This window comes from Pleurodeles waltl, chromosome 10, assembly GCF_031143425.1.
Source record: "Pleurodeles waltl isolate 20211129_DDA chromosome 10, aPleWal1.hap1.20221129, whole genome shotgun sequence".
Lineage (NCBI taxonomy): Eukaryota > Metazoa > Chordata > Amphibia > Caudata > Salamandridae > Pleurodeles > Pleurodeles waltl.
The window spans coordinates 763,944,480-764,796,972 of NC_090449.1; the positions used below are offsets into that span (position 1 = coordinate 763,944,480).

The 852,493-nt window shown below is 44.5% G+C and overlaps 1 protein-coding gene across 1 annotated transcript; it reads right to left on the reverse strand.

Moving 5' to 3' along the window:
• Positions 1–161,058: 161,058 nt before the first annotated feature.
• On the reverse strand, positions 161,059–669,897 carry GAD2 (glutamate decarboxylase 2). Its single transcript, XM_069211360.1, has 16 exons — positions 669,639–669,897; positions 668,939–668,998; positions 668,556–668,705; positions 666,363–666,596; positions 657,618–657,708; positions 584,351–584,463; positions 504,855–504,970; positions 484,120–484,199; positions 450,942–450,996; positions 422,389–422,505; positions 385,006–385,070; positions 338,644–338,722; positions 333,894–334,043; positions 229,880–229,987; positions 184,538–184,627; positions 161,059–161,521 (listed from the first exon to the last, which is right to left on the reverse strand). Exons 1-16 carry the CDS (start codon positions 669,712–669,714, stop codon positions 161,348–161,350), a joined length of 1,758 nt encoding a protein of 585 aa, XP_069067461.1. The 5' UTR covers positions 669,715–669,897; the 3' UTR covers positions 161,059–161,347.
• Between the last annotated feature and the right edge of the window lie 182,596 nt (positions 669,898–852,493).

The following is an 852,493-nucleotide window of genomic DNA, read 5'->3' on the forward strand; positions in this document are numbered from 1 at the left end:
GAGCTAACTATAACTTGCTCCCCCGCCATGCACTGCTTATGACCTCAAATATTACATCACTATTGACATATTTCATGGCATCATTTATGACATCACTCATGACATCTCAAATGACATCACTGAATGTATGTGTGCCTGGGAAGGGTACAATACAAGGATAGAGCAGTGGTGTGAAGCATATGCATGGTGGGTGCGTGCACTGGGTGTATGTATACCTGTGAAGGATACATTATTTGAGAGATTTAGTGCAGCGCAGTGTGTGTGTAGTGTGTGTGCAGTGGAAGCATGTGCTGGGCATGAGTGTGCTTGCACAAAATGCACTACACGAAGTGTGCAGCGTTGGGCAGCGCATGCATGGGGAATGTGTGTGCTGGTAGTATGTGTGTTTGCAAGTAACCACCATGCCACAATACAGAAAGGCTACAGTACTGACAAGTTATAGCAGAGCTAACTATAACTTTCTCCCCCGCCATGCACTGCTTATGACCTCAAATATTACATCACTATTGACATGTTCCATGACATCATTTATGACATCACTCATGGCATCTCAAATGACATCACTGAATTTGAATGTGTGCCTGGGAAGGGTACCATACAAGGATAGAGCAGTGGTGTGAAGTATATGCATGGTGGGTGTGTGCACTGGGTGTATGTATACCTGTGAAGGATACATTATTTGAGAGATTTAGTGCTATGCAGTGTGTGTGAAGTGGGTGTGCAGTGGAAGCATGTGCTGGGCATGAGTGTGCTTGCACAAAGTGCACTACACAAAGGGTGCAGTGTTGGGCAGCGCATGCATGGGGAATGTGTGTGCTGGCAGTATGTGTGTTTGCGAATAGTACACCATGGCACAATACAGAAAGGCTGCAGTACTAAACAATGTGCAGAGCAAATGTGTGTGCTAAATGTATGTGTGTCTATGAGAGCACAATACATGGAGGTAACAGTACTGGACAGTGTGTGTGCAATGTATTTACACTAAATGCAAATGTGTCTGTAATGGTGCATTGTATGGAGTAAACTGTGTTCCATTTTGGAAGCCCAGACCTGTGTGGTTAAGACATGAGGAGTAGAGAAATTCCCCCCAGACAGATTTGTATTTTGCTGCGTTCCTGTGAGCTAGGTGGGACACACTGGACAAGGGAGAGAGAGAGACTCTCCCACCACACTACAGGGTGCTGTATGATTCAGTGAAAGTTCACAAAGAAGGGGCCTGAACACATCTCAGGTAAGAGATGGGGTTGATGAGGGAATCATAAAGAGCATGACTGGGGCCTTTTGATGGTACAACGCCACTGCTCCTGGAGGGGGCTCCATGCCCACTGCTTGGTCCTGGGGAGTGTAAGGCCACAGTCTCTCAAGTGGGTGGTTGCCCACTGCTTGATCCTGGGGTACAGGGCCACAGTCTCTCAAGTGGGTGGTTTGCCCACTGCTTGGTCCCGGGGACTGCAAGGCCACAGTCTCTCAAGTGGGTGGGTTGCCCACTGCTTGGTCCTGGGGAGTGCAAAGCCACAGTCTCTAGTGGATGCCTTCTTCGGCTGGTTCTGGAGGGGGCCTTGTGCCCAGTGTGCTTCATCCTGGCAAGGAGGGGCTGATTGGATGTCTTCTTCCACTGGTTCTGGAGGGGGCATTGCGCCCTGTGATGCAGATGTTTTGGAGTGCAAGGTCACAGTCTCTCACCTGGGTGTCACAACGACAGCTTTTGCAGGGGCCAGGACGCACTGCAGCCCATGTAGTCACCACTACATACTGCTCTCCGGCGGTGACGGCTGCTCAGTGAATCGCATTTGTGCTGACCGCGGTGCACATGGCGATACTGGCGGTTGTGATGGTAGCCTCTAGGCCTTCACCTGCAGTCTCGAATTGCTGCCCACTGGGGCTGCTGCAGTGATACTGCTTGCAGCAGTGCAGGTGGCGGTTCTGGCCGCTGTGCAGGTGGCGATACTGGCGGTTGTGGTGGTAGCCTCCGGGCCTTCACCTGCAGCCTCGGACGGCTGCCCACTGGGCCCACTGCTGCTGGCAGTGGTGCTGCTTTCGGCGGTGCGGGTGTTAGTGTATGCCGTGGTGCAGGTGGCAGTGCTGGCCGCGGTGCAGGTGGCAATACTAGCGGTTGTGGTGGTAGCCTCCAGGCCTTCACCTGCAGCCTTGGACTGCTGAAGTGCCATGGCTGGTGTTCTGTGCCCCTTCCAGCATTTGGGAGATGGTGGTGGCTCCTTGCTTCTGCCAGCTGGAGTCTTTGACTTGGCCTTGCTGGCTGGTTGTGCTTCCTTCCCCTTGCTGGATGCTGTGCCCTTCTTGCCCTTGCCAGGTGGCGGAACCTTCTTGGCCTTGGCAGGTGTTGGTGGCACACTGGCTGGGCTGACGGATGCCTCCTTAGAGCCTCTCACAGCTGCAGAAACCACAGCGGACGTGGACTGGGTGGCTGAGGTGCTGGGCTGGGTTCTGGCCACCCTGGCCCGAGGTGAATTATGGGGAGGGAGGGGCTGGGGAAGAGGTCAATGTTGGCGAGGAAAAGCTTCTTAGGGACACTGGGGCGGGAAGAGGGTGAAGGTTTGGGAGTGGAGAAGGTGTCAGTCTGCTGTGTTTGGGTGCAGGTGCATGAGCTGGATGCTGTTGTGAGGTGGATGGCTGTTGGGTGTGTGTGTGCTTGCATTTGTGTACTTTGGGTGGAGGGGTCACAGACACAGTGGGAGAGGACACAGGGGACGTGTGCATAGATGTGGGGGTGGTGACTGCCATTGAGGAGCATGTAGTGATAGACGTGCTGGTGTTGGAGGTAGTGGATGAGAATGTAGTGCATGCAGGTGTGAGTGGAGATGATACTGGGAGGGAGGTGGAGGATGAGGAGAAGAGGGACACAGTGGAGGCAGTGGATGTTGGTGTGTCTGCGTTGAGATGGTGCTTGTGTGAGTGCCTGTGAGATGAAGTGTGGTGCCTGTGTTTTCCTGAGCCACTTCTGTGTGTTGATTTGGATGCATGCTGGTCTGAAGGTGTGCTTGGGATAGGTTGGGGTTGAGGGGATTGGGACTGGGTAGAGGACGTTGGAGGGGGGAGGCTGGAGAAAGGGACAATGGCTGCCATCAGTGCGGCGGCCAGAGCCTGGAATGCTCTCTGTTGGGCCGCCACGCCAGAGTGAATGCCCTCCAGGTATGCATTTGTTTGTTGCAAATGCCTTTTGGCACCCTGGATGGCATTCAGTATGGTTGACTGCCCAACAGTGAGGGATTTCAGGAGGTCAATAGACTCCTCACTGAGGGCAGGAGGGTTGACTGGGGCAGGGCCTGAGGTGCCTGGGGCGAAGGAGATGCCCACCCTCCTGGGTGAGAGGGCACGGGAAACACGCTGAGGGGCTGCTGGAAGGGCGGTGCTGGTACAGGGGTGGCGGCTGTACCTGTTGTTGGTGTGGGCACAGAGGTGTCCACCACCACCAGGGAGGTTCCATTGGAGGAGGAGTCGCTGTCGGTAGTGTCCCTTCCTGTCTCCGCTGTGGTGCTCACCTCGCCCTCCGTTCCACTAGTGCCCTCACCGTCGGTGGATTCGGCCTCCAGGCCCATGTGGGATGCAGCTCATTCCATCGCCGGTGCCTCTGCTCCTCCACCAGATGATGCTAATGCACACAAGGACAGGGTGACAAAACAAAAAGGGGGGGGGGAAATACAGAGGATACACTTGGTCAATGCCAGCAACAACAGTACCGTTGGTGTACACAACACACAGGGATCAGCCCTATGCACTAGGCCATGAACTACTAGTTACAATGCTAGTCACCAGCCCATGGGGTACATTGCCTAAAGCCATTAGCTGCCCACCAGAAACCCACAGGACCCTGCCCAGTAGTAGATGCCCTCTAACACTATTGGGGTTGGAGTGCTTCAGAGCCTGCCCATCAAGGGGCCTACCCCGCCAGTTCGCCCTGGCCTAGGGGCACCCACAGCCCACATTTTCCACCCAGGTAAAACCTTAACACGCGCAAAGTCATGATTCTGAATCTGTACTCACCCCCTTGTGGCTGCTGTGATGCCTTCAAGCACCCATCCAACTCCAGATAGGCCACCGCCAGGATGCAGAACATCGGGGGGCCAGGGTACTACGGGCACCCCTTCCTCATTGGGAGGCCAGCCCCAGCCGGGCCTCCGCCGTCTTCCTTGCCCTGCGGCGCAGGTTCTCCCACGGTTTGCGGCAGTGGGTGCTCTGCCTGTCAAAGACCCCCAGGGTCTGCACCTCCTTGGCGATGGCACGCCAAATACCCTGTTTCTGATGGGCGCTGACCTGCAGGAAAATATGCATAGAAAAAAGGGATTAGTCATACCGTCCGGAGTGTTACACTCATGGCCCACAATATCGCTCCCATCCCCTTACGCACTGACATTGACCACCAGACATGCAGCACTCTGTCCAGGACCCCTCAGACCCCCCCAACACGAGGCTTGCACACACAGCAATCCATACAATCATTGCCTACGCATCATGCTCACAGCGTACTCACCTGTTTGTCTGGAGGACCATAGAGTAAAGTGTACTGGGGTAGGATCCCATCCACCAGTCTCTCCAACTCCTCCGAAGTGAAGGTGGGGGCCCTTTCCCCAGACACTCGAGCCATTGTCGCTTCCAGACACAGGTCACAGCAGCACTTGCAGTGTAGGTCCTCTCCTGTTGAAGGTCAGGTAGCAAATGAATGAACAGATAGAAAATGGCGGTCACGTCCACGGTGGTGCGTACCGTCACGGGCGGCGTACATCGCCATTGGCTTCTGGAACCCATAGGGCCCAATGATAACCAATGCGGAGTTGCATGGTGGTCGTCGACCGCCGACCGCAACAGCGCACAATGCCAGCGGAATTACCTCATTTCCACTTGCCTCTCCTCACAGGTCAGGCAGCTGCTATTTCAGGGGGGCACAGGGCATGGCACCTAACTGTGTCACAGCAGACATTGGCACATCAACTGACTCTCAAATTCACATACTGTTTCTGTAAAGGAAGAAATGCATTTTTATTTTCACATATGTGTGAACATGACCCTCTGCTCACCAGTTTTCATCCTAGAGTTCAACCGCTGAGGATGTATAGGAGATGGAGACATCCCCCCGTGTACAGACCCCTGGTGGACCTGGCGACAATGGAGGACAGGCACATTATCCTGACCTACAGACTTGATAGGGCCACAATCCAAGAACTGTGTGCCCTATTGGAGCCAGACCTGATTTCAGCTATCAGCCAGCCCACAGGTAGCCCCCCCTCTAGTGCAGGTCCTATCAGTGCTCCATTTCCTGGCAAGTGGTTCCTTCCAAGCGACAGTGGCCATGGCATCAGGGATGTCTCAGCCAATGTTCTCCAACGTGCTGACCAGAGTGTTGTCTGCCCTGCTGAAACAAATGTGCATCGTATTCCCCCAGGTGGAGTATTTGGCCACAGTGAAGGCTGACTTTTATGCCCTGGGACATATCCCCAACATCATTGGTGTCATTAATGGTACACTATTGCATTTGTCCCCCCAGGAGAAATCAACAAGTGTTCAGGAATAGAAAAAGCTTTCACTCTCTGAATATGCAGATGGTGTGTTTGGCGGACCAGTACATCTCCCATGTGAATGCCAAGTATCCTGGCTCTGTGCATTATGCCTTTATCTTGAGGAATAGCAGCATTCCATATGTGATGTCTCAACTCCAGAGGCACCAGGTGTGGCTAATAGGTGAGCCCATGGTCCCCACCCAGTTGATGTAGGTATATGGGTGTGGGTTTTTCCCTAAGGGTGAGTGTGTGGCTAACAGGTATCCCTCGATGTTGACAGGTGACTCTGGTTACCCCAACCTCTCATGGCTACTGACCCCAGTGCGGAATGCCAGGACAAGGGCAGAGGAACGTTACAATGAGGCACATGGGTGAACAAGGAGATAATTGAGAGAACCTTTGGCCTCCTGAAGGCCAGATTTCGCTGCCTCCATCTGACAGGTGGATCGCTGTACTACTCACCCAAGAAGGTATGCCAGATCATCGTTGCATGTTCCACAACCTGGCCTGGAGACGCCAGGTGCCTTTTCTGCAGGAAGATGAGCCTGGCGATGGTCTTGTGGCAGCAGTGGAGCCTGTGGACAGTGACGAAGAGGAGGCAGAGGAAGAAGATGTGGACAACAGAAGTACACTCATTCAACAGTACTTCCAGTGACACACAGGTAAGACACTGTAACTTCACCTTCCATTGCAGTTTTGTGTTTGACATTGAACATGGCAGCCTGATTTCCCTATGTCTATGGCCACTTACTGTACCCTTTGGCATCTCTATTTTCAGATATCTGTGCCCCACTCTGGCTCCTGGTGTGTTTACTGCTGCCCACTACAGGTTATACCTATGTTAATATTACAGTAGATTAGAAATGCAATGTCTACAGCTTGTTAAACAAATACATATTTAAGTCAATTGACAGACTGCATACTTGTATTTGTTCCAAGGGTTTTTATTTAGGTGCTAATAAGTGGAGGGGGTATTGCAATGGATGGGGTTGCTGATGGAGAAAAGTCCAGGGTAGAGTCCAGTCTAGTTGTATCACAGGAGCATTGTCCAAGGGGGCATAGGAAGGGGAGCATTGGCAGTTCCAGGTGGAGAGGGTGACAGAGTGGGACACAAGGGTGACAATCAGGAGAGTCTTATTTCCTGGTGGGGGTCTTGGCAATGTACTCTGGCTTCTGCCTGGATCGCAGGGATCATTTGTGGGGTGGTTCTCCGTCTGCGGGGGTGGGGTGCTGGTGGCCTGTTGTTTCTGTGGCGGGGCTTCCTGTCCACTAGTGCTGGCGGAGGGGGAGGGCTGTTCTTCGGTGTGGCTAGTGTCAGGGGCCCGTTGGTGTGCCACTGCCTCTCTCATGGTGTTTGCCATGCCAGCCAGCACCCCTGCAATGGTGACCAGGGTGGTGTGGATGTCTTTCAGGTCCTCCCCGATCCCCAGGGACTGTCCCTCCTGCAGCCGCTGGGTCTCCTGCAACTTCTACAGTATCTGGCCACGGTCTCCTGGGAATGGTGGTATGCTCCCAGGATCCCTGAAAGTGCCTTGTGGAGAGTGGGTTCCCTGGGCTGGTCATCCCCCTGTCACACAGCAGTCCTCCCAGCTTCCCTGTTGTCCTGTGCCTCTGTCCCCTGAACCCTGTGCCCACTGCCACTGACCCCAGGTTATTTATTGTTTTGGATTTGTGGGGTTGCCTGGGGTCCCTGTAGTGGTGGACACACTGCTGATTGACGTGTCCTGGGGACAGAGGTATGGGCCCGCTGGGTGGGTGCTGCACTGGTGTTTCCGGAGGGGGGAGGCTCTGTGGTTGGTTGGGACTGTGGCAGGGTAACCGACTGTCCAGAGGTCCCTGATGGGCCAGGTTGGTCATCGTGATCCAGGCGTGCAGAGCTGCTGTCATCACTGTGGGCCTCTTCTGGGGGGGGGGCTGGATGTTGGTGGCACCTCCTTTCCGGTGACGTTGAGTGGGGGGTCCTGTGGGGATGTAAATGCAGTGTTATTGTATCTGCATGTGCCATCTTGTGCATGGATATGTTTCCCTCTATGGTTGTTATTAGCAAGGCAGCTTTGGCTTGTGTGAGTTGTGTTTGGTTTGATTGTCACTAGTGTGCATGCTGTGGTGATGGGTGTCCATGCAGGTCTGTGATGGGTGTCCATGCATTGGTGTTGCATGCAGGCCTTGGTATTGAGATGGGTGGGTTGTGACAGTGGGGTATATGTAAGGTGGTGGAGTGATGGGGGTGAGGGTAGGGGTAGGAGTTTGGTATGGTATGCAGGTAGGGTGGGGGATATAGTAGTAAAGATTTGAGTTACCAGAGTCCAGTCCTCCTGCTACTCCTGCGAGGCCCTCAGGATGCATGATCACCAAGACTTGCTCCTCCCATGTTGTTAGTTGTGGGGGAGGAGATTGGGGCCCACCGCCAGTCCTCTATACAGCTACCTGGTGTCTTACAACCACAGAACGCACCTTCCCCCGTAGGTCATTCAACCTCTTCCAGGTGTCATCACTTGTTCTGGGGTGCTGTCCCATGGCGTTGACCCTGTCCATGACTCTCTCCCATAGCTCCATCTTCCTAGCAATAGACGTCTGCTGCACCTGTGATCTGAATAGCTGTGGCTATACCCGGATGATTTCCTCCACCATGACCCTTAGATCCTTCTCAGAGACCCTGGGGTGTCTTTGTGGTGCCATGGGTGTAGTGTGAGTGGTATGTGTGATGGTGTGTGGGGTGATGTGTTGGGGTGTGTGCTGTGAGGTGCGTGAATGGTGTGTGGGTGATGGTGTTATGTGGCTCAGATTCAGTGGGTGCTCCTGGCTTGTCTCTCTCTCTCACTTGGCAATTTGTTTTCATTGTAATGGGTTGTGGGTATTGTGGGTGTGTGTTTTATAGTGGTGGGTGTGTGGTGTGTGCATGTGTGTCAGGTGTATGTATTTTAAATTGTCCAATGTGGTGTAGTTTTGTTAGTGTGTGTGTATTTTGAGCGGGCGGTGTGTACCGCCAATGGTTTACGCCGGTTGAATGACCGCTGTGGTGATTTGTGGGTCATGATGCTGTAGGCGTATTTCTGTTGCCATAACGGTGTGGGTTTTGGTACCACCAGTTTATCACTGACGTTTGGGCTGGCGGACTTGTGTGGGTGTCTGTATAGTGGCCGGTATACCGCCACGGTCACGGTATGTTGGCGGCCGTCAACAATACGGTAGGCAGCATTTACTGCCAATATTGTAAGGGGGGCCTTGGTGTTTGCTCCCATTTTGCAAGAGTGTTAAAAACTCCTGCCGGACGGGAGCAAACACATGTTTCCCTGCCCACAGTAGTGTGGGCAGGGAAACTACAGTGTCTCTGGATTGGGCCTCCTGGGATACAGCAAGTGAGCCAGTCCCGGGGAATGGGATCCCCAGGGCCAATAAAGGCTCAGGGAGGGGTGTGGAGCAGCCCCACTCAATTTTCTTTGAAGAGGAGAGGGGCTACGCACCGCTTTTTAAAAAAATGCCTTGGGCCCTGGGGATGAGGTATCTGTGGTTGAATATAGCTTGTGAAGGGGGCTGTGTGCCCCCCTCCCCTAAATATTTAAATTGGGCCCTGGGGAAGGGGTGCTCAGAGCCAAAAACAGCTCATGGATGTGGGCCATGCACCCCTCTCCTTAAATAAACCTGCTCTGGGAGATGGGTTCCCCGGGGCACTGAATAGGCTGGAGAGGGGGACCTTACTGACACACCCTCCCCAAATATATGTTAAATAACGGCGGCCACAATTTTATTTGCCACAATCCTGCGGAACTCCTAGGGGATTGCTGCAAAATTTGCCAATTTTATTTTTATTTTGGGCCCAGAGAGGATCCCTCTGGGTTGCCACCATGGGGCCCAGCAGGGAAGGATATTCCTACCCTGCCCATTATATTATTTGATTTTTTTAAAGTTCAGGACAGGGCACTAAGGCCCTCATTACGTCCCTGGCGGTTGGTGTAAAAGTGGCCAGGGGTAATTACCGCCAAATTATGACCATGGCGGTGTTATCTCCGATAGACAGCCAATGTACCACACTGACCGCCAGGGCGGAAACAACAGCCACCACGGCAGTAGCCTCCTACAGCCAGGCGGAAGTCCATGTTCCGCCCACCATATTAATACCCTGGAAACTGCCACCTTTTCTGGAGCCGTACCAACGACATCAAAAGCCTGGTGGAAACTGAGCTCAGAAGGGAAAGGACTCGCCATTGGAGACACAGTGAACAACCACACCGCCATGGAACCCGAGCTGCATGTCTTCCGCATGGTCTTCTACGTGCTGCTCCACCATGAACACCAATGACGATGGTGAGTACAGCCGCCTAGCACACAAGGGAGCGAGGGAGGAAAAAGAGAGTAACAAACACATGCACAAAACCCCCCCAACACCATACACACAATCAGCTGCATTACTAAAACATTTTTACCTCATACCTCGGATGAATAATGCAAGGACAAAAAGTTTTAGAAAAAGTGAATGTAACGAGAGCAACACATTAAGATAAATAAGTGAGGAAAGATAATAGATATATACAAATGTACATAATAAGGGACACAGCCCAGTCCACAATGTACGTTGTCCACATGGCCACAAATCCAAGGCCAACCATTGGCACCTGCCTCAACATGGAGAGAACACTGCAGGGGCATCAGCCTGGAAATAGGCAGGCACCTCAGGGGGACGAGAGACAGGGGGGACCTCAGCCGGTAGATGGAACAAGACCACATGCTCTGGAGGGGGCAACATACCCTGTGCTTGGTCCTGGGGAGTGCAAGGCCACAGTCTCTCAAGTGGGTGACTTCCCAATATGCTCTGGAGGGGGCAACATGTCCTGTGCTTGGTCCTGGGGAGGCTGGGGTTAGTGGGTGTCTCACCCACTGGTTCTAGAGGGGGCATTGTGCCCTGTGCTCTTGATCCTGGGGAGGCTGGGGTTGGTGGGTGTCTTACCCACTGTTTCTGGAGCGTGCATTGTGCCCTGTGCTCTTGATCCTTGGGAGTGCAAGGTCACAGTCTCTCAGGTGGGTGTCATTCCCGCTGGATTTGCAGGTGGCAGGCTGCACAGCAGCCAATGGAGGCAGGACTACATACCGTCCGCCAGTGGTGACAGCTGTTCAGCTGCTCGGTGGTGGTGCCGCTGCTGGTGGGGGAAGGCTCCTGCCCATCCCCTGCAGCCTCGGACAGCTGCTCAGTAGTGGTGGTGCTGTTGCTGCTGGTGGGGGGAGGCTCCTGCCCATCCCCTGCAACCTCGGACGGCTGCTCAGTAGTGATGCTGGTGGTGCTGCTGCTGCTGGTGGGGGGAGGCTCCTGCCCATCCCCTGCAGCCTCAGACGGCTGCTCAGTGGGTGGTTGGTGGTGGGGGCTCCGTCACAATTCCAGTTCCCAGGCCCCTTGCTCTTCCTGCCTGCTGGTGCAGGCTCCTTGCTCTTCCTGGCAGCAGATGGGGCAGGCTCCTTAGTCTTCCTGGCAGTAGCTGGGGCAGGCTCCTTTAACTTCTTACCAGCAGCTGGAGCAAGCTCCTTAGTCTTCCTGGCAGCAGCTGTGGCGGGCTCCTTTCCCTTGAGGCTGCCTGGTGCAGGCTCCTTCAACCACAGGACATGTGAGGTGGATGGCCTTTGGGTGTCTGAGTGCTTGCATTTGTGTACCGTGGGAGGGGGGGGACAGACATAAAGGGAGAGGACACAGGGGACATGTGCATGGCTGTTGTGGAGGTGTCTGCCAGTGAGGTGTGTCGTCTGCTAGGTGTGGTGGTGATGCTGGCAGTGGATGATGGTGTAGTGCATGCAGGTGTGAATGTAGACAGAACTGGGAAGGAGGTGGAGTAGGAGGAGGAGGAGGAGGACACAGTGGAAATGTTGGTATGTCTGCATCTGGATGGTGTTTGTGTGAGTGCCTGTGGGATGAAGTGTGGTACTTGTGTTTGCCTGAACCACTCTTGTCTGTTGTCTTGTGTGCATGCTCGTCTGCCTGTGTGCTTGGGATAGGTTGGGGTTGAGGAGAATGGGATTGGGAAGAGAAAGTTGGAGGGTGGAGGGTGGAAACAGGGACAGTGGCTGCCATCAGAGAGGAGGCCAGAGCCTAGATTGATCTCTGTTGGGCTGCCAAACCAGTATGAATGCCCTCGAAGAATGCATTAGTCTGTTGCATCTGGGCTGCTAGCCCCTGGATGGCATTCACAATGGTTGACTGCTCTATAGTGAGGGATCTCAGGAGGTCAATAGCCTCCTCACTCAGGGCAGCAAGGCTCACTGAGGCAGGGCCTGAGGTGCCTTGGGTGAAGGAGATGACACCCTCCTGGGTGAGTGGGCACAGGCAATTCGATGAGGGGCTGCTGGGAGGGCAGTGCTGGTTCAAGGGGTGGCGGCTATACTTGTAGCTGGGGTGGACACAGAGGTGTCCGCCACAACCAGGGAGCTTCCATCAGAGGCGGTAGCTGTGCTAGAACTGTCTCCTTCAGTCTCTGCAGTGGTGCTCCCCTCACCCTCCGTCCCACTGGTGCCCTCAGCGTCGGTGGACTCTGCTTCCTGGGTCCTGTGGGATGCAGCTCCCTCCGTCGCCGGTGCCACTGCTCCTCCACCAGATACTGCTAATGAACATAAGGAAAGGGTGACAAAACAAGAAGGGGGTTGAAGAGACAAAAGATATACTTGGTCAATGGCTGCACCAACACCACCGTTGACATACACAGCAACCTCACACACAGGGAACAGGACTACGCACTATGCATTGCACTACAAGTGATATTGCTAGCCACCAAGGCATGGGGAGGGGCACACACCAGAAAATCCAGCACACCTGGGACCCACACAGCCCTGACCAGCAATGGATGCCTACGAGCTAGGTAGCAGGGCTTTCCCTTCCAAACCCTAGCCACTAGGGGACCTACGCTGCAATGTCAGGCCTGTCCTAGGGGCATCCACTGACACACATCCACCACCCGGATAACACCCACCAGGCGTTAGTAGTAATGATGGGCACTGTACTCACCCCCTTGTGGGTGCTGTGATGCCCTCAAGTGCCCATCCCGCTCTGGATAGGCCACCGCCAGTATGTGGGCCATCAGGGGGGTCAGGGTTCGATGGTCACCCCTTCCTCATTGGGAGGGCATCCCCAGCTGGGCCTCTGCCATCTTCCATGCCCAGTGTCTCATGCCCTTCCACCGTTTCTGACAGTGGGTGCTCCGCCTGCCGTAGACCCCCAGGGTCCGCACATCCTTGGCGATGGCACGCAAAATACCCTTCTTTTGATTTGTGCTGACCTGCAGAGGCAATACAGGCAGGAACATTTTATTAGTTAGACAGTCCTGCCTGTTACACTTATGGCCCACATACCCCTTCACATCACCATTTGCACACACATGGCCCAGCACACAACCAATACGCTGCCCAGAGGACATCTACCCACCCCCTTACACAAGGCCTTCACACACACCACTCCATGCATTCATGCCACATGCATTGTGCCCACAGAGTACTCACCTGTTGGTATGGAGGCCCATACAGCAGTCCGTACTGTGGTAGGACCCCATTCACCAGTCTCTCTAACTCCGCCGAAGTGAAGGCAGTGGCCCTTTCCCCAGTCACACGGGCCATGGTAGATTCCAGGCACAGGTCACAGCAGCACATGCAGTGTAGATCCTCTCCTGTTGAAGATCTGGTAGCAAGTGAGAAATCAGATAGAAAATGTCGGTCACGTCCGCTGCAGTGCATACTGTCACTGCCGGCGTAGATCACCATTGGCCACTCTAACCCATGGGGCCCAATGTTACCCAATGAGGAGTTGCACTGCAGTTCCCAACCACCTCCCTCAATGGCACACAACATCAGCGGAATGACCTCACTTCCACCTGTCCCTCCACACAGGACAGATGGACCCCATTTCAGGGGTGGGGGTAAGCCCTGGATAATTGCTATGTCACTGTTTAAATTTGGACATACAGGACAATTCACACCGACCCATTACAAGTTAACAGCATGCAATGTTCTGTTGTAGCCCGATTGTTCAGTTTGTGGTGGGCTTCTCACTCTTTTGCCCCATAGTTTGCTACCACTGTGGATGAATAGGAGTTGGAGACATAACCCTGTGTACAGACCCCTGGTGGACTTGGCAACAATGGAGGACGGGCACCTAATACTTACATATAGACTTGACAGGGCCACAATCACAGAGCTGTTTGCCCAATTGGAGCCTGACCTGATATCTGCTATCCGTCACCCCACTGGGATCCCCCCTCTTGTGCAAGTTCTATCTGTGCTCCATTTCCTGGCAACTGATTCTTTCCAAGTCACAGTGGGTTTGGCAGCAGGAACGTCACAGCCAATGTTCTCAATAGTGCTGACAAGAGTGTTGCCTGCCCTGAACAAACACATGTGCAGATACATTGTATTTCCCCAGGTGGAAGATTAGGCCACTGCGGAGGCCGAGTTCTATGCAATGGGACATATCTCCAACATAATTGGGGCGATTGATGGAACACATATTGCATTTGCCCCCCGTTAAAATGAACAGGTGCACAATAAAGCGTAAGAGTTTCCACTCTATGAATGTACAGATGGTGTGGTTGGTGGACCAGTACATCTCCCACGTCAATGCTAAGGATCCTGGGTCGAGGCATGATGCCTTTGTCCTGAGGAATAGCAGCATCCCAAATGTGATGGGCCAACTACAGAGGCACAGGGTGTAGCTAATAGGTGAGCCCTGGTCCCCACCCAATATATGTTGGTGTATGGGTATGGTGTGGGCCATATGGGATAGTGTGTGGCTAAACGTTGTACCTCAATATTTGCAGGTGACTCTGGTTACCCCAACCTATCTTGGCTGCTGACCCCTGTGAGGAATGCCAGGACAAGGGCAGAAGAACGTTATAATGAGGCACATGAGTGAACCAGAAGGATTATAGAACGGACCTTTGGCCTCCTGAAGGCCAGGTTCCGGTGCCTCCATCTAACAGGTGGATCCCTGTGCTACTCACCCAAGAAGGTCTGCCAGATAATAGTGGCATGCTGCATGTTGCACAACCTTATCGTAAGACGTCATGTGCCTTTTCTGCAGGAGGAGGAGGCTGGAGATGCCCCTGTGGCAGCAGTGGACCCTGTGGACAGTGAGGAGGAGGAGGCAGAGGATGAGGACAACAGAACAGCAGTCATCAGACACTACTTCCAATGATACACAGGTAAGACAGTGTGACTTCACAATTCATTGTAATTATTTTTAATTTCTGTGGCACTGGCATGCTGTTATTTCCCACTCCTATGCCCACTTACTGTTCCCTTCGGTAATTCATTTTACAGATGTTGGTGCCTCACAATAGTTCCTGGTGTGATCACTGCAGCCAGCTACAGGTCATTAACATATGTTCATTTACTGTACAGTTGAATTGCATTGTTTGAACCTGGTTAAATGAATACATATTTGAAAAATGTGACATACTCCATACATCTATTTTTTCCAATGGTGTTTATTGAAATGCTAAGAAAAAGAAGGGCAAGTGCAATGGGATGGGGTGATGATGGAGGAAAGTCCAGGGTATTGTGCCAGTCTATTTGTTGCACAGATGCATTGTTCAAGGGGACATAGGAAGCAATGACAGCTCAAGGTGGACAGGATGACTGTGTGGGACACAAGGGTGACAATCAGGAGAGTCTCATTTCCTGGTGGGGTCTTGGCAAGTGTCTTTGGCTTCAGTCTGGATCACAGGGAACATTTGTGGGGTGGTTCTCCTTCTGCAGGGGAGGGGTGCTGGTGGCCTGTTGGTCCTGTGGCGAGCCTCCTGTCCACTAGTGGCAGAGGAGGTGGAAGTCAGTTCAGATGTCTGGCTATTGGCAGGGGCCCGTTGTTGTGAGACTGCCTCCCTCATAATATTGGCCATGCCTGCCAGCACCCCTGCTATGGAGACCAGGGTGGTGCTGATGGCCTGCAAGTCCTCCCTGATCCCCTGGTACTGTCCCTCCTGCAGCCACCTTTTCTCCTGCACATTGTCCAGGATCTGGCCCAACGTGTCCTGGGAATGCTGATATGCTCCCAAGATCTCTGCAAGTGCCTCCTGGAGAGTTGGTTCCCTGGGCCTGTCCTCCCCCTGGCGCACAGCACTCCTCCCAGTTTCCCTGTTGTCCTGTGCCTCTGTCCCCTGAACCATGTGCCCACTGCCACTGACCCCAAGTCCCTGAATGTCTTGGGTATGAGGGGTGCCTTGGGGTCCCTGTAGAGGTTGACACACTCCTGATTGACGTGTCCTGGGGACAGAGGTATGGGTACTCTGGGTGGGTGCTGTTTTGATGTTTCCTGATGGGGACGGCTCTGTGGTGGTGTGTGACTGGGCCTGGGTAACCAGCTGTCCAGAGGTCCCTGATGGGCCAGGTTGATCATCCAGATCCTGAAGTCCAGAGTTGCTGTCATCGCCTCTTCTGTGGGGGGAGTAGATATTGCTGGCACCTCCTCTCCACTGACATTGGCTGGGCTAACTGTGGGGCTGTAAATGCTGTGTTATTGTTTCTGTGTCTGACATATTGTGCAACCGTGGCTTGCCCTCTTTGGTTGTATTTGCCCTGGCAGTTTTCACTTGTGTACGTTGGTATGTGTGGGATAGCTGATTTTCTCTAGTGTGCATGCTTTAGTGCTAGGTATACATGCAGGTCTGTGAGTGGTGTCCATTCATTGGTATGGCATGGAGGGCTTGGCATTGGGATGAGTGAGATGTGATGGTGGGTGGTGTGGGATGTGGTGATGTGATGGGAGTGAGGGTAAGGGTGGGGTATGTGATGGCATGCAGGCAGGGGGGTAGTAGTAGTAGAGAGTTGACTTACCAGAGTCCAGTCCTCCTCCTACTCCGGCCGGGCCCTCAGGATGCATGATTGTCTAGAATTGCTCCTCCCATGTTGTTAGTTGTGGGGAGGAGGTGGGGGTCCACCGCCAGTCCTCTGTACAGCGAGTTGGTGTCTTGGTGCAATGGAACGTACCTTCCCCCGTAGATCGTTCCACCTCTTCCTGATGTCATCCCTGGTTCTTGGGTGCTGTCCCACAACGTTGACCCTGTCCACGATTCTCCGCCAAAGCTCCATCTTCCTAGCTATAGATATCTGCTGCACCTGTGCTCCAAATAGCTGTGCTCTACTCTGATGATTTCCTCCACCATGATCCGTAGTTCCTTCTCTGAGAATCTGGGGTGTCTTTGTGGTGCCATGGGTGTTGTGTGAGTTGTGTAGGTGAGGGTGTGTAGGGTGATGTGTTGGGGTGTGTGATGTGGGGTGCGTGGGTGGTGTATAGGTGTAGGTAGTGTGTGGCTCTGGTTGTGTCTGTGGTGATTGTGTCTGTCTCATGCCAATGGTTTGTAATGGGAAAGGGTTGAGGGTAATGTGGGTGTGTGTTTTATAGTGGTGTGGGTGTGGTGTGTGTCTGGGTGTCAGGTGTGTGTTGTTTGAATTGTCCAATGTGGTGTTGTTTTGTCTGTGGGTGTCCATTAAGAGCGCAGCGGTATGTACAGCCAATGGTTTACTGGCATTTAATGTCTGCCTAGTGATTTGTGGGTCATAATGTGATGGGCGTTGTTCTGTTGGCGTAACGGTGTGGGTTTTGATACCACCACTTTATCACTGACCTTTGGACTGGCGGAATTGTGTATGTGGCTGAATAGTGACGGATTGGTGTGTGTATGTTATATTATGGTGGACAGATACCCACGGCGGCAGCAGTAAGTTAGCGGCAGTCAGCGTGGTGGTAAGTGGGATTTACAACCAATGTCATAATGAGGGCCTAAGTCTCCAAGTCCTGTAATGGCTGCCAGCAACATTTTTCTCATTTTTCCGGCAACCAATCACAGTCCTCGCCACTGTAGGAGTCTGCCTTTCGCAGGAGGGAGATGGCCCAAGGGAAAAAAAGCTTGTGGACCCAACCATCCAGACATACAAATATTTTTAAACCTTAATTTCTCAGAAACTACTGAATAGATGTACACCAAATCACAAAAAAGCAGAACCTGGGGACCAACATCTAGCTTTCTGTCAAGTTTGGTGTAATTCTATTCAGCAGTTTTTGCAGTAGCTCTTCTTAAAGAAGTCTATGGAAAATGCATGGGGATTTTGCATTCTGGGACCCCCCTTTTCTTGGCCTCTGGTTGATGGATCACCCTGAAACTTTCCATGCACAAACTAGAGAAAAGGAGCACTTTTTTTGGAACGTTTCATGGAGCTTCGTCTAACTGTGCCAAAGTAATTAGCAACACAAAAACACAATTCCTATGGAAACGCTGACCTAACTATAACTTTAAATGGCGAGTGCCATATATTTAAGTGACTGAGGAGATAGAACATAGGTAGCATGAATAATAAACTGCTTCTGAAAGGGGATCACAGTACTTATGCAATAGCCATCTCTCTCTTTTAAAATATATTAGGCCCATTCAAAACTAAATTGCTCATGTTGTGGCTAGCCAATCAGCCAATTGAATAATCCCTTATATATTGGCCAATCTGTTGCTGGACACCAACGCTTGTGATATACCTATCTTTAAATTCCTTCATGCCCAACCCAAGCTATTTTAAAAGGCTAATTTCTCAAAAAAGGCCGAATGTATTTACACCCAATCACAAAAAGCATGCTTTCTGAATAAACCTCTAACTTTTTGTCAAATTTTGTGTCATTCTGATATTTTTTCTGTATTGGAGAGCATAGTTTCCTTAAGAGTTAACATGGTAATGTATTTTTTTTCAGACCTGCTTTATGGATCCGTGGCAAACTGCATGAAAGAGCAGAGATGGGTGTACTTTATATATAGAGAGATACAGAAAGAGAGAATGAGGAATATTATTTTTGTTATATTTATGCATATTCACAAAAAAAAATCAAAGGTTAAAGTGATGTTATAGTTAGGCCTTCTGACAATATTAAAAGTATAATTTTGACACCAAAAAAAACCACTTAAATATAGCAGCTACACTTTCTTGAGCTAACTATAACTTGTGCCCCCGCCACGCACAGCTTATGACCCCATTTATTGCATTATGCATGATGTGTTTGATGACATCTTTGATGCTATTGCTCATTCCCTCTCAAATGGCCACTGGCCAACGCCCACACTACCTCCTTGGTGCGGGTCACAAGCAGTGGCCGACACCGGGGAGATGTTTAAAAAATCCTCTGATGCGTCGCAGGAGACACTGAAGATCTTCCGTGTCTTACCCCCACACGCCCCTTTGTGATGTCAGCGCACCGCGAGGCGCGCTGACGTCACTATTTGTTTTTTCCTTGCAGCTGCTTCCTCCTTCAGTGGGGAAAACAGGCCCAAACGGCCTTCCTTACGTTCGGGAAGGCCTTGTTCGAAAGGGGAGGCTCTTCCCTTTCAAACGAGGCCTTCTTGAACTGGTGTCCTGGCCCTCGATATTACATATATATAGCTGCAATCGAGGGCCAGGAAACCCCAATAGACACCAGGGATTTCATTTGTGAAGGTCGGCCCCTTGAAAAACGGGCCACCGTCCCCAGGGGCATATTTTTTTCTCAAAGGTAGGTTTACTCCTAGGGGTGCACGATCGCGCCCGATCACGCCCTACCAGGGGTGTAATTTTTTTAAAAAATGAAATTGACAGAGGGTCTCCCGTGAGCAGGGCGACCCCCTGTGGGTGCAATAAAATTTTTTAACAGCTGTATAGTTTCTCTGGCGGGCACTATGGCCCCCAAGAAACCATCCAGCTGTTAAAAATATATATATATATAGATAGATATATATATATAGCTATATCTATGTAGATATATCTATCTATCTATAGATATATCTATCTATAAAGGTAGCTATATCTTTGTATAGATATGTGTATATATAGATATGTCTATAGATATATCTAGCTATATCTATCTATCTATATATATAGATATATCTAGAACGATCACATTTGTTTATTCACCACCAGCTCTCTTGAAGTTGCAGCTTGCGTCTTCAAAGCAATGCACATACTTCAACTGACACGTTTCAACTGTAGCTTTTAGGCAGCAATAAAAAAGACAAGTAACTCTTGTGATTATGTTTCTGCTAGAATAGGATCTGACTTTTGTCTAGTGGCTGTTTTGATGCCATAAAGTAGCACAGAAGGGTAATATGCCAACTGAAAGGATCAAAGCTGTATTATTTGTGAATAGCTGAGTGGATTAGTAAAGCCAGCCATTACCTGCGCTATACTACAAATGAAATGCATGTGCAAGGGGGGCTATGGAGAGATGAAATGCACTTTTGCTGGGTGGTAGTGAGGGAGTCAGAGGAGGTGGTAATAGGAGTAGGAGAACCAATAACGATTGCTGGACTGGGTGCTGGAGGCGCTAATGACTGTGACGATTTGTATGTAACAAGGTGATATAATAGTGTGTCTTTTTTGTTTTTTTGAGTGTCTTGACAGAACATGCTGATTGAGGGAAGAAGCAAAGGTAATGTGACCTCTACTGTTGCAGGTATCACACACACACACCCCAGAAATTTTGTGACTATCTACATAGGCTAGTGTTTTAGAGTGACAGTTTAGCCAGTAGCAGAGATGGCATCTCGTTGGATGACTGCTGCTCAAGCCCTAACTTGGGTTATAGAGGACAGCTCTGACGTAGGGTCAGAGACTGAGACAGCAGATACTGTGACAGCATCTGAGGGATTGGGCAATGGCGCAGACTCTGGGAGTGATTTTTCAGTCTGAGGAGTCCCATTCAATAACTCCTCTTCCAGTGATTATGAGGGAGGGGATGAGGACAGTCCTGCTGTCCCTTCACAAGCACAGTCTGAGCAGCTGTACAGTAGCGGATTAGCCCAACCCAGAGAGCAGGTGCAGGCAGCGGCAAGCACAAAGGGAGTGCTCCCTTGGGAGCTCCCCAATTTGGTTCAACCCCAAATTATAGGGAAACCTACCAAACCCAGACATTTCTGGAAACTAGACATCCAGGGGAGTCCACAGAGGTGTGGCTTGTGTGGATTCCCCAGTTTTCTTACCCAGAATACCCTGCAAAGCTGAAATATTGAATAAAAACTCTATTTTTTCATGCATTTCTGTCACACAAACTACAGGAATATGCTGGGATCCACAAAATTCCTGCCACCCAGTGTTTCTCCACCTGTCCTGATACAAACGCTACCCAACTTGAGTGCCTGTACCTAGTGCCTGCGTCAGGAATGGATCACCACAGGGTCAAGAGTTGCCATCATGTAAGGACCAACATTGACCATTGTGTGATCTATTCCTGACACGGGCACTAACCTAGCAACAAAAGTGAGGTACCATTTTTATTGGGAAACTTTGGGGAATGCTGAGTGGAAGGGAATTTGTGGCTCCTCTCAGATTCTAGAACTTTCTCTCATCGAAATGTGAGGAAAAAGTGTTTTTTTTTGTCAAATATTGAGGTTTGCAAAGGATTCTGGGTAACAGAACCTGGTGAGAGTGCCACAAGTTACCCCATCCTGGGTTCCCCTAGGCGTCTGGTTTTAAAGAATGCCCAGGTTTGGTAGGTTTTCCTAGGTACCGGCTGAGCTAGAGACCAAAATCCACAGCTAGGCACTTTCCAAAAAGCATGTCATTTTTCAATGTAAAAATTTGATGTGTCCATGTTATGTTTCGGGGCATTTCCTGTCCCGGGCACTAGGCCTACCAACACAAGTGAGGTACCATTTTTATCGGGAGCCTGGGGGGAATGCTATGTGGAAGGAAATTTGTTGTTCCTCTCAAATTCCATAACTTTCCATCACCGAAATGTGAGGAAAATGTGTTTTTTTTGCCAGATTTTGAGGTTTGCAAAGGATTTTGGTTAACAGAACCTAGTGAGAGCCCCATAAGTCACCCCATTTTGAATTTTCCTAGATGTCTAGTTTTCAAAAATGTATACGTTTTCTAGGTTTCCCTATGTGCCGGCTGAGTTAGAGGCCAAAGACCATAGCTAGGCATTTTGCAAAAAACAGGTTAGTTTTCTTTGGGAAAATGTGATGTGTCCACATTGTGTTTTGGGGCCTTTCCTGTCGCGGGCACTAGGCTTACCCACACAAGTGAGGTACCATTTTTATTGGGAAACTTGGGGGGGAATGCTGGGTGGAAGTAAGTTTGCGGCTCCTCTCAGATTCCAGAACTCTGCAGCACTGAAATGTGAGGGAAAAGTGTTTTATTTGCCAAATATTTGGGTTTGCAAAGGATTCTGGGTAACAGAACCTGGCGCGAGCCCCACAAGCCACACCATTCTAGATTCCCCTAGGTGTCTAGTTTTAAAAAATGCACAGGTTTGGTAGGTTTCCCTAGGTGCCGGCTCAGGTAGAGGCTAAAGACCACAGCTGGGCACTTTCCAAAAAACACGTCAGATTTCAATGTAAAAATGTGATGTGTCCATGTTGCGTTTCCTGTTGCGGGCAGTAGGCCTACCCACACAAGTGAGGTACTATTTGTATCAGGAGACTTGGGGGAATACAGAATAGCACAACAAGTGTTATCGCCCCTTGTCTTTCTCTAAATATTTGCCTTCCAAATGTAAGACAGTGTGTAAACAACATGTCTATTTGAGAAATGCCCTGTAATTCACATGCTAGTATGGGGACCCCAGAATTCAGAGATGTGTAAATAACCACTGCTTCTCGACACCTTATCTTGTGCCCATTTTGGAAATACAAAGGTTTCCTTGATACCTATTTTTCAGTCTTTATATTTTACCAAATGAATTGCTGTATACCTGGTATACAATGAAGACCCATATCAAGGCACAGCTCATTTATTGGCTCTGGGTACCTAGGATTCTTGATGAACCTACAGGCCCTATATATCCCTGCAACCAAAAGAGTCCAGCAGACGTAATGGTATATTGCTTTTGAAAATGTGACATTGTAGGAAGAGGTTACACAGGTAAACATGGAGAAAAATGGCAGTTTTTTTCAGCTCAATTTCAATATATTTTTATTTTAGCTGTTTCTTTCTGTAGGAAAACCTTGAAGGATCTACACAAATGACCCCTTGCTGAATTCAGAGTTTTGTCTAATTTTCAGTAATGTTTAGCTGTCTGGGATCCAGCATTGGTTTCACACCCATTTCTTTCACTAACTGGAAGTAGGCTAAAAGCACAACAAATAGTAAAAATGGGGTATGTCCCAGTAAAATGCCAAAATTGTGTTGAAAAATGTGGTTTTCTGATTCAAGTCTGCCTTTTCCTTAAAGCTGGGAAGATGATGATTTTAGCACCACAAACCCTTTGTTGATGCCAATTTTCAGGGAAAAACCCACATGCTTTTCAGCAGCCCTTTTTCCCAATGTTTCAGAAAGAAATGAAATGTTTGCTGTATTTTGAATAATTTATTGGTGTCCTCCAGGAGAACCCACAAACTCTGGGTTCCTTTAGAATCCCTAGGATGTTGGAAAACAAGGCCAAAAACTTGATGTGGATAGCTTATGTGGACAAAAAGTTATGAGGGCCTAAGTGCGAACTACCCCAAAAGCCAAAAAAGGGCTCAGCATTGGGGGGACGGAGAAGGCCCAGCAGCTAAGGGGTTAATTCCGAATGGACATTTAGACAAAACTGCAGCCCGATCCTCTGGACAGAATTACACAAAATTTGGCAAAAGCTAGCTGTCAGTACACAGACTATGCTTTTGGTTATTTGGTGTAAATATGTTCAGTAGTTTACGAGAAATTAAGGAGAATCCAAATTTGTATATCACTGGCCGCAAATAAATCATCAATATTCGCAAAATTTTGTGAATGTGCACACGTATATAATCGCTGTAATTGGCTGGCCACAACCTGACTAGAAAGTTGCAACTGCCATTTTATGTTATATGAGAGGGTCTCCGGGGCTGAAAATAGAAATGATAAATGGTATAAGGGGGCAGAGTGGCGGTACCCTGACCCCAGGGGTGTAATAAAGGGATTTAAAATGATTGTTCTTCACCATGCACAATATTTGCGAATAACCTCGAATATAAAAAAAAAATTGAAAAAAAAAAACATTGACAAACTTATTTGTACACTAAGGGGGTTATTCTAACTTTGGAGGAGGTGTTAATCCGTCCCAAAAGTGACGGAAAAGTGACGGATTTACCACCAGCCGTATTACGAGTCCATTATATCCTATGGAACTCGTAATACGGCTGGTGGTATATCCGTCACTTTACCGTCACTTTTGGGACGGATTAACACCTCCTCCAAAGTTAGAATAACCCCCTAATTAATTTACTCATACATGCACTCAGAGACTCAGGCGCCCACTCACACACCCACTCAGGCACTCATGCACCCACTCAGACCCACTCATAGACTTGCACACCCACTCACAAATCCACTGACAGAGACAGGCCCTGTTGCCAACCCCCGCTGCGCACTGCCTTAGGCCATGCACTGTGCAGGGTTGGGTGGTTATTAGGGCTTGGCTGCAGGACTTGGCCATAGGCCAGACCCTGCGGCCAATCCCTGCTGTTTGCGGCAGTGGTTGGATTAACGCATTGTAATGAATATTACTTTACTTTTAAAAAACATAGAAATTCACTGAAAAAAAAGGTTACAGGGACTTTATAGTTAGGTTCTGAATTTACTCGCACAAAACCATAGAAAAACTATAACTTGTGCCCTAAGGGACCAAGCACGGATAGATTTTAATTAATATGTGCCCACCTGCTGCGCCTGACGTGATTCAGGTACTATTTTTCTGTATTGATGCTTGCCTCTCCTCGCTCCCCCATTGTTGCTTGTTTTTTTTATTTTATTTTTGCGGACTTGTATAGCACAAACTCACCCACAGGTATTGTAGCTCTTTACATGAGCACCTGTCAAGCTGTCATGCAAGCACTGATTATTCAATTCAACAGTACACTTTTTTTAGGGTAGAGCCCGTGTGAGCATTCGCTAGCGCATGCGTCTCCATTGCAAGACACTGCTGCTACCAATAAGAGGTGGGAGCCCACCCTTTGTTTGCCATCTGTTTGCTTGCCTGGCACTCTTCTCTACAGCCTCGTAATTCGTCACTGCAGGCCTAGCATCATTTTGTTCCTCTCTGTGGAGCAGGGACCAGGCACTGATTGAATCAACTTACTTAGTGGCCTTGCGCAGGTCCCTATGTAGTTAAGCTACTATTTTGTTCTTTTAACTTTTAATGCCATGCAAACAGAAGACCTGTGGCTGGCAAAAATGTGCCCAGCAGGAAAAACACATTTGCTAATATTTATTTTCTAGAGCTAACTTTCTTTTAGTTTGGCAATTCTTCTTTTCCCACTTTGCATTCAAGTTTTGTTTTGCTTTTGCGATTGGGTGCTAATCATAAATGATGAGGATTACCACGTTCTAAATATTGCAAAGCAACATTGTTTCTTTTTTATGTGTAATTTTTAAATGACTTAATCATGCAGTATGCCCGCTGTACTCCAATCCCCAACACTCAATGCAACCAATCCGACCAATCCAGTCTACACCACTCCAATCCAAACCACTCACCCCAATTCAATCCTCCTCAAAGCACAACACACGAATCCTGCTGACCCACCCCACTCCAATCTGCAACACTGCAATTCTCTCCACTCTAATCCAAAACAATCTGCCCAACTCCAGTTCAAAACAATCTGCCCCACTCCAATCCCAAACAATTTGCCCCACTCCAATTTGCCCAACTCCACTGCAAAACAATCTGCTCTACTCCAGTCTGCCACAATCCAATCCAAAGCAATCTTCCCCGTTCCAATCCAAAACAATCTGCCCCACCCCAATCTAAAACAATCTGCCACACTCAAATGTGCCCCACTCCAATGCAAAAAATCTGCCACACTCCAACCTGCTGTACTCCAATCCAAAACAATTTCCCCCACTTCAGTTTAAAGCAACCTGCCTCACTCCAATCCAAAACAATCTGCTATACTCCAATCTGCCCCACTCCATTCCAAAACAATCTGTCCCACTCCAATCCCAAACAATCTGCTCCAATCCAATCTTCCCAAATCCAGTGCAAAACAATCTGCTCTACTCCAGTCTGCCACAATCCAGTCCAAACAATCTGCTCCAATCCAATCTTCCCAAATCCAGTGCAAAACAATCTACCCCACTCCAATCTAAAACAATCTGCCACACTTGAATCTGCCCCACTCCAATTCAAAACAATCTGCCCCACTCCAACCTGCTGCACCCCAATTCAAAACAATCTGCCCGCTTCAATTTAAAACAACCTGCCTCACTCCAATTTAAAACAATCTGCCATAGTCTAATCTGCCCCACTCCATTCCAAAAGAATCTGCCCACTGCAATGTGCTCCACTACAATAAAAAACAATCACTGCAGTCCCCCACACTCCAATCTTCCCCACTAGAATCCAAAACAATCTGCTCCTCTTCAATCTGCCCCACTCCAGTCTTCCCCACTCCAATCCAAAACAACCTACCCCACTCCATTCTTCCTCACTTCAAACCCAAACAATCTTCCCAGCTCCAATCTGTCCCATTCCAATCCAAAACAATCTGCCCCACTTCAGTCAGCCCACTCCAATCTGCCAAACCCCAGTCCACTTCACCCCAATGCACCCACTCCATCCCAATGTACACCACTCCAATCCACTACAATCCACATTCTCCAATCCAATCCACCCTAATCCAATCCAATCCACCCTAATCCAATCTACCCCAATTCAGTCACCTCACTTCACCCCAATCCAGTCCACCTCACCCCAATACAATCCACCCCACTTCTTCCCCAATTCACCCCACTCCAATCCAATCCACCACAACCCAATCCAGAACAATTTGCCCCACTCCAATCTGCCTCACACTAAACTGCCCCACTCCAATCCAAAACAATCTGCCCCTCTCCAATCTGCTCCACTCTAATCTAAAACAATCTGCCCGACTTCAGTCCAAAGCAATCTGCCCCACTCAAATCACTCCACTCCAATCCACCCCACTCCAGTCTATTCCAACTCACCCCAATCCAATAAACCCCACTCCAATCCAGTTCACCCCACTCCTCTTCAATCCACCCCACTCTAATCCAATTCACCCCTCCAGTCCAGTCTAATCCACCCCACTATATTTCACCCCAATTTAAACCAGTCTACGCTAATCCAATCCACCTACCACAGTCCTATCACTCTTATCCAATCCTCTCACCTCAAACCAATCTAATCCATGCCACTCCAATCTACCCCAATCCAACCCACCTCATCCCATTTCAATCCAGCCCACTGGATCCAATCCACCCCTCTACCTCAATCCACCCTATTCCACCCCACTCCATGCCACTCTACTCTATGACACCCCACTCCACGGCACTCCACTCTACACACCACTCCACTCTTTGACACTGCACTGTATGACTCTGCTAACGCATCCTTTTATGTAAATTTTATACACATTAGGACTCGTTTTAGGCCGATGAATCTTTTGTCCCAGTGGTGATACACCGCAGAACAAGATAACTGATCAATATGTCAAGCAATATATCAATGATGTTATCAATATTTATCACCACAATATATTTTATTTTGGATAATGACATTGATTAAACTGTCGGCGCAACCATGACCTTTCAGTCATGAATAACCACACCTTATTAGAATTTTGTGAATATTATTCCCTATTGATTACAATCTAGTAGTAGAAGTGTCAATCTCAAAACCAAGAATCAAAAGAGCATAGTCACGATATGGCAATTGTGATAAGACTAAGATAATGCAAAGATCACAAACATAAAAGCACCAACATAAGTTAAACATAGATCAGACTACATAGAATATCATATACGTCTCAGTTCAGCAAAGCACAATGTCAGTCTTGTCAATTTGTGTCAGTCAGGGTGATCGCCTAGCCTATCCACTGATTAGCATCAGCATGTTGGACTTCATGCAAAACAATTTTGAACACCAATTTAGAAAACATCTAAACTAAGGTCTCTATCAAAATTACAGCCGTTGGTACCTAGAAAGGAAAAGCAAACAGACAAATTACAATAGCATTGTCATAATTACCCTCCTCGGAATAAGTCAGCATACAGGATCAGTCTTCGTCTTCAGGACATCAGTTATCGTCGTCAATCTACTTCGTCTAAGGGACAGGGAACACTTCCCTCATAAGGAGAAAAAGTGTAAAGGGCCAGTCTATGGATGAGGATGTTTGTTTAAGTCTCAAATCACCAATCAGAGTGACAGAGTTTCTGGATGCAATCAATATCATTCCCTACCTAATTCCAACGACCCTTCTGTGTCATGAGTTTTTATCCCTTTTTCGCAATACCTTCCCCCAAAATTCTATTGGATATTTGGTATACCCCACTATCTTCAACCTATCAAATTATACATTAGGTAATCCAAATTGTCACCCCACGATAATTTATAACACTTTGATTGGTCTTCATAATTGACGTCTTCGGAGGTGGCACATCCGGAGGATGTCATCGCCTCGGCACGTTCCTCAGGTCAAAAGTTCTCTTTTCCATGGTCAAGTGTCCTTGAATACTTTTACTTTTGTTGCAAACTGCATAAAGTCCATTGCAAAAAACAGCTAGTATGCGGATGGGAAGAAAATCTTTATTGTTACATGAAACGAAGAAAAGAACAAATGCTGGGTCATGGCCCTTTGCGAGTCAGCACACTGGAAAAACAGAAAATATGCTTTAATATGAGAGTTACACAGCTAAATCTTTAACTCCCGCTAACTTAAGGCCTATAAGATTTTCAATGCAATATCGTAAATACTAATATGAGCTTGATTAATCATATCACAACAAGTTTACTCATTATTGTCATTAGTTCAGTTTATCATAGTCATAATTCAAATGCACGTTAAGCAAATAACCAACTATTGTCGGTTTCTATGTGCAGTATTGTTAAGCATTACACTTTAATATATGTACTGTTTAAACTACGCTCTCTCAGTCCCTCCTCTGAGGACCCTCGTCATCACACAAACCTTTCCCTTTGACCTTTAATTTTAAATTTTTCACCTTGCGCATAATGCGTATTTCAACATCTTGCCCTTTATGTGAGCTTTCCCATATTTCGTTGAACATTTTCTCTCTTTCACTTTCTTCATTTCTCCTGGTTCTTTTAGTCCAATTTCTCTTTATTTTTTTCATTAATTTTGCATGTCCCCCATAATCCTAATAGACAAACCAGAACAATTAATAAACCCATCAAAATTTTTGCAAGTACCCCATTCCAAATGTTGGTAAACCAGCTCCCAACTCGGGCAATTCCCTTTCCAAATTTCTCCCAAACGCCAAGTTCTTTTAAATCCTTCAGATCTTTACTATCTCTAGTAAGGTTAGTAAGCATACTTCTAATCTTTTTACTGTTATTTGGAATGAATGAACAACAATGACGCTCATTGAGCATCTTGCAGACTCCTCCACTCTTAGCTAAAAGAATGTCTAAAGCAAGCCGATTTTGAAGAGTCATAGCTCTTTCTGCAGCAAGTTCAGTATCCATCAGGAGTATAGCCCCTGTAAAATTTGTCTACATGTTATCCACTATATTAGACAACTTCTGAATTTTCATAGAATTCAAGATAACCCCTACTGATGGGATTATGGCTCCAAATATATCACCAATGACAGCCGCCACTGATTCTCGTTTCTGTCTGGGATGTTGTAATTCAGACGTCTTAGGTATTTGTTTTAAGTCATCAATTTGGTAAATCTTTGGGAATACTATTCCCAAATAACATGTCCCATACCAACCCTTAGGGAGACGGTAATAAGCATTTAGCCCACAGATGTAATAGATCCCAGGGATCGCTGGATCTTGTCCATTCAACATAAAGGTCCATTTACTCTGAAACAAAAACACATGTCTGCACTCACTCGTCCCTACAAACTAATTGTCCTGCTCAGATTTTGGCCTATATATACAAAGTCTACCTACATGTAATGCATCTATAGCTAGTTTGCCTTGTGTCTTGATTGTAGTGTAAGCATAATCATTTGTGTATGTATGTTTCTCTAATCCTTTTTCTAACCTTTCTTTCAGTGCTTTGCGTCTATCATCTGTGTGATCTAAAAAGCTTTTCTCTACAGGCGACAGTAAGCAAGTCAAATTATTGCGGTGTGCATAAGCAGTTCCAAATGTAAGCGTTGGCTCAAAGAATCCTCTAACTATTTTTATATCATGTTCCTTAGCTAATTTATTAAAAAATTCAATCACAGGCACAAAAGAAAACACAACATCCAGATTTGAATAAAAATATTGCACATGCTCTTGATTATAGAATCTTGTTAATAGCAAGCTACAGCTAATTCCATAAGTAAGAGGGAGGCTATGATATGTAACTCCCTCCTGCACAGACGAAGGAATTTTAGTACATACATAACAATCTTTCGCATCCATAGTTTCCACATACTCATTTAGTAAGCGATAGAAGACATTAGTAGAAAGTTCCCCTTTTGCATTAGTTCCCTCATGCATGTGTCTTGCATCTTGCTCAAATCTCTCCCACGGTGTTAGTGTGGTAGTTTCAGGTTTTGAAGTAGCGTTAATAGTTTCTTTCTCTATCCATGGCATTCCCACAATCACTCCCACAATTATCACTGCACACACAACACCTATTATAAGACCTAACCAACCACACACCTTACTTCCCTTACTACTATTTCTATTGTAAGCCATGTTTGTATAGAATCAGAATAGCAGATCAACAATCAACTTGAGGATAAAGACTCCCTTTCTCTCTTTTTTTTTTTTCTTTTTTCTACGTATATCACGGCGTCTTCACTCACTCCAGGACCTTTTTTTTGTCAAATCAGGTTAGCAGCTTGTCGTAATCAAGTTTAAAGTCAATCCAGTTTTTTGTTTTTTTCGTGTCACTTCCAGTAGTTTGTAATGTCTCTTTTCCAGTTTCACATTTTTTTCAGAATTCAACCAATCTTTTCCCAGATTCGTTCAGGTACCGTAGTATTGGCCTGGTACTTCTCGATCAAAACAAAATGCTAGGAATTCTTGTTGCCATTCAGAAGTTGTAGAATACGCCCATTCAGGACCTGTATATCTTCTGTTTGCGATTCTTTTTCCTTTTAACCTTCGTTCACCCTGTTGTTCTCCTTCACTCAGATCATCCACTCGAGATGTATCATTCTCTTCTACTATTGTGTCATTTGATATGTCTCTTATCTTGAAGAGTGGCTTGTCTGGCCAATTGTCGCCTCTATGTGTCTTTTCTCGATGTTTTCCTTCAGGGCGCTGGACAGCACCCTCCTCTTGTGATATGGTGTTTTCTCTTTTTTTTTTTTTTTTTAATCTGTTTATTAAACATTATGCACACACAACAATACGTTTTGCTATTGGTAATTTTCCGATCTGTTTACACACATTTATAAGCTAGTACAGCGCTGTTGCGCAATGCAGTGTCAAAAATACCACTAAGAACTGAGCAACCAATTAACTGAAGTCACACCTAAACACCGCAAACATCACACCTGATACTGGCTACACCTGTTGGAGGGTGAGGGGGATAAGGGGAAGATCCGACCATTGTGTATGGAGGTCCGGGCATCACAATTGAGATGTGAGTTGTGAGGATAGGGTAGGGCGTGGAGCCATTCTAGGGGTAAGCGAAACAAGGCACGGAGTGCATGAGGGCATGGCCCCGGCAGATGCATCCAGAAGTGCAACATCATTGCATTAGGAGGGGATATGAGGAGGTTAATGTAAAGGAGAAGTGAAGATGGGGCAACTGAGGATAACGTGTTATAGTTATTAAACCATAGGATAAGGCCTATACCGTTACTGATTTTAGGGGGGGTATGTGTCATCCCAATTTTCGATCGCAACCACAAAAGTGTCCCAAACTTCGGGGCCATCCTGTAGTAGGCCTTTGTATTTTAGTAAGCGTAGTGTCTGAGCTTCGGCTTGTGAGCGGCTGTGCAAATCGCTAAGCCAGGCAGAATGAGATGGTGCGTGTGGAGCTTTCCAGTGCGTGGCTATTAGGCGTTTGAAGACAACAAACGCTAGGTCAATAAATCTATGTAGATATTTATCGCCTTTGGCGCGTTGACGTATACCAAGTAAACAAGAGTCTGGGGTGGGCAACAGAGTGTGGGATGAAATGTCTGCTGTGGCATCTGTAACCCGATGCCAAGCCGAGTTTATGGATTGACAGCTCCAGACCATGTGGTAAAAGTCTGCCGCTGGAGTAGCGCATCTAGGACATGTCAGGTTTGCGCTCGGGTATATTCTTTGAATGCGGGCCGGGGATAAGTATGAGTGGTGAATATAATTGAATTGGGTATACCGCAGACGGGGATTGTGGGATATTGACTTAATAATTGTGAGAGCCGCAACCCAAGTTTTCTGTGGTAATGGTGCAGGGAGGGCAGAGTCCCAGCGTGCTTTAGCGAGCGGTAAGGTAGAGCACACCTCAGCTAGCAGTACTTTATATAGTTTAGTTATGCTGCCTTTTGTGTTACCTGTGGTGAGGATAACGGTAAGTAGTTGGGATTCGGGTGGTTCATTGTTGCCAGATCCCCAGAGGTTAAGTAGCCGTTTAATGGCGCTATACGTCAAAAAGGCTCCTGTGTGCATAACCCCAGCGGTCACTAGGTCCGCGAAGGTGTGCATTTTGGAGCTAGAGTAGTAGTCGCCTATATTTAGTGTACTTATGTTCCACGTATCGTGGTTTGATGATAGTATTTGGGTGCTCGGCAACTGGAACAGTGGTAACAGAGGGGAATAAGGAGGTAATGGGGTCTTACTTTGCACGTATCTGCGCCAGCAGAAACGAGCTGCGTCTAGCAATATAAGTTTTGAGGGTAGGCGGTTAGGACCGGATAACAATGAGGACAGTAACGTTTGCGGGGCCATATATGCCTGCAGCATTATATATTCAGGAGAGGGAGTTTCCTTGAGCCATGTAGAGACCCACATCAGCTGAGAAGCTGCATAATATCTTTCGAAGTTGGGCATGCCCAGACCGCCTGCCTCTTGTGGATATTGTGTTGTAGCTAACGCTACCCTGCGTCTATCCCTGCCCCAGAGTAAGTCAGTTAATAATGAGTGCAATTTATTAAAAAACTATCGTGGTAAACATAGCGGGAGGGCGGTAAAAAAATATAAAAACCTTGGGAGGATGAGCATTTTGGCTATCGCTACCCGACCCATGGGGGATAAGGGGAGCGAGCCCCAGAACGACATTGAGCTGCGAGTAGAACTGAGTGCCCTATCGACATTGCCTTCTTTCAGGTCGGCAATAGAATGATAAATTTGTATCCCGAGATACTTAAAGGTAGTGTGTGACCATGGGAGTTGATATTGCGGTAGTGTCATGTGAAGGTCTGTTGGTATAGGGGTGAGAGGAAATATACTTGATTTGGACCAATTGACGCGTAGACCCGAAGCCAGAGCAAAGGACTCAAGCATTAACAGCACCCCAGCCATGGAGATGGAGTGATTGCGCAGGTATATCAGGGCATCATCTGCGTATAGGGATATAATATGATGTGTGTTAAATTCGGTGATGCCCCATAGATGTGCGTAGCTGCATAGGTTAATTGCTAGTGGTTCCATGGCTATAGCGAATAATAAAGGGGATAATGTGCAACCCTGTCTGGTACCTCTGCCTATGAGGAACGCCTCAGAGATAGCACGTCCGTTTTTGACTCGAGCTGTGGGGTTAGAGTAGAGCGTTTTGATCCATCGGAGGAAACCAGGGCCAAATCCAAACGCTTTAAGTGTACGTAGAAGGTAATCCCAGCTCAACGTATCCAACGCTTTTTCAATGTCTAGGGAGAGGGCTACAGCTTTTGGTTCTGTGTTACTATGCATTGTATGGAGCAGTCTTCGGATGTTTAAAAAGGTGCTTCTCCCTGGAATAAAGCCAGACTGATCCGAGTGTATTAAGCTTGCTAGGTGAGGAAGTAACCTGTTTGCCAATATTTTCCCCAGTAATTTACAGTCTGTGTTGAGAAGAGAGAGCGGCCTGTATGATTTGACGTCGAGAGGGTCGCAGCCTTCCTTCGAGAGGACGATTATTAAAGCTTCGCGCATGGAGTCTGGTAATAGCAATTTATTACGCGCCTCATTAAATACCTCCGTGAGTGGCTGCAGAAGATGTGTAGTGTGGGAGTTAAAGTACTCTACCGGTAGGCCATCTGAGCCAGGGGTTTTGCTATGTGCCATTTGCGTTAGCGCTGAGCGCAATTCTTCTATAGTTATGGGACCGTCTAAGGTGGCGGCATTGTCAGTAATATGTTGGTTTTGGGAGACAAGTGATAACATGTCAGTAGCTGCTCCGATGGGGGGGGGAGGTGTATATAGGGTACGGTAGTAGGTAGAGAAGGCATCGTTGATTTCTGATTGAGTGTTGACAATGACACCGGAGCTCAAACGTATCGCACCAATGGGTGATGACTGCGAGGGTTGGCGGGTCAGCCACGCAAACAGTCTACCTGATCTATCACCCTCAGCGTGTTATCGTGTCATGTAGTGTCTGTGATTGTGCTTACAAAGTCTAGTATCTGCTTCTCTATGGGCAGCTTTAAGCGAATTCAGTGCTACTAGTGTGGCCCCACCACTTGAAACCTCAATCTCCGCTTTGCGTAGTTTAACCTCCAGACCTTGTAGTTCTTTAGTGAGTGTCTTCTTTACCCCCACTGTGGCTGCAAGGCAGTGGCCACGTATCACCGCCTTGTGGGCGTCCCACTCTATAGCGCGCGATACGTTGTGTTTTTATTTAGTGAAAAATAATCAGCCAGTTGTTTGGACATTTCTGCATGGAAGGGGGGGTCTAAGAGAGCTTCTGACTGCAATCGCCATGTTGGTATGCGAGTGTGCATGTGGCCCCAGGACATTATTGCGCTAAGCGGTTATGATCTTATATAGTGCGTGCCAGATATTCGGTTTTGCACATTTTCTGGACTACGGTTGCGGACACAAAGATCATATCTATTCTGGTATGCAACTTATGTACTGGGGAGTAATAAGAATATTCGCGGTGGGTGGGGTGACCCATCCTCCAAATGTCTCTTAAATCGTTATGAGAGGCCCATTTTGCTAAAGCTTGAGAGGCACGGTTGGATGGAGCCGCGACAAGAGGGTGGAATGAGCGGTCTATTTGAGTATCTAGAACGCTATTAAAGTCGCCCCCCCAAATTCACTCTAATGTGGGGTCACTGAGACTGCCAGTGGTAAGCGTATTCAGGAAATCGCGTTGGTTTGAGTTTGGGGAGTATAGCGCTACCAGCGCTAAGGGGGACCCGTCAAGGACCCCTTCTAGTATCACGTGTCTACCGTCTGGGTCGCATTGAGTGCGAGATGTAGTAAATGGGACCCCTGGGGCAATCCAGATCGCCACACCGTGAGCAAAGGAAGAGGAAGTGGTGCTGTGTAATTGTCCTTTCCATTTTAAGCGTGTGTTTTCTAACGTGGATTTAGAGAGGTGTGTCTCTTGTAGCAGGGCAATGTGTACCTGATGTCTTTTAAGAAATGTATGAATCCTTTGCCGCTTTTGCGGTGTTGCCATACCGTTAATGTTCCATGTGAGTATCTTATAATTCAAGATTCCCTGTTGAGTTTGAGAAGCCATAATGCACTTATAAATGTAGCCGAACCGGAGAAATGTTTGTCCCTCGGCCCTATTTTGGAAATATTGCGTCGATTACCCTCCAGGGCTAGCCAGGTAGTGTCCTCAGTATTGTTAAATGTAAACCTATTGATGTGGTAAATGTGGGGTAAGCATATGCAATTGTATTTGCGATTGAGTAGTGTGCGACAAAACCTATAACCAAAAAAAAAAAAGCACTCAAAAACAATATATAACATCAACAAAGATAATGAAGAAATGAAAACAATTCCTGCAGTTGTCGGCATGAGAGAACAGTCCATATGGAGCATGGGGGGTGCCGAAGAGCGTTAGTTCAAAGTGATGAGATTACCCTGCCTGAGTTGCTCATGGTGTGGAGTTCGCCGCCCAGGACCGCAAGCGGGCAGCGCGCTGCGTCAAAGGATCTGCAGTGCTGCCAGGCCATTCCCGAGCAACCGGGGAGGGAAGTTCTGTTATTGTATGTAAAGAGCAGGGGTGAGTAGGGCTCAATTGGCTTAACAAATATCGTCTGCTGTGCACGGTGTGAGAGTAGGACCCAGTGCGGATTCCGCCGAGTCAGAGGTAAGATCCTGGTCCGGTTCCCCATCAGTTTGAGTAGACAAGGTAATTGGTGATGTATTAACGAATCTAGATGTGGCCTGCAGGAGAAGGGAATGTTCAGTTTGTGACTGTTCAGGTGAGGGTTTAGCGCCTTGTTTTTTACGTTGCTTCCGCCTTGTCTTGGGGGGAGACCAACTGTTACCTGGAGCATTTATGTCTATTGGGTCGGCAAAGCCTTTGGCGTGCAGCCAGGTCCAGGCATCTTCCGGTGTAGTAAAGAAATGTACACGGGTGTCATCTTGTACTCGGAGTCTGGCTGGGAACATCAGTGCATACTTGATGTTATGCTTGCGCAGGCATTCTTTAACCCGATAGAAAGAGCTCCGTTTCCTCAGGACTTCTACTGTGAAGTCTGGATAAGCAGTGATCACTGCGTTTTCAAAGCACAGTGGGCCAGATTTGCGAAATAGCTGTAGGATGAGGTCTCTGTCACGGTAATTAAGGAGTCTCGCTATCAGCGGGCGAGGCTGTGCGCCAGGTGGAGGGGGTCTGCCCGGGACCGTGTGGGCGCGTTCGACAGAGAAGAACTTCGGAATGTTGTCTTTGAGAATTGTGTCCGTGAGCCATTGTTCTATGAATAATTCTGTGCTGGGGCCTTCGACCCGCTCAGGAAATCCCACCAAATGTATGTTGTTGCGCCGAGACCTGCTCTCTGCATCTTCAGCTCTGCGTTTTAAGAGGTCCACCTCTGTTGTTAAATGTGATAATTGCGATTGGAAATCCTTCACAGTCCGGGGTAGGGTTGCAGAGTCTTTCTCTAGTTCGGACACCCTGTTGGCTAGTGCGTGTTGATCAGTGCGGAGTATGTTAAGGTCTTCTGTCACCGAGCCTATTTTGGCTTCTAGGGTGGACTTGGTGTCTAGGATGGCTTGCAGTATCTTCTCAAACTGCGATGTGTGCGATTGTAATGTAAGGTCCATCTTCTGCAAAGCCAGTTGCATGGTAGCTTGGGCGTCAGTGGGGGAGGGGGTGCTGAGGTCCATTTTACCCAGGGGTGCACGTGGTGGTTTTTGGTTTGACCATTTGACTAATACGATTTCGGGTGGGCCCAGACAGAGTAGAACCAGTTGGAGGCGATGCAGGTGGAGTGATCAAGAAAGCAAGTTGTGGCGCAGTGAGGATGCAGTTCTAGGTAGCTTTGGGTAACAATTGAAGGCCACAAGTAATATACTAGCATCTGCAAGATGGTATGCAAAGTGTGGGAGACGCTTCCCACGCTTCCGGGTCAGATGTTCAGGGATTTGATGGAGATGCTATCTGATTAATACCTGGTGGGTAGAGGGGTGCTCTAATGGCATGGTATGTGCTTGCCACCCACCCCAATTCCAAGCAGTTGATGGGCTAAGCGTGCTCTACTGCTACAGCCATGTGAAACGGTGATGCCCAAGAGCCACACAAGGGCAGCGGGACAGCAGGATAGCTGGGAGTGTCACATACGGCCAGGTCAGGGAGCGCACCTCAGATCAGTTCAGCATGGGTACTGAAGGCAAACAACGCAGTAGCGGGTTGATGAGAAAAGCTGCGTAAATAATGGCCCAATACATTAGCGGCTGCTGGCGCAATTTGAAGACCTGTTGCGCTGCCACTGTTAGTTCGCTACTCCGGCAGGTCTACACCAGGTATGTTACTGCAGCCCCAAGCCACGGGGCATAACAAGACTCCAGACGCGCCCCCTCGTGATGGCGACAACCCCACATGGGGGTTGTTGATGTGCAGAGTACTAGCCCGTTCTCGCAGGCCACATAGCGCGGGGCACAGCACAGCTGAAAGTAAGCACCCACCTCAGGCGTAATCAGCAGGGCTGAATCTCTTGCGACACGGCCTCCAGGCCGGTCCTGAATCCGTCCCCCGATGTGGATCTGCCTGTGGCAACTCGCGGAGCCAGACTGCGAGTGTGTGGGCCGCAGACGTGGCCGTGGACCCGGCCGCCCAGCAGGTAGTGTGCCGCTCGCACAGAGGGCGCTTAATCCAATAAACCGGGACACAGTGGTGACAACCTCACACAGAGATTGGCGGAAGGAGTGCACCGCAGCCCGGTCCGATAGGCATCTGCTGGTGGAGTGTTGCGCTGTGGCGGCGCGGCCCCACCCAGCGCCGCTACTCCAGGGCGTAGTTGTGGATTCCGTCCGTTGCCGGCTTTATCAGCCGGGCTGATGTTCCTGCTACACGGCCTCTGGGCCGGTCGCAAATGAAGCGTTTAGAGCGGGTCCGAGAGGTGGCCCGCGGCCACACGAGCTCCCAGGCCGCAGCCGCAGTCACGGGTTCGGCCGCCCAGCAGCTTGCTCGCAGCTCGCGAAGCGGGCGCGGTATCCAGCCTGCAGTCGCGGTCCCCAGCGTGGGTCCAGGGCAGCAGGTTTGGGCGATGCCTGACACCTTTGAGCGGGGTGCAGGCACCGCAAACAGGATGTTTGTTTGGGCCAGGGATCGGAGCCGCAGTTTATGCTGCTGCTCCGGTCGCCATGTTGGCCACGCCCCCGTGATATGGTGTTTTCTCTTGACGGACCTGCAGCTGGTTCAAGAGACTCTGATACGTTCTGATTCCTCTCTACAAGTTCTCCTTCTTCTTCTTCTTCCGGTTCTGTGCCGGGTTCGAGCTCTAACCCGTATCCGTCTACTTCTGGGAGAACCTCTCCTTGACTTAGTTCTCCTGCCGCCTCTACTGAAATAGGCACTCTGTCACCTCTCTCGAACTCATTGACTGTTTGAGGGACAAGGCTGTTCTCAGTGGGCTCTCCGGTAGTCTCAGTTTCTTCTTGACTGTTCTCTGGCCTTGAGACTTCTCTTTCTGAAGATGTTGTGCCGGAAACTTCAAGTTCCTCTTCAACAGGACACGTTACCCTTTTTGTATGACTGGCATGTATCCAGTTGGGAACCCCGGCACACTTTACAGCAGTAGTAGTCATCAATATTACTTGATATGGCCCTTTCCAACGTGGTTCTAGAAACGATTTTCTCACTTGCTTCTTGACAACCACCCAGTCACCGGCTTGTAGAGAGTGGCCTGGATCGCCAATCAGTGGCAACGTGCTAGCTTCCACCTGGTGAGAAAAAGAGCGAATCACATCAGCCAAACCTTTGCAGTAATCCAACACCATATCATCTGTAATATTCACTAGTGCATTTGCAGGTACTCTGGTAATCTCATAGCTCTGCCCATGAGGATTTCATGGGGGGATAGTCCCGTTTTCTTGTCTGGGGTGTTTCCCATTGACATCAGCACTAGAGGCAAGGCATCTGGCCACTTCATGTTAGTTGCTGCGCACATTTTTGCCATTCTCGAGTTCAAAGTACCGTTCATTTGCTCTACTAGTCCTGATGCTTCGGGGCGATAGCTACTATGCAGCTTTTGTTCAATGTTAAGTGCGGAACACAGGAGTTTAATCACCTCATTGTCGAAGTGTCTACCCCTATCTGATTCTATAGAAACCGGAAACCCAAATCTTGGTATCAGTTCCCTAAGTAGTAGTTTTGCGACTGTAAGCCTGTCATTTCTACGTGTGGGATATGCCTCAATCCAGTGACTGAAAACACACACAATCACCAACACGTACTTCAGTCCTCCACAAACAGGCATTTCAATGAAGTCCATTTGCATTTTGTTGAATGGACCTCCAGCTCTCCCAATGTGGCTCAAAGTTATCACGGTTCCTTTTCCAGCATTCATCTGATGACAGATGATGCACCTGTGGCAGGTAATTTCTGCGGCATGTCTGAATTTTGGATTAAACCAATCAATTTTGAATGACCTGATCATGGCACCTCTTCCCAGGTGAGCCTGCCCATGATAAAGCCTGGCAAATTGTGACAGAAGACTGTTTTGCAAGACCAATTTCCCTTCCTCTGAAACCCATAAATCATCAGCTCTCTGTACACATTGCATTCTTTGCCAAGAGCGTTTTTCTTCCTTGCTTGCACGGCTTTGTAATGTTTTTAGTTCGTCTAAGGTGTCAACCACCCGTAATGCTAAGTTTAAACATGTGTCATTTTCAGTTTGTGGTAACAATTCCCACTGCTCCTTGAACGATATACAGTTCAATGTGCAAAATCTTGCGACTTGATCTGCATAGCCGTTTCCCATGGACACAAAGTCTTGCGATCTAATGTGAGCACTGCATTTCACCACGGCAATTTCAAGAGGTAACTGAATCGCATGTAACAAATCCTTTATTTGTTCACCATTTTTCACAGGAGAACCAGATGAGGTCATAAAACCTCTCTGTTACCAAAGTTGGCCAAAATCATGTACAATTCCGAATCCATATCTGCTGTCAGTATAGATAGTGACTTTCAAATTCACAGCTGCGTGGCATGCCTTTGTAAGAGCAATCAATTCTGCCACTTGCGCAGAAAACACTTTTCCAAGCCAGGAGGCTTCAACAATACCAGCTATGGTACATACCGCATAGCCAGCTCTCAGTGTTCCTGCAGAATCTCTTAGACAGGACCCATCAACAAACATAATGCAATCATTTTCTTTTAACTGGGTGTCCTGTATGTCTGATCGAGGTTTGGTACACAACTCAGTCACCTCAAGACAATCATGTTCAAATTCTTCCCCATCTTTGATTTCAGAGTTTTCATTAGGAAGTAAAGTTGCCGGGTTCAGTACAGTGCATCTTTTAAGGGTGACATTTGGTGACCCTAATATGATCGTCTCATACCTAGTAAGACGTGCATTTGTCATGTGCTGAGTCTTAGTTCGAGTCAACAGAATTACAACTGAATGTGGAACTAATACTGTTAGAGGGTATCCCATGACTATGCCTTCACATTGTAAAAGGCTCTGACCAACTGCTGCAACTGCACGCAAACAACCCGGTAAGGCTGCTGCGACAGGGTCCAAGGTAGCTGAAAAATATGCTACAGGGCGATTTGCATCTCCTTGGACCTGTGTTAAGACAGACAAAGAACAAGCATCACGTTCATCACAAAACAACAGGAAAGGTTTCTCGTAGTCTGGCATTCCTAGTGCTGGTGCCCTGCACATACATTCTCTTAACTTCATAAATGACTCAAGCTCTTCTTTTGACAAGGTTATAGTATATGGCTCATCCTTGATTTCTTTACCTGTCAGTTTTATCAATGGTTTCGAAATGATTGAGAAGTTGGGTATCCACTGGCGACAGTAGCCCACCATTCCCAAAAACATTCTGACATCTCTTTTTGTCGTTGGGGGATTCATTTGCAAAACAGCTGTTATTCTTTCCTTTGATATTCTCCTGGATCCTTTTTCAATCAAATGTCCTAAGTATTTCAATTCTTTCTGACAATATTGTAATTTTCTGGGTGACACCTTGTGTCCATTTTTCCCCAGGTGATTTAGTAATGCAATGGTATCATATTTGCAACTGTCCCTTGTTTTGGACGCTATTAGCAAGTCATCAATGTACTGCACAAGAGTTGAATTGAAAGGCAGCACTAGTGGCTCCAAATCCTTTTTCAATATCTGATTGAAGATGGACGGTGATTCAGAAAACCCCTGAGGAATTCTGCACCAACTGTACACCTTATCCAGGAATTTGAAACTGAACAAAAATTGGCTGTCCTCATGAAGAGGTATTGAAAAGAAAGCTTGTGATAGGTCTACCACGGTAAACCATATAGCATCACAGGGGACCTGAAACATTATTACTGCCGGGTTGGGTACCACAGGGCAACATTTTATCACAATTTCGTTTATTTTTCTCAAGTCTTGCACAATTCGAACTTTTCCACAGGGCTTCTTTAAACCTATTATGGGAGAGTTACATGGACTGCTCAAGACTTCTTTCAGAACTCCCTGTCTGAGAAAGTCTGCAATTATTTGTGACACTTCGATAAGAACATCTTGGGTCATGTGGTATTGTGGCACTTGTGGGAACACTGCATTCGGTTTTATCTGGACTTTGACTGGTTCCACCCCTTTTATTAGTCCCACTTCTTTCCCGGTCAAGCCCCACACTTTCTCTGTTACTGTCCCTTGCAGTTCGACAGGCAGATCGATCAGGGTATGCATTGGGAATAGAGTAATCAGAGGGTAGGCTTCATTTGTCCCTGTTTCTTCCTCTAAAAATTGACTTTCATCTCCCTCGTCATCACTATTTGTCTGTACTTCAATTCCATCATTGGAACAGGTAATTGAGCATTTTGTCTTGCACAGTAAGTCCCTTCCCAGTAGGGATACCGGACTTGAATCACAGACAACAAATCTATGTAGCCCCTGGTACTGATTCGCTACTCCAACCACTCGTATGGTACGCCCTGAGAGAGGCAATCTTGGAACTTCTGCACTTCTAACTGTGGAACGTGTAGCTACTGTATCGACTAGGAATGAAACCTTGTAGCCCATCACCTTTCCTTCTACATATGGGCCTCTTTGATCCACCTCTAATGATGCTGCAAGCCTGCACTCTTCACTGTCTGAGCTATCATCTGACCACTCCTCATTCATGCCATTTTCATCTCGTAATGGGAATTGTTGCACAGTATTATTTTGATTTGTTACCTGGCCTGTGACCTGCTGAGGAAGCATCACCTGTTGCTTTCCCATCGGAGCCATTGGTAATTGCATTTGCTGTCTAGGCACCATAGGGATCTTCTGCTGCACTGGTTGCATTTGTATTGACTGAAAACACGGCATTTGCATCTGCTGCATGGGCTGTACCCCTTGCATTTGTACCAAATTGTTCTGAAAATTTGGGTTTTGATGTCTCATTTTCGGACCTCGTGAATTTTGTAATGTACCAACATTAGTGCTCTGTTGAACTGCACCATCCTGCACCATATTTGGGCACTCCCGTTTCCAGTGCCCCACACCCCCGCACGCGTGACATGGTGACATCTTTTTCACCCCTTGAATGTCATTTTGAACTACAACTGTATTCAAATCTGAACCGCGGTTTACAAACCCTCTGCCTCGTCCTCTCGGCTGTGTCTGAAACACACCATTCATTTGCGGTTTTTGCTGTATCACCTGCTGAACTCCATTTCCCTGTATTCCAGCCTGTGCAGCCCTTATCTGCATCACCATCACCTTTTCTTTCAACTTTTTCTGTTTCAACTCAATTTCATCACTACAGTATTTTGCATACTGCAACACCTCATCAATCGGTTTAGCTTGCCAACAAATTAAATGATTCTTAATCATTTGGCTAACCTCTGGTCTCAATCCTTCGACGAATCTGAACACAAGGTGGTTCATGTCCTTTGGTTCAATACTCTCAGTAGCACTGTAGTGCTTAAACGCTTTTAACAATCTCTCGTAATAAGCATGTATTGACTCTTTAACCTCTTGAGAGGTCCGGTCGATTTTCTGCCAATCAGTCACCTTCGGCGACACCTTTTGTTTCAAAAACTCAATCACCTTATGATAATACTTCATCACCTCTTCAGAAGGTGCCCCGGACACCTTATCTCTTGCCGGCCCCTTTGTCGGCCAATCTACCCCTCTCTTGCACTCGAGCCACAAATCAGGCGGAACGATGATCTCAAACAAGGTGTTCAAATCTTCCCAGAGACACTTTGCAAGTTTCCCAAACCTATCTGTTTGTTGATACCACTCGATCGGTTTCTCTCTCAATCTGGGATAATCATTAGTAAAGGATAGAATGTCTCCTCTAGTCCAAGGCACATGAACTAAGACACCACCAGCTGTCTCTCTCATAGGTAATATTTTTACAGATTCCAAATCAGGTGAGGTCTTGGCTTGATTAGACCCTGGGATGTCACCTTTTCCCTTATCTCTTTTCTTTGCCCATCGGCCTTCCCATTTCTCCAGGGCACCCCAAATTTGTGCGCTTTGTAACAGTTCTCTCAAATGTGCCTTCATTCCTGCAGATCTCATGTGCTCAAAATCCTTTGAGTCAAAATCTAATCTGTAACTTCTTTTCAAATGTTTAGTGTTTCCAATATCGATATTGTATTTGTCTGCCAGGTTTGATAATCTCTGATGCACCTTACCTACTTCTTTAGTAATCTTGGGGCATAGGTATCTCAATTCTGCCTCTGTGTATGACTCCAATCTATTTACTCTCATTGTCCCTTCTACTAACTCGGCAGCTTCCGCCCCTAGTCGTACAAAGTTCAGGTATTCATCCTGCTTTTCTTTCTCTGGTTCGACTGTAACCACTGCGGTCTTTTGTGAAGTATAAGTTTTTTCTAACCATTCATTTAACTGTTGAACTGTAAAACCCTGCAATGAAATGTTCCCTGCATCCATCATTGTGGAATGTGAGGTATTCGTACTCATGGTTTGTAGAGTTAAAACTCCCAAACCTGCTTGGCGCATTGCTTCGAGGGGTGCTCCTACCGGACTAAGGTCCATTAAGGGCCCAGGCTGTTCAATTACTTGTTCTCCGGGGGCCATTATCTGTGGAGTTCCCATAGACCCTCCTCTTATCGCCTCCTGAGTCATCACTCCCTGATCACATACACCCGTTTTACCCTGTGCATAAAATGGCACTGGTGGACCGACAGTAATGGGTAACGATATGGCGGCAGGTGTCTGACCCGGACCCAGATTTCTTGGAGCAGCAACTCCATAGGTCTGTTCCAATGTACCCGGAACAGGTACTAACGGTGGACCTGCTACAGGGTTGTACCCTGGTATCAGCTGTGGTTGTGGTTGAGATAGCAATTTCGGAGTTGATTCAATTTGTATTAATTTTGGCTTCGTGTATATCGGGTCTGGCGGCACTATCAAATTTGTAGTCGTCTCAAGCACTGGGACGTCGGGGTAGATTCTCTGTATCTGCGGTGGAGGCTGCAACTGTATCGGTATGTCTGGTGCAGTGGGTACACTGACACCATTCTGTATCGAAGCTGTATCGCTAGTCTGTGCCGTATCAGTAACTCCCTTTTCCTGCGTCTGGTTCCCAGGATCCAAGCTAGTACTTGGAGCACTGTCGCTCACCGCATATGGTGGCGGACGATCATGTAATAATCTGTCCATAAATTCCTCATCGTCTGAATCATCTTCCTCTTCCCAAGATCTTTTATTCTCTTTAGATTTATTCGAGTCTTTATCTGTTTTACAAGAGGCTTTCTTTCCCTGTGTCTCTTCTCCCTGTGCTATTGCTGGGAACAATTTCAATCCATCTACAATTCCCCGTCTCCACATTTTGTTCTCATTATCCCACCTAGCCTCTGCATAAGATTCTTCTGCCCTTCTCAGTCTTCTCTGAAACCTTTCTTGTCTATGTTTAAGAGCCATCAAGTCCCAAATTGCCAAAGCCTCATACTGAGCTGGTCTCGGAGGTGGTTTCTGTGTACTTAACATCCACCTCAAATTTTCCAGTACCTTTGGATTAAACATCCCATGTTCTGGGAACGCTAGACATCCCTCTTTCTCTGTTAATTTGCGCCACTGTTTCATCCATAAGTAAGTCGCAACACCTTTCTCTTCCATGACTATATAAGCTGGAGTACCCTCAGGTGGTGTAGGCTCCCCATCGGTTGCAACAATATATACGTCTCCCTTTAGAGCGCTCTTGAAGGCTTTAACGAAATTCATTTTTGTGATTCACTTAGTTTGTATTTAATCAGAAGTGACTTAATTCCCAGGACACTCTTCACCCGCCCTTCTCAACCTGTTGCCTCTCACGGACGGCAGCTGATCCGTGCGCGACCCCTCTCGACAAGTGACCTATCTCAGCCCGGCACCACTGACGTCACACTCACACACACTGCAGCTGACAAAGTCTTGCGGCTCGTCCGCTCCTCACTGAACCTATACAATCTCACACAAACGAATGCAATTATTGCGAGCACCTTAAATGACAACACAGATCTGCCGGTTTACTACAGGAAGGGTAACACATTCGCTTCAGAACTTTACAGAGATTTCACTTGAAGCCTCGGCCGCTACTTTCTCCTTATCAGTTCCCGCATACGCAAGTAGAATTCGACCCGCAAATCCTACTCTCGACTTGTCAATGACTCCTTCTAGTGCACTTTAGAATTTGTCAAATCTCCATCGAAGGTTTCCATACACACCTTATGACTCAGACTTGGCTTGTCAACCACACCCGATTGACCTATTAAACCGCACAGATTACAACATAAACCATATTTTCTTCATACTCCGGAGTCTTAGACCTCGACAGGTCCGTACACAACAACCAACCACGTGGATAATTTTGAGCATTAAGCGCTACACTCACATGAAGTATGCCGACTTCCCTACTCTCATACTGCGGAGTACGCCCACTCCTACTAAACAACACTTAGTTTGGCCTAATAATACACACAAATCTTCACAATCTTCTGCAAAGGCATAAGCTAAGCAAGCGCAAAAACCCTAACCACATACATTATGGCGCCGAGAACATTCCCAACTTATTTAGGCAGGCTCCGAGATCCCGGGAAAGTCATGGTGAACTTAGAAACCCATCATACCTCCAACTTGCATTATCACAGAAAAACAAGTTAAACAATAATTCCCTGTTCTGGGGCCCCCAAGGGCCAAACCGTCGCTCTGCTACCAAGACTGCTAAGGCGTCCTTTTATGTCAATTTTATACACATTAGGACTCGTTTTAGGCCGATGAATCTTTTGACCCAGTGGTGAGACACAGCAGAACAAGATAACTGATCAAAATGTCAAGCAATATATCAATGATGTTATCAATATTTATCACCACAATATATTTTATTTTGGATAATGACAGTGATTAAACTGTCGGCGCAACCATGACCTTTCAGTCATGAATAACCACAGCTTATTAGAATTTTGTTAATTTTATTCCCTATTGATTACAATCTAGTAGTAGAAGTGTCAATCTCAAAACCAAGAAGCAAAAGAGCATAGTCACGATATGGCAATTGTGATAAGACTTCGATAATGCAAAGATCACAAACATAAAAGCACCAACATAAGATAAACATAGATCAGAGTAAATAGAATATCATATGCGTCTCAGTTCAGCATAGCACAATGTCAGTCTCGTCAATTTGTGTCAGTCAGGGTGATCGCCTAGCCTAACCACTGATTAGCATCAGCATGTTGGACTTCATGCAAAACAATTTTGAACACCAATTTAGAAAACATCTAAACTAAGGTCTCTATCAAAATTACAGCAGTTGGTACCTAGAAAGGAAAAGCAAACAGACAAATTACAATAGCATTGTCATAATTACCCTCCTCGGAATAAGTCAGCATACAGGATCAGTCTTCGTCTTCAGGACATCAGTTATCGCCGTCAATCTACTTCGTCTAAGGGACAGGGAACACTTCCCTCATAAGGAGAAAAAGTGTAAAGGGGCAGTCTATGGATGAGGATGTTTGTTTAAGTCTCAAATCACCAATCAGAGTGACAGAGTTTCTGGATGCAATCAATATCATTCCCTACCTAATTCCAACGACCCTTCTGTGTCATGAGTTTTTATCCCTTTTTCGCAATACCTTCCCCCAAAATTCTATTAGATATTTGGTATACCCCACTATCTTCAACCTATCAAATTATACATTAGGTAATCCAAATTGTCACCCCACGATAATTTATAACCTTTGATTGGTCTTCATAATTGACGTCTTCGGAAGTGGCACATCGGGAGGGTGTCATCGCCTTGGCACGTTCCTCAGGTCAAAAGTTCTCTTTTCCATGGTCAAGTGTCCTTGAATACATTTACTTTTGTTGCAAACTGTATAAAGTCCATTGCAAAAACAGCTAATATGCGGATGGGAAGAAAATCATTATTGTTACATGAAACGAAGAAAAGAACAAATGCTGGGTCATGGCCCTTTGTGAGTCAGCACACTGGAAAAACAGAAAATATGCTTTAATATGAGAGTTACACAGCTAAATCTTATAACTCCTGCTAACTTAAGGCCTATAAGATTTTCAATGCAATATCGTAAATACTAATATAAGCTTGATTAATCATATCACAACAAGTTTACTCATTATTGTCATTAGTTCAGTTTATCATAGTCATAATTCAAATGCACGTTAAGCAAATAACCAACTATTGTCGTTTTCTATGTGCAGTATTGTTAAGCATTACACTTTAATATATGTACTGTTTAAACTACGCTCTCTCAGTCCCTCCTCTGATGACGCTCGTCATCACACAAACCTTTCCCTTTGACCTTTCATTTTTAATTTTTCACCTTGCGCATAATGCGCATTTCAACATCTTGCCCTTTATGTGAGCTTTCCCATATTTCGTTGAACATTTTCTCTCTTTCACTTTCTTCATTTCTCCTGGTTCTTTTAGTCCAATTTCTGTTTATTTTTTTCATTAATTTTGCATGTCCCCCATAATTCAAATGGACGTTAAGCAAATAACCAACTATTGTCATTTTCTATGTGCAGTATTGTTAAGCATTTCACTTTAATATATGTACTGTTTAAACTACGCTCTCTCAACTCTACATTCTACGAAACTGCACTCTATGACACTCTGCCACTGAATTCTACTTCCCTCTACTCAAGTCTACCAAACTCTACTCCTCCTACTACACTCTACAACACTCTACTCTAACAAATCTAGTCTATTACACTCTACTCCCCCTGTCCACTCTAGGACAGTCCATGCCAATAACTTTTAACCATGCTGAACAGCACCCACACTGGTGTACAACATGGCAAAAACACATTGCCAAAGTCAATAGCTCTTGTATAGGCAAGACCTATTGCCTTTGCCAATGCTTATTTTACTTTGTTGCAGTCTTGTATAGTGAAAACTCGGACAGCAGGTATTGCCGCTCTTTACATGAACCCCAGATGCATTACAAAAGGTATCTTTAATGTTTTTTTTTGTACAAGCACATGAATTGATTTTCCCTGAATCACAAGATGTTGAGCGAACACCGAGTCTCGAACCTGGTTTCCTGGGTTCCCAAGACAACATTTTGTGCAATAACACCACAGTATCTCCCATTTCATTCTATCTTGATGGCTCTCCATGCCTTGAACATAGTGAACGGGCCTTGATAGTAGGAGATGTTTTTCCAGCAATAAATGCAGATTAGACAGCTAAGCACCCCCAGTGCCCCATCACCTTCTCCCTAAATCCTCTGAGAAGCAGAGGAGTAGGGGCAGAGAAAGGGGGAAACAGCAGCCCACAGGCTGCTTTACTACTAGCTACAGCATTAAAAATCATTGGCAAAGCCAATAGGTCTCGCCTACACTAGACCTATTGGCTTTGTCAATGGGTATTCTCTTTGTTGCACAGAGGCTGCACTGCCGTACAACAGGGCGAAAAAGTATTGACAAAGTCAATAGATCTTGTATAGGCGAGACATATTGTCTTTCCCAATGCTTGTTTTGAAAGACGTTAAGCAACCTTTTGGCTTTGCTTGTGTGTTTGAATGCTGACCAATAGTGGACAGCGCTGGCAAAAAATAATGAAGGGGATTCTAAACAGTATTGACTAAAAAGAGGCCAATAGGGTAATGATTTCTAAGCGTGCGTGCCTCATGGTCCTGTTGCGGTCCTTGTGTGATGCTGTATAGGCGTGGATGCGTCACCATGCATGCAGACATGCGTCAAGGCGCTAGCAGGTATTTTTCCAAGATTGTGGACGCTAGCCTTGATGGGGTGAATAAAAAAGTATGTGGAAGGGCATTTTACAGATAGAAGTAGCAAAGTAGCAAATTGCAGTTGTTGGGTCCTGCCAAGAATAGAAAAAATTGAAAAAAGGAAGGGAGAGTGCTGGGGAAGGAATGGACAAGTGCAGATAGAGTTGGTAACGAGGGGGCAGAGCGAAACATAAAAAAAAGTAGTGCAGGAAGAGGAAGCAATGGATGAGCTGAGGTGGGCAGGCAGCAAAGAGAGCACAGTGAAGGCAGAGATGTAAGGGGGGCAACACATATAGGAGAGAACAAGATAACCTTTGCACTCAGGTGGAGTGGTCAAACAAAAATGTAGTTTCCCTCAATGTAAACAGTAGAGTGGAACCAGAACGATGGTAAAGAAGCTCTGCTCCAGAGGAGGGGCAAACACAAGAAGAGACTGGAAAGCCATTATATGAGAATAAAGCAAATGAAAATTACAAGAAAGCTAACAAGTGATAATCAATGGGTCGGCCCAAAGCCTTTTGTAAGTATTGCTTTTGCACACAATAGGTCATAGGCAAGACGAAATAAGGGTACACATATAGTTCAATGCAAACAATTTTATTCAATATTGCACATAAGGTCAGATGGAAAATTAACGTGCTTGACTCGTGTATGCTGCTCCGCACTAGCGTTACAAAATATGCAAAAGGGCGTGGTCTAGTAGGTGGAGTATTACCAATGTGCTGCACCTTAGTTTAGAATTTATTAGTACAACCATGGCAATAAAATAAAAATCCAGGGGCAATACCGCACAATGTGAACGTGGCAAAGGTTTTACCACACTACGTAGTCCCCCCGGATTTAGGCTCAGTTTTTTTATGATTTTACATGGGGTTGCATTACGTTTGCTATTTTTGAGATTTACTGAGCCATGCTAATCAACTTTGAGGGGCTTTGTGTGGTTTTGTAAATGCAAAGTAAAGCAACACAGTGCAGAGCCCTGTCTTTCATTACTTTAAGTTGAGTATGAATTATATTGGTCGAGCAAGGGCATCCACCCATATATTTTGATGCAATGCCAGATTTACAAAAATGTGTAAACCTGGGTTTGCACACAAATTGTGCGTCTACTGGACAGAGGCATAACAAGGAGAAATATATTTTTTCCTCCTTGTTAGTTCCTCTTTCTATGTGTGATACATTCTGCAGTACACATAGAAAAAAGGGACTATGCCTCTTATGATTGTTTTTGTGCAGGAAGGTGTCTCTTCCTGCACAAGCACAATTCTGCCCATAACAGAGGCAGCCTTGTACTAGAATGCAAGGGCACCTGCTTTGGCTCTAGGTAATACACATTATGCCAGCACAAGGAGAGAGCAGAAATGCTCCATATCTTTGTAAATACAGAACATTTATGCTTGCTTCCTTTCACTCAGCACAGCAAGTTACCTTGCTGCACTAGGTTGTGTGACATAATAGTAAAAGTGCCCATTAGTTCTATACTGTCCAGCTTCTGGTGGCTACAGACAGATGTACCCTCAGGAGTGGATTGACAGAGATGCCTCCCTGCCTAATGAAGGGACCACTACTTGCCATTATATCAGACTGGGCAGCTTCAAATTCCCCTTGGGATAGGGAAACAAACAGCAACAACACAAATGAATATGAAATGAGACACTGGCAAGATTCAGTAGGAAATCCTTATGATGGAATGGAAATCAATGCTTTTTAAACTCCACCCAACACACCCCTCCTACCAAATATTACCTGTCTACCCAAGTACACTGCTTGATTCTGAATGCACTTGTGCTGATAGTTTGTTTCACCAGCAGCAACTGGATGAAGATTTCCTCTGGTGAGCAATAGTTGACACATGTAGAGGACAGTGGGTTTAGTTAGAACATCACTTTAGGAATACCTGGGATATCCATTGAGCATCAAGATGTTAGAGTAAGACCAGTGGTGTAACAAAGGCCCCCCACAGCTCCTGCGTTGCAGGTGGCGGTGGGGGGAGCAAGCTCCAGGGTGCCCCTGCAGTATAGTACTCCGGCCTCAGAGCTCATCCGTGAGTCCGGGGGGGGGGCTCAATGTACTGTGCAGGGGGGGCCCGCTCAAGTATTGTTACGCCACTGTGTAAGACACATTTTGATAAACAATTATAAAAATACAATTCAGACTACGTTGTTTTTGCTATTGTTCTTGTTTGTCCTTGAAACTGAGATAAGACACTTGTTCCAGATGAATGTCGCATCAGGTGTCTTGTTGATGTCTATGTCTAAGTGACTTGACACTTTTACAGGGTTTTGGAAAGATAAGGACAGATGACATCTGTGTCAAAGGCATTATGTTGACGTTTCTGCAGAAACACAGAGAATAGAGCCATGGACTACTTAAACTGTAATCGGCTTCTATGGTCTTTACATCAGTGGATTCACTAGAACAGGAGTGAATAGGTCAAAAGAGGATGGGGCAGGAGTGGGAGCAAATTAGGGAGGAACAGGAACCAATGGAATTTTCCTTAAGGAGGAAGGGAAAGAAGATAGGATCTGGAACAAGGTCAGTAAAAGGTCATATTACCTAAGATGACAAAGGGAAGAAGGCAGAACAACAGTCTAGCAGGCCAACTCTTGTACTTTTGAGGTTGTTGAGATAGACACTGTCCTTCTATGGCTGTGCATTTTCTCTGATTGTTAATGTTTCCAGTTGCACAGAGATTTCAGTACCTTGCATGGTGCTTGTATACCTAAAGGCACTTTGCTGTGTTGCCTGCAACCTCTCCTCCACCCCACGATGGTCACAGTCTCCACAGTATCCTTTCCTGTTTCTGCAATCTCCTGATGCCACATCTTGCCCTATGACCTTGCTGTGTCGGTAAATATATATGTCAAGCCTGCAATGGAAAAACAGTGATAGGATAAGTGCAATGGTGTGTTATATGTACTCTCTATATAGTACGTTCATGTCATAGTAGACATGGTCTGGGAGATTGAAGGTGAGCATACATAGTCAACGGCCACTTATGTGCACTCTCAATCACTGTGACAGTGTTTGCTGTATTACATTTTTCTCCCACAGTTTCTTTCTAGAGAGCCAATACCATTTCTTCCGGCTTAGCTCAAGTTATTTAGTCAAGTTATTGTACTTGAAGCTACAAGGTGTTCAAATTTGACATATGAGATGGGGATAAGGTTACCTAAAAAAGAGGGGGTTGCCATATAGCATCAAACAATGTTTTATATTTGTGTATGCTTTTATGGATGTTTTTATTTAAACTTGGGCAGAGACTCAGGTCCTCCACTGCAGTTGTGTCAGTCCTAAAATAGGAGGCAAATTGTTAGTGCAGAGGTAATATCTTGTATCCAAATGGTGGTAAGGGTACTACCATTCTAATGTCATATTTTACCATACATCCCTGGAGAACATTTGGTTGTAACTTGGGAGTGGCGAAGATGGAAAAATTACAGGCTTGGGAAATCCTTGGATTTCCCCCATGTTAACATGCATGTGGGGGGAGTAACAAAGTGGTCCCCATTGACTCCTCATGTCCTGGAGCGCTGTGTAATCCATAGGAATACAATAGGGGGTGTACACACACTTGGTAGACAAAGAGGAATACTGATCATACACCCAAGCATGCCTGGGATATGTTTTAAAATAGGCCTTGTAAATCATGTGAGAAAATTCAATTGGTTATACATGTTTGCAGGTTCTCCTAGATTCTAGGAGCTAGAGACAATAAAATATTCTCCTAGATTCTAGGTCCTAGAAGATTCAATTTTCCATTATAAATGTTGACTGAAGGTCAAATCTTTTAAAAGACTCATTGCTGTCTCTTACCTCTAGAACCTGCCAGAGAGAACAGATCACAGTAAGGCAGAGCAACATTCATATGTTTAAGTCAATCAGGTGGATAAAGCCACTAAGTAATAGGGATATGTATGATCAATTTAAAATGGTTTGATATACAGACGCCAGGAATTTCCAAAAGGTGAAAATGGACTTAGTCATCATTCATCCCTGTGTAATTGTATCCTAAAATGTTACAACATTACTTTTTAGCACTCATGAGCGTTTATGCCTGGAATGTTAGGGAGCACCCTTAAACCATGACCTTATGGGTATTTGCAAAATTGTTCTCACCCATTTGGACCTTGAAAATGGTCATAGATCTACTCCTGTCAAGGGCAGTAGTAAAACTCTTTCCAGATGAAGAAAGGAACACACAAAAAAGTGGTAGAGTTTTAGCAGAATGTTTTCTCCTGGGCAAAAATATTTTTAATGTGGAAAAAAAAGCGCAGCTATATACAATGTAATGCCGAACCACAGGAGCATTTGTCGTGTTGCACATTATGGATTCAATATTGCTGCAGGTTGACATTTCGGCTGCCATATTGTTACCTCCCAACCTATTGCGAGTAAGAGGGCCACAGCTCACCAATATCAGGTCCCCATTGCTTTTCAGAGTCAATGGGCCTTTGACTGGAGGCCTAACTCGACAGTTAGGAAAATAACGATGTAGTGGCTCAGAAGTAGCAAAATCATATTTTAAACTTTTGTGTATCTTACTTAATTTCAAACCATAAGCATCATAAAATTAATATTACATGCATCTGCTGCTGCCCTATCCCATTAATGGCAATATATATTAGATATCGCTGCTGCTTCTGTTGCATTGAGACAGAGGTTAGGCGGATCACCAAGGTGTTCACAGCGGCAGACAGTTTTGGCGTTTTGAATTTATTGCTAAATGATTTCCGTGATTTAATGATAGTATCAATCAGCTGTAACTTATAACACTAGGAAAGGAGCTCCTTCCTGGCAGCTTTGCGATGGAATTAATTCAGTTCTGTTCCACTCTGTGCTTCCTACAAGGAAATTGAGTGCCTTAATTACCTTTAGAACAGATTAACTGTTCAAATGAAAATGTACCTTCTAGGGCTGATAAAAATGGAATTAGAAACTTAGAATGAGAAAATAACAGGAGTAGATAATAGCATTTTTTTCTGACTGACGCTGGCAAAAATAACAAATACTATCACATTTGAAAAATAAATTAATAAACTTCGGATTGGTAGTGTATTTTAGAGAGTCTTATAAGTAGTTGCAGGTGGTAAGCACACCACTTAATATTTTTCAGAATCAGACTTTGACCCACAAAAAAAAGAGAAAAAGACAGAAAAGTGAGAAGAGAGAAGCAGAAAGAGAGGAGAAAAGTGACAAAGGGACCTGCAGTGGATTGCAATTAACCTGCAAGAGTGAAATGAAGACGCAGGAAGTGTAGAGTTATGGAAGGAACGGCCGTGCACTAGAATCAAGCAGAAAGCCTCGATAATCGGCTGCTGTGGCATTCGTCAGCACTGGTGGCAAACTCTTCCAAGAACGTTGGGCAGCTGCGCCTATGTTTTCTTTATTATTACAAATTAAGCACTGGTTAAAATTACTTGGCTGTCCCTTTGGAGCCATTATCTCACAGTTTATTCTACATTGAACTTCAAAAGATAATCTGGCAGCGGAGGAATATTTGAGTTTCGACTCAACACCAGCGAGGCAAAGGCAAACGCTGCAGCATCATTCAGCCCGGAGTCAAAATGCAGCAGCACAACCCGCCAATAAGGAGAGTGGAAGCGCCCTATAGACAGAGAGTGCTCCACAAGGCTTTGCAGCCTTATTTAGTTATTCAGAAGTAAATAAGGGGAATAACAAGTTACTGTCTATTTCTTTTGTTACGTTATGGATGTGTGTTCCAGAAGCCTTTGTCTGTTTGAAAACGTTGTTGATAATTACCATGTGGTCTCAAGGTATTACCAGCACGGCTGTTATTGTGAAGAACTTGAAAAACGTCTTGTAACTCCATTACCAGGATTCTTACTACTTTGCAAGCTCTAAAATGACCTATATGCAATAGCAGTGGCACAGATGATTTAGATGCAGGTGATACTGTTGTTGGTGGCGTCAGCTCTCTGTCACACTTTCATAGCTTGGTGACACCATCCATGACAAAAATGCTAGTTTATCTGTAAACAGGAGAGGTCCTTGATTTGTAGTGTTGCATTTTCTCTAAAGGAGCTGGAATACGCTGTGGTGCAGATTTCACTTTTTTTTCTTTTTGTATATTTTGTGGGTTTCTGGACTAGGAAATCATCAATTTTTTCTCATGTGCTACGGCCTAAAATGTGTTTGTGCTAGATAGTGTATTATTGTACTTAATTAGTTTTAATCTGCTTGATTTAGGGCCTCATTATGAATTTGACAGTCCCAGGACCACCATGGTGGCGGTCCAACAGTCATCGGTCTTGCGGATGTGACTGTCGTATTACGAGTTTGGCGGTTGTACCAACAGAAGACCGCCAGCGGTCCGCCGGCACCACCAGGCAGCACAGACCGCCACGGTCACGAAGAAGCACAACCAAGCCGGAAGAGCCTGTGTTTTCCCCAGACTCAATACGAGGTTGCACACCACCACTGTGACCATGGCGGTCAAACCACAATGTATCAGAAGACAGAAACAGACAGTACAAAGGGAGACACTCACCGGCAGGCAGCCTTACACGTCTGGTGCCACCATGGAGCCATTCACAAATGTCATGCTGCTGCTGCTGATCATCGATAGACAACAAAATCAACGTTGCTGTGTAAACAGACCTACCTGTATCACCAACCTTAAAAACAGCTTACGGCACTGGCGAACATATCATGGGGGGCACACCACAGGCCACAGGTACACGCCTCAAACAACACACACTCACAAACATACATCAACAAGGACACGTACACAATTACAATAGGCACAATTTGGCCAGCACACTCACATTGCACTGTAACACTACACAAATAAACATGATCACACGGTTCGGGCACAGGGAGACTGAAGGCTACATAACATTGTCACACACTTCAACAACAACACACCTATAGCACATATATAAATACAGCTCACATACTCACATTCACTTCTGGCCAGGGACTGTCCTTACATTTGGCAAATATATGTATTGATGTGGCATGGAACACAATTAACACTGTCATAGTTTGACTCCTGCTCTAGGCAAGACTGCTGTTTTAAGGATGACCACACCGTAGTTTGTAGGCAACTAGGCCACTCCTACAACAAGTCGCAACTGTCGTCCCAACCCTTCCGGCTCACAAGCAGTACCTCACAAAAAACCCAAACAGAAAAAGGTGAGTTGTGGCAGCTTTACTCATGGACTCAAGAGTGCGACTTCTCAGGGAGGGTGTGCTTAAACGGAGATTACCTCTTTCTCACATGAACAGCATGTCTCAGTCAAACACAGGTAATGAAAGTGATGAAGTGAAGTTTTCAAAAGGTTTTATTAACAAGACTGCAATATACTGTAAATTGCATGGGCTGCAATGATTAGGATAATGAATAATTCAGGAAACAGAATAGTAAAAACGAGAGTCATGAATAAACCCCCCCCCCCCCCCAATCGTGCAATAACAGAAAATGTAGCATAGATGTGAAATAGGCTCTAATACCCTAGCATAATGAACCTAATATCTAACCTAAAGAGAGCTAGGTGTGTTAACTCAATCTGCCAGTACCATGTTCATGAGAAGAGCCCCCCCAACTCTTGTTACCTTGGAATGAGACCTCTAGATCAGACTCCGTGGAGACACGAAGACTGAGTCAGCATCAAAGCGACATGTAGCATTGATAGCGTAAATAGGCTCTGGTAGAAATCCCTCTGATTATCTTGTCTGTGTGAGATGTATTTATACCGATCTTAGTAGGACCCCGGACGCAGGTATGTTCCCAAACAAAGATAAGAAAGCTTAGTTACATAAACAATTCCCTTAAAGGGAACATTATGTTACTGGCACACAAAAGTGGGAAGGAACATAAAGAGACAACCTACGTATTTCATTTATCTTTGACACTGACAGTTACGCCTTTACAGAATGGCACTGATAACATGAAACTAAAACATCTTCCTAACTATAAACATGGCAGCCATCTTGGAAGAATTCATTTAATGTGCTAAAACAGAGCAAGCTCATTAGGCTAAAAGTCACTAGGTGACATGGGCACAGGCCTGCAAGCCAGAAGGCTAAGTTAACTCCTGATTCCCAATAAAACTAAATAGGATCCACTACACCCCCCCCCCCATTGCCGGAACAAGTATGACGCCAGACTAATGACACCAGAGAAAAGTGAATGAACCCAAGCTAAAAATGCTCTGGACTAAAAACAAGCTAAAATCATATTAAAATATAACTAAAATCTAATTAAAAGCATGTTAAAAATAGCTAAAACATACAAAAGAGACATAGGGGGTCATTACAACCCTGGCGGTCAAAGACCGCCAGGGCTGTTCTGACGGAAGCACCGCCAACAGGCTGGCAGTGCTTCCCATGGTATCACGACCGCGGCGGAAGCGCCGCGGTCGCACCTCCGGGACCGGCGGTTTACCGCCACGTTGGTTCTGGCGGTTTACCGCCACGTTGGTTCCGGCGGATTCAATCCGCCAGGGCAGCGCTGCTAGCAGTGCTGCCCAGGGGATTACGAGTCCCCCTACCGCCAGCCTTTTCCTGGCGGTTTGAACCGCCAGGAAAAGGCTGGCGGTACGGGGAGTCACGGGGCCCCTGGGGGCCCCTGCACTGCCCATGCCACTGGCATGGGCAGTGCAGGGGCCTCCTGACACGGGCCCGTGCAGCTTTTCACTGTCTGCTATGCAGACAGTGAAAAGTGCGACTGGTGCAACTGCACCCGTCGCATGGCCGCAACACCGCCGGCTCCATTTGGAGGCGGCTCCTGTGTTGCGGCCGAGATCCCCGCTGGGCTGGCGGGCTGAAATCAGGTTTCCGCTCGCCGGCCCAGCGGGGATATCCTGATGGCCGCGGCGGGAGTGCCGCTGCATTGGCGGCCGCCCGGTGGTCCGATCTTAATTAATCCGCCCACCAAGGTCGCAATGAGGGCCATAATGTTGACCATGACAAGCACAGCAGGCCAAAGTCAAAGGCATTTTTGTCAAACTATGAACTTTCAAACTTTAGTATAGGCCATTGGTCAAATTAATCCAACTTTAGTCATGATCTTGAAGAATGTCTTCGAAGCCATCAAAGGGAAAGGCACCCAAAAAAGAAGTGACATCGTCAGATGTTAGATCGAAGACAGGATTGGCAGATGGATCCACGGAGCACTAGAGCGCAGCAGTCTCAGATGTAGGATCTCCCGCAATAGCAGCACCATCGAAAGTGCCCAAAGGAGCCAGACAGTCCACCAAGGGCGGCTCGTAAGTGGCCTCGCGAATCAGCCTCAGTCTCATGGGGCATGACCATGAATGAACTCTCATTGGGAACATCAGCAGTTCATTGTCCACAGGAGGCACAGGCAAAACAGCAAGACACACCGAAGGCAGGTGCTCAAAGAGGCACCAGGTGCAGTGAAAGACTGGTTGCACACACCACAGGACTGGTCGGAATGACAATGACCAATCATGCTCCAATTCTTCCAGCAACGGACCACCAAAGGACTGTACCATGCGATCACGCATAGCTGGGCTAGTGGCAGTAGCTCCATTACTCCATATCAGGAACAACAGCAGTAGTATTCCGTCGATCAATGCCAAAGTCAAAGAAAAAACGCCAAACACACCGGAAAAGAGTGAATAGATGGCTGAAGGAATAACTCCGAAGACAGTCCAAAAGATAGACACAAATACAGACCCTACAACCTTAAAGAAATGGACAAGCCCCATAGTGCTTGAAGAGTTGAATATTCTGGATACTAGCTCTTCAAAGTGCTTGGAGAAGTTAGAATTTAATAGGGATTGTACCTCGGCTGATGATCTTGCTATGTGGAGAGCATACGTCTCCCTAGCCAATGTCAATACAACCTGTTTCTGTAACAGTAGCGCCTTTAGGCCCGAATTCATACTTTTTGGTGCAAAACTGCAGGTATGCAGTTTTGCGCCAAAATATTTAGCGCCGGCTTGCATCATTTAACAACGCCAGCCAGGCGCCGTACTAATAGTGTGGCGCAAGCCGGCGCTAAACTTTGGCTAGTGTCTTCAAAAAAGACACTAGCCAGGTGGGGGTGGAGGTAGGGAAGGAGGGGGTTGTGTGTCAGAAAATGACACTAGCCTGGTTAGAGGCACCACCACCAAAAACATGACTCCTGTCTTAGGAAAGGTAGAAGCCATGCACACCACCCCAATGGCCAGCACAGGACTCAAGTGTCCCCTGAGCATGGCCATTGCACCCTGTGCCATGCAGGGAGCCCCAAGTTAGGGCCCCCAAAGGCAAAAAAAAAACAGTTAAAAAATACTTACCTGGACTTACCTGGGATGGGGTCCCCCATCCTCCATTGTCCCTCTGGTGGGGGTGGAGGTGTTCCTGGGGCTTGGGAAGGGTACCTGTGGACCCAATCCATGGTGTTTAACCATGGAAAGGGTCCACAGGTCCCCTAATGCCTGGTCTGACCAGTCGTTAAATAATGGTGCTAAGCAAGCTTAACACCATTATTTAGCCTCTCCTCTCACCAGTGCATCATTTTAGCACGGGGGATATATATGGGGCGATGGGGATAGCACACTTTTTTGGATGGGAACGCCTATCTTGCATCTCATTAACGAAAGGTAGGTTCACTCACCCAAAAAATGGTGCAAACTCCTATATTTTAACGTTAGACATGTCTAACGTCAGAATATAAATATGGAGTTAGGTTTGCGCTGAATTTGCGTAAACAAATGATGCACATTCGGCACAAAAGGAGTATAAATATGGGCCTTAGTCTGCTCAGCTTGTCAAAATGTACATTAGTAGTATCAATGTGAGGCCACATTTCTGCTACTCTTATCTCTCGTGTGGGGGCGAATAAAACATGTCCGCAAAACGTTACGACCTTAGAGACTGAAATTGCATAGGCAATTCCTGGTCCCATACTGCAACAGCTTTGGTCATTTAGCACCACATAACTTCCATTTGAAAGTAAATGAAATGCCGGACGAATCAAAGGATCAGGAGTACCCTTCAGAAAACAGGCCAAGGTCACAACCCCCGCATTGCAAAGGCCATCAAGGGACACCTGCTTGCAAATCATTGAATGACTAACAGTGGTCTCACATTCGCTTCCGCTAAGAAAGACCTCTGTTTCTCCATTCAGACATTTATATTCAAAGGGCATCTCCCACTCATATAGCTATCACCTAGCTGCTCGTATCTGCCCACGGCAAGATGTTGCAGGCATTTTGAAAAACAAAAAGTGGAAATAGGCAGATTTATAATGCCATATAAGAGCCATACTGTCAATGGACTGTCTGCAACTATAAAAGGCAACTTTTCCGGGTTTTCTATGTGAAGCACGGTGAAACTCGCTTTCCTTTTAGCCATTGTCTGTTGTTCCATGGACAAATAAAAGCAGCAGACAAGTCACTACTGTTAATATACTTCCATGGAACATGGCCATTTTTCAGATTCTGTAGTGTCCAACCTAACTGCATGATGGAACGGAGCTGACTTTGTCCATGGTGTAAAAGGGACATGTCATTTTGAAAGATGCCAATAGCAGATGACACTATGGGGGTCATTCTGACCCTGGCGGTCATGGACCGCCATGGCCAACGACCGCGGGAGCACCGCCAACAGGCTGGCGGTGCTCCCATGGCATTCTGACCGCGGCGGTACAGCCGCGGTCAGAGACGGGAAACCGGCGGTGTACCACCGGTTTCCCGCTGCCCAAGGGAATCCTCCATGGCGGCGCTGCAAGCAGCGCCGCCATGGAGATTCCGACCCCCTTACCGCCAGCCTTGTTCTGGCGGTTTTGACCGCCAGAACCTGGCTGGCGGTAACGGGTGTCGTGGGGCCCCTGGGGGCCCCTGCAGTGCCCATGCCAATGGCATGGGCACTGCAGGGGCCCCCTAACAGGGCCCCACCAAGATTTTCAGTGTCTCCCACGCAGACACTGAAAATCGCGACAGGTGCAACTGCACCCGTCGCACCCCTCCCACTCCGCCGGCTCCATTCGGAGCCGGCATCCTCATGGAAGGGGGTTTCCCGCTGGGCTGGCGGGTGGCCTTCTGGCGGTCGCCCGCCAGCCCAGCGGGAAACTCAGAATTACCGCGGCAGTCTTTTGACCGCACAGCGGTATTCTGCCGGCGGGACTTTGGCGGGCGGCCTCCGCCGCCCGCCAAAGTCAGAATGACCCCCTATGTTATTAAGGAAATAAATCCTGTTGGACAGAGTTTTCATGCCATTGTTGACAACAGCTAAAGCCTTTTCCAAATTTTCTTTGTCTATTAGCCTAAAACGCGCAGCAGCTTCTATTTGAGAAAGTTTCCAGATCTCATTGTGTATGGCAGAGATAAATCTTTTAGAGCATGGCTTTCTCGGACCTAACAAGAAGTCCTACAAGTCTATGGGGGTCATTCTGACCCTGGCGGTCATGGACCACCAGGGCCAACGACCGCGGGAGCACCGCCAACAGGCTGGCGGTGCTCCCATGGCATTCTGACCAGATACGCCGGTTTCCCGCTGCCTTACCGCCAGCCTTGTTCTGGCGGTTTTGACCGCCAGAACCTGGCTGGCGGTAACGGGTGTCGTGGGGCCCCCTAACAGGGCCCCACCAAGATTTTCAGTGTCTGCCACGCAGACACTGAAAATCGCGACGGGTGCAACTGCACCCGTCGCACCCCTTCCACTCTGCCGGCTCCATTCGGAGCCGGCATCCTCATGGAAGGGGGTTTCCCGCTGGGCTGGTGGGTAGCCTTCTGGCGGTCGCCCGCCAGCCCAGCGGGAAACTCAGAATTACCGCGGCGGTCTTTTGACCGCGCAGCGGTATTCTGCCGGCGCCAAAGTCAGAATGACCCCCTATATCTTCAGAAAAAGCATTAAGGTGCTCCTTAACTGCTGCTAAGGTGTTGGTCTGTAACCACTGATGCACAGTTTAACCACACTGTATGTTGTAACCATACCCAAGTGTTGACCGAAACAAAGTGAGGGTCCGGCTGGCTAATCTTGAACCCCCTGAGGAATTCATAAAACGTGCCTGACAGCCATTTGTGTCTAATGGCCATAATAACCACCCGCCGGGACTGGAAAGTGAAGAATTATAGGTACCAGCTTGAGCCACCACATTTAGGGGGCATATTTATACTCCGTCTGCGCCGATTGTGCGTCAAAAATGTTGACGCACAATCAGCGCAAGCGTTGCCCCGTATTTAAACTTTGACGCTCGAGCCCGCGGACGTCAAAATTCCGCCATGTGCGTAATTTTTGGGATGCTGCAACCCGCCTTGCGTTAATTATATGCAAGGTAGGCGTTCCCGTCCAAAAAATTGCTTAAACGGCCGTGCGTCGTATTTATGCTTTTGGGCAAAAACAACGCACGGCTGGGAGGCGGAGCCAGAAAATGACGCACAGCCCAGTTTGCGTCACATTTTAACGCCTGGGTCAGGGCAGGCATTAAAATGGGGCAAACACACCTGTATTTAATCAGAACACACAGAACAAACAGCAGAGCAGCAGAGCAGCAACAGGGAGCCATGGAGGTGATTCTAATCCAGCGTGCATGCAGATGCAGAGCCCAGCAGCAACAACAGCAGCTACAACAACACCAGCAGGGACCCCAAAGGCAGCGCAGAAGGCAGGAGAGGATATTCTGCCCAAGAACAACCCTTCAGGGCCTTAGGGAACACAACATCATACAGAGGTACCGGTTGAACTGGAAGGCCATTCAGCAGCTGCTGCGAAACATTGAACAGCAGTTGGCCCCCACTTTGGTGACACCCCGCACCATCCCAACAGAAACAAAGCTGCTTGCCGTACTTCATATGCTGGCAAGTGGCTCGTTTCAGACAACTGGTGCCCTGGTTGGTGGAATATCACAACCATCATTCTCCGCATTCCTGCCAAAAGTACTGGATGCCATAATTCGCCTGACACCCCTCCACATCTGCTTCCCTAACACACTGCAGAAGCAGCAGGAAACTAAACAGGGGTTCTACGCAATCAGTGGCTTCCCACACGTCCTTGGTGCAATCGACTGCACACATGTACGCCTTGTGCCACCTGCTGCAACTGAACACCTCTACTGCAACAGGAAGCACACACATTCCATCAACGTGCAGGCCATAGTCGATCACCGGGGATTGATCACCAACATCGTGGCTAAATATCCTGGGAGTGTACATGACTCATACATCTTCCTTCACTGCACCATCAATGAACACTTCCAGGATGGACGGTATGGCAATGGACTACTTGTTGGTAAGTACAAAAACCTACATATACATACACTGCACAGCAACCCTCTAGGACACACAACACATACACCACAACAGCAACATGTGAACAGGAACACACTGAGGTCGTGACATCGCTAGCCATGTTTCTTAAGTCACCATTGAACCTGTCACACATTGGAATTTACTGTACAGCCTAATGTGAAGACGTCAATGAGTGTGGTTGTCTAAATGTCACTTTGCAAATTGTAAGTGTCCCAATGACCTTTACATTAATACATTGCATAAGTCTAAAGGTATGGGATGTCCAGAGTACTTTGATATGAACGTGTTAACAACACTTTCAATTTTAACTGTGCATGGAACTATCATCTCACCCCCAGTGAAGACACACGGACACCTGTATCACAAGTCACAATGCTAGGGAGGGCACACTGTACTGCAAATCCCAAAACATACTGCTGACAAACGGTTAGCAGACAAACACTTGTTCAGCCAAGGAAACAACACAATGCAGACGGTATAGCCTACAAGCATAGGATGTCACATTAGTACACAAAAGAGTCACAGACAACACAAGACAACTACTGCCATTAAAGGTCTTTTCAATAGTGCCAGCTACATCAACATGATCCCATTCATTTTCTCTTGCAGCTGATCAGGGGTATGGCATCCAGCTATGGATTATGACACCATTTGGCAACCTGAGTACAGCTGCAGAGCATGCATACAACGAGGCCCAGAGGAGGACAAGCAGCATTGTCGAGCGGACCTTCGGCATCCTCAAGTCAAGGTTCCGCTGCTTCTACATCACTGGTGGTAGCCTCCTATATTCCCCTGAGATGGTCTGTAGGATCATCCTCACATGTGCATTATTGCACAACATTTGCATCAGAAGAAACATTCCGCTCCTGGAACCAGAGCCACACATGCCTGAAGAGTAGGAAGAGGAGGATGCTGGCCTGCAACAGGAGGGGGAACTACACAGCTGCTGGTATACGCAGGCGGCAACAGATTGTAAATAATTTCTTCTTAATATGATCACCTTCACCACTTTAGTTAACTATTTTAAATAAACACCCATTATAATCACCATATCATGGTCTGGCTTTTCCTTTTTACACACCTTCATCTCTACTTATTAGAATAAGAGTGTTGCCTCATGGAGCATTGCTGAGATACTGAGTAGGACACGGAACATCCCAGAGCTTATGTGATGCCTAACATACAATGGTCACATACACAAATCAAATCAAATCAAATCATTAACATTTATAAAGCGCGCTACTCACCCGTGCGGGTCTCAAGGCGCTAGGGGGGAAAGGGGGGGTTATCGCTGCTCGAACAGCCAAGTCTTTAGGAGTCTCCGGAAAGCGGAGTGGTCCTGGGTGGTCCTGAGGCTGGTGGGGAGGGAGTTCCAGGTCTTGGCCGCCAGGAAGGAGAAAGATCACACACACACTCTTAATGACATATATCATGTACATATCTCCTTTGAAGGCCTATAGCAGAGGACCACAACTATTTCACACATACATGTTGAAAGCAAGGTCCAACGCAGCATATGTCACACAACTATGACACCATCACTCAATAAGGGGAAAACAAGCCTCATACATGAGGCAGTCAATGTGCTTTGGCATCACTAACAGGAATGTCTGACAAGACCCTTGACAGCAGTTTGTCCAACTGCATCCAATATTTGCAAGGAATAACTGTGACTAGAGTTCCATAGAAGCAGAACATAGACAGCACAAGTGCCACACATATGACATGCATTGAGCACATGACATTCCATGCACATGTCAGCCCATTTCCTAACTCCTGACACACCCATGCACCTGGTCACAACCCACCTGTCGGAAGAGGTCCCTGGAATACTAAGATGTGTACCCTGATAATACCTCCTCTACACACACAGACCAACATTAGCAAACCAGTGTGCTACACCCTTTCCTAAGGTATGCCATTGTCATAGAACATCTGACTGCATGGACGTCAGGTCAATTTATACACTGTCTTCTAGTTTCAAAGCCCTGTTAGCACATGTAGGTTGCTTCCCCTTGTGAAAATGTATGTTGGCCCTTAGAATGCAAGTCTCACCTACAGGACTGGTGAGAAACAGATGCAGCCCACACCTGTGATCACCTCCATGCACACCACCCATTACAAAAAGCACTGCCCCTGATGATGCCTGGAACAGCATAGGAGTCGCCATTATGTCAAATACACCGTCAACCATTGATAGTAATTAAGCTGTGTAACACAGCCCTTGGGCTCATTTGTCACCTTCAAAAACACAGGATGTACACAGATTGACATGTCAACTGTCTAGTTTGTCCTCCAAACAGTCTCAGTCAGACCACTGATTATGTAACTTGTCCAGTAGCTGGCTCCTGAATCATCTTGCATTCTGTCAGCCTGACTGGCAACTGTCTGTGCGTCACACTAAAGTATCCCTGTGTCTACATATGTACCACACTTGCGTTAGCAAACCTGACATTCATCTGGGGGCATTGGGCATGGGCTTCTACCATGCATACACAAATAGATTGTATAGCATCATCTGCCTTTTAACTGTACCATTTGAGTTAAATCCTCTTGGGAAAGCAAAATTCATGGCCCATCCCTTGTCTGGGTTGCATTTATGCATGAATGACAAAGTGTGACAGTGTCCCAGGGTCATAGGCAGGGATTGGGCACGGGGCTTTCAGCACAACCAGCAACCTCTGATAATGTCCATGAATAATACACAAATGTCAGAACCATGACAGTTCACACACAGCATCACAGTGCACACAACATAGTGATGTGCCGTGTGTGGTGAATAGCTGCGAGAATAAACACCACAGAGGCTATGATGTTCCCAGATGCAGTGGGAAGTGCAGAGGCCAACCTGTGTACAAATGTTGTAATGACACCTGCCGGAACATGACAATTGAGACATTATCTCCCTTAGCACACCAAGGTTGCCCTGTTGACTGTCTCATTACACGTCTTTAGTGACAGGGTGGGACCATCCACATGTTGGTTCACATGTCCACATCTACTTTACTCACATTGATCAACCAAGGATACTCTGTAGTTACAGGAATAGCTGCCACTGACTCATGATGAGTCCTGGTCCGAACTGTGACAAATTACACCCCAAAAAAGCTACAGGATCATCATTGGACCACACACATGAACAAGACACCTATGTGCAATTGATCACTGGAAATATGTGGACACGTGCTGTCTTGAATGCTGGTCCACCACAGCCACTTGATAGTTGTGGCTTACTTCTATGGCCTCAACTGTGGTGTCATCATACATATGAGATTGACCCTTGTCTGTCTGTGCAAACAACATGGTACCTACTTCCTCAATGCATGTGTATGACTCACTGTGGGATTCATCAATTAGTGCCTAGGAAGCTGTTACCAATACTCTAGGACATAGGATGTAGAAATTGTGGACTTTGACATGAACATGCGTCTGCCATCCATCTGGTGCATGCTATGTCACATGTGGTGTCTACATGACCCTAAAACTTGAAGTATACTTTGCGGGTGTTGTTACATGTATGACTAACACATGCCCTTGCTCATTCCAATTTTTACTTGCATCTTAGGGTTGGACATATGGAGGTCACATTCATACAACCAAATGTACAGTAATGCTTCATGTGATGTACACACACACTTGGTCAACCAACAAATTAGTTGTCAAAGAACACACTTTGAGCCAAAGGCAATTAGGTATTGTACATATGTGCATCACATTGCTATCCTCTCCTTATGGCAAACATGCACAATTTGTGCCACACATATATGTAGGGCACACTTATGACCATCTATGACGTCAGCCAACTGTAAACATACTGTGAAGGGTGTAGTGGATGATGTTCCGCTGCAGTATGATGGCACACATGTGAACATACACCATCAACACCATACTGTCTTCAATTAGCCAATCTCTGATGTGTTCCAAATGTAAAATAACCAAAAAAGAAGTAAAAATGCCCCAAACCAGTTAATGTACTGTAATTTTGACATCCCTAGCGGTGTGCGTCATTTTGTGTTTACCAAAACTGTATTTGCGTCATTTTTTTTGACGCACAGGAGTGAAATTTAGCCCGCATCCAGATATTTGTACAGTCCATGTATCAATATGTGGATGCGGGTTAATATTCACGTCTGTGCGTCAAAAACAATGACGCAAATACAGTTTTGTGCAACAAAAAATGACGCATAACGCGAAAAAGGCGGGACTTTTCATACAGGAAGTGATGTAATAGGATATCCTGTTTACAGATCATATACAGTGGGTGTATTTTCACTTTCACTTTGCAGTCTCTGATCCTTCTAGACCAGTGGTCTTCAAACTTGCTAATGCCGTGCCCCCCCAGTGGGAAAAAATAAATCATCGCCCCCCCCCTCAGAATTTTTTACAACTATTCTATTAAGTTGCCAATGCTTAAATAAGTCTAGACTTATTTAAACATTGCAGTTAAGTTCTGTTACCTTTTTACAAGTGCAATAAACATGTTTCTTCTTTAAACAAAGCACTATTATCTGCTTAATCTTTCTTTTGGCCAGAGCCTGGCGCCCCAGTTTGAAGACCCCTGTTCTAGACTGTGTGGCTGTGTAGAGAATGTTGTCCAGAGAATTTGTGCTGTATTTGTCCTGTGTGCTATCTGTAAAGTCCTTTTGTGAAATAAATATTGTTGTGTATACTGTAGTACTGTGTTTTGTCTACATTTGTCCATTTATCTTGTGTATTTCCTGTTTGTGGGAGTCTGTTGTGGGTAGTGTTAGTTTGAGGATAGTTGGGCTCTTTTAGTGTTTAGGTTTACTTTTTTTCTGTCTTTTTACCCCTACTTTCACCCATTTCTCCTTTCTATATCTTTTACCCCTATTCCTTCTCTTCAATTATAAGTATGTCTGGTAGGCCACGTCTTGGCAGGATGGGGGAAGAGGAGTTGGGGGGCTTCATCTGGATGGTGACACATTTCTTGCCGCTCATGGTCCAGGCAGGGGGCAGGGTCATACAGGGGTACTCGACAGAGGCGCGCAGAATCCGGTGGGGAAAGGTGCTGCATCACCTGCAGCGTGTGTATGCCAGCCAGAGGAGTGACCACCAGCTGAAGCACCGGTGGGCTGACCTCATCACCAGGGAGCAGGATCTCTTGGACCACCTGGGAATCATGATTGGTGGCACTGTTGGTGAGTACGACTATTGTTATTGTGCACAATTAAATGCTCTGTAGTGACATCAGTGGATTAGTGCAATGTCTGCCAGCTAACTTGATGACTGTGTGTAATTTTGGGGAAATATAAGGGGATCATTGATGCACTATGGCAAGGATCACAATTGCTAGCTGTCAGGTAGCACCTGCTCAGCAAACTTACAGGTAACTTTACCATGAAGAAAATTGGTGCGGCCTTTTTGTCAGCACAGCTAACAAAATAGGATCCAATCTTGTCTATATAGGGTATTATTGACAGAGAAGTACAGATGTACCAACATTTAGGCCAACTATGTTGACGCAATTGCTAGACTGACTTTAGAATCACTGCATGATGCTGAAAATGAATGCTGCCTTCACGTCAATTGATAATAGCAAAGTGGCTCAAACATTGGTCTCAAGTTAGTCTGGTGAGTGTGGAAGGAAAGCGTTCGCAGAAGTACTATGAATGTGTGGGATTATTGTGTTTCTTGATCTTTTTGGATACGTCAGTTCATGATTTGAAAACATTGTGAAAAGGTGTAAGGTGCCCTCAGCTAACATCTTAAGATGTTTGTTGGAATTGGTTGAGCCACAATCCAAATATGGATGGCAGTCCAAGTGTATGCACATGGCTTTACATCTCCATGGTTGGTGCAAATCACCATAGCTGGGCCACATCAATTGACTATACTGTAACAACAGGATGGCTTACAGGAGTCCCTGCCCCTCCCTCTGTACATTGGCCTATGTGCACTAAATGTGTCATGGCCACAAGGCATGTTTGACTGGTAATGCAGTCCTCAAGTAACCAGGCGTTGGATGTTTCTCTTGGATGCACATGATGAGACGATTACACTCCATATTTTTTAGTGCTCACCAATTATGGGGCAAGTTTGCAACCACATGATAGTTAGGGCCAATGTATGTGTGCAGATATGTGTGTAACTGTCACAGGAGACACATGCTATGTACAAGTTGGCCGTGAAATATCAGATGCAGTACCATCATGTCTGAATGGCTGCCATTTCCTTATTCAGCCTACACATTGCAAATGATACTGAAAATGTTGCACTGTGCACAGATTGTGAGCACATTTCTGCCTTCCATACCTTACAGGTGGACCGGCGCCCTACACTGTGGGAGGGGTGGCGACATTTGAGGACCCCGACCACTACAGTAAGTGTTGATATGTCTGTTATGTGTTGTGTTTGCTGGTTATGGACTCGTGTGAGTTGGACGCATAGCAAGGTGTGATGCGGTGGGCACGTTTTTCACTTGTTCCATGAGTGGGAATGCAGTTCTCACATGTTTTGAGTTAGCCAATGCGTATCCAATGGTATCATGTAGGGATTGTAGGACATCCCTGTAGGCCCCACTGTGAGTACAGGGGATAGTCATGTCTCTGACACTTGTATCACCAAGAGTCGCAATGGAAGTCAGCCCCTATTTTGTCAGCCTGTCAGACCCAGATTCTCTAAGATTGGTGGAGCTAATAGCTTCCCAATAGACATCTGCTTCACTATTTACCTACGTAATTTTGAAACAGTAGGTAGAACCTCCTAGCAGCATGTAGTGCATCAAGTCTGTGGAACCTGAGTGTAATGGCCTAGGTGTGAATGCAATTCATGATCATGGGTGTTCTAGCAACTCTGGCCCGTATTTATACTTTTTGACGCTAAACTGCGCTAACGCAGTTTTGCGTCAAAAAGTTTAGCGCCGGCTAACGCCATTCTGAAGCGCCATGCGGGCGCCGTATTTATTGAATGGCGTTAGCCGGCGCTAGCAGACCGGCGCTGCCTGGTGTGCGTGGAAAAAAACCACGTACACCAGGCAGCGCCGGCGTAGGGAAAAATGGCGTTAGGGCGTCTTAAAATGGTGCAAGTCAGGTTGATGCAAAAAAATCGCCTCCACCCGATTTGCGCCATTTTTAACGACGCCCAGACGCCATTTACATGACTCCTGTCTTAGTAAAGACAGGAGTCATGCCCCCTTGCCCAATGGCCATGCCCAGGGGACTTATGTCCCCTGGGCATGGTCATTGGGCATTGTGGCATGTAGGGGGGCACAAATCAGGCCCCCCTATGCCAAAAAAATTTATAAAAAAACAAACAAAATTATACTTACCTGAACTTACCTGAATGTCCCTGGGATGGGTCCCTCCATCCTTGGGTGTCCTCCTGGGGTGGGCAAGGGTGGCAGGGGGGGTCCCTGGGGGCATGGGAGGGCAGCTGAGGGCTCATTTTGAGCCCACAGGTCCCTTAACGCCTGCCCTGACCCAGGCGTTAAAAAGAGGCGCAAATGCGGGGTTTTTTGCCCCGCCCACTCCCGGGCGTGATTTTTGCCCGGGAGTATAAATACGACGCATTTGTGTCGCAGTCATTTTTTTGGACAGGAACGCCTACCTTGCATCTCATTAACGCAAGGAAAGCGTTCACACAAAAAAATGACGCTCATTCCTCATACTTTGGCGCTAGACGCGTCTAACGCCAAAGTATAAATATGGCGTTAGTTTTGCGCCGAATTTGCGTCGAATAAAACGACGCAAATTTGGCGCAAACGGAGTATAAATATGCCCCTCTGTGTCTGATGTAAGTCAGGCTTCACTGGAAGTATATGTTGTGTACTAAGTTCTGATTTTCCTGACATGTCTGACCCTATGAGTGCTCCAGGGTTTGCTGACTCCAAATTGTAGATAGACCTTACCTGTGGTGTGTCTGTAGAGACAAACATGTGTGGATTAGCCTGTACACTCCTCAGTGTACATGTTGTTGGCAAATTATAGTTGTGTATCCACCGCCCCCCTCAAACACGGCCATGGGTTTGTGAATGGGGTACCTAGTATTGATGCTACCAGTATCTTACACATACCTGTGAATAAGTGACGGTTTGGTTGCATAGTAGTATACACACTCAGGTTTGGCACTTGGTACCATACTGGAAAGTCCAGTTACAACTTGCAGACCATGTGGCTTTAGTTTTGCTTTCCGTACACTGACATTTGTAGCCCAGAGCTTGGTGGAGGATATGCAGCATGATTCTTAGATGTTAACTCTTAGAACTCAGATTGCAAGTCAAGGCCAGTTGTTACCCATCTTGTGGGTTATGAATGTGCTTTGTGTGATGTGACCTTTGTAGTCTGGCCTGCCATGTACTTCCTCAGGGACATTCAATGCTCTATATTGTGATATGAGCTGTTAGAAGTACAGTAGATGTAATGTCTGATTAACTTGCTGTGCCGTTTCACACAATGCAGTTACTAATGTGGCATATCTGCATTTGTCTTCACAGCAGCTAACATGACTCCAGACCAGGTCCGTGAATTTCAGCGTCGGGCCATGCGATACCAGCACATCCTGCTGGTGGAGTCGGGGTTCCGGAGGATGGCCCGGCAATATCACCATGAACGTGCCTCCGGGGCATGGCGAGCCTTCCCACAGGGTGGGCCTACTGTGCCCACCACAGCCACCACAGAAACAACCACCAATCAGAGCCTGGTGGCCCCACCCACAGCTGCCTCTGTTGAATCTACATCTGCAGGACTTCCTGGCCCCAGCATTGCCACCGGTGCAGGACAGCCCACACAGACCTCCTCCACCGGTATCCAGACTGCCACTGCTCCAGCTGTTGACCCTGCAGCCTTCAATAGACTTGAACAGAAGATGGACAAAGTGCTGCGCAAGGTGAGCCACCTGAGCCGGGACGTGCGGCACATTAAACGGCGGGTGAAGGATATCAAGAGGACCCTCCGAAGGGCCAACCTCTAGACAGTTGAATAGATGGACATGATACCCTCCCCTCCCTCCTCTTTCCTTGTTCTTATAGTTAGTGGTCTTAGGGGGCTTAGTGTTAGGTTAGTATAGGCTGTTAGTTTAGTCAGCGTTAGTGGGTGGGGGGTAGGGGGTCCTGCTTGTTTCTTTTTTGACTTATTACATGTGTGGGTGGGTGGGTAGGTGGCTATGTTGGGGTTATTGTGTGTAAAAATTTTTTTTTAAAAAAAAAGCAAAAAACATTACAAAAAAAAAACCAAAAAAATATATATTTGTTTAGGATAGTATAGTATGTGTTTAGCTTAGTATGTGTTGTCCTCAATTTGTCCCGTCTCATAAGGAGGGTCGGGGGTAGATGTTTAGAACGTTTCATTACATGTGATAAGTAAGTGTAGCTTAGGTAAGTTAGGGACAGTTGTGGGTAATGAGTAGTCAGGGTAGATTAGGGTAGGTAAGATTTTTCCTTCAGTTTCCTCATCTATGGTTTGCTTTTAATAAATATTTGGTTACCCCTTAATAGTATGTGTTGAATGGTACTTGATCGTGGGTTTGGATTCCGTGTACATCTCTTTTGTACTATAACATCTGTGTCCAATGCTACAAACAAATCCCAACTGAGCTGTACGATTGGCAGCTAACCCAGAGCTACCTTGCAAAGTGTCTACCCTTTATTGCAACCACCAATCACAGTTAATATGGATGACAATGTGTTTCTGTTGATAAGTATGTTTTCAAAGTCACTAACAGTGCATCCAGACTTGATATTGGGGAAACAGTTTTAGGTCTGACTGCAGTGTGATGATCATGCACAGCCTTATAAGATGAGTTCTCATTGGCAATCTTGTATTCTTGTCTTCATGACCCTCATACATCATTTGTGACACAGTTCGGCATGATTACCTTTTTGTATGTTAACTCAGACACCTTCATTTATGCAGTTTATTTTTGGTATTTACTTAGATTAGTGTGGCATGTTTATTGTGTTATTTTTTCATGTTGACAACATTTAGCGGGCACTATTTGATGACTTAGTTATCCCCTGAGGAAGCATTCTTCTGTTCAACACAGCATGGTGGTGTATGGTTTCTCACTTCATCAGATTATTCCCTCAGGATGGGCAGAGTATGATGCAATCATGGTCACGGTTCAGATTTCTCTAACTACATAATATCTGGACAGTTGTATTGACAAGCTACGTTATTTGACAGTAGGGACATTTCAGTTATCTACAGCGCAGTTGATATGTCACATTACCCAGAGACAGATTTGTTGTGTAAGTGCTATTTATTGAAAAGTGCTGTAGTGCTATATGTACATTGTCCATGATTGTGAGTCCATTATAGTGATATCTTCCAGTGTGATCCAACACAAGGGTTTACCAAAATGCTTTTGTCATGCTGGGGTTGCTGTTTCAGACAGTGCAGAGGGACAGTCTTAGCCAATGAGTAGGAGAGAGACAATCACTGGGCTGGGTGACAAGTTATACAGTGGTTAGCAGAACAGTGCTTGAGTACAGTTGTTGTAAGACTGTCATGTTTCAAAACGCAGGACTTTGGTAATAGTTGGCCATGTGGCAGGGACTAGTGCTTCCGGGTACTTTTCCTTGTGAATGTGATCTGTTCCATGTCTTCTTCTTCTGATGTGTGTGTTGCCTGCTTTGTCCTTGTTGTTGTTGGTTGTGAAGGGGCAACACACACCTCAGTGTTAGAAGACGTGGAGTCAGACATCCCGGTGGCTGCTCCCTGTGAAGGCCTTAAGGGCAGTACTGCTGCAAGGAGGGCCTGCTGGTTCTTGAGAATAGCAGCCACATCACGATGGTAGGCAGCCAGGTCGGCCCTGAGGGGTTCAATGTTGCATTCGTGCACGCGTTGACAGGATTGCTGTTGTAGGTGTTGGGTCAACTGTATTACAGCTGTGCTGATTTCCTTCTGGGTTTTCTGCAGTTCCTGCAAGATAGATGTTAGGGCTTGCATAGCTGCTGCCTGATCTGCAGATGACATCATGCACAAACGCATCCCCTCAAGGCTGGCTGCCATAGTTTGCATCCCCACCCGCACCTCCTTGGCCAGATCCCGCTGTACTCCAACTACAGTTCTCTCAAAGCTGGTGCCAGTGTTGTCCGAGTCCTCAGCTGTATTGGAGCTGGCAGGTCTTACAATTGGGGTGGTGGGTGGTTCCTCTGCGATGGCTGCTTGTTCTGTGCTCCTCCTTGTGACTGAAGGTGGGGTCTGGAGGGTTTCAAGGACCTTTTGGATAGTCTCCTGGGGAATGTTTATCGGCTCGTCATCCATGTCATCAGGGAAATCTGGGACAGGCATATCAAATCAAATCAAATCAAATCATTAACATTTATAAAGCGCGCTACTCACCCGTGCGGGTCTCAAGGCGCTAGGGGAAAAAGGGGGGGGGGTTATCGCTGTTCGAACAGCCAGGTCTTTAGGTGTCTCCGGAAAGCGGAGTGGTCCTGGGTGGTCCTGAGGCTGGTGGGGGGGAAGTTGCAGGTCTTGGCCACCAGGAAGGAGAAAGATCTCCCACCTGCCATGGAGTGGCGGATGCGAGGGACAGCAGCGAGTGCGAGGCCAGAGGAGCGGAGGAGGCGGGTGGGGACGTAGAAGCTGAGGCGTCTGTTGAGGTATTTCGGTCCCTTGTCGTAGAGGGCTTTGTGTGCGTGGGTGAGAAGTCGGAAGGTGATCCTTTTGCTGACAGGGAGCCAATGCAGGTGTCTCAGGTGTGCGGAGATGTGGCTGCTGCGGGGTATGTCGAGGATGAGGCGGGCCGAGGCGTTTTGAATGCGTTGCAGGTGATTTTGGAGTTTGGCTGTGGTCCCGGCGTAGAGGGTGTTGCCGTAGTCCAGGCGGCTCGTGACGAGGGCGTGGGTCACGGTTTTTCTGGTGTCGGCGGGGATCCAGCGGAAGATCTTGCGGAGCATGCAGAGGGTGAGGAAGCAGGCGGAGGACACGGAGGACAGGTTGCGGGCGTGGTCTGTAGGGGTCGGTGCGGTGCCGAGGGCTGTGGGCCACCAGGAGTCGTCCCAGGCGGACGGGGTGTTGCCAAGGATGAGGACTTCCGTTTTTTCAGAGTTCAGCTTTAGGCGGCTGAGCCTCATCCAATCTGCGACGTCCTTCATACCCTCTTGTAGGTTGGTCTTGGCGCTGGCGGGGTCCTTGGTGAGGGAGAGTATAAGTTGGGTGTCGTCGGCGTAGGAGGTGATGATGATGTCGTGCTTGCGTACGATGTTGGCGAGGGGGCTCATGTAGACATTGAAGAGTGTTGGGCTGAGTGATGAGCCTTGGGGTACGCCGCAGATGATCTCGGTGGGTTCTGAGCGAAACGGAGGGATGTAAACTCTTTGGGAACGGTTTGAGAGGAAGGAGGCGATCCAGTCCAGGGTCTGGCCTTGGATCCCGGTGGAGCGGAGGCGGGTGATTAGGGTGCGGTGACAGACGGTGTCAAAGGCAGCCGAGATCCATCTTCCTCTGCAATGAAACAGGGTACAATTAGTGTGTCTGTGTTGTGACAATTTTGACGTGACGTGTCTGCTTTTTGATGAATTCACTTTGCGATCTTGTTTTGTATTAATATCTGCAGTCCTTCAGATGGGCATTGTTTCAGGCGTATGGCCCACCTGTCTGTCACGTGTATGTTATTGAGCTATCAGACTTGTCAGCCTCATCGCCTCTAGGTGTTGGTTTATGCCAAATAGAGAATTGCCACCTTCTTGTCCTACTCGACCCTCCGTGTATATCCATTCTCATGGTGAGACCTTTCACTGGCTGTGGATGTTCTGATGGCACCAGCAGCACACTTAACTATCAGGACCTGCCCCAATCCCTGATCGTTCACATCGACTTAAATGTAATTGACATGTTGCATATCCTATGCATGGCAATGTTATGATCTGATATGGATGTTGACATTGTTAATGGGTCCTGCCGATGTTGGGTAATGTGTGTTACATTGGATTGCCCTGATAGTCGTATCAGTGTCCTATTTCGTCCTCTGACTGTGCAGGTGTATTTCAGTGACCAGTTACATGTGTCCCCTCCTCAATGCTGTTGTCTGAGCAGTATGACATTTAGGGTGTTGCCTTGTTACCCAGGCACAGGATGGACCCTGACATATGCAGCATGGGTGTGTCCTTAGTGCTGTGTCGCGCCTATTGTTGTTTACTTTGGCTGATGTTTATGACAACTATGGGCATTGACATTTGAGTGTACTGGGGCCTTTGTCTTGTTTCAGGGGATTGTTGCAGATGTCATCCTCACCCCCTAATTTAGGTGTGTATGTTCCATGGGGAGGTTACTGCCATTGGCTACTTGAGCTGCACACAGATCAGAGGTGGTAGTGGCAACTGTTGTCGCAGTTACATTGCAGTTGTCGGTTTGGCTAGAGGATTGCTAATAGGGCCCTAGTTAATGTAGGAGGTATGTTGGCTGACGAGTGCCAGGATGTCAGTTTGACGTAGTGGCCTTCCCTCCTGTTGTGGCTTTCCCTTTGCTCCATTGTTGGCATGACAGCATGCCCCCATGGGACTGTTGTTGGTGTTGTGTAATGGTGTGCCCCAGGTCTTCTCAGAATGGGCCATACTCCCATGCCGTGCCCCTTTACCCATGCCACTCCATGTATTTGATGACTTCATGCATTTAGTGGTCGGTATCCCCCCATGCTCACAGCTGACATTATTGCATTATAATTCCCCATGCGACTTACCCTGCATGTGCGTTGTGTCCTGGTAGTCTGTGCTGTCTGGTCCTTGAATCCCTGTGACGATCTCCTCAGGGATGACGGCTACGACCATCTCCTCCATGTGGTCCAGGGCCTCCTGGTGTGCTGGCCTCCCCCCTCCAGTCTGCAGTGCTGCCTTCCTGTTCCTGGCCATCTTTTCCTTGGTCCTGCGTTTGAAGTCATGCCAGCGTTTCTTGCACTCGATGACTGTTCTGCGTACTTCTGCCACACTGTTTATCTTGTCAACAATTTGTTGCCATATAGCCTCTCTCCTACTGATTGGCAACTTTGATGTGACAAACAGTTGGTGCTGGTGTTCCGTCACCTCTTTAACCAGGATTTCCTGCTCCTCTGCACTGAAGCAAAACTTTCTTTTCTTCTTAAAAGTGTCCTGGTTCTTGTGTGGGTCCTCCTGGCTGGTTCCTGGTCTGCTGTCATCTTCCTGGGGTCTGTAGTGGCATCAGGGATCCATTTTGGCTCTCCTCTGGTGAAATGGCTGTGTTCGCTGTAAAAAAAAAACGGTGCATATCCGGTTTGCGGTGTCGTAAATCGACCCACAGTCATTTCCGCTGCGTTAACGTCGTTTTCCTTTACGACTTGACGCCGCGGTGTGCGTCAAAAATAATGACTCCCACCTGTTGTTTGCGCCGCCGTGCATCAAAGTATAAATTTGACGCCCGCACGGCGCACCAAAATGGCGTTAGCCGGCGGTAATATTTTTGACGCAAAACTGCGCCGGCGCAGTTTTGCGTCAAAAAGTATAAATATGGGCTCTAGTTCTTCCTCGGGGATATTCAGGAAAGACTACCAATCAGTAAATTTCGCTGGTGTGGGGATGCTGGGCGCATTTGTTTCCTTCATTTTTGCTAACCCTAGACAAGATGTCTGTTGAATGGTGTCATTTAAAAAGATCATTTAAACAGTAATAAGGCATGCTCTAAATAAAGCCTCCCTACCCTGAATTTGCCAATCTTGTGTTTCCCATACACCCTTTACATCAATAGTATTCTTCCAGTATTCGTAACCTTCAACTGGGAGACGGGAAACAAAGAAATCTGAGTAAATTAAATTTGTGTTAATTAGCAAAAAAGTTTTTCATTTTTGAAGGTGGTAACTTGAAATAGTATGACTCTGCATTCTTACTGTCATGCCCAGAAAAATATGTGAATTTATCTGAATAATATTTTGGGCTCCCCACAGGTGGAGTATAACAGTGTTCCCACTGTGTGTAATTGAATACTAATCTGTGTCTAGTTGCACGGTGCAGGTAATAATGTCCCCAGTTGTAATAGCAGAACATTTCCCCATAATTCTTTGTGTTGGTGTCACTTTCAAATACAGCATAGTCCTTCATTTCAGTTTGAAATCAACTGCCTTGACATCCCTATCATCAGATACAATACCAGGTGTAATTACATCAGTCATTGAAATTTTGAGGACATATGAAATTTGAATGACCTCAGTAGGCCAGTATATATAAAATGGAACTTTATCCCACACAATCCCATCAGGAACCGGTACTGCTGAAATGTTCACTAGGGACAAGTCTCTTTGGACCTTATGCGAGGAAAGATATGGAGTTAAAACTTCATTCACAGGCTTAACAGCGGAGCGTTCAGGAAGGTAATGACCATTTATAAGCAGGAAGAAAACAGTCACAAAACCAATCCATGGACAAAAATGCAGGCAATGTCAGCAATAATCACAGATAGTTGCATGGATACATTAAATAGTTATTTTTAAACCATGTATACAGCTTACTTGTTTTTGAAACAGTATCAACAGCAGGAGTGGATGAAGTTGAAGAAGAATCATCAATATTGATGAAGTAACCAGAAGCAGTCTCTGCAAACACAGGAGCTGGTGCATTACTGTTAGATAGATCCACCTCACGTGGAGGCTCATAGTAGACGATGTCGTTAGTTTGTGTTGTGTTGGAATAAAAGACAGCCACATCTTGAACAGGTGATGTTGTTGAAGTGGTAACAGGAATCAGCAAAAGCTCATTTTCCTCCCTCCCCATGCTCGAGGAGGCATTTGTAGCATTGTTGGACACGCTGTTGTAGTCAGAAGCATTGTTGTATCTTCTTTGAAGAGGTATGTCCTATTGGGTAGCAAGAGGGGACTGGGAACTTCCCAAGGGACTTCTGGGTCTATTGTGCAGGATCAGCCACATGGTGAAGTTTGATGTTGTTGATGGAGACAAATCTGTTTGCTTTGAAACCAGGCAGCGGCAGTAGCATGACAGTTCTGGTGCCTTGTATTCCCAGGACTTGGACCGGTGCTCTGTAGGATGGACCAAATTCCTTCTTCACAGCAATCTTTTCATGAACCAGATCCCCAACTTTAGGAACCCAGGCAGTAGATGTTGTTGGCAAATCCCTTATTCCTAAGGTGGCAGCACTGGTGGATGATTTATCATCATGACATTTCTGAAGCTCCGGTAAGACAGTGAGACTTTCATTTATGTCAAAAGGTGTATCTGCTGCCACCAAACCAGGGCCATCTAGATCTGGGACATACACAGGTATTCCAAGAGAACCTCATACGGAGTGCGTCCCCCCAAGAACCTACTTGGCAGATTATTCAGTGCTCTCTGGAACCCATATAGGTGATAAAGCCAGCTGCGGCCAGAACCTAATGTTCTAACTCCTAAGGACTGCTTTAGATCTTGATTCCTCCTCTCCATGACCGAATTTCCCTCAGGATGGTATGGTGAGGAGTAATGGAGTTCAATACCCATTGTCCCCATGGTATCCCTGAATGCCTTAGAGGCAAAGGCAGGGCCCTGGTCCGAATGGAATTCTGCAAACACAAATGTACTGATAAAGATCAGCAAGTTTTTTACAACAGTTCGAGCATCAGCTGACCACTGAGGCCATACCCACAGGAATCTAGAACAAGAATCTACAGTGACTAAGATGTATTTATATGCACCATCAGGTTGAAGGGGACCACAATGGTCCAGGTACACACATTGTAGTGGCAAGTTGGACACTAAGAGGAATGTCTACGGGGGCGTTTAATGTTTCAGCCCTTTATCTGCTGGCAAATGTCACAACAGAGGACATATTGCTTGGTCTGTTTCTATAGACCCGGCCACCAGAAGCATTTCTGTAAGAGTGTTATTGTGGCCGCAATACCAGCGTGTGCTGAGGCGACACCCTCATGCTCTGCTTTTATCAGATCCAAGCTCTGGTCTTGATTGGGGATCCCTCGATCTCCAACCCCAGAAAGTGTTGCATAGGCAACATTCTGTGCACAGATGTGGTAAGAATATTTTGTAGGGTATGCTTTTGGGAGAGACTTGCCTTCAGCCGAAGCTTTCACTGCACCAAAATGTAACTATCCAATCATGTCTAGGAACTAGTCACTGCAGCCACAGAAGCCATACATACTGCAGATTTGGCTGCTTCATCAGCAAAATTATTGCCAATAACATGTACTCCTACATGTTGGTGGCCCAATATATCTACTACATGGACACAAAGTAGCTTATCCTTAAGATCAGCCATCCTGCCCCACAGAGTTCTGTGTTTTATGGTGTTTCCTTTGGAATCTCTGAACCCGTTCAATCTCCAATGATTAAGATAATCATGTAGGACTGGACTCAGTTGTATGAGTCACAGACAATTAAAGGTTAGTAGTCTTGGCTCTGTGTGTTTTAGCACTAAAATAAGTGCTGTGAGTTTAGCCAGCTTGGCTGGGCAGTCCCCTAGGGTCTGCGTGTAGGTATTGCGAGGGTGGAATACACGATCCTTCATTAGTCCGCTCACGGCTGCGCAGGCGACTGAGTATTGATGTTTGGTACCTACAGCTGGTTGTGCTGAACCATCAGTGTAGATTACAGTACGGTATCTGTCAAGTGGCAAGATGTCTAGAGGTGCGGGGTACTCCTGTTTGTATTGGAGAGATTCTTGTGTCTGAAATTTTGGATAAAAGTTGTAATCAACCTTGGTGGCAGTCAGGGAGGTTGCCCATTGAATCCAACATGGATGTAATGCTTTAGTGATAGGAACGCTTGCTTTGGTGATAACCTCTAAGGATGGCACCGGGTTAACGCCAACAATGCCTTGCCCTTGGGCAAGTGGCCTCTCCTTAATGACAGCCATCTGAACTGCAGTTAGAATTTTTCTGTGGGTGCAAAACGTTGTTCTGCATTAGAATATAAATGGGATGTATATGCAATAGGCACTGTGTCGCCCTCGTTAACGGTGACATAAGTGAACCAAATGGCACCAGCAATTATTCTGATGACCAAATTTGTTTTTTTATCACAAGTGTGTAAGTGTCTTGCTTCTAGCATGTCCTATTTTAGTCCTCTAAGAATTCATGTGTGTTCTACTCTCCAGTGTCTACTAGAGAAATCAGGGCGTATTAAGTCATAGAGTGGCTTTATACGTTGTGCATAGTCAGGAATGTAAGTTCTGCCAAAATTAGAGAAACCAAGTAAAGACTGCAGTTTCTTGATTGTATTTGGTGGCTGGAGTTGAGCACATTTTTCTAGAAAGTGCAGAGCCAGGCTATTGCTCTCACTTGATAGCTCGTATCCCAGGAACAATACAATGAGAAAGGCTATTTTGATTTTCCTAAAATTAAATTTATAACCAAGGGCTGCGAATCCTAGAATGATCCGATCAACCCTGGCAAGATGAATGTTGAGTTTGTTATCCGTGAGATGGATGTCATCTACATAGGACAACGCCTCTGGATCAATATCATGCAGCATTGATGTGACACTGGCTGAGAAGAGCCCTGGGCTGTTCTTGTAGCCTTGGGGCAAATGGCAGAAACGTTTCTGTGAGCTGAATGAGAATGCACTCAGGTTCTGACTTTCATGAGCTAAGTTCTGGCAGAAAAAACTATTGGAGATATCCAAGGTTGTTTTATATTTTTTACGCACTGTTATTAATTAGTGGTCTACTGTGTGAGTTTTGTATTGCGTATGTGCGTGTATGACTGTTTAAGTGTCTGTAATCTAAGACTATTCTGTATGAATGGTCGGGATTTACAATGGGGAATTATGGGTTATTCATTGCAGAGACACAGGGCTCAGTTACTCCATGGTACTCAAGCTGAGTGAGGATCTCCCTCACTGGAGCTTTGGCTTTATGTTTAACAGGATATTGTGGTTGAGGTTGGGGTGTAGACCTAATAGGTATTACTTGGCAAGGGGAATCCTTGTCCCAACCTCCATGATTGCAGTACAGTGCAGATGCCTGTCTAAAGCTCAGTTGACAGCATAGGCTTGTTTTACCTTCTCTAGAACAAGATAAGAAAAAGAAGGCAAAATGACATCTTCCCCATGTGGGAGCTTATGGACGTGCTCAGGTGGCAAGTCTCTCTCGGCCAGCAGGATATCACAACTAAGTTCATCCCAGAATATCACTCTAATGGTGCGCTCTATGTCTCCCTCGATTTGAATATTTAAATCATAAACCCTGTCGGGTGGGAGAACACGCCCGTCTGCAGTCGTTAGCTGCTGTTGCATCTAGATGATCTTTCAGACTCTGGTGACATATCATGACCTCTGCCGCGCTGTCCAGCAGTGTCACTATCCATGTCTTGTTCTTCAGCAATGTTCTCAAGTGTACTGGCATTTTTAATTGACAGTGCTGACACTTTTTCCTTTTTAAACTGTGGCTTTTGTTGTGGGGACTCATCTTCTTTTTTGTTTGAAGACTGTGGTGAGTCTTTCTTCTGTTTCACGCAAGTCAGGATATCGCTCTGACCATCCCATTCTCTTGCTACATCTATCTGGTGCATCCTGAATGGAACAAGAGGTACGTGAATCAGTATACCTGTCAGGAGCTTTTATATTTTCTCTATTTCTGAGATATCTCCTGTCGGAGTTCTCCGGGTGTGGAGAATCTGCTCCCTGACTTCGTCTGTCCTTAATTTCCTTTCGTCTATCCCAGCGCTTTTCAGAACCCCCCTGTGCTTGTTTGGTACCTTCCTTAGGGGTGATACTCTGTATTTCAGGCTTTTTCGGCGTGGCTCCCAAACTATCCCGTCCTATACTGGTATAGGTGTCAGAAATTATTTTTGGTAGCTGATTCTCTTGTTCCAAGTGTGGAATGTCTTGGAGCCGCTGGCGTATAGCAAGTGCTACATCTTTCCCTTTATTGTTACTGAGTATGATTGAGGAGACTGCATCAAAGTTACGCATTCATTTCATCCACAGGTCTAGGGCTGGTGCAGCCCCGTGCTCATTCTGAATGTATTTTAACATTTCTGGTAAATTCGCAAGTGTGTGGGTACCATTTGTGGTAGTGTATATTGCAGCGAAGACTGTACTCCATGTGGTGCAGTCATCCACTGAGGAACCACCCCGAAAGGCAAGCACATTGTAAGAATTCTCTGTTTTTCTGTGGTCCCGTATGGAGAAACACAGCTTCCAGCTGATTTGTTTTCTGGGCTGTCCAGAACAGGATTTTCTCTTGTTCTATGGGTACTTTCCCCATGATAGAATGTACTGTTAATCCCAGTAGTAGCCAATTGGTATCCAGCAGGTGCTGGCGGTGCTGGGTGCACAGGTGTAGTGTTCAAAGTTCCCATTACGAACTGAACAAGTTGTCTAAATATTGTTACTAGCTCAAGGTATTGATCATGCAGATGTGCTGCCTGCATGTTTTGTACACCGGGGTGAGGTGTATATGTGGCAAACATAGGCCACGCCGGTCCTTCGTTACCTAAAGGACCAAGGGCTACATGTATCAAAGTTAGGTTTTGCGACTCGAAATTTGCTAGTCACAAAACTATATGTTTCATAGTTCAATGACACTATTTGCGACTCGCAAGGGGGTTGCAAATGCCCACCTCATGAATATTCATGAGGTAGGTCGCAATTTTCGAGCCCCTTACGGAATGGCGACTCTCACAGGGTTGGTGGCCTGCTGGAGACAGAAGACCACCATGTCTGTGACTGCTTTTAAATAAAGCAGTTTTTTTTTTAAATGCAGCCCGTTTTCCTTAACCCCTTCGCCCCCAGGCCTTTTCCCCCTCAGGTGCCAGGCCTTTTTTTGGCTATTTGGGGCAGGGCGCGCTTAGGCCCTCATAACTTTTTGTCCGCATAGGCTACCCACGCCAAATTTGCGTCCTTTTCGTCCAACATCCTAGGGATTCTAGAGGTACCCAGACTTTGTGGGTTCCCCTGAAGGAGGCCAAGAAAATAGCCAAAATACAGTGAAAACTTTGTTTTTTTTTAAAAAAAGGGCTGCAGAAGAAGGCTTGTGGTTTTTTCCCTGAAAATGGAATCAACAAAGGGTTTGCGGTGCTAAAATCACCATCTTCCCAGCTTTCAGGAACAGGCAGACTTGAATCAGAAAACCACATTTTTCAACACAATTTTGGCATTTTACTGGGAAATGTCAAATGTTTACAATTTTTTGTGCTTTCAGCCTCCTTCCAGTCAGTGACAGAAATGGATGTGAAACCAGTGCTGGATCCATGTAATCCAAACAATTCTGAAAAGTATACAAAATGCTGAATTCAGCAATGGGTAATATGTGTAGATCATACAAGGGTTTCCTACAGAAAATAACAACTGAAATAAAAAACTATTGAAATTGAGGTGAAAAAAACTGCAATTTTTCTCTACGTTTTACTCTGAAACCTTTTCCTTCAATGTCAGATTTTTTAAAGCAATATACTGTTATTTCTGCTGGACTCTTCTGGTTGTGTGGATATATAGGGCTTGTAGGTTCATCAAGAACCCTAGGTACCCAGAGCCAATAAATGAGCTGCACCTTGCGATGGGTTTTCATTCTATACCGGGTATGCAGCAATTCATTTGCTAAAATATAAAGAGTGAAAAATAGGTATCAAGAAAACCTTTGTATTTCCAAAATGGGCACAAGATAAGGTGTTGAAGAGCAGTGATTATTTGCACATCTCTGAATTCTGGGGTGCCCATACTAGCATGTGAATTACAGGCATTTCTCAAATAAACGTCTTTTTTACACACTCTCTTATATTTGGAAGGAAAAAATGTAGAGAAAGACAAGGGGCAATAACAGTTCTTTGGCTAGTCTATGTTCCCCCAAGTCTCCGGATAAAAATGGTACCTCACTTGTGTGGGCAGGCCTAGTGCCCGCGACAGGAAATGCCCCAAAACACAACGTGGACACATCCCATTTTCCCACAGAAAACAGAGGTGTTTTTTACAAAGTGCCTACCTGTGGATTTTGGCCTCTAGCTCAGGCAGCACCTAGGGAAACCTACCAAACCTGTGCATTTTTTAAAACTAGAGACCTAGGGGAATCGAAGATGGGGTGACATGTGGGGCTCTCACCAGGTTCTATTACCCAGAATACTTTGCAAACCTCTAAATTTGGCTAATAAAACACTTTTTCCTCACCTTTCAGTGACAGAGAGTTCTGGAATCTGAGAGGAGCCACAAATTTCCTTCCACCTAGCGTTCCCCCAAGTGACCCGATAAAAATGTACCTCACTTGTGTGGGTAGGCCTAGTGCCTGCAACAGGAAATGCCCCAAAACACGAAGTGGACACATCACATTTTCTCAAAGAAAACAGAGGAGTTTTTTGCAAAGTGCGAACCTGTGGATTTTGGCCTCTAGCTCAGCCGGCACCTAGGGAAACCTACCAAACCTGTGCATTTTTGAAAACTAGAGACCTAGGGGAATGCAAGATGGGGTGACTTGTGAGGCTCTCACCAGGTTCTGTTACCCAGAATCCTTTGCAAACCTCTAAATTTGGCTAAAAAAACACTTTTTCCTCACATTTCGGTGACAGAGAGTTCTGGAATCTGAGAGGAGCCACGAATTTCCTTCCATCCAGTGTTCCCCCAAGTCTCCAGATAAAAATGATACCTCACTTGTGTGGGTAGGCCTAGTGCCCGCGACAGGTAATGCCCCAAAACACAATGTGGACACATCACATTTTTTCACAGAAAACAGAGGTGTTTTTTACAAAGTGCCTACCTGTGGATTTTGGCCTCTAGCTCAGCCGGCACCTAGAGAAACCTACCAAACCTGTGCATTTTTTAAAACTAGGGACCTAGTGGAATCCATGATGGGGTGAATTGTAGGGCTCTCACCAGGTTCTGTTACCCAGAATCCTTTGCAAACCTCTAAATTTGCCTAAAAAAACACTTTTTTCTCACATTTCGGTGACACAAAGTTCTGGAATCTGAGAGGAGCCACAAATGTCCTTCCACCCAGCGTTCCCCCAAGTCTCCCGATAAAAATGATACCTCACTTGTGTGGGTAGGCCTAGTGCCCGCGACAGGAAATGCCCCAAAACACAAAGTGGACACATCACATTTTCTCAAAGAAAACAGAGGTGTTTTTTGCAAAGTGCCTACCTGTGGATTTTGGCCTCTAGCTCAGCCGGCTCCTAGGGAAACCTACCAAACCTGTGCTTTTTTGAAAACTAGAGACCTAGGGGAATGCAAGATGGGTTGACTTGTGGGGCTCTCACCAGGTTCTGTTACCCAGAATCCTTTGCAAACCTCTAAATTTGGCTGTATAAAACACTTTTTCCTCACATTTCGGTAACAGAGAGTTCTGGAATCTGAGAGGAGCCACAAATTTCCTTCCACCCAGCGATTCCCCAAGTGTCCCGATAAAAATGGTACCTCACTTGTGTGGGTAGGCCTAGTGCCCGCGACAGGAAATGCCCCAAAACACAAAGTGGACACATCACATTTTCCCAAAGAAAACAGAGGTGTTTTTTGCAAAGTGCCTACCTGTGGATTTTGACCTCTAGCTCAGCCTGCACCTGGTGCTTGCAACTGAAAAGGCCAAAAACTTGTAGAGATTGAGGGGATAGCACAGCAAATTGATAAGCACATATTCTTCTTTTATACATCTTTAGGTTGACTCTGCTTTGGGGACCCACACAAGTGAGGTGTCATTTTACTTGGGAGACTGAGGGGAATACTGAGGAGTAGAAATTTTGTGCTGGAGCGTTGATCCTACTAAGAAAAGTCATGAAATATGCTATTTTAATCTAATTTTGAGGTTTGCAGAGGAGTCTGGGTAAGAAAATGTTGGGGATCCATGCAAGCCACACCTCCCTAGACTCCTTGGGGTGTGTAGTTTTGAAAAATGTCTGGGTTTGGTATGTTTCCCTAGATGAAGGCCGCACCCAGGACCAAAAACATAGGTGCCCCCTCCCCCCCAAACACAGGTAGTTTTGTAATATATCATTTTGATGTGTCCACGTACGTCCGTGATGTGCCAAACACTACAATTGGGAAAAAAAATGCATTTAGGTTATGTGAAAAAGACCTCTCACCCACCAACCAAGTTGGTGGCATGCTTCATCATCGGGGTCCCACCTCAGACACCTAGCGTGTCACAAGTGTGCTGCGACGCCTGAATACAGCGGAGCAGGTTATGTCATTTGTACCACACATACTGGTTGGATTTGGCACGAGGGTGAGTGATGGTTCAGTAGATCAAATTTTATTAACAAGAGATTATACAAAAGTGAAATGCACTGTTAATAATTAAAAGGCCAGAAAACTGAACCAATGACTCACAGCTCGTGAGCTGTAAAGCCTCGTCAAGGCACCAACTGTTTTACAGTTCATTCACACACCTTTCTTACATGACATGCACAAGACCATTCACGCCGCCAGCCATGGGCTCAGCACATTACAACACTTGCATCGACAGACAGTGCCACTCAAGGGCCCATCACTTACATATGCCCACATGCCTGATACAGCAGTCACACTACCTGATGGGAGTGTGTGGACTGATGTTTGGCTGGCACCGCCAGCCAAGCGCCACCCCAAGCACACTGCCAGCCAGGCGCCACCCCACGCACACTGCCAGCCAAGCTTCCCCACGCACACCACCAGCCAAGCACCACCCCACACACACCGCCAGCCAAGCGCCACCCCAAGCACACCGTCAGCCAAGCGCCACCCCACGCACACCGCCATCACTTGTTTTTGTTTATAAACAACAAAGAATCCACTAACTAATTAGAAAATAAGTACAAAACTACAAACACAAAAGCTAGAACTAAATACATGATAGTAATGCCAACCGTGAAACTGAACATATGAAAACATAAAATAGGCAGTTTACGCTCACAGTATTTCCCAAACATTTTTCTTAGTGTGGTAATTTCTGAAACAGCAGGCCACACACAGCCCAGGCTTTGAAGGGCAATCGGGGCAGTACATCTGGCTCTCCCTCCGGATACCTCTTCGGGCACATACTCTACATTTCTTAGTGGGCAAGTCTTTCTTGGGAGTGGGAGGGATGTGATCTGGAAAGTGGCAATCCTTCAATCTAGCCACATCCTCCACCACTACTACTCTAGGAACTCTTGCCTGTTCCACCACAATAAGGCTCTCTATCACCGACTCCTGAAACTTAACACATTTCATCCTTGACTCAGGTGAACAATCCTTGACAACAATAAAAGCATTAAAAGTTGCCAAGTGAAATAAATGTAGGGCCAACTTTTTATACCACACGTAAGACTTACAAAGAGCAGTGTAAGGTTCCAACCTCTGATCTACTCTATCAACACCACCCATGTGCCTATAGTAGTCCAAAATGCACACAGGTTTGCACACTTTGGCAACCTGACCCCAAACAGTCACAGGGAAAGTACTCTCATCATAGATGGTAGATAGCATGTACACATCCCTCCTGTCTGAAAATTTCAGAGCTAGCACCTCATTATTCCGCAAGGCACTGCACTGTCCCCTCTCAAGTTTTTTACAGACAAGCTCCCTTGGATAGCCTTTCCGGTTAGAACGGATTGTGCCACAAGCAACATTGTCCACTCTAAACAACTCCTTGAACAACTGCACTCCAGTGTAGAAATTATCTACGTACAAATGGTGACCTTTGTTAAACAGTCGTCTACCAAGTTCCCACACCGTTTTTTTGCTAACTCCAAAAGTGGACGGACAACCAGGAGGGTCAATACTGGAATCCCTACCAGTGTAGACCCAGAAAATATACACGTATCCTGTTCTGCTTCCTGACAGCATATACAATTTAATCCACTACTGTGCCCTCTCACTAGGAATGTACTGCTTAAAAACTAAACGCCCCTTGAAAAGGACCAAAGACTCGGCCACACTTATCTCTTTGCCTGGAACATTGACCTCTGAAAAACGATCTACAAAATAATCAAGGACAGGCCTAATCGTAAAAAGACGGTCACAATCAGGATAATCTCGTGGAAAGGCTAAAGCATTGTCTACAAAATACAACATACAAAGAAGAAGCAAATAGCGATTACGTGTCATAGTTGCAGGAAATATAGCCGTTGCCATCAAGGGACTAGTAGACCAATAAGAAGCCAGTGATGGCTTCCTTATCAACCCCATCAAAAAGTCAAACCTAAAATCGTTTTCATCTCTTCCAGATATGTGGGAACCCACTGAGTAGCTCTAGACTGAGGCCTAAGTCTGGCAGCGTTGTCCCTCAAATATTGCTCTGCATACAAATTAGTCTGCTCCACAATCTCTTCAAAAAATACATCGTCCATAAACAAGTGGAAGAAATTGACGGGCAACAAGTTTTCCGTATTGAATCTACACCCTGGGAGACCAGTAAATGCAGGTAACTGTGGCTGCTCCATGTTTGGGGCAATCCAGATGTCAGGTCTTCTAATGGGAAACCCTTCAGCCCCAGGCTGCTGCACTCTTGGCACATCAATGTCCTCCTCTAAAACAGGCCCTTCATCTGCACTGAGTGTGGCTTCCTCATCAGAAGAATCCTCTCGGACGGAAAACTCACTGCCAGAATCTCTCACTTCCTCCTCTGCCTGTGAGTACTACAAAACTATACCACTCACTTGCCTGAAAAAGCTACTCACCAGCAACTACTCTACACAGACACAGCAATCAACAATGATATCCCACTAAAAAGAAAAAAGACAATTAGACTTGTGACAACACAACTATCATTGTGCTCAAATCTAAGGACAATTTCACACACAATACTGCATTTAGTACACCACCTACAAACATGTAATTCATGCATGTCAACAATACTCCTTTGGAGTAAATTGCTTTCACTTACCTAAAACATGCAACTATGCAAACAGCAGGACAACTACTGCCAAAACCCCAAGGATCCACAGCAAAGGAAGCAAAAGCTTTGAACTAGAACAAAAAGAAGAAATAAATTGTTATAATCACAAATACAAATACTTCGCTAGTTGACAAACACCCCGCCACCAAGAACTTAGAAATTGTCCCTGGTGCCTAAGTGGCTCCTGCCCACCTTGGGGACAGATGGGCCTAAAAAAAATAGGCCGCTCTGCCTCCAAGGGGGGAAGAAATGGCCAACAGCTCTGTTTGCCAAAGGGGGCACCTCCAGAACAAAACAAAAAAAGGGAACAAAAAAAATATCCCTGTCGTATTTGAGCCTAAAACAATAGGGCCATCTACCCCCAAGGGGGGCAGAAATGGGCAACACTAATTTCCTCCCCTTTGGGGGGCGACCCTTGCCCAAGGGGTGCCCCCAAACACACAAAACACACACACATAATCCCTGGTGCCTAGTGGGTTTCGACCCCCCTGGGGTTGAGATCGGCCAAGAACATGGCCGATCTAGCCCCAGGGGGGGCCGAAACATATAAAAAATTATTGCCCCAGGGGCAGCGACCCTTGCCTAAGGGGTCGCTGCCCAAAAACTTATGGAAAACAAAATCCCTGGTCATCTAGTGGTTTTCGACCCCCTCTGGGGGCAGATCGGCTGAAAAAACAGCCGATCTGCCCCCGGGGGGGGGGCCGAAATAGGATAAGTAATAGCCCCCCCATGGGAGCGACCCTTGCCCAAGGGGTTGCTCCCAAAAATAAAAGTGAAACTAAATCCCTGGTGCCTAGTGGGGATTCCTGGTCCACGATTGCGGGCCCCGTCGGCGATCGTGTACCAGGAATCCACTGAAAAGAGGCACTGGGGGAAAGGAAAAACTCTTTCCTTTCCCCTCATATCTGTTTTCCCCCCTCAGAACCTCCCAGGAGAAGGACTTGCCTAAAGGGATGTCCTCTCTCCCTCAAGCTGGAAGAAAATGGCTTCCAGCGCGTCCTCGGCAGCTTCTGATGACATTGGCGCGCTGTGAGTGCGCTGACATCATCATATTGCCAGGGGGGTTGGGGGTGGAAGGGGAAGGGATTCCCCTTCCATCCTTGACTTGGGGGTGTGGGTGGGAGGCCCATGGGGGGAGCCTTAGCGCTCCCCGTGGGCCAGGTGCAGGACGAGTTGGTCCACAGGCAGCCAGTGGAGGGAAACTAAAGCAGGTTTTGCGGACAGGTGTCTGGGAATTTTCATAAGTAGGCGTGGGAAGGCGTTCTGAACCACCTGAAGTATTGAGGTGAACTCAGATAGAGGATATTTCAATAGTATAGGCATGAAATTATGAGAGCCTGAGTGATTAGTCTTTTGACATGAAAAGGAAGCATCTTAAAGACTTTACTAAGAAGTCTTAATATACCAAAACAGGTGGCTGACAGCTTTTTAGATTGATAGTCCATAGTCAGGTGGGAGTCCAGCCAAAAACCAAACCGACTTATGTTGTTTCTTGGTGAAGGCAGGCCTTCCAACCCATCAGGGAGCAGAAAAGATTATTTGAGTGAGCCATATTTACCCACCAGCATGACAGCTTAAGTTTACAGCTGGCCACCCACCTAGCTACTACTTGAAGACAGGGTGTCAGGTTGGGCTGACCTGTCTTAGATATGGTTGAGAATGAGAAGACCAGCTGTGTATTGTCAGCATAGGAAACCAGTGACAAGCCATATGGTTCCACAATCTCAGCCAGAAGGGACATATAGATATTAAACAACATAAGGCAGAGAGAGGGGCCCTGGGGCATGCCACAGATGAGAGGAAGGCTGTTGAAAATAAAGGTGCGATCAAGAACTTGAAAGGTTCTATCCCTCAAAAAAGAGGAGACCCATTTCAAAGCGCACCCCTTGATGCCTGCATGGAAAATTCTATAAAGCAGAATGTTATGATCTATGATGTCAAAAGCAGCACTTAGGTCCAATAGAATGATGGCGGCATCGCCCCCTAAATCCAGTCGTCGGCGAACATCTTCGACTACTGCCAGAAGGGCATTCTCAGTACTATGTTGGGGTCTGAAGCCCATTTGAGTATGATGAAGGATCTTGTGTTCTTCAAGAAAACCTAACAGATGTTTATTGACATATTTCTCAATCAGTTTAGCTGCAATAGGCAAGAGAGAAATTGGCCTATAGTTACTCAATAGGGCTCATTGGTAACAATGAAGAGACTGGCATTGTGGGTACAGAAAGTGTCTACCCTCTCCATGTTTGGACATGTAGACTAACAAATGAATACTTATGCCAGCTCAGGGGGAGGGGCTCTGTGTCATGTACGTGTGCCACAGAACATGCTTTTGGACATATGTGTCCATCCTACAGAGATGGCTTCCAACAAACAAAGGCATACATTGTCCATTTTCTGCCATGTGACCAAGCTACAGAGTCACATATCATGGGTTCCCAGGAATTAACACACTGCCTCTACTGTGGGACTATCATTTATGCAATAAGCCTGCACAGGACAAATTTGAACTGTGTGAAGGTGACAACAGAGGTGTGTGAGTAAGTGACCTGTCAGGGGACAGAGACACACTTTGACAATTATGCCAAGTGCAGATTGGTCACAAATCATTGACTCTCTCCTAAAACATTGACATACTCATCAGGGAAAGAGCCTCAAAAGGTTGCATATTAGCACAGAGCCTAGATTTGGCCACATAACAGGATCTACTGGGATACAGGGAGTGGGCACAATGCCACAGTTGCATAACAAAAGTGACTCAACACCAGTCTAGATTTGGACCCATACTGGGAGATACATTTGACAGGGCCTTGTCTATGAAGGTGTCAGGAATAAAGATGTGCGCAGTCCAGGTCCCGCCCAAAACTCCGCTGCGCGTATTTGCAGCACTTCATGCACACCACTTGTCATCCCCTCTTGTTCTAAAAGTGGTCATCAGCGTCGCCTGCCCTGTGGTAAAGCTCATGTAGCTGCAGGGTCAGGACATTGGTGAACAAGGTGCACTTATCAGTGCTATTTTAGGAATGGACTACAATTCCCAGGTTTCTAGAGGCAGTGGCCATATTGGGGTGTGGCAGGCCTATAAAGCCCAGCCACACCCAAGAACATTGCTCACTATTTTGAAGACTTCGATACAGTCAGACCTCGTGGGGGTTCCTCTGAAGAAGAGCAGATTTCCTGCATGGCAGATTGACAGTAAATTGGAGAATCCTTGTTTCCATGGTGAATTCAGATACGAGTAGGTCGTACTCGTAGCGGTAAGGTCTTGATGAGCCCAATCATGAATAGGGTTGTTACTTCCAAAAGTAAAGCGCCCCTTAGCACAACGAGCAAAGCGTTTTCAGGTCAAAGAGTAAACCGGCCTTGGCGCGACGGTCAAAGTGCTTCGGATCACGGGAGTAAAGCACCACTTAGCACAACGAGCAAAGCGCTTCAGTCCACATGAGTAAAGCGCGCTTGGCACAGCAATCAAATCGCTTCAGTCCACATAAGTAAAGCAAGCGCCCTTGGCACGGTAATCAAAGCGCTTCAGTCCACATAAGTAAAGCGCCCTTGTCACGGCAATCAAAGTGCTTCAGTCCACATGACTAAAGCGCCCTTGGCACGGCAATCAAAGCGCTTCAGTCCACATGAGTAAAGCGCCCTTGGCACAGCAATCAAAGCGCTTCAGTCTACATGAGTAAAGCGCCCTTGGCACGGCAATCAAAGCGCTTCAGTCCACATGAGTAAAGCGCCCTTGGCACGGCAATCAAAGCACTTCAGTTCACATGAGTAAAGCACCCTTGGCACGGCAATCGAAGCTCTTCAGGCCACATGAGTAAAGCGCCCCTTAGCATAACGAGCGTAGCGCTTCAGACAAAGCAAGTAAAAGCGCTCTCTGGCATATTGAACAAATCGCTTCATGTATAACAAGCAAGGCGCTTCGGCCCAACGAACAAAGTGCTTCAAGTTCAATGAGTAAAACTTTCAGGCCTAGGTAGTCAATGTGAAAACGTTTCGGAGATAAGCAAATTATAGTTTCATTGTTTTTTGGGAAGCATAATATGTGAGATACATATTTAAGTCTTTGAGAATATGTGAGATACATGTTTAAGTCTTTGAGAATATGTGAGATACATATTTAAGTCTTTGAGAATTTCTAGGCTGTGATCAAACGTTTATGTTTATGAATGTATAGTGATTACATCATTGATATTCAGAGTATGTCCATAGTCCAAGGCTCTTCCCATCTCTAGGTTCAGAGGTTGCAGTTTGTTCTTGTTCCATGATTCAAAGAAGGGGCTACGCCCAATTCACAAAGGGTCTTAATCTGATATCACAGAGACGCCTTTATTCAAGAGTCTATTGGTGAGTTATACTGTTATGAATGAGTATATGCATATTTGTTCTAACCTTTTCTTTTCAGATCTCTCTCCCTGCAGTTCCCTACCCTAATTGCCTTGCCCCCACCTGGCTTCATCATAACTCTGTGCTATAATAGCTTTCTGAGTTGGTGACGCTGGGAGGTGGGCCTTTTGTTCAGCAGCGTGCAGATCCCGAGGAAAGGGCACAGTGACAGAAGGCTGAGCAGAGAAAATCTACATGAAACACCATTCCCATTTCTTCCATGCATGACAGTACATCATGCAGCCAACAGCAATTTGGTATGTGGTGTGTATGTGGCAACCTGAAGGGCAGAGTGAGTCTGGATATGCCTTCAAAACAACAGTTTAGAAAGGACAGATGTGGTTTGAAATCTCAGTGGCAACATACACATAGCTCTCTTTACACACACCTCACACCTACAACATACATAGCTCATGCTGTCATGCAAATACATGCCTCACATTGACAACATCCATGTGGTAAGAGATTATGAGGATGGCTGTAATGTCACCTCTTCTAGGTTTGTACATCCCACATAAGGTAGATCAGCGTAAACTGAAAACACATACACACAACAATGTATTAGGACTCAGCATCTGGCACTGAACACAGATGAATGCACATAACATTTCCCATTGATGCCACACTGACTGTACGTCCATGCCCTTGACTTTATATTCTGGCACACATGGGCACAATCTAGCCTGTGAGGAGGGCATATATGGTGCACCATAAAGCTGTTCATACAGGGATATGACCTCTATGACTAACCTCTCAAACTCCTCCAGGGAGAAGGCAGGGGCCCTATCACCTGCTAGAAGTGGCATGATTGCTCCCAGAGGTGGTATATATCAGCTCAAGTAGGGGAGGTCTTGCTAGTACAAGTGTCAGTAGTCAAGTTTTGCAGAGCATGGTGGTCATTTTCGCCACGTATGTGGTCGTCACCGCCAGCGGACACAGCCATTGGCTTGTGATCACCACTGGCAACAATGTTAGCCTATGGCTGTGATCACCACAGTTGCAACCGCCTACTGCCATGACAACTTCTGCCGGCGGTTGCAGGCGGTTCCTAGTGTCCAGTGGAGTAGGTCAGGCACCAGCCATTTTAGACCTTAAATGCATTATATGGCTCAGAAAAATGCGTCACAACTCCGAAAAAGTTTTTTTTCCAGTGATAAGTGCTTGTCTTGCCCTGTCATGTAGGTCCTACTACTCAGGCACCATTTTTAGGCACATATGTCAATCTTCTTTGGGGCACAGTCTCCCCAACAAAGATCATTTAAAGCTCAGGACATCAAGTCACAGTCCGAGTGGCAAGTTTCATACACAAATTGTTGATGACCAGTTAGGTGATGTGTACACATCTGTTGCACAGCAAGGGGGTAACATGTTACTTCTGTGTGATTAACAGTTGTGATGTTTACTGTGTATCATGTCCTCAATTTATGACATGCCTTGTCACAGATTATCATTGACATACATCATATATGTTGCAAGGGACACATTAAATTATGGCAAAAAACATTTTTTGTCAATAAAAAGTAGCCAGGGCGGGGGAGGATCAAACAACCTCCTGTCAATCATCCCCTGCCAGACCTTCAGACTATGGAAAAATGCCACATCATCCAGATCTAATGTCTGAATCTGCAAACAATTGTGGATCTATGCCGCCAGTTGGAGCCAGATCTGATGCCTGCCATTCATCATCCAAATAGCATACCACCCATTGCACGAGTTATGGTAGAGTTGCACTTCCTGGCCACAGGGTCCTTCCAAAATATAGTGGCCCTATCTGCTGGGAGGTCCCAGTCTATGTTCAGTCTTGTTTTGAAGAATGTACTCTCAGCAACGTTGAAACACCTGGACAGCTACATCCGGTTTCCACAACTTGAGGATTTCGCCCATGTGAAGGCAGAGTTTTACAGTTTGGCACACATGTGGTGGGAGCCATTGATGGTACACCTGTTGCCATGGTCCCACCGCATAGCAATGAACAAGTTTACCGCAACAGAAAGAACTTCTATTCCATCAATGTCCAAGTTGTTTGTTTGGCGGATCTCCACATTTCACAGGTCTGTGCCTATTATCCAGGTTCATTCCATGATGCCTTCATTATGTGAACAGCGTAATCCCCCAGCTTATGTCACAACAGTACCCAGAGAGGGCTTGGCTGGTTGGTAAGTCAGAAAAGTCATGTTTGTTTGTTTGCAACGTCTGCTGCAAAAATTCAAATGAGAGGGACTCAGTTGCACATATGTCTCATTCCATAACAAAGGATTCTGCATATCCAAACCTTGCATTGTTGCTGAGGCCAGTGAGGAACCCAACTATGCCAGGGGAAGTCCACTTCAGCGATGCCCATGGAAGAACTCAGCATGTTGTGGAGCGGGCTTTTGGGCTCCTGAAGGCCTGATTTAGGTGACTGGACAAGACAGGTGGAGCCCTCCTCTGCTCACCCGAAAAATAGTGTAAGATCATTGTGGCCTGCTGCATGCTCCACAACGTTGCCCTGCAGAGGGATATCCCATATATTCCAGATGAGGGGGAGCTAGCAGTGATACCGGGTGAGAATCCTGAAATGCCAAGTGAGGATGACAGTGGTGAAGAGGAAGGTGAAGACTTGCTGGCTGATCTCATCAATCAATACTTTACTTGAGTGTAAGTATGTAACGTTATGTGATTACAGTAACTCTATGAAGGAACTGTAGTTGTCAGGATGTGTTGAGTAGGTTTTTTTTCTCCATAAGACAGGGGATCTCATGTTTTTCAGTATACAACCAAGATTTGCTTGCTAAGTCGGACTTGAACATTTTACTATCTTGATTTTCTGCTTTGTTTAAGTCAGTCTCATTGTAATGTAAGTGGATCTACTGATGTTTGAAATTAGGTTTTGGTCATAGGTATAAAGTTTCCAGCCTAAACTCCTTGTATTGTTTTCAACCAGGTACCTTCAGCATGCCATCCTCATGTGGTCATTTCAGAGATATGCCATTGTCAGATATCTGATGCTGTTCTGACATATGAAGTGGACATGGATTGATCCAGGTAATGTTGGTCACATATGTAGGGCGTATGGCCTTGGACAGTGGATGGGTGGAATTCTGATGTGCACAATACACTGGTTTGATGTGGTCTGTTGGTCCAATTGTCTCATGTGTGTGATCATATGGCCTTGAAAAATGTTCTCATCAAGTGCAATCCATGCATTCTCCCTTCACAATGTGTTGACAAAGATAATGTATGACCTTTTTGTAGCCGCAGATCATCATTACAGGCCACAGGGCATGTGCCACAATACTGACATAGGTTTGTATCATGCCACCAGATGCTTGGTCATTGTAATAGGATGGACCAATGATCAAGGACTGTTGTACTCCCATCTGTCTGTGCCATGGCGTATGTTATATTGACAGACTTGGTTTGGTATGTGATAAGGCTCAAGTTGGTGACAACATCCCTCAATCTGTTAGCCCATTCTATGGGACGAGGTCTGACAAAACCCTTTCTTCTGTGCTCTGGGGGACGGTACCTTGGGATATCTAGCCTGACTCAATAACGTTTAACCATTCTTGGCTATGACATTCCAGAAATTTTAACTGCTTATGTGCTGTACAGTTCAATAAGATGTTTAGTGTGACCAGACACTTGTATCATTGTGTTGCTAGTAATCCTCAGCATGACACTACCTGAAACATATCCCTCCTTCCATTACCATCTTGTGTCTTCTTCATGTGAATCACATGGGCTTACATTCCAACATTTCATAATGTGGAAAAGAATGTAGTAGGCAATGTTTTTGTGATAGGTGACTTTATTGACATAGGTGCAGGAAATAATTGAGAGATGCAGCAGAAAAGTAAAGTGGAGGAAACAGTCATGGTGGATGTAACCATTTTAGTAGATACCACAGCATTTGAAGTCCAAAGTCCAGTGTCCTACCACCATAGAAAATGGAAGGTGGTTGAAGAACAGTCAACAGAGTGAATATGTGGCACACAAAGGAGTTCCTTCAGGAAGAGATCACTTGCTGGCAGTGGTTGGTGTCTTGCCAACCGCACCCCCATGATGCTTGGGTGGACGTCGGCTTGCGGGGGGATTCTGCTGCTAGAGGTAGGGGTGTCTGTGGTGGATCCTTCCCCTGAGAGGGCCTTCCTTTCAGTGGCTGTCACAGATGCGGAAGGGACTGGTGCTGCTAGGCCAAAGGAAGGGGTGTGGTGTTGCTCACAGACCCTGATCAAGGTACTGCTTATCTCCCTGAACACACCTGTTAGGGAGGCCAGGATGGTGTTGGTGGCCTCCCACTTTTTCAGAGACTCACAATCGAAGTCCCTCTGCAGCTGCTTGATCTTCCTGAGTTTGGCAAGTACCTTGCCCATCATGCCTTGGGATTCTTGATAGATTCCCAAGGCTTGGCTGATGGGCTCCCAAGGCTTGGCTGATGGTGTCCTGGCCAGGACCATCCCCAGTTGCCTCATGCGGCTGGCCCGCCACATCCCTCCCAGGCACCCTACCCCCACATGCCTCCGCCCTCGGCACAGCTTGCCCCCTACCCCTGGTTTTAGGACCATCATTGTCAGAGGTGTGTTGCTGTGACTCAGGATCCTGAATGGGGGGGGACACAAGATGGTTGTCACTGTCCTCGGGACAGAGGTTGGAGAGCGAATGGCTGCCTGCGATGTAGATGGAGTGACAGTGAGGGAGCCTCCTGTGAGTTACGGCCATGTATCTTCCTGTATTACACACATAATACTTATGGTTTTCTCTCAGGTTAGTCTACTTCAGTGATGATTTGGTACACAGGTGTACTTTGGGGAAGGACACAGTTTTGGTGTTTGTAGTTGGGGGAGCAGTGCCTGCTGTGAGTTGCAGTCCTCTCATTCTCACTGCTTCACAATGCCTGACAAATGACAGCTCCCTCAGTGAGTACACATCATTTGAGATTTAAAATACTGTTGTCTTCAGGGAAGGGGACACTGTTCTGGTGTTTGTAGTGGCAGTACCAGTGCCCCCTGGCCTTAGCAGTCCTGTCAGTGCCTGTTCTACACACACAAACTATACTGATGTCATCTTTCCAGGTGAGTACACTTCAATGGTGAGTTCAGGGACAAGGGTCATTGGAGCTGAGAACACTGTTGACTGAGTGGAGTGACAGTACCAGTGTCTCCTGGCTTTAGCAGTCCTGTCAGTGCCTCTACTACACACACTATACAGATGTCATCCTCTCAGGTGCGTACACTCCAAAGGGGAGTTAACACACAAGGTAATTTTGAGTAGGATACACTGTTCTGGTTTTTTAATTTGTAGTGACTGCTAGGAATTGTAGTGCTGTCAATCCCTGTACTGCACACAAAATACAGAGATGTTGTTCCCCCAGGTGAGTCTACTTCACATGTGGGATGCCAGACAGGGGTCTTTGGACAGCTGGACACCGGGCTGGTGAGTGGGGTGACAGTGAAAGTGGCAAAAGGTGAGCAGTGAGCATGCATGAAATTACATTTTGGTGATATTTTTGTGTTGTGACTTACCAAACTCCACTCCCCCAGGTATTCCTGTCAAGCCCCCAGTATGCAGGATGGCGAAGACCTTCTACTCCCAGGTTGTGAGTTGTAAGGGAGGAGGAGGGGGACCACCGCCAGTGTTCTAGACATGCAGCTGAAGCCTGGATGTCATGGAATGGACCTTTCCCCTGAGTTCGATCCACCTCTTCCTGATGTTGTTGCTTGTGCTCAGGGTGGGGTCTACAGAATTCACTCTGTCGACTATCCTTTGCCACATTTCCATTTGCATTGTGATAGTAGTGTGCTGGACTTGGGCTCCAAATAAATGAGGCTGTAATCTTATGATTTCATCCACCATGACTCTTAACTCATCTTCAGTGAAACAAGGATTTTTCTGGGGTGACATTGTGGTGATAAAAAAATAAGTAGTGGGAAGTTAACAGGTGATGGTGAGTTAATGAGGTGGGGAAGTGCAAATGGATGTGATTGGAAATAGGAGTGTGTTGAGGGTGTGAGATATGTGATTAGGGAAAGCAGTGGGGGGTGCCTAATCTATAATTTGGTAATTCTTTTTATGTGCTCTGGCTTGGGTGTTTGGGGTTGGAGATACAAAAGATTCTGTTTTTTTATGGTGTGCTTTGCAGGTTTGTCGGGTGTGGCAATGTGTGTCAGCTGTGTTGTTTTCAAATCCAGCCAATGTGGTGTTGTGTATTACTTGGTGGAGGGTGAACTACTGTGGCTTGAACCTCCATTGGCGGACTGCCATAGGTGTCCGCCACTGTGACTTTTTACTTGTAATACGTTCGGTGGTTGGTTGAAAGGGCTGTTGATGCTGGTGGTCGGATTGTCTATTTCCTGCCCTCCACAATACTGACAGTGTGGCTTTTTTGGCTGGCTTTTGATGGTCCTGCCTGTGTGACTCGTAATATGGCAGTCTGTAAGACCGCCAATATGGCGGTCTTTTGGCGGCTGCCATTATGCCAGTCTGGCAGTCCGACCCCAAACTTAAAATCAGACATTTAATGATGTATATGAATGAAGGCAGGTCTGGTAGGATTATGTATATTGTGTTGTTTTCAAGGCCTTTTATAACTTATTGTTGGTCCACTGGCAGGTAGTGATTTTTCTTTGGCTTTTTGTCATTCATGTGTTTTGTTTTATTTTGAGGTCCTCTTGATCCTGGAATGTGGAAGCAAGGACTTAATTTGTGATTGGTTGAGCATTGATCCATAAATACAGCCAAGTAGTCAGTTGAGCATAGTTCCATATACACATCCAGCATGTGTTTCGTCACAACAGGTGACTTTTTTAAGACTATAGAGACGACACAGTAAGTAGGGAAGTAAATAATATCATTCAGTAGCAAAATGAACAGGGTGAAGGGTAAACCCTGCTGACCAAGACCATGGTAAGTCTTGTTCCTGGTCTATGTCAACCATATCTATGCAGGAAATGGAGTCCGACCAACCAGATCGGTTTTCTTTTGGAAAAATAAAATTTTTGAACATCACATATTTAAAACATACTGATGCATTTTTAGGGTTTAATTTATCTTATTTTAATTTTTAAACTAAGTTATATTTGCTTATTTAGTTAGGTTTGTGAAATCTTGCATTTCATGATGATAATATCCATATTTTCGTATTGCTGTAATTATTGGTTTTGTTCTGTTGTAACTATATTAAAGAAACATGAATAGAAAGCTTTGCATTCATTACTGTGATAAAGTGTGAAGTTTTGACTTTTGGTGTTATTTAGTTATTAATAATTTACTTCATTTTACTGATCTTGGAAAATGCAGAGTCTTTTCTTTGGAGGCAGCTTTTTTATTCCTTCTGTGCACAATTCAACAGGGTGTCACTTTCATTAAGTTCCGGCATTTAGTTGATTTTCAATTAGTAAAGTGTTTATATCCGTTAATTAGCTTTCTGTTTAATTTAATTTGTTGTTTTGTTTGGAGTTTGAATTTCTTATGTTAAGTCCTTATTTTGTGGACACTAACTAGTGATTATGTATGAATGTTATATACCTATATATTTTACAATTATATTTAAATTTAATGTATTTGCATTTTCAAATTGTTAAATAAGTAATAATATTATTATTGTAGTATTTGTTATTTCTATTATATATTTTAATATTATTAATATTATACAGTTATTTTCTGTGTTTTTATTTATCATAGCTTGCTATATTTTTATTAATATTTGGAAACGTTTGATATTGTGTTTAGCTTTTAACTAATTGTAACTATAAGTTTGATATTTTGGTGTATATTTTATATCTTTAAACTTTTAATGTAGTGTATTTGATTTGATTTTGAATTTATTGGTACCAATATTTCATTTGCCAATAATTTATTTTTCAATATTGGTGTAGTTTTGTACATGTTTATCATGGATACAATATTGTGTATGACTTTATTTTTGTTTTTGATATTTAGGTATTTTATACTGCAATATATTTGTAGTCAATATTTGCTTCATTATTGTTTAAGTAAAGGTTTGTAATATTTGTGTAATAGATAGGTTTTTGGTTGTATTTGTGTATTTCACTATTGTTTTTCTCAATATTCTGTCATAGAAGACAGAGGGTATAAGTGAGGCTGTGAGTGAGAACAGCAGATTTTTGGGAGTGCCCAGTGTCCCCTATGCTACTGGCTGGCTGATGATGATGTTTCAAGTAAACTGAATAAAGGTCCTTAGTATAGATTAAGCAGTTGGCTATTACAGACCCTATTAGCAAGTGGTAGATTTCAGGCACTCTTCTTATCTGGCAAAGGGAACAATTGCAGTTTACAAATTTTAATAAGGACAATGTTTATACAGCAAGAAATTCAAACTGATTCACACAAGAAAAAACTGCCATCATACCAGTACAGCGAGTCTTCCACTGATGATCTGGCCATGTTTATTATTGTCTTCCCTCTGGAATAAGACTGTTCCTTGCCATCATTTGCTTGCAGTTCATCCTCTGACCGTATAAACCAAGGAAGGGTCACTAACTGACATTGCATTAGGGACTTCAAGAAGATGAGGCACTAACAAAAGACCACACTTATACTGCTACTTAGGTAGAAGCACCAACCAACTCTGGCTTTCCACTAGCCTTATTTTCTTCATTCTCTGCTCTGTTTCTGTTTTGGTAGGGCTTTGTTACAAATTCCTCTTTGTTTGTGAATATTTCCCATGGTCGTTGGTGCTATTTGTCTTTGTTATAAGTTGATTTGTGCCTTGTTTAGTGCTACTTTCCTTCTTATGAATAGATTAGTTTCATTTTTTTGATTTCTTCATGTTTCTCATTCATATATTATCAAGTAAAACATTACCGAAGGCCAATTTAAGGTCAGTGGGATTGGCCAGTTCCACAGTGCTTACAAATACTCTCTAAATTCACCGGCTAAAGTACTGACATAAATGTAACTCCTACACCATCATGAATTAATGCAAGAACAATGAACATCTTGCATAAAATATTTGAAAAAACATACCTCAAAAAGAAAATAACTCTCTCTCCCTTCCTATCCCTCTCTTTCCCTTCTCTCACTCCAGCTCTGTTTTTCTCTTTCTTTCTTCCCTTTCCCCATCACCTGATTCTATATATTTGAAACATTTCTATTACTATATATATGTGTATGTGTGTATATATATATATATATATATATATATATATATATATATATATATATATATATATGTGTATATATATATATAGCTAGGAAGCTAGGACCTAGTTTCTTTAGTAAATGCATTTTTTTACTTCCTTATATCTTTCTCGCTGGTTGACAAATCTTCATGGAATTTTCCCACAAAAATTTGAAAGCTATGTCAGCTGCTGTTTGGAAAGTTTCTGTGTGATCCATCAAGCAGGGACTGAGAAAACAGGGGGTGGGGGTAGGGCGGGAAAAATGCTTTCCCCCATTCATTATTCCATAGAGATGTTAAACAACGATAGCTCCCGAACCACTAGACAGAATTACACCAAAGTTGGCAGAAATGTAGCTCTTGGTCCAGAAAGAGACCTTTCTGTTATTTAGTGTAAATATATTCAGTAGTTTTGGAGAAACTAAAGAAAATCTAAATTTGTATTTATAGCAACACAAAGGATTTGCGACCCCTCTTTATCTCATGCTGAGATCTTATTGGCTGCCAACACAATCACCCTGACCCCTTAGCTCTTGTTCTATAGCCTCCCAAAGCTAAAAAGCACTTTTAAAGTTTTTTTTGTCGTGGTTCACTTCGGATACAGTGAAAATAAAAAAAATAAAAACAAGTGCTGGCTCCTGCGCTTGTTTTTGAAACAGCCCCCGGGTGGGTCAGGTCCCAGGGGCATTGACTTTTTAATGTGGAAGGGTCCCCCCCTAGCCTGGGGAATGCCACCTCCCCAGGGCCACAAAAAGTATGTGTGTGGGGGGCCACCCACCCCCTACAGCCCTGGGGACCACCAACACTTCCTGGTTTGAAGTGTTGGCATCCAATCAGAGCTGTGCATTTCCCTGCACAAATTCATTATTATTTATGAAGTTGTTGCATCCACAGATATACAAATTTGGATGTCCTTTAATTTCTTCTGGACTACTGGACAGATTTGCACCAAATACACAAAAGCGTAATCTGTGTACCAAAAGCTAGCTGTCTGCCAACTTTGGTGTAATTCCATTCAGCGGTTTGTGCTGTAGTCATGTAGGTCCTATGGGAATTAATATGGAAAATGCAACTTTTTTGACCCACCCTTTTTCTTGGCCCGTGCTTGATGGATCACCCCAAAACTTTCCGTGTGCAACAAGAAGCATTTTTTAAAATAATTTCTTGAAGATTCATCAAAGTGGTTCCAAAGGTATAGGTAAGTCAAAAAATGCTTTTTCTATGGAACCATGGTCCTAATTATAGCTTCCCAATGGCAGCCGCTAATAGATAGTTATACTTAAGACCATGGTAATGAATGCCCAGCACTGCCAGGATCCATGTTCCCGGTGGCCTGATGGTGGCGGAGATCATAATATGCCTGGGCAGCGCTGCATTTAGCTCGGCCCTGCGGATTACGAACTTGTTCTCTGCCAGCCTTTTCCTGGTGGTAAAAAGGCTTGCAGAAAACAGGTGCAGGGGGCCACAGGGGGGCTGCTGCCCTGCCCATGCACTTGGAATGGGCATTGCAGGCTGTCTGCTATGCAGACAGTGAACATTGCAAGGGTGCTGGTGCACCTTGTAGGCTACAGCATTACCGCTGGGTTGATTACAAGCCACAGACAATGCTGTAGGCTGTTTCCCCTAGGCCAGTGGGCAGAAACCGAAGTCTGAGTAGGAAACTCTTAATAACTTCGGCAGGGGGGTCGCCACAAAGGCAGCGGCCACCCTGTCGCGAGTTTGGTGGACAGGCTTTCCCGTCCGCCAAACTCTAAATTAGGCCCTAACTCACACATACAGCCACTCACACACTCACCCATGCAGCCACTCACACACCCACTCTGATACAGCTACGCCCACATTCACTAACTCTCCCATACAGTCACTGACACAGCCACTCACATGCATACAGTCACTCATGCACCCACTCATGCACCCATACATTCACTCAGTCACTCATCAATATAGTCGCTAACACAGCCACTCACCCACACAGCTACTCACATACCTACTTATACACCCATACCGGCACTCATACACCCACTCACACACCCATACAGGCACTTAGACACTCACTCACACACAGATACACACAGTCACACTGCCACTCACATAATATATGTTAGAAATAGTATCACTCATTAGTAGTACAGAACGTATACTATTTAAACTTTTGTAGTACCTTTGTATATATGGTTAACACTCATAAACTTTTAGAAAACGCTCACACTCAATTCACTTCAATTCAATTCAATTCAATAAAATGTATTCAGATGCATTTTGTCATCCTTAAAAGTGTACAAAACAGCATCAAATGAAAGTAATAACAACACAAATATTGCATTAGATTAAAACAGCACAAATGTTCAAACAGTATGGACCCGAGGGCTTGTACAGCAGATTTTAAAAAAGATACAGGAGCAAGGAATGTTCCCAATGAGTATCGGCAAGCCTGATATAGTCGGTAGTGCTATCCGATTCCCACAAATAGAGGTATTGAACCACACTAGTCACCCCCTCAATATCCCTACAATGCCTTGATTCCTTGCGATCATAAAGTGCTTTGGCTACAGCTTTCTTGTTTACACCTTCACAAGATGACGGGTCAGTAAACAACATTTGCATCCTGGCTTTGCTAAGTTCATTCTTTATAAATGCAAGCCAGGGAATTGATAGTCCATTATCTGAAGAAAGACAGTCCCTTATTATCTCTTTAGTGAAGACACCCTCAGAATTTCACCAAATGGTAAGCCATAACAAGACTGGGTGCACCCTAATCATAATCAGGGCCACTATATAGGGAAGTCCAAGTTCCTTATGGCAGATGAAATGCGAGGCTGAAATTGGGACAGATAAAAGTGTTCGGTAAAACCTGTTTTCTTCATGCTGTATGGCCATACTATTTGAAATCCCCCACACCTCGGCCTCATACACAGAAATGGCCTATGGAACAAGGGAGACGACATTAGCCCATGAAAATTTGGAAGTACGTTGAGCAATATTAGGGGACTAGGTTCCCTGGGCAGAAACAATAATGCTGTGGTAGGGACATTATTGATACTATTCAGTCACTGATTGCCAAATGTCATGTTTGGGATAGAACCACACTTGGGGGCCACTGGCCATGATATGAGATTTTGTAACATTAGTCTTGCGATCTAGGGAAGACATAAAATTAACAAAAACATGAGCCAGCCGATGTAATGCCCTGGGGGCCATGCCAAGAGCACTGCTTCATCTGCATAAAAGAGCGTAGGGATGGATCTACCTTTTATAACAGGTTCATCAGGGATGGCCCATGCCAGATGTAAATGTAAATCATTAATATCAAGAATAAATAAATGAGGGGCCAGCACACATCCCTATCTCACTCTGCGATGAATTCAATGTCCCCTAACACATCTCCCTGTATACTGCTACAAACCCGGGCCCTCATGTCCTTATGCAATTAAGCAAAGAAAATGGACTAGAGCTATGTCAAAACCTTATGCAGCAAGTAAATGACATAATTTGTCCCAATTCACACAATCAAATGCTGACGAGAGGTCCATAAATGCTAAATGAAGAGGAGACTGTTTCGCCACCATATATTTTCAAAAAAACAGATTTAGATTGAGACATTGCTCAAGGTCCCAACTTTGCACCTAAACCCGTATTGGCAATGGTGTAGTACGGACTCCTCTGAGACCCAAGCCATAATCCTGTTATAGATAATTCTGCCAAGTATCTTTACAATAGTATCAATAAGTGAAATTGGCTGGTAATAGCCAGGGGATGAGCAATCTCCTTTTTATAAGTATAGGGACTATTGTGGATGTACCCCAGGTATCATGAAGAGGAGAATGGGCTAGAATGTTAAAAACATTTGTAAGCAAGGGGACCCAGAGAGCGGTATTACATTTAATGAGATCAATTGGGACACTGTTGGGGCCTGGTGCTTTACCACCCACATTTCGGCTAACAACATCCTCTACTTTCTTCATAGTTGTTTGAAAACAGGATACTAAGCAGTGATTTATAGTAAAGGAGATGGAAGATAAGGGTGCTGCATATGGTGTGCTAAAAAGTTCCTCCCGTATGCTACTAACTATATGATAAGAAATTGTGCTTGACGATCCATTAATACACTGAACGATGGACACAGAGGGCCAAAATAACTTGCTCTTACCCAAGTTTGAGGCCTGGGCTAATGCTTCCCACTGTGTGATCACAAGCTCCTGCCGTCGTTTGGCGGTGGCTATTTTGTATGACTTGCACAAATGAGCCACTAAGGTAGGATTCCTAGGGTTAGAGTCAAGTTCTAGCCGGAGAGCCCAATTTGCTGCAGAACAATTGGAGTTGAACCATCTGGGGATGTTGGGCATTAACTTAGCTAGTTTCTAAAGTGCCTTCCTGTCCCCTGAAAAAAGTTGGAGAAAGCTTCCACCAACTGCGAGCCTCGAGCCTCCACTGTCGGACACAAATTTATTAGCTCCAGATTAGCTTTGATTATCTCATTTAAGGTTTGAATGCGGTCACACAATCTCCAAACCAATCTTAAATTGTCAGTACTAGAGGGCATATTTATACTCTGTTTGCACTGAAATAGTGTAATTTTCTTTACGATATTTCAGCGCAAACTTAACTCTATATTTATATTTTGACGGTAGACCTGTCTAGCGTCAAAATATTGAAGTTAAAGTCATTTTTTGCCTGTGGAAAACTACCTTGCGTTAATGAGATACAAGGTAGGCATTCCCGAGCAAAACATGACTCTAAGGCCCTTGCCCCTTATTTATCCTCCCATGCACAAATTGTGCACGGTAGGAGGCGGACCTAAGCTTAGCGCCATTATTTAACACCTGGGTCAGGGAAGGCGTTAGGGGACCTATGGGCTCATTTTCATGGTGGAACACCATGGAATAATTCCACAGGTGCCCTCCCCAGGCCCCAGTGACGCCCACACCCACACCCAAACCCACACCAGAGGGATAGCGGAGGTTGGGGGACCACATCTCAGGTAAGTACAGGTATGTAAAGGTAAGTATTTACCTTTTTTTAAAAAATAATGCCATAGGTGGCCAAGATATGGGACCCTATGCATGGCACAGGGTGCAATGGCCTTGCCCAGGGGACCCTTGTCCCCTGTGTTGGCCATTGGGGAGGTAGGCGTGACTCCTGCCTAAGGTAGGAGTCATGTGGCATGGTAGGTTTAGCACCATAAAATGACGCTAATCTGGTTAGAGTAATCTTTTTTTACTCTAACCAGCCTAGGGTCATTTTTTGGTGCTAAACACCCATCTCCCATACTGCCACCCCCACCCGGCTAACGTCAATTCTTTTGATGCTAGCCCACCCTTTGCGCCATATTGCGCCATTCCATTAATATGGTGCCCTGCTGGTGTTCTGGAATGTCGCAAGCCGGCGCTATACTTTTTGATGCAAACCTGCGTTAGTGCAGGTTTGTGTTAAAAAGTATATATCAGGGCCTAGGTTGCAAGTGGCATGCTCAAATATCCTGCCTATACTCCACCTTAAGACACAAAGATAGTATGGCCTGAATGGGATTGTGGTTGCTATAGCATGAAGAGATGATCCTGCTGGGTAGAAATAGGTCCTTAAGATTATAAACAAGAAAAACATAGCCTATTGTTGAGGGTCACCCGTGTCCCTTAAAAGTGTGGACCTTTCAGCTGGACAAACCAGAAATAGCAAGCACATAAACCAGATCAAAAGGGGCAAGAAAATAAACTAATTCTGTACTTTGAGGATCAGTGCTAACATGGGGTTCCTAATATAAGTCCTCATAATTAATAGGGAGCCGCACATTAAAATCACCAGCTAAGCAGAGATACAACGTGCACCCTAAACAGGCCAGATCATCTGCTAGTTCAGAAATGAATTTAAATAGTGGGGGAAATATAGAATTGGGAATACCACTGAAATCATCATTATAAAAATTCACATTGTGCAAAGTCATAACTATTTTAACTACTATAACTTGAAAACTGCTATTGCTATGCCCTAGGGTTGTAACATGCCCACCCAGTGCAGTACTAACCAAGAATGCAAGCCCCCCAAAGTATAACCACTACGTGAAGGAGTTGCAGGTATACTAAATCAGTGAAAGTCAACCACGGTTACAAGCAATATGTCCGAGGTGTCTTGGAGCAAAACAATATCATACCCCTTAAAAAATGGAGCCAATTGGACAATTCAGTCTTGTGTCTAAGACCAGCCACATTCCAGCTTAGCATTTTAAGGAAGCAATATCCCTATCCATAGAATTGCTTCTTGCCCTCTCAAGAGCCCCTGGATCAGACCCAGCTGTGGTATTTACTGCAACCATATTGCGAGAATCTAATAAGGGATATCCCGTTGCCCCATTCTCAGCCTCTCTTAGGGGTTGAAATTCAAAATATGTGATAGCTTCCACTGGCTCATATTTCCCAGGGGATGCCTGGGCAAATGTTGGGGCATGCTTACTAAGTTAGTCTACCTTCTCCAAATCTCTGAGTTTAGAAAACATATTAGTACAAGGGACACCACACAATGTACTTGAATTCTGAAAATGGGGACGCAATGTAGGGGTCAGTGGTCTATAAAAGAATCCCAATGGGAGAGTAGCAACCTCAGTGTCAATTGTACTGTTGGATTCATCTTTGCTTAATATATCTCAAAAACAAGAAGGCCTTCGAAAATTTATAACAATGCAATTTATAACAAAACAATCCCCATAATGCTTTTCTCAGAATGGCCCATCCAACCAACCCGCCTCACCATAACTATCTCATTAGGCCCACAAGCATTAAAATGCTTATGCATATATAACCAATGAGCTCTTGTTGTTTCCAAGGCTCCTGTTGACCAGATGTAAGGGATGGGACCCCAGCCAGAATTAACACATGGGGGCAAGTTGAAGGTGGGAGGCTGAAAGTACCACCACCAGGTGTGCAAATTGGGTTGAGTGGTCCAGAATTACAAGCTGATGACACGGGTTACCTCTGGTGGAATAGGCCCCAGTCTGCCCCATCCACAGAACTCGAAAAGTAGTACCCATAACAGTCACAGTTGCATTCCTGGAAACACTGTGAGAAAGCACATGAGCAAGGTTGCTCCCATGCTGTTGATCAGATGCCAGCGAGTCACTAACCTTATCCCTAGTGGCCATGGGGGGAACACAGTTAGGAAGTCTGCTTAACAGACCCTCGAGGCAATCCAAGTACTCAATCAGAGGCTTAAGTTTCTCATCAAAGATATTACCCACCCTCACTCGCAGAGATTAAATCAGAGAGAAATCAAAAAGCAAAGGGTTGCTAGTCTGAGAAGCCATAGATTGTTTAGAGAAGCCTGAATAGGATTCGGTTTGAGGTTGGGATGACACTGGGGCTGAATCCAGGTAAGCAAGCTTTTATTATTAAAAGAGGAACATGCGGGCAGTTTCTGCTTCACAGTCGTTAATCTTCCCAATTCTCTTTTTCGCTTAGTAGCAGCGGTGAAAACAGACTGCAAAAAAGAGGGGTTATCCCGCTTAGACTCAATAACAATGTCCGAACTGGCATATTCATTGGGACAAACAATTGCCAGCTGGTACTCAGCACGATTCTCAGGTTTAGGGCTGTTTACTGGAATATCATCAATTGCAGACACAGTCGGGGAACCCCGAGGTCCAAAGAAAGTCTGTGCTCTGTGAGTTTGATCTCATTTGTTACAATTCCTATGACCCTTTCCAGCATACTGTCGATAGACACAGAGGGGTGTGCAGTAATAGTTCTCTAATTAACCTTGCGCTTCCCATTGTAAACACCTTACCCAGAACAGTACTCCTGATATGAGTATGATTGAAAGAGCCTTAGATCACGGATCAAAGAGAGGGCTGGTCCAGCCAAGCCTCGGCCAGCCATGGAGGGGCACACACGGGCCCACTCTTGGCCCGGTCTTTGCCCGGGTATGTGCCCAGGCATGTCCCGCATGCATCTCGTGCAGTGGGAGCTCCTTGTTGGTTTAAATTGTATAGCACTTCCGGGCTCTGCAACACAGTGGGCTGTCCTGAGGCTGGGCATTTTGAAGTCCTTTACCAGCGCAGCCCCCACTCTGCACTCAGCTGGCTCCATCTTGTCGCTCCCACACAGCAGGAACTTCTTGTAGGTTTAAATAGTATAGCACCTCTGGGAGCAGCAACACAGTGGGCGGTCCTGAGGTTGGGCGTTGTGGAAATTGAAGTCCTTTACCAGCACGGCCCCCACTCTGCCCCCACCTGACTCCTTCTTGTTCACTCCCACTCAACAGGAGCTTCTTGTAGGTTTAAATATTATAGCACCTCCTGGCGCAGAAACACAGTGGGCAGGTATGATGCAGGGAGTTGTGGAACTTGAAGTCCTTCACCAGTGTGGCCCCACTCCACCCCAGCCGTCTCCTTCTCGTTCGCTCCACACTCACTGGATGATGTCATCAATGATGTCATTTGAGATTACATCAGTGATGTCGCTGACAATGTCATGAGCTGTAACTGCTGAATTTCAACTATAACATCCCCGTAACCTTTAGTTTTGGATGATACATCCATATCACACAAAGTGGGTCTAAAAGCAGTCAGTTATTACTTGCAACAGAGGAGTATTCATGTATTGAAGCATTCTGAAATGCTGCTGGAAATGATTGAGCTATGCCTGAGGAATAATGTGTTTATATTCAATCATGAGATCTACTCACAAATCTGCGGGACAGTTATGGGAGTTTCCTTCTCTCCAAGCTACGCCAATCTTACAATGGGTTGGTGGGAAAAACATATAGCTTGGAGAGAGGAAAATGAGGAATATATGGAGAAGGTAGTAATCTGGCTCCGCAACATTGATGATTTTTTAAAAATTTAGAATGGTACGGAAACACAATGCAATGAGTTTCTCCTAAAATCGAATACCAATAATGTGGGTTTGTAATTTACACACAAAATCAGTAGAAGGTCTATTGACTTTCTAGATGTAATGGTTTATATAGAAAATGAGAAATTACAAACAACATTACATCGCAAACCGACTGCAACCAACAGTGTGCTACACGGTTCCAGCTTTCATCCGAAATCATTGATGAAAAGTATTCCCTATGGAGAATTTATTAGGACTAAAAGGAATTGTTCGGACACTAAGGATATGGTTAAGTTCACAGATATAGAACAGAGATTTATGAGGAGAGTATACAAAGCTCGGGATGTAAAACAAGGTGAAAAGAGAGCAAGAGGGATGACACGTGCACAGGATCTTGTAACAAAACCTGATGATGTGAGTAAGAAAGAAGATGAAACAATTAGACTTATACTACTATATAGTAAAGAGAATCATCAAATTTTGAATATTTTAAATAAACACTGGCACATAATGAAGAGAGACCCAGATATTGGATCACAAGTAGGAACGCGACCAAGTGTAACCTACAGGAAGATTCCATCCCTGAAAGATCAATTAGTAAAGAGTCATTTCGAACTCCAACAAACATCTAGTTGGCTAACAACACAGAATAAAGGTTTCATATGCTGTAATAAATGTAAAGCATGCCGGATTGGATGTAATAAATATAAAATCATGGATGGTCAAGGAAGAGAAATCCCCATTTTGGTCAGAATAACATGCAATACAACATTTGTGGAGTATGTAATAGAGTGCCTCTACAGGATGAGATGCGTGGGGAGCACCATTTGTCCATTAAAAAAGCGGATATTAGAGCGTATCAGGGCAGTACAGACTGGGGATTCAAATTATGCCATGACAAAACATCTTAGAAGCCATAGTGGTGCAGAATGGTTACTTATGAAATATTTTGGGATAGCCAGAATTAAAAAACATGAGAGAGGGGGAGATAGAGTACTACAACTGAAACATATGGAATCTAAATTTATTATTAGACTCAAAACCAAGGCTCCGTATGGGATCACTAGGGATGAAGAATTATATTGCCATTTATAAAATATATAGTTTGGATTGTGATTGCTCTCTGGAAGTACTAGATGGCACAGACCCCATATATATATATATATATATATATATATATATATATATATATATATATATATATATATATATATATATATATATATATATATGTTGAGAGAAAGATAGAATGGGGGTACTATACCCAGAATTGAATCCCCACATATCATATGAAGGAGTACTTCAAGATGTATTTTTAGTTACACTGATTTAGGTTTGGGTTTAAAGTATGTTTATTATGTTTCATTTGATGTAACTACATATCCCATAATGCAACATAATGGCATTGGATGTGAAATGATATAAAGGGGAAACTAAGGATGTGCTCACTAACCGTGAACAAGACCTGACTGGTCGAAACGCGTCGGGTGAGGGATGTTTTTGTCTGCGGAACTTATTAAACATTAGAAGATTGCAATCCTTGGAGTGCCGCTTTCTGACTTGTCAATTGTTGTGAATTTACAAACAGGGAATCGGTCCGTCCCTGACGCAGGCACCAGCTGGGAGCGCACTGCAAGAGGGCCAAGTTGCATGGAGATATATATCTAAATATATATATATATATATATATATATATATATATATATATATATATATATATATATATATATATATATATATATATATATATATAAACCTAAGATAGAAATTAACACCCAAAACCCTTCATATTTAAATTAAAACAAATAAATTAAGAATGACATTATACATATATATCTAACATACTTCTGGTTAATGATTCACGTTATACATCTTTCTAAACTTCCTTAAGTTTTCCCCAATCTTTTGCAATCTTAGGAAAGATAATTGAAACATTTCCTGAATCCGATTTAAATTTAACACATTAAATTTATATTTGCTGTTTCAGTTTTTCAGGATTATTATTCCTCAGTCATTAACGCTTTTATAATCCATATTTTTGAACAAGGCCATTTTTCACAGACATTATGAGCAAGGCTGAAAGGAATTAGGAGACCATCTACTTTTTAAACACTTTTCCCTTTCTTCTAAACCTTTCTATGACTATATATGAGAGCCTATAGCAAAGATAGAAATGACATCCAATACCATTCATATTTAAATTTAAACAAATACATCTAGAATGACCATATATATTGTACTCCTACTTAATGATTTACATTATGCATTTTTCAACACTTCCTTAAATTGTCCTCAGTAGTTTTTAAATTTAACAATACAATCGTTCATTAATCCAGTTTGGCATATGAAATGTTTATTTGCTCTTTCAGTTTTTCAGTATTATTTTTTCTTGATCATCAACCCTGTTATACTCCACATTTTCCAGCAAGGCTGTATTTCACTGACATTATGAGCAGACGATCATTTACTTTTAAATCACTTTCCAAGCCATGGTTATTTTAAGAAAATATCCTCTCAGAAGAATGGTGCTAATGGACGTAACAACATTATTTGTAGTACGGATACCTTTATAATTCATATGTTTGACAATGGGCGTTCTCGGAAAGCCTTAGCTTTTTCTGTTTTAATGGGTGACATAAAAGCCTTGAAATATAACTCTTGCAGAATCAATATTAATTTTTAGTCTGAACCCGTTTTCACAATTTCAGGACCACATTATCTACATATTTCTGCAAAGATCTCTAGACTCTCTTGAGCAAATCACTTTTTCACTTTCATTAGTGATTCTTAATGTTGACATCATTCAGAAGGTTTTTATAGAAGAATGAGTGGCAAATTTATGGTTTGGCAATCTGTACTCTGTCCATCAGGGTGGCAAAGGACATTACCTCTGCCACCATAATGGTCTGCTGTCGGCCTAATTTAGAGCTCACCACCGGGCCCTAAAGTCATCTCTGTACATTGAAATTAAGCAAAAATAGCAAGGGCACATTGGGAGCAATCTAAATAAGATTGGTGCACCGTGGGTTTGACAGACAGGGTGGTTAATAACTCCACCATATTGGGGTATTCTTGCTGTCGCAAAAAAATAATTTATTCTATAGTCACTATTAAATCTCTGTATGTACTCTCTCTGCAAGCAATAATTATCATGCTTTTTGTTCATCAATTGCTCAAAGTCAGCCATTTTCTTTTCTTTCTATATTTCATATAAATCCTTGATACCTTCCAAGCATTTCAGTTATGCATCCTCCTATTTTTTTTGAGGTGGGGATTGTTCCATAGAGAAGCATGGTTAGACTGATGAAGATAGTGTCTTTATGAGTCCCAACGGTCTTACTGTCCTTGCCTACTCTTTTCCAGGAAGCTGAATAAAAATTATTTTCCACACAAAAAAATATTCATTTTAATGTTTGTTAAATAAGCAAACCTTCCAAGAGATGTTTTCCATATTTGCAAAGCCGAAACCCCGTTCTGAATTGGGAAGCTATAGTTTTTCCAGCAAGATTTTAATTTTCACATTTCCACCACACAAAAATATATTCGGCTACTTGTACAATTCTTCAAGATTAAGATGTATCATCCAAAATTTTAAAGTTGTAAAGAAACGTGCCGATAATTACATTTCAAGTTATTCACACCTACACAGCTATGTTTAATATTTGCTACCTCCTAAAGTCTTTTTTATTTTTTTCCCAATAACAGGTGAAACGTTTTATGATCAAACATGACTCGGTTCCTATGGGACCCTGACCATCAATTATTTAAAACTATTCTCTTTTTACATTAAATTACAGATCGGTAGAAGGCTTTGATAATTGATACTTTTAGTTTAATAATTTCACAGATATAGAGAGCAGGAATCACAGCGCCATTTGTAAAAATCTGAGACCCTAGTATACAAGAAAGTGGCGCAGTGCGGCGCTGTGCCAAAATTGGCAGCGCCGTGGTGCGTTAGTTCAGAAACACAGGGATGCTCCATATTTATGAAAATACAGCGCACCCCTGTGTTTCCCCTATCGCTAAAAGTAAAAGGCCCTGCACCAACACAGGCCCCCCGTGTACCATAGTAAAAAGGTGCCTGCGTTGCAAGAAATGATTGTTTATGTGCAGCACATAAACAATCAATAAAGGCGATTTGTTACTTCTATGTTTGCTGCAGATTTTGGCAAAGGAGAGATTTGAAGTGTACTCCTGTTCACTTTGTAACCCACTATGTCACGATCCATATTAATAAGCTACACCTACCATATACATGCACAGACAACAAGTTTGTGGTCTGTTTTGGTTCAAAATTGCACATATTTCAATATTCACAATCCCAAACAAAACATCAACAAAGGTGGTGTGATTGTCCATGCTATGGCTTGACAGCTTTCACACCCACCACATAAACATATGGACAACAAGTTATCGCCGGGTAAAAAGTGAAACACTCCAATCTTTCCAAGCATCAATCAAAAAACATCTGCAAAGTTGCAGCTTTCTTGACCTGGATAGACCTGCAAAGGTTTCTGTTCTCTCAGAAGCACATATCTAATTGCATATTTGCTCCTCCAAGAATCTGTGAGCAAACGGAATGTACTTGCTAATCTTTTTTCTCAAAGTGGTGAATATTTTACCCATCCTTTCCTCAAAAACAATTTTGGCAGTGTTCCCATTCCATTCCAGACCCAGAATATTATTAGATTCCTGAACTTTCCCAGGACATGCAGGGGATTATTTACAAGCCCTAATGCCACCTAAGCATCACTTTCAGCGACACTTCGGTGGCGCTGTGCCCTTTTCCATAATTACAAGGTGACACTAAGCTACTCTGCGTGGTTTAACGCTGCCTTGTAAATATGGGCCTCCTGATGCAGTTTTCTGAAGAAGAGGAGTCTGCAATGGGTGTTGCTGTGGCCATTTCCATGGAGCACCCATTACTTTTGACACTACCCCAGATTTACGAGAAATCTTACATTTGAGGCAACGCCACCCCAGAGCTGGAGTTAGAGGGGTGAAAAGAGGAGAAATGCTTTTATTTTTCCTCGTTTTAGCTTTTTCTATGTGTGCTGCATTATGCAGCCCACATAGAAAGAGAAAAAAGCCATAAATGATTGTTCATGTGCAGGAAGGAGTCCCTTCAAAAACAATCATTTCCTGCAATGGAGGCAGGCTTCCACTATGGTGCAAGGGTGCCTGCGTTGGCACTAGTCGGCTATGGGAAACCCAGGTGCGCGCTGTATTTTTGTAAATATGGCGCATCACTGCGTTTCTGAAATGACGCAACGCAGAGCTGCCAATTTTGGTGCAGTGCTGCACTGCGCCACTTTCTTGTACATGAGGCCCTCAGATTTTTGCAAATAGAGATGTGAATCCAGCCCTCTATATAAAAGCATCTGCGCTATGTCAGATAGTTCACATTTGTAAACTGTTCCATTGTTCTCAGTTAGTAACACATTTCTTATGAAAATGCTATCCCTGCAGCATTCTGTAATAGCTAATGTGGGAATATTCTACAGAGTTGACTGGAAAACAGTTGCATATTATCTTCATGGAATTAAAATGCTAGATTAATTTAGCGAAATGTTTAACTGGTTGTGTAATTGAGCATTACACTTGCAGCTCACAATGTTTCCTGTAGAAACCTTTGCATTAGCTGATATTAGTATATTATATACAATGCTACGCTATCAGCAGTAATATAGGGCATTACCAGGTTATGTTTTTGGGAATTTTCAAAGTTGGGGGTCCTCAGTTGCAGACCTCCAGGCTACTTAGTGGTGGAAGAATGCACATTGGTTAGTGGTTACAGATAGGTCCAATGAGCTGGTTCGAGCTTTGGTAGCTATGATTGACAAGACACTGGCACTTGAGATAGATTTAAAGATCCGGGGACTGTTGGGGAGCTCACTCATGTTTGAGCTACAATACAGAAGATCTAACAAACATTGACAAAGCCAATATGACAACTTTCATTTCCAGTTGTAAGCCAAACCAACCGGCTTTGCAACGTCTTGCAAGAAATGCGTTTGATTTGTCAAGTTAAGAAAGAATGCATGTGCTGAAATAGATTTGCATTTTGTTTGACAATGTATAACTAGCATTGTAAACAACATTGCCACTATGAAAGTGGATACTTTGTGCCACATAGACTCGCTTACTGCAACACAGTCATACAACTCACTCACATCTTCACCAAGAACCCACTCACACCAGCTCACTAAAGACCCTCACTCTTAATAACTCATCCATGACCCTCACTTATACATTCACTCACAACACACATACTTCCGCTCTCTAAACACCTAGGCCCGTATTTATACTTTTTTTAGCGCCGCATTTGTGCCGCTTTTTGACGCAAAACGGCGCAAACCTACAAAATACAAAGGCCCGTATTTATACTTTTTGACGCTAAACTGAGCTAACGCAGTTTAGCGTCAAAAATGTTTGCGCCGGCTAACGCCATTCTGAAGCGCCATGCGGGCGCCGTATTTATTGAATGGCGTTAGCCGGCGCAAGCAGACCGGCGCTGCCTGGTGTGCGTGGAAAAAAACCACGTACACCAGGCAGCGCCGGCGTAGGGAAAAATGGCATTAGGGCGTCTTAAAAATGGTGCAAGTCAGGTTGACGCTAAAAAATCGCCTCCACCCGATTTGCGCCATTTTTAACGACGCCCAGACGCCATTTACATGACTCCTGTCTTAGTAAAGACAGGAGTCATGCCCCCTTGCCCAATGGCCATGCCCAGGGGACTTATGTCCCCTGGGCATGGTCATTGGGCATTGTGGCATGTAGGGGGGCACAAATCAGGCCCCCCCTATGCCAAAAAAAATATATAAAAAAAAAACAAATTTATACTTACCTGAACTTACCTGAATGTCCCTGGGGTGGGTCCCTCCATCCTTGGGTGTCCTCCTGGGGTGGGCAAGGGTGGCAGGGGGGGGTCCCTGGGGGCATGGGAGGGCAGCTGTGGGCTCATTTTGAGCCCACAGGTCCCTTAACGCCTGCCCTGACCCAGGCGTTAAAAAGAGGCGCAAATGCGGGTTTTTTTGCCCCGACCACTCCCGGGCGTGATTTTTGCCCGGGAGTATAAATACGACGCATTTGCGTCGCAGTCATTTTTTTGGACGGGAACGCCTACCTTGCATCTCATTAACGCAAGGAAGGCGTTCACGCAAAAAAATGACGCTCTTTACTCATACTTTGGCGCTAGACGCGTCTAACGCCAAAGTATAAATATGGCGTTAGTTTTGCGCCGAATTTGCGTCGAAAAAAACGACGCAAATTTGGCGCAAACGGAGTATAAATATGCCCCAATGGTATTTTGCAAGTTTGCGCAGTTTTTGCGTCAAAAAACGACGCAAATGCGGCGCAAAAAAAGTATAAATACGGGCCCTACTGCGTACAGATCACACAGGACCCTCACTTGTGCACTCATGCATTCACTCGTGGTCTTGTTAGTCACCTACTCCCATCAAATCCCATTGACACTTATTAATGCTCTCACCAGGATCAATGCACTCTTCGGTTGTTCACTGTCTCAATGTGCACGTACTCATACTAACTCAAGCATGACCCTCACTATTGTCCCAGATCACAACTCATTCATGGGCTCCCTTTCTGTCTCAGTAAGCACCTACTTACCTCAACTCACTCAAGACGACCCTCTCATGCTCCAATTCGCATCACCTCTCTTAAGTATGAGAAAAGTGGAGCTGAAAAATACTGCCTGTCTTAATGCGTGAAGGAAGCGAGCATGGAGAGCAGCAGCAGATGGGAACAGCTGATGTAAGCTTTATCAATGGGGCATCTCAGCCCTTTTGTGAGTCAGAGCTGACACTATGGGGGCATATTTACAAGCCCCATGAGCCACCGGTAGATCACTTTTTGTGATGCACCCACTGTGCATAGTGTAGACCAATATCTACAAGGCCATGCAAAGCCACTTTGCATGGCTTTTCATGGCCTTGTAGATGTGATGTAAGTCAACACAGCGCAAGTCATTGCATTGCCTTACAATGCATCAAGGAGGCATTCCATGGGCTTTGCAGTGGGTTTTCCATGCAACACCCATGGGTTTGAAACATTCCAAGATTTACAAGAATCTGTAAACCTGGCAATGCATCAAAACTGTACGTCTGTACGCAGGCACAACAAGGAGAAATTTCTTTATTTCTCCTTGTTGGTTCCTCTTTCTGTGTGTGCTGGTGCGTCATAAAAAGTGACACACCTGGGGCACATGGGGCTTGTTAATATGCCTCTATGTTTACTTCTCTGGGGTAGGGGCACATTGGGAGCAGTTGTTTTCATCCTGGACCAGACTCTGCAGTTTTCTTCCCATCTCCACCCAAGTTAATATAATGCAGGAGCCTTTTTAGGTGACAATGTGCACATGAATGGCAGACAGCTCAAGATGTGCTGTGCAGCCACATTCAGTGTGTAATTTGTCAGCCAAGCCACCAAACCAAAGACAAACATTGGCAATGCAATAGGTCTGGCTTTAAAGGGATGCTGTACGGTAAACTGGTACTTGATGTTAAAAAACTCTCGAAAAGACGTGTAAATGTGAAGCACCTGTTGACCGTTAAAGAGAACCAATGGATTTGTTTTGCAGATACAGTGAAGAAGGGTCTGAATCAACAGGTGGAATGGCAAATACTGGCAACGTCATAGATGGACTATCTTGAACGGAACAGTTAATGTGATGTATTCCACATAGAGGGTTATGGACCTTAACCTCTTTTCATGGTTCAGTGCCTACAATTGCAGATGCTGAATAGATATCTAGCAGTTCTACTAGATAGGGTATGATCTCTTTCATGGTTACCTATCGTGTCCTTTTGTTTCTTATGGATGGTATGAGTTTTGTGAGTTCCTTTATCTGTACTTCCATTTCCATTTCTGACATTAAATTGTATTGGTTGTTGTGGTTGCAGGCTAATAATGCCCTGAGAATAATTGGTTGGATCAATCTTTTCTTTCAGTTCTATGTATACGTTAGGCTAAGGGCTACGTACTGCAGGGTTGTGAAAGTGGATTTAGTATTGGAGAGCATTTAGCCACAGTCATTGCAATGGTCCTGTGACATGCTACTACTTGAATGCTCTGCATCAGGGAGACCGGTAGCGTGTGCAGATGGCCTATATCAATATTATGTTTATTAATTTACTGAGGTTTACAACAGTAAACTTACTGTAACTACAACTGTCTCTAAACTCTGTGTATTAGGGAGGCATTTTTACCATTTTAAGGTGGCCGCCATAGTCAGTGGAATGGTCACATGGCTTGTCACTTCCTTATTTAAACACGCCGGGAAGGCTGGCAAAGTTTGATTTCAACTCGCGTGGGTTGAGCAGACGTGGATGGAGACAGACGCTAGTGGTCCCATATTTCGCAGTTATGAATACGCTGCAATGGAGGCAGCATTTTTCTAGAGTTTATGATGTGTGGAGGTTAAGCAATTGTATATTTTAATATTTGTGGATTTGTTTATTTGGGCTTGTTGGTTGAAGTCCTCTTGTGTGTTATTACAGAGACTTTTTGCAATCTGGTGTAAATAGTGGAATGTAGCTATGCTGTCTGGGAGACTGTAACAGTGTAGTTTATGGTGCATGTTTTCTATGTTTTTAAGGTACTTTTTGAACTTTCTTTATCATGTAGGTGGTGGCTTATACAAGTATCCACACCTGTGTTTGTGGTGTTTTATAAGGTGGTTCAACAGACAGTACACATGGTGTGATTTGGCAGATTGCACTTCCTGTTTTATAATTATTTGTCCTTATGTGTATGTATTATTTTAGAACACTGAATCCTGATGATGGTCTGACGGACCTCCGACTGCCACCACAGACCGAAACTTATATTACCTTCTCATTTGACAAGCTGAATTGAAAGACCATGATTTTGCTTGAACTGGGACTGAGAACCAGGCAATTATTGTGCAGGACTGTGTCAAGAGGAGGGTGATAACCCCTCCTGGATCTTCTATTGGGATTTAATCTTGTGATCTAGTGGGGTTATATACAGTGTTGTTGTTTTGTGTTGTATTTGTTGTACATTTTTTGAACTTCCTGAATACTATTTATTATTATATTGTAGTTGAACAGTACGGAGTTGTCTTATTCATTAATTGAAGTCTGGATCATATGTACACAAATTATATTATATATATTATGTATATTATATATATTATATACATTATATCTAAACAATTCCTCTAGGAGCCTTTTTAAGTGAGACATAGTATGGTAATGTGAAGCATTACTAGTAGTAAGCTTAGGAATGGATAGGTTTTTGTGTGGAAAAATAGAATTGTAGAAAAATATTATTGAAGGTTAAATGGTCAGTTGCACTGTGACGCCAGATCTAAAAATCCATGTAGGTTAACATCTGCCCTCCTCCTATCTGGGCTGCTGCCAACGAAAACTCCATAAATTATCTAGTTATTAGGACACTTTAATAGCTTTACAATGTCATGTGTGTGCCCCCGAAAGTTCAAACTCAGGCAGCTGGATAAATATAATGATTGTAACTGCATGGAGGAAGGCAAGCACGTTTTTGTAGAAGCACACAGCTTCTATCCACCCAAAACATGTACTCTTGGTCTCCTATGTGTGGGTGGTGCCAAAGCCACTCTCTAGTAATGTTCAACTGTCTGGCGGCAACTGCACTAATCAATCCAGATCATAATGGGGCCCGTAGTGGTACTGACAGCATTTTCACTGAGCAGGTATTTTTTTTTACAGATGCTTAACCCCTTGCACGCCATAGACGTAATGGTTACATCCATGGCTGTGCCTGTGTGGCGCCATGGACATAACCGTTATGTCCACATAATGGCCCTCGGGGGAAGCGCTAGCGCTCCCCCTGAGGGCCGCCCCCCCACACCCCCAGGTCAGGGCTGGAAGAGGAATCGCTTCCCCTTCCACCCCCGACCCCCCGTGACGTCGTTCTGACCTCCTCAGAGGTCACCTCCCATGCGATTGCGGAAGAGAAATGCTCAGCATTTCTCTTCCACTCGGAGGAGGGAGCCATCAGAGACAGGAAAGGAAAGGCCTTTCCTTTCATGTCTCTGCAAGCATTTCTGCTGCCCGATCACGATGAAACCCCCTAGACACCAGGATTTTTTTTTTCTTTTATGTTTAGGGAGCGATCCCTTCAGCAAGGGTCGCTCCCTGGGGGCCCAAATTGTTTCTAGGCCATTCCTGCCCCCCCCCCCGGGCAGAAACCACTAGCACCAGGGATTTTTTTTAATCATATACTTAGGTATAAGGGGAGCGGCCCCTTGGGTAAGGGCTGCTCCCCAGGGGGGGAAATGATTTTTAGGCCATTTGTGCCCTCGGGGGGGCAGAAAACCTCTAGACACCATGGATCTTTGTTTTTTCTTTTATGTGTAGGGAGCGACCCCTTCGGCAAGGGTCACTCCCTGGGGGGCCAAATTGTTTTTAGACCATTTCTGCCCCCGGGGGGCAGAAACCACTAGACACCAGGGAGTTTTTTTTTTATTATCCTTACGCATAAGGGGAGCGGCCCCTTGGGCAAGGGCCACTCCCCGGGTGGGCAAAATATTTTTAGGCCTTTTCTGCCCCCCCTTGGAGGCAGATTGGCCTAATAAATTTAGGCCGATCTGCCTCCGGGGGCACAGAAACCTCTAAACACCAGGGATATATATACATTTTTATGTACTTTATGTTTTTATGTATAGGGAGCGAACCCCTAAGCAAGGGTCGCTCCCCTGAGGGGCAAATTGTATTTAGGCCATTTCTGCCCCCCTTGGGGGCAGATCAGCCTATTTTTTTTAAGCCCAATCTGCCCCCAATGGATGCAGAAATCACTAGACACCAGGGATTGGTGTGTTTGGATGTGTGTGTTTTGTTTGGGGGGACTGCCCCTTGGGCAAAGGTCGCTCCCCATGGGGGCACATTACTGTTGGCCAAATCTGCACCCCTTGGGGGCAGATTGGCCTATTTTCGGAAGGCCCATCTGCCCCCAAAGGGGGCAAAAAGCCCACCAGAAACCAGGGAAGATTTTTTTCAAAATAAGAGGGTGGGGGTATGGCCATACCCCAACCCCAAATAAATGGGGCCAAAGTTGTTCTGCCCACCAGTGGGCAGAAGGGGCAATTATCCCTGATCCACACTCCGGGGGAGGGGGGGCAGAAATTCTACTAGATGGCATGGAATAAAAAAAATATTAATAATAATGGGGTGGTGACTACCAACCAGTACCGGCCTGGTTATGCCCCCACCCCAACTGAAGGGGGTAACCGTCTTTCAGCTCTCCCCGCATAATAAAACATTTTATCCCACAGCAAGCAAGAAGACATTTGATTATTTTGGGTTTTGGTTTTACATTTGGGCCATGAGAGCTTGGTAACTCTCAAAATCGTCCAATTTGGAATGGTGAGGGCTGCCCTTTTTTGTCTTTGGGACGCTGCCATTTAGAAAAATCCACAAGACCCAGACACATCTGAAAACTAAACATCTGGTTGATTCCAGGGTGGTGTGCTTGTCATACTCCCCGCACCATTTTCTTTCCCACAATGCCCTGCAAACCTCCAACGTTGCTGAAAATCACACACTTTTCCCACATTGCTGTGATGGAACCTTCCGGAATCTGCAGGAATCCACAAACTTCCTACCACCCAACATTGTCCCATCTATACCGATAAAAATTCTGCTGCACTTGTCAGCCTAAAAATGTTGTTTTTCAAACTGCCCTTTTGGACCCGCTTTGGTTCCCCCTCAATTTCGACATGTTTTTGGCTCTTCCCTGTCACAGGCACTTGGCCCACCTACACAAATGAGGTATCATTTTTACTGGAAGACTGAGGGGAATGTTGGGTGGTAGGAAATTTGTCCCAGTGAATTGATCCCACACAGAAATGTGGGAAAAAGTGATTTTTTAGCTATATTTGAGTTTTGCTGAGGATTCTGGGTAAGAAATCATTAGGGGATCCACGCAAGTCACACCTTCCTGGACTCCCTCGGGTGTCTAGTTTTCAGAAATGTCTGGGTTTGGTAGGATCCCCTAAATTGCTGCTGAGCCCAGGACCAAAAACGCAGGTTGCACCCCTCCTCCCCAAAAACAGGTAGTTTTGTATTTGATAATTTTGATGTGTCCAGGTGATGTTTTGGGGTATTTCCTGTCGCTGGCACTAGGCCTACCCACACAAGTGAGGTATCATTTTTATCGGGAGACTTGGGGGAACTGGGTGGGAGGAAATTTGTGGCTCTTCTCAGATTCCAGAACTTTCTGTCACCGAAATATGAGGAGAAAGTGGTTTTTTTTTTAGCCACATTTTGAGGTTTGCAAAGGATTCTGGGTAACAAAACCTGGTGAGAGCCCCACAAGTCACCCCATCTTGGATTACCCTAGGTGTCTAGTTTTAAAAAATGTGCAGGTTTGGTAGGTTTCCCTAGGTGCCGGCTGAGTTAGAGGCCAAAATCCACAGGTAGGCACTTTGCAAAAAACACCTCTGTTTTCTTTGGGAAAATGTGATGTGTCCACGTTGTGTTTTGGGGAATTTCCTGTCGCAGGCGCTAGGCCTAACCACAAGAGTGAGGTATCATTTTTATTGGGAGACTTGGAGGAACGCTAAGTGGAAGGAAATTTGTGGCTCCTCTCAGACTCCAGAACTTTCTGTCACCGAAATGTGAGGAGAAAGTGTTTTTTTAGCCAAATTTTGAGGTTTGCCAAGAATTCTGGGTAACAAAACCTGGTGAGAGCCCCACAAGTCACCCCATCTTGGATTCTCCTAGGTGTCTAGTTTTAAAAAATGCACAGGTTTGTTAGGTTTCCCTAGGTGCCGGCTGAGCTAGAGGCCAAAATCGACAGGTAGGCACTTTGCAAAAAACACCTCTGTTTTCTTTGGGAAAATGTGATGTCTCCACGTTGTGTTTTGGAGCATTTCCTGTCGCGCGCCCCAGGCCTACCCACACAAGTGAGGTATAATTTGTATCAGGAGACTTGGGGGAACGCTGGGTGGAAAGAAATATGTGGCTCCTCTCAGATTCCAGAACTTTCTGTCAATGAAATGTGAGGAGAAAGTGTTTTTTTAGCCACATTTTGAGGTTTGCAAAGGATTCTGAGTAACAAAACCTGGTGGGAGGCCCACAAGTCACCCCATCTTGGATTCCGCTAGGTGTCTAGTTTTCAAAAATGCACATGTTTGGTAGGTTTCCCTAGGTGCCTGCTGAGCTAGAGGCCAAAGTCCACAGGTAGGCACTTTGCAAAAACCACCTCTGTTTTCTTTGGGAAAATGTGATGTGTCCACATTGTGTTTTGGGGCATTTCCTGTCGCGGGCGCTAGGCCTACCCACACAAGTGAGGTATAATTTTCATCGGGAGACTTGGGGGAACGCTGGGTGGAAGGAAATTTGTAGCTCCTCTCAGACTCCAGAACTTTCTGTCACCGAAATGTGAGGAGAAAGTGTTTTTTTAGCCAAATGTTGAGGTTTGCAAACGATTCTGGGTAACAAAACCTGGTGAGAGCCCCACAAGTCAGCCCATCTTGGATTCCCCTAGGTGTCTAGTTTTAAAAAATGTGCAGGTTTGGTAGGTTTCCCTAGGTGCCGGCTCAGTTAGAGGCCAAAATCCACAGGTAGGCACTTTGCATAAAACACCTCTGTTTTCTTTGGGAAAATGTGATGTGTCCACGTTGTGTTTTGGGGAATTGCCTGCCGCGGGCACTAGACCTACCCACAAAAGTGAGGTATCATTTTTATCGGGAGACTTGGGAGAACGCTGGGTGGAAGGAAATTCTTGGCTCCTCTCAGATCCCAGAACTTTTTGTCACCGAAATGTGAGGAGAAAGTGTTTTTTTAGCCAAATTATGAGGTTTGCAAACGATTCTGGGTAACTAAACCTGGTGAGAGCCCCACAAGTCACCCCATCCTGGATTCCCTTGGGTGTCTAGTTTTCAAAACAGTACAGGTTTGGCAGGTGTCCCTAGGTACCGGCTGACCTAGAGGCCAAAATCCACAGCTAGGCACTTTGCATAAAACACCTCTATTTTCTTTGGGAAAATGAGATGTGTCCTTGTTGTGTTTTGGGGCATTTCCTGTCGCAGGCGCTAGGCCTACCCACACAATTGCGGTATCATTTTTATCAGGAGACTTGGGGGAACGCTGGGTGGAAGGAAATTTGTGGCTCCTCTCAGACCCCAGACCTTTCTGTCACCGAAATGTGAGAAGAAATTGTTTTTTAGCCACATTTTGAGGTTTGAAAAGGATTCTGGGTAACAAAACCTGGTGAGAGCCCCACAAGTGACCCCATCCTGGATTCCGCTAGGTGTCTAGTTTTAAAAAATGCACAGGCTTGGTAGGTTTCCCTAGGTGCTGGCTGGGCTAGAGCTCTAAATCCACAGGTAGGCACTTTGCAAAAAACACCTCTGTTTTCTTTGGGAAAATGGGATGTCTCCCCGTTGTGTTTTGGGGAATTTCCTGTTGCGGGCACTAAGCCTACCCACATAAGTGAGGTATCATTTTTATCGGGAGACTTGGGGAAACGCTGGGTGGAAGAAAATTTGTGGCTCCTCTCAGATTCCAGAACTCTCTGTCACCGAATTGTGAGGAGAAAGTGTTTTTTTAGCCAAATTTTGAGGTTTGCAAAGAATTCTGGGTAACAAAACCTGGCGAGAGCCCCAAAAGTCATCCCATCTTGGATTCCCCTGGGTGTCTAGTTTTCAAAAAAGTACAGGTTTGATAGGTTTCCCTAGGTGCCGGCTGAGCTAGAGGCCAAAATCTTCAGCTAGGCACTTTGCAAAAACACATCTGATTTCAATGTAAAAACGTGATGTGTCCATGTTGCGTTTCCTGTCGCGAGCATCAGGCCTACCCACGCAAGTGAGATACCATTTTTATCGAGAGACTTGGGGGAACACAGAATAGCAAAACAAGCGTTATTGCCCCTTGTCTTTCTCTTCATTTTTTCCTTCCAAATGTAAGACAGTGTGTAAAAAAGATGTGCAATAGAGAAATGCCCTGTAATTTAAATGCTAGTATGGGCACCCCGGAATTCTGAGATGTACAAATAACCACTGCTTCTCAACACCTTATCTTGTGCCCATTTTGGAAATACAAAGGTTTTCTTGATACCTATTTTTCACTCTTTATATTTCAGCAAATTAATTGCTGCATATCCGGTATAGAATGAAAACCCATTGCAAGGTGCAGCTCATTTATTGGCTCTGGGTACCCAGGGTTCTTGATGAACCTACAAGCCCTATATATCTCCACAACCAGAAGAGTCCAGGAGACGTAACGGTATATTGCTTTAAAAAATCGGACATCGCAGGAAAATGTTACGGAGTGAAAAAATTGAGAATTTTCTTTTTTTTCACCTCAATTTCAATATTTCTTTTTTCAGCTGTTATTTTCTGTAGGAAGCCCTTGTAGGATCTACACAAATGACCCCTTTCTGCATTCAGAATTTTGTCTACTTTCCATAAATGTTTAGTTTTCCGGGATCCAGAATTGATTTCACACCCATTTCTGTAACTAAGTGGAATGAGGCTGAAAGCACAAAAAGTAGTAAAAATGGGGTATGTCCCAGTAAAATGCCAAAATTGTGTTAAAAAATGTGTTTCCTGATTCAAGTCTGCCTGTTCCTGAAAGCTGGGAAGATGGTGATTTTAGCACTGCAAAACATTTGTTGATGCCGTTCTCAGGGATAAAAAACACTAGCCTTCTTCTGCAGCCCTTTTTTCCCATCTTTTTGACAAAAATGAAATGTTCGCAGTATTTTGGCTAATGTCTTGATCTCCTTCAGGGGAACCCACAAAGTCTGGGTACCTCTAGAATCCCTACAATGTTGGAAAAACAGGACGCAAATTTGGTGTGGGTAGCTTGTGTGGACAAAAAGTTATGAGGGCCTAAGCGTGAACTGCCCCAAATAGACAAAAAAAGGTTTGGCACCTGAGGTGGAAAAGGCCTGGCAGCGAGGAGGTTAAGCAAGCAATGTTTATAAATTGTTTTAATTTTTACTGCTGTGTATATCGCCTAACAGTGGCACTTTGTGACCACCTCAGTGTGCTTTTTTTAAACTACACACAATAATGGCTTTGTGAGTGCATGTGGATGAGATAAGCAGTGTCCTAAAGAATGTTTGTGCCATTCACAACATTGGGGCAGGAGCTTGCACTGGTGAGGCAGAATGACAGTAATCATTATAATCACGCATAGACTCTGTCATTAAGGTAGGGATGTAGTTGGTCAGACATCAGATCAAATGTGGTGATGATGGATTGTAATCAAAGAGAAAGAGAGCACAGATACGTCACCGTTTGAACAAAGCCTATTCATGATCCAACCAGGTCGACTTTAGAGCACAATTTAGAAGTTACATCCCTTAGGCCAAGTCAACACCTAAAGGATTCTGTAAACGGATACATGTCAAATAATTTCTAAATAAATGGTTTGACACTGTGCGTTATTCTAATGTTATATACAGTAAATAGTGGGACAGAACTTGTGCATGATGAAAACAAATGTATTGAGACCATGCAAAAGTAGTACATTTAAGCATTTAGCCACAATCATTGCTTTATGAACCATTCATGATAGGCCTATACACATTCAGTAAATCACCATAAACCCAAGAATTCACAAACAGTGATCTGTAAATTAGCGAATTGCAGGGCATCTGATAATACTGAGTTATACATCTGGTGCTAATAAACTCACAGCCACAAGCAGGCCTCAGATACAAACACAGAGAATCTACAAAAGAAAAACAAAAACGTCATAAATCGTGCTGAAAATGGCAACTGGAGAGTCCAGCAACAATGCAGAGCTAAGCAACAACTGCAACAAAAGATTCACCGAGGAAGAATGTTACAGTTAGGTGGATAATGTTACCCAAGTAAAGAGTAAACTTTTTGGCAAGACGCAAAACTATATTGAAGCTCAAAACGAGACCCAACAAGATGCGCTATAGAGGATCCAAATAAAAGTGGTTTAACTAAGTGATTATGAGTTGGGAAGACTCCAAAAGAGGTGGTAAATCCTGAACCACAGTATCAAGACGAAGCTTGCCACTAATGTACATGAAGGCTGTGGAACGGATAAATTACTCTCACCTTAAGTTTTTCTAGAACTCTCAGAAGTAAAAGTGTGGGGTAGTCTCCTACCTCGGTGAGTTCATGGACTAATGCAGATTGATCTGCTGTGAAACCAATGGATCAAACAGCTGAAATAGGAGGTGAGTAAGGGACTTATACCACCTACATGTGTAACTTTAAAAGTAAGGCTTTAGGAGTATCATTGCAGGTATAAAATTCAGTATCTAAATTCTGCAGACACGCTCCACTAAACCGTTTTAAGATGTTGAAAATCGTATTTTTTACATTAAACAAGTCACTCATGAGCAGTGCCTCTCAATCTACTTTGCTCTTTTCTCCTCTGATCCTCTTTACTTCATGTACATCATTTTAGCTCACCACTGAGCTTTCATTCCTTCTATTAATGATTCGTCCGCCACCTGTTTTCGTCCAGCTCTTGTCAGCTGTTGTCTGACAGAATATTGTGGCCCAAAATACTGAGAGTTACACATTATGGGCCTCATTACAACCTGGGCAGTCTGACGGTAAGACCGCCGCAGTTGCCACCGCCAAAAGACTGCCATGTTGGCAGTCATTCGTCTGCCATATTAGGAGATACACAGCTCAGCCTGCCAAAAAACAGCCAATTTCCCGAAAATGGCAGTACACTGGTGGAGGTTAGACCACCAGCACAGTCAGCCCAACAAAAATCTACTGATCTAATTATGATCGACAAATCATGAGAGCAGTTCTTCCATTGCGGAAAACCATTGGCGGAGCGAACCATGACGGTCTGAACTCACATCAGTCAGTCCACCACACTACATTGGATAGTTTGAATACCCCGTACCTGACACACATTCACACACCCGACACACCTACACACTGCACTAAAAAACATACCCCTACACAACCGACAATCCTGTGCTACCAGAACACCACTCACAGCCAGAGAGTAGCCAATAAAAAAGTAACTAGCTAAACAAACAGTAGGCACCTCTACACATTACACTCAGCACACATCCCACACTTGCAACAACATGCACAACACACAATTTACAAAACCATATAATACACAAGAACCGTCACCCATTCACATCACAGCACCCACACCTCATCACAAACCTTTTTCATCCTTTTATTCACTACCTCACCGTCTTTACCACCACTACCATGTCCCCACATAAACATTTAGATTTCACTGATGATTTGTTGAGGGTCATGGTGGATGAAATTGTCAGGGTAGAGCCATATCTATTTGGTGCACATGTCCAGCAAACTTCAATAGCCCGGAAAATTGAGTTGTGGCAAATGATAGTCGACAGGGTAAATGCAGAAGGCAGTTACCCACACACAAAGGATGACATCAGGAAGAGGTGGAACAACCTCAGGGGGAATGGAATCCAGGCACCAGCTGGCGGTTCCCACCTCCTCCACCACAGTTCACATCATGGGAGGAGAAGGTCTTGGAAATCCTGCATCCTGAGGGCCTGACTGGAATACCTGGGGGAGTGGAGTGGGGTAATTAAAAATAACATTCATGTCACTAAACAGTTTTGTCTTGCATGCTCACTCATCACCTTTCCCCACCCAAAAGGCCAAACCACCAACCACCCCCTGTCCAAAACTCCAAATACCCCTCACTGCCATGCCACAAGTCAAGTAAAATCATCTTGGGCTGCAGTGTTTGGGAAGGGCATGTGAAGTCCTGGGAACTGACAGCACTACAACTCCCATAAGGCACTGTTACAACATTACAAAACCAGAACAGTGTACTAAATTTGAAATGTCTTGCATGTGAAACTAACAATCAAAGTAAACGAACCTGAATGGTCCATCATTTAATAGTTCATGGCAATAACAGCTATGCAATGGCCCACTACCTGTACCTCTACAAGCAAATCACAGCCACAGCTGTGTCCCATACCAAACTGGACTCAGAGAAAGGATCCCTAATAATGTCCTATACTCACCTGGGGGTGGGGCACCTAAACGACAAACTGGACGCACTTGCAGTACATCCAGACAGAGGCCCAGGGCAAATTGTAACACAAATTTTGTGTGCCAGCTCTGACACCATTGTGCATTATTCAGCTTCTAGTTGGCTCAATAATGCCATACACCTTACTAGGAGGAAAATATACATTGTCATGTCTTCATGCAGACAAGATATGAAGGTTTCTGCAGCCATTTAAACACCAACGTACTGCAAGAGCATGGAGCATGCTGTATACAATTGCAAATCTCTGTGTCCCATATTGCACTAACCCAGATTAAGAAGCAGCTGTCATTGTCATGTCAGACGATCATGTCAAGGCAGTGTGTGCATCTCACATACCATGTTTAGTAGTCTAATTTAAACATCACTTGTTGCATCACTTCCGTCAACTGTGTGTTCCACTTCTCCTACAGCTGACCATCCCATTCCCAACACGAAGAGGATACCAGAGACAGACACCGTCCCTCTGGATGAAGGCTCCGGTGAGGAAAACAGCCCTCGATGTCTGGACACTAAGGATGAAGCTGGCCCATGAGGGACACCTGGTCAGTCAACAACTGTCAGCCTCACCCTCCCCACACGACTCCTCCAGCCCTGTTGCAACTACATCACAAGCAACCATTCGCCCCCAAACCTGTATCCCAAGGACAATCTCTTCTAGCGTGTTTCCCCCAGTACAGCTACCTGAGTCTCCTAATATCACCCCTAACAATGATGGTCCTACCACCAGGGGCCCAGGTATGTGGGGGTAGGGTGTGTGGGAGGGATGCTCTGGGCCAGAGGATGGGGGGTCCAAGGGACACAAATGACCAGGAGACCATCTCTCAATTCTTGGGACAATACCAAAATTCCCAAGGCATGATGAGCCAGATACTGAACATGATGGGGGAGATCAGACAGCTGCAGAAGGACAACCACCAGAAAGCCATGCAGCAGTGCCAGTCCGAAAATGCCATGCTGGCTTCCATTGCTGGGGTGCTGAGGGAGATCACTACCCTGAGTAGCTTTGACACTCAATGTCAGGCCTCTTTCACTAGCCTTAAGACATCAGGACCCTTGTCATTTGTGGCTGCTAGTGGAAGTGAGGCCCTACCAGGGGAAGGGAATGCCTCAGACACCCCACCCTCTGTAGCAGACGACCCCCCCCGCAAACGTGGACGTCCACCCAGACATCCAGGGGGATCAGATGTCAAGACTAAACCCACTGCCAGGAAGTGAAACTCTCCTGATTGTTTCCCCTTGTGTGTCACTTATACACCCTAATGACTGTTCTGCTATCTCACTCCATTTTCCTAGGGTCAAGGACACTGGACTTGTGTTTCCAACTGGTGTAGCAGCTACCATGATGATTTCATCCACTATGACTGAACCCTTCACTATTAACTTTATTTCCTTTCTGTTTTAATTCACCTATTTTGTTATTCACTCCCCTATAAATACCACTTAATCACATATCCTGTGTAAGTGTGATGTATCAACAATATACAATTATCATGTATGACAATTATTGTACCAAAATGTTTCTCTCTAATGTTATACCTATGTTATGGTCATCACACATGTACTGGACAACCAGGATACATATTGCATTGGGATTACAACATACACATGGCACTACTCACCTGTATTGTACATCTCCAGATATTTATTTATAGAATGGCAATAGGCACAGTGTGAAGTCATTCTGTGGACTTCAGTGTTTCTGCTTAGGTGTCATTCACTACCAAGCCACAGAATACAGATGTTTGGGACATGTCAATCTATCACCATCCCAGGCGGCAGACAGATTGGTTCAATGTATCATCAGCTAAAGCCTTATCACATACCCATACCTTCTCCTCCCAAATGACCATGCCCCATGAAACAGACAGAGGTCAGTACTAATCTCTCCAGTCATGCAACCTACCACTTACCATTGTCAGGTATCAGTAGGCTTGCCACTCACCCATGTCAGTCTTCAGACACAATGCACATTGGTATGCAATGAGGAAACACACTGACAGCTATGCACAAGTTAGGTCACACACAACATAAACCATAATGATGGTAGAGTGCCTGGATCCCACATTATGACATGTGTTAAACACAAATTGACACACCATGCCACCATTTGAGCCAACACCAATACCAAACAGGTCTATTTTGTAGTAATGGACACTTTCAAACTACTGTCTTGACAGTCTAGGCATGGAATTCACACACCACAAATCTCATGCAAAACAGTACCTGGTCGAATCCATGTCCACTGCTCATGTCGGTCTGCAAATCCCATCTGCCTGTGACACTGTCTGGCAATGCCAAATGAGGATGAGCTAAACAATCATTCAGGAAATCTGTGATTGACAAAGATAAGGTGTAGGCCAGAGTGGAACACAAACATCACATTGTCTACTCATAACTATAAATGTGACTTTGATTGTGCATTTACTAAAAAATAGACTATGTACATAACAGTTCTGTACACAACTCCAAGTAACATTCAGCATGCATAGCTGAGTCATGGGCTTTAGCGCCACTTAAGACCATACTGATGGTGGTTAAAATAACATTACATCGTATGCATAACCTCAACAATACCTCATGGAAACTCTATTGTAACATCATATCACATACCTTGAGTCAGTTGAAGTGCTGATTGATGACATCTGCCCTGATGTCACCAGCTTCATCCTCATCATGCTCATCCTCACTTGGAATATCTGCATTTCCACCCACAGGATCTGCTGGCTACCCCTCATCTGGTATGAATGGTATCTGGCATCTCAGGGCCAGGTTGTGGAGCATGCAGCAGGCAACAATTATTTGACATACCTTGTAGGGTGAGTAAAGGAGGTCTCCTCCAGATTTGCAGCAAAATATTGCCTTGAGGAGCCCAAAGGTCCGCTCCACAACAACGCCTTGTCCTTCCATGGGCCTCACTGAAGCGGAATTCCCCTGGCTTGGTTAGATACTTCACTGGTGTCAATAACCAAGGAAGGTTTGGGTAGTCAGAGTCCCCTGTAAGGTATAGTGACACCAATCAAAATGTTAATCTTGGATATCCACATATATGGTAGCAGGAAAAAAGGTACAGACACACATGACATACACAACTTATCAACTAGCCAGGTCCTCTCTGTGTATAGTCGTGTCATCAGCATAGGGATATTGCTGTTCCGCACGATGAAGGAATCTTGGACTCATCCTGGATACCTTGCACAAACTTGTGAAATATAGAGGTCATCCAAACAGACCACTTGGACTTTTATGGAGTGGATGTTTTTCCTGTTCCTATAAGCCTGTTCCTTAGCACTTGGGGGACCCAAGGCTACATGGGTGCCATCTATGGCTCCAACCACATGTGTAATGTGTCCCAAAGCATAGAAATCTGCCTTCACATGGGACAAATCCTCATGTTGGGGAAACCTGATGTTGCTGTCCAGGTGTTTTAACGATGCAGATAGTACAGCCTTCAAAACAACACTGAACATGGGCTGAGACATCACTGCAGTTAAGGTCACTGTATTCTGAAAGGACCCAGTGGCCAGGAAGTGCAGCACTGACATGACTTGAACAATGGGAGGTATGCTATTTGGATTGCAACTAGCAGGCATCAGATCTGGCTACAAGTGAAGACAGAGATCCATAATTTTATGCCGATCCAGGCAACATATTTGGATTATATGTTGTGCCTCCATGGTCTGCAGGTCTGCTAGTGGATAGTACACTGGAGGTTGTCTTGCTCTCCTCAGCCCAGGGTAACTATGTGGGACAACACCAGAATGTATATGGATGTGTCAACCCATACATTATAATTAAGATCACAACAACATCACACATATATCTAAATCATGTCACATTAAACAGTGATTATGTGGTATTCAGCACATAGCAAGCCAAACTATGAAAGTGTACCGGATTTAAATCCTCTAAACCCTCGCATGTACTCTACATGGAGATACATGTCACTCACAGTGAAAGTTACATCAGCCCTGTGGACATGCACCTCTACCATCTTCAGATTGTCACTTGTATAGTGACAACACTGTTTCATGTACATAAGCCAAAATATCTAATTTCACTTCTTCTACTAATTGCATGCATTAATACTTGTAAACAGTAAGCCTGCACTTTACATATTGTCATAGATATGAGGATTCAGTAAATGACGCAACTTTCATTACTACATCATAGATATTTGAGCCCTGAAATGGCACCCGCCTCACCTACTGTACTGGACATAAGGAAGTGACCTGACTCCGCCAGTGGATGTCATCATGGCGGTACTGGGTTACAACTGCAGTGGACATTGTCACTGGAACACATTTCTGCCTTTGGCAGACTTGGGCCAATGGTGGTGTCTGCCGGCGGTGATGGTCCTGTACATGGCGGACGTGCCCACCATCTTCTGCACAATCACTCACTTGACTCCAGACACTGCTGCCAGCAAGACCTCCATGACCTGAGCTGCTGTGTACTGCCTCTGGGAGCAATTCTGCCACGTCCTGCAGGTGATAGGACCCCTGCCTTCTATTCTGGAAGAACTGGCCAAGCTTGTGGAGGAGGTCCTACTCCTGTATGAACAGCTATATGGTGCACCAGAGGAGCAGGTGAGTCCAATGCAATACCAATGGCTGAAAGGTAGAGTGTATAAGGTAGATGAAATGTGCATGAATGAAGAATTGAGCTATTATGTGTGTGTAGATGGTTATGTGCACATGTGCATAGAAAGACTGTTAGCACTGAAACAGAGTAGATAGTGTGTGATGTCTGTACCCTGCTCCACATGTGTACATTATAGCATTTACATCCATGTTGGTGTGCCAAATAGTTGTAGCAATGTACCATTTTAAGGTCCTTGCCAAAACCTAGTACTGGGTATGCATGTTGTATGACTGACTCCATTTCCCATGTGGCCTGACTGCAGAAGGGGAAAAAGAGTTTGAGGTGTGAGGAAGGGTATGTTTGGCTACTTGCACAAACTTGATTATTCACCGAACTTGTTTTGGCATGGAGCATGTGTACGTGACTTCCTTCTCTTGTCAGTATCCTCCATGCAGGTCAACACCCATCAAAAAAAGGGAATCTGGTGTGCCATCACCAACAAAGTGTGGAACCTGGGGGTCCACAGACGGTGGAGCACCCACTGTTGAAAGTGGTGGGAGGACCTGAGACACTGGGCCCGTAAGACCGCTGAGGCCCAGCTGGGGATGTCTTCCCAAGGATGAAGGGGTGACCGCCCGACCTGCATGCCCCTAATGGCCTGCATATCTCCCTGTTTGCTTCCCACTCAGTTGGCCATGCCCGCTCACCCAAGAGGGTTGGTGTCTCCTTTGCCGCAGGCACCTCTGCCCCAGCCCCTGTGAGCCCTGCTTCCCTCAGTGAGGAGGCTATTGACCTCCTGAGGTCCATCTATGTGGGTCAGTTGACCATTGTGAATGCCATTCAGGGACTGGCAACTCAAATCCAACAAAGTAATGCGTTCCTGGAGGGCATTCACGGTGCACTGGCTTGCCTACAGAGACTGTTTCAGGCTCTGGCCTCCACAGTATCTGCAGCCAGTCACCCTTTGTCTACCATCCCCCTTCTACTTTCCTCTTCCCAATCCCAAACCCCTCTACCCAGACCCAGCCTAAGCACACAGACAGGCATGCATCCTCCTCAACATCCAAAGGTAGCTCAGACAAACATAAGCACCACAAGACACCCCACCGGCATGCACACAAACAACATTCAGATGAATATACAGCAAGAGTCACAACCTGCCCTGACACCCCACCACCCCTAACATCACACACAGCACACCTGACATACCTGCAGACACCACACCAACATTCACAGATCCAGCCACTACACCTATCCTATCCACAGAAAGCACCACAGCAGACCCTCAGACAACCACCCCAGCCACCACACCCACAGACACCACAACCACTGACACTCCTACATGTAGCCCATCCACCCTACCTGCAGTCGCCACCCCAACAGACAGTCACTCACCCACCACAGCATTCCCCAGCACCTCCCTTCCCACATCCCAAGACACTCTCACTCACCCACCCAACAGACACCCAGCACCCACAAGCATACCTCCCACAAACATGCACCCAGGACATCCACACCAACACCTCTTACAACCACTCCCTCTCCCTCCATACCCAAACGCTTTTGCTATGACCTTTCTTGTGTGTCAACAAAAGCCTTCCTTTCTGAGTCTGCCCTTTTCCCTACTTCTCTCCCCCGTGAGACCCCTAAATGTTTTGCTTCCCTCTCCAAGTCTGTCCCTTCCACCACCGAGGCCTCACCCGGTCCCCCTGCAAGTACCCATGCCTCTCCCCCTGCCAAGAAGCCAATGCCTCACAAAAAAGCCAACCCTCTCCTAAGCCTAAACCTAAACCCCCAAGTCAGATCCCAAAGGCCCCCTCCCAAACCTAAGCCCGACCCCCTCCACCACCCCCTCTCCCCCAATGATAATCCCTGAGTTGCCTGCCTGCCCCCTTGATGCCTTTACCTGTGACGGTTACATGGCAGTCAGAAGTCAAGTTCGAGGCATACATATGTGCACTGTGTGCATTCAAGACTGGCCTATGGCGTTTGTTTTTCAATTGTTAGAAAACGAATTATATTTTAAACCAACCTGTTGTTGGTTTAGTGTTACATCTTTTTTTGATTCAGCAATATTTATAAGTATGTATATATATTTCATAAATACATTTAAAGCATGATTAATATAATATATATATATATATATATATATATATATGAATAATATATTAATGCTTTAAATGTATTTATGAAATATAGGTAAGCATATATATACATATATACATACTTATAAATATTACTAAATAAAATATATATATATATATATATTTATTTTAAACATGAACAGTAAAATAAAGTGAAACTTAAACATGTACAATCAACAAAAATATGTAACCTAATTTAAATATTAAAATAAACATATAAAATAGTTGTATTAATTGATGTACACTATATATAGAAATATTAGGCACACATATATAAAAACATGTTACAAGGTTAACAATTAAAAAATTACAAAGATATAAACAGAAACAAAACAAAATTAAAAACTCTACATAAACATTTACAAAAGTCTTATAATTAATATAAAAATAAATGAAACATTTTTTGTAAAAGAATAATACAACCACTTAAAAAAATAAAATAATAATAAAACCAAATAACAATAATCAATAAAAATAACATGAATCCACTCTAACCTACTTTGGGGAAACTTTTGGAGTTCTGAGTGGTATGAATTTACTATTCCCATTCCAATTTGTGCAACAGTAACAAAGTCATTGCACTCTTCCTGCTCCAGTTTAAGCAATAGTAGGGAAAGTGTTAGGCTTCTGGGGTTAGATTTACTATTCCTACCCCCGTCTAAGCATCATTGTGGAAAGTGTTGGATTTTGGTGGGATTAGATTTACTATATTCCAGTCCATCATCCAAAAAAAGATGGACAAAGGCTAGAGTCTTAAAGCAAAATGCATCCTTGCATCCAAAATGGACTTGAAGATGCATTTTGTGCTTAGAAAACAATTCTAAATGCAACAGAACATGAACAGTAGTAGCTCTCAGCCACTGAATTGCGCTAAATGTGTTGTTCCTGTGCCCCTGGAGTACGATGTTTGTGGCAAAATATCCATTTATGTGAACAGGCGTAATAGTGTCATCTTAATTCCTCTTTTTTGTATCATTCAAACCCCTTGCATTTATAGCTACCACTTGCAACCTGTCAATATTACCTATTATAGCAGATTGAGAGGTGAAACCCTGTCTGCTCTATCACCATCACTGTTGGTGCTACCATTCTGTGACAAATCGTATCCCAAACACAAGAGGTGTATTCGCTTTTTCCCTTAATAACTCCTCTTTTTTATCATTTGGGCAATTGTCCCTCCAGATTTTGCACCCTCCCCTCAAACACCATCCATCCCTTTTGTGAACCCTCCATCCCCTTTAACACCGTGACCCCCATTTTTCTCAACCCACTCCACCTCCACCCACAGAAATAACTTCAGCTAACTCAAGTACCTACTGAGCGATGTTACAGGCTTTGTTGACTGGAAAACGTCTAATGTTTGATAACTTAAATTATGTTCACTTGTGTTAAAAATTGGGTTTTAGATTGGCTAAGGTATGTACCCAGCCAGGCGGACCCCGCCACTCTAGTCAAGGTAAGTTAGATACACAATGAAGATAACTGCTCACTCTCTGGTAGCAGGCAGGCTTATCGTAAGAGGCAATGTGTGAAGTATTTGTGCAAAACACACACCGCAATGTAATGAATACACCACACTGGTTGATAAAAAAAATGTCGTTATATTATAAGCACATTAAGACAAGAGCAGTTCAGAATACAGTATAGATAAAAGGAGATCGCGGCACAAGAAATATGAGGCGCTTTATTCAATGTGGAAAATGCAGCCGCTTGCTCTTATCTGACTTTCCTTGCGCAACAATTCTCCGGCTCTTCTAGTTGCCACAGTAATAAATATCTCCTGCTCCGCCTGCATTTCGATGAAGTCAGTAAGTGGGAAGACATCCCTTTCTCACTCCCTTGCCAGCCTTTACTGGATATAAAGGTTGGGGACACACCAGCACCTTATGTTTCCTTTAATGGGTGTAGGCGGCTCAGGCTCGCATGTAAAGTCAGAAATGATAACAATGACTGCAGTCTTTGTGAAATTAACAGAGAAATGTAAATAAGACTGTAGTTTGAAATTGATGGTACTTACTTTGAATTGTGCACTCTGAAATGGTATGACTTTAAGACCACGTAATAACAAAGTGGTTTTAGACTGGCCTTTAAACATCACGAGGTCATGTTGTAATCATAGGGCCTGCTCAGGTGTGATCAAGGCTCATTACGACCCGAAACGCGTGAGGATAAAAGCAAGCTGCTGCATTTTCTACAATAAAAAAATCACCTGATATTTCTAAAATCAGATAAGTACTTTTTAAGTTATGCAGTTGTGAAGTAGCACATAAAGGGCATTAAATAACCACGTTCAGAAGCACCTTCGCTTCTATTGGTATCTTTAGGGTACTGTTTAGAGGAATGCTGGGGTTTAAAGCAGTGTTCCTCGAGTCATTGGGATAATACATGTACAGGAGTGCTCAAGCCTGGTACGTTTGAACCCAATCAAAGCGGCCTGCGCTGTCACGCAAGATGAACACAGAGACCGCATGGGTCTCGCTACTCACAGTGACATTGTCAGGAAGAAATGCAGCTTCAGGCTGCAAGCTTCCTTGATAGTTGTAGGTATTGCAACTGGTCGCCTCGGCAAACCCCATAAACAAAGGAGACTGAAAACAAAGACTCCGAAGAACTTTGCTCGAGAGCCACTGCAGGCTCCCCTCCGAGGTGTCGGCAGTGCACTTGTTTGCTTAGCAATGAGTCGGCAAAGGCAGGCAGTGATGGTGCACCACACTGGGTTTTCAGGTGAATGCTGCTGCAGCTTGACTCTGGAGCGCAAGTCCTGGTGCCCTGAAGCATATAGTGTAGAGTCAGGTAGCAGAGCAGGAACAGCGCTGGACTCTCTTCCACGGGTTCCACTTGGATGTCGATTAGAAGTTGCTGCTCTGAGGCTGTTATGCACTGATCTTTTACAGGATAGGCTGCTTGACTCACGAATGTTGGAGTCCAGTGGTAGTATAGAAAATGAGGAAGCCTTTAATGTCCCTGTGACTTCAGGAATAGGGGCAAGCCAGCAAGCCCTTGAAGTCACTCTGGTTTTTTTAGCAGAGCAGAGGTCAGCAAGCAGCATGGCAGCTCAGCAAAGCCGGGAAGCAGTTACTCAGAAAAGTCAGGCACAGCAGAGTGGCATTCTTAAGCACAGCAGCTTTTACTCCAGCAGAGGTCTTTCTAGGTCCAGTAGTGTACTGATTTGCTAGGAGCAGAGTCCCAGTACTTATACGCAAAAGTGCCTTTGATGTGGGGGATGACTTCAAAGGTTCTCTCTGAAGTGCACAGGTTCACCTTTCCTTCCATCCCTGGTTCCAGACTATCAGTTGGGGGTAATCAGCCCTTTTTGTGGGGCTCAGGCCACTACCCTTCGAAAAGTGTGATTCATTCCCATCCTCCCAGCATTATGCAGATAAATACAGTTGAGTGTCCTGTTTTGTGGGTATCTGGAGGGAATGCACAAATGTAGCTGTCACCCAGCCAGGCCCATACAAATATTGGAGACAGACTGTGAGGCACAAAGAGCAATGAGAACAGAGAAATGCCCACTTTCTAAAAGTGGCATTTCTAAAATAGCAAAAATGTATCCAATTTTACTAGTAAAGAGGATTTGCATTACCATTCCAAAGATATAAAACATCATGCAGCTACTTCATTCCTATCAGGAATTAGAGCTTAAAAGAATATCAAGGAATTCCCTATGCTGGCCTATGAGAGGAGCATGCCTCATTGTAATGAAAAGTGACTTTGGGAGCTTTTCATTACCAGGACATGTAAAACTGGAAAGTACATGCACTGCCTATTACTTACATGGCATCCTCCCTTAGAGCCCACCTAGGACCTACCTAACCAGTGACTTGTATGTAAGAAAAGGTGAATTTAAGGCTTGGCAAGAGGTTTAAAATGCTAAGTCAGAGTTGCAGGGGAACTGCATACACAGGCTCTGCAGTGGCAGGCCTGAAACATGTTTACAGGCTACTTAAGAAAGTATCCTAATCAGGCTGCAAGCCCACTAGTAGCATTTAATTCACAGGCCATGGGTATATGGTATACCACTTTACAAGGGACTTAGAAGTAAACTAAATGTGGCAATTGTTGATACACCAGTGTTACCATGTTTAGAGGAGAAGCACATACACTTTACCACTGGTTAGCAGTGGTAAAGTGCTCCGAGTGCTAAGCCCTAAAAAATGATACAGCAAAAACAAGAGATGAAAGGCAAAAAGTCTGGGTTAAGACCACCCTAAGGATGCCAGGTCTAACAGCTAGGGTTCACTAAGAAGCAATAAAAGAAGAAAAGAAAAAGTGCTACGTCCCTCCAAGTTCCCCTCTGCTATGCTCAATTGTCAATTAAAATAACCCTCTTGGCAGTCCTTGGACCCAAGAGACATTGGGAAGGAGGATTTGAAGTAGAAGATGCAGTAGATGACAGGAGTAAGGCTGTCACGTAGCAACAAAAGTGACATTATAGCAGGATGGCACTAAAGGCTGTGTTCTGAGCACCTGGCTTAATGTCCATTGACCAGGCTAGAATGTAAAGAAAAATTGGGGTTGAGAAAATAGAAAAGTTACTCAGCCCAGTACAGCACAGCACAGTGAGATTGAGATCAGATTCCTTATGTGTGAGTGAGATCCAGACCTTCAGTTAACCTATAGAATGGACACCTGAGGAGAAGGGAGTCAGCATAGCATTTGAGTTTGGTGAGGGGGAAGGCTTTTTCAACTGGTGGCTAGAATGGAGGTTAGTGATAAAGTGTACAAAACTTTGGCCACCCTGAAGGTGGCTGGTAAGGATGTTATGAAAAAAACCTGGGCTTTTTTAACAGAACTGGGTCAGGTTTTGAGGTCTGGAAGGTAGGAAGGGAGGAGGGTGGAAGCTACGGTATTGGCGTGTTCACTACCATGACGCAGGGCTTGGTCACTCAAGGGCCATAACCTGAAGATGAAAGTACAACTAGGGTAAAGGTATAGGAGGACCTTCTGGTGGCCAGCAGCTCAATTAGTGTGCTTGGAAGTGCCTTAATGGTGCAGTGAGCAGAACCTGTGCACCTAGCTATGTTGGTGGCAGTGTCAAGCTGGAGGTTGCAGGCTGCAATACTGTAACTGCAGATACAGGCCCTCTCAATCAAAAATAGCGTCAGCAATATTGTGTAATTCTGAGACTTGGTAAAAGAGCATCAAAAACAAGGTGATGGACAGGATGCTTGAAATAATCTCAGCCATTGGCAATTGCTCTGGCCCGCATCATAATCAATTGTTTTTCACCCAGCATGCTACCTGAGGTTGGACCAAGTCATATGCAATTCAATCTTGACCCTTTTCCAATGGGAATAGTCCAGCCTGAAATGCCAGCCAAGGTTCTCCCTGAACCTTCTAACACAAGTAGCCCAGGACCGGTTTCACCCTTGTTAGGGCACATCAGCCAGGTATAGCTTGATTTCAGTGGCACAGACCATGGGGCCCATGTCTAGGCATACGTGTCACACTCAGGGAATCAAAAACAGGGTGATAAATGGAATGTTTGAATAAATTTCAGTCACTGACAGTCATTCTGGACTGCATCCCACTCATTTTTTTGCCCATCATGCTACCCCATTTTGGACACAGCCTTATGCAAATCTGTTTTGACCCTGCTTCAATGGAAACAGCTTGGCCCATACTGCCAGGACAGGTCCTCCCTAAACAAGAACACAAGCAACCTAGGACCGGTTTCACTCTTATTACAGCTCATTAGCCAGGTATAGCTTGGTTCCAGTGGCACAGTAACCATGGGACCCACTTATGTCTGGGCCATGGAATCCGATGACAGCCCAAAGGAGTTGTAAGAGTTGAAGATGCAACCCATTGCCCCTTGAACACTGTGAAGCTCACCCAGCACTGAGGACACACTACCAAAGACAGTGAAAGGAATTACATTGGGCTGGCAGCAGCAGTGTGTCTGTTTCTGCCAATATGGGCCAGCAGCAATGCAGAATTCTGAGCTACGGTAACAAAAGAGTAGCACACCCCAGGACCCAGAGTTTAACAGCAGTTCAAAAGATTCAAGGGCAGTGAAAACACAGCCTGCAGACCCCTAAATACTGAGAAGAATCTTTAGTGGTGTAGATGTGTGCCTACGGACAAAGAAGTGAAGATATGAGAGAAAGTTAGGACAGAGAGGTAGACACGAAAATCTGAGGAGCCAGGTGACCAACAAGAGTGGACTTCTTAGGGGAGAGAATCTGCCAGACTGCGATGGCAGCAAAGGTAGGCACCAAAGCAAAAGGCTTGATCTAGGTGGGTCACAAGCTTAAGAGGTGAACCCAGGTGCTGTTACTCAGAAGGTTGGAAGCCAAGGAGGCAACCGGATGGAGAAGTGAGCTGATGTGTAATACTAATGAGCACACCTTATGGCACATGAATCAATGATAGGTAGGGGATCACTCACAAAGGTCTGCAGTAGGTCAGCAAAAGCCTCTTAAGGACACTGACTTGCTTGCCCACACAGAGCAATAGAGTGGCCCACATGCTATGCTGGACTACAAAGACTTTTGTGAGCAGCACAGTAAACAGTGGCAAATACATTCCATGTCAGCATCCAAAGGGCAAAATAACATTGAGGTATACAACACAAGAGAATGCAGCCAAACTAGCACTATCTTCAAATTCGGACGTGGTGGAAAAAAAGGTCAAGAACCTTGCAGCATGTTGCTTCCATTCCCAAAGACAACCTAAACAAATGCTTCAGGGCCTAAAGCAGGTGTAGAAGGCAATCTTAAAGCAGGAGATGAAGCAAATACAGCAATGGTTTACAGGGACACTAACCAAATTTCACTTGGATGTTGAATAAATAGAAAAGTGCTTGGAAGATATCGAAAGAACTACAGGTCTACCAACAAAAGTGGAGAAACTTGAAAAATATATAATGGAAATCTGTCCAGATAACTACCTTGCATAAAAAATGAGAAGGTCTGAAGAATCATGCAAGGCATGACAAAATAAGAATACACAATGGTAAAGAAAAAGCAGAAGAAAATACTCTCCTGGGGTATGTAAAAATATTGTTTGCTCATGTACTCGGTATAAAAGAGTGTAAAGAAATAAGCATTTAAACGTTGCAAAGAGTGGGATCCACATCTGATTGCACAACCAGCAAACTTTGAGACATCCTGGCCAAGATATCCTCCTTCCCCAAAAAAGGAATCACTGATAAGCATAGGTTACCAGAAGTGTGCAGAATGCCTCAATAGAGACAGGTTATTGTCTCTACCCAACTTGTCACTATCTACCTCTTTGTAGAAAAAAACATTATACTCTCTGGTGGAAGCTCAGTCCAAGAGGGGACCCAGCTCCGCAGCCAGTTATAGATGAATTTGGTGGGTGTAATTCCTTAGACCCCCTTGGGAATGCCCACAATGTGGAGATTGTTGTGCCTAGACTTTCTATCCGCATCTTCAATCGTAGCCTCCAAGAGCCCCATTCAGTGCTGCAAATTAACCAGGCGTTCTTCATGTGACTTCACTGTGTCCTCAGTTTCAGACAACCTGCCCTCTGCTTCAGTAACTCTGTGGGTGGTTTTTGGAGGTCTTATCCAATTAGCGCCAAATCCACTTTAAGTTTGCCCATCTTGCCTTAATTGGTTACTTTTAGATCCTGGATTGCAACCAGTATGGATGATGTTTGGGCTTTGCCTTCCCCCAGCAGGCCACCCCACCCTCGCACCAGTCTCCCTGGCAGGGTCATTGTGTTTTGTATCCTTGTCTATTCTCTGAGGCAGTGGCTACCGGTTTGTCTTTAGCCATGGTGCAGAACAGGGGCTCCGCTCTTGGTTCAGTGCAGCGAGGGAGCCCACAAGGACCCCCTCAGCAGTTCTCATCACTCCTGGCGCAGAGGGGAGTTCACCGCACACCCCACACATAAGGGTCACAGAGGTTTTGGATGCCCCACTAGGGAAGCCCATGTATCATGGGATCAGGACCCCAGCCCCTCTCAGACAGGTCCAGTTGAGAGGGTCCTCCACAGTCAGACTATCCGAGCCACCTCCTCATTATCACAAAGCTCGATCATTGCCTGCATGGCCTGCCACCCCCGGTGCCCACCAGTCCCACAGGGAGTCCTTCAATGGATGAGGGGAGGAGCAGCCAAGGATCGAGGCAGCCCTCCTAAAAGTGCAGCTAAGCGTGAAAGGAGACCGATCCCAGACACCACTCACTCCAGGCCCATGCCAACCTCCAAGTCATCAGGAGTGATTCCCCCAGTCACCTATGTATGTTGACTTAGCCCCTTCAAATATCAGCAGCCCAGGCCTCTCCATATGGCAGATAGTCCCCCAACATGAGACTGATACAGACCCAGGGCACCCCAGACCACCGCAACTATTTTTGCAGAGGGGCTCCGACAGATCAAGCAGGGAGGTAAAAGCCTGAGTCCCTTCTCTGGCCAGGTTCCCCCACCCCCCTCTGTCCCCACACACCTTAATTCATAGCCACTTCTCTGGGGTTTACCAAACTGCAAGGCCATCCGCCTTGGGCTATGTTACTGGTTCCTCAAGGCAATCGGTCCTGCCAGATCTCGGTATTGGCGGCATGTCCATCCAACAAGGCTCCAGGCCCAAGTTTTACAATGGTTTGATGTGGATTGTGAGGTGGTTTGGAGATGTTTGGGTAAACAGGAGGATTAAGGATGGGGTGGGCACTAGGAGTTTTAGTGTACTAGTGAGGTTGGGTTTTATCATGTTTATGTAATGTTTATATGATAACTTATGGGCTTGTATTAAAGGAGCCTGGCACAATGCAATTATCTGGATTGCACCATTGTGGGCAAAAAGGGCCATCTACAAGGGTGGTATATGCTGGGGTGCAGGAACATGGTGGCTGAGTGATCAGTGCGGTCTCGGGATCTCGGGATCCAAGGCAGAATATGCTTTAACTTTAAGCCCTGCTGTAGTTAACCTTATGTTTTTTATTTTTTATTTTGTACTACTTACCAACAGTGGTGCATGCAGGGGCTGGGGCCCGGTCTGAATGCAGCCTGGGAAACACTGTGGCGGAGGACAAGCAGCCACGGAATAGGCTTCTGGATGGAAGTGGTGCGGAGTGTAATCCTGTGTAGACGCTTTTCAGTGAGATTTCATTTCCGGGGGACGGGAGGCAGCGTGGTCGGCTCCTCTCCCTTCCCCTTTGCTTGGAGGACTAGAGCTCCAGGAGAAGCGAGAGCTGTAAGCCCTAAACAAATTCAGCATGTGACCCCAAACCGCGCCCGAAGGGCCCCCCCAATCCAACGCGGCAGGGCCAGAAATGCACCAAAGGTAAGGGGGTAAATAACAATACTTGAAGGCAAACAATGACAGGGGGGGCCTTAAGGAGGGGCACAGGGCTGGTAAATTCCAAAGTAGACAGAGGATGAAGGACTTCACGCCTATATGGGTGAAAAGAGGAGGATGCTGACAGTATAAAAGGCAACCAGCAATTTGTGACCCTGTGGGGCAGTCAGGATACTTCAGAGGAAAGAGTACCCACAAGAAACCTCAGGATAGAATCACCCCAGCTTTCATTTTTTAAAGCATTGCCCAGAGGAAATGAGGCTATGGAGAGTAGAACTGATTGTTCCTCAGTAGCAAAGGAGGCAATTACTGAAATGCATGCATGGGGAGGTTCAGGTGAAAGGTCTGGTTCTACTGAAAGGAACTGTAGAGATAGGTTTGCCCCCTCAGGGGTATATAGGGGTCTTTTCCAGACCACTTCATCAAGTCAGGTCTTGAGCTGTACACCTCAGCCCATTAATCTGCAGCATATAAATTCTGGAGCTCAAGATGTTACAAATCTCCTGATTTCTTTGACCGAGGAAATTAGAGGAAAGTTTTTGATCTCCAAGCAGAACCAAGCAAACATTGAAGCATTGTGTGAGATTATGGAGAGTGATATAAATATATTAGCATAAAATATAGCCCATCTGGAAAACTCAGTGAAAGAGCTGGATGAGCAGGTACTCTCTAATAAGCAAGAGATTCAACAGTTAAAGTTAGGGGAGAGGATCTTACAAGATAGGTTGGAGACCCTAGAAAATGATATAAGAAGGAACAACATCAGATTGTTGAATGTTCTGGAGAAGGTCAAAGGAAAGGACATTAAAGCCTATGTGACTTAGTTAATTAGAGATTTTATCCCTGCGTTAGAGCATATTAATTTGAAAATGACATTTAGAGAGTACATCGGGACCCCTATAAGAAAAACCCAGCTAGGAAAATCCCCAGGAAAATTTTGGTCAACTTTAGATCTTATTCCATCAAAGAAAAGATTCTGACGGAAGCTCTGAAAGTTAACAAATTCTCTAAAGGAGATTGGTCCTTCGGTATTAGATCGGACACTTCTAGGGCAACGTAGGACAGACAATGGGAGCTGGGGAAATACTTGCAAGAACTCAGGTCATTAGGGGCCTCTGCCCAGATCCGATTTCCAGCAGCTCTTAGAATTATGTGGAACAACAAGATGTACAATATAAAAGAACCCAATGAAACACACACTTTTTTGGAACAGATGAAGGCAGTGGAGTAAGCTTACATGAATTATCTGCCAAGGTCTCGGAGAGCCCAAATAGGAGTTTCCTTGACTCTCCTAATGGAAGTAAGGAGGGTTCCTCAGGATGGGGGGAGGGGGAAGAGGGGAGGATCACAATTAAATTCTAGATTAATTAATGTATCACAGAATGTGGGAGCAGTTGGAAAAAAATAAAAAAATGAGTCCTCAGAAAGTCCAAGCCACAAAAGCAGGTCATACTCAGAATAGGCCCTAACAGTATGAAATTCCCTCTTTATCACAATGCATAGTAATATTGCAGCCCATTTGAGGGTCTTATCATGGAATGTTAATGGCCTTCGAGTAACAAGACGGAGGCGGAAAATTCTCGAGCTGCTGGTAGGGGTAGATGAAGAAGTGATTATTTTACAGGAGACCAACCTATTATAGGACAAGTGGAGAGATATACTGAAGCAGTTTAGATGGATGGAACACTGTGTGAGTACGAAACAAGTTGAAAAGGTGAAAGCCATAGCTATCTTAATTACAAAATCCATAATGGCAACTTTGGGTACTGTGGTTATGGACCACAAGGGGCAATGGCTGACAACAGAGATTAAAGTTGGCAGTACTTCGTTTCTATTCCCGGGCTATTATGGTCCTAACACGGATGATCCAGCACCTTTTCAAGTTTTGTATAGTCAATTATTAATCTCCAAGTATCCAGTGGTTTTAGGGGGTGACTTTAACATTTTGTTGGACCTAGTTTTGGATAAGTCTACCGCTAGAGGTATGGTAAATTCCCCAAAAACAAGAACTTGGGTGAAACAGGCTATGGAAGATCTGTGTTTAGTTGATATTTGGGGAAGGAAGGCTAGTGGTGGTCCAAGATTTACTTTTTATAATAAAAATTATGGTCACAGTTCTAGGATCGATTTTGGTCCTGGTTGATAGAAGCCTCTGTGGGAGAGTGAGAGATATCGGTCACGCCCTGGGACATTTATTGGATCACATTCGTTTTGACACACCAATCATCTCCCCCAGGTGGACAGTAGATCGGGTCTTGTTCTCTGATGAGGGCATCCTTGAAGGCCTAAAACAGGATTCCAGAGATTCTTTTGCCACAAACTATTGGTCTGCCACCTTACAGGTAGTATGGAATACCTATAAAGCATACATTAGAGGAAGGTTAGTAAGCATAGCCGCCTATAAACACAAGGAAGAGAAGAAGCGGCTGCAAGAGCTTGAGTCCACAATTTTGGAGCTACAGATACAGCGGGATACATCTCTGAAGGAATCTGAAGGGACTAGGTTGGATAGTCAATTGATTAGAGGAATTCTTAAAAGCGAAGATTAGGAAAAGATGGGAAACTAGCAGATTGGCACATTATGAGTACAGGGAAGGGTGTGGTAATCTCTTATCTTGGAAAAAAAGTAGACCAAACAAGAAGTAGTATTACAGCACTTCAAATTAAAGGCACGGGGTTGTGCTACTGAGGAATCAGAGATAGAAAGAGCCTTTGTTTCCTTCTTTCAGAAATTGTACACAGTGGAATCAGAGGCCATGGATCATCAGATCAGGGGGTACCTAGGCAGAATTTCTCTTCCAGGCCTAGATGACAGAGCAAGACCAGATTTGGAATCAAGAATAAGTATGGAGGAACTTCAGGAAGCAATAAGGTCCTCAAAGAGGGGGGAAATCATCTGGCCCTGATGGCTTACCTAATGAGTTATATAAGCTAGTTATGAATGAGCTGGCCCCAACCATGCTAGAATTAATTAAGTTTTCCTTGGAGTTCTGACAATGACTAAATCTTGGAATGAGGCCACGATCATTTTGATCCTGAAGCTGAATAAAGATCCAACACAATGTGAGTCCTATAGACCCATTTCACTACTCAACTCAGATATAAGCTCTATACTCATATTTTAATGAAAAGACTCAGCGGGGTAATTGACACATTGGTGCACAGTGATCAGAAGGGTTTCATCAAAGGTAGACAACTCTTTGAACGGACACATTAATTGTTCGATGCAATAGATCTCACTCAGTTGAATGAATCCCCCCTTGCAATCCTCACCATAGATGCTGCTAAAGCCTTTGATCCGGTTAGTTGGTCCTTTTTATTAAGAATCATGGAGGGAAACAAGTTTTGAGGTACTTTCATTAAAGAAATCGGGGCGTACTATAAGGATCCGATGGTTAGTATATTGATTATATTGACACAAGTTAAAATTGAGTGAGGGACTCAACAGGGTTGTCCACTTTCTCACCTCCTCTTTGATTTATATATAGAACCTTTGGCGATAATGATTAGGACTAACCCAAACATAATACCTTTTCATTTGAGAGGTTGGGAGAAAAAAGTGGCATTGTGTGCCGACGGCCCACTGATATATACCAGCGACTTGGCAGGCTCTCTTTCAAATATCTGGCGTTCTTTGGAAGCATTTGGCAGGGTGTCTGGGTATCTTGTTAACCACAGAAGATAGAGATAATGCAATGGAATATTCTCTATGATTCACCCTTGGTTAAATAAGAAATTAGATATTTGTGGGTCCAGATTATAGCAAACCTGGAGGAGGTGGCTCGCGTCAATTTTAATAAAGCGTGGTCATCAGTAAAGAAGTTGTTAAAAGTATGGGTTGCCCTTCCATTGTCTCTCATTGGTAGATATAATGTTCTGAAAATTATTATTCTACCAAACTTCACCTTTCTATTTAATATTATCCCGTTAGAATTAAAAACAACATGGTTTAAAAGATTACAGGGGAACCTGACCTCCTTTGTCTGGGCATCAAAGGGAGTTCAAATCACCTGGAAGTGGCTGTGTAGGAAGAAGGACCAAGGGGGAATTGTAGCTCCAGACCTTTACAAATATTATATGGCCTTTCAGTTAAAAAACATAAGGAGGCTCCTGAATGATTGACTTAGTTATACCCCTCATTTTAAAGTTATGATTGAATATACCTGGAGGCAGGTGATCATTTCTTATTTAAGTATGGTCATCCGAAGTGCTTTAAGAAAGTCAGACTAAAGTGCCTTAGTGCACCATGTAAGACATGGTTCCAAATACGGCGAGATCTAGGGATACTGCATTATAGCACCTTGGAGCCCATATGGGACTCACCAGGCACTCTGGAATGTCTTCAGGACAGGCTATCTCTTCCCCTGCGAGGAAAAGGGGTGGTCAAGTGGGGCCAAATCTTAAAAGAGCACAAACTGATACCTTGGCATACGTTCTCAGAACTTGTGGAGAACACAGTCTTCAAGTTTAAATACTACCAATTGGCGAGTTGGGCAAGTATGCTTCCTAAAGCAGAGCAAAGGGATGATATCTAGGAATAGAAAATATGTCAAAACTACTCTTATCATAAGGAGGTTGCACTATGGTACTGGATGTTAATAGAGGCGGGAGAAGATTCCTCCCTCTTGCCAGTGAAAAAATGGAGCAAGGAGTTACCATTGTTGGACATCACCAATCTCTGGAAAGTATGTATGGCTACACTTTGGGTCACAGTTAAATCTGCCTCATTAAAGAAAAAACATATTTTTACAGTGCACAGGGTATATTGGTCACCTGAAAAGATAACTGCCTTGGGGTAGGTAAAGAAATATTGCCCACAATGTAATGAGGAAAGAGCTGATGATATCCACATGTTTTGGAGCTTTCTGAGGCTTGATCTGTTTTGGACGGACGTGGGGAAAGTGCTCATAGACGTGGTGAGCCAAGAAGTTGAGGTAAGCCTCTTGCTAGTAATATTTGAATCCAACATTGGGGATGGTTGGTCAGCAAAGCTTGACAAACATCAGAGGCATATGCCGTTTGTGCTAATTCTTTTGGCACGATGAGAGATATCTTAAAATGGATTCTCCCCCAGATACCAACTATGCATTAGTGGTTTACATCTGTTAATAAGCTGTATTATTTAGAAAAGAGAGGACCTCAGAGCAAGAGGAATACGTTTTTGGTATAATGTAAGAAAAAGAGAGTTTGAACTGAGTTGAGTGTAGGCAAACTAACTTTTATGGAGTGTCTTATGATTATGAGTTCTGCTAAGGCCTCCGTGTGATAAGAGCTGGTATTAACAAGATGAATTGGCTGCTCTTGTGCGGAGACTTCAGGCGGAGTTGGCCTCCTCCTGAATGGCTGGTTGGACGGATGCTGGAGGAGACACTCCATCTGGTGGTGGTCTCCCTTTCAGCATTCCAAACCTGCGGTTCTTGTAGCCTCGCTGGACATGTTATGAGGACAAAATAAAACAAGTACCATCTAAAGCACATACTATGATAACTTATCTGACACTTTCCTTCATTACACTGGCGTTAACCACTCTTTAGTATTCATGGAACGTCTGATCAGGGGACACATATAGGTAGTTCAGCGTGTAAAGTCAAAGAAAATCCAGTGTTCAGAAATAGTTCAAACAACGTTTGGAGTGTGCAGGTGAATCCCTTTAAGAACCAAGGGCTACATGTATCTTTTGTTTTATTTGCATAGTGTCAATGACACTCTTTGTGACTCGCAAGGGGGTCACAAATGCCCACCTCATGTCTATTCATGAGGTAGGTCGCAATTTGCGACCTCCTTGGGAATGGCAGCCCTCACAGGGATGGTGGCCTGCTGGAGACAGCAGACCACCATGTCTGTGACTGCTTTTAAATAAAGCAGTTCTATTTTTTTTTTTAAATGCAGCCTGTTTTCCTTAAAGGAAAACGAGATGCATTTCAAAAACAAAAAAAGAAACGTGTTTGTTTCATTTTTTCAGAGCAGGCAGTGGTCCATAGGACCACTGCCTGCTCTGAAAACATGTATTTACTGACATTCACAAAGGGGAAGGACCCCTTCCCATTTGCGAATGGGTTAGCACCAGTGTGACACTGGTGCTAACTGCGATTGTTTTGCGACCGCATTCGTGGTCACAAAACAATCATACATGGGACTGCGAGTCGCAATTAGGAAGGGAACACCCCTTCCTAATTGCGACTCGCAATCCCTTTTTGGGACTCAGTAAATAGTTTCCCAAATCGCAAAAATGGTTTGGTACATGTCAAAGTGCATTTTGCACATCGCAAACGGTTCGATTCGCCGTTTGCGACGTGCAAATTGGTACGTACATGTGGCCCCAACTTCCTTATTATTCATGCATGTAAGCAAACATATTTCTCTGGATAATACCCCAAATTCTGAGCAACTTTACTGTTTCACAGTTTCATGTCTGCTTTCACCTTTTCCAGTTTTATAGGTAATGATGATTAGGTTATTTCAGTGAATAAGATAATGCTTAACTATACTAATGAAGCTATGTACAGTAAATCCCTTTCCACATCAATCTCATCCGTGATCAAAGAAAAAGACTAAAATCACAAGACCACATTTTAATACATTTATTCAGATACCTCGAGACAACACAAAAAATACTTTGATAAATTACACCTTTATATTTGGTAAGAAGTGCAGGTCCTAGTCTAACTTTTTTCTTGTTACATTTACAAATGCTGGCATTGTGTTGAACTACAACACGTGTACCCTGAATTTGGTCCACAAATAAATTCAGTCAGGTGTTTGGATTTTAGCAAAAAAACAGAAAGAGCACTGATCATACAAAAGCAAGAATTGTCAATTCCTGTTTATGTGCGTCCACTTCATTCGTTTTGACAAATTTGATAAAGCGTTCTGTAAAATACGGATTTATTGAATGTTAAACTTTAAGATGTATAGGAGACATGCAATTTGATATTTCTTCCAATAAAATATTTTTTGCCCTGTTATCCGTTAGTTATATTATTTGCAGTGCGCGTTGCTTCTTTTCCCATACGCATAAAATACATTTCTTTTTTATTAATAAGATAGATTATTCTGTTGATTGAACTGTTACATGCTGGAAGGTTTTGTGATCTCCTAGTAGATCGGATAAAACCTGCTTCGAAGCTGGTGGGTTAGGGGAAGGTATGAGGGGAAGGTGTACTGGGCCCTAACCTGGTACAGGTTGGAGCACCTTCTTAACAATTATCAATACTGATACCAGACAGAAAAAGACATATATCAATAATATATTGTACAAGCTTATACAACAACACAGGTTGATTTGCAACACTGTACAGTTTAAATCTAAAGTGCACGTCCTCAATCTGAGGTGACAAGACAGTACTATCAAGATACAGGATTAAAGGCAACACAGTTACAAACACAATTCAATCCCTTTTCTCAAATCACGCCCATGTGACATTACATATAATCAAATGATACTAATTATGTATTTCTGATAAAACGCCCACACAGTGCACATCGTTTTTTTCAAGTATCTTAAGGAAAAAAGGAAGAATATAGCCTGATAATGGAAAGTGATCAAGTAAATTCTTGTAACATCAATAGCTGACAGTGCAACAGTGCTCTAAGATTGAAAATAATAGCAATAAAGGGTAGGATTACATAGACGAAGCTCGTGCAAATTTGCAAAATCATAACTGCGTTACATAAATGATGCTGTTGCAAATGGAATTTTGCACCAACATTTAGGTCAGTCAGGTGGTGCAAAATGACATGTTAGCGTTTGGGGTCTGATTCAGAGACAGATGGAGTGGTATCTCTGGGGGCCAAACTGCTTTGCCTGATCAAAGCTGTCTGAAAGTTCTCAAAGGAAGATTTTCCGGATGAATGACCAACCAGGCTGATTTTACCAGGCAGAAAATGCAGCTGAGAAAATTACGTGAGGATCGGGCAGGGACAAGTGCAATCTAGCCCCTGTCTGAACTCTTCCCAGTGCCAAAGTAAGTTAAATATGGCTACCACCTTCTTTGCTCCTGCCTTCACTGTGCCTGACACTCTTGGCACTCAGTACCTGCACAGAAACACTACCCAAAGTAGGTGGTAAATTGGGGTGAAAAATGGCCCATTATTCTGGCCAAAATGGGAATATGTGTGTGGGTTTTCACCCGGTACAACTGGGTGCACATTTTACCTATTTCAAGTGAAATAATTTATAATAGTCGGATTTAGGTGTGTGGATACTTGCTGCAAATATTTTTTGGGGCCAGACAGTACCCTGCACCTAAAGCCAACACACTAATACTTGGGGCCTTGAAAGTGATGAAAATGATGGTGCAAAACTGCACCACGGCAATCTACATAATTCAGAAATGGTAGTGCGAAATTGCACCAAGGCAGTCTATGTCAGGGTTCTGCAAAGTCAGTCCTGGAGAGCCGGGTCCATGCCAGTTTTTTAGCATATCCACATTTAGAAAAAAGATGTTTCAGAAATCTACATTTTTCTAAATGTGGATATGCAAAAAATCTGGCATGGACCGGGCTCTCCAGGACGACTTTGCAGAAGCATGGTCTATGTGATACACGCCAATGCATTTTGAAACATTTCTGTATTGAAGTTTTCAATTTAAAAAAACGGAGGTAAACAGACTTGCAAATAGCCTCGTAAATCTGAGAATCCGATTTACAGTCCTGACTTAGGTAGAAACTGTTAATAGCATCATGGAGCTTTGCAAACGGGGGAGGTGTCAGTAATTTAACGGCCTGGCCATCTAAGACGGTTCCTGTCTACAGACCTGCAATTAAATTCGACTGGCTGCTGAGATCTTTTCAGAGCAGTCATGCCCACGTGATAACCTCCATGCTTTATCTTTTCGGAGATGCCTTCCTCCCCTGTCATTAGGCTATCTCCTTCTCTCAAGAGGCTGAAAAGAAGTTCCGGTGTTTCCAGGGAGACCTTTATGAATAGCAATCTCTGAATTATCTAGAAATGTTTTCGAAGGAGATTCTGGGTCTCTAAACGAAGTCCTTATCTGGCATTTTCTCTGAATACTTTTGCATATGAAGCATGCCATCGGATTGTCTGCAGGGCAGCATGAGTGCATAGGATGATTGTATTCAGCAGAAAGTAACTGAAGTGTGCGGTGTAACCATAAATGTGAGAACGCATTTTAATATGTTTTAAGGTTAGCTATTTTTGAACATTTTAGAGAAAAAGTCATACATGAGTGCTGGCGGATGGATTTACAGACAGCAGCCAAGTTATTTGAGTACACAGCAGGTGATTTGGTTTGCAGCACTGTGTGCAACTGCACATTGTTAACATTTCTTAGCACTACTTGACTTTTATTAAACCGCTTTCTGTTAATTTTTAAATAGTGAAAGGTGAAGTTTGACATTCTAGGTTTTTCTCAACAAAATGTAAACAAAATAGAACATATATATATATATATATATATATATATACATATATATATATATATATATATATATTCGCATAAGCTTACTTGTTATCATATTGACTGAACATGTGTTATCCTCAAATTGTTTTGAGATTTGCTCAAAGATAACCCTGGTATGGATTTGTTTAAAAGTGAGTGGCTTATAAACAGTTGATAGACTTGTTTACTTTTGGAGTGGTAGCTGTCACAATTGACATGCCATCTGCAGTTACCCATAACACTCTTCCTTAACAACATAGGGAATTCAGGGAGTTGAAGTCATTGGTTAACCTCATTTATATTAAACATTGTTTAAAAAGAAAGTCCAGTACTGGAAACATGGTGTATTCATTAATATTAAGGGCCTGGTTATGAGTCACATGGCTTGGTATCCTCCGGCGGGATACTGTTTCGGCTGATCAAGACTGGCCTGTTGTTCCTGCACCCAGTTTCCCCACATGTTGGCACACCTGATGTTCCTGACATGTACTACAAGATTGTAAAATGGCGCGAAGTTTTGACTGCAACAGCAGCCGATTCTCGTACCCCACTTATCCTGACAGTGGGGGATTATTTAATGCTAGAACTAATCTTTCCCTTCCCTCCCTACTCTTCCAGACAACTTCCTCCACCCTCCCCCAAACAGAAGCCATTGCTCCCATTTAACATCTGCTCTGAGAAGCTGTTAAATGGGAGTGTAAAACCCCCATGGATTTGGGAGTCCGCTAAGAAGCCCACAGCCGGTGCTATTAATCATCGGCACACCAAATACTAAGGCTCCTTCCTCTTATTTCATTCTCTCTGCTTTTGAGATGGATTTTCCATCTTTCTTTTACTCCGTCTTTCCCCTTTGACTGTTTTTCCCTCTCTTGCTCCTCGATAATGTCTGATAAGGAAATATATGTGCTGATCTCCAAAAATGAATGCCGGTGGGCCTAACCGGCAACCACCAGTTCAAATTAAGCACTTGGTTTAACTCACAATAGGAGTAAGTATGTATGAACATACTGGTCAGAAATGGCAATTCCAGCCTCTACACGGTTAATCATAACTCATAACTGGGGCCAAAATGTTGCATTGACTAGTGTACTAATGTGCTCTTCTGCTTTACATTCTTCTTAGACTTGGTGTTGGTGTTCTCCTTTTACTTCAGGTTTTCATCTTCTACATCCTTCTTGCACATAATGGCTTTGAAGCAAGCATTTCAAGAATAAAAATGCTTTTCATATTGCTTCAGCTGATAGACCTATTTTGATCAGCCTCATCATGCAGATGTACTTCCTGGGGCGGCTGGCCAGCCGGAGATGAACATCAGCATATTTTAGATTTGACAACTGGACAGAGGGTAGATTGACCAAATGGGCATTCTGGTCCTTCCCCTACAAAACGTCCCCAGGTCTTCTTTTTTTTTTAAGTTGCCCTCTTGTATATCCCTCCACTTCCCCCTACTATCCCTCCCTATCTTTTACCTCTCCTCTCCTCCCCTCTGCTCTTCCTCCTCCTCATCTCTTCAGAAGCTCTTCATATATTCTTAAAATAAAAAGTATAAGATTTAATAAGAAGAAATGGCAAAGCCAATAGGTCTTGGCAGTGAAACGTTTTGGCTTTACCAATGCTTTTTTGACTCAGATAGCTGCCGCAAATGCAAGCACATTTGCAGCAGCCATGTTGAAATGGCTTTTAAAACAAATCAATATGTATATGAAGATGGCCACCACAGTTAAACGTTCATCCATGGCAGCCATCTCTCAGATCAAGTGAAGTGTTTGAATAAATGCTGTATGAGGATAGCAGTTGTGGATGTGTGTGCATCCAAGATGGCCATCTTTTGAAGTATTTTGTTTTATTTCAATAAATCCAGTCCAAAGATGGCTGCTGTGGATCCATGTGTAACTACAGTGGCCTTCTGTGAAAGTAATTTATTTAAACACAACAAAACCATTTGTAGGTGTCCAGAGTGCTTGCATACAGACACAAAGGTGGCCATACTTAAATTGTCAAAAAACATTTTAAAATTGTCACCCACCAACCAACAGTGTAAAAGGCGGCAAAAAGTTGATTAAAAAAACAACGGGGCAGGTGGGCAGGATGAAACAGTTTGGGGAGAGATGAAGGAAAGTTATGAGGATGGGGAGCATGGAGAGAAAGATGAAGAAAAAATAGTCCTTCCTAAGAACTGCATAGCAAGATCAGTTGTCAGTAGTGCAAAAATGTATAAGCCATTTAAAGAAATGTAAGACTGAAATGCTCCTGAACGGGACAAACACAACGTGGTAAAACCATTGACTCAGGATCAAGGGGCTGACACAAAGACGCTAAGTATATATTATATGTTGGGAACAATAAGTCATGTCGACAGACTGCTATAGCTGTCTGTAGCTCAGACCTAAAAAGAGTATTATAATTTTAAATTGTAATGCACCTACGTGCTGTTTTCTAGTCATTGTTTATGGAACAATTAAATAAAAATAGCACAAAAGTGCATTTCAATTCATACTCCTTAATTCCTTCCTTTGAAATATGGTGGCTCAGTTCCAGAAAGGTTACTCATAGGTATTCTAGGAACAGACCAAGAACAATGCATTTTTAATAAAAAGCTCTCTTACAGCGTAATGTGATAACATTTAGAATACATAGTTTTTCCATTAAAATTCAGAGCACTGTGTCATTCTAATATAGTGTGTGCATATCAGATTGCTTTGATTTTGTTCCTTATATTTTGAAGCATGTTCGATAGTAGATTCACTCTTATGGTGTGGCTGAAATGAAAACTTGTTTTAATACAACACATATGACATAAATGAAATTGCCGTTCACATTAGGATATTTTGGTCTCTGCTCCAAAAATAAATACTGCCAAATTTAATGCGTAGGCTTAAAAGTAATATACCACATTCGTGTTTTGGCCCCTGTTTTAAAACTCACAGAAAAAACTATACAAAATAAGATTTGCTGTAATATATATATATATATATATATATATATATATATATATATATATATATATATATATATATATATATATTTATCTATACACACACACATATATATGTTTGTGTGTGTATATGCATATATATATATATATATATATGGTGCCTTCTTAAATTATATGTATTTAACACATCTGATATATTCCTATAAGTAAATAATAAATTATTTTAGCATACTATGAAAAGGCAATATATTTTCCTTTCTAAACAAACACGTATTTTCCCTTTCAGTTTTTAGCACCCCCAAAAATATAGAATCACCTGCTAGTTAACAAATTTGGCATAATCCAGTCTAATATATTTTCGATGCTTGTAAAGTTTGTAATATGTTCTGTATGGGAACAGTTCCATGATCTTTTTTCATTTTTCCCATTTGAATGAAATCTTCTGATGCTAATCACAGACGTATTCTAACATGAAAGGGGGGTATTTTAAGAGGAGCGATGTTTCTTGATTTTAAACTGTACTCTACCATGACAGCACAATACAGAGTCACTTTGAAACACACTACACATACATTCACACAGCTTGTTATAACTCGTCTGTGTCTAAGTAGGGATTTGAAGCCAGCCTAGACTATATTATAGCCCAGACTATAAATCTTGTCCAAGACGTTCTATTTCGTCCGTCAGGAAATCAATGTCCTGGTGAGATGCTGCAGGGTTTGAAATCACCATGCGGAAGAAGTTTACTTTGTCCCCTAGTGGCTGATAGCTGACCATGGTGGACCCATATTCCATCATCCGGGCTTTAATCACCGGTGCAACCTGAAACAGGACAAAATATAAGTATTACTTTAGAGCTGGAATTTTTATGTTGCAAACAGCATTGGTCTCATTCTCAGTATGTGCATATGGTATACTTTTCTGTATATAGTGAACACAATCTGCAGCTTAATTTTAGTAATTTAATTGGTTCAAAGTAATCAATTCACATGTGAGTCACCACAGAAGCGGATATCGGGCCCACCCGACTCAATCAAGGAGAAACAAAATATCACCATTTTCTGGCGACAACAACTGAACGATACTTATTAGAACTGCTTACATGATATAACTCTAGGAAGGGCTCCTTTTAGTTAGTCTCAGTCAGCAAGATCACATGGCTTTACTCACGATTCCAGCCAGTTTAGGATCAAGTCATTTAATGTTATTGTACAATCTGTTTCCTCAGTTTCATTATCGGGGGAGACAAAAAACAGCGCCATACCTTACACAGTGCGGCAAGTTTTTTAGCAGTGTAACACTATGCCAAAAATTAGTAAATCTGCCCGGACATGTTCATCAACTCCATAAGTAAGTTAAGATATTTATTTAATACTTATTTGATTATGATTATAAAACACCCACACGTAAGTTGGTACTTTGCTATTTCTTTGTTATCAAAGTCCTAGTTTCTGAGAATACACCAAACCTCTGACAAATCCATTCTAAATGGTAGTTAGGTTTTTTTAAAAATCCCCTGGGCTCGATTCCAAATAAGACGGTCCGTTCAGGTTCTACCAAACCAAAATGAAAAAAACTCCTCCTCGTACAGGGGACACACATCAAACCAATGGCAGCAGGCGCACTTTGTATTTGCACTCAATTCCTCTAACTGACAGTTCACAAATTGTTTGAGCTTACCAAGCAGGGAAGGAGAGATAGACCGGAAGTGAGGCTGGAGGCATGTCAGAATTTACAGGAAGTGTGTCATATGAGCTTTAGAAGCCTCCCATCAAAGTATAATGCTAATACACAAATGGGGCTTAGTTAGGTAAATGATAGGAATGGTTCTCCAAACAGCCAACAGATGCATCAATAGCATTTTGGGCTATTCTCTTGAAAATGGAAAGCTCTGCTCACTACCCTGGTAGCAGTTTGGAAGAAGACAGCACCCCTAGCTCCATGAACAAAATGCAAATCTACTGGCCTCACAAGCATCAGTATCCTCCCTAAACTGTAGAGAAGTGTTCCTGATTATTCCTCAGTCCAAGTGGGTTTCTCTGACTAGTGATGGTGCCCTAATCTGTCAAGAGTCCTAAAGGGCTTTTTGTCTGGGGACAGAAACTCTCTAAACAAAACATAGGTTGTTCCTCAAACCCAGCAGGTTTTAGTCTAAGCTCTCTTCTTTACATGTGCATAACGAGTAAATGGTTGTCTTAAGAACATCAGGCAAAAGCACATACTAATGTGGGACCAGTTGCAATATAGGTGCTTGTTTGCAAACACCATCTAAATTGAACCTCTCCTTGCTGAGATCAAAAATCCAAACCATGCCCTATTGAAATATAATTTCATGTGCAATGCAAGTACATTTATTTGCCCCTGCTCTTGGACAGATGCTGTCTTTTGGCACTGGTCTACTATACTGCAAAATGAGGTGTGTAACTAAAAACAAATCGGTCTTAAGTTGAGCAATAAAGATCGTGAAGATTGATTCAGACCATGTGAACAGAATTGTGGGTGCCCATTGTAGAAATTCTACACCCTTTCATGGGGTTAAACTGTGACACTACCTCCCAACACCGGTTTTCCTTTTAAGATTAGAGTCAACCAGTGATAAAAGAGGCAGATATTGCATTGCAAATATTGTTGTTTAGGATTATGAGAACTTTTTATTGTTAGTCATGTACACTAAAATCACAATTTTATTTCCACTGACTTACTGGAAGCCAGTGTAACAATTTCTCAACCTATTAATAATGTTGTTTTAATAGCCCAGTTGTCTACTGGACATCAGTATTTTTGATTTTATGCAATTTACTAGAGTGAAGTTTACTAATCCTTAAATACAAAGTATTTGCACACTCATTTCTAGCTTTGACTAAAATGATCTTCTTGATTGCCATGAATCATGTAAAACTGCATTTTTCCAAGTGAGATCTCCTATAACATAGTGGAATATTATTTAAAAAAAACATTTATCCTTCTATTTTTACCAGAATAATCTTCTTGGTTGCGGACTGAGATACATTACAACGTCTGTTCAGTTGGGCTTGAGTATCAAAGAATATAACTATAGCCTAAGCACAATAAAAGTCTGATTTGGGCCCGTCATGTGCCCTTTGATGACAAAAACTCAAATAGGTTGCTCAACTGTGTCTGTGCACCCCCTATTTCATGATCGATTTCAGCATTGTCGGCATAGGCCAGATTTACAGCTTGTGTTTATGACTCATGCTAAGCAGAGCATTGATTAAAATATTTAAAAACTAGCATTTTAAAGGAGAGCTTCTATCACTCAATATTTTTGCAGCTTTCGGTTGAGGTAAACAGGCCTAACCTAGCTATCTGAAAATACTCTTGCAAGAAGTAAAATCCAGAAAGGAATGGGTGTTTGACTCCAGTGTTTTTGTAGACTCCCAGGCAGTAGAGCCATTTCCACCTTGTAGAAATTTGTCGGGAAATCAAGCCACTAACTTATGCTGACTATTCTTGACATAGTACAGCAGTATTTCTGTGCCTTGCCGCCAAATAAGCCTAAATTGACTCATGTTACCATTCACAGTACTGTTTAAATTTTGGGCAACTGGTGGGTTACTATTTTTCAGGAAATTTAGTTATCAGGGGCAGGCCCCGAATTGTTCCGGATCTGGTTGATACTGAAACTTCTAAGAGAAACATAAACCTCAGGGATGGTGGTGTTAATGACAAGGGTGGTAAGGGCCACAATAGGAAAGAGATGTGGTCCAGTGTTTAAGCTGCCAACCTTGAATCATGGGAACTTGGCATTAAATTTCAGCCTCAACAGCTGAAAATGTTCATGTGCCTAAAATATAAATGCATGTGACATGGAATTGTAAACACATGAAGTAAAGATGTATATTCCCTCTTGAGGTACATGATCATGCTTTGTCTAGTAACACCCTTATAATGATTAGAACTCTGTTACTCCTCATCGTGGTCTGTGCTATGCAAATACCAATACTGACTCTGAGGTTCCAGTAGACCAAGCATTAGGTTTTATGAGGTGAACTAGAACGACATGGGTACGTGATTATAATACAGTTTCTACATAGTTGGTGTCGGGCATCTTAGTTTCATCACAGTGTCTTGCAACTTATATTTCATATGGTACTATAATTCTCCAGAGAATTATTTGCATATGCAAATACAACATGCACTAAAGATTTGTGTTAAAGGGATTCTGTATGGCCCTCTATCTCCACCCATTAGTAACCAGATCAACCTAGTCCGATTCAAAGACCCTCCAGCGCCTTCTTCTTGCATTTGCACAAGATCATCCAGAGTACAAGAGAGAGAAAGTCTGGAATGGACCCCTTCTTGAAAGGTACTAGGTGATAACAGCACTTTTCACCAATCACTGTAAGGGCATCAGCCCAGGTCAGTCCCTCTCATCATCTTTGCAGTATTGTGTATGTTGACTTTGTGTTGTTGAACTGTCATGTGGGTAGCACAGGATTTTTATAATGTTTAAACAAAATAATGTTTCTCTGGCAAAACGTGTAATTGAGTATTCTGTCCTGAAAAATGCGTTGATATCACATTAATATAGTTTGGCTGGGTCAGACACTTAGGCCCTCATTACAACATTGGCGGGCGGCGGTTGTAACCGCCGTGCGGCCGCCAATGAGCAACACAGAAAACACGGAAAACAGAGTTTCCGCCCGTCGGCCCAGCGGGAATGTGGATTGCAACATGGGAGCCGGCTCCAAATGGAGCCGGCGGTGCTGCGGCCATGCAACGGGTGCAGTTGCACCCGTCGCGCTTTTCACTGTCTGCTGTGCAGACAGTGAAAAGCTGAGTGGGGCTGTGCCCCGTGACTCCCCTTTCCGCCATCCTTTCCATGGAGGTTCCTACCACCATGGAAAGGCTGGCGGGAAGGGGACTCGGAATCCCCTGGGCAGCGCTGCGCTGGTGGATTACAACCGCCGGGACCAGCATGGTGGAAAACCGCCAGTCCCGGCGGTGCGACCACGGCGGAAGTCCGCAAGTTTGCACCGCCAGCCTGTTGGCGGTGCAGCCTCCAAAACAGCCCTGGCGGTGTTTGACCGCCAGGGTTGTAATGAGAGCCTTAATTCTTATATAGGTCATATATCAAACGGAAGGCAGTTTGGTAGCACAAATAAAGTTTTATAGTTGTTTTTTCAGGCAACGGTAATTATATGGTACAATGTTGGTGCTGATTGCATTTAGCTATTTCTAGATCAAAGTTAATAGTTAAATTGCATTTATTTTACAAGACATGGCTTCTGCAGCACAGTTGTCAGAGGTCAGTGCTTCCTTTAAGTTGACTGGCACGCTTTTAAACTGTAACGATCGATTATCTTATCCTATATGTTTGTGTTACATAGAACTAGCTAATCATAGTTTAATTGTTGTCATGGACAGTTTGTGTCCCGAATATGAGAAGGAATATTCCTACTTGAATAGGTCTACACTAGAAAGACAAATGGAGCCCAGTTTGGCAGACAAAAGGGGACCAATGCCTGTACAGCAATTATTAGTCCACAACAGATGTAAAAATGACACATTTTAAAATAAAATAAAAAATGGAATTATGATATGGCAGGTGCATTTTTGGCATAATAGCTATTTTTTGACGTTCCGGCATAGGCATCATGTTTTAAATTGTAGTCTGGATCCTATAGAGTTGGAGGGGGTGTGGAAAGATCTATGGACTCTTTCTTGTACCTATTTGACTTTAACATTAGAATGAAATGTGTCTTATGGAGTGGATGAAACAGCTTGACTGTATATCTTTTGGAACACTTCACTACTCACCAAAAAAGACCTTAGTAAAGGCAAAGGGGTTAATTTATAGTTTGGCAGACAGGGTATTCCGTTGCAACCCCTATCTGCCATACTGACGGTGCATCCACCCTACTGATGGTCGGAGTTGCCAAATTTCCATTGATAGAGCCCCATTACATCTGCCAATGGAAAGTTTGCTCTGATTGTTCAAAGAAGTAGGGTCTACTATAAGAAGGGCATTACATCCTCTGTCATAGTTTTATTGGGTTGTGTGATGGCCTCTTTCTCTATCCCTCATTGCAAGAGGTGCAGGACAGAGAAAACAAATAATGACACATTCAGGAAAAAAAAAGCTCCACAGGTGTAGGGCCATTAGGTTTTTGTTTATCAATAACAAGATTACAGTGTGGGAGATTTTCTTTTAAAAACAAAAAGCTTGTTAAAGTTTGATGAACAGACATCAAAACCAGTGATGGCCATCTACCACACCTTTTGCAACTTAACAGAGACTGCTATGACTAAGACACCCTGGGCCAGAGGGGATCTCTAAATTTGGCAGACAATAGTCCGTCAGAGTGTCAGACGTAATGTCCATTGCAGCTCTTACAGGAGGAGTACTATCTGCCAAGCTCTACATCTGGCCCTTTGGGTTTGAGTTATAGTTCAGCAGGCAGGCTACTCCATTGTAAAAGCAATGAAGTAACCTGTCTACCACACTGACAGTCTGTCCACCTTATTTAGGGTTGGGACAACTGCCAGCTTTGTCGTAATGGAGTCTACTTAGCTCCATCAATGAGCAGCTTCACCTACGGCCCAACGGAATAGGGACCACCTCAAGAAGGCATTACACTGGAAACCTTCATTAGGGTGGATGGTATGATATCCTTATTAAATCTGGCAGTGAGGGACAGAAAAAAACGGATAATGACCTCCACACCCAGGGAAATAACTCCAGGGGTTTGGGGAGTCATTGGTTTTTGCTTTTCAGAAATAAACTCTAACTTTGGAAATATGTTTTTCAAAAATAAAAAGTTTATTGAAGTTTGATGGATGGTCATCAAAACTGATGGTGGCCATCCACCACACACACCTTTTGTACCTATACATGAATCATCATGAAGGCATTTCCTGCTAAGTTACAGAGATCACCACTAGGCCATCATGATCTCTAACTCTGGCAGACAGTAATTTCCTCTGGTACCCTGATGAATGGATTATTGTCTACAAAACATTAAATCTGGCTATAATTAACTAAAATAACTCACTGTCTTTTTTAACACTAGGTGATAACATTAAAAGGAAAGAAAACTTGAGTGCCCAATTCTTATAAGTGTGGAGGTCAGCTAGGCCTACACCTGTTCTCTGACAACACTAAGGGCCTAATTGCGAGTTTAGTGGTCTTAACACCAACAAGCTCGTGGTGGCAGTCGGACCGCTGCACTCCTAGTGGTTCAAATGCCAGGATCACAGATCCCGATGGGGTAGCAGCGCTCGGAGTCATGATCAGTCATGCCGGTGCCCTTGGCAGCACTGCAGAGACATCACAATTCCACTTCCCACCAGCCTTTCCAAGGCGGTTTCCTGCCATGGCAGGAGCAGTGCAGGGGCCCCCCACCCAGCATCCTCGGAAGGAGCACTGTCTGCTCTGCAGACAGTGCTCCTTCCGATGGTGCTGTTGTGCAACAGCATTGGCCTTGGCTCCCAAAAGGGAGCTGAGGCCAATGACGTGGCACTGCTTCTGCCGGGCTGACTGGCAGAAACTTCATAATACGATATTTCTGCCGGTCAGCCCAGCGGAAACATCGCAATACAATGGGGGGTGAAACCGCTGCTATGACAGCAACTTCACCCCTGCGGGTTTGGCGGTCCAACGGTCGGACAGCCAAACTTGTACGTTTTTCTGACTACTACAAACTCTAGCTTAGAGTTAACAATCCGAGCGATTGGTATTATAGATTCATATTAAAAAACTGGGAAATGTGGTTTGACTTGGTACAACTCAAATTCATTGCTTGAAGTGGACATTCATTCCATTCATGCCTTTAGAGATCAGAAAAACATATCAAAGGAAAGGACCTGGAGTTGTGAATGCAACTAAGCGTTAAAAGAACTTTACGTTTATTGTAACCATTGGCTGTGATAGAATGCAGCAGGTCTGCGAGGTGGGAAGGATTAACAAAGCGCGAACGTGAAACGTCTAACCAGGCAAATAAAAGTTGTTTTTCAAATAAAAACATAATTTTTGAGGATTCAGTTGGAATAATGTGTTCTGTTCTGAAATTCACATCTTCATAAAGATTAAAACAGACTGAAGACAGTTTAGAGAAAGGCTACCACCATGGTTTCCGGTTTTCTGCCAAATTTATGAAAGGAGACCCATACATTGGAACTACTATATCAAATACACACTCACATTTTAAAATTCGAAACAAGCATAGAGGCCAAGCAACATACTTCACTTCCTGAGTAGCCTTTGAATTGGAGACTATGACAGAAAGTGGAAAGAGTGAAATGCATGCCTTCCTAGCAATAGTAGGAAAAAGTCAAAGGAGAGTAGTGAACTTAATAAAAGACATATTAAATAACAGTACATTGGTTTATAATGGTCCTAAATAGACATCCAGGCACATACAGCAGCATAACCTGGATGAATTGGGAGGTAAAAATGGGAGGGGAGATACAGAACAATCTCTATAAACCCTAGGCAGTTTTCTCCTAAATATCTATTGTGAGAATGGGCAATTATGTATAGCTTCCCCTTTAAAACTTGCCTTTTGCCTTGAAATTTCCTCCAAGTATCTTGGGGAGCTTTGTACCAGGAAAGTTTCCCGGACCATAGACAAATCATGTGCTATTCGGAGTTTGGGTGCAGGCAGCGATCACACCCATTTTCACATTCACAGCGGTACACTGAGGGCCCAATTCACAAAGGTCAACTTAAACATTTGTAATCACAAAAGGTGTGGGGTAGTAGGAACAGGGGGTAAGACTGGGTTAGTCTTTAACCAGTTCCTGGTTGCATTAGGTTGCTTGATAGGGAGTGCTGTGTTGCCCTACAGGAGTAGCAGGGGATTTTCCTTTACGGACTAGGTGGTCTCACACACATAATAGTGTCTTGCTTCATCATATGACCACCTAGCCCCACCTAAGTAAGATGATACTACTCAGGCGGACTCGACCTCTGGTTAAAAGAACCAGAGGGAGTGCTGAAATTGAATTGTCTGGATAGTTACAGTGATCCAGAGGGGGTGAATAATAAAATTACCTAACATGTCACCGGTGGCTCTTGTTAGTTTTAATGGTGGTGCATGTTGGTAAGACTAAAACTAAGGGGGAAGGCTCGTTAGAGGATAATGTCTCTTGGAGCAACCTAATGCAACCAGGAACTGGTTAAAGACTAACCCAGTCTTACCCCCTGTTCCTACTACCCCACACCTTTTGTGATTACTTAGTTTCTTTTGGGAGGCGGTGTGGGTTAGCCTTGCTTCCCTTGCTCTCTTTCTGTGTATTTGTTTTTAAACTTAAACATTTGGTCTAAGTTTAGACCAAAATTCTAAGTTTACGACTTTTAGGTATTCACAAAGGTAAGTTACAAGTACTATCCTTATGTCTGCACTTGAGGCAGAATCTCCACACTCCGTACACCTAGTGCGGAAATCCCACTCTGCACCCGCAGTGTACTCTCTGCACTCAGAGTGTACTCTCCGCACCCAGAGTGAAATCTCCACATTCAGGTGGAGATTCCACCCCAAGTATGGAGATTCTTCGCCGAATACAGACATAAAGATACTACTCGCAACTTACCTTTGTGAATTACTAAAAGTCGTAAACTTACACTTTTGGTCTAAATTTAGACCAAAAGTCTAAGTTCACCTTTGTGATTCAGACCCTTAGACTTTTGGTCTAAACTTAGACCAAAAGTTGAAGTTTACTTTTGTGAATCAGGTCCATAGACTAAAAGTGGAAATACAATATGACAAGTGAAGAAGTTGGAGTGTTCCAGAGAAAAAGATATTCTGCATTATCTTGGCTGCTCTAGTCAGTTCTCAAATTATGTTTATCTCTTCAATTCTTCTCCAGAGCAAATGATCGATAATGAATTACTCAGGCCTCATGGCTAATTAGGCAGCCAGAACTTAAATGCAATGAAGGGATTTGTAAATAGACCCTCACCAACCCCTGGCAGCAACATCATGGAATGAAAGAAACATAGGAAAGTTACCCTTGTCATAAAACATACCCAACATTTATGACTACAGCAGCTCTTTGACAATGGCTTTAAATTGAAAATAATATCCTTCAACCTGGGCTTTACTCTCTTCCTGCATCTAAATACAGACAACCATTCTAAACCAGTAAAATATGGTAGATCTAACTTTGCACAATTCATATGTTTTTTCTGAATATATTAATTCCCCTGCAGGCTTATGCTGATGGATGTTAACATAATTATAAGAAATTAGATTAATATTTGGGAGCAGGAGGTGGCAACCCATTTCAAGGAATAATCACAACCCTTGTTTGGTGAACCCTCATAGTCACTAAATTGACCTGTGCTCAATCCCTTGATAGCTACATCACAGAGCAGACAGGCTTAACTTAGGGCCGTGTGTAAAGTATTTATTAGCAAAACAGTAATGAAGTCGAAAATCAAAACAATAAAAACCCAAAACAAATTAGAACCATAGAGTAAATTGTAATACCCAAAATGTATTTAAAGTTTTTTAAAAATTTAAGTAAGAATGTTGCCACAAAACATAAGGTGCCAATGATATTCACTAGTCGTGGTTGACTGGAACTTAGGTGCAATTTGACACTGACCTAATTGTAGCACAGGTTGGATACTCCAACCAGGTTCATCCTGGTCAAAGATTTTACCTTCTGACTTTAGTCCTTCAAGTCCTACTCCAGCACAGGAGTACGCTTCAAAAGCCCCCAGGACATTAAGGGAAGTACTTAGAGACTCACAGGGTGTCAGGTAGAGGGCAAACAGCAGTGTCCAGTCCAAGGCCAGCTACCAGTGGTCAGCTGGGTGGTTTCAGAAAAAGGCCTCTGAAGCTTGCCTCTGTAGCTTTTGAGTTCAGCCTAATGACACTTGGAATCCACTTCTTCATCCTTGGTGCAAGAGAAAGCATGTCCAGCCCCCTAAAGACTCTTCTCATGTCACAAACAGCAGATTCAGCCCTCTTCTGATTTTTCTCAGGTCCAGGAATGTTTTGAAGTAGGTTTCTAGAGATGCCATTTTGCCTGGCATGAGCTGCTAGATGGGAATTACTTCCAAGCACACCCTAACGAATGGGGTAAAGGTTCCCTACTCACTTTAAACATTATCAAAATGGCAGAAGTCTTTGGCCAGAGTACTATCAATCAATCACGTAATTTATAAAGTGCGCTACTCATCCGTCAGGGTCTCAAGGCGGGGGCTATTGGTCGAATAGTCACGTTTTGAGGCGTTTCCTGAAAAGTCAGGAGGCCCTGGGTCTGGCGTAGGTCGAGCGATATGGAGTTCCAGGTCTTGGCGGCGAGATGAGAGAAGGATCTTTCTCCGGTGGTGGTGCGGCAAATGTGGGGGACGGAGGGGAGGGCGAGGCTGGTGGAGTGGAGCTGGCGGACGGGAGTGTGGAAAGTGAGTCTGTCGTTGAGGGAGGCCGGACCTGTGTTGTGGAGGGCTTTGTGTGAGTGGTGAGTAGTTTGATGGTAATCCTCTTCAATACGGGTAGCCAGTGTAGGTCTTGAGGTGGGCAGAGATCTGGTTGCGGAGTGGGACGTCGAGGATGAGTCGGGTGGAGGTGTTTTGGATACGTTGCATTTTCGTTTGTAGTTTGCCCGTAGTTCCTGCATAGAGTGCGTTGCCGTAGTCCAGTCGGCTGCTGACCAGGGCGTGGGTGACTGTCTTTCTGGTTTCGACAGGAATCCACTTGAAAATCTTGCAGAGCATGCCAAGGGTGTTGTAGCAGGAAGAGGAGACTGGTTAACCTGCTGAGTCATGCTGAGTGTTGAGTCCAAGACGATTCCCAGGTTTCGTACTTGGGTGGTGGGTGTGGGTGCGGCTCCTAGGGAGGTAGGCCACCAGGAGTCGTTCCAAGCGGAGGGGTTGCTGCCGAAGATGAGGATCTCTGTTTTGTCTGTGTTTAACTTGAGGCGGCTTGATTCCATCCAGTTGGCGATGGCGTGAAGTCCATTGTGGAGGTTGTTTCTTGCAGTTGTAGGGTCTTTCGTGAGGGAGATGATCAGCTAGGTGTCGTCTGCGTAGGATATTATGTTGATGTGGTGGGATTGTGCGATGTTGGTGAGAGGAGCCATGTAAACGTTGAAAAGTGTTGGGCTAAGGGAGGTTCCCTGGGGGACGCCACAGATGGTTTTGGAGGATTCGGACAGGTAAGGCAGGAGGCGGACTCTCTGGGTTCTGCCGGAAAGGAATGAAGAGATCCAGTCGAGAGCCTTGCCGCGGATCCCGGCGTTGTGGAGGCGTGTTCGAAGGGTGTAGTGACAAACGGTGTTGAAGGCTGCGGAGAGGTCCAGGAGGATGAGCGCTGTGGTTTCGCCTTTGTCGAGCATGGTCCTGATGTCATCTGTAGCAGCAATGAGTGCGGTCTCAGTGCTGTGGTTCTTGCGAAATCCAGATTGGGAGGTATCGAGCGCTTTGCTGTCTTCCAGGAAGCGGGATAGTTGGCTGTTCACGATTTTCTAAATGACCTTCTCTGGGAAGTGGTGGAGGGAGATGGGCCGGTAGTTTTTGGGGTCATCTGGGTCCGCCTTGGGTTTCTTCAACAGGGCGTTGACATCAGCGTGTTTCCAGCTCTCCGGGAGTGTGGCTGTCTCGAAGGAGCTGTTGATGAGGGTGCGGAGGTGGGGAGCGATGATGTCGCTGGCTTTGTTGAAGATCTGGTGTGGGCATGGGTCTGAGGGGGAGCCGGAGTGGATGGAGGCCATAGTGTTGATGGTGTCTTCATTGTTGACGTTGGTCCAGGCGCATAGAGGTTTGATGTTGCTTGGTGCGTTGGGTTTGTGGGTGTCTGTGGTTGGCTGGTGGGTCTGGGGTTTGAAGCTGTTGTGCATGTCTTCGATCTTTCGACTGAAGTAAGTGGTGAGGGAGTTGCAGAGCTCCTGTGATGGTAGGGGTTCGTAGGAGCAGGGCCTGGTGTTAGAGAGTTCTTTGATGATGCCGAAGAGCTCTCTGTTGTTGTGAGCATTGGTGTCTATGCAGCTTTTGTAGTAGGTTATTTTGGTGGTGCGGATCAGCTGGTGATGTTTGTGGATGGCAGTCTCGAGGGCGATGTGGTTGGATTCGGTAGGTACAAGATGCCAGGTCTTCTCCATTCTTCGGCATTCCCGTTTGGAGGCCTGTAGGTCGAGAGTGAACCAGCTGGCCTTGGATCTGTGGTGGCTGTCCGAGGGTTGTTTGAGTGGCGCGAGGGTGTTGGCGCAGTTGTCTATCCATTGATGCAAGTTGGTGGCGGCTGAGTTGGGGTCCCAGGTCCTAGGAGGTGGTGCCTGGGCGAGGGTGGAGATCAGCTGTTCTGTCGAGACTCTGTTCCAATAGCAGCAGGGGGTTGAGTGGTGAGGTGGTGAGTGACCGGCTTCTGGAAGGAGAAATTGATGCAGAGATGGTCGGTCCAGTGGATTTCGGTGGTGTGGCTGAAGGAGACTATGGTAATCTTAGTGTCTTTATCTAACATCTAAACTAAAATCCAGTTTGGGACAGTCACTGTACCCCAATTAAACTCAGAGACAGAAGCCTGGTAGAAGAAATCAGGGGTTTCCAGCAACCAGACAGTGGATACACAATCCAACAAGCACAAATGCAGAGCAGTGCATCACTAGCGTTTAGCCACTATAATTGGTTGTATTAAGGTACAAAGCAATTCTCTCTCACATTTGATGGCATACTATAGAGTAATGAAAGTAAGGAGCAAATAAATTCAATCCATTTAGTGCTTAGAATCTGATTAACTGGATAGCTAGTTTTCACATTAACATGTCAAGGCTGTATCAGTTCAGTTTGTTTTAACATACATACCCGAATAGGATAAACAATGTCAATCAAGGTTCTTGAAATAAGTATTATTTCACAGAACAGCCTATGCGAGGAGCACATTGTAATGACGTTTCATTCATTACACATTGTCTACTGTTGCCCAAGGGATCTTTATTAAATTCCACATTTTCTCCATGGACAATGTGATTATGGGCATTATCGTTTATTTCTCTCTGTGTGCCTTCCTTGAATTACCTGCTGCTGAATCAAGATACAGTCCGTAAAAGTCGGGGCAAATATAAAAAGCCCATGCTGGAGGCCATATCAGCAACAACTGTGCTGGGTCACTGAAGAGTTACCCACCTGTTTTGAAGACAATGCAGTGTCTAAAGCATTTACACTTTACTCAGAAATTATCCAAGCTAGTGAATGAGCTGCCGACACCACAACTCAGAGAAGTGGTTGGCCCTCTCTGTTTCTCAGTTGTGTTGCTTGCAACCTATGCAGTTACTTGAATTGTTTTAGATTTGAGTGTATGCAGTTTAGGCAGTGTAGTGTCTTAACAGCAATCACACAGCTGTGCACTAGTGCATCCTTTATGATAATGCTCCTAGTGTTTACCATTCTTAATTACTGATCATATTACATATTATGTTGAAATATTATGCTTCAAACGAAATACAAAGTGTACTGAAGCAACACAAAAACAATTCTTTAAGAAGATTTTGCAGGTTCCCATGGTGATCCCTCAACCTCTTATGGAGTCTGATAACTGGTTTTACTTACACAGCTCCCGCCACAGAAATGTGCAGTGATCAATGCTGAAATATTATTGGATCACTGTAGTTAAATGTGTTTGCAAAACATTGGGTATTGCCACTAGGTTCAACACGAAAACAACTGCTTAAAATACACATTGAGTGAGAGGTGGATATCCATGCAATACTGTTCGAAATGTTTTGCTTATGCAAAAGCATCAAAATCCTCACAAGCAAGAAGTAGCCAGTTTGAAAGAGATATGAGATTTCATTAGATAACTAAAAGGAATACCCAAAACGTTTTATGTTGAAATGAAACTTAAGAATTTGGAAGCAGCTGTAGGTTTGCTTTCAGCCCCTATTCAAACCTTTCAGTCTCAAGTCGAATTCTGAGCACTATATGGCGCTGAGATGTGGAACCATAATAATGTTTTGAACTTCAAGTCTCTCTAGAACAAGTTCTTGCATGAAATCACTGTTTTTCAAATGTCAACACACCAGTTACTTTGAAAAACTAGGGGTCAGGAATATTTTGGATATGGCTGCATGAAAAACAGTATTGTTTTTGGATTGTGTTATGGTCAGACTCAGCAAACTGACAAGAATGGGTTTAGATGTTTTAAGATGTCTTAAGAGTAACTGAATGCCATGAATGAAATGTATCAAAGATTTCCTGATATCTTTAGGCATGGCCTACTTTTGGACAGAACCAGAGAGAATAAACATAATGAAAGTAAAATTCTAGGGGGTGGTTAGGCTCAGTGACCAAAACGTAACAGTTTATTCTACTCTAGGACCAGGTTTCTGTGATACAATATAATATTTGGAAGAGAGTTCCTCACATTGTCCATGTTCTCCCATTAAAGATCCAGGTTGGGAGTATTGCTATTGCAAAGTTTTACATTCAACTGTAGAGAATACAATTTACTAAACTGTGTTTGTGATATGAAATGCAGGGGTGAGGAAACATCCTTGTGCATCATATTAGTGCTTTATATTTTGAGATGCACTGTAGGCACCTAAAACCACTTTTTTGACATATACAGAGTGAGATCTTTTAAGAAAGCTCTAGATTTGTACAAGGATTCCACAAATCATAAAACATAATTCTGACTTAATTATTGTTTACAAAGGGTGTGGAATGAATGTCAGTGCTATTAGGTTTAACCTCTTAAATGCGGGCGTCGGCCACTGGCCGACGCCCACACACCCTCCCTGGTGCGGGTCACGACCAGTGGCCGACACCAGGAAGGGCATTAATAAATCCTCGGGTGCATCGCACCCGAGGATTTATTTTTTATTTTTTTTCCCCCCCCGGGAGACACGGAAGCTACCGTGTCTCCCCCCGCCCCCCACCCGCCCCTTTGTGACGTCAGCGCGCCGCGAGGCGCGCTGACGTTGCAAAGGTGTTTTCCCCATGAAAGCAGGAAGCAGCCTTGCGGCCGCTTCCTGCTTTCATGGGGAAAACGGCCTTTTTCACGTTCGGGAAGGCCTCGTAAGAAAGGGGAGAGTCTCCCCTTTCTTACGAGGCCTTCCTGAAAGTGTTTCCTGGCCCCCGATCGCAGCACAGCTGCGATCGGGGGCCAGGAAACACTTTCAGGAAGGCCTCGTAAGAAAGGGGAGACACTCCCCTTTCTTACGAGGCCTTCCTGAAAGTGTTTCCTGGCCCCCGGTCGCAGCTGTGCTGCGATCGGGGGCCAGGAAACACTTTCAGGTTTCCTGGCTCCCCCGATCGCAGCACAGCTGCGATCGGGGGGGTCAGGAAACATTTTGAAAAGGCCTCGTAAGAAAGGGGAGACTCTCCCCTTTCTTACGAGGCCTTCTGAAACTGTTTCTGGCCCCCGATCGCAGCTGTGCTGCGATCGGGGGCCAGAAACAGTTTCAGAAGGCCTCGTAAGAAAGGGGAGAGTCTCCCCTTTCTTATGAGGCCTTCTGAAACGGTTTCCTGGCCCCCGATCGCAGCACAGCTGCGATCGGGGGCCAGGAAACCCCACTAGACACCAGGGATTTCACTTTTGGGGGGCAGCCCCCCCCCGGAAAACGGGCCGCCCCCCCCCCGGATAATTTTCCTAAAAAAATAAAAAGGTAGGTGCCCCCTGGGGAGGGGGGGGCGCGATCGCGCCCCCCCCCCCCCAGGGGATTTTTTTTTTTTTCAAAAAATAAAAAATATATAAAAAAAAATGAAATGACAGGGGGTCGCCCGTGGGCAGGGTGACCCCCTGTGGGGGCAATTTTTTTTTTAGATGTTGTAGGGTTTCCCTGGGGGCCATTTTGGCCCCCAAGGAAACCATACAACAACTAAAAAAATATATATGTATATATCTATATATATATATCTATGTAGATAGATATATCTAGGTACATGGATATATCTATAGATATATCTATGTAGATATATATTTATATATATATATATATATATATATAGGTAGATCTGTATCAAAGAGATTTATAAAGCGCGCTACTCACCTGTGAGGGTCTCAAGGCGCTGGGGGGGGGGACGGGGGGGAGGGAAAGGGGCTAGGAGGTTCACTGTTCAAAAAGCCAGGTTTTGAGGCCCTTCCTGAAAAGAAGTAGGTTTTGGGTCTTGCGAATGTGGGTTGTGAGTGCGTTCCATGTTTTGGGTGCAATGTAGGAGAAGGATCTGCCCCCGGTGGTGGTGTGTTTGATGCGGGGGTCAGAGGCGAGAGAGATGTCAGCTGAACGGACGTTTCGTGTGGGGGTGTGGAAGGTGACTCTCGTTGAGGTAGGCAGGGCCTGTGTTGTGGAGTGATTTGTGTGTGAGGATGAGGATCTTGAAGGTGATCCTTTTGTCAATGGGGAGCCAGTGGAGGGATTTGAGGTGTGGAGAGATGTGTTCGTGTCGGTGGAGGTCGAGGATGAGTCGTGCTGCTGAGTTCTGGATGCGTGTAGTTTGCACTTGAGTTTTAGAGTGGTGCCGGCGTAGAGGGCGTTTCTGTAATCAAGCCTGCTGCTGATGAGTGCGTGAGTGACAGTTTTTCTGGTCTCTGTGGGGATCCATTTTAATGTTTTTCAGTATACGGAGTTTGTTGAAGCATGAGGAGGTAAGAGCGTTGATTTGTTGGGTCATAGAGAGGGAGGAGTCTAGGATGATGCTGAGGTTGCGTGCGTAGTTGGCGGGGGTGGGTGCAGGGCCTAGCGTGGTGGGCCACCATGGGGGGTCCCAGGTTTTTTTGGTGAGGGCCAAAGAGGATTATTTCGGTTTTGCTTGAGTTGAGTTTCAGGTGGTTGGCTGTCATATATACATCACTTTTGTCAATATGTGTGTGGTTTCCCTGGGGGGAAAAGGGTCCGACTTGTCTAGTGGCAGTTTTAGTGCCATAAAGAAGCGCAGAAGGTTTATATGCCTACTGCAAAGAGCACATCTGTATTTTATGTAAATAGCTGAGTACATTAGTAAAGTCTATGGAGAGATGAATGGCACTTTTGCTGGGTGGTAATGTGGGAATCCGAGGAGGAGGGAGTGGGAGCACCAATAATGATTGTTGGACTGGGCGCAGGAGGTGCTAAAGACTGTGACGAATGGTATGTGACAAGGTGTTTTTTGAGTGTCTTGAAAGTACGTGCTGATTGAGGGAAGAAGCGCAGGTAAGGTGGCCTCTACGGTTGCACGTATCTCACACACACCATCGATTTTGTGACTGTCTACGTAGGCTAGTGTTTTAGAGCAACAGTTTAGCCAATAGCAGAGATGGCATCTTGATGGATGACTGCTGCCTGCACTCGGGTTATAGAGGACCGCTCTGACATAGGATCAGAGACTGAGACATCAGATACTGAGACAGCATCTGAGGGATAGGACAATGGCGCAGACTCTGGGAGTGATTTTTCAGTCAGAGGAGTCCCATTCGAAAACTCCTCTTCCAGTACATTATGAGGGAGGTGATGAGGACAGTCCTGCTGTCCCTTCGCAAGCTGTTCGTGCAACTGGGTAATAGTGGGTTAGGCCAACCCAGAGAGCAGGTGAATGCGGCGGCAAGCAGAGAGAGAGTGCTCTCTTGGGAGCTCACCAATTTAGTTCAGCCCCAAATTCCACCACCCAAATCATATTGTGGAGACATCAAAATTGTCTATGGCAAAACAAACTGGTTTTGTAAGGCAGGCACCTGTGTTTTTGGTCCTGGATTCGGCGGCCATATAGAGAAACACACTAAACCCAAACATTTCTGGAAACTAGACATTCGGGGGAGTCCACAGAGGTGTGACTTGTGTGGATTCCCCAAAGTTTTCTTACCCAGAATACCCTGCAAAGCTGAAATGTTGAGAAAAAACTCTATTTTTCTCGCATTTCTGTCACACAAACTACAGGAATATGCTGGGATCCACAACATTCCTACCACCCAGTGACTCCTCACCTGTCCTGATAAAAACACTACCCCACTTGAGTGCCTACACCTAGTGCCTGTGTCAGGAATGGATCACCCCAGGGTCAACAGCTGCCTCACGTAAGGACCAACATTGACCGTTGTGTGATCTATTCCTGTCGCAGGCACCAGGCCTAACCACACAAGTGAGGTATCATATTTATCGGGAGACTTGGGGGAACGCTGGGTGGAAGGAAATTTGTGGCTCCCCTCAGATTCCAGAACTTTCTGTCACCGAAATGTGTGGAAAACGTGGTATTTTAGCCACATTTTGAGGTTTGCAAAGGATTCTGGGTAACAGAACCTGGTCCGAGCCCCACAAGTCACCTCATCTTGGATTCCCCTGGGTTTCTAGTTTACAAAAATGTGCTGGTTTGCTAGATTTCCCCAGGTGCCGGCTGAGCTAGAGGCCAAAATCCACAGGTAGGCACTGTTTTCTATGAAAAAATGTGATGTGTCCACGTTCTGTTTTGGGGCATTTCCTGTCGCGGGCGCTAGGCCTACCCACACAAGTGAGGTATCATTTTTATCGGGAGACTTAGGGGAACGCCGGGTGGAAGGAAATTTGTGGCTCCTCTCAGATTCCAGAACTTTCTGTCACCGAAATGTGAGGAAAACTTGTTTTTTTGGCCACTTTTTGAGGTTTGCAAAGGATTCTGGGTAACAGAACCTGGTCCGAGCCCCGCAAGTCACCCCTCCTTGGATTCCCCTAGGTCTCTAGTTTTCAGAAATGCACAGGTTTGGTAGGTTTCCCTATGTGCCGGCTGAGCTAGAGGCCAAAATCTACAGGTAGGCACTTCTCAAAAAACACCTCTGTTTTCTTCCAAAAATTTGGATGTGTCCACGTTGCGCTTTGGGGCGTTTCCTGTCGCGGGCGCTAGGCCTACCCACACAAGTGAGGTATCATTTTTATCGGGAGACTTGGGGGAACGCCGGGTGGAAGGAAATTTGTGGCTCCTCTCAGATTCCAGAACTTTCTGTCACCGAAATCTGAGGAAAACTTGTTTTTTTAGCCACTTTTTGAGGTTTGCAAAGGATTCTGGGTAACAGAACCTGGTCCGAGCCCCGCGAGTCACCCCTCCTTGTATTGCCCTAGGTCTCTAGTTTTTAGAAATGCACAGGTTTGGTAGGTTTCCCTAGGTGCCGGCTGAGCTAGAGGCCAAAATCTACAAGTAGGCACTTCTCAAAAAACACCTCTGTTTTCTTCCAAAAATTTTGATGTGTCCACGTTGCGCTTTGGGGCGTTTCCTGTCGCGGGCGCTAGGCCTACCCACACAAGTGAGGTATCATTTTTATCGGGAGACTTGGGGGAACGCCGGGTGGAAGGAAATTTGTGGCTCCTCTCAGATTCCAGAACTTTCTGTCACCGAAATCTGAGGAAAACTTGTTTTTTTAGCCACTTTTTGAGGTTTGCAAAGGATTCTGGGTAACAGAACCTGGTCCGAGCCCCGCGAGTCACCCCTCCTTGGATTGCCCTAGGTCTCTAGTTTTCAGAAATGCACAGGTTTGGTAGGTTTCCCTAGGTGCCGGCTGAGCTAGAGGCCAAAATCTACAGGTAGGCACTTCTCAAAAAACACCTCTGTTTTCTTCCAAAACTTTTGATGTGTCCACGTTGCGCTTTGGGGCGTTTCCTGTCGCGGGCGCTAGGCCTACCCACACAAGTGAGGTATCATTTTTATCGGGAGACTTGGGGGAACGCCGGGTGGAAGGAAATTTGTGGCTCCTCTCAGATTCCAGAACTTTCTGTCACCGAAATCAGAGGAAAACTTGTTTTTTTAGCCACTTTTTGAGGTTTGCAAAGGATTCTGGGTAACAGAACCTGGTCCGAGCCCCGCGAGTCACCCCTCCTTGGATTGCCCTAGGTCTCTAGTTTTCAGAAATGCACAGGTTTGGTAGGTTTCCCTAGGTGCCGGCTGAGCTAGAGGCCAAAATCTACAGGTAGGCACTTCTCAAAAAACACCTCTGTTTTCTTCCAAAACTTTTGATGTGTCCACGTTGCGCTTTGGGGCGTTTCCTGTCGCGGGCGCTAGGCCTACCCACACAAGTGAGGTATCATTTTTATCGGGAGACTTGGGGGAATGCCGGGTGGAAGGAAATTTGTGGCTCCTCTCAGATTCCAGAACTTTCTGTCACCGAAATCAGAGGAAAACTTGTTTTTTTAGCCACTTTTTGAGGTTTGCAAAGGATTCTGGGTAACAGAACCTGGTCCGAGCCCCGCGAGTCACCCCTCCTTGGATTGCCCTAGGTCTCTAGTTTTCAGAAATGCACAGGTTTGGTAGGTTTCCCTAGGTGCCGGCTGAGCTAGAGGCCAAAATCTACAGGTAGGCACTTCTCAAAAAACACCTCTGTTTTCTTCCAAAAATTTTGATGTGTCCACGTTGCGCTTTGGGGCGTTTCCTGTCGCGGGCGCTAGGCCTACCCACACAAGTGAGGTATCATTTTTATCGGGAGACTTGGGGGAACGCCGGGTGGAAGGAAATTTGTGGCTCCTCTCAGATTCCAGAACTTTCTGTCACCGAAATGTGAGGAAAACTTGTTTTTTTAGCCACTTTTTGAGGTTTGCAAAGGATTCTGGGTAACAGAACCTGGTCCGAGCCCCGCAAGTCACCCCTCCTTGGATTCCCCTAGGTCTCTAGTTTTCAGAAATGCACAGGTTTGGTAGGTTTCCCTATGTGCCGGCTGAGCTAGAGGCCAAAATCTACAGGTAGGCACTTTGGAAAAAACAGCTGTGTTTTCTATAAAAAAAATAGGATGTGTCCATGTTGTGTTTTGGGGCATTTCCTGTCGCGGGCACTAGGCCTACCCACACAAGTGAGGTATCATTTTTATCGGGAGACTTGGGGGAACACAGAATAGCAAAACAAGTGTTATTGCCCCTTATCTTTCTCTACATTTTTTCCTTCCAAATATAAGAGAGTGTGTAAAAAAGACGTCTATTTGAGAAATGCCCTGCAATTCACATGCTAGTATGGGCACCTCGGAATTCAGCGATGTGCAAATAACCACTGCTCCTCAAAACCTTATCTTGATCCCATTTTGGAAATGCAAAGGTTTTCTTGATACCTCTTTTTCACTCTTCATATTTCAGCAAATGAATTGCTGTATACCCAGTATAGAATGAAAACCAACTGCAGGGTGCAGCTTATTTATTGGCTCTGGGTACCTAGGGTTCTTGATGAACCTACAAGCCCTTTATATCCCCGCAACCAGAAGAGTCCAGCAGACAAAACGGTATATTGCTTTCAGAAATCTGACATCGCAGGAAAAAGTTACAGAGTAAAACATAAAGAAAAATGGCTGTTGTTTTCAGCTCAATTTCAATATTTTTTTATTTCAGCTGTTATTTTCTGTAGGAAAACCTTGTAGGATCTACACAAATGACCCCTTGCTGAATTCAGAATTTTGTCTAGTTTTCAGAAATGTTTAGCATTCCGGGATCCAGCATTGGTTTCACACCCATTCGTGTCACTAACTGGAAGGAGGCTGAAAGCACCAAATATAGTAGAAATGGGGTATGTCCCAGTAAAATGCCAAATTTGTGTTGAAAAATTCGGTTTTCTGATTCAAGTCTGCCCGTTCCTGAAAGGTGGGAAGATAGTGATTTCAGCACCAGAAACCCTTGGTTGATGGCATTTTCAGGGAAAAAACCACAAGCCTTCTTCGGCAGCCCTTTTTTCCCATTTTTTTGGAAAAAACAAAATTTTCACTGTATTTTGGCTATTTTCTTGGTCTCCTCCAGGGGAAACCACCAACTCTGGGTACCATTAGAATCCCTAGGATGTTGGAAAAAAAGGACGCAAATTTGGCGTGGTTAGCTTATGTGGACAAAAAGTTATGAAGCCCTAAGCGCGAACTACCCCAAATAGCCAAAAAAGGGCTCAGCACTGGGGGGGGAAAGGCCCAGCAGCTAAGGGGTTAACAAGTTAATTTAATAACTTTTGTAGAAAGGTTTTATAATCTGAACTTGTACATACCACTGTGTATGTTTAGCATAATAGATTTTGTCTTTGTATTTGTTATATTTTTATAAATGTATTGTTGAATTCTACATTTTTTATGCTTGTCAAAATGAGCTGTAATTTTGTATTGTATTTTCATATTTTAGAGAGTGATCCAAATAAATTTCATGTGTTTGGCTGTTTGTGAGCATTTCAAAAACCCATAAAAATGCACTTAATAGTGGCGAGAATTAACATATTGGACAAGCTAGACTGGCGAGATTTAACATACTGGACAAACTTAAATAAAAGAAAGAGTGGAAAATGCCCATCACATGTAATGTTCCAATATGCCAACAAATAGAAAGAAAATATCTATGGCTTCCTGTTTTTATCCCTGCTACTTCTAGTACTACAAAATAGCTATAGAAAGGGGCACCTGACCCTGGAGCATAAGAGACTGCACAAGAATTACTGAGATTTTCATGAGAGAGCATCTCTCTGGAATTTAAATAGGTAGTTTGTAAGTTTCCTCTACAAACGTGTGAATAGAGAGAAAGATAAGATTCACTATGCCATTCTTCTTGGATCAAAACAATATATTTAGGAAATCTGCACAAACTAAAGGCATTTTTCTAGCCCCTTGAGTCTCTGGGTCATTTATACCCCTGTCCCTAGTTTTCATTCTCTTATCCTGTAACTTCAATTAGATCGTCTTCTGGTGAATTTTCAAAAGCTACATTTATTGGTGTGATGATGCGCAACAATCTATGCAGATCCTCTTCAGCATCGTATTTACTGTGCTTTTTTTTTATTCAGTTTTATCTTTTTTTCTAATAATGCAGACTTTAGAAGATGAAGGATTCTGTTCTACACCATTTTCAGGACCCCATCTTGAAGGTGATTGAACACTCTAAACACTTGAAGTACAAATGCTCTGGTCGACAATCAAAGGTTTAATAAAGTTGGGATGTTCATTAGTAACCACAACAGAGTCTGAACAAATAACTCTGGAAAGCTGCACTTACCTTTACAAGGTGCCGCATTCTTTCTTCATTGTGTTCCATGTTGCGTAAACTTGGAGGTACGTACCAGAAGCAGACATTGGTATGCTGTGGCTAAAAAGGAATTAAGAAATACCATGTGACTCCAACGTGAGCAACAGTTGAACTTTATATCACGCAATCTAATCTTTTGTACACTGTTGACATATTCAGATGCTGAAGTTAAATTTTCTCAGTAAATATTTCTTATATTTAGACACCAGAAGAAGGATGACATCAGCAACCATAATTCCCTATTTATTGTCATAATCAATGGTACACAGTGCATAATTAAATTGCATCTCGGTACTTCTTAGAACAGATGAGGTGCTGAGGGTGCTATTAAAGCTGCCAATTAGAACAGGCGTGCTTTCAGTATTTTCTGGAGGCAACAATGTTGTTTGACTTGTAGGCGTGGTTTGAAAGGCTGTTTCTCAGGTGAGGAACAGCCACTAAGAATTACAATATCACTTGAAATATTACCAATTATTTTTCATATAATATTGAGGTAGAAATTATTTGAACAGAGGGGCATCGAGGGCGTTTATCTTTTAATCTTGTTAAATAGGCATGTTAGCACAACAAGTAACATCATGGTGACAATTGATCTAAAGGCTCTTAGACTTGCCAGAGGCATTTGACAGCAGTGACCATCAAGCACTACCAGAGGTCACTTACTTGTGCATGGGCATTGCAGACATCATTCTAAAACAGTGAACACTCTTTTCCTCCGATTGGGAACATTTTGTTCAAATGGGCTCATCCTGCTCCCCGCAATTCAGTATTGAATGTGGCATCTCACAAGAATCCATACTTGCTCCTACACTAGTTGATCCTTACACAATATCTATAGGAGCACTTCTTAGCCAGCAGGACATTCAATCTCAGCATTAAATGTTGTTAGACAAGGACACTCATAAGTTCATTTCATGCTAGGATATTGCCAAACATTAATAATGTTTTCCATTTACCTCAGTCTCGTTCAAAACCAACTAAGACTGGGTTTATCCTCATTAGTGACAGACTATACAGAATAATGTCAAGACCTTGCTGCACAGCATAAATATGGAGTGCTTTCCATTCTGCCCCTGGACCTGTCTAAACTCCCAAATGGTCGATTTACGTGGGTTTCATAATGGCCTTCTTCTGTGAAGGGGGTATCTTGTTCAAAGGAAGCATTTACCACATCATTCCTTAAATAGATAATAGAGGGGCTGATCTATGAGTGTGTTGGGAGGTCATGTAGGTAGCGGGAAGGTTTAGTGGAAGAGATTATTTACTCTAGCATTTCAACTGTGATATGTGTATAGGAAATCCAGCTGTCCCAAACCTCTTTTTAGTCAGTGTTAATGACATTCTAGTTTGGATTAGTTGCTTTACGAGCAATGCCACCTAAAAGATTTGTTTGAAAAGCTGTTTGCCTGTTCATCGGCCTATCTAGACTAACAGTGCTAGGGATCTCGAACTGCAGGTCCATGCTTCGACACACGGTTAAGTAGAGAAAAGGTGGAGTAGGTACTGAAATAATTCAAAGCAGGGTAAACATAAAATACTACAGGAAGACAATATGGGTGTTGCATACAAAGTATACTTCGATGGTCACCAGAGGCAGGTAAAGTGCACATTAGTGGTTATTAAGTCCTACATTTCAATAATTGCTAAAGCAAACACTAGGTAACACATTTAGTAAAGTATTCATTTGAAGGTGCATGTTTGGGTGCAAGTAATTGGTAACACATAATCCAGGTGTAGATTTAGACCTAGAACTCTGGTTACACATGTGCATATTGTGATGAGGAATGACACACCAGGAAAGAGGTTTAAAATGAGTTGAAGTGGGGCATTTATTATAAGCACCTCATGCATCAGGAACCAGCTGACCACTGGCTCATGACTGCATTCTACATTCCTTGTTCTGCATTATGTGTGACATCACATTACATTATATAGCCAAATACCACACATAGTAATTGAAATATCAATAAGCGCAGATGAGGCTCTTGGGTATTTTCACTTTTGTTGGGTTCAGTGAGGAAATGGTGTTTAATTTTTGGAACCAAATTCCTGTCAGCATATATGAAAGCTATGCGAGATGATCGTGGGATTATCTATAAATTCACCACACAATACTGCCTATATACCAATGGCCGTGCTGAAAGATGTGTGAGGTCAAATATCCAGCCTAGACGACCTTTTTGACAGGTTAAGAGCTACCGAGTTTTTAAGAACATTTGGCCAGAACCCGGTTGTCAGTACTCAGACTGGGAGTGAAAGGAACTGATCAGCAGTTATGACTCCTGAATTATATGTCCTTTGGCCTGAAATATATTTATGCCACCCTCTTGAAGGGTGGAAAACGATGGAGTATTTGAGGGTAATCTTGATAGATTACATTATTGTTTATAGCTCGAGCTAAGAAAACCACCTTTCATACATCAAGAAAGTGCCCTATGTTATATTGTATTGTAGATGCATTTGTAGAGTGCTTCTAGTGGCTGAAATAGGGCCAAAGCACATTAGCGGACAGGCTCCATGGTACACTGTGGGGAGATACTGAGTTGTATGAGTGTAAGAATTACAGGGGGTGTGTCCAAGGAGGCCAAGATGGCAAACGCAGATTGAATGAGTTCTGCACCACAATCCTGTCATCCGTACATGTATTCTTGACAGAGCGACCCTCGGCTTCCCCAATTGCTTGCTGTAACCAGCACTGGGGGGTCGACTGAGCCGTTTGCAGGCAGATTGTAGCTCCAGGGAGACACCTTTGGAAGGCGGCCTTTGCCTGGATTGTGCTGCTCCTTTCCAGTGAGGGGGAGCACATAGGAGGCCTGCTGTTCCTGCACTTGGGCACCTGCAGCCCTGCTCCACTCTTGCCTCGCTCCTGCTGCAGGGGTTGGCCAACTGCAGCTTGCGATCGGCACCCCCCACATGATTGACTGCTGCGGCCTACCACAAGGGGCCTAACTGATGATGGGGTCATCTGTCTGGTGTGGGTCGGCACATCTCCAGTTTGTGGGGTGCACAGTGGTGAACAAACTGTGCAGACATGAGATTCTCTCCTTGTGGCCCTGGGTAAGTGCCTGCAATATTTTGTGCCCCAATTTTTCTGAACCAAGAGGGGGTTGACACCAGGACTGGGGACAAATGAGGCCTACAATCTGATGCAATGGGATTCCAGTACCGTGAACCCGGTATGGAATAAGGGATAACCTACCAAAGTGAGTTTACTCGCCAATATGCCAGCTACCAAACCTAACCCGCCTGGCTAACTCTCTGTGTCTAGGATCTCCTCCTTTCCCAGTTTCCCCGAGGGAACACACTGGAGACACAATGAGGATTTTATATACTGTGTAGTTAGTCCACTCATGTACCCGTCATAGCCATTGTGTAAACACTGTGGCCCTCATTCTGACCCTGGCGGTCAAAGACCGCCAGGGCCGCGGGCAACGGAAGCACCGCCAACAGGCTGGCGGTGCTTCATTGCCCATTCCGACCGCGGCTTTAAAACCGGGTCCGGCGGTTTCCCGCCGGATTTCCTCCGGCTGGGCGAATCCTCCATGGCGGCGCTGCAAGCAGCGCCGCCATGGGGATTCTGACCCCCTTCCCGCCACCCTGTTTCTGGCGGTTTTTACCGCCAGGAACAGGATGGCGGGAACGGGTGTCCTGGGGCCCCTGGGGGCCCCTGCACTGCCCATGCCACTGGCATGGGCAGTGCAGGGGCCCCCTCACAGGGCCCCAGCATGCTTTTCACTGTCTGCATAGCAGACAGTGAAAAGCGCGACGGGTGCAACTGCACCCGTCGCACTCCTGCAACACCGCCGGCTCCATTCGGAGCCGGCTTCAGTGTTGCAGGCCCTTTCCCGCTGGGCCGGCGGGCGCTCCCTTGGCGGGCGCCCGCTGGCCCAGCGGGAAAGTCTGAATGGCCCCAGCGGTCTTCTGACCGCGGAGCGGGCAATTGGCGGTTCCCGTTTGGCGGGCGGCAAGCGCCGCCCGCCAAACTTGGAATGACCCGCTGTGTGTCCAGTTACTGAGGGGGGCAGGTCGGAGGCCATCGTAATTGTAACTTGCATATAAAACAAGTGACCAGACTGATATAACAGCTCACTGATACCTGCTCATTTGCCACTACGTGATGGTGGATTCCTGGAATATGTGCTGGAACAACTAGGTCCTGAACAACTACTTGCCTATACCACTACTGCTAAACAACTAAAAAGTCTCTACGACGAAGTACTGAACAACGATTTTGCCTGAATAACGATTGCCTGAACACCGATTTTTTTGTTATGGTTTATTAGTTGTTTAGATTGTATATACATATATATATATATATATATATATATATATATATATATATTTTTATATATATATATATATATATATATATATATATATATATATATATATATATATATATATGTCAATTCTAAACAACTACTAAACCATAAAAAAAAGAAAAAATTACCTTAAAATTCGTTGTTCTGGCAATTGTTATTCAGGCAAAACTGTTGTTTAGACAGTAGTTGTTGAGTACTTTGTTGTAGAGACTTTTTAGTTATTTAGCAGTAGTGGTTTAGGCTAGTAGTTGTATAGGACCTAGTTGTTCAGGATGTTTCCCTCGGAGCACACCATTGCACCTGTTGGGTGACATGCTCCTGCAGTTTCTACAATGGGGCTTCTACGTTCTTGTGCGAACCCTGCACGCTCCCGCCCGTTGGGCTCAGTGGTTCGCAGACACCGTAGGCCATTCCTCTGATTCAGACTGAGTCATGGATAAACTGGATGCGGAGCTGGTGGCCATAGAGCGATCCTGAGTATCACTAGAATCAAAGATAGATGCGGTTGCTTCAGATCTCATACTGTTGAGGGACGATCATTGGAAATTGTTGGATAGGTTCATTTAACACAGCAATCATTGACAATTATCCAACCATAGGCTAAAGAAGCACAATCCCACCTCCATATGTTGCAGGAGAAAGTCTCCATCCTTGAAGAAAGTGCGGAGGATGTGGAAGGCAGATTATGGGGGAATAACTTTCGCTGGTAGGCCTCCCTAAAAATGTAGTGGGCCGGGATGCAGAAGTGTACCTCAAACAATGGATGTGTGGCTTTGTACTTGCATAGGCACCTTCTGGGAGTCCGGCCCCATCCATTGGTGGCACGTCTAAGGCATTACAGAGATAGTGATGTTCTCTTGAATGAAGCCTGCAAGCAATCATTCAATCCATCATGGATTTGTATAGCGTGACTACTCACCCGTGAGGGTCTCAAGGTGCTGGCGGAGGGAGGTCCTTCCTGAACTGCAACAGGGTCAGAGACTGCCTGAGGTGGATGGGGAGGTTGTTCCAGGTCTTGGCAGTGATGTAGGAGAAGGATCTTCCTCCGGGTGTGGTCTTCCAGATGCAGGGGACGTTGGCGAGGGCCTGGTCGGCGGAGCAGAGTTGTCTGTGGGAGTGTAGAAGGAGAGTCTGTGGTTGAGGTAGGCTGGTCCTACATTGTGTAGGGCTTTGTAGGCATGGGTCAGGAGCCTGAAGGTGATTCTCTTGTCGATAGGCAACCAGTGATGATCTCTCACAAGGGCGGAGGTGTGGCTGTGTCGGGGCGTTCTTGATGAGATGGGCAGAGGCGTTCTGGGTGCGTTGCAGTCTTTTTCGGGTCTTTGGTGGTGGTTCCGGCGTAGAGTGTGTTGCCGTAGTCAAGGTGGCTGCTGACGAGGGCCTGGGTGACTGTCCTTCTGGCTTCGGTTGGGATCCATTTGTAGATTTTTCAGAGCATGCGCAGGGTGTGGAAGCATCCTGATAAGACAGCGCTCACCTGTCGGTTCATTGAAAGCGATGAGTCTAGGATGACGCAGAGGTTGCGGGCGTGGTTAGTGGGGGTAGGGGCATTTCCGCAAGCAAAGCAATTTGACCATTGAAAATGCAAGGTGATGTTTTTCATGCTGGCGGTTCAAAGCAAACTTCATACCTTTCTTTACGTAAAGCGCAAGTTGATGGAACACAATATCCAATATGCACTCCTATTCCCAGCCCACCTATGCATTCAAACTGATGGCAAAGCATCTTTCTTCAATGACCCCAAAGAGGCATGGTTCTGGATGGAAAGTCATGGGATAACAGGACCCGACCCTGACACAAATCCCCTGAGAAAGTTATCATCCACAGGGGGGAGCTGAGACAAACATGCAAGACGAATGTCACTGGCATCCCCTTGTGTACTTGGGTCCCCGAACAGGAGGAGGTCATCCAGCAATGGCAAAGGGCACTGCAGGTGGCAGCAGAATTCTAAGACCCCACCTTACCTCCCAATGTAGATGACGACAAATCCTAATCTTTGGGGACCTTTTCAGACCTTTTGCACCTGGGCTCTCACACGATGTCCATGGTGGCTCCTCAAATATCAGATGATTTCCTTTAATTTGAATGATGATCTGGTTCACACGTTTAATATCACTATTTAAGCTTCCCATTATACTGTATGCTTGAGGTAGTTCCTGCAACCATGAGGTTATCGCCTGCCTAAGGAGGGTGGGGGTATCTGTTTATTTCCTGTGCTCTAGAACAAACTGTGTGGCTGCACACCTTCCCCTACGCCACCCCTCTTCCCTCTCCCTCCACCCTTTTTTGGATCCCTCCCGTCCTCCTCCCTTCTGCACCTAAGCTGTCTCCTTTACACTCTCCCCCTTACAGCACTAGAGGTGTAGCACCCTGATCTCTTCTGCTCGATTCTGCCTCCCATACCATAACATCGGTTCAATGACCAGTCCCTGGCTCAATGTGCTCTTGAATACAGTACATGGGGGAATTTGGTGGCCGTCTGGATCACTTAGGTCCATATTCCACATGGGATGTGGCTATTGTTCACACTTTCACTTCAATGCCCATCCCTTAGAACTGACCGCTTTCTGCTGCTCCTTTATTTCTGCTGGTTTGTGTAGGTACCTGTTGTGGCCCTGCTTTCAGTGGTGTTACATGTTCGGTGTTTTTTTCACAATTTTTGTTCCCTTGTTGTAATGACCTGCACTCCTCATCCATTACTATACTGGGTGAGACTGGCGCTGCCCACTTGAGGTGTGCTGGAATCCCCCTTCTTAGAACTCTACATTATGGCTGCCACTAATATTGTAATATGAAATGCTCATGGCATTTACACACGCTCCTGTCGACATGCGGTGTGCTTATACCTATATCAGAGGCAGACACACATAGCATACTTGCAGGAATTTCAAATTACTAAGCAAGCGGCATCCAGATTGCAGAAGAGATGGAGGGTACAAGTACTTTCCACCAACTACTCCATCTGTGCCTGAGGGGGGTACTGATATGGATCAAAGCTGGGGTTCCTTTCATTACCACACATCATAGATCAGGAGGGACGCTATGTTTTGGTGGAGGGCCAGCTAGGAGGTCACCAAGTGCTCCTTGGAGTGATCTGTGTCTCCAATACTTAGCAGGCTCTGTTCCTTAATGCATTGTCTACAACAGTAGAGCATTGGAGTGGAATACCTTGGTTAATGGGCGGGGACTTTAACAGTGTTCTTAATGAAGATTTAGAACACTCCTTCCCGCCCCGGCCTCGTGCCACATCCACCTCTAATGCACACACCCTAACCACAAGGATGGAGTATTGGGAGCTGTTGGACATATGGCACCAGTGTAACACCAGTGCGCGGATATACTTGTTTTACTCCCATGCAGATGGACTCCATGTCCCTATAGATAGATTTGTCTCCACCCCTTACATTACCCCATGTGTCACCCATGTGGACTACCCTGGCGGAACACACTCTGACCACAACCCACTCCAACTACAGCTTCACTGGGAGCACCCCCCTGTGGCCCCTTGATACCCACATTGTGCCAACAGTCATCGACATTAGAGGATCCCACTTCCGAGCTTTTATTAGTGCCAGTATCATGGAATACTTTTAATCAACACAGGTTCTGCCACCTCCCCGCTAATAGAATGGGACACTTTTAAAGTGTCTAAAAGGGGACATTATCCAAGTAATACCCCAAACATGGGCTGTAACCTTACAAATGAAACCTCCCATCTGGAGGGGCATCTGCTCAGACTCAAAATACTGGCCACATCCTATTGCAAAAGGCCCGATGAAACCACATACCATTACTGGAAAGACTGTGCTGCCTTAACTATGCAGCTCATACCAAGAAAATAGCACCTAGGCCGATAGACCGGGAACATTCCTGGCATGGTTGATATGGCAGGAATCACCACAGCCTCTTATATTATCTATACCATCAGAGGAGGGGTCATTACTGCATCCACATAGGGAAATTCACACAGCCTATACATGCCACTACATACAGTTGTATTCATCTACGGATGCGGTGACACCTTCTGGCCAACACTGATCTACCCCAGGATTCACCTGAACATGGAGAGGAACTTAATGGTGATTTCACCCTGGTTGAGACAAAGAAAGCAATACACATGCTGGCCACAGGCAAAACACCCGGCCCTGACGGACTGCTGCCCTAATTCTAGAAGGCTCATGTTCCACTGCTCACACCACATTTAAAAACATTGCATGATGAGGCCTTCATGGTGGCTGTACTGCCACCTATGTTGAGTGATGCCTTACTCATTTTGTTGCTCACACAGGGAAGGGTCGCATTGGACATGGAATCCTACATGCCATTGTCAAATACTGACTACAGAATACTGGCAAAGATCCTGGCAGACCGCCTGGCCTCTTTGGTTCCACAGCTGGTACACCCCCAACCAGAATGGTTTGGTGCCAGCCAGAAACACCTCTCTGAATCTACACCAATTCTTTTGGGTACTGGAACATGCCCCACAGATGCACCCACTGTCGGTTTGGCTGGTAATGGATTTTCACAAGGCATTTGATTCTCTTGAATGGCCCTACATATTTGAGGTCCTCCCACATTATGGTCTGCTGTCCCCTCTTCTTTTCTCTCTGGCAGTGTAGCTTCTAGCTCACCTTCTGGGTGCCCAGGGCCAACAATGTCGTCCACCTCTTGGAGACAGTACACACTCCGTTTTCCTGTATGCAGACGATATGCAACTCTACCTGACACAGTCCCTTAGTTTGGTGGCATCTGTTTAAATTGGAAACCATCCACATTCTGCTACTTGGGCATACATATTTATCACACACCTTTTGGAGTTAAACTTAGTTTGTGCTGTAACTGCATTAGGGGTGCAGATATCATTCTGGCAAACTCTGCCAATATCAGTAGTAGGAAGAGTGGCCCTTACAAAAATGGTGGCATTACTGAGGCTGCAGTATTACTTTGCTAATCATCCCTTTTTTGTAACAGGACCTTCCTTCATTCCTTGGAACACTTGATAGGCAAACTTATATGGCATGATACGCATCGCAGACTAGCACTTACAAAGCTCTATCTCCCGAAGGACTGTGGTGGACTCAGAGTCCCTAACTTTGAACAGTACTACCTCGCCTCGTAACTACAGTGGGCGGCATGCTGGGTTGCTGGCTGTGATTTGGAGGACACAACAGCACTCCTCCCACCATGGGATCTGAAAAGCTTGCTTATCATTTTTCACCCCCGACCAAAACGCCACTGCAGGCATGCTTCTCCTTTGGATTGCATGTTGAAGACCTTATTTCTTACCCAATTAGTGACACCTTATGACCCGCACTTCCATTGCTTGGTATGCCGCAGAGACACATGTTGACTTCCCACAGTGAACTGGGTCCCTTGCATGAGGTGAGCCTGGACAGTTTGACATAAATCAGGTAAGGATCATTCTACCCATGGAGAAACTTCTGGCTGACTCTGGACCTCCACCGAGTCCATTCCTCTTGCATGCTTTCTTTGTTCAAGTGCCGGGTCAATACTAGAGAGACATAGAGCAGGAACCCCTGCAACATCTCACTATGCAATGCTTGCATGTAATGAGAGCAGGTAGTCACCTGACTCAATAGTTGGCTAGCTGTCTACGCACACATACAGCTACCTCCCTCAGTGCACTGCGCCGGCACGAGGACACAGACCTGGAGTGCAATGGCACAGACAAAGAATGGCAGGCAATTTTAGCTTATCCAACTCTAGTGTCCTGCAACTCCCGATTTAAGTTAATGCAATTTTATATATTGCATAGAGCCTATTTAACTCCCCGTAAAATCAACTAATATTTTAACCGCACTGATGCACCCTGTCCACACTGTCTTGGCCCTGACCTGGAGATCCAACATATGTTTTGTTCCTGCCCATTGTTGTCAGACTATTGGAGGAGTGTTACCACACTTCTGACACGCTTCATGGGTCCCATTGCAGAATACACCTGGAAAGTGTATTTGCTGGGTCTCAGTCATCGTACAAAGAAAAAACAGGGCAGTGGTACGATTTACAAATCTGGCTCATATCTCGGCGAAGAGGCTGATCACCTGTAAATGCGAAGCAGCAGCTCCTCCACCACCTCCTCCTAGGTACTATGCAAAATGGCCTGGGCACAAGCGGAGACTGCAGCACTGCATAAGGAGTAGGAGAAAAGTCTCTGCAAATATCCAATTTCCATTACCTGGGATGCAATCCGGCAGAGGTTCTGTGAAGGTCTGCAGGACAGAGACCAACCCCTTTAAGACTCTCTATGACCCCTCCTCCCAATATAATACATTAACCTGTTAGAGGCCAGGACCACATTGTGTATACGATCTAACTATAATACCCTAGTGACGCTCTTATTGGCTACAGTCCTCACACCACTACGTCTGCCACATTGAGTGAGTGCAGAGCTTTCTTTTTTGTCTACTGCATTTGTAAGCAGTCTTCTTATATGGGACTTCTGCTTATTTGCAGCGGATTGTCATTGCCTGTACCCAAACACATTTCCTGTTGTATCCACAAATGTGTCAGTAAAAGTATGATCATCTTCCTTCTGCATAATTCAAGTCTCTACAATTCAAGATGTGGTACACAGTATGAAGAATGGCAATAAAAATCATTTGAAAAAAAGTCAGTGTAAGAATTACAGGGTGCCCTTTGTGTTTTGGTGTTGCTTGTGAGTGACCAGAGTGTTGGTGTTATGTTGACTTAAGTCAGTGCATCGAAGCATGTGATGGGAGGAATAGGTAAGAGGGTTAAAACACATGCATTTTTCATCAAGGTACTGTTGATTTTGCCTAGTTATATATGAATATGTCTGGCTATGTAGGGCTCACTGCACGTACTCAAGAATAGAAGTACAAGGGTGCATTTAACACAGGCATTCATGTAAAACAAACATTTTAATCCCTGAAGGGAAGGAAAATTGACTCACAGACATGGGACTAATAGAACCCATTGTGCTGAATCATTTCAGACTGTCCATGGCATGCACTTTACAGGCTGTCACTTATGGGATCCATGCAATCCCCTAGATCGAATGCTGTTCACCCTCAGGATTGGTCTGTGTATTTCGATCTCAGCATAGTCCACCCATTAGAAACATAAGGTGTACCACTGGATGATGCAGGTTGCTCAGCCACTTAAGTTTTCCCATAAGGACTTCTGATGGATGGCAGTGGAGTGACACACAGTGCATCTTGTTACAGGTGACACACCTTAGTGCATTCAGTTCTACTGTACCCAGGTCTGGTTTTGAGGAACTTGAGGACCAGCACTAGTTGCGGGGGATAAATATCCTATTGAGAAATGTGTGGAATGACCTCGGAGACCATGCTCTGGACTGTATAGAAATAGCCATAGTGAAATTGAAGTAATAATTAGAAATGGGTGTGATTAGTATGTATACTAAGTAAAGGTGTCAATGTAGATAGTACTCTTGTAGCATCAGCCTAGGACCACTTAAGGGTGATCTGTACATGCAACCTGGGTCAGTAGGTTCAGCCAATATAAAAACAGATGGGACAGGAAAAGACAAACAATATAAACAAATACAGCAAGTCACATCAGGAGATCATGGCTTACTGTTCAACTTGGGTGTCAATATTATGAAATTCTAGAGCTGTATCTCAGACCAACAAGGACCTACCCAAGTGTATGTATGTATTTTTGAACTATTGTGAAGGTATCATTCACTCATACAGTTTAACTCTAGTGTTTGACTACCCTGTTTTTCAACATACTCTACCTTTCTGTGCAGTAACACAAGAGAAAATACACCAGACACTCTGCTTGCTAACTCCCAACTAGAAGAACATTGACGGAATATATTACATATGCCTGCCCCAGCCTAGCCATCATAAAAAGTGTATTCAACCCCACTAGAGCTTTCTGCATGTAGTCAGGAACATGTGTATAGTTGGTCTTCATGAGTGTGTTCTGCACCTGCACGGAAGCTGATGACTTCAGGAATGTAGATACCATCTCATGTACATCAGCCAATGCAAGTGTCTTTGCTCACTTTAAACCCTGGTGAAAGCCCAAAACTAGTATGGCCTCAGTGTGTCCAGTTGCCAAACGACAAAGGCCTCTCTCTCAATGGTTGCTCATCATTTTCACTGATGCTGCTGCCTATACTGTGTACTTCGTCCAAGAGTTAGGGAATCTTGCAGCTACCTCTGCAATGTCCTTGTTAGATGTGAAGGACGCTTGTAATACCACTGCCTGCACATCGATAGATTGTGAAAGCCCTTTATCCATAAAACAGCCAAAACTATTTTAGACAATATTTATTTGTAGCTGATGTAGTCAAAGTCTGTAATTGGTCAGCGAAAATACTGCTTATGTTTTCCTTCACCTCTTGATTTGTTTAGATTTATTTGGTAGATTATATTTTGATGGTATCTTAGTGGTGCCTTGAAGCCGTACATTGCATTGAGAAACATTACTTAACAACAAAAATCTGGCAAACAATAAAATATTAAGGGAGCCTGCCTTTTCACTCCTATTTCAATCTTAGTGACAGTCCCCTTTTTACAAAGTTCCGCCTCCCTCCTCCCACCACCCCATTACAACTCAGAGGAGTAGACAGACATACTATCAGCCTTTGTCTCCATAAGAAGCCTGCCACGTAACTCCTATCTGTTGTGCAGATACTCCTCAATCATATCTCTTTGATAAGCGCATCAGGAACATATTATGTACAATGAGGTAACGAAACTGAACCCCCTCATCCCCCAGTCAGGGGCCTCCCGCTCGTGCATAGTGTACTGTGCTAAGGGGGCCCCGTAGAGGTCAGCCTTTGACCCTCACCCCCCTCCCCGCACTGCGGCGCCTGCGGGGGCCTTTGTTACGCCACTGATTAGGTATTCAAGATATATGTCGGTCTGTAGAACAGGACATATAATTTGCACCGGGAGAAGTTAGACGAGAGAGGAAATGGAAGAAGAGTGAAGCCTGAAAATCGATGAGTACGAATAAGAAGCAACAGAAACACAAACGGTTTCACTTAATGCTCCCCTTCCGTCCGACTTATGTAATTATTCACCGCACTAGGAAAAGCGCTCCGTTGAGCAAAAGACTCGGCGTCTGCTAGAACTTGATTGAAACTTAATGTGCAAGCAAATAAGTCTGATAACATGATTACTGCTATCAATAGAAAACGCACCACTGCACGAAAGCCAACAAATCCCACTTCAAACGCAAGAACTGTTGATTCTCATGACATGAAAATCTTTTGAGCAGCTTAGGGAGAATGCTGCTCTTTAATATACTGCGGGTACCACGCCGGTTAAAATGTGGTGTTGAGCCCTGGCCTGCTTGCCTTGAACATGGAATAATGTAACCCTAGCTTGGCTCACTTCATTAGAAACATTTTTAATACATCCTTACTGAAAATACCTGCACCAGATGTTTTTTAATTGGTCTTAATAATTACACTATTAAAAAGGGAAAATGGAGGACGCTAATCAGTGAAGCTTCCTCGCCAGTTCTGTTATCTTTTTCACAACAAAAACGCTGTAAAAGTATGTCGGTTTCAAACACATGCAGAGGTTTATGAAATTCTTTGGCCCAAGACAACCCGGGTCCTGGCTAGCAAAAAGGACATGCTTATTTGTTTTCTTGTGATGAATAGTTGTAGGACCATTATATTGTCTTGAATAGTAAGAGCCTAATCAGAAAACCATGGAAATCTGTACAGTTTGAGGGGCTACGCTTAAAGGATGTGCACCCGGGAATAGAGACTCTAGCGTCTTCCCCAGCCCTGGAGAATACACACATGAACGGCGCCACACGGGAGCTGCGTTCCAACATTACTTTATTCATCAGCATACACTAACGTATTGTGCATCACATCATACTTTCGGTTAACCACACCTTAGTACCTCCCATCCATTGCAAACTTCATGTTTGGAGTCCCCCCCAGAACGACAACGGTTCTAGTGCGCATACCTTCAAGATGCTACGTTTCTTCCTTTGTTGAATAAAAAGTGGTAAACATCACTAAAATCACATTTCCTTGATTAATCTGCGAGTTCTCATTTGTCTGCCAGCTTGGGTGGTTCGAGATGATTGAGGGTCACCGTGGTCAGGCAACAGCATCATAGGCTTGTGCTCTTGAGCCTGACTGGCTGGCTGGGTCATTTCTCATACAGTTTCGGGACTCAACAAGTGTCTCAGTAGTTGTTTGAAATATGATGTGTTCTGCGTGATGGATTGTACAGAACGATGTGCTTTCACCATATGTCTTTTGCATGCCACAACCTGTAAAGGATCAACAGCAAAAGGATTGTCCATTTGCAGTCTACATTTTTGCTTGACCAGTACATAGACTCTTTTGTCAAAAACTGTCTCTTGGGCATGGCGACACTGATCTGCATATGTCAGCTGCATTGGCGTCTTGAATTTTGTCAGTATTCACTGAGCGACTTGGGGTCCATTGAGGTAGATTTGTGCGGTTAGCTCTCCCAAATAGCAAGGTGGCTGGTGTTAATCTTGGATTAATTGATGTCCATGCGCACAGCAATACGTTTATATACATGAACGAAGTTGCATCACTAATGTTAGATTTCCCCGCTGTGAACTCTCTGTCAACCTGTCTGAGGTTAGTGACTGACAGGTCACAGGTGGGATAACACTTAGGTAGCAGCCAAACTCACGAGCAGGATAACTTAAATCAGATCCCAAAGATCGGCAGCAACATCACAATGGTCACCGGAGATTGGCCCTAATAAAACTTATATGGCGAGAGAGACGCTTGCATTAAAAAAAAAATCCATAACGTTAAATGCCACATGTAGTTAGGAACAGATAGCCAATCAGAACACAGCACACACAGCAACCATGCACCCCTTAGGCTGGACATCTGGGCACTTATTCACTGGCCCACAATGTGTCCACGCCAGGTCGAGGCCCATCTGCATTCCATCTGGAAGTGTATTTATGACTCCATGACAACTATTCAAATTTTTTAACAAGAAAAGAATGTCTTTTATGGTTTTATGACACACTGAGAAATATATAAAAACCTGTTTTAATCCGATGTACACTGAGAGACAGTCCTCAGACCCTGGTTTTGTAACTGTTCTCCTGGCCGTAATGTTTAATTAAAGGGACTGTTCCTGTTTAGTCATACATCTTTTGTCGTTTGGGCTTGAAGGTCAATTCTCATTTGAGCAACACTGGACTCTCACCAGTTGTGGAGTGAGGAGTTAATCGATAGGACTGGAGGGTCTGACACATGGCTTGGTTCAAATCGATTCCCTCTATGGATGCTTGTTGAATGACTCTTTTGAGGGTGCCCATGAATCGTTCAACTAAGCCATTGGCTTTGGGCCAGAGAGGCATACTTTTTGGTGTTTGACATTCAGTTGAGCGAGGAAGTCTTTGAACTCCTTGCTGTTAAAGGGTGGGTCATTATCAGATTTGAGAATTTCGGGGATGCCCCACGTTGCAAAAATGTCAACAAGCCATTTGATGACTTTATCATGCGTTGTCGGGTATAGGTCTTCCACTTAAGGGAAATGTGAATATTCACCTATGACTACAATGAGATGGTGTCCATTTTCTAAAGGCCCAAAAAAGTCAATTGGAACTCTCTCCCAGGCATGGGCAGGAAGATCAGACATTGTTACTGGGTGCTGTGTCACTTTGGGTGACAGTTGCACATGAGGCATATCTTTAGCTCTTTCTCTACTCTCTCATCTAGCTGAGGGAACTACACTCAAACTTTTAGGGCTCTTTTAGTGGCCACAACACCACAGTGTGCTTCATGGGTCAGCTTGATGACCTGCTGTCTGAGGCTACCAGGTATGACAATTCTCAAGCCTCTCAGTATCACGCTTTCTCAGGTGACTGCTAACTCATCCTGTATATTCTGATGAATACAATTACCTGTGGATTCCTCACCTAAAGAAGTTTCCCCACGCGCCAGCTTTCAACGGAAATTTTCTTCTAGCTCTGCACGTCGACGATGACGTCACAATTGCCCGACTCCCACGCAACGCCGTATGACGTCATCCAGGCAATAAGAGGTCCTCGTTGACGTGCAGACGTCAGTTCCCTTTTCTCCGTGCCTTCAAGTAACGTTCTTTTCTTCGAGGCTACCAGGGAGCTACTGTTTAACTTCGGTGTAACAATGTCGCAGCCAAGGAAGTTGGGTTTTAAACCCTGTAGAGAGTGCGGAGGTCGGATGTCGGTCACGGACCCACACGAAAATTGCTTGTGGTGTCTCAGTTCTGACAATGAAGTTGAGGCATGTGGTTCATGTCAGCGCATGAATCCGAAGGCCCTAAAGGAGCGGGAGGCCAAGCTGTTCCTGGCAAGGTCCAAGAAGAAGGAGAAGCATCATCGCCGTGAATCTTCTTCTAAGTCCTCGAGATCTCACAGGCGTCATCAAGACTCCCGGCGCCGGCATGGATCTCGGCGCCGGTCAAGTAAGGACCTCTCCCGTTCGAGGTCACCATTGGCTCGGCGTCGACCGACTCGGGAGGTCAGTCCAACTGTTACACCTCCGCCTCCGACGACTCCAGCTTCACAGTCGTCGCCACTGTCGGTCTTTGAATTTGATCCACATCAGGAGCAGAGGGCTTCTCCGGAGCAGATGGAGATGCCTGAGCCGACACCGGCATCGCCTCATGCACCGGCTCCACAAAGTTATCCGGCGCCGGGATGTGGGTATGCGGGACCGTCAGGTCCATTGGCCTTCGAGATGGGTGATTCGGCTTCTTATAGACCGACACCCTTTATGCCCTTTCTTCCTTCAGTAAGTGCTGGTTCGGTGCCGGTACCAATGGCGTCGCCTAGAAGACCGGTGATGCCGACGACGTCCACCGCCCCGGCGCAGATGAATTTGCCACAGCTCCAATCGACCTTGAAAAAGCCTATGGCGCCGATGGATCTGGCGTCGGATGACTCTGATGGTCGACGCCATCTGAGATCTTCAGCGTCAGCTGACACCTTATTGACGCCGGGGATTGAATCCAGGCTCCGCTCCAGAAGGTTGGCTCTGAGGCTGCTAGAGGAGCAGGAGTATGAGAAGCAACTCTTGGAGGAGGGAGGGAATGTGGAGCCATCAGGAGACCTGCAAGGATTGGACACGGCGAGTGGTTTAGACACTTCCCCGGAGTGGGACTTGGCTTCTCCAGGGGAGTATACTGAGGAGGCTGCCTCTTTTCATGCTGTGGTACAGAAGGCAGCTGACTTTTTGGATCTAACTCTTCCAGCTGCGGATGTCAAGACCAATATCCTCACTGAGGTGTTGCATCCATCGTCGGCTGTGGCAGAGCCGCTTCTTCTATTTAATGAGGCGCTTATGGACCCTATTAGGGAGGTGTGGAAGAAGCCTGTGACTTCAACTGCCGTGAACAGGTCGGTGGCAAGAAGGTATTGAGTGGCTCCAGGTGATCCGGCGTTCTTGTCCAGACACCCGACTCCGGAGAGTTTGGTTGTGCAGGCTTCATGTTCCTCTCGCTCTGCTTCGGGATCATTTCAGGCGTTCCCGCAGACAGGGAGTCTAAAAGAATGGACCAGTCGGCTAAGAAGGTGTTCTCTTCATGTAGCATGGCCCTGAAATCTACAAATGCTACTTGTATTCTGGGACAATATATTTATGGTCTTTTGGACGAGGCCAAGGGGCACTCTGGATTGTCTCAAGAGGTGCTTAACCTTTTGTCGGACGCTCAGGTGGCGGCGACCCAGGTTATTCAATCTGGGCTAGACACCTCGGACTCTGTTGCCAGGGCTATGGGCATGTCCATAGCGACAAGACGATATGCCTGGCTATGGTCTTCAGGATTTTCTCCTGATGTACAGACAACCCTGCTCGACCTGCCCTTTGATGGGGACAAACTATTTGGAGCAAAAGCTGACTCTGCCTTGGAGCAGTTCAAGGAGAGTAGGGCCACAGCAAGATCTTTGGTACTGCAAGCAGCCACCTCCTCTTCCTTAAGACCATTTAGGAGGTTTAGGGGGTTTGGGCGTGGCTCTTCCTTTCGAGGGAGGCTCCAGGCAGCAGGACAGCAATCTTCAGGAGCTCACCCTTATAGATCTTTCAGGGGCAGGGGTAGAGTTCGTACTAGAGGGGCCGCCCAGCAGCACTCTGCCTCTTCCTCTTCCTCCGGAGGGGTGCAGCAAGGAAAGCAGCCTTAGTCCTCCATCACTCCCTTTACACACATCTCCTGTAGGGGTGAGACCGTGTCAATTTCTTCACATGTGGGAGTCAATAACATTGGACTCCTGGGTCACCGACATTGTGGGGAAAGGTTATCCTCTTCCCTTTCGGGAGTTTCCTCCTCCCATCCCTCCCCGCCCATCCTTCTGTTTGTAAGACCATCTTCTTTTACTACAGCAGGAAGTGCTAATCCTTTTGTCGAAAGGCACAGTGGAGTTGGTTCCAGAGCAGGAGAGGGGTCAGGGCTGCTATTCAAGATACTGCCTGATCCCCAAAAAGGATAGTCAGTTGAGGCCAATCCTGGACCTGAGGATTTTGAATTCGTTACTTAAGCAGGAAAAGTTCAAGATGCTGACCCTGTCACAGGTTCTTTTGGCATTGAACGAAGGAGATTGGATGGTGTCTGTCGATTTGCAGGATGCCTACTTCCATATCCCGATCCTCAAGTCGCACAGGAAGTATCTCCGGTTTGTGGGAGGGTCGCAACACTATCAGTTTGCGGTCCTTTTGTTTGGTCTTACTTTGGCACTTCAAGTCTTCACAAAGGTGATGGCGGTGGTTGCAGCAGAGCTCAGAAGGAGGGGGATAGCAGTATTTCCTTATCTGGATGATCTGTTGATCAAAGCCAAGTCTCCGGAGCTCTTGGGGCGTCACCTGCAGTCGACAACTCAGTTGTTGTTCGATCTGGGCTTTTCGGTGAACGTGTCCAAATCTCACCTTCAGCCCTCTCAGTGCCTCCTGTTCATAGGGGCAGGACTGGACACAGCATTGAATCAGGCCTTTCCTCCGCCGCAGCGGATTCAGGACATTCAGGCGCTGATTCCAATGTTTCAGAATGGAGTGGTCGTTCCAGTCCTCAAGGTCCTTCGTCTGCTCGCTTCTTGCATTCTGCTGGTCACTCATGCACGCTGGCACATGAGGGCTCTTCAGTGGTGCGTCCGCAGGCAGTGGTTTCACCACAAAGGAGATCTTGAGGAATCGATAAGGATCTCCAGAGACGCTGCAGCGGATCTTCGATGGTGGGCTGCGGTCGGCAACCTTTCTCAAGGAAGGCTGTTCTCGCTGCCACCTCCAGTGGCCACAGTGATAACGGATGCTTCCACCCTTGGGTGGGGAGCTCATCGGGGGGACCTGGAGGTCAAAGTTCGTTGGTCTCCAGTGGAACAGAGGTTTCACATCAATCTGTTGGAATTACGGGCGATATGTCTGGCTCTCAAGGCCTTCCTCCCTTCCCTTCGCGGTCAGTCGTTTCAAGTCCTGACGGACAACACTACCGTGATTTGGTATATAAACAAGCAGGGAGGAGTGGGGTAGTACCTTCTCTGCCGAGAAGCTCTAGGGCTCTGGTCCTGGGTTCAGGGCCATCGGATTTCCTTGGCAGCAAACCATTTGGCCGGAGTTCTGAACGTGCGTGCGGATGATCTCAGTCGGCGTATCTCGACCTATCACGAGTGGCGTCTTCATCCAGATATAGGGGTTTATTCCAACTTTGGAGGAGGTGTTAATCCGTCCCAAAAGTGACGGTAAAGTGACGGATATACCACCAGCCGTATTACGAGTTCCATAGGATATAATGGACTTGTAATACGGCTGGTGGTAAATCTGTCACTTTTCCGTCACTTTTGGGACGGATTAAGACCTCCTCCAAAGTTGGAATAACCCCCATAGTCCTTTACATCTTCCAGAGGTGGTGGTATCCACAGATAGATCTGTTTGCCACTCGGGAGAACGTGCACTGCACGTCATTCTGCAGCCTCCAGTATCCGATGCAAGGGGATTTGGGGGACGCTTTTCAGATGTCCTGGAAGGGTCAGTTGCTTTACGTGTTTCCCCCCATACCCTTAATTCCTCGGGTTCTCAGGAAGATCCGCCAAGACCGGGCCCAAGTCACCTTAATAGCTCCGGATTGGCCAAGAAGGGTGTGGTATTTGGACCTCCTCCAACTCTCTCTGTGCCCTCCGCTCCGTCTCCCTTACAGGGCAGACCTCCTCTCGCAGGCGCAGGGTCAGGTTCTACACCGTCACCTCCAGAGCCTGCACCTTCATGCCTAGAGATTGAACAGGGCAATCTGAGTTCCTTTTCTCTCCCGCCTGAGGTGGTGGAGGTTATATTATCGGCCAGGCGACACTCCACCAAATCCATCTATGCAAGCAGGTGGGCTAAATTTGTGAATTGGTGTGGAGAGAATCAAATTGATCCCTTGAGTGCCCACTTATCTGATATACTGTTGTTTGCATTATCCTTGGCACAGAGGGGTTGTGCAGTTGCCACTGTTAAGGGTTATTTATCCGCACTGTCGGCTTTTCTGTGCCTTCCAGACCAACCTTCCTTGTTTAAGTCACCTATTGTTTTGAGGTTCATTAAGGGTCTCACTAATAAGTTTCCGCCCACTCCATTTGTTGTGCCACCGTGGGATCTTAACTTAGTATTGACCTTTCTTATGGGTTCATCGTTTGAATCAATACATTCTTGTCCATTGAGACTTTTAGTTTTAAAAACTGTTTTTCTGGTTGCCATAACATCTGCTAGAAGGGTGAGTGAGCTCCAGGCTCTTAGTGTAGAACCCCCATATACTTCCTTTTACAGGGACAAAGTGGTTTCAAGGACCAAGGCGGCTTTCCTACCGAAGGTTGTTACAACCTTTCATTTAGGACAGTCCATCACTCTTTCTTCCTTCTATCCTCCACCTCATCCATCCAAGGAGGAAGAGAGGCTTCACCGGCGACTTGATCCAAGAAGAGCGTTGAGCTTCTTCGTCGACAGGACGAGGGAGTTCAGACAAGACTATCAGCTCTTCGTTGGTTACGTGGGGAAGAGGAGAGGCAAAGCTGTCCACAAGAGAACACTTTCCAGGTGGCTCATTCTTTGCATCAAATTATGTTATTCTTTAGCAAAGAAGGAACCTCCTGTGGGGCTACGTGCCCATTCCACCAGGGCTAAGGCGGCTTCATTGGCCTTAGCTAGAGGTGTTCCTGTGGTTGACATCTGTAAGGCGGCAACTTGGGCACCCCTCCACACTTTTGCCAAGAATTATTGTTTGGACTCTGAAGTTAGGCGGGATGGCCATTTGCACTCTCAGTGCTGCAGGATTTCTTGGTTTGACCATTCAGGCACCCACCACCGGGAGCGGTACTGCTTTGGGACTCTATTCTTTAGGTGAGGAATCCACAGGTAGTTGTATCCATCAGAAGAACAAGTTACTTACCTTCGGTAACGCCTTTTCTGGTGGATACCCTAGCTATCTGTGGATTCCTCACGGTCCCACCCGCCTCTCCGTTGCCTGTCTGGTCTTACCACGAATTCCTTGGGTGCGTACCCGCATGTTATACATATGTATATACTGATGCAATGATTTTTTTATGTGTATATAGTTGTTTCTGTATATATATTTTTTTAAAAGAGAGAGAACATGTGTATACATGTATATATTTATGCATATATTTTGTATTGTTTGTTTCTATTGGTTATGTTTCATATTAGTGGAAATAAATATTGGTATATAAGTTTGGTTTATGTGTTCATATCACATCGGTAGTGTCAATGTTCTCCTGTTCGCCTCAAAGGCACGTAAAAAATGGTGGTAACTGACGTCTGCACGTCGACCAGGACCTCTTATTGCCTGGATGACGTCATATGGCGTCGCGTGAGAGTTGGGCAATGGTGACATCATCGTCGACATGCAGAGCTAGAAGAAAATTTCAGTCGAAAGCTGGCGTATGGGGAAAATTCTTTAGGTGAGGAATCCACAGGTAACTAGTCTATCTACCAGAAAAGGCGTTACCGAAGGTAAATAACTTGTTCTTCTTGAACTTTTGAAATTCAACATCTTTGGCCAGGGTCTGGGTTTTTCTCCTCCATGATTGTGTGGTAATCAGTTCTTTGATTACGTCCATGCCTTTGTCTGCATAGGTCACAGCAATAATTTGTTCCACAGATAGAGCTGCTGGTGTGCTGGAGTTCACAATGAAGTTTATATATGCTTCTGCTGTCTTGGAAGTCGAACTATGACAATTCAACGGCACTCGTTAAAAGTAGTTTGCTTGGTTTTGACCTTTCCCTGGTTTGTGTAGAATTTCATAGTCATATTCTTGGAGTCTTAACAACCACTTTTCTATGCAAGTGGGCATTTTAGCCTTTGGGTTCTCAAAAATTGTGATCAATGTCTGGTGGTCCATGATGATGGTTAATTGTTTTTCATAGAAGAATGCATGATAGTGTTCACAGACCCATACTACAGCCAGACTCTCCTTTTCTGCCTTAGAGTAAGCATGTTCTGTTTCAGACAGGCTTTGACTGGAATAGGCCACAATGTGTCTCGGAGCATCTGGATGACCACTGTGCTAAATCAAATCAAATCAAATCATTAACATTTATAAAGCGCGCTACACACCCGTGCGGGTCTCAAGGCGCTAGGGGAAAGGGGGGGTTACTGCTGCTCGAATAGCCAGGTTTTTAGGAGTCTCCGGAAAGCGGGGTGGTCCTGGGTGGTCCTGAGGCTGGTGGGGAGAGAGTTCCAGGTCTTGGCCACCAGGAAGGAAAAAGATCTCCCACCCGCCGTGGAGCGGCGGATGCGAGGGACGGCAGCGAGTGCGAGACCAGAGGAACGGAGGAGGCGGGTGGGGACGTAGAAGCTGAGGCGTCGGGTGAGGTATTCCGGTCCCTTGTTGTGGAGGGCTTTGTGTGCGTGGGTGAGAAGTCGAAAGGTGATCCTTTTGCTGACTGGGAGCCAATGCAGGTGTCTCAGGTGTGCGGAGATGTGGCTGTTGCGGGGTACGTCGAGGATGAGGCGTGCCGATGCGTTTTGAATGCGCTGCAGGTGATTTTGGAGTTTGGCTGTGGTCCCGGCGTAGAGGGTGTTGCCGTAGTCCAGGCGGCTCGTGACAAGGGCGTGGGTCACGGTTTTTCTAGTGTCGGCGGGGATCCAGCGGAAGATCTTGCGGAGTATGCGGAGGGTGAGGAAGCAGGCGGAGGACACGGCGTTGACTTACTTGGTCATGGTGAGAAGAGGGTCCAAGATGAAGCCGAGGTTGCGGGCGTGGTCTTTGGGGGTCAGTGCGGTGCCGAGGGCCGTGGGCCACCAGGAGTCGTCCCAGGCAGACGGGGTGTTGCCGAGGATGAGGACTTCCATTTTTTCAGAGTTCAGCTTTAGGTGGCTGAGCCTCATCCAATCTGCGACGTCCTTCATACCCTCTTGTAGGTTGGTCTTGGCGCTGGCGGGGTCCTTGGTGAGGGAGAGTATAAGTTGGGTGTCGTCGGCGTAGGAGGTGATGATGATGTCGTGCTTGAGAACGATGTTGGCGAGGGGGCTCATGTAGACATTGAAGAGTGTCGGGCTGAGCGATGAGCCTTGAGGTACGCCGCAGATGATCTCGGTGGGTTCTGAGCGAAACGGAGGGAGGTAAACTCTTTGGGAACGGTTTGAGAGGAAGGAGGCGATCCAGTCCAGGGCCTGGCCTTGGATCCCGGTGGAGCGGAGGCGGGTGATTAGGGTGCGGTGACAGACGGTGTCGAAGGCAGCCGAGAGGTTGAGGAGAATGAGGGCGACTGTTTCACCGTTGTCCATCAGGGTTCTGATGTCATCAGTGACTGAGATGAGGGAGGTTTCCGTGCTGTGGTTGGTTCGGAATCCGGTTTGTGAAGGGTCGAGGAGGTTGTTGTTTTCCAGGAAAGTGGTCAGCTGTTTGTTGACGGTCTTCTCTATTACCTTGGCTGGGAAAGGCAGAAGAGAGATGGGGTGGAAGTTTTTCAGGTCGCTCGGGTCAGCCGTAGGTTTCTTTAGTAGGGCGTTGACTTCGGCGTGTTTCCAGCATTCGGGGAAGGTAGCAGAAGAAAAAGAAGACTTGATGACGGTCTGGAGGTGTGGGGAGATGATGTCGTCGGCTTTGTTAAAGATGAAGTGAGGGCAGGGATTCGAAGGGGCGCCGGAGTGGATAGAGTTCATGATGGATTTGGTTTCTTCAGTGTTGATGTGGGTCCAGTTGTTGAGGGTAATGGCCAGGGGTGCGGGTTCGGTGGTGTTATGTTGGGTCTGGTGTCCGAAGCTGTCGTGGAGGTCGCTGATCTTGCGATGGAAGAAAGTGGCGAGGGATTCGCACAAATCCTGTGAGGGTGTGACGGCGTTGGCGTTGGGGTTGGAGAACTCCTTGATGATGCTGAAGAGTTCTCTGCTGTTGTGGCTGTTTTTGTCGAGTCTGTCGGTGAAAAAGTTATTTTTAGCAGCGCGGATCAGGCGGTGGTGTTTGCGGGTAGCGTTCTTGAGGGCGGTCATGTTGTCAGCGGTGTGGTCCTTGCGCCAGGCCTTCTCGAGGGCGCGACAAGTTTTCTTTGATTCTTTGAGGGTGTCAGAGAACCAGAGAGGTTTTTTGGTGTTGGTCTGTCGATGCGTGCGTTTGAGGGGAGCAAGGTTGTCTGCGCAGTTGGAGATCCAGTTTGTGAGGCTGAGGGCTGCGTCGTTGGGGTCGGTGGTGAGGGTGGGTTGGTTGGCGGCGAGTGCTGAGAAGAGTTGCTCTTCGGGGATCTTGTTTCACTGTCGACGAGGGATGGGTTGAGCAATAATTGCCTCCAGCCCCACGAGGCTCGCATAAAATGTTACTTAAGTATGTAACTTGGGATCCTACTTTGATTCTCAATTGCACGTTTAATGTCTTTGAAACTCTGGTTGCACTCTGGAGACCACTGGAATGGTACATTTAGTTGTGTATTATCGATTGCATGTTTAATATCTTTGAAACTCTGGTTGCACTCTGGAGACCACTGGACTGGTACATTTAGCTTTGTCTAGTTTCTCAATGGAGCACTCACTGTAGCAAAGTTGCAGATGTATCTTGAGCAGTAACTGGCCATGCCTAAAAAGGGTCTCAGCAGGGTGACATCTTGGAGGGGGCAAGTGGATTATAGTTCTTGTACCTTGTCAGCACCTGGAGCCATCCCCCATCAGAGAATTTGTGCCTAAAAAAATTGTTTGGTCTTGTGAAACTCACACTTTGTGGCATTCCGAGTGAGGCCTCCATCAGTGAGTAGCTGGTACACTTGTATCAGAGCGTTATCATTCTTTTTGTATTCGTCCAAAAACCAGTATGTTATCATTGTAATTGAAAGCATGTGTAACAGCTTGAATCACTCAGCGAATGACATCCTGAAATATTTCATCAGCCAAAAACACTCCAAAGCGTAGTCTCTAATACCTGAACACGCAAACATGAATTGAAAAGGTAATAATGTACCTGCAGTTTTCCTCTAGCTTAAGTTGTTGGCATCCATTATTCAGGTTGGGCCGGGAAAATATTTTGGCTCAGTTCAATTGCATGATCATGTCTGCTATATGTGGACTAGGATGTCTCTCCCTCTCAATGGATTTGTTTGCTTGGCTCATATCAACCCAAATGACCGAAGCTCCACTACTGCCCTTTTTTTGGTACTACTACTAGGGGTGAAACCCATGTATGGGGCCTGTGAAGCGTTCAAGTTTCTCAGCAGCTTCTTGTAGATGGAAAGCAACTCTGCACTGTCACTGAGCATCAGAGCAAATATCTTCATTGATATGCAGCTGTACTTTCATTTTCTTGAGTTTTCCCAGGCCATGGAACAACAGAGGGAATTGGCTTGTAATTTCTGATTGTACACAGAGGTTGTAGTTGAGGGATATCAGTTCCATGCCAGCAGCAGTGGGAAAACTAAGAAACAAGCACTCAACAAAGTCCCTTGTAGAAAGTGAATGGTGGCTTACACCAATGTCTTTTTGTATTGCATTGTCGCTAAGAACGACCCTTGGTTCTGCAATGGTTTAGAAGAAACCCCAATATATAGATTTGTGCCTGATGGAGTGAGGTGACTCACAGGGGGTAGGCTGTTAAAATGTTCCATTGGCATGATGTTAATTGATGCACCACTGTCTATGATGAAGGCTATTGTATGATCGTTCACCTTCAACTTGATTTCGGGACAGTGCCCTAATGAAATTTGCCGCTCTGTTTGGTTAAATTTCTTTAAATTATGATCCTCTTTACAAGTAGCTAACCCCACATGTGCATGCCGTCTTTTGGTGGATACCATCAGTGCACATTCATCTTTTTCGCTGGTGCATGATAGTGATGTTGAAGAACCTCTGTACGACGAGCTCGATGGCAATTGATTTTGCCTGGTTTCTATTTGCCATAGCTGCTGTTGCTTCTAGGTTTTATGGGTGTGATGCAAACCCTTCTGAAACTTTCTTGTGGCCCTTTTCTCTTGCCGTCATGAAGCATTTGAGTTTTCTTTGGCCCGATACACAGTTATGAAATGGTCCGCTCTTCCACAACCTTTGCAGCCATGCCCCATGGAAGGACATTTAACTTCATCAGGAAATGAAAATCCACGTTGGAAGCATAGTTTTGTTTTCTTTGAAAATGTCAACCTGTACGTGTCCTGTTTATGTTTGGGCTTTGTTTTCACAGTCACTACTGATTCATGGTGTATTGTTCCTGCTTCCATGTCAGCAGCTTGTCAATCTACTTGTTAATCCACTCTCGCAGTCATCAGCATTTTCTTTAGACCGTGTGTTTCACTTAGTATACACTTTTTGAACGAGTCCGAAAGGCAGCCATCAATTATTCTGAGGTGCATGGTTTTTTCATCAGTGAAGTCACAGAACTTGCAATGTTTAATGAGTGCAACGAGCCTTTCAACAAACTCATCCACTGTTTCACAACCTCTTGTCATATTTGGTTGAAGATATACCTTTCATAGTCGACATTCAGCATTGGATTGTACTTGGTCTCTAATGTTTCTTCTACCGTTTGGTATGATTTCACATCAGTCTATGAGATTTTCTTTACACTTCTTTCACTCCGTCACCTGCATGTTTTTTAAAATATTTGATGATCTTCTTTTCATCTTCTTCTAGTGCATCTATGAAATTGTCGAATATATCAATCCACGCAGCCCACCTGGCACCACTGTTTTGCTTCTTCGAATCGTTGAATGATTGTGGTGGCTTCAGGAACACAGCTGCATTATATTTTGTGCTCCCTTCTGCTGCCATTGAGAGCATGTGCTGTTCAGACAGCTTTCACCGTGGCACCGACAACTTATGCAAGCAGAGGTCACGGGAAGAATGTGCACTGCCGGGTGCTTCAATCACCCTTGATGGTGAGTTAATTTTCTGTCTTTTGTTCCTTGCAGATGCAATTGTTATTTCTTGCTTTGTCTGACTAATTGTTCTGTATTTGATTCATGGTGCAGTGCCTCTATCAACCACCTCCTCTGCAGTCTTGGCAGCTGTTTTAAAATGGGCTCCTCTGCAGAGTTTTCTATCTCTTCCGCTGCTGTATATGGGTTGGAGGAGACCTTTGACTCCACATGTGCTAGTCTCAACCCACTTTATATTGATTCTAGGCACACGTAGCACGCACAAGCAGTTTACTGTATTGTTGAAAACTCTTAGGGAGAGCAGTCTTGTCTTCTCGGGGTACAGATCCCCTACTCATCGCCAGCTGTAATATCTTCCCCGGCCCTGGAGCATATACATGATGATGCCACACAGGAGCTGCGTTCAAACGTTACTTTATTCATCAGCATACACTAGCGTACTGTGCATTATATCATACTTTCTGTTAACCACTTCTTAACACCTCCCATCCATTGTGTACTTCTTGTTCATAGTCCATAGAGAACCATGGTAGTTCTAGTGTGCACACCTTCAAGATGCTACAGAGACCAAACTATTGATGGCACAGAATATCGAGGACAAAATATCAAAACAGAAATATAGACAGGTAAGTAAATAGAGATTTTCTATATCTAACTCCATACATATGTAACTTGATGGTATATGTATCTTCAAGGTACACAGATATGGAGATATGAATAGTAAACCTACCCTTCCCCGTATTATTTTTCCATATTCTTGTATTGCAATATTATGGGGGTCGATATTCAGTAGTACAGCCCACTCAAATGGTGTGAAGGCAGGTAAGGACTGGAGAGGGGATAGTGAAGGGGGTCAAAAGTGAAAGTGGAAAGCTGGTGTTATTTGGACTCAGGGGAATAGGGAGGTTACAGAACCACAAAGGCCATGGTTATGAGTAGCCCAGGAAATGGGCCATTATAACTCATCCCCCTTTGTTACCCATATAAGGTGTACCCGAGCTCTGGGGGTGAGTAAAAATCTGCCCATTATGAGTTGGATTCCCGAGGTTCACTAAGAAAGGAGGTTTTACCGGGAGATAGTTATTTCAGGTGCAATTCCATGAGTAATTCTTCATTTTGTCCCAGACTTTCTCCCTTAGACTGTGGCTATCTCAAGGTGAAATTAATCACATCTGCGGTGTTCCTCCAGATCTTCTAATTCCAATAAGGCTAGCAATTATTGTCACCAGCTCAATCAAAATTAAGTGGCAACTCGTAATGAGGGCATCGTTTATTAAAGAGTAAACTCTGGAGCTCCTTCTTGAGGAGGATGGGAGATGGAAGAACCATCCTGCCTACTTCCAGGGTCATTTCATGGTGTTTTGGATACTAAAGGCTTTATTTCATAAAAACCTTTTCCTCAAAGACTCTGGAGTAAATAAGATTTAAGCCAGGGTGATTTTAGATTTTTTGCGTCCGAATATTACCGTTTAGAAGAAAATACAGAATAATGGCCCTCATTCTGACCTTGGCGGGCGGCGGAGGCCGCACGCCAAAGTCCCGCCGTCAGGTTACCGTTCCGCGGTCGAAAGACCGCGGCGGTAATTCTGACATTCCCGCTGGGCTGGCGGGCGGCCGCCATCAGGCCGCCCGCCAGCCCAGCGGGAAAGAGGCTTCCACGATGAAGCCGGCTCGGAATCAAGCCGGCGGAGTGGAAGCTGTGCGACGGGTGCAGTTGCACCCGTCGCGTATTTCACTGTCTGCACAGCAGACAGTGAAATACATTTAGGGGCCCTCTTACGGGGGCCCCGCGACCCCCCTCTACCGCCATCCGGTTCCCGGCGGGTGGACCGCCGGGAACTGGATGGCGGTAGGGGGGGTCGGAATCCCCTCGGCGGCGCAGCTAGCTGCGCCGCCTTGGAGGATTCCAATGGGCGGCGGTACACTGGCGGGTGACCGCCAGTGTTGCCGGTCCGACCGCGGCTTTACCGCCGCGGTCGGAATGCCCATTGGAGCACCGCCGGCCTGTCGGCGGTGCTCCCGCGGTCCTCCAACCCGGCGGTCATGGACCGCCAGGGTTGGAATGACCACCAATGTGTTTTAAGTCCTCATTTATTCCTATTTTGCTCTCGCTATATGCTGACGATCACTGCGACCTTAAGAGGGAGTAAAATTTTCACTCAGCTCTAAATCAGTACTGATATTAAAATTGGCGCATCTGCCATTTATGGCTGTTTTAGTGGTAGCACCAGGGACTAAATGATCATGTTTCAGACCATATTTGATTTTGTATTTCTTAAATGGTTACCAGGTTGAAATCTTTTTTGACCAATGAAAAAAAAAGCTAAAATGGTGCAAATGATACAGATGAAGCATCAGTTACCACGTAGGATGCTTAAGCAACAGCCTTGGGTCCAAACGTTCAGTAGAACGTGAACATTCTACTGATGTGTTTATTTTATTTTGTTGTTTTATAACGCACAATCTAGGCCCACATTGGTAAAAGAGCATGCAGTAGCATTCGGTTGAGTACTAGCAATGACCAATAAAAATCTATCGTCTGCCCTTTTCATATAATATTTGGGAAAACGAAGAGATGCCTCCCCTCTAATCTCCAGGGTCGTATTGGGACAGAAAATATGCCCGGGCATCTAAATAAAAGCTCCCCCAAGTCCTGAAATAGATAGCTAGAACAGTGGCCCATGTTTGTAAATGTAGCAGTTTTGAACTTGCAAAGAGACACTGCAAATATGTTTTGCAAGGTATGGAAAACTGTATGGATTTGAGCTTGTTGCAAGCTAGGCATATTTTTAATATCAGGGAAAGTAACAGTAAAAACCGGCCAAGTAGAGCATTCAACAGGCCTACACACAGCCAAAACAACCCCCGCACACTGACATTTGAGACCAGCCCATCGGGCACTGCCTGATTGCCGACCCTGTTAATTTCAGTATCCTCCCAGGACAGTAAGGTGTTACTCACTGGTTCAGATAAGCCTGGTGTAAAGACATGGCTCCCTGTTGCAGTTACCCCCCACGTTTTGCCTGATACTGATGCTGACTTGACTGAGAAGTGTGCTGGGACCCTGCTAACCAGGCCCCAGCACCAATGGTATTTCACCTAAAATGTACCATTGTTTCCACAATTGGCACAACCCTGGCACCTAGGTAAGTCCCTTGTAACTGGTACCCCTGGTACCAAGGGCCCTGATGCCAGGGAAGGTCTCTAAGGGCTGCAGCATGTCTTATGCCACCCTAGGGACCCCTCACTCAGCACAGACACACTGCTTGCCAGCTTGTGTGTGCTGATGGGGAGAAAATGACTAAGTTGACATGGCACTCCCCTCAGGGTGCCATGCCAACCTCCCACTGCCTGTGGCATAGGTAAGTCACCCCTCTAGTAGGCCTTACAGCCCTAAGGCAGGGTGCACTATACCACAGGTGAGGGCATATGTGCATGAGCACTATGCCCCTACAGTGTCTAAGCAAAACCTTAGACATTGTAAGTGCAGGGTAGCCATAAGAGTATATGGGGTGGGAGTCTGTCAAAAACGAACTCCACAGCTCCATAATGGCTACACTGAATACTGGGAAGTTTAGTATCAAACTTCTCAGAATAATAAACCCACACTGATGCCAGTGTTGGATTTATTAAAAAATGCACACAGAGGGCATCTTAGAGATACCCCCTGTATTTTACCCAATTGTTCAGTGCAGGACTGACTGGTCTGTGCCAGCCTGCTGCTGAGAGACGAGTGTCTGACCTCATGCGGTGAGAGCCTTTGTGCTCTCTGAGGACAGAAACAAAGCCTGCTCTGGGTGGAGGTGCTTCACACCTCCCCCCTGCAGGAACTGTAACACCTAGCAGTGAGCTTCAAAGGCTCAAGCTTCGTGTTACAATGCCCCAGGGCACTCCAGCTAGTGGAGATGCCCGCCCCCTAGACCCAGCCCCCACTTTTGGCGGCAAGTCCAGGAGAGATAATGAGAAAAACAAGGAGGAGTCACTGGCCAGTCAGGACAGCCCCTAAGGTGTCCTGAGCTGAGGTGACTCTGACTTTTAGAAATCCTCCATCTTGTAGAAGGAGGATTCCCCCAATAGGGATAGGAATGTGACCCCCTCCCCTTGGGAGGAGGCACAAAGAGGGTGTACCCACCCTCAGGGCTAGTAGCCATTGGCTACTAACCCCCCAGACCTAAACACGCCCTTAAATATAGTATTTAAGGGCTCCCCTGAACCTAAGAATTTAGATTCCTGCAACTACAAGAAGAAGGACTGCTGAGCTGAAAAACCCCTGCAGAGGAAGAACAGAAGACACCAACTGCCTTGGCCCCAGACTTACCGGCCTGTCTCCTGCCTTCCAAAAGAAACCTGCTCCAGCGACGCTTTCCAAGGGACCAGCGACCTCTGAATCCTCTGAGGACTGCCCTGCTTCGAGAAAGACAAGAAACTCCTGAGGACAGCGGCCCTGCTCCAAAAGAACTGCAACTTTGTTTCAAGTAGCAGATTTAAAGACCCCTGCAACTCCCCGCAAGAAGCGTGAGACTTGCAACACTGCACCCGGCGACCCCGACTCGACTGGTGGAGAACCAACACCTCAGGGAGGACCCTCCGGCGACTCCAAGACTGTGAGTAACCAAAGTTGTCCCCCCTGAGCCCCCGCAGCGATGCCTGCAGAGGGAATCCCGAGGCTCCCCCTGACCGCGACTGCCTGAACTCCATTTCCCGACGGCTGGAAAAGACCCTGCACCCGCAGCCCCCAGCACCTAAAGGAACGGAACTCCTGTGCAGGAGTGACCCCCAGGAGGCCCTCTCCCTTGCCCAGGTGGTGGCTACCCCGAGGAGCCCCCCCCTTGCCTGCCTGCAACGCTGAAGAGATCCCTTGATCTCTCATAAGAAACCATTGAAAACCCGACGCGTGTTTGCACACTGCACCCGGCCGCCCCCGCGCTGCTGAGGGTGTACTTTTTGTGCTGACTTGTGTCCCCCCCGGTGCCCTACAAAACCCCCCTGGTCTGCCCTCCGAAGACACGGGTACTTACCTGCTGGCAGACTGGAACCGGGGCACCCCCTTCTCTCCATTATAGCCTAGGTGTTTTGGGCACCTCTTTGACCTTTGCACCTGACCGGCCCTGAGCTGCTGGTGTGATAACTTTGGGGTTGCTCTGAACCCCCAACGGTGGGCTACCTTGGACCAAAAACTGAAACCTGTAAGTGACTTACTTACCTGTTAAAACTAACATTACTTTACCTCCCCCAGGAACTGTGAAAATTGCAGTGTCCACTTTTAAAACAGCTTATTGTGTTTTATGTAAAAAGTATACATGCTAATGTAATGATTCAAAGTTCCTAAAGTACTTACCTGCAATACCTTTCAAATGAGATATTACATGTAGAATTTGAACCTGTGGTTCTTAAAATAAACTAAGAAAATATATTTTTCTATAACAAAACCTATTGGCTGGATTTGTCTCTGAGTGTGTGTTCCTTATTTATTGCCTGTGTGTATGTACAACAAATGCTTAACACTACTCCTTGGATAAGCCTACTGCTCGACCACACTACCACAAAATAGAGCATTAGTATTATCTCTTTTTGCCACTATCTTACCTCTAAGGGGAACCCTTGGACTCTGTGCATGCTATTCCTTACTTTGAAATAGCACATACAGAGCCAACTTCCTACACCTGGGCTAAATAGTGTTTTGTGAGTCACAGCCTTGAATTGCATATGCGCTTCAAGCCAAAGTTAGTTCAGCTTGCGGAGGGAAGATAAAATATGAGCAGCCTATGGAAGATTAAAGACTGCACGCACTGCAGACCTCTGGAAAACTTTATTAAGGTTAATTTTGCACAAGGCATTGCCATATTATATTTAAGTGTCTTTCACAGTTCTAGCGATGGTTGGCTCTCTTGGTGATTCTTGTGCAGTAAGATAAGATGAAAACTAGAGGCCTAGAAAGAGCGGTGATGGAAGCTGTGATCCTTTGGCCAACAATAAATCCAGACGAGCAGTCACTATATTTTGGATGCCCTCAAATTCGAATGGCTCTTTACTTCTAGTCCTGAATGATGGCCCTACACCACTTCTGTGACATCTGCATAGTTTTGAAAACTGACACCCAAGCTGTGAAACCTGACCAGAAAGTGATCAAATGGATAGACATAAACATTGAAAAGGAGTGATTACATACAGGAAACTAGCGATACCCCAAATTGTTCCTAAAAGGTCAAAACGTTTTTTGCAGACTCCTGACCGATAACACCCCAGGCTTCTAATCTGCAAGAATAGACTTCAAAAACTTTAATGACACCCTAGACAGCATGTCAGTCTGAAGTCAAAACTGTCAAATGTAGCATTTAGGACCAGCAGCATCAGGAATGCCTGGTCGAAGGTTCCACAATATTCAGAATAGTGGCCTACGTGTCAACTAAGGAAGAAACTCGCTCAATGTTCACCAAGGCCAGAGGTTTTTCCCACAAAATCTTGAAATTGAATAGTGGTTGCATCTCCTAGAATCTTTGAAACCCAGGAAATATGAAAGGTCGCACAATAGACTGAAGAGATGGGTTTCAGGCTTTGAAGGGCAGCCTCCTTCCTAAAGGAGATGTTTACGGTTTCACTAGTATAAGGCACTAACTAACTCCTTGTATCATCCTTTCACAACTTGGACAGGGCAGAGGACTCCAGGGCACAAAACAGGGTTATAAGATTTCCTAATTGCCACCAATTCCTCAAGGTAGAGATCTTGAAAAGCAAAGGTGCTGCCAGCCAGCCTGCTGGGAGAGGTGGTCAAAGTGACATCCTGTACAAAACATCTATATTATGTTAGCTGTTCGACGTGGCGCTTTTTGCAGGTTTATCCCCAGAATTTTAGCCTTTGGCCTCCTATTCTCCTGACCCACTTTTTGTTGGTTATAGGACTGGTTGTGAATTTACTCAAGACAGTAACACAAAGTTATCTGAGGTGTGCCCTGCCTATCTTGATGGGTCTTCTTGGGCTAGAGTGGTGGGAGGAGCTGACACTTGCACATTAATAGGGCTGAGCCTGTCCTTACACAGTGCAGTCTCCAACCCCTAGAATTTGTCTGGGACAAGGGCAGGAAAGGCAGAGTCTTGTGCGCTACAAAGGCTTTCCTTTGACGTTTGCTTACTTCAAAGGCAGAAATGAGTATAAGTATTGGAACGAAAACCCCAGACTTTTATAACACTTCTGAATCAAGAGGAGACTCTACCAAGGAGAAAAACTAAAGAATTGTGAGAAGGAGTACTGCCCCTTTGCTGTGTGTATTTTGCTGGGTTGGCCTGCAGTTCCTGCTTCTGATTTGGAGACGACAAAGACTGGACTTTGCTGTGCATCCTGCTTGTGAAGTTTCTCCAAGGGCTTGGACTGCGCTTGCCTCCTGATAACAAGTCTCAGGGACATCAACCACTTCACCTGCCAGCACCTGGGATCCCTTGCTCAGGACCTTGACTTGCCAAGAGGTCCCCACTCCAGTTCCTGGGCCCTTAGGAGTGAAGTCTGGCAGAAAAACAAGAAGAACCAGGCATACCGACTCCGGATGACTCCAGAATCGGCGCCGCTACCTGACTCCACACCGAAGCTGTGGTCCCTGCTGAAGTGCGACGACCGCGACTGACACCGCAGGCCAGAGGCTGCTGCAGCACCTCACAACTTTCACAACATTGTGAGTACTGAGTGCCGTGTCACTGACATCAGTGGCACCCGATTCCGCTACGGCAATTGTGGACCCGCGGTGTGACCGCAACGCTGAAAAGTCGCCTCATCGCATCTTGACCTGCTGGACTCATCGACTCGCTGGATTGCAAGGAATCGAAGTGTCGTCACCCCACCTCCACTGCCTCCGTAAGGAACCTACGCCTCACCTCCCCTGCATAGCAGTAAGGAAGCAACGCCTCACCTCCAGCGTAGAAGTACGGAACCAACACTGAACAGGCTCCAGTGATGCCTCACCTCCCTGACTCCGAGCCAAGTCTTTGACTCTGACTCGTGTCTAAGGTACTGTACCTGAGGTTGGTACAACTCTGTAACTGGCGGCGTCCACCCTCGCGAGTGGCATCGGACTGTTGGGAACGACTCCGTCAGGACGCTGTGTTAACAACAGTTGGAGATATTGTGTTTCTAAGTGCTTTTATTGGGATTTAATCTTTTAAAATTCATATCTTTGCTTACGTATGTTGGATTTTTGTCGTTTTGGTCTTGTTTTATCTAGATAAATAATGGCTAATGTTCTAAACTCATGTGATGTCTATTTGACATGTTTTACTGTGCTACTGTGTGTGTCTGGGTACAAATACTTAACACATTGCCTCTGGGATAAGCCTGACTGCTTGTGCCAAGGTACCAAGGGGGTGAGCAGGGGTTATCTTAGGAGTGTGACTCCCTTACCCTGACTAGAGTGAGGGTCCTTACTTGGACATGGTGCAAACTGACTGCCAACTAAAGACCCCATTTCTAACATTAGCCCTGATTTGACATATTTTCAGCAGAGTCTTCCTTATTATCACATAAGGTAACTGGAACTTCAGGCATCAGAATTAGAGATTTGTTTCTGGGGATGTCTTTCACAGGATAAAAAGGTGCATTCAAATAATTAATCACTACTCTGCTCTGCTTGTTGAAATAATAATTTTTGATCTTTAGGACAGCCTTTTGTAAGTTTTCCAAGCCTACTTCAATTTCGAGCTAGTAGTCTTATTGGAATGTTTCTGCTATTAACAACTTGTGTTTCCTACCTTCCTCTGTAAAAGAGGAGGCTGATCAGAGAAATGTGATTTAATAGATATGTTACTGCGCAAAGACTTTGCTATTGCCTACTCATCAACAAAAGCTAAGAAGCATAAAGCATGTGCTAGGACCACACAATCCCTCTAAAATCTATCTGGATTTATCTAGCATGCATACCAACCATGTTGGACCTGGCTTTTTGACAGGGACATCCCCAAACCTTTTGCCTCCTTCCTCCTATTTTTTCTGACCTGTTGTTGTTGGCTTTTGACCTCTGGGCACTTTACCACTGCTAACCAGTTCTAAAGTGCATATGCTCTCTGTGTAAATTGTACTACTGATTGGTTTATCCATGATTGACTAATTAATTTACTTGTAAGTCCCTGGTAGAGTGCACTACATGTGCCTAGGGCAGGTAGATTAAATGCTACTAGTGGGCCTGCAGCACTGGTGGTGCCACCCACCTCAGTAGCCCCTTAACCGTGTATCAGGCCTGCCATTGCAAGGCCTGTGTGTGCAGTTTCACTGCCACTTCGACTTGGGGCATTTAAAGGTATTTGCCAAGCCTAGAACTCCCCTTTTTCTATACATAAGTCACCCCTAATGTGTGCCCTAGGTAACCCCTAGAGCAGGGTGCTGTGTGGGTAAAAGGCAGGACATGTACTTGTGTGGTTATATGTCCTGGTAGTGTAAAACTCCTAAATTCGTTTTCACACTACTGTGAGGCCTGCTCCCTTCATAGGCTAACATTGGGGCTGCTCTCATACATTGTTGAAGTGGCAGCTGCTGATCTGAAAGGAGCAGGAAGGTCATATTTAGTATGGCCAGAATGGTAATATAAAGTCCTGCTGACTGGTGAAGTCGGATTTAATATTACTATTCTAGAAATGCCACTTTTAGAAAGTGAGCATTTCTCTGCACTAAAATCTTGTTGTGCCCTTCAATCCACGTCTGGCTAGGTTTAGCTGACAGCTCCTTGTGCATTCACTCAGACACACCCCAAACACAGGGTACTCAGCCTCACTTGCATACATCTGCATTTTGAATGGGTCTTCCTGGGCTGGGAGGGTGGAGGGCCTGCCCTCACACAAAGAACTGCCACACCCCCTACTGGGACTCTGGCAGACAGGATTGAGCTGAAAGGGGGCTTGGTGCATTTCTTAGAGACTCTTTGAAGTCACCCCCACTTCAAAGGCACAACTTAGTATAAAACAGGGCCTCTGCCCTACCTCATCAGACACTTGCTGGAGAAGAAACCTGAACCAGAAACTACATCCTGCCAAGAAGAACTGCCTGGCTGCTCAAAGGACTCACCTGTCTGCTTTCTACAAAGGACTGCTGCCTTGCTGTTGCCCTGCTGCCTTGCTGAACTCTTGTCTGGCTGTGAAAGTGCTCTCCAAGGGCTTGGATAGAGCTTGCCTCCTGTTCCTTGAAGTCTCAGGACCAAAAAGACTTCTCTCTTTTACTTGGACGCTCCGTGCGCCGAACATTTCGACGCACAGCTTGTTTCGCGCGGAGAAAAACGCCGCACTCCGACGCTGATCGACGCAACGCTCTTGGGACGATCGAAGATCCGACGCACGGCCTTGCAAGGACAACGCCGCCAGACCTCTAGAGGAGAAATCGACGCGACGCCTGCCGTGAGATCGTAATTTCAACGCGCAGCCCCGCAGATCGAAGTCTAGAGGAGAAATCGACGCGACGCCTGCCGTGAGATCGTAATTTCGACGCGCAGCCCCGCAGACCGACGCGCAGCCGGAGAACAAGCAGGAAAATCCACGCACAGACCCGGGACATCTGGTACTCCCCACAAACCACAGTAAGAGACTGTCCGCGCGCCGGAAAACGACGCCCGACTCCCCGCGTGGAAAATAACGACGCAAGTCCGTGTGTGCTGAGGAGAAATTGACGCACACACCAGTTTTCCACGCACCTCTTCTCCTGTGGCCCTCTGAGGAGATTTTCCACCAGAAACCAGGTACTTTGTGTTTGAAAGAGACTTTGTTTACTTTCTAAAGACTTAAGACACTTTCTATCACTTCTCAGTGATAACTTTACAAATTCGTATTGCAACTTTGATCGTTTTGACCTGAAGATACCCAGATAAATATTATATATTTTTCTAAATACTGTGTGGTGTATTTTTGTGGTGTTATGCTTTGGTGTTGTATGATTTATTGCACAAATGCTTTACACATTGCCTTCTAAGTTAAGCCTGACTGCTCGTGCCAAACTACCGGAGGGTGAGCACAGGCTGATTTTGGATTGTGTGTGACTTACCCTGACTAGAGTGAAGGTTCTTGCTTGGACAGAGGGCAACCTGACTGCCAACCAAAAACCCCATTTCTAACATTGGTGATCAGCGGTGAGGATAGGACTTGTGTTTGTGCAGTGACATACAGTAGCTAAGTATTTCACTACCTACCCACAGTTGAAGGTCAACTTGATTTTTCATCTTTTTTGCTTTTGGTTCTCTGATGTCCTCCTGGATATACTATTGATATTTTGGACTTTGGATTTTGGTTCTTGCCAGTAAGACTTTGTCAGCAATGAGATTGCTTACCTACTCATTCTTTGTGCCTACTGACCACCTCACTAAGGCGGACCTAAGGAAGCTTTGCAGAACATGGGGCCTTCCTGTAGCAAGGAGATCTACTAAGGCGGAGATGCTACATGCCTACATAGTCTGGGGGGAAGAAAGATGGGCAGAGAGAGAGGCAGCAAGAAACCAAATGACTAAGTACCCCTCAGATGAGGAGGAGGACTACTCACATGAGGAGGAAGACTGCTCACATGAGGAGGAAGACTACTCAGATGAGGAAAGAGAACTAGTGGGAGATGAAGGGCTCCTAGCTCTAGAGCGGTGTTTGGAAGAGCTAGATGAGCAGCTTGAAAGGGCTGAGGCAGCAAGTCTCTTAGCCCTGGAAGAAGAAAAGATTGCAGCTCAAGAGCTGAGCTGTAAAGAGCTGAAACTGGAGGCCGGAAGGGCTGAGTCCAGTTCAGATGGTGGCAGCAAAAATCTTGCATCTAGTACTGCTGAAGAAGGGCACAAGCCCAGAGATGTGGTGCCCAACTTGAAGAAGGGAGTTGACACACCCCAGGCAGTTCAAGGGTATGAGGTAGTTCCCGTTATGCACAAGGTCCCTGAGAAGGATTGGGGAACTGGCACAGGGAGTCATATTCCTACTGGGGGGAGGGACACTTTACTGACTCTAGCAGAGAGTGACAGAGAAAAGGGTTCACCCCTGGTGGACGTCCTGGATATAGAGTGTAGAGACAACCCAGAAGAGTATGGGTTGAGTGTCAGGGACAGACAGATACTGTCTCACCAGTCTCAGGAGGATGAAGTAGAGTGCTTTTCCAAGGTTGAGTTACTGAGTGGTTGGGTGAAGGGTACTGTGGTTAATACATGTGAAGGGCAGAATGATGTAATTGCTGGAGAGCATATGTCTGGTCCTTATTTTCCAGAGCTATGCCAACACCAGGTGGAGTGTGAGTTCTCTGACCCCAGGGAACTTACAATGGAGGCAGACTTCTGGGTGAGTACCAGAGAGTCTGAAGAGGCATTTGGGGGTGCTCCTGAAGGGAGTGGTCTAGGTGGTTCCCAACCGAGTGTGGTGGGAAAGGATTGTAGTGTCCCAGGTAGGTCCCAGGTCCTAGAGGGTTCCATGAGGGAACACCAGGAGGGAAGCCTAGCCTGTACCGTAGGGCCACCTTTTGAGGGAAGCCCCGCAGTGTCAGAAGAACTTGGGGGGGTGACTGTAGCCAGCATCCCAACAGTTCTGGTGTCTGGCAGTACCCCTCCTAGTGAGGGGGTGCAGAAGTCCAGACATAGGGTTGAGAGGGGGTTGCAGACCCCAGTGGAGGACCTTGAGAGTCAGGGGACAGCTCTGAGAGCAGAGCCCCCCAGGAATGACCCAGGTGAAACCGTTTCTGGTTTGGGGGAAACCCAGACTCTGCCGGATGGGCAGAGGTCGGGAGACCTGCGCCAACCAGACTCTTGTGTGACCCTTGGGGACGGTATGTCCCTTGTGGGGGGTGAGAGTGCCCCCCAGGAAGTCCTGGCATGCCAGGCAAAGATTCAACCTCAGGGTGGTGACTCTAGGTTGGATACCCAGGTTCAGAGGTTAAACTCTGACCTGGTGGGAGGTAGATGTGCCTCCCAAGAAGTCCTGCTGTGCCAGGCAATTGTCCAACCTCAGGGTGTTGACTCTGGGTTGGATGACCAGGTTCAGAGGTTAAACTCTGACCTGATGGGGGGTAGGTGTGCCCCCCAGAAAGTCCTGGCATGCCAGGCAATTGCCCAACCTCAGGGTGGTGACTCTAGGTTGGGGAACCAGGCTCAGAGGTTAAACTCTGACCTGGTGGGAGGTAGGTGTGCCTCCCTGGAAGTCCTGGCCTGCCAGGCAATGGTTCAACTTCAGGGTGGTGACTCTGGATTGGCTAACCAGGTTCAGGGGATAAACTCTGACCTGGTGGGGGGTAGGTGTGCCCCCCAGAAAGTCCTGGCGTGCCAGGCAATTGTTCAACCTCAGGGTGGTGACTCTAGGTTGGATACCCAGGTTCAGAGGTTAAACTCTGACCTGGTGGGAGGTAGGTGTGCCTCCCAAGAAGTCCTGCTGTGCCAGGCAATTGTCCAACCTCAGGGTGTTGACTCTGGGTTGGATGACCAGGTTCAGAGGTTAAACTCTGACCTGGTGGGGGGTAGGTGTGCCCCCCAGAAAGTCCTGGCGTGCCAGGCAATTGCCCAACCTCAGGGTGGTGACCCTGGGTTGGGGCACCAGGCTCAGAGGTTAAACTCTGACCTGGTGGGAGGTAGGTGTGCCTCCCTGGAAGTCCTGGTGTACCAGGCAGTTGTCCAACCTCAGGGTGCTGACTCTGGGTTGGATAACCGGGTTCAGAGGTTAAACTCTGACCTGGTGGAGGGTCAGTGTGCCCTCCAGGAAGTCCTGGCGTGCCAGGCAATTGTTCAACTTCAGGGTGGTGACTCTGAGTTGAATGGCCAAGTTCAGAGGTTAAACTCTGACCTGGTGGAGGGTCAGTGTGCCCTCCAGGAAATCCTGGCGTGCCAGGCAATTGTTCAACTTCAGGGTGGTGACTCTGAGTTGAATGGTCAGGTGCAGAGGTTAAACTCTGACCTGGTGGGGGGTAGGTGTGCCCCCCAGGAAGTCCTGGTTTGCCAGGCAGTGATCCAGTCTGAGGGTACAGACCCTGGGCTGGAAGACCAGGTTCAGGGTGTCCCCCCGGACCTGGAGGGAGGGGCTACTGATAATAGTGCCCCTACCATGTTGTCTTCTGAGGAGGCCACTCCTAGTTGGAGGGTGCTGGACCCCAGAAGGGAGGGCAGGGGGAGGGAAGCCTCACCCCGGGCCCTAGTCCAACCTGAAGGTACAGGCCCCAGGTTGGAGGGCCAGTTGCAGGTTAACAGCCCTGCACTGGTGGAGGAATGGTACAGGGCGACTTCTGTAAGCACCCTGACCATGTTGGACTCTGGGGGTACCGCTCCAGGAGGGTGGGTACAGAGCCCCAGAGGGGAGGACCAGGTTCAGGCTGTCATCCCTGACCTGGTGGAAGGGAGAGTGGTTAAAGGGTGCCCAGCACCTGGGGCTACCGCCCCCACTCTCCACAGCCACAGTGGTTGGAGAGCTTTGAGAGGCCTGGGGCCTGGCTCTCATCCCTGGCAGCTGTCAGTAATCACTGTGGCTTGCTGTCCGGGTGGACAGAGTTATCCCTGTGGAGGGGACAAGTGTCACACCCCGGGGGTAGAGTGGGCAACACCACTGTTTTGGTCATGGTGGTACTATCCTGCTCCTGGGATACATCTGTGAGCAAAGTAAGGTTAGGTGCTGCACAGATGGGATCCGCAGGTAAGGAGAAAGGTTCCCCATGGGTTGGCTTAGTGGGCCATGAGAATATGGACAGAGTGATCCAATTGGAGTCAGGAAGGCGAAGAACTGGAGCATGCCCCTGCTGTTGTGGGCCTGGGTCCTTGTTCTGTCGCCTCAAACAGGGAAGTACATCAGGATAGTGATTGTTCTCCCCTGGCGTTAGGCTGGTAGGGGGTCATGTTGGACCTGGCTTTTTGACAGGGACATCCCCAAACTTTTTGCCTCCTTCCTCCTATTTTTTCTGACCTGTTGTTGTTGGCTTTTGACCTCTGGGCACTTTACCACTGCTAACCAGTACTAAAGTGCATATGCTCTCTGTGTAAATTGTACTACTGATTGGTTTATCCATGATTGACTAATTAATTTACTTGTAAGTCCCTGGTAGAGTGCACTACATGTGCCTAGGGCAGGTAGATTAAATGCTACTAGTGGGCCTGCAGCACTGGTGGTGCCACCCACCTCAGTAGCCCCTTAACCTTGTATCAGGCCTGCCATTGCAAGGCCTGTGTGTGCAGTTTCACTGCCACTTCGACTTGGCATTTAAAGGTATTTGCCAAGCCTAGAACTCCCCTTTTTCTATACATAAGTCACCCCTAATGTGTGCCCTAGGTAACCCCTAGAGCAGGGTGCTGTGTGGGTAAAAGGCAGGACATGTACTTGTGTGGTTATATGTCCTGGTAGTGTAAAACTCCTAAATTCGTTTTCACACTACTGTGAGGCCTGCTCCCTACATAGGCTAACATTGGGGCTGCTCTCATACATTGTTGAAGTGGCAGCTGCTGATCTGAAAGGAGCAGGAAGGTCATAGTTAGTATGACCAGAATGGTAATATAAAGTCCTGCTGACTGGTGAAGTCGGATTTAATATTACTATTCTAGAAATGCCACTTTTAGAAAGTGAGCATTTCTCTGCACTAAAATCTTGTTGTGCCCTTCAATCCATGTCTGGCTAGGTTTAGCTGACAGCTCCTTGTGCATTCACTCAGACACACCCCAAACACAGGGTACTCAGCCTCACTTGCATACATCTGCATTTTGTATGGGTCTTCCTGGGCTGGGAGGGTGGAGGGCCTGCCCTCACACAAAGGACTGCCACACCCCCTACTGGGACTCTGGCAGACAGGATTGAGCTGAAAGGGGGCTTGGTGCATTTCTTAGAGACTCTTTGAAGTCACCCCCACTTCAAAGGCACAACTTAGTATAAAACAGGGCCTCTGCCCTACCTCATCAGACACTTGCTGGAGAAGAAACCTGAACCAGAAACTACATCCTGCCAAGAAGAACTGCCTGGCTGCTCAAAGGACTCACATGTCTGCTTTCTACAAAGGACTGCTGCCTTGCTGTTGCCCTGCTGCCTTGCTGAACTCTTGTCTGGCTGTGAAAGTGCTCTCCAAGGGCTTGGATAGAGCTTGCCTCCTGTTCCTTGAAGTCTCAGGACCAAAAAGACTTCTCTCTTTTACTTGGACGCTCCGTGCGCCGAAAATTTCGACGCACAGCTTGTTTCGCGGCGAGAAAAACGCCGCACTCCGACGCCGATCGACGCAACACTCTTGGGACGATCGAAGATCCGACGCACGGCCTCGCAAGGACAACGCCGCCCGACCTCTAGAGGAGAAATCGACGCGACGCCTGCCGTGAGATCGTAATTTCAACGCGCATCCCCGCAGATCGAAGTCTAGAGGAGAAATCGACGCGACGCCTGCCGTGAGATCGTAATTTCGACGCGCAGCCCCGCAGACCGACGCGCAGCCGGAGAACAAGCAGGAAAATCCACGCACAGACCCGGGACATCTGGTACTCCCCGCAAACCACAGTAAGAGACTGTCCGCGCGCCGGAAAACGACGCCCGACTCCCCGTGTGGAAAATATCGACGCAAGTCCGTGTGTGCTGAGGAGAAATCGACGCACACACCAGTTTTCCACGCACCTCTTCTCCTGTGGCCCTCTGAGGAGATTTTCCACCAGAAACCAGGTACTTTGTGTTTGAAAGAGACTTTGATTACTTTCTAAAGACTTAAGACACTTTCTATCACTTCTCAGTGATAACTTTACAAATTCGTATTGCAACTTTGATCGTTTTGACCTGAAGATACCCAGATAAATATTATATATTTTTCTAAATACTGTGTGGTGTATTTTTGTGGTGTTATGCTATGGTGTTGTATGATTTATTGCACAAATGCTTTACACATTGCCTTCTAAGTTAAGCCTGACTGCTCGTGCCAAGCTACCGGAGGGTGAGCACAGGCTGATTTTGGATTGTGTGTGACTTACCCTGACTAGAGTGAGGGTTCTTGCTTGGACAGAGGGCAACCTGACTGCCAACCAAAAACCCCATTTCTAACAAACCCGGTACTGGATCTCTCTTTGTCTATGGGGGCTACACACTAAATGGTAGAATGGCCAGTCAGTCCTTGCTTGTGCATTACATTAAAACACTTCTTACACAAGCCACACTGCAATTCAGAACTCTTTCAACCAAGCACTAACCACAGTTACGGCCAGTGAAATGATGTAACGAGGAGGAACAAATTGCACAATAGGGTTGACTAAATTATGCAGCAAGAAAAGCGGTATAATGCAACATATTTTCTGACAGCATTATTTTCTCTTTATAACACTGGGCAAATGTTGCACATCCTTAATAACCAGTTAACACTCAACTACAGCAATAGGCAATTCAAATTTGACTAGTCAACCTTTGTGAAAGGCCTTCCACTGCGCAGTAATATGTTGTCATGTTTTTAGTGACTTTTCATCCGTTTGGGATAGAATCACATTTTTATTTTGTAAGAGTCTGCAAATTATACAGGGGACGATGGATTACGTGGCAAATCCAGTCATTCTATAACTATGCGGAAAACAATACAACCACAAAACCGCATAATTCCAGTGGCCCTGCCCAAGTTGTAGTATTGTACCCGTCTGCTCTTCAGGGTTATGAAGGGCTGTGCAAACGCAATTAAAATACAACATAATGCATGCCTCAAATATGGAAGAACAATTCTAACACATTGAGGAAATGGATTAAAGGATAGCATAGTATAACACATATACTGAAGATTCACCGAGAGGCACATACCTTTCCGTTGAACACCATTTCATATCCTTCCCTATTCTTTATTTTATTGTATAGATATTCTGCCAGCTCCAAGCACTTATCAATTTGAGCTTCAAACCCTTCTGTACCCTGGAAAGAAAATAGTACAAAACAATTCACAATCACAGTTACAGAAAAATAAATGACCTAGCAAAATGAAGACGTTATGTTAAGAAAAATAACTGCTCTATTTTTCCTGTGAAGGGTTTTTTTGGGGGAAGACCACGTAATAGCTGTGGTTATGGCAACAACCCAGTCCTTTCATGTTCAGCAGCCCATGTCTGTCTAATAGGCCCCATTCAATTTTCTTGCGGTTTCGAAAGGTTGAGCCATTCCCAGAGTCTTGGCTTCGTTTCAGCAGCTCTTTATCTATTATTTTGTCTAGAAAAGTGAAGACGGCGTAGATGTGCTCTGCACATGTGCTCGACAGATTTTCCAGCCTTTCATCTCCCTGTACGACATTTCACAGACCTGTAAATTGGCAGCACTTACAAAGAGGTTTAACCAGCCCGAAACACCAATCCGGTAAGGGTATTTATACAGCATTAAGTCAACACTCAGGCCCCAAATCACACAGATTTTATTGTGACCTACTGTATATGTAATATTCCTGATTTACTCTCGGAATACTCGGGGCTTACTCCTAGAATTCAAGAGTAAGTCACGTGTACTACAAGGTGCAAATTAAGAGGCACAGTACACAGACATGTAATCAAATGAGGGCTGGACTAGCCATTCTGCCACTCTGGCATCTTGCAGTGGACTTCAGATTTGACGTCTGCTTTCGGAGCTGGCAGGTCTATCACAACCAAGCCACGACCCAATTACTCCTTTTAGGTTATAGCCTTTGGCTTTATGAGTCTGGTATGAACATTTTTGCCAGACTTGGGGTCTGAATTGGAACTCGGCGAATGGGGTAACTCCGTCACAACGGTGATGGATATCCCATCCACCAAAATCTAAATTCCATTAGAACATTGGAATGCTGGAGGCTCCATTGAAAACAACGGAGTGCTGCGGGCTTTTACTGGCCGGTAAAAGCCCGCAGCGCCAACATTCCAATGTTCGCTTTGTTCACAGCAACAGCTGTGAACAAAGCCTCACGGAGCCCGAGGGGATTTAAATCCCCTCGGGCTCCGTGAACATTTTTTTTTTTAATAGAACATTCTGCCCTGTGTGGCAGAATGTTCTAATAGCCTTAGAACCCGCCGTAGCGGGCTCTACCGGCTATTAAAGTCCCTCTCCCTTGTTAAATGCCCTCGCCTTCGGCTCGGGCATTTAACGCGGGGAGCGGGCCTTTAATAGCCGGTAGAGCCCGCTACGGCGGGTTCTAAGGCTATATTATATTCTATGGGATTCAGATGTCGGCGGACAAGATATCTATCACCATTGTGATGGAGTAATCTGCCCGTCGAGTTCTAAATCAGCCCCTGACTTTTGTCTAGAGTGTAGCCTTAAGAAATGTGTACTAGTTAGACCCACATTACAAGCGCAGGATGAAATATTTCCTGTCCAAATGCTTGTTTACACGGGGATAGGATTTATATCCTCGCAGTTTTTCGCTAATAGATTCTGACAGCTCAAACTTATAAAAGAGGGAAAACATTGAATTCGGTATGTTAAATACTGATTACTCATGTTATATTTTATCTGCAAGATAAGAACTATTAATAGGAGAATTTGCTACATGTAGTAGATACCTCACCCCAGGATACGGTATTTGCCACATGCAGTGAACAGCTCAACCTATTACACCCACATTGTAATGATGATCTTGGATCATTCTTGCTTATGATCTAGCTAAGACTCTTGCCATGTCAGTAGAGCACTCTAAGAAATGCACCATGAGCAGTTGCCCCTTCCAAAATGACCTTTTAATAAATAAAACAATGGGGCACTGCATCTCACCTGCTTAGAGATCTATCACTTTAAGACAGGAGCTTCTCGTCCATGAAGAGCTGGATCCATGCCAGATTTTCTAAGATATCAACATACAATTAATGTGAATAGCTAGTAGATATTTTACAAATCTGGTATAGATCCAACCCTCCTGGGCTTATGTTAGAAGCCATTTCTTTAAGCATTGTAACTGAGAATGTGACAGTTAATTATTGAGCAATGTAAAGCCCTGCCTTGAAGACATTCTTGACATTCTCAGAGGTTTCTAGTGAAAAAGAGGACATCTTGTTATGTAATTTCCGATTCTAATTTTGCGTTTGTTAGGTGAAGGGAGTTCTTGGCCCAATTAAGTGACAAACTGGGTTATAAATTCACATGAAATGAGTAGGCATAGTTGAAGAAGGCTGTTGATCACTTCATTAAGGTAAGCATGAATCTCAGGTACTGCTTGGGTTGCTTGGAAGTAACTCATTTTGAACTGACTTCACACCTTCGCCCCACATTACACCAAGCAAAAGATACGCTGACCCGATATGTGAGCAAGTAAAATAGAATGTCAACAGGCATTTCTCAAGGCCAATAGGTATGCTTTAAAAATAAAAAACAAGTGCACCTTCTTTGATTTGCCTGTTGTATGTATGCACTTGTGCGGAATGGTGAGTGGGTAAATAAGAGAATGAGACAGTCGATAGATGAATTGCTGAATGACTAAATACATGAATGGTTGAGTGATTCAGTGCATAGATAGCAATAAGAATTAATGCATGGACAAGTGGGTGCATATTTGAATGGGGGATTTGCTTGTGTTCTTCTCTTTTCTGACTGCGTATAGCCATTACAAAAGCCAAAGAAGGTTTCTTTCCAACAGCAACGGTCAATTCAATGTTTAACATGGAAGTCACCTGTTTGCATTCAACCCAGCCTCTCATCCTTCCAAGAAAATGAGTGCCATCCAGGCACGGGTAAACATACGCCTCAATAGACAACTTTGTAAATGGTCAGCAATATTTTCATCATACACATGAAGAAACATACTTCAATAAACAGTCAACCTTCGAAACAAACACAAATGAAGATGTCATAATTAATGTGTTAAAAAACTATTAATATGTCCTGCTTGGTTGACACTGATATTGGGATGCGGATTCTCAGCAACTTAAATGTTCAGGGCCTGATCATAAACTGTACTGTGTAGTATGTTGTGGAGTACTACAGTTGTACTACAAAACCTGCCTGGGAGCACCCTGGCTGGGCACAAATACCAAAGGCTATTCACAAACTGCACTTTTGTAGTAGCTTACGCATGCAACTTACACTTTTTTAGTAACATGTGTAAGTTACACTTTTGTAGTAAACTTACACTTTTATAATAGGTCAAACTTTACACACGGACAACCACTGGCACTGCAACACTTCACCATAGAAAATAATGGAGGCAGTGACTTAACATAAAACTCCATTGGAAATAATGGTAAGTTAAATTAGGTTATATATTAGGTTATATAAGTATAAAAGTAGTACATAGTAATTCATTCTAAAATATGCAATAAATGATTTTTAATTTTAAGCATAATACTACAATAATTACATTAATTTTAAGTAATTATACATATAATTTTAATACTTATTAATGCACATCAAAGATATTTGTTTTCTTCAGGTGGGATTTCTTTAAACCTCAGAAACATAATTGTAATTCATTTTAATATATTTCCAGTAATTCAAGTTTTTGATACAAAATTATTTAAATGGTGCTGTAGCATTTTTTTAAAATTTTGGTCTACAATTAAAGTAAATGTATGCAATTAATTTACATTAATAATTAGCCTAAATTATTTATAGAATATTTTTTTAGTTGCTTTTTAAAAAATGTTCCATATGCTTTACAATGCATAGTCTCCCTTTGGTAAAGTATCGGGAACATTTTAAACTCGAGAATAAATATTACAAATATCTTGCAAAGGCAGACAAAATGTATAGAAGGATGTGCGTAGATTTTCAGCTTCAGTTTGTAATTCCCCAATAGCAGGAAGCGTCACCTTCACAGCACTAACTTTCAGAGCAAATGTCCATAAGGTAACGTCACAAAGATGTAAACTGTCCATTTAATTGAACCTGATTGTCTGCAAATGTCCCTTTGTTGTATTTGATTAAAGATGTCAATTCACTAAAGTGTGCAATATAATCTTAGGGTCTTATTTACAAGCCCCTAGCGCCACCGATGCATCACTTTTTGTGACACTCTGTGGTGCTGTGCCCTGCGCCATATTTACAAGGTAATGCTAAGCCACTTTTTGTATCTTAACACCACCTTGAAAATATGCCCTGACGCAGTTTTCTGCAGCAAAGGGGTGTGCAGTGGGTTTTGTTGAGGGCCTACCCACGCAAAACTCATTGCCCCATATTTACAAGGAAACGTTAAATCTGAGGCAGTGCCAAAAACGAACACCAATACTTTTATTTTGCCTTGTTTTTGCTTTTTCTTTGTGTGCTGCATTCTGCAGCACACATAGAAAGAGCAAAAGGCCGTTAATGATTGTTTATGTGTAGGATGTTGTCCCTTCCTGTATGTAAACAATCATTAAATAAATGACGATTTGCTACTCTTATGTGTGCAGCAGACATAGGAGTAACAAATCTCCATTATTTATTGTTTATGTGCAGGAAGGGACACCTTCCTGCACATAAACAATAATTCCCTGCAATGCAGGCACCCCTGCACTATGATGCAAGGGTGCCTATGTTGGAGCTAGGCAGCTAAATTTAGCCAGTCGTGGCTCGCAGGGATTCCTGGAGCAGGGTGGCGCGCAGGGGGTGCATAATAATTAACATTAAAAAAAAACCTACCTTGGCCCCACGCCGTGCCGCGCCGCGCCGCTCCTTGCTCCTCTGCAAGCTGCAGGCACAGGCTCCTAACCTGCCCTGCGGCCAATCCTGACGCTGCTCAAAGCAGCATCAGGATTGGGTGGGAGTGCCCAGCCAGGGTGCTCCCAGGCAGACTGGCAGCCTGTGTAGGCTCTCTCCAGCCCAGCAACTGTGTTGCCGGGCTGGAGAGAGCCTACAGTGCATGTGTGTTTGGCTGGCCCCATAGTGTGCTGATTTTTTGTTACATACTTACAAAACCCACAGCTGTTTAGCTTGGGTGTGGAAGAAACACAACTGTATGCCCTGTGAAAAAACCTGGCCCCTGTCAGAAATTAAACGTTTTAGTTATCTTATTAAAATGGGAAATATTTTTCACACCATTTATCTACTGCTCAGTGCCTAGCCATTACTGATATGTGCTGCTCACTTGCCGTATAACTGATATCCACGCTACCTTCATTCAGTGCATACAGTCTCTCAATCGATTGGGACAAAGGGACAGAGCATTACAAACTACATTACGGAAGAACTACTTCCGAGTTATGACAGGGATTCCGTTCATGCTGTAGTTTCCAGGCACAGCTAGTCTTCAGTCAGTAGGGAGGCCTCTCTCGGTGCCCGTCACACATTCAAAGTCACTCTTGCTGTCTTCAGAAGCATGGCAGGACTGGTCACTTGGCTACTCTGGCATTGCACTGATAAAGACCTGACAATTTCAGAACAATCATTGGCAAGCACTAGGTCTCGCTTTTGAGATCTATTGGCTTTTGCAGCGAATTTTAGATATGCTGTACAGCTCCTGTGCACCGTGGCTGAAGAAAATGCAAAAATAAAGGTGATATGATGCAACTGTCATGTCATTTTGTAGGCACATGCCAACACAGAAGTGTTCGCCAACAAAATGAGGCACTCATTTTTATCTTTTTATTTAGTAATCTGAGATGGATTTGTAAATAAAAAGAAAAACACTAAGGAGGTCATTACAACCCTGACCGCCAGGGCTGTTTCGACGGAAGCTCCGCTAATAGGCTAGCGGTGCTTCCCATGGTATTACGACCGCGGCGGAAGTGCCGCGGTCGCACCGCCAGGACTGGCGGTTTACCGCCACTTCAGTCCCGGCGGTTTTAATCCCCCAGGGCAGCGCTGCCCAGGGGATTATGAGTCCCCCGAACGCCAGCCTTTTCCTGGCAGTTTGAACTGCCAGGAAAAGGCTGGCAGTACGGGGAGTCGTGGGGCCCCTGGGGGCCCCTGCACTGCCCATGCCACTGGCATGGGCAGTGCTGGGGCCCCCTGACACAGCCCCGTGCAGCTTTTCACTGTCTGCTATGCAGACAGTGAAAAGCGCAACCGGTGCAACTGCAGCCGTCGCACAGCCGCAACACAGCTGTCTTCAATGCCTTGCTAACCACCATTACTTTTCCAGAAGCCTGGAAACACGCAGAGATCAGACCCTTCCTCAAAAACCCCTCTACAGACCCCAGTGAGCTTCAGAATTACCTTCCAATGTCTCTGCTCCCGTTCCCTCCAAAGTCCTGGAGAAGGCCATCAACCTCCAACTCACTGAACACCTGGAGAGAAACAACCTGGTAGACCTCTCCCAATCAGTCTTAAGAGCCAATCACAGCACTGAGACAGCTCTGCTCACCACAACAGATGACATCCGTGCCCTGCTCAACAGCAGAGAAGCATCCACCCTGATCCTGGCTTTTCAAATAAGCACCCGCAGCAAGCACCTGGATACCCACACGGAAAACAAGCCACGCTATACAAATAACACCTGATTGATTGACAACAAAGAAGCCATCCAGTCAGGGAGAAAGGGTCTGACCCAAAGTCCACTGTAAACATATGTTACATAGTGAAATTATTAGACCTGGCAACTAAAAACATGCTTGTTCCGTTGGTCACGTTAGTCTGCACCTCTGCTCATTGCCGCTTCATATAATGGTGTAGCAGAAGCAACCGTTGAGATGGAGCAGTGTTGTAGCTACCAAGAAGCCTCTTGTTATCTGGGTTACTTTCAGCCAATCCTACATTTGAGCTAGCAGCTGTTTGCATAGTGGTATCTTTTGCCAACTCTTTCACTGTTAAAGGTGATACTACAAGTCACATAATGGAACTGCTACTGACTAAAAAGTTGAGACAGGTCTCACATTTGACAGTGGACTACATGGCAGCCATGCAGTTCACGTTTTGGGGGCTGGGACGAAGGAATGGGGGTTGGCTTCTAGTATTGGCTTGCTTGGTCCATTATGTTTTAAGTCTCATAACATACTATTAAAAATGTGGCAAAGCTTAAAGGTTTACACATAGCACTGTTGGCTGGCAGGGGACCTGCTTCAATGCTTCACTGCATATTTCACAATACTGCTCTTGGAGTTATATGTACTAATCTGAAGAAGCCACAATCAGGATCCACTCATCAACCCCTTAACTCACCCCCTTATCTGACTCAGTTTTATGCTGCTTAGAAGGGTAGCTGGGTTTTTGTAATTTGGCACTGACCTGCCCATTGTCCTTCCAGTAATTATGAGCAGGATCGGCCTAGGAACCAAAATCAGCCCGAGCAAACATGTTTAAACCCTGTTCATACTGCATAAGGCAGTCACTTAAATAGGGCCACAAGGGGACTGCTTGGGTCACAGCAGGCCACCCTGCTTTGAAAGCTGCTCCCTAGCATGCAGCTTATCACTAGACCTTCCATTTCACACAGTGCCACTATATATCACATGATATTGCATTCCTTCACAGCAGGGATATTCAAAGTACGGCCCGGGGGCGCATGCGGCCCTCCTGATGTTTGATTGCGGCCCCCTAGTGAACAGTAGCACTCAGCTGCTGTTCACTTGACAGAGCAGGAAAAAACAGAAAGCAGCGACACAAACCGCTATACTTTATTTACATGTTAATTAAAGTAACAGTATAGAAGAAAAGGTGTCCTAGAAACCTCTCTTTTGAAACACCTTTAGTTTTAAAGACATCTTGCACCTAACATGCCGAAACTTGATCAACTCTGCAAACTTTAAAAAAGTGTATTTTATCAACATGCATGAGCATTTTACCTTAGAAGACCAGATTATATGACTACATTAGAGGCATTAGCAGTGACAGTTTTCAAACATGATCTTGGAAACATTAATGCTGCCCCCATTTGGAAAACAATGCCATTATTGTCAGGTGCACCTTGTGCGTGGTCTTGTTATATAATTGGAACAACATTCTAGTTTTGTACAGTACACATCCTGAATTCATATGTGTCAAGGGTCTCATTTATGTGGTACTGAAGAAAAGGGAGGCAAAGTAAAATTAACCAATTGCCTAGGATCACACAATTTGATTAAGTGGGAATGCAAGGTCGGAAAACCAGGTTTTCTGTTTTCACATTTTGTAACTCACCCACCAGATGAGTGTCTATTTCCCTCTCATATTTAACAATCGATGTTAATGCTTTGACTTTAATTCTAGGGGCATGAGAATAGAGCATTGATGGCAGACAGAAACCATGGGTAGGCTCATTTTGTTGTCTATACCATAGAACTGCTTTGCGTCCCCCTACGCCAGCCTTTCATCACCCCCAACCCTCTCAGTACTGGCATCTGTACGCCCCTCGGGCATGCCACAGACAGAACTTTACGGTCCCCGGGGAAATGCTTGCGAGTACCCATGCTTCACAGAGTCACCTGTTAAAGAGGCACTATCACACTGAGGCAGGGAAGGCGAGTTGGAAATCACTGTACTAAGTGGCCTTCCAGCTAATCGTTGGAGGCTCTTCCTAGCCGATGTCCATTAAGGGGTTTGAAAAGATACCACAACATCAAACTAAGCAAGTTTTTTGTATGTTTTCATTGGGGGAAGTTGGTGAGGGCATGGGGCAGACGTGCCTCTCAGTCTGTTCTCATCATGAAGGCCTGCCTCTCCAAAGCCCCATCTGCCCACACACTAAGACTTTTTTTATCTTGCCTACGACAGGTCTTAAGCTGTCTGTTGTGAGATATATTGTTAACTTACAGTGGACTAACAGGCTGCACATTGCTTACCATTGGTTGGCTTTATTGTCACTCCAATTTGTTTGCTTTTTTGTTACCAGCTTCCTTGGCCTTTCCTTCCTTTTCCCTCCTCTGGACCATGAACCCATTAGTTGTGTCCTTCCACTGCTCTATTTTCAGGTGCTACTTTTTTGTTTTTGGTCATGCACTCTACGGGAGAGTTTTTCTGATCTCGCATAAGACAGTACTTGATCTGTCTATTATTACATATATTGTTACCTTACAGTGGAGTAACAGACTGTCCATTCCTTACCATTGTTTGGCTGTATTGTCACTCTCATTTGTTTGCTTTTTTGTCAGCTTCTGTGGGCTTTCCTTCCTCTTCAGTATTTGTCCCTCCCCTGAACTATGGACCCATTACCTGTGTCCTGCTCTATTTTGTGGTGCTACTTTTTCTTTTTGATCAAGCTCTCTACAAGAGTGCATGTGTTTTCCAGCTGTCCACCTTGTGAGTTTCTGTTCCTTTTTTCTATCTGTGTATTTCTGCCCTTACTCTCCTTCCCTCAATTTCCATTCTTGCTTTCTCTTTCCCTCCCACCCTCTCTTGTCCACGTGCTTCCCCAGTCCTAGCTGCACTTCATTATCTGAGTGCTTCCTCATCCCTGTGTGCCCACCCTCTATTGTCTTTGTGCTTACGCATCCTTAGCTGCCCAAACTCCATTATCTTTGTAGTTGCCTATCCTGCTCTCCTCGGTTATCTGCCTTGACGCCCACCCACCCTCCTTTGTCCATGCACTTCTCCATCCCCGTCACCCACCCTCCATTGTCCATGTGCTTCCCTATCTCTGCCCATCTCCAATTACCCATTTGCCTCTGTGTTGTTGTCCCATGCTTGTCCTTCTTTCCCCCACCCACATTCATCTTTCTCTCCAACCATCCCTCCATATTACATTGTCTTTTGCCTACTCCCCATCTCCAAGCCAACCCCTCTTTTGTTTTTTATTTTAAATAAACACATTAGTGCTATATAAAAAATATGAACTAGATCTATATAAAAAAAGCACAAAAGCGGCAGCTGATTTAGTTTTTTCCAAGGTTGAAGATCCTGTGTAAGCGGGGGTTGGTGGGTGCTCCTGAATGGATGGAGCTCATGAGTGCTCTGTCTCCTGAGTTGTCCCCATGCAGTGAGCGGGTGTGCGGTGGTGGAGGTTGATGGGATACTGGGGAGGTCAGAGGGTTAGGGATCGAAGTTACTGTAGATGGTTTCTCTCTTGTTGTGGAAGTGGTTGGCCAGGGCTTCGCAGAGTTCTTGTGAGGGGGAGTTGGAGTTTTCAATGGCTGATGGGCAGGCAAACTCTCTGACAGGTGGGTCTGTCTCAGTTGTCCAGTTGTGTCTACTCCTTAGTCAATGTGTTTGCCGCTCCCAGCAGCAATTCCACACTGTACTGATTGGGTGAGTTATATCTTTCCATGCCGTACTCGCAAGGAGTCTTCAAAGCTCTCCATGGGATTGCATATGTTTTCCCACTTTCTCCCCTTTTTTCCTCTTTACTAACAGTCTCACAATGTATGCATGCACATCACTGGCTACACTGTAGTGGGTTTCCATTATGAGAAAATCCATTCTACACAGTTGGCTTTGCATGAGCATGCGTTTTGACCCATGTGTTTGCATGACCAGTCCATAGCCCACCTCCTTGCAGAGTCTGGATGGTATTGCTCCTTTAGTGAGCAGTGTAAAGTGAAGGTCATCCACATGCCCTTGTGCAAGCTCCTTGCCAGCTTTTTCGAGCCCTCGCTGGTGCAAACCTTTCTTGTGTACAAGTTGGGATGAGAAGCACCGCATGGCCCAAGTCTCTGAGGAACACTGCGCAGATAGCCTGCTCGGGTGTACAGGACAGGCACCTGGAGGATGACAATGTGCTGGGAGAAATGGCTCTGTAGAGCATACTCCACCCAAGATGAGACATTTTGAAATAAAGCTATATACATGTTCAATATTTACTAATGAAAGGCATTACCTGCTCTGTTTATATGTGGGGGAGAGTTTTTGGAGTATTAGAATGGTGTCTTTAAACTCTCTTGAAGTTCTTGTCTGCATAAGAGACAATTTACTGCAGCCTATGAATGAGGAATGGCAGAGTCTGGGAGAGGGCTTGAGTATGCACCTTGGCTTGAGAAACTAGGCAAAGCATTGGTTCTTGTTCAGGGGGGAAGAAAACTGGACTAACTCATGTGTGTGAGGCTTACCAGTTTCTGGCACTGAACAACACTACTTTTCAGACAACTGATCACAGACAAAATACTACCATTAACAGTGAGGGTGGCAACAGCTGAAGTGAGCTGGCACACTGCCCTAAGCTGAATACGAATTGTGAAGTAGGCCAATGAATGAAGAGGACTTACTGAAAACCACTCTATGAATGGACCTTGGCTAATCCCAGATCTATAAAATCAAAAACAATAGATGATGGATGGAATGCAGAACAAATCAAACATTCACCCCCAGTCACAGATCTGGTTTTAATCCATCAGTTTTTTTTTATTTGCTCGCCATATTTGATCCCAGCCATATGCAAATCAGCCTCGACCCTGTTTCCCATGGGAACAGTCCAGCCCGAACTGCCAGGCCCTCCCTTGACCAGAAACAAGCATCCTGGGACTGGGTACCACCCCTCATCAGCCAGGCTAGGTTGAATCTGGTGGCATAATGAGCACGGGCCCGCTTCTGGGCATACCCTTCTCACTTAGGGTGACAAATGCAAAAACAATAGATGGTGGATATAAAATCAACATTTGTGGGAGGATGCTGGGACAGAATATATATATGTATGAAATAGCGTTTGAGCTCCACCCCAGTAGTTCCATAGTAATTTACTAATATGTTGGTACAAAGTAAAAAGGTGGCCCCTAGCTTTGAAAACATTTACATAATATTATATGATTTTTTATTTCATTAAATTATAAATTAACCCTTAACGTCAATGTCATATACTTCCACATGACCACGTGACCTCTGCCACCATAGTGAGAAGGTGACACTGCTGAGCCACTGCCGAGCCAAGCTGGTCTCCCAAGTTTCAGCTGAATTGCATCCCTTGGCCCTCGATTTACATTGGACCTACTGAAGCACAATTGGGACCCTCCAGGGCGCACTCAGTGATGTCCACTCACGTGCCTGTACCCTTCTGTCCTGCCATCTTGGACAGTTGCTAATTTGACCACTGTTTGAGCTGTTTGAGCCTGGTGCCAATCCAGGCGAGTCTGGGTGGAGTTTTGGATCTCACTCCCAGTGCTCCTGAAGCATTTGAAGATAGCTTCTGAAGCTCCTAAAGCTCTTGAAGTGAGTTGTTCAGCCTGAGAGCCCGGTGGTGAGCCCGAAGGTGGGCCCTGTGGGGAGTGGTATGTCTGCCTTTCGCCTTTTGCAACTGTGGTTATTGTATGGAGAGGGAGGGTTGGCACCCCAGACCCCAAGGTGGCAGCGCATCTCCCTGATGCATGGGAGCACATGGCGTTAGGTTGGTGCGGCTTGTGCATGGTGGGGTGATAAGCGCCCTCCCCTCTCAGCACAACAATGTGTATACCTCGCCCAGCAACTATTCAGCCTGTGAGTGACAAGGTGTAGTTAGGAGTTAGCCTATATCCTCCTTTATTCTCATTCTAAAACGCATCTCTCATCTATACAGTCATAAGTGGCAATCCCTGCACTGCGTGCTCATGCCCCCACCTATATCAGTGGAGGACATTTATAGGGGGAAAGGTGGCACTGGATGTATGGGTGAAAGCGCTCTTACTCACCTGAAACAAGCACTGGTGCCTGTCCTACAGTGAACAATAGAAGTGGCAAAGAGGTGAAGTTAAGGGTCTATGCATCCGACCCAGAGCTGCAGTAAAAATCATGGAGCATTGCTTCCCAGCACCCAGCCCTGTAATCAGTTTCAGCCTCTCCTTGGGTTCAGCTTAAGCTTTAGAATTTTTTTGGTAGATAGGTGAAACATTTTTATTATTGTTAAGACAGATGTCTATAAAACAATGTACGCTGACAATAAACCTCCCCACACCCTACTAATTCCAACCCCCAAGATCCTATACACCAACTTTTAAAAACCACCTATGCATACCCCCCACATCAGGCCACAATAAAAGATACATAATAAAATCACATATTAACTAGTTTGCTGTTCCAGTACTCCTCCTATATAATCAACAAGGGTTCTACCAGCCCTAAAGAATAATGATCTCCAGCAATACTTCTAGCCTGAGCTAGTTTTAAAATATTTTTCTAATGCACAAGCCACATCGAAAATTCCATGTTTGTGCCCCTGCCATGCACAGTTTCATCATCAATAACTTCACAGTAATTGTTGCACTGATATTTTCAATGATGTCATAGAAGATGTAATGTATGATGTAATATGTGGGGAATTAGCAGTGCATGGCGAAGGTGCGAGTTATTCCTAGAGTTATTTAAATTATATTTCGTAACTATAACATCCATGTAACCTTTGTTTTTTTCAGTGAATTTCTATGTTTTTTTAGCGTAAACTAATATTTAATTACCATACATTAATCCAAACTTCACTGCACATGGCCTTTGGCTGAGTGCAGCTGAAGGTTGGTTGCAGGGTCTGCACACAGCCCCTGCATGCAGACAATCCCACACCACACACGGCCTTTGACCGTGTGCAGCTGTGGGTGGGCTCAACACTCAGCCTGAGTAGGGGGCACGCAACTCCCCTACCCGGCCCGATTTAGCCCAGGGTTCCCATCACCAGTGGCCTCTCACCTTTTTTTAGGGGAGGGTGTATGTAGCCCTCATCCCCAGGCCATATTTGACCCCAAAAAACCCAATCCCCTGAGGCCCATCCCTTAAAGTATGCAGGAGGGGGGCAAGCAGCCTTCTCCCTTGCCAATTTCAGGTCTTGGGACCCCATCTCCTCGGACCTGGCCTTATTGTTAAGGGAGGAACATGCAGCCACCTTCCCCTGGCCAATTTTGGCTCTGGGAACCCCATCTCCCCAGGCTCACCCAGTAACTAAAGGGGAAGGTGGACATGTAGCCCCCCTCCTTGGGTGGATTTTGGTGCTTGACACCCCATGTCCCAGGGCCTGGACTTGGACTTAAGGGGAGAGAGGCATGCAGCCCCCCTACCCAGGCCAATATTGGCCCGAGGACCCCATCAACCAGGGCCGGGACACTACATGGTGGGTGCCCTGGAGCCCACCCAGGTCACTCACTGGCTTGCTGTTGGAGGGCACCTGGGGAGCCCAAATGTCCCTGTGGCCTCAGCCGTCTCCCTGTCTCCTGTAGGAGCCGGCATTGCTCCCACCCACAAGGAGCAGCTTAAAATGTCTGGCTTAGTTGAGTCCCAAGATGGCTGCCAGTACTACCTTGTTGAAAACAATCAGATCTCAGCCTGACATCTGTCGGATTCGTGGAGGAATAACGTCCTTAGATATCTATATTTATTTTTTTCTTTAATTAACTCCAAAACCACTGAAAGGATTTACACCAAATTACAAAAAGCGCTCTTTCTGAAAATGCCAAATTTAGTGTAATTTTGTCTAGCGGTTTGAGCTGTAGCCATGTCTAAAGACCTTTGGGAAATTGCATGGGGAAAGAGAGTTTTGGAACCTCCCCCTCCCTTTTTCTCAGCCTCCGCTAGACAGATTACCACAAAACTTTCTAGACAGCAGCTGAAGTGACTAGTACACTAGTTTTTAAAATTTGTGAAGATTTGTCGAATGCTGCCATTTGCAAAATAAAAAATGTTTCATCTATGGAAACTAAGTCCTAAATATTACTACCTACTGGCAACTGGCAGTAGCTAATACAGATATAGATATAAATATGGATAGAAAGTGCTGGATAGATAGATAAAAACTAAGTATAATTATTGAGTATTTTTTATCAATTTAATATTACAGTTCATCACTTAAAATAATGTCACCTTAATTCAAAACATAAGTTTAAACTAGGTTAATTACAACTTAAATAAAAAACTGTGTAAATGTGGGTGGGTCATAATACTGTTAAATTACTGCTTAAAAATTAACCTAACACATTTAGATGATTGTAACATTTTGGGGGTCATTCTGACCCCGGCGGTCTAAGACCGCCGGGGCCAGGGTCGGCGGGAGCACCGCCGACAGGCCGGTGGTGCCCCGCAGGGCATTCTGACCGCGGCGGTACGGCCGCGGTCAGAAGAGGCAAACCGGCGGTCTCCCGCCGGTTTACCGCTGCCCTTAGAATCCCCCATGGCGGCGCAGCTTGCTGCGCCGCCATGGGGGATTCTGACACCCCCTACCGCCATCCTGTTCCTGGCGGTTCGCCCGCCAGGAACAGGATGGCGGTAGGGGGTGCCGCGGGGCCCCTGGGGGCCCCTGCTGTGCCCATGCCAATGGCATGGGCCCCCGTAAGAGGGCCCTGCAAAGTATTTCAGTGTCTGCTAAGCAGACACTGAAATACGCGACGGGTGCAACTGCACCCGTCGCACCCCTGCAACTCCGCCGGCTCAATTCTGAGCCGGCGTCCTCGTTGCAGGGGCATTTCCTCTGGGCCGGCGGGCGCTCTTTTGGAGAGCGCCCGCCGGCCCAGAGGAAATGTCTAAATGGCCGCCGCGGTCTTTTGACCGCGGTGCGGTCATTCAGCGGCGGTACCTTGGCGGACGGCCTCCGCCGTCCGCCAGGGTCATAATCAGGCCCTTTATGTACATTTAATTTGAGGATGCAATGTACTGTCACTTGTATTTTATTCATTTTTGGACTGTTCATTATTTGAAATAATACACAATTATGTTTTACATTACAATAATTGAATTGACTTAAAAAAAAACTTGAATACATTTTCGCTTTGGATAAGGACTTCTGAATGGTTTATAAGAGGCGTTTAAAGGAATTTTCTTGATCCAACTTCCTTTTCTAACAACATTCAAACATTCATTTGGTTGAGGGAGCGAACTGTGCCTCTGAGGTACTAAGAAAATAAAAAATAGACTGCTCATTCGTTTCCTTTTGGTTTAAGCCTGATCTGACACCTAAAATAGCTGCAAAATATGTTGTCACCCATGCCATTGGTTGATAGGCTTATTATTCTACCTCCTGTGGAGTGCTTGCAGTACAATGCACAAATTTATTCCTGGAAAAAGTATATTGAATCCCCATGCATGACATTATTAACTCATAGATGCACATAAACAGAAAGCAGCTTTGTTTTTGCAGTGATACAGGCTTTTCTTTAATGTATTAGTCAGGACTCAAAATGCAGAGCCAGACCTGTTGATTTTACAAATGGTTGTTGAATTTTCAGTTGTGATTAGGAGTATGTCTAATTTTAATTGGCCAAATTAAGCAACAGAAAATTACATTTACATGAAGTCTCACTGTGTGATTGGAATATGAAGAGACAAACCTAAGCCAACACAATGCACTTGAGGCTTCACAACAGGAAGAAACAGGAAGTTCCATCCAAAAGATCTCCCACCTACAGGAAAGAAGGAGCCAGTGCTAATTTGGCAACACTCACTAAAATCAGCCAATTAGGGAGCAATACAGAATCCCTTCCACAGGACATCCATGCATAGGAATGGAAAAAGGGCCACCATTAGTGACTAGAAGCGAACAAACAAGAAGCAAACTAAAATGATATCCAATGGAAGTTCTGTCCGTTGGAAGGACTATAAAGAGTCACTCCAAAGTAGAAAAAAGAAGAAAACAACAGATAGTCCTAGTCCCTGCCTTGTTTAGGGAAGCATCAATGGCATCATAGTACAGACATCCAAAGATAAGGGCCAGCAAGACAAAGATTACTCCTATTTGGTACCGTTAGGGCCAGAAAAGGATCAATGGCCAGACCATCTGCATTCGACACCTCCTTCATCATGCACCTTCCATCACATACACCATGTACAATCTCCATACTCCTAGAAACCTTTCATCTCTACCAAAAACAAATGTACAACCACATTGACACCTCTCATGTCATAAAAACAGAAAACACACTGCTTTGCATGTTTATCAACTCAAACTTTGTAATGCGATGCACGCATAGCATTGGACACACCATATGAACGCAAAAAATGAATTTGCTATTCAACATTGTAAACTAATTAAAAATCACTATAACATACATCTTTGACATTTCAAGGTCCATCAGAATACAACATCCAGCACAATGGCCACCCACACATGGCAGACATTATCCTTATAGTCACCCACAAGCCCACATGCTGCTGCCTTGTCCAGGAACATTCACCTGCCAACACCTTTACAGTCCTTGCATGCCATTCTCACTATCTACAGCATATTAAAATTTCAGCTCATTAACATACCTTTAGGGCCCTCTTCAGCACCAGACCTGTAATATTAGATCTAATCACATTAGCATCAACCTACTGTTCCAACAAAGATTTCCTAGGGGCCTTAAAACTCTCAACACAACCATGAAAAAGCATTCCACCTCCTAATAACAATTGACATCAAACAACACAATTTACCTCCATCCCACATCAAGGCAAAACTCTCATACTCATCCTCTCCTTTGCACCTGCGTTACCAGAAACCCACCTCTAGTCCTGTACTGTACAGGCTACAAATATATCACCCTCAACCTCACCCCTTTCAGACAACTACATTTCAGTCAGCGAGAAAAACCATCTATACAGATGTTTCAGTCATTCAGAAATGACACCAGATACATACTGCAGTAACTCCTGATCTCAGAATAGCCTCAACTTCAAACTCCGCCACAGATGTCAACTCACATATTGACAGCCTAAAATACATACTTTCCACCCATGCGGTTTTCAATACTTCTATGAAGGCCTCCTCTCCAAAACCTAAACCCTCATTGGGCACATTTCTGGCTAGCAAGAAACTACAAAGTTCACCAGTGCATTGATGACACAAAGTTCTTCTTGACCTCACCTCACAGTGACTTTGATCCCCTTACTGAAGTGCTCGTCCACAATACAATCCAAGATGTTAAAGGCCTATTTGAAACTGTTTATCTTGAACATCGAGGAACACAAAGAAGCTCAAATAAAATAATTACTCATTGCAATGAACCTGAAACAGTCCCCACCTCTTGAGCCAACAATATCCGCTCCCTCAAATTACACATCAAAAGAAACCTCTGAGAAAAGCCCACATTGAAAGAAGACACAAACACACACTTCTCTGCACAACTGTAGCGTAGCTCCCAAGAAGACACTTCACAGATGATATCCAGGCATGGGCTATTTTCACAACTAGACCATAGCCGAACTCACGTCCATCCCTTATATTGCCCCACAGTCTTCAAAATTGTCCTCCATGCAGCAGCAACATTCATTAATGAATAGAGAAAGTAGAAATGGATCACAACTACACTCCAGGAACTATGCTTACCTTCCCTGAAATTCTGAAACTCTTTCAGGATTTGTCCATTCAAGGGTGTTGCCTGCAATACCAGAGCTAAACTCACATGCAAGATCATGCTTTCCACAACTGAACTTAACACACACAGTTAGGGCATGCTCAACATATAAAAAAGATGTGTAGGAAGGAAAAGACTAGACACACGCCTTCTGTTTATGTACACTAAGAATCTGGAATGCAAACCCAATACAAAAATGACCAACACCTTTACTCCCCTACTCGGGAAGTATAAGATGATCCTCTGTTAAAAATGGGGTTTCTGGTTGGGTATGGTAGGTACCCAAGCCAGGCAGAATCCACCACTCTAGTCAAAGCAAGTAAGGTACATGCTAACGATAACCTGTGCTCACTCTCTGGTAGCTTGGCACAGAGTAGGCTTATCCTCAGAGCTAATGTGTGAAGTATTTGTGAAACTCACACACAGTAATCCAGAAAACACACCACAAAAGGACTCCACACCAGGTTAACAAAAATAGTGATCTTTATATAAGGAGAAAAGAACCAAGCAATACAGAGCCAATAAATAGCTTAGATGTTATTCTTAGAATAGATCTAGTCGAAGCAATAGTAAATCAAGGCAAGACATACGTGTGTATCATGAGCCCCCGCAGTGGTGAAGTTATTGATGCACAAAAAAAAGTATGAGCTTATAGCTTGGTTGCGCGGGGCTCGGGTTAGGGCCTTTACGGTATTAGCAAGAGCGGCCAGGTGTCGTTGTGGTCGCTCAAGGAGGTAAGCAGTAGGAGATTGGAGTCAAGCCTCACTAGGTGATTGTATCAGATGAAATGCGGTAATCGTACTTCCTCCCCTCCCACTAGCGAGAAGTGCCAGGCAATGAGTTCAGGACCGCTTAGGTCCATCCCTCTTGCAGGTTACAAGCAAGATGGGCAGGGGCTGTGACAGTACCTGGGTGTAGGCGGAGACAAGTGCAGTCGGCAGGCCTCCACTCCACATGAAGTCTGCGCTGTGGTGAGGCAGGCACCTCACTATGACATGCGGGGCTGGGGGACTGAGCAGCGCACGGGAGTTGGTGGGATGAGCTTGGCTCACCCGATGCAGTGGGCTGCATACCAATAGTCCTTGTGGGGACAGTATGTCCTCTTTTATTCCCCTGCAGATGGGGCCGGCACCCCAGGAAAACTGCTATTTAATTGGCCAGGACTGCAGTCTTGGCTCCAGACAGTCTGTGGGAGGTAATCAGCCCCTTTTTGTGAACTCTAATCCTTACCCTTTGAGATGTAAGTGTGAGCACTTTTAAACCTTCTCCCGAGGAAGAGCCATCAGTATGCAGATGAATGCCGATGTAGCTGAATATCCTGTGTTGTGGGTGTCTGATGGGAATGCACAAGGGTAGCTGTCACCTAGCGCAAGGCAGATGTGTACTAGAGTTAGGCTGTAGGCACACAGGGCAAAGAAATATCCACCTTCTAAAAGTGGCATTTCTAAAATAGTAATAATAAATCTGACTTTACCAGTAAAGATGATTTCTTATTCCCTATCCAATTGTACAAAACATGATGCAGCTATTCCTCTCAGATTAGGAATTACAGTTTAAAGATTTTATGAGGAATTCCTAATTCTGGCCTATTAGAGGGGCAGGCCTCACAGTGATGAACAAGGACCTTTAGGAGTTTTTCATTAATAGGACATGGGAATACTTAAAGGTACATGTCCTACCTTTTGCTTACATGGCTCCCTGCCCTGTGGGCAACCTAGGGTCTACCTCAGGGATGATTTATATGTAAGAAAAGGGGAGTGCTGGGCTTGGCAAGAGGTTTTAGATGTCAAGTTAGGGTGGCAGTGAGACTGCACATGAAGGCTCTGCAGTGGCAGGCCTGAGACAGGTTTACAGGGCTACTTAATTGGGTAGGACAATCAGTGCTGCAGGCCCACTTGTAGCATTAATTTGCAGGACCTGGGTATGTGGCATACCACCCGAAAAGGGACTTACAGGTAAATTAAATATGTAAATTGTGGATACAACAATATTACTATGTTTTAGGGGAGAAACAAATGCACTTTAGCCCTGATTAGCAGTGGTATATTGTTCAGAGTCCTAAGGTGAACAAAAAGATACAGCAACAAGACAGGAGGTAAAGGCAAAAAGTCTGGGGTATGAGTACCCTAAGGATGTCAGGTTTAACACCATTATTACAAAAGAACACCTGAGTCAAAGGTAACTACTTCCTTCACTTTCCATGGACACCATCAAAGAGAACCCTCTCATTTCAAAGCAAGTTTTGCTTGCCTTCACTTTGATGCCTCCTCTGTTATGCAGTGCTCTTGCTTTAAATCTAGGTCTATGCTATTTAAACACCTACATCAAATGTATCCTTCTGAACTTCTGCAGGAGTCATTGAAAGAAGGGCCTGATTTAGATCTCAGCAGAACGTGATGGATATCCCGTGCACCAAAATCTAAATACCATAGAAAACATCCGTTACCGTTGCAAGGGAGCAACTCCTTCACCGAAATGTATATCTGGCACTTTTCCTGGCATTGTGGATTCCAACAAAAACTTTGTGCACAAGCTATAAAAAAACACAATATATCTTCTATTTAGGATACAAACAAAGACAAATACATTCATTTTTGGCCAATTACACAGTCACCAGAGGAACTTAGCAAGCACACATGTCTACAATCGACAATATATGCTTACTGTATGCATGTTTTTTACAGTTTGCATGAAAGTGCTGACGGATCCAGTTTATTTTATTCACATTTACAAGAGCATCTTAGATTTCAAACGTTACTAGTTTAAAACCTATTACTTGGAGAAGAATCTACGAAAAAACAGATCACAGAGGATAATATGACAGCATAGCCTAATCTCAACAGGAGCAGCACAGCAATGGGTTGGCTTCCTTGCTTTTCTACAAATCCGGATTTCCTAGTTTCCATGGCAACCAGGGATGTGCTGCGGGAGAACGCAGTGAATGATCATTTAAACCTTGTGAAAACGCTGTTCTATTTTGCAAAGCCACAAGACTAATATAACTGTGAAACCATGATGATTCGGTCTTCTCTAGTACTAGACATTGAGACAATGGCTATTGAGGATTGTTTATTTTCCAGTTCTCACAAAAAGTGCCTTTCTAGTACTAATCTAAGTCCAATTAACTATATAAAACCATAGTGGGGATCAACTTCTCGCCTCCCTGAGGGTTTCACTCTTTATTTTCTATGACATCCTTTGCAAATGCTAACTGGTATCTGCCTTACGCTGTCCCACCAATCCTAAAATCCCTCCTCCAAGCTCCACTGATAAATGTAATAATAAAACCCAGGTCCTGCCACCTTTCACCACCTCTGTCTGGCTTTCCTTCTCCTTACTCATTACATATATTAAAAGGTCCTTGTTCCCTACTCCCTACACATTCCATTGACCTTCCTGCCTCTTTATCCTGGCCCTAGGCATAAAACAAATCCTTCTTTCTCCATGGGCCTCAATTCACCAAAATACCGCGGGTAGTGGAAGTTACGTAACACACCGTTCAACCCTAATGACATCAAAGGAAATTACATCATATGACATTTTGAAACTTTTGAAAAATAGGGCATTTTATAGCATACTTTTCATATGCCTTTGCTAATAAGGCATGGACTATGAAAGGGCACAATTTAAATATAAAGTTCTATCATGGTGTGCCAAGCCAAAGAAACTTGATGCTCCCAAGGAGACGACCCTCTGTTTTTCAGAATGGGCTATGGTTGCCTCCATGAGCTCAAACTGCCCTCATTATGTCAGGGCCAGCATTTTGCAATCGGTGCACTCAACAATTAAAGACAATGGGGGTCATTCTGACCCTGGCGGTCGGTGATAAAGCGGTGGCCAACCCGCCAACAGGCTGGCGGTTCAAAAAATGGAATTCTGACCCTGGCGGGAACCGCCAACAGAGCCCGCCACTTTAACACTCCGACCGCCACGGCGGGACCGACAAACAGTGCGGCGGTCACCGCCAACAGGCAGGCGGCAGACAATGTACCGCCCACCCTATCACAACTCACCAATCCGCCACCTTTTCCGGGGCGGGAGCCCCGCCGATAAAAACATGGCGGAAACAGACTACGAACGGGAAAACGCTCACCTCCAGGACAGCATGGAGCCCGAATTGAACATCCTACCTGCTCTCGTCTACCTGCTCATCTACCACGAGTACGAACTCCGGCGCAGACGACAACGGTGAGTACCGCACCTACGACACAGGGGGGGGGGGAGGAGGAAGGGTTACGGGCACACACATACGCATTACACCCACCCCCCAACTATCTACACACCAATGCAGAGCACCAAGTCAAAGTGACCCCACCCAAACCCCCCGGAATAACGAAAAGATATGATTAAAGTGAGAAACAACATTTATGTAAAAAAATAGGTTCATTGAAGACATGGTAAAATAGGAAAATGATGCAAAAAATTCCAAATGTAAACATTGCGTGACCGAGAAATAGAGGCAGAAAGTCCCGCACAGTCACAGAAATTGCAAATGTCCGTGGGCCAAAGTGTATCAACACATGGGCAAAGCCCACACAGGAGACCTGAGTCCGTTGGAGAGAACACTGCAGGGGCATCAGATGACAAAACTACAGGCACCTCAGGGGGAAGGGGAGGGGGGGCACCACAGCCACATGAGTCCACGATGCCAGATCCAAGAAGGGGCCACCATGCCCACTGTTCAATCCTGGGGAGTGCAAAGCCACAGTCTCTCAAGTCTCTACAGTGGGTGGCTTGCCCACTGTTCAATCCTGGGGAGTGCAAAGCCACAGTCTCTCAAGTCTCTACAGTGGGTGGCTTGCCCACTGTCATATCCTGGGGAGTGCAAAGCCACAGTCTCTCAAGTCTCTACAGTGGGTGGCTTGCCCACTGTCATATCCTGGGGAGTGCAAAGCCACAGTCTCTCAAGTCTCTACAGTGGGTTGCTTGCCCACTGTCATATCCAGGGGAGTGCAAAGTCACAGTCCATCAAGTGGATAACAGTCTCCACAGGCAATGGAGGAGGCAGGGTGGCCCGAGTGCAGCGTGAACATTAGCACAACACAGAACCGGCACTGTCATTGGGCCAGCGGTGCTTGAGACGGCGGGGCCCAGCGGAGCGGTGCTTGACAGGAAGGGCCCAGCGGAGCAGTGCTTGAGACGGCGGGGCCCAGCTGAGCGGTGCTTGACAGGAAGGGCCCAGCGGAGCGGTGCTTGACAGGAAGGGCCCAGCGGAGCGGTGCTTGAGACGGCGGGGCCCAGCGGAGCGGTGCTTGACAGGAAGGGCCCAGCGGAGCGGTGCTTGAGACGGCGGGGCCCAGCTGAGCGGTGCTTGACAGGAAGGGCCCAGCGGAGCGGTGCTTGACAGGAAGGGCCCAGCGGAGCGGTGCTTGAGACGGCGGGGCCCAGCTGAGCGGTGCTTGACAGGAAGGGCCCAGCGGAGCGGTGCTTGACAGGAAGGGCCCAGCGGAGCGGTGCTTGAGACGGCGGGGCCCAGCGGAGCGGTGCTTGAGACGGCGGGGCCCAGCGGAGCGGTGCTTGACAGGAAGCGCCCAGCGGAGCGGTGCTTGACAGGAAGGGCCCAGCGGAGCGGTGCGACAGGAAGGGCCCAGCGGAGCGGTGCTTGAGACGGTGGGGCCCAGCTGAGCGGTGCTTGATAGGAAGGGCCCAGCGGAGCGGTGCTTGAGACGGCGGGGCCCAGCGGAGCGGTGCTTGACAGGAAGGGCCCAGCGGAGCGGTGCTTGACAGGAAGGGCCCAGCGGAGCGGTGCTTGAGACGGCGGGGCCCAGCGGAGCGGGGCCTGTCTTGGCGGGGCCCTCTTCAGCGGTGCCTTCCTGCACGGCAGGGCCCTCTTCAGCGGTGCCTTTCTGGACGGCGGGCCCTCTTCAGCTGTGCCTTTCTGGACGGCGGGGCCCTCTTCAGCGGTGCCTTTCTGGACGGCGGGGCCCTCTTCAGCAGTGCCTTTCTGGACGGCGGGGCCCTCTTCAGCGGTGCCTTTCTGGATGGCGGGGCCCTCTTCAGCGGTGGCTTTTTGGACGGCGGGGCCCTCTTCAGCGGTGCCTTTCTGGACGGCGGGGCCCTCTTCAGCGGTGCCTTCCTGCATGGCGGGGCCCTCTTCAGCGGTGCCTTTCTGGACGGCGGGGACCTCTTCAGCGGTGCCTTCCTGCGCGGCGGGGCCCTCTTCAGCGGTGCCTTTCTGGACGGCGGGGCCCTCTTCAGCGGTGCTTGTCCTGTAATTCCAGGGAGTCAGACCTGGGCAGGACTCCCTGCTCAGTCGCCCTCCGACCGTGCAGTTGCTGGACCCTTCGGTGACGGTGTCCTGGGCCCTTGGGTGTCCTCCCTCACACCCGGGATGGGGCTTGTGGGGCCCTCCTGGTCCGCGCTCCTGCTGCCTGACTTCTCCGCCCTGCTGCCCTTGCCCTCCTTCGCTGTGGCTCTCTGGGCCTTGCCTCCCCTGGATGTTGTGGCAGGTGAAGTGTCCGAACTTTGGTCCTTGGGGGCAGCCGTGGCACTCCTCTCGCGGCGGCCCCTCACTTTCCGGGTCCTCTTTCCAGGGGGGGGGCTGGCTGTCCCCTTGCTGCTGACCGATGTCTCACTGCAGGCAAAGGGGGGACTCCAAAATCCATGGACTACGCTGACACGTGAACCCGGGCTGGTGGTGGCTGAGGTGCTCTTGGGACTCTTAGCAGATGGAGGGGGTGGGTCAGGCGAGGGAAAGAGGTCAAGATTGGAGAGGTAAAACTTTTTAGGACCAAGGTAAACGGTAGGTGCAGTGGTTATGGGAGTGGAGGAAGAGGAGGTGGTTGTAGGAGAGTCAGGTGTGCTGTCCTTGGGTGAAGGTGCATGGGCTGCAGGCTGTCGTGAGGTGGTTGGCTGTTGGGTGGGTGGCTGCCTGCGTTTGTGTGTCTTGGAAGAGGGGGTGACAGACACAGTGGGAGAGGACACAGGGGACGTGTAAATGGCAGTGGGGGTGGTGACTGCACGTGTGCGGACTGTACTGGAGGGTGTGCTGGTGATGGAAGTACTGGCTGTTGGTGGTGTGCATGCAGGTGTGAGTGTAGACGTCACAGGGAGGGAGGAGGGAGACGAGGAGGTGGGGGACACAGAGGTGGTAGTGGCTGTTGGCATGTCTGCATCTGGGTGTTGCTTGGGTGAATGTTTGTGTGATCTGTGGTGCTTATGTCTGGATGAGCTGCCCTTGGGTGTTGAGGTGTGTGCAGGCTGGTCTGATGGTGTGGATGGGATAGGCAGAGGAACAGGAGACAGAGACAGGGTGGAGGCTGTTAGAAGAGGGAGGCTGGAAACAGGGACAATGGCTGCCGTCAGTGCTGAGGCCAGAGAATTGAACGATCGTTGGTGGGCAGACTGACCCGAATGAATGCCCTCCAGGTATGCATTGCTACGATGCACCTCCCTCTCTACCCCTGGATGGCATTCAAAAGGGTAGTCTGCCCAACAATGATGGTCCTCAGGAGGTCAATGACCTCCTCACTGAGGGCAGCAGGGGTAACAGGGGCAGGGGCTGAGGTGCCTGGGGCGAAGGAGACGCCCGCCTTCTTGGGCGAGCGGGCACGGAGCGTAGGCTGAGGGGCTGCTGGGAGGGCGGAGCTGGTGTGCTGGGTGGCGGCTGTACCTGTAGAGGCGGGGGGCACGGATGTTGCCGCCACCGCTAGGGAGCTCCCATCCGAGGACGTGTCGGTGTCGCTGGTTTCACCACGGGTCCCCGTTGTGAAGCTCCCCTCGCCCTCCGTATCACTGGTGGCCTCGGTGTCTGTGCCATGGCCCACCGGGGCCTTGTGAGTCGCAGCTCCCTCGTGCTCCGGTGCCAAGTCTCCTCCGCCTGATGATGCTGATGCACACATGCACAAGAAGATGAAGAAAAAGGGTGGGGGGAGACATAAAAAAAGGTTGAGTACATGCATTGTCAACACCGTTGGCGGAGAGGACAGACACAGGAGCCTCATGCACTAAGCCACGCAATCGGGGTACACTACTGAGTACTTGTGACTGGGCCAACAGGTCTAGGGACAACAAACGCGCACATGGGTGATGCAGGACCATGGCTAGCTGTACCTGTCACCGTACAGAGGTGGGGGGCGGGGGCACAGGGACATGGCTAAAGGAGAGGAATACAATGCAGAAAGCGCCCTGGCCTAATGTCACCCACAGCCCTCCTCCCACACCCAGGCACCTCCACTGCGCGTAAAGATAGCTGAATGTGCTGGTACTCACCCCCTTGTGTCTGCTGGGATGTCGTCACGCGCCCATCCAAATCGGGGTAGGCCACCGCCAGGATCCGGGACATCAGGGGGGTCAGGGTACGACTGGCACCCCTCCTAGGTTGGGAGGCCATCCCCAGCAGTGACTCGGCAGTCTTCCTGGTCCCGCGGCGGATGTCCTCCCACCTCTTGCGGCAGTGTGTGCCCCGTCTGTTGTGGACCCCCAGGGTCCGGACTTCGTTGGCGATGGCACGCCAAATGTCGATCTTCTGATGGGCGCTGACCTATTTGACATGTACAGGGTGGAAATTGGAATATCATCAATTTTCCGCATGATAGATGCGATTGCCCCCCCCTCCCCAACCTTGCCATGTGGCACATGCTCTCATCTGTCGTGCCTTGCACTCGTCATTGTCCCCCACCCCACCATCTTACATCCACCATACACAACCCAGGCATAGCCCATTCAACGTGCACACAGTGTACTTACCTGTTGGTCTGGAGGACCGTAGAGTCGCGCATACTGGGGCAGGACCCCATCCACAAGTTTCTCCAACTCTTCTGTAGTGAAGGCAGGGGCCCTTTCCCCAGTCGCAGCAGCCATTGTATCTCCCAGACCGAGGTCACAGCAGCACTTGCAGTATAGGTCCTCTCCTGTGGATGATCAGGTCTCGAGTGATTAACCAGATAGAAAATGGCGGTCACGCCCGCGGCGGCGCGTACCGCCGCGGTGCGTTCCGCGACCGCCGGCGCAGCTAGTCATTGGCTCGTGAAACCCATAGGGTTCGATGTTAACCAATGCGGCTTTGCGCCACGGTCTTCGACCGCCTACCGCCACGGTGTGTCACACCAGCGCATTGACCTCACATCCCACTGTCACACTTCTCAGGTCAGGCAGCCGCCATTACAAGGGACCACAGGGCTTAATTACTACTGCGTCACACAGGCCTAGGCCTTGCATTGCCACTCATACAAGCCATTCAATGCATTGAGAATCGTGTACTGTGCAAGCTGTAGTTACGTACCTGTGGGTTGCTTGACTCTGTGCTCCGTGTTGTCCCTCCTAGGCACCGTCCGCTGGGACTTGCGAGGAGAAGGATGAATCCTCCCGTGTACCGACCGCTGGTGGACCTGTCGACAATGGAGGAATGTCATATAATACTTCACTACCGACTTGACCGAGCCACTATACATGAACTGTGTGCCCAGCTGGAGCCAGCACTGATGTCCCCCATCCGCCAACCCACAGGAATTCCCCCTCTGGTGCAGGTTCTGTCAGTCCTCCATTTTTTGGCAAGTGGGTCTTTTCAGACAACAGTGGCCATGTCATCAGGGATGTCAGCCTATGTTTTCTAAGATTTTGTCCAGAGTGTTGTCTGCCCTGACGAAATACATGCGGAGCTACATTATTTTCCCTGAGGAGGGTGATTTGGCCACTGTGAAGGCTGACTTCTATGCCCTTGGACATATCCCCAACATCATTGGTGCCATTGATGGGACCCATGTGGCCTTAGTACCCCCAAAAGACGATGAGCAGGTGTACAGAAACAGGAAAAGTTACCATTCGATGAATGTCCAGGTGGTCTGTTTGGCTGACCAGTACATCTCCCATGTAAATGCCATGTTCCCTGGGTCAGTGCATGACGCGTATGTTATGCGAAATAGCAGCATCCCCTATGTGATGGAACAGCTACAGAGACACCGTGTGTGGCTAATAGGTGACTCTGGTTACCCCAACCTGCCTTTGCTACTGACCCCAGTGAGGAATCCCCGGACCAGGGCAGAGGAACGGTACAATGAGGCCCATGGGCGATCTAGGAGGATCATAGAAAGGACCTTCGGCCTCCTGAAGGCCAGGTTTAGGTGCCTGCATATGACAGGGGGATCCCTAATGTACTCACCCAAGAAGGTGTGCCAGATCATCGTGGCCTGCTGTATGCTTCACAATCTTGCATTGCGACGCCAGGTGCCTTTTCTGCAGGAGGATGGTCCAGATGGTGGTGTTGTAGCAGCTGTGGAGCCTGTGGAGAGTGAAGAGGAGGAAGACGACGGGGACGACACGGACAACAGGGACACGGTCATACAACAGTATTTCCAGTAGCACCCAGGTAAGAATCCCCCACGGCATTTTACATTTACTTCTGGCCTCCTGCACCTCTACTTTCTGTGTTTCCCCCCAGTTCCTTTCAACTGAATTGTGACTTTCCCTTGGCTTTTCAGAGCTGTATGACCCACTGCGTGACTTCTGGTTTGTTCGGCCATGGAGTAAAGCAAATTGACATTGGTATGTTGTCATCACAATGTAACTGTACATTTTTGAACCGTTATGTGTAATACATTTGTTAAGAATACAAGCAGACTCCTGAGTGTTTTAAGTGCAAGGAGTGATTTATTTAAAGTGCTACATATAGGTCCATGATAGTAAAACGGTGATGGGTGGGGGTGGAGTGATGTCCATGGCAGAGTCCAGTTCTCGGTCGCACAGGTGCATTGTCCATATGCCTGTGGAAGGATGGAGCAGGGGCAGTTCAAGGTTGGACAGGGTGACGATGTGGGACAGTGGAATGACATCCGGGGGGATCTTAGGCTGGCGGGGGTCTTGGCATCCTACTCTGTCTTCCTTTGTGATCTCAGGCTCCTCTTGCGGGGTGGTTGATCTTCAGCAGGAGGTGGGGTTCTGGTGGCCCGTCGTTGTGTGGGGGCCTCCTGTCCACTAGCGCCGGCGGAGGTGGTAGGCTGTTCCTGGTCCGGGCTGGTGACAGGGGCCCTTTGGGGTGCCACATGGTCCCGCAATGTGGTGACTATTAGGTTCAGGGCCTGGACGATGTTCCTGAGCTCCTCTCTGTACCCCATGTACCGTTCCTCCTGCTGTGCCTGGATCTCCTGGAACCTGGCCATTACCGTCGCCATCGTCTCCTGGGAGCGGTGGTATGCTCCCATGATGGTGGTGAGGGCCTCTTGGAGAGTCGGTTCCCTGGGCCTCTCCTCCCCCCCCTGTCGCACTGCAGCCTTCCCAGTTGCCCTGTTTCCACGGGCCTCTGTCCCCTGGACGGTGTGCCCACTACCACTGCCCCCAGGTCCCTGTTGTTGTTGGGGTGTTGGGTCAGCCTGGGTGCCCTGTAGTGGTGGACACACCGCTGATTGACCTGTCCTGGAGACAGAGGCATGGGCCCGCTGGGTGGGAGCTGTGCTGATATTCCCAGAGGCGGTTAGGTCTGCTGTGGCCTGTGTCTGTGTGTGGGGAACCGACTGTCCAGAGGTCCCCGATGGTCCGGGCTGGTCATCAGGTTCCAGGTCGACAGAGCTGCTGTCCTCACTGCGGGCCTGTTCTGGGGGTGGGATGGACATATCTGGACCCTCCTGGCCGGGGTGTTGGCGTTCGGGGCCTGCAGGGGTGAAAGAGTATGGTTATTGCTTCTGTGTGTTCCATGGTGTGCGATTTGTGGGTGCCCTTGTCCCCCAGTACTGGCATTCCCTTGTGGCAGGAGTTGTGAGGGTGGTTTGTGGGGGGGATGGGTATGTGCAGTGGTCATGCATAGGTGATGGGTGTCCATGGTTTGTGTTGGCATTCAGGGGTTGGTTTTGGGTTGGGTGGGTTGTGCTGGTGAGACATTGGCAGGGAGGATGTGTGCTGGGGGGTTGGGGGTGAGGATGGGGGTGTGGGTTGGCATGCTGGTGGTTGGGGGGGGGAGTAGTTGAGACTAGACTGACCAGAGTCCATTCCTCCGCCTACTCCAGCGAGGCCCGCAGGATGCAGGATGTTAAGGACCTCTTGCTCCCATGCTGTGAATTCGGGAGGGGTGGGTGGTGGTCCGCCGCCAGTCCTCTGCACAGCGATGTTGTGTCTGGAGACCATCGACCGTACCTTCCCCCGTAGGTCGTTCCAGCGCTTTCTGATGTCTTCCCGGTTTCTGGGATGCTGTCCCACAGCGTTGACCCTGTCGACGATCCTCTGCCATAGCTCCGCCTTCCTGGCTATTGTGGTGTGTTGCACCTGTGTGCTGAAGAGCTGGGGCTCTACCCTTATGATTTCCTCCACCATGACCCGGAGTTCTTGGTCCGAAAACCTGGGGTGTCTTTGGGGTGCCATGGGGTGGTGTGGATGAGGTGTGGGGTGGTGTTTGTGGTGATGTGAGTGGTGGTGTGTGGTGATGTGTGCGTAGATGTGGTGTGGTTGATGATGTTGGGTTCCTGTGTGTGTTGGGGTTTTCGATTGCTGTGCTCGCTCGCTCTCTCTCTATCGCCTTCTCTCCGATTTCCAACTAGTGGGAGTTTGTGGGTGATGTGGGTGTGTGTTTTATAGTTGCTTGGATGTGTGGGGGTGGTGTTTGTATGTGTATCAGGTGTGTGTATTTCAAATCGTCCAATGTGGCTGGGTTTTGGAGCTGGGTGTGTATTTTGAGCGCGGCGGTGTGTACCGCCAATGGAATACCGCGGTTGAATGACCGCGTGTGGATTCGTGGGTCGTAATGGCATGGGCGTGTTTGTGTTGGCGTGGCGGTGGAGGTTTGGTCATCTCCAGTTTATCGCTGCCCGCTGATGAGGCGGCCTTCCGTGGATGTCGGGTTTTTGGCGGCTTGGCAGTTGTGGGTCAGAATGACCGTGGCGGGTTACCGCGGCCGCGGCGGTAGAATGGCGGTCTTCTGACCAGCGGTAAGAGCCTTTTACCGCCGAGGTCAGAATGACCCCCAATATTTCCAGTCCCAGAATTTTGCCATTAATGTTAGCCATGTATCATTAGAAGCCCTTGTGACAAAATGTACCTCTAGTATGTTAGGGTTAGCATTTTGTCATGGACGTACCCCTCCTATATGCTACAGCTGTACTCCTTTGTGCCAATAATCATCTCTAATGTGCCAGCTCAAGCATTTTGTCACGTGTCTCCTGTATGCCAAGAAGTACCTCTAGTATGCCAGTTCCAACATTTTACCAGAGTGGCCTATTAAACCAAGAATTACTCCCCCCCCTCCCTATGGCAGATCCCATATTTATCAGTCGGTGTCCCATACCAAGAATTACCTCCACTATATTAAGAACACTTTTTTTCCATGGATGTCCCATATGTCAAGTATTATCTATAGTATTTCAGTGGCAGTATTTGTCACAACTCCCTTTCATGTTAGAAATTCCCCCCCAGTATGCCAGAACTATTATTTTGCCCAGGGTGTCTCCATAAACCAAGAATAAATTACATGTATTCAGTATGCCAAGGGCAAAGGCAGACTCACAAGCATAACTCCACATTCTCACACACTCACGCTTGCTGCCTGACTTTCAATTTCATTTATTTGCACTCCCTACATATTACTGTAATTGTCACATGCTCATAAACACATATTCTTACACATAAATGCTCACGTTTGCACACACACTCTCATCCACAAGCATGCACACGACACATCTTTAAAATAGTTTTTAACTTTCATTAGCTACTGGTGAAAGTCCTATTCCAGCACATGGTGCTCTATGTTTGATTGTACCAATAGTGAATAAGATACAATAATTCAAAGTGGGCTTAATAACAAATGGACTGAAAACATGGATGGTAGTGCCACCCATGTTCCTGGCACTGATTTTGCCACTTTGAGCCCAGGGGTCAAAAAGGTAGTGCCAGGGGTCGCAGCTGGCATGCAAGTGCTTTGACCTGTTGCAAGTATTGTGGGCTTTTAATCACGCACACCTCTTTCACTTGTTCATTGGCTTGTCTTTCAAAAATCCCTTTATGTCATTGGTAATTGCTTTACGTTTGTCCTGCTTTAGGGCTGTTTTGTTACTGCCTTGCAGACTGACCCTGTTACATGGATAATTGCACAATTGCTGCTATACTTCAGTGTGGGTGAACTATTTTTTCTTTTGTCTCTCACCTTCGCGCTGAGTGGCAGCCATGGCGCTCATAGCGGCAACAGTGCAAACTCCGTCAGCGGTATTAGAGCGCTGGTCACATTGTTCACACTGTTACCTAATCAGAGTCATTACTTTTGGCTCTCCCCTTCACGCTCCATAGCTTTCCCAGTAACAGTTATAATTGCTGTATGGTTTCCTAAAAAACTCAGAAATCAGCAACATGGCTCTCCCAGAACAGCGGGTGAGCTGATACTAAAATATTCACTGCTCTCATGAAAAGTCACCCCATAATGCTTTGCAAGCATTCTTTTTCAAAACATTTTTACCTGCAGTTCAGCCTGTGGTGGTCCTAAGATGATGGGACCTCCACCAAAACATTCAGCATGACACCCTCTTTCTGTCCATGTCATCTCTGGGTCCCCACACTAAGTTAGTGAGGACCCCAAAAATAATAACCCACCATTCAGTCCCTTTTTAAGTTCTTTAATCGCAGAAACTTTTGTTTTACAGCTTGGAGTAGTTTGTGTTGTAAGGGACTTCGTATTACAGAAGGCATGCTAGACATGAAAATGTGTAATGCATTAGTTCAAGGGGCTAAATATATGGTTACTTTACATTACTCTGTTCCATTCTATTTTCATGTGATTATGCTCTCTGGGAACTAATTATATGGTTACATGACCATGTTTTTACAAATGATATTTTTATTGTGGTGTTCTCTAGGAGCTGTTCTGAACATTACAGTCAGCATACTACAATATTTGCTGCACTCAGTCGTCGCATAATGCTTTGCAGGGCATTCATTTACAGAACATTTTTTATCATAACTCATCCCGTGGCGGTCCTAGGACAATGGGACCACTTTCAAAACGTTCACCACAACCTGCTCCTTCTGTCCAGATCATCTCTAGGTCTCCACACTAGTTTAGTGGGGACCCCAAGATAATAACCCCTCCCTCCATCCAGTGACTTTTTAACCTCTCTCGTGGCTGGGACTTTTGTTTAACAGCTGAGAGTTGTTTGTGTGGTGTTTTAAGAGTCTTGGTTGTAATATCATTGCAGTAGGCCTGCTAGTCCTGAAAATATGTAGTGCACTACATCCTCTGGGGGGTAAATATATGGTTACACTGTAATACTTTCAGTCATTTTCTTTTTCATGTGGTTATGCTAGCTATATGGTAACATGACCATGTTTCTTACAAATGCTATTTTCATTGTGGTGTCCTCTAGGGGACGTTCTGAGCATTACACTCTAATGCCAAACATCTATTTCTGATAAAGGTTTTTATTGAGTTTATATGATATTTGTATATGTTTTATTAATCTCTCATTATTGCAGTTATGACCACGATTCAGGCTAACTTTTTTTAAAAAATCAGTTTTATTATTTTCAATGCAGAGCATGAGTTTACAAATACAAAAATTGGGTCGATACAGTACATGATTCAGATGCTAGTAGAGCAGCAGTTTCCATATTTACTTATCAGGGTATCCTCTATGCAGTGGACAGTATAGTCAATATCTACTGTCATAATGTTTTGCCAGAACATGCAGCATAATTAAGTGTCCTGAGTACAACAGGTCTATTTCTCACGCCCCCAGGTGCATTTGAACATTGCATTTCATAACAAGTATGTTTTTCAGATGTCAATAAGTCAGTTTTGGTATCATTGAGACATGTGTAGTAATAATATAATATAGTATCCTTCCATGTCAACGGTACGTTCCTCACTTATCCCTGATTAACTTAACAAATGTAGGCCCTGCGAGTTATACTTTCGCATTGCAGCAATTCACGGTGGTCATACATAGTTTTTTGCTACTAGTTTGGTCACCAGTGCCTCCCATATATCACATCCCGTGTATGCCTGTCCCCTATCCTGCAATGCTCGCAAAACCCTTGTTTCCACTTGCGCCCACCGCAGTGTCAGAGAGCATCAACTGGATATCTTCGGTACTTTAGATGCCTTCCAGTTCATGGCAATCAAACGCTTGTACATGATGAATGCTAAGTCTGCAAATTTATGAATGTGTTTATGTTTCTTAACTCTAGTTCTTATTCCTAAGAGGCAGGATTCCAGTACCGGCAGAAACACGTGTTCTGTGATGTCAGACACTTCTGCTACCAAACCAGTCCAGTCCCTCTGCAAGGGACCACTGTCCCATACCATATGATAGAAATGCGCTGCATGTAGATCGCAACGGGGTCATCCCGCTGTGGACGCAGTGTACATGCGCTCAATACAAGATGGGATAAATACGTCTGGTGCAAAAAACTGAATTGGGTATAGCGGAACCTGGGGTTCCGACACACTCTCTGTACCTGGTGGAGGGCCACAGACCACTCTCCCAGGGACAGAGGTTTGGGGAGGACTGAGTTCCATCTACATCCGGCCGCCCCCACACTATCCACAGCCATAGCGGTCAAAGCTTTGTATAAATTAGTGATCACTTTTTTCTGGGTATTCTCAGAGAGTAATAAGTGTAGAACAGGGAAAATCTCTGGTTCCTGTTCCCCCTGTAACCATGCCTTTTTAATCAGGTGGCATATAGCATAATACGCCATAAACTGTCCTGAGCCCACCGAGGAGAGATCCTTGATGGCTTCAAAAGACATCAATGTACCGTTGTCAAAGCAATCACCCACAGTCTCTATTCCTGCCTCCACCCATGGTGCTATGCAATAATGTTTAAGTAGCTGTGTGCTTCCTGGTATTTGACCCAGCGGTACGAGAGGGGAGTACGGGGGCAACGTTTGCTACCCTGTATATATTTCCGCCAGCAGGCGCGCGCTGCCAGCAACAGGTAATTCTCATTCACAGGTTGTGCCGTGCGATCTGCAAGCCACTTGAAGATGGGAACACCTCTCAACTGCGCGCGCACCCATGTTGTCTCAGACGACTCAGGCCTGTTCAACCAATAGAATGGCTATTGTAGTTGCGCTGCTGCATAGTATTGCTCAAAATTTGGTGCTCCCAACCCACCCTCACATCACGGGTGTTGCAGGGTACTGAGAGCGGCCCGGGGCCTGCCATGACACCAGTTGAGCTCCGACAGCAACCTATTAAGGTCACGAAAGAAGCTCCTTGGAAAAACTATAGGTAGTGCAGCAAAATAATAAAGGAGCCTTGGAAAGATCAGCATGTTGGCCACTGCCACCCTACCTAGAGGAGAAAGAGGAAGCGAGCACCAGAACTGGAGTGAGCCTTTCAAAGAGCAGAGCGTGCGTCCTAGGTTGCCATCCCTCATATCATCAGCCTTGTGATATATATGCACACCAAGATATTTAAAGGTGTCCAAGCACCACCTCAACCTGCTTGGGGGAAGCGCCTCTTTCGCCCCCGTGGGTAATTCCACCATAGGGAACAAGCAGGACTTGGACCAGTTAACCTGCAGACGCAAAATTGTTCCATATGACTCCAACAGTGACATCACATCAGGAAGGGTAGACCGACCCTTCTCTAAGTAAATCAATGCGTCATCAGCATATAATGATATGAAGTGATATGTCCCCATACGATATATTCCCCATTGCGCAGCCTGGGCACGAAATCGAGCAGCCATTGGCTCCATTGCAATTGCAAATAACAAGGGTGACAGTGGGCATCCCTGTCTCGTTCCTCTGCCTATGGTGAAGCTTTCTGATATTATTCCTCCTGTCCTTACCCTAGCTGTGGGGTCAGCGTACAGAGTCTGCACCCAACGCACAAAGCCCGGTCCGAATCCCATATTACGCAGCGTGGCGAACAGGAAATCCCAACCCAGCGTATCAAAGGCCTTATCTAAATCTAGAGATACGGCCACATTTTCATATGCCTCTTTGGGGGTATCGCCAATGATGCTCAATAATCTCCGGATGTTTAGGAACGTGTTCCGTCTGGGTATGAAGCCGCTTTGATCTTCATGAACCAGAGTATGTATGACCAGGGCGAGTCTGTTCACCAGCACCTTACCTAAGATTTTGCAATCTAAATTCAGGAGGGACAGTGGCCTATATGATTTCACGTCCATGGGATCCCGACCAGGCTTAGGGAGCACTACAATTAACGCCTCTCTCTGGGATGTCGGGAGCAGGCCCCGGGTCCAGGCCTCCTCGAACGAGGACAGCAATGGAGGTGATAAATGCCGAGCATAGGTGGAATAAGTTTCTATTGGTAGGCCATCCATGCCGGGAGTTTTATTACGAGCTATTTGTGTTATGGCCACAGCAATTTCTTCCGGTCTGAGGGGCTCATCAAGTGCTGCCATATGTGGCGCCATTAGTTTCACCAGCGGTGCTTCACTAAGGAAGGACTCCAGCTGCTGGGCATCGCAGGCTGGTTGTTGTCGATATAGCCATGTATAATAATCTTTAAAGGCATTGTTAAATTCTTCTTGTGAGGACACCATTGTCCCGTCATTCAGACATATCGTCCCTATCGGAGCATGTTGCTGCTCCTCCCATAGCAGCCATGCCAGGAGCCTCCCCGAACGATCACCCTCTGTATGCAAACATGTGAGATGGTAGTTGCAGTCATGCCGGCGAAGGTGCTGATCTGCCTCTTCGTACACGTTACTTTTCGCACCCAGGGGTGCAAATGGCACTGTGTGTTGTGCGACTGCTATTTCCATAGCACGCAGTTCATTTTCTAAGGTGACAATTTCATTATGTAGCGAGCGGTGCACCCCCCAGGATGCGGAGAGGCAGTGTCCTCTCACCACAACCTTATGTGCATCCCATTCTGTGGCTCTCAAATCAGTGGACCCAGTTTTTAAGTCCTAATAATTCTTGATGCAGGCATTTAAGTCCAGCCTGAATGGAGCATCCAGGAGTTCCTCAGTTCGCAAACGGCAGGTGGGTATTGCAGAACACTTTTTCCCCCATCTTACAGTAAGCAGAAAGGGGGAGTTATCAGACACTGTCCAAGCTAAGTAATCAGAAGTCTAGATAAAAGAGCACACAGAGGGAGTTCTCCACAGCAAGTCTGTTCTGGTGTTCATGTCATGTAGTGAGGAATAGAAGGAGTACTCCCAATGCGCTTGATGTCCCATACGCCACATATCATACACTCCGGTATATCTAGCCCAGGTTGTCAGTAAAGTAGAGTTTTGACTGCTCACTGCTCCCTTCAATGGGGGAGATGATTGATCTAGCAACACATCCGGAACGCAATTAAAGTCTCCACCCCATATGGCAGACACAGCCGGATCGGTCAATAAAGCAGGAGTCAGCGCCTTGAAGAATTCACCTTACGCACTATTGGGGGCATAAATCCCTACTACGGTCAGCGGCTTGCCGTCCAATAGCCCCTCCAGTACTATATATCTGCCACCTGTGTCCACCCTTTCATTATGCTGCACATAAGGGACCCCTGGCGCTATCCACACCAACACTCCCCTCGCATACGCCGAAGAGGATGTACCATACACCTAACCACACCAGCGCTTCTTCAGGAACTGTAAATCACCACTCAGCAAATGAGTTCCTGTAGTATGGCAAAATGCACCCCCCCAGCGTTTGAGACAAGCATATATATGGTGCCGCCGTCTCGGCATCGCCGTTCCGCATACATTCTATGTTATAATATTGTATTCCTGCATCGTATGTGGTCTGTGTGTTTCCATAGTGTTATAAACAGTGCAGTTATATTCATCATGTTATATGTTCGGCTCCTAAAGAAAAATACCCATCCACTGCCCTGGAAAATGTATTCACTTGACAAGTTTGCTAAGATGTATTGCGACCCTACTAAACATAGTAAATAGAACCCCCTATCCACCAGTTAATGGTTGCAAAAAAAACTGTTTCCTTGTGGATACCATCTGTGGGGACATGGTGGTGCTCATGTGGGGCTCGCCTTGGACCCCTACTGTTGGATAACAGGTTGATTAAACATTGCCCACACCAGCCACGGTCACAATATCACCTGATTCCTTCAGTGTATGGTGCAAGAGTGTGTCCATACATAGGTGTTAAGAAACATTTCAGGCCCCGCAGCACCCGTCTGCCCCATATGCTTTACACTGTCCCTCAGTTAGGGATTTTCGATGTATCGTGGCAGAGACAGCCCATGTTCTGTACTGAGTTATCACCTGTTCCATAAATGTTCATTCAGTTAGCACAGCTCATCTGCGGTACTCAGTGTAACCACTGGTCCTTTCATTACTCCCACAATAGTTGAGACAGATCTTCCTGAGTCTGAATCCGAATGCACCTGTGAAACATCCCGGATCGGCGCAAATGAGTTTTGCGTGTGTATCGTTGCATCTTTGATTGCCCTAGCTCTTTCGGCAGCTGCCTGTGTCTTGGTGGGTTGTGCTCTCGACCTCCTTTTAGACCTCCTACGAGCAGGTGAAGTCGGCCACTCTCCATCGTCCTTTTCTTCCATCGAGGGTTGAGCAATTCCCTTAGCGTGCATCCATGTCCAGGCATTGGCCGGGGTAGCAAAGATGTGTGTGCGATCCTCCGCAATCGCCCGAAGCTTGGCAGGGAACATCAAAGCATATTTGAAGTTATGCTCACGCAGTCTTTGCTTGACTTTCAGATAGGAATAGTGCTGGCATTCCACTTCTGCAGTAAAGTCTGGATAAGCCGTTATGGAAGCCCCCTCATGCCTCACGGGGCCGCTGTTCCGGAAATGCTGCAGTATCATGTCGCGGTCTCTATAATTAAGAAAGCGTGCTATAATCGGGTGAGGAGGCATCCCCGGTGCAGGCTTTCTGCCCGGTATTCTGTGTGCCAATTCCACAGAAAATATTTTCGACGTTGCCCACTTCAACACCTCACCGACAAGCCACTGCTCAAGAAATAGTTCCACACTGGGTCCTTCCACTCTCTCCGGAAACCCCAGGGATCATACATTCTTGCAACAAGATCTCCCTTCCGCATCCTCTGCACGCTGTTGTAGAGCTTTCACTTCTAAATCTAACCTCTCTACATGTTTTTGGGTCTTCGACACAGTAGGTTCCAGAGTGCCCAGGGTAACTTCTGACACCTTCACCCTCTCCGCCAGTTTGTGGTGTTCAACCCTAAGGAGTTTGAGATCCTGAGAGAAAGTGTCTATCCTGTTTTCAAGGGACAGCTTTGTGTCCATGATGGCCTTAAAAAATTTTTTGAATTGCCCAGAGTGTGCTTGCAGGGTGCTTTCCAGAGAATGCAAACTCGGCGCATCTGGCATTGCATCCGGAGGGTCTCCATGCCCAGAGCGCTCTTGGGACTTGACAGACTTAGTTTTCCCCATCATTCTGATCTTCCAGAGTGCTGCATTGACGAGTTAAATTATCTCCATTTCGCACCGTCACCTCTCGACATTACAACAATGTAAAATGGGGGGGGGTGGAAGGGGAGGCCCCAGCCCCATCCATCCGCCACATATGCTAATGTCCTGACAGAGAGGGCCCAGGGACCGAGCGCCACACTCACCGTTCTTTGCAACGCTGCCCTCTGATTCTTATCCACTTGGGAGGCATCCGTGGGTAGAAGCGCATTCAGGTGCCCGTTCCGATGTAAAAGACAGAAGGAGAAGGCAGCGTCCCGACTCGGGCCTGCGATCCGCGCTGCGCACCGCGCGGCCTTAGCACCAATCGCGGTACATCACCCCAGTAGGCTGCACCCTCGGCCGCTCGACGCCCGGCCCGTGCATGAGGGGAGGCCCTGCTCGCCTCCACAGATATGCTGCTGTCTATCTTTACACATGGCAGCGCGGTACCATGCTGCGCCACGTCCCCTGCAACTCGCCATCAGTCCTCCATGTCAGGGAAGGCCTCCGTTGCCTTCGCATGCATTTCGCACTCCGGTCACACTCGCGGCTCCGGTCGCTGCCACAAAGCTGGAACCGGGGCCAAACATCTCCACACAGCCCTCAACACACTCCGCGCCACGTGGCTGGTGTTGCAGTAATTTATATCAGGATAGTTTTAGGGGCTCAAAGCGGAGCTCGCTTTCAAGCATTCGTCTCGGCCGCCATCTTGGCCAAGCCCCCCGATTCAGGCTTACTTAACATCCTTATTACACTATGACTGTTTGAACACTATTTATATGTTTGGGTAATCCTTCTAATTTATTTCTCTCGTTACTCTTATGGGTCTGTCTTGTTTTGGGAATTGTGTTAGCCAGTCAGCAATTCTGATGGTGGGGTGGTGAAAGCAGTATTCTATTGGAATTAGCATGGCAGATTTCAATTAGGATGCTAAATGGCAACATTTTCATTTTTGGCTGCAGTTAGAGGAAGAAGATAAATGGAACTGGTTTAGTTATATGCAGGGCCACTGGAATTATGTGGCTGGAAAATTCCAAATTATGAAGAGGGGTTGACAATTTATGTGGCAAGAAAAGTCCAGTTATGAATTTACAACGCCAATAGCTCTAACTCATGCAAATGCGAGACTCATTGCAATGCAAATGCTTGTTTCAGTGGTGACCTCCAAGCACTGGAATCCTCTATTATCTACTGTTGCTTTTTCTCCTAGTCTTTACTTTTTTATTTTTTAGTTTTAGTGTTCCCAAGTTATAAACTTGTTCTTTTATTTCTATTGCTGCTCTATTGAACTGTTTTGTACTGTCTTCGGTTCCACAAATATCACACAGGTGCAAATGTTCAGTACATTTTATAAATTAATAACGACAATAATACCCTTGTTGGCTTTTCTGCCTTTTTGGTTTAGCCCTCCTTACAGGTCCATAGCTGGCTTTCCCTCAGCTTAAATTTAGGCTTCACAAAGCAAAGAACATTTGAAACCCCTAATACTGTTTTGTGATAGCAACTGAATTACTACACATTTTTCTTCCTATCAATACATTTTATAAGGCAATTTTGAAGGCAAGTACATTTTTATCATATTACACTGTACTCTAAAACGTGGCAATAGAAGAATACACTGCTTGGTATGGTTTACATTTAAAGTCAGTAATAGGGCAATATCAACCTGGTCATTCAGTGTTGTCATATAATAAAGTGAAAACCAAAACTGTTGTTTACAATCATATCACCTACACTTCTAGCAAACGCCTTTCCCCACAGACATATCACAATGGCTGCCAATACCAAGGTTAGCCACCTTCTCTTTTGTCTCTTTTGTGGAGAGCAGGAGCATGGCAATATGATAGACAGGATAAAGTAAAGCAAAAAGAACGTCGACCAGGGTAGCAAGTCACAATTTTTTCATAAATGGTAAGTATAAAGAGGAAGGCATGCTAGTGACAATGTGCAGTGGGCTGGGTACCAGTTATCTTCAATGCTTCCAGGGTAAGGGTAGGAGAAGGCCACAGCTAGGTGAGGAAGATGGCAGGATGATGGGTACATTTTTATTCACATATTGGATGGGAAAAGAACAGGTATTCTGAGGGAAGATGAGGAGAGTGGCAGGACTAAGAGAAATTTTCTAAAGTTTTTTTAGGATGGAAGGAGGTACTCCCTCAGTGTAGGGATACCCTAGGCGTTGAGGGGGGACCCAGAAGCAAGTTCTCTAAAGAAACAATTTCTACAAAAAGGAAGAAAGACTGGCACTCGTGGGGCAACACAAAATTCATGTTTATTCTTCTTACAACAGACACGTTTCGGCACTCAGCTTTTTTTCAGGTGTCAGTGAAACACACAAAAATACCTCCCTTTAAACCACTTGTGATTGGTAGCAAATCATAAACATAGTCATTCAATATGAAAAGAACATAACAAGAGGACTTTATCATAGCGCTGGTCTTGAGGAATGCCTGCTGCAGAAACGGCGGCAATCTTAACCCTGCCTCCGTAACCACACAGGTGAATTGCTTCTGGCACACCATAGCATTCACATACTTTTCAAGATATTTAATAACATCAATACTACTGAATCTTTTCTTGATGCATTAAAATAACAAGGCAATAACTATATTTTCCCAAAGTAAATACATCATATTGCAATACTCATCATCATGTCTCCTTTCATCAGATGACATATTGTTTTCCTTTTTAAAACCATATAATTCCTGAATTTCTCATTGTCTCATTCAGTCCCTAGCATAATTTGCATGCCTAACTCACTCAAGAAATGTCATTACTTCAATACTTTTGAATCCTGCCTCTATGTATTAAAATAATTAAGTAATAAAGATATTCTTCAAAAGTAAATACATCATGCTGCAATGCTCATCATCATGTCTCCTTTCATCAGATGACATATTGTTTTCCTTTTTAAAACCATATAATTCCTGAATTTCTCATTGTCTCATTCAGTCCCTAGCATAATTTGCTTGCCTAACTCAAGAAATGTCATTACTTCAATACTTTTGAATCCTGCCTCTATGTATTAAAATAATTAAGTAATAAAGATATTCTTCAAAAGTAAATACATCATGCTGCAATGCTCATCATCATGTTTCCCTTTCATCAAATGACATTATACTTTCCTTTTGAAATAATATAATTCCTTATTTACTTATTATTTCTCTCATTCCATACATGTCATAAATATATTGTCACACTCAATCTGGGTCATTGCCAATGCTACCCATATCTCTTGATCAGTGTCATATCAATCACCAGGACGACGCATCGTAATCTCTGATGACTGTCTTTCCCACATGAAATATGGGGCAGGAAAAGGCATGGTCAAAAGCAAAAGACACAAAGGGGACCGAACCAGAAGGAATTCTGAAGATAAGATCCTATAACATTTCGTATGAGAGACTATAATGCCACTTCATCTCTGTAAGGGCCAATGTTCATGCAGCCTTCCTTAAAAAACATGTAGCATACTTAATTTGCTATGTGAACCCACAGATCCTCATCATAGTTTAAATCTGTAGGAATCTTGGTGTGAAGAGTAATGATATATCTTGATTCCAGTCGCCTTAACTTTTGGGTTTGACCCCTCTCCCCTTTCCCCAACAGGTGCTCGGTCAAGGCAGAAGAACCTATGTTAGTTATATGACTATGATGTTCAAGTTCAAAATATCTGATGACAGGGTATGCAGCGTCTTTTGCATTTATTGCAGGGGCACACTATGCAATAAACTTTGTGGTCTGAATTGCAAATTAATATCTGTCTGATTCTACCCTTGGATCTCTGACTAGGTATATCATACGCCTTAGCCTTCTCACTATATCTACAGGCCTTACAGTTGAGGCACAAGTAGAAACCTGCTACAGCTCATACCTTCTGTTCTTGCCTTACAAAGTGACTGTGGACTAGGAGATTTTTAAGGGCGGTACCTCTCCTATATCTCACTAGCGGTAGACTGGAACTATTATCCCCTATGGCATTACCGGCTTGCAGAATATTTCAGGTGTCTTTTAGAATCTCATAAAGCTGGAAAGAATCCATCGAAAAGCCTGAGATCATTCTGACCTGATTTACTCCAAGCTCCTTATGTTTATCTGCTAAGAGTTCTTGTTGTGTTTTATCTCTAACTTTTGCTCTGGCCCTAGAGAGAACTGAGTGCTCATATCCCCTGCTTTTGAAACGGTTTAGTGCACCTGCTGCTCAGTAATCCTCTTCTCTTATGCAGTTGCATGTTATACGCAGTGACTCCCCATAGGGGATGCTGTGTTTCAAACTGTGTGGGTGGGAACTCCTAACATGCAGCAAGGAATTGCCTGCTGTGGGTTTTCTATACAGCGAAGTCTGTAACTGTTTATCTTTTACAAACACTTTAAGCTCAAGGAAAGATACATCAGAATCACTGATGTAACTAGTGAAACATAGATTTTATGACAAGACCGTAGGCTCCTATTATGCGTTTCTTTTCTCGCTTTAATAAATGAACAGCAGTCAAGAAAAACTACAAATCCCATAAGGCTTAACACAGACAGCCAATGGGATTAACAACGTAGTACAAAACACATATGAACCAATAGTAATAGTGCCATGCCATTGTGATGTCACTTGACTGCAAGCAGCCCTCTTTTCTTGCTGCTGCAGTCAAGATAAGTTGCATTTTTCATATACTCATGTATTTATTTTCTCTACTTACTTAATACACGGTGTTTTCATGTTTACATTTCTAACGTTGTTAAAACATATTATGTTGTCGGCAGGTTGCTGCACGAGTTTCTATTATTCCTCTTTCATTAATTTGCGTTCGCTCTGACACAGCGGTCGTGCTGTTCTGAGCTGAACGCTTCGGTGGTTGTTTACATTCTTGCGTGCTCCGCGCGCGTGTCTAGAATTCCTCACATTCTTTTGCCTCAGGCAGCAACCGTCATTCGGATTGCTACTGAGGCGAAGAACCTGTTCGGGAGTGCACGCTCCGTGAATTAACTCTCCGCGTTGTTTTCCGTTTGGCAACAACGTTTGGTTGTGCCAATACAGTATTTAGTTAGTTATTTAACCTCTACCCATGTACAGGTTTTGTCTCTTTTCCAACCATTTTTTCTTCGAGTAACCCCTGTTTTCCTGGCAAGTTTTTTTTCTACAGTAACTTTACTTCAGCCTCATTTTTTCTGCTTTACTACAGTTTTTCTGTAGCTTGATTTAATTATAATTCTTATTTATTATTTTGATTTATTGATATTTTTCCTACCATGGAACCTGGCACTTCCACAATGGAACAGGGTGTTTCCACTGAGTTAGAAGACATAAGACATGAACTCTGTAATTTCATTAGGAGTTCTGTCCATCAGGCAGTTTCGTCCTCTATACAAAAATTATCAAAAAATCTAGAAAACAATTTTTCAAATTTATTATCCAAATCTTCGGCCCAGACTGCGGGGGAATGCAGTAAACGTCCACCAACAAAGCCAGGTGTGGGGACGCAAAAGGAAAGTGAGTCCATCTCACACATGCCAGAGGATGCGGTTCCTCACAAGGCTCCTGCCAAGGAGTATAATAATATGGCCCCAAAAATTTCTTTAAAACGTAAATTTAAAGAACGTAATGTTCTTCCTGTTACTACTCCCGTCATCTAGGATACAGATGAGGACATGCCTGATGTAGATTCAGATTCTTATATATCTAACAAGGAGGATGATGATACTTTTTCCATTCCTCCTCCTAAGAAATCAAAAGTAGCCTCAGCTACTCCCTCTCTATTTGATTCGGAAGGGTTCCCCATGTTTGATCCCTCTCAAATTCATCACCCTAAGTCTACGGAATGGTTCCCAGCTGACCATGTGGGTCGCTATGTGGCTCAAAAATAATTTTTGCCTCTAGATAAGCAAACTAGATCCAAGATGAAGTCAGAATGCCCTTGTCCTGTACTTCAGAACAAGGCTACCATTACCCCTGCTATTGACCAACAAATGTTGACTTTCTTTACTAAGCAGGGTAAAGATCCTCGCAAAGGAGTGGACAAAGCGTGGTCCTCTTGTCAGGACAAACATTTGGACATTACGGGTCCACTTACTAGGATATTTGATCTGGTTGAGTCGCCCAGACGAGAGTGTACCTTTTTAGATCCAGAAGAATTATCGTTAAGGGTTCAACGTTGCTTCTGTCTTCTGGGGAACGCAAATTCCTCTCTTATTCATGAGAGGCGCAAAGGCCTCTTTATTAAACTAGATCCCAAATTAATTAATTTGGCGACCGTTCAAACTCATATTCAATCATATGGACAACTTTTTGGAGATTTCTTCATAAAAGACCTCAGCAAATACGTGGCTACTTTTACCTCGTTGGACAAAGCTCAACAGTCCATGAGGAAGATGTTTCACCAACGTGTTTTTGCCAGGGCCGGTAGAGGCAGGGGTCTCTTTACCGGCCACGGATTCGCTAAACAAGGCTCCAGAGGTTACCACAGTTCCTACCAGCAGGACTTCAGAGCACAATTCTACCCCCAACATGGCAGAGGTTATCGCTCCAGGTCCGCCAGACACACCAGAGTCTCGAATCCAACAGGTAAGCCCTCATGTTGGTTTTTTCCCGACAGGGGGTCGTATCTTCCATTTTCTGTCAAATTGGCTAGCAATTACCGCAGATGTTTGGGTGTTAAACACGGTGCAAGGTTACAAAATAGAACTTTATTCTACTCCGGTGCAAACTTTTTTCCCACTTCCTCCCCATTTTTCCACAGAAATGGTTCATCTAATATCTCTCGAAGTAAACACCCTGTTACAGAAACAGGCGGTTTCAACCACTCATCCCCATCCGTCGGGATTTATCAGTCCAATTTTTCTGGTTCAAAAGAAGAACAAAAAGATGCATCCAGTCATCAATCTAAAACATTTCAACCGGTTCGTGGTATACCGGCATTTCAAAATGGAGACAATTCTCCATCTCAGAGATATACTTCTTCAGAATGACTGGATGGTCAGACTGGATCTACAGGACGCAGTGGTTCCTGTTCATCCGGAGTTCAAAAAATTTCTTCAATTTCAATGGTTGGGTCAAACGTATCACTTTACCTCTCTGCCCTTCGGTCTCTCGTCTGCCCGTGGTGTTTCACCAAACTCATGAAGCCCGTAGTAGTTTTTCTAAGAGCTCAGGGGATAAGACTATTAATTTACCTAGACGACATCCTCATTTTAAATCAGTCTCCTCAAACTCTTCTAGTTCACTTACAAACGACTTGCTCTCTTTTAGAAGACTTGGGTTTTATAATAAACAGAGAAAAATCTCTCCTAATACCCTCCCAAATCATAGAATTCTTGGGATTCCAGATCAATTCTCTTTCGGCTACCCTTCTTCTGCCTTCGACAAAAATAAAATCTATAAAATCAGAAATTTTAGAAATTCTTCGCAGTTCTCTCATTTCTCTCCAAACTTTAGCTCGAATTGTAGGCCTTCTCTCCTCTTCTATCCAGGCAATCTTTCCAGGTCCCCTTCATTACCGCTCACTTCAAAGACTGAAGATTCAACACTTGAGGAAGGGGCTCTCGTATTCCGATCTCGTTCCTTTAGACGTAGAGTCACGCACAGAGCTTCAATGGTGGATAGACCATGTAGATGCTTGGAACGGGAAAAGTATTTTTCCATCAGCCCCAGATCTTGTGTTAGAATCTGATGCAATGCAAGTCATCTAGGTTGGGGGGCCCGATGTGGTCCCATCTCGACTGGAGGTACATGGTCAACCGAGGAGTCCAAATTGCACATCAATTGTTTAGAGATGCTTGCCGGCACATTTGCAATCAGAAGCCTAGCAAAACACAAAGTGCATTGTGCAATCCTTCTCAGGATGGACAAAATCTCCGCGGTCAGATACATAAACCATCTTGGGGGTACAAAGTCCAAACCTCTGGTGGATCTAGCCAAGAGTTTTGGGGAGTTTTGCCTCTCAAACCATCTTTCGGTTCATGCAGAGTACCTTCCAGGAGTTCTCAACACTATGGAAGATTGGCATTCTCGTCATCTTCGAGACTCCAGCGATTGGAGACTTCACCCTTCAGTTTTCCACAACATACAATCTTTATGTGGTCCGTTCTCCATAGACCTATTTGCATCTCAATTGAACACACAGCTCCCTTGGTTTTACAGCTGGCGCCCAGATCCCTTAGCCTTAGCATCAGATGCTTTCTCACAAGACTGGTCTCATTCCCTCAACTACGCCTTTCCCCCTTTTATAATGATCAACAGGGTCCTGGCACACGCCAGACGTCAGCATGCCTCTCTCATTCTCATAGTCCCGTTTTGGCAATCCCAAATTTGGTTCCCCACTCTGTTGGAACTGTCAATAGATTTTCCCTTACTAATTCCGTCCTTCCCAGATCTACTGCTAGACCCCCTTCAACATTCTCATCATTATTGTGAACAATATCCTAACTCTATCCGCTTGGAAGATCTCAGGTGTTCCCAATCTTCCCCTGTCATTTCGGCAGAGGCTTCCCAATACATCTCAAATTCCTGGGCCCCAGGCACCAAAAAAGCCTACAAGGCAGTCTGGTCTCTATGGGACTGCTGGTGTTTGGGAAGGCAATTGATCCCTTTTCAGCAGATGTAATTTTTGTTGTTAATTTTTTGGCCGCAGAAGCCAGTAAAGGTAAAGCATTCCGCACTATCAATCTTTATAGATCTGCTATTTCTTCCAACCATATTCATGTCAATGGGAAACTGGTAGGCAAACATCCGATGGTATGCCGATTACTGAAGGGAGTAAAATTTTCCAAACCTCCTCTACCAAAGTATAATCAGATGTGGGATGTCAATATTGTTTTAAAATATTTGATTTCTTTGCCAGATAATCCAATTTTATCATTGAAACTATTATCAGCTAAATTAAGAATGTTACTATGCTTGATTTCTATTAAACGTTTATCAGATGTTAAAACTTTGGACGTCTCCAATCGTCAATTCACTCCTTCGGGAGTGTTGTTTTCGGTTGTACGACGTACCAAAACCAACTTATCGTCAGTTTTTTATCCTTATTTTCCGCAACACCCAAAATTATGTGTAGGTCAGTGTCTCAAGGTTTATGAACAAAGGACCGCAGATTTGAGAACATCCTCCTCCCAACTTCTTATCTCTTTCAGGAAACCCTACAACCCGGTTTCGTCTGCTACTTTAGCTCGTTGGGTGAGATGGATTATGTCCTTAGCGGGTACTGACATTTCCAGATTTGGAGCTCATTCTTCCAGAGGGGCTATGGCTTCCAAAGCCTTCTGGGCAGGATCTCGTTTGGAGGATATTCTGAAATCTGCAGACTGGTCTAATGATAATACTTTTAAAGTTTTTTATTGCAAACCTGTTGACAATGTTTCATTGAATGTAATTAATATGCTTTTAACTCGCATAATAGGAGCCTCCAGTCTTTTCATAAAATGTAGATTTTCCTAGTTTATGACGAAAAGTCTTAATTTTATTAAAGACACGGAGGCGAGTATTATCCCACCTTTAGTATAACTTGATTTCTCCTTCCCTTTCTTCTAGCACCGGTCTCGACCAGTCAACCAACGTCCTAATTGGACCTCTTCACACCATCCGAATGCTCCGCTTCTTTCAAGTTTTGGATCGTCTCCTCCTGTTTTGCCAGACCATTCCTTCCTTTGCAGGAGTTTAGACTTTTGTTCTGATGTGTTTGCATTTCTTATGGCATTGTTTATTCTTTGTTTATTATTCCCGTTATTCACCACTAATTGACTTTATTTACAAGAAAAGAGGGCTGCTTGCAGTCAAGTGACATCACAATGGCATGGCACTATTACTATTGGTTCATATGTGTTTTGTACTATGTTTTTAATCCCATTGGCTGTCTGTGTTAAGCCTTATGGGATTTGTAGTTTTTCTTGACTGTTGCTCATTTATTAAAGCGAGAAAAGAAACGCATAATACTTGCCTCCGTGTCTTTAATAAAATTAAGACTTTCAGTCATAAACTAGGAAAATCTACATTTAAGGGGTTACAGTTGAGGTTTCTTATGTATTCTACTGCTGTCTCAAGTGTGTGAATAAATCATCTATGTAGCGGCCCACTGCATGAGGTTATCTGTCCATGTCATTCTCTTCTGCCTAGGCCATCTGCTTCTCCCACCAGCCCACAAACAAGTTTGCATAGCGGGGGGCAAAACAGGTGCCTACGGCAGTCCCCTGTTTATGCAGTACAGTTTTCCCCCAAAAGTACAAATGGTATGATTGAGGCAAATCTCTGTCAGTTGTAAAATCATGTTGCTATCCTTGTAGAATTTAACTGCCCTACACTTCAAAAAGAATTGTACTGCAGTAAACCCTGCTTCATGGGCAACACCGGTATACAGGTTTGTCACATCCAATGTAATCATGAGAAAATTCTCCTCCAATTGTACACCATCAATCAACCATGAGACATCTTTTGTATCTTTCACATATGAAGTGAAGCGTCATGCAAATGAGAACAAATAAAAGTCAATTAAAGTTGAAGTATTTTGAAGCAAACTGGACTTAAAAGATATGATGGGGTGCCTTGGGGGAAAGCCAAATTCTTATTTATCTTAGGTATATGATAAAAAGTATGGATCTGAGTACAATTGCATTTTAGGTACTGATGTTCCTTATAGTCTAAAATGCCCTTGTCCCGGCAGCCCTCCAAAAGTTAATAGATCAATTTATGCTGTGGGCATATCCATTTCGGCTGATTAGTTCTTAACATTGCCTATTCCCAAGCTGTTGTACTGCTTCTTCCTCATAAAAATCCCTTGTTCCCCCTTTAACAGATAGTTTGATAATTATACTTGAGTCATTTTTCAGTGCCTGACTAGGTTGCCATTGCTGCTGGGTAATGATTCCTCCACCCCGTTGCCTTCTTTAGCCATGTAGTTTATCTAACTGTTTGTTTTCCACTTCATGGAATGTATACACTAAGGGATCTGTGGGATGACTATATCTATCTATCTATCTATCTATCTATCTATCTATCTATCTATCTATCTATCTATCTATCTATCTATCTATCTATCTATATCTATCCTAACTAAATCCTAATATCCTACTGGCGGAACATGTCAGCTGTCTGCTGTACTGTTGGTGATGGAGGAATAAAAGAAACGGGAAATATTTGATTTGACTTGTGGTGCTGCCTTCTCCTATTATAGGGGTAAGGATCAGGGAAGAATTCATAGATGTGTGTGTGTATATATATATATATATGCAAAAAACAAAGGAGAACTCTGGGAAGTTCCCAAATTTAGGTGGAGAGCAGCTCTAGTAAGGAGCACCCTGCAACACCAGCGACACTCTAGATTTGCTCACCTCAAATGTTTGCTTATCTAGCAAAGTTTTTAAGCATAGGATCAGCACAGTGCTATCCATGCCGAGCTAGATAGTGACAAAGTATTTTGCCATTTGTACAGCAAAATCTTTAAGCATAGGATTGACACAGTGTCATCCTCGCCGAGCTGTAAAATGACAAAAGCCGTTTACCACTCCATGCACAGTATTACAGCCTTGGACTGGTCAAATACCATCCAAGACAACCTGGAATGAGTGAAGCAACCCCTGACACATGTTTCGCTCTCATTAGAGCTCTTCAGAGGGGTTTAACTTTGTCCAGACACATATATATTTATAAACAACGGTAAGGGTCCAGATTGTTACTTCCTGTAAAAAATGCCAATTCTACTAAGGTTAGATAAACGTGGGAGCTTAAAACCAGGGGAAATGGACCCTAGTCCCCCATTTATAAAGCCACCTAAATTATAAGAGGTAAGTTCCCACTCAAGTTTCCAATAAATGATAAGGCATCCAATTGCCAATTGTAAATTGTGCAATAATTTTCATTAAGAAATTAGAAAGGTTCTCCGAAGCCTTAAGTTCAATTAGAAGTTTATTTGAGCATTTATATGTGTCTTCATACAAAAAATGAAGCGTAGAGCAAAGAGAACACTCAGCCAACACATTTTTCGCCCTATGGGGTGCACTCACCTGGGCTTTCTCAAGGCTGTGGAAGATCAAATGAAAATAATAAACAAAAGGACAAAGCTAATGCTAATCGAACATTTAGGTACTGAAGATTCGACAGCACCAGTGGGTGAAAACCCAAGAGTTTGGAAGAAGAAACTCAAGAATGTAATGCCATTACCCAAAAGTTAAGTCTGTGAACAAAGCAGTAATGGAGATAAAAAACCCATTCTATTGAGGTGCGAAAAAAGAAGAAGGAAAAGTGCTTAGATACACAAATCCAATGAAATGAATTTTAGAAAAGAATAATAAAATGAGCAAAGACATGTGAAAAATCAATTTTATCAATCATAAACCGATATTAGCAAGAGAAAGATATATGTATTATTATGAAAAGGGAAAGAGCTAAAGAACTAGAGTCAGAGAGTAAATCAGTGAGAAAACAATCAAGAGTGAATAAGATTACGGTGCCAGCATCAGAATATGAGCTATGTGATTGTAAAAAAGTGTAAAGCCATTCTACATGAGGCAGAAAATTGTGCATTTTAAGAATAGTACAATTGTCCATTTGCAAAGTCAACCATAGAAATAAAAATTAAAATTACATTAAAAGAATACCATGCTTGTGGTTAAATTTCTGTAAATTGAACCACAAGCATGGTATGCTTTTAATTTAATTTTAATTTTAATTGTACTATTCTTATCCTTATATATATATATACTTCCCCGATCCGATTATATATATAATAAAAAAATATATAAAATCTATAGTTAGAAGTTATTATAGGGAAAAAGTATTGATATCTAGAGATGTGGATCCTCTGTGGATCCACAGGTACCCCTGAGTACCCACGAATCCGAGCAAAAAGCAAGGCCCTGATTGACTGGCCTTAACCTGAAAGGAAATTTGCAGCCACAATTGTGTTTCTTGGCTGAGCCTCCAGGGAAAAACATCATTAAAAACAATCATATGGGGTCAGACTAAAAGTATTATGACCCCGCAGGACACCTGAAGGGGTCTGTAAGGGACCCCTCATGGGCAAAACACTGCCCTTTTTTTCTGGCCTATCCGTGGACCCACAGATTCACCCCAGCACACAGCGCAACCCCCAGAGTAAATCTGCAGATCCAAAGCCTAATGGAAAAAAATACTCACCCTCTTCCATGTGTGAGGCTTGGTGCATGCGGTAGCCAGGCCCTGCGGCCTACACCTGCTGTGCACAGCTAAATACCATGCACGGAGGTTCTTGTACAGTATTAATGTACCGTATTTATATATTACTTTATGTTAAAGAAACCATAGAAATGCTCTGATAAAATTAAAGGTTACAAGGACGTTATTGTTAGGTTTACATTTTACCCACACAAAACCATAGGAATTCAGAAGTTATAGTTAGTTATACTTATCTGAAAAAAGTGTAACTCGTGAATGAAATAACTTTAGGCCACAAGTTATAGTTTGTTAACATAAGTATAACTATAACTGCTGATTTTCTTTGGGTTTGTGTGGGTAAATCTTGAATCTAACTATAACATGCCTGTAACCTTTGTTTTACATTCACTGAAAAAACAAAGGTTAAAGTAACATTATAGTTAGGTGAATTTCTCAGTGACTATGCTAATGTTTTGAGCGAAAAATAACACTGAAATTCAGCAGTTTTAGTCAGCAGCACTAAATATAGCTTGCGCCTCTCCAAGCACTGCTTATGACCTCTCATATGACATCACTTATGGCATGTTCCATGACATCATTTATGAACGGTGGGTATGTGGATGGACTTGCTTCTCCTGTCAGACTTTTCTCTGAGATGAATGCTGTGTAGTAGGGTGTGGGGAGTGTCTGGCCTAGCTTTTCAGACTTCTCTCCCAGAGAGCGATTGTGCATGGTAGGGTAAGTGTAGATAGAATGGCCTCTCCGCTGAACCCTCTCAGATGATGGGTGTGCATAGTAATTTTTGTGGAGTGACAGGCCTCTCATTTCAGACCTCTCTCTCAGATGACAGGTTTGAGTAGTACAGTGTGTGGATGGACTGACAAATCTTATCAAACCTCTACTTACTAGAGTGTATTCAAAGATCACCTACTCCTTTCTATTTTCACAATCCCGTAAGAATCTCAAAAGTTTGTAACATTTTTATCTAAAATGAAAATTAACAAACTACTCATCACAGTACTTTTCTCTCACACACTTCCTCTCAAAAACAAGGACCACAATATGCATTTCTACTGACAGAGTGTTTTGAGAACTCATCTATTCCTTTTGAGTGTTCACGATCCAGCAAGAGTCCGGTAAGATCCTAAAAATTAGTTTAAAACAATATACGTTTATTATGTTCACAGTAGTTATCCCTTAGTCACCTCCTCCTTAAATCTGGGGGGATAGCATTCCATTCTGCTGCACCCTACTATACTATTTTTAATTTAATCCCCACAACACCTCCAATTTTTCACAATAAACCATAATAGTGGCAATTTCATTTACAACATTCAAAACAGCCAGCCAATCAGAATGGTTGGGGGACTCGGAGGAGCCTCTCGAGAGAAGGCTCATGGGAAAAATTGCCCTTTTGACCAATCACTGCTCCATTGTTGATTTTGCGCTCTCGCCGGAGGCTTGCCGGACTCTTGCAAGCCTAACTGCCAAAATATATAATAATATAGTGTATATATATATATATATATATATATATATATATATATATATATTTATTATATAATATAATAGTCCAACATCTATCTTCCTGTCAAATTTTGTGTAATTCTATTTTTTTGCTGTAGCCATACCTAAAGGAGTTTATTGAAAATGCATGGGGATTTTATGTTTTGGGACTCCGGTTTTGGTAGGCCCCTATTTTGATAGATCACCGGAAACGTATAGTTTGGGTAACTTTGGCACCTTTTGACGACTCTTCACAACATTTTCCAAAAAGGTGCCCTGCTGTGTCTTACTGTGCATGCCAATTTGGGGGTGATTCGTCAAGCGGGGGGGCGAGAAAAACAGGGGGGGTGAGGTAAAATAAAAGTTATTTTCCCATGTTAATACCCATAGAGATTTTGAACACGACTACAGCCCAAACCGCTGGACAGAATGACATCAAATATGGCGGGAAGGTAACTCTTGGTTAAAAAAGTGACCTTTTTGTTATTTGGTGTAAATACGTTCAGTAATTTTTGAGATATTAAAAGAAACCCAAATTTGTATTTCTAGGGATGCAGAGGCTTCGTGAAACCTCCTGATCTAGTGCAGAGATTGGATTGGCTGCAAGCACTTCAGCAAGGAAGTGTTGGCAGACATTTTGGACTAAAAAAAACATTAAAAAAATAAAAGAGGGCAGGTTGGGAATACCCTGACCCTCTAACCTTGCTGCTGGGGTCCCCCTGGGACCTTGCTAGGGTAAAAAAAAAAAAAATTTTGAAAATGTTTTGCTGCAAAATTGTGGCAGATCTACAAATCTGTGGCACAAATTAAAAACGCGGTCTCCATTGCTTGTTTTCAGTTTAGCCCCCGGGTGGGCCATGTCCCAGGGGCATGAGGGTATGTCAAAATCGAAGGAGGGGGGCATATGGAACTCCCCTCCTAGGGCTCCTTTGAGCCCTGGGGACCACCACTTAACTGGGGCTTTATTCAAATATAGGGGGCCACGGGAACACCCTCCATTCGGATCATTTAGTCCTGGGGACCACCAGCTCCCTGGGGCTTTATTTAAAAAAATGAGGGGGCAAATGGACCCCCCTCCTGGGGCTTCAATATGCCTCAGGGTCCACTACCTACCCAGGCTAAATAAACAATACTGCTGGGTCACATGGACCCCCGGGACCTTGGGACCACTACCTCTATGGGGTCAAATACATATTTAAAACTGAAAGGGGGCACTCGGCCCTCCTCCCAGCCCATATACAGCCCCAGTGACCACCACCTTCCTGGCCGACCCATGCTAATTAATGGAGGGAGGCTGTGCGCCCCCCTCTTAGATCCATTAATGGCCCTGGGAACCACCACACCCAACTCCTACTATTTCCCGAGGTGCCCACCCTCGAGAGACAGCTGTTTGTTTTTGCTTGGCAGGAGCTGTGACAGCTCCTGCCAAGTGAGAGCAAATAATAAACTCTGTGGACAGGGAAACAAATGAAAGATTGCTCCTGCATGCATGGAACTACATATTTAGCAGCTCCCTGCATGCAGGAAAGTGCTAGCTCCTGCAGGAGGCGAGGAGCTACCTAGGATCACGGGGGCCTTCAGGCTTCCCCGTGGTCCCCATCTTTGTAAACTGGGTGCCTTGGGTGGAGCCAGGGCACTCAAGTAGATGTGCCCGGGCCTCAGGGGATGAAGTCCCTGGGGCTATATACAGCCAGAGTGGGGGTCCCCCCCTTAGTTTTAAATATGTATTTGGCCCCAAGGAGGTGGTGGTTACCGTTGCCTGGGGGTCTGTGCGGCCCCGCATCATTGTTTATTTAGCCCTGGGGAGGTGGTATTCCCCAGGAAATATTAAAGGCCAGGATGGGGTTCACACCTCTCCCTCTGTTTTTTTTTTTTTTAAAGCCCCAAAGGGTGGCGGTCCCTAGGGCTGAATGAGCCAAATGGAGGGGTGTCAGTGCGGGCCCCCTCCCATATTTTATTAGAGCCCTGGGGAGGTGGTGGTCCCCAGGGCTAACAAGAGCCCTAGGAGGGGGGCACTGTGCACCCTCATCCTTCTGTTTTGAAATACCCTCATGCCCCCGGGACCTGGCCCACCCGGGGGCTAAATTGAAAACAGGCACCTAGAGACCGAACTCGTTTTTTTATGCCATGGATTCGAGAATCCACCATGATTTTGCAACAAATTGTTTTTTTAAAAATTACTTTTTTTGTCCTGGCGTGGTCCCAGGCGGACCCCATCACCAAGGCTAGGGGGGAAGGGTATTCCTACCCTGCCCCCTTTTATTTTGTTTGTGAAGGGTGTGCATGGCGCAGCATTGGCTTCTTTTGGGGTTTTGGCTGCAGGGCCTGGCCAGAACACATGTTGCACACAGCTGAATGCTGTGCATTGTGCAGGGTTGGGTGCTTATAGGCAGTAGGCCACAGGGCCTGGCCTGTGGCCGGGCCCTGCAGTCAAACCTCTACCATGCATAGCTAAAGACTGTACGGGGTGTTGGGTTGGTTGCTTACATGGCCGAAGCCTGGGTGTGGCACAAGGGGTGCTTATAGGTGGGTGACCACATGGACAGGCCTGTGGCCAGGCCCTGCGACCAACCCCTCTCGCGCGCAGTCAAAGCTGTGCCTGTTATGGAGTTCAGTGCTTACAGGGGGCAAAGCAGCAAGGCCTGGGCTGTGGCCAGATCCTATGGAAAAACCCCTGCCGTGCACATCCAAAGGATGTGCGTGGCTTAGGTGCTGACAGGGGTAGGATGCAGGGCCTGCATGGATCAGGTTGGGTGCTTATAGGTGGTCATTGTTTCCAAGAGTGTTAGTGAAATTAGTTCAATGAAAGCAAAACATAACTACAGGACCCAGAAGGCACTAGCACAAACCTACAGGACAGGAAATTGTGTCCATAAGGACCTAGGGAGAGCTAGTCACCCTAAATCTCAGCGAGATATTCTGGAACACTAGCATCAAAATACTCACCTAACAAAAAAACACAGTGAGGAACCATCTCCTTGTGAATAATTGATGTCTCCTCCCAGAGTCATGGTTTGCAACATTCCACATCATGAACATCATATGATGTGATATTATTTTAAGCAGAAATTGCAATTCGGCTTTGGTACTTATCTGTCACATTTGATACACAAAAGTTTTTACATGTGAACTAGTGCTTGATACCAATGATAAAATTAGACATTTCAATACACGGACAATGTGTAGGCAAGAGTTGATACTCAGCCTCCATCGGGCACTAAGGGGGTTCTTCCGACGCCAGGGTAAATGTGGCAGTCCCGACACCAACACCAACCTGCCACATCTCCACTCATACTGCCATGGTGGTCTTAACCGCTGGGCCAGAGATGATCATCTCCGACCTGGTGGTCCACAGAGGACCACCGGCGATATTAGGAGCCGGCCCTCTGACATGATTTCCATGGCGGTAGCACTGCCATGAAAACCATGGCCAAAGGGCTACTGGCGACAGGGAATTCCTTCCCTGTCACCGGTAGATGGCTCCCCTACCCCCCAGAAAGCACTAGACCCCCAGCTCCCACTCCCTCTTCTGACATAGCATCCCCCTCCTCCCTTCTGACATAGTGCCCCCACCTCCCCTTCTGATATAGCGCCCCCACTCCTTCTTGCACTGCACCCCCTCCCTTCACACATGCACACAGAAATCCACACACACCGCGCATACACCCATACACCTAGACTTAAATACACAAATCCACTCACACGCATCCATGCACGCATTCACAACATCCATACATGCATTCACATCTCCATTCATTCATGAATTCACAACTCCATTCATACATGCATTCACAATTCAATTCATGCACACATACTCACACCCGTCCGAACATGCATACTCACATCCATCCAAACATGCATACTCAAACTCATACACACTGACATACAGACACTCATAGAACCATGCATACACACATTCATGCACACATGCAGACATCACACACTCATACACGCACACAAAACACCCCCCCACCCTCCCACCCTCCTCCCCGTCGGACGATCACCTTACCTGGTTCAGGGAGAACGTCATCTAGCAAGGTACGGGATGGGGTGCTTCCACCGCCGCAGCAACCCACAGGAGGACACTGCCAGGCCATATTATGCCCCAAAATTTGGCAGGCAGTGTCCTACTGGTAGGGCGGGCCGGTGATGGAACCGCCAGAGCGCCGCCGCCTGCCAGCACGACTACTGACAGATTTACGGTCAAAGTGTGGGGTAAATCTGGAAGTACTCATGATATGGCGGGCGGGAGACTACCAGCACTGGTGGCCCGTGGCTTTGGCGGTCAAAGTCATAATGAGGGCCTACATTTTTAATGCCTCAAATAAAAACAACAATATATAACCATAATTAGCACTCATCAATTTAGATCAAGAAGTGTGGCTGACAATAAAACAGATCAGTATAGTTCACTATCAATAAATTACAGAATGGATCAGTGACTATTACAGATCAGTACAGATCTGGGAGTATGGTCAAAAGATAGAACATTCACTTTGCACACATCGATCTATCCGTTCTGACCTCTGAATTGGAAGGGAGTTGAAATATGGTGCTGATCACTGCTGTAGTCAGGAGCACAGCCGAAGCGCAGTCCAAATTAGAAGTGGATGAAAATTGAAGCACAGCCTTGACATTGATCAATTCAGTGTCAGGGGCCAAAACGTACCTAGCAAAGCAAATGTAGCCTAGTTGATAGGGGAGGAGAAACCTTTGGTAAGTGGATTCCTGGAGGTCTGCAAAATCTACTCAGGTGCTTTGTGATGCTTTAGAAAATTACATCATATTAGTAGATTAATACACTATTTACACATAAAAAAGCAAAATATAAAATTAAAAATGTTAAACTCTAAAATTCCAATTAAAATTAAAATCCCATTAAAATTAAATTTTTCAAAATGTGTTTGTTCAATCTATGTTTGTTTTTTAATTTATGTATGTTGGTTTGATGTTCAAATTGTAAAAATCCTTATACTGGAGTCCCTGGCTTCCAACAGTAATGGCATTTAACATTAATCAATGCAGCAATGAGGGGCAGAGGGCAGTAGGCCTGCACAAATTCTGGTTCCGGATTCACTCTAGCGGGAGCAGAATTACTATCATCCAGCAACTGCTACCTGTGATAAAACTGGGCAAATCTCGGGATAAGCAGTGTTTAATTTGACCCAGTGGTTCCGGTGCTCCTCCTCGGCACTTAATTGTCAACACCAGCACTTCTGGCAGACTGCCACAGTGTGGCAATGTTTGCGTAATTTAAAGATTAGCACAGCACCAGTATTAGTTTAATGTACGCTAAACTGACCAATTTGCTGCCCACGCAATTGTTATAGTTTTAGGGGTCTGTAATAAACTGAATTGTCAAATTTACGAGGGCTCTGGCACTTTTTTTTTTTTTTTTACAAAGTGAGTACTGGTGGTCATGCATAAAATGTTCCTGCAGAATAAGTAAAATTGAGCAGGAAAAGCGCATCCACAAAGTCGACTCTAAAGGAGAGTTTTTGTTTCTCTGTCTATTGTGAATTTTGCAATCTGCAAATTATGCCGTTTTGAAGTGTTGAAGTCAATTTCTGCAATGAAAAAAAAAACTGTGAGGCTTAGTACCACATTTCCTTGATGTACTGGGCTATTTCATGCAGTAGGATGAATTAAGCCACTCTCGTATTGAGCCTGGCTACTCTCTAAGAGGGAGCAGACATGCATCAGTTTGCATTAAGAATAACAACAGCTTCATCTAATTTGAATAGACTCTCATGAAAATATTTTTGATTCACCACTAGAAAATTGGACATACCGCATGAAACTTTATCAAGGGACCAATGCATTTATAATTATAACAGTTTTGACATTTACACAGGGAAGCACATTCTGTCGCCCCCGCGCCGATATTTGTTCTCGCACAAGACAAACTGCTCATGTGTATATAAAACCTTCTAAATTAAGCAGCTGTTTTTTGTCACCAGTAAGTATGTGCATGTGAAATATCTATCGGTTTTATTTTGTGAGTGGGAAAGAGGAATGCTGCCTTTAATCAAACCTCCTAACAATTTTACAACTTTACTTACATTTTTAATAGTGATCTCTATTTTAGTACATTACTCGTGTACCAAACTCATGTATGTCAGTTACGTTGCACAGTGTTTACTGAAGTGATCTATGCCAGAAACCCGACAATTTGCATCACAAGAAGTAGATTTCAGCTATCCAAATACTACATTTGTATGCTCAGTAGCTGAATTTATTTAGGGACTGGTAACGTTGTGATGGTAGGAGTGTATGAAGAGTTGTTATAAGTTAAGGTAGTTATGAAATCTAAAAAACTCTCCCCCATGCACTGCTCATGATCAAACAAAGAATACAGCTTTGATGCCTTAAATGTGTTAGATGAGTAGTTGTCCTCCACTGCAGTGCCTCCGCAGTCTGGTGGAAGACAACGGGTCATCCACCACATTCAAGAAGAAAATTCTCCTGTACTGGCACCAAAGCATTTTATTAAAAAAAAATCGGAACAGGATAGCTGATCAGTGGCTGCAGGCCCGGGATGGGGACTAGAACCCTGAGTGTCTTTAGCTGCTGCACACACCACTGGTGCTCTCGAATTGCTTTTTGGAGCCCCAAGCGACTCCACCCCATTTATTTATAGCTTCTGCTGTACCACACTTGAGGGGTGTACGGTGACATCACAGGCCTATTGGTGTGGTGCTGAGTTCCCAGGCCCGCAGCAACCCCATGGTGGTTCAAGCGTATCAGCACATGATGCACGCTTTGAAATAAATATAAAAAGACTGAGTGGAAGTAACAGTGCCTGTCGTGCCACTGCCCACGCAGCCAGGCAAGATGCCTTTTATTTATCACCATAAGCAATGCATAGGCAAGACTACTTGGGGAACGTCAGCAGGGGTGTCATCAGATCACCCTTCTGCCTATGTGGAGTTGGGCAACATTGCGTTCCTCTTCAACTTTGATTAAACAAACATCACAAAAACACAATACTTTTCGAGTGTAGCCACCTTATACTCCCAGTCTTCAGCGTAGTCTGGGCTTTCAGACTAGACAGTCTTTTAGGTGGGTGGATGGTGCTGGATTGCCTGGTAGACAGTATCTTGTGCGCTCACTCCAGTTTCCAGTGTCCTGTGTAGATGAGAGAGGTGTGTGACCCCCATCGGGGGCAGCACAAGAGGAAACTGGGGATGCCCCTACTGGGCCAGGGTCCTCAGGATCCCCTACCTGGTCAGGTGCGTTGGGTGTTGAGAGCACAAGTTGTCACGTTTTTTCACGACTACTATCAGGGATACCCATGGCACGGGCCACTGACTTTCTCGATGATCCCAGCGCATTCCAGTTTGTTTAATTCCACTTCAACCATGGGCCTGAGGTGGAACGCTATTCACATGTATCATAGTGCCATTGGCTGGATAGACTGGTCAATGTGCAGTCTCACGACTATATCCTTTAGGCAGCCAATTCCATTGAATACGCTTTTGAACTCTGCTGGTATGTTAGAAAGCTCCTCAATTTGCACATTGAAAGCAAATGAAACAAGAATCAGTATTTGCAGTGGAAATGAGCATCAGCGGTGTCTCACTAGCATGCCATGACCCCCGTCTGCTATGCAGATGGTGGTATCCAGGCTTGCATTTCTGTGGGATACGGACAACTTGATACCCCCAAGCATGGGCAGAAGCTGGCTTTGACCATGTGAAAAAATCCTGACTCTGGCTTTTGCAAGTGTTGGGAGGTTTGGCAGTGTGTGATAGTTGTCTGGTGACATGAGGTCTGTGGACGCTCCGGTGTCGATAGTCGCGGTGACTGTGTGTTGACCTGGAGTTTGCATTGTGGGAGTGGTTGGAGTGTGGGGCTGGCAGGCACTATGGCGAAGTTGGCATCCGCCATATGTTCAGGCACATCATCATCATTCATGTCTTCAGGTCCACTCATTCCTTCAGCAACCGTGTGAACGGCTTCTTTCGAGGATTTGTGTTTGATAGACTTGACAAAATGGTTGTCAGTGCCACATGCAGTGCGTTTGGGCTGTGGGGTTGCCCCCCCCCCCAACAATGTCCACATGTCTTTCTAGTCTCGGGTGGTCTCTTTGTGGGCTAGCTGCTGCGCTGCAGGTGGATTGTGTAGACTTGCTCTGTCTTGATTGCCCTGTGGAGAGCAGCTTCCATATGTGACATGCAAGCTTTCAATAGTTCTTTTGACCTTCCTATGTATGGATGTCTTGGAGTGATTTTCCTGACTCCTGCAGCTTGGCTTCCCTCAATTTGGACAACGCACAGCCTTGAATGATCTGACCTCTGATCTTCTCTTGCTTATTATGGAGCATGCACATGCTCGTGAGTCTTTTTAGTCTACCTTTAAAAAATGTGGAGCAGCACTTTGGGTTCTTGATGAGCCTGTCTGAAAACACACCTCTTGTAGTCTCTTCACCATTAGTTCAAAGTGCACATTTAGGGCTGCGACGAGTGTGGCATATGTTAGGGTAGGTGTCACCTCCATGAGGGTTTTGTTTACTTTATGGATGTCTGTGCTTCCCAGGTGTAGCAGGAGGGTGTAGTGCCATTCCGCTGCAATGTCTGTGCTTTCAAAGTAGCACTGGAGAAGCTCCACCCAGTCCATCTACTTGGGTGCCTGTGATGAGGGCATGCTCTCAATGACGAATGGCTCTGAGGAGGGGGGCGGTGGGCATGCTGTTTCAGTGTTAGTAGTGTGTGGATGTGTAGATGGTCTTTGCTACAATTACTGTCAGAGTGGGTGCGCCCTTCACGGAATGAGCAGTGAACACAGGACCCACGTCAGGGCATACCCTTCCCACTTCGGATGATAAAAGCAAAAAGAACAGATGATGAAGGGCACGCTAAACAATGCAAACATTCACCCCAATCCACTGGATTCAAGCTAGCCTGGCTGATGAGGGGTGATGCCCGAAACCGGTCCCAGGATGCTTGTTTCTGGTCTAAAGAGGACCTGGCTTGGCAGTTCAGGCTGGACTGTTCCCATAGGGAACAGGGTTAAGAATGATTTGCATTTGGCTGGGTCCAAACTGGTGTGGCGTGGCGGGAAAATAAATGATGGATTAAACCCAGATCTGTGACTGAGGGTGAATGGTTGATTTGTTCCATATTCCATCGATCATCTGTTTATTTAGCTTTTTTGTCCGCAGTGGGAAGGGTATGTCCAGACTTGGGTCCTGTGCTCACTTTGCCACTGGATTTAAGCGAGCCTGGCTGATGAGGGGTGATACCCCAAAACTGGTCCCAGGATGCTTGTTTCAGGTCCAAAGAGGACCTGGCTTGGCAGTTCAGGCGTGACTATTCCCATGGGGAACAGGGTCAAGACTAATTTGCATATGTCTGGGTCCAAACTGGTGTGGCGTGGTGGGCAAAAAAACAATGGATTAAATTCAGATCTTTGTGACTGGGGGTGAATGTTTGCATTGTTCAGCATTCTGTCCATCATTTGTTCTTTTTGCCCTTCACGGCATGAGCACTGTTCACCCTGGGGATGCAAAACAGTCACCTAGCCGAGTGATGATGTGCAGTCTGTTTACCTTACCGGGCCCCACCTGGATGTGGGGCTGATGAAGTACCCAGTAGCTGTGAGGTAATGGTGCCACAGAGGGGCATGCTGGTATTTTCAGTCAGTGAGGCCTCATCCACGGATATGCAGGATGAAGCTTAGTCTTTCCCCCAAGCTATGGAGCTGATGTGGCCTGCGGCGCCTTGTGGTCTTGGCAGTGGAAAATGGAGTCAGGGTGGGGCCACAGACTGGGGATCGCTCTGCTGATGGAAACAGCCAGCTGTGCATGGTGTGGGTGAGCTTAGGCCCTGCGGGCTGTGTTAAACTGCACAGCACAAGCACCACTGTAGCAGGACATCAGTGGGTGGCTACGGCATTGCAGGATAAACAGACTCTGTGCAGGCAATAGTGTGGTTCAAGCTCCACCCTCGTCGCCAATGTGGTGCTCGGTTCCCAGGCCTGCAGCGACCCCAGGGTGGTACAGGCTTTTCAGCACATGTGCACAGAAATAAATTCACAGAGGCTGAGTGTAAGTAACTTGGGGTCTGGCACATGACTGCCCGCTCAGCCACACCCTATGCTTTATAATTATCTCTGTATGCAGTGCATAGGTGAGACTACTTGGGAAATGTCGGTGGGGATGTCATCAGATAACTCCTCCACCTAAGCGGATTTGGACAACATTACCACTGGAGAGGGTGACTTTCTCGCTATGAAAAGTTTCCCTCTTGTTTGCTTTGATGCAAAGCAAGCAGAGCAAGCTAATGCCACAGTAAGTAGAGAAAGCAGACAATGGTTTTAGGTATTCAGTAATCCAATTGCAAACTGATGTGCCAATATACATTTGTGTAAACAATATTTATAAAAGCTTTCTTGAGCAGGGTAGTATTTGTGGTGTTCTGGGCCCTAGGCCCACATACTGTATTAATGAATGACACAGACACTGGCCATAAGCAAGTGCACTCTGGTCCTTTTATTGACAATCACCTGACTGGTGACACCTGTGTTGGATGGTTGTGGGCTTGGTCTAAGGCTAGTCTCAGGGAGTGGTTGGAAGCAAACTATATGTCCAGTTGGACGATACATTCCTCCCAGAACTCAACGATAACAAAAATTAGTTCGACCTGCAGATATAAAGTAAACACTGGACACCATTGAGTCACTTAGTCTCTCAAGGTAGTCAGCAGGACAGTACTGGACAAATGGGCAGGTGCAGCTGGCTGTATTTGAACATCACTGCTTGCATTCATGATTTAACCAGGGGACTCTGGGCACAAATACATGTGTAGGTGGAGTCTGGATCCTTTGACAGCACGTCGGTTGGATTAAAGTCCACCCATACAATGTTGGTCGTTCCCACATGCTCTCACAGTGTTAGAGATGGTGTCAAAAGTTAAAAATGGGGTGCATCAGGAGCATCAGTGAAGTTTGCTGTAGAGTTTTCTCTTGGGGTGTCTTGACTTCAGGAAGGACAACCTTGTTAGAACTGGGATGGCATCAATGATGTTTGGACACCTTTCTCCGAGGCCTTGGTGCCTCCCGGTACCTGTTGGTGGAGCAACTACAGACCCTTCTCTCATGGGGGGATTCCCTTTAGGCCCTTTTAGTTGAGTCACTGAGGGGTTGCATGGAGTATGCTGGGATTCATGTGGGCCACGCGGGGGCTGCTGCAGGATTGCAACAGAGCCATGACCAAGTCATTTGTGCAACTGCAAGGGTAGATGATGCACAGTTGAGTGTGCTCGCCAGCAGGACGCAGGTGTGGGTGGGGCTAGCAGATAATCTCTGAATATTAGGTCCCTTCTGGTGCCAGGAGTACCTCCTTGGTCTCTTGGTGGTATGTGGGTGTAAGGCTCTAACCTGGAGGTGAGATGCTCCTTTCTGTGGTTAGGGAGATGCACATGGCATGATGGTGTTGTTGCCATTAGACAAACTGTACAACAGTTATCTGGGACTTGTAGGGAATAAGGGAGACTGGAGGTACCTCACATCCACATATCTCAGTGTGTTGTTGGTGCTGTTCTTCTCCTGTGGAATGTGCGATTCTTGGCAGAGATGCCATCATCCATCAAGCATCTGGTGACTGTGACCTGACAGTTGTACTAGGAAGCATGGGGCAGACACTGGTTCACGCATGTGGGCAGCATACATTTAGTTATTACACTAGGTTGCTGGCAGTGATGTTGCTCCACATCCATGGCTTGCTTGTGTAAGTAGGTGCACTTTCCGGCAGTGGTGTGAGTCCTCAGTCCTGTCACCTTTGATCTTCCTGCGCATCTGTAGTCATCAGGTTCATCCCTGTCACAGCTCTGGTCAGGCACCTTTCTCTACTTTTTTTCTCCTTTGCAATGTGGCATTGTACCATGCATCATATGTGTTCTCTTCTTCTTCTGGGGCTAGGTGGTGTCAGGCTACATGTTGCATGCATTCCTTTCTTCTTTGGGTGCAAAGTGGTGTAATGCTCTTTAATGTGACAGGCCTGGTCACACACTCTTCTCTCCTCTCCCTTTACCGTTCTATCGTTTCGATGTGGCATCCAGCAACGAGTTGCGTGTATTCTGCTCTTTTTTTGGCTGTGGGCAATGGGACATACACTGCAGACTCACTGTGGTGCAGGCCTGTAATGGTGTGACTTCAAAGACAAACTGCTGCTTGCTTCTTGCTTCTCCTCTCACAGGTGCATCAACCTTTTCACGGAGAGCAGTGGAGGTAGGTTTGCTTGCTTTAATATGGTCTGCAGCCTCTTCCATACTTTGCATCACTTGGCCACAGTATCCTGGGTGCAACAGGGTACTCTTATGGGGGACGAGGGTCTCCTTTTATGTGCGATGGTGGCATATTGCCACTAGGGGGTGTGTAATTCTCCTCATGCCTGCAATGGGTCAATGAGCATCTCAGTCTTTAGGCAGTGTGGGGGCACTCCCTGAACAGTCCCTGGCCTGCTACAGGGTGGTGTGACTTGCAGCTATGGAACAAATGACCCTCTCTGTGCATTCAGGCCACACTGGGCCTTTCTTCCCCTCTCGTCTGTTGGGAAGCACTGGTGGTGCTGTCGATGTGTAAGGGAAGTAGATGGCAGACAGGTCTTTACTTTTAGTTTAATGGGGAGTAGTGTCAGTCTTCTTCCCCCTGGCAATAGCAGAAGTGTCTCTTTTGTGGGCACTCAACTGGCAACCAGGCTCTTTCCTCTTGCTCTGCACAGTCTCTTCAAAGATGCCCTCTGCTGACTCTCTGCAGGCTTGCGTCTTCTCTCTTGATGTGGTGGTGGCTTGCCGCTTGGGGGTGTATGATGATCTCCTCCCTGTCACTGAGAAAGCTAGTCAGTTTCTCCTCTCTGGCCGAAGCAGCTTTCTGCCAGAATGCGGCAGAGGGAGTTGACCACCAGGGCGCACACAGTGCTCTCTCAACCAGTCTCAGTTCTCTTGTACGGCCACAGTATCCATTGTAGCATGGGAGACGGGGAGCTGTGCAAGCCACTACCCACCTCTGGTGAGTCTGTGCAGTGGGGAAACATGGCTGAAGTTCAGATTTACTTTTTGGTGCATGTTATCTTCTTCTGAGGTATTCTGGGCAGAGACATGGGCCGGGATCCGAATGCCTGAACCAATACCTACCTGCTGATTCAGCTGCTGCGGGCAATGTGTGACAGTTCCACAGGGCCATTCTCACTGTCATGTTGGTTTCCGCTGCCTAGGTTAAGGTCATGGAGCACTGCAGGCACTTATGATGCCAGGAGAGAGGACTGCTTGCCTTTTTCAAAATGTCAGCCCTGTTGGAACCACCTCACATGAGTCACTGCCTCTGGGGACTGTGCAGTGAGCAACCACTAGGTGGTGCTACAGCTACCTCAGCATGGGCCTCGACAGCCTCACTGATGCTGCAGACTGTGCATCTCTCACCTGCTGACTGCACTCTGTATTGGTCTGCTGACAGCTAGAGCACATAGCGGCATAACTCCCCCTGCGCCACTGCATTGCTCTTGTCCCAGTGATGACAAGGAATGCAGGGGGAAGCTCTTTTGGGTACTTGCACCGCTACGAGACCAGGTGAAGCCTTTTCACCCATACAAGCAATGCAGGGGGCTCACTCAGTGTCGGTGTGGCAGGATGGCTTATATTTTGTGAGAATGTTTTCTCTGTCAGGGGACACCTCTTTTTGAACCATGGACCACTGCCTACTCTGAAAAAAACGAAACCAAATGGTTTCGGTTTACTTTTCATTTTGCAACTCTTTTTCCTTTTAGGAAAACGGGCTGCAAAATGAAGAAAAAAAAATGCTTTATTTATAAAGCAGTCACAGACATGGAGGTCTGCTGACTACAGCAGGCCACCATCCCTGTGAGTGCAGGGACTTGCTATGGGGTCGCAAAATGCGACCCACCTCATGAATATTGATGAGGTGGGTCTTTGCGACCCCATAGCGAGTCGCAGAAGGTGTCTGAGACACCATTCTGCATCCAATTTTGCGACTTGCAAATTGCGAGTCGGTCAGACTCGCAATTTGCAAGTCGCAAAATTGGATTTTCCTACATCTGGCCCCTGATTCTTTGTTGAAAACAATTTGGGAATGAGCATCACGTTCGGCCGTTTGCATGCTGCAAACTGCGATGTTTGCAGTTTGCGGCATGCAAACGGCTTACTACATCTGGCCCTACATTAGTGCAACAAAATAGATATTTTGCACATTAAATACACTGATGCACACTGCTGAATATTTCATTAGTATAATTAAAGAGATACACTTTATTTAATTTTGCAACCAAAGAATAAGTTCTGAATTGAATGAAGGAAGAAGCCAATTTCTAAAACAAAAGTGATGAACTGAAATGCCTTAATTAGCTATTGGAAACGCTTTCGGAACCTGATTTTGCTATTTGTAGTGCTAGTACAATCTTCATCAGCGGATAGCTTTTTTACTAGTGTAAAACCATTTTTAAAATACACATAAAGTGGTTTTATGCTGGAAAAATATTACTCACATAACCGCCTTTATGTGAGTAGACCCAATCCCAAGAGCTGAGAGTTGGTGCAGAGTATGTCTTTGAGATCAAAATGCCCTGATTTTTTTTCACACCCACATACGATAATTGGGCCTTGTGCAAAATTTTAATTACGCCAGTGTAAGTGACGTGATTTGGTAAATTTGTGTGAAAAAATGTATGTGAAATTATATTGATTATGCCGTTACAACACATCTAATTTCAGGGAGAAATGTTATGCATTCAGCTACTTTTTAGAATGTGAGTAACATTTTAGGTGAAACTACAAATCTGAACACAAGCTGCAGTATTTTGAACACAAGCAGCAGTTCCTTTAATGTGGGCGGCCAACAAATATTTCGGGTAGATTTGATAACCCAGTGTACCATTCAGGTAATTTTTGAGTGCAGAATTACAAATCCAAACAGAGTTTTGAGGGCCAGTGACAGGAAATCAACTTATATAACATTTTCGGGTTGAATTTCTACCGGAAGGGACGGTTAGTTAGATTTGTTTGAGTGAGATGCGTTTTGCGTAACTATGCATAATTCTGTGATATTTTTGCCAAATTATGCTACAGCAAATTAGGTACGTTTCACAGACACCTCGTATCATAATGACTTTGTAGTACAGACTACAAACTCATTCATGTATACAGTCAGAACAATAAAACTACAGATACCACTGAAACACATACCAGCCAACGCGCGTACAGAAATTGAAGTACACAAGATTACCTGTCATAGGGGCACCCGTACACTCTGATGCACACAAAGAACACAGCTAGAGACCCACACAACACACATGCAGTGAGGCTGAAAACAAGCAGGCACAGATAAATCCATGGAGGGACTGTCAGCCCCAATGAGGGATCAATGAACAGATGGATGGATGAATACAAGCATCGTGTCCTTTTACCCTTTATCGCTTCTTGGAAAAATGAGATGAGACTAAACACCAATTCAATCAGTGGCCTTTCATTTGTGAAATCCATCTCCATGCTCATCCTTTGTTGAGAGTGTAAAAAACAATGCAGCATTCAGCAAAATCAATCACAGAGGCATAAAGAGCTCTAAGATTTTCTTCCAAAGCCTTAGTCGTTCTCCCCAAAGTAAAAAAAGCAAGATGGGGTGGTAGATCGCTGAAATATCAGGGAGCCAAATTGTGGAATTCGCTTCCCCTCAACATCCGGGTGATTAGGCAGGATTTGGAATTTCAGAAGGCCATTAAAACCTGGCTTTTCTAATTTTAATTTAGTATTTAATTCCAACTATTATTATTGATGATCCAGTATTTTCCTGCTTGCTATGAGGCCAGTGTCCTTCTTAGCGCTACGAAGCCTCCGGGTAGTTTGGCGCTTTATAAAATACAATAACATAACATAACATAAAATGGAATGATGCTGCCTCACAGTTGATTTCAGCCCCATTCACAATGTGATCTCCCTTTGTGTTGATAGTTCCTTAATACAGAATTGTATGCATAGTAACATTCAGCCGTGCCTCTGTGTAATGTCATTCTTTTCCCCCACTGTGACTATATTTTCCCCGTTGAGAAACACCTTTCCTTCATCCCATACTGAGGGCCGCATTACGAGTCTGGCGGTCGGTCTAGTCAACCGACTGACACGCTGTGAAGAGACCATCGTAGAGCTGGCGGTCTCCAGACCAAACCCATTATAACCTTTCCACTGGGCTGACTGATGTAAACTGTGAGGCGGCATTGGTCTAAGCTCCACATGGATCCGAGGCCCATGCTGTCGCAAAGGGGGCCCCCCAGCACCATCGGAATGCGCACTGTCTTTAAAGCAGACAGTGCCCATTCTGATGGTGCTGGGCAGGGAGCCCTGGCACTGGCTTTCCACCAGCCTTTTCATGGTGGGGTCCCACCATGGAAAGGCTGGCGGAGAGCTGAGTTGTAATCAGCCAGGCGGCGCTGAGTTCAGCGTCGCCCTGACTGAGTACAACTCCGACCGCAGTCCTCACATTGGGAACCATGTTCTTGGCGGGGAGGAGGTCCCCTTTTGGGTTGGATCACCAGGGTTGCAATGTGGCGGTCGGACCGCCACAGTTACGACGGTCTGACAGTCACTGCACACCTTGTAATAGGGACCGCCAGCCTCGTAATGAGGCCCAAAGTTTGGGAGCATTCTGTTCCCCTTTTCATCCTGGAAAGAGATTTACTAGAGTAATTGGAAGAAGCAGCTCTGTGACCATTTCCAGGACGTAAAGGTGTTGGAACAAAGTATTTTAATGCCCACACACTGACATTTTACTGTGTGTTCAGAACCTTTAAAGGCATACCATAGGTTCAGCCTTCCACTACTACCATTTGCACAGGATTTACTCATGCATAGTAGTATGCCAACACGAGGTAGTATTATGTGGGATTAATGGATTTATGAATGCAAGGTTCTTTTCTGACAACATTCCACCCATGAATCCAGCCAATTCTAATTGTAAATTAGATTTATCAATACAAATGGCTTTTGTGAATTGGATTCTTTGTCAATAGGCTGGCCAACAATGGTTCTTACTCAGCAGGGACACTCTCTCCCACCTATGATATTGATAAGTAATGATTGACAAACCTGAGCAAGACATGAGGATTACTAACTGATGGGTACCAAACATGAGCATAAAGCATGCATTACTAGATGATGGGTTGCAAATCTCAGCCTAACTTGAGAATTAGTAGTGGATTAGTGCTACTAAAGGTTCTGCAATAACTGAAAATAGTCCCATTCTTGGACGAAAGTCTTATTATAAAGAATCATCTACCAGCTGAATTCCCCCCAACATAGGAATTGTGAAGGAAATTATCAAATGGATTTTTTTCCATATTTAGAGCTTTTCTGGTAACAGAATGTTAAGTTACTACTACACTCTAAATTAGGCCGTATGTGATTAGAGGCAGATCTGAGCATTAACTAAAGATGTCGAATGAAGGGGTGCATATCTCAACATGCATTCATGATTACTCAATGACTGAAATCGCATAGGAGGCTACATCCTTACTCAATGGGTACCTCTATTGAATTATGTACCAAAAGTTGGAGATGAGCTCAGGAGCCACAACAGAATATGTCTGTACTCAAAACCAGATGCCAATATCCATTACAGGTTACCTACAGGAAGTGCTGAAAAATTGAAAGTAAGGGAAAAGAAATGAAAAGGTTTACCTGTATTCCTGAAGAATGAAGACTGCATACCTTGTGTACTCACAAAGTCAGCATTTCTCTTAGCACAACATACTCCTTTTTAAGGTTGCCCTCACAATGCATTCGTGTGCATGAATGCTACATCTAAGGTGTATGTATGCTAAACCTGTAAAGTAGGGTTCCTGGTTTCAAATATAACTATTGCTCAGACGGGCACACTATCTGAATATCAGGTCTCTTACACAGCCAGTAAAATATTTGACACAGTGCTGCCTTCGACACCGTCTGTCACCGCACCCTAATAACCCGCCTCCGCTCCACCGGATCCAAGGCCAGGCCCTGGACTGGATCACCTCCTTCCTCTCCAACCGCTCTCAAAGAGTCTACCTCCCACCTTTTCGCTCAAACCCCACCGAGATCATCTGCGGCGTCCCTCAAGGCTCGTCGCTCAGCCCGACACTCTTTAATGTCTACATGAGCCCCCTCGCCGACATCGTACACAAGCACAACATCATCATCACCTCCTACGCCGACGACACTCAACTTATACTTTCCCTCACCAAGGACCCCGCCAGCGCTAAGACCAACCTACAAGATGGCATGAAGGACGTCGCAGATTGGATGAGGCTCAGCCGTCTAAAACTGAACTCAGACAAAACGGAAGTCCTCATCCTCGGCAACACCCCGACCGCATGGGACGACTCCTGGTGGCCCACGTCCCTTGGCACCGCACCAACCCTCTCAGACCACGCCCGCAACCTCGGCTTCATCTTGGACCCACTGCTCACCATGACCAAAAAAGTCAACGCCGTGTCCTCCTCCTGCTTCCTCACCCTCCGCATGCTCTGCAAGATCTTCCGCTGGATCCCCACCGACACCAGAAAAACCGTGACCCACGCCCTAGTCACTAGCCGCCTGGACTACGGCAACACCCTTTATGCTGGGACCACCGCAAAACTCCAAAAACGTCTGCAACGTATTCAAAACGCCTCCGCCCGCCTCATCCTCGATGTACCCCGCAACAGCCACATCTCCGCACACCTGAGACACCTGCATTGGCTCCCAGTCAGCAAAAGGATCACCTTCCGACTTCTCACCCACGCACACAAAGCCCTCCACGACAAGGGACCTGAATACCTCAACCGACGCCTCAGCTTCTACGCCCCCACCCATCTCCTCCGTTCCACCGGCCCCGCGCTCGCTGCCGTCCCTCGCATCCGCCGCTCCACAGCGGGTGGGAGGTCTTTCTCCTACCTGGCAGCCAAGACCTGGATCACCCTCCCCACCAGCCTCAGGACCACCCAGGACCACTCCGCATTCCGGAGACTCCTCAAGACCTGGCTCTTCGAGCAGCAGTAACCCCCTTCCCCCTAGCGCCTTGAGACCCGCACGGGTGAGTAGCGCGCTTTATAAATGTTAATGATTTGATTTGATTTGATATGAGTACATTCAAAGAATGAGATAACTTACATGTGTGCTAAAAAGGTACATAAAAGATTGTATAATTGATTCTTCTACCAATCACCCTTTACTTAATTCATACTAGACCAATATATGTGCCAGAGGCTTTTTAAAAAACAAATACCAAGGCCCAGATTTACAAAGTTGCTGTGCTGCTTTGCTTGAGAGGGAGAGAGCAGGAAAGCTCAATATGTACTAAGAAACAACACTATCATGTTCTCTCCCTAGCTCACAATCAGGCTGTCCAGTGCCACGCACACACAGTTGCACCACAGTGTAAATGAATCTACATCATGTCTAGCATAGGTTTTGTACTGGAAGGGTATTATTCCAGCACAAAATACTGTGCTTAAAATAACTTTAAAACTGTTCCAACTTTGTATTAGTGCTTGTCAGTGCAGCGCCCATACAAAGTAGAAAATGTGAGGAGAAATGGAGGCATATTTTTTGTGCAAAATCTTGTCTATTATTGTTACTAGACAGGGTGTGCATCAGAAACCATGTGTTGTTGCATGGGAATGCCCAGGTACCATTCATGGATCACCCCATTGATGCAGAGTAACGCAAAGCAGTGCTTTGCGTTTGCTTACCTTTGAGAAAATATTCCAGTGCAAAGAAACTAAATTGAAAAACATTTTGCACAGGTTTGTGACACTTTTGTGATCAATTCCAGTGCAAAATGTTTGTAAATCACCTGGCACGTTGAACCTATTCTATGTTATTATTGTTCCTTAAGTTATTTGTACATAGGAACCATAATGCTAATCAAATGCAGAGTACTGCTATGTGATCCTGGTTTCAGGAATGATGGAGCTAATAATAAATCTATTATTACTACTTCTGAAGCTGCTACTACTACTAGCAATTTTTGTATGAGGATGCAATGAATTTTAGGACAGCAGCATGCTAAAAGAATACTTTGAATTTGAGTCATTATACAGTGGTATTTAAAAATATACAATGTAGCTCCTCTCATTAGGAGACTTAAATCAGTACTGTATTCTCTTTAAGTACATTTTAGTTCAGAACACTCGATTTACGTAGATATGTTTAATTGTATGTACTATTTCCTTATCTCTATACTTACGCTTTAATACGCTTGAAAAGGAACAAATAGATTCAATATTAGAGAACGAAATACTTGTTTTACTTGTTGGTGCTGGCGGCCTTCCTGCCGGCACCATTGCGACTTTCCCACTGGGCTGACTGGCGGAAACCTGTCAGCCTAGTGGGAAAGGTGCAGCAGCATTGCCGCTGGCTCATAATAGAGCCGGCGGCAATGCTGCTGCACACAGAGGACACAAGCAGTCTTGAAATGTGCACAGCAGACAGTGCACATTTCAAGGGTGCTGGACAGGGGGACCACTGCACTGCCCATGCCATAGACATGCAGCAGGCCCACCGTGGCCCCCTGCAATTATTCTCTGCAGGCCTTTTCATGGCAGTAGATCCATGAAAAGGCTGGTGGAGAACTAGGGTGTTATCATCAGGGTGGTGCTGAGTTCAGGCTGATTACAACCAGCTCTGCCATCAGCCCGTCAGGATCTAGGATCCTGGAAGGGATGGCAGTAGGTTGGCAGGTCTGCCCGTCAACCTTGTAATGTGGTGGTCGGGCTGCGACAACTGCGGTGGTCTAACCGCCACCGCGAGTCTGGCAGTCCTAGGACCTCTAGACTTGTAATAAGGCTCCAAGTATGGGAAAATGTGGATAAGCACATCATAATTAGTGGCCTGGCCTAGAGACTAGTTGTCCTCTTGCCACACTTATGTGCTCAACAAAATTAATAAATGGAAATATACATGCATAAATGCACATTTAAAAAGGCCTTGGATCATCCTTTTTTATCCATTAATCTGTCATTTATTTTTTGCTTCACCACCACTACACACACAAATAGGGGCAACAGGCTAGCACACTTAATGCAATTGGCTGTCTTGCAATGTGAGTGACTGCATTTTTTATGACCACATGTGTATATCCATATAAAGGGGAGTGCTCTTCTTTGCTGGGGATGGCGGTCATTTGCTCATGCCTTTTCTTCATTTTTTTATCCTTTTTAGTTATTTCAGTCATTCTTCTGGGTGTAAACTATACCTTCAATTTACAGTAATTCAAAGCCAACAGTACTTATTCTTTGTGCGACTGCGAATACTCTCCTGTGATGTGCATTACAATTAAAAGCTTCTATGACAGAATATATACCACAACCACAAAAGTATTGGAATATTAAAATATTGCCTAAAGAATATTAAGGTACACAATATAAACTTTAGATGCTTGTCATGCAAAGTAGAAGAATATTGACTACAAAAATATCGTGGACCAAAATATCACCATTACAAAAGTAAATATTTAGTTAAATACTTACACATTATGCTTTTATATATATTTATCTTATAATGACAAACATAAATAGGATACACATATACAAACTATATAATATAAAAACACTAACATTAATTTAACAGCTTTACAGAATAGAAATTTCTAGAAATGCCACTTCTAGAAAGTGCACATTTATCTGTACTTATGACTCTGGTGTTTTCAGGTTGACTCCAATCCACGTCTGGGCAGAGTGACAGTTGGGGCTTTGTGCATACTTTTCAGACAGCCTGTTCACAGGGAAGGTGAAGGTGTTAAATCCCCCTGATGTTTGAAGCCTGTGCTACAAGGAGAGAGGGGGCACTCCCAGAACTAGCTGTAACTGGCTGGAACCTCCTCTCCTTGCCATTGCAAAACATTGTAAGTACTGAGTATAAGTACAGGGGAATTTTCCCCACAATTTGGAGACTCTTTGAACATCATGGAACTGGACACAGAAATGCTGGAAGGACTCACCAGGGACCACTAAGGACTGCTGCTGCTGTACTGACCTGTGACCTGCTTGGTCGCTGTGAAGGACTTGCCACCTGCTGCATCTTTGTTGTGCTGGCCTGTTGCTGGGCTCCTCCACCTGTGGGCCTTTTCTGTGGACTTTGTCACCCAGGAGCATGGTGCTGTGGCCACTGACCCCTGCATTTCACCCTGAAGAACGAGGGGTGCTTTACTTTGTTCAGGAGCTAAGCACTTGGGATAGCGCTCCTTTGGGGGGTTTTCTTAGCTCTTGGAAGCGCTCCCCCTCACTGGTGTCCCGTGCTTTGAAAAACGCTATTTTCTTTTTGGCCAAAGAAATCACCGCCGCAACCCGGGGGAAGTGGTTGTACCGAGCGCGAGTGAGCGCGCTGCTGTGCCCCCGGGGCACCAGAAGGATCCATTTCCCGCCAAACTTGGAGCACGAGCGCTCCTGTCGTACCCCTGGGGTAAAGCGTGCTCCATAGAGCACCCCCGGGGCACTGGCAGGCACCAACTTTGGTGCCTGCCTCCTTTCCAACGGCCGGATGGACCGCCGAGTGCTGCGGGAGTCGTGGGCAGGGAAGGAAGCCTCATCGGAGGCTCCCTCGCCCCACCAGGACCTCTGTGAGTATTTTCCTGGAGTCAGGGGGAAGGGAAGCCTCACTGGAGGCTCCCCCAGCTCCTCCGACATGCCAGATTTGCTGAAGGAGGCCGCTGAAGGTTCCCCAGCGCCGCCAGCTTCCTTGTGGGGCCCCATGAGGGCCATCATTGATATTTGTAGTCTCCCCACCGTGAAGGGCCAGAATAGGCCCGGGGGAGACCCTAAGAGATCACGGGCCCCTGGACGGGACTGTTACAAAATCAGAGGGGGTGTGTGGTGCCACCCTCCTTCTCACCTTGCCTCAAGGACGTTGGACCCCCTCGTAAGGGCTGGTTGAGGCCCGGGGGGCCCCTAGTGATCACAGGTCCCCAGGAGGGGCCCGTTAGGAGTATAGAGGGGGTGCGTGCCGCCCCTCTCTCACCCACAATTGTCAGGGAGGCCCCCACGTTGCACAGAAGAGCGCTGGGGGCCCCTTCTTTGTTCCTCTAGGCACTGGAGGTGCCTTCATCAAACCAGGTACTTTTCAAGGACCAATATAATCATAATCTAAGCTCTGCCTACAGACTTTGCTGATTGATTTATGTTACCTGTCTGCCTGAAGATGCTTTTACATATGGGTGCAAATGTTCCTTTTATGGACATGACTTGCTAATATGTTTTTCTAACTTGCCAGATGTTTTCTAATGTTCCTACTATAGACATTTTTATGATATTTGTATGACAAGTGCTTTGGTGTAATAACGTGTTTCCTGACTACTGCTTGTGTTGCAGAATACTTAGTAACCTGTGTGCTATGTGAGACTAATGCTAGTTTGCAGAGTAACTGATGTGTAACGTTCTGACAACTGCTAAGGTAGTATCTATTGGTATTGTATGCCTCATTGCAGTGCCTCACACAACTCCAGATGTATACAATATATAGTACTGGATATAAACACACAATATGGGCTGAGTTCTCCAACTATTGTATGTCGTTATTCTTTTTAGTCTGCCAATGCCACTGTGAGAGCTGAGATTTTCTTGATAAATGATTAGTCTTTACGTAATTATACGTACAGATTAATGTGTGAATTAATTTAATAATAATATTATGTTTACAAGAATTGTGACCAACTAAATGGCCACCATAATATGTAAGGCCTATATGTTGTTTTCCATGCTAACTTAAGCTGATGAAATTATTTTGTCTTTACAAAAGAGTGTGTTTCTTAACTAAAATAAATGTCAGAATTAAACGTGTATTTAGTGGGCTCTGCTGGACTGAAGTAGAAGCAGATGCAAGGTCACTGTGCAATGCAAGCTGTATAAAATGTTTCTAGTGTATTCTGTTTCTTGATGACATTTTTCACAGTCTGACTGACTCCATTATTTTTAGTTATGTTTCTAATTCGTATGTCTTTCCTCGAGGGGTGTAGTAACACATTTTGTAATCATGTTCCTGTGACTTCGTATTCTGGTGGAATGAAACAAAGGGTCCACAGATGAAGCCGGAGAAGAGGATGCGCAAGACACTATTGTATTAGTTTAGATTTCGGCAATGAAATAGCAGCAAATAGAAGAGCTTAGAGTAAACATTTTATATAATTTTGATATCTATTAATGTTCTGATTGGTCATAACTTTCTCACCTCATGCTTTATCCAATCATTTTTATTTAACAAGTTTAATTTAATGTTCAGTCACCATGAGTTAGTAGTCAGTTGCTCTTTGTCCATGTTACAGGTTCTTGAATTCCTGAGACTTACCTTATGATATGTCACTTTGACATTTCATATTTACCAGACAGTCTATTGAAATTATGGTACTTTATTAGTTTATGTCTGTTTAGTACTGAGCCTATACTTAGATGGTTTAGTGTATCTTATAGTCCAAATTCTAAACCATCACCCCTACTCTTTTTCCTGATGTTATCTGTTCCTGTCCTGATGTTGGTGCCTGAAGTTTCTGTCCCCCTTACAAAGTAGACGTTGTTGCTGATTATCATAGTGATTTGGTAAATGTATGAGCTGTGAATTGTTATTTGTTTTTCAAGTACCAACTGCAAATGTTAATTTACTGCTGCTTATTTTTGATAGCGCAATAGTTAGATGTTTTCTAAATTTATGTTACTAAAACTTTTACATGAAGTCCAACATGTTGATGCTAATTAGTGGTTAGAGAGGTGCTATTCTCATGCTCATGAATAGTCATTGAAACTTTTGTCTTATCATTATCAGATGTATTAAATGTCTCTTGCTCAGATTCTGTTGCTGTGGTTTTGTGTAATAACCATTGCGATTATTTGTCTTTTTCCATTGATTAAACTTAGATATATACAGCGTTCGAATCAGCCATTATTGTTTCTCTATATGTACCATTTCTGTTTGAGAATTATTTTTGTGACCTTAGCGATGTTAATATAGGGAAATAAATCATTAACTTCTTAATAAACTGGTGTGGTTATTGATGTTGAATTGATTATCCTATGATTTATGTGATGTCTATGACGTATTTCAGATGACATTTTCTTCAAAGCAGGTTTGGTTCATCAACCTAGTGTGTGAAATCCACTATATAGTCCTTGGTGACTAAAATAAAGCTAGGGTTTCTCCACTTCAACACCACTTATGTGTAGTTAAACATACCATACAATTCCACACAGGAAGAAGTACAGCCGAAAATTAAACAGTCATTAATGTGTTTTCTTTTTCTCCAATGGAAAAATGTTTCTGGGCTGCTCCATTCCCTTTTCTATCATGTGAAGGGAGTTATTACAGCTGTTGACTGGAGTAAATCTGTGACAATAACTAGGGCGCAAAGGTGTCTGATTTCAGTCTGTGATTGTTCCCAAATGTAGTTGTTTGTGGCATCCAGAAACTTACAAGCCAAACCATGCCTACTTCTCTCTTCCCACCCTTGTTTGGGTTGTACTAATGTAGATTACTTGAAATTCATGACAGCGATATCAGAATTAGTTGATGCATTTGAGCCTCTGAAGAATCCTTCTACGAATCACTGACAGACGTAAATGAATACATTTTTAGCAACACGCATATGACTTTGTGATGTAGGCCCATGATATCTCTATGAGCAAAAATGGTACAAGCCATGAATAATACGTTTTCAGTTTTTTTTGGCTTGTATTCCATTAGCCTAATTTTCCTGTTCATGTGTTTCATAGCGATTGCAATGCCACTGTGCTGCTATCTGTGGCTCCTTTCAGTACAGCTGAAGTTTGATATAAATCAGGAAAAGATGAAAGTAAAGTTAATTACTTCCACTGTCAGCTCATTGCCTCCTCAGAAGTAAATGGCCCATGGAAGATCCTCATCAGCTGCATGCGCCAAGCCCATGACCTCAATAAACACATTAGGACGCATCATCATTGATGAATCGTGGGATGTGAGTTACATTTCGATTTACCACGAATGAATGAGTAAAGGAGAGTTACTCTTTAGATCCACTACTTTTTAACTTCCACCTTTGACATTCAAGGAAATACCATTGTTAACGGTAAGGCAGTACCCTTCAGTTTTAATGTGTGCCTTGTTGTCACATTTATATGCAGGTAACACTGACAGAATGACTCGAAGTTCAGTAATTCTATGGTAAAGGTAATGGCATCATTACCCACTCCAGATATAAATGTATTATGATCGTGGCAGGAACCAAGTAACTGTCAATCTATATTAAACAAAAACGTTTTACACAAAAATCCAATGTGAAAGCTTGTGAATGAGAGAGCTGAAAAATATATAAACAGTGCAATAAGTATATTTTCTATCTAGGGTATAAGGGGCCTACGCCAATTTTTGGCAGATGTTTCACTCTACATATGACAAACCTTAAATAACCCCTTTTCTCGGTTTTGTGATTCCTCTGCTTCTTGATAGCCATTTACACTCTGCATTTTGCTACAGCTGTAGCAATAGGCAATCACTACTCTGGTGAGACGTTTTGCCACTTTGCCATTCAAAAGCAGGCAACCTCAGAATCTAAGGGGCTGTGCAACACAAATATAAATTACAGAAGGTCAGAAAAATCATATTTCTTGGAAGCGCTCCCCCTCACTGGTGTCCCGTGCTGTGAAAAGCGATATTTTCTTTTTGGCCAAAGAAATCACTGCCGCAACCCGGGGGAAGTGGTTGCACTGAGCGCGAGTGAGCGGGCTGCTGTGCCCCCGGGGCACCAGAAGGATCCATTTCCCGCCAAACTTGGAACACGAGCGCTCCTGTCGTTCCCCTGGGGTAAAGCGTGCTCCATAGAGCACCCCCGGGGCACTGGCAGGCACCAACTTTGGTGCCTGCCTCCTTTCCAACGGCCGGACGGGCTGCCGAGTGCTGCGGGAGCCGTGGGCAGGGAAGGAAGCCTCATCAGAGGCTCCCTCGCCCCACCAGGCCCTCTGTGAGTATTTTCCTGGAGTCAGGGGGAAGGGAAGCCTCACTGGAGGCTCCCCCTGCTCCTCCGACATGCCAGATTTGCTGAAGGAGGCCGCGGGTGGGTTAGGAACCCCGCTGAAGGTTCCCCAGTGCCGCCAGCTTCCTTGTGGGGCCCCGTGAGGGCCAGCATTGATATTTGTGGTCTCCCCACCGCAAAGGGCCAGGATAGGCTAAGAGATCACGGGCCCTTGGAAGGGCCTGTTACAAAATCGGAGGGGGTGTGTGGTGCCACCCTCCTTCTCACCTTGCCTCAAGGACGTTGGCCCCCCTCGTAAGGGCTGGTTGAGGCCCGGGGGGCCCTAGTGATCACAGGTCCCCAGGAGGGGCCCGTTAGGAGTATAGAGGGGGTGCGTGACGCCCCCCTCTCACCCAAAATTGCCAGGGAGGCCCCCACGTTGCACAGAAGAGCGCTGGGGGCCCTTCTTTGTTCCTCTAGGCACTGGAGGTGCCTTCATCAAACCAGGTACTTTTCAAGGACCAATATAATCATAATCTAAGTTCTGCCTACAGACTTTGCTGATTGATTTATGTTACCTGTCTGTCTGAAGATGCTTTTACATATGGGTGCAAATGTTCCTTTTATGGACATGACTTGCTAATATGTTTTTCACTACTCTGGTGAGACGTTTTGCCACTTTGCCATTCAAAAGCAGGCAACCTCAGAATCTAAGGGGCTGTGCAACACAAATATAAATTACAGAAGGTCAGAAAAATCATATTTCCCATATTATCCATCAATCTAAATACCCCTATATGAGAGGTGAGTTCTTAATTTATTCTATTTGTAATGTATTGTATGGCGTCTTGATAAAACACTACAAACCACCATGCAGTATCCTCATTGCACGTTGGATCAGATGCCTAAATGCGACATAATGGAAAAAGGTTCTGGAAAACAGCTGACAGCAACCATAATGATATTGCATCTCAAGGCTCCTTTGACATTACAAAGGTGATAAAGTCTTGGTGAAGAGTAAACTCTGGTGTCATGTTTAGGTGTCTACCTAGCATGTTCCTGTACTGTATGGGAACAGAGAATAGCAGAGGGAGGGATAAACATACACTTTTTTGAAGAGATGTTTTTTTTTGCATCCTCCTAAATTAGAGAAAATCTGATTCCTTAGAGATAGTTATGGAAGGTTGTATGATGGATTTACACATGCCTAAACCACTCATGCCTTAAGAATGATCGTGTCTTTCCCACACATGCCTTTACAATGCTTTTCGTTGTAAAATCATGTTTGGTAAAGGAACATGAGTGGTAAATTGTATTCACTCTGCCACCTTACACCTGATACCATACTCTGCAATCCACCCCGCCCCAGCCTTTAAAACTGCCCTTCCACAACTGCCCTGAGCCCTACAACCCCCAAACCCTAAAAGTAACCCCACCCTTAAAATGACCTCAACCTCCTGCCCCCAACCATGAACCCTAAAACCTACCCCACCATGTCCTAAAAACTAGCCTAACCCCCTGCTCTGAACCCTAAAACCTACCCTGCCCTATCCTAAAAGCTATCCCAACACCCCTGCCCTGAACCCTAAAGCCTACCCCACCCTGTCCTAAAAACTACCTCGAACCCCTGCCCCTGAACCTTAAAACCAACCCTGCCCTGTCCTCAAAACTACCTCGACCCCCACCCCTCACCCTAAAACCTACCCCACCCTGTCCTAAAAATTACCTGATCCCCTGCCCCGAACCCTATAATCTACCCTTACCTGTCCCAAAAACTACCCTGAACCCCCGCCCCAACCCTAAAACCTACCCTGACCCCCCCCCTTGAACCCTAAAATCTACCCCACCCTGTCCTAAAAACTACCACGATCCCCTGCCCTGGCCCTGAACCTTAAAACCTACCCCAACTAGTCCAAAAAACTACCCCAACTCCCACCCCAAACGTTAAAACCACCCTGCCCTGTCGTAAAAATTACCCTGACCCCCCTGCCAATGAACCCTAAAACCTACCCCACCCTGTACTAAAAACTACGCCATCCCCCACCATGAACCATAAAACCTACCCCACTCTGTCCGAAATACCCCCCCCTTACTCACTTGCCCCAGCTCCAATTACCAGGCTGCCGTGTTTCTCTCCCGGATGTTCCCGCTTTGAGCCTGAGCCACGCATATGCATGGTGTCTTAACCACGCATTTGTGTGGTTCAGGCACAGGTGTGGTTCAGACAAACGTGGTAACACTTGCGTGGTTACAGCCTGCGTGGTTACCTCCGCATAGCAAAGGCTGTTTCCCGCTATAGAGTGATCAAGAGATGAGTAATGCACAAAAGAGTCCTTTCTCTGATTTGTTTAATGAGTTAACAAGATGGACAGTAAATTCTGAGTCCCTAGCCTTAGAAATCGTGGGCCTCTTGTACTAAAGGTTTAGCATTCTGATACCCTCTGATTCCATGAATTCAGCCTATTAAACAGTTCAGAAAAGGTTTCCACAATCATTAAATGGGTTTAGGAAACCATACTGAATTGGTATTTGGAACAGGCCTGTTAAAGATGCCCCTTCCAAATACTGATTCCTTATGGTATGTATCAATGTACTGCAACTGAAATCTGGTCGTAAAACATACATTTTTTACTGATACTTCAAACGAGGTGGTAACACATTACCAAACTGGACTGGGTTCCCCAAGGAACACCTTCCCTTTGTAAATGCTGACAAAACACATTTTTAGGAGCAGGAAAGGTTCAGGTGACCTTTAAGGAAGACAGGCTGCATTTAAACAACAAGCATTTGCAATGCAATAGGTCTTGCGTTTGCTCGAGTTAGAGCTATAAGAATAGTAAACTCTTAACCTGACTTTTCTTGCCACATAAATTGAAAATGAAAAGTAATACAATTTCACATAAGGGTGCGGATTTAAAGTGCCACGTCATGAGCGTGAAGGTGACTAATCAGACCAAAAAGACTGGTCCGGTTTTGCCTTTGCATGGTAATAAAAAAATGCTGTTGTGTGTACATTTATAGCTGCCAAGTGATCCCATGGCAAACGTCTCATTTTGTCAGCGCTGACTGTTTAACAGACATCACATTGTGTTATGAGACTTGAGATCTTGAGTTCTTCCCGTTGTACCAATGCAATCAAAACCTCCAGCAATAAAGTGCAGTTGGGTAAAAAGCAAGGATTAGCTGAGATCATACATAACAGTGGGGCAATAAGTATGTGGAAAGTCTTGTGTCATGTTTTCACCCCTATTACATGAGCACAGTGACAGCACATTTTTTCACATGTACCGGTCTCTACATCTTCCACTGAGTGTTTAAAACCTGGGGTGTTTGGCATTTCACCTGCTATCAATACTGACTTGTTAGAAAAGGGGGCTGATGCATCAGAAGATCTTACCCACTCTGTGTCTCTGGTTAAATTTGATCATTTTGCTCGGTTTTATTAATTATTGTAGGTTTAAACCTAAAGCAAGAAGACAGTGTGTATATATATATATGTATATGTATATATATATGTATATAAATGTATATATATATATAATAATATGTATGTGTGTGTATCTATGTGTGTGTATAAAAACTCTCCTGCTGTTCTTCCTGCGCTCACCTAGCGAGGTTGGTGCTCCATTATGGGCGCAGGACCCATTCCAATATTCCACCAAACAAAGTTCAAACGTTGGCACTCCAGACAACTGAAATGTTTATTTAGACCACAAAATCCTTGTCAAATTTCAAATCCTTAAATATAACATGCCAAAACAGGGGGCACATTTCAAATCCTTAAATATAACATGCCAAACAGGGTCAAATTTCAAATCCTGGGCACTGGTTTGGAGTCTGGCTGGGAGACAAAAAAACAAGCTGTAATGATCTGGACAATGCAAGAAGGAAATAGTTGCTGTTACATATGACCCTGGAGGACCGGCAAAGACCATGCTTGTTGGTTAGCCTGTTGTCAGGGTCATACTCATGCTGTGATGGATCACTGGACAGAAATACGTGGACCCACAAAGCTGTAATCACAGGAAGAGGACCTGGGTCAGAGAGGTGGAGAGGTGTGCCTCCCCTCTGACAAGCAGTACAAAGGATGGGCTCGCCATCTTGAACCTCAGTGATGAGGACCTACCTCTGGAGAAACCAGCCAGGGACTAATGAGACTCAGAGAAAGGAAGACAGTGGAAGCCCTAACTCATCAAGTAGTATGGAAAAGAGAGCAGTAAAGGGCACTCGAAAAGTGAGGTGTTCATACAGAAAGAGCTGTGAAGTATGGGAGAGACTCATGAAACTGTGCAAATATAGCCCCCTGAATTAAAATGCAGATTGCTGCCTTGACAATAATGCTATCTGCAATCTCTGGGGGTGAATATAAGACAAATGAAATTTAAATCTCAAGTGCCTCTAGGCATTTTTTTAATCGAGCCAATCCAGTTTGACATGTAGATTTTTATACTGATGTTCAGTTTGTTCTGAGTGATCTTGTTTTCACCACTGAGGCAGCAAAGCCAATGGAGATGTAATGATTACCAAGTTCACAGATTTTTTCTCAAGGATTTGGCAATGTGAAAGAGCTGGGATCTCTTAGGTGATAAAATTAGGGCTGTGCAAATCAATGGACTTTTCTCCTTTTTGTTGGGCAATTGATGGTGTAGTCTTTCTTGGGCTTTTACAATCAGGTTCTCTCCCTCAATTTCTTCTTGTTCTTTCATCGTTTTCTGTTAAGGTTGCTAGTATTACTCTGATTCCCTCTTATTTTACAACTTTTCTTTTTCTGGAGAATATTACGATTGGCTCTGTCCCTGCTAAAGACTCATATCACCCAAGTCTCTGTGATCTCCTTTTGCCTGTTAATTGCAGAAGTCTGCACCTGCCAGGCCTGGTTTGGAAAGTCTATTGGAGTATATGACATATCTGGCTCCTATTTTCACCACTCTCATTGAATGATTTGAATTTGAAAAAGAGAGCATTGAATTGTTCCATATAAGTATTCTCAGTCTTTCACTAACTCACTTATTGATCCAAACCTATCTAGCAGTGTGGAGCTTTTTATTAATATATTTCCTTTTGATTTGTGTTCTGAGGATTTGTTGTGTTCTGAGATTGTGTTGTGTTCTCCATTTGTGTTGTGTTCTTGTGTTGTGTTCTGGCGCTGTGTTTTGTTAATTCATCGAGCACACATACATCAACAGTTTCTTTGCATTGAATAACCAACATGACTATAAAATGCCTGCAAATAGTAGATATAAAAATATTAGCTTGGTTGTGCAAACAGAAAAGCTGTGACCTCAAATTCTGTTTTTGGTAAACTTAGGGATCACCTTTTGGTTCACTGTGGAGGACCAAAGAGCACAAGAAGGCTGGCAAGCCTTAGTTCATTTCTGTATAAACCAGGGAGGATATCTAGGAATTGCTCTGTACACAATGCATAACGTTTTGAAGTGGGCATGGTCCCCAAAACCAGCCAGTGAGATGCCCAGAGGTGAGGCTGAGTGTAGCTGAATGTGAGAGCATTAAACATCAAACCTGTGATATGGCTCTGAATCACCTGAATTCTTTGGAGAAAGTAGTCAGGTAAATCTAGCTACCGGAAATCAGTGTAATCCAGTCTGGCACCAATAATCGCTGATTTGTTCCACTCTGTTCCATCTAATTATGGAAGGAATGATTTTTCATAACATTTTCAGATGGTAAGAACATAAGGAAACCAATCCAGATTCCTGAAGTTAAACAGGTGACCTGGTAGAGTTAAATTATGCAGTACTCCACGTTTCAAAAGCACACCCAGGGCTTTGTAGGATGGATATCTGATGACTGTGTACATTCTATCTGATATCTGGAATGAGGTGGAATAATCCAAAGCTGAACAAACAATACCTGCTGTCATCACATGGACTAGAATAATGTTGTGATCAACAGTGCAGCTGCAGGTCTAATAGTATAAGCCTGCTGCTCCCACTGCAGTACACACCACCCTACAATTGTGAAGCCCAGTTGCTGGGAAAGACTATATAGAGGTTGAAAACGAGCCCGTGTTGCACCTAATATGGTAGTTGAATGCATGTAACTACCAAGTTGTTTCGCAATGTGGTTTTCTAGTACTTTTGTTAACGCTAAAGACTTAATAAGAAAATATTAATGAATGTTTATGAATTTTGAATAATGAAATTGGTAGAAAATTATTAATGTAGAAAAATAATGTGCACGTTCGAAATTGGGACCTCGGAGAATGGCCACCAGATTCATGAATTGTACTAAATGAGTAATTAACGTATATGAAATATTGAAAATGTATTAGATTAATGTTGTAATATGTCATATTGAGAGATATAACCTATGTTTTGCAATAACTGCAGGCCTTAACTTAGCGAGTGTCTTGACTTAGTCTTGCCAGGCCTCATGCAGAAGCTGTATTTCTTGGCGTTTAAGGAAAAGTGCTGGCAAGATGAACTAACCGTGAAATGCTCATTGTTTAATAATATTTACTTAGCTGAAGCTTCCATGTGAACCGACGACTGGAGATGACGGAACTAGAACTGTATCGACTGGTGTGTAAAGCGCACTGTGTGTATTTTTCCAGGACTCGAACAATGAAGACACTGACTGCAGAAGAAGATGCAACATTTTCGATACCTGACGAGCCGGATAATGAGGACATCATAAAGTGGACCAATCAACGACATGTGAACTGTGAAATATTAGAATTCATAGATTTGATTTACAGACTTTATTCGTTAGGGGAAAAATGTACGATTAGTTGATCAATTAGAAAAAGGGGGATAGTCTGGGTGACTTTGATATAACAATGTGACAGTGGGACAGAGTGAATAGAGACCGGCGAGACAGGAGATAGAAGTAGGTGTTAGGGGAGCGAGACTGCGAGATCGTAGAAGTGATTCAAGATTCTGACATTGGGCTCATACTCTCTGACTGAGAGAGCCTGATGTGATGCTGATCGACTGATGACCTGAGGACGAAGACTGACTCTGTTGCTGACCCAAACCAAGGATAGGTAGATATGACAATGTGACTGAATTATAGTTTTGTGCTTTTCCTTTCTAGGTACCAACTGCGCAGTCTAAATAGTATTCTTAGCTAGATGTTTTCTAAATTCTCGTTTCTAAAATTGTTTTGCATGAAGTCCCACATGCTGATTCTAATGTGGGTTAGATGAGGGTTTTCCTTACACAACGTCTGACATACTACAGAGACAAATGATTGATGGACTAATTTGCTGAACTCCATAACACAAAATGACTTATTGCCTTTGATTCATTTGTTGACTTATGCTAGTGCTTTAGAATGTACTCTGATGCAAGTTTTGATAGGTTATGTTTTTGGTGCCTTCTAATGAATTAATGCCGGATTTTGCTTGAATTGAATCAAGTTTGAACTAATCTCATGACTTAGTATTGTAACTAATAGGGAAATAAAATTACTAAAACGTATACTGACTTGTGGTTATTCATGACTGAAGATTCATGGTGTGTTGCTATTGTCTTTATTGAATATTGATTAGTTTTAATGGTTATTGAATTTTGTGTATTGATTATTGGGAAACATCGGTCATACCATAGCTAGGATGCTTCATGCGAATCAAAAGGTTCATCGTCCTATGCGCGTCCCCTTGTAAGTTTACTTATTAAGGACCGGCGCGCCAACAGTTTTTGGTAGCAGCTTGATGGTTAGTTTCCTTGGAGAACTAGTTATGTGGTGACTGATGGTTATGGTGGTAGTTTAAGATAGGCCAGTTATTCATCATTATTGAGATTTGGATTTTGTTTTTTCGAATTGGTAATTGTAGCGATAATGATGTCCCCTTAAGCCCAGAAATGACTTTCCCAGATCCTGGATCCTGCTAGTAGAGTTGGGTATGTTCTTGCCGTTCTAGTGATAGTGTGAGAAAGATAGGTTGCACTCGCACAGCTTATGCAAATTGCAGGTGAATTGTGACGTATGCGAGGGAAATTAGGGAGTCTGGTTATTCCAGATGAAGTTTTAGTAGGAGTGTGCATACTCCACAATATGAGAGTAGAGAAGTCGTTGAACTTCACATGTGTGTGGCACTTTGTGCTCAAACATTGTCCACATGGTTGTTCATGTACGGACCCCGCATGGTCTAAGACTCCGGCGTATATTGGCAAGTGTAGGAGACACTTGGTTATATGTTGTAGTCTGTCTGGTTTAGTAGGTTGATCTGGCATGGTCAACAAGTCGGTGTGTGAGTTAAGGTGGGTGAGAGAAAATTTCAACTGAGATTTGGCGAGTCCTATGTGCACCAGGACAGACCCATCGATCAGTTGAGAGTAAAATTTGCAGGTCGAATTTTGCTTGCAAATCTGGGAGACTGAGAAAGAGGAATAACTGCATGAGCGAAAGGGCAATCAGTGAAAATCCGTAAGGTCTCTTAAGCGATTGAGTTACCTTCCTGTAGGAAACCAGCTGATTGGTTTTTGGTTAGTGCTCGCAATATTATGCATTAGTTTGTGAAGTTCCGAATTTTAGGGGGATGAGCCGGGAGACTTTTCAGCCGCAGTAAGTGTGGGTGTGATGTCAGTGGAACTGCGCTGGGATAGGTTGGTTAGTGAGAAAAGTCACGCACGGATTGGCAGCCGTCCGTGAGAGGCAATTGGTTGAGAACGTGGGTGAAAGGAATCTTGGGAGTAAAAGTTATTTCCTGATTTGATTAGAATACACAAAAAGTAGAGAAAATGAAGTTTTTCAAAGCGTTTAAGAGTGCCCTGAATGGAGATACATACATTAAGGGAATAGTGGGAGAGCCTACCCCACCGGAACATTCTCCAGCTTACATTGTGATGGAGGGGCGAGGTGTTGTGCCATGTCTTTGGTTAAAGCAATGGTGCAAATTGACAGAGAAACAGGGAGTTTTTGTGTTTCCTGAGAATGGGACGTTTAATTTGAGAATTTTGGATCAGTTGTGGATGGCGCTGTATGACACAAGGCCCCTTCCGAAGCTGGCACAGTTTGAGGCATTAGCAGTTTGGGAACTGATAGCGAGACAGCAGCAGGAAATAAAGTTTCAAAAGAGAATAAGAAAAGTAGAGAAGTCTCTAGCCGAAGCGAGATGAGATTGGGAACTAAAGAAGTGGAGAACAGTGACATTGCAGGATGTTAAGTTGTTTCCTGCTATCACAGAGGAAGATGAGACAGAAGGGAAAAAGGAGACTAGCAAAAGTGATAAGAATTTGTATGGGAGTAAAGAGATGAAAAAGTCTTCCATGGTAGAAGAAGACTCAGATAACGAGGATCTTATTATTCAGATACTGAGTGACCGACCTCCACCATGTGCGGAGAATGAGGGGGGTCTGAGTACTAGTTCTGCTCCACCTGCCCCGGCACAGGTAATGGGGACAGTGAGTTCAGTACAGGGTGACAATAAACAGGTGCAGAGTGTGGTACAGAGTACTCCTAATGTATTGACTGCTTCGTGGTCCAGGCACAGATGCATCCACCACCAATATAGAGAATTTATCCTGAAGTGCTGATTCTTGAGACAACTTCGAACTTAATGGTACCTGCTGAGCAAGTGGTTCCGAGACCATTGCTGGTCCAGACTGAGACGACTCCGATATTGATGCCCCAGGCACAGCCACAGGGTATGCCGAGGTTTACACCATTGACAGGGACACAGTCAGATTTGACTCCGGTAATGAACCAGAGTATGGGAGTAACTCTTCCACAGAATGCAGGAGCTAGAGCAGCCCCAGATGCAATATCGCTGCTGATTACTGTTGGTCCAGCAGTACCATTGTTTGCTCAGAAGAAATCAATCACAGGAGAACATGGTGAGATGTCACAGAGCCTCGTGAGGAAAGGGGTGAGAGAACACGTGCAGGTAGTTTCTTCCATGGGTCATAACTTTGATGGATCGAGGTCTCTAATGGATCTCAGTTCACTTGTTGCACTTCCCGATGCTGTAAATGGCGCGAGTGCAGGTCAGAACTTGAAGCTCTTGACACCACAACCTCCAGGTGCAGTGGTACAGCAGGTGCCATCACCAAATGCAAGTAACATTACAACACAGCAGCTGAATGAGTGGTTAGATAGTCTGAAAACTCCACAGAATGTGTCCAAAAGTGAGGAGCAGATTGATCATGTTAGGTTGAGCGCAGAAATAACTGAACTAGTCGAAAGTTCAATGGGGGTGAACAGATTGGAATCCTAAACGGAAGAAGAGCTGGGATACTTACGTCCAAGAATCACAAGAGAGGTGGGCAAGATACATCAGAGATTGGCAGACTTAGCAGAAAAACATGATATAGAAATTGGGAAAACAAAGCATTTGAAAAGAAGCTACAGGTTAGATTTTGAGGTAAAAGATTTTGAACACATGAGATCAGCCGGAATGAAAGTGCATCTTAAAGAACTATTGCAGAGTGCTCAGATTTGGGGAGCAATAGAAAAGTGGGAAGGTAGATGGGCAAAAAAGAAGGATAAACGGAAACGAGATTCACAAGGAGCTGAAAGTGTACAGAAAAATAAGGATCCAGTGAAAATGTTAGCAATGAGAGAGATTCCAGGAGGGCAGTTTGTTCACGTTCCTTGGCACAGGAGTGACATTCTGTCATTCACAAATGATTATCTAAAATTGAGAGAGAAACCGGTCGAATGGTACCAACAGACAGATATGTTTGTGAAGCTTTCGAAATGTCTGTGGGAAAACCTGAATACTTTATTAAAGATAGTGGTCCCAGCTGATTTGTGGGTTGAGTGTAAGAGAGCAGTAGATTGTCCAAGAAGTAAACCAGAAAGAGATAGAACTACAGATGCACCATCACCTGAGGTAATGAAACATTATTATAAGGTAATTGAATTCCTGAAGACGAGAATTTTGCCTAAGAATATTGTTTGGCAGAGAATTGACAGGACAGTGCAGGAGGTAAAGGAGTCGATACATGCGTACTATGAGAGATTGTTGAAGGCGTTCAAGGAGTACAGTGGCAAGGAAGCGATCGAGCCGAAAGACATGTTGCATTTTGTGTTCAGGTTTGTGGAGGGACTGAGACCTGAAATAGGTCAGATGATTAAGAGTCATTTGATTTGTTGGCAAGCAAAGCCGATTGATGAAGTGCTGCAGTGTGCAAAATACTATAGTGATGAAATTGAGTCGAAGCAGAAAAAGCTGAAGGAGAAAGCGATGCAGATTAAGGCAGCTCAAACAGGAATGCAGGGAACCTTTGTGCAGCAGATACCGCAGCAACAAGGAACTATCATGTTCCAGCCTCAGATGAGAGGTAGGGGTCGTGGAGTCAATATGAATCGTGGACCAGATTTGAGTACTGTAGTGGTTCAGAATGATGTACAAGGGATAAAGAAGATGTTACTGTGTCACATTTGCGCAGCCGTGGGACATTGGAAGTGGGAGTGTCCAACGATGGTGCAGGAAGGTGTCGTTCAGCAAAGTGGTGATGTCAATACGTTTCAAAATGTAAGAGTACCAAGAATGAGAGGTCCTAATCAATATTTTCAGAATAACATGAATCAGATGCAGAATTTTCAACTCATGCAGCAGGTGCAAATGCCTCATGCACAAATGACACAGTTGCAACCAGTGCAGCAGCAGGTTCCTACGGTACGTAGACAGCAAATGCAGATACCTCAAGCCCCGATGGAGCAGCAACAGATGATGCTCACTCAACAGGTCACGGGTCAGAGACAAGAGAGAAATAGTGACACAGTGCACCAATTCCCATTACACAGCAAGAATGAAATAAATGGTGAATGGATGAGTGATAGTTCAGATGATGAGCCATGTATGCTTGCAGCCTCCTTAGTGATAGATCAGAGAGGACCTTTTGTGAGAGGGAAGGTAATGGGTCATAAGGTCTCATATTTTGTGGACATAGGAGCTACGAGCTCTTCAGTGAGGAGTACAGAAGTTCAGAACTTACCTCTTTCAGGGAGAACAGTTCAGGTTGTGGGTGTAGTGAATCCAATCCCAGATCCAGTGCAAGTTGAGATTGGCAACTATCAGGGTCTGCATAAGTTTGTAGTATGTGATTCAAGTCCAGTATCCCTTCTGGGGAGGGAATTATTGTGCAAAACCAAATGTTTGATTACTTGTTCAACTGCTGGAATAGAGATTCAGACCATAGTGATGATGAGGAAGAATTAGCTCCAGAAAGTGAGAGTGAAACTACCAATGAGGAGTTCCCATTGATTGAGTTTTTCCCGATGTTTACAGTGAAAGAGCTTCATTCTGATTTGCAGGGAACAGTACAAGAAAACGTGTGGGATCTGACAGGTAAAGATGTGGGTTTGATCAAGGGAGTGGAGCCGATTAAGGTTACTTTGAAGCCGGATGTAGTGATTCCGCAGCTTCCACAGTACAATATGCACAAGATGTCTTGATGAAAGTGGCACAGATAATTGGAGATTTTGAGAAGCAGGGAGTCTTGAAAGAAGTGCTGAGCAGCCCATGTAATTCACCGATAATGGGTTTGAAGAAGCAATGTGGGAAGGTGCAAACTGTACAGGATTTAAGAAAAGTAAATGACATGGTGGTGCCAAATCCAACAGTAATAATGTTCCAGATTCCATGTGATGCAGAATGGTTCACAGCGGTTGATGTGTCACAAGCTTTCTTTTCTGTGCCTCCTCATGAGGATAATTAGTTTCTCTTTAGTTTCAAATTCCTAGACAGAGTCTACAGCTGGTGCACACTTCCTCAAGGGTACATGGAGTCACCATATTTGTTTAATCAGATCTTGAAAAAGAACTTGGAGTCATAGGAATTGCCGTTTTAATCGACTCTGGTACAGTACATTGATGACTTGCTGATTGTATCCAAAACAAGGGACGAGTGTAAGTACGACTAAATTGCCCTATTGAATCACTTAGGAAAGTTTGGTCATAAGGTATCACCACTGAAGTTGCAGTATTGTCAGAAGGTAGTATTTGGGACACCAAATTGAGAAAGGGTCGAGAAGAATTTCCAGAGAAAGTATTACAATGATACTGCAGAGAAGTCCCCCGACTTCACAGAGAGATGTCACGATGTTTCTGGGAATGGTAGGTTATTGTTGTCAGTGGATTCCAAATTTTGCTGAAATTTCAAAGCCATTGCAGTAGCTGACACATAAGGATGTCACCGATCCCATAACATTAGACCAGGAACAGATGAAAGCATTCACTGAGTTGAGAGAGAGTTTCTGCAGAGCTCCAGCATTGGGTATGCCTGATTACACGAAACCTTTCACATTGTTTTGTCATGAACATGATGCGTGTTCTTTGGCTGTCTTGACACAGGTCCATGGAGGTGCTTATCGCCCAGTAGCATATTTTTCAGCTACCTTGGACCCTGTTGCAGCAGCCTTACTGGGTTGTTTGCGTGCAGTTGCCGCAGTTGGTCAAAGTCTTTCACAATGTGAGGAAGTAGTGATGGGATATTCCCTGACGGTAATGGTACCTCACTCAGTTGAGATTTTACTGACAAGGACGAAAACTCAGTATTTGAATGGTGCCAGACTGACAAGGTATGAGACAAGCATTTTAGGTGCTCCAAATGTAACATTGAAAAGATGTACAGTGCTAAACCCGGCAACTTTACTTCCAAGTGATACTGTTGAAATTGAAAAAGAGGAAGACATTGAGCATGATTGTCTTGAGGTAACTGAGTTGTGTACACAACCTAGACCGGACATCAGAGATACTCAATTGGAAGAGAATGACCAAATTGTCTTTGTTGATGGCTCATGTCTCAGAGATGGTACAGGAACATTAAGAGCAGGATATGCCATGTGCACAATTGCAGGTACCTTAGAAGCTTCTTGGCTTCGAGGAGCATATTTTGCACAAATAGCAGCATTGGTTGCTCTTACTAGAGCGTGCCATGTGTCTGCTAGACTGAGAGTCACTATCTTTACAGATAGCCAGTATGGATTTGGAATTGTTCATGATTTTGGTCAATTGTGGTCACAGAGAGGTTTCCTGGCCTCTACTGGTTCCCCAGTGAGAAATGGCGAAAGAATAAAAGAGTTGCTGAATGCAATACAATTGCCTAAAGAAATTGGCATGGTGAAATGCAGTGCACATCTAAAGACACAGGACTATGTGTCATTGAGAAATGGATATGTGGATCAAGTCGCTGGGTTTTGCACATTGAACTGTATATCGTTGTAAGACAAGTAGGACTTGATGTCTGAAGAAGACACTTCATGTACAAGTTTCGCATTAAAAGTGATTGACACAATGGAGGAATTGAAAACTTTGCAAAGCAATGTTCATGGAAAACGTTCATGGCTTAAAATGAAGTGTGTTCAGAGGCAGGATGAGCTATGGGTATCAGAAGAGGGTCAGATGGTTTTGCCAAATAGTTTGCTGTCACAAATGGCAAGGTGCTATCATGGTCAGGCACACATTGGAAGGGATGCCATGGTTCGTCTGTTGAAAATTGATTGGTTTAACCCCAAGTTTAGACAGGCAGCAGAAGCAGTATGCCATTGCTGTGTTATTTGTCAGCAATTAAATGTGGGGAAAGGGATCGTGGTAAATTTAAGCCACATTGGAAGAGCAGGAGGTACATTCAGCAGAATGCAATTGGATTTCATTGAGATGCCTGCGTGTGGAGTTTTGAAATATGTGTTGGTGATTGTGTGTATTTTTAGTCACTGGATTGAACCGTACCCTACTAGAAGGAATGATAGCCTCACAGTAGCGAAGCTGTTGCTTAGAGAGTTGATACCACGTTTCGGATTTTCAATGTCTTTAGAATCAGATAGGGAAACGCACTTCAATAATGAGGTGATTAAACATTTGTGTGCAGCACTAAACAATAAGCAGAAGTTGCATTGACGCCCAGAAGCGTCAGGACTAGTGGAGCAAATGAATGGTACTTTGAAATCAAGAATTGCCAAAATGTGTGCAGCTATGAATCTGAAATGGCCAGATGCCTTGCCTTTGGTGTTGATGTCAATGAGAAATACACCTGACAGGAAGACAGGACTGTCGCCCCTCGAGATTCTTATGGGTAGAACTATGAGGTTGCCAACAGTTCCAGCCAATGCACTTGTCAATATTACAGATGATGTGGTGTTGGACTACTACAAGGGTCTGGCTGATAAGGTTCACTCTTTCTCTCAGCAGGTGGAGGCCACCACCATGCCACCAATTCATGATCCTGCGCACAACCTGAGAGCTGGCGACTGGGACGCTGTCCAGAAACATGTTCGCAAAACGTGTTTGGAGCCACGTTGGAGAGGACCCTACCAGGTGATCTTGACAACTATGGCAGCTGTGAAGTGTGCAGGAATCCTGAATTGGATTCACACGGGTCACACAAAGAAAGTGGCATGTCCACTGGATCATGAAGAAGCGTTGTTGAGAGCACCCACAATTGTGAAGCAAGTTGCAGCACCTGAACCAGAAAAGGAACAAAGAGAACCTGAAATCAAACAAGAGCTCTTAGAAGATGGTTTTATCACCCCTGTAAGAGACGAAAGTGGAGAATTACAGGAGGGTGTTGGAGAATCAATCTCAGCGGATGCAGCAGGATAGCCTAGCACAGCAGGGGTTCTCCCAGAAGTAGACGATTCTGAGAGACAAATAGAGCAAGTGCCAGACCAAGAAGGGGAGGGAGTAGTGCTGTATCAAAATCAAAGTGATCTGACTCCTCCTGAGCCTGTTGCAGGTCCATCAAGAGAATACACCATAGAGAAAGAAAAGGAGACAAGTCCAATCCAGGAAGAAAATATTGACAGAAGGATCAAGAAAAGGAGATAATTGGCTTGAATCGCAAGTAGAGAAATGGAAAGAAGTGGTTGTAGATCAAACAAAAGAGGAAGAAGTAGATACTACGAGAAAAGAAGAATTAAGTGAAGGATATTTGAGTGATGATCGAAAGTTAAAGAGAAAGAGAATAGCAAGTTGAAGATACGCAGGTCCTGAATGGGCACACGCAGCTACAAATGAATGGCAACACTGATTTATGTCTTTTTGTTTTGATAAGGACGTTCCGAGTCAATATTTTGATGTGACCTGAAGTTGATCAAGGAGCTGAGTTGTTGAAACAAATCTGAGAATATCTTAAAGAAAAGAGACTGTTGAAAATAATCTGGAAAAGACATTGATAGCCTGATTTGATGTTGAAAACGGGGTGTAACAAGCTGCTAATCAATTTTGACAAAGGAAAAAGGGTTCCTGGATGCAAAACTTAACTGCTGAAAGAAGAATTGTCTATTTTTGATTTTTGCTGCATTTTTTTTCTTCTAAACTTACTTCTGCTTTCTGATTCTTTACAGATCATGGCTGAGTTCAATAATCAGTTTAGAGATGCTAAGCGCTGTAAGTATATGAGCTTTGGTTTGGCAATTATGTGTGGGATTTTGTTTATAGTATTGATAGTGGGAATGTTTGTTCTTGATGCGAAAGGAGCCAACCATACTTCTGCTTTTGAGACTACTACACTAACGGCTTTGGAGAGGTTGAAGTTAGATGAGAAATATTTGCATGATTATACTAATGCCTTCTAATGTTTTCTATCGCTTGTTGAGTGAGTATGTTGAGACGATGGATGCAAGGGATTGTCTTGTGTGTAAGCAAATTCCTTCGTCAGTCGAGGAGGAAGTTACGTACCATAGCCTTCCATTAACTTACGGGATAAGTTGTAGTCTGCTCCTTACAAGGTTTTATGACCAGGAGTATATCCAATATTTTTATTCAAATCGTGATGTAGTGTTTTCGTTTGTTCCAATTATTAGGTATTTGAGTAGAGTAGTTAAGGATCATGACATAGTATTGGTTAGAGGATTCTTTGAACCTACACTGACGTTTGGGACGGCTTATGCTCATAAAAACAATCTAACATGCTTGCTTACACCTTTAGAGAAGAGCTTCTTAGGTCATACTGAAGATAGGAGAAAAGCATTAAAAGAGAAATTAGAAAAAGGCTTAAAGAAAAGGAATAACAAGAATGATTATGCTTACACTGCAATTAAGACGCAAAGGAAATTAGCTTTAGATGCATTACATGTAGGGAAGCTTTGTATATATGGGCCAAAATCGCGCACTGACACTTTATTTGAGGGTACGAGTGAATGTAGGCATGTGTTTCTGTTTCAGAGAAAATTGACTTTTATGTTGAATGGTCAGGACCTTGCAATTCCGGATATCTACTATATTTGTGGACTTAATGCTTATTACCGTCTTCCAAGAGGATGGTAAGGGACATGTTATTTGGGGATAGTGTTCCCAAAGATATACCAGATAGATGACTTGAAAAGGTTTCCAAAATTGACTGAATTACATCATAAGCGACAGAGGAGGAAATTCTCTTCTGCAGTAGTGGGAGATATATTTGGTGTGGTGATTCCTTCACTGGGAGTCATCCTGAACTCGATCAAGATTCGAAAGTTGTCTACTATTGTGGATAACATGCAGACAAATTTTACAGGGGCAATACTCCTGATAGATACTGAATTGGCTGTGGATAGAGCTATGACTCTTCAAAATCATCTTGCTTTAGACATCCATCTAGCGAAGGACAGCACAGTCTGTAAAATGATAAACTCTAGGCATTGTTGTTCGTACATATCTAACAATAGTAAAGAGATAAAAGACTTACTTACTAACCTGACTAACTCAAGTAGTGATTTGAAGGAATTAAAGGAACCAAGTGTTTGGGAAAAGGTTGGAAACGGATTTGCTTCAGTGGGAAATTGGCTTAGTAATATTTGGAATGGGGTGCTACTAAAAATCATACAGGGAATATTGATTGTAATTGCTTGCATATTAGGAATATGGGGATCCGGTAAATTGTGTCAAAATATTCAATTGAAAAGGTCTAAAAATAATCAGAGGAGGGAAGAACAAAACGGAAAGAGCTTATAGGGAAGATTTGAGAAGAAGGCAAAATGTTGAGGAAATCGAATTATGAAACTGTCGATGGGAAAAAGTAGTGTGATGACATATTTAGTCATCAGAGGAGGGATTGTTAACGCAAAAGACTTAATTAGAAAATATTAATGAATGTTTATGTATTTTGAATAATGAAATTGGTAGAAAATGATTAATGTCGAAAAAATGTGCACGTTCGAAATTGTGACCTCGGAGAATGGCCACCAGTTTCACGAATTGTACTAAATGAGTGATTAATATATATGAAATATTGAAAATATATTAGATTAATGTAGTAATATGTCATATTGAGAGATATAACCTATGTTTTGCAATAACTGCAGGCCTTAACTTAGCGAGTGTCTTGACCTAGTCTTGCCAGGCCTCATGCAGAAGCTGTATTTCTTAGCATTTAATGAAAAGTGCTGACAAGATGAATTAACAGTGAACTGCTCATTGTTTAATAAAATTTGCTTAGCTGAAGCTCCGATGTGAACCGACGGACAGGAGATGATGGAACTTAAATTGTGTGTAAAGCGCACTGGGTGTACTTTCCCAGGGCTTGAACAATGAAGACACTGACTGCAGAAGAAGATGCAACATTTTCGATACCTGGCGAGCCGGATGATGAGGACAGCATAAAGTGGACCAATCAACGACATGTGAACTGAGAAATATTAGAACTCCTAGATTTGGTTTACAGACTTTATTGGTTAGGGGGAAAACATACAATTACTTGACCAATTAGAAAATGGGGGATAGTCTGGGTGACTTTGATATAACAATGTGACACTGTGGGACAGAGAGAATAGAGACCGGCGAGACAGAAGATAGGAGAAGAAGGTGTTAGGAGAGCGAGACTGCGAGATCGTAGAAGTGATTTGAGATTCTGTCATTGGACTCATACTCTCTGACTGAGAGAGCCTGATGTGATGCTGATCGACTGATGGCCTGAGGACGAAGACTGACTCTGTTGCTGACCCATACCAAGGATAGGTAGATATGACAATGTGACTGAATTATATTTTTGTGCTTTTCCTTTCTAGGTACCAACTGCGCTGTCTAAATAGTATTCTTAGCTAGATGTTTTCTAAATTCTTGTTTCTAAAATTGTTTTGCATGAAGTCCCACATGCTGATTCTATTCTGGGTTAGATGAGGGTTTTCCTTACACAATGTCTAACAGACTACAGAGACAAATGAATGACGGACTAATTTGCTGAACTCCATGACACAAAATGACTTATTGCCTTTGATTCACTTGTTGACTTATGCTAGTGCTTTAGAATGTACTCTGATGCAAGTTTTCATTAGGTTATGTTTTTGGCGCCTTCTAATGAATTAATGCCGGATTTTGCTTAAATTGAATCAAGTTTGAACTAATCTTGTGACTTAGTATTGTAACCAATAGGGAAACAAAATTACTAAAATGTATACTGAGTTGTGGTTATTCATGGCTGAAGAGTCGTGGTGTGTTGCTATTGTTTTATTGATTATTGATTAATGATTTGTTTTAATGGTTATTGAATTTTGTATTTTGATTATTGGGAAACACCGGTCATACCATAGCTAGGATACTTCATGCAAATCAAAAGGTTCATCATCCTATGCGCGTCCCCTTGTAAGTTTACTTATTAATTACACTTTTGTTGCCATTGGTAAAAGAGAAATTGGGTAAACAGTTTTCATTATTTTAGGGTCTACTCAAGTATTTTTCCTTTATGAATGGAGTAATGGAGGCAGACATGAATGGTTATGTACAACACCTTGTTCAAGTGAGAATTTGCCTTAGAGGATTTATTGAATTACTATGTAGCTACTTTAACAAAAAAGTACACTGGAAGATGTCACAGGAAGCACCAGATCTTAATTTAATTAGGTTACCATGAAAGTCCTCAGTGAAGAACATAAGAAGGGCTCGGATTCTATCTCTCATCCTAGGTGATAAATATTGCCAAGAAAGTCATTTTTTAAGGCATTGCAAGCATCCTCTGAAGAAGCGACTTCAGTGCTACCCTTACAAAATTCTGAACAGTCTTTAATGATCTGGAAAACAGTTTTCTGAAGGTTAGAAGACGTAGCAATTTATTTCTGAATAAAATGTTTTTGGTATTTTTCAAAACACATTTATTAGAATTCATATTTCTTTAACATTTTATTCTAGAAGTTTCATCATACACGCATCTTCAAAATTCCTTTGCTGGAACATCCTTGATTTATCTAGATTTACTATCTTCACTGAGTACCAAGTTGCTGTTTTTTATGTTCGTTTAACTTTACAGGTGCATGTAAATCCACCACCTGAAATCTCCAGTAATTATCAGTATTTTCATCTATGGTACCAGATTTTATAGGAGCCTTTTTGAAATGGGTTATATTTATTTTGAGTTAGTTTTAAAGATGCATGCATTCATTTTTTCATTTGGTGTTTTACAAAAACAGGAGGTAATTGAACATTTGATGATAGAATGATCTAACCAAAGATTAGGTTCAATTAGTAATTTTTTAATTAGGTGCTCATCTACCCCTATATGGTCCAAGATATGTATTTTAATATAGGTCAGGCCACTAAATCTTTGATGGAAATTCAGGGAGGAAAGCAAATCAGCAAATTCTCTTGACTTTCTACTCAGTAATATCATCAGCAAGTTACTGAAATGTACACTAATGGTTAATCTTAACAATGGCCATGCATTCTGAAGGCCAATACGTTAGTAACATGGAGAAGGCGTCAGAGTCAGAAGAATATATATAGAGAAGCAAACTATCTACACTACTAATATCTAGGGTTGGTTCTCTAGATAAGAGCAGGTTCTTTTTTCAACTATTGCTGCCAACACACCATCACACTTATACTTCCATCCCCATGTTTGAAAATTAAGATACACTCTTGGTACAGCCACAGGTATCTTAAGGGCACCTGTAACTGCTAACCATGTTTCAGTAGTTAACAATATATAAGTGATATTTTGGTATACCTTTGCAGACTTTAATCACATATTTTGCTAAAGAGTAAATGGTACTACTGAATATTGACACCAACAATATTGTGATATACTAATATCAAGAATCGAATATCAAGGGACAAAATATAGAAGGATGAATGGATATATATGGAAGTATAAATTTACCATCCCTAGCTCCACAGCTACATACCTTCAAGATATGTACCTTATAGGGACATATAGGTGGAGCTAAGTAGGGAAAATCTAAACTTACTTAACGGTAGAGATTTTATTTTTTATATTCTGTCCTTGATATTCTGTCCCATCAATATTGTAAATTCGATATTCTGGGGGCACATCAGGAAATGTGTCAGGAATGTGAGGAGGAGAGTTTATGTCAAGGGTCTCTAGCTGGATAGGAGAGAAAGATGCAATTTCCAAAAGAGTGGTTTGGGCTATTGTTTCTACATTAATACACTAGGGATTGTGTTGTAGAAATGTAAGAGCTTCACGTAGATAATGTAAGTTAGCGCATTGCTAGGATACTTAAATATCCAAGGGGGGCTCTGCACATGGTCACAGAGGCATCAATAAGTAGAATGCTGGAAGTGAAATCAAGGAAACTAAAAATGGCTGCTGTAATTTAACCACCCTAGTTGAGGCCAAACAATTAAGACTATGAAAGTGCTGAAGGGCATTGAATGTGCAACTTCTGAGTTTACCGAAAATGAGATATTCATGGATCCCAGGCATTTTCATTTAAAAGACATTAATTAACATGCGGGTAAAAGCAGAATTTGAGGAAAACGTTAGAAAACTGTGAAAATACAATGTGAGTCTAAAAATGGCAGCAGGCAAATAGCTACCATATAAGGTCAGAAATCAGCGAAAACATCAAATGGTGCATCTCTACTACCTCTCAATTTGTTGAGAACTGACTCATTCTCTATGTAGGTGGTAAACTGCAGCTTTTAGCCCCAGAAAGGCTATGCAAAATTCTGTGTCTTTTCCATAAACCACATGTGAATTAACCTCATTCTGACAAAATCTCTGCATGGGGGAACCTTTAATTGAATTGACATATCTGAACAGTGGTAGCTTGTCACACGATGAGAGCCGTGCACAAGAGCCAAGAACATCAGCCCCAAAGTATGAACTTGTCTGCCCTTTCCTTTTGTGGGCAAAGGCTTCGTGTAGTTTATTGAACGATGTCTGAGTAATCTATAGCCTTTCATTATAAACCCTGCATTGTTAGCTATGGTTTTATTTCTCTCACTGGACAGACCGACATCCACCAGAACATTTTAAACATAATATCCTATATACACCAAATGGCACAGATATGCCTTATAGACCTCTATTATCATACTCTCCTCAACACTCAACAACAACACTATAAAAAGAGAACAGGTTGTACTTCACTTATCAATACCATCCAGAAGAGCGCAACTGTGTTTTATTATTGGTTATCACTAAAGTTTCAAGGGCATATGCCATCCATCAATTTATTTTATTTTTTTCCAATTCAGCCGTGTTTAAAATTTGCCTTATACCAACATTACAAGTTACACAGTCCCCCCCTGGAATCCTCATGAACAGAACACCGCACCAAAGTCATGCAGCTGACAAACGGTTGACATCTCAAAAGAATATCCCTATCCCCACAACTACACACATATCAGAAACAATCAGAGCAAGTTAACTTCATCATAACTCATCCTCATGCCTACCACAGTGTATCAAAGTTTTGCATTTAGCTACTATGCCCAATAATAGAACTGTCTTCTCAAGCTAGGCTGCTGTTAACTCCAGCTGAACAAAATAGCAGCAAAATCCTACAGCACCCACATGGTATGCTACAAAGTTTCCTGCAAGGATAAGACACATACAATTCCCCTAGTGTCCAATTCAAAACAACATTAAACAATACACTGGACAGTCTGATTTCCAGTAAACAAGAACAACAACACCATTCAGACTTCAAACGTGCAGAGATCAAAGAAGTAGTCAGTAAGATGCACTATAATACCTTGCATCGAGAATAATAGAGAATGACACACAAAACACAAACCACATACACAATCGACCGGCAAGCCAAAGATTTATTATTGGCAGAATGTGCACTTTGACAGTGATCACTGAGTAGTTGTACAGACAATGGGGTTCAACAGTGTAGATATATATATATATATATATATATACAAGTAACATCATTTTACCTTTGCTCGCCACATCAGCCATAGCTTGAAGATGTCAACGTGACGGCCACATTGCAATGCTTTGTCCCCTGTATCGTATGATAAGTCGTAGTGCTTGTCTTGTTGGAAGAGGTAGGAAGCATGCATTTGGTTGCAACCTTGCATCAATCCCTAGACGAGGAAAACATAACACGTCATTTATCCAATAACCTTGTTCTAATTTTTTTATTCTTTAGGCATACGATATGTCCTACACTAAGAGCCCTGATTTAGAGTTTGGCTGATGGGTTACTCTGTCACAGTGGTTCCCAACTCTTTGACTTCTGTGGACCCCCACTTTATCAGTACTGGTACACGGGGACCTCCAGTGAATCATTAATGGAATTTTGGGATCTCCCAATGAGTCATTACTGAAAGGTGGGGACCTAATCGGTTAATATGATTAAATTTTCTAAGCAGCTGGGGACCCCCTGAGGAGGCGTTGTGGACCCCATGGGGTCCCTGGACCACAGGTTGGGAACCACTGCTCTATCACAAACATGGCAGATATCCTATCCATCTTATTACACATGCATTATGTTCTGTGGCACTTGTAATAAACCAGACGTAATATCTACCATGTTTGTGATGTATATACCTACCCGCCAAACTCAAAATCAGGTCCTAAGTTCCAAGAAGTAGTGGAGCACTTTATGCAGAACATTTTTATTGCAGCTGTAGTACCTCATCTCTGTAGAGACCAGGATGTTACAAGAAGTGGGTTGGACACATATAATTGGAACAGTAATAGTAAGACAACAATGTTTTTATCAGAAATGTAATTGCCACATTACACAAAAAAGCAACTTGTGGTTCAAGTAGATAAAGTAATTTTCTCGGACTTGCTATTTTTGGTCCAGTATTCAAGCCGGTACAACAGTGTAGGTGTCCAATTTGAACAATTTAGCTAGACAACAGATCCTCCTCAACTATTTTACTTCTATACATTGTTTTGTTGTAAGTCTGTTGAAATTTAATTCAGGTAATCCGAAAAAATATTAAACTGCTTTGATTTTGTAATCTATCATTGTTATTTTGACTATGTAATTTCACACTTCCTCAAGATTTTCCCTTAAAAAAATCTGTGGAAAGTATTACACTCAGTTTAATTGTTTGAAGATTGGAGGATGCTTATTAGCATAAAATAAAGTGCTGTGCAGTAAATTGAAGTGAAGGTGACTTGTAAAGTGCAGCAGCAACCTTGAAGCACAGCACCAGTCAGACTATGAAAGTTAGGGGCAAATTTATTAAAGGGTTATGTCACTTTTGTACCATGCAACATGGTGCAAATTCTTATAATGCAATTTATCAAGCCACACAAGGCCCCTTACGTCCCCCTGATGGCCTAATAGATCCTGAGTAGTGCAGCTCAGTGCAAATCGCTGCATTGCATTACTCTGCCCCAGGGAGTTGTTCCATGGGTGGTGCATGGGTGTTCCCATGCAACACTCATGGATTTTGACATATTCCCAGATTTACCAGAAGTGGTAGACCTGAGAACGTGCCAAAACTGGGATGCCTCCACAGGCGAGGTGTAACAAGAAGAAATATGTTTATTTCCTTTGTCTATGTAACAATTCTGCTTACAATGCAGGCACCCTTGCACCATGGTGCAATAGTGCGTGCATTGATGCTAGGCAGCACATCGTGCACCAGCGCTGGGAAAAGACAGGAATGCACCATATAATGTTAGATACAATGCATTCCTTCCCAGTCCCTGGCATGCAGAGCAGTGCAGTGCAGCACAAGGTGACTGGCTGTGCTGCACTGCATGACTTTTTAATAAATGTGCCCCTTAGATCGGAATTACGTAATGGTGAACCACGTTTTCAAAGCCCTGTGGGAAGACCAATGGTTGGTGGAAAATCATGTGTTTATCCCCCCAAAAAAGTTTCTACCTGCATGCCTAACATGGCAAGAATGTGGAATTATGGCGGTCATTCTGACCGCGGCGGGCGGCGGTAGCCGGCCTCCATGCGGTCACCGCCATTTGGCCGCTCCGCGGACAAAAGACCGCGGAGGCCATTCTGGCTTTCCCGCTGGGCCGGCGGGCGACCGCCAAAGGAGCGCCCGCCGGACCAGCGGGAAAGGCCCTGCAACACAGAGGCCGGCTCCGAATGGAGCCGGCAGTGTTGCAGGGGTGCGACGGGTGCAGTTGCACCCGTCGCGATTTTCACTGTCTGCTATGCAGACAGTGAAAATCATGCTGGGGCCCTGTTAGGGGGCCCCTGCACTGCCCATGCCAGTGGAATGGGCAGTGCAGGGGCCCCCAGGGGCCCCACGACACCCGTTTCCGCCATCCTGTTCCTGGCGGTAAAAACCGCCAGAAACAGGATGGCAGAAAGGGGGTCGGAATCCCCATGGCGGCGCTGCTTGCAGCGCCGCCATGGAGGTTCAGCCCTGCCAGGGGTATTCCGGCGGGAAACCACCGGATCCCCTTTTCTGACGGCGGCTTTACCGCCGCGGTCAGAATGGGTACTGAAGCACCGCCAGCCTGTTGGCGGTTCTTCCGTTGCCCGCGACCCTGGCGGTTTAGGACCGCCAGGGTCAGAATGAGGCCCTATATGTTGATAGCCTGATGCCCATTTGCCATTGTTTCTTAGAAGGCACAAACCTTTTAGAAAGTACTCGCAGGATAATCAGGCCGGTATTTTGAACAGCCTATGACAGTTGCACAAGCTTTTAAAACTATATACTTGTAGGTTAGAAGCTAGTAAGGGCTGATAAGATGCCTGAAAATGTGTTCTCTACCTGGGAGACCAAGAAGAGTGCTAACTGTCACATTCTTGTCAATTTGCAGTTAACTCATACAACATTTGGGGATACATTGGTAACAAGAGTTATGTTATATTTTATTTATGGAGCACACAATGTTGGAGCTTCTTTAACAAAACAATGCAAAGTAGACCAATGCCTAAAAAACGGCTTCCTGGTGAAGGATTAATGGTGGAAAATCCGGATGTCTCCTGAAAGTAGGCAGATTTGATTTGGAGCACTGGCTGTTGGGTAATGAGTTCCATAGCTTGGCTGCAGATACAGAGACCCCTATATGTCATTGTTACCCTTGCGTATTGTGAGGGTAACGAGCAGTTGAGTTGATAGCACACAAAACTGGAGGCTCATGGGTCTGTGTTTTTTCTTAAATGAGGCCCTTTAGACAATAGTCATGGCCTTAGAATAGACTCTACTCCGTATAGAGGGACAATGAAGGGATCTGAGTACAGGAGATACAGTATATGGTCAGTTGCCATGCTTGGCTGCCCCTGAGATCAGACAGAAATGTGGTGCAATAGTTGTAAGTGACTTAGAAGTCTGTTAAACAAGACACCATATTTGTATTTCGTGTAATCAAGTATAGATATCATGATAGTGGACATCAATGTAAGGTGTAAGTGAGAGTCAATGAAGGGAAAGATCTTTCTCACAAATCAGAGTCACATAAAACAAGTATTGGCCATTTGACCACCTGACAGAATATGGGATAAGTTAGGGTCAAGCAGGTTTCCTAGAATCGTGGCTAAATTTTGCAAGGACTGGTGGTTGGCCCATTACTTCAGGCCACATGAGGCTATACCTGTGCTTAGTTGTTAACAGAATCTCTCTCATTACAGGATTCCATTTGAAACAAGCATCACCAAAGCCAATGGATATGCATTTGGCTTTGTCAATGCTTGTTAGTTTTCTTGTGGTTTTGTCTAGCTTAGCTTTTGGGGATCTGACAGCCCTCACCAGCATAAAAGGATTGACTAAAAGCAATAATATGTTTTTGATTTTAAGAAGCACAGATTGTGGTGATAGTCCCTAGCACCAAATGCAACTATGTTGTGTGTGAGTGCGCTCCTTGTGAAAGAACAGAACTCTGAAACTCACAGGGAAGATAGCCAATGGCTGAAGTCGAGTGGCCCACTGCCTTGTGATGTACACAGTAGTGGACGGAAGAAAAATATGAATTACTCATTTACAAACCAACGGATGGATTTACAAGGTCGCGTTAAGCCACAAAAAGTGTCTGAGCGTCACCTTGTAAATACGGCGCAGGGCATTGTGCCACCAGAGCGTCACAAAAACTGATGCTCCCGTGGCACTAGGGGCTCATAAATATGCCCCAAAAGGTATTGTTAACGTAAAACCTAAAAATACGCTTTTAGAATCATCATCCATGGAAAGACAGAAGCCTGTCACTCTCAGTTAAATTTAATCTTGCAACTTTCAGACTCAGACAGATGGCACAGCTGGTGCATCACCTTGCTGATCTATTTTAGAGTATACTGGCAATATTGAATAATAAAGTGATAAATGATGTGACACAAAATCCAACATGTGACAGAAGGTTACCATATGGGCGGTCTTGGTGAATATATCTGCAAGCTTCTAACTAGTTTCAGGTTTCGTGGCTAACAGGAATTTAAATCTTTGTCATACATGTAGACTTTATGATTTATAAAGCAATCGTGCATTAAAAGTCTATGGTTTTATCTGCTGTCAGATGTACGGTTTATTTAGTACTCTGTAGTTCACATGTTCCCTTCGTTAAATATAACATGCAGTGTCTGCCTTCCGCAACCAGGACTATCCTAGAAACCATTGATAGACTTTTTAACAAAAATAACTCAGTGGTTTGAGTCCTTTGGGACAAAGGTACTGGGATGTTTCCCTCCCCTGTTGTGACAAATATGACAAATTTACATTCGAACGTTTTAAAAAAAATGGAAGAATGCAACAGTATAATTACCTCCTCTCTCACTAACAGGGCGGAGCACTGCAGCGGAACACCCATCATTTTATGGGGGTTCCATGTCACAGAATTGGCCCTAGAAACAAAGAGAAATGATCCTGTTAAGTTTTACTGAAATACAAATGATTTTATTTCAAATTAGGAAAAGTTTCTTTTTTAGGTTTCCTCTATGGCCCACATTTGCCAAGACTTACAGTTTCCAATATAGACCATATACTGTGAGTGGATTTTGTTTAGTTCCTTGACCATGACTGGATAGCTCTGTTGTCCATAACAAGACCATGCTCCTGATTCGAAGGCCTTCCTCCCTATTCTTGTGTTTGTCCTGCCTAGGAGCATTTCTGACTCAGTGCTTTGGTTGGATGAGGTTCCTTCCACTAGACCTTTTTCCTTTGCAGTGCTTGAGAGGAACTATTTCCTCACAATCCTGCTCACTACTCTTCTCATCTCATTCACCTTCACCCCAATTGCTCATTTTCTAACCAGCAGCCTCTTGCCCTCAAAACCTAATTAATTATTTGTACTTTTTACTTTTTTTGACTATTTCAAGATGGCTTCCAGAACATGCAAATGCATGCAAGGAGGGCATCTCTAAATGGACTTAACTTTCTTTTAACAAATCCCATTCAAAGATGGTCGCTGCAAATGTTCACACATACAAGGTTCTCATCTTCAAACAAGATTCTTTCAAACAATAAAATGCAATCAAAGGTGGCCACCGTGGACACATGCACATTTGTGGCAAATATGTAACACAAACAAGCATTAGCATGGCAAGTAGATCTCAACTGTAAAGGTGGATGCTTTTGGCTTTGCTAATGTTTGTTGGCACTGGCATATTAATGCATACCTCAAGTCGCATTTGCATGCACAAGGCCAGCAGTCTTGGAACTGGTTTCCTTCTAAAGGAAATGCATTCCAAGATGGCTGCCATGCATTGTGATGCATCAACACACGTGTTATGATGCATGTTTGTGCTCGGTTGTGATGTAAGCATTGTGACTGGTGTGCCAGCAAGCACCATAACAGACATTTCCTATGTAATGGGTCTTGCATTTGTGAGAGTTAGAGCTATTGGCGTTGTCAATGACAATGGTGGTCATTCTGACCTCGGCGGTAAAAGGCGCCTACCGCCGGTCAGAAATCCTCCATAATCCCGCCGCGGTCGCGGAAACCCGCCACGGTCATTCTGACCCGCAGAAGGCAAACCTCCGAAAATCCGACCGCCACAACAGACCGCCAGACCAGCGGTCGGCGGAAAGGTGGAGGTGACCAAACCTCCACCGCCACGCCAACAGAAATACGCCCATGCCATTACGACCCACGAATCCACGCGGCGGTCATTCAAACGCGGTATTCCATTGGCGGGACACACCGGCGCGGTCAGAATACACACAAACGAACAAAACTCACCCACATTGGACGATTTGAATCCCACACACCTGATACACATACACACACCCCTCCCACACACACAATACAATATAAAACACCCACCCACATCACCCACAAACCCCTACGCTTAAAAATTCGTAAAGAAGACAAGAGCGAGACACCAGCATCCCAAACATAACAGCCACAGCCACTCAACACCATCACCCACACACTATCCACACACAAAACAATACACACCACCACACTCAACTCACTTAAATACACATACTCCACCCCACACATCATACACACCACCCCATGGCACCCCAAAGACAACCCCGCTTCACAGACGAAGAACTCAGGGTCATGGTGGAGGAAATCGTTCGGGTAGAGCCCCAGCTGTTCGGCACACAGATACAATACACCAGCATTGCCCGGAGGACGGAGCTATGGCAGAGGATTGTCGACAGGGTGAACGCAGTGGGACAGCACCCCAGAAATCGGGAAGACATCAGGAAGCGATGGAACGACCTACGGGGGAAGGTGCGTTCCATGGTATCCAGGCACAACATCGCCGTGCAGAAGACTGGCGGAGGACCCCCACCTCAACCCCCACAATTCACATCATGGGAGGAGGAAGTCTTGAACATCCTGCATCCTGACGGCCTCGCAGGAGTCGGCGGAGGAATGGATACTGGTAAGTTGAAGCTTCAATACTGCTTCCCCCCCACCTGCATGCCAAATCAGACCCCAAACCTCACCCCCATCCTCGAACCCCACCCTCACCCCCACCCCCATCGTCACCCCCACCCTCACCCCCACCACCATCCTCACCCCCACCACCATCCTCACCCCCACCCCCAGCACACCTATTCCCCGCCAATGTCTCACCATCACAACCCACACATCCCAAAACCTAGGCCTGCATGCGTCCACTAAGCATGGACACCCATCACCAAAGCATGCCCAATGCATATACACATCCCCCCCACAAGCCACCCTCACCAAAGCCCCCACACACGAATGCCAGCACTTGGGGACACGAAAACCCACAGATACACCCATATGCCACTCATTGAAACTATAACCATACCTCTATACCCCTGCAGGACCCGACCGTCAACACACCGCGGCGGAGGGGCCAGAATTCTCCACACCCCCCACCCAAGAGGCCGTCAGCGATGACAGCAGCTCTGTCGACCTGGACACCGATGACCAGCCCGGACCATCGGGGACCTCTGGACAGTCGGTTCCCCTCACACAGGCCCAGGCCACTACAGACCCTAACCCCTCTGGGAACACCAGCACAGCTCCCACCCAGCGGGCCCATGCCTCTGTCTCCAGGGCGCGTCAATCTGCGGTGTGTCTACCACTACAGGGCACCCAGGATAACCCACCACCCCAACAACAACAGGGACCTGGGGGCAGTGGTAGTGGGCACACCGGCCAGGGGGCAGAGGCCCAGGGAAACAGGGCAACTCGGCGGGCAGCTGTGCGACAGGGGGGGGAGGAGAGGCCCAGGGAACCCACTCTCCACGAGGTCCTCACCACCATCATGGGAGCATACAACCGCTCCCAGGAGACGATGGCGACGGTACTGGCCCGGTTCCAGGAGATCCAGGTGCTGCAGGAGGAACACTATCGGGGGTACAGGGAGGACATCAGAGCCATCAACACCACCCTGGTTACCATGGTAGGGCTGCTGCAGGACCTCGTAAACAGCAGGGCGGACACTGAACAACACCCAAGGGCCCCTGCCACTAGCCTGGACCAAGAACAGCCATCCACCTCCGCCGGCGCTAGTGGACAGGAGGCCCCCGCACAGCAGCAGCCCACCAGACCCCCACCTCCTGCAGGAGAAGAACCACCCCGCAAGAGGGCCCTGAGATCTCGCAAGAAGACAGAGTAGGATGTCAAGACCCCCGCCAGCAATGGATACCACCTGATGTCATCCCACTGTCCCACATTGTCACCCTGTCCATCCTTGAACTGCCCATGCTCCATCTCTCCACAGGCCTCTGGACAATGCACCTGTGTGACTGTTACTCTGGACTCTGCCATGGACATTCCTTCACCATAGCCCCCACCCACTTGAAACCACCCATCCCATTTTGAGCACTTCAATAAACACCTATTTTGCACCAAAATATCAGGAGTCTGGCTGTGATTTCAATAGATTGTAATTGACATGACAGTGCAAATATGTCCTTGTACATGGTGAAGTCAACAAACAGCTGCCACAAAGCTGTAGTCCATGGGGAAACGAAGCACAGGACTCGTAGTGGGGACCCCAGATCTGAAATAGGGAGGGAAAAGCCAAAACTCAGTCATCATACACTGGGGCAAATAGACAGGCAGCAGAGATGCTGGAGAGTAGTTAGCATTTACTAAATTATCTTTGAAATGTTACCTGTGTCCTATTGGAAGTACTGTTCAATGATTCTGTCCCTGTTGTCTGTTTCAGCCCCGTCGTCTTCCTCCTCGTCACTCTCCTCAGGTTCCACCGCTGCCACAACACCACCATCTGGACCATCCTCCTGCAGGAAAGGCACCTGGCGGCGCAAAGCCAGGTTGTGAAGCATGCAGCAGGCCACGATGATGTGACACACCTTCTTAGGTGAGTACATTAGGGATCCACCTGTCATATGCAGGCACCTAAACCTGGCCTTTAGGAGGCCAAAGGTGCGTTCGATCACCCTCCTAGGGGCCTCATTGTACCGTTCCTCTGCCCTGGTCCGGGGATTCCTTACTGGGGTCAGTAGCCACGACAGGTTGGGGTACCCAGAGTCCCCCACTAGCCATACACGGTGTCTCTGTAGCTGTTCCATCACGTAAGGGACGCTGCTATTCCTGAGGATGTAGGCGTCATGCACTGACCCTGGGAATTTGGCATTTACATGCGAGATGTACTGGTCAGCCAAACACACCACCTGGATGTTCATTGAATGGTAACTTTTTCTGTTCCTGTACACCTGCTCCCTGTCTCTTGGGGGAACCAAAGCCACATGGGTCCCATCAATGGCACCAATTACGTTGGGAATATGTCCAAGGGCGTAGAAATCACCCTTCACTGTAGCCAATTCGCCCACCTCAGGGAAAATGATGTAGTTCCTCACGGATTTCATCAGGGCAGACAACACTCTGGATAACACCTTCGAAAACATGGGCTGAGACATCCCGGAAGCAATTCCCACGGTTGTCTGAAATGACCCACTTGCCAAGAAATGTAGTACTGACAGGACCTGCACCAGAGGGGGAATCCCTGTGGGTTGGCGGATGGGGGACATCAGGTCGGGCTCCAGCTGGGCACACAGTTCATGGATAGTGGCACGGTTAAGACGGTAGGTCAGGATAATGTGGCGTTCTTCCATTGTCGACAGGTCCACCAGCGGTCGGTACACGGGAGGATTCATCCGTCTCCTCGCCCAACCCAGCGGACGGTGCCTAGGAAGGACAACATGGAGCACACAGTCAAGCAACCCACAGGTACGTACTCACAGCTAGCACAGTATACGATTCTCTATGCAGTGAATGACGTGTCTGAGTGGCTATGCAAGGCCTAGGCCTGTGTGACGCAGTTGAAATTGAGCCATGTGGGCCCTGGAAATGGCGGCTGCCTGACCTGTGAAGTGTGACAATGGGATGTGAGGTCAATGCGCTGGCGTGGCACACCGCGGCGGGCGGCGGGCGAAGACCGCGGCGCGAAGCCGCATTGGTTAACATTGAACCCTATGGGTTTCAGGAGCCAATGGCGAAGGGCGCCGGCGGTGGCGGGACGCACCGCCGCGGTACGCACCGCCGCGGACGTGACCGCCATTTTCTATCTACTTATCCACTTGCGACTTGAACTTTCACAGGAGAGGACCTATACTGCAAGTGTTGCTGTGACCTCGGTCTGGAAGGGACAATGGCTGCTGCGACTGGGGAAATGGCCCCTGCCTTCACTGGAGAGGAGTTGGAGAAACTTGTGGATGGGGTCCTCCCCCAGTATGCGCTACTCTACGGTCCTCCAGACCAACAAGTGAGTTTAATTCAATATGGATTTGGGGCCACTGGCTGGCTTGGGGGCCTGGCGGGGGGCCTGGCGGGGATGGGGGGCATGTTGGGGCTGGCGGGGGGCCTGGCGGGGGGCCTGGCGGGGATGGGGGGCATGTTGGGCATGGCGGGGGGCCTGGCGGGGGGCCTGGCGGGGATGGGGGGCATGTTGGGCATGGCGGGGGGCCTGGCGGGGATGGGGGGCATGTTGGGCATGGCGGGGGGCCTGGCGGGGGGCCTGGCGGGGATGGGGGGCATGTTGGGCATGGCGGGGGGCCTGGCGGGGATGGGGGGCATGTTGGGCATGGCGGGGGGCATGGCGGGGGGCCTGGCGGGGGGCCTGGCGGGGATGGGGGGCATGTTGGGCATGGCGGGGGGCCTGGCGGGGATGGGGGGCATGTTGGGCATGGCGGGGGGCATGGCGGGGGGCCTGGCGGGGATGGGGGGCATGTTGGGGCTGGCGGGGGGCCTGGCGGGGGGCCTGGCGGGGATGGGGGGCATGTTGGGCATGGCGGGGGGCCTGGCGGGGATGGGGGGCATGTTGGGCATGGCGGGGGGCCTGGCGGGGATGGGGGGCGTTGGGCCACTGGAAAGGAAAATGCTGAGTAACTTGAACGTGGTATTTCTCCCTCCCTGTACGTGTCACATAGGTCCGCGCCCATGAGAAGATCGGGATTTGGCGTGCCATCGCCAAGGAAGTCCGGGCCCTGGGGGTCCACCATCGACGGGGCACCCACTGCCGCAAGAGGTGGGAGGACATCCGCCGCGGGACCAAGAAGACCGCCGAGTCTCTGCTGGGGATGGCCTCCCAACGTAGGCGGGGTGCCTGCCGTCAACTGAGCCCCCTGATGTTCCGGATCCTGGCGGTGGCCTACCCTGATTTGGATGGGCGCGTGAGGGCAGCACAGCAGACACAAGGGGGTGAGTACAAGCATTATCTACTCTGTTGTCGCGCAGTGGAGGTGTCTGGGTGGGGGAGGAGGGCTGGGGGTCCCCCTAGGCCAGGGCGATATCTGTAGGCTGGGCACCCCCGTAAGCCCCTGTGTCCCCAGCCACCACCCTCAGTAGTTTGTCAGTACAGCCATCCCTGGGCCGTGTCATCCATGGGTGCAGTTGTCAACTCTAGGCGTGTAGGGCATGTTCCACGGAATGCGTAGCGTACCCCAAGTGCGCAACTTAGTGCAGGGGGCATCTGTGTCTGTCATGTCCGCTAACTGTACCGGAGATCCATGTACTCAATATCCCTTTATTTCTCTCTCCCCCCCCCTTTTTGTTTGTCTTTCTGTGCTTGTGTGCATCAGCATCATCAGGCGGAGGAGAAGTGGCATCGGGGCAGGAGGGAGCTGCATCTCACATGGCCCAGGAGGGCCATGCCACAGAGTCAGACTGGACCAGTGAGACGGAGGGCGAGGGGAGCTCCACGACGGGGACGACTGGAGCCTGCAGCGACACGGACACGTCCTCGGAAGGGGGCTCCCTTGCGGGGGTGGCACCATCCGTGCCCCCCGCCATTACAGGTACAGCCGCCACCCAGCGCACCATCTCCGCCCTCCCAGCAGCCCCTCCGCGTTCGCCCCGTGCCCGCTCTGCCAGGAAGCCGGGCATCTCCTTCGCCCCAGGCACCTCAGGCCCTGCCCCTGTTACCCCCGCTGCCCTCAGTGAGGAGGTCATTGACCTCCTCCGAACGCTCATTGTTGGGCAGACTACCCTTTTGAATGCCATCCAGGGGGTGGAGAGGGAGGTTCATCGCAGCAATGCGTACCTGGAGGGCATTCATTCGGGTCAGGCTGCCCATCAGCGATCGTTCCAGGCTCTGGCCTCAGCACTGACGGCAGCCATTGTCCCTGTCTCCTGCCTGCCTCTACTAACTCCCTCCTCCCAGTCTCCTGTTCCTCTGCCTGTCCCACCCACACCATCAGACCAGCCTGCACACACCTCAACACCCAAGAGAAGCTCATCCAAACATAAGCACCACAGATCACGCAGACATTCACACACGCAACATTCCGATGCAGACATGCCAACAGTCACTACCACCTCTGTGACCCCCACCTCCTCGTCTCCCTCCTCCCTCCCTGTGACGTCTACACTCACACCTCCATTCACCTCACCATCAGCCAGTGTTTCCATCACCAGCACACCCTCCACTCCAGTCCGCACACGTGCAGTCACCACCCCCACTGCCATTTACACGTCCCCTGTGTCCTCTCCCACTGTGTCTGTCACCCCCTCTTCCACACCACACAAACGCAGCCACCCACCCACCCAACAGCCATCCACCTCACGACAGCCTATCCCTCCTGCACCTGCACCCAAAGACAGCAAACGTGACTCACCTACAACCACATCCTCTCCCTCCACTCCCATTCCCACTGTACCTACCACTCTCCATTGTCCCAAGAAGCTCTTCCTCGCCACTACTAACTTCTTTCCTGACCCTGAGCCCCCCCCTCCTTCTCGTCGGGGTAAGAAGAGCACCTCAGCCACCACCAGCCCTGCAGCCCCCTTGACAAGGGTGCAGGGGTATTGGAGCCCGCCAGCCCGCATGTCTGGATCTTCGCCCAGCAGCAAGGGGACAGCCAGCCCACCCCCTGGGAAGAGGAGCAGAAGGCGGAAGGGGTGCCGCAGGAGCCCGCCTTCTACATCCCCCCCGGACACCACCCAGAGACAGTCACCATCCACAGCTCCAAAGGGAGGAAAGGGCCACAGGCCGACGACTAAGGAGGGCAAGGGCAGCAAGTTGGAGAGGTCAGGCAGCAGGCCTGCTGCCCAGGAGGAGCCCACAACCCCCATAGCCGCTGCCCCGGGAGGAACCGGCACAGCTGCCCCGGGAGAGCCCACCAGCCCCATAGCCGCTGCCCAGGGAGGACCCATCCCAGCTGGCCAGGAGGGCCCCACCACCCACAGCCCAGGTGGGCAGTGAAGGAGCACCATCCCCGCTGCCCAGGAGGGCACCACCAGGCATTTAGCAGTTGGCCATAGACCGTCCGCCGTCTCAAGAACCGCTGAACTGGGCCCCGCCGTCTCAAGAACCGCTGAACTGGGCCCTTCAAGGCAAGAACCGCTGAACTGGGCCCCGCCGTCTCAAGAACCGCTGAACTGGGCCCTTCAAGGCAAGAACCGCTGAACTGGGCCCCGCCGTCTCAAGAACCGCTGAACTGGGCCCTTCAAGGCAAGAACCGCTGAACTGGGCCCGCCGTCTCAAGAACCGCTGAACTGGGCCCTTCAAGGCAAGAACCGCTGAACTGGGCCCCGCCGTCTCAAGAACCGCTGAACTGGGCCCTTCAAGGCAAGAACCGCTGAACTGGGCCCTTCAAGGCAAGAACCGCTGAACTGGGCCCCGCCGTCTCAAGAACCGCTGAACTGGGCCCCGCCGTCTCAAGAACCGCTGAACTGGGCCCCGCCGTCTCAAGAACCGCTGAACTGGGCCCCGCCGTCTCATGAACCGCTGAACTGGGCCCCGCCGTCTCAAGAACCGCTGAACTGGGCCCTTCAAGGCAAGAACCGCTGAACTGGGCCCCGCCGTCTCAAGAACCGCTGAACTGGGCCCCGCCGTCTCAAGAACCGCTGAACTGGGCCCCGCCGTCTCAAGAACCGCTGAACTGGGCCCCGCCGTCTCATGAACCGCTGAACTGGGCCCTTCAGGGCAAGAACCGCTGGCCCTTTGGCAGACGTGGCAGGGCAGGATCTATCTCGGGCAGGGCTGCAGGATGTCCTCTGGCCAACTTGCCTCCTCCAGTGGCAGTGGGGTCTGTTATGGACTGTATGGACTGTGGCTTTGCTCTCCCCAGGATGGCCCAGTGGGCAGCCCACCCACTGTATGGACTGTGGCTTTGCTCTCCCCAGGATGGCCCAGTGGGCAGGCCACCCACTGTATGGACTGTATGGACTGTGGCTTTGCTCTCCCCAGGATGGGCCAGTGGGCAGGCCACCCACTGTATGGACTGTATGGACTGTGGCTTTGCTCTCCCCAGGATGGGCCAGTGGGCAGGCCACCCACTGTATGGACTGTATGGACTGTGGCTTTGCTCTCCCCAGGATGGGCCAGTGGGCAGGCCACCCACTGTATGGACTGTTTGGACTGTGGCTTTGCTCTCCCCAGGATGGCCCAGTGGGCAGCCCACCCACTGTATGGACTGTTTGGACTGTGGCTTTGCTCTCCCCAGGATGGCCCAGTGGGCAGGCCACCCACTGTATGGACTGTATGGACTGTGGCTTTGCTCTCCCCAGGATGGGCCAGTGGGCAGGCCACCCACTGTATGGACTGTTTGGACTGTGGCTTTGCTCTCCCCAGGATGGGCCAGTGGTCATGGAGTCCCCTCGTGGATCTGGCGTCGTGTACTCAAGTGGCTGAGGTGCCCCCCCTTCCCTTCCCCCTGAGGTGCCTGTCCTATTTTCTTTCTGATGCCCCTGCAGTGTTCTCTCCGTGGAGTTCTTGTCGTGGGACTGGGCCTTGCCCCTTTGCACAGGACCCCTGTGATCCACGGACAGTGGTTGGACTACATTTAGTAGCTGTATATATTTTGTACATAGTTTATTTATTTATTGGGATTAATGGCGTACATATTTCAATATATCTGCCCGTTTATGATCTCTTCTTTTGGTCTTTGCATTATTTCGGAGGGGGGTGGTTTGTGGGTTGTGACAGTGATCTGTGGGAATGCATTGATGTGTGTGTTGTAGTGGGTGTGGGTGGGTGGGTGTGTGCCGGTAATCTTTTCCCTCCCCTGTGTCGTAGGTGCCGTACTCACCGATGTCTTCCGCGCCGCCGGGCGTGCTCCTGGTATATGAGGAGGAATAGGAGTGCGGGGATGACCTGTAACTCTGGCTCCATACTGCCGGAATCTCGCGTGGAGTGCGTAGAGGTGAGCGTTTTCCCGTTCGTAGTCTGTTTCCGCCGTGTTCTTATCGGCGGTGCTCCCGCCCCGGAAAAGGTGGCAGATTGGTGGGTCGTAATAGGGTGGGCGGTACTTTGTCTGCCGCCGGGCTGTTGGCGGGAACCGCCGCGCTGTTTGTTTGTACCGCTGTGGCGGTCGGAGTGTTAAGTTGGCGGCCTGTGTTGGCGGTTCCCGCCAGGGTCAGAATTGCATATTTTAGACCGCCGGCCTGTTGGCGGCTTGGCCGCCGCTTTATCACCGACCGCCAGGGTCAGAATGAGGGCCAATGTCTTTTACCTATGTGCTTCGGTTTGGAGTGCAGTGAATGTATGAGCAGAGACGCAGCTGCAGCACTGTCTAAAAGACTAAGAATAAGGAATTACCACTGGGAACAGAGACACAGCTGCAGCATTGCCTAGAGGGCTTAGAATGGAGGTGTTACCGAAGGGACCAGAGAGGGAACTGCAGCACTGTCTAGGGGACTAAGAATGAGGAATTACCACTGTGACCCGAGACACAGCTGAATAACTGTTTAGACAACTTAGAATGAGGATTTCCCGGTGGGACCAAAGAACCAGCTTCAGCAATGTCTCGACGAATTAGAATGAGAAATTACCAGTGAGACTAGAGAAGCAGCTAGCAGCATTGTCTAGAGGACATAGAATGAGGAATTACCACTGGGACCAGCGAAGCAGCTCGCTGCACTGCCTGGAGGATTAAGAATTAGGAATTACCAGCGGGATCAGAGAAGCAGTTAGCAGCAATTTCTAGAAGACTAGGAATGAGGAATTACCACTGGGAGCAGTAAAACTGCTGCAGCACTGTCTAGAGGATTTAGAATAAGGAATTACCACTGGGAGCAGAGAAGCAGCTATAGCATTGTTCACAAGACTAAGAATGGGGAATTTCCACTGGGACAAGAGAAGCAGCTGCAGCAATGTCTAGAGGACTTAGAATGAAAAATTACCACTGGGACCAGAGAAGCAGCATTGTCTACAGGGCTAAGAATGAGGAATTACCACTGGGCCCAGAGAAGCAGCTAGCAGCACTGTCTAGAGGACTTGGAATGAGGAACTACCATTAGGACCAGAGAAGCAGCGTGTGGCATTGCCTAGAAGGCTTAGAATTAGGAATTACCGACAAAACCAGAGAAGCAGCTTGCAGCATTGTCTGGAGGAGTTAGAATGAGGGATTACAGATGGGACCAGAGAAGCAGCTAGCAGCACTTCCTGCAGGAGGACTAAGAATGAGGAATTACCACTGGGACCAGACAGGTAGTTGCAGCACTGTCTAGAGGACTTAGAGTGAAGCATTACCACTAGAACCAGGGAAGCAGCTGCTGCATTGTCTATAGGATTAAGAATGAGGAATTACTACTGGGACCAGAGAACCAGCCAGCAGCACTTCGAGAGGACTTAGAATGAGGAATTACTGACAGGACCAGAGAAGCTCTTGCAGCACTGTGTAGAGGACTTAAAATGAGGAATTACCAATGGGACCAGAGAAGCAGCTAGCAGCACTGTCTAGAGGACTTAGAATGAGGAATTACCACTGGGACCAGAGAAGGAGCTAGCAGTACTAAATAGAGGACTTAGAATGAGGAACTACCGATGGAACCAGAGAAGCAGCTAGCAGCACTGCCTAGAGGACATAGAGTGAGGAATGACTGACCTGACCAAAAAAACTGCAAGCAGCGGTGCCTATAGGATTAAGATTGTGGATTTACCACTGGGACCAGAGAAGCAGCTGCAGAACTACCTAGACGACTTAGAATGAGCAATTACCATGAGGACCAAAGACACAGCTGTAGCATTGTTTATATGACTAAGAATGAGGAATTACCACAGAGACCAGAGAAGCAGCACTGTCTAGAGGACTTAGAAAGAAGAATTACCACTGGTACCAGAGAAGCAGCTAGCAGCACTGTGTAGAGGACTTAGAATGAGGAATTACTGTCAGGACCAGAGAAGCTTGTGCAGCATTGTGTAGAGGACTTAAAATGAGGAATTACCAATGGGACCAGAGAAGCAGCTAGCAGCACTCTCTAGAGGACTTAGAATGAGGAATTACCACTGGGACCAGAGAAGGAGCTAGCAGTACTGCGTAGAGGACTTAGAATGAGGAACTACCGATGGGACCAGAGAATCAGCTAGCAGCACTGTCTAGAGGACTTAGAGCGAGGAATTACCAGCCTGACCAGAAAAACTGCAAGCAGCACTGCCTATAGGATTAAGAATGAGGATTTATCACTGGGACCAGAGAAGCAGCTGCAGAACTGTCTAGAGGACTGAGAAAGAGCATTTACCACTAGGACCAAATATGCAGCTGTAGCATTGTCTGCAGGACTAAGAATGAGGAATTACCACACGGACCAGAGAAGCAGCACTGGTTAGAGGACTTAGAAAGAAGAATTACCACTGGGATCAGAGAAGTAGCTACCAGCACTGCCTATAGGATTAAGAATGAGAATTTACCACTGGGGCTAGAGCAGCAGCTACATCATTGTTTATAGGACTAAGAATGAGTTGTTTCCACTGGGACAAGAGAGGCAGCTGCATCATTGTTTACAGGACTAAGAATGAGGAGTTTCCACTGGTACCACAGAAGCAGCTTCAGCACTGTCTAGAAGACTTAGAATGAGGAATTACCACTGGGACCAGAGAAGCAGCTAGCAGTACTTCCTAGCCGACTTAGAATGAGGAATTACTGACGGGACCAGAGAAGCAGCTTGCAGCACTGTCTATAGGACTTAGAATCAGGCCGTGACCAGATAAGCAGCAATGCCTATAGGATTAAGAATGAGGATATACCACAGGGACCAGAGAAGCAGTTGTAGCACTATCTAGAGGACTTAGCATGAGAAATTACCACTGGGACCAGAGAAGCACCTGCAGCATTGTCTACAGGACTAAGAATGAGGAATTACCAACGGAACCAAAGAAGCAGTTAGCAGCACTTTCCAGAGGACTAAGAATGAGGAATTACCAACGGGATCAGAGAAGCAGTTAGCAGCACCTTCTAGATGACTTAGAATTAGGAACTACCACTGGGACCAGAGACGCAGCTACCAGCAGTATCTAAAGGATGTAGAATGAGGAACTACCACTGGGACCAGAGAAGCAGCTAAAAGCTCTGCCTATAGGTTTGAGAATGAGGATTTACCGGTGGGACCTGAGAACCAGCTGCAACACTGCCTAGAGGACTTAGAATGAGAAATTACCACTGAGACTAGAGAAGCAGCTAGCAGCACTGTCGGGAGGACATAGAATGAGGAATTACCACAGGGACCAGAGACACAGCTTGCAGCACGACCTGGAGCATTAAGAATGAGGAATTACCAACGGGACCAGAGAAGCAGTTAGCAGAACTATCTAGAGGACTTAGAATGAGGAACTAACACTGGGACCAGAGAAGCAGCTAGCAGCACTGCCTATAGGTTTGAGAATGAGGATTTACTGGTGGGACCAGAGAACCAGCTTCAGCAATGTCTAGACGAATTAGAATGAGAAATTACCACTGAGACTAGAGAAGCAGCTAGCAGCATTGTCTAGAGGACAAAGAATGAGGAATTACCACTGGGGCCAGAGAAGCAGCTCGCTGCACTACCTGGAGGATTAAGAATGAGGAATTACCAACAGGACCAGAAACGCAGTTAGCAGCAATTTCTAGAAGACTAGGAATGAGGAATTACCACTGGGAGCAGAAAAACAGCTGCAGCACTGTCTAGAGGATTTAGAATAAGGAATTACCACTGGGACCAGAGAAGCAGGTATAGCATTGTTCACAAGACTAAGAATGAGGAATTTCCACTGGGACCAGAGAAGCAGCTGCATCATTGTCTCCAGGACTAAGAATGGGGAATGACCACTGGGCCTAGAGAAGCAGCTAACAACAATATCTAGAGGACTTAAAATGAAGAATTACCACTGGGACCAGAGAAGCAGACAGCAGCACTGCCTAGAGGACTTAGAATGAGGAATTACCAACTGGACCAGGGAAGCAGCTAGCAGCATTGTTTAGAGGACTTATAATGAGGAATTACCTATGGGACCAAAGAAGCAGCAAGTAGCACTGCTTACATGATTAGGAATAAAGATTTACCACTAGGACCAGAGAAGCAGCTGCAGCACTGTCTAGAGGACTGACAATGAGGAGTTACCACTGGGACCAGAAAAGCAGCTGCAGCATTGTCTACAGGGCAAAGAATGAGGAATTACAGCTGGGACCAGAGAAGCAGCTAGCAGCACTGTCTAGAGGACTTAGAATGAGGAAGTACCACTGGGACCAGAGAAGCAGCTAGCAGCACTGCCTATAGGATTAAGAATGAGGATTTACCACTGGGACCAGAGAAGCAGTTGCAGCGCTGTTTAAAGGACTTTAGAATGAGGAAGACTGAAAGTGGATGAGTCTGCCGGGGGGTGCAAAACAAGCACACAGAGCCAAATATTTTTAAAGCAGCAGTGGAGGGAAAAGTGGCTTGGAAAACATCAATTAAGTATACCCAAGTGATGTGGTGTGAACACATTGATATGGACAACCAAAATAACACTAAGGCTGAAATGTCCAGACGGGAGGATGGGCCATCACACGCTGTAACAGGAGAAAGTGTGAACGTGCGTGAACATAGTCTGATGGCCAACAAAAATGTTCTCTTAGTGAAATCGCCCGGGATAGAACTAAGCACACAAAGGAGGGAAATTTAGAAAAAATTCACCAATAAAAAGGAAGAATTTAAGACAAAAACAACAAAGAACGAATGGCAATAGTGGGCGTGGTTAAAGCCCATAGACTGAATACAGCATGTCTAGCAGACAGCGCATGCATGCTGTCTAGGCTCAACCTAAAAAAGGGACATGAATGGACTAGCAGCACTTGGTAGATGTCAGGTTCTTGAAAAAATAAATATGTTAAAGAAAACAATTAAAAATTAAATTATATGTAATCACACCCTGTGAAAGTGGGGAGCTGACCCATTGCCCGCTCTCAGTATATGTTATATTTTGGAAGCAATGGGGCTGCCTACAAACAGCTAAAGCACTCTGGGACTGAGACTTATAAAATCACTGGGTAATGTCAATACTGTATACACAGCTTAGATCTATTGGCTTGGCAAATGCTTGTCTCAACTAAAAAGTAGAAGTGATGATACTATTCACTGGAAAAATACACAGTATACTAATAGTATATATTAACTACTGCCGGTCAACAGTAGGTAGTTACAGTTAGGACCAAGTTCCCAAAGCAAAAGCAATTTTTGTTTTGCTAATAACTTTGATCGCAGTTTGACAAATCTTCAGGAAATTTTCAAAACTAGTGTGCCAGCCAATTCAGCTGCTGTCTGGAAAGTTTCAGGGTGATTTGTCAAGTGGGGCCCAAGAAAAAGGGGGGTCCCAGAACACGTTTTCCCCACGTAATTTCCCATAGGGATTTTAGGCATAACTACAGCCCGAACTGCTTAATGGAATTACACCAAAATTGTCAGAAAGCTAGATCTTGGTCCAGACATATCTCTTTTTGTATTTTGGTGTAAAACTGTTCAGTAGTTTTGAAGTTACTAAAGGAAAAAGATATATGCATTTTTAGAGATGCTGATCGACTGCAGGTCTACCACGCCAACAGCAATGATGTGATTGGCTGGCCACAACCTGAGAGAAAATTTCCTGCCACCATTTTGTGAATTGGGACATTCCCGGGTGGGCGGAATAAATTGAAAATAAGATATAAGGGGGTAAGGATAGATGTTTCCTGACCCTATGGGAATTATGTAGGGGTCTATGAGGGACCCCTCATGGGCAAGAAATTGTCCAAAAATGTTTTTTGGGGGCGCACAAGGATCCATGCATCCTCAGTGGTACTCAGTGTGGCTCCCGTGTGAATCCACTATCGATCCAAAGATCCAGAACCCAATTAAAAAAATATATACACCCACTGAAAGACCCACTCACATATCCACACACACATTCACACACACTCACAGACCCACAAAACCACTACCACACCCAGTCACAGGCCCATACAGCCACTAAGACACCAACCCACAAAACCACTCACACACCCCTTCAAACACACACACACACACACACAGCCACTCACACACCCACTCACAGACCCACAAAACCACCCGCACACCCACTCACAGACCCACACAGCCAGTCATGCACCCACTCACACACCCTCTCACATACCCACTTACACACCAACACAACCACTCACACACCGACAGAGCCACTAACACATCCACTCACACACACACAAATCACTTGCATACCCACTCACAGACCCACACAGCTACTCACACCCCCACTCACACACTTGCTCACACACCGACTAACACACACATACAAGCATACATGCTCAGTCACACACCCATATACCTTCTCACACACCCAGTCATCGCCTCAAACTGTAATGTTGGCTGCATGCAGTTGGTTGTCCGCAGGGCGTGGCCCTGCCGCCAACCTGTGTCACGCATGGCTGAAGGCTGCGTGCAGCATAGGGCTGGCTGCACGCATGGAATTGGCTGCAGGGTCTGGCCTGCAGCCAGGTCCTGTGGCCAACCCCCTGCCATGCACGGTCAAAGGCCGTGTGCGCTGGCGGTTGGATTAACATAGGGTAATTAAGTATTACTTTACATTAAAAAAACTCTAGAAGTTAATTTAAAAAAAACAAAGGTCACAGGCACATTAAAGTTAGGAAATAACATTAGAAAAACCTTAGAAATTCACTAACAAACTAAAGCGTACAGGGATGTTACAGTTAGGGTCAGATTTTACACACAAATTCAGCAGTAATAGTTATCTCAAGAAACTATAACTCATGCCCTAAGGTAACTATAACTCACGACCTTGCCATACACTGCTAATTATCTGACATATTACACAATCATGACATCTTCTATGACATCTTTGATAATATCACTGCAACATTCGCAATAAAATTGTTGATGAAAAAAATGTGCACATGGGGCATGACATAGTTAACAAAGGCCATGATCAGCGTTGGGTTGGGGACATGTGGGTTGTAGGCTGAAGAAACTTAGGCTGTGCGTGGTGGTGGTTCTATTAACGTACAGTAAATGTTTACTTTGCATTAAAGAACATAGAAATTCACTGAAGAAACCAAAGGTTACATGGACGTTATATTAGGTTCACCAATGCAAACCCATAGAAATTCAGCAGTTATAGTTATACTTGTAGTTAGATTTATCTGAAGAATCTATAATTCATGCTGTTAAGTAACTTTAGGCCACAAGTTAGAGTTTCTTAATCACTGGGGTTGGCGGTAGGGCCTGGCACTGTGGCCAACCTCCCCCCGCATGCAGCCAAACCCACGTTGTGGGTCTGTTGTTGGGTGAGTGAGTGACTGCATGGGTATGTGACTGGGTATATGTGGTGTAGGAGGCTGGCCCTCTATGTAGTGTACAAAACCAGGCACACTGTGTAGAGGGTCAAGACAACCACAGGTTGGTTTTCAGAGGTAAAAACTAGACCACCTATGCTCTAATTTTTATGGTAGCGTGGTCGAGCAGTTAGGCTAATCTTGCAGAAGTGCAAAGCATTTGTTATACTAACAGTATCAATAAATGAGACCACACACCCACAAGAATAACTGGAGACCAATTTACAAAAATACTTTAAACTTTTATAAAATGTTTAACACCAAGATCATCAAAATCGGGTAAGTACTTTTTAAGTTATGAATTTTTCGTTTAGAAAATGTTTCAGTTCTGTGTGTAATTACACACCGTAGAAATAAATGAAGAAATACTTTAAAAATTCATATAAATTCAGTCAATTAGTTTCGCAATGTCTCCTTTTGTAGATAGGTCAAAGTTGTCAGTGGGCTCTATGGGCCAGCTGGAGAAGTTGAGGTGGTTCCCGGTTTCGGTGGGAGCATCTGCAGTAAGTCATTGGAGGTAGTGCAAGGCTACTGCTGGGGACCACTTGGTAAAGCACTGCACAGGTGGACTTCAAGGTGAGTCTGGTGGGTCACCATGGACTGTCAAGGTCACAGGGGGTGGGGGACCCTTAGAACACAGCTGGATCTTTGGTGCAAGACACAGGACAGCCGGGTGCAGAACGAATCTGTGCGCTAGGAGCTGTGCGCAAAGGTGCCCTAGGAAACAGGAGGTAGGTCGCTTTGAGGGTCACTTGCAGGTCATCAGGCAGACTCTGGTGGGATGTCCTGGTGTTTTATGAAGTCCCTTCATTGGAGCTTCCTCCTGGTCTTATTCCAGTCCGGGATGGACTGTCCTTCTGGGTGTCCGATATGGAGTGACCAGTATCTGGGGCTATTGCACAGTTCAGCCCATGGATGTCGCAGTGCCACCAAAATTGGCACACTGGTAGGTTTCATCCTAGTGGTCTGTTGGGTAAAATTTGGTCCAGCTGTAGTGTCCAGTTTCCTAGTCAGCAGCCGGTCAGTGAACTGGACTTCACTGGTCTTTTGGTCTTTGCTGCAGGAGAGTGATGCCTTCACTCTGAAGGGAAATCTTAAGCCATTTTTAGAAGAATGGAAGTCCTCTGTGGGTTTGTAGACTCCATTCAATGTCGGAGCAGCCCCTCAGTGGCGATTGTCAAGTCCTGGGTGCACTAGGCAGGGTTTGGCACCATCTTCTTGGTGCATCAGGACTTCAGTTCTCGAGCCTTGGGTCTTCTTTGTTGCTGGTCTTCTTTTGTCCTTGGAATCTGAATCTCTGGTCTAGGGCTGGCCACTTAATACTGTATTTAGGTGGTGTTTAGGGGAGTACCTAGTAGTGACCAATGGGTCAGCTACCATAGGGTGGCTACACCCAAAAAGTGTCCCCTTCCTGCGGGCAGAGGTCCCTTCCTTACACCTGATTAGCTATTTTCCTTCCATGCAAGATGGAGGAAAATGAAATGGAGGGGTCACCTTGCATGCAACACCACAGGGGTGGAGCAACCTGGGGCTGACCACTCCTCTTGTCCTTTGTGTGGTTTATCACTGCTGCCCCTGCCAAAAGAGGGGGTTTGCAATTGTGGCAGTGATCTGCTGCTAGCAGCAGGTGTGGGTGTCAAGTTTCATAGGTGGTAAGTCATTTGAAGCTCACTAGCAGGACAGTACACACTCCTGAGGAGGGAGGTGTGATACCTCCACCCAGGAAGGGCTTTGTTCTGTGACCCAGAGAGCAGGAGCTCTCACACCAGGGTTACAGAATCTCACCTGGTGGTGGCAGGCTGTGACCGGCCAGCACCCATGCCACTGTTAGTTAGCTTTGCAGGGGTCACATCTAAGGTGGGCCCTGGGTACATTTTGCAATAAATTCAATACTGGTACCAGTTTGGATTTATCATTCTGAGGTGTTTGATACCAAACAATCCAGGCTTCAGAGTGGCCATCAAGTAGCTGTGAAACTCGTACTGACCAGTGTCCAGCACATGCATTTAAAATGGTTGCTCTGTTCACTTACTATGTCACAGGTTTGGCAAAGAGACTGTAGGGGCATATTGCTCATGCATTCATGCCCACACACACAGTATAGTACACCCTGCCTTAGGGCTGGAAGGCCTGCCAAAGGGGTGACTTAACTATAGTGCATGCTGTGTTTAGTGGACAGAGCACACAGGCTGTGTCCCATGTCGCGTTTGCATTTTAGGATTGCACCAGGACACTCAGCCTGCAATGGCAGTGCTGCATGCATCTGGATGTATGGCCCTAGAGAGTGGCACAATCTGTGCTGCTGCCATCAGGGGCCTACCCTACGTACCCCATGCCCTGGGTACCTAAGTACCATTTACCAGGGACTTATAGTGGCAGCTAAAGGCATTACTAATTGTGCCATTGCATCACAACAGTTTTCGGAAAGAGATCCGGTCCAGGGAACCTGGTTAGCAGGGGCCCTGGGCACTAACAACTTTGAGACCACATCAAATACCAGGCAAAAACCATGAGAAAATAGGCCTTTTATCACATGAGGTTGTTTGGGTGTGTAAGTGGGTGTGTGCTTGTGCGAGTGGATGTGTGAGTGGGCATATGAGTGCAGTGTGGGTGTGTGAGTGGGTGTGCAAGTGGTTTTGTGGGTCTGTGAGTGGGCGTGTGAGTGGTTGTATGGGCTCAATTGGCTAACAGAGGGATCAAAGGGTTTTGTGAAAAGGGCTGCCTGCAAGGCCTGCCAATATGGATAAAATTGTAAAACCTATAGAACATTTGAAGGACGAACAATCACAATACAAGGCAGATAAAAATATGTTGTCTATGTTCTAGGAATGTGGTTGTGGCAAGCTTTACATTGGCATCACGATTTCCAAAATGAAAATAAGAATTCTCCAGTACATGACAGCAATCAAGAATGGAGACAGGAGCTATCCGACTGCCAATATTTTAAAGAACATTACCAAAGGTCCCTATCTGGTTTTAGATATTATGGGATGAAACATGTCAAAGCTCACCCTCTGGGTGACGATAGGGTGGAAAAACTGAGAAGGAGAAATCAAAATTGATTTTAATCTTAGGTACAAGGGCACCTTGAGGACACAACACAGATGCGGAGCTTCATGTACAATTATAAGCTCATGGGCCATGATAGGGCATTGTGAATGCCTATATGCCAATATGTCTTATTGACCGTCTTATCGACTCCATGTTGTACTGATGGATGGGTGGAAATCTTGGTTTATACATATGGCTGTGTGATTTGTACACTGGAACAAGGAAAATGATTAAGATGTGCACCTTAATAGTTTTCACAATAGGGAGGTGTAAATTTTTCTCTTCCCCTTGATAAACTGTAAGTTGGTTATTCAGCACCTTAATTTAGTGTCTGGCACTTTATCTACATAGGCATCAAGAGGTGGATAAGAGCACCCCCAAGAAGGTTTTATTTGGGAGGAGTATTTATCGTCTTCTCCTCTGACTAATGATAAATGAAATACTGGGCACCTTCATTGAACATCCAGTACCATATTCTGACTTGACCCTTCCCTTGATGGATTATTAACTAATTATTTGGTACTTTAACTGCACATCTGACATTTTATCCATGACTATTGAGGAGCGAATATGTACACCCAGCACTTTATTCTGACATATTATTGGTAATATTTCAAGGAGAGAATATCTATAATACCAGGCATTTCACTCAATTTCATAAATGTTTTGTCAGGGAACCATCTCAGGACTAACTGTTTGGCACTCTTACTGAGTCAGTGATACACTTAACTAATTGAGCAACACACTCTCTTATTATGAATAGAGGCATTACATTACACCTGGCACTTTGCACTCAGCACTTTAGTCATAGAACATAATATAATATTTAGTTTATTATTATAAATATGATCAATGGTAGATTTTATTGCATGCCAATTGTTTACCTGAACTTTAGTGTAATACATTGTTGTGCAATAAGTCCATAGAAGTATCCATCCTGACATTTGGGACAACACCTATTTTCATATAGTATTTAATGGGGAGTTGAGTCCGGGATCACAATACCTATTTGGACACCTTCATACGTTAGTACGGGATGAGTGCAATAGAAACATTTTGGTGAGGTGAAGTAGAATTAGAACAGACATCATGCACGTCACTCTTTAATGGATGTTATATGATTAATAAATGAGCATTCAATACTTCAATTGTGATTTGATGCCACATATGTAGAGAAGAACTAGAAATGTGATCAGGAATTGCTGACGTGAGAAGGTATAGGGATAATAAGAAATATGTACTAGTGGACTTGTGTCCAGATTGGATTACTGAGAGCTTGTTTGATGAGTGACCATGCACAAACACCCTTCTCATGGGAGAGTAGACAGCAGAGGTTTATTGAGTACCATCACATTCTGTTAAATGCCCTTGTATAATTTAGTTGGCAATTTGATCCCAATTCTATAAGAAAGACCGAAATGGGTTTGATACAATTGTCCACAGGAATGAATTAAATATTGAAAGAGAATGTGTATGAAGTAGGAATGTAATAATTAGGCAACCACATAAATTACATACAAACATGGAATGGATGAAATGTTACCTCTGTGTCAGAGAAGTGAATTATGAGGTATTTTAAGGATAGCAATCTTCTTTTGATATTTCCATGTTTTGTGACTATATATTATTGGGATTGTTTAGTGTAAATGTATGCTGAATTCCATGGTTTGAGAAATTATGAAATAGTAGTTGCCAATGCTGTGACATACAGGATTAAAAATTGAAGTTCCAACCAAATAGGTAGGTTAGTACTCTACTGGGCAATGGAGCTGTGGGAAGCAGTTATGGACAATGTCTTTGAGATATGGATAAAAAATGCTAATTATGGTTGTAATCGAGGCCCAGTAGAAGGTGTGTAGCCGAAACGTGTCAGACTTAATTAGAATGTTTTTCCTTGCACCCATGTGCGTGTTTTTGTGTTTGTGCATGGTTTTGCAATAAAACCTATACTTTTGCAATACTTTAGCTCCTTATACTCCCTTTTTGTGGTTGTCGCAGTATTTTATTTATGTTCATTCGGTCTAAAAGTTTAGACCATTAAAATTAAAAAATAACAGTCTTACATGATGAAAATGAGCCGTTCAAATTCATAATAATAATCATACATAGTACTGATAAAACCCAGTAGCCAGCAATCAGATAAATATTGATGGTGCGTTCCTTAGAACTAAGGCTATGATCATACTTAAAATACAATAAAAGAGTCATACAATAAGATAAAAAGAACTTAAATAAAAAGCTTGTGTCCATCATACAGATATATACAGTTAGTGCCTTCCATGGAACTTTACTCAGTATCATGGCCGATTTATGAACTAATGAGTTTCTTGTCATATCTAAAATGTTTTATCTGGTGTCGTGGCAATTTAGGGTGGAAGTTCATCACTGTAAACTTATAGAGTCTCAGCTTCTCATATAAGAGACCGCGAGCTCCTAATGAGATTCCTAAAGAGACCACATAAAAGTTGGATAAAATTCACATCAATATCAGATTGCGTGACACATTTAAAAGTTAAAGACAGAGATAAATATATCTTATTAAAATCTCCTTCTGTAAACAAGAGAGGTGCCTAACCGACTCGGGGACCCTTGGCTGAGATATACCTACGACGGATAGACCAGGCTTCGGATAGATATTTGGTGACTGAGCTAACTACCAGTGTAGATGTATCATATTTGCATATTCTGATGGTGTTGGCTCTGTCCTGCAGTAATACATTTTTGCAGAGGGGAATGATCCACCTCCCTCTGGGGCTCTTGTATAGGGGGCAGAAAAACAGCATATCCTCAATTGTTTCCTTACAATGGAGGCAAAATATACATCTGTCAGTCAAAGAGTTGCTTGATGGCCAACGAGCCGTGTAGCTGTTAATAGGCAAGGAGCCATATCTTAGCTGGAGAAATAAGGCACTGGCGTATGCAGGCATAGGGAGATCCATGAAGTTTTCGGGCCGGGGTTCATGTTTGAGTTGAAGGAATTCTATTGTTAGTTTGCCCGCCCTGTTATGATGCAGAAAATCTTCATTGGTTTTCTCTCAATATCTCCTTTTGACAAGTTGCCTTGCGTTGGTAGGGATCAATTCAGGGTGTTTCCAGTAATAGGGAAATCCTAATTTTTACCAGGCAGATTTCATCTCCTTCAGCCAAAGGATTTTTTCTGATCCCTGGGGAGATGCTATGAGTTCTCTTATCCCCACCCTGAATGGTTCAAGTTCGACAGTTTTCCATAGACGGATCCAGTAAGAGAGTGGTCTCAGGCCCGCTGTGGTTTTTATACTATTTAATCCTAGGTCGAGCCTGAGAGGGGTCATTGGTGTGCCCATCCCTAACCTGGAACCTGTCTGAGGAAATGTTTTTCTTTAGTTTGTAAAATGTCCAATTTTCTGTGTGAACCCCAAAGTTCCGCTCCGTACAGGGCCGACGCACAGATTTGGACATTATAAATCTCTGCAATTGTAATCAGGGGGGAACTCAGAGCCTTTCTAGATCTGCGTACTAGGGCCCCACATCTTTGACTTATAATAAGTGCCCCTTTGTCAATAGCTGCCTCCCAATTACCTGTGATCGATAGCCTGATACATAGGTAAACAAACTCTTCCACTTTCTCCAACGGGATTGAATTCATTACTATTCTTGCACAAGATCGTTTCCTTGAGGTACTGTATATCATAAGTTTAGTTTTCTTGACATTAACGTCCAGCCCACAGTCTCTACAAAAGACACAAAATTGGTTGACCAGAATTTGAATTCCCATTGGTGATTTAGCTAGCAAAATTGTGTTGTCCGCATAAAGCAGACACGGGATTTTCTTTCCAGCCAATTTGGGTGAGTCATTTGTACAGTTCTCTAGATAGTGAATACAGTTGTTTATGTAAAGCAAGAAAAGAGTGGGGGCCAGGACACAACCCTGTCTGACTCCTCTTTTAATGGCTACAGGGTCTGTCAGTTCACCCTCCTTACCACATCTAATTTGTGCATAGGTGTTATCATGCAGTCGGGTAATGAGTTTCAAAAGGCCAGATGGAACCCCCATATTGGAAAGTGTTAACCATAGCATATTTCTGGGGATCAAGTCAAATGCCGCTCTAAGGTCTATAAAGACCACATACAGATATCCCCCCCCAAGGTCCACGTTCTTCCATTTGATTGCCAGGAATCTCAGGGCTTGGTCTATGGTGCTAACTGCAGGTCTGAACCCCGCTTGTAAATCAGATATGGCTCCAGACTCCGAAATCCATTTGTCAAGATTGATGCAGTAACTGCTGAACGGAGAAAATCATGGTGGGTTTGGAAAATACATATATATATATATATATATTGTTTTATTTTAATTTTAAAAAACGAAAGGTTACAGGGACGTTATAGTTAGGCTCACATTTTAAGCGTAGTAAACCATAGAAATTCATCAGTTATAGTTAGAGTTATCTCAAGTAACTATAACCTGTGCCCTAAGGTAACTATACCTTGCGCCCCCGCCAAGCACAGTTGTCTGATCAATCATTTTACTGTAGATGTTACAGTGACATTATCATTGATGGTATCAAAGATGTCATGAGTGCTGTACTTTGTGTGGTAATTAGCAGTGCATGGTGAGGTCTCAAGTTACAGTTACCTTAGGGCATGAGTTATAATTGCTTGAGATAATTCTAGCTATAAGTGGCGAATTTCTATGGTTTGGTACGTTTAAAATGTGAGCCTAACTATAACGTCCCTGTAACTTTTGTTTTTTTTCAGTGAATTCCTATGTTTTTTAACGTATAGTAATTTTTATTACTATAGGTTAAACCAACCACTGCCTCGCACAGCTGAAGATCTGAGATCAGTCCCTGTGGCCAACCCCTATAAACACCCAAACCCGCAGTGAGGGTTGTCTGCATTACCCTGCATGGCCCCCCTCTTATATTGGCTCCGGGGATCCCATCTCCCTCAACCCAGTATAAATATTACGTTTTTGAGGGGTGGTGGGGCTGTGTGGTCCCCCAGGACAATCTCGGCCCGGGGATCCCATCGCCCGGGGCCTGGCCTAAATATTTAATTTTGTTTTTGGGGAGGGAGCCATGCAGTCCCCCTCTCACTCTGGGGACCCCATCCCCCAGAGCCCGGCCTAAACATTTAATATTTTGGCAGGGGCCGAACGGCCCCCCTCCCCAGGCTGATCTCGGCCCCAGGGACTTCATCCCCCGATGCCTGGCCATTTTTGTTTTTGAGGAGGGGGGTCACGTGGCCTCCTCCCCAGGGCCAGTCTTGGAACCTGAGGCCCCCCACGGTCCCAGCTGGCTCCCCACCTCCTGTGGGAGCCAGCATCCCTCTGTGTGAGAGCAATGTTTCTTCTGTCTCCGTGCCTGCGTCTGTTTGACAGCTCTTCCTCGCTGCAAGCAGAGTCTTTGCTTGGCAGCAGCTGTCAAAGTGGCAGCCAAGCCACAGCAAACAGCTATGTCCCGGGGGCTGGCACCCCAGGAGATAGCAGGAGGCAGCCCTTGGAGGTGGCAGTCCCCAGGGCCATCTGTAGCTCCTCCAGGGTGACTGCGAGGCCCCCCTCCAATGGGTATAGCCCTGGGCTGAAGCTGAGTCCCATGATGGCTGCCAACACTTCCTTGATGAAGTATTGGCAACCAATCATATCTCAGCAAGAGATCATAAGGGGATGTGAATCCTTTGCATCCCTACATATATACATAAATGGATTTTCTTTAATTTCTCTAAAACTACAGAACGGAACTAAGCTACCTTTCTGCCAAATGTGGTGCAATTCAGTCCAGTAGTGTGGGAACTATCGCTGTTCAAAATCTCTATGAAAAATTGAATGGGGAAAAAGCATTTTGGAGACCCCCCTTTTTCTCGGCCCCTGCTTGACGATCACCCCAAAACTTTCCAGACAGACGCTGACATGACCGTCGTATTTTGTTTGATAATTTTGTGAAGATTCATCAAATGGTGCCAAAGTTATTAGCAAAACAAAAAATGCTTTTCTACAGAAACCAGGTCCTAACTATAACTACCTAGTGGTGAGTGCCACTAGGTAAATAAATATATATTTATATATATATATATGTATATATATATATACTTTTTTTTTACTTAAAAAACAAAGGTTACATGGTCGCTATAGTTAGGTTCTGAATGTACTCGTACAAAACCATAGAAATTCAGCAGGTATGGTTAGAGTTATTTCAAGTAACTATAACTCGTGCCCTAAGGTAACTATAATTTCTATGGTTTTGTATTAGTAAATTCAGATCCTAGCTAGAACGTTCCTGTAACCTTTGTTTTTTTAAGTGAATTTCTATGTTTTTTTTAAATTCTATTTCCTAATTATACCACCCCTGTAGCCTTTGTTTTTTTCAGAGAATTTCTATGTTTTTTTTAAGCGTAAAGTAATTTCAATTACAAAACATTAATCAAAACACAGATTTACACCAAATACCCAAAAGTGTAATCTGCGTACCAAAACATACCTTTCTGCCACAATTAGAGTAATTCAGTCCAGCTGTTTGGGCTATAGTCATGTTCAAAACTCCCATGGGAATTAACATGGGGAATGCACATTTTTTGTCCCCTCCCCTTTTTCTTAGTCCCCACATGATGGATTAACCCCAAAGTTTCTGTACAAAACAAGAATCACCAGCACACTTGTTTTTTAAAAGTTCGTGAAGATTTGTCAAACGGTGCCAAGATATAGGCAAGTAAAAAAACACTTTTTTAATGAAAACATGGTCCTAACTATAACTACCCACTTGCGAATGCCAGTAGGTTATATATATATATACAAATACAAAGCAACAGTGAAGCCAACTCTTTGGGTTTCAGTGACAACCAGCAATGTAAAAGCTGCACTTCGCACTAAGCATCGACAACCTGAGGTGGCCACCAACACAAATCTCCAGCGCCCAACAGTATCTTCAAACAACCACTCTGAACCACTAACCCAATTTGCTACAATACTACTTGGGTTCAGATTCCTGACAATGCTAACTGAGAGGAGGAGGAAGGAGGGCTTGACATAGACGTCCTCACTGAATTGGACAGGTTTACATTTCCATAAAATTATCCTAAAGCCCATCTATATGCTTGAGATAAGAAAAGTAATTCGGAGGGTCAGACAAGCACCAAAACATTACATATTATAGGTAAATATGATACAGTGAATACCTTTTATTTTTAGCATTACACTATAGGAAAGTGGATCTCTTCAGTGACTTAAAATCTCCTTTATAACAATAGATTGGCTGGTACTTTAGATCTTATAACATTTAGTCACTGCTCAAAGAAAAGGCTTTGAAAACCTAAATATGTGGAAAATAGAAATATAGTAATTTATTAAACTTAATCACATCATAGTTTGGGGCTTGGCTAAGGAAGTGGTAAGAAAATCTCTATTATTAGACACATCTATCACAAAAATATTTGGAAACATCTTTAAATTGAGAGATGGAGAGTGAGCAAAGATAAAACCGGGCAAATGAGAGAGAAACAATGATACAAAATAAATATATTACCTAACTGCTTTACAAATGCACTGGGAGTCTTCTGAAATAATTAACCTCCAATATTGGAACAATAAGCATGAACCAAAACTCCATTCTCATATTTGTGGCTTGAAATCCATAAAAATGTAAAAGAAATGATGTAGCATAACACAATAGGCTCATGAAGCTATTTCACCCTGAAATCATTGTTTAATAGGCACACTGGACACAATGAATGGAGAATGTAAACAGTTGCAAGCTGTCTGGTCAACAAAGATAATTGAATGATTCACTGTGTTTTTGTGAGGAATCCATAAAAAATAAGATCTTGATTGGGGCTTCTTTCAACATCAAATTTGAAAGATGATAATGATGATGATGATGATTGTAAGAAATTGAGTTGTTAGTTGAGAGGGGTGAGAGTTCCATTCAAGTAACAGACAGAATACTTGTCAGAATGAACCACAAAACTCACTAAATAAACTTGTGCTTAGCTGCGTGGTAGCTTGGCACAAAAGCAGTCAGGCGTAACCTCGAGGCAATATTTAAAATATTAATGCAGCACTCAAATAATAATAATGTGAAATCCCAACTCAAGCAAAATACCAGCTGGAGCTTTATGCTTGCAGGAGCCAAAAGAAAATCATTGCCCAAGCGAAGAACAGGTTGCTCTCAGAGGTTCACATTGTCGGGAGACGTGGGTGACTGTTAACGGTTGCAAGTAGCCCAGAACTTCTGTATTTTCACCTGGAGTCCAGTTCTTGCCGTTTTCAGGTTAGAGGAATACAATCTGACACCATCCACAGGGCTATGACCTAGGGAGGCACCTCTTGAGGATCAGGACTCATACAAGCAGAGGCCAGCAGCAGGGCTTAGGCTGGTCAGTTACAAAGGAGGCCTCTGAAAGGTTGTTATGTCCCTTTAGATTAAACAGGTCAGCCAACTGACTCTTGGGGTCACTTCTGGTTTCCGGGGTTCAAGGCAAGCAGGGCCAGTCTTCCTTCTTTAAACAGCAAGGCAGTCCTTTCTCCTAATTGGCCCGAGGTACAGGAGTGTTCTGATGAGAAGTTCTGAGGATATTATACTCATTGCCAGACTGTGTGTGGCAGTCACTCTCTTTGTCTATCACAATCTGGGTCTGGTCAGTTCTTCCCTCTTCCTTGGGTTTGGGTCCAAGCTGTCTAAAAAGAAAAAGGACAGGGTGAGCTGCTTTTGCCCAGGACAGGGCAGGGAACTTCAGAAGTCAGGAAGGGGGGAAGCACAGCCCTCAGGCTTCCCTTGGAAGCTCAAGAAAGGCAGAATGCAATCTCCCACGCCATCCTTCTCTGGAGAGGAATGCCCTTCCCCACACCTAAGGCACTTTTGTCCCCTGTTTGGAAAGAATGCACACCAGACTACAGAAGAGCCATTAAAAGTCAAGTGACCCTGGGCAATGGCAGAAAGGCACATTTGGTTTAGGTAGAAAGATGCCAACTTCTTTAAAGTGGCATTTTCAGAACAGTACCTTAAAATTCAACTTTACCATTAAATAGGTCTTTAAATTACAATTCAATTTAGTGGAAGAAGTATCTCTTTATTTACTCACAAACTAAAGTCATTACTTATTAAGTGTAACAAGGTAACCCAGTTTATGACTTGTTAGCAGGAGTAAAGTGTGTAGAGTCCCAAAAGCCAACAAAACAGGTTTGGCACAGGAAGGCAAAAATTGGGGTAATCCTGCAGAAAGGTCCAACAATAATAATAATAATAATAATAATAATAATAATAATAATAATAATAACAATAATAATATAGTAGTTTTGCTTTGACTACTACTAATGTTAATGGGAGTACAATATTAATAATAACAATTATATTAACAATAAATAGGATAATGTACATTCAGTGTACATTATAAGGATATTCCAAGTCACCTCCAAGGTCCATGATAACTTAGTGGCATAAGACTATATACAGTGAATTCGGCCACCTGAAGAACCTGGGGCTAAACCCTATGGTAGAAGCACATTTTTGACTGATCTTACTGCAGCTTTCCAGCACAAAAAATACAGAAGACCATTTAAAAATTCAATTTTGTTAATTTCTAAAGGAGAATAACATTTTGGAGAGCACATAGTTTGATTTTAGACCTTCTCAAAGTATGTATTTGGTATTGATGTCTGTTCTGAATGACCTAATGCTAGCAAGGAGAACATCTATGAGGGGAGGTTGCATGCAAACACTAGTAAAAATGGTTCGGAAAACATATGTCCAATACCACCTGGTGGAGTTACAAATGTACAATGTTAGACCTGACAGCCTTAGGGTGGTCACCCCTAACTTTTTGCCTGCTTCCCTCCACTTTTTAGACACTGTTTTTGCTGGTTTTAAGACTCTGCACACTTTACCACTGCTAACCAGTGCTAAAGTGCATACACTCTCTCCCTTTAAACATGGTAACATTGGATCATACCCAATTTGGCTATTTAATTTACTTATAAGTCTCTAGTAGAGTGAACTATGTGTGCCCAGGGCCTGTAGATTAAATGCTACTAGTGGGCCTGCAGCACTGATTGTGCCACCCACTTAAGTAGCCCCTGAACCTTGCCTCAGGCCTGCCATTGCAAGGCTTGTGCGTGCAGTTTTACTGCCAATTCACCCTGGCACTTGCCAAGCCTAAAGCTCCCCTTTTTCTACATATAAGACACCCCTAAGGTATGCCCTAGGTAACCCATAGGGCAGGGTGCTGTGTAGGCAAAAGGCAGGGCATGTACCTATGTAGTTTACGTGTCCTGGTAGTGTAAAACTCCTAAATTCATTTTTACACTGCTGTGAGGCCTGCCCCCTTCATAGGCTAACATTGGGGCTGCCCTCATACATTGTTTGAGTGGTAGCTGCTGATCTGAAAGTAGTAGGAAGGTCTTATTTTGTATGGCCAGAATGGTGATATTAAATCCTGCTGACTGGCGAAGTTGGATTTATTATTACTATTTTAGAAATGCCACTTTTAGAAAGTGAGCATTTCTCTGCACTTAAATCCTTCAGTGCCTTACAATCCACATCTGGCTGGGTTTAGTTGACAGCTCCTTGTGCATTCACTCAGACACACCCCAAACACAGGATACTCAGACTCACGTAACATAGACACTTCCTGGAGAAGAAACTTGTAACCAGAACCTGCATCCTGCCAAGAAGAACTGCCTGGCTGCCCAAAGGACTCACCTGACTGCTTTCTATGAAGGACTGCTGCCTTGCTGTTGCCCTGCTGCCTTGCTGCTCTCTGGCTGAGGTGAAGAGGTGCTCTCCAAGGGCTTGGATAGAGCTTGCTTCCTGTTCCCTGAAGTCTCAGGACCAAAAAGACTTCATCTCTTCAAGAAGGACTCCTTGTGCGGCAAAATTTGACTCACAGCCTGCCAGAAATGACGAACAGCCTGCACCGCGGTGAGAATTTCACTGCACGCCTTTCCGGAACGACGCAGCCTGACTTCGCAACGAGAAGATTGACGCAGCGCCAGCTTAGCAACCGGAAATTCGACGCACAGTGTACTGGATCGACGCATAGCCGAGACGGAACGATGCAGCCCGACTTCCAGAGATGAATCGACGCATCGCCTGCTGTGCGGTAGAAAATTCGACGCAACGCCCACCGGATCGCCGCAGCTCCTGTGACTTCATCCTGCCAGTGCAGGAAATCCACGCACCGTCCCAGGGGCGTCTGAAAACCCTACAACCCGAAGAGGATCCACGATCGAGTGCCAGAAATCGACGCACAGCCGTCCCTGTGTGGAAACTAAATGACGCATCGCCGTGTGTGGCCCGAGAAATCGACGCATACCCCTTTGTTTCCACGCTTCTCCTCCTCTGCGGCCCTTTGCAGAGATTTTTCATGCAAATCAGGTACTTTGTTTTTTAAAGAGACTTTGTTTGCTTCTAAAAGACTGAAGACACTTTATATCACTTTTCAGTGATATCTTTACATTTACCTATTGCATCTTTGATCGTTTTGACCTGCATTTATCCAGATAAATATTACATATTTTTCTAAACACTGTGTGATGTATTTTTGTCGTGCTATATGGTGTTATTGTATGATTTATTGCACAAATACTTTACACATTGCCTTCTAAGTTAAGCCTGGCTGCTCAGTGCCAAGCTACCAGAGGGTGGGCACAGGATAATTTGGATTGTGTGTGATTTACCCTGACTAGAGTGAGGGTCCTTGCTTGGACAGTGGGTAACCTGACTGCCAACCAAAGACCCCATTTCTAACATACACCTATAAACTGGTATCATGCAGCAACAAGCCACCAGTACCATAGAATTACCTGTTAATCCCCATGGAATGTGGAATTACTATGGGCACTCAGTTTTTCAGGGTGGAATTTCACACAGAATTCTCAATTCTATTGCAATTAATGCTCCCATTAACCACTTGCACTGAGCTGGTAGCTAATAGGAGTGAGGATCTGACGGCAGGAAGGGTGTTGAGTTAGTAGGCAGGAGCAAAAAATTGAATTTGGTCTGTAATGCTCCCCCCCTCCTTTGTCATAGGAGTTGATGGGTGGAGGCAACGGACAGAGGTTTTGTTGCTCCTGCAGTCCAAGCCTTAAACACTTTTACCAGCTGAATTTTTCAGTTAATAAAGTCAGGTCCAATAGTCCTTGGGAAATTTAGGTGCAGGAACATGGGCCACTTATTAAGTGAAGTGTTATTGCACCATGTGTGGTAGATGTCATGTATGACATCACATTAGATTGTAGAGTGTGAGGGGATTCCATTCCTCAGGCGGAGATAGGCAAAGGTTGTGATCTACTCGTGTGTGGATAGGATACTTCAAATAAAGAACCTACTCTTCATTTATCAAGTTAAAGTTTGGATCTTTATTACAATTGGCGACAAGCTGTGGCAGAGAAGACTTTGAAGTATCTTAACACCATTGGTCATCTAATTGTAGTTTTATTGATCTCTCCTCATATTTGACATATTTTAGATCAATTACCTTCAAGAAAACTAAGGACTTCTAACTCCTTCACTCTAAGGAACTCAGTGAGCAGACTTTTGAACTACAATTTGTCTCTGTATCGCTAATTTAGACGTATTTAGTAGTTTTCAAAACGACGAGCGTTAAGAATTTATAAATAAACTTACCGCTCTTTCGACTACGTTAGAACTCTGCGTGTGGGTCCCTAAAATGAAAGTTTCAAGTTCGAGCGGTGCACGCTCATTCTCTCGTGCACTGTAGCATTAGTTTGACGCATGAGCCTGTGTGCGCGCTCTCATGCGTGTATGAAGTGAAGCAGAAAGAAGGATCGAAAGTACTACTAAGGACTCAGTTCAGTACAGTTTAAAAAGTATGCGCTCTCTTGCATGTGTACTGCCAGCAGTATTTCGGAATTCTACGGCGAAAAGGAAGGATCTGCTGTTCACAAGCAGTGGTGTGATGTAAGGGAGATTCGTTTTAGAAATCTTCCCATTTGTTTGGATTTATCCGAACGACTAAGACAATTATAACTACAGTGTGAGATTCCTTTTAGTGGGAAACATCGTTTAAGTTGATATCGATCTGAAGGACCTGGACAAATACTTTTTCAACTTTACACAAGTTGTTTAGGTCATTATATTTTTTTTCTTTTTTTGTGTGTTTTCTTTGCAATTGGCAATGCAAAATATTTCACCTCCACCTTTTTATTAACTATGCCAGGAGAACCACCCATAAAATGGTCTAAATAAAAAAAAAAACGTTTCTGCATTATTCCAGAGTTTGTGGTACTAATTTATCTAATGAAAGGAAAAACATATTTACTTATGCACTGTTTAGGCTGTGAAGGACAGGACATTTTTGAAACTTTACCTGACCCTGGTGATGAAGGTACTGATCTAAACAAATTTGAGCTATGCTTAAAAAAATTAGACCTACACTACTTACCTAAAATTAGCACCATTTTAGAACGTTACCATTTCGGCATGAGAGAGCAAAACTTTTGTGAAAGTATTGAGGAATATATAACGGCGCTAAGAAAGTTATCATCAACATGCAAATTTGGAGCTACTATTGATGAGCGCATCAGAGATCAGTTTATGTTGAGGTGTCCTTGTGACAAAATAAGCCAAGAACTGTGGAGTAAAGATGATCCATCTCTACATGAAGTTATAATTTTGGCCAAGAGTGTGGAACACACTTTAGCCTGTGTTGAAGAGTTAGAAAGAGGAAAAAATATTGGAATAAATAGAATTACTACTAAAAAAGAACAGAATATGTGCAAAGAAGTCGAGGGAGATAAAGAAGATGAGAGAGTTAATCATGGGCAGTGGCCTAGGTTCAAAGACACTAAGGGGGTCATTCTGACCCTGGCGGTCCAAGACCGCCAGGGCCACGAATGACGGAAGCACCGCCAACAGGCTGGCGGTGCTTCCAAGCCCATTCTGACCGCTGTGGTAAAGCCGCGGTCAGAAAACCGGGGCCGGCGGTTTCCCACCGTTTTTGCCCTGGCTGGGCGAATCCGCCTGGGCAGCGCTGCAAGCAGCGCTGCCCTGGGGATTCTGACCCCCTTACCTCCAGCCTGTTTCTGGCGGTTTTCACCGCCAGGAAGAGGCTGGGGGTAAGGGGTGTCCTGGGGCCCCTGGGGGCCCCTGCACTGCCCATGCCACTGGCATGGGCAGTGCAGGGGCCCCCTAACAGGGCCCCATGAAGCTTTTCACTGTCTGCCTAGCAGACAGTGAAAAGCGCGACGGGTGCAACTGCACTTGTCGCACCGCCGCAACACCGCCGGCTCCATTCGGAGCCGGCTCCTGTGTTGCGGCCCCCATTCCCGCTGGGCCGGCCGGCGCTAACTTGGTTAGCGCCCGCCGGCCCAGCTGGAATGTAAGAATGGGGGAAGCGGTATTTTGGCCGCATGGCGGCCAAATGCCGGTTCCCGCCTGGCGGACGGCTACCGCCGCCCGCCAGGGTTGGAATCAGGCCCTAAGTGTTTTTTCGTTGTGGAAACACTGGCCACTATGCCTCATACAAGAAATGTCCAGCTATCAATATGACTTGCAAAGTTTGTAACAAAAAGGGACATTTTGCTAAGTGTTGTAAGTCCAGCAAAAGTCTAATGTCTGTGAAAGTTGTAGAGGACTGTATACTATCTGTTGGTACGCAAGCTGGAAAAAGAAAACACCCTAAGGCTCCTGTTACTATTTTCGGAGTTGAGTGTGAAGTATTATTTGACTCTGGGGCATGGTTAACTTTAATATCTAATGACTTATTCGACAAACATTTGAGTCACAAAGTCAGTTTGAAAGAGCCGGATGTCATTCTCAGTGCTTATGGGGGGCAGGTTATAGAATTGAGAGGTTAGTTCAAATCTGAAATTTCTTTCAAAACGAACACAACTTTTGGAAAAGTTTATATTCCTGTTAAAGGGGACAGTGTGTTGAGCTGGCCACACCAGAAGGAGCTAAATGTTATTCTAGACCCTAATTCACCCACACCTGTTATGATTAAGAGTGAGCTTGTTGAAATGTTGCGTGGCTTTCTGTGCAAGATGAAAAAGGAGTATCTGTACCTGACTTTGTTAATGAATACAAGGAAGTCTTCAGCGACAAATTAGGTTGTTTGAAGAAGTATCTCCATTGCATAAGACTAAAGGAAGGGTCTGTTCCTGTGGCTGCCAAAGTACGTCCCATTCCAATATCCATGAAGGATGATGTTGAAAAGGAAATACAGAGGTTATGTAAGGAAGGAATAATTGAACCAGTAGAATCCTCTGAATGGATCTCGCCGATTGTACTTGCACGCAAGCAAACTGGAGAAATCAGACTATGCATTGATTTGAGAAACCTTAATAGGTGCGTAGTCAGTGATCAGTTCCCATTACCTAACATAACTGAGATGGTCCCGCTTTTACATGGGTCTAAATACTTCAGCAAGCTAGATTTGACTTCGGCGCATCATCAAATTATGTTGCATGTTGACTCGAAAGACTATACCACATTTATTACTCCTTTTGGAACTTTTAGGTTTATAAGGATGCCTTTTGGTTTAGTGTCTGCTGCTGCTGTATTTCAGCGCATGATGTATGAATTATTTGGTTCTGAACCTGGGGTAAAATGTTTCCAAGATCACATATTAATACATGGATGAACAGAAAAAGAGCATGAGATGAGAGTTAGGAAGGTTTTAACCATAATGAGAGAACATGGTTTGACACTCAAGATAAAAAAGTGTTCCTTCTGCAAAACAGAAATTGAATATCTAGGTCATAACATTACAGCCAAGGGTTTGTATCCAAAGGAGGACCTTGTCATGAACATCTTGAAACTACGTAATTCTGAAAAGAAAGAGGAGCTGTTGTCTTTTTTTGGTATGGTAGAGTTTCATGCTAAATTTTTACCCAATCTAGCCTCTAAGACAGAACACATGCGGAAGCTGCTAAAGAAAGGAATTGAGTTCATATGGGATGATGAATGTGAAAATGAATTTGAAGGGATAAAAAGGGAACTGTCGACAATTGGGAGTTTGAACTCATTTGATCTGGAAAAGAGATATGTGATCATGACAGATGCCAGTATGAGAGGTCTGGGAGGAGTGTTGCTACAGGATGCGGGTAATGGTGATCTCAGACCAGTGGTGTACAGTTCTAGGACTCTGCGTGGTGCTGAGATGAATTACTCTACTATTGAGAGAGAGGCTCTGAGCGTATTCAGGGCAGTCAACAAATTTAAGAATTTTGTGTGGGGAAGAGAATTTCAGGTTTTCACTGATCACAAACCACTGGTGGAAGTTTTTATGAAGAAAGGTCTAGATATGATTTCCAGTTGGAATAGCTGATGGATTGTTAACCTGCAAGACTATTGTTTTAGTGTGTTCTATGTCCCAGGGCCTAGTAACAGGAATGCTGATTGTTTGTCAAGACTTAATTCTGAAGCTGAGGAGTGTTTAGAGAAAAGTCATGAGGGTGAGATTAGTGTGTGCAGCATAACGGAAGGAATTGTGGACCAAGATGAATGGTTGAGAGCTGTAGCTGAGGATTCTGTTTTACAACGTGAGTGTGAGGCACTTAAGTATGGGTGGAATTCGAATGTGAAACGAGATGAAAATTTGAGAGGATTTTGGAGAGTGAAAGATGAGTTGTCCATAGAGAGTGGTCTTCTTTTGCGTGGTTTAAGATTAGTAGTTCCATTTTTATTAATTGACAAAATTATTGATTTGGGACATGAAGGACATCAAGGGATGAGTGGGACAAAAGCTAGAATTTGCCTTAACTATTGGTGGCCAGGCATGGATTTGATGATCGAAAGGAAAGTCAGGGAATGTCCAGATTGTTGTAATAGTGACAAAGTGTACAAAACTAGAGTACCACCAATGTGTGTTAGGGACATTCCTAGTAAACCTTGGGAGGTGGTGGCAGTTGACATTGTAGGACCAATTCACGGGAAAGGTGGAGCCAACTATATTCTGGTTTTGGTGGATCCGTTTTCTGGGTGGGCTGAAATAGGGATTATTAGTAGTGTTGAGACCAAGAGGGTTATTGACTTTTTAAAGAAATATTCAACCGTGAAGGTTTGACGATTTCTATTGTGACTGATAATGGCCCACAGTTTGTTTCTTTTGAAATGGAAGAATATCTTAAGTGCAGAGGCATTGAACCTAGAAAATGTTCTTTGTATCACCCGGAGGGAAATGGTACGGTGGAGAGATTTAACAAATTTATAAAGGAATGCATACAATTGGAAGTTGCGGCAGGCAGGAATTGGAAAGATGGTCTAAAAAACTTTCTACATGCTTACAGGTTCACACCACACTCTACTACAGGTGAAGTTCCATTTGAACTTTTCAAGAGTCGTAAAGGAAACATTCTTTTGGCACCAGGGTGGGTGTGTTGGGGAAAAAATGACAGTGTCTCATGGTCCAGTATGAGAGGTGGGAGTGAGTGTGAGAAGAAATGTACACAAAGAAGGAAAGATCATTTTGATGAAAAGAAGAACACATTAAACATTGGTGTGAAGGTAGGAGATTAAATTTGAGTCAAGAAACCCACCCTGTGCAAAAGTGGAAGTAAGTTCATGATCCATTTGAAGTCATCAAACTTTTCAGGAATGCTGTCAAAATTAAAGATGGAAGGGTATGGAATCTCAGTCTTGTAGTGATTTAAAAAAGGGTTTTGTGAAGTGTACCCTCATTCCTGAGTGTTTCTCACCTTTATTGTTGTTTGTTTTTGTTTTTTTGTCCTCTGTTCCTTGTATTGTTTTGATGAACAACATGTACTTTGTATCTTATCTTTACGATGGAAGGTGTGTGGTAGATGTCATGTATGACATCACATCAAATTGTAGAGTGTGAGGGGATTCCATTTCTCAGGCAGTGATAGGAGAAGGTTGTGATCTACTCGTCATGCTCCATTAACCACTTGCACTGCGCTGGTAGCTAATAGGAGTGAGGAGCTGACAGCAGGAAGGGTGTTGAGTTAGTAGGCAGGAGCAAAAAATGGAAAATGGTGTGTAATGCTCCCCCCTCCTTTGTCATAGGAGTTGATGGGTGGAGGCAGGGGACAGAGATTTGGTTGCTCTTGCAGTCCAAGCCTTAAACACTTTTACCAGCTGGATTTTTCAGTTAATAAAGTCAGGTCCAATAGTCCTTGGGAAATTTAGGTGCAGGAACATGGGCCACTTATTGAGTGGAGTGTTATTGCACCATGGAATACCGATCCGCTCCTTTCATAATTGGCCCCAATGTGTGGGTTCTGTTACTAATTGCTTAACATCACATGTGTTGGTCAATTAAATATGTAGCTTCAAACAACAGATTCTTCACTTTAGGTACATTAAATTCACCTAAAATAAATGAACTTTAGGGAGAACACTATGACTATATCTGCAAAATACATAAAAAAGAGTTAGTACAGAAAGTAGTAGATCAGATCCGCTGTCCATGTAATGTTGGCTGCAGGATTTCTAGCTAGTAACAGGTTCTCATTGTTTATGAGACTAAAAGAAATGTAAGCATGGTTATCTATAGTCATTCCATACCAATGATTACTAAACCACAGCTATGTTTATCTCCTGGAAGGTTTACCCAATTTATGTAAAAAACAGAAGGTACAGTTTCAAAAAGTGTGTGGCCGTTCCAAGGTTTATATAAATTTTCTATGATGAATAGAACATCTAAATTCCTAACTAAAACCATTCGTGAATTTCACAAGCACAGCTAGCCAAGGAACATGGTTTTATTATTTCCTTCAAGACTTACAAATCTTTGGTTGAAGATGGGAAGCAATCATATACCTTCTAAATCGAAGTCAGAATTTTAGTTTCAAACATCCATCGGTGAGTATGGATATCGTATTTTCTGTATTTTTGTCTTTAGGCAGTTCAAAATGAGGACTCTTGTGCTAGACACCATACACACTGCTGTGACATTATGAGAACACTTTTTTTTGGGAAGGACCCCAATCACTCATTTTGGAATTAGATGCATAGATGACTACAAACCGGTGATGTGATATTACAGGTGAAACATAAGTCCTCATGCTGTGGTATGAACAAAACGTGTTGGCTGACTTCACTGTTTTATCATGGAGAGACAACAAATAAAGAAATGATTTTAACAGCACAAGTTGGAAACTTCTGAAGCTTTATTACCTGGACTATAAACAAATGTTTTCTTCATATTTGAAGCTGTTTTTTGTTGTATAGTTATATACATTGTATACCTGATCTTAGTGTTTTACATGTTAGCAGTAGAGCTTAAATAGGCAGCATGTCAATGTCCCATTACAGGAATTACATAGATAGGGCCAGAGAGACTTACTGTGGGTGTGCCTTTACAACATCAGTGGGCCTGTCTGAGCCTCTACTGCTTTTGCTTAAACAATGCACTCACACCAGCAGCCTTCTCGTCATCTAAACACCCAGGCCCTCATTCTGACCTTGGCGGTCTTTTCGCAAGACCGCCGAGTTACCGCCGCGGTAAAGACCGCCGACCGCGGCGGTATGCCGCTGCGCGTATTCCGACCGCTGGGAGCGTTCCGCCGGAATACCGCCAGCAGCCACACTGGCGGTCGGCGGGAAAGTGGAGACTGGTCAACCTCCACCGCCACGCCAGCAGAACACCGCCCCCAGAATTACGACCCACATTTCTGTGTGGCGGTCTTCTGTTGGCGGTCTTCTGTTGGCGGTCACGTCCCTATGGCTCCCGTCGCCTCCCGGAGGACCAACGCACAAGGTAAGTTGATCGTCCGTGAGGGGAGGGGGTGGGGGGGTGTTGTGTGATGTGTGCGTGCATGGGGGTGTGCGTGTGAGTGTGTAGAGGGGTGCTGCTGTGTCTATGGGTAATGTGTGCGGTTCGGCAGGTGCGCATGTCGGCATGTATGTGTGCGGGTATGTGTCCCCGTTGTGTATGTGTGTGTAGGGGGGGTGTATATGTGCATGTTGGGGGTGTGTGCATGTCGGGGTACATGTATGTACATGTCGGGGTGGGGGTGGGGAGGGGGTTCGTACCACCTCTGGGGGGTGGCAGGGGGGTGGAGGGTGTGGGGGGAGGACTCGGGTGGGTAGTGGGGGGTGGGGGAGACCCCTATCAGTGCCAGGGAAGGAATTCCCTGGCCCCGATAGTGCTTACCGCCATGGTTCGCACGGCGGTTCCCGCCCGCAAGAAACCGCGGCGGTAGGCAGGGTCATAATACCCTTGGCGGTCTTGGGACGACCGCGGGGCCGGAGTGCGCAAACTCCAGCCCCGCGGTCATGACCGCCGCGGCGGTCGGAGTGGAGAAGTAGCGGTCGGTCGCGGCGGGGACCGCCGCGGTCAGAATGCCATTTTTAATACCGCCGGTCTGTTCGCGGTCCGACCGCCGTCTCTCCGCCGACCGCCAGGGTCAGAATGAGGGCCCCAGTGTCTGCACAGATCACATGCATATAATGGTCAACATGGGGTCGTTCCACCCCAAACCATTATTGGGACACCCCATGGGAACACACCACAAACCTATATGTCACTAGCTTGCCTGTAAAGGTTACTGTCTTCTATTGCACTTTCATGGACCCTGCCACGCTTCCTTCCGCACACCAAAATGGCCCTGGACAGGCAATGAACTCTGAAGACGGTAGCTTGCACATAGGGTTCCGGAATCATCCTCATCGGCAACTTGAAACACAGATGTACACGAAAGACTGTTACCAGATCCGTTATTACAGACAACCCTGAAACTCTAACTCAACTGGTAGACAAGACCAGCTGCTTAGGTGGGATTCAAAGTCTTCTTCAAGCAAATAAAGTCCAATTGCATACCCGACAATCGGCTTAAAATCACACATACACCAAACTCTCAGCACGCTGAAATGAGCAGAACACTGTACATTTGCTCCAAGTTTTTGTACTTTTTCTCAGGAGAGGTTGTTTCGAAATTCTTCCGAGAGGGTTCAGCTTGTTCATGTTGCATATACTGGGCCATCCAGGTAATAGATTTACACCCTACCACTTTGAAAGCTTATTAGCTTTAACTGGTCTGAATTCTTCTGATAACCTGGCACTTTAAGGTCTCAGCACATTAATGATATGACAGTATCATAGACATAGATTTTGACATAAAAGTAACCTAGAGTATGTTACATCTTTCTTAATAGCTGTGGCTGCACCAACCTACAGAAAATACTGATAACCACATTGCACAAAGTACATACAGATGTTAATGTAAACATGGATATTTCACACTGTGCAATATATCACTTGCCTCCCATACAGCATTCAAAAACTAGATCATGCATCAGTTGCTTCTCATACAGAATTAAAAAACAAAATTCATATAATTCATATATCGCGAACACCAAGGAGCGGTTTTACACAGTTTCAGTATTCTCAACTGTGCATTACAACATAATAAACATGGCTTTCATCTGCCGGCATCAATAAAGTAAAAACATCATGGCAATAATGGGTTGTATATGGTAAAAGGTTTTTAATTTTTTAATAGCAGCTTATGGACTGGCGTGAAAAAAGAGCAGACAAGATAAATATCCACCACATTTTCAAAAGCAACACCACGCTAATTGATTAATGAAACATCATCTTACTTCAAAAAGCTGTGACTGCAGCGCACCCTCTTTTTACTATACAGGTACACACTGCTTACACGGGTTCTCTCTAAGTACTTTTCAGCCAAGGAACCCCTAAAATAATTCTAAGCTGCACTCAGAATACTATAACCTACTTAAAGTAACTCGCCTGTCTGCTTCCGAGTAGCACTGACCTGATGCGATGTACTAAGATCTCCCTTGAGATTACCTTCAAAGATTCTTTGGGAGACTTATAATTTAATGCGTAGTTGACAAGCTATCTCGAAGACTGTTGAGTGGAGGTCTAGGTCTCTGGGGACCATAGAGCTAGAGGAAGAACCTATATTGTGGGTGATGGATTACATAATGTACATGATGCAGCGTTCAGAGATTGCCTGACAGCCTGTACATAGGAATATATTGAATCCCTGGAGATAAATAGGCCTGGCCTCACTACTCTAGTACCGAATACCGTTTACATGATGTTGACAACACATCCAAAAAGTTGTTAGCTTGGCTCATCAAACGTGACAAGTGTCTCTGATTGGACCTACTGGTTAGGGATAAAAATGTTCAACATAGATTTGGCTATTGCAGTACCCCTTACAGCATACTACGTTTCTCTATAACAATCAATGGCTGGGGGACATGAAATGTACTGGAAGAGATTTGTATATGCGCATCCTCGAAGTGTGTCCAGTCGCCAGGAAAACACTTGAATTGGAGCTGACAGTGGAGAAGATACTGACTAAGACAGATTAACCTAATAGGGAAAAGTGCCAGATTTAAACTGTTTTCCAGTGGGAATCTATCAATGTTTGCCAAGCAGGTTAATTAGCCACAGACTATGAAATCTAAGGGAGGAAGAGCAATGGGCCACCTACAAACAGAATTCTGTATGGGCACAATAATTCTGATCCAAAAAACCAGGAGCCCTGCAGAAGAATGATGTCTGTTTTGGGCCTTTTAAACATTGAAATAAAAGTGTTAGGTAAAGTCCTAGCTCATCATGGAACAAGTACTACGCTGATCCAATTTGATCAATCTAGATTCATGTACCCTGTTAGACTTCTCATCCTTGGCGTGGTCTCCCTTAACTTTTTGCCTCTGTTTACCAGGTTGTTGATGTGTGCTGGACTCTGATTTTGCTGTTTTTGTTACTCTGGGCACTTTACCACTGCTAACCAGTGCTAAAGTGCAAGTGCTCCTTTACAAAATGTGTATGTAATTGGCTTATCCATGATTGGCATATTTGATTTACTAGTAAGTCCCTAGTAAAGTGCACTGGAGGTGCCAGGGCCTGTAAATCAAATGCTACTAGTGGGCCTGTAGCACTGGTTGTGCCACCCACATAAGTAGCTCTGTAATAATGTCTCAGACCTGCCATTGCAGTGTCGGTGTGCAGTTTTACCTGTAAAGTCTACTTGGCAAGTGTACCCACTTGCCAGGCCTAAACCTTCCCTTTTCGTACATGTAAGTCACCCCTAAGGTAGACCATAGGTAGCTCCAAGGACAGGGTGCAGTGTATGGTTAATGTAAGACATATAGGGGGTGATTCTAACTTTGGCGGGAGGCGGAGGCCGCCCGCCAAAGTTCCCCCAACAGAATACCGCTACGCGGTCAGAAGACCGCCGCGGTTATTCTGTGTTTCCCGCTGGGCTGCCGGGCCACCGCCAGAAGGCCGCCCGCCAGCACAGCGGGAAACCCCTTCCCACGAGGAAGCCGGCTCCGAATGGAGCCGGCGGAGTGGGAAGGGTGCGACGGGTGCAGTAGCACCCGTCGCGATTTTCAGTGTCTGCAATGCACTTTCAAATCTGATTAAAGTGTAGATTCCCTTTGGGAGCGGATGGACATGTGGAGTTTGGGGTCTCTGAGCTCACAATTTAAAAATACATCTTTTAGTAAAGTTGATTTTAAGATTGTGTGTTTGAAAATGCCACTTTTAGAAAATGAGCATTTTCTTGCTTATACCATTTCTGTGACTCTGCCTGTTTGTGGATTCCTTGTCTGGGTCAGTTTGACAGTTGGACTGGTTGCACCTCACACTAGACAGTGACACAAAGGGAGCTGGGGTGTAGCCTGCATATCCTGATGGGAGGAGTGGTCACTCACACCTGAAAGGGCTGTGCCTGCCCTCACACAATGCAGTCTCCAACCCCCTGGTGAGTGTCTGGGGGCTGGGCTGGGCTGGGCAAGGCAGGATTTCACATTCACAAGAGACTTTACTTTGAAGTAGGCCTACTTCAAAGGAGAAATTGGGTATTAGAAGGGCACCCAAAACCACAGACTTTAGAAACACTTCTGGAAACAAGAGGAACCTCTGCCTGGAGAAGAGCTGAAGAGCTGAGGAAGAAGAGCTGCCCTGCCTGTGACTGTGCTTTGTGGAGCTATCCTTCAGTTGCTGCTTCTGCCACAGTAAGAGGGCAAAGACTGGACTTTGTGTGCCTTCCATCTTGTGAAGAAATCTCCAAGAGCTTGATTTACAGCTTGCCTCCTGTTGTTTGAAGTCTCAGGGACAGCAACGACTTCTCTCTACCAGCACCTGGAGTCTTTGGAGAGACTCCTGCTCTGACAAGTGGTTCCCTATCAAGTCCCTGGGCCGTTGAAAGGAAAGCTGGTGAAAATCGAAGAAAATTGACTTTGCACGGCTTCGGACTGATGCCGCTGCTGAATCCGGCAACGCCGCCTGCACTCAACTCCGTGATCTTCGCTGGAACTCATGATCTTCGCAGGCCTGACATCGCTGAAGCCATGCTGAAGTCTGCGACTCCCTGGAAGTCGCCGCACCACGTCATGACCAACGCTGCTCGAAGTGTGCAGATTCAACGTTTCGCACAGACGGCGAGACCCGACTTCACGCATCGCCTTGTTTTAATTTCTTTACCAAGGTACTGTACCTGGGGGTCTACGTGACTCTGTGTCCAGCGCCGCTGGTGTCGAGTTGTTGGGAACGACTCCATTACGACACCGTGTTAACACCTCATCGAAGCATTTAATGTTTCTATTTAGTTTAATCTTTAAAAATTCATTACTTGACTTGTGTATGTTGGATTTTTGTCGTTTTGGACTTGTTTTGTTTAGATAACTATTTCCTATTTTTCTAAACGTGTGTTGTGTCATTTTGTAGTGTTTCCATTGAGTTACAGTGTGTGTTGGTACAAATACTTTACACCTAGCACTCTGAAGTTAAGCCTACTGCTCTGCCAAGCTACCAAGGGGGTAAGCAGGGGTTAGCTGAGGGTGATTCTCTTTTACCCTGACTAGAGTACGGGTCCTTGCTTGAACAGGGGGTAACCTGACTGTCAACCAAACATCCCATTCCTAACATACCCTGTGTTGCCTTTATTATCCTTTGTCACAAGGCACCACTGCATGAAAGTTGCTGTGTTGCCTTGCATCAAAAGTGAGAGAGATATCTACTAAGATATAGTGGACATATCTCCCCTAGCACTGGTGCACTTTTGGCAGCCATTGGCCAATGCACACACCCTTGTGCCATAGTGCAAGGGAGTGTGCATTCTCTGATGCAAAGGCTTTGTACTGGAAGGAGTCCCTTCTTGTACAAAGTCTATGTTTTAAGACTTTTCCCACTTTGTATGTCTGTTGTACAAATGCAGCACACATGCAAAGTTGATTGAAATGAAAACTTTTCTCCTTGTTATGCCTACCTTGAGGTGGCGTAAGAATTTAGTGCAAATTCCTGTCTATCAATATTTCAGGGAGGAATCTGCCTGATCCCAAACTCATCTGTGGTTGCAATAAAAGCCCAAGCAGTTCATGACGCTACTTTCCATTACTTTAGGATACTACTAAACGCAAATCCTGATTTCTATCGAACAGTAAATCCCACTCTACCACTTTACGATGGGTTTGTGCCATAAAAGTGACAGAAACTCGGCGCAAAGCGTTAGTAAATCTAGGCCGTGGTGTCAGGGCACCACCCAAACTTCTCTGACTCGACATCGAGAAGGTATCGGACTTCATCAAATGTATACATTTTCACTTTTATGATTATTATTTAGGTTTGTTTCCACCAACTGGCATAGCAACATAAATTAAGAATAACTGAAAATATGCTAATACGTGACTGCCATAAATACATGTAATCTGTGCAGGGTATGCTTCGGAAAATGCCTTTAAAATCATACCTGTCAGCACCATTTAACTTCCATCTGTGCTTCCTGGACATCAATAGGCCTCCACCCCACGCTGCCTAAAAAAATTACAAAATGTTATTCATAATTCTCTGAAAAAATGGTTGCTCGAGATTACACTTGCATGACACTGCTGATATCCTCTCACCAAGATAAACTCAACCGAAATACAAATCTGGGCACTTGAAAGGAGGTGTATGGCTTCAAACATTACTTTAGGTAATGCACAATTAGTTAAAGAAGTACACATATTTGGCGATTAGTAATTAGGTACCAAAACTGTAGAGGTCCTAACCTGAGGTGAGAGGAAGCATTATTAATTCACTCATACTGGTGAACAATACAAAGATGTCTGAAAAAAGTGTAGAAAGTACATTTCTGCATAAAACAGTCATATCAACTTTAATCATGTTCTTTTAGGCAGGAATACAACAGCACATTATGCCACAATACATTTTTCTCATATTTTCAGAGTGGGGTATGAATAGTACGTATCTACATATACTTAATCCATGTAGTCCAAAATACTGTGTAAAATGACCTCTTTTGAGAGCAGATTTGTAGAAGTGTGCGCAAATCCTGCAAAATGTTGAACAAAGCACATTGAGCCAAACTCGATGCATACTAAATGTTAATCACTGAAACACATATAGGGGGTCATTCAGACCTTGGCGGACGGCGGAGGCCGTCCGCCAAGGTACCGCCGACAAATGACCGCACCGCGGTCAAAAGACTGCGGCGGCCATTCAAACATTTCCGCTGGGCCGGCGGGCGCTCTCCAAAAGAGCTCCCGCCGGCCCAGCGGAAATGCCCCTGCAACGAGGACGCCGGCTCAGAATTGAGCCGGCGTAGTTGCAGGGGTGCGACGGGTGCAGTTGCACCCGTCGCGTATTTCAGTGTCTGCAAAGCAGACACTGAAATACTTTGTGGGGCCCTCTTACGGGGCCCCTGCAGTGCCCATGCCATTGGCATGGGCACTGCAGGGGCCCCCAGGGGCCCTGCGGCACCCCCTACTGCCATCCTGTTCATGGCGGGTTTCCCGCCATGAACAGGATGGCGGTAGGAGGTGTCTGAATCCCCATGGCGGCGGAGCGCGCTCCGCCGCCATGGAGGATTCAATGGGGCAGCGGTAAACCGGCGGGAGACCGCCGGTTTACCCTTTCTGACCGCGGCTGAACCGCCGCGGTCAGAATGCCCTTGGGAGCACCGCCAGCCTGTTGGCGGTGCTCCCGTGGTCGGTGACCCTGGCGGTCACCGGCCGCCAGGGTCAGAATGACCCCCATAATGTATAGATTAATAGGGCTAAGGAAATGAACATTATCTATGCAACATGTGCTTTACTAGGTTTGTAATGTAAAGGAAAATGAAACCATGTGAAGGTCACAACTTTGGTGTCAGCAGTTCTCAAATGGAAGAATTCGGAAGGGTGCAGAATGCGACAAGCACTAGTTGCGAAATTAACAATGAGATTCACAGTTTTAATTGTTGGAAATCGGTATAATTCAACTGGCTGGATAGGAAAAGATAGACAACTGTATTATTTTTCTTTTATAGGTTGAAGGCCGCAAAGGAATATTTTTAAGGTGAAACCGCCGAGTACATGCGCTATCGCATTCGTCTCTTGCGTTCAGTAAAGGGCCTGGAGCCCACCTGAAGCTCACCATTTGTTGGTTTGCGTGGCACTCTTCTTTACAGCCTTGTAATTCGTCAAGGCATGCCTGGCATCACTACCGTTTCTTTGTGTAGAGCCGCGATGTTGTTTTTACTTTGAGTGCCCAGCAAACAGAAGGCTTGTGATTGGCAAAAACGTGCCCAGCAGGCAGAAAATGGCAACATTTTATTTTTTTAATCCCATATTTTCTTTTGTTTTTGCTTGTGGGCGCTGTTGTCAAAAGATGACAATTAACTTGTAATTTGTGAGTGATGCCAGGGACACAAATGTTGTTCTGGTTTCATTCCAATCAATAGCATGCACAGGCAGGCACGAAAAAATGGCAATTTAACTTTTCCCGGCACTCTACTGAAATGCTTCATGGTTATTTGAAAATGCCAAACATTACAGTGTACACAGTTATAGGAAATGAAAACTAAAAAAAGCCAGTAGAGTTCAGATGTGAAAATATATTCTCCTTGTGGCATTTCTTTTAGAATGTAGGGCTTGCTCACACCGAACTTGACGGCCCTAGGAGGTTCCAACAAAGCAACCTGGACTTACTCCTGTTTACATCATATATCGCTCAGCTCTGCCGTTACTACAAACCCACATAGTAGTGTTTATTTCAATCTTTGAAAGGTTAGTGTTGAATTTAAATGTAATTCAAACTCATAACCATCAAATTGAGCACATCTCTTTACAGCAGACACACCAATGTCCTGAGACAGCTGCATTGTCATCACCTACAACACACAGGGTGTTCTTTAAAAAAAAACAAAAAGAAAAAACAAGGATGCTGTATCCCAAACATTTTGTGGAGCTCTGAGCCATCTAATTATGGCTAAGCAACGAATCTCTGGCAGTAAACATTCTCTCAGTTTGAATAGGGAAAGGTAGTGGGAGCAGCACAGCGCAGAAGTTGGCTTTGCTCTCTGCTGAAACAGCGATGTACAGTGCTGCAATGGGCATGACCAATTGCAGTCTATCCGCACCAACCAAGCCCTGATTCAACAGGAGACTGGAAGGGGACCAGGCAGCAACACATGGGACTATTAGTTGGCTCCAAAAATGTAACAGAGTAGCACTTCCCTCACTTTTTCAGTATTACAAATATATAATCTGTGCTTCCACTGGATTCCTAACAACACTCCTTTCTTCTTTCAAAACAAGATGCCTTGCAAACAAGCACTGGCTGATACCTTTTTAGGTCAAGCGTGCAAGTGCTTTGAGCTGTTGCAAGTATTGTGGGCTTTTAACCACACTCGCGTCACACCCATCACTTTCACTCGTTCTTGGGCTTGCCTTTTAAAAATCCTTTATCATCATTGGCAAATGCTTTACTTTTGTCCCTCCTTGTGGCGGTTTTGTTACCGCCTTGCAGAGTGCCCCTGTTACGTGGATAATTGCACGATTGCTGACAGGTTTGATGGCAACCAAACATTTCCTTTTGTGACTCTCCTTTGCGCTCATGGCAGCCATGGCACTTTGAATCAGCTCACTTATGTCAACTGTTTTACTTTTCATTTTCAAGTTATGTGGCAGTAACAGTTCAGTTAGGAATTTACAATGCTAATAGCTCTAACTCGAGCAAATGCAAGACCCATTGCATTGCAAATGCTTGTTGATGTTGTGCCTACAAGAGAAAATCACACCCAAGTAGAAGTGACAGACTTCCATTGACAACTAAATGCTATCAGAAATAGGGTGTGACACCTAGATCTGGAGAGCCATCAGGAAAATATATTTTCCAAGCAACCGGTCACCTGTCTCAGAAACTCCTCGAATGTTCCCCTACAGAGCAGAAAAAATTATATTAGGGCACATAGGGCCTGATTCTAACTTTGGAGGACGGTGTTAAACCGTCCCAAAAGTGGCGGATATACCACCGACCGTATTACGAGTCCATTATATCCTATGGAACTCGTAATACGGTAGGTGGTATATCCGCCACTTTTGGGACGGTTTAACACCGTCCTCCAAAGTTAGAATCAGGCCCATAGTGTGGCAATGTACAATGACTGCAGCTTCAGATGCCTCAGTGCCAGCTAGCTTGGCAAAGATGATTTGTATGACATGCTTACTGGAGACTGACCTAGAACTGACAGGCGAAGAGGGAGAGAAGTGGTAATATCCAAAGTGTTGTGCTTCTTAGGCTGTTAATTCCTTCATGTCCTTTGAATTACTTTTTGAGCTGGCTCTTAGTTTTGGACCTTATGGGCTATGGAAGAAAGACCCATAATTAAGCCCTCTGCTCAAGAACTATTCAGAATTCAATTCTATTGGATTTCCAACCTAGTATTTCTTTCATTTTTGGGGATTATGACCTGAATGATTAATGTTTAAGCAGACGAAGTTTGAAAATCTCACATGCATTTCATTTTGCATGGATTGTAATTTAAAATCTCTTAAAGTCGAATTTTAAGTCACAATTGTGAAAATCTCACTTTTAGAAAGTTGGCATTTTTTGTCTTACCCAAGTGTGCCTTCTGCAGTATCCTGCGTTATATGACTGTGAATGGTGCTCCTGTTGAGGTTTGTGTATTCATTCCAGACACTGATACAAGCGGTATTAGGTGTGAATATGATGGACCATTCTGCCATAACTAATGGGAGCAAAGCTGTACCCGGCCTCACTTCCATTTCAAAGGTCTTTGCCTCCAGCACACACAAAGGAACCTGACATTAGTCTTCTGTCACTGCAGACATCTCGGAGCCTTGACAGGGGAAGCAAAAACTTTCCAGAGCCACTCCCATTCATAGGCTGGCACCACCTGTAAATAATGGACCTCCAGAGCCACTCTTCAGTTCACTCCTGGACCTATGGATATTAAAGAAGGATTATGTTTCTCTCCGGGGACTGCACTGATGCTATCAGAGGACTACCATGAGAAGGATGGCTGAACTTGCTCCCTTCATCCTGGGTTAACCTGAGTAACTTCAGGGGGTCAGTTGGCTGACCTCCTGTCTGAGCTACAGAGACATAACAAGCTTCAGAAGCCTCGCTGCAAATGGCCAACTGATCTTCTGCACTGGACCTGCCCAGACCTGTAACTTGATCTGCCTGAGCCCTACTGGGCTCTACTGGAGTGAGTTCCTGATCTCCAAGAGGTGTCTCCCGAGGTTCTGAACCTTTATCTGACACCAGTTGAGCTGCTCCTGTGAAGAAGCTGATATCCTAAAGTTTTGGGCTCTGCCTCACTCTATGGTCACCAGCACGAAGCTCCAGTGTGCCAGACTCTTCTGGCTACAGTGATGAAAAGCAACGTGAAATCTCAACTTTGCCCTACAGTAACGACAGCTAATGGTGACCACCAATGCGGAGCTCCAGCAAGGACCACCTGCAACACCATAATGGTTGTTTGAGCTAGAGTGACAAGAATCCATGACACCAGGCCTGATCTTCACAGTACAGCAGTAAACATCCATGATGCTCTCCCTGCTCCCTGTGCCAACAGAACTGTTCATGCCAGACTTTGAGAAGGCAACTTTTGCAGCAGGGCTAACCTGGCCCCTTCTACCAGTCCATGCTCCATTGTGGACAGCCTGAACGTTAGACTTTCCCCCTGTATAACATAACCAGATGACAGCAATCGGTGCTTTGTGCTTTTAGCTGTTTTATCTACCCAGGGTGGCACTGGGACAGAAAATAGGCCTTGGCACTAAAATAAAAGTGGACCTTTTCATACATCAAACAACTAAGAGAATGCCCTAAAAAGTGCTAAAGACACAAACAGCTAAAAAAAGAACAGCCCACACACTAACCTATTAGACCAGACAACCTGGCAATTCCCTACAGGCGAGTCTGACCCTGTATATACATAGAAGTATGAAATTGCATATATCAGGTTCTACTAATTAAATTTTTGTCTTTCTGCTATCATTTTATTTATAAAAAATATTCTATTTTTCAAATTGGTTTGAGATTTTTCTTGTGTTGTGTTTTCACTTTACTGTTGTTTGTGTGCTACATAAACACATTGCCTCCTAGTTAAGCCTGACTGCTTTGTGCCAAGCTAGAAGAGGTTAACCATAGGTTAATTTATTGACTTTTGTGCTTCGTCAAGGATTGTGGTTATTTCTTAGTTGTCTTCCTCCAGGACCTCACTGCAGCATTTTACACAGTTTCCAACCCCATCCTCATTCAACACCTACATAACACTGGAATCCAAGGACACACAGGCCCTCATTCTGACCTTGGCGGGCGGCGGAGGCCGCCCGCCAAAGTCCCGCCGTCAGATTACCGCTCCGCGGTCGAAAGACCGCAGCGGTAATTCTGACTTTCCCGCTGGGCTGGCGGGCGGTCGCCTTCAGACCGCCCGCCAGCCCAGCGGGAAAGAGGCTTCCACGATGAAGCCGGCTCGGAATCGAGCCGGCGGAGTGGAAGCTGTGCGACGGGTGCAGTTGCACCCGTCGCGTATTTCACTGTCTGCACAGCAGACAGTGAAATACATGTAGGGGCACTCTTACGGGGGCCCCTGCAATGCCCATGCCAGTGGCATGGGCACTGCAGGGGCCCCCAGGGGCCCCGCGACCCCCCCTACCGCCATCCGGATCCCGGCGGTCCGACCGCCGGGATCTGGATGGCGGTAGGGGGGGTCGGAATGCCCGCGGCGGTGCAGCAAGCTGCGCCGCCGCGGAGGATTCAATGGGGCGGCGGTACACTGGCGGGACCCCGCCAGTGGTGCCGGTCCGACCGCGGCTTTACCGCCGCGGTCGGAATCCCCATTGGAGCACCGCCGGCCTGTCGGCGGTGCTCCCGCGGTCCTCCGCCCTGGCGGTCAAAGACCGCCAGGGTCAGAATGACCACCACAGTCTGATGGATCTGCTCCTTCTTCACCGAAAAAGGCAAGTAAATCAGCTTGGCACCACACACTTTGGAAACCTGTGACTTCATCTGCGGAATTCCACAAGGATCCTCACTGAGCCCGGACCCTCTTTAACTCATACATGACCTCTCCAGCAAGATCATACACTGTCACGATATCAGTGTCCTCTCCAATGATGAAAGCTCTTAGCTCATTTTCTCCCTCATGGACAAGACACCTAGAACCTGGCTCAAGCTCACTGCCTGCATGACTGAAATTACCCAAAGGATTAATACCAACTGTCTAAAGCTGAGCACGACCAAGACCGAAATCATGCTCCTTGGAAAGAGCACATCACCGTGAGACTTCACCTGGTGGACCACAAAGCTAGGATCTTCACACACCACACCTGCCACGAACCTCAGGATCATCACTTACAGCAAACTAGACATGACCGCCCAAGTCAATGCCATCAGTGCTTCATGCTTCAATATCCTGAAGATGCTGAGATAGATTTTGAAATGGCTCACAATCAGCACCTAGAAAACCGTCACACACAACCTAGTCACATAAGCAAGTGGATTACGGGAACAACCTCTATGTCAGGATCAACAAAATACTCACCAGATGGCTGCAGACCATTCACGAATCGGTGGCCAGAATCACTCTCAACCTTACATGCGACACACACATCACACAAAACCGGAACAAACTCCACTGGCTCCCCATTTCCAAACAGACACAATTGAAACTCCTCACCCACAGTTTCAAGACACTACATAACACTGGTGCAGTATACCTCAACAATCGAATCTGCTTTCACAAGCCTTCATGGCACCTCCGCTCATCCAAACTACTTGGACAAATCCCACGTGTAAAGAAATGGCTCCCTGTTGCAGTTACCCCCCACTGATACTGATGCTGACTTGACTGAGAAGTGTGCTGGGACTCTGCTAACCAGGCCCCAGCACCAGTGTTCTTTCACCTAAAATGTACCATTGTCTCCACAATTGGCACAACCCTGGCACCCAGGTAAGTCCCTTGTAACTGGTACCCCTGGTACCAAGGGCCCTAATGCCAGGGAAAGTCTCTAAGGGCTGCAGCATGTCTTATGCCACCCTAGGGACCCCTCACTCAGCACAGACACACTGCTTGCCAGCTTGTGTGTGCTGGTGGGGAGAAAATGACTAAGTCGACATGGCACTCCCCTCAGGGTGCCATGCCAACCTCACACTGCCTGTGGCATAATTAAGTCACCCCTCTAGCAGGCCTTACAGCCCTAAGGCAGGGTGCACTATACCACAGGTGAGGGCATAGGTGCATGAGCACTATGCCCCTACAGTGTCTAAGCAAAACCTTAGACATTGTAAGTGCAGGGTAGTCATAAGAGTATATGGTCTGGGAGTCTGTCAAAAACGAACTCCACAGCTCCATAATGGCTACACTGAATACTGGGAAGTTTGGTAACAAACCTCTCAGAATAATAAACCCACACTGATGCCAGTGTTGGATTTATTAAAAAATGCACACAGAGGGCATCTTGGAGATGCCCCCTGTACTTTACCCAATTGTTCAGTGCAGGACTGACTGGTCTGTGCCAGCCTGCTGCTGAGAGACGAGTTTCTGACCCCATGTGGTGAGGGCCTTTGTGCTCTCTGGGGACAGAAATAAAAGCCTGCTCTGGGTGGAGACGCTTCACACCTCCCCCCTGCAGGAACTGTAACACCTAGCAGTGAGCCTCAAAGGCTCAGGCTTCGTGTTACAATGCCCCAGGGCACTCCAGCTAGTGGAGATGCCCGCCCCCTGGACACAGCCCCCACTTTTGGCGGCAAGTCCAGGAGAGATAATGAGAAAAACAAGGAGTCGTCACTGGCCAGTCAGGACAGCCCCTAAGGTGTCCTGAGCTGAGGTGACTCTGACTTTTAGAAATCCTCCATCTTGCAGATGGAGGATTCCCCCAATAGGGATAGGGATGTGCCCCCCTCCCCTCAGGGGGGAGGCACAAAGAGGGTGTAGCCACCCTCAAGGACAGTAGCCATTGGCTACTGCCCTCCCAGACCTAAACACACCCCTAAATTCAGTATTTAGGGGCTCCCCAGAACCAAGGAAACTAGATTCCTGCAACCTAAGAAGAAGAGGACTGCTGAGCTGAAAACCCAAGCAGAGAAGACGGAGACACCAACTGCTTTGGCCCCAGCTCTACCGGCCTGTCTCCCCACTTCGAAAAGACACTGCTCCAGCGACGCTTTCCCCAGGACCAGCGACCTCTGAATCCTCAGAGGACTGCCCTGCTCTAGAAGGACAAAGAAACTCCCGAGGACAGCGGCTCTGTTCACCCAAGACTGCAACTTTGTTTCCAAAGAAGCAACTTCCAGACAACTGCGTTTCCCGCCAGAAGCGTGAGACTTGCAACTCTGCACCCGACGCCCCCGGCTCGACTTGTGGAGAACAAACACTTCAGGGAGGACTTCCCGGCGACTACGAGACCGTGAGTAGCCAGAGTTGCCCCTCCTGAGCCCCCACAGCGACGCCTGCAGAGGGAATCCCGAGGCTCCCCCTGACCGCGACTGCCTGACTCCCAGATCCCGACGCCTGGAAAAGACTCTGCACCCGCAGCCCCCAAGACCTGAAAGATCGGAACTCCAGTGCAGGAGTGACCCCCAGGAGGCCCTCTCCCTTGCCCAGGTGGTGGCTACCCCGAGGAGCCCCCCCTTGCCTGCCTGCATCGCTGAAGAGACCCCTTTGTCTCCCATTGATTTCCATTGGAAACCCGACGTGTGTTTGCACACTGCACCCGGCCGCCCCCGTGCTGCTGAGGGTGTACTTTCTGTGCTAACTTGTGTCCCCCCCGGTGCCCTACAAAACCCCCCTGGTCTGCCCTTCGAAGACGCGGGTACTTACCTGCTGGCTGACTGGAACCGGGGCACCCCCTTCTCCATTGAAGCCTATGTGTTTTGGGCACCACTTTGAACTCTGCACCTGACCGGCCATGAGCTGCTGGTGTGGTAACTCTGGGGTCGCTCTGAATCCCCAACGGTGGGCTACCTTGGACCCAAACTTGAACCCCGTAGGTGGTTTACTTACCCGCAAGAACTAACAATTACTTACCTCCCCTAGGAACTGTGAAAATTGCACTGTGTCTAGTTTTAAAATAGCTATATGTGTTTTATTTGAAAAGTATATATGCTATTGTGATTATTCAAAGTTCCTAAAGTACTTACCTGCAATACCTTTCATGCAAAGTATTACATGTAGAATTTGAACCTGTGGTTCTTAAAATAAACTAAGAAAATATATTTTTCTATACAAAAACCTATTGGCCTGAAATTGTCTTTGAGTGTGTGTTCCTCATTTATTGCCTGTGTGTGTACAACAAATGCTTAACACTACTCCTTTGATAAGCCTACTGCTCGACCACACTACCACAAAAACAAAATAGAGCATTAGTATTATCTCTTTTTGCCACTATCTTACCTCTAAGGGGAACCCTTGGACTCTGTTCAAACTATTCCTTACTACTACTTTAAATAGTGCATACAGAGCCAACTTCCTACACCACGCATACAGAAAACCAGATGGAGTGGTTGAGCATTCTCATAAATCACTCTCAAAGCATGGAATACATAAGAGCCTCACTTCTTTAATTCCTAAAGGAGATGAAGTTATGGCTTTTGGAATAGTCCCACTAGGCCTTAGGTATGCCGAAACTCACAACTGCAAAGGGCAAGGATACTCTCCCAGGTGATAGTGCGTTCCACAAATCTGCATAACAGTGTGTGGCTTTCACCCCACCAACCAATATCTTACACATAGACATTATAATTTGTGTGGCTTCATGACACATATATATTAAAGGCATTCTACTTCCAAACACCACATTTTTGTTCTATGTATGAAGCACCAAAATTATGGCTACGTTCTAAACATTCAAATATAACAGTGCTGAGATAAAGGAGTTCCCTTTTTACAGGTATAGCATTCTTTTGAATTATCATGACTAAAGTTTTTTTATATATTAATAACCATGGGAGAGTGGAAACTGGTTTCCTATAAGAAGTACATTTAAGCATACAACAGAAGAGAACAGACCCAACTGTTTGATTCAATCTGTAGCAAGAGCATAGAGGAATGCTTTGTAATGAGAGAATACCTCAGAATTCACAGCTATATTTTAGATTTCATGTCTCAAGCAAGGACAATGGAAACATTGTAACTAATACATTATTTTTAATCAGCAAATCCAGAAGTGATTTATCAGATAAAGCACAGAACAAATGGTGAAAGCCATTGCGTAGAAATGAAATTGTCATGGTCTTGGGCCTGCACTCACCTCTTTATGCTCAGAAGGCATGTGAGTTCAATACTTTAAACTGACAGGCAGTACACATATCCAAAGAAAGGGATAGCTGCTGGTGTTCTCTGAAGAGAGGTTTTGCATTTTTGATTTTCCAGCTAACAAAGAAAACTGCACTGACATACATATTAAATGTGCTAATGTTTTAATTTTTTGGTTGTCACAAGTATGCCTTCCTTAATAAACAAAGGGGGTCATTCTAACCCTGGCGGTAAAAACCGCCAGGGCGAATGACCGCGGTAGCACCGCCAACAGGCTGGCGGTGCACCGCTGGGCATTCTGACCGCGGCGGTTCTGCCGCGGTCAGAAGCGGGAAACCGGCGGTCTCCCGCCGGTTTCCCGCTGCCCTGCAGAATCCCCCATGGCGGCGGAGCCATGGGGATTCTGACACCCCCTACCGCCATCCTGTTCCAGATGGCGGTAGGGGGTGCCGCGGGGCCCCCGTAAGAGGGCCCCAAAAAGAATTTCAGTGTCTGCCTAGCAGACACTGAAATTCGCGACGGGTGCTACTGCACCCGTCGCACTCCAGCAACTCCGCCGGCTCCATTCGGAGCCGGCTTCATCGTTGCTGGGTCTTTCCCGCTGTGCTGGCGGGCGGCCTTTTGGCGGTCGCCCGCCAGCACAGCGGGAAAGCCAGAATGGCCGCCGCGGTCTTGTGACCGCGGTGCGGTCATTTGGCGGTAACCGCATGGCGGGCGGCGACCGCCGCCCGCCGCGGTTATAATCAGGCCCAAAGTGTTAGTGAAATAAAATTGATGTTATAGTATAATTTAGACTCTAGGCTAATTATGTGTTTTGAAACAAATTTAGTTTTCTAATATTTAATGTGAGATTTATGAGTTTAAAGGTACTTGCAGAAATTAAATAATTGCACTTCTCTGACACATTTATTCAATCAAATAATCAATCAATCAAATACATTTCTTAAGCGCACTCCTCACCTGGTAGGGTCTCAAGGCACTGGGTGGGTATTACTGCTCGAAGAGCCATGTTCTGAGGTGCTTTCTGAAGGTTAGGAGATCCTGGGTCTTGCGTAGGTTGGTGGGGAGGGAGTTCCAGGTTTTGGCGGCGAGGTGGGAGAAGGATCTGCTGCAGCAGGTGGTGCGTTGGATGCGGGGGACTGTAGCGAGGGTGAGGTTGGAGGAGCGGAGCTGTCGAGTTGGTTTGTGGAAGTTGATTCATTCGTTGAGGTAGGCCAGTCCGGTGTCATGGAGGGCTTTGTGAGCGTGGACAAGGATTTTGAAAATGATCCTTTTGTTGATGGGCAGCCAGTGTAGGGATCGGAGGTGGGTGGCGATGTGTTTGTGGTGAGGGAGGTTGAGGATTAGACGTGTACCTGCGTTCTGGATGCACTGGAGTTTTCTCTGAAGCTTGGCTGTGGTCCCAGCGTAGAGGGCATTCCCGTAGTACAGTCTGCTGCTTATGAGGGCATGGGTGACCGTTCTTCTTGTTTCTAAAGGAATCCACTTGAAAGTCTTGCTTAGCATGCGAAGGGTGTTGAAGCAGGAGAATGATATGGCATTGATTTGCTGAGTCATGGAGAGAGATGAGTTCAGTATGATGAAGAGATTGCGTGCGTGGGTGGTGGGTGTATAAAAGTATATTAACAATACATTATTATTTAATAGTACACACTTTCAAAATGAAAATACTTTAAATATCTTTTTTTTCTAATTTTCAATGCCACCTTAAAGCCAGAAATCCCTGGCGGCAATACTGGGTCCAAGGGTGGTGGGCCACCAAGAGTCGTTCCATGCTGTCTTGTTGGGACCGAAGATAATGATCTTGGTTTTTTCTGAGTTCAGTTTGAGGTGGCTTACTGTTATCTAGTTAGCGATAGCGAGGAGTCCGGCATGTAGGTTATTCTTGGCGGTAGATGGGTTCCTCGTGAGGGAGATGATGAGCTGTGTGTCATCAGCATATGAAATGATGGTTAGGCCGTGGGGATTGATGATGTTGGTGAGTGGAGCCATGTAGATATTGAAGAGGGTGGGGCTGAGGGAGGATCCGTGGGGGAACCCACAGATGGTCTTTGTGTCTGTAGACCGGAAAGGAGGGAGGCAAACTCTTTGGGTTCTTTCGGAGAGGAAGGAAGTGAGCCAGTCCAGGGCTTTTTCCCGAATTCCGGCGTCAAAGAGGTGTGTGCGAAGGGTTTAGTGGCATACTGTGTCAAAAGCTGTGGGGGATCTAGGAGGATGAGGCCGATGGTTTTGCCCTTGTCCAATCTGGTCCTGATGTCGTCTGTACAGGCGGTGAGGGCGGTCTCAGTGCTGTGTTTTTTGCGGAATCCAGACTGGGAGACGTCGAGTATGTTGTTGTCTTCTACGAAGCGAGATAGTTGTATGTTTACTATCTTCTCTATGACCTTTGCGGGGAAGGGGAGTAGAGAGATAGGTCGGTAGTTTGTAAGGTCTTCAGGGTCTGCTTTGGGTTTTTTGAGAAGAGCGTTGACTTCTGCGTGTTTCCAAATATCTGGGAAGGTTGCGGTCTCGAAGGAGCTGTTGATGACGGCCTGGAGCTGGGGAGCGATGATTTGGCTGGCCTAGTTGAAGATGTGGTGGGGGCACGGATCTGTTGAGGAGCCTGAGTGGATAGAGCTCATGGTTTTGCCGGTTTCTTCGTCGTAGGTGGGGGTCCAGGTGTTCAGTACGTTTGTGCGGCAGGGAGCCATGGTGGTGGCTGTGTCGGTGATGGTGATGGTGGGTGATGGCGATGTGAAGCTGTCGTGCATGTCTGCGATCTTGCTGTGGAAGTAGTTGGGGAGGGAGTTGCAGAGGTCTTGGGAGTGTGGAGGATCGATGGTGCAGGATTTGGGTTTGGTGAGTTCTTTGATGATGGCAAAAGGTTCCTTGCTGTTGTGTGTGTTGTCGTTTTTGCGTTCTTTGTAGAAGGATCGTTTGGTGGTCTGGATGAGCTGGTGATATTTGCGCTTGGCTGATTTGAGGGCAGAGAAGTTGTTCACTGAGGGTTCTTGGCGCCAGGCTTTCTCAATTTTTCGGCATTCTTGTTTGGAAGACTGAAGTTCTGCGGTGACCCAGGGGGCTGTCTTGTTGGTGCGGGTGTTGTCGGTTATTTTGAGTGGGGCGAGGGAGTCTGCGCATGCTTCTAGCCATTGCGTGAGGTTGAAGGCGGCGGCGTTGGGGTCATTGGTACTGGGAGGTGGAGCTTGTGCGAGGTTGGAGATCAGTTGTTCTTTGGAGATCTTGTTCCACTTGCGGTAGGGGGTAGGATGTTGTTGGTGGTGGGTGGTGGGCTTCAGGAAGGAGAAGTGGAGGCAGTGGTGGTCAGTCCAGTGGAGTTCAGTGGTGTGAGTGAAGGCGATGTGGCTGCTGGAAGTGAAGATGGCGTCTAGCATGTGCCAGGCTGAGTGGGTGGGTGAGGTGACCAGTTGCTTGAGGCCGAGGTTTGCGAGGTTGTCCAGCAGGGCCGTGGAGTTGCAGTTGTGGGTGCTTTCAAGGTGAAAGTTAAGGTCACCGAGGAGTAGGTAGTCCGTGGAGGCGAGGGCGAGGGAGCTGATAGTGTCGGCGATGGTGTCACAGAATGGGGGGCGGGGTCCTGGTGGTCTGTAGATGAGGGTTCCTCTTAGGGTGGTGTTGGCGTTGATGTGTACCTGAAAGTGTAGGTGCTCTGCGGTGTCTAGGGTGTTGTTGGTATTGGTAGAAATCTTTATGGAATTTCTGTGGATTATGGCGATTCCTCCTCCTGGTTTGTTGATACGGTCTTATTGAAATGTACTGACAAAGTTATCATTTAAAGTAAAATATATTTCTCATACGAATTAAGTATTAATATTGACAAGTTTATAAGTTTATATTTTACATGTTTTATTAAATTGCAATGATTAACTGTAAGGCAACTGATTTTCTTATGTTAGCTTAAACGAGGCCTGCAGAGCTCATATTTTGTAGTCATATAAAAGTGATGATTCGTTCTTTCTAATGTGAGTTTTTCTCTAGGTTCCATTCTTGTGAGAAACTTTGCAAGTATCAATAGATTCATAGTCCAATTATACAGAGACAATTATACAGAGACTTTTAGTTTAGTGGCCTTGAAAGGAACATCCTGGCCTGCAGACTTACAGTGAAATGAAATGTTCCCATCACTATGGAGGCACACGGATGGAAGATTGTTCTCAGGGAAAGTCTGAGAATTTGATGGACTGTTGGAACTTCAAGATCACCTGTGGCTGATGATTAGATGATGCCCCTTTGCATGACCTGACACCATCAATCAACATGATTTATGTGTTTTATATTAGGGACAGACTTTGAAAGTTTAGACCAGACCCACAGATCCCCAGACCCTCATCAGACTTTTAGACCTTTTTTCACTCTCTCTGGATCCTTCCTGACAGAATTTTGCTGCCGATTCAGATGCTTTGCTGATGAAGAATCCCTGAATGCTGGTCCTCTGAGGGGTATACCCCTCTCTGCTGATTGTCATTGCGCCTTGACATGGACCTTTTTCTAGAATAGAATCTATTATGCTGATACTTTTCTATTTTTCTAGCTAGTATTCTGTATTCTGTGATTATTTTTATCTCCCTTTGAATTCTTGTCTGTATGTATCTGTCCCCAAACATGCATTTCCTAATTTAGTTAACTGTAGTGACAACCTGATTGTCAGAGTACCTTGATACGATTTCCTCAGGAGCAGAAAACTAATCCTCAATTCCCAACCCAAGCTGCTCGCAACAATTTGAATTCTCGTTTTGAACACCCTGGAAGGGGAAAGGGGAAAGGGGAATGGGATAAGACAGACTGTCTCAGTGGTCCCATTCTTCTTTTGTCAGTCTGGTAATCTCTTCTATATTTATTTTGAAGTGTCACCTGAAAAATTACAATCACAATTACTAGGGACACATTGTTTTTTCTTTAACACCTATAAACATTCCAACAATTAATTAAGCTTTTTCTTCTATAAATATTCACACTCTTTACCTGTACTTTCTGAGGAATTTGCCTCTCTCTTTCTCTCAACCTATATATATATATATGTATATATATATATATATATATATATATATATATATATATATATATTAGTATTTGTAATAAATAGATTACATGGAGAACTATTTGATATTCTTTTGAGATATAGTCAATTTGATGTTTGCTTATTGAATATCAATGTGTCTGTAGACAAAAGTTTATAGTTCGTTATTGCCTTATTTCCTTTTATAATTTGTGTAGCTATATATATATAATTAATGTTGTTATATAACTTGTGAAAACTGGAATTCTTATTTACTGTCTTTTTACATTCCTTGTAGGTATAATGCTTGAGACTTCTCTTTCATTACATTATCGCCAGTATCTATGAATGTCTGTGGACCATATTGACATTAAACAGTTGACAGAATCTTCTACTGTGTCTTCAAGGTATTGTTTATACTGTTGCTCCGTGGATTTAGCCAACAACTCTCTCACTAAATTCCTGCCAACCCCTTTGCGGTCTGGAACGTCAAAATACTATTTTTCATTGGCTCTAACGTATCTTTTAGTATTGCTCACATCAAGTAGTCACATAAATTCCAAGCAATACTCTTAGAATGCTGCAAGAAGTCTTAAATGTCTTAGCTGACTTTACGTTGTCAAATTTGTCTGAGACTCACTTGAATTGTTTGTTCATTCTATAAACAACAATGCCTTTGTCTATACCTTTTACCTCTGGGTTCCTGTGAACTTGGGTGCCTTCGTCAGTGATGTGCACCTCAGGATTCTGAAGTACTTTAATGTTTTCGCCGAACTTTTACAACAATATATGCATTCCGATATTTTGCCTCCGGACTCCAGTCAGAGCTCATTTGAAGAGAGTGGTGCTCGAGCTGCGTGCGCCTATTCACAACTTGATTGTGGCAAAGAAACACTAGAATGGTAACCTGTGCCGGCACAACCTGATGGCCATCTTGGATGCCTCTTTTGATGCAATACTTGTAATATCACTTGACACAATATTCTCCAATAAGGACGCCATCTCTGCCATTGTGGATATCTTCTGAATTGCAAATATTTTGCTCTTCTCCCATTCTTCACAGGAAGCAAAGCATTAAAAATGTGGGGGTTCTGACACTGGTCCAACCCTAAAATGTCATACTCTGTATAATTGAACTTCAGCAAGCGGCCCTCCACTCAGGATTGAGATTGAGACAATTTCTGTAATGGATACACTTCAAAGAATTGTGGATAGCAGTGGAGGCAGTGATCTGGTTTTGCTTGAGTTGTCAGCAACGTTCAACACCTTCAACTACCAGATTCTCCTAGAGCATCTTTGAGTCATGCAAATTAAGGGGAAGGCCTTTGAATGGCAGCTTTCATCTTTACACAGAACTCAGCAAGTCTAATTTGAGGTAATGTATGTCGAGTCACCAAAATGCCAGAGGTAGCTGAAGTGACATCACACAATCTTTGACCTTAATGACATCACAGTTAGTAACTTCATGTGACCTTCGTCTCTGAATCTTCCAGGGAAGTGATGTCAAATGGCTTTAACCCTGAGGAAATCTCAATCATTGACTTTGCTTATGTTCCATATAATAAAGGCCTGATTACAATAACAAAGCAACACAGATAATGAATTATATAAGATAGCATCTATTTTAAGGTGCTGACAGGAAACATTACTCATTTCTTTTTCTATTAAATGAAAAAGTAAGTGTTCACTAGAAGAGGATATAATGTAACAAAACACACAAAAAGCACTGGGGGACGAAATTATGTGTGCCAGAAGCCAATATGATGTAATGCATCCCCTGGTTTATACAGCAATGAAAGTAGTGGTTTTGCTCACATGTATTCATGGCTATAAATATATATTGACCATGAACTAAATATTTTTCTTAAATCATTATTTATTGTCGATACAGTTGTAGTTATGACCATTTGCAAAACACTATCACTCGTGTCAAACACTGAGATGAACTATCTCCCAAAAAAAGGTACAGGAAACATTCTGTAAATGCAACCCCAACCAGAACACAAAAGTAATGGCAAATAGCTTTGATAGCTCACAGTGGTTACAATGTACTCTCCAGGAGTTCCCTCTGATGAATGAGGAGAAAGTTAGGATTCTTATTGATTCCACCAAATCAGGTTCCCATTCAGATCCCTATCCACCGATAATTTAGCAGTCAGTAACATAAACTTTGAAATTCAACCATTCAAGCTGGAATATTACCAATCGACTGGAAGAAAGTTTCCATTCTTCCCTGATGAAAACGCCCTCACTAGACCCAAATGAGGTGCAAAATTACAGACCCATTTCTTGGCTTCCCTTTACAGTGAAGATACTGGAAAAACACCTCAATTCTGAACTCTCAATGAGATTTTAGACGATGCACAGTATGGTTTTAGTCAGTGCTGGCTGTGGCATTTGAAAATCATGCACATTATGGACAGTGGAGGCAAAAGTGCATTGATGCTGTTGGATCTGTCTACCGCCTTCGATGTCGTCTCCCACTCAGTGCTCATTGAATGGCTTGAAAGGGTAGGTGTAAGAGGGATGGCTCTTGAGCTTTTGACATAATTTCTCTCAAATATAGAACAAAATGTAGCTTTGGGAGACTTCACATCTGTATCTTTCACTCTACCATGTGGTGTCCCTCAGGGATCTGCCCTGAGCCCGATCCTTTTTACTATATATGTGACACCACTGGCCAAATTGATTAGCACCTTTGCCTTCTCCACTATCTCTTATGCGGATGACATGCAAATTGTAGTTTCCATCTCAGGGAATTCACAGAGATTGCCACACATTTCAGCAAGTGTATGCGTGAGCTAGTTGTCTTTAGGGGAGACACATGTCTCAAGCTAAACTCTGAGAAGACAGAGGTCCTTCTTTTTTTTAAAGGAAACAACTTTTTGGAATCCTACATGGTGGCCTCAAGAGTGGGGCCTGTTCCCCCTTCCAGTCATTAAGGTCAGACATTTGTGGTGATTTGTGATAGCTTTTCATCTTTTAAGAACACTGAAGAAGATCCTCCTGTTCATCCCTTTTGATTTACAGAAAACAGTAAGCACAACATTAGTTGTCTCCAGGACTAACTACTGTAATGCCTTTTATATATGCATACGAAAAGGTAGATGATGAATTGAAAATATTTCAAAATGCTGCAGCTCGCCATCTCACGAAGATCCCAAAATATGCATCAGTCTCCCAAACCACTAAGATGCTACGTTGGCTCCTATTCAGAAAAAGAGTAGCCTTTAAGGCACTCTGCTTGTCACACAAAGCCATTCACAAGTCTGGCCCACACTATCCGAGAAAGATATTCCGCTGGTATATTCCTAGAAGACCTTTTTTGTTCTGGATGCACTAAATCAATTGCTATGCCTAAAATCAGGAAAGCATCCTGGGGAGAAAGAAGTATTTCTGTTGCCACCATAAATTGTGGAATATGTTGCCTTTGTACCATAAAGCTCAACCCACTCATCTGCAGTTCAGGAGACAACTTAAAACGTGGCTTTTTTTCACAGACACTGCCCCTGTTGTGCCAAGTCCAGGATTTTGTCATGGGTGCTCCGCCCATGCAGCAGAAGCCCTCAATATGCCTTGGGTGCCCCTTAGTTCAAACATTGACAGTGCCATCATTTTGCTAATTATTCCCTCTATATACTGTGGGTAACCTTTATGTAAAAAATTAAGGGCCTGATTACGAGGTTCCGCCAGCCTGCAGGTGGCTGTTGGACCATCGTGGCTGTGGCGGTCTGACCGCCACATTATGAGGTTCAGGGGCAGACCAGCCAATTTACCGCTGTTCCCGGCCAGGGTCTCAGATCCCGAAGTGCTGATAGCAGTACAGGTTGTAATCAGCCAGGGTGGGACAGCAGTACTGATTACAACCTTGTTCTCCAGCAGCTTTTTCATGGTGGTAGGACCACCATGAAAAGGCTGGTAAGAAAGAAGTGCAGGGGGCCACAGGGCAGCTTCTACACTGCCCATGCCAGTAGAACGGGCAGTGTAGGGGTCCCCCTGGCCAGCACCCTTGAAATGTGCACTGTCTGTTGTGTAGACAGTGCACATTTTGAGGGTGCTGGTGCCCCCTGCAAGGGGCAGCATTGCTGCCAGCTTTATTATGAGCCTGCAACAATGCTGCTGCTCCTTTCCCACTATGCTGACCGGCCGAAACCAGTGGGAAAGTTGTAATGGGGCTGGCGGGGAGGTTGCCTGCACGCGTTGACCATCCCGGCAGAAGTTTGGCAGACGGGGTTTCTGTCTGCAAACTCCTATTCAGCCCCTATGTCTGGCATGCAGGGCCAGCATTTTGTCATGGTTCCTTTTTCCCATTTGCCACCATTGTCCTCCCTTATGCCAAAAACGTCATCCAATGTGACAGCGTAAGCATTTTGCAATGGGTGGCCTTATGCCAAAGATTTCCTTCAATATGTCAGTATTAGCATTTATGCTTGGATGCCCCATGCCAAGAATTACCTTCATCATGGCAGAACTAGCACTTTCCCTTGGTGATGCACTTAAAAGAATTTTATTTTACATCAGATCCCCATTTCAGCTCCCGGTGCTTCATTTTTATTACAATAACAGTGAATAATGAATTCACGACTAGTAAAATAAAATAGGACAGAATACAAAGAAGCTGGACCCCCTATGCACATAAGGGCGAGCAACACCTGTGTTCCTGGCACTGAGTTTGCCAACTCTGAGGCCAGGGGTCGCAAAGGCAGAGATGTGACCCCTAGCAACCCACAAATGACGTGCATGTTTGGGCATGTACTTCTGACACCAGGCAAGTTACATTGGGGGTACCATAGTGGTCAACTCTCTTTCCTCTTCTGCTCAATATTTTTCTGACCCTCCAGCACATCTTCTGCATCAGATGGGAATCACTTTGTTCAGTTATGCATATGATGCCCAAATATTGTTGAGTGTTGGTTACAGGTGGTTAAACTGGCTAATAGCAGATTAATAAGTATCTGAAATTTCCCCATCAATAACTAACTGAATCAGTAAATTTGGGCCTAATTCAATGGAACCCTACTCTGAAGCCTCTTCAGTTATGAGAAATCTCAGGGTGTCATTGTCATACGTTCTTTACATTCTCAAATACATCATTGTCTAAGGAGTGTTATTTTATCTACAATATCTTCTGAGAATTTTTCCGTTGCTGAGTATACCTAACAGAATAATAATAGTGAATGCCTTGTACACTAAAGGCTGGTCTTATGACACTATGGTGGAAATTTACTAACACTTTGTGCTGGGTTTGCATGACAAGAGCGACTCAAATTCAGTGCAAAGTGTTGTGTTGTAATTGTATTTACTTGCTTTGGCATTACCTAAATTAAGTCATATTGGCAAGTAACACAAAATAGTTCTACGTCTGTTCAAGGGTGTGTGCACTGGGGCATAACAGCCTGCACTGCACCAGCACTGGAGGAGAGAAAACAGTGCATCTTAGTAGAATGGAGCCTTTTTTTCTCTCTCATTGGAGAAAACGTAGCACAGCACTGAGTTATGCCACGGCTTAGTAACTTTCGACTCAGGAATATAGGATAAATCTCTTCATGCTCTTCAACATATCCAAACTGCTGCCACTACAGCCATATTTGACCTCAGACCAGTAGAACATGTGGCAGCCAGATTCAAGTTCTTACAGGCTTCTTATACATAACAGGATCTATTTCAAGACTGCAGGTTTTTGCACAGGATCTTTCATTGCAACTTTCCAGTCTCCTTACCTGAACATTTTCAAAATTTGCTTTTTTGAACAAATCTTCTGCCACGAGGATAAAATGATCTTAACAAGCCCCTCCTCTGGACTGGTCACTTGGTGTGACATTTGCTTTGTGGTTAAAGGCTCTACGTTATGGAATGTTCTCCTAATTTAGTTTAAAAATTAGACTGATTTTCTCCTCTATCGAAAGAGGCTAAAAACCTGGATTTTTTTCTAAAGATATACTTTTCTATCCGGCACTTAAAAATACCAAGATAGATGGATGAATGCAATTCGCCTGCTGTTCCTACATGCCACCATAAACTCTACTCACGATGCAAATAGCTTAAAAAAGCCGAAACGCACTTTGTGCGTCTAACATAGGCACAAAGCACACCTTTTTCTCGTAGGGAATGCATCTCATGCACTTTCTGAACCCGCGGTCACCAACATGGTTTTATAAATTGTTTACTGAATTCGCAGATATCAATTACAGATCTAGAAGATGCACATTCTCTTTTGGCTACTGGTCTCCACTTTTGAAGTGGAATCGCCTTCACAGTCATATTCATTACCTTGCCTAAATAGTAGCAAAAAACTGCTAATTGTCAGTTCACCAAGTTTCGGAAATAGAAATTGTCATGACTGAAAGATAAAGATGTTATACTCCCACGTTATTCTCATATTTAGCACAATATATGTAAAACTGTGAGTAACAAAATGACTTTTGAATTTCAGAATTGTAAGGCGTAGTTTGTACATAGAGCAATTAGCCAGGGCGGGACAGCAGTACTGATTACAACCTTGTTCTCCAGCAGCTTTTTCATGGTGGTAGGACCACCATGAAAAGGCTGGTAAGAAAGAAGTGCAGGGGGCCACAGGGCAGCTTCTACACTGCCCATGCCAGTAGAATGGGCAGTGTAGGGGTCCCCCTGGCCAGCACCCTTGAAATGTGCACTGTCTGTTGTGTAGACAGTGCACATTTTGAGGGTGCTGGTGCCCCCTGCAAGGGGCAGCATTGCTGCCAGCTTTATTATGAGCCTGCAACAATGCTGCTGCTCCTTTCCCACTATGCTGACCGGCGGAAACCAGTGGGAAAGTTGTAATGGGGCTGGCGGGGAGGTTGCCTGCACGCGTTGACCATCCCGGCAGAAGTTTGGCAGACGGGGTTTCTGTCTGCAAACTCCTATTCAGCCCCTATGTCTGGCATGCAGGGCCAGCATTTTGTCATGGTTCCTTTTTCCCATTTGCCACCATTGTCCTCCCTTATGCCAAAAACGTCATCCAATGTGACAGCGTAAGCATTTTGCAATGGGTGGCCTTATGCCAAAGATTTCCTTCAATATGTCAGTATTAGCATTTATGCTTGGATGCCCCATGCCAAGAATTACCTTCATCATGGCAGAACTAGCACTTTCCCTTGGTGATGCACTTAAAAGTATTTTATTTTACATCAGATCCCCATTTCAGCTCCCGGTGCTTCATTTTTATTACAATAACAGTGAATAATGAATTCACGACTAGTAAAATAAAATAGGACAGAATACAAAGAAGCTGGACCCCCTATGCACATAAGGGCGAGCAACACCTGTGTTCCTGGCACTGAGTTTGCCAACTCTGAGGCCAGGGGTCGCAAAGGCAGAGATGTGACCCCTAGCAACCCACAAATGACGTCCATGTTTGGGCATGTACTTCTGACACCAGGCAAGTTACATTGGGGGTACCATAGTGGTCAACTCTCTTTCCTCTTCTGCTCAATATTTTTCTGACCCTCCAGCACATCTTCTGCATCAGACGGGAATCACTATGTTCAGTTATGCATATGATGCCCAAGTATTGTTGAGTGTTGGGTACAGATGGTTAAACTGGCTAATAGCAGATTAATAAGTATCTGAAATTTCCCCATCAATAACTAACTGAATCAGTAAATTTGGGCCTAATTCAATGGAACCCTACTCTGAAGCCTCTTCAGTCATGAGAAATCTCAGGGTGTCATTGTCATACGTTCTTTACATTCTCAAATACATCATTGTCTAAGGGGTGTTATTTTATCTACAATATCTTCTGAGAATTTTTCCATTGCTGAGTATACCTAACAGAATAATAATAGTGAATGCCTTGTACACTAAAGGCTGGTCTTATGACACTATGGTGGAAATTTACTAACACTTTGTGCTGGGTTTGCATGACAAGAGCGACTCAAATTCGGTGCAAAGTGTTGTGTTGTAATTGTATTTACTTGCTTTGGCATTACCTAAATTAAGTCATATTGGCAAGTAACACAAAATAGTTTTACGTCTGTTCAAGGGTGTGTGCACTGGGGCATAACAGCCTGCACTGCACCAGCACTGGAGGAGAGAAAACAGTGCATCTTAGTAGAATGGAGCCTTTTTTTCTCTCTCATTGGAGAAAACGTAGCACAGCACTGAGTTATGCCAAGGGTTAGTAACTTTCGACTCAGGAATATAGGATAAATCTCTTCATGCTCTTCAACATATCCAAACTGCTGCCACTACAGCCATATTTGACCTCAGAACAGTAGAACATGTGGCAGCCAGATTCAAGTTCTTACAGGCTTCTTATACATAACAGGATCTATTTAAAGACTGCAGGTTTTTGCACAGGATCTTTCATTGCAACTTTCCAGTCTCCTTACCTGAACATTTTCAAAATTTGCTTTTTTGAACAAATCTTCTGCCACGAGGATAAAATGATCTTAACAAGCCCCTCCTCTGGACTGGTCACTTGGTGTGACATTTGCTTTGTGGTTAAAGGCTCTACGTTATGGAATGTTCTCCTAATTTAGTTTAAAAATTAGACTGATTTTCTCCTCTATCGAAAGAGGCTAAAAACCTGGATTTTTTTCTAAAGATATACTTTTCTATCCGGCACTTAAAAATACCAAGATAGATGGATGAATGCAATTCGTCTGCTGTTCCTACATGCCACCATAAACTCTACTCACGATGCAAATAGCTTAAAAAAGCCGAAACGCACTTTGTGCGTCTAACATAGGCACAAAGCACACCTTTTTCTCGTAGGGAATGCATCTCATGCACTTTCTGAACCCGCGGTCACCAACATGGTTTTATAAATTGTTTACTGAATTCGCAGATATCAATTACAGATCTAGAAGATGCACATTCTCTTTTGGCTACTGGTCTCCACTTTTGAAGTGGAATCGCCTTCACAGTCATATTCATTACCTTGCCTAAATAGTAGCAAAAAACTGCTAATTGTCAGTTCACCAAGTTTCGGAAATAGAAATTGTCATGACTGAAAGATAAAGATGTTATACTCCCACGTTATTCTCATATTTAGCACAATATATGTAAAACTGTGAGTAACAAAATGACTTTTGAATTTCAGAATTGTAAGGCGTAGTTTGTACATAGAGCAATTACAAATTCTATTCATATAGAATTGTGCATCAAAACTGTCCGATTTGATTCAGCTGAAGCTCCATGTTTTTGTTTAAGAATTGCCAATGCCATGCAGAGATATGTTAAAGGGGTTAGGTAGAATGGTCACAAAATGAATGCTTAAAAGCATCTAGTAAATTAAATACAAGTGGAACAACTGCTTCCTGAGATCACAGATGGTTCATGTTAAAATTAGCTTTCTCTGCAGGGTCACCAACAAAGGTTTTGGCTTCACTCTCCTATTTTTGCTGAATTCGTTTTTGTTGGCCTTAGGACTGTGGACTTTTCAACTGCCTGTGTTTACTCCCTAAAATGTGGTAAAATTGGCTTACACCTGATTGGCATATTTAATATACTTACAGTCCCTAGTAAAACTGTATACCATATACTCAGGAATGGTAAATTAAATTAAATGCTACTGGAGGCTTGTAGCACTTATTGTGCCACCCACTTCAGTAGCCCCTTCCCTTAAAACATATTTCAGGCCTCCCATTGAAGCTTTTTAGCGGTTTTAAGCTGCCAAACCGATGTGGCAAAATAACTCCCTTTCCAATCCTTAAGCTCCCTTCTTACTACATATGTCACCCCTGAAATATGCCCTAGACAGCTAATAGGGCCGGATGCATTGTAGTAACTTGTACTTTACTTTTTACCTGTCCTGGAAGAGAAAAACTCACAAATTTGTTTTTCACTGCTGTGAAGCCTATCTCTTCTTTAGGATAATCTTGGGTTACCATATTACATTTAATAAGTGATAGCTTTTGATTGTGAGCAGGTAGGGCTCTCATGTTTGGTGTCTGAGAAATGGCTATTTTAAATCCTCTTTACTGGTAAAGCCAGATTTTCAGTCACATTTTTTTAAATGACACTTTTAGAAATATGGTATTTCCCTGTCCTACCTATTGAGTGCTTGCAGTGTGTTCGTGAAACACAAGCCTGGGTGCAGTTGGCAGTTGGCTTTTGTACATTTCTTCCAGACTGCCACACAACAGAGGAATTAGGTGTGCCTAGATGGTCCATCTCAGGCAGGATGGGGGGTAGAGCTAGGCACAGCCCCACTAGCAAGTCAATAGGCTGCGCCGTGCCCTTACACAAAGAATTTCACACTAGCCTTTGTGCCTGCAAACAGACTGGGACCAGGGCAGGGAGGCAGGAAACTCCAAGCACTTTTGAAAGAGGAGCCTCTAGAATTTTCTTCTACTTCAAAGGAGGCAACAGGTATAAAATAGGACCGTTGGACCCACTCTTCAGTTCACTTTCTGGAGCTTTAGAAGGACTCTCATTGGACTAACTAATGGGAAACATCCCAAACAACGAGTCGTGAACCACGAAGTCGTGGAAAACGAAAGCGAAACAACGCTTTCGTTTTCCACAACTTCCTTGTTTTAGAGCCTTAACCATGCATGTGTGAACCACATACATGTGTGGTTAAGACACAGAAGAAGGGAGTCGACGCTATCAAGAAGGAGGTAAGTTGGTCTGGGGCTGTTGTTTTGGGGGTGGGGTGCGGGGCTTAGGGTGAGTAAGGTTTAGGGGCGGGGGGTCAGGGTTTAGGTTTTAGGGGTGGGGTGGGGGGTTGGGGTGCTTTAGGTTTTAGGGGCGGGGTGGGGAGTTGGCGTATTTTTTGTTTTTGGGGGTGGGTTGGGAGGCTCGGGTAATTAGGGTTTAGGGGTGGGGGAGGGGGGTCAGGGTTTAGGTTTTAGGGGTGTGGGTTTGGGGTGCTTTAGGTTTTAGGGGAGGGGGTTGGGGCTGTGGAAATTGTGGGGGTGGGGGTTGGGTGGTTGTGGGGGTGGGTGGGGTTGCAGTACTTTTTAGGGGTGGGGGGCCAGGAGGGATGCATGCTGGAACCATGCATGCTGATCACTAATGCCTTTACCAGGAATGCCTTTACAACGAAAAATCATTGTTAAGGCATTCATGGTAAAGGCATTAGTGATAACAACGAGGTCATTGTTCCGACCTCGTTGTTCAGGCATGTAACCCTACCTGATGCTGTGGTGAGCTGTGTACTTCAGTAGGCTGCTTTGCTACACCAAGAAGGACTGCTATGCTGCCTAAAGCCTGCCCTGAGACCCCAGAGGCCTGCCCTGCTGCTTGTGCTATTGAACCCAGGACTAGCAGAGGGACTCCAAGGGCACATTGGCTGGCCTCCTGATCAGAGCCTCAGGGACAGAAAAAGCTCTATCTTAAACCTACACCTAGACCCAGCCTGAGTAAGTCCTAACTCTCCATGTGTTGCCCTCCAGTCCTGAACCCTTGGAAGTGATGCTAAGGTGCCCAACTAGCCCAAATCCAAAAGTTGAGACAAAAATTGCTCTGAAAACTGAGAGGAGACCAGGACCAACCTGCTCGCCGATCTGCCAAGGTGCATCGCTGGTCGGCCTGACTTTGCAGCAGCTTCCACTACATTCTTCTCAACAGTAGCAAATCCTGTTCAGTGGCTCTTTGCAGAAGGAGTATCCAGCCTAATGGAGCCCGCAGCGACTACAGCCTGCAACTTTGACCCACTGAATATCTTTGACTTCCAAAAAGACAAAGTTTAAGGATTCTTCATCATCACTTTGGGCAGCGGCTCCCCAATGGCCAAGCCCCCTCCTCAGACACTGCCAGTTGCCCTGCAAAACTTTACTTCCTCAGACATTTTTCGTCAAAATCTGAAGGTAAGCGGAAACCAGGTCCAATCCGTGTATCCAACCCACACTCCATTGCGTTTGGCTATAATTTTCGACTCACCAGACTAGATGCTCGCAGTTGACCTTTGATCTTTAGGGTGTTGGATTTCACTTTAAACATTAAACATTATTTACTCTGGTTCTACAAATTAGATTTTTGTTGATTTGGAGTCAAATAATATATGAAAAATTACTGTATGTTTCTAAATTGGTGATGGATTTTTATTGTGTTCTGTGTTCACTTCATTACTGTTTGTGTGTTGTATAGATACTTTACACATTGCCTCTAGGTTAAGCCAGACTGCTTTTGTGACAAGTTACCAGGGGGTTAAGTACAGGGTAATTTAGTGACAGTAGTGGTTCACCCTGATGGGGATTGTGGCTGTTGCTTGAAAAGTGCTCATGCCCTCCTCAAGCAATAACCCAATTTCTCAAAGTTCAGGTTCTGTACTATCAGAAAATGGGCACCCACATTCCGCACCTGAGAGCGTGGAAAGGTGAAATGAAAAAGAAGCAAAATAAATTGCAATTTAGAGGCATAATAGGTCAAATTAACTTTACACAATCCCTGTACCTTTTCATCTGTCATGGAAAAAGGAAGAGGACAAAGGTTGGGTTTTGATGTTACATTACCAAGTGTAGTTTTTGTATAATGCAGTAATCACCATTACCTTGGTCTCTTGCCACTGCTGGGAGATTGAGCAGTAGGCCTTTGTAAAATGTTAATAATATTACAAAAATTGTGCCATTCGTAACATTTGTATTCCATTAAATTTGAGAAGTTACTTGAAACTAAAGGAATGGCAGCCCTCCAGCTGGATATGTAAAAGGAGGTTATCCCTCTTGTTCTATCCTAAATTGCAATGTCCAAGTAGGCATTTGTCACAGAGACTTGAAGAAGAATGCAGAAAATACACCTAAGAATGGTATCCTTGTGAGAAAGAAAATTATGCACCGCTCTTTGTAATATCAAAGGTAAGCCCAGGCACACAACATACAACACAGGCAGCATAATAGCATACACCACTGCAAACTACTCTACTGCGATAATCTGCTGCTCTATTTATAATGCAAGGTTGGCATTCAGTATTCCTGGCAAAAAAGGGCGAAGGGCACAAATGGAAAACATGCGCTGTCTTGTGAAACTCCCCCACAACCAGACAAAAGGCCTCATTATAAATTGCCCCATATAATTCCATTATTTTCCCACTACTGGAGTTAATGTTGCTGGTGGTCTCCCTAATTCCAGAGTGGAAATAGAAATCGCAAGCTTTTTAGTAATCACATGCGGAAAGTGCTGATTCCACGCTGACTTCTGCATGCTTTTCACCATTGTTTGCATTGGAAATCAATGTGAACACTGCAGCCTTTTTTGCCGACGATGCTGGTGATCCTCATACTTGCCCCACAGGCAATACCGGAGACACTTGTAATGAGGCTCAAGCTGTGTAATCACTCCCAGCCCACTGAATATTCACAACTCTCCTTAAGGAGAGAGAGGTGGTTATGAAAGTGAAATATCAGAGTTGTTGCTCTTGGTTTGATGGAATAAATCACACCACCACCTAAATGTCTTCAAGTTTCCAGTCTCCATGCTGTGTAGCAACTGCATAATACTCCTGCGATTATTTCACTCTGTGTCCCCTCAGAAGTTATTTTGTTCAATGAATCCAGCTAGCATGTGGCTCGCAGAACCCTTTGCACAAGCACATCCATTACAATCATCCCCAATGCACTATGTGCAGCCTGTAATATACTACATAAACTAGCAGGCACCAGTGCTTCATTTGAACAGATGATTGCTCGTGGGGGGGTACCAGCACTTATTTGTGGGGACTGGCACTTATTTTTCTGCAACAGATATTTACAGAATGCAAAAGAGGGGAAATACATAGATAGAATAGGTAGAGGAAGAGAAACACAGCAAAACAACTAGAGTGAGATGAAGAGCCAGGAGGGGTCTGGTAGTGGATTATAGAGTCATGGACTTGATTTAAGACTGCCAGCCTTGTTATTCTGCACCAACGTTTAATTGAACCCACTGCTAGTGTCTGACCAGAACACTGGGCACCAGTACTCTTTCTTTTTAATTTTTTTTTTGTGGATCAACAACAGTGAATGTTGGTCCTGGGCCTTTGAGTAGATCTGCAATCCAAATCTCATTGCTGGGGCAAGATTACCCTCAATACATGCTGTGTTGTGCATCAAACAACCATGCAGGCAACTAATGAAAAATGTGGCTATAGAATTACTATTCGGTAGTACCACTGTAAATATCTCTATGATATTTATATGCCATAAATTATACCCTAGCATGGCTACATTCTGTCAGTACCAAGACTCAAACTGTCATCATTTCTTTGAGTTGTTCCCCCACTTGATATTTGAGTATGGAAAACAATATTATTTTGTAAAAACGTGTGGGAAACCAATTGACTCCTGCTATATTTGAGTGAACCTGACATACGCTAATTAACAGCCTCCATGTTTGCGGGACCATATGTAGCACACAGTAAAGACCTGTTTTGCGAACTCCTCAGTGCCTTCATACCTAGTACCCCAAGCCCCCTGAAAATATTTCTTGGATCCCAGATTAAATTAGTGCATGATGCTGGCTGAAGCAGTGCAATGTAAATCACTACCCAGCTCTCATCCACTATTTCATCACACCCCTCCATCCTCTCTTCCTGCCACTATTTTATTTCAATATTCGTAACCACACTCCATTCTCAAGCCCACTGCTGCTTTTTAGGAGCTGCTCTTGCATGATGACGGTTCTCAATTTTCAGGGTCTACTACAGCTCTCACTGACTACATTTAGTAAACTGCCCTTCTCTTGAGTCTTTGCTGTATCAAAATGTATCTATTTTCATGAAACACAAGATAAATAGCTAGCCTAACACAGGAAATGCGCACTATGACACTGTAAATAAACCATAAGGCTTTACTTAGAGTTCAGCGAGTGGCATATTATACGCCATGATGATGGAAGTCATGACCTCCACCACCCTGGCAGATCAACATCCACAATATTTAGAGACCATTGACAGCCTGGAGGGGATCACTGTGTCTTCATAGGAGACGTTGCGATAGTGACTCCACTGAAGACACAATAACTTTGCTGAGAGGACTCCATGAAAGAAATTAAGAAATTAAGAAACGTTTTTGTTTTCCAAAACAAACTCTTAAAGTGGGAGTTTGTATATGAAAAACAAGAAAACTAACTAATGATTGTAACAAACTGGGAGTTTGCGTGTGTTGTTGGGGGATGGGGTGGGTACATTTTCGTTTTTTCCTTTTTGGGACTGACAGGCTTTCTGTGTTGGTCCTGAGCAGGTCAAAATGATGTCAGAACGCCTCCCTCAATAGAGCAGATAGTCTGACGCCCATTGAACAACAGCCTGACAAAGTTTTCATTTTTTTAAATACCTTTATTTAGTAATTTTCATCATACCATACTGGCATGAATTTATGCCCTGGAAGGGCTGCAGAAATTGCAAGTATAATACACAACTTTTCTACATTTCAATGACAATGGTTGATCTAGAAACAACATTGAAAATGTGCTATTATTATTATCTCAATAGATGAGACTTTTCAATCATGTTGTCTTATTAGGCTGGTGCTTACTCCCCCAGTGCAGTGCTATTTCTCGCTTGGCTAGAAGTAGGGCTATGACAGAAAATTGTCTCTCTGCTTTAAGGATGTCATCAACATAGCCCAATAGGGCCAGGAGTGGATTAGGTTAGAGGGTAGTGCCCAGCATAAGAGAGAGACGCACAAAAATGGCACTCCAATTGGACATAATTTTGCTGCATGTCCAGGTCATGTGTGGGAAATCTGCTGCCAGAGTCTGGCATTTGGGGCAGTTAAAGGGTCAGGAAGGGTATATACATGCCAACGGGCCGGTGTGACATATGCCCTGTGTATGAACTTAAAATGTAGCAGCTTATGATGGTGGTTAAGGTTGCGCACAGTAGGCGTCCCAAATGTTATCAGAAAAATGACATCCAAGATCTGTTTCTCAGGTGTCTTTAGGTTTAGAGTCTAATGTAGGGAGGAGGTTTACGCAGGTATGGTAAAGATCAGAAGTGAGTTAGGTACCAGAATCATCGGTGATAACTAATATGAGTTGTGTTAAGTCGACTGGTGCTAGTATATAAGATGGGATCTGAATGCGTAAGGTTCTTTGGATGCATTGTAGTATAAAGTGATTAGGGTAAGTTGCGTTAGAAAAGCGGTGATCTTCTGTACGGGAACATACATGTCCAACTGGGAACAAATCCCCAAAACTGTGGGGGACAAAAGTATTTAATGTCTGTTGGACTAGTTTCTCTTGAGTGATGCCGAGCCATGGGATTTTGGCTAGTGATATCTCAGAGGAGTAGAGTATATCTCAGTCTAATAGTTGAGCAAGTCTGAGCCATGCCCAGCAAGTAGTGGAAAGAGTCTAGAGGGATGCCACATTCATACGTGAGTATCAGGATGTCCCAGCGTACGCAGGGTTGCTTTTCTGCCCATGTGAGACACAACAGCAAGCTACGGAGAGTAGAAAAAAAGGAAATGGTGAGTGGTATGGGTATATTTAGGAATAAATATAAAAATTGAGGCAGTACCACCATTTTGATTATGGTGATGTGACCTGCCGTGCAAAGTGGTAGGTGCATCCAGCGGTCCACCTGTGTTGACAGTCTCTCCACTGCTGGGCCTTAATTCAACCCTATTACTTGCTCTCTATCACGATGCAAGTGGATATCGAACTGAGTTGCCACACCATTTGAGGGGGAAGTCACTCGGTACTGGGGCAGTAGTGCCAGTTAATGGTAAAAGCTCAGAATTCCCCATACCGGGTTAGTTCATGGAGCACCGGTACCAAATTATCTATGGGAGGTTGTATAAAAAGCAAACATCATCTACATATAGTGAAATTAGTAATGAACCAATGCTAATCTGCAGTCCCCTGTGTATGTGTTTCTCTTGAAGGTGACCTACCAGGGGTCCATTGCTATAAGAAAGAGCAAAGTGGAAAGTTGTGTCATGTCCAACTAGATACATAGAAAGAGAATGATAGTATGCCATTATTCCATGTCCTGGCTGTCCTTTGGGGATATAGGAGCATAATCAACATAGTGAAGCTGTGTTGGAGCCCTAATTTACAGAGCATGGCAGTCAAGAAAGACCAGGTGAGGGAATCAAATGCTTTTTCAGCATTTAAAAGAGCTAAGGCAGTAGGGGTGGTTGGATTGATCCTATTAATCACTACAAAATATGTGCAGAGGTTCAGGGATGTAGAGCGGTGAGGGACAAATCCTGATTGAGCTGGGGAAATAATTGTATCCACCAGTAATGATAAGCATGTAGCTAATAATTTAGCAAGTATCCTATTGTCAAAGTTAAGTAAAGATAGGGGGCGACAGTATCCACACAAATGTCGGACCTTCCTGGGTTTGGGGAGGAGAGTGATTACCGCCTCACATCGTGTGGGCAGGAAAGCAGCAGTTTCAAGTACTTCAGAGTACATTGCGAAAAAATTGGGTGCCAATACATGTTTATAATCTTTGTAGAAAGCTCCTGTGAGTCCGTCTAGGCTAGGCGCCTTGGATCCATCCAGGGCATATATGGCTAGCATTATTCCCAAAGTGGTTCACTGAGGAACTGTGGCTTGGCAGCACTCAGCAACACCATTACTATTTTGGCAAGCTTTTGAGCCATCTCATTAGTGTCATCCCCAGGGGGGCAGAATAAAGATGTGTGTAGTAGTGAAGGAATCTCATCCTCACCTCTTCTGTACTCACAGCGTGGGTGCCATCAGCTCTCCGCTGCTCCGTTATGTAGTCTGCAACCCTGTGAAGGTGCAGCAATCTAGCCAGAGTACTGCCAGGCTGCTCGCACTCCCGATATTTATGAGCTGTCATGTATTTCCCCAGGTAGTTCCCCTGGGACTCTGCCAGGTCATGGAACTTGCCTAAGAGGGTAATTCGGTTGTGTGTTGCTTGCAGTAGCATATTATATAGCAGTTTTCTCAAGATCTAGTAATTTAGCTTTGTCACTGGATAAACTGTGACATATATCCTGTAGCACCCCACAGTGCTTGGCCATGCAGATGCCTCTTCTGTACACCTTAAAGGCATCCCATAATGTTACCGGTGAAGTTAACCTTTATTAAGCATGAAATAGTCTGTAATCGCAGAATGCAGTTCAGTGCAGAACAGTGTGTCCTGTAAGGCTATGGTAGGGAAGGGCCATGGTCTCTCTACCCCGTTATTTGTACTAGGGAGAGTCCGATAATGTGCAGGGGTAATGTTGAATCGTGGTTAGTGTGGGGTTACACTGTTGGAGATCAACCAGTAATCTATGCATGTCCATGTGTTGTGGGTGCAGAATGAAAGGTGTATGCTGGGGTGTCAGCATTGCACAGGTGCCAAGGATTGATCAGTTTGTCTGTGTCACATATCCCAAAGTATGCACAAACAGCAAGGCTTTATAGTTGGGATCGGGGCCAAGGTGTCTAGAGCAGGATGCAGGAGCATGTTAAAATCACCCCCTAATATGATATGGTCATTGTCAAAGTGGTCTATATGTGATTGGAGTGTCTGAAAGAAGTCTGGGATATCAGTGTTTGGGGCATTAATATTGGCAAATAGCATTCGTTTGCCAGCGAATATTCCTGCAACTAAGACATATCTGCCCCCCCCTCGTTCGCATAGTCAGCATAGGGATGGAAAGCGACGTTTTATGAATAAGTGTGCAGACTCCACGTATGTACTGTAGCTCGAAAAATAACTATGGGATCTCCATGGGGCTGCAAAGGTATGACCTATACCTAGGGAAAAGTGTGTTGCTTGTAAAAAGACCACCTGCACACCATGCCTTTTCAGATATTGTAGGACTTGTTCACCTTTTCTGGGGTTATTGACACCTCGAATGTTCCAGTTAAAAAAAGTGATGCCAGCAGTAGGTTTCCTGTAATTGTAATAGTCATCGATGTACACAAGTACCTGTAGCTGAACATAGGTATGAAGAGAGCATTGTGCAAGCAAATGATTTATAGAACAAAAACAAACCACACATCTTAGAACTACGCCGCCCCTCTCACCACCCACACCTAGTGAAAACTTGCCAGGTGAATTCCATATATGCCAAGAAAACAAAAACCAAATCCCAACAATTAGCAGTGTGGCATAAACTATAGGAGCGTGATAAACATTCTGGCAGATAGGCCCCATAGAGTAGATAACGGATGAGGTGTAGATGGCTATTTGTAAAAGTCAATGTGAGGTAGCTAACACTGGCTGGTCAAAAGGGAAGTGTTATCAGTCAATGACCGTTCCTGATATCGGCAGGAAGTGAACAACCAATTAGGTCAGTCCAATGGGAATACAAAAATGCTTGTGGTAGCAGCAAGGTCTGGAGGAGTACGATCCGGGGTCGCTTGTCTGGGTGGCGTGCCTTCCTTAGCACATGATTTACAGAATGCCGGGGCCTGCGCTGTGTTTTCGAAGAAGCAAGGTCGACCACTCACATCAATTCAAAGCCAGGCAGCATCGAGCATGCCGTAGTGGAGAACCGATATGCGGAGTGCATTCTTGACGTCTGAAAATGTATGTCTAGCCTCTTGAACTGCCAGAGTGCAGTGCGGCAAAAGGGACACCACCACCCCCTTGTATTTCTCGGGTGAGGTGCAATGCGGTATCCTGGTCTCTATAATTGAGAAGACGAGCAATGACTGAGCGGGCCGGGGAGCTTAGGGCTGGATGGGGGCCAAGGACCCTGTATGCTCTTTCTACAACAAATGCAGATGTGACATTTTGGCATCCCAGCAGTTCTGTAAGAAGGTTTTCAACAAATATGTCCAGACAGCCAGTGTTGGTGGTCTATACCAAAGATGTGTAGATTGTTATGGTGACCCCTGGAATCTAGGTCTTTGTTTTTGATTGCTATTGCCTTGAGTCTAGATTCTAAGTTCTCCAGGTGCTTCTTGGTCCTTGCTGTGATGTCCTCCAGCCCACTTCGGCACCTTCCAAGCATGTGTGTTGCCTGTCAAGACGCTCCCCCATTCGATCCAGTCATCGATTGCTTGAAACCTGGTCCAGAACATGGCAGATATTGCTTTTATTCCCAGTAATTGTTCAGATGCTTTGCCTCCCACTACCCCTTCTTCCAAGGTGGGTGTTGCTGCCAGGATATCTGATGCTTTGGCCTCCTCAAATTGGAGTTTTTTTGAGGCGTCATAGGGCTCAGCACTCCACATCACTTGTCTCTTAAAAAAGTGTGAGGCAGTTGGAAGCCAGCAAGGGAGCTGCAGTAGATGTCTGGCAGGGGTATCCACCACTATCTGCAGGGTAATGGGGATTAGAGCACCCCAATTTGCAAACTTCTAGTGGATAGCTTCTTGTAGTTTAAGGAACAATTTGCTAGGAGTCTCTTGAGGGGAAGGGATGGCAGTGACTGTGGGTGAGTTCTCATGAGGAGGTTGATGCAGAACTGGCTGGATGGCCTTACACTGCAAATGTGAGAGGAACTTGTGAATAGGTTATTAAATAATGTACAGTGTCCTACCCGTGCAGTGCTGCAGGACCGTCCTTGATCTTCAGGTGTTGGGAGTATCAGCAAGCCTGCACCAGCAGTGCCAATTTTCACCATTGTTGGGGTGGTGCATACAGGTCACACTAAGCCGTCTGTTGTTTTCATCAAAGCCAATGGAGGGTGCTCTCCCACCAACCTGTTTTGGCGCTGGCAGTGGGCAGAGAGGCCCGTGGGTGGCCAGATGGAGAGTGCAGTGATTTTTAAAATCCAGTGGAGGCAGATGCAGGAACACCTGCAATTCAGTAGGCCTCTTGGGAGTGTACAATGTGCGTGCAGGCCACTCTAGCAGCTGCTCCAACATATGTTCACTTTTGGTGGGTCCCAGGTGCAGGAGGGGGCCCGCCAGTTTCATCCAGGTCCCGGGGATTGGCCAGGGGGTCAGCAGAGCTCACAGGCTGCACCACACGCCCCATCAGCCACTCGCCTCAAGCCCACCCATGGCACCTGTTGCTGCAGGGTTTCTGAGGCTCGCAGGACATTTCTGTGAGGAATTCCCCATGGCTGCAGCTGGACTGCACTGACCATCACAACATCCCCAGAGGCATTTGGAATCACTCCTCCCACATCTCAGTTGCATCAGGTCACTGGAGTGAATGGCCATGTCCCCCCCAAAGTTTGCAATTTGAGATATGTGGAGAAGTGTGGCACAATGGTTAGAGTGGCAGACCCTGAAACAGAGATCTGGCCCGGGACCAGGGTCCAATTCCCACCTTGGCGGGTCTTGGGCTCCATTTCCTTGGACCAGATAGTTCTCACCTTGGTGCCTAATCTAATGAATGGGTCCCAATCTGTAACTTTGGGCAATAGCTTGCTTAATCTCCACACCGGCCCTCACAGCGCTTGGATGCCTGATTTCACCCGAGGGCTGTCCAGGAGTGGGTGCCTCACAGGGAAAAGCCAGGAAGGATTCTACAGGGGTATGCGTACAGCGCCTTGAGACCATAACGGATGAGTAGTGTGCTATACAAGTGCGAAGTTTTATTGCCTACTACAAAATGACTCATTATTTTTGTGCAGTGAGATCGAACATTCTCACATATATTGGTGATTTCCTCAGCGATAAAACCATCTAACTCATCTTTTAGTGTTAAAGAAATTGCAACTTGGTCGCCTCCAGTGTGGAAACATGACAATAATAATAGCTTGATTGTAATGCTTTCATTACCTATACATATTTTTGCAACGTTTTGAAAAAATAATGCCCAATTTACTTACATCCACATGCATCCAGATCTGATATTTTTTGCAAACATCAGCAATTGCTATTAGTGGATCAAATGCTCCATACACTGTCGTCCCAGCTGTAGCACTTACAAAGAAAGGCACAAACCCCTACAAGAAAAACAATACAAAAAGGTTTTTAGGAAATGTGATACATTTTCTTGTTATGATTTCTATGGCAGTACACTGTTATAGAAAGTCTCCTATATTGAGTGCTGTAGATCCCTACTAGTGTCTCACAGGAGCCAGAGGTATTATAACAATGTTACTCAATAGTTACATTTGACTCTCAAACTGAAGAAATAGCAAGTGGCAAGTATTCAATAACTATGCTATTCAAATGGTGCACTTGATGCTTCAAAAAAGCAAGATGGAGGATGTAATTATTACTCTAGTAATCAATCGATGGTTTAGAACTTAAATGTGTATGGCACAATTAATTACACAAAAAATAACAGATAACAAGAGGTCTAAAACTGGGGACTACAACATGACCATAGTCTTATTTACAATGTTTCCACAGAATGCTGCTAGAATCAGGGGCAGCTCTTCTGTTACGTTTATTATCATTGTGTTGTAGAAGGGGGCAGGGCCACTGGCCGTGATGAGCACAGAGGGGGAGTGCTCAGAACTCCCCCTCAGTAATCATATACATTTGCTGGCTGTCTCAGGCTGGCCAAACATACATGCGCACTAAACTCTGTCCAACCCGGCTACGCTGTACCAGGTTGGAGAGAGCGGGCAGACTCTCCCAGTCTGCCTGTGAGTTCCCTGGCTGGGTGCACTGACCAATCCGAACGCTGCTGTCACGCTGCCAGCAGCATGACAGCAGCATTCAGATTGGCCGCAAGGCTGGCTGGGAGCCTGTGGTGAAGTAAAGAGGAGCTGCCCGGTGGCAGTGGTGGCGGTGGCTCATTCAGGTAAGTTTTTCTTTTAAATTATTAATTTTTAATCACCCCCGCCAAAACCGTGCCACAAGCAGTGAGCCGCTCCTGGTTAGAATTCAATTGGCATGGAGCCCTACGTCAAGGAGTATCTTATTAGAAATCTTATTAGAAAAGGAAAGAGTGTACAACTATCTTCAGAAATTGTCAGTTCTCAAGAATGTATCACTGGCTGTGTTTTAAAAGTTGTAATTACTGGGTCACAGGTGCTAGGCATTTGATTACAACGTGTCAAGCTTGCTATGATCCATTTGTTTATTGACATATTTTCTAAGTGGCCTGGGTGCAAGAGTGGATATCTTAGGGGTTTGAGTCTATTTAGCTGATTGTTAACAAAAACATACAAATACAGTCATTCAAAAATGAACGAACAAGGTCCATTGAATATCAAATGTGTTTCTTTAGGGTTGCCTTCAGCTTCATCCAAAAGTGGAGAGTGTGTCCAGCTAACAGTGCTACCATGAATCCAATAGAAAGGTGTCTGTTGCAGAAGGCTTATTTAATGGAGATTAGTTACTGATTCAACTGGTTCCCCATAATCCATCATAGTAAAATGGTTGTTGTTGTTGTAGAAAAGAGGCTAGCACCTCGTAATTAATTTTCAGAAAATTGCAACATTTCAAAGAACAGTCAAAATTTGGATTTTTAGATCATTGGTTCATCCACAGGAGAGAACACCTACTTAATCCAGCCAATCAACTGTTAAAACTAACATTTAGGCAAAGGATCCATCCACAAATTTGTATTACAATAACTCTGGAACCATAGGGTTAAAAGGTTCATAATTGGGGAAAACATCTAATGAAACACTAACCTAAGAACTAGACTGACAAAGTCACATTTAGAAACAAGATGAAAAGGGTCTGCATTCTTGTCAGCAGAAAAACATATTATAGAGGTTCCCACATTGTCTGGGATGCACTACAACATGGGTCAGGGATGGTGCAGCCCCTCACATTCCTGGAATCCTATCAAATGTTCTTGTGTCATTTCAATACATAGATATACTTATGTTGGATCTAGTCAATTGATCTCTGAGGCCTTTGTGGCTCCTCAATGGCTCACTTTCTCTAGACTGCCATCTCACAGGCTACAGTTCATGGTGTCAAGTCTTGGATTTATGGGCTTTGTGGCAAAGTGCAGTGCAACAAGTCACCTTGAGGAACTGCTCTGCATCACAGGGAAAGTGCACGAATGTGCCATATCGATCCAATGTGCGCATTCCTGTCTTTTCCACCTGTGCTGGTGCCATTTTGGCTGCCTAGCCTCAACACAGACACCCTTGCAATACTGCATGCAGGATTGTTTTTGTGCAGGAGGGATGCAGACCTGGTACAGTCTTACCAATGAAGTTGTGTTCTTGGAATCTTCAGAAGCATCTGTCCATCTGGCCACCTAATCTTAATGATCATATAGAACTGTGCAAAAGAGTTTTCTCCTGCAGGTATACTGGAGCAGTTACTGATAGGCACTTAAAAACAAGACATGCCAGTTTAAATGTGATCCTTTGGGTTACACGTAGCCAATGGAAAGGGTCGAGAACATGCTAGTGCTATAAGACCTGTAAAATCTTAAAGCTAATCTGGCTGCCACGTTTTGGAAAAATTGTAACCATCTAATCTGGCCTTTAGGTAGTTCGCCCAATATGGCACAGACACAGTCCAACAATGAATTAATTAACGAGCCTACAATTGATATCTGATGTTGTATGTATGAGTAGGGAAACCTATGCTTAAGTCGCCTTAAGCAAAAGATAGTTTATTACACTTCTGTCCTTATGTGTGTCTCAAAGTTTACACTAGATTCCCACACATCACCTAGATTCCTTGGTGTGTTTATGAAGGTTGTGAGAAGACTAAAGACGAAAGGAGTCTGTGAAAGATTACTAGGGATCCATATCTTCTGCTCAGAACCCATAAATAAGAATTCAGTTTTTGGCTCATTAAACCTTGGCCCACTGTTTTAAATCTAGCAGGCGTGATCCTCTGGTCCTTTTTTCACAGTATTTCAGTCATTCTTAGGTTGCTACCACACTGATCTGGAATCTATCAGTATAGGACTAATATTGCAATCCCCTTTGCCTTGATGATTGAGAACAGAGGTTTAAGACCATTAGGAGATAGTGGGGAGTCCTGAGGTACTACACACTACACTCTAGCGCCTTGTGATAGAAAGGTACCTAGTTTGGCACTGTGTATGGCCAAACAAAAGGATTCAACCCATGTGTTTGCTGCTTTTGCTATAACAGCCTAGGATGTCAATTTTTGGAGCATCAGGTTGAAGTATACGCAACTGACAGTTCCAACAGAACAATCAATGACATATCCTCTGTAAGCACAGGATCTAAAAGTGCTACAAGCCCTGTTTTAATGACGTAGCATTGTCAGATCATGAATGATGAGAGTTGAACCTATGATGAGCATTTAAGAAGCCCTGAGATTAGGAAGCAACAATCATTTATTTGAGTTTAGTATCCATGGCAGATGAGCCATGGAGCAATAATTCTGTAGTGCATTTCTAGATGCGTTTTAGATGAAAGGAGCCATGGGTGCTTAACTAGCTGTGTTACACACTGTGCGGTAATTGATGTCCTTTTAGGAGCTACTGCCCCAGGCAAGACATCAAAATCTTATCATGTTGGCATTATGAGTTTCACATTGCTTGATTTCTACTTTTTTTTTTTAAAGAACGCAAGGATCTGACTGCCTCCTGAAAAGCTGGCTCAAAGAAAAACCTCATCTTTTACGTCTAGGTTATGACTAGCAGTTGGAGTATAGTCCTCTTTCTGTTGCCTACCAATAAATTGTTGACTATCTAAAATGTCTGAATGAAGAATTTACTAAATTCCTCTGCTTTCTTCATTCAGGTAGAGGAGATGGAAGGAGACAACTAGGTCAAGAGAATATACACAGAACTAAGGACCGTTTTGTTATGGTAGCTGCAACTTTGTTTTTTTCTATCACTATAATGTTTTACTCCCAAACATGGCTTTCTTATATACCAGCAATAGGGCTTTAAGTTTCGCATGATCATCTGCCAATCTGTTTTTTCTCCATGTTATTTCAAGTTGCCTTCAGTGCGCTTACAAACTGGTTGTGCTAGGATGAACCATGGTAGGGCACCTTTCCCTGCTCATTTTAGTTTTAGCGAGGCATTTTTCTATATACAATATTCTATAACAATACAACAAAACAGTTGATTAAAGCGTTTCTCTCTTCATTATTTAGCTATAGGATTCCTCTTCAGGACAGGGGTCCTTTCGGTATATGTATGGGAGGAGAAATCATTAGTTGCATATGTTGTCAAGGAAGAATTTCTTTGTGTTTTAAAGGCATGGCAGCATGCACTATGTGAGAACCACATACTATCCAGATGGCCCGACACATCAGTGAACAAATTAAAAAATAAATCCATCCATTGGGATTCTGAATAATGGTAATTCAATGTGTTCTAGTGTGGAGTCAAAAACCTATTTGCAACAAGAACCGGCAAAGCTAATAGGTCTGTTTTGTGTGAGACAAGGTTCTTAACAATAGTGGTGGGACAATGTATTGCCCTCAGCTATCCAGGGAAGAATTACCATTTTAAAGTCCCAATTCTATTTGTTCCACCCAATTGTGAGGGAAAGAGAATAAACATGTCCCAAAAAACAAGATAACTGTTCTTTTCACTTTCTCTCTTTAAACTGCTATTTTGGGAAAGGATCAGCATTTTAATGGCATTTTTAAGAAAGCCAGCCTGTGTGTGTGAACTTTAATCCAAAAACATGCTATTATGACAGCAAAGTAAAACATATAAATGTGGAAGGGTGATTAGGGAATTGCACCATGTGTTTATGTGAGTTAAAGCATCCACATAGCACGTACTTCCTAAACAAAAAACACAGAGATCTGCGATGTAAATAGCACTGTATGCAAATAAAATACATCAAAGAACACACACTGATTCACAATTACAACCTGAAAATGAAATTTAACAAAAGGACTACCTGAAGTCTTATAACTAAAACACATCACAAATAGCAGTGGGACAATATAACCAAACATAAAATATGATGGCTTGGATGGACTACATATTTAAGCAATGGCAACCTATGTAAAACACATGAAAGACAATAACTGAAGTTGGGTGTCCCAAAGCCCACTGTTTCTCTGTAATCCATATTGACTTCAATAAAAATTGATGACATAAGGTGTTCTAGAAAGCTTAAGCTGGCTGTAGCTAGACCTACAAATGATGCAGAGTGAGTATGCTCAGTGGTACAAAGTGTTCCAACTTGATGAAATCCATTGACACTGGAACAGCGACTTGCAAACCGTGAAAGTCCACTGCGGTACTCAGTTGCACCAACGATTTTCTATAACATCAGATGTAGTCTACTTGTCATTTTCATCCATGAGAAGAGAACATTTCCAGAAAACAAATGACAGTCTGATACACAGAAGCCGAAACAGCGTACCTCCCATAATACTAAATCAGTATTATCCGGCAATCCTTGATCACCAAACAATAAGCATAGTTAAGAGTTAATGCTGCATATTCCAGTAACAGATGTCACGAGACAGTGGTTGCTGCAGAATGTGTTTGCAGTGTCGAATGTATGACACACAATACCATTAAAGAGATACAGAAATCAGAATACTACATTTGTCATTGTGCACTGAAAAATTGCAAACATGTCTATAAAGGCAAAAACCGCCAAGAGGAAGAGAGAAAGGAGAATCCACTGATACCAGTAGAAATGAACTTGAAGGCAAGGTTACCACTATTACCTTTGTAGCACATGGTGTACATCAAGCTAAAACATGGTGCATCTACACCCACATGACAACACTGTCCATAAAGCTGAGTGGTCATAATACTCTTTTTTTCTGACCATATTCTACACATTACACATGACACTTCTGAATGTGCATTTATCCATGTGTAATTGGCAATCTGCATGAAATAGGCAATATAGACAGGAGTGACATCATACATAAACACTTACAGATAATTCCACACCATAAACATACATGGGGCACCTGACTTTGATTATCATGGTCCACATATGTCCATATTGCAGCACTTTCCAAAAACAATATTAAAAAGCAGTGCTGTGAAACGTTTGGATACAAACAATAAGATCAACCTTCTACTGGAGTACCAACCTGGCTTCAGATCACATGAAAGCAGAGAGACTCTTCCCACCAGATAGTAAAGATGATAAACTAATTAATAAAACAATTACCATTGCCTCCTGATCCTACTCAAGGTCTCTGCAGTCTTCCCTACAGTCATCCACCGAGCGTTGATCTATACTCTGGAAAAACAGATGGACTTTTCATGCAAGGAGTCACCTCCTACTTTACCAACTGACTTCAATTCCTCCAGATAAGAGCTACAAGATTCCAGAAACCCCCAGTCTCCTGCAGAGTATCCTATGGATCTATCCTCTTTCCCATTCGTTTCAATCTCTACATGGAAACTCTTACGACCCTGCTCATTGATAGCAGAATCAATATTAATCAATACTTTATGGACACTCAACTCTTACTGAAAAACTCCTCACTGCATGACATTCGCTCCCCTGATTTTCCCACTGGTACCCCTAGCACTTCCACATCCATGACTCAGGATTCATGAATGTAGCAGCAGGAATAAAAAATATAGGCCCTCATTATGATATTTGCAGTAGAAACCTCCTACCGCCGTGGTGACGGCTGCCAAAAGGCCATCGCCGTGGCTACCAGCCGTCCGCCGTATCATGGCGAGAGCCAGATTTCTGCCCGATGGATGGCGGAAATCCAGCTGTGGCAATGCCAGCGGATGGCGGTAAGGTGGCGCTGCCAGAATTTCATGTGCCCATGGCATGTCTAGTGTGTGTGAGGATGTGCAATGTTCACCCCCGACAATTTGTGTGCAAAGCTTTTATTATATTAGCATAGGTTTTCATGCTCCCTGGTTACTGACCTTCAAGAAGTTTATTGAGTATCCAGTTTTTCCCTTCCATTTTGCCCTATGTGAAGGAATACACATGTCCCAAATAGCAAAATAACGTTTCTTTCCAGTCTCCTAAAAAATGGCTATTCTCAAAACATGTATCTTTGGAGCCTGAAGAACAGATTTCGGATGCATGGACATACAGTGGCTATTCTCATGGGTGACCTAACATTCGAGAGGAAAAAGTTACGCTAATGTACAAAATAATGGAACTAGGGAGTATTCCAGAGTTTCATGTGAAAGTCCATTTGCATTTAGCTTTGTGACTTTTAATTTTTTTTTTTTTTTTTATGTAGGAAATAAGCGAATATTGCAAGAAAGTGAAATTGACAACTATGCAAGTACTTTACAAATTAGCTCACCATGACTAACATGAAATAGGTCAGCATCCCTGTTTAAATTAATCATTTTAGGCAACAGCATCATACTAAGTTATCTGCCGTCCCAACCCTGACATTTTCTGATTTTGTGCTAAGATAATTGGGTGCATTCAGAAAGCCTAGTTGAGAATTGCTGACAAGTGGCCAAACCATATCATCTTTAAGTGGGATTCTTTGGATAAGCCCTGTTTCCTCCTGTCTCAATAGGGTTGTTTTTTAATAATGTGTAAGCATTTATTTTACATAAAAAACATATTTTATATTATATATATATTTTAAATAAGTGATATTTTATATTATATTATTGTATGTACAGTTTATACATTTTGTATATGAATATGTTACGTGATTTTCTTTCTTTCAGTGCATTTACATTGTAAAATAATGTTAATTCTTTTCTTTTCTTTTTTGTTATAGCTTGCCAGGCTTTTGGCTAATGCTTTCATAACTTCAAGTGTGAAAACTGAAAGAAATTATATGTTAATTGATCTACTTGTTAAATGTAGGCTAGCAGAAATTGGAAACTATCACTGCAAACAAAATTGAGAATTTAATTTCAAATTTAATAAACCCTTCTCAAGTTTAATTTGTCAAGGTCGGTGTTTATTTATTCCACTTTAAACTGCTTCGGATCGTCTAAATCTAGCTGATGAAAAAAGTGACATACTTGAGGCTGCACATGACGCAGCGAAAGCCTGTGATCCAGTTGAAAGTCCTTTCAAGTCCAGTTCCTGGGATAACATGATTTTGGGCATATGTTCATCAAACTGATTAAGAGACTACGTCGAGGCAAGTATTTGTGCATATAAATCATGCTCATTAATCTTCAAGCTAGACAGTAAATTCACACAGGATTACTCTCTCTTTGATGTCTGTACGTACATTTGACACGTTTTGAAATACTTTACATCCATGGTAACTAAGCTAAGTTGTTGTAAACTGGATATATAGGTTACAGTTTATGACCACATCCTGCTCTTTTATTTCTGAAGTGCACAGAACTCTCTGCCAGGAGTGCTGAAGATGACAAGTCGTTCCTGTCTTTCCTGGGTCCATTTTCCACTGGGTTTAATGGTTGCGATTTCCCCGATTTTATCCTCCAATTGCAAGCTCTTTGTTTGAATATTTGGTGATAACGGTTGATAAAACATTTGATGAAAGAAATAAAGGGGCCCGAGACAACATATGAAGAGTTTAGTTGCTTTTTTAAGACTTGGCTCATAAAGCTTGGCTACGATTAAAATGATGGCGACATAAGCTATTTTATATTCCCTATTAATTCTCTCAAACCATTCTCTAAAGGATATAGATTAAAAAACGCTTTCTTGGTCAAATCGTAAAGATACAGACATCTTGGCGGTGTTAATTCTGTAGTTGACAAATACTTGTGAACCCTTCAGTTTGCCTCTGGCTGGGCGTTCGCCCAACTCTGACACGGGATGCAATTCTAGAGTCGTTTCTACAGCTAAAATCCACATTATGCTTTTCTCATGCTGATAAAAAATTGGCATTTAAAATGCTGATTTACTTAACTTGACACGAATGATTAGCTCAGAATAAGAGAATGCAGATGACCTAAAGCAAAACGCGCAACATAAAGCGCAGCTGACTATAACTGGCCGCTTCCGTTTTGAAAAGTGAAATACGGGCACTAATGTGCTGAAACCGACAATGCTGAATTATAATATGGAGATGAAACCGGAACAGGTGGACTTACACTGATATCTTTACTACCCAGGCACATTTTGGAACAATCTGACAGGTCAGGAAAGGTTTTATAAGCTGTTCTTGCAAACAAAGAGCGATTCAATTAAACACAAGTAGGTAAACATTGTATCCACAGGTAGACGATGCACACTCAGGTATAAGAGACACATTTTGAAGTTTAATGTTCTAGTTTACCCACGAATATTCAGATCAATGACACCAAAATCGACATTTTCAATTGAGATGAATATGGCCTATATATGTCTAAGAGTGATGCAGCTAGCCTGCTCATGAAGGATTAATGAGAAGAGCTCTTTAAGGAGTAATTCATTGAGATGAAAAGGAAATGTGTAGGTAAGGGATAAGCACTCATTTGTATACAACAAAACAGCAGCTCACCCGGCACAGGGCAATTTCCATTGTAGACGACAACTACTGTAGAGTGCAAACGGTTACATGATAGCCTTCCATTGCCTTCCCCTGTCCTGTATGGAGGGGGACAAAGTTCTCTTCACTTTACGATATGATGACCTACATTCTGGCATCTAAAGGCACCTCGCGGTCCCATTCAGGTGTGTGTTTGGTATTATTTGCAGTTCTACTGTGGTGCACCCTCCTGCCCAAAACCTTCACTACATATTCTGGTTTCACTTCTCATTGCAGTCCCATGTCTGCTCTGAGGTATGCCTCTGCATCTATGTGCACCAATGCAGGTCCACGCATGGCTCATTGCTCCATTTGCCAATTCAGCTGTCAATCTTCATCACAGTCGGAATGCTATCTGCACTTCTGCTTCAGGGATCCTGTGCTTTTCCTGGGGTAATAGCAATTTAGCCTTCTTGATGTTTGTTGGAGACGTAGGAGGTCACTATTGATAGTCTCTAAATCTGGAAGATTTTATGTTGTACTATCCAATAAGTCGTCTTAATCACATCATTACTTTCTGTTTCCACGCTGAGATGGCTACCCTCTACATCTAGTTCATTTTTGACTCATACTAAACAGGACTACCAGCTCCAATGTGGTAATGGAGCATGAAAACACATATTTGGTACTCCCACTTTCTGTTCCGTATTAGGGTTCTGCCATTTGGGCCAAGGTTCCAGAGAATGTTGACTCATGCCCTTAGTGGCCTGGATGCATTCAGTGGCACCTTTCAAGGCTACATAGTTGCCATCTGGTTCACCAGGGAAGAAAGTGAGGGCACTGATGAGCACTTAACTGCCTGTGAGATTAATCAAGTGCCAGATTGTGCAAAGCTCTGTTGTCTGCTTCCTATAACCAGGTGGGTCATTGAAAGGTAAGGCCTCAGAAAGCTAAGAGTTACACCATCCTGATTTATAAGGCCCCATTCAGGTATTTATTCAGACATTATTGAACCTTACAGAGTACCACCAGAACCTTGTGGAGAAATATACTTCGATTCTTGCTGCCATCCTGGAAAGAGCCCAACATATGAATTCAACTGTCTATTGCCATCACTCCTTTGAAACTTTGAGGAAGGCATTATGCAGTGTACAAGAGTAGAACGTTTCACCGTTCTCTCAGCCAACAATTAACCTGACTAACAACACTGACACCTCAGATCATAGCATTGACATTATCTTTCCCCTCTAGGAGAAGGGATGATAACATCCAGAGATTCTCACTATCCAGTGGTTGCTATTGAAGGTGTAGAAATGAGCAATGCAATGCTGCCATTGCTTTGATGAGTTCACAGTCATGAACCCAATCTGCACTGTGGCACTGCTCCAGGCCCTCTTGGTATCTCTGTTTCAGGCAATGGATTTAGGGATCCATGATGTCCCTGGTCCACATCACAGTGCCTGGGTTTGAAGAATCCATTTCTGTGCCTGCCGCTGTCTTGAATGATACCAATGCACGTGTTGTCGCTCAAGCTGCTACTGATAATTGCAGGCAGGGTGAATATCATGGGGGCAGAAGGGCTTTGATTATGTGACTGAGTATCAGTTGCACGTAGTGTGAGATCTAATGACAAAGTTATTTGCTTGTTCAGATTGATCAGGTTCAGATCAAGAGAGCTACTAATAAAGGATGGCAGCAGACTAGCAAATGCTGAATTAAACATTTCTGGGGAAGAACCTCTGCTAAGAATGTGATTCCAGTAGCACATAAGAACATAATCAAACACAAACAAAAGCTGCCCAAATAGTGTCCATGGAAAGGTACAATCCTCTTTTTCACCCGTGGGCCATTTCTTTGTATGAAACTGGATTTCACCGTTGGTCACAAAGGTTGAGCTTCTCAATTGAATGTGGGTGTACTTTTGAGAAAGTACAACTGATTGAACAAATGAGACTCCTCTAAACATGAGCAGATTCTCGGTTTAATTTAACATGGGAGGAGTGATCATTATGGATGAATCTTCATAACACAATCAACAACTATGCCATCCCTCCATTTTTCGTTTGATCCAGAAAGATCATCTTTATTGTTTTTCTGACTACAGTTTGCAGGGCCCCTGATCTTGTATGCTGCCTACATTACGAATTTCAGTCACATTTATTACACTATTTCGCTAGCACATAGATGAGGAAACCCCACATTAGTCTCCCCCTTCCTGTGCCCCCGAACCTTACTTCCTTGGAACACGCCTTGACTGGTGGCAATTTCTTTTGGTTTTAGGGTGCAGAATCTGCAGGCAGGTGCGATGCCTATAGCCCTCTGCATGTACATTTAACAGAATAAAGCATATGAGGCACATTAATGTTGTTTTGGCATTTTGTGACATTTGAAATAATATTCATAATATCGGAACACATGAGCTTGAGAGATAATTTACAATCACTATTGGTTCATCTTTTCTTAGGGTTACCCTTAGCTCATCACAAACATTTTCATATTTCTGAGAATGCATTTGTGAGATAGTTGACTGCTATTGTGTATATAGAACAAAAAGGACTCTCCCTTCTGCCACTTTCCCTCTTTTTTTACTGTACCAGGGCTGCCTTGTTGAATAAAGGAGTCCTGCCATGGCAGGCTCTTGGCAGTTGCCTAATCCAAATCCAATTTGTTATACGTAATCAATTAAAATCATTGCATATAATACTGCGTCTCTATAGGAAATTAAAAAGACGGTAGAAAGTTTTTCTAAAACAACTAGCACAAGGTAAAATGCATGTGGCTTAACTATAGTGTGTAGCAGCGTAAAACCACAGTTACGCCAGTCCTCTATAATTTTGACGTACTTGTAAACAGATAGTTTAAGATCACTTCCACAGGGTTAAAACAGGAAGTGAACAATTGTCTACTGAGCAGATGCCATGTTCATTAAGAGGCACACTCAACTGGTCTCTCCTGTCTTTAAAAGGTTCTGGGCAAATGAAGAGCAAATGAACAAGATCTTTGGCTGACCAACGTTGGCGCACATGCTGCATTCTATGTTCTGGTGCCATGGAAAGAGTTGTGCATGAGTGCGGCCAAGTATCCAAAACAATAAGTAATTAATTTTTGTTTCAAGAACAAGGAGTATCCAGTTTTAAGTTACTGCTGTGGTTTAAGAATTATGTAGTTATTCAAAAATCCAGACATGTGATCTCTTTGATGTAGCTGCCTTGTCTTCAACAACATACAGCTTCTTTATTAGGCTATTAATGGACTTTTTGAAGGCAGTGTAGGGCATTCTCAGATCCAAAAGTGGTTATGCCCCAAGAGCTTTTAGAGTCTAAGTTAAAACTTCCTGGTGAGCCTGGGCTATTTGCTATTTCTGCCCATGAGGCTTTGTATAAAATGGTATCTGGACAAAATAACAATTAAAAAATATAGGAAGCCAGAAATATCATGGCACACAACTTTTGTGATGCACACATATTGTTGACAAGAATACTGTTTTTTGAGGCAAGTAATATTGTTTTTAATCATTTTGAAGTTTCTAATATTGTTTATTAATTATTCGAATGTGATTTAGTTGATAAGTTATGGTTACGTGCTACATTTGTTTGTGTAAATGTTATGTTTTAAAAAATATACCTGGTAATTTTAAGTGATTTCGATTTTTTAAATTTAATTTGTAATAGTATTTTACAGTGTTGTAGCTTGCTTTTGGGTCTGTGGGAGATAGGGCGGGAAGTTGACTAGGTAATAAATGAATATCTATTATTTGATACATTTTATTTTATTATGTGATTGATAGTTATTTGTAAATGTATATTATGTAATATGTTTGTTATATGTTATTTGCAGTCTTTTAGGTTTAAAGAGATATAGGGTGGAAAGTTAATTAAGTAATAATTATTTATCAATTCATTATTATTCTTAATTGTTAGACTTGGCATCCTTGGCGTGGTCCCCCCTAACTTTTTGCCTCTGCTTCCCAAGTTGTTGATGTGTGCTGGACTCTGTTTTTGCTGTTTTTGATACTCTGAGCACTTTACCACTGCTAACCAGTGCGAAAGTGCAAGTGCTCTTATGTAAAATGTATGTGTAATTGGCTTATCCATGATTGGCATATTTGATTTACTATTAAGTCCCTAGTAAAGTGCACTAGAGGTGCCCAGGGGCCGGTAAATCAAATGCTACTAGTGGGCCTGCAGCACTGGTTGTGCCACCCACATTAGCAGTCCTGTAAACATGGCTCAGACCTGCCACTGCAGTGTCTGTGTGTGCAGTTTTGAACTGCCAATTTGACTTGGCTAGTGTACCCAGGCCTAAACCTTCCCTTATTTATACATGTAGGGCTCCCCTAAGGTAGGCCCTCGGGAGCCCCCTGTGCAGGTTGCAGTGTATGTTAAAGATGGGGCATGTACTGATGTGTGTTACATGTCCTAACAGTGAAATGCTGCTAAATTCAGTCTTCACTGTTGCAAGGCCTATCACTTGCATAGGTTAACATATTATTAAGGTGCAGATTCCCTTTGAGAGCAGATAGAAATATGGAGTTTGGGTCTCTGAGCTCACAATTTAAAAATACATCTTTTAGTTAAGCTGGTTTTTAGATTGTTAGTTTGAAAATGCCACTTTTAGAAAGTAGACATTTTCTTGCTTAAATCATTCTGTGACTCTGCCTGTTTGTGGATTGCCTGTCTGGGTCCCTTTGAAAGTTGGGCTGTTTGTGAATCCCTGCTAGACAGTGAGACAAAGGGAGCTGGGGTGTATCCTGCATATCCTGATGAACCATCTGTGCTAGAGTTGAGGGAGGAGTGGTCACTTACACTTGAAAAGGCTTAGCCTGCCCTCTCACAATGCAGTCACCAACCCCCTGGTGTGTGTCTGGGGCCTGGCCTAGGAAAGGACGGATCTTGTGAACAACAGAGACTTCCCTTTGAAAGTAGGCCTACTTCAAAGGCAGAAATGTGTATACATATTGGACCCAAACCCCCTGAAAATTAGATCACTTCTGGAACCAAGAGGAACCTCTGCCAAGGAGAAGAGATAAAGAGCTGAGGAGAAGTGCTGCCCCTGCCCGTGACTGTGCTTTGTTGGGCTGTCCTGCAGTTGCTGCTTCTACCTGTGCAAGGGGACAAAGACTGGACTTTGATGTGCATTCATGCTTGTGAAGAATCTCCAAGGGCTTGAATTGAGCTTGCCTCCTGTTTTGAAGTCTCAGGGCCATCAAAGGCTTCCTCTGCTAACATCTGGACTCTCTGCTGAGACTCCTGCCCTGCCAATTGGTGTCCTATCCAGTCCCTGGGCCCTTGAAAGGTGAAGTTGGCAGACAAGAGCAGGAGGTGGAGAGCCAGCAGGGACCATGGGAGCCTTCAGCCTCCCCCATGGTTCCCAACACTGTCCCAACATGGTCACATGGCTGGGCCCCTGGGGATGGGGTCCCCAGGTCAAGATCGGGCCTAGGGAGGGGGGCCTCTCAGCCCCCTCGCAACATTTAAAAAAATGATGGCGGGCCTCAGGGGATGGGATCACTGGGGCCGAGATCGGCCAAGGAGGCCACGCAGCTCCCCCTCCCAAAACTTTTTTAAATATTTACACTGGGCCCCAGGGGATGGGGTCCGTGGGGCCAATATTGGCCTGAGGAGGGGGCCATTCAGGGTTGAGTGGTTATAGTGGTTGGGGCAAAGGCTGGCCACAGGCAGAGGGCTGGCATCTGGTTGTGGCACAAGTTACAATTACCTTTGGGCACAAGTTATAGTTACTTGAGATAACTCCAGCTATAACTGGTGAATTTCTATGGTTTGGTACATTTAAAATGGGAGCCTAACTATAACATCACTGTAACCTTTGGTTTTTCAAGTGAATTTATATGTATTTTTCAATTCTCTTTCCTAACTATAACATCCCTGTAACCTTTGTTTTTTTCAGTGATGTATATATATCTATATATATGTGTGTGTGTGTGTGTGTTTATAGCAATAAGTTTAAAATATCATAATGTAAAAAATACTTTTATTCATAATGTAATGCACTATATATATTAATATAAACAAACACATACAGTATATACGTGTTTGTGTGTTTATATAAGTATATTTTGTACACAGAGTATTACATATTAGTGGAATGTATTTATTTTACATCAAATTGAATTGATATTTTGAAATATTTAGCATTAACTACTTCTACTCGATTTATATTTAAAAAAAAACATTTTGGATGATTTTAGTGTCAACAATATTTGTTTTGATATCTTTGTACTTACTCCGGATCGTTTGCTGATTGCTGGTAGCTACATTTTTTCTGGATTTAGAACTCTGAGATAGCTAGCTGTAAAGTGCCTGTGCTCCACCTTTAAACAAGGTTGAGTTGCCACATTCCTAATTGGTATATTTAACTTACCCAAAAGTCCCTAGTATATGCTAGAAGGTGTACACAGGGCCTGGAAGTTAAAGGATCATGATATTGTGGTAAACAATATTTTTGATACAGTATTTTTGTCACCTATATTGTTTAACACAGAGCCTGATTACAACTTTGGCGGAGAAGGTTAATCCGTCCCAAATGTGATGGATACCCCACCCACCGTATTACGAGTTCCGTAGGATATAATGGATTCGTAATACAGTGGGCGGGATATCCGTCACATTTGGGATGGATTAACCCCCTCCGCCAAAATTGTAATCAGGCCCACAGTATTGTGTTTGTAGTCCATTTAAAACATTGCCAGCTTATGTCTTCAACCTGCAGCAGCATTTAATTTAGGCACCTTTTCTTGCAATAATTTATTTAGTTAGTCGCAACTCCATGCATATCATAGCTGGAGAGGGAGTTTTGGTTAGATTAAACAGTTATCTGTCGGTTTTTTTGAGGTGATCACATTTAGTAAGGCCGCGTCCCAGTCACGGAGGGCTTCACTGTCATTAAACAAGGTTAGATGGAACTTAGCTGAAATTATTTTTAATAGCAGTTGTACCAAGCTCGATGCACATAACAAGTGACAACCAGGCTGCACTATGGGAAAAGGGGATGGGACACCCGCACAGAAATCTCTGTGAGAAGAAACAACTGGCCAATCCAGGTTGGCGGACTTATGAACTTTCGTGAAATATACTGACTCTATTTGGAAGTTAGCTGCAGGCCAAATAAGGACTTGGAAATATAGGTGGAGTCTTCCTTTTAGCTTACAGATCATCTCTTGGCCCTCTAGAAACTTTGCTGGTCTATCCTGCAACTTCTGCTGACATTACCTGCATTTAAGCCCTCACTCAACCCAAGAAGTTTATAAATGTAGAGACAGTATTGTAAAGCCCTCTCTGTCAATCACCGTAGGCCCGTGGTAGAGCTACTGGAAACAGGTGTGAGTGAGCTGAGTGGTAAATTTGACTGTAAAAAGCACTCCCAGCCTGTATCTTTGTTTGTTTGTTGACTCTACTGCTTTGCTAGAGGTCTAGCACCTGGCTGGTGTGTGTGCTAATTAAATCAAGAGTCTGAGGAGTTTAGGGTCAGTTATTTGAGCCTGTGAACTTGCACACTTCTCCTGTGGTTTGGACCCCGGTATCATCAGAATTAGTGTGCGGCAGGCCTAAGAGCTTATAGATAACAATTTGTCTCCACTGTTAGAGACCTATACCAACAAACTCCAAACCATCTGAGATGGTAGTCTTTCAAGACCAAATAACCCCTTCTTCCAAACAGTGAGACACTGTTCATTATGCCTGCAGGTTACTAATACTCTGTGTTTGTAATGACCATGTTATTTTTGATGTTTCAATTTATTTTTGATGTTTGTGGTAAGTAATATCATGAACAGTAGATATTTGACCAACGCAAATAAACTCAGTTGTGGCAGAAGGGTAGTAATTTTCCACTAATATGTGATATGTTCATTAGAAACTCACATTTACAAAGAGTACATTTGTGGCAGTGGTACTTAAACTATTACTTTGCCTGATCTATTGACCCTGTACCTTATTTTGTTTTCATTTTCATGAATGTTCAGGTAATCACTAACATTTTTGATAATGTTTGCCCAAGTTTTCTATCCCATTACCACTTTATTGTGTATTATGTGCTTTTTAGTATTTGTAAAAAATGGCTCATTAGATGTGTGGCCTACACAAGTAATGGATCAAAATTTGTCCTGCACTGGGAACCAAACACCCCATTGTTGCATTTGACTCTCTCAAGGTAGCGAAGCGCAACAGTCCAAAGCCAACTCAAGGGAAGGGGTGTAGGCTAGCAATCCACATTCACAGATACGCAGTAATAATACTCAATAAATGATTGTCCAGTCTGTGCTTTTTCTTTTGACAAAGGTAAAAGTACATTTATTACACACACACTACTCAATACTATGGAACAATTACAATGGATGGAAATGTTTCTTGGTGACATTTGTGTAATCACTCTTACAACTCCCTAAAGGAGGTCCAGATCAACAAATCACATGTCAAAATTAATGCTTGAATGAAAATGCAATAACTGAGTATAACTTTTAATGTATGCTCCTAATATGGTAAAGAAAGCATTTATACTTCTGAAAATGATTGGTTGTAAGGGGCATTATTCACTAAAGCATTCACCACTAATACCTGTGTGATGTGTGTACTCAGTATGACTTTTAGTGTTAATAACCAAATTGAACATTTCCTCTCAAGGGCATCACATGTACAATGCTGCAATTATAGACTGGCGCCCCTGGAGGATATTGGACTTTAAGCATAGCCCCTACAGGGCATCACACTTATAATCATAACCTGTACAATTATATCATTTTGCCCTAAGGTGGTATTTGCAACATACACTTTAAATAAACTTTAGGACAATATATTGCAATGGAACATAGCCCCTAAAGGGCATCACATTTATAATCAGAACACAAGTGTAATTACAACCTTTCACTCCCTAGGGGTGTTTGTGCAACTAGAAAGCTTATTTTGACCATCTTCAGGCCACAAAGACTGCAGCCATGGACTTCAGCCATAGAGGCTGCAGCACCCCCAGTTAAGGAGCATGTGCTCCATCCTAGGAAAACTTGGAAAGCTTGGAAAACTATTGACACCCTGGAGGTGTTATACTTTCAGAGTCCCACCCAACTTAAAATGTAGGCTCCGGAAATTCCTTTAGGAGAGAAGGCTGCATTTTCCTCAGTTTGTTGGTACTGATCCCTGCTCTGGGGTCCCCGCAAAGGAAGAAGCAGGCAAAACAGTCCGAAAAAGACAAGCTTGCCAGGGCAGCACAGGGCCATCCTCGAAGCTTCCTTGCATTTCTTATCTCCCCCGCTGTGCTGGGAAGAGCTATGTCTTCTTTTACAGGTGCACCATTTTTTTAAAGCAGCCTAGCGCCACATTACTTAGTCTTGGGGTGCCCGGTCCCTCCCAGGCTCCCCGCATGCAGCTTCTTTTCCTAGGAGGACAGCTCCGGGAGCCCACCCCCGGCTGCCCTTGACCTTGCACTAGTGTGCAGCCGCAGGAGCTGGCAGCTTCATCCTGGTCTGCCTCTCCTGCAGGCAGATGCACTGTTACTGGCTGGCCTCCCATCTCCCCAGGACACAGCCTTGGGGAACAGGATGGGTCATCCATATGGGGGAGTGCAAAAGCACTCCCTCCTCTTCTGTGATACTATCAGGACAGTGCTTCCTCACCCTTGTCTTCCTCACAGGGCTCAGGGATGGGGTCCTGGGCTCCTTCCTTGAATTGCGAGGGGGCACCAACAGCACTCCCCCACTCTTATTGCTTCTCGGGCCCAGAGATGGGGACCTGGGCACCTTGTTGGGATTTGAGAGGGGCACAATGGCACTCCGTTGGACTAGTTTTCTCACCGGGGAGAGGATGGGGTCCTGGACCAGTCCTGGGCCCCTTCTGCTCTCGCAGGGCAAGTGTGACATAACTTCCCCGCAATGGCTTATCTTTGTGGAGGCAACCCCTGAGCTCTGGACCACTCCGGGGGCTAATATCAATCTGACCACAGAGCTCTACTTGCTCTGGCCAAGAGACAAAGGCCAACTTCGCAAAGGCATATCTTGGGCCCAGATGGGCCGTTTTTGTTGCTGTTGGTCTCGGTTTGCTCCTGGTGGTGAGCCCTAGCTACGTGAAGCACTTATGCCAGGCCTTCTGGCCTCAAGGATGATGAACGTTTCAGGGGACTCTTTTCACTGGCTACCTGCGCCAGCCTTTCACTTTACTATTCCCCTGGGTTTCTGTCCTCCCTTGTGCAGATGCCCAGTCTTTCCCCAACTTATCCTCAAGGGGTGTAAGGGGAGCAGCTCCCTGGTACTGGGGAGTGCCCCACTGGTCCAGGGGTCAATCAGAGTCAGCGGCCTTGGCTAGATGGCAATCAGGGGGTTCCTCCTTCCAACTGACCATGATGGCTGCCGGTTTCAGTATCCAATAGAAAAGCACAACCATGAGAGGGCTCACTCCTCTCCACAGGATCTTTTAAGTGGGGTGGGAGTGTCCAGCAGGGCTGCACTCCTGTCCTATCCTGAGGTGCCACATCATCTCTCAGCCCCTGTCCCAACCTCCCTGCACAGTTTTCTGAGGTAGCTCAAAATGGTGTCACCCATGAGTCACTTGCCACATGTGCTTTGGAGATCTCAACTCCATCACTTGCTTACATCACTGTCAGGGCCTTCCCCAGCTAATCTTCAAAGGAGCTCCCCTCCTTGTTTGGCTCCAGAAGTCTGGGCTCCATCCTTTGTTTAGTGGACTGGGGCAGGCCCTCTTCCTGGCACATAGTTGTAGCAGGCTGATTAATGAAGCTCAGTCCGCCCCACCCCTTTCCTTCTCAGGAGTTGACTTAAGCACTGTTAATTGCTCCTTTTGTGGGGGGAGGCCTTTGTTCCTGTTGCTGGAGAGTAATTAACCCAGTCCAGCAGGGTGACAAAAGGCAAGGGCTCTGATTCTGAGCTGAGCCAGATAAATATGACATTCCTGGATGACCCATATACTGTACAGATGTGTCTTTGGATTTTACAGGATTGTTCTTTTCACACAGGTTACATTGTACATTGGCACAACTCTGGAGTCTGTGGACATGGGGGGGGGGGGAAGCTGCGCCCTAACGCACACCTTTCAAATAAGTGCATAATGGAGTGTCACTGCAGACAAGACAGTAAACCACACTGACTTTCCCTATTGTGTACATGCACAATATAAGGCCTATTCCAGGTCAACACCCAACCGTGCATAGTCCTTTCTGTGCCGGCATGACCGGAGTGTCCCATGCACAGCCCATGTAGATATGTGTTCACGGGTAACCAACCAAGTGTCTCTTACTACTCTTTGCTGCGCCGCAGCAGTCTTATCTTACAAAGCAGACACTGGTGGCAGACATGTGCGGTCTATTTGCCTTGAGTTTACTATGGGTGAGTCCCAGGTAATGAGGCCTCAACATATTAAAAGGTCTAAAACCAGGTGATCAAAAAGTGAACGATCTGGGCAGATTCGATATGCAGAACCACCTTCTGACACTACTTGACCTCCGTTCACACTGTCAATTCTTTTGTGGATGTTATTAAAGTTTTTTTTATTTACAAAACAATCAAACTCTTGCTAGACATACATATCTTAAAGTAACTGTGATAAGTGTGTTATACTGTAGCTAGACTCAGCCCTTCACCATCTCCTTTGTACTAGGCTTTGAATCCTTGACCATCTTTACCTGGAGTGACATTTTAGGCTCAAAAGATCGATTTTCAGCCTTAGTATAAATACTCATTGCCCTAGTTAGTGGAGGTCACCAGCAATTACATTTCTGATAGCTATTTGTTGTCCCTGCAATGACCGTGATGATGGAACAAGCCATCTTCCTTTCCCTGCTCACTCACTGTCTCAGAATCTGTTGTTTCTTTATGGAATTATTTAGTTTCCTTCTGAACAATGCAGGTATGTAAACATAGTAATTCTAGAGTAGTGCTGAAAATTTGCTTTGCCTTTGATTTCATTACTTTTTTCTCCTGCTGATGGAATTTGAGAATAAACTTTTCTAGAAGTTCAAAGATTTTTTATATCTTGCATTTATACTTTGGATTCCATGGACTGATAGTTACTGCTTTAAAAATCCTATGTTGATTTTTTAGTACTCCACCACTCTACTACTGTTTTCAAATGTTATCTGTTTTGTGTGTTGATGGGATTATATTGATATGGCTAATAATTTAATGAAAGAACATTTTCCCTTCATGACTGAGTGAAACTATGCACAAAAAGTGATGATCATGAAGTGTCAACATTTAACGGCTAGCCCCTCCTCCCCAACTCCCCCCACTTCTGTGGGCTTTCTTTCTCAACAGCAGCAAAATGGCTTTTCATGTATCAGTTTGAGAAAGTGGTTTAATGTTGCAGAAGAGTAAGAGGTCTATAGTCTACATGGGCATTGCCTCCAAGAAATATTCAGTTCAGTCAATCTCATATTTCACTTCAGAGGAATGTTGATTACTGTAATGATTTGCAAATTGTTTTGTCATGTTTTTGTATCAGAAATCTCACAGGCATGTATCCTGGTATATGTTTCCCAGCAGTGTTTAACACTGCTTTTCACAAAGAGCATTCTGATGATCTTATGTTTTAGTTTACAAATAAGAAATAGATTATGTTTAGAAAATGCATCAAAAAAAACGTTTTCTTACTGAATTATGCATTTATCTAAATGACATATTTTGTTGCTTATTTCCATTGGTGATGGGATCATTTCACATTCTAATTTTGCCTTAAAATGTCACATATATTCATTATAGGTGTTTCAGAACTAGGAAATGAGAAAACCTATTTATTAAAGAGTTCAACTGCATCCACTCCATCATATCATCAAGCATATTAAATAGAGCTGCTAGCTCTAGGATCAAATTGAACCTCTATGTTCACATGTGACTTATAAAAGGGCATAGTTCACAATGTGGTGTCTTTAATACCTGCCTGAGTAAATATTAAGTGTGGAAATGTATTCATAATTAATTGTAGAGGTCAATTTAAAATAAAATGTGGGTGATACAGAGATGTGCAGAAGGAAACAATCTCCATACTGTGAATAAAATGTCTCGTTAATTTAAACAGGCATTGGCAAAGAAAAAAAGGTCTGTCCTGAACAAGTTGGTGCGATGGTTAAAATGGTACTGTTCTTGTTTAATAGCAAAAGATGCACAAATTAAAAGAAGGAAAATATGCTGCTATGCAATGCTTGACTTAACAATTGTAAAATTAAAAGAAACTTTTTTACAATTGTATGAAAATACAACAGTACGAGTACTTTTTATTGGGCAGGTGTACTTAGAGATGGAATGGAAACCTTATTTATTTTAATGCAGATCATAGGAAAACATGGTTTTAACTGGAGAAAAAAGGCACTATTAGTTTTGAATAACTGTAACTGAAGTTTAAACAAAAAGCATGACTAAAAATGAATAAACAGTGAAAAGAAGAAATCAGTTGTAAAGTATTGGCCCACCAGCAATTGAACTGAAGCACACTTCTTTTTAGACAGATCTGCACTCATGATCAGGCACAATTCTTTCCCTTACAGTGTAACCAACCCAGTGGTTGAAGTGGGCTCAACCACTGCCACATGCTCTGTGGTTGAAAGCAAAATATGACTGACAGCTGAACAGAAAAATGGAAAAGAGCTGACTGAATATCTATACATGCATATATTTTTACCTATTATTATTTTTTATTAATGGAAGTTGGTATGACCATCAAACTTGCCTCTAGGCAAGGCTCTCCAAAAACATTAGCATGATTTCTGGATCTCAAAAAACTGTTCCCTGACAGCTTAAGCAGAAGTGGATCACATGGAAAATTGCAATCATCACAAGATTACGGATGTTAGAACTGGCATCCATGGTGTGGTTTCCCCTGTCTTTTACGCTCTGCTTCCTGTATTTTTGACTGTGTGCTGGAATTCATTTTTGCTGGTTTTGCAGCGCAATTGAGAGAGAAGCGTTTGCTGTGGTCTAGGCACTGAAGAAGCAAAAACCCTACATGTTTTGAACTGACTTCCAGGTTCAGACAGACCACAGGCCCCTCAAATGGTTAATGCTGATGAGGGGTGAGAACCCAAAACTGTTGAGGTGGTCCATCTCCCTAAAGGGAATGTAGTTTATGGTGGAACACCGCCCTGGTACAGAACACACCAATGCTGATGGTCTGTCCAGATTCTTCCACCTTAGTGATGAGAACTTCCATGAGGATGGCTAGTTCCCTCACTTCTTGGGGGGACACATTTTAGACCTGGTATCCTTCATGTGGTACCCTCTGTTGTTTTGCCCCTGCTTCCTGTATTTTTTGACTGTGTGCTGGACTTGGTTTTGGTACTCTGGGCACTTCACCACTGCTGACCAGTGCTAAAGTGCAAGTGCTCCCTATGTAAATTGTGATTATGATTGGTTACCTTGATTGGCCTATTTGATTTACTGGCAAGTGCCTAGTAAAGAGCACTAAAGGTGCCCAGGGCCTGTAAATCAAATGTTACTAGTGGGCCTGCAGCACTGATTGTGCCTCCCACATGAGTAGCCCTGTGAACATGCCTCGGACCTGCCACTGCAGTGTCTGTGTGTGCAGTCTTACACTGCCAATTCAACCTGGCAGGTGTACCGGCTTGCCAGGCCCAAACCTTCCCTTTTACTACATGTAAGTCACCCCTCAGGTAGGCAGTAGGTAGCCGCATGGGCAGGGTGCAGTGTATTTAAAAGGAGGACATATACTGGTGTGTTTTACATGTCCTGATAGTGAAATACAGCAAAAATAGGGTTTCACTATTGCAAAGCCTATCCCTCCCACAGGTTAACATGGGTACTGCCTTTAAACTTGTTGTAAGTGTAGTTTCCCATTGGGAGCAGATTGAGATATGGAGTTTGCTTTCTCTGAACTCACAATTTAAAAATACTTTTGGTAGAGTTGGTTTTTAGTTTGCCTATTTGAAAATGCCACTGTTAGAAAGTGGGCAGTTTCTTGCTTAACCATTCTGTGCCTTTGCCTGCAGTGGAATCCACGTCTGGGTCAGAACGACAGTTGGGCTGCTTGTGAATTCCCTCTAGACAGTGACACAAAGGAGGTTGTGGTTTGTCCTGCATCTCCTGATAAGTCTTCCGGTGCTAGAATTGGGAGGGAGGTGCTGACACCTGCATCTGCACACGAAAGGGCTGTGCCTGTCCTCACACAATGCAGTCTTGTACCCCCTGGTGTGTGTCTGGGGCCAGGCATAGGCAAGGCAGGATCTTGTGAACAACAGAGACTTTCCTTTGAAGTTTGCCTATTTCAAAGGCAGAAATGAGTATAAGTAGTGGACCCAAAACCCCGGACTTTTAGAAAACGTCTGGACCAAGAGGAACCTCTCCCAAAGAGAAGAGCTGAAGAGCTGGAGGATTACTGCCCCTTTGTTGTGTGTGCTTTGCTGGGAGGGCCTGCAGTTGCTGCTTCTGCCTTAAAGAGGACAAAGACTGGACTTCGCTGCGTATCCTGCTTGTGAAGTTTCTCCAATGTCCAATTGGCTGAGGTTGCCTCCTGTTAAGAAGTCTCAGGGACATCAAAGACTTCACCTACTAGCCACTGGGTTTGCTTGCTGTGGGCCCTAACTCGCACGGTGGTGCCTTTTCCAGTTTCTTGGCCCTTAGGAGTGAAAATTGTCCTACAAACAAGAAGAACGAGGTGCAAGACATCGGACGACTCCAGGACCGACGCCACTGCCTGACTCTGTGACGCCACATGCAACCAAAGCTTTGGTCCCCGCTGGAGTGAGACAACTGTGACTGACACTGCAGGCCTGATGCCACCGCAGCCCCACTGACGCCCTGCGACTCCGTGAGTCCAGAGTGCTGTGTCACCAACGTCTATGACATCCGAATCCGCCAAGGCGCCTGTAGCCCTGTGGTTTGACAGCGACCCTGTGAAGATGCCCAAAGAGTCTTGACCCGCTGGATTCATCGACCCAGCTGGATTATCAGGAACCGACACCTTGCACTGACGCCTCATCACCTCCCCTGCTCTGCAGTAAGGAACCGACGCCAAACCTCCTTGAGTCTGTGCTCTGGCTTGTTTCCTCGTTTACCGAAGGTATGTACCTGGGGCTCCATGTGACTCCGTGACCAGTGCCCCTTCCTCGCGAGTGGCATTGGTTTGTTGGGAACGACACCGTCAATGACGTTGCGATAGCCCAAGTTGCAACTATTGTGTTTCTAAGTGCTATACTGAAGTTTAATCTTTGAAAATGTGTATCTTTTCTTGTGCATGTTGGATTTTTGTTGTTTTGGTCTTTTTGAACTCAGATACATATTGTCAATTCTTCTAAACTGGTGTTGGGTGCTTTTGTGGCATTGTCACTGTGTTACTGTGTGTGTTTGTACAAATTCTTTACACATTGCCTCTGCGATAAGCTTGACTGCTTGTGCCAAGCTACCAAGGGGTGAACAGGGGTTATTGTAGGTGTGTATCTCCGTTACCCTGACTAGAGTGAGGGTCCGGCTTGGACAGAGTGAAAACTGACTGCTAGCCAGAGACCGAATTTCTAACATTGGACAGTAAGCATTTTCAGTTTAAAATTTTAAGAAGGTTTCCAAAAGTAATGACAAATCACATAAATAGCCATTATCACCAGAGGAATTTCCCCTCTACTCATTTTCTACATGCCAATACTATCATATTCATTAGTTTTTGGGATAATATTTTGGCTTGTACATTGTCACTAATTATTATTTTAGAAACTCTATATTTTTAATGGATTTGATAAATAGACTGACTAAAGGACTGATAAAGTCCAGACCATTTTAATTTTAGTGACTTTTTGAGAGAAAATATGTATTTTTGGAGCAAAACATCAGAAAAGAAAATAAGTATTAGCAGAGACAAAGGGCTTTGTTACAAGTTCCCGTCCACTAAACTTCCAACGGGGATGTTACCACCTTATTGGCTACCTTCCCACTGGGCCCATTACAACTTTCCCGCTGGGCTGACGGGTGGAAACCACCATGAAAAGGCTGGCAGAGAACAAGGGTGCCCTGGCTGATTGCCACCTGCACCCGCCCTGAATCCATCGGGATCACAGATCTGGACGGAGACGGCGGTACTCTGGCGGCCTGACCACCAGGGTCGTAATGTGGCGTCAGACCGCCACAGCAACGGTGGTCCTGACTGCCAACCCAAGTCTGGCATTCTAGTGACCGCCAGACCCGTAAGCAGGACCTAAATGTACCAGCTTTTTACTAGGTCATTAATTTTAGGTCTCACAAACAGAAAGCTTCAACTCTGTTGTTGAAGACCTATTGTGAATTATACAATGCCCACAGTGGTTTTGGGGTGTCCCATACTCATAATTGGATGGCTTTCAGACCTATTCTTGTGCTTGCTCCGCTCCCATCCTTTTTAGAAACTTCCAATCTGTAGCCTCATCTCTCAAGGCCCCCCTGTCCTTCACTGCTACAGGCCATGCTACTTGCCATTTTAAAATGGTCCTTAATCATGAATCTAGATACATGCACTGTGGGCACCTTGGATTTCTTTTTTTTTGTTTATAGAATTCCCATTCAAAGAAGACAACCACAGATATGGATATCTCTGTCCCTATTGCATAGTTTATCTCTAGTAAAGAATAAGGAAATATAAAAAAGTTAATTTTGCTCGAAGAAATTATTGAAATTATTTCTATGTTAATTATTAATGTCAATGACTTGTATGTTTTTTTTAAATGTAGAACAAAATAATAAAATCCTTCAATGCAAATAATTTGATTTTGAATGTATTATTTCTTTTAAATGTAATTTAATTCACAGTCTTGAAGGCTCCAACATCTGTCCCTAGCTCCATACTGGTTTTGATACCTAGGTAATCTGTAAAAAAAAAATATTGTCCTGTTTCTATCGCAGGTGGTCAAAGAGATACTTCTGAGCAGCCCTCTGTCCGGGCTCAAATGGTACCACAGGCTGTGGTGAATGCTGTGGATGGAGAAGACATCTCACAATGTTGCAGACTGAAAACAAGTCTTTGGCATATCGTGGGGCTTGTTACTGGACTACTTTACAGCTGACTTCAGGACATTTACATGTGCAATAACATTGAGGGACCTCCCGATTGTGCTACGGAAGAGTGATGGAGCAGAAGAGTGAGCATGCGGGATCCCCTCTGCTCTGCTCAGAGTGGCCACCTGTCAAGACTTATGAGTGTTTAAAAAACTCCCTAGGCCTGACAAGCAAGGATCCCAAGGGGTGGAGGGAGAGTTACTGCGGTTTGGATTATTCTTGTTTGCTGTAAAAGGCTTAGATAAAAATTGAATACAAATGTTTGCCAAACTAACAGGACGGGGATTTTTACTACCGAACTGACATTGAATGCCAGTGGCAAGGAATCTCTATGTGCACCGCTCTCCTAAATAGCTGCAGGCGATTCAGACATGGGAAGACAAGTGAGGTCGCTATTTCTGATACCTACTTCTATAAAACATGACTGTAGAAGGCATGTTTGTGCCGCCTCAGAACATATAACATGTTATAGAAAATGTAATGTGACATTAAATCAGTAATGTTTGATTAGAAACTTATATCAAGAACAATTTTATAGCGCCAAGGTAACTTGGTCTGAAAATACCAGTGGTTAAGTTAAGATTCTGTTATCTATCTATTACTGTTTCAAAACTCGTGGGGGCTAGAATTACTGAAAATCACAAAAGAGTGGCTTTTCAAATATTAATTGGTAATAACAATTAGCAGCGCCCAAATATTTGAAATAATGGCTGCGTAAAAGCAATAGACCACATTAAAATACATGTAAAGAGTGTTTTATCGTGCAAAATAATTGACCTCTTATGTTTTCTATGTATTTTCTCGTTTTCAGATTATATTGGTGTGCCCTCTCTTAGTACTGCCAAGCGATTTAACTTGCGCGCAAAAAACAATCTCAAACTGCAAATCTCGTAAGTACTTATAATGAAACAGTTTTTAGAATCATAGGGCTTTTAAAACCAATGTATTTCCTTTCTACCAAGTCTGATCCTCCACATTGTTTTGTTTCTGATTTCACCTCTCTAATTTCAAATGAGTGTCACTTTTTTTTTTACCTATATGAACAACCAGAAGAGAGATGGTAACTACTCTGTCCCTCATGCAAAAGCTCGTTAGTGAACCTCATAAAGAAGGACGCAAGTTGCTTACTTGTTATAAAGGAACCAAAGGAACAAAGCTGCATGCATGAAAGCAATTACTTACTTTTTGTTTAACTTCAATAATTCTTCTTTCAAGGTCAGATGGGATCATCTTCCCCCTGTTGTGATAGAAACAAAATTGGAATTATTTGTAAGGGATAATGTTACAAAAAAGTGACTACACTGTTATACGACATGTTCTTTTCCCATGGGTTAACAACATTTGCAGATATGTAAAAGAGTACTAGCTTGCCAAATACACATCAGAATAACCACAATCTGCATTTTTGTGCTTTTCGTTTGTATTCTGAACTCCCAGTTTTAGACCACAAGACAGAAAAAAAGAAAAAAAGAGGAACACTGAGAGACAGAGGGGTTGATTACGAGTTTGGCGGACAGAAATGTCCATCTGCCAAACGCCCGACAGGATGGCCAATGCAGTGACCTCCCCACAGGAGCTATTATGGGTTTCCTGGAAGGTTGGTGGGCGGAAATCTAAGTTTCCACCCGCTGGCCTAGCAGGAAACAGGCTACCGCATTGTCTCCGGCTCGTAAACGAGCCCGGCAGCAATAATGTTGCCTGCAAAGCAGACAGTGAATATTGCGATGGTGCTGTGCAGGGGCCCCCCTGTGGCCCCCTGCACCTGTTTTCCGCCAGCCTTTTCATGACGGTGCTACCCCCATGAAACTGCTGGTGGAGAACAAGGTTGTAAGCCCCAGGGCAGTGCTGCTTGCAGCACTGCCCTGGCAGATTAGGACCTCCGTCACCGCCAGACTGCCGGGATCTAGACCGCCACCACTCGTAATGTGCTCCAGAGTGCATGTATGCTCTTCTGAGTCCTTATTTACAGTCATTTCCTTTTTGAAATAATTTGAGGAATAATGCATAGACAGATATAGGTTGATGCCAGATAAGGAGAATGTTTTTATCTAGCTTTTCCATCTCTGGTACAATATTACCATCCCGACAAAATGTAATACCCCACCCTGGTTTTTACACTGCAGTAAGGCTGATGTGTACATTTTGGGCTATTATTCAAATCTGTCACTGTCCCTAATAGAAAGCATTTCAATGTATTCTCCACCCCAGCAGTGAAGAGACATTCTAGTAGACACCATTTAACAAATGTTAACCCATCCTAGCTGCTGGACTTGGCCCTTTCTCTAGGGTCACCCTCTAACATTTTAAATTCATTTATGTTGGCCTTAGGTCTCCCCAAAACATGGTTGCATTTGCATATACCCAACTGGCATATTTATTTACTTGTAGAGTAGTATACTATATACCCAGGGCCTGGAAATGAAATACTACCAGTGAGCCTGCAGGACATATTGGGCCACCCACATAGGTAGCACCTTAAAACATGTCCCAGGCCTGCCATTACAGCCTAAATGCAGTTTCAAACTGCCATGTCGACTTGGCATTTAAATTCCCTTGCCAAGCCTTAAACTCCCCTATAATTGCTTATAAATTACCCTGAAGTCATGCCCTAGGTTGCCCATAGGGCAGGATGCGGTGTAATTGAAAGGTCAGACATGTACGTTTACGTTTTACATGCCTTTGTAGTGAAAAACTCATAAATTTGTTTTTTACTACAATGAGGCCTCCCTCACCTCTAGGATAATATTGGGCAATCCTTATTTATTTAATAATTGTAATTTGCAGTTGGGAGCTAGTAGCTGAGTCATGTTTGGTGTCTTTGAAATTGTGATGAGATGCCGTATTTAATGGGGAGCTTTGGTTTGATCACAATGATAAAAATGCTACTTTTAGAAAGTTGGCATTTTTCTGCCCTTAACCCTTTTGTACTTACAGCCTAGCCTGGATCACAGGACTAGGTATGCCTGGATGGGTCATCTGCTGGCAGGACGAGGGGGAGGGCGGAGCTGAGCACAGCCCCACTTACAACTGAATAGTCTGTGTTCTGCCTTCACAACAGGTCCTAATGCCCCACATTGTTACTGCAGCCATCTTGGAACCAGGGCAGGGGAGGCAGGAAATGCCCTACATTTCAAAGCCACTGTCCATAAGCTTCTCCCACTTTCTGGATTCAGGGCACCAGGACCTAAAAGCCAGGACCTCAGACACAAATTATTTGGTTAACTTCTGGAGCTGTGGATACTCTGCCAGGAAGAAGGACTGCTGTGCTGCTAAAAGGACTGTCACCCTGCTGGACTGCTGACCTGATGCTGCTGCCTTGCTGTATTGCTGCCTTTCTGCCCTGCTGCCCTCTTGCCAAGGGAAGGAGAAATGGACCTGCAACTTCATTTTGAACCCAGGGTTACTAGAGTGAATCCAAGGGCTAGTCTGCTGACCTGATCTGAGACTCAGGGACATAAAAGGCTCCCTAACATCCTATGCCAGCACCTGGATCCAGCTGAGTGAGTTCCTGACCCCAAAGTGGTGCCCTTCAGATCCTGGACCCTTGGTTAGGCTCAAGAGCTGTTTTCAAGCTTTTGTGCTCTTTGCGACTGTAAATGGACTTGTTCACACCAAGACATTCCCGTCGCACCACGATTCAATGCGAAGCACTGCTAGCCTTACTTACGGCAACAGCATCGACGGCTTGCAGGGACCAACAATGCAAAGCTCCAGCAATGCCGTCCACAATGCCTGACATGATGTTTGCACTATGCTGGCAGTCTCCTGCCGAGCAGTCCCTGCTTTATGCAGTACCCTCCAATATGAATGGGATTTAAGAAGACAAAACTTCAGTAGGCCTAACCTGGTGAATGTAGCTGACCTGTGCTCCATCATGGTCACCCTAAACTTGTGATTTTGACACAGTCCAGCGTGACCGGATTTCCTTAGTTGGTGCTTTGTGGTTTTTGGCACTATTTTCACTAAAATGTTTAGAAGTTCATAAATTTGGTTTTACTGATTAGATGTAGATTGTTTTGGTGACAAATACATTATTAAAATTCACTCTATTTTCTACATTTTTTTGGTAATTCCTTTTTGAGTTGTGTTTCCACTTTGTTACTGTTTGTGTGCTGCATAAATACTTTATACCTTGCTTCTAAGATAGGCCTGACTGGCTTTTGTGCCATGCTATCCTGGGTTAAGCACAGGGTCCTTTAGTGACTTTTTGTGGTTCCCTTTGCAAGAGATTGTGGATGTCGTCTGACCAGGGCTCACACCCAGTCAACCAACAATGCAATTTCTATCACTAGCGATCTGCAGGGAAAAGCAAAAGTAGTTTGCAACCAGTACTTTGGCTGCAAATTATTGATGGTATACAGAGACCCTAAAAGTGGTAGAATCCATTTGCAAAGTTGAAGATGTCTATGAGGGACAGTGCACAGCAAGGGATTGTCATCTGCAGGCAGCAGGGGTCACAGACAGCAGTCTAGCAGACTGCTGCATGTGCCCGTGGTGTACGTTCCACCACAACCATTTTTTTATTTTGTACCTATTGTCCCTATCACTCTATCCAAATATGAAAAGATTATTCGATGCAAAGTAGTGGAGCAAATGAATTGAAATTATAGTGGTAGAGGCATAGAAATATTATGACATGTAAACTGCAACACTATCACAGGAAGTGAAAAGTTTCTTCCTATGATATCAAATGACCCTTTATCCTGATGATGTCATAGGTGGTGGCATTATTGCAATCATTGAAAACGATACCACTATGGGAAAAATAACCCTATGATATTTATGAAAGTAATAATATTAAAATGTTTTAATGAAGTACACTACATGTTATCCTTGTTAAACTCCGAATATTACATTGGTTACTGCCAAGAGTCCTGCAATTATGTTCAAGGACAACAGCTGTCAGTGGTCGGGTGCACCATCATCATAGATCAGATCCAGCTATCCTATGTCAGGTAAAGCTTTCCTTTAGCAGTTACATAGTCAAATGCCTCAGAAGACCATCTTATGTGAGAGAAAGCCAAGGTGCCGAAACACCTTTGGCCAAACTCAGCCATCACATGCGTAGGTACAGTCATCATGTACATGTATAGCCTCAAATGTCAGACACAGGCTTAAAAGCAAGGTAAGGTCCCAAATGTTTGATACAATCTCTTTAGCCAGGTAGGTGCTTCCTTTGTGTACCAAATCACATCTTCACACAACCAGACAATACCATCCTAGGGTGACATATATCCATCATTTGGTTATTTAACTCTCTTGGTACAGTCATCATATGCAAGTACAACCTCAAATGTCAAGAACCACCTACCTTAAAATGTCAGTTACAGCTTCAACTGTGCAAGCACATCCGATGTGATGAAATGCCATATTTAGCATTAGCTAATCAGGTAAAGCCATCATATGCCCAGGTACAGCTATTTTAGGTTCTGGTAGGACCATCAGGTGTCCAGGTACTGCCATCAATAAACAAATGTAGAGTCACCACATGCCAATGGCCAACTTCAGAGGCCCAATTAAAGCCTACTGTGATCAGTAGCACCTATGGTATGCCAAATGCATTTTCATATGCCCTACTTTAAATATCTCAGAATTCCCATGATATGGCAGGGATCACCATCATACCACAGACTGCTATCATATGGTAATGGTTAACTTTCACATTTCCTGGTGCAACAGCATACACACATTTGCAGTCTTAAATGGCCAGATGTGGCAACAGATGATGAATCACATGATTGTTTGGAAAATATGACAGATTAGAAAAAATTGACTCAGTGCTTTGATAAAGTCTCCTCTATTCCACCAGTACCCATTATGATCTACTCATCTACCTCAAGGCTTACCTGGGGCTCCTACCAGGTCATTCTCTCATTATGGAGCTAAATGTGGTATATGCTAGTTATGTGTTAGAGTGTGTGTGATCTGCAGAATGAGGCCTTTGGGATTGGAATAATGGTATGTCATACTAGATTTTAAGCGACATCCTTCAGATGGTCTTCCGTAAATGAAGGACACAACAACTTGAGGATGAGCAGCACAGATAAGATTAAACCTGACCTTTTATGAACATAACTTCTAATCTTGCCATTTATACACTGGTGACAAGTACTTCCTGACCTCATGTGTGCTAATATTTTCAATTGACAATGCTTTAACACTGTTTCATCCATTTATTAGCTAAAAGAAGAAACAAGCAGCAGATACCAATGAATCAATGATACAATTTTAATACATCCTGCATCTCTGGTTCTCAGAACCTGCCCTGTGCACAGCCCTCGGTGTTTTTGAATGTCATGGACAAGGTAAAATATTTCAGTTCATTGTCCTGAAAAATCTGAGTGGCAGGAATCTACATAATACTGAATTGTGATAAGAGGTTAAACTAGACAGGACCTTAGAAGCATGATTCAACTCAATTACAAAAGGGGTCTCAAGCCTGTGGAGCTCTTTTCAGACCGTTGGTTTGTTTCTTTTTTAAACCAATGGGTCACTCATACCTGTCAAGTAACCCTCAGTGTGAGCATCAGGACTCCACTAAGTAGTTGGTCTATCAGCTGCCTGAGTGAGATTTGATGTAGCACGGGGAATAGATTCAGAATCCCTGTGGCATCGTGTATTGCCCCATTACGAATAAGAGACAACAAATTGAGTGCTTCATTTCGTTTGTGCTCTACTCTCCTAAAGCACCAGAAAATTACACACTTACCATCAAAAGCCGAAACCAGTAGAGAGAGAGGTAATGTGTGACCTCCCTTTCACTTCACAGAAGTGCCAACTCATGCTACCTGATAGACGACTGAAGCAGTAGAGAGCAAACTCTTGTTCAAACGGAGTGGTCACCTGTACAGTCTCTGTCTACACTGCAAATTGGAGGGAGAAATATGAGAATTAGAAAATGGGGCAGTGGAGACTACATTCACGGGGGACAATAGCTTGCAGGTTCGGGTCTAAAACCATTGCCCCTGCCACCAGAGAACCAGTAGTTGACTTCCAGGTCAGAGATGGCATAACTCTATAAAGTGTTTGTGGACACCAAAAACAGTGTCTAGCACCATAGGTAGTTTCTACTCATCCACTTGATGCTATACTTCATACCCATAATTCCATTCTCTCTCCTTTGATTTCTTTCCCTTTGCCAATTCCTTCACCTTCCCTCCTCCCCATTCCTTGTACTGACCTTTGTTTTGTCTTGGAGTGACTTTGGAAACTATGGGAACCTGTTTTATGGAGTTTAGCGACTATTATTCTACTTTCCTTGAGAAAGATGCACAAGTCATCTTCACTTCTCTGGCAAATTTCAAAGTTTCCCTAGTGGCTAGTTACAGTGATGCCTACTCTCACACTGAGTAAGCCACGTCAAAGGTTTGCCATAATAACTGCTGTCATAGAACTACTCATTTAGTTATCCAATAATCACTGTTGTCTGTTTCTGCGCTTGACAATGAGAGGTAGTGTGCATCTGCAATGCTGTAGTATAATTTGGAGAGCCCAATCCAGAGAGTCCAGTCCAAGTCTTCTAACAACCATACTGGTAGAAATGAGTGTCACTCTTTTTCTTATCCTTAAACCCTTCTTCCCCTTTTTTAAGGAGGGAAGACGAGATTAGCCTTGCATCCTTCAAACCGCATTCCAAGGGTCATGACACCCTGTGATTCAAAACAGTAAATTAAGTGCTGTTCTATTCTGGGACATGGTCTTCACCCACACTTCCTTATCAGAACAATTAGGGGCATATTTAAGAGCCTCTAGTGCCACCATAGCATTGCCATAGCATCATGTTTTTGACGCTAAAGTGACGCTAAAGTGGCTTTTCTGCCAGGCCATATTTAGAAAGTGCTACAATACATGCATTTCACCACTTTGTAAATCCTTGCGCCACATTATGCCTGCGCCAGGCATAATGCATGCAAGAGGGCTTTCCGGCAATAGGAGTTCAGCAAAAATAGTGCAGTGAAATTTGAATTTTTCCTGCGCCATTTTTGGTGTCATTAAAATGATGCGCCCACCGAAACCTATGGGCCTACTAGCACTCTGTTACACTAGCATAAAAAATTTTGACGCTAGCGTAGCAAAGCTCCATAATAGCTTAAAATTTTTTGAAACAACTGTACTACCTACCGCCACGTTGCACGATGTCATAAATACGGCGTAAACCATGGTGTCGTTAGGTGCTGGTAAGGTGCTGATGCGCCACTTTTTAATACATATGGGCCTTAGTGTTTCCTTAATGTCACTGAGACTACTTTCATAGTTTTTAGTTAATATGTGTCAGTGAATTACAATATAATAACAAAAGACGTCTACAAAAAGTTTTTAATCAAAGGAAGACTTACCTGGATATAAGTTCGGATACCAGTATTTGCACTCTATACTTATGTTTTTACAGTCTATCTTACCTGTGGTACAGTACTGTGTTAAGAGTTAACACATAGAATAACATGAAAGTATTATTGACAAGATATTGGGAGTGCAGTGAGGTAACCTGTAGACTCCATGTGTACTTGAGATACAGTTACAGGGTTTAATGCAGCTGTTACCAACTCCAAGGTGGAAGGCTCCACACACCACCATTTTGCATCACTGTTTAGCCTGGCAGATTTTGGCAGATTATTTTGCTACCCCATTATGTCTTTGCAGAATTTCCGGAGCTGGCTAATGGGGTTTGAAGCAGGAGCATGGAGTTTACCATGTGAATGGCAGTATCTTTGCCCTAACGTCCCCCCTTTTCATCAGTGATCTTAGAGCAGGTGGAATGACCTTCTCCATTGTCTCCATCTGCTGAGTTGTAAAGGTCTTGATGACTAAAGAAACACAATGCTACTTGAGATATTTATTCATAGTGAGTAAAATAGAAATGTTGTTATGCTCTATTACTGGGTATGTGCATAGTGAATAACTGAACAATTAATAGAGCTTTTCATGCTTTATACAGACTTCTGTTTCCTATGGGGGAAAATTCACTCTTGAACCACATTTATTTTGGATGAGAAGATTGATGTCTCTAGGTTTCCCTTCTATAGATATGGCACTAGAAAAGGTGGGCCTTAATTCATGCTTAAGCCTGCGAATGTGCAGTGTTTTGTCTTTGCATGATGGTAAGGGGTGGTAAGTAGGGGGCAGGTCTTACAGCTCGCCAAGGTCTTGTCAGCTGGGGTTCACATGATACAACTTCAGTTCAAATGAACCTCTTGAAGCTATGAGGTGTTGGGATGTTTCTAATAGCTCTGTGTGTCTGGATGAAGTAGCAATTCTGCAGAGGCTCCACTAGCTGTTCTAGTCCAGGAATATGATCCAGACAAAAGGTTCACATCTATTCATTCTGATTAGTTTTCCTGTGTTCCTTGCAATTAATTTTTAGATTTCTAACCCTATTTCCTGGGGCTTCTAAGAGTCACTTGACTGTGGCAGAATCCTATCCCTTAACCCCATTCCCATGTTTTCCACTTCCCAGTTTATCATATAGCAGGATGACCAATTAGTGTGCAGACAACCCTCAATTTCTTTTCTAGATGTGGTGTGTTTTTGGAACTGTATAAATTCTGTATCTTGAATTCTGAAGTGTACTTCGGAGGATGGATGATGGTTGGTTGTCCTAGAGTCAAACCACTGTGCATAAAAGGTGTAAAGCATTATCATCTAGGGTTGCCTCACCAACCAACTTTGAAGGAAGGTACAGTAAAGTTGTATATAAGGGGATTGTAACTGGATAATGTAAAGTATGCAAGTGAGAAAGAATCTCTCCCTCTTGTGTACTTCTATTTCTATGTCAACAGAATAGTGGCTTGGAAGTGATGGCTGGCTGGGTGAGTGTGTTAGTGGTAGAAGTTGGATTGTTGCACTTTAGTCAGTAAAAGGTCCAAGGTAAATATGTCAGTGAGGGGCAGAACTGGTGACAGTGGAGTAATGCAAACAGGTGGGCCCCACTGCAGATTGTGATAAGGGGCACCCAAGTCTAGAGTCAGTTGCTGGTGACCAAACAATTAGCCAGACCCAAGACACACTTCTTTCAGGCCTGCAGGCTTCCATATAAGCAAGATGAGCTACTCAATCAAATTAAAATAATGGTGTCCAATTTTTCAATTATGTTCTTTTATTAAAGTCTTGAATTGATCAATCTTCAATACCCAAATGTGATGCTGCTCAAAAAATATTGCAGTGCATTACAATTCAGGATCACAGTAAACAATGGTATCCCACTTCACCGTAGACCCAATGCATTTCGGGTAAAACCCTTCATCAGGTGTAACTGTTATATAAGGTTTGAAAACGCAATCAGAATGTATCATGGGAACTAATCAATCATGCAAAAATATGAGGTCAAAACTATACTGATAAGTGCTGACCATGCTAAAAAAGTGCAATTGTGGCAATTCCCCAGAAAACAATCAATAAGCCTGTGCAAGCAGGCAAGCAAATGTGCCAAACTATGACGACTGTCTATGAAATGTGACTATAAGCAGAATGAATAAATACATTTCTAACAACTGGGATAAACCCACGTGACTATGAAACCATTGTACTGATGTTAAATAACATGTCTGTATGAAATGGTATGCAAAATTGTGAATTCAAAACCCAGCTTGTCAGAAGTAGGCTTACATGCAAGATACCTATAGCAATACCTAAAATGAATGTTTAAAAGGAAACACATGTCTGTGTGCCCCCAAGTCTCCCATGTCTTGCGGCGTTTTATTGGCCTTGGTCTGAATGGGAGCCAAATTGAGATATTGGAGGGTTGGGGGCCCCCTGCGTTGCAGTGCTTGCCGGGGCCTGAGCTACACTCCTGGGTGGTGACTAGTGTTAGTTGGGGTTGGGTAGTAGGAAGATTAATGAGTTAGGATTGTTACAAATGGGAACCAATGAGAAGTAATGAAAAGGAAGAAGTAGGAAGGGGAAGATGGTTGCTGGGAAAGCAGGAAAGAAATGGGGACAAAAACAAGGATGAGAGAAGAAAGCATGAAAGAGTGAGAAGATTCAAGAGTGAGAAAGATGTTTGAGGAGAGCTTCAGAGAAAGACAGACAGAAGAAAGGAAAACAGATGAGAGAGGAGCAAGGGAAGTAGGAGAGGGACAATGAGATAACAAATGAGGAGAGGAGAAGGTGAGCTAGAAAAAGAAGAGGAGTTGAGAAAGTTGAGAGTAAGAGGGGAAGAATTAAAAAGTAATAATAAGTCAAAGGAAGAGGAGAAAGGAGAGAAAGAAAATAATAAGTCAAGGTAGGAACGTCCAAGAGGGATAAAGAGAGGAGGGCAACAGAAAAGAGAGAAGACAGCTTGGGAGATAAAAGAAGGCATGAGCATAGCAAAGAAGAAGATGAAGAGGCACAAGAAATAAAGAAATGAAGCTAAATAGGGGGATATAGGATTTTTGGAGTATGCAAAAATAAGAAAGGGCAGTGAAGTGACGTAGGGAAAGGTAAATGGGCAGGAAGAAAGAGAAGGAGAGAGGAGGCAAGTTAGGAAAAAACAAGAAAACTGGGGGGGAGCAAGAAAGTAGAGGAGAGGGGGATAAAAAAAGGAGAAGTGTGCCAGAAGGGCAGGGGAATGGAGAAATGGGAATAAGAGTACAAAGGAGAGTGGGAGAATTAAATTGAAGTAAAAGAATGGAAGGGGATGGAGGAAATGTTACTAGGAGTTGTAGTTTAGAAGGATGAGGAGAAGGGTGAATAAAGGGGGATGGAAGGGGAGAGGAAAAAGGAAAGGAAGACAGATATATAAATCTAATGTTCTACTCCCAAATCTGGTATTATCAATGCAGACTTAACATGCAAAATCAGAGAGCCTCAGACATCTTTCAAGGAGATATCCCAGCCTTACTTGATCAACACAGTCACAAGCCTTGGACCTTCCGCCTATTTCAACATACCTATTCCACCCAAGAATGTGAAAAACATATATCTGTCTCTCATTCCTGGGCTGACAAAGATGATCATCTCCTTTCTGGCTCATGGTGAAGTGCTGGATTTACTGAAAACTGAACAGGCCTCCCCCTTCTCAAAAAGTAAAGCACTCAGCTGGAAGACCTTTACACCTTCTGCCACAACCTTCCTAGCTAAAGATATTGAGTGTTGAGTTGAAAATCAGTTAAAACACTTCATAAATGAGAGTAAACATCTCGATAATTTATTATATGGTTTCAGGTCCATTTGCAGCACTAAGACTTCCATGCAGCATACTATTGGTGATGTGTTGTGCACTCATAGCAAAGGCAAATCTTGCCTCTTCATTCTCCTAGACCTGTCAGTAGGCATGTGACAATGGTAACCATCCTTTTCTTCTAGGAAGTTTGAAAAAAAGAATGGGTGCAGCTGCACAGTCATGAGAGGTTTTGTATCTTGTTTAATCACTGCCTGCAAATTAAATTAGCAAAGTCCCTCTCCAGTACATCACCTCTCCTAACAGGAGTTTTGTGAGGTTCTACACATTCCCAAAGTCACTTCAGTCTCTCTATGAAGGCCGTCCATGATCCCCTGAATTAATCTTGCAACTCTTTATACCTAAATGCTAATAGAACATAGCTTTACTTGAAAGTCGCCCCTCCAGAAGAAATTGCTGACCTTGCAAAGACAAATTCCACTTTCTAGAAGACATTGCTGACCTTGCAAGGACCTTAAGGGATCTCCAGTAGTGAATGTCACGTCATCATCTCAAATTTAACCCTTGGAACATCAAGTTACATCTCCTGCCCCTTTTCACTACCTCAGCCTGGTTCAATCCTGGCTTGATACAACTAGATTGCTTGATTCCAAGCCTTCTGTTATTGAAAGTGGTAAATCACTGGCCTTCGTTCTTGACAAAAGCCTGAACTTATGCACCCACATTATTGCTACAATGAAAGGAGCCCAATTTGAAATCAGACTCCTCTTTGGAATGAAATCCCTCATTCCAGCAAATGACTTAGAAACTGTGGTCTAATTGCTAGTCATCTCAAAACTAGATTATGGCAGCCCCCAAATTTCATGTTGCCCCTTTAAAAGAGGCATTTAACACTGGCTCATAGCCATATTTAAAAGAGCAGTTCACATATCTCCAATTCTGATGGCTTTTAATTGGTTTCCTGTAGAGGCAAGACATTTACTCAAGCTGACCAGAATAGTGTGAAAGGCATTGCATAAATGATTAGAGAGATACTGAGCAAATATTGTGGTCATCTCTGTAAACTGTGCCTACTCTACGAAACACATGTTGTCTCCTTTTAACAGTGCTATCCTTCAAGAAAGAAGGAATGCTAAAACAAGCTTTTCTGGAAGAGTCCCAAAGGTCTAGGATTCTATCTTACCATATAACAGGCTAAAGGCTTTGCAAGTTACTTTCAGGAAAGTAAACTGCCCATGAACCTCACCTGACAATAGATTGGATATGTTCTGTAACTTGAATTCTAATGCTGCTAGTAGTTGTGTCAATGCTAACAACTGATCTACACATAGTAAGGTCCCTCCTTTCCTATTATTATCCAACAACGAGTATAGGTGCTATTTATTGCACCTGATTAATCACAATACCACGAGGTATGTTATAGAATGTGACAAATAGGGCCTATTACGAGTGTGTGAGGATTAACAAGCAGATTTTGGTGTTTAACATATGAAAATCTGCATGATACATTAAATACAGTATGCTTTTCCCCTGTTACATTTCAGCAGATTTGACCTGCCAAAATGTATTGAAAGTTGAGATATTTAACACATCTGATAATTATCAGAGGCATTATATACAACCCAAGTCAAAATTCTGACCACTGTGCAAACTGTCTTGAATTGTTAAAACCTATAATTTCAATGTTTTGGAAAGAAGAAAAAAGTAGAGTGAGTTACAAGTAAGAGAGGAAACCGGAAAAGGCAGATGAGTTGATATAAGGGTAGAGCATGAACGGAACCCACCAGCTTAGATATGGTGGGCTACTTCACAACTTTAGCATCATCTTGAGTTCATGCCTGACCATACTGGAATTTGGCATTTGTGTTTTAACAATTGTGTTTTAAATGACAATGATTGTAATTCTAAATCTAGGTGTATACCGTCCACTACTTTTTCGCAGTTTACCTCTACGATCAAACAAAGAGCATTAATAGATGTCTGGACATTATGCAATCGCACTTTGCAAGAATATACCTTTTTTTCTCCTGCACATTTTTCCCAATCAAGGATAGATTATTTGTTTGTCTCACAACACCTTGTGCAACATATTTTGGGTGCAGAAACTGGTTCTATATCAATTTCAGATCATGCGCCTGTGAATATGGACCTAGATCTCATACAACATTCCCCAAAAACTAATAGATGGAGATTTAATAACTCTTTACTTCTGGATACTAAGGGGCATATTTATACTTTTTTTGCACTGAATTTGCATCATTTTTTTAACGCAAATTCAGTGCAAAACAAACTCCATACTTATACTTTGGCGCTAGACCTGTCTAGCGTCAAATTTATAGAGTTAAAGTCATCTTTTGGGCGTGGAAACCTACTTTGCGTCAATGAGATGAGAAAGTAGGCGTTCCCATGCAAAAAAATGACTCTTTGGCCTTAATGCCATAATAATCCCCCCATGCTAAAATCATGCATGGGGAGGAGGGGTCAAATAATGGTGCAAAGATTACTTTGCACCATTTTTTAAGGCCTGGGACAGGGCAGGCATTAGAGGACCTATGGGCCTATTTCCATGGCCACAGGTGCCCTGTCCAGGTTCCAGGGACACCCCACCCACACCAGAGGGACAGCGGAGGATGGGGTACCCTATCCCAGGTAAGTATAGGTAAGTACAGGTAAGTATTTTTTTTTTAAGTGCCATTGGGGGCCCTGAAGTGGCCCCCCCTACATGGCACTGGGTGCAATGGCCATGCCCAGGGCCTAAGACAGGAGTCATGTGGTATGGATGGTTTTGCATCAGAAAATGACGCTAGGCTGGTTAGTCATTTTTTTTACTCTAACCTGTCTAACGTTATTTTTCGGTGCAAAACCCCCTTCTTCCATACCGCCAGCCCCACGCGGCTAAAGTATTTTTTTTTTTACGCTAGCCTACCCTTTGCACTGGCTTGCACCATAAATATGGCTGGCTGGTGCTCAGAAATGGTGCAAGCCGGTGCTAATCTTTTTGGTGCAAAACTGCATTGGTGCAGTTTTCCACCAAAAAGTATAAATCAAGGCCTAAGTTCCTCCAACTCTTTGAAAACTTTGCAACGGGGCGTGGCCGGGCCACGAAACAAGATGGCCGCTTAGAGCGAGAGCTCCGCGCCGAGGCGGTCCCGGAGGGGCGACGGGGGCGAGAAGACAGCCGGACAACACACCGGGTTCGGTGCCCCTCCACCCCTACAACAGCGGCGACACGGAACCATGTCCGGGGACCCCGTAGGAGCGGGACGCAAGGCAGGAAACTCGCGACTCGCCCCAGGCCGATAAGGCCTGGAAAAAGGGGGCGGAGTCGCGTCTTCGGAAGACCGCGGATGGCATGCCCGTAGCAGCAAGGAGCAAGCTGAACAGGCCGCAGGGACTGCGGGAGTCGTGACGACCCGCATCCATCTCCCTACAACGCCAACAAACACCCGTGGACCTTCCCCCCCCCCCCTACAGGGAGACGGGAAGACACAGCAAAGGGGTGCGGCCCCTTCGACAGCCGGGAGAGAAACCCAAAGAGAGGTAGGATCGAATCTCTTCAAAATAAGAACGGCATCGACGGAGGCAGAGGCACGACTTCTCTCCTGTTTTCCATCACAGAGGGACAACAAAAACCCTCCCGCTGAGATAATAAACTTTCTCCCCCCCCCCTCCAGACAACTAATACTGAGGAGGGCAGAGGGGCACGACGGGAGGCACGTGGAGGCGAGGGGACGAGAGGGGTGAGCGACTGGGGGGGCACCGGGGATGAGGAGAGCCAAGAGAATAGAGATACAGGAGAAGGGAGTGGACTGACACCAGTGTAAGCCACCGAACATCTATATCCTTATCGGAATCTACGGAGGGAATCTCGGGCCCCACGTGGTCAGACTCTGTAGACAATTGAGGCGATGCCCGGCAACAAACCGAACCATAAACCTGTCAGCAAGCCTGCACGACAACTATTATTCTCAGAAGCGCTACAACACAAACGCCTAACCCCCACGAAGATAAACCCTCAAACATCGCCACCTTTAAACGAGTTCACCACGATGCCTGATAAAGATCAATCCACGACTATGGACAGGATACTACAAGAGATCACCACCGTCAGCCGCCGCATAGAGGGGATGGACGCCTCTATAACTTCATTGACACTAGAAACCAAATCCATGCGATCTGACATTGCCGGCTTTCAATCTAGAGTGACAGGGCTAGAACAACGCATGGGATCACTAGAGACGCAGATTAACACGTCTCAGGTGCGAGAACAAGACTTCATCTACCTCAGGAGCAAACTAACGGACATGGAGGACAGGAGCCGGAGAGACAATATCCGCATACTTGGGATCCCGGAAAACGAAGAAGGCTCGGATATGCAGACTTTTCTGACCTCCACTCTTCCAAAAATGATTCCATTGGACTTTGACCCGCCGCTAGAATTCCAACGGGCACACAGGATAGGCCCAAAACGCTCTGACAACTCCTCAAGGCCCCGCCCAATCATCGCATGCTTGCTGCGGCATAATCAAACCCGACAAATACTCCAAGTAGCACGCAACCACGGCCCTTTCCGAATAGACCAGCACGAGATCCGAATAACCGCCGATTACTCCAAGGAAACCAACGAACGAAGAAAGGCTTTCCTAGCCCTACGACCCCGGCTTCGCAAACTAGAGATGAAGTACGGTCTCTTTGACCCTGCAAGAATGTGGGTTACAAAAAATGGAGTATCCAAGGACTTTTATAACCCCGACGAATTGAGACTCTTCCTTGACTCTTTCCAATCCCAGCCTATGGACTCTTACAACACAGACAGTGAGCATGACATTGCAGGAGGCAGTGATAGGGCCGAAACCCCCCACTTGGGAATAGAACAGGTGAAGACGGCTCTACACGACACCGGAGCCAGTCATAGAGGTAGAGACATGGAGAGACTAACTAGATCATATGATGACAGGGGTCAGATTCTACACGCAGTAGTAACCCACACCCAATTATCGGAAAGAGACAAATCCCGCTCCCCTTTAAAGCCTACAACTGGGTCTTCTTGAGAAGGTAACGCGACAAGACGACTTATGGGACTATCGCCAGAGAGTCGAAAATAACAACTATAGACTCCGCGGAAGGATGAGTACCTTTCCAGATCATATGTGTATTACTATTGTAATTGTCTAAGACTGCTAGTATCAATGTTAAAACCAGATACATGAAAAATATATGCTCTTTATGACTAGAGCCGAGGCCCTATAATGGAAACTACCAGTACATCGTTATTTGCCCTCAGTACACAACAGATGACGATTACTAGAACAGGGATCAGACCCCACCAACTCACTGTATGTTGAATAAGGGCCCGGTCCCGACCCTATAACCCTATAACAAGGTAACAAGGTAACAGGGGCATTAAACAGATAACAAAAAATAAACACTGATTAACTATCATGGAACTTACCTTACATTCCACACACTACAAAGTATCTCATGGTAGTAAACAACAAAGTATGTGAAACTTTCCTAATACACACCACACTCGACCAGCGCCGACATTAGACCCGTTTAGCCCCCATTATCACCCCAAGGGATGGGACTAGACAACGTAAAGATAAATTAATTCCAATACAGGGACACACAATACGATATAACCTGAAACATATCAAAGCTCCCATTACTTGACTTTACCTTATTCTACAATAAGAAACTGGGGAAAAAAATAGAACACGAGGACATAATACAACATAATACCGCATAACAAAGCGAAATATTAGGACATTCTACACTGCCACTCCACACCACATTATAACATCACAATGTAAATTATAAACTATTAGCTATTCTTTTCCCCAGATGTTCGCACCTACCCCCATCCTAATTATTATTACTATCTTAAACTATCATCAACAACAGAACGACTATGATGGTGGCACATACCAAGCAAGACCTTAGTAGGTCAGTATTATGATGTAATAATACACGGCAAGGAGTTAGTAATAGGATGAGATACGCACTATCCTCGCGTAACCCGGGGCTCAGCTACACTCATTACCTATCCTACGATTAATAGAGAGACGTTTGGCATAACGGCTCCTAACATGATAATGTGATAAGATGCCAGGATATGTTATGTTGATCAACCTAATATGTCATTGAACAGTTGTAAGGCGAGATGAGACGAGGCAGTGTTATAGTTGAAAAGAAATGCTCAGGAAGTATTATATTATACTGTATATTGGTATCTTTATGTACCCATGCATACGCGAGAACTATAATACTCTGTTTGAGCTCTCTCCCCCCCCCCCTCCTCTGCCCTGCCCCCCCCCTCCCCTCGCCAGCCGGTCTCGGTCTTTCTGTCTGCCCAGTCCCTACTTTAATCTACGACCCTATCTTATGAACTCCTAAACACCTTACGATACCATACAACATCAAGTACTAGGCACAACATCCTAAACACCATACCCCATCAACACCCGACACCCCCTCCCTCCTCTCCAGCGCCGCTCAGGTACTATAGTTATTAACCGATCATTACTTCTGCCAATATACACTTTAGTTATATAACTAATACACTAGCCACTAACCACCGATGAACAGACCCACTTCCCGATACATAAACATAAGCACTGCTGTGTGCCCCCCCCCCCCACCCCTCCTTATCACCGACATATCGATAACTGGCTGTCTGCTGTTTCCCCCCTTCGCCCCCCCCGATCGAGATCGCCCGACGGCACAAGAGCTCCGAGAGAAATCGGTCCCGCCGTTTACAGACCTAACGAACGAAGGAGGTTGGACTCCTAACCTCCCTCATCCCTACCCTTCTCCACTTCTTCCCCCAAATTGCACGCTCTCTTGCTATACTCTCAATCTCAACTTCAGCACACGCATCCATCCCTTCCCCCCCTTCTCCCTCTTTTCTTCTCCCTCTCATTTCTCCTTGCCTTCTTTTTCCCTCATATTTCCCCTCCATCTGGCTCTCGTCCTACTTATATTACCTCTCTTCCTTCACCCTCTCCTCTCTCTTCTCTTTCTTCTCCAGAGGATTCCCTTGGCCTCCACCAGCTCCTAACCCCCGTATAAAATAAAATAAAATAAAACACCGTATCATATCGAAACACAACTCCCACTCTAACTACTAAGTCAATATCTCCCACAGGGTGCTTACTTACTCACAATTATCCAATATGTCGAAGCCCCACCCTCAAGCGACGCGACCATTACGCATACTCTCTTGGAATGTACACGGCATGACGAGCTATGTTAAGCGGAAAAAGATACTGTCCTATTTTCAATCCAAAAAAACAGATATAGCCCTGATTCAAGAGACACACCTTGACACTCTGGAATCCAGTAAACTTAAACGGGATTGGGTAGGGAGGGTTGCCTTCAGCTGCCGTCCAACGAGTCAGGAATCTGGAAGTAACGGACCCCGCAAATGTGGAGTGGCGATACTAGTGCGTAAATCCCTCCCGGTCACTATCATTAAAACCTGGAATGATACGGAAGGAAGGTATATATTTGCTAAATTAAAACTAGGGGACACTGTTTTATGCGTGGGATCCGTTTACGCACCAACCGGCCCAAAACGCCCATTCCTTCTACAGCTAAATCGCCTCCTCACAGAAATCGGAACTACTCGATACATAATCGGGGGAGATTGGAATCTCGTCCAAGACGCCATAATGGATAGGACAGGCCCTGTCGATGTATGTAACAATCACGACAGAGCGCTTCTGACAGACCTGACCACTGACGTCGGTCTGGTGGACTGCTGGAGAATACAACACCCGAAAGATAAGGAATATACTTTCTTATCCACCGTCCATGGCACCCAATCGCGTCTGGATTATTTCTTAGTATCACACACTGTAATCCCTCATATACAAGACACCTGTATCCTAGACAGTGGGCTCTCAGATCACTCCCCAATACTAATCCGGATCCAGGTGGGACTCTCCTTCTCTGGTCGTAAACCATGGCGATTGGCTGTACACAGATATCGCTCTCCACAAGGGAAGGAACAATTAAAAGCTCATGTAACCACATACATGGCCGAGAATTCAGGCACTGTATCCTCAAAAAGGATCCTATGGGCGGCAGCAAAAGCAACCCTAAGAGGGAATATGATGCGAGATGCAGCACTGGCCAACAAAGACAGAATAGCCCGCCAAACCACCTTAGAGACCATGATACGGGACCTCACTAAACAATATACCGCCCAACCATCCCCTAGGCTGCGACACGCCTTAGAACAGGCCCGCATGGCACACAATGAACTCTATACATCTCAGGCGGAATACGCACTGCAAAAATTGCGAGGCCGCCATTACGAACAAGGGGAAAAAGCAGGTCGCCTCCTAGCGGCGCAGCTCCGACAAAGAGAGGCAGCCTCTGCCATTGCGGCCATAACATCTTCTTCAGGAGCAGTGCTAACTCGCCCACAAGACATTGTAAACGAGTTCGCCAAGTACTACCGACATTTGTACACTCCTGAAACAACGACAGATCAAACACAAATGGAGACATTCCTTGCCGCGGCCAATCTACCCCGTCTGTCTGAGGCAGGCAGGGCCCTCTTGGACGGTAACATAAGCAAAGAAGAGATAACCCAAGTTATAACAAGCCTCCCCTACCATAAATCACCAGGAGAGGACGGATTCCCTGCGGAATTCTATAAATGGGCTGGGGAGGAGGCAATAACCGCAGTACATGAAGCACTGACGGAAGCATGTCAAGAAGGCTCCCTGGGCGCTCTATCCAATAAAGCCACAATTGTCATCTTGCCTAAGCCAGGGAGGGACCCCCTTCTTTGCGGCAGTTACCGTCCTATCTCCCTTTTGAATGGGGATGTCAAACTCCTAGCCAGTGTTCTAGCAGCGCGGCTCCGCAAGGTGATACCATCGTTGATTCACAATACCCAAGTAGGATTTGTACCAGGCCGTACCTCCAGAAATCATATGCGAACTCTTTGCCATACACTGTTAGAATCCATACAATTACCTGACGAAGCCCTAGCCCTGTCCCTAGACGCGGAGAAAGCATTCGACCGCATTGAGTGGCCCTACCTATTCACAACCATGAAGCATTTTGGCCTGGGGGAACAATTTATCTCTAAAGTACGTTTATTATATGACCACCCCACAGCACAGGTTAACTGTGGGGGCATCATGTCAGACCCATTCCCTATCGGAAGGGGCACACGCCAGGGATGCCCCTTGTCGCCACTTCTATTTTTATTGGCCATGGAACCCCTAGCTGCCACCATACGAAATTCTCACCAAATAAAAGGGATCCATATCACCGGGGGCATATCCAAAATATATCTCTACGCAGACGACATTCTGTTAACAATGTCCGATCTAGAAACCTCGCTCCCAGCACTACTTTCCACTATAGAAGACTTTGCATCCCTATCCGGATATCGGGTAAACTGGGATAAAAGTGAGGCACTACCATTATCCCGCATAACGACGAGGGCAGCGATACATGGCCTTCAATTCAAATGGACCCCGACCCGCCTTAAATATTTAGGAACATTTATTAACAGAGGTCTAGAACATATGGTCAGGGATAACATAGACCCCCTTATATCTAAAATGAAACAAGACTTTGCCAAATGGTCCCTACTAGGCCTGTCCATGTGGGGCAGGACACAGGCGGTCAGAATGGTCACCTTACCACGCTTCACATACGTGTTAGGCATGCTTCCCCTACAGATACCTCTTTCCTCACTCCGATTAATAGACGCATCCATAAGGGCCTTCGTCTGGGGCTCCTCACGCCCAAGACTGAAACCTGCAATAATACTGGCACGACGGCTCTACGGAGGATTAGGACTACCCTCGGTAGAACAATACTCTCTGGCCCTCCAACTCTCACAGCTAATATATACGCTTCCGGATATAGCCGATCCACCGCAATGGGTGATCACAGAGAAACTCCTATATGGACAGTATACGGAGATGGGAGGAACATACGCCGACCACGTTCCTTTAACTAACCCCATCCTCAAGGCTACAAACACAGCGTGGTGCAGAGCCCATCGACTACTAGGAGTACACCCCTCCCTGCATACTCAGGCTCCCATAGCAGGGAATAAAAGCATTAAAATAGGAGGGACTATTCTCAGATGGCCCCAATGGTCCGACGCAGGTATTCACAATATATCTCACATAATAGATGGAGATAGCTTCCGCACATTCGCCTCCCTCCAGGAAGAATTCGGTATCCAAAGTAACCAGGAGTGGCGATATCTACAGCTCAAACACTGTATGCGGAGAACATTAGGAACCCCCCGTGGCTGATCAAAACCTCACCCATCGTCACCTATCTTCAGAAATGGGGCCGACAAAAAGGCGTCTTGGCTGGCCTCTATGCCGAGTTAACTAACCACCTTTACTCCCAGCCTTTACTTGAACGACTACGCTTAAAGTGGCAGGACATACTAGAGATAACCTACACGGACGAAGAATGGCCAGACATACTAGAAGCCCTCGACAGGGGCGTACGTGAAGCACGCCTGAAATTTTGCCTATTTAAAATCCTTCAGGGATGGTACTGGACCCCCGTTAAACTTTTCAGGGCAGGGTTGATACCTCACGCGAACTGTTGGAGATGCACAGAGCCATATTGCGACCAACTTCATATCTTATGCCACTGCCCCACGGTACAGTCACTATGGGACGCGGTACGCCTCGCCTTATCGGACTTCATACAGATACCAAAACCGACCCCACCAGCATTTATCATTCTACATGACATTCGCCCGTATCCCTCCCTATCGCGGGCACATAAACGATTAATCCATACGGCGCTAGCCACGGCCAAAATATGCATACTCCGGCACTGGAGATCTAGCATTGCCCCCACACCCATGGAATGGATGACGGCCATGTATCAAACGGCTACCCATGAACGAGTGATTTATAACCTACAGGACCAAGCAGAACAGTTTGAGGAGGTCTGGCGCCCATTCTTGAAGAGACCATGAAGCGGCTGGTGGATGGCCAACGGATGATCAATGTTCAATGATCAATGATTAGGGAATATTAATTACCAATCACCCTCTGAGAATCCTAGACTCCGGAAACACATTTAATCTCCTATTGCCCCCTCTCTCTCTCCCTAACTACGCTATCCTCTCTTCTCTCTCTCTTTTTTCTCTCTCTTTATCAATCCACAGGCCTCTAATTTTGTCACATGCCCGAGACCCTGAACTACCCAACATAGTAATACAAGTCGCTTCCTAACACAAACAAGGACTGAGAAATCAACTCATATAAGATGTAGACACTCTCTAACCGACCTTACCATACCTATCATACATATTATCTACCCCTAGATAATAATTTGCTACAGACGGAGAAGTACAGAACGATCTACTCTTAGGCCTGAACAAGCTAGTCTCAGGATACAAAGACCCCCTGCCTACCTCGAGTCTCTTCATTCTACATTCCCCCGCGATTACCTTTCCTCTTTCTCCCTCTTTCTTTCCCTTCCCTCCCCCTCCCCATTTCATATGACTATTTTGCCTCTCCCCTATACCAAGACCAACCCCTCCTACACAACCCTATCCTCGCTCCCCCTCCCTTTACCACCCCCCTCACCTGTTTTCCACTCTTCTTCAAAATAAGGGTACACAACTCAACTATGCCACTGGGAATTTTTAATTACCTGACAGTACATGTATATATGCTTACAATGGAAATAATTGTGGTAAACGAACAAAAACAATGTTTTGAAAGCCAAACAGTTTGTTTATATGCTGTATGTACCGCCTTATATATTCTTAATAAAACTTTTGAAACTTAAAAAAAAAAAAAAAAAAAAAAAAAGAAAACTTTGCAACACAGTTCTTTTTAGAGAATGACACTCCTCAGCTATCTGTTTAGACAATTTGGGATGCTTTTAAAACAGCATCTAGGGATTTTATTATTTCTTATGTTGGTAATAAAAAGAAAATCGCTACTAAAAGATGAATTTAATCCATGGAACGTATCAAACAATTAGAAAATATATATTACTCTTCTAAGTCTACATATTGTCTTAATGAGCTGCTTCAGGCTAAGTTTACTTTTAACAAGAACTCAACAGAAATTGCTAATTCATATCTACTTAAATCCGGTGCTAAATGTTATGGAGGTCAAAATAAGTCAGGAAAGCTTTTGGTAAATTATCTTAAAATTAAAAAGGATAGAACAAAGATAGAATCTATTTACAATACTTCCAATTTGTTACTACATAAAAATGATAAAATGTTAAATGAGTTTGTTGATTTCTATTCACTATTATATACTCCAGAATTGAATCCTTCGCAGGATCAGATCTTTCATTATTTGACATCTATTAATCCACCTATTCGTTCACACACTGACTTTTCTGCTCTTGATAAAGATATATCCATTAAAGAAATTCTCAACGCAATGAATCTTATCAAGAAGGGTAAAGCTCAAGGGCCAGACGGCTTCACTATCTAATTTGATTGACATTGCTCTAAATTACTAATTCCAAGATTATACCAACTTTTCTCTTATTTCATCACATCTAACTCAACTGGAGGATCTTCAAGATGTTTTAATTTGCCTTATTCCAAACGATAACAAAGATCCAAAGATGTGTAAGAATTATAGACCAATTGCCCAAGTCAATTAGGATTATAAAAGTTTTGCTAATATTCTGGCTCTTCGTTTAGAACCTCTTCTTCTGAAGTTAATTGGTAAGGAGCAATCAGGATTTATTAAAGGACGTCTCCTATTGGATAATACAAGATTGGTTTTTAATATTTTAAGCAAATCTACTACTTATAAGGAGTCTCTGTCAGCAATTGCGCTAGACGCCGATAAGGCTTTTGATCGTGTTAATTGGCTTTTTTTTTTCGTCTCTCTCCTGGTTTGGTTTTGGATCTAAATTCATAAAATTAGTGTCATTATTATATTTTCCTAAAGCAGCCATTTTTCTAAATGGTCTCATCTCTCCTCCTTTCTCTCTTTTTAGAGGAGTTCGTCAGGGCTGTCCGTTATCACCACTTTTATTTATTCTTGCTTTGGAACCTTTCCTAATAAAGCTTAGAGATAATCCAAATTTGCATGGTTTCCAAGATGGGGAAAGGCATTTAAAATGTTCGGCCTATGCTGATGATATTCTACTTTTTATATTGTAACCACTTTCTTCATTATCTGCCTTCTTATTGGAAGCTGATACTTTTGCTGCTATTTCAGGATATAAATTAAACAAAGATAAATGTGAAATACTTCTTTTAAATAAATTCTTCTTTCCCAAAGATTTTAAAGTATCCCATTTTCATTGGAACAATGATAAAATTAAACATCTGTGCCTCTGGTTTAAGTCTTCCTTTAAAGATTCAGTTTCCTGTACCAATCAATCAATCAAATACTTTATTTCGACCATTGGTCATAAAAGTTACACATAAAATGATAAAATTATAAGATGAGTAAAAGAAGAAAGAAAGTACATTTGTTATCATTGAGCTGTCACACTGGCTTAGAATAAAATTAGATATAGAAATAACTTCTCTAAAACCATCAAATAAAAGCGGTAGAGAAAAAGAAAATCAATCAGAAATCTTAGCCTGCTATAGTTCTCCAGTATTTCCTATACATAACTCAATATTTGAATGCCCAAGTTTCTGAAACAAATTTCAAATTCAGATCTCCCGAATAATACCATCATCAGGATAAAAACAAGCAATCCAACACGAGATTTAAAACACTAAGTTGGTGTTATGGAATGGTGCAGTTCCATGAAAATTTTGACAGAAGGAACCTGCTACCTGCACAGTCATATGAACAGATTTAAAAGCAATCAAATCATTAAGAGCACTTTCACTATCTAGCTAAAAGCTTGAAATTGTAACTTAAAACAGATGTCAAATGCATAATAAAATGGCACGAAAACCAAACAAGTGCTTAAGAAGTAGTTCTTTACGGCTAACTCTGATGGTGAAATAATAGAAATACGGGTACTTACCCGCTTGTTATCTAAAAAAAAAAAAGAATTTGTTCCAAAATCATGTACAAATAATTATTTGCCCATGGCACGGGCTAGACACTAAAACCTGATGCTATAGTAGCCCTATGGCAAATAGACCAGGCTGCTGTCAGATATTTGGTGACCGCCCTTACTACCAATGTGGACAAACCATATTTACAAATTCTATAAGCGTTGGCACGGTCATATGAAAACAAAGCCTTTCACAATGGAATAATCCAGTTTTCCCTTGGACTCCTATATAGGGTCAGAGGAACAGCACATGTTCGGTTGACTCCACACATGGATTGCTGTTTATACACTTATTGGCCACAGAGCTATTCTTCGACTATCAGGCAGTAAAACTGTTAACTGGAAGAGTGCCGTATCTGAACTGAAGGAGTAAAGCACAAGTACGTTCAGGTATTGGGAGATCAAGAAATTGCTCAGGCCATGGCTCCTGTTTAATGAGCAGAAACTCTGATGTCAAGCAGCCCACCCCATTACTGTGGAGGATCTGCTCACTGGCCTTCTCCCAATATCTCTGTTTAACCAGTGAAATAGCATTAGCAGGGATTGACTCAGGCCTCTCCCAAAACTGGGGAAAACTTAAATCATCCCAAACTGATTTCATCTCCCTCAGCCAACTGACCTTTTTCCAGCTACATTGGTTCTTTATAAGGTCTTTAATTGCCTCATGAAAAGGTTCCAGTTCTTCTGTTCTCCAAAGGCAGATCCAATATAAGGGAGGCCTCAGACCTGCTACATCTTTGATGCTATTCATTCCCAGATCAAGTCTGAGGGGGATCATCGGAGTGCCCTTTCCTTCCCTCTCCTGGCTATGTGTCTAATAAAATCATTTTCTTTAATTTGAAGAGCGTACAACTGTCTTTGGGAACCCCATAGCTCTGCACCATACAGTGCAGCACCTCGAATATGAGCTTTTCTAAATTTCAGTAATGGGGTTTAATGGGGAACTAACTACAGCTCTGGCTTTGCGTCCCAAGGCCCCTCCTTTTTGGCATATATATTATGTGCCCCTTTTTCCGATGTCTGCATCCAAACTGCCTGAGTCCATTAGCCTGATCCCCAAATAATCATACTCATTGACCCTTTCCAGTGGAGTAGAATTCATTAGTATACTCGCTTTTACTTTCTTCTTTCGTGAGCTGCAAATCATGAACTTAGTTTTATTAACATTGAATTCCAGGCCAAAATCTCTACAAGATAAACAGAATTGGTCGACCAAATTTTGCAGTCCCAGGGGTGATTTAGCCAAGAAGATAGTATCATTCGCATAAAACAGTCCTGGGATTTTCTTACCTGCCAACTTAGGTGAATCATTATTACAATCAGTTAAATTCTTAATACATTTGTTTCTATATAAAAGAAATAGGGTAGGGGCTAGGACACAGCCTTGCCTTACTCATCTCTCAATAGCAACTAGGTCTGTTAATTCACCATCCTTACCACTCCTAATTTGGGCAAAAGTGCTTTCATGAAGTCAGACAATAAGGTTCAAAAGACCTTTAGAGACTCCCATGTTAGTTAATGTCAGCCATAATTTTTTCCTAGGTACCAGGTCGAAGGCAGCTCGAAGATCAATGAAGGCCATGTATAGGTTCCCACCTCCGATGTACACAGTCCTCCATTTGGTTGCCCAAAACCTCAGGACCTGATCTATTGTACTAACCAGGGATCTAAACCCTACCTGTAAGTCAGAGATGGCCCCACTCTCTGTAATCCACTCTTCTAAATGAAACAAAATCTGCTTCTCAAAAAGTTTATGAATGTTGTCGAGTAGGCATATTGGACAATAATTAAAAGGGTCACAAGGACTGCCTTCTTAAAAAGGGGAACTATCTCAGCTCCGCTCCATGTACAAGGAATAGGTGCTCCTGCGGCAACTGCGTTACAAACCTTGTTCAAATAAGGGGCCCAAATGTCAGGATTTGATTTGTAGAGATCACCAGGTATTTTGTCGAGACCATGGGCCTTTCTCCACTTCAGGGAGGCTATTGCTGCCTTAGCGTCTGCTAAAGAGAATTTGATTGGAGGTGCACCAAATTCCCTATTGTCAACCAATTCCCTGGAATTAAGTTCATCTACCCCTGTATAAAGTGACCCAAAATGTTTTACCCATGCTGCATGGAGAATCGAAGTACCAGGCAGGGGCCGGGAATCAGCACTGTCATTTGAAATCAGCTTCCAAAACTTAGAGGCATCATTAGCTCTTGGGCTTTCCAAAAGAGCAGCCCACCATTTCTCCTCCCAACTTCTACGTGCCTTAGAAAGTTCCCGCTTGTAGCCCTTTCTTGACTGTCCCATGGGCTCTCTGATCCCCCTTCTCAGGTCCCTCAATAGTTTGTGCTTGGCATGAGTGATTGAACCACCTCTCGCTACACTTGTTTCTTGTTTTGGCGACCACTTCTTGAGTAAAAAGTTTTTTTAAACAGTTGAATAGTTCCATATGTGGAGCCAGGAGCCTATTGTCATCCTCAGGTAAGTGGAGCATATGTCCCATTTAGTTTGCCAGGAGGCTATATATTGATGTAAGAGAGCCTATAGAGGAATTAACAACATGCCACTTGACATTACGTTTGTTGTTTGTCATAATAAGCTGCTGTGCATAGACCCTAGAATCAGGGGCCTCTATTTTAGGCAGCAGACCCCTAGTAAATAGAATCAGCGGCTCATGTTCGCTTGCTTCATGTTCTATTACCACCATATCGACCATATATCCCCACAAACGAATGTCTAGTAAGAGGTAATCAATATGGCTCTTATAAGCTCCTCGCCTAAAAGTGGGACAAGGTTTAGCATCTGAGCAGGAGCGACCGTTGCAAGTGCGGAGATCATATGCAAGTGTGATGTAAACAATTTGATAGGCTGTTCTACTCATTCTGAGACTTTTGTTCGATGCTAATTGCAGGATACCCCAATGGATGTCCTCTTCTTGATAAAGCTCTTGGGCCAGAAGATAAGGCTCAAAAGTGGCATTAAAGTTTCCTGTAACTTCCTGCAGTTGTTCTCTATTCTTACCTCTCTTATATCTAAATGGAACCCTCTATTTTTATCCTGGTGGGGTAGATTAGATTCTCTTAAGATGATGCTGCTTCCTTTAATTATTTTCTATTTATCAAATGTCCCAATTAATATCTCATGTCAATATTTTAAGAAGGATAACTCAATTATATCTAAATTTTTATGGAATAATAAAAAACCCAGAATGTCCCTTCAAAAACTACTGAGCCCTAAATTTCCAGGAGGAGTTGATTTTCCTGACTTTCGCTCATACCATACAGCCTTTTTCCCTGAGACGAGCTTCTTTTTTATTGAATGAAGATGAGTCTATCATACCACTAATATGGGTTGACATTGAAAGATATTTTTTTAATCCTTTCTCTTTTTTAGAAGTGTTAACACTAACACAGAAGCCTGCTTCTATTGCTCTTCCGATTTTGAAAAATTCCTGTAGAATTTTACAACCTGTTAATGTTCCATATAATAAGAATAAAGATCAATTTCTTAAATCATCAGTTTGGTATAACAAATATATCAAATTGACTAAAATAACTATTTATGGGAAAACATGGCACATAAAAGGATTAATATGGGTACATCAAATATTGGACAATAGGGTTCTTCTTTCTTTTATGCAGGCTCGACATCTATTTTCTTTTCCATCCTCATTTGCCATTAAATATGGTGTTTTAATAAATATAGTGAACAGTCTATATAAACATTTTCCAGCTCAAGAAACATCCTCTATTTAAGTTTCACCAATTAAGAATCCCTTATTAAATTCCTCACCAGCTTCCCGTATTCATCATGTTATTACTGCCCCTCCTGAAGGAAGACCTAAATCTACCATAGAATTACAATGGGAGAAAGATTTGGATTTCTCCTTTCCAGTCTCCTTGTGGAATAAAATTTGGATTAAAATGAGGAAGTTCTCAAGAGAGGCAAAGGCAATTCAAACTTTATTCTTTGTGTATATTAGATTATTAATTACTTCAGGGTCCTTACATAAAATGGATTCTACTACTCCGTCCTCTTGTTGGTCCTGTACAGAGCCGTCTTCCGATCTTAAACATATGTTATTTGACTGTCCTTTCACATATCAGTTTTGGGTAAAAGTTTGGAATAAAATAAATGTTATATTTAATGCTAAAATCACTTTTAGTTTCACAAATACATTTTTGGGAAGTCTTGCACAAGAATGGTCTCATTGTCAAAATGGAAAGGTTTTAGTTGAAGCTCTGATATTAGCTGTTGCATTTCAACAAATTACTAAATCTTGGAATGATTCTTCTAGTTTATCCTTTCAAGCTTGGTAGTATGGTGTATGCTATAATCATAGACTAGATAGAGCCTATGTGTCCCCTTCGTCCTTTGCCATTACAAGAGATATATTATAGTTACTCATTACAAATTTCCTAAACTCTTTGTCCTACTCGTCAGATACTCATTTTCCTAGAAATTACGAGTTTTCTAAATCTCTGTGTATTGTTTTCTGTTACAGTGTAGGTATATATTTCTATATTCTCATATTTATATATACATTGAAGATATATTTTTAGAATTAATGGTGTTACCATAAAAGTTGTTTCTCTTAGGAGAGAAAAATGAAATTGAAAGAAGTTGCATGTAATCAAACTATTATTGTACTATTTTTTCAAACTTTGTATTGTATTTCTATGAATTGATTATTGTATTATTTCTTAATAAACTTTCTTTTAAACTCTAAAAAAAAAAAGGAGTGATCCCATAAACGTTTTATTAGACCCCAGCAATAGGCATGGTTTTACAGACACATCTATGTAAAGGGAGCCTCACTTTGCCCTTATATCAGACCAGACCAACAGCTTTGGGTCACTGCTTTAGCAGTAGACACTCAAGACTTGCAAATGCAGGATTTTACTGGGTGAACTCCCATGAATGGCCAAATGAAAACGATAACAGAGTAGAATGCCAGCCATTTTTCATAAAGGCATTTCGGTAAGGTCTCTGCCTTCTTCATCTGAATCAGAATTTCAATTCTGCTATCAGTCATAGAAGAAAAGGACAATTAGCAGATGCAGAGTAGCAAAAGATGATGAGTTCCACGTATGCCATAGGTCTCTTTGTTTATTCAGCCTTCACCACAAAGCTGAGAGCTATATGAAAGGGATAGACTCTTCTCTTTGATGTAGTATGCTGTCATCTCTACATCTTCATCCAGCAACTTTACCAGGGGGAAAATACTTCTACACAGTGCCACCACAGACATCTCCTGAGATCAAGACCAAACTGCTAATCACAAATGAATCACCAATCAGGAGACTCTAGAGTTGTTTATTTTACGTGGTGACACGAGGTGGAGTGGAGCAAGTGTACATTTCATCATGCCAGAGACATTAAGTAAAAAATTAGAAAGAATTGAGAGAGAGAGTTAGTTAGTTAGTTAGCTTATATAAACAAGAGAAATCCTCAAGAAGCAATAGTGGGGAAACATATTTCTTTAGTGCATTTAGGAATATGTGCTTCATCAGAATAAATGCTTTTCAAGAGAGACAACTATTCCTTGCTATGGAACCATTATGAGTGGCGGAACACTTTGTATCTCAGTCAGGGATATCTTTCACTGCTCTGTATACCTCAGTAAGGGAGCCACAAAATTTGAAAAATGTTTTGCTGCTAGAATTTTCAAATAATCAATAACAATTTGAAGGAGTTGTACTAAGAGTTTGTAGGCTATAAAGTTGACAGATTGACTAGAACGTTGACAGTTTGTTCAATTATGTTTTTACCAGTGCTCAAGAATTTACAACACAACTTTACTATTTTGGTCTTGTCTCCACCTTAGTAGAGTAAGTGTAGCAATAACAACATTTCAATGCTGTAGCAAAAACGTTAGTATGTAAGAAGTGAGCTAGTCAAACCGTCTTCTGGACCAGCCACCACAGAGAATTGAGCTAGGAAAGGGTCTCCGCTGCATCACTTGAAATTAGATAAATGATGCTCAGTACTAATAACAATCATTTACATTAACCAAGGACCACTTGCAATTGTAATACTCTGTTTAAGTCACAAGGTACATCAAGAGGACAGCAAAGGGGCTCATGCTTAACTGCACCAAAATATGCTCTGTGAAGGAGGAAGTATCATTCAGGGATCCAGTAATATTGCTGGAATCTATACTTCTTTTCCAAACATATGTTATTTATTTGATTAAGTGCACAGTAAAAAAAACAAAAATCATTTTTTTCACACAGTGCTATTAAATGTCAGCGAGCCAAATAAGAATGTTGTTTAGTCTTCAATACACTTCATGCTTTTGTGTGTTTTTCTCTCTTCTACTGCCTGGAAATGTCCGATCAGGTAAAATAAGTGCCCGTCATCAAAAAGGAGTGCTGCCAGTTGTCCCCACCAGTGACCACCAGCTCAAATAAAGCACTGCAGCCAGATGTGCCAAAACAACTCAGTGGTGGAAATAATTATGCAGTTTGTGTATCTGGGATTGTCTATGGCTTCTAGCAGCTCAGTAGCCATGCACCCTTTTTCCAATGAAAAATCACAGGGAATGGGGTACCGAAAAAGGACTTGGAGGATATATGGCCCTAAGGGGTCACACTTTCCACATATGGGTAAAATTTGCTGAATTACTTAGCAGTCTTTTTAAAAACGTTTTACATTTTCAGTCAGCCATCCCGCCAATCTCAAAGACAACAAGGAAAAAGAATTACAGATTAAAAAATCCACAAAAATAATTCAACATATCATTTTAGAGAAGTCAAGTGATGGGTGGGGGGCAAATTAGTAGGACATCAATGGAAAAATACCTAACCTGCGTATAGCTATTACATTTGCACAAGTCTTTGTCAATTGTATGTTTTTGGATTCTGGCACTGCATGGAGAGTGCCCAATCATTTAGTGAGTGAATATGCTGTACAATCAGCAAACCTGAGACACAGATTAATTTGAACAATCAAGTTGTTTTATGACTACAGCATCCTGGAGTTTTCTAATAATGGAGACCAATAGGCTGCAGAACCAGTTTTCCACTTAAACACCATCCTTTTCCTCGGTTCTTGATTTCTTAAAGAATAAGGAGCAGATTAAAGAGCCCCTAGCACCTCCTTGTGCCACATTAGCGTAATTTTGTTTACGTTAACGTGGCCCAAAAAGGCCAAAATCACAATGCCAAAATTACAAAGTGGCTCAATGCATGCATTGCACCACTTTCTAATCCTTTGTGCTGGATTATGCCTGCGCCAGGCAAAATGTATGCAAAGGGGGCATTCCCCCTTTAGAGGGGGCTGAAAAAATGGTGCAAAGAAATCTAAGAGGTTTCTTTGCGTCATTTTGTGTGCACTTTTAACGCCTGCTCATAGCAGGTGTTAAAAGGAGGAACACCATTGTTTACAGTGGGCCAGAATGGGCTTTGCAGGATTAACGTAAACATATTTGATGCTAATCCTGCAAAGCTCAAAAGTTCTTATGCGAGTTCCCCAACTACCGCCATTCTGCAGCCTATCTTAGATATGGTGCACTCATGGTGGCATTAGGGGGGCGCTAAGGGGCGCATGAAAAGTGGCGCTGAACTGGGTGCAGCGCCACTTTTCTTAAATCTGAGCCCAAAGTTTTGCTCAGATCCCGTGCTACTGTTATCAAAGGTCATGATGCTGAATACTGGGTCTGAGTATTATTCATTGCACCTCATGCTTCTTTACTCCACTCCAAGACGCACTTTTTCTCACTCAAGCAAGTTATTTTTCACCACTGCTTTCTCTATTTGTTACTGTTTTCCCATCTTTTTTCCTCCTTCCTTCCTTTTTGTGTTTTCTCTCTTTTGCTCTTGATCAAAATCTGTTGAGGAAAAATAAGTGCTGGTCTCAAAAACATAAATGCTGTTGGGCCCCACCTGCAACCACCAGCTCAGCCTAAGCACTGATGTTACCACTGATGTACATACAGGCATTTTTTCCATACTTTTATTTCGTATAAATAGAAGCAATAAGCTACTAATAAAACCAATGAATAACGTTTTTGCAAAAAAGAAGTATACACATACCTAGAAAATACTCTCTTTTTTCAACTGCATTTCCATGAAACATTCTGAAAATAATGGATATCACTGGTTCAAGCTCGAATGACACTTTGTTTTAAGAGCTTTCCTTTGGAAGCAGCTGTTTGGTGTAATATGCTTCTCTGAGCTCAGAAAAGCAATTTCAATACTAATAGAACGATCACAGTTTACTTCACATCTGTGATGAGAATGCATATTCCAAATCTCCACTTACCTTTCATCACATTTGATCAAAATCACACTGTCAGTACCTATTCCCAAAGCTGCTGCTCCTTTCTTTACGGAGAAGTGACTCTGAAAAGGAAGGATTGGTTTTTATTTATTTTCTTTTACAAAAGTAATTTACATTCAACTTTACCGAATTCACATTTCTTCAAAATGGTTACATAACTGCATTATATGTAATGGAAAAAGTGTGACATTTCATTCACGCAGACCTACTTCTCTACATTTTTCTTTTAGAATATTATAATGGATACAATAATATGTCATTTGCTTAATTTTATTATTAATGACTACATATTGGTATATGGATTCTTGCAAGACAACATACATTTGGAGACTACTGGAAGTAGAAATGTATGGCCGTACAAATCCTTAGCGGCACTATTTCCCATTAAGTGTTACATGAGCAAAATATCATGATAGATGACCAGCGAATCAATTAGAAATGTCAAATCATGAAATTAGGTAAAGAAGAGCCATGTATAAACGGTGGCAGAAAGAGAAATGTGGGTTTTTCATATTGTCAGAACCCCTTTCAGAGGGCCTGGGGCACGCAGGGGATACTGGGCCTAACCGTGGTGTTTGAGGCCTTTTACTCCTGATGTGCTCGGGCTGACCTACTATGGATCCTGAGCAACTGGGCAAAGTACCCCTTCTGCACTTTCCTTTCAGTGGTAGCTGTGGACGAGTGGTCAAAGGCTCCCTTGGGGGAGCTGGGGGAGTGTAGATACAGGTAAGTGAACACAACTCATAAATTAAAGTGAACACAGTACAAACAATAAATCACTTTTATAAGAAAAAGAAGTATTTTATTTCTAACTCTACACTTGCAAAGAAATAAAGATACTCATATGCAATAATACACTTCCCTTGAGGTCAGGCTCTAGTAATTGTCAGGCAAATCCATGTCCCAACCTCTACCTTGTAAAATGCTCAGGATTATTCCCATTCACTGGTGGCCGCAATCAGGAATGTGCACTAGTATGTTGAACTCAACAGGTCACCTTTGACTCCTTATTTATTAGTCAAAAGTGTCCTTGCTGATACAGCACCGTGATTAGCAACGAGCCTTCGGGGCACCACTGGTATTACCTGCTTCGGTGGAATGGAAGTGTTCAGCTGCACAGAGAGTGCCCTCTTGGTGGGAGCTCCTGAGTCCAGATACCGTTACGCGAAGACGGGCAACACTTGGTTCACACGGAAGCACCCTGCAGCCATAGACTCTCTCCTTCGAGCAGCGCTGACAACTCATTCAACAATCAGAGCCGCATTCACTTGTCAATACAATATAAATTACTCTCCCCTAACAAGAAGGGTAGGTGGGGGGGGTTTCTCAGGCTCCCATCTGGAGCTCCAATAAAGGTGAACGTCTTCAACGGCGTCCCTGTGATCCTCTTGGAATCAGTCAGGTGCAGTTGGTGAATTTGACCAGTCACAGCAGTAATCCTCTTGCCTGGACCATGGCGCAAACACTTGACCGCAGGGGTACCGACACCCTCCTCGTATACAGGATGGCCGCTTTACTCACAATCAAATGCAGACCCTTCCAGTTCATTCGCTTGCATTTTGGAGGTGGCCCTTCGGGGCACACAGGGGGTCGTCAATCTTGGCAGACACAAGTCTCACCCCTGGCCCAAATAAGTTCAACTGTGGTCCCCTCTGGTATATGAGATCATGGTAGTCAGGCCTGGTACTTCCCGCACTGGGCTTTTCACATGGTTTCGATTACGGCAGCCATCTCCTGATATACAGGGTTCTCTGGACTGTTCCTGCACAGGGTAACAACCTGATCAGTGTGAAGCCTTTCTCCTCACATGTCACTCATGGAGGCGCACGTGCTGCAGGCCAGGTGATCCCCTCACCCAGCAGTGAGAATAGCTGGCCTTGGCTTCTACTCGTGGTCACATTCAGAAGTCTTGGAGGGCTTCCCTTTCTCATGCAGTATGTCTGGCTGCTTGGCAGTTGACAAAGGCCTCAACGCCCCTCCTTGTCATCCATTTCCAGACGCCAAAATGTGATTTACGGTCTGAGTCTTTAAAGTTTTATGTTGGGGTTCTGCTTTGTTTGAAGTGTCCACTTCTCTTTTTCTTTTGTCTCCTTGAAAGGATGTCTATCACAGCAGGCATCACTGCGCAGCTGACTGACTCACAACACAATTCACTGGCATGACCAGAGTTCACACCTGGATCTCAGCCACAGTGATATGTGCATCAAAAGGTGAATCCCAGGCTCCCAGTCCTACTCTTTATGATGACCTTATCAGTCCCATCTCCTGGTCAGCACACTTACTGTCCAGCACTATTCTCTCTATGCATTGTACCATTATAAGTACACATACAGTCAGAACACACATTATGGGCCTGATTTAGAACTTGGCGGATGAGTTACTCCGTCACAACGGTAACGGTAACGGATATCCCATCCGCCAAAATCTAAATCCCATTCTATCCTATGGGATTTAGATTTCAGTGGACAGGATATCTGTCACCGTTGTGATGGAGTAACCCACCTGCCGAGTTCTAAATCAGGCCCTAACTCTGCAAGCACTGATCAGCACCGAAGCTTTCCTATACTGTACCAAAGTGTGCTATCTGTAAACACACAAACTGCCAGCACACACACTCACAATGTGCACAAGGCACAAAGCTTCACCATTCATGTATTGTGCATCATGCAAGAACGCACACACCCAACACATGCTTTCGTTGTGCATGCAATACACAGCACTACATTTTTCATGGTATGGTATGCAACACTCCACATCTACCTGATGTAGGTCAAGGGTGAGTTACACACACAGCAGCAGAACTTTTAAAAAGGTCAGTGAGCCTGTAGGCCTCACTCCAGTGACACAGGATATAAAAACATTCCACTACTACTGATCACTATACAGTATGCTGTCCCCACCATGCTTGCACTGCTTTACTTCTGGTGAAGGTGCTAGGCTTCCACCACTGTCAAGATGGCGCTTTGGGCACCCCTCCCAGTCCAATAAGGCTGCAATTTATGAGACAGGCCTATGCCACAGTGTAATCTGCGTTCGTCTATGGCAAACAAAATCAGCATTAGGGATCCATAAAATAGTGCAGTTGAGGCCTCCGGGGCATGGGGACATGTATTTAAACATGCAGAGGACGTTTCCTTCCCAGCACACATTAAAAGGGTAGAAACCACAAAGAGGAAAAAATCACAAACATGATAAGTAGCGCATACAAAGAAGGATAAAATGTTGATAGCCAAGGGTACTGGATCAGCAATATGCGAGTGGACAAAAAGACAGTTAAACAGACAAGCAAAATGGAGTGAGGAAACAGAAGGCGACATATAATAAATGATAAGATAGCATGTGAACTTTACAACAATGGTAAATAGAGAGGCAAAGGGAGGGAGGCATGATTGAGAAAATGAGCAAGGAATGAAAGGGAATTTTGAAAAGGGGGTCAAAAGAAAACTGGAAAGTGGAGATTAAGGAAAATAATGGCAGGATAGAGCAGACAGATGAAATGGTAAACCGAAATATGATTTTCAGGATCATGATATTTGACCAGTTCAAGGCAATACAAGCATTGGCAAAGTCAATATGTCAGTCCATTTTGTAAGTGAAAAGTGTCTCTTCAATGACTGGCACACTTATGGGTGTGGTTGGTTGAATGTGATAGTGCCTGGATGCATAAATGCATTTCTGGAATCCTTATTGAATTTTCAGACTTTGCTTGTTCAGATTTGCACTATCACTCATTCATCTTGAATGACTGTTTATATTTCCACTCAGTAATCTTATGTATCAGGCCAGATTTGCAGAAGACATGGTCACATTTGCACTATTATACAATGATAGTTTATTTTCAGATTTCTGCCATCTCTCACTAGGATTCAGTAGGTGCTGCCACGTTTTATTTGGCAATAACGCCACAAAACCAAATGCATTAACATTATAGTAAGCCGTTCTCATATATAAATGACTTTATGCTGATGCTGGTGACTGTACATGTCTTCACATTCTTCCCCAAAGGTAATTCCTTTATCTTCTTCTTCTGGCTTACAATGACAGGGCACAAAGCTGCAGTACCAATGGTCATTATTAGATGGCCCTCTGAAAATAGTAGAAGAAATGTGGTACTTAAGATCCCACTGGAAGGCAACAGAAGCGTGCTGTATAGTCTCTCTGACCTCTATTAGAGGTCCATCTAAATTCAGCTGAATGGGTGCAGTACAACAGATTTTTTTTACAAGAGGTCCGTCTGAAGTCAGCAGAAAGAGTGCATTAGAACATTTAGTTACAAGATACAAGATGACCCACTGAGAAATACAGAAAGGATTCAATGTTGCAGGTCCTTAATTGAGGTTCTTCTGAATTCATTAGAACGGGTGAAGAATCTCTGCTCCTAGATGTCCTTCTGAAGTTAGATGAATGGATTCACACTATGATCAATCACAAGAAGCCTTGTGCACTCAGAAGTCTCCCTCCAGCACATATGAAAGTAACAATGTGCTTTTTTGTCTCGAAATTGTAAAATTTTAGAGGCGATCTTGCATCAAAGAATCCAATCTTGCAAGAATAAAAATTAAAACAACTGTGCAAAGAAAGCATGTTGTGTTCTGTGTTCCCCTCATAGTGGCTTTATAAAAACGTTCAATAAAAACTCAGGTAATGCTCCAGTGGGAAGGAATGGGCAGTGAAACTAAGATGGCTCAGAGAAGGAAGCATCAAAGAGCTCCTCTGACACGAATGCTGAGGATGTTGGACCCCATGATCCAACAGATACAGCATTTAGGGTCTTGGATTATACTTTAAATGATATGCATAAGCATGTACCGTTGCCTCCTTTTAGTATACTTATGCACATGAATGAATGCATTTATGTTTGCAGACGAGCTACAAGAACAATATCGACAAGAACACTGGCCTAGTCAGAATTGGCAGTGCTTGGATTTATCGGTAATAGCTTCTGAAGAATTTTGTTTCCAATTATCATAAAGAGTGGACAACCCAAATGATGTACAGAAAGGGAGCGTAGATATGAGTGAAGCAAGTGTAGGCGGGATCAGACTTATGCACACCCACATTCATTTGAATGAAATCTACATACCCATAACCGTATGCATGACCATGAATCCTTTACGTTCATTTTCATAAAATAGTAGAAAATAACCTTAGCATTTGCTCTAATACATAGTTTTTTTAATGCGCCAAGTGTGGTGGTAATTCTAGGTTGTTATGTCCCCTTGTGATGCACACCCCTGATCCTCTGGTGGTGCTCAGGGAAAGATGGGCTGAGGATGTGGGCAAGATGGATGACGGTGATTGGCTGGAGGTCAGGATGGCTACACACACGCTTGGGTAATCATAGCCAAGCTTAAACGTCAGTTCAAATATTTCCAATGAGTTTGCTATACACCAGGTAGTCTATTTAAGATGTGCCAGGGCACGGATCTGAGGTGCAACAAGGCTGTGGTGTGTTTGAAATCCAACATCTATATACATAGAAGGACAAGATGTGTACAGGAAACAAATAAACTACAGACTGGTTGAATTACATGGAAGAACTGCGACATTTTGTATCTGCTTGTCAAAAGACCGGATTCTCATTATGACAATGTGATTTGGACTTTAATGTTTTATCTTTACGTGTTCAAGATATTTCCATATGGACTATAAACTACTAACAAAAGATATATACTGATTTACTTTAGCGTGTGCCTCTATGTTTGTAGATTTGTCTAATTAACAAGGTTTTTCAGGTTAAGCGATGATGGTGTTTTCCCTTTTGAGAGCACCGCTTTATTGATATTCATGCAATTTAATATGTGCCAACAGGGTCTTTGAGCATCAAATTTCTCCGATATTTAACACCCCCGCTTTCACATTTATCTTTAAATTCCACACTTTTCAAATATTGTTGATCTTATCTTTGCATCATATATGTGATGCTGCAGATGTACTCCTTTTTCAATCATCACTACAAAATGTACAACTGCACAATACAATGCAATGACTAAAGGAGGCTGATCCTGAGCCCACTCTGTGTATTTGTGTGTGTTGATGATGTCATGACGTTCTGTAGCCTGACCTAAAAAGAGGATATGAGAGAGGGGGAAGTAATAGACTGATAAGGGCTGAAAATAATTTCTGAAAGTATTGCTGTAAATGAAGTCTGAAAGAGAAAAAAAATGAGAGGAGAAACGATAGAAACTTAAAAGGTCTCAAACTAAAAAGAGAAAGGAATAAAGAAATAGTAAATTATATGTGACAGGTGTTGGAAGGGGACTTGAAAAAAGTGACAGGTTATGGTTGCAGGAGTGAGACAAGAAGTGCTGGAGAATCAAACAGTTATCTTCCTCTCTTTTCACATTGCACTCTTACTTTTAATGTACTAGTTTTATTAACTAGCTGTAAGGTCATCAATGCAACATGCCCATGAACGTGCCAGCACTGTTGACCGTTCGCGCTGGCCATTTATTTCCCTCCTTCCTTCTGTCTCACTCCAGCTGTACCTCCACTACTCGTCGCCAATGTGATGAATGGACTGTGTATTCTGACTGATAGACATTCAGCTAACCAATGGCGGCTGGTGACATTTGAAAGTGGTAGGGTGTAAATGTTCGTGATGAGCGAGTGCAGCGAGCAAGCCTGTGACTCATATGGGGGGCAGTGGAGCTCTCCCCATTAGAAACGTTTGTAAAAAAAAAGAGCGGGCAAATTGTGCATTTTTAAGTAAATGTTAGAAAGCAAGAAGGTTAATAAGGCAACTGTGAGAGCGTAGTTATGACATCAATAAAAAGATTTCATATGATACTGATGTAAGTAGTTGCTTAGAACCACAGAACTTCAAAACAGACTTTGGGATAACCATGCTGAGTACCACACAGATTTCCTTATTTATTGCTATAGCTTTACGAGTGAAATCTACTGAGGAAATACAAATGCAGAGGTACTTTCCAGTTTGAGCTGTGAATTAGGGGTGATTTTGTGGGTGGAGCCAAGGGCAGAGTTAGTGGCACTCATTTAATGGGACTGAGATTTTCTAAAAATGCAGGTGTGTATTATGATGCCCAGACACTGCTACCACCTGTACTGTATTCCTTTTGTCCTTGCATTCAAATATTTAGTAACACTTTACCTGCAGTACCATCCAGAGAGCTGGCTCTTCCAGCATTATAATCAAATTAAGTTAGCAAAATCCTAATATTATCCTAATGGTGCCACTGAATACTTTTCTGATCATCAGGTAACACACTTGCCACAGTAGCCAGGGAGTGTAAAACACAGAGGATGTTTGATCATTCCGCAAGTGTAATAAATATCACTTGCTTTAACTTGCTTACAACTCGGTGTATAAACTAAGCAAGTGAGTCACTTCAATCATACCAAATTAATTGTGCTACTAGGTATTGGTATTGACATAACTATAAAGGGAAATATACTATTACAATAAACTGACGGCTTACTCTTAAGTGCATGAATACAACAGCCGATGTGTACCAAGGTCTCTGCAACATATGTCAGTTGCTGGTAGAAAGTAAACTACTATGCTAATGTACTAATAAAGATTTATAATGTGTTGTGGTTATTAAATATATGCTCAAGGAAGCACATATAAGCTGCTTACAGACTTGCCATGTCAGCTTTCTTCAGATACACTATTCCCTTTGTCTTTTTCCAATGGGACATCAGCAGTAAATAGTTTGTAGTTTTATTTATAGCTCTTCATGTCACACCTAAGTCCCTTTAAATAAATCATACTATAGTTATACTAGTACCCAAATGCCACTCTACCAAGATGGAAAGGATGAAAAAAAGCCAAATTTGCCTCACCAGGATTCATACTTGTCACTTGCAGAACGCAGAAGGTTTCAGCATGGTGTGTTCAACTCGCTGTGACATCCAAATAATCCTCTCTACCAATTATACCTGCTGTAACCAAATGGCTGTCTCTTCAAATATAACCACAGTCCATGAACGAATCACTATTTCTATGCCTTAACACCAGTCACCGTGTTTTGTTAGATAATGTCCTGACAAATCAACTGGCTTGAATTTCACTTTTGTTTGAAAGCGCCTGCTTACAGCAAACCAACCAATCAATCAATCAGGGTTTATAAAGCGCAGCTACTCACCAGTTAGGGTTTCAAGGTGCTAGGGGTGGGGGGGTGTAGCGTATACCGGAGGTGGATTAAAAAAAACATGTCTTCAGTTCCTTCGTGAAACGGGGGAGGGAGGTGGTTTGTCTGATGTGGATGGGTAGGGCGTTACAGGTGGTGGCGGTGAGGAAGGGGAAGGAGCGTCCTCCTGTTTTGGTTTTCTTGATGCTGGGTACTTCTGAGAGAGAGAGCTGGGCTGATCGTAGGGTCCTGTGGGGTATGTGGAAGTTGAGTAGCTGGTTAAGGTAGGCAGGTCCCGTGTTGTGGAGGGCTTTGTGTGCATAGATGAGGATTTTGAAAGTGATTCTTTTATCAATGGAGAGCCAGTGCAGTGTGCGTAGGTGTTGTGAGATGTGGCAGTGTCAGGGTAGGTCGATAATCAATCTGGTGGCGGCGTTTTGGATGTTTTGCAATTTGCCGTAGTCCAGTCTGCTGGTGATGAGGGTGTGTGTGACGATCTTTCTATTCTCAAGGGGGATCCATTTGAAGGTCTTGCGTAGGAGGCGGAGGGTGCGGAAGCAGGTGGAGGTGACTGACTTGATCTGATGGTTCATGCTGAGGTGGGGGTCCATGATTCCGAGGTTGCGGGCTTGGCTGGAATGGGTGGGTTTCCGAGGGTGGGTGGCCACCAGGAGTCACTCCATGCGTTGGATTGAGGGCCCAGGATGAGTACCTCGGTCTTGTTTGTGTTGAGTTGAAGGCAGCTATCTCTCATCCAGTTGGTGACTGCTTTCATGCCCTTGTGGAAGTTGTGTCTGGCCTTGTCTGGTTCATTGGAGAGGGAGAGGATGAGTTGGGTGGCGTCGGCGTAGGAGATTATGTTTATTCCGTAGCTTCTGATGATGGTGGCTAGCGGTGTCATGTAGACGTGGGGCTGAGGGAGGATCCTTGGGGCACTCCGCAGGTGGTGGGTGTGGGTTCTAAGAGGAAGGGGGCGAGTCTCACTCGTTGCGTTCTGTTGGAGAGGAAGGATTGGATCCAGTCGAGGGCCTTGTCTCTAATGCCGGCTTCGTGGAGTCTTCTTATCAGGGTGTGATGGGAGACTGTGTCGAACGCTGCCAAGAGGTCAAGTAGGATGAGTACCGCCGTCTCTCCCTTGTCCAGTAGGGAGCAGATGTCGTCTGTTGCAGACAGGAGGGCCATTTTGGTGCTGTGGTTTGACCTGAATCTGGATTGGCAGATGTCAAGGATGTTGTGGCTTTCTAAAAACACGGTGAGTTGGCTGTTGACTGCTTTTTCAATAACTTTCACAGGAAATGGAAGTAGGAAGATGGGCCTGAGGTTTTTGAGGTCGGTGAGGTCAGCCGATGGTTTCTTGAGGAGGGGGTTGATTTTGGCGTGTTTCCAGTCGTTGGGGAAGGTGGCAGCTGCTAGTGAGCAGTTGATGGTGAGGTGGTGCTTGGGGTTTATGGTTTCTGCAGCTCTGTTGAAGACGTGATGGGGGAATGGGTCCGTGGAGACCCCAGAGTGTATCTACTTCATGGTTTTTCAATGTGTCCAGGTGGAGGTGTTGGGTTTGTTGGTGTCGGTGGTTGGACGGGGGGTCCTGCACTTGGGTTGTCCTTGTTGAAACTGTCGTAGATGGTCTTGATTTTGTGGTGGAAGTAGGTGTTGAGTCTGTTGCATAGATCCTGTGATGGTGGATGTCTGTTTTCTCGCTGTTGGGTTGGACAAACTCCTTGATGATGTTGAAGAGTTCCTTGCTGTTGCGTGCTTGTGAGGAGATCCTGTCTTGGATAGCCTTCTTTCTGGTGTTTCTGATGAGTTGGTGGTGTGCGGTGGCGACGGCTTTGAAGTTGCTGTGGGCTTATGGGGATTTAATGTTTCTCCAGATTTTCTCAAGGTGGCGACAGGTGCTTCTTGATTCCCGGAGTTGAAGGGTGAACCAGCTGGCTCTCTTTGCTTGGGTGTTGTTGTTCTTTTTGAGGGGGGCCATGGTACTGGCGCAGTGGTTGATCCACTTGTGGAAAGTGTGAGCTGCGGTGTTTGGTCATCGTTGCTGGCGATGGTGGGTGCGGCGATGGCAAGGGTGGTGGTGAGCTGATCATCGGTTATTCTTGTCCAGTTTCTATGCAATGTCTGGAGTTGAGGTCTGGTGATGTTGAAGGTGCAGTGAATGCATCGGTGATCTGTCCATGGGAGTTCTGTGGTGTGGCTGAAAGTATTGGAGGTTCCTGTAGTGAAGATGGGATTTAGGGTTTGTCTTGTTGAGTGTGTTGGCTCTGTCACGATCTGTCAGAGTCCTATGTTGTGGAGATTGTCGAGGAGGGATGCGGTGTTGGATCTTGTGGTTTCTCGAGGTAGAAGTTGAGGTCTCCCAGCAGGGTGTAGTTGGTGGCTGCGATGGCTTGTGCGGATATGAAGTCAGTGATGGAGTCGACGAAAGGTGTGCTGGATCCGGGAGGGCAGTAGATGATGGTTCCCCTGATGGTGGATGTCGGGCTGGTGTGTAGCTTGAAGTGAAGGTGTTCCATCAGATTAGTTGCTTCTTTGGAGTCTTTGGACTGTGTGTTTAGGTGGAGGTTGGACCTGTGGACGATGGTGATCCCCCCCCCAGGGCAGCTGGGGCGATCTTGTATCCCTAGGGAATGGCGATGGCAATGTCTAGGCCTGAGGTGTTGTTGTTCCGGGTCTCGGTGAGGAATGCGACATCCGGGGTGATGCTGTCGAGGAGGTCACAGATTTCAGTGGAGTGTTTATGAACCAGTGGGGTTTTTAATGGCCTAAAAAGAAATGGCTTGCATGCAGACTACCTAAACTCGGTTTAGCTAGTCTGCATGCAAGCCATTTGCTGACAAACCATAAAAACAGCACACAGGGCTGAGGCCGGGGCTCGGGTTTCTTGTTTCAAGTCACTGAGTGAGTGGTTGTCATGACAGTGTTTTCTGACCGCAGATGCATTTACTATTTTCTTTTTTCCTGGCATCTGTGTGTCTTGGGCTCCCTAGGACCTCACCTCTGAAATTAATTTAATGGGATATTTTGAAGAAAAAAAAATACAAACTGTCCTTCGATGCGGGTGAACTGGGTCAAATGATTTGCGAAAACAGTTTTGCACTGCTGTGTCTTAGGTCGCCGGCACATGTAGAGGCATGCAAACCAAGTTCACCGAATTGCAGGATTGAGGAGGAGTCAGACGGGCTGTAAACTGTTGGCAAAGGAAATGGCATGATGACAGCCTAAATCTATTGTGAACATTTGATTTACATTTGAGTGAAAGGCGAGTCTGCAAGCATTTTTATAGTTTTGACACAATTATAGAAATGATAGCAGGCACGTCTCTCGCTCACATGTAAATCAAATGTTTACAATAATACATACATCTCAATCAGTAATACATCTGTTATCTATTCTCCTACAGAGACAGAGGGCTGCGTGACCACCTGGTGCTTCCTACAATTGGTACAGGTCAGAGGTGATTTATCTATTTCACCAAGTTGTAACTATTACAGCACTATTTTTGTGCAGCATGCATGCTAATATTACAAAAGCATTAACACGTCAGAAACATTGCATGCTTGACACAAGTTACACGTATTACAACTATTTCAAATTCACAATCATATAACGTTGTAATAAACGTAACTTGCGTCAAGCTGAGCATGGACTTATTTCCTTCCAATCCTTGACCAGCAGCAGTGTTTGTGTGTAGGCTGAACTGCAGACACAATGGGGCGCATGCGCACTTATAGCAGGTGTGGACGGAATGGAAACTGGGCTTGATGCGACAAGTAGAAAAACAAGCATTTGCAATGCACTAAGGTCTCGCATTTGTCCAAGTTACAGCTATTACCAGTTGTAAACTCCCAACCGGATTTTTCTTGCCATGTTAAAAGAAAAAAACAGCGTGATCGCGCTGCTACAGTTCACTCATAATGAAACCTATTGGCAAAAGTGCAATTATGTACGTAACCGGCAAAAGTGCAATTGACTGCAATTAACTGTGTAACAGGGTCGATATTATGCAAAGCGCTCGACTTCTGCCAAGTGAGATCACGCTGCAAAAATAGAGAAAAAGTAGTCCACAAACCTGACGGGAAACAGCGAGCCTTGCATGTTTTCTGTACTTGGTTGCTGTGCTCGAGGAGGGCTAACCACCGGAAAAGGCATGACGTATGCGTGCCTTCCACTAATCAAAGCATGCAGATTCTAACCGGCAAGCCCACGAACCATTGAAAGACACTGACGTGACGTGGACGGTGCTCTGAGCCCTTTTCTAATTCCTAAAGCGTCTTGCTAGCGATACGCTTGCGCAAGCACATGCAACGTAGGCTTGACCCTAAAAAAACGAAAATCAATGCACCCAGGACATGCAGCTGTGCCCGTGCAACTCACATTACGTGTTGTTGAAACACTAGCAAGCAGCGGATCTTTAATGCAGCCAGGCTACAATCACTTCAATCTCAACATACAGATTAATTTCAGTAAAGTTGCTTCTGTCACACACTCCTTCCATACATACAATTCTGAATTAATAGCAGACCAGACTGCCTGCCTTGCTTTAGCTCAGGCAGTGACTCTGAGACTGCGGTGGCAGAAAACTAATCTCTCTGGCTGCAGTTACCTCTCAAAATGATGCCCCATTAAAATGGTACCCTATCACCTTGACATCCTCCCCCTTTCTCATCAAAGTCCTTTTCAAGAAAGAAATGTTGACCTACGTTGACAAACTTTTGTGGAGATATTTGTGAAAGTAATCAACTGTCAAAGGTCTTTTCTTTACATCGACACCGAGATGCCTTTAGTGTCCATGAGCATTATTATCATTAAACTTACTTGTTGCTTGCTATGGAAACTATTCAAATACATGCCATAGGCTGAGCCCATTAAAGCAAGTTAGCAACAGTGCCTGTCTCTCTTCTTCATGCCGTGCGAAAGGAGAGAGAGAGAGAGAGAGAGACAACCTCTGCTCCTCTCATGCCTGCGCTGCATCATGTGCACAAACTGCACCAGAGGCCCCTACTAATACCACTTCTATTCTATCAGAATGCTGCTCCTGCTGTTACAGTGGTGTCTGGATTGGCTAGGGCAGGCAACCTCACCACTCATTACTGAGACAGGGGTTGCGGTTTGGAGTCCCCAGGCTCACTAATGCGCAGATGGTGGAGATACTCTTACAGGCCTCTAGTGCGCATGTCAGGCTGGCTGTGGACAGGCAGCCGTCCAATCTGACATGCGCACTTGGGCCCAGGTGCACTGGATACAGTTGTAGTACTGTCTATCAATATTGTTAAGCCCACCCCTCATGCCGACAGTACCTTAGGAATCGTAGTGTCTAAGACTCTCGAATACAATGCAACACTGGCCTGCGGCTGAAGACTGACTGCCATGGGACACTTTAAAGTGTTAGGAATTTGCTCACATTTAATTGCGGACCAGAGAGGCCAATATATAAGTGGGGAAATGCCCCAACACCCTAAGGGATGCAACTAACGTGAAGATTGTTGCATCACATCTCCTTTGTTGTTTTGAGCTGTCTATCCTGACACAAACCACCTGGTATTCCTGTTTTTTGGTGCTTAGCTGTTGGTTTATTAGCTGTCTGTTATTAATGATTTTTTGGTGCTTAACTGTTGGTTCTTTAGGATTGTTAACCGAGTACTTCTTTTTCTGGACCGCCTATACAAAGGCCCAAATTTAAGGATGACCTGTGCCATCTAACACCACATTAGCGTCATTTTTCTGATGGTAATGGGACGTTAGATTGCCAAAAACCCGTGCCATATCTCCGAAGTGGCACAATGCATGCATTGCGCCACTTTGCGACCCTTTGTGCCACACCATGCATACACCATGCATAATGTATGAAAGGAGGTGTTTCATCGGAAGGAGGCACACAAAAATGTCAGAACGAAAGCTACAAGATTTCACTGCACTATTTTTGGCGTAATTTTTAATGCCAGCTGAAAGCAGGGGTTAAAAGGACGCACCCATTGGAATAAATGGGCCTCCTTCCACTTTGCTCCACTAGTGTCAGAATGTTTTACGTTAGTCGAGCAAAGCGCCACAATAGCATCAAAAATGTTAACGCTATTGTACCTAATACTGTAATAGTGCCCCACATCTCAAATATGTCGCAACCATGGTGGTGTTAGGAAGGGCGCAAAAAAAGTGGTGCTTCACTTTGTGAAGCACCACTTTTCTTAAATCCGGGACAAACTGTTTTGTTCCTTTCTTTTCTTGGTGCTAGTAGGATGCTTTATGATATTTGGTACCCAAAACATATTTCTTGCTGTCTTGTGAAATGCTGTAATGTTTTTGTGCCTGGTACACCCTATATAAAACAACACAAATAAATAAAGAAATAAATTTAAATTTCAAAACAATTCTATCTCAGCCCCCTATTTTGATGGGGCTTCTACATTAGACAACTAATGTAGGTGCCCAAAACAGCACTTTCTAACAGCATGGATTAGATTTTTCATTTTGTATCACAAAATATAATGCATTTTCAAGGGGGTTGCGCTGTACCACCTGCCTGCACAGCAATGGGCAGACACAGACCCCGATGACTGCCAATCACGTGGTTGCAGCAGTATTTCCATGTCAAACTGTGGTGCTACTAGCAGAGTAAAAAAATTAAGCAAAAATTTAAGACATACATACATAGTTCACACAATTCTATTTTGTAGGGTAGTTGCGGCCAGACTGCTTTGTGTATCAGTACATGCCTTAAGTAGCTTGTGGGCAGGTGCTGGTCTAAAAACAGCCTCTCCCACATCTGTACCCCTTCTGTTGTGTGTCTACTACCAGTAAACAGTGGTCACTGTAGCAGCAAAAAGATGCACAGCAATGTTGTTCTGTGGGAACAACAACATTAAAATATACTACTTTAAAAAAAACTGTGCACAACACTGTGCTTCAAGCTTCCCTCTTTGGAACAGCACAATTACTCCATCATATTCAGGCCCTCATTACGGCTTCGGCTGTCTTTTTTAAAGACCCCTGAAGCTGCTGCAGCCAGCCTACCCCCAGTGCTGGCGGTATGTTGGCCACCCAATTAGGAGTTTTTCGGTGGGCCAAAGGGTGAAAAGAGCGTTTCCGCCCACTGGCTCAGTGGAAAACTCACCACAACATTGACGCCGGCCCATAATCAATCCGGTGGCAATGTTGTGGTGCGTCGGGTGTGACAGCACCCGTCGCACATTTCCTTGCACGTAATTCAGGCAGTGAAAAGAGCACCGGGACTGTCCATGGGGGCCCCTGCACTGCCCATGCCAAGTGCATGGGGAGTGAAGGGCTCCCCCTGGGGCCCTAGATGCCCTCTTTCTGTCAGCCTCTGCATGGCAGTGAGACTGCCATGCAAAGGCTGGCAGAAAGGTGATTTGTAATCCCCAGCAGTGCTGCCATGGTGGATTGTGACCGCCGAGACCGCCAGGCTGTCGACAGGCGGTAACCTGGTGGTGCTGGTGGTTGGACCGTCACCCATCTGCCACGGTCATAATAGGGTCAGAAAGCCCTGTCTGAAGTGGGCCAACCACCATTCCGAGTGTACCGCCACACTTGTAATGAGGGCCTTAGAGTTCATAGTAGTCACACAGCGAAGTGATAGGCTGTGGTGCTGAGTCGGCAACCAGATTTGTGATATATTAACCTTTGCAATGTTACTATATTATCATGAACAAGTTTGTTCAGTGATTTTCTGAATTGTATAGTTATTGCCTGCTGCTCAAAGTATTGCCTTACATTACTTACTCATCTTGTAATTAATTACAGGTGCAAGCCAAACATGAGTACAAATATTGAGCAGCTTAATGGCAATTAACAGATCTAATACCTTAAAAATGTGGGAAATAAGATCATAAGCAATGACCCCTCTCCCCACGCGCACAACTCAATAAGACATGCAGATAAAGGAATCCACAGTTTATCTTTGCTACATATTTTCCTGCACCACACTTTCACACAGATTGAACCTAAAAGTAAAAACAATTGTTCATGCCTGCATTCGAAGGATTCTGATTGAATCTCAGCATCTATGTAAATTGTGACAATATTACTATGAATTGTTTAACTTTTAAATATGATACATTTTTATAGAAAATGGGAAGAAAGGCAAGCCCCCTGAAGATCTCTTGATATTGAAATCCCTCTGTTCAACACTCTCAGGCAGCTCATCACATCAGCCAAAGCAAAACACTATACTAACTTCATAATTGAATGCATTGGCAGAAGCAGAATGCTGTTCAAGACAATCAAGCACTGCACCAACCCCCTGCCGGACCCATCTATTTCTCATTCCACACAAAAATACAATGACATCAATCTCTTCTTCAGTGAAAAAATATAAAAGATCTGAGAGCGCATTTATGGCATCAAGCTGCTTCAATTCTTGGACCCACCTCTTTCCGTAGAATCCCTCAATGGCCAGCTCTTTCTCTAACAGTTCTCACTGACATACTGAATTCCCTCAAAGCCTCTTCTTAGAAAGGTATTGTCTTATCAATGTCCTTCATCAAGTCTTCCTCTGGGGATGCTCTCTTACCCCTGCTTACCATTGTCAATGCCCCCATGACTTAAGGCATTTTCTTAGAAGCTCTCAAGACAGGCAAGATCCTTCTACACCTAAAGAAACCTACACTAAAGCCTGAGAACCCCACCAACTACTGACCCCTCACTCACCCACCATTCATCGGCAAGATCATTGAAAAAGCAGTCTATGTTCAACTCCAAGACCATATCAATGCTAACGAACTAATGTATGTTTTTTAGCCTGGTTTCAGATAATGCCTCAGCAAGGAGATTGCAGCCTTGCAACATTACACATTGATGTCTTCTTAACTACAGATGACCCCTACTTCCTCATATCACTGGACCTTTCAATGGCCTTTGACACAGTTGACCATCCCATCCTCATATGCACCCCTGGGTCTTCAATGGGATGCCCCTGCAATGTCCTTCACTGGTTTCCCTCCTGCCTTTCCAATCAGCACCAGTTTGTTCACATAGGCAACTCCAGTTCACACAAGATCCGTATCACCTGCAGAATCCCCCAGGTATCCATAATGTCACCTGTCATCTCATCTTCAGCTTCTACATAGTTCCCCATAGTGATCTACTTACAGATAACAACATCAAGATTCATTAATATTTTAGTGATGCACAACTCTGCTTCACACATTCAACAACTCAAACACTGCTTGCACATCATCCAGGCTGGCGTGTGTTTTCCTTTCAGTGGAACTTTTTTTCTGGTCAAAATCTGATAACCACAGCCTCTCCAATGTGAACAGGTATGCAGAGTCCGAAGAAACTCTAGAGGCACATTAGCCAATTCCATGCTTTCATAATGTAGCGCATAGAAGTAGTCTTTAGGGTGTTAAGTTGCTAGAAACATTCCAATCATAGTATAAATGTTCACATTAATCTCATTGTTAGTGGCATACATTAATGCTGTTCTAATTATACCCTATTTGGTTATTACTCATGTACTAACCAACAGGACGAGACCGTTGAAATACTTAGGGCCTGATTTATACTTTTTTAGTGCCGCATTTGCATCATTTTTTTATGCAAAAGTGGCGCAAACTTAACAAATATAATTGAATTTTGGAAATTTGAGCCACTTTTGTGTCAAAAAATGACTCAAAGGCGGCGCTAAAAAAGTATAAATCCGGCCCTTAGTACTTTTGTGCTATTATAAAGAACAAATTTGGGTTTGAATTACCACTGCATCTCTGACTCTTTACAGGCCTGTCAGCCACCCAGGAAGCAAAGACTCACTCTGACAAGTATGTTAAGTGGGCTTGTGTGGGGTTACAACTTTCACACTCACGCCTTTGTGCTCTGAACTAAGTTCAGACACCCATGGCTGGGGAAGCCAAACCTTGTAGAACTAGGCCAGAGCCATAGTATATGTAGCAACTTGCCATCCATTATGCAACCCCTCACCCTTGGTAAAGTATCACAACCATTTGTGCATTTCAAAAAAGTAAATGCATGTGACTTGATGCATATTTTCTTGAAACTAAAAACATAGAAACAGTTACCTTTGCCTGTGACAGTATGGCCCTCATTACAACCCTGGCGGTTGGTATTAAAGTGGCGGGAATACCGGCAACAGGCCGGCGGTAAAAAAAATGGGATTTGGACCATGGCAGTTACCGCCATCCAAATCTGCCACTTTAACACACTGACTGCCAGGGTGGTAACGGCTGATGGGCTGGAGACTTGGGTCTCCAGTCCGGCAGCCGCCACAATCCTCAGGATTACGACCCGGCCTACCGCCATGGTTTTCGTGCCAAATATACCGCCACGAAAACCATGGCGGTAGGCACTATCAGTGCCAGGGAACTCCTTCCCTGGCACTGATAGGGGTGTCCCCTGCCCCCCTCCCCGGAGTCCTCCCCCACCTCCCCCTCCCTGTTCTGCCCCCGCACATATGCACACCCTCACCCATATACACACATGCACACACGCATACCCCCCACCACCCATGCATGCACACATACATACCCACACACCGCAACACACACCAACATACCTTGTCACAAACATGCATTCACAACACACAACACTCACGATCACTCATTCACGCATGCATTCAACGAGACTTACACCCGCAGGCACGTATTCCAAAACATGCACACAACAGCCCCCCATATACACAACACCCCCCACATACACACAACACCCCCCAACCCCCCCTCGGGTCGAAGAACCCGACTTACCTGCTTGAAGGGGGTCCTCTGGCTGGAGACGGTCTGCGGCACTGCTGTCAGCAGCAGCGTTTGCCAGCAAAACACCGCCAGGCCGTATCATTGGTCATGATACGGTCGGCGGTGTTTTGCTGGCATGGCGGTGCTGCTGTCAGCAGCGCCGCCTTACCGCCGTCTGCCGCCATGACCGTCGGCGGTGTATGTTGACGGCCGTCGCCTTGGCGGTAGGCGGTAAATACCGCCAATGTTGAAATGAGGACCTATATGGTTTTTTTCCTTTCATGTCCTCTTTGCATGTATCACAATTCTCGAACAATTTGGCCACATTTTATTTTCAGAAGATCACCCTAGTTAGTACCTTTAATACCATATTTTTTTGCCCAAAAATTTGCTTGTGTGGCTTCATCCCTTTAGTGTATGACATACTCCTCATTAAAGTACATTTAGGAAGGCTGAATTATAGCTTAACATACTTTTCAAAAGAAGCTTGAATGGTTTGACTGTGGTATGCAGATAGCAGCTCATGGAATGCACAAAACTACATTGAACCTGGTGGCGTAGCAAGGGAGTCTTGGACAGATTCAGATTGGCCTATAAGGCCAGATATGGCGAGATGGGCTGGTCTGACAGGTCAATGTTTGAGATTTTTTTTTTCTTCACTTTGTGGGCCTCTTCTATGGTATGGTATGCTGGGGCTTGCTGGTAATTTCCCTGATGTTACCACAAACATTGCCTGCAGTAGCGAGCAGAGAACCATGCATTCTACATCATCTTGCAAAACAGTAATACCGTGCGTCATTACAAGTTCTATACTGGTCCAATGACAAACGTGCCGCTCTTAGCTTTTTATTCACAAATGGGGACTACTTTTATTTTGGTGAACAGGGCCTATTTTCTGCCCTAGTCCCATCCCAGTCATTGGCCCTAAGGCAAACAAGAAAAATATGACCCGAATGTCCTAGTTTGGTACTACAAAACAACTAGATTTTGGGACCAGTGGGACTCCCACAAACCTAGCTCCTGGTGCTACAGCACCTTCTGCACTGTTTATACCTGCACCCATGACTCTACCCCATGTCCATGGCTTAGTTACAATGAGGTCTTCAGCTGAGGAGGCATTGGTATTCTTCATTTGAATGTAGTAATGACCTTCATTGCTGGCTGCCTTCCTTGTTATAATTTAGTTCACTGCAGCCCTTCGTTTACCATTCTCAATTAGTAGCGATACTTGAATTAACAGGAAATTACCCAGCCTTCTTAGAATTCCTAAAAGCGTGTGTATACATCGATTTTAAACAACGACCTGCGTGCTTAGCATTTCTCACAGTGCCAAAAAAATATTTTATTTCATAGAGCCTGAAACATTAGCAAAGTACTTGAACTAAGCGAATTTACTTATTTCAGGGGAGACACGGTGATTTGATAATTGAAATATATCCCGATATGAGAATTTAATTATTTTCTACGTCATCGAGTTGTTATAGAAACGTGTGACTTCACCCACAGCAAATATATTTATTCTGAAAAACAGCAAAAATCTTTCTGGGAAAAACATTTCTTGCCGCTCCGTTTAGATAACGCTTAATTAAACAAAGTTCGCTGTCACATTTTGAACTTCATACATTTAAAGTCAATTAACAGAATCGCGAGGATAAATGTAAATAGCAAATATATCCCGACATGAGAATTTTAATTATTTTCTACGTGATTGAATTATTTTAGAAACGTGTGACAAATATATCATCCCCAGCAAATATATTTATTGCGAAAAACAGCAAAACTTTTCTGGCAAAACCATTTCTTGTCGCACTTTTAGATAACGCATAATTAAACACGGTTCGCTTTCACATTTTGAACTGCATACATTTAAAGTCAATAAACAGAATCACGAGGATAAAAGTAAATAGAAAAAAAAACCACCTACATGCTCTGATGTGAGGGCAATCAGTCGCGGAAGAGATGCCATCCCTTTCTCTTTCACTTCTGGGAACATCTTGAAACGTGCAATCAACATAGCATATAGGTTAGAAATGGCGCCACCTGGAGTCCATAGTAACACATTGTTACTTTTTAAGTCAGAAGCATTTAAACATTTACAAACAGTAGTAACGCATGACATTACGTTTCAGTCTTTCTGGGTCTTTATCTCCGTATGACGTCTTGAAAAAGCAATACTTTCCAAAATCTGTCTTTAGTCGTTTCTTTCCCTTTTTTTCGAATTTAAGATTTAGTCATAGAACACATAGTTTTGACAAAATGTAATAAATAGTCTGTTCATAGCCAATTCAGATGAGCACGATACATATTGATATTTTTGCTTTTGTAACTGTTTAGAACAGTTTCCTAATATTTTCGTGGCACTGGTGAATTATGTCCCAAGTGACGCTTATTAGTGATTCACTTGTTAGCTTAACAATTTATCATTGTATGAACTAAACCAAAACATATTCCAAACTTTTCACACTTCAACATAACATTCCATTTAACGTCATTATAGTTCTTTTAGTTCATTTTTAAAAGCACGTGTATACAACAGTTAATCATTTGCTTAGACTTAATACATGTATTACAAATATCTAGTTTCAGAGAAATAAGGTGACACATAATACAGCATTAAATTAAAATACGCAAGGTGGAAGCCCAAGTCGTATATTTTTCCTCTTATAGTAACCATGGGTGGCTCTTTCATAAGGGTGGAGGAGCTTTGCCCCCCCACTCCGCCAGCAGGGGTGGGGCCAAGGGGGTGACGAGCAATGAGCACATGTATGTTTGGCCGGCTGTGTTCCGACCCTGTCGTCCTATTTCTAGGGGGCGCTGTAAGGGGACTGTCAGTAGCCTGGGAATCACCTTGAACACTTATCTTTAGTCCCTTGCTGACTCCTGTTTGTTTCTCTTTTCGACAAGGTATGCTTTTGTAGTATTACATTTGCTTCCTGGGACTGCAAATCCCATAATAGACAGCCCGGTAGTCAGGAAGGCCTTGATTCTGTTTTACATTGTTTTGTATGGGAGAAATCCAGTTGCTCCTTTTCACCGGATCCTCTGCGCCAGGACTTGTGAGTGTCTGAAACTACACACACCTGAGATCTCTCCTGTGCAGCCCAGTCATGTGATTCCACCTGGGGTTTTCTGCAGCTTGGAACTGCTTATAAGCAGCCATTTCCTCAAGATCCTTAGTCGTGCATTGGAGTTTGATTCCTTTGTGTGACAGACCCCTTATCGGATGGTGTTCCAGTCTTGTTCCTGTTCTGTTCCAGCTTGAACTTGTTTCCTGTTTCTCTGCCCTGTTCCTGATTGTTCCAGCCAGAGTCTGCTCCCTATCTCTTAGCCTTGTACCTGATTGTTTCTACCAGAGCCTGCACTGTTTCTCTGTCCTATTCCTGCCTTGTTTCAGCCTGAACCTGCTCTCTGTTTCCCAGTCCTGTTTACTGCGTATTCCTACTCCGTGTATTCCAGCCCTGTCCTTGCTTGTTCCAGCCATAGCCTGCTCTCTGTTTCCCATTCCTGTTTGTTCCAGCCAGAGCTTGTGCTCTGTTTTCCAGTCCCTTTTCTGCCTTTGCTTCAGCCTGAGCCTGTTCCCAGTTCCTGCCCCTGCCTCCTAGTTTGTTCCTTCTGTTTCCGTTTCCTTTTGGGTATTTGTGTCTGGAAAGTGTTCTATCAGTCTTCACCAGTGTATAAGTGTTTTCCTTTGTTCTGGGATTGGCTCCTGGGTTGCAGGAGGCAATTCCAGCCCCCATCCTTTGTCTAGTGTTATACATTGTCTTTCATGCCTAACAATGACAGTGTGCTATTGCTGTTTTTCCAGGAATCGCCACTGTGTTTCCGGCTGTACCCACAAGAGCTTGTCTTGTGTATGTAAGTACTATCCTTGTTTCTGCTCTAGGGTCCAGAGACAGAATCAATTCTGCTGCCTCCTTTCTATGGGGCTTGTGGGGTGACTCTCTGTAAGAGCAAACTGCACAGAGGCATTGACATTCCCTGTTGCTATGGGAGCTTCTGCGCCCTACCCTGTGTACAACGCCAGTGTGTTTGTCCATTAGTAATCTGTTTCCTGTTTGTTCACACAAGGGTTCCTCTGCTTTTACTTTCCTGTTTCCTGTGCCTGTCCATAGCTGTCCTTTTCCATGTATTCCTTTAGCTGCCTTTCTGCCCCAGTACACTACCTCTTTGGGATATTCTAGGACCTCAAGGGGTGCCCCAACCAGAGTCCTGATCAGACCCACCCAAAACCATGACCTTAATAGTGTCTTTACCTTGCAGGGTGGTTTTGCCACAGATTTAACTATTTTAGCAGCCTTTTCCTGCATTGGTCATTTGTATTTACTTTCTATGTAGAAATTGTTCTGTTACCACTTAAACTAATTTTGATCTCCTACTATTACATTGTTGCATTGTTTTTATCAGGTACTACATTGGCGATAGGTTTATGATGTTTCTGACATTTTGTCCTTTTATATATCTTTATTTTTCTAGTCAGCTTTCCTTGGCGCTGTATATGTATGAAAGAAGTGACTAACAGATGGACTCGCCAAAGAACAAAAAGATATTCTGGTGGTTGGTTCTATTTCTTCAAGCATTCAACTCTGGCATTGGGACTTTTCTATTATTACCTAGCTATTTTGCTGTCTTTTCACTTTTCATGTGGTGCACTAGTGTATCTATTCCACTATGATTGCTTGACATGTCTTGAAACCGGGGAATCTTCACTTTCAGTGCACTTCAGCTTGCCCTTTGGGATTCTTCATAAGGGAACATCACAACCACAAATTTGACAAAGAGGGTATGTCTCTTTTGTTGATTTATTGTTGTCAATTTAATAGTATAGAGTCTGTTTTACATATATCATTTGCATCCTTGAGAAAGTCCAGAGGACAAAACACGTGTCAGCTGTCGTTCTGTTGAAGATATTGTGAAACTTTGATTTGAATAACAAATCAGCACTTCAATCAACCATGAACAATTGACTATTGGACTTGTCTTAATACTTATTCAGTGTGCTATGATATATGCAAATGAAGAAAATTAAGCCATGCCTGAAAATGTCTAAACTCCAGGGTTGCTCATATTCACTAGTACACATATTTCCCAGGAGGATTCTGGAACTCCCACAGATCCCAAACTTGTTTTTCTAATTCCACACAGAATGTACTTTCATTAGTCACCATCACTCTCCTTATCCTACACTCCTCTTTCGTGGGATTGTATCTCCTTCCCACAATCCTGTCTATGTCCAAACCCCTCTCTTCGCTGGTCTACTTACTCCTGAAGTCATTTCTAGCAACACCAAATATAACTGCCATTCATGGATTATTTTCCTTGCCTGTCAGAGAATTTCTGTTGTTTCCTGTATGTAACCCCCATGCCTTACATGGTGCTAATGGTTAGGAAAAAACATCATCAGAGCACCGGCCTTAAATAGAGTTAGCTTCCCAGCACTGAAACACTAGCAACCCTATGGCCCTGCAGGACATGGATCATTGGCTAAGAATTTCAGATGGCTGGTCAGCTGAAGCTCCTCGCTCAGAAACCTAATAGTTACCCTAACTTTAATAGAAGAGTCAGAAACTGATGGGGGATAGCAGGATATGTGCCAATTTACAATGGATATCCTGTTACACCCATCACTAAATGATGACATATTTGTGCACACGTTCCTTATATGCAATCAGGAGTTATTTTGAGAATGATCGACTCTGCTTTTCATCAGCTTGAAGCATAATACCATCATGGAGCCCAGTCAAAAAGTGAATTTGTAGGATGGTTAGCAGCACTACAATAGTACTGTTCACATATTTGAAAATGCTAATCACAAATCAATAAGCGTTGGCCTTCGCCTCTATTTCTCCCATCTTTTCTGTGCAACAATCTCTGCCCTGACTGCAGATGTCTCCGCACAAGTATGCATGCCATATAGTGGTAAATGTGAGAGGGGCAGAGGAAGTGACTGTAAAATGGGGAACATTTACTACTAAATGGGGGGGGGTAGGCAGGACTAAGGCGGGCTTTAGGGTCCTGCACTCATCCAGAAGAGAGTAGGCCCATTCTATTTAGAAACTGCCCTTCTAAAACTACTACAGTCAAAAAGGTCTCAAAACAATTGTAAATGCACTCCAGCTGAGAGCTGGAGTACGTTCAGCACCACACACGGCCAACCACTGGTATTGCAAAATTCTGCCTTTGAAAATAATAGAGGCAGGGATTTAAAATACAACCCTGCAGGCCATGATGTTAAAATACATAATTTTGAGTATTTGTAAATGTATATTATTTCAATTTAATGTTAAAAAAATATAAATCAATAAAACATCTTTATTCTATTATAAACTATTTAAATAACGTTTTTCATTTAAAAATAATTATAGATGTAGTTTTTGAAAATAGTTACAGTAATTCGCATTAATTCTATACATAAGTTTTATTCATTTTTTATACATAGAAAAAATATAAACGTTTTAGTTTAGGTATGATTTTTTTTTAAACAAACCTTTAAAAAAATTATTTGAATTTAATTAACTATATTTAAATTAATGAATTATTACATTAAAAATTAGGTTAATATTGTTGCACTATTTTTTATTTTGTTCTACATTTGATGTCAATGTATGCAATTAACTTACATTAATATCTAACCTAAAACTCTAATTACTAATTTCTCTGAAATTTTAATAAGCTTTTTAATATTTCCCTGTACTTTACCTGAGGGAGAGTGCTGTCCTCTGTCAGAGACCTTGGCGTATGAGTGAAAAGTTATTAGTAGTAACTGCACTAATAAATTCGGCTACGCCCCTATTTCGGGAAGTGGAGAAAACACTTTGTAATACCTTTACATATGAAAAGGTGAATAGCCAAATTCAGTAAAGTTGCCTCAAAGTGTAATCCTGTGACAACAGTAATGCTGCTCACATGCTTTTTTGTCCATGTATTTATCTGGCTATGGTCATCTTTTGTAACAGTTAAAACATTATTTTGTAAGTAATAGGTCTGTTTCCTTGACTAGTTTTAGGTTTTGTCTCAATGCCAGACATTCAAGACGTCACTAGGCATACAAAAGCATTGCTATGTGAACTGAAAAGCGTATTATTCACCTCATATAGCAGAGTCCCTCTGCAGCAATGCCTGTACTAGCTCCCCCTATGCATGGTGATTACTTGAACAGAGAAGAATATCTTTCCAAGAGTGCCTCCATTGTGCTTGCCCCTTCCTCATGCCCAGGACACCTGGTGGTTGTTGCTAGCTAGCCCTGCCCTCATCACCACCAAGTCAGTCAATTCCACCCATTCACCTTCCTCTGCACTCCCTATTAACTACCACCTCCCCACCCATGCACCAATCGGAAGCTGCTTCAGGCCAGAAGAGGAGAGAAGAGACAGGCCCACAGAAGCAGCATCAGGAGTCAGAAGAAAGGTAAGCTAAAAAAACGCACACAACCGTATGTGTGTCTGTCTTCATGTGTGTGCACATATGTCCTGTATGTTCCCAGGTGCATGTTTTTATATCTGTGTGTCTTTGTATGAGTATGTCTGTGTGTGGCGAGTATATGACTGTCAGTGCCTGTCTGCATTTTTGTGAACACACATTTGCTTTGACCACTTCCCATGTCTGAAATGTTAGATTTGGTAAAATGGTGGTAATTCCTGACAATATGCAAGTACTGGAACAATGGTGCTAATTCCTGGTAAAATATAGGCCCTTACACAATTGTTTTAATGCATGGCAAAATGTTCAACATGGCACAGCAATGGTAATCCCTATTCACAAACCGGCTCTAGCACAATGATAGTAATTCCTCACAATTCCCACCCTGCCACAATAGTGGTAATTTCAGGTAGAATGCTGATCCTGGCACTTTAATGGTAATTCCTGTCAACATGCTGACCCTTGCACAATGGTGGTAATCCCATGTAACCTACTGGCAATGGGACAATGTTAGTAAGCCTTGGTTAAATGCTAGCCATGGCACAATAGTTGGTCATCTTAAAACAGTTATGGGAAAGAAGTTTATAGTGAATCCACCCTCAGTACATAACTATTTGTACATAAAAAGGATAACCAGAACAACTATCTCATGAAGCATTCAGCATCTCAAATGAATAACATTGCTTAGCCTTCTATCACCACCAGCTCTTTTGGATCCTTCTTTACCAAACCTTTTGTTTTGTTTCACTCATCAACTAAGGACATTTGGGTGTCTAATAAGAGGATACAAAGATAAATACACTATTAAATCTGTCAGCCTTAGGGTGGTATTCCTCAAAATGATTTGCCCTCCTATTTTTGCTGAATTCATTTTTGTTGGCCGTAGGACTTTGTGCACTTTACCATTGCTAACCAGTGCTAACATGCCTGTCCTCTCCTTCAAACATAAGTCTCTTGTAGAGTGGTATACCATACATCCAGGGTCTGTAAGTAAAGTTCTACTAGTGGGCCTGCAGCACCTATTGTGACACCCAGTTAAGTACATTCTTATGACATGCTCCAGGCCTACCATTGCAGCATGAATGCAGTTGTAAACTGCCAATTCAACTTGGCAAGCAATATAACCCCTTTACCAAGCCTTAAACTCCCCCTTTTGACATATGTCACCCTAAGGTAGGCCGTAGGTAGCCCATATGGTAGGGTGCATTGCAATTAAAGGGTTGGACACGTGCTTTTAAGTGTTATATGTCCTGAAAGTGAAAAGCTCTTAAATTTGCTTTTCACTACTGTGAGGCCTACCTTTCCCACAGAATAACATTTGATTGGCTTATTACATTTAATAAGTGCTAACATTTGATTGGGAACAGGTAAACATTTCACGTTTAGTGTCTGGGAAATTGTAATTAAAATCCTCTTTAATGATACAGTGAGAATTTAAGTTACAATTTTGAAAATGTCACTTTAAGAAAGTTGGCATTTCCTACCCTAAACTATTTGGTGCCTGCAGTCTGTTCATGGGTCACATGGCTGGGTGTAGTTGGCAGTGAACTTTGCTTATTCCTCCCAGACAGCCACACAATAGAAGGTAGAGGTGTGCCTGGATGGACCATTCAACTGGTAGAGTGAGGGAAAGGCGGAGTTGGGCATAGCCCCACTTGCAACTGAATAGGCAGTGCTCTGCATTCACATGAAGACCTCCTGCATTCTTCATGTAGCCAGAAGAGACAGGAAACATCAAGCTTCTCAAATGAAATTTTCTAGAAAACTCTCCTTCTTCAAAGAAGGCACTATGTACAAAAAGGTGGCCCTGAGACCCACTCTTCAGTACACTCCTGCACCAGTGGATGCTACAGAAGAAGGACTGTTGTGCTGCTTTGCTGTCAGAAGGACTGCTACTCTGCTGCTGTGTCACTCTGCTGCTCTATGGCTTGCTGCCCTGCTTGCTGAGCTAGACCTGCACCCGTCATCCCAGGCTGAAGAAATCTCAAGGGCCAGCAGAATGACCCCTTGTTTGAGCTACAGGGACATACCAATTTAAAGAAGCTCTGTGCAACTGTCCAGCTGACCTGCCTGAGCCCTACTGGCCTCTGCTGAAGTGTGTTCCTGACCACCAAGAGGTTCTCTTTAGGTCCTGGACCATTGATGTGGCCTCAGTTGAGCTCACCCCAAAGAAAAGTAAAAAACCTGAAGTTGTGGGCTTTTCCTGAATGTGAACAGGTCTGTTCAAGCCAAGATCTGGCTGCCCATGCCAACCACCAGAGCAAAGTTCTGTCAAACCAAATTTTTTGCATCACAGCGACCATCAATGAAGCAAAGCAGAGTGAGATCTGCACTCTGCGCAGCAGCATCGACAGCTCGTGCTGACTGCCAACATGAGGCTCCCCCAGCAACTGTCCACCTAACCCGACAGGCTCTTCATGCTAAAGCGACAGCCATCCATTATGCCCAGCCTCCTCCTCAGGCAATATAAACAACCATCTCCAATGCTCTGCCTGCTTCTTGTGGCCCCTTCCATTGCGAACTGAACTCTTCATGCAGGACTTTGAAGGTAATGCTATGAGCTGGACTAACCTGGTCCCTGTATCCGGCCTGTACTCCCTAGCAGTCTGCCTCAACTTGTGCATTTTACTTACCTGACATTTTTAAAACTGCATAACTCTTGTTCTACTGATTGGAATTTGTTTTTTCTGTTGGTGTCTTATAATTTATTACATATACCCTATTTCTCTAAATCACTGTGAAATTTTTCTTGTGTTGTTTTTCACTTTAGCACTGTTTGAAATGTTGCAGAAATACTTTCCACATCGTCTCCATTAAGCCTGACTGTTTTTGTGCCAAGCTAAATTAACCACATCTTAACCTAAGGACTTTTGAGGTTCACCCTGATAGGGATTGTGGCTGTTGTTTGAACATGAGTCACCCTCTCCCGTTCAACCAACAACTCAAAACTCTACATGTACAATGAGCTGGCCCTCTAAATTCCTTGTATTGGGTACTAAAATTAAACCCCTCTGGCTTTCTCCACACATTTTCATCGTCATTTAACCATTACCACATAGTGGCCTAACAGAGTAAATGTTGCCTTTTTGTTTTGAATGAGCGGTTTATTTAACTCCTAATACCTTATTGGTTACATATGTTTATGCTAGCCCAGGTAGCAATCTAGCTAGCCCCTATTTCATCAACAGCCCACTAATATGTTATATATGTGTATTTCAAAAATGTAGTTATACCTCATGTATTAGCTTCCGTGTAAAACCAGCCTTCAATCAAAATATATATGCCAATCTCATCAAAGGCATCTCTTGGTTTATTCCTCTTGTCTGTGATAGTAGGATTCAACATATTAGTATAGCCACCTTCTAGTCATTATAATTTCAGTGACAACAACAAAACATTAGTAGCCAAATCTCTGTGCTTTTACAATGAAAAATGGCCTGCATAGACATCATGGCATTTACATATTTTTTCATATGTGTTAAAAATGTGACCAAACAAAGAGTACACTGTCAAACATTTACGTAAACCCTTCACATTCACCAAAGCTAGAAGCTTGAAAGGGGGAGTGAGGTGAAAGAAAAGTTCATAACTTTATCTCTAGTCCACAAATCATGATATTAGTCGAGAACACTATTGCTACATTGCCAGAAAATATAATAAATGGTGATGGGCGTTCCCAAGATTCCATCTAGAATCCAAAAGAAGGTGTATACCTAGCAACATACTAGCTCTGGCAAATGGTGATAATCTCTGGCAACATGCTGACCCTGACACAATGGTGGTAATCCCTGCTAAAATGTTGGCCTTGCCACAAAGGTGGTATTCCCTAATAACATGCTCACTGTGGCACAATGAAGTAATATCTGCTAAATTGCTAGCTCTGCCACAATACTGGTAATCTGTATCAACATGCTGACCCTGACACAAATGTTGTAATTTCTGGCAACGTGTTTGTCCCGGCAGAATGGTAGCAATCCCTGGCAACATGCACAATGTAGCACACTGGGGGTAAGTTCTGATAAAAATGCTGGCCCTGTTACAATAATGGAAAATCCTAGCAACAGACTGGCCCAGGCCCAATGGCCGTAATTTCTGGCAACACGCATATCCTTGCATGATGATGATGGTAACCCCTGGCAACCTGTTTGTACTGCCACAGCAACTTATGGCCCTGGCACAATAGTGGTTATCCCCAGAAACAGAATCGCTGTGGCACAGTGGTCATAATCCCTGTGGTATTGTCAGTGGCCATGATGTAGGGGTGCCAAAGTACTAAAGTAAGTCATTTTAATATGTTCAGGCAGGCTCAGATAAGAGAAGAATGATTGCAAGTGAGCATCTGGAATGGCTTGTGAGTATGCATGCAGAGCTCATCTTTCCAAAATACATTGAGGACAAGTGTATTTACCATTGCCCAGATTTTGGGTGGACGGTTGGACAAAGGGAATCCTATTGTATTTGTAAAAGCTTGTTTTCATTAAGGTGCATGGTTCTGGTTTGAAAGCACGTTAGTTAATTATGCTGTGACATGGAAGCACCAACAATGTGTCCCGAAGAAAGCAGCCCATAATTATGGTGAAGCTAATAGTTTATGTAACTCAATTTAATGTTCTGAATGAATTGCACAATGGCACTGTAATTGTCTAATGAGAATATTAAGTTACCCCCGTGCTTTCCTTTTTGATGTGTTAAATCTATATATACTCCACTGAAAGTCAGTGTTTGCTTTGCTTTGAAAAACGTATTTATGGATCTCAAAGAACGAGCTTGAATGATGACACTTTATTTTTCAATAAATATTTTTAAAGCTTTCCTAATTCAGTGACCATTTTTGTTTTTGTATTTTGATTGTGTGTTTACGCTTAGTTTTGAGCTTGGTGTATAACCCTTCTTGAGAATGGTAAATGGAACTTCAACCTCAATTTTGCTCTTTGGTAATGACAAGGATGGGGCATTTTGAATGTAATAAATGTATATTAGTCATGACAGCCCATGTTACAGTCTAATTTCAATGCATGATTATGATTTATGGTTAGATAGGACTGTTTTTCCAGTTAATGGTGGACAGTAGCTTTTTAACAAATTAAGACCTGAAAAGCTCCAGCCCCCCACACACACACACACACAAACACAAACACACGCACACCCACATGCACAGACACACACACAACACACCTTTACAGAAAACAAAAAGATGCTGCTCTTGGCATCCTTAGACAAACAACAGGTTCAGAACAACTTCAAGGGTCAAAAGTTATCTCTTAGACTCTGGGGAGGCTCATAGTGAATGGAAGGAATGGCAACAGGGAGTGGCTGACTGACAGCTTCCACTCTCTCAGGTTCCTGCATTCTCCCCTTATTGGCTAATCCAGCATGCTATACCGTGGGCGCTGATGCTCAGTGCACGCAAATGCAGGTGAAACTGATTTCCCTGCTGTTTCTTGTCCTGCACTGTACATGTGGATGGAAGGTGCAATCTACTGACAAGTGGTGTGCGGTGGTGATCCATCTGAAATGCCTTATAATGCTAACAGTTTCTTAATAATTTGTTCTATGATCATTGCAGTTTTGCAACAGCAAATATAATGTTTGCAATTAGTGTGTTCAAACAAAATGCTAACATTGATTTAACTGCAGCAAAATAACACTGCAAAACGAAATAGAACAAAATAAAAAAACGTTTTAACATTTAGGGCCTGGTTTCGAGTTTGGAGGAGGGGGTTACTCCGTCACGTATTGCAATGCCATCACAGCTTATGGAAATGGTAATATGGCGGACGGGATATCTGTCATGTATGTGATGGAGTAACCCCTCCACCGAACTCTAAATCAGGGCCTGAGCGTGTGGTGAATAGGAGTTTTGTGCAGATTAGCATTACCTGGAGAGTTTTTCAGTGGCTTTTAGGAGACATAGCAGTGCTTAATTTGAGCCAGTGTTTTCCGGTGCTCAACACCCGCATTTAATTGTCAACACCAGCACTTATGACAGTCTGCCACATGGTGGGGTTGTTTGCCTAAATTAGAGATAAACACAATAACATTTGTTGATTAATTCAACATACATTAGAAAATGATTAATAACTGCAGTCCAAGCCATTCTTATACCTTTGGGACCTAGAATATTCTAAAATTGTCACACTTGGAGGGTGTGAAGGGTGGTAATTGTGTTGGTTCTATCATTGGCGGTGCTGGAGGGGGCAATGGGTGGTGCAAGCTGCAGTCGCCTCTTGATGTGGGCCCTGACACCTATGTTTTTTTCAAATTAAGCACTGAGGCATAGGAAATAATTGTGCACAATTTTCCATGAACCTGATAGAAAAAGTAAATATGTTGCTACAGTAACTGTGGATCTCTTTCTGAATAAAAGGTAAAGCCAAACATATACCAAAAGCAGTCTTGCATTGTTCATTTGACAGTACTCGAAGCAAGCTTTCTGTTATCTTTATGAATACATAAATACCTTTTTACCTAAGCAATAATGTTTATTTTTTATTTAATGGTAAATTATACCGCCAACATGCCGGCGGGAAAATAAATGGAATTACCGCCATGCTCATCCGCCACTTCTCCACTCCGACCGCCAGGGCGGTGACAACCGCTGGGCTGGAGACTTCGGTCTCCAGCCCGGCAGCCGTCACCAGACTGCCGGCGGTATCACAACCCTGCATACCGCCATGGATTTCGGGTGGTTTGGAACCGCCATGAAATCCATGGCGGTAGGCACTATCAGTGCCAGGGAATTCCTTGATTCAGTGATTGGCACTCGCCCATTGCACTTCAAGGCTTAAACCTGAAGCGCCCATGTCAGAGTCAATGGGGGAGGGCCTCGAGGCACCTTTGCTGAGTCAAGGAGGTCACGCCCATAGGAGCTGTGACCTCTTCAGCCCCGCAAAAGTTCAGCTCAGGCAGCCAGGAGTCTGCGCAAATCACGCATGTCTTGTTCCTGGCTGCCTGAGCTGAACATGAAGAGTGTCTGTCAGGCTGACCTTTGCTCAGCCTGACAGCCACTCTTCACGAGGGGCAAAAGGTGGTGGGGGGGGGTGGCCCGTCTGCCCTAAAGGACAGGCCACAGCTGGTCTCAGAGACTTTTCTTATGTACTATGGAAATGCTTGAACCAACTTTTAAGAACCATTTAGACTTTTACCTGAGTGCTCCTTCAGTAGCAGCCTATTACTTTGAAGTTCACTTTGTAGTTCATCTGTGCCATCGCAGAAGGGCACCGCCATAAAAAAACACAATCGGTTTTAGATTTGTGCTTGCCTTCTTATCCCTGACCTGTATCATGTGTTTCAATGCCCAGCCAACAAGGGGTTTATGCCTAAACGTATCACCTTCCAGAGAAACATAACAGGCATCACTGAAGTGTGTAGGAAATGCATCAGTCGCTACCTTTGAATTACTAGGGTTATATCCATTACCCATCAAAGTTTAACTCATGTGGCATCACAAAATAAAACAAACATGCATGGTAATCTGACACAGCCACATGGGACTACGAGGGCCCCTAACAGAGGGTCAGTAAACAATCTCAAAAGTGTGTTTGCCTTAATATACTTCATTAATGAACTTCAATATGTGTTTTTATGTACAGGGACAAGGAGGGGAAATCTAAATCCCAGCAATTATACACATCACTGAGCTGTAGCACCGTTATGAGGCAATATCACTCTCCTTTTACCAGCCATTACAACTTTGAGACTCGGAATGAGAACTTGTTGGCCCTGGAATTACTAGGTTCTTCAACTTATGTTTTTACCAATTTCCGGGCCCTTTTGTGATCACATTTTCCACCAAATTCTAGCAGGTGGAAAATGTGAGTGGACGAGCAGGTGCTATTTTCAGATGCAATTTCAAATCTGGTAAAATGTTCAGTTGAGTAGGACATTATTTGAGTAATGCTACTAAAAATCTGTAAAAATACCACTGCACAACTTGTGATGAGGTCATATGATAATAGGAGTTTAACTGGCCAATATATGCTACCTATTTTAGGCTAAAAGGCACCATTTTTTTTCTCGACGACTTACACTAATTCTGTCTGTCAATGCTCTATTATGGAGGTCAATTTTTGATAATAACAATGAGGAGCTAGTAAAATAGACGATAATTCACAATTAAATCTATGCGTGGATGCTCCACCCATTATTTTCAGTTTAGTGATTAAATCAGACTTTTTCTCCATTTTAAAATTCTTGCTCTCCCTATTCAAAAGAATATTTACCCACCTGCAGTTATGTAAGGCTGGCATAATCTGTGGGCTATGTTTGGACTTAAGTTCCCAATTCTGTGCTATTGAAAGTCATATTATATCGGCAGTGATCGGTAGACTGTACAGGCTGGCTGTTGGTAAATTTGAAAGCAGTCTGATGCAAATAATTGCCTAGACCAAGACAGCAAGCAAACCAAGTGAGCCGTTCTTACTTTAGGGGGGTTCGATTAGACTCTTTCTGAGAAACACTCGAAGATAAAGGGGGATTCCAAAGCACATGAACTGGCTCAAACATGGAGGTTCAGAAGGGGCATTAATGAAACAAGCTAACACTTCTGAGCTGCCAGGCAAGCTATCTCTTAGAAAACTTAGAAATAATGGGCAAAACAAACTGTGACATTTTCAGCACAAATGTCCAATCAGTGGTGTTATAGTCAGTTACAAAGATCCGGTAAAGCAATGTCGCACTGTGTAACATGTTCATGTTTCAAAATGTATATATGATTTGTCTTCAATTAGATCTCTATTTTGCCCTTTCAAGGTAGATTCTCAGTCTTATAAAATCTACCTCAAAGTAGTAAAACAAAACAAAGAGTGCTAAAAATGATTTAAAACAAACCTCACAATCACAGACTAGACAAATCCATCATGGTCATACAACAAAGCTGCAGCTCAACTGCATCGACCTTGCAGGAATAGACAACTTAGAGGTTAATCTATCTCACATCCTATGGCCTACGACTGCAATTGTGATAATATATTAAAAAGCCTTATGAATCTATATGAGATGCAGTATCTCATTATGTCATGAAATAATAGCACTAGCAGTAGGTGTTTTCTGGTACCAAGGAATCAAAATCAGCAGTTAGCCTCCTGAACTCATGTTGGATATCCTTCAAAAGTGCGCTTTCAGTATATTTCACAAATGCAATCATCTTCAGAAACATCAGATTGCCAGCTTCTAAAAATGTAAGCATTTCATCATAAAAAAAGCTTTTTTTATTTTGGAAACTCAAACCAAACAGAAGCTTATTTTTTTTCAAGAAAAACATTTCATCCAAAAACACCGGATTTTCATTTATAGCAAATACTATTTGGTCCACAAACATCAGCTTATCATTTTCACGAGGCTAGCAAACGAACTAGTGTCAGGTATGGGCAGCTTTTTCTTTTTAATGGCCGTTCATTACAATCATCAAACAACAGGGATGTCTATCTTAATTGCAGGGGATCTCAATAGAATTATGCCAGTAATAGCCAAAGTAAGTCAATGATAGACACCATTCTTCACACAATTCTTCAAGTGCCAGCAAGACACAATAAATAGGGACAATGATGTTGCATAGTCAGCAATATGTCAACGATATGTACGCTTATGATGGGGATTGCTAAAATGTCAAGAATAGTCTCAAAATGTCAGGGATGGGCAACTAATATACCACATATCCCCAGATGTCAAAAATGCTCCTTACAAGTCTAATGTGAGATAGTGTTGTGCCAGGGTCAGTCGTAAATGTTACCGTGTGTCCATATTATGTCGGGAATGGAACGCAATTATGCCAGAGATAGTCAGAATGTCACAATTAATGCCCATAACTTGTTAAAGTTTGGCCGCTATAATGCCAGGGATAGCTGAAATATTACCAAAATGAACTATGTATGTCAAGGATGGGTCAACATCAACATTATGCCTGAGATTGCCTGAATATTCCCATGAAAGCTCACAATATGCCAAGGATGTATCACTACCGGGCAAGAGATAGCCGTGGTGTCACCAAGTATGCCCACTACATGTCAAGGAATGGTAACTATTACACCAGGAATTGCCAAATGCTGCCAAGAATGCTCACCATGCCAGCTACGTTTCGGCACTATTTAGCTTTATTTCAGTCCGAACCATGCTCACAGGCCCCGGCCACTCTATCCACCAACTTCAACATAAGCAAATCTACATGTACTAATATGGTCCCTGGGGAGCAGATGGAACAAAGCAGCAGCAGTGACAGTCCGATGCTTTCTTGATTGGCATCTTCCACTGGCACCACCACGGTCCATTCCTGCTCTGCTAATCAGAAGAGGTGGGTGGGATGAGGTGACATCTTTGCTTGATGGAGGACTGGTGTTTCCATGTGTTTCATTGAGGCACAGCAAACGTTTTTTTTAAATGGTCCCTATGTGTAGAAGGATGACTATTGTCCAGCTGTCTTCCCTTTTCATGCAGTGTGCATGTGCAGGGGAGTAATTAGTCAAGCTAATGGACTAGGTTCAAGCACACAATTTAGCTGGTGAACACAATGACTGGAAATGGAAAGTGCTGTGCTCTGCCCACCATGCCCTAATAAGCCAATCTCGACTACTTGGAAAGGGGAATGTTATTTCCATTTCTATTCATATTTACACATTAGTAACTTGCTTCAACTCTGGTTATGATGCTCAATGGGTGATATGACTAGCAAATAGTCATATCAAGATAACTTCTTTTATTCAGTTGAACTGAATGCTGGTACAAGACATAAGTCTAAATCAAAACGAGTTTGTGCTCTTTGCTAGCCACTCATGCTATTTAGAATTAATTTGTTTAATTTCCTGCATTTAAAAGCCTTATATTTTAATTTTGAAAATGGATTGTGGGCATGCATTCACATATGTATTTACTTATGACCTAGCTCTATTAAACATTCTTTGTGGATTTAAGATGGCATTAGTATTTGATTATTGTGTTGGCAATGAGGAGGCTGTTTAGAAATAGGTATGAATCACAACTGACTTCCCTTACCATTGGGTTTGTGTAATTCTCACCACTGCCCCTTAATCCCTTTTATTTTTTTACTAAGGAATTCAAATGAACAGATGATGATGATGATGATGATTATTATTATTAGCAGTAGCATTAGTAGTAGTAGTAGTATTTCCCAATACAATTATTCATGTAGTCAAAATGCCAAAATCCTTAGCAATGAACCTGATTTAGCATATTTCACATTAGAAAAACAATTCAAAACTGATGAAAATCCTTTAACAGCTTGGTATCAAGTGCATTTTCTGTGTTCCGGAACATTAATACTTTTGTAGCAAAAAAACTCCATGTTTGATGGATTTAATATATTGTGTTACTCTCTTAAAATTAAACACCTAGAACTGTGGACTCCGTGCTTAATTTGTGAAAGAATGAGTCTCTGTGCCCAACGCACTGCTAAGAAGCCTGCGGCCGGTGTCGTTAGATGTTGCAGCGCCAAATACCAAGGCTGCATAGTCTGGAGTCTACCTCATGCCTCTTTAATCCACTTCCAGACACGCCATTCCTCTTTATCTCACTCCAGCAGGTCTCTGCTTTCTCTCTTTGTGACATCTATGACAGCTTCACCACCCAAGACCCACCCTCCACACCCACAACTGCCAAACCCGACTGCCCCATACCCCAGCAGACTCTGCACAAATGGACCACGCACACCATGGACGACACCCTGAGGATTGTGAAGAGCATCCACTCCGGGGCCTCTTCGAACCCCTGCCCTCACCACATCTTCAACATAGCCAGCACCTTCAACGCACCCGAATTCTGCCACACCATAAACTGTTCCATCCAGTCCGTCACCTTCCCCGAAGACTGGAAACACACAGAAGTAAATCCCCTGATGAACAAACCATCCACGTACCCAACGGACCTCAAGAACTACAGGCCAATCTCACTACTCCCCTTCCCAGCAAAAGTCATCAAGAAGGCCATCAACACGCAAGTCTCTGAATTCATCGAGACAAACCACATCCTAGACCATTCCCAATCAGGATTCAGAAGCAACCATAGCACCGGGTCCTCTCATCCTAGCTGACACAGATGACATCCGCACCCTACTCATCCAAAGAGAAACCACTGCCCTCATACTCCTGGACCTCTCAGCTGCATTCAACACCGTCTCCCACCACACACTCTGTGAAAGACTCCATGAGACCAGCATCAGCGACAAAACCTGTCCTGAATCCACTCCTTTCTCAGTGGCTGAACTTAAGGAGTCACACTCCCAACATTTCTGTCAGAACCCACCAAAATGAGCTGCGGAGTACCGCAGGGCTTCTCCCTGAGCCACACCCTCTTCAACATTTACAGGGCCCCGCTTGCATCCATCGTCTGAGAATACAGACTGAACATTGAGGGTCATTCTGACCCTGGCGGCCGGTGGCCGCCAGGGCCACCGACCACGGGAGCACCGCCGACAGGCTGGCGGTGCTCCAATGAGCATTCTGACCGCGGCGGTTCAGCCGCGGTCAGAAGCGGAAAGTCAGCGGTCTCCCGCTGACTTTCCGCTGCTCATTGGAATCCTCCATGGCTGCGGAGCGCGCTCCGCAGCCATGAGGATTCTGACCCCCCCTACCGCCATCCAGTTCATGGCGGGAAAGCCGCCATGAACAGGATGGCGGTAGGGGGGGTCGCGGGGCCCCTGGGGGCCCCTGCCGTGCCCATGCCAATGGCATGGGCACGGCAGGGGCCCCCGTAAGAGGGCCCCAAAATGTATTTCACTGTCTGCCTTGCAGACAGTGAAATACGCGACGGGTGCAGTAGCACCCGTCGCACCTTCCCTCTCCGCCGGCTCGATTACGAGCCGGCATCCTCGTGGGAAGGTCGTTTTCCCCTGGGCTGGCGGGCGGTTTAACTGGAACCGCCCGCCAGCCCAGGGGAAAACTCGTAATACCCGCCGCGGTCTTTTGACCGCGGCGCGGTAATTTGGAGGGCGGGATCCTGGCGGGCGGCCTCCGCCGCCCGCCAGGGTCATAATGAGGCCCATTGTCTCTTATGCTGACAACACACGGCTGATCCTCTCCGTAACCAATGAACACAAGGCCGGCAAGAACAACTTTCACAGCGGAAGGTAGGCAATTGCATCCTGGATGAAGGACAATTGCCTCAAGCTCAACTCTGACAAGACCATAATCCTCATCATGGGCCCCACCGCCTCTGCCTGGGACGACTCCTGGTGGCCCACAGTGTTTGTAACCCCCCTCACTGACCATGCAAAAAATCTTTGCATCATCCTCGACTTTTAACTCTTGATGAACTGGTAGGTCAACACCATCTTGTCATCCTGCTTCCATGCGCTCCGCTTACTCCAGAAGATCTTCAGATGGATCCCTGTTGAATCCAGGAAAACAATCACCCACACACTCGTCGCCAGCAGACACCCTGACAATCTAAAGGAAACTCCAAACATCCAGAACACCGCTGCCAGACTCATTCTAGACATCCCCCTTCACAGCTGTTGGACCTGGCCCTTTTTGCAGGGTGATCCCCAAACTTTTTCCCTCCTTCCTCCTATTTTTCCTGCCCTGTTTTTGTTGGCTTTAGAACTCTGAGCGCTTTACCACTGCAAACCAGTGCTAAAATGCATATGCTCTCTGTGTAAATTGTACTGTTGATTGGTTTATCCATGATTGGCATATTTGATTTACTAGTAAGTCCCTGGTAAAGTGCATTAGAGGTGCCCAGGGCATGTAAATCAAATGCTACTAGTGGTCCTGCAGCACTGGTTGTGCCACCCACATAAGTAGCCCTGTAATCATGACTCAGACCTGCCACTGCAGTGTCTGTTTGTGCAGTTATAAACTGTAAATTCGACTTGGCAAGGATACCCACTTGCCAGGTCTAAACCTTCCCTTTTCCTACATGTAAGACACCCCTAAGGTAGGCCCTAGGTAGCCCCATGGGCAGGGCGCAGTGTATGGTTAAGGTAGGACATATTCTTATGTGCTTTATATGTCCTGACAGTGAAATACTGCCAAATTCGGTTCTCACTGTTGCAAGGCCTATCTCTCTCATAGGTTAGCCTGGGGTTGCCTTTAAACTTGATTAAAGCATAGCATCCCTTTGGGAGCAGATAGACATGTGGAGTTTTGGACCTCTGAACTCACAATTTAAAAACACATCTTTTAGTAAAGTTGGTTTTAAGATTGTGTGTTTGAAAATGCCGCTTTTAGAAATTGGACATTTTCTTGCTTGAACCATTTTGTGACTGCCTGTTTGTGGATTTCCTGTCTGGGTTAGTTTGACAGTGGGGCTGTTCGCACCTCTCTCCAGACACAAATGGGGATGGGGTATAGCCTGCCGATTCTGATGAGCCATCTGTGCTAGGAGGAAGGGGAGGAGTGGTCATTCGCACCTGAAAGGGCTGTGCCTGCCCTCACACAATGCAGTCTCCAACCCTCTGGTGTGTGTCTGAGGCCTTGCCTGGGCAAGGCATGATTTCACAAACAAGTGAGACTTTCCTTTGAAGTAGGCCTACTTCAAAGGCCAAAATGGGTATAAGAAGAGGACCCAAAATAACAGACTTTAGACACTTCTTGGGGTAGACACTCTACCTCAAAGACATTTCTGGACAAGAAACCTGCTGGTGAAGAATCCCTGAACCAGACCTGCCATGAGGCTGCCCAAAGGACTCACTGGGACTGCTTTTCTGACAAGGACTGCTGCCTTGCTGTTGCCCTGCTGCCTTGTTGCTCCCTGGCTGTGATGAAAAGTGCTCTCCAAGGGCTTGAATAGAGCTTGCATCCTGTTCCCTGAAGTCTCAGGACCAAAAAGACTTCACTCCTACAACTGGACTCCTTGTGCGGCAAAAATTCGATGCACAGCCTGCTAAAAATGATGCACAGCCTGCCCCACAGTGAGAAATCCACTGCACGCTGAACCGGAACGAAGCAGCCCTACTTCGCAAGGAGAAGATCGACGCGGCGCCTGCGTTGTGACTAGAACTTTGATGCACGTCCCACGGGATCGACACACAGCCGACCCAGGACGACGCAGCTTGACTTCCAGAGAGGAATCAACGCAGCCCCTTCTGTGCGGGAGAAATTTCCACGCAACGCCCACTGGATCGACGCAGCGCTTGTGACTTCTGTCTGCAAGCCCAGGATTCCACGCACAGTCCCCGGGGCGCCAGAAAACCCCACAACCCGAAGAGGAACCAAGTCTGCGTGCCAGAAATCGACGCAGTCTTCCCCTGCGTGGAAAATAACGGCGCAAGTCAGTCTGCGAAGGGGCAAAACCGATGCACACCTCCCCATTTTCCACACATCGCCTCCTCTGTGGTCCCTTGCAGAGATTTTGAACGCTAACCAAGTACTTTGTGCTTGCAAGAGACCTTTATTGTTTTTAAGAGACATTTATTTGTTTTGCAAAGACTTAAGACACTTTGGCCCTCATTATGACATTGGCAGTAGGTGCCGCTTACCGCCATGCTGACTGCCGCCAGCATACCGCGGCAGTATATCGCTACGCATATTATGACCCAAACATAGAAATCTGCCACTATACAGACACACACACAAGTCCGCCACAAAATAGGTCATTGATAAACCGGCGGTACCAAAACCCACACTGTTACGCCAACAGAAATACGCCTACAGTATTATGACCCACGAATCACTGCAGCTGACATTCAACCCCGGTAAACCATTGGCGGTACAAAACAACACCACATTGGACAATTCAAACTACCTGACACACATACACACACCACACCACTATAAAACACACACACATTACCCACAACCCTTTACCACTACAAACAATTTACAACTGAGAGAGAGACACGCCAGGAGCACCCACAGAACCAGAGCCACAGAACACCTTCACCCATACACCATCCGCGCACCTCACACCACACACCCCAACACATCACCCCACACACCCTCACACACACCACTCACAATACACCAATGGCACCACAAAGACACGCCAGGTTCTCAGAGGAGGAGCTAAGGGTCATGATGGAGGAAATCATCCGGGTATAGCCACAGCTATTCGGATCACAGGTGCAGCAGACATCCATTGCTAGGAAGATGGAGCTATGACGGAAAGTCGTGGACAGGGTCAACGCCATGGGACAGCACCCCAAAACAAGTGATGAGATCAGGAAGAGGTGGAATGACATACGGGGGAAGGAGCGTTCCCTGGTAGCAAAACACCAGATGGCTGTACAGAGGACTGGCGTTGGACCCCCACCTCCTCCCCCACAACTAACAACATGGGGAGAGCAAGTCTTGGCGATCATGCATCCTAAGGGCCTGGCAGGAGTAGCAGGAGGACTGGACTCTGTTAAGTCAACTCTCTACTATTATCACACCCTACCTGCATGCCATCACATACCCCTACCTCAACCTCACCCCCATCACCCCACCACCTCACATACACCCCACCATCACAACCCACCAATTCCAGTAATCAGCACTGCATGCACCACCAATGTATGGACACCACTCACAGCCCTCCATCGACACCCATCACCACAGCATGCACACCAGTGACAATCACTTAGCCAACCAAATCACAACTCACACAAGCCAAAGCTGCGTTGGTAATAACAACCATAGGGGTAAACATACCCATGCACAAGATGTCACACACAGTAACAATAACACTGCATTTACATCCACACAGGACCCACACACAACTTCACTGGAGAGGAGGTGCCAGCAACATCTAGTCCCCACCCCGAAGAGGCCCACAATGATGACAGCAGCTCTGCACGCCTGGATCAGGATGACCACCCTGGCCCATCAGGGACCTCTGGACAGTCGGTGACCCAGGCACAGTCCCATACCACCACAGAGCCTCCCCCCACTGGAAACACCACCACAGCACGCACCCAGCGGGCCCATCCCTCTGTCCCCAGGACACGTCAATCAGCAGTGTGTCCACCACTACAGGGACCCCAGGCAACCCCACAAACACAGGACGATCAGGGACCTGGGGTCAGTGGCAGTGGACACATGGTTCAGGGGACAGAGGCACAGGACAACAGGGAAGCTGGGAGGACTGCTGTGCAACAGGGGAAGAACAGGCCCAGGGAACCGACTCTCCAGGAGGCACTCACCAACATCCTGGGAGCATACCACCATTGCCAGGAGACCACGGGCCAGATACTGGCCAAGTTGCAGGAGACCCAGCGGCTGCAGGAGGAATGCATTCCTGGGGGGCATTCACTCTAGCATGGTGGCCAACAGAGATAATTCCAGGCTCTGGCCAACTCACTGATGGCAGCCAGTGTCCCTGTCTCGAGCCTCCCACCACCAACCTCCTCTACCCAGTCCCACTCCCCTCAACCCCAGCCTATCCCAAGCACACCTTCAGACGAGCATGCATCCAAATCAACACACAGAAGTGGCTCAGGCAAACACAAGCACCACACTTCATCCTACAGGCAGTCACACAAGCACCATCCAAATGCAGACACACCGACATCCACTGCCTCCACTGTGTCCCCCTCCTTCTCCTCGTCCACCTCCCTCCCAGTAGTGTCTCCACTCACACCTGCATGCACTACATCATCATCCACTATCTCCATCACCAGCACACCTATCACTACACAGCCCTCACTGGCAGTCACCACCCCCTCATCCATGCACACGCCCCCTGTGTCCTCTCCCACTGTGCCTGTGCCCCCTCCTCCCAAAGTACACAAACGCAAACACTCAGACACCCAACAGCCATCCACCTCACGACAGCAACCAGCCCATGCACCTGCACCCAAACACAGCAGACACCTCCTACAATCACTCCCTCTTCCTCCACTCCCAAACCTTCACCCTCTTCCAGCCCCAGTGTCCCTAAAAGGCTTTTCCTCTCCACCCTTGACCTATTCCCTGCCCCCCCATCCTTCACTTCGGGCCAGGCTGGGCAGAACCCAGAGTCCATGGCCACTGTAGTTTCTGCAGCTACTGCATGTGTGAGAGGCTCCAAGGAGGCACCCATCAGCACTGCCAGTGTGCCTGCATCACCTGCCAAGGGCAAGAAGGGGACACCAGCTAGCAAGGGTAGGGAGGCTCCACCAGCTAGCAAGGGCAAGGAGACACCACCAGCTAGCAAGGGGAAGGAGCCATCACCAGCTAGCAAGGGCAAGGAGAAACCACCAGCTAGCAAGGGCAAAGAGGCACCACCAGCTAGCAAGGGCAAGGAGGCACCACCAGCTGGCAGAAGCAAGGAGGCACCACCAGCTAGCAAGGGCAGGAAGGGAACACCAGCTGGCAGACGCAAGGAGGCACCACCAGCTGCCAAGGACAGGAAGGGAACAACAGCTGCCAAGGCCAATGTAAAAGGTAGAGATGCCGCAGGCAGGATAGACCTGGTGCCTGGGGCTGGAGCAACATCTGGGAAAACAACACCAGCCATGGCACTTCAGCCATCTGAGGCTGCAGGGGAAGGGCTGGAGCCTCCCCCCACCACTGACAGCACCGCCACCTGCACTGCCGCCAGAACAGCCACCTACACCACTACCAGCAGCAGCAGCCCCAGTGGGCAGCCGTCCGAGGCTGCAGGGGAAGGGCTGGAGCCTCTTCCCACCACTGACAGCACCGCTGCCAGTCCCACAACTGCCACCACTGAGCAGCCGTCACCGCCGGTGAGCAGTGTGTAGTCGGGACGACATGGGCTGTAGTGCGTCCTGGCCCCTGCAACAACTGTGGCAACTGATGAAGCACAAGGCCCCCTCCAGAACCAGTGGAAGAAGGCATCCACTCACCTCCTCCTTGCCAGGATGAAGCACACTGGGCACTATGCCCCCTCAAGAACTAGTGGAAGAAGGCATCCACTGGAGAGACTGTGGCTTTGCACTCCCCAGGACCAAGCAGTGGGCAAACCACCTACTAGAGAGACTGTGGACTTGCACTCCCCTGGACCACGCAGTGGGCAAACCAACCATTAGAGAGACTGTGGCTTTGCACTCCCCAGGACCAAGCAGTGGGCAAACCACCCACTTGAGAGACTGTGGCTTTGCACTCCCCAGGGCCAAGCAGTGGGCAAACCACCCACTTGAGAGACTGTGGCTTTGCACTCCCCAGGACCAAGCAGTGGGCAAACCACCCACTAGAGAGACTGTGGCTTTGCTCTCCCCAGGACCAAGCAATGGGCAAACCACACACTAGAGAGACTGTGGCTTTGCACTCCCCAGGACAGCGCAAAGGGCATGTAGCCCCCTCCAGGAGCAGTGGCTCTGTACTATCTTCCGGCTGAGGTGCCCCCTGTCCCCCTTCCCCCTGAGGTGCCTGTGTATCTTCGACCTGATGCCCCAGCAGTGTTCTCTCCGTATTGAGGCAGGAGTCAAGTGTGGCCTTTGCCTATGTCTTATGGCCCTGTGGGCCACAGACATTTTTGACTGGGCATTGTCCCTCCATTTGTATATATTGTTGATACTGTTTTGTGCTCTAAGGATGTATTTATCTAAAACTTTATTATTACACTGGCTTTACTCACATTCTTTTGTCCTTGCGTTATTCCTAAGGGTTACGGGGTGGATGTGTAATGTTGTTATATCTGTTTGTGTGTATGGTGTTGGGGGTGGGGATGTTGCGTGTTGCGTGTGTGTGTGTCACTCTCTTTTTCCTCCCCCCCTCCCTTGTGTGCTAGGTGCTGTACTCACTGTGGTCATCTTTGCCGCTGTTCGTGTTCCTGGTGTAGAAGGAGGTAGATCAGCATGGGAAATATGTGCAACTCGGACTCCATGGCGTCATGGGTCTTCCTTGAGTGTCGAGAGGTGAGTCGTTTCCCTTCTGTGTACTGTTTCCGCCATGCTATTGATGGCATTGGTACTGCCCCGGAAAAGGTGGCGGATTGGCCTCTCATAATACAGTAGGCAGTACATTGTCTTCCGCTTGGCTGTTGGCGGTTACTGCCGTGGTGATTATTGCTACCGCTGTGGCGGTCGGTGTGCTAAAGTGGCTGTCTGTGTTGGCAGTTTCCGGCATGGTCAAAATTCAAAAAGTTTTTTTTACCGCCGCCGTTGGCTGTATTACTGCTGCTTTATCACTGACCGCTAGGGTTGTAATGAGGGCCTTTATATCACTTTTCAGTGATATCTCAACATTTACATATTGCATCTTTAATCATTTTGATCTGCATTTATACAGATAAATATTATATATATATATATATATATATATGTACATATATATTATTTTTTTCTAAACATTGTGTGGTGTATTTTTGTGGTGTCATTGTATGGTTTATTGCAAAAATACTTTACACATTGCCTTCTAAGTTAAGCCTGACTGCTCAGTGCCAAGCTACCAGAGGGTGGGCACAGGATAATTTGGATTGTGTGTGACTTACCCTGACTAGAGTGAGGGCCCTTGCTTGGACAGAGGGTAACCTGACTGCCAACCAAAGACCCCATTTCTAACAACAGCCACATCTCAAGCCACCTCAATCAACAAGGGGATCACCTTCAGACTCCTCATCCATGCCTACAAAGCTCTTCACAATGCCAGACCTGAATACCTCAGACACCGCCTCTCCTTCTACACACCCACCAGACACCTCCGCTCTGCCCAGCTGGCCCTAGTCACCATCCCATGCAACCGCAAAACCACAGTTTGGAGGAAGATCTTTCTCCTGCTTCGCAACTAAGACTTGGATCTCCCTGCCCTTGCAGTTCAGGCAAGCTCCATCCCAGCCTCAATTCAGGAAGGAACTCAAGACCTTGCTTTTCGACTGAACCATGGATGCTCTTCCCCCACCCCCAGTGCCTTGAGACCCTAACGGGTGAGTAGTCTCGCTCTACAAATCTTGATTGATTGATTTCTCTTTCTCCTCCTTTTCCCTTTGTGTGTTTTTCTGTCTCTTCCCCTTGAGAATTGAGTGATGAGGAAAAAAGTCTCCAAAATAAGTGTAGTTGGGCCTACCTGCAACCACCAGCTGAAATTAAGCACTGGCTGTGGTTTTCCAACTCACATAATTTGGCCCTCTTCTGCCCCATCATTCCAGTGGCCTTGCCTGTAGACAAACTACTTTTGTTAAAAATAAAAACGTTTATATTGTACACTGATGTTTCTCTCAAATCATGTAATGTGTTCTTATGTAATCTGGTAGAAGAATGGTATGTCCTTCCTTCCATGGGTAGCATTGTTGATTTATTATTTGTCATTGACTTTAAAAAACTGTGTCTAGATGGGAAAAATAATAATTAACTAGAAGATAAAACTTGGAGGAACGGAATACTTTTTGATCACAAGATAAATAGGTTTCTGATGATACCTCCTATAAATACATAAGAGGGAGAATGTATATGGTCTTCATTAATTTTCAAAAGTACAAACAGATACATTTCAATACCTAGCTTGGTAGTAGACAGTTACTACAATTCGGTAATCAATGTCCTAAAGAAAATGAATGTTTAATTTAAAAAATATAATTTAGAATCAGCTTTATTGTTTTTTTATGCTAAATTGTGTTGTTAATTGACTGAAGTATATTTGTATTGTATTGCACACAAACATATTATGACTCAGCAATCGTGAAATTAAATTCAAACCCCAAAATAATTTTTGCAGGATATGAAAATGTAAAATTAATGTACCATTCTTAAAAGCATCTAGACTTTCAGGAATAAAAATGCAGAACACAATTTAATTTAATATAATTGGCATGAATCTTAGAACATTAATACAGTAACACATTACCTAATATAGTTTGAGTTTTAAACATAAACACAACCATTCATTTGAATGAAAAAACATGTATAAATTAAGAAGCTATGGTAAAAATTAAAGCTAAAATCCTAAACATTCACAATATAATTGTGTAAGGATGTTTTTACATGATTTGCAAAGATGTACATTCCATTTTCAATCCAAAAGGCAGCCTATAATGAGATGGTCAAGCTAAACAAATCATCTTCATATGGACTAAGTATTTTTTTTCACGTGTTTGAAACAATTATTAGATCTCAAGTCAGAGGGTACTTTGAGTTTGTTTACTTGCCTATTCAATGTATCTTCTACGTGTGCCATTGAGAGCTGACATACAACAGATCTGCACACGAGTTGATACTTAGGAAGCATGAGCACTAACCCCGCCACAGCCCCACTAACAATATTGACGTGGAACTTCAGAGGATTAACAACCCAAAGAAAATGTGTCAGGTGCTAGCCTACCTTGATCACAATCAGGTACATATTGCGTTACTGCAAGAAACACATTTAGCTCAACACGTTGATAGTGAGTTGGAGGCAAAATGGGCAGGATTTCATATGGTCTCTTCTTACTCCAAATATGCTAGAGGGATACATATTTTAATTAGGAAAGGAGTGCCCTTTGTACCCAAGTACTCAGAGATCGACAACCACAGACAAAATGTTATTATACAGGGTAATCTGTGTGGAATCTTGGTGACCGTAGTTAACTCGTATGGACCTAACAATGACGACTGTGAATAGTATTCACAGATATGGAGGCGTTTGCACATTTTGCCACCGTGGCCTAACTCTTGGGAGGGGATCTAAATTTAAATCTGGATCCACAGATGGACAGAACAGCCACAGCCTGTTGGCAAGGTAAAAGAGCAGCCCAGGTTTTGAGGGACTGCATGGCAGATTATGATATCATTGACATGTGGTGGTTTCGCTACCCGGGGGTGAAGGAGGGCACATTCACCTTGTCGGTACATGGCTCCTGGTCGCACTTAGGCTACTGGCCAGTAACGAGGGAGATCCAGACATGGGTGAGGGACATTCGTCACATGCCCAGAATGCTCTCCGATCACGCTCCGGTGAGACTGACACTGGCCATCCCTACACAAATCTCCACACAGTTTAAATGGCGACTACACCCTTTGGTGCTGTTAGATCCTGTATTCAGGGAGGGCATCCGTAAGGCTACCCGAGAATACTTTCTCCTCAACAAAGACACTGTTGAGAGTGTGCTCACACTATGGGAAGCCTTTAAGGCCACCATTAGGGGAGTGTGTATTGGTACACAGTCGGGTATTCTGAAACACATACAGGCTCAATTACAGAAGATAGTCACTGCAGGTTCTGGAGTGGGAATATGCAATGCACCCTTAGCCCAGCACCCTAGTGGCCATCTGGGAACAGGTCACCACATATAATGACTCAGCAGATCAGATAATCCTCCATCTCTCACACGGACACATTGCAAAGGTATATGGGGAAGGAGGCAGGCCCAGATGGGTGTTGGCCAGTAAGCTCAAAGCACCATGGGCACATACTCACATAGTCTGTGTGAATAAACCGGATGGTATGCTGTGTTTTAAGACTCCGGCATTTCTGGCTGAGTTCTCTGCCTTCTATGCAAAACTGTATGGGTTCCGGGACACAGCACACCTTGCTGAGACAGCTACGTATCTAAATTATATCGCCCAGTGTGGCTCTCACAAGGACAAAAAGAATATCTCTAAAAGCCCTTTACTGTAGCGGAAATTAGAAAGAGACCATGAACGTTCTTCTCTGCAGTAAAGCCCCCATAATAGATGCTCTACTGTGTGAATTATACAAAGAATTTTCTGAACCATATGCCACCCCCCCATTTACAGAGAATGTTCAAGAGGCCTACATAGCACAATTGTTGCCCGCCTCACTCAGGAAAGCATTCTTAATCACGCTATTGAAACCTGATAAACCACCCAAACAATGTGAATCATATCAGCCATAGTCACTTATTAACATCAACACCAACATTTTGGATAAACTATTGGATACTAAACATTCAACCACTTCTCACCCATGTGATCTTGCATGACCACTACACAGAATCTCCACACTATTTTTGCCATACTACATTACCTAGATCCCTCTATGATAGCTGCAGTGATCCTGCTCGATACCCCTAAGGCTTTTGACTCCATCGCATGGACATATATGTTTATCATTTTAAAGAGGATGTGTATCCCCTCTGTCTTTTCTCAGATGGATTGGTTTGTTATATACTGACTGCTGTGCTCGAGTGTGTGTTAATGGTCTTACATTGGATCTGATTAAGGTGCACAGAGGCACAAGGCATAGAATCCTTCTGTCACACATTATCTTTGCTCTAGCTTTAGAACCTACGGCCTGTGTGAGTAGACTGTGACATTGCTCTGTAGTCCAATGATTTAGACTCCATTCATTGGCTATATCATTGTCTGTTAGAGGACATGGTGCTGTGTGTCAATGATCCAGAGACTCACCTTGCACCACTCATCCGAGAATACCAGTGATTTGGGCATCTGCCTCGGTTGAAGTATCAACTGGGAGAAATCATACCAATCGCCCCTTACCACAACCACTGAACTGTACACCTCAGAATTCCCATTGCAATAGTGCTTAGATCCTATTAAGTACTTGTGTGTCTGGGTGCACAGAGATCCTGAATTATTGACCAGATATAACTACCTTAGGGGGGTATCCAAACTGGAGGACCAGGTGCAGCACTGAACGCGTCTGCCGTTGTCTCTGGTGGCCCGAGTGGCAATGATGAAAATGATAATCCTACCCAGATTTCTTTGTTTATGTATTAAAATACCCATGCCACTCAAGCAGACCTTCTTCAAAATGTTACAGTCTATAATGATATTGCTTCCATGGGCAGGTAAATGCCCCAGGATTACCTGGATTCAGCTAATACTTCCCTATGAACAGGGAGTTTTCAATGCCCGGGATCTACAGCTATATTACCTGTGTGTGCAAGCACAACACGTGCATTACTGGGCACAAAGGTATACCCCACATTTGACAGTTGAACATGATGATGTGCATCCTATACGACTACATGCCATGATACTGCATACGTGGAGGGTCGGGATCGAGAAATTAATACTATACATTTTACCATTAGAGCTTGGCAAGCACTAAGTAAACAAGCAGGTAAACAACCGATGTACACCCCTCAGCTTTTACTAGCACATCACTCAGCCCTGCCTGTTACACACAAACCTAGAGCACTGGCCTTTTTGTCCAAGGTGGGACCAAAGACAAATGGGGATGCCTTTCCTGATGTTAGTTTCATACAATTATCATTACTGCCACAACAACATTGTCAATCTCCCCTCATGCACTTCACCTACATGAGGCCACAGGCGGCACTTTGGGAGCCCTAGCCGATGTTTCTTGCCAACACTCCACAATATGCTCACTAGTTCCACTCACAAAGATCTTTTTACCAACCTTTACCCTACAGCGCAGTCTGATGAGTTAAGGAACACCAATGAAATGTTAGATAAATGGAACGCTGTATTACACCCTCCACTCAGTAGGATAGAGTGGACTTTCTACTGCGCCTTAACAAGGAGGCTCACATCAAACAGGAACTTCCAAATTATCCACTTCAAATTCCTGCAACAGATGTATTACACACCTGTGTGGCTGTTTAGATATGGGCTTAGACTTCATGATAACTGTGTGAGGTACGGCACTCATGACGCAAATTTCCTGCATCTGGCTTGGTGGTGCGCGAAGATCTACCTGTATTCGTATCAAGTTCCGTCAACCCTAGCTGAGGTAACCCATAAATTGTGACCTATTCACATTCCTACTGGGGTATTTTAAACTACTGCAGTCTGCCAACCGTAAGCTGGTAGCTATCACCCTGTTATTGGCCAAGAGGATGGTGGCTATACATTGGGGGAAAGAACATGCCCAAAAGTAAGGCATTGGATCCTCGACATTGCATATTGTAGAGCCCTACTTGGGACTTATGTGGAAGAGCTGCCAAGAACTCGTGCCCCAAGGACTTCTGGGCACCCTTACTGCCTACCTTTTGACACTCCCTGAGGAGACTAATGAGAGGCATACCTTGCAGATATAATGTTAACGTCCTCACAGTCTTGAATATGTATGAGTATATCTTGACATGGCGCCTTTACTATCTACTAAAATCATAGGCAATGGTTTCACTTGACGTTTTTGTATCGTATATACGATGAAAATGCTCAATAAAAAGAATTTTAAAAAAACAAGTATTCGATCTCACTGGGAAATGATGTGCACTCCTAGTAAGTACAATGCTAAAACGTCATATGAAACGATAACTCATCATGCAAGTCATTGTGTAACCTGTTTACAAATTAAAAGGATTTTCTATAAATATATTTTCAGTGGTAAATGTTATAACAACTGCAGGTTTAGGAACAAAAAATAAAATGCTGTTTGAAATAAAAATGAGAATGAGCGATTTTAATATAGAAGTATATGCACCATAATATTTATAATATGATATTCAACAGAAAATTGTAAAATCAAGGTAACGGTCATTATTAAGACCCATATTATATTATTCAGACTTTTAACATTCTCCTTTGCTCTAACCATTCTAAGCACCTCTTATGGCTGCATGTGCCTATGTGTCATATTTTGCTTCTGGCTCAGCTCAACTAAAAGCGAAGAGCATGCTGCTCGTGCCATAGGTTGCTGTTTGGCTCACAGAGGACCACACCAATGAAAAGTACAGATTTGTGTTGACACGTACTACAATCTGCCTGGTCATACATCGGCAGCAATAACATAATGTAGTAACATGAACGTTTACCAGGTGATATGTATCTTTGTGACACTCCCTGTTACTTTCTTGATTTCCTTTTTCATGTGCAGTGATTAAAAGAGACCTAGTGAGATCATACAGATGCTGCTATTCGCCACTGTTTGTGTTCTTCGTTGCTTGGTAGTGTGTTCAACTATGTTAAGTAAATCGGCTGGTTACTCTGTTTATTTTTTGCCATACATGACGTCATATTTGCACATTCCTCGGTGCAGTGCTCTGGGTGATTTTTGCATCTTATATGTTTGTTGCTATGTTTTCTGATTTGTGGGTGAATTTTCTTTGCATGTAGTAGTTTTGCAAAGTCTTAATGTCAAATGCCAGACTTTACATTTCATGTTTTTCGCTCAAATGATTAGTTGGTCCTTGTGTGGTTCAGCTAGTGCCCAGTTATGTGGCCGTTTTCATGCCATTTATGTGAAAAACATTAGGATCTATTAAATAATATGCTTTTTGTGTTTATTGTTGCTTACCATTTGCTCAGTTTTCTGTATGCGATATTTATCAACTTTTGGCGATGCTTTTACTGTTATGCTGAGACTTCCAGTTAATGCGTACTTTGGCATCTTATTTGACAACTGTGCACTTGCTAATTTGCCCCTAAATATTCACAGATAAATACTATATTATCCTACCATGAAATGCTGTCCATAGATGAGCAAAGAAAGCCGAAGCTATTAGCAGCCAGTTTAAAAAAAAAAACTAATGTGTCTCAAGATGTCTGCGCTTCTGACAATTAGCATCAGGCATGAGCACTGATTGAAATCTATTTAACAATACAATTGCTGGTGTGCTATGGAAATGGAAAGCACGCTACGAAAGGCAAGTATTCTTAAATACTTACAGCTCAGCAAACGCCAATGTGAGTGTCAGATTCCTTAGCAACTCTGTTTTCTAAACAGGGATATATTGATTCACTAATGATCCTTAATTTTCTGCTTTTTCCTCACTCATCAGACTAAAAGTGTTTCTTCAGCAGGTGGTTTATTTTCAGAAATAGCACTAGAGCTTAAAAATAGGAGAAAGTGCTTTTGAATAAGAGGATAGATTTGTTTTTACTGTCTCTCTTAGAGTTTGAACAGATGTGAGCCATCTGCTAATATTTGGCGCGTGCCCCATTGGCCAAAAACGTACTGGTTCCATCACGCATTCTAGAGGTCGGGAATCACAGACTTTCTTCCATCTGGATCCAGATGCTGTGCGCCACTGGGCTGTGAGGGCACTGGGACATATATCCCAAACTATTTAGGGAAAGGCAGCTATTACTGGATTTTCCTGCTCGGGATTGCCATGTGACAGTCCAGAATAGAACCAAATCAAAGGATGCGCTGAAGATACAGATCACTGTCAGGTATGTGAGGATCTCTAACTACGTTGATGGTCTTCTGCCAGGCAACTGAGCAAGCTGATGGGTCATTTGCCAAATCTTTAGGAAGGTCCCATCTAATTGAATGTCATCACTGTGATGTATCATTTATATTCCATATTATACAGCTAGTAAAAATGATAATTCAAAGCCACGATTTTTAGGGAATGTATTGCTTGAAGGTGATGTATGAGCCACAAATTATTTCAATTAGACATATGAGAAAAATACACCTTAAACACACTAAAGATACCTTCTACACAGTTCCTCTGCTTAGCTAAAATTCCACAATGTCATTGTTGGTCAAATTAGATTTTGCAAATAAACATGCGTTCTCTAGCAACTAAGAATATTTTCAGTTCAATAGAGCAAAGCATGCATTACCATAATAGGGGAGACACAAATGCAGGAATGAACGAACATAGACGTGTAGGGGATACTGCTACCTCACATATTATCTGTTAGACCTGACAGCCTTAGGGTGGTCACCCCTAACTTTTTGCCTGCCTCCCTCCACTTTTTGGACACAGTTTTTATTTGTTTTTAGACTCTGCGCACTTTACCACTGCTAACTAGTGCTAAAGTGCCTATGCTCTCTCCCTTTAAACATGGTAACATTGGATCATACCCAATCGGACTATTTAATTTACTTGTAAGTCCCTAGTACTGTGCACTATATGTGCCCAGGGCCTGTAGATTAAATGCAACTAGTGGGCCTGCAGCACTGGTTGTGCCACCCACTTAGGTAGCCCCTTAATCTTGTCTCAGGCCTGCCATTGCAAGGCCTGTGTGTGCAGTTTCACTGCCAAATCGACTTGGCATTTAAGAGTACTTGCCAAGCCTAAAACTCCCCCTTTTCTACATATAAGACACCCCTAAGGTATGTCCTACATAACCCATAGGGCAGGGTGCTGTGAAGGCAAAAGGCAGGACATGTACCTATGTAGTTTACATGTCTTGGTAGTGTAAAACTCCCAAATTTGTTTTTACACTACTGTGAGGCCTGCTCTCCTCATAGGCTAACATTGGGGCTGGGCTGTCCTCATATATTGTTTGAGTGGTAGCTGATGATCTGAAAGGAGTAGGAACGTCATATTTAGTATGGCCAGAATGGTGATATAAAATCCTGCTCACTTTTAGAAAGTGAGCATTTCTCTGCACTTAAAATCTTTCTGTGCCTTACAATCCTCGTCTGGCTGGGTTTAGTTGACAACTCCTTGTGCATTCACTCAGACACATCCCAAACACAGGATACTCAGCCTCACTTGCATACATCTGCATTTTGAATGGGTCTTCCTGGGCTGGCAGTGTGGAGGGCCTGCTCTCACACAAAGGACTGCCACACCCTCTACTGGGACCCTGGCAGACAGGATTGAACTGAAAGGGACCTGGTGCACTTCTAAGCCACTCTTTGAAGTCTCCCCCACTTCAAAGGCACATTTGGGTATATAAACATTGCCTCTCACCCTTCCAACTCAGACACTTACTGGAGAAGAAGCTTGTAACCAGAACCTGCATCCTGCCAAGAAGAACTGTATGGCCGCCCAAAGGACTCACCTGACTGAGTTCTGTGAAGGACTGCTGTCTTGCTGTTGCCCTGCTGCCTTGCTGCTCCCTGGTTGTGGTGAAGAAGTGCTCTCCAACGGCTTGGTTAGAGCTTGCCTCCTGTTCCCTGAAGTCTCAGGACCAAAAAGACTTCTCTCTTGCAACTGGACTCCTTGTGCGGTGAAAATTTGATGCACAGCTTGCTAAAAATGACACACAGTCTGCTCCAAAAAATTAACCGCACGCCAAACCGGAACGATGCAGCACTTGTGACTTCGCTCCACAAGCCCAGGACTCCATACACAGACCCCGGGGGCGTCGGAAACCCCGCAACCCGAAGAGGATCCACGACCGAGCACCAGAAATCGACACACAGCCGTCCCTGCGTGGAAACTAAACAACGCATTACCCTGTGCGGCCCGAGAAATTGACGCCCATCTCCTTTGTTTTCCACGCTTCTCCTCCTCTGTGGCCCATTGCGGAGATTTTTCACACGAACCAGGTACTTTGTGCTAAAAAGATACTTTGTTTGCTTTAAAAAGACTGAAGGCTCCTTATATCACTTTTCAGTGATATCTTTACATTTACTTATTGCATCTTTGATCGTTTTTGACTTGCAAATAACCAGATAAATATTATATATTTTTCTAAACACTGTGTGGTGTATTTTCATGGTGCTATATTGTGTTATTGTATGATTTATTGCACAAATATTTTACACATTGCCTTCTAAGTTAAGCCTGACTGCTCAGTGCCAAGCTACCAGAGGGTGGGCACAGGATCATTTGGATTGTGTGTGACTTACCCTGACTAGAGTGAGGGTCCTTGCTTGGACAGGGGGTAACCTGACTGACAACCAAAGACCCCATTTCTAACATTATCCAAGCTTTAACCATAAAGAAAAAATTACAGAAGGCCTAGCTGGTGGACGTGAATTGTCATGGCCTAAGGTGTTTCCTAATAAGAATGTGGTTACTTAACTTGTTGTCTCAGAACTGCGGGCAGAGTTCCATCTTTTTGCCATGCCAGTGAAGAATGCTCCTGCTCCACATTCAATTTTTTAATTTTTTTTTAACATAAAGCAGAGACCTGTGCTGTAGAATGAAGCTGAGGAAGATGCTTCTGACATACAGTGAACTTTTGAAGATAGGAAGCTTAATGACCATGGGTGGCTCTATGACAGACTGTATGACATTTAAAAGCAATTCTCTTTTGAATTGGAAGCAAGTGTCGTTTTACAAGTAGGTTAAGCACTGATTCATAATAAATGAAGCCAAACAATATGACTGCAGCATTTTGAACCATTTGAATTGATGATACAGTGTACTTAGGGATCACATGCAACTAAAATTGCAGCATATTATGTATGATGATACAGTCGGTTGGATGACTTGCCATAGTGAAAAGGCAGACACGGAAGACGTTTTTTGAGATATTTGTGACAGTTGGTGGTTTCAATGATAGTTCTTCATCAAGAGCTACCATTAATTGAGGTTGGCCACGAAGTGTGGGACCAAAGTCATGATGAATCCTCAATATTAAGAACATTGTTTCATTTGCTATTTATTTTGAGAATGTTAGTGGCCATCCAGTTTGCTGTTGATGTCAAATACTCATGTAGGTGAGATTGTGTAAAGGAGGATTCATAATTTATAAGAACAATCAATTGTAGATCATGTGTGTAGTAGAGCAGGTTACACCCAAATGAATAAGTAAGAGCACTAAGAGGAAGTCTGAAGACGTTAAAGAGTGAGGCTCAAGGAAGAGCACACAGGAATGTAACATACTCATGGTTTAAAAAAAAGAAGATAAGAGCTAAAGAAACACTGCCTGGACATGGTCCAAAAGAAAAGATGGCACAATGGCAGAGCGTCATTTATAATGGATTCAAACATCACTAGAGACAAATCTTCTTAGGCGTGAATAGGCAAAGCTTAAAAAAGCTTATCCATACAGTTTCCAAAGATGCACAGTAGGCGACATGCTTTTAGAGTAATACTGCATGTTTCCAGCAGCTCAGGGTGATTGTTTTGTGAAAACGAATTAACAAACCCCAGTAACCATCAGCCAGCACCACTATATTACAGTAGATAAATTAAACCAACATATTTATTTTGCAGTTTTATATTGCACAAACTCGATCCGAAGGTACTGGGGTGCTTTATAAAAGCACCAGTTACATTACACAAGGTCAATTTATTTTTTAGGCACAGGGAGATTAAGTGATTTGCCCATAATCATAGGATGTTGAGCTGACACCGAGACGCAAATATAGTTCCCCAGCTCAAAAGTGAGCAGTTCTGGCCGTAAAGCCACATCCTCTCCTCTACTTGCTTGTTAACTTCCAAGAAAACTCTTGATGTTCAAGTTTTATCACTGTGAGAAGATGATTATATTAATGTAATGAGCATGTCTAAATCAATATCAGTACTATAATTTTCATTTTTGTGATGCAAACCAAACCTGTTCTCCAATGGGCTATAGGAGCTCATAAAAATAGCCTCATCAGCCTCGCTCTGAAAGGTAATGTACATCTTAGACTCTTTCAGGGTACAGCAAACACATGAAAGAGGCCCTCCATTAGCTTACAGCAGGGCCCACCTCATGTTATCTTTCAGGCCACATGCGAGCACACATGCAGACATGCACTGTAAGTGAAATATCACTTTCTGTGGAATTACTTTCAGTCGTAAATCAATTAAGCAATTTAAAAAAAAGATGATTGTCCTTTCATGTTTACTGAAGTGAATCTGCTCGTCTACATCATCTGACCAGGCTTGCAGTACTTTTTGTCAAGAGATTACATAGATGGAAAGCTGTTAAAATCTTAATAATGCCCAGCTTTTAAAGATATAAAGATGTCAAAGAATAAGAAACGTGCCCACTTGCATTTTAGTGGCAAGGGTCTTGAATGACCTAAATCTGTCTCACACTTTCGCAAATAGTTTGGACGTGTTTCTTAAACACTCAAGAGGGACAATATTACTAGAAACATTAACTTTCCTATAATAAATGAGACTTTCTTCTGCTCAGGATTTCCACGAAAGAGATTTTTCGTATTAGCTATAAGTGGATAACCCCATAGAGAAGACTAAGGTCTGATCACTCCATTCTTACCCCTTTATGCCAGAGTTTTGTAATATAAAAATGGCATACCCCTTTGTTGTGGGTGTTGTACGGAGCTTCAAATATATTTCCACTGACAACACATACCTTAACCCACGTAGTTCAATTGTTACTTTTCAAAAAAATTGTTAAAAATTGTTACTTGTTCAATTAAGCAATTAAAAAAAAAGATGATTGTCCTTTCATGTTTACTGAAGTGAATCTGCTCGTCTACATCATCTGACCAGGCTTGCAGTACTTTTTGTCAAGAGATTACATAGATGGAAAGCTGTTAAAATCTAAATAATGCCCAGCATTTAAAGATACAAAGATGTCAAAGAACAAGAAACGTGCCCACTTGAATTTTAGTGGCAAGGGTCTTGAATGACCTAAATCTGTCTCACACTTTCGCAAATAGTTTGGGCATGTTTCTTAAACACTCAAGAGGGATAATATTACTAGAAACATCAACTTGCCTATAATAAATGAGACTTTCTTCTGCTCAGGATTTCCACGAAAGAGATTTTTCGTATTAGCTATAAGTGGATAACCCCATAGAGAAGACTAAGGTCTGATCAGTCCATTCTTACCCCTTTATGCCAGAGTTTTGTAATATAAAAATGGCATACCCCTTTGTTGTGGGTGTTGTACGGAGCTTCAAATATATTTCCACTGACAACACATACCTTAACCCACGTAGTTCAATTGTTACTTGTTCAAAAGACACGTAGGACATTTCAGATTCCTCATATAAAGATAACAATCTCGTTAAATAATAAAGACTAACTGAATTCAAATTCAGTGCTTAAATGTTGTGACGAAAGTAAAGACTGCATGGCTCTGGGATTTAGGATCCTCTACCCTATATTGTTCTCCTTGCAGGTCACTGCAATATCGCTAGTGGTGCTTGATGTTTCTCTCAGTGAACCTGAAAATTGCTCATGTTCATAGACGCATCACCCTGTTGCACAACTTGGGACCTCAAAGCGTGGCTGTGAGATCGTGGGGCCACCCAAAGTGCTCCTCTCATTGAGAGAGTGACTAGTATCTTCTAAGTTTGGGCTTTGTGGGACTAGTAGTGGTGAAATATGAATACATAGGTGAAAGGACAGACCTTTTACTTTTCTTCTGCAGGGGGAAATGCCTACTGCTCTGACCCAATTAAACGGTTCTGCCAATCTCACTTAAACAAGAGCTTTCATTTCAATCTGCCTGAAAGGTAAATGTGCTGTGTGTGTAGGACTGAGCAACCTGTGTGCATATTTTACTGAGTGCAGGAGGGAGTCGTTTTTGGCTTTTTATATGTTTTGGTGGCAGGACAAAATGTTGGAGGGTCATGTGTGAGGCTATTTGTATTTATATGTAGGTATTTGTTATTCCCAGAGGCTGCAGACGAACATTCACTCCCTTCTCCCAGTGCTTTTCTATAGAGATTTACAGTGGACAAAGGACGGATCTGTGCACCAGAATATCCAAGAATTTCCTGTATTCCACTGCCAAGATGTGCTAATTGCTAGTTTAACACCAGGCTCAGGAGCCTGGGTTAGGATTCCTACAAAGAGTGCTGTTGGACTGCTTTGAGGAAGGACTGCCTTGCTCGCAGAGGATAACCGGTTGTTTGACAATGACCTAGAATAGTGCGAATACCTAAGAGGGGTTCATCAATCCAGCTGCTTGAAGACTGTTGGTTGGGAGCTGTGCAGGAGAGACACGCATCAACTTCGATCACCATTGTGTGGAGCCCAGGGAAAGTTCAGCAACTACAGCAGCTTGAGTGAGCTTTCTTTGTCTCCGACCGTGTTTTTACAATTCTTGTTGCCTCCAGGAGACCTTGAGGATTACTTTGATCTGATCTCCTAGCTTGATGATGGTTTGAGATCTAGCTCACGGAGGCCTTGCAGATTAAAGAGCCAGAAACCACTTGTAAATCCAATGCAGACAGACCAGAATCTGAAGACCAGACTAATAAATGGTCTATTTCCCCTCGTTTATGTTGGGCATCCAACAACAAGGAAAAAGTCAAGTTGCATTTGGTGATTATAAAGATAAAGCGCCCTTCACTCAACACCATTCACAATGAGGGAAAACTCCATCTGTGATCAGTGGTTGTCAAGATAGAGTGCCTTAACCCATAAACCCATGCAGCAACATTTATTTCTCCAATGATTGCAAACCCTCATGCCTGTGAATGAACGTTGCCCTATTGAACGAGTGTGTGGGCTGTGAGCAGCATGACCGGGTGGGGTGGCCTATTTTGGCTACTCTAGCTTGTATGTTTGCATGGAGCTCAGAGATTCCTGTGAGGCTGTCTAGGAGCTTGGCTACTTCTGAAAGTCTTTTGTAGTAGTGCGTTACACTCCAGCACAGTCCAACATGTGGATATTGTCTCCCTTCCTATGACTGTGACTGTACCACAAGGCTTCTGAGCTGCTTTTGGCAAGAAATATATTTGTGTGTGTGTGTCCTTGGTGTGGGGCCTCCTAACTTTGTGCCTTTACTTCACAGGTTGTTGTTGTGTGTTGGACTCTTTTTTTTGTTACTCTGGACACTTTACCACTGCTGATCGGTGCTAAAGTGCAAATGCTCCTTATGTGTAAATTGTATGTGTAATTGGCTTTACTATGATTGGCATATTTGATTTACTAGTAAGTCCCTAGTAAAGTTCACTAGAGGTGCCTAGTTCCTGTAAATTAAATGCTACTAGTGGGCCTGCAGCACTGGTTGTGGCACCCACATGAGTAGCCTTGTAAACATGGCTCAGATCTGCCACTGCAGTGTCTGTGTGTGCAGTTTTAAACTACCTATTCGACCTGGCTAGTGTACCCACTTGCCAGGCCCAAACCTTCCTTTTAGGTAGGCCCTAGGTAGCCACATGGGCGGGGTGCAGTGTATGTTAAAGGTGGGATGTGTACTGATGTGTTTTACATGTCCTAACATTCAAACGCTGCCAAATTCGGTTTTAACTGTTGAAAAGCCAATCTCTTTCCTAAGTTAACATGGAGGATGCCTTTAAATATCCTTAAAGTACAGATTCCCTTTGAGATCAGATAAAAATATGGAGTTTGGGGTCTCTGAACTCACAATTTAAAAATACATCTTTTGGTAAAGTTGTTTTTTAAATTGTTTGTTTGAAAATTCCACTTTTAGAAAGTGGGCATTTTCTTGTTTAAACCATTATGTGACTCTGGTTGCTTGTTTATTCCCTGTCTGGGTCAGACTGACAGTTGGGCTGTTTGTAAATCCTCTCTAGACAGTGACACAAAGGAAGCTGGGGTGGAGCCTACATATCCTGATGAGCCATCTGAGCTAGACTGGAAGGAGAAGTGGTCACTTACACCTGATTGGGCTGTGCCTGCCCTCACACAATGCAGTCTTCAACCCTCTGGTGTGTGTCAGGGGCCAGGCCTTGGCAAGGCAGGATCATGTGAACGACAGAGACTTTCCTTTGAAGTTTGCCTACTTCATAGGCAGAAAGGTGTATAAGTCGTGGACCCAAAACCCCAAATTTTAAGATCACTTCAGGAATCAAAAGGAACCTCTGCCAAGAGGAGAGCTGTAGGAGGAGTACTACCCTTTTGCCTGCAACTGTGCTTTACTGGGTTGGCCTGCAGTTGCTGCTTCTGCCTGAGAGAGGACAAAAACTGGACTTTGTCGTATTTTCCTGCATGTGAAGAATCTCAAATGGTTTGGACTGCGCTTGCCTCCTGTTTTGAAGTCTCAGGGCCATCAAAGACTTCCCCTGCCAACACCTAGACTCTGCTGTCACTCCTGCCCTGCCAAGTGGTGCCCTATCCAGTCCTTGGGCCTTTGAGAGGTGAAGTTGGCAGAACAAGGACTAGAAATCCACGCACAGAAAACTGTGCAGGGAAAATTATGATGCACCGCCTGCAACGTGACTGAAAAACACCACGCCACCCGCTTCATAGCTAAAATCGACGCTCCACCTGCATCCTGACTGGGAGATCGATGCATTGCGGCTGGAGAAATGATGAAACACCGCTTGCGGCTGCTGATAACCCCACACAATGTAGTTTTCCAACACTGTGCAACTGGATTTCTCATTCATCACTGTTGGGCTTCAAAAGTCAATGCAGGTCTTTGCGGATCCGCAGTGCCCGTCCAGAAATCAAAGCATCACTCTCTTGCGGGAGAGAAAAATGATGCATTGCTAACCCGACCGGAGAAGAAACGATGCACGGCCTCACTTGCGAGTAAGGTTCGACGCATCTCTGACTTTTTTGATGCATGCTCACCCATGCGGCTTTATTTTTGATGCAAACCAGGTACTTTGTGTAAAATCAACATTTCCATTGTTTTCTATGGAGTAAGACTCTTATTCTTTTGAAAATTCATATCTTGACTTGTGTATGTTGGATGTTTGTCGTTTTGGTCTTGTTTGATTTAGATAAATATTATCTATTTTCCTAAACTGGTGGGGTACCAATTTTGTAGTGCTTTCACTGTATTACTGTGTGTGTTGGTACAAATACTTTACACATTGCCTTTGAGATGCTTGTGCCAAGCTACCAAGGGGGTGAGCAGGGTTTATCTAAGGGTGTATCTCCCTTGCCCTGACTAGAGCGAGGGTCCCTGCTTGGACAGAGTGCAAGCTGACTGCCAACCAGAGACCCCATTTCTAACAGTGTGCATTTTACTTTCGGGGTTGCGGATCCCATTTCAAGTCCATGGTGTTGCCATTTGCGAGCACCTTAGAAAAGTTTGGTCACTGAAATAACATTAGAAGTAATGCATTCTTTAGCACCTAGGTGCTATAGAGACATTTGCACTATGATTTCCAGTTAGGAAGGGGCTAGTGAACTCTGGTTGTCACTGTTATTCTCCATTTCATGTCTAGTATTAGGATTTGTGTAGTACCTTCTGGGAGTCTAGTTCTCAGGATCACTCTTGAGTAATCCTCGGCATGCTCTGTCTACTGTTCACGGACAGCACATTAAGAATGTTGTTGAGTCAATAAAAACAAGAATCCACTGACCACTTGACCTCCTAATAATAGTTCCATGTCTAAGACTGTGCTTTTTGCACCAACAAGAAATAATGCATGTATTGCATTAATAATGCTTAACATGCAGATGTGTCATACGAAGCACTATATAAATGCTTATTATTATCATCATTATCACCATGTCTTTCATTAGTCAACAAGGGCATCCAATAACCCTAAATGATGAAAGAAGAAAATCAGCTTTTGCTGAAAACTGAACAACATTGAGATGACTGGGTGGCATTAGGAGAGATTACTTCAAGAAAACATAATACTGTTACTGAGTTTGGATGTGTTGGATCACTAAGAAGCACTTAGTATTCACAATCTTCTCCAATAAAGTATCTGCTAAAATGTCCTTAAAGGTCACTGACCAATCCTCAAACAGTTACCATGGACCAACTTCACAATTCACAGAACCTGATCATTACTAACGACTGTAGATTTTTCTGTCTTGAGAGATCAGCATTTGAGAACATTCACACAAACTTACTCTTTGGAAATTATTCCAGTTTTTTTGCACATTGAGCGCTGATGTGGATGACCGGGGGTCTAAAGGCTAGGTAGGAAAATGGATGGAAAACCTGCTAAGATAAAGCAGGAAACATCCAAGTTGAAGGTGCAGCTACCTCTCAAATCTAAATTAAATGGATTGCAAGGATGGAAAAGTGGAAAACAGCCGAAACCACAACTCCAAAAAAAACCAGGTGCGATGTCCACGAAAGTGGGGCAATGCTTTCGTTAACTCTGTTTTTCTCTGCCTTAACCATGCATGTCCTGAACAAAGAACATGTATGGTTAAGGCACAGGAAAATAGACTCAGGACTGGGAGATGATGCGGATAGGTAAGTGGGGCTGGGGTAGGATTGGGGTAGTTTTAGGGGTGGGGTGGAGTAGTTTTAGTTTTTAAGGGCAGGGTGGGGGGGGTCAGGGATGTTTTAGGCTTTAGGGGTGGGGTGGGGGGTCAGGACAATTTTAGTTTTTAGGGGCAGGGTTGGGGGTTGTGGTAGTTTTAGGCTTTAATGGCGGCGGTGGGGGTCACAGTAGTTATTTAGGGGCGAGGGTGGGGGGTCAGGGTAATTTTTATTTTTAGGGGGGTCGAAGTGATCAGGATAGTTTTAGGTTTTAGGGACGGGGTGGGGGGTCGGGATAGTTTAAGTTTTAGGGGTGGGGGTCAGGTAGTTTTAGGTTTTAGGGGCAGGGGTCGGGGTTGTTTTAGTTTTTAGGGGTGGGGATGGGAGGGTCGCGGTATTTTTAGGGGCGGAGGTCAGGGTAGTTTAAGTTTTAGGGTCAGGTCGTAGTAGTTTTAGGTTTTCGGGTGGGGGTCGGGGTAGTTTTATTGTCGGCGGGGTAGTTTAAGTTTTAGGGGTGGGGTCACTGTAGTTTTAGGGGCAGGGTGGGGGGTTGTGGTAATTTTAGTTTTTAGGGTCGGGGGTCGGAGTCGTTTAAGTTTTTAGGGGTGGGGTGTGGGGGGGGTCACAGTAGTTTTAGGGTTCACGCATGCGTGGTTCCAGCATGCGTTGTTCTGTCGTATATATTCTGCAAAAGTACCATGTGTAAAGACCTGCCCCTGGAAAAACACTGTACATCTTGATAACAGGAGATACAAATTAGTAAACATGGTATTTAGAGCAACTGTAACAATAAGTACGCATATTTACTACTAGAGTGCAAATGTCAATTTGCAAGTTATTACAACAGTACAGCATAACTGACTTCAGACAAAAACTGCAGTTTCGTAGATTTCATGTTACAGTTACTTACAGACAGAAACAGCTTTGCTAGTACTCATGAAGCCTATTTAACATGATTTCACGTCACCACAAAAATATAACACGTTTTATCCTAGTTTTGGTTAAATACCTATTTTTAACACAAATGTGCATGGAAAAGAACCCCATGGCAGGAAACAAATAATCATATTTGCAGACTGGAAAACATTAAATAATTACCATTACTCGAGAAAAGCATCACAACCTAATTTAAGCTTCTTCTCTTGTGATGGTAATAAATAGAATATTGCACTATGCTGAGCTCTGTACAGTGCAAGCATCAATGCCCGCGTATACATTATAATTACTTTATTTTTGCCATGCCTGGGTTCTGTCTCAGATGATTATTAAAAGGCTACTTAATTCTCTTTGACCCAGACTATCATGCATTAATAATACTTTAATGTCATGGTTTATTTAAATTTGTTTTCTCAATTTGAGTAATTCAATTTAGGCACATTTTTTCAAAGTATGTTTCTGTCTAAATTAACTATTATATTAATTTAAAAACATGTTTAAAGGATAAAAATATTTTTAAGGGTGTTTTTGATCAGTTTACATTCAGAAGTGAAAAGATTAATCCTGGTCCCTCCACCTCATTTTCGCAACATGAATGTTAGCCTTCGTAGTTGTTATATCAGACATCTCATATTTGTATTTCTTCATGGTGTGTAGCATCAACTATTCCACCTTCTTTTCTCATGCTGCGTGTTGGACTTGGCCCTTTCTGCAGGCTCATCTTCAAACCTTTTGCATTCACCATCCTGTTTTCTGAACTCGTTTTGGTTGGCTTTTAGGCTAAGCAGTGCTAAAGTGCTTGTGCTCTCTCCTGAAAACATGGTAGAATTGGCTTACACCCACTTGGCCCATTTAATTTACTTATAAGGCCCTGGTAAAGGGGTACCACCTCTGCCCAGGGCAAGGAAATGAAATGCTACTAGCAGTCCTGCAGCATTGATTGTGCCACCCACTTAAATAGCCCCTTCAACAAGTCTTGGGTGCCATTGCAGCCTGTGCATGCAGTTTTAAATTTCCATTTCAAATTCACATAATAAACCTTTTGCTAAGCCCATACCTTCTTTTTTAATACATATCGGTAACCCATAGGGTAGGCCCTGAACAGTCTAGAGGGCAGGGTGCAGTCCATTTAAAAAGTAGTGCATGTACTTTTAAGTTTTACATGTCCTGGTTGTGAAAAACTTCCAAGACCATTTCTCATTACTGCAGACCTACCTCTAACATAGGATAACTTTGGGTAACCTTATCAGATTTAATAAGTGATAACTTCCAATTGGGAGCAGGTGGACAGGTTCCGTTTGGTCTCTAGAAATTGTAATTAAAAGCTTCCTTTAATAGTAAAGTCAGATTTTTTGTTACAACTCTGAAAATGCCACTTTTAAAGAGTTGCCTTTTTCTTGTTCTACCCATGTGGTGCCTGCAGCCTGTTCCTGGGTCAAATAAGTACGTGTAGCTGGCAGTTGGTTATTGGTTGTTGTATGTTGCTCTCAGACAGTGAGACAAAGGGAAGATAGTTGTTGTCAGGATGGACCACTCTGAGTTAACGAGGAGGAGGAGCTTTCACCTACCACACTTGCACATCACAAATGCTCTGCCTGAGCACTCTCACAAAGGGGCTGTCACTGGCCTTTAGTGAACCCAGGCAAGCTGGGGCCAGGACAGAGAGGTAGGGGATACCCAACATCTCAGTGGGGTGGCAAACTCTAAAAGTTTTCTTTACTTCACAGTGGGCACCGGGCATAAATATTGGACCTCAGACCCCAACTCTTCAATACATGTCTTGACCTGTGAAATACTCTGCCAGGAAGATGGGCTGCTGTGCTACTGACATTCTTCTGGACTGCTGAACTGAAGGGCTACTGCCCTGCTGTGCTATCCTGCTGCCCTCTTGCCTGGGTGAGAAGGACTGGACATGAAACCCATACCCAGGATCACAAGAGTGACTCCAAAGGCTTGTCACTTGTAACTAGATTCTGTAATTGTGAGTTCCACCGTGTCAAGTAGTGCCACCTCAGCCCGGGACCCTTGGAAGTGGGCATCAAGGTGCTTTGTCAGCCTATCCGCGAAACCCAGCAGAACTGATGCTTCTCCTCTGCTGTGCAGCACAACCCCAAGCAGAACCAATACATCGCCTCTGCTGCGTGAATGCTCCTGTTGCAAGAACTTTACTTGGCCATCACATCCCACAGCCTCATCGGAAGCACCATTTTGTGATGCATCCCTGATACAGGCCCTCCCAACGAAAGTCCTTCTTGACTTCACCCTTTATGATGGTGCAGGGCTCTGCATTGCAAGTCCATCAGCTTCATCGAAACCAGTTTGTGTATGATGCATCATTGAAGCAGAACTTTGCATTGCAAGCACCCTCATCGATGGCCTTCTCAATGACGACTCAGGTCCTCCCATTCCAGCTTCGCAGCTCCCCATACCCAAGACTGCATGGTGCATCCACAACCCAAACCTCGCAATGATATGGCTGCGTGGTGCATCCTCAATGCTGGACCTCATAACGGCATGCAACCAAGATTTAGGGTACTTGTTCAGCGGGCCTAACTGGATTCCTGTTGCTGATCTATGGTCCATCACAGTCAGCCTGAATTTGTGACTCTGTCCTGTTCTGGTGCGACTGGATATCCACAGTTAACACTTTGTGTTTTTTGCCACTATATTGGCTGAGATCTTTAGAATTGCAAATCTCTGGTTCTACTGATTGAATTTTTGTAAAGTTTGTAATTTTGGTCTTGCTTTATTTATTAAAAGATACTCTATTTGTCCAATCTGTTGTGGGACCTTTCTTGTTTGGTGCATTCCCATTATTACTGTTTGAAATGTTGTACAAATACTTTACACATTGCCTGACTGCTCTGTGCCAATCTGCCAAAGAGTTGAGCACAAGTCAATTTTGGGCTTTGCTTGTGACTTCAACCTGAACAGTATTGTGGTTACTGATTTCAACCAGGAACCCAATTTCTTACACTGTAGTTCATGTGACTGTTCAGATTGATGATATAGAATCTTGAGTAAGGGAGTCTAGGGGCAGCACGTGGAAGCACCATGGTTTAATGAAATGAGGATGTTTTTAGATGCTTGATTTTCATTGTTATAAAAGTTCAATATTATGTAATGTTTCCCTTTTTTACTACAACAGTGCTCTGTAAAGTTGTGTTTCAATAGTCCATGTTCTATCAAAATTTAGGTAAAAAAAATGTTTTAGATCAGTTTATCTTAGACCATTTTATGTGAATTTCATGCTTTTTGGCAATTGCAAAATCTATGGAAAATATACTTCAAATATAAATACATGGTCAGCTGCTGAAATAATAGTTATTTAGGAATATGAACATGTTGAGGATATTAAACACAATTGTAAACATGTTTTAATGACATTCTGAGAGGCTCTGAGGCCAAACCTTTTGATACCTTTACTCCAACAATATACAGAGCAATATTCTGCTTGCCAAAATGAGCGTTGCAATCACAAGTGTGGCTTTAGTTCGGCCACACTAAACAAGTCTGGGCAAAACAAGGATATTTTCTGAAGATGTGCTAGTGATTCCAGCTTGCAGAAGAAGACACGTTACATAGATTATCATGAATGGAAATGAATAATTCTAACAAGAAGGTTCCAAAATGGCGATTTTTGTGGAATCAATACTGAGCTTTCAAATAATAGAGCTTTGAACCCCTTCATTTTTGACAGATGCACTAAAACATATTAAACAGGACTACATGTGCTTGAGGATAAAAACAAATCAGTGAAACACTCCCATGCGTGGCTGATAATTAATTCCTACCCCAAGCCAAAAATGGAGTCATACACAGCAAGTTATTCTCAGTTCCCAGAAGGCAAATGTATGTTACATCACTTTACAGCCCTACCAGCACTTCACTTTTTGATCAATGAGTAAATTCTTTGGTAAGTTATTGCATGCAAATGGGAGAAAGAAACAATTATCTACATTACCTGCATCTGTCATGCCTTTTTTAAAACACGAAGAGCTTTACTGTGTGACAACTTCAATCAATTGGTTGTATGCACATGCAGGCAAGCCTTCACTGAAGTACTGAACCCAAAACACGTGGTTTTGACCATTCAATTTTTCAAATGTGTAGGAATATTCATAAAAAGACTAGTTATTTATAGTAAGATGATGATAAGGGAAGCTTGATTAGTAATATATCTAATGTTTACACGGAGGCTCTAGCCTGTTTGTTACTAATTCTTAGCATTAATTTGAAAGAATGATGTGATTAGATTATGATTACAGTTTTAATTTTGTTTTTGTATTTTTATACATTTGTTAGTTTTAAGTAATTATGCATTAGACAAAAAAGCATTGAAATTTCTATGTTTTAGTGGGTAATAGTAAACGTTTTTCTGTTCATTAGGAGGAACATAACGTTTTACAAATGTTCCCAGCATGCCAGAATTTGAATCAAATTTGTTCAAAATGCTTCACGCAGACCTATTTGTGAGAACAGTTTTTGTAGTCCTGGCATACATAATATGTCTTTGCAATAATTTCTTAAGGTCACTGATCTAACAAGGTGCTGTGAGGAGCCATAAGTTATTGTTTGGATCCTTGTGTTTTGTGGTTACTGACACATTTGGCGTTATATGTGTTACTCAAAGACTCTATTGTCACCATAATGAGTGAGATTCATTTTCTTAGTATTATTGGAGTTTTAAGAGCATGCCTGTTAGCAAATAAAGTCCCTGAGGAAAAAGCAGCAGCAATGACAAATTTCAGGTGATTCCATGTGTAACAGCAAGTGGAATGCTTTTGCTGGAAGACTGAATGATTGGCTGAGTGTTGATTTGGGTTCAACCGGCTATGGAATTGGATAGGCTGCATTACAGATCATCTTGACTTCTTTTTTATGTTTGATTTCGTTAAATAGTGACCAGTTCTATGACATGCACAGGTTGAGTATCCTGTATGGACAAACACTTGTTATTGTGTTTTTTCTCTAGTGCGATTGACCAAAGTTTACACCATTCCTCCTCACCAAGTGTAATTTTATCCATGCAACTTCAAAGATTATTTGTTTTCTCACAGCAAATAAACATATGTTTTGAATTGTCTACCGATGTGTTGCACTTTCAAAAGATATTTGGCTCTAGGTAACATACATAAACTATCTTTTTGAGTTACAAAAGTCACCTGGTCATTCTCTGTTAGAAATAAGTGAGCTGCAAATGTATGCTCTAGATGAATGTACTAATTTACTCAGATAAAGTGCTGTGCTGTAGGGTTTCTTATTCACATTTTTCACAAATGTTTTTCAAACTGTTCTGATTGCCTGGGAAAAGGGTTTTATGTAGTTCATTTAGGAGATTATACCCCATGTCCAGTGTCCCTCTGTGCTCACTTTGTGAGAGTATCATTAAGAAGATGGTCAGATTCAGAGAAAGAAATATCATGATTCTAGTTAATTAAATTCCTTTTTGATACATTCTTGCAATTGTTTTGTATACTCTTCTCTTGCTTTAAGGAGCATTTGACTTGCTGTTCTCTATAAGTTGAGGGTTGTCCCAAAATGATGTAATACCTGAAATATATTGAGATATTTTTCTCACTTTTACACATTTAAAAATCAATCTCAGTCAATGTTTTGCTAACTACTACAACACTTCTGTCTTTCCATCTTATTTTTTTTTAAAAAGGACCTGAAAAGGGGATTGAACATTTTGGAGAGTCTCCAAATTAAAAGGTTAAATGATTGAGGTTATTTTTCAAGCTTAACTTGAAAGGTTCCATCCTTTAAAATGTCAATCTTTAAGTGTGTATTTTATAGACACAGGAATGAAATATTGAGAACGTTTGGTGAATATGCTGTAAAAGACTAAATTGTATTCTTTGTAAACCAGATAAGTTCACCGCTCCACTGTAAATTTTGCACTGTAAATATTATTATCCGATTTAATAGATGAGCTGAAAACATAATAACATGAACTTAAAGTGCAGGCTTTTCATCATTCCAAACATTATTTTCAGCCCTGGCAACCTTCTATACTTTTCAATGGAAAATGTATCCAGTGCAAGGAAATGTGTTTGGTGACCTGTTGAGGTGAAACTAGTTCAATATAATATGCTGTAGGCTGTGGTGTATGCACTTGCATAAAATCTTACAGATTTCCTTGAGGTCTTCACAACCTTTGTATACCGTTATTTTCCATTTCATATCATGCACTGGGCAACACTGCCTAATTCACACTATGTCATATTGTATGACTAGTGTTTGATGTTTTCACTAAAATTAGTAATGGTAACTCTGCAATGTAAAATTAATTTCCATACAAAACAAGCAGCTCAGTTATTTATCAAACACATCATAAGACTCCATGTATTGCCACCAAGTGTAGTCTTGGATCAAGGTTCATAGTTTATATCATGTTGTTTGTAACTCAACAGTTGGAATGCATGTATATAACTTTTCAATTTACTGCCCTCACTCAGACTGATAAACTTGAATGTACAGCCACAGAATAGAACAAATTATTTTGGTTTTGTTTATCAACAGATAGCACAGAACTAATTCTGATAATATAAATAATGCAAAGGCATTGGAATGATGGAAATTATTAAAATTATTACTTCTTTTTATTCTCATTATACACCTATTGTAAAGGATGTCACATTTTACATGTAACACACAAATGAAATAATTTCCTCACTAGGAAATTTGAAATGTATTGTTGCAATTGTCAACATGTTTACAGGTTTTGCCTGAAGTTATTATTGTGTTTTCATTAAAATTAGTAATGGTAACTCTGCAATGTAAAATTAATTTCCATACAAAACAAGCAGCTCAGTTATTTATCAAACACATCATAAGACTCCATGTATTGCCACCAAGTGTAGTCTTGGATCAAGGTTCATAGTTTATATCATGTTGTTTGTAACTCAACAGTTGGAATGCATGTACATAACTTTTCAATTTACTGCCCTCACTCAGACTGATTAACTTGAATGTACAGCCACAGAATAGAACAAATTATTTTGGTTTTGTTTATCAACAGATAGCACAGAACTAATTCCGATAATAAAAATAATGCAAAGGAATTGGAATGATGGAAATTATTAAAATTATTACTTCTTTTTATTCTCATTATACACCTATTGTAAAGGATGTCACATTTTACATGTAACACACTAATGAAATAATTTCCTCACTAGGAAATTTGAAATGTATTGTTGCAATTGTCAACATGTTTACAGGTTTTGCCTGAAGTTATTATTGTGTTTTCATTAAAATTAGTAATGGTAACTCTGCAATGTAAAATTAATTTCCATACAAAACAAGCAGCTCAGTTATTTATCAAACACATCATAAGACTCCATGTATTGCCACCAAGTGTAGTCTTGGATCAAGGTTCATAGTTTATATCATGTTGTTTGTAACTCAACAGTTGGAATGCATGTACATAACTTTTCAATTTACTGCCCTCACTCAGACTGATTAACTTGAATGTACAGCCACAGAATAGAACAAATTATTTTGGTTTTGTTTATCAACAGATAGCACAGAACTAATTCCGATAATATAAATAATGCAAAGGCATTGGAATGATGGAAATTATTAAAATTATTACTTCTTTTTATTCTCATTATACACCTATTGTAAAGGATTTCACATTTTACATGTAACACACTAATGAAATAATTTCCTCACTAGGAAATTTGAAATGTATTGTTGCAATTGTCAACATGTTTACAGGTTTTGCCTGAAGTTATTATTGTGTAAGAGATATTGAAAGATTTTTCAAGTAATAAAACACTTTCCATATAACAAAGACACTTACATCCTGATTTTGAGTGTGGCAAATGGAGTTTACTCTCTCAGGGTGGAGCAGGATAATATCTCACCCATCCCAAGGGCATCCGCCCACAAAAGATGGGGCTGTTTATAGGCTCTCAAAACAACTCTCTACATTGATGGGAACTGATGTCATGGTGGTTCTTGTCAATGTAGGGAACGTTTGACAGACAGTATCATTAACCATAACTGCAGGCCATGAAACGTTTCAATTTGTTTCATTTTTCAAAAACCAAAATCCCAAAGCGGGAGTTTGTTTTTGAAAAATAAAAAAAATGTTGGCCCACACACAGGGTACCTGATTAACAAATGTAGACTTACATGTTTGTGTAAGTTTATAATTGTTTGCCATTCACAAATGTATTTTACTAGTAGATTCTTCATGACTGCTGAGTCTCCACACATGAAAAGTGTTAGACTAGTCATCCTTGGCGTGGTCTTCCTTAACTTTTTGCCTCTGTTCACCAGGTTGTTGATGTGTGCTGGACTCTGATTTTGCTGTTTTTGTTACTCTAGGCACTTTACCACTTCTAACCAGTGCTAAAGTGCATGTGCTTCTTTACAAAATGTGTATGTAATTGGCTTATCCATGAGTAGCATATTTGATTTACTAGTAAGTCCCTAGTAAAATGCACTAGCGGTACCAGGGCCTGTAAATCAAATGCTACTAGTGGGCCTGCAGCACTGGTTATGCCCCCCACATAAGAATCTCTGTAATCATGTCTCAGACCTGCCATTGCAGTGTCTGTGTGTGCAGTTTTAACTCTAAATTCGACTTGCCAAGTGTACCCACTTGCCAGGCCTAAACCTTCCCTTTACTTACAAGTAAGACACCCCTAAGGTAGATCCTAGGTAGCCCCAAGGGCAGAGTGCAGTGTATGGTTAAGGTAGGACATATAGTAATGTGTTTTATATGTCCTGACAGTGAAATATTGCTGAATTCTTTTTTCATTGTTGCAAGGCATGTCCCTCTCATAGCTTAACATGGGGGCTACCTTTAAATCTGATTAAAGTGTAGATTCCCTTTGGGAGCAGATGGACATGTGGAATTTGTGGTCTCTGAGCTCACAATTAAAAAATACATCTTTTAGTAAAGTTGATTTTAAGATTATGTGTTTGAAAATACCACTTTTGGAAAGTGAATATTTTCTTGCTTATACCATTTCTGTGACGCTGTCTGTTTGTGGATTTCCTGTCTGGGTCAGTTTGACAGTTGGGCTGGTTGCACCTCACACTAGACAGTGACACAAAGGGAGCTGGGGTGTAGCCTGCATTTCCTGATGAGCCACCTGTGCTAGGAGGGAGGGGAGGAGTGGTCACTCACACCTTAAAGGGCTGTGCCTGCCCTCACAAAATGCAGTCTCCAATCTCCTGATGAGTGTCTGGGGCCTGGCTTGGACAAGGCAGGATTTCAAATTCAAAAGAGACTTTACTTTGAAGTAAGCCTACTTCAAAGGAGAAATTGGGTATAAGAAGGGCACCCAAAACCACAGACTTTAGAACACTTCTGGAAACAAGAGGAACCTCTGCCTGGAGAAGAGCTGAGGAAGAAGAGCTGCCCTGCCTGTGACTGTGCTTTGTGGAGATATCCTGCAGTTGCTGCTTCTGCCAGAGTAAGAGGGCAAAGACTGGACTTTGTGTGCCTTCCATCTTGAGAATAAATCTCCAAGGGCTCGATTTAGAGCTTGCCTCCTGTTGTTTAAAGTCTCAGGGACAGCAAAGACTTCTCTCTGCCAGCACCTACAGTCTCTGGAGAGACTCCTACTCTGCCCTGTGGTGCCCATACAGTTCCTGGGGCCCTGAAAGATGAAGCTGGCAGCCTAAGTGGAGAAAATCCACGCACAGAACGCTGTGCGGGGAAAAGATCAACGTGACTCCTATCTGCGGCTGAAGAAACGACGCGTCGCCAGCCCCGCAGCTGAAAATGTATGCTTACCGGAAATGCGACCGAAGAATCGGAGCAGGAGAAACGACGCGTCATCATTGTATTTTTTATTTTGCTTCCAAGCAGGTTTTTCCTGGTGGTGACAAAGGGTAAAAAAAGACTTTACAGCTTCCACCAGAAATAGAATAGATGGTATAAAGTCCTTCCTGTGATGGCCCCTACTCTTTTGGGCCACCAGAGTAAGTATTATGTCAGTGGAGTCAATGTGGATTTAGTGGATGGATGCTTATGGTCTGCCATACTCTAACTGAGGTAGGTGGGATAAGGTGCTGTGCAGTTCTTATTGTAATAAGACTGCATGTTTAGGTCAGCAGCACCACCGAGTGTGGGAGACTGAGTCCAATCCATACCATATGGAAGCTATCAGCCTGACTCCTAGCTAGCCTGCAGTGCCTCACCCAATCCTAGCGAGGAAAAGATGATGTGTGGCAACCTGAACCTGACACTATGACTCCTCAGGGAAGCCATGGAAACCGATCAGTTTGGCATATAAGGTACACCGTGGTGTTTACAACAGAGTACCTTGTCTTCCAAACTTTAAAATAGGTTGTTTGCCAAAAAGGAGGACTATACAGAGGATCAGGAAAAAAAATTCTTCCAATAATCTATTTTATTTTTGATGTGGAACATCATGTTTGAAACCAAATACAGAAAGCCTTGTTGGTAAAACCAAATGCATACAAATGATTGCAATATTAAATGTGTCATTGTTCAAAATTGGTCAATTAGATCTACAAAGTCTTTCAGGAGCAGATTCAGTTATATCAAATGGTAAACCATTCTGGAATCTTGAATACACACAGCAAAAGATTGCGTCTTATCAACTGAAAATATTTTGGCCTAGGAGTAACATCCGGAAAACGTTAATTGAAGATGGTCTTCTATATTCCCAAGAAATTCCCCAATTAAAACTGTTCTAGAAAATGAGACATTAAAATATTTGTCACAGCCACACACCTTGAAACCCAAGCTAAAACCGTAACATTCAAGCAAATGAAAATATTAGCCAGAATAGTGGACAACTCTCTCTCGCTGGCCCGACACCATAAATTTAAGTTGTCAAAGCAGATAGACCGAACTAAAGCTTTCTGAAAGGCAAAGCAGCAGTAGGCCTTTGAATGGAATTTGACATTGCCATCAGAATTTAAAATAAACGACTTCCAGAGAGGCCGAATAATGAAAGTAATGAATACACTTCTGAGAAGATGGTTTAACATTTCAAATAACATTAAAGAGTTGACGGTGGGTCAGCTTGGCCCTTTGACCTATTCTCTCTCATTTGACTGACGAAAGACGATACTCCTTCTGACTGGAACTTTTACAATATTTTAACCAATGTTTCAAATCCCAGCCTGTGTCAAGCTTGCACTACTGAAGTGTGAAAGTGCACCACTAGATTTTCTTTTCTTGTAATATATTCTACCACATTAAACCTACATTAAACATCCAAAGTCATCGCAGTTATCTGAAACTGACCCCACTTTCCGCTCCTTGAGTTTCACACTTGACATATTCACATTAATTGTAAAGCTAACCTTCACGGGCAGATGATCTCTTGCAGAAACGTACAGCATTTTGTGCCACCTTATTTGTATTCCAAACTATTTCCCCCGCTGTATACTGTAGATTTTATTTTTAAATAATTCTTATATGCACGTGCAGGAATTTATACATTGTAAACTAGCCATATGGCACAATGCTGGGTAAAGAGGAGGAGAACAAGGGAGACGGAAGTGATATAGAAAAGACATGAAGGCTGGACAGGGTCATATTAAAAAAAAAAAGTTTTAAGTGAAAAAATGAATGTTTTCTAATGTTGATTGGAAAACGTGTCTCATTTTCTTATCCAAAACTAACATATTTTATGCAGTCTGTCAATTAAGTGCTGAGCTAGAGAAAAAGTGAGAAGTGTATTTTTAGTAGCTCCCAAAAACTCTCAGGTTCCATGCGTCATTCATAAGTTATTGATAGGTTTAGTAAATATCTAGCCTAGCCTAGTTTACAGGCGTAACATGATTTACTACAGTCATAAACTATGACTATTACAGAGGGCACTGTATTTTTCATTTCTCTATGTCAAATTCTTTCATGCGTGTTCTTGTAGTAGATTGCCACACACCATCCCTTCCCCAAATGAAGGAGCTCTACCATAAATGTCTGTGTTTTCGGCTATTTACTTCATCACGATTATTGAGGCCTCTATAATCCCACGATGCCTAATCTAGATTATAAAGAGCAGAGGTTTTAATTCATAATGATAGCATTTTCCACATTGCAATGGGCATTTTACTCACTTTAGTTTGCAACAGACCCTCACAACATGCAGTTTCTGATTCATTAAGAGAGAGTGCATGGTACTGGAGGTCCATTGGTGAGCACAAGAACTAAACACCACCACCGCCTATAAACACCAGAGCATTGCATCCACCCGACACATAGTTATCCATTTAGTCCCATCACCAATGCTTTTGGAGGACCTAGTGCCCTACAGAAAAAGTAGGTCCACTATTCTCCAAAAACATGAGCAATGTGCATGTCTTTTGGAAGACTGATCTTAAAGGCCTGGCCTCTAAAATGTAATGATTTCCTTTTCTACTCCTAACTAAAAGTTAGACATTGTTAAAGGCATGGCAATGCAAGTGCCGCAAAATAACATATTTATACATGTCTAAGCAAAGTATGAAAGGATCTGGGGCCTTATCATGAATGAGTGCACTTGCGTAAGGCACAGCTGTGAGTCCTTTTTAAATTCCATACATTTAAATCAGAATTTAAATTGCATACATTTAAATCAGAATTTTTTGATTTAGTGCATGAGATGCAGACGGCAGAGCTCAGAAACAGCTAGCCATAGTTGCCTCTCTCTATTTCTGAGCTGTGCTAACTGCAGTTCATGCACTAACACTGATCAGTTCTAAGTTAAACATAGGCACTTTAAGGAGCTCAGCTACGTAGAAACAGGGGTACAGAGGTGCCCTGCGCCAGTGTACACATTTTTAATGTGGGTCCTGGAGCAGCACCAGGCATGCACCAGGTTAGACCAGTCACAGAAACAGGAAGAATGTGTACCCATTATTTTTACTTACATATGTGAGCTAGTGATGCAACAGACATGCTCATTGAATGGCGACATGACTGGCCCAATGCGAATGGCTTAGGGTCTTTGTTGGACCTGGTCCTTTTACAGGGTCATTCCCCAGATTTTCTGCTTTTTGCATCCTTATTTTTCTGACCTTTGTTGGCTGACGTTTTGACTCTGAGCACTTTTTCACTGCTAACCAGTGCTAAAGTGCAAGTGCTCTCCCTTACACAGTTGGTATGATTGGCTAATACCTAATTGGCATATTTAATTTATCTATAAGTCCCTTGTAAAGTGGTATCCCTATACCAGGGTCTGTAAATTAAATGCTACCAGTGGGTATGTAGCACTGCTTGCGCCACCCACTGTAGTAGCCTGTCAAACCTATCTCAGGCCTGCTAGCACATGGCCTGTGTGCGCAGTTTTCTGACACAAGGACCTGGCATCTAAATTTACTTGCCAGGCCCAGAACTCCACTTTTACTACATGTAAGTCACCCCTAAAGTACGCCCTAGCTAGCCCTTTGGGCAAGATGCCATGTATGTAGAAGGCAGGACATGTGCCATGACTGCGTGGCCTGTCCTGGTAGTGACAAACAGCCTAACTTGATGTCTTACTGCTGTGAGTGCTGCCTTCTCATGGGATTGCATTGGAAATGCCCTGCCTTACGTGGAAGGGGTATTGTCTGATTTATGAGGGGTAGCGTAGGCATGTTTGGTATGGTCGTGATAGTGATGAGAAATGCTGCTTGCTTGTGTAGGTGTATTTTTTATTACTATCACAGAAATGCCCCTTCTAGAAAGTGTGCATTTATCTGTGCTTATGACTTTGGTGTTTTGCAGCTTGCCTCCAATCCACGTCTGGGAAGACTGACAGTTGGGGCTTTGTGCATACTTTTCAGACAGGCTGTCACAGGGAGGGTGGGGGTGTCACAGAGGTGCATCTACATATTGTAAAGCCTTCCTGGGCTGAGAGAAGGGAGAGGCACCTGCATTTGTAAAGGCTGCACCCTGACCTCGCACAATAGGGCCTTTTACCCCCCACTGATTTTTGGAGCCTGTGCTGGAGAAGAGAAAGGGCACTCCCAGAACCAGTTGAAACTGGTTGGAACCCCTCTCCTCCCCATTGTAAAACCCACTGAAAACATAGTATAAGTACAGGGGAATTTACCCCACAATCTAGACATCATTTGACATCACTTTGGACTCCAGGAACCTTACCTGGAGCTGGACAGGACGCTGTAGATAGGACTCACCAGGACCACCTTGGACTGCTGCTGATGTGCTGACCTGTGACCTGCCTGGTCACCAGGAGGAACTGCCACTGCTTGGACCCCTTGTTGTGCTGCCCTGCTGCTGGGCTCCCCAGCCCTGTGTCCCCTTCTTCATTGATTGTCTTCAGAGGCAGTGTGCTGTGGCCCCCGACCTCTGTGGAACTTATCTGGCCCCCAGAGTACTGCTGTGTCAAGGCAGTGCCATTTTAAAGCGCTCCTCGTTTGCTCCAAAATGAGTGCGGTAACATCCTGAACATGTTGAAGCACTTTGTGAATAGGGCTTGTACATTTTAGGCTAATCATTTTGACTTGCAGGTTTGCAATGATTTGGAAAGTCAAAGTTTAGTTTTGTGAATTATCTTAGATATGAATATCTCGTCCTATTTTTATGATTAGTGCTCAACATTGCTCAAAGGAAGGGTCAGTCGATCAATATTCTGCTTATTAATGCCGCATAAATACTGAAGGCTACGGGACTCAATTAATTCAATGCTCGAATCAAACAAAATTAGGAAATTGATGGTTGAAGCATCATGTTGTTTAATGATCAAATTTGCTCAAGTATTATCTCGTAGTATGCTTTTATTAATGGAAAATTCTCAATTGTATAGTTTTGTGATTGTGCTGCAATTCCATTTAGGGCGGACTAGAAGCAACCTAATTTAAAAACCAAGGCAAGGTTTGATGTTAATCCGGTGATTATTTCATATCGTCGGTTATTGGGATTAGATTTCGATTTCCAAGAAAATCATTCCATGCTACCGCCCTAGTTTCTGTATGGTAGACAAAATAAATAGGGGTAAAACGTGTTGGTTTGTGAGGGCTATGCGAGATCATGAATGATGGTGGGATGACTAGAGTAGATTAAATGTTAGGTTGATGGGATATGCTCTTAAGGGAGAGGTTGTGTTCCATGAAACAAGTTGTGGGCAATTTGTAGATACACAATAAAAGAGATTGAGGCACATAGTCCCAGCTTGGAAAGTCCCGGTGCCATCACCCTTTAAGTGAAATAATTACACATTCAGTAGCTTTGTGGTTTCGTTAGCGTGTAATCCATCTGAATAAAATGCATGTTCGTTGCCTCTCCATTCCGCACTGACCCGAGAGAGGCAAGATAATATAGGCAGCCAGGGGGTACCACCAATTGCCATTCCATGTCAACCATCGGCACATGCAAACCTGTACTGACAGAGGATCGTTGTCCGCTGTAGAGCAGGCTCCCAGCCCGAGAGAGGAGAGGGACGTTTCAAGTGGGAAAGGAAAATGTAAGGAAAATACAAGAAGACTGATGGAAAGGGTAACATGAGGCCAGGCAGCATTTTTAATATTGTGAGGGTGAAGAATGGTACTGGGATGTATACAGTGTAAACTGGCTAAAGTGCACAAAGCTGGGGGTTAGAGGAGGCGGAGGAGGCGATACAGAAAACACAAGCAGGCAGGACGGGTTCATATTAAACAAGAATAATTTTAAGTGAAAAAATGAATGGTTTCTAATGTGAATTGGAAACCGTGTCTCATTTTATTACCTAAACCTACATGTTGTATGCAGTGTGTCAAATACTGGTGTTGAGCTAGAGAAAGAGTGAGAAAGAAACTGTAAGTTCCTTGCGTCATTCATAAGTTATGGTAGGGAAGTTGAGTAAATATCACAACACTGGGTAGTTTACAGACGTATGATGACAGAATAACGAGGAGAAATTAAATTATTACTCATCCTTATGCCTGACTCAAGGAACCCAGGTTTTTGTAGCAAATCCCAGTGGACAATTGTTTTAGACAGGGATTTGCATCAAAACGCATGGTAGTTGCCGGGGAACGCCCATGGACTACCCATGGAATGTCTTCTTAATAGAAAATAACACAAGGCAGCATGTAGCACAAACTTGTGGAAAACTGCCCAATGCAAATCCTGATTTGTGTTGGATAGTAAATCCCAGCACAACACTTTGTATTGGGTTTGTGTTGCAAAAGTAATACAAACACATCACTAAACATTAGTAAATCTGAGCTCGGAAGTGGCATTGCACAGCCTTGAGTTACAGTTGGTTACAATCCAACGGAAATTCAGATTTGCTCTGGACTGTAATACCAACACAACACTTTGCTCCAGGTCTTTGTTCAAAGAGTTATGCAAACCTGATGCAAAGGCTTTGTAAATCTGGGTCTAAATTGTTTTGCTGCAGCTTGTCTTATGCTGGATGTAATGTAAGTTTAAAATAATAACATCTTCACTGTACTTTCTGTCACAGACTGGGACCTTGTAGCACTATAAATATAAAAGTCACTATTCCTTGCTGCACCAACCAGGGCTCAATTCTGTCACTCTCTTGTCACACACACAGACATATGCAGCAATCACAATCACCAACTGAGGTTTCATAATATAAGTGCTCTTTTTCCACTGATTAAGTTGCATTTCTTTTTTATTTAATGAGTGTGCATTATTTTATATGCAATTAACTGTAGGTGACAAAAACAAACAGAATATTTCATTCGTTTTACACAGGTCATTGACTCTGCCACCGGACTTATTGACTTCCGCCCTCATGCAATTTAGAAACACATTTCCCATGCTTGTACTTTAATGGCTGCATGTAAATTAAGAGCCTACAAACACATCAAATAAACAAGGTCACACTTTCAGGCTATCCTAATTTACAAGTATATACTGAGACATTTACACTCACCCGGGAATGCAGCCACAGACCCCAGAGAAAAGCACTTTATAGTTTGAAGACATCTGCCCTAGACAGACTGGAGCCAAACCCAGGGAAAAGGTAAGACTGGACCAAAACCAGTTGAGGGTTAGACAAAGTGTGTGAGCCAGAAACACAGGCTGGCACTGCGTATAAAAGTGCCACCCTCAGAATCTCTCATCAGAACACCCCTGGACCTGAGAAGAATCAGAAAAAGGACTGTCCTGTGTCTGAAGAAGTAAGACTGGACCTGCTTGCCTTGAACCCAGGATCCTGGCAGTGACTCCAAGGGTCAGTTGTCTGTCCTCCTGTTTGGGCTACAGGGACAAAACAGGTTTCCAGAGGCCTTCCTTGTAGCTGCCCAGCTGATCAGCACCAACTGGACCTGCCTGGACCATCCTGTTGCCATCTGTTGAAGTGTGTTCTGGCACCCAAGAGGTGCACCACCAGGTCCTCGGTCCTTGGCTGGTATCAAAGTGTACTCTTCCAACCTACAAACTGCACTGGTCTCTTTGCATAAAAAAACATCCTCGGTCTCCTTGCAAATGCGAGAAGACTTCATGGAGATGAAAGCAGAAGGTGCATCTGACTGCTAACATGAGCTTCCTGGTTACAGACTCCAGACTTAACCTGCACAGTGCTCTGTGTGTTGACAACAACTGCCCGGTACTTCACACTAATGCAATGCTCAGATACAGCTCTTCACGCAGACAACAACTATACTGCCAGCATGAAACTATGAATGTGGCTTCTCATGTGGAACTGGATTGAGTTAAAAGGCAAACTTTCTATTTGACAAAGATGGTTCCTGTATCCATCCTGCACTACATGAAAGCCATGGCTTGACCTTGTGACTTTGTCCCGCTATTTTCACATAAATATTTAAAAATTCATAACTCCATTTCTAATTATTGGGTTTTTGTTATTTTGGTGTCCTTTTATGTATTTAAATGTACTCTACATTTCTAATTTCTTTTAAAGACTTTTCTTGTTTTGTGCTCACTTTATTACTGTTTGAATGGTGCTTAAATACTTTACACATTGCCTTTAATCTAAACCTGCCTGCTTTTGTGCTGAACAACCAGAGGGTTAAATACAGGTTTAATTAGTGACTTCTGTGGTTCACCGTAACAAGGATTGTGTTTATTACTTGAGTGGGGCTCTCACCTCTCTCTCAGCGAATAACCCCATTTGTTGGAGCCAGAGTACAAGAATGAGGAGTTTTTTACTCAGAGTTTCAGATGACATACATTGACCACTGGACTGGTTGCTGTCATTTATCTGATGTGACTTGGAACCCCTCAACAGAAAACAACCCCACGACTGCGAGTGCGCCATTTATATTTCTATATATTACATTATTTCAGCATTGATCATTAAGTTCCCCTCTAACAATTTAAAATGTTTTGGAAATTATTTTCTCATGATTTCATTTTCTACATTCCAAAAATAATTACAAAACAACAACACTAAGCAATCAGTATGGAATATCCAACAGAAGAGTAGTCTCTTTGGCATCTTACTAAAAAGTTATGGAATAGCACCTCTGCACCTCATTGAAAACCCAGTATTTATTCCAAGATTATCTAAAGGGTCTTTTGGACAGCCTTTGGTCAAAAGATCAATCTTTACTTGTGTTTGCATTGTGCTAATACATTTAGGGCCATATGTACAAACACATTTTCCCATAGACACAGAATGGGCAAAACTGCTTGCTACATCTGGCCCTTAATTACTCCACCTATTAAGAATATGTGGGAAAAGAGCAGAATCCTCAGAAGCAAATTAATTTTTTCAGTAATACATTTTCTAGGGGCATCAAATGCAGTCTCTGTTTGGTTTCTTTATGTAGTTTGGGGCTGAATTTAAAGCCACTAAAATAACCAATCCTTGAAAAGTAATGTGAACATCCAAAGTATTGACTTGTTGAGAGTTAATCACCGTATTTCAGATTTCTTCAGGCTACTTGTATAGTTGATATAAAACTATTATCAGTCCAGAAACCCCACAGAATTGCCATGGCTCAAAACCTTTTGTTCTCATTCTGTAATTTCATGACCATACACAATTATATAAATGGAGAACAGCCCAGTTTTAACCAAAAATGAATTAATTATCAGGTTACAATGTTTTTATATGAACTGTGTCAACAACATTTTGCCCAAAATGTTTGTATGGGGAAGAGGCTCAAATGTGCACCCCTGTTTTTCGTATTTACCAATCCAGAATGTATCTCTGTCTTTCTCCCCTCATATAATTTGTCCAATTTTTTTTTACATAGTTCTGGAGGGAATAAAGAAATTGGGCCTTATAAAGTTTCTCTTGTGAGGATTGGATGTAAACTGGGCTGCGGCTAAATACTGCAGGATGCAGCAATCAGCAGGTGCACAATTTGCACCTGATTCCACATTGCACCCCCAAAAACATTATTAGTTACGCACAATTTTACATATAGTTTCACAAAATCTTGGTATGCAAACAGTTACTGCATACAATTAGCACCCATGATGTGCTGTAGTTTCATGCTACAGTTCATAAGAACAACTTCTCACATCTCGTGCAACCTGCTCCTAGCCTCTAATCCTGTTTTAAGCACAAACAGGAGCTTACATCTGAAATGTGAATAGTGTCTCAATAGTAACCGGAGTCATTGTAGGTTTGGATTCAGGCTCCTTGCTACATTAGTGGAACATAACTTGTCATTATGAACCATGATTGCGAATTAAAAACACAACTCTATTGAATACAGATGTTTCATAATATTCTGGCTTGAGGAGTCAGTAGTTAAAGGCAAAGCTGGGTGTTTTTCTACCTCATTTTTAAGTGTTTATGTGCGCGATCCTAGGTATCTTAGTTCGATTTACAAAATGTGTGTAGGGTATTTTAAGGACTGGGCGAAATTGAAACTATGCTAGTGTAATTCAAGTAATTTCAGGAATTTCAATTATGCATTTTACGTGAAATTCCCAAAATTACTCCATTAAGGCACTTTGTGTAATTACGTGCCATTAACAGTAAAACTTTACCACCAATGCATGAGAACAACAGAATAAGAGAAGCTGTTTTTTGCCGTGCAATGTTTAAATGCATCCTCACACCAAAAATTGATGCATTGGATGCATTGTGCTCTAAAATATAGCTAGAAAGGACATATCTACATGTCACATAATTATGCATAATTTCCCATGATTGTGATGAAATTGCCAAAAGAATTGTATATTTCGCCTTGTCATATTCAGTGATGAGAACCAACAATGAATTGATAGAACTTATTTAAGAATTAATTCTGAAACAATTATTGCTTTTTATTCAAAGTAATACGCTGGTGTAGTAATGTAATGTGATGCTTCCATAACAGAGCAATAATATGAGCAGGAAAATTAAAATGTATACAGTAGTATAGTCCTTTTCTCTTAGCAAACAGTCAAAACATTTAGCAACGCAGCTAGTTCACAGGAAATGACCGGAGGGATCAGTGGTGGCTGATAGACAACAAGTAAACTGGGAAAAACATGATTCAGCCTGTCAATCAAGATTCCTAATGACAATGATAACAAAGGTAAGTACATTTCATTTCCTGTGAGAATTTTATATTTTGAAGGCAGAATTCTGCTTTGTTTTATGTCCATTCAGTGTATCATGTCATCAAACATTACTTGGGAGGTTCTGCATCAGTCATCAAGCACAACGTTTAAATCACAATATGGACTACTATAATGGGATTTTAGTTCTTGCATAAGAATTGTAAGTTATATTTTAACTTAACACACCTCCTTCAAATTACTGTAAGTTGCACGCCTCTGTACACAGTGTTCTCACTTCACTTGCAATACTACATTAACTATAAATTCCGATCCCCACTCTATCATACACTGTGTTCTGAAAAATCATCCCAATTGAGGTGTCAGGAGAGTTGTTATGAAAGCTATGATTTAACATGGTAAAAGTGATGTCATATGCAAGGGTATAAAAAGCGCATTGAGAAGGTGCGAGTTATTGTTAATGTAGTATAGCGAGTGGGGTGAGAGCACTGTGTACGGTTGTGCATGGCTTAATGTAATTTGAAGGTGGTGTGTTAAGTTAAAGTGTAACATATAAGTAAAACTGTGTACGTAGGTGGGCGACATAGAGTAATTAGAAGGTGGTGTGCAAAACCTAAATTGCGATGGTTTTTGGCTGCATGGCCTGGTTTGCAGCCAACCTTCAGCATTCACTCAACCCCATGCTCCGCACAGTGTTCTATTGTGCATGGCGGGGTTATACCAGGCCAATCTGCACATGCAGCCAACCACTACACCACCACGGCCTTTGGCCATGTGCGGGGGGGGTCAGCCGCAAGGCCTGGCCACCCCTCCAAAGGCAGCTAACTCCACGGGGTTGGCCACAATCCTGTCCCCGGGAACCCCAGGGCCTATTTTTTAAAAGAGGAAGGGGGCCACATGGCCGCCCTCCACAAAAATATTATGGTCTGTGGACCCCATCCCTCAGGTCCACTACTAAAATTAAAGGGGAGGAGGGCACAGTGGGTCTCCTCCCCGAACACTATAAGGCTCTTGGGAGCCATCCCTCTGAGACATTTTTTTTTCAATTGGGGTAAATGGCTCCTGTCCGAAGCCTTGATAGGCCCTGAGGACACCACCTCCCAGGACCACTAATTAAAACTAAGGGGAGGTGGCATGCAAATCTCCTCCCCGGGCTTCTTTCACAAAAAATACTTTATCTATGGAAACTTGATCCTAGCTATAACTACCTACTGGCGACCTCCAGTATACTGTTATAGCCAAAGCATTTTTTGGTTTTCTAATAATATATATATATATATATATATATATATATATATATATATATATATATATATATATACATATATATATATATATCATATATTCACTTAGAAAATCAAAGGTTACAGGGATTTTATAGCTAGGCTCACATTTTAAACATACTAAACCACAGACATTTACCTGTTATAGTTAGAGTTACCTCAAGTAACTATAACACCTTCTCTAAGGTAACTATAACTCGCTCCCCAGCAATTCATTTTTTGGGCCAAAAATGTTACGGCAAATATTACATTGATATTATCAATTATGTTATCAAAGATGTCATGAGTGCCAAAATTTATGGGGTAACTAGCAGCGCATGGTGAGGGTGTGAGTTATAGTTACCGTAGGGCATGATTTCTAGCTACTTGAGATAACTCTAAGTCCCTGTAACCTTTGTTTTTTTAAGTGAAAATATATATTAGCAAAACAAAAAATGCTTTGTCTATGGAAACTAGATCCTAGCTATAACTACCTACTGGTGACCACCAGTAGGTAATAAGTATATATATATATATAGATATATATTGGACTTTTTTTCCTTATGCAGGGTTATCCCCAGTCTTTTTGCCTCTGTCCCCCAATTTTTTCTGACCTCTCACTATTGCCTTTGGACTCTGAGCACTTTATCACCGCTGACCAGTGCTAAAGTGCAGGTGATCTCCCATCTAAAGTTGGTATGATTGGCTTATACCTAATTGGAATATTTAATTTATCTATTTGTCCCTTGTACAGTGGTATCTCTATACCCAGGGCCTGTATATTAAATACTACTAGTGGGCCTGCAGCACTGCTTGAGCCACCCACTGAAGTAGACTTTCAGACCTGTTTCAGGCCTGCTAGCTCAGGGCCTGTGTGCGCAGTTTTCTGACACAGGGACCTGGCATCTAAATTTACTTGCCAGGCCAGAACTCCCCTTTTACTACATGTAAGTCACCCCTAAGGTACGCCCTAGCTAGCCCTATGGGCAGGATGCAATGTATGTAGAAGGCAGGACATGTGCCAGGTTGCGTGGCCTGTCCTGGTAGTGACAAACAGCCTAAGCCTAACATGGTGTCTCACTGCTGTGAGTAATGCCTTCTCATAGGATTGCATTACAAATGCCCTGCCTTAAGTGTAAGGGGAATTGTCTGATTTATGAGGGGTAGTGTAGGCATGTTTGGTATGTTTGTGATGGTGATAATAAATGCTGCTTACTGGTGTAGGTGTATTTATTATTACTATTACAGAAATGCCACTTCTAGAAAGTGCGCATTTATCTGTTCTTATGACTCTGGTGTGTGCAACTTGACTCCAATCCACGTCTGGGCAGAGTGACAGTTGGGGCTTTGTGCATATTTTTCAGACGGTTTGTAAACTGGGAGGGTGGAGGTGTCAAAGAGGTGCATCTGCATACTGAATAGTCTTCTGGGGCTAAGAGAAGGGAGAGGCGGGCAAGCCTACATTTGTAAAGGCTGTGCCCTGGCCTCACACAATAGGGTCATTTACCCGCCACTGATATTTGGAGCCTGTGCTGAAGGAGAGAGGGGGCACTCCCAGAAACCGTTGTAACTGGTTGGAACCTTCTCTCCCTACCATTGCAAAACATTGTAAGGACTAAGTATAACTACAGGGTAATTTTCCCCACAATTTGGAGACACTTTGAATCGCCTTGGAACTCGACACAGAAATGCTGGAAGGGCTCACCAGAAACTGCCATGGACTGCTGCTGCTGTGCTGACCTGTGACCTGCTTGGTCACTGTAAAGGGCTTGCCACTTGCTGCACCCCCTTTTGTGCTGGCCTGTTGCCGGGCCCCTCCACCTGTGAGCTCTTTTCCTGGACTGTTGTCCCCCAGGGTCAGGGTGCTGTGAACCCTGACCCCTGCATCCACCTGGAAGCACGAGGGGTGCTTCACCTTTTTAGTTGCTGTATTAAGTGCTTGGGAACGTGCTTCTTGGACGATTTCTTCAGCGCTTGAAAGCGGTTCCCCTTTATAGTGTTTGGCGTTCTACCAAACATTTATTTATTGTTGCATAAAGAAATCACCGCTGCGACCCGGGCTGCGTGGTTTCTAGCGCCGGAGTCGCGCTGTCCGTCGTGCCCCCGGGGCACCAGAAGATTCAGCCGAGCCAGAAATTGGAGCGAGTGCGCTCCTGTCGTGCCCCCGGGGTGAAGCACGCTCCATGGAGCACCCCCGGGGAACAGGCAGGCACCTACATTGGTGCCTGCTCTTTCCGACGGCCGGACGGGCTGCTGAGTGCTGTAGGAGCCGGTGGGCAGTGAAAGAAGCCTTATCGGAGGCTCCCTCGCCCTACCAGGCCCCTTTTGAATACTTCTGCTGGGCAGGGGGAAGGGAAGCCTCACCGGAGATTTCCCCTGCTTCCCCGACACGCCGGACTTGCTTGTGGAGGCCGCGGGTGGGGAAGGAACCCTGCTGGAGGTCCCCCGCGCTGCCAGCTTCTTCGTGTGGCTCGGTGTAGGCCAGTGTCTGTATTTGTGGTCTCCCTCACAACGGAGGACCAGTATAGCCCTGGGGGAGACCCCAGGAGATCACGGGTCCCTGGAGGGGCCCGTTACAAAGTCAGAGGGGGTGCGAGGCACCCCTCTCCCCCTACATTATCCAGAGGACGGTGCCCCCCGCTTGTAATGGCTGGTTGAGGCCCGGGGGACCCTAGTGACCACAGGTCCCCAGAGGGGCCCATCCACAGTAGAGAGGAGTTGCGTGCCGCCCTCTTCTGGCCAAAGGATAAGGGAGACCCCAGTTTTGCGCAGAGGAGCACCAGGGGCCCCATGTTTCATCTTCTAGGCACTAGAGGTGCCTCATCAGACAAGCAGGTCTTTCCAAAAGGAACAATATAGCTCATCTAAGTTCTTTCTACAGACTTGAATATATATATTGCCTACCTTTGTTTGATGTACTGATGTATGTATGAACATGTTCCTGTTGTGGGCATAACATACTAATATGTTTTGATGACTTGCCATATGTTTTCTAAAGTTCCTACTATGGGCTCTTATGATATTCTTATGACAAGTGTTTTGGTGTAGTAACGTGTTTCCTGACTAAGGCTTATGTTGCAGCATATCAAGTGACCTGTGTGTTATATGTGACTACTGCTAGTTTGCAGAGTAACTGATGTGTAACGTTCTGACAACTGCTGAGGTAGCAGGATAGTACTGATATGTGATGTTTGGTATAATAATTGTGTTGTGTACAATACAGTATATTTTCATATAATCTGGTGTTGAGTTTCCTTTGTGGGGGGGATATTGCGTCAAGTGTGTTTTGTGTGTTGTGCAAACGCTTTACACATTGCCTCTGGGATAGGCCCGACTGCTCGTGCCAAGCTACCAAGGGGGTGAGCAGGGGTTATCATAGACGTGTAACTCCCTTGCCCTGACTAGAGTGGGTGGGTTCTGCCTGGCTGAGGTGCATACCCTAGCCAACCAGAAACCCCATTTCTAACTATATATATATATATATATATATATATATATATATATATATATATATATATATTTGCAAAATCCACTGTTTCTCCTGATGCCGTTCAGTCCCAGTGATGGTGGTTCATGTACAGGTCAGGTTCCCACAATTATACGTGTCCACCAAAATTCTTCCCACCTCCATGAAGAATATACACAAACTCAGCAGCATGTTGTACATCAGTTCTCATAATCACCAAAGGGCACCAACAGACAACCCAATGCGTTCGCATATCACTCCTTGCTTATATATATATATATATATATATATATATATATATATATATATATATATATATATATATATATATATATATATATATAAATCACCAAAAGTATTCACTGCACTCCATGAAGTTTCAATAGTGCATATACGAATACGAATTAGAATGAAACAGCACAATACAGGAGAACACACGTAATAAGCACTACATGATGAGAAAGGGATCTTTATATTTATCTTTATTTTTATTATTAGTATTTTTATTTAAATTTAGAAAAATATAGAATTGATTTTTAATTGGAAACTACACTATCCATAATGCATTGTGTATGATGAAGCACCATGGGGTATAAATAGCAAAAGGGAAAAGGGACTCATTCACTTTGAACAAGACTCCTTGGGGAGTTGAAATGCGTTGGTGGTTGTTATTTTGGAATAAATATGCACTATTGAAACTTCATGGAGTGCAGTGAATACATTTGGTGATTTGTATTTTTTGAGATTGGTCCTCTCCGTCACTGACACCGGCAGTAGAGGGCACCACCCAGCAACTTTCAGACCATCTTTGTTTGAGGATATATATATATATATATATATATATATATATACTGTATATATATATATGTGTGTGTGTGTGTGTGTGTGTATTACTGTATTAAAGGGTGGCAAAGAAAGTTCATCTACTAATGACCCTGTGGGGGATATCCAAGTATTCAACTGCAGTGTCTTTTGTTAAAATAAAACACAGAACATGCATGCCAATGCCTCCTACATTTGGAGATCAGTTTTGTTTTATTTGCTTAATCAAGACATCTAGTTGACTTGAAATTTGCAAAACATGTACATTGAAGGGGCTCAGCACTTACAGAAGTTACTTATTTTTATAAGGCATTTAATAATATAGTTTGTATTATTTCGAAGTATAGCAAATAACAGATGTTACTAATCAGTTTAATAGTACTTGAAATACTGACCTCTCAAGTACTAAGGCTGAATGGATCTTGCCTGATTTGAATTTATGGGCCCAAAATTCCTTAGGCTTTGCACCAGCGCTAGCATGATGGACAGCATCGCAAAGCAGCACAAAGCTGCATGTGCTCTTTATTTTTCAACTCAAAAGGTGTTTTGCACTGGAAAGGTTACTATTTCAAACCCCCCAAAAAAACACCTGGTGTCACTAGGCATCACTTTGCGTCAAGGTGGTGATACAAGGGCAAATCAACTCAAGCACTCATAGGTGTTTAATCAAAGCTCAATGTACTAAGATAGCCAGAGATGGTTTTGAGGCATTAAAGACAAACACCTATAAAGAGAGATGACTCATTGCATTTGTGCTGCAGGACATAATACACATCCAATGCACAAAATCCTTTTCAGCTTGTCTGTTCTTAGGAATTTGTACTGGAAGGCTCTGCTTCCATGTTAGACAACAGACTCACCTCTGCAAAGTTGTGTTTTATGCAAGGCAGGCATGCTTGTGTGTCAGCGCAGATGAAGACATGAGCAGCGCAACGATCTTCATAAATATGCCCCTTCACTGTGTATTCCCCTTGATCAAAGCAGTGCAACAAATTTAAATGTTGTATTACTCTCCATGAAAAATTTGTAAATCTGGCCATGATCTACGGATCACATGTCAGCAGCAAGGGCTCAGGATACTGATCTACCATGTTGGAATAAGATAACCTTGAAAATTGGAACTTGCATTAAAACAGCCTATTTTATCTTCTTCCATGAGTTTGACATGTCCTTTGCTATCATTGTTCAGAAAGGTTTTGAATTTGTTTTCCACAACTCTCAGTATTTAGCCTTGTTTGTTTTCCTGAACACTACCTTAGTTTTTGCACCTCAGGCCTTTTACAGGTACCTAAGATTTTGAATTTCTCAGGCTTTCTCGTTGTCTGTAGCTATCATGACTACCTGCTGTAGTTTGAGCTGGATAGTTCTGCACTCCTAATCAACCACATAAGAAGGTCCTGTGTTTTTGTTTTCGTTTTGAAGTTTCTGTCAGTAGATTTCTCAGCCATACTATGAGTTCCCTGAGTGGGTGTTAATACTATTGGGTATTCCCTCTGCTGTCCTTACCTTGAGAATGCACAGGTGTTTCATACTTAGAGCATCTACTTCTTTAAGCTCTAGTGCTTTCAGCCTCCCTCTCCAATGCCTTGCTAATGTACCTAGTCATCTGAAAGTTGAGGCCTGATTTAGAGTTTGGCTGAGGGGTTATTCTGCCACCATAGTGGTTGATTTCCTGTCTGCCTCACAACAAGTGACACAGGATATCATCCATTTGTAATAGGGTCAATGGGATATTTGTCACATATGTGATGGAGCAACCCATCTGCCAAGCTCTAAATCAGGTCCTTGTTTTGTTGATGATTGATATAACTTTTTGTGCTCTTACTCCATTTACCAAGGGTGACAGTTGGGGATTGTGAGTTCTCTTGAGGCTTTTTTGTACCTTTTCTGCCTTTTGTGGGTAAGTCATCAAATCTCACCAGGTTTTCATACAATTCATGTACTCTCACACCTTACCTTGAAACTTGAGGCATTCACTACAAGTGCCCCAGAATTCCCAATAGTCCCAATAATATGCCTTAACAGACTCTTATGGTGTCATAAATGGTGCTGAATTACTATACCCAGTATCCTTGGGCTCAGTGAACCGTTATGTGTTACCGGAAACAAGTAATACCCAGAACATTTTTTTCTGAGTAAAAAAACTGCAATTGGGAATTTACATGTGGAAAGTGGTAAGACACACAGGTTCCTGCAGGTTATTCCACATTGTACACTGAGCTTCAGGGGATCAACTTGCGATCCACTGTGAAAATGGGAATTGGAGTAATCAGTACCCCGTGCATGATTTGCACCTTGTGTGTTATTTCTGGTTCTTAAATCGGATCCAATGATAATGAGAATGTTAATGTTGAAGTATCTGCATAAGCACATACAGAAATATTGCATGGCTCTGATGGCACCATCAAAGCGTTTTAGCTTGTCCATAAAAATCCATATCCTTTTCTGCTACTGGATTCGAGTGTACATTTATCATAACAACAGTATTATCGTAGCTATTATTCAACTAACATGAGGTATGATTTTCTGACAAATATTGATCCACACACCTGCCCTTTACATTGTTCACTTTAACATACATAGCTGGTAAACAGAACCATGTAATGTATGACACCTTCAGCTAACCCTCGCCTTTTCAACAAACAGCAATTTTATCCTGGGACTATGCCTAATCTTGAAAGTGGAACTAAACATCCCAAACTTTTATCTGCTATCTGTTAAAATCACAGATACAGATGAAGGTGTTGCGCACAAAATGGGGCATCTTTATAGCTTTAAACATATTTAGTATTTCATACATTCAGTTATCACGTTTAAAAGCACCCTCAAAACATGATTGCCATCATGCTGCGGCAGACGTATCATCCTAAAAATTATCAGAATTTAGGGAGTGTGCATTTGGACCCCACACTCTACACCTAGGGCCATATGTACGAACACAAGGGATTTTCCCATTGACACAGAATGGGAAAAACCCTTTGCTACATCTGGCCCCTACTCCCATATAGGACATGTCTGACAAAGGGCGTTACTGACATACCTCTAGAGAGCTACTGTGGGTGCTCTGGTTCCCTTCACACCCCGCAGATGGTCCTGTTCAGAATTTGAAGGCTCCAGGTACATGTCAAATTGACTGTTAAGGTGAAAATTGATCCATGGTGTGGCATCTCTACAAACATTATTAACGATGTGTTCTATAAACCACATATTGTTTAAAGCATCTGAGGAACATAGGGTTTTGGGTGTTATGTGGTTTTCCTACCTACCCTCCAATAAAACTCCTATCAATAAATTATGGGTGCTACTAAGCAAGTATAAGAAAGGGGCTTCCAATCTGTTTCCTGCTGCTTTAGTTGCTGAAGAGGTTGTCTAATAAAGCTAGCAAAGTTGGAGCCAAGAGAGAACTATTATTAGTAAATTGCCAGTCACACTTTCTTCCACTATGATCCACCGCAAGGAACCACAGTCACAATCTTGCATTAGGCAACATGGCTTTCCATGTGCTGGATGAACCTATCCAGCATTAAGAAAATTACCACCATCTAAGCTCGTAAACTCTGGAATAGGTGGATATGGGTGCCCCTTCTAGTGAATAGGCCTATGATGGGACCGCAGAACATCTCTATGGTGTAGCTGTAGATATTTGTTTGAATTCACTTATGATTATGATCTACACAGAATGGTAGGCCCCTCTTTCAGAGATGATATATCAACCCTTTGACTGTGCAACTGTCTGTGCACTCCTGTGCCAGACACTTTCTCCACTGTTTGCTCAGATCATGTTCAAACATTTTAGGGCCATTTTCCTGACTTTTTGTGCCTCATATGTATGCCATTTACATACCTTTTAAAGGAGTACGTGGACATTTTTATGCCATATATAAATTGATCAGTCAGGGGATTAATAAAGCCAGAATGATCACTCTTTTAAGAGACACTAAAAAAAGGTAAGCAATAGACAGATTTCATTTGTGACCATACTTGTGATCACAAAACCTTCACACAGATAGACGTCCATATAGTTAGAACCAAATTTGATATTAACTTCCTCTGCTTCTACTTGTGTCTTGTAACTTGTTGTAACCATAGTGAATTTGATACTGTTTTAATGTGAGGACTGATCCTGCAAACAGATTGGGATTACTGTCACTCATTGTTTCATTTATATAAATAATAAATAAGTATATATGTGTGTGTGTGTGTGTGTGTCTGTCTGTGTGTGTGTCTGTGTGTGTGTAATAAATAACTGCAAGCAAGTTATTCTTATGAGTTAGGAGTCCACCACTTGAACTGCTGAATGCTAGGGTAGTTTAACACGATTACTGCCAGGTTTTCATTCCAACTTATCCCTCTTTCTTTCAGTGCCCTACACTTTCTATCACTTTATCTCTCTTGCAGATTATTTTGCGTCCCAGCTGTCTCCCTTTGTCATTGTTGTGATATTTTTTGCTTCCTTCTTCATTCTTTTCTGCCTTTTTCTCACTTTGTCTGAGTCACGTATTGATGACAAAACATAAGTTCCTGTCTCCCAAAATTGAGTGATGCTCTACAGTCTGTCTAGTTATTAATAGGGAGCACATTCTATGCTCTGAATACTAAGCACTAGACCCTCCATTTTAACCTCCTGCGGCCATGATAATTGCATGCTTCATAACCAGAGCCAAAGACTTTCTTCAGCATCTATAGCTGCTCCACACGTCTGCATCACCAGCTGCAATTTATCGGAGAGTTTAAAATTATCTTAAAGTGCTATCGACTGCTGTCAAAAGCAAAAGGCGAAGTAATGCTATTCAAAACTCAAATGCGTAATCTGAAAACTGACCAATGCAACTTGACTAATATTCTGTTTTCACTCTCTGGATGACAAAGAACACCTAGAGCACCCCAGTTTCTGTCTGTGGACTGGGTCAACCATCCACCCTGACTAATATGCTTTATGTTGCTGTGAACCTTTTGTTCAACTTTTCAGTTTCAAATCTTACTATTGTCCTAAAACAATACATAACGTCTGACCCCAAGGCCAACGTTGGTTTCCGTCAAATGATAGTCTGTAATATTCTGTGCTACTCTGTAACACCTTTAAAACAAGCCGAATCATACAACTTAAGAAGCAAGCTGAACAGGAGAAGGATATTTCTAGAAATGACAGTTTGATTGACCCATTGACCTCACTCCCTAAACACAGCCCTCAGGGAGTAGACTTTCAGATGCCTTCTGAGTAGCACCTCCACCCACTAAATTTGTGCGGCTGATTGTTGCCGGTGCCAGAAAATGGCCGTCGACGTTGTTTAATGTCTAAGATTCAGATTTTGGATCGCAGCAACCTAAATTCTAGGCACAGCGCCAACAAATGAATGAAACTAATGAGGTTTGGGGGTAAACCTCTCAATCTGCCTATACCTAATTCTGTAAACATAGAAAACGCAATTTAAATCTGTAATCCACCACATTTCCAATAGCCCAAATTAATCCACATTCATCCATTGCTTCCAGTTTAGTTTGCTCAATATTGATACCTGAACTTACTAAACAAACTGAAAGGTCTGCTTTGACAGTGAAATCAGGAATGGTACTGGAGTACCACGAAAGTGTCTATGGTCCTCATCTGTGCCTGGTCCGACCCCGCCTTTGGAACGTGGAAGAGTCTGCGTTACCACCATTGACTAAATCAGGCCCTCTGTCTTTCAATGTTTCCTGGAGGAAGAAATACTATTGTCAGAGGAGGCACTGTTTTCCACTCAGTGAAAACTACCTTATTGCTACAAAACATATTAGTGTTCCTGGTGTGTGCGCACCGCTGTCCACAGTAATTGCATCTGATGTGAAAGGAGTGAGCAGCCTGGAGTAGCATACAAACATCATGTCCGTTTGCATTTCATTTTTGGGAAACCACGTTACTGTTTACAGCTTGTGGGCTCAATGACAGTGATAACGCAGATATACTAATTAGAAATTATTAGTAAACTTTTAAGTAGTTTGAATGATTAATGTAGAAAAATAATGTGTATGTTTGAAAATGTGCCCTCAAAGAGTAGCTGCCACCAATTCCGGATTATATTAAAAAGTGACTAAAGCATGTGAAATGTTGAAAATGCATAATAACGATGTAGTAATATGTCATATTGAGCTATGTAATGTATGTTTTGCATTATATTGTAGAGCTAACTTAGCCGAAGTTGTGGCCTAGTTTTGCCAGGCCTCATGCAGAAGCTGAATATTAATGCAATGTAGAAAAAGCTAATGTGCTGGAGTGATCATGAACCGCTCATTGTTTAATAAAATCTGCTCAGCTAAAATCCTATGCGTGAACCAACGAACAGGAGATGACAGAATTGAAGCTTGTATCTAAACCGGTGTAAAGCATACTGGATGTACTTTCCCAGGACTCGAACAATAGAGACAATGATTGGAGAAGAAGGTGCAACATTTTTGATACCTGAGGAGCCAGACAATGAAAACATCGTACAGTGAACCAATCTAAATTTTGAGAATTGTGTAATATTAGAATTCATAGATTTCGAAAACTACGCTTATGGATTGAGTCATAATTGGTGATTAACTGACCAATTAGGAATTAGGGGATAGTCTTGGTGGCTTTGATATAATGTTGTGACAAAGGGAGCAAACTTCAGATGCAGATGGATGAGCGAGATGTTAGGGGCAGATGACCGAGGAGAGATCTTTAATCCGAAATTGATGCAATATTGGGGAGAGGAGATTCGAGATTCTGTCACTGGGCTCATGCTCTTGAGAGCCTGATGCGATGCTAATCAATTGAGGACCTGAAGACGAAGACTGACTTTGTTGCTGATCCATACCGTGGATAGGTAGCTGTGACAATGTGACTGAATTACCTTTTGTGCGTTTTCTTTCTAGGTACCAACTGCACTGTCCAATTAGTTTTTCTCTTAGTCAGATGTTTTTCCAAATTCATGTTCTAAACTGTTTTCGCACAAAGTCCCACATGCTAATTCTTATCTGGACTAGATGAGGTTCCTATTCTGAGATGTTAACATATACAGTGACAAATGCTTGATGGACTGATTTGCTGAACTCTGCTGCACCTGTTGACATATTCACTTTTGATTCATATGTTGGCTTATGCTGAAGCATTAGAATGCTTGTTTTCTCAAGTTCTGATTAGATTATGTTATTGGTGGTCACTAATGAATTAATTTTTAGTTGATTGAATAAAGTTTGAATTAATCTCATGAATTAGTATTGTAACTAACAGGGAAATAAAATTGCTAAAACGTATATTGAGTCGTGGTTATTCATGAAATGTTTGATGCTAAAAACTGTTGATTAATGATTTGCTTAATGATTATTGATTTATGTACTGATTATTGATGGACATTGGTTACTACTTAGCTAGGCTACTCCAAGCAAATCGAAAGGTTCATCTGCCTATACGCATCCCCTTGTAAGTTTACTTATTAAGGACCGGGCGCGCTAACAACAGTTCAGCAGTGTTGGAAACTAACATCACTGCTAATCATGTCCATGAATTTCGTAAATTGTGAAAGTTTTCTTTCAAGGTATGAAAAATACTTGGGGTATCATTCCAAGTTCAGCAGTGCTACAGTAATACCAGTTCAGTAGTTCTGCATGGAAATTTACTGTTGCTGAGGGGCGTGCTAAGTGAGCCACGCAAAAAATACTCTTCCCTTCTGAGTTTTCCAGTTAGGAAAGTTAAATACTTCGGAAATTGGCGTTGTTCAGTTCACAATGAAAAGCATATGGCCAAAGAAGCATAACTAGGAACCCTTTCTAAGCGAAGCCTAATAAATTGTGTAGCCTAAAACATGGATTCTAAAATTCTGTGCCTGATTTAGCGTGTCAATCAAACAAGATTTGGGTGCCTGTATGCGTTTTTGTTAGCACACCCAAACATATCAAAGACAACAAAAGCATACACCTAAAATAGGTCATACATATTCTGTTTATCAATGACTATCAATAGTGATTTTTATTCAATATCAGATAGATTAGAAACAACAATATTGTTGTGAATAATTAAAAGCGAACGGTCACACTACTGCTACTGTTCTGAAATTGTGAAAATTATCAGAAACTATGAGATTGGGAGTTAAACCTCAGGAAGGTCTATGGAAGAGGGAGAGTCCTCATCTTCTCAGTCACTTCCGTTCTTCCCTTCACATCACTTCCGTCTGCAATCTTGCACTATGCCATAATCACTTACACTGCCTCACCCAAATCTCTCTTTCTGAAGTCTCAGCATCTGCATGTCACACTTCACCATGGGTGGACTGAAGGCCAAAGTCACCCCCTGCAAAAATGGCAGCTCATCCAAGTCAGAAAGGCTTCCGAGGAACTGACAAAGTGGCAGAATAGCCAATCCGGACCCTCCCTCAGAATACCACGTACAGAATACTTTGTGTGGTATTATCACAGAACACCAACTAGCTGTAAACTGGTATTTTCATGGAGCCCAGAATGACAGAGGTGGCGGTCAAAATTCTGCACATGTAAACAATACTGATTATAGCTTTGTAAATAGTGTAAAATATTAATCCAATGACAAAAAGATTTTTTTTTAAAACATTATTGTGACGGTTTGTCATAGAAACTCATGAGAGAAAATGTTAAAACCACGTTGCCATTTCATTCAACGCCCTCGAATGCCTGAATTGCTTAGCCTTTTTTAACACAAAACTCTCTTTATTTGACTTCCAAATCCAATTCTAGCTGGTGTGTTTTCCTAGTTGTAAGAAAAGCAAACTCTAGTTTCGGAGCCCAGATTAAAACAAATAACATTAAAAAGTACCGGGTGAAAATATTCCATCGCCACAGCCTCCTGGCCAGCCAATCATTTCTCTCATTTTCTTTAGCGTGACGTACTCCAAAAGTACAAACACCGGAGCAATCTCATAGGTAAACCTGAAAAAAAGACAGAAAGACTTTTAAACAGAGAAGAACTTTTGTAACATGTAGATAACAGATCCAGGTTTTCACATTAGACACTGTGGTAACACTGCCGAATTTTAGGAACGCATTCATACCGAATATCAAATATTTCTTGTTGGGAAAATTGCAGAGTTGGTCTAAAGAGTAAATACATTTTCTTGTCACCAGTTACAGTTTACAATATTTTTAAATGGTTGACATTTTTCTTCTTTCCGCACGTTTGATTGGATTGTAGCTCTCCCTTTGTTGTCATAAAGTAATAGGGAAATCTCAATAATGGTAGGAGCTGGTTGATTGGTCACGTGGTGCCTACTGAAGAGTGAACTAACATTGAGATCTCATGCTTTAGAGAGGAAGTATTTACAAAAACACATTTTTTGCTCATTGAGGGTCAAATGTACTATTCTAAAGTTCTGCGAATCACAATCCATTCACAAAGTGGATTGTGACTTCTAAAACAGAGATGCATTGTCTGATAAGGCTTAAACGTCCTGTTCGAAATATTGTGAAGTAAATCAACTGAAATCAAATTAACCATATTTTTTGTCATTCCCTAACAGCACTAATTTGCGAATCTCGATTGACATGTACTAAGCATTTGCATAGGTTTTGTATGTGCTAACTATCGCTAAGTGGAAACTTTGGGCCATATGTATGAACACATTTTCCCATAGACACAGAATGGGCAACACCCTTTGATACATCTGGCCCTTTATGTGATAGCAAGGAGGATGAGGCTTTAGGCAGGATGAGAAGGTAAGGAGAGAGAATATTTAGGGCAGGATAACATTGCTGGACCAAACTGAGGAGGAGACTTATGCTCAGTACAGGCTGAGCAGATTGGGTGATATGACTTAATTACTAAATTAGACCTAGTATTCCAAAGAAACACACAATGAAGAGTGACTGTACTCCACATGTGCAGGTCCTTTATTCACTGCACTGCCTTGCTTCAGGAAGTTTTCAGGGCATGGTAGGAATAGGATGCAGTGTATTCTGGAGCTCTCCTTTCACGTTTTCTTTTAGAATTTCCCTTGATGCAATGTTGTCCAGGATTCATAGCTATATTTATTTTCCAATACACAACAGCAAGTAGGGCAAACCAAGCTTGAATTGTAACAGAATAGTACATACACCATAGGATGTGTGGGTAGAACACATGTACACATTTATCCTACCTCTACCTCATTTAATTTGTTTAAGAATTGTAAAAATCAACACTCATTAAACAATCAGTTAATTTCAAATGTCTGGAACCCCAACACTGGCCTTGTGGCCAAATATCATTGCAGTAGACACCATTCTTATTGATTCTACAATTATCTAGTGAGGTAGACTTAGGTAAGGGTTACATATTAACTAAACCAAACAATTACTCATGTATTTGTGTACCAACCATGTATTTACATTACATTAGTCATACTTTATAATTATCAATCAATCAATCGATCAATCAGGATTTATAAAGCGTGGCTAGGCACCCAATAGGGTATCCAGGTGCTTGCAGGTCCCGGAGGCTTCTTAGAACACCCAGGTCTTGAGTGCCCTTCAGAATTCCAAAAATGAGGGGATGGTCTGGAGATGTGTGGGGAGGATGTTCCAGGTTTTTGCTACAACGTGAGAGAAGGAGCTTCCTCCAATTCTGCTTTGGTAGATGCAGGGGGTTATGGGCAAGTGAAAGGGAGGCAGAGTGTAGCCTTCTCGACGGTTGGTGGAAGTTCAGGCAGTGGTTAATGTACACGGGTCCTTAATTGTGTAGAGCTGTGTGTGCGTGGGTCAGAAGCATGAATTGGCATCTCTTCTGGGGAGCCAGTGGAGTTGCCTGAGGTGGGGTGTGATGTGGGTTAGTCATGGAAAGTCGAGGATGAGTCTCGCTACGGCATTCTGTATAGTCAAGGTGCGTCTCGTGTGTAGAGATAACCAATTGAAGATCTTGCATAGCAGGCGCAAAGTGAGGAAGCAGGCAGAGGAGATGGTGTTGATCTGTGATTCCAAGCTGAGCTTGTTGTCAATGATTATTCCGAGGTTTCTGGCGTGGTCGGAGGGAGTGGGTGTGGGTCCTAGGTCTGGTGGCCACCAGGAGTCATTCCATGTGTTGGTGCTGTTTCCAAAGACCAGTACTTCCATCTTGTCTGTGTTCATCTGCAGGCAGATGTTTTCATCCAGTCAGCAACACTTGTCCTGCATCTGTTGAAGCTGGCTCAGGTGGTGAAGGGGTCGTTGATGAATGAGAGGATGAGTTGGGTGTCATTTGCATAGGAAATTATGTTGAGACCGTGGGATCTGAAGAAGTTGGCCAGCGGGGTCATATATGCGTTGAAGAGCGTGGGGCTGGGGGACGAGCCCTTGTGGACACTGCAGATGATCTCCTTGGGTTTGGAAATAAAAGGTGGGAAGTAGATCTTCTTGGTTCTTCCAGTGAGGAAGGAGGTTATCCATTTGAGCACGTCCCCTTGGGTGCTGATGCAGTGGAGTCTTTTGATGAGCATGTGGTGGGATACCGTGTGGAAGGCTGCCGAGAGTTCAAGGAGGATCAAAGTTTGTCCTCGGTCGAGAAGGTTCAGATGTCATCGATGGCTGCGATCAGAGCAGTTTTGGGGCTGTGATTGCTGCAGAAGCCAGATTGGGAGGCATAGAGTAGTTGGGTCTGTTCCAGGTATGTCATGAGTTGCTTGTTGATTAATTTTTCCAGTACTTACACTGTGAATGGTAGCAGGGAAATTGGCCGGTAGTTTTTAGGCTTGCTGGGGTCGGTGGAGGGTTTTTTGAGTAGTGGTCTGACTTCGGCGTGTTCCCAGGCATCTGGAAATGTTGCAGTGTTGATAGAGGTGTTGAACAGGGTGGTGAGCTTTGGGTGGCTCCTTTGGTTTCCAAGGTTCCAAATGTGGTGCGGACATGGCTCAGTGGGAGCTCTTAAGTGGATGAATTTCTTGGTGGAGAGGATATTCCAGTTGATCAGTATGTGGTTTCTGTCGATTACGGTGGTGGTGTATCTGTCGAGGAAGTCTGTAGGTGTGGGTTGAGGTTCAAACTTTCTGTATATGGTTGCAATCTTGTCATGGAAGAAGTAGGCAAGGTTGTCACACAGCTCCTGTGAGGGTTTGATATTGTTTTCGCTGGCAGCCAGGTTGGAGTATTCCTAAAAGCAAGAAGCTGGCTCTGTATATACTATATTAAAATGAAATATAGTGTGCTTTCTTTTTTGATAGAGTGGTGGAGCAGTTAGGCTTATCCAAGGGTAGTGCAAAGCATTTTTTGTACACAAAGAGTCAATAAATGAGGCACACACTCAATGACTAACTCCAGGCCAATGTATTTATATTAGAATAATATACAAAAGGATCTTGTTCAGGTAAGTACATTTGCAAGTAAATATCGAACATATGTATCAATAGCACTTTGTTTAGATTTGGCAAAGAAAACGGTTTACAGGCAAGTAACACTTTTCACTTTGAAAAGTTGACACTGCAATTTTCAGAACAGTCCGGGGGGGATGGGGAAGTGTTAGTGCAGTTTTGAGGTACTTACAGTTCCAGTCTCTGGGGGTAGGATGCTCACTGGTCGGGGTTCAGGATGACCTCAAACTTACACCACCAGCAACACAGGGCGGCTGAGTGTAGAGGTCAAAGTTGAAGTTAGATTTAGAATGGCATCCTATGGAGACTGGGGTCACTTGAAAACAGATCTACTAGCAGGTAAGTACCCACGACTTCAGAGGGCAGACCTGGGGGTTTAGGTGAGCACTGGGGGGGGGCACAGGTCAGCACCAACCACACACCCTCAGCAGCACAGGGGCAGCCGGGTGCAGGATGCAAACACAGCATCAGGCTCCCAAAATTTTTTAAAAGGAGACCCTGGGGGTCAAAAAGATGCTGCAGGCTGGGTCCTGGGGGTTGGTTTCCGGGACACCACAGGTGGAACAAGAAAGAGGGTTGCCTGCTGGATGTTGCTGGACCAAGGATCGGATGTGACAAGGTCTGGGGCTGTGGATGCAGGGGCACCTTCAGGCGTTGGGAATCTTCGTCTGGTTCTCTCACGTCAGGGGAGTCCTCCGGATCTATCCTGCAGGTGTTGTCGTGTTGGCCAGGAGGGGTCAAGCCACAGTGGGCACAAGGTTGGAATCGCCTGGGGACCTACTCTGGATTGGTGGGCCACCTGGACTTGGGCCGTGGGCGTTGGGTGCAGAGTGGGCAAAATTCACAGATCTGGGGCAATTCTGGATTCGTTTTGGAGGGTTTGTTTTGGACAGGGCTGCTGTCCTCTGAAGTTCTTGGTTCTCTGGTGGGCAGGCAGTCCTCTGGGGCTTTGTTGAGGGTGCTAGTCCTGCTTGATGTGTCACCTTTTGGTAGCAGAGTACTTGAAGCTGCAGACAGGCCAGTAGGGCTGGGGCCAAGCCATTTGTTGTCTTGAGTCTTAGCTGCTGGATGTTCGGCTTACCAGTCCTTCTTTTTTCTGTTTCTTTCTTCTTGTTGAGGTCACCAGGAATCTGGTGAGCTAGATTCATGGATGTCCCTAAATATTAGATAGATTTAGAGGCGTTACAGGGATCAGCAGGGAGTAGGCCATGGCTCCTGTCCCTGAGGGTGGATACACCCTTTCTATGCCCACTCCCTTTGGGGAGAGGGGCAGATTCCTAAATCCATTGGTATCTGTCCTTCAAACCAAGATGGAGGATTCTACAAGGAGGAGTCACTGGACACCTTAGGGGTGGTCCTAGCTGGAGTGGTCACTCCTCCCTGTTTTTCCTAATTTTCCAGCTGGAGTTGCTGCCAAAAGCGGAGCTTCGTCTGGGGGTGGGCATCTCCACTAGCTGGAGTGCCTTGGGGCACATTAACAGGAGGTCAGAGCCTTTGAGGCTCACCACCAAGTGTTACAGTTCCTGTAGGGGGGAGGTGTCAAGCACCTCCACCCAGAGCAGGCTTTCTTTCTTACTCCAAAGGGTACAAAGGCCCTCACCACATGGGGTCAGAAACTCGTCTTTTAGTGGAACGCTGGCACAGAGTGGTCAGCCTTACACTAAAGGGTTGGTCAAAATACAGATGGCTGCTGGGTGCATTGTACAATAAATCCAACACTGGCATCAGTGTGGGTTTACTGTGCTGAGAACTTTGATACCAAACTTCCCAGCCTGCAGTGAAGCCATCATTGAGCTGCGGAGTTTGTAATGACAAACTCCCAGCACATGTAATTAATATGGCCACACTGCACTTACATCTAAGAATGGAGTTAGATACTGAAGGAGGAATATTGCTCATGCAGCTTTACCCTCACCTAGCGTATAGTGCAACCTGCCTTAGGGCTGTAGGCTAGAGGGGTGACTTACCTATGCCACCTGGAAGGGATGCCATGAAGACTTTACCTTTTTCTCCCCACCAGCTCACTCCACCTGCAGTGGCAGTGTGCATGTGTTTGGTGAGGGATCTATTAGGGTAGCACAATGCATGCTGCAGCCCTTAGGGACCCTCCCTAGTCACAGAGCCCTTGGTACCACTGGTACCTTTTACAAGGGACTTAGCTGTGTGCCAGGGGTGTGCCTATTGAAGGGAACAATGGTACAGTTTTAGGGAAGGAACACTGGTGCTGGGAGCTGGTTAGCAGGATCCCAGCACACTCCCAGCCAAGTCAGCATCAATGTCAGGCAAAAAGTGGGGAGGTAACCATGCCAGAAGGCACTTTCTTAAACGTAGTGATGTTGAAAAGTTCCTTGGTGTTGTTGGCTCTGGTTTCGATGAATGTGGCAGGGGCTATTTTCTTTGTTGCCCTCTGCAGGCGGTGGTACAGGTTGAGGGAGGTCTTGAAGGCTGCTCTGTTGAAGGTGTCCTTGCTGGCATGCTATCTCTTCTCCAGCTGTCTCGTTTCAATGTTCTGAGTTCTTGGGTGTACCAGCTGGCTTTTTTGGAGGATTTTTTCTGGATGTTGCTCTTGATGAGGACAATGCTGTTGGCACAATTGGTGATCCTGGTGTTGAAGTTTTTCACTCTGTGTTCAAGGTCGGTGGCAGTCGCTAGTTTGGAGGTGTTGATGGTATCCCCCCAGCTGGTCTCTGAGATTTTGTTCAACCTCTGGTGGGGGGCACTGGTCATCTTGGGGTTTGAGGTCCAGGGGATTGAGATGCTGAAGTGGACGATGGAGTGATCGGTCCATGTGAGTTCTGTAACATGGCTGTATTTGACGCAGTTGCTAATTGGTGAAATTGAGGTCCGGTGTGTGTCCTGCGGTGTGTGTAGGGTCGTGGGTGATCTGGGTCAATCCAAGGCTGCTCATATATGCAACGAGGTGTGCAGTGTTATTGTCATTGGGGGTCTTCGATGTGGAAATTTAGGTCACTGAGGAAGATGAAGTCCTTGGAGACTAAGGCTAGGCGCGCAATGAAGCCTGTGATGGTGTTACAGACGCTGGAGCATGGGCCTGGGGGTCGGTATGCAAGGGTGCCTCTGATGGTTGTTTTGTCGTTCTTGTGGAGCTTGAAGTTGAGATGTTCCATGGGGGTGGTGGTGCTGTCGGTGGTGGTGGTGCACTGTATGGTCTCTTTGTGGATGATGACTGTTCCTCTTCCACCCTTGTTGGTGCGGTCCTGGTGAGTTGTTTTATATCTGTCGGGGATCGCTGAGGTAATGTCTAGGGTGGATGTGCTGTTGAGCCAGGTCTCAGTGAGGAAGACGATGTTGGGTGTGAGGATGGCGATGAGGTACCATAAGTCTGTGGAATGCTTGCTTAGTGATTGTGTGTTGAGAAGGGCACATGAGAGATGGTGTTTTTGTTCAAGTGGTATCTGTGATGTGTTTAGGGTGGGGCTGGTCAGCGGTCTGGTGTGTGTGCTGTAACAGGTGAAATGGCAGTGGTTGCAGGTAAAGGGTCTTAATGTGGAGCGTGGGTCAGTGCAGTGGCAGTGTTTGTTGTGGTGTCCGTGGTTGAGGGTGTATCTTCTGGGTGGGAGGGCCAGGGGTTCTGGCATTGGGCGCGATCTAGGCGTGAATGGGCTCAGACATGGTCTGCTGTGGTCTCCATTAAGTATGTCCCGAGAAGAACGGCGAGGGGGGAAACATGGTCGGGAAAACCTCTGTGGGAGAGCCCAGGCAGCTGCGGTGTCACTGGATCAGTCGGGAAAAGCAGGAACTGGAAGCCACAGGCAAGTGGCAGGCTAGGTGTCAAGGTGCCTACATAGGATACAATGCATATTATTTACAACCCTGGATACTTACACCATCCCTAAACGCAGTAACACCCAGAGAAAGTTGTTCCCATATCACACACTAACCCTAAAGTTCAATAGCGTAGTATAACTTTGGCCCCTTAAAGAGGAGATTCGAGTGCCTGCATAAAATTGAGGTGACCTGCAGTATTCTCCTGAAACAGCATGTAAGATTGTAGGCTGTTGCACTGTTATATAACTTTTCCACAAAAAAACACTACCCCAATGAACAAAACGACAACTCTGATGAAGATGATGTCCCCTCTCCCTTCTGCCAAAGGATGTCATCAGGGCTACAGAAGGAAGAGTAAGCAAAGCTCAAATCACAAGGATCAACTTTGAAGGCAAACCTAGTACCCGTCACATTCATAAAGACACATTTACAATGTTTGCTTTTGTAACCGACAAATCTGTTTGTTCAAACATAAAAAGTAGAAAGAAGTGTGAAGAATGGATCTTCTGCAGTTCTTCAACTATGAACAATACTGTCAAGGAGTGAGGAGAATGATTTACAAAGTACACCTTTTCCTAAGTTACACACATTTTTGTATTTTTTTCTTCATTCTTCACTTCCAGTAACCTTTGATATTGCTTGCCCTCCTACAAAAGTAAGTGTTCCACACTGCAAACTGAAGTGATGCATTGCTTCAACTAGAGGCCTCCTCAGTCTTCTGTGCTGGGGCTACACTTTCTCTAGAAGGTGTTTGTAATTTCTGCACTAACCCCAAAGCAGTTGTTAATTAGCCCAAACATTTTTGCAACATTGTTACAGCAGTGTGCTATCTCAGACTGAATATTGATTGTGACAGCACACTAGTGTGCGTGGCCAGTTTTTCAGCTGATCTCCTATAGTCTTTTAGCTATTGACAAGCACTTGACACTCATGACATTTTCACTGAGAGCGAGAAAATATGCTGTTAAGGTTTCCATGAGGGAGTCCAAGCTGTTTGAGATGGTAGTGAATCGATTATAAATATTAAAACGCACAGCATCTATTAAATTACCTAGTGGTTCCATGGCTAATGTTTGATTCTTCTACACTACTAACATGGATTTCTCCAGACAAAAACATCAAATCTAGTAGGGATCCTCGGACCTAGCCCCTTCTGGGGACGTGCTCTGCTTCTAAGTATGCATCTGCCCTACATTAAAGTTTGCTACATGGTTAGATATCATCTCGTAGCAACCTGTACTTGGAGTTGTCTCACATTGTTACTCAATGTGTCATGTACACTCGAAAATGTGTTGTGTCACGGTTCTGGATGACACAGGGCTAGTGGTTGGAGATTCTGCACTTTCAGCTGCACAATGCATTTGGATTTATTTTGTGAGAGGTAAACATTTTCGGTGTTTTTATCGACGTTGTAAAACACTGGATGTGTGTTTTAATAGACACTGGTATCATTTTTATAAATGGTGCAGCTACTGATCTGGTAGTGGGTTGCAGATGTATCTATTTCCTAGACTGTAGACGCTCTCTCAAGTGTAAGAGTGCTTCCAATAGCCTCTATGTGCGTGGAGGCTGCATGAATGGGCCTCACTAGTGCCAGAGGCATCCTGTCCACTGCTGGTGATCTTCTCTTTTCTCGTGCGACTACATCTTGCCACCTTTCTCAAATGTCTTTGATGCTCCGGGTGGCACCACCACTGGCCTCAACACTCTCTTCAATCCTTTGTTATATTTGTCACTTTGAGTCCCCAGGGACAGTCAAGTATGACTTTCAAATAGTGCGCCATTGTTAGTCACACATTTATCTAGAGGGATTTTAATCTACATTTTGGAAAAACAAATTTCCTCTTTGTGTTACATTCCACTCTCTGGCTTCTCACTGGGCACAGTTGATGTCCATTGCTGACTTGTGCTCCTGAGCTTCTCTCCTGAGTCCTCCAGACTTTTACTATATGAAGAAGAGGCTACTTCCTAGATGTATACGTGCTAAGTATAGAGCTATGGTCACTAAAATAGAGATTTCTTAATTTGCGATTGGCTAAATACTGATTAATAATGAATCAAACACAGAGAATCGATATTTAAAATAGTATTTTTTAAGAAATCGTAAATTAATATTTTCACAGATACATGCATATCAATTTGTGATTTGACTAATGCGAATTATTAAGCATTGCAAATTGCAAATCATCAATTATTATATCCCTAAGTATGGCCCTTAAATCCGAATTCACATAAGTATCAGAACCTTTTTTCCATAGATTTTCTTTTATGTGTAAAGTACATTTACATATATAACGGAATTCACAAAGAAATGCACAACCCATCCTGGGAATCTATGGCAGTCACAAAATCCCTGTACCAGTTCGGAAATTCGTTTGGCATGTTACACATATATTTCAAAATGTATTAATGTATAAGTAGACATGGCGTAATTTTATGCATTTGTAAATTAAGCACAAAAGTGTAATTAGACTTTAGCATTTTTCTTTTTGCTGTCTACAAGGAAAGCAAGCATTTGCAATGCAATGGGTCTCGCGTTTGCTCGACTTAAAGCTATTAGCATTGTAAACTCCTAACTGGACTTTTCTTGCCAAATAAACTGAAAATGAAAAGTGAACCAGTTTCACATAACTAACCCGACTTTTCTTGCCACATAAACTAAAATGAAAAGTAAAACAGTTTCACATATGAGAGCCGATGGCTGCCATGAGTTCAAAGTAAACACTCCAAAGGGAACAGAAGTTCGATCGCAGTGAAAAGTATCAGCAATAGTGCAATTATCCATGTAACCGGCAAAAGTGCAATTATCCATTTAACAGGGTCGATGTCATGCAAAGTGCTCGACTACTGCCCAGCGAGACCACGCTGCCTGAGAAGTAGAGAGAAAAAGTAGTCCACAAACCATACAGAAAACATCGAGCCTCGTATGTTTTCAGTAGTTGGCGGTGCGCTAGCAGAGGGCTAAACGTCGGAAAAGGCCTGACATATGCATGCCTTTCACTAATTAAATCAAGCTAATTTTAAAAGGCAAGCACACAAACCAACCAAAGTAATGGGCTTCACATGGGCATGGTTAAAAGCCCACAGAGAGATTACACCAGGAACAAAGCGCTTCATGCTAGACCCAAAAAACACTATTAACAGGGTAAGCAGACAACAAATCTTTGTTCATTTCAAAACAGTATGCTTTATTTAGTGTATCATATATATATATTTTTTTTTAAAGAAACAAAAGAGAGGCACTGCTGAGATTCGAACTCAGAATCTCCTGTTTATGAGGGAGGCGCTTTAACTAACTAAGCCACAGCACCAAGTACACTCCTGACCCTTCACTATGCTCACTGTCGTGGTGTAAAAGGTACACAGTATTTAGTATTGAAAGTCTTGATATTTTTTACCTACTAAAAATCAAGAAGACAGAGAAGAAAACCTGATACAGGAACGGAAAACAAATACAAGAAAGGTCATGAAAAATGAAAATCATTACACATACCTATTTGTTCCTATTTTGTAATGTTTTCAAGTGTGAACCCCATACTGTGGTGGAAGAAGTGCTCAAAACGTAAATTGAACAATACTAGAGTGCAATGATGGTTAAGGTTACCAATGTAAACAAAACAATAAAACAAATTCTTACTTAACCCATATGCTCCTTCCTACACCTCTTGTGACCTATGGCCACCCCACCTAAAACTCGCCACTCTTGGAGAGAATGTGCCGATTTTCGTGCAGCCCAGATTCAAACAGTGCTTCAAAAGTGCACTTTGAGAGCCCTGTGAAAGCATGGCGAAGGCGTATGTCACAGTAAGAGGATGGGTCCTGTTACCCATCACTGGCCACCGTGTATAAAGTGTTTCTGGTACAAACATCAGCCACCATAGCTCAGTTATTTACCACAATAAACAACAGCCCTATATGGTGTTACTTTAAAAGCTAAGTTGCATACATGAGTGTTCTAATATAATGAGCTACAAAGATAACGAGTCCACAGTCACCATGAAGCGTGACAGAGACACACAAAAGGAAACAGAAGTTTGCTCGCATTGAAACGTATCGGCAAAAGAGCAATTATTATGTTACCGGCAAAAGTGCAATTATCCATGTAACCGGCAAAAGTACAATTATCCATGTACAGGGTCGATGTCATGCAAAACTCACAACTACTTCCCAGCGAGATTGCACTGCCTGCGAAATAAAGAGAACAATAGTCCAGAAGCCATAAGGAAACAAGGAGCCTTGTATGTTTTCAGTAGTTTACTGCTGTGCTTGAGGAGGGCTAAACACTGGAAAAGGTATTAGTCCACTAATGAAATCAAGCCAATTGTGAAAGGCAAGTCCACAAACCGAACAAACTGATGGGCTTGACATGGGCGTGGTTACAAGCCCATAGAGAGATTACACCAGGGACAGAGCGCTTTGCGCTCAACCCTAAATTATCTTACGAAGCCTTGACCTACATCCCAACCAATATCATGGGTGACTCCTCTCCATTTGCAATCAGTATAACAATTTATTTATGCCTACTATAACTGTATATCTGAAATTGAATCCAGAGTGCCAAGACTTCTTTCAAAGATTCGTCAATACCTATTAATTCAGACATCTGTGGGTGTTCACCAACTGTCCAAGTCACCCATGCCCTAGAATAACCATTCCCTAAGAGCAAATCTCTTCAAGCATAACAGCAATGCTGCAATATATTGTGTTATTTAATCACATTTGGAGTGTCCATTTTGAGACTAAAACATGTGAATTTCTTTACTCGTAACACAAGACATTTTTGCACCACCAGTCCAACTAAGACGCTCAGCTGGCTTTCTTAATCAGGCGCCCTGCATTAGGAAAAATTAGCTCATGTATAATAACACTGGCTTTCTCCATTGCAACAATCAAGGGATTTTAGTCTGACTTCAGGATAGTGTTACACTAATAATTTCGGCACATACCTGCATGTGTTTTTGATATTTTTGTATAGGAATTTATGTTCCAATGCAAAATAAAAGTTAATGCACAAGAACATACCAAGGGTACATTTGTGATTTTAAAACATCACTTAAAACCACACAGAGGCAGCTCTAAATGGTGTAAAACATTTGAAATTGTCTATTTATTGACACAGGCACCACCTTCTAAAACCTACATCCTATGCCATCCCCACCATCCCACCTATGGGAGTAAATAAGTCATATCTTGTTTGCATTTTATCCAACACATCAAGACTCCAGCAAGAGCTATGAGAGTCATCAAATGTATATAGTTCAGTTCTGAATTGATGGTATGCAATGATGAGCTCCTGAAGGAACATTAAAGCCTCTTCGGCAATGACCTATCCCAGACAAATGGATATTTATTGTCCATGTTGGTGCTCTGAAATGCTTAACACATGTTCCTCAAAGTAAAGCCTGACTGCTCTTCGCCACAATACCAGGATTGAACTAAGAATTTACTAGTGAGAATTCAAGGACCATCTTTGGGGTATTGTGAGAGTATCACATGGTGAGGACTAACCCTCATGCCACATAATACTCCACTTTCTTACAACCGTCCTCCGACAGTGTATGATCAAGCGGTATCTGGTGTAACCCAAAGAAGTGTCTTGCAGAGGCTTGTTTGTTGTGAGATGCAGTTTGATATTTGGAAGTTATTTTATTGTAGGGATGTTATTTAAATATTGCTATGGTAGAAGATTCACTTTAGTAGACATGCTTAACTCAGTTCACAAAGCTAGTTACAAACCCAAGTTGATGTTTTGTGCACAAATGGTTTACTTTTTTGGTGTAAATTTACACTGTGTGTACATAAAATGTGCATTTACACTTTGCAAGTGATTTGTGCATTAAATGACATCTTTGTTGAATACAATTATGGAAGAGCAAATGTAAGGACAGAGGGTGGAACAGATGCCAACAATAACTGCTGTACACCCATGGGTGTGCATGTGTATGGATACTCACTAACCTTTGCCACACACACCCCAAACCATGGCAAAAGTCAGTGATGTACGCATGTTGAGGGTGGCAGTAAATCTGTACTCAAGGTAGAAATGTGGTGGAAAACTCCCAGAATTGGAGTTGGAGGTGGGACTTATCTTGAGGGGAACAAAATCACCTCAGAGATAAAAGAAAAAGTTAGCATATGTAAATATGCACTTTCTGGGAGTTTGGGTAAGAATAAATACATTCCATGTACATTTATGCATCATTGGAACAGAAAAGTACTCCACATGGTAATGGGTGTGCACCCCTAAGAGAGTGCCCCAACTGTACAGATGCTTGAACCCCTAATGCTGAGTTTTGTTGTCATAGGCGAACACAAATCATGCATGTGTGCCATGACATAGGTCTGTCTCACAGATTGCGGTCTTGTTGGTCCAGGAGGAGAGCCCAAAGCACTATCCTTGTATTGGTGAAAGACTTCTGCCGTTACCAGTAGTTAAGCAGCACAAGCATAGTGTAGCGGCATATCGTGCAGTGATCAATAGGAGTGAACAGGTCTTTTTTACCTGTGTCACTGGAGTGAAACCTACAGGCTCACCCATTTAAAGTTCCCTTGCTATGTGCTACACTCACCCTTGGCCTACATCAGTTTGGTGTGTAGTGTCACACAGTGCATCTTTGGTGTCAATGTGCTTGGTGTATGTGTGCCTGAAAGTGGTACAATACAGGGATGAGGCAGTGCTGTGCAGTGCGTGCAAGCTGCATGAATGTGATGGGTGTATGTGTTCCTGTGAGAGGTACAATGCGTGAAGGATATAGTGCTGTGCAGTACATGCAGTGCTTATACATGGTCTAGGTGTATGTATGCCTGTGGAGGGTACAGTACATGGCTGAATCTGGGTTCCATTTTGGCAGGCCCAGGGCTGCGTGTTGAGACACGAGGAGAGGACTCAGCAGAATCCCCCAGACAGATTTGTGTATTGCTGCAATCCTCTAAGCCAGATGTGACATACTGAAGAAGGAAGAGCCAAGCTCCCCAAGTACACTTCAAAAGGCACTCTTTGATTACGATACAGGTTACAAAGAAGGGGCATGGGCACATTTCAAGTAGGAGATTAGGTTGATAAGAGAATCAAAAAGAGTGGGGCAGAGGCCCTGGGCTAACCTTTTGATACACATATTACTGTGGCTGATATCCAGGAGTGAATTCTAGTCACCCTCATGGCCTGTATTGTGGGAGTATTTGCTTTGGAGGTGCTCCTGCTATGACAGACTTGTATCTGGAAGAAGAGAGGGCAGGGGAGTGGGCACTCCAAAAGGAAGCAGACCCCCAACATAAACTTTAAAGACTCAGACTCGAAATCACATTTGGTGGCTGCAAATGGACTCTAAGAAGGTGAGCTTGAGACCCTAAACATTGTCAATGTCATGCAGCCAGTTGGGCTGTGTGAGGAGGCGCTCTGCAAGACTTCTGTGACCAGGACTAGAGGCCAAGGACTACTAGTCTCCCAACTGGGTGAGGAGACATCACCCAATGAATCCAAGACCACATGCCCTGGAGCCTGCTGCGCCAGTGCCTGACTGCTTGCCAAGACCAGTGTGCCCTAGTGGTTGCCCTAGTGCAGTGGGGAATCGAAAACCCTGTATGCCAGAAGGGGCTGCCGTGAAGTGAGCTGTGATCATGACTGAACGAATCATTGCTCAGGTGCAGTGAGGGACCAGCAATCCTGCATGCCATAAGGTGGAGACCGGGATAGACTGCCATGCTGAGCTGGCTGAAGCCCCTGCAAAGTGGTGAGCCAGCAACCCTGTATACTAGGAGCAGCTGCTGTGCAGGAATCTGCTGTGCTGATTGGGTCAGAGACATGGGAATCGCAAAATTGTGAGCCTGTACGCTAGAGAAGTTCACTGGGGCCAAGCAAGAAGTGTGACCAGGTAGGGATCATCACTGGAGGAGAAAGGCTGCCATATGGTACCATAAGAGAAGAACAGCATCAGGACATTTGCACTACTTCCCCTCCCTCATTCACCATGGATCAGACCGAAGAACTTACCCAGCGTGGAGGAGCTATGACAAACCTCCAGTCTCAGCAGCTACACAACTAAGTGTGAGGAACTCGGGGACCGCTGAGCCCAGCCTGCTTGGGCTGTGTGCAGTGAACTCTCCTGAACCAGCTACTGCCACTCCATCATCAGTGGAGGGAGTGCACTCAGGAACTCCAGTTGCTCAGATCCTGTAGGGGAGGGAATGGCTGATTTCGGGCTAGTTGGCTACGGGGGAACTTGCTTGTTAGATGGCACTTGTGCGCTGGAACACTTTTGACTTCAAGACAGTCAGGGTGGAACTTTTAAGAATTAGACTATTATTGGAGTTTACCCTCATTGTTGACCATAGTGATGAAGAATACCCACTATCACTCAAGCGAAGAGGGAGTATGACACAGGGAACTGCATAAGAAACACTAGAGCCCTGACCTCACAGGGACTGTGAAAGTTGTTTGTGGATGTCCTATTTCCCTTTGTGTTAACAGCGGTAAAATTAAATACTTCTTTTTCCATAAAAGTGAGTATTTGACTGGACATTAATGTATTGCTGCTGCTGCGTTTATTTTGAGTTGTGACCTGTGTTCAACCTGGTATGCCCAGCCCCTGAGAGGCGTGGCCTGCTACAATTATGCTATCACTGAGAGACAAGGGCTAATGGGGTACTTGGCCCAGTTGCTCAAGATCCATAGTAGGTCAGGACCAGGACATCAGGACTTAAAGGCCTGAAACCCCTTGGTTGGGCCCAGTAACACCTACCTGCCCTTTCTCACTCTGAACCGTGTTCTGACATGCATGGATAAATGATTATGAATGTGAGTACTCTCTAAAAGCTGTGTATCTGAGAGCTATAGACAAGTATTCATGGAACATTAAGTGAACTGCTAAACAATTGTATCATACTCCAAACATGCAGTAAACCTACAAGAGTAAATTCACGATTTTCTTTATGAATCCGTGGATGGTTATTTTGCTATGGTGTAAATGTATCAAGTCTTCTAAATTCTACATTTGTTTCCTGTAATTTATGTGGATTTGTGTTTGTTGTGACTTTATTTTACTAGATTTGTGTTTTTTTCACGGGTTTTTGTTGTGTGTCTAGTTTCACAATATAGTATCTGCTTTTGGGTGGTGGATATTTTTAATGTACATTTCCTCTTTTTGATTTCTGTGTCATTTAACAGACTATGGGCGCATTATGACCATGGCGGACAGCTGTATTTTGGAGAAAAGTACTGCCAACAGGCTGGCGGTACTTTTCCCCAAAATATGACATTGGCGGTTTGGCTCAAGCCAAACCGCCAATGTACCACTCCGTCCACCCGGGCGGTAACAGCCACCGGGCTGGAGACTTCAGTCTCCAGCCAGGTGGCCGTCACTGTCCCACCCGCAGGATTATGACCCCGCCTACCGTCATGGTTTTTGTGGCTTTCTTAACACCACAAAAACCATGGCGGTAAGCACTATCAGTGACAGGGAAGCTCTTTCCTCTCACTGATAGGGGTCTCACCCGATCCCCCTCTCCAGAGTCCTCCCACACCCTCCCCCTCCCACTCCAGATCCCCCCACGACATACACGCACATTCACGCACCGTCATACACACGCATACACACACTCATACCCACATTCACCCGCGCATGGATTCATCCATCCATTCACACACACATCCACACACACTTACATACATAAAAGCACCCATGCATCCACACAACATACACGCACACTCACAACCATGCCTGCCCACATGCATTCCACACACCACACACCCCATGCACTCACACATAAACATACACCCACACCCCCCCACACACACACAACACCCCCACCCCTCTCCCCTGTCGGAGCACTCGACTTGCCTGCTTGCAGGGGGGTCCTCCAGCAGGAGACGGGATGGGGCGCTGCTGCCAGCAGCAGCGTCCACCAGCAGAACACCGCCAGGCTGTTTCACGTGCCATGATACGGTCTGCATCAGTCTACTGGCAGCAGCGCCACCTTACCGCCGTCTGCCGCCATGGCCACAGCCAAAATTCCGCCAGCCTTCTGGTGGAATTCCGGCTACGGTCATAATATGGCGGACGGAAGATAGCCACGGCGATGGTGTTTTGGCGGCCATCGCCGCTGCAGTAGGCAGTCAATACCGTCATTGACATAATCAGGGGCTAAATCTTATACAGCTTTTTGATCACTGATTTTAACACTTGAAGTTGTTTGGCTGATGGATAAATCACACTAATATCAAAGATGCTTAAGTGTGAAAAGCCATATTCCCTAACATTTTTACAGAATTATGTTCATAAAAAAGTGTCAAAAAGTGATTTGAAATGGAAACATTAAATTTCAGGATATAAGAACTAGGAATGGTCTAATTTTACCATCTCAGTTGTTTGCAAACATACGTTCCTTCTTCCCAAAGCTAGTAGTAGGGTGGGTTTCTAAAAATCCTTGGGTGGGTTAGCCTGCAATGGTTGTTAACATGCACAAACTCATACATTTGTGGGAATTCGCGAACAATTGCAGATAATTTTCCACCCTGGAAATCTACACATTATTTTCCTGCAAGAGTCCTGTAACCACTTTGAGAAGATGGGGATAACAGGAAAACTGGTAGGGATGGATGAATATAGGTTTATTCATCGGGTAAAATATTTTCATCACTAAGAACCAGAAAAAAAATCTTATGTGCAGATATACTTTTGTGTCAACTTATTTTTTTGCGAAACTGTATAGATTAGAATTCCATTAGTTGAAATATAATGGCATTTGAGAATTAATGAAATTCTAAGACCTACGAGCAAATCAAGGACTATTCCTGTAAGCCTTTCTCAATTCATAAAAAATATAAATTCACACCAGACATTGCAGTAACCATACATGAATGCATTTTCATCAAAAGAGATCTTACGGAGGAAGTGATCTATTTGTTGGTAGGATTACCTGTTACACATGTATTTGTGACTACCACTGTGTACCAAATAAGGTGAATTGAAAAGCATAAGCGAGTGGCATGTGCAGCTTTTATGTAAAGTTGTGCAATGTGTCGGGATTCTTTTACATAAACTTGACATGTAATCCTGGGAAATAAAGTATTTTGTAGACGGTTGAATTGTAACACTAGTTATGCTCTATGGTGTTAAGAACGCCCACAGATAGCATGCTTAAAGTAAAGTATGTGCTCACCAGCCCTGGCACTGAAGGGCATTTCTTTTTAGACACATGTGATCGCCAAACTGTTCTTACTCAGCGCATAAGAGCCCTTGGCTGAAGTGGGCTGACCCATTTCCCTATGCAGCATGCTGTGGTGGGTGGAAGCAAAATGAGAATGACAAACAGATGAATGGATAAAAAAGGCTGTATGAAAACTCTTTGCATGTCTATACGCGTCCTATTTTATTTATCAATAATTTTGACTTGCGGGACAGTTAAAGCTGTGTTAAGGATTGACCTAAAAAAAGTGTCCCTTTTCATCTTCTAATCACTCAGTGACTGAGTAGGTGACATAACATCAATATTCAAAAGCTCTGGTGACCATTGACACCCAAGGGCCTGCTTGGGGAGCAGTTACGAGGTGACAGATCAGGGCAACAAGGAACACTCCGAAGCAGCAACATACAAGTAGGGCCTGGGGAAGTATTTGCGTGGAGTGGAAATATTTTTTTGTTTTCCTCATGTACTCGGTTTTTTCCTCAAATAAGACTTCTGTTGAGAGTAATCTAAGGTGACAACAGGAAAGGAATTAAAAACTTCTCAATCAGGGGGAACAATTATGTCAAGGCAAAGCATATGAAAAATGTTAAAGAGTCAGTGTGAAATGAGTTCATGTTGTTTTTTCGCTTATCAGTGAATCAGCTTATGTATCACTAATAGTCATCAAATTAAACAGGCCAGGACTAAGGGCTTCATTTGCAAGGCCTGTGGCACAGGGAGGCGCAGCATGTGCCTTGCTACACCACCCTGCGCCACCATGAAAGTGCAGAAATGTACTGTATCTACAATATACACGCATTTCTGTCCTCTCCCCCTGCACTGCCTCACAAATTGCTGCCATGAGCCAACGCAGGCACCCTTGCACCATGGTGTAAGAGTGCCTGTGTTGTGGAGATGAATGTTTTTGTGCAGGACAATCACAAGAGGTGTTTTCCTCTTTCTAGGTGTGCTGTAGAATGCAGCACACATAGAAAGAGTAAATTACAGGAAGAAATAAAGATATTTCTCCCTGTTGCGTCACTCTTCTGCCACCTGTTAGAAATTGAGTCTCAAGTTGGCAAAGGTATACACCCTTGTCCAAGCAGGGACCACAATCCTAGTCAGGGTATGTCACACACAATCCAAATTATCCTGTGCCCACCCTTTGGTAGCTTGTCACTGAGCAGTCAGGCTTAACTCAGAAGGCAATGTGTAAAGTATTTGTGCAACACCACAAAAATACACCGCACAGTTTTAGAAAAATATAAGATATTTATCTGAGTAAATTAAGGTCAACATGATCAAGATTTGATATGCACAAGTTGAAAAATCACTTTTACAATGATAAGGAGAGTCTTAAGTCTTTAAGAATCAACAAATGCCACTTGTGTGCACAAAGTACCTGGTATGCATCAAAATTACAAGCACGAAGACTGCAGAGGAGGAGATGGTTGGAGAAAGGAAGGTGTGCGTTGGATTTCCTGATGCGCACAGATGATGCGTTGAATCTTCCAGTCTTGGATCCTCACTGCAGTGTGGGGTCCTTTGATGCCCAGGAACAATATGTGGAAATCCTGGGCGTGCGGGGCAAAGTCACAGGCACTGTGTCGAAACGGGGTGGCGATGTGTCAGAGTTTCTGTAGCACAAGAGGTGCTGCATCGATTCCTCACACAGGAAGTTGGGCTGCATCATTCCGGCTCAGTGATGCATCAATCTGGTATGGCTATGCATCGCAGTTCCTGTCGCAGCACAGGTGCTGCGTCAATCTCCACTCAGGGAGCCAGGCTTTGTTGTTCTGGTTTGGCAATGCAGTGATTCTTTCACCGCTGGGGCAGGCTGTGCATCGATTGCAGCAGGCTATGCATCGATTTTTGCCGCACAAGGAGTTTCCTTGAAAAGTAGGAGTCTTTTCGGTCCTGAGACTTCAGGAACAGGATGCAAGCTCAATCCAAGCCCTTGGAGTGCACTTCTCAGCAGAGCAAGAGGCCAGCAAGACAGCAGGGCAACAGAAAGGCAGCAGTCCTTCTCAGCAACACAGCCCAGGTGGGTCCTTTGGGCAGCCAGGGAGCTTCCCTTGGCAGGTTGCAGGATTTGGTTCAGAGTGTCTGTCCCAGGAAGTGTCTGAGTTGGTGTGGTCAGCGGCCCAGGTTATATACCCAAAAGTGCCTTTGAAGTGGGGGAGACTTCAAAGAGTGGTTTTGAAGTGCACAAGATCCCCTTTCAGTACAGGTCTGTCTGCCAGGGTCCCAGTAGGGGGTTTGGCAATCCATTGTGTGAGGGCAGGCCAATAGCCTTTGAAATGTGAGTGTCAGGACCCTCCACCCTTCCAGCCGAGGAAGACCCATTCAGTATGCAGATGCGTGCAGGTGTGATTCAGTATCCTGTGTTTGTGGTTGTCTGGGTGAAATGCACAAGGGAGCTGTCAATCAGTCCAACCCAGACATGGATTAGAGACAGGCTGTAAGGCACAGATGGATTTTAAGTGCAGAGAAATGCTCACTTTCTAAAAGTGGCATTTCTAAAATAGTAACAAAAAATACAACCTTACCAATAAGCAGGATTTTGTATCGCCATTCTGGCCATACTAAATATGACCTGTTTACCCCTTCCTTTCTGATCAGAATCTACCACTCAAACAGAATATGAGGGTAGCCCTAATGCTAGTCTATGAAAGGAGCAGACCTCACAGTAGTGGAAAATGAATGTAGGAGTTTTCTACTACCAGGACATACAAAACACAGAGGTATGTGTCCTGCCTTTTACCTACACAGCACCCTGCCATATGGGTTAACCTAGGGCCTACCTTAAGGGTGACTTGTATGTAGAAAAAATGAGTTTTAGGCGTGGCAAGTATTTTGCAATGCCAAGTCGAAGTGGCAGTGAAACTGCACACACAACGGCCTTGCAATGGCAGGTATGAAACAAGGTTAAGGGGCTACTTATGTGGGTAGCACAACCAGTGCTGCAGGCCCACTAGTAGCATTTAATCAAAAGGCCCTGGGCACATGTAGTGCAGTTTACTAGGGACTTACAAGTAGATCAAATATGCCAATTGGGTATGAACCATTGTTACCATGTTTTAAGGGAGAGAGCATATGCACTTTAGCACTGGTTAGCAGTGGTAAATTGTGCAGAGTCCTAAAATCAGCAACAACTGTGTCAGAAAAGTGGAGAGAGGCAGGCAAAAAGTTGGGGGATGACCACCCTGAGGCTGTCAGGTCTAACACCAACCCTGATGTGATGTAGGAATCTGACACATTCCTATACTTGTAAACACCCCTGGAATGCCCCTTTCAGGCAGTATTATGCATGAAAGGAGTCTATATTTACAAGGCCATGAAAAGCCATGCAACGTGGCTTTGGGTGGCTTTGTAAATAAGTGCTGACACACTGCACTACCAGAGCTTAAGCAAAAATGACTCTCCAGCAGCGCAGTGTGCTGCTAGGGCCTCAGAAATGAGGACCTCAGTCTTTTAGATTATCATGGCCCACTGAGTCATTTAAAAGTTTAGCCAAAAAGTAACATCTCTCAGTTCTTAGCCCTGACCATGGCAGAGGAAGACAGCAGTCTCCTTTCAAAAACATCTCAGCATTTGTTGTGGGGTTTCTAATAATAAGGTGAAGGAAGAATAGAACATTCCCCAAACCAGAAGACAAATCCCTGACTCTGCCTTCATGTGCATCTAACACATGGAGGTCGGAAGACAGGATAGCTGTGGAGTGGACGTGATGGCTGCCAACTGTCAGCTGGCTGTGGCCAACTATTTACCCTTACATTCTGACATAGCAAGAACAGGAACAATATCTGGTCATACCCATCGCAGTTCAAGTGTCTCACTGAAAACATCTCACAATTTCACAGGGACTCTGGGGGAAGAGAAGATTTTTTATGTCAAAGAATGTCAGAATGATTTGAACCTGCACCAGTAATCCATATTATGGCCAAAAGGGGCGGGATCTCAGTGATGGAAAATAAGAGCTATCTACTAAACAAAGAGTGTACCGGACAGCAGTATGGAAGTTCACGTGTTGCACAGCAAGTTGTGCAGTGAATTTGTAAATCAATGTAGAGCTTCAGGGGAATGTCGTAGCTTTTCAATAACATCATTATTTTGTGTTTTTCTTTTGAGGTCATCACTTAGCCATTTAGATGAATTCGTATGTGATTTATGGCATAGGGAGGGTTATAGGTGAAAGTCAATGAGGTGCGAATGTGAGGCAAATGTACTCGTGGAGTGACCCATCTCATTACTGTAATGCCCTGGCTATATCAATTCGTAATTTAGCACATGTGGTTTTAAGTTATAAATACTAGTCAAAATATTTCCAAACGTGTCATATTTAAATGAACTCCTTTTCTAAACTGATTCACTATTGCAAGTATTATATTTTCAAACAAAAACACAATTAACATCCATCGCAACCTGAAAAAATTCCCAGGAAACCTTAGAAAATAAATAGTGAATATGGACCATTTTTAGTCGTTTAAATAAATAATATATTTTAAAGAGAGGTGAATTTAGGGATAGTCACCTGGGTATGAAGTTTGACATTACGTGTTTAAATTCGACTTACTGTGTCCTTTCAGTTTCACATCTTGTAATTTCCAGATTTCCAGTTTGATTGTCAGTCATAAACAGTGACTGAGAAGATACTTGGTGGGGCACTTGCGGTTAAAATATAGTATTTCCAAAGCTTTATCACAAAGGAGTAAGGCATGCTTTCAAATAAAATATGAATTAGCTGCCATATCCTCACGAGCCCTCTAGGCTCAGGGAATTGGCATCAGTACTCAGTACCCCGACTAATAATTAAATATCACTCAAATATCAGTTGTTGCCAAAAACATCAGATTTACACTTAATGAAAAATCTCAAATGTTAACTTTTCATTTTAGGTGAATAAACTCATTCTCACAAACCAAAAGTTTGTACAGTTTTTTAAAATTACTTTCTGCTGCTGTGATATCATGTTTTCACTTTCAGAAATTCCATAACTTTGGTGACCAAATACCAGCTTGTCAATGTCAACAAATGTACATGCCCATGTATTTCAAATACATGTGAAGGAAGCAAAATATATACTAGTGGTAGACAGCATATAGAACCGAACACTGTCATATGCTTTAAAGCCCATCAAAGCTCTGGGTAGGCCCCATAAATCAGAGATGGCCACCACTATGCTTGGATTAGCCTGGATGCTGGCAAGGAGGCCGATTGTGTGCATGCTTGGATATTCACGTTATTCAAGTATCACAGTTATACTACTTGTTGTATTATATTTGAAGTATAATAAAATATAATAAATGTGTTGTTTGTCATATAGCGTGAGATTTCAATTTAAAATAGAGGTGTGTGAAATTTGCATAACTTGATTTTCTGTAAGTACACGAATTTTCAGGAAAATGACACACAAATTTACAAAAATGAATATTCATCATTTAATGCTCCGTTGTAGCACAAAATGTGTCTTTGTGTCAATAAAAAAAATAGTGTGAAAATACCATAAGTGTGAACAACTACTTGCATTCTAGTTGTTAGCATTGTTGGCAGGCCATATTTTTCTGTGAAAAGCAGCACAATAAAGTGTCCTGGCCTAATGGCATAATTTCAGGAATCTCGCACAATGCACAGATGTCGCCGGGGACTAATTTTTACGTGTTCCAGGGTGTGCAAATTAGAATTGTGCACTATTTTCAACAAGATCATTGTTAGGTTTTACCTGGTCTAACATTGTGGGCAAATAATTTGGGGATGCACTTTGGGTAATGGAAAATAGCACAAATGCAATTTGTAAAGCTGAACACAGCCTGACTTGGATTACCCTTTCGGTAAGAAGTTTTGGCCCAAAATGAAATTAGCGCCACAGATGTAACAAGGGTCTTCGAGTTGCCAACAAACTTGCGGAAATATGCTTAACAACCTAATTTCCCCCCTACCCACAATTGTTTTGGGGCAGACGACATATTTCTGTATGAGCAGGCAGACTTAAAGTTAAGGCACTTTTTTATAATTAATGCTTGTCGCACAGAATATAGTCACCCGAAACATTTTTTGTATTCTTTAAACAAAAGCTCTTTACCCCCTGAGCCAAGTGTCATTTAGTGGGACCATGCCTAATGTCACCGAAAGTAACTAAATCTATTTAAAAAAAAACATATTTAAAAACTGATTTGTAAAGGAAAATTTTTTTGAAGGGAGTAAGCAAACTGAATTCCTTTAGTCCCCTGGGCCTCATTTTATTTACTGGTAAACTAATGTCTATACTCTATTAAACTGGAAAACACAACAGTAAATAAAGTAAATACCCAACTCTCTGTGTTCCCCCTAACTACAAAGCAATACCCACCCGTGCACACTACCCACATTTCCTTGACGATCTTTCAACACTGACAACACCCTCAGCATCACAAGCCTTTCGAAATACGCCTCAAACATGGATACAAACGATGAGCTTTGACATTCTTCGAGCATTTATCTTCCCAAAAATTCAAGTGATTCGAGTTTGAACAGATTCGAATTCCAGGGCAATCGATGAATATTATGATTTCAAACGTAAAAAAAAACCTATAAAATATATTTAAGTCAATAGCAGAAACTGCTTTAAAAATACAGATTTTCTCTCCTGTATTGAGCTAGTAACTTCACTGCATTTTTGGAGGATGCTTCTGAAATGCGTAAAGGACAATGGAAGCCAACACATTTTAAACCCTATGAAGACTTACCTAATGTAGCTGTTCATGTCGTCAGCAGCGGGCTATACTGACCGGCAGATACAGAACATTTCATGGGGAAGCAACCCTCACACCTTTTTTCTCCACCCACTCTGTACTTCGGCTGTCGCCACGGGAGCTGGTGGCGCCACCCCCCCTGTTACACGACTTCTGGTGAAGGCTGAGTGAATAGAAGATTTTATGAACACAGCACTTCAAAGCTCTTTCTCTTTGTGGGATTATTGTGAAACTCACCCCTCTAACCCTCATCAAGTCTATTTGTACAAAGAGTGCAGTTTTATCAGATCTAATTGTACAACTAATGCATTGTAAGTGTTGTGTTGTTGTGAAGTCTGCAATACTTTCTGAAAGTTGCAGGCAGCGATACAAAGTGATTTAAAGGAATCCCAGTCCGAAACCTTAATGTCCTTACAGTAAGGCCTGAGATAAAAGAAATTATGCCACGTAAATCCTTTGGACATTTGGTAGAGTGAAGAACTGGGGCTGAGGGGATGGTATTTCTCTGCTCCTGCTATGAAAGAAAGCGTTTCCTGGCTACAGGGTGCAGATGTGAGTGAATCCCAAAATATTTCAACACCAAATATCTATTTGCTGTTATCCTTAATAGCCGCCTTTGGATTGTCTGTAAATTAGCCATTTACCTCGCCAATAAACCTGTCAAATAATATTCTTCCAACAGGAATTTGGAGTGGTTTCATAAATGTCCACTTTGTTATCTTTAATTCATTGAATGCACATATTAGATGTTTGGCATGTCTATGGGATATCAACTCTAGGCGTCTGCCTCATTTTTGTAGTAAAATAAGTAATCCTTTATCAGGCAATCCATTGCAAGCAGACCTAGGGTACCGAAAATGATGATGTAGTCTGTAAAAGACTTAGGACCTGATTTTGGGCAATTTGCGAGTCGCAATGCCGGATGCAGGATGGTGTCCCTGAGACCATCTGCGAATCGCAAGGGGGTCGCAAAGACCCACCTCATGAATACTCATGAGGTGGGTCGCAATTTGCGACCCCCCTTGCGATTCGCAGCACTCACAGGGATGGTGGCCTGCCTCAGCGCACCATGTCTGTGACTGCTTTTTAATAAAGCAGTTTTTTTTTGTATTGCAGCCCGTTTTCCTTAAAGGAAAAGGAGTTGCAATATACACGAAAAAATGAAACGTGTTTGTTTCATTTTTTCAGAGCCATTTACAAAGGGGAAGGGGTCCCATAGGGACCCCTTCCCTTTTGCAAATGGGTTAGCACCCATTTGAAATGGGTGCTAACTGCGAATTGCTTTGCGACCGCCTTCGCGGTCACAAAACAATTCTACATCGCAATGCGAATCGCAAATAGGAAGGGGAATACCCCTTCCTATTTGCGAGTCACATTCCCATTTTGCGAGTCGCTAACCATGCAAAACGCTTTCTACATCTGGCCCTTTGAGTTTAGCGAAGGGGTTACTCTGTCACAAACATGACAGAAATCCTGTCTGCCATATTATGATCTATATAGGCTATAGTGGGATTGTAGTACGGCAGACGGGGTGCCGGACATGTTTGTGATGGAGTAACCCCCTCCGCCCAACTCTAAATCAGTTTATATGGAATCTCTACTGAACCCTTGAAACCTGCTAACGCCAGGTAGCTGGAGATCGTTGGGGAGTTTTATCATCTAGTAAAATTAAGAAGACATTCAGACTACCAGAATGATAACCTCCCAGCTATATTTTTCATGAAACTGGTAACAGCCTTACGTGTAGATCATCTGGCAAGACAAATGTTTAATCAGTCATTAGTTTGCGCTAATCTAAAAGCGCATGATATGAAATAATTATTAAGACACACGCAGCTCAGTAAGATCTAGCCAGCAATTGACCAGTGTCTAATCTCCTGTATTAATATTATTGTTTACTATGAAGCATCTGCTCACGTTTGTGTGGAAAATAACATCTAGGGTGGCCACAGTAGGACAGCAACTATTAATTTCAACCTAGATAACCTAGGTGACATGTGTCTGAAGGTTAATGGAGAAGGGGTTAGAACCATAATTTGGCAGTGGCTTCCTGCACCATTGAGCTAGTCCGACTTCATGGGGAGGGAACAGGCCCTAAAGCTATATTTAGGCAAAGTGTTTGTCACATGAAAGATTGCTGAGTGTACTATTATTCGTTTTCCAGGCCCTGCCCACAGAACCAAACTGCTTATCTGGTTGAGGTAATCGGACTAATGTGATCATTGTGATTATGCTATAGCTACACCGACTGCATAAAACTCATATTTTAACCACGACTGCCCAAAGAGGCATTTTCTGACTTTGACAACTGCCTTATGCCAACCAGTTGAGTACCAACTACACAACATATTCAAAGAAATCTACCAAATACCGAGTTAATAACTTAACAGTCTTGGCATGGCAGTGAATGGACTCATTATTGCACTACAAACTGCATTGAGACCATTATGGTGGTCATTACAACCTTGGCGGTCTTTTTGCAAGACCACCGAGGGACCACCGTGCTGAGAGCAGCCATTCTGGCGGTCAGCGGGGAAGTGGAGGTTTGCTCCACCGCCACGTCAACAGAGCACCGCCCACCGAATCACGTTGATCGTCAGTTAGGGGAGGGGGGTGGCAGGGGTGTTGTATGTTGTGTGCGTGAATGGAGGTGTGCGTGTGAGTATGTAGAGGGGGGTGTGAGTGCGTATATGCATGCGTGGGTATGTTGTGTTTGAAAATGTGTGCGTGTCTGTCTGTATGTCTGAATGGATGTGTGCGTGTATGTCTGTATGTAGGTGTGTGTGTATGACTGTGTGTGTGTGTGGCTGTTGGCATGTTTGGTGATATGTGTGCAGGTATGTGTGTTGGTGGTGTATGCATGCGTGTAGGGTGTGTGTCTGTGTAGCGATGATGGGGATAGGGGTGGGGAGGGGGCCCCTACCACTTTTGGGGAGTGGCAGGGGGTGAGGGGTGTTGGGGGAAGAAGTGGGGGTGGGGGGTGGGGGAGACCCCTATCAGTTCTAAGGAAGGAATTCCCTGGCACTGACAGTGCTTACCGCCATGGATTTCATGGAGGTTCCCAACCCCATGAAATCCATGGTGGTCAGCTCGGTCCTGATACCGCCGGCGGTCTTGTGACGGCCGCTGGGCTGGAGACCCAAGTCTCCAGCCCAGCGGTCATCTCCGCCCTGGCGGTCGGATCGGAGAAGTGGCGGATGACCATGGCGGTGACCGACACGGTCATAATTCCAATTTTTTTACCGCCAGCCTTGTGTCATCTCTTACACCTGGGACTCTTGTTGTTTTACACTATTGTTTTACCTTGTCAAAATGGGGCTAACCTTTATCTTAGATGACCTGTTCCACTACATTGTGAAGGAGTTAAAGGTTGACTGCAGGGAGAGGACTACCAGAGAGTGGGGACCTTGTGAAAACCCTGTACTATTTTGAAAGGGACTGTGTGAGAGTATCAACAGAGAGTCATGGGGGTAGTGGTTTTGAGAAAGACCCTGAGGAGGACCCTGGGATTTGTGAGAACTCTAAGTAGGAGGGTTCCCAGTTCACAGCCCCAGGTGGACAGTGACCTCAAAGAGCTTTAAACGGAGGGAGAAGATGGTTAGGCAGAGACGCCAGTAGAGAGAAGGGACCCCATACATACAGGGTCCATTAGTGGGTCCTGTCCTAGGAGCAGTGTCACCTCCCATTCTCTGTCAGCTGAGGAGCTCAGAGATAGATGGGAACAAGGGGACCTGAGGTTGCAGCTAGCGCAATTGGCTGTGGAGGAGAAAAGGGCTGAGAAAGAGAAGGCCTTAGACCAGGAGAGGATGGCAGAGGCTGGAAGGGCCTCTGCCATGGAAATGCTTGCCTTTGAGCCCAGTCTGACAAGTCTGGACTCACCAGCACTGCAGGTGGAGTCCATTGGTAGCAGCAATTGGAAATGTAGTGTCAGAGACAATCCCCACATGCCTACAGACTTGATGCCTGGGTTCAAAAAGGAGGAAGAAATTTACAGTGGCTGAGGGGGTCTGGAGAGGCTCAGGTAGTACGAAGGGTCCCTGAGAAGGATTGGGGTACTGACCAGGGGAGCTGTATTCCCGAGGAGGGTAGAGATGCCCTACTGGCCCTGGAAGGGAATGACAGGAAAGAGTATCCCTTCATGAAGGAGATGCTGATAAAGAGGTAAAGCTTCACCCCTGAAGACTACACATTGAGGTTCAGGGGCAGTATAAAGAGGTCTCACCAGCATTAGGGGGAGCTCGTGGAGGATTGCTGTATAGCACTGGAAAGATGGGTGAAGGTTAGCACAGCAAACAATTTTGAAGGCTGTTCAATCTGATTGTCAGAGAGCACATGTTCTGTTGTTGTTCTACAGGGCTACGTTTTCTGACCCAAGGGAACTTGCAAAGGAGGCAGACCTCTGCCAGAAGGTGTGGCAAGGTACTTGGGAGTGACCCTAAAGGGAGTGTCTCAGGTTTTCCCCCAACCAAGGGCAGGGGAGGTTCAGAGCAGCCCAGACAGATCCCCTAGTAGGGGGGGATACAGGTTCTAGATTGCCCTATGCCCAGCCCCAGACCATAGAGAGTACCCCGAAGGGGCCCCAGGGAGGGAACTTAGTTTGTACCAGGAGACCATCCACTGAGGGAATCCCTAGTGTCAGGAAAACGTCAGGGAGGTGACTGCAACCAGCGTCAAACCAGTTCCGCTGTCTGGCAGTGCCACTCCACAGAGGGGGCAGCAGAAGCCCAGTTTGAGGAGTTTGAGGGAGGACTCTCCCCTAACTTCGGTCCCACCTAAGGGTACAGACCTTAGGTTGGGAAACCAAGTACAGGGACTCCCCCTTAACCTGGGGGTAGAGACAGTTGTTACCAGCATTCCTACCATTTTGTTTTCTAAGAGTACCACCCCTGGGTGGAGTGTGCGGAACTCTGGAGGGAGAGGTTTGAGGCAGAGGGAAGACTCTCCACTAACCCCAGTTCAGCCCAGGGGTGCACACCCTCGGTTGGGAGATCATTTACAGGGTGTTAGACTTGGCATCCTTGGTGTGGTCTCCCCTAACTTTTTGCCTCTGTTCCCCAGGCTGTTGATGTGTGCTGGACTCTGTTTTTACAGTTTTTTATTCTCTGGGCACTTTACCACTGCTATCCAGTGCTAAAGTGCAAGTGCTCCTATGTAAAACTTATGTGTAATTGGCTTTCCATAATTGGCATATTTGATTTACTAGTATGTCCTTAGTACAGTGCACTAGAGCTGCCCAGATCCTGTGAATCAAATTCTACTAGTGGGCCTGCAGCACTGGCTGTGCCACCCACATAAGTAGCCCTGTAAACATGACTCAGACCTGCCAGTGAGGTGTCTGTGTGTGATGTTTTGAACTGCCAATTCGACTTGGCAAGTATACCCACTTGCCAGGCCTAAACCTTCCCTTTTTATACATGCTAGGCACCCCTAAGGCAGGCCCTAAGTAGCACCATAAGCAGGGTGCAGTGCATGTAAAAGGTGGGACATGTACCTAACATGAGGGTTGCCTTTAAATATTATTAAAGTGTAGATTCCCTTTAGGGTCAGATAAAACTATGGGGTTTAGGGTCTCTGAACTCACAATTTAAAAATACATATTTTAGTAAAGTTTGTTTTTAGATTGTGTGTTTCAAAATGCAACTTTTGGAAAGTAGTAATTTTCTTGCTTAAATCATTCTGTGACTCTGCTTGTGGATTCCCTGTCTCTGTCAGTTTGACAGTTGGGCTATTTGCATCTCTCTCTAGACAGACAGGAAACAAAGGGAGCTGTGCTGATGCCTGCATATCCTGATGAGCCATCTGTGCCGAGGGGAGAGGAGGAGTGGTCACTTACACCTGAAAGGGCTGTGCCTGCCCTCACACAATGCTGTCTCCAACCCCCTGGTGTGTGTCTGGGGCCTGGCCTGGGCAAGGCAGGATTTTGAAAACAACAGAGACTTATCTTTGAAGTAGGCCTACCCCAAAGGCAGAAAGGGTATAAGAACAGCACCCAAAACCCCTGAAAATCAGATCACTTCTGGAATCAAGAGGAACCTCTGCCAAGGAAAAGAGCTGAAGAGCTGAGGAGACGTGCTGTCCCTGCCTGTGACTGTGCTTTGTTGGGCTATCCTGCAGTTGCTGCTTTTGCTTGTGAAAGGGGACAAACACTAGACGAATCTCCAAGGGCTTGAACTGAGCTTTCCTCCTGTTGTTGAAGTCTCAGGGCCATCAAAGACTTCCCCTGCCAGCCCCTGGATTCTCTGCTGAGACTCCTGCCCTGCCAAGGGGTGCCCTATCCAGTTCCTGGGCCCTTGAAAGGTGAAGTTGGCAGACAAGAACTGAAAATTCACACCCAGACCGCAGCACTGGGAAATTTTTGATGCATCCTTTGTGATGCAGCTGATAAACGAAGTGCTGCCGTCTTCGCGGCTGAAATCAAAATTCCACCTGCATCGCAGCTGGAAGATTGTGCATTAACAGTGTACTCACTGTTCTCTAAAAGATTTAAGACTTTTTTTCTTTTTAAGTTCATATCCTGACTTGTGCATGTTGGGTTTTTGTTGTTTTGGTCTTGTTTTGGTTAGATAAATAATGCCTATTTTTCTAAACCTGTGTTGTGTCATTTTGTAGTGTTTTCACTGAGTTACTGTGTGTGTTGGTAGAAATACTTTACCCATTGCTTCTGAAGTTGAGCCTGCCTGCTCATACCAAGGTACCAAGGAGGTGAGCAGGGGTTAGCTGAGGGTGATTCTCCTTTACCCTGACTAGAGTGATGGTCCTTGCTTGGACAAGGGGTAACCTGACTGCCAACCAAAGACCTCATTTCTAACACAGGGTAACTCCCCTGAGGTTGTTGGAAAGTTGAGCTAGACAACTCACACCCTCCCGCCCCCCGCCCCTAGCTGACCCCTCCTCCCCTCCTCCTCCCTCTTATGGCGGCCACTGCCTGGCCGCGCCGCTGGAGCGCCGAAAGCAAGCCCTTCTGCCGCCTTCTGCGCCTGGACCGCGCCCAGCGCCATGACCCCTGGCCCCCAGCACCCCCAAACCCCACAGCACCGCTACGACCCCAACACCCTCCACGCCCTCAACCCGGGGCGCTCCAGTACCTGCTTCCAAGCCAACCCTAAACGCACCCATGGACCCTTCGCATGCCTCACCTGCAAACTCACCTTCCACCGCGAATACACCCCGCCCGCCAGCCCACGCACCAACAACCACCTCAAATGCATCCTGATCAACGCACGCTTCGTCCACAAGCACACCGTTGAACTATGGGACTTCCTGGACTCCACCGCACCGGACGTCGCCTTCATCACTGAGACCTGGATGAACGCCTCTTCAGCCCCCGACATCGCCATAGCCATCCCCGACGGCTACAAGATCTCCAGGAGAGACCGCACCAACCAAGTCGGTGAAGGAATCGCCATCGTCTTCAAGGACTCCATCAACGTCACCACCTCCACCGAAGACACCCCCCTCGCCGCCGAACACCTGCACTTCCAGATCCACACCGACCCCAGGACCACCCTCAGAGGAACTCTCATCTACAGACCCCCTGGACCACGCGCCCTCTTCAGCGACTCTATCACTGACTTCATCTCCCCGCACGCCCTTGCCTCGCCGGACTACATCCTCCTCGGCTACCTCAACTTCCACCTGGAACAGAACAACGACCCCAAACCACCGCCCTGCTCAACAACCTCGCCAACCTCGGTCCCAAGCAACTGGTGAACACCCCCACCCACATTGCCGGACACACGCTCAACCCCATCTTCTCCGCCAGCAACCACGTATCCTTCAGCCACTCCTCCGTAATACACTGGACCGACCACAGATGTGTCCACTTCACCTTCCGACGCGAGACTCACCACCTCCACACACAACCCATCACACACAGACATTGGAACAAAATCCCTGCGTAACAGCTTCTCTCCACTCTCAGCAAACAACCAACCCACCTTCTCCACCGACCCCAACGACGCAGCCCTCAGCCTCACGCATTGGATCACCAACTGCGCAGACAACCTCGCACCCCTCAGACGTCTCCCAAGACAGACCAACACCAGGAAACCTGTTTGGTTCACAGACACCCTCAAGGAATCTAAAAAAACCTGCTGCACCCTCGAGAAAGCCTGGCGCAAGGACCACACCGCAGAAAACATGTCTGCCCTCAAAAACACCACCCGCGAACACCACCAACTGATCCGCGCCACCAAAAGATCTTCCTTCACAGACAGACTGGACAAGAACACCCACAACAGCAAAGAACTCTTCAACATTGTCAAAGAGCTCTCCAATCCCAACGCTAACGCCATCACGCCCTCACAAGAACTCTGCAACTCCCTCGCCACCTTCTTCCATCGTAAGATCACCGACCTACACGACAGCTTCGGACACCAGACACAGCCAACCACCACAGAACCTACAATCCCAGCCATCACCCTCAACGCCTGGACTCACATCAGCACGGAAGAGACCAAAGCTACCATGAACTCCATCCACTCCGGTGCCCCCTCGGACAGCTGCCCACACTTCATCTTCAACAAGGCCGACGACATCATCGCCCCGCATCTCCAAACCATCATCAACAGCTCATTTGCTTCTGCTACCTTCCCCGAGAGCTGGAAACACGCAGAAGTCAACGCCCTACTGAAGAAACCTACGGCAGACCCCAGCGACCTGAAAAACTTCCGCCCCATCTCGCTCCTCCCCTTCCCTGCCAAAGTCATAGAGAAGACCGTCAACAAGCAACTTACCAACTTCCTTGAAGACAACAACCTACTCGACCCCTCTCAGTCCGGATTCCGAGCCAATCACAGCACAGAAACTGCCCTCATCTCAGTCACAGATGACATCAGAACTCTGATGGACAGCGGAGAAACAGTTGCCCTCATCCTCCTTGACCTCTCGGCTGCCTTCGACACCGTCTGCCACCGAGCCCTAATATCCCGCCTCTGCTCCACCGGTATCCAACGACAGGCCCTGGACTGGATCACCTCCTTCCTCTCCAACCGCTCCCAAAGAATCTAACTCCCACTGTTCCGCTCAGACCCCACCGAGATCATCTGCGGCATCCCACAAGGCTCCTCGCTCAGCCTGACTCTCTTCAATGTCTACGTGAGCCCCCTCGCCGACATCGTACGCAAACACAACATCAACATCACCTCCTACGCCGACGACACTCAGCTGATACTTTCCCTCACCAAGGACCCCACCAGCGCCAAGACCAACCTGCAAGATGGAATGAAAGACGTCGCAGAATGGATGAAGCTCAGCCGTCTGAAACTGAACTCAGACAAAACGGAAGTCCTCATCCTCGGAAACACCCCGTCCGCCTGGGACGACTCCTGGTGGCCCACGGCCCTTGGCACCGCACCAACCCCCTCAGACCACGCACGCAACCTCGGATTCATCCTGGACCCACTTCTCACCATGACCAAACAAGTCAACGCCGTATCATCTTCCTGCTTCCTCACCCTCTGCATGCTCCGGAAGATCTTCCGTTGGATCCCCGCCAACACCAGAAAGACTGTGACCCACGCCCTCGTCACGAGCCGCCTGGACTACGGTAACACCCTATACGCAGGAACCACCGCTAAACTCCAGAAACGTCTGCAGCGAATACAAAACACCTCCGCCCGCCTCGTCCTCGACATACCCCGCAACAGCCACATCTCCGCCCACCTGAGACATCTGCACTGGCTCCCGTCAACAAAAGGTACCCGATTACCTCAACCGTCGCCTCAGCTTCTACACGCCCACCCGCCAACTTCGCTCCGCCAACCTCGCACTCACCGCCGTCCCCCGCATCCGCCGCACCACGGCAGGTGGGAAATCCTTCTCCTACCTGCCAGCAAAGACATGGAATTCCCTCCCCACCAACCTCAGGACCACCCAGGACCACCTCGTATTCCGGAGGCAACTCAAGACCTGGCTCTTCGAGCAGCAGTAATCCCCCTCCCCCTAGTGCCTTGAGACCCTCACGGGTGAGTAGCGCGCTTTATAAATGTTGTTGATTTGATTTGTTTTGAAGAAGGGGAGAGGGGAGGAAAGTCTCACTCCTGGCAGACCCTAGACTGAGGGACCGGTGGCAGGGTAGAACCCATGAACTGGTGGGAAGTGGAGTGGAGAGAGAATGCTATGCACCTGGGGCTACCACCCCCCACTCAAAGAGATGTCAGAGACTAGGAGCCCCTACTAGGCCTGGGGCCTGGCTCCGGCCACAGACAACTAAAGACCCCCATGAGTTAGCTTACATTGTCTGGGAAGCATAGACAGAGGGATCGAACTGGGTTCTGATTGGCGTAGAACTGGAACGTGCCCCTGCAGTTGCGAGCCATGGTCCATGTTCCATCGCTCCAAGCAGGGAAACCCATTAAGGTATTGATTGATCTCCGCTGGCTTTAGGATGGTGGGGGGTTGGGTTGGACAGTTCCCTTTTTTACAGGTCATCCACAAACTTTTTGCCTTCCTCCTCCTATTTTTTCTGACCCTTTTTTTTTATGTTAGGACTTTGATCAGTTTACCACTGCTGATGAATGCTAAAGTGCATCTGCTCTCCCTTCCAAACGTGGTGTGCTTGGATGATCTGATTGGCTTATTTAATTTACCTGTAAGTCCCTTGTATAGTGGTATCTCTTATACCCAGGGCCTGTAAATTAAATGCTACTAGTGGGCCTGCAGCACAGCTTGCGCCGCACACAGAAGTAGCCTTTCAAACCTGTCTCATGCCTGCTACTGCAGAGCCTGCATGCTCAGTTTACTGCCACAGGGACCTGTCATCTAAATTTACTTGCCACACCTGGAACTTCCCTTTTAGTACAAAAAAGTCACCCCTAAGGTAGGCCCTAGTTAGCCCTATGGGCAGGGCGCTGTGTATGTAAAATGTAGGACATAAGTCTTTATGTACTACATGTCCTAGTAGTGACAAACAGCCTATTTGGTTTCTCACTACTGCAAGTGCTGTCTCTCACTCGCATAGGTCTGCATTAGAAATGCCCTAACATATGTCTGAGTGGTATTGTCTGATCTGTGAGGGGTATCATAGGCATGTTTGGTATGGTAAGAATGGTAGCGAGAAATGCTGCTTACTGGTGTAGGTGGATTTTGTATTACCATTGTAGAAATACCACTATTAGGAAGTGAGCATTTCTCTGTGCTTATGACTCTGGTGTTTTGAAGCTTGCCTCCTACCCTACTGGGTTAAGAGCCCCCAGCTCCCCTGCATTTGTGCAGCCCTTGGTCTGCGCCCTGCAGCTGGGCACAAGGAGATTGCCCCCTGGCTCTGGTGGAGTACGTGGCTATCACTCTCGGGGCCTTGGCACGTGAAGAGCACTTGATTTTGGCCCCAGGAGTGTGAAGAGCACTCCACTCTAATTTTTCATCACAGCGCATGAGGAGCGCTTCATTGTGGCCGTAGGAGCATGAAGAGTGCTCCTTTCCTTTTTGTCCTTCCAGCGCGTGGAAAGGAGGTCCTGCTGGCTTGGAAGGGGGCGAGAAAGCGCCCATGTCACCCTGTGTGGGACCCCCACCCCGTCTCCAACATAGGAGAGGGCAAGATGAGCCACTGGCTGTGAATAACTCGCTGCAGCCGAGGCACGCTCTCAGAGGCGCCCCCAGGGCTAGTCAGGCACACACTGCTGAAGTTAGAGCTGCATGGATGGTCGTGCTCCCCTCAACTGGTCTTGGTTTCATTGTGTGGTTTCTCACTGATAGGACTGGGGTAGTGGGTCCTGCCTCTGCAGAAGCTGTGTGGGTGACTAGCAATCAACGCAACCAGATGGGTGCAGGGAGCTTCCCTGCCGCCTGTGCCCCATACACGCCAGCCTGGCTGGATTTGGAGCCTGCAGTTATTGCCTATAGGCCGCGCCAAGACTTTACACGCAGTGGACTTGGAGAAATATTTGTTGTGTTGCCCCTCTTCCCCGTGGAAGACGGGTCACGGGGGCTTGACAGACCTGTGGTCCTAGTTGGGGGGTCACCTGTAGAGGCCCACTGAGACGGCAAAAGGCCGTGTAAAGCATCCCAGTTCATTTTGCTGGCCCACACACTAATGACAGACCCCTGATAGGTGCGCCAGATCATCATGTTTCACGGAGAGGCGGTAGATGGATTTGTGTACACGTGGATGTGATGATGGGTCAGTGATCATCTGCATCTTCCTCTTATGCTTATGTCCTCATTTACTCGTATGTGTTTTTTTCATTGCCTGTGGTGACTGGTTATGCCATCTGGCCTTCCTATGACAAGTAGCACTTCAGGATCTACTGTACACACATTGGGAGGGAGGATTTACTGATGACCTTTTTCCTTTCTTGGTGCCTGACGTGACGGATGGGAATGTTTCAGTTTATGTGTATTCATGATGATGTCTTGTCATTTCTGCTAATATGTTTATTCTGACATGTACCGTCTTGGTAGTAATGATAGCCTGACTACTGCTTGTGTTGCAGGATACCAGTACTCTATATGTTTACCTGACTACTGCCAGCTTTCACATAGTATTAGTAACCTGTATGATGTTCTGACAACTGTTTTAGCAGGGTATCACTGATACATGTTGTGTTTGGTCTAATGATGTTCTATGCAATGCAGTTTATTTTTATATAATTTGTTGTTGTGTTTCCTTTGGGGTGTATTTATTGTGTCACATGTGCTGTGTGTGTTGTGCAAATGCTTTACACATTGCCTCTGGGATAAGCCTGACTGCTTGAGCCAAGCTGCCAAGGGTGTGAACAGAGGTTCACTTGGGTGTGTAACTCCCTCGCACTGACTAGAGTGGTGGGTTTGGCCGGGCTTAAGTGCATACCCTAGACAACCAGAAACCCCATTTCTAACAATAACAGAGACTGCATTTCTCATTTAAGCAGTCTTGTTGCAGTGTACATTTTATGACCTTCCTTGGTAAAGACTGTGATCATGAAAGGAGATGATGGGCCTCATTCTGACCCTGGCGGACGGCGGAGGCCGTCCGCCAGGGTACCGCCGCTGAATGACTGCACCGCGGTCAAATGACCGCGGCGGCCATTCAGACATTTCCTCTGGGCCGGCGGGCGCTCTCCAAAAGAGCGCCCGCCGGCCCAGAGGAAATGCCCCTGCAACGAGGACGCCGGCTCAGAATTGAGCCGGCGTAGTTGCAGGGGTGCGACGGGTGCAGTTGCACCCGTCGCGTATTTCAGTGTCTGCTTAGCAGACACTGAAATACTTTTCGGGGCCCTCTTACGGGGGCCCCTGCCGTGCCCATGCCATTGGCATGGGCACGGCAGGGGCCCCCAGGGGCCCCGCGGCACCCCCTACCGCCATCCTGTTCCTGGCGGGCGAACCGCCAGGAACAGGATGGCGGTAGGGGGTGTCAGAATCCCCCATGGCGGCGCAGCAAGCTGCGCCGCCATGGGGGATTTTAAGGGCAGCGGTAAACCGGCGGGAGACCGCCGGTTTACCTCTTCTGACCGCGGCCGAACCGCCGCAGTCAGAATGCCCTGCGGGGCACCGCCGGCCTGTCAGCGGTGCTCCCGCCGACCCTGGCCCCGGCGGTCTTAGACCGCTGGGGTCAGAATGACCCCCGATATATTTTCAGGTAATTTTAGACCGCCAGAATTACTATATACAGTGGCAATGTGTTTCTCGAGTTTTGCTGTGAACAGTAATTTGCAAAATGACACAATTATATAAACATGGAAGGAAATTAGGTAGGTTTATTCTAATTGGAGATACTGTACTTCTTTTGCGATGCCAAGCACATAATTACAAGGTATATATTAAGTGTGAGTTACTCTACTGTGGAGAATTTATCCAGAATTTCAACATGTTAAAATTCCGTATGTTAACAGTTCACCTTTGCCTGGGCGTGGGCTGGGTGGTATAAGCCAACTGCTAGTTGAGCTACTTTTGCTGGGGATAGGATATGAACCAAGGGGCATATTTATGAGAGGGTTGCATCATGGTTGCACCATGTAATGTGGTGCATGTCTAATGCAAACCTCTAGGTCAGATTTTCGAAGCCACACTAATTCACTTTGCATGGTGCTGAGTGGCTTAAAAAATATGGAGTAGCATACACAGCGCAAATCACTGTGTTGCATTACTCAGCCCTTGGAAGGCATTCAATGGACGTTGCATACATGTTCCCACACAACTTCCATGGATTTTGACACATCCCCAGATTCACAAGAACTTGTAAACCTGATGATGTCCAGAAATCTAACACCTTCCCACGGGATGTGTAAAGAGAAGAAATATTTCTATTTGTGTGCATTCTTCAGCACACATAGAAAGAGGAATATGTCTCCCAGGATTGTTTTTGTGCAGGAATGTGCCTCTTCTTGCACAAAAACAAACTTGCATGCAATACAGGCACCGTTTCACCATGGTGCAATGGTGCCTGCATTGGCGCTAGGCTGCCAAAAGGGTGCCTGTGCATGCGAAAGAACAGTAATGCGCCACAGTGTAATAAATATGGTGCATTCCTGCCCTTTCCCTGTCACGCAGTGCAGGGCAGGAAGGCGACTTGATGCGCCGCTTGACTTGGCCATAAATATGGCCCCAACAGCCTTAAAAAACATCTGCCAAATCTAGTGGTGCACTATGGTTTTAAATATACAAGCGAAATCTCACATACATCATTATTGTTGACCTGCCCATAGTCCGTAGAGTGATTAGCTTAGCCTACGCCTGTGCCCTGATGCAGTTTTTCTATGCAAAATGACTATATTTACTCATTACTATTAGTTGCAGCTAAAAAATGAATGTGCTATTTTTGCCTGAGCTAACTTCGAAATTATCTTCCTTTTAGTTTTGAAATTGGATGAATGCTTTTTTTTCCTCACGACAACAGAAAAAGGCTGAGAAAACCTAAATATTTATGTAATACTCACAATTTAGCACCATACAAGCAGTACATGCAATAGATATGGGAATGATAGGAAAAGAGAATATGGAGAAAAACCTAGCGACTTCATACACCTCAAGGTAAATACGAGAATCACGAGTCACAAAGATTTTTTTCTGTAGGTTACTCTTGCAATACTCTTTGCTGCCTTGGCAAGCCAGGAGTAAGCCAGGAGTGCTGCTGGCATGAGCCTAAAATGTAGTAGTAAGCCAGGATACTGCTTCTTGGCATATGGATCTGGCCTGGAACACAACTGGTTAACCTGATTAAGAATCCTGTGCAACTGTATGAATGAAGATCTCTCTCTTTGTGGCCAGTGTTGTGTAATCAAGGTTTTGGCACTAGTGTGCCTTTAAAAATATCTTTCGACTGCTGTTTTATCCTGAGAAGGTTCAGGAAGTATGGGTGGTGGTCATGTCATGTCTATGGTGAATTATAGCAATAGAGCATATTTGGGCGTGCTATTCAATAAACCACCTACCAAGACTACAAAATGCAATAACTGGAGTTTGCTATGGCTGCAACGCAGGGATCTATATATACAATGCTATGTACACAGTATTGGCTGCCAGCAGGTTGAAGGATTCTAAGCTTAGAAAAGTCCTCTTGTTTCTCAAAAGTATATTGCAACCCTACAAACGCTTGGCTTTGTTTCAGGCCGAGTAAAATTACCACATGAAATTTAGCTCCACTAGCTTCAGAACGGGTAGGTTTTTCCACACCTGGTATTTCTGGGTACAGGCTTACCATACTCAATGTTTTCAACCAGTAATTACAGCTAGGCGAACCACAGTAGGATTTGGCTGGCCCGCCAAGCCTCATTCTTTCTTATTTTTTGACAGTTGGGGCAATACAATGATTCACCCTTCCAGAAGAAACTCGCCCCCTTCCCTCACGGACATGAAAGTGGGAGGCATAGTGCCTGCTCTAAAATTCTGCAAACTTGTAGCAACATTTTGCATTTTTCACTAAAACTCTCACTGCAAATGTTTAAAAAGGCTCAGGTGTCACAGGCAGTTCAGAAAATACAACTTCATATGGCTTAGCATTCACCAAGGCTTCTATCTACACATTACTTTCTTTCATTTTTCCATCCTACCCCTTCTCCACAGATTCTCAATCACATGCTATTTTACAAGGTGAAAGAGCAGCGTTAGATTACAGAGACTTTACTAGTTCACACAAAATGCAGGTTACACCAATCTTATGGTTTCATAAAGTGATAGTGATTATCACTCAAATGTCTATTTTTATATATATTTGTAAAATAACTTCTCCATTCCATGCTCATGTATCAAAATCTCAGGCTGTGGATGTGGTCAGTGTGTCATAAACTGCCACCATTATGCCAGGGCTGAGGGTAGGCTTCATCATGCCTTGAATGACCACAATAGACTAGGAATTATGACTGTTATATAAGGGTAAGAACTATGGGCATCAGTATGCCGTGGATGCCCACAATCAGCCAGTCAGTCACTACCACCATTATGTCAGCAATAGTACAACCAAGGGGTGGACACTATTACACCAAAGATACCAGAGAATTGGCAGATCACACCAGGACGAGCATCATTCTAAAGATGGGAAATGAGAACCATCGTGCCATTATCACTCAAACAGCTGCTTTTAATAGATATTTGGAAATGCAGTTCTGCATTGCTTGCCCATATATTTAACTCATGTGCCATGAATGCCCTAACTATGTCAATAATTACCACTATTGTACCAGGTGCTAGATTATATCTAGAGTGGGCAGGGGGCACTAACATGCCATAGAAGACCACTTTAGGCTACAAATTACCACTTTAACCCTGATACAGCACTACCTAAGGTGAGCACCACCACACCAAGGATGTCCACAATATGCAAAGAATTGCCACCGTTGCGCCTTGCTAGTAATAGCAGGACTAGGCAGATTCAGGCCCATGGAGTGGTAAAGTTGTCAAAGGATTTCAAGATTCCTGAGTGCCAAACCATCCATACCCAAAGGCTCTTGGACGCACTACAGCACACTTATAGCCATCACAATCTTAAGATCAGGATAAGATTTGAAAGAAAGATGGGTGGCAAGAAAATTGAGGGAACCTCATGCATTTGGGAGCACATTATTATCTACTTTGATACATCTTTTGAATGCCTCAATGCATGGTGATCCCACGTCAGTTCATATTTACTTCCAATCACCTCAGAAAAAATGTCATGGTGATGATGCCAGAACCTGACCCTAAAAGATCAGCTGGGATAGTGTCTACAAGGTTACTCCCCTCTGTTTCAGAGTGTGTTCTTCAGCAATTAATGGTTCTTGGCCAAGATCTCCCTGACTAATTTTAGGTTTCTGGTAACTTGGTGGTCCTTATCATAGTCCTCTACTAATTGTAGGTTAGTTGTGTTGATTGTAATTAAGGCTCCCAGTTTTAAATGTTTACTGATGTTGACAAATGAAGGCATACAGAAAAATTATTATTTATATCTATATTTATTTTTAAACATGAAAAAACTGAATATGGGTCCTCTTTTAAGTGATCTCAAAGCTGTCAGGCGTGACTGTTAGTCCAACAGCTGTGCAATCGACAGACAGGGACATTAATAAAAAGGGGAATTTCCTAATGAACCCTTAAACTACAGCTGATGTACATGCGCTGGTGCTACAATGTTTTCAAATGAGTTATGGGTTATATAAGGCTTCTTACAACACAAAACCCAGTCATGCATCCAAGGGTGCCAGGACCTCTATCGGTTAATTAAATGTGGAAAATTACGAGTTGCTGCTTCTTCTTTTCAAAGAACACAAAAAATTTAGTCAAAAAGAGATCTAATTAGCAAAAGTAACTAAGAAAGGAAACAGACGAAAAAAAAATATACATGGTATTTAACCAACCAATTCATTTTTATACAGTTTCTAGTCTTTCTCTAGCTTGTGTGTTTATTTCTGTTTGAACATTTTCTTTATTGCTTTATTCCTTTCCACCCTCATGGTGGTTTGCTTTCTTTCCTCGTTCTTTTTATTCTTTCTTTTCTTTTGTGTGATTTCAACACTTGTTAAATTTACAAGCACTTCTAGGGCACTACAGTAGTTCAGATACATCTGTAAATTCTTACGTGCCCTGACCTGTCTTGTTAGCTACACACCATACTCTTTAGGGGTGTTCTCGTACCTTCTCATCCAAATGAATTATGACAAACCTATAATGTTGTGAAAGTCGGATTTAGGGGGTTATTCTAACTTTGGAGGAGGTGTTAATCCGTCCCAAAAGTGACGGAAAAGTGACGGATTTACCACCAGCCGTATTACGAGTCCATTATATCCTATGGAACTCGTAATACGGCTGGTGGTATATCCGTCACTTTACCGTCACTTTTGGGACGGATTAACACTCCTCCAAAGTTAGAATAACCCCCTAAGTGTTCTAAGGTCACATTAAATCACAGCATGAATTTCCACTCGCAGAAGAGTCACATTTTCTCCTCCTAATGCAGCATCGGTTTGAATTAAGAACTATTGGGGCACCCGAATACTGCTTCAAATATAATGCCTCAGGCAAATGCCTACCTTGAACCAGTCCACCCAAAAAATCACTTTGTTCTCTGAAGTCCCGCTTCTTGCCCTTCCAGGCGAGGTAAATTATTTTGTAAAGGGACACATTTGTTTCAGAGTGCCCACCTTGAATGGGATTAGCCATGACTTGGGACATTCCAGGGCGGGAGTGATGTACGAACATAGAATATAATTGTTTTAGTTCAATGCAAAAGACCAGGAACCTCTATCTTCGAACTCCATGGCTCCTCCAAAACCAAGCACGGAGCCTTTAGATAGTTGGGCAACACTGCAACACCCCATGCTGATGTCTACTTGCACTAAAGCCTGATCATCTGTTTTATGGTTGTGTAATGGGGCACTGAGCTCCTGCTAGCAAAGTCACCTAACTGTGGTCTGTCCATGGCTCTGATCACCCTCCTGTACTCTTCCTCAACTCCGCTCTATCTGTTCTCCCTACCTTTCTGCAACCTCTGTGCATCCTGCCACCACTCTCCACTGTATATCTTTCTCATGCCTGATTCACGCTGAGAAGCTGAATTTCTGTGTTTTTATTTCACAAAACGCTGTACGTTGCACCAACTACACTAACCTTAAATAGGAAGGGGCGTATGTCAGCCCTGAACAAGAACTCAATATTTTCTAAATGTATCCATTATCTTTTGTTGGGATTTATTTTCTTATTTCTCATTAATTTTCTTTCCCTAAATGTTCGTTTTTTCATTGTTAAATATCCCCATCTTCACATGCCTCTAAAGTGGTGCCTCTTCCAAAGTCCATGGACCCTATTCTACTTACTTTAAGCAATGCCTTCAGTTTAAATGAGGTCAGCTAGACCTCGTCTAAGCCCATTCATGCCACTCTTCTCTTCGTTGCCTAGTTATCGTTTTTCTTTTTGAGTGTCCCCAAGTCTAGATAAAGTCTCGTGCATGGCTTGTTTTTGTGATTGTCAAGGTCAAGCGTTGCTTGCATGACCTCCTTGTGAGCCCTATCTTTTCTTTTTGTATCAGAGATACTTTATGGTTTTTAGTGCTCCTATGCCTGCTACATTACTTTTTTGATTTTGCTTGTCATATCTAGCTTACCTTAGTTTAGTGCTTAATTTGAATTGGTGGCTGTAGGTAGGGTCAACCATTTTTGGAAACCGGCATTCATCTTTCCTCTTCAGACTGACACAGAGCGAGACAGAAAAACGGAAGGCAGTGAAAAGAAAGAAGGCACTGATGAAAAAGAACCTAAGAGAGTGAGATAATGGGGCCTGGAGTGCCTGGTAGTGGAAGAAAGAGGCATGAGGCGGAACCAAGCCTACGCAGCCTTGACAGTCTTAATTGTTTCAGTTACTAATTTACCATTCTAATTTGAATGTTACTTCTCTAACATGGTTGATCATGTGAGTTTCCTGCATTCTCTAAATTCAAGACACTGAGGGCGATATTTACCAAATATTCATGCAACGCAGCAAGCCACCTTCCTGCAATGTGCTGCGTGGAAATGAAAGGGCAGAAATGCTTTGTATTTAATACTGTACGATGCATTCATGTCCTTTCCAGTGCTGGCACACTTGGCTGCCAAGCTACAACGCAGGCACCCTTGCATCGTGGTGCAAGGGTGTCTACATTGTAGGCAGGATTATTTTTGTGCAGGAAGGGATACTTTCCTTCAGATTTGTAGCAAATTTTGCAAGTAGAAATGACTGACAATGAGGGGTGCAAAAACTTTAACATTTGATGTGAGCATCCACTGACACAAACAGTTCAACCATTGACTTAAGTGTGATTGCAGATTTGATAACTGTTACCCCTTCTACAGCAACATCATATTTGTGCCTCACGGAATACACACTGTGGTGGCTGTGGCAACTGCAGATGCAGCAGTATGTCTGATCTTTCACTTCAGCAGCGGGAAACATTCCACTCCCTGCACTGCCTTTTTTGCTTAGGCTCTGGGTCTGCTAAAGAGTGATCACGAGACCACCATGTATAGTCGATAGCTCCGTCAATGTCTTTGTGCTTCAATTTCTGGGTCCAAAACTGAGACAATATGCTCTACCACAGCAAATGCATTCCTTCTAAACGGCACTGCTGCAGATCCCAAACAGAAAATAATAAATAAGATGCCCATACTACTAGAGAAAAATCCCAGGCTGTCGAGGCCATTAGTTCTTTGTTTTTCAAGATCAATCTCCTGTTTTAACAGTTTGCTTTTGAAAAACAAAAATGTTTGTTGAGAAGCCATGTAAAATATGGCCTTCTATGTAGCCAGTGTGGCAGCGGTTCCTCTTAAAGCACAGAGATCTCACTCAGGAAGGCAGAGCTCTCTAAAATGTATCTTTGTTATTATCACTCCAATAACAGAACTCAATTATTTTAGTGTTGTAAGGAATAGCAAAATGGATATGGATGTTGCAAATTATGCATCTACAGAAAAATTATATAACACGCTTCTGGGACATAGCCATCAGAAAAAAATGAGTCACTAGAAAAGCAACCAAACAAACATCCAGCAATCAAGATTAAAACACACAATCCCTGCACAGCATCATCACCATGTATGAGACAAGAAAACACCGGAAGGATAACAGCAAACATTCTGGTGCTATGGACGAAATGGACCAAAGATGTGAAATTCCAACCCTGTCTAGGTCTATTAGATTCCATCTCTTTTCCACTTCTGAGACTGCCCAGTTTCTTGAATCCAGTCTCCCATTACTAAAATACTCTGCTTTCCCTCCTCTGAGCTATTGGGGACAATTTTGTCACTCATCTAAGTGTTATATCTTCTTTATTCCCAAATTGTGCTCTAGCGCCCTATTACTTGTACAGCATTATGTTGCTTTGCAGTTTGGATTGTACTACACAAATCACATCCACACATGCACATATCATTTAAAGCTAAACTTAACATCCTTTACCACCAAACTCAGTAGATTACGCATCACATGATGGTCACTCTAATCTTCAGCTCACCTTTTCTGGAGATAGTGTTATTAAAATTCCATATCTGGAATTTTGGAAGTAGTTCTATTTTATGGAAGACTACATTTCCCAACTACTAAGCTTCTGGGAGTAAAAGACTTCCACCAAAAAAGTGAAAATCATTAGTAGGGTGAAGTGACAGGCCACTCTTCCACTGTGGCATATGTGCCAGAGGCCCATCAGGGTAGGAAGGGACTCAACAGGCTGGTAGGGATTGTGAGGTCTGTAGCAAGGCATGTCTACATAGAGTTACTATCTGTATCACTCCGAAATCATTCCTGTCCCCTGCAAATGGTGTATCTGTAGTGAGACACCATTTATGAAATACCGAAGGAATTTTGTAGTGAGAGGCAGGCCTCAACTCTGCCAAAGTTAAATGAGTGCCACAACAAGACATGACAAATGTGTCACCCTTTTCTATAAATGTCAGCTCTATTTTCATAGTATCTCTTTCCATATTGTCCCATTTAAACACAAAAGAGCTAAAGATTCTTTAGTACTTATACACCCATAAGAACCCTGAACTGTATTGGTCCTGTGAAACCAGCATGCATACAAGGAATATAAGGAACCAGACGTTGTGTCTTTCATTGCCCTTGGATCCACCTTGCACTCTCTTTTAATGGTACTGTGAGACGTGTGCTTAATAAATAGAGGGTGAATAAACCAGACCCTTACAAATAATGTTTATAGGAGCTTACCTCTGCCCTCATATGGGTCTTTGGTGATGAAGCCACCCGCTTAACATCTCCACTTAGGATAATAAAGCTGCCTGAAGGTATAAGGCTGAAGGCTTTACATTCAACTAACATAGAATAAGGCTGCTGTCTTTAAGGGGTGCCCCTAATCACCTCCTCTCAACCTTTATAAATAAAGAAGGCGGTATAAACTGACCTGTTAATACCTATGAATTGGTGTTAAAAGTGGAACCATCTGGTGGCCATCAGAGCTTATAGAGGGAATGTCATGAGGCTCCAACAGTGACATTCTTTGTCATATTGGAGGACTGAGAACTTACTTGGAAGAATAAGGATGGAAAAATGATAGAAATCATGAGGAGTTGTTCAGGGTTATGCACTGTCCATACTAATATTTACTTTTTTCCCATATTTATACTTTTTAGTGCAGCATTTGCATCATTTTTTTACGGGAAAGCGGTGCAAACGTACAAAATACAATTGTATTTTGTAAGTTTGTGCCGCTTTTGCGTTAAGAAGCGGCACTAAAAAAGTATAAATACGGGCCTAAATGTTCACTTGAGAAGTGTTTTTCCAACATCAGTTCCAATTCCAAAGATACATGACAATTGACGTACATATTTCGAATCAAAAACAATCACAACCAAAGTGCTTCATTTCAACTAGTGGGTTGGCCACTTTACCGAGCTGTGTGGACATGAGCCTGATGCTTCCATCACCAATAGAATTGAATTTGTATGACTCCTCTTCCTCAGGCGTTTTGACCCCTTTTACTTTCAAATAATCTAAGATGGCCATAAAGGCCCAAAAACCTGGAAAAGCTCCCGGGTTAGATGGCATACCTGCCGATTTGTTCAGATCTGACCCTGACATGTGGGGCCTGTACGTTAATAAGGTATCAAATGCTTTTCTGGCCAGTGGCAACTATCGTCGCTCCTGAAAGGGAGCAATTATTGTACCCATCTATAAAAAGGGGGATAGGGCGGCCCAGGTGAATTACAGACCAATTAGCCTTTTGGACAAACTTCAAAAAATATTTTGCTACCAGGTCTTGACAAGGGTAAAAGAATGGCTAGAAGAGACCCAAGCCCTTAGCAAACTCCAAGCAGGCTTTAGACAGAAAATAAGTACAGTTTACCTGATATTCAGGTTTCTTACGATCAAATGGAAGACGGTGGACCTAGATGCAGGGAATCTTTTTGTGGCTTTTGTGGACCTTAAATCTGTGTTTGATTTAGTCCCACGCTGTAAACTGTGGGAGGTATTGGACAGAGCCGGGATGCCGAGATCTCTATGAAACTTAATTAAAGATTTATATGCTGAGAGCTTTGCCAAAATCTGATGGGGACTGAATGAGGAGGTAACGAGAGGGATCCCGATCCGAAGAGGGGTGAGGCAGGGGTGTGTGTTGGCCCCCACACTTTTTTTCAATGTTTATTAATGCTTGTATCCCTTACTTACTGGATTGTGTTAACTGAGCACCCAAACTAGGTGGAACAAAGACCCGTGCTTGCTATTTGAGGATGATACCCTGTTGCTATCAGAAACTGCCCATGGATTTGCTAATTTACTTGAGAACTTTACGAGCTTCTGTAAGGATTACAGCCTTGAAGTTAATACTTCCAAAACCAAATACATGGTTTTTGGCGAAATAAAACATCAAATGAGGAAGATGATTTTTTTGGATGGTGAAGCACTAAAGAGAGTCACTGACTTTGATTATCTGGGAGTTAGGCTCGAGGACACGCACAAATGGCAGGCCCATTTATCAAAGGCATATATGAGACTGAGACAGAATTTGGGGGGCGTTCTGAGATTTGCCAATAGATCCCCTAGATTCACAATCTCTCCTGCAATAGAAATATATAAGCACAAGCTAGAGGGGGGGCTTTGTACGGAGCAGAGCTATGGGGGAATGGCAATCTGAGGGACTTAGAACAAGCTGAAAATTTATTCATAAAAGCCTTATTAAAAATACCTGCAGGCTCTCCTACGCTGCCCTTTCAGATGGATCTACATTTATATTCCATCACTCACATAGCTGCTTTAAGACCAATATTGGACTGGATCAGGATCTGGTCCATTGACATTTTTAGCCCATACAGAACATGGTTGAATGCCTTGCTGAGCACAAACATAACAAGAAAAATTCTGTGATGCAATCATGTTGAAAACAGTTTGACCAAATTAGGGTTCTTGTCAGACCCTCTTCACCTTCCAAAAAATGCTGCACAGGTGGTCAAGGACACATATTGGCTAAACCTACAAGTAGAAAAGCTAGCCGAGGTGCCTTCTTTTAGTTTGATAGACAGATGCATATCAGTTAAATGGCATTATGAATTTGAAAAATATATGGATTTGATTTTATCCCCCGAGCATGTGCACTTTACATCAGGTTCAGGTTGGGATTGCTACCATTACTTACCTTTACTTGTAGATGGTCCCAACAGGATAGCCATCTAGCTTCATGTCCAATGGGATGTGGGTCTGCTGAATGTATTGCTCATATCTTAGTCCATTGCCCCGCTTATACCAAGTAGCGGGTCCGATGGATTATACGAATCTGCAGATCCATGGGCATTAGTAATCGGCCTCAAGCTCTTAGGATCTGCAGAACAAACACCCATGGACTGTGATATGTGCATTGGCAAGATTCTTAGATGCAATCTGGCACATTAGAGCAAAACGTTTGGGGGCAATTTGCAATGTATTACATTAAAGCTGGCTCAAGTTTGAAGATACAATCGAAAATGTTGTATCTATAGATAATTTTGGATTGTTTAGTGACCTCCTTGTAACACCTGATTATATTTTTAATTTTTGATATATTGCATTTTCATCTTGTATTTTAAATTTGCTAGCTAGAGGATTTTATACTATTGTCTCTCTATATCAACAACCTTTTTGTAATATTTGATTATATTTTTATATTCTCACATCTTGCACTTTTACTGTTCTACTTTTAGCATTGTTTAGTCAGAGGATTTTATACCATTGACTCCTTAAACGTCTTAAATGTGTATTGTATAATGTGCTTTTATGGTATTTTTACTACCAAAATAAAGCTAACAACAACAACTAGTGTAAGGTATATACATTCTTGGCTGAGAGATTTTTTTTTTTTTTTGGAAAAAGAAAGTGAAAAAGAAAGTTGAAGATTTTCAAACACCAGTACAATCTGTAAAAAGGCTGGGATTTGGTTGACTCTCAGCTGCTGTTCAGTCAACAAACCAATGCAGTCAAACCCATGAAGCTCTTGATCCTGAGAAAGGGCCTTCCTCTACTACAACAATACCAAATAACTGAGCACACAGGATTTCTGGTCCTGTTACACCTGAACTATTGTAAAATGGTCTACATCGGCACTACAAAGGGGGGCTTACAAAAACTCAAAAGTATCTAAAAATTGAATTGTATGGCTCTGTTACAATGTCAGCAATGTTTACCATAACACTACTGCCCTTAAAGAAAGAACCGCTTTGGCTCCAGCTAGAGTAAGGGATAATATTCAAAGTTTTGGAGTCAGTTTTCAAATCAGTGCAAGAAATCAGTCCATGTACCTTCAGTCCCTGATCTTCATCTATAACCTGAAACAGGACCCACACCCAACCATGCAAAAATGATCCGCCCCATTCAAAAATAAGGGAAAACATGGCAGTAGAACCATCAGAGCAAAGAGATCCCGTCACTGCAACTCTGCGTTTCTTCATATGAGATAAGTAATGCTAGCACAGATGTCTTAATAAAAATTATTGAGTGTTTTTGTATTTTGAATAATAAGTTTATGTAGAAATTGTAATAACATAGAAAATTAATGAACACATTTGAAAATGTGATCACGAAGAATGGCCATCAATGTTAACAAAGTGTACTAATCAATGATTAATACTTATGAAATATTGAACATATGTTAGACTAGTGCAGTAATATGTCATATTGAAGGGTGTGAAGTATGCTTTAGCTTTATTAATCGTAGTCCTTAGCGAGTGTCTTGGCCTATTTTGCCAGGCCTCATGTAAAGCTGTATTTCTTAGCGTTTAATAAAAATGCTGACGAAGTGCATTAAACTGTGAATCTCTATTGTATTGTTTAAATGTGCTCAAAATGGAAGCTTTTCATGTGAACTGACTGCTAAAAGATGATGTTCTTGCTAATGCAACATTTTATGTGTAATGTGTGTGAGACTGACTTTCCCAGGACAAGAACAATGAAGATACTGACTAGAGTAGAAGCTGCAACAATATTGTTACCTGACAAGCTGGATGATGATGACATCGCAAGACAAACCAATCAACAATATGCGAACGGATAAATATTACAATTCATTGATTTGGGATAGTAGTTTTATTGGACAGAGTGTGAACATGTGATTAACTGACCAATAGGGATTTAGGGGATAGTTTAGGTAAGTGTAATCTAACGACACTGCACAGCGAGAAGACGGTCATTCGGACATTCTGGCTCATCCTGCCCTTGCCTGTATGCAGATTTATTGCCATTTGCTTGCTGACCGAAAGATCAATATTTTTTATGCATCTTTACTACAGACGTGCTTAATTTTAATGCTTAATGACTTTGCCCTTTATAATTTCTGATGCTGAAGCTTGATGCTTTGCTGATCGACTGATGTCCTGAGGAGGAAGACTGATTCTGCTTTGCTGGTCCACCCTGAGGATAGGCATATTCTGAACGGTGATTACCATGCATATTTGCTTTTTCTTTTTAGGGACCAACTGCGTTGTTTTGATAGAGCCATAGTTAGATGTTTTTCCAAATTTGTGTTACTTAATTGTTTTGCATGAAGTCCAACATGCTGATGCTAATCTTATGTTAGTTAAGGATCCCCACCTATGGTAACAGGGACTAATGCTTGATGAATTTCTCTGCTAAACTTCATGTACTTCATTTCATTGATGCTGCTGACCTTGCTATTGATTTACACCACAACTTTAGAATGTGTTGTACGTCAAGCTTTGATTAGATTGTGTTTCTCCCACCGCTTTGGCCAACCAGTGTTGTTTCTGTTTGTGTTAAATTTGATTTTGAGATTAATCTACATGACCTTAGCATTGTTAATATAGGGAAATATAAGGAAATAAACATTCTAAACTTTTACTAAAGGTGTGGTTATTCATGACTGAAAAGGTCATGGTGCGTGACAATTACTGACTCCATTGATTAATGATTTTATTGATTGCTAATGATTATTGTGTATTGATTATTCATTATGTCCTGGACTATGTTAAAATCATCTTAATTGCAAGTCAAAAGGTTCATCGACCTATTCGTGTCCCCTTGTAAGTTTATTTATTAAGGTCAGTTGCGCTAACATGGCCACCTTAACATCATTCAAAATGTTTTGAAAATCAACCTCTTCAAAGAGACATTTAACTTATTGTGAAGGCCCGTAAGAAGTCTCTTTTTTTAGTAAACGTTTCCTCCTTTCTCTCTTTTCAACGTCATTACATTATACTGCAAAATATACAATTTGGTCCATTGTTTTCTTTTAAATATGCCTTAAGGAAAGAGCCCACCTACATGGGAGATGAAAACGTCAATACTTCTACATCCCTCATCCCAGTCATTACAATTTGAGGTGGCTCCACCTCCAAGGAAGAATAAACAGTGCAGTAGAATTCTAAGTAAGCAGTACCCACCCTCCTTGGGGATATATGACGGAATATGGAATGCCATTAGCATGAATGGCTTTAGAACGCAAGTGTTGTAACAAAACTGACTGTACAACGAAAGGCTGTTATAACAAGATTTTATGCAACGAAAATGCTTTTCGGACAAAAACCTTTACCAAGACATGTAAGTATTTACATGTAAGTATAAACCATATATATATATAAATATATATATATATATATATATATATACAAATTAATGTATATATATATATATAGATATACATATATGATTCTTCAACAGATGGACTGATAGCCATCTGACGGCTGCACTGATCCCGTCGAGTGTCTCCCAATCGTCGAAACCAATTAATTCCAATGCGCTCGTATTCAGTTCATAGATTTATTTCCTTACACAGGTAACACATAGTCCTGAATGTAATGTCTGTCAATGCGTTTCGGCAAAACGCCTTCTACTGGACAGTTTGGCTACAGAGCCAACATCATTTATAAACAAATTCAGAGTCCTTCATTTCTTTCCATAACACCCTAGTGTGATATAAAGCGGCGGCCATTTTAAAACATGCAATGATCATTATTTAAATACAACACTTGATAAAAGAAGCACCTACATTCATTAGAATACTTTTGGAGAAATTGGAATTAAGAAGTCATAAATATCAAATATATTACTTAAGAGGCCTAAATAGATGTTATTATTGTATACCATTAATTCATTCTAATATCAATCATAGATTAACTATCAGATGACAAAAATGTTATGCAATTAGTACAGTTGATTCATCATTGAAACCACAATTATCAATTGTTCAGATCAACCTCTAATCAATTAGAGGATCAGATGTTTAATAGAATATATTTAAAATTTTTAAATTATATTTCTATAAATTATATTCTTCTCTATAAGTATACCATTATTTAATTTTGATTATTCTTAATTTATAAACATCATCATCCAAACTCAAATTGAATAAATCTTGTGGATATTACAAAAAAACATCAATTAAGGACTAGTACATAAAAATAAATTGATAAGTTGTGTTACATATAAGTCAATTTTGAAAACGGGTAGAGTATGAATAATAAATATTCATTTTAATTTTAACTAATCAACTATATAAAATTGCTTAAAATTATAAAATTGTTGCAAAATTATTAAATAATTGATAAATTAATGGTACAAAACCCCCCCGAAAAAAGGATCATATGTGATTTCTCAATTTGACATTTATCATGTCAAACAACAATCAATTACATTGTGTTCATACTAAGAACCTCTTCCATGTCATCAATGGATCTCATATTGATAATAATGAATAGCAATAACTTCCAATAAATCATAATATTTGGTCTCATAAAGAAATTACTCAAATAAAAACAGACCTACAATACCTTATTTTAAATATTTAAGTTATCGTTTTTTATATATATATAGCCAGTTGGTATCATGTATCAAAATTGTATTTGATTATATTATAATACTTGAGTATGTTTCTAATGCCTATACAATCCAAATTAATTCATCTCTGTCCTTATCTGTGTAGTAGGTGACTCTATAGACACATGTTAATAAATTATATTTAAACAGGGCCTCAGCCTAAAGTGCATAGTGCTAAAAATCTATAATAATAATACGTGCAAAAGAGCATATAAAGTGCATCAAAGTGTTACAAAACCCTAATTAAAAAATGTTTTATATTGATTTCTTTGTCTCATATCCTATTCCATATATATATATCTATATATATTGATTCCATATTCTGCATTTACCAAATTACAAGGAAGTGTAATTAAAAATATTTTATATATATCTATAATAATGGGTTTATTTTCACATGTAAAGTACTTCCATTTTTTGTGGAAAAGCGTCTGTTGTACAGATATATATATATATATATATATATATATATATATATATATATATATATATGAGCTCCAGCCGTTCCACAAACAAGGCGCGCTCTACTCGTCGGTGCAGGCATCAGTGAAGGACCTGTTCCCATAAATCATTCTACCAACTTAACAATCAGGTTAAAGATGCTGCACTCACAGAATAATGATTAGTCCTCTTTTATTAGATAAGAAAAATCCCCACCAACTAACACCAACGCGTTTCAACCTTCGCGGTCTTGATCACGGTAATATATATATGTATATTTCAACAATATAAATACCTATTGATAGAAATATATATCTAGAAATATATATATATATATATATATATATATATATATACACACCTTTTAACTACTAACCCATGAACCCTAAGAAAAATCCTTTTCCATCCCACAATTCCCTTACCACTCACAAAAACCAGGATAATCCCAAACCCTACAAATCTCCACACCACTCAAAAACCAATATTCACCCCAAACCCTAAAAATTCCCTCTCCACCCACAACCCCATACCCACCCTAAAACCTAAATATTCTCTTACCACTCCAAAACCTATACCCACCTTAAACCCTAAAGATCCCCTTACCAACCCAAAACCTCAACCCATCCCAAAACCTAAACATTCCCTTACCAGCCAAAACCCTATACCCACCCTAAACCCTAAAAAAAACCCTCACCACTCAAAAACCTGTATCCACCCCAAACCCTAAAAATTCCATCACCACCCACAACCATATACCCACCCCAAAACCAAAACATTCCTTTACCACCCAAAAACCTATACCCACCTTAAAACCTAAAGATCCCCTTACCACTCAAAAACCTAAATCCATCCTAACACCTAAAAATCCCTTTACCAGCCGAAATCCTATACCCACCCCAAACCCTAAGAATCCCCTTACCATCTAAAAACCTATACCCACCCTAAACTCTAAAAATTCCGTTACCACCCAAACACCCATCCCCACCCTAAAACCTAAAAATAATACAAACATATGCATAAATATGTATTTATATGTATACGTATATATATTATAAAAATTATACACATATAGATTTAAATATATCTATATGTGTACACACATAAATATATTCAAAAGCTGTTCACTTACCTGCAATATACTTACATTTTCCACGATTTTCGTTGTAAAAGGCATCCATTCTAAATGCATAATCACTGTAAAAAATGTCATTCTAAAACCCTTTCGTTATAAAGGCATTTTCGTTATACCGCCTTCATTGTAAATGATTCTCGTTATATGGCCTTTGTGATGAAAGCTGTTCCCCCATGCCAAGTGCATGGCCAGTACAGGGGCCCCCATGGGGCCCCAGGTACCCCATCTCCACCAGCCTCTGCATGGCAGTGGAAATGGAACTAGCGCTGCCCTGCTGGATTAAGACCGCTGGCATCACCAGGCCATTGGCTGACAAAAAAGTGGCAAAGTCGGACTGTGGTGCTTTCGCCACGGTCATAATGTGGCTGTCGGACCACTGCATTGGCAGCGGTCCGACCGCCACTACGAGTCTGGCAGTCCTAGGACTGCCAGACTCGTAATGAGGGCCAGTGTCCTTTAGTCCTCCAAAAAAGAATACCAGACCGCACATGGATTTTGTACACGTTCAGGACTATCACACTAAAGAGACAATACAAGTGAGGCCATGCAACAGAACAAGTGTCTTTATCAACAATTAATTTGACTTCAGACTCTTCTCATAAATGTCCACAGACGCATCCAAAAGGCAATGAGAGTTCCAATAGATGCTTTAGATGCTTGGGCTTTGTCAAAATTCTGGGGCTCAGACAATGATAATCCAGAGAGTAAACTGAAAGTGCTTTCTTGTGGCAAATGTATAATGTTTACTGACATTCTAGCAGCCAGAAATGAAATACAAACTTTAAGTACAGAAAGTGGCAAAAAGAAAGGAATAAGGGGTGCTGTTAATGGGGGCACACTAGGAAAACATTAAGTGGTGGATATGTGTGAGAAATGGGGAATGAGAGCTCCAGGTAAGAGGATCTAGGGGAGGCCTTCCCCATATATGTGCAAATCAAGGGTATCAAGCAGGTTAGATGGGTCCTGGAGGCACTGGAAAACTCTGTTCCATAATTAATGTTGGAGTAGGGACAGGACTGTCTTGAGTGGGGAGGGACAAAGGGTGAGGTGTAGGACAAGGGGCTTGTAGAAATAACGAGGACCTACTGAATTTATGCAGCAGTGGAGAAACACATTATATGGCTTGACTGACTAAATTATGCAGCAATAAAAGACAAATTATATGACATAAATGCAGCACATTTTGCAATTTTGGGTCTGATTTTGAGTTTGGAGGAGGGGATTACTCCATCACAAACGAGAATGATATCCGTCAGCTGTGTTATGATCCCATTATTGCCCATGGTGGACGGAATATTTGTCACATTTGTGACGGAGAAATCCACCCACCTCTAAATCAAGGCCTTTATTTTTTCATTGTTTTGTCATTTTTACAGATTAGCACTGTTTTGGCAAATGTTTCACATCATTAGTACCAGTTTGATACCCAAATGAAAATATAAATACGTGGAAAGTGATCAGACAACATTTGTGAAGGGCCTTCTACTGTGAGATAACATATTTTGTCATATTTGTAGTAACTTTTGATGTGTGTGGGATAAAATCATTTTTTTTTTTGTTAAAATTTGCAAACTAAGCATTAGCTGATGGATAATGTGACAAATGTGGCAAATCTATTGCTATGTGGAAAACACCACAGCAGCAGAGTCACGCATTTCCAGCAGCCTAGTCATAAGATATGCTCAGAAGTAGAAAAACAACATGAAAAAAGATATGATTTCAGATGCAGTGATTAAAGAAGGTTTAATGGGAGGAGAGGAAATTTACACTTTTTTGTAAATGTTGCAACTTAAAAATGATTTGAATAATGCACAAGAAGGCAAAGCCTTTTTTTTATGGCTAAAATATAAAAATCATTCATTTTCCCTAATTAAGAAACTTACTTAATAATATCAATTGAAATACTACTCAACACAGAGTGGAAAGAACACATTATTTTTTCTTCCACATCTGGGATCCTCAGGAGGTAGTAATTCTATTTTAAAGAGGGATTAAAATAAAAATAATATCCTCTCAGGCAGATCAGAAAGGGTGGTGAGTTTGATGAATTTTTATTGGGTTAGAAATATAATATGTTGTGGCAAACTATTTTGGGCCAAGAGAGGATAATCCAGTACCATTCTATGATATGAATTAAGTTGAAAGAACCACGGCACATCCAAGCATTCCAAATGTAAGTCCTTTATTCTTCTTGGGTATTCAATGAAAACAGCAAACGTTGAAATTAAATCACCCACACATGGAGTGTCCATTATGTTGTTGCCACACAACTCTCACTAACAACGGTAAAGACTTTAGAGAAACATGTACACTGCATATTTATAAATGCAGTAAAATAAGGAGGCATTGAGCTTAATGTGTATCCTCTTATTTTGTCTTGCTGTCTGCAATACAGTCAAATCGTAAAGATTCAAGGAGTTTGTGACTTCCCATATTCGAAGAAACAACCGGTAATGTTATTCACGAGTCATATCTATTTAGAGAAATGCCAGGAACGTGTGTTGAAAACGTGGAGAGAGAAAAAAGGGGAAAAGCGAGCACAATACTGTGAGCATTCTTTTCCGTATTGTATTTAAGCAACTAGCACATCTGAAAGCCAAATATATTGGCCAGGGCAGCAGAGAAATTATGGTTGGTTTATCAAGACACGTAATGTCTAGCGTTAGTTAAACAATAGAGAATATTGTTAAAGATTTAGGTAAAGCAGACATGGATTCCTACCAGTCGTGTGTTCGATCCCGTTTCTTGTTTGTAGTGGTCGGAAACGCTCGTGCTGGTTTGAGCCAGTTTTATAGTTTCACAAGCGATGGAAATGGAAAAGGGACAAATAAATTACCGATCTTGGTGGCGGCCATCTTAGAATGGACATAAAGCACCATAGATAAATGGAAATCAATGGCAGTAAGTATCTCAATATAACAACTTACTAAAAGATGTGGAGTATAAATTGTGTAAAAAACGAACAGTGAAAGCGTGAAAAAGTAGAAATGAAGAGAGATACTGAATTGTGAACCACATGCTTATGTGTTGGGGAATATAAATCCTAGTCTGAGGGTAATTGTTGATGGCCAGAACCCACCTAACACAAAAGGAGGGGTAAATTTTTTTGGTGATGGCAAAGATCGTACACTAGACATTGGAACTATTGGCTGACCATGATATGTTTTGGATATTGTTTCACAGCCTTGAAAAAGTCGTTTTCACGACGAAACACGTGTCGGCTGTATATACATGGATTGGTACAACGTTTGCTGTTTTCATTGAATACCCAAGAAGAATAAAGGACTTACATTTGGAATGCTTGGATGTGCCGTGGTTCTTTCAACTTAATTCACTCATTGTGGACCTTCGGGATCACAATCTACACACCTTGTTGCTGGGTGTGGAGCCACTCTGGCACTCTGTATATTATATATGACTAACTGTCAATAATATGTATTTTTTTGGACTTTAATACCAGCAAAGAAGAACATTTTTAGGAAGTGCGCACCATCTTAGTACACAGCCACTGGCTATCTCTACCATTCTATGATATGTTATTAGATTTAGTGAGTATGCAGGCTGAAAATATAACACAGGTAATTTTAATTGCAATATCTGGATACCACAAATAAACTTTGAGACTAAACTAAGCCTAAACCATGCTGATCTTTATGTCATTTAATGAGAGAGCTAGGGCTGTTAGATTTCTGGTGCATTGTAAACCCTAAAACATTAGACCTGCTTTACAGATTGAATACCTCCTAACCTCACAAAATCTGCAGGATATAGAGATAATCAAACTTCTACTTAGTTTCTTAGGACACTCACCAGTAACAGAACTATTAGTACAATACAAAGACTCGGCATGCAAAAACTGGGTTTTAGATCATTACTAAACGATTTTTATGTTAAGGAGACAATAAAAGATTTAGGGGGTCATTCTGACTCCCGCCGGCCGCGGTAACCGCAGGGCCGGCGGGAGCCGCCAGAATACCGTTGCGCAGTCAGAAGACCGCCGCGGTTATTCTGAGTTTCCCGCTGGGCGGGCGGGCGACCGCCAGAAGGCCGCCCGCCCAGCGGGAAACCCCCTTCCACGAGGATGCCGCTCCGAATGGAGCCGGCGGAGTGGAAAGGGTGCGACGGGTGCAGTGGCACCCGTCGCGATTTTCAGTGTCTGCAAAGCAGACACTGAAAATCTTTGTGGGGCCCTGTTAGGGGGCCCCTGCAGTGCCCATGCCATTGGCATGGGCACTGCAGGGGCCCCCAGGGGCCCCACGACACCCCTTACCGCCATCCTGTTCCTGGCGGCCAAAACCGCCAGGAACAGGATGGCGGTAAGGGGGTCGGAATCCCCATGGCGGCGCAGCAAGCTGCACCGCCGTGGAGGATTCCCCAGGGCAGCGGGAAACCGGCGGTACACCGCCGGTTTCCCGTTTCTGACCACGGCTGTACCGCCGCGGTCAGAATGCACAGGGATGCACCGCCAGCCTGTTGGCGGTGCATCCGCGGTCCCCGGCCCTGGCGGATTTTACCGCCAGGGTCGGAATGACCCCCTTAATTCCTCAGTTTAAAATCAACAACATGAAGAGAGAGAGATATCTTAGATCAGAAAATAAGAAGATGGGTCAGAAAGTATTTACTGTGAAAGTTACCCATTAGGAGAATAAATGGAGACGTGGAAAGGCTAAAAGATTTGAAAGAATATTACATTTGTCAGCCCATCCTCAATGCAGCCACTGTAAGAAAGATGCTAGGATGGGCGGCCAAAGGAAAAAGGTCAGACATCATACTCAGGAAAACATAAATCTATAAAATGGCTAATTAACTAAGACAGCATGGTTAATAAACATATCAATTTAAAACACTATGAAATGGTTTATCAATCTGTCTCACCCATCACTGAACAGGAAGTTCCTGTTTTCTTGGATTAATTAGCAATTCTTCAATTTTTGGAATAGCCCATCAAGATGCTGACACTGCCAATCTTGGCAGAAGAAACATTAAAAACAATTTCGACCCTAAAGACCAGAAACGTCAGTGAGGATGATGCTCTCCACTCAGAATTCATATAGTGCTTGCACCACAATTATGTAGTCCTCCTACAACAGTGTTAAATGTATCTTTATTGGAGGTAAGCATCCACTCTATTTTACATCAGGAGTGCTAATGAATAGTCCAAAACCATGATATTCACTCAGATAAACAGCTTCCTGTGGATCTATAACTCTTTTAAATAATTGCTACAAATTTCAAAACAACTTACTTGCTAATAGGGCTGAGGGTGTCTTAGATATATTAGTGCATCAACCGAAGTGTTTTTATTCCTAAAGAAACACAGTCTCAGATACAGAAACTAGTGACCTGTTTCAATACAAAAAAGTTCCTACTGCTTTTAATACAACTTGATGCCAAAAATAATTTTAACCACCTGGGTTGTAATGTCTATTAACTACATTAATAAAGATATGTTTTCCATCATTCCTCAAAGGTTAAGAAAATAATTTTACATAGGTGAACTTTCTTTTACTTTTATCAACTCCTAAACGATTTGATCAGTGCAAATCATGATGAGAACCTACTAGAGATGTCCCTTATCTCCAATGCTTTTTGATCTCTTTTTAGAACCACTCGCAACAGCTCTCTGTTCAGGTTTGCATATGAACTCATCATATATTAGGATGTCTACACTAAAAGTGAATATTGATTGTAAGTATGTGAATTTGTAGTTGGAGGGGATGTGAGTCCTCACGAAGTAATAATTTCACAATTCCGTACCAGGTACAGTTAAGTCTCAATCATTTAAACAGGCTAATCTTAGGAGAAATGTGTAAAGCATTTATCAGTACCAAAAGACTTATAAAGAATAAAACACAACACAATAAAAATCTCACACCAGTTTATAAGTACAGAAAAATGTAATGAACAGATAGACACCAAAAGAACAAAAATCCAATAAGGACATCTAGAGATGTGAATTTTTTGAATTACGTTTTAGCACCTAAAAGCACAAAGCACCAAGCGGGGGAAACTAGTCATGCCAGTCTGGCTCAAAAGTTAATGTTGACTATAATGGAGCATGGTCAGATACAGGGACCAGATTTTACCTGCTCAGTAGTTTTACTTTCTGACTTAGGGCCTGATTTAGAACTCAGCGGATGGGTTACTCCATCACAATGGTGATGGATATCTTGTCTGCCGAAATCGAAATCCCATTATGTCTTATGGGATTTAGATTTTGGTGGCCAGGATATTTGTCACCATTGTGATGGAGTAACCCGTCCGACGAATTCTAAATCAGGCCTAAAGACTCTGAAATGGAAGTCAACAATCCTCTGTGGAGAAAGACAGCAGGCTTTGGCCGAGATGGGTTCCAGAGGCTGGATAGCTGTCGGACGAATTTCTGGTGAAGCCGTTGACTTTTGGCAGAAAAACACAGAGAGGAAAAAATTCTCAATTTGCATCCAAGGAACTACCATAACTGGATGGATACCTTTGGCGTCTTCGCCTGGTGAACATTTCTTCCTTCTAAATTAGTCACTTTTTATGGAGATAGAGTTGGAATGAGGCTGCAAGCTGTAGCTGAGCACAGATCTATGTAGCAGATACCTTCTTCACGATGTCTCGCTGAAACAGATTTACTGCTGCAGAAAAGATCCAAGTGGGAGCAACCTGAATCTGTGGCCCAGACACAAAGCACCTTTATTGGGTTGACCTGGCATATTGGTCTCAGTTTTTTGTTGGTTCTCCAGGGCAAAAATCCTTGAAAAAGTCCCAAACTTTATAGTTGGCTGAAGGTGTACACTCAGACACTTATCCAAGGTCCCCAGGACCTTAGGAGCACCACTTGGTGTTCAGGAATCAATCCAGGAGGAGCTGCCAGGAGGTTCCAAGGCAGATCCAGTTGGAACTGGTCAGCTAGGCTCTTTAGTAAGGTAGGTAAGTAAGTAAAATACTTATATAGTACACAAATGCCAGAAGGCATCCTGGCACTAATGTAGCCCAGTGGAAAAACCTACTGAGAAAGATGTTGTGCGAAGAACCTAGCTTTTAGCTGTTTCCCTAATTTTTGCAGATTGGATTGGGTTCAGAGATTGTTGCTTGGTGGACTTCTTGAAGCTTTTGTGTCCTTGTAGCTTAACAGGAGGTCAGCCTACTGACCCTTGGAGTCCACTTCTCAGTCCTGGGAACTAGTGGGAGGAGGTCCAACCCTTGAGGTTTCTCTCCACAGGTTAAACAGGTTCATATGTCTTCCCTGGATCCAGATATATAACAAGAGGGTACTGAGGGTGCTACATTTATGCACAGTGCCACAGGTCAACCTGTAGGGGAAGGGGAGCCCTGGCTACTCCCTAACCAATGGGGTAAAAGTTCCCAAAGGTGTTCCCACCCACTTTTGCACAACTTCCTGTGTGTATTTTAGTACACAATTCCAGGGTGCTCCTCTCTACCTCAAACCAACATGGCAGAAGCTTTCTACCCCTGTCCTGCTGAAGAGCTCCCTATGCCCATCTGGATGGCTGGATATGATAATGGACCCACCTTGCCTTGTGGTCACTTAAACCCTGTTCTGGGGGCAGCATCCATCCTACTGGGATTGATAAGTGGCTGACTAGCAGGAAAATGAAGGGGGAGGTCCCAGGTGTGAGCTTTATTTGCCTGTGTCAGGGTACCTTTTGATGTTTAAGTAAGTCTAGGGGAAATACATATCTCACCACAGGAGAGGCATTAGCAGTCAGGTGACACTGACCATTGACAGAAAGGCACATTTGACTTAGGCAGGAAAAGGCTAACTTTCTAAAAGTCGCATTTTCAAAATAGTAATTCAAAATCCAACAAAACCATAAAGTTAGAATTTAAATCAGCATTACACTGAGTAATTGAATCATTTTTCTAGCCAGTCCCAAAATGAAGGTATGCAAGTTATAAGCTCATATAAGTTCTAAGTATATATGCTGTTATAATGTAATCCACTGCTTCTCTTTCTGAGAGTCAGCTTACCCACAATGAGAAAAAAACGTTGGAGATTTTTCTTTGCCAGGAAATGTTAAACTTAGGTGCATATGTCCTACTTTTTTATCACTATGCACCATGTGCTATGGGCATGTAGGGCCTAGTTTAGGGTGATTTATAAGTATTAAAAAGGAGGGTTTAGGCCCTACAGAAGGGTTATGAAGCCAAATCAAATTGGTAGTTTTAAAACTGCACACTTACACAGATGTGCCCAGCTCAGAGCCAAGTTGTAAATGATCACGTTAGTGGTGGTACAACAAGTGCTGCAGTCACCTAGTGACATTTAACTTAGAAGCCTGGTTACCCAGAGTAGCATATGCTACAGTTTTATAGGTAAGTTCAATTTGTCAATCAAGGTTTTTAACCAATTCAACAAGCTTCGAGGATCAGCGTACATACACTGGGGCCTGGTTACCAGGGTCCCAGTGTACAGAGACCATAATCTAATAGCATCTGTTAAAAATTTGGGGTGCAAAAAGAGGCATTTTCATACACATGTGATGTGGTTTCATTTGTAAAAGAAGATCAGGTAAATACTATGCAGGGACTTGAGTTGGTAGTTTAGTTTTCAAATTTAGAAGGCCACCGGATCAACACTAATAAGAGGGAGTCATTATTGACCACTAATAGAATAGAGAGTGTTCCAGAGATGCCACAGTCTGGCCACTACTGCAAACTGGTAAGATATTTACAAGTGTGGCTCACTGACACACCGGGAGAGTTATGTCACAATTATTTTAAACCATTATTAATAAGGGCTATCAAAATAATGTCTAGATATCGGAATCTTCCTATCTCTTGTACAGATCGAATTGCTCTAGTGAGAATGTCTATTCTTCTACCTTTTGTACTCACTTTTCCCGCTACACATTGTAATTTTCACGCTAGCTATTTTGCTAAAATGGATAGTGCTATCGGAAAGCAAATTTGTTTAAGGAAAAAAAAAAAAAAAACATCTTTAAAAGAATATACCTGAAGGGGGATTTGGTCTACCTAACTAAGAGTGTATTAAAAATAAGCTACCTTATAATCCATTATATGATGGTGCAAAAAATGCAGTCGCCCACTGGAGTAAGGCATTCTCAAAGTATGGGAAGAAATTAATATGAGGTCCGTTAAACATAATTGTGATGAGATGCTCCCTGTGAGTATGTAAAGCCTTTTTCATGCTTACAAGTTCGGATTTTTTAACAAATGGTTCTACAAATGAAATTGAGGAATCAGAAGAATTAGTTGTAACATTGTTTTCAAAGAAAGTTGAAATATCGAGTAACAAAAGAATGGCACAAATGTTTAGTTTCAAATAAACTGTGGGTTAGGAAAAATCTAAATGAAACTTGGTCTTCCGACATGGGGATAACACTCTCTTCGTCATCCTGGAAAAAAATTGCAATTTCACTTTTAGCTTCCTAACAGGAGCTAATTTCAGTCAAATTCACTTTATTCCTAACTGAGTTCTGTGTCTCACCCCTAAAAAATACATAAATTCAAAACGATAATTTCCGACAGATGTCCGAGATATGCTGCATCGAAAGACCAGGAAACTGAACCCCCATGATTTGGTCTTGCCTATAATTGGAAAATTGCTGGAATTTAGATTAAGGTTACATCTCATGAGTGATAGAATACGGTCAGTTTCAAGATTAAACTAGCGACTGTACTGGTGGGTATATATTCCGTTTCTTGAATTCTGAAATGTTCTATTAAATAAATCTCTGTAAATGTGCAGGTAGTATAATCATTTTCAGGAATGAATCTTAACTTGATAATTGCTTATGAATAAATGAATGTATTTATGGATGTATGTATCACGTGTCTGCAAATTGAATATATTTAATCTATTTCCTCAGTACTCTGAAATAATTTTAAAAACACAATTGACAAAGGGGTGAGGGCTGACAGAGACAATAATTGGTAGCGACTGATAAACTGTAGCAAGGTAAGTATTAGGTAAAGGTTGGGACTAGAGTTAGTGATAGGTTTCAGTGATAGGTTTGGATTCAGGGTTAAGGGTGTGTTTTGGGATAGATTTGGGGTTAGGACTAAGATAAGGTTTTGGGTCAGGTGTAGGTTCCTTACTATAGTTAGGTTCTGGGTTCAAGTTACGTGTAGAGCTAGGGTTAGCTTTAGGGCTAGAATTAGGGCTACGTTTGGGCCTAAGGCTATTATTAGACTTATGGCAAGAAATTAAGCTAGAACTAAGGGCCAGATGTATCATTTTATCCAATAGCAATTAACTAATTGTGATTTTTTGCGAATCACAATTAAGTAATCTCTATTGGAATGTATGAAACTCCAGGAGTTTCGTACTGTGATTCGCAAGGGTTCACGAATGGACCTACCTCATCAATATTCATGAGGTAGGTCACAATTTGCGAGCCATTGCGAATGGCTACATTCACAGGGATGGTGGCCTGCTGGGCTCAGCAGACCACCATGTCTGTGATTGCTTTTCAATAAAGCAGTCTTTTTTTTTGTAAATGCATCCCGTTTTCCTTAAAGGAAAACAGGATGTGTTTAAAAATGTAAAATGAAAAGTTTTCCTTTCATTTTTTAAGAGTAGGCAGTGGTCCGTGGGACCACTGCCTGCTCTTAAAAAACGTTTTTGCATGCATTCACAAAGGGGAAGGGGTCCCTTGTGGACCCCTTCCCCTTTGAGAATGGGTTACCACCTACTTGAAGTAGGTGGTAACTGCGATTGTTTTGCGACCGCATTCACAGTCACAACAGAGTCATACATACCTCTGCGATTTGGTATTAGGAAGGGACGCCCTTGACACGCCCCTTCCTAATACCAAATCGGTTTGTCGTCGCAAATCCAATTTGCGATTCGGTAACAAGTTACTGAGCCGCAAATTGGACTTGTTACATACCAAAACGCATTTTTGCGATCGCCAACGGCCCGTTGGGCCATTGGCAATCGCAGAAATGTTTGATACATTCGGCCCAAAATGTGTTCTTATGTTTTAGTGGGTGCTGTGTAAGTTACTATTATATTGTCCTCACTTAAATGGTACGGATATCCCAAAAATTATATATCATCTGATATAACTGTTGATTATGTTGTGGTATATGCATAGTAAATACAGAAATGTGATATTTTTGCTTGCAGTGTTTTGGCAAGTATACATTTGTATGATATTATTTTTCTCATTGATATTGTAATATAGAGGCCACAACAAGAATAACTATATTCACATTTTTTTCAGCTATGTTGGCAATCATATGCACCTTCTTGAAGCAAATCTCCCTTACCCACATCTTTGTAGCCAACGTTTTGACACACACACTCCTCTTTACTTCCTAGGGTACTAGTGAGAATTTACTTTTTCTCTATAGTCTATGATCTACCTCAACCACATCCTTCATGTCCACCACACGTTCACACGTTTAGGTTTAGAAAATCTTGTTTCACCCTAACAACCAACTGATACTTTTCACCCTTTAAACATATGCAAAATCATGAACTTGGTGTCAATATCTCTTTCAATATGTAATTTGTATAATAATAATAATAATAATAATAATAATAATAATAATAATAATATGGAGAGCCCAAAATATTTCTTAGGAGCCCCACTTTCACAACTGGCTGTGCAAACTACCTGCATAGACATCGCCCAAAATATTCAGTGCTGTCACTAAATCTCTGGCAAGTTGTTTCGTTGGTGGTGATGATGATCTAGGATATGTGGGAAAGAGTGCTTTAATTTTTTTAATTTGTCTTCAATGTTTTGCTGCTCGTTCCTGACAAATTAACCACTTACACATCTGACAGAGATCAACTAAAAGGGTTAAAACAATGCTTTGGTCAAGTAAGCCACAATGTTTACCATGTATTGACTTTTTTTTAAGTAGTGTGGTACAGTAAGATACTTGACGTTAATTACAGAGAGCGAGTAAAGGTGGGCTCCTGGAAAAAGTCTGTGCTGCCTCAACTCCCTCAAAAGAGAGGAACAAAGGGCCATATTTACAAGGCCCATGGCACAGGGTGGTGTAGAAAGTGCCTTTCTGCGCTGCCCTGCAGCACTGGGAAAGGGCAGAAATGCACCATATCTACAAGATACGGTGCATTTCTGTCCTCTCGCCCTGCCCTGGTGCACAAATTGCAGCCATGCACCAATGCAGGCGCCCTTGCACCATGGTGCAGGGATGCCTGCGTTGTGAGGATGATTGTTTTTATGCAGGAAGAGACACCTTTCTACACAAAAACAATCAATGCAGGCATTTCCTTCCTTCTATTTGTGCTGTAGAATGCAGCCCAATAGAAAGAGGAAAAAATGGGGACAAATAATGTTATTTCTCCCATTGTGTCACTCTTACGCCACCCCTGGGTAGGCGTAGGCTTTTGACGCATTCCTAAGTTTACAAAACCTTGTAAATCTAGGAATGTGTCAAAATCCAACACCCAAGCAACACCCATCTAAATGCCTCCCTGACACAAAGTAAGGCAACGCAGTGACTTGCACTGCATGGCCTTACTCCATGTCTACAAGGCCAGGTAAAGCCATGCAAAGTGGCTTTGCGTGGCCTTATAGATATGGGTGTTCAGCCTGTGCCACCATTGCATCACAAAAATTGACGCACTGGTCGCACAGGTTGCTTGTAAACATTGGCCAAAGTTTCCAATGTGGAACTGATTCTTATGGACTACACGCATAGGTCTCTTTGCCCTACTCACATTCAACTGTATCCTGTGATTACAAGAGTGGGTGGCTGAAACCCGACAATCACAATCCCAACAATGGAATATACAAACACAGATTGTCCCTACACTTTCATTGATGTGCCCCCAGACTCAACTCTATCTCAAAGTTGAATGCAATGGAGAGGAGAGAGCAAAAGTGTGCTATAGCTAACACCTTCCACCACAGGTGGTTCTCCTCCAGCAGGAGGCCTGGGTAGACCCTGGGTCATGTTTCCTTAGTGGCCCCAATTAGCAAAGGGACAAGCTTGCTTCCCAACCCCACATGTATCCTGTTGGAGGCTTGTGCACTCTTCTTGTGTACCCTGAGCCAGTTACCAGGTCGGCTTCCCATCCACAGCATGAAGCACCCAGGAAACGTCCAGTCCTCTGTGCTTGAGTTCTCAAGCCAACTGTCCAGTCAATTCCCTGTGAAAGCTTGTGGCTGGTGCTCTGCATAACACAAGGGGATGGGCGGGAGGGGAAACGGAGACCAGTTAAACATAATATAAAATAAAAAGAAATTACCATGCCTCTGTCTCTGTCACCTCCTGCCGCCTTGCGCTCATCTTCTTCTGCTGTCCCAGCCTTCACTGCTGAGACGCCCGCACAGGCTCCCCAGCAATCCTGGTGCTGCTTTCATGCAAAACCTTGCATGAAAGCAGCACCAGGATTGGTCTGAGCTGTAGTGAATGCCGCTCAGACACAGTCCTGGAGTCTGTGCAGTTTCAGCCGGGCTGGAGAAACCTAAGTGCACATGTGTGTTTATCTGCTTCTGGCACAGCCAGTGGCGCAACACTCCTTCGACATAACGAAGGAGCCACCCCTAATTTCAAGAGCTTTTATTGGAGAGTCCATCACATAACAAGACAGATATACTAGACTGGGCAAACATTGCACGGTAGACGATTTGTCAGGTGAAAACACCCTTTGGATGTAGTAAAGACATTTGTGAATGCAACAAGATAGAACAGGGTAGAAAGAAACAATGAAGGGATTTATGGATTGGGCCATAAAAACTGAAGCACAGGGAGAAAGAAGAGGACAGGAGCATCTTTTGCAGTGTTCAATTAGATAGAGGAGATGAAGGATCCTATTAAAAGTGTCTTATTTATAATGCTGAGTTTAAACCTTGTTGGTGGCTGAAACTTTTATTGCAACCTTTAAACCATATGATGTGAGGTGCCATGCATGATAGGGCAGAAGGAAATAGACAAGATAGAATACCACCCATGGGTTTATAGCTAAAAATATTGGTACAGAAAATTAAGGGCCTCGTTTACAACAAAGTGGCACAGTGCAGAAGACATAGAAAAAGCAAAAATGAGGAGAAATAAAAGTATTTCTTCTCTTTGCGCCATGCTAGTTTTAGGTGCTGCCTCAGGTGTATGATTTCTCGTAAATCTGGGGCAGCCTCAAAATGTAATGGGTGTTGCGGTGGAACGTCTACAGAAACACCCATTGCACGCCCCTTTCACACAAGGTGGTGCATGTAAAGGGACAGTAGTTACAAGGCGGCATTAAGCCACAAAAAGTGGCTTAATGTTGCCTTGTGAATATGGCAGAGGGCATTGTGCCACTGGAGCGTCATTAAAAGTGATGCTCCATGGCAAAAGGGCCTCATAAATGAGGCCCAAAGTGCCAGGTGCAGCCACCAGCATGTTATGATGTGATGTTATGTTATGTCATGTCATGTCATGTTATGTTGTGTTGTGTTGTGTTGTGTTATGTTATGCTATGCTATATTGTGTGATGCTATGTTATCAGTGTTTTCATAGCGCGCTAAGCACTTTTGGGGGCATCCAGGTGCTCTGTAGCAGTTGAGGGCTTACTCAAAAAGCCAGGTTTTCAGCATTCTGTGAAAGTAAAGAAGAGAGAAAGAGGCTCTTTCTGTGGGAGGAAATTCCAGGATTTAGTGGCCAGGTAGAAGAACATGTGGACTCCTGCTCTTCTTAGTGTATATGTGTGCTAATGAGAGACTGGTAGAGCGAAGATGTCTGGAAGGTTGATAGAAGTGAATGTGGTTCTTCAAGTAGACAGACCCAGTGCTCTGGAGGGCTTTGTAGGCGTGAGTGAGGAGTTTAAAGTGTACAGACTTGTGTGTTGGGAGCCAGTGGAGTTCCCTGAGGTGTGGTGTGATCTGGGCTCTGTGTGGGAGGTCAAGGACTTGTCTGGCTGTAGAATTTTGGATGGTCTACAGTCTTCTTGTGTGCTGGTTGATAATGAAGTAGTGAACGCTATACCATTCCTATTGTTCAATTCTTTTCAAGCACATTGGACTTAACTGTTCATCCTTCTGACATGCTCTACCCACCAGTACTGTATATCCTGGTTACTGACAAGTCCTCTTAATAGCAAAAATACTTTTGCATGCTCCTCGTGTCATTAGACTCAGGCTTCATCTCAAATATAATGCCCAAAAGACTGGAAATGGTGTGAAGTTGCCTCAGTTCCCATCAGGAGGGGACCTTTCTTGTCAGTTTGGGCTAGAATGCTCCTACTAAAGCAGGACCATGACTAATTTTCATGTGGGTGCTCTCTCTACAGTGACATAGTGGGCTGAAAAGCGGTCTGGAATGTTGCCCAAGTATTACCCGTGCATGAGATTAATTCAAGCGTTAAATATATCGCTATGTTGCTTTTCGTTGTGAGGTGCCCTAAGATCAATGAATATGACCAACCACGGATAAGCTGCACATCACTGACAAGGGCGGAAACGCCAAAAGTGCTCTCAGGTATTTGTGTATTCCTGTCTGGAGTGAACCTGGCCAGGCAGGTTGCGCTAGACTCTTCTTATTGGACCAGGACTGTGACTGATTTGCATTTGCTGGGTTGTATAGTGGGAAAAAAAATAATGAACTGAAATGTGGTCTGAGTAATTGCCAGTGGCTGAAATTAATTAATTAAAGCATTCTACCAATCTTATTTTTCATCTAATCGAACAACATCAGCTCCCCAGGTTGCCAGCGAGAACCTACACACCCGAAATCTGAGTGTTATAATTTAAACACAATGCAATCTTTGGAAGTCTTTGACTCACTGGCTCAATGTTATGAACGTTTTGAGACTTTCTCATGGCTTAATATAATCTAAACAAATGTAACGAAAGGCCTTGTGGTCAGCTATCTCAACTGCGACAGATAACTGATGAGATCAACTTCTGAGATCACCAGTATCCATGACAACAATTACATCCCATCTAGCGTGTCAATCGCTGTGATCTTCGTCCAGTGAAGGGTACAGAACCGGGGTGAAAAGGTATTAGCATGAAGACAGCGTTGCACTCACCCAAATGTTCCTTTTAAGTAAATGGACTTTTTTTAATTGGGTGATCAGTGGCCATATAGAAAACAAAATTATGTTTTACCTTAAGAAATGTGATGCCGAGATCATCGTTAGAAGATGAGCCGCAAATAATGGGGATTAGTATCAATTAGGAGAGGGATAATAGGAGAGGCACCAGAATTGGTGTTTCTTTAACCAACTGAAGATGTACAAAACTACCAAAAAAAAAAAAGCCTCAGAATATCCACTGCCTGCACAGGGACTTGATACTTAACACTGCAGTTGTCATTATTATTATACAAATGGTATATGTTTATTACCAAGTCAGAACACATGGTTCAACCCAACCTGCCACCTCCTCATTTGAACATATCTCTGCAGGAAGTGCTTTACCCCACTAAACTGCCATTGTTGTTGTGAAAAGCTTCCAGGGTATGTGAACTCACGCCTTTATTTAGATATGTTTAACTAAACTTTATCTGTGTGTAACCAAGGCAGTGTGGAGATGTGAACCGAACCTGTGACCCGTTGATTGTGATGAACATATTTCTGCAGCCGCTCTTTGACCTACTAGGTAGTCAGGCCAGCTGTAAAGACATATCAAACACATGTCGATGGACAACTTTCTATAGATTTGTTTTCTTAAAGTCTCAGAGACACAAACTGCAAACGGTGCCACAAGTCGACCTAAAGCGTGGATTACCTCGTACTGTTGAGCCACAGCACAATACCAGGGTTGAGTTATTGCTGCACCACATGGCGATTGTGACTTTAAGTGGCACTGCACGTAGTCAGATGGATTCTCACAGATGAAGATGGGCGGGGTGGGGCGCCATACTGTGGCAAAATGCACCGGACATTTGCAAAGACGCTTTCAGTACATCACAAAGACAAGAGAGGTTTTTCTGAATATCTTCACAGCAAGGGACATCTTAAAGGCAGTTTTCACCCACACAATCACGGCACAAAAGGGAGTTGCGGGAACGCCAATACCATAGGGAAACAACCACTTTTTAGATTGTAGGCATTCTGGCTAATGGTGGCGTCTACATGAAAGTAGGGTGACATTGCCATTCTACAAAAGACATCTCTCAGCGATGTTCAAGAAGCACAGACTCATTGCGCCCTGAGAAAGGTGGGAGATGAATCAGGGTAGAAGCGTGGACCACCCATCAATAACAGGTTTCCCGGTTTGGACTTTGTGGCTCAACACGGTTTTAAAAAAGTCACAATTGTATCTCGTTAGCTCCTGTTGCACATTTTAACGTCTCTACCTCCCACTTATGTGAATTCACGCGCACGCGCGTGAACATCCGACCCAAACAGACGGCGAATTTGTCACGCACCACCATCCAAGCGGTGCATCGTGTAAGAATGAAGCAGGTACTCACATGTTAGTGTTCGCTGTTGACGTCAACCAGTCGGCGGCCAGTCCCACCATATCCAGTCCAGTTGACAACTGATTGAAATACCTAGGGTGCCCTAAAAAATATAAGCAGCTTTTACTACGTTTATTTAACATAAACATAACATAAATTGCAGTCGTTCTGGGAAACAAATTTCTGTAAAGCGCACTGACAACGATCAACCTCTTCTCTGTGTAATACATGTATGTGTGTTTATGTCTATGTATGTATGTATGTATGTATATGCGCTCGTGTGCATATCTTTTATTTGTGAGTATGTTATGTAACAAATGGATAACATTGTGTTTTAACGTATTTGCATGTGATATGCATATATAAGTGGATGGGGATACATTATGGGTAGCTGCATCCCTTGGTTCCATATCTCCATTGAAGGACCTCAGTGACATCATAAACCGTGGAACAAATAACTAGTGTAAACGCCACCAGAACCACGAGACAGCAATAAAGCTACATGCTACAACAGTTACCTAATAAATGTTTTTTCTACATGTTTATTTTGGATTAGTTAGCTTAATTTTTTCAAGCGGGGAAATGCTTATCGCAAACAGTAAGTGAAGTACTAGACTATAAGGGATGTTGGTCTATAGGAAAAATAAATATATTTAAGATTTAAGAATGTAGAATTTTTAATTTGTTTAAAAAAACACATTATTTCTGCAGAAGCGAGATATGTGAAACTGTTTTCTACAAGGTGAAGCAAACAAAGAGCACTGATTGAAATTAGAATGTTGAAGTGTTGATTTCTTTCCATAAATATAACGCTAATGAAATAAAGAACATCAGAAAAGCTGAGCTAGTTGATTTGGCCCTGTAATTATGCTGATCAAATTGATATTTCACAGGAACAGGTGAAATTATACAGAAATCAGTTAAATATTTTCCATATTTCACATTGATCTATGAAGTACTTTCTATATTTCACATGTCCCTGTGAGACATTGGTTTTCATATTGCTGCATTTAAGGCAATAAACGCACTGAAATATGTCCTATTTGTGTTTGTGCGCGTACCTGCCTTCTGGTAGGTAGATGGGAAGGTGGAATGTATACCTATAAAAGGTATATGTGTGTCGCCTCGGGCGACATATATAGATAGATTCAACCAATACAGAAAGTAATGTTAGTATCGTGATTGTTTGTTCATATGTGACCATGTCAATTTCAGTATGAGTATTGCTATGCATGCGTTAATTTCCATATTGTGATTTCATGATACCCTTTTAGATACACCATTATCTGCAGGCACAAACACTCGACGAGCTCCAGGTAAATATATATACATTTATTCTGAATGGCTGTCGTATACCTCGCACATTCCTCGCATGCAATCGCGCCCTCGAACCCAGGGACGGAATAAAAATAGCCCCGTCTCTCGGCTGTCAGGGCCGCGCGCGGGTGTTAAATCTATCTCGCGACCAAGTCAGCTCCCTCGCGCTAGGAGGCGGCCGGTAATGGGCCGTCGGAGGTGATCAGCGCCTGTTTATCTGCGCTGATGAATGGCCGCTCATTACCCAGGCAGTGGGACCGAGGGCCGCCGGAGCTGCGGCTGTTTCAAAGCCCATCCGTCTGCTAGTACCATGGACAGCGACAGCGCCTTCCCTATCTCTCCCCGGCTGACGGGGGGACGGAGGGCGCTTCCACTGACTGGGTTTAAACTCGTCAGATTGTGTCCGGATCAGTGCCGGAGCTGGGTGATTCATGAGCCAGTATCCAAAACTGGTCGATTAGACCACAAGGGAGGCTTATCACCCATGCCGTGATATATGTATAGAGAATACATTATTATTAAAATTGGCTGCCACCTGCTTGAAAGAATGCAATAGGCTGTTAAACTCGAATTTACAATCCTCTGTGCATGCGTGAGAACCAGAATCCTTTTATTATATATTCGTTTATTCTGCGCATCAAAACAAACAGGAAATGCCCATTCCACCAACTTGTCTTATAGAAGCCCACTGTATTTATATTCTCGGTATACGATAATTGGAAAAAACGACTGCAGCAGAAAAAAAAAATCTCACAGGAAACAACCTGGTGAGGGTCTTTTCAGCAGGCAGAGCTCTTATCAGGGACCTGCACATGGGTAGATAACAATGTACTGAGGAGGAATGGGTTTGTTCAGTTAAAAGGGGGCTGACAGTGGTTAATTAAAGTGGTACGTCACGGTACCAGGACTTGCCTTCAGGGACTCCAGCGAAAACTCGGGCGGTTGGAGTCGAGGCGCTGCTTTCAGGGTCTCGTGTTCAACCAATCTGGGCGGCAGTAAAAGTCGCCGCTCAACGTTCTTTGTTAGGACGGCCAGATTTGCTGTTGAGTGAGTCTGTGTCAGGCTCTGAAATGTACTTCAGAATTGAATGTACGCGAGTGCCGTTTAAATGGGGAAAATGTATTGTAAAAACGAATAGTTTAAAAAATATTATTCTGGAGGCCTCGGCTACCCGGCCTCTCGTTGCATTATGGGGCTGTTGGTTGTATTCTTTTATATTTATTTTATTTTTGGAAATAGGAGATATGGAAATGATGACGAAAAATGGTGATGGGCCTAGCGACCAACCCCAAACCCCACCCCTCTTAAAGTATGGAAAAGCAAATACTGATCGAGGGCGCTGGACTAATATTGAATAAGATATGGAACAGACACTGTGAGCCAGTAGAACACGGACTCCCCAGCAGGTTCACGTGTCTGTTTACATTCCGTTGCGATACTGATGCACTTTGCGTCCTGACCATCTCCTGGGTACCCATGTGTGCGTGGGAAACGGAGGGGCCATACCGTGCAGAGGTTTACGGTAGCCATCGAGAAAATTGTTTCACTAGGCGAACTGTATAACCATAAATGATATGTGGGTATCCATATAAATCTGGCTTCAGTCCAACCTTTCTTGACCTAAGTTAACTACCCCTCGTCTCCTATTGGTTAAAATCGTCCAAACAGTTCTCAAAATTGCCTGTATCATTTCGTAAAGCAGATTCATATTTTACCCTATTTTGGGGGCGAGACAATAGCCTCTCGGTTTCTAAATGTGTGAGAGAAGGCCTTGCGCGCAAGTGTGAAAGTAGTCCAAAATCGCGCAATGCCACTTAACTTTCCGCGCAGCGGTAAGGGAGAAGAAGCAGACGGGAACAGTTGCTTTTCGGATAAAGATATTTTCTTTGCTGAGTGCGCTCTGTTTGAGATTGTAAGGGTGTAACATAAAGCACATGATTACGTTCTTTGGCAGTTCCGGTTTCTATTTCTGCAAAGTGTCCCTAAGGCTAGGAAAACACTGCGCCCACTAACTGGAGCAGAGCCGTGCCATCTGCACGCATCAGCTCTCACTGCCCCTGGCGGGATGCAGGGTGTTGGGGAGAGGGAGCCCCTTGCAGTAAGAGCGCTGCAAGTTCGTGTAACACGGTCAAGTGTGTGTGGGGTGGCACACACGCAGCGTGCTTGAACACCACATTCGGAGTGCCCTCATTTCCCCTTATGCCCAAGAGTGCAGCCAGACCGTGAAACCCGGCAGAGAGTGGAAGATGGCACTTGGCAGACATTGAGCGTGCTCTGGGCAACACACACTGTGAACACTCCTGTCTCCCTTGTTTTAAGATTATAGCCAGGCCGTGTCTGACACCACACATTTTGTGCATTGCTTTCCTCTTATGGTAAGTGCAGCCCGGTGTGTAATTCTGGCACAGTCAGGGTGAGGAGGTTGTCAGACAAAGAGCGTGCTCTGAACACCAAACATTGTGTGCCCTCTCGCCATATTATGTGGTAAGAGTGCAGCCAGACCGTGGGAAACCGAGAGAGTGTGGGGATGTCAGATAGAAAGAGTGCTCTGAACACCACACACAGCCTTCCTGAAACATTATGTGGTAAGAGTGCAGTCAGACCCTGTAAAACCGAGAGAGTGTGGGGATGTCAGATAGAAAGAGTGCTCTGAACACCACACACGGTGTGCCTTCCTGACACATTATGTGGTAAGAGTGCAGCCAGACCCTGTATAACCGAGAGAGTGTGGGGATGTCTGACAGAGTGCCCTGAACTACACACACGATGCGCCCTCTTGCCACATGATGGTAAGAGTGCCGCCAGACCGTGGGAAACCGAGCGAGTGAGGGGATGTCGGACAGAGTGCTCTGAAAACTGCACACTGTGTGTCCTCCTGCCACATTATGTGGCAAGAGTGCAGTCATACCGTGTAAAATCGAGGGAGTGTGGGGATGTCAGACAGAATGATCTGAACGCCACTGGCGGTGTGCTCTGTTGCTCCTTTATGACAGGGGTGTAGCCAGACGGTGCAAAACTTTCAAGTGATGAATGGAAGGCTTCTATTCTCAGACACTGGTAATCAAGGGCCACATCCCAGTCCATCGTTAGTTCGCACACTAGTTATCTCAGTTTGGAGCCAAGGATGTGGTACTGGGGTGCTGGCGTTTCGTTTCAGGGAAGACTTGGCCTGTCAGTTCGGGCTGGACTGTTCCGATGAGGAGCAAGGGCAAAGATTATTTGCATATGGCTGTTTCCAAACTGAGGTCCCAGGGTGTGCAGACAAACGATAGTATTGGGACATGGCCCAGAGTACCTACCAGTGGTTGAGATTAATTCAGACATCCCATCCATCACTTTTTGTGTACTTTAGACAATGTAAAACACATACATGGCCTTCTGAACACCACGCATGGTGTGCAGTTCAGTTAGACGATGTAAAACCTCACAGTGTGGGGTGTCAGGCAAAGACTGACCTCTGACCACCACAGGTCTAATACAATCTGTCCTATTATGGCAAGAATACAGTGAGATGGTTTAGAAGCAGCAGTGTGGAGAGTGACAGAGGTAGGGCGGCCTCTGAACACCTGGCAGGGTGTGTAGTCAGGGGCATAGCTTCAATGGTGTGTTTGGGTTGTTACACATCCCTAATGAATGTATTTTCAGGTAATAGTTGGGTACAGATGCTTTCAGTCGGGCATGGTGAGGTGTCTGTCGGATTTCATGTTTTTTTTTACATAAAAACAGACAAAAACGTACACGCACTCGCTCCCTTCCTGCTTTGAAAGTCTTAACAATGTTGCTTATTTTACAAAATATTGTTTTCTCTATCACTGCCGATCCACATTCGTTTCCCTTTCCACTGTCCCTTAAGCCCCTCCCATGTGCCATGCTTGTCATATTTGTTTGAAAATCTGAAGTCCACCACCCCATTTTTACTGACCAGGCTACGCCCTGTGTGTAGTTCAGTTAGTCGATGTAAAACCTCGGCAGTGAGGGGGTGTCACACCAAGACCTTCATCTGAATACCACAGATTGTGCACTCTGTCCCCTTAGGTTAAGAGAGGAATCAGGCAGTGTGGAGAGTGGCAGACACGGGACATCTTCTGAAAACCACACACGGTGAGTGCTCTGAACACAGGACATCTTCTGAAAACCTCACCCGGTGTGCTCTGCTTAGCCTTTTGTCTACTTATGGCGTCATTTGACTATTACGTAGGGGCATAGAAACCGAAACGGGCAGATATCTGTGGATTAGGTTTTGGCGGGAAATTATTTTAGAAATAAAGAAGGGGCACTCTACTGGTTCAACACAAATGCCAACTGAAGTAACAGGCACCACTAGCGATAGCAAACAGTTAAGTCCGTTAGAATCAATTCCCAGTATAGAACTGGACCCTGCAGTGTGGCGATAAACTGCGCAGCTGGTGCAGTGGCACCAGGGTCGCGGCCGTGGGCCCCGGGAAGGGGGAGTTGCGCCCCACTTCTTGGTTTTAGTGCCCCTCAACGGCTGCGGATGGACCACACTCCCCTGCTGAAGGGTAAACCCCGTTAATGCCCCCGCGCTCCTGAGTCCAAGCCCGGGCCATGCGGCCACCGCAATGTGTTCTACCTGATACGGGAGCTCCGGTGGCTGCCAGCCACACGGCTGGGATTAAAGCAGGCGCCTGAGGACGCACATAGCGACGAAGAAGAGGGTGGCTACAAATCTAAATGAGATCTGACTGCTCGCCGCACCTCCTGAATGTGCAATGATTGCCTGCTCTGGGGCCAGTGCTGGGCACAGACCCGAAACACTCTGCGCCGATAAATCAGGATTAGCCGAAGACAGGCCAGCCGTTCACTCACACGAGAGCAGGGGCTGTGCTGATTGGACCGTGCTCCTATCTGCACAGCTCGGTCACACACACACGAGAGCAGGATCTGTGCTGACTGGAAGCGCCTCTCCAGCAAGGCTCATTCACTGATGTGAGAGCAGAGGGCTCCTTCACTCACGTGAGAGCAGAGGGTTCAGTCACTCCTGTGAGAGGAAGAGGAGTCCAGAGCCCGCCTGAGGAACGGTTCATCCACTCACACGAGAGCAGAAGCTGTGCTGATTGGACCATGCCCCTCTCTACACGGTTCGTTTATTCCTCTGAGAACAGAAGCTGTGCAGTATGGCACCTGCCTATCTCCGGCACGGTCCATTCGCTCAAGTGAGAGCAGGAGGAGTGCTTACTGGTGCCTGTACATCTCCGGCACGGTTCATTCACACGTGAGAGGGCGAGAGCTGTGCTGGCTGGAACCTGCCCCTCTCTGCACGGCCCTTTCGCTCAGGAGAGCGTTAGAGCTGTTCTGACTGGCACCTGTCCCTCTCCGGCACGCTTTTTTAAACTCTGTGAGAGCAGAGGTTTCACTTATTCATGTGAGCGCAAAGGTTTCGTTCACTTGTGAGAGCAGGAGGAGTGCCGACTGGTACCTGCCCGTCTGAGGAACGGTTCATTCATAAGAGAACAGGGCCTGTGCTGACTGGAGTCTGCCCCTCTCCAGCAAGGTTCATTCCATCATTGTGAGATTATTAGGTTTTTACTGTTCATTTAAACGCCCTCAACGTAAAGGGGACTATATATAAAAAAGGAATAATTTTAGAAGTACAACTACTTAATTTTATGCTATTTTATTGCCACATAATGTGGTGCAATCTTTTGAAGCATGTGACCGTTTGCAATAAAAGACTACATATTCACCGAGGTTAAAAAAACACAATAAATACAAATCCTGTTCTCTTCTATTCTGTGGGTTCTCTCATGGATCCATGCTCTGAGCTGTAATGCACAACCCCCATCCCCCCACCCCTACCCCCGCCAGGTCCCAGGCCCTCCCCCAAGGCCCTTGTCACATAGATTTCGAGATGCTCGTGTTCTCATTGGGGGCTCGCAGAGAGGTCGTTCTCACGGTCATGTGTCAGTGCAGTGCCCACTTGCTGTGTCTGCCGTGTGTCTGGGAGCCACATTCACCGAAGACCCGCTACCCTGTGCCAGCAATCAAACCAAGAGCACACGCCCTGCTGCTCACTTCAAGGCACATTTGCATGAGTAGATTATTATTACTGCAGATGGGCGACGGCCAGAACGTTCGACAAAATTAAATCGGTGATATTCTTCGTAACAATCTTTACTATTTTACTCCATACAATATATGTATTGAGATCCATTTTAAAGAGGCGTAAAGTCTGGTATTTGCTTTTTCATGTATTCAAATTCAACTATAAAAAGCACAGACCATTCATTAATCGCAAAATAAACACTATTAATTGTTTATCGTCAATGTCAGGCTTAAATGGCAACTGTTTTACTTAAAAGTGATTGTTTCGAAAAACAAGAAATCTTTTTTGACAGCGAGTTGAAAGAAAACCTAAGATTCATGCATTAATATCAGCAACACACCGTGGTTAGAGCCCACTGATAACTTGTGTGACCATTTGATAGGAGAAAACGGCTTCTCCACTTCACTAGAATCGTGTGACCTCAGGCGTATCAGGTCACCTCAGTGCCCCTCAGTTATTTTTTATAAAATGGACGTAGCGCTTAGAAATGGAGCGCTGGCAGCTGCTGTTCGCGATATAAATAACTGCACCTTTACGGCCGGTATTCTTGGCCGCCCCTCTTCATTCGGTTCTCAGGAGTCCGTGTTTGGGATAAATCCGCTCCCTGTCAGGCGACGAAACCTGTCCTCTTCTTTCAGAGAGGCAATTGCCTTGCCTGTCACTGGAAATAATTGACTCCATTACCGGCATGGCTGGCTCTCTGAATTTCACTGCTCCCTCTCCCCCGTTAATGTGCTGCCCCATTTCCATCTATGATCGCCTGGAACGAGGCCACGGGACCGGGTTTACGGTCTGCCGGGCGGGGGGCGGCCCTGTCAGGGCTCATCTGCCCCAGCCCTGTTGCAATTAGATGCCATCATTACGTCCTAATTACCCCGATTTCCTTTTTCCGTCTTCGTTCAAGGGAAGATTACGTTTAGGGAACACATCTCTCGCTGCACCTATGCACTAAATTCTCTGAAACGGCACGGAAGTTACCGTCACCAATCTGCACAGTATTTACGAATACGTTTTCACTTTTAACCAATTATTTTGGAGACAATAATTCCCACCTAACGAATGACATAATTCAGCCGAATAAGTTTTCTTTTTTAAAGCAGTAATACCGCAGCTGATATGCAAAGATCTGCATTAATAACAATGAAATAAAAAACAAAAAATAACGCGAATGAATGAATACAGTAAAATATTAAAGAGAAATTCCAGATACAATCAATCCACTATTCTCCTACTGGAACTTGTCGATAGGCTAAAAACACACTTGAGATTACACTCTTGCGCTCGAAAAGTACTTCCGCGTGCAAACACAGACTCTTCACACAAAGCGCGCGCAAACATCTGCGCAACAGGCGCACGCGCGCCGGAGGGCTACGCACCTGTCTTGATGGCGTACTTTAGCGTGGTCTTGCAGTTGAGCAGCACGCCGTCCAGGGTCTCGGGCTGCTCGGACAGCTCCCAGTTGTAGGCCTGCATCAGCTCGTTGGGGTAGTGGAAGTCGATCACCTTGGTGGACCTGTCGAAGGTCTTCACCACGTACTGCAGCAGGGCGTCCACCACCTGCTGCAGGAAGGCTAGGGTCGCCGCCTCGCCGTGGCTGGCGGGGAGCAGGTCTGAGGGGACGAAGAGAGGGAAACAACGGAGACGAGGAACATCAACATGTGCGCAGACTACAAACTGCATCGTAACGAAGGCAGAGGTTTAACAATAAAAAGAAATGTCAACACGCCCCGTTCTTTTTTTTTACGTTCACAAAATAACAGCTTGAAAACCAGTAACGCACAATAATGCTTCACTGACTGTATTTGTGTCGAATTATCGTTTGCTAACAGGTGTATGCGGCCCGAGTGTGGTTATTTTCAGGTTGGTCTGGCACCATCCAGGGGCCTTAAGATTAATTGCTATATTTTTTAAATCAATACGGTAGTCCGTGGTCAGTGGCCCGTTACCTATTGAAGCCTAGGTTTTAGCACAAATATACTCGAAATGTATGTACAATTTCGTTCTAGAACAAGCAAGGAGCTTTGGTCGACTGTGCCTGTGTGAATTCCAAAGCAAATATTAGATATTTATTTCTGGGAGGGGGTGGGCGCTAGAAATACCCATTGGAGGTTGGACGCATTAGCACTATTTACATGACGCAAGAGCCTTCAGCAGTCGCCGGATGTTCTGTCCCCAGTGGTCCGGCAGGTCGGTGTGAACAGGTGAAACCACCTGTTTCATTCAAGGAAAGCAATGTTCCCGTTTCAAGGGGTATGTTTCACGAAAACCATGAACCACACAGATGTGGAGCATGGGGCATTGGAGCACAGAAGACCACCTTGTTATGACGGCGTTTAGAAGGGCTTTGCTGACATAGGTTGTCGTTTTTTATTACTACTTGTGCGTGCTGCTGGAACACACACTGAAAAAACACAGAGCAACAAATAAAACAAAAAATAATGAAAGAAAGAACAAGCAAATCCAATAACAATTTTCTTCAAGTGCAAAACAAATCCAGCGATCGGTATTTCCTAACGCCTTTTAAAAAATGTTTTAAACATGTTACTTGTTTTCATATTATCTCATGTTGGCAAATCGGTCTGAGCATGAAAATAGACTACACCACACCGGAACACAATGCTGTGCCGGGAACTGAGACCTAGTGCTGCTCGAAGGCGAAACAGCGGTAAAACCAAGGCACAGGCTGCTCAGAAAAAACATCAGGGCAAAAAGAGCACCAGGGCCAGTGCAGATGCAATGCGAGGGTAACATCGGGACACAGGCTGTACAAAGACAATGTGACGGTGAAAGCAAGAAACAGACTGCACATACCAAGAGTACTATAAAACCAGGACACAGTAAAAATATAAGGGCAATCACACCACGGCCAGTGCAGCTGCAATAACAGGATAAAACTAGGGCATAGGGCTGCACTGTTACCAGACGATAGCATAACCAGGACACAGGATGCAGAGACAAAATATGCGAAGAAACAACAACACAGATTTACCCAGAGGGCAAACCGTGGGTTTTTGCTGTATAAAAACAAGGTCACCATGGCACTACACAGAGACAAACTAACGGCAATGCGAGGGCAGAGGCTGAACTGGAAAAAAAATTAGGGCAGAACCGCGACAAAAGCAATATTGATGGATTAGGGGGTTAAAACTAGGGTAAAGACTGCACAAACATATGGGTACAACCCCAGTGCAAAACTGCACGGACAAGAAATGAGGGTAAAACCACAACAGCAGCAAAGCAGGTGCAGTAGGAGAGTAAAACCAGGGGATAAGCAGCCCTGAGGGAAAACAAAATATGTAAAACCAAATCATGCCCTATACGTAGACAACCCGGGGTAACACAAGGGCACTGGTTAAATATACTATAAAAGCAACAGAGTGACCACAAACAAAACTGAACAGCTTTCCGACCATGACAGCATGTGAGGTGTACAGTCAGTGCCGACTACAGCACGACTGTCCCAGCTCCGCTCAGATGAGCGTTCAGTGGTGGCTCTGAGAAGCGAAAAAACATTTATGGCTGGATGGGAAGAGGTTCCTAGCTGCACACTTATTCCTTGTAGTCATTACCTTTTGAGTACAGCGCCGAGTAGTTGACGTCGGGCTTCTGGCAGCTGCATGGCTTCTGGTCGCAGGTGCAGAGTTCCCGGGATTCTTCCGAGCACATAGCCTCCTTAGGGCCTGTGCCCATCGGTCTCTCGGCATCTCCATACAGCAAGGCTGCCAACAAGAAACATTAAACACAATACTTAGGTCAAAAGGCGGGGGCATCTCACGTGAGTCAACGTTCTCAAATAATTTCACCTCATAAACATGAGAAACATTGGCATGAGATACGAAAACACGCATACTCTCGGTGGATTTCTGTCTAACATATGCCCTCGTGCCTTCTGGAAATACCTCTTGCAAGTGAATGAGTAATTGTTGCTTCAAATTTCTCTTCAGGGACTTACCACAGAGCTTGTTGCTGATTCCACCTGTGAATTTTTGGGCAACTTGGCACCAGGCTTTAGCTGGAAAACAATAGGTACGGAGTTAGTTAAAAATATATTAAAAATACGTTATGGTGCGAGGGTTATTCAGTTTAGGAACACAGTTGTGATGCCACTTACACCCAGCCACTGCGATGGGTTCCTAAGACCGTTTGTTCACACGTGCATTTGTAACAAATGGCTGGACATTTTGACCAGAAACCCTTTTAAGTTAGGAAACCACAGGGATATATCTTACTCTAGTCGCTAGACTAACACGACCTTAAATCATTTTCTATAAATACGTTTTTTCAACTGCCTGTCTCACTTGGCAGATTACGAGCAAGCACCTGGCTACATGACAAAAGCGGACACGGCTGGTGTTTCTCTCAGTCTATCTTACCAGATTTCTTGCACTGTGGGCATCTCTGCCTGTTCTATCTCACGCAGGTTTCGTGGATGTGCCAGCGCTTCTGAGCTTCAAGGCACCATTAAGCATTGTCGACCATGGCGGATGCATCGACTAAAGTAGTAATTTGCCCTTTCCGACCTCTTGGGATAGGAGTGCCTGATTGCCCAGGTGATGGTAGAATCGTGAGATCCGAAAAATAGCTCTCGCCCCCCCAACCCTCGTAACGCACCCCGCCCCCCTCAAAGGAGCCCTCGCTCCGTCCAGCCCTACCTGTTGTGGGGTTATCGGGGTCACTAGGGACTTCCTCTGACCCGAAGGGCCAGAACCCTGGACCGGGAGCTGCCATGGATGCTGCCCGCTGGCACAGAGAGTCAGGCGGCAAAGACAGGACGAGCTGAGCCGGCGCTGGTGCCGGTCTGTGCCCAGGGAGCTGTGGAAGCGCGGGTCCCGCTGCACATCAATGAGCTGAGCCGCGCTCCGGGAATAGAGGCGAGAGGAATGCGAAGGAAGGGGCGAGAGCTGTGGCTGTGCGCGAGAGCCTGTGTTTGTGTAAGGGGGATGTCTGAGGCAGGGGGAAAGGGAGGGGGTCAAAGAAATGAAATGGAGGGGGGGAGAGAGAGAGAGCGCACAACCACTAGGAAATGAGCAACTGTGGCACAGAAAGAGAGCAGGGTGGAGAGCTATATATAAAGACGGGAACAGAGATGGAATGGGAGCCGGAGAGGCGTGTGAGTGCTGGACAGCAGCCCCCGGCTCATCCGCGTGGAGGTGGAGAGGTGGCGAGAGCGGAGCAGAGGAGCTGTCCGTGGTGCTGAACCTTCCTCGATGTTGTGTACACCGTTCACCAGAGGCCGCTTATGGACGGACTCCGGATTGTCTAACCGTCAGCGTTGTTTTATGAAGGAATAAGTCCTGTTTTTGGATATAAAAGCTCCTTTCAATATGATCTGGCTAAGTGGACAAAGTGAAGGAGAGAGGAAACCGTGTGTGGACTCAGAGCGCAAGTCACGTCAATAACTTCCCCACTTCGCGTGAAGAAGCAGGGAAAGTAAAGTGCAAAGTCTTTGTGGACAAGACAGAGCACCTCTTTCGGTGGGCCGCCACGGAGCGCCCTTTTGATGGAAAAGGAGGCACTTCTACAGGTGGTCTGTCAAGGGTGCAGGCATGGGCACCACGTGGATGGAAAAGACAGGTCACCTTTTGGTGCGTTCTGAGTGAGTGGAAGAGTGAGTGGAAAAGGAGGTTCTTGTGAATGGACGGATCAAAAAACTTGCTCACGAGTGCTTGGATGAGTGGAAGACTGGATGGAGTAGACTGTGGGCGCACACGGCAGGTAATTCACCTCCAGGTGTGTTGGGAGAGTGGATTAATTAAAGGAAAGACGGAGTGTGGACTCTTGCCTCAGCTGAGTTTTGCAGGAAAGTTGGAGAGGAGGGGTGGAACAGGTGGGAAGATTCGCGTGAAGGCATACTGGTGGTCACTTTCCCAGGAGTGCTAGGTACACGGAGAGAGAGGTAGACACCGCAGGAGGGCTGGATAGGCGGAAGAGCTGATGTAATGCCCTACGGACGGTCTGCTAGAGCCACACCCCGAAGGAGCACTGGTTGAGTGAAAGGAGAGGTGTAAGGATGCGGTGTGAATGGACAGCACATCACCACTCTAGGAGCGCGGGATGAGGGGACATAGAGGTTTAAGGGTGCAGTGCGAATTGACACCACAGCTTAGCCATTTTAGAGTGCGGTCTTGATCAAGGTGGAAATACACAGGTGCAGATTGCAAGCCTAGCCCAGATTACTCCCTAAGAGTAAAGGGTGACTGGAAGGTATAAGGGCGATTGGAAGTGCAGTGTAAGGTGTAAGGATGCAGTGTCAATGGTTAATCCAGTTCACCTCTTTTGCCGTCCTCGGGGACTGGAAGGGAGGGGGGGGGGGGGTGAAAGGGTGCTTATTTCATGGATACCATACCCCTCTTGATATGATTGGTGAGTGGAAGTATATGATTGGTAAGGATGAAGTGTAAATGGACAATGCAGGCCACCACTCTCTGAATGGTAGGTGAGTTTCAGGAGATATTTTAGGGTGCAGTGTGAATACATCACTCTACCTTGCCCTGTAGGATCGCTGGGTGGATGAAAAAAGTGGTGTAAAGGTACAGTATGAATGGATATCAGATATTCCCTATAGGAGTGCTGGGTGAGTGGAAGGAGCGGTGCAGGGGTTCAGGGTGGATGCATACCACAGATCACACTTCTAGAAGTGATGGGTGAGTGGAAGTACAGGTACAATGATTTCGTGTAAATAGATAACAAAGATCACCATTTTAGGAGTACCGCGTGAGTGGTAAAAGTTGTGTAGTGTGAGTGGATAACAGTTGATCCCTCTAGGAATGCTGGGTGACTGGAAGGAGTAGTGTAGGAGTGCAGTGTCAATTAATAACACAGATCACCCCTCTAGGAGAGCTGGGTGAGTGTTAGACGTGATAGGGTGCAGTGTGAATACATCACTCAATTTAGCCTCCCCCCAGGAGTGCTGGGTGAGTTGAAAGAGTCGTGTAGGGGTCTCTATTCTGGGAGTGATGGATAAGTGGAAGTACAGGCACAAGGATTTCGTATAAATAGATAACAAAAGTCACCATTCTAGGAGTGCTGAGTGAGTGAAAAGAGTGGTGTAGGGGTGCAGTGTCAATGGATACCACAGATCACCCCCTAGGAGGTCTGGGTGAGTGTAAGCAGATGTGTTAAGGTGCAGTGTGCACACATCACTTAACCTATCCCTCTCTAGGAGTGCTGCGTGAGTGAAAGAGTGGTGCAGGAGTGCAGTGTCAATGGGTAACACAGATCATCCATCTAGGAGAGCTGGGTGAGTGTAAGCAGATGTGTTAGGGTGCATTGTGACTACACCACTCAATTTACCATTCTAGGAGTGCTGGGTGAGTGAAAGAGTGGTGCAGGAGTGCAGTGTCAATGGGTAACACAGATCAACCCTCTAGGAGAGCTGGGTGAGTGTAAGAAGATGTGTTAGGGTGCAGTGTGCACACATTACTTAACCTATCCCTCTCTAGGATTGTTGGGTGAGTGGGGTATAGGTGCAGTTTGAATGGTTAGATGTGACTGGAGAGTGGGAGTATATGCTCAAGGATGTAGTATAAATGGATAACAGGTTAACCTTCTAGGAGTGATGAGTAAGTGGAAATAGTGGGTTAACTGTGCAGTGTGAACGGATAACATAGTTCCCGCTTCTAGAAGTGATGGGTGAGTGGCAAGGGTGGTGTAAGAGCGCCATGTGAATGGATCTAAAAGTCATTGGAGAGTGCAAATATAGGTACAGGGATGTAGTTTAAATGGACTATACCGGTCATCCCTCTGAGGAACGGGTTGTAACTGTGAGAAAAGGTGTAAGGGTGCAGCGTAAATAGACAATACAAATTACCTCTCAGTGCAAGTTTTGTGTGAGAGAAAGGAATGGTGTAAGGGTCCAGTGTGGATGGATAGCACAGATCACTCTTCTAGAAGTGATGGATGAGTGGAAGTAGAGGTACATAGATTTTGTGTCAATAGATAACAAAGGCCACCATTCTAGGATTGCTGTGTGAGTGTAAGGAGTGGTTTAGGGGTGCAGTGTGAATGGCTAACACAGATCATCTCTCTAGGAGAGGTCAGTGAGTGTAAGGGGATGTGTTAGAGTTCAGTGTGAATAGGTCACTCAACCTATCCCTTTAGGAGTGCTGGGTGGGTGGAAATAGTGGTGTGAAGGTGCAGTGTGACTGGATAATACAGATTCTCCTTCTGGATGTGATTGGTTAGTGGCAGTATAGGCTCAAGAATGTAGTCAGGGCACAAGTCCTAAAAACGAAGTGAGGGGACTAACCAAGGTAGGCAGTATGCAAGTGACATCAATGCCTCTCACATTGCACGTGGCATCACAACCCATGACTTTACAGGAAGTGACATTATAAGAAGTGACATCAGACCTTAAGACCTCAAACATATGTTTAGCAGGTCTATCATAAGTACATTTGAGCGCATTAAGAGTATACATGGACACACACCTGATTTAGACAGATCTGCAAATCTGCGCCTCAACGTATACATTTTGGGGCATATTTATAAGGGGGTTGTGCCATGCTTGCACCATGCAACATGGTACATGCATGGTACAAACCACTTTATTATATTTTTGAAGCCAAGCAAAACCACTTTTTGTGGCTTTGAAATGCTTTAAAAATATGGAGCAAGGCAACACAGCACAAATCTCTGAGTTGTCTTACTCTGCATTGGGTAGGAGTTCCATCGGTATTGTGGTGGGTGTTCCCATGCAATTCCCATGGATTTTGATGCATTCCCATATTTACAAGGACTTGTAAACCTGGGAACATGCCTAAAACGTATGTCTATCCAAGAGAGGTATAACAAAGAGAAATATCTTTATTTCTCCTCCTTTGTTCCTCTTTCTATGTGTGCTGCAGATAAAAAGCCTCTCAGGATTTCCTACAAGAAAACAATCCTGCATGCAACGCAGGTACCCTTACTCCAAGGTGCAAGGGTGCCTGCATTTGCACTAGGATGCCAAAAGGGTGCCAGCATAGGGGGAAAGGACAGGTATGCGCTGTAATGAATAATTATGGTGCATTCCTGCCCTTTCTCTGTGACACAGCACAGCGAGGTGACTTGCTGCTCTGACCCACACAGCCCATAAATAATGGCTTGTTTTGTAAAATCTCTGCCTCAAAAATAGGCAACAATGAGAAACAGGGCAGTAACTTTGTTCTACTTAATTGTTTGCAAAGTCTGAATTTTAAGATATCTTGTGGGGTTAAGGTGCCTGCTGCAGAGATCTTTGGGTTCCCAGTAAATATAAGAGAATAATAGTAATGGTGAAATAACTATGGCGGTTAATGTATTTGCTGGAAAGATCTGTATTTTGACGAGTGTAAGTTTTGACTCAAAGTAGCATTAAGGGTTAATGTGTCTCCTGCAAAGCACAGCATAACATGCCGATGACAGGTTTTTATTTTATGCAGATAGCTAAGCAAGTTACTGCATTTAACACAGATACATTTTCTTTCTTGCAGTTCATAAAATGTAATCCTTTTAATATAGCGCAGTGAGCTATGAATGACGATATGTGACCCTTGTAACCCTCACTGCCTTATGTAACATTTCCTTAACACTGATGTACAAACTTATATGATGTATTGTCAGTGTAAAGAGTATGTGGGATGTAAAGCCCCCTGACACTTTGCATTTTGATGAATAGAACTATATTCAAAAATAAAAATAGCAGTATTTAAATTGGTATTTTGTGAATCTACAGGGACAGGCAAACACATCTGACATTCTTACGGTACATGCATCTCTCTCATATACAGGGACTGAACAAAGTCAAAAGGGTGCCTCTCTTGAGTACATCTAAAGTGCTGACAAGCTGTGCGCCTTTGTTTCCCATCCACTGCATTTGCATCTAGGTGTGAGGCTCCAGATAGCTTCCAGCCAAGGACACGCCAACAAAAGGAGACCTGATGGCCCCTAAATCTTCAGCCTTTGTTATGGGCTCAGCTGGAATCTGACAAGCCCCCTCCCCGTCTGCACGAAAGCAGATAATGTGCAGGTGCTGGTGAATGTGTCCCGGTATCTGAAAATAACACTGGGACAAATTCACAGTGGGGCCAAACTTCTTGGCAGGGTGGACGGTGTCCACCCTGTGAAAATAGTGGGTGGATGCTGTCCACCCACGTGTAACCCCAATTTCTGCCCTGGATGTAGTGCAATTGGACAAAACAGGACACCATCCTGGTAATGGTGGGTGAGTGCAAGGAAGGTGTGAAGGTGCAGTGTAAATGGATAACAGAGACTATCCCTCTCAGTGTGATGGGCGAGTGAATGAGGAATGTAAGGGTGCAGAATAAATAGGTAACAAACCACTCTCTGGCTCTCTGGGAAGTGGAAGGAGGGCCTATGGAGAAGAGCAAAGGAACAGTCAGAATGGGTAAGGGATCACCACTTTAGGAACAGTGTGTGAGTTGATGAAGAAATGTAAGCATGTAGTGTGAATGGGTAACACAGATCACCCCTCTAAAAGTGATAAGTGAGTGTGAGAGAAGTGTAAGTGTGCAGCTTGAATGAATATCACAGATCACTCCTTTAGAAGTGCTGGGTGAGTGGTAAAAGAAGTGTAAGGGTGCAGCGTGAATGGGTAACACAGATCGCCCCTCTTGAAGTGCTGGGTGAGTAGTAAGAGAAGTGTAAGAGCACGGCGTGTATGGGTAACACATATCACCCCTCTAGAAGTGCAAGTGAGTGGTATGAGAAGTGTAACTGTGCAATGTGAATGGATAACAGATCACCTCTCTTGACATACTGCCACAGTGCCAAGTTATGGACCATGTTGCTTGATATTTGGCTGGATATCAGTCTTGTTGGCTTTTTGCATGACCTTCATCAGAATTCTATTTCAGTTGTTAGATTCAATTATGAAGGGTCCCTTACAGAACCGATAAAAATTCACAAAGGAGTGAGGCAGGGCTGTATTCTAGACCCCCTGTTGTTTCCTTTACATATTAACAACATGTGAGGGGTTTTCTTTAATGAAAGTGTGCCATGAGCCCAACAAAGAAGGGTAAAGAGAAACCTGGTGGCCAGGGCAGTGGCCTCTCTGCTTGATTTTGCAGGGAGGTTTGGGGCCAAATCACCACAAGCAACGATTAAGGTGTATGAATCCAAGTGCTATGCAATAGTGAGTTATGGGAGTGGGCTTTGGGGCCACAAAGACTGTGGTGAGATTCAGAGAATTCAGAACACCTTCGTATAAAGATTACTCTGCCTTCCACAGTCTGTTACCACCTTAGCGTCCACGAGGGACTGGCCGTGGATTATGTTGTAGATAAGCTTGCTCTCTCGCCCTTTGTTAGCTGGTTTAAAGTTTGGTCCAACCCAGAATTGGAGCTCAACCAGGCTATTATCAGAGCACCTTGTTCTAGATAAAGGTCTCAGTTTTCTGTGGTTAAGTTACATCAGAAGTTCTCTGGCAAAACTGGGTTGTCTCACATTTTGTGAGACCCCGGAGCAAATTAAGAAGAAAGATGTTTGGTGGCTAAAAAGCAGCTCTTGATTAGAGCCAAAATGGAGAAGAGGGAATGGAGTTTCAAAAATCCATTGTCCGGGCATATATTTTTCTGAAGATAGACCTAGGCACGGAGCCCTATCTTCGAATTGTGAATTCGCCCCACCATCGTTTTTATGATCTCAGTTTAGATTAAACCTTGTTCAATGGCTTCTAGGGCATCCCCAGATAATGAGGAAATCCAGAGCCCATGCTCCTATGATAAGTTTTCAACTCAGGATATAACACACTTCATTTTCTTCTGTGGACATTATTGTTCTTTGTGACAATGCTACATATTACCTTTGTTGGGGGGTAAAGGTGTTTCCAGGTTAAGCCAGCCCTGATCTACTTACAATTGTTGCAATCACCCTCAATATGCTATTATGAGGCTATTCTTTTGGAAGGAGGAGCTTTTAGACTTAAGAAGAAACATTGTCAAAGATAGAAGGCTCGTTTTTTTGTTTTTGGTCAAGGATTGTCATATGGGATTATGCTGTTTTAATATGTGAATAAGTAGTTTAGCTTATTCTGTTTTATCTAACATCAGTAGGGGCATTATAGAATTCTCATTTTAACAAGTTTGTATTGCTCATTAGAGAGCATGAATGTAGCAATTTTTAGTAAACTGATTATTTTTACCTTGGTTTTATTTTTAAAACTGTTTATGTTGTGTGTTTGTTTGAGGTGTTCTTATGGATTTGTATTAATCCGAAACAAATAAATAAATGAAATTAAATGAAATGACACACCGCGGAGTGTAAGGAAAGGTGTAGAGATGTGATCTGAATGGATACCAGTTCACACTTATAGAAATGATGGGTTAGTTGAAGTGTAAGTGTAAGGATGAAGCGCAAATGGAAAACACCGGCCACCCTTCGGAGAATGGTGGGTGAGTGTAGGAAGAGGCATTAGGGTATAGTGTGAAAGGATCATTCAATCTACCTCTCTTGGAATGCAGGGCGAGTGGAAGAGGAGTGCCAGGGTGCATTGTGAATCAAGAACATTGTTTGCTCCTGTAGGAACACTTGGTGAGTGGGACGAGTGGTAAAATTATGCAATGTGAATACAACTTGGGTGCCTTATGAGTTCACAAGGAAGGTCCCTTCCACACCAGAGGTTCTGAATGATTAGTTGGAGAGGTGCCCAAATGTATGGTTGATGAGTGAAACAGGCACCTTGTCAATGAGCATTGAGATACTGAATGTAGATTTGGGAATATGGCCTGTTCGACAACACAATCTATTCTTGAGTCTTCATTGCAATGAAACAGCCTGGGCTAGGAGGGTAAGTGGCTGAGTGAGTCAACTTAGATCTTAGCAATCAAGTTCAAAAAGGGTTGGCTGTGGACTGCATGCACATCGTTGCCCTTTGTTCTGAGAGTGAAAATTGAAGGAGGTAGACCAGAGAGGATAGTATGGACAGATAGACAGGACCACTCAACAGATCTTTAGATCTCAACTGTATAAGAATTTACAAATACAAGGTCATGTAAATTTCACACACATTAGTACTGTGGGACATGTGCTTGAGCAGCAAATGTCTTGAGAGAAACATTTGCTCCCCACATCAGTTCACACTGCCAGTATCTTGCATGACTTTGAACACGGAGTATGTCCTCATATTCAGTTTGTTGTGGGATGGGGGGTTCATGCAAAAAACATAACTAAGTGTTGGCAAAACTGCTGCTTACCTGTTATGTGGATTAGGGCCTTAGTGCATAGATCATGGGGGCATACTGTATTAATTATAATATTGTATGACATCAATATTATGTTCTAAATTTATTTTCCAAAAATATCGTCAATTGGCATTAACAGAAAATCTGCACCCAGTAGGATGTTTGTGTAGCCAAAATATTGCTCAGAATATGTGTGTCCCTCAGTATTTCGATAGATATTATTCTGACATACAACCGTGCATAGGCTGTTAGACATAACAATGCAAGACTTTCAGAGACAGATTAATAAAACAATCATTGTGGGTTATGTGTTAGGGATGACAATTTATAAGTGACACATGGATCCAGCAGGAACTCTGTGTGTGGGAGAAAATTAGCAAATGCTAATCCTTCTGGACTCATAGGCAAAAAGATATGGTGAACATCAGTCCAAACAGGGAAGGTGCCGGTACCTGTCCATAAAAGAAACTGCATGTTTTTTTCTTTACTAAAATGTAATATGGAAGTGGATTTGCACTGTGCTCCCGACTTTGGCACATTTGATAAAGGTTAATATCTGGATTGAAAGAACATACATTGTAAGATTATCCTCACTTTCATCAAGTGCAGTACCAGAAATTGTTTTCGCTGAATAAAGGTTTATATGTGTGTGTCGGTGTGTGTGTATATTATTATCATAACTTTGTCTCCAGATAATACAGCAAGGACATCACAATAGCACTCCTGGAGCGCTACTGTGTTGTCCTTGTATTATCTGAAGGCAAAACTGCAGACAATATATATATATATATATATATATATATATATATATATATATATATATATATATATATATATATATAACAATATATATATAATACCAGTCCAGCTCGTTATGGACTACTGCTCCCAAAGAGGGGTGGGGTGTCAGACCAGACCAGTACTCCGGTCTAAAATAACAAGTCCTAAAAAGTATGAAACACCCACTCAGGCATGGATACGGTTATCCAGCAAAGATTTTATTTTACCTGGATTACTGTATCCATGCCTGAGTGTGATGTGGTCTGAGTAAACAACACCTCTCACACGTAGTCAAGTCCACTCCCAAAGACGTTTAATATATTTTCAATAGCGATCACTCAACAAATGTTTCACGTCTTTCCCTGTAATCTTTGGTTTTTAAGTGAACTTCTATGATTTTTTTAAATTCTAATTCCTAACTATAATGTTCCTGTAACCTTTGTTTTTTCCAGTGAATTTCTATTTGTTTTCTAATGTAAAGTAATTTTCATTTCTATACATTAATCCAACCACTGCCGCTGAAGTTGAGTCCCAACATGGCAGCCAACACTTCCTTGTTGAGGTGTTGGCAGCCAATAAGATCTCAGCATGAGATCGGGAAGGGTGGCAAATCTTTAAATCATACAAATACAGTTTTCCTTTAGTTTCTGAAAAACCTCTTAACAAATTTACATGAATAACAAAAAGGGCTCTTTCTGCACCAAAAGCTACCTTTCTGACAAATTTGGTGTAAGTCTGTCTGGTAGTTTGGGCGCTATCACTGTTCAAAGTCCCTATAGAAAAATGAATGCGGAAAACGTGTTTTGGGACACCCCCCTTTTTCTCAGCCCCTGCTTGACTGATCACCCTGAAACTTTACTGATGGCAGCTGAAGTGACTGTCATATTTTCTTGGAAAATTTAAAGAAGATTCATTAAACGTCGCCAAAGTTATTAGCGACACAAAAAATGCTTTTTATATAAAAAGGAGGTCCACCAGGTAATTGTTAGATCTGACAGCATTAGGGTGGTCATCCCCCAACTTTTTGCCTGCCTCCCTCCACTTTTCTGACATTGTTTCTGCTGATTTTAGGGCCCTGCTCACTTTACCACTGCTAACCATTGCTAAAGTGCATATGCTCTCTCCCTTAAACATGGTAACATTGGTTCATCCCTAGTTGGCATATTTGATGTACTTTTAAGTCCCTAGTAATGTGCACTACATGTGTCCAGGGCCTGTAAATTAAATGCTACTACTGGGCCTGCAGCACTGATTGTGCCACCCACATAAGTAGCCCCTTAACCATGTCTCAGACCTGCCATTGCAAGGCCCTTGTGTGAAGTTTCACTTCCACTTCGACTTGGCGTTTAAAAGTACTTGCCAAGCCTTAAACTCCCCCTTTTCTACATGTAAGTCACCCCTAAGGTAGGCCCTAGGTAACTCATTGAGCATGGTGCTATTAAGGTAAAAGTCAGGACATATACATATGTGTTTTATATGTCCTGGTAGTGGAAAACTCCTAAATTTGTTTTCCACTACTGCAAGGTGTTTTAAAGACTAGCATTAGGTCTTCTCTCATATACTTTTTGAGTGGTAGATTCAGATCTGAAAGGGGTAAAAAGGTCATAGTTAGTATGGCCAGAATGGTAATAGAACATCCTGCTTATTGGTGAGGTTGGATTTAATATTACTATTTTAGAAATGTCACTTTTAGTGCCTTACAGCCAGTCTCCAATCAATGTCTGGTCTGTGCTGGTTGACAGCTCCCTTGTGCGTTTCACCCAGACAACCACAAACACAGGACACTCAGTCATATCTGCATTCATCTGCATACTGAATGGGACTTCTTGGGCTGGAAGGGTGGATGGCCTTACATTTCAAAGGCCAGTGGCCTGCCCTTACACAATAGACTGATAACCCCCACTGGGACCATGGCAGATAGGACTGGGATGAAAGGGGACTTGTGGACTTCAAAACCACTCTTCAAAGTCTCCCCCACTTCAGAGGCATTTATGGGTATATGAAGTGGGTCTCTGATCCCCCAACTCAGACACTTCTGGACCTACACCTGCACATTGTCAAGAGGAGCTGCCTGGCTGCCCAAAGGACTCCTCTGGACTGCTTTGCTGAGAAGGACTGCTGCCCTGCTGTGCCCTCCTGCCCTGCTGGCCTCTGACTTTGCTTGAAGGACTCTGCCTTCCCCCAAAAGTGCTCTCCAAGGGCTTGGATTGAGCTTGCCTCCTGTTTCTGAACTCTCAGGGCCAACAAAGACTTCATCTCTTCAAAGAATTCCGTGTGCATCGAAAATTGATGCAATGCCTGCTGAAAATTTAACGAAATCTGCCTTGCACCCAAGAAATTGCCACACAGCCAACCAGAATGATGCAGTCCGACTGGAAATTCGACACAGCACCTGCCTTGCGATGGAAAAACTTGACCCATCGCCTACCAGAATGACGCAGCACCCGTGTCTTCTTTCAGCGCATCAAGGATTTTCATGCATCATTCCTTGGCATCAAAATATCCTTGCATCGCTGTGAGGTACCAAGACTGTGCGCCAAAAAATGACTCAAACCCCTTGCAGCGTGGAAACAAAATAATGCATCGTCTGTGCCGTATCGGAAAATCTGACGCAACACCTTATTTTTCCACGCACTTCCACCTTTGTGGTCTCCGTGCACCATTATTTTTCAAGCATACTAGGTGCTGCATGTAACAAAGAGACAACTGTTTATTTCTAAGGATTAAGACTCTTTTAAATGTTTTAAAAGTGATATTTCAATTTGTGCTTTTTGGATCTTTGTGGTTTTGACATTATTTTATTCAGATAAATATTATCTATTTTTCTAAACCTGTGTGGTGTATTTTTGTGGTGTTTTCACTGTGTTACTGTATGATTTATTGCAGAAATACTTTACACATTGCCTTCTAAATTAAGCCGGACTGCTCAGTACCAAGCTACCAGAGGGTGGGCACAGGATAATTTGGATTGTGTGTGACTTACCCTGACTAGGATTGTGGTCCCTACTTGGACAAGGGTGTATACCTCTGCCAAACAAAGCGGGAACCGCCAGAAGACCGCACCGCGGTCAAAAGACCGCGGCGGTCATTCTGGGTTTCCCGCTGGGCTGGCGGGCGACCGCCAAAAGGCCGCCCGCCAGCCCAGCGGGAAACACCCTTCCACGAGGAAGCCGGCTCCGAATGGAGCCGGCGGAGTGGAAGGGGTGCGACGGGTGCAGTAGCACCCGTCGCGAATTTCAGTGTCTGCTAAGCAGACACTGAAATTCTAAGTGGGGCCCTCTTATGGGGGCCCCTGCAGTGCCCATGCCATTGGCATGGGCACTGCAGGGGCCCCACGACACCCCATACCGCCATCCTGTTCCTGGCGGCCGAAACCGCCAGGAACAGGATGGCGGTATGGGGGTCGGTATCCCCATGGCGGCGCAGCAAGCTGCGCCGCCATGGAGGATTCCCCTGGGCAGTGGAAAGTCGGCGGTACACCGCTGACTTTCCGTTTCTGGCCGCGGCTGTACCGCCGCGGTCAGAATGCCCAAAGGAGCACCGCCAGCCTGTTGGCGGTGCTCCCGCGGACCCCGGCCCTGGCGGTATTTACCGCCAGGGTCGGAATCAGGCCCTTAATTTCTAACAGTAAAATCTATCTATCTATCTATCTATCTATCTATCTATCTATCTATCTATCTATCTATCTATCTATCTATCTATCTATCTATCTTTATTTTTTTCCCTTAAAAAACCAAAGGTTACAGGGGTGTTACAGTTAGGTTCGAAATTTACTCATATAAAACCATAGAAATTCAGCAGTTACAGTTATTTCAAGTAACTATAACTCACACCCTAAGGCAACTATAACTAGCGCCCCCACCATGCACAGTTTCTACTTCAATAATTTAACTGTGAATGTTTCATTGATATTTGGATTGACGTTATGAAAGTTTTTATGACTGCTGTAATATCTGGGGTAATTAGCAGTGCATGGCGAGGGCACGAGTTATACTTACTTGAAATAACTATAACTATAACTGCTGAATTTATATGGTTTTGTATGAGTAAATTTAGAATCCAACTATAACGTCCCTGTAACGTTTTTTTTCTTGGTGAATTTCTGTGTTTAAAAAAAAAATCTATTTCCAAACTATAACGTTCCTGTATCCTTTTTTTTTTTTGTCAAACATGTTTTTATTAGGTTGAATCTCGTGCAGACATTACAATAGTCAACAGACCGGTGTTAACAGCTAAACCTAGCTGTTATCGTGACTTACATTATTACAGTGCATAATAAAAATCGTCACCAGTTCCATTATGATACAAATGCACAACCAGTTTTGATAATAAGAAAACTAAGAAAAGAAGAGATAGAAAGAAATTAAATTAATAACCATGTAACGAGTTGTAAACATAAAGTGCAGCTGGGAGATACATGTCCATCGCATTTAGTATATCTGAACCCTATGTAAGAGTCATTTGTGTCCATTGCAAGAGACTGGGGTTGGGGATGGTTGCAGACCTTATCCCTCTCTTAAATTTGAAATAGGTGCAGAGATCTAATTCTAGGTGGGCATACGGTCAGTGGGAGGCCTCTGGATAGATAGGTTACTAGTGGACCCCATTTATATTAGAAGTTTTCAAAATGATTTGCAAATATATCTGCCATTCTTTCCATGGTTGATGCTCTCCATAGGCGGCTCTTCCATTGAGTGATCGCCAGAGCTTCTCGTTTTTTCAAGGCCGCCGCTATCGCCATTTTAGCGGCCCCTAGGCAGAGCCACATGATGGCCCCGTCCGCCACCGCTTGAAACTGAAGAGCATCATCTCTTAACCGAAGAAGTGTGCAGCAGGCCGTAATGTCCATGGGATAGCCTAGTATATCTTTGATGTGAGCTAGGATTTCATTCCAAAAAGAGCCGATCGTGGGACAGCCCCACTATATATGTTTGAAATCTCCCTGTGCTCCACACCCTCTCCAGCACCGATCCGATGCATTTGGGAACATTTTCTGTAGCTTGGAAGGGTAAAGATACCAGTCGTACAAAGTTTTATAATGTGCCTCCCTTAAGGCCATAGAGCGGTTCTGTCTTCGGAAGTCTCGGTATAATCTTTCCCATTGAGTATCAAGAATTTCTTCTCCTAATACTTGTTCCCTTAAGGGATGGTGGTGGGGTCTTGTCATTTGGCCCGTGGTTGTTAATAAAGCATAGAGCTGGGAGATAGTCCCTTTCATGGATCCTGCCCTACAAATGAATTTTTCAAAAGGTGTGTATTCCCTTATAGCTACCTGTTGCTTTTCAAGTTTCAGTGCCCATTGACGTAATTGAATATAGTGATAGAATTCAGCTTGTGGAAGATTGAATTCCCTTCTACAGTTTTCAAATGAGATTACGTCCACATTGTGGAATAGATCTGCTAAAATCAAACATCCTCCTTCCCGCCATTTATCAAAGGGTCCTGTCTGTAAGGCAGGGGGAAAGGCTGGGTTAAAATGAAATGGTGTATGTGGGGTTTCTTGCTTTTGTTATGTCGCCCCAGACCTTAAGTGTCATTTTTATTGGCATGCTAAGGTAAGCATTACGGGGTCTGTCTGTCTTAGGCTTCCACAACACATCCCATATCACCCTCCCTACCACCGCCCAGTCCATGTGTAAACAGTGCTTATCAGATTCCCTAAGGGGCCACTCCGTGAGCACTCTTAATTGGGCAGCTTTATAATATAATTGAAAGTCTGGCAAACTCAGGCCTCCTCTCACCTTGGGCGTACTCAGCATTTTATATGAGAGTCTGGCTCTCTTTCCCTGCCAAATAAATTGCACCAAAAGGGTGCGGATAGCTGAAAAGAAGGCACGCTCTACTTCCAGCGGGAGACTCTGGAATATTTAAAGTATCTAAGGAAGAAGTGTCAATTTAATGGCATTGATCCTTCCCAGCCATGTAAGGTAGGATGGGGCCCATCGTTTTAAGGTATCTTTGATGTGTGTCAGTAGCAGGGAGTAGTTGGCCCTATAGAGGTTTGATATGTTAGGTGTGATTTTGATACCCAGGTAAGTTATTTCTTTTTTTACCCACTGATATGGCATGGTGGCCGCCAGCTGCTCCACCTCCAAGAGGGGCATGGTCAGGTTCTTCATATAGGATTTTGAAAGATTTACCTTAAATCCGGCTACTGCCTCAAACTGTTGGAGTTCCTCTTGTAGGGTGGAGAATGAAGAGGCCGGTTCCATCAGTGTCAGCAGGACGTCATCCGCAAAGGGTGAGATTTTATGTTCTGTTGTCCCAAAGGTGATCCCGTGTATAGTGGGTGAGGCCCAAATGCGTGCTGCCAGTGGCTCTATACTCAAAGCGAAAAGCAAGGGGGAAAGAGGGCATCCCTTTCTTGTCCCCCTCGTCAATGGAAATGGTGTTGAGGTGGTGCCATTTATCACTATCCTGGAGTAAGGGACCGCATAATTGGCTCTTATCATCTGAATAAATGTATTGCGGAATCCATATGCCCGTAGAACCTGGGTCATTAAGGCTCAATCTACTCAATCAAATGCCTTCTCGGCGTCTAGGCTCAAGAGTATGGCCGGGATTTTTTCTTATGAGCTTTTTCCACTAAGTGTATTATCCTGCGAATGTTGTCGTGTGTCTGACGGCCCTTTACAAATCCTGATTGGTCTGGGAGTATCATGTCGGGAAGTAGTTCTTCAAGGCGGGATGTTAAGATCCTGGTATATAGTTTTGTGTCTAAGTTCAGAAGAGCTATAGGGCGATATGAGCTACAGAGTTGGGAGTCCTTTTCTGGTTTGGAGATGACTGAGATAATGGCTTGACCCATTGTGAGAGTGGTGGACCCAGAGGTACCTATATAGTTAAATAATTTGGTTAGAGAGGGGGTCAGTTCCGGACTATATTTATTTTGTTTAAGGTGGTTAATTGCTGCCTGTACCTCCGATTCCTCGATGGGTGTCCCCAATTGCTCATTATGTGCATTCGTGACTTTGGGTAGAGCTATATGTACTAGGTAAGCTGATTGGGTAATTGCAGAAGTGGTTTCTGCTGTGTAGAGATTACGATAGAATCCAAGCACAAGCCAAACCGCCAATGTACTACTCCGTCTGCCAGGGCGGTAACATTCGCAGGGCTGGAGACTTCGGTCTCCAGCCAGGCAGCCGTCACAATCCCACCTTCAGGATTATGGCCTGCCTACCGCCATAGTTTTCATGGCAATCTTACCACCACGAAAACCATGGCGGATGGCACTATCAGTGCCAGGGAATTCCTTCCCTGGCACTAATAGGGGTCTTCCCCTCCGCAGAGTCCTCCCCCCCTCCCCCTCCCGACCCCCGACATACACACACCTACACGCACCAACATACACACGCATACACACACTTATACCCACATTCACCCATGCATACATACATTCATATACACACACAGCATCACTCACTAACATACTTAATAACACACACAAATTCACACGACACAACATGCACGTACACTCACACCCATTCATGCACATATGCATTCCAGATGCCTCACACCTGTCACACCCCCCCCACACACACACAACACCCCCCACCCCCTCCCCTGTTGGAGAACCCGACTTACCTGCTTGCAGGGGTCCTCCGGCTGGAAACGGGATGCAGCACTGCTGCCAGCAGCAGCGTTCGCCAGCGGAACACCACCAGGCCGTATCATGGGTCATGATACGGTCGGCGGCGTTCTACTGGCGCGGTCCTGCTGCTGGCAGCAGTGCCACCTTACTGCCATCTGCTGCCATGACCGTAGCCAGAATTCTGCCAGCCTTCTGGCGGAATTCCGGCTATGGTCATATTTTGGTGGACGGTTGGTAGCCACGGCGATGGTATTTTGGCGGCCGTCGCTGTGGCGGTAGGCGGCATTTACCGGCAATGTTATAAAGAGGACCTATATCTTTCACAGATTCATAAATCGACCCCCCTGGGTGGCCTATAGTATCTTAAAAAAATAGTATTTATGAAAAAACATCAATGTACATTGATTACTTCCTATTTCCCTTTGTTAGGGATTTGAATTCGTATGTGAGAGATATGAAGGCTTTTATGTTTATAATCACAAATATACACTGTGAGGAGACATACTATATGGCATGTTTTGATGTGCTAACCCTCTACACTTCTATAACACATACAGATGGCCATGGGGCTGGTAAATTCTTTCTGCGAGTACGTGGTATTAACATTTTGCAACATACACACATGTTGTTTGAGATTATTCAGATCTGCTTAACTGAAAGGGTATTCATGTTTTAAGCAGATCCAAGGGACAGCAATGGGCACCTGCTTCACCCTGAGCAACCTGAATTTGGTGGTGGGCTGGTGGGAGGAGCAGGTGCTCTGGGGACAAGATATGGAACAGTGATCGGAGGATATCGTCCACTACGTCACATCCACAATGTCTTCTGTGTCTGGAAAGGGTCTGAATACCAGTTGAGACAGTTATCTAAAGCCTTAAATCAAAACAATCATAACTTATGAATTACTCTGAACTACAGTCAGAAAAGTGTTGAATTTTTGGACCTAAAGGGGTCCATTGAGATAATATTTGGGTAACAAAACTGTTTAGAAAAGCCACAGCAGGAAATCCCATTTTACATGTGCAAAGCAACCATCCTCCAAATTTAAAGTGGAGTATACTGTATGGTAAATTCCTTCGAGCTCAGAGAAACTGTACTAAAGAGGAAGATTATCAGTGGACCAAATCCCAGATGATTGATAGATTAAGAAAGTGAGGGTATCCCCACAAAGCATTGAGCAAAGCAGGTATCAGAGGAGATATAATGAGGAGGGGTATAGAGTGAGGACCCTCCGGAGAAAGGAATCAAAGGTTTTTTATGGGGATGGGTTTTTTGGTCCCAATGGTGATGAACATGGATGAACAGATGTACCGACACAATGAGGAATTCTGTGAAACTGAACATTTTTGGCTCTGATTTTGATTTATTTATTTATCCATGTTATTAGAGTTTATTTCTAATTTGTTTATGTTTATTTGTTTAACTGGTATGCTGTAGAATTGTAGTCTGAACCTTTGCTCCACCCACCCTCTTTTCTTTCCTTCTTTGTAGGATGAGATTACCCACGTATACGTTTCTTTGGATAAAATGACACTCCATCCATCTCAATGAATTGATGTTGCCATACTGTTTTATTGCTACTTCAGCTATACAAGATGTAATCACGTTTTATAACATTGTAACAAGTATATTTTCTAATTCAGCTGTACAAGATGTAACTGCGTTTTATAACGCCGAGACGGTATGACCTAGAAGTTAAGGGCTACTTTCTAACCTGAATATGGTCATAATGATTTCTTGGAAGTGTTATTTTGAATGAGGCTCAATTTCTACATTGATAATACATGGGGTTATAAGGCAGAAGTTTGTTTGATTGGTTGTTAATGGGATGAATCCCTTTGTTTCACTTTTTAAAAATTATTTTTTACTTTTTACTTTGCATTATTTTTTTAATTAGTATGTTTTCACTGTAGACCATGACGTAGATTATGTCACTACTTTATAATGTGTATCTAATGGCTGCCCCGGTCATGTGATCACGCTATGCTGGTCAAAACGCGTTATCAGGTGGAAAAATAAAAGTATCTGGTGTAAATATTTGCTGGTTTGTATATGTAGCTCTTCGTTTCGCTGGTGTGAAAAAATGGAAAACGGCATGAAACATATATATATATATAAATATATATATATATGTGTATATATGTATATATTTGGGTGTGTGTTAGAAATTAGGTATCTAGTTGACAGAGGTTTGCATTCTGACCAAGCAGGAATCACAATCCTGTCAGAGTGAGTCACAAGTACTCCCTAAATTAACCTGTGCTCACCCTCAGGTAGCTTGGCACAGGGCAATCAGGTTTAATTTAAGAGTTAATGCGTAAAGTATTCGTTTCGCTGGTGTGAAAAAATGGAAAACGGCATGAAACATATATATATATATAAATATATATATATATATGTGTATATATGTATATATTTGGGTGTGTGTTAGAAATTAGGTATCTAGTTGACAGAGGTTTGCATTCTGACCAAGCAGGAATCACAATCCTGTCAGAGTGAGTCACAAGTACTCCCTAAATTAACCTGTGCTCACCCTCAGGTAGCTTGGCACAGGGCAATCAGGTTTAATTTAAGAGTTAATGCGTAAAGTATTTGAGCAACACCTCAAACAGTGAAAACATCACACAAAAAGATACCACACCTGGTTAGAAAAATAGGACTTAAGTTAATAAATAAAACAAGACAAAAAAAGACAAACATCCAACAAGTAGAACTTATGAATTTTTAAAGAATAAACTGCAGAAAAGCGCTTAGAAGGAAAAAGCTCCAACCAGGGCTATCTGGTTGTGCTGGACTGGCACAATGTCAAAAGTTCAGACCAACCGTGACGGAACATGGGCCGGCTACCGCGGCCCCGCTGGGCCAGCTGAACCAAAGTACCTAAAATCCTAGTGCAGGAGCATTGCGCTGGTTTCGTACCATGCCATTGAGGAGATGTGTTGATTTTCCCCTTGCAGTAGAGGAGATGGGTCAAAGTTCCCCACGAAGCGGTGGTGATGTGTTAGAACTGAGGTGCAATGGAGTTCAGGTGTAAGTGCTGGCTGCATTGACGTTGAGGAGATGCGCCAATTCCGAGGAGCGCAATGGCATCACAGAAGTGAAAAATGAATTTGGGAGTTTTTCACTACCATGGCATTTAAAACTGAAAGGCATATGCCCTACCATTTAATTACATAGCAACTAGTCCTATGGGCTACCTAGGGATGACCTTAGGGGTGATGTATATGTAATAAAAGGAGAGTTTATGGCTTGGAAAGGGGTTTTAAATGCCAGGTCAAAATGGCAGTGTGACCCTTCATTCAGGCGCAATGGCAGGCCTGGGGCTATTTAAAGGGCTACTTAAATGGGTGGCACAATCAGTGCTGCAGGCCCACTAGCAGCATTTAATTTACAGGCCCTATGCACATGTAGTACACTATATTAGGTACTTATAAGCAACTTTAATATGCCTATTAGATATATACCAACAGAACCATGTTTAGGGGAATGAGCACAACTACTTCAGCAATGGTTAGCAGTGGTAAAGTGCACAAAGTCCTAAGGCCAAGAAAAAATAATTCAACAAAATTGGAGGAAGGAAGCAAAAAGTTTGGGGAAAGACCATTCTACGGCTCATAGGTCTGACACATGACCCCCCCGAGTTGAAAGTGGAGAGAACTACCTGACATCCTGGGAGTTCTCAACATTAAGGCGGAAGATTCTAAAGAGACCATGAGCATTGGAGTGGTCTGACCCAGGTCTGTGTTCCATCATAAAGTCTAATTCCTGTAAGATGACCCACTTCAATAATTTTGGATTCTCACCCCTCAATTGCATTAGCCACCTGAGGGGCCTGTGGTCAGGCTGAATCCAGAAGAGAGTCCCAAACAATTATGGCCTTGGCTTCTTCAAAGCCCAGACCATAGCAAAGGTTTCTCTCTCATTAGGACTCCACCTGTGTTTCCTGGGAAGTAACCTCTTAAAGAACAATATGAGAGGTTGGTCTAGGCCCTTATAATTAAGCTGTGAAATTACTGCCCTATGCCATGCGCTGAGACATCAGTTTGTGAAATGAATCATCTGGAAAAGTCCAGGGCCTTGAGCACAGGGGCTGTGCACATGGTCTGTTTTAGGGAGCCAAATGCTTTTTGGCAAGCCTTTGCCCAAATTACATTCTTGGCTGTTTCTCAGAAGTCAGCTCAGTCAAGGGTGGGGGGGGGGCAACAACGATGCCATACCCCTTGACAACCCCTTCAAATAATATCCGGTAAGGCCCCTGAAGGCCCTCACCTCAGTTTGAGTTTTTGGGAGCTCCAATGCCATGATGGTTTCCATCTTGGCCTGGAAGGGGCTGCACCTTACCCCGCCCGCTGGGTGTCCTAAGTACACCACTGACCCCTGCCCTATCTGGCAGTTACTGGCCTTAAAGTCAGGTCTGCATTTTGAAGAGCCTAAAGCACTTTCTGGAGGTTAAACAGATGGTCTTTCCAACTGCCATTGAAGACAGCTATGTCATGCCAAGTCAAAGTAGCAGCATTGAAGGCCTCCATACCAGTCAAGACGTGGCTCATGTGGAAGGTGGTATCTGCATTGTTTAACCTAAAGGGCATCACTTTGAACTGGTAGTGACCCTCTGGAGTAGAGAAGGCTGACCTCTCCTTGGCTCCTTCAGTTAGGGCAATCTGCCAGTACCCTGAAATCAGATCTAAGGTGCTCAGGAACTGGGTAGCCCCTATCCTATCAATGAGCTGACCAGCCCGGGGAATGGGGTGAGCATGAGGCTTGGTGCCTGAGTTGAGCCGCCTGTAATCCACACAGAGCCGGAGTTCTGTGACAGTGTCCAGTGGGGTAGCTTTTGGTACCAGCACCACAGGGCTGGATCAGGGGCTACTGGAACGCTCAATAACCCCTAACTCCAACATCTTTGAGACTTCCTCCTTGATGCTGGCCCTCACTTTGTCAGACAGCCAGTATGTTTTGTTTTTGAAAGAGAGGCAGTCTCCTGTATCAATGTCATGGGTACACAAATGTGTAACCCCAGGAGTGAGGAAAGACAGTGAGGAGAACTGTCCCAGCAAGTGGTGATGGTCCCTCTGCTGTTCTGAAGTCTCAGCAGGGGAGGCGTTTACACCTCCCACTGACCCACCCTTCTCTTTGGAGGCTAGGAGGTCAGGGAGAGGTTCACTCTCCTCTTCCTCCCCATCATCTGTCACCAGCAGCATGGTGACCTCAGACTTCTCAAAGTGTGGTTTAAGACAGTTGATATGGATAATCCTCTGGGGGTGTCTGGGGGTCTTGTGGTCCACCAAGTAAGTGGCCTCTCCCTTCCTCTGAACCATCTCATAGGGCCCAGTCCAATGGTTTTGGAGGGCCCTGGGCTCCACAACCCACACTTACTGTCCAGGTTGGAATTCCATAGGGGTTGTTGTCTGTTCATACCAATGATTCATTACCTCCTGGCTGACCTCCAATTATTCAGAGGCCTTCTTCTGAGTAGCTTTTTTTTGAACCCACTCTGGTAAAAATCCCCACCAGGGCCCAGGCCATTGCTGGTGCAGTTGCAGTCCTCAGAGGTATGGCCTCTGGGTATCTTGTGGCATGGTCCACCAGAACCAGGATAGGCCTGTTGCCAGTGGATGTCTGGGAAGCCATGGACCCTACAATATTAATGCCCACCCTATACAAGGGGGTGCCAACAGCAGGCAAGGAATTCAAGGGAGCTTTCAGCTTCTTCCCTGTCTTCCTGCTGGTCTGGCAGGTCTAGCAAGTCCCACAGAAAGTATCTGAAGACACTTTCATCCAGGACCAGGAAAAGTGGAGGACAGGCCTAGCAAATGTCTTGTCTGCCAGGGGTATTTCATGAGCCAGCTCCAGTTGGAAGGCCCTGTACTACTGGGGGACCACCAGGGTCACTGTTGCCCCATTCACAGGGGCTTTAGGTTCACTGTGTAGGAGGCCAACCTCCCAATAGATGTGGTGACTTCCAGGGGCATCACCAACTGCCTGAGCTACTGCCTGTTGCCTCATGCCATCCAGGAATCAATCCATCAATCAAAAAATTTATTAAGCGCGCTACTCACCCGAAAGGGTCTCAAGGCACTGTGGGGGGGGGGGGGTGGAGGAAGGGGGAGATGCCGTTTACTGCTCAGAAAGCCTTGTCTTGAGGTGCTTTCTGAAAGTCAGGAGGTCCTGAGTCTTGCGTAGGTTGGTGGGGAGGGAGTTCCAGGTCTTGGAGGTGAGGTAGGAGAAGGATCTGCCTCCGGAGGTGGTGCGTTGGATGCAGGGGACTGTGGCGAGGGCGAGGTCAGCAGAGCGGAGGAGTCGAGTGGGTGTGTGGAAGTTCACTAGTTCGTTGAGGTAGGCTGGTCCAGTGTTGTAGAGGGACTTGTGAGCGTGGATGAGGACTTTGAAGATGATCCTTTTGCTGATGGTAATGGGAACTCCTTCTGTGCCTTACAGAACTTCTCCCTGGCTGGTCCTCCTTTTACTTGCCATCCAGCAAGCTCAGGCAGGTCATCAAGGGAGACAATGTTCTCTCCAGTTTGCTCCAGGGCAACCTCCTCTGGTGCCCCATCCACCTCATCTGGGAGACATTTAGGGGTTGGTTTCCCATCCCCCTTGCACTTCCCTCTCTTGGCAGCTGTCTGGACCATTTTTCCAGGGTCCAGACTTCCATGACTCCCTACCTGGGTAGCCATGGACCTGGTGGTTGCACAAACCCACTCAGGCAACCCTAACATTTCCATGTATGACCTGAGCTGCACTTCCTTCCAGGTAGTGTGCTCAGGATCATTCTGTAGTGAATAGTCCATAGGCATGACACGGCTCAAAGCAACTTTCAGATGACCTGAGACGACTCCCCCCCACTCAAATGGAAAAAGAGGCACAATGTAGTTGCCGTGCCGGTTGTCTACTACTACAGTCTGGTACTGGGTATGATCTGCTCTGGGTCCACAAGCTGACTCCTTAACATAGTCATACTGGCTCATATGTCTCTCAGAGCCTCAACTCTTTGCCCATCATGGTGACCCACTACCTAAACTTTATAGTATTGGAAGGCATATGTGCTTTAGGCACCATCTCCAGGTCACCAAGGTACACTAGTGCGACCTCACTGACTTACCCCCCACTGGCAGGGACCATCTCCTCCTTAAGCACTACACTAGCCAGTCCTAGTATTGTTTCCCCAGTGGGAGGCTGTGCCCTCTTAGGACACTTGGGGTCACCCTTGTAATGCCCATATTCATAACACTCATATCAGCTGGGAGTAGACTTGTTGTGAGTTTTATAAGAGGAACCTTTCTTCTGGTGGCCAGATTGGGATTTGGATCCTTCCCCTCGAAAACCATTCTGGGGGCCTGAAGAGAAATCCTTCTTTTTACCTCCCACTCGTTCTTCAGGTGGGAACCCTGACCACCCTTTTGGGAGTCCACTCCAGATGCCTTCTTGGACACTCTGGTGCTGACCCAGAAGTCCGCCTCCTCAGCAAGCTTCCTGGGGTCAGTCAGCTTGCTATCAATCAGGTGTTGGCATAGCTCTATGAAACAAATATCAAGCCTGTGCTCCCTCAGAATCAAGTTGCACAGCCCAGTATAATCGTCCACATTACTGCTCCTCACCCAGCCCTTCAGTGCCTTACTGGCATAACCTAGGAAGGTCTGTGTGGAAAGTTTGTAACTGCCCCTGAATATCTTCCTGTATCTCGCAGGGGTCAACCAAAATGTATTAGTAAGCATGGCCTTCATGGATGTGTACTGTGCCTGATCTTCTACCTCTAGTGTAAGGAACGTGTTCCTCCCTACTGTGGGCATGTACCTCCACAAGCTATTCCCAGTACTCAGCAGAAAGCTTGTGAAACCTTAGCGAGACCTCATAAGCCGAAAACCACTTATCAATGTCATCCCACACCACAAAGGCGGGCACCAAATCTTTAGCTCTGCGGACCCTTCCTTCTCTAGTGGACACTGCAGGTATGCTGTCACCATCACTGCTGGAATTAATCTGCTAAACTCTCAATTCCAGCTCTCTGTGACTAAGCTAATGGGCCATCCTTCTCTTCTCCATGGCCAGTCTCTTCACCTATAAGGCTTGCTCCTTCTCCAATTTCAATTTGGTACACTCCAACCTGAGCTTTCTCTCTTTCCTCCTGTCCTCCAGCTCCTCTGGGGACATGCCTCTGGAAGACACAGAGCTCTCTGCACATCAGTTGGCCTTGGAAGGATGTTCCCCTCTCCTAAGCCAATTTGCAGCACAAGACCCTTCTGTGGGTCCTGCTCTGATCCTTCCTCATTATCCAACTCCTCCTAATCATCATCTGTTGGAGCCTGATGAGCCTCTGCCCATGCCCTCAAGGCCGTTTGGAGCTCTGCATTTCTGGTGCTCCTATTAGTCGGCAGTCCCCTCTCCTGACAAAACTCCTTGAGCTGGGCCACAGATTAGCTCTCCAGGTTGGCCAGCTCAAACTCCATCTTTGCAGGTGAGGACACTGACACAACAGCCATTTAGAGAGAGGATACATTTGGAAAAAATCAAAAAGGCAATCAGGGATAATATACTTAAAGTGGTCATACACCTGGTGTAGAATCCTAATTATTCAACACCCATCCAGATACAAACGACCGTTAGCCAGCTCTTCTAGATAAACATAAAGGATTTATTAAAGATAGAAATAGAAAGACATGTACATGGAGGATGCTCTGTACTAATGTACACGAACAGCCCAATACAAGGAAGTAATACATGATCTTTTATAATATTAAACCACAAACATAATTCAGCGTATTATTGGTTCTTTGGCATTGACGTATGATTGATGTATGGCTATTTCTCCATTATGTCTGAAGGAAGTTTTTCCTATCATACCATATATAGTAACAAAAAGCATAGAAAAGGATTTTACACAAGGTGGCCTACGTGCATAATATCACATGGTCCATCTTGTGACAGAACTTGAGAACATTACGTACTCAGACTGGTACTTTCCAGAAGGGAGATTGCTTCAGCTAGCATGCAATGACGATGATATTTCATGATGGCTGTTCAGAGAGCAAGCCTGGCAACATACTGCGTTCCTAGCAGTAGCGAATTACATTTGTATGCCTCTTTATTTAATGATAGGCCTGTGCAGAGATTGTCATTGTGTATCACAGGGGCCACCAGGCATAGCATACCTAAGAACTGTAAAATGTGATTCCACATTCCGCCCTCTGATACTCAATGACAAATCTAAGGGTCATGGTATATTGTTCTCATTTCTAACTCTTGTTCATCCCTGTTGTCATCCTTATATCTTTTTTTCGGTAATGTGTGGGTTTCTGGTGACAAGTTTTTTTCAAGAGTATGGCCAGGAAGGATGGACAAACTGGTATGAGCACACATATTGTTATTAGTGCCACGATCCCTATCGCTAGTACCTCTACCAAGCAGGTACCCCAACCCCTGAACCATGCTGCTATTCGATTCAGCATTCCTCCAACGTCTGTCCCATCTGCCACTTTCCCAGCTCCTTCTTCTACCTCCTTTATTTCCTCTATTTCCTTTCTTATATTCCCACTGTTATCCGGTATATACACGCAGCATTCCTGATGGATCACTGCACAGACCCCTCCCTCTTTTGCCAGGATGGTGTCTAGTGCAAGCCTATTCTGGATTACAACTGCCCTCATGTCTGTGAGTTCCTCAGTGATGTTCTCTAAGGCGGCTGCGGTGTTGCTGGCTAGCCCTTCCACTAATTCAGCCAGTCTGTGAATTTCATATTGTGAGAGTGCTATCCCTAATGGCGTCACTATGATCCCCTCTATTGCTATTACCTCATCCACCCATGTTGATGTCCTCTTCCTGCGCACCCTGCCAAGTGTTCTCTTTTCCCCCTTCTGTAATTCTGTTCTATGCGCCATTTTTGGTAGCACGAATGCTAGTAGCAGGTACCTTGCCATCCTGCTGGCAATTAAAAAAATGCCGATGTCCCACATATAATAAATATTCCTTTGGGAGGTGTCAGGCCTATGGACAAGCCTGTTGTGTCATTTCTTTTGTAGTCCAGGCTCAATGTTGTATTGCATATACTATGTCCCACATCAATTCCGTTGTTGCTAGTGTCTGCGTTACCTCTTGAGTATTTGAAACACCATGGTGCCTTTATTTCTGTATCTAGGGCCAGGCATGGTATTCGTTGTTCTGAGCCATGATCCCTTTGAGTGTAACCCTTCCCTCTTTCTGTTGTAAATGCATTCAATAAATTCCCTTCTCCTTTCTTCGGATCTAATCTCCTACACTTATTTCTTCTCATTTTATCTTCTTCCTTCAATTTATTTGACACTCTTTCTACCAATTTTTCTTGCATATTTCCTTCATAAGGTTCGTCTTCCAAACCATAGTCATCCCTTTTTCTCCTCATTTCTCCTATCTTTATATTTTCTCTTATTCTCTCCTTTTCCCTTTTCCTTGTTCTCATTTCTTTTAAATTTCCCCCTAACATATTATCTAATATGTTACATGCCACGAATTCTGTGAGGGGCATCTGAGTGTAATTTCTTTTCTCCTGGCTTGTGGTCGGTAGGTGGGTACATATATAACAATCAGACACATTTGCTAGTTCTTTGTACATTGATACCATTTGCACAAATGTATTGTCCTTATAATCTTCTCCATCTTCTTTCCATTTTGTGTATTTCACCCATTTTGTTTTATCCTCCACCCTCTCATGTTGTTTTGAGATATTGTTGTTCTCACCACCGGTTGTTTTTTCACCTTGGCCATTTTTGGGGCTGTAGTGTTCCTGGTCGAGCCATGGAATATGTATGTCGTCTTTATATACTATCAGGATTGTTGTTAGTACTATAGCCACTACCGGGGTGAGTAATGCTGTGACCACCACGGGCCACTTCTTCTGCTCCTTTTTCTTATGTTGTAATCTGAAATTCATGTCGCCTTATAGGGTGTGGTCGGATGTGGCTAGCACTTGAAACCAGTTCTATTGGTATGTAACCTTTGGTACCTCCTTATTCCTGTAGGAGTGCCACACGAGTAGTCTATTCCTTCGGTATATTTTCGGGGCGACGTCGAATGCTATTTGATACTTGTAGTTATGCAGAGTATAAAGGGATGAATCCCAATGTCCAGTTCTAAGGGAGGTGGGTGCGATAGTCCACTGACCTGAGGGATGGCCCTTTTGTCCTATTTTTGCTGTATTCCTAATTGGAAGAGGCACCTCCCAATGGTGCTACAAGCCGCACTGATCCTAGTGACCAGCCGCTTCCGTAGGACTGGGATCTGTACCTCTTGGTGCAAATTTTTCTAGCGGACTTTTAGTATTCTGTTCGTTTATATCCTGATGTCTTTAATACTTAAGTGGCCTTGCGTGACTCTCCGACTCCTGTGGAGAGTAGCACGAGCAGTTCTGAAAGAATATCCTGGTGTCTTGAGGACCCGCTTGCACCCTCCGACTCCTGTGGGGTTGCAGCACGAGTAGTCCAAGAACAATGTTCTGGTGTACTGGGGAACCCGCTTACACTCTCCGACTCCTGTGGGAGTGTAGCACGAGCAGTTCCGTCAGTGTTGGCTGGTGGCGCTTGTTGAACGAAGGTTGTACCTCTGTGGTGAAGTTGGCATTACTCTCGTCGGCAACTTTGTTGGCGGCTGGTCGTCTTTTGGTCCAGTGGCCTTCTTGGTGTGTGAGGTATGGACCCAGGATGTGATGCCCTCACACTTGACTGCTGTGGCTGTTGTCAACAAGACTTGGTGTGGTCCCTTCCACCGTGGTTGAAGGCAGTGACGTCTGGTGTGGGCCTTTGTCCACACCCAGTCTCCAGGATGCAGTCCGTGTTCTGGTGGTGTACCTTCTTCTGGTAAGGCCTGCAACACCTGGCGGTGAAGATAACGGAGTGTCTCAGTTATTTTTTTACAGTATTGTAACAAGAGATCATCAGTTATAGCCAATGGGACAACTGACATGTGTCCTGGTATGTTCATGGGGCGACCAAAAATAATTTCATGTGGGCTCAGTTTTGTGACGCGGTCAGGTGTGCTCCTCATGGCAAGGAGTGCCAATGGGAGTGCGTCTATCCATGATAACTCTGTCACTGCGCATATCTTCCCTATCTTATTCTTCAATACCCCGTTCCTTCTTTCCACAGCTCCCGCTGCCGGTGGGTGATATGCACAATGTAACTTTTGAGTTATTCCCAGGCCTTTGCAAAGGCCCTGAATAACCTGGGAGATGAATCCTGGTCCATTGTCTGAACTTAAAAGAGTCGGCACCCCAAAACGCGGTAACAGCTCTTTTAATAAACACTTTGCGACAGTTTGTGCATCACAATTTTTTGTTGGGTATGCCTCCACCCATTTGCTGAACATGCACACTATTACCAGAACATATCTTATTTTATTCACCGGAGGCATTTCAATGAAATCCATTTGGAGACTTTCAAAGGGTCCGTGTGGTGGTGGAAAGTGGCCTGGTGCTGTTGGGGTGCCCTTTCCTGTATTATATAGTGCACACACGGTACCCCTTTTACACAACTGTTCTGCACATTGTCTGAATTTTGGGTTGAACCAGCACTGTGAAAACAGTCGTATCATTCCATCCCTTCCCACATGTGAGGGGCCATGGAAGAGCCGTGCCATGGAGGTCAGGAACAGGGAGGGCAAGCATATCTTCCCATTTGGTCCCACCCAAATGCCTTCTTCATTTTTCTTACAACCTGCCCCCTCCCATTCTTCACATTCCTTTCCTTGTGCCTGTAGCTGCACGCTTTTTGGGTCAAAGTGTGTGTTTTCCTCTTTACTTCTTATGTCAGGCGTTACCTGAACCATTTCGTATTCACACCCACTAAGTGCAATTTTTCATACTTCCTTGTCAATAAATGCGTTTCCCATTGAAACGTAGTCCTTTGCTGAGGTGTGTGCTGCGCATTTTACAATTGCCACTTTCTTGGGCATCAGTAAAGCTTGTAGCAAGTCAACTATTAGTGATGCATGTTGTATCCGTTGGCCTGCTGAGGTGAGGAACCCCCTCATTGCCCACAGCTGACCAAAGTCATGTGTGACACCAAACGCATATTGACTGTCTGTGTAGATGTCTGCTGTCTGTCCCGCTGCCAATCTGCATGCTCTAGTCAGTGCTATCAGTTCTGCCGCTTGAGCGCTTGTTACTGATGGTAACCTCCCTCCTTTTAGTAACCTCCTAGCCGTTCCTACAGCATAGGCGGCCTGTACTGTTCCAGTGTGGTCTCTGATGCATGAACCATCGACAAATAGATCGCCTTCTGCCTCGGGGAATGGGGTGTCTCTCAAATCTGGCCTAACTTTGGTATGTCTCTCTGTTGCTGCAACACAATCATGGAAGGAATTGTCTATTGTTGGGTCATCGTGATCTCTTTCAGTTGGTAGCAGGCAGGAGGGGTTCAGAGTAGTGCACCTCTTTATTTTAATATGTGGCGCAAGCAGTGTTAGCTCATAGCGTGAGAGGCGGGCGTTTGTCAGGTGCTGCGTCTTGGTGGTGGTAAGTAATGTGTCCACTGCGTGGGGAACGTGTAATATTAATGTGTGTGCTAAGACAATGTTCTCTGATTGTTCTACTGCGAGGGCCGCTGCTGCTACTGCTCTTAAACATGGGGGAAGGCCTGCTGCCACTGGATCTAGGGTGGCTGAATAATAAGCCACCGGACGGTAGTAGGTACCGTGTTTCTGTGCTAGGACCCCTAGTGAGCAGCCCCCCTTTTCATGACAGAACAAGTGAAAGTCCTTGGTGTAGTCAGGGAGACCTAGTGCTGGTGCTGCACACAATTCTTTCTTCAACTCTTGGAAGGCCTCCTCACATTGTTCCGGCCAGGGTACCTTGTCTGGCACATCTTTGTGAGTTAAGTTTAACAATGGTCTTGCAATCAGGGAGAAGTTTGGTATCCAGTGTCTACAGTAGCCTGCCACCCCCAGGAATGCACGAACCTCTGTTTGTGTCTTTGGTCTTGGATGTTGTGTTATGGTGGCTATCCTATCAGGCAGCATTTTCCTAACTCCCTGGGATAGCTCGTGTCCCAGGTACTTCACTTTTGTTTGACAGAACTGCAACTTCTTTTGGGAGACCTTATGTCCTTTCCTTGCTAGGTGGCACAGTAGAGACACTGGGGGTTATTCTAACTTTGGAGGAGTGTTAATCCGTCCCAAAAGTGACGGTAAAGTGACGGATATACCACCAGCCGTATTACGAGTTCCATAGGATATAATGGACTCGTAATACGGCTGGTGGTAAATCCGTCACTTTTCCGTCACTTTTAGGACGGATTAACACCTCCTCCAAAGTTAGAATAACCCCCACTGTGTCTTGGATGCAAGCCGTCTGTGATGGTGAGGCCAATAACAAGTCATCAACGTACTGTATCAGGGTAGATCCTCCCGTTAGATGTAGTGATGCAAGGTCTGACCTCAGAGCGTCCGAGAAGACTGAAGGGGAATCACAGAAGCCTTGAGGCAAACGTGTCCACTTGAGTCTTCTCGACCTGAATGAGAACGCAAAAAGATCTTGGGAATCCTCGTGTAGAGGCACTGAGAAAAACGCATTGCTGAGATCCAGGACGGTGAAGTGGGTGGCTGTACTTGGAATATTTGACAATATGGTTGCTGGGTTTGGAACTACTGGGAATGATGGTACTACTGCCTTGTTAAGTTCTCAAAGGTCCTGAGTAAACCTATATATCGGTGCTCCATTGGGCCCTGTTGCTGCCTTTTTCACAGGGAGTATCAGAGTGTTGCATGGGCTACTTCTAGTTTCCCGCAATATTCCTTGTCTCAAGAGATCTTCTATTACTGGAGCTATACCCTCCTCTCCTTCCTTTGCCAATTTGTATTGTGGTACCTGCGGTAACTCTGCACCAGGGCGCAGCAACACTTTCACTGGTGGGTAGTCCAGAATTCTTCCTACATCATTTGGCCCCTTTGCCCATACCTCATTGGGGACCACTTCTTGTAGTTCAGGGGGAAGAGTGTGTGACTGCTCCTGCTTGACTGTGGTGCAATGGGTGAATGCCTGTAATGTTATCCCGTTCTCCTTATTTTCCAGGAAGATGCCTTCCGGTGAGCATCTAATAGTACACTGTAGCTTGCATAGGAGGTCCCTACCTACCAAATTTACAGGGCAGTATCTAGTGAAGATGAATTGGTGGTTAACGGTGATAGGACCTACCGTGAGTGTTAATGGCTGTGTAAGGAATTCGTCCATGGGTTGCCCTGTCATCCCCACTGCTGTAATTTGTACTTTTGAAAGTGGTGCATTTGGTATATCGGAGGCTCTCAGCATTGATCTAGTGGCCCCCTGTATCTACTAGGAATGGCACTGTTTTGCTCATCACCGTCCCCTCCACATAGGTACCGTTTTGATCTACTGATAATACCGGTCCCATAAAGTTTGCCTCTGGGGGAGGAGGAGGAAACCCGTGTCCTCTTTGTGGTGCTTGTGGTGTGTCTTGATGCGTGCCCCACCCAGCGCATGCCTGTTCATAGGGGTAGGCATCGTATGCGTTGTTGGTGTAGGGTGGGGGTGGTAGTGCTATTTCCTGCTGCTGCCTCTGTTGCCCTCTGCCCCCTTGTCCTCCAGCTAGCCGTGGGCAATCTGCTTTCCAGTGTCCTTGTTGATTGCAGTGGAAACAGGGAGTGCCTGGCGGGGAGTGAAAGGTACTCTTTCCCCTCGTCCCCTGCCCCTTCCTCTTCCTCTACCCCTTCCCTGGCTGCTGTTGTAAAACCTCTCCTGTGCCACCATAAGTTTCACTTTATCCTTTTTCACCTTTTCTTCCTCTGTTTTTTGTATGTTTTCCTGATAATCAGCGCAGTACCTAGCTGCTGCTAACACTTTGTCAATTGGTTCTTGTTGCCAGCACATAAGTGAAGTTTGTAAGTGACTCTGTATGGGTTGCTGTAATCCATACACAAAGTTAGTTACAAATGCTGGCATCGCCTCTCCTAGTGGGTTCTTCATCCCACTGCTCTGTTGGTACACCTGGAGTAACCTGTCATAGTAACTTGTTACACTTTCATTCTTTTCTTATTTTGTATGTATTATTTTTGACCAGTCTGTCTTTTCTTCTGGTACCTTTTCTTTGATGTATTTAATTACCCTCTCTCTTGCTTTCTCCACTGCTTTTCCTGGTGCCCCTCCTTTACCCCTTTCTGGTTCCTCTGTTGGCCATTGTACCACTTTCTTACAATCCTCCCAGAGATCCTGTGGTATTATTATGCTGAACAACATGTGTAAATCCTTCCACAGAAATTCCCCCATTGCCACTATCCTGTTCAACTCTGTGTACCATTTCTGTGGCTCTTCACGTAGTTTCGGGTATTCCTTGGTGAAGGCATACAGGTCACTGCGAAGCCATGGTACGTAGACGTATGTTGTTACGTGGCCCTCCTCCCCTGTGGTAGCTGTGGGCACCTCTCTCAGAGGCATCTGATGCACTATCTTTTTCTGTTCCTCTAATTCTTGTAGTATCTGTGCTGTATTTAGCCCTTGTAGCAGTGTGTCCCAATTTTGTAACTTTAGTATAGCATTTTGTAATATTCCGTACAATTTTTCATCCTCCCACCCTTGAAGTTCCTCATTAGTAAAGCTCATTCGCGAGGTGTCCCAATGGTGTTCTGCGGGCAGGTCTTTTGACATTTGTTGTGTATATTTTTGGTGTACTTGTGGGCCCCTGGTCATTAATTTTGTGCGTGCTAAGGTCACAAGTTCTTCCCTGTATGCCCTAGTCAGTTCGTCCTTTAAGTCCACCAATTTTTGCCTCCCATCTACCAGGTCTTTCATTAAAGACTTACACACTTTCCCATCTGATTTTAAAAAAAAATATTTTCTTTGCATACCAGGGGAACTACTGGGTGTTTTTCTTGACATGCTGGGGGAGCTACTTGGCGTCCCTCCTTGTGACATGTTTCCTGATAAGCTATTTCTTCTCCTTCCTCCATTTGTATCCTCATTTTGCGCTGCTTCTAACATTTTGGAGTTGTGTTTGGTTTTATGAGTGAAAACACATATATCCCATATTATTTCCTGCAAGTCTGTTACGCTTCTAACCTCATCTAGCGTTGTATCCTGAAACTGCTGTTTCCATTTTGTCTTCAGTAAATTAATCTTTTTATTTCTCTTTTCTACTTTTTCCTTTAGTTTTTCATTTTCTTTATCCAATTTTAATGCCATATGTACCACTTCATTTTTCACTTCCTCCAATATTTCACGCTCATTTAGCCCATCTAATTCTACTTTTGTCATTTCCTCTCTTATCAACCTCAGTGCCACTTGGCGTGCTTCATTTGTCTGAGCCTTTTTCTGTGCCGGTGATAGCTCCTGGGGTTGTGTTACTGTTATTTTTGTTGCTGCCTGCGCTGGCTCTTCCGCATGTGCTTCTGTTCTACTTATTCTCCCTGTTAGGAGGTCTTCAATGAGTGGGTCTTCAACCTCTTCCTGTGTCATTCCCTTTTCCCTTTCTTCCTGTGGTTGTGCACTTACCAGAGGAACACACGGAAATGTACCCAACACCTCCATTCTTTTCTCTCTCCACTCTTCCCTTTTTTCTCTTCTCTTACTCTTCTCACATCCCTCATTCTTCCATTCCAACATTGTTTTATGTACTTTATTTTTCACATCGCTGGTCAACCGTAATTCTTTTAAATAGGAGGTCCATGTGGAAAAAGAGTCCCATTCTAACCCCCTAATCTTGTGTCCCTTGAGAGTCAACATCTGTCTCAGGTATGTTATTTTATTCATGTCATAGGTGCCAGTAATGGGAAACTGCAAGTCTGGTCTTTTAGCTGTCAATTTATGCCATTTTTCTAAGAACAATAGTGCATGTAAGCCTTCTTTAGTAGCTACTTGATATGCTGGACTGTCCTTAGGGGGGCTCGGCTGCTGCGTGTCCAGTTTGTCTTTACTGAGAGGGTTCCCCATGACTGTCTTACCCTAGCCTTTTGTTACATAACACGAAGACAATTACAATTGCTCCAGGAAACAGTAGGATGTCGGTGAGTTCTTTACACCGCTCATACCCCGTGACACAGAAGGGACAACAATGGGTGCATTCACACACGGAGCCGATCTCTGCCAACACAATCAGTTATTAGTAAAAGCAGGAAGCCGGTCTGCATTCATGCCACAATTTCAGCCAGCCATGTGCACCTTAGCTCACACAAAGTTTGAAATCAGACAGTACCCAAGGTGCTAGTGACGGCGTCGACACTGGTGTCCTTTGGGGTGAATCAAGAGATGACAGAATAGTCAGGAGGGAAAGATATAATATATCACACCCTTGCTTTCCTGCCCTGGGGCAGGGTGCGGCTGTATGATATTGAAAACTGGACCAAATCCTTGGCCAGTGACACACAGATAATGCAATAGCGGTGAACAAGTCAGGCAACCACATGTGACGGCAGAACCATAGACAAGGGTCACAGTACAACTAGCCCTGTGGGGTGATCCTACTCCCACCCCTTGTATCAAAGATGTAGTGAGTGCAGGGCGGTGTTTGTACTGTGTGATGTTTGCAGATTAAATCAGTCAATTGTCATAAAAATCTGTATTATGTCGCCCAGGAGTCCACCCACCTAGTCTTAAATTTTCTACAAATTCTTATCCTAAATCGCAAATGCATACAGTCAGATTAAATCACAGTACACCACCTTGTGGTGAACCCTTCCTTCATTATTCAAAAAACACTTTCGCACACACACGTATTTATAACTCAAAAACCACTTTCACACACACACGTATTTATAGCTCAAAAACCACTTTCACACACACACACGTATTTATAGCTCAAAAACCACTTTCACACACACACGTAATCAAACCAGCATCTATAGTTTACACCATTTCACATGAGTAGCCGATAGTTCAATATGCCATAAGCATTGTTCAAAGAGCTGCAATATCACAGGAAACAGATAACATAACAATTGTTTAACACGACAAACAGAGCCTGCCTGGTCCACTGGAATGAACAACTATCATCCAGTTACTGGAATGAACCACTATCACTCCTATAAAAACAGTTCCTCTTAAATGTACACATAGACATTGGAACGGACCACTAACATTCCACATCTGGACAACGCCCTTTTAACCTGGGGTTGGCTTGGCGCCTACAACACCCTCTCTGGCCAGAGTTACCGGCCCCAGCCCCTCCGGCTGGGGACTGCAAACAGCGACTCGCGCTGTGTTCTGAAGCAAACTGCTAGTTGCCTCTATTCCTCGGACTTCGTTTTTAACAGTAACAAGCTACATGAAATACAGGAAGCTAATCTAAGTATACAGCTGCAGCGCAGGGAGGAAGGAAATGGTGTAATACAATGGAAGGACCAAATTAACACAGAATGCTAGCAGCCGGCGGACGGCTATAGTTAACTATCTGAATGTTTTTGTATTAGAGGAGCCCGCAATAGAGGAAGAAATGCCCTTGGCATGCCACTGGAGACAGAGAACAAATGCAATACGAAAAAAAAGCAGACTAAGAGGTACGGTATATATATATATTAACCATAAATCCATCACCAACACTACACTATGCAGGAAACACATTAACGAAACAACTCAGTTACCTTCCCGTAATATTTACACTTAATACAAGAAATCAAACAGCAAGAGCAGGATCACGAGGCAGCAATAGATACTCACGACAGCCCAAGCCTGCGTCACAGGAGGGGCCTTGTCCAATTGATTGTTCAGTAGTAGGCCCGACCGAAACAGAAGCTGGGCTGCAGGGAGTCATCCGCTGAACGAGACCGCATTCTCCACCAAATGTAGAAGCCTAATTATTCAACACCCATCCAGATACAAACGACCGTTAGCCAGTTTCTTCTAGATAAACATAAAGTATTTATTAGAGATAGAAATAGAAAGACATGTACATGGAGGATGCTCTGTACTAATGTACACGAACAGCCCAATACAAGGAAGTAATACATGATCTTTTATAGTATTAAACCACAAACATAATTCAGCGTATTATTGGTTCTTTGGCATTGACGTATGATTGACGTATGGCTATTTCTCCATTATGTCTGAAAGTAGTTTTTCCTATCATACCATATATAGTAACAAAAAGCATAGAAAAGGATTTTACACAAGGTGGCCTACGTGCCTAATATCACATGGTCCATCTTGTGACAGAACTTGAGAACATTACGTACTCAGAGTGGTACTTTCCAGAAGGGAGATTGCTTCAGCTAGCATGCAATGACGATGATATTTCATGATGGCCTTTTCAGAGAGCAAGCCTTGCAATATAATGCGTTCCTAGCAGTAGCGAATTTGTAGGCCTCTTTATTTAATGATAGGCCTGTGCAGAGATTGTCATTGTGTATCACAGGGGCCACCAGGCATAGCATACCTAAGAACTGTAAAATGTGATTCCACAACACCCTCAAGTTGTATCCTCACCCCTGTTCACCTATGTTAGAAATTAGGTTTCTGGTTGACAGAGGTATGCACTCTAATGAAGCAGGAACCACAATCCTAGTCAGGGTAAGCCACAAACACACCCTAATGTAACCCGTACTCTTTGGTAGCTTGCACAGAGCAATCAGGCTTAACTTAAGAGGCAATATGTAAAGTATTTGTGTAATACTTCAAACAGTAAAGCATTGAAAACATCACACAAAAATATACCACACCTGGTTAGAAAAACATAACTTAATTTAATAAATAAAATATGACCATAAAGACAAAAATCCAATAAGTAGAACTTGAGTTACGAATTCTTAAAGAATAAACTGTAGAAAAGCACTTGGCAGCAAAAAAGTGCCAACCAGGGCTATTGGTCACATTGGACAGGGACAAAGTCAAATGTTCAGGCCAACTGGGATGGAGCGCAGACCGGTTACAGGGCCCCATTGGGCCCGCTGAACCAAAGGACCTTGAACCACATAAAACCAAAAGTTGCTCATAAGGAGCTCTTTCAAAAGGATTTCAACACAGAAAAGATACACCACCCTTGTTCACAACTTATATTCCATTAACATTTATTCTGGACATTTTTCATAATTAATCATATCCACAGTACCAATAATTTTGAGCATCAATTTATAACCACTCAAAGTCAATGTAAATGTTCTGTTCTGTCCACTTTATATTCATGACATAACATTTTCAACCATTTTATACTACCCTCTTCATTTTGAGTAAACACTTTTAGCCAACAGTGTTTCATGGCCATTCATAATGCTTCTTCAGGGCTCATTCCAAAATTAAACCTCAAATGTAACAGGTCACAGTCATCCGATAAAATTCATCAAGATATCACCAATGTTATTTCATCACTCACATGTTTGCCAGGACTCTATGGTCTTGTCACGTGACATAGACAATAAATATATATATACCTACATATATACATACACATATGTATATATATACCTACATATATACATACACATATGTATATATATAAACACATATACATACATATATATGTGTATATATATATCTTATATATACACATATGTATATATAAACTAGTGGCGGTTGCCACTAGGTAGTAATAGTTAGGACCATATTTCCACAGAAAAAGCATTTTTTGACTTGCCTATATCTTTGACAACGTTTGACGAATTTTCACGAAATGTTCCAAAAACAGTGTGCCAGTGATTCTTGCTGCACACAGAAGGTTTTGGGGGGATCCATCAAGCGGGGCCGAGAAAAAGGGAGGGGGTCAAAAAAGTTGTGTCCCATAGGACCTTAAGATAAGACTACAGCCCGAACAACTGGGTGAAATTACACTAAGGCCCTCATTATGAGATTGGCAGCAAATGCCGCCTACCACCATGGTGACGGCCGCCAACATACCGTCGCCGTGGCTACCGACCATCCATGCTATTATGACCAGTCATGGGGGTAGACGGTGGTAAGGTGGCGCTGCTGCCAGCAGCAGCGCCACGCCAGCAAAACACCGCCTACCGTATCATGTTCCATGATACGGCCTGGTGGTGTTTTGCTGGCGGACGCGGCTGCGGGCAGCAGCACCACATCCCGTCTCCTGCCGGAAGACCCCCTGCAAGCAAGTAAGTCGGGTTCTCTGACAGGAGAAGAGGGTGGGTGGTGTTGTGTGTGTGTGTGGGGGTGTGTGTGACTGTGCGTGAATGCGTGTGTAATGCGTGTGTGCATGAGTGTGTGTGTGTGTACGTGCATGTTGTGTCATGTGCCTGTGTGTGTGTCTGGATGTATGTTTGGGAGTTTTGCAGTGGGTGTGTATGTATGTATGTATGCATGCCTGGGTGAATATGTGTATGCATGTGTGTATGGGTGTGTATGTATGTGTATGTATGTGCGTGTATATGTGTATATGTGGGGAGGGGTTCGGCTGGGGGAGGGGGAGGGTGGGGGAGGACTCTGGCGAGAGGGAGTGGGTGGGGGAGACCCCTATCAGTGCCATGGAAGGAATTCCCTGGCACAGATAGTGTCTACCGCCATAGTTTCCGTAGCAGTACAGAAACCACGGAAACCATGGCAGTGGGTGGGGTCAAAATGCCATGGGTGGCGTAGTGACAGCCGTCAGGCTGGAGACTGAAGTCTCCAGCCCAGCGGTCGTTACAGCTTTGATGGTCAGTGTGTTAATGTCATTATAGTGGAGGTAGGTACCGCCAGCCTGTTGGCGGTAATACCTTCACTATAGCACCGACCGCCGGGGTCGTAATGACCCCCGAAATTTGGCAGAAAGCTAGCTTTTGGTACACAGATTGTGCTTTCACTTATTTGGTGTAAGTCTGTTCGGTAGTTTTTTTTTGGAGATATTAAAGGGAAAACAAATTTGTATATCTCTGGCTGCAATGACTTTTTTTTTTTTTTTTTAAATGTTGCTGCAAATTTTGAGAAAAAGTTTTTTAAAAGCCCACGCTTGTTTCTGTGAGGCCCATGGGTGTGCCAGGTCCCGGGGGTATTTACATTTTAATGAGGGAGTCCTTTCGGTCCCCCTGCAGCCCAGAGGACTGCCACGTCTCTGGGGCTTTAAAAAATGAAACGTTGAGGGTGGTCCGCTTGGCCCCCCCCACAGCCACCACATACCCAGGTCATTGCTCAAATTGCATGCGGGGGGGGGAACTCAACCCCCGCAGCACCAGGGACCACCACCTCCTCGGGGCATCTTAAATTGTATGTGGGGCGCGTGGCCCCCCGCAGCCCCAGGAACCACCACCTCCCCGGGGCAAAAGTTTTTTAAAAATTGGGTCCTTTTCAGACCCCAGCAGCCCTGGGGACCAACACTTCCCCAGGGCTATTTTAGTTGGAGGGGGATCCCCTTGAGGAGCCACTGTTGGCCCTGGAGACCGCCACCTCCCAGGGCCAGCTCCTACTATGTCCTGGGGTGCCCACCCCCGGGACATAGCTGTTTGCTGTGGCTTGGCTGCAGCTTTGACAGCTGCAGCCAAGCCACAACAAACAATCTGCTCGCAGTGAGGGAGAGCTGTGAGTAAGTAACTATAAATCGCTCCTTAAGGTAAGTATAACTTGCGCCCTTGCCATGCACTGCTAACTACCCTAGATATTACAGCAGTCATGAGAACTTCTATAATGTCCTCACAAGTATAAATTAAATTAAATTAACTATAACTGCTGAATTCCTGTAGTATTGTATGAGTAAATTCAGAACCTAACTATAAGGTTCCTGTAACCTTTGTTTTTTTTAGTGAATTTATATATATATATATATATATATATATATATATATATATATATATATATACATATAAAACCTAATGGCTAGTTATAGTTAGGACCTAGTTTCCATAGTTGTTTTTTTTTTTTTTTTTTTTGCCAATAACTGTGAGGGCCATTCAGCAAATCTTCACGAACTTTTCAAAACTAGTTTGCGACTCACTTTAGCTGCTGCCATGAAAGTTTTGGGGTGATTCGTCATGCAGGGGCTGAAAAAAAGGGGGGTCTCAAAACACTTTTTGCCTGTGCAATTTCCTATAGGGATTTTAGACACGGCTACAGCCAAAACAGCTGGACGGAATGATAATAAATTTGGCAGAACGGTTGCTTGAGGTCCAGAAAGTGCGCTCTTTGGTATTTGGTGTAAATCTGTTCAGTAGTTTTTGAGCTATAAAAGAAAACTAAATTTGTATATTTAGAGCTGCAAACCCCTCAGGAATCGTCCTGATCTCATGTAGAGATCTGATTGACTGCCAACACTTCAACCATGAAGTGTTAGTAGCAATTCTGTCACTCGGACTCAGCCGAATCCAAAACAAAAAGCTAAAAAAAGAAAAGGGGGTAGGGTAGGAATACACGTGGCTTCCCCTCCTGGAGCCATTAATGGACCTGAGGACCCCTACCCCTCAGTGCCAGCTCCTGCTATCTTCTGAGGTGCTCAGCCTCAGGAGATAGCTGTTTGCTTTCACTTGGGGGGAGCCGTGAAAGCTCCCACCAGGTGACAGCAAACACTAATTCTGATCCCAGCAAGTGGGAGGAGAAAAACTGCTCCTGTTTGCTGGAAGCAGAGTTTCATCTGTTTGCCTACCTGATGCCATGCGGGCAGAGAAACAGATGATAGATTGCTCCTACATGCAGGGAGCTACATATTTACCAGCTCCCTGCATGCAGCAGCAATGCCGGATCCTGCAGGAGGCGGGAGCTGGCTAGGACACTGGGGGGCCTTCAGGCTCCCCCCAAAACCCCCATCATTGCTAACTAGGTGCCCTGGGTGGGGCCTGAGCACACAGGTAGATGGGGCCAGGCCTCGGGGTATGGGGTCCCCTAGGCCAAAAGTGGTCTGGGGAGACCCTCCCAGTTCTTATTTTTTATAGGCCCTGGGGAGGTGGTGGTCCCCAGGACCTAGAGGGTCTGTGTGACCCCTTTTAATGCATTTAATTTAGCCCCAGGGAGATGGTGAACCCCAGCATTTCAAACAGCCCCTAGAGGGGGTACTCATCCCCCCTCATTTTTTAAAAGAATGCCTGGGAAGGTGGTGGTCCCCGGGGTTCATAAGAGCCTAATCTGCGCAGCCCCCTTCAATATTTTCTTAAAGCCCGTGCACCCCTGTCCTTTTTTTTATGGTTAATTGCCCAGGACCTGGCCCACCCAGAGACTATACTGAACAAACATGGGTGACCCCGCATGTTATTTTTTTTAAAAAATTGCTGGATTCGCGGATCCACTGTGAATTTCACCAAAAATTTACAAAATATGCTTTTTTGCCCTGGCGGGGATGTTGGGGACCTCCTCAACTGGGCTAAGGGGTCAGGGCATTACTACTCTACCCCTTTTTTTTTTTCTTTTTGAAGGCCGTGCATGGTGTGAGTTTGAGTGCTTCTACAGTGTAGGCCAACCCCCTGCCATGCACAGTCAAAGGCCTTGCTTTGTGTGGGGTTGGGAGCTTATAGGGGGTAGGCCCTGCGGCCAACCCGTGCTGTGCACAGACGAAGGCCATGTGCAGCAGTGGTTAGATTAAAGTAGAGTAATAAAATTACTTAACATTAAAAAAACATGAAAAATCACTGACAAAAACAAAGGTTACAGGGACCCTATAGTTAGGAAATAGAATTAAGGAAAAACATAAAAATTCACTTAAAAAACCGAAGGTTACAGGGACGTTATAGTTAGGTTCAGATTTACAGGCACAAAGCCATGGAAATTCAGCAGTTATAGTTACCTGAGCTAACTATAACTTACGTTCCTGCAATACACTGCTTATGACCTCATATTACATCATTCATGACATGGTCAGTGACATCACTGATGACGTACTTGAGATCACGAGAGAGCTGTCCAATCCGGCATGCCTGACTCAGGAGATAGCACCCTCACAGGCTCTCTGCTATGATCTAGCTGTATTTTTTGAGGATAAAATCAATACCATTTTAAAAGGTATCAGTTTCTCAAACCCTAGTCGGACTTCCTTGGAGGGTCGGGCAGAGGCGTCCAATCTTCCCATGTCTCCTGGTACTGAGAGTAGGATGTGTTCATGTAAACGTGATCACTTTTAACCTTTCTCAGAGGAAGGCTTCTGCACTATGGCCATGGCCACCTCTTCAGGCTCGCCTCTGGATCATTTGACACATCATATTTGGAAGGAACAGTCAGAGGAACCTTTCCCACTGCTCTGGCAAATTTGCTGTCAGTCTATGCAAACAGGCTCAGTATCTTCCATTTGGAAAAATGATATTGTTACTCCTATTCAGAAAAAGTCTTCCTTGGACCATCTATTCTGTTTGACTATAGACCAATATCTCTGCTGCCTTAACCCATTAAAATCGTAGAACAGTTTGTAACCAAGTTACTGTCTCAATATCTGGAAGCCAATAATTTGCTTGAAGAGGAGCAATTTGGCTTTCAGCCAGGCCAGGAGATGGAGTTGGCACTACTCATGGCAATGGATGAGCTCAGAATGAGGGATGATGAGGGGCAGTTGGTAATCCTGATCCTATTAGATCTGTGAGCCGCATTCAACACGGTCTGTCACAACATGCTTCTGTCTCAGTGGCTGCGATTGTGGTAAGCTGGACCACTTTGAACTGGTTTTGCTCCTATTTATCAGACAGAAGTCAGGCAGTTGCTCTTCCCCATTTCGCTTGGAGTTCAGGGCCATTAACATGTCATTCCTCAAGGATCTTCGATCAGCCCAATTCTTTTTAATATTTATATGGCCTCTCTGATCGCACTCGTTAAATCACACAACATGCAGCTAGTTAACTACACTGACGATACCCAACTGTTTCTGTCGCTGGCAGGAAACCAGCAGCTGACCACCTTTCATGACTGTATAAATGAGATTATGTAGTGGCTCAATTCTAACTCCCTCAAGTTCAACAGGGGTAAGACTTAGCTTCTTTGTTGCTCATCCAATAAGGAACCACTCATGCTCCCCTTTAATTTCTGTAGCCAAAAACACAAATGGTCAGCAGGTAGGGACAAATTCAACCATTATTTTAAGAAACCAGTACTCACTCCTGATTTCATGGGTCAATTCCTTTCCCTTATTTATTTAAATAATTTTAATAAAAGGTCAGCAGTAGCTCGTCGTTAAACAAACTATACCATAGCTATATACAAAACATAGATATATACATAACATCACAGACATTTATGACAGAATACAAATCTCAGAAATGGCAGTGTGCCAAAGGAGGGTTATACCCACCCCCATTCCTTTACATTGTGGTCACTGTTACAGAATTGTAGTTGTAATCCGCTAGAATGTGATGATTGAAGGTTTTAACTGCACCCAGTTGTCAAATACCTATATGTTTATTTTCGAAGGTATTATGTAGTGCCTAAAAAAAAAAATGTTGTTTGAGTTAATTGACTTCAAAACCCTCAATCTCGCTAAAGATGTGTCGACGCGTTTCGGCCTCTTCAGTCAGGGCCTCATCAGGACTAACAGGGGGCAATGGCAACTCTACAAAAAATTAACAGAAAAACTAAAATCATGATAGTCCGAATGGTATCAATGCAACAAGTATACAAATGCAATATGCGTCAGTGTCAGTCTCACCCAAACCCATCTATATCCCATCATTGAAATTTCTTATCAATACATTTTAAATAATCCCTACTCACACCACCGTGTAGCAAGGGTGAAAGCTAAAACTCAAGTTACAACAGTGCACTAAGACAACCACAGATCATGTGCTCTATGTTATTACTGAGCATGCATCATTATAGTGTGTCCACCACAGGTAAGGAGCTGTTAGTCATACCTTTTCTGTTACACTTAGTAATACTTGCAGATTGCCGCATCTACTGTCAAGTTGGTATCTAGCCAGCCCAAAAGAACAACAGCACATTAATATATTTGAGTGAAGAACATTCGTATAAAAGCGTATCTGTGCCATCTATTAGCGCCTTAAGAGTAGTGCTCAAGCCTTACTTTATAATTTCAAGCAAGTGGGATCAATTTGTAACCTCTGAAGTGCTCTGTAGTGAAGGGGACCAGGGAAAATGGCCTGAATTGATGAAGAGAGGAGACCTACAATTCGCGCTAACATTCTGAGAGAGATCTGAGAACTGCGTAGGATTTGAAGAATCTTCGACTTTATGGTCTTGATCTTTGCCGAGGGAAGCATGAGAGTGGCTGAAATTGAATTTATCTGAAAACCTAAGAATTCTATAGTTTGAGAAGGAATTAGGATGGATTTTCCTTGTTTAGGATGAAACCTAGCTCCGAGAGAAGGGAGCACGTTATGGATAGGTGAGTTGAGAGAGAATGTGGAGATTGGCTCATTATTAATAAAATGCCATCGAGGTAAATGATGAGTCTGATCCCTTGAGCCCTGAGAAAGGCTACTTCCGGTTTCATGAGCTTGGTGAAACACCATGGAGCCGATGATAGCCCGAAGGGTAGAGAGGTCAAATGAAAATACTGGTTTGACCACTGGAATTGGAGGAACTTTCTGAAATGAGGGTGGATTGGAATGACTAGATACACATCTTGAAGATCCAATCGCACCATCCAGTCCCGCTGAAGCAGAGTGTCTCTTAGCTGGAGGATGGTTTCCATTTTGAAATGGTGATATACTATGAAATTATTTAAATCTTTGAGGTTTATCACAGGACGCATCTTTTTGTTCTTCTTCTGAACCAGAAAAATGGAGCTGGTGAAGCCTGATGGGTCGGGAAAGGTGGAAGAGATGGCCTGTTTTTGCAACAGGGATTGCACTTCTGAAGAAATAAGGAGAGCCATGTCTGAGGAAAAACGAGGAAGAGGGGGAGTGTGGGTTTGGAGTGGGGTTGAATAAAGTTCTATGGAATAACCCTGAATAGTGTTGAGATTCCAGGGGTCTGCAGCGATTTCCTCCCATTTTGTTAGGAAAAAACAGAGACGCCCACCTATGGGAATGAAAGGAAGTAAAAGACTTACTTGATTGAGTAGAAGATCTTGCTTTCCTGAAGCCTCTGGAGCAAAAACCTCTGCTTCTTTGAGGATAGAACTGTGGCCTATACTCGTGGTAGTAGGCGTTATGGTATCCTCTGGAACCTTGGTTGAGGTAGGAAAGGCTGGCAAAGCGGTTCCTTCCTCTGCCGGCCCTTGCAAAAACCTATTGGGAAAACATATTTTTCAGCGATTGCTGAGCTGTGTACAATGAAGTAAAGGTTGCCACATATTTGCTTAAAACTTTGATAAAAGAATCTCCAAATAGTGCAACATCAGTGTGGATGTTGGGTTGGACAGATGCCAGGTTAACCAACTTCGGATCAGGCTTTAGTAGTAAATCCTTTCACCTCTCATGGGTGAGCGCGGAATTCTCGTTTCCCAGAAGGCAAAAGGTACGTTGGACCCATAGGGTGAGTTCTTCAGGGTCAATAAATGAGCCATCAATCCTGGCTGCCTCTGCGATGTCGAAAATACAGGTTAGGGGACCCAAAACATCAAGCAATTTATCTTGGCAAGAGGCCCACGCCTTATCCACTCCCTTGCGTGGATCCTTGCCCATTTTAGTAAAAAATGTCAGGAGGGGCTGATCTATGGAAGGAGTAACAGAGAGATGAAGGGATAGGGAGGGACGGGGACATGCTGATTTTAATTTAGCTCTAGTTTGTTTGTCCAATGGGCAATTGATTTTGGCGGAAACATATTGGGCAACATGATCAGTGGGAACCCACTCAGTAGAGTTGGGATGGAGGATATTCGAAGGGTCAAACATTGGGAAACCTTCAGGGTCTAGAAAGGAAATAGGGATGGAAGGCTGGAGGGAGGTCAATTTGGATTTCTTTGGGGGAGGAGGGGAGACAGAAATATCATCCCCAACGTCCGAAACATTGGAGTCAGAGTTCAAATCAAGTACATCATTGTCCGTATCAGGGATGGACGAAATAAACAAAGGGGCAATAATATTTTTTGATTTGAATTTGTGTTTCAAACTTGATTTCCCAATGTCCAAATTTTTATTTTTATTTGTATTGAGGGAGCCTTTTGAGGAACCGCGTCCTCTGCCACATGTGAGGAAGCCTCACTTCTCTTTTGCACCATTTTCCGTAATTTTGGGGGTTTTTGTGAGGGAGAGAGGCGCTGACTGCATTTCCCCGCAGCCTGGGCCGACATGCATCTAGAAATCATGTCCGAGAATGAAAATTCTAAATGTTTTGTAATTTTTTGTATGGAAAAATTTACTGCTTGCTGGACAGATGATTTAATAAAGGCAGAGAGCTCCTGCCTAATGTCATCAGCATCCTGCAAAGAGGGAGAATTATCTGGCTCCATAATAGAAAAAAGGAACTGGGAAATAAGGGGTTAATGGAAAAAAGGGGTGCAGAGCAGCTGAAGGCCCCGCCTATGGGCGTCGCCGGCAAAGCAGGAAGCAGAAAATCCCAGGCGAAGCAGAGCGAGGGCCACAGCAGGACGTGAACTCGAAGGCTCCGATAGTCAGCTAAAGGAAAAAAGGTATTTCCTGAAGAAGAAATAGGTGCGCGCCGAGCAGGAGGAACGAGCAACACACCAAACGAGTCCTCAGGCGCTTCAGACCAACCGCCGTGAGAGGAAATGTTAGGCGGTTGGAACCGAAGCGCGCGAGGTGCCGCGCGCCAACACGATGCAGCAACTTGCCAACTGGGCAAAAATTAACTGAACGCGCAAGAACAGCGCTTAGAACACGCTAAATAAATAAAACCAAATATTCACACCAATAAAATATATAACATCGAAATACCACAAATATAAATATGCCCAAGTGAAAAAGGGTACTTAACTTGACTGAGAGCAGCAAGAAAAGAGGACTGTTCGCAGTCAAGTGATGTCATAATACATATGTGCGTAATATGATTGGTGAACATTGTGTGGACTACGTTTTTATTCCCATTGGCTCTGGTTCTCTGGCCTTCTGGGAATTGTAGTATGTTTCTTGACTGCTGCTGTTTATTAAAGTGAGAAAAGAAACGCATAATAGGAGCCTCCGGTCTTGTCATAAAATTTGGTCATTAGTGTTTACAGTAGGGGTTTAGAAATACAGGACTGTCCGCTAAGAACTGTGTCTTATGTGATAAGTTAGTGTAGTAGTTGAGAAGGTTACAGTGAGCTCCGTGCTGTACGTCTCTCACCTGTGTCATCTTCTAATTTAAAAAAAATGAAATGGTATTTTCTGGAGTACATTGAAGTTTACTTTTCTGGATGATGTCATTAGTGATGTCATTTAAGATGTTATCAGTGGTATAACTAACCACGCCATCAGTTATGTAAATATGTGGGGTCATAAGCAGTGCATTGCAGGGGCGTAAGTTATAGTAGGCTCAGGTAACTATAACTGCTGAATTTCTAAGGTTATGTGTGTGTAAAATCTTAACCTAACTATAATGTCCCTGTAACCTTTTTTTAAGTAATTATGAAAATCTATCTATCTATCTATCTATCTATCTATCTATCTATCTATCTATCTATCTATCTATCTATCTATCTATCTATCTATCTATCTGATCATTTAAAAAAACAAAGGTTACAGGGACGTTATAGTTAGGTTCTGAATTTACTCATACACAACCCTAGAAATTTAGCAGTTCTAATTATGGTTAAATCAAGTAACTATAATTTAAACCCTATTATAACCTGCACCCTTGCCATGCACAGTTTTCTCATCAATAATTTTATTGCAATTGTTGTAGTGATATTATCGATGATGTCATAAAAAATGTAATGACTGGTGTAATATGTGGGATAATTAGCAGTGCATGGCGAGGGCGTGAGTTATAGTTATCTTAGAGCTCAAGTTATAATTACTTGAGTTAACCATAGCTATACCTGCTGAATTTCTATGGTTTTGGGCGAATAAATTCAGAACCTAACTATAACGTCCCTGTCAGAAAAAGCATGTTTTCGGAGTAAAGTTCAAAATCTTTGCCAAATTTAGGGTAATTCCATTCAGCCCTTATGCGAACATTCCTCAAACAGTATGAAACACTGTTCCTATGGCAACTCTATAGAATAATTAAACAGTGGCCAGACCCTGCAGGCAGCCAAATCCTTGTTGCTTGCCACACCCCATGTTCATTCAACTTTTTTCCTCTGTACTGCTGTGCTCCTGAGGTACTGTCATCAAACTGGCACTCCAAGGTGGCATGAAATAATGCAACTTTACATTTTAACTCTTACATGGTCCCACAATGCCCTGTGGTAATACTACGGGACTACACGGGAGGACCTTGCCAGTCATGGGGAATCCCACACATCCTCAAGTGAGACCTCGCTGAATCCTGTGGGAGTATCATAGGATCCTTGACACATTTTTTTACATTGGCCCCAGCAAGATCCCACACTGGGATCCCCTCAAAGGGTCAATGAGTCAGTGTGTCACTCCTCTGCAATTTGGTATATAATTTTGTTTGAAACTCAGGACATGGGAACGGAGTGCTGAAATGGTGGCCGCAACACTTCTGTTGATGTTGTGGGTGACCAATCAAATTGCTTGGTTCCGTGGGACTGAAGGAATTGACATGGAAAAAAGCCCCATTGGCCACTCAGAGTGGTTTATTTTTTTAATTTGTGCTACCATGGGACTACCCTATTACCAACTGTCCGGATACCACTATTGTTTGACCTTTAATTTCTCGAAACTGACTGAACAGATGTTCACCAAATCACAAAATGCACACTTTGAGTAAATATCCATCTTTCTGCCAAATGTGGTGTCAGCCATATTCTTCTGTATCACTTCTCAATATTTGTACAGGAAATTGCAGTTTTGCACTGTGACTGTGAAGCATACAGCAGGCGATAATGATCTGGCACACCTTCCTAGGTGAGTAGAATAGGGAACCGCCTGTCATATGGAGGCACCTGAACCTGGCCTTCAGGAGGAGGAAGGTGCGTTTCATCACCCTCCTAGTCCGCCCATGTGCCTCATTGTAGCATTCCTCTGCCCTGGTCCTGGGATTCCTCACTGGGGTCAGTAGCCATGACAAGTTGGGGTAACCAGAATCCCCTAATAGCCACACCCAGTGCCTCTGGAGTTGACCCATCACATAAGGGATGCTGCTATTCCGCGGGATGTAGGCGTCATGCACTGAGCCAGGGAACATAGCATTTACCTGGGAGATGTACTGGTCTGCCAAGCATACCATCTGTACATTCATGGAATGATAACTCTTCCGGTTTCTATACACCTGTTCACTCCTGTGGGGGGGTTCCAAAGCCACATGGGTCCCATCAATGGCACCTATGATGTTAGGGATGTGTCCAAGGGCATAGAAGTCACCTTTAACAGTAGCCAAATCCTCCACCTGAGGGAAAACGATGTAGCTCCTCATGTGTTTCAGCAGGGCAGACAACACTCTGGACAACATGTTGGAAAACATAGGCTGGGACATCCCTGATGCCATGGCCACTGTTGTTTGAAAAGACCCACTTGCTAGGAAATGGAGCACTGATAGCACCTGCACTTGAGGGGGGATCCCTGTGGGATGGCGGATAGCTGACATCATGTCAGGCTCCAACTGGGTACACAGTTCCTGGATTGTGGCACGGTCAAACCTGTAGGTGATGATTAAATGTCGCTCCTCCATTGTCAACAGGTCCACCAGCGGTCGGTACACCGGAGGATTCCGCCATCTCCTCACATGTCCCAGCTGACGGTGCCTAGGAAGGACAACAGCGACCACAGAGTCAAGCAACTCAGAGGTATGTACCCACAGCTACACAGAACACGAAACATAATCCAAAAAGTTGTCTGTATGTGTGTTGAGTCCAGGCCTAGGTATGTGTGACGCAGTTGAAAATGAAACCATGTGGGCCCCTGAAATGGCGGCTGCCTGACCTCTAAACTGGGACAATGGGATGTGAGGTAACTGCGCTGGCGTTGTACACCGTCGCGGTAGGCGGTCGAAGACCGCTGCGCAATGCTGCATTGGTTAACATTGGACCCTATGGGTCCCAGGAGCCAATGACGAAGTGCGCCAGCGGTGATGATACGCACGCAGCGGACGTCACTGCCGCGGACGTCACCGCCATTTTCTATCTGTTGAATCACTCGATACCTGATCTTCGACAGGAGAGGACCTATACTGCAAATGCTGCTGTGACCTCGGTCTGGAAGAGACAATGGCTCGTGCGTCTGGGGAAAGGGCCCCTGCCTTCACTGCACAGGAGTTGGAGAAGCTCGTGGACGGGGTCCTCCCCCAGTACACGCTACTCTACGGTCCTCCAGACCAATAGGTGAGTACACAGGGAGCAAGTTGTATGGGCTATGCCTGGGTGGAGAGGGCTGGTTGTAAGAAGGAAGGGGGCAGAGTTATGGGAGCATGAAGGACTGTGAATGCATGTGCCACATGGCAAGGGTAGGGATGTGGGCCACTCACTTCGACGGTGCAGTTGGTAATGACTTCTCTTCTTCCCCTGTACATGTCATGTAGGTCAGCACCCACCAGAAGAAGGATATTTGGCGTGCCATCGCCAAGGACGTCCGGACCCTGGGGGTCCACCAGAGACGGAGCACCCACTGCCATAAAAGATGGGAGGACATTAGCCGCTGGAGCAAGAAGACGGCGGAGGCTCAGCTGGGGATGGCCTCCCAACGTGGGAGGGGTGCCCATCGCACCATGACCCCCCTGATGTTCCAGATCCTGGCGGTGGCCTACCCTGAGTTGGATGGGCGCTTGAGGGCCTCACAGCAGACACAAGGGGGTGAGTACAACATCATTCAGCTGACTTTGCGTGCAGTGAAGGTGTCTGGGTGGGGGAGGAGGGCTGTGGGTTTCCCTAGGCCAGGGCGAGTTCCATAGGCTAGGCCCCTCCGTAATGCAGGCCATGTGGCACTCCACCCCACCTCTGTAGAGTGACAAGTACAGGTATACATGCCCCTGTGTCATCTATGTGTGCTAATGTCCACCATAGCCATGTAGACCATATCCCAGGAACTGCATCAGTAGAGCCCAACAGAGCGGCGTAGTGCAGGGGGCTGCTGTGTCTGTATTGTTCGCCAACAGTAGCGGTAACCCATGCACTCAACCTGTCTTTCTTCTGTCATCCCCCCCCTTTTTTGTGCTCTCCCTGTTCTTTAGTGCATCAGCATCATCAAGCGGAGGTACAGTGGCACCGGAGCACGAGGGAGCTGCATCCCACATGGCCATGGAGGGCCACACCACGGACTCTGAATACACCAGTGGGACGGAGGACGAGGTGAGCTACACAGCGGGGGCAGGATCAGCAACCAGCGACACGGACTCGTCCTCCGATGGGAGCTCTCTTGTGGTGGCGGCAAAATCTGTGCCCCCCACTTCTACAGGTACAGCCGCCACCCCCCCAACCAGCACCGCCCTCCCAGCAGCCCCTCAGCCTTCGCCCCGTGCCCGCTCACCCAGGAGGGTGGGCATCACCTTCACCCCAGGCACCTCAGCCCCTGCCCCTGTCACCTCTGCTGCCCTCAGTGAGGAGGCCATTGACCTCCTCAGGTCACTCACTGTTGGGCAGTCTACCATTGTGAATGCCATCCAGGGTGTAGAAAGGGAGTTGCAACACAGTAATGCATTCCTGGAGGGCATTCATTCTGGTCAGGCTGCCCTTCATCGAACCCTGCAATCTCTGGCCTCAGCACTGATGGCAGCCATTGTCCCTGTCTCAAGCCTCCCCCTCCAACTTCCTCCACCCAGACCCAATCCCCTGTACCCCAGCCTATCCCAAGCACACCATCAGACCAGCCTGCACACACGTCAACACACAAGGGAAGCTCAGGCAAACGTAAGCACCACACATCCCACAGGCACTCATGCAAGCAACACACATGCAGACACACCAACATCCACTGCCTCCACTGTGTACCCCTCCTCGTCATCTCCCTCCTCCCTCCCAGTGTTGTCTACAGGCTCACCTGCATGCACTACCACTACAGCCACTAGGTCCCGCACCGGCACACCCACCACCACACCAGCTCACCTGCACTCACCACCCCCACTACCATTTACATGCCTCCTGTGTCCTCTCCCAGTGTGTCTGTGACGCCCCTCCCAAAGTACACAAACGCGGGCACACACCCACCCAACATCCATCCACCTCACGACAGCCTCCAGCACATGCACCTGCACCCAAATCAACAAAAGTTACACCTCCTACAACCACCTCCTCTTCCTCCACTTCCAGACCACCTCCAGCTACCCGTCCCAGTGTTCGTAAGAAACTTTTCCTGAGCAACCTTGACCTCTTTCCCACCCCCCCCTCCAATTCATAGGTCCCGTACTAGCACCTCAGCCAAAAAATCTCTGGTACCAGTGGTGCCTGTTAGAGGTATGTGGAGTGCACCGGGCACCAGAGCAGTCAGTGTGACACGGAGCCACAGCACAGCCAGTCCCCCCCCTGTGAAGCACCAGAAGTTGGACAGTGCCCGACGGGATAGGGGGAAGACTCCAGCCGGCAAAGCCGCTCACAAGGGTCCCGGGGGTACTGTCCACTCAGCTGTGACTCCTCCCAAGGTGGGGAAGGGGCAGAAGAAAGCGCCAAAGTTTGGGAAGAGCAGCACGGCAGAGAAGCCCGCCATTATCCCCGCTGACCAGGAGGCCACCGCCAGCCCCATCGTCACTGGCCAGGAGGCCACCGCCAGATTCAGTGCCCAGGAGGGCAGTCCCATGGAGGGCTCCGGCAGCCACAGCCCCGCTGGGCAATGAGGGACCGCCATGGCAAACTCCACTGCACAGGTCAGAGACAGCAAAGTCAAGCACCGCTGAACAGGGCAAAGACCGCTGAAGAGGGCAAAGACCGCCATGGCATGCACCGCTGAACAGGTCAGAGACAGCAAAGTCAAGTACCGCTGAACAGGGCAAAGACCACCATGGCATGTACCGCTGAACAGGTCAGAGACAGCAAAGTCAAGCACCGCTGAACAGGGCAAGCACTGCTGAACAAGGCAAAGACCGCCATGGCATGCACCACTGAACAGGTCAGAGACAGCAAAGTCAAGCACCGCTGAACAGAGCAAAGACCGCTGAACAGGGCAAAGACTGCCATGGCATGCACCGCTGAACAGGTCAGAGACAGCAAAGTCAAGCACCGCTGAACAGGGCAAAGACCGCTGAACAGGGCAAGGACTGCCATGGCATGCACCACTGAACAGGTCAGAGACAGCAAAGTCAAGCACCGCTGAACAGGGCAAAGACCGCCATGGCAAGCACCGCTGAACAAGTTAGAGACAGCAAAGTCAAGCACTGCTGAACAGGGCAAAGACCGCCATGGCAAGCACCCCTGAACAGTGCAAGCACCGCCAACTCAAGCACCGCTAGCCCATGTGCGGCAGGGGCAGTGACGGAACTGGGACCGTCACGGGGAGAGTGATGCATTCTGGGCACCAGTCCCCCTCCAGAACCAGTGGAGAACAGCATCCACCCTGTCTGTCCTTAGCAGGATGAAGCACTCTGGGCACCAGTCTCCCTCCAGAACCAGTGGAGAACAGCATCCACTCCTTCTGTCCTTAACAGGATGAAGCACTCTGGGCACCAGTCCCCCTCCAGAACCAGTGGAGAACAGCATCCACTCCGTCTGTCCTTAACAGGATGAAGCACTCTGGGCACTAGTCCCCCTCTAGAACGAGTGGAGACTGTTATCGACTTGAGAGACTGTGGCTTTGCACTCCCCAGGATTGAACAGTGGGCAACCCACCCACTGTAGAGACTTGAGAGACTGTGGCTTTGCACTCCCCAGGATTGAACAATGGGCAACCCACCCACTGTAGAGACTTGAGAGACTGTGGCTTTGCACTCCCCAGGATGGTACAGTGGGCAACCCACCCACTGTAGAGACTTGAGAGACTGTGGCTTTGCACTCCCCAGGATTGAATAGTGGGCAACCCACCCACTGTAGAGACTTGAGAGACTGTGGCTTTGCACTCCCCAGGACACATCAATGGGCATGGAGCCCCCTCGTGGATCTGGCGTGGTGCTGTCATCCGGCTAAGGTGCCCCCCCTTCCCTTCCCCCTGAGGTGCCTGTTGTATTTCTATCTGATGCCCCAGCAGTGTTCTCTCCGTTTTGCTCAGGTATTGTGTGTGGGCCTCGCCCATGCATTTTGGGCCCAGTGGTCCACGGACATTGAATGGTGCATTACCTGCACTACTAATCATGATGTATATTTTGTTGAATGTGTATATATATCTGTATATATTTGGTTACTGTATTTTGATATATTACAATGGTTGCACTCATTTCCTTTTGTCTTTGCATTCTTCTGGGGAGTTTGGGGGTTGTTACTGTAATGTTTGGATATGCATTGGTGTGTGTGTTGTAGTGGGTGAGGGTCGGGGTGGGGGCGGGGGTGTTGCGTGTGTGTGTCCCTGACTTTTGCCTCCCCCTTCTCCTATGTCGTAGGTGCAGTACTCACCATTGTCTTCGGCGCCGGCGTTGATGATGATCGAACAGGAGCAGGAAGACTATCGCAGGGAGTATTTGGAGTTCCGGCTCCATAGTGTCCTCGTTCCTCGTGGAGTGTGTAGAGGTGAGCGTTTTCCCATTGAAATGGCTGTATCTGCCGTGTTTTTATCCACGGTGAATCCGCCCCGGAAAAGGTGGCGGATTGGTAGGTTGTTATACTGTGGGCGGTACTTTGTCTCCCGCCTGTCTGTTGGCGGTGACCGCCGCGCTGTTTGTCTGTACCGCCGTGGCGGTCGGAGTGTTAAAGTGGCTGTCTTTGTTGGCGGTTTCCGCCACGGTCATAATTCCCTTTTTTTTTTCGCCGGCCTGTTTGCGGTCTTACCGCCGCTTTAACACCGTCCGCCAGGGTTGTAATGACCACCATAGTAATGTATTGTATATGTCCTGACAGTGAAATATTGCTAAAGTAATTTTTCACTGTTGCAAGGCCTGTCCCTCTCATAGGTTAACATGGGGGCTACCTTTAAATATGATTAAAGTGTAGATTCCCTTTGGGAGCAGACAGACATATGGAGTTTGAGGTCTCTGAGCTCACAATTTAAAAATACATATTTTAGTAAAGTTGATTTTAAGATTGTGTGTTTGAAAATGCCACTTTTAGAAAGTGAGCATTTTCTTGCTTAAACCATTTCCTTGACTCTGTCTGTTTGTGGATTTCCTGTCTGGGTCAGTTTGACAGTTGGGCTGGTTGCACCTCACACTAGACAGTGACACAAAGAGAGCTGGGGTGTAGTCTGCATTTCCTGATAAGCCATATCTGCTAGGAGGGAGGGGAGGAGTGGTCACTCACACCTGGAAGGGCTGTGCCTGCCCTCACACAATGCAGTCTCCAACCCCCTGGTGAGTGTCTGGGGCCTGGCCTGGGCAAGGCAGAATTTCACAATCAAGAGAGACTTTGCTTTGAAGTAGGCCTACTTCAAAGGAGAAAATGGGTATAAGAAGGGCACCCAAAACCACAGACTTTAAAACTCTTCTGGAAATCAAGAGGAACCTCTGCCTGGAGAAGAGCTGTCTGTGACTGTGCTTTGTGGAGCTATCCTGCAGTTGCTGCTTCTGCCAGAGTAAGAGGGCAAAAACTGGACTTTGCGTGCCTTCCATCTTGTGAAGAACTCTCTAAGGGCTTTATTTAGAGCTTGCCTCTTGTTGTGTGAAGTCTCAGGGACAGCAAAGACTTCTCTCTGCCAGCACCTGGAGTCTCTGGAGAGACTCCTACCCTGCCAAGTGGTGCCCATTCAGTTCCTGGGACCCTGAAATGAGAAGCTGGCAGCCTAGGAGGAAGAAATCCATGCACCGACCACCGTGTGGGGAAAAGATCAACGCGACTCCAATCTGCAGCTGAAAAATCGATGCGCTGCCTGCCTTGCAGCTGAAAATCAACACTCGCCTGCAACACGACCCAAAGATCGATGCCCAGGGCTGGAGAAACGACGCACAGCATCGCTGACGGAGGGTGGTGTGATTGCAACCCACGCTGCGTGGTTTTCGGATCATCGTGCGGCTGGATTTCCGATGCAAACACCGCTGGGCATGTAAAAACAACACAAGGCCTGCGGGGACCCGAGAGTGCTGACCAGATCGACGCATCGCTCTCCTGCGGAGTGAAGAAATGACGTGCACCGACCCAATGAAAGGAGAAACGATGCAGGGTCTCTCTCGTGAGTGAAATTGATGCATCGCAAGCCCTTTTTGACACACACTCACCTCTGCGGGTTATTTTTGACACGCCCAAGCTATATTTTCACGCTAACAGTGTTAGTGTGTGTTTAAAATTACATGAAGACTCTTTTTTCATTTTCAGTGATAACTTGACTTGTGTATTGTGGATTTTTGTCGTTTTGGTCTTGTTTTGTTTAGATAAATATTTCCTAATTTTCTAAACCTGTGTTGTGTCATTTTGTAGTGTTTTCATTAAGTTACTGTGTGTGTTGGTACAAATACTTTACACCTAGCACTCTGAAGTTAAGCTTACTGCTCATGCCAAACTACCAAGGGAGTAAGCAGGGGTTAGCTGAGGGTGATTCTTTTTTTCCCTGACTAGAGTGAAAGTCCTTGCTTGCACAGGGGGTAACCTGACTGCCCACCAGAGACCCCATTCTAACACAGTGCATATACTCTCTGTCTAAAATGTGTTGGTGATTGGTTTCTACATGATTGTCATATTTGATTTACTAGTAAGTCACTAGTACAGTGCACAGTGTGTGGTCACTCTAGTCAGGGTAAAAGAGAATCACCCTCAGCTAACCCCTGCTTACCACCTTGGTAGCTTGGCAGAGCAGTAGGCTTAACTTCAGAGCGCTAGCTGTAAAGTATTTGTACCAACACACACAGTAACTTAATGAAAACACTACAAAATGACCCAACACCGGTTTAGAACAATAGGAAATATTTATCTAAACAAAACAAGACCAAAATGACAAAAATCTGACATACACAAGTCAAGTTATGAATTCTTAGAGATTGAACTAAAAAATAGCGCTTAGAAACAAAAATGCTTCGATGAGATGTTAACACGGCGTCGTGATGGAGTTGTTCCCAACAAGCCGACACCAGCGGCGCCGGACACGGAGTCGTGTAGACCCCCAAGTACAGTACCTTTGGTGAAGAGAGAAAACATGCCGATGCGCGAAGTCGGGGATCGCGGCGTCTGTGCGAAACGTTGAATCCGTGCACTTCGAGCGGCGTCGGTCACGACGTGGTGCGGCGACTTCCATGGAGTCGTGGACTTCAGCGGGGCTGCTGCGGCATCGGGCCTGCGGAGAGCGTCGCGTTCCAGCGAAGGTCACGGCGTCAGGTGCAGGTGGCGTTACCGGATTCAGCAGCGGCGTAGGTCCGAAGTCGTCCGAAGTCGATTTCCTTGGATTTCACCAGCTTTCCTTTCAAGGGCCCAGGGACTGGATAGGGCACCACTTGTCGGGGCAGGAGTCTCTCCAGAGACTCCAGGTGCTGGCAGAGAGAAGTCTTTGTTGTCCCTGAGACTTCAAACAACAGGAGGCAAGCTCTAACTCAAGCCCTTGGAGATTTCTTCACAAGATGGAAGGCACACAAAGTCCAGTCTTTGCCCTCTTACTCTGGCAGAAGCAGCACTGCAGGAAAGCTCCACAAAGCACAGTCACAGGCAGGGCAGCACTTCTTCCTCAGCTATCAGCACTTCTCCAGGCAGAGGTTCCTCTTGGTTCCAGAAGTGTTTCTAAAGTCTGTAGATTTGGTGCCCTTCTTATACCCATTTTAGTCTTTGAAGTCACCTTTCTTCAAAGGGGACTCACACCTACTTGTGAAATCCTGCCTTGCCCAGGCAAGGCCTCAGACACACACCAGGGGGTTGGAGCCGGCATTGTCAGAGGCAGGCACAGTCCTTTCAGATGAGAGTGACCACTCCACCCCTCCCTCCTAGCAGAGATGGCTAATCAGGAAATGCAGGTTACACCCCAGCTCCCTTTGTGTCACTGTCTGGTGTGAGGTGAAAAACAACCCAACTGTCAAACTGACCCAGACAGGGAATCCACAAACAAGGCAGAGTCACAGAATGGTTTAAGCAAGAAAATGCTCACTTTCTAAAAGTGGCATTTTCAAACGCACAATCTTAAAATCAACTTTACTAAAAGATGTATTTTTAAATTGTGAGTTCAGGGACCCCAAACTCCTCATGTCCATCTACTCTCTAGGGGAATCTACACTTTAATCATATTTAAAGGTAGCCCCCATGTTATCCTATGAGAGAGACAGGCCTTGCAACAGTGAAAAACGAAGTTGGCAGTATTTCACTGTCAGGACATATAAACCACATTACTATGGGGGTCATTCTGACCCCGGCGGTCTAAGACCGCCGGGGCCAGGGTCGGCGGGAGCACCACCGACAGGCCGGCGGTGGCCCGCAGGGCATTCTGACCGTGGCGGTTCGGCCGCGGTCAGAAGAGGCAAACCGGCGGTCTCCCGCCGGTTTACCGCTGCCCTTAGAATCCCCCATGGCGGCGCAGCTTGCTGCGCCGCCATGGGGGATTCTGACACCCCCTACCGCCATCCTGTTCCTGGCGGACAGGATGGCGGTAGGGGGTGCCGCGGGGCCCCTGGGGGCCCCTTCCGTGCCCATGCCAATGGCATGGGCACGGCAGGGGCCCCCGTAAGAGGGCCCCGAAAAGTATTTCAGTGTCTGCTAAGCAGACACTGAAATACGCGACGGGTGCAACTGCACCCGTCGCACCCCTGCAACTACGCTGGCTCAATTCTGAGCCGGCGTCCTCGTTGCAGGGGCATTTCCTCTGGGCCGGCGGGCGCTCTTTTGGAGAGCGCCCGCCGGCCCAGAGAAAATGTCTGAATGGCCGCCGCGGTCTTTTGACCGCGGTGCGGTCATTCAGCGGCGGTACCCTGGCGGACGGCGGAGGTCAGAATGAGGCCCTATATGTCCTACCTTATCCATACACTGCACCCTGCCCTTGGGGCTACCTAGGGCCTACCTTAGCGGTGCCTTACATGTAAGAAAAGGGAAGGTTTAGGCCTGGCAAGTGGGTACACTTGCCAAGTCGAATTTACAGTGTAAAAATACACTTACAGACACTGCAGTGGCAGGTCTGAGACATGATTACAGGGTTACTTGTGTGGGTGGCACAACCAGTGCTGCAGGTCCACTAGTAACATTTGATTTACAGGCCCTGGGCACCTCTAGTGCACTTTACTAGGGACTTAACAGTAAAACAAATATGCCAATCATGGAGAACCAATTACGTACACATTTTAAACAGGAGCACTTGCACTTTAGCACTGGTTAGCAGTGGTAAAGTGCCCAGAGTAACAAAAACAGTAAAATCAGAGTCCAGCACACATCAACAACCTGGGGAACAGACGCAAAAAGTTAAGGGAGACCACTCCAAGGATGAAAAGTCTAACACACTTCATCACTGATTAGCAGTGGTAAAGTGCCCAGAGTCCTAAAGTCAACAAAATCAGGTCAGAAGAAATAGGAGAAAGAAGGCACAATGTTTGGGGATAACCCTGCAAAAAGGGCCGGGTCCAGCATTCAGCAATGCAAATTCTTGCTATGTCTTCAGAGATAAGGTCATGTGACACCACTTCGTGAGGACATTTAGGATTAAAGGTCATATGATGCCACTTTCTGTGATGTCATTAAGGTCAAAGGTTGTGTGATGTCACTTGCATTACCCCTGGCATTTTGATGAATCGACATTCGTAAAAAATCTGGGAGTCTTGGACCAGGAGCTGACTATGAAGCAACAGATCATTAAGGTGGCAGCCCCCTGTTTGGGTCTTTTGGAAGGGCTTAAGAAAATCCTCTACTGTATCCTATTCATGGCTCAGTGCACCATAGTACCAGGTTTAGTTATGTCGAGGCTGGACTATGGGAATGTTCTATATTTAGGGGTGACTAAAGCCTTACTTAAACGCCTTTAACTTGTACAAAATTCTGCTGCTTCATCCTCCTCAGTTCACCAGCTTCGCCAGCCTGTTAAAATCTTTCAGCTGGCTGCCCACTGAAAGTCACGTGCATTTTAAGGCTCTCTGCTTTATGCAGAAATATTACTGCACCTGGGTATGTGAGATCCTTAGTTACCAGTATTCGCGAAGGCGTACTCTCAGGTCTCGCCATCAGAATTTGGCTGCCATCCCCAGAATAAGGAAAGTCTGTCAAGGAGGGAGGTCCTTCCATTTTTTTTGGGATCAAAACTCTGAAATAATCTCCTGATAACCTTGAAAGAATGTAACTCTCTTCTACCAATCTGTAAATTGCTGAAAAGTTGGCTGTTCCACCCTGCAGGTTTAAAAATCTCTGTTCTTGAAGGCGCTGGGTACACTGTTATCAGCAATCCTGGTTAGCACTGGGGAAACCTGTTGGAAGCTATGTGCTTTATAAGTTATGCAATCAATCAATAATGCTGAAGCCTTGAGTGAGTCAAGGTGCACTGCTTCTCCCTCAACAATGCTAAATTAGCACATTACATGAAATCTGATCAGCACTAAAACATGTTTTTTTCATGCCAATTTTGTTGTTCTGTGAGATTAAACTTGAATTTGTCCTTTGCATCTTGGTAATAAATGTGTAAATGTGTGTTTATTATACAGTTACTCTAAATATCAAATGTTTTTGGCCATGTTTATTTTCACTGAGACACACATACACACTCACTCACTCTTTGATGTATTTGTTTATTTATGTTATTGTGTGAGATGCAAGGATGTGAGAATAATTAGTTATACATGCAGACTCAGAAAGACAGAGAGGTAGGAAAGCAGTTACATATAAAGACTTGTAAATAGGATGTTATTAACCAGATTGACTGCCAGATAATTGCCCCTGGGAACAAGTGGTGATGAATGTGCTCTTTTTAACCCTATCCACTGCATCAGTGGGGAATAGTCAGTAACGGCTCCTGTTAATATGTAGCAGTTTTGGCAAATACATCTAATGCAGGTTACACCATATCTTGGAAAAACAGCGTTCCAATCAAATTATTTTTTCGAAAGGAAAACTCTCAAAGTGAGGCTGATTTGAAAATCAAAAAGCAGTGTCCCTGACGAGCTCTCAGATTTCTCTGCGTATATTGTGAACTGTTTTTCTGCAGGGGATTGCATGGCAGTTGCAAACAGGTAAAAAGTAGACCAAACATAGCTTTGGACGGCAAGCCCCAAATTAGTTGCTGAGAGTACTTCTTTTGGTAATGCTGACTGCTGCTCAACCATTAGAAACACAGGCCTGTATTTATGAAAAATGGTGCACAACTGCGCTAACGCAGTTGTGCCTCATTTTTCTTAACGTGACCTAACACCATTCCCTAATGCCATCCGCGCGCCATATTTATAAAAAGATGGCGCTAAGGAATGGATAGCATCTCAATAAAAGACGCTAGCCGGTGAGGAATGGCATTAGGGGAAATGGTGCTAGTGGGTCAAAAATGACGATAGGCTGATTAGCGGCAAAATAGTTGCCCCTAGTCAGCAGAGTGTCATTTTGTTATGCACAAGCAGTCAAGTAATGACTCCTGTCTGAGTACAGACAGGAGTCATTACCACAACCCTACTGCCCACCACAGGGGACCAGTGTCCCCTGGGCAAGCCCTACATACCCAGTGCAAGGCAGGGGGCCCCATGTAAGTGTCCCAAATGGCACACCACACACATACACTTACCTGCAACTTACCTGGAATGGGCTCCCTCCTCCTGTAGTGTCCCTGTGGTGTGGATGGTGGTGAAGCTGGGGGTTGTGGTGGGCATCTTTGTGCCCATCCCATTGTGTTTCCCCATGGAAATGGGCCTACCTGCATATTAACGCCTGCTCTGACCAGGCGTTAAATAATTGAGCTAAGCAAGCTAGGCGTTAATATTTAGGTCTGCCTCCCACTTGCGTGTCGTTTCAGCAACCGGATGTTAAATGTGGCGCTGGGGGCTAGCATCATTTTTAGGAAGGGAACGCCTACCTTGCATCTCATTAATGCAAGGTGGATTGGCGCTTCCTAAAAATGGCGCTAACTCCAAAATTTTGATGCTAGACAGGTCTAGAGTCAAAATATAAATATGAAGTTAAGTTAACACCGCTTTAGCGTCAAAATAAATGGCGCTAAGGCAACGCTAACCTTCCATAAATGTGGGCCACAGTTTTTCCCACTTGTAAATGAGCTCGTTTTCCATCAGAATATGGAGGAAAAAGTATAGTAGGGCCAAAATAGGCAGCCTAACGATCCAGAGTAAAAATAATGCAAATGTATGTATCTATAGGTAAATATAAGTTTACTATACTTAACTTCACATATAACGTACCTTAATATTCTCTCTCTCTCTCTCTCTCTCTCTCTCTCTCTCTCTCTATATATATATATATATATATATATAGCATTGTCCTGGTAAGCACCATACGTTTATTTTGTCATAAAGTGGCTGCATCCTTATTTCCAGACATGTTTCATCAGAAATGCCTTGTTTACAGGAGAGCAGTTGCATTATTCACGTGCTGTTTATCCGCAAGTGTCATGTGATTTTGTCAGTACTTCAGCTTCCATAATGCACCTGTACTAGTGCCACAATCTCCGTTCTGTGCTGCAATTATTAAATACTGCTTAAACGGGGTCACAACACCACAGATATCTTTATTAAATATTGCTTCAGGTGCATGGCATATATAATATAAATTATCACATGCACTTGTGTGTAATGCAACTGGTCTCCTGTGAACAAGGCATATCTGCCGAATGACAAAATAGATGCATGGCGTTTACCAGGACATTGGTTTTAATATCTTGTGCTTTCTTTGGATACTTAATCTATATGGAATTTTGAGTTATGCTTGTTATGCAAAATTCCTCGAACAATTTACATTACAGCACTTCACTTCATATAATTGCATGACTTTGTCAAGGTAAAGGCTTTTGTGGTAAGAATTTACAACTTGAATGCACAGAAGCAACAGAACACTAACACCTGTTATGAGTGGGGCTTTTGTTTTTTTTGTTCTGTTTTAGCATGAAATGTGTCCTCGCGTAAAGAAATGTTAGAAGGACGCATTTTATGCTACAACGTAGAACGGAGTGATGGATGATTTTTCACATAATTATGCATAATGTTGGTGAAATTTCACATAATTATAAGAAATCAAATTAGATAAGTTTTGCACACCCTAATATATAAATATATTAAGGTATGTAGATGTGTTGTTAAGAAGGGTAAACCCCCTTGCCCTGGCGAGGATTGTGGTTGCTGGGGTTTGGATAGAGTGCACTATCTGACAGTGGTGGTGGCCAACATTTTGGAGGCGTGCAGTTTTTTTTGTGGATATGCTGACACTGAACCCCTCCTCTCCTCTCCCCGTGAGAGACAGCCACTCTAGCGCACTGAGAGAGGTAGAGGGATCTAGATTGTGGGACCTGCTGGGCATGGCTAAACTGTGGGTTAGCTGGAGTGCAACTGAGATTATAACTTTCTCAGACCTCCAGAGGCAGTACCTCCACTATAGACAAGTTCAGCATATTTTACGGGGCTGCATCACACCCACACAGGAGATTGCTGACGAGAACGCATTGGAATTTCGGATTCTGGGGGCACCACTACACCAACATACAATATCCCTGATTTACTGTACATTGCTGAATAACAGCCGGGCCCGTTGACAGCATTGAGGGAAAAGTGGTAAAGGGAACTGTGAACATTAAAAGACAATGAGTGGTGAACAGCACGTAGCTATCTGGGGCCAGGGCCATTAAAACAGGATTTCGACTGATACAACTGATATTCCCCCATAGAGTATATTATACCAGAACCAGCCCCTGAGCTATGAGACGAACCCGGACGATCTGTCTGAGAGGCTGTAATCCAAGGGGTACTCTCCTACACATGGGAATGGTACCATGAGTGGCATACTGCTGAAACTGGAAACGGAACAGGGGTGGTTGGTAACCGAGGTTGTTGGAGAAATGGACCCTACGAGTGAGGTGATTAGGTGAATACAAAATGAAAACTCCGGGTAACGATAGGGTGGATTCTGACGTGATTGAGGTACGATTACGCTGGCTGATGCATGGGAGGTTGAGGTTGATTTGTAAACTCAATAAAGATTTTTCAATGAGTCATACACTATGCAAATCAACAATTTTTTTAAAATAAAAATGATTTATTACAACAACTGTAGTCGGGACCATCAGAGTTTCTGGCTGTTTCTGGGAATTGGTGTGCAGCGTTAAATGGTAGAGATAGAACTTGAAGTGTTCATCGGGGTGAATCAAAATAGTTTGCAGGGTAATTATTAGTCCCACATCAATTAACCCACTTATTCGGTTTGAAAAATGTCCTGGTACCTGTAGGGAAAATAATGAGATGATTAGAACACCCTCTCCGCAGTTGTCCCTTAACAATATTTTGCAGCCATTAGTAAAACAAAAGGACGATTTACTGGATTGCCGCAGCAGGAAGTTAAAAAAATAAAAAAACACAACAAAAAAAACATTCAGTTACTGACCTAATAAGGGAACTTTTACACAACCCACCCAGTCTTCCTGATGTAAGCTATATAAAGCAATGTACTACCCAGGCTGAACCAACACCACACAGGCCAGTCTACTGTCACCGCCATTTCAAATCATCAATGAAACACAGATTTCACTATACGGGTTCCTTCCTTACAACAAAACACAATTTCCAATAAAGTCACAAAAAAAGATTAGCAGCTTCCCATGTTTGTTCGACTGCAGAGAGAGATGGCAAAAAAAGGATCCAAATGCCTGCATTTCAAATACGCTTCAGATATATCCAATTATGTCTGAGCGAACAAAAGTATTTCAATATATATTAAACTACTGTTTTCTCAAATATTGAACTTCTGTTTTCTCAAAGTTGATGATTGCATTAATTAATTGTCAGAAAGTTTTATAGAGAATGATTAATTTCTTCTCGAAAACCTCTTCAAATTACAAGACCTCCATTTTAGATTGGATAAATTAACCTCTGTTATCTATAAGTATGACTCTATGTCAGTACTACAAGGGGTTCTGTCGCACATCTCAGAAGTCTCCCATGACGTGGAGCTTTTCAGCTTCCCTATCCCAATAGAAGACAGACTTTCATTGAGTATGTATACTGAAGGCTAGGTACCCTTACTCAGGCAATTGGCTGCCTGAATTTCTCTGTGTGAAGGAAGCTCTGTTGCACTGTTTTCCACTCTTTTGACAATCAATTAAGGGCTCATTCTGCAGTTTTGAAGCCCTCCACCAGCTGTTCATGCCAGATCTTAATGGGCCTCATGGCGTTTGAGAATGTGGTGTCCTCCTCTCTTCAAGAAAATGTACACATTTGTTGAATTCGAAAAATGAAACCCAGATACCACCATCCATAAGTCAGGCAATCTCCCACCTAATTAATGTTTGTTGTGATAAAAGTCTCTGGTCCTGGTCCAACAGAGCATATCCACTGACCTTGAAACCCATCACAGATGTTCCCGCACCAAATTTGGAGGTCCTCTAGAAGGATGATTGTCCTTGGGGTAAGCAATTCCTATATCACTGCTTCCAGGCTATTTAATGTCTTGTTATGTAAAGTTGCATGACGTATGCACAACACGTGTCTCTGTTAGTTCTATTTCCAAATACCATTAACCTAGGCCCATCCCTTGGTCTGTTGCTTCTTGGTCACTCAGACTTCCTTATTCCCCTGCACACTGCTTTAAAATTGCTTAAAAGTGTCCAATGAAGGGATACGTATGCCTCTACATAGATCAATTAATGTGGCCTGAATTGTTTGAGATGTCCCATGTGCTTAGACTTTGCAAAGAAGCTGGAATCCTCAAACCAAAGACTCTAAAGTATTGCTTAGGCCAACATCTGAGAGTATTTCTGTACTTATTTATTTCCGTTTAGAGGTGGTGGGAATTCAATTTCCCAAAGGAAACATTCCATCAATTTATGTGGTCACTCTTTCCTTACTAACATATATATATATAATTCTAGTCAACTGGAAATTTGCTGATATGAGTACAGAGGCTCAGGGGTGTACCTGAATCCGCCTCACCCAGAAAATAGAATCAGGATTTAGTGAAATGTTTCAGGTGTGTGAAATACTGAGCATGTGGAGTCAGTGGACGTTTCACCCAAGTAGATCTAGCTCATCAGAAGTGATCTGCAAGATGAATTTGCCTGATTACGCCAAGCGTTAATGACGAGAAAACGCAAATAATAAATTGAGGTAGTCATAAATACTGTCAAATCATCTCGTGCATACTGTGAAGTATGCCAGCTGTAGAGCATTTTCAAGCACAGGCATAAAGGTAAGTTACAAGACGATAAATATACAACAAAATACTTATGTGCCCACAGCCACCGAGAAAAGCTGCCAAACAGCAAATAAAGACATAAAGAAAACATCTACTTCCCATGAGCACACTTAGATCAGAACATCAGAAAAATGAAAATCACATGAAAAACAAGTTAATAAACACACCCTACCAATAAAACACACACTAATTATTTACTATGACAAAGGGAGGTGATGCACAGCAAGCAGTATGCACATAAATGTAAAAAACCTAATAAAGCTAGAGGCTGAGGCATTACTAGTCACAAATATGGACAACCCCCATAAAAGCACAGAAGCCAGCATGAACATCCTACACCCAAATTATTGCACCAAACGGAACATTATGGACCATAAAGATGCAGACAACCTACACCAAAAGCCCCACTTCACTGTCATGCAGCTTCAACTCACACACTAATAGAGGACAGGAGCCCATAGCCAAAGAAGGCCCCTGCAAAGAAGGCCACTCCTTGACTCAAATGATATGGAATGTTGCTGAAATTCCGACTCACTAATGGCATTATCTCAACCTGCTATGCCTGGCCATGCCATACACTGAGTGACAGAAGAACTCAATGTACACCATGCCAAGTGACAAGAAGATGGTACGTGGTCTATGCTACTTGTTCTCATCAGAAAGTTACAGGGGGTGTAACTTGTCAATCAGAACCATTTATCTGAATGGGGTCCATCAAGTGTGGCTGGAGACTTGCTGCTAATCTGCCTAATGTTTCACAATATGAAACTCAACAGACTAGTAACAATCTGAATGTCAATGGACAATCCAGACCAGGCCAATGCTACAACTATTCAAGTGCAGGGCAATCAGATAATTATAAATACTGCAGGATCTGGGGGCTGCTGCAAGGTGGAGGTGTGGCATCAGCTCATGGAATGGCTCTTGGGACTTAGAGATAAGGATTACACAGGCCCTTCTGATGTCTTATGGGAGTGCTGAGTATGTACAATCATTCCTGACCATGAGTGAGACCAATGACATATCACTAGACCCATGCTAACTCACTTTAATCTGGATACGGATGGGGCGAAGGCCAGGGGTAGTCCCACTGAACATAGAACTATTCGTGTCAACTGCAATAGGCACGGATATGTCAGGAGAGGTGGGTGGTGATTACAGCCAGTACAATTTCAATATTGTCTTCAGCATTGTTTCGTTGTTCTGTTGAATCCCCCTTCATCCGTAACTGCAGTGTTTGAAGATGTCTCAGGGCTGTTTTGCTCAAAGGCATAAATACAAAATAAGGCTTGGTGTGCTAAGCACTGTTTGGCAAGTGATGTTACATCTTTTATTTTGAACTCTATTTATTGCGTTATTTTTTTTGAGTTTTTAAATAACACACTCTGCGTCACTTGGCCCCTTTTGTGACAGTGGTGAGTTCAAGCATATCTCATGGGGATGAATTCAAATATTTTGCTGGAAAAGCTGAACCTAAAAAATGACAAACACTTTTGCAAACCCGTCTATGAGTGTATATGACCACTAAAAATCTGGTTAACAGTCCTCACGAAAATGAATGCCTTGCAATCACACAGGTTAAGTGCATGATTTGTGAAAGGGGTGGCGTGACCTAAGAAGACATCCCAAAGCTATGTCACCACCATTGTGTATGCCAATAATGGAAAAGATAATGGTCTCTCACAGCAGGTTACAAACACATCCACCTAGGGTATGGTGCAGGGTACCTTGATACCTACAGCAGTCTTGAGGCTTACTCTTGAGGACACATACGACCTAAAGCATGCTGGAGGTCCAGGTGACTAAGGAGGAGACCCCGTACGGTCTCATCAGGACAACATATGCCAAAGGTATTGCAAAGCAATGTCATCACATGTTTTGAAAAACATGCTTTATCAAGCAGTTGAAATCTGTTTGTAAAAGTAAAACTGAATTTGGGATACGTTTCTGCAAGAACAACACATTCGGATAAAGTCAGGCTCCAATCTTAAGAAAGCTAATGTTACAGACATTACATTGGTTTCAGTGAAATACTAATTACATCTTAAACAGAAGTGGTCTAAACATTAGTTCATGCAGATATTACAAATGAATGATTGTGTTTAAATATTCTGTCATTAATGTTCACCGTCACACACTAGCCCCGTTCCCGAGCATGCCCCAGAAAATGGGCGAGACAAGGGACAATGTCAATTTGGAATTACAAGCAGTGCTCTACAATCAACCTTCTCCCTCTTGTACCTCTAGAGCCTATGCACGAGGTCATTAGATGACAGCAAATACACAGTAGAATGAGATCAAAATGTTCTGCTGTGACAAGCACGTCCTCTAACGCAGTCAGTTCTGCTAAAACCTATATGATGATTTCCCCAGCTAGTAAATAGGTAGTAGTATATCATTATAGCATTTACTGAGTGAAGTGCAGCAAAAAAATAGTAGACTTGGTATTTTATTATGTATGCTGCTAAGGTGAATTTAGTAAAAATATTTTATTTCAGAGTTTAAAAGGCCCTTTTGTGCAGGTAGCTTAGGGCCAGATGTAGCAACGGTTTTGCATGTCGCAAACAGCGATTTTCGCTGTTTGCGACATGCAAAACCCACATTGCCATGCCCCATTCCCGTTTTGTGAGTCGATAACCTGGTTACCGACTCGCAAAACGGGACTGCGAGTCGCAAATAGGAAGGAGTGTTCCCCTTCCTATTTGCGAGTCACAGCGCGATGCTGCAGTGCTTTGTGACCGCGAACGCGGTCGCAAAGCAATCGAAGTTACCACCATTGTCACACTGGTGGTAACCCATTCCTATGGACCACTGCCTGCTCTGAAAAAATGAAACTGAGACGTTTCATTTTTTCAAATTGTAATACATCTTGTTTTCCTTTAAGGAAAACGGGCTGCATTACAAAAAAAAACTGCTTTATTTAAAAGCAGTCACAGACATGGTGGTCTGCTGTCTCCAGCAGGCCACCATCTCTGTGAGTGCTGCGAAACGCAAGGGGGTCGTAAATTGCGACCCACCTCATTAATATTAATGAGGTGGGCCTTTGCGACTCCCTTGCGAGTCGCAGATGGTGTCAGGGACACCATCCTGCATCGTGAATTGCGTCTCGCAAATTGCGAGTTGCTCTGACTCGCAATTTGCGAGTCACAATTCTGGATTTTCCTACATCTGGCCCTCAATTCTTTTACTGTGGGAGAATCTTCAGGGACTGGCAGGTGACTGTGGTCACCTATTCTTTGAGCTAAGTTGACTATTTGGCACTCTTTGTAAACTATGAGACTGATTTAAATCTTGGCGGAGGGAATACTCTGTCACAAACGTGATGGACATTCCGTCCACCGTATTATGATCCCCGTAGGAGATAATGGGATCAAAAATGGTGGACAGGATATCCGTAATGTTTGTGACGAAGTATTTCTCTCTGCCAAGACCTAAATCAGGCCCTATGTCTTTTTATCATATTGACCTGCTGAAAGAAGTCAAAAGACAAAGAGGAGCCTTTCACTGCATGGGATGTGAGCAGATTTCCTAAAGAGCGGTAGGAATATTCTTTGATGTTCTAGGAGCGGAGTGGGCTGGTTTGGGGAAGAGTGGGTCAGAAATTAAGAGAAATCTCAGTGAGACTTAGATGAACCACTTTGTATTACCACAGAGAGCATGCTGAGACATGAACTGTGTTACAGTGTTGTAAAACCTAGGCAGGGACAGTGGTCCTACTTGCCTGGTGAATGACAGATGGAAGAAGTCACTTGCTTTCCCTTGACTACCTGGAACTGGAAAATTAGCTCCGAAGGATAGGTAAGATTGGGCAAAAAGTTCACAAAATCACAGACTTTGCAAGAACAATTCAGGAAGTTGCAATGCACAAAAGGTTCTTTGAGAGTTAAAATTTCCTTTCCATTTTGCAAAGTACCCTTAGGATTCTCTGTGAATTGGAAGGTGGAGGGGATGCAAAAGAGGTGGTGTCCTCCACAATTCAATATACAATGCAATATCCCTATAATTTGTGACCACAATTGTAACTGAAAACTATTTTTTGGTTACCAGTATTTTGGAAGTTGTCCTTGACCGACAGTTTCGTTTCTGTATTCTGTAAATCACTCCAAAGAGCATCAGGGTAGCAGGAAGTGGTCCAGTGGCCAACTGCATGCTCGCCTTAATGCCATTCACAAAATGCCTATTTCAATTTTTATTTCGGCCACTGCCCCCTGGGGGGAAATGACTGGAATTTCAAAGAAAGAAAGGAAAAAAGCAGGCATTCTGCTTATGCGAATGTAGGGATGGTGCCTGCTGTGTTTCAAAGGACGTCCTAAATGCATATAGACCTATTCACTAAAATGAAAACAATCTCATACATAATGAGCTAGGACTTTTTCCACCTCTTGGCGAATGGTGGTTTTATTCTGTGTCTAATTTGTAGCTCGAAACAAAGACAACTATGTCTGGCTGGAATATAACCATCTAGACCAGTTTTGTACTGGAACTTTGGCTGTGGCCCATGTCCTGCCGTCCAGTGATTCTTCCATGAAAGTTTGCAGATTTTTGCAACACTTGGAAAGAGATTTACAGAATCAGTTTTGAAGATCTCAATAGCTACTTTCAAGTAAGGTCATCGATTGCTTCAAGATAGGTGAACCAAAATTTTCAAAAAATATTTTTTTCAAAGCCAGTGCATGTTTTTGTTTCAGTGCAACAAATCAATGCACTAATGCCCCGTATTAGCAGTTTTAGAGAACTACAACCATCATATGTGCTGCGTTTAACTTTTTACTTCCGAGGACTACTTTTAATTTAAAAAGCATTCAAATTCGTCCTTTTGATAGCTTCTGTCTCGTCAATTCAATTATTACAGTTTGTTCATAATAACCAAACTGGCCTAAGAATTTTTAGTTTTGTGTCCCTTAACTGTAGTGTTGTTTTGGTGTTGATCTTCAATATACCATGCAACCCTCTCTGAAAAAGACATTGATGCTTGTGCCAAGCTACTTAAAGTAAGCTAGAGACTCTTCATTAAAACCTGTTTACTTATTAGGAAATATATGTTTTGCATTATTTCCAGAGCGCAAACATGAATGGTGACAAGGAGGAAGGCTTTCCCCTCGTGCTCGTGTGCACTCAAAGTTTGATTTCAAAATCATTACTAAATAGTTTCATGCATAATTTTTTTTTGTATTTTAGTCTTTGATAGGTTTCAAATATAATGACATCATTAATTTTCAAATTAATTTAAACCACAATCCTAGATTGAAAATGATCTGCTTAATATATCTGGGGAAACATTTTCTCTTCTCCAGAAGCTAAATACAAGGGTACATATAAAAACACAGTCCAACAATTTTCCAGATGACACAGTAGCTCTAGGATCATTGCATCACACATAATGATCAACCAATTAATTTTAAATATCTGATTTTCAGGATGGAATTTCACATTCAGAGACACAGTGTGTTTGGCATTCAAGCACATTCACCCCTCTGTCATTAGCAAACTGGTCATTTTCCAGTCCTTAAGTTCAGGATTTCCCTTTTTATTTTACTATAGTAGCTGTCATTTTCTTTTCACATGTAGTAGTTCAATAACGTCCCACTCCTTGTATATGAAAGTAAAATATGCATACCACCCTTTTTACCTCCATTTACAGGAATCATAACAAAACCAACCTTTTGTGTAACCCCTTATGTGTACCATATCCAATGCCTAAGTACATAGACCTTCTCATTGCAGCATATGTTCTTCCCTATTACCTTCTGATAGAGAGTCTTCTATAAGAATAAAGGTGTTATATTATTGACCTGTACAAAAGAGTTTTTATAGGCCTTAACCAGATACTGCATTTAAAAGTGACTTTGCATTTTAAGCTTGCACACCGATATGTCATTGAGTTGAGCTGCTAACAAGGACACATTCTTGCTTTCTTCTCTCCTTCTTCCTTTCTTCTTTGTTAGTTTTGACCTGTGTCATAGTCATTAGTATAACATTTCATGACGCAAATGTTCTATGGTGGCAAGTAAGTGATTTGAGAGAGTGCTAAAACTTTGCATCCTCACCATTTAACCTATGCAAATAATTAGTACAACCTTAAATAAATCTTAAAAACTTTTTTATGAACAGGCACTGTCAGAAAATCGAATGGGAGTGAGATCATCTCAAAATGTACTGTACTTACCTTGACTGTTTTTGCCTTATAAGCAAGCAAATGGTGAGAAGAAACAGTGATGTTTCATACTGATCTAGATAATAATTAAATATATCTTGTGTTTAGAATGTTTTTTTTAAAACTTGCAATATCCACGGAAACTGTCCTGTTCACATTAAGACATTGATTTTGATTCGTTGGAACCAGAAGTTATCTACGCAAGACTTGTAATTTGTTATATTGTTGTACTGTGTATAAAAATGTGTCCCCAGACTAAGATACAGGCTAAACTCTAAGGGCCAGATGTAGGAAAAATAAAAATTGCGAGTCGCATTTTGCGAGTCAATGCGACTCGCAAAATGCGACTCGCAATTTGGTATGCCAGGAAATAAACCGGTCCGATTTAGCGACTCTCATCCGGACTCGCAACGCTGTGTGCGAGTCCGCAGATTGCGAGGTAGCTGTTTGCGAGTGTGCAAAAACGAACTCGCAATTAGCGAGTTGGAGTCGCAAATTGCGAGTTCCCTCAAAATTGCTTGCAGGTGCAGCAGAACACTCCAGAAAGCACACCAAAACACTCTGGAAACACTTCCTGGCACATGATGATGACATCACAGCCAGGAAGTTAACAAATACACCTGGGAGGAGGCTGGACCACACCCTTTTACAACTGCCAGTCTTCACACTGAGCTAGCTGCAGCAGCCATGGAGGGAACCCCCCGAAAAAGGAAAATGAAATTCTCTGAGAGGGAGCTTGAGGTGCTGACCGAAGAATGTTGTCAGCACCATGATGAGCTCTTTGGGAGAGCTGCCCTCACTGTTCCAGAGGCCACCAAAAAGAAAATCTGGCAGGAAATGCAAGAGAAAATCAATGCCCTGGGGGTGATCCAAAGGACAATTGAGGACATAAGGAAGAGGTGGTATGACCTCTGCTCCCGGACCAAGGAGAGGGTGGCAGAAAGGCTCCGGGAGATGAGAGGCACTGGAGGGGGACCATCATCTGTGCCACCACTCACACCCCTTGAAGACAGGATTGAGCAAACCTTTGAGCCGGAGGCAGTGTGTGGATTTGGGGACCTGGACACTTCAGAGCCCAGCACATCAACCGGTGAGTACCATGTGATAAGCCTGTACCCCTATCAATGTCATACCCCACCCACCATGTACACATGTGCATGCACAACCAAATTAGCTCCATTTCAGGGTAGAAAAAGCCAGAATGATGCATTATGGGAAATGTAGTCCAATAGGCAGTGCATAGGCAAATGTTTATTAGGAATTGCGCAAAAGATACTAGACACTGACAGTGTGTTCCCCATGTCCCACAGGTCTCCAGGAAGACACCCCCTACACCCCAAGCACCCAGGCCCAGGAGGACACCCCAGGACCCTCCAGCACCCCCACATGCACAGTCAGCAGCATTCCTGCAGTTGTAACGCCTGCTGCAACAGCAACGGCAGGAGCTGCCCCAACAACAGCCAGGGAGGATACAGGTGCGAGGACAGGGCAGCCACCACTGCGCAGGCGTCGCAGGGCAAGAGCGTCTGATTTCCGGATTCATCCTCCAACCAGCAGTGAGGCACATCTGCTGCGGGGTCAGCGCCTGCAGAACACAATATTGGGCAGGATCAGTGGGGTGCTGCACCGCATTGAAAGACAAAACCATGCAAGCATGCGGCACCTCAACAGGCGGATGGACCTGATGTGCCAGAACACTGGGGACATTGCCTCTGCCATCAGGGAACTGGCGGCCGGACTGCTGGGTCAGGCAGAGGCAGGGCGGCGCAGGGATCGCCAGATTATGTTAAGACTGGACAGGATGGCCACATCAATCGGCAGGCTAGCCATCAACACAACAGGCCTGTCGAGGAGGACAGTTGGCCTGCAAATTGAGATGGGCCAATTTGCTGGGGATGTTGCCAGGGGCCTGGGACGTCTCACACATATCATAGAACTAATGGAGACACGTGAGATGTCGAGGGCCACCGGGGAAACACCCCAAGATAGTGAAGAGGGCTCCACAGTGAGCAGTGTATCTGCCACTGACAGTAGGGTGCTAAGGAGTGGGAGGCAGAGCACCATAGATGCGGCTGGGACCAGCCAGGCTGGCAGGAGGGGCAGGAGAAGTTAGCCAACAGCCCGGACAAACAAATGTGGCACATGGCTTTAATGTGCCACATGAGTGGTTGGCATTTCCCTGCCCATGGACAATTTCATCTTGTATATAGTTCATGCATTACATTATTAAAACAGTTATTTTTCTTCCACTTAACAAAAGGAGTGTTTGGTTAATGGGTGAGTATGGTGGGAGTTTACACGTACCGTCCAAAATATTGCGTTGCAATGTGTTCCCGTCTCAGTCTGCCTTGATTAGCTAGACTCCTATCCCCATGATGGCGGTGTGGTTGTTCTTGCTCTTCCTCATCAGGATCTGGGTCTGCAGGGGTGAGAGGTAGCCCACGTCTGGTGGCTATGTTGTGGAGGATGGCGCATGCGACCACAATTTTGAAGGCGGTAATGGGGGTGTATTGGAGGGCACCTCCGCTGCGGTGGAGGCATCGGAATCTTGCCTTCAGGAGTCCAAAGGTGCGCTCTATGAGGTTCCTGGTCCTCTTATGCGCACTGTTGTATTGCCTCTCTGAATCATTGCTGGGTGTTAAAAATGGAGTCATGATCCATGGCCTTAGAGCATATGCACTGTCACCTGTTGGGCACAAAAGTACACTGTTAGTAAGTCCAGATAGTCGTGCACAGTGACCTGTGTGTATGTCTGCAAGGTGTATGCAGCTCTACCTAGGAGGTATCCGTCTCCAAACTCCCCACGTTCCAGGTGTTGATGTATCCCACTATGTCTAAAAATGTATGAGTCATGGGTACTGTCTGGAAACTTAGCTACGATGTCCGTGATGACGTAATGGGCATCACAAACAACCTGTATGTTGAGTGAGTGGGTACACTTTCTGTTGCGGAAAATATGTTCCAGATTAGCGGGGGGGCATATTTGAATGTGTGTCCCATCTACACATCCAATGACATGGGGGAAGTGGGCAATGCGGTAAAAGTCCAGCTTCGTGCTGTTAATTTCTGCCTCATTCCTTGGTAAGTATATGAACTGAGACCTGTGCGCTACTAAGGCATCTAGGAATGCCCTGAGGAACCTTGACACTGCACTTTGGGATACCCCACCTGCCACGGCAATGACCCCCTGATAGCTCCCTGAGGCCAAGAGGTGCAGTGCGCATAGTACTTGCACATGCGTAGGGATGGCGCAGCCACGCAGAGTCTTGTGTTCTAGCTGTGGTTTTAGTAAATCTATTAATTATAGAATGTTAGCGCTGCTAAGGCGGTATTTATCATAGATCTCCTCTTCAGTTTGCTGGAAAAGGGTCTGCCTTGTTCTATATATCTTCTCCTGTCTCTGGCCCCTCCTCCTCCTCTGCTGGGCTGCGTAGACTCTCCTCCTCACTGCTATCAGGTATATGTCCGCCATCTTGAGTGACCCAGATGCCTTCTGGGTCTCCTTTTATACTTTGGTAATGGTTACCACCTGCTCTGAGTTAGTGGTAAATGCGACTTGCAAACTGGGCTTTTTGCGACAAGTCGCAATTTGCGAGTTGCAATTGCATAAGGTTTGCGACTCGCAAATTGCGACTTGCAATTTGCGGTTTGCAAAATGGGGTCGCAACGGATGCGACTCGCAAACGGGTCCCATCGCTTTTTGCGAGTCGGAAATGGGCTTTTTGCATCCCATTTCCGATTTTGCACTGTCGCAAATTGCGAATCGGCCCGTTTGCGAGTCGCAAACGTTTGCTACATCTGGCCCTAAATTCTCAGCTCCCTTGACTCATTCAGCTTGGCTTGGCTCAGTTCTTCTGAGAAAGAACTCTGGCACATTTTGTCTTATTCTCTTTGCTGATGTGTTTTGGATTAATTCTGAGACAGTCAATTATCATGCTTTAACTTCTCTGAAAGATTCTACAAAAAACCTTAGTCTCCTCTTTATAGGAAACTCAATTAGAAGACTTTATACTTTCACATCTGAGATGAGAGCTCTATATGGGTTATATTTATGTTCTCTGTCCTTTATAAAATTTTGATTAGAAGATGGAGTAGATTTTATTGGACACACTAAATGCTCTGTTTTGTAATTTGCATTGCGATTTAATGATTTGCTAAGAAAGAAGATTGATGAATTAAAGATTTCAATAAATCCTTGAAATAGAACTCAAACTCTCTTATCATTGACTGCAATAGGACCAAATTGAATGGTCTCAATTTGTGAATGTGCAATTCTTCTTCCATCTACGTCTGCTCCAAGATCTCACCTCAGGGTTCAGAAGAGGTGAAGGAACTTCGTATTTCTGAAGTCTCCCAATAGTCCTGAGGGGCAGTGTTAAAACCACTCTTAAGCACTTCTAATTTCCAATTCTCAAATATCTTTAGTGTTTGAAAATTCAATTGTTTCACTTGATGATATTGTTCCATAAATGCCCCACTATTGGTGACTTTTCAAGTCTTTTTCCCCGAAGTTAGTTTTATATTTCCTTATTTTCAATACGATTGGTCTCACAGTATATGCAAACTGTTAGGTGCCTTGGAGAAAATGATCTGTGGGGTCGTGGACTGAATTACTTTTGAAATTATCGGTGTAATTACAAATGAAACAAGGAGGTGGAAAATAAAAACTAAATATAGTGATGAAACTAATTGAGAGTCATTATGTATTCCGGGTCAAGAGGAGAATACCCATGACCTTCAAATAATTTATGTTTATGTAAGGTGTTTGATAATCAGGAGCACTACTGTTTAGCATCCAAGAACAAGAGAAAAGACAACCATCTTGATTTTAATCAAATATGAGTGAGAATGTCTCAATTTAAGCCACAAAAACTGGAAGTGAAAGATAAGCAATTGGAATATTGACCCCATTATAAAGCAAAGCACAAGGGGCTATAGGGGCCCACACCCTTGAGATCCATGGCGGAGATGTTGTCCCTGTAAACCAATCCCAAAAAATAATTAATACCATATATAATCAATTACATGTTACAAAGAGTTATAGTTAATTTCGCAAAAATAAAACTTATGTAAATGTTTACTTAAAGAGCATTTAACGTTGAGTTCATGTTTAATTGAACCGAGGATACTGTTGTACATGTATGCATTACTAGGAGAAAATTTTTAATCCCATATAAAAAATATGACAGAATTAGTAAAATAAAACATACATTGCTTCTCTGCATACTTGACAGATAATGTTGGATGGCTTTATTCCTCTTAGCAACATGAACACTTGCTACAACACCATCCTGCATTTCCGGTGCTTGGCCATTTTCAGCTTTTTCCATTTCAACCCCTTTACCAGCAGCGGCGGACATAAATTAAAAGTGGTGGGGTAGAGGGTGAGGGTGCGGGGGGAGAGCATGGGGTGAGTGTGGGGGAGGGGTAATAAGAAAAAAACATTTGCCTGGTGCTGTTGGCCACCTCGTGCTCCTTTGCTTCCTGTCCCAGCATTTTACCTAGCATGAGAGTGAGAGAGCGTAGCTTATATAATCTATATTAACATGAAATGTTTATGAATTAAGGTGTGATCCTGCCACATAGAAACTATAATAATGGCAATTTTGCTTAGACGTACTCTTGAATAGTGACCACTATGAGTGGCCACCAATGTATACGCGAACTAATAATGATAATCAAAATGTTTTAATTACGTTTAAATAAGTTTATACTAACATTTGCGTTATTAAATCTGTATTGAAAACCTCATAGGCCTTAAGTTAGCATGAGCCGAAGCTTAGCTGCCTGGCTCTCATATTAAATGCATTTTTCTATTTTCCAGTGTGCTGACTCACAAGGGGCCATGACCCTGTTTATTCTTTTTCTTCGACTTGGAAGATGAATGTAACCATGTTAGATCCGTTCTCACCATCTTCCCTCGTCCACAGACTAAATGTTAAAAATGAAATGAAACAATGTAGATTAATGTAATGTACAAGGTCATTCAAACCGATGAAGACAATGGAACTGCTGACCAAAAGATGTGCAAGATGAACACCGGACGTGATACCTCTGAAGACGTCAATTACGAGTACCAATCAAAAACTTGTAAAATAATATGAGGTGAAGAGTTAGATTACCTAATGTGTTATATGATAGGTTAAAGGTAGTGGGGTATAGCAAATGTCTAATAGAATTTTGAGGGAATGTACATCGAAAAAGAGATAAAAACCCATGTCTCAGGAAGTCATTTAGAATTAGGTAGGGAATGCTATTGGTTTTATCCAGAAACTCTGTCACTTTTGAAAGAGACCTTAGCTAGATGTTTTCCAAATTGGTGTTCTAAGTTGTTTTGCATGAAGCCTAACATGCGAATGCTAATCAGTGGTTAGGACAGGTGTTCATCAAACTGACGCAAATAGACAAACGACCAAAACTATGCTTTGTTGGACTCACGTGTTATTGACACCCTGCTAAAATTGATCTATGTTCACGCCGTGTTATGTTCTGATGTTTGTGATTCTCGCCTTCATGAAAGCTTATCAAAGTTGCCATATTGTGACTATGCTATTATGTTTCTTGGTGTTGAGATTAACGCATTTGCTATTAGACTGTAATTAATAGGGAATAAAACTCATAACATTCTACTAAACAAGGTGTGGTTATTCATGACTGAAAGGTCATGGTAGCGTCTTCAAATTGATTAATGACTTTGACTAAAGTGAAATGCATTGTCGTGATAAATATTGATGACATTATTGATGTATTGATTGATATATTGATTAGCTATCTCGTCTTTGACCCTAACTGGGTCAAAAGATTCATTGGCCTAAAACGAGTCCTGATGTGTAATAAAATATCATAAAGGCCGTGTTAGCAGTTCTGGCAGCAGAGCGACGGTTTGGCCCTTTGGGGCCCTAGGACGGAGAATCATTGTTTAAATTGTTTTTCCGAGATAATGCAAATTGGAGGTATGATGTGTTTCTAAATTCACCATGACTTTCCCGGGATCTCGGAGCCTGCCTAAGTGAGTTTGGAATGTTCTCGGCATCATAGCATGTGTGATGTAGGATTTGCGCTTGCTCAGCTTATGCATTTTGCAGGTGAATTGTGAAGTTTGTGTGTATTTAGGCCAGGTAATGTTGTTTTAGTAGGAGTGGGCTTACTCCGCAGTATGAGAGTAGGGAAGTCGGCGTACTTCATGTAAGTGTGGCGCTTTGTGCTCAAAATTATACACGTGGGTGGTTGTTCATGTACGGACCCGTTGTGGTCTAAGACTCCGGAGTATATTGACAAGTGTAGGAGACACTTGGGTTTATGTTGTAATTTGTGTGGTTTAATAGGTCAATCGGGCGTGGATGACAAGTCGAGTTTGAGTCAAATTGCATGTATGAAACCTTCGATGGAGATTTGGCAAGTTCTAAAGTGCACTTGGACGAACCATTGACAAGTCGAGAGTAGGATTTGTGGGTCAAATTCTGCTTGCGGGTGCGGGAACTGAGAAGGAGAGAGTAGCGGCCGAGGCTTCAAGTGAAATCTCTGTAAAGTTCTGAAGCGAATGTGTTACCCTTCCTGTAGTAAACTGGCAATTTTGTGTTGTTGTTAAGGTGCTCGCAGTAATTTTTGCATTAGTTTGGTGTGGATTCAGTGAGAGGCGGACGAGCCGCAAGACTTTGCCAGTCACAGTGTGTGAGTGTGACGTCAGTGGTGCCGCGCTGAGATAGGTCAGTTGTCGAGAGGGGTCGCGCACGGATTGGCTGCCATCCGTGAGAGGCAATAGGTTGAGGAAGGTGGGTGAAGAGTGTCCTGGGAACTAAAGTCACTTTCTGTTTAAATACAAATAAGAGAAAACGCAAAATGAATTTTGTCAAGGCTTTTAAGAGTGCTTTGAAAGGAGATGCATACATTATGGCGAGTGAAGGGGAGCCTACATCGCCTGACGGAACTCCGGCTTACATAGTTATGGAGGAAAAAGGTGTCACGCCTTGTTTATGCATGAAACAGTGGCGCAAAGTGACAGAAAAAGAGGGATGTTTGGCGTTCCCAGAACATGGGAGGTTCAATACAAGAGTGCTAGAAAATCTGAGGTGGATGTTAAGTGTACAGAAACCACCTCCGAGGCCAGCTCAGTATGAGGCTTTAGCGATTTGGGATTTAATGGCCCTTAAACAGAGACAAGAGAAATTCCAAAGAAGAATAAAAAGGGCAGAAAAAACTTATGCGGAAGCTAGATGGGATAATGAAAGCAAAATGTGGAGACGGGGAATAGTTGATGGGTTAAAATTATTCCCAGCTATTACACAGGGAGATGAGACACAGGGAAAGAAAGCCACCTGTAAAATAGACAAAGACTCTAGTAAGCTTAAAGAAACTAAGAGATCTTGGGAAGAAGAAGATGATTCAGACGATGAAGAATTTATGGATCGGATATTACATGATCGCCCGCCACCTTATGCAGTAAGCGATAATGTCCCAAGCACTAGTACGGGTCCTGGGAACCAGACGCAGGAGAAGGAAGTTACTGATACAGCACAGACTTGTGATACGGCTTTGATACAGAATGGTATCAGTGTACCCACTGCGCCAGACATGCAGATACAGTTGCAACCTCCACAGCAGATACAGAGAATCTATCCGGACATCCCGGTACTAGAGACTACTACATATCTGATAGTGCCGCCAGACCCGATATATACAAAATCGAGGTTAGTACAGATTGAGTCAACCCCACAATTGCTGCCCCAGCCGCAGCCAGAACTGATACCGGGATATAACCCAGCAGCTGGACCTCCCTTAATACCTGCCCCGGCTTCACTAGATCAGACCTTTGGAGTCACTGCTCCACGAGGTTTGGGACCAGGTCAGACACCAGCTGCAATATCATTGCCAATTACTGTTGGTCCACCGGTGCCATTGTATGCACAAGGTAAGCCTGGTGTATGTGATCAGGGAGTAAGATGTGCTAATAGGAGGGTCCATAGGAACCCCTCAGTTAACGGCCCCAGGAGAACAAGCGGCTGTAAAACCAAGGTCCTTGATAGACCTTAGCCCAGTTGAAGCACCATTGGAAGCAATAAGACAGGCAGGGCTAGGGGTGTTAACCCCACAGACAATAAGTACGAACGTTTCACAGTCGCCGATGATGCATGCGGGGAACATTTCACTGCAAGGTTTTACAGTACAACAGTTGAATGAGTGGTTAGAAAAGACCTATGCTATGCAAAAGACTACAGTAACAGCAGTAGAACCGGAAAGGTCAGAGAAAGATGATTACCTGAACCTTGTGAGACTGGATGTGGAAGCTGCTGAATTAGTGGAAGGAACAATGGGGGTGAACAGGCTAGAATCATACACAGAAGCAGAGTTGAGATACCTGTGCCCTAAGATTACTAAAGAAGTAGGCAAAGTGCATCAGAAATTAGCGAACCTGGCAGACAAATATGATATTGACATTAAGAACACTAAACATTTGAAAAGAAGTTACAGGTTAGACTTTGATTCAAAAGACTTCGAGCATATGAGATCTGCCGGAATGAAAGCGCATTTAAAAGAAATACTGCAAAGTGCGCAAATCTGGGGAGCGTTAGAAAAGTGGGAAGGCAGATGGGCTAAGAAAAGAGACAAGGAAAAAAATGACAGCCCAGGAGCTAGTAAAGCCAAAGCTATACCAGACACGGAATCAGTAAAGATACTACCAATGAGAGAAACAGCTGGTGGGGTCTTAATTCATGTACCATGGTCCCGAGAAGACATCCTATCTTTTACTAATGATCATCCCAGGTTGAGGGAGAAACCGATTGAGTGGTACCAACAAACAGATAGGTTTGTGAAGCTTGCAAATTGTCTCTGGGAAGACTTGAATACCTTGTTTGAGATTATTGTCCTGCCCGACTTATAGCTCGAGTGCAAGAGAGGGGTAGACTGGCCGACGAAAGAGCTGGCAAGGGATAAGGTGACCGGAGCACCCTCTGAGGAGGTAATGAAGTGCTATCATAAATTGATGGAGTTTTTGAAGCAGAAAGTGTCGCCGAAAGTGACTGATTGGCAGAAAATCGACCGGACCTCACAGGAGGTTAAGGAATCAATACATGCTTACTATGAGAGATTGTTGAAGGCATTCAAACATTACAGTGGTACTGAGACCATTGAGCCGAAAGACATGAACCATCTTGTGTTCAGATTTGTTGAAGGGTTGAGACCAGAAGTTAGCCAGATGATTAAGAATCATTTGATTTGTTGGCAAGCGAAGCCGATTGATGAGGTGTTGCAATATGCGAAATACTGTAGTGACGAAATTGAGCTGAAGCAGAAAAAGTTAAAGGAGAAAGTGATGGTGATGCAGATAAGGGCAGCGCAGGCTGGTATGCAGGGAAATGGAATTCAACAGATGATACAGCAGCAACCGCAAGGGAATGGTGTGTTTCAGGCACAACCGAGAGGTAGAGGTCGAGGTTTTGTGAATCGCGGTCCAGACATAAATACGGTTGTGGTTCAAAATGACATGCAAGGGTTGAAAAAGATGTCACCATGTCACGCGTGCGGGGGCGTGGGGCATTGGAAGCGGGAATGCCCGAATGTGGTGCAGGATGGTGTCGTTCAACAAAGCACTAATATCGGTACATTGCAAAATATGAGAGGCCCAAAGTTGAGAAATCAAAACCCAAACTTCCAAAATAACATGGTTCAGATGCAAGGGTTACAGCCCATGCAGCAAATGCAAATGCCGCGTGTTCAGCCAGCGCAAATGCAGCAAGTACAACAGCAGGTTCCCATGGTACCTAGACAGCAAATGCAATTACCATTAGCTCCAATGGATCAGCAGCAGGTGATGCTTCCTCAGCAGGTCACAGGTCAAGTGATGAGCCAAAATAATACAGTACAGCAATTCCCATTGCGTGGTGAAGATGGAATGAATGAGGAATGGTCAGATGACAGCTCAGACAGCGAAGAGTGCAGGCTTGCAGCGTCCTTAGAAGTAGATCAGTGGGGACCCTATGTAGAGGGAAAGGTAATGGGTCACAAGGTTTCATTCTTGGTTGATACCGGAGCTACACGCTCTACAGTCAGAAGTGCAGAGGTTCAGAAATTACCACTTTCAGGGCGTACCATAAGAGTGGTCAGAGTAGTAAACCAGTACCTGACAAATCCGATTACAGATCCAGTACAAGTTGAGATCGGCAACTTTCAGGGACTGCATAAGTTTGTAGTCTGTGACTCAAGTCCGGTATCCCTACTGGGAAGGGACTTACTGTGCAAGACAAAATGTTCGATTACATGTTCCAATGACGGAATTGAGGTGCAGACAAACAGTGATGATGAAGGAGATGATGGTCAGTTTTCAGAGTTAGAGACAGGAACTGCAAATGAAGATTACCCTTTGATTACATTGTTCCCGATGCTTACAGTGATTGACCTACCTGCCGAATTACAGGGAACGGTGACAGAGAAAGTGTGGGATTTGACAGGAAAAGAAGTGGGACTGATAAAAGGAGTGGAACCAGTTAAGTACAAGTGAAGCCAGATGCAGTGTTTCCCCAGGTGCCACAATATCACATGGCACAAGATGTTCTTATCCAAGTGGCACAAATAATTGCGGACTTTGTAAAACAGGGAGTCCTGAAGGAAGTATTGAGCAGCCCTTGTAATTCACCGATAATGGGTCTGAAAAAGCCTTGTGGGAAGGTTCGAATTGTGCAGGACCTAAGAAAAATAAACGAGATTGTGGTAAAATGTTGCCCCATAGTGCCCAATCCAGCAGTGATTATGTTTCAGGTCCCGTGTGATGCTGAATGGTTCACCGTGGTAGACCTGTCACAAGCTTTCTTTTCAATACCTCTTCATGAAGACAGCCAGTTTTTATTCAGTTTCAAATTCCTGGACAAAGTGTACAGTTGGTGCAGAATTCCTCAAGAGTTTTCTGAATCACCGTTCATCTTCAATCAGATATTGAAAAAGGACTTAGAGTCCCTGGTACTGCCTTTCAATTCAACTCTAGTGCAGTACATTGACGATTTTCTGATTGCGTCCAGGACAAAAGATGACTGTAAATATGATACAATTGCCTTACTGAATCATTTGGGAAAGAACAGACATAAATTGTCGCCAAAGAAGCTGCAGTACTGTCAGAAAGAGGTCAAATATTTAGGACACTTGATGGAGAAAGGGTCCAGGAGAATATCGAAGGAAAGGGTGACTGCTATTTTGCAAATGAACCCTCCGCCAACCAAGAGAGATGTCAGGATGTTTTTGGGAATGGTGGGTTACTGTCGCCAGTGGATACCCAACTTCTCGATTATAATCAAAACCATTGATAAAGCTGACAGCCAAAGAGATCAAGGATGAGCCGTATACCATAGCTTTATCCAAGGAAGAGCTTGAGTCATTCATGGAATTGAGAGAGTGCATGTGCAGGGCACCAGCTTTGGGTATGCCTGATTATACAAAGCCGTTTCTACTGTTTTGTCATGAACGTGATGCTTGTTCTTTGTCTGTCTTAACACAGGTCCATGGAGGTGCAAACCGCCCTGTAGCATATTTTTCAGCTACCTTGGACCCCATCGCAGCAGTCTTACTGGGTTGTTTGCAAGCAGTTGCAGCAGTTGGTCAAAGCCTCACGCAGTGTGAAGGCATAGTGATGGGACATCCCTTGACCGCAATGGTTCCTCATTCAGTTGAGATTTTGTTGACTCGAACCAAAACCCAGCACATGACAAATGCCCGTCTTACCAGATATGGGACAATTATATTGGGGTCACCTAATGTTTCATTGAAGAGATGTACTGTATTGAACCCGGCAACTCTACTTCCTGTTGAGAATACTGCGATTAATAACGAAGAGGAAGTGGAGAATGACTGTCTTGAGGTAACAGAACTATGTACCAAGCCCCGACCTGATATTCAAGATACGCAGTTAAAAGAAAATGACTGCATTATGTTTGTTGATGGATCCTGTTTGAGCGATTCAGTCGGAATGCTGAGAGCCGGTTACGCTGTATGTACCATAGCTGGTATCATCGAAGCTTCCTGGCTTGAGAGAGTGTATTCCGCACAAGTGGCAGAGCTAATTGCCCTTACTAAAGCATGCCATGCAGCTGAAAATCTGAGGGTCACTATCTATACTGACAGCAGATACGGATTTGGAATTGTACATGATTTTGGCCAATTGTGGTCGCAGAGAGGTTTCATGACCTCTTCTGGTTCTCCTGTGAAAAATGGTGAACAAATCAAGGATTTGTTACATGCGATTCAGTTACCTCTTGAAATTGCCGTGGTGAAATGCAATGCTCACGTTAAGTCACAAGACTTTGTGTCCATGGGAAACGGCTATGCAGATCAAGTCGCAAGGTTTTGCACATTGAACTGTATATCGTTCAAGGATCAGTGGGAATTGATGCCGCAAACTGAAAATGACACATGCTTGAACCTTGCATTAAGGGTGGTCGATACATTAGATGAGCTAAAGACACTACAGAGTCGTGCTAGCAAAGAGGAAAAATGCTCCTGGCAAAGAATGCAATGTGTACAGAGGGCTGACGACTTGTGGGTCTCAGAGGACAGGAAATTAGTTTTGCCAAATAGTCTTCTGTCACAATTTGCTAGGCTCTATCATGGACAGGCTCATCTTGGAAGAGATGCAATGATCAGGTCATTCAAAATCGATTGGTTTAACCCAAAGTTCAGACATGCCGCAGAGGTTACCTGTCACAGGTGCATCATCTGTCAGCAGATGAATGCCGGAAAAGGGACTGTGGTAACTGTGAGCCACTTAGGGAGAGCTGGTGGTCCATTTAGCAAGATGCAAATGGATTTCATTGAAATGCCTGTTTGCGGAGGATTGAAGTACGTGTTGGTGATTGTGTGTGTTTTCAGCCACTGGATTGAAGCTTACTCCACACGTAGAAATGACAGTCTCACAGTTGCAAAACTGCTGCTTAGGGAATTAATATCTAGGTTCGGGTTTCCGGTCTCTAGAGAATCAGATAGGGGCAGACAGTTCAACAATGAGGTGATTAAGCTCTTGTGTGCTGCATTAGACATCGAACAGAAGCTGCATTGTAGCTACCATCCCGAAGCATCAGGACTAGTAGAGCAAATGAATGGTACTTTAAAATCGAGAATAGCGAAGATGTGCGTAACTGCCAATATGAAATGGCCAGATGCATTGCCCTTAGTGCTGATGTCAATGAGGAACACCCCTGATAAGAAGACAGGACTATCACCACACGAGATCCTTATGGGTAGAGCTATGAGGCTGCCCGCAGTACCTGCAAATGTTCTTGTGAACATCACGGATGATATGGTGTTGGACTACTGCAAAGGCTTGGCTGATGTGATTCGCTCTTTTTCTCACCAGGTGGAAGCTAACACATTGCCACCGATCGGTGATCCAGGTCACACCCTGCAAGCTGGTGATTGGGTGGTTGTCAAAAAGCACGTGAGAAAGTCGTGTTTGGAGCCGCGCTGGAAGGGGCCATAACAAGTAATATTGACAACAACCACTGCTGTGAAATGTGCAGGCGTTCCAAACTGGATACATGCCAGTCACACAAAGAAGGTAACGTGTCCAACTGATGAGGAACTTGAAGTTTCTGGCTCAACAGTTCCAGAGAGGGAGGTTTTAGGGCCCGAAAACAGCCGAGAGGGGTCTGAGACTGCAGGAGAGCCCACTGAGAACAGCCTTGTCCCTCAAACAGTAGATGAGTTCGAGAGAGGTGACAATGTGCCTCTCTCAGTAGAGGCAGCAGGAGAACTAAGTCAAAGAGAGGTTCTCCCAGAAGCAGACGGGTACGGGTTAGAACTTGAACCCGTTACAGATCCAGAAGAAGAAGAGGAAGAAGAAGGCGAAATAGTAGAAAGAGATCAAAGTACACCGGCGTCCCCTGAGCCAGTTGCAGGTCCATCAAGAGAAAACACCATATTACAAGAGGAGGGTGCTGTTCAGCGTCCTGAAAAGACAAACTGGAAGAAGACGCATAAGGGAGATAACTGGCCAGAGAAACAGGCTGCAAAAGCAAGAAGCGTACCAGGTGAAACAATAACAGAAGAATCCGACACCACAAGAACAGAAGATCTGAGTGAAGGAGAATTGCAAGGCGAACGCAGACTGAAAAGGAAAAGAACCGCAAATAGAAGGTATGCAGGTCCTGAATGGGCATATGCAACAACATCTGAATGGCAACAAGAATTGTTTGCGTTCTGTTTTGATCGAGAAGTACCAGGCCAATACTACGGTACCTGAAGTAACTCAAAGAAAAGACTTTGTTAAAAATCGAAAACTGAAAAACTAAAGAAAAGAGACTTATGAATTACCGAATGCGACACTGATAACCTGATTTGACTTTGAGAACCTGATTATGACAAGCTGCTAACCTGATTTGTCAATGGGGTCCTGGAGTGAATGAAACGCTGTAAATACATGCAGAGAGAAAGAGACTTTTGAATCAAGAAAAAAAAAAAAGAGAGTTTCATATCGTCCTCAAGTTGGTTATTATTCTGCTATCTGATTCTTTACAGACATGGCTTATAATAGAGGTAGTGACAAGAAGAGTAAGGTGTGTGGTTGGTTGAGTCTTATATTAGGTATTGTGTGTGCAATAATAATTGTGGGAGTGTTTGTGGGAATGCCATGGTTGGATAAGAAAGTGACTAACCATGCTTCAAAACCTGAAACTACAACACTAACACCGTGGGAAAAGTTTGAGCAGGATGCAAAACACTTGCATGAGGGAACTAACTCAAAGGGGGAACTTTCCACTAATGTCTTCTGTCGCCTGTTGAATGAGTACGTTGAGACCATGGATGCGAAAAACTGTTATGTGTGCACAAATATTCCTTCATCAGTGCAAGAAGGGGTCACCTACCATAGCCTTCCACTAACATACGGGATAAGCTGTAACTTGCTATTAACAAGATTCTATAATCAAGAGCATGTGCAATACTTTTATTCAAATCTGGATGTTGTGTTTTCTTTTGTGCCTGTGATTGAGTTTCTGAACAAGCTAGCTAAAGAGCATAGTATAAAATTAGTGAGAGGTTTCTTTGAACCAACGCTTACATTTGGGACAGCTTAAGCACACCGCAACAATCTGACCTGCTTTTGACACCTGTAGAGAAAAGCTTCTTAGATCACACCGATGATAGATGCAAAGCATTGAAAGAAAGATTAGAAAAAGAGTTAGAAAAACGCACATATGCAAATGATTATGCTTACACTGCAATAAAGACACAAGGCAAACTAGCTATAGATGCATTACATGTAGGAAGGCTTTGTATATATAGGCCAAAATCTGAGCACGACACTTTATTTGTGGGAACGAGTGAATGCAGACATGTGTTTTTGTTTCAGAGTAAATGGACATTCATGTTAAATGGACAGGATCCAGCGATCCCTGGGATTTATTATATCTGTGGACTTAATGCTTATTACCGTCTCCCTAAGTGATGGTACGGGACATGTTATTTGGGAATAGTTTTCCCAAAGATTAATCAAATTGATGACTTAAAGCAAATACCTAAAACGTCTGAATTGCAATAGCTAGACAAAAATGAGAGACAGCGGCTGCTGTCGTTGGAGACATATTTGGAGCCATAATTCCTTTAGTAGGGGTTATTTTAAACTCCATAAAGATTCAAAAGTTGTCTACTATTGTGGATAACATGCTGACGAATTTTACAGGGGCTATACTCCTGATGGATACTGAACTTGCTGCGGAAAGAGCTATGACTCTTCAGAATCAGCTTGCTTTAGACATTCTTTTAGCAAAAAGTGGGGGGGTCTGCAAGATGCTCAACGAGCGTCATTGTTGCTCATTTATACCATACAATAGTAAAAATATTAGGGGTATGCTTACTAACCTAACTAAAGATAGTGCAAATTTGAAAGATTTGAAGGAACCTGGAGTATGGGAGAAATTTGGAAAGGGAATTGCCAGAGTAGGGAGCTGGTTTAGCAATATTTGGAATGGGGTACTTGCAAAAATATTAGGGGGTCTATTAATTGTTCTAGCCTGTCTATTAATATTATGGGGAGCATGCAAAAGAAATGATACAATTAAAAGAAATTGGGCAAAGAGGACCAGAAAAAATGAAGTGAAAGGGAGAAAATGTTTAATGAAATTTGGGAAAGTTCACACAAGGGGCAAGATGTTGAAATGTGCATTATGCGTAAAGTGAAAAAAGGAAAGTGAAAGGTTAAAGGAAAGGTTTGTGATGACGAACGTCATCAGAGGAGGGACTGAGAGAGCGTAGCTTATATAATCTATATTAACATGAAATGTTTATGAATTAAGGTGTGATCCTGCCACATAGAAACTATAATAATGCTAATTTTGCTTAGACGTACTCTTGAATAGTGACCACAATGACTGGCCACCAATGTATACGCAAACTAATAATGATAATCAAAATGTTTTCATTACGTTTAAATAAGTTTATACTAACATTTGTGTTAATAAATCTGTATTGAAAACCTCATAGGCCTTAAGTTAGCATGAGCCGAAGCTTAGCTGCCTGGCTCTCATATTAAATGCATTTTTCTATTTTCCAGTGTGCTGACTCACAAGGGGCCATGACCCTGTTTATTCTTTTTCTTCGACTTGGAAGATGAATGTAACCATGTTAGATCCATTCTCACCATCTCCCCTCGTCCACAGACTAAGGCGGTCATTCTGACCGCGCCGCCCGCCATGTGGTCACCGTCATTTGGCCGCTCCGCGGTCAAAAGACCGCGGAGGCCATTCTGGCTTTCCCGCTGGGCCAGCGGTCGCCCGCCAAAGGAGCGCCCGCCGGCCCAGCGGGAAAGGCCCTGCAACACAGAGGCCGGCTCCGAATGGAGCCGGCGGTGTTGCAGGGGTGCGACGGGTGCAGTTGCACCCGTCGCGATTTTCACTGTCTGCTATGCAGACAGTGAAAATCATGCTGGGGCCCTGTTAGGGGGCCCCTGCACTGCCCATGCCAGTGGCATGGGCAGTGCAGGGGCCCCCAGGGGCCCCACGACACCCATTCCCGCCATCCTGTTCCTGGCGGTCAAAACCAGCAGAAACAGGCTGGCGGGAAGGGGGTCGGAATCCCCATGGCGGCGCTGCTTGCAGCGCCGCCATGGAGGTTCAGCCCTGCAAGGGGTATTCCGGTGGGAAACCGCCGGATCCCCTTTTCTGACCGCGGCTTTCCCGCGTGGTCAGAATGGGCAATGAAGCACCGCCAGCCTGTTGGCGGTGCTTCCGTTGCCCGCGGCCCTGGAGGTTTAGGACCGCCAGGGTCAGAATGAGGATCTAAATGTTAAAAATTAAATGAAACAATGTAGATTAATGTAATGTACAAGGTCATTCAAACCGATGAAGAGAATGGAACTGCTGACCAAAAGATGTGCAAGGAATTACAGAAGGATGAAATCACACTGGACGTGCCACCTCTGAAGACGTCAATTACGAAGATCAATCAAAAACTTGTAAAATAATATGGGGTGAAGAGTTAGATTACCTAATGTGTTATATGATAGGTTAAAGATAGTGGGGTATAGCAAATGTCCAATAGAATTTTGGGGGAATGTACATCGAAAAAGAGATAAAAACCCATGTCTCGAGAAGTCATTTAGAATTAGGTAGGGAATGCTATTGGTTTTATCCAGAAACTCTGTCACTCTGTTTGGTGATTTGGTGGTTTACTTAAACCATCCTTGCCCTTAGAATTGTCCATTTACACTTTACCTCCTTATGAGGGAAGTGCCCTTTTGCCCCAGAGCTGAGTTCTGACTGATGGCGATTTGACTGATGTCCTGAAGACGAAGACTGAACCTGTGCGCTGACCTAATCCTTGGAGGGTAATTATGACAATGCATTTGTAATTTGTCTGTTTGCTTTTCCTTTCTAGGCGCCAACTGCTTGCTTTTGAAAGAGACCTTAGCTAGATGTTTTCCAAATTGGTGTTCTAAGTTGTTTTGCATGAAGCCCAACATGCGAATGCTAATCAGTGGTTAGAACAGGTGTTCATCAAACTGACGCAAATAGACAAACGACCGAAACTATGCTTTGCTGGACTGATGTGTTATTGACACCCTGCTACAATTGATCTATGTTCACGCCGTGTTATGTTCTGATGTTTGTGATTCTCACCTTCATGAAAGCTTATCAAAGTTGCCATATTGTGACTATGCTATTATGTTTCTTGGTGTTGAGATTAACGCATTTGCTATTAGACTGTAATTAATAGGGAATAAAACTCATAAAATTCTACTAAACAAGGTGTGGTTATTCATGACTGAAAGGTCATGGTAGCGTCTTCGAATTGATTCATGACTTTGACTAAAGTGAAATGCATTGTCGTGATAAATATTGATGACATTATTGATGTATTGATTGATATATTGATTAGCTATCTCGTCCTAAGGTGTCTCTCAACTGGGTCAAAAGATTAATTGGCCATAAACGAGTCCTGATGTGTAATAAAATATCATAAAGGACGCGTTAGCAAGAGCAGCATGGGGATTGGGCTGAGACTGCTGGTTTGCCACTCGCTCTGGCACAGAGGGTCTGTGCTGTTTCTCCAACCCGACTGTCAAATACAGCTGAGTTGGAGAAACCTTACTGCGCATGTCTGTTTGGTCAGCCTAGAACAGCCGGCCAAACAGACATGAACAGTTAAGGGCACACTCCACTCCCTACCATCTCCCTCCACCTTCTTATGGACCAGCCCCGCCCCACCCTGCACAGGCTGGCTCAACCAGCAGCAGAAAAATAAAACAATAGTGAAATATCGTTTTATTTTTTTGGTGCTGGGTCTGAGCCAGCGGGCGATGCCACTGCCCTTTACCTCATTTACCTTTTTTCAATTAACATGCCTATGGTTATGTTATGTAAAGTAGAACAAGTGGCTATAAATTTGTTATGCAGCAAAGGGAACATACTTAAATGCCTGCTCAGATTTGGGAAGATACCAAAATCAGGTCTTAAGGGTTCTAAGAAGTATGCTCAATTGCCATTTTTGTTCATTTGTGTGCACAGTTGTACGTGTGATGCCTAACTGTGAGGGATGTAAGGTTTATGTCAGATCCAACAACCTATTCCATCAGCACTGTCACCTGGATGGGAAAGTTATACAAGATGTGGGTAAACATTAGACGGACATCACACATCAGCACTTACTAAGCAGCCATTTGCCATTAATCTTACCATTTTTCAAATGCTAATATATTTCACTGTGCAATAATATATAAGCATCATGTGTGCTTCTAGGGTATGTTGTCACTCTGGCCCTCTTTACAAGTGGCCTTTTAATTCTGGAGCCTCATTTGAATTATACAGTTTTTTTACTTGAAACCTTCAATGCTGGCTGCAGTAAACAGCCAAAATCTCTGTGTGAAAGTCTGAGGAAAAATGAAGAATTATCAGAGGAATCAGAATTGACTTTACCAATTCCGCAAGTAATTCTTCATTTCTTAGTTGAACCTCGGGGTTCACCTCAAAAGTGCTTCATTTTAACCATCCTAGGGGTACATCAAATGGAGGAGAAACAAGCGGATTTTTCGGGCAACTCCTACTGAGAGTCATCAGTTATGAGATGGCTCACATCAGAAAGTCCCCGTACATGCAGAGAGTGTTAGCCCTTCCTAGATGTATACCTATGTTTCTCTGATGTATGATGGGAACAACAGGATGAGTGCACCAACAGTGGCTGCAGTCACACTGGGGGAAGTGTGCAATGTTGAAAAAGCGAACCTTCTCAGACAGTCCAATGCCAGAAGGATACAGCAAATTAAATGTATATCTTAATGTCTGTGAGCAGGAAATGCGTGCATCTGCGCAGTGCATGAGAGACAGCAAAGTATAACATTGCACCCGTCATCCCAGAGGTTAGTAGACCCAGGGCCAGTTGTAGCAAAGGGTTTTACCCATTTTGTGTCTAGGGGAAAATGTGTTCGTACATATGGCCCTTAATCCGGTGAGCATCTGCATATGTATAGGATGCATATGACTTCTTTGCTGACATGTGTCATCGGTGGACGAAGCTCATGGTTGAGATCAAGTAAATCCCTTTAAAATCTACACCGTTTGTATAATTCCAACCTCCCCATTCTCCTCCAGTGCTCCTTTTCTACAGCCTGCATCTGCATGCATCGTAATACTGTGAGTGAAGTGGAAATGAGATTGACTTTCCAGCGAAAATCTGTGAAGTGGCGCTAAAACAATGCAAAATAGCGCTATGCCTTCCTTTGTATTAAGGGGCATTCCATGGGTGGTACATGGGCATTTCCGTGCCTACACCCACTGAACAGGCACTGAAAGTAGTTAGGAATTACACAAAATTAAAAAATTATATTCATGTGATATCTAGACTCTAAGAAAGTAAAACGGTGTCACTAAATCATTTGCTGTTTTATTGTCCTAAGCTGATTATCTCGAGGAATCAATTCTCAGCTCCATTTATTTTTTAGAAAAAGATGTGAGCAACGAAGAGGGAGTTATTTGCTTTATACTTAATAATTTGTGTAATGATGTGTGATTGAAACGGAACGAATTCGTACTGAAATTGTAACGGTGTCGTACTGCTGTTAAATACATCTATTTATCATGTGTGCTGTGATAAAATATACCTACATGTTTATACCATAAAAATACATTTTTGTAAATCATAAACTGGGTCTGAAATAATGTATCATTTCTAGTACAATATAAACCAAGACGATAACAGAGCTTGATTAAAAAATCGAGTGGAAACTATAGACCTGTAATTTTATTCTGCAGTAGTTACCAGAAGTATAACTGCAAATTAAAATCTTTTAAAATGATTCTGGTTTTTAGATCTTACCTATAAACAGCTTTAGCGGTTCGTTTCTAAAGAACTATTGTCATTGAATTATTAAAATACATACATTTAGAGGGCTTTGGGTCAGGCTGTTTATCGTGATGGAATGACTTTCCAGTATATCTCTTGCCCCTGCATCTTAATCAATTGATTTCCTCATTATTCTTTGTTTTTCCCACCCTGAAGCAATTCTTCTTTATTGTGCCCTGGCTGGATGATATGCGTCCTTTTACTACTTGCATTCATTGAACTACATTTTTCTTTCTGCCTTTGCTAAAAAAAAAAATGTTTTTTTTTTTTGCTCTCTCTCTCTCTCTCTCTCTCTCTCGTGTGCTGCTTCCCCCTCAAATGCCTGCCCTCTTAAATGCTCTATTGTCCCCTTCTCCCCCAGACCATCAGTTGTTCTGCTTTTAATTTTCTTCCTCCCTACCTAGCATAAGCTCCTCAATTGCTCCTGTCCCTCTCTACAACCACACCATTGAAATCTCCCTACACCTGTTTCTTTATTGTTCCCTGCCTCTTACGTCAAAATGTTCACCTTATTTACAGAAAGTCAGCTGTAATTTACTACCATGCCAATGCCTTTCCAAAACATGCTATTGCAATGTTTAAATTATTTTTGATAATTAATGGTCCAAATCTGGATTCATGCCCAACCACAGTGTAGAGATCATCCTCACAACAACCATGGATGATGCCCAGATGATCATGGACATAGTTAACATACAATCCTCCTCTCACCTGACCTTTCTGTAGGCTTCCACAATATCCCCCATCACACAACTGCACAAAGCCAGCATCCAAGGACCTGCACTTTGCTAAATTTGCTCCTTCCTGGCAGCCCACATCAAGTAGGTCAGCCTGGCCTCCTTCAACTTTGATGCCATCAACCTCATCTCTTGAGTTCCACAAGGACCCTCAATCAGTTCCACCTCTTTAACGCCTACATGACCCCACTTGCCAGCATCATCCATACCTTAAGAATCAAAACCTTTTCTACGTTGATGACACCGAACTCATACTTTCTCCCTCTGACTAGACTCCAAACACCTGGACTAATTTCTCCACCTGCAAGTTGCCAGATGGATAAAAACCAACTGCCTCAAGCTAAACACAGACAATATGGAAGTAGTAATCTTTGGCAAAAATACCTCGCTCTGAGACTCTAATTGGTGACCTGCTGAACTTGGACCCACACAATCCGGGCAACCCATGCAAAGAACATTAGAACAGTAATTGAACACAAACTCACCATAACCGGCCACATGAACACAGTATTTGTTTCCTGCTTCCACACACTCAAAATGCTCAAGAAGATCTTGAAATGGCTTCCAACCAACACTTGGAGTACTATCACCCAAATCCAGCAACACTCTCTGACAGAATCAACACTCCAGACCATAGAAAACTCAGCAGTGAGGCTCACCCTCAACCTCCCACACCACCCCACCTCAAACAGATCTACTGACTCCAGTTAGGCTTAGACAAAATTTTAATTACACAGGAGTAATTTGCATAATTTAAGGTAACAACATTTCTGCCAAATTGCAGAGACTGTGCCACATCATTTAATTTGGGGGGAAATTTGAATGTGAAATGTACTGTTAGGGTAATGTTTGAACACAAGTGTTATTTCAGGTAGATGTTTTACCTGACCGGACTGTGAGCATCTGGACTTCAACTCAACATTACATTTTCACGTTGAATTATTACCTGAATGGACCAATCGAGTAATTTTTGGGTGTGAGATGCATTTTGAGTTCAACAATTTTTTTCACTTTTTGTTAATGCTGACAACTCATTAAAAAGCCATGGCAAAGCCAGTAGCTCTGCATGGGGCCTTTGCCTGCACCGATCCCTGAGGCACAACAGTGTTTCTGCCACCCCTGCACCAGAAAATGGCTTAAGTAATGTGTTCTGGATGGGCCTTTGCTCCCTCTCACTCTCTGGCACAACAGTATTTCATCCCCGAGTGGGCAGATAGGGGGTCTTTATCCCCACCTGCCCCACACAGGGAGTGGAAAGCCCACTAGACCACCAGGGTATGTTTTGTTTACTGTTTTGGGAGTTTGGCTACACTAGGGATGGGGTTGGACACCCTCACAACTTTGGGCACACCAGTCCCTATGCCTCCATGGAGAGGGCAGATGTTGGTGTTTACAAAAGAGTACTAGACCACCAGGGAATATATGTATTTACTGTTTTGGAGGAGTGACCCTACTGGCCAAGGGTATCTGCTTCCCTGACCCTCAGGCATAACAGACCTTCTGCCTCCCAGGATGATAGGGGATGTTTACCCCACTCAACAGGCCCAGGTGGAAGGGCAGAAAACCCACTAGTCTCCAGGGGAAAATTGTCAGAAAATAGGTAGATGTGGGGTGGCCTACACAGGTATCCAAGTGTGACCCAACCCAGAATGGGCCCTAAAGTGTGTGTACCCTCTTTGGGCAGAATGAGGGAGTTTACTCCCATTTTCTGTCTGAGGGCAGAAAGCCCTCCAACCCCAGGGTAAAAATGGTCACAAAAATGGAGTGATAGATGCCAACCCAGGTATTAAGCTGTTCTTGAACCCCAGAACAAGCCCAGCAGTATTTGTGCTTTCCCTGACGAGTGATTCAGGAGTTTATCACAGGTCTGCTCCTGGGGGGTGGGGGGAAAAGCACACTAGACACAAGATTTTGTTTTGTTTTAGGAAAAACTGTGGGGTGTGGGAACCCCTCTGGCATTGGGCCTATCCCCATCCCTCAGGCTCCAACTGTAGTTCTGTGCATCTGGGGTGCAGGTCAAACCCATCCCCACATCAGAAAAGAGGAACTTTAGATTATCCTTGGAATAGTATTGATGTATGGGTTGACTGATTATAGTACATTTCAATTTCTTCTCATTTGCCATGCTGAATGGTTGCACTATTTGGGCTTGGGCTTAGTCACCACCCAGGGAAACCTGATAAACCCAGCAATTTCTGAAAACTAGACATGGAGGGGAGTCCAGGGTTGCATGCTCCTACCTAGAATGCTCAGTAGACCTCTAACGCTGCTTAAATCACACATTTTCTTGAGAGAGTCAATAGGCAGGAGCTCTCGGTAGATACATTTACTTTGTTGACACAGGTGTTTCATCTTGATTTTCCAATAGAGGTTGGAAAATTCCAAAGATATTTAATTGTAAGATGTATATCCTTTTGCTGCCTTTATGATGAACATATACATCATTAAAAGGTGTGACCATGATGCCTTTATGACGTGCATATTTGCCATATAGGTTTTTGCCCTCCATACCTGGCACCCATTTTTTAAAACTTTTTTTACCCAGATGGGGAAAAAATTCCTTTTGGTGGTGGGTAGGTGGGAGGGAGTTTGCTGGTTCCTGATCCCTTCTCAGCACCAGCAAACTGAATAAAGCAGCTCAGTGTTCACTTCTGGGCTTCCTAATTGATATGTGTGTGAAGGTTCCTTGGGTCTCTGGTTTTCAGATGTTAGGTGTCAAGAGGCGCCATCCTACACCAGGGCCTGATATAGCAGTCCCATAACATTGAAGCTCCCGGCATAAAAAATGCTCTCTGTATCTAGTCGATAGATCCTTCCTCAGACCCATTAAAAAGTCACACATGGGACGGGTGTGGCGTGTGGCCGGATAAGTATGGCATCCGACCGATGGGCTCTGCTATTGAGCCACCCTGGAAGAGATGAAAGGGATATGGTGACTCATTGTAGTGCATCACGGTGAAACGCTCACTCCCCAGAGGAAACGTGAGCAGTAAATGGGGTCTGAAGCGAGCAGAAAGGCCTGTGGCAGCACTGTCTGTGATTGAGTGCCTGCTGCACTGCCGCAACACATAGACCACTATTTTGGGCCCACAAGCTCCTCCGGTGCATCAGAACAAAGCCAACTCCTGCCTGCTGGCTCATTTGTAAAGAGGCCGTGGCCATCAGAACACCATGCAAAACCAGCAGCACAACTTGGAGGCCCCACCAACTTGATGAGAGCTCTCTTCCTGTCAAGCAATGCGGTCCACTTGCTACAGAGAGGAGCCACTTGGAAGCCACATGAGGCATTTAGCACTTTACACAGCGCAACCTCCCATGAAGTAGCGCATCTGAATCTGAGCTTGCTTTCAACAGATCTCTGAGTCGCGGAGTGGAGAGGAATGTGCAGAAATTGAAGCTGTACATAATAGCTAGAGGTGTATGACTCAGTGATCCCCCTACTCAAGCCACCAATGAAGAGGAGTGTAGAAAAACAACAAGAGGACTGGAGACTGTTGGGGACAGACAGCTTTGACAGCACAATCAATGCTCCATGTCTATAAACTCTACCAAACTCTCAGGCATGTCAGAGGAAGGAAAGACCATGGCGGTCATTCTGACCCTGGCGGTCTTTGACCGCCAGGGCGGAGGACCGCGGGAGCACCGCCGACAGGCCGGCGGTGCTCCAATGGGGATTCCGACCGCGGCGGTAAAGCCGCGGTCGGACCGGCACCACTGGCGGGCTCCCGCCAGTGTACCGCCGCCCCATTGAATCCTCCACGGCGGCGCAGCTTGCTGCACCGCCGCGGGGATTCCGACCCCCCCTACCGCCATCCAGATCCCGGCGGTCCGACCGCCGGGATCCGGATGGCGGTAGGGGGGGTCGCGGGGCCCCTGGGGGCCCCTGCAGTGCCCATGCCACTGGCATGGGCATTGCAGGGGCCCCCGTAAGAGGGCCCCTACATGTATTTCACTGTCTGCTGCGCAGACAGTGAAATACGCGACGGGTGCAACTGCACCCGTCGCACAGCTTCCACTCCGCCGGCTCGATTCCGAGCCGGCTTCATCGTGGAAGCCTCTTTCCCGCTGGGCTGGCGGGCGGTCTGAAGGCGACCGCCCGCCAGCCCAGCGGGAAAGTCAGAATTACCGCCGCGGTCTTTCGACCGCGGAACGGTAATCTGACGGCGGGACTTTGGCGGGCGGCCTCCGCCGCCCGCCAAGGTCAGAATGAGGGCCCATGTCTTTAAAGAAAAGTGAGGGGGGCCCCAATAACACAGGAGGACCTCCAAGCATGCCTAAGTGACCTATACGATAATATCTCAAACATGATGACTGCACTAATGGAAGCCTTAAAATCTGGTCTGGCGACTGACCTCTCTGATGTCATTATAAAGCTACAAACCTTGGGAGATCAAGAGGCCACAAAGGAGGATACAATTATTATCATGAGTCAGGAAATGGAGACAATACAAGACTCTGGTGTCAAAAAGGAGGATGCGGTACAACTGCTGTGGGAAATGTGCACAAACCTAGAGTATAGAAGGTGACAAGAAATTATATGCATACACAGTGTATTAGAGGCACGCAAGGGAGAAGATGTGGTCCAGGTCTGTAAGATTCTCTTCTGATATGTCAGCAAGGAAACCTAGAATGTGAAATACCCATTTGCTCAGGCACGTAGGGTAGGTGCCCCTAGACCTGTTCCTGGATGGAGAAAGAGATAATATTGCAAAACCGTGTGCCTTACTGATGAAAGACAAAATAATGTGAGAGGCAAGAAAGATGGATCATAGACACTCTCAGGGTCAAAACATAGACCTACATTGGTATCTCTGGCTCCCATAACAGTAGAAATGCACCATAGACAGATTCGAGAATAATGAACCTTCACTTTCACCGTATGATTTCAACTAAACCAGAAAACCCATGCTGTTTGCACATTAGAGGAAGTGTAGGAGATTTTGGGTCGCAGCCCAAGACTACTCGCAATGCCATCACCTACAGAAGAAACCTCAGGACATAGGACAAGACAAATGGGAAAGACCCAAATCACTGCAACGGACAACTCAGCTGACCTGACAATGAAGAAGCCCTGAGAATACACGGTTTGAACAGAAATCATACCTCTGAACTTTCTCACAGCCGACAACTATCACAGAATACCATCTGGAACTTGATGCCTGTAGTGGAGTACTGCTCAAAGACTCCCAGTGTGGCTCAGTGCAGACAGAAACAGGCTAAATAGAGACTCATCACTACACTGAGAGACATATCTGATCCCTACCACTGTTAGACCTGGCATCCTTGGCGTGGTTTCACCCAACTTTTCCCCTTCAAACCTCCTGTTTTTGCTGACTTCATTTTTGCTGACCTTAGGATTCTGCACACTTTACAGCTGCTAATCTGTGCTAAAGTGCTTGGGGTCTTTTCCTAAAACATGGTAACTTTGACTTATACCCAATTGGCATATTTTATCTACTTCTAAGTCCCTATTAAAGTGCATTACATGTGCCCACGGCCTGTAAATTCAATGCTACTAGGAGGCCTGCAGCACTGGTTGTGCCACCCACTCAAGTAGCCTCTAAACATGTTTCAGGCCTGCCACTGAAGAGCCTGTATGTGCAGTCTTTAAGTGCCATATCAACCTGACGAAATAAATCTTTTGTCTGGTCCAAACCTTCCTTTTTAATACATATAGGCCACTCCTTGGGTAGGCCTTAGACAGCCCCATGAACAGGGTGCAATGTATTTAAAAAGTTGGACATGTACTTTTAAGTTTTACATGTCCTGGTATTTAAAAACGGTTACATTTATTTTTCACAACTGCAAGGCCTATTTCTCCCATATGATAATAATGGAGTTGCCTTAATACATTTTCTAAGTGTAACTTCCAAAGGGGAAGAGATAAACCATTCATGTTTAGAATTTCTGGAATCCTAATTTAAGGTCTTAACTTATGCTTGAAGTTAGATTTCAAGTTACAATTCTGAAAATGCCACTTTTAGAAATTTGGCATTTTCTTTCCTGTGCCATTTGGTGCCTGCAGCCTGTCTCTGGTCACATGACTGGATGCGGATGGCAGTTGTGTTTTATATGTCCCTCCTAAATAGCCATTCAAGATGGGAGCTTTGGCGTGTGCTAATGAGCCAGTGATAGGAGGAGGGAAGGGAGGAGTTGTACCCAGCCTCACTTATTCCCAATAGGCTGTGTCCTGTCTCCACACAAAGGGCTGCATCCCCCCTGTAGTTAGTCTGGGCCACGGCAAGGACGGCAGGGCATCTATGCACCTCAAAGGCATGCCTCTAGAAGCTTCTCCCCACTTTAAAGGCAATGTGTATAAAAGGAGAACCTCAGACACTGCCACTGCAGTACACTTCTGAACCTGTGAATACTCTGCCAGGAAGAACTGCTGTGCTGCTACAGGGCTGCCCCTCTGCTAGACTACTGCTCTGACGGAACTGTTGCCCTGGTGTGATGACTTACTGCCCTCTTACCTGGGTAAGAAGGACTGGACCTGCACCTTCTGAACCCAGAATGACTCGAAGGGCTAGTTGGATGGCCTCCTGATTTGAAGCCTCAGGGGTATAACAGGCTTTCAACAACCTAGCACCTGCATCTGGACTCTGCAGTTTGAGTATACCGTGCCAGGTAGTGCCACCCCAGTCCTGGACCCTTGGAAGTGGGCCTAAGGTGCTTGCCAGTGTATCCAACACATCACCTCTGCCACATCTCCAGAGCAGCACATCCCTGAGAGAACAGATGCATCTCCTCTATGGATCATGCTTTCCCTTTTAAAAATTATAAAAGTGTCACATACCTTATTGGCACATCTCATTGATGTGTAAGTCCCAAATATCTGATCAAATATAGAGCAAAGGTTAGTAAATTAAATGATATCAGTGAACTGTAGCACTCGTCCTGCCACCCACTAAAGTAACAAGGTAAAACATGTCTACAGGTCATCTATTGCAACCTGGGTGGGCAGCTTTAAACTGTCATTTTTACCTGGTAAAAGAAAACTTTTGCCAAGCATAAATCTTCTATTTATACATCACCCTTTATGTCTGAATGCCCTGAGGGCAAGGGTACATTGTATTTACAAATAGGACATGTATATTTAAAGTTATACATATCCTGCTAGTAAAAAACCTCCAAAGTCATTTTGACTGTAACAAGGCTGGCTCTCCCATAAGGAAACACTGTGTTACATTATAACAACCTATAGTGCCTAATTTCAATTTCGGAGCAGCTAGAAAAGTGATTTATGGACATATTTTAATAGTAACTTAATGAAAAAGTCAGATTTTATATTATTATTTTGAAAATCACACTTTTAGAAAGTTGTCATTGTTTCTGCCTAAGTAAATTGTGTTTTTTGCTAGTGCCCAGTGTCACCTGACTGGTAAAATGGCTCCCCTGTGACGAGATGGAATTGCGCCCAGGCAGTGGATAAAAGACTTGGGTGCTTCATTGTGCAGGATGGCTGGGGGGGGTGCCCAGCCACTCCCTGAGCTTCACACTGAGTGGGAGGGGGCATCTGCCCCAGAACTGGTTTTAAGTAACTAGAAGGGAGAGTTTGTCCATTATGTTAGCCACACCTCTGGGTGGACACAGGGAGCTCTGACCAGGGGAAGACAGATTCTATTACATTAGCTTTAGATGGAGAAGGGAACTGTTGGATAGTTCACAATAAAGCACACAGTAGGTGCTGTAAAAGTGGGTAGGGTCACCTCTGGGAACTTTTAATCCAATGGTTAACAAGTGGCTAGGAATTTCCCCTACCCCCAGGCTGGCACTGGGCACTAAATTGGCATCCACAGTACCCATTTCAGAATACTCCTAAACCTGCGAAGAATCTGATGAGGAACTACCCTGCTGTCTGAAGAACATGAGGAATGTGGAGTAAGACTGGACCAATTTGCCTTGAACCCAAGATGTGAATTCAAGGGTCAGTTGGCTGACCTCCTGTTTGAGCTACAGAGGCCCAACAAGCTTCCAGAAGCCTTTTCTGCAACTGCATAGCTGACGAGTTCCAATTGGACCTGCCCTGAACCCTGCTGCTGGGCAATGCTGTAGTGGGTCTCAAACCCAAGGGCTGCCATCACGGTCCTGGACCCTTGGCTGGTTTCAAAATGTACCCTTCTTAGAGTTTGCTAAAACCTGAGGCTTAGATCATTTTTGCCACCTTTTTCCTCTAAGAACTGATGGGGGACCTGGACCAACCTGCCAAACTGTTCCGGAGAAGGTGCATTTCTGCTGGGCCATGGATTCTGGTGGCACCTGCAATGTTCTTCTCCACCTCAGTAAATCCAATCCAGCAGTTATGTGGATCCCTCTTCAACTAAATGATGCAGCCTTGCCTCACTGGAAAAGTCTGAGCTCCAAAACGTGACTAAGTTCAAATGTAGAAATCCACACTGGGTGAAGGTGCCAAAACTATCTGGCTGGCGAGGGACCTTCTCTGGGCACATAAAATTCAAATATTTCCCACTTGGAGCTTTCCCACTGAAGACGCTTTATGCTTTTTGCCTCTATTTTGAACTTTAAACATTAAGATTTCATAACACTGGGCCTACTTATTGTATTTTTGTCATTTTAGTATAATTTAATAAAATATGTAATATTTTTCTAAATTTGTATGGATTTTGTCTTGTGTTGCGTGTTATCACTTATTACTTTTTGAGTCCTGCAGAAATACTTTACACATTGACTCTATGTTAAGCCCTACTGCTTTTGTGCTAAGCTTTCAGAAAGCTAAGCACAGGTTTATTAGTGACTTTTGTGGTTCATCCTGACACGAATTGTGATAATTATTTCCGGTGGGTTCTCAACCTGTTATACGGTTCCTACGAGATTAGTAGGACTGTGTATTTGACAACAATACCTTCATAATATAGGGATTTAGTCTAACTATATAATCAGTAACTTTTGTTTTTTTGGCCAGCTCACAATATCCCATGCAAACCCCTAAACTGACCAGGGTAAATAGATGCTGTGGGTAACCTCAAACATAATGCTCTGATCCCCAAGGATTCAATGGAAACAGATCTAAGCATTTCTCTTGGTCACTCTTGCAAGCCCAAGGTAAACACAAGAAAGATACTAAAATGTATTTTCAAAACATTTATTGAAATGATCGTATTCTTACATAAAAAGCATGAACTGCAATTATTAGAAAGATGAAATGTCACTGTACTCAGCTTTGTTAGAATGGTAAACAATTCAACCATGGTAATTGTTACTAATGTTAACTAACTCCTATCTGCATCTAATACTATACTAAAGAGAGTATAGCGATGTATCCTTCTGGTAGATAAGTTGGGATAGTCTAGCCCACATACCTTGGTCTTAGGCATCAGGAGACCGGTCTCAGTGTACAGGTTATCTTCCCTTGCAGGATGGAGGACAGAGTTAGCAGGGCTGCATCTCAGTCACAGATCAAAGGGGATCATGATTAGCTGACTTGAAGTGCTCCTCAAAGTGTAGCACATATGCTGTTTATATAATAAAATAAAATACTCTTCTTATCGCACTGTGACAGAGATGCCTAACTGCTATTGTGGTTTGTCTAGCACAAATGGGTTGTCTCCTAACGAGCACAGGAAAGGAAAGCAAATGCATTGTGTTCGATTGTAAGTCCTTGGACTAAATGTACAGACTACACGGCGGCAATGCCTTCCCAGAATAATTGCGTATGTAGCAAATTCTCATGTTAGTGGAAAAATATGTAAAAAGTCACTATTTGAATAACATGTCAAGTTAAGCATGTGAATTTCAAATGGAAACCTAACGCAGGCCATGCAACACATTTGTGGAGGACAAATAATACTTCAGTTTCTTACACCCTGCAATCGGCCTACTGTTTAAGGAGGTCTCATAATACCAGGCAGTGGAATCCAGTAATCAACTCACTCAGCCATGGAGCTCAAAGAGCACACTGTATTAAGGGCCAGCTCACAGCAGCATGCTGTCACACAACTCTATTAAGGATATCTTCTAGGTTACATCTGACACTGGCCCCTGTAAAATGCATAGCAAGGTCTATCTTTGTATGATGTTCAAACCAAAAAAGTAAGATTTTAAACAGACTGGGGTCAATTCGCTTTGGAGTATGTAAAGCATTACTCCAGTAGCACTAATTATGTACTACAAATGAAATTTACAAACAGTGGGGTTCTCCAGTTCTCCCTCCTACATTTTCTCCACAGAAATCTCCACCACATTGGTGGAGTCCTTCACACAAATAATAGGGGTTTGTGAAATTTATGTAACTTGCTTTTGCATTATTATGAGAAACTTTGAATAATTAAGCAAAATTACATTTAGTTACATGACATGCAAAACAGGCATTCAACAATGTATTTCAGTGCAAAATGCGTCTTTGCGTCCACTGTGGATGTGAGGATGCACTTTGTGATAAAACAAAAAAGATAAAAAAACACTGCAAACAATTCCCTTTCTGTTGCTTATGTTGTGAAAGAAAAAATTAAGCTTAGGTATTGAATTTTAACTTTTAATGATGAAATCAATTTATGAAAATTAAGCATTTTCACAAAAATTATTTAAATTTACTAAGGGCCTGAATTAGATCCTGACGGTATTACCCCCAATCCTCTGTGGCGGCTGGCCCGTGTACTCTGTCAAGTCAGCAGTGGTCCGACTGTCGTATTTAGATGTTATGTGCTGAGGTGCCGACTGCCACAACAGAGTGCTCTTCCGAGCCGTCAGGCTGGCGGGTCCCTGCTGGCCATATTTAGATGCTACAGTGCTGCAGGCTGTGTGCTGCCATTGCATTGCTGATGGAGGGAGGCCATTGCTGGACCCAACACATGTCGTAAAATGACAGTGGCTATGGAATAGAGGAAAGTCACACACAAACACACACACACTGTACCCTGGCCATATGTGTTCACATGCATCACACATGACACAATACCCCACATATACACTATTATCTATTGTCGTTCCGCCACTACATATACATGCTGCAAACACACATTGATGTACATCCATAACACAACAGACACACACTATTGACACACTCATCTACGCAAACACACTCACACAAAAGCACAGCTACACAAATCATGACCACAACAACACTAACCTGAATGTTGCACATAGCAACACAACACAACACAACATACACAACAACATCAGACCCATATACAAGTGGCACACATACCAGACACAAACACACCACCCACTCCAGCTCCATCCACCTTAACCAGCCAGTCTCATCCCACACACACATACATGTACTGACTCACATACACAACTGGCAGTACAACATTACAGGTACAGGTCCCCTTGCAATGTGCACACATGGACACCATTGACAAGTGCTAATGTAACATTATTGTGAAGCCATCATTCATTCGGCAAGGAATACTGACACCATAATGACAGTTTTGCATGTGTGCAATATGTGTCTTGTACCACTGTGTCCCCATCCATGTTGGGCACAATTGTTTCCCTGGCATAAAAATTACTGTGACATGTATATGACTGCAGTGGTCCTCAGCTCATGTACAGTGACTAAACAATGGACTTAGGCAATGTGGATTCCTTACCCTCGAGTCCAGCGATGGGTGAGGTCAGATTTTCTCCATGGTCCAGTAGCAGCTGCAACGGAAGGTCTAGTCAACTCGTGTCCAGTCAAAAATGGAAGTGGAATTGGGAAAAAAGTTAGGTTTTTAGCTCATTTCCCCTCCAATCCGCCAACTCGCGTGTAGAGGTCGGACTGCCATAGTTTGCAGTAAGGTTTTCCATCCCAAAAGTGGCAGTGGACCCATTACTGCCAAGATCTAAATCAGGCCTTAAATGTTTAACCAAGTTTACTACAAATGAAACAAAAATAAAAGTGTTAGTGAGGGTGTGTATTACTATTTTTAAATTATTGTTTAAAAAAAGTATTTATAAATAATCTACTCAAATTATTTTTAAATGTAATCATTATTGCTTCACATTTGGTTTTATAAAAAAAAGAACAAAAAAAAAGTAATTAAATTTTTCAAAGGCCTTCCTATAGAGACCTCTTAGAGACGTCTTAGAGACTGATCTCAACTAAGAGATGGAAAGTTACTAAAACTAACTTTATACTCAAATATTCAGTTGTAGGAGAGGCTACCTTCTCATTGGATAGTGAGGAGACACGTAAGTCTAAAACTAGGTGTAAATCTACACACAAGTAGATTTGAGTAAGGCCCAAAGCCCTCCAAGTGAATAATTACAAAGTATACATTTTACCCCAAAAGAATGGTGCAGTTCCTTTGAATATTCATCCATTGGCCACAGTGGTACCTGCATGCAAATGAAAGGCTTAGTCAAACAACAGTCTGCGTCACTAAGGCTTCATGTGTGCACACATGTCAACACATGACACTTAACCTGATCCGAGCCTTATTTTAAAAGGTGGCCACTGGAATCTGCAGCTCACCAGTGAGTTAAATAGGCAATGGCCGTCGTTTAGACACCATTAAGGAGTCTTATTCCACAGCAGAGGTCAAAACACTACTGGTCCAAAAGTGAGAAAAACAGTGGATTTCATGGGTAGAACCCAGATGCCTTTAAATGTGCAATAGAGGAACACAAGAAGGTAAGTACTGGTGCTCCCCCATAGAATTCACTGGGGAAAAGCCAGATCTAAACTTCTTCATAACTGGACAGGCATTTTAGTGGTTTCTTCAATGACATTAACATTGAATTCTAAAATAATGCTGCTTGAACCATAACTGATGTTATCTCCAGAAGGGAATTTTCAGTTACTTTTTGATTGAACAAAACAGACAGGAAAGGGATCAACATTCAAGCTTGATTGCTTACATGGATTTCTATCTGGATTATACAGAAACTTGCTGTCCCAAAGGGAGCCAGTAGAGCTGCCTGGAAATTTGGTAATAACTTGGAACACCAGCTGTTTCCAGTGAAGAACTGGAAAGGATTATTTGAATATGCTCTTTTACTGCTGCCAATGGAGATACACACCACTGGAACACTTAGTTCTGAAGGACACTGTGGTTGTTGCTATCACATGCCTCACATATTTATGCAGAAAGTGAATAACTTGATTTTGTATAATATCTGTAATTTATAGTGACAGGATTTATTTGCTCTGGTAATTTGGACCCTGAATCCAAGATTAATATCCAACTGGACTCCAAATTATAACTAACTAGATGGAGATATGAACTGGGCTCAACACCTCCAGCAAATGTTCCAGTGTCCACAAAGACTTGGCCTAAGTCACTGAAAACCTTATCATGTGTGCCATTTCAACGCAGGCGTAACATCGCTTGCCTAAACCATGACTCTCCTGGATCTCTGCCTCAGCCATGCAAATGTGTTATTAAGGCAGAGAGGTCTAGTTGTACAGAGTGGTGGAGAGAGGAACAGGAAGGATCGGTAGAGGTAAGGGGGCTGAGGCCGGGTTTGGGGGGCTCGGTTTTACTGTTGGAGGAGTTGTTTTAGGGCTCACAGCGGGTGGGGGTTTGGGGTGGTTTTTGACAGGGGGGCAGGGTTTTGGGGTTCAGGGCAGGGGTGGGGTAGTTTTAAGGGGGAATGGACAGTTTTAGGGGTAGGGGTCAGGTTTAGGGCTGAGGGTGGGGGGCTGTGGTCTTGGTAGTTTTTAGCAAGGGGCCAGAGAGCAGAGAGAGGAACAGGAAGGATCGGGAGAGGTAGGTAGGGCTGAGGTCAGGTTTGGGGGTGTACTTTTTTGGGTGTGGGAGCGGTTTTAGGACTGGGTGGGTGGGAGTTCAGGGCAGTTATTTTGACAGGGGCAGGGTTTTACGGCTGAAGGTGGGGGGTTGGGGGTAGTTTTTAGGGCTGGGTGAGGTTTTAGGGTTCAGGGCAGCAGGGGAAGGGACAGTTTTCAGGGATGGGGACAGTGTTAGGGCTGAGGGTGGGGGAGCTTGGGTTGGGGTCATTCTAGAAAGGGGAAGGGTTTTAGGCCTCACGGTAGGGGGAGGGGAAGGGGTAGTTTTAATGGCAGGGTTGGTCGGTTGTAGGGCTCAGGGCAGGGGGACAGGGTAGTTTCAAGGGCGGAGACAATTTTAGGGCTCAGGGCAGGGGGGTCAGGTAATTTTAAGGGTAGGCTGGGGTATGTTTTAGGGCTCAGGGCGGGAGAGGAAGGGTGGGTTTAAGGGCTGGGTGGGGTAGATGGCAGGGCTAGGGTGTCGGGCGTTAAGAGCAGGAAGGGGGCAGCAGGGTGCAATGTACCACACATATTTCTTTACCAATCATGCTTTTACAACGAAATTCATTGTAAAGGTATGTTTGGTAAAGGCATGTGTGGCAAAGACGCAGTCGTGGTTTTGACCTTGTTGTTAAGACATGCATGAGTAAGGCATGCATGGTTTGTCATACAATCCCAAATCTCTACTATCTCCATCTTGCTACCATCAAATTGAGGAAATTTAGGGCCAGATGTATCAAACGGTTTTGCATTCGCAAATGGTGCGAATCGCAAAATATGGCCATTTGCGAATGCAAAAGCGTGGTCTGCGAAGCATGAAAGGCATTCGCAGACCAAAAATAAGAAATCGCAAAAATTGCGATTTTTTGCGTTGCGACTTGGTTTTCCGAGTCAAATTTTGCGTCTCGCAATTTGCGACATGAAATACCGAATCGCAATTAGCGATTCAGTATTTCTAGTAGGAAATTGCGAGATGCAAAATGCGACTCGCAAAAACCAAGTCGCAATTCGATGCACCAAAAAACCACAAATAGCGATTTTTCGCAGAATGGCATTTTGCACATGCAAAATACCACCAAGTGAAAACAGGTGGTAACCAGGTGCAACCTATATAAAGAGGCCCAGAATGCCTCAGACTCTTTTCCACAATGGCTGCACTGTACGTCATTGCAAGGAGAATGAGGATTTTGGCACGTTTGAGGAGACGGAGGAGGAGACAGGAGCGCATTTTCAGGATGTGCGTTACACTTTTTGACCAGACTGAGGAGGAAATATTTGAGAAGTACAGGTTGAACTCTGCCATGATACTTGACCTGATAGCTGAACTACAACCCATATTGCAGCGCACAACACATAGGACTCATAGCATCCCACCCATGTGCAGGTATTATGCTCCCTCCACCTACTCGCCTCAGGGAGCTATCAAGGGGTCATAGCAGCAGCTGGAGGGGTCTCACAGAGTACCCTCTCTAGATTTTTCAATGCATTTATCAACGCAATGCTGAGCAAAATACACCAGTACATCAGATTCCCCCACACCCCACAGGAAATACAGCAGACGTCCTAGATGCCATAGATGGGACACATGTAGCAATCTGTCAACCATCTGCCACAGAGTATGTGTACCGCAACCGTAAATACCAACATTCAATGAATATACAGGTGATATGCAATGCCTCCTATATCATAACTGATCTCGTGGCCAGGTACCCAGGGAGCACACATGATTCATACATCTTTCGCCACAGCGGCATTCACACAAGACTGCTAGCTGGGGAGTTTGATGAAGGATATCTACTAGGTAATGTCCCTCTGTACACTGGTGCATTGATGGCGTGCTGAGGTCAGATGGCTCAGTTACTCATTATACCCTCTGTTCCTTCCAGGAGATAGTGCCTACGAAGTGCGCACCTACATGATGACGCCCTACCTAAATCCTACAACACCTGTTGAACGAAGATACAATGCAGCACACAGGGCAACCCGCAACGTGGTGGAACGCACCTTTGGGCTGCTGAAGAGTCGCTTTCAGTGCCTCCACAAAAGTGGAGGGGCACTACAGTACAGCCCAGAGACAACATGTAGAATAGTGGCTACTTGTGCAATCTTGCACAATATAGCTACCACCAGGGGCATACCTGTGGAAATATGTGATTCAGAATCTGATGAGGATGATGATCCCATACCACCCCTACAGCCAGCAGACCGGACCAGTGCAGCAGAGGGCAGGCAAAGGCGAGCTGACATCACGCACAACCCATTCAGATGTAAGTATGAACAACACAAATCCACTGACAATTGTACTTGTAGTAAGTACATTTATTACCTTAATGTCAGGTAATATCAGTTCCACTAGTTGCAACAAAAGTAATTGAAACAATAAACAAAAGCAGTTAATAGATATTCACTATTCCTTCATAGTTCATTATGGCACAAACATTTACAGTCCCCTGTGGCCAATACACTCATTTCCTCCGGCCGTGCAAGCCACTCGAGTGCGCAGTTGCCTCACTGGCACCTCTATTTTCTCCCTTAGTGACAGTGCTGTGCCTGGCACTGCGACGTCTGGCATCCGTTGTGGGCACAGCTAAGCTGCTGAGGTTCGATGTGTCCTCCGTGTCCCCCAGTCCCAGTTCACTTGGTGTGGCTGACCGGTTACCCATGATATTGTCTATCACATTCGTGATCTGCACCAGTCCATGTGCCACATCCCTACTGCTGTGCGCTGCCTCTATCTGTGCAGCCACAGCACGCCGCGATATGAGGGCTGTTGAATTTGCCAGCCTATTGACAGAGCAACAAAAAAAAACAGACATACCCATGAAACATCTCTCCTGTCTGCGGTGGCTTACCCTGTCATGGCGCAGCTCCTGACACAGTCCCCTCGATGCACTAGTCAACTCCCTTGTATCCTCTGATGCTTGGATCTGTCCCTCATGCAGCTGTTTGATGTTGGCATTGAAACACTCCAGCGGGCGATGCAGACCCCCCATGTATGTATTGTGCGCCTGCATTTGCCTTTGTAACACAGAGATATTTTTGTTTTGCAGGCGCTGCTGCTTTAACATAGCCGATTCCAGGGCACCAAACAGTGATGGTCTCTCACCTGCCTCAAAAGCCTGTGCGCCTGCAAACGTAGGCATCCTGCGGGATGTTGTGCTATGCTGTGGACGGGGCTCCTGCATCCGAGTGCATCTGTCACTTGGGGGAGGTGTCTGTGAGTCATCCTGCTGCTCATCGGAGTCCTGGCTCAGTTCTGGTAGTGGCAGTCCCCTAGGCCTGCGTCGGATGGGCACTATGTTCTGTGACTCTCTGGTATTGGAGTCAGAAGCAGGTTGGGTGTCTGTTTCCCCTGCAATGGCACATGCTGTAGCTGCTGGGCCTGGGCCACCTGCAACAACAATATGCACCATGTCAGTTATGTATGTATCAATAAAGGTCACACAATGGTAATAAACATACAGTTACTTCTCATCACAATGTGATGGGTGTTGTGGTCTTCTGTGTGTCGCTCTGCCTATTACATTGTATGTGCTACTTTCAGCTCTGGGTTGTGGACTACCACTCCCATAAGGCATTGTTGTGCTGCTTCTAAGATGTGGAATGGACTACTTCTCACAATGCTTTGCCCTACTTGCTAATTCCTAAGGGGCTTTTGTGCATACACAAATGGGGTTACATTTCAATATTGCCCTTACCTTTACTTGTACTTGGTGTGCCAGATGTGTCAATGTCAGTGACCCCACTGACTGCTTCTGGGAGGAGTGTGGACTCCACTAGGTCTTCCATCGGGGTGGAGGGTGTCTCTGTGGGTGGTCCGCCTCCTGTGCTCCTGGCCTCCTGCAGGTCGTCTTGCCACCCTCTCCTTGGCACGGGACCGCAGGTCTTACCACCTCTTCTTTATTTCCTCCACAGAGCACTGTGCTATTCCAGCAGCGCAGATTTTGGTCTGGATATCTGCCCAGAGTCTGCGCTTTTCACTCTCAGGCACCTGGAGTGAGCTTTTGCCGAACAAACGGTCATGGCTCCTGACCACCTCCTCTGTGAGCACCTCCAGCTCTTGCTCACTAAACCTTAGTTTGCGCTTCCTTTCTCCCTTCTCCTTTCCCTGTGCACAGGTGTCCATGGTAGTTCTGCTGTGCTGCCTTCTTCAGACACTTACTCACTGTGGCTGGGCTGACTCTCTCTGAGTGCTAGTTTGGGTATGGCACCTGCAAACTGCCTGGGATGACTCACTTCCTGCTTGTGATGTCATCAGGCTCCTCCAGGTGTGCGTTCTTGCAATTTGCGATTTTCAATTAGCGAATCGCAATTTGCGAGAACGCAAATTGTGATTCAGTATTTGGGCCTCGCAAACCACAAATAGCGAATTTTAAGAAATCGCTATTTCTGATTCACAATGGTGATACATGGTCTATGCGACTCGGAAATAGCGATTTCTTAAAAATTGCTATTTGCGATTCGCTAAGGCCATTTCATGATACATCTGGCCCTGGGTTGAATCAAGCATTGGGCATCTGGAATGCAGCTCTTATAGTAACCGAGTTCATCAAAATGATGATGGATTTGACTTCATAGCTGTATGAAAAAAATTATTCATGACTTCTCATCAATTGAGCTAAAGGGATGACATACACATTAAAGAGTGATGTGTTTAGTATGTGGCTTTAAGGGCCTCACCGTGGAAGACTTTTCTTCGGAAAGGAATGATAACTTGTCAATCAACTGCTTATGTTCTGACTAAAAATTGAATCAGTCTGTTTATGGCTAGGTCCTCAGTTTAAAGATTGGCAGATGGGCACATAAAGTAGGACAATCAAGGGTGTCAGATGCTATTTAATGTTTTTTCCAAAACGATTTTGATGCAGACACTGCTTTCCTCAGCCACACTTCAAAGTGGTTTTCTTACATCTAAGAAGGCAGATTCCTAGTCAAGTTTTAGCTGAAAACATGACTGCCACCGCCTCAAAGGTTGTGGTGCCTTCCTAGATACCCCACTGGTAAACGTCATGAAGTAAGACAAATTAGAAATAGGACAGAAGTTAGAAGGTATGTGCAATCTTAAAGGGGGATTTTCATTGGATAGCATTGCTTCCTCGATCTCAGGAGGCATTCAGCTTATAAGCGATGAAAAGTTGTTTAGTTGTTGCAATATTAGTGCTAACGTGTCGAGTATCTATTTCAGAATTTTAACTGAACATGCATTATGGGAAAACAGTCTTTTATTGAGTTATTGAGGGTGCCTGACAGTAAGAAGTGCCCGAAGCTAATAAGATGCGTTGTGGGGTCATTTTTTCCAGCAGGTTTCAGAAGTGTTGGTCTCAGTACTTTGCTACTGGCAGACGGTTCGCCCTCTCATACTTCAAAGATGCGTCTATTGATGATTTTGTTATAGCTTTTTTGTTTATCTCATCGCAGAGAGATCGAGAGCGAAGTGCTGATAGAGAAGCTTGGCGATTTCCTGTGAGATCTGAAACACTCGTGACGTTTGAAGTCGCTTCGATTCTAGCTGCGTTGCAAATGAATGAATATCTATTCATTTGTTTCATGTGCCCTGCCTTCGTTTTGGGACAAAATTGAGATTCTTTGCAATGATCTAAATACTGATTTATTTCTGTTCTCAGGATATTATGTGCTCACATTGTCAGGTAAAGGGCATCTATATTTACACAGCACTTGCTTGTCAAGCACATTAGTAAGATATTTCTTGAAGAGATTGATCATTTGGTTAGGACAATGGTTCCCATCCTTTTGACTTCTGTGAACCACTACTTTATCATAACTAGAACCCGGGAACCCCCCAATGAATCATTATTGGAATCTGGGGACCCTGCCACTGAGTCATTACTGGAAGCCGAGGGCCAGATGATTTGAACCGCAAAACAATACACACAAAATACAAAACAAGCGTTCATCAAACACATACATAAATGCTAATACGTTTTATTTAATTTGCAAACAAACATAAGTTTAAAAAAAATGTTAATAGGAAAGTTGGAGCTTTTCTAAATTTAATTGAAGCCACTCGTCGTCCATACTATATTCTTTTTGATGCACCTGCACTGCTCCTACAAATCAATCTGAGGTGAATAATTTCATTTTTAGCCTCCAATCTCAAATTCATTGACAGTTACAGTACGTTTTAAAATGTTCATTTACACATTTAGCCACTTTATTTACATATACTAATAATCTGGTAAAATCATTTAATTTTCTAAGCAGTCAAGGACCCCCTGAAAAGGCTTCGCGGACCCCAGGGATCCCCGGACCACATGTTGGGGACCACTGGATTAGGAGAAAATTGCTTTGTAGTCTCTGGTATATGATGATATATCTGAGATTAGTGTTCTAACACCAAGTTTACATACCTGTGTGGTGATTCTGGTATTTAACTGGGGATCACATCAGTGCTGAATATGTGGACTAATAAAGATACACTGGCATTGCCAAACAACAAAAGTGAAATAGTTCACTTTTCTAAGGCTTGGTCTGCTGAAGTGAAAACTTAGTTAAAAACATAGCCATGCTTTCAGGGGAGTGTTAATACTAATATAGTTAGGAATATTTTGGTGCATACTGTAGGAAATGTCAAACAAGCCAGATGTGGTGTGGGGCAATATAGTTGGGGATATTTTGGTGCACACTGTAGGAAATGTCAAACAAGCCAGATGTGGTGGACTGTGTGGGGCAATATAGTTGGGGATATTTTGGTGCACACTGTAGGAAATGGCAAACAAGCCAGATGTGGTGGATTGTGTGGTGCAACCTGAAGACAAAGCGCTGTGGGGAAGACCAACAAATGAACAGTAACAGATGATTGCATTCGAGCAGGTAAGAAAAAGGAACATTGCGAAGACCCTTGGATTCAGCACCAGAGCATACATAAAAGTGAAGGTTGAAGATTGGACATATAGGGGCTAAATGGGATGCAGGAATGTTAGAAAAATGGGATTGAGGTATGAAACAGTGGGGAGGTTGTGAAAACAGATAGTTAAGGTGGACAGAAGGCTGAGGTTAATGCTAAATATCTATCATATGTGGACACAACTAATCAGATGAGTTTACATTTGATGGCTTTGACAAAGGAAAGAATTTAGAAGAGTAGACTTCTGGATGTATTCAAGCTGCTATATAAGAAGATTAAAGCAAAACGGTGTAACAGTAAGGAAAGAGAGTTAACAAGGACACCAAGGCACAATTTATGATGGAAAACCTTTTATATATATGTTTTTTATGTATGCCAGGATTTAGTTAAATGCATCCCAGAGTGGGTAGCTCATTGTTCTATTGTATGGACATCATTAGAAAGAAATAGGGGGATTTCATGGAAGTGTTTTGTATGTAGTGTGATGTAGAATGTAGGACACAGGTGGGCATTGAACAAAAATTGATATGTAACAAGGTAAATATGGATTGTTGGCTTCAATATATAGTGCTATGTTCATACCTGGAATGCAAATGACTTCTTCCCCACTGTCCATATTTATATTGTCCCACACAGGAAGGGGTGTAAAGTATAAATAGGGTACAAGGAGTAGAAAGAAGTCTCTGTTGGGCATTATGAAAAAATAGACTGTTAATGGACAATATACAGGTGTAAATATGAGTGTTGGAGGTGTGGAGTACTTGGTTACATGTTGTTTTCAGCTGTTCAGGAACAATAGCATTGGAAGCATGAGGTAAAGGTATGTGAAGAACTTATGTGGTAAAGCTCATACCAGTTAAGCGGAAGGAGTTGTGGATTTGGCCAGATAATTACTTGGATAGAAGCATTTTGGCTATGGTTTTGAAGGGAAAATTCAACTACATGGCTCGCAAAAGGTGCTTGCCGCATTCCCCTTCACCTCTGTTCACACACATTATACCACCCCTTATTCAGTACATTGTCTCTCAGGATGTAATAAGTGCTGGTGTGACAGGAGTCATATCCATCCGAGATGGTGGCTGCCACATTTGTGATGCCCAGTTGTGAGTCCCCAGTCACGAGCACAGCCAATCCATCCCCATGCAAGCTCCCTAACAGCCACAGCAGTATGCCCCAGCTGAAAGGCAGCCTACAACGGGATTCAGTGATCTCCAGGAGGATTCGAGGACCTTTGCATTCAAGTATCTCCTGTAGGATTTGAGGATTCTTCGTCCTGTAGTAGTTATACCCAGAGCCTAGCCAGGTGCTTGGCTGTCCTTTCCATTAATGAGAGGAAGTGACTGCTTGTGCTCTGCTCTTCACTTGAGTTCTTTAAATGGTCACAGAGTTTGTCTTCCCAGGCATTTACTGATTGTGGTGCATATCGCAACTACTTCTGCAGCGTCATTTAAAAAACATTCTTCAAAAACTTGGACCTGTTAAAAGAATTTTCTTAGCCCCTTGGAATTCTTTGACCTCTTTCCCCATAGTCTTTGGAGGCATCAGGCTACTGATTAGAAAGGGAGAGTTAAATGTATTTATTTATATTTTTCAAATACTGGTGGGTTCCTGAACTGCCACTTGCACCTTGGTACAGGAGCTCGGTCACATGTTCTAAGTTGTGCTGTAACAACTGTCTCTTTGGCCTTTGCAGAGTTATTTACAAGTCCTGAGTGAACCTTTGTTTCTATATCATGTCTCAAGTTGTGGAGCTTTAACAACTGCCTGTGTGTTATCAATACAAGACAAGCCTGAAGGCGATTCTCTTGGACAGATAAAGGTACTGTGCCATTGATATATTAAGTGCTTACTGTAGTGTACCTATTGCTAGAGGGATTCTTGGGTATTCTTTCAGTTTCTGAAGAATGTTACTAGTCATGTGAAATCTGTGTGAAGGAAAAGCTGCATGCAATTTGAATTGATGTAAGAGCACAGAATGACAGTAGTTCTATGCTATGTTTTGTACAAAAGAGCCATGACTTGTGATAGACTGCAGAGCACCCCAGAGAGCCTCCATTTGATGAGGCAAGCTGTTTCATTAGAACCTGATGATATCTCTTGTGTGCCTTCTCTCATAGTCCTATCCCCATTGCACCTTGTCAGTATTAAGTACAAGTCTTGGATGTGTTCAGCACTGTCAAAGGGGGAAGGAGACAGGTGAGGTCAACGTCGTTCCTGAAGCAACATTCATTTCTACAGGTTAGTCACAACTTGATTATGACATAAACGGATTTGTTAATGGTATAAAACAAGGAGATAGACAAATTAAAGTGGTTAAGGAGGAGCTGGGGGTAAGGGTGAAAATGACAGGTAAATGGTAGTGGTCAGTAACCTTTGAAAGTTGTGGGTCATAATACATACAAAATAAAATGTAGCCAAAGCACAACTAAAAAAATGTTCATATCAATTTGTAGCAACTGCAGACTGCACTCTCTGACTGAAAAGCTACTCTTGAAATAGCCCAGTACTTTCATGGCGTGCCAAGTAATTCCAACCCTACCGAGGATATGGCCCATTTTAAAAACAAAAATCCATGGGTGTCCACATATGTCAAGAAGAAGCAGTTTGCCACATATGCCACAACATGCCGTGGGTAACCAACCATACAGCCAAGATTTAACTCCAGTACTTCACGGGGAGAGACACACTTAAAAGTATTACATACACACATTCACTCACAACCTTCATACAGACTCATCCACACAGACTTTAAAAGACATTTATATTTTCACACATACTCAAACATTCATAAACACTTACACAATCTTACACACAATAACACCCACTCACTCCCACACACTTTCAATTAGAGATACACACATGGACTCAGTCATACACTCACATACACATACTCGCAGAACAACATTGTAAACATTTGTTACTTTGAATTCTCTGCTGGTGCTGGTAGCTGAGTCAGACTACTGAGTAGTCCAGTACTCCACTATTACTCCACTATTATTTTAAGTGCTAGAAATAGGAAGTGGTAGCTTGGACTTCCCTGCTGCCAATGAGGATCCAGATTGAGCGGCAGGGTCATGATTAAGGAGAGGAAGACAGGCTTCAAGACCTGTCACCCAACAGACAACAAAGGCTACCCTAGGTACAAAGAACCTGGGCTATACAGTATATATTCAAACACAGTGGTTCTTGTCCAACACTGTTATAATATTAAATGAAACAACATAGATACGTAGATAATAATTACCCGGATGACAGAAGAGGTGCTTGACAATAATAAAGAAGCACAATGTCTTCTAAATTATGAAAATAGTTTTATATTGGTATGCAACTTACATTGAGAGTATAAAGTGTGACCATTAACAAAAAATATACACAGTGTCCATAACAAGAAACCCAAACACTAAATTATTAAAACCAATCAAGTCCATACTGCATGTCTATATTTAAGGCTTCCTATATCCTCAAAGTAAGTGACCTAAAAAAACATCAATTGTCCATATTGAATAACCCAATTAATGTCAAAGGGTTATACTAATTAGGTTCACACTAAAAAAACGTTGACAACATTTCAACCTTCTAAGGGATAAGGGGTCTCATCAGGACCAACAGAGAAAGATACACTCAGGAAAGATAGGAGCATGTCCATCATTTGTTTGCAAGAGACAAAACCATTTAAGATGTAATAAAAATCACAACAACCTAATAAGGAAGAAAGCCACACCCAGGTGTGCCACACCAAGTACGTGATCTAACAAACAATACTTACAGGGGTCTTGACACGGTCTAGAAATGTGAACCAGGAAAGAAGATACATCAGTATAAGTCCCTGACCTATCCACAGGGATAGGAAATGCAAAAAAAAAAAAACTTAGCTTACCACCAGTTATAGTCATCACAGTATAGGGGAGATCCTTATGATTTATAATAAAGGAATAACATTGAGTGAATATCAACCTAAAAACGTGTATATAAGGGATCCGGGAGAATTACTCACCATGAAGGGAACCACGATAAAAGGAAAGCGATACTGGAAAGCCGAATGAAACATAAGATGACCACTTTTGTTGTTAAGGTACCAGAGTTTTTGTAACTCAGCAATGATGTGCAAAAGAGTGGGGCTCCAAACTGTGCTAGGCAACAAAAATATCCAAATTAGCACTCCCCAACAACTTATCTGAATACGTAAAATGCAATCATTAAAGTGAAGACACACACAAGGGGCAGAGGTATAGCATCATAAAAATAAGCAGGCGTTCAGAGCGAGGCCTAAGCCGCACCACTTTGAATATCCGCAGAGGGGTGTGGCCTATATCAAACAAGTGTGGGTGGTTAAGAATGAGGCTTGAATAACCAAACTTTTGCCACAACAATAAAGCATAACCAGGGCTACCAAGTGACGTCATAGCTGCATTGTGATTTCTGAAAAAAACTTCTGCAAAGAATTAGGATACCTGCAATTCTTTTTTTTTCTTTAAGAACTGTGTGTGGAAGGGTTAGAAAATACTGAGCAAAAAACAGTCTAGGACATGTACGTACAAACAGTTATCAACAAAAACACATTGGCAAACCAGGAAGGTCTTCTAAAAAAGTAAATTGAAAAGTAGGATAAATCTAATCAGCATCGACCCATGTTGGGAGTGAATCACCACATACAGCCTGACTAATCATAGAAAAAAGAGATGAGGACCAAAATAGACCCTTACACAAGGAATAACTTGTAGTGCGAAAAAAGATAAAAGTGTCATGTAATAGGGTTAATGGTAGGGGAATATAAAGAAATATTCACTAGTAAGCCATGATGTAGCAGAAAGTAAGACATATACAAGGTGGTTCCACATACAACTCATGAAACTATATCATATACCACATTGTAGGATGAACGTATTTTCTGCCAGATTCTTAACATAAAAATAAGGGGTATAATACACCTCAATTAATTAGTGCCATATATCAATTGTAGGCTCAAAATTCACCCATAAAGGGCTCGAGATATCTTCTCACGAGACATCATTAATAGGTTACATGATGTATAGTCTATGGAATTATGGGATATATACCATTCAAGTGCAACAGTAATGTCTCTTACTGTAACCCAAATCAATGCCTTCATAAAGGTTAATGTAATACGCAACATGACCTACTAAAGTTGAGACACATATCGACTGAAAAAGCAAGAACATCAGATTTCCAGTTCCGATATGTATGTTCACCATTCCTCCGCTGTGTTCAGTCCATTATTAATGGAGTTGCATTGTTCAATCCACCTCAGCTCCATTCTCTTCAGAATGCGGGAGAAATCTATTCCTCTCAATGATACTGATGTCACATCAATAACTTGCAACTTTATATCATCTACTGAGTGGTCCTTTTCCAGGAAATGTGAGACCATAGGATAAGTAGTCACTGAACACCTCATCCTTCTCCAATGTTGACCAATCTATCTTTTAATCGGTTGAGAAGTGTGTCCGATATAAATCAGTACATAGGTGTACCACATCTTTTGAGTGACAGTTAGATACAAACTTCAAGTCAATTGTCACAGAACCGTGTTCACATTTTTTTGTATTAAATGAAAATGCACGAGCAACACATTTTTGATCTCAGTAAAGACCCCGTACATATGTGTACCACATCTTTTGAGTGACAGTTAGATACAAACTTCAAGTCAATTGTCACAGAACCGTGTTCACATTTTTTTGTATTAAATGAAAATGCACGAGCAACACATTTTTGATCTCAGTAAAGACCCCTTAAATGAGGTAACCCCAGAATTGTATCTAATCACAAATTCTTTGCTTGGGGTTGAATGGTTAAGTGTACTAAATGATCTTTAATACTTTGTCCTGTCCTAAAGGTCAACATAGGGGCTTGTAATGCACTATCGATATTGTGATAGTTCTTATTAATCAACTTCAAGACCTTATTAGTTTGTTGGCCAAATGTGGTCACATCTGCCAATCACTTTAGAGGAGCCTTAGGTTTAGTGCATTAGTATTCCTCTCTAGGACAATTCCATGCTCGTTTCATAGCTGTTTTTATTATTCTCTGGGATAACCTCTGCACATCAACCTGGCCTGCAGTATATCTACCTCCCTTCAATAGTCCTCCTTTGCAGTGGAATTCCTGCGCAATCGCAGGAATTGACAAAAAAGTAGACTATCTCTCAGGGCTCTCATATGCCAAGAAAGTCTTTCTCTCCTTAGGTTTCCTGTATAAGCTGAAATACAATCTGCCATACCTGTGTTTTATCATATGATCCAAAAAATGCAATTTCTAAATTTCTTATGAAAAAAGTGATATGAAGATGTTCTTGGACCTGATGCATGTAGTCCACAAAATGTTGCACTTCTTGTTGGGAGCCTGAACAAATCATGAAAATATAGTCTATATAGCATTTTCAACAGTTAATGTGAATTTAAATCTGTTGGACGATGATAGGACGTATCTTTGTTCGAAATCATGTACATAAATATTCACCAGACTGGGGGCAACATTTGCGCCCATAGATGCGCCAGAGCATTGTTGATAATATTAATTGCTGTACCTAAAGTAATTACATTGCAACACTATATGTAGGAGAGCAATAATAAACTCTGTGGGAAGCCACACTGGCCTGGGACGGCCATTCAAAAGGTTTTCAATGATGGTTATACTGTCTTCTTGTGGAGTATTCATGTATAAGAAGGCCATTGCAAGGGTAACCAACCAGTTTGTATCTATGTTGAAAGGCATATCTTCAATTACATTCACCATTTAGGTGCTGTCTTTAATATAGTATTTTGTAGGGGCACAATTTCCTGAATGACAAAGTTTATAAATTTCATCAAAGGTTCCAAGGTGGAACCACATCCAGATAAAACTGGTCTACCTGGAGGATTCTTATTGTTTTTATGGATCTTGGGAAGCGTATACAACACTGGTGTTCTAGGATTATCATCATTCAAAAACAATAATTCTCTTTCAGTGGTATATCCTAGTTCCTTTCCCTCTAAGGTTACTTTATAAATCTCAGCACAACTCCTATTTAGAGGATTGGTAGACAACTTACTGTAACACTTCTCCGAAATTTGTCTACATATTTCCATATCATATTTATCATAATCCTGTAGAAATATCTCACCCCCTTTGTCTGCTGGTTTTATTTTTTAATTGTGTTAATATTATCAAGGCCTTTCAAAATGAGTTTCTCAAACGTTAGTACCTTTGGGGCATCATACTGTTGGGAGAGTAAAAATTAGATGGGAGTCTAAGGCCCATTGATGTATCACATATAGGGACACTCTTATGCACAAAGAATATTTTAAATCTAATTTTAAAGAAGAACATCAGTTCTGTTTTCAAAACAAAGTAATCTGTCCTCTCTGTGATAACTAAAGATAATCTGCTACTTAGTAGGCTGACTTCAGCTGAAGAGAGAATGTGTCTAGACAAATTAAAATTGGTATTGTCAGTTCCTTATTGCCAGCCACTGCTTCTATGGTTCGGGGGGTCCCCACATGTAAAAGTTCCCCCTTGTCTGATTTTCCCCTGGGGATTGATACTAAATTCTGTTTTTCACTTTGCCCCTGTTTCCCTGGGCTAAAAAAGGCTGGCCTGGGTACTCATTTTTGAAAAACTCATTTTGAAAGGCCTTGAGAATATTAAAACAAGTAAACAATTTGTGCCATATAACATCTCCTTTGAAGAAGGACAGGCCTTATTCAAGCTGAAAGGTGATACATCCTTAATTATAAAATCAGCAGACAAAGGGGTAGGATTTTTCTACAGGGTTATATTAAATATGATGTGGAAATATGTGGACAGATCTCAGAAGAGAAGTGCTACAGTAAGTTGCCTACCAGACCTCTAAATAGGATTTATTCTGAGATCTATGAATTAACCTTAGAGGGAAATGAACTAAGATATATCACTGAAGGATAATTCTTGTTTTTGAATAATGATAATCCTAGAACATCAGTGTTGTATATGCTTCCAAAGATACATAAAAAGAATGAGAATCCTCCGGGTAGACCAATTTTATCTGGATGTGGTTCCATCTTGGAACCTTCGGGGAAATAAATAAAAAAAAAAATCTGGAATTTTTGCCCTTACGATATATTTATATTAAAGACAGCACCTATATGATGAATTTAATTGAAGGTGTGCTTTTCAACACAGATACAGACTGGTTGGTTACCCTTGACATAGCCACCTTATACACGAATATTCCAGAAGAAGACATTATAACCACCTTTGAAAACCTTTGGAATGGCTGTCCCAGGCCATTGCAGATTCGTACGGGGTTTATTATTGCTCTTCTGTGTATTGCGTTGCAATGCAATTACTTTAAGTACAGCAATGAATACTATCAACAGTGCTCTGGCACATCTATTGTTGCAATTTTTGCCCCCAATCTGGCAAATATTTATGTCTATGATTTTGAACAAGGATATATCCTATTGTCGTCCAACAAATAAAAATTCACATTAACCGTTGGAAATTATATGTAGACAATATTTTCAAGCTTTGGTTAGGCCCTCAACAAGTAGTATATAATTTTGTGGAATACATGCATCAAGTCCAAGAACATCTTCATTTCTTTATTTATAAGAAATTTAGAAATTGCATTACTGGATCTGATGATAAAACACAGGTATGGCACATTGTATTCCAGCTTATACAGGAAACCTACAGATAGGAACACTCTCCTGGTGCATGAGAGCCATCACCCACAAGCACTGAGAGATGGTCTACCTTTTGGCCTTTTCCTCCGATTGCGCAGGAATTGCATATTGAAGGAGGACATTTAAGGGAGGCAGATATTGCGGGCCAGGTTGATGTCCAGAGGTTATCCCAAGAAAATATTAACAGCTATGAAATGAGCCTGGTATTGTCCTAGAGGGGAACTCTTATGTACTAAACCTAAGGCTCCTCTAGAGAAATTGGTATGTGTGACCACATTTTGCCCACAAACTAATAAGATCAGGAAGTTGTTTAATAAGAACTGGAACATTTTTACAGAATATCACTAGTGCTTTACAAGCCATTATGTTTGACTTTATAAAAGTGCAAAGTATTAAAGATCAACTAATATACTCAGCCATGCAACCTCAAGCAAAGAATTTGTGATTAGATACAATTCTGGGGTTACCTCCTTTAAGGGGTCATTACCGATGTCAAAAATGTGTTGCTTGTGCATTTACATTTACAAAAAAATTTAACATGGTTCTGTGTTGAATTGACTTATAGTTTGTATCTAACGGTAGCACAAAATATATTGTCTATGCTACATGGTGTGCCTGTACACTGATTTATGTTGGACACTCTACTAAACCGATTAAAACACAGATTGATCAACATCGGAGCAGGGTCAGGTGTTCAGTGACTACAGCTCCTATGGTCTCACATTTCCAGAAAAAAACACTCGGTAGATGATCTAAAGTGGCAAGTTATTGATGTAGCATTGGTACTATTGAGAAGAGGAGATTTCTCTCACATTTTGAAGATAATGGAGCTGAGGTGGATTGAGCAATGCAACTCCATTAATAATGAACTGAACTCAGTGGAGGAATGGCGAACATACATATCGGAGCTGGAGATCTGATGTTCTCTTTTCGGCCAAGATGTATCTCAACTTTATTAAGGTTATGGTGTGTTTGAAATTAACCTCTATGAGGGTATTGATTTTGGTTACAGTAAGAGACATTACTGTTGCACTTGAACAGTACAATCCCATACACTGTACATCATGTAACCTATTAACGATGTCCTGTGAGGAGATATCTCGAGCCCCTTGTGGGTTATTTTTTAGCCTGAACCCTGTTGATGTGTGGGATTAATTAATTGAGGTTTCTTATACCGCTTCTTTTTATGTTAAGGGTCTGGCATCAAATATCATCATCCTTTAATGTGGTATGTGATATATTTTAATGAGTTACATGATGGAACCACCTTGTATATGCCTCAGTTTGTGCTACACCCTGGCTTACTAGTGAATATTCCTTTATAGCCCTCTATCATTAACTCAATTGCATGACACTTATCTTTTTTCATGTTACAGATTATTCCTTGTGTAAGGGTCTCTTTAGTTTTCATCTCTTTTTTTCTATGATTAGTTGGGCCGTATTTCATGATTCATGTCGAACACTGGTCCATGCTGATTAGATTGCCCCTACTTTTCAATAACATTTTTAGAAGACCTTTCTGGTTTGCCAATGTATCTTTGAGGATAGCTGTTTGTACGTACATGCCCCAGACTGTTTTTAGCTCATTTTGTTCTTTCCCTTACGCACATGGTTTTGTTTAAATTAATAAGAATCGCCAGTATACTGCAGGTTTTTCTCCATGATAGCCGGTTGTAAATATACCATACCTTTGCCCCGTTTTTCACCATAAATCCCAATGCAGCTATAGCGTCGCTTAGAAACCCTGGTTATGTTTTACTGTTGAGGCTGAATTTTCTTTATTCAAGCCTCGTTTTATAACAACCCACGTTTATATGGTATAGGGCATGCCCCTCTGTGAATATTCAGAGTGTTGCGGCTCAAGCCTTGCTCTGAACGCCAGCTTCTTTTTAATACATGCTACTTCTCACCTTGTGTTTGTGCTCATTCTAACAGTTGTGTTTTACATATCTGGATCAGTTGTTGGGGTGTGCTAATTTGGGTGTATGGACGTAATGTATGGACTTGTTTGGTATGAATAAGTCGGTGCTTGGGTTCCTTGTCATAGACACTGTGTATAGTTTTATTAATGGTCACACCTCAGTGTCTCAATGTAAATTGTATACCAATACAAAATTATTTCCAAATTTTGGAAGACATTGTGCTTTTTTAATATTGTCAAGCACCTCTTCTGTCATCCTGGCAATTATTATCTAAATATCTACGTTGTTTCGTTGAATAATACAACAGTGTTAGACAAGAACCAATGTGGTTCTATATATATATAGACCTGTCACAGCATCTGATTGGGTAGCTCTATAAGAAGGTGGGACAGAACCATTTCTGCTGTGGGTTATAGTTCAGAATCGTACATTAATTACAGCCCTGATAGTCTCATGTTAGGAGGTATGCTGCACTGCCTGAGGCCTGCTGAGTGTGTTTGCTAAAATAATATGGATTGTGACTATGAGATGGGATGTAACTGAATTAAGCTATCACACATATACAAATCCAAATATCCAAGTGCGGAGTGTTGTGTCCTTAAATGGCAACCCAGTGCCTGATTCCTGCTCCATCAGTTGATGCTGTTGATCTGGAACAGTGCCTGAGGTGCACTTCAGTTTCAAGAAAACATTGTGTTTTGATGAACAATTGTAACAGAAATGCACAGGAAATGTGGGAAATATTTGGTGCCTCACAGGTGAGAGTTCCCACCCTAACGTCAGTGTTGACAACTACCAATTAACAAATAGCAGAATGGGAAGTGGCAGAAAATTAGTCCTTTATCTTCTGTCAGTTCCCCTAGAGGATTGCATCCAATTTAGAATGGAATTTGAATTGGATATGTGGATAAAAAAAGTACCAATGGCCTGTTAGTGTTTCCTTTTCAAGAAGTTTAGCTCATTCAAGCTTTGGATGTTCACAACTTCACACCAACTTAAACAGGTATTCAGTTGCCCATATGACATTTTTCTTGCAGGACATGTGGATAGATTTGGTAAGTGTAGAAATTTCTGCAAATGTTACCAGGGACAGCACATGATGAGGGAGTTCTTTTGATGCTTCACTTAATGTTGTGTAGGTAGCCTCCTGGCCAACTAGTTCAGCAGAGACTAAGGGCCTCATTACGAATGTGGCGGCCTTCAGACTGCCACATTCGCAGTGGCAGTTAGGACCACCTCTGATGGGACGGTCCGACTGCCACATTACAACCCTAGCGGTCATACGCCAGGGAACTGCCAGTTCCACCAGGATCCATGATCCCGTTAGCCTGGCAGTGGCGGAGAAAGTAATCCGTGCTGCCCTGTGGATTAAGACCTTGTTCTCCGCCAGCCTTTTCATGGCAGTTACATTGCCATGAAAAGGCTGTCAGCGAGCAGGTACCAGGGGCCGCTGGGGGGGTCCGGTGCTTGGCATGAACAGTGCAGCGGGTCACCTGCCCAGCACCATCGCAATATTCACTGTCTACTGTGCAGACAGTGAACATGGCGAGGGTGCTGGTGCACCCCCTGGCTCGATTAGGAGCCAGAGACAATACTGTAGCCTGCTTCCTGCTAGGTCGGTGGACGGAAACTGAGGTTTCTGCCCACCGAACTAGCGGTAAACTCATAATAAGTCCAACAGGGATGTCGCCACGATGGCCACCCTGTCAGGAGTTTGGCGGACAGGCTTTCCCATCCGCCAAACTCGAAATGAGGTCCTTTGTGCTCCACTATTTAGGTGGAGGCCGGCCCGTCTGCCCCTGCCCAGCAGTCATCTCTAGAGCCTTTAATGCAGCCATTAGAGCAGTGGCTTCAGTTGGTGCCATGATTGTACATCCTCTCAGCAAATTGTTTTCATTTTGCAAAAAAACATTACGGAAGTTAAGAAAGAAAGTTATGAAAAACAAAACTTGATGGCTTGGAAATTCAGGTAGTTTTCTTCTTCCCATTGGGGTCATTGATTGATTTCCTTGACCTGGACCATCATTCTTCACTAGGCCAGAAATTCTAGTGATGGTAGCTCCAAGCAAAAGAGAAAATACATTTTAAAAGATGTAATAATGTAATATTGTATTTAACTTTTATTTTAAACTATCTATTAATTTGAAGTTATTTGTTCCTGTACTTTTTATAAATTGTAATGATTTTTTAATTTGTTTTGTTTGGTAAAAATGTGTATTTATTCTGTGTTTATGATACTATTTTATTTTGTCATTTAAGTTTTACAGTACTTTTTAAAAATATAAAGTTTTATTAATGGAATGTTGGATGTTTTGGTGAACTGGCTGGGGAGATTTTGAATTACTTTTGTCATATTTTTATTTTATTTAATGTTTTATATTTTGAGTATTGTGTATGTTAATTATAAAAAAGTTTACATTCAGAATTCAAAGATTTCATATAGATTCTTCATTGTATTGTTTGTGCAGTTTTTAATTGTTAGAATTTTGAATGCATTAAATCATGGTTAACATTTACATTAATTTTAAATATTTTGCATTCACTTAAAGTATGTTTACTTTTGTGTATTTATGCATTTATTGTATGTATATAGTGTTTTATTTTATTATGTTATGTGCGTATTTAACATTAAAATTGTATTCACATTTATCAGAAATAAGAAACAATTTTTAAGTTATCAGTTTTGATTTTTTATATGTGTTATTAAACTTGTTACAGAAAATGTTATTTTTTTAGTTTTTAAATGCTACTTATATTATTTTTACTCAATATTATTTTAAAATATTTCATTTTATTTCTTTTTAAATGCTGCTGATACTTTAATGTATATTGTGTTATGATTAATTAATTAAATTGCAAATAGCTAGTTTTTATATTATGGGCCTGATTACGATTTTGGCGGTCGGACCGCCCTATAACGAGTCATACAGTCAGGACCACCGACCACACAGCAAAAAAGGCAGAATGTCAGTGGCATAGTAGCCTGGATATAGGTAGATTGAACTCCAATGCAGTCAGCGCCGTGGCCAACCACCAAGCATATTGGAGCCAACAACCAAGGACAGTTTGGATATGCTGAGTTTCCTGTTCAGGAATGGGACCTAAGTGAACCCATGAGTCACTCACTTGATGATTGTACCACCTGACATTGGTCACACACAATCAGGACATTCGTGACTTAATAACCAGCCAGGGCCGCTCTGGGTGCAGTTGTGACATCAGCTGGGTATGATGTTGTTTCACATTATGAAGGAATCATGGGCTGAACCAAGATAACCGGCACACACATGTGAGATGCAGAGATCTGCCAAACAGAAAACGTGCACATTGATGGAATCAAAGTTCTTTCTGTTCCAATAGACTTGTTCAGTGTCCTGCAGTGGCACCAAGCCAACATGTGTGCCATCAATGCCCCCCATCACATATGGGAGGTAGGAAAAACCGTAAAAGTCAGCCTTCACATTGGCTAAATCCTTATGTCAGGGGAACTTGATATAGCTGTCAATGTTTTTCAACATTGCTGAGAGGAAATCCTTTAACACCAGACTGAACATAGGTTGGGACATACCAACAGATAGTGCCATGGCATGTTGGAAGGACCCTGTGGCCAGGAAGTGCACTACTGACATGACTTGAACAATGGGTGGTATGCAGTATGGATTACTCTTAGCTGTCATGAGATCTGGCTCCACCTGACGGCATACGTTTACTATTGTTTGCCTATCAAGGCGGTGTGACTGAATTACAAGCTATTGCTCTATGGTCTGAAGGTCTGGGAGTAGGCGGTAGACAGGAGCTTGTTGCATTCTGCATGCCAATAATATCATGTGACAAAGCATTTCTGACTCGATAGACATGACATACAGTACATATCCCAGCTGGCAACTATACGAGGGTCTTGTGACCCCCATGGTTGTCAACACGTGTCCATAACATGGATTTGGCCAAACTCATCTATTACACAATTGCCCCTTGAAATTTGATTGTATCTTATGACCACTTAAAAGACCATCAGCGGTGGAGGACCGTGCACTGCCATCAAATGCCATCTGTGCCCTGCAACAAACCTCTCTGGTGGTTGTGTAGTAGGATCTCCGTGACGAGACAGAATAAAGATGTTTGTGATGCTACAACACATATATTGTAGGTGTAACACAGTTTACAAAGCCATATACAGTATTTCAGGGCTCTAAAATGGAGGATTCCTGTCCTATTCCACTGGACATTAGGAACTGCCCTCAACCACCGGCGGAAGTCATCAGGGTGGTAGGCGGTTCCAACCATGGCAAAAACAGTCATAGGTTAACATTGTTCTCTGTGCAGTCGTGGCCCAATGGCTGTGTCCATCAGCAGTGATGACCGTATACCATGCAGACTTGACTGCCATGTTGTGCAAATTCACTCACTTGACTCCTGACACTGCTGCCAGCAACACCTCCACTACTTGAGCTGCTGTGTGCCACCTCTGGGAGCAATCATGCCATGTCCAGCAGATGATAGGGCCCCTGCTTTCTTTCCAGAGGAGCTGGAAAAGGTTGTGAATGAGGCCCTTCCCCTGCATGAACAGCCCTATGGCTCACCAGAGGAGCAGGTCAGTACCTCATATACAAACGTGATGGTTTAACACCATGCTTTCCCCTCCTCATAGGCTACAGTTGCCCCTGTGTCCCTGTTGTTGCAGTCTGTTTGGCATCAATGGGATGTACATTGTGCAAGTATTGGTGGCCAGTACTATATGTTGTGTTCATGAGCATTGTGTTGTGTGATGTGTTTTGTGGTCCTAGATCCTACTTGTGCTGGATGCACATAGTTAGGCAAGGATACTTTTCTGCCATCCAATGACATATCCTACTGTATCATGGTTTCAAATGTTGGACAACATGTATGTGCATTACAGCATGAGCTGTGCATGCATCTTGTCTGAGTCATTTGAGGGTCTTGTAAGTGATGTGTATAGTACCACAGATCTTTCAAACCACATCTGGCTTTGCACAACTATTTTCTGGAAGGCATTTCATAACTCAACCTGACCTTCAGGTTGCTACACAAACAACATGCCACATTGCTGATGGCCACATGATGTACTGTCATGCATAGAAGTGATGGAAATGTGTCATGTAGGTTCTGTATGTTTAGCCTGCAGATACCAGGGCCTGTCACATGTATCTCCCAGTATGGGACCTAGTTCATGCTGTGGGAGAGTCATTGTGGCTATGCAACTGTGGGACTGTGCCCACTCCCTGTACACCAGAAGACCCTGTCAAGTGGACAATATGATGCTCTAGTGTCAATATTTGAATGCCCATGTTCATTGACTAGTTTAGGAATGGGTGCAGAGGTACATCCCATAAGTAGACCATATGGTGATTTTGCATTATTGACAACCCGTGCCTTTGACTCATTACAGGTTCATTACTTCTACAGCTCTGTCACTTTCACGTAAGTCACACATGTCCACACATGTACAGGGAAGACCCTTTCTTGCCCACCATGCCAGCCTCTTCATTATCACTCTAATGCAAGGTTGAAGTCTGTACTATAGAAGTTGCCTTAGGGACTCTATGCAGTAAGTCAATCTCACAGCGTGTGAATGTGTTGGTCTAGTCAGGCCTAAGGAGTTTACTCTTCAGAAGCCACATGTGTGTAGTGTTTCATTGTGGTCACATCACAGTACATGTTGCTGGAGTACGGGCTACCTGATGTGAGTAGGCTTGTTTAGTCATTTTAGGCGCTGAGCAGGGTAATGGGTCAGTCTGCAGATGGATACAAACATCTGTAGTCATGTCCCTGTACTTAATGGCTTGTGTGCTTTACATGTGTGGTGTGTTGATAAGCAACACATTTTGTGTGTGACACAACCATTTGTGCCAAAACTTGTGATGTGACAAGTAGATGTATGCATGTCCTTGTGTGGGATCTGTGGGTATGAAGTTCACATTGGGCTACTACTGTAGGACAACAGGTAACTGAGGTATGCTCCACGAGGCAAAGCATTGAATGTGATGTGGTCTCCTACTTGTTCAATGGTTACTGTAATTGCACAGCTTCAGCCATGCAATTCTAGTTGTCTGAGATCCAGATTTTCATGTGGGCAACTGTTGACAGTTCCGATGGCATACATGCACTTATACTGTACATGTAGGAGCCACTTTGAAGTAGTTTACTGATGCGGCCTACTTGACGTCATGGTAATGTTTGCTAATCACAGCTGTTGTTCAGGTGTGTTCAAAACATGTGGTGACCCTCTTCCCTTTTGTATTTGCAGCATCGTCCCAGGCAAGCAAAGAAGTCAGAGCACAACCAAGTGTGGAAGCATCGGCCACTGTACCTCCAGTCAAGACACCACCAACACGGAGGGACCCAGTGGCCCTGAGAGTGATGGGAGTGCCATGGAGGAGACGGGATCAACATTTTCATCAATGGATTCTACCCCAAGTGGCCACTCCCTAGTGATGGCGGACCCATCGGGCCTACTCCTGTACCATCTTTGTCTGCCCCCCGGTTCTATCACCACCATCCCTATTGCTCCCCACTCAGTTGGCCATGCCCACTCACCCAAGAGGATAGGGATCTTCTTTGCTGCAGGCACTTCCACCCAGCTCCTGTTACCTCTGGTGCCCTGAGTGAGAAGGAAATTGACCTCCTGAGGAACATCTCTGTGGGGCAGACTGCCATTGTGAATGCAATCCAGGGGTTGGCCAGCTAACTTCAGCAGGCCAATGCTTTCCTGGAAGGCATTTATAGTGCCATGTCTGGCCTAAGGAGATTTTCAGGCTCCTTACTGATGGCAGCCAGTCACCTCTCCCCCCAACATTCCTCCTCCCCTCCCCCTCCCTCCTCCCAATCCAAATGTCCCATTCCCCTACCTATCCCAAGTACATAGACACATCCGCAAGCATCCACCTCAACACACACAAACACCAAACGACACACAGGCATGCAGGCACTCTACACATTCCCACAAACATGACATCATCCACCTCTTCACCAGAAACCCCCACCCTGATCAACACATCACATCCAGCAAACCCACTGGCATCACCACAATAGCCAGTGACACATCCACCACACCCGTAGACCCCACCTCAACAGATACACAAACATCCAACACATCCAGAAAACCCGCAGACCCCACCCCAACAGACACACAAACATCCATCAAACCCACAGACACCACTCCAACAGGCACACACACATCCACCACATCCAGCACAGATACCACACCAACAGAAATACACACATCCATCTCTCCATAACCTACCACCTCCACCTCCAAGACCCCCAAGACACACAAACACCCACACTCACATCCGCAACATGTACCACCCAAACAGAAGCATACCTCACACACCCAAAACATCTACACCCACACACCAGACAACCACTTCTTCAACCTCCAGACACCCAACCCCTTCTGACGACTTTCCCCATGTTCCTAAGGACAGTTTCCTTTTTGAAGTTACCCTTTTTCCTATTCCCGCCAACTTCCCTCCCAACCCCAAAAGACTCCCACCCACATCCCAACCCATCCCTTCCACATCCACATCCTCCCTTGTCACACGTGCCCCACTGCAAGCACACATACCCCTCCCACCAAGAAGAAGTCCCCCCCAAAGAAACAGTCCATCCTTCCCAACCCCAAACATATTCATCCCAACTCCAACCCCACCCAAGGATGATCCCTGAGGTTCCTGCCTGTCTCGTGAGGGCCCTTCTTGTGGAGGTTCCCTGGCAGTGATAGGATTCAAGCGTGGGCACGGTACTGTGCAGAGACCTTCAAATGAACTGGACAATGGCCTTTGTTATTATGCATTTGAGTGAATAAACCCAGGTTGTTGTTTTTTTTACACATTTGCCCTGCAATTCCTTCTCTACATTTATGTTGTTCCTGAGTAACTTGTGTTTTGCGCCTACAATTGTTTGTGTTTCAGCCTGACTGCTGATCCATTTGCTGTTGTTTGCACTCTCTGACTTTGTGGGCAGTGCTGGTGTCACTCAAGACAAACAGAAATTGACTGTATGGATATTATGTTTGTTAATCCAATTGGGGTGTCATTGTACTGTGTTATGTTTGGTATGGTAAGTATTTATCTTGTGTGTTCCAATGTCAGCACGTATGGTGTTAGACTTGTCCCGCTGATATGGATTGTAGATTTGTCTCATATGTGGAGGTTTGAGTTTTGTTTGTCCAGACTCTGAGGGTATTCAATTTTGCTAGCTTCCTTTGCATTTGACTGAGCATGTATCTATTTTGTTGTGTGTAGCTTGCAGCTACTTCATCTAGATGTATTGCTTTCTTGACTTGCAAATCCACATTATGCAGATGGGCATGTCACTTGGCTCTACTAGTGTTTATCCCTGAGATACCCGAAGGTCCAGTTCCTGTGCAAATGTTGTGTTAGGGAAGATATGCAAAGTGTAATGTGTCTCAGGGCAGCATCCTTCCATGAGTGCTCCTGATGCCCCCATCCCTACTGTGCATGCATTGTTTGCATTGTGAGCTTTGGATATTTGTCTCTCTGACTATTGTGCATCCAATGTCCTTCCATAGCATTGCAATTTGGGTGATGTGTGGGTCCATTGCAGGGCTGTTTCATGGGAGATATGATTGTGTTCCATGACACATCCATACATATGTGTAATGAATCTGATGACTACCCATGGCATGTGTGCAATATGAGGGTGTCAGTTGTATTGGTAGATGTGATGTTGCTATGTTGTTCATGTTGTATGGCACAATATTTTGTACACTTCACTGTTGCTGTGCCTAATATGTGCAGATGTATGGTTTTGTGTAGTGTGGTGATGCAGTCTGACTGACCTGCCCAAAGGGGGCACTTGATGGATGTGAATTTGTCCTTTGTGAATCACTCCACCTGTGGACACAACAACACGTATACTTGGTGACCGTAGCGTGAGCCCCATATCATGTGGATGATGGCGCGACGATCTGTTGTTAAGGTCAATGGCACAGGTAAGTGTGTGCATTTACTATCGGTTGAGTCCACGGTGGCGGGGATTTTGGACTCCATCGATGAGCAGTGGCAGGAAGTGAGATGGGCTATAGGGCGGCACAGGACGTGTAAGGCTGCCTGCAAGTGATTTACTTCTTTTATACTGTGTGTTTCCGCCAACTTGGATGTGGTGGTTGGACCGCCACGTTTACGTTGGCACTGTGCAACATCATAATGATTCCAGCGAAGACACTAGCTCAGTCGGCCTGTTTGCCCTTCCTCATCACCATGGAAGTCTGCTCTGCCTGGCAGTGCCAGTGAAACCATGGCAGGTTGGCTCCATAGGCCCGCCTAAATCATAATACAGTGGTTCGACCTCCAAGCTGATGGCACGGACCGCCAAACTTGTAATCAAGCCCTATATCTCTTTGGTTTTCGGATGAGCATTTTTAATTAAATATTAAAATTAATTATTTTATTTACCAGTCGTATTTTGTAGTTTATTTATGTATTTTTATTGCACACACGATTCATTAAAAAATATTTTAATATTTATTTAAAATTGTTTGTTTTACAGTAGTGTTGGGGTTTGCCCTCTTTTTGTTTGAGTATCTTGGTAGGTAAGTAGTTTATAATAGTGCCTTAATTATAATTTCTAGATAGTCTACTTATTTGCAAAGAGTCTGACTTTGAATAGCAGTGTTCCATAAATTTCCTTGGTTTCTTTAGTTATTTAGGTTTGATTTGGTTTACTGATTGTTCTGTGCTTAATTGTTGTTAGCTGTGTTCTTTTTGGAGGGTTTTTATAATGCTTGAGTGTTGGCTGGATTCTTCTTAGTGTAGCTTGGAAGGCATCATACCATCCTTCAGCTGGTTTTGGCTTCTTAAGCCATGGTACTGTTAAAGACATTCCACCATGGCATTTGGGATTTGGGTTAATGGCTGTGTTCAGAGTGGTGCAGTTTGCCAACCTAACAGGCAGATTTAAGAGCTCCTTGCGCCATATTAACGTCATTTTTTTCCCACTAACATGGCCCAACGAGGCCAAAATCGATGTACCAAATTTACAAAGTGTTGCAGTGCATGCATTTGATGCTAGTTCCCCTAACTTCCACTATGGTGCACCATATCTGAGATACGGCGCACCCATGGTGGCGTTAGGGGGGAGCTAAGAGGTGTAAAAATGTGGCACTGCATAGGGTGCAGCGCCATGTTTCTTAAATCAGGCTCTAAGTGTTTTTTTAAGCAGTCCATTAGTGGACTTAGTTTTTGTTCATACCTGTGATAAAATGGGGAGTCTGCTATCTTGTAGCGGTCTGCTACGTCTGTTACAAGTACATATGCTAGAGCTATCAACATTTATTTTAAAAAGCAAACTGTCTGTTTGTTGTCTATTCTACACTTAGTGGAGATGTTGATAAATGTTTCTAAATATTTTGGTTGAAGTGGTAATAGCAGTCTTGTGTGGCTGTGGGTTGGTATAGTTTCAGTATTGTTTGCATCATTACCTGTTCAAAGTATACTATAGAGAAGTTGTTAGCTTTTACGTTGATGAGGTAGGCGGCAGTGCATAAACGAGGTGTATGTTCGTTCCATGATATTCTCCATGCATGGTGTAAATCTGAGCGAATGGTGTAGGGCGCATTTTGAAGTTTCTGTCTGTCATCCACGTTTCACATTAGCTTAGTCTTAGGATGTTTTCAGTTGCAAATATTGTTATTCTTCTGTTGTTATTGTGATTGTCTTGTAGAAGGAAGGGTTCATCATTTCATGTAGTGGTTAGGAGTTCTGGATTATGTATGTATTAGTTTTGTCTAGGTGCAGCAGGGGTTTTACTCATGGCTTTTATGGTATGTGATATTAGTTTCTTTAAAGTAGGAAGTGCTGGTAGCTGACCTGTGAAGTGCTCAGGTACTTTAGAGAGCATGGCCCATATTTATGAAAAGTTTGCACTGCCTTAGCGTCATTTCTTTTTACGCAAAAGTGGTGCTAACTTAACTCCATATTTATATTTTGATGCTAGACCCGTCTAGCATCAAAATATCTGAGTTAGGATCATTTTTGGGAGCGCCAACCCACCTTGCGTTGTATTGTGACAATGATATGCAAGGTAGGCATTTCCTTCCAAAACATTACGCTAGCCCTCCAGTGCCAAATGTATCACCTGATGCAAAAACTAAGGAAGCAGACCCATAAAATGATGCAAAGGCCAATTTGAGTAAAGTTGTAATGCCTGGTCAGACCAGGCATTAAAAAGAGGCCCACACTTCACCACATAAGTAAAACACATAGAAGTAGTATTTGTAACCTCCAGGACAACATGGAAGTGTTAATGCTCCAGCTTGCCACACACTGCAGACGTCAGCAATGACAACAGGTCCCTCCACCACCACCGCAGCAACCCCAAACACCACCCCAGCAGCCACGGAGGCAGCTCAGAAGGTGGGAGAGGATCTTTCGACAGCGTACAACCATCCTTGGGCTCAGGGAACAAGATGTCATCAGGATTTACCATCTGAACCAGGAGTCAATTGTACGTCTGTGCATCACATTGCGCCAGACATCACTGCAAGGGTGGGTTCAACAAACATACCACCCATGACAAAACTGCTCGCTGTCCTACATATGCTGGCATCAGGATCTTTTCAGACAATGGGCGCCCAAGTGGCTGGTATCTCCCAGCCATCCATCTTAGTCTTCCTTCCAAAGGTTCTGGATGCAATCATACATCTTGCACCTCACCACTTCTGCTTCCCAAACTCCCAGCAACTGCAGCAGGAGACCAAGCAAGGTTTCTATCTAATTTCTGGGTTTCCTCATGTGCTGGGTGCAATGGACTGTACACATGTCCAACTAGTGCCACCTGCGGCAACCGAACACCTATACAGGAACCGCAAGCACACCTAATCCATAAATGTGCAGGCCACTGTGGACCACCGTGGGCTCTTCACAAACATCCTTATCAAATACCCCGTCAGCGTACATGATGCCTACATATTCTGGCATTCCACCATCAACAAGCGGTTCCAGGATGGCCGATACGACAATGGCCTATTTGTAGGTAAGCCACCATATCAAACAGTATTACAGACAATACACCTACCATGTAGGACAAACTAGACATACACCACACTAAACACACATGGTCAGGGGATCACAGATGTACAGACAACAACACATATGCCACGCTTCACTGCAATCAATGCACATCACACACATATACATCCACATGTACATAATACAGCCACATCCTGACTGGCACACCACATGAAGACAGATGGAGCTTTGTCCCCTTTGCATACAGAAACTGGGCGCAAACCATGGCAAGTGTCCACTGGTTGACAATTAAATACAGATCCCACACACATTACACCTAATGTTTAGTTCAGCAATGTGTATTGCATAGGCCATGTCAATGTAAACAAAGTCACACATAGCCACAGCTCCACATCAGGCATGGGGTACAAGCATCAAATGCCATCCATGTGTTGCCATGACCAACTAAACATCACCTGCACATACCTGACATACCTGTAGTGTGCACACTCACCTGTCTGCTACATTGTGAGGCACGCATAGGAATACAACATTACCTGCCATTAAAGACCATGCCATGGGGCAGAATGACGAGAAATCATGCAGCACCTAGTCCGGTGCCACCTCACATGTGCCCCTTAGCACCCCCTAACAGCACCATGTGTGTGCCGTATACAAGAAACAGTCCACCATGCCACAGAGTTTTTGCAATACTGTAAAGATCCTGGACGTTATTGTAGGACTCAATAGGAGTATAGTGGACATACCTGACCTTTCATGCACCATGCATAGGGACCCATGTAAAAGAATGGTGTGCCCCCTCCCAATGCCTGACCTGTGCATGTGATGAAAGTGGGTGATAGATCATGTATAGGAACTTGGGACATTCTACTGTACCAACTTTTGATTATCCTAAAAATGTGTTATTCACACCCTAGTACAGTTGATGGCTGGCACACCCATCACCTGCCACAAAGGGTCACTATGTGTTGCACTGCATGTGTAGTGCCAAATGGTAATATGGAGGCCAGAGTTTGGCTTAGTAAGGTTACAATGGTGTCTCTACATATGACACCACTGTGGTGCATGGAGGTGGAAGGATCCAACAATAATAGGACACTGGCACAATTATGGACAACACAACATATATTTGCAAGGGCAGAACCATCTGTTTGGATAGAATATTACAATCCCAAGGTCCCTGAGCCACAACCCAAGATTGTCATATCCATCAACAGAGACCTATGAAACCATTTCACAAAACAGGAATATACACTATACCAGAAGCAAGTCTGAGACACCACTCCATCTAAAACTAACAACTGCCATTGTACATACCAAACCACTATCAAGCTTTACAAACACATCTTCTCTCATTCCTTTGCAGCCGACCAAGGCTACGGTATACAGCCATGGGTCATGACTCCATTTGTCAATCCCACAACAGTGGAAGACCTGGCACATAATGAAGGGCACAGAAGAACACGCAATGTGGTGGAGAGGACATTTGGGTATCTGACGTCAAGGGTCAGGTACCTGGCCCTGACAGGAGGAAGCCTGTTGTATGCTCCACCACTGGTATGTAAGATCATACTGGTATGTCCAATCCTGCACAATATATGTATAAAGACCAATGTTCCCTGGGATGAACAGGTAGAGGTCACCAACAAGGAGGAGGCTGACAATGGTGCAGCACATTTGGAAGGGGAACTATAGCACACTGCTGCAGAAGTTCGCAGAAGACTACAAAATGTACAGAACGTTTACACGTAGTCACTGTACAATTATAATCAATTTGAAAATATCACCAATAAAACACTTTACACTTGAATCTCCTTGGACTACTCATTCTCCACAACAAATTCCATTGGAATGTAACTCTAACCTCAGAGAGCAGGTAAGAAACACAACAGTTACAAGTATGGTAACAATATAGTTTGTGATGTAATAGGGTCTAATGCCTCCATGTCACACATCAGTGTCACGTAACTCACGGGCATGTGACTCTTGAAGGCCTACATCCATGCACCACAACATATAACGTGTCGTCAAGTGGGCAATGTGCTAATTCCTAGCTCTTTCCCCACATCATCACCACACTTGGCAAGCGGCATGCAAATGGTGTTTAAGTAATGTAGGAATAGATCAGTGTCACATCTCAGGGTGATAGCTGCTTCGCCAGCACAGTGCATGTGTGACAAGGGGGGCATCATTGGTAACTATGGACCTTCAGTAACTGTACAGCATTTCTAACCAATGTTAAAGGTAGAGCCTGCACTGTGTATCCATGGTGGGCCATAGGGCACAACCCTGACACATGGTGCACTGAGCGGCCATCAGAAGTCCACAGGCCTTTTCAAGCACAATGGGGAAAAATCGATGCATGACCCTCATATGTCAAATATTTAGATGCAAATGCCTAAACTTCCTAGTTTTCCATGCAGCAAAAAGATGCCTGGCCCCTGAGCGTCTAACGCAAGTCCACAGGCCTTGACATGCACAATGGGACAAAATCGACGCATGACCGTCATGCATCAAAAAAACAAGGCATGACTGAAAACGTGATGCACAGCCCCAGGAAGTGATGAAACAGGACATTCTGCCTGCAAACATGGTACAGTGAGTTCACTTTCACTTTACAGTCTTATTGTCTGTGACTGCGTGGAGGTGTGTGGAGCTGGTGTTGTTGGTGGATTATAGTTTTTAGAGTGTTTTTGTGCTGTATCCTATAGCTGTTGTGTCTTTTTTGTCTTTTAATCAGACTTTTGTAATGTATTTGTACTGTCTCTGTCACATTATTGTGGGTTGTTTTTCTAGGGGTAGGATAGTTTGGTAGGTAGTTGGGGTAGTTTTTAATTTTATTTTTGCTTCCTGCAATTGCAGTTGCAGTATATTTACACTGCATGATGTCAGGGAAAGGGAGGATGTCCAAGATGTTTGCAGATGAGCTGGGAGGTTTCATTTGGCTTGTGCAGCATTACCTGCCAATGATGCTTGTACGGGTGGCCGTGTTATCCAGGGCTATTCCACAGAGGCCAGGAAGCTGCAGTGGTGGAAGGTGCTCCCCCACCTGACAAGGATATTTGGTACTGGATACAATGACCACCAACTCAAACACTGTTGGGCTGACCCGATCTCAATGGAGCAAGATCTACTGGATCAACTGGGCATTGAGATTCCTGGAGCAGTTGGTAAGTGTCCCATTTCCATTGCAACACCATTATTTGCATGTGCATGACAGGTGCTGATAAGGTTGAGTGCAACATGTTTTGTCAAAGGATCTGGACATGTAGTATTGTGCCTGCATAAAGAACACCAGTGCCTCCTTAAGGCTGCCATTGTAATAAACAATTATGAATCAAGCCAGGACAGAAGTGCCATCTTCCCTGTGCAATCATAACAAACTTTTGTGATGCATGCATAGTGCCACTATGTTTAGACCAGCACAATATCAACCCTGCGCCAGGCATCATGTGTGGTAGGGGGGGGGCCCAACACGTGTTTGGGGGGCTAAAGATCATGCCTCTGGGAAAAATTAGATACTACCTATTGCCATATTTCCAGCACTTTAAACGGCTGCTCAGAGCAGGTGTTATAATGGAACATATAATTGTATATGATGGGCCCCTATGTACTCAGCAGAAGTTGTGATAATCTGTTTTGTTGCTACTCCTGTTGAGTACATCCTTTGCCTCCATATAAATAGATGCAGTTGGACACTACCTGCACCATGCTGTGCCTTATTTCTCATAAGAAACACATGGCGGGGAAATGGGTGCACTAAGGGCCACAAAGACTGTAGTGCAGCACTTGGTGCAGCACCACTTTCTTTCAATCTGCCCCTTCGTGTCATTGGCCATTGCCATTTAAGGGAGCATGACTATGCACTGGATGTAGACTATTAGCACTTTCCTCTTCATGTACGTTGTATATCACATACACAGCAAACTATGGGGGTCATTATGACCCCGGCGGACAGTGTTAATATGGAGGAAAGTACTGCCAACAGGCTGGCGGTACTTTTCTCCATACCAATGTACCACACCCGACTTACCTGATGTCAGAGGGTTCTTCGGCAGGAGATTGGACGGGGCGCTGCTACCAGCAGCAGCATCTGCCAGCATAACACTGCCAGGCCATATCATGGGTCATGATACGGTCTGCAGCGGTCTACTGGCGTGGTGCTGCTGCTGGCAGCAGTGCGACCTTACCACCATCCGCCGGCATGAATACAGGTGGTTTTCTGCCAACCTTCTGGCAGAAATGTGGCTGTGGTCATAATATGGCGGACGGCTGGTAGCCACAGCGACGGTCTTTTGGTGGCCGTCGCCGCAGCGGTAGGCATTTTAACTGCCAGGGTTGTAATGTGCCCCTATGTCTATTACCCCACACACATGTGCTGATTTGGTACCACTGGCCTGCCGCATCTTACTCACAGTATGGGGCTGTCCTGCATCTGCACCAGCACTGGCACATTACTCAGAAACCTGCACCAACAAGGGCATCCTTGGACCACATAGCAAGTGTGTCTGTGTTGAGGCATATATCTAAGTTCATGTTCTTATTCCTTCATGGACATATAATGGAATACCATGCCAACAATTGTTGGCCACACAGTATTGGCAAGACATCCACAATTTCAATCAGTGAATGTGCAAGTAGGAACAACTAAAGGAACATAAGTAAACTGCCATTGCACTATAGCTCAAGTGTTTGTGCCTTGTAATGGCACACACATTTTAGTAACTACAAACAATGATGTATCAAACCATTCATCAACACTTCGGGAAACTCACACAACCCCTGGGCAGTTGTCTGTCAGTTTGCAGTGACAATGAGGTAGATATCTTCAACATCTGGGGAAGGCTCAAAAGCTATGGGTGTCACAATGAGATGTCCAATGCAACAACCATTGCATGCCCCTCAGATACAGAATACAGTGTCATGCAGTCCCATATGGCCTTGGAGGTGTAATGCTACAAAACACATGCATGAATTTCCATGTGCATATGGTGCAGTGAAAAGCACCACAGAAGTGTCAGGAAAAGTGATGGTTTGTAGGTGCCAGGGTCTCCATTATCTGAGACTGTGTGTGATTGATTGATCACAGATGTTTGACAGTTGGTCTGATCTACCACTAGATTGACTTGCTCACTCAGCCTAACTAGTTGATTGTTAACACTGTTGTCCATTCACAGAAATGTCCAAATATCACAGAGCTATGTTTTCCTTCATGTATTGCAGGTGGACCTCCACACTACACAGTTGGATAGATGGCTAGAGTTCAAGACAACAATGCTGCAGCAAGTGTCACCTTGTGCATCATGTGTGACAATCCAGGGTTTGGTGCATACGTTTTGCATGACCAATGCTATGATATCATTGGAGTTAAGAAGGTGACATCATGTCCGTTGCAATGTTGAGCACTGAGAATGGCTTGATTGTTGCACAAGTGGCAATGTGTGCTGGTATGGAATTGTGGGTGTTAGGAAATGGAATGCATGGTCACATATGCATAAATGTCTCTCATGATAGGTGTCAGAGCAGCTATTTATGTAATTAGCATGCCTGTTGACAACAAGTTCGTCACAGCACTGTGTGCCACACATAGTTTATAGTTACTCTAAAATGGTACAGATGAAGGAAATGTATAGAGGTCTCAAGGGGGCTTATGAAGGAGACGCTTGCACCACTGGTGCCTCAGCACCCTTCAGATATAAATTGAGGCTGCAGTAGTGCCAGGAGCCATATTGTGCTTGACAACAGTCAGCAGAGTACACAACTCAGCTCCAGATGGTTGTGGGAAATGTGTATGGATTGTCCCAAGCTAGGTCTCAGCAGAGTTACCAACATGGTCCTGCCATCATGATATTTGTGAGTGATCTTGGTCACATCATATGTGAATATGATGTGAATGCTGAGTGCGTACCTGCTGATTTGATGATGTCTTACATGCATGTGCATGTGATGTTCAATGCATAAGAATACGGTAGCAGGTCCCACTGCAGTGCCAAACTTACTGTTACCTTAAGGGCACCGATACAGCCACCAGTTGTGTGCCGCATAATACATTTTGCACAACATAGCACAGGGTAGGGGGCATAGGCCCCATCTGGTGACCGACAGGGTCACGGTTGCAGTCGGACTGCCGCCAAAGCTGTGATCCGGCAGAGACAGTGCGACCGTGGTGAAAGCACCACTGTCAGTCTGCAGACACCTGGCAGCCTTGATGGTCGTAATCCTCCAAGGCAGCGCTGCATACAGCGCTGCTCTGGGGATTACAAGTCCCCATTCCGCCAGCCTTTGCAAGGCTGGCAGAAAGGTGGTTCTGGGGGTCCCCGTGGGGGCCCCTGCACTGCCCAGGCACTTGGCATGGCAGTGCAGGGGCCCCTATGAACAGCCCTGTCATGCTTTCCACTTCCCAAATTACCAAATACAGGATGGGTGGTGCTACTGCACCCATCTCACTGCCACATTGGCGCCAGCTCCATTAGGAGCCGGCGTCAGTATTAGGGCCCTGTTCACTGTGGCCCTGTGGTGAACTCTTTATAGGGCCCGCGGTTTTCAGGCCACACATGTGGCCTGATGGAGGAACGAGATGTGCGGGCAGTGGAAACTTGTAATGGGGGCCATAATCTGTAGACACATTTGATGTACTGGTCAGGCTTTGGCCAAACTTTATGGGGACATTGCATTATTTGTACATGTGGGCACATCATGAGCAATGCTGTGCCCCCTTGTAATGTACGCTTTCACCAGGTCATAAGAATGAAGCTTTACAAACCCTAGAATAGCTGGTGGGAAGTTTGTAGGCCCCCTATCAGATGACCCCCCACCTTGCATCCATGATGCCTGGGCAAGCCTTGATGTAGCACTGGGGGTGTCAAAGTGGTGGATTGCATAGAAAGCCTCCCATATTGACAAGGACACAGGAAGTCTAGATTTGTTGGCCCACAGTCCACTCACATCTTGGCCCTGATGGTCAACAATGGATAGCCGTCATCCCAGTGACATGTACATGATACAGTAGGTGGCTGGTAGGAAATAGTCATAGATTAGGAGTAAGTCATTGTTGAGGAATGTGTGGTGGACTGCATGTGTCATCGGCAGATCCAGTGTCCATTATATGTCTGTTCTACCTCCACCCAATTCTGTATTTAGTGCTTTATTCTCCTAATTTTTCAGCTGCCAATATGACACCTGAGGAACAACTTGCATTTCACAAAAGGGCAGACAAATACTGTCACGCCTGTTGGCGGTGTTACCGTCACCTTACCGACGGCCGCCAGGGTCGTAATGACCCCCTTTATATCACTTTTCAGTGATATCTCTACAATTTCACATTGCACCTTTATTCGTTTTGACCTACAATTATCCAGATAAATATTATGGGGGTCATTACAAGCGGCCGCACTCCCGCGGTCCCCATTACAACATCCCTGCTTGCAGCGCTGCCCTGGTGGATTATCACGGTCGAAATATGGGTCTCCGTACCGCCAGCCTGTTGGCGGTACGGACGCCACTTTAGCCCTGGTGGTCTACGACCGCCAGGGTTAAAATTACCCCCTATATATTTTTCTAAACACTAAGGGGGTTATTACAACTTTGGAGGAGGTGTTAATCCATCCCAAAAGTGACGGTAAAGTGACGGATATACCTCCAGCCGTATTACGAGTTCCATAGGATATAATGGACTCGTAATGCGGCTGGTGGTATATCCGTCACTTTACCGTCACTTTTGGGACGGATTAACACCTCCTCCAAAGTTGTGATAACCCCCTGTGTGGTGTTTTTTGTGGTGCTATGTGGTGTTATTGTATGATTTATTGCACAAATACTTTACACATTGCCTTCTACGTTAAGCCTGACTGCTCGTGCCAAGCTACCAGAGGGTGGGCACAGGATATTTTGGGATTGTGTGTGACTTACCCTGACTAGAGTGAGGGTTCTTGCTTGGACAGAGGGTAACCTGACTGCCAACCAAAAACCCCGTTTCTAACATTGGTGATCAGCGGTGAGGATAGGACTTGTATTTGTGCAGTGACACACAGTAGCTAAGTATTTCACTGCCTACCCACAGTTGAAGGTCAACTTGATTTTTATCTCTTGTTTTGCAAATTCATTTTTCTGACAATTTTCAAAAACTAAATCCTCACTCAACATGTCTCTGACTGGGTCTCAAGCAGGAGACTTTGACCTAGCCCTGTTGGATACATATACGGTCAAACAGCTAAGAGGGTTCTGCAGGGTAATGAGAGTACCCACCCAAGGGGCCTCCAGAAAGGAGGACTTTCAAGTGGCGCTGAGGGCCTGGGCAGAAGCCCGTTTAGAGGAGGATGATGAGGAAGAAGAGCCAGAAAATGGCCCCTCAGAGGATTTGTTGCTATCAGTGGATGATGTTACCACTGCAATTGTGCCCCCTTCCAGACCAGGGAGCAGTGTCTCTGTGCAAAGCCTGACCGCAGAGGAAAGGAGAGAAGAAAGGGAGTTCCAATTGCAAATGGCAAAACTGAAAATTGAAGCCAAACAAGCTGAGGCTGAAAGAGCAGCCAAACAGGTGGAAGCTGAAAGACCTGAAGCTGCAGCTGAGAGAGCTTTAGCTGAAAAGAAACTATTATTGGCTCATGAACTGAGTCTCAAGGAGCTGGAGAACAAGGCGAGACAGTCTGAATCCAGCAATAATGGTGGCAGCATACAGACAGGACCTGCTGGAGAAAAGAAGGTTCGTATACCCAAAAATGTGGTGCCCAGTTTTGTGGTGGGAGATGACATAGATAAATGGTTAGCTGCTTATGAAGTTGCACTAAGGGCTCATGAGGTTCCTGAAGGGCAATGGGGGGTAGCTATGTGGGGTTATGTGCCGCCATTGGGGAGGGACACACTTCTCATATTGGATCAACCTAATCAAAACACATACCCACTTCAGAAAGCTGCTTTACTTGCCAAGTTTGGGCTGACCCCTGAGGGCTACCGTCAGAGGTTCAGGGACAGCACCAAACAAACCACACAAACATGGGTAGATTTATTTGACTTTTCCAGTAAGGCACTGAATGGATGGGTGCGGGGCAACAAAGTAGATAATTATAAAGGGTTATATGACTTAATTCTGAGAGAGCATATGCTCAATACTACTTTTCCAGAGTTGCGCCAGCACTTGGTAGATAGTAAGCTGACTGATCCCAGGAAGCTTGCTGAGGAGGCGGACCTCTGGGTTAGCACCAGAGTGTCCAAAACGGTACCTGGGGGGGACACCCACAAAGGTGGTCAGGGTTCCCAACAGAAGAAAGAGGGGGGAGATAAACTTACAGATAAGGAAATCTCAAAAGGCCCCCAAAAGAATTCCCAGGGAGGGGGTGGCAACCATTCCTTTTCCAGATTTGGGAAAAAGCCAGGGACATATGATAAATCAGGGAAATCCAACCCCAAATGCATGGAGTGTTACCAGTATGGTCACTATAAAGGCGACCCCCAGTGCTCAAAGTGGGCACCGTCCACTACCGGACAGACACCTAGGTTGACTAGTGTAGCGCTCGGGGGGAGATGGACCCAGATAGCTTTGGGGAGCAGGTAGAGATTTCCCTAGTGTCCCTGGGAGAAAGAGAAATGGTGCCCAAAGCCCACATGCCCCGAAATACTTCCAAGTAGAGGCAGTGGGTCACCATTGATGGGCAGAAGGTGGAGGCTCTGCGTGACACAGGAGCCAGTATGACTACTATCAAGAGTCAGCTGGTGTCAACAGAGCAGATAGTCCCTAATACATTCCACCAGGTCATAGTCGCTGACAATCGTGAGAGTCACCTACCAGTGGCTCTGGTTCCCTTTGAGTGGGGGGCAGGTCTCTGGTACTCTGAAAGTAGCTGTGAGTCTTGCCATACCTGTAGATTGTCTGTTAGGCAATGATCTTGAGCATACTGCTTGGAAAGAAGTAGAGCTGAGATCTCACCTGGAGATGTTAGGGTTACCTGAGTGGGTCTGCATGACCACACAGTCCATGGCTGCCCGGGGAAGGGAGTCAAGGGTGTCTGGAGCCTGGAAAAATGGCCCAGACAGCTGCCAAGAGGAAGGGCAAGAGGCGCGGGAAACTCACCTCCAATGTTCCCACGGTGGTGGACGAGGCCCCTGAGGAGGAGGAGGTCCCTGAGCCAACTGGGGAGGACATAGCTGACCTGGGTAACCTACCTGAACTTGCTGGCTGGCAAGTAGAGGGGGGCCAACCAGGGCAGCATTCTGCAAGGCGCAGAAGGAATGCTCCACCCTTGAGGGTCTGAGGAAACAGGCCACAACCCAAGCAGCAGGTGACGCCTCTGGCGCTCACCACATTTATTGGGAGAATGATCTCCTTTACAGTGAGCATAGGGTTCCAGGTCCTGGGGTAACCTGTGTGCTGGTGGTCCCCCAGTGTTACCGGAACTTCCTACTGGGCCTGGCTCACGACATTCCCCTGGCAGGACACCTGGGTCAAGACAAGACCTTTAACAGGCTTGACACACACTTTTATTGGCCCAGAATGAGGACAGCCTCAGATAACTTCTGCAGAGCTTGCCCCACCTGCCAGGCTAGTGGGAAGACAGGGAAACAGCTTAAAGCTCCCCTAATCTCACTCCCAGTCGTTGGCACCCCCTTTGAATCGACATTGTTGGTCCCTTGGACCCCAAAACTGCCTTGGGCAACAGGTTTATCCTGGTTTTGGTGGACCATGCCACCCGCTATCCAGAGGCAATCCCTCTGAGAACAGTGACTGCACCGGTGGTGACCAGAGCCCTGTTGGGAATATTTACCCGTGTGGGAGTCCCTAAGGAGGTTGTGTCTGACAGGGGCACAAACTTCATGTCTGCATGCATGAAGTCCATGTGGGATGAGTGTGGGGTGACCTACCGGTTTTCCACCCCTTATCATCCTCAATCCAATGGGCTTGTTGAGAGATTCAACCAGACCCTGAAAGGCATGATTGGTGGCCTGACTGATGCCATGAGGCGTAAGTGGGACGTCCTCTTACCTACCTGTTGTTTGCTTACCGAGAGGTGCCCCAGAAAGGGGTGGGGTTCAGCCCCTTTGAGCTTCTCTATGGTCACCCTGTCAGGGGACCCCTAAGCATTGCTAAGGAGGGCTGGAAGAAAGCTCCCAAGTCACCTCCCCAGGATGTGGTCAGCTACATGCTGGCCCTCCGCAACCAAACCCAACGCTTCTGGAAGCAGGCCCAGAGTAACCTCGAGGCCAGTCAAGAGGTGATGAAGGAGTGGTATGACCAGAAGGCCACTCTAGTTGAGTTCTCACCTGGAGACAAAGTTTGGGTGATGGAGCCAGTAGAGCCTTTGAGATCAAGGAGCGTAATGGGGAGGCCACTTACCTAGAGGACCTCAAGACCCCCAGGCACCCCCTAAGGGTCCTCCACCACAACCGTCTCAAACCTCACTTTGAGAGGTCTGAGGTCAGTATGCTCCTGGTCACAGATGAAGGCATGGAAGAGGAGAGTGAACCTCTCCCCGACCTCCTCGCTGTCAAAGAAGGGGATGGGTCAGTGGGGGGTGTCATTCTCTCAGACTCCCTGACTCTAACCCAGAGAGGGGACTGCTATGAGCTGTTAGAGCAGTCCTCCCCCCTGTTCTCCCTTACTCCTGGACTAACCCACCTCTGTGTTCATGACATTGACACCGGTGACAGTCCCCCTGTGAAGAACAACATTTACAGGCTTTCGGATAAGGTGAAGGCCAGCATCAAGGAGGAGGTCTCCAGGATGTTGACTTTAGGGGTTATTGAGAAATCCAGTAGTCCCTGGGACAGCCCTGTGGTATTGGTTCCTAAGGCTACTGCCCCAGGTGCGAAGCCAGAACTCCGGTTCTGTGTGGACTACCGGGGTCTCAACTCAGTCACCCAGACTGATGCTCACCCCATCCCCCGAGCTGATGAGCTCGTTGACAGGCTAGGTGCTGCCAAGTTCCTGGGTACGTTCGATCTTACTTCAGGGTACTGGCAGATCGGCCTGACTGAGGGGGCTAAAGAAAGATCAGCATTTTCCACCCCTGATGGCCATTACCAATTCCGGGTGATGCCATTTGGGCTGAAAAATGCCCCCGCTACCTTCCAACGGTTGGTTAACGGGGTCCTAGCTGGTAAAGATGCCTTCTGTGCCGCTTACCTGGACGACATAGCTGTCTACAGTTCCAGCTGGGAGGAACACCTGCTCCAACTCAAGGAGGTGCTCCAGGCTCTGCAACAGGCAGGCCTGACTATCAAGGCTAGTAAGTGCCAGATTGGGCAGGGTTCCGTGGTGTACTTAGGACACCTAGTAGGTGGTGGCAAGGTGCAGCCACTCCAGGCCAAGATTGAGACTATCAAGGCATGGCAACCACCTAGAACACAGACCGAGGTGAGAGCCTTTTTAGGCCTCACTGGATACTACCGTAGATTTGTCAAGGGTTATGGTACCATTGTATCCCCCTTGACAGAACTCACTTCCAAGAAACAACCTAGGTTGGTGAATTGGACGGAGGCTTGTCAGAAAGCCTTTGATTCTCTGAAGGAAGCCATGTGCACGGCCCCCGTGCTCAAGGACCCTGACTACTCCCAGGAATTTATTGTGCAGACAGACGCTTCAGAGCATGGCATAGGGGCTGTTCTAGCACAGCTAAATGAGGAGGGCTCAGACCAACCAGTAGTCTTTATTAGCAGAAGACTATTACCACAGGAACAAAGGTGGAGTGCTATTGAGAGAGAAGCATTTTCTGTGGTCTGGGCACTGAAGAAGCTAAGACCCTACCTGTTTGGGACTCACTTCCGGGTTCAGACAGACCACAGGCCCCTTAGGTGGCTCATGCAGATAAGGGGTGAGAATCCAAAACTCTTGAGGTGGTCCATTTCCCTACAGGGGATGGACTTTACGATGGAGCATCGGCCAGGGGTTGACCACGCCAACACTGACGGTCTCTCCAGATACTTCCGCCTTAGCGATGAGAGCTCCCAGGAGGTCGGGTAGCTTTCAGCTGGGGGGGACACATGTTAGACATGACATGCTTTAGGGTGGTCACCCCTAACTTTTTGCCTGCCTTCCTCCACTTGTTGGAATCTATTTTGCTGGCTTTTAGACACTGCGCACTTTACCCTTTAAACATGGTAACCTTGGATCGTACCTGATTGGACTATTTAAACTACTTATAAGTCCCTAGTAAGGTGCACTATATGTGTCCAGGGCCTGTAGATTAAATGCTATTAGTGGGCCTGCAGCACTGGTTGTGACACCCACTTAAGTAGCCCCTTTACCTTGTCTCAGGCCTGCCATTGCAAGGCCTGTGTGTTCAGTTTCACTGGCCATAGTGAAGTCAAGCAAAGCAATTTAGAGAGGAATCTTTTTTGATGAGCTGTGCATGTGGATGACGTGTAGAAAGATTTTTAAAAATGGTCAATCATGAAAAGTTCTTCCCTGAAACCTCCTTGGATAGTGTTTAGGATGTTTTATTGCCAGTCCAGCCCACTATGGCATTTAGAGTAATTTTAATATATTTTGCAGTCAATATTATTAAGACTAAAGGACCTGCAGGGTTTTGGGTCCTTTTGAGGCCCTTCTTGCAGAGTAGAAACATAATGCTCTTCAGCTAGAAGGGAGAGCAGGATTCCAAAGCATGGATCCTGTGAAGGTTGTTTGCTGGGATGTTTGACTCCCATTTGGGTAGATATTTGAATAGTTCTGGTGGGATCATAGTTGTTCCTGGGACTTTTCCCCGTGTGAACTCTTAAATAGTCACCTTTATTTTCTCATTGAAAAAGATGGCATTGTATTTAGCTCTTGTGATACTTCTTCCCTTTACTGTTTCATCTTCTAAAGCAGGGGGCTAGGAAGCCTGGTTGAGTGAATAGCTACTTGCAAAATTTCCTGCACCGAATACATATTTGAGGTGGGCTGTGCAAATCTCTTCCGTAGTGCTGCCTTCAGTGTTTTCTTTCTGACAACTAACCGTTTTTTCTCCAAAAATTACAGGAGTCATCTTCTATGCTGGTTTCTCCAATGTGTTCAAGGCTTTTAAAAATTACTTCATCCTTGTTTGTTTTAAATAGGACTTTACATTATTTTATTGCTCTACTGATTTCCTCACAAGGGCCTCTGAATTTCACTGTTTGCGATGTGAAAACTGCACTTGGCAATGCACAAAACCCCTTTTGCGATTCGGTAACCTGGTTACCGAATCGCAAAACGGGTTTGCAAATCGCAATTAGGAAGGGGAGTCCCCTTCCTAATTGCGAGTCGCAGTGTAATGCAGGATTGCTTTGTGACCGCGAACGCGGTCGCAAAGCAATCGCAGTTAGCACCCATTTCAAACGGGTGCTAACCCATTTGCAAAAGGGAAGGGGTCCCCATGGGACCCCTTCCCCTTTGTGAATGGCATTAAAAACTTTTTTGCAGAGTAGGCAGTGGTCTTATAGACCACTGCCTGCTCTGAAAAAATGAAACGAAAACGTTTCATTTTTTAGTTTTGTAATGCACCTCGTTTTCCTTTAAGGAAAAGGGGCTTCATTACAAAAAAAAAACTGCTTTATTTTAAAGCAGTCACAGACATAGTGGTCTGCTGTTTCCAGGAGGCCACCATCCCTGTAAGTGCCGTGAGTCTGAAGTGGGTCGCAAATTGCGACCCACCTCATTAATATTAATGAGGTGGGCCTTTGCGACCCCCTTGCAAGTCGCAGATGATGTCAGGGACACCACCCTACGTTCTGAATTGCGACTCGCAAATTGCAAGTCGCTCTGACTCGCAATTTGCGGGTCGCAATTCAGAATCTACTTACATCTGGCCCTTAGAACCGTAAACTAGCAGCTGATTTTTGACAGAAATGAAATATTTGAATGTGACTTGCATAACAAGAAGGTTTTTTATTACAGTTAGGGAATTTTAAAAGGAGATTTCACTAGTCAACACTATTAAGCTTGTATAGCTCGGAGCTCCAATATATCTTTGTGACATTGTTTTAACTTAGGATGTATTGTATAGTATTTTATTATAAATAATGTGCAGTGTTTTAAATCCAAAAGAGCAATTGCTCCACTGTATGCATATTTTGTATGACTGGCCTTTAATGTAAAGGTATTTTTTAACTATTTTGAAGACAAAGGGTTTGAAGTAACATAATATCTGACCTGATCTACTCCTGTATGGGCTTTTTGTCATATAGGTGTTATATGCCCAGAAGGCTTTAACAGCAGGTCAACCAGTACCTCTGACAGGCAATTTCTTTCTCCAAATTCATTATCATTTACATGGTTTTATGGTCATTTCTAGGCCTGGGCAGAGTTCACGGAGTTCCACTCCATGGAATTCCATGGAGGCGGAGTTCCATGAGCCATGGAGTCCTACATGTGCCCAATCTCAGAAGTGCTAAGCTGGGTCAGACCTCGACAGGCAGGCCTGACCCTGCTTAGCGCTTCCAAGATTGGGCGCATTTAGGAGAGGGCCGTAGGCAGTGAAAGCTCCTGTTTCAGGTCTCTTGTGCACAAGTGTGCACAGTGAAAATAAATAACAAGGGCTCACCTGGGTCCTTGTTGTCACTGTCAGCCGCGCTCTGCCTCTCTCTGCTCCCTGATGGAGAATCCAGTCCGGAGCTGGTGACAGCAGAAGCTCCATGCTGCTGTGCCAACGTCGGGCTGAGAGTGCACACTGCAGCCCAGTTATGGGCTACACAGCGCAGGCGAAGACTGTCTGCGCTTGCGATGGTCGGTCCATGACTGGGCTGCATTGCACATGGAGCAAGCTCCACTGGCGGGGTTACTGGAGTTTTTGGCTGAAAACTCTGTTGGCTCCACCAGCAGAGCAGAGCTCGCCACCCACCGCTAGTCATTTCTCCATTCCTCCAGTTTGAGTTCTAACTGCAGTTCCATTTTAGCCTTACTTTAGAGCCAAGCTGCTGTGTATTGCTGAGCACCTGCATTTCTGGCATTTCTGAAAATATTACCCTTATTGTAACGGTGGTGGGCATTGTGATCTCTTTACAATCTCCTTGATAGCCTGCAATTTTCATATTGGGTTTTAAAGGTAATTTTTGTTAGCCAACTAAAACCAAAATTAAAAAGTCTGTTGAGGATCTATTCCTTGATGGAGAGTTTACTCCTTTGGTGGATTCAGCTTTCAAATCCAGATGAGTGGCTTCTTTAATGCTGCTATCTGATCTATTTATCTCCCTTGGGGGGGAGGGGCTTGCTGTAATTAGAAACTGGTGTGTGTAAAACAGAGATATGGACATTGCTGGCAATAGAATTTGTTTTCAAATTCCACATTATTGGGTCAGTGTTATTAGGTGATTTAATGGATACATTATTCTTATGTGGCACAGTTCTTGCAGAGGTGATTATTCAGTATGATCTGTCAACTTATACATTTGACAGCATACAGCCAATTTCTTTAAGTATGATGATCTCACATCTTAGTTCCTGGACCTCTAGTATTCATTTGTGCAGTTGCAGCACTCACTCAGTACAACAACAGGCAGCTTTGTCATTTAAGGGAATCTCTTGAGAATGAGAGGTTGTTAACTTTACATCCAAATATTTTTCTGTTTACTTGTTTGATAAGGGGGTGTTTATTGCTTTTCCCTCTCCAGAATTTTTCCCTCTATTAGTAGTGCTAATTTACACCATGTCCCTAGATTCTACATGCATTTTCATCATTGTTCCCCTGTTGACTTTTATCTCCTTTAACCTTGGCTTCATGTTGGGTTAAATGGTTTCCTCTGTTTGTCTTACCTCTTTAGAGCATCTTGGCACATTGCTCACTGGTGTTTCACCTGTTACAGTGTCTAGAAGTTGTGTAGCCATGAATTTCCTTTGGGGCTGCCTTTTTTAGAGACGTGAGGTTTACCACCACTGAGCAGAGATGACACCTTAAGTGGGCAGCCCTTGAAATGGCTAACAAAGTGACACTGGCGAACATGTTTCACCAAAATCTAATTTCATCACTGTCTTGATACTGTTAGCTATCAAGCCACTTCCTTGTGTGAGGTTGGCGAAACAAAATTCCAATGAGGATGTATCACTCAACTGCTCTAGTATCTCTGATGGTGGACTATCCAATAGTGTGTTGATGCATGTTGTTGGGGAGTCAGGGAGCATTCCCAAATCTTATGCAGCTAGCATCAGCTACAGGGTAGGTTCTCTTCAGGGGATTATTGAGGCAACATGAACTTCTGCTTTTTCTGTCATCTTGACCATTGGGTTGTTTACAGATTTGACCTCCTTCCACCCACCATTACCCTCTCTCCTAACAGGCCAACACAGCCAACTCTGCCTGTCATCAGCAATGGAAGGGAAGTTGTGTTCCTCGCTACTCTACAGTGCTTCGCGTAGGAGCATGCAAGCCTTCTTAAGATTGTCAGAGAGTTGGAACCAGACCTCTATCAGCTTCTTGCTGTTCTCTGCTGCATCCACACATGAAGGTGGCATGTTGTAGGGTGTTAGGAGAAAGCATTGGGAACAAGCAGAGTAAACAGATGTGGCCCCTATGTTCAGGTGAGACAGGTTAGGCTCCACAGCTCTAGGAAATGCTGAGAAAGGTACCAGAAAATGCTGCTTAGGAGCCACCTCCACCCAACCTGACCACACCTAGGCCCATATTTATACTGTTTGCATCGAACTAGTATCATTTTTTTTTCTTATGCTAATTTGATGCAAACCTACCTCCATATTTGTACTTTGGCGCTAGACCTGGCTTACCGTGAAAACCTACCTTGCGTCAATGAGATGCAATGTAGGTGTTCCCAGGCAAAAAATTACTCAAAGGCCCTAGCACCTTATTTATCCTCCCGTGCAAAAATCATGCATGGCAGAAAGAGGGCCTTAAATAATATAATAATAATTTAACACCTGGGTTAGGGCAGGCGTTAGGGGACATGTGGGCTCTTTTCCATGGTCAGAGACCATGGAAACAGCCCATAGGTGCCCTTCCCTGCCCCTGGGATACCCCCGCCCACCTGCACCACACCTGGAGGACACCTAAGGATGTGGGGACCCATCCCAGGTAAGTCCAGGTAAGTATTTTACTTTTTTATTTTTTTAAGTCCCATAGGGGGGCCTAACTTGCCCTCCCCCTACATGGCACTGTGCCCAATGCCCATGCCCAAATGACATAAGTCCCCTGGGCATGGCCATTGGGCTGGGGGGCATGACTCTTGTCTTTACTAAGACAAGGGTCATGTCCATGGAGTTTGTGCGTCAAAATAATGACGCTTGTCAGGTTAGAGTATTTTTTTTTACTCTAACCTGACTAGCACCATTCTTTCCCACACAACCTCCAGTTTACCCTACACCTCCCCTACCCGGTTAGTGTAAAAAATGTTGACGCTAACCAGGCCTTAGCGCCGGCTAGCGTCATAGCTTAAATATGACGCCCAGCTGGCATCCAGGAATTGCGCTAGCCGGTGCTATACTTTTTTACGCAAACCTGCGTTATCGCAGGTTTGCGTCAAAAAGTATAAATGTGGGCCCTAGTGTACTGACAAACTGAGCACGATTAACGTCTTCATGGGTAATATTGGGTTTTCAGTGTGAAAGGAAGGATATCATACATGACATGCCAGATTTACTTTTAAATAATTTCTCCCTGGTAATTAAAGTTAAGTTGCAGGAATAACATTCTATGAGAAATGGGCCTGGGCATGAACATTTCATAGGTGGGGTGGGGCTCATAACTTGATGTATGAAAAATGAGAGGTGTTAGGGCAAGGTGCATGGTAGCAGAGGGGAGGTAGTGAGATATGCTGAGCAAATAGAATTGACTCAATTGTGTTGTGTGGGAGGAAAAGATGTTCAAATGTTGCCTAGTCTGGATTTTTGGAAGCATTTATAGTATTGAAATAACAATTACAAATGGATATGGGGTAATTCATTTTGTAGTCTATCTTCATTATTTTGGGCTGTTTGTCGACCCCTTTGGTTGTCCTTTCCTGCTCTTCAGGTAAGGTAATATTTTTTATGGGTTTCTGAGTGTTAGCATTAGGGGATGGTTATATAATTATTTAGTTTAGGTTGGTGGTTATTATTGTTTTATTTGATTAATGTTCAAATTAGGTTGTAGTTGTGGTATTTGGTGAGGTAGGTCTGGTACAATCTATTTTGTTGTATATATATATATATATTTTTTTTTAATTGTTTATTGTATTTTATTATTTGTGGGATTATGGGGGTCATTACAAGCTTGGCGGGCGGCTACCGCCGCCCGCCAAGCTGTAACCACTGTGCGGCCGCACTCCCACGGTCCCCATTACAACATCCCCGCTGGGCCGGCGGGCGCAAACCTAGTTTACGCCCGCCGGCCCAGCGGGGATGCGGCCGCAACATAGGAGCCGGCTCCTAATGGAGCCGGCAGTGTTGCGGCCGTGCGACGGGTGCAGTAGCCCCCGTCGCGCTTTTCACTGTCTGCTATGCAGACAGTGAGAAGCTGCACGGGGCCCTGTTAGGGGGCCCCAGGACTCACCTTACCGTCATCCTCTTCCTGGCGGTGCAAACCGCCAGAAACAGGCTAGCGGTAGGGGAATCATAATCCCCAGGGCAGCGCTGCCCTGGCGGATTATCACCGCCGGGGCTAAAACGGCAGGAAACCGCCGGTCCCGGCGGTGCGACCGCAGCGCTACGGGCGCAGTCGAAATATGGGTCTCCGTACCGCCAGCCTGTTGGCGGTACGGACGCCACGTTAGCCCTGGCGGTCCCTGACCGCCAGGGTTAAAATGACCCCCTATATGTTGTGCAGGTAGGTGTTTTGTGTTTCTTTTACAGATTTTCATTTGGGATGTCGGAGATGTCAAGTTTTTGAAAGCTTTTATCTTAAGGAAATACATTTTGCTCCTATTTTTGGTCAGTGTTAGTGTGAACTCCCTTTATTTTGTGTTTTATCTGCAGCTTTTTCTTTAATTTTTGGTTTTGTATGTTTTCAATGAATTGTTAGCACATGTTTAAAATATTATTTTTACTTTGACATTTCTTCACTTTTGGGTGGGGGTTATTTTTTTTATATAGATTAGTCTTAAATTTTCAATTCTCATTGAATTACGTCTCTTAAAAAGGTGGGCTTTTTGTTTTATACTTAGAATTGCAGGGACTGACCTGTAGTGTTTTCAGGAGCATTGGGCATTTATTTATTTTTAATTGTGACAGTAGGCTCTGGGGAGTACATTTCAAACTTCAATTTCTGGTATATTGGCAGGACGATTGTGCTTTCTAACATTTTCAGCAATTTGGTGTTTTGAGGTTGCCCTCCCATAACATGCATTAGAATCATATGCTGTATTTTTCCATTCCTTCTTTCACTGTTTGTACTTTCTATGCTGTACATGTGCCCCATGTGGTTTAATTCCCTTTCTGAGATCTTGTGTATGTGGCTCTCTGTAAGACATTATCTGTGGTTTATACAATATTTTACTACCAATAAATCAGTAATAACAGTTTTGTTTACTAGATAAACACTTAGGGGGTCATTCCGACCTCGGCGGTCTTTCAGTAAGACCGCCGAGGGACTGCCGTACGGAAGACCGCCAGTGCTGGTGGTCTTCCGCACGGGCCATTCTGACTCTTGGCTGCGCTCTGCCCGTTTCCGGACGAAGCGCCGCCAACAGCCATACTGGCGGCAGGCGGGGAAGTGGAGGTAGCTCCACCGCCACGCCAACAGAACACCGCCCAGCGAATCACGACCTTGGATTCGCTGTGGCGGTGTTCTGTTGGCGTGGTGGCGTCGGCGGAGCTGCCCCCATGGGTCCCGTTCCCTCCCGGAGGACCACCAGGAACAGGTAAGGTGATCGTCCGTTAGGGAAGGGGGGTGTGGGGTGTTGTGTGCGTGCATGGGGGTGTGCGTGTGTGTATGTGGAGAGGGTGCGTGAATGCGTGTATGAATGTGGGGGGATGTGTATGTGCATGAATGCGTGTATGAATGCGGGGTGATGTGTATGTGCATGAATGCGTGTATGAATGCGGGGGGATGTGTATGTGCATGAATGCGTGTATGAATGCGAGGGGATGTGTATGTGCATGAATGCGGGGAGGTGTGTATGTGCATGAATGCATGTATGAATGCGGGGGATGTGTATGTGCATGTATGCGTGTATGAATGCGTGCGTGTATGTGTGTGTATATGTTGGGGATCGGGGTGGGGGACGGGGGTCCTGCACCCTTTTGGGGGTGGCAGGGGTGGTGGGGGGTAGGGGAGGGAGTCGTGGTGGGGGTTGGGGGAGACCCCTATCAGTGCCAGGGAAGGAATTCCCTGCAACTGATAGTGCCTACCGCCATGGATTTCATGGCGGTCCCAAACCGCATGAAATCCATGGCGGTAGGCCGGGGTCAGGTGGGTTGGAATACCGCCAGCGGTATGTGACGACCGCCGGGGCGGTCGGAACGGTAAAGCGGCGGATGGCCATGGCGGTCACCGCCATGGTCAGAATGCACAAAAAAAGACCGCCAGCCTGTTGGCGGTCTTCCCGCAGCTTCACCGCCGACCGCCACGATCAGAATGACCCCCTTATTCTTTCGTAAAAATTATTTTACATTCATACATGTGAATTAGAGGTTTTGGTGGCGTTTTGATTGTCACTAAGTTTTCAATGATTTATTTGTTTTTTGGCACATGTTTTTTTTTTGAAAGTAGAAAAAATGTAATATTAGTTTTAAATGGTAAATAATTATTTTAGTTTTAATGTTTGACTACTTTTTCTTTTCCTGTTAAAAGAGAAGTTCTTTCCCCAGGTGTAAATGCTCAGCCTTGTAGATTGCCAGGACTAGGTAAGTTTCTTGTTGTAAAATCATATTCAGTAATTTGATGCAATGTACAATTTAATATGTGCATGCTTACCAATTTCCGATTACTTATATTCATATGTTCTATGGCATTGCATGTCCACGATCATGGGCACCAACAAATCAAAAACCTCAGAGTAACTGCCATGCCATTTCCACCCTCTGCCATTGGACTGCTCTGTGGAAGTAAGAGAGATCCTCTTGCTACAATGCGTTGGGCATTCAAATCAGGTAGAGAAATCATGCATGACGCACCCTGGATGTTTCCCCTTTGAAACACCAGGAGCTGCAGCACAGGCAGTGCCATGCAAATGCTAATGCCACATTCACATGATTTCTGGACCCAGAAAAACTGTTGTATCACAGATAGGGCCACTGACACGTGTAACACGTTCAGTAATTATGAGAGCACAGGTGTACATGAAGCACCATCACTATGTTTGAGGACATTCTCTCCTTATCATGGGGCCGTGCATTTGAGACACACTGCCTATGTACCTGTGTCATAGTAGGCATCAAAGAGTAGAGGTAAAGGGAGACAGGAGGTGCACTGACTGTGTGCCACAAAAAAGGTGGCACACAGTAAGTGCTCCCCATGAAGGACTTCTAGAGGGGGTAACCTGGAACCTGTACACATCCTCTTGCAGGCAGGAGCAGCCATTCACCTCAACCATCTGTAGAGGCATCTCTGCCCCCCCTTTGACATACAGGCAGATACCGCCTGCCCTGTAAAAGGTAGACTGACTGCTTCAAACAGCCAGTCTTTCATTAATGTGCTAGACTTAGGGCAGGTGCAAGTTTGCAACTGACCTACAGGCAGCACATTATTATTAACAGAATACACTGTCATGGTCTGCTTCTGGTGCACCTTGTTAAAAGCACAGTGCACCAATAAAATAATATGGCCCTTGGTGTGTCTGAAGGCAAACCTAGAATGCAATTCCCTGCCTTGCTGAAATCAAATGTACATCAGTAATATAGTCTTATCTTCACATCACGCACAGGTATGTGCAAGCTGCCACCTTGCAGAACCTCACACTCATTAACTTATACTAAAAAGGCATGACAGCATTCCAAGGATCTCTGTCTTGCAATGGACAGGGAAAAACAAACAACAAATGATTGCATTATCTAAAGGTGAAATGAAGAAACCAGAGCTTCGTACAGCCCCTGTAAAATTATATTTGCTGTTGCTGCCCTGGTGACTGGCTGCAACCATACGTTTGTTCTTAAACAGCTAGGACAACCAGGGAAATTATCGAAACTGGGGAAAGGAGTTAAAGTGTTTGGAAATAGAGTAAATAGGTTCCGTTGAATGGTGGAACAGAAATAAGCAGTGAAGGCTATAAGATTGCAGTATTAGGGAACTGTTAGACCTGGCATCCTCTGTGTGGTTTCCCCTAACTTTTTGCCTTCAGACCTCCTGTTTTTGCTGACTTCATTTTTGCTGGCTTTAGGATTTTGCACACTTTACCACTGTTAACCAGTGCTAACCTAAGTTGCTTATGATCTTTCCCTAAAACATAACACTGGCTTACTCTCAACTGGCATATTTAATTTACTTATAAGTCCCTAGTAAAGTGCCCATGGCCTGTAATTTAAATCCTACTAGTGGCTTGCAGCACTGATTGTGCCACCCACTCCAGTAGCCCTTTAAACAAGTCCCAGGCCTGCCATTGCAAAGCCTGTGTGTGCAGTTTTAAACTGCCATGTCAACATGGTAAAATCAACCTTTTGCCAAGTCCAAAATTTCCTTTTTAATACATATAAGTCACCCCTAGGTTAGGTCCTAGACAGTAGTAAGGGCAGGATACAATATATTTAAAAAGTACTTTTAAGTTGTATATGCCTTCGTAGTGAAAAACTCCCAAAGTCGTTTTTCACAGTTACAATGCATATCTCTCCCATCAGCTAACATTGGGATTACCTATTATATTTTATAAGTGTAATCCACAATCTGAAAGAGATACGTTTTTCTAATTTGGTGTCTCTGGAATCACAATTTAAAATCACAACTTATTGTGAAGTCGGATTTCAAACTGTAATTGTGGAAGTGGCAGTTTTAAAAATCTAGCATTTTCTTACTTTAGCCATTTGGTGCCTGCTACCTGTCTCCGACTGTCCACATGTCTGGGGTGAGGTGATAGCTGGGCTTTGTGCATTGCCGCTAGACATCCACACACAATGAGAGCTTATGTGTGATGTGATGGTCCTTGATGGGCCATCCTGGGCAGGATGGGAGGGGGGAGCTGGGCAGAGCCTCATTACACCTGAATATGCTTTGTCCTGTGTACGTACACACACACACACACACACACACACACACACACACACACACACACACACACGGCTTAATAACCTTCTTAGTGAGGCTGAAGAAACATCAGAAAGGGCTGGGACTCCATGCACTTAAAAGGCATGTCCATGAAGTCTCCCCTACTTCAAAGGCCCAACTGGGTATAAATACTGGACCTCTGACACCACCACTTCAGTACACTTCAACCATGAGGATACTCCCCCAGGAAGGAGGACTGTTGAGCTGCTGAAAGCCAGCCACTCTGTTGGACTGTTGTGTGTTTAACTCCTGCTTTGCTGTGCTGACCTGTATGTGCTGCCCTCTTGCCTGCGAGTGAGAATAACTGGACCTGCATTTCTCCAACCTGCAATCCAGAGTGACTCCAAGGGCTAGTCAGCTAACCTTCTGATCTGAAGTCTCAAGGGCATACAAGACTTCCAACCAACCGACCTCTGCACCTGGACTCTGCCATCTGTGAGTCTGCCCTGGTAAGTGGTGCCACCTTAGTCCTGGACCCTTCGAAGTGAGGCTTAAGGTACTTTCACCGGCAAAACCAAAGCATCCGCTGTCAACCCAACACATAATTACAGCTGTGTGGATCCGAACCAGAGTATTGCTCTTCTTGTGGGTGTTGGAACCAGCTCATCGCTCCTGTTGCATGGACTAGAACCGGCACTTTGCTCCTGTTGTGGGGATCGGAACTGGTGCATCACTGCTGTTTCACGGAGAGACCCGATGCATCGCTGCCGGACAGGCCGCATTTCAGAATCAACGCATCACCATCACTGTGTGGAGAAAATAGACATCTCCTCTACTGCATGGGGATAAAACTTGATGCATCTCCTCTGCTGCGGGGATCAACACTGACACATTGCTTCTGCTGCGCCCCACTCTGCTACATTGATGCAACCAATATTAAGGTACTTTTGTTCAGCAGGACTCATTGCATCCCTTTATTCGGCCTGTGCTTCATCACGGTCAGCCTGAACTTTTGAGTTTGTCCCAGCCCCCCACGACCAGATGTCCCCGATTGGTACTTATTATTTCTAACCTCTATTTTACAGTTTAATCTTCAAGGATTCATAACTCAATTTCTACTTATTGGATTTTTGTCACGTTGGTCTTGTTATATTTATTAAGTTAAGTTCTATGTTTCTAACAATGTATAGTATTTGTGTGGTGTTTCCATTGTTTTACTGTTTGAAGTGTTGCACAAATACTTTACGCATTGCCTTTTAAATTAAGCCTGACTACTCTTTGCCAAGCTACCCGAGGTTGAGCACAGGTGAATTCAGGGTGTGTTTGTGACTTACCCTGACTAGGATTGCAGTCCTTGTTTGATCAAGGTGCATACCTCTGTCAACTAGAAGCCCAAAAGCCTCAGGAATGCAAAACATGTTGCACAAGATTTCTTGAGACTGAACAAGTGCAATGGGTGGGGTCAGGCCCAGTCCTGGTGCTGTTGGTGGTTTATGTTACAAGCAGAGTGATTAACTTATATTTTCTTGTCAGCATACACCTCTGAGGGTGTGCTGAGCTTTTAAATATTCCTGGCATTGCTGAGAGACCATAGTATATTTTTACAATGCTGCTGAGGTCAGTTAGCAGTTGCTGTTGAATGAGAACACACACCCAAGTCCTCCAACACCGTTTCACCTTACAGAGCATCTATTCAGTGTCTAGGGCATTCTGCATCCCCCAGATCTCTAAAAACTGTTTGTCATCATTGCTTCACTACCTGTTTGCCAAGGCTTGAGGACATTCACTCTGTCTGCTTATGGTTGGCATTAGATAAATTAGATTACACTGTTCTTGGCCACGGTTTTAAACCTTTAGCACACAACTAGCCTTTTCATGACACACATGCTCAAATATATGACAAGCCTTTACAGCTCCTGAGTATCAAGGTAACCAAGCACAAGTGGAGTGCTGTTGTAAAGACTCCCTCTCAGCCATTGCATGTACAGTTCACTACAGATGTCTCTTGGCCCAAGTCTTTCTCTAATTTTCTGATGTTGGACTCAGCAAGTATGATATTTGGGGGCCAGACTCTAAAGTTTTTTTGGTTAAGTACGAGGGGCCTCATCAGACCTGTATTCGGAGGTCTGCATGGCACATACTATGATGGCCCTTAAGGTGGGACTTATTAGATCCAGCTCTGAATCTTTTGCTACGAGGTTCATGACCCCATCTCGGAACTTAATGTAACGATACTGTAGCCTCATCCACATGCAATCATGGGTACCTTGTCCTCCATGCTGATGGGGATGATTAATGTTCTATATGGGATAGCGTGTGGGGTAAACATGAGCAAGAGTGTGCTAGGCACAGTGTCTCAGAAATGCCTGACGAGCTATCACTTGTGGTACATCTTCACTCTCATATGCCACTGAATCAGCATTATTAGCTGAGGGTTCACTAATCCAGTTTTACCCTCTTTCTGACCACCCCACAATTCCAGTGGCATGTGGATGTGTAAATTCCTCTTGGGAGTATGTGTGGGGCGGTATTACTCCCACCACTCTCTTTTGTGTTCTAATAGTTAAGCACAGCGGTTAGCTGTGAGAGTCTTACTTATTTACATAGCTACTACTCTTTGGTAACCTCCAGAAGAAGCATTAGCTACATCTACCCTAATATAGCAGAAGGATTACCCTACAGCGAGTAGGAGCTCGAGGCTATCGTCTCAGCCCCCTCACTATTAGGAGACTCTTCACTGACAAAGACTATAGCCCTATTGGACGACTGGGACACACTCATAGAACTCAAAAGATCACAAATTAAAACCATACTTCACGGGGCCGTTTTAACAGAGTACCTATGCAACAACGCAGCTCCAAATGGATTATTCATAACTACTGAACCACGTATTTTCCTTGAAGATAAGGAGTTCAGAAAGGATTGGTCACTGATAGCCTGGAAGTGCACACAAGATTGGTTGATACTGATTATTAAAACAGCCTCCAGGTTATCAGAGACCCTGATGATACAGATCAAGGCAGCTGAAAACAATTTGAAAACCGGTCTGACAACCACTGCATTTAAACAGAAACTAGACGAGACCAATAAAACAATCAATGAATTTAAATACTACCTCACCCAATGCAAAATTGTGAAATTCCAGAAAGACCTAGATAGGTTCTCATTAGAGAAGGTACACCCATACTCTAAGGAGGACTACGTGGCTAAGTCTCCTTTACTTTCCGATACATCTTCCGGGGGATATTCGAGCTCCGACTCCGATAATGACCGCACACAGTCCTCATGCCCAAGACGTGGTCGAAGGGGTAACCTGAGGAACAATTGGCCTCTCCCCTATGCAGGCCCCCAGGCTCTCCCACAAAATATGCTACCCTGGGCCTTACCATCCCCGTACGGGCCACCCAACCAATTCCAACTTCCAATGTATCCGGTACCACCGGCCACCTGGGCCTACCCTAATGTTCCTTTTTTGGGGAGAGGCCCAGGACGAGGAAGGGGAAGGAAAAAGGGAGTGAGCTGGAATCTAATAGAGGTGCAACCGAAAAACGAGACTCCCAGCACAAGCAAGACGTAACCAATAGATCTACTACCGTCATTAACTTGAGCCCTAAGATACTGACAGACAATGAGCTCCAAGCATTAGAGAAGGGCCTGTGTTTCGTCCCCACACCCAAGCTAGACGTTTTCAAGCTGAGAATTGAGTTAGCTGATTTCTTCCGGAAGATAAGACTAAAAACCTTCTTCCTTAACCATCCCGAACCCAGCATCGGGCAGGAAAGGAACACAGGTTTATGTCCGAAATCCAAATTCACCTCTTCTTGCCAACAAATGCCACCCGAAGTACTGGCCTTCGAGAAATCAGTAAGCAGGAAAATAGACAATCTGCAAGCAGACCAGAGTGAGGTTTTTCACAATATAAATACCCAGGAAATAGCAGCCCTCAATGACCTGAATAATGACCCCTCGATTGTTGTAAAACCAGCCGACAAGGGAGGCGCCATAGTGATCATGCCTTTGATCATGTATAAGGAAGAATGCTTACGCTTACTAGGAAACAACCATCACTACAAGAAGTTGTCTAAGGACCCAACATCAGAAATAAAGGAAGAGATAACCTTTCTAACGAGGAAGGGCCTAGACAATGGTTGGATAATGAAACATGAGGCAGCTTTTCTTAACCAAACCAATCCCAAAATTCCCTACTTCTATATTTTGCCAAAGATTCACAAGAATAAGCATCCACCACCGGGGAGACCGATAGTGTCAGGGATCGGTTCCATCTTGGAACCCTTGTCACAATTCTGCGATTGGTTTCTCCAACCATATGTGAGAAGAATCCCAACCTACCTTAAAGACACTAAAGACGTCTTGATACTATTAAGCTACCTAGAGTTTGACAAAGATCAGGAACAACTGTTAACTCTCGATGTTGAGTCTCTTTACACCAACATTCCACAGGAAGCAACTCTAGAAGTCATCAGTAATTTGCTGAATAATAGTACTTGGGATTTTATTACTCCTCAAGAATTTGTCTTAGACCTCGCCCATCTGGCACTTACCAGAAACTTTTTTGAATTTGACAAAAACTTCTACCTACAGATACAGGGCACTTCAATGGGAAGTACTTTTGCTCCTAGTCTGGCCTGCTTATATATGGACCATTTTGAGAAAGAAATGGTTCTGACAGATGACAATCCATTCTTTGATAACATCAAGATATGGAAAATATATATTGATGACATCTTCCTCATCTGGAAAGGCACGAAGGAGGAAGCCACTACTTGTGTCGCATGGCTAAATGCCCTGAACCCCTTTTTAAGATTTACGTCCACAATGGGGGACCCGGCCATCTCGTTTCTCGACCTTCTCATAACTGAGAAAAATGGCCTCCTTAAAACCGAGGTATACTATAAGCCAACCGACAGGAATGACCTTTTGCAGTTTCCACCCACGTTCCCTCAAAGAGAACCTACCAGTGGGTCAGTTCCTACGTCTGTGACGCAATTGTACTGAGCTTACAGATTATAAGAAACATGCCAAGAAGCTCACTGACCAACTACAAGTGAGAGGATACCCTGCATACCTCTTGAGGAGATCTGAAAAACATGCCTGTTTCAGCAACAGAGAAGCATTATTGCAACCCACCATCAGAACCAACAAGGAAGATAATTTGATTTGTGTAACTACCTTTAACCCTGCATCCAGTACAATCAAAAGGATAATAAACGAGGACTGGAAAATTCTAACCTCAGAAGGTCTACCATTCCAACTACCCCTGAACGCTTTTAAAAAGCAAAGAGTATCCGGGACATGATTGTCCACACTCGAACACAGGACAATCCCGTAATCAACAGACAAGGAACCTTATGGATCTACCACCCCCAAGAGGACATTTCCCTTGCAGCAACTGCAGTGTTTGCCTATTCACCAAAAAGACCCTGGAGGTGGAATTGGGCCTACAGATACCCTGGGAATTGAGGCAGATCACCAACTGTAACAGCAAGAATGTTATCTATATGATAACATGTCCTTGCAGCCTCAGGTATATTGGGATGACAACCAGAAGAGTAGGCACACTAATCTGCGAGCACAGGAGCACTATTCGCTGCAAAAGAGATGCCACAAAATTGACTGAACACTATGTCACCAGTAACCATCATACCAACGACATGGAATGGGTGGTCATAGATCAACTCAAGCTCCCAGCAACGTGCTTGAAACAGAAGTTACTGTTCTACGAACAGAGATGGATATGGAGGCTACATACCGACACAAATGAACTTAATGACAACATTCAATGGTCTACCCTGGGCTAACACCTCTACCCTGTGCCTGCAGGTGTATTTCTCTTCCATTATGCCCGTATACCCTAACCCGCAGTATGGACATCTCCTGTAGGGTTTTGAACATATCCTATGTGACCTCTGCTTTTACTACTATCTTTTCTGATCTAGGCTCCTACTTTTTCTTCCTGTATTTCCCCTCTGATCCTTCGCTCTCCTCCTGCTCTGTTATACGTCTCTGTCTTGTTTCCTCCTTTTTCTTCTTTTTTTCCCTTTTCTCTTTTTCCTTCTTCCCCCTTTTCCCTTCCCCTTTCGTCCCCCTCCCCTGCCTCTCTCCCTCGCTGTTCAAAGACCTCCTTCTCTCTCCCCCTCTCTCTTACCCCCACCCTCCTTTCTTCCCCCCCTTTTTTTTGTTTTTCCTTCTCTGATCTCCCCTTCCTTATCTCCTCTGTGTTCGCTTCCTCCTTGGGAGTCGCACTCTTTTGCCTTTTTCCATTTCTTACCCTTTTTCCCACCCCTTCCCTTCTCTTCTTCTTTCCCTTCTCCCCCTCTGATCTCCTCTTTCCTTCACTCCACCCCCTTTAAAATCTCGTCCTTTTCTTCCTCCCTTATCCCATGCTGCCCCAGCCCCGCTCCGCCCCCTCCCTTCTTTCATTTGTTCCCTCCAGAGGGCCACTCGGCTCCAATTCGAGCCTCTTCCACGGTCGTCCCGTTTAATTAATCACTGGGGAGACTTTGTCTCCCTGACTGCACCGGGACGGCCTTGGTGACTGAGCGCCGCGCGCCGCACCTTACTGAGGCACTCTTCTCCCAGGGAGACTACACTTCCCGTCTTCCCTGGGAGAAGTACGCCGCGGCTCCCCGCAATGTGTCATTTTCACGTGCCCGACCATGTCTCTCCCCTCACGAGACACGAGTCACAGTGCCGTAGCGGCGTCAATGCCATACGCACAACCGTGCTCCGGACATGAGTATCGGCAGCGCCGCATACGTTCACCTTATGCCGGCAACCACTGGCGCATTTTTATGGCGCGCTTCATTGTTTGCTACCATTCTTAAATACCGGGTGCCCACTCTTCTCGGCACCAGAGAGTCTGGGCACCGGCATGTAGGTACACCCACCGGTATTCCCTTTGGAGTGGTAAGTCATAGTTCTAGCCTTGCCTGCAACTTGTCCTTTTACAACTTTGCTTCTTGGACGTAGGTCCCTTCCTCTTTTCCTTTCTACCAGGTAACTCCTACCGGGCTCACGAGTCTGGCCATTTAGCAACCCTGTGGGGCATTCCCCTGTGTCGATCCCTTATGAATTTTGTATTTTCGACACCGTCTTTGTCTTTGTCATTGCTTAATCTCCTCATAGAGTGTGACTACAAAGGATACCTCCCCCGGCATCACCCAGACCAGAGGCCATTCGCCTTTTTCCTTGGGGTAAGTCCCCCAATGCATGTCATTGTGTGTGTGTGTGTTTTGTTTCTGCACTGCTTTTATCACCTTGTGTGCTGTTTTGTGTGCTGTGTTTTACGACACTGATTCACCAAATTTATTATAATTACCAGTTTATCTTCTCTACAGACCTACCCTAATACGAACAATCAGTTCAGGTAGGCCGTCTATTTTTCCTTTTCCACTCAGCGAGCATGCTTAATAGCATCTACTTCTAGGGGATCCTTGACCCTGACAAATGCCCCTGACCTTGCAGCACATAGAGAGGGCAGAAACATGTTGGTCCCTGACTTTTAGACTCAGTGAGACATTAGAACTCAACCGAGTCCCAATTATAAATTTAGCCTTACCTGCATGCACCTCTATTAAAGTACTTAACCAACCGTGATAGGTGACGTGTATGGTACTTTTATTCTTACCTCATCTGGATCCCTGTAAATATCCAGTAAGATTTATTTCAGCACTCCCTCTGTCGTTCCTTTAACAACGAGGTTGAGTCCGCCCAGGTAGTACTATCTTACCTGGGTGGGCCTAGGTGGTCAAATGATGAAGCATGACACTATTATGTGTGTGAGACCACCTAGTCCGTAAAAGGAACTCCCTCTTGCAGACACAGACACTACCATAGACACTCTCTACACACACCTCCCTATAGAACTAATATACGCTGAATCAGCATTATTAGCTGAGGGTTCACCAATCCAGTTTTACCCTCTTTCTGACCACCCCACACTTCCAGTGGCATATGGATGTGTAAATTCCTCTTGGGAGTATGTGTGGGGCAGTATTACACCCACCACTCTCTTTTGTGTTCTAATAAAAATCTTCACTCTCATCATGCTCGAATGATGCTGAAGAATCTGTGGTCACAATTCCACTTTCTTGTTTGAGAAGGAGAAACAACAGCACAGAATGGAAGAGTTTGCTGGTTCTCTCGTTCTGTGGTGCCAGCCTTTTTATCTGCTCTTACACCAGCTCAGAAACTGAGGCATGAAAATTTCATCTGTTCCACATGGAAACAGGTGGTCTGAGTGATAACAGAAACATGTCGCTGCAATGGCGGAATTGTGTCCTGAAAGCAATTGGCTCATGCAGGCAGCAGGACGTGTCTGAGCTGCATGTTCACTATAAATATCCTTCTGCGGTTGAGCCAGAAGCTGGACATGTTCGGGTCCTTCATCTCTTTCCTGGGCTTTCTCTGCTGCTGATCTGCCTGCATGTGTTGTGCTGGGGTGACAAAGGAGGGATGGGCCGGGCCATCTCTACTGGCATTGTGAACTGCAGGCAGCAAGAGAACACCTATTGGCTACTGGCATCTCTTCCTTCTATCTCAGGATGAATTTAAGGTTTGTGCAGTTCTATAAATGTGCCCCACTGGCCTCACTCAAAAAACGCATTGACATAGGGCTCACAAGGAACAGCATTAATGTAACAGGATGTGTTGCCACTCTGTAGGGGTCATTTTAACCCTGGCAGTCGGAGACCGCCAGGGCTAAAGTGGCGTCCGTACCGCCAACAGGCTGGCGGTACGGAGACCCATATTTCGACCGCGGCGGTAGCTCCGCGGTCGCACCGCCGGGACCGGCGGTTTCCCGCCGTTTTAGCCCCGGCGGTGATAATCCGCCATGACTCCCCTACCGCCAGCCTGTTTCTGGCAGTTTGCACCGCCAGGAAGAGGATGGCGGTAAGGGGAGTCCTGGGGCCCCTGGGGGCCCCTGCACTGCCCATGCCACTGGCATGGGCAGTGCAGGGGCCCACTAACAGGGCCCCGTGCAGCTTTTCACTGTCTGCATAGCAGACAGTGAAAAGCGCAAGGGGTGCTACTGCACCCGTCGCACGGCTGCAACACCGCCGGCTCCATTAGGAGCCGGCTCCTATGTTGCGGCCGCATCCCCGCTGGGCCGGCGGGCGTAAACTAGGTTTGCGCCCGCCGGCCCAGCGGGGATGTTGTAATGGGGACCGCGGGAGTGCGGCCGCATTGGCGGCCGCACAGCGGTTACAGCTTGGCGGGCGGCGGTAGCCGCCCGCCAAGCTTGTAATGACCCCCTAAATGCTATAGAGAACCTACCCCTAAGGCTCCCATTCTAACCCCGCATTACACCTTCTTTTGTTCCCTGTACATTCTTTACACTCTCTGGTCCCGAGTAAAAGTCCATGTGGGGCTCGCTGTCTCGATCAATCTGACTGATTTTTTCCACATTAGTCACTTCCATGTAGGAGAAACTCTAACTAGTTATATAGTCAGTCATTTCAGAATCGGCATTTGCCATGGTATCAGTCCAATATCCCATCCATCCATCGTTAAATTGTTTAGACTTCCCTGGCGGCTGTTTAGAGGCTTTCAAAATTATTGCCCCGGTAGAAATCTGACAATGCATTCTCCTCTTATACCACATGGAAAGCATACGTACAGAGAAACTTTCTCAAGCTGCCTCGTATCTTCTGTACTACTGTGCTACTGATATAATCTGTGCTTAAATCACACCTTATTCCGTCAAGGCTCTCTGCGTACCCACAGAGCGACTATAGTGCTTGGCTATCCTTCCGTCAAGTAGAACTTCAAACAGACTTGCTAAATAGAGCCATGCACTCTAGACTAATAACCCTGTGACTGTCTCTTCCTACAAGAGAACACAGATTGTTGGACTTCCTCTGCGTCTAAGCAAGGTCATCACGCACAAATCAAACCACTTCCAACACAGGCCACACTACAAACCCACAGCGTTCCAACCATGCAGATCCTGTGGAATAGAGTGCAGCCTGACAATAAAAACATACTATCTAAGGGAAATGAAGTATTATTTGAAAGCATTTACAGTATAACAGAATCATTAATTTTACCTTGGCCCTAGAGGACAAGAGAATCAGAGTTCCAGTGATCACTCAGGATTTAAAGAAAACTATTCTTGCCTGATCAGGGTTCCAGAAACAAACCCACTAGTACTCTGCCTTCAGGACCAGTAGTGTAACGCAGTCCCTGAAGCCCCTGCAGCACAAAGTTGCCCCCAAATCTTCAGGGGGCACCAAAAACCTCCAGGGGACCCCTATGTAAGCCCTAAGCCCATTAATATCTGTGAGATATGGGAGAATCAGGGGCTTTTCATTCATTTGTGCAGGAGGACACTATTAGTTTGTGTTACACAACTGTTGTGGACCTCACATTATTGTCACTGTGCTCTTCTATCATTGGAATGATACAAAAGATTGTGTGCATAATATGTCAGTAAGTGTGTACTTGTTCCCAATGCCTACTCTTTGCATCTGCTCTGTCTATAATCCTGTGTGAATAGTATGGGCTGTCATTGATAACATCAGAGCATCCATGATCCTAAACTTGAGCTTATCTGAAATACATCTGAAACCTACCCAGGAGAATGCATCAGTTACTCAGGGCCATATTATCTTTCTGTTTGGGGTGCAAGAAGTGAAGGACCTTCCCAGAGCAATGTGTGAATTTAAAGTAGTGAATTGCTTGTCTTTAGGTGCCTGCTCACCTTTACTATAAGCAACGAAACAAGGAAATGTTGTCAATGGTGCATATCTTTAAGGTATTTATTTCTGATGTGAAGTAACATAGATGCCTGCAGCATGTAGAGTGTGTGTCAACCCTCCAGGGGGCCCAGTTCTTTGGGGACACGCTTCAGGGGCCCTTCAAGTTTTTGGATGTCTGTGACAATGCAAGCCTCCAGTACCTCACCACATTTTCTAGGAAGAGCCCATCATTTTTAGGGTCGGGCGCAAAGCGCTCTGTCCTTGGTGTAATCTCTCTGTGGGCTTTTAACCACGCCCATGTCAAGCCCATCAGTTCCAGGGCTTACCTTTTAAAATTAGCTTGATTTAATTTGTGAAAGGCATGCATACGTCATGCCTTTTCCGGTATTTAGCCCGTCTTGAGCACACCGGCCTACTACTGAAAACATTTGAGGCTCCATGTTTTCCGTATGGTTTCTGCACTACTTTTTCTCTTTATTTCATAGGTAGCGCAATCTCGCTGGGTAGTAGTAGAGCGATTTGCATGACATCGACCCTGTTACATAGATATTTGCACTTTTGCCAGTTACATGGATAATTGCACTTTTGCCGATACGTTTCACTGCGAGCAAAGTTGTGTTTCCTTTTGTGTGTTTGATTTGCGCTCATGGCAGCTGTTGGCTTGCTTATGTGAAACTGTTTTACTTTTCAGTTTATGTGGCAAGAAAAGTCTGGTTAGGAGTTTACAACACTAATAGTTTTAATTTGAGGAAGCGCGAGACCCATTGCCTTGCAAATGCATGTTTGTTATGCCACTGAGTATAGATGGAGGAGCCAAGAAAAGTCTCTCCGGGGCCCCTCGGAGGCATATGTCTGGTTCTGAGCCCACCCTTGCAAACAAGAATTGATGGTCAAAAGTGGATCCCAGGCACTGCAATTTCCCCTCCCTAATGCAGGTTTTGGGAATGATTTGATTGAAGCAAACATGCTATTTGAAAGTTGAAACCCAAGAGCAGACTCAGTATCCCGCAGAGCTTTTTTACTGATAATTGGTTTTGCCTTCATTAGTCATGAAGTCTCTACTGAAATATTTTTATATTTATAAGTCAGAGGAAACCAGTGAAATAAAAATATAGCCCTAATTTCCCTTAAATTTGTATGTTTTTCTAAATTCTCCCTTTGTAAGATTTATTTAACATTTATTAAACAGTGTTCTAACTTATCTCATAAAAGACATTAACACAAAGAACCTTTCTCTTTAAGAGTTAATCGGGACACGGGCAATATCCATCCAGTGGCTGAAAGTGTAGAATCTGTAACAAAGAAACCTGGGTTCAAAATCTGGGTTCATATCTTTACTTCCCTGCGTGATAATACTCTGTGATCCTGGGTGTTAGACTTTTGCTTATGCAGGGTCATCCCCAGTCTTTTTTGCCTCCTGCCTCCTATTTTTTTCTGACATGTTGCTGTTGGCTTTTCAACTCTGAGCACTTTACCACTGCTAACCAGTGCTAAAGTGCATATGCTCTCCTGTTTAAATTGTATGTAAGTGGTTTATCCATGATTGGCATATTTGATTTACTAGTAAGTCCCTAGTAAGGTGCACTAGAGGTGCCAGGGCCTGTAAATCAAATGCTACTAGTGGGCCTGCAGCACTGGTTGTGCCACCCACATAAGTAGCTCTGTAATCATGTCTCAGACCTGCCACTGCAGTGTCTGTATGTGTAATTTTACACTGTAAATTCGACTTGGCAAGTGTACCCACTTGCCAGGCCTAAACCTTCCCTTTCCTTACATGTAAGGCACCCCTAAGGTAGGCCCTAGGTAGCCCCAAGGGCAGGGTGCAGTGTATGGATAAGGTAGGACATATAGTAATGTGGTTTATATGTCCTGACAGTGAAATACTGCCAATTTCGTTTTCACTGTTGCAAGGTCTGTCTCTCTCATAGGATAATATGGGGGGCTACCTTTAAATATGATTAAAGTGTAGATTCCCCTAGAGAGTAGATGGACATGTGGAGTTTGGGATCCCTGAACTCACAATTTAAAAATACATCTTTTAGTAAAGTTGATTTTAAGATTGTGAGTTTGGAAATGCCACTTTTAGAAAGTGAGCATTTTCTTGCTTAAACCATTCTGTGACTCTGCCTTGTTTGTGGATTCCCTGTCTGGGTCAGTTTGACAGTTGGGTTGTTTTTCACCTCACACCAGACAGTGACACAAAGGGAGCTGGGGTGTAATCTGCATTCCTGATTAGCCATCTCTGCTAGGAGGGAGGGGTGGAGTGGTCACTCTCATCTGAAAGGACTGTGCCTGCCTCTGACAATGCTGTCTCCAACCCCCTGGTGTGTGTCTGAAGCCTTGCCTGGGCAAGGCAGGATTTCACAAGAAGGTGTGAGTCCCCTTTGAAGGAAGGTGACTTCAAAGACTAAAATGGGTATAAGAAGGGCACCCAAACTTACAAACTTTAGAAACACTTCTGGAATCAAGAGGAACCTCTGCCTGGAGAAGAGCTGTTAGCTGAGGAGGAAGGGCTGCCCTGCCTGTGACTGTGCTTTGTGGAGCTTTCCTGCAGTGCTGCTTCTGCCAGAGTAAGAGGGCAAAGACTGGACTTTGTGTGCCTTCCATCTTGAAGAAGAAATCTCCAAGGGCTTGATGTAGAGCTTGCCTCCTGTTGTTGAAGTCTCAGGGATAGCAAAGACTTCTTCCTGCCAGCACCTGGAGTCTCTGGAGAGACCCCTACTCTGCTCTGTGGTGCCCTTCCAGTCCCTGGGCCCCTGAAAGGAGAAGCTGGCAGCCTAAGGACAAAAATACACGCACCGAGCACCGTGCGGAGAAAAGATCGACGCGAATCCGATCGCGGCTGAGAAAACGACGCAACGCCGGCTCCGCAGCTGAGAAACGACGCCGCAGGAAACGCGACCGGAGAATCGACGCCCGGAGCAGGAGAAACGACGCGCAGCATCGCTGACGAAGGCTGAGAGATCGCAACCTGCGCCGCGGGACTTTCGGACCGTCGCGTGGCTGGCTTTTTCGACGCGCCTCGCCGTGCCGAGCTGTTTTCGACGCATATAACCGTGCAGGGTTATTTTCGACGCACACCGCCCGTGCGGGGTTATTTTTGACGCAAACCAGGTACATTTTCACGCTAGCAGCGCTAGTGTGGTGTTACAACTACCTAAAGACTCTTTTTAGTTTAAACCTTTAAAAAATCATAACTTGACTTTTGTATGTTGGATTTTTGTCGTTTTGGTCTTGTTTTGTCTAGATAAATATTTCCTATTTTTCTAAACTGGTGTTGTGTCATTTTGTAGTGTTTTCATTAGGTTACTGTGTGTGTTGGTACAAATACTTTACGCCCAGCACTCTGAGGTTAAGCCTACTGCTCTGCCAAGCTACCAAGGGGATAAGCAGGGGTTAGCTGAGGGTGATTCTCTTTTATCCTAACTAGAGTGAGGGTCCTTGCTTGAACAGGGGGTAACCTGACTGTCAACCAGAGACCCCATTTCTAACATTGGTGACCAGCGGTCGGGATTGGACTTGTGTTTGTACTTGACATACAGTAATTAAGTGTACACTACTGTTTTGATCTCAGACCACTACGTGACCACATACTACTTGTTTGGTGATCTTTTGATTTTTCTCTTAAGGACTCTTTTTATTCTACTTCCATGATTTTGCTGATCCCTTGACTGATTCTTTTTACTTCATTGGGAAATTATTTTTTTTCTGCCTTTGGAACTTTGCACTTGTGACCATCATGTCTCAATCTGGAGATGCAACAGCTGGAGCTGTGTTTGAAATGGAGAAACTGAAGGAGTACTCAGTTGCTCAATTGAAACAGTTCCTTAAAGATCTTGACTGTCCCACTGAGAGCTCCACCAGGGAGGGGGAGCTGCAACAGGCACAGAGGGCTTGGGTGACAATCAAGAAGGCTGGAGGGCACACAGAGGAGGAGAATATGGGTGGGGAAGTGCAGAGAATACACAGTGGTGTAGTGGAGGAACCTGTTACGCCTGGGGGGAGGGTCCCCAGGAGGGATGGCAGGGTGTCACCCAAGGGTCTGACTCCTGAAGAGTTACAGGACAGACAGGCAGAGAGGGAGTACCAATGGGAGCTGAAAAAGCTCGATTGGGAGTTGGAAGAAAGGAGGAGGAACTTAGAGATTAAAAAAATGATTTATGCTTACGAGCTTAAATTGAAAGAGCTGGAAGTCATGAGGGCTGAGTCCAGCTGGAATGGTGGCAGCAACAATTGTATATCCAGTGATGCTGCAGAAGTGCACATGCCCAGAGAGGTGGTGCCCTACTTGAAGGAGGGAGTTCACACACGCCAGGAGGTTCAGGGGTATGAGGTAGCTCCAGTGATGCACAGGGTCCCTGAGGTGGATTGGGGAACTGGCATGGGGAGTCATATTCCTACTGGTGGGAGGGACACTCTACTGACTCTAGGTGAGAGTGACAGGGAGAGGGGTTCCCCCCAGGTAGAAGTCCTGGTTATGGAGTGTGAAAACATCCCAGAAGAGTGTGGGTTGAGTGTCAGGGACAGTCAGGTACTGTCTCACCAGTCTCAGGAGGGTGATGTGGGGTGCTTTTTCAAAGCAGAGTCACTGGATGGTTGGGTGAAGGGTACTTTGGTTAATTCATGTGAGGGGCTGAGTGATGTAATTGCTGGAGAGCATATGTCTAGTCCTTATTTTCCAGAGCTATGCCAACACCAGGTGGAGTGTGAGTTCTCTGACCCCAGGGAGCTTACAATGGAGGCAGACTTCTGGGTGAGTACCAGAGAGTCTGAAGAGGCATTTGGGGGTGCTCCTGAGAGGAGTGGTCTAGGTAGTTCCCAACCAGGTGAGGTAGGGAAGGATTGTAGTGTCCCAGGTAGGTCCCAGTGTAGTGGGATGGGTGAGGGACCCCATGTCCAGTCTCAGAGGAGAGGGAATGGGGATGGGTTGAGGCCCAAGGTGCCCGAGATCCGGTCCCAGGTCCTGGAGGGTTCCCTGCGGGAACACCAGGAGGGGAGCCTAGCCTGTACCATAGGGCCATCTGTTGAGGGAGACCCCACAGTGTCAGGAGAACTTGGGGGGGCGGCTGTAGCCAGCGTCCCACCAGTTCTGGTGTCTGGCAGTACCACTCCTAGTGAGGGGGTGCAGAAGTCCAGACAGAGGGTTGAGAGGGGGTTGCGGACCCCCGTGGAGAACCTGGAGGGTCAGGGGTCAGCTCTGAGAGCAGAGCCCCCCATGAATGACCTTGGTGAGACCATTTCTGGGTTGGGGGGAAGCCAGACTCTGTCAGATGGGCAGAGGTCAGGGGACCTGCGCCAGCCAGACTCTTGTGTGGCCCTTCGGGACAGTGTGTCCCTTGAGGGGGGTAAGTGTGCCCCCCTGGAAGTCCTGGTGTGCCAGGCAATGGTTCAACCGCAGGGTGGTGACCCTGGGTTGGATGACCAGGTTCAGAGGGTAAACTCTGACCTGGTAGGGGGTAGGTATGCCCCCCAGGAAGTCCTGGTTTGCCAGGCAGTGATCCAGTCTGTGGGTACAGACCCTGGATTGGGAGGCCAGGTTAAGGGTGTCCCCCCTGACCTGGAGGAAGGGGCTACTGCTAACAGTGCCCCTACCATGTTGTCTTCTGGGGGGGCCACTCCTAGTTGGGTGGGTCAGGACCCCAGAAGAGAGGGCAGGGGGAGGGAAGCCTCACCCCTGGCCCTGGTCCAACCTGAAGGTACAGACCCCAGGTTGGAGGATCAATTGCAGGTTAACATCCCTGCACTGATGGAAGAATTGTGCAGGACTGCTTCTACAAGCACCCTGACAGTTTTTGACTCTGGGGGTGCCGCTTCTGCAGGGAGGGTACAGAGCCCCAGAGGGGAGGACCAGGGTCAGGTTGTCATCCCTGACCTGGTGGAAGAGAGAGTGGTCAAAGGGTGCCAGGCACCTGGGGCTACCACCCCCCACTCTCCACAGTCACAGTGGTTAGAGAGGCCTGAGGTCGGGCTCTCATCCCTGACAGTTGTCTGGGGCCACTGTGGCTTGCTGTCCTGGTGGACAGAGTTGCCCCTGGGGGGGGGAGGACGAGAGTCACACCCCGGGGGTGGAGTGGGCAACACCACTGTGTTGGCCCTGGTGGTACTATCTGCCCATTGCAATACATCTGTGAGCAAAGTAAAGTTAGGTGTTGCACAGATGGTGTCTGTAGATGTGGAGAAGGGTTCCCCATGGGTTAGCTTAGTGGGCCCTGAGAGTATGGACAGAGGGATCCAACTGGAGTCAGGAAGGCGTAGAACTGGAACATGCCCCTGCTGTTGTGGGCCTGGGTCCCTGTTCTATCGCCCCAATCAGGGAAGTACATCAAGGTATTGATTGTTCTCCCCTGGCTTTAGGCTGGTAGGGGGTCGTGTTAGACTTTTGCTTATGCAGGGTCATCCCCAGTCTTTTTTGCCTCCTGCCTCCTATTTTTTTCTGACATGTTGCTGTTGGCTTTTCAACTCTGAGCACTTTACCACTGCTAACCAGTGCTAAAGTGCATATGCTCTCCTGTTTAAATTGTATGTAAGTGGTTTATCCATGATTGGCATATTTGATTTACTAGTAAGTCCCTAGTAAGGTGCACTAGAGGTGCCAGGGCCTGTAAATCAAATGCTACTAGTGGGCCTGCAGCACTGGTTGTGCCACCCACATAAGTAGCTCTGTAATCATGTCTCAGACCTGCCACTGCAGTGTCTGTATGTGTAATTTTACACTGTAAATTCGACTTGGCAAGTGTACCCACTTGCCAGGCCTAAACCTTCCCTTTCCTTACATGTAAGGCACCCCTAAGGTAGGCCCTAGGTAGCCCCAAGGGCAGGGTGCAGTGTATGGATAAGGTAGGACATATAGTAATGTGGTTTATATGTCCTGACAGTGAAATACTGCCAATTTCGTTTTCACTGTTGCAAGGTCTGTCTCTCTCATAGGATAATATGGGGGGCTACCTTTAAATATGATTAAAGTGTAGATTCCCCTAGAGAGTAGATGGACATGTGGAGTTTGGGATCCCTGAACTCACAATTTAAAAATACATCTTTTAGTAAAGTTGATTTTAAGATTGTGAGTTTGGAAATGCCACTTTTAGAAAGTGAGCATTTTCTTGCTTAAACCATTCTGTGACTCTGCCTTGTTTGTGGATTCCCTGTCTGGGTCAGTTTGACAGTTGGGTTGTTTTTCACCTCACACCAGACAGTGACACAAAGGGAGCTGGGGTGTAATCTGCATTCCTGATTAGCCATCTCTGCTAGGAGGGAGGGGTGGAGTGGTCACTCTCATCTGAAAGGACTGTGCCTGCCTCTGACAATGCTGTCTCCAACCCCCTGGTGTGTGTCTGAAGCCTTGCCTGGGCAAGGCAGGATTTCACAAGAAGGTGTGAGTCCCCTTTGAAGGAAGGTGACTTCAAAGACTAAAATGGGTATAAGAAGGGCACCCAAACTTACAAACTTTAGAAACACTTCTGGAATCAAGAGGAACCTCTGCCTGGAGAAGAGCTGTTAGCTGAGGAGGAAGGGCTGCCCTGCCTGTGACTGTGCTTTGTGGAGCTTTCCTGCAGTGCTGCTTCTGCCAGAGTAAGAGGGCAAAGACTGGACTTTGTGTGCCTTCCATCTTGAAGAAGAAATCTCCAAGGGCTTGATGTAGAGCTTGCCTCCTGTTGTTGAAGTCTCAGGGATAGCAAAGACTTCTTCCTGCCAGCACCTGGAGTCTCTGGAGAGACCCCTACTCTGCTCTGTGGTGCCCTTCCAGTCCCTGGGCCCCTGAAAGGAGAAGCTGGCAGCCTAAGGACAAAAATACACGCACCGAGCACCGTGCGGAGAAAAGATCGACGCGAATCCGATCGCGGCTGAGAAAACGACGCGACGCCGGCTCCGCAGCTGAGAAACGACGCCGCAGGAAACGCGACCGGAGAATCGACGCCCGGAGCAGGAGAAACGACGCGCAGCATCGCTGACGAAGGCTGAGAGATCGCAACCTGCGCCGCGGGACTTTCGGACCGTCGCGTGGCTGGCTTTTTCGACGCGCCTCGCCGTGCCGAGCTGTTTTCGACGCATATAACCGTGCAGGGTTATTTTCGACGCACACCGCCCGTGCGGGGTTATTTTTGACGCAAACCAGGTACATTTTCACGCTAGCAGCGCTAGTGTGGTGTTACAACTACCTAAAGACTCTTTTTAGTTTAAACCTTTAAAAAATCATAACTTGACTTTTGTATGTTGGATTTTTGTCGTTTTGGTCTTGTTTTGTCTAGATAAATATTTCCTATTTTTCTAAACTGGTGTTGTGTCATTTTGTAGTGTTTTCATTAGGTTACTGTGTGTGTTGGTACAAATACTTTACGCCCAGCACTCTGAGGTTAAGCCTACTGCTCTGCCAAGCTACCAAGGGGGTAAGCAGGGGTTAGCTGAGGGTGATTCTCTTTTATCCTAACTAGAGTGAGGGTCCTTGCTTGAACAGGGGGTAACCTGACTGTCAACCAGAGACCCCATTTCTAACACTGGGCAAATTCCCATTAATTTACTGTGTCTCATTTCTTGATCATCAAAATTAGGAACACCTTGGAGTAATTCACTTCAGTATGTTCAGTGCAAATCCTCAGTGATAATGTGTAATACACAATACCTTTGCTCCATATATTGGTCATGTAAATACAGTGCACATTACATACTGTCTTGCTTCCAAATTCACTGAAGGCATCAGAACACAGGATTTAAAGACATACTATTTTATTTTAAAAAGTCCTTATCATATTTTTACTTTGTGTTTGTTGTGTGTTTACATGTCAAGTACAGTGGCAGAAAGCAAAATTATGCCCAACCTCCCTCACCTTGTGGAGTTGCTTAGTGCCCCTGGCGTTCCTATATCTCACTGATATTGACATTCAAAGACTTTGTGTTCAGTGGAACTCCCTGAAGAAAGGGAGCCTTCCATTCCACAGGCGCTTCAGAGGCCTGAGTTAGCCCTGGTCAACTATTTAGCTAGCTTGACTGATGCTTTGGCTCTTACGGCCACAACAGACCACCCACATTCGACTCCGGCTTGGTTCTCACTATTAATTTGCTCGCTCGCTCGCACCCCTCAAGTTGCAAATATACATACATGACCCCACTCTACAAACTCTCTTGAAAAACATCTATTGAGAAAATGATTATAGATCTGCCGTTAGAGAGCTATATTTGTTTAAATAATTCTTGTGAGATGTCATACACAATTATAAGTATGTATGTATGGTATTTCTCTAGTGTACACCTAGTCGAAAGGCAGCAGAGACAGGACAGGGTCAAAGGCAAAGATACCATCAATGAGGGATTGGTGGAGTAGCTTTTTCTCCAAGTGGAGAGGGACTGGTTCTTTACCCTTAAAAATGTGTTTTTTAAGCTCG

Bases quoted from the DNA above. Each gene is read 5' to 3' on its own strand.
- GAD2 (XM_069211360.1), bottom strand. From the start codon at position 669,714: ATGGCAGCTCCCGGTCCAGGGTTCTGGCCCTTCGGGTCAGAGGAAGTC. The intron at 584,464-657,617 runs GTGAGTACCTGC...TCTTTTTTTCAG, and splicing joins TCAACAGCGAACACTAACAT to GTTTACCTATGAGATTGCTC. The intron at 385,071-422,388 runs GTAAGTAAATTG...TAATTTTTTTAG, and splicing joins AGATCTGGATGCATGTGGAT to GCAGCGTGGGGTGGAGGCCT.